At 42.4% G+C, this 1,148,184-nt stretch overlaps 3 protein-coding genes and 1 long non-coding RNA gene across 21 annotated transcripts; 2 read left to right on the top strand and 2 right to left on the bottom strand.

The window, feature by feature from the left end:
• The first annotated feature begins 276,752 nt into the window (after positions 1 to 276,752).
• Positions 276,753 to 879,373, top strand: PARD3B (par-3 family cell polarity regulator beta). Of its 11 annotated transcripts, XM_073306519.1 has the most exons (23): positions 276,753 to 277,404; positions 314,035 to 314,136; positions 485,704 to 485,875; positions 515,989 to 516,098; positions 555,338 to 555,429; positions 567,997 to 568,083; positions 572,173 to 572,298; positions 581,569 to 581,927; positions 586,229 to 586,368; positions 587,460 to 587,588; positions 604,289 to 604,474; positions 613,081 to 613,251; positions 619,232 to 619,361; positions 624,794 to 624,899; positions 626,379 to 626,494; positions 647,797 to 647,841; positions 696,616 to 696,822; positions 697,882 to 698,119; positions 751,377 to 751,487; positions 769,240 to 769,548; positions 807,169 to 807,304; positions 841,680 to 841,759; positions 874,885 to 879,373. In XM_073306519.1, the coding sequence occupies exons 1-23, from the start codon at positions 277,285 to 277,287 to the stop codon at positions 875,243 to 875,245; spliced, it is 3,633 nt and encodes a 1,210-aa protein (XP_073162620.1). In that variant the 5' UTR covers positions 276,753 to 277,284; the 3' UTR covers positions 875,246 to 879,373. The 11 variants fall into 11 exon arrangements, with proteins under 11 accessions (XP_073162620.1, XP_073162627.1, XP_073162623.1 ...); XM_073306526.1 differs by lacking the exons at positions 841,680 to 841,759; positions 874,885 to 879,373 and adding an exon at positions 831,179 to 831,231; XM_073306522.1 differs by lacking the exons at positions 841,680 to 841,759; positions 874,885 to 879,373 and adding an exon at positions 828,953 to 830,261.
• LOC140895832 (uncharacterized) lies at positions 644,290 to 670,369 on the bottom strand. The gene is made up of 3 exons (XR_012154362.1): positions 670,145 to 670,369; positions 666,205 to 666,442; positions 644,290 to 645,081 (listed from the first exon to the last, which is right to left on the bottom strand). It is a non-coding gene; the product is annotated as an uncharacterized lncRNA (long non-coding RNA).
• Positions 879,374 to 885,510: 6,137 nt separating the features above from the next.
• Positions 885,511 to 886,932, bottom strand: LOC140895974 (uncharacterized). Its single transcript, XM_073306985.1, has 2 exons — positions 886,186 to 886,932; positions 885,511 to 885,596 (listed from the first exon to the last, which is right to left on the bottom strand). The coding sequence occupies exons 1-2, from the start codon at positions 886,766 to 886,768 to the stop codon at positions 885,511 to 885,513; spliced, it is 669 nt and encodes a 222-aa protein (XP_073163086.1). The 5' UTR covers positions 886,769 to 886,932.
• Positions 886,933 to 922,730: 35,798 nt separating this feature from the next.
• Positions 922,731 to 1,045,127, top strand: NRP2 (neuropilin 2). 8 transcript variants are annotated; one of them, XM_073306531.1, is made up of 18 exons: positions 922,732 to 923,344; positions 944,925 to 945,102; positions 954,770 to 954,811; positions 963,952 to 964,133; positions 969,978 to 970,208; positions 970,896 to 971,051; positions 973,329 to 973,498; positions 976,866 to 977,021; positions 985,863 to 986,007; positions 986,587 to 986,936; positions 988,554 to 988,698; positions 993,407 to 993,523; positions 995,898 to 996,050; positions 1,007,406 to 1,007,668; positions 1,009,381 to 1,009,477; positions 1,013,692 to 1,013,733; positions 1,039,096 to 1,039,164; positions 1,041,598 to 1,045,127. In XM_073306531.1, the coding sequence occupies exons 1-18, from the start codon at positions 923,272 to 923,274 to the stop codon at positions 1,041,900 to 1,041,902; spliced, it is 2,874 nt and encodes a 957-aa protein (XP_073162632.1). In that variant the 5' UTR covers positions 922,732 to 923,271; the 3' UTR covers positions 1,041,903 to 1,045,127. The 8 variants fall into 8 exon arrangements, with proteins under 8 accessions (XP_073162636.1, XP_073162637.1, XP_073162632.1 ...); XM_073306532.1 differs by having other exon boundaries at positions 922,733 to 923,344; positions 1,013,692 to 1,013,712; XM_073306535.1 differs by lacking the exons at positions 1,039,096 to 1,039,164; positions 1,041,598 to 1,045,127 and adding an exon at positions 1,022,218 to 1,024,995 and having other exon boundaries at positions 922,731 to 923,344.
• The last annotated feature ends 103,057 nt before the right edge of the window (positions 1,045,128 to 1,148,184 follow it).

A 1,148,184-nucleotide genomic window follows, 5' to 3' on the forward strand; every position in this document is an offset into this window, starting at 1 on the left:
GAGGATTTAGGTGTATTTAGATGTTGCTGTGCTCAGCATTGCAATGCCTAAATGATTTAGGAGTTTAAATCTCATTTTCAAAAGTGAATTAGGCATTTAGGAGCCAAAATCCCATTGATCTTTAAATATTTGGGCCCAGATGTTCCTTATTGTCCCTTCTAGCCTTAAAAAAATCTATGAATCTATGAAGTTGCACCTCAAAAAAAAACCAGTTGAATATAACATAGATTTACAGATTCTAAGGCAAACGGGGACCACTGTGATAATCTCATCTGACCTCTGAAGTAACACAGGCCATAGAATTTCAACCAGAATACAAGATCCCTCCAATTTTATTACCTTATGTAGTAAAATACCAATCTGTTTTACTATGAGAACATTTGGTAGCCATTAGCAGTGTAACTGGAGTATCAGAGACAGCCAGTGACAAGAACATGAGAGGCCACATAGAGAATCAAGACAAAGAAAAGATACAATGTAAAGTCTTAGTTAAAAAAAAAACCTACCAGGCAAGCATCTTCAAGAGATAATACATGGGAAATAATAGAAACAAGTTCATGAAAGTTCCATAGTTGTTCTTGGAAACCAGACTAAGAATACACAGCCTGGAAATGTACAAAGATAAGAACAATTTGACACTCCAATTCTATTCATAAAAACATTTCTGCTTTAATAAATCAGGCCATTTTAGGAAGTGCTGAGTTTATACATTTGGGCTTTATCAACAGTACTTCAATAATGTTTTGGAAATAAACTTCACAGGAAAACCTCGGGTGTTCAATTTAGTTTGAAATGTTTTAGGGTAGAAATGGAGAAAATGAAATTATAAAGATAATAGTGGCTTAATGTTTTGTGGCTCATAGGAGATTTATGGGCTCCAATATAACCTCAAGCCACACAGATGGCATTTAAAAAAAAACAGAGGGAGAAAATAATAGATTTGTGACTGGAGAAACAGCGTATGAGGGATATGAATGTACAAAAAACTGTATGAGTGCTTTGTCTGGATGGCGTGACTAAGACGTGTTGCTCTTTACAAATGTTATCCCTACCTCTGCGCACCTCTCCAAAACCATGAACGATGTCAAATGACTAGTGTCTAAATAGAGTAGGACTTATTTCATAAGACTCATTTCCTCTCTATGTAAATTATGCTTAGAGGGAATACTGTGCAAACTGCAAGTCTGAAAAAGCCTGTGAAAATGTCTGGCTCCCTCCCAAATTGTATGCACCTTAACAGAGGAGTTTAGTTTTTGTTGTACAAACTCTGGGTGTCAGGGGGAATGGAGTGGGGGGGAGAGAGAATGAGCACATGCTGTGGGGTTTGGAGCTTTGCTGCTCCAGTCTAGCAGCCAACAGTGGCCGTTTGTCCTTCTCGTTCTCCAGCTGGAATTCAGTCATGCACTTTTTCCTTGAGGAACGGCTTCTTCTTAGTGCACTCCCAGAATCCCACAGGAATGCTCCTGTGAGACCCCCGTGGGCAGACTGGAAAGGCTGACTAAATTGTGATGGAACACTGGAATATTCTGAGATTAAAAATGGGATGTCTTGCCTAAGCGGGACGCAGAATAGAAAAACCACAGGATGAGAGAGGCAGGAGGTTTCAGGTCTGCATACTTTGTGGCAGGAGGATGGATTCGGAGGAGCCCTGCTGAGCTAACTGGACACATTGGCTTGCTGTTCCCTCTTAACAATAAGTCCAGTTCTGGGCCAGGCAGAATCCACAGTGCGGAGCCCTGGGCAGTAGCCCAGTTCGCCAGAGCCCGCCAGTTTACAAAGGCTTTCAGAGATCACTAGGCAGGAGCCTGCCTGCAGTTCACATGCCCAGCTCAGCTCTGCTGCCTTCCCAGGAGCAGTATGAGAGGCTGGCAGGCAAACTGCATTCAGGCATTGGGGGTGATGTCAAGGGAGACCCTAAGCACACGCAAGTAGATCTTCAAGCTGACAGCTCCAAAATGGACAGAGGATGGAGCCCTGCTGAACTAAAGTAACCTCAAATAGCCATCTGAGGGCAGAGACACCACCCAGAGACAGCCACTCACCCTTTGCTGCAAAGCAAGTTTTATTGTTTAAATAAAAGAATGAGACCCAGGGGTGCTGGAATGGGGGGTGGAGGGCAGGAAGCCATGGTCCCATCACTTTTAAAAGTGGGAGGGCTATGCTCTCCCACTTTTTACAAGCTGTAAGGGTGAGCAGGGGGGTGTAGGGGGCAGAGAGGAGCGAGCGGGGGGGCGGGGCCTCAGGGGAAGAGGCGGTGCAGGAGGGTGGCCTTGGGGGAAGGGGCAGCATGAGGGCAGGAGAGGAGACTCGGGGAGAAGGGGCAGTGTGTGGGGAGAAGGGGCAGTGTGTGGGGTGGGGCCCTGGTCCCCGCACTTTTAGAGAGCGTCCATCACTCCTGATGAGAACCTCCATCTGACTCTCTCCCTCCTCTCCCTGAAGCTTTACTAGAGCCCTAGAGGAAGCCAGCTAATCCATTAAAGTCAATGGGAACTGGATTAGGCCCCAAGTTATTAACTGGGGAGTGACTGTGCAAGTAAGATGAGATGATGTGACCTTAGTATGTAACGTCAGGATGCTCATACCTGTACTAAGCCTCTGGTAGTGCCCTTTGTGAACTCAGTGTTTCCACTGAGTAGACTCCGAGCAAGCTGAGTACTCACGCGGTAAATAAAGATTCCTCACTGTCTCTCCTGACAAACCTGACACCTGCATTCTCATTAACCATCACCCTAACCTATGGCAGAATCCATAGTGTGAGATCTATCAAATTAACATGGACTATAAAATATTCTCCTTCTCATGAGCTCAGGAGATGGATGAAGGAGTCTTGCATGGGAAGGCGGCCTGCCTTGTGGCTAAGGTGCTGGAGTGGGTGTCAGGAGATGTAGGTTTCATTCCCAGCTCTGCTGCAGGCTTCTTGTGACACCTTGGGCAAATGACTTCCCTCTGTATGTTTCAGTTGCCCGTCTCTAAGACGGGCATAAGACTACTTCCTTTCTCCTGCCCTTCGCAATATCCTGTGTATTTACACTATAAGGCTTTCAGGGAAGAGACTCTCTCTTACTATGTATTTGTACAGTGGCCAGCTCAGTAAGCCCCCAATTTTGATTGGGCCTTCTAGACACCAAAATAAAATGAATACTAATACTTTAGCTCATTGGTTCAGATTCAGCCATGTCAGCAGTAAACAGTGACAGATGAACCTCAGAGCTTTGTCTACACAGGGACACTCAGGAACATTAGGCTGAACGAAGTAAAGGTGGAAAGTTAAAGTTTAATTAGTTAAAACCCATTAACCCCCTGTGTGGATGCTCCTATTAAGAAGTAAAGTGGCCTCCGCTTGCTTTTGGCTTAATCCCCTTCAAGGAGAATTTTGCTGTTTCTATCGTGGGCCTTGCTAAAACAAAAAAGCACAGATGAGTGAAAAACATTCTAAAGAATTAAACAAACATTTTCAAGCCCCAGTGATAAAGAGGTCTTGGTTGTGTTCACTACATTTTAGCTAAAAGATTTGGCTCAGTTCGTATTTTAATCTATGCTAGCTTGACTTCCTTTTGAGCTGGGAATCATTATTATTTGATCGGCTGTTTGATGGCCCATGTGAGATGAACTCTAGTTAAATTCCAAGTGTACCTGTGTTCACATCGACCACCCTAACTAAAATATTTATAAATATCTGTAAAAATTGGCATCCTTTATGGTAATTCTCAGCTGATTTTAACATTATAGGAATGAGCTATACTCCAGGTCGGGAGCAGATTTTTCTTCCAACGGTACATGGCTGTTAGAGCCAGTCAGAAAGTGATTGCCTTGTATATTTGAAAATAATAGCATGACCCATACATTTTAATAGCTTTATCCCTTAAACATGGAGAGCACTCAGCTGAAAATAATGTTATCCCACAACTAATTTCAGTGCTGATATCACCATTCCTGTCTTTTGAAGCATGCTCGTTGTCTCAGAAATTACAGGGCAGTGACTCCTCTTCAATCCATCTACATTCCTACTAGAGATACTCTGCGTTTGGAATAGCAGGTGCAATGGACTAACCCTATTGCTGGTGCATAGGAGCTGTTCACTGGATCAAACCACGGCTACTTGAAGTTTAGGAAACACTTTTGAAGGGCATATTCATTATACTGGAGGCTACTGTACATGGCTGAGTACTAGAGGGGGCCTCCCTGCTCTGACTTAGGGGAATGAGTGATGTATAGGAGAGTCGCAGATTTCATTATATAAAGAGAGTGGCCATACTGCTGCAAAGGGATCTGTGTAGCCAGATGCTTTTACCTATTCAGAGCCCCAGCAGAATCAATAGGATTCCATTTGAGAAGATTCTGGCATCCACATGGAGGTTATTGCAGCACCAGGGCATAAGCCTGTAGCCTTTTACCCTCTGGTGACAGCTTGGAAAACCAATCTCTAGCTTTGAGAAACTGTCATTGATTTTTCCTTAAAACCATGGGTTATTTACAGGCTCCTTCCCGAGCCCCATGCTGGATGTGAAATATCCTTTTAGTGTTTTATTACACCCTTTCCCTGTAACTAAACCACTGAGCACAACCACCACCACCAATAATCCTAGTAAACCAAGTTCAGGCTCCATCCAATGACATTGAATTGAGAGAGAGAGACTGTGAATCTGTGTTCTCTGATGCATGAGTAATGCTGGGGGAAGGCTAATATTTTTTCAGGCTTATGAGTTAACAATCGATAAAGTTGGAAAAGCTTGAAATGGTGAGGTTTTAAATGATCTAAACACTGTTTGTTATGAGAAATGCATGCTTGAGATTTGGCAGAGTCCAACCAGCACTGCCATGAGGAAGCTGTTAGTAATATTGATATCGTGATGTTCTCCCACTCCAAGATCATTTGAATTTCCAGAGGGTGCCACTGTATTCTTGTGAATTTCATTTTGTAGGTTACAGTATAATTGGTGAGATGCTGGAGCAGGTGCAAGTTTGGCAGCCACCATTATGACTGACACAATGGGGACTGAAATGGGGAACCTCCAGAGCTAAAAGTATCTTACAGCTTGAGTTAAAGAGCTGAGTCTGTAACCTGTAACAGACTCACATCCTCTATGGAGCAGGCCTAGTGTAGAGACACACAACACACACATACACAACCATACCCAGAACCCTCCCAGCAACAATTTATACCCCACTGAAATAAACTCACAAGAACACACTCTTTGTTGTTATTCCAGTCAGTCTGATTCTCCTCTCCATCCACGTAACCCCACTGACGTCAGCAGAAATGCTCCCAATTTATACTGGTATAAGTGATCAAAGAATCATGCCCAAACAATGGAAGAGTCATAAACTGCCTAGGAAGGAGTCGTGTGGAAAGGGATCTGGGGGTCATAGTGGACCATAAGCTAAATACGAGTCAACTGTGTAACACTGTTGCAAAAAAAGCAAACATCATTCTGGGATGTATTAGCAGAAGTGTTGTAAGCAAGACATGAGAGGTAATTCTTCCGCTCTACTCTGCACTGATTAGGCCTCAACTGGAGTATTGTGTCCAGTTCTGGGTGCTGCATTTCAAAAAAGATGTGGATAAACTGGAGAAAGTCCAGAGAAGAGCAACAAAAATGATTAACGGTCTAGAAAACATGACCTATGGGGGAAGATTGAAAAAATTGGGTTTGTTTAGTGTGGAAAAGAGGAGACTGAGAGGGGACAAGAAACAGTTTTCAAGTACATAAAAGGTTGTTACAGGGAGGAGGGAGAAAAATTGTTCTTCTTAACCTCTGAGGATAGGACAAGAAGCAATGGGCTTAAATTGCAGCAAGGGAGGTTTAGATTGGCCATTAGGAAAAACGTCCTAACTGTGAGGGTGGTTAAGCACTGAAATAAATTGCCTAGGGAGGTTGTGGAATCTCCATCATTGGCGATTTTTAAGAGCAGGTTAGACAAATACCTGTCAGGGATGGTCTAGATAATACTTAGTCCTGCCATGAGTGCAAGGGACTGGACTAGATGACCTCTCGAGGTCCCTTCCAGGCCTATGATTCTGTGATTCTATGAAAGAGAGGTCTGATTCCATCCATCATCCAATGTAAATCAGGTGCACTGGTGTAAATCTAACCTAAAAATGAGAATATAGGTAGGCCCAACATTTTCCCAGTTGTAGAAGTGAAGTGAAAAATCAGTAAATGGACAGAAGGGGCCAAATCCAGCCCTGTTGTAAACAAGTGCAATCCTACTGACTTCAGTGGGGTTGCACCTGTTTGTACCAGATTTGAATTTGGCCCCAAGGAATCAAACAGTGACCAGGAGGAAAGGACTACATATCATTGCAGTCAAGGGAAACAATGTGTAAACAACACACTGTATGAAGACAATGCACTTCAACCCGTAGATACGGGTGGATCTATAATCAACTGTCTTATGAAAAGGGATCCATATATGTAAGGGGATGTGCAAGAAGTCAAAATAGGAACAGATTCCAGACAAGGAAATACTAGGTTCCTCCCATATTATTGAATGCAATTTCCTCAATGTATCAAGGAGGTTCGGCTGGCAGAGTGAGCTATGAATACAGATATAGAGCAAATTAAACCTCTCACAGCAGCTGATGGTCCAGCATTAATTAGACAAGACCCAGCACAGGCTTAGGAATGATCACAGTATGAGAGGTAAGCTAACAATGATACCAGCTGCACGCAAGTGGAGCATACCTGCAGCAATTGTAGAGGCAGGCCTCATTCTTCTGAATTCTTGCATTGTTATGGTTTTGAAAGGTGTCAGATGGAGGCTCAGCAGGCTAAGGATGTAGCATGTTCTGATGAATTAATTTCAGGTTCCCCACCCCTTGCAAAATAGTAAAAATAGTGAATGGTAGAACTTAATGGGATCATACTGCTCTTTCCTCACGTTGTCAGCTTCACTTAATTTCCTCCTTGCCATTAACATGCCTAATGCATATGTTGGTGGAAGCCTGACACACTAGTGGCAAACAGAATGTTGTATGAAGGCGGCAATGTGTTAAAGCAATCGAGCAAGCAAGCACTAAAGTTTGCTGCCCTGAGCATATGGTAGAGTGTTCAATTTCCCGTAGTGGAAGAACGTGGCTGTCATAGAAAAAGATGATGAATAAATTTACTGAGGGCAACTTATTATAATGAAGAATGACATTCCAGGGGAAGCAAACAGGGAAATTTAGACTCTGATGAGGAGCATATGGGAGGCATTAAGATACAAGCAACAGGAGCAGGGCTGTGTGCTTTAAAAATGATAGACATTTAATCGATGCTTGTTGCTGGTGTTGACATATGCAAGTGAGAAATGGTTTTGATTTGGAAGACAGGAAGAAGGTTAACAGCAGCAGAGGTGCTTGTGGGGTGATTGATACTTGGAATGACTCGGGCTGAAAGAGAGAGCACCTCTTGCCGTCGGGCAATACACTCAGGAGAACAATGTGAGTTAGACAATAAAGAACATGAAAAGATTGTGGGCAGGTCACTTGGCTACAAGGAGAGCTGACAGGCCAAACAAGCAATGATCAAGTGGTAGCCAAGAGAGAGCATGGGAGAGTGAGGCTGGCAGAGGGGAGGGAGACGCCAATGTTTCAGGCTCGATCTGACAAAGGGACCTGTGGCTAGAGAATGGCAGAAAGAGATCGGGTGGAGGAAATGGTGTCAAGCAATGAGTCAAAAGCATCTGCCGCCGTTGCTGCTGTGTGTGGGTGGGTTTATAGTGCATGGGTTGGGGGGAAGTGATTGGTATTTTCCGTCTCCTAACATGCAGAACAAACACTGCAACAACGGCTGGAGAGAAGCTTTTCTGCCCATAAAAGTCATGCAGCTCGTGTGTGTTCTATAGAAAATAAACAATAAAGGCAAGATTGTGCCCAGGCCTGTGCAGATGTGAAGTGGTGGGTGGGAGAGAGGACGCCTGGAGGATGGGTGGGTGGGAGAGAGGATGCCTCCCTTGTTCTTTTGCACATCAGTCTGGCACACTCAGAATCAGTCCTTCTGCTCCCCAGGGGGCTAAAGCCCATGGTGGCGGTAAGCTCCCCAAATGGACTGGGAAAGCAGAGCTGGTCTGTGCACAGAGGTGCCTGCTGCATCCTGTCAAAGGGTGGGGAAGGAGCCCCACTCAGACACAGGGCCCCCAGGAGTTTCCACCAGGTGGTGGAACTTTGTATCCCCCCGTCCCAGGAGTTGCGCCCGGAAGGCACGTCAGCCTGCAATACTGTGTTTGGGGTTCCTGGAGGTCAGAAGGCACTGATATTTTAGGCTTGATAAAGAGCAGCATTATGCAAGCTGCAACACCTGCAAGAGCTTACCAATTCTTTTCAGCTGTGTCTCCCCCACTAAAGCAGACTGCCAATTGCCGGGAGGTGTGTGCAGAACTCCAAAGGGGGGGATTTAAGTCACATTTCCCACCCCACCCCCATGGATTTCTATTAAAGCCAGGCTGCCAGAGGTGGAAGGTGAGCTCACAAGCTGCTGTATGATTTAGCATCTCATTCTGTTTCTGTTACTTTCTCTAGATGGCCGTCATCATTCTGACAAGCAGCCATCATTTTTATTTAGCATTTGTTAAGCGGTGGCAAGGTGTTTAGATAATGAACAACAGCTACTAGAAATATATGGCTAACTGCATCAGTGGTCTAGGTCCTAGAACTGGACAGATGATTAAATTAGACCAGCTCAAAGGCTACTGTGACTTACACCGGAGGCCAGGCGGAGCGCTGAACAGCCCCAGAATATGGGGAATATCAATGTGATTGAGAATCACCTAACATCCTCCATTCTTGCCCCATGCGCAGGAGTAGAGTGATTGAGAATCATGGCTACTGTCTGCACAAAACAACTCCTTATAATAGGAAAAAGAAAGCAGATTCACTCATTGGGTCAACACAGCCTGCAGGCCTCTGGAGACAGAGCATCCATCCAAAGAGGTGCTACAGTGGCAAAGGCTGCCCATGACGCTTACTTCACCTGGGGGTGCAGTGCAGAGACTGCATAGGGCTGGCTATAGGTACGGTGAGACCAGACCTATGGGGGCCTGATGCAATTCTGAAACTGCCTGCCCTAGGGCTCTGACTACAGTGTCCCCTACCCCTGGGCACAATGGTAGGTGTGTTTGTGAGGTTGCACTCCATATGTTTATGGAAATATGCTTATGCGTGTGAATATAATGTAACTGGAATATGCTTTAAGCAAAAGGTCTCTTGTAAGGTATCATTACAAAGCTTATAGTCTACTGAGTGTGTTCATCCTATTTGTATGAATGTATCATTCTTGTATCTGAAGCTAGAAATATGAAGTATTACTCTGAAGTCCTATTGTAATTCTGCAAAGTGTGGGCCACTAATGGTGGCTTGGAATCTTGATGGCTCCCATTGACTAGGACAATTGGTTGTGAATGGGTCTATTTACCTGCAAGCTTTCTTGTGTACCTGATGTGCGTAATGAAGAACATGATACTAGAATCCATCTTAAACCTGGTGCTTTTCCATTTAGAAGGAGGGGTGGGGACCCAGAGAGACAAAAGATTCCTGCCTTGGGCCAAAGCTATAAAAGGGGATGGAACAGAACAAAAGAGGCTGCAGTCATGAGAACACCCCTGCTTTCCACCTAAGCTGTTTGCTGGAACTAACAAGCGCTGTACCTGGGGAAGGGATTGGGTCCAGACTAGGAAGGAGTCTAGTCTGTGAAAGAAGATTATTGGAACATCTCTGAGGGTGATATATTACCTGTATCAGTTTCTTAATGTATTAGGCTTAGACTTGCGTGTTTTTGGTTTATTTTGCTTGGTGACTTACTTTGTTCTGCCTGTTATTACTTGAAACCACTTAAATCCTACTTTTTATACTTAATAAAATCACTTTTTTATTAATTAACCCAGAGTAAGTGATTAATACTTGGGGGAGCAAACAGCTGGGCATATCTCTCTATCTGTGTTATAGGGGGTGGACAATTTATGAGTTTACCCTGTATAAGCTTTATAAAGACTAAAACAGATTTATTTGGGGTTTGGATCCCATTGGGAGCTGGGTGTCTGGATGCTGAAGACAGGAGTACTTGCTGAGCTGTTTTCAGTTAAGTCTGAAGCTTTGGGGGTGTTGTAGCAGGCTAGTATGTCTGGCTCAACAAGGCAAGGTTCTGGAATCCCAAGCCATCAAAGAAAACGGGCTCAGAAGTACATTCAGCACATCAGGTGACAGTCCCAAGGGGGTCTCTGTGACCAAACTCATCACAGTGCTATTCACGTTCACCCCCATCATGCCCACAACAATAAAGCTAGGCTTGGAATTAGATTCAATATTTAATGAGCTTAGCAGTCAGAGAGATGAAATATTGTATTTAATTTTGAAATAGTACATTTACTTATTAGACTTTTAAAATACTGATTTGGTGCTAAAAAGATAATATTCCTTTAATTTCTCATGAAAACCAGAACTTTAATTAAAAAAAGCTATTTTAAGACTTGAATGAGAGCACTTACATAAAGGAGCTAAGAAGTCACACAAAGCCATCCTCATGCAAGGCCGAAAGAGGTGAAAAGTAGAAGAAATGGAGGGTTTTAACTGTCACATTCTGCCTGATGACAGGATAGGGATCGGCCAAGCCGGTTTGGTAAATTCTGGGCTTTGCCAAATACAGGACACTCATGCACAATACCTACTAGTGAATTGTGAAGATATGTGAGGGGTGAACATCATAGTGTTCAAATACGGGCTAAGGAGAGACAGTGAGAGAAAAGAGATGGAGAGAGAGGGCCAGATCCTCAGCTACGATAAAAGGGCTCAGCTCCACTGAACTGAAGTCAATTGAATTTTACAACTCTAATGCGTAAACTGAACTGAAATCAATGGAACCACAAGGACTGACACCAGCAAAGGAACTGGCCAAAGAAATCCAATGAATGGACTGGCTGGCAAAAGCTCCAGCCTGTGGGCAGGGTGAGCAATGAATACAGAGTGTGTGTGAAAAATAAGCAGAGAAGAGAGAAAAAGAGGAAAAAAGTCACAACAAAACAGAGTGATCCAAATCTTCAGCTGGTGCAAATCCATGTCATGCCTTCAACATAACTGGAGCTTTGCCAATATATTCCAGCTGAGGATCTGGACCAGTATACAGGGCATCCACTTGTGCCAGCTTGGGGGTGAGTCTTCTATTCTCTGGTATATAGTCAGGGAGACGTGTTTCTAGCTCGAATCATCTTTGAACAAAACTCAAAAGCATGAGGCTAAATCACAGAAAGAGCGGTATGCAGCATTGTTGTAGCTGTGTTTGTCCCAGGATGTTAGAGAGACAAGGTGGTAAGGTACATAAGAACGGCCTTACTGGGTCAGACCAAGGGTCCATCTAGCCCAGTATCCTGTCTTCCAACGGTGGCCCGTGCCAGGGGCCCCAGAGGGAATGAACAGAACACGTAATCATTGAGTGATCCATCCCCTGTTGCTCATTTCCAGCTTCTTTATTGGACCAACTTCTGTTGGTGAGAGGTTCACAAACCCAACCTGCTTGTGCAAAGCCAAACAACCTTTCAAGAAGTTCACAAAGCATTGAACTGCATGAGGTTCACACTTTCCTAGAAAGGAGGGGTAAGTTGCATAGTCTCATGGCTAGACCACTGGAACTGGGATTCAGAATGGGGTTCAATTGCTGGCTCAAAGATAGACATCTACTGTAACTTTAGATAGGTCATTTAATTTATCTGGTGCCTCAGTTCCCCAGATAATACAGTCCTCGGTGAGGATAAAATCCATTAATGATCATGAGGTGCTCAGATACTGTGGTGACATGGGACACCCGAGTAGATAGATAGAAGTATCTTGGACAGTAAGAAGTATATGATTCATTCACACCTTATCTTGCTACTGATATATTTGGGTGGCTTGGATTAATCATCTAAGTATAAGATCAACACAGCATTCCAAAGGAATTAATTACTGAGTGATCCTTACTGACTTTTGACTAGGGCTGGCTGACTTGTATACCCACACGTACAATGTCCACTATGCTATATCTTTGCCCAGCCACCTCAACCATTGCGCATTGGGATGAAGCAATTATGGACCCAGAGCTGTGATCACACCACTCAGAATCGTATTTTCACCTGTATATGTGCTGTTGCTCTGTTGCAATGGCACAGACGGTATGAGAACAAAACCTTAATAGATCTGGAACCAGCCAGTCAGTGCGCTCTTTATAAGGCAGGAGACATACCTGTTACAGTGAATTATTCTATGAGACAATCATCAGACTATAGCAAGGCAAAGCAAATTGCATTTACATATGTTATGTAACTTAGTGTGGGTAAGAGTCAGAGAGGCTTATTATGTGCTCACAGACCCTCTTGCTTTGTAGGTAAATAGCACTCCGGATATGTCTGCACTGCAGTTAAAAACCCATAGCTGGCTTGTGCCAGCTGACTCAGGCTCACAGGACTTGGGCTGCAGGGCCGTTTAATTGCACGTAGACATCTGGGCTTGGGCTGCAGCCTAGGCTCTAGGACCCTGTGAGGTGGCCCAAGTCAGCTGCCATGAGCCAGCTGCGGGTGTCTAACTGCAATATAGGCATACCTTCAGAGGCTAAAGTCTTCAGTCTAAGTAAATGTGTGCAATAAACTTGAAGGAGATTCCCTTTATCCAGATTTCAGATTTGCCTTCAAGTCCCATGGTGCTATTGAAGGAGATTCCCTTTATCCAGATTTCAGATTTGCCTTCAAGTCCCATGGTGCTATCAGCTCCTGATTTTGTACTTTAAAAGCTGGGAAGGGAATATTAATGGTTTGTAGATTCTGACTGTGTATTTTTAAAGCACCGTTTTTTGAGGCTTTGAAGAAGGAAAGAGAGATTTGAAAAACTCCGATATATTTTCTAGCCAAAGAATGGACAGGAATTCCACACACGCTCTTGGGAAAAGCATCGTGCTTCAGTTTCCTTTCCAGATCAGCTACTAAACTGAACAAATTCACTAAAATCTCACTCCTTTCCCATACTGGATTGAACTGTTGATAACTCTGCAGTGAATTACTTCTCCATGGGCCCATCCAGCTTCCATTTGAAATCAGTGGGAGTTGGATCCAGTACTTCTGGAACAGTTACAAACAACTAATAACTCCAGCTACTAACCCAAAACCATTTTAGCTCACACTGTATGTGTGTAGAATCAATGTGAGTGAAATTGACTTGACTGCAGATGTGCAATGTAGGACTTTAGTCCCACTTAAAATCTTAACATTAGTTTTGATGTCTAAAACCTGATAGTTTTCACATGACACAATCAGTGATACATGTCTGAGAAGGGCCATTGGCCAGTCAATACAAAAGGATGAGAAGGGAATGTAATTCAGAATATCTTGCCTAGACTTGTATGAGGAGACAGTTGGTTTATGCAGTTCCATGTAGGGGAGGTAGGTAAATATGTGGGAGCTCCAAACCAGGGAGATGAAAACAAACAAACTAGGAAAAGGAATGTAACCTCTGTGGCCATGCATTGCAAAATCCTGGGAAACATTAATATAGAGGTATCAAATATAAGTCACAGGAAATTATTATAGCATTGGGTAAGTACTTGTGAGGCCACATTTGGCAGTCTCAATGCAGTTCTGGTCACTTATAAAAGAGAATACTAGAGACAGAACCAGAGGGCAATAAAAATGACTCAGACACCTGTCAATTTTTAGAAAGGTTAGGTAAACCAAATCTGTATTCTTTACAAAACCAGGAGATTAAGATGTTATTAAGGTACAGTGAAGCTTTTGAGAGAGGAAACGAAGCTGCTGTAACTCACTTGAGCTAGGGCTCATGAATGTTATCAGCAAGGGACAGACGAACTAAAAGGATTTAGGAAACATTTCAAGGAATAAATTAGCAGGAGCAGAAAAGAGAGCTGCTAAATAAAAAGTTGAAACAACGTGAAGGTGAGGAAATTATTTAGGGGGAGGGAAGAACACTGTGTGGCAGGATAAGATAGGCTGGTGCCATTCTTTTAAAATGAGAAAGAGAATATTAATCTAGTGGGTTTTTTGTGAGTGGTGGAACAGAGGGAAAACCCACTTGTGTGGATGTGTCTCACAGTTTGCGCATGTATGAGTCAGTGACCCAAGTAGCCTTAAACGCTGCATTGCAATAAGTTGACCAAAAGATGGATCTCTCTCTAAATCATAAGGTCAGATCATGCCTGCAGCAGGAAAATCCTGCAAGAGGGTCTGGAAACTCCATGAATTTCCTATGAATTAGACATTCAGTCCCACAGAGCAGAAGAGGTATTAGCCCTCCATTTCCATGAATATGCCAATATGGGTTGGGGGAATCAGACGGATTTTAGAGCATGAGGGCTGGGGCACTGACTTGGTGGCCTAGTACATCCATACTACCATGCCAGGCACACCCCTATGGCCTCTCAGGAGTCACACTCCCATTGGTTGCCTGGGGCGACAGGAGTTATGACCTCATCAGATAATACTGCAGGGAAATCCATGAAGGTCTGAAAGGGGACTGTGCCACTAAGAATGTCTCCTCCTAGGTCCCTCTGCCTCCCAGCCACCAAAACCACACAGAGATCACATGTCAGGGCTTGCAGGGAGTCAGATGTGGGGGAGAAGGCCACATTGGCTCCCTTCCAGCAAGAGCTGGTTTCCATGCCCTCCGCAGGACAATATATTGAAGGGAAGATCTGGCCCTCAGTGCCTTGATTGGAATCTGCTGATAGCTGGGACCAGGAACAGAATACATGAGGTACAGGGCCAGCTCCTCAGCTGTGGCCAAGGAACACTGAGTGCAGCTGAGAAATAGGGGACACAAAGGTGGCTTTAAGTCACGTGAGTGCTTCACTGATCCTGGGGCTGTGTGCATGTCTGTCCCTTTGCCCTGGACTCAGCAGCGACAGCGGATATACAATTTGAATTTAAAATAGTTACATCTGTTCAAATGAAAACAACATTTAGTGCAGCCTTGCCAAACCCTTTCTCCAATGACAGCATTTGGAGAGGCCCTTTTGTCCTGACTGGAGGCTTAGTGAAATCAGTGGGAGCAGGATGCACCCATCCGAGTGCCAAGGCTGGCTTTTTAATGTCCGAGCTATAGTGTGAGGAACTCAGCTGCTTAAATTCATGATGCAGCAATGACTTTACAACACTACAAGGGCAAAGGACCAGGAATATACTCTTTAATGGCAGTGTCTGAGCTGGCAATAATCAATTGGGAAACTTCTGAACTTCTCTTATTACTCTCCCAGGGCTTGTTTTCCTTGACATGCTCAAATATACCATGTGTTCCGCCACACTCTAATAACGTTAGTATGAAGTCCCTTGTTCATTGCAAGGGCCAGTTTCATGATGACATGATCAAAGATGGTGGAAGAACCTAAGGCTAGGAATAGTTATTTACATCATACTGGATAAAGACCCTCAAAGGAGCAATCTCAGAAGCACAGCTTGTGACACTGAAACAAGCAGAAGCCGACAAGCGGCAGGAGGTGTTGAGCTGCTTGGACGGTGTTCATTTTTAATGCAGATCTTGAAAATTGTTACCGCTTTAGGAAGAACATAACTAAAAAATGTCTGGGAGGCAAACATATTTGAGTTTAAACAATATGAATTTAAAATACGAATAACCATCTTGGTGGATTAATCAATTCAGTTTTTTTTCCTGTGCAGCTGCATTTTGCTAAGTAACACATTCTATTTCAAGGCTGTTAATGCGGGAGCAGCTGCAACACGCTCTGGGGATTTTTTAAAATCTTGATGAAATTAAAGGCAAAGACATAAAAACAAATTCTTCACAGCTACCCTGGCTGATGCCATTATAACACTAACGGTATTTTCAAGTACATCATATACTCGGGTAGTGCTACTTTTAACTAGTATAGTTCATAACAACACTGTATGTGTTGATAGCACTTTCCCTCCAGCAAGTTAAAGGTCATTTACAAATATGAAGGAATTAAGCCTCATGGCTCCCCTGTGAAACTGGGGAATAGTATCTTTATTTTACACATGAGGAAACTGAGTCACAAAGTTTTTTTCCCACGTGCCTGGGGTCCAAAACGGAGCTCACATAGTTGCATGAATACCACAGCTGTGATTGCAAGCACAAATTAAGTGTTTGCATATGAAAATGGACAGTGATGGTGTTACTGGCCATTTGTTCTTGGAAGCCTGATTGCAGAAACTGAGTCTGTGATTTAGGCACATAACATAAGAACGGGCATACTGGGTCAGACCAATGGTCCATTTAGTCCAGTATCCTGTCTTCCTATAGTGGCCACTGCCAGATGCTTCAAAGGGAATGAACGGAACAGGGCAATTATGATCCATCCCCGTCATCTAGTCCCAGCATCTGGCAGTCAGAGGCTTAGGGACACCAAGAGCACGGGAGTTGCATCCCTGACCATCTTGGCTATTAGTTATTGATGGACCTGTCCTCCATGACTGCACGCATGTTTTTGCTCACATGCAATTTTTAAAATCAGGTCTTAAGTGACTTGCTCAAAGTACCCTGAACGCCCGTGGCATGACTTGGAACAGAACTAAGGTCTCCTAACTCCCAGTACTTTGTCTTCTATATCACAATATTGACCTTCCTCCCTACAACAGCTCTAGCAAACTCCAGAGTTGTAGGGTCGATTGCTTCAAGGGTTCTTTGAGTGGAATTCAAGCCCCTTTCAAAACATATCAAGTCACATCTAGCCAGAGAGCAGAAATAAAAAAAGACAGTATCTTCTCTCCAGTGCCAAAAGCCTCACCTGACTTCCTGGGCACCAAAAGCCCCATCTGTCCCCTCGCCCATTTCCACAATGTCTGGCTCTAGGCTCTCTGCTAGCCTCTGCGCCGCGCAGCTCCCGGGAAGCAGCTGGCATGTCCAGCTCCTAGGCTTAGGGGCGGCCAGGGGGGTCCACGTGCTGCCCTGCCCCCTGCCCGCAGGCGCAGCTCCCATTGGCCGGGTCAGGGCAAAGATGACTTGTGAGCGCTCAGCAGGTAGCTGTGCCTCTCCCGCTGCTGCCGGCCCTCTTCTCCTCCTTGTGCTCCTCCTGTGGCTGGGCTCAAGCTGCGGCGCATCCTCCTAGGGCGACCCCGAGGTCTGTCACCGCATCGCCGGCACCCGGGAATTAGAGGTATGTATCCCTGTCTCCGAGTGCTGGGAATGGGGCTGCTGGAGGGGAGGGGAGGCCCGGCCACCTCAGGGAGTTGGGGGCAGGCCTGGCCCAGCAGCACCACCCTCCTCCCCGGCCCTGGACAGTTCTCCTGAGTCTGTCGCTGGCCCCAGCAGCCTGGACTCTGGGCAACTCCTCCCCTCCCCCTGCCCTGCACCCCTCCCTGTCCCAACTCCCCCCACACTCCCATCCCACTCCCTGCATCCATCCCTGTCCCAAGCCCCATCACCATCACTGCATCCCTCCCCATTCCATGCCTCCCTGCACCCCACATGTACCCATCCCAGCCCTGCACCCCTTACAGTGCTCTCCCATCCATCCTCTCCATCTCCCAGAGCCACCACCCCCATATCCCTCACCCCCCACAGCCCTGCACCCCATTCATCTCCATACACTGCTGCATGCCCATTATGTCCCTATACACCCCTGTGCCCCCCACATCCTCATGCACCTGTAGCCTTCTGCCTCCCCCTGCATCCCCATCCCCCCACATACCCTTCACATCCTCTCCTCTCTCCTTCACTGCCCCCTCTCACACCACCCTGCTCTCATCCTTAGCCTCTTTCCCTCCCCATCCTCTCTCCTCCACTCCTCCTTCCCCCATCTTTTCCCCTCTGGCCTACCCTCTTCCCTTCCCGGCGGGGTGATTTAGACAGCCTCTGGAAGAGTGGAGTCCCCCCGGGCACCATCATAATCAGAGAGAGAAAATAAAAAAGCAATAAAACCAGACAATGAAACTCAGCCAGCACCCCAGGGCCCAGGCAGAGCAGAGCCCCCTCAGTGCCAGGCGGCCAGTCTCTGGCCCCTTCATTCTGGGGCCCAGCCTTCATGCCGGGCATGGCAGCACTACAGCCTGCGGGCTTGCGAAGTCTCCTGTAGCTAGGATGACCAAGCAATGGAGGGAGGGGGGACGGAGGGAGCGGGAGGCGGGGCCTCGAGGCAGGGGGCGGGGCAAGGGTGTTCGGTTTTCTGGAATTAGAAAGTTGGCAACCCTATCCGGCTCTCAACTTTTCAGCTTCAACAGGGAAAATGGAACATCCAGCATTTGGGGGAGCCTAACACATTCAGTTCAACAGCCCATAACTGCAAAAGGATGCTGCCCTGGACCGGACATACTAGTCATACCACGATGTCCTTTAATTCACTCGAAGGTGCCACAGAATCCGGACACCCTTGTCACACAGTGTAGGCCCAGTTTCCCACAGAGTACACAGGGCCTTGCCCATAGCACCCTGGGTTAAGGCAGAACCATCAACCAAGGTGTGGCCAGAAGCAAAAGGTTTGCTGAGTTAGGGAGAGTTTCCCTGCTCCTAGGATAAGGGCTGAGAGGGCCTGCTCAGGCTTTCCCCTTAAGTCAGGGGACCGTGGTTAGCATAGCACTGACCGAGAGTGCAGCACGACCAGACAGGCCCAAATTAAAAAATTGTGGGCCCCATGGCCGATGAAAATTCTCTTCCCCCTCCCCGACCTTCCTTGAACTAGACAGAGTATATGATATACAAGACAAGCTGCCACCCTAGGTACACCTTCAGTGTGCTGCCCTCCTCCTACCACCCAGGGAAGAGGTCCTCAACCAGGGGTGAAGAGGGATGTACCCCTTGGGGGGGAGCAACAGACTCTTTTTCAAGGGGAGAGCATGGTGAGCCTTCTGATGGTTCAATGGTTATGGTAGAAGTGAGGGGGCCAAGCACCAGATCACAGCGCCACACACTCAGGTTTGGCCTGGCTGTCCTGCATCATAACAGAGGGTTGACCACGCTAACACGTATGAGTGGCGTAGTGACCTGGCGTGCCAGATTGCAGTGCCACTCATGGTTTTGTTGTTTGTTTGGTTATCTGCTGGTTGGGGGCAGACTCATGAGCTAGGGGCCCTGTGCAAACACAGCGAGTGCACACTGGTTAATCCGGGCCTGCCAGCAGGCTGACAGGCACTGGTAAATCTCCACCTCCCAGAAACACACAAGTCTCAGACAGGTTGAGCTCTTTGTCTAATCTCAAATCCACAGTGTGGGCGTACAGGCTAAACCTCTTGACTTGTCTCTACAGTCCATGAATCCATCTTGCTATGCTGGGGACACTCCCAAACGGTACCCACGTTAGAACGTGCTGGAACCACTAAAAATTGTTCCTAGAGCCTGGAAAGAAATAAAAAGCCTACTAATTTCAAGTATTCATCTCGTCTTTTTTGTGAAATGCATTTTACCTACTTCCCCGCAAACGGTTCAAACCCTCAGGTTCCGATGACACAGGGGGAAAGTGTGCTGACCAAAAAACAGCCCTACCAAAGAATGGTAATGTTCTTGTGGCCTGCCTTTATCACACATCTAAGCTGTGTCAAGCACCTGAGATTTAAGCAAGAGGCAACACTAAAAATAGGCAGAACAATTGCTGCTCATTGGTTTGACTTGTAGGGATTTTTTTATTACAAATTAAGTTAGCTTTGTATTTCATATATGTTGGGGAGCTTCTTGGATAATTGGAAGCATTCAGCCCTTGCCTCGCAAGTGTACCACATCTGAGGCATACATCAGTCGCCTTCTAATGCATACCCTGTTGTAGCTTATGGCTTACCTGCCTTCCACACAGTCCTGCCACTAGATCCATGTGTGTGGATTGCTGCCCTTGTGCAGATTTCAGTACCTGGACAGATCCAAGCTGCAGGTCTGGAACCTTTGAAGTCACATCCGATTGACTCCAAGAGAGAGAAGGGTTCAGGCCCCTAATCTATCAGTGAACTAAATGACTTCTGACCCTGGGTGGTAAACTCCGAACACAACTAGTAACTGGTCAGATCACTCAATTTGCCAATCCGTCTTATGTAAGTGGAGAATGCTGAAAGAGCAGTGGTAGAATGGGTTAATAATAGGTAAAGGATTTTAAAAAACGGTGCTTGAAAAACAACAGTGACTGCTTATTTCATCCACTCAGGAGCCCTGACTATATCTACTGTCCAGCTGGGGAGTGCTGAGCAAATGCTAACTTCCTCCATCAGATGTTCCCATGCATATAACAATTCACTGTCCCCAGCTAGCCCTGGTAAGGTTTTGTAACCTGAAAAACATCAGGTAATCCTAAACCTTTGTTCTTCAAGGAAAATCAGCTTTCAAGGGCACTTCCTTTGTTCCACCCAATCCTCCCACCTAATTGTGCCCTACACAGTCTTCTCCTGCTCTCCTTGTTGTGTTATTTCTTATGCCTTATCCCATCTCTGCGTGTGTTCAATGGGCACCTTCATCATTCAAATCACACATTTCTTCTGTCAAGCCAACACAGAAGCAATAATCCACCATACAACCAAATCCTAAAATCCCCTGCAGCATCTTTGACCAACTCGCATATTTATGTCTCTGCTGTGCTCTCTGAGTGAGCTCTTTGTAGCAATTGTGCAGAACCAGGCACACACTTGGTGCTCAATAGATACTAAATATTATCTAATAATGTGAACACCTACCTTCTTTCACATCAGCGGAGGGGTTAGCCCATACGTTTTAGGTTTTGTGATGCTGGCCATGTCTCTTCAAGATTATATGACTGAGAACGCCAAAAGTTTCTCCATTTATCTATGACCCCGATATATTTTTTCAGGCAATGCTTGCTTCTCTGTTTCACGCTGCCAAAGACCTCAGCCCTTATTTATTGCTGGTTGACCACTCTAACTTTGATTAATCATTCTCTGTGTTAATATCAAACAGCCCCTGGCTTCCTCAAACAGATTATAGCTTCTGTCAAATTATTCCCCCCCCAATACAAAAAACGGATAAATGATAGCCACTCAGTCCAATGGGAATGAAACAGACGCATTGTAATTATAGCTTAAAAAACCCCACTAGTGGGTCAGTTTTCAAAATGAACTTGAAATGACTTGTGAAGTAGAGGATCAAGAACAGTAACTGCTAAAAGCAGAGAAAGCCAGAAAATGGTGATTTTTGTTGTTGTTACCTTTATGTTGCTTTAGAAACATGGGGCTGAATTTCTTGAGAAGTAAGGAAGAATGCAAAAGATTTTAACCCATTGTAAGTTTTGAGACGGAAAGAAGATTTGTTTTTATAGAATGAATACAAATTTTATCTTATAAGGAACTTGCTGCAGGAGATTAACTAAACTATTAACATTTTCAACCCCCATAAATATCTTTTATTCAAAGGTCTCAAAGCATTGTGTACACATTCAGGAATCAATGAATTCTCATAACTACATGAGAGATGGGTAAGTTTTATTATCCCCACTGCATTGTCTGATCAACTAGGTCCAAATTGTCTCAGGGGCATAATTCTGAACCTCTTACTCTTTCTGATTATTCACAAGTAGGCCATTTAGTTCAATGGGTCTACTGAAGTGATAGCTGCTCGGCAATAAGAGTATGAAAGACAGAGAGCTGGTAACAGAATCTAGGAGTCCTGACTGCCAGTTCCTTAATCTACCAGTAACAGCTCCCTCCCTCCAATGATATACCACCTACTTCTGGTCTACTAACTTGTGATATTAAACGAGTTAAGGAAACAGAACAGCAACAAAGGTTTTAGTGGGTTTCATAAGTAGCGTTTTAGACTTTCAAATTCTCCTCTTCATGAACCCAGAGCCAGAAGTGTTTGAATTGCACTGGGCAAGCTGGAGTCCTTTGTCTAACAGATTTGCAAGAGTGTGCAGTTATTGCCAAGCTCCTAAATCATTACCTTAGTGCTGCACCTGCTTCTGAGGTAATTGGCTCAGTTCTCCACTGCATCCAATAAGCACTGAGCACAGCTAGGTGGGGTCAGTAGCCACAAAGAGTTGGTTGAGGCTCCTTGATCCTGGGGCCAGTCCTATGCCGGCATCGAGCTCTCGGGCTGGGTGAACATTGTCCTTTTTGTGTGTGTAGAAAGTTGGGTTTTCAATTAAACTAACATTTTTGTGGAAATTGTCGGCTTGTCTCAAAAACAAAAAAAATATCTATTTTTCAATCAGAAAATTCAAAAACCTGAAAACCTAAAAGTTTTGGCCAAATTTCAGCTTGAGTTTTTGAGAGTTAAATGTTTGGTTTGGGGGGCTTTTGTTTTTCCATGGAGAGGAAAAAATTCTGATCGGCTGGACTGGTCCCAGTGTTGTTGTTTTTTGTTTGCTTTTTAACAGAAGCCTCAGGGTTGCTCTAAACTTACACCAGATGTCTATGGCCCTAAAAGGCTTGTCTGGAGGCTGGGGATGACTGGCATGCAACAGTGCTTTGGCTATACAATGGATACACTCCAGTGCTGGACTTGTTTGTGGCATAGGAGCTGGGTGCCCAGCTCCATACCACATAAAGAATTCCCCTATGCCAGGGAAATCTAAAGTGTCTTGAGAGACATAGTCCATTTAATCTGGGTGCAGTCCAGGGATTTAGGAACTCTGTTATCAAATCTCCCTTCTAATACTGACCCCATCCTGCTGCCCATGGCCTTGGTAGATATAACGCTTACCTATCTCACAGCAGTATTGTGAGGATCAAACAGTTACTGTCTGTAAAGTGCTTTGAAGGTGAAAAGTAAGGGCTAAGAATTGGTCAAATATGCAAATATTCCTTGCTTCAGTTTTAAAAGCTATTTGTTACAGTATTGTTGTGTACTACAGTAGCACTGACAAGCCCAAACCAAAGCTGAGCCCCCACTGTTTTAGGCACTGCACACCCACACAGTGACAGAGAGTTCCTGTCCCAAAGAGCTTACAGTCTAAATGGGTAAAAGGTGATGGAAGAAGGGAAGTACAATAAGCCCCATTTTACAGGTGGGAAACTGAGGCACTGAGAGATTAAATGATTCGCCCAAGCTCGTGCAGGGAGTCTTTGGCAGAGCCAGGTACTGGACCCAGATCTTCCAAGTCATAGTCCAGTGAACCACCCTTCCTCAACAGCACAGAACATGAGAAATGTGAAGCAAAGCAGGATATATGGGGTATTCCTTTGGAACCTGAACCTGCTTTCAATGAAGTCTGTGGGACTTTTGCCATTGACTTCAATGGAAACAGGATCAGACCCTGTTATATTAATATTCCACATACTCCTAGTTCACAGCAGCCCCGCTGTCTGAACGGTGCATGCAGCTCAAAAGCTGTGGGAATGTTTGTGTGTGCACTGAGTTGTTTCTACAGCATAAAAGACTTTGCCCTCTAGATCTTTTAAGTAATGTACACAGACATGTCCTCCTATAATTTAAATAACTCAGTAAGGCAAACCAAGAAACTTCTTTGCTATGGTTCAGAGTCGGTAAACCCTCCACAAACATTGCACAGAGAGTTGTATATTCAACAAAAGATTACACAATCAAAAATAATTATAAAGAACTAGTGGTCTCCCCGAGTCGTTTTAAACCTAACCCATGCAAATAACTCGGTTTGAAAAGTAAAGGTTCACAGTGCAGATTGTATCAGTCTGAAATGCTTGCATGAGTTTATTTGATTTCTGAAAGCACATTGCTTGAAGCTTTGTATAGAATTAGCGAGTCACTGATTGAGGTTTATGATCTGCCCCCAGATGCACAAAGCCATAAGAAACTCCCATTGGCTCCTAGTATTGTCTTGAAATCAATGGAAGCTGCTGGCACACAATAGATGGCAGAATTTGGCCCTTAGCCAGTAGACAAGTGTGAAAGGCAACAAATAACTGTACAAAGAAAAGGACCCAATGCAATCCAGCAGCAACTTATAAAGCACATTGTCATGCAAATATTCCAACATGCCTTATCAAAAAAACAAAAACGGGGGGAGGGAAACCCAGCTGTGGAATATTGCTCTGCTCTTGGCTGAATCTTTAAAAAAACCTGATCTCTAGACTCAGTGACAATAAAATTAGGGAAGGCACAATGGGCTTGGATAAAGTAAGAAGCAACCAGAGTCAAAACTTCCTCTGAGATTCGGAAATAGCAAGTACCCACCCTAGAAATCCAGCGAGAAAGCCTGCTCTTGAGAGCGTGCTACCCAGTTTTGCCAGAGCACGGGGGTTGGATCATTTGGATAAAGTTCAGATAAGCATCTGAACTACTGGGTTCTCATCCAACCTGAATCACTCAACCTTTAGGGGTTCAACCATGACTAACTAAAACATCTGTTATAAACCTGTCAACCAAACAGAAAGCCGATTGGTGCTCAGGGCGTCATTTATGGACATTTTTTTTTGAACCATTAAACTACTGTATGCACGAATGTGTGGTGGGTGAGAGAGGGAGAACTGAAGGAGATGGAAGAGAAGAGCAGAGGTTTTCTGTGTGTGAAGCTTCCTTAAAATCTAGAATGCAGGGCAAGGTATCAAGTGTAGATATATGAGTGAAATTTTCAAAAGCATCTAAGTGACTAGTCCCATTGACTTGACACTTGGGCACTTCTGAAAATTCCCCTGTCTTTTTTGGCTGGGATTTTCAAATGAGTTTAAGGAAGTTAGTTGCATTGAAATTCAATGGAAGTTGGACACCTAACTCCCTTGCCTGGTTTGACAAATCAAGTATGCACAGGAGCTTTTCCCAGAGCAACAAATCACAAAAGGTAAAAATATTTTAGATGTGTAACTAAACAAAACATTTATATACAGTCATACAGTTATATACAGTAGCCAAATAGATTTTGAATGTGTGGGGTTTTTATAAAAATGTACTGAAACCCAAACCAAAAACCTTATAACTTGAGACATAGATATAGGCTGAGATTTTCAGATGTGGGTGCCCAAACATAAGCTTCTAAATTCATATTTAAACGCCTAAATAATTGGCCTAGTTTTCAAATATGCTGAGGAAGGAGAATTTGCCAGACTTCAAAGTAAACTGTTCTGGGCAGTTTCAAACTCAGGCCAGCTGTTTAGGTGTTTAAATATGGACACAGCTCCTAAATTTAAGCATCCTTTTTGTTCACGCAATTTATAAGCAATCCAAAGTGAGCATTCAGCAAACTGCTACAACTCATTCCTCTCTTTGATACCACTGAAAACTAAATAAAAACACAGGGCAAACAAAAATAGCGAATTTGTTTAAATCGGAAATTGCATGTAAATAATAATACTTTTATGATTTTTATCTCAAAGAACCACCAATTATTGTTGACAACTGTATTTTGTGGCCAAGACTACATTCAGTCTATTACGAAGTGGGCTTGATTTACTAAAATGTGTGCGTGCAGTTGTGCATTTCCACCTCTAAAATGAATGCACGACTGCTGCATTTGTGCTGCACACTGGGAAACTGCACATGCAAATGAGACTTTGTTGCTGTTTGCATGTACAATCATGGCTGTTAAGGTGAATTAGCCACTCAGTTACTTGCGTACATGCGATGACACACAGACACCTTAAAAATGTCACCATAGATGACCCAACACTGCAAGGTCCGTTTGTTCTTCCTGGCGGCTAAGGCCAGGGAGAATCTGTGCGATCCGGTAGGGAAGGCATTGGACTAGGACTTGAGAGAGTGGGGTTCTGGCACCTGGATCTGCCCCTTATCTGCTGGGTAGTGTAAGGCAAGTCACTTCCTCTCTGTAATGCTTTGCCCCCTCCCTCTGTGTGTCTTGTCTAGTTACATTATAAACTCCTCAGGGCAGGAATTCTCTTGTAGTAATTACCTAGCACAATGGTAACCCAATATCAGTTAGGTGCTTTTGTAATAAAACTAAATAATACTATGGGTGGGAGAAAATAAAGATTTAAATACGGTTTATGGGGCTGGGTTGTTGGATGACCAATAATTAATGTAAAGAGGATTAACTGGAGCAGTTCGTTTACATAATTGTATTTTTAAAGTGTCCCACGGAAGGGCTACAGCAAAGGAAAGGTGCTTCTATTTTACCGAATTGGTGTAGAAATAAAAACAAACAAAAACAGATTCACGTTAGACCCCGACCTCTCATTTTTCAAAGATGTGCCGTCTTTTTTCGTTACTTCCTACTGGAGCAAAAACATTTGTCCAAAACATTTTTTCTGCAAAAAAGGGCCAGCTTTCCATTGAAAACGTGGACTTCTTGTCCAAAAACGGAAGCCGAGAAACTTTTCTGCCAAACGACAAAAGACTCGTTTCTAGTTGAAAATGTTCAGTTTTTCAATGGAAAAAAAAGTCAGATTTCTGACCAGCTCCCCTTCTTACCTCTGCCTGTGTTTGTTGGCCAGACTGAATGTGCCAGCAGGATAAGGTCAGGGGTGGGATCAATATTTCCCTCATCTCCCCCTTCCAGAATTCTAGGGAAGCTACTTCCACTGTGAATGAGTAAAATTCAAACACTAACACAGCAGAAAGAGGGGGGGAAATCCCAGCAGGCAAAACCCATCCTCAATGTAACTCTGCTGAAGTCAGTGGAGTTACATCAGAGACGGATTTAGCCCCATAGTCCCATCTCTCTCCTCCAGATGTCAGCACAGGACTATATAATATCTTCCCCTCCCCCCAGCACCCATTCGTAAAGTAGAAGCTGATTTGTGGCCTTTCTGTGATCGTGAGGAAGAGCAGGCATCTTTGCTTGTCTCTCTACTGGATTTGTTTTTGTAATTTCTTTTTACTTGAAGGTTTACCAGCTGCTTTATTACCAGACTGAGCTTCCCTCGCAGTCTCTCTCCCTTTCCCTCCTTTTTGTTCCTAGACACAATCAGTGTCTCTGGTCCCAGCTGCCACTGCTGATTTTTCATTACTGTTTAATTTAAAGCTGGGATTGGAATGGAAATGTCTTTTTGCCATTTGGGGTTTGTGAGGCCTGTGGTTTTATTGCCAAAAGCACAAATGTTAGTTACTACTGTTTTTCCAGTGTATAAGTGTTAGGTGCCTGTAGAGAGGGGTGTGTGGGAAAGTGGTGCGGAAGCTTGTGGGGAGCTGGGGAAACGAAATAAATCCACCTCGCATAGAGAAGATAACCCAATTCTGTGCCTCATTTGAGTATTGATGCTGGTGTACATGTTGGTGTGTTTGTTGTTTTGAGGGATGGGGGACGTCGAAGAGCCTGGGGGGAGGTTAATATGTTCCAGGGCATTAGGTCTGTGCAGGTCACTCCTCAGGTGGATGTAAAGATACTCTAAAGGCCTGGTATTTTGCTTCCCCTGGAAAAAAAACGCTTTCATTTAATACCTACAACCGCTCTCGTTCCACACTGCAAATAGAACTTTAATGGGAGCCAAACAGTGCTTCTGAACCCCTGCTTGGTCATAGCGCTTCCGGGGAGATAAACAAATCAACAGCAAAGCTGGTCTCCCAGAGAGAGGAAACTCTGTAATCGGCCCTCCTGTCTCCCTCTTGTGTCTGCCCCAGTGTGCGGGAGGATTAAGAAGAGCCCACCAGGCATGCCTTACAGTGCAACGATGAACCCCCAAGGAGGGCAAATGAGTGAGCTTTCCACAGGCGTTCACTGCTGAATACTCCATATGGGGGGGGATGTTGTTGTTCTTGGCCACTCTATATAGAAATGATCAGATGAAGAAGGCAAAATTGTCAATGTCTACGTCTCTAATTTCAAAATTAAATTACGCTGAGAGGAAATTCAGGCCTTCCCCTGAGGGATGGACGGAGGAGAGAGGCTGGACAGTTACATTCTTCAATTTAAATATTTAGCATCGGCACAGGAAGCTACTGTTTCTAGCGTGGCAGATTGCAAAAGGGAGGCCTAATCTCTTATCTGTCATGCTAAAAACAATTACTGTCTCCCCTCCCAGCCAGACCCTTATCTTTTCCTGGCTACATCATTTCAGATGTCAGACGGAACTCTCCATTACTTCCTTGGATCATGCTGACTCTTCACACATCCTCCATGTCAACCTCTTCCCCAGCTGGCCTCAGACTGCTCCGGAACTTGAGCTTGACTGGTACTGATTCATTGTCAGTGTGCCAGCCTGGGAGCACATGGGGCTTTGTTTTGAATAGAGCAGATTTTCTCCATTTCTCAAGCATCTCCACTGGTAAATAGACCCTCAGTTACACACAGGCAACACCATTGGCTTCATGGCTCTGACTGAATGGGGTTTTGCCTGTATTCTTAATTCCTAGCTTGATGCCGAGCACTTTCTTCAAAGCACTGACCTTCCTCAATTTCCATTGCACTGAATGGGAGTTGAGGCTCCTCAGCATCTTGAAGGATTGAGGCTTTTTAAATTAGCTATAATTCTACAGTTCCGAGTGTAGGTCACGCTCAAGGGAGTTGAAAATGAAATCCACTGATCGGTGTATCTAGGTGTTCATATCATGCTCAACATCATGCTAACTGAGCTGAGATGTAGACTGGGGCAGAGTTGCGTGAAGAGCCTTGAAGAGGAGGAGGAGGAAGATTTTGGATTTAATGCAGAAGGACCCAGTGAAGGCTTTTAAGAAGCAGGAGAGATTGTTAGACTCAGCCAGGATGGAAGATGATATTAACTATGGCATTTTGGATAGACTAGAAAGGAGAGGCCTTCTGGTAGTACTGAAGTGTAGTACCGAAGGCAAGACATCTACAGAGGTGATGGAGGGAGCAATAGGAGAAGGATGAAGGGTAAGTTGACCGAGCCATGAACCAGGGCTTCCGCAGTCAGGATCAGGAAGGAAAGAATGTATTTTAGAGTTACTGTAAATGAGGAGGCAATACATTTGGCAAGAGCATAATGATGTAGTAAAAGCAGAATAAAGAAGGGTCAAAGATAGACAGTTGTAGCCTCTCCTTTAGGGGTCTAGATGTCCCAGTTTACTGGCACTATTCTCTTAGAAGTGATGATCCTTGTGTGTTGGCCAATTATTGGGGAGCAGCATGTCTACCCAGTGTGGCTCTGGGCCTGTCCAGTGCCTCAGTTTCCCTCTCTATATCACACCACACTTTCCCTCTCTCCAGTCAGTCATTGGCATCCAGTGGCCTAGGTCACTGAGGTGACTTGGTCCTCTGGCCAAGTCAACCTCCCCCCCCGCTTTAGAGTATAAACCAAATCCAAACAAACACAAGACAAGTTTTCTTTCCCAAGAGTCTGTCTGCTCTTCCACAATACACTCTTCCAAGACTGCCCCTCTTCTGGGCTCTTGTCAGCGCTTTCACCCTCCCCTTCTTCACAGGGGTTCCTGCATCACTTCACTAGCTAGCAGCCTAAACAGTCTCTGTTCTCCCCTTCACAGAAGAGCTGCAGGGTTTGCTGCATCCCCTGACTATGTGGCAATATAGAGGGATCCCACGCCCACCTTCTTCACTGGTTCACAGTCCTGAAGCCCTGAAGCCCTGCCCTTGTTACTCCCAGCCCTCCTGGCAGCCCAGGTCTCCTCTCCCTGAAGTCTTCCACCAGTCTCCCAGGTCTTCTCTTCCTCCTAGAACTCCTCTGTCCCTGTTCATCTCCCCCTTACTGAATTACAGGCTGCTCTGATTCTTCCAGCAGCCTGCTCTTAGTCACCTGTCCCTTTGTCACTCATTTCCTACACCTGGAGAGGTAAGCTAAGTTATTGTCTACACCAGCATTTAGTTCACAGCAGCTGCAGTGTGACTCTACCCCTCACTAGCTGCCTCAGATTAACTGTCTGTGTGGATCCTGCTGACACACTTTAAGATTTCATGAATGCACTTTTAAAGAGGACTCGATCAAAGCACATTGACGAACTGTTAATGTGCATCAGCAGGGTCCATGCAGACAGTCTGCAGCAGGCGTGAGTGTGGGTTAGAGTCACACCTCAGTTTCCTGCGACCTGTTCTGTTCGTGCAGCTAACCCCTTAGTCTGGCACAGACACAGCTGAGCCCCAGCATTCTTAAAGGGACAGCTCACCCTGTGACACAGGGAAACAGAGATTTTGTCCGTTTCAGCGTAATTGGCTAGATAAATGGTTTGACAGTGTCATTCTGTTTCCCCACATATGCACCTGCAATGCTTGTCCTCCCACCTTCCTCTGCTTCTTACCTGATTCCCATCCTCTCCGTTGTCCTTCTCTACCTTAATATTAATGATACTTTGCACTTCTATAGCGCTTCCATCAGAAGATTACAAAGTGCATTATAAACAATGAATTGAGCCTCCCAGTATCCCTGTAAGATAAGGGAAATTGAGTTAGTATGACTAAGTGACAAATTAGCTGTTAGTATTTCCAAAGTACCTATCCCTTATAGTATCTGGGTGCCACAAAAAGCTTAAAGAGGACAGTGGGATCTGTCCCAAAAGGAGAGCAATTATCTGTCCTGCTCTTTGATTTCATTGTTGGGTCCCACACTGGAGCGCACTGCTGGATTTTCTTGAGGAATGTTTTATTGAAGAGGTGAATTTTGCAATGAGGTCTGAAGGTGGACAGGGCAGGACCCTTCCTAATCTCCTTTGGGACAGAGATCTCATTAGTGGGTATAACACTCTAATGAGACGGCTCTGTACTCCAGCTCCCTTGAGTTCCCGTAGTGGTAGCTGCCTCCTGGATTCTGAAAGAGAGGTGGTCCTTCAGAGAGCTTGAATCTATGCTACTGAATCCTCTATACTGCGTGTCCAGTGACATGAGAGCCAACTCAAATTCTTTAAATACTACCCCCACAAGGATAAGGGCCCCTAATCCTTTCTATCCAAGCTAGAAAAACCTGCCTTCACATCAGCACCCCAGAGAATCCATATGAAATGCATCCTTGGTTGGTTTTTTTTACTCTCTCCAGCAATGCTAACTAACATTCCAGTGGTTTGACCTTTCTCAGAGAAGCAATGCCAGAAAATGAAAATAGTGATGTTTCTTGTCTCTGGTGTTCAGAACACAGTTATAAAGAAAAAAACAGCTCTCTTCACTCTGTGTGTGGTTAGATGGTCAGATATCACATGTATCCACTGCCAGTAACCATTTTGAAATCCTAGTGCAGTGGTGAAACTGGAATGTCTGATGACTGCATCACCAGTCAAGTTAATTGAGTTGATCTGAACAATTGATGAGCTGGAAACAAGGTATGAGAGATTATTTGAAAGGCACAATGTTTCTGGAATAGACAAATATCTCACCAGACAGTTAACATTTAGACCTCTCTCTAAGATGCACTCAAATTTAAGTCGTATCTAATGCCATGGCCTAATCTTCCTCAGAGGAAACTGTTTAAATCTTCAGATAGATTATTGCTGAGGGGCACTAAATGTTAAGATCTACTCTTTACAGAGTGGGAATCATATCCAAGTTTTTCTCCAGTGTTTACAGACATAAATGTAGGAGAAAATGTGACCTGAATGTTAGTTGTCCTGGAATGTTAGTTGTCCTGTTTGACAGGAAAATGGGTTTTTGATCTCATTTGCTGCTACAGAAATCTTTTCAGAAATCTCTTGGAAAACCTCATAAAACCCAGGTTAGCTGCCACATATGGGACCCATTAACTCCTCATTTCTGCTGGTTCTTAGCAAATTTTTGTCTGGTGACAACACATGAACTTTTGTGTGTTTTTGTTTTGCTTCATACTGCAGAGAAACCGGTGGTCTCGGTTTGGTTTTGGAAAGCACTTAATGTAAAGCGCAGCCCTGACATACCCAAAGAATCAGTTAGTTCTGTTAAATCACGTGGAACCACATTCAGGCTCTTTGGCAGGAACTGGAGGTTAGCCTACTTTCCCTTTCTTGAGTTTGTAGAGCAGCAACCATTATTCCAGTGAAGCCGCAGGTAGAGCGATGCAGAAGCACATCTGAGACATGTGCTCACTGGACACAAATCTTATGACATACTCCAGGGGCAAATGAGTTCGGCAAAATGTCATTAACAAACGTTAAAAGCCTCACACAGAACAAGCATCTGAGCATGTCAAACATGGCCTCTGAAATGGGAACATGACATGTGCGTGTTGAAAGAGGAAACTCACTGAGCTGCCTCATTAGAATTAGTAATATACTAGGCCAGATCCTCAGATGGTGTAAATTGTCATAACTCCACTGACTTTGATCATTCATTGACACCAGCTGAGTAGCTAGCCACTGTCCTGACAAAAAGATACCACCAGACACTGCACAGACTACATCTCTCAGAATCTGAAACCCAGAACTTCTGGGGTCCGAGGCAGATCACACATCTGACTTCAGGCCTGGAGTCACCTTTCCTACTTTCAACCAAGCCTACTTTCATCTCTAAAAACCTGAGTCCAAACCAGAGCTGAGTTTGTTAGCCTCAACCTAGCAATTTGTGGACAATTGTCCCCTTCACAAACCCTTACCTGCCCACTTTATAACACCCACCATACATTATGTTGCAAGCCTCCGCTCGGGAGAGGACCAGCACTGGAATAGCAGGCCTGTTGTAGAAATGGACAGAGGGGCCTTAACTAAGAAGAATAGAGAAACTTGCACAGCTCTTGGCAGCCGTGAACTTATTTCTAGCTGGTGTTATTAGCACTTCACTTGCTTCATCCATTTTTCAGAAATGTGACTTATAAGAGTTTTGTGCCTTTGGGTGAAGGAAGGGGTTGGTGGATTGAACGTGCTCAGCATGCAGAGATATAACCTTGTATATATGTTTATGGTGCAGGTATGTTCAGCCATCTACAGTTAGAAAAAGGGTTTGCGTACTTAGCCTCACTCCCGAGAAACTGAACAGACAACTAGAAGGCAAGGCAAAACCTGCCAGATATTGAAGGTCTGTCCGTATTAACCCAGGGCTATTTTTAGTTTTCTAATGTAAAAAGTGGGTGAGATGAAGAGTGAAGTGATCCGTTTCCAGCAGAAAAACTAGCTGAATCTTCATTAATAATTCCTTATAGAAAGCTGTGTGCCTTTATCTGACAGCCTGACAAGCCATACTAAACAACAGTTACTGCAGGGATGTAAGAGATATAATCTCAACACCAAGCCTTGCGGAGGTGCCATTGTCATGTTACATTAAGATGAGAAAAGCCTCCCTTTTAGTAGAGAGAGATTGCAAGAGGGTTATTTTATCAGGACACTAGGAAAATGTATCTGTGACATTCCACTTTGGTATTTTGATTTGGGGATGCATTGGAAATTAGATCTGATAACTAGTGTGATGGGAAGAAAGAAGAAGAAAACAAAAAACAAAACAAAAAAACCCCAAACCGAAACAAAAAAAACCCCGATCTTGTCCTGGATCTGCCAGTCACTGATAATGAGAAATAGCCCACATCAAAATCCTAGCTGCGAACAGCTCAGAGCTGTGGGGAAAGTAAGGTCCCCAGCTGGCTGCCCGGAGGCAGCGTGGTCTGGTGGATAGGTCATTGGACTGGGAATTGGGTAGTATGGGTTCCCATTCCTGGCTTTGCTATTGACCTATTGCATAATATGTGGCAAGTCACTTCTCCACTCTGTGCTTCAGTTTGCCCATCTATAGAAATAATGGAGATGCTTTGAAACCCGTGGCTGGAAAGAGCTTGGTATTATTATTTTCTGGACCAAGAACCTGAATCCAAACACCTTTGACAAATTCAGATCTGAATCTGAACTGAAGGGCTTGGGGTCTATGTCCGCTGCTAATGAAAATTATGTGATCCAGTGCCCATTTTGTGGACGTGACAATGGAGGGAAAGGGCAATTTTTAAAGCTGTGTGTCTAGGCCAATTTCAAAATGGTCCATATGCCCGGAGCTATTGGCTTATTTGCTTTCCTCCCTCTTCCTGATCTTATCTGCATTTCCCAAACCCTGCCTGTCAGGCCGTGCCCTTGTTAATAACCCTCCAGTCCTCTCAGAGCAAAGGTTGCCCCACAGCTTTCTCTTCTTCCTGCCGCCTGTCAGGAGAGGAAATCACAACTGTCAGGAGACTCTGACACAGAGGGAACTGGGTAGCACACCGGGGTCAAGGGTAAGAATGTACGAAGAAGTGAGAAACCACAGACGCTGCAGCCGGTGCTGCACAGGAAAGGCACTGGGCCTGCTTTTCCTTGTTTACTACCTTGGGATGTTCCAGGAAGAAATACAGCCGGTTTTAGATCTGATCCACACAGCAAAGCACAAATAACTGCTGATGAACAGTTCACACTATAGACTGAATTGACACCTAATAAACTTGGCCAATGGAAAAAAGCCTTTGAAATGGCTCCACTCCTTCTTCTCAGACAGAACCAAAAAAAGGTGATATGGACAACCGTGCCTGCATTGACAGGGTCAGTTCTCTCCCCTCCTCACCCAAGGTTTATATGGAGATGTTGGAAGCTCTGGTGAGACAGCAAGGGCTGAAGTGCCAGCAGTACGCAGGTGATGTTCAGCTAGACATCTCGTTTTCAACCTGCAATAGAAGTACCATTTCACAGCTTCTCTCATGCCTAGCTGAGATCAGTGCCTGAGGAAGCTGGACCTGGACAAGACTGAAGTGACGCTGGTAGGAAGAGGGAAGTGTTTTGAAGAAATCTCCTCCCTAAAAACCCCATCTATTGGCAAGACTTGCCCTCAGACTGAGGACCCAAAGGTTTCTGACTAATTTAACAGACTCTGCAGTGCACGCTGACAAGTGTGCTTTAGTGGCAGAAAGAAAATGTCCATTCCCACCTGTGGCTAGCTAGAAGATTGCACTCAAACCTGTTGGACTCAGATCTGGTCACAAAGGTCCATGCATTTGTAAAATCTAGGCTTGGCTACTGCAATTCTCTACATATATCTAGAAATGAAGCCCCATGCCCTGAAAAGGCTCCAGATAGTTCAGAATGCAGCAGCCCAGTAACACAGGTCACTAGGAACATGTCACCCCCTATTCACTGCTCTCTGTATTATTGAGCACAGGGAGTTCAAGGTCTCTGTCCTGATTTTCAAAGACCTGTATGGAATATGACCTGGCTACTGCAGAGAATGACTCTTCTCATGATCATGACCCTCCTCTACCAGCATTGTTCCACCAGAACAATGACAGTGTGGGACGACGGAGGTGGTGAGGATATTGTGGGAGACATAACGTCAAAGGGTTTGGAGCCAGACAAAGTAAGCATGACCACTAGCCTTGCTGAAAGTTTTGGGGTTTTGGTTTTCTGAGGAAAAGTCACAAATTTTTGACCAAAGAAGCCACTTTCCTTGAAAACTGTCATTTAGTTGAAAACCCAATTTGTCATGGATAAAGTTTATGGCCCAAAATTTTCAACCAGCCCTACAAAATACAAAACCTTCCAGCTGTCACTAAGAAACAAATTAACAATGTAAAATGGTCTTTCTAGTTTGTGTAAAATTCTCCAATCACTGGATTGTAACCCATTCAGCATAATGATTATAATAAATAATAACACTACCTCACAGTGCTACAATAAGGCTTTTATCAGGAGCTGTCTGAGAGACTTCCAAAGGATGTCATTACCATTTTGCAGCTCAAGAAACTGAGGCACCGATTATTGAAATGATGTGTCACCAACAGGCCAATGGCAGAGCTGGGAATAGAAGCTAAGAGCACCGGATGCTATCAACTAGGCCACTCTGCCTGCAAGTCAAATATAGAGCCACCGATCAGTGACTATGAAAAAGAGAGTTGGAAGAAGGTGTGGAGTGTGTAAGAGGCAAATTCTGCCTTAAGTAAATTCTAAAAATGTATATCTCGATTTTGGAGTTAAATTAGTGTTGTTGTGGCAAAAACAGGCCTTTGTGGGACAGAGGGAAATTAGAATCCAGAAAAAGGGACCACTGGGAGGTATCCAAATGCCAAACAGAACCCCTCTGGGATACTGAAAGTAGTGAGAACATTTCCTATTTTCCTGTTAATAGTTTCATATTTGTTTTTCAGATCACACAGAGAAGCCAAGTCAATACCCTGGGCTGTGGCTGGCAGCCATTCACAGATCTGTGTCTGGAATATCAGACAATGTTTTGCACAAGTGTCCTGGAAAAAGAAAAAAGAAGGTTACATAGGGAGAGGTCTATAGAGAAGCAAGCAACAAAAGAAAGAAAAACAGAACTACGCTGAAAGACATACTGAGCATGTCTTCCAAGAACCATCCAAAAAACCTTTCCTTAACTGTTGAACTTATCTTTCCTATTCAAGGATGACTACTGCTAATAGAAGCCTGGTGGAAAAGCTGCCAGTTACACAAACCGAGACAATGCTATGAACATGCATGAGCAGATATCTACAGATCAAGACAAATATAAACAGTGCTTGAAAACTAATTAGAAATGTACATGGATAATCACAATGGGAAATGCAAGCCAAAAAAAGCGATCAAGAGAGAGAAACAAATAAATACAAAATACAAAACCTTCCAGAAGAAGCGAATGCCATGAAAAAAGCAATTGACCGGGGCAGGAGAAAGAATTTCAAAATTATTTTCAAATTGCAGTGATTTGGGGGAAATACTTTTTCAGAAGGTACGATATTTGGATTAGAAAATTGTATTATGCTATAACTCAAGATGCTGAACTCAAGGAAAGAGTAAAATATTAGCATAACAGCACGTAATTCAGAGATAAAACTGACATGGTAAATAATAAAATACTAAACTGCTAGACACTGCTGCCACTGAAGTTAACGGCAAAACTCCTGCTGATTGCAATGAGGCAGAGTAGGCCCCATGAGAGATTAGTTTAATTCATAACTCCTGAAGGGTTCAATCACAAGTCCTGCTGCATCCTGTGCAGGGGAGCAAGGAGCTGAGAGGGTCTGGGATTGGGACAAGTGCAAAGGTGAGCTGCTTTCCTTGGCAGGGAGCTGAGAATCAGGGCCATAAATCTGCATTTGCCAATGGTGGAGATATTTAAGTGAGCCCATTGGAATGGAAAGAGAGCAGCAGATCAGAAGGGCGGGCCTGAGCAAATATATCTGGCTGGAACAAAGGAGAGGAATTCCCAGGGATCTTTTTACTCCGGATCTTACAGGTCTAGATATGGAAGTGTTACTTTAATTGCACATCTTTCCCCAAGTCTCAGCGGGAACGAACAAACACAACAATTGTGTATGATGAAGAATACTGAAGTATTAAAAACTCCTCCGCATTTTTGGTTGCAATTTCTAAGCCCTTTGATTGGTTCACTTATAGGTGGATTTCTACAGACTGGCCTGTATACAATAGTGATATCAACATACTGGTAGCTAAATTTATGAGCAGCTTAAAATCAACAATTTTAATATTGTGTGAAGTACTTGCAGCAAGCAATTTATTTGATGAATTTAGTCCCTTTTCTTATGTGGGAATGACTACATAGATTTAGACTTTATTAATTTGTTTGAAATTATTTACCAGATTGGTTAGGCAAACATATTTCAGCTCATGTGTTAGCCTGAAAATTGTTTGCCACAGCTAGTGCTTAAAATATTCATTATTCATGCTGTGTGATTGGTCACTGATTTCATGTGGTATTTCTTCCTTACTAGCTGACTCCCAAATCCACTATGTTGGCCACTAAGAACTTCCTGTGTAAATACATATTTGGCTAAATATTCAAGACGTCCCCTCTTTGCATGGACATTCTTGCAAACAAAAATTTGCCCAGGCATGCATGGAAAGTGAATAAAAAGAGCCACAAAAGCCTGCACAGTGAATTGACTGAGTGTTGTTCAGATGAACATTCGCTACCACTTCTTAGCAGTATTCAGCCATCTATTGCCACAGTATTCACAGAGACATGGAGGAGGATGGGCAAACCCTTTCTGGCAAAAGGCTCATCCTGGATCTTCACCCATCCCCACACTGAGCCTATCTTCAGGTTCACCTACTTGCTCACCTCCAGGGGAAGCAGGCAGATCCTGATGGTTGCCTTCTTTTCTTTTACCGAACTTCTGCCTGGGGGTCTTGTTTTCAGAGGAAGATTGGCAGCCCCACACTCTTAGAGTGGCAGGTCTTATCCTGGGGGGCAGGGAAGGGAAGGCGGGGTGGACTGATTCTCCTATCATCTCCAGCAGCAATAGTCCCCTGCATTACTAATTATTATTATTATTTGTATTATGCTAACACCTAGAGACCCCATCTGGGACCCCATTGTGCTAGGTGCTGTACATGCATAAAACAAGAGACACCCCCTGCCCCAAAGAGCTACCAGGCAAAATAGACAAGGGGTGGGAGAAAGGAAAGATTACTGTCTCCATTTCACAGAGAGAGGCACCGATATAATGACTTGCCCAGGGTCACAGAGGAAGTCTGGGGCCCAGGCAGGAATTGAGCCCAGGTCTCTGACTTGCTAATCTCTAGGCATTGCTGCAGAATCTCTACCCAAATGTGGCTACGCTCTGGAACTTCCCTAAGAGTTATGCACCAGATGGCATGACAGTTTCTGACAGGCTGACTCTCTTTTAGTTCTCACACTGCAAACTTTCGGACTGATTTCTTTTCAATGACAGGAGCACCCAGATGAGGAAGCCATGTGCTAGGCACTGTACACACACATAGTGAGAGACAAGCCTGGTCCAAAGACCTTACCATTTAAATTAAGCCAAAACAACAAATTGATGGAACAAACTAGAGAGGGGAGGAGGGATGAGTGTCACAGTGACAGGAAGGTGTGGTTATGCAGACTGGCTCCGTGCACAGTTTGCAGGTTGGAAGATTTTTTTTTTTATATCAAGATATAAACAAACAAGAGACACAGTGTCAGAAGTCCCTGCTGCCTACCAGCCTAGCTGTTTCTGGAGCAAAAGTTCAAGAGAAGCCCCAAAATTCCAGCTGATGTGTGGATAAGTGTAGCAGAAGGGCTTCACAGGGGGAGGTATTGGGTTCTCCCGGCAGTGGAGAAGATCACATAGTCTATCCCCAAGCCAAGAACCAGAGGGGAGAGAGAACTGTGTTACCTACATCTACATGATAGGAAAGGGCTGCTAGCCTCCCCTGAGAAGAGAAGGGAGAGTTCTTGCAACAGGGTAGAGGGTGGCAGCACATGCTGCAGCAAGGGTATTTTGTGCAAGGATTTAGAAAGGTGATGAGACAAGGGAGCAGCTGTACTTTCTAAGAAGGGTTTGAGACCCTGGATACTTTACTGCATGTATACTACCTAGCAGCAGCAGCCCCAGCCCCTCAGCCTAGACCAATCCACACAAGAGATCCACTTCCTGGACACTACGGTGCTAATAAGCGATGGTCACATAAACACCACCCTATACCGGAAACCTACTGATCCTCTACTTACCTACATGTCTCCAGCTTTCATCCAGACCACATCACTCGATCCATTGTCTACAGCCAAGCTCTAAGATACAACCGCATTTGCTCCAATCCCTCAGACAGAGACAAACATCTACAGGATCTCTATCAAGCATTCTTACAACTACAGTACCCACCTGCTGAAGTGAAGAAAGAGATTGACAAAACCAGAATAGTACCCAGAAGTCACCTACTGCAGGACAGGCCCAACAAAGAAAATAGCAGAACGCCACTAGCCATCACCTACAGCTCCCAACTAAAACCTCTCCAGGGCATCATCAAAGATCTACAACCTATCCTGAAGGACGATCCCTCACTCTCACAAATCTTGGGAGACAGGCCAGTCCTCACTTACAGGCAGCCCCCCAACCTGAAGCAAATACTCACCAGCAACTACATACCACACAACAAAAACACTAAGCCAGGAACCAATCCCTGCAACCAACCCCATTGCCAACTCTGTCCGCATACCTATTCAAGGAACACCATCAGAGGACCCAACCACATCAGCCACACCATCAGGGCTGTGATATATGCCATCCAATATACCAATGTGATATATACAATATACCAATGTGATATGCGCCATCATGTGCCAGCAATGCCCCTCTGCCATGTACACTGGCCAAACCAGACAGTCTCTACACAAAAGAATAAATGGACACAAATCAGACATCAAGAATTGTAACATTCATAAAGAGCACTTCAATCTTAAAAGTGGCAATTCTTCAACCAAAAAAAACTTCAAAAACAGACTTCAACGAGGAACTGCAGAACTGGAATTAATTTGCAAACTGGACACCATCAAATTAGGTCTGAATAAAGACTGGGTGTGGATGGGTCACTACAAAAGTAATTTTCGCTCTGCTGATACTCACACCTTCTTGTCAACTGATGGAAATGGGCAATGTCCATCTTGATTGCATTGGCCTCGTCAGCACTACAAAAGTAATTTTCCCACTCTTGATATTCACCCCTTCTTGTCAACTGCTGAGAATAGGCCACTTCCACCTTAATTGAATTGGCCTCGTTAGCACTGACCCCACACTTGGTAAGGCAACTCCCATCTTTTCATATATATACTGCTTACTGTATTTTTCACTCCATGCATCTGATGAAGTGGGTTTTAGCCCATGAAAGCTTATTCCCAAATAAATTTGTTAGTCTCTAAGGTGCCACAAGGACTCCTCGCGGTTTTTGCTGACACAGACTAACACTGCTACCTCTCTGAAACCTGTAGCAATATGGAAGAATCAAAGTAAACTGTGGCTGCAGGGACTCCCCCTCTCCAATGATGGAAATAGCCCACTCCCAGAATAAAAGACAAAAGGGCCTAATTCCTTTCCTTCCTGGGGTCCAAATAAGAGTCCTACCTTGCTGGGATATAAACAGGTTTCATAATAAAAGTTCTCACTGCTCAGCAGGCCATCAAAGTACCTTCCTGCGTTGCATACAGCCTTTCCACCAGAGGCCCATGCCTTTCCTCTTCCTCTTTTTACACGTCAGCTGGGCCTCATAGGTTAACAAACTCCAGCTGCATCCACTCCCCAGACACTTAACCCCTTGCTGTCTGCTTCCAAACCTGGCAGACCTGACCGGAAAATGGGGTTTTGGCCTTGGCTGGATGCTATGGTGCTAAGGGCTATGTAAATATTTTTACCAAAATAGACTAGAGTGGATCAGTTGTTCTAAGCCTTTCCCATACTGTGACCCCATGTTACCAAAGCTTCAGGACCCCGCTCCTCTCTAACCATAAATAAAGATGGGGGAGGGAGGGGTCAAACCCCCTGAAACCTGGTCACAACCAACCTGGGCGGTTGGTTGAGAATTGAAGGATTAGATACATTATTTCGATAGTGTGGCCACAAGCTAGCTGCCCCAAGGCCTCTTGGGACCCAGCAGGTATTATGACTACGTACAACCAAGAGCTTGCCTCTGTGTGTGTGTTTTTGGGATACACAGATAGACTGTTGAGTTAGGACCGCATTCAGTTTACTTCCCAAGAGGACTCATTGTGGGTGTTAATACACATTTTAGGGGCTGTCATTTTAACAACCCAGGATACCCTTTGGGACTGCCCCTTAGTTAAGCAAAACATGCCCAGGCCGCAGTAGCAAGTATCGTACGATCTTATCATGTGCGCATATACCCAAGCTGCTCAGGAATGGCACTGATTTCTGCTTTCCTCTAAAGTGGTGAATGACAGCTGTGGACAGATGAAAGCAAAGGGAGACATGAAACACTCTGATTTCAAAACACTCTCTCCTCCCCCTCGTCTTGGAAAAAATGCACATCAGTGGGTAGTTTTTGTGATGTCCTCATCAACAGGACTGACAAAATCATTTGTCATTCTTTGGTCTGCTGGAAAACCAGAGTGTAGGGAACATGGCCCCCGCTGACCATGGTTTTCATTCCACCCGAGCTGTCAAGTCGCTTAACTGAAGTCAGCCAGGAGGTACACAGATCAGCACATAACAGTTTCTGCAGAAACCTACAGTAAACTCTCCTGTATGGCTCAGCGCATTGGGAGCAGTTTGGCTGTGTAACTTAGGATGTGTGTCATGTTCCCATGCAGACGGATACAAATATATCATTTAAAATCTGCAACGAGGATAATGAAAGCTGATAAATATGTAAGTGCGTCTGGGTGGACCTGTATTGACTGAAAACAAAATGCGTCTCCAGCCTAATCATACTAAATGAATCCCCTGAAAAGGGTGATACAGATTGCAATGGAAGAGAGGCACTGTTTTCACATTTACTAACATGATAGCGGCATTTTACACAGCCATTAGGGATGATTGAAAAAATTTAATTTGCTTCCAGCTTTGCTAAGGTTTCACCCTTTCTCAGCCGCTCGAGAGAGTGTCTCTCTTCTGGTAGCGTGTTTCCCCATGGAAAGGTGGGAACATACACATTCGAGCAGCACGTTGAGCAGTATGTAGCTGTCTGTTGAGCGTGCCTCATACTGTATGTTAATCAGTTAAGGGGAGCATGGGCTCAAATCCTGCACCAGGAAAGTCAATAGGAGTTTTACCATTGTCTCCAATGGGAGCAGGACAAGGGCCCAAATAAACTGACCAGGTGCTCAATCTTGCAAACACTTAAAACATATGAGTAACTTTAGTCATGTGAGTAATCCCATAGAATGTTCACATGAGTAAAGTAACTTCAAAGGGTTGCAAGACTGGCACCTATAATGATGCCTGATTTCAGCCTCTTGGTCGGAAAAGAGGCTGGATGGCTCAAAGGTTTGGCAAGGGCTTAAAGAAGAACGACATTGATACGTGAACTCATGTTTCATGAGTCAATGTGAACTAATCTAAAACCTTCACTAAGTTATAAGTCACACTCACAGCTTTCACTAATTAGTGCTATAGAGGTGTAAGGTGCAGTAAATAAATCTCACAGTGATGTACAACGGTTGGGTGATTTTGGACAAACATTACATTTATTATTTTCACTATTTCTGGTGAATTGTCTATGTACAGGGAGTAAAGAGGCTCAGGGAATGGTCACTCAATTCTAGAAAGGCAAAGGGTTTTCCTCCCTCCAATGTGAGCCTCCCCCATGAGATTTGCAAAGTACAAAGACAAGGTATGTTATTGTTACGCAAACAATCTCTGTTATTTTATTGCAATCTACTTTTGGCCTCCTGAGACTTCTAAGCAGCCCAACCATGTTCTGAGATTTATAAATACAACAAAGTTAAGGCCTACAACACACTTTTATTCCAAAGGCTACTCACTAGCATCTTGAAGCTTCAATGTGGCCCAATAGGCTCTGCTTCAGTCACTTTTCAGACCATGAGTATCTGTCTCACTTAGACATGGATTTAAGCCACAAGATTTGGAAGCAGATGGTGAACCCCGAAGCTCTAGAACTGGAATTTTGGTTTAGCCCATGATAAAGTTAGGGGCCATTTGCAAATTACAGACCCAGTTTTGGAATTATGATGCATCTAATATAGGGATCAGAGTAGCAGCCGCGTCAGTCTGTATTCGTAAAAAGAAAAGGAGAACTTGTGGCACCTTAGAGACTAACAAATTTATTTGAGCATAAGCTTTCGTGAGCTACAGCGGAGATGTTTGAATCTGGAATTCTGCTTCAGGTCCAACCTTAATACTCTCCTTCCTAAATACAGAGGCAGCTTTCTTTTTTATTTTATGTATGTATGTATGTATGTATTTATTTTTGGCCATTGATTCTCTGAGACTTGTTGGTGAGGTCTCTGCTTTGTCCTGGCTTCCACCTTCCTGGCACTTTCCTTGGGGAAGTTAACCATTATGACAGTCCCTGCTTTTATTCTGAAGGTTAATAGCAATTTTCTTAGGACTGCAGAAACTGTGTTGCCATTTTTTTGTGCTAATCCTAAATGCGATAAAGGGACGAGTTTTCAAACACTAGATTTCCAAAGAACTTTGAAGATTTAACTTCACAGAACAAGTAATTTTAGAGCTTCTGACAGACTGGGTTTATGCGGTCCAAGGAAGAAAGGGCAGACAGAAGGCAGCAAAGGGTATAGTAGATAGATGGATATCCAGCTGTGTTGATGAAATATATAAAGTAAGGGTGGAGCTGGGTACGGGGAGCGGTCTATTGGGGTTAAGGCTGAGAATGGATCAACATTGTGGGCAGAATGCCGAAAGGAACAATAAAGGATATATGTTTGGCTGCAAAATGGAGCTCAGTAAATACATTTTCTGAGCATTATCAAGTAGCTGTTTGTTCATCAAAGGATGCTGTGTCAAAGGATACTACCTTTTGTCACAGTTTTAAAAGCAGCAGTAACTGGGGAATGTGCAGAGTCAACATTTCGGGGCCTCACCCTGCAGTCACTGAATGCTCAAAACTCCGAATCCAGTGAGAGGTTTAAAAAATAACAATAATCTCAAGATCAGACCATTGTGGGTAAAATGATGACAAAGTATGGGTGGGACATAGTTTGTGCATTGATAATACATCCTGAACATCTGTTCCTCTATATGACAGACCTGCCTCATGATGTAAATGTAATCCAGATTGTTCAAGCAAGTCTAAAAGACACAGAGCCCTTTGTTATGAGAAAGAGGGTGTGACAACAAAAAGTGAACTGGTTTTCAAAACATAACTCCCAAAGTCCAGGGTGTTGACGTCTAGAGGTTTGATTCAGCCCATTCTAAAGAAATGGACAAGCCACGAAATCCAGATCTGAGTTTGGACTCCAAGAACACCCCAAGTTCCCTCAGGTTTGGGCCAATATATGAATTGTTATTAAAATGTTTGCTTTGGTTTGGTTTACTGTATTTGTTTGTTACCTAAGCTTTCAGGTTTTTATTCAAATTAAGGGGATTGCCCACCCCCCCACACCCTCTATCCTGAATTCTCCCTTAATTCAAGCCAGGCTGGATCCCATACACAAAGGACACACACTTTGATAGAGAAGATGCAGTGCTTTCCAGGAACAACACTGGTGCATAAGCCATCACTGAGTCGACTGCTGCTGCTCCTGTTGTTTTATTCCCTAGAATATTCTCTCAGAGAGGCAGCTCTTCTGGGAACAACATAAGATGATGTGCCTCTCTCCTGCACCAGATGAGGTCATTAGTAAGCCAGGCAGTGGTGCGAGGAAGACCTGCAGACGCCGCAACGAGATCAGAGACACTGTTATTCTTTAAAGGGGGAAAAAAGCCGTATTGGGCTGCAGGCTTCCTTAGGGTAGTCCCAGTGGCGAGGGGACAATCTGTGCCAGCTGTCAGGAGCATTGAGGTGTCCAAAATCCATGGATGATAACAGTGCACAATGACACAAATATTGCGGTGATCAAGTGTTGCATCAGATGATTATATGATGCCTTCCCAAACAGGAGACTATATCCAGATCTACTGTAGTGGGCATTACCAGTCTCCGATTATAACAGTGCTTCAAACGGTATTGCTGCATTGATTTTTTTTTTTTTTGGTAAAGTTTTCTCACTTTCACCCACTGCCATTTGACTCTCTGCTGGTGGCAAAGGGCAAATGTTTGGTCATTCTGAAAATCCAGCTTCAAATTACAACTGGAAAGTAAAAGGAAAATATTACCTTCTTGGTCACCATAGAAGCATGACTTAAGGATCAAACCAACAAAGGAGGGTGGAGGGGTGAGGGCTGACGGATGCAGAGAGAACCCTTTTCCCCTTTCAAAAATGAAGTAATTAGTTTAGTAAAAACAGAGCGAGGACGGGGAGGTCCTTTTGTTCGGCATTTATAATGGGATCCTCGCTCCCAGTCAGAAATAGTGGCAAGATGGTACCAGATTGTACACACTGTTGAAAGCAGGGAGTTGGGCAACACTAAATTACTTTCAAAGGGCTCCATCTGGGGAATCGTAATTTTTGAAAGCAGGCAATATTTCCTTTGTGTGCAGCACGCTTCTGCTAGCACGGTACCACATACTTATCAGAGACCATCGGAGATAATGGACATGAACAGATTCCCCACAGCAAACGTGTTTTTCCTCCGGTTTCAAGTATTGGATGGAAACTTTGGTTATAATGGACAGTTTCCCAGATATTTATGGGCATTGTGACTAGGGAGAGGGAGCTGGGCTGGGCAGCTGGCAAGCATTGGCATGAACTGAAAGAGCTACAGAGATTTCATTTCCTACAAAATAATTCTTTGCAAGCTGGATAATCTTTAGTTAAATAAATCCTCTGTGAAAAGAAAGATTTTATATATTCCGTGAAATACTTGGAACAACAATTGCCTATGTTCTTACTGTCCAGGAGCATAAAACAAAAAACAAGCAACTGATTTACATTTCCCCATATTACTTTCAGAAGAAACCTTTTCTAAAACTAAATCTCCTAGTCCATGATTGCAGACTGCATTTAAATATATAGGAGAGAGACAGACTATGGGAAAGGAGTTTTGAGTAACTATTTTATAAGCTCCTGTCCTTTGAACCCTGGCTCACACACCATTCACCATCCATATATCCCTACCCTTCTTTGTCTGAATATAATGGGCAGAAGATGGAAGCACAGCTCAGTTCATTGGAAGCAGTGTAAACCTTCAAGATAATTGAAATGATACGTATTGCAGGAGTTGTTTGACTAAAACAACACCAGGAAGAGAAGCGCCAGCAGAAAGAAACGACTCTGGTAGCAAGGGTGAGTTTGCCATCATAAAACCTTGAAATCTGAAAGGGGAAGAGATTCAGCTGGATGGAAAGTTTAAAAACCTCTTGAGAAACTGTCTTACTGGTCCCACACCACAGAGTTGGAGCAGATTGGGACGCCAGACACAAGAACTCATTGATAAGTGTAATGTAGATGCACAGCAGCACCAGGAAATGTTTAAGCCAAAGACAGAGATTTTTGCAGTGGGAGGAAGGCCGAGAGGGAAAACAGGGATCAAATAGAAAAGGAGTACTTGTGGCACCTTAGAGAGTAACAAATAAGGCTGCTATTCTGAAACCTCTCAGGGACCAAATAAGTTGTTATTTCTGGAAAGGGGAAGGACAGGGGCACAAGTGACTTCTGGTAATTGGGGGAGGATAGGAGCAATGAGAAGAAAGGGGAAGGCTTCTGGGAGACAAGGGCTTCATCTTCCTCTTAGCCTCTTTTCACTCCTACAACTCTCTCCTCCTTCTCCCCTATCACAGGTGCAGAAGTTTCTCATCTTCTCTCCTCCTCTAACCCCTCCACTTTCCCCAGTGACCCCATCCCATCCTGTCTCCCTGGCACCCACCCTTATCACTTCCTGTAGTCTTCTGCTGAACCTCTCATTCTCCTCTTGCTCTTCCCCATCCGATTACAAACATGGTGTAGTCACTTCCATCCTAACAAAAATCCACCCTTGAACCCACTTGCCTCTCCAAATGCTGCCCCATCTCCCTTCTCCCTCTCATCTCTAAACTCATTACACCCGCTGGTTACAACTGCTGTCTGGAGTTCCACTCCTCCAACTCCATCCTAGACCCTTTCCAAAGCTCAGAAGCAGTACTTCATCCTCATCCTCCTTCACCTGTCAGCTGCTATTGACAGCATCGACCATACTCTTCTTTTTGAAATCTTGGCAACCAGCACTCTGTCCTCTTGTGGTTCTCCTCCTACCTCTCTAAATGCTCCTTCAGTGGGTCCTTTGGCGGATCCTGCTCATTCCCCCCATCCAACTTTCTGTTGTGGGGTTCCCACAGGGCTCTGTCCTTGGCCCCTTTCTCTTCTCCCTCTACACCTTATCTCTGGGCAATCTGATGCTCAAACACTAATTCAACTACCTTTTCTATGTTCGTGACTCACAGATCTACCTCAACAGACCTGCTGCCCAGACTAAAATCTCCGCCTTTCTTTCAGACATCTAGTCACGGATATCTACCCACCAGCTCAAGCTCAATGTGGCTAAAACACAAATCTTAATCTCCCCCTCCAACACCTCGCTGCTATCTCCTTTCTTGATCACTGTGGACTGAACTTCCTGTCAGTCAGGCCTGTAACTTGGGCATCATCTTTGTCGCAGAGCTCACTGTGTGTATCCGCACACTGCACACCAAGCTCAGGCCCAAGCCCCCCTCCCATGCACATACAAATCTGTCTGATTTGCATCAGTAATCACTCTGGCCCCAGGTCCCAGGAGGTGGGTCAGAGCCTAAATCCCACCCTCATTTTGCAGTGTGGAAGCAGCCAAAAACCTGCATTCAAACAACTTTGAATTCTGGATTCAAATTTTGCATCTTGTCTAAATGTCATGCACATAGGCTATCCAATGACAAGCAGAATTTCTCTCCATCCTGCACTTCGCTTTCATGAACACGTACCCATGCAATTATGCTCTTTCAGGAGGAAGTTAATGATTTGCCTCTAGGTTAACTTTACATGTTCGATGAACTTTAAATCAATTAAACATTTTCATTTCCCTTTAAAAGCATGGGGAAGGTATTTTTGCCATTTTGATTTTGGAGGTCAGCTGATCACACATTTACTTCATCAAAAATATATTGCATGTCTCCAGGTCAATGGCTTTCACATGATACCAACACATAAAGTCTTTCTGGGAAATTAATTCAGACAGAGACTTAGGAAATAATAATACACATTGAACTTTAAAAGTACATTAAGTGTTCACGAAAGCTGCTGGGTTGACAGCCCTGGAGACAGATGTCCTCCACCCTCAGCATAGGTGGGGTATCCAAAGTGGCTGTGCAAGTCTCCTTCATGCTTCAATCCTTATACCGCCTGGGGGGCCACGGGTAATTCCATCTCCAACCCTGTTCAGGGCTTGATCTTACAACATGCTGAGCATTCTGATCCCAGTCTAGCAATGCACTTAAATGTGTTTAGCTTTATGCAAGTGAGTCGTTCCATTGAAGTCGATGGGACGACACACCTGCTTAAGTTTAAGCGTGTGCTTAAGTGCTTTTCTGGATCGGGGCCAGCCTCTAGCCCAATCAAGCCCTTAGTCTCTGGCCTCTCTGCTGATGATATTTCAGATGTGGATGTTAGGAAATGGACCAAACCCACCATAAGTCCCCAAACTGCCTTCTTGTGGTAGTAATTATTTGGTTGCAACAAGAGGTGTGATGAGTTCCCTATTTCTAATTCCTTCAACCACTTGCTGTCTCTCATGCACCCTTTTGTCTTGACAGCTCTCAACATACATGAGTAACTACGCCCAGGCACTCTCCCCTGGTAGGGTAATGGCTAAACATTGTTCCCTATGCTTGGGGTGATTTCTCCAAACTGTTGTCGCCCCATATCCGTGTTGCATCCTTCCCTGTCGCTGCACTCCCCTCCCATGGCTCAGCTCTCAAGTTGTTAATAATGCATTGGCGGGTGCCCTTGTGTCGTTCTGGGAAGCCAAGCACAATGTCTTTAGAGCCTCAGCTAAATATTTTATGGGTTCCACTGCAATCTCTTCTCGAAACATTGCTTCCCAAAGTCCTTTGGACTGCAGCTGAGTCTCCGGTGGTGTTTTTAATGGCAAAACCCTTTAAGATTGCTATTTATGTCACACGCTGCTTAAAAATAAATTCGGCTGCTGTGCTGTCTGCTTCGCATAACAGAAGTGACAAGCTTTCCTGTTAGCAGCGAGTAGATAATCACACTTCGTGCATTTGGTTTGAGCTCTAATGATTTCTTAAACATTTTAAAATGATCTAAATGAGAGTATTTGGGCATATTGACAGGCTTGTAATACTGTTTGTTCTCAATACATCACTGCTCCCTGGTATCTACAGGCCTAGCCTCCAATTGCAATTATAGCCTATATAAGGCTATAATTGTCCAACAAAGGGAATCCATTCAGGTCAAAACAGTATTTGAAAACCATTAAGGGTAGGCTGGTCTGCTCGGGGGTGCTGCAGCAACTCACTGCTGTGTTAATTGGTAGTCACAGATGTGGGCATAGAAAAAGAAGCAACTGGAGGTTGGGTGAAAACCAAGCTAACATAATTAGTGTGAGTTGGTGGAGAGATGGACACAGCCTTCCATGCAAAAGAAGCTGCTTGCTTGCCAGCTAAAAAGCATCGCTGTTTCTGACTGCAGGGGCCGGAGACAGTGTCCCGCTTCCATCTGGTCGGAGGATGTAACTCCGAGGTGGCAGACCAAATCCCCAGTCCAGACAAAACACGTCTTCCATAGCACAATAGGGAAGTGCTTAACAAACAGGGGGAGGAAATCACTGTGAAATCAAACCTAACTGAGCACAAATGCTTCATCCAGGAGAACCCTCTTAATTGAGGCACCGTGGACAGCTCGTTAAAGCAACTTTGCTGATTAAGAGAAGAGTTGGTTCACTGTCATCGAGCTTAATCTGTTCCCTGGGAGACATCCCAATAAAGTTCCATCTCTGTAGTCCTTGCAGGCAGCCTGGTGAACTGGGCTTCCCTGCATATTAAACACAGTGGTGACCAGATCAAGTTCTGATGCAGTGTGGCTAGCTCGTGTGGATGGAGCCAACGCATGAGATGGATCTCTCTCTCTCCTGGGAAAACCCACAGCAGGGGGGTTCCTCACAGAGATTCCCACCCATCACTTCACCAGAGGGGGTTAGAGTCTGTCCCACTGCAGACCAGGCTACAGAACCTCCCTAGAACCACCACAGTATCACAGGGAACCCCTCGGAGGCTCTTATTCCTTTGCAGAGGATCTAGCCCCCAGAGACCTCCTTCCAGTGGAACTAAGCTACTTGAGATTCCCCTGGATCAGAGCTGGGCAAACTACGGCCCGTGGGCCACATCCGGCCCATGGGACCGTCCTGCGTGGCCCCTGAGCAACTCGCCCGGGAGGCTAGTCCCCCCTCCCCTGCACCTCAGTGTGCTGCGCGATGCAATGCTCTGGGCGGTGGGGCTGCAGAGCCCAGCCTAACCTGGTGCTCCGTGCTGCGTGGTAAGGGGGCACGGAGGCATTGGATAGAGGGCAGGGCAGTTCGGGGGGTGGTCAGGGGCATGGATAGGGGTCAGGGTGGTCAGAGGGCAGGGAACGGGGGGGTTGAATGGGGGCGGCATCCCGGGGGGGCAGTCAGGAAGGAGAGGAGAGGTTGGATGGGGTGGCGGGGGGCGGTCAGGGGATAGGGAGGGTGGATGGGGCAGGGGTCCCGGGGGGGGCAGTCAGGAAGGAGGGGGGGGGTTGAATGGGGGAAGTGGGGGGCATTTAGGGGCAAGGCGCAGTTAGGGCGGACGGGTCCGGGGGCGATCAGGGAGAAGGGGTGGTTGGATGGGGCAGGGGTTCCGGGGGGGCAGTCAGGAAGGAGGGGGGGTTGGATGGGGCAGCAGGGGGCATTTAGGGGCAGGGGTCTGGAGGCGGTCAGGGAACAGGGGGGTTGGATGGAGCAGGAGTCCCCGGGGGGCCATCAGGGGGGAGAAGCAGGGGGCGTCAGATTGGAGGCGGGGGGACAGGCTATGCCTGGCTGTTTGGGGAGGCACAGTCTCCCCTAACCAGCCCTCCATACAATTTCAGAAACCCGTTGCGGCCCTCAGCTGGGTTCACGGTAGTGCTGCAAGTGTAACCCACACACCTCCTGCGTGTGGTGTTCTGTCCCATCTAGTGGCACCGAGACCACTTAGAGTTAAATGAGTGTGATAACAGCTAGTTGGCTTTTAGGTCATGCGGTAGAGGTTCATACACTAAGCTCCAGAGGTCCCCAGTTTGGTCCTGCCCACCAGCGTCTGTTGGTGTTACACAAGGGCAACTGACCCCGCTATTTCTGCACAGGACTGAGAGATCCCTGCACCAAAGGGCCTCTCCATGCGTGGAGCTGGGAGGTGCCAAGACACCAAAATGAGAGCTAGGGCTGGGTTGACCTTGTGGTGTTTGAGTGTTTGCGGACCTCTTAGCCTAATAGTCAAGACAAAGAGTTTGCTAAACTAACTGGAGTTTGTTCAATTTTATAATCTGTCATTAAGCAGTGTGGTTCTTTTCAGTCAGATTTAATTTAAAAACGCCTCCATCTTGTTAGTTAGAAGAAAGCCCTTATAATTCCTCAAAAGCTAAGGTGGCCCAATATAGTGCCCTCTATTCAGCATACACACACCATTTTTCAATGAGTCTCTCTCTCCCCTTCTCAGAGCTCCATTTTTCACCTATGAATTTTTCTCTCTTCTTTTGCCAGCATCTCACCTTGGAGAAAAGTAAACCCAATAACAGAGTCTGAGTCAAGCTTTCATACCTAGGAAGTTTGAGTGGGTGCACAATTAGACAAATAAGGTCTTATTATTTGTATTGCAGAAGAACCTAAGATCTCTAGTCGTGGATCAGGATCCCATTGTACTCAGAGCTGTACAAACACAGAACAAAAGGATGGTCCTTATCCAAAGAGCTTACAAGCAAAGTAACCATCCCTAGTTGCAACCTTAGTTTTATACACTATTTTATACAGACACACACACCTTCTTCTATGCTAGAAATCATTAATAGAGATCTGACATAGAATCCCATGGGCGTGCAAACCCAGTTTCCCATGCTGAGTTCCATTTACTTTGAAGGGGCCCCGCCTGCCAAATCAGGATAGAATCTCATTTGGCCCCATTCAGCAAATGTGTCAAACTTAATTAAAGGTCCCAATTAAGTGAAGTATACTCACTCTATACAGTTTGGTCTTTCTGAATGCTGAACTACATAAACTCCTAAACTATTTGGCGTTGAAGGTCACCATGTGATAGGTCATTGGAAAAGTATATTTCCCTTTATTTTACAGTACAGTGAGGTCTTGGATTTCATCTGTGACCTAGATATCATAAAGAACTAATGATCTCCATACAGATTACATACAGACAAATAATTTATGTTGTGCATTTGGTAAAATTTTATCAATTTGCCGCAATCAAATTAATTAGCTGAATTAATTAATTCCTGTTAATTTATTTACACTGCATAGAAACATTCCTTGGATGGATAGCTTTGCTAATTGTTTCAAAAATGTGCCAAGGAAGCAGTGTTCAGATGCAGATCATGTTTAGGCCAGGATCTGAGGCCAAATCAGCACTGGCCAGCACAGAAATCCTGGGAGCTGCAATCTCACAAGTGAGTTGCTCTAACGAGATTTCTGCCATCTCAAGCAAATTGCTGTGCTTGAGAGATCTGGCCAAAATCAGATTTGAACAGGAAAACAGGCCCCTTCTGTTCTTTGATCCAGCTTGGAACTCAAATGGTAGGAGCATATTCAGACCCGGCGATTTTAACCTACCCCTTGAAATCTGAAGGGGGAGATTAAGGGTCCTAATTTTGGCTCTTCTCCAATTCATATATTTATAATTGGCTCCACCTGGTATGGTCCAGCAAAGCAAATACATGAAATAAACACTTTTACCAGCCCCAGACTGACATACTAGTTTTCCTTTTAACTGTAAGGGTCACAGAATGCCTCCTCCAATAAAGGGAAAATGGCTGAACAATGGCAGTCTTGGCTTTATAAAAGTGCTTCCTTCCCCTCCCTTCCTCTTATTTTCTTTGAGTGCTTCATGGCACCTTTTATAAATAACTGGGCATATTCATTCGACCAAGCATTTGGGCCATTTAGTTCATTTCTGTATAACCCCTTGCAGCGCTATTCAATAAAACAGGAGTAATTACCATAGCAACTGCAGCATGTGATACACATGGTGCCGCTGAGAAACAAAGCTTTTTTTTGTTGTTAAGAAAGCCACATACATTAGTTTGTAATTATGAAATGATCTTTTGCAGTGTTTATAAGAGGAAAAAATGTTTACCAGTGAAGAGTCATCTCTCTCTCTCTCTCTCTCTCTCTCTCTGTGTGTGTTTTGAAGCTTGGACATTCAGTTCTTTCTACAGCAGCATCTCTTCTCCTCTCATTTCCTCCTACCGGTTTGTTTATTATCAAAGTATACATTTCTGTACAATGAAACGTATAGATTTTAGAGGCTTTATTCAGACAGGAATGCTAAGCGACATTGTGCACTCCCCCACAGGTCAGCTGATTTTTTCTGCGCTGTTATTATTGGCTCGCAATTAAAAAAAATCTACAAAGCAGGGCTTTTCTAGAAAACTGACATTATGGGGCTATTAAGGTATAGCACCAGGATGCAGGTATAATCCACTGGTTTAATGCTTGGGATCAGGTAACCCTCTAGTAGTTGGGCCTTGCAGCTCTAATTGCCAGTTTCTTACAGCCAGTTTTTTAGGTTCAAACCTTGCTGATGACCTATGATTTCTGTAGGTAAGTAATCACAAGTGTTCCACTGGTCTGAAGTTCTGCAGGAGTTTTAAATGATGGGGAGTCCAATGGAGATAAGACAAACCAGAGCAATCGTGTGTGCTTACAGCTCAAAAGGTGGAGGTAGAATTGTGTTTTGGGGCTTAGAACTCATGGAAGGAGTGATAGAGTGAAGTTCTAGCATTCATCCATGTGATAGAAGGAGAGTTGGAGAAGGGGAGAGGGTTAGTGCTCAGTGCTGACATGGTATGGAGAAAATGAAGAGTTAATTTCTTTGCTCAAGCAGTTACTTAGACAAGGGTAAAAATGAAGCCACATTTTCCTAGAATACTAATGGTTATTATTTCCAATTTATGTACATTGTTTCTTGTTTTCCTATTGAAATAGTGTTCCCAAATTTTAAATTGTTTCCCACTTTTTTTTAGCTTGCATATATAAATTGTTTCACCAGATCCTTGTGACAGGGCACATTTAGTTACAATGAGATGGCACAGAGGGAACAACCAGCCTAACTTTGATCTCTCCTCAAAATGGTGGGACACTGGAAGGATCCATGAGAGATCGAGGTGTTTCCATTCTGCCCTGAGCAGCTTCACCCCTAGCAGTGTAATCTTCTATGACAGACCTCTGAGGAATCCCCTTGTCACATGCAGAGGGCTAAATTCTGCTCTTCGGTATAAGCATTGTGACCTAATTGACTTCAGTGGGGCCGAAGGACTTCACCCTAGATCGAGGAGATGCTGCAAACCAGATCATCTTCCATGCAGCAAAATCTGGGGGGATCCTCTTGCCCAGATCACAATACACAGTCCCATATGGGGTTGTCTCTTCCCACCCACAAAGAGGCCATGGGGGCAACCCTGAAGCCTGACAGATTCTAGGCGAGTTGCAGGATGCTAGAGCCATCCATGTAAAGGCCTTGTGCTTCTACATCAGCTCTGTCCAATAAAGCTCCTCATTCCCCCCACCCCCCACACACATTGGTCCTGAAGGGCAGTGTGGCTGGGGGGGGGGGGTGAGGGGATCAGGGGGAAACTCCCTGTACTGCCAGGGACTCACCCCCCTGGCCACACTGCCCTTCAGGACCAATGTGTGAGGAGCGGTTTCCACAGAAAAAGAGAATATATCCCCAGACCCTAGTCAGCCTCTTTGGACTAAGCTCTGTAAAGTGAGAAGGGGGCAATATGTATCCTCCCACCGTAGCTCTGCTCAATCTACTCACTCCTTCCTCCAGCAGGCCAGTTTCCCTCTCCTTGCCTAGCACAGGCCCTGGACCTGAAGTGAGGCCTACACTAGACCAGATACTGGCTGTCACGAACCTGGCTGAGTACTCTTGTTGTGTTGGAGGAGGGAGAACCATGCACAGAGCATCTCTTCCTCCTCTCACCCACCGGGCTCAGATATTGTTTCATGACATTTACTATTAGATAACCCCAAGGATCAGTATTCAGATAGAGATCCTCATAAATCTGCACTGAATTATGGGCATGTCCATCGACAAATTCTGGCATAGAGGATACGTTTGCTTAAATCGATGGGTGTGTGCGTGTGTACATGTTGATACAAACAGAGACATGGACATGTGGTGCTTGAATGTAGAGCGTGTTTACTGGTTTACTTCATGCAGTGTATTACAGTGCTTTGTTTTAGTTCATTATTCAATTTCAGCTGTTAAAGATCCAGTAGGCAACTGGCTACGCAAATTAATTCTGCAATCTTCAAAGCATCAGGCCCTCTGAAGAAAATGGGGCTCTAAAAGAACTGATGCTGCTACATGTTTATTTGAATCACTTGATGCAAGCAGAAGATTAAATGAATGTATCATTACCCCTCAGAAATGGAATTTCTGGCTAGTACTTTATCCCAGCTGGAATACAGCTGAAAACACCACAAACGTCAGATCATATTTTAAGGTTAATAATGTATTAAATAAATAGGAGAGATATTTAGCATGTGAGTCTCCTATTACTTAGATCAGTGTAAATCAGGAGTAACTTCATTGATCTCAATAGTATTACACACAGCTGGATTTAGGGGCAGGTGATCGAGGCAATGGCCTAGGGTACTGGGTTTGGGGGGGACTCTGGACTTGAGGTGCTGTTGTTTTTAGTGATAAAAGGGAAAACAGAAAATCTGAAGTAGCATGTTTCAGGTGTTCCATACGTGGATTCATTTTTCGCTAACCTCCTAGAATGTTTTAGTCCTTTGTAGAATCTCGTGGAACCTTCCAGACTTTCTGAGAACTACATTTTGCTTATATATGGCATGAATAAATACAGATTTACAGATTCTAGTGTGTAAATTTATCATCTTATACGACAAGGATAAATCATGCATGCAAATCGTGCATCAAAGTCATGAAATAGGGCGCCGTTTGGTCTAGGGACAGCCCTGGTATAACATCAGTGTAAAACTGATGTGTCAGAAAAGTCAGACCCGGATTTGTCTTCAGAGCACATGATATTGCCTTTAACACAATAATAAGTCTAGAACTGAGGTAATATGATCCATCTGAACATGTCTTCCCTTCATAATACCCCACTCCTATTTACATCTATCCATTTCTAGCTGTTCCTACCCCCACTCAGCAGTTCTTTTGCAGATCATAGCCACTAGATAGCGCCTTTTCCACAGTGATAATGCCAGGACTGGAAACCTGTTTGTGGGAGAGAACGTTTTTCTGAGAAGCAGGGAAATCAGTGACACAGGGAATTATTATGCACCCTTCATTTCCTTGTAATTTAACTCTCAGTGTAACAAAAGCATAATGTATTGTCTGGTTTACTGGGCTGATTTACAATAGTTTAGACAAAAAGACCATTTCCTTCTCTTCCTTCAGTGCTGACATCAGCAGATAAGAATTGTTCATCTCATCTGATGTGACATCACCGTCAATAGAGCAATGCAGAGTAAAATGCTAAGAGGTCTGCTACAAACAGCAGCAACTAGGGAACAGGCAAACTAGAGGAGAGGTGAATGCAGGAGAGTCAGCAGGCCCATGATTTTCATTTCCCACCCTATGCAGCCCCAGTAAAGGAGCAGAGTGGCCTTTAACGGCACCTCAGCAGGAGCAATAGGAGAGAGAAGCAGGAAACCCACCCTCTGCTCACATTGTGCGGTTTGGCACCTTCCCACATGGGTGGGCAGCTACAGCTCTGTGGCCAGCATGTAAGAGCAAATCCCAGTTACCTGCCGAAACAACATCCTCGGTATATTTTTTTTTGTGATATTTTTCGACCCACTTAGTGCTTGAAAACTCATGGCAAAGCTCCTTTTCTATTCTGGGCAAGAAAGGGAGGACTGAGAAATACTGTACTTGTTTTGGTAGCAGAGGTCCTGCAACTGGAGGTGCTGGGCTAATCATGGTGCCTCATGCCCCTCCTAGGCCAGCTCTGAACAAAGGAGCAGCCAAAGGACTCCCTGGAGAATTCCCCACACATAGGGGGCCTATACACAGTTGGCAAAACCAGCTCTTTGCTAACCCTTACAGGAGCACCAGTGCAAGAGGCAAAATTGGGGACATGCCAGGGACAACTCCTGGGTTCTGGAACAGACCAGAGGGCCCATGAGCACTCAGGTTCAAGTTGGAGCAACCCAAGGGCTGCTCCAGGCTGCACCAGGTCCAAACTGGCCCCGGCAGCACCTCCAATGCTTGGTACACCAATGACTTTGGCCCGATCTATGCAAGCGGGAAAGATGAAGCCATAATGCTATTTTTATTTACACTTCAAGACTTGTGTCCTTACCCAACTTAGGGGCATCAGTGGCTTACTGCCATTTTTATTGCCACTGCAGAGAGAGAAACATGGTTATTACAGCCTAATTCAGAGGGGTCTCTTCCCTGCCTGCAAATGGAAAGCTGAAAGGTGCACACAGCTGCAAATGGAGCTTGAAAGCTCATGGGAATGAGCTCTCTCTCCAGACTTTTGAGCATCCTTAACCGTTTTGGCCAAGTCAAAAATCCCACAAGGAACATACCAGAAGACCAGCGTTTCCCCCCAGTATTTCAGAGCGAGGCTGGAAACTCTGCTTCATAACTACTGTAAACGTGCACACTGATGACAAAGCAACTGTTCTAATGGAAAAGGAGTACTTGTGGCACCTTAGAGACTAACCAATTTATTTGAGCTCAAATAAATTGGTTAGTCTCTAAGGTGCCACAAGTACTCCTTTTCTTTTTGCGAATACAGACTAACACAGCTGTTACTCTGAAACCTGTTCTAATGGAGATACTTTAACCCTGGCCAAAAGCTGTGATCTAGGGCTAGGGTCTGTTCATACTGTAGGTGGGCCATAGATGGGAAATAGGGACACTGTCATTTTCATCTGAGAGATATGGGTAGAGTAAGCATGATAAAAGGAGACAGAACAGACTTTGCTTAAAGGACAGCAGGCAGCAAAGCCTGTGGAAGGGGGAGAAATCACTGCTTATGCCCCAAGGCGGCCAGTTATTTATTAGCAGTAGTTTTTTGTGGGGCATGGGAGCAGGCAGGCAGAACTCCGTTTCTGAGCCAGTTCTGTTCAAAGCAATAAACATGCTACTACCTGACAAAGATGGGGTGCCTATCAGCATCCAGGTGCCCATTGTCTTGGAGTGAGGGAGTGGAGAGTGACACACTGGTGACACTGGGAAACTCCACCAACTGGCCTGGCAAACAGAAGCAGTGGTAGCACGTGTAGTAGGGACCCTAAGTCACATGGGGAAATTCCCTCAAGTTGTTCTGGAGCAAGCACCCAGTCTCCTTCTACTTGCCTCCTGTGCACACACAAAACCAAGCTCCTCCCCTGTCTCCACAGAGCCAGCAGTCTTTCTCTGAAGGAGGCACACTCATGCCCTGGGATGATCTCTCTCGTGGGGTTTGTTCACTGCAATACACACACACACATCCTGAAGGGAAAGGGGGTAACTCTGGGTAGTGCACAGCTATGAGGAGACACTCAGATGATCCAGCCCAAAGCTTGGGGTCTGCTTCTTTACAAGCAATGCAGGCAACCCTGGTGATCAACAGAGGAGTAACACCAGCAGCTAAGGAAAGAGGGCTGCCTTCTGCTTTGATTCAGGCCGCAACATCTGTCTCTGCTATGCCACTGGTATCAGCATGCTGAGCCACGTTATTTCTTCCTTGACAGGAACATGCACTCGTTGGACAGAGACATGGCCCTGCCACTGAGCAGAGGTGGGAGGGGGAGCAATACAATGTAACCATTTCCAAGGTATACTCCCTTATTGACTACAGCTAGGCTGTTCCATAAGGCTCAACTGGATGATGGGGTGGCCATGGGCTTTCAAAATGTCATCCTTCTCAGCTAGGTAACCAGAAAAACGGGGGAAAGAAAGAAGGCAGGAGAAGGCTAGAATGAAGCCAGCTCTGGAGTAGATTGAGCGATGGTGCTGCCCTTTGACTGGCTGCCTGCAAGCCAGCCAATACTTTTACAGAGCTCTGAACAACAGCTGAGTAGAGTGCAGGCTAACCGCGCTGAGAGGGACGCTGTTAAAAGAGATCCTAAAGTGAGGGCCAGATATTAAAAGTAACTTCTATCCAGAACCCACGTGGGTCTGCCAGCGGCACACCAACACATTTGGTGAACAAAACAGTGTGCTTTAAAGACTTTTAAACCCAGACTCCAGAGCCTGCCACCCCCTCCCTAGCAGAACCCTTGGCTCCACTCTCGCGGCCTTGTGCTTCGCGAACATATCAGCGATGTGCTAAAACAATGCCAAGGAGAAACGTACAAGGCTTCCAGCTGACTTGTGGAGAAGCCACCAACAATGAAACAGTCTCTCTCGAACGGCGCACGGGGCGAGTCTGAAACCGGTGGGAGAGATCGCTTTTTGGCAGAGCTCCTACACCTGGTTTCAGCATTTGGGGCACCAGGGCCTCAGCAACTAGGCAAAGCTGGGCAAGCAGCGCTTTAGAGAAGATGGCTGCGTTTCAGAGTAACCCATTTACCGTAAATGAACATTATTGCGGCCATTCAAAAGCATCTGGAGCATCTGGCTCATGTTATGATCACCTCATTGGGGCCCCCATGTCGCTTCTTCCTTGCAGAGGAGGGCAGGTACATAACTAACAGACTCAGGGATTCCAGGTTTCCTAGCCTCTGCTGCTAAAGGCATGGGGTCAGATTCAGATCTGGTGAAAGCAGGTATGAACTTCATTGCTGTCAGTATTTTGCATACAAGAGTCAAAAAGGAGCTTCTTCACCGCGTTCTGCTGGTGCTCTCAGTATCGTTCTATTTAGGTTTTTATACTGTGCAAATCACTATAGTGCAGACACAGCTGTTAGTCTATCTGAACCATGGGAAATTGGAGTCTTTTTAAAATCCTGCTACCTGGGGGACAATTAATCTCCAGGAGGGCCATGCCAGGATAATTTCAAACTGCTGTGAGCCCACTGGGCTACAATGATGGACTATACGGCTACAGTGAGCAGTGGAATGCGAGTTTTAACACAGTTAGCTCCACAGTTTATGTTGGTGGTGCTCATAACTTCACTGAAGCCTCAGGTGGTATTCTGCTGACACTGAAGAGAGTGCGCAGTTTCTTTGAGAGCTACATTTGAGACTTCATGGAAGTTATAAACTCTTCCAGCACCACTGATGAAATATGCCCTTACTAAAGATACAAGCAAAATAAATTCTGCAATTTTTTAAGAGTTAGGAGCATGAACAAATATTACCACCCTACCAAACAGGAAGTTTAATGAATTCCTGTTTGAAAAACATGATAAAGATAGAGTGGAGGTTGAGAATTGTTTTCCTTTGAAACCATTACTGTATGTGGTACTAAGGGGGGAGGGATAGCTCAGTGGTTTGAGCATTGGCCTGCTAAACCCAGGGTTTGTGAGTTCAATCCTTGAGGGGGGCCATTTAGGGATCTGGGCCAAAAAATGGGGATTGGCCCTGCTTTGAGCAGGGGGTTGGACTAGATCACCTCCTGAGGTCCCTTCCAACCCTGAGATTCTATGATTCTAATGTTTTACCAAAACTGAGGTATGCAAGAAATTCCAGCACCATTTTACATTGTTATTACAAGCATTTATCTGGCAGTCATCATAGCCTCTAGGTATGTTTGACATAGTTTAAATTGGGTCTTTAACATCCCAGTTAAAATCCACATGATAGCTGTGAGTTACATAAGTCATGGTGTTATATCTCAGATCCCTGACTGGGTGACTTATGAAACTAATATCCACTGCACAAAATGCAAATATTAAAATGAAGCATGCAATTCAACTTTTTCATGATGTTGATTAGTTAAGTGTTACTTAAGTTATATCAGTTACTTTACAATGTGCATTGCAGTTGTAATATTCAGAGATCAAACAAGCTGAAGTCGAACGATTATCCCATGAACTAATTCAAAAGTAATTTTAATAATGAATCAATGTGAGATTATTTTTGATCAGAAAAAAGGCAAAATTTGAATAAAATATTTGTTGAGCTCTATTTACTTCTCTCTCCCCCCAACCAAAAAAAGCATGCTAATGGTATTGTATTCATCAGGGGAGACTCTGAAAAGTGTTTGTAAAAAATGCCACATAGGTTCTGTGTTTGTTTGGTGTTGTTTTTTGTTTTTGTTTTTAAGCAATCAAATCTGTTCAAGTGATAAGTAGAGAGATTATTGTGTTCCTAACTACCAGCCTTGCAAATTTCACCTGAGATCTGTTCACTATCAAAAGTAATAAAGGTTCTGCAGCCTAAATTATGCTCTCAGTAATGTGGGTGGCTGGATACTGGATTTGTACAAGTGCAAATGACTCAAAATTCACAAAATATTTTGTTGGCAATGCAGAAGCAGCAACAGAATCCAACTCACTCTCCAATAACTGTTCTGGCTCCTCATTGCTGATGGGGATACTTAGCAGTAAAATGTGTTTTTGTCACTAAAGACAGCAGATACACACAGGGAACTAATCTACTAAGCAAGGCTTCAGATTCACTAAACACTTTTCAGAGGAGGACCACATTTTAAGTTTCATGTGACATCTGGTAAGTTTAATCAATTTCATGTTTTAGGGTCTTTTAAATTATACATTTAATTTCATTAAAAGACAATATATTCTTCACTCAGAAAAGTTTGCCTGTGAATCATTTAAAACACTTCTAGATCAAAGAATTCAAGTTTTATTTTATTTGTGACATACTAAGAATTTCTTCAGTAACTGACAACTTTAATGTCCCCACAGGGTGAAATTTATACCATGCAAATTTGTGGCTAGTAAAATCTATTTACCCAGGTTTTTATTAAAAGGGTAGACTGATTGGGACAAATCTTAGCACTAGCAGGTTTTAGATTCAATTTTGTCATCTGTGTTCAATATTGATTGTTCATGCACCTAAAATTTTATTATAGGTGTATTGTATAAATTGAAAAATAAATAAGTAAATAGGTATGAGTAGATACTGGAGTTAACACAGGGATCAGAAACCTGTGGGTGAAACAGAATTCAATACTAAACTCTTTAGAGGATAAAGAAGTCCTCCCACAGCTCAATTGCACAGTGGGCTTTTCAAAACCCTTACTATACTGGGTCAAGGGTTTCCTGGTAACACTGTTTAGAGAAGAAATGGGCAGAGCAGAACAAGCAGACTGGATTATTGTTCCATGTACTATGAGGGGGTCTCTCTGTCTATGTTCTTATATTATTTCTATGAGCTTTACTTCAGCTAAAAAGAATGGGGGGGGGAGGGAAGAACTGGAAGAGAAAATTAAAGCAATCCTCCAGAATTCATGAATGGTACTGGTTGTACACATTCCTCTCTTACTATTAGCTTGGAGTAGTTTGGCCACCCAAACCTCTTTGTTCCCATGTTTCTTCCTACTGAGTACTTGTGTGTTTCAACACTTATGGCTCAGTGTGTGCCTCATAGGCACTTGTGTGCAGAGATATTTCCACCATCTTCCAAACATTTGCTGGATCAGTGCTAAAAATGGATAAACACGCCTGACTTGAGTGCCGGCTAGCTTCACTTGGTGCCATCCCTTTAACTATTTAGCCAAATGCTGACATGTATGCTTTTCCACCACCTCATTCAGTATAGGTGACAATTTTTACTGGAATTACCCTAAATTACATACACTTATTGCTTATGGCAGTGGAGGCCACAGAATGAAGAGACACTCAAAACTAGAAACCATTGGAAACTTGAAACCACTGCTGAGTTTAGGGCTGAGTGAATTACAGTGCAGCTCAAATAAGAATATCCCCTACTCTAGCCTCACCGCAAATTTTCACCGTGATTTTGGACTCAATCTGAATTGAACTTTTGGAGGTTCACATTTTCTCACTGCGTTTTGTTTGTGATCATCTCTGCGCTTCTGGTTCTGTCACGTTCTGGAACAGAAAGTGCTCCTCCCCCACAAAAAAAACCAAACATTTCCATGAGGCTTCAGGTGCAGTTTTGCAGATCCCAGAGGTTCAAATAGTTCAGGCGTGGTTTGGATAAGCACCCAGAGTTTTGCAATGCTTTACTGGAACCAAACCTTTGAGGTTCATCTATCATCATTGTGCTTGGTACTTATACAGTTCTTTACATATACAGCACGTTTTATTATTATCTAATTAATCCTCACAACAGCCCTGTTTTAAACAGGGGGAAACTGAGGCAATGAAGTCATTTGTCTCACTACACAGGGGTCTGACTCTTGCATCCTTTACATCACCTGATCCTGGGCCCACAGAAAGACAGACTATGCCTCAGGGCCGCTTTAAATTGTACCTAACTATGCACCACGCCAAGATGCTGTTCCAGCACCTGGAAATAGCTGATGTATATTGGGGCTCTGGCTACATCCCCCCTACAGAAGGGCTATGAGGGGTGATAGCACAGGATCTTTGGGAAGCCAATCAAGCCAGTCTTATGTCCCCTTTGTGCCAATGGAGAGTACAGCACAGTGCCAAAGCCAGAATTGGACAACTGCTCTTCCTGATTTCTCGTCCCAGTCTTATACCACAAGCCCACTAGTCATCTGTTTATCTTTGGTGCAGGTAGCAGTTATACTGCGAATTCAAATCAAATGTGTGCATGCAAAAATGTGAGCAACCTGGTTCTTCTTTGCTTTGTTTTCAGAAGACATGATTTTTCTATCAGCATCCAAAGTTGAAACCTGCTGTTTTGGTTCATACATTCCATGTAATTACATAAGCACATAGCATCTTTACGCACTTGCATTTGGAGCTTTTGCTAATAAACATAACAAATAAATTCAAACCCAACTGTCCCCACCAATGCTCTCATTCCAGTTCCAATCTATCACTATCCTGACACATTCACAGAAGACATCAGTGCCTTAGCCCTGTTCCTAAAGGTCACAAAAGCCACCACATAACCAGCACCTTTGTCAGCATATTGTCAATGAGGTCACAGGTTGGAAGGGCAGAATCACGCCTACAGGTAGTCCCTCCAGTCCCGGACAGATGTTACATGGAAAGAAGGATGATGGTCTTGTAGTTCAGACACTGGATTAGGATTTCACAGTAAGCACGTTAGTAGTCTAAAGACTCTGCACATGCTTAAAAGTTACTCAAGTGCTTCAGGAAAGAGGACCTTAGACTGTCAGCTCTTTGGGGCAGGGACCGTCTCGTTGTGACAATGCAGAATACCTGAGACCAAGGTAGGTGCTACTGTAATAATAAGGGTATGGAGAAGCTTGGTCCTGATGTATGGATAAACTCTTTCCCATGCTGCTAGTCTGAGAACATTCATGATCACTAAACAATTAAAAAAAAACAAAAAAACTCAGGCTGAATTCAGCTCAGTAAAACTGGGCTGGACTTATTCCATTGACTTTGGGGAGTAATCCCATTGCTCTACTGGTTGAACCAGGAGGATTTAGCCTATAACCTTCTGAAAAGTGATCCCTTTCTACTTAAACAAATGAAAACTTTAGGGTCCCCCCCCAAAAAAAGTAAGTAAACAAAAAAAAGGAGATGAGAACATTCAGGGTAAGAGAGCAGGAAAGGGATGAAAGAAAATGGAGGCTTGTGAAAAGACTTCCAACTGGATTAAAATGATGATAAATGGAGGTGCAGCGCAAGGGTCAGGCTCCTCTCGATAACAGGATCTGAGAGTTCTCAAACAGTTGGTGTCTGTCAGTCATGTGGGAGCCCCTTTGCTCTCTTGTGACTCGGGTTTTTCATCGTGGCTTTCTGACAGGATAAAGCAGAGCGGCTAAACAGGATAATTCCCACGTTTGGCCGGGTGAGTCATTTCCCTCATGCTTTTGAAACCCTTGCAGGCGAAGAGGAGCCGTGCTGACAAAGCAGAGGAAGTGCACATTTTCAGATTTCACAGGGCGCCTGGTTCAAACATGTGTCGTCGTCACGGCGAACACCTGCAGCACAGTTCAGCAGCAGTCTGGCAAACACAGCCGGCTGGCTCTGCTGGTCTCTGCACACGTTGGCTATAGGGATTTCTAACCGTCCGGGCAGCGGGATGAAACCTTTGACTGCCTCCCAGCGCGGTGCATTCTTCTCTCTCTCATATTATACAGCAAGAAGTGGTGATTGAATTAATGAAGCTGTTAAATGCAGCAATGGTCGTTTACATGGTAAAAAGCCCCTCAGCGTGAAGGGGCAGAGATACAGAATAATACCGCTGAGCTGAGGCGGTAGCTGAAATGTTAATGCTCCTCAATGCCAGGCTATCATTACCGCTGTAAAAGGGCTTGCATTAAGAGAGCAACCTGAGTGGCTGGCGAGGATTCTGAGCCTTGTGAGTAAGAGACTTAAACCCCCACAGGTCACAACTTAATCAAGCATTACGATAGTCATTTACAAGTGTGAGGTCTCATTCTCAGGCACATGATGAGAACAAGACTGGGCGATTTGGCCCTTGGCGGTTCTGGATGCTCTGCCCCATTGTGGTCCCCCATTTCCAAGGGTGAACTTGGGGACCAGGTGAATTAGGGTTGCATTTCAGCAAGGCACAGTCCCTCTGAACTGTTGAGTGGCTGGCCCATAATTAAAGTCCATACAAAAGACTCCAAACCCTGCTTCCATCTGATCTCGTCTCCTAACAAACACCCTCCTCTGATGGCCCCTCCCAGCCACCAAACCTTCCCACACAGCGCAGGGACAGTGATTCCAAATAGCTCCCCCAGCTGCCAAACTTCCCTGCCCTCATGACAAATGCCCCTTTACTTTGGCTGCCACCCTCCTGATTGCAAAACAGTGATCTGGGACCCAGTGTTCATCACCATATCCTGTAGTGCCAGCCGCCAACAACAGCTGTATTGGAGTGCTGTATGGTCCTGAGCTCACGCACTGCCAAAAGAGAACTCCTGTACATTTGCCCTTCACACAAGCTGCCTGGCATAGGTCCATTTAGGAACACCAAACCCTAAAGAGAAAAAAATGCCAAGTACCGCAACCCTGCCCTGCTTGAACTGACAGACAGCCAAAATTCCCCAGCAGTCCTCGGCTGTGGTGAAGGGAAGGAGACCATGGCAGGAGACCTATCCCATCTTACCTGTCAACTCATTTTACTGAGCCTTAGACTCCTGGGCCCACTTTGTCCAGAATGCCAGCCTTTATCACCCTTTAGTCCAACTTTTCCTCAAAGGCCTGTGTGCGGTCACTCATGCGGCCCCTCTGCTTGGGAAGAGTTCCCTGTAAAAGTCAGCAGAGCCCAACGTTGTCTTCTTTCAAAGCCCTCCTAAAAACTCACCTCTGCCAGGGTACTGACACATCACTTGACATAGGCGCTGACTCTGTGGGTATTCCAGGGCTAGAGCACCTCTGGGGGAAAAAAAAGTGGGTGCTCAGCACCCACATTTGATTGGGGATTCCACCAAACAGTGGCTCAGGGAGAGGGTTGAGAGCAGCAAATGGGTTGGAGCCTTGGGGGAGGGTTGGGCAGCGGGGGAGGAGCACACCCGGGAAAAAGTAAAAGTAAGAGTGAAAGTCAGTGCCTATGCCACTTGTTAACAGCCAGGCAGTGGGTGTGCTGACACTTCTAGCTGTTAAGTTAATAAGCTATGTTTCACGGTGTACCTTGACATCCCCATTAATTTGTCTTACCCACCTGTTGTCTCATTGTATGGGTGGACAGTAAGCTCCTTGGGGCAGGGACTGACTTATGTGCACACAGTGCCTAGCAGAATGGGGTCCTGTTCCCGGAATGGGGCACTTCTGTAACAATACCTGGTTGCTGCAAAGGGAAGGATGCGGTCTTTTAACTTGTCACCATACCATATTGTTGGTTGCTATAGTAACTTTTTGAATTTCCTGACAAGCTAAAGAGTCAGCCCATTCAGAAGGAGAGGGAGGCACAGGCATTATGCGCTCACATCACTCCTCCCCATTCAAGACCAACCATTGGCTTTTTCACCAGGTGAAACTTCCCAGTCTTCTCCAGGTTTACATGATAGTAAGCCGGGCTGGAGAAGACAGAGGGATCACATCTGCTGGTTAATTGTGGACAGAAACAAGCACTATGAGCTGCTGGTACTGTCTGCACGTCTAGAAGCAAGAAAGCATGGAAGAGGATATGGACTGAAAATCATACTGGGAAAGAATGATGCTGTACTGTCTGAAGGTGCAGACATTATTCTGTTCCATTCTTCTTGCTGCCTCTTCCATCTGCCAGTCTGCTGATGCTTGGGGACAAAAGTTATTTCATCTCACTCAACTATTAACTAGTAGTCCAGTGGTTACGTAACCCAATTCCTCAATCTGGAATCCCTTGTAGGCTGTCAGTCTGTGAGGGTGGATCATCAGAGCAGGTCCATCTCTGCAAAAGGAGTGGGGATAGGTTCTGCTGTCACAGTGGAGTTAATGAGCTGCCCAGGGCAATGGTATATTGTTTAGCTCCTCAATCTCTAGACTACTTCCAAAGATAAGATCCAGAGTGTGCCTTTCTGAATGAGCTGAATCTGAAAATCCCTGGGATAATCCCCTGATTGCCATAAGATTCTGAGCCAGTGTATTTTTGGCATAAAGCGTGAAGCTCTTCAGGCCAGTGAGTCTGGAGGAGGCAGCCCATTGCCAAGGCCAACACTATCTCAGATATGTCAGGCAATAATCCTGCAGGAGAAGCAAAGTGATCTGTAAACTACAGAGATTCCCATCTCACTTCTTATCCTAAGATTAAAATATTGGATGATTTCATCTTTGGGAGAGAAATCTTCCTGACCTTGAGGTCCGATGCCAAGTGCACAGCTGGCTCCCTTCAGCTCATGCTTAACAGAACACTGGACAAACGCTGGCCAGAGCCGAACCAGCTGCATCATGCAGGCAGCTCTCAGTGACATGTGTGCTTATGCCTTCTAATCCATAAAACAATGAATGAGAGAGTTTTTCAGCTTTGCACCATGTGTAGCCTTCTCCCCTTTTGAAAGTGAGAGCAAAGTGGATGTACAAAGTGATCATTCGAGTGTGCTGGCATTTTACATCCACTTTGCCCAGGTGTAAACAACCACACAAGGCAGGAGAGTTTTTAGTCTTGTATACAGCTTAGCCAGGCATTGAACAGCAAGAGATGAAGGTTGAGGTCATTCCAGAGTTAAAATGACAAAAGCAACATTCAGTTTTGCTTCAGCCACTACTGTTTAGCTCGTGTTTCTCATGAGAGAGGTGTGCGCATCTGTACAGTCAAACTGCATTCCCTTTCCCATACGATTGCCTACATATCCTCTTTTTACATTCTTCTGGTGTAGCTGCGGTTCTAAGTCACTACTGATAGGTACAGGCTAGAAACCTGACCTGTGGTGTATGAGAGGATTGCTAAGTGTGACTTACATAGCAGTACACTTGGCTTTTTTCCGGGAGCCATTTCATCTCAAGATGTGATCTTGTCAGATCTTATAAGTAAAGTAGGGTTGAGCTTGGTTAGTACTTAGATAGCAGACTTTAAAAGAAAACCCAGAGGTTTCAGGAAGCAGAGCTGGAGACTCAATCAAATTCTCAGCATGGTGACAGAAGCTCAGGTCACTCTGAAACAAAGCCATTTTTCCTCAGAAATATATGCCTGACTAGAGCTGGTTAGAATGATTTCCTGAAAAAAAGTACAGTTTCTGCAAAAAATCAAATATTTCTGTGGTAAAATTGCAATTTTGATTTTCCATTGGAAAATCTAAAATAAATATTTTGGTTTAGATCTGATTTGGGTTTCATTTTTATTCAGAAGATTTCATTTTGCTTAACTGACCCAAAAAGTTTAGCATCAAATCAGTTCAACAAAACATTAAACAAAACAAACTGCATTCCCCTATCAGCACGTTGCTTTATGGGAGTTGTGAGTCTCTTCTCTGGATTGGGCTCCCCGGAGGACTACTCCTATTACGCAATATGGATAACCTGCCTGACCAAGCTGTGTAGTGCATTATGGGAATCATCTCTGAGTGCACCATGGGAGATGCAGTCTTTGCCAGAGAGCGTGGTCCATAGGGTAGAAGGGAGCATCAGGACTGTACTTTCTGTCCCTTTTAAGTTTTATACACTTTGTGACCAATAGTGTATCTTTCAAGGTCAGCCACTATTTGAGCTGTGTGTGTGAGAGGGAGTGAGATAAAGAGAGGCTTCAGAAATGCCACAGGAGCACGCAGAGAAGGCCGCAAAGAAGCCCCACGTAAAAGACATCCAGGGAGGCCTTTGTAGTGTGGACCCTGAGGGGAAAAAAGCTAAGAAAGAGCACTTCTTGGTAGAGTACTAGTGGGAAAGAGGCTTGGCAACGTGATCAAAGAAATTGTCTTCTCCTGTTTGATTCCTACTGTGATCAGGGAAACAAAAGCTTTAAATGAACGTGATTGCACCAAAGAAATACCTGACTCCATCAATTTCTCCTCCTAACAGAAACAGTCCACAAGACCCCAAATTTTGGCTAGTTGCTCAGCTCAAAAGAGGTAACAGTAACAAAGATGGAACTCCAGAACAGTCAAGATCCATATGACCTAAGAGTCCAGAAACTAGCAGACAAGTCATTTATATAAACAAGGTAGCCAAAGGCTTCACAAGCAATAGTCACATCATTCAGATCCAGGTTCAGATGGATGGATTTTCCGCATCTCCAACCTTAAGGATTGTTTGGGTTTGAGGTTCCAGTTTGGGCCCTTCTCTTCTTTACAAGCTGATTATTATTATTGCCACGAACCACCACCACAAACAGAACACTTAGAAGGAGCATGCACTTTCTGATGGCTCAATAAAACAGACACAGTCTGAAGCTCTCAAAGCCTAGCACCACAAGTGGATGGAGATAGGTATCAAGCTACTTGTATGGGAGGGACTATGCAAATGGGGCCACGCAGGGTTGCGATGGGATGGCTATGCGAATAACTAGGTTAAGTCCCCCGGTTTTGTCTCTTTGGAACTAGATGTTTTGAAAAGCCTGTGTGGACTCAGGCTGAGCCAAGTGCTTGTGCAGTTACTAAAAGCACCGCGCCTTCTCTCTTAACAAACCTGGCTCCTGAGTGCTTCTGGAACACTAGAGCTACACTGCAATACAAGTCATTACAACACAAACAAGTGCCAAATAGGCATTCGCAGAGGGTTATGTGGTCACTGTAGCTGGAATGCTTCCCAGACTAGGTAGGTTTTCAGGAGCTTCTTAAACGAGCAGAGAAAGGGGGCTCCTCAGGTAAAGCTCCGCATTTTATTATTGATGCACTGACGAATTGGGAGTCAGTCCAGGGAACACGGTACAGGCGTCTAATTGATTTAATCCTCGCAGTAGGAAGTCTGGCTGATGCATTTTGGTTCTGCTGATGGGGAGGCAGAGCATTTGTAGAAACAGCACTGCAATAATCAAGCCTGCTTGCGATTACTGCATGAACAAGGGTGGCAGAATCAGCAGCGTGCGAGTAAAGGGAACACCTCATTCCGGCAATATTTTTAAGCTCATAAAAAGCTGGTGGAGTAATAGCTGCGGTATAGTGGGGTATGGGCTCAGGATCAAACATAACCCTGAACGACTTTCCAGATGCATCCCACTGTCCTGGAAACTTGTAAAGCTCAACTAACTCTTTTGGCACTTAGGATGGGCTCACAAATATATCATTGTCATTATATACTTTGCTGCATTCAGACTAGCCACACAGGGAGGAGGGGAGGAGGTGATGCTTCGCATGGCTGGGAAGGAGGGCCAGCTTCAAAAGCAGGCTGAGCATGCCCGCTGTGGAAGGAGGAGGATTGTGGCACAAAGGTGAAGCACTCAGCCCCCTGACTGGGGTGGCAATGCCAGCTGAACTGCAGCAGCAGCCTTCTAGCCTGCTTATTCTGCCCTCTTATCGAAAGGCAAAGTTGGCCTGGGGAGAAGAAGAGAGGTTAGAAGAAGTGTGTGGAGTGCATAACAACAGAAGCAGAGAAATAGCCAACCCTCCTACCCACCATGGGCCTTTGTTCCTGCTGAAGGGGAGACCTGGCTGACTGCTCCCACTGCACAGGATGGAAAGGGAAGGCAAGAAAACCCATGACAGGCTGTAGAGAATACTAATAAAGTTATGCAACAGGTGCTCAGAGAAACTTCTCTTTTGCAGCACAGTCTAGAGTTTGCAAAGAGTTAAGTTTCATCACAGCCCATACTTACCTTGACAGAAGTTATTTATCAAATCAGAATATCTAATCTAAGCCCTGGAGAGAGATTTTTTTTTTAAAGCATGTTGAAGAAGAAATTATTTGAAAGAATCTTGACCGTTTATAGGTCACTTCTCTTTTTCTAGCCAATGAGATTCCATCGTTCCCTGAGGTTCTAATCAATTACCAGCCCATTTATTTCATTTGATGAGGACAGTGCCCAATTAATTCAAAGATGCATTAAAGTTTTACAATTGAAATGAAAGTATTTTACTTTCAGTCATGTCTTGGTCTGGGAAATTAAATTTAAATAAATGTTAACGGAATTGTCAATAACGCATTGCATAAAGGTCAGAATGGTCAGGCTTTAATAAAAGGGATGTTTTTACTTTATTATTAGAATGTATTTTCTTTGTCTGTCTTGTGGAAAGGATCAAAGCAGAGCTCTCTCTCATTTAGCATGTCTGTGGCACTGGCCAAATGACACATCATGGCATTGTATCACACGTTAATACCTTCGCAACCAGGACTGGGGTTTGATTTTCTGTCCCCAATCTGTGATCATAATTAATGTAAAGTTAAACAGACTCTCCATCTGACATTACATCACATAGGCTGAACTTTGCAGTGGAGGAGTAGCTCCTCAGAATGATTTGACTCTGCAGCACTGAGATTTCTGATCCTTCAACAAAAGTCTTTACCCATTCGAAAGTTGGATTGTGTCTAGGGGGTTATGCCCCATACCCCCAATAATCTTTAAACAGTATGGTATTTTTCCCTGGTTGTGAAGCCTCTCTCTAATAGGCAGTTCTCTTGCTGTGCTTTGCACTGACGCAGTCTAGAAGGGATAGCACTGCTGTACATGGAGATCAGACTACAGAAGCATTCTGCATTGGCCTCGCTGTCTTCCCATTGAAGTCGGTGGTAAAACTCCAATACTCAGCGCTTTGGTGAAACCCATCCTGGATTGCAGAATAGCTTTTAAAATAACAACCTGTCCATTGTGCCCACCTTACCTACTGTGAATGTCCCTCAACTTTGTCTTCTATTCTTCACTTCCACCCTGGGCAGGTCGCTGTATGCTCTTGAAAAGTTGCAGTGTTTACACTACTAGTGGACAGATCCTCTAGAAGCCCCAGTTCAGCAGCTGGATATGCATGGGGGCCCAAGGCTCTGCCCACGTAGACGGTAAAGCACGACCAGTTACTTTTTGTTCTCCTGGTGGACATGAAAAATAAACAGCAGCAGGCAGTGGACAGCACTCCTACGAAGAGGCCACTTGGTCAGGTGCCACTGGTGTTTGTGCAGCTACTTACCTGTTTTCTGAGTTTCGGCAAGTCTCCCATCCTGCCAGATACTGAGCCCTGCCGCATGGCATTGGCCTATGCTAGAGCTATTTGCTGCTGGAAGGACACTGAGAGAGGGCTATATATTTTGGCAGAGCTAACATATTTAGAAGGGCTTTACTGAGCAGAACCGTACTGTGTTCACACTCTACGGTAACATTCCCTCCTGAACAGCATACAGTCAGAGAAAGCAGAGTTACAAGACAGGGAGGGTTTAAAAAAACCTGGACGGAAATTAGTTCCACGCACAGGCGAGACACATGCTTTTTGTGTGAACTACCCTCCCCAGAAGAGAGCCTGAATGTTTGTTTGTATTCAAAAAGTGCGAGTTGAGCCAATAGAAAGCATCATGTTCTCTGCCTTGACAGCTCAGTACAGGCTGACTGTCAAGCAGCATGCCAGCCAATTGCACAGTAAGTGACCTCAGGTCGAATTTTCTTTTCTGGAGTTACATGGTCGTGTTTTACAATGCAGCTGCAATTATGGACTTCTCATTTTCAGCGCCTAGGATAAGAGTCCCGTCCGGTTTCAAAGAGTATGGGGCATGCAGACACAAGGTTCTGTGCGGTGGGTACAGAAAGGTAAACTGCAGCTTCGTAAGAAAACCTCTGATGCACAATTTAGTTCCCTTCTCTTATTTTAGTAGCAGCATTCTCCAACTATAAAACCCTTTATTGAATACGGGCTGCTGAAGTCAGAGGTCATCACTTTAAAGGGGAAGCAGTAGTGTGTTATCCCACATAAAAGAGGTTCTTAGGGCTTGGCTACACTTGCGAGTTAGAGTGCATTAAAGCAGCCCCGGGTGCCCTAACTCACCACCCGTCCACACTGGCAAGGCACTTAGAGTGCCTGGACTCCACAGCTGGAGCGCTCCTGGTAATCTACCTCCATGAAAAGCATAACGTTTGATGCACCTCAGCTGAAACGCCAGGCATCAGTGTGGACGAGGTGCTGCATTACTGCGCTCTGATCAGCCTCCGGAAACATCCCATAATCCCCGTAAGTCAAGTGGTCACTCTTGCCATTGTTTTGAACTCGGCTGTAGGAATGCGGATATCAAAGCTCCGTTTCTGACAGCCGGCTGCTTATCTGCTCCAGGACCAAGCAACCATTAGTGTGGAATGTTGCTTGAGAGGTGGAGGGAGGGGGGTCTGCTGCTGTCTGAATTTACAAGACAGCATGCTGACATGCTCTCAGCCCTCCAAAAACCCACTCTCCCCCCACATACACACAACACACTCCCTGTCACACTCCACCCCACCCTCGCCTCCCCACATTTGAAAAGCGTGTTGCAGCCACTTGAATGCTGGGATAGCTACCACAATGCACTGCTCTTTGTGGCATTGCAAGAGCTGCTAATGTGGCCACGCCAGTGTGCTTCCAGCTGAGAGTGTAAACACTTGGTAGCGTTTTCTTTGTTGCGGTCTCCGAAGGCTGGTTTAACTCCCAGCGCTCGACATCTGCAAGTGTATCCATGACGTTAATCATGGTCCCACTGAAATCAGAGAGAAAACTCCTATTGACTTCAATGGGAACCAGTAATTGGCTGTAAAACAATAAACCAGCCTTTCCCTAAGTGCGGGGCATGTCTCCTTTGGAGGGGTAGGAAGGATTAACCAGGCCTCTGAAACACTCCCTAGAACATCAGTTTCCATTCTTTAAAGTAAATCGCTAGCTGTGGAAAGAACTTTGAAAGCTTGCCCTGAATGTAACAATGCAATGTGAGGCTGAGCTCTGAGGTGTGAGCTGGCCATTCATTTTAATGGAACTCAGATACTTTACAAGCCAAAATTGTTAACCTTTTCAGAGCTCACTGAAGCATGAGGGAGGAGAGGAGGTGTTGTATTATGAAGATCTAAAATACAGATAGGCCTTTAATTGCATACGGCAGGGCTGAAGCAGCAATGTGAAGGATTTTCCTGAATTGGGGGAGGAGCTCAGCTTTCAAAAATTGGGGAAAAGGTGGTGCTGCTATAAGGTGCTGAGTATCTCAGTCCCTGTTGAACGCTGAGTACTCAGGTGATGGAGGCTATTTTGAATCTTGATCTGGCACACTTCTTGAGGCTTAGGCCAGAATACATCGACCCCCATTCCAAGCCGCTTCCCACCCTTGCAGTACTCTGAAACTGAATCAGCATTTAGAAATAAACCTGCTTCAATCACATCAGCCACACTCTCAGAGGCTCGTTCACCTGCACATCCACCAATGTGATATATGCCATCATGTGCCAGCAATGCCCCTCTGCCATGTACATTGGCCAAACTGGACAGTCTCTACGTAAAAGAATAAATGGACACAAATCAGACGTCAAGAATTAAAACATTCAAAAACCAGTCGGAGAACACTTCAATCTCTCTGGTCACTCGATTACAGACCTAAAAGTTGCAATTCTTCAACAAAAAAACTTCAAAAACAGACTCCAACGAGAGACTGCTGAATTGGAATTAATTTGCAAACTGGAGTGATCACTCTGGTTACAGTGTGTATGATAACACCCATTGTTTCATGTTCTCTATGTATATAAATCTCCCCACTGAATGCATCCGATGAAATGAGCTGTAGCTCATTAAAGCTTATGCTCAAATAAATTTGTTAGTCTCTAAGTTGCCACAAGTACTCCTTTTCTTTCTGCGGATACAGACTAACACGGCTGCTACTCTGAAACCTGCCTCAAGTTTGTAACACCATGGCTAGTATCACACCAGGAACAAGAGCTGTAGGTTTATAAAGATTTATTTAGGAGTCCAGATAAAACTAGATTTGCTAAAGCCATCTGTATGCAAAAAAATCACTCATTACTCTAACTACATTTATTTTAAAATAAAATAAAATTACTGGAAGTTTGGGGAAATATGGTTTCAATCAACAATCCTTGGCTATTTTTGCCCTGCTTCAGTTATGAAAGGAGATGAGGTGTTTCAATTACTAGCTTTCACATGTGGAAGGAATAAGTCTGAAGGAAACAGCATAGGATTCTTTCCAAGTTTGAATTACATGTTATTCCAGGAGCCAGCAGAGAAGCAGGGTAGAAAACAAGATTTCAGGATATTCTTTGTCAAGTCAGTCTCTCAGTCTTGAAAGGCACCTTGGGAACCCAATTTCTTCCTTATGTTGCATTCACCAACTGGAGAAAGCTTAAGGACTCTAGTTGGTACCACTCTTGCTGACTGCTGATATGATGTGCTGAAGTATTTATCTGGTAATAATGCATGTTAATGTCAACTTTGTAAGAAGAATGAACTAACAGATGAACCATTTTCCCTGAAGATCTTCCTCATTCGCATGAGCCCTGCAGATACACAGTATGCCCTACTCACCTACAGGCCCACAGGGTTTCTTTACAAAGCCTGATACATTTGATGTGTGGCTATTACTGATCATATATCTAATCTATGGGAATTCACAGCTCTCTTATTTCAATCCTTTTCTGTAAAGGAAGTCTCTCCCTCTTCTTATTCTTCTGGTCTGAATTTTCATCTTTAGCTCGGAAATCAAACACACACACACACACACAGATCTCTCAGGTATTTGGATTGCAGAAAACACAAGGCTGCTCATGCTACTGCTGTTAGCAGTGGACCTACTACTGGCTGTGTTCCAGGAGGTAGCAGCCCTTCTCTGAACACCTACAAAGCAGGAGAGTGATCTCTGCCTGCAGATTACTTTCCCTCTGGCATCAAGATAGTTTCTCTCTGGTGCAATGCAGTTTCCATGTCAATCCCTGCCAAGAGCAGCCTGCAGAGAAACAGCAGTAAAAGGAAAACTAGTGGCCAAGTTACTGTATCATTTTTTTTTCTTTTTACTAATTGACCTTGTCAGGATAATTACTGCAGATTGTGAGACACTGTCTCTGGCAGGTTGGATGGAAAACTTCACGGTTCTAGTGAAAAAAGTATTACAAAAGGGTTTGCTGCACACAGTGGAAAGCAAGCTCAGGCTGACTTTAAAGGCAAATACTTCCTTTTCTGAGAGGTAAAAATCCAGTGGCATAGAAGCTTGCTTTGTAGAGGCTGCTGGGTGAAATTAACAAGAGTAGACTTTTCTAGGATATTTTTGCTCTGCAGCACACCCTTTTATTGACATTGACAAGCATTGGATGATAATGCCCTGTCCTGCATTATTTAGTATACCGTTTGTAGTGTCTTAATCATGGAGGTTTGTTCCAGTTGTCTGGTTTTCTCCTGCTCTCAAGGTGGTTTGTTTACATTCTGCTCCCTTCCCCCCCTCAAATGCTCTTTAGGGACAATGCGCTAATCATTTCTGCAAGGCCTTCAGCAGCGGCCTGTTGCAAATTCAAGCCATTAACAGGACAGCACACCTGATCTCAACAGCACAAAACTGTTGCTGTTCACTGCTACCTCGTTCCCACATAGGAACAACTGCTTTCAACTGGCAACTACCAATGCCCAGCACATAACGGATGCAAAAGCTCGGCGCGCCGTGCTCTGTGCAGTGGCTCCTGAAATTTAAACTGCCGCTTCATGAGGAAGATGCTGATGCACTATTTAGCTCCCTTTCTTATTTTAATGGCAGCACTGACCAAACTATAAAATCCTTAATATTGAATATGAGGCGCTGAAGTCACCATTTTACAGGGGAAGCAGCAGTATTTTATCCAATACAAAAGAAGCCCTAAATCATGGTCTCACTAAAATCAATGAGAAAAAACTCTTATTGGTCTCCTAGGATCAGAAATTGGCTCTAGAACACTAAACCTGCATTTTCCAAATTGTGGGCATATTTGCTGGGGCAGGAGATGAAGAACTAATGGTCAAACATTCTCCAGTTTCTGCTTCCATTTTTTTAAAGTAAGCCTCTAGCTGTCCTGATTGTGAAGAGAACTTTGAAGCGTGTCTTGAGCATAACTCATGCAATATATGCCTGAGCTTAACAGAAAGTCAAACAACGGCTGAGAGATGTGAACTATCCATTCATTTCAATAGGTGCTAACTCAGCTGCCAGTGATGATAGTTACAAGCTTTCAAGATGCCCACTGCTCTTTTTCAGGGCTGGGAAAGGTACTCAGAGTGGCACAACTAAATGCAAGGTGGAACCCATTGTTTAGCATAAGTAGTTAACACATATCCCAAGACACCATTCAAGGTGAAGTGTCTCGTCAACACCTCTCCAGTCCTAGGACCGAAAAAGGGGAGTGGGAGGGGAGGATTAGCCGGTTATAGATTGTTACAATGAGTGACAAAAAACAATTTCTTTATTAAGACCAGCAAATGTATGAATTTAAGTTCCCACTACCCACACCATCAGGGGCTCATTCATCTGCACAGCTACTAATGTGATATATGCCATCATGTGCCAGCAATGCCCCTCTGCCATGTACATTGGCCAAACCGGACAGTCTCTACGCAAAAGAATAAATGGACACAAGTCAGACATGGAATGGTAACATACAAAAGCCAGTAGGATAACACTTCAATCTCCCTGGACATTCAACAACAGATTTAAAAGTAGCCATCCTTCAACAAAAAAACTTCAAAACCAGACTTCAAAGAGAAACTGCAGAGCTACAATTCATTTGCAAACTTAACACCATTAATTTGGACTTGACTAGGGACTGGGAGAGGCTGGCTCACTAAAAAAGTAATTTTCCCTCTCTTGGTATTGAAACCTCCTCATCAATTATTGGGAGTGGACCACATCCACCCTGACTGAATTGGCCCTGTCAACACTGGTTCTCTGCTTGTAAGGTAACTCCCTTCTCTTCATGTGCCAGTATATTTATGCCTTCATCTGTAATTTTCACCCCCTGCATCTGAAGAAGCGGGTTTTTTTTAACCCAAGAAAGTTTATGCCCCAATAAATCTGTTAGTCTTTAAGGTGCCACTGGACTCCTCATTGTTTTTGTGGATACAGAGTAACACGGCTACCCCTCTGATACTTCCCAGTCTAGTCTTTGGAAGGTCTTGTGCAGGTTTCCTTTGAGGATGAGGACTGAGAGGTCAGCTATGGGGGTGTTCGCTTCATGAAAAGTGTTTGCCCACAGATGACAGGGTGTTTTGGTCTTTATCATTTTTCTGTGAGACACAATAGTGCAGTTAATGTTGACATTTAAAGCAGTTCACTGCTCAAAATTTGTAAGAAAGGAGAGGAAGCATCATATTGTGAAGATATACACAATCTACTCTAAATCACCACTTATTTTGGGTAAGCCACTAACATCACATGCTGGGGCTGGAGGGGAGGTCAGGATGTTTTCATTTTTGTGATGTGAGAGTCAACTTTCAAACATTAGGGAAACACTGCCCTAAAACAAACACCACATACATTTACAATGCAGCTGGGAGGTGTAATTTCCAGCTCAGGCAGACAAATGCTAGTTTTGATTGAGCTAGCATGCTAAAAATAGCAGTGTGGTGTGGTCTAGTCACCTGAGTACTTACCTAGGGCCTTGGACGGAAGTGTCCTTCGATGATTAGTCCACGCTGGTGCGGCTATACCTCTACGTTTAGCACATGAACTCTCGTAGAGCTAGGAGGTATACCTCTATATGAACAGGAAATTACACTTCCAACTGTATGCAGATGTACCCAAGATTGGCTAGCATTGGACTCATCCTTCCTTAGTTTAATAGCTAGCATAGAACTGGGTAGGGATGTGCAAGATGGGAAGGATGGAGGGACGAATTGTTCCCTACACACGGCATCATTCATGCATTCTCCTAGAAGGTGGCATGCACGGGAGACTAAGACCAGCCTTTGACCGTTCCGAGTTGACCACGCCGGCGCAAGTGTCACGTGTGAAATCGCTGAGGAAGAAGGAAAATTTTGCCTGTTCGTAATAAAAATGTGTGGTAATAATACCACAGCTCTCCTGGGACTGATTTAGCATGATCAGAGACAAGAAAAGCCCCTTTGTCATGACCCTGTAGATCACATTAAAGGAGTGAAGAAGAGTTCCGATGCTGGCGTGATTTCAGCTGTTCTCTCTGTACTGTGTTCCTTTTGTGCACTGTCCCTTCTAACATCACATCCCAGCTCTTGCTGATAAACCGTGCTAGAGGTTACTGGTAGCTGGTAAACTCTCCTGCTGGAGAGTGGTGCTTTACTGGTGCACAGCCCATTGAAGCTTTGTCATACCTGTAATAAAGTTCTTCAGAACCCAAATTCTATTGCAGGTGGAATGGGAATTGATCTGTGCCCAGTCTCAATTATAATGTCAGATTTCCAGCACACTGAAAATTGCCGTGAGATGTTCCCAGCAGGAGCTGGTGACCAGAAATGACCAAGCAGCAGTGACTGCCTTATTTGAGAAGCTATATAAATACAGAAGCACCACTTAACACTGGAAAAAAACTGCTTTTCTCTTGCCTTTGCTTTTCACATAACCACTCAACATTAAAAAGGAGGCTCTTTACGAAGCTCTCATTCCTTTCTTTAGGAAGCACTGAATGATCAAGACCAAACATGACCGGAGGAGGCCAGCCTCGGTGACAAGTGCAGATGTTGAAACGGTAGGCAATTTACGCTCAAGAGTGCATTCATTGTTTAGGCAGGAAGGCAAGGAGTGACGCCAGAGGCTAGAGATACAGTTTCACATTCATTGTCCACAGCTCCTCACTTGGAGGTTTTAGGGATAAAAACCTGGCGACGGCCTTTTATTTCTGCAGGTTTTTTATATTTCACGTGCACAAAGGTTTATCTGGGTCTTTTGTATTGGAAGGTGAGGGATGGCGTGGGGGGTGTGGGGTTCAGAGGGAAGTTTCCACCTTCTGTCTGCTCAGGATTTGTTTTCCTGTTAAAATAAAACACTTAGACTGTAAACTGTTCAGGGCCGGGGCCATGTCTTCCTGTATATTTGTGCAGTGCCTAGCACAATCATTAATCATTATTAAGGCTTTTGGGCACTACCATGATACAATAACTTACATTGAGGAGCCAAGAATATTCATGTGCTTTAAAGTGAGTTAATTTCAGCCGCGATGGAGATAGAGAAGTGTCCTCGCTCCTACTGTACGGGACCGGAAACGCTGGCAGGCAAAAGTTAAATGAGCTTGCCTGAAGTCACACAGCAAGTCTGGAGCAGAAGTGAGAATAGAACCCGGTCTCCCACCTTGTTCCTTTACCACACGACCAGCATTCCTTCCTCAAAATGTACTGAAGAGAACGTGATGTCACCAGAACTCTTGAATTGGCTGTCTATTTATGGACAACAGATTACTGGAAGAATCAGTCTGAGGGCTGACTGGCTAAACTGGCAGCTAATTTAAAAATCAGACTTTCACTTGGGAAAGGAACGAGATGCCATCAGCTCCATTACTCAGAACTTAAGAGGCCAGCTGATGTCATATCTTTCCCAGTTGCGCTATGACTTGGGTGCAGCAGAAGTCCCCCTTGTTACACCAATATGTCCCTACTGACAGATTCATTCCAGTGTGGGATGCTCCCTGCAATGGATTGCTTGGTAACAAAATTGGAATTCCAGTAGCAAAAAAAGCACCAGGCCTGCTGCTCTAACAAAAACGAGCCAGCAGCTACATTAGTAAGCATGGGAGACCCATAAGTGCCATTTTATTGTGAATCATAGATGATGAAATAATATATTTGAGGTGGAGAGGATGTTCCCCCCTTATTACCTTTGATTTATTTCTCCAGTCTCTGCTGTTTCATCGATAGTAAACATCTTCCTTGAGAGGCAAGCAGGTTCAGCTGTAGCCCCAGGCAGCTTGATGCGGGTTTTCCTTCTCTCCTAGAAAGCACCCAGCCCTCCTTATCTCTAAGGACAGGGTAATCCCCCATAAGAGCAGAGAGCTGGAAGCCTGCCATGGATGACTGGCGCATCAGTTTAATTTTACTGGTAACATTAAAGAGGGTCAGCTCCTAATTCTAGAGACAGCGGCAAGCATGCTGAAACTGCTAATTTTCCCATCCCCCCACCTTCTAGTAGAGAGCTGAAGCAGTGCAGCCCTCTGCAATACATTTGCAGTCAGCTGTTTGCCAGAGAACCAAATAGCAGACAAGCTCCTGCAGCTTCTGGCTGGTTAGACTTGAGATGGGAAACCAGACTAAGCAGCACCCAGAATCGGATATTCAAGGTGTTGTTAAGTGGAGGAACCCTACATAACATTTAAATCCCCAGTGGATCTCCTTTGCCATAGGTGAAAATCAGAAGAAAGGTACTTTAAAAAAAAAACCCACACATATACCACTCCTATTTATGTAGGGATATGGGAGGTGTGTAATGGACGCTGGGGGAGGCTAAGCCTCCCCTAACGTTATGCCACCAGTGGGCAGGGTGCAGTGGCAGATTACTGGCCCATGCCAAGGGGCCCTGGCCAATTTGGGGCCCCTAGAAAAATCTCCTCCTGCCACAGCCCCAGGGCTGGAGGAACAGAATGGGTGAAGGACTCCGGCCAGGGCCCAGAGGTCTGCTGTGTTCCTGGCTGGGGCCAAGCTCTCAACCCCCTTCCACCTACGTGGCCCCAACTGAGCTCTCAGGTCTGTCCTGGCCCCCCCTCCCCACCCCGCCCACACACACCATGGCCAGGGCCACAGTGGGGCATAGAGCAGTGAGCGGATGTGGGGCCTCAGTTGGAAGAGGCGGGGCAGGGAACTAGCCTCCCCAAGGGAAGCTTCACCCCCAGCCTATGTGTAGAGCGCACCTGTTTCTTTAGTAGTATATTTACCATGTTCCCATTCAATTTCCTGTCCCAAAGACTTTCCTAGTCCCATGTGTTTCAATTGAGTTAAAAGATGGATCTCTATTTTTCTCCCCAAACATCCCTGGTTAGTTTTGCAAGCACCCACAGGTCTACTGAAAACCAGGGGGGAAGACTTCACAGCAAAATGTTCTCATTTACATAACCCCCTGGGTGTGCTTATGTCACACTCTGCATCCAAAGCCCCCCCATCAGACCCTTCAGAATCCTGCCAATGCTCCAACAATGGCATAGATCTGTGCACTAACTGGGAGCTGATAGGGTATTCTGGGGATCATCAACATGCACTGCTTCTTCTAAGGTTTACTCCAACCCAGCCCTACAGGGGGAAAAGTCAGCTTGAGTTCAGAACAGAAACGTGTATTTGGACCCGCTCATTCACTCCCCATCACCTCTCTGCTCTCTTTACTTGACTTTACTTGGGGGTGGGGAGCCATGGTGATGGCATGTACATATCCCACACTAGCCCAACAACCCAAGGGTTAATATAGACACTGCCAGCTGGGAGGATAGAAGGACTGGGAAGCAGAAGGGCAGGATGGCTAACACAGTAGTTAGCAGGCCGCAGAAAGTCCTGTCAGCAGACTGCTCGAGGGCTGCCCAGAGACAACACCCCAGAAAGGGGCAAACAGGCCAGCAGACTGAAGAGCCTAAAGTGGAACTCAGGGCAAGGTCAGAATCAACAAGTCCTGACTCTCCTTGTCTAGCTTGAGGGCCCTGAACTGGAACCCTGTGGAGGAGGCAGGCAGGCCTGGGTTCCCCTATCAACCCCCTGACAGACCTGAGAACACAGGGTTTCCAGACTCCTGGATGCCAGGAGTGGACTGACAGCCCCACTGAGCTGAGTGAGCCAGAGGCAAACACGCACCTTTGGCTTTGCACTGATGCTCCACCTCACGGGGGGGTGGGGTAGGGGGGTGTTCAATAAGTCTGGTTTGTTATGAACACCCAAAACGGTATTTCTGAAGGCCCATTTCAGCTGAAAACATGGATAGGCTTCTAAAGATGCACATGCCTTGAAAGGCAACAGATGCCACCTGCTTGACCTAGGCTGACAGATCCACGTGTAAGCATGGCCTACCAGAATAGCCAAGGAATCCCAACCTCTGTCTATTGGAGTAGAAGAGCTGCTGGAAAGAGAAGGACTCATTTATAGGAGCCTCGCCATCTGCTCTGCTTCTCCCATCATACTTTTCATGATGGCGATTTCCCTTTCTTGGGTCAAGCAACCCACAGGAGTTACAAATACCTTAGGGCTGGAGGAGCAATTCCCTTTGCATGGTCCCAAACAGGGGAGATAACCTGGCTTAAGCCCTGGTCTCCGATCAGCCAAGTTAACCTTATTTTTAATAAGTTCATTACACAATGGAAGGAATCATTTGAACTACTCATACACATTTTGATCATCACATTTGGGTTTTGGCAGCTAGATTAACTATAACCGACAAGGGAAAGACAGTCATCCTTGAGGAGATCTCACTGGAAAACATCTAGTCAAAGAAGCAAACACAATTAATAGATGATGCCTAGGATAGAAAATATTGAAAACATTAGTGTCACCATGTAAATCACTGGCATGTTCCCATTCAGAACACTGTTCACTTCTCACTACCCCACCGCAAAGAGAGATCACATAAATAGAGGGTTCCAGTCCTGGGACATACACACACCTTCCCACGAGCATTCCCTTGTGTTTGACAGCACTGACATTCATCTGCCATCATACGGTTCTTTTACCTGCCTTAAACACGTATGACGTCTCATGAAGCCCTTCCCTAACTCTTTAGGGTCTTTTTGTCTAGTTTTCTCATTTCATGGCAGTCCTCCTTTCTAAAATGTAATGTCACTGTGCTAGTTTTTGGTACCCCCGGGACCTGAATGGAAATTATATTGAGATACTATTACAGAACGGCTTAAGTATCATTATATTTGAACCAACTCCTGTTGCAGCCCCTTAGGATTCATTTGAGTTACTTCACCACCTGGGTGCTCCAGAACCCAGTGGAGCTGGAACACTTTTAATAGTGGGGGAGCAGGGCCATGTCTTCAGCAGGGGTAAGGGGGGCCAGCAGCTGGGGCCCTGGGCCAGCAGCCAGGACCCCACGTAAAACCTGGGGGTGCTGCAGCATCCCCTGCACCGCTAGTTCCCACACCTCTGCTAGAACCAGCTGTTCCAAGAAGCATTATTTAATGTGTTGAGAAATTGCTGCTCTAGACCATGTTCCTCTGCAATACTTGAAATCCCCCATTATTATTACTGTTTTATTGGACTTACAGTAGAACCTCAGAGTTATGAACACCAGAGTTACAAACTGACCAGTTAACAACCCCCCCTCCCGCCCCGCCAACACCCCCCCCACTTCATTTGGAACCGAAAGTACACAATCAGGTAGCAGCAGCAGTACAGTACTGTGTTAAAATACTAAAAAAAAAAAAAGGGGAGGGGGGAAAGCAGCATTTGTTTCTGCACAGTAAAGTTTCAAAGCTGCATTAAGTCAATGTTCAGTTGTGAACTTCTGAAAGAACAACCATGACATTTTGTTCAGAGCTATGAACATTCCAGAGTTAGAAACAACCTCCATTCCCGAGGTGTTCATATCGGAGGTTCTTCTGTAGTTCCCTGTGACCTCCCTTAATGTGCATACTGTATCCTTTTTCTGAACAGAAAGCTGTTACCATAATCCTGCTGGTATATTTATGATTTAGGATTTGTATCCATACGGAGACTTCGTTGTGGGAGCCTCTCTACTTAAATTTTACCTTTTTAGAGTCTATGGAGTCTAACAGGTGTATTGCTACTTTCCCACCTCTGTGACCTAAGTTGTCTTGTAGCCAAGAATTACAGTATCTTATTGATTTTTGTCATTCTACCATGTTTCAGTAATGCCTATTATACCAAGGTCCTCTCCCCCTACTAGGTAGGAGTTTCTAGGTCTGTCAATCTGACTGCCATTCACGAGCATTAAAGCCACACAAAAAATATTGGAACAAAAGGAATCTGACACTGAAAAGCTCTAATTTGAAGATATTAAAGACGGGTGCTTTCATCAAACGTGACTCATTTGGAATGTGTCGTATAACATGACCCAAACTGTTTGACAAGAACAAATTACCACCACCACACGCGCCCCCCACCCCCCACCCCCCTCAAAATAAACCAAGCCCTTTTAAAGGTACACAAATAAATCCCAGCTGAAGAAGAGGAACGGTGCACTGTATTACAGGAAATAATGTTCAACGGATAACAGTGGTGAATTACAAAAAGAAATGGAGTGAATCAGCTAATCAATAATTTATCAACTGCTCTTTATTTTTTCATAAAGGAGGAATTTTTTAAAGCCTTGATTTAAAAATCAGCCTGTATAGTAGATTCTGTAATTCCACAGGGCTAGTACCATAGATAACAAACCAGAGGCAGAACAGCGCAAAAACTCTGGCACAAACAAAATGTAGATGAACTGAAGGAACAGACAAAAGGCCGCAGTAGCTGATCAAAGAGAGCAGCTTGGCTAAGTATGATGGAGCATTACCATAATGAGTGTTGTGAGCAAGCAACATACTTTAAAATCATTCTTTCTGATCTCTTAAGAAGGCATTTGCTATAATCAAAAAAGGGTTTACTTAGCCAAAAATAAAATTGGACTATTTTTGGATTAATTTTAACCCATTTTCACCACCTCCCCAACAATTTTCATGGATTTTAAGCCCAGAAGAGACCATTATGAGCCTCTGGTATAACCTCCTGCATAACAGACCATGGACCCTCAACCAGCAATTCCAGCATCGTACCTTCCAACAGTAATTTCTGCTGTTTCTTAGTCCCCTTGGACACAACTAGGTAACGTCCTGTTCAACTAGATGCTCAGCTGAAATACCAGAACCATCATTTACAGAATAATTATGTACCAATCCAGGCAAAAATCAAGTGGAGTCATGGATGTCCTGAGATCTAATGCAATGAAGATTTTAGGTGGGGTGCTGGTGTGATTATTTGGTGTGGGAATCCCTTGTTTTCAGAAGCTTGCAGGGCTCTGCTTATACACTAGGAAATTAAGTCAAAGGGTACATCTACGCTGCAATTAGAAACCCAGGTCTGGCCCGTGCCAGCTGACTCAGGCTCACAGGGCTCGGGCTAAGGAGCTGTTTATTTGCAGTGTAGACATTTGGTCTCGGGCTGGAGCCCAAATGCTAGGACCCTGTGTGATGGGAGGGTCCCAGAACTCTGGCTGCACCTCAAGCCCAGACATCTACACCACAATTAGACAGCCCCTTAGCCCAAGCCAGCTGGCACAGTCCAGCCACGGATGTCTAATTGTAGTTAAAGATGCCCTGAGATGCCCAGGGCTGCTAACAATTATTCTCTGTCCTATTCTAGCCGCCTTTTCTCCCACTCTACCCACCCCTGATTCTGCATCTGATTAGGCGACGCATGGCTAGTGGAGCGCTCTGTGGGGTGAGAAGCCATTACACCCTATTACATTTGAGTAATTAAACCTTTTGTGTGTTAGCTAAACCATAATTAAAGCACACTTTCACTGCAAGGCTCTTCAGAGACAGGTAGGGGAAAAAACCCAACATGACCGGAGCTGCTAAAAGTAGCAAGTTTGGGGAGGTGAAATTAATCCAGTAATTGGCAGTTGTCCACAAATGGCATCGAACAATGGCTGCACGTTATTTAATGCAACTAGGCATCCCATGCAAGAGACAGGATGCATGGAATGAGCGTAGCAAAGTGGCTCTCTTCTCACAAAAAGAGCAGACTTGCTTGATGCGTGGAGCCAGCCGTGCAGACATGCTCTTTCACATGTAAGGCAGCTGTTGACTCTGAGCGACTCCATGTTTGAGCCCTGCCCTGAGCTTCAGAAACTACCTGAGTCATCCCAAATTGCTTAAAAGAACCTGCAACAAGCTGGAAATCCCTTCCACCCTTGGGGGAATTCCTGCAAGAAATTGAGCAGACTGAAATAAGCCAAAAAACTAATGTTTGGCATGTGCAAGTGATTGGGACTGCTGCTGCAGCAGCAGTAATTTCAGACAGGCAGCAGCTGGGAAAGGCAGTTTCTCATGGTAACCTTTTCCATGTGTTTCCCCCAACCAGATGCAAAGTCAAAGACCCTCTTCTCAAAGGAGCTGCTTTGAAGTTCTTAAGTGATATTTAACCCCTAGAACTCAACCCCTTTTCTTGTTATACAGCAACCAGTAAAACAAAACACCCGGTAGTCTCCAGGACTTTGAAGAGGGAAGTTAAAGGGAAGGAAAGAGATGCAACCTTGCCTTGCTCAGGAATCTTAAGAATTTTGCTCTGTTTTAATAGCATTGTTTAAAGTCAGAAAATGCAAAGCCACTTAATGAGATTGTTCTCTGTTAAACTAAAAAAAAAAAACCAAAAAACCCAGGAGTAATACAGCTCTGCTTCATGAGCCAGCCTGTGACCTGAGTTTTGGCTGCTGCTCTGAGATACAGTTTGGATTCATATGCTTTTAATTTTGAAAGAAAGTGTGTTTGGGAAAGGAAGCAGGTATGAAAAAAATCTCTCAGTATCCTGGGAGCTATACTGAAGAGAAGGGCACTGAATGGTTTTTACTTAGCTGATGGAGAAGTCTAGTCATAGGTCAGACTTAAGAACTTTCAGGTTGCAGTGCAAAAGGCAGCTCCCATGGGCTCATTTTAGGGCTTTCGTCAACTACAGATTGTCACTACATGGCATTCTTTAGCGAAAACTAGTCTGACAGACAGCAGAATGCTTTTGCTATGAGTGTCGGGTTTAATATTTACTTTAACTACATGAACATCATATTTGGCAAGTATCAGAATTTCCAGCGTCTTATACTCTTTAGTTATGCATGCTGTGTCCCTGTACTTCATAAGTAGATTTGGGCCACGAAAAGAGATTTGCACCAACAAAATTTGAGGAGCAACTAGCCAAAACACTCAAACTAACCACAAAAAATTTTAAGTACATCAGAAGCAGGAAGCCTACCAAACAATCAGTGGGACCACTAGACAATCAAGGTGCTAAAGGAGCACTCAAGAAAGATAAGGCCATCACGGAGAAACTACATGAATTCTTTGCATCAGTCTTCACTGCAAAGGATGTGAGGGAGATTCCCACACAAGCCATTCTTTTTAGGTGACAAATCTGAGGAACTGTCCCAGACTAATGTGTCAATAGAGGAGGTATTGAAACAAATTGATAAATTGAATAGTAATAAGTCACTAGGACCAGATGATATTCACCCAAGAGTTGTGCAATTTCATATTTAAGTTTCTTCAACCCTACTAATTATGTTATGTAACCTACCATTTATATCAGCTTCTGTACCAGATGACTGGAGGATAGCTAAATGTGACAAATCTCCACAGGTGATCCTGGCAATTACAGGCCAGTAAGCCTAACTTCAGTACCAGGCAAACTGATTAAAACTACAGTAAAGAACAGAATGATCGGACACACATGAACACAATATGTTGGGTAGCAACAGAGTAGCAGCCGTGTTAGTCTGTATTCGCAAAAATAAAAGGAGTACTTGTGGCACCTTAGAGACTAACCAATTTATTTGAGCATAAGCTTTCGTGAGCTACAGCTCACTTCATCAGATGCATTCAGTGGAAAATACAGTGTGGAGATTTATATACATAGAGAACATGAAACAATGGGTGTTACCATACACACTGTAACAAGAGTGATCACTTAAGGTGAGTTATTACCAGCAGGAGAGCTGGGCGGGGAGGGAATCTTTTGTAGTGATAATCAAGGTGAACCATTTCCAGCAGTTGACAAGAACATCTGAGGAACAGTGGGGGGTGGGGGTTGGAGGAAATAAACATGGGGAAACAGTTTTACTTTGTGTAATGACACATCCACTCCCAGTCTTTATTCAAGCCTATATTAATTGTATCCAGTTTGCAAATTAAATTCCAATTCAGCAATCTCTCGTTGAAGTCTGTTTTTGAAGTTTTTTTTTGTTCAAGAATTGCAACTTTTAGGTCTCTAATCGAGTGACCAAAGAGATTGATGTGTTCTCCGACTGGTTTTTGAATGTTATGTTATAATTCTTGACATCTGATTTGTGTCCATTTATTCTTTTACGTAGAGACTGTCCAGTCTGACCAATGTACATGGCAGAGGGGCATTGCTGGCACATGATGGCATATATCACATTGGTAGATGTGCAGATGAACGAGCCTCTGATAGTGTGGCTGATGTGATTAGGCCCTATGATGGTGTCCCCTGAACAGATATGTGGACACAGTTGGCAATGGGCTTTGTTGCAAGGATAGGTTTCTGGGTTAGTGTTTTTGTTGTGTGGTGTGTGGTTGCTGGTGATATTTGCTTCAGGTTGGGGGGCTGTCTGTAAGCAAGGACTGGCCTGTCTCCCAAGATCTGTGAGAGTGATGGTTCGTCCTTCAGGATAGGTTGTAGATCCTTGATGATGCGTTGGAGAGGTTTTAGTTTGGGGCTGAAGGTGATGGCTAGTGGCGTTCTGTTATTTTCTTTGTTGGGCCTGTCCTGTAGTAGGTGACTTCTGGGTACTCTTCTGGCTCTGTCAATCTGTTTCTTCACTTCAGCAGGTGGGTATTGTAAGAATGCTTGATAGAGATCTTGTAGGTGTTTGTCTCTGTCTGAGGGGTTGGAGCAAATGCGGTTGTATCGTAGAGCTTGGCTGTAGACAATGGATCGTGTGGTGTGGTCTGGATGAAAGCTGGAGGCATGTAGATAGGAATTGCGGTCAGTAGGTTTCCGGTATAGGGTGGTGTTTATGTGACCATCGCTTATTAGCAAAATAGTGTCTAGGAAGTGGATCTCTTGTGTGGACTGGTCCAGGCTGAGGTTGATGGTGGGATGGAAATTGTTGAAATCATGGTGGAATTCCTCAAATGCCTTCTTCCCCTGGGTCCAGATGATGAAGATGCCATCAATGTAGTGCAAGTAGAGCAGGGGTGCTAGGGGATGAGAGCTGAGGAAGCGTTGTTCTAAGTCAGCCATAAAAATGTTGGCGTACTGTGGGGCCATGCGAGTACCCATAGCAGTGCCACTGATTTGAAGGTATACATTGTCCCCAAATCTGAAATAGTTGTTGGTGAGGACAAAGTCACAAAGTTCAGCCACCAGGTTTGCCGTGACATTATCGGGGATAGTGTTCCTGATGGCTCGTAGTCCATCTTTGTGTGGAATGTTGGTGTAGAGGGCTTCTACATCCATAGTGGCCAGGATGGTGTTTTCAGGAAGATCACCGATGGATTGTAGTTTCCTCAGGAAGTCAATGGTGTCTCAAAGATAGCTGGGAGTGCTGGTAGCGTAGGGCCTGAGGAGGGAGTCTACATAGCCAGACAATCCTGCTGTCAGGATGCCAATGCCTAAGACGATGGGGCATCCAGGATTTCCAGGTTTATGGATCTTGGGTAGCAGATAGAATACCCCAGGTTGGGGTTCCAGGGGTGTGTCTGTGCAGATTTGTTCTTGTATGTTGATATGTTGGGGAAGAGTCAACTCTGCTTTTGTAAAGGGAAATCATGTCTCAATCTATTAGAATTCTTTGAGGGGGTCAACAAGCATGTGGACAAGGGTGATCCAGTGGATATAGTGTACTTGGACTTTCAGAAAGCCTTTTCAGCTTGGAAAACAGGTAACTAAGAGGGGATATGATAGAGGTCTATACAATTTTGACTGGTGTGGAGAAAGTGAATAAGGAAGTGCTATTTACTCCTTCCCATAACACAAGAACTAGGGGTCACCCAATGAAATTAATAGGCTGCAGCTTTAAAAACAAATCAAAGGAGATACTTTTTCCACACAATGCAGTCAACCCGTGGAACTTGTTGCCAGAGGATGTTCTGAAGGCCAAAACTATAACAGGGTTCATAAAAGAAGTAGATAATAGCCATTGATGGACCTATACCCCATGAAATTAACTAAGATGGTCAGGGATGCAACCCCATGCTCTGAATGTTCCTAGCCATTGTTTGCTTCAAGTTGGGAGCGGCCGACAGAGGATGGATCACTTAATGATTGCCTGTCCTGTTCATTTCCTTCTGAAGCACATTGGCCACTTCTGGAAGACAGGCTATTGGGCTAGACGGACCATTGGCCTGATGCGGTATGGCTGTTCTTCTGTTCTAAGAATGGATTTGTTTTGATAGTGGATGGTTGCTCTCTTTCAGTCACTTTATGCAAATACTCATAATTCATTTTTAGCATGAGAGAGAAAGTTGCAAATACTCATGCAAATATTGAGCCACATGAGTATTTTTGTAGAAGTGTTCATGCTGCCATCTTGGAATTAATCCATTCAGGGTTCAGCAATGTGACTCAGGTGATCAATCACAGCACAAATAGCAAATTAAAACAGTGAATATTCAAAGTAGAAAGTAGCAGCTGATAATTAATGAGAAATCCATAGACTGATTAAATTAGTCAGTGACTAATTTCAAATATATTTGTTAAAATCTATGTAGGGTCAAGGACAGTTCGCAAAAAGAAAATGGGGCTAAGTTGGTGAAACAAATGGATTCCTTTCAATAATTTACCCACTTCTCATAAATCATGCTATGAAACGTCATCCCTAACTTCAGACGTACTTCTCATATCACACCATCCACTCGAGTTTTTTCATTTACTATATAGTGAACATTCTATTTTAGGTAAATTGCAACAGCGCCAACACTTAATGGTCTCTTCTCTCAACAATTTCTGAAGGATTTACAACAACATTAAAAAGGGAGCCTTCCATCTGAATCCCCAGAAAAATCAATGAGCAAAAAGACACTCCCGTCTCTTGACACAGTTTATGTAAAAGATGTTATTTCTTTAAACCAGCTTTCTCCCCCTCTTCAAAACAAAAATGTGTGTGTGTGACTTTAGGACTCATGAAAGATGCCAGACTGACTGCCCTGTAGAGTGAAGCTTTTTCTTTATATAGTCCACGCTCTGCTATTCCATAGTGCAACAGTCACCGTGACACCGCTTAGTTGGCCTTTCTAATCTCCTTTCTGCATTCAGTGTTGCCAGAGGCTACTTGCCTGTAAAAAACAGCACTGTACATCCCATGGAGTACATTTTACATGCTGTTTTCCCAGTGATCAACTTCTTTAGCAGCAAATACATTCTACATCAGTCACTAGAATGTCTTCCTATGGCTGGTGACCTTCCTATGAGCATGCTGCCAGATGGTCTGAGGCCAACATACAGACACCGGTGGCCATCTGGGGAGATGAGGAGGTCCAAGCACGGGTGTAGTTTGGGGGAAGGTCAGGGGGCATTGCCCCCAAACTGCAAGCCTCAGGCAGGTGCATAATTTGTTTCCCCCTCCCCCCTCACACGGAGCCCCATTGGCCTGACTGGAGCTGTCCCCACAAATATAAGTGTCAAACTATGTCTATGGGTCCAAGGCCAGCTGACAGGAATCATAAAGAACATTGCTATTTATCACCATGTGTCCCTGTGACATGGGGTACCAGTGGGAGCAGTAAGCAGGGTCAGGAAGAGAAAGTGGCATAAGGTCCTATGAAGCAAGGCCTGAGATAATAGGTAGATCTGATTCAAGATGGAAACTTGCCCATTCTACAAACGTGCTGAGTTGAATCTTCAATATCAGTCCTTACCCATCCATGCAACTAAGTGTGTTGTGGGATGACAAGGAGACTTCTGGTAATGCAGCAGTGACTAGCATGTTGGATAGTGAAAGGAATAACAACGAGTACTTCTGGCACCTCATAGACTAACAAATAAATGTGTTAGTCTATAAGGTCCACAAGGACTCCTTGTTGTTTTTGCTGATACAGGCTAACATGGCTACCACTCTGAAACCAGTGAGAGGAATGCCACTTTCATGAGCTGGGACCAGAGGGATGAGGAGGTGCACTGGGAGACACTGGCAGCGGCTCTGCATCTGTACAGAAAAGATCCACAGAAGGCAGCAGAGATTATAGATGGTGGCATATTAAAAGCGGTATTAAAACGATCCCCCAGTCTCACTTGCAGGCCAGGAGACTCTGTAGGGACATGTATGATCTGGATCTTCAGTCAGTCTGCAAAGAGCCAGCCTAGAGAAAGGTGGGTTGAGCGTTCCCCTCGGGAACTTAGGGAACAACCTGCTTTGTCTCACTTTGCTTTAGGGTTCTAGATTCTAAGAAAGAAAGCAGCATTGCATTGCAACTTTGCAGAAAGTATTTTATTTAGGTTTTTAATCCAACTTCTACTCGTGTATATTGTGAACATAACACAGACAAGCAGATTTGTTGGGAGGAGGAGGAGGAATCAGGTCCCATGAGGACTTCTGTGTGAAGCGTTGACAGTGTAAGATATACCTATGGGAAATGGCTGTAGAGGCTTGGAAGTTAGGAGGGAGAGCTTCCTGGGTTATGAAGATCACCACCATTATTGTCTGCAAAAGGAAAAATGTAGCTTGATACAATTGCAGAAGTGTCCACCTTTCCCCTGCCCACCACATGACTAATAATGGGCTCCACAGAAAACTCGAAGCTGGACAGAAAGTCTTAGGGCTACGCCAATACATAAGGAATAGCTTCAGGTGCAATGGCATGTCTGTGTCCAGGCATAGGTTGTTGCAAGCCCTGATGCCTCCTCATTACACTCAGGGCACTGGAGAGATTACCTTTGCTTTTTCATGTATTAGGCGGAACACAGCAGACAGATATGATAATAGCTACCCCAGTCATTGATCTGCCATGGCAGGGGGGTTGAGAGAGGCCAGGGCCATTCAGCAACTTTGTATGCAGAGAAGTTCTGGCTCCAGTCTCTGGACCCTGTGCAGTGGGAGGCAGCTAATGTTGGAGGGTGGAATTTACAATTCGGGGGATTCTGCAGGATAGATATTGCAGCCAGGCTGCATCACCCTTCCTTGGCAATCTCCAGAGAATGCAGGGGGGTGGACAGTGTGTTTCTGCCAATCTCTCCCTGGCCCTTACCTCCGCCCCAATCTCTGAACTGGTGGAGAGGCCTCTACCAAGTCCAGGAGACAGGACACGATACCACAGAGGTTAGCTGAGCCCATCTTCCACGCAGGAGTGGAGAGCTCCTAGTGCAGAGGGAGCTCTTACAGCATGGATCTGCGAGGGGCATGATTTAGTATGTCTAATACTAAGGTAGAGCTGTGAGAAGTCCCATTAAAGAATGGTTATTGCTACTTGCAGTAGTAAGCACTATACAAAGCAGCGTTTGCAGGAGCGGACCCTATGTCTTCGCCTTATTCCACTAGACTGAGTTGCAGACAGAGGGCAGACTGCGACACCTGCAATAGCAGAACTGAAAGTCCCTGGCGTCTGCCAGCTCAAGCCAAACACTGATTATCTTTCCAGTGTATTACTTTAAAAATATAAAACCGATGTGTAATATTAAAGACCAGCAGCATTTGGCAAGAACATTGTGCTTAAGTTATCATAAAAACTATTCCCCTTTAGTTAATAAACTATTAAAGGCAAATCAAGCAATAAGTTCATATATGTGCACACACCCACACACCCTGGCCTCAGAGCTTGATGTTTATTATATTGAAGAGCTGCATGAGAAAAGAAAGTTAAAAGGATGAAAGCTATAGACAAGTCTATGCTGTTAGTTACCCTGGTGAAAAAGCAGGAGAGACTCCATTGATTTCACTGAATTTAAAGTTCCTTTGGATTTACATCAATGTAATGGAGGACAGAATTTGGCCTATTGGTTTTTGTTTTTTTTTTTTAAATAGCCCTGCTGCTATAAATACCTTACAGTAAGATTACTAAAAGAAAGAATTGTAAACATCTAGTTTACTTTCACTATTTGTGCTGTTCATAGAATATCAGGGTTGGAAGGGACCTCAGGAGGTCGATTTCACACATCTTGGACTATGAAATGATCTCAGCTAGTTTTCATTATTAAATAAAAGTCAGTTGTACTTTCCTGTTCTCATTCACTAACAGCAATGTTGCATTCAAGTTTCCCCATTTTGGGGGAATATTTAAATTTTAATAAGAACCATCTTCACTGATATTAAAAATAAACCATGCAAATATTCTGTTCATGTTAGGATTTGAATTCTCCCTTCCCCCATTCTTTTTTGTTCTTTGAATCCCACTCGCCCCCGAACTCCGGATTTGACACTGTCCTTTTTAATAACTACTCAGACTTGTGTTCAAGGTAAATATTTGCTGAATTCATGAGCTAATGGGAAATAGTTTAACTCAAAAATTATTTCTGGTGATGTGTGTTTGATTGCTGCTGTGTGCTGTCCATTGTGCTTTCCTATGCCATATAATCTCTGGGCTTCACAACCAATAAAAGATTGTGATGAAGTTATGATTTTCCTTCATGACCAATCAGAGTAAAAAGTTCTACTTTTTTAAAAATTGCCTCTAGATTTTATAGTAACTATTAGATACAAGGTATGGAACTTAATTTTTATATGTTTGAGAACTTTAAAAGCTATCATGAGGAACTTTTGTAGTCAAGGGAACACATAGCAACTATAGGGAAGCACATGATAAAACAGGCCTCAGGGTATCAATCATCAGTCACTACCTGTGAAATGTGACATGTGTCTTAGGACTGTTTTGTGCACTGTGTTTAGGGCGATTTGCTTTCTGCATTTGTCATTCATTTGCTTAATTCATCACTTTGTTCTCACTGTTAGGCGAAATCTACACAGACTGTACCGCTGTAGCTGCACCACGGTAAGGTCTCCTGCATAGCCACTCTATGTGGATGGGAGAGAGCTCTCCTGCTGACATAATTAAACCACCCCCAATGAGCGGTGGGGAGACGCTCTCCTGCCAACATCGCCCTGTCCACACTGATACTTTTGTCAGTGAAACCCTTTGCTCAGGGGGTGTTTTTTGCTCTATACCCCTGACTGACAAAAGTGTTAGTGTAGAGACAGCCTTAGATAAAGCTACTTCACTACAAAGTGCTCCATGCTGTCCAGAAGTGCTTTTGAAATACTTAAAACACTGCTGTGCCAAAAGTAGCAAACAGTTAACAGATTTAGTTTCTTACTGTGTCTCTAGAGCTGAATTGTGACCTGAAAAGGAAGGGGATGGGTGGGGTGTTTGTCTTTGCTTCATATGAGTGTAAAGAATTCCAGAAAGAGGGTGTCTTATTGTTTGTTAAAGGGTTGGGTGTTTTGCTGTCTGTAATATCAGGCACATCAACCTTTGTCATATTTGGTTTTGTGGGGAGGACCCTCCTCTAAAGACAAGAGAACATAGAAAGGGAAAAAATGGGGATTTGTCCTTCTCTTGGGATGTATAAACATGACCTGAAGAAGCGTTGGTTGTGTGTTTGGTTTTTTCACATTAGAATTTCAGGTCCTGTCTTTCCTGGAAAAAAATATGTAATGGGAGAACTAGTGAAATGGTGTTGTCACAAGAGTCAAGAGGGTGAAATTTCAATTGACGGGGGATGGGACTTATTGTTAGGCTGTTTGAAACTATTGGGGGTTTGTTTTTGTTAACACGCTTAACATTAGTGATCAGTTAACACATTGGAGAAGGGAGGCTTTGGTCAAAAATTGACTATACCTTCAATTAGCTATAAACATGCTCCAAGACCCCCAATAAGTCCATCACCAAAACCAGAGAAGACCAGACTGCCCTTCCTGATATTCTTAAGGTTAAAAAAAAAAAAAGTAGAAAAATATCCCGCTCTTAAAACACAACCAACCTTTCAGGCCTTTTTATACATCAAAGAAGAACTCAAGCCAGTCTTTTTAAAATCCTCTGTAGGGCTCCTTTCAAGTGTCTGACTAAACATCCTTCCCAGTGGGTTAAAGTTTTAGTCTGGTGGGTTGTGATGTCACAGTCCCACTACCATAATTATTTAGACAAGCCTCCCAGCAAGAGACCTGATGCTTCTAATGTACATAACTGAACGACAACTTGTACAAAACCAGGCATTCCTTACAGACCATAAAGTGGAGGGGCAGGTTTACAACTTCTGCTGTTGTAGGTCACCGTTAAAATAGATGAATGAGTATTCCTTTATCATTCTCCCCGGTATCTGTCCCTTCTCTTCCAACTGAGAATGTGTGTAGTGGACTCCCCCAGTGATGAGTGGGAAGTTTCTACCCTCAGTGGTTATCAAGGCGAGGTTTGATTCTGGGCAAGCTGACCAAAATATACCATGGCAGCAGCATCTTCAAATTACAAAATCCTGTACTATTCATCAATGTCAGTTTTGCCCGACTGCTACACTCTGAAAGCTTTAAAGAGCTGTACTCACAACTCAGTGTGTCAACATGAGTAAATCTTGTGCATCGCTGCACCAGGGATAGCAACATTTATATTTTATGTATAATATTTATATGCATGCTTGCTAGTGTAGACCAAGCCCAGGCCTTTGAAAGCCTGATGAGGTGCTGGAAATGCCTGAGCCAGTCCATGTGAATGCCAACACCACTCCTAGCACTGGTGGGGCTACACCACTGCTGGACAACAGGCACAAAATAGCCTAGATGGAAAAAATTTAGGATAAGAGTAAAGTGATGAGCAATAGCTGGTGCCCAACGTGAGAAACCTTTAAGCAGCCTGATTTTTCAACTGAGCACCTGCTACAGCGTACAAGCAAAGGGTAGTATCTCTTTAAGGAGTTTGGGAGCCCTCTAGGGGTGCACACTGAATTCTAGAATTTCGAAGCCACTAAATCAGAGGTGGGCAAACTACGGCCCATGGGCCACATCCGGTCTGCGGGACCGTCCTGCCCGGCCCTTGAGCTCCCAGCTAGGGAGGCTAGCCCCCGGCCCCTCCCCCGCTGTCTCCCCTCCCCCGCAGCCACGCTGCCGGGCAGGGACCACCGCTTGCACCCGCCCACCTCCCAGGCTTTCCAATAAGCCAGTCCTCTGAGTGGCATGGTAAGGTGGTGGGGAGCAGGGGTTGGTTCAGGGGCAGGATGTCCCAGGGGGCAGTATCCCAGGGGACAGTCAGGGGACGGGGAGCAGGGGGCGTTGGATGGGTCAGGGCTTTTTGGGGGGCGAGGGGCGATCAGGGCATGGGGAACAGGGGACGTTGGATAGCGTGGGAGTCCTGAGGAGCCTGTCAGGGGGTGGGGGATGTGGATAGGGGTCGGGGCAGTCAGGGGACAGAGAGAGAGAGGGGGTTGGATAGGGGGTGGGGTCCCCAGGGGGTGATTAGGGGCAGGGCATCCACGGAGGGGAGGTCAGGGGACAAGGAGTGGGGGCGGGGGGGTTTGGATAGGTCAGGTGTTCTGAGGGGGGCAGTCAGGGGGTGGGGAGTGGGAGGGGGTGGATGGGGGCGGGAGCCAGGCTGTTTGGGGAGGCACAGCCTTCCCTACCCCGCCCTCCATACATTTTTGCACTCCGATGCGGCCCTTGGGCCAAAACGCTTGCCCACCCCTGCACTAGATACTGCTGCTCTGGCTAGTATGTATGCAGCTAGGCCTTGCATGTTTGTACATAGTTAGTAAACAGTTATTTCAGACCCAACTGTACTGGTGTTGTTTCTTCATATTATTTTTGTTATGACAAGAGCAAAATTCACAACAGCCACCATCTCAAAAATCAGGCCCTTTTAAGGGGTCTCAGGTTGGCAACCCAAAAATAGACACACTGGGGTAAAAAAAAGTCACTTTTGAAAATCTTGGACTAATTTGTTAATCTTTCACATCTCCAGTCATGTCCCTCTCTTCTGAGCTCTCCCTAAAGCTGTTAGCTTTGTGGCATTGAGGTGATAAGACCAGAACCCTAAGCACTAAAAATGGATCCCTGGAAGAGCAGGAGGGCTATTTTGCGTTGTATTGATCACCTGTGGTTGGTTGATAAATACAAAGTAATGCCATGTTAGAAAACAATCCAACTATCCATACAAAATAATGGGGTTTAATTTAGCTGTTACCACTCAAGGAAGATCTCGGAGTCATTGTGGATAGTTCTCTGAAAACATCTACTCAGTGTGCAGCTGCAGTCAAAAACAGCTAACAGAATGTGAGGAACCATTAGGAAAGAGATAGAAAATAAGACAGTAAATATCATAAAGCCACTGTATAAATCCATGGTACTCCCACACCTTGAATACTCCATGCAGTTCTGGTCACCACATCTCAAAGATATATTAGAATTTGAAAAGGTACAGAGAAGGGTAACAAAAATGATCAAGGATATGAAAAGCCTCCATATGAGGAGAGATTAAAAAAACTGACTGTTCATCTTGAAAATAAGACACAACTAAGGGGGGATATTATAGAGGTCTATGAAATCATGAATGGTGTGGAGAAAGTGAATAGGAAAGCATTATTTACCTCTTCACATAGCACAATAACCCAGGATCACCCCATGAAATTAATAGGCTGTAGGTTTAAAAAACAAAAACAAGAGAAAGTACTTCTTCACAAAAACACACAGTCAACCTTGTTGGTGAAACTTGTTGCCACGGGATGTTGCCAAGGCCAACAGTATAACTGGGTTCAAAAAAGAATTAGATAAGTTGATGGAGGATAGGTCCACCAGTGGCTTTAGCCCCATGCTCTGGATGTCCCTAAGCTTCTGACTGCCAGGTGTTGAGACTGGACAACAGGGGATGGATCACTCAGTAATCGCCATGTTCTGTTCATTTCTCTCCGAAGCATCTGGCATTGACCACTGTCAGAAGAGAGACTACTGGGTTAGATGGACCATTGGTTTCATCCAATATGGCCATTCTTAAATATCATGAGCACTATAGGAACAAGAAGTTTTAAGAGAGACACTTAGTTGAATTCTGCTGCAAGCTGCAGGGTTTATCTATCATTTTTCATTCTTATTTCTTTCAAACCTATTTGTAATAAAGCTACTGCCCTGGAGTGGAAGAGCTCACCTGCACTGCAAAGCTTCATTGCAAGGCAGCAAATTGCACAGTATCAGAATACCAAACTTATCTAAGATTCATGGAATGGATTATACATATTGCATTGCTTTAAAAATGAAATCTGGTGAAGAATTACTGTAATTTAAAACTCTAAGTGGGTTTGTACAGTGGAGAAGATTTAAAATTTAAACCTGTTTAAATATTGAACTGATTGGAGGGAAAAAATGCTTTTAGGAAATGGAATTCAATAGAAAAAAAAAATCTCCATTCAAAGTAAAAATGCTCCTCCAAACAAATTTTGCCTTAGGAACAAACAATAAAGGAAGGTATTTGCTAGTTTAACACCAGCAGGGGAAACATTAAAATCATGGTCACATGAACGTGTTAATGCCCCACAGCGGGGAGTAGCTCTGAATTAGGAATTCAAGGCTATTTCTCCTGTAGGGCAATAGCTGAGTCATTGCAGGCCCTATGGACTGTGGTAACTACTTGTTCTGTATGTCTACTATGGGCACGTATCAGGTATCAGATGAGTTGCTTTTGTTGTTGTTGTTGAAACACAGAACTAAATCACCACTTAGCACTCGGCGTCAGATTCTGATACTTGTCCTCAGCAGGAGCTGGATCTTAGTCTGCAACCTTACCTATTGAAATTTCTAATGACTAATTGCAGAGGAAGGTACTACATCAGCGTATCAGGGTCTGTCCTTGAGCTGCGAATTAGCTGGCCCAATCTGGGACCATACCTGTGAGGTATTTGATCTCATTTACCACATTACCACGGGAGTCTCATTTCACCTCCTTCACCATGTGTGAACATTATGGGGTTTTATTGGCACCATTTCCCTGCTTGATAGTGATGGAGAACACTCTTGCTATCCAAATTCCCACTCCCTTGGCTCTTAGATAAACATTCCAGCAGGATACATTTACTGACGGAACTGGAATATTTGCCTGACCCTGTGCACAGACATTCATATATTGGTGAGGTCTGTTTGAAATCTATCAGAGCTCAGCCATTGGATTTTGTCTCAGCATTACACAACGGATTTTCTACACCGCATGCGTTGAAAACAAATATGTAATAAAACAGTCTTGTAAAATTAGCCAGACAGATGGCGGAAATCAGACATGTGAGATGTATTGGTAAATGGATAGGTAAGGAGATGGGCATTTCAAAAGGCAGAGGAAAGAATAGTTGATTACAAGGATAGATAGAAAATGGAAGGTATTTCTTTTTATAATATGGGATAATATAAACAAAGCCCCTAATCCAGTTGACTGTAAATCCCGTTTCCTTAATTGGTTTAGAAACTGTGGGCTGTAATGTGAGACAGAGGGCTCTCAGCTGCTTTTCTTCTTGCTGCCTCCAATCACATTAAGTAGAAAACAATAGCAGAGCTGACAGCTCCCTGTCTGCAGGGGCACTTAAAACTAATCTGCTATTGAGACTAATACAATTATATGGGATTATAGGATTGCCACTGATACATAGATTACGGAACTCCCAGAGGAGGAGAGGGCAGGTTGGGGTCTTGCCAAGGCAGGGGGGAGGGGAAGTATACAAGGGTCCAGTTATTAAAAAACTGGAAACAAACCCCACAACATTCAAGTTGTGTGCATCTCAGTGTAAAAACCCAACTCCAAACCCAGCCTTCTTACTGCCCCCTGCCTTCCTAAACCCACATTCAGGTAGCACTGAGGGAGTAAGGGGAGATTCTTGCAGTGACTACTTTGCCAATTCCATGCACAAAGTTCTGGTCGAACAGAGGTCACAAAGCGAGATGCTCATTTCAAGTTGTTCTCCCAAGGGGCTCCTATTTCGGTGCACTACTTTGAGATTGAGGTGAAACCTAGATCCATATTTCATATAGGAGCTAACTGGCCTTACTTTTCCCTAGTATTTGCACACACCTCACACAAGTGTACCAAGCCTTTAATAAACAGGGGGGAGGGGAATTCTCTTGGGTGAGTTTTGAATGCCCATATATACCACAGTTGCAAACACTGATCTTTTTTATAACACGCATATGAGCGTGTGTGTGTGCACACACACACACGTACGTGACTGGATCTATACTCCAAGAAAAACTGACACAAAATTACATTAACAAAGCTGAACATTAGTTCTCACTGTGGACCTATCTATCCTGGGTACAAGTACGCCCCAATTACCACAGTAGCTGAGCACCTCATGTACTTATCCTCTCAACACCCCTGTGATATAAGGAAGTGCATTTTACAGATTACTAAGCGATTTGACCAAGTTCATACAGGAAGTCTGTGGCTGAGCAGGGAATTGAACTCATCTCTCCTAAATCCCAGACTAGCACTATATAGGGTGACCGTATTTCCCAATCCAAAAACAAGACACTGAGTGGGGCTAGCCCGAGCCCTGCTCCCCATGCCCGGGGCTGGCCTGAGCCACTCACCCAAGCCCTGCCTGCCCCCAGCATGAGGCTGCCCTTGCCACTCACTCCCTGCCCCCCAAAAGTGGGCATTTGTCCCATTTACTGATTTTTCCAAAAAAAAAACCAAAAAACAAAACAAAACAAAAAAATCCCAACCAAACAAAAAAAAATTGGAACGGCCGGCATACAGGAAAAAAAGGACTGTCCCAGCCCAAAATGGGACGTAAGGTCACCCTAACTATAACTAATGGACTACCCTCTCTCTCCGCATTAGAACATACTGCCCTTCTACCTAAAATATTTCACTTTTTTCCAATTGACAGTACAGTGGAGGTATTGTATTCCCATCCATTCTATTCCCAACCCCAGTTCAAACACTAGAAATGTTTATTGATAACATACTACTTATAATTAGTATTATAGCAGTGACTAGAGGCCCCAGGGTGCTGGGCACTGCATATGCACCTAGTTGGAAACAGGTCATGCCCTACAGGCAAAGGGTGGAAGTGGAACCAGAAGCACAGAGAAGATGTGGCTTGCCCAAGGGCACAGCAGAGCTGGGACTAGAAGCCAGGTATCTGGACTCATAGTTCAACAGCCTAACCACTGGGTCATGCGGCCACTGTTCAGAGCTGCCATTATAATGAGTGGTACTAGTTTCCTTCTTTAAACCTGAAATGATTTTCTAACCAAGTGATCATTGGCAGGGCCTCTGAACTGAGTACTAGACCTCATCATAGCAGCCAGTGAATTTTTCTGTTCTGATTCAGATGGTGTTTATTATAATGGAGAGTCAGTTAGCTGTAATATAACATGTTCAAACCCAGAGTTGCATAACAGAGCCAATGATTTCAATAGGGCTAGTTGTGCGAATAAGAATTACTTATTAGAGTAGGGTTCATAGGATCTGCCTCTCTCATTCTCACCTTGAGACTGAGGTGAAACTTGGCCTACATTTCATAGAGTAGTAAATGAATTCCAGCTAGGGTGTAAATTAGAGTAGCCATCAATCTGCTCTAACTTGCAGCAGGCTTCGTGCCAGTCCCCAGCTGGCCAAAAGATCAGGGAAGCATGAAGTTTGCTTAAAGCCACCTTTGGCCCCCAGCAGTATGCCAGTCTTACACAAACCCAGTTTGGCTGGACTAGGGGATCCAGTCCTATGAAACCAGCTACAGCTTGACAGGTTTCTAGAGGGTGGCCTCCCTTTGGCTAGTGCAATACACTCACAACTAGGGAGAAGTTGGGCTTGCTGACAATATATCCCTTAGAGCACATAAAACATGAAAGGAGCGCTGGAGACCAGGTGGCCTGGGCTTTAGAAACATTAAACACACTTGGCCAAATTCGACTGTCATTTATACCCCAAGTGAAGTCAACGGGGCTAACAAAAGTGTAACTGAGCAGAGCTTTGTCCTGTGCACTCATCTCTCTCTACCAGCTTACTGCAAAACTGAATGTGTGTTCAGTGACCTGAAACCCCTACAACACCAAGCATGAGTTAACTGAGTGACAGATTTGAATTTTCTGGGTTCTTAGAACATTTTGTTCCACAGACTTAACAGTATTCTGAGAAACAACCCAGCTACAATAAGCATCCAAGAATTAAGGTAGGAGAGTGCAAAGCAGTGACTATGCCAGGCCACCCCCGCAGAAAAGGTTACACTGGAGAGAGTGCGGAAGGCTGTCCAAGGAGGATCCTGAGAAGGAGCTTCATTAGGGGAAGGAGTGCAAGACACATTCTGTGCAGTGGCTTGAATTCCATTTCTAATTATGGTCCCTGGGTCGGCGTAGAAATTCAAGACTGTCCACTCCCCCAGAACTCACCCTGGCTCTCCCACTGATGTCAAAGGGAGGTTTGCACCACAGTCAAGAGTAGAATCTGGCCTTGCTGTAAAAACCAAGCATTGTTATTTATCAGTAAGTCAGTATCTTATTGTTGCATTCAACCTCCCTCATTCGGAAAATAATCCTTTAGGACCACTGCCCCGTGGTCTGGCCCTGTTCTGACCTGGGCTTCTCCTCCCTCCCCATCCTCCTTTCTCGGTTTCTTTCCCTCTTGCCCATTTTGTATTAGCTTTTTCACCCTGCACTTCCTTCCTTGCAGCAGATCCCAATTCCCAGCCATTTCATCCTTTAAGTGATCAGCAACTAAAGCAGTTGGGCCAGGATATTAAAAAGGTATGTAGGCATTGTTGTGCTCAGCATTGTAACACCTAACTGATTTAGGAGCCCCAATCTCATTTTCAAAAGGGATTTAAGTGCATAGGAACCTTAATCCAAATGGGGCTAGAGGAAGTGGAGATGAACATCTCTTCATATGTGACTTTGAGAATTTTCTCTTTTTAAATATTGAATTAAAAGAGGTGAGAAATGGAGAGCATGAGGCTGGAACAGCTTGCTGGGGGTCTAATTCTATTGCAGATAAACGAAGATGGGCATAATGGAACTGACCGATGGTGTGCTCAGAATCGAGTGTGTCTGTGTGTCATGTGTTCACCATCTGGTGAGGGTGAGGTGCAGGTGTGACCCAGCTTGCCAGAGGCAGTAAACAGACAGAATGGAGTAGTGCTGAGAGTGCAGTGGAATACATTTGAAAGTGGGACAAGTGATAAAGTGACTCCTTTTAATAAGCGGAAAGTATTGTATTAGGGATGAAGTAGGTAATGAGAGAGCTTTGCGGACTGAAGAATTCAGTGAGTGAGATGAAAGTTGCAGTCTAGAGAAAGGACAAGATTTGGGGGGAGTGTGGGCAAGAAGAAATCCAAAGAAACCAAGGTACATATTGAGAAAACAGGACTATAAATGGGGAAGGAGTATGGCAGCAGACCCTGGGAAGGGCATGGCCCAGCAATAGAGGATGGACTATCCCATCCCTTTATCCCATGGTCATACCCAAGGCAAGATGCTGCATCAGTTACAGCCAATGGCAAAGCCCCAGTGACTGGAGAGAGAAGAGGATCAGATCTTACGTGGGTAATTTGTCAGTGCCACAAGCATACTAACCTAACGCTCCACAATCTGCACAAGCTCCCTGGGGATTTCTAGGTGAAGTTTAAGGTGTTGGCATTGGCCTTTAAAGCCCTATAAATGTTAGGGCCTACCTGACAGACCATCTTTCCCCCAGGGCCGAGTCTGAGGTCAGCAGAGGTGCTCAGGCTGGAGCCCCACTGGCATAAATGAGAGGGGAATTCTGGCCGGCAGAGTGTTCTCTAGGAGGGCCCCATGGCACTGGAATTCACTCCTCTCCCTTAGTCTGAAATAGCTCAAATTCAATGACCTGTGGGTACAGCTAGTCAAAATTGTTTCCACAGACTAGTTTTCCATCGGAAAAATGCGGTTTTGTCAAAACTGACACATTTCACGATAGGGCATAGATGTCAACAGGAAAAAACCCTCCAAATAATTTTGACTCATTTCAGTATCAAAATGTTTCATTTCAACTTTATTGAAATAAAACTTGCTTATTTTGATTAATATACAAGTCAGAACTAAATTAAAATAACATTGTATCAATTATATAAATAGTAATACCATACATTATTAAATACCATTTTATGTGATCAAAATGGTTTGATAATTCCAAAGATAAATTTTTCAGACTTTCCATTTCATGGCTATTTCAAAATTTTGGCTTTTCGTTTGGATTTGAAATGTTGGGAATTCCTACCTAATGGAAATTCTGGTTTCTTGCCAGCTCTACCGTCTGGGCTTATTGCACAGCAGAACCTTTCCCCCTCAGATATTTGAAAACATGGTAGGGAGAAAATCGTAATTGCAGAGATGGGATTTTATTCAACAGGGATGGGGATTTGTGGTGGGTTTTCATCCATTCTTGCACGCGTATTTTTGTCATGCCAAGGGTGACCAGAGCACTTGGGTGGACATCCATTGGCACATTTATGCATCACATGAATAAAAATATAACTAAAAATATCCAGATACCAGTACAGATCAGCAGGATTCACAGTGGAGTAGAATACAACTGTATGTGTGGGATCCAGAAAATAAGTGACAAGTTATAAGTAGCATTGGACCGTCTGGATGAATTATATAGCTAAGCAAGAGACCACAAAAGAGGGAAGTTAGCTTGTTGGCAAAGTGATATATTATAGAATTGCTAATACCACAATATTAAAGGTAAATGTGTTTCCCATGCATTGGAAGGAAGCAGCAGCTAAATTTGTTGACAGATACTATCTAGCTTTCTGGTTTTAAGTATGATTAATAGAAAAGGATTGGTTATGGGTTTGTTTTGTGTATGTATATGTGAGAGATTCAAAAATCTGTGGGGATCTAAAAAGTAAAAATGATGAATTATTGTTGTTCAGTCATTAGTAAGGAAATGCATTTAAAATCCAATAATAGGAAAAAACACAGTTTTGGAGCCCGATTTATATACATAGCTTTAGTCTTGGTTCTATACGGAGTGGCTGAGTATGTTTGTGGTTATGAAACCAAGGGACTATCAACTGGAAGAGCAGAGGAGAAGATGTATGAAGAGAATGTAATTCAAATGGATATGGAGGGACAGAATTAGGGAAGGAGGAGGACAAATTGATTTAATTTAGGCAATATTATGGGCTAGATATTACATGTCCAATGCATGACTAAACACTGGGTTTCAGACATGCAAGATTGTTTTCCAGCTATCACAGAATGAAGATATGCACAGAACAACACTGCTAATATACGAAGGACAAGATTTTCAAGGGCGCATAGTCATTTTGAGGTGCCCCAGTTTTTGGGTGCTCCACTTGACATGCCTTCAAGGGCCCTGATTTTCAGAAAGTGCTGAGCACCTGCCCTCTGAAAATCAGGCCCTTGTTAAGTGTCTCAAAAGTTGGGCATTCAAAAAACTGAGGCACTCAGAATGGCTAGTCGTGTCCGAAAGTCTCGTCCCCCTGTAACTATACTGCATTTATCATTTTGTAAAATTCTGTGGGATCACTTTTCATCCTCAACGATCCCATAGCATTTTACAAAATGCTCCATTTGCCTGGAATTGCAAATGCAGTTTTGAAGGTAGAACTCATCAGCTGCATAGATGTGTACAGCAACGCTACACATTAGGGTAAGACAGGAAGTGAAGAATATTGTAACCAAGCCAACATGCCGGGGAAATTGGGGACACAGAATATAGATTTCCCAAAGTGGAAATTTACTCAAACAAACTCTGGTTACTTGCAAAAAGTGCAACAGGATTTTTAATGACCATAAATGGACTTCTGGACTTGTGTTGTATGACTTACATTTCCAGCAGCCCAGCCCCTGCTTAACACCACATTGAGGCATATGGGAGTGTTCACAGTGTGTCATCTGTATGAACAGTCAGGTTGGTACCTTGTCAAAGAGGTGTAAACTGGAGAGTGGGTGGAACTACAATTCTAGGCAAAACAAAAAAAGTCAAACTTTTATCCTAGCCTGAGCCATTGCAGGAAGGCACTTTGGCATAAACTCGTGTAGCAGATAACATTAGCTGGAACAACCGGATTCACTGATGTAACACCTCTACTGGGTTGGACTGGAAGACGGAATAGCTGAAGAACTCAGGGGGGCAGATCCCAAAGGGGGAGACTGGACCACAGGCATACAGTGGTTTTGGACACTGCATAGAAATAAGCGTATGATGCAGCATTCATGTTGGATCTCAGAAAGCAGAACACAAAACACATGGGAGCCAAACTTTCCATACTGGAAAAAATAAATCCACACCAACTCTACTTTTCAGGCAAAAGGCTTATTGAATGCAAACACATATCAAACACCTTCCACTATATTTTAGTCTTGGAATCAACTAATTAACTGTTCTCCTGAGTTGGTTAGCTGAATGGGGCAGCATACTCTTAAATGCATCTCTGTTCCTAGATGAGGCCAGATGGATTAGTTTCATTAAAGTGAGGCTGTCCGCAAATTCGCCCCAATCCCAAAATGAAATTTGTTGATGTTTCAACCACGTTCCTTTAAGGGTATTGCCTCATCACCCAGAAAGAAGGTGATGGAGCAGTCCTAGCATGTCCCTCCTTCCTTTCCACCATCCAATAACCTGTGAATAGGGCCCACTCTCCTCTCTCTTCTCTGTCAACTTGTCCTCCCACTTTAACTTAGGAAGTTTCCAGGTTAGACTCTGAGCCTCTGATCACCTCGCTGTTGATGCTCTGCACTTCTGGAGACCAACAAGTCCCACTGAAGTGAATGGAAGCTGCAGGTGCTCAGCACCTCTGAAAGTTAGGCCGCAAGCACAATTTGACTTACATCTTGCATGCTCAGGATGTACAATATTTAGGGCCTAGCAGTATGGATACCAGAGATACTGGGCCTCATTGTTGCTACAACAACGGGGAGTAGAAAAGTCTTGAGACTCTAGCAAAAGAAAATTTCACATCCAAAATAAGGGGTGACGTTTCTATTGGAAAGTTATACTCTGGGCCCTGGCTATGTCATGGGCAGCCTGTGTCTTGCTGATCATCTTCCCTGACCATAGCAGTCATGGACTTGACAGTCCAAGAGTAAGACTTATTGAAGCGAAGGAGTAAGCTCTCAATGGCTCAGCAGCTGTGGACCCCCCGCCATCATCAGACATCAGAATGAGGACACATCTCACTGTGTTCCAAGTGAGAAGCAAGACCATTTCTTTTACAACACCTTGCGCACACAGACACACACACACACACTGGTCTGAAGAGAGAAGAAAAGACAAGAAGGATCAAAAAAGTTTTCTTAGCACACCCTACAGAGGATGCAAGGATGGTGCAGACAATATTCTCTCTGAATGGTTGTTTGATGTGTAATATTTTCTAGTACTGAGATAGCATTTTATCATGCACTCCTTATCGTGGTATCACAAGCATCTAGTCCAATAACAAAGCACATCAATACCTCCTCCCTCTTACACACACACACACACACACTTTTAAGTAATATTAAAGCTGTTAAGTAATATTAAATCAGTCATTACAGTGTGCATCATGTAAAACAGTATTTCAAAACTTTTACAATCACACGGTGAGCTGTAATTGTTCTGTTAAATTATAGTTTTGCAAGCTAATAGAATAGATTTTAAAGTCAGAGGGGACCATTATGACCACTAATCTGACCTCCTGCATAACAAAGGTCATAGAATTTTATCCAGTGATTCCTGCATCTCTGCCAACAAGTTACAGTGAGCTAGAGCGCGTCTTTTAGAATGACGTCCAATCCTAATTTAAAGACTCCAGTTGATGAGTTTACCACACCCCTTTGGCTACATGAGCTGGGGTGCGATTCCCTTGCTTGTCTATACAGATTCTTGTTAACTCTCATTAAGCTAGCTGTAACAGGCTGCCGGGAATACCCAGAATTATTAGCCATTGTTGCCTCTCTGCCTCAGTAAGAGCGAGCTCTGCTGGCCACTAGACTGCATCAGCTCATTACCACACCAGCAAACTCCTCAAGGTTCCCCCGATCCATACCTTGCCTAATGTGAACTTCAGCCCCCAAGCTACTCAGAGAGGTTTCTCTGCAATGCACAGCCTCTACCAGAGTGCATGTACAGAAGATATTATGTTCACTGCTCTGTTAAAGAGTCAGTACATCACATCTTCTGCACCTGGGGTAAATACACCCTTCCCATCAAACACAGAACTGAGTTAGTTTACAGTAAAAACAAAACAAGTTTATTAACAAAAGAGCCTCGATTAAGTGATACCAAGGGAAAGGTGATAAAGGCAGTGATGGTTAAAAGCAAATAAAAGTGAAAAAAAAAAAACACACACAGAAGTCTAAAATTTAATCCAGCAAGATACAGTCTTTGTTCAAGATGGTTCATTTCATCCCCAGTTTTTTCCCAGGTCTTTATCGGCCAGGACCCATCACAGAGATCAAATCACTTGGTTTCCTTGTCTCCATAAGGTAAAGGATCAAGATGGGGTCTTTTTGTTCTGCATATCCCCCAAAGGGATGTCTTTGTCTTACAAGTCCAGAAGGTCTCCCAGGATTCAGTCTCCTTTCTAAGGTGCAGGAGTCATGTTAATTCACTGTCTCTCAAGTTCAAGCTCAAGATAACCTGAGCTGGTTTAGCTTGATAGCTTTGTTTATGGCTAATACGTAAATTGAGGTAAACCTACATCCTCTTGTCTAGCACAGACCTGTTCATCACCTTTACCTAGGCTAGGCTATCTTTGTCTTGAAGATGTTCTAGTGACATTAGACAGAGAAAGAGTTCCTCACTTCACATCTCATGTTAACACATGCACTTGCCAATGATTAATAATCTGTGTTTTATTAGCTTTCATATACCCTCCCACGAGGCAGATTTTGTGCCAATATTATTGCAGTAATGTGTGGGGTGTGGCTATAAGGGCTCCTAGGGTCACACTACCTCACTATAAGTAGCTGTGTGGATTCAGCAGTCGCAGCAGTGGAGGCATGGCTCAGCCACGCCAAGCGTGGGTTTCTAATCAGCACAGCCGCACTCCCGCTGCCACGACCCATGCTACTGCAGCTACACTGTTATGAATACTCCTGCTAGCTTGATGAGCGCTAGCATGAGTATGCGAATGCAAGCAGGGGAAATCACACCCACAGGACGTAGCCTTGGTAATAAGTTCCCATGGTTTATTACCCTCACTTAAAAAATTGCCTCTGATTTCCATTTTGAACTTTGTGGACTTCAGGTTCCAGCCATCAATGCTGCTTACATGCATAAACACTACATCACGTATTCCCCCACAGAAAGCTACTCGCAGACATGATGTATCACAGTAGATTTATATTCCTTCTACATTAAATCTTGACTGGGGGTTTTGTGTGTGAGAGCGTGCTTGTTACAACCTTAGTACGGAGACTTAAAGCATTGGCACAACACAGTATAATGTTTCATTTGGAGCAATTTCAAATGACTCAATGTAAATGGCATATAGTATGCCAGATTTTGAGGAGTAAAAATATTATGTGCACTTCATCTGTTTGTTTAAAGAGGTTTTCTAATGAAGGCTGCACTTTGCTGAAGGGTGAAGAGGGAGCTTGATCTAGGGGTGAGCAGAGTGTATTAATTGTTTGCTCCCAATCCCGGCTCTGCCATTGCAACTTGCTGTGTAACTGGGTGGCAGACATCTAACCCATCTGTAAATGGCTATGTATTAAAAAGGGCTTTGAGACTCTGTGTTCTGACTGCATCTCTCCTCAGAGTGTTAGGATTCTCTCACTAGATTGACCAATGAGCAGCCAGCAACTCCTAGCAACAAAAGTGGGCGCCATGCACATTTGCTGGGTGCCATGCACATTTGAAAATCTGGCCACTTCCTTTTGGTGCTGAGTTCTTTTTCAACCCAGATTTTAAATTACGTAGGGCAGGGAGTGTCCTACTTGCCTGTAAATCACCAGGCCCACATATGGTGTAATATATAAAAATATACATAATGTATTTGTGCTCTGTACAGGCCACGTACAGACCAACAACCTAATTTGTGTTTGTATAATTTACACCCAGTGTTTACCATATCCCATTTATTACTTGCATTCCACTGTATTTCAATAACCCCGATTTGGCCTCAGGCCTCTTTCACTATCAGCTAGCCTATTTTTGCTCTTAAGCATTCTGCTATTGCAATATAGACATGTAGAGTTTTCATTATTGGCAGGGTGCCTATTTGAAGTTACTCTATTATCTGAAATCTTGCTGACTTTTTGGATTGAACCTTGATGACTTAGCCAGTCTTTCCTCCAATGCAGAATTCCCCTAACAGTTATTTTGCTCTGTCATGTTGCTGTAGGGTGACAGATGTCCCAATTTTATAGGGACAGTCTCGATTTTTGGGTCTTTTTCTTATATAGGCTCCTATTACCCCCCACTGCCGTCCCGATTTTTCACACTTGCTGTGTGGTCACCCTACGTTACTGACACTTCTAGCAGATATCACTGTCTCAGGAGATGGCTCCTCAGACCCTGCTGAATTTTCTTTACCTTCCATTTTAAAATAGTCGTCCGCACCACCACAAAAAAAAGAATTCTTCTTTACCAGTGGTCAGGTTCTACTTTGGTCAAGGAGGACACCATCCCTTTGGAATATGCGGTGTTCTCCAGTAGGTTTCTTAGGGCTAGTCTATACTAAACTCACTACAGCGGCACAGCTGTACCACTGTAGCGCTGCTAGTGTGGACGCTCTGTGCTGCCAGGAGAGAGGTCTCCTGTCAGCATAACTGCTCCAGCTCCCCGAGCCGTGGCAGATTTGTCAGCGGGAGAGCTTCTCCTGCAGATATAGCACTGTCCAGACTGGCGCTTAGGCCGGTGTAACTTATGTCGCTAGGGGAGGGGGGGAAAGAGGGCTTTTCCACATCCTTGAGCTACTTAAGTTATAATGAAGTAAGTGCTACTGTGTACAAGCCCTTAGTGCCAAAAATATTTAAACACCACCTCTCTGCTCCATTTTCTCAACCATATATTGGAACCCAGTAGTTTCCTTAACAGGCCTCTGTGAGGAAGAGAATCTAGAGCCTTCACTAAAAACTTCTTCCTACATTCATTTAAATGTAGCTTCCACAATGTCTCAAATTTCTTTACCTCATTGGTGTGGATCACAAGAGCAGGCTCCTCCCTGCACGGATTAGATTTTGTCCAGATGGCTCATGAAGGATGCTTCATGAGCACCTGGCATTCAATCCGCCAGATGAGCTCTCATGCTGGTCCCACACCCAGCCATCAGCACGTACAGCGACAGAACCCTTTGGTACCACAGTCTGGCTGCATCTCACAACTGTGGCCCAGTCACCGGAAGGGACCTCCGCAGTAAACAGGCAATGATCAGCCTCGGTCTGCTTCTGTCAACAGGCAGTTCGGACAAATGCCCTCAATCGACCTCCCACCCCTAAGATATTTATGAGTGGATTCTGGCATGGCACAGAGGCCCACACAAAAACCAGCGTTCAGGGAATTAATGCCTTGCTAATCTTCTTTCCTTCAACACTTGAGTATGTGGGAGTGCTTACAGATCTCCTTCAAGCAGGAGCCCTAATTAAGCAAGCCCAGGCAAGGACCCTTCTAAGTCCTAACAACCTGAGCCCAATCAGGTAGCTATATAAATACACTCCCAACCAGCCAGCCAGCCAAAGTTCACTGACGGCAAGAATGCTTCAAATCAAAGGCAAATTCTTACAACAGTGTAAATCCAGAAGGTGAGTGCCCAGTGGAGTCCATGGGGTAACTGGATTTACACCACTTCAATAGAGAGCACACTTTAGTCTCCACTTTGTGACATTGTTGTCATTTAGCCTACGTGAGCCCCTCAAACTCAGTGATTGGGGAGAGGTGGAGCCAAGCAGTAAGGAGGGGAGGCATTTGGGGGGTGACAGCCCTGTTAGAATAAATCAAGGCTGAACAGTTAGATGTAACATTTTATGTATCATCTGTGTGGCAGACTTGTTTAATTCATAAGTGATACAACTGAATATTTTCCTGTCCCCCTTTCCTTTGATTCTTTATGGATAATGTGCTCCCAAGATACTCTAGATATTGTGACCCTCAGCAATATTTCTGCTTACAGACAAAAAAACAACGGTGAAAAAAAGGTCTTGTTTGCCCCGATGTCTAAAGACCATCACAGGAAAGCTCTCCTCCTGAAAGACCTGGTTACTCATCTGAGACTGGCAAGTCCTAACGTGAATGCACTGGAGAGTACTAGATGCATAAGGAGAGGAGAGCACATTGAGAGTCTGAAGAGGGGTAATGTTCCCAAGCAGGATTTTCTTTAGGCAGAAATGAATCAAGAACAAAGCGCTTCTGTAATAGCAAACTATACACACCGAGCAGTGCCAGGCTGTTCATTAAAGGGTCAGTCCTGCAGGACACTGAGCACTCGGGCTTCATCCAGCAAGTACTTAGTTTTAAGCACATAAAGCCCTGTTGAATAATCTACATATGGCACTTATAGAGCCACTATTATCTAAAGCCCTTCAAAGTCTTAATGTATTTATCTTCACCACACCCCTGAGAGATCAAGTACCACACTACGGAGGGGGAACGCAAGGCACAGAGGGACTATAGTGATTTACCGAGGAGTCTGTAGCAGAATAGAGAATTGAACCTAGGTCTCCCAATTCCCAGGCTAGCACTCAAACCATCATACCTCTGTAGATCCTGATGCACCCTGACAGCAGAACTGACCTGTAAGCTGCATTGCAATATGTTGGGGTAGCAGCCCAGCAATGGCAGCCCCAGTATCGAAGGAGGGCAAAACTGCACCAGGCACCCAAAGGCCAGAACAGGCTATCTTGCCCTATATATTGCATTAAAAAAAAAAAGTATTTCCTTTGACCTGATTTAAGTCTGTGCCTTCCTGTTTCATCAAGAACTACTTTTCACTTTAGGACAGGATGAAATTCGTTATCTCCTGTCTTCCCTATTAGTTTGCTGCTTTCAGTCCAAGTCATTCTAGTCCTTGGAATCCTATCCAGTATGGAATCTCTCCCTTCCCCCGCCTCCCTCTATGCTTTTAATAATTTTGTTTGCTCCTCTCTGGATCTCTCTCTGCGATGGTCATTTAGAAATGAAGCAATCAGAAATGAACTCAGTACTTAAGCTGTAACATCAGTTAATGTAATCCCATTTTAATATATGCCACATTCTTCTCTCTCCCACTCTTTAATACAGACTAACATTTTAGTTGCCTTTTTTTTTTTAAACAAACACACCAGTGCTTCACACTGAGCTGACATCTTCATTGGAAACTTTTTTCCAGGAAAGTTACAACTCCATCAAAACCCATCAGCATCTGAGAGTCATTTAAGCTGTTCCTTCCAAAGTGCATTTCTCAACACTGAATTTCATCTGCCATCATGTTGCCCAATTTGTTTGCTTTGGGAGGTCCTTTGAGTCCCTTGCCATCTTTTTTGTCCGTTTTTTTTGCTGTTGTTGTTGCAGTTCTTGACTTCGCTGGATGTCTCCATACTAGTTTTTTTCTCCTAAAGTTTCCCAGCAGTGTATATCAGGGACCACAGGGCTTGTACCCTGGTCCACAGGGCTCTTAAGAGCTAGGCAGTCCCAAGCTGCCAACCACTGATGTGATAACAGCTGTTAGACTAGCAACTGAACTCTAACAGAAGACTCTAGTCCTGGGATATGACTGTGGAGCCCTGGGGGTCCTGCTTAGTCCTCAGCCTCTACTTAAAAAAGCACAGGAACAGGAAATTGTCCATGCAACAGGGTTCTCCCTGTTCAGGGCTGCTTCCCCTGCAATACCTGCTCCTACTGCCTGCCGCTGATCTCCTGGGAACCTTACCCTGCCTGCCTCCCAACTCTCGGTTTACCTTTTAGCCTGTCTTGGATTCTGACCTCCCGATATCTGACCCCGTTGGACTCCCAACTCCTGCTCTGAACACTAGGTCAGACTGCCCACGTCCTGGTCGTGACACAGGGATATATCTCTAGTGTAGATAGGGCTCCAGGAGGTTTAGATGCTGTGTCATCTAACCGCGCTCAGAGTTGATCTGGATGATACAGTGCTTAAAATGCCATTCCTTGTCTGAAGACCTGTCTGCACTAGGACTTCGACTACTGCGGAAGCAAAGCCAGTGGCAGCAACTATGGGAAATGTTAAGGGAAAAAAATCCTAATATAGCTACGTCCACTGTGTCTAATCATAACCACGGGGAGACACGCTTAATAAGCGATGGGAAAGGAAACATTCTTGTAGAAAGCCAGTGTTAGTCTAAAACTACAGCAAAGGGCTGCATGAGCCAGTGGATAGGACAGTGAGTTCTATTTCTGACTCTACTGGGTGACCTCAGGCCATTCACTTCCCTCCCCTGTGCTTGTTTCCTTCTCCCATACCCTTTGTCCAATCTGTCTGTCTAAATTGTAAACTCTTCAGGGCCTAGCATAATAAGGCCTCAATCTTGGCTTGGCCCTCTAGGTGCTACTGTAACACAATTCATAGATAATATAAAGTATTAACACTGAATTCATAGATACCAACAGAATAGGCACCACGGAGTCATTCGTGTTTGTGTAGTAATTCTTAATTAAAAGTGAAAGGGCTACACTGTCTTTGAACTACAGCAATAAAGCCATTGTATACCTTCCCTACCACAAAGTGGCTCGTGCTTTAGGGAACATTCATTGCTAGTTTTTCAGCTGGGTACCCCCCCAAAATGTCCAAGCCCAGACACTAGAGGAAAAAAGTTGCATCAGTGAACCAGACAGAGAGAGGCTAGAATTAATGGTTTGGTCCTTGGATATCAGCAATAACCCCAAACCAAAGCCTAGAAACCAGACTTTCCTGAACTCCTACCCTATTTGATACAGCCATGTCTCCAATACTAATGAAGGCCCTGTTCCCCCAGTAGCTGGTTAATATCAGGAGAGACATTCAACTAGTAGGGATATTGTAGCAGAGGAAAAACCTCCCTCAAAACTGCTAACACCAGACTAAGCCTGTATCCACCACCAATACCTCTGATGTGCATGGATGCTATGCCAAGCAGGCTAGTATGAAAAGCAGCAGAAAAGTTGTTAATGAAAAAAAGCATCTAAGCTCAAAAGCTTTCTAAGATCCATTATACCTCTGAACTGTTAATAAGAGGATTGTAGATCCTGATTACAGTCCCCACTTATGGACCCAGCCATAGCTTCTTGCTGAAAGGTGAGAAAACAGCTTTAATGGAACAAAGGAAGTGTGCAATCCCCCATGCAAAGATTCTGTTCTAATAATTCAAGTCTTACTGCATAGTCCTAACAAAATCCCATTAATTCTGAGTCTGGAGGTGCTGGCTGTAATATACTCAAACAAGAAAGATAAAACTACTTACACAGTGTGTTTCAGGGGTTAGTGGATTAGGATGTGTGTATGTTCTTTTTCCTCCCAACAAACTGCAAGCTGGCAAAACTGCCCCACAATACAAGATTTTGCTTCATGTCCCACCAAAGGTGTCACACTTGGGGATGTGAAGCAACTCCTGGATTGCTGGATGCAATAAAAAACAAACATGGCTTTTGCAGTGTGAAAGCCCTCCCGAGTATATGGATTTCAGGGCTTCTCTGTGGACAAACCAGATACATTTTATATAGTATGTAGCCTGTCGTTCAACTTTGCTATTTTGCTCATAATGGAGGCCACCTTATGGTTATTCAAAGTGGCTCTGCAATATACTCTTTGATCTATGAGGACCTACTCGATGGAAGGAGGGCAGTTTCCATATAGGATAACTAGGTCAGTTATGACCTTGAAAGTTACACTTTAGTGCTTAATCCACCCAGACTGGCTATGAGACCCTGGGAAACTGGACACTGCTTACAAAAAGATTCACTTCAAAAGCAGCAGCCCTCAACCTGGCAGAGCTAGGAGCTACTTCATCAGGGAACTAGACTCCCAGAGAGACAGTCTCACACGTTGAGGCAACACCAAAACCCAAATATTGTATTGCTTGCTTTAAGGTGCTGAGGATCCATTTGACCGGATACAAACCACATTCTCTCCCAGAAGGAATGAGAGGGCGGATGTTTCTCCTCTCTTCTCAGCTACTTGGACAAATATGAGCTGTAAACCAGCATTACACTGCACAGCAGCGACATTTGCTGCCTGCAAGAGACACTATTATTTTTAGAGTATTTATATTGCAGTAGAACCCAGAGGTCCCAGATGAGACTGGGGCCTTCTGTGCCATGTACAGTACAAGCATACGTTCAGATAGAGTCCTTGCCCCCAGTGGCCTGAGGCTGCTGACAGCAGTTGCTTGCACATGCTATCGAGATAATGAATTTCCCCTCCAGCACTCCTGTGAGATAGGGAAGCATTAGCTCCATTTTACAGATGGAAAAACTGAGGAAGGAAGTTTTCAGAGGGTCTGAGTACCGAAGTTCAGAAGGATTGCAGCTGAAACTCTGGGTATTTATCCCTTCTTAAGCATTCAATCCTTAAGTGGATTTGCCCCAGGTCACCCTAGACGACGGAGACAAGGCTGGGAACTGAACTCTGGTTTCCTGTATTCCATTCTAGGGCCTTAACCACAAGATCATCCTTCTTCTCTAAGGAAGAGATTGATATGAATAAGTGGTAATGATTTGTGCATGCAAACCCACCACTCAACCTCACCAGTCTGAAAAATTGCTTGGTAGCAGATCTAAAGTGATAGCGTGAGAATCAGTAATTCAGCCGCAGGATTGCTGGAGCTGTAATGATAAAGGCTTCTTGCTTGACATGATATACCACCCTTTCATAGAGGGTCAACTAAATACCAGCTTACATTATAGACCTCACGAAGCATCTCAACTCCACTAGAGCAACCAACTCCCCACCTACAAAGGGGTTAGAGGTCACAGTATTAAAGTGAACAAGGTCAGTGTTAATTAACAATTTAACTAATCACAGGGCAAGTGCTTCCAGCCTCAGACACTGTACAACACCATCTTAATTGGCCAAAGATACAGCTCACAGTTATTGTGACAGTAATTAACAATTATATATATGTGAACCAAAGGCTAACCTTCCAGAAAAGCCAAAGTTTTCACAAGTGGCATCTGATTTTGGGTGCCTCAGTTTAACTTGATTTAAACAGACTTGGGTCTGATTGTTACTGGAGATGAGCCTCTGCAGCTCTGATTGATGTCAGCTGCAGTTTCAAGTGCATGGCCCCTGTGAAAGTCTGGCTCAAGCTGGGCATCTAGAAATCAGTGACCGCCTGCGAAAGTATTTGGCACACAGTGTCTAGTGTATGCTCTACCCAAATGCCCATTCTTATCCTTCCAGCGCTCTGACACGCAGCTGGCAGGACCAGCACAGATCTAGGAGTTGTAGAAGCTTGTTGGGCTAAAACCCTAAGGAGAACCCACAACCTTGTGGGGGGGAAAAGAAAATGTAGGTCTTCAACCTCCCAACAGTAAGCAGCTCCTTTGATCTCTGCATCTCCTGCTTCTGATCTGACAAATATTAAAAATGCCAAGCCCCCACCCCCTCCATCAGTGATTAATGTGCTATGGTCTTTCTGAAAGCTTATAGAGCTCTCCCTCCAGGCCACAACATTTGATAAAGAAATGAATCTTTGCGATTAATAATTCCCTGGGCTGAGTTTTTGTTTAATAACTATTCTGTCAGTGATTGATCTGAAGGGCTAGGGCGTGTGTATGCGTGTACATATGGGGAGGAGGGAGGGGAGTAATTTGATTGGGGCCAGGAGATTTGGCAGGCTGGCATTACAAAGCAGCTCTTTAGCAGTGGCTGGAAAACCAGCGTGACAAATCGCTCCCTTCTTTACTTCCCGCATCCCCTCTTCACAACTGAGCTATCTGATTAGGCTCAAACCAGCCAATCAGAGAATATGATTTGGAAAATATTTCCTCCTTGACATTCAAGAGAACAATTCCTTACCCGAGGAAAATTACATTTAAAAATAAATGGAAAAGCATCAATCAGCTAGGAAAATATATTCTGGTTTTTGGATCTCTTGAGGCAAAGTGATTTTTTTTATTATTTTTATTTAAATAAGATTGAAGGCTGTGGCTTGATTTTTTTTCCCTGAGATACTAAAAGATAGCACTGTAACATTTGCATATAAACCATTACCTTTCCTCTCTATAGATACAGTATTTTTCATTAAAGCCAAACCTTGAATATTTACAGACACATTGAGATGCACTGGCAGATATCTGTTAGTGGAGACAGATACACCAGACAGTAACAGAAATTACAAGGTCTATTCTGGGGTGATTTGTGTGTAGGTATATATATATATATATATAAATACAGTCAGTTTCATTTTCAGCTGAAATTTTTTAAAGCTGTGAAGCTTCCTCAAATGTTAAGAAAGCTACACATTAAACTATCTTTTTTAAAAAGTTCTCTCTCTTGCACTGCATCAGATTCACTCCCCCACTTGCTTTGGCCAGATTTATAAGGAGAATTAGCAGCCACAGGGTAATTTTCTCCCACAAAATAGTTGTAAACATGCCCATATGCAGAGGTGGTGCTAGCTTATTGGTAACTCTTTACAGGGATATTTTGGCCCCCCTTCTGTACCCCTCACCCATCCCCTAAAATAATACTTGCATTATTTCCACAAATAAAACATACACCAACACAACACATACTTATTCCCTTGTTAAAAAGCCCATGTTAAATATGGTTGTTAGTAGTTGGGAGGTATTACTAAAGTGGGCCCCCCCCGAGCCTCTTGGGGCCATAAGCAATTGCTTTGTCTGCTTATGCCTAGGACCATCAGCCCGATAGGTCTTGTTTGCAAACTACTGAACAACATGCAGAGAGATCAGGAAGTGACTCCATTAGAGACAGTTGTGTTACTGTAGCATCTACAGGCCACCACTAAGATCAGGATCCCATTTTTCCGGGTTCTGTACGTGTATAGTTAGAGACAATCCCTGCCCCAAAGAACTTAGACAAGGGTTGGGGAAGAAAGACTTGCTCAACCTCACACAGCAGAACCAGGTTTTCTGACTCCTAGTCCTGTACTCTGTCCACTAAAGCGCGCTGCCTTTGCCAATCTGAAATACTGGGACAAAGACACATTCAGCAAAACGTTTAAATGAGATCCCACAAATGGATTTCAAAGATGCTTTCATATTCTTCAGCAGACCATGAATCTAAAGCACGGGTAAATAACCTACTGAATGAAACGTGCCATTTCTAGACTATCACAGAACTCCTTGTAGCACTTTTTCTTAATGGGACATCATAGCCCATAGTGTTTTATTTCTGCACAAAGCTGCTGCAGTCCTACAAGCACTATCCTGCCCCATAATTCACTGCAGAGTGCTGGAATACAGGCTTTGCCATATCGTTATATGAAGATAAAGTACAGGAGCTGCTCTGAATTACATTTCCTTTACTGATTTTTTTTTTAAAGTATTTGCTTCCCATACATAAATTGTTGCTATTGTATAAAAGATTCACTAAGGCACCTCGCTGACAATTTTCCCTTTTTCCCCTCATTTCTCTGAATTAATAACAAAATGCAAATCAGCTGCAGTGTTTCTTCCTCCACTTAACACAATACTTGACTAGCAGAACATTTAAAGATATGCAGAACGTATTAATGGAACTTAAGCGCCCTTTTGAGCAAATAGGTTTTTGTTTTCCTGCTACCCTCACCCTAGATGGGTCACGTGGGAACAGTGCAGGAAAATACTACCTCACACTTTAAAGGCTGCCTTCTGATCACGATATTTCCCTTCCCCCACCCCCTTTCCTTCATCTTTGGAAGGCAAGAACAAAACCTATTCCACAACATGAAGAAAAATGACCAGCCATCTCTTTCCCTACCCACTTGTTAAAGATCCACAGTTCAATATATCTGATTGCCTAGATAAATCCAGGTGCTATTGCCAAGGCTGAATGTCAAGCCTCTCAGTAACAAAGGCTACGGGTCTATTAAATTCTCCAGCCAACAAGACACTTGTGCAGCAGCTTTAGCCTATGTGCAGTTGCTACCAACTAGTGACCATTGCTTATTAAGTCAGGACTTAATGTGATTTTCAAGAGCATGCTAGTTTTTCCTAGTTTGCCTAATTAAAATGATCATCTACAACTGGATTTCTAGTTTGTCTGTTGAACTGCTCAATTAGCCCTTTTTATCTTTGGTTAGATGACAGTTAAGTTGTGTTTGAAAAAACCCAAAGTTCTTTTTGGCACTTTTAATCTTGTCGCAGGGAAGGTGGTTTTGTGGAAATGGAAGCTCTGGGGTTCTGGGAAGAAAAGTGATTATCTGAGCCATTGAAACATTCCTGCTGCTCCCAGGGATGTCTGAAACCCACAGGCACGCTACTCCAAAAGTTGCTTTCCCAAGCAAAATGCTCCTACTTGCCTCTCAGCTTTTGGATCCAAGCATATTTGTGATAACTGGTAGCCAAAAGGGGGAGGAGGGGAAGAGCTCTGAAATCGCTCCGTTGATATCTTCCTGCTCCTGGGGAAGACTGATGTTTTCTCCCAAACATGTTGTCTGAGGTTTATCATCATCCCTGCCTGGCCTCTGAAGCATCTCTCATTGGAGGACATTCAGATCCTCTAGTTCTTTCAATTGAGAACTGTGGCCAATTTCAGTAGCACTTTGTGACTGTCCTTGATTTGAATCCATTGCTAAGTTCCTCCAGCTGCGAGACTGGGGAAGGTGTGATTGTTGCTGGGGTGTCCCAGCAAGACCAGACAAGTAGTAATAGCTTTCCTTGCTTGCTCAGGATATGCAAAAACTAGAAGCCAGTGCAGAATTTTCAGTACTGACTACTCAATAGCTGGTTTCCTGTTGGAGTCCAAAGTGCCCAACAAGAAAGAAATAGCAAAGAAAGAGCGAGACATTCTTCCCCAGTACACCCCATTTTAAAACATGTTTACTTTGAGCAGGGTCTGAATCCTTTTTCCCGTAATTAGGGAAAGAACACTGCAACAAGCTCCAGGAAATTCAGCATTGCCAAGTAGTAGCTGCCAAGATACATCATACTAGCACCTGCGAGTGCCAAAAGCCATCACTGGGTGGCAGGAAAGTACAGTTCAAGAAGTGACTTGCATCCCAGGCTCCTAACTTGCTCCTGCCTCATCTCACAATTGTCCATTTACTAGCAAGCAAACACCATGGAAACTTTAGACTTTCCCCCTGATTTGGTGGGGCAGAAGGGCAAGCTGAAAGATGCCATTGGGTGTCACCTTGCAGCCTCAAGGGAACATTTAAAAAAAAAAAGTATGCATGGTCTGGTCCACGGCAGCACACAGGAGAGGTGCCAGGTCACTTTTAATTTTTTTGGGGGGGGGGAGGGGTTAAAATTAAAGTAAAACCAAAAAAAGTCTGAATGGACTATTTCCACGCAGCTAATCTTGTGTGTAATTTTAGAACAGAACAGACAGTTATGCACACATCTTGCGCAGAGTCCCCCTACCGCAACACAAAAACAACCGTGGAGTTAGGAGTCCTTCTACCCTTGAAAAAACAACAGCAAAGCTCCCGTTAGGGATCAGCCCACAGCCCTAAGGGCAGAGCACCCCCCAGCCAGCCATCCTCCATCCCCAAGGAAAAAAGTTAGTCTTTCCATCCTATGTGTACATGTTTGTGACACAAAGGAGGCAGATGGGGAAGGGGCTGTCCTTCTCCTCGGAGTCTGCTAATACTCCTGCACAGCAGAGCAGTCTGCCCTTCTTTGCCCAGGTGCAGTGCTGCAGTCTGGTCACCTCATCCCCTTCCCAGCCCACAGCAATTCAGACCAAGTGCCAGCAGACCATTCTAAGGCCTGTCTGAATGCATGAAATCCTAATTTCATTAGATTTCTCATTTGCAGGGTAACACTGTCACAGTGCTATGCACCACTGCCACAGATTAGCAGGTTTGCCAGAACGCTGCTCCACTAATGAGTTAATCCAAATAACGCTCAAATCCCAAATCAGATTTAAAGCAATCCAGACAGAGGATCCACTGAGGATGAGGGCAGAGGGGACTGGGACTGTTCTGACTAAAGTAGCTGTCAATTCAGTGTGGGGGCTGGGGGTATTAAGAAGGCTCAAGCATACAATTCCTTTGTTTCTCAACAAGACAGGCTCAGTTGAACTCAGAGTTTTTCCTGTTTTCATGTGTGGCCCATCTCTCTCACGGCACATTTGGGAATAATATGCAACAACATATACATCCGTATATAGTGTCAGCCTTTGCCTTATGAGAAAACCATTTCTGTAGCTATAATCAGCAGCTATTACTGCTTCTGTCTCCATCATTTAATCTTCAGTACTCAGAGAGTCTCGGCACTTCAGAGCTGAGAACTGGATTCCACTGAGGAAGGTGGAGATGATGGGATGATTGTGGTTTGTTAGTTTGCCACTGATCCAACATGCTAAAAAAAAAAAAGGAGGTGTGAATGCTTGATACACTTGGTTAGGGGGTGAAGGAGAGCCATGGGTTTATGATTAAGTCTACAGAGCCAGCATCCCAGAAGAGTGAGCTGTATTTTATTCCACCTCATGCATAGTCAACAAATTTGCCAGTCAGCTAAGTTTTAATTCCTAAATATTTCCTTTTGCTGTTGATGGATGCAGCAGAAAGAACAGTTTGATTTTCAGATACTGGATTCAGCTAAGCAGCACTATTGCCAAACTCTGATTGCGACTTGCACAGAGAGCCAATCTGATACAGAAGTCATCATGGGGGGAAACATCTATGGAGTAAGAAGGGTCCTGTTTACAGAAGCATTTCTGATATTCTTTCTTGGCTTCTCACTCACTCCTTGGCCTTCCAACTGTGACCAAATGTGGTATCGGCTGAATATCTGATCCTGTAGGTCTACCAGGGGACTAAAGGCCTGAGCCAAAGCTGAGCAAAGTCACTGGGGTGGTCTTGCTATAGATTTGAATCAGGACCTAAATATCATCCCTGCACAGAGATGGATTAGGTCTTTCTCCAGCTCCACGATCCTAAGCAAACCTCTTAACTAACAATAATAAGCAAAACGCAGAATGTCAGAAGCTTCACATTTGTTTACTGCATATTTGACTCAGTTAACTTGTGTTGCTGCAATTTTTCTTTAAAGGAAACTAGTATGCTGTCACTTTTTGCACACCGAATAAGCCTTCCAGGGCACTCCCTCTTTTCTACAGATTACAAATGGATCCCAACCGAGGAAGAGCGAAACATTAAACTTCCCTCCTTACCAACTTTCTAAATTGGCATTTGCCAATCAGCCTGCAATGTGTTTTTGTACAACCCCCCCACCCTCTCTCAGAGACAGCCACCAGCAGTCCTCTCCCTCCTCCGTGCTAACAAGGTACTAATAACAATAGTAATCACAGTCTGCCTGCTCAGCCCACTCCAGGAGCATGGCAGCAAAGGGATGATCATTTCTCATTGTGAATTATGACAGAGGCACATCGCTTCACCCCTGGAATAAAGCAGCACCTGCCAATCCTGCTAAAATGGCAAGGAGAGAAATGAAAGCCCTGCCGGAGCTGATCCAATTCCCCGCTGACTCTAATTACCCAGACAGGGAATTTTACAATTGCTCCCCCCTCCCCAACTCCTCTGTCTAACGACTGCTCCTGCAGGCTGCAGACTTTGGCTGGTTCTTTCTTTGTGTGCCTACTGCCACTGAGTGGATTGGCTTCCTAATGAGTCCTGACACTAATGGTACAGTGAGACAGTGCAATTACATATCCCCTCCCATTCGGAACAAACCTGGCAGGAAGTGACCCCAGACCTCACACCCTTCCACCCCCAAAGAATTCAGTTATAGTGCTGCAGCAGCAGGGCCAGCTGGTGCACCCTTCCCCCTGGCACTCCCGCTTCACTTCCCCTTCCCATTGCAGAGGTGGCTGGAAATAAAGCTTTCTGGCCTCACCCATGGCTGGTTGGTGAGGATATTCCCATTTCTCTTGAATCCAGAGAAGCCTGGGCACGCCCTGCAGGTTTGGAAATGTGCACTGGCAGCCATCAAAAAAAGGCATTTTAATTCCTGCGTCTGAGGGTTCTAACATGCAGTTGTTTTCTATTAGGTGCTTAACAATGTGTGTAACTGAAGCCGCTTTCAAGGGGGAGAAGCATGCACTTCTGTAATTTCCACATTGATTGTAGTACAGGTGTAAGAAACTGGAGCTATCTATTGAACTGTGAGCTAATTATAGTAAGAAACAGATGTAGCCTGTTAATGAGGAGGCAGCATCTATGAGAAACAGTTAGTGAGGAGTAATTGGGCCCTTTATTTCCTGAGATAGATGGCTTACAAAAGATGTGCTCACAGCCAGGACCCCCACTGCTACAACATCTGAGCATTCGTCAATTTGCCTTTACAAGACCCCTGTGAAATAGGGACGTATTAGTCCCATTTTACAGATAGGAAATGGAGGCACAGGCAGATGAAGTGACCTGCCCAAGGGAATTGGTAGCAGAGCTGGGAAATTGACCTAGATCCCCTGATTGCCAGTCCAGTCCCTCAACCACAAGGCTATTCTTCAGCCCATGCTAGTGGCTCAGAACCCAGCCTCTCATGTATCATTTAATGTCTCACTCCTATACTATAGCACAACAGGTAGAATCTCCTGGTTCTATTAACCTTACTGTTCCTTCGGTTTCCCTGCAGGAGTCTTTGAATCTCCTGCTTCACAGCTGTTTGTCATCAGGCCAGCAGTTTCCTCCCCTTCCCTTCCCTCTCTCCAGATAATAAGAAATCCCTGCTGCTCTCAGCTGTTTATCAGGTAGAGTACCCCCTGCCTCCTCTGCCCACATTCTGCGATTCTCTCCAGGACAGCATTGTCCGTATGCTACTCTGGGGGTGCCGGGTGCATGAGTGAGCTCTCTAATGGGAATGTTTATGAATTATAAAGCTACAAGGGCTGTTCACACTAAAAAAAAAAAAAAAAAGAAGAAGAAGAAGAAGAAGATTAAGTTTCTCCCATGTGTCACCAACTGGTGTGAGTAGTGGTGTTACAGTAGAGGTCATTTCAGTCCAGTGTGTCCTATTTTCCTGCTAAATACGGTTTAAAAACCCACAAAGGGTTTAAAATGAAAACAAGGGTTTTTTTTAAATGAAATGAATCATTCTTTTACTTGTTTACCAAAGAGCTCAGATGCACGTTACACGTCTTGTGGCATTTTTAGAGACAAAGCAGCATCATAACAAAATAAACAGGTGTTCTCATTCTATGCCGAACAGCACAAAATGTACAATTCTGGCAAAAAAAAAATATAGTCATTTAAAGTGGCTCAGGGCACTTCTGGCTGGTGTTCTAGCCCTTCCCCCTCTCCCCCCAAGCTTATAAAGTATTATTTACTGTGGCATTCAATTAAGAACAAGAGCTTGCTATAGCAACCATAGCAATAAGAGGTACCATTCACACACTGCTTCTGAGACACAGGCTTTTAAGCACCTGTTCAAAAACACTTGTTGATAAGCCTGTGGCACGTGAGCATTTTATCTGGATTATAAAGGAGGAAGTTGTGCACTAAATGAATTCCATATCACTTGATTGCTTGGTGTCTTTCCCCTGGCTTTAATTTTTCAAAATTAGCACATTTTTATTGGAAAGCACAAAAACCAAGGCAATTTCTTTGGCCAAGGATGACAAGGGAGAACATAAAATTTGCAAGTTCTCCTTTCTGCCACCATGTGGCAGCAAAAGTTCCTTTCCTCACTGCATCAATGTCTTCATCGAGATTCCAGCTGTGACTTAGTGATTAGTCATTCTGGGGACCCTCTCTCATTCTACATCTGCCAGCTGTCAATAAGGGACTCCAGGGAGAATTACAGATGATTTCTGTAAAATTACAAGGGGCAGCAGAAGGGAGGATTTGATTTGTTTTTCTTTTCCTTTTTCTAGAAGAGTTATGGGTGCCTACTATTTGCCTGCTCCCCAACTGTTCTTTCTCCAATCTCCTTTGGCCTCTCAAAAATCACTAGTCCCCTTGTCTTCATACTTACTCTTTCACTCCCTTCCCTTTCTCCTGCACCCCTCGTCATAGCTACCGAACCATGTCATTTTTCAAAAGGAAGAGTTTTTCTTCTTGTTCTTGCTCCAGAGCCAGAACTCTCTTGAGCCTGCTTCACAGACATGGGCAAGAGGAAGAACGTAAAGAAAATCATTTCCATCTTGAGGCAGACGGGTGTTATCAGGCCCCCTGTGGGAGAGTCTCCTGCACCTTTTCATTACAAGCCAACAGTTTTCCTCCACATGTTCCAACTTCTCTTCCCTATGCAACTCCCACAGGTATGTTACAATAATCTCATGGTGGAGAGAATCTTCTAGGACTCTGTGCTGCTCTGAATGGATGTTTCCAAACTAGAAACACCCTGGAACTAGCAGCTGGGATTAACCACAACCAGCTAACACAGATTTAAACTAGTGCTGTCAAGCGATTAAAAAAAATTAATTGTGATTAATCACACTGTTAAACAAGAATAGAATCCCATTTATTTAAATATTTTGGATGTTTTCTACATTTTCAAATATATTGATTTCAATTACAACACAGAATACAAAGCGTACAGTGCTCACTTTATGTTTATTTATTACCAATATTTGCACTGTAAAAAGAGAAATAGGATTTTTCAATTCACCTAATACAAGTACTGTAGCGCAATCGCTTTATCATGAAAGTTGAACTTACAAATGTAGAACGATGTACAAAAAAATAACTGCATTCAAAAACAAAACAATGTAAAACTTTAGAGCCTACACGTCCACTCAGTCTTACTTCAGCCAATCACCCAAACAAGTGTCACAATCAAGATATTTACGTGCCAGATGCACTAAAGATTCATATGTCCCTTTATGCTTCAACCACCGTTCCAGAGGACATGCTTCCATGCTGATGATGGGTTCTGCTCAATAATAATCCAAAGCAAAGCGGACTGACGCATGTTCATTTTCATCATCTGAGTCAGATACCACAAGCAGAAGGTTGATTTTATTTTTTGGTGGTTCCGGTTCTGTAGTTTCTGCATCTGAGTGTTGCTCTTTTAAGACTTCTGAAAGCATGCTCCACACCTCGTCCCCCTCAGATTTTGGACAGCACTTCCGATTCTTAAACCTTGGGTTGAGTGCTGTAGATATTTTTAGAAATCTCACACTGGTACCTTCTTTGCGTTTTGTCAAATCTGCTGTGGAAGTGGTCTTAAAATGAACAAGATGTGCAGAGTCATCATCCAAGACTGCTATAACATGAAAGATATGGCAGAATGCAGGTAAAACAGAACAGTAGACATACAATTCTCTCCCAAGGGGTTCAGTCACAAATTTAATTAATGCATTTTTTTGTAAACGAGCATCGTCATGGAAGCATGTCCTCTGGAATGGTGGCTGAAGCATGATGGGGCATACGAATGTTTAGCATATCTGGCACATAAATACCTTGCAACGCCAGCTACATAAATGCCATGTGAATGCCTGTTCTCACTTTCAGGTGACATTGTAAATAAGAAGCAGGCAGCAGTATCTCCTGTAAATGTAAACAAACTTGTTTGTCTTACGATTGGCTGAACAAGAAGTAGGACTGAGTAGACTTGTAGACGCTAAAGTTTTACACTGTTTTGTTACTTTCATGATAAAGAAATTGCACTTCAGTACTTGTATGAGGTGAATTGAAAAAACTGTATTTCTGTTTATCATTTTACAGTGCAAATATTTGTAATAAAAATAATATTATAATAATTATAATAATAATAAAAGTGAGCACTGAACACTTTGTATTCTGTGTTGTAATAGAAATCAATATATTTGAAAATGTAGAAAAACATCCAAAAATATTTAATAAATTTCAATTGGTATTCTATTGTTTAACAGCACAATTAATCATGATTAATTTTTTGAGTTAATCATGTGAGTTAACTGAGATTAATCAACAGCCCTAATTTAAACATTCTTGTCTTTGGTTAGACTAGATGCTAAATGATGCTAAAACGTGTATTAAAACATTTTACCGAGCATTTTCAAATGCTCATTTTAGACAAACCCACTAGAAGGTTTATGAGTCATCATTTCCCCACCTACTTCCCCTAGTGCTTGAGTGTATCGCCTCAGTTGTATATTTGGCCCCTGCTAATCCAATATTCAAGTTCCTCAGTCTTTCATCTACTGCGTAGTCACTGAATTCAGGTTGGCAGAGTTCAACGAAGGATTAGAAATGGTGGTCATTGCATCCTAATTACTTATATCCTTCGCTTGCAATGTTCTTCATTTCCTGTGTCAAATTGTGTTGATGTCAGAAAACTGCAGCATTGCCCTGCAGAGGTGGCTGCATTTCAATCATAGAAGATTACGGTTGGAAGAGACCTCAGGCGGTCACCTAGTCCAACCCCCTGCTCAAAGCAGGACCAACCCCAACTAAATCATCCCAGCCAAGGTTTTGTCAAGCTGGGCCTTAAAACTTCTAAGGATGGAGATTCCACCACCTCCCTAGGTGACCCATTCCAGAGCTGGGTGTCCTTTGTTTAGGCCATTTGTATAGCAGCATTAATTCCAAAGCGATTTACAAGCCTATGACATCATTCTTGTCTCCTTAAGGCTGCCAGCAGACAAACTAAATTCCATGTATGTTTAGTAAGGTGGACTCGATGCAATGCTTTAGTTTTAGCTCTGTGAAAGATCATAGAATCATAGAATATCAGGGTTGGAAGGGACCTCAGGAGGTCATCTAGTCCAACCCCCTGCTCAAAAAGCAGATATGCTTTTTGCTAGGAGATCTAGTTCTTATCAACACCTTCTGCAGTCATGGCCCATGACACTTTTAACAACAAGAGAGTTTCTGCTATTGGGATGTTGTCGTTTTGAGGTATTGTTTAGGAAACTCCAGCGACCCACCCACCGCCCTCTCTAAAGGAGATACAGTAGACTGGCGAATCTCACCCCTGGCCAGCCACTGACTTCAGCAACCAGTAGATATACCTACAAAAAGCAACTTTTGGGCCCTCACCCCCACTTAGTGCTCCCACTAACCCCATACTTCTCTCATTCTGCCTGGAGAGCTCAAACGACAGTCCTGCTTGGACTGATTTCAATCTTCTTTAAAAAGCCCTGGATGACTAAGTGAAATGATGTTGCACCAATTGTTTTAATTAAAAGAACCCCATTTTCTCTTCAAATAGAATTACACCCCAGGTAGCCACAACACCAGCTCTCAGTGCTGACAAGTAAACCAACAGGTAGCCTGTTTGCCAATTACCCAAGTATTACATCCAGCTTCTTCAGCACATTTTCAGCTGGAGTCCGTTGCATTCACCCAGGCGTTTGTAGCCCAATTTATTAATGATTCTCTTAATGCAACAGCTACAAATGTCACTATATCACTTCAAAAGATGTGAAGCTTATACATTTTGGCAGAATCCCCCCCCCCCCCCCCCCAATGCAGCATAGGGCTCATCAATAAGCAGGAAAAGCGGTTTCGCTCAGCTCCAAGATGTGCATTGGTTTTCTAGGAGGGTGACTCCTGCAGCTTTGCACTGCATATTTTAAAGCTTACGTTTTAAAAAGTCCCACATTGCTATATATTTTAAATACTTTGTCCCAACATGGTCTGATTATTGTTAAGTAGGGAGTTGTTGCCAATTAAGTTTCTACACACTGTACTTCATAAAGGTCTGGAGAATGAACAGGGGGAAAGCCTCTTGCTGTTCCAACTCACAGCTAAGAAACCACAAAGCCACAAGCAAGGCCCAGTGTCAGCATAGGTGCTGCAGCACCCCCTGGCTTAAAGTGGTTTCCATTAGATACAGGCTTTACAGTTTGGGTCAATGCCTCTGAGCACCCCCACGATAAAAATTGTTCCTGCGCCCCTGAGTGTCAGTGCACTAAGCTCCCTTCTGGTCATCTGTCTAAAAGGGCCCTATTTAGCAGAGATTTAGGGCTTTATTTCTGAGCCAGAGAACCTGCAGCTCCCATTGACTTCAATGACTAGTGAGTTCTCAGTCCCCGTGAAAGATAAGCCCTGAATTGCTGCAGGAGTTGGCCATTAAAGTCTGCAGGATTCTCCAAGCTAGGAACCGATGGTGAGAAACACTAAATTCCCTTTTGCTCCTCAGTCAGATCTTTTTCTGTACCGTGAAGTGCTAGGGCTTATGAAGACACTTCCCACCCACATGCTCAAGCCTGGAAGGTAGCTCTGGTAGGGGGTGTGCTAATATCTGAGCTGCATATTCCTGGATATATGTAGACTCTCAAACGCTGACTGACAACTGCCCATCCTGACTCCTCTGCTTGTCAGTTCTCAGCTGTCTGAGCGTGAAAAACAAAAAATCCCCAGCTCCTTATAATATTCTCACACTGACTGAGCTGAAACACAAACATGCCTTGGTCAGGGGTCTGAACTTTCCTCATCTCCATTATCTGCTCCCACCCTTACCTACCCTACTAACACTGCTCACATCAGCTAACTAGGGCCAAGAGCAAGGTAGAGGGAAAAACCTATAAATACAACAACAGGGCCAACAGAGATGTGACACTGAAGGCTACCTATAAGGAAAGTGAATTGGAGTGGCTACTTTGGACACCAAAATGAGTGGGGAAGGCCACAAGCTTTAGACTCCTGAGCACTTTTGCTCAATATTTTAACCTTTATCAGAAGCCCACAGCAAACTCTGCAGCAAGCCAAGCGTGAATGAAACGAGAAGTTCAAGACTGATTTTGGAGGCTAGCTGTGTAAGTGTCAGAGATGGGCACTATCTAGCCAGAAGCAGCAGCAAGCAGAGCCGAGTGGCCCCCCTTTAAAGCTCAGACCAGAGCAGCCCCACCACAGGAAGTAACTATTGGGTGGGCTGGAGGAAACTTAAGGAACACAAGCTACTCCCTCAAAGAAGTTCTGTTTGAAATTTTATACCAGGCTCAGCCTGGGTTTGTTAGAGGCAGCATGTCCCACCCAGTGATCCTCTGGCTTTGGGAAGAAGTGTGTGTTAAAGTGTCTGGATAAGAGGCAAGATATCAGTTTCAACAGTTTAACTTTGCCCATCTAACTATGATGCTGTCACAAGCATTCATTTTTGGGGTGCAAAGGTCAGTCCAGTAATTCTGATGCTTATTCCCCCCCACCACAGTGGTGTTTTGTGCCATAGTTTTTCCTCTTGGAAGTCTTCCTGGGGAAAGCCAGCTCTAATGCTGGATTTAGAGATAATGCTATGCCTCTATGGATTGTCATGTTCTGCAGCAAACTTTGCCTTCAAACAGCCACAACAAAACAACAAATCCACCCCTTAATTTTCTACACTCTATTTTCCTAATTAGGTGGGTGGGAGAACAAATGTCCACAAGCATAAAGTAGGTGGGCACATGCTAGATAAATCCCATACTCCAATACTTGGCATGGAAACATGCAGCCATTATGCCTTCTAAATGTCAGGGAACTAGCTCCAACTCTGAGAGGTGCCAGACACCTGCTCCCATTACTCCCAGCTTTGCCTTCTGCTGTTGCATCTTTCACTCACAGGCCTTGCTGTAATTCCACTCTGCACAATCTGAGCCTTAAAATTAGGGTTCTGAGTCGTGTTCAGAACCCTGCCTCCTATCTTCTGTACATTATGAAAAAACACAAAGCTGGAGTGGCAGAACCCAAAGTAGGAATCACGCCCATTGGTATGTTTGTGCCATCATGGCACTAACACCCCTCAGTACTGACTCTGCATACCAGGAAGCTGCATGGCTTAAGATCTGGAGGCATTTGAAAAGCCTTAGCTGTAGCACACGGAGTAAGCAACGAACGCTTAAACAGAAGTGTGATACTGGTAAACCACGTGCCAGCTCTGGCCAAGGTGGAAGGCATTAGCTAAGAACTGACAAACTCATAGCGTAAACCAAACCAGCTCACATACATGTTACCTATTTTGAACAAAACTATGTCTTGTAAGAATGTATGTAGTGTTTAGACTCTATGGAATGCTTGTAAGTTGATGCATGCATTAATCTCGCTCGTAATGTCTGTATTCTGTGCTACACATGTCCTTATAAGTTTTACTTTATAACTTTGAAAATATGTTTGCTCTGAACTTGTGAACCCAGACACGGGAATTGTCTCCCCCTTGCCCATCCAGGAGGACTATCAAAAATGAAGTGGGCAATCATAAGGCAAAAGCTTTGTTAATTGCCCCATCCACCCAGGGATAAGTACAGGCAGAAGACCTCATCCCATTGGTTTGAATGCTAGAGAGGGAAATAAAAATAGTGGACATGAATATTTATCATCTGTTTGCTGTTTAAACTCTCCCAGGGCAAGAAACACTAAACTAAAGCAGAGATCCTCAGGGTCAACCAGGTTTGCCCTGAAAGACATTTTGAATGGCCAGATCATGACAACTCTATCACTTTTAGGATTTAGATTGTAGCTCATTTGTATGTACATGCTTGCTTGAACTCTTATTTATTTTCTCTAGTTAAAGCAACCTAATAGTTGATTACAGGATTGGCTACAGGCTCTCTGTTTGGTGTAAGATCTAGGGTACCAACTGACCTGGGATAAATGACAAGTCTCTTAGGACAGGAAGCAACCTGAATATTGTGTGATTTTTGGTGTAAGTGACCGTTTATCAAAGTCCAGCTTGCCTAGGAGCCAAGATAGACTGGAGAGTCTATGGGGACTGTGTGTAACTCCATGGTAAGACTGTTATAATGATTCAGGACTTCACATTTGCTACTGAGTTGGTGAAATCTAATTATAGAACATACCAGTTTGGGGTGTCCGCCTTGTTTCCGACAGTCTGCCCTGAGATCGGTACTCATGGTCAGGAGCCACCCTAGACTGCATGACAGGAAGCTTCTCTAGAACACATCTAGAGATTTTTGTCAACTGCAAGACTATATCAGAGAGGTAGAGGCACCCAAATCATCCTTTGAATACAGGGGATGAAATCTCCCCTCTGACATGTCAACACATCGGGGATGAGCAAAGAATCAGGGCTGTCAAGGGAAAAGAGGGACCTGATGGAAGACTATAGGCTGGCTCCGCACAAGTGAGCAAATCCTGTCCCAGCTGCCTGAGTGCTGTGGTCCTCGACTAAGGCAGGTGCCGGATGGTTTCCTGCACAGGAGAGGCGTGCTTTCTCCTGCCCACCATGAAGGGGTCTCTGCACACATTGCCACACAGACCATGTGACAAGGCAGAGCCAGAAGATCTACCAGTCATTGCTCCCCTTCAAATGGGGCAGCAGGAGCCACTGCTGCAGTTCACACATGCTCCAGTGAGCCCACCAGACTGATTATCTCAATACAACCCTGTTACAGAGCCACTATTTCCACAAGGGCTGCTTTTCCTCATCAGTGTCCTTTGGCCTAGAACATAACCATGCCATCTCAATGCACAGTTTTAGTGCTTGTGTTAGAAGAAAATCTGCAATTGTGTGAACCTTGGGCACTGGTGCACCTTGGTCCCTGCTATTCTCTGACTGTGGCACATAACAGTCTAGTCTCCTGTGGGCTGTAATAACTTGATCTCATTTCATTTACTGGGTTTAGCATGCACTGTTGCGTGGTGTTGATGGGCTGTGATATACAGGAAGTCAGACTACATGATCTGGTGGTCCCTTCTGGCCTCAAATTGTATGGCTCCATGCCTTACCTTCACGCTGTTTCAAAACTCACAATATTTCTTCCAGGCTGCCTGGAAGTTTCAGGTCCCTTGGCAACCTCAGCTGTCACTTTTCTGTGGGCTGGTCTCTCAAACATCTGATTCTGTCACTTACTTTTAAGTTGTTATTAAGTTAAGTTATTACGTTGTTAAGTTTCCTCCGGGAACCACAAAAATTGATCAAACCACCCACTGTTCCTTTATTTCTTATTTGTATCACAGCTAGCACACCCACCAGAATCCCAGGGTGCTAGGGACTGTACAAACATAGCAAAGACCTGATCCCTGCCCTCTTGGCTTTATAAGATGAGAGACAACAGGTGGACAGCGACAGACAGACAAGAGGGCAGAAGGACCCAGTGAGACACCACCAGTCATATTGAGAACCATGCTGTGTTGATGTAAATAGTCATTTTATATAGAAAGAGGATAGATTATTATCCGCTTCAGAGCATATCCCAGCCACATCTTCTTCTAACTGATTTCCCTTGTACAACCCTTCAGCACATGCTGCAGCTGCTATGGGCTAATGTCACTGAAAGAAACTCTTTCATACATTCACTACCAAGTACATTATGGTTTTTATTCAGTATATATAAACACATATAAACATTAAGTAATAATAGATGGAAAAGAGAGAAGAGGGAGACCTTAGTAGTCAGATGTGTATAGGCCAGATTTAATCTCTGCTACCAGTATAAATCAGGAATAAATCGATTACATGCCGACAAACACCAAATGGTTTTCAGAATCTTTTAGTCTGGCGGCGAGGAAGCTCAGACCCTTGTATTCTCAGGAGCCATGTGGATTTCCACTTCTGGAGTATTAGCTTCTTTTCAACCAGTGCAGTCCACAGGGTCTGTTTGTCTTGGAACCAGAAAAAGCTGGCTGTCTATTTCACCCCGTGTGAATAAGGGCATATTTATACTTTCAAACAGAACTGTAAAGAATACCTGTTGCCTGATGCCAGAAACAACCATGCCTCCCCTTGATATCGCCAGGCAGTCTACAGATTTACTTTCCTTTGAAGATACCAGCAGTCTAAAACGTGAGGGCCCTTTAAAGATGACCTGTCACAAAGGAAGCAAAAGGGATTCTGGTAGGGACTTGCAAAAAGATTCAAGATTATGACTGCACAACGTATGGTCTTGGAGAGCTGCCCGACTTCAACTTATACAGGAAACATTAGCACAGCCAATTGTGCTATAAGCCACAGAAACAAAACAGGATCCTTCCTGAGTCTGTTGAACAATATCTAGTTTCAGGGGGAGGGAAAGAAAAGGGAAGTCAGGATAATGGAGAAGGAAGGGGCAGATCCAGTGAGTAATAGTGGAAGGAAAGGAGATGAGTGCTTAGGATTCCAGGGATGATGTAAAACTGAAATGAGAGCATCTAGATTCCACTCATCTTATCTATTTCCTCTTCCACAGCTGCAGCCAGTCCAGTACCCTGAAATTCACGTGACTAGCAGGCCCATCTCACTTGGAGCGTAAGCACAAAAGCAACACCTGCTTTTGTTGTAGCAGAAGAAAAATAAATATATGATGGCAGGGGAGGAAGAATGCAGTGTCTTTTAGATGGTTTTACCCTGTGCCTGAATGCAATCCATAGCTTCAAGAGAATGGCAGCATAGGTTCACTGTCCCTAATACATCTAGAATCCAGACAGGCCAACAGCACAGCCACAAATCCCAACCCCTTTAAATGTCACGAAGGGAGAAAAGATTAAGGGGGGGGGGGAATGGGAATGTGTTTGGATTTGAGCCCCTGGATATGAATACAATTTTGGATCTGGGTTGGATACACAACTGGAATGGATCTAGTTTTCTGTTCCCAACACAGCGAGCCAGAATCTTTTAACAGACTTTCATGGGAGATTTCAGATAAAGATTTCCACCATTCAGGATGGCAGAAGTCTCATGAAATTAGCAGATCATGAAATTTCCATGAAATCTTCATGTGACTTTGGTGCTGTCAGATGCAAACCCACACCACAGCCCTGATTTGGCTTTGACCCCACACCACAGAAAATATGGATCCACACCCAAATACAAATGCTACTTCCTTGTCTCACTCTATGGATGGGCTGCTGAGGAGTCCCTGTAGATGAGGAGACTCCATATTTTCAAAGGACTCAAACTAGCCTTACTATCTAACAGGTGTCATAATTTTTTCATTCCCTTTGATATATGTGTAGCATTTCTGTAATATTTTCTTTTTTGTTTAGCTTAATTTCACTGTCAAAGATACCGTCTCTCTTCATTATCAACTTTTTATAGAATAGCTTCTCTTCTCTCTAACATCTGTATCTTAATACTTTACTCAACCAGCATGTACTCACTCATTTTCCTTTCAACCTGTAGCGCAGCCATGCAAGGGTAATTCACCAGATGAGACAGCTACAAAAAACAGCTTAATTGTGAATTTAGGTGGCCCAACTATGCCAGAAGTTTTTTCACTACGAGTCAGCTCTACTTTGTCTATAGTATGTTGTGTACAGCATTTAGTCTGTACTCTTTGGGAGTATTTTCTCATAAGAGAGCTGGTTGAAATCATTCAAGTTTCAAAATTGCAGCAAAATTTAAAATTTACAAAATAAAATAGGAAAAATCTTGACAAAGTTTTCATGAATTTTCAAGATGCCATTCATGTGTCTTACACGTCCATAAGAAAAACTGGTTATATTTTTATTGGGATATTTGAGAAAGCATGTAGTCTATGGGGTTATCATAAGGCAGGTCTCTGGCAGATAACTTAACTCTCACATGTGAGACATCTCACCCTATTTGACAGTGCTGATTAAAGAGGTGCTAAAGAGAGTACAGAAAGGCAACCCTTTCATATGGCAGCACCATTCCTTCCTCATCCTCTACTACGAAAAACAACCCATGTATTCTGAAAGAAAACAAACAAGTTCATTGAACGCTAATGCTGGAAAGACAGGTGCAATCAGTGGGCCCCAGATCCTATCCACCAGCTTGGGGGGAAACAGTCAGCCATACAGAACTCAGTTTGAGCCTTTTACATAGGCTCTTTCAGTTTTCTGCTGCACAAAAACCAAAACATATGGAAAAGTAATAGTCCTGACCTGACCCTCCATGGTCATAGTGCACACTTGCTTGCTCTCCCCACCCCCTCTGTGGGATTACAGGGCCAGCCAGGGCTGAGGGAAGCATTTGTCTTTATACAGCTCCTATCTCATAGAGCTGGGGCCTCTTCTGTTTTCCAGCTGTAGCTCAGAGCCAGTCCAGCTGTTTAGCTGGATCAGCTGGCTCCCAACACCTGCCTGCTGGGCTTCTCCTTGGGCTGGGGCTTGCTCCTCCCTGGCTCCACAGGCCCTTAAAGGGGCAGACTGCCCTGCTACAGGCCCAATTCTGTCCCAGTACAAGTCTATTATATCTATGTTATGCTGAAGTCAATGGAGTTATATCTGCTTACACCAAGACTAAATTTGGCTCTGTAGGTATGATATTTTAGCTCCGGAGCCTTCATCTAAACTAGTGGACATCATCATGTGCATAAGAAAGGTCTCTGACAGCTATATTGCCTGAAATGACACTGCAGTGTTGGACAATGTTGGTAATTCCAGAAAGACCAAATCATAGAGATGACATATGTTCAGGAACAATATAACCATGGTGGTTTGGAGGGCAGGGGTCTGTACTTGGAGGACAACCTGAGACAGGGATGCAAGGTTGTGAAATGAGGGAGAAGAACTTCAAAAGCAAGGAGAGACATGGTTGTGGGGATATTCTGCGTGGACCTAACTTTTCTTTTTCCTTGGCAGCATGGAAGAAGATTGAAAAAGAAATAGACTAAAACCATGCCATAGACATGACACACAAAGTTCTGAAGCATTGAAGGGGAGCCTCTCAGCTCAGGTACCCTGCATTAGAAGGGCTTATTTGCAGTGTTGGTGAAGCCAGGTTGTTCCCAGGATATCAGAGTAACCAGAGGGGTGAGGGAGTACTTTTTATTAGACCAGTTTCTGTTGGTGAAAGGTACAAGCCTTCAAGCTACATAGAGCTCTTCTTCAGGTCTGGGAAAGGTACTCAGAGCATCACAGTTAAATACAAGGGTGAACAGAAAACAATTTGGTCCCCCGTGTATTTAGCTGAAACAGTGTGAGTTCCTTTCCCAGACCGGAAGAAGAGCTCTGTGTAGCTTGAAAACTCATCTCTCTCCCCATCAGAAGTTGGTTCAATAAAAGATATTCCCTCACCCAACTTGTCTCTTTAGAAGAGTGATTTCTCCCCTTAAATCCTTTTACTTGACATGTAAAAAGCTTTAGGCACACCAATCTCTAGTAAGAGAGCATGTGGTCTAATCTGGCACTTTGTCCACCAGCAGGAGGCTCTGCTGCCGGCTATTCTCAATCCAATTTAGGTTGGCATCTATGCTGAGTTGCAATTGACATACTGTGCCACATTATGAGTGGGAACAGTACCACCCTAACAGATTAGCAGGAAAGATGGTGTGCCGGAATACCAATATCTGGATAAAGCTTAAGTGTTATGCGTGGGATCCCTGTCCAAAAATGTTGAAACGACAGCCTGGCTCCAGCTTGCCCATCTACAGAAATTACATCATACATGCACCAGCTGGGCTTTGTAAACCCCGAAGTTGCTTCCAGAGTCATATGGAAGTGGAGTTTTGCTCCAGTGAATCAGGTTCCACAAAGAATAGGAGAAGTATAAGCAGATCTCCATGGGAAACCCTCATGAACCTCAGCTAATTGGGTTTGTGTCTCTTCTGTTTTTCTTGCTGAATGCCTCGTTTAGGTGGGAAGCCAAATCTGAGCCCTTCTATGGCTTCTATGCCACAGAAAATGTTGACTGCTTACTGTATGGGGAATTTTGTAATGGAAAAAGGTTAGGATCTGATCGTGACTGACCCTGTGCAGAGGCACAAAGGGATGGGAGAAGAGGCCCCTACCCCAATTCCACATCAGCTACTGGAGTTGGGCTGGCTTGGGAGGATAATGCATGGCATGGTGCACACTGCATTGTGTTAAAGGGTGTGCCAGGCACCCCACAGAGACACTATTGCTGGGTCACCAGAATGCCTTCATGGAGTCCAGAGGCTGCAGAGCTCCTCTGCTCACATATCCTCAACAAAGCCTGCAACTTGGCCACCACCGTAAAGACCTGACCATCCCAAAGACCATGTGTCTAGTCCTGAGAGATGCTGAGTGCCCTCTGCTCTCACAGAATAGGGCTCTCTGGTTCCAGTGCAGAGGCTCCTGCATCTTTTGCACAATGCTCATTGCACCCAATAAAGCGCTATTATTTGTCATGCAGCAGGGGTCACACTTTGTGATCAGCGCCAGAGCAATTTGATTGGCATCCCATTTAGATCTAATTCTCACTAAATTAGGCTTTTCTCCTTAATTGAAAGATATACCTGACATCTGGCTTGTGCAAATGACTTGTGATAAAGGAGTATATTTTTAGCATCCTTTCAAATACTGTTAGTATCCCTAATGAATGAACACTTCTTTAGAAGGGGGGGAGAGGTTTAGGCTAAATTTGCAGAGTCCATCTGAAGTGTTTTGAGAAATTCTTCAAAGGTACATGGTACACTTTAAAACTTGGAAATATTTTCAAGACAAGATAATATCTCAAGGAAATGTTTAATGGGCCTTTGAAAAAAATGTAAATTAAATCCGCAAAAAGTGTGTAAGTCATTTTCGTTACCGTTAATGTATTTGATCCAAAAGAGAAAGCAAGCAGAGATCTGCAAGAGTTTGTATTTCTGCAGTTTGCGTTCGTTTCTATGTGTATACTTATATATTTATAGTGTTTGGGGGATGACAGATGCAACTTGCTGAATTCCAAGTGTCCTTCAGTAGCTGGAACATTGCACTCTAATGCATTCTGATTAGTCAAGATTACTTATTTGTCACATATGTTGGTAATGCAAGGAAATGTATTCAGTCCAAAATTTATCCAGGCAGCCAGCCATGGACAGATGAATGAAAGTGACCAAAAGCAGACTGGAACAGAAAGCAATGGGAGGGAAGGACCTTTAAGGCGGTTTAGGCTCCAAATATCAGATAAAAGGCTTAAGGGGGCAAAAATCAACATTTCCCAATAAAGAATGCAGAAATCCTTCTCCTTCTGGTCTTGTGCAGCGATCCTGGCTTGAGAGACCACTGCGTAATTTCCCTTTCTCTATGTTTGTACGTTTCACTTCCGTGACCCATCTATCCACCACTGACCCAAGGATGGAGGAGAAAAAGCAGCTAGAGTGCTGGCAAGCTGTTCACCAGAGATATGGACTCTCTGGCACAGCCTGTTGAGGATGCTTGTTTTGGGAGGAACAGGAAGGCTGAAAGCATTGCCAACCTTGTGCTGAGCGGCCATTCTCTGGAGCTCAGCAAGGTTGGGAACGCAGAGAACTACACCTGGGCTGCTGAGACCAGCTAAAATCAAGTCCAGAATGAGATCACTGGATCTTAATCTCATTCTCAGCCAAATCTTCTGGGGGGAATCAGGACAGCGTGTGAATTGCACCTTGCCAGTTTAGCTGTGCTGAATCATCTTCACAGCTCTTCGAAGGATAAAATTCTACAGTGAAAGTGCAAAATACTGTGAGCCAGAATCCTGACCTTAACCAAAGGTCAGGACTCCATGCGGCCATGTAAACTGGCTCTGTGCCAGCGGGACCAGGCCCAACTCCATGGGTGGCGCGTGGACCGCCAGCTGAGGGAGGCTAGCCACCAGCCCCACCCCTTCCATGCCCCTCCCACCCTGCCGCAGCCCAAAGCCCGCCCGCCCACCGCGGCCACCGGCACCTGCCCCAACCCCAGAGTGCCAGGCAGGCAGGTGACGCAGCCCCAGCCCCGGAGTGCCGGGAGGGCGGGCGGCATGCACGGCCCCAGTGCAAGCCCCAGTCTGAGCCTGAGCCGGGGCCACTGCACAGGGGAACTGGGAAGAGTGGGCCAGAGCAGGAAGCGGCATGCCCCAGCCTGGCTGTTTGGGAAGGCACGGCCTTCCCCAGCCTATGATACCCGCCATCCGTGTCCAACACTATCTGGACCAACGTGCAAAGTGAAAGGAGGGGGTGCCGTGTTTTTTCCATTGTCTGGTAGTGGTGGTTTGTGGCATTATACTGCTTGGGAGGGGGTGGTTCTTCAGTTCAATAGGGGAGGGTTCAGAGCTGTCAATCAGATGGCATTTTTAGCATAGGCCGCTTGTTCAGCCTGTCCTCATCCAGAGAAGACATTCACCTGCTGGGACATCGGGGAAGCTGCAGAATCCCCGGCACAGCTCCAGTAGAAGCAAATAAGCAGGACTGGGCCCTTTACATACATGTGTCCTTAGGAGCAAACTTTTCCCAAGCCATCCCCATCCTGGCTGGGTGTGGATATCTCGCTGTAACCTGGGAGATGCCTTCAGGCCACACAGCTGACTCAGACTCTCCCTTTTCTGGGATTTAGCCAGGGAGGTGAGGCCTCACCATGTTGGGATAGCCGGCAGGTACTGGGCATGCTCACGATGTCATTCCCAGAGCTCAGCTTCCCTGCAGGATAGTCAGGCAGGGTGGAGGTACAGAGGGGGGATGGACTCTGCATTAAGTTTTATTGTTTTGCTTCTAGGAAATGGTGTATTCCTCCTCAGAATCAACTTAGCCATCCCTAGCTGTGCAACACGCCACAGCTGGGGCCTAGATTGGCTCTTGTAAGGTGTATTTGGAGCCATTACTATAGAGTGTGGTGGTGTTTTTTAAATAAGGGAAATCAAATATTTCATTATTGGATCACTTTTGTTGATTTTATTTCTTTCCTCTGAGAAGGGAAGCTGAAATCCCTGAGGCCAGGAAGGTGTCAAAGGAATTTCAAATCCTAGGCTAATACATTTTGGTCTTACTTGTACCGTAGTAAATCCAAAATAACTCCACTGACTTCATTGGATTTACTCTTACGTTTACACTGGTGTTTCAAAGCTCAGAATTGGAACATAATACTGTATTGTCTGAGACCTCCAGCTATTCTTGTAGAAAGGGATTGATGTAATACAGTCTTTCCTCTCTCTCCTCTTATGGCCTCACATACACTTTGAATAAAAAGGGTAACAGAATAGAATCCCATATGAGAGGTCCCTCACAATCCCAAGAGATTTCATTGTCCCAGCTTGCTTTCTAACCCTTCATTACAAGACTTGAGTAAAAAAAAAATATATAGTCCTCTCCCCCATTCCTTGCTACAGTAATACTGTCAGCTCCTAAGAGTCCTAAGAGCTGAAATATTGTAAGTTTAACTTAGGGACTCTAGTAAAACTCATTTATATTAATTTAAGTGACTCCTAGACAATGATGCTTTTCATGTCCCAGGGCTTTAACAAGGCAGCTTGGTGATTCCCCTACTTTACACCTACTCCATCGAAGCTTTTCATCACATCCACGCCCCTTTCGAAGGACTGGATAGAACCCATTTCAGAGTGCATCAATCCCTTTCCTTGATTGCTCAGATAGGATTGTTCTGAGGATGTGTGTCACTCTACTGTTTCCCACATTTCCATAGCTCCCCCAGACCCTGCTGACCCAGGGACCACAACCTCCTTTCACACAGACCCATGCACACCACTACTGCAACCCCGCCAGGGTGCACACTGAAGTTCTCACTTACTTTTATGAGTGACCATTTGTCTGCAGACCCCCCAAACCACTTGTACCCCAGAAAATCGGTTTGTATAAATTCAACACACAGGCTTGTCTCCCTGATCTTTGTGTTGTCATAGCAACCTGTTTCATAGGCAGTCACGTTGGACTTCTCTCCACCAACCATTCCATAGAGTTACAAGCAGACGACACAAAGCTGGGAAAGGGTTAGTCAAACTAGCTTTGTCTTTGGTCTGACATAGAACTCCAGGCTAAGGATGGAGAAGAAACCTAGGGAATTTTACACAAACACACACATTTTAAAGAGACAGACAGCTACTTTAGAAATAACTTTCATAATCTCTGGCCAGTCCTTCCTGATACCTACTCCACTTCTCGATGGTAGCCTCTCCCTGAGGCACACTTCACCCAGGAGACAGCCTCTGGAAAGCTGTGTGCACTTTAGAGGGTTTCCATCTTCTAGACTCTTACGTCTTCTGACACTGGAAAGGATCAACCAAGGACTCCAACCTTGGATTAAGCTGTTTAGGAGCCTTCAAATTTTGTCTCTTCTTACCAGCCACCACACAAATGGGCCAATTTTGCTATTGGCCTAAGAAGCTCAGCTGTACGGTCTTCTGTGGATTTGCAACCACTCCTGCCAGCAGAGACTGGTTTGATGTCTTAGCAACCACAACCCTTTCAATGTGGCTCCCAACTCTAGACTTCCAACTAATTAGCCACTTTTCTTTTGTGATTTCCAGCTCCAGAATTCTCTCCAAGCCATTCAGCTCCAGACAAAGAGGCCTACCACATGTATTCCTAGGGTGCCTTAGAGATAGACAGCCAAATTCAGCTCTGGCTGCAGCCACCAACTCCCTAGCAAGTCAACAGGAATTTCTTCTGCTTAAACCAGGGCTGAGTTTGGTTCCCCATGATAGAGATCTCTTCCCGTTTCGGTGCAACTAGCAGAACATTCTTACATTCCAGCCTCATTCTGCCCATTTATTTCAAAGTTCAAAACCTAATATTCCCCATTTGTAAATATTTCACAATGAGTTATTTGTTTAGTGGCAAAAGAAAATGATTAAAATACATAACACAGCTAAAATCATATTCTCATCTTCAGCACTTCTGTATAATTCACCATGAAGAACAATGAGATTACAGTTCTGGGACTGTATCCAGAGTAAGTTACATTTGTCCTCTTTCCCATTCTTGTTATGCTCTTAGTCAAGATAGTTGAATGATATGTCCCATTTGCAGCCCCTCTCACAACATTTGTCAGGTTGGTGCATTAATAGAGTTGCCTGACACCATATACATGATATGAATTATTTTTTAATGTTAGGGAAGGTTGTTTGCATAGAAAGCATTCTGTTTGACTAATTCAGCCCTTCCCATTAAAGCTGTAAGCAGGTACAGGTCACCATTATTCCTTTTTACTGCTGTTAAGATCACATTTTCTGTTCAGAGTCTTCTTTAGCAGGGGCAAGGGGTGGAATGACAGATGCAGTGTATCATTTTGCTAATTGCAAAGAGAGATGCAGGTGTTAATGAAAACCAGAAAGACTAATATAATATCACCAGCCCTGAAGGACAAATAATTACAGCACATAAACAGCACAGTGTTCAATAAACTTGCCATTAAAACAGCCACCTATCCCCAAGCAAACAGCTTTGAGAAAACTTATCTTCTTATGCAAGCACTTGTGTAGGATTGATAATCAACTAACAGCGTTTATTTAAGCTTACTTCAAAAGTGGATAAGCTCTAGTAGCTCCTAAGTAAATGCAAATAGAGAAAGCAATGGAAAAAAAATGAAAAATGCTGGCGAGGCTTCCAAATATATTGTAAAGTCGGGGGGATAGTTATTTACCTACCTTGCTCTCACCAAGAGGAATCTCTTACATAAATATTGAGATGGTCAAGTTATTACTAATAGTGGACCAGTTTGGCTGGTCATACCGCTGAGTCTTCTTTTGAGAATCCCTTATTACATGTCATCTGCATATCGTAGAGTCTCACCTTTTCCCATTGAGATCTTCCTCGTGACACAGGCTATCAACATGATAAACAGCCGCAGACTTAGGGCTAACATTGGTGCAGTCTAACTTTCACTTCAAAGGGACTTGTCCCAAAACATGTTCAGATCACTGTTGTGGGTGATCTCTGTAGGGCAGTACCACAGTTATTAAATCCTCAGACACTTATTTCCACAGCTGTTATGTTTGTGCAAAAACAAAAAAGAAAGAACCCCAAGAACCAGGGGTTTTCCCAATGTACCACACCTTGCTTCAGGAATGCAAACAGCCGTTATAATTATTCCAGCATGACACGTGTGCGCATAAAAGTAGGCCGCTCTAAATACGGGCAGTCAATAAACCCTGTAAGTCAATAAAAGAGCTGTTCAGAACACATTCAATTTTACCTATCAGTATGATGTCCAATAACTTGGGAAAGGACTTTAATGCCACATTCAGACATGACCTTTAAGTACTGGCAAATGCCAAGCAGTTACTGGCGGTGCGAAATCTGACCATGTGTGTTTTCCTTTGTTCACCATTTTAGCTTTTTATGCAAATCATGAAGGATTTTTTAAAATGTCCATTATCTCACCTCTTGGTGACTGGGAGGAAATTTGAGACCACCAGGGAGTCCTAACCTTCACTCCTGCCCTCAGCACCATGCAGTGTTTGTTCCTTCAGCAGGGACCAGAGACATCAGCTCCCTGCCCCTGGATGTAACACACACAAGCATTCAACAGGTTTCAGTGTGGTAGCCATGTTAGTCTGTATCAGCAAAAACAACGAAGAGTCCTTGTGGCACCTTAGAGACTAAAAAATGTATTTACTCAAAGAATAAGTCACCCATCACCAAGCCCCACGTTAAAGAAAATTTCAGTGACTAATTTCAGAAACTTGCCAAAACTCTCCCCTCATCCCCCATCTGCTAGCAGGGTGCGCTCTCAACAGAACACCTCTCCCCATCTCTTTGGGAAGAGGAGAGAACTGCTTTGCTGCTCATGTGTGTCTGGCAGGGGCAGAGCCGGGAGAAGGTTGTTTGCCAGGGTCTTCCCACCTCTCTCCTCTCCCAAGTCTTTTGGTCACATAAATTCTGAATAATAAGAGGGGAGATGCAAGAGCCGCCAGTCACCCAGCCTGCAGGATCCTGGCAAGAGGGAAGGGCTGCAGCAGCTCCAGGGTAAGGAAACCCTCCTCTGCTGCTCACCCAGAAACCCTAGCTTACTGCCAGCCCCGGTGACAGGAGGAGAGGACCCAAGAAGGGAGCCAAACCTGCTGGGGGTGAGGTGCGGGAGGGGAGTGGAGACCTGAAGCAGTGGAAGTTATTGATGAGGGTTAACCAATGTAATCATGAGTGGACCTTCAGAGCTTCCATTTTGAGAGGCAGTATGTGGGGGAGAGAGCTTTCCTCTGAACTAGTGCAAACTGTCAAAGAGAAGGAAACCTTTTAACGGTGCTCTTTGTATACAGAGATACCAAATAGAGAAAGTGTTGCAGGCATGTAGGTAACCTGATCTAAGGCAAAACTAGAAGATTTTAAAAAGTGTGACCACTGTGTTGTGGGGGAGGACATATATGGGTATAAGGGATGTTTAAAATGCTCCATAGCCTTAAAAAATAAAACTGCCATACCATTCAATTTAAAGCATCCAGGTTAACTCTAAAACCAGAAGGGGCGTATTTTTTGTTTGTGAATTTGAGTGGGGCTTAAATTGCCTGGGACCAGCTGTTCTCTTGGCCCAAGAGAATGAAAATATCAGAGCAACAGCTAATCTGGTGAGGTTTCCATTTTCCTAACTTTGATTTTCAGAGAGGAATCTTGTGGCAATAAGGAGTGGGAAGCTGAATCCCTACTGTATCCTTTACAGAGCAAAACGGGTCCTGATTTAGGACCTGCTCCAGTTCAAGTAATTAGGAGCTGGATCAGGACCTCAGCATCCAAAACTCAGCTCCATCTTGAGACATGGTTTTGTTGGTGATGCAGAATCAATAACACAGCATGAACCACCGCCTTAGCTTCCTGGCTGAGTTTGGGTGATGTTAGGCTTTCTCTCCAGAACCACATGTGTCCTAATTTTCTCTGGCCCAAAGAAACAATCCCATCCCCTTTATTTACATCCTGATTGGAACTAATGATCCAGCAGCAATTTCTCTAAATCTTAATGGAGGATTTTCACACCTAAAACTAAGTAGTCTTAGGAGAAGAACTAGAATGCAGCATTCTTTGGCCATGTCCCATTACCTGTGCCAAGTATTAAGAGTCTGCCACCCTGGGGCAAACAGTGTGAGATTTCAATACCATCAAATCTGCACCCAAACCTTAGCCCTGATCAGCCTTGAACCTAAACCCCAAATTTGGGATTAACTTAATCCATATAAAACACTGCCTCCTTGGCCTAAAACTAGTCCTATTTTGAAAGAGAGGCTCTTCTTCTGTTGATAGTTGTGTGAGAGAAATAAAAATTCAAGAAGTCTAATGGCCCATCCCTGTCCTCAGCCTCTGTGACCAATAGCCATTGGTGGTGAAAAGATTCTTCATGGACATTACAAGCTGGATCCTCTCATTTAGCCAAGCTACACTGTGGCTCAAGACCAGGGATGAGGCAAAGACAAAAAGTAGCTGAGTCACATTAGTGAGTCCCCAATCCTGAGTCAATTCAGCATCTGGTGCAAATCATAGCAGCCTAGGGGGTTGTTGCAGCATTGGGGACACATTGGACTGCAGCATTCTTTGGTCATGTCCCATTTCCCTGACTATGCCCTTTACACCAAGGCTCTCTGGTATCCTACATGGTGGGGGGGGAGAGGGGGTCCTTCAGGTAGCCAGTCAAAATGAGGCTCTAGCCCTAGGGGTGAACCAGCTTTCATGAAAAATTAAGTCAGTGTCAACATTCACCCGCATCATCTCTTCAGTCCTGCTACAGGAAACCGGTGGACATTTGGGCTGAGATTTTTCAGAGGTCTGAGGGAGTCAAACCAGTGGGAACTGAGTCACTAATGCCCTTAGGCAGCTTTGAAAATCCCTGCCTAGATCATTTTAGTAGCACACTTTCGTCAGTGTGTACGTATGCTGTAAGTTCCCTTTTTGAGGCTAATCCTTGTGTCATCTAAACTGTGAAGAATTAAAAAGTAAGAGGATCCTTTTCTTAACCATTGGCAATATTTCTTCCTCTGTTTGGGTTTGGAAGGAAGTGTTTTTGAATCAGCTGGATTTTCATCGCTCTGACTCGCCAAAGCTGAATGCATCAGTGATCACCGACCTGGGACGGAGAGGGTGCTTGATCGTCTGGTCTCTGTTTTCAAGCATAAATTGTTAGCGCTTTGAGGCCTGGTCTGTCTCTTCTCTCTATTTCTACAATGCTTAGTACAGTGGGAATCCTAACTGGGGTCTGTGGGCACCACAACAATATCAATAATAAAAGGAGTACTTGTGGCACCTTAGAGACTAACCAATTTATTTGAGCATGAGCTTTCGTGAGCTACAGCTCACTTCATCGGACGAAGGTGCCACAAGTACTCCTTTTCTTTTTGCGAATACAGACTAACACGGCTGTTACTCTGAAAAATATCAATAATGAATCAATTAAGATGATTAATTGTTGTGATTGCCTTAATAAGAAGTACAACTCTTCCACTTGGACATTCATGTTGGCAGCTAAATACATACAACGGCATGTACCATGTGTATAAATACGTGATCTGATCACCCAAACAGAGCATTTAGATCTCCTGATAAGAGGCCTAGGTTTGAAAATTCAGCCCCTACTGGCATCTAGCTGAGAGGTTCAGCATCTGATGAATGTGGATTTTAGGTCCTAAAGCATGGAGAGCTCTCACACCAATGGCAGGGACTGACCGCTTTTGACTAGGAATGGCCTGAAAAAAAATTGTTCAGCCAGCACCTGCAATTTTTCAGCAAACAGACACCTGACTTGCTGAGCTGCTGTCATATGACAGCTGTAAAATGAGGGTGGAAGAGAGAGAACGACTCAACCACTCACGGTTTTTATCATCAGGAGAACTGGATTTGGGGAAAGGATGTGCAGGTCACTGTTCATTGAACCTTAACCTGATGTGGGCTTGATGAATGGAAGGGAGAGAATGGAAAGACTCCATTGTGTACTGTAACTGGAATATGCCTCTGTGATACTCTACACCCTGGAGGAGCTACCTGTAACCCCCATAGTCATCATTTGTATATAGTTCTGATAATTCATATAAAGTGGGCCAGTGAGGTATCCTGGGAAAGGCTATCATAGAATCATAGAATATCAGGGTTGGAAGGGACCTCAGGAGGTCATCTAGTCCAACCCCCTGCTCAAAGCAGGACCAATCCCCAATTAAATCATCCCAGCCAGGGCTTTGTCAAGCCTGACCTTAAAAACTTCTAAGGAAGGAGATTCTACCACCTCCCTAGGTAACGCATTCCAGTGTTTCACCACCCTCCTAGTGAAAAAGTTTTTCCTAATATCCAACCTAAACCTCCCCCACTGCAACTTGAGACCATTACTCCTCGTTCTGTCATCTGCTACCACTGAGAATAGTCTAGAACCATCCTCTCTGGAACCCCCTTTCAGGTAGTTGAAAGCAGCTATCAAATCCCCCCTCATTCTTCTCTTCCGCAGACTAAACAATCCCAGTTCCCTCAGCCTCTCCTCATAAGTCATGTGTTCCAGACCCCTAATCATTTTTGTTGCCCTTCGCTGGACTCTCTCCAATTTATCCACATCCTTCTTGTAGTGTGGGGCCCAAAACTGGACACAGTACTCCAGATGAGGCCTCACCAATGTCGAATAGAGGGGGACGATCACGTCCCTCGATCTGCTCGCTATGCCCCTACTTATACATCCCAAAATGCCATTGGCCTTCTTGGCAACAAGGGCACACTGCTGACTCATATCCAGCTTCTCGTCCACTGCCACCCCTAGGTCCTTTTCCGCAGAACTGCTGCCTAGCCATTCGGTCCCTAGTCTGTAGCTGTGCATTGGGTTCTTCCGTCCTAAGTGCAGGACCCTGCACTTATCCTTATTGAACCTCATCAGATTTCTTTTGGCCCAATCCTCCAATTTGTCTAGGTCCCTCTGTATCCTATCCCTGCCCTCCAGCGTATCTACCTCTCCTCCCAGTTTAGTATCATCTGCAAATTTGCTGAGAGTGCAATCCACACCATCCTCCAGATCATTTATGAAGATATTGAACAAAACCGGCCCCAGGACCGACCCCTGGGGCACTCCACTTGACACCGGCTGCCAACTAGACATGGAGCCATTGATCACTACCCGTTGAGCCCGACAATCTAGCCAACTTTCTACCCACCTTATAGTGCATTCATCCAGGCCATACTTCTTTAACTTGCTGACAAGTTGCTGGCTATGACCTGCTGAAACCCACTGTTCCATCTAAATATGTATAGCATTAATGCATATGAAGTTATGAGATTGTGTTGTATGGTTGTCACTAAAATATGCTGTCAGTTAGGGAATCGCCCAGATATTAGATCCCCAGAGACAAGTGTAACTCCAGCAGACCCCAGTCATTGGTGGGCAGGATCAAACCTGGGACCTCTAGAGCTAAATACATGAGCCTCTACTCCATGAGCTAAAAGCCACATGCCTCTTAGCTAAGGTTATAACAGACTCATTAATCTCTAAGTGGTTTCGGTGCCACTACGTGGTACAGAGCACCACACCCAGGCGGTGTGTGGGTTACACAAGGACAAGGGAGCTAACCAATGCCTGGATGGGTGTCAAACAACAATCAACAGCCATTGTCCAGCAAGGGAGTTACAATTCAATGACTCACTTGCACAAAGCCACACCAGGGGAATTGTTCAATCTTGCCTGGTGACTCAACAATGCCCACAAGACATGCCTGGATTTATGTTCTCCAACCACATGGATTATGGGTATAAAACAGAACATCATGGCCCCATGCTTTGCCTTTTCTCCTCCCCCACCTACACTGCAAGCAACAAGGATGCTCAGAAGACTCCAACAGAGGAGAGTTGCCCAGGTTTCAAGGGTGAAACCTGTGTATTATGAACTGCAGCATCCAGTGGGGTGAGAAAATTGTGCCTAGTATTTTACAGATTTAAGATTTAGATTGTGCTCTTATTTTGTTTTCTTTGGTAACTGTCTCTGACCTTTTGCCAATCACTTAAAACAAACTTTTATAATCAATAAACTTGTTTTAATTGTTTATCTTTACCAGTGAGTTTCCCTGAAGTGCTTGGTAAATCTGCTAAGGTTTACAATGGCTGGTGTATATCCACTTTCCATTGAAAAAGTGGTGAACCAATTAATAAACTTGCATTGCTCAAGAAAGGGTCTTGAGCAGTGCAAGACGGTATATTCCTAGGGTACAAGGCTGGGAGCTGGGGGAGATTTGGTTGGTGATTCTCTGTGATTCGTGAGTGGCTCTGGGAGCATTCATGCACTCTAGCTGGGTGTGGGGCTCCACATGTGGTTGTACAGAGTGGTAACAGCACCTGGAGGGGTTTGCTGCTTGCCACTGGTAAGGCATTGTGAGAAACCACCCAAAATAGTGAGTAAAGGGGACACAGCAGTCCAATAGTCCCAGGTTGCACCCCGGGGATCCTGTCACACCTTCTTTGTTCTATAATGAGGCTGAAGAGTGCCTTAGACTAGGCATGATTCATGTTTACAGTGTTAGACAACTGGGAGGTTTCATGTTAGAATTATTTGCACTTGTTACTGTAAATCTTATGCTGAGTTTTTGTTTTTTTTATTTCTCACTAGCACAAGAGCTGGGCAAATCCACCCAGACAGCCCTCTGAAGAACAGCTTTCTTGATTTCTTCCTCCTTAAAATGAAACAAACTACCAAATCCCCCAATGTTTTGCATTGCCCCTCACCCAAGGCCCACTTTCTCCTATAATCACCTCAATGGTAGTGCCCAACCGATGAATATTATCACCTTGACTACTTAAATTGTTCTAAGCACTCAAACTTGTGCCACAACATTACATTTAAAAAGCCAAACCAACAAGCAAGGCAACTACAGGCGGTCTTTGTTCTATCGCTGCATCATGGCGTCAAGCCAGAGTCAATTATGTAAAACAGCAGCACCTCAACATCATTACCAACAGTCTCGTCAAGGGAAGAGTTGCACCTAGTCAGAGCTGGAAACATCTTGAAGAAATTTAATTATTTTTTTTTTAGTTTATTGCTTTGGGCGTTCTTCTTACCTTATTTCACTCTAAAGTGCCTGGGGGTATTATTCATGTAGAACATATGGAGTGCTATATAAATCCAAGTTGTTGCTGATTTTACTTAAAAGTCAGTTTTTATTTTCTTTTTTACTCTTGCCTGTTTACGCTTCCTTGAAACATCTTTTGCATTGCCACAGATGTCGCCTTCTCAGAGTGCTTTATCTTTTGTACACATTAATCTTGCTTCCTAAGTATATGTGACTTTGCCTTGCACAGTGATGGAGAGAAATGCAATGCCAAAAACTAATTTTCAAAGAAAATGGCAAAATGATTTAAGTTCATTTCTTTTAATTCAGTATCAATTAAGTTTAACGGTCAAAATTCCTTCATCGATTTATGGAACTAGGTAGATCATGATTTTCAAAGGAAGGAGTAACTCCAGGACAGCTCTTTTTAATTGAGAAAAGATTTTTTAAGAGCCTCATTTCTTAACTTTACTATACTATAGAGATAATTTGTAGCCTTTTGTTCTTGTGTGGGGCTTTCAGTGATCCTGGTCCAGGATTCCAAGCAGACACCAGGTTTCTGCAGGTTCCTATAGCAGCTGCAGACAAAGTATTTTCCCTGTACAGCAGTTGGCTATAAGAGAAACCAGTTTGGGAAAGGTTTACTCTCAGACCCTCCATATAGTATAGTCATGGGCTTTATGTCCTGGGGGCATAGCAAGTCATCAAATAATGACCAAAACTGTAGCGCTCTCCTGTACTGAAACTACAGTGGTTCCTGATTTCTTACCTGGCACCCACACAGAAGGAATATCTTGCAGCTTGTGGCCACCTCTGGAAGGAGGTCCTGTGATCACCTTTTGGTGTGGTCTTTCTGGGGTCTCAGCTTCTCCTGATTGCAAACGGACGGAGGAGGGCCAGTTAGATCAGATCATAGCTTCTCACTTTAATTTTGAGTCGGTCAGCCCTTCAACTGTAGGGCTTGCAATCCCCTTCTGTCTCTTGGTTGCTTTCTCAGAGGCAGCCTCATACGGGGCTGTAGCCCCTTTACCATCTTTGGCCTTTCTGTTTTCCTCTCCCACACTGTTCTCTCCCCTCTGTAAGGGGTCTTGTTTTCTCTGTTGGTCACAGCTGTGGGCAGCTGTCTCCATGGGCATGTCTACATGGGAATAAACAGGGTTGGCAGGTTTGTATAATTTGTGGTGGTGCCCAGAGTGGGTCAAAGTCCCACCCCCACCCCCCACACCTGCCTAAGGCTCTGGGAGGGAGTTTGGGTGCGGGAGGGGATTTGGGATGCAGGCTCTGGGAGGAAGTTTGGGTGTGGAAGGGGGGCGGGCTCTGGGATTGAGTTTGGGTGCTGGGTGCAGGCTCTGGGCTGGGACAGGGGGTTCGGGTGCAGGAGGGGGTTTGGGGTACTGGATGCAGGAGAGGGTTTGGGTGCTGGGCGCAGGCTCTGGGCTGCGACAGAGGGTTGGGGTGCGCGGGGGGGTGCGGGCTCAGGGAAGGAGTTTGGGTGCAGGAGGGGGTTTGGGATGCAGGCTCTGGGAGAGAATTTGGGTGCTGGGTGCGGACTCTGGGTCCACGCTGAATTTGGGTGCTGGATGCAGGCTCTGGGCTGGGACAGAGGGTTGGGGTGCAGGAGGGGTGTGGGGCTGGGCCGGGGATGAGGAGTTTGGGGTGCAACAGGCAGGCTGCCTCGGGGCTGGGACAGGGGGCCAGAGAAGAGGACTCCCCCAAGCCCTCTCCCCATCGGCAGCAGCGAGCTCCAGGTGAGGAGGGGCCCAAGCCCACCCCCCCGAGGCTGCTGCTCAGGATGTCCAGCCAGAATCCCGCCCCCGCCACCACCCCTCTTGGAGTCGACTCGGAGTTGCCTGACGGGGTCGGGGGGCCGCCATGTGCCTCCTCAAGCGCAGCAGCTGCCTCAGCCTGCCCCCAACGCTGCTCCCTTGTAGCCAGCAGCAGCCGGCGAGGGAGCGCCGCACAGAGCTGCAGGGGCAGCCATCCACTGCCCAGGGCAGGCAGGGACGCTCAGGGGAGGCGCGCGGGGGCAGCAGCGGGGCCGGGGATGCTCCGCAGGAGGCGCACGGGATGGCGGATGGGGCTGAGGGAGAGACCCAGCCCCTAACATTGGTGGAGCCAGGTCCCCCGGGCCCTGAATTTGCTGGAGCCCGGGCACCACAGGCCCATACAACCCACTGCCCCTGGGCATAAAACCCAGCCGCTGGCTTGGGTCAGCTGACTGGGGCTCAGGCTCTGGGGCTAAAAAGTTGCTGTGTGGACATTCGGGCTCGGGCTCCAGCTTAGCCCCACAGCCTGAGCCAGCTGCGGCCCTGCTGCAGGCTTTCATCTCCGTGTAGACATACCCCACAATTGGCAGTTCTAGCAGCTGTGTGGGGGTGTGATCAAGCAGTTTGCCTTTAAGCCAGAGCAGCTTTCTTCTCCCTTCTGCCTGGGCTCGGTAAGAGGTTTGTAAGCCCTATTTCAAGGCCCCTTTTGTGGAAATAGCCTTGACTGACAGAGGGTTGTCATAGAATCATAGAATATCAGGGTTGGAAGGGACCTCAGGAGGTCATCTAGTCCAGCCCCCGGCTCAAAGCAGGACCAATCCCCAATTAAATCATCCCAGACAGGGCTTTGTCAAGCCTGACCTTAAAAACTTCCAAGGAAGGAGATTCTACCACCTCCCTAGGTAATGCATTCCAGTGTTTCACCACCCTCCTAGTGAAAAAGTTTTTCCTAATATCCAGCCTAAACCTCCCCCATTGCAACTTGTCTCTGTTTATCGCTGTGTAATAGTTCACTGCCCAAAAAAAGCAACGTTTCTTTGTGCAACTATTAGTGTTGCATTTTTGATGCATATGTGGCTTGCTTATACTTCCGAAATAAACAGTTCCAAAAAAAGGAAAGGGACGGATCATTGTATCAACATTGTAAAAGGATAATACAGTGTTAAAGGTCTTCACAGCCCATGGTTCATGGTATGAAATGACTACATACAAGGGTGAGAGGAAATATTTTTCCTTCATGTACAGCACTAGACAACTGGCCAGGTTGATGCATTACCAGCATCTTCTCCACCTGGTTCTCAGTTGTCTTGGATATTGGACATTCCTGGAAGCAGGATACCAAGCTGTTTGGTGTTGATCCAACATGCAAATCTTATTACTTTAGCTTTTTAAGACCTTGGCTACAGGTCATCGTATTCCAACTAACATTATTTTATGCACAGCCCGCCTCTGATATGAACCGGTAGCCTGGATCCTGAGAATAAAAGCCCCCGTTTGACTATAGTCTGTATATGCTCAGTTACTCATGCGACCATATAGCCATAAATCCTGTCATTTCAAATGTGCGTGGCCCAGCTAGGGGAAACTAGATTGAAAGCCCAGTAAACCTCAAAGTAGAGGTAGTACATATGCACAATTGATATACAGTACCAGCCAACAGCCAGGGTGTCTCCTGGTATTGCAGAAGAGGAAGAATTAAGAGAAGTATGAAAAATTGGAAGAAGGAAATGTGGATTCTGTAATTAGATATATACATTTCCGGTAACATTATCTAACTTTTTTAGGGGGGGTAAATAGGAGGGGTCTTACATGGCAGACTTTCATCTTGGTCCTCACTGGAAGACTCTACCCTCAGTCAGCCATGGTGGCCCTGCATCTCTGAAACCTTCCTTGGTCATTAAAGGCCTTCTTCTGCTTCCACTTAAGTCAATGGGAACACTGACTTAATTTCTTACACAATCAGGCCATACAAAGCCTATCTGCACTGGGCCGGATCCTCAGCTGGTCTCAGTCTGCATAGACATCAATAGAGCCGTGCCGATTCATACCAGCTGAGGATCAGGCCCATAGTCTGTAGGTCAGGCACAGGGGTTGCTGCAAGGGATTTCTAGCCCCTGTTCGCCTGGAGAACAAGAGATTGGGCCTGGGAACTGACGGGTTTCTCACACAGTGGCACGACGCAAACAATTGCACCACAGCCAGCCCTCTTGCTATTTCACTTTTGGTAATGAAGAAGAAGTGTGGTGCGACTCTGGCAGGGAACCACTGCAGGCTTCCTCACTCCATTATTAAGTCCAGTGTTCCTAGGTACTGCTGCTGATATATTGTTCCCTCCCCGTCCCCATTTCGAGATCTACTGTTCACACTGTTATAAGGGTGCCCCGGAGAGCGCCATCAAAGGAAGCAGTTGTTTAACGGCTCAGTGAATGGGTTTCCTGAAGCCAGCAAGTTGCACTAACAGACATTAAGAAAGTTGTGTTGGTTCTGCACAACTGCAAAAGCATTTCACTGGGATCCCTGGAGCTCAGCAAGCACAAGCTGGAGCCTGCCGAAGGATTTGCTTTTCAAACAGCTAGGGGAGGCATGGCTTTCACTAAATTAAACAAATAATCAGCCTGTTTCCCGGAGTAACAGTGTGTTGGACACCCGAAGTCAGATTGTCCCACTGATTGGGCTACTGCCTGCATTTGCGGCGGTCCAGAGAGGCACCACCCGGCAGGGAACTGCGGGAGACACAATGTCTCTAGGTGATCCCCTGCACGCAGCAAGTTCTTCGCCGACAATCTGGCCAGCGCACACGGCATCTCCTCCCCACGCTCATTGGGGTGTTGTTTGCACCACAGGGGATGCTAGCAGAGAGCAGTCCCTGCAAGCAGGTGAATGAAGGGACTGCACAGAGGGAGAGGGAAGCACACAGGCAGGGAAAGTTTCTTGTACTTTCCCTCCAATGCCATCTCGAACACATACCCCCAGAGGGGCCAGGTGCAGTCTGACCACATGTGGGTAAGCTATACTGATGTTACTCTCCTGTTTTTCCACTGACAAATCCAAGCTGTTCTGTCTGATGTTTTAAATGGTCTGAATTTAGATGCCTAGTTCCAAACTACTAATGCACTCTGTCCCAGGACTCCTGAATACAGGGATTATAATCCTCTGCACTAACAGAAATCCAGAAGACATTCCAGCCTTAGGACCCAATCCAGCCCCATCTAACAACAGTGGAACAATTCCCATTGACTTAATCTGGGGTGAAATCCTGGCCCCATTGAAGTCCATGGGAAAACTCCCATTGATTTCAATGGGACCAGGATTTCACCCTTGATCCAGCTCTTTGGGCTTGTATTCTGCAAAAGTCCATTGGGCACTACAGAGATAGAGCCTGCATTTTGCATAATCTAGAGTTTTTATTTTAAAAAAATAGTGTCTAACAGCTGTAAGCGAAGCCAGCACTGAAAACCCAAACCACTGTATGCCTCTCTTGTTAAGTCTCCAGCCAGGCAAGAGTGAAGCAACAGTGTCAAGAACATTATAAACTTCCCCGTTCACTTTAAAGCAATGGTGGGCAACCTGCGGCTCGCGGGCCGCACGCAGCCCATCAGGGTAATCCACCTGCGGGCCACAAGACAGTTTGTTTACATTGACCGTCCACAGGCACGGCCGCCCACAGCTCCCAGTGGCCGCGGTTCACCGTTCCCAGCCAGTGGGAGCTGTGAGAAGCGGTGCAGACTAAAGTAGTCTAAAGTAGTCATCGTGAGAAAAGCCTGCAGAAAATGAAGGGAACTGGACAGTGTCAAACAAGAGCAGTCAAGGGAATTGGACAGTGTCAAGCAAGAGTCTACTGTTAAATTACCCGACCTGCCCCCCCAATCTTTTATTAAAAGATAACATAATAGAACTTACCTAACAATAACTAAGAAAATCTGATTTCCCATCCTTTCCACTAGCGAGAGCCATTTCCTTTGTCTCAATCTACTTCTCAGCAGGAGAGCCATGCTGATGAAGTATCATCAAACTGTCAGCTCCCACTGAGACAGACCCAAGCACCGCTCCCTGATTGGAGAGATGGAAGCAGTGACAGGTGTTGCTAAAACCTGTTGGGTTTTAAAATTAACAAACAACTTTTTTTTCCTCTCTCAAAGGATATTTCTGAAACAGAAAAGGTCCCCCAGAAGGGCAAAGCAAATGATATCAGAAGAGATTAAAGCAAAAACAGGACTATTTAGCAAAGCAAGGAGCTGAATGGCAAGGGACATGATGGAAGTATACGGGAATAATAATTGCTATAGAGAAAGTCCATGAGGTGCTGCTACTCATTATGCTACTGATAATGCTGGAACGAGAGGGTCACACAATAAAATGGAGAGGTTTCAGATTTAAATGTATAGGATAATGCAGCCCACGACTGATCGAACACTCCACACGTTCCTAGTGTAACAACACAAGGCATTATTAACTGGTAGAATCCACTGCCACAAGATACTATTGAGTCAAGGAAGATAGTGGGATTTTAAGAAGAGTTAGACATGAATAACATAGGTGTCTATATTTTTGAGCATTTTGGCACAAAAGCATATTATTGGAGGGTCTAGTAGCACAACCTATCATTAAGGTCACCTGACACTTCTCATTCGAAGACTCTGTTTTCAGTTGCTTATTACTTTGCCAGCCGTTAACTATTTGGGCTTAAATTTTTCATGCTAGGTGTCTGCCTCGGGCTGATTATTATTATTAATTATTATTTCAGCCAATATGTTTCAGCTGTTTCCAAGAACAAGGATAGAGAAAAATAGGTTGTATTGTGTGAGTTACAATAATATGTTGACCTTTGCTTTGAACTGCCCTAGTGCTCCCATGCTTTGAAGCAGGGACTTGAAATTTGGCGGGAAAGTTTCTGTATGTGGGATGCACCTTTCTCTGTCCCTGTGAAAATCTGCTGATATTTTTCCACGTTATAAGCCTCTGAAAAATTGCAGTTTGCACATGCTTAGTAGAGACTTGGTTGAACGCAGCTTAATTCACCAGAGATTCCAGCCACGTTGACATTCTCCAGCCCAGGGGTTGAGCAGGACTTCCCTGCAATTGCATACCATGCTGGGTCCAAATCCTGGCACCGGTGCTGAAAGCAGGGGGGTGTCTCTCCTGTGCTCTCAATTTCCCATCCCCTGGCTTGATCCATGGGGGAGGAAGCCACTGGAATCAAATACAGAGGGGACAAGAGCTGGACCTGGCGTGCCAGGAATAGTAGACTGGGAAAAGAAGCCTGTGACCCAACTGGCAGAGGGTACCCCAGACCATAATGCTCATCAGGCCTTGCACACTCATTGCCCCAACTCACTGTTGTCCTAGTCTGGTTTCAGAGGAACAGCCGTGTTAGTCTGTATTCGCAAAAAGAAAAGGAGTACTTGTGGCACCTTAGAGACTAACCAATTTATTTGAGCATGAGCTTTCGTGAGCTACAGCTCACTTCATCAGATGTTTACCGTGGAAACTGCAGCAGTCTTTATATACACACAGAAATCATGAAACAATACCTCCTCCCACCCCACTGTCCTGCTGGTAATAGCTTATCTAAAGTGATCAACAGGTGGGCCATTTCCAGCACAAATCCAGGTTTTCTCACCCTCCACCCCCCCACACTTTGGTCACTTTGGATGGGCTAGCACCAGCAGGAGAGTGAATTTGTGGGGGGGGGGTGGAGGGTGAGAAAACCTGGATTTGTGCTGGAAATGGCCCACCTGTTGATCACTTTAGATAAGCTATTACCAGCAGGACAGTGGGGTGGGAGGAGGTATTGTTTCATGATTTCTGTGTGTATATAAAGTCTGCTGCAGTTTCCACGGTAAACATCTGATGAAGTGAGCTGTAGCTCATGAAAGCTCATGCTCAAATAAATTGGTTAGTCTCTAAGGTGCCACAAGTACTCCTTTTCTTCTTGTTGTCCTAGTCTGTATCTAAAAGGTGTTGTGTTAAGTGTCCTAGGCAAACCGGGAACACGCTGGTTGTTACTATTATTGCATGGTGTATGTATGGGTGATGTATGTAAAACTGTAGGTGTGTGCTGGAAATATATTCCTAGAATGTGTTTGGCAGGCAGTATCTGAGCCCAGCCAGTCGTAGACAAAGGAATGTAGTTTTCGTGGCTTGACTTGTGTCTCCAGTGTAAATAAAGCAAGGTGAGACCAAAGACAATGAAAAGCACGTATACAAATAAGGTCGTCAAAGCCATCAGGTGAGCAAGCAGGGGACAATGACCACTTAACTATCTCAATAGGGGAGGGAGGCTGCAAACTTTCTGCCTCTGGAAACAGAGTCAATGAAGTTTGGGAAGATATAAACAGAGGCAAAAAGCCATTTTTGTCATCCATCACTTAATGGATACAAGAGGCTAGAGCTCTTGTGTTCAGAGAAAGTTGGATCCTTCAACAAAGTGGGTTAAAGTGTCTGGGAATTGACCGTAGGTCAGAAACTTGCTTAGACAAAGATTGTAACTTGCTGAGGTTACGTTTTATTCATTAGAAAGTGTGTTTTGTTTTCCACATAACCATATCTGTGTCTTTTGTTCTTACTTATTATCACTTCACTCTCTGATCTTTGTTAATAAACTTACTCTTGTTTGATTACAAACCATCTCAGTACTACATGTTAGGACAGTAAAATCTTCAGCCAAACTAACAGGCTGGTGTGTGTTCTCTCTCTTTGGGGGCAGCAAACCTGATAACTTCTGTGAGGGTCTAGTGAGAGGGAGTGGATGCTGCAGTGGAGATGGTTTTGGGGAGACTCAGAGCTGTTGGCGTCACCCTGCAAGGAGTAACCAAGCTGGTGGAAGCCAGGGTCAGGCCATTGTGCTGTGAGCAGGCTGCTGGTGGCAGGGCTCTGAGACAAAGCTGCCCATCACAGAAGTACCTGCGGTTACAGTGCAGGTGGTGACACAACCCCTTACTGGTCTGGGTTACAAGGCATTACAGAGCCTCTGCGGGGAAGACGAGGAGTGGAGGCTGGTGGCGGGGGGGCAGATCAGATGAGGAGCCAGGACCAGGGGACTGGGAATGGCTGCTGGGCAAGGACTAGAACTGAGATGAGAAACTGGAAGAGTGGACACAGGGACTGGCAAGGTAAGAATGAGGTGGAGATGAAGAGATGGGTGGAACAGACAGGACTGGGACGGGGACAGAATGGAGGGGATGGAGCAGAAAGGCTCAAGCTTGAGGGACAACAGGCAGAAGGGCCTGTGTCCACTACAGTGGACTCCTCTCCAGAGCCTGGATGCAATCTAAAATTCCTTAGTCTCACCATGCCAAGGTATCAGCAAATATCTGTGAAACGTTCTGACAAAGTGTCCAATCCCCCTCTGGGGCTGGTCCGCAGAGGAGTACAACCTCCTCCTGCCATCGTTTACTCTGTTATCTCAAGTGACAGAGGTCTCTGAGGTGGAGCTAAAGATTCCAACCCTGCAGATGAGCCATGCGGATGCCAATATGATGCCACCTCTTGGGATTTTTGGTCAATTTTTCATTTTAGTTTTTTAAAAATTAGGAAATTACGTACACACAAAAACTAGATTGCATTACATTACACATATGCATTATGCTACAGTCTTTAATTTCTTGATGACATATTGTTTTCCACAGGGCCCCTGCCTCATTCAGTGCACAGGATGGATTTCTTTGGGATGACCCAGGATTGTGTAGTGAAAGAGGTGGTGGTCTCTAGGACCCCCTCTTTCATTTGTTGCAAAAGTTGGAAGGTGGGTAATGAATGAGGCTAGAGATTGCAGGAAGGGAAAGGACAGTCTTCTGGTTCAGGCAGTTGAATGCTGCCCTGGAGAACTAGATTCTATCGCTGCCACTGTCACAGCATTTCTGTGGCAAGTCGTTTATACCAAACCAGAGGTCACTGATTGTGTGTTCCTCATTTTCTGGGTGCCTGACTTGAGGCCTTGGGGTCAGATTTGCCGAAACACTGAGCACTCTCAGCTGCAACTGAAGTCAGTGGAGCTCTGCTTTGATCATATGAGGTGCTACACATTCTGAAAAATCAGATCCCAGATGCTTCAAATTGGGCACTCAAAATTAGTGAATTTCTTCTTACCTTAATCTCTCTGTGCTCTCTGTAAAATGGGGATAATACCATCACCTCACCTCACTGGCTGAAAATAAATTAATGTTTGTGAACCACTCAGATACTATAGTGATGAGCACCAGAGGGAAGCCTATGAGGAAATTAATAATTCTGTCTTCAGAGCAGAGTTTGAATAGCATGCAGTGAATAAGCCATGGAGCTACACACTGAACAGTGAGGAGAAAACAGCTTGTTATAGTGCTGGGGGAATTCTGCACCACTGCGCATGCGCAGAATTTATGTCCCTGCATATTTCTTTGCTTCCCTGCAGAAAAATAACTTTCTGATATGGAAGCAAAGGGAAGCCAAAAGTGTGGTCATGCAACCCTCTCCAGCAGTCTGTTTCGAGTGCCATGGGGAGCCGGCAGAGAGGTAAATCATTGTGGGGCAGGGGGCAGGACTGGGTAAGACTTGGCTGGTTGCTCCTATCCTGCACCGGGCTCAGCTGCTAGTCCCAGCTAGGCTGGGGTGGACAGGACTTCCTCTTCCCCTGCACATCATCCTCCAGATTTCTTCCCCAGCTGCAGGAAACTCTGCAAACTCCCACATACACACTTCCTGCAACCATCGTTCCTCAGCAGCAGGGGGAGGGATCCCTGTGCAGGGAGCTGCTCCCCCATCTTCCCAGTCCCCATGCATCCAGACCCCCTCTTACCCAGACTCTCCCGCTGAGCCTCACCCCCTGCACTCAGAATCCCCCCTGATGATTTCCACTCCCCAGCCCCCGCACCTGGACCACCCCATCAAGCCACTCGCATCCGAATCCCCACCTCACTAAGCTCCAACCAGCTGCACCTGGACCTCTCCCCACTGAGCCCCCCACACCGAGCCTCAATCTCTATCCCCCCTACACTGAGACCCTCCCTCTCCCCCGCTGAGCCCCAACCTCCTTCATCTGGAACTCCCTGCAGAGTCCCATCACAGTTACACCCAGAACCCCCAACAAGCCCCTGTGCACCCAGATCCCCCACACCTGGATCTTCCACTGAGCCACCCACACTCAGATTGCTCCACACAGAATCCTCTCAACCTACACCTGGATCCCCCCACACTAAGCCCCTCCACTCTTGGATCCTGCCTTGCTGAACCTGCCTGCCCACACCTGGTGCACCTGGCATGGAGGGGAAGGGCCCTGGGGTGTTTCTGGGGCAGGCCCGGTTCTTGCTCTATGTCAGGGTTGGGTGCAGCCTCACTGCTGAGTCTGTGTCCCGGGTGGGAGCTGCCCAGTGATTTCCCACCTCTGTGCAGCCAGTGGCCTGTGCTCCCCAATGCCATGCTGGAGCCTCTACATTTATTTGACAAATAAAATTTGCAGAATTTTTAATTTTTTGGTGCAGAATTTTTTTTTTTGGCACAGAATGCCCTCAGGAGTATTGTTAAGTGAGCACCATGTAAGGGTGCATATCCTGGCCACTCTCCTGCTCCACCCCTGTCTTTGCCCCCTGCCAACCTTCTTCTGCACTGATGTTGATAGATGCACCTCCCCCCCCACTCACTTGCACCCCTGTATAATGGAGCTGCAGTGGTCTCACTATACTCAGGGTTCTCAGAAAAGGGGACTGCAGTTGGGGCTAAATTCAGGTCAGAAATGATTTTCCCTCTTTAATGTGATTTTTTCCTCATCCCCCCCCCCCCGCCCCTTTTCTCTTCACATATCCAGCCCCTTCTTATGGGGAAAGTCTAATGGCATTTAATAGGGATGGAACTGGTAGGTTCTATACAAAGTAACCGAGTTCTATAGAAATCACACTTGAATTTAAATAGAGAATAGTATCCTTTCTATCGTCTTTCTGAACCATCCCACAGGATTCTGTTCTACAGCGAAGATTTTAATTCTCTCATTTCTATAGGTTGTTTCAAAAAATATATAGAAAGGTTATTATTTCCTATTAAATCCTCTGGAGCTTTATAATAGGAGACAACATCACAGAGCATGTAAAGCAGGCTCCACATGAAGTATGTCATTGTCTCTTTTGTTAGATGTTTTTTATTTTTGTATGAATTATTTTTTAATCATTAATACTATTATATACAAGGGGGGGAGGAGTAAATTGTGCTCATGAATGTGACCAATAGGTGACAGAGGCCATGTGGTGATAATTACTGGAGTTTATGAGCTCTCTAAAGCCTGTACAGGTTAAAAAAACATGCCTTTGTCCTAGGAGAGGGGAAAACGTAAGATTGTCTGGAATATTTAATATTTAATTTTGTAAGATGCTCAGATACCGTGGTAATGAATGCAATATACATACCTAGACAAACAGATGTAGTCCATTTATTCACCTGTAATTCTTCATCCCAGACACTCCTCAAAGTGAAAGACAATACTAAAACACAGTACCAACAACACCCTGCAGTTATATAGAGGTTCCACCCACCCGCCCATGCACCCCCGCCACCATTGAGCTTAACGCACTTTACAAAGGTGGAAAAATAGAATCAATTGCTTTTACAAATGGGGAAACCGAGGCACAGAGACGTGACAAGCTCATGGCCGCTCAGTAACTCTGCTACAGAGTCAGGAATATAACTCGGCCATGACCAGAACACTTTGCTCCTTCCTCTGAATAACTGAGCATCATTCTTATGTTATATAGAGCCACATATTCGCTTCCATTGTTATGGTCTTCACAGTGCTGCTAGCTCATCTGTTTTTATATGTCTAAGCCACTACTAGAGTACCTTCGATATAAGTGATCCGGAGGCCCCCTGACATGAACACATAAGGGATACAGTAGAATCATTACACCCCTGATAATTGCATTTTGATCTTCTCAGGCAAGTTACCCCGGTGGCTGATCACCAATGCATTTAGCTGAAACTCTCCTGCTCACACAGAGCTTGTGCCTTGGTTCCCCTTGTGAAAGCTGCTTTAAATTTTTGGCCCACTCTCTGCATGGCTGTTAGATAATTAGTTGCTAAAATAAGTATTTAATATATATGCAGGAGCAAAACACAGCTCTACAAAATAGGTGCATTTTATGGAACTGTCATTTAGGGCAGTATTTGGCTGATGATTTGAGCGATGCTTGCATACAGATGTTATTGGGGCTGGCGGGGGGGTGGTCCATAGTAAAAGACCAAATGTACACTCCGCCTAGGTTGCTTAGTTTAGACTAAATGAAACAGAGAAAAACTTAACTATAAAAAGGCTTTAATCTTACAACCAGATCTCAGAAGGTGCACATGCATAGAGAGCCCCACTGACTTCATTGGGGCTACAGGCAGGGGTCCTCGCATGTGGATTGTGTTGTCTGTTTGGGGACATGAAGAGCAAGATTTGTCAATGGAAATATACCAGCATAAAACTGGAGTCATGTGTATTACTTGTTCTGTGACAGCACCAACCTTGGGACTCAGCTCACAGGGAGCACCCCCTGTAGACAGGCTACAGGGATCACCTCAGCCTTAAAGGTACAGTACAGAGGAAAATAACCTTACAGTCACATAGCTGCATAGAATCAGAGAATATTAGAGTTGGAAGAGACCTCAGGTGGTCATCCAGTCCAACCCCCTGCTCAAAGCAGGACCAACACCAACTAAAACATCCTAGCCAGGGTTTCTCAAGCTGGGCCTTAAAAACCTCTAAGGATGGAGATTCCACCACCTCTCTAGGTAACCCATTCCAGTGCTTCACCACCCTCCTAGTGAAATAGTGTTTTCTAATATCCAACCTAGACCTCCCCCACTGCAACTTAAGACCATTGCTTCTTGTTCTATCATCTGCCACCACTGAGAACAGCCGAGCTCCATCCTCTTTGGAACCCCGCTTCAGGTAGTTGAAGGCTGCTATCAACTCCCCCCTCACTCTTCTCTTCTGCAGACTAAACAAGCCCAGTTCCCTCAGCCTCTCCTCATAAGTCATGTGCCCTAGTCCCTAATCATTTTTGTTGCCCTCCGCTGGACTCTCTCCAATTTTCTGTAGTGGGGGGACCAAAACTGGACGCAATATTCCAGATGTGGCCTCACCAGTGCTGAATAAAGGGGAATAATCACTTTCCTCGATCTGCTGGCAATGCTCATACTAATACAGCCCAATATGCCAGTGGCCTTCTTGGCGACAAGGGCACACTGCTGACTCATATCCAGCTTCTCATCCACTGTCCTTTTCTGCAGAACTGCTGCTTAGCCAGTTGGTCCCCAGCCTGTAGCAGTGCATTGGATTCTTCCGTCCTAAGCGCAGGACTCTGCACTTGTCTTTGTTGAACCTCATCAGATTTCTTTTGACCCAATCCTCCAATTTGTCTAGGTCACTCTGAGCCCTCTCCCTACCCTCCAGCATATCTACCTCTCCCCCCAGCTTAGTGTCATCTGCGAACTTGCTGAGGGTCCAATTCATCCCATCATCCAGATCATTAATAAAGATGTTGAACAAAGCCAGCCCCAGAACAGACCCCATGCATATGCCATGAGAAACTATTTTCTTGTGCCAGTAATCATGGCTTCCTTCCTTTTAGAAGAGGGGGACTCACTGGGCTATAAACCATCAAAGAAGTTATAGTCAAACAGTACGAAGATCTTGCTCCTCAATCCCCACCCCTGTTCAGCCCCAAGCCCACTGGTGGTTGACCAATCTCCTTGATTTATTTTTAGCTTCTCATTTTATTTAATGTGTAAGCACATTATCAGATTTGATTATGTAGTTTTATTTGGTGACCAATTCCTAGCAGCCTCAGCAAAAAAACAAATTAACATTCTATATATTTTCTACAGATCAGCAAACCAGCTCAGAAAAAAAAAATCAAGTACAATAAATTCTCTGAACCGCTGGTAAATACTGCAACCTCTTTGGGGTTTAAAAAAATCTGGTTGATACTTTTCATTTCTGGACTCCTTTCACAGTCCATCCAGCATTCACGGATTCATAGAGTCTAAGGCCAGAAGGGATCATTGTAATCTAGTCTGACCTCCTGCATAGCACAGGCCACAAACCTTCCCAAAATAATTCCTAGAGCAAATCTTTCAGTAAAACATCCAACCTTGACTCAAGATTTGCCAGTGATGGAGAATCTACCATGACTCTCAGTAAATTGTTCCAATAGTTAATTACTATCACCAATAAAAATGTATGCTTTATTGTCAGTCTGTATTTGTCTCACTTCAACTTCCAGCCATTGAATTGTGTTGTACCTTTCTCTGCTAGATTGAAGAGCCCATTATTAAATATTTGTTCCCCAGACAGGGACTTATAGACTGTAATCAAGTTACCCCTTAACCTTCTCTTTGTTAAGCTCCTGGAGTCTATCGCTGCAAGGCAGGTTTTCTAATCCTTTAATTATTCTCAGGGCTCTTCTCTGAACCCTCTCCAATTTATCCACATCCTTATTGAATCGTGGACCCCAGAACTGGACACAGTATTCCAGCAGCGGTTGCACCAGAGCCAAATACAAAGATGAAATAACCTCTCTACTTCTACTTGAGAGTCCCCTGTTTATGCATCTCAAGAGCAAATTAGCCATTTTGGCCACAGCATTGCACTGAGAACTCATGTTCAAATGATTATCTTCCATGACCTCCAAATCTTTTTCAGAGTCACTGCTTCCCAGTACAGAGTCCCCCATCCAGTAAGCATGGCCTGCGTTCTTTGTTCCCAGAAAAGCAGAAAGCAGAAGGGTAGTTATACCATTTTTGTTGCCCATAAGCCAGTAAAGCATCCCTATTCAGGAAACTGCTAGAACATGTGCTTAACTTCAAGCATGTACGTATGTCACAATTGTCCTTACAAACATGCTTACATTAAAGTATGTGCTTAAGTATTTTAGGCATGGGCTTAAGTATTTCCCTGAACAGGAATGGACTTAAAAGCCTGTTCTTAAGTGCTTTCCTGAATTGTGTCCTTGGTACGTTAGCCCAGCTGGAAGCAGGAAACATTAGGAAGTCTCACAAGAAAGCTTACTCTTATATCAGCTGCAATCTAATTCTTCAGACACAAGAAGACTGAAAAGTTTTTTTGAGAGCTTAGCTCAACCCAAACTACAAACATCACCAGCATTACCAACCCCAAACGTTCAAAAATCATTAGTCAGGCCACAACAAATCATGAGATTTCAAAAAAAAAAAATCTTGATTTTTAAGCCAAAAATACAAATTTAAGGTTCCTTTTATTTTCTTTCTGGGTTTCTTGAGCCTTTTGGGTTCAGGTTTTCAAGCTTCTCTCCACAATCTCTAGGGACAGAAATTTTTTTTTTGTTAAATGAAAAGCTGAGATTCTCACAGCTCCAGGAAGTGGTGAGGGTGCTGGCCAGGGTGGACATGAGTTCAATTCCCTCCTCTGCAAACAAAGAGTGAGGTGAACAAAACCTCTCTCTTTTCAAAAGCCACCCTCCTAATATGTATTCAGTACTTTCATAAGTTGCAAACACCTGGGAACTAGCATAAGCTGGAGGGAAACATGTATTTCTCTCCCTGCTGGTTCCGCGTTGATTACAATTAAAAAGGAGGAACTGAAAGGAAAGCGTATTTGAGTGCATATCCCCCCACCAAGATGAGCTCTTGCTATTTGACTCTTTTCTGTATTTTTTTCTGTTCATTAAAAGTGCGAATTCTGTAACTTTGCACAATGATGTGATAGCACCGTTCACACATGGTAACAAATGTTACAATTCATTGGGATGCACAGCTTTTAATTTCAAGTTAATAAAGTATAGAGGTTTTTATGTCCAACATTTCAAATGCCACAGCATGTTGATGAAAAGAAATTATACTGATGAAACGGTCTGGCAGTGACTAATATCATCCATAACTCATAGTGATGTAACAGCTTCAGTATACTCTCTTTCACAGAGTGATGTCCAATTACTTGCTATTGATCAGATATTGCATTGCACCAAATGGAATGCCAGCATCAATTCATTCCGTCCTATTGAATTTCAGCCAATACCAATGGATAGTTGGCACATGTTTCCCTGAAACATTTGTCTGCCATCAGGGAGTTGATTAACAGGTTGGCAGTTTTTGTTTGTGAAAGGGGTGAGGGGAAGAAAAGGAATGTGCAAATTCTGTTTGTGAATTTGTTCTTATAAAATTGTCACAGAGAGAATGGGAATGTTTTTCCCTACGTCTAAATTTGTTTTATGCAAGCAGCTGTGTGTGCCTTGCAGATATGTTAATGTTCTATGCTGCTCTTCACTTCTTTTTTATTGATAATCAGGTGAAAAATTAAAGTCCAATAGTAACATGAAAACCACACAAATCATCTTCCGTATCCAGTCACATGCTCAGTCATAACTCACATTAGAAATGAAACCCTAGAAATCCATGATTCATACCAACGTGTATCACTTCCTCATGCAAAGCTCATCAGAGCAAGCTTGTGTGCCAGTCAAAGCTCATTCCCACAAAAGGAAATGGAGACGAAGTGCATGGGTTGTCTTAGGACACCAGTTTTGACTCCCCGCCGCATAAAACGGTGCTTTGGGCTTTACATCTCTTCAGCTCAGCTGTTAATGTGTTATGTGTCACTAACTCTCATATTGCCCTCCCTTCATTTTTATGGATGTATTTATTTTTTTCCATCCTGCTGTTATTGGTACACTTGTAACATTATTTTCATACTCGCTTGACAAAAAAAAATCCCAACAAGTAACGTCCGTGCCCATTAACCTCCCTTGGGAATGTCATCAGCCATGTGACTGACACAGGAGGGGATTACTAGACAAAATGTAACAACATCTGCCATGCATGCTACAACTTCCCTTAGATTCCTCGCACCTTATTTTCACTTTCAGCTCTGAACAGGAGTGAGATTTGTTCTGCTGTCTCTCAGCTGCCAGGGTGCTGGTAGTATGCCAATCTTCTACAGCGAACTGAGATTAAGAAAACAGCCTCATTAAAACTGGGCATTAAAATAAGAGTTGTCATGAGCTGCCCACAATGCTTTGCTGCTGATCCCTGAGGGCCTGTGCTTGGCACATGTTACGAAAGAGCATGCTTGCACTTCCTTGAACAATAAATATTGCAGCTGAGAAATTACAAATTTAGGAGCCCCAGTCCTGCAAATACGTACACACACTTAACTTTGTGCACTTGAGTCATCCCCTAGGGGTGCAAAATTAAACACATGTGCAAGTCTTTGTGGAATCAGGCACTGTACCTTAGAGATCAGACGGTATGTCTTGGAAAGCTTTGCAAAATATTTTATTAAGAAACAATTCTGCTTATTATTCTAATTGTGCATTTATTTAGTGATCAACAAAGGTGTCCTTGGCACAATGCACACACTAAGAAACAGTCCCTTCCCCGAGGAGCTTGCAATGTAACTAAATATAACCACATGGATAGAAGGTGACTCATTACCTGATCTTTGTTTCTTAAGAGTTCATCTGTCTCCATCTGAAGCCATAGTTTTCTGTATGTGACAGCCTAATCATTTCTACAATAGCCAACTGCAATGTCTCAAACAGGAGTAGGATTTATGGTGAGGAAGATGGTGAGTTTCATAGGGCAGGACCAGCTTGCTTGTATGATTGAGTGCACAACTCTGCTATGAGCAAAGTGCAATATAGCACTAGTTTGGAAGGACAAATGTTCTCCTTTCCTAGTATGGTGGAGAGAAGATTTAAGAAATAATCCCAACGGCATTGGCTTGTTTTTCTATGGACAACAATCTGAGTATGAAGAATTAATCTGGTCCTCACTCTTGCATTACATCAACCATGTTCCCTGAAGGAACAATATCCCACGCTCTAGATCAGATCTTCTAATGTAGCAGGCCCTACATTTTCAAAAGTGACTAGTGATTTGGGGTACCCAATTTGAGAAGTCCTAAACCGGCCTGATTTTCAGAGAGCAAGTGCTCAGCACTTCCTGAAAATCAAACCCTTTAAAAGTGTTTCAAATTGAGTACTCTAGTATTGAAGCACTCAGAATCAGTAGTGACATTTGAAAATGTAAGCCCATATATCTGCACAATAGAGCGAATTCCCTTCTTTTTGAATTAACAGCATTACCAATGCTCATGATTTTGTCACGAGTCTTGCAATGGCTGATGGTTTTGTTCTGAAGACTCCCATTTCTCGAGTCATGCGATGAGGTGAGATTCTCCACTTTCAGTTTGTTTTTCAAAAAAGGTAATTTCAAGACTTCACGGTTGTGCAGAAAAGTTTGAAAACATGAATCCTAATGGCTCAAAAACTGGATGGCAAATAAATAGAACCCCAACATTATTTTTTAAATCTCATGATTTTTGGACATGTGGGACTGGCAATACTGTGGGGGGGAAAATGATCAAATACAATTACGTGGGATTTAACAATTCTAAGACATTTTATGTGAACCTGGGTTTTCTATAACAAGAGATAATATTTCTTCTTACTCCCTTTTCTGAATATAAGAATAATACATTGCACTTATAGATGGACTTCCACTCAGGGATCTCAAAGAGTTTTACAAACCTTAATGAATATAGTCTTACAACATCCTGTATGGCAGGAAAATACTATTAACCCCATTTCACAGCTAAGGACACTGATACAAAGGCAGAAATTCAGTGTAGTGTGCAATGCTTTTTGTACCGCCTATACCCCTTGGGACTTGAATGGTGCAGGGGGGCATGAGTTCCTCCCAGAAGGATGAAATAATTTGCACCCAGATCTCCTGATTCTCAGTCTTGTAGTTTAACCATAAGACCACCCTGTTTACGCACTTCTCAACAAAACTTGTTTGGAATATGCAATGGGAGATGGATGGTGTCTTTGTCTAGTTTGTTTTTGTCCTCTGACATGTTTGTCAAGAAGCCAGGGGAAGACAGCTTTAGTTTTTGTGCAACGTTTGCATTTATTATGATATTGATTAATATGTATGCTATGGACATTCTTATACAAGCTCTGTTTGCTGCAAACCTCACTAGAAGTAGAGAATAAAGGAAGAGAAAATATAAAGACTGATTTCTATCAGCAGACTTTTTTTTTCCAAATGGAAAGTGTTTAAAACAGAGATGAGCCTCAGCCAAACGCCTCGATTCAAATGTCCATCGAACTTTTCACAAATTCAGATCCAGTTTGTGGCGGGTTTTGTACCTCATCAACCCCTTTGATTTGAGGGGAGCGAGGGGTAACCCCACCCCTCTGCATCTACGCTGGTTCTACTACCCCTCCGATAGTCAGTACTGTGTGGCCTAATGGCCAGAGTCCATATACCTCCTCTTCCCCTAGTGGGATAGCACAGCCTAGCAGCCAGAGTCCATATACTCTGCACCTACAGCAGTGTGGCCCAATGGCCAGAGTCCCTCAGTCTCCTTTGGGATAAGAGAGGGGTCGAGTGACTATGCCGTCGAAAAAGCAGGGGGGTAGTGACCCTCGGTGAGGGAGCCTGGGGCCCACCCGCTTTCACCAGGCTCCGACCCAGGGCCCTGCCAGTGAGGAGGTGATCTGCCACAGGGTCAGTGGGGAAACCTACCAAAACACACTGACCTCACAGTGGTGTGAGGTACCACTCCCTTACTTTCCCTGGGTCACTTCCCACCAGTTTTCCAACAGCAGTAATACCTGTGGCATCAGGGCCTCCAGGTTCCTCAGCACCCAACAGTCCCTGGGCTTCCAATAGTTGCGAGCCAGTGGCCCCAGTTCCTGGTTCCTCAACTCTCCCTGGTAAGGGTTGTAACTGATCCTGGGCTGGAGCCTCCACTGAGCATCTTTCCTCCTCGGCCACCAGCCCTGACTAAGCAGCTCTGCAGGCATTTATACCTGACTTCTGGTTGGAGCATGCCCAGCAGAGCCTCAGGGGCGTGGCTTTCTCTGCTAGAAGGGAAGGGTTAACCCTCTCAGTCCCAGCGCCCCGTCACACAGTTCTAGAACCAAAACACTCTGCAGTTCTGGTCTATCTCCAGCTTAATTTTTCGGAAACACATCAGTGGCTCTTTAAATGGTCAAAAAAAACAACAACAGAGAAAGAGAAATATTCACACTTTGTGTATTGTAGTATATATATTAACCTCACCCTGAATTTGCTAAACTTCAGCTCAGATCATGCCCCCTCCAGCCTCACACATGGCTTTCCTCCACTCTGTACAGAAGGAAGGGAACAGTTCTGTCTCAGATACCCCTCCAGGCCCTGCAGAGGACTCTCGGTGCGCCTCAGTGCCCAATCAGGAGGGAGGGGTGGAGATTCTGTAGGTCCAGAGAACCCATCACAGTACTGGCAACCCCAACCCTTTAAAAGTCTGAATCAGGTCCCAGAAAAATCACAAATTGCTAAAATAAATAAGATTTTCTAAGAAAATAATAATTTGGAGGTTCTTTTAATTTTTAGGGTTTTCTCCATTCATATTTTCGAGCTTTTGTCTGCAGCCATGAGGCCTAGATAGACATGTACTCTTGCTCCCCCCGGCCTTTTTAAGTGAGCAGAGATCTCGTCATCTCCAGGGCTGGGGATCTGAGAAAAAACAGAATATCACAAGACTTGTGATAACATCATGAGCGTTTTCACCGCTGACATGGCCTTAGGTTGCATTAAGTCTTCCATGGAGACCTTACTGAGATTTCTGGGAAGCTGCATCCCAAATACCTTGGGGCCTAGTATATCTCCTTCCCAGTCTGCACTCCAAGCTCTCCATCATACCAGAGGAAATCCAGAGTTACTTCCTTGGATGTTCTGGTATTTAACTCAATTGCAGTTACTCTAGACTTACACTGGGGGATCTGAGAAGAGATTCTGGTCTTAAATTGTAAGGGGAGGAGGGGGAGGAAAGGGAGGGTAGACTTCTCATTCCCACTGAGATCATACACATTCTGCAAAATTAGGGTTCAGATACAGTATTACTGCAGTATTCAGGTGAATAAAGAGAGGTGAGGTGGGGGAGAGAATTAAGGAGATAACGTGATTTAGCCAACACTCCATCCATGGCAAGAAGCGTCACAATTCCAGAAGGCCCTCAAATATTTAATAAAAATACAGCAATAGGCTTAAGTGAAGAAGGCAGTGGGATAGGCATCATCTGATGCCTATGATAAGAGAGCCCTGTAATTGAGCTGGAGTGAAGAAGCAGTCTCTCCCCTCACATACGGTGATATTACATTTTTTTCCACTTGGATGCTCTCTCCAAGCCCACTAATCTATGGGTCTCAGAAGGGATAATCCACTGACATCCAATTTTCTGGGAGGGTTTTTTTTTTTCACTCCTGAATGAAGCAATATGTTCACTGAGTGGTGAACGTGTTAACTCTTCCCCAGCTAAACGGTCTTCACAAAGCAAAGATTAGCATGTTCACAGGAGATTAGCGAACCAGTGCATCCAGTAGCCTCTCTGATGTCCTGAATGTGATGGGCAGCCACATCTTTTGTCTGAAAGTACATCCAAAGGGAAAACTCTGGATCACCCCCCTGAGAGTAAAATACAGGCAAAGCCACCAGCCCAATTTAAGGATCTCAAAAATTACAGACACCTAGATTAAGAGATGAGTTCAGACGGCACAGTTTGGGATCCATGTTCAGATTTAGATCCCTCCATAGTTTTCTGGTGGTTGGATATGGGAGCTGAGTCAAGCCCATTTCTAAGATTGATATTCCTCTTTATTACAGCACTAATGTGTCTCTCTTCCCAATCATGACAGCCTTGAAGATGGGAGAAAGACGCTATTGAATCAGGATAGCACTTGATTCTTCTCCTGTTGAGGAAACTCCCCTTGACTTCACTGGAAGGAACCAGTATAGAGCACTTCCAGACCAGGGTGCGATAGTCAGATACTAGCCAAACACTATGAAAGGGCATTGGATCAAGACACGGCCCTGTGAGATAACTGGGACATCATACACAGCAACTGGGCAACTGAAAAGATATCCACAATTAAAATACTTTGATCATGCTCTAGCTAGTGGAGGCTGAATGTGGTTAATGCATCTGTACACACACTGTGCCCAGGGGGAAACACTCTGGGACTCTTTCCTTTGAGGTAAAAGTACTGTTAGAAGACCTTACAATCTATTTATTGGAGGGCTCACACACGCAGGCACAAACCATAATGTCAAATGAGAGCCTGGTGTTCTCTCTGATGAGAGGTCACTTGGATGCAAATAACCTGTTCTCCAGCCAAAAGATCTGTGCTGTTCATAGGCGCAGCTAGGGGCATAAAACAGGAAGCATCCCCACCGCTCTGCCCAGTTTGAGGAACGATTTCTCAGACTCAAAATGCGGAAGCCTGGGGTGTTTCACATGACATCAGTCTACTTACCTCCATCGGATGACTCAAATCCTGGCTGCAAAGATGTGCAAGTGTGTGTGTGAGATTGGGGGTGGGGACGACAGTTCCTAATGCTATCAATTAATCCCTTCACAGGAAGAAAGCAAGTAAAAAAAAAAGGCAGAGGAAGTGGGAAAAAATAGCTGTCAGAGACTTTCACTACCAATCCAGAGGGCGTCGTTCTGGAAAAAGCTGACCTGCAGTGCTCCAGCCTCAGGAAATCCTGAGCAAAACTGGATGCCGCAGTCTGCTCCCTGCACGGTATAAATTCCTTCCTCAGTGGAGCAGGCCCCTTGTGGAGATGATCTCTAGGCTGACCTCGGTGGCTCTCAAGGGTTAATGGCAAGAAGAGCTACAGTCTCCCACAACCTATTGCTAATTAGAATCTTAGCTAATAACTAATAAATAATGGGATCCCTGAGGGATACGTAGCATTTTACAACTAAGTCTCCCTCTTTCTTTTACAAACACCCCTCATGTTTCATTAACTTCTCCCAGGGCCTGTTACCCCCAGACCCTGACACTGGCCAGTAGCTGGCAGATTAGATGGCTAGGACTTCTCGGCACCTAGCTGTTCCTTGGCTGCGAATTCAGCACCCCTCCCCAAGTTGCACTGTACTCTCCTCAGCCAGAGCTGGGGATCTGGGCCAACATTATTTAGTAGCCCCTAAGCTGTTAGATCCTATCTTTCAGGCTATGATTTGCTGGTATCGTTGCTTTCCCAGCAGCGAGATCTCCCATTTTTCTTCATGCTACTTCTGCCCATTGGCTTCACCCTATGCCACCTTCTGGCATGAGGAGTTTGCAGCACTGCTCCTGAATTGGCAAGAGGGAGGCTGCAATGGGAACAGCCCCCTCCTTCCCCTCTGTCTACACTTACCCCAGAGCAGAGCTGGGCAGATATGCATGGAAATGTTTCTGCACTATTAATTCACATTTTCACATTATTCACAGAAATTATTTGGCCAATAATTTGGGATGACTAATAGATTCAAGAGAACTGGGGCCAGAAAAGAGGGGGGGGGGGTTGAATAATTTAAGCACTGCAAATTATGGCCTCAGATCCACTTATTCTACAGCACTCCCAGTCTCTGCTGGCATGAGAGCAAAAGGCCAACCTGGGATCTCAGAGTCTATCATGTGACTTAATGTTACACTAGTTCTAGACAGGTGAGCAGCTCACAATTCATTCAAATCCAGGCGCTCCTCTGTGCTCCTAGCTCTTCTCTCTCTAAATTAAATGACTCAGTTCCCTATGTGTTTACATGATGGCTTTGCCTCTCATACCACTTCCTGCTCACTCCCCACTTGGAAATGTGCACATGTTTAATGTAAAGCCTTAGCCAGGGAAATTGTCAAATAAGACAGACATATAGGAGAAAGTTTTTTCTTGTCCTCGATTACTCTCTCCCTCTGTCTGTCTGTTACTGCTTCTAACTGGTGAGGTCTGAGACAGCTGGCTGATGAAGACAATGAGACGGGGAAGGAGGGGTTATATTCCATCAGGGCAAGAGACAGAGACTAGCTTGACATGAGATCACCTCCCTTGGGGTGACCGAGGTCTGGCTGGGCTGTCATTGTCTTACATTCTGTGAGGATGCCCATCGTTTTGCAGAGGCAGAGTCCCCAGTGAGCAGCAAAGCAGAGTCGTAATGGGCTTGTTGGTTGTTATAGCAGTTGATGAAGTAATAGCGTTAGCCTGCTGTTTCCTTTCTCATCATTTCCATACTCATTTGTTACAGAGGATGGCAACATGTCAATTCGACTCAAGTCGTCATGGGAGTTCTTGTATTCCAACCGTGGTGATGTCCAGCGGCACCTGGAAATCTGTTGCAGTTCTAGCTGTGATTCTTAAATCTTTACATGACAGCGTTTTCAGGACACAAACCTAAGGCAAGATTCTCACATCAGCTACATCACTGTAAACATGGTGTACCTCTGTTGAAATCAATAGTGTTACCTCATATTTACACTGGTGTTTCTGAGATCAGAATATGGACCCTCTGAAGTACAGAATAGACCCTATTTTAATAAACCACCCAGATGGTCAAAATGGCATGAACACATTGTAATCAAAGTATATCTTAATAGCTTTGATTTTTCCAGTGGTCATGGCAGGATGTCACCTCTAAGGGGCAGTATGCGTGTGTATTACAAGAAAGGTAGCAGAGCTAACGTTCAGTTGAGATAACTCTGCAACTTGTTTTCCTGGCTGAGAAATAAGACACAATATATAAAGTTGCTTTAAGGACAAGTATAATAAACATGGCCCATAAATAATGTAAGGCATGAGGAAAGTCCAGCACTGTTTAGAATATTTTATGAGAAATGTATTGCAGTTAATTGAAGGGGAGAGATTGATCACCGAGGGATCTAGCTCATTACTTTACAAAACCTGGATAAATGGCATGTCACTTCTCCGTCTGCTTAGCGTTCTCCTTTTAAAACCTCTCTCTTTAAAAAAAATGTATTACAAATCACATCCAGAATGATGTCCCAAACCAGAGTTTCTCCTTCCCCCACCACTTACATACGCAGGAAAATAAAAGGAGACAGGCAGTATCATAATTCCAGTTCATTTCCTTTTTCTCTTCCCCGACATTTTGAAATGTCTTTTAATGCAAGTAGTGTTATAAGAGGGGAGGCCAGGAAAAATGCTCCTTCATCTTACCCCTTCTTCCCCTCCCTCTGTGGTTCCTTCGGTTGAGCTCACACAGTGAACTAGTGAGGACGAGCAGTGGCCTAGCTAACAGTAGTGGCCTGCAATGCTGCTATAAGCGTCTTTGCAGTGGAACCCTGCCAGTCATTGATCCAACCGTGGGAGTCCTCTCAGCAGTGCAACTGCACTGAGGACCTGATTCTAGCTTGTGGAATATTTCTGATAATACAAGTGCCTAAATGAAGCATCCTTTAAAAGGTCTTCACTGTCAATTTGGCAGAGGGGAAAAGCCAGTACATTATGCTCGATTTTTCCAACCACTTTGGCTGTACACGCCAGCCTCTGAATAGATGCCTGAAATTAGATGGCTCAAAACAGAAATATTACCTAATGTACAATTAGACTAGGCTAACTAGACGTGTGTCGGGATGCTGATTAGACCCAATTCTCTGCTACCACCGTCCGCTGACTGTGTGAGTATTATTCACTTCACAATTATAAGTCACGGGAAGGGAAATTGAAGGGTACTAGAAAGCTGTTCGAGTAGAACCCAGCTATTTCATACTAAAGAGTGAGAATTACGGAACCTTGCAGATTGGTGAGTGAGTGGTAAGAAAGCACGGGTACTCCATCACAAAATGGACTGTCCCTACTGCTCACCTTAATAACTCACCTTAATTGATCACTCTCGTTATAGTGTGTATGGCAACACCCATTTTTTCATGTTCTCTGTGTGTATATATCTTCCTACTGTATTTTCCACTGCATGCATCCAATGAAGTGGGTTTTAGCCCATGAAAACTTATGCTCAAATAAATTGGTTAGTCTCTAAGGTGCCACAAGTACTCCTCATTCTTTTTGTTCCTACTTGGTTTGTCTGTAAACCTGGGCCATAGCAGCTGGGAAGGAACCATCCACCTAGTGCACAAGGGGCTGAGGGCTGGAGAAGCAGCACCTGATAAAGGCTCTGGGGGATAGCTTTGCCCGTGTGGCAACATCACAGCTCTAGACTGCAGGGATATTGGAGGGTACGCTCCCATGAGTAATCAATGACCTCTCTCATCTCCTACACCTGACAGTAGCACAGAAAACCTCCGAGGAGCCTGTAGACCTTTAGGCAGGTACCCCAGCGGAATGGGTCCACGGTCCACCACTTAGTAATTGTGGGGATGATCTCTATGCAGTTCTTGGTGGTCACTGGGCCAAGTGGGTGCAGTAGGAGGGGTTGGGGAACCAGGGCTCATCCGGTCCACCAAGTTCCAAACCCAGGGCCCATCCTGCATCTTCCACCCAGGCATCTCAAGTAAGCCTTCCTGGTCACTTCCTATCCCCCCTTTCCTACAGCATGCTGCAGTTTGTCCCTGTAAGTGCTATCTCGTGGGCTGCCTACCGGGCTCTGGCCCACAAGGACTGCTGCTCACTGACTTTCCTTCTCCCACTCTAGATCCAGCTAAGTCCTTCTCCTTGTCCTGTCCACCCCCAGCTGAACCAGCTGGCTCCCTTTTAAACCACACCTCCAATTGGAGCATGCTCAGCAAGGGCAGAGAGGTGGGCCTCCTCAATCCAGACCTGCTCTTTAACCCTTTTCTCTCCAGTGAGTGGTTTGTACACCCTGTCACAAGTCTAGCAATGCGGCCCTTTTTTATTCTCTTACAATTGCATACAGTGACAAAGACATTCCCTTCATCCACATGGTGAACACTGAAAACATACATAGTGGTTTCCAGCTGGGAACTGGGAGTCAGACTATGTTGTGTTTCATGAACAATAGATGACACACACTCATGTGTACTCTCACACACACACACACTATCACTCTCAAGGATTTATCGGGGACACTATACAAAACAATAAGTAGAATTGTTCTGTACTTGCTGTGAGCATGGGAGGTAACTGGGGTGTAGGTCCCTGGAGTAACAGCGGGAGACAGACACTTGTGCACAGAGAGAAAATGGAGCTTATAAAAAGTGCTCTTACTTTGCTGACCCCCTCCACTCAGATGTTAGCCCGAAGCATAACCAGTACTTGGTCTAGGTCAGTGAATAGTCTCAGTGTACCATGTACTGTGGTCCTATACTGCATGTAGTTGCTCTTTCCATATAAATGGAGGGCCTGATTCTCCAGGACTTACTCACTATAAATGGCAGTTATAGGGGCAAGTAGTCTTGCTGAAACCAAATCTCCTATATTGCCTTGTTGTCCTGAACTGCCATTGATCGAAGGGTACATGATGGGGACTGAAAGGAAAACACAGATGGTCACTAATGCACATGACCGGAAGGAAGGTCAGAGATGTAAAAAATGTACAGATTTCTTTTTTAAAACTGCTGCCCTCAGGGCCTTAGGCCTGGCCTAGACCTGCTACCTGGAAGTTCTTCCAGAACAACGTAGGCCTGGTCTACACTGGTTGGGCGGGGCGGGGGGGCGGGAATTGATCTAAGATACACAACTTCAGCTATGAGAATAGCGTAGCTGAAGTCAACGTATCTTAGATCAACTTAGAATCACCTACTTCGTGTCCTTGCGGCGCGGGATCGACAGCCGCCGTTTCCCCGTCGACTCCGCTTCCGCCTCTCGCTGGTGGAGTACCGGAGTCAACGGCAGAGTGACCAGGGATCGATTTATCGCGTCTACACTCGACGAGATAAATCGATCCCCGATAGATCGATCACTCCCCACCGATCCGGCGCGAAGTGTAGATGTGGCCGTAGGGTGTGACTTTAAAGCGGATTAACTCAACTCCATGTGTAGACAAGCACTTAGGTTTTGTCTTTCTACGCTATGAACCCTTTGCCAGTAGACCTAGCCCAGCACAGCCCCCTGGTGTGGGCGCGGCGTACTCCGACACAAGACGTCCTGCTGGTGCAGGAACACCATGTCTCCCAATGAGGTTCGCTAGGCTTGCAAAAGGCTTCTTCTGTCGCCACAGCTGCATCTACACTGGGGCTTTTGCCTGCGTTGCTATGTCAGCCATGGGGCGGGGGCGGGGGGGAGGTTTTTTTCACACTCCGACCGACATAGCTGTGCCAACATAGCTTTGTAGTGTACACCTGGCCTTATTCTCATTGACACGAAAGCCCTTTTGCACAATTCTGGCAGTGTAAAGGAGCCTCAAAGGGTCATTTACCAGCGCAGCGTAAAGGAGAAGCATTGACTCAGTAGCTATTGGCTGGGAACCTGATCCTGTTGACCCTTACTCATGCGAGTAGCCCATTGACTGTAACGGGGTTGCTTCCATCTGTGGGAGTACCTGTGTCATCGGGGCTACTTGCATGAGTATTAATCACAGGAGCGAGGGTTTTCAGGAACAGCCCCTGCTTTTGAGGAGCTGGTTACTAGCCCATCATTTTTCAAGTGCACTGGCCCTCTCCTACCTTTCCCTGTTGTTTTTATTCTTGGGCATTATCTGATTTGGTAGCGTTATTGTGCAAAGGGTAACTAGCTCTCATGCAGCGGGCTGTAAACCAGTCATTCCCAACCATTGCTGGCCACACAACCCTAGGGAACATTTAGCCCTTGGACACCATCCCCTGCACTCTGTCTTCCGTGCTGTGCCCTGCATCGCCATCCATTTCCCCCCTTGCCTCGACCCTGTTTATTCCCCTGAGGTGAGAGGCCAGCCGCTAGCTGGCTGGTGATTAGCCCCACCCATAGGTGCCGACTCCGTGGGTGCTCCAGGGCTCAAGCACCCACAGGAAGAAAATAGGGGGTGTTTGGAGTTGTTTGGCGGAGCTGCCGCTCAGCTGTTTGGGTGGAGGGTGTAGAGCGGTGAGCAGTGGGGGGCCTCAGAGGGAGGGGGCGGAGCAGGGGTGGGAAGAGGCAGAGTCATGGCGGGGCCTCGGGCGAAGGGCGGAGTAAGGGAGGGGCCTCAGGGCACAGCAGGGGTGGAGCCCCCACAGGGAAAAATAAAAGTCAGCACCTGTGGCCCCACTTGCTGCACCTGGCAAAAGGACCTGCAACTTAATTGGCTGATCCTCGTTAAAGAAGGTAGTTGGAAATGGTGGGGAGGCCCGCAATGGCAGCCAGAGAGCTGAGGGGCCAGTGGCTCTGTGCCTGATGGACTGCAGCTGGAGCAGTTGCAGAGGGGTCCTGCTCCCAAGCCACAAATGGCCAGAAGGGAGTCTGTGGGAAGTCCTGTTATCACTAAGGCTCTGAGGTAAGAGCCGGAAAAGCCTCGGTTGATGGATTTAGGGGAAGGGACTACGTCACTTGTACAAACTCGGAGGGCAGAATCTGTGAAACTTTTGATCTGGCTTTGTTAAGGAGGCTTGAAATAAAAGAGAACAACCCACAGTGACTAATCCTGCTGGAAACTGCATTCCCCGGGGTCTGTGAGAGGGCTCCAGGCAGAATTGCCCTGTCTGGGAGGTGGCTCAGCACGAGGTAGAAGGTACACCCCAATCCTTTAACACTCTCCTTTAGTTTCTTCCCGTGTTTCATTGCTGCTCCTCCCCTAGGGGCTCTCCTTTGGAGCTGGGCAAATGCTGGCAAAAAGTGCAGTTTTGGGATGACTGAAATTTTGCCACTTTGAGTGCAATTCGGTGAATAGTTTGGAATGAATAAAAACAAGGAGGGGAGAATTGAAAAGAGTCAAAACAGTTCATTTCAACATCAATTAAAAGTGAACTGCTTTGACATTTTGCTTCGAGCGGATCAGTTTCATTTTGAAATACCACTTCAAAATGACACTCAAAACATGTAATTGGACCCCACATGAAATTGTCTCCGTTGTTTCAGCAAGAAAAATAGGCAAAAAAATCAGTTTGGGTTTGAAACAAACCAATTTTTTTCCTTCAGATTACAGGTTTGGCCACCAACCTGAAAAATCAATTATTGACCCAGCTCCACACTCCCTCTCCAACCTGCCGCTCACTGAAGCTTGCCTGTTGTTCTGGCTACTTCGGTGGGGGGCACCTCTGCTGGCAGCTCCATGGGGCAGGCTGCAGGTGCTCCAGTGACAGAGCTGACTGCAGTGGGAACAGAAACGGCTTTGCCTGAGACTCCCTACGGGTGAGCGGCTTTCACAGCCAGGCCCTCGTGAAGAAAGACAGGGAATGCTGACAAGGAGCCACATGCTACCTCACCTGGAGCCATGGGAATATTTTCACAGAGTGGGAATATGGGGTGATAGTTGCAGGGATGCTTCCCACTTAAGCCCTATTCCAACTCTCACTGAAGTTGATGAAAAGTCACCTGTGGACCTGGGAGTTGGATTAGGCCCTTGCATCTTTATTTATTTATGCGGGCCCTGTTTTAGGGCATGCTGAATCAGGGGCCTTGCCTAATGCACTATAAGGGAGCTGCACCTTCTGAAGCATCAGGTATTGGCTCTGCTAGAGGAAACAAGGGACTTGCTGGAACGGTGACATGGTTTAGCATATCCTCCATCTCACGTCCCACTTGTCATTTCCAATTGTTGATGGCATCTGTTTATGAGTCTCAAATGAAATCTATATGTTAATTTACCGATCTTCTGTTGTCTCGCTATGCCCAGGAGAGGCACATCTGTGTTGCCGCCAGCACTCAGTGAAGTTTGGTTCCTGATGCTCAGTCAGGAACATCTGGAACGTCATGATGTTGACTCGTCCTTTCAAGAGTCCTTTTTATTTCCAACGTTTACCCACTTAACCATGAACAATAATATTTATGGAGAGAGCTGTCCTTTCATACATAAATATTGTTGGCATGCTGTCCGTGACAATCACTATCTAGGCAGCCAGCTATTTCTCTGACAACGTAGACAATGGATTAAAGCCCACCCAAGGTAATTCATCTCCTGACTGTCCTGCTAACCCTGCAACAGATATTGCCACTCTCATTAGCACTGACTCAGTGCTGACTGACTATTTGAGGAGTCTCCTCAATCCGAGCAAGGATGGCAGAAGGGGAGACGAAGGGGGGCAACGACAACCAAATATGAGAGTCAAGACATTATGGACTGCGATTCAATGGTGCTGGACCCAATCTTGCACCCAATACTGCCAGGACTGATTGGGATTTGGACAAAACACTGGTGCATGGGAATAAAAGCCCCATCACACGTCTGCATTCAGACCTTGGGTCCAGGTACATGCTGTGTGTTGGCTTACTCACCCCTCCTAGAGCATGTGGGCCGGGAAGGGTGAGAAATTATCAGAGTCTTAGCTCCATCATCTTCCACTCTCCATCCAATGCATCTGAACCACTGTGCGTTGATTGTCATTTTGTAGGACAGCAGAAAATCACAAACCAAAGCAAGGGGGAAAGAATTGTAACTCAGAGGGGTGTGTCTGTGAGTCACAAGGCCTCTCAGTGACACTTACACACTAGGAGTTGTTCCAGCTTGTGGGCCGTGCTTAGAGTCAGAATCCAGCTTCTGTTGACTGCCCAGAGAGTTTTGGGTGAATAAGCAAAAATGCTGACAAAAATAAAAAAATTTAATGACACTTTTTCACAGGAGAAAATTACTTCCCATCCAGATCTCGTTCCTTAGAACGTGTAACAATACATGGGAAAAGAAAAAACAGAGAGCTTGGATTATAAGATCTTTGGGGGCGGGAACTGTCTTTTTGTTCTGTTTGTACAGCGCCCAGCACAACGGGGTCCTGGTCCATGACTAGAGCTCCTAGGCACTACAGTAATACAAATAATGAATCATCATAACAAATGAAAGCAAGTGATTGTATTGGATGGCCTACCTTTCAGCTTATAATTTTATAAGGCCCCTTATCAGCTAGGTATCTAGCAACTGTGCTGTGATAAGAAAATATGTAAATATCTGATATCAAATCTCTTCTTTTAAAAGGGCGATTGCATGGTATTACATGAAGCCTAATTTAAATTCATCTCACAGCACTGTATTTATTGACTGTTGTACTGTTCCATGTTATTGTTTAATAGGTTGGAGACAAATGTTTTATATTAATTCTAAGTTCCCTTAAATTGCCTTACTTCATGCTTTATAACAAATTAAGACAAGGGCACCTTTTTTGTTGGGTAGCTTGTCTTGTTCATAGTTCATCATAAGAAATGAAAATGCTTCATGGTTCTCTCATGCATGCTTTCTGGACACACCCTGTAAGTACAGAGAGATTTTTCATTAGGGCATCATAGACAGTAATGCTGGGATTCGAGACGGTCAGAAAAATTCAGACAAAAATATTGTTTTGTCAACATTTGCTGATTTGGCAAAATTGAAGTGTTCCATGGAGACAATTCAATGTTGCTGAGGTTGCAACAGAATCCAGGGTCCACAGCTTCTGGGGTCTGTGACTCTGGGGCAGCCAGCCATGTGGACTTCCCTGGAGATGGGAACCCAAGAATTCCAGGAGCCGTGGCCCCGAGGTAGTCCACCAGGTGGGACTGCCTCAGAATTGGGGAGCCCAGGGCTTCTGAAGCTGGTGGCTCCAGAACACCATTCCCTTTTCTGGAGAGTTTTGAGCTGTTTGGTTTTCATTCCTAAGCAGAACAAAACCAAGTTTCACCATATTAAAACCCTCCATGAAACAGAATTAGCTGCTCCACCCAGCGCTAGCTGGGCTGCCCAGAAGCCCTCATCAGTGGCCTAACTGCTCCCGCTGAAACTTGGAAGCTGAGTAAGGCCCGTTGTTGATATCCCAGCCTACATTTCTAATACTCAAAGGCTGCCTAGAATAATGTGAACTGCAAAAAAGGTGGAATCAAAGAATCATCATTCTGTATTACAGACGCTTCTAGAAACCAGGCCCTTTTGGTGCTATGCACTGTCCAGACATAGGATGTAATTCTTAGTTCCCCCGAGCTACCTCCCGCCTCAGTGTAACTTCAAATGTCTTCTCCCAGCACACGTGCTCAGGAGATAGGTACAATTCACACCTCACATCACCTCAGGTGACCGGCTATTGTGCCATAGAGGGAGTGCACCACAAGGCGCAAGAGGAAATGTAGCGTAGCCAGCTGCGGGGAGAGCATGACCAGCCCTCCCCCTGCAATCCTGTTGAGCAGCTGGCTCTGGAAAAAGAGCACATGGCTCCACTCTAAGGTTGGCGTAAGGAGCATTCAGCAACACGCATTCATGAGGCTCCATGGGGCAGGATATTCCAGAGCACTACCACTGCGTGTGGCAGCCGCAGAGAGTCACTCCAGAGAGGAAGGTGGCAGGCAGTGGGCCCCCAGATGTATAATATGAAAGCTCCGTTTTGCTTCTGGTGAGGGAAGTGCCAACCTGTAGTGAAAGTGTGTGCTGGGGCTGAATGGGAAGGGAGTTCTTTCTCTCTGAGACAACTTAAGTTAATCCCTGATACTGCTCCTGGTGCTAAGGGCATCTTCCTAGACCTAATTTAATTTCTCACATTTTCTAACTAGTGCAGGGGTTGCTTTTGTACCATTTTAGACTCTCTGATTCTGCTCATTCAAAATTTGTTTATTCAACAGAAAATAAAATACCCCCCAGAGCTATCTCATACCAGCCCTCACTTACTTGGAAAGAGAGACTTTCAGAGGCACAAGATAAATAGCATGTCAGACATGGTTTGGAGGGGTGGCAGCTGAGTAATTCCTGGCTTCCTATGACTGTCTCCAGCTGTTGTGTCCCACTGTAATTTGGCAGCTGTGCACGGTCTCAGCCTAGCTGCTATTTAGTCAGATCAGATCAATACTTCTAAGCACTTGTCCGGTGTAATAATCTCTGGCTAGTCCAGGAATTCGCACTTCTACTCACATGGATTGGACAGACTGGCTGATAATGATCTGTCCATCCACCCGTGATCAATCACTTACTAATCTGTAATTAGAAGATCCCTTAGCAAGGAAACACAGAAAAAGAAATGATATGCTGGGAAAGAAATAGGCCCCAATTCAGCAAAGCCCTTAAGCACTGAAGTCCCACACTAGATGAGAGCATGTCCATTCCCTACGTACAGGATCATATGCTTCCATGGATAGTGCTCCACAGAGGGAAGAAAATAGATCAATTTACTACCAGTCCAATCTCTAAAGCTCAAGAATTCTGGTTTATTATGATGATTTATATTGTGGTAGCACATAAGGGTCTCAACCGGGCCAGGACCCCATTGTGGTAGGCATTGCACAAACATATAGTGTGCAGCGGAGGGTCCCTGCTCGAAGAACTCAGAGTCTAAAAGAATTGGTCAAGATCTCCTGCCTGATATGATAATTGGTAGGGCTGGTCAAAATTTTTCCATGCACGCTGGTTTTTGTCAGAAATCAGGGTTTTCATTAAACAATATTTCTTTTTGAAACACATCTGCTTTCCATGGCAAATTTTGATTCTTCATCAAAAAATGAATGAAAAAACAAAACATATAGGTGTTGGAGTCTATGAGTTTCAGACCGCCGTCCTCTTCTGAGGCCCAGGATTCCCAGCCAAACGGCATCTTCCATGGTGCACTGTGGCCAGGGGACTATCACGACATATCGCCTCTCCTCTCCAAAGGAGGGAGACTGTGGTGCATCAGAGGCTCTGCAGTCCAACCAAGGAGTCCAGGGTAGAAAGAAGAATGGGAGCATGAGGAACCTGAACTGTATGTCCCATGAGGCCCTGTGGAGCATTTCAGAATTGAAATATTTTGTTTTACTCAAACATCCGGATAAAAACAGGAAGGTGGTTGTTGGTTTTGGCACAATGGGTTTTGGCACCCCATTTTACAACCAGTTTTAATGACTATATTGAATGACCAAAGCCCCGAGTAGGATACCCTATCAACTAAAGACAGTGACTACAGACAATGGCTTGCAAGTTCTCCTCAGTTGCTGTACTGTTTGCCCCCGACGGTGAAATGTGAAAACATGGCAGCAGATTTCCAAACAAACATCCTCCAACAACAGCAAGTGGGGGTATGTATCTGGTGCTGTGTATTTTCCCGGGCGGCTATACATGGATTTCAGTTCTGTATAATAATGGTCTGTGGCTGTTTTCCCTAGTTTGATACATGTTTTTCCCCACAACTCCAATAACGAAAGATTTTGCTGTTGATATTTTTGAAAGAGCGGCACGGGAGATGTGGCTATTACATAAGCTCCGTGACCACAGTAAATAATAGGTTGGCAAATAAATGTTCAGCACGGAAGGCAAAATTCTCCTCTGAGAGCCACACAGCTGATCTCATCAAGTTGACTGTAATATTCTGCTCTCCATACAGGCAGGGAACCTCCCACTAACTTCAACCGAGTATTGCACAAGTAGGAAAAGTAAAATACCGGAGCTAAGTTCTGCCACAGGGAGAGGAGAATGTTGCCAAAAGTTGGGAAATCTGTTCCTGTGCTGCAGCGAATGAAATATCGGTTTGAGTGGAAGAGCTAAAATGGACAATTACAACAATTCAAATCGTGAAACACAAACAAGCATCTAAAGGGAAGTTTTAAAAAAAACATATAAACTAAATGAAAAGCTGCTGCTCTCTGGCTGGCAACTCCGTTTTTTTAAAAAAAAGCCAGAGATTGAATTAAAAGCTTAATTTGTGAAGCAGCGCTTGAAGTGGAACCACTTGTGCTCAGAGAAGACTCCATTTCATTACAACAAAAAAACACTCTCTTCCACAATTGGTTTATGGATCGAGTACAATATCTCTAGAGAGGAAAATAGATTCGTTGATCTATATCTGTGAATGACTGTGCTTATATATTCACACACACACACTCTATGTGCATTTGTCATTGTAAGGATGATTATCAATTTGTTTATTGTATGAACAGTTTGCTGTACGCTTTACAGATAAGGTACCTTCCCCCAAAGAACTTCCAGTCTAACAGAGCCAGGCACAAATGAGGGCTGGGGAATGGCATAAATTGAGAAGCAGTATGCCTGAATGGGGAAGTTTTGCATGCACCTTGCTAGCAAGAATTTTTTTAAAAAACACGGATTTTCAGTCATGGGACTTACCGCTTCTCGGCAGGACAAACTAGCTGCCTTAGGAAAGAAATGAATGTTTGACCTTGAGGACAAAAGAGTTGAAGCATGAACTAGGAAGGGGGCCAGGAGAAAGTGGGGGAAGTCACGGAAGAAGATTTGGAGGCAAAAGAGAAAGGAAAATCATGACCAGGTGAAGGAGGGAACATTGCTGATAAAGTTTGCAGATGACTCAAATTGATGGAGTGGTAAATAATAATGACCGATCAATTCTGCGGAGTGATCTGGATTGCTGGGGAAGCTGGGTTCTTCTGAAAAGCATGTGCTTTTAATACATCTACAAACCAAGAATGGTCACCCTTTCCAGGCAGAGCCTGAATTCTAGAAGGCAATGATTATGAAAAGGACTTGGAGGGTCATGGTGGATAACCAACTGAACATGAGCTCCCAGCATGATGCTGTGACTAACAAAGCTAATGAAATCCTTGGATGTATAAGAGGAATATAGTAGGAATAGTGAGGGCATATTACCTCTGTATACTGTATTAGTGAGACTCTTACTGGAATACTGCATCCAGACTTCAAAAGGGACGCTGAAAACTTTGAGGGACTCAGAAAAAATCTCGAAGAATGATTCAGGTTCTGGAAAACCTGCCTTGCAGTGAGAGACTTAAAAAGCTCAGTCCATTTAGCTTATCGAAAAGAAAGTTGAGTTGATCATGATATGTAAGTACTGATGTGGGGAGAAGATTTCTGACGATAGGGAGCTTGTTAATCTAGCAAAGAAAAGCATAGTGAGGGCCAAAGGCTGGAAGCTGGAGCTAAGCAAATTGAGAATAGAAATAAGACGCAATTTTTTTTTTAAGAGTGAAGGTAATTAACCGTTGGGTCAAGGTAGATTCTCTGTCACTTGACGTCTTTAAATCAGGACTGGATGTCTTTGTAAAAAAAATGTTACCGCTCAAACAGAAGTTATGGGCTTTATGCAGAAATTCCTGGGAGAAATTCTATGGTCTGTTTTATGCGGAGGTCAGACTAGACGATCCAAGTGGTCCCTTCTGGCCTTAAACTCTACGAATCTGTGAAAACTGAAGAGAGAAGTGAGACAAAGAGAAGCTGGATAGAGCAGGGCCTGGAAAGCAAGGACAAGATGCTGAAATTAGATGCGGAAGGTGAGAGGAAGCTAGTGAAAGGGATTTGAAGAGGAGCTGGATGGAGCAAGGGACACTGGTTTTGTTGCAGCATGTGGGACAGATTGAAGGGGACAAGGTGAGAGTCGAGGAGGTCCAGAAAGAAGGAGGAGGCTGTGGTTGAGGCAAAGGAATAACCAAGGCCTGTACAAGTGCTCTTTGCAGTAGGAGCAGAGAGAAATGTACAGATCTTGGAAGAGAAAAATACATCCCCATTATGAGGACACATCACCACCTGTATAAGGGACAGTGAGGATAGCGGGATTGCCACTGATGACAAAGAAGGGAGGAAGAGTGGAAGTTCTTGCCATGTTAATTTTGACCTGGGGCTGGGATATCCAGGAAGAGATGGCACAGAGGGTACGTCTACACTTCAAGGTGGCAGTGTGATTTCCAGCTCGGGGAGATATACTCCTGCTAGCCCTGATCAAACTAGCATGCAGAGCCTGGCATGGAAGATGGGATCCATTGGCAGCATGAGCTAGCTACCTGCATGAACATGTCTGATACCCTAGGAACATATCTGAGGCAGCTAGCCCCTCCCACTGCTCACCTTGATCAGAGCTAGTACAGGTATTTCCTCTCAAGCTGGGAATCACACCCGCAGCTCAAAGTGTCGGCACACCCAGAGACAGAGGGATGGATCAGGCCTGCAGAGTGATCCGAGTGTAATTTGCGTTCAAGCGACAGTAGAACCATAGCAACATGAGATCTGATTCTGAGCTACACCGATGTAACTAAGTTATCTTCAGTGGAGCTACCTGTGGTTTACACTAGTGTCAGCAAGATTAGAACCGGGCCCCCAAGGTAACAATGCAACACATTACATTTCCGCTACTCCATGCCCAAAAATAAATGTAGTCATTCCTTTCCAAAATACCAGATTGATGGCAAAATAGTTGGAACTCAGTAAGTTAGGTAATATTGCACTGAATATAAATGAGAGTTATAAGATAAATGACATTTAGTGACATTAATTAACTGATTAAATTAAACCTGATATTTTAATCAGAATTTGTTTATGCAAAGCTCTGGATAAAAAGTATAGTTTAACTTAGTTACTTTTAAAATTCTGGTTACCATAACAACTTCTCATGATATCAATTAAAAGTGGTCTTTTCTTTGCATTATTTTTAGAACTTTAGTTACCATAACAACAGGATGCCAGCTCATTTGCAAAGAGTTAAAATATGTTGTTGTTCTTTGAGAGACAATCAAAATATGATAAGTGGGATGCCAGGAATGAACACCCCAAAATGGCTGCATGAACACATTTTTCAAACTCCTCACGTGTGGAATAAGAGACTTGAGAGATTTCTTGGTGGCTGAAATAAAAAAGGAGGTTATTTATCAGTTGGGAAGGAGTGGGGCCGTCAGACACCAGGGGTATCATGGACTATCAGAACTGCAAGGAGGAACGACGCAAATGACCAATCTGTTCACGCTAGGTCTCTAGCACTATCAAAGGTGAGAGTAAAAAGAAAAGGAGGACTTGTGGCACCTTAGAGACTAACCAATTTATTTGAGCATAAGCTTTCGTGAGCTACAACTCACTTCATCAGATGCATTCATGCTCAAATAAATTGGTTAGTCTCTAAGGCGCCACAAGTCCTCCTTTTCTTTTTGTGAATACAGACTAACACGGCTGCTACTCTGAAAGGGGAGAGTGAATCCCAGCAGTGAGACAATGACCGGGATCGGCCCCTCCTACAGCAGTTCCCTGCAGCAGAAGGGAAACTCTGAAAGGAGCCCCTCATGATGTTCCCCAGCCCAGATCATTCTGATCCCTGGTCTAGGAATACAGTCCTGGCAGCCAGCCCTGCTGAGCAAGCAGGTCACATCAGCTGAAGCTTCCAGATACTCCTTGGAGGAAGCTAGGGTGTAGGTGCATTAAAATAACCCAATCCAAACATCACGGTGGCTTGGGTGATCAAGGCAAGAGCCACAAATGAGAGAAAAACACAGTCAGTGCACCAACCACATACAGAAAGGCACTGATCGCTACTGGTACCACCTGGCATTGAAGGCCCAAGGCCCTACCTGAATTCCATACCTGGCTCACAAAGGATGGGCAAGTTGTGGGAGCCAATACCCTCCTTGCCCCATTCTCTCAGTGTTACCTCCAGCATCGCTTGCCTCCTATTGGGACTGAGCCTCAGAAAGGTCATTCTCAGACAAGTCCTTATCACAGCCAGATGCCTAGGAATAGGGGGTCATCACAATGCCCTAGGGTGAAGAAGAGACACACTGATCTAAACGTCCTTCACTTGCCCAGGGCACGACAGCCAACACTGCCTCACTAGACTGGACTGCACAGAACAGTGGAGTGGATGGAGCCCATCACAGGAGAGAGTATTCTGGGTGGATGAGCCATTGTCCAATGTAGGGACCTCTTAGAAAGGAAGGAATAAAGTTACATAAATGTGATCCCATTCGTCTCTGTTATGGTTCCCAGTAGTGTCAACAAATCCTTGTGGTTGATGGTATCAAGGGCTGCCGTCAAATCTAAAAGCAAATCAGGCTGGGTGTCTGAATGGATAAACTGCTATGAGATGCACGTGTCGATCCTAAGGAAAGAACAAACAGCAGCTTTCACTCCTGCCTAGCGAATGCAGCAAAAAGGAAGATCCATATTAGATTTCTCTGTTACTGCCCTTTGACCACAGAATGAGAAGACGGCGTGATCCAGATTGCATTACGCTGTGCTGTCCTTGGTCCATACAAAGAAATGCAGGCAACAGCCTGAAAGTAGAAGGGCCAACCCTGGATTTCCGGTTTAATGGGGATCCCCTCTCTTCATGAGGAAGAGGAGGCGGTGGCTGGGGGGGGGGAAGGGGGGTTGTGTGTGCTCGAGTGGCTGGGGGTTATTTAATTAAAAAACACAATAAAAATGTCAGCTGCTGCCAGTTAAGCTGGATTCCCCCCTCCCTTCCTTGGTTCTTCCTTGAAAGCAAACAAATACAAGCGAGGGGAGGGAAGGGGAGGAAGCTGTTGTAAAATGCCAGCTTGCATAGCTTCCTCCTGTGCTTTCTGGTAGATCTCTGAAGCCAAACACCCCCTTTCCCCACCAGAAAGTCAGTGCTGGTTGTTCTGCTGTTGCAAATGTCGCTAAAAGGCAGGATCGGATGTGTCAGACATTCCCCTCCCCCCGACAGCCTTATTCTCCTCCCAGGGACGGACAAATAGGCTGTCTTGAATCTGATCTAGGAATTAGTGCTGATGAAATAATATTCTCCTTCCCCACCCCACCCCAGCCCCAAGACGAGACCTTGCCTCGCCTGGGTGTGCCAGGATTGTGGGTGTTGCTGATCAGCTACCTTGGGGCAGAATAGATTTACCATGGGCAGGCCAGCGGATAAAGTTTGTCTGTGTTCCAGATTCTTAACTACACGCCTTCCCTCACGCTGAGATAAGACTCCTTTTGAGACCCAGCAACATCTCTCTTTCACCACTTTTCTGTTATGTTCTGCAGGAGTCTCCGAATGCAGCAGCCTTTGTCTGAAGTGCCCCCCTCCCCAGCAAAGCCAGTGCACACATCTGGTGGCAATTAGAATACGCTTTGCCTATGTGTTGGATAGGTGTGTCTGGCCGGGACACTCCTTGGTTAATCAGTCAAGGACGGTCAATACTGAGCAACCCCCGGCATTCTCTCCTAAGCACTGGACATGCAGCTGCAGCAATGCTCCCATGCAGCGGATACATGGGGCCTGATTTTCAAATATGCAGAGCAACCACAATGCTGGATCAAGCCAGTGGGATTTTCAAAGGCTCAAAGCCTCTGAAAATCAGACTCTAAATGTACTCAATGAATGCTAAATATCTAATTATTTATCATAATCGCTGGAAGAAAGCTACAGTACTGATGATGTTACAGAGGTCCCATATGTTTTATAGCCAGTCACCGGGGTAGCCACTTGCTTGGAAGGTAGGATGGTTTTACTACTAAAAAAAGGAGGAGAGAGAAATAAATGTATTGACAAGTGAGAAGAATCAGTGCTCTGCAGCCTGCATCCTATAGATGTGTCTGATATACCAAATTATGATATATCTGGAGAAGCGATGGCTGCAGCTGTTGCCCCTGTAAAGTGATCTACAATACCACATGATAATAAGACAACATGTCTAAGTCACTTTATACAATACCAGCAGACTAATCCCATGCCACACACACACAATGCCAAGAGTGGTCATAACACAGCAGTAGGATCAGCCCTGGAATAATCACATCCTTAGGAAAAAATCCTCTGTGTAATACAGTGAAATCCCACTTAAACAAGTCAACCTTGTGCATCTATTACAGCAGCATCCCCAGAGAACTGCTACCACAGCTTCCCTATAACACAAAATGGAACATTCATGTGTCAAAATGAGTACAGGAGTAGAATATTTACTAGTGCGAAAACAGGCTTTTAGTGGGAATAACAATGAGTAGGCAGCTATGATTTCCATGAAGAGGATGGTGAAACTTACAAGCATATGGCTAAAACTAGCTTAGCTACAGCCCTGCTCTGCACTCCTCACTTGTGGAAAATTCCCATTGCCTTCAGTCGGAGTTTTTTGTTTGAGTAAAACATGCAGGATCACCCTCTTAATCGAAATAAATGGAGACTTTGGTTGAATTCTTCTATTATAAATTTGAAGAGTAGCTTGGTGTCCCCGTTCCTGCAGCAGTTTTGAAAATCTCATCCTTCATACCTATAAAAGCTGAATTGATTTTTTCATTTATTTTGTTTTAATTCCAACACCCCCTTTGGGGAAAAAAAGAAGTGAGAACTGCTTACTCATAGGGTAATGAACCCAGCCTGGCTAATTCAGCTGTGCGGCATGGACCAACCTGATTTGCCTAACACCGGAGGGTTACTACCTAAGTTACTCACAGCTCCTTCCTTCTGTGCCACAGAAGTTGACAGGAGCACATGGTCCTTAAACAAGCAAAGCGGTGCAAAGCACCTAAAGAAACAATCACTTTTATGAAGGATTAGCCATAACACTGATGAGGCCACAACCAGTTATAATATCCTCTGTCTTCATCTTATCATCATTCCAACATTGTTGAATGAAAAAGGAAAGAAGGGCCCTTAGACAGAGGCAGCTGATTTGCTCACTGACTCCCTTCATCCTTTTCACCCAAGCAACTCTTAAAACTATCACTACAGCTGCATAAAGGGTCTGGTGGAGCTCTCAAAGCTGTTCCTACACAAAGAAATTCTGCTGTGTATGTGATACTGCATGTTCTGGGAGTTCCCCAAAACAGCTGGCCTCTCCAGACCAGAAGTCCTATAAATGTATTGTAAGTACTTTGATCAGTTTCCCATGCAGTCAGTAACATTTACTCAGGATGGAAGATTTTGTGGCTTAGTCATTGAAAGCAGCTTGAAATTATTTACTGAAGAAGAATGTTGTTTGGGGGCAAGAACATTTGCTGAAAAATAATTTTCCAAGTGTAAATAAAACAACTCTGCTCTTTAGCATTTTCTTTTCTCCTTTCTTCCTCTACCCCTTTCCCTCATTACTTATTTTCCTGTCAGTTTGGCAGGGTGCTCAATGATTTACAATGGTGCTCTCTTAGAAAATTTGCTTTGGGAATGTCAGCTAATTAATTATTGTTTCAACATCATTTTTATTCTCGACCTTTGACCTCTTGGCAGCTCTGCAAAGCACTCTGACGCATTCCACATTTGCTCGGTAAATATTTCTTTCAAACCATTAATTGAGATACCAGGGAAAGAATGCATTGTCTTGAAAGAGAGCGAGGGAGGAAAAAAAAAAAAGAGGGAGAGAAATCACAGACTTAGCTTACTGATCAGACACTAAACACAGATCAATGCAGATGACATTAGGCCCTGTGAAAAACGTAGTAGCTAACTGTGTATTTATTTCATGGTGGAAATGAATTTGCCAAGTACTATTACTCTTCTACAATTTTTTATAATCCACTTTCTCTCATTGTTTTGATTCCTCGATTCCCTACATAAATACACACGCTCTCTCTTGAATGGCACCATTTATCTTTACCCTGGCGGGGAGGTGATCGTTCTTTTCAGAGGCTGACACCAATGCCACAATGTGAATTAGTGGCACCTGTTGTTCTCCAAGTGATCCATCTGACACTTTCCCTCTCAGACCTTATCAGTATTTATTCCACCTTCATCCCCCTCTGCCAGCCTCCAAGACCTGTCCAGAGAACATGAACGGTCTAAGGGCTGCATTCTCTTCCGCCGGGTATAAGCCAGCAATCATTCTACTTAAGTCAGCGGAATACCACCACTGTAAAATGGGTGCAAATGAGAAGAGATTCTGCTCCCAAGGCTTCTCTGCTCCCTCCTCTGTTACCAGATGGTACCTCCATCCCCATCCCTGTTCCTCTCTTAGATTCTGATCCTGCAAGGAGCTCAGCGCAGGCTGACCCTGTGTTTTACTAAAGTCAGTGGAGTTCCATGCGAGTACAAGGATCAGTCCATGCTGAACTCTTTGCACGATCAAGGCCTAAGGAGGGACATGGAAGTGACAAAATGTTCAGTCTAGTCTGGATCTCCGTCATGGCCCAACCTTTACATTTATGATAGGCACCATCATTAAAACAACAGCAAATCAATAGGATGTGATGAGACCCACAGTTTATCTCGGCTTTTTTTTTCTTTTCTTTTCTTTATTTCAAACACGTTTATTTCTAAAAATCAGTACTTTTTCAATATAGTTAAAACTAGAGATGGCCCAAAGCTGGGTCCTAATTTTAGATCAGAATTTCCTCACACTCAGGTGACATCTGGATCCCTGCCCATTTCTGGCTGAAATAGGTACTTCTTTCAAATTAATCTGCTAAAGTGCATTCAGCCCTTTTTTTGATAAATTGGAGGCTCTTATTTGTTACGGGAGGAAAAAATCATCACAAAAATGCAAACAAGTTAACAAACTGGGGCCTCAGTAGAGTGGTCTTTTGGTTAAAGCACAAGATTCAGAGTTTTGCCAACTCTGTTACACTCTGCCTACGTGACTTTGGGCAAGTCATTTAAGCCCAGTTAGGTGTCTGCATCCATAATAGCATGAAAATAATGTGCATGATTTTCAAAGATGTCGAGAACCCACAGCTCCCATAAAATTAAAAAAAGTTTGGTATTTAAATGTGGATTTAGGTGCTTAACTTTAAGGTACACAACTTGGAAAATTTTGGCATTTGGCTTTAATCGTTCTGTGTCTCAACTTTCACATCTGTATAATAGGTAAAGTAATAGTTCACTACCTTGTAGGGGCATTGAGAAGGTTAATTCGGTAATGTTTGCAAAGTGTCCTGAGACCTCAGATGGAAGGCATTATATAGATGCAAAGTATTATTTAATAAAGATCGGCTCGTAGTACTTCATCATTTCAAATGGCACCAATTATACAAAATGTACACGGATATATGCTCTCTATTTCCGTAAAGTTGCTGCTGCATTTGGTTCAGACTTATTTGCAGTCTGATAACTATACCGATACGAATCATGCCAGGAAGAAGATCGTTTTACATAGTTTATCATTCATAAAACTATCTTTCCAAGAATTATTTTGTATGCACTGTGGGCCAGACTCACGTGCTCCGGCTGTTCAAACGGCTCCGGTAATGCAAAGCAGCCATAAACCTTGAGTCTGTTTGTGTCACCAGAGTGGCGCGAAGCAGCTCAAATAAATCGACCAGTGAAGTTCACCCTGTTTCACACACTGACTTATGGTAGGTGCAGAATTTGTGATGGCCTTTAAAATAGACTATATTTTACTCCTTAAAAAACTACTAAGGATGTTCTGTAGACACATCAAATTAAGGTCATACTTGTAATTCCAAATTCCTTTTCAACACACAAAAGCATTACTCCTTCTCCAATGTCAAATTTCCAGGGGTCCCATAAAAATGACTTATTTCTGGAGGTCTGTGAGCACTATCTTATCTGGGCCAGACACACAACATTTTATTAAAAAGTTACCACATCATACTTTTCAAGGTTTAGAAAATTAGAGAACTCATGCAAATGAAATAGTGCCCTAATCTGCATGTTCAGTACATATACATGAACTCATTAATGTAACCCAGTCCTTGAATTCTTTGCTCCCTCTCCCTGTCACACTTTTCATTTCCCCCCTCAGGTTTTCCTTCTCTTTCCAACCCAGTTACTTGGCTCCTTACTTGAATTTGCCCTCCATCCTACCTGGCCTTGTTCTCCGAGCTGCCAACTCTTGTGATTTTATTGCGAGCCTTGCGATATTTGGTGTTTTTCTTAAACCCAAGCTCCGGGAGTGGAGCAATTTGATGAGGATCTCAGCTTTCATTATATGTGTTTCCAGCCTTCCAGCCACCATGGGCGGTGGAGAAAAAGCTTGAAAACACAAGACTTAAAGGCTCAAAAACCAGAAGCTGAATAAAAATAACCCCACGTTTATTATTGTTATGTCTCCTGTTTTTTAAGCCAAGATTTTGGGGGGCCTCACTCATGATTTTTGGATGGTTGAAGTTAGCAGCCCAGGGCTTCCCCACTTCTTTCTCTAGCTTCCCACATTCCTTACTTTCATGTTTATCTTCTGGCTTCCCCCTCATCTCAAGTGTGGCCTCCAACATACCCACAACCCTTAATAATGTTTACACTAGCACCCCATGGGACAACCACCTTTGCATTGCATTCAGGATCAGCAGCATTCCAGTTGCCTCCTATGGGGTTGTGCTAAGGCAGTAGGGAAGGGGCGCCAGAACCCAATTCATCCACACAGGGACTGCTGCAATTCAGCACAGTGTGTTCATGGCAGTAGGGTGAGTAATGGTAAGATTATTTTCACGGACATATCTCCGCTGGAAGTCCTTCACTCTGTGTTCATAAGGACACAGACAGGTAGGCCAAAGGGCAGAACAAGGCGCTTGTGTTTTGAATTTGTTGTTCACTTCAACTCTGTTTTTGAAAAGCCTTTCATTTGAATACATAACATATTTGCTCCCCAACTACTTCCCATGTAATTTGAAACAAAAAAAAAAATCATTCAGAGCTCAGTAACCTCTCCCAGTGGTTCAGACAGTCTGGGGGTGAAAAAAATCCAGCAACTACACAGAAATTATATTTTCAAATGAATATATTTTCATCAAGTCTTCTGACAGCTGCACTGTTATTGAGTTTGAGCTATTTGAAGACAGCTGCATAATTTTAGTTATTGATGAAAATACCTGTAAGATAAAGATTTGCCCATTTTTTTAACAATATCTTATTTCCTTCATGTCCACCCCAGCAGAGTGGGTTTAAATTACGGATGTCAAATGATTAAAAAAATTAATCGCGATTAATCGTGTGATTAATCGCACTGTTAAACAATAATAGAATACCATTTATTTACATTTTTTGGGTGTTTTCTACATTTTCAAATATATTTATTTCCATTACAACACAGAATACAAAGTGCACAGTGCTCACTTTATATTATTATTTTTATTACAAATATTTGCACAGTAAAAAACAAAACAAATAGTATTTTTCAATTCCCCCATTACAAGTACTGTAGTGCAATCTCTTTATCATGAAAGTTGAAGTTACAAATGTAGAATTATGTACAAAAAATAACTGCATTCAAAAAAAAGAAAAGGAGGACTTGTGGCACCTTAGAGACTAACCAATTTATTTGAGCATAAGCTTTCGTGAGCTACAGCTCACTTCATCGGATGCATGAAGTGAGCTGTATCCGATGAAGTGAGCTGTAGCTCACGAAAGCTTATGCTCAAATAAATTGGTTAGTCTCTAAGGTGCCACAAGTCCTCCTTTTCTTTTTGTAAATACAGACTAACACGGCTGTTACTCTGAAACCTGCATTCAAAAATAAAACAATGTAAAATTTTAGTGCCTACAAGTCCACTCAGTCTTATTTCTTGTTCAACCAATCACTCAGACAAACAAGTTTGTTTACATTTGAAAGCGATAATGCTGCTTCTTGTTCACAATGTTACCTGAAACTGAGAACAGGTGTTCACATGGCACTGTTGCAGCTGTCATCGCAAGATATTTACATGCCAGATGCGCTAAAGATTCATATGTCTCTTCATGCTTCATCCACCGTTCCAGAGGACATGTGTCCAGGCTGATGACAGGTTCTGCTCGATAACAATCCAAAGCAGTGCAGACCGACGCATGTTCATTTTCATTATCTGAGTCAGATGCCACCGGCAGAAGGTTGGTTTTCTTTATTGGTGGTTCAGGTTCTGTAGTTTCTGCATCAGAGTGTTGCTCTTTTAAGACTTCTGAAAGCATGCTCTACATCTCATCCCTCTCAGATTTTGGAAGGCACTTCAGATACTTAAGCCTTGGGTCGAGTGCTGTAGATATTTTTAGAAATCTCACACTGGTACCTTCTTTGCGTTTTGTCAAATCTGCTGTGGAAGTGGTCTTAAAATGAACAAGATGTGCAGAGTCATCATCCAAGACTGCTATAACATGAAAGATATGGCAGAATGCAGGTAAAACAGAGCAGGAGACATACAATTCTCCCCCCAAGAGTTCTCTCACAAACTTATTTAACACATTCTTTTTTTTAATGAGTGTCATCAACATGGAAGCATGTCCTCTGGAATGGCGGTTGAAGCATGAAGGGGCATATGAATGTTTAGCATATCTGGCACGTAAATACCTTGCAATGCTGGCTACAAAAGTGCCATGCGAACGCCTGTTCTCACTTTCTGGTGACATTGTAAATAAGAAGCGGGCAGCGGTATCTTCTGTAAATGTAAACAAACTTATTTTTCTTAGCGATTGGCTGAACAAGAAGTAGGATGGAGTGGACTTGTAGGCTCTAAAGTTTTGCATTGTTTTGTTTTTGAGTGCACTAATGTAACAAACAAAAACAAAATCTACATTTGTAAATTGCATTTTCACAATAAAGAGATTGCCCTACAGTACTTGTATGAAATGAACTGAAAAATACTATCTTTTGTTTATCATTTTTGCAGTGCAGATATTTGTAATAAAAATAACAATATAAAGTGAGCAGTATACACTTTGTATTCCGTGTTGTAATTGAAATCAATATATTTGAAAATGTATAAAACATCCAAAAATATTTAAATAAATGGTATTCTATTATTGTTTAACATCCAAAAATATATAATAAATTTCAATTAGTATTCTATTGCAATTAAAACTGTGATTAATAGCGATTAATTTTTTAATCACGATTAATTTTTTTGAGTTAATCCCGTGAGTTAACTGCGATTAACTGAGAGCCCAAATTTAAATATTTTATGGTAAGAACATGTTTCTGTTGAGCTTACAGATGATATGAAGAATTTTCTGGGACTTTAGCTACAAATATAATCTCAGTGAAGGATTCAGAGCAGAAATAACCTTCAGAATGTGGATTGCACATTCAAGCAAAAGGTTTGCACCTTAAGGCCAAAATTTTCAAACCTGAGTGCCTAAAATCAGACTCTTAAATTCATACTTGGGCACCTTAAATAGAATGGCCTGATTTCAAAGGTGCTGAGTGACTTCAGTGGATTTTGCAGATGCACAGCGCTTCTGAAAAATCAGACCATTGTTATTTAGGTTTCTAGCTATACAAATAGGATGCTAACTTTAAGCACTCAGCTGTGGCCTGAAATCCTTTCAATTCCCACGTACAGAGGTATCTTTGGTGACAAAGTTCCTCCTTTGCCTTGGTTGGTCCTGCGCTTTTTGGTGGATTTGCTCTCCTCAGAGGTTTACGGCAGCCTTCAGTTTGTCTGCTTCTGCTAGAAGCTCAAACCTGCCGTTCAGTCAGCTAACCTCATCACTGGCCAACATGGGAGAAATGGAGAACAATCTCCACAGTCTCTGTTGTCCCACCTAGTGGGTCAGGGACAAGCCAGATCCCTTTCCAAATTAGACCTTTCCTTCTGGTGTTGCTCACAGACCAAGTCAACTCCTCCTGTGTCCGATCAGGAGTTGGAGGGATGGGGGGAACCTGGGCCAGCCCTCTTCACCAGGTTCCAGCCCAGGGCCCTGTGGATAGCAGCTGTCTACGTCTTCTGTATCAGCTGCATGACAGCTACAGCTACTATTCCCTGGGCTACTTCCCCATGGCCTTCCCAGCACCTTCTTTATCCTCACCACAGGATCTTCCTCCTGAAGCCTGATCACGCTTGCACTCCTCAGTCCTCCAGCAGCACACCCTCTCACTCTCTGCTCCTTGCACACCCCCCACTAACTGATGGGAGGTCCTTTTTAAACCAGGTGTCTTGATTAGTCTGCCTGCCATAATTGATTCTAGCAGGTTCTTGATTGCTCTAGGGCAGCCCCTGCTCTGGTCATGCAGGGAACAGAAAACTATTCATCTAGTGGCCAGTATATTTGCCTTCAGCCAGACTCCTGTACCCCACTGGCCTGGGTCTGTCACACTTTTTATCTAAGGTTTTCTATCGGGTTCGTCACTACCATGTCTTCTAAACACTGCAACCCCACTGCAGTTGAATAAAAACATTCTTATAAGGGCAGAGTGCTATAGAGCGTTCCTACCCCAGACTTTCACCCTGGGTGACCTGAGATGGAACTCTGGGTAGATAACAAAGGAGAACTCATCTTAGATTCTAGGGGGCATTTTTCCACAAACGACAAAACAAATCTTCTCCACAGCTGCCTCTCCAGGAAACACCCATGTGTGAACTATCAGGAATATTACAATGAATAAGTAGAGCTCTGTAACAAAGCTTAACTCAGTGCTTTCTTATCCTATGGCAGGGGCTCCCAAATTTTTTTGCCAGCATGACCCCATTTTAATGAAGTATTTCCTGCTGGGACCCCAGACAGCCTGGAAGACACCATATTGAAGAGCAAAATGGCATCCTCCACACAGGTGAGGTCATGCTGCACAGGAGGTCAGGCTGTGAGGAGCAAAATGGTGTCCTCCACACAAGAGAGATCACCGTGACCCCATCTGCTGATGGCATGACCCCATTTGGGGGCCCGACCCACAGTTTGGGAACCATTGTCCGATGTTTTGATCAAGCCAATGCTATTTGTCCATCTCCCTTCTTTTAGTGCATTACAGGGTAGCTGCATTTGTACAGTGTTCCAAATCAAAAGAAAAGTTAGTACTATGTTCTCTGAGGAGTCATTGATATTTACCAACATTTTAAGAAATTGACTTATTTAGCGGGGTAGCACTCAGAAGGTTTTGTTACAAGAATTTAAGGCAATAATCCCTACAGGAAAGGTAGCAGCCATTAGTTATAAAATCCCTCTCCCTGTTGTCATCCCAGGATTGGCTGGTATAATTAAGAAAATACAACAGGAGCTGGAATCTTTCTGGCTCAACAGACTTTGATGGATAGAAGATGAAGAATGTAAATGCAGTCTTTCCCAAACCTAACCTCAGAGTGGGCAAGTATGGCAGCATAGTTAAAATAACTGGGGTTGGACTACACACAGTGAGGAACACCTCAAATGGGTTGATGTATTCAATGAAGGAAGTGCCAAAAAACTTATCAGATAACTGGACCAGGAAGCCAGAATCATCAAATACTGACCACTGATGAAGTCAGGTTACCAGTCAAGATGGGCTGGGCTGGCATGGCAAATCCTACTTCCGATGACTAGCATATGCAGTATCTTTATCAACAATATGCCCAATCCGACCAATGATCTTGACTCCTCAACTCAAACTGAAGCTCCTCCTTGCCAAACTTGATGACTGTGACAACAGAAGGCAGAGGGAACAATGGGATGAATCCTGGAACAGGCCTGGGATTTGATGGACTCAAATGAACCGGGTTATGAACATAACCAAGTATTTTAGGCTTTTACTTCTTTTGATAATCATACCTCTTGTGGTTTCATTTTATTTGAACTCGCGTTTTAAGATGTATTTGGATTAGTTGTATTGTGGAAAAACACAGAGATATTCTTGGCGTTCGGATATAAATACTGGGTTCTCATCGGTGTTTTCAGTTGAATTTTAATGGCAAAGCTGACATAGGTTCTTATATAAAGGCCAAATGTCCAGGCTAACTTTTATCCATAGTTGTGCAAAATCCCTTGGATTGACTAATCCTAGCCCTGTCATGCTAAATAAAAAGAAAGACAGATCTGGAATGTGAAGACAAGCCCACAGGTTGCTGTCCGTCCAGTTATGATAGCAACAACTAGCTTAACCAACACAACATGGGGAAATTGCATGGGTAATGGGCGTGGATTGAACAATTTCCCAGAAAACTACTTGATAAATAATGCCGTTTGAAGATAGCTAATAAAGTGCAATTTGGGTCTAGACTGTCTGAACTTTTGGATGAAATGGAGTTTTCGTGCTCTCCTCGCTCATATCAGAGCGCAGGGACAGGCTCAATACACCAATTACTGCAGGAGATGATGCAGCAGCTATCAAATTAATGAAATTAAACTTATCCCCAGAGCCAGCTGGCATACTCCAGGATTTTGCTGCTTAATTAGTGGGCTTTGTTCTGATCCTGCTTCAGTGGTTCCCTGGGATTCTGAACTCAAGAGAGGAGCTGTGCGCCATGAATCTTGTTTCCATATTTTTTAGTCCATAAGAAAGCTAAGGGGGTCCCAAGAAGTGGTCTGGACATTAACATTTTGGCAAAAGTACTGAAGGGGTCAGGCCAAGAATTCTATGACCAAAATCCACTGCAGCTGATCAGTCAGGATACTAGACTTGATCCTGCACAGTGTTGTGTATATAAATCCAAATTATAAGGTGATGAGCAGGGCAGGGAATGCAGGGAACCAAGCTCCTGTGCTAAGGAAACCACTGCTGTGCAGATGTCAAGTAACTCTTCCTTAGCAGCGGGAGGAAAGCCAGAGATGAAAATACACAGCTAAGGAACTGGTGTCTCTTCAGACGTGTGCATTTTTGACTCACACCCTACTTTATTAGCAGGTGTTCCTGCATGTAAAGGAGGGGAATGAAATTTACCCTGTGCAGAGGGCCAGCAAGAGGTCTGCTTGCCACTGGCGTCCCTGAGGGCTGACACAGGACTTCAGTGATTTTAACACACCTTGTTGTGCAGGCCCTCTGTAAAGAGATGTATTTCACCCTGGGCGCACAGGGATGTGGAGACTTACTGCATTTCAGTGTTTGGCTATGCCTATTGCGTAACGATACCTGCACCCATAGCTGGGTTCTGTTCACACTGTTGTCTCTGTATTCAGGTATGTATGTAGGTCACCAAGTCCAGGCAGTAATGGAACACAACAGGGGGCGGGAGGCATGAATTCCAAAGTCAAGGACTACCAAGAACACCCTGCCACCAGCCTCCTCCCATTTAACCGGCAAGCATAGCTCCAACGCATCCAATGACACATCAAAACCGCCATGGTAACGCATGGAGACAGAGGCATCGCTCCAACAGTCAGGAGCCAAGCCATTTAGGACTTTACAGGACAAAAACCAATCCCTTAAACTTCATCTTGGAGTCAATTTAGAGTCAATATTGCCAGGTGGATAGGGCCCTGGATTAGCAGTCACCTGCTGTGGGACATCACTGCCACTCTTTATGCCTTTTTGCCCTTCCCACCTTTGCTTTATATTGTCTATTTACATTGCAAGGTTCTTAGGACAAGGACTCTCTCTTGCTAGGTGTGTGCACTGTGTCTAGAGCAGTGGTCACCGACCGGTCGATCCTGGAGACTCTCCCAGTTGATGGCGATCTTGGGCCGCTAAAGGTCTGGCAGTGCAGCGGGACTGCCATGAAGGCAGGCTCCCTTCCCTGCCTGCCCCGGTCCCACGCCACTCCCGGAAGCGTCCAGTGCAGCCTCGCGGCCCCAGGGGAGAGGGGGAGCAGAGGTCTCTGTGCGCTGCTCCTGCCTGCAACACCACCCCTGCAGCTCCCATTGGCCAGGAATGGGGAACTGTGGCCAATGGGAGCTGCGGGGGCGGTGCCTGTGGAGAGGGGCAGCGCGCAGAGCTATATGCCACCCCCCCAGGGGCCGCTGCACATTGGTCCCTTCTGGGAGCAGCGTGGGGCAAAGGCAGGCCTGCCTTAGCCTTGCTGTGCTGCCTGAGGTATATGCCACTTGGAAGAGCCTGCATCCCAACCACCAGCCCTGAGCCCCCTCCCAGAGCCAGCACCCCTCACCCCCTCCTGCACCCCAACTCCCTGCCCCAGGCTCAGCCCAGAGCCCCCTCCCACACTCCAAACCCCTCGGCCCCAGCCCAGAGCCCACATCCCCTCTCAAACCCCAACCCCAGCATGGTGAGAGTGAGTGAGGGCGGGGGACAGCGAGTGACGGAGGGCGGGGGGGATGAAGCAAGCAATGTGGGGCTTTGGGGTAGGGGTAGGGGTAGGGCCTTGGGGAAGGGGCAGGGTAGATCCTGGGTTGCACTTAAATTCAAAAAGTGATTTTGTGTGTAAAAAGGTTGGAGACCACTGGTCTAGAACAATGTGGCCCTGATCTCAGTTCAGTCCTCCAGGTGTTACCATAATATTAACAATAATCAGTGAAATGTGGACAAGAGTGATCCAGCGGATATGGGGTACTTGGACTTTCAGAAAGCCTTTGACAAGGTCCCTCACCAAAGGCTCTTAAGCAAAGTAAGCTGTCATGGGGTAAGAGGAAAGGTTCTCTCATGGATCAATAACTGGTAAAAAGACAGGAAACAAAGGGTAGGAATAAATGGTCAGTTTTCACAGCAGAGAGGGGTAAATAGAGCATCCCCCAAGGATCTGTAGTAGGACCAGTGCTGTTCAACATATTCATAAATGATCTGGAAAGAGGGGTAAACAGTGAGGTACCAACATTTGCAGACACAAAATTAGTCAAGATAGTAAAGGCCAAAGCTGACTGCAAAAAGATACAAAGGGATCTCACAAAACTGGGCAACAAAATGATGGATGAAATTCAATGCTGATAAATGCAAAGTAATACACATTGGGAAACATAATTAAGGCTATGTTTTAGTCACAGATATTTTTAGTAAAAGTCATGGACAGATCATGGACAGTAAACAAAAATTCATGGCCCATGATCTGTCCATGACTTGTACTATATACCCCAGACTAAATCTTGGGGAGGGGGTGCCGGGGTGGGGGGGTTCAGCCCAGGACCCCTGCTGCTCCTGTGGGGGGAGAGAGGGTTGGCAGGCTCCCTACCACATAAAAATGATGGGTTCTAAATTAGCTGTTACCCATCAAGAAAGAGATATTGGAGTCACTGTGGATAGTTCTCTGAAAACATCTTTTCAATGTGCAGCAGCAGCAGCAGCTGTCAAAAAAATAAACCTAACAGAATGTTAGGAAACATTAGGAACTAGATAGCTAATAAGACAAAAAAGTATCATAATGCCACTATATAAATCCCCCTGGTCGCCAGGGGAAGTTGTGAAGGCCAAAAGTACAATTAGATTTAAAAAAGAATTAGATGAGTTCATGGAGGATAGCTCCTTCAATGGCTATTAGTCAAGATGGTCAGGGACACAACCCCATGCACTGGGTGTCCCTAAACCCCTGACTGCCAGAAGCTGGGACTGGATGACAGGGGACAGATCACCCAATAAATTGCCCTGTTCTGTTCATTCCCTCTAAAGCATCTGGGACCAGCCACTGCTGGATGACAGCATACAGAGCTAGATGGATCTTTGGTCTGACCACATATGGCCGTTCTTGTGTTTAAAACGAGTAGCCAGTGCAGAGCACAGGTGTAACATGCTCTCTACATAAAACTTTATTTAATAAACAGGCTGCCTCATTGTGTCCTGCGTAAAGTGGTCTGAAAGCATAGCCCTATGTAGAGTGCCTTGCAGTAATTCTCTCTGAAGGTGACAAAGACACAGACAAATGTGGTGAAAGGCTACATTCAACAGGAAAAGACCCAACTTTTTTGCCCGGCGTAAATGGTTAGAAGCACTCTTGGCTGCTGTTGCTACCTGGGTACCCACAAGCAGCTGGGGACATAGCAAGATGCACAAGGTGCATACCTTAGCTACAAATAGCAGACAAACTTCCCCACCAGAGGCACTGCTATAATTGTCACCCGTACTTCTCGTTGGCTCCCACAGTCAACAGCATTTCCATCCTAGCTGGGTAGAGTCCCACAACAGCAGGAGTGAAAGGGGTGGAAATAGTAAGACCCAGTCCTAGTGTAATGAAGATATCCTGAGTCCAAGTCCAACACCTCAACCACAAGACCATCCTTCCTCTCTGCCAGCTTCTTTCTCACATAGACACAAGTCATTAGCTCCTTACCTCCGCCATGCTGATCAAAAAGGATACTCACCCTACACTGAGTTGAATTGGGCTATCCCAAGGTGACTATTATTAACATGCAGATACTGGTGTGTTACTCTTGCAATGGCATTCTCTCAAAAGAATGATCAAAATTTTAACCAATAAAGCTGCAGAGGGATTTAATTCACAGCCTTGGTTCCTTATTGCTCCAGATGATAGGGTGTGCTATAGGACAATGAAAACGCTCTGATGCCTACTACCCAAAATATACATGGTTATTGGAAAATCCACTGGGTTGGCATGATGAGGGCACTTTGGGGTATAAGCCAGGGATCTCTCGAGCCATAAAAACAGCTTGGGCTGTCTCTTTCCAAACACATTTCTGAAAGGCACTTCCATTCCTCTGTATCCTATTTCACTGGCCAGAGGAGAGTCATCTCTGCACTCATCTGCTGTCAGAAAAGATTTGTCATACTGCGGATTATTCATTGCCCAGCAAGTCATTCTAAGGAACTGGAGGAGAAATAATCCACCCAAAAGTGCTGTTGACTGTTGAAACTGGCAGAACTGAAACAAAGACCCCTTGCTCAAAACTACTGCTTCGGGATCATGGGGAAGTCTGAGGCTTTTCAAAGACACTGCTGTTTGATGGGATTATGACCTTGGGGGAAGGGAGGCTGGGAATTTCAAAGGATGTTAAGGAAGTTAGGAGTCCAACACCCACTGGACTGGGAAATGGGTGCCTAACTTTGTTAGACCCTTTGTAAAGCCCAGCCGGCGTCTGTGCTTATGTGACTTGTCAGAATTGAATAGTTTATTTGTTGCTGTTCTTGACAGGCTTAGGTGTAGCCTGTAGGCTAAATCTCCCATCATCTAAACTCCATCCAGCCCCACTGAAGCCAATGAACACATGGATCAAGATGGGTGAAAGACAGCACCCGACAGTCAATAAGTAATACACCCTATGCTTCCTGCATCTGGACATCACTAGGTAAAAAATAAACATCTTGCTTTGTGGAAGGGTTTGGCTTCATTCTGCAGGTTTAAAGTAAAGTATTCTGTAGGAATAATCAGTTGAATGAAATGGGACCAGGATGACACTCTAATGGGGTGGTCGGAGGGCTGTAATAGAAACTTTCTTTCTTCGCATGGTATAATGCTTTTATCATTTTGTTTTTAACGTAAGACATGAGAGCTCTTTCAAAGCCCACTCCAAGGAGGGCAAGCACAAGGGAAATCTGAAAGGCGACAGCAAGCCGTCAATCTCTGACCCAAAGGCTGCCAAAATGGGTGGGTTTGCATTCCCAGGACATATAGCAGAAAGAACATCAAACACAATCACATGTGGGGCAACTGGAAGAGCAACTAACCCTAGGCGGTGTATAATATTGAAGACTCTTGCATACGCTACAGCATAAACTTCTTCTTTAAAGCTGTCCTCATTTCCTCTGGTGTACCTAGATGTGCTAAATTTGATTTGGAAGTTAGTAGAACAGACATGGACTTTCTATGTTTATTTTGGTATCACACTAACGGGGTCAATTTTTTGCACAGAGCGTGTGCTTACATATATATGGCTTGATTTTTTTCCAGAGATGTTACAAACCAAGAACTCTCACTGACTTCAAGTGGCAATATAGGCACTCAGCCCTTCTAAAATCAGGCCCATCCTGCATGTGTAATAAATATATCTTTTTTATTTACCTCAAAATTAAAAAGAGGTTTTCGTATGAAGTCAGCTTTACATCTATTTCATACAGATAACATGCAGAATATCCTCTAGGGTTTTGAATACATTTACATACTTTCACAATTAACCCTAATGAAACAAATGTAGCATTTTTCCAAGCAGATATACTCAAAGCTGGAAAATACACAGTGCTTAAATAGATCTCATTATATCAGCTACCCCAAATCTCTCCTCTTTATATATGGAGGATTAGGCTTCTTTTCACTGTCATGCAACATTAAAATAGGAAGGCATACACAAGGCTGACACGGATTTGACAAAAAATTAATGATTTGTACATCACTTTAATGCCTTAAATCTGCAATTCATGTATGCTAATTAGGTCATAATGGGGCTGTCTGAGAACAGAACTGTCATAAGGCTTCTCTGTAGGTTTCTGGAAACAGAGATACAGCACTGCCGGCCCCTGGTTGGCTCCTGGAATATGCGCTGTAACCTGGCAGATCTATGATACCATTTTTTTCCTTACACAATTGTTTCCTGGCTGTGGTGCTTTAATCTATCAGAAGGATGATGGCATATCTCAAATAGCTAGCTCCTGGATTCTGTGATACATCCTACTGGAAACTGTGTATAGTCACTATATCTCAGTGATTGATTCTTGGATTTTAAGCTGTCACACTGTATCTCTGAGGGCAGCTGTCAGGTTCCTGGATGCATGAGGATGTATTTATGCAGCACGGTATGAAAAAAAATGCATATAACTCTTTTATTTACAGATAAGTAAGGTTGTAAAACTTAGAGGAAAAAAACAAAGGGGAATTCAAAGCAGGGCAGTATTTTATGCTCCTGTTGAAAAGCCTTGCATATCTTTCTGTTACAGGAAAATAAAACTATTCCCTTATTCAGAGATCTCTTCCTTAGTCTTGCACTAGTGGTGCAAAGACACAGGCTGTCAGAGCAGAAAGAGAAAGCCACTTCACCAATCGAACAACAGGAAGCAGCATGTCTTGCTAAATGGTAACATCACAGAATATCTTGCTATATGATAGCACAAGGTTTCTGTTGACTCTTTTTTTTAAAATGAGTTGTAGCAAAACACCAAGTTTATTGACAGCCTGCATGAGGGCATAAAGCAATAGAGAAGGAAGTTTTGCTTTCCCAGGGGACTGCTGACCGGGAATAATCCCATACAGATATCATAGACCTCCCTGGTCCAAACCCCATTTAAGTCAGTGAGATCCTTCAATGGACCTTTGATCAGGCCCTAAATGAGCAGTTTAGGCAGGGGACATAGGATACTGCCATGTGGAGAAGGACAGGGAGAGGCTAATTAACATTACAGACAAACATGTAAGTGATGTTGGTTTTAATAATGACTGGGAAGAGGCATGCGGACATGGTGTGTCTAGAAAAAATTTTTAAAAAAGCAATATGGAACCAACAAGACCAATGGCATTGGTCAACAAGATGACCAGTTTTGTTCAACATCTTTATCAATGATCTGGATGATGGGATGAATTGCACCCTCAGCAAGTTTGCGGATGACACTAAGCTGCAGGGAGAGGTAGATACCCTGGAGGGTAGGGATAGGGTCCAGAGTGACCTAGACAAATTGGAGGATTGGGCCAAAAGAAATCTGATGAGGTTCAACAAGTTAAAATGCAGAGTCCTGCACTTAGGACGGAAGAATCCCATGCACTGCTACAGGCTGGGGACCAACTGGCTAAGCAGCAGTTCTGCAGAAAAGGACCTGGGGATTACAGGGGATGAGAAGCTGGATATGAGTCAGCAGTGTGCCCTTGTTGCCAAGCAGGCTAACAGCATATTGGGCTGCATTAGTAGGAGCATTGCCAGCAGATCGAGGGAAGTGATTATTCCCCTCTATTCGGCACTGGTGAGGCCGCATCTGGAGTAACATATCCAGTTTTGGTCCCCCCCACTACAGAAGGGATGTGGACAAATGGGAGAGAGTCCAGTGGAGGACAATGAAAATTATTAGGGGGCTGGGGCACATGAATTACGGGGAGAGGCTGAGGGAACTGGAGTTATTTAATCTGCAGAAGAGAAGAGTGAGGGGGGATTTGATAGCAGCCTTCAACTACCTGAAGGGGGGTTCCAAAAAGGCTGGAGCTAGGCTGTTCTCAGTGGTGGCAGATGACAGAACAAGGAGCTATGGTCTCAAGTTGCAGTGGGGGAGGTCTAGGTTGGATATTAGGAAACACTATTTCACTAGGAGGGTGATGAAGCACTGGAATGGGTTGTGACGGTGCCCCCCATAAGGCTTTAGGGAGATATGCTTATGAATGTATAAATGACTTAACTAGAATATATTTTATGCTACATATGCCATGTAACATCTCTCTGTAAAGGTTATGATCTACTGAATCTATTAATCCTATTTGTATGCATCATTTTTGTATTTAAAGTTATGAATATTGGCTGTGTACTGGCTTGATTTTTAAGTCTACTTGAGGACATTCAAGGCAGCATGTGACCCATGGCTGCTACCTGGTAAGAAACTGTGAGTCATGCATGGACATGTGACTTGCCCAGGTGACTCCAGAACTTCATCTTGGAGCTGGACTTCGCATGGGAGAGAAGAGGGGGTCTCCACCCACAAGAGAAAGTCTATTTAAGCCCATGGGAGACCCCTCCATTTGGTCTTCAGCTGGCTAAGGAGATAGCCTCTCCACCCCCAAGAATACTTGAAAGAAACTGGAACAAAAGACAGTAACTACAGAGGGAGACCTGGACCTGGACTAAAAGGAGATTAGTCTGTAAAAGGAAGCTTATTGGAACTGAAAATTTATTTGTTGGTTAGTCTCTAAGGTGCCACAAGTACTCCTTTTCTTTTTGTGAATACAGACTAACACGGCTGTTACTCTGAAACCTGTCATTATTGGAACTGGTGAGATTTTGTCTGTATTCAGTTTTATTAGACATAGACTTGCAGGTTTTATTTTACTTTGCTTGGTAATTCACTTTGTTCTGTCTGTTACTACTTAGAACTACTTAAATCCTACTTTCTGTATTTAATAAAATCACTTTTTACTTATTAATTAACCCAGAGTATGTATTAATACTGGGGGAGGGGAAGGGGGCAAACAGCTGAGCATCTCTCTCTATCAGTGTTATAGGGGGCGCACAATTTATGAGTTTACCCTGTATAAGCTTTATACAGGGTAAAACGGATTTATTTAGGGTTTGGACCCCACTGGCAGTTGGGCATCTGAGTGTTGAAGACTGGAACACTTCTGTAAGCTGCTTTCAGTTAAGCCTACAGCTGTTAGGGATGTGGTTCAGACCTGGATCTGGGTTTGCAGCAGGCTAGCGGGTCTGGCTCAAACCAGGCAGGGCACTGAAGTCCTAAGCTGACAAGGCAGGAAAGTAGGAGCAGAAGTTTCTTGGTACATCAGGTGACAGCTCCCAAGGGGGTTTCAGTGATCCAACCCATCACATGGGTTACCTAGGGAGGTGGTGGAATCTCCATCCTTAGAAGTTTTTAAGGCCCAGCTTCACAAAGCCTTGGCTGGGATAATTTAGTTGGCGTTGGTCCTGCTTTGAGCAGGGGGTCGGACTAGATGACCTCCTGAGGTCTCTTCCAACCCTAATATTCTATGATTCTATGACTTTAGTTGTTGAATCTCTTCCCCATCAGCTTCTCTTTTAGGACAGTGAGCTCTTTAGCACAGGGACTATATAAGGTCAGAACTTGAGAACTGTAAATCATTGTGAAATCCAGCGATGTCAATGGTTCTAAGCCTCGTTACACCAGAGGAGGATCTGGACCTAGATCATCCTATGTGTCTGTACATCACCTTGCACATTTTGGGCACTGTCACAGTATAAATAATAACGTCCACCAGCAGGCCTTTGTGAGGGTGCAATCATCACAGGTTGTTCTCTTTTCTTCATGCCATGGTTATTCCTATGAAAGTGAGCCTTCTTATAATGCCACATGTTTACTGTGCAATGCAGATATATTCAAGGACTGAGCAAAGTGGTCCCCCATGTATCCTTTTGGGCATAGCCCCATGTAAAGCGGCATTGTAGTCCACATAAGCGATCACTATTAATTGTATTACAGGGGTGCCTGGAAGTCCCAGCTGAGAGCAGGGCTCCATTGTGCTGGGCACTGTACATACACACAGTGAGAGACAGTCCCAATCCTAAAGCGGCTAAGTAGACAGGACAGGTGGGGGGGGGAAACTGAAGCACAGAGAGGGAAAGTGACTTGCCCTAAGTCACACAGCAGGTCAGTGTCAGAGCCAGGAGCAGAGCCCAGGTTTTCTGAGTTCCAATATAGTATCCTTTCAACTAGGCTGTACATGCTCTCATACAATTAACGTCTCTCCAATCTAGCGTCCTCTGCCTAAAGCCAGTGCACAAGCTTTATTTTTAAATCTTACATGTTTTCAGAGCCACTAGCTGCAGAGATGTTGCTTTAACATAGAATGCCTGCATGAGCTACTCCTGTTACACACACCACACAGGAGTGGTCATCATGGAGTTTGAAGGTATGAGCTGCAGTATAATCAGTTTTCAGAGTAGCAGCCGTGTTAGTCTGTATCCGCAAAAAGAAAAGGAGGACTTGTGGCACCTTAGAGACTAACCAATTTATTTGAGCATAAGCTTTCGTGAGCTACAGCTCACTTCATTGGATGCATTCAGTGGAATGCATCCAATGAAGTGAGCTGTAGCTCACGAAAGCTTATGCTCAAATAAATTTGTCAGTATAATCAGTGAGAGCCTCTATGAATGCCCCGGCTTTGGCCTTTTGCTGTTCAGATATTCTTGTTCCAGTATTGAGCAGGATGTGTAGACAGGTAAACAACACTGGCCTTCACACAGAAGGGGGCCTTGCTACAGAACAGATCTTATTTGAAGCATTAGAGTCATCTAAATTAAACACTCAGCCTTTGCCACCAGTTGCTACACAGAGATACCTTTTGCTCTAGACTCCAAGGACGGTAGAATAGCCGTAGTCCCTGAGTGTTGTTGGTTGGTAAACATTGGTCTAATGACTGTATACTTATTCATTATGCACAGGCTGTAGCTCCTTTAAGCGTAGGTAGGCTAGAGACCACATATGAGCATGAAATATGCTTGCTTAGAGCAATATTTCCAGCACCTTTGTAAGGTGTTATGCCGTCACTAATTCAGCTCTAAGCTGGCTTCCAACTGAATACAAACTGACGCTTCTGCAGCCCTGGAAGATCATACAAAGGCAGAGACAACTATTCTTACGAACTTTCCACCTTCCGTTTGCTTTTCAGCTAAGGCCCATATATAGCAAGCCAACCCGCACTTTTGTGGCTGGGCCAAGTGAAGCAAGAGGAAGTCCAGATACAAAGCACTTGTTATAAAAAGAGGGTCCCTATGCCTTTCAAGTGCTTGGCTAATATTCAGGGGTGCGAGTGTGCATGTGTGGGAGTGAGAGAACGAATTGATTTAGGGCCCAGTCCCATGAGTCCTTACATACAGGTAGCCCAAGGGTACAGTGCTCCAGTTTAGAGCAAAAGTGGGTGGAAGCTACCAGTAAGTTTAAGCACTAGGTGTAAGGGTGTGCTGTTGTAGCACTATAGTGTAGCTGCTTCCAACGATGGACAGGAGGAGTATTTCCCCATCAGTGCTGTTAATCCATCTCTCCGAGAGGTGGGTGCCGGGTGACAGAAGTATTCTTCCACCTCCCTCACTGCATCTACAGCTGGGATTAGGCTGACTTAACTACAGCACTCAGGGTGCAAAATTTTTCACAGCCCAAAGCAACATAGAAAGGCCAATCTAATTTTAGAGTGTAGACCAAGCCTAAGCCTCCACACTGAGCAGAACTAAATCTTAAACCTCCTGCACACTCACTCCCCTTGCTCTCAGCAGGGCAGAGTTAATGGGGGCAGAACGTAGGTGAAGAAGAGTCATGTCTGAAGGGACATGGGTATAAATGCAATTTCCAATATGCCAATGAGGTGCTTAGCTAGGAATTCCCTTCTTGGACCTCTCTTGCTATTACTCAGGAGGAACTTATGAGCCAAACCGCAATGTGTTAATGCAACACTGAATTGCACTGTACTCTGTCCAATCCACTGTTCTTCATGTTGTGATGCTTCCCAGTGGTACCCAGGGTTGAGAGGCACCTCACGACCATCTGCCCTTTGCAGTAAGAAGCCTTTTCTGTGCCTGCTGTGGGTCTGCTCCCAAGCTGCTCTGGCCATGGGGATGCTTGTGTTGCCCAAGACCTCACAGATCCCCTGTCACTCTACAGGTTAGCAATAGCCTCACCCCAACCTGCAAGCCCTATGAGAATCTCCCTGGAGCTGCCAACCCCTGGTACACTGGACACTTGTAGTAGTCACAGATTTGCTGCTTCCACAGAAAACGGTACATCCCAGCTTACCAGTTCCACCTCAGGACACCACTCCACCTCACGCAGCACTGGTTATAGTGAAATTCAGTATACATTTATTTTAAAAAGCGTGGGGATTCAAGTAGTAGCAAATAGAAGTCGTGGAAACAAATGGTCAGATATAAAACTTCATCATAACATACATTCTAGAGCTTAGACTTCATTCAGAAGACACTTGGGTCTTGTAGACCATGGCTCACCTAAATCCTTGCAGCGCTTTACAGCCTCCTTTCATGACAAGTACGCAGTGCCATCTTGCCCCTCAGGTGAAAGACTCAGTATGTTTCTTGCCCCCACACCTTCCCCAAGATATACCAGTCCCATCCTTTGTCATTATTCATGATCAGGACACTCCCTGCTTTTAGTTTCATCTTGTAGATTTCGCCACTAGCTTAGGATGCACATTGGTGGAAGCCAGGATGAGCCTTTTATGCTTGTGGGGTGGCTACTGGTGTCAGGGATCCAATAGTAGCATAAGATTAACCCCAGGTTACAGGGCAGGCAGCGACTGAGCTCCTGACTGGTTTGGGTAGTCCCCAGAACATCACAGGGAGGCATTCCGTGTTAGTCAAAGGAATTCACCTTGCAGGGCAGGAAATTCCTCACAGAAAAGGAGGCATATTAAGGCTCTGGGACAATATCTGTATAAACACTCCTCTAAGTCACCAATATTACCCAACTTGAGACACCAGGGACCTGATTTTCGTAGGTGCCGAGTTCCCAGAACCAAATTATTGGAAGCTGTGGGTACTTAGACGAAGGTACGAAACTTAGGACGAAGGTATAGTCAAGTTGGACTCACAACAATTCAGCCACCCTGAATCAGAAGCCAGCTTTATAAAACACTGACCTAAATGCCTGAAATATCTACGGACCAGCTTTGATACCCTTATCATTGCACCTTACTGCTTGAGTGATCCTACTTATTTTTCAAGTTCCCTTATCACTTTTCTTTCTCCTTCATTTTAGCTGCTTCCCCATTTCTGCACCTCTGCCAGCCAGCCTCCTCCATATGCATGTTGCTTGTCATTTTACTTGGAAAATACAACGGTAAAGCATAATTAGTATTAATGATGAGAGAGATTGAGTTTCTTATTTGTATTAATTGCTGATTAATGCTTTAAATATCTCTAGCACTTACAAGTATTTGGAATTAGATGTATTCCTTTCTGTAGTGTCTTCTCTGAGGGGAGGCTCTTACTCAACTGGAGCGCGCAGTGAAGTTGTTTATATGCTCAGGGTCTGTTACTACAAAAACAGGGAAAACACTGAAGGAGCTTCCTTTAGGGGGAAGAATTATTTCACAGCTAGTGCTGAACAAAGATGTATTTAAAATCTAAACACACAATTGTCACTGTTGAGCTGGAGGGGCCTTGCAGGGCTCATGTGAGAGAGCTCCTTGTTAGCACTGAGAAACCTGGGGCCCGGTGGGGGAGGATCTCAGCTTTCAGATAAAAAAACACACACACACACATGGAAGTCTCTAGCCCTTTTCTTTAGCCTGGGAAATAGATGCAAACTGATTGCTAGGGCTCAAAGGAATAAGCATAGGGCTCCACTCCTTCAGGGGAGGCCTGGACGATCCCCTAGACACAATTTTGAGGTAGCAGGAGTCAAATCCTCAGTCTGGCCCTATACATATCAGTGCCATTACAGTGGACAGGAGCCAGTGACATGCTGGGGCGGGGGGAGGGAAGGAGAAATTGCTACACAGGATGTCTCAAAAAGGCCAGCTCCGCTTGTTAAAAAACATTTAAGTCTTCTGAAGCCTTGTCCATACATCCAAGTTGTGGGATGGGGAAATAAGCTACACCAGTATCAGGCACCTGAAAAGGGACACAACCTGTGTTCATGCTTGGGGTTGTACTGGTGTAACTATTGTATTTAAAATAAATCATCCCCTCAAATCCTGTTTGTAGAGCAGGTCTGAGGTTCAGAACACAGTTCAAATCCCGCATGAAGTGTGTCCATTGTTTTATACAGTGCTGCTTTAAATAACTGATTAATACTTTTTAAAAGGATTAATCAGTTCCGGTATTCTGGGATTAGTTTGAGGGGGCCATGTTAGGAGAGAGGAGAGGAAAGGAAGTTACAGTGGAAAGGAGTGATTGGAAGAAGTTAGCCTGGAGAAGGGTTGTAAATCAAGAGAATATTCTTGGGGTTTAGGATACAGTGAAAGTCTCCTCCTGTCCACATAGTGCCAAACACAAAAATTACTGTTTACCAAATGCATCCCAAAGGAATGGTTAGAGCCTTGCAGTAGGGAGCAACTATTGTCTCTTTCCAATTTGAGCAGGCGACTGAGGCCTGGTGGAGAATAGACCCCAGTGCATGGGGCTGCTGAATGTAGGGTGCCCACCAAGGGGGCTGACAAGACAGGTACTCTGCACGTTTCACCTTCCCCCATGAACAGAGGGGCTTACAAGGGCTCAGTGGCCTTCCCAATCTCTATACTGGGGGCAACAGGCCCTACTGCAGCCCTGTGGCTGGAGTTGCTGGTGTGAAGGTGCTAAGCTCCTACCCTGAGCTCTTTCTGAAAGCTGGGGGAAGGCAGAGGAACCTCTTACTGTCAGTCCTTGCATAGTTCCCCTGCATAAATCCTATTTACTTAACCTCAGAGGTGGGTGAATTGCACTCCAGAGATGTTCAAATGATAATCTAGTGTCATGGCAGCATCACCTGTTTGCTGTCTAGAAGAGTTACCCACCCTCGCTGGCAGTAAGAGGCCGCATGAGCTTTCACCTTAAGAGACTATATTTAAAATATCTACCTCCAGGGTTTTAGTTTTAAGTATGAAATGGTCATTGACCCAACCCCTGGGGATGTCTCAGCCTCCATATCAGAGACATGGCTTTCAGGGAAGGTATCAAACTTTGGATTCAGTTTATCTAAAGAGGAACCCATTCTCTTCTGTCCGATTGATGCTGCTCATGCTCCTGGAGGTACCCTTACTACTGGAGAGGGCTGCGAAGCTGATTGCAGGGACCCAGATCTGGAGAGGTCTAATTTTGGTTGGGCCACAAGTCATCGTTGTCCTGAACTTGTTCTTGGAATTCAGTTCATCCCACCTCTTTGCTGGTGCTGTCCAGAATCACTTGATGGGCTACCCGGTACCAAAGTGACCTGTGCCTCCTACAGCTGTCCAATCCACACCCCTTTGGCATGTGACTGTCCTCATGATATTTTCAAGTTATGACATTCCCACCTCCTTCTTGGTGTTGCGACTCTTAGCCAGGAATTAAGAGATACATTTTCCAACCCATTTAACTTTCCTGCTTGATTGAATTTTTCTATGTTTGTATGAGCCTCACAAGTTTCAAACACAAATATATATTTTTCTTTTTTTAAAATGCTTTTTGGTCACCCTGAACAGAGGCTGATGAACAGGCTAGAACCAGGTAATACAAACGGGCACAAAACCCTGCATGGGCATGGCATTCACTACAGAATAATAAACAGGGTTTTAAAGCAAAACTAAGAGCCAAGGTTTCCTTATCTCAGGTCAAAGAGATGTGCTAGTGCATTGTGGGAAAATCTGGGTATAAGTTAGTCTCCTCCTCCCTGATTTACAGCAATGGTGGTACAGAATAGCTATTGAATTCTGCACCAAAGGTGGCTACATTTAAGTGTAGAAGAGTAAGGAGAGTCCATAAAACGTGAAAACTTTCAGGATGACAAGATTATATTTATATTCCATATATAAATCTATATTATGGTGTCTTCTATAAACATGCCATAGTTTCTTTTTGCTAGCCTTGAGGCACAGAATCCTGGATACCTCTCTTCTCAATTTAAACCACTTTGTGTACTTAAACCACAGCCCCATGTACTTAAACCACATCCCTTTAAGAGGGTCCAGTATGAATGATCAGTCCAGCTGGCCAGCTCCACTGGATGGGTGGGTTATGGTCTCACTTCCTCCCCTTCATTTTTGAAGAGTTTAGCACGAGTGGGGCACAAGCCCTACACAGACTTCACACTTAGAGACATGCAAATTCTGTAACTGTGGCCTCCCACAAGGGGGTAGACAACTACTTCTGTGCATACCTCGCTGCCATCTCATCTTTAATCTTTGACAGCCCCTTTTCATCCTTGGTTTAAAAATCCTATTTTCTCTTTCATTTCTCTTCACTACTTAACTCCATTCTCTTTGCAACCTAACTGCACTAGTCTTCTCCCTGCTTAAATTGACACTTAATTACTCAGCAGACTGGAATGTGGTCTAGTCCCCACTTCTTCCTACACCTTCGCCCATTAAGATATTATTAGAGATAATTCCAGAGTACTGTAAATGTACCCAGCACCCAGGATATGATAGGAGGCTAGTTCTGGCCCCAAATATGATACTTGTCCAGAAGGTCCATCTATGCCCATTAGCCTGCTAGCTTTTTATTTTTTCCCTGCTAACTTTTAGTCCCTTCTCTGGCTTAGGCTGTTCCAATCTATGGCTGGTTCAAAGAGACACTTACCTTTCTGATCTGACTACCTTGTCTCCTCTCCCTTGCCTCCTTCTTGATAGGTGAGAGTTCAGGTTTCTTAGGCCTACTTCTGGAGACAAACATGGGAAATGAGATTAAGGGCTTGTCTATAATTGGAAATTAAGCCAAATTAAGTTGTGTTAATTTAAATTCATTAAACCCCTGTTTGGAAGTTCCAATGGAGAAGTAAAGGAGCCTTAAGGTTTGTCTACATAAACAATTAGACCACCCCAAGGTGAGGGGTGAATCTACCCACACTAGCCTGCCCTGGTCTAACTGTCTGCATAGACCTTGCTGATGTGTATTACATTTGTTAAAACACTCTTGGTCTAGTCCCTTTTGAAACTGGACTATCTCAAAGTGCAGTAACAAACTATTAACACACGTCAGCAGGGTCCTCATAGGCAGTTAGACCAAGGCAGGCTAGCGTGTGGTAGATTCACCCTTCACCTTGCTGTGGTCTAATTGCTTAAGTAGACAAGCCCCCAGTTAATTGAGTCACTTAGTGAATTCACTAATGCTAATTAAGATAACCAAACTGAGGCCATTTTACTTTTGAAAAGACCATCTACACAGGGATTTAATGTACTTTAGCTAATACCCTTTAAATTTGCACCTTTAGTTAACTGAGCTAGTTTTCCTCAGTCACCTCTCTCCCCCTACTCCTCCTCTCCCAGAACAAAAGAAAAGTCACACATTCCCCTCTCCTTCTCTCCACAGGCAGGAGTGACTTCACACACAATGCTCGAGTTGCTGCCAGTCTGGATGGGCCTTCTCTGGTTGCCTGAGGAACTTTCCCTGTATGTATCTAACCCTTGTAGTTAGAGGTATGCATTGTTCTGAGATTCTACTGCTGTGATCCCATTCCCCCACAGTAGCCATTAAAATGCCTACATTCCATGACCCAAAGAAGATCACTGTATAAGCTCAAAAGCTTCTCTCTCTCTCACCAACAGAAGATGGTCCAATAAAAGATATATTCTCACCCATCTTGGCTCTCTGGGACCAACACAGTGACAACAACACTGCATATGTTCCAGGCTGTGAGCCCTTAACAATAGACTGTTTCATAAGGGATCAACAGCATATATCATCTTTATATATATATGCATATATCATCTATATATATCATATCACCTTTAAATGCATCTCTGTACACAACATTTGGAGGGCTAGAGGATTGTAGTGTTGTGGCAAAGGTCAGGAAGAAATTCCCACAGTTATAGGGACGTTAAGTAAATGGAGTTGGGACATGAAAGGGATAGCAACTGCAGCCACACCTATCCCAGCATCATTAGCAAGTGATCCTCAGGGTGTTCCCAAGCAGCCCTTGAAAGCTATTGTCATTAAGAACGGGTGCTTTCTTTCTTGCCAGATCCAGGGATTCCTTAACTGAGTTGGTTTTGGGTGGTGCTAGGCCACATGATCAAGGTGATTCGAATTGTAAACACAAAGGATTCTTCCTGTGCTTTCCGGAAGATTTGAAAGAAAGACTCAGTCATATAGTCTGGGGGAGACAGTACAGGTTCTTCAGAGAAGTACAGACCATGGCTGGCTGAAGTGGCTCACGTACAGCAGCTTTTGCCAAAATTCTCAAAGCAGAGCTGGGCCTGTGACAATGTGAACTGGGCTGATGCTTTTACTATCGCATTCCCTGGGGAAGAGAAAGAAAACCAGTGAACAAAAAACAGGCACGCAGTATTGTGTGTCCACTCATTCAGGGAGTGAGTAGCCTGGTCCTGGAGCTCAATTGCGGCTGCTGAGAAACCATGACAGAAGTCTTCAAGGTAAGGTGACTATTTTCCAGTATCAAAAGCCAGGATGTTTTTGTGGCAACATTTTTAGGGCTGTGTAATTCAAGATTTGAGATGCAGTGTGATTTTTTTTTTCATTCATTATTGCATATGGTTTCAGATCTTTATGAAATCTCACCATGGAACCATGCACGGTTTACACACAAAGTCCACATGGCTCTGGTACCCCTACGGAAAAAGGAAGTGAGGGTCAAAGGTAGCAGCACCCACTCCCTCTATCACACCACTTCAATGGCCAGAGCAGTTTTGCCCTGTCTAGACTGATTTTGATTAAACTAAAAAAAAAAAAAAAGTGAGGGGGAATGTTTCTGGCATCCCAGAAGTTCTTGGGATACCAGGACACTGTATAACAAGTTTGACTACACTAGTGCAACCAGGATGTTTACTTAAAGATACACTACAAGGCTTACTATAAATCAGCTGTTCAGGATCCTCAAAATGTAACCCAATGCATATACAGGGCCAGATTGTGCCTGTTAAGTACAGGTAATGTAGACCCTTGTTCCCTCACAATGAGGGGCTACCAGCAGGGGCTACACGTTAGTGTGCAACTCATTAGTGTCCTTGTGACAACACATTAGTGTCCTTCAGAAATCATGTCTCTGTACCTTGCCCCACCATGTAGACAAACCCAGCTTAGGAAGGGGAGTGCAAGCAGAGCTGCCTTCAAAATTTATTTAACAAACCTGGGGTGGAGGTGGGGGAGGCATTAAGTGTAGGCAGATATTTTGTAGTTTGAACATAGTTTGGATTTTTGGCTCTTCATTTTTGCTGTTTTAGTAAAACCTTGCAATTCACCTGTAGCATAGTAATGAGAGGGGTTTTAGATGGTACCTATTCTCAGTCTTCTCATACCTTGCCATAAGAATTTTAATGATGCAATAAATTCTGTGAAAGATGGGAAGGACTGTACCATAGTGACCTTTTCACTATTCTGCATTCTCTTTGGCTGCCCATCCAGCCCTTCCAACAGGTTCAGTGTGGTGGTTCCAGGTAGGGGAGGAGTGGAAATGCCAGCCAATCAAAATACTGAATATCGAAAAGGTCAGCATAGTAGAGCATGTTGCTATAATTCACAGAGACATTAAAAGTCTAATATTTAATCTGATGACAAAGATTGTAATGAGAGTCGAAAATGGCACAACGTTAATTTGTCTTTTTGACAAACACTGTAATGAGAATGGAAGTGTACAGGCTTCTCACATCCTTGTTACAGATTTTAGATTGTGATCTGTGCTCCTTCTACTGTAATGGAGACACAATCCTCTGTCATTCGGAAAGGTACCAATCCCAAACCAGCCTGGTCAGCCATGTTATCATATGTTCACATTCTAAAATAGACAAATGGGTAGTGACATGGCTATTTTAAAAAAACCTGGGAGGAATGTATAATCATGACCACTGGATTGTATGCATGGCACTTTCATTTTAGCTGTGTGTGCATGTGGTTGTGGAATTGACTAGTGGACAATTTGAATTAGTCTTCTATCTGTGATGCTTTCACTTGGGAAGTCAGTACCAGTACCGGTTTGAGTTGGGTTGTTTTGTTTGTTTGGAGTACAGTATGCAAGGGAAATAACTGGTTTGCAGATATCCTAGGCATTAGCAGTAGGTCTTTCAGGCATCCTTTATTTTCTGGGCACATTTACTCTTAATGCAAATGATGTGTGCGTTTGTATTGGTCAGATATTGTAGATAAGGCTTTTTTACCTACTTTATCATTAATCCCCTGGCAATGCTACTCAAGGATGCATTGCAGAGTCAAATATTTGTTTTTGTGAGAGTCACTGCACATTCTAGGGGATGTGCAGTGATGCTTCCAAGAAGTGGCACCTGGAAATTCTGGGATTTGTGCAATAAACAGAGAATGTAAAGTTAACAATGTTCTAAGACCTCCGCTTCTCCACTGTGCATTGTTGTACCTTTTGGCTCCAGTCTAGCAAGGCAGTCCTCACAAATGAACCTTTAACCTGCATGAAGTCCCACAGACATTTCTAAGATTTTCAAAAGTGACTGATGATTTGGGCATCCAAATGCTGAGGTACTCCCCCACCCCCAAAAAAGGTTACTTTTGAAAATCTTGGCTCAGCTAGTGCGATTGGCGTCTTTATTAGGGCTTATTATTTGAGACACTTCATCTAACCAGGAATGCTGGACAAGATTTAGAAGTGTTCTGAAAGTGTAATGTCTTTCTGTCTCTTTAGCATCTTATTTCAAGGATTCTCAAGCTTTTTCAGAGAATGGACCACATCTTAGGAGAGAGAGAGAGTCTTGTTGATCAGCCCGCTCCTGCTTGCAATTGCAGAACATCCCTGAGGCAATGAAAGCCATTTACTTAGGAAAGTAATATTAGGAAGTTATTTAATGTATATTTAACAGTGTCATAATACAATTTAGCAGCTGGAGACAAGGAGCAGAGCCTGCACCATGTGACCTGCCAGCTCTCAGTGAGCCACCCCAAAGTGCTGCATGGAGCACACTTTAAAAGCTATCGTCTTACTTCATTTCTTTTTAAAACCCTTTATATGAATAGAGTACCTTTCAAACTCCTCCCCCTGTGACATTACCAGCTACAGATACCAAAGTCATATCATCCAACGCCGAAGTGCAGCTCTGGGAAGGACTACAGCAGATGTTTGAGAGCACACAGTTACTCTACATGCCATATTAGGCTAGGAAGTGAATTACACTATTGTACTCTAGGGGGTTGTAACTCCAGGGGGAATTTAGGTAAATAAGAATGAGATGAGCACCTAAAGTGGAACTTGATCAGAGCACCTCTGCCAACGCCCTCCTGCAAAAATAGTGTCATGGGATCATTAGTGAGCATGAGTGGTCCCATTATTACTGTACATTGTGCTTGGCACTATACCCACACACAAGAAGCTATGATCCCTGTCCCGCACGATCTACAATCTGAGTCCCCAGTGCTGCAAACACTTCATTTTTAAAGTACCAGGCGTTATCCCATTCAATGAGACCTACCCACAGTGCACAAAGTTAAGCCTGTGCATAAGTTTTTGCAGGATCAGGGCTTAGTTTAAGAAAAGACTCGACAAATCATGTGAGACCAGCAGTAGAAGAGAAGGGGTGGGAGGCGGACAAAGGTAAGTGTAGTTAGATAAATAGATATAGGTAGTTATATAGATTTGGTACTGTGCAACTTCATGGTTCCTAGTCATTTGAAAAAGTGTTCTCCTTTTATAAATAAATGAATACATATATAGCAGCTGTCCACAACCGCCAAGAATAGCTTTGATTTGATTCATTCATAACTCGGTTTTCCATTTCATTTTAAAGGCAGCACCTCCAGCGTATTACACTGAATAGCTAATGCAGCCTGAGGTTTTCTCCTTGGAGGTCTGCTAATAAAGTCCTGGGCAAGCCTGACCCTCCCCTGCTTAGCTTGTGAGATATGATGATGATATAGGTTGGTGTGGTATTGTTTCAAAACACTTGGGTGGAATCCTGGCCTTATTGAAGTCAAGGGCAAAACTCCAGTTGGGCCAGGATTTTCCCCCTTGAGACTTCCATGCAGTGGGGAGGGAGAGTTAGAAATTCCATTACATTTTAACTGATTATAGCAGTGTTCTGAGCGCTCCTCTCATGCTGGAATGTCACTTTAATTGGTTCTTAATAGAGCCTGTCCTTCCAATTTTCTAAATCCAAAAAGAGTCTAAAACTGGAGAAGTCTCTGCTTGTAAAGCTTATTGGCAGAGATACAGTATCTAAGGCTTAACTTTTCACAGAAGGAGGAAGCTGTAGCTTTTGCTAAGCTCGACTGAAGGGGGATATTTCTTGAGTTGACTTTTTTTTCCCCAAAGACAATTCTTTAACTCTGGTTGTTTTCAGTGCATTTGATCCTAAGGGATAAGAAAACGATTGGACTGCCGTGGTTACTTGAATTCTGCATAGAGTATTTGGCCACCTGAATATAGTGGCAGGACTATTCCAGGGCAAAAGAAGGACCATAATATGTGAGGAATGTCCTGATAAAAATCTGGACTATGGCCATACTGATTAAGAATATTCAAGCTACTACTGGAAGGGAAATCTTTAAACTGTAAGTCTTATTTTCTCATTTCAAATTGTTTAGTGTAAAACTATCAGGCTTACTTAAATCAATACTGTCTTTCCCGTCTGTTGCTTCAGAACTGTAACAATCCGTAGATAGACTTTACTTCTTTTTCTGGGGAAATAATACTCTGAACATTTCTAGTAGTATGAATTTATAGAGTTTGAAAGAAAGACTAAGCTCATGGCTTCTTTGTGTCAGTAATAAAGAGAAAAAATTGCTGTTCATACTTCCATTTGGCACTTATTTTGTATTTTCTGCAATTAAAGTAGGGTTATAGTCTAAGTGGCTCTAAAAATGACACATTTATCGTCTCTCAGTGACTTCTGTATCAAATTTGCTAAGATGATAAATCAAGAGTAAATTTTTCTACTGTCAACACTGCAAATTCATACTGGGATCTCAGACTCTAAGCTGTATTCTTTATGTTTATTACAATATCACTTGTAACAAAGATCTAGCAATCATAACTTAGTTGACTATGCATGATTCGGAAAAGAATCCAGCTCATTTTTCCATACCTTTACTGAGGGCTTATCTACATGGAGACATTGACCAACATAGCTGTAAGCAGAATGTCACTTTTATTCCAGAATAGGAAATCCACACTGGGGAGTTATATTAGAATAGGTATAGTGGAATAGTTATTGTCACTCAGTTTCTCTGTGTTAGAAATCTCTGATTCTTCAGTACCAAAACTTGTTTTATTACGAAAATAAGCCATAACGACCCAGACACGTATGCAGCAAATATGTTGATTTGTGTTTTAACAGAGAAAAGCTTGACCTACTAAATACAAGATCTGGAGCCAACTCCTCAGAAACTGGGCGTGTTCAGGTCCATATCCTTCATTTGAATCCATCTCTAACCTTTACATACATCAAAAAAGTGACTATTCCTATGTTTTAAATGTCTAATGCTTATTTTTATGCATACATCTCTTTTAGAGGAAATCCCTTTAAGCTGTCTTTAAGTCTGATGCTCACTCTGCAGCTAGGGGGTGGTTAGCCAATGTTTTTTTCTGGAAATACTGTCATCACCAAAAAAAGAAAAGGAGTACTTGTGGCACCTTAGAGACTAACAAATTTATTAGAGCATAAGCATACCATCAGGAGAGCAGGGGGATGGGGGGGACGGGACCTTTTACAGTGATAATCAAGGTGGGCCATTTACAGCAGTTTACAAGAACAGTAGGAGGGGAAATAAACAAGGGGAAATAGTTGTACTTTGAGTAATGACACATCCACTCCCAGATGATGACATCTTCATCATCTGGACCCATGGAAAAGAAGCCCTTGAGGAATTCCACCATGATTTCAACAATTTCCACCCCACCATCAACCTCAGCCTGGACCAGTCAACACAAGAGATCCACTTCCTGGACACTACAGTGCTAATAAGCAATGGTCACATAAACATCACCCTATACCGGAAACCTACTGACCGCTATACTTACCTACATGCCTCCAGCTTTCATCCAGACTACATCACACAATCCATTGTCTACAGCCAAGCTCTACGATACAACCACATTTGCTCCAACCCCTCAGACGGAGACAAACACCTACAAGATCTCTATCAAGTGTTCTTACAACTACAATACCCACCTGCTGAAGTGAAGAAACAGATTGACAGAGCCAGAAGAGTACCCAGAAGTTACCTACTACAGGACAGGCCCAACAAAGAAAATAACAGAACGCCACTAGCCATCACCTTCAGCCCCCAACGAACACCTCTCCAACACATCATCAAGGATCTACAACCTATCGTGAAGGATGACCCATCACTCTCACAGATCTTGGGAGAGAGGCCAGTCTTTGCTTACAGAAAGCCCCCCAACCTGAAGCAAATACTCACCAGCAACCACACACCACACAACAGAACCACTAACCCAGGAACCTATCCTTGCAACAAAGCCCATTGCTAAATGTGTCCACATATCTATTCGGGGACACCATCATAGGGCCTAATCACATCAGCCACACTATCAGAGGCTCGTTCACCTGCGCATCTACCAATGTGATATATGTCATCATGTGCCAGCAATGCCCCTCTGCCATGTACATTGGCCAAACTGGACAGTCTCTACGTAAAAGAATAAATAGACACAAATCAGACGTCAAGAATTATAACATTCAAAAACCAGTTGGAGAACACTTCAATCTCTCTGGTCACTCAATTACAGACCTAAAGGTCACAATATTACAACAAAAAGACTTCAAAAACAGACTCCAATGAGAGACTGCTGAATTGGAATTAATTTGCAAACTGGACACCATTAGTTTAGGCTTGAATAAAGACTGGGAGTAGATGTGTCATTACACAAAGTAAAACTATTTCCCCATATTTATTTCCCCTCCTACTGTTTTTGTAAACTGCTGGAAATGGCCCACCTTGATTATCACTATGTTAGGGAAAAAGGGTTCCCCTCCCGTCTAGGGTTAGGAGGGTAGCCTTCCCTGGACTTCTGTATTAGCCAAACAAAACACAGAGTCTTGGCTCTTTGATAAAGTGAGGCACTTTATTGCTAGCGAATACGACAGCTGAAGGGCTCACCAATTCCTTTTCAGAGGAAAATGGTGAAGCCCCGAACAAAGAACAGGGATGAGCTTTTATAGCTTGGTTCAACATACATTGTGATATCTCTTCCAGTTCGAACCGGTTAACCCAGTCTGTTTGAAGTTCTGGGGTAGGTAAGAGCATGGAGGCTTATCTGTATAAGGAATTCTCTCCCCAAAAGCAGGGAGTGCAGGTTACACACAGTTCGCATTCTTTCTATCCATAAACAAAGTAGAAAGGACAGATAAGCATAGAAAAAAGACAGCAGCGTAGCTTTACATGATTATAGGGTCGCTTTCTGGGTTTTTTTCCTATCAACTATAAAGGTCCCCCCACCCCCTGCTCTCCTGCTCATAATAGCTCACCTTACCTGATCACTCTTGTTACAGTGTGTATGGTAACACCCATTGTTTCATGTTCTCTGTGTATATAAAATCTCCCCACTATATTTTCCACTTTTATGCGTCCGATGAAGTGAGCTGTAGCTCACGAAAGCTCATGCTCTCATAAATTTGTTAGTCTCTAAGGTGCCACAAGTCCTCCTTTTCTTTTTATGGATACAGACTAACATGTCTGCTACTCTGAAACCTGTCATCACCAAGGTGAAGTTCAAACAAAAATGTTCTAAGAGACCAACAATCACCTTGCTTCAGGCTTATTTATCACCAGCCCCAGGTGTGGGAGTCCTTTGACAGCAAATCCTACGTAACAATTAAGTATACTGCCACCACATCTTCAAGCTAATTACACTCATTCTCTAAGTACCTATCCCGCTTCCTAGAATAAAAATAGTGCAAGGCTAGCTAGGAAACAAAATACAGAAGAAGAGATTACATCAGTGTGGTGCTGGCAGAGAAGAGAGATGTTAGCCTCCATACAGACTCAATAACAAATGAAACATTTGATAGAAGAATGTATTGGCACATTCTTCCATCTTTCTAAGAAACTGACACTCTATTCTACAGCCAGGGGGTCCATACAATAACAGCTACAAAGAGGTTTTGTGAACAAACTAATATGTCAGCCTGCCATTAATTTCTATATTCCCTTTTCTGGACAGTCTATAAAAAGAAAAAAATCCAACCAATAATAGGGCATTTTTCAAAATGATATGGAAATAGTAAATCTAATTGTGCTTTCTAAAAGTTATAAATTGAAAAGCCTGACAATACAAGGTGAGAGCTGCATATCTGTCTCTCCAACTGGTCCTGCAGGAATTTGGGGCGCAGGAAAATATCTTTCTTTGCTTCTCGTGAACACAGATTCTCCCCTGGATGTCATATCCCCATGGGAAATCTGACTATCCAATTCCATTCCTCTGGAAACTCCAGATTCATTCCCTGCCCCCCAGTTCCCAAATAGCTTAAAGACCATCCGAAAATAAATAGTTCTCAGATTGTCTCTATTGTGTGGCAAGCTCTGGGCATCTTCAGAGGTGCTGGTTCATCCTTAACCTGCCTCTTGCACCTTCCCCGGTCGTTGTATTTGTATACATAATCATGTAGTGCCATAAAGGAATGCAGAATTAGGCAGCAAGCTTACCCAGAAGAGCTTACGCTCTAACTCATACAAAAGTAAAAAGAGGGCAGTACTTGAAATGTAGGACTGGGTGCAGAAAGGACAGCAGTCTGCTCTTTGATGTCAGAAGGCTTTATGAAACAAGCATCCTATGAAAAAGGGAGCTGAAGTGGAGAGAAGATGCCTGTTGGAGCTGGGAGACTGTTCCAAACATGGGTCCTGATTCGAGAAAGCATCCCTGTTAAGATTAGCAATTAAGCATGTGTTTAAGACCCATGGAAGTCAATGGGACTTGGTGAATCAGGGTCATAGATTGTAGGGAGAAGCATAGAAAAAGATGTGAAGATGAGTATGGGTAAAGAAGAAAAAAAGTGAGGAGAGGATTGGTAGGCATACAGGGAAAGAACAAGAGGAAAGGGACCAGACTTTAAACTTGGAATCAGAGACGTATCCCAATGAAGTGATACAAGGATGGGGTTAAACATGGTTGGACTAAAACTCCATGAGAGGAAGGTTTCAGAGTAGCAGCCATGTTAGTCTGTATCCGCAAAAAGAAAAGGAGTACTTGTGGCACCTTAGAGACTAATTTATTTGAGCATAAGTAGATGAAGTGAGCTGTAGCTCATGAAAGCTTATGCTCAAATAAATTTGTTAGTCTCTAAGGTGCCACAAGTACTCCTTTTCTTCATGAAAGGAAGATTATTTAGTGACACTTGGAGTCCTTGCCTAGATGAGAAACAAGAAATGCTTTTCTTTAATTCTTGTATTTATCTATTTTTTTCTCTCTTAAATAAGGAGGGGGTGTCTCGTTTAATTTCATCTGTGATTTGGATTTGACTGTTGGTATTCAGGGGAACAATGCTGACTAACTTTCCCTGGAGTCCGTATTTTTGGGGGGTGAAATGGCTCACAAGATCATAAAAAGGAAGATCAGTAGTAGTTTCTACCTATCGCAGATCCACAAACAGCTGAACAGGGTTGTGGGCTGGTGCACAGTTAGCCTTCATATGATAGAGGAATACAGGCTATTGTGACACACTGTTACCAAGAACAGAGGGCAGAGAAGAGAGAATAACCTATAAAAGAGGAGGAATTCAGCATGGAACTTTCTCCAAAGTACTCCACTCAGCAGCTGCAGAAACAGAAGGAAAGACTTGGGGGATGGAGGGGAGAACCAAGACGGGGTGTTCAGGTGGAAAGGGCCCTGAGAGTAGGAGCAAAGGGGTCAAGGACAGAAGAGATCATCTGATTTGCATACAGCCAGTTTCAGAAAAAGGAGTTAAGAGCAGTTTCTCTCCTTCAGTATAACAGTTCAACTGGTTTTATTGAATCGTCAACATCTGTTGTACCAGGATAAGCTATTATATTTTGACCTTATTTTTTCTTATGCTTGAGGTGTTAGTGTAGGAAAACACTAGTGTGATGTAAGTGCCCTGCTCAAGGGGATGTAGTCTAAAAATCAAGTTTAACTCTCTGGGAAATTTTTCTTTACACAAGAACACCTTTTAAAGAATTTCTCCTGAAAAATGGAAGTTGACCCAGCAACAGTGGGAGGCAAAACACAATGCAACAAAAAGAAAAATCCAAAACGTTAGAGTTGGGAGTTATCATGTCTTTGCCTGCACTGTTTGAAGCATTCAGCTTGCTATGGATAAGATGTCTATTTATTTCAGGCTGAAGCTTAGAGCTACCTTAGCTGTCAGAAGTCATACATAAAAATATCCTTTCTTCCAGGAGCCATTCATCATTCAACAAGTAATATTACTCACTCCATTGATTATCCTATGATTATATTTTCTCTTTAAATGACTGTTAGAATTGGGTATAAAAGACCCATTTTATTCTAGATTAAGTAGTCTCTAAGACTTTAAATACTTCATCGTTTGAATTGGTTAGTGCAGCGGCAATGCAAAGTGGGACATCTTTCTTGGTGAAGCCCTGGTGTTATATCCATCAGCCTTTCTCGTCCTCCTTTTTACAGCCTATAACTGAGTTTCCACATTCGCTAAACAGGCATAACTGTCTCTAGACATAGCACCTGTTTGCCTCAAGAGGCAGCACTGCACCTCTATCATCCCCTTTGGCTGCTTCTTCTGCACTGCAGGATAGTCCTACCTCCTTTATAGTCTTTTTCTTACTGAGTTCCCTCAGCCTGGTTATAAGGACCTAGTGTCTAATGGAGCACCACCTACCTCTGCCCTGGAGGCCCTTTGTCACCCTGCAGGTGTGAAGCATGTCTCAAATGGAGGTTTTTGAGTTGATTTCCCCCCCCCCAACTTCTCTAGCAGATGACGGGGGAACCCCACCCAACGTGTTTATGATACCTCCTTTTTTTTATTCCCCAGATATGCTGATTGAGCTTCCAAGTGCATCCAAAGCTGGCCCCAAATTCTCAAATAATACAAAATGCTACTGCTGAAACAACATGATCTAGCAATTCGAGCAAGGGACCGAGAGTAAGGAGATGAGTTCTGAACCCAACTCTCGCCCTTGCCCAGTATGTGGCAGTGGGCACAGCACTTCTCACTGCCTGTTTCCCTGTCAGTACTTTGAGGATAATGATGCCCTGTGAAGTGTTTTGAAATCTCTAGTGAACACTGCTATACGAGCATACAGTAGGCTCACTATATTCACTAATGAGTACCCACATATTGATGGTATATAATAAGAATACTTCCTGCTTTCAGAGAGTAGTGCAATACACTACATATGCCGGATGTAGCAAAAATATATATTGGACAAGCAAGCAGAGGTAATATGTAATGTTTAGTTCTGTGGTCATCACCGTTCTTTCATGATTCCTTCATCCTGTTCCCTGCAGCCCACCACTGCAGCTCTCATAATCCAATACAGTCTCCTTTGAGGCTACTGTCAAGCTGTGAACAGGCCAGCAGGTGATTCTCTGAGTGCCACTCACCCATCACCAGAGCTGCGTGCAATACCCACAGAACATCAAGTCCCCACATACTCACCTTAGATTTGAGGAGTTTAAGAACCTATAAAAGCCCAGTCTACATGGAAGGAGGTTATTCACACCACAGGAGAGCTGGAAAATCTCCCTTCCTGCTGCCCAGCCTCTCTTTCCCTCCCTCCAACATCTCCTTCTCTCCTGAGGTCCCCGGGAAAATGGGTAAGGCGGAGAAGGAAGTTGCGGTATGAAAGGACAGCTGTAGGGGAACTTGAACCTGAATGGTTCTGGCCCCCACAGCCTGAATGGCAGGATTCCCCCATGCTTCACTGTAAACTTTCTCGCTACCAGCTCTGCGAGTAAGTAGTAGTCCCAAGGCCACTCCAGCAATGTGATACTTTCCACCTTTGCCAATGAGGCGCTCTAAATTCGTGGTTTTTAATAGTTTTTCATTGTGGAAAATAATCTGCAACATTAAGTAAAACTAATGTCCAGTAGAGTCTGGGGTAGAAATGCTAAATTTTGTAGCCCTTATGAGAAAAGCAAAGCTAGCTTTACAAAAAAAAAAAAAAGTCAAGGGTACAAGCAAGATAATCTCACTGCGTTATATCAAGATCCATCTATCCATTAGCTTCAAAGTAGGAACCACCTGCTCTTCATAACTGTCTGTGTGTATGAATGAGGAACGCGGAGTTTAATTAAATAGCACGTGTGGGTGGAACAGGCTTTCCAGCAGCCGTGAGGTTATTAGTGGACGTCTATATTGAAGTTCTTCACATTTCTGAAAGGCTAATTACAATGTAAATTTAGTTTTTAAATTATTGCTTTGCTGTGGGATGGGAGTTGTCATTTATTATTAAGTATTTTTTAGATCCCAGAGAAAACATTGGTTTGGCTGAATAAACATTCTATATTCCCTTATTTTGCTCTAATTTAAACTGCTCATTCATGGCTCAATGAATTATAAAATATGCCTACATCTTTTACCTTCATTATTTTTACAGCTCTTCCTGGATTGTTTCAGGGCAGAAACAAACCCCATGTTCTGAAAGAACTGAGGCCAAGGTTTTAAAAAATGGCCCTAAACGTGTGACCTGACCTTCAATCGCAGCTCCCATCGACTTCCCAAGTGAGGGGATGACTGTTACTATATTATAACTGCTAGTTAAAACATTATATGTGGTAAATCATTTTAGCGCTATCAGCACAATGCACTGGATATTAAATCTTACACTGTAATATTAACCTGGAATAATCAAAATAATGGTCCCTCAAATCTTCCAGTCCTTGTTAGTCCACACCTAGTCAGGCAACGCTCCCATTAAGGACTAGAGGAGTGTGATGGGGTGCACAAACTCCACATTGGGCCTGGAGGGGTTGAAGGACAGTACTGGACCCAGGGATACCGGCCCCTTCAACTTTGCAGAGCATGCTTCGGCTAGAGATAGGGTTGAAAAGGGAGCAATTCAGCGCAGTCTATAATTACTTGTAAATGGAAAAGCAATAACAATGAAATGGAGGCAGGGGTAAAGTATGGCATTTGTAAACAAAGGGGCAAATGCTACCTTCTGTTAGTTCTCACCAAAGGAAAACTCTCTGTGAAAAGTGTGGGAAGGGACATCTCGGAGAACCATGAAGGCAGGCTGTATACTAGGCAGAGGCTGGGTCTGCCTTATCTTGCTCTAGAAAAACCCTCTCTGGCTGGCACTGAGAGTAGGGCATGCGGGGAAATGATTTTCCCAGCCCATTAAATTTTTCAAGATTTCAAGCATTTTCTCATGTCACAGTGGAATGAAACTGGGGCCTTTAGAATTTTTTTGTGGAGAGAGACCCCACCCCAGAATAGCCAATAGCCCAGTGATTAGAGCATTCACCTGTATATTAAAGACCCAGGTTTAAGAGAGTGTTTGTGTGTGTTTCTCTCTCCCTCTCTCTCTCCCTCACACACACACAGTCAGGGGGAGGGGATATGTTTCTACACTCCTACTTCACCCAAATCCCTGCTGGTTTTGAACAGACATTCCATCCTGGACCTGATGAATCTTCCTGATGAAAGTTTCCTTGAAACCAAACTTTTCCCATATAAAGTTTTATGAAAAAACATTTTGTTGACAATTTCTCGGGCAGCTCTAACGAAGAGCTGTGTTGCTGGGCTTCGGAGAGAGATACAACCAGCCCGCCTTGGCTCGAGGAAGGGTTGCCACAAACCATACCTCAAAGGTGAGGGAAGAGGAGTAAAGGAGATCTCTCCAGTTGTTCCACCTCCCCTCCCAAATGAAAATCAATAGTTGATGGATTGGTTAATTGATAGTTGTACAAGTCATTTCATCTCCTCTCCAATGCCATCACACTTTTAATGCAGTAGAGATTCTTTATGGTATTATTATATTCTATTTAAAAACTGGTTCCTATCATGGATTTTTGTTAATCCTATGTTTGAAGCATGAAGTAGAATGAATGTATCGTTCTAGAACTCAGAGGCCAGTAATAGTTGCTTTGGTGGCTTCTTTTGGCTTGTCATGTAAGTCATGGGCTGAAAAGAAAGGATAGGTCTTGGGTGGAACAGACCTGCTTAGGCATGGAGAAAAAGCAGAACTTAAATGGAATTTTGTCATCTTAGTGTATTGAGAAATGTACTGGGACTCAGAAGACCTAGGTTCTATTCCCAGTTCTGCTACTAGCCTGTTGGGTGACCTGGGGCAAATTATTTCACCTCTGTGCTTTGAGATCTACTGGTAAAAATCATTATGTCAGCATCCGACGAGGTGAGCTGTAGCTCACGAAAGCTCATGCTCAAATAAATTTCCTTTTCTTCATGTTAGCGCTAGGTACTGTTATTATTAATAACCAAAATTGTGGCACCAAAAGCCCAACCATTGACACAAATATATCCAACCCCAACTTTTTTATTTTCATTGAACATGTGGATTTCACAAATTTCACAGAACCGCTGACCAGGAGAGAAGAAGGTTCATTTGCAGTTGAGGCACTCGATTGAGAGGATGGGAGCTGCATTTTATTGCCGGCCCTGCCCCAGGCTCCCTGTATGACTTTGGCCAAGTCTCCTCATCTCTCTGTGCCTCCTGTGGATAGTAACACTTCCCAATCTCACAGTGCGACCAATTAACTGTCTCCAAAGCACTTTGATTTCCTCAGATGAAAGCTGCTATAAAAATACAAAATACGATTTTCTGTTTCGTTACTCCTTAGTCCAGCTGTGAAGTGTCACAACACTGTGTTAGCTTTTCATTTGGACCATTCCCCTTTTCAGCCACCCCCACCTTTAAGGGTTTCCTTCTATTTTTTATGTACTATAAAGTTTCACTCCTTTCTTCGTGGCCACACAGTCATTCGCTTTTATGTTATTAACTCTAGGAAGAATGCCTCCAGGTGGAAGGAGACTAATAAGTCTGTTAGATCTTTAATTTCAGGAATGGAGCCTGATTTATGTGTTACAATTTGGGAATGATATTAACGCAAATTTCCTTGATAAAATGAGAAAATACGTGTATGTTATAGAAAAATGGCTAGGCTTTTTAAAAAATCCTACTGCTTTATTTTACCTACACTCTCTTTGAAAGTGAATAATATCAGTAATATTATTAAAATATTCCCAACCCATAAATTAATCATTCTTTCCAAATCCTAGGAGAGTGGAGTCTGTATATCTTCCTCTAATCCTACACCAATGATGCAGTGGATTCATTCTCCACATGCTTACGTTAGTGTCCTGCTGGTGTAACTAGTCTGATTTCAGAGGCACAGCTGCTCAGGAGCAACTCGATTGTTAAGTTCGCAAGTTTCTGTTTCGAACTGTGTCAGCTACACTGATGCTTGCTGCAGTCAAGAACTCTGTATGTAATAACCCGGTGTGTCCTGAACCTGGGTCCACAGAGTTCCCCACTGACAGCACCACCCACCTCGCAACCAACAGCTAACCAACGGAATGGCGAGACCGTGAAACCTGAAGCTACATCAGGGAGGGCTTCCCTGGGTCCTGATCTGAGGGACACCTGGAACTCTGGTCAGGGCTTTCTTTTTAAACCCAAAGAGAGGCACAAGAAGTAGTCTGCACAACTGGGCTCTGCTTCTATGCTACTTTGGACTCTGTTTCCCTGCCTTGCTCCTGCTTTCCTGGCTGTTCCTGGTTCCTGCCTTGTTTCTGTTCCTTGCCTCTGGTCTCTAACTCCAGTTCCAACCCTTGGCTCAACTCCTGACTCTGACTCCAGGTCCATCCCTTGGCTTGACTCCTGCTCGAAGCACTACACCTGGCCCTGACAATATAACATTGTTTCAGAGCCTCTTATACAGTAAGAGTTGTAATATCACCCTTCACAACATTCTACAGACCCCTCTCAGTCTTTGTATACACCATTTTCTCCAGTTAGCTAATGGGGGCCGGGGGAAAATGTTTTGTAACAATTAATTAAACGAAGCATCAGTAAGGATTTTAATAGCCCTGCATATATGGATAAAAGGAACTCATTGGATTATGGATTCAAAATTTCCCGAGGCCTGATTGTGGCTTCACATTAGTTCCAACGTTCTGGATATTGCATTTGCATCTCTGTTTGCTGAATAGCATATAGGAAAATGGCTTCCTGTTGAATATGTATCCAAAGAGGCTGTGTATGTGCATGGCTTATTCCTACAGGTCAACATTTTCAAACGTGAGTTCCTGAAGTTAGGCACTTAAATCCATATTCAGGCACCAAAATGTGTGACCCAAAATTTTAGAAGATGTTGTCGGTGCTCGGTGACTCTGTAGCCAAAGTGAAAATCAGGGCACTTATTTAGGTGCCTAAATTTGCACATCCTTGTTTGAAAATTTTAGCCTTTGGAGACAGCCTGTGGATTACACTGTGCTCAGAAAATGTGTTCAACATGTAATTCTTTCGTCCCAACCTGCCCATGGCTAATACATGTTGCTTTTTAATCAAAATACACCCGTTTTCTCAACTATCATTTGGATTTACATACAATTATTTCTCTTGAAGCACCTTTTGGAAGATGAGCAACAACTGCAGCAACATTGTGATACTGAGGCTGCTCTTAATAGCTCGCATCACACACACACACGTTGTTTCACTTTTGGACATCTATTGAAGATCAGCATCAAGCCTTTAAATACTAACATGACAATTGGCACAGGGCCATAAAGGAAGTGTAAGTGAGATGTAATCAGACGGGGAAGAATTAGAATCCAGTGATATCACGAATAATATAATGCACCCTTCTAAAGTTGAAGGCTGTCAGAAATAAGAGGCAGAAAATAAGAATCAGAGCAATTTAGCTGAAAGAGTAAATAGAATGCAAAATGTACAGACTTGATTTTGCATTTATCGTAAGTGACATGGTTAATATTGGGTTTTCCACTTGTTTGTATCTGATGCTTAGTTTAGACAACGCTTTACTATGCTGTGATTGCAGAAAAGGGATATATGGATCTGAGAACTTCATGACTGTAAGGAGTACATAGGCATGAAAGGAGAAAACATGCTGTCACTCCATTATGCAGGTGTTGAGGTGCATGATAATCGTGTGACATTCTCTGAGAATGTGACTGAAGATTCTGAAGGATGACAGCCTGCTCTTGCTGAGAGTTTTAATCTGAAAGAAAACATTGAATATGTAAATTTCAGATGACTAAACAGCCACCAAAAAAAATCCATAGATGCACTCACAACTTGCTGACCAAAAATATGTGGCATGCACAAATAACTAATAAATGCAAAGAAAATAAAACCTAGATTTTCATGATGTCATTTGTCCTCATTCAGAAAAGTAGCTCTTAAATGTGGCCATAACTCTAGAAAGCACTTAAGCCCAGACTTAACTTTAAGTATGAGCTTAAGGCCCTTTGACTTCAGTGGGCCTTAAGCATCTGCTTAAACTTCAGCATCCTGATTAGGGATGTTTTACTGATTCTCGGTCCATTCCAGGAATGGGTTGAACTGGAGCTATCGAATATGGCACAGAAGGCAACATTTTAAAATATAGGAGCCCAAATTTAGAATGCGAAATAATGAGCCAAGATGCTGAGTGTTCTGTCCTTTTGAAAATCTGGCCAATTATGTAGGTACCTACATCCATACTTAGGCTACTAACTTTAGGTTCCCATTTAAAAACAAAAACAAACCTTGGCCCAAGTATTCCGTTGTGAAGCCTTCAAGGAAAGAGAAAAAGCCCACTGTGAGAAATGCGCTAATACAAGTATGGCTAGGCATGTCTTCCTCACACAGATAGGTGACCTTTTATAGGGCAACCATCATATAAGTGGTCCAACCCAGTCACTTTGTGCTGCTCTTTGTGCTAACTCATTTCACTCAGATGTTTTCTCCTTGAATAAGCCGGATGAAAAAGAATGTGATGCGCTAAAGCATTTAGAAAAAAATCATCATGTAAAGAGAGCTATCATCAGTTAAACCAAGGCTTCAGAGATCAAAAGTTCAGCCACTGAAACACGTATGCTGAATACCAATGTTCTTATTATACTGGTGATGCAAAGCCCACGCTGAATGTTAGTCACATTAAAGAAAACATGAAATCAAAGTTACATCAAAAGTGGAATTTACCCAAATGATTCCACATCACCCTTGAAAGTGCCAGGTGTCCAGGACAGTCTGACTCCTTAATAGGGAGACACAAAAAAACCACTCTGCAACTTTCTTTGTAATTGAAGGCAATGGAGGATGCAGGCTGGGTCACTCAGCTGCTAAAACGTTAACACACACAAACATTGGATGTGAGAAATGAAAACCTCCTACAGCAATGCTCACTCTGGCATGTGAGACTAGAAAATTTATTTGAGCATAAACTTTCGTGAGCTACAGCTCACTTCATCGGATGCATGCACGAAGTGAGCTGTAGCTCACGAAAGCTTATGCTCAAATAAATTTGTTAATCTCTAAGGTGCCACAAGTCCTCCTTTTCTTTTTGTGGATACAGACTAACACGGCTGCTACTCTGAAATCTGGCATGTGAGAGGCAGTAGATAGATGCTCCACAGGTGGGGGTCATTCTTTCACGAGTGCTATCCATTTATCTGACATGCCCCTTCTCCCCTTAGTTCACCCTCCTCGCTTCAAATATCATCTTGAAAGCTACCTGTTCACTTTAGCCTAAGATTGATTCTAAACATTACCTGGTATTAGAGAATTACCAAGGAGGCAATGTCTGGATAAAGATTAGGTTCAGAGTTTGGATAAGTGGATGAAACTGCACTAGGGTATGAATCCGATGCTGTCAAAATCTTATGAGACAGATTCTCATGAGATTTTATCCCACCAGTGCCACCACAGTGCTGCTTTCACAAGAGTTCTTCATAGGCCAACTGCTCTCAATAGATTTTTGTGCCAAAGTCTCAAGTCAACCCATTTGGATCCTGAATTGTAACAGTCTAGAAGAATTTGGATCCAGGGATACGAAACTGACAGGAGAAATGTGAAGGAGTTTGGATATGAGGTTCTAGTTTGTGCCCCTGGCCCCACCCAAATTTAAAAAAAATGGAAAGATTTAGATTTAGTGGGGACTGGTCCTGCTTTGAACAGGGGGTTGGACTAGATGACCTCCTGAGGTTCCTTCCAACCCTGATTATTTTGTGATTCTATGAAAGTGCTTTAACATTCTATTCCTCAGTGATTGCATCTATGCCCCTACACGCCCTGCTTCTATCCCTGTTGCTCTTACCTATCAGGTGCTTTTTGTAAAGAGTTATTCCTCTTTTCTGCCTTTCTCGGTCAAGCATTTTTATGATCGTTCATGTGAAAGTTGCTATGTAAAAAGGTGCTGTAGTTTGGAACCTTCAAATGTGTTAACATGTAGCCTAATTAGAGTATCCCATTGCACAGCCATACAAGAGAAATTTCACCTAAGAAAACAAGGGGATGACGAACACTGAACTCTGAAGAATAAGGATGGCCAAAATCCTGTATTCAAGTTGTGCTCCACTTCGCATGGTTGTGGAAGAAGCTCTATGACACTCTGATGTGACGAAGTGGGGATTTTCCCTTGTTATGTTGTATGTGAGTCTTACTGTTGAGTCTATGTGAGTTTTACTGTTTTGCATGAATACAGTGTGTGCCTCAGTTTCCCTGTGTGCTGCACAGTGGTGGGAATAGGAGTGTGTGACTTTGGGTGAGACCTCTGGGGCAGGTGAGGCTGCTCCAGCTGCCTGCACATATGCTATGACTGGTGATCTTCGTAACCTGAGACCCAGGATGGGGAGGCAACCAGGTGATGACCAGATGACTCTTTGCCCAGGAAGTGAGACAAAGACAAGGAGGAGGAGCAACAGGGTGTCTGAGGTTGAATCTCTGGGAGCTGGCAGTCTGCTTGGGGGCACTGGAAGAGGGAGAATCCAGGGCATCTGGCCCAGGGCTCCCCAAAATGGACTTGGCAGAAAGTCACTGATTTCTGTGCTATCAAATTCTGTTCTATGCTGTGTTCCTGTCGAATAATAAACCTTCTGTTTTACCGGCTGGCTGAGAGTCACGTCTGACTGCGGAGCTGGGGCACAGGGCCCTCTGGGCAGACTCACTGCGGGAAGCGCACGGTGTGGAAGGGTTTCAGAGTAGCAGCCATGTTAGTCTGTATTCGCAAAAAGAAAGGGAGTACTTGTGGCACCTTAGAGACTAACAAATTTATTTGAGCATAAGCTTTCGTGAGCTTCAGCTCACTTCATCGGATGTGTGGAAGGGGATGCTGAATACTCCGAGGTCAGGCCTAGGAAGGTCAAAGCTCTGTAAGCTTCTTGCCCTGGCAACAGTCTGCTCAGAGAGAGGAGGCTCCCCTAGAGTCCTGCCTGGCCTCATATGGAGTAGTTCCAGAGCATTGCCCGGGGACGCCGTGACAACTGGGAGTTATTGCCTATTTAGAGAAGGACCGGGATATCATACAGGAGGATCTGGATGACCTTGTAAACTGGAGTAATAGTAATAGGATGAAATTGAATAGTGAGAAGTGTAAGGTCATGCATTTAAGGATTAATAACAAGAATTTTAGTTATAAGCTGGGGACACATCAATTAGAAGTAATGGAGGAGGAGAAGGACCTTGGAGTATTGCTTGATCGCAGGATGACTATGAGCCGCCAATGCGATATGGCTGTGAAAAAAGCTAATGCGGTCTTGGGATGCATCAGGAGAGGTATTTCCAGTAAGGATAAGGAGGTTTTAGTACCGTTATACAAGGCACTGGTGAGACCTCACCTGGAATACTGTGTGCAGTTCTGGTCTCCCATGTTTAAGAAGGATGAATTCAAACTGGAAGAGGTACAGAGAAGGGCTACTAAGATGATCCGAGGATTGGAAAACTTGTCTTATGAAAGGAGACTCAAGGAGCTTGGCTTGTTTAGCCTATCTAAAAGAAGGTTGAGGGGAGATATGATTGCTCTCTATAAATATATCAGAGGGATAAATACTGGAGAGGGAGAGGAATTATTTAAGCTCAGTACCTATGTGGACACAAGAACAAATGGATATAAACTGGCCACCAGGAAGTTTAGACTTGAAATTAGATGAAGGTTTCTAACCATCAGAGGAGTGAAGTTTTGGAATAGCCTTCCAAGGAAAGCAGTGAGGGCAAAAGATCTATCTGGCTTTAAGATTAAACTCGATAAGTTTACGGAGGAGATGGTATGATGGGATAACATGGTTTTGGTAATTAATTGATCTTTAAATATTCGTGGTAAATAGGCCGAATGGCCTGTGATGGGATGTTAGATGGGGTGGGATCTGAGTTACCCAGGAAAGAATTTTCTGTAGTATCTGGCTGGTGAATCTTGCCCATATGCTCAGTGTTTAGCTGATCTCCATATTTGGGGTCGGGAAGGAATTATCCTCCAGGCAGATTGGAAGAGGCCCTGGAGATTTTTCGCCTTCCTCTGTAGCATGGGGCACGGGTCACTTGCTGGAGGATTCTCTGCTCCTTGAAGTCTTTAAACCATGATTTGAGGACTTCAATAGCTCAGACATAGGTGAGAGGTTTTTCGCAGGAGTGGGTGGGTGAGATTCTGTGGCCTGCGTTGTGCAGGAGGTCAGATTAGATTATCATAATGGTCCCTTCTGAGCTTAGTATCTATGAATCTGTGAAAAACACTCCCTTACTCTTTTGCACCAGCTCCCTGGATCATGGGTAGCAGCACTTAGGGAGAGCAGCCTCAGTGGAACTGCTGTGTTCCCTTCCCCCTGGGAGAGTGGGCAGGGACCAAGCCAGCTAACATAGCCGGGTACTCTGTACGCATAGCCCAGGGTATGTCCCCCTTGGAGTAAGGGGAACGTGGAGGCTAGCCTGTGACTCTCAAAATCATCATCTGCCTTCCTGTCTGCTCCACGGGAAGCACATTGCTCAGAACTCATGGCAATACCACGACTGAGTCCTCAGTTAAAAATTCTATTGCCTGCAACAGGAGTTTTAATAGGGTATAGACAAAGGACTGTAAAATGCATCTCACTATTGTAAAGGGTGCCATTGAAACAGTGGGTAAACTAACTGTCTCTGACAAGCTAGATTTTATTTTTATTTTTTAAAGTGACCGTCTGAATTTGTACCAACATTTTATTTGAAAAAGCATTTTCTGCCCGCATTGTCTCGAGACAGCACAAAAAATGAATTTATGGAATATTCTCAGCTGTTGAAAATTTTCAAGATAATATCAAAAAAGTAATTCGACATGTTCCCAACACACTTAACCACAGTGACAAAATTCTAATCTCTGGCAAAATTCAGGAAGTACAATTGTCACCCTCTCAGAGTAATCTGAGCATCTAGCAGCTTAGAATGGGAACCCAGGAAAGCATCACCTACGTTCTGTGGCCATGTTTTGCACGCAGAAGAGGGAAACTAGGCTGTGCGCTGAGGAAGTCTGGCCTTGTGGTTAAGGCACTAGACTGTGATTTTTAAGGCTGGGGTTTGTTTCTGGCTCTGCCACAGACTTAATATTGATATTTCCTTTGTATGTCGTGGGTATTTAGACTGTAACCTCTTCAGGGCAATCTCTTACCGTGCATGTGTGTACAGTATCTAGTACAATGGGGCCCTAATCTCAGCTGGGGCCTCTAGGCACTGCTGTAAAACAAATAATAATGGACTGAAAAAAGAGAATCAAGCAAACAGACAACACTACTTAAAGGACTCGTTTACACTGCCCTGCAGTTTGGACAACAGGGATGTGAATAGCAAGTACTCACCAAAATACTGCGCTGTAACTCCTGTGAGTGGATACTGTGGGTGAAAACTAAAAGGTTCCTAGTTTGGAAACTAGGAACCTTTTAGTTTGTGCCCCCAGCATCCACAAGGAGGAGTTACAGTGCAGCACATGGGTGGGCACTGCTGTTCATGCTCCTGTCATCCAAAATGCGGGACAGTGTAGACATAGTATGTTTCTTTGTAGGTGTAACCCATGCCTGCTCAGTGTGGTACTCTGTCCCCCTCTAGTGGTGGCTAGGCCAGCTAGAGATTGGTGAGCCTGCTACCGCCATGGCTAAGAGGAAGGTGTCTTTTAGCTCAGGCGGTTGAGGCTAACGTATTTAGCTCAAGAAGTTCCTGGTTTGATCCCCGATGACAACAACTGGTGTCTGTTGGCATTACGTAGGAAAGGCATGTTGCATATCAGCTTCTTCAAACTGGGAGTGCACCACGGGGAGGAAATATCGAATTTCACTGATGAGCTTCACACCAACTTCTATGTAGTGACCCCAATTGAAGAGCCAGAAAAGAATTATGACATATCAGACCTAACAAAGGTGCATGCTGATCCCAAATATTGATGTAGCAAAGCCAGGTGAAAGTACATTGGTGGGATGTATACTCTGGAAGCAGATCTAACAAAGTACTTTGCAACCTAGCAGCCATCTAGGCATGAAAATGATATCACGTCTATTTATGAACCTCCATTTACAATCGTATAGATCGCCAGGCATCTCTGACAATTTTATGTACTGCCAGCTCCAAATGTTAAAAATCATGAGTCAGGCCCACAGAGATCGTAATATTTCTTAAAATTGCCTTCTGGGTTTTGAGCATTTATGCATTTGTGTCACAATTTCAAGCTTTTCTCAGCAAGTCTAAGGGCCAGAAACTGCTTTTTTTTAAAAAAATGAAAGCTGCGATTTTCTTGTAATCTCTTGGCTCCAAGACCTGGAATTTTAAGTAAAACACACCAAATACACGAGACTGTCAATAAAATTGTGAGCGCTGGCAAGTCTGCGCGGTGCATACTGAAATGTAGGATTTGCAATAGCTATAAGTTATTATTATAAAATTGTATGGTCCAGGGAAAGAAAATAACCCAACAGACTATATTTCAAGGTACCCATTAGTGCAATAACACTATATACGCTGTTGGTAGCAGAACAATACTTCATCTTCATAGCTACCCCTGCAGTTTTATAAGCTTTAACTTTACCAGAAATGCAAGAAGTAATAAAAGAAGACAAGACTCTAATGCTGTAATAGACCTAATGGGAGCAGAGATATGGCAGAAGATTACAGCACTGAATTCCCAGATATGGAAATTGATGTGTCAGAATGGAAATTTTCCTCAAAGTTTGAAATGAGGTTACTGTTCTTGATGTGGTTTAATGTTAATAGATACTAGAATCCTGGTATGGTTCTCCTTAAGAAATAAAATATAATAATAATTTTGCATGTGTATTCCAGTGGTTTTCATCTGAGGCTCTCTGAGCACTTATGCCTGATTTTCAAAAGCTTATCCAAGTGCAAGTGACCGCTTTGCATGCTTCAAATTGATCTCAGCCCATGTATTCCAAGGCAGCTTCTTAGTTGCAACCATTTTCCCTGGACGCTGAGCTCTCCAAGGGGAAAAGTTTGGGGCTTTGTTAATAGGCTCTTCCCTCTTAAAGTGTTCCAGCTGTCATACTGGGAATACTATACAAACAAGACCAATCCAATTCACAATCTATAAATAGTTTGTTTTAATAAATATTTCAAAAGTTGGCATTATGCTCTCAAACAGACAATGGGAACGTAAGGACTGGTTAACTGAGGATTGATATGTAACAAAAATGAATCCCACTGGATATATTTTGTAGGCATCATAATTACTGCAAGAACCTTAATGGCAAAAAAAGGCGGGGGAGGGGGGAATCTAGATTAAATGATCTCAAAGTGGAAAAAAAATAAACATGAAAGGAAAAAAAGCCCCTAGGTGTTTCATTTTCTGTAGCAAGCATTCAAAACTAAAATAAATACCACAGAGGAACTTTCATCTCTGGCATTTTCCAACTCCCTAAATGTAAAATATCACTTGTTTTTTTATAGCATTTCTAAATCTCTAATCACTACATTTTCCCCACTTGTGTGTTTAATCACTGCTCATCAACACTCTTCTTTATAATCTTGCTAAATATGTCTGTTTGCAATAGACCCTCCTGTTCTGTACTGTTCAGTTTCTCATGCATAACTACCTATGCAGAGTATTAATACCCTATTCAGGTAATACAGAGAACACTGTGATACATCAGCATAATTAAATAATGTCATCAGGCTCTGAAGTATACTCCCTACTGTGGTGCACTGCCTGAGACACCTCCCATTACAACACCTCGGGGTCTCTCACACAAAACTGACTTAACTGTAATGTACTCCATTAGCAGAGCTGAAGTTTAATAGAGAAATCATTATTTTATTATACTGGGTAATGTTGCATAATGCTTCCAGCCACAGATCTTGTTATGCCTTTTTTTGCTAAGGAACTGTCTACTTCAGAAATCTTGTCCCCATGTAGGTACTAATAGGTCACGATCAAGTCACCTGTTAACGTTCTCTTGGATAAACTAAAGAGATCAGACTTCTTTAGTCTCTTGCTATAAGGCATGTTTTAGGCATAATTCTTGTAGCTCGTTTCTAAACCCTTTACAATCTTTCAACATCCTTTTTGAAATCTTGACACCAGAAGTGAACACAGTATTCCAGCATTCCAGTATTCTCTCTGAACGTTAAATGTAACCCCGCTCTGCTAGAACCATGTTTGCAGTAGCACATTCTGAGAAAATCTGAGCAGCTACCCTATTCTTTCCTGGCTCCTGCCTTCTCTGTCTCCCATCTTAGCCCCTCCCACTTTTATATTCACTTTTTCACTGGTACCATTAACTGTCATTTTCACTCTGCTCTGTCTTTTCAACTCCCTCCTATTTCTGGCCTCTTCTTTACTATCTGTCTTTTTATACTATGCTCAAGACTATGGTATTGGAGCACAAAACTACTTAAAAAACTATCTACATTCTTGGCTCAAAGAAAAGGAGTACTTGTGGCACCTTAGAGACTAACCAATTTATTTGAGCATGAGCTTTCGTGAGCTACAGCTCACTTCATTGGCTCAATCTGTTTGTGTTTATGTTGGTTGCCTGGTAGCAACTGCTATAATCAAAGTTGCAAAACTGTTTCCGTTTTCAAACAGGCATAACTTTAAAAATAAAATCACCAACTGAGTTGAAGTTTTCTATATTTCAGCTCTGTCCAAAGGTGATTTTTATTTAGTTAGTTATTTAATACAGAAAGTACAAGCATCCTTTTTAAAGTTCTTCAGGGATGAATAAAGAAAAAAACACACTTTTGCCCAATATGGCTTCTTAAAATCTTAACACTGCATTCTTAATGTTGCATTAACATGACTGCAAACCCCCCCTCCCCTCCGCCCCCCAGATAAACTGTATTTATTGTACAGCATCTTGTTGGAAGGTGGTGGATTGACTGAATGGTGCTTCAAGTGTCTGTGAAAATGGCAACATAGGAATTTCATGTTTATTCTCTCTCAGTGATTTACACCCTAAGGTGATCAGTTTTGAAGCCAAAAAGATGTTGTTTCCAGCTGCCAGCCCTGCAGACTCTGCCTAGGAGCTGACAGTCAAGTTGAGCTCTTTCCATCTCACTTATTATCACTGGGCCTTGGGAGGTGGGAAGAGGGGAAGCCATGCATGCAACAGTGTAGCCCCATTATCATCAAATTATGCCTTCAGGGACACCTGCGCAATCTTAGAGCCATGAATGAGATTTGCACAGATGCACCTGATTTGACTTAGCACACAATTCGCGTAATGATAAACAAGAAGAAACAGAATCCAGCTCACTTCATTGTGGCTATGTTGGAGCTGCCAGGCTAACAGGAATAGATGGCAGCAAAAATGCCTTTTGGCCCCTAAAATAAGCAGATGTAATTCCAAAGTACATCCTTTTGTCAGAAGCACTCCCACAACAAGAGAAGTTTGTAGAAAGTGTGGAGGTGTAGGGAAGAGGAGTGCAAAAAGCATGTCAGTTTCTAATGAAAACCAACCCTGTAGTCTCCTGTTGACACTACTTTGCTTCTATTTAGGGTTAGAATAAAATAGATATAAACACGTCCACACATATTGTACAAAAACTTTAAACACCCATGAAGGCCTGGTCCTCCTGCAAAGTACTGAGTCAGTAGGCATTGATGGTGCTCAGCACCTTGTAGAAAGCATTCCGTGCCATGCAGCAATGCACCCTTAAGTGACCATAAGATTAACTTCAGTTCAGTCTATAAATTATACCTTCTGCACTCCATAACACCACAATAATTTGTGTGGAAACAGATGAAAAACTAATTATTAACCTTACAATGGAAAATCCATACTGTGTAAATCATGGGGAAAGAGAGAGAGATTTCATGGGTTAGTTATCATAAAAAGGGCAAATTTCACACTTCATCAAATTAATTGAAAAGCATCTAAAACACCAATACAATTACTTCATAATATTTTTAAAAAATAGTTATTTAATGCTCAAAGTTATTTAATAATGAATCCAAATAAAAACAAAATTAGCATGACAGACTCAAATTCTGTATTTTAAAATAAGGAAAGTGACATGAAACAACCGCAAAACAAGTCAAAAAAATGTTTTTTCTCATGTAGTCAGCAGGTGCTTTTCACTCTGTAAGGCTGATGGAGAGAGAAAGGAGCATTCTAAAATCCATTTAATGCAGGTTCTGGACAGGTTGGCAATCTGTTCTTGCAACCAACATGAAAACTTCCTTTTTGTGATACAAAAGAAGTCTAGTGATTCGAGCAGAGGACAGGAAATGTGGACTTCTGGGTTCTGTTCATGGCTTTATTTCTGATGTGCTGTATGACTGTGGACAAATCACTTTGGGCCACATTTCCAAGAGTCTACAACAATTTGGGGTGCTTCCCTTTAGGGAGAGGCTAACTTTAGATACCTGTAGGCTGGTTTTCAGAGGTGTTGAGCACCAAAACTTCATTTAGAGTTGCTAGGGCTCAGCACTTCTGAAAATCAGGCCCTTAATGTCTGACATTGAGCATCCAGAAATTAAGGCACTTGATATTGGTGGATAACTTCTAAAAATGTTGGCTTTAACCTGTGTGTGCCTTAATTTACCAATTTCTAAAATGGGAATAATACTGATTTACCACCTTGGGGTGTTGTAAGACTAACTCTGTTAATTGCTGCAGTATGTTTTAGCATCTTGGGATAAGATACTCTGAACTACAATTACAAAATATTACTATTGTATATTGTGGAATTCACGTTTGGTCTTACTTACAAACTAAAGATTACGACCATGTGCACTTTTTGCTCTTAATAGACTGCACTTGGTACTCTAGCAACTGCTTAACATTTCTGTTTATACAGATAGTCTTGACTTATTTTATGCAAATCCCTTTAGTTTTTCTTTTAGAGAAGCATGACCTATACTTCCCCCCCACCCCCAATTCTAGATTTCACCTTCTCATCCTGTCTGTTTCAATGATATCAGATGTTACATTCACCTTTGCCTTGACCCTAATGTCCAGTAAAATAGCCAGTGTTTTTTTGCGGAGGGTGAAGGTGAAGGGGTGTTTTGTTTTTGTTTTTTTCCCAGTTGTCCCTCCTCTCAATATCGTGTGAAGGACCCTTAAATTGTCTAGTGTTCTAAGGCCATAAGTTTTAGAAGCTAAGGGCACTGATGCTAAATTGCTCTAGGAGGGACTGACAGTGAGTCAGCAATGTCACAACGGTCTGAAGAGAAGATTTTGGAAGAGTCTGTGACATCCCTTAGGGCCCTGTTCAACACCTAGTGTTGTCAATGACTTCACTGGGAAAGGGTTCAGGCCCCTAGTGAAGGCAAAAGGAACTGGCCATTGGAGCAGATTGAGACGTGAGGGAAGCTATTGTCAGAAACTCTTTGGTGTGTTCACTGCACACGGAAGAAAGCAAGGACATGAGGGATGTCCTTTAACCAGCCTACAACTTTATTGGTCAATTTACACCCCAGGTTCCCATCAGGGGACAGCCCAGTGCAGTCACTTGCACTGATACTCTGCCAATTTTGGGGTTGCTCCCACCACAGGCGGAACCAATTATCCCAGCACCTCCACCTGCCCTTTCAGGGGTTGACATGAGAAGGGATCACCATTAAGTTTATTGGCGGGATGGTCTGGCCAGAGTAGCATCCTGACCCATGGTTTGCATTTGCTCCCGGGGGTTAGATGTGTTTTGTCCGTCTTATAAGGCGATGCCCTCTGTATGCCCACAATTGTTATCTTTTTGGATCTGGAGCCTAAATCAGTGAGTTCCTGCACTGGGCATCCACCACAAGGAGGTGTCAGCATCAGCTGCCTCCAACCCACCCCTGCCGGGCTACCGAGGAGTTTGGCCAACTGTGATGGGGTATACAAACCCCACACTGGGCAAGAAGGGATTTAGGAGCTGCTCTGGGTTCATCCAGCCCTTCCCTGCGACACCTGCAAGAGATGCACCAACTGGAGGAGGAGTTAAAAGAGAGCAGAACAGCTCACTTGTGGCCAGGACCAGGATCTTGGAAAGGCAGGATCTCTCCCATCAACAGCTGCCTGAAGGTCCCTCCCTGATGGAAGGGAGGACCTGCTTCTGATAGACCCTGAGTGGGAGGCATTTCCCCCTCTCACATACTAACCCAGTTTATTTGTGTTGATTTTCTGTGTTTTGTTTATGGACTATCCCTGAAGGAGAGAGAGACTTGGGACTGACTTGGCCAGAGGGCCAAGGCACAAGAGGAGGCAGCTGCCGCCCCAGGAGGGAGAGAGCTGCTATGCCAGGCCTAGCTGTGAAGGGCTGCCAAGCAGTGAGCTACCCCCCTTCACACTTTCCTGTTACAGACTGAGAACTGTGGACAATAGCGGAGTGATAGGCAGTGGCCCAGGGATGGCAGCTTTAAGGCGCTCCTGAGCATCAGGCCCTTTTGTCACCCTCACAGGACCCTGGCTGGAAGCCGCTGGAATGGGAAGGCCTGGGTTGCCCTACCAAACCCCTTCTCTACATGTTGAAGGGCCTAAGCCCCTGACCACTAGGCAATGCTCCCCACGAGTGAAAAACATTACACCAACCCAACAATGAGCTCATTCAGGAACAAATCAGCACCTGTTTCAGAGTAGTGCAATCCATCCTCTTAATAAAGCTCAGTCGCCCTTGGCTATGTGGCCATGTTGGACAACCAAGTCACCGTGGGACTCCAGCCATTTCAATACTTGCTGATTGGTCTTCCTCTCGGTCCTATCCACCTTTTGTGGGTGGACTGCAGTCCATCAAAGCCTGCAGGTTAGTATCTCCAACCATACTATCCCCATGCCAGGAAATGTGCTCACCAGCAGTCCAATCAGCCTTCCAAATCAGCTGGAGCCCAAAACACATTCCAAGGTCATTCCCCTCCTAGACGTATAACAATGACGTCCCCCCTATCCCATACCTGCAGACACTTGGTGTGTTCTGTGACCCCCTTATTCATGTTGTCCTTGTGCTCCCCCGCAGGCCTGACCCTGACCAGAGCCCCACCCATCGCTGCCCACCTGAGACCATGCAGCCCACTAGCGGGAGTGTGCTGAACCGCAGCCACACCTACCGAGGAGTCTGGACTACCGGGTCTTGCCCTGGGCCCTGACTGTTTCTGAACTCACCCTGTAGGGACTGAGGTGACTCCTGTTGCACTTGACACATGTTTTCTAGGGCTCCAGGCCAATCTGAAATGGACCGCAACATCTCTATAAGTTCCCTATCCCTGGCGACTTAGGACACAGTTCCCTTCCTCGCTGCTTGCTCTTTTCTCTCCTTCCTTACCTTTCTGGTTGCCTTCTGGTCTGGAATAGGTAATACATGGCCTCTTTGATCAAGTGGCTGCAACAGATCTGTTACCACAACCTGCTGCCCCACCAGATCTTGGGCCCACCCCTGCAGCCAGCCAACCGCTTACCCTACATAATCAAGTAGGCTTTGGTCATTGCCAGACTGCTGCCTATGATACATGGGCTCTGGTCTTCATTGGAAACCAGCAAACAGGAAATGGCCATGAGCACAGGGCTCTTATCACAGCTCCAAATCTCATGCCAAGTCCCACAAGACCCCCAGCCCACCCTGAAAATCCCATGGGGGTTGAAATTCTCATGGGGCCTGACCTGTCCTGTCCTTTTTGCCCTTTCCCATCATGGGAGCCTCCAAACTCAGCCCTCGCTAGGCTTAGGGCCCTCAGTGTTTTGGACAGAATTACTTACAGCTGTGGGGTATGTAGTTTGCGTAGGATGTACTTTGCTAGTTCTGGTGCTCTCATTGCCCAAGGAGGCCCTGGAGTGTTCAGGGGCGAATGTCAGTCTCCGAGGTCCTAGGGAGCTGGCTCAACACTTTTGAAAATAGAAAAGGAGTACTTGTGGCACCTTAGAGACTAACCAATTTATTTGAGCATGAGCTTTCGTGAGCTACAGCTCACTTCATCGGATGCATACCGTGGAAACTGCAGCAGACTTTATATACACACAGAGATCATGAAACAATACCTTCTCCCACCCCACTGTCCTGCTGGTAATAGCTTATCTAAAGTGATCATCAAGTTGGGCCATTTCCAGCACAAATCCAGGTTTTCTCACCCTCCACCCCCCCACACACAAACTCACTCTCCTGCTGGTAATAGCCCATCCAAAGTGACAACTCTCTACACAATGTACAAGTACTCCTTTTCTTTTTGCGAATACAGACTAACACAGCTGTTACTCTGAAACTTTTGAAAATCAGGCCCCTTATTTAGGTGCCTAAATACGGCTTCAGAAACCTAATTTTACTCTCTGATTTTTCAAAATGTTTTGGCTGGGGTGTTTAGCTATGCAGTCTCCTCTGAGGCCTCAGTTCAGAAAAGAACATGATTCAGTCCACACCTTTTTCAGCAAAGCAGTTAAGCACGTGCTTTAATTTTAGTCAATGGAACTGAAGCACATGTCTAAGCGCTGTGCTGAGTCGCTAAATACGGATGGTTTTTTGAAGCAGGGTTTTAAGCCAAACTCCTATTACTAAGCAGGAGCAAGTTGGTGGCTGAACAGCAGCAGTGTATTGCTGAAGGAGTGAGTTCCCCTGTGCAGGTCAGAACTTTTTACTTTGCATTTTTACATGCAATATTTTGTAAACCAGTCAATAGTTTCCCTGCATCCAGGCTGCATGTCGGGATCGAGCCCAGTGTTGCACACGGCCTGTTAAATATCCCACTGAGAAGGGGAGATCCCTGATTTTCGTTGCAATCTCTCATGTACCTCACTTCAAGAATTCCGTGATTGTTTTTGGTGCTGCTGAGCAGCCTGGCTATTTGTATTTCTTCGCATGTTAGACCAGCTTTTGAGACTGTCTCACTGTGAGACAGGAAGAGTCGGGAGACGACATAAATGAAGAGAGAGTCTGCCTCTCATCTGCACAGCGATCTGCGGTGAAGAAAGCCCATACCAGCTGTTAGCATTGTATGAATGTGGGAGGAGAGCTCCCAGGATGGGAGAATAAAGGGGCAGAAGTAATGGGAAAGAGAGGGCAGAGGGTGGGAGTGACAAGTCACACCGACCAAAGCGCTAGCGAGCACAGTGCTCCGTTGGCAGGAGAGCTTTTCCCACCAACATAGCTTCTGCCCGTCGTGAGGGTGGTTTTGAGGCTGATCGGCGAGCTCTCTCCTGTCAGTCTTCACCAGATACAGCTGTAACAGTACAGCTGTGCCCCTGCAGCACCGGCTGCCTCATGCAAAGGGCCATAAGCTTCCTCGTCCTCCAGTTATTGCTGCCGTTTCTCCCTTTTATTATTGCAAACACTCGAAACCTCACTCCCACCCTCAGCCCTCTCTTTCCCATCACTTCTGCACCTTTATTCTCCCATCCTGTGAGCTCTCCTCCCACATTAACAGTGAACACGGAGAGATGCCGAAGTTGCAAGGATGTGATAAAATGACTGAGCAGACATATATAGCCCAAAGGCTGGTTAGGTGTGACCAGAAAGCATATGTGAATGAGAAACAAGCCAAATTCTCCTCTCACTTGCACCTGTGAAACCCCATTGAAGTAAAGAAAGGGAGAGCCTGAGTGACAGCAATATCTGCAAAACTCTTGTAGCTTGTTAATTGTTGTCAGAAAGCTTCCAAAAGATTTCAGGGTGCGTGATGGGATACCCGGCATGAATAAATATCATCAGATATAAAATCAGAGTAAAATCCTGATAGAAGTACATGAAAATAAACCAAGGTGGTAAAGGGAGTAAAACTCTATTAAGGTCTGATGTATTTTTTCACTGCAGGGCAAATGTGAAGCGTTTAGCTATTGTTAAAAAAGAACCTCCATCCCTGAGGGCTGCAATAGAAAAGACACTTAAAACAAAGAAAACTCTTGTACGTTTTGATGTCTGTTGATGCAAGATGCTATTCATTCGGTTACCAAAGAGAAAAGATCTGAAAGCCTGTGCAATTACTAGCAACTCACGTGCAATAATGTGAGATTACTAACAATCCAATCACAAGAGAGTGCAATAACTAAACAATTACACACTTATTAGTAAAGTATTGCTACTGGCCACCTTTGAGTGAATTAAGAAAAAAGGAGAATTAGATGTGGTGCCACAAGGTAAAAACAAAGTCAAATACCTTTTCTCACAGTCATTACAGAAATGGCAAGACAATCATTCAGCAACCAGAATTCATGTTTATGTGACCTAGACCAAATAATGGCCACAGGAAGGATAATGGAACTTTATCATTGTCTTTAATGGGATGAGGATTTTGCCTTCTAAGACTTAATTTGTCATTCAAAGCCCTGGACATCTCTGTTGGAAATGGGCTTTCCTGCATATTTGTTAAATGACTGTACTGTTTCAACTGTGTCTAGAAACAGCACTCAGAATACCAAATATTTCCACGCTATGATTGTATTTTTCACAGTGATACCAAGAGGCCCTGTTGTGTTCTCACTGTGCTCAAAGACTGGTACGTCATCAAGAAATTCAATCTGTACTGAAACAGTAATGCATGCCACTGCTGGTGACAGTGGTGATGTTTGAATTGGCAAGAGCAAATTCCATGAATCCATTATACTAATATCCTTGTTATTGAATCTGAGCAAGATTTTCAATATGCAGTAATGACAGGATCTGAAGTGGGGTGTGGAATATGAGTTTCATGTTGTTATGCTGAGGGTGGGGCAATCACACCACTTCACTGAGGCTGTCGTCACCTTCCATTCAGGCTGACTGAAGGGACAATTCAATGATCGGATGTTTAGTGTCTCAGAAAAAATGGAAAACCACTGCTTGAGGACTAGACCTCCTGCAAGTCCGAGCAATGGCTTGGTCATGCAGTCCAAGGAGTTTCCAGTGTTATACCAATAAAATAAAAACCAGCAGGATCTTATTAAAGAGGAAAAGGCAAAATACCACATTTATTGTGAATACAGAAAGAATCACAGTAAGCAGTTAGTTATAGTTATAACATTCTATTCAATCTCATATTTATTCACACACACACACAGAGGTTCTGCAAGGTTGTTATCATAGTTACCAGCCTTAGAGTTGCTCATGCCAAGCCACTGGCCAGGTGGCCTGGACATGAGGAGGGAGCAGGGCCTTGTCAGATGCCCATCTGATGCTCCTGGAAGTTGGTTTGTAGAATCAGACCGCCCCCCAAAGTTCTCACTTTCTAGAGTCCATTTTTATAGGAATTTCTTCCTATGCCAGTCTATGGGAATTGCTTCATCATGCTGTTGCTGAATCAATCAGCAGATAGCACATTCCTGATGGCTCTGTGCTGCCAGATGTTATCTTGTTCTTTGGTTCTCCCATTCTTGAGGCTGTTGGGTGGATTCCAGTCTGCCCTCCGGGGGTCCTCTGGTTATTTCCACTTGATGCCTTCTTCAGCCGATGGACACTGGATTCTTAGGCTGGCACCTCCCTGATCATTCAGTTATTATCCACACCAAGCATCCATCCACATACATCCTCTATCTCTATTTTAATCACAATTGTTAATACAACAAAAGGGCTGGGAGTCTCTGGGTACTGTTTCTGTTGTTACAGAGTATTGCTTTGAGTCTCTCTCTGTGTGAATTGCTTTGAGAACAGACTCTGTCTTAGAGTGTACTAACGCAATTAGCAGCTTGCAAGTTGCACACATAGAGGGAGAGAAACAGTACCAAAAACCAAGAGACCTCTTAATTAGTAATACCCTGGAATTTAAACTATGGGGAATCAAACTCATTTGTGATTTTAATACAGAACTTCTTTAATATGATCCAACACCAGGGGGTCTGACAATAAACACAAGGGTGGAGGACTGATTTGATTGCAGCTGTTTGTGTGTGTGTGATAGAGAGAAGCAGCAGAAATACCACAGAATCAGTGAAGGCAGGGGGAAAGCCCAGCAGCATTTAAAGGAGGACTTGTAGTGTAACCCTGAGGAAAAAGCTCAGAGAGAGAAAGCTTTTTGGGTAGAGTGCTGGTTGGAAAGAGGCTTGACACTCTGAGTACAGAAACTTCCCTGTTTGATTCCTACCATGTTCAGTGAACCAGAATATTGTGTACATTCTTTGTAAATAAACAGGTTTGCATTGAAAAAATACCTGACCGTTATAATCAGTTTCTCCTAACAACCTGAAAGACCCCCCAAAATTGTCTAATCACTCTGGTTAAAAGGAGTAACAATATGGACATAAAAAAGGCAAAGGTGCAGAGCTCATGAGAAGTCATAGATTTCACCAATACAAACTGGCTATGAAACTGCTGAGACAATGTATTTCTGTTGTTCAGGTTCCACACTATATGAATTTGTGGATTATTCCAGAAAAATGTTCAGTGTTTGTGCGAATGACTATCTCTTCAAAGGAAAAGCGTGCATTGGTTACTCTAAAAGTCAGACTGATACACCATTGGCTATCAAGGTACAGCGTACTGCACAGGTGTCAAACCTGGATTCTGATGGCAGTATATGGAAAAGAAGGAAGCTTTTGAAATGTTATTAGGAAATACTGAGAATGTCATGGAAACAGAACAATATGTACTGTATATACTATGTCAGTGGTTTTCAACCTTGGGGTCCACAGACTGTGTCTTCTAAGATTTCCAAAGGGGTCTGCACCTCCATTTGAAATTTTGTAGGGGTCCGCAAATGAAAAAAGGTTGAAAATCACTGCACTATATTATGCACACTATCGGCGGTGGATTATGGTTTTGTGGGTCCCTGGACCAGAGCAATTGGGGCCCCTCCGCACTCCTTCCACCTGCAGTCCCCCCACAGCACTCTTGCCAGGGAGTGAGGTCTGGGCATGGGGGCTTGCCCCACTCCCTGGTAGGAGCACCGGGCGGGTGGAGGGGGGGCAAGCCCCTGTGCCCTGATCCCCCTTCCCGGCAGGAACGGTGGGTGGGTGGGTAGAGCAGGTTGGGGCACAGGAGTGCCCATTCTTCCAGGACCCCCCTGAACACAGGCCCCAGTGGCCCAGTGGCTAATCTGCCACTGCATACTATTGTAATAATTTTTGTGCAAGGTATGACTTGTGAGGTATCTTTTGAAAACTTGTAAATTGCTGAATGGTAATATCATGATAAAGTGCATATAGCAACATTATATGTAAAGTTATGAAAATAATCTGAAAGCATGACTGACTTTTCCCAGATAAGTCTGGGGAGTGATTAAACCAGTTTCTCAACAACAAATGGCAAGCTGATGCCCCAGCCAGTTATCAACAAAGCTAACAGACCATCACCTATCAAGTGGGGAGTCTTTGGCAAGGAAGGGGGACAGGGACAAAGGGATCAGCATTTTAGCAAGAAACAGCATAGTGCTTCCCCCAACAGACTGCATGTCTCCTGGTTCTCAGCTGTAAATGTTTTTTAAAGGACTAAAAACCTATAAAAAGGAGGGGCAAACACCCCAAGAAAACCCTTCTCTCTCTCTGCCCATCTCATTCTCTGCACCTGAGAAGACAAAAAACAAACAAACAAACCAACACCCATTGGACTCTGAGGAAGAGGTCCTGACCTGAAGAGTTTGGTCAGTAATGCTGCTGGAAGCATGTGGTGGGAAACTTTGCTTGAATCTAATATAGATTAAGTTAGGCACTGGAGAGCATTTTATCTTTATTTTTCTTGTAACCATTTCTGATTTTTATGCCTCATTATTTGTAGTCACTTAAAATCTGTCTCTTTATAGTTAATAAACTTGTTTGATTTAATCCAGTGTGTTTAAATTACAGTGCCTGGATAGCTCTATTTAAGGTAATAAACTGTAGTATATATTATTCCCTTAAAAGAATAACTGACTTAATATATTTGTACTGTCCAGGAGAGGGCTGGGCAGTACCAGACATATATTTCTGGGGGGAAATCCGGGACTGGGAGTATGTTGGGATCTCCCTGCAGTGCAATCCAGGTTGGTGAGAGCCAGGTGTGACTGGCAGGCTGCAGTTACACACAGACACATCTGGGAGTGACCTGCATGCTGGCAAACTGTTTGTAAGAGGTCCATGTTGGGAGCTACAACAATAGGCATTGCAAGGAACCCAGGTTACAGGACAGGTCTAGATTGTTTGTCACAGGTGGTCAAGAGATTATAGCTGGAATATTTTGGATATGTACAAGAAATGGAGACCATATGGGAAAAGGATAATGCTTGGGAGTGTACCTGGTAAAAGGATGAAGGAAAGGCAGAATGTTTAGCTGGCCTGTCCCAGATGGCTTTGTTAATAGGCAGTGCTGCTCCTCAGAATGCTTTAAATCCCAATTTCATTTTTAGTGTATGTATGAATTCTGGAATGAGCTGAGCTTGTGTGATGTTACAAAACTTCCCTTCCTGGGGGCTGCATTTAAACCCCCCATTTAACTATATTTTTTAAAGGTGTAGTTGATTGGGTTTGGTTTCTTAAACGGCTGGAGTTGGATTGGGCCAGATTTATCAGGGTAAGAGTTGTAGCAGATTCTGTCTTAAACTGCAAAGGACGGTGTAATGTTTGTCTGAAATTCTAGAGGGAAAAATCAATACAAATGAAACACAAGAAAACATTTTAAGGGAAGGCAAAAGAGAGCTGAGCTAGACAACCTTTGGGAATGGCTGAGCAACAGGGTAGAGCAAGCGAAATGAACAAATAATCAGGGGCCTTTTGCTCTTTTCCATTGGGAGGCATGGGGGTGAGCAAACCACTATAAAAAAGAGGGGAGTGGAGGCAATGCAGCATGCTAACTCTTTTCCTTTCAGAAGCCCCCTTTAACCAACCCTTTATAGCCAGGATTCTGTGGGTCAGGGAATGGGAATCATTGCTATATTCCACGTTGCTCCTTTGAGACACTGATGGTATTCCCATCTGAAAAAGCAGGAGCAACTTTCATTTCTACTGTGCACTTTCCACTCCCTGCAGAGACTGAAGTAGTTTGCATTCAGGGGATGCTGATAGATGAGGGGTGGGCCTGTGTCTTCAGTACTAGAATCTCCTCTCTCTTTAGCCCCTGCACTAACATTAGTTTTGGAGCCTACGTTTCTTCCACACTCCGTACAAATCCTTCCCCCTTGAGAAATGCATCTGCATGAAACTCTGTTTTATCATCTCTAGATTTTATCATCGGACGGTATCATATAGCCACGAGAAAAAGGGACAAAGGCAAATAAACAATTATTTGTAAAGAAATAAGACTAAATAAAAACAGCCTATTCAAAAAGTGCACCTTCAATGATGGTGTTTGGCATCTCTTTCACTTTAAAAATAAATATTATTGATTTAAACAAGTACACAGATATACACTGGCCAAGTTACAGCAAATATAAGTGTTGATGGTACCAGCCAAAAATATGTCTGTAAACTGAACAATTAATGAAACATGTAATGTATAAAATAACAAAGGAAAACAGTGTTAGAAAACTGTTAGTGAGTAAATATAATCTGGAAATGACATATAGCCAGTAGGCACAATACAGGGGTGGCCTTTTAAAAACTAGCACTTTCCTTCATTTAAAAGGACAGAGTGTGCTTTTAGGCACAGCTTTGAGCAAGGGGGTTAGGGAGATGCATAAATCGCACCACCACAGCAATAGCCCCAGGCTGTAAAGAGCAGAGGGTGGGTGTGATATTGCAGTTGCTCACATCAGTGAACAAATATACCGCTCTATTCTGCACCAGCTGCAAGCTCTGCTGAGAGCCCTACTGAGGGAGAATTACATTTGTCCAGCCTCATGACTGTTGCAAAGCTGTCATGTGACATAGAGGCATCCCTGTGGAAATTTTGCAGCTGAAACCCTTCTCCTCCATGCATGGACTTTTTAACTCTACATTCAACAGATTCCTTTCAATATCAAGCACGGAAATGAGAGACACACCAAGATAGATCCTAACCTGACTCCCTACCTCTTCATTAAGCTCCTCGCTAAATGGGAATGGAAAAGAGCAGCACTGGCAATCCCTATTCTGAAACAAGGTTTCTGGGCTCAGAATAGGATACTTTCAACATAACCTGCTGACATTTTTGGCCAAACGTTCCAACAGGGCACAGATAGAATTTGTGCTGTTGGCAGTACAGCATATATACTGGTGTATATCATCAGTTTACTCTGTACCTTGTTTGGAAATAATCCCTCCTGCTGGCCTCTGTTACACTGAATCATAGAATATCAGGGTTGGAAGGGACCTCAGGAGGTCATCTAGTCCAATCCCCTGCTCAAAGCAGGACCAATCCCCAACTAAATCATCCCAGCCAGGGCTTTGTCAAGCCTGACCTTAAAAACTTCTAAGGAAGGAGATTCCACCACCTCCCTAGGTAACGCATTCCAGTGTTTCACCAACCTCCTAGTGAAAAAGTTTTTCCTAATATCCACCTAAACCTCCCCCACTGCAACTTGAGACCATTACTCCTCGTTCTGTCATCTGCTACCACTGAGAACAGTCTAGATCCATCCTCTTTGGAACCCCCTTTCAGGTAGTTGAAAGCAGCTATCAAATCCCCCCTCATTCTTCTCTTCCGCAGACGAAACAATCCCAGTTCCCTCAGCCTCTCCTCATAAGTCATGTGTTCCAGTCCCCTAATAATTTTTGTTGCCTTCCACTTCCTTCTTGTAGTGTGGGGCCCAAAACTGGACACAGTACTCCAGATGAGGCCTCACCAATGTCGTATAGAGGGGAACGATCACATCCCTCGATCTGCTGGCAATGCCCCTGCTTATACATCCCAAAATGCCATTGGCCTTCTTGGCAACAACAGCACACTGTGGACTCATATCCAGCTTCTCATCCACTGTAACCCCTAAGTCCTTTTCTGCAGAACTGCTGCCAAGCCATTCAGTCCCTAGTCTGTAGCGGTGCATGGGATTCTTCCATCCTAAGTGCAGGACTCTGCATTTGTCCTTGTTGAACCTCATCAGATTTCTTTGGCCCAATCCTCTAATTTGTCTAGGGTCCTCTGTATCCTAACCCTACCCTCCAGCCTATCTACCTTTCCTCCCAGTTTAGTGTCATCTGCAAACTTGGTGAGGGTGCAATCCATGCATGCATGAACAAAACCGGCCCGAGGACCAACCCTTGGGGCACTCCACTTGAACTACATGGAGATGAGAGAGATCCCCGAGGGACTGCTTATATCAAATCCCCTGGGATGACACATAGTTGCCATTATTACAAAATGTTGGAAATTTATATTTTATTCCTTATCATTTGAATGTCTGTGTTGAATAATATTAAAACACTGACAAAAAAAGACAAAAATGGGGCAAATTTTAATCTATAACAAGGGCTGAATTAAGACATACGCCTGTGCCCAAGGGCCCAGGTTCTGAGGTCATGTGATTATAATAGAATCTCAGTGTTTATTTGAGAAACAAAAACAAAACAACCCCCCCCCCCGCCCAATGGCTGGGGGAGAAAAACTTCCAAATGTGACTCAAGGACTTGGATATAACTGATGCAGTGATATCTGCCTGAGTCTGCAGAGAGTCTGAAATAACAGCTCTGAGAAGTCTGAACTGCCTCATGCACCTCACTGGGTGTTAACTCAAATACTCACTGCTTTGGGATGCTCTACCAACACAACTCCAGCATGTGTGGCAGGAGAAGAGCGATGTGAGCTTAGCCCACTCACCTAAGCAGACAAACCTTGGATGCTGGCGAAAATATTGGGGGCCACCTGGCTGCCACCTTGAGGGAAAGGGTTGCTGCTTCTGATAGATGAGGGAAGGCAAAAGAAGGGAACTCTGTTCCTTTGCTTTTGTCTCACTGAAGTGGGACAGGGGCCCCCTTCCACTACCATCCTGGAGCAGGAGGTAGGGCCATGGAGGAGCCCTGTGTTACATAGAGCCTGGGGTCCTGAATTACCTTAGTCTGGCTCAGACTATTCTACTTTGCTATTGCCACATATAGTACTATATGTTTCAATTACAGACATTTTTCAGGTTCTTGAACTATCTAGATATAAAAGGCTAGATTCTCTACTGGCCTAATTCCCTTGACATCAGTGGAATTAGATCAGCAGAGAATTTGGTCCCGACTGTTATAAGGATTGTATCACAACTATTAACTTGCTTTTTGCCAGTACATAGCAAATTATTATTTTAAAGGGACCCAGTCCACTTTGTTCCAAGTTTAAATTTTGTAAAACATTAGCCTTATAAAATGTAGCAACAACAGAAATGTTTCCCCAATTATTTTTGAATTCCTCTGAAACACTTTTGCAAAAACAAAAAACACCACAGAAGAATGTTTATTTGTTGAAATGCAAACATTGCGGCACTGGGAACCTGCAAGTGAAACTGACTTCATTGACTTTTGTCGTCCAAGCTAAGAGAAACCATTCCAGTCTAATGACTTAGGCCTTGTCTACACTGGCAAGTTTCTGCACAGGAAAGCAGCTTTCTGCGGTGTAACTCCCGAGGTGCACACACTGCCAAGCCACTTAGTATGCAGAAACTGCTCAGTTGCAGCGCTGTAAAAAAACCACACTGAGGAGAGGCGTACAGCTTTCTCCGCTGGGGCTACAGCACCACGGTGCCAGTGTGGACACCCTGGTCGATTACAGCGCTGGGATTGGTCTCCGGGAGGTGTCCCACAATGCCTGGTCTCGCCTCTCTGGTCATCGGTTTGAACTCTACTGCCCTGCCCTCAGGTGACCAACCGTGAGCCCCACCCCTTAAATTCCTTGGGAGTTTTGAAAGTCCTCGTCCTGTTTGCTCGGCGATGCATGCAGTGGTCTCAGCACATCTTTCCAGGTGGCCATGCCTGCTCCACGCACCAGGTGATCCCCCGCTTGGAGCAATGCCGAGCTGCTGGACCTCATCAGCATTTGGGGAGAGGAGACTGTCCAGTCCCAGCTGCGCTCCAGCCATAGGAATTATGATACCTACGGACAGATTTCACAATGTATGACAGAAAAGGGCCATGACTGGGACACATTGCAGTGCAAGGTCAAAGTGAAGGAGCTGCAGAACGCCTACCACAAGGCACGGGAGGCTAACTGCTACTCCGGTGCTGCGCCCACGAGCTGCCAGTTCTACAAAGAGCTGGACGCGATACTCAGTGGTGACCCCACCTCCACTGCAAAGGCCACTGTGGATACTTCAATGGCTCGTGTGCCAGTCAAGGGTTGACCGAGCCAGGAAAAGGAAATCTTGGATGAGGCTATGGAGGGGGACCCAGAGGCAGAGGACGACACGGAGGTCAGAAATGCATGCTGCCAGGAGCTCGTCTCTACCCCAGAGGAGGCTTGCCAGTCACAGCAGTCGTAGCTTGGTGAAGCACAAACAGGAGAGGAGGCCCCTGGTAAGTGGCTTTGATTTTGGGAATTGCTGAAGCGAGTTGTTGTGGGCAGGAGGGTTGCAGAAAGCAGGTTTGTGTCTGTATGATGCGCGTACCACCACATGCCTAGTCTGAGCGCCAGAACAGGGTGTTGATGAACTCCCTCACTTCACGAGAATCTGCCTCAAAGATCTCAGTGAAACGCTCATGGAGATACTGGGCAATCCGCTGCCGCAGGTTCTTTGGCAGATCTTTGTTTCTTGCCCCATTAAGGGTAACTTTCCCGTGCCACTCTGCTGTCATGCGGGTGAGTGGGGCGGAGCCATTGCTGACACAGGTGAGTCGCGTACAGGCCAGGGCGGAAACCACAGTCTTGGAGAAGACCCTCCCTTGATTCCCTGGTCACCCTCAGCAGCAAGATATCTTCCATAACGAACACAGTCAGTGGAAAAGGTTCCCTGTGTATGGCTTCTTCAGCCATGGCATTAAAGGGTAAGCATGGTCTCCCAGGATCACAATGGGCATTTTGACTTCCCCTACGGTGATCTTCTGGTCCAGGAAGAAGGTCCCTGTTTGCAGCTTCCTGTTCAGGCCAGTGTTTTGAAAGATGCGTGCATCATGCACCTTTCCGGACTGGCCTGTGTTAATGTCCGTGAAATGTCCACGGTGATCCACAAGTGCCTGGAGAACCATTGAGAAATACCCCTTCCGATTAACGTACTCTGTGGCTAGGTGGTCTGGTGCCAGCACTGGAATATGTATGCCATCTTTTGCCCCTCCACAGTTAAACAAGCCCATGTGTGCAAAGCCATCCACAGTACCACACACATTGCCCAGAGTCATGGTCTTTCAGACCAGGATGCAAATAATGTACCTGCACACTTCCGTCAACACGAGTCCAATGGTCGACTTTCCCACTCCGAACTGGATAGCGACAGATTGGTAGCAGTCTGGAGTGGCCAGCTTCCACAGTGCAATCACCACGCACTTCTCCAGCGACAGGGCAGCTCTCATTCTCATGTCCCTGAGCCGCAGGGCTGGGGCGAGCTCATGACACAGTCTCATGAATGTGGCTTTCCTCATCCAAAAGTTCTGCAGCCACTGCTCGTCCTCAGTTGTGCATAGACGATGTGATCCCACCACTCAGTACGTGTTTCCTGAGCCCAAAAGCAGCGTTCCATTGTGGTCAGCACCTCCGTGAATGCCACAAGCAATCTCGTGTCATAGCTACTACACGTGGTGAGATTAATGTCCAACTGCTCTTGCCTTTGTAGTTTAAGGAATAACTCCACTGCCACTTGTGACGTGTTGGTGAGAGTGAGCAGAATATGGTCAACGGTGCGGGATCCATTCCTGCAGCCCGAAGAGGCAGAGCGCGCAGTACACAAACGTTGAAAGATGGCGTCAAATGTGGACGGAAGTACAGGGATTGCTGGGATGCGAAGCAATGCCTCATGGGGCATTGGGACAGGACTCAGAATGCTCCACGACCCCCTCCGCCTTCCCACAACTCATAGCAGCAAAAGAGGAAGAGGTGCTCGGTGGGCTAGCTGCCCAGAGTGCACCACTCTGAATACTGCTGCAAGTGTCACAAGTGTGAACATGCTATTGCGCAGGCAGCTGACAGTGTGAACACACAACAGTGGTTTCCCTTCAGTGCTCTCTGAGCGGCGCGGTAACTCTGCCAGTGTAAACATACCCTAAATGAAAACTTCATCTAGTTCAGCTTTTTAAAAAACCTAAACAAACGGCAAAAGGTTAACACTGACTCCCTGTCCCATAATTACCACCCACTCCCCTTCTACAGATTTTTAAGCTGTGGGTGTCAAATGTGTATCTCATCCATAGGTGCTGGATGCTTTGGAATCCTTAAGTGCAGCTTGGATGAATAACTTTTTCCAGGGAATCAATTTCCCCAGTGAGAGGACTTTGATCATTCCTATAACAATTATCATTCCTGTAAATATTGGGCCTGATTGATCATACGCACACATTTACAAAGCTTGCAGTACTTCTATTTTTTCAGTGGTGGTTTTAAATGATTTGTCTTTGTTTTCAAGTTCTAAAATGCCCCTGTCTTGTGGTAGACACTCCAGATTTAATAGACAGTTGTGCAAAACCTGGTAGTTTCAGTTCACAAGGAATTTGTGTGACTCTTTTCTTTGTTATATGCAGTGTTGTAGTCGTGTTGGTCCCAGGATATTAGAGGGACAAGGTGAGTGAGGTACTTTATTTTATTGGACCAACTTCTGTTGGTGAAAAGAGACAAAAGCTGGTCCAATAAAAGATATTACCTCACCCACTTTGTCTCTCCTTGCTCTGTGTCCGTTGCCTGAGTTCATGTGGCTTTACCACCATCACCTCATCCCCAAGTTTCACTTTGAGTTTCTTTGAACCTCAAAATCAAATAGTTTTGGCCTGGTTTCATTGTGATTTCCATCTGATACTGTAATTTGGTTCAGGATAGATGAAACAAATTTTGAGCAATCTGAGAACATAGACTGCATTTTGAGACTGTAATTTGAGTTGATTGGGGTTTCATTTTGCATAGCTGTGCTTATAGTTCCCTTGTGTTGTATTGTGTGTTTAATGTGTATGATTCATATTTTGGTGCTGTGGTATGTACAATGTTTTATGTGTTACGGTATATGTGTTGTGGTGTTTTCTGGTATCTTTGTTATGGTTTGCTAAGCTATGTGGTGTGTTATGGTATGCTGTAATTAGTATGATGTTTCTGGTGTATGCTGTGTAGTTAGACGGGCAGAATTCATTTTTGCAAAGAATGTCAGTGGAGAATATCTGTTTATTTTTAAGGATTTATTGTTTTACATTTTCACAGTTATGCAACATTATGGGTTTTAAACATTTTAATTTTTTTAGAGAGCTAAATTTTCATAGTTATGAAAATGTTGGAGGGGGGGGGGGTTGGATCATTATTTTTTGACAGTAGACACTAAGATTCAAAAAGTTAAATATTTATAACCATTAAAACAATAATGCCTGGTCTACACTACCCAGTCAGGTCAACATAAGCTGCCTTAAGTCAACCTAACTCTGTCAGTTTCTCCACTGCAATGGTGCTCCCACCGATGTAAGTCACCCACTCTCTTCCGATGTAAGTCACCCACTCTCTTGACTTAAGCTATGTCTACAACTGAACGACAAAACTTTTGTCTTTCAGAGGTGTTACAAAAACACACCCCTGGAAAGACAAAAGTTTTGCCAAGGGCAAGCGCCAGTGTGAACAGCTCTTTGTTGGCAGGAGTGCTTCCCTGCCAACAATGCTAACGCTTGTCGGGGGTGGAAGTTTTTTCTCCGTAGGAGAGCAGAAAAACAGCAGCTACACTGCATGCCTTTTAGCGATCTGTAGGAACATAGCCCTGTTGCTAAAAGCTACGTAGTGTAGACATATCCTGAATAACTCCACCTCTATGAGAGGCATAGTGTTTAGGTCGATGTAGTTAGTGCGATGCAGTGTCCTTGCAGAAGTGCGTATTCACCCACGAAAGCTTATGCTCCAATATGTCTGTTAGCCTATAAGGTGCCACAGGACTCTTTGCCACTTTTACAGATCCAGACTAACGCGACTACCCCTCTGATACTTTATATCACCTCTGGCTGTCAGATGGGCACTGGGCTCACAGCTGGAGGCCCCCCGCCACCCCTGGCACCAACAGCCCAAGCTGTTATCCTGGCGCGTGGCTCACGGTGGGAGCACCCCCCTGCCCTGGGGCTGACAGCCTGAACTGTGACCCTGGTCTGGGGCTCAGTTTTACAGCAGGGAGCCTACCAGCAGTGAAATTGACATTCTTGTCAGTTTTATGGCTGCTATTATTTCACATTTCATCTCTGGCTGTCATCCCTGGGGAGGGGGGCTCCAGCTGTGAGCACCATGCAGGGCTGACAGCCAGAGACGAAATGTGTTGTATGTGGCTTGTGGTGTATTATGGTGTGTGATATGCTGCTGGATGATGTGTGATGGTGTGTAAGATGCGCCATATGGTTTGTTACACTGTGGTATGGTATGTATATACATTCTTTGCTGAACAGTGTGTGTGGAATGGAGTGTAGTGTGTGCAATATGCTATGGTGAATAGCATGGTGTCTTCTGTGCTGTGGTGAACTCTGTGTGTGGTGTATACTATGTTGTGTGGTGAGATGCCGTGTGGTGTATGCTGTGGCACATGTGGTGTGAGATGCTGTATGGAGTATGCTATGGTGTGTGCGCTAAAGCGTGAGATGCTGATTTGTGTGTTTTGTATACTGTGGCATGTGTTGTGTGAGATGTTGCGGTGTATGTGGTCTATGCTGTGATGTGTAGCTGTGTGGGATGTGTGACCTATGCTGTAGGGTGTAGTACTGTGGTGTGTGGTGTGTAGCAGTGTGGTGTGTGGTGGGTACAGTGGTGCTGTGTGTGGGATCTGTGCTGTGAGGTGTAGCCTTGTGGGGTGTAGCTGTGTGTGATCTGTGCTGTGGGTTGTAGCTGTGTGCGATCTGTGCAGTGTAGCTGTGTGGAGTATAGCTGTGTGTGATCTTTGTGGTGGGGTGCAGCTGTGCGGGGTGTGAAGTGTAGGTTTGATGTGTAGCCGTGTGTGATCTGTGCGGTGGGGTGTAGCTGTGCGGGGTGTGAGGTGTAGCTGTGTGTGATCTGTGTGGTGGGGTGTAGCTGTGCGGGGTGTGAGGTGTAGTTGTGCGTGATCTGTTTGGTAGGATGTAGCTGTGTGGTGAGGTGTAGCTGTGTGTGATCTATGTGGGGTGTGAGGTGTAGCTGTGTGTGATCTGTGCAGCAAGGTGTAGCTGTGCAAGGTGTGAGGTGTAGCTGTGTGATCTGTTTGGCGGGGTGTGAGGTGGAGCTGTGTGTGAACTGTTTGGCGGGGGTATAGCTGTGCGATGGGGTGTGAGGTGTAGTTGTGTGTGATCTGTGCAGCAGGGTGGAGCTGTGTGGGGTGTGAGGTGGAGCTGTGTGTGATCTGTGTGCGGTCTGAAGTGTAGCTGTGCGGGGAGTGAGGGGTAGCTGTGTGTGATCTGTGCGGGGTGTAGCTGTATGCGAGGTGTAGCTGTGAGGGTGTGTGTGAGGTGTACTGTGTGTGATCTGTGCAGGGGTGTGTGAGGTGTAGCTGTGTGGTGGGGTGTGAGGTGTAGCTGTGTGTTATCTGTGCGGGGGGGTGAGGTGTAGCTGTGCAGGGGTGTGTGAGGTGTACTGTGTGTGATCTGTACAGGGTGTAGCTGTGTGTGATCTGTGTGGAGTGTGTGTGAGGTGTAGCTATGCAGGGGTGTGTGAGGTGTACTGTGTGTGATCTGTGCAGGGATGTATGAGGTGTAGCTGTGTGTGATCTGTACAGGGTGTAGCTGTGTGTGATCTGTGCGGGGTGTGTGTGAGGTGTAGCTGTGTGGCGGGGTGTGAGGTGTACTGTGTGTGATCTGTACAGGGTGTAGCTGTGTGTGATCTGTGTGGGGTGTAGCTGTGCATGATCTCTGCAGGGGTGTGTGAGGTGTAGCTGTGAGGGGGTGTGTGAGGTGTGCTGTGTGTGATCTGTGCGGTGGGGGTGTGAGGTGTAGCTGTGTGTGATCTGTGCGGTGGGGTGTGTAGCTGTGCAGGGGTGTGTGAGGTGTACTGTGTGTGATCTGTGCAGGGGTGTGTGAGGTGTAGCTGTGTGGCGGGGTGTGAGGTGTACCTGTGTGTGATCTGTGTGGTGGGGTGTGAGGTGTAGCTGTGTGTGATCTGTGCAGGGGTGTGTGTGAGGTGTAGCTGTGCGGGGGTGTGTGAGGTGTACTGTGTATGATCTGTGTGGCGGGGTGTGAGGTGTAGCTGTGTGTGCTCTGTGCGGGGTGTGAGGTGTAGCTGTGCAGCGGAGTGTGAGTTGTACTGTGTGTGATCTGTGCGGGGTGTAGCTGTGTGTGATCTGTGTGAGGTATAGCTGTGTGTGATCTGTGCAGGGTGTGAGGTGTAGCTGTGCGGGGGTGTGTGTGAGATGTACTGTGTGTGATTGACAGACCCAGAAGAGTACCCAGAAGTTACCTACTACAGGACAGGCCCAACAAAGAAAATAACAGAACGCCACTAGTCATCACCTTCAGCCCCCAACTAAAACCTCTCCAACGCATCATCAAGGATCTACAACCTATCCTGAAGAACGATCCATCACTCTCACAAATCTTGGGAGACAAGCCAGTCCTTGCTTACAGGCAGCCCCCCAACCTGAAGCAAATACTTACCAGCAACCACATACCACACAACAAAATCACTAACCCAGGAACCTATCCTTGCAACAAAGCCCGTTGCCAACTGTGTCCACATATCTATTCAGGGGACACCATCATAGGGCCTCATCACATCAGCCACACTATCAGAGGCTCGTTCACCTGCACATCCACCAATGTGATATATGCCACCATGTGCCAGCAATGCCCCTCTGCCATGTACATCGGTCAAACTGGACAGTCTCTACGTAAAAGAATAAATGGACACAAATCAGATGTCAAGAATCATAACATTCAAAAACCAGTTGTAGAACACTTCAATCTCTCTGGTCACTCGATTACAGACCTAAAAGTGGCAATTCTTCAACAAAAAAAACTTCAAAACCAGATGCCAACGAGAGACTGCTGAATTGGAATTAATTTGCAAACTGGATACAATTAACTTAGGCTTGAATAGAGACTGGGACTGGATGGGTCATTACACAAAATTATTTCCCCATGTTTATTCCCCCCCCCCTCCTGCTGTTAATAGCTCACCTTAAGTGATCACTCTGGTTACAATGTGTATGGTAACACCCATTGTTTCATGTTCTCTATGTATATAAATCTCCCCACTGTATTTTAAACTGCATGCATCCGATGAAGTGAGCTGTAGCTCTCGAAAGCTTATGTTCAAATAAATTGGTTAGTCTCTACGGTGCCACAAGTACTCCTTTTCTTTTTGTGAATACAGACTAACACCACTGCTACTCTGAAACCTGTGTGTGATCTGTGCGGGGGGGCGGTGGGTGAGGTATAGCTGTGCAGGGTGTGTGAGGTGTAGCTGTGTGTGATCTGTGTGTGATCTGTGCGGGGAGGCGGTGAGGTGTAGCTGTGAGGGGCTGTGTGAGGTGTACTGTGTGTGATCTGTGTGTGGGTGTGTGAGGTGTAGCTGTGTGTGATCTGTGCGGGGGTGTGTGAGGTGTAGCTGTGTGTGATCTGTGTGGGGGGGTATGTGAGGTGTAGCTGTGTGTGATCTGTGCGGGGGGGGTATGTGAGGTGTAGCTGTGTGTGATCTGTGCGGGGTGTGTGTGTGAGGTGTAGCTGTGTGTGATCTGTGCGGGGGGGGTATGTGAGGTGTAGCTGTGTGTGATCTGTGCGGGGTGTGTGTGTGAGGTGTAGCTGTGTGTGATCTGTGCGGGGGGTGTGAGGTGTAGCTGTGTGTGATCTGTGCAGAGTGTAGCTGTGTGTGATCTGTGCGGGGGGGGTATGTGAGGTGTAGCTGTGTGTGATCTGTGCGGAGGGGGGTATGTGAGGTGTAGCTGTGTGTGATCTGTGCGGGGGGGGTATGTGAGGTGTAGCTGTGTGTGATCTGTGCGGGGGGGGGTATGTGAGGTGTAGCTGTGTGTGATCTGTGCGGAGGGGGGTATGTGAGGTGTAGCTGTGTGTGATCTGTGCGGGGGGGGTATGTGAGGTGTAGCTGTGTGTGATCTGTGCGGGGGGGGTATGTGAGGTGTAGCTGTGTGTGATCTGTGCGGGGGGGGGTATGTGAGGTGTAGCTGTGTGTGATCTGTGCGGGGGGGGTATGTGAGGTGTAGCTGTGTGTGATCTGTGCGGGGGGGGTATGTGAGGTATAGCTGTGTGTGATCTGTGCAGGGTGTGAGGTGTAGCTGTGCGGGGGTGTGTGTGAGATGTACTGTGTGTGATTGACAGACCCAGAAGAGTACCCAGAAGTTACCTACTACAGGACAGGCCCAACAAAGAAAATAACAGAACGCCACTAGTCATCACCTTCAGCCCCCAACTAAAACCTCTCCAACGCATCATCAAGGATCTACAACCTATCCTGAAGAACGATCCATCACTCTCACAAATCTTGGGAGACAAGCCAGTCCTTGCTTACAGGCAGCCCCCCAACCTGAAGCAAATACTTACCAGCAACCACATACCACACAACAAAATCACTAACCCAGGAACCTATCCTTGCAACAAAGCCCGTTGCCAACTGTGTCCACATATCTATTCAGGGGACACCATCATAGGGCCTCATCACATCAGCCACACTATCAGAGGCTCGTTCACCTGCACATCCACCAATGTGATATATGCCACCATGTGCCAGCAATGCCCCTCTGCCATGTACATCGGTCAAACTGGACAGTCTCTACGTAAAAGAATAAATGGACACAAATCAGATGTCAAGAATCATAACATTCAAAAACCAGTTGTAGAACACTTCAATCTCTCTGGTCACTCGATTACAGACCTAAAAGTGGCAATTCTTCAACAAAAAAAACTTCAAAACCAGATGCCAACGAGAGACTGCTGAATTGGAATTAATTTGCAAACTGGATACAATTAACTTAGGCTTGAATAGAGACTGGGACTGGATGGGTCATTACACAAAATTATTTCCCCATGTTTATTCCCCCCCCCCCTCCTGCTGTTAATAGCTCACCTTAAGTGATCACTCTGGTTACAATGTGTATGGTAACACCCATTGTTTCATGTTCTCTATGTATATAAATCTCCCCACTGTATTTTAAACTGCATGCATCCGATGAAGTGAGCTGTAGCTCTCGAAAGCTTATGTTCAAATAAATTGGTTAGTCTCTACGGTGCCACAAGTACTCCTTTTCTTTTTGTGAATACAGACTAACACCACTGCTACTCTGAAACCTGTGTGTGATCTGTGCGGGGGGGCGGTGGGTGAGGTATAGCTGTGCAGGGTGTGTGAGGTGTAGCTGTGTGTGATCTGTGTGTGATCTGTGCGGGGAGGCGGTGAGGTGTAGCTGTGAGGGGCTGTGTGAGGTGTACTGTGTGTGATCTGTGTGTGGGTGTGTGAGGTGTAGCTGTGTGTGATCTGTGCGGGGGTGTGTGAGGTGTAGCTGTGTGTGATCTGTGTGGGGGGGTATGTGAGGTGTAGCTGTGTGTGATCTGTGCGGGGGGGGTATGTGAGGTGTAGCTGTGTGTGATCTGTGCGGGGTGTGTGTGTGAGGTGTAGCTGTGTGTGATCTGTGCGGGGGGGGTATGTGAGGTGTAGCTGTGTGTGATCTGTGCGGGGTGTGTGTGTGAGGTGTAGCTGTGTGTGATCTGTGCGGGGGGTGTGAGGTGTAGCTGTGTGTGATCTGTGCAGAGTGTAGCTGTGTGTGATCTGTGCGGGGGGGGTATGTGAGGTGTAGCTGTGTGTGATCTGTGCGGAGGGGGGTATGTGAGGTGTAGCTGTGTGTGATCTGTGCGGGGGGGGTATGTGAGGTGTAGCTGTGTGTGATCTGTGCGGGGGGGGTATGTGAGGTGTAGCTGTGTGTGATCTGTGCGGGGGGGGTATGTGAGGTGTAGCTGTGTGTGATCTGTGCGGAGGGGGGTATGTGAGGTGTAGCTGTGTGTGATCTGTGCGGGGGGGGTATGTGAGGTGTAGCTGTGTGTGATCTGTGCGGGGGGGGGTATGTGAGGTGTAGCTGTGTGTGATCTGTGCGGGGGGGGGTATGTGAGGTGTAGCTGTGTGTGATCTGTGCGGGGGGGGTATGTGAGGTGTAGCTGTGTGTGATCTGTGCGGGGGGGGGTATGTGAGGTGTAGCTGTGTGTGATCTGTGCGGGGGGGGTATGTGAGGTGTAGCTGTGTGTGATCTGTGCGGGGGGGGTATGTGAGGTGTAGCTGTGTGTGATCTGTGCGGGGGGGGTATGTGAGGTGTAGCTGTGTGTGATCTGTGCGGGGGGGGTATGTGAGGTGTAGCTGTGTGTGATCTGTGCGGGGGGTGTGAGGTGAAGCTGTGTGTGATCTGTGCAGAGTGTAGCTGTGTGTGATCTGTGCGGGGGGGGGTATGTGAGGTGTAGCTGTGTGTGATCTGTGCGGGGGGGGTATGTGAGGTGTAGCTGTGTGTGATCTGTGCGGGGGGTGTGAGGTGTAGCTGTGTGTGATCTGTGCAGAGTGTAGCTGTGTGTGATCTGTGCGGGGGGGGGTATGTGAGGTGTAGCTGTGTGTGATCTGTGCGGGGGGGGTATGTGAGGTGTAGCTGTGTGTGATCTGTGCGGAGGGGGGTATGTGAGGTGTAGCTGTGTGTGATCTGTGCGGGGGGGGTATGTGAGGTGTAGCTGTGTGTGATCTGTGCGGGGGGGGTATGTGAGGTGTAGCTGTGTGTGATCTGTGCGGGGGGGGTATGTGAGGTGTAGCTGTGTGTGATCTGTGCAGGGGGGGTATGTGAGGTGTAGCTGTGTGTGATCTGTGCGGGGGGGGTATGTGAGGTGTAGCTGTGTGTGATCTGTGCGGGGGGGGGTATGTGAGGTGTAGCTGTGTGTGATCTGTGCGGGGGGGGTATGTGAGGTGTAGCTGTGTGTGATCTGTGCGGGGGGGGGTATGTGAGGTGTAGCTGTGTGTGATCTGTGCGGGGGGGGTATGTGAGGTGTAGCTGTGTGTGATCTGTGCGGGGGGGTATGTGAGGTGTAGCTGTGTGTGATCTGTGCGGGGGGGTATGTGAGGTGTAGCTGTGTGTGATCTGTGCGGGGGGGGGTATGTGAGGTGTAGCTGTGTGTGATCTGTGCGGGGGGGGGTATGTGAGGTGTAGCTGTGTGTGATCTGTGCGGGGGGTGTGAGGTATAGCTGTGCGGGGGGCGGCGGGGGGTGTGAGGTGTAGCTGTGCGGGGGTGGGTGTGTGTGAGGTGTAGCTGTGTGTGATCTGTGCGGGGGGGGGTATGTGAGGTGTAGCTGTGTGTGATCTGTGCGGGGGGTGTGAGGTATAGCTGTGCGGGGGGCGGCGGGGGGTGTGAGGTGTAGCTGTGCGGGGGTGGGTGTGTGTGAGGTGTAGCTGTGTGTGATCTGTGCGGGGGGGGGGTATGTGAGGTGTAGCTATGCGGGGTGTGTGTGTGAGTGTGTGTGTGTGAGGTGTACTGTGTCTGACCCGCGCCGGGGACCCGGTTGCCGTGGTGCCGCAGGCCCTGCAGCCAGTCGCTGCGGCCCCTTTAAGAGCCGGAGCCGGGCGCGCGGGCCAGGCCCAGCTGCGAGCGCAGGAGCCGGCACAAAGTTTTCCCCTCACGGCTCCGGGGCGCGGCGGCGGCCCGGGCGGCGGCGGCGGCGGCACCGAGCGCGCGCGGGGGCCGGGGGCCGCCGGTAGGAGCCGCCCCGGCATGCGGAAGAGCCGCGGCCGCCGCATCCCCGAGCTCGGCCCGGGCTTCCCTTGAGAGCCAAGCGGGGGCCGCGCCGGAGAGAGCCGCCTGCCAGGGCCCTTCCCAGCCCCCGGCGAGAGACTCCGCGCCTGGGGCCGGCCCCCGTTCGCGCCTGGGGCCTCCGGCTGGGTTCCCCGGTGCCCGCTGTGCCCTTGTCCTGAGCGCCCCAGGGAGGCCGGGGGTGTGGTTAGTGGCCCTCTCCTCGCCCTGCCCCCGGGGCCGCCGTGGGGCCCTCACCCCCCAGAGCCTGGGCCAGGCACCTGCTCCTGACAGCGGGACTCGCGCCCTTGCCCGGGGGGGCTGGGCTTGTCTGGAGGTGTGTTGTGACTTCCTGCCCCACGGTTTCAGGGACGCGCTTCCCACCTCCTGCTCCTCGGCCTGCTCTTTGTCACCCTTGTTTTAATGAGCGGTTGGGGTGAGTGGCTGAGATGAAAGTGACTGTTTCGTTTGGGAAGACGGGGATTGTGGTCCCCTGTAAGGATGGGCGGCTCCGTGTCAGAGACTTGACCCAGCAGGCTCTTCAGAGATTCCTCAAAACCAAAGAAAAGGTAAGGAAGATAAAAACTCACCATATCCACTTCACACCAAGATCACTTAAGAACAGGGCACCTTTAAACCAGACGGTCTGTTTATAGAGGCGCCTCTATGTACCTGTAATGTATATATCTTATTAGTACCCCAAGTATAAGGCTGTTGTTTTTTTTAAGGTGTAAATTTTGCAGTTGGTGACTTCACAGCTGAAATAGTAGGTGGATACCAGTGGGATGCTGAATCTGCAGGTCCAGAATGAGATGCAGCACAGTCGCTGAAGAACAGAACTACTCTATTTTGAAATAGAAGTTGGGGTTCAGTAGTTATTGTAATAAATAAGGACTAGAAGTCAGAGCTTGGTGGACTAGTGTTGTGAACAACTCTGCCAAAAAGTTGCATGAACAGTTGATATAGACAAGCTAAAAATGTGTTCCCTTTTGTTACAGTGGCTTCCTTGAAATGTGTAAAGTTTCTTGTATTTTAGGTTGTATGCTGTGCTACGGATGCTGTGCCACAAACATAACTTATATATCTACAATAAAGTCGACATAGTATGGTTGGACTTTGGTTCAGACCTTATGATCCTAGGGACACCGCATGAATAGAGGTGCCACTTTTCAGATGAATGTTGATCAAGGCTTCTTTTACCTGGGTCTGGTTGCAATTAAAAATAGTAGGACTGGCCAGTGAATCAGTTCAGTATGGTACTGATTAATAGTTTCTGTTCAAAGACCTGATTTTGCAAACACTTATTCAGATGAATAGTTTGTTACTTCATTGAGACTGCTCACATGAGTAAGGGCTTGCAGGATTGGATCTTCAGAGAGTGAAGGAGATCTGAGTGCTAAAGGGCAACCCATGAGACTTGATTATCTCTGTTGCTGACTCATTCTGTGACTTTGGGCAAATCATATGACTTCTCTGCCTTTGTTTTTCTCGTGTAAAAATGGGATTATAATATTTACCATCCCTTCACAAGAGTGTTTTGAATATTAATGTATGAAAACGTCTGCTGAAGTGCTAACTTTCTTACTGTACAAATCTGTATTAACTGTGGTAGTTACAGTGACTTCCATGTTTCCCTACACAAGCGCCTGTAGTGCTTTGCCTATCATGTAAAATACTTTCCTAAGTGAGATACTGTATAAAACAGTACTATATTCTTTCTCTCCATACTGGTACACTGTCTCTGTGTGTGTATATCACTACTGTAAACTGAATCAGCTGAGGATTAAATATTGTCATAATAGTGTTATGGAAATTAGCAAATATTATTTAGGCTGTGGGCCATCAGGATGCTTCAAACTGTCCAAATATGCATACACTTTGCTGAGGTTTTATAAGAAGCAAAATGACTTTTGGCCTTGGTAAACTTTTAAAAAAAAAAAATATTGAATTCAGCTCTCTCCTTATGGCAGTGAAGTTTGGACTAAAGTGCTGAGCCATCTGAACAACTAATGAGGAAAGCTTTAAGGTGACCGCAGAGAGAGCACAAGCCAAATTTTGCAGGTGTGTAAAGAAGGACCAAAAGAAACAAGCGGGGAAAAAACCTTATTCTAGAACTGCATATCCTGGCTAGTCTAGAAGTCTTGCTGTCGTGGCTGGAGAATTAATGAAGGCTGAACAACTGAGTGGAACAAGTGTTCAGAATGAAGGCTGAACAACTGAGTGGAAAGGAATTTTTAGCCAGACTGTCACATTGTTTTGTTTGTTAATACCTAACTAGTTAATCAAGTGAGACAAGGTGGATGAGGTGATATCTTGTATTGGACCAACTTCTGTTGGGGTGAGAGAGACAAGCTTTCGAGCTTACACAGAACTCTATCTCTCTAGTATCCTGGGACCAGCATGGCTATAACAACACTGTATATAGTTAAGTAATGTTTCAAGAAAAGGAATTTTTTTGTTAACGATTCAACACCTCTACCCCCTTATATTAAGGTGTGAGAACTGACACTATATACCTCTGAAACATCCAGTAGGTTCTTCAGCCAGTCTTGGGGAAAACCAGACATTGCATTCTTGATATTTCTAAGAGAAAACGAAGCAGAATCTGTTCTCACACTTCTCATCTCTTAAACTTTTCAGGCTCTCTTTATACATCATAAGGAAACCAAAAAGGGCACAAGCCCAGTTTATTTTAAAACTCTGGTGAGTAATTTGAAACTACAGTTAATACACATAATGGAAAAATCAAAAGAAAACAACATAAGAGGCTCAAACAGTAAATACTGAGCAGATTTGGATTTAAATCTCTAATTCAGTGGCTGAGATTTTGGTGTGTGCCTTTTCTAGTTCACCTTGAGTTGCACAGTAAAATTTCTATGCACTTCTTTGAATAGCTGGTTTCTGGCAAATCTTATTGGCTATCTTACACCTTAATGCAAAATATTAGGTAACTTCAGTTTATTTAGCTAACTGTCATTGGAGGTTGTACTATTAGAAGAATTCTAAAGAATCATTACTGTTGTATTTTGGCTTGTTTAATTATACAGTATCTTGAATTCACTAACAATTCTAGTGGCCCTGTGCTTTTGTTTGTTCATTGTCTAACATGGGTGGATTAGGCCTGTTATCACTTTGTTCCCAATTTAAAAAAAGTAATTAATACACTTACAGATATTAACATTAGTAAAAACTGGATATATACTGGGACTCTGTACCACTAGTCACTACCTGAAATCTGCTGTAAAGTATGGGTATATTATACATATGAATTTCTAATAGGTTTGTTATTAAAGATGTTTACTGACTTAAGTTTAAAAAATATGTATTTAGAATGTTTAGATCACTTTATTTGGACTGAAGTTAGAGTATAGAATAATAGTGATAATACTTGAAAACTGCTTTTTATATGATTACTGGGTGTAAATAGTTTAAAATGTATAATGTCAAGTTGGGAAATTGGGATGAGAAAAGGGCCGGATGTAGTGATGGGATAGGGGAGGAGGAAAGTGGACCCAGGAAGGGAATGTACCAAAGTTTCAGAATGAGAAGTTTGGGAAGGAAGAGAGTTGGATAGGACAGACTTAGAGAAGAATTTTTATTTCTATTTTATTTATATAAATGTACTGTGATGCCATAGTTACAATACTCATAATATGTACATAAGGTTTTAATTCCATCTTGGGGGTTCTACTGATCTAAACAGAGAACTTGAACTTTGCATTTGTTTCTTATCTTGCCATATTCAGTTGATGGAATTCTAGCCTTTGATAAAGCTGAGGGTGTGGGAGTAGTATTCTTTTTATTTTGTATAATATTAGTCAAATTCATAATGGTCTCAAGAATTCAGCTCCTTGTTAAACTATGGTTTTATAATATTTGTGATAGGGCCAAAATTATACAGTAAATGGATAGCTATTCCACTTCAAAATGATTTTACAAATAAAATAGCTGAAAATCTTGGAGGCACTTTACTTGCTATAGCTTGCTGCATTTTATAACAAACTTGGACTAATCACATGGCAGACTCATGGCAAGATTTGACCATAAAGGCTCATTAACAGTTACTGTTAAGTCAGAATTATTTTATTTATCAGCTGAAAAGTCATGCAATAAGACAATTTTTCATTGTTGTGCATGAAGGTCAACTATTGGGACCGAATTCCCAATAAATCGGTGCAATTTTAAATGGTCAAACCTCTTGCTCTACATCCCGATTGACTCATCAGAGGTTAAAAAGAACTTTTCTGGACATTAAATTCTGCATAAAACATAGAGGTAAATTCTCTCCATGAAAATATCAGTTAAAAAAGGCTATTCTACTTAGGAATGTTATGTTCATGAAGGAGAGAATTCCAGATATTTTTGGAAAAAAAAAAAAGTGTGTGTGAGAGATTGGGGGAGTGGTGGGAGCAGGGGAGAGAATAAGAATTCTAGTACTCGTTTTCTTGAGAATCAAGATTTATTGTTCTGAGAAGACGTCTATTTTTGCTTCATCTCACTCAATATTTACCTCTCAAGTAAACAAATCTTCAGTAAAAGTCATTATCTGCTTTTGTTATTGTTTTGTAGTGTGTAAATTAAGGTTTCCTATGTGTAGTTATACGCAGTAGGACTAATAGCTCCACATAATCTTTCTTGCTGCGTTCATACCATCTCTTACTTAGCTACTCTTTGTTTAGATATTTCTACGATCTTAGGATATGTATTCATTGCACAGCTAACTTGAGTTACCTCTCTTGAGTTAGTCAAGCTCCAGTGAGAGAGGCCACACTGCAAAATAACGCTTGAGTTGCTGTGTCCATGCTGGTGCTGTTTGCGCTTGTTTGCAGTGCTAAGACTTCTAAGGGTAAATATCATCATGGTAAGTAAAACTGAGTGAAATTCTTTTGGACTTTTTTTTCATACCAAAGCATGTATCTGACTGAAACATTTTGCAAATTTGTGACAAATTTGCTGAAGTGTTTTACTTTATAACAAAAAACAAACAAACAAAAAAAACCCCAGACAAAAAACAGCACCTTAAAAAAAATCTAAATGTGTTTTGGCACTTTTTTAAAATTCAAATGTTTTTAATTCTGATGCAAAGTGAATTTTTTGTTTCAGGATATTCACGTTTCAGATAAAATTACTCTAACACTTAAAATGGTCAAAATCTAAATGAAATGTTTAGTTTGACCCTAAATAATTATCTCTTCCCCGCCGCCCCCGAATTGCCAGCAAATGGAAAATCTGTTATTTGCCTACCTCTAACAGTAACCCAAGTCAGTTTCTGAATTCTTTCCCAACGAGTTGGGGGAGAATTTGTCTATCTTTTCAGGGCACAGGGGGAATTCTAGGAAGGTACCGTAAGCACTCCAAACATTTGAGTTCTGTTAGCCTGTGTCTGGACTGCAGAGTGTTGGCGTTAGCAGCTGATGCGCTATGCTCACTTGAGTTTTAGCCAATTCCCACTTTGGTGCCAGCCTACTTGAGTTAAAAACCCAGTGCACTTGAATTAGAGGGAAGGAAGGAATTGAAGTTAGGGGCAATGCTTGAATTATGACTTGAGTTAATTTTGCGGTGAAGGCAATCCGTTAGTTAAGGCTGGACATTGAAACTTTAACTATAAATTTTTTTTGTCTTGTTAACTTTAAGTCAGACTTTCAATGGTATTTTAAAAACTTAAAAAATGATGAGTTTTTGTTCTCATGGATGTTCAGCAGCAAGGAACAGCAGTGAGCCTGGAGAATGCAATGTACAACAGCCCTTCTTCTAGATAAAGTGACATTTACTTTATCTCCCTTTGAAACAAAATTTACAGCATTCCTTTAAACTTTCTCACTTTCATAAAAGAACAGGCAAGTATGCAAAAGGGAAGAGCCTTGCATGTAGATATGATCATATTCTGTTTGAATGCATATCAGTCCTCCAAGATAGAAACATTTATGTTCTGTCATCAAAACAAAGATGGACTGTGTCCATAATCCGCTTCTCAAATCTGGGATCAGTTTTTAACCATTGGATGGTTCACTTGGCGGGACCACTTCAGAGGGTAACTAAATTGCTGTGCCAACTGAATACGTGGCTTCCGTCCTTGGAAAGCCTACTAGAGTGTCAGTTATGGTTTTGTGATATAGGTCCCCACTGATTAGAAACTATACCGAAAACACTAATTTGTTCAACAGTAGTAGTGGTAAACTCCTTGACTACCAAACTGGATATCAGTGACACTATATGAAGGCAATACAATGGTCATACATCTCTGATTGGACAGGAAATAGTGTTTATTAAATTATTTGTGTATTGTCAGCATTGTGCTCAAAGGTATTTAGAGGGTTAATGTTATAGGCTGACTATCTAAGTCACCTTCAATTTTTTGCTAATAAAATATTTCTCTCTGTTGTAACTTCATAAACCTATGTTCTCATGCCTGCCCCATAACATGACAATCACAGCTTTTGGAACAGTATGTGGCTGCTGCTAAGCAGCCAGCAGAAGGAGTACTAAATGTTCTTTTGCAGTTTCTTTAAAAACAGAAGCTTTAAAAAAAATATTTTGAACCAAAAGTCAGTATCTGACTTGCAAAAACAGTCCAGGTTTCCACAGATACTGAGGAAGATGTCAAAACGTAGAAAATAAACGGTGTTTTGCCCACTCTTCTGTTTGTTCAAGTGTTGTTTTTAATTTATGAGCAAAGTAGAAGGCGGTTATGTGACATGTATAATAGAGACAGAATATTAATGATAGTATTTGTACTGCTTGTTTCCACTTCCAGAAGTAGGTTTTAGCTTTTGTGGGCTCTTCCATGACCAGGTAGATTATGTGCCCTAAAATTGTTCATTCTTTTTACATTTTAATGCCATTTGTACTTATCCACAATCTGCTTTCTACATCAGGAATAATTTACATATTTCCAAGCTCTGGTTTTAAACACTCAGATTTTGTTTTTAAATTTTTCATCGCCATATCTATATTAACGTTCTCTTGTCCTCTTATTAACTGCAGTTCATTATCAAGTTTCTAATTTGTCTTTGGGACTTTGATATATATTTTTGTATGTGAAAATCATAATTAAGCTGTTCAGCATTCAAGTTTGCTCATTATGATAGCGCACTAATAAACTGGAGTATAATTTGATATATTAGATTTCTCATGTTATTATGGGTGACTGCTTGACAAGTATAGGATGAGAAGTCCTCTTCCAGATAATTAAGGGGAGAAAAAACCATATTATTTCACTAACCTCAGTATTAAACAGGAGTTCATACAGGGGTAACTTGACAATGGTATTGCTATTGCCAGTAATAGTGGGGAATATAACCTTCTGTGGCCTCCTTTTTTGAATCTTTTTAACACGCATGTAGGATTGGTTGAACTGAGGCACAAATTAGCCATTTGGAAGATTATTTCATGTTGACATTAGCTTTTTCTGTGACCAATGGTTTTGTTCTTCATTTTTTTTGTTTGAGTGCTAGTAAAGACGAACCCATTGATAAGCACAATTGCTGGAACTTCTTCAATGCTTTGTATTTAGACTAGCATCATAGTTAAGATAGTAAATCTTTCTTGACTGTTTAAAAACACTGGCTTTGGTATTTAAACAACACATTTGTGTGGGAATTTCTTTAGATGATGGTTTCATAGGAACAAAGATGCTTTTGATCTAGGGCTAACAGTATATTTTTTTATACAATTTTAAAATTGCTTCCATATCCTAGTGTATTCCTTTAATTTCCTCATAATTTAATTTATCTCTTTGATAAGATGTTACCAGAACTATTGTTTCTAATTGCTCTAGGACATCATTCCAATGCATAATTTTTTGGGGGCTGGGGGGAGGCAGAGGAGACATTTTAGCCATTTAATGTCAGAGGTATTCCGTCCTCAATTTTGCATAAAGTCTGCATTTTGATTAGTCTGATAACTGTCAATTTGCAAAGTTATAGCTAAAACTTAAACATTTTTTCTGTGCAACAGTTTATGGAATAGCAATAATGGTTCCTGATGCCCTTCGTCACTCCCATTAATGCTGATATACGGTTAAGGCTTTTTTCCTGTTCCTTACCTGCCTATCATAGGTGTTTATAAGTTGGCTAGAAAAACTGCCTTTGTGCTGAAAATCAAACTTGTCATACAACATACAAGATGTTGTTCTGTAGGGTTTTCTTTACTTTAACTTAAAAAATAAAAGATCTTGCACTTTTCAGGTTTGATTAGTAAACAGAGAGAACAGGTTATTGGCTTAAGTTAATATTGAGTGCCTTGCTTAAAACATACAGGCATCAGGTAATCTATCAAAGAAGTAGAGATGGATGAAATTGATTAAAATGCAGTATGTCCATTCAGAGTGACCCACCCTGGAAATACTATAAATGTGTATGCTACATACATGATAATTCTAGGATCTATACATTAAATCTTGTTTATCAAATTCAAAGTGTTAAGAGTTGTCTGAAGTGTTTGAGAGCTCGACTAGAATACTAAGCTTCCTTCTAGAACTCCATTTTCAATATCTATTAGAGGGCTTCATAAAGTAGTACATGCTGATAGGTTGCAATTCACCCTTCATTTGGGTAAACAGCAGTAGAAACCAATCTAGTCTCAATTGATTTACAGAAGATACAGAGAGACAATTAGCGGGCAAAATTTCTATTATCCATTCACTTCTTCCAAATCAATGTGCACACACTCTCCACTGATTACTTGCTTTATCATCTTCAAAAAAGCTTCTGGCAAAGAATGGAATTGAAATAAATTGATCGAAACACTTATTTCCCACAAAGGGGGAATGTTTTTGCTTGTATAGAATATCAGTTTAACATGATTTCTAACAAGCAGTTGACAGTGACAGGCAGTATGTGTCCTATTGATATTGCATAAAATGCCAAACAACTCTTGGAAAAAGTGGCTAAAGTTACTTGCCAATAATAGTTTGTACTTTCTATGAAATATGCTTTCCCCCATATTTGTTCTGTATGGTGCAGCAATTGAATTGCACCATACTGTGCTGGGCCTTGCATCCTGCTGTTAAACCAACAGACGTCCTTCCACATGGAGCACAGCATTCTTCAGGCTTTCCTAATCAGTCTGATGCCATAAGAACTGCAGGTTTTGGTATAAACACCTGTCTTATCTAAAATATCCTCCAGTATCAATTAAAATGTCTGTCTGTCTTTTACCCTTAAAATAATGGTGCCAAAGGGCTATAGCAATCGATACAATGCAAAAGCTGTTTTCAGCTGTTTTCATACTTACACTCCTGCCCTTATAAATAGAAAGGCTCAATAACCTTTTCCTATTTCAAGACAGCTTTTTAAAATCAAGTACGGTTAGACTTGAACATCTTGATGATGAGAAACAAATTTTTGAATGCTAGTGAACACTCAGATCCATAAATTCACTAAAGAAAGGAAATTCCTTCAGGGAGCGAGTCTTTGAAAGTCAGTCTGTACAGTACTACTTATCCAGGTATCATGTCCGTGTATCATTCTTTCCTCTTCTTGGGCATGCACACTTTTCTGGTTGCTCTCTGTGGAACCTTTTGCCACTGGTGCTGGCACAGTTTGTATGTGGGGTGTGTGCTGAGAGCCATTGAACTGAACTGTAAACCCTCTATATGATGGAAACAACGTCAAGCCAGGGGGTGCAGGAGCACCCCTAGTTCCAGCACCTAGGCCGGTGGCTAACTTTTCATACAAAGTTACTTTAACTGTGAGGAAAGGAGAATTTACAATAGTAAAAACCAGTGATTGGATTCGAAGGGACTTCTGCATCATGCATCCTTCTTTAGGGCCCCCCCTTCCCCCAAAAAGTAAGACTTTTTTTTTTCCATAAATGTATATAATTTTTCCTTAGATACCTCTGGTGATTGTGCCTTACACAGGTAAACTACTGCAAAGTCTGATCTTATGATCCGTCTTTGCTCTTATCTAAGATAAAACTATCATTTCTGCACCATCATCAGTACTTGCATTAGAAGTGATGTCTGTTCATGTGGTGGCACTACCATACAAAACCTCACTTAATATTGCACCCTGTGATACTCCTGTGCTTTGAAGTCTAAACCAGTTGTTCTTTGGCTTCCCAAGGATAATGGTAGCAGCTGTTGCTGAATAGACCTTTATTTTTAATTAATAAAGTAAAATGTCATCAAATTTTTAAGACCAAAAAATGCGATCTGCTTGACTGCAAATGATATTTACAAGCAACAACAGACTCGCATCTAGGTTTCTCCTTCCTTTGCCCCTTTATGAAAGGTTGTCTTTGCAGGTTATTATGATTTTAAATGGCTGATTGTGGTTGTCTGCAGGTGAGTCAGAACTTCAGTGGTGGAATACTTGCTCCAAGTCTGTTGGATTGCAGCCTAAAGGACTTTGTTTGTTTTTGAGTAGCTATGCCACTGCTGTTTATGGAGGGAAATAAATCATTTGTTTTTCTATGTGAGGTGTTGACTAATGGAACTCTTCAGAGTGGTGGGTGTACTGACCAATTCAGAATGTCTACTATTTGTAAAGTGAAAATAATGACTTAATGAAGTACGTGCCAGTGTGACATATTTGTAAAGGTTGAGTTGACCTCAGAAGTTAGATGTTTTTCTCCCTGATTCTGTTTGTAATTTAAAAAAAAAAAATTAGGACCCTTTAACTTACTGAAATTTGAGGGGGACTCACTGATGAAGCCAGTTTTTTTTTATTTACCTAAACAGTTTTAAATATTACAGTAAGTTTAGGTGTTCATTTCAAATTTTAATTCCTCTAGCTCAGTGCTTCTCAAATTTATGACAAACATTTATTTTTAAAAAAAGTATTTTAAATAAAAATGTTTTTTTTTTTTTTTTTTTAAATTCGACCCACCAAATAACACTTTACATTTTGCCTTGAGGACTCATGACCTGTGGTAACCTTTTCTTTTAGGTTAGTCACCCAACTGAGCATGACCACAAAAGTGGTGGTAATTTTGGTAGTTTTTTGGGATAGATATAGCAATATTCTGATATCTGGTTGATATGCTCATCAGCATGTTTTTCCCCCTCAATAATTGTCTCTTGAAAGCAAGAGGACCTTATCACTGACTATTGTAAAACATTCGGCGACTTTCTTAAATATCAGGCTAAATAATTTTTTACCCCTACTGTCCTACCCAAAACACAGAAAATCGGAAACCAGATAAGCTACTTTCAGGAAATGGTCCCTTTCTGAAAGGTTACTTTCCATTGGTCTCCTTGTATCTCGTGTGAAGGTAGAAAGAATGGCTGGGATTTCTTGAAGTAGCCTAAAGGAGAGAGATGTGCAACTCCCATTTAATTATGGCCTTTTGAGAAGTCCAAGTTGCTGCCAATTTAATTTTTTTTTTCTTGGTCCTAATAAGTTTCTGGAGAAGTTGCTCAGAATGTGCTCAAATCTCTGACATACAAAAGGAAAATTTCCTAAGAGTTGCAGGCTTTATGAAACTAGAATAGAAAAGTCGCAAGCCATCAATACACGTGACAGACAGCTCACGGTTTTCAGTACACAAGCTGAATTCCCTTCCCAGCCTGGGACTGAACTCCCTAGTTCAAAGTCTTTGTCTTCCAGATCTTCCAGGTATTGAGATGGAGGAGGAGAGAGGCCAAGTGACGATGTCACTGCCCCTCTTTTATACTTTCTACCAACTGCTAGAAAGATTCTTGCTGTGACATGGGGTCCTAAGCAGCTCTCATTGCGTACGTGCCCTCTCCAAGGAGTCTCTGAGATATTGGATTCTTCTTGATGGGCCATCAAAGCCTGTCTGGCCAGTGATAGTTGCTCCTTTGTCGCTATTGAAAGGCCGGCTGTGGGCGTCTCCCAGTCTCGCAACATATTTTAGTAACACATATAGCAAAAGAATTCATAACTTCACATACAAAGAGAGTGCATAGATTTCAAGAGGCTATTAAGGTTCAACTGACAGACTTTTGAAATAACTCACAAGGCATGGATTGTAAAAAGCATATCATATGACAGTGGTGAATATGGGGGTTTCAGGGTGCTACTTTGAGGTACAGAATGTTCATCTGCATCAATGGTTTTCAACCTTTTTTCATTTGTGGACTCCTTTAAAAAAAAAAAAAAAAAATTTAAAATGGAGGTGCCAGACCCCTTTAGAAATCTTAGACATAGAGCAGTGGTTTTCAACCTGTGGTCCGCAGGCTAATAGTTGTGTTAGACACAGACAGAAACCAACCTTTGCATAAATATCCCAGAAATAAAATCAGTCACATTTTGAAAATTTTATCCCCAGTTTTGACTTAAAATTGGCTTTTCTTATCAGGACTGTCCACTCTGTCCAACATTAACTTTGCTAAATAGGCAACAAGAGATGAGAGCAGAACCTGTGCTTGTAAGCGCTAGAAGAATTTGAACTCTGCTGGAAATATCCTATTGATAGACAGGGGAAATTATTCCATAATAGGTACACAAAGCTGGCAAAAGGCTTATTTGATTGCAATCCACTTCAAAGTTTTTCTCCTATGTAATTTTTGGGACAACATCCTTCAACTTCAGGGATCTCTCATTTACTGATTTTTCTCCGTTAAAACAAGCAAGTCCCTTAGAATTCAAAGAAGGTAGAAGAATCTGATAGCTTATTATCCTTTTTATTGCAGGTTTGACAATGTTTATTAATGACAATGGATTTGAAATGAGCATCTTACTAAATGCGAGTCTTGGGCCAGCCTCTGTCCCTTTGTCTTAAAGGTTTGAGAACAGATAATGCGAAAGAATACATTTGTTTCCAGATGGCTGCATGCTTGATGCTCCTTTATGTTTAGCTGTCATTCAGATGTGAATGCTGTGGTGATTATAAGTGTCTTCCATTTTTCTGGGTTGAAATGAAACCTTTTATGCATTGTGTATTAAGAGATTAACTGTTTGGCTGATCAATAGGGAAACTAGAACAATAGGAAGCAACTAGATGTTGTTTGTAGCAGAATATTCTTCTGCTAGCTGAGAGGTTGGGGTTCGTGAGGAAACTTAGGAGCTCTCTTCTCAGGTTTGGGAAGTTAGTTCTATTGGAGACATGAGATTGGTTTGTATCATTGTTTTTCTTAAACTGTCTGTTGTAGTGCGTCACTGCCATCCTGTAAAATTTTGCCATATTCAGTCATGATGTTGTTAACTCATGCTTAACAACAAATTATACTAGTGCCCTGTCTGGGTGAAAATGTGATTGATTCTAGTTAACAGTGCGTGGGAAAAGAGAGTATAGAAAGTTTGATGTTAGAATGAAGCTTGAGATTCTTTTATGCATGTGTGTGAAACTTTAGGTTTATACTGACTTCACTAGTGCTTTTTATATAGTCTGTTGTAAAACTAGGCATATATTTTAGATGAGTTGATGTAATCCCTGGAAGACCACTGTGTACTACCAGGGGCACTTGTACCCTTGGATGAGAACCACTACTCTAGCAAGTGTGGTGCTCTTGGTAAAATCAGTGCAAGGAGATTAAAGCAAAGGAACATGTATAGCCACGTGAAACGGGGTGACAAACTAAGGCCTTCTCTACACTTGTTGGCCTCTGTTTCAGTCATCAGTGTAGCTGTACCAGTGCAAACCACTAGCTTAAACAAGAAAAGCTGTTTGTGGAGTTTACCTGTCAGGGGGAGAATGACTGGGGCCGTAGGGGAAGTGCTCTGCCAGGAAACTGAATTTCATCTGATGCAGCAGTCACCTTAAAAGACAAGCTTCTTAAGACTTACTTTACATGCATTTTTGCACAAATTATTTGATATGTATGGGTGTTCATGCAGATGACGTTTTTTACATCACTATAAATGTCATCACAATATTGATTGCCTCTCATCTTGTATTCTGTCTGTAGTAACGAGTTCTTAGTATTTTTATATGTATGTATGTTTTGGAAAGGTTTATGTGGTCAAAAACTTGTTGTCTTAATGACTGTCCCAATTATAACCTATCCAAGTAGACTTAAAGAAGTGAAGCAGCAACCTAGGTGGAAATTTTGTTCAAATATAGAAACCCAACTTGTGAATTAGATTATTATTGCTCCATCTTGTACTTAAAAAAATAATTAAAAACCTAGTTCTCCAAAGTAGTGTTAACTTTTTGGTTAATTTGAAATACTTGGTATCTGATGTTAATATTGTGTTTCCAAAGGTTAGTGATGATTCTGTTTGCTATTAGTATAATATTGCTCAACAATAACCTTACTGTTGAGAGATCCCTTCTGGCTCGGCTTTTATATGTACATGATTACAGGGTTATCCATGGAAAAAGCCAGTGAATGCAAATATTTCACTTACCTCTTCCATAATTGCTTCTCATTTTTCTTATTAAACTTTCAGGGCCAGATCTTGACCTTCAAACGTCGTCATAGGATCAGAAAGTAGAATTTTGTGTTTTGAGCATATAGCAGCTTTTGTCAGAGGGTCATCTTGAAATCCTGATTTCCTGTTTGGTTTTGTTTTGTTTTTTAAAAAGTACATGAAAATAGCCGCATGTCTGTATTAAAAGGTCCCTAAAGTTGTTGTCCACAGTTTTTCCTGAAGTAGGAATCTTTATATCCTGCCATGCAAATATAACCCTTCTGCCTGTGAGAGTTGGCAGCAACAAGGGCCGGGTTCAGTATCTAGTTCCATTCCAATACACAATGCAAAACCGGCTCGAGCCCCCACCCAGTGACCTGGGACAAATATATACCACCCCTGCTGGGCGCCTCCAAGAGGCAATACTTCCCCGCTCGCAAGCACAGAGTTGGAATGTAGCAAAAAGCCTTTTAATAACAGAGAGAAACACGGTGGCATTATGTTGGGGAAACACCACCAACAGGATTCATAACACAACCCATGAGCAAAAAACCCACCCCAAGCAAATTGGGGCGTGTCCTTTCCCTTGGGTTCTTGAGTCCAGCAACCCAAAATCACCCAAAGCCCCAAAAGTCCAACGACCCAAAAGTCTGTCCCTGGTCAGGGCAGCCCCAGAGTTTGAAAGTTTATCTGCAGAGTTTATCCAACCTGGGTGGAGATGGGGCGGGTGGGGGTGGTTAAGGGGCACCTTATGTGGTCCAGAGCTGATTGCCCCACCTCTCCATGGGGCTCCGCTCTGCCAGCCGCCCCAATGAGCTGCTCCAGCCATCCTGCAAACTGCTGTGCTCCAAGAGCCACTCTGCTCCGCTCTGCCAGCCGTCCCACAAACTGCTCCACCATATATCTTCAGGCTCCCCCACTACTTAACACAACACTCAGTGATTTCAGCTCTTAGGAAGCTTAGCTCTTTTGTGATTTCAGCCTGTAGTAGGGGAGCCTCAGTGCTGGTGCACCATTAGCCCAAAGTGAATTCAGCTCAGCAGCCGGTAATTAGACTCCTAAAGGAATCAAAATTAGCTCTGATATTCCACAGTGGAGAGAGGAGGAAGTGCAACTAGCATGTAAGGCCCTCACCAGGGGGCCTATGCCACCAAGTATTAATACCTGTCCCCAGCCTCTCTCCATTCACTGGGTTTTGGAACCCATGATCCTTGCCTAGCTAGTGCTGCTTAGTTGATGGTGAGTCCCTCCATCATAACAAAAGGCCAAGTACAGTTCCACTGTCCTTGATTCATATAATCAGGTTAATAACAGCTTATTCTTGCCCCAATAACAGAGAAACTGGGTCTCCTTACAGCAGCCAAAGTGACCATCTAGGCAGGGTGGGTGTGCCAATGCAAATGAGATCAGCCCCTGAAGTTCTTTTCCACAACCCACCATGACTCGCCATCAGATGTCAGGATGAGCTCTACCCTGACTCTGCTTACACAAACATCCATGTCGGAATACGCTTCACTTTATTTCATGAACCAGTTCATAAATGTTCTCTGGTTCAGTGGTGGCTTCTTCAAAACTTTTAATGTCACTAGGAGGCTGTCAGTTTTCATACAACTTTTTTACTCCATATACCCATACTCTACCTCTCCCCTTACCCCCACCTCCAGAGATTTAAATGCAAAAATCCACCTCTTGGTTGACATGGATTTTTGTTCTTCTCTTTGGGAATGTAAAACATTAAATATTAACTTATTTTCAGACTTATTTTTCTGTCAGACTACTTTATACAGATGAGGGGTATAAAAGGCAATGCATAAGTTAAAGTTAAAATTAAAGTTTTTTATTAAAATATCACACGTAGAAGACTGGAGATGACTTCTACAAATGTGAGTGGGGAAAGGTCCAGCATGGAGATGAAAGGTATTTATCTTCTTTGACATTCACGTTACATGTGTCTCACTACTATAGTTTAGGATAGGCTTGAGCATATAGGGGAATACTTCTGTAACCTCCAAGGAGATTACAGAAGTTCCTGGGACTCTGTCTGCTGGCAGCTCAGGGAGAGGCACACTGTCCCTGGTAGGGAGGGGGAGCCAAGGCAGACTCAGAGTCCACCCAGCAACCAATAGGGATTGAGAGGCCCTCCCTCTGTGGCGGGATTTACTACCTTCTCGCACTTGTGAGTCCTTTGGGCTGTACTGAACCCAGTCAGCCACACTGCTAAACCACTGCAGAGAAGAATTTTGTGGTTATAGGTCATCAAGGGCGCCAGCAAAGTACGCGTACCAATGGGACACTAATTTTACATTTGCTACATCAAGTCACGGGTATTTGCAGTGTGTGCTGAATACACTCACCTCAGAATCTGGAATAAATCAAAAAATTCCTGAGTCTCTGCTGTCAATCCCACTTGTAAACGGTGTCCTCACCTCCTTCTTGTGACTGACTGCCATTGTGTATGGGCCCATCTACTACTGCTATCAGTCACTCTGATAGCTGAAGTCATGGAGTTATGTACTCTGGATCTGAAGGTTCCAGTCCTGCTCATTAATCATGTGAGAGCTGATATAATTCCATATGAAAAAAACAAGTGTCATCTTGATTTTATAAAAATATTCCCTTCGTATGTATGTCTTATGGTTAAGTTTGGAAAGATTAGATTTTTATTGGTCGATGTCAGGTGTGTGTATGTGTATATAGGCATGCAAGTGGTGAAGTCAAAGTTCACTGACCTCTCCAATAAAATATGCATATGCACATGCACAAAGTGATAAAAAATATTTCCATAGATGATGATCTAAACTTAAAGTAAGAAAAATGCTGTTTGAGAAATTAATTTATTTTAATATTTGTTGTACATTTTGGCGTGCTATTGACAATTTGTGTTTTAACAATTATAAAGCTTTAACTTTTTGAATCTGTGTCTACTGTTATTAAATAATTGTTTGCCCTTCTTGTAACTTCCTGCAACTGTGAAAATTTAACTTGATAAAAATTGAAAAACTTGTAAAACCCCATAATTTTGCACAACTCTGAAAATTTATAAAGTAAAAATCCATTTTTAAATGAAAAATGCTTAAAAAGCATTGATATCTGTTGAAATGATCAAATTAAAAGATCTAATTCTGCCAAACCTGATTATGGTATAGTCTACCTTAATTCTGGACCTTCCTAAGCTTTGAGTGCTTGACTTTGTAACTTTATTTTTATGTTATGTATAAAAGAGGGTGGGGAGAACCCCAAAAGCCTAAAGAGGGCTTTGTCCAGACTGTAGATGTTGTTCTCTTTTGATTTCCCCTTGACAGCAATGGAGAATGTGGGTATTGGCGGTGTAAAATATTAATTCCAAAAGTGATGACTAAATTATTACTGTGGTTCAGGGTTAAAATATTAAAAAAAAAAAATGCCCAGGATTTCTTGAGGGATTCACGAGAGACTGATTTATGCTGCTCAAGAAATGACTGCTGGCATTATCGTACATCAGATAAAGAACAGAATGTTGAGAGGACTCAGTGAAGCAAACATGATGTAAGGCTTGCTTGAGTGTTGGAAGACCTGCACATGGCTTTTGTGAATCCAGTTGAGATCTGGATTCCACAATTGCTAGAACTAGATCAGACAATAGATCCTGTGCATGTGAATGGGAGTTCCCAATATTTTTGTCTTGCTGAAAGCAGCATGTCATTTAATGAACGCAGTGCAGCCTGCTCTCTCCTCACCCCCTCCAAGTTTATCTGGCCAAAGTGAAGGCAATAACTTTGAGTATTATAAATAAAATGCTTTGGGACTCCTCATTCTGCTGAGAACCTGCTGGGAGACTGGAACAAATGTTTGTTCTCAGTGAGGGGAAAAATGGTGCATCATTGTTTTTGATTGTTGACATGTTCAGAACAGGTGTAGGAAGAGGATATGACAATCTGCGGCATAAAACGAAGAGCTTTAGTAGGTGCGTTGTACATGGGGTAGGGAACATATAATTAGAGAGTAGAAATATGTGGAGAACCTTGACCATGTTGGGCCCTGATGGACAACAGTGGACTGGAAAGAAGTTCTCTGCACGCAATAGCTGTATTAAGGAAAATAGTGAAGCTAATATTCCATATAAGCTTTTTATCCATACATACTGAGTCACTTTTCAAATGAAGGTAAGTATCATTATCCCAAAGAGCTTTAGATCGTCCCAGTTTTGATTTTTTTTTTTTTTTTAATTGGCCCAGTGGCATCTGAATTGTATCTTAAAGGAGGATGGAATCAGCTACTGCAGTTGCATATTTGAAAATCCAGTTGTGCTGATTGACTGAAGGCAAGCCCAAAGAGTTGTAAATTAGATAACCTCAAACTGCTTCTGAATACAGGAGTGAGGCGTTGAGAACATGACTTTTCTTTGTTTCAGAACTGTAAACTTGAAGCCCTGTGTCCTTCTTCTTTTTCAGTATCTCAGTTGTTGTAAATCAGCATGGCTTTATTAACTTGAGTAGAGCTGTACAGATTCACTCCAGCTGAGATAATACTAGCCCTCCATTCTGATTAAGTGTAGTGGGATTAGACGGTCTGGGTGCACAGTATTTTTAAAATTGGCTGGTGATATTACTGTACACTTGCTGATCATATTTAATTTCAGCTGACTCAAAACCTTCCCAATAGAGTTTGGGAAGTGGTAACTTTCTTAATTACTATACTGTGAAGTGATGAAGTATTGGCAGATTTAAGGAACAGATCAAGTTTACAGTCCCATATGATATTGTCATTATATTAACTTGGAATTTTGGAACTATGTCCTAACTCTCTTTCAGTAGAATTGCCTGATTTAAATTTTTTTTATTCTTGTAAACACTAATAAATAACCATTTTTTCCAAGGTATTTTTAGCTGCTTCACAAGTTGGCCAATTTAGTGTTCACAGTACCATTAGTGAACATAAAAAACAAAAACAAAACCCAAACTCATTTGGCATACAAATCTTAGAATGCAAAAGCAACAAAATATTTGAAATGTTTTGGAAACGTGCAGAAGGAGTTTTCTTGGAGTTGTGACTACGTTAACGTTTATTTTTCCAGTTACGTAAGATGTGTGTATCTTTGGAATATTTTCCTTTATGTTAATGATACAGTAATGTAGTTCAGCTTAAATACTAGATATGTATTTTGGTCATCTGGTCTGATTTTTTTTTTTCTGAAATACGGCAAGGTGGGGGTTTTTTGTTGTTAGCATCTTGTAAATATCTTTCTGTAAAATGAATACCAAAAACTGGTATGCAGCTCAATCTTTTAAAAAACCTGTTAAAAGGGAGTTGGTGTTCCCATGGTGAGAATTGCATGCCCACGTCTATCTGAACCTGTGTTTGAATAGTCAATCTCTCTCAAATATTTGATTTTATTTTAAAACCTCATGTGTTTGGAAAAGAGCAGAAAGACTGGCTATATGATTACTTGGAGTAGGATACTGTTTGTCAGTTACTCTCAGGAAAGTGTGTTTATCCATTGCTTATCCTCTACAGAGGATTACATTTTATTCCTCAATGTCAAGATATATGCTTATTTATTGTATGATTTAGTAGAGCATCTGTCTTTCTTTCTGAAAGATCTCAAAGCTGCAGATTGAATAGCAACTTGCAAGCGGCTCGTATTGATCCACAAATCCATAGTTTGGCCACTTACCTCTTTTTAAAAACCCTGTGTTGGGGAGTTACCGCGCGACCTAATTCTTTTAACCCCAACCAAGTGGTCAGTTCCTTGGGCAAGCACAGTCTGCGGTGACTCTCAATCTTTTTACATGGGGCTTGCCAAAGGAGTACACTGTCTCTTTTCCAAAGAGCTCCCCATGTATTGAGTGGAGACACATAAGGAAGGCTTTATAGTGAGAGGTAAGGAACAGCAAAGGAGAAAGGGGAGGAAAAAAATAATTGTTCTCAGCTGAAATACTGTGTAGGTAGTCTTATTTTGTTTTTGTTTTGTTTGTTTGGGATCTTTTAAGCAAAGGTGTGGATATCATACAATGGTGTGGGGAAAGGCAGGAATAATTATTAATCCCTGTTGTTTTGCCCTGTTGTTTATTTCCTTCTGATGCTGCTACTATGTGTCCTGCTTCTGTCTTTTCCTTTTTGTCTCTATCTCCTTTTAAAGGTAATGGAGTTATGGCTTTTGGCACTGGGCGGAAAACTTGGCCGGATCTGCCTGACCACGTATAAATACAAAGTATGTTAAATGGTCAAGAAATCATTAGATATGAGGCCTGATTAGAATGAACCATATTATGCTGTGTTTATTGAAGTGCAAAGATTATCAAAGAGAACATTGAGATGTAGTGTTCCAGGTTTGTAAAAGTGGCTAAGAGTCCTGTGGCACCTTATAGACTAACAGACTTATTGGAGAATAAGCTTTCCTGGGTGAATTGGGTATTCACGAAAGCTTATGTTCCAATACGTCTGTTAGTCTATAAGGTGCCACAGGACTCTTTGCCGCTTTTACAGATCCAGACTAACATGGCTACCCCTCTGATAATTGTTCCAGGTTTGTGTCTAGCGACTTCCTTATACATTTAGAGTATCTAGCAAGGTGTTGGGTTATCCCTTCTCTTTGCAGGCATTGAGAGCAGGTCAGACCTGTTAATTGGTGAGTGTTGCTTAGTCCCTCCTCTGCTGACCAACTGTAGAATTGCTCTGATTTCTCAAGAGGTACAATTTCCTTGATCTCTTCTAGAGCATGAGAAGATAGGACTGTCCTTCCACTTCCTTTTAAACCGGTTAAAAATTAATCATTTGAATTGGATTGACATTGTAAAAGTATTAAACTTTTCCCTTTAATCTCTGGATGAGTTACATAAATAGGAGCATTCTGACACCCCTTGGAAAGCACCACAGACATAGCTCCTTTCACTGACTGAGTCCATCTTTAATGCTCCTGACAGAAGTAAGGAAATTTTAAGCAATGCTCTGCATAGTGTATTACTTATTTCACTTTCCTCCTGCTGTGCATCAGTAGCCAATTCTGCCTTTCTGTCTAGGTACTTATATGCTCTTCATCTTCATCATCTGTCTCTCAATCATTGAATGAATTTTTCCTCGAACATCTATTTGAAGTTGGGACATAGTGCTATCCCCATTTTCACACATAAGCCAATGCAACTGGAGATACAGCCCTGGTCTACACTACAGAATTACTTCAGTATAACTATGTTGCTCAGGGCATGAATAATTCATGCCCTAGAGTGACATAGTTATACCGACAGAGTGCTATCTCGGCGAGAGAGCTTCTCCTGCCAACATAGCTACTGCCTCCTGCAGAGGTGGAGTTATTAATCTGATGGGTTTAGAGCATCTTCACCATAAGGGTTACAGCAGCGCAGCTGCATCAGTGTAAGTTTCTAGTGTAGACAAGACTCTGGTCCAGCAAACATTTAGGTGTGTACTTGACTTTATTCACCGAAGTAATCCCATTGATTTCAGAGGGAAAACCTGGAAGCATTAGGGAAGAAATATGGTCTTGCGGTTAAGGGCATGTCTTGACTAGCAACGTTAAAGCCGCTGTGTAGTCGCAGCATAGAGCTGGGGAAGAGCTGTCCCAGCGCTATTTTTAAAACAAAGAGACAAACAACCCCCCCTCCAAAAAAAACAAACCCCAAAACAAAAACCAAAAACGGCCCACCACCACCTCCAGAAGGGGAATAGCTACCAGGGCTGGGAGCTACGGTGTCTACATTGGCATTTTTACAGCGCTGAAACTTGCAGTACTCAGGGGAGGGTTTTTTCGCACTCCTGAGTGAGAAAGTTGCAGCGCTGTAAAAGGGCTTGTCTACACTGGCACAAGTCACTAAACTGGGACTCAGGAGACGTGAGTATAGTCAGCCATGATTTTCCTGTGTGACCTTGGACAAACTGTAGGTTATGATTCTGCAGACATCTTTTGCTCTTTCCGATTTGACCCCTGCAGCTAACAAGACAAAAGGGAGGTGCAGAGCTCAGGCGCTTTAGAGCCCCAGTGTGTTGGAACCAAGTTTGTCAACCCTAAATCACAGCAAACTGATAATATTTTAAAAATCTGCTCATTCATCTTGGTCTTCTTTGAAGACTCATTTTGGCATATCCATTAGGAAGAGTGTTCTATGGTTGGAACTTTCAAGAGGACTGCTATTCCTTTTACTCCTTCATTTTGACTTTTGAGTTTGCTGACAACTGTAGTGTAAAGGCCTTTTTGTATTTAAAAAACAATAAAAATGTGTGACTCACTGGTATTCTTAAGAGATGGATGCAGTCAATCTTGTATGAATTCCTAGAGCGCCCATTGCTAGTTTGTGTTCTGTTGAGCTTGAGAATGAGTTCTGCTGCATTAACTCAATGGCTATGTTAAAGTGGCCTTGTAAAAATTCTACTCTCCCAGGCCTGCTTTATTTATTTTTGATAAATGAGAGATTTTTTTCCCTCCATTCCCTCTCCTCTGTGTCTTTTTATCATGGTAAAAATCAGGTGGGTAGAATGTTTTGGGGTGATGATTTTTCATGACAATTTTGTAGTCATGGTAAAGCCTGTGATTCTATAAAAGTTTGGCTTATATGAAGTACATGGTGTAGAAAAACTGGGTTTCAGACATATTTTGCTTGCTTCAAATGTCTCGAGTATATTATGAAAACTAATCTTCTAAAATGGTAGAAAAAAACAGATGCTTGTCCTTCTATTGCATTGTACCATTTTACTTTCGCTTCAAATCATATTTGTTTATGTAGTTTCTCTACTAGATATTGTGGGGATTTCTATCTTCTGATTGTCATCTTGCTGAATGAATGAAGCCATTTAATTGTTTCTCTAACAATCAGTAGCCATATTTCGGCAGCAAACCAAGTAGCACACACACATTATCTTGAGAGGTCTTCTATCCCATGACTTTGCGTATTTCCTAGATTTGATTCCAGACCTAGCTTATGTATTGTAGGCATGAGCAGATCACGTTTTCCAGTGTAATCTTTGTAGCTACAAACACCCCAGCAAAAATGGCTGTGTGACGGGGTTTCCAGGGCCACACTGAAATTGCCCAATGAGGGCAAACCCCCAAAAATGGGGAAGACGATCCCCGAAATTGGAGGTTCTTTCTAATAATTGGATTCACCAGTCCAGCAACATAACAGCTTTTACAACACCTTACTGGTTACCCAGAAGCCAAAAACAGTTTCTTTAAAACAATCCAGCCTTGGGCTCCCACCCAGACAGCCAAGTCATATAAAATGAGGATTACTGAAAATCTTGTTAATCATATAAAAGGTCTACCAATCCAAAAGGATCGGACACATTACCCACCAGCTCAGATCTTACCCAAATACATGCTTACAGCAAATTCTTGTTAACTAAACTAAGATTTATTAAAAAAGAAAAAAGAGCATTGGTTAAAAGATCATTATACATAGAGATATGAATAAAGGTTTTAGGTTAGTTTCATAGTAGAGATGGTGAGTTTTAGAGTTGCAAAAAGTTCTTTCAGAATAGGTTCCGTAGGTTATAGTCCAGTGTCCAATATCAGGAGGATCCAGACTGGTGCTGGAGATCTCAGTCTTGCCACTCAAACCTCCCCTGACAAAGTATAAGTAGATCTGAGAATAGGGCCCAAGAGTTCTTTGTATAGTTCTCTGGCAGTCTGTTGATAGCATGCACTCCTTGGGTGAAGCTGTTAAGGTTCCCTCCCCACTCTGAACTCTAGGGTACAGATGTGGGGACCTGCATGAAAGACCCCCTAAGCTTATTTTTACTAGCTTAGGGTAAAACTTCCCCAAGGCACAAACTCTTTGCCCTTGGAGTGTACGCTGCCACCACCAACTGATTTTAACAAAGAATCAGGGAAAGGACCACTTGGAGTTCCTATACCCCCTTTCCTGGAGAGGCTTGAGAATAATGTCCTAACCAATTGGTTACAAAGTGATCACAGACCCAAACCCCTGGGTCTTAGGACCATAGAGAAATCAGTCAGGCTCTTAAAAGAAACAGAACTTTATTAGAAAGAAAGAAAAGGTAAAAGAAGCACTTCTGTAAAATTAGAAGGGAAGCTAATCTCACAGGGCAATCGGATTTAAAACACAGAAGATTTCCCTCGAGGCAAAACTTTAAAGTTACAAGAAGAAAACCAGGACCATACCTTCCTCTCAGCACAGAGAAAATCGCAAGCTAAAACAAAAGTAAACTAACGCATTTCCTTGTTAGTACTTACTAATTCTAGTGCATCCCCCCCCCATTTTGAAAGTATCTTGTCCCCTTATTGGTCCTTTTGGTCAGGTGTCAGCCAGGTTACCTGAGCTTCTTAACCCTTTACAGGTAAAAGGATATTGTGCCTCTGGCCAGGAGGGATTTTATAGTACTGCATACAGGAAGGTTGTTACCCTTCCCTTTATATTTATGACGGAAGCATTGTGGCTTTGAAGTAGAATCACCTATTTCCTATTTATACACAGGTAACTAGTTTAATTCATCAGCATAAGGTAAATTATCCATTAAGCAATTCATAGATGGTTTACTACAAACTTCAAAGAGAAATATAGACAGTGAAATTTTTACACCCAATTTTCATCTAAATGTTAGTATTCCCTTTTGATCTCTGAATCAATACATATAGTAACAGATAGAAACCCTCCGTTTGTTTATCTGATTAACATCTAAGAAGGTAAAAGTAAACACAGAGGACTACAATCAGTATCTTCTTCCAATTCTGTAACAATACAAGTCTACATTTCAATGGTCTAGTCTATTTAACATGGCTTTGCTATATATAGCCCTAATTACATTTACATACTTTTCTAATATGTCTTTAAAGATAGAATTTGGGTCATTTAGCTTGCAAGTTGCTTAACCCTTTCTGGTTCATGTCACAGGTGGATTTTTCCTTCCCTCTGTTTTGGAGATCAATGGGCTTGTAGTTTGTGGACGATGTAATGGTTGAATCAAAATGCTATCTCTTGTGTGTGTGTAAAAAATGCAGTTGTTTTGTTACTTCTATTCACAGTTCACCTCCCTGTTTTTTTTTTCTCTCCAACTATTTGAGTGTAGGGTTTCTTCCACATTACTTTAGGCTGTCTATATATGTATCCTTTGAACATCGCCTGTATGCATGTTACTTCTAAAATGTACTTCCTTTTTCACTTGATATTATATGACCAGGTATGACTTTCATTCAAATTCTCTTTAATGCCGTTAAACTAACCACTGTGAATAGAACAATAGGTGATGGGTGAACTTGAGTGTCTGGTGTTGAATGAGGATATTGATATAATAAGCATCACAGAAACTTGATGGAATAGTGATTATTAAGGCTACGATTTAGGTATATTTAGTAAAAGTCATGGGCAAGAAACAAAAAATCATGGCCCATGACCTGTTCATGACTTACCATAAATATCCCTGATTGAATCTTGAGCTGTGGGGGGAAGCCTGCAGGCCTAGCTGTGTGTGTGGTTGGGGGGGGGGGGAAAGAGAGGGGCACAAGGGGAGCCTGCGGCATCAGCTGCAGGGGAGCCAGAGCAGCGGCTGACGTGGCTGGCTGCAGAGCCGCTCAAGCAGCGATGTGTCGCTGTCCCCAGGGCCACCTGTGTATCTAGGGTCAGCCACACTGGGCACTGAGGTTGCAGGAAGTCATGGAATCCGTAATTCACACTGGAAAACATAATCTCAACTATGCATACAAAATTATGGGGTCTAAATTAGCTGTTACTACTCAAGAAAGAGATCTTGGAGTTATCATGGATAGTTCGCTGGAAACATCTGCTCAGTGTGCAGTGACAGTCAAAAAAGCTAACAATGTTAGGAACCGTTAGGACAGGGATAGATAGAAAATATCATAATTCCACTATATAAATTCATGGTATGCCCATATCTTGAATACTGCAAGCAGTTCTGGTCACCTCATGTCAAAGATCTATTCTGTACTTTCTCCAATTCTAAAAGGACAACAAAAATGATTAGGGGCATGGAATAGCTTCTGTATGAGGAGAGAGTAAGAAGGCTGGGACTGTTTAGCTTGGAAAAGAGACAATTAAGGGGAGGGGGGCGGGATATGGTAGAGGCCCACAAAATCATGAAGGGCATGGAGAAGGTGAATAAGGAAATATTATTTACTCCTTCACATAATGCAAGATCCAGGGGTCATGATATTGTATAAGAGGACTGGTTTCTGAAACCTATTTAACATTTAGTAAGGTTCTCCTTGCTCATAATGTTAAACTTAATAGTCCTTACTACATAGCTCACTTTTGGGTGATGTTATAGGTGGCAGTGTAGCCAAGTATTTAAAAAACGTGATAAGCTACTTCTGTCTGAATATATTATGCAAGTTTGGAAGAAATGAGGATCGGGGGGTGTGGCATGATTTTTCTCTTTTTTTATTTGGTTCAAAACAGTGTATATGAATAGGTCCCAGGCATTTCAAGCTGTAGAACTCCTACAATGAATGAGTAAACTAACTTGGTACGCACAGTGCAACTTTAATTAAAAAGACAAACCATGTACTCTTACGCTACATCCAGGCACTTTAAACATTTGCTTTTGACCAAAATAAATGAAATGTAACAATCTAGTACAAGATTATGTGCAACATCTTTGCTGTTGAAGTTGGCTGTTGCCGTATAGGAGTATTTTAATTTTAGCAAAAGCCTAAATTTATTGGCTGAGTGAAGCAAGGTCTTATACTCAAGCCAAGGATATTTCTGTGCCTCCTTGTTGTTTGTGCATTCATGTGACCTGGCTCTAATTTATCATTTGGTAAATATTTGCATAGTAATTCCTAAAATGCTCTCCCTCGCATAAAGGAATAGACAATAAACAGCTGTTTGATGTTAAACATAAACATGGCTTGCAGCCCTAAGGCAGAATGAATATTGAACAGTTGTATTAATGTGCATGTGTATTTGAGAAATGCTGAGGTGAATTAGACCAGGTAATGTCTCAATATTTTTTTCTTTAAATTTAGGATAATGCCTTGAGTAAAGGTATAGATAGACTGTATAACACATGTAGTGTTCCAGGGGATATACACCCCCGTTCACGTAATTAGGATTTCAGGAGCTATTCAGAAGAGGCGGCTACAAATGTTTTTCTTAAATGACCCCATTAACACAAGAGTGCACTGAGTGACACAAGCATACTGTATGCATTCTTCAGCCCTTGGAAACAGTTTCTCTGTAGCTATTAATGTTTTTTATGTTTTCAGGATACTCGTTTTCTTGCTCCACTTAAAAAGGAAACTATATTTGGACTTGCAGACTTCTTGTCAGGAGGGCTTAGAAGGAATCATTCTAGCAGTAGATCTTCCTTAGATAGTTAGATAGCTGTGAGAAGTAAACAACAACAAAAAACCCTCCACATTTCCCCCCCTCCCCCATCATGGCTTATGTTTCTGAGTAGCCTTAGCAGTGGTCAAGTAACTTTTTCCTCCATTTTAACTTAGTGGAAAAACTTTTATCCTTTTGTCATTGTTAGAACAGTTGAAATTTTCCAACTAGCTCTATCAATCTAGATAAATTCATAACAAATTTATAATTATTATAGTTGATTCAGTATCCAATAAACAAGTTGACCTCATTTGACTTGTTTTCAACTAAACTCATTGAAGTGATGCTGGTATGTGCACTGAATACTGGAACGTGCACTGAATACTGGAAATCATACCATTTAACAATTACAACCTGTACGTGATTGAAAGTATGCAGCTCTGATAAATCTTGAGTTTGGCTTTGGTGTGGTGTTTTGATGATTTCCAGACTGTATTTAAGCTCCTGAAGGTGTTCCTGGCTTTATTGATTTTGTTCCGGATGTCCTGGCTTGTTCCTATAACCTTTTCACAAACAATCACTCTCTCTATATGCTTTCTGTCCTCATCCTCAAAGGAAACCTGTACAACCCCTTCAGAAGATGAGCCTCAAAGCTTAAATTCATAATTTTGCTAGACACTAAAAATCATGGACTGAACAGACACTGGATTTATGGATAATTACAACAATCAATATCCCCCTCCCCAGGACTGACAGGAGGGGTGTTAACGGGCCACTTCACCTTGAATGGTCCCTTAAAATACGTTTAGCTACTTACGCTAAACAGTCTGTTCCACCTTGTGTTTAGCTGTGGCACTCTGATTGGTACATTTCCCAGACCTGAAGAAGAGCTCTGTGTAAGTTCAAAAGCTTGTCTCTCACCAACAAAAGTTGGTCCAAGAAAAGATATTTGTAAATATGGTAAAGGGACTTGATCTGGCATGGGGATATATTATTTACGGTGTGTTCAGGGGGAATGCACTATCATTTTCCTATGGAGAGGAGGTGGTCCTTCCACCCAAATGGAGGGGAAGCGACAGTTGGAGAAGGGGAAGATGGTTGAGGGACTGAGGCAGCCAGGAGGGAGCCCAAGGCCAGGTCTACAATGTAAACTCACATCATTATAATTGTGTTGCTTAGGGGTGTGAAAAATCCACACCCCTAAGTGACATAACTACACTGACCTAACCCCCAGTGTAAACAGCACTATGTTGAGAGGAGAGCTATTCTTTTCATTTAGCTACTGCCCTTCACAGAGGTGACGTGCTACAGCAGCGTAGCTGCACCAGTGCACCATTTTAAGTGTAGACCTGCTCGAAGTGTGGGTGTGGTGTGAGAGAGAGAAATAGTCTGTGAGTAAACAGATACGGGGGAAATCCGTTCTTTGTTCTTGATCATTGGTTCTGGTCGTCTGCTGTAATTGATCCATGTGGTCCTGGAGATGCGGAACAGGAGAACCAAAGGTACTTTAGATCCTGTGGGTCTGGTCTAATGTCCTCCCCCTCAGGCGAGGACCACTGGAGTAGAGTCCGTGCAGGGCCGGCTCTAGGGTTTTTTTTGCTGCCCCAAACACCAAAAAAAAAAAAAAAAAAAAAAAGGAGGGGGGGCCATAGTGCCGCCCCAAGCACATGCTTGGTTTGCTGGTGCCTAGAGCCAGCCCTGAGTCCGTGACTTCAGGAAGTCACAAGAGGCAAGTAAAGCTCAAAGACTGCCTTGAGCATTTGATAGTACCCAGCAAGATATCTGGGGAAAAGAGAATACAATTATCATGATCTATAATATAATGGCCTGTGCATACAGAGGTATAGATATTTCTTTATTTAGAGGGTTATATTTAAGTACCCTTCAGTAAGTTATTGTGTGTGTGTATTTGAATTATTCATCAATTTAATGAATCCAGGTGGAATCCAGTTCCATTTGTTCCAATTTAAATGAAATCTTTTTTTGTTTTTGTGGGTTTTTTTGGACACCAGTTGTTGTATCTTGGCTACCATTAAATGACCTTTTATTGTGGTGAAACTTCTGTTCTACCACCCCTCCCCCCGCCAAGTAAATTATATCACCACTGGGACAGACCATTACTAAATCTTAGTAAGTGGTTTTGGAATGGGGTGACCTGCGGCTGTATTTCGAATTATAACACGATAACTCTACTCTGAGAGGTCTGTTTACATATTACCTCACCCACCTGGTCTCTCATCTCCTCAGACCGACGCAGCTACAACACTGCATATAAAAATGGTAATATTCAGAACCTTTGGATCCCCACGTGAAGTTTCACTTTCAAACAACAACAACCTCTTCTGTAAACTCCAATTTAGTACATTTAAAAAAAAAAAACCAAAAAAAACCAAAAAACCAAACAAGGCAATTGTGCTGGACATGCAGCCAGAAATACAAGAGGCAAGGGATGTGGATTAACTAGGCCACAACTGCATCGACTTGTTTGGAACGATCTGTCAGTAACTCAAACAATGAAAAGGTCCTGTTTCATTTACTGACCTGTTCAACCTTCTAGAAGGGCTGCTTAGCAGCCCATTGTGGTGTGGGTGAAAGGGTTGGGGAAAAGGGGGCTGTGTCCTTGCTGTAGCCTGAGCCCCATCCACCAGCTTCTTTAGGGAATGGCTTCACCTAATTCAGCTTCTGTCATAAATATAAAGGGAAGGGTAACCACCTTTCTGTATACAGTGCTATAAAATCCTTCCTGGCCAGAGGCAACATCCTCTTACCTGTAAAGGGTTAAGAAGCTCAGCTAAACTGGCTAGCATCTGACCCAAAGGACCAATAAGGGGAGAAGATACTTTCAAATCTTGCTGGGAAGTGGTGAAGGCTTTTGTTTTGTGCTCTGTTTACATGGTTGTTCTCTCTTGGGACTGAGAGAGGCCTGACAGAAATCACTCTTCTCCAACCCATCCTAATCCAAGTCTCCAATATTGCAACCAGTATAGGTAAGCCAGGCAAGGCGGATTAGTTTTTTGTTTTATGTGAATTTTCCCTGTGTTAAGAGGGAGGTTTATTCCTGTTTTCTGTAACTTTAAGGTTTTGCCCAGAGGGGGATCCTCTGTGTTTGAATATGAATACCCTGTAAAGTAGTTTCCATCCTGATTTTACAGAGATGATTTTTACCTTTTTTTTTTTTTTTTTTTTAAATAAAATCCTTCTTTTAAGAACCTGACTGATTTTTCCATTGTTCCAAGATCCAGGGGTTTGGGTCTTTGATGATTTTTGTAACCAGTTGGTTAGGATATTATTCTCAAGCATCTCCAGGAAAGGGGGTGTGTAGGACTTGGGGGGATATTTTGGGGGAAGATGTCTCCAAGTGGTCTCTTTCCCTGTTCTTTGTTTAAAATGCTTGGTGCTGGCAGCATACTCTTCAAGGACCAGGCAAAGTTTGTACCTTGGGGCAGTTTCTAACCTAAGCTGGTAAGAATAAGCTTAGGGGGTCTTTCATGCAGGTCTTCACATCTGTACCCTAGAGTTCAGAGTGGGGAAGGAACCCTGACAGCTTCTAATTCTGGTTTACCAAGGAATTGGAGCCCCACTGCCTTGTACACCTGACAACAGAAGGTGTCAGCAATTAGCTTGTCTGCCTGCCCTTCACCTCCTTCTGAGTTTGCAAATAGTTAACTCCATTTCTGATATCAGCCAACATATATATCCACTCCCTGATCAAAGAAGTGTTCCCCATCTTCTCTGCAAACTTGGGCACCAAATATATTTTTTGGTGGGTAATCACCAAACCTCCCTGCTTGCGTATGAAAGTAGTCACCTCTGAATTCACACATACTATGGCTTGTTCAACTTGTAAAGGCCTGCCAGGTCCCTCACATATCTGCTACAGCATTTCACTCCTGTTTACAATTACCTCTGGGAAAAGGTCTCGTATTTACACCTACCCTAAATCTCTTTGCTCTAATGATTAAGGCTATGGTTCTCCCATTCTTGAGGCTGTTGGGTGGATTCCAGTCTGCCCTCCGGGGGTCCTCTGGTTATTTCCACTTGACGCCTTCTTCAGCCAATGGACACTGGATTCTTAGGCTGGCGCCTCCCTTATCATTCAGTTGTTGTTCGCACCAAGCATCCATCCACATACATCCTCTATCTCTATTTTAATCACAATTGTTAACAAAGCGAGATGAATACAACAAAAGGGCGGGGAGTCTCTGGGTGCTGTTTCTGTTGTTACAGAGTATTGCTTTGAGTCTCTCTCTCTGTGAGTAGTTGTTGTTACAAAGAATTGCTTTGAGAACAGACTCTGTCTTAGAATGTACTAACACAATTAGCAGCTTGCAAGTTTCACACACAGAGGGGGAGAAACAGTACCAAAAAGCAAGAGACCTCTTAGTTTAAATTCCAGGGTATTACTAATTATGGGGAATCAAACTCATTTGTGATTTTAATACAGAACTACTTTAATAGGATCCAACAACATGTGGTCCAAGGTGGCCTGGGAGGTTAGCAGGGGGCCTGGCGCTGGCAGCAGTGTTGCTCGGCGACCGGAAACTGGAAAGAGGCGGGGTGGAGGCTTGGGGGAAGGGATGGAATAGGGTTGGGGAGGGGGTGGAGCAGGAGAGGGCTGGGGTTGCTACTGCTGGCACCAGGCCCCCTGCTAACCTCCCAGGACATCCAGGACCCCGTGTCCCCCTGAAGCGTGGGGCTCCCCGAAGCGTAGTAAGCCTGAACAGTGGTGGAGCTGGGCCCACGTTCCTAAATATTGGTGGAGCACGGGCACCACGGGCTCATATAACTCATTGCTTATGGAATCAAACTGTAAACCCTGTATATAATGGAAACCACTTCAAGACAGGTGGTGCTGCAGCACCCTCCACACCGTTAGTTCCAGCACCTATGATGTTAATGCAAACAAGGAATCTTTTAGTTCGTGCTTGCAGTGTTCACACGGGGGTTACAGTGCAGCAGTTTAGTACAAACCTCTTGGTCCAGACTGGAGGGCAGTGTAGACGAGCCATTACTGAACCCCTTTACAAAATCCAAAACTGTTTTCATGCAGGTGTACAATAATTTCAGATAGCTGCTTAATGGCTGCTGAGGAGGGGCATCTGCCGGTTCCATAGCATGTGCCTCTTCTTCCATGCCAACTCAGAATGACCTTACCACTGAGACCTAGTTGTGAACCTTCGGGGAACTGGCTTTCGGCTTGTGGGCCCAATAATCAAAAAGTTATTATTTTTTCTGCTAATGTTGTTTAGTTGCTCATCTTTTTATTTTTGTGTAAATCTTAACAATTCCTTATGCTCACACATGTGAATACGGAAGAGTCTGTTAAAGTTACTCTTGAATGTCTTTATTTTTTTTTTTTTTGTATATCTTGTTTATGAGAATGAGAAGCTCAATTTTATATTGGCAGTGTTTTGTCTTAGGATGCTTGTGGGGAAAATTAAACTCTGCTGCATCAAACTCGTGCAGGATTTTGCTTTCTCTTACTTATGGCCACCCACACAAGCGTTCTGTTACTGGGTTCTTTTTGTGGTCTCAGGTTACAGAAAAGTTAAGATTTTATTGTGGCATGTGGGGGTGGCTTTTAGTTGTTGAGCTTTTTGGTCTTGTATTTTGGGCAGCATGTTGCATTCTTTAGGACCACACAGCTTTTCTTCCTAAAACATTGGCATCTTGGATTATAGAAGCTATAAAATGTCAAGTAGACACAAACAGTGAAAAACACAAATATTTTCACCAGCTGTTTTTTCTTTAAAAGCATCTTAAAACCATGTACAGCAGACTTACGAAATAGCATAACATTTATAACTTGTTTTAATATAATTTGATATAAACACACTACCCCCAGAAATTTGTGTAATTTGAAAAGTGTAATATTTATATCAAAAGTCCCAGTTTTACTAGCTATGAATACATTTATGTGACCTTTAGAAGGTAGGGGATAACCTGCTAATGATGCAGATTGAGTCGTATTTTATATGTTTATCATAAGGGTCAAGTTATTCTTTTTACAAGGTTTCTGCATTAAACAAATTGTTTTGTCCATGAGATCACATATTTGTTTGTGATGGATATGTTTCTGCTTTGACCTTTTTTTTTATCTCAGAATCTGGTAGGCACATTGAAAATGCTCAAAACAGTTGAATTCTTGGCTTTAAAAAGTAATATTTTGAGGTGTAATAGTGGTCTGAAATTCAGACTAAGGTAATTAATAGACTGAATTTCATCATTATGCAAAGACAAAACCAGTATTTATATTTTTTAGTAGATTTTTGTCATTCAAGCGTTTTGATATTTAAGATGAACAATTTTGGAGGGTGGTTTCAATGCAACACTGAAGGATGAAAACTCTGCCAAATTCCCATAATATATAGGAGTTTTGCAAATAAAGATATGTTTACTGAATTATCAGCTTGTTAAGCCACACTGCACCTTACAAACACCTAATCAAGGAAGAAGAAAACATAATATTGAGTATATGGCTAGTGGTCAACATGTGGGAGTCACTGGACTGAGAGAGAGGATACCTTGACCATAGTGAGCATGCTAATGTATTGTATCATATTACCCTGCAACTGAAGATGGGAGATTGACTGACTGCACTAACCTGGAACTAAGATTGGGCCAAATATACGTGAAAATTGTAATGTTTTATAATTAAAAAGATATAGATTGAGGTTTAAGTACAGAAAAAAGGTGAAATGAATTTTTGCTCAGGCAATTGGATATTAACATATGTGAAAATTCTCTTTGAGAGCTGTACCAAATACTCAGTTTCATTTAAAATGGCATGTGGTAGTAAAGATAATTAGCTATTGAGACTATATAATGGGAAGTAAACTTGCCTATTAAGTGTTCTTATGGAAACCCTTTTTACTGGTTTGTAAACTTCCTTTTATTAGTATAAAATTAGCTCAGTGTACAACTTGTAGGTAAAGAGAAGATAGACAAGGTTGCTAGGGAAAAATGACTTGTTTAAACGTTACCTATGGCAGGGTGGAATTGGCTGGCTTCCCAGTAGATGTTTGGGTTTTATCAGAGAGTTTCTGTGGAGGATTATTTGCTAAAGCTCTGAAGTAAGTGTGTGTGTGTGTGAGAGAGAGAGAGAGTCAGGGTTGGGACCTCTTTTCACTTTTATGACTGTTTGAAACTTACGGGTTTATTTTAACTCTTCTCCCCTTTTGGGCATTGGGTCATGTTGTACCCAGTTTATTTTTTGGCATGCAAATTTCAGACTAAATTGGGTCCCCATGTGCAAATTATATTGCAGTGATAATTTTGGTGTGACATCCTGTGTGCAGGATGGGTTTTGGGAATTGAGATGCTTGCTGCGTGAGAGAACACGGACTCACTTGGAAACTTCGCAGTGCAGACAAGGTGGTAGTATGTAATGGACGGATGCCCCACCCCCCCTTCTGATTTTTTTTGAGGCACTTAGCACTTCTTGGCTTTGGTACAGATGATAAAAACAGGCCTAGTCAAAATTGGTCCATAATGTCCATATATAGTCAACCAACCTGTCGTTAAGGTGTCTTGCTCATCTGCTGTAGGGTTTCTTCAGGTGGCCAGAATATGCAGGTTTTTATGAAAACTGTGACAAAATATCACTTTATATAAATATGGTGAGGGACAGTCTTAATTTTCAGGGTGTTATTTTGTTGCTAGTATCATAAGAGCACCCCAACCAAAATTGAGTTTTCATTGTGCTAGATATTATACAAACTTATAGAGATGTTCCCTGCTTCAAAGAACTTAAAATCTAAATAGACATAATAGAGACAAGAGGGTGGGAGAAATGGTTACATTGCAGAAGAATCAGGATGGTGGGTGACAAACCTCTGGTTGGTTCAGCGCGGTTCTTTTTTCCCTCCTGTAGCTTTTCAGTTTTGTGATTTGTGTGTGTGTGTGTGCGCGCGCGTGCCGGGGGGGGGTGGGGGTGGGGTAGATTTAAAGAGTATAGGAAATGGGATGGAGAGGGAAGGCTGGAGGGGAAGAATTAATAGAAGCAAAAAAGGAGGGGAAAATGAAAGGAGTAGAGAAGGTAGGAAGAATGGTGATGCATGTGGAAGGCAAGAAGAGTCAGGTTGGGCACATAAGTCCTGAGGGGGTGGGAGGAAGTTGGAGCAATCAGCTGATGACCAGAGTTGGGAAGTCAGGCCATGTCTACACTATAGGAACTAAACCACAATAGTTAGAGCACTGTAGCTATGCTGGCATAAGCCAGAAGGGGGTTTTACTTCAGTGTAGGGATACTACCTCCCTGAGCTATGGTAACCATGACAACAGAAGCATTCTTCTGTCCACCTGTCTGCAGCTATACTGGGAGTTAGGTTGGTATTGCTACGACACTTGCACATGCTTGCATTTCCCCCCACAATATTTCAAAATTTTCACTGTAGATCAGGCCTCAGTCTGATGTTACCAACATCCAAGAGGTTATAGAGGTACAAGGGAAGCCCTGGCTGGACTGCTTCTTTCTCAGCCTGTGATTTTTGCTGTTTAGCACCTTATTGATAGACGGTAGCTCTCAGTGCTGGTTCCATCCTTAAAGGAGCTGCTTTTGCTTTTAACTTCCCCATGGATTTAAAATTGCCCAGTCTTCTAAGATGTGGATTTAATTATGAACTACTTTATTCAAATTCAGTGGGGTAACTTAAGGGTAGAATGGCATAAATTAACTAAGCAGGTCTGTCCTTTTTTTAGCTTGTTACAGAGAGGAGTTCCAGGCCCGCACTACGTCTGCCAACATTATTGATGATTAATTCTGGATCAGTGCTTAACCTCAGAAATGACACTTGAAATTCTTTAGTAAGCAATTCCAAACCTTCTTCCATTGAAGTTCATAGAATATCGGGGTTGGAAGGGACCTCAGGAGGTCATCTAGTCCAACCCCCTGCTCAAAGCAGGACCAATCACCAATTTTTGCCCCAGATCCCTAAATGGCACCCTCAAGGATTGAGCTCACAACCCTGGGTTTAGCAGGCCAATGCTCAAACCACTAAGCTATCCCTCCCCCCAAGTTGATAATTGTGCCATTGGCTTCAGGGGAAGCATTGTGTAGTGTTCTGTTAAAGATGTGGAGGGGAAGGTGCTGTCTTCAGAGGGCTGAAACTTGGTTCCTGTTGCACCATGTCAAATTACATGAGTAAGCTTGCTCATTCACAGACCTTGTCTTCTGAATTTTGCCTCAGTGAATCCCATTATTAGTTGTCTCTGAGGGAGAGTCTTTTGTAAGCAGAAAATTCTTGGTGGATGGTGTAGGTGAGATGGGGTACGGTACGAGTGTGTGTTTTGCAAAACTATATAAATTTTTCCCCAAGTTGTCAGCACATTTTCTTTAAATTACAGTGGTTTACAGTGATATATCATGGTTTCTTTACATTTCTTTCTTGTAATGTATAAAATCTATCTAACCTCATTTACATTTGGTAAAGAATTAAAATGTACAGTAAATTAATGCAGATATACATATTGGACGTTATTCCACTGGTAGTAATCTGACATACAAATAGTGTGAATTTTTATCAGTAGATGTTTCTTTGAACTCTTCAACCAGAACTAGTCTGTGTAAAATGGAATATTTAGTAAAGATGTTTACTAAAGGAGAGAGACGTAAAAATGGAATACAAAAATCTTATTGACTTGATAGAGCTAAAAAGCTGAAGTTTGGTTTGACAAAATACCTTGTTTTTTTATTGTTGTTCCGCAGGACCCTGCTTACTGGGTGAACATTCACCACCTCGAGTACACAGATGGGGGGATCCTGGACCCAGATGATGTGCTGGCAGATGTTGTTGAGGACAAAGATAAGGTAGATTAAAAAGGGAGAGGTGGTGGTGGTGATTGCAGAGTTTGAATTACAATATTGTACTTGCGTTTCCTGTGTCCCTTCAATAACCATTTGCCTGGTACTTGGGTACCAAGAGTGTGGTGCAGTATTCAGTAACCTTAAATCAAACACATCTGCCTAGACATGTTGCAGCTATGTTCTTCATTCAGCGCTACTGCAAAAGGAAAATGTATGATCAAAACAGCTGATATATTCACATAAGATTAGTATTTGATTTACAATTTAATCCTTTAATTCAGGACGTTTTATGGGTCTCTTGTAGCTTTATGAAACGAGGGTGGTTTTTGATGAGGAGAGGATGTGGAGTTGGATGGGATATTGAATTTTATGCCAGTAATATTTCTAACTTTTTAAAAATCTTTCTAGAGGAAAGTTTGAGAACCACTCATGATAGGTCATGGATTAATGTGAAGAACTGCAGCAATTCTGTCTTGTAAATCACATAGAATCAATTTGCTTCAGAACAGAACTGAAAGTCTGGGCAGGCCACACCCACTCCAGTTCACTCTAGTGTGTGTTTTTATATGTATTCCCAGAGACCATGGGTGTCCAGCTTGGGAATTCCTGACCCAAGGTATCCTATATGTACATAGAAATAGCTCACCTAAAAATACCTAGTATTGCTGCTTAATTACCCTGGCAGACTAGTGTAGTTTAAGTGAATTCATCAATAAATTACTTGCCGTATATAGTCTGAAGAGTGTAGTTCAGATCCGATTAACATTTCGTTATTGTATTTGAATTAAAATCTAAACCATAAGAATATTGATGCCAAGAAAAAAATATTAAAGCAAAAAACTCTTTTCTGTTTACATACTTTTGAAAATGTGAAATTTTGTTTTCCTATCCTGCAGAAAAAACCTTTTCAATAATAGGACTCGTGTTCTCATAGGGTCATCTTTTCCCTGACATCAGAAGCACCAATAATAATGACAGATTGATTCATAGATTGCTAAGATAATTTATATCGTGTGTGTGTGAGAGAGAGAGTAGTGCTTATTGAAAGAAAACTGCTTGACAGTTACAGATGACTTGCTGCTTGGAATAATTCTGACTTCAAAACAGTAGGTTGCTTTGTAACACTACAAAACATACTTTAACATAGGAAGACTAGAACTACATAATTTTAAAGCTCAGTGTATACAGAGTGGCAGTAGCAAGGTCTTTCAAGTATTTCATGTCACATTAGCTGTATTTCACTAAATTAACAAATGCAAGAAAACAGTTCCCCTGTTGACATTTTGTTATAAAGTTGACATTTGTAATACATTAGATAATTTAGCAGTGGTCTCCCTTGAATTGTGCTTGTTGTGAGATCTAATGAGGTTGCCACTGAGATCATGATGGGCCATCTTACCATGAAACCTTGTTTTAAAACAAAACAAAAAAACAATAGCTCACATTCAAAAGCGTTTCATTTTGATATAATGGTGGGAGTTTGGATAACTCAAGAAATGGCTTTTGAATTTAGACCCTTCGCCTTTGTCACTTTGTTCTTTCTGTATCTGTGGTAGAAATAAGATTCAGAACAGAAAATGTTTCAGGATTTTTTAAGACACTTCAAAGAATGACAGGAGAATTATTGTATTTTATGCTCAAATAATTGTTTCCAAGCATTTGCGTATCATACTTGTCCTGGTTTTATACTCGCACAAATCCAAAGAATAATGCAGCATCTAAATCCTTCAGTTTGTCTTTGTGAATAATCATTGGAAACTTATTTTTACATCTGATATTGCTCAGAAGCAACCAGCAGTGCTATTGAGCCCTGCTTCACAAAATTCCCAGGAACATTTTTGTATCAAAACAGGAACAACAACTGGATGATGGTGGCATACATAAATTGCCAAGGAAGGACACAGCAATAATCTGAAGCACAGGGCCACTGGAATCCTTTTATACTTAGAGAAACAGAACCTCTCTACCACAGCTTATATGGATGCCAGGCAAAACAAGAGTCAAGGTCAAATGGCTTAATTTTCAAATGCTACCAGCAGGGAAGTGGCAAGCTAAAATAGGACATGTTTGATCGTTTGTCTCTTTGTGGCTTTCTTGCTCATCTAGACTCATTTGTAACTTAAAACAGCAGGCTAGTATTTTGCTCTCAATTAATGGAATACATGAACATAGAAGATGTCCATCTTCACTTTTTTTATATGTGTGCTGGTATATACATTCTCTGAAATGACTTGGAAAAAAAGACTAAAGTATGTGTAATTCTAATTACAGCATATTGACTTCACAGACTAATATTCACTAGGCTCTTAAAGATGGAAACTGCAAAACCAGGAAGCATCCAGTTTTTCAAAAGCTAGCTTTTTATCAGTACCCCCTTATTCACCTTAAATGTCATAACATTTGCGTGTTACATGGATGCTCCTGTTAACTAACTATCCTATTTCAAAATCTCAGAGATTTCCTACAGTTGTAGCATACAAGGATTTGCGGGGTGGGGGTCTTTGTCACCTAGTACGTAGACTGAGGCCTGTCATAGATTCAGTTTCTTATGTGAGGCCTAAGGGATTAAACCTCAGTTCTTCATTGAGTAATGGTTCCTTTTGTATCCCACTGTGGGTTTATGCATGTGCCCAGAGCAAGAGAATTTGAAAGTAGAGTTTGTTGGTCTGCGCCTTTGCCCTGGCTCTCCTCATACTTTTGGCTGGAGGGATAAAGGGCAGGGTGAACTGACAATTTCTCCAGTTACTTCTCACTGCTGCATGTTCTAGGTTGGAACCTACAGTGTCGGTAGCTTTGTCTTCATCCTACAAGATAAGCTTTAGATTTTGCTTTGTAAATAGTTTTAACAGCTTATGTAGTTCAGTGCAGGGATAGGCAACCTATGGCACGCGTGCCAAAGGCGGCATACGAGCCGATTTTCAGTGGCACTCACTCTGCCCGAGTCCTGGCCACTGGTCTGGGGGGCTCTATATTTTAATTTAATTTTAAATGAAGCTGCTTAAACATTTTAAAAACCTTATTTACTTTTACATACAACAATAGTTTAGTTATATATTATAGACTTGTAGAAAGAGACCTTCTAAAAATGTTAATGTATTACTGGCACACGAAACCTTAAATTAGAGTGAATAAATGAAGACTCGGCACACCACTTCTGAAAGGTTGCTGACCCCTGGTTTAGCGTTTGGATTGTCTCTTTGGGAGACACCCTCCACCCATCCCCTTGTATCACGTTCAGGTACCTGACTATGCCCAGGACTCCAGGCTTCAAACTCTCTGTGTTTCTTGCCCACAATCCTTAGTCAGCGATGACCACCATGCTGCCTGTACTGGCTTGGGGAAGCCCACATGGCGATGAGGTGCAGTATCTGCTGATCATTCTCCAGCTGTACCTGAAAAGAGTGGGAACTTTATCTCTGGAAACACCTCATGGAAAAGGCCATGAAGCCTCAATCAGACCCAGGTCAGGGAACCCTCCCTCTACATCTGCCTGATTCAGCAAGGAGAATGCTTCTTGCTGCGAAGTTGAACTCTGGTGTGGGAGTGTCTACTCTCACAGGCCCACCAGTAGAATTTTTGTTTTCTCACCTGCTCCCAACTCTACTACTGGTTCAGGCCACTTTTGAAAGGGCTGGACAGCAACATCCCCAGTCTACTCCTATGGATAAGGAGGGCAAATGTCTGGACCTGTTGGGGAGAAAGTTTTGTCATTTAGCCTCCAGTTCAGGGTAGCCAATTACCAGGCACTATAGCTAAATACAACTTCCTGAACTATGCCAAGTTTGCTAAGATTACTGACCGGCATCTGCAACAGGACACAGCTCCTTTCTAAGCTCTGATAGATCAAGGCAGAGGGATAACCAAGACCATGCTCCAGTCTGCAATTGACAACTCTGTTACCTCCTCTAGAGCTATGGTTACTGCTGTTATGTGCACGGAGTCATGGCTCCATGCATCAGGGTTCCCTAGGGAGACCCAGAATACCATTGAGGTCCTCTCCTCTGGTGAATTGCAACAATTCAGCCAAAAGATGGATGAGTCCCTCATACCCTAAAGGGGACCAATTGATCCTACTTCCAAATTTTCCAACTCTGGGTGTATAGTGCGCTTGCATGTAGCCCACAGTGGAATACAAATAGGGACTACACATCTCGAAGAATCATCAGTTGCAGATCAGTAACTTCCTCTTATCTAAAGGTTCAATTTTTCTACCCTCTGGTTTATTATTCAAGATTTTTTTGTACTCTTCCCACATCTTTTTTTCAGAGCTATTACATAGTTAAGACTTCCAGTGGGACTCCTGCACTTCATCCTGATTCTGCAGATCTTCAAAATACCTCTGTAATCTTCAAGAGGGTGCTTAGTCATATTTTTGTTCCCTTCCCTTCCTTATAGAAATGATGTCACAAGGGGAGAGTGTTGGGAGTTCTGTCTGTTAAGGAAGCGTATATTGAGTTTTTCCTTGGGAAGTTTGTTCCAGGTTCTAACTGGTACACAACCAACATACAGTTTCACACTTTGGATTTGGAATCAGCTTGTGATGTCTTTCTACACTTGAGTGGAGAGAATTGGATATCTTCTTGTTTGTTCCTGGGGATCTTAAATGCTTGAAGGGCTCGGTCTCTCTGAATGGACTAATTCATATATATCAAGCATGTAGAACATCTAGTAAGGCTTATGGATACATCAAAGTGCATTTCAGAAGGTGCTCCTCAAAGGCTTGGGCTGTGAAATCTAGAGCTTCGTACAAGGAGACTTGCCATTTGACAACTGGAAGTTTGCAATTACCTCACCAAATAGTACAGTAATGACATTCTATCCTTGGGTTATGCAGCGTTTGGCCAGTCCATCTTCCCTCAATTTAAATTAAGGAAGGAAGGAAATTAGCATTAATTCTAATTTCCATTTTTATATTTCCTATGGGGTTTTGTGGCTTAGGTTGTGAAGTTTTTTCCCTTTCTAGGAATTGTTTGGAAGCTACTTCCTATCTGTAATATCCAGACAAATGCACAAGAGGGAGAAAACTAGTTCCCTGGACTGTACTTTCTCAAAATGAAGGGCATTCATTGATCTGGGAAGACTCTCTCTGTAAAGTAAAAGCTGCGAACCAGCAGAGCGGCTAACAGAGGGAGTTTGCCTGGGAGCTCGCCTGGGGAGAGCCTGGCCAGCTTCTCTGAGTAGTTACTACAACTCCTGAGTGAGCTTGTAGAAGGAAGGTAATATGGAATGGGTGGTGTTCAGCTGTTGTGACCTGCTCTGGATTTGCCAGGTTTGTCTTTCTTCCAGAGGACAGAAGCGACTTTGTCTGTCTGTACAAAGTGCAAGCTAGTCTCCATATTGGAAGAGAAGGTTCAAGGTCTGGAGCAACAGGTATCGACCCTGCGTTGCATAAGAGAAACTGAAGATTTCCTGGACAGATGTCAGGATATGCTTCTATGGGCACAATGTTCTGAAGATGCAGAGCAGGCTGTGCAGCGGGGACAGGAGGATGGTGAAGAAATTTGGCAGCATGTGACCTCCAGAAGAACAAAGGGGAGCGTCCATATACCAGCAATGTAGATACGGGTAAGTAACTGTTTTCATGTTCTCTCCACAGGTACTAATGCGGAGAGTGGACTAGATGATCCATCTGAGGGAAGGGAACAGAAGGAGACTCTGCCGATTGGAAGGCATGAGATGCACTGTCCTAGGGTTGGGGGTTCCACGACCACCGCTCCCAAGAGAAGGAGGCGGGTGGTGGTGGTCGGGGACTCTCTCCTCAGGGGGACTGAGTCATCTATCTGCCACCCCAACCGGGAAAACGGAGAAGTCTGCTGCTTGCCAGGAGCTAGGAGTCACGATGTGACGGAGAGACTGCCGAGACTCATCAAGCCCTCGGATCGCTACCCCTTCCTGCTTCTCCACGTGGGCACCAATGATGCTGCCAAGAATGACCTTGAGCGGATCACTGTGGACTACGAGGCTCTGGGAAGAAGGATAAAGGAGTTTGAGGCGCAAGTGGCCTTCCCGTGGTAGGAAAAGGCCTGGGTAGAGACTTGAATGAGGGGAGATTTGATAGCTGCTTTCAACTACCTGAAAGGGGGTTCCAAAGAAGATGGATCTGGACTGTTCTCAGTGGTGGTAGATGACAGAACAAGGAGTAATGATCTCAAGTTGCAGTGGGGGAGGTTTAGGTTGGATATTAGGAAAAACTTTTTCACTAGGAGGGTGGTGAAACACTGGAATGTGTTACCTAGGGAGGTGGTGGAATCTCCTTCCTTAGAAGTTTTTAAGGTCCGGCTTGACAAAGCCCTGGCTGGGATGATTTAATTGGGGATTGGTCCTGCTTTGAGCAGGGGGTTGGACTAGATGACCTCCTGAGGTCCCTTCCAACTCTGATATTCTATGATTCTATGAATTGTTAGTTTATTAAGTTTTCTAGTAGTTGATGTAATTTCAACTTTGGAAGTCATGTTTTGGGATCAGGGTGCAGTGCTTCAGAAGTTCAGCAAGTGAAGATCTGAACGGTGGCAGGAAGAGTGAAGGAATATGGAGCAAGTGGCACTGATTTGTGGTTGCATGAGCAAGTCTCCTTCTTGAGTAATATCTAGGGCAGGGAATGTCCTCAATGATAGAAAATCAGAAATATTTATCTGAGAAAAGTATGCAAGGAAACTCTCTCTCCAATGAGAAGTTCAGATATAGCCACCACCACAGAGATTTCCTAATACAAGATGCAATATCTGTACTAAAGGATGAAATAATAATCAGTAGAGGGAAAGCTGGTGTGAATTAAGTACAGTGTTCCTGTGTATGTAAGACAACCATGGTGGTGAAATGTATACAAAATATAAGGTGGCTTCTATGCTGGAGGAGAATATGGAGGGCTTGAATGGTAATTGAAGTCTTGCAAACAAACCAGAGAGAGACCAAAGGGAACAATTATCACGAGAGACAAAGCAGATTGAGACCTTCAAAAGGGAGAATATGTGGGGGAAAAAATGAAGGCATGTTGAATCAAGAAAACAATCAAGAAAACCAGCATGTTACATGTTGGAAGAGCAGGGGGAAAATGTGTGTGCAGCTAATTAATCTTCATATCTATAGTAGGAGTGCTGACTTTAACAGAATTGTGGCTTGGCAGAGAGTCCAAGTGAGTTCAGTAGCCCAACCAATGATCAAAAATGCAATAAAAGGCAACCATCAGAAAGAAAGGGAAAACTGTCCTAATTGGTGACGCTGTGTAGAGGAATGTGACCTGTGACAAAGGAAAACGGCTGGCATGTGTTTCTGCCCCTCCCTCCTGGATGCTGCCACAAAAGGTGATCAGGGTGCTGGTTGTGCAGCAGAATGATGGGCAGGGTGGGGGTGGGGACACTACTGGTAAATTAGGCTAGACAGTAGCACAATGGGGTCCTGGCCTATGAGTGGAGCTCCTTGGAGCTACAGTAGTACAATAAATAAGCAGAGAACAACTTCAGGGCTCTTTAGGATAAAAACAAAACAAAACAAAAAAAACCCAAGGATTGATGCATGTGATTTTTGCTGACAACTCTCTGGTGAGAGGTGTGAATAAAAAAAAAGACGGATACTAGAGACCAGTTTATGGGATCTGTTAATGACCAAAAAAAGTTTCCTCTTTATAATTGTGTAGTCATTCTTCACCCACTACACTTGTCTTTTTTATTTATGTATTTATTTTGAGGTAGGGAATGAGAAAATATTTGTCTGGATGAGCTTAATCAACTAACAAATGGTGTTTGACTTATTTGAGCTGTGAGGAATGGTAGGAGCAACATCCTTTTGTGATATACTTAACATAGCCCTTCTCTTAGTATCAACTCACTGGTAGAACTGCTGCCTTTGGATCCCAGGTTCCCAGCCATAATTGTGATTTGCAGTAATAGGCAGTAATGTATGCAGGCATGTCCCAGAACTTCTGGTTTGTCTAATTCAGTTTTAGTGTCTGGCAATTACTAGTGTCATAGCTGGCTATCTAATGTGTTTCTGAGAGGATAAATCACTTTTTTTAATTGGATAAGAAACATAGTTCTAAAATGTTCTTGAAGTCTGTCTTGCGCTATGTGGTATTAGTTTTTTATTTGTTCACCTCTCTTCCTAAGATTCATAGGTCTTTAGGGTCAGAAGGGACCATTAGATCTAGTCTGACCTCCTGTATAACAGAGGCCAAAAAATTTCACCCAGTTACTACTTTACTGAGCTTGATAATTAAGTGCTTGTATAGGAGAGAAAATGTATTTTAGTTCAAAAACGAAGGCCTAAATGTAGGTTATACATGTAAATTCAGATCAAATAATTTCTGTCTACAAGCAAAATCATGTATTCAGGTAATAATTTTATAAAAAGGAAAATTTGCTATATTGCATGGAGTAATGCCAGGGTTTTCCATGCTGAAGAGCACAGAGTGATTTTAATATAGCTATTAAATGGAAAGTGGTTTACAAAGTTAAAACTCTAGTTGCAAAGAAAAGGCTTCTCTATCCCAGTGCACGAACAATGAATGTTTACCAAAAAAGCGTACTCTGTGTACCTCTAATGGGATTCATATGGACGTGCTTACAGACAAGGAGACTGTGCTTAGCATGGATTCATTTGCTTTCTGACACGTTTCTTTACTTACTGCAGGATATTTTTAGGCTGTTTAAAACTCATTTAATTAGAATCTAGGGAGACATAGCACTGGAATCCGAAAATGAATGTTTACATGTATTAAGCATGTAGACAGATTTTTTTTTTGTGAGCAAGTTCTACTGTGGTATGTTAAATAATCAAAGCAAAGGAAGCTCTTTTTTCATAGTATCCCCTGAAAAAAAGGAAAATCGGCTTTTAACCAATTTAAAAGATGCCTAAAAGTCCCGATACAGGAGCTCTTCAACGTACAACAATCATTTGGTTAACAAGTCATATTTCACATTTTTCAAACTTAATATAAGGGAGAATTATTGTGGGTTTTTAAAAGTGTAGAATAAAAGTTTTAAAAAAGCAAGCACTAAAAATTAACCCTTTTTAAAACTTGGAAAACAAATTTCAGCCACTTCTAATGTGAAAGTAGAAGATATTGCTGAACTTCAAGATTCAGACAGGGCTTTTTGGGGGGCATGCTCGTACATTATAATTCTTGTTTCATTTTTTTTTTAAGCTAGAAGTTGCTAACAATCTATACCAAAATGGACTGAATCCTCAAATACAAGCTCTTATTTCCCAAGGTTGGAAATTTTACTTACTAAGCGATAGCACTTTCTTTCAAATGTTAAGTGCTTGACAGCCTTCTGGAACTGCCAGGAGTTTGGGTTCAGTGTCCCCTCCTCCTCCATGAACTACCAAGGGATCTGGGATAGGGCCCAGAGATTGAGTAGACTCAGCTGCCTTTGGCAGCTAACAGAGAAAGGTAGAGGGAGGGGTATGGATTTGGGAAAATAGGAACATAGAGTGGGGGCTAAGTGAAGTCTGGAGCTGGGCTCTGGCCTGTGAGTAGACCCATCAAGTCAGGAGCCTATCCTAGCTGCTCCTTGAAAAATTGCTGTCCCAGTAAAGAGAGCTTTAATACTCTTCTCAAACTTTCTGTGGGGAGCATCCTTTTATGGGAGCTGGGATGCTGTTCCTCTTGGTTTGGGTTCAGGTATCTCTGTCCCCACCTGTTGCCAAGTAATTTACTCCTAATGCAGCCTTTGCTTTACACAGCTCAGTCCCTCTCCAGCTACCTAGTGGCTGTCTAAGGAGCTCCTGGTGAAATGGATCACTTAATGGTGGTAGCATTGCTTTCCTAGTGGGTGCTTCAGGAGCTGGCCTCCCCAGTCTTTTTTTGGAGGACCTTTTCAGCCTGCTGTTTGGGACCATCACCATTCGCTGTGATGCAGGAGAGACTAGAATAGACATGCACATTCCCTTTCCCTGATTAGGTGTTGGGCAGGTGGTTGTTCCGGTGAGGAAGATACTGAGACAGAGACCTTAAGAAAGGCACAGTCAATGAGGATGACAGGAAGACCCCAATATTTACTTAGGTTGATCTTTTAAGTCTACACTTGTAGAGCCCTTACAGGCGGAGGGGAAGGTCTGCTTCTTACAGGACTGAGGGGTTGAGCTGTAAGAATTACAAGGTGCAATTATATTTCCTCCAGAAGGTATTCTACAAGTAGAATAGGCCCCATTCTTTCACTCTGGCCTTGTGCATGAGTCCCAGTCAGGATGGGACCTTCCCACAAGGGAAAGGGTATTGTGGTCTCGTCTCGGTTCCTTGATTTCTATCTTCCCTCCTGTGTCTTCCAAGAGGGAAATCTCTCCTCCCACACGCCCAGTGGGAGAGCAAGCCAGAGGTAGGGTTGCCAACTTTCTAATCCCACAAAACCCGCCCCTTCCCTGGGGTCCTGCCCCCTTCCTTGGTGACTCGCTCTCCCCCACCCTCACTCACTTTCACTGGGCTGGGTCTGGGGATTGGGGTGCAGGAGGGGGTGAGGGCTCTGGGGTTGGGCCAGAAATAAGGGGTTCAGGATGTGGGAGGGGCTGCAGGTTGGGGCAAGGGGTTGGGGTGTGGGAGAGAGTGAGGGCTCTAGGGTGGGGCCAAGTATGAGGGGTTTGGGGTTCAGGTGGGAGCTCTAGGCTGGAGGGTGGGGCAGAGGGGTTCAGGGTGTGGGAGGGAGCTATGGGTTGGGGCAGAGGGGTGAGGTGTGCAGGCTCTGGGGTGGGGCCGGGGATGATGGGTTTGGGGTGCAGGAGGGGGCTCCAGGTTGGGGGGGCTCAAGCTGGGGCAGGGGTTTGGGGCTCGGGGTTGGGGCACAGGCTTATCTCTTGCGGCTCCTGGTCAGTGGCGTGGGCGGGGGAGGGCGCAAGGCAGGCTTCCTGTCTGTCCTGGCACTGTGCACCGTGCTGCACCCCGGAAGCAGCCAGCAGGTCCAGCTTCAAGGCAGAGGCGTGGCAGGCGGCTCTGTGCCCTGCTCTCACCAGCAGACACCTCCCCTGCAGCTCCTATTGGCCGTGGTTCCTAGCCAGTAGGAGTGCGGAGCTGCTGCTTGGGGCAGGGCACCTGGTCATCTTAGCCAGAACACTGGCAACTGAAGGCCTCAAATACTTTGTGGAGGCAGTGTCCAAAGGTCATGATTTGTCTGAGGAAGATTCCCACAACAGAGAGTCATGATGCAGGGGTCTTTCATGACTCAGGAGTTACACCAGATCTAATCTTTTCTGGTTATAAATATGAGGAGATGCTGGAACAAATTGCCAGATTTAAAGAACAGGTGGACCACCAGAGCTTTATGGTATTCATTTAGGTGTTCTGAAGAATTTAAGAATGCGGTGGCTGGGGAACAGATTTTTAAATCAATGGCAGTTAGGTATGTAAATACCTTTTTAAAATCTGGCCCTTAGCTCCTAGCAAAATAATGCAGTTTCATTAAAATCGTTACACTCCAGTCCTTTTATAGAGTATCAGAGATTGTCTTTTAGAAAAGACATTATGGTTATTCTTGGAATTACCAACCAGTAAATTTTGCTTCAGTACAGGTAGCCTAGTTGAAGTGATGATTTTAAAAAAAATAAATGCCCCTAGATCATCGTATGATAACAATAAATGAGCACAGTTTCTGAAAAAGAAAACATAATCACTGACCTATTAAGTCTTGTAGTGTGTGAACAAAATAGCAAATAAGAGAATCAGCAGATATAACTTATTTGGACTTTCAAATATCCTTTATCAAAGTCCTCCACAATAGATTATTAAGGAGACAAAGTACTCTTGGAGGTGAGAGGCGAAGTACTGTCATAGATCAGAAATTGGTTTAGAGACAGAAAACAAAACGAAATTTGTTTAGAGATGGGATTAAATGATCAATTTTCAGAATTGCAGACTGTTGACTGTGGGACTCCTAATGCGTATAATGGTGGTGGTAGTATATTTAAGAATGCTTTGAGTAATGAAGTGACACAAAATTATTTGGGTTGTGTTAAGATTGTAGAATGCTATAGGGATGTTGAGGTACGTAAAAAAGCTAGCTGAATGAATGAGCAGCACAATGTAAGATGGAAATTAATTTTTGACAACTATTAGGTTATTCACATTGGAGGCGATAACTTGAACTACTCAGATACATTACAAGACCCTAAATTAACCAGATGCATATGTGGATGGCTCAATGAAACATTTTCTCAATGTGAATTTTTCTGTTCTCAGTGTCTGTAGCGATGAATTTGTTGTTGTCAAGGTTCCTCCCCCACTCTGAACTCTAGGGTACAGATGTGGGGACCTGCATGAAAAACCTCCTAAGCTTATCTTTACCAGCTTAGGTCAAAACTTCCCCAAGGTACAAAATATTCCACCCGTTGTCCTTGGATTGGCCGCTACCACCACCAAACTCATACTGGTTACTGGGGAAGAGCTGTTTGGACGCATCTTTCCCCCCAAAATACTTCCCAAAACCTTGCACCCCACTTCCTGGACAAGGTTTGGTAAAAAGCCTCACCAATTTGCCTAGGTGACGACAGACCCAGACCTTTGGATCTTAAGAACAATGAACAATCCTCCCAACACTTGCACCCCCCTTTCCTGGGAAATGTTGGATAAAAAGCCTCACCAATTTGCATAGGTGACCACAGACCCAAACCCTTGGATCTGAGAACAATGAAAAAGCATTCAGTTTTCTTACAAGAAGACTTTTAATAAAAATAGAAGTAAACAGAAATAAAGAAATCCCCCCTGTAAAATCAGGATGGTAGATATCTTACAGGGTAATTAGATTCAAAAACATAGAGAACCCCTCTAGGCAAAACCTTAAGTTACAAAAAGATACACAGACAGAAATAGTTATTCTGTTCAGCACAATTCTTTTCTCAGTCATTTAAAGAAATCATAATCTAACACATGCCTAGCTAGATTACTTACTAAAAGTTCTAAGACTCCATTCCTGGTCTATCCCCGGCAGAAAAACCAGCATATAGACAGACACACAGACCCTTTGTTTCTCTCCCTCCTCCCAACTTTTGAAAGTATCTTGTCTCCTCATTAGTCATTTTGGTCAGGTGCCAGCGAGGTTACCTTTAGCTTCTTAACTCTTTACAGGTGAGAGGAGCTTTCCCCTGGCCAGGAGGGATTTCAAAGAGGTTTACCCTTCCCTTTATATTTATGACAGTTGTCAAGACCGGAGTCAATTGTTTAAAAGCTATTGGAATCTCAAGCTAGTTTATATAGTATCTGATGGGGTTTTGTGTGACTGTTTTAATGGTAAGGTCTTTCTGGTTTTGAATTGTACATAACTTTAATAGACCATAACAAAGATTTTTATTTTGTCTTTGGAAATATTCTGATACCTCTATCACATGCTAATTTTGCAAAATCTCACTTAAGTCACTGGTTTTCTCCTTTTACTTGTGGGGAAATAGCTTAAAAATAACTTAGTTTCTTTATTGAGGGCCACATTCAAGGGTAGAAAATTTGTCTGCAGTAAAAACATGGGGGAAAATGCGTTTTTTCCCCATAGGGCTGTGTATATTTTGACTGTGTAGACATTTGCATGTACTGTCCAGATTTGCATCACGTTTTAAAAAAATGTAAATCTGTGTAAATACTGAAGATACAATCCTGCTCCCATTTATCTCAATTGCAAAACTCATATTAACTTAAATGGAAATAGGAATGGGTATTTAATGTCCATAATATGTCATTCTATTTGGAATTTTGAAGTTACGTTATTTGTTAACATTGCAGGAATAAGAATAAGGAACACAAGAGCCTATCTTCATGATGTTCTGTTTTGTAAATTTAGAATTGCCTAAATGCTTGCAGATTTTAAAAATGGCCCCGCGCACACACTTAAATCTAGGAACAAACATTTAATTCCCCCTATGAACTGTCTCCGATTTAATAGGGTTTTTCTTTGAGGGTTATTTTTTGTTGAATACTTGAACATTTAATTATTCACTTTATTTAGAAGTCTAAAGTTCCAAAGCTGGAACAAAGGGCTGCACCAGAAAAATGAGCATTCATCTGATGGCTCCACAAAGTGATCATTTCCATGAGCAACTGGCACTCAAGATGCAGTGACGAGTTTTTAAAATGCAAATGACTGTCATGCACAAATTTATTTTTTATTTTTTTTTTTTTAGTTGCAGTTTCCACCTTTTAAATGTTTTTAACTTCCTGTTAAACCTGTTTAATCTTATGAAGATATCCCCCCTTCCCCTGGTGTCTGAATGTTATTTACAGTGTTTCTGTTGTATACATGGCTTGGTTTTCCTCTGTGCGGGTAGAGTGTGTAATTTAAAATGAAAAATTACATTAGGGTTTCCTGATAAGAAAATATAAATATAATCTCAATTTATACACTTACAAGTGATGATTTTGCAGTCACTGAAAATTTAAAATTGGCATCTCCTTATTCAGTAGATCTGGTTTCTGTGTTTGTTTAAAACCATGTTGTCATGCTTCAGAGAGGTTTTTTAATCCTCCCCGTCATCTCCCGTTTTCATTGCAGTCTCATACAATTGAGAGAGTGAGCAAAATCACGGTCTGTCTTGTATACGAGCAGAATTGGTTTTTAATTTTCAGGTATGACCAAATTAGAATGGTTAAGAGTGCACAGGTGAAACTGGTGGACAGAATTTGGGTTGTAGTTATTACTACTGATAATGCACAAGTCAGAAAGATCCTGGCTTGACTTGAAGATTCCAAGGTGGGCTTGCAGGCTGGTAGTTAGAAAAATTATCTTGTAAACTAAGCATATTTCAACTTAAAGTTTTAACGTAATTAATATAGATCCCCAGTACTATTTTTTGTCTGTTTCAGAGCAGAATTGCACTTTGAGAAAAAGCTTATAGTATTAATGATTTAACATTAACAAACATTAGTGTAAATTCTTGTCAAACTGTAACAGAAACTGCTTTTTAAATTAAATATAATTGTGTTGAGCACCTAAGAATATTTTTCTATAAGCATTATACCCATCCCTTCTTATACAGTAATGATGTACATTTTTGCATCGAACTTGACCAACATTTTAAAAAAGTGCCAATATCTATAACTTACTTTGCCCCACACTTTTCTGTCATCATGGAGCTTGTTTCTCACTCCCACTTGCCTCCTAATATGTATGTGTGTTTTTTTTTCTCTCTCCTCATCCACCTACCTTTTATTGTAGTCCTCATATCTCTGCATGTGAGAGAGGTATAATAATTTTTTTAAATTGTCTTGGGTGAGTGTGAGCCAAAGCCTTCATAAAAGATTATGTACATACCTGTTAGCCACATGTAATATTTGCACTGGAGAAAGAAGGTGGTGTAACAGTCTCCCAGTTTTTATGGAGGTGAGAAAAGGAGTATGACTAGCTGATGAGCTCTCCAGGCAGAACTGCCATGGGCAAGCTCCCATATTATGGGGTGTGAAGGAGTGTTAGTGTATGTGAGTTTGACAAGACAGTATTTGGATTTTCACAGGATCTCCTTAGGAAGTGGCATGGAAGGTGGCGACTGGGATTTGTCCATAGATGGCAAAGGATTTTTGATAGCTGCTAGGATGGGGCGTGGGAGAAAGCAGTTGCAGAAGGGGTGCAGTCTTCCCCTGTGAATGAGAAGAAGAATGTTGGGGAAGAAGTTAAGCATGTTGAGTTGAAATGAAAAGAGTGTAAACGTACAGACTTGCAATATCTTAGCAATATTCATGTCTATTTAATAACATTACTTGATTGTACATTCACTTTGCTGAAGATATACCAACAGTGCAACTGCATTACATGTAGTTCTTTAAGAAGTAGAAAGAAAAGGGTGCATGATTATAATTGTCACCATACTGATTCACAAGAACCAAGATCTTAATACTGTCTTAGCTTTTTATTTTGTTTACATTTAAGTTGACATTTGACTTAAAATTTCACTTTTAAGTTCTAATTTTAATAGCAACATGTTTTCAAATTGAGTCACAGAAAAGAGACAGCATACAATTTATAGAGTTACCCTTAAAGAATCTCATAAGAGCAGTAGCTATTAAGATGGTTACTCTGAGTAGATCAGATGAATGCAATAAACAGGGCGTGGTACAAAGGATGTCAAATAGATGAATGTTTTAACTGCTTATATATTAATCATTAAATATACGAAACAGCAAAACCCAAAACCTCTATTAAGGTGATGTAAGGTTCTTGTATTCTTAAAGCAGCCTTCGACTCTTAGGGCTTGTCTACACCACAGTATTGCTCCTAATCCAATTCCTGTCCACACAAAACTCTAGCTCACCTAAGTGGTGCTCAAAATTCAAGTTAGCTGGCCCATCAAGGGGTATGGGTTGAAGCTTGAGTTTTGAACTAGTAACGTGGTTAGGGGTGCAACTACTTTGGGCTGCTGATCCATTCGCTTGCGTAGTTGGAGTGCACGTTTGTTTTACGGTATTACCTCTTGAACTTGAGCTAGGGTAATGTGAGAGAAAGTAAGTTCAGTGTTAACTCAAGTTGTCTACATTCAAGTGAAGATAAGCCGTAAGAGATCTCTGTGACATAAAAACCTTAATAACCGTATGTGCCATCTGAGGTGTTGCATTCTTATCAACCTTTAAGTGTACTATGGGCTTATACCTGGAGAACACACAACTACTGCTGTGCAGCTTATTCTCATGAGATTGCTCAGATCTCTCTCAACCCAAATGAAAAAGGGTCTTTTTAAGAGGTTCCAGAGCACTATTCAGCCCAACTCAGCAATGAGAAAAGCCTACCATAAAAGACTGAGTGCATCTGACCTGATGCTGAGCCCCTGTGTCCATGTCAAACATGCAGTTTGACAGGCAGACAAGGTCAGCAGCAGTTTTCACTTACTGCTCACTTTGAAGGATAAAGCTATTAACTACATAGCTTCACGGGCTCCCTGACATGGAATATAAACAAAGACGTGGTGCCCTCTGAGAAACTCAGGTTGATGGACCATAATCCGGGTATGGTAATCGGACTAGGGTTCTCTTTAGTCCCGTCTGCAACTCCTGATGCAGAGAAAGCTGAAGTTCTGAATAGTTAGAGAACTATGAGGACCAGGCCAATAGTAAAAGAAGCTCTGTTGTCTGGCTCTTTATTAAAAAAAGGTCTTTGCTATCCAGTATACATTGTCTTTGAATAGCCCCTTAGCCCAGTATGGCTCAGGCTGAAAACTGTGTATTCTGCTTAGCTGATTAGACTCTTTACTCATCACAGGGACATTTCTCTTCAAATAGCCTTGAGGCATGGCTATTATTTTAGCAGATGCCCTAATCTTTCCATTACTCACAGTTAGGAGTAGTCATTGGGAATGATTGGGAAGATGTTGTGCTGGTATTGTACAGTGGTTCTCTACAGCTCTATTTGCTTTTTTCTCTTCTGAGTTGAGCACCCCTGCCATAGATAAAAGTGACAAGCACAATTGTCTGTGCATTGTAGTGCCACATTTATTAATATAGACGGTCTAATAATACCCAGTTTTCCCCCATTGTTCTTCCTTGTATTCAGTTGTGCATTAGGGAGATTAGAGAGGCTATCAAAATAAAAAAAAACAAATAATAGTGGGGGATTTCAATTATCCCCATATTGACTGGGTACATGTCACCTCAGGACGAAATGCAGAGACAACATTTCTCGATACTTTAAATGACTGCTTCTTGGAGCAGCTGGTACAGGAACCCACAAGGGGAGAGGCAGGTCTCGATCTAGTCCTGAGTGGAGCGCAGGATCTGGTCCAAGAGGTAGCTATAACAGGATCGCTTGGAAATAGTGACCATAATATAATATTTAACATTCCTGTGGTGGGAAGAACACCTCAACAGCCCAATACTCTGGCATTTAATTTCAGAAAGGGGAACTATGTAAAAATGAGATTAGTTAAACAGAAATTAAAAGGTACAGTGACTAGAGTGAAATCCCTGCAAGCTGCATGGACACTTTTCAAAGACACCATAATAGAGGCTCAACTTAAATGTATACCCCAAATTAAAAAACACAGTAAAAGAACTAAAAAAGAGCCACTGTTGCTTAACAACGATGTAAAAGAAGCAGTGAGAGATAAAAAGGCATCTTTTAAACAGTGGAAGTCAAATCCCAGTGAGGTAAATAGTAAGGAGTATAAACACTGCCAAATTAAATATAAAAATGTAATCAGAAAAGCCAAAAAGGAGTTTGAAGAACAGCTAGCCAAAAACTCAAACGGTAATAACAAAAGGTTGTTTAAGTACATCAGAAGCAGGAAGCTGCTAAACAACTGGTGGGGCCCCTGGATGATCGAGATACAAAAGGAGCACTTAAAGATGATAAAGTCATTGCAGAGAAACTAAATGAATTCTTTCCTTCAGTCTTCACAGCTGAGGATGTTAGGGAGATTCCCAAACCTGAGCTGTCTTTTGTAGGTGACAAATCTGAGGAATTGTCACAGATTTGATGTGTCATGAGAGGAGGTTTTGGAATTAATTGAGAAACTTAACAGTAACACCGGGACCAGATGGCATTCACCCAAGAGTTCTGAAAACTCAAATGTGAAATTACGGAACCATTAACTGTGGGTTTTGTAACCTGTCCTTTTAAATCAGCTACTGTACCCAATGAGTGGAAGATAGCTAATGTAACGCCAATATTTAAGAAGGGCTCTAGAGGTGATCCTGGCAATTACAGACTGGTAAGTCTATTGTCAGTACCAGGCAAATTAGTTGAAACAATAGTAAAGAATAAAATTGTCAGGCACATAAAAGAACATAAATTGTTGTGCAAAGATCAACATGGTTTCTGTAAAGGGAGATTTTGTCTTACTAATCTGTTAGAGTTCTGTGAAAGGGTCAACAAACGTGGATAAGGGGGATCCAGAGGACATAGTGTACTTAGATTTCCAAAAAGCCTTTGACAAGGTCCCTCACCAAAGGCTCTTACATAAATTAAGTTGCCGTGGGATAAGAGGGAAGATCCTTTCATGGATTGAGAACTGGTTAAAAGACAGGGAACAAAGGGTAGGAATAAATGATACATTTACAGAATGGAGAGGGGTAACTGGTGGTGTTTCCTAAGGGTCAGTCCTCGGACCAATCCTATTCAACTTATTCATAAATGATCTGGAGAAAGGGGTAAACAGTGAGGTGGCAAAGTTTGCAGATGATACCAAACTGCTCAAGATAGTTAAGACCAAAGCAGACTGTGAAGAGCTCCAAAAAGATCTCTCAAAACTAAGTGATTGGGCAACAAAATGGCAAATGAAATTTAATGTGGATAAATGTAAAGTAACGCACATTGGAAAAAATAACCCCATCTATACATACAGTACGATGGGGCTAATTTAGCTACAACTAATCAGGAGAAATATCTTGGAGTCCTCGTGGATACTTCTCTGAAGACATCCACCCAGTGTGCAGCGGCAGTCAAAAAAGCAAACGGGATGTTAGGAATCATTAAAAATGGAATAGAGAATAAGACAGAGACTCTCTTATTGCCCTTATATAAATCCATGGTACACCCACATCTTGAATACTGCATACAGATGTGGTCCCCTCATCTCAAAAAAGATATACTGGCATAAGAAAAGGTTCTGAAAAGGACAACTAAAATGACTCGGGGTTTAGAACGGGTCCCATTTGAGGAGAGATTAAAGAGGCTAGGACTTTTCATCTTGGAAAAGAGGAGACTAAGGGGGGATATGATAGATGTATATAAAATCGTGAGTTGTGTGGAGAAAGTGAATAAGGAAAAGTTATTTACTTGTTCCCATAATATAAGAACTAAGGGCCACCAAATGAAATTAATGGGTAACAGGTTTAAAACAAAGAAAAGGAAGTTCTTCACTCAGCGCACAGTCAGCCTGTGGAACTCCTTGCCTGAGCAGGTTGTGAAAGGCTAGGACTATAACAGGGTTTAAAAGAGAACTGGATAAATTCATGGAGGTTAAGTCCGTTAATGGATATTAACCAGGATGGGTAAGGATGGTGTCCCTAGCCTCTGTTTGTCAGAAGGTGCAGATGGATGGCAGGGGAGAGTTTACTTGGTCATTACCAGTTAGGTGCCCCAAAGGGAGTGAACCTGGCATTGGCTGCTATCGATAGACAGGATACTGGGCTGGATGGACCTTTGGTCTGACCCAGTATGGCCATTCATATGTTCTTATGTTCCCCTGACCTCAAAATATTTCTTGTGAGAGGGGGAACGTAGCTAAAGGCTTTCTGAGGCCATGGATGGTGAAGAAATAGATAATCTGCATGTTAGTGTTGGACTAGTTGAAGTGTGGCAAGGATCTACTTTAATACTATCAGTATAACAAGACAAATAGAGAAGAGTAATCTGAACAATAAAAATGATGTGGGACAGGTATGATGAAATTAGGAAACTTTTTTCTTAATATGAAATGAAATGTTAACTTTGCTATTTTAGAACAATTTTACTCAAATGATTCACTTGGGGAGACATAGACATTTAGACTGTTCAGGCTTTCTCTCTTTCTCAAACGGAAACTTCCATTTAAAGAAGGTAAGCGTTTAATGACATTCACTGAACATAATGATGTTACAGTTTATACTTGGCAGAAATTTTTGCCTGAAATGAACCTTATGCTCATATAGAATACATACAAGTGTGTAAAACCTTTCCACTTGGGATTTAAAGTCTAGTTTTTTGTGGGTGTGGGCTGGGTTCCTTGTAAACCCTTCTAATAACTAAGTCAGGTAGAACTTTATTTATTTATTTAGTTATATTGTGCTAATCATATGCATTTTGAAAGGTATATTAAAATTAGATATTTAGGGATTTTTTGTGATTCTATGAATTTTTTTTCAACAATGGAGGTGTAAACTAGACTTTCTATTTATTCTGTTTTATCAGATTTTTTTCAAGTTACCCAAATCTTTCCTTTGGAAGGTACAACATTTTTCTTTCTCTCTCTGAAAGGCGCTGATGGGATGGTGTAAAGCAGTGGTTCTCAAAGCCGGTCCACCACTTGTTCAGGGAAAGCCCCTGGCAGGCCGGACCCGTTTGTTTACCTGCTGTGTCCGCAGGTTAAGCCGATCGTGGCTCCCACTGTCCGTGGTTCGCCACTCTAGGCCCATGGGGGCTGCGGGAAGGAGTGAGGGCCAAGGGACATGCTGGCTGCCCTTCCCGCAGCCCCCATTGGCCTGGAGCAGCTTATGCTTAAGTAAATGTGTTAGTCTGTAAGGTGCGACAAGTACTCCTTTTCTTTTAATGTTACCCAAAGAACTAGTAAGTCTCACCTCAGGTCAATTGCACTTCAGATCTTACACCAAAGTCAATGCTTCTAGCCAATGCTACAGTAAACTAACTAAAGATTTATTAGCTGAGAAAAAGAAATTAGTTAATTTACAAGGTTAAAGCAGGTGTACGCATGCTCTCTCAGAAATGAGTTAGCCTTAGGTTCCAAAAGGTGGTAGAAGCTTCTGTAATATGCAAGCTCTGTGTGCCCTTTAGGGCTAAGCAGCTGGAGGGCTCTGTTGCTTACTCTTGGAAATCGTGCTCTCTCAAAGTCCAAGCAGCCTCCAGTTTCTTCCTGTTGGAGATTTCTATTCCAGTCTTCCCAGAGTTCAGGCTGATGGGATGAGTTCACACACAGGTCTCCTCTTCATGGGGGGTGGGTACAAATGCAGTTAACAAAGTCTTTGTTCTTTGATGTTTCACAATGGCTCATTTGTTTTCAGTGGGCCTTCTTGGTGGGCAAGACCTACCACTTTCTGTAGGAAGCCAGCATTTTACATTGGTTAATTCTTCTGTCCTGTTACTGAGTTACAGAGGTTTACAATGCAAACATTCATAACTTTGTAACATTGACAGGTTTCAGAGTAGCAGCCCTGTTAGTCTGTATTTGCAAAAAGAAAAGGAGTACTTGTGGCACCTAGTGAGCTGTAGCTCACAAAAGCTTATGCTCAAATAAATTTGTTAGTCTCTAAGGTGCCACAAGTACTCCTTTTCTTTTTGTAACATTGAGTTATAGATGTTATAAGTGAGATTAATGCATGCAGCATCCTACAAGGATTTGATAAAGTCTAAACACATTTTTACGTTTATAACCTCTATTTTAACACTGCTAACACATGGTTGAGCCACACTGGTTTCCAGCTGTTCATCGGTCAGTGTTTAGTTGACATGTAGGGGCGTTGGCCTGAGCTGGCATCAGGTCTGCCAGCATCACAACACAGATAAAATAATTTTATTACTATTATTATTAATAATAATTTTTAAAAAACGTTATAGTAACTGATAAAGTGGGTCTAAATCTTTTACGGTGAAATTTATGTATGATAATACAGGCCAGTGTATTGTAAAACAAACTTTTGACTTTAATGAAACTTACACCAAACAAGACTTTTTAAAAAATTGTTTTTAATTTTTTATAAAGAAAATGAGTGCTTTTCCTTATAAGGTGTGGAATCCTGTTCTGGACTGAATTTTTGACACACAATCTCTTATTATGACTTACAATTAATTAATACCATAGCAAAAACATTGTTTTAACATATCTGCTTTCCCTGGACATTAAATCTGTTGCTGCAGGCATGCATAGAAAACTGATATGTGCGTCAAATTTTTTCAGTTTACTTTGGGCTTCTGCCAGTATCCTAGTTGTAGTCTTGAAAGTTTGAATGCCTTGTTTCAGAAAACTATTCTTCCAAGGGCAGTCAGCTCTTCTATTTTAAGTTTCTTGTTGCTAAAGAGATGATGCAGGGATTGCCAGTTCTAAAGTCAGGGATTTTCAGGATGGAAAAGGGGGAATGTAATAGATATATAAAAAGAACCCATAAAAGTTCTCAAACCAGTTTTAAGTGTCATTTTGAGGCAACAGTTAATATCCCTGCCAAAATATGCTTAGATATCAGCCAAAATGACACCCTGCTGCTCAGTTCTTCGGAGTTTGCACTCCTATTTTGTGTTACTTCAGTAACGATCTTATGAATGTTAGGATGTACTTTTCCCCCTACATACGTGTAGCAGAGATTGGTAACTAAAAATGTCATTTTTTTCAGCTTTTCTTTAAAATCAAAAGTCTACATAAAAAACTATGTGATTATTCCTAGTAATATGAGTGTAGCTTCTAAAAGCTATCATTCAGTATATTTGTCTGTGGTTCTCCATTTTGTATCTATATAATGTATGTGAGGATATACTTAAGTTAACACCAATAATGTAAGATGTATTAATAATGTAACATATGTAAGATGACATTGTAATGTTGTTTGCCCATGAGTTTAAATACTCCCCTCATGTTTTGCCATGTATTTAAATTTCTTGGGTTGAAAATCTTTTACCCATATTAGGAAAGTGTTGATAAATTGTATTTACATGTTCTTAACTAATTCTCAGCAATCAAAATGTAAAAATAAAAATGTTTTTCAGAATCATTTGCATATTTTAAAAAGTAGCAGTTATGTTCAAAATATCCTTCAGTAGGAATAAATATTATACAGTATGTAGTTACTAACTATGTAGCTGCCACTTGGGGATATCTTTCACTTAGAAGGATGAGAATTGGAAGGAAGAAAATAATTTTAAAATAAAAAAATTAACCCTCACTACTCTTGTTTTAAAGCAGAAATACATTTGCAGGAGCTGTTCTAATAGCTCTTTCCAATATTTCATCAGTGACTTTAAATTTGATCTGGAAAAAGATTCTGACTTCTTGGGGGGGGGGGAATAGAGCGGTGTGAATCTCCGCACTCTTGGCTTGCCTGGACTCTGAGGATCTTTTTTCTCTCATCTTGATTTGTGTTGGATTAGACGTTCTGAGTTTGTCTCTACGTTTTTGGATTTGTTTTAAAAACACAAAGTAAAACTCTGCTAAAACTAGTGATTTTTTTCCACTGGATTTTATATTGAAACCACTGAATGCATCCGATGAAGTGAGCTGTAGCTCATGCTCAAATAAATTTGTTAGTCTCTAAGGTGCCACAAGTCCTCCTTTTCTTTTTTCATGTAAAAACTGAATTCTGCATGGATTTTGTGAAAAAATCATTAGGTCCTGGTTTGTTACCTTTTTGTTGAACTAAGACAGAAGGTTGTTGTTTTTTAAAATTATATAACACTATGCCTTGAAAAACTCTTCTAGTTCCTGTTTTATATTTAACCCCCCCACCACCAAACCACACCATTTTTAAGTGGGCAGGAGGGAAGAGGTGATGCTATGGGGTCAATTCTGCACATTTAGAGAACAGAATGTCTAGTTTAGCCTCTCTGTGAAAGGGTTGTGCCATGAACATAGCTATATTTCAAATGTAGTTAGTCAGTTCGCCTGAGATGGGATCTGACCGATGGGTGCTAGAGGGGAAAAATTCAGCGACATTGAGTACTTACTGGACTAAATGTTGCTCAGTGGCTCATTGTTTGATGCAGAATATAGATTATGAATTTCTGCATTTTTATGAAATTTGTTTTAATTTCTTGCTGCAGAGGTGCCATGCATTATTCAAGGTTATAAAATGATTTGGATTTCAGGAGCAGTTGGATTTGCTGATGAGGATTTCAAGCTGTGTAATTATGAAACTGTATCCACATAGGCTGGAAGTTCAGAACTCATTAGCCTAATCATTAAAATAAGTGTAGTATTAAATTCCAAGGTATGCAATTACAGTATCATATACTTCTTGGATACTGGGGGCACTCTTGTGATCAACTTCATGTTTCATAATGTGCTTCATAGTGTTTGTGGCCACTTAACTATACAACTGGTCATATATTACTGCTTAGCATGTTAAAGAAAAATCACTTTTATAAATTTTAAAGCCATATTACAATTACTGTTTGAGTAAATTAACCTCTTCTTCATCCATTGAAGCTTTAAACGTCTTTAGGTTTAATGCTGTAAGTTCAGGTGACATGGTATTTTGTTAAAATAGATATTCTTGGCCCATGGTGCAAAGAACAATTGGTTATTTCAACTAAACTATCAGAAGCAAGTGTGATAGAAAGGACACTTATGAATGCCAACATTTTAATTTTTTTCTAAAGTTAATGTAATATTTTTGTACCATAAACATCTTTTATCCCAAATTTTCTGTGAATTTTTTTTTTAAAGGATCAGTTCAGACTGGGAAGGATCAAACATGTATCTTGAATAAATAGTAGCAAATATTTCAAAGCTCATAAATAGCAATTCATACAATTAAAAACTTTGATCAGTAAATATGTCTGGTAAAAATGTGACTACCATGGATCTTTGACTGTCACTAACCATCTAATATCAGCCTGTTTTATTAGTTAACATAATTGGAGTTTCATTGCCTGTTTTAAATGTGAAGAATAGGATTTTACATCTAGCATCCTTTCCATTTAAAATTACACACAAACCATAATGGACTCTGAGAAGATAAAAATATTTTCCTCAAATAATGCTTTACTAAGTTTATTTTTAAAACAAATAAACAAAAGTACTGATAGATGACTCAAAGATTTTTTTTTAATTTATTTTATTTTTTAATTTTTTTAGTAGGGAGAAGGTTGTGGGGCCAAGTCATTTCATTCTTGGAAAAATTCTAAATGTCAAAACATGATAAAATCCTCAGCCTAAAAGACAGGAACACCAAGAACTGCAGAGAGCTTGAGAAAGTCTTCATGTATTAGTGTTTATTAGCATTTCCCAGTTTAATGTTTTTTCAACTATTTATGTATTAAAGTGGGTGAGGAAAGGGGGGGAGGGGAAGGGAGGAGAAAAATGCATCATGAGCACAACAGTGTTGAGCCCCAGTAGTGGGATCAATTGAAAAGTAATGTACCATAGAAACAGAACCTAAAATTTTGCTTGTGGGGTATGTAACACTTCATTTGTAAACATTATGCTTAAAGTCAAACAATATACACATTTGATAGTATTTTCCAAACATTTAAATAGGGGTGTGGTGTGTGAAAATATATACATTCATTCTGAGGGAAAAGACTTTTGAAAGATTAGATTTCAAATTCTCACTTTTTAAATAAATTCAATAGTAAAACACACATTTTTGCAAATATATAATAAATTCTTTCTTATATGCATTTTGAATATTTATAATGTGTACTACTACAGTATATTTCTTTTGGGGAGTGGATTTCAGTGGTGATCAAGTGGGAATACTCGTGTGTTAAGTTATGTCTGTGCTTAAGTGTTTGCAATGGTACTTAATATAACAAGACTAATATACTTTGGCATAGCAACTGCTGCAGTATAATTAGTTAGATATAAGGAGGTATTCTGTGTTTTAAGCAATTAAAACATAATTATGTGATTTGGGCAGCTGTTTCACTGCCTACACTATTTTGTATTAGTTTTGACATTCATATGGCTAAAAATGTATAGAACATTTGCTCTATTAATTTCCACGGGCCTTTTTGTAGTAAGCAAATATGGTGCTAATGAATCTTATGTGGCATTTGAAGTGGGAATACAAATCACTTTTACACTGCGGCAGGCATGAAGAGTTAAGGACATTTGCTTTGTGACTTTCCTCCTTTTAATGGAAGTATACTACGAATGGGCTCATGTGTAAGCATTATTACAAGGCAGATGCTTCGTGAGAGAAAGCAAAGAACATCAGTGCTTGAGTACAGGCTGAGACTACTTAAACTTAAAGAATAATGGACTTAAACTGTGTCAAGTTGTGAAGTAGATTAAGGCAGCATCGCTGCTTCTCTCATAATATTTGCATAATCTTTTTCATAGTAACTCCCATATCTTATGTGACACTGATTCTTACAGATCGCTCCCTTCAACTTAAATTGGTGAATACAAATGAGGGGGCAGTATTTCTACTCTTAAATAGCTGACGATTGTCCCACAGAGGCCCAGTGAAAAGCATTTGGAGCAGAGTGAGCAGTTCTCTCACCATGTACATTCCTACCAACCTGGTGGAATTCCATAAGGAAAGTTCCATAGCCCTCTTGGGAACGGGATAGAGATAGGAAGTTGTGGAGACATGGCAAGAGACCTGTTGACAGTGTGGTTCCTGACAAGGCAGAAGGCTTGGCCACTGTGCAGAAGGGACAGCTGAGGACACTATTGCCTCTTGAGCTGTGGAAAGGCAGGGGATGCTAGCCATGCTTATCCATTGTGAGGTTAGAAACCCTTTCTCCTGCAGGGGAGATGTAATTTCTCCTCATCCTCTAACTTCAGTCTCCTGCAATAGGTTTTTTTCTTGTTCCCTCTTGTAACAAACTCTTTCAATGTTAGTATTCACTAATGGTTAAGAGACCAATGTAGGTAAAGCCTGGGATATTCCTCAAAGTGTCTTATTTATTTCACATAGTAGTTTGAGTTGCAAATGGAAATATAAAATTAGAAATTCAATATTAAACTTATTGATTGAAGCAAAATAGTTTATTAACTAGAATATTACTAGTATTTTATGCTGTCTACATATTCAAAATGTACAGAAGAAAGCAAGTGGTTGTCTATAGCTCTTGCTCTCTCCTCCCACCATGGCTGTCCCCTCGCACCATGTCGCTCTCTGATACCATTAAATTTGTTAAATGATTGATTAACTTGCGCTATGGCAAAAAAATAATTTTTTTTGGCCTGCAGTGTACTATGAGATTGAACAGCTATAGCTTGTTGAGACCATAGTTTTGCATTGGTTTCACTCTTCAAATCCTAAATTGAATTATGAGCCTTGTTTGTTTGTTTTTTTTGTTTTTTTTCAAAATATGCAAGACAACATAAATTGTGTTGCTTTTAAGGGCTGAAATGTGCTGAAAATTAGATTCTTAACAATCCATAATGGTATATTGCAGAAGATTTATATACAGTGTAGCCTGAATGAGAATAAGCTGAAGGGCTTGGTTTACACAAAAATAAGGTAATTCATAGTTAACCTATACTTTTAAATTGTTTTTGTGTCGTATGATCTTTGTGCCAGACACTGAGTTATAGTATCCAGGCACAGTGGATGGGTCAAAAATGGCTAGAAAGCCTCAGCCTTTTTTCCTTGCTTTTCTGTCGTAAAAGACGGGGCCTTAATTTTAATATAAATCTTTTGCCTTGGTTGAAGTGGTTAACTTTGTGCGAATTCTGCTGCATATTAAAAAGGAAATTACTTTTTTTTTTCTTGAACTGAAACAAGTTTTAGGTTGCTGGACTGGTTTTCCTTTCAATCCTCCATTTCTAGAAAGTTGTACTGAAGTCTTGATTTTACCTGTGTTTCACGTCACATGTTTTCTGAAGCAGATGCTGTTTTCTTACCCTTGCCACTGTTGAGGAACAAAAAATATTGGTATTGCCACTGTTGACAGCACTTGATCAATTAAGTGACTAAGCTTGTACCCTAAACTTTCTTGTTGTGTAGCTTATACTTTCATCACGTGACTTCTTCGCAGTATAAACACTTTATTTGGTGTTTTAATTTTTAACTTTCTGCTAAAAAGGCATTAGGAAAAAAAATTAACTTGAGATAACTTGAAAATTCAGGTCTTTCTCCATTTTGATTCCCTTTTGCTCCCCCCACTTGCTGTACAACTGCAACAGTAGCTCCACAATATGGCTAGAGTTTCCCATTAACAAACAAATGAACATAATTGCTGTTTTGAGGACCAGTGTTTAATGCTTCTTTTCTCTTGTCAAAGTTCAACTAATTATCTATAAAAAGTGAAGTAAAAATCTCTATTACGTTTAAAATGTTATCTCTCTTCATACAAGTAATCTGCTATCCAAGAGTAAAACACTTCAGCTGCAAAACAAAATCAGAAAGGTTAAAACATTCATAACTTCATGGCATCATAATAGCATAACACATGCATTACAATTCAAGAAACCTTGATTAGGCCTGTTCCTATCTTTTCTGTTTTGTTTCTCTGATGTAGCTCTGTACTTGGGGTGTAATCTCAATGTAATATAGCTAGCACTCTCAGATTCATTTTTTTTTTTAAATAAAAAAGATATCCCCTTCAGACAGTTGAATTAGAATCTGGTTTAGAGGAAGCTATTATTCCCCTCTCAGATGAAATTCAGATAATCAAGAGGCTATCCAAAAAGGTAGGGGTTGCAGCCAAGGCAAAATAATAGACCACGTAAACAAGATGATGAGTGGAACAGCTGTGATAGGAACATAGGAATTGTTGCATCAGACCACTGGTTGATGGATTTAGTCTGTTATCCAGTCTCTGACAACAGCCAGTCCCTGATCCTTGAGAGGAAGGTGTGTGGTTGGTTTGTTTGTTTATTTAAAAAAAAATCTATTTTATCACATTTTTTTAATCCATCAGGTTTTTTTAACTGATCTACTGTGTAACTATGGATGTTCTCATTTACTCATTAACATGGCTTCATGTTACCACACACCTGTGTCTTTCTCTGTGGAATCTAATACCAACACTTATGTCTATGTCTCTGTACAAAGTTTCACTTCCCCTGAGTGTTGCCGTATGTCAGAAAGGTTGATTCCAGGCCAGAACTCTCACCTTGATCAGCCTGGAAGCAACACTGGCAGGAGCTAAAGCACAAGCATGCTCTAGCCTCTTTTCCTGTGCTCCCATTGGACCAGGGCTGAACTGCACCTGGGGCACTGCAGACGCCCCTCTACTCATGTGGAGCCTCCCTCACTTGGCCGAGGACTGTTTCAAAGTAGTTCTCAATGGCTTGTGACCCTCCCAGGAATGTTTTAGAGCCCCTTTTCAGCAGGCAGCCAGAATGGGTGGCACTGAGTGCTGTTCTCTAAGGTGCGGGGGTTGGGATGGGAAGGCTGATTCATAAGAGGGGAGGTAGAGGGTTTTTCCTTGATTGGGATGGGGCCTGTGTCTGGCAAATAGGGCTCGGGGAAGCCTGACTGCAGTTATTTTCTGCATCTCGGATGAAAAGATAGATAAATATAATTCTCTCAAATTTAAAAGGAGGAGTGGATGGGAGGAGGGAGATTAAATGTTGAGACTACAGGGCCTGAGGCCACATGGGAAGAGAGGAAGGGGAAATGTTGAAGGGTCTGAAGAGGCCATGGGCTAGGTGAGGGGAAAATCCTTGGCCTGAATGGAAGGTGTGGGGGTCTGTACTAGGGACAGAAACAACCTGCCACAGTAGCTGTCTGGGTGGATTGATGGTCTGGGCACTTTTTCCTGGTAGCAGAAGCCTTTCAATTACTTGTTTGGTTTGGGAGGTGGTGGTATTGGAATGTACATTGAAAGCAGAATTCTAAATGGAACTGCTGTCTGAGTAAAGTCTGCAGGGAATGTGGATAAAGGTGAGCTGGCAGATTGCACACAGGTGCTGTGTAGTAGGCCGTTGCTGGAGCAAGGAAATGACCGCTATTTCTGAGCTGCTATCCTGTTGCTGCCATCCGATATGGAGGAGTGCTAGGCTTGGAGACTATCTCCAGGTTGTTCAGTTGAACCTTTGTCTAAACTACAAACTTATGTCAGTATAACTACATCACTCGAATGTGGAAAATCCTCACCGTTGGGCGATGCAGTTATATCAACCCAACTTCCCGTGTAGACAGCACTACGTCGATAGGAGGACTTCTGTCGGCATAGGTAGCATCTTCACTAAGTGCTACAGCGGTGCAGCACAACTGGGGCAGCTGTACCACTGCAGTGTTGTAAGGATAGACCAGCCCCAAGTTGGAAGACACCTGGATGCCTTCCTCACCACCCATAATTTTGATTTTCTGTCCCAAGGGAAAAGTTAGGGCAAAAAGTATGAAAAGTCTCTTATAACGGGTGTAGGTAGGAGACAGTGACATTCTAGGAAGATCAGAGAGAGGAAAAGAGACTTCATTGGAGCATGCTCCATGTGTCAGACAAGAAGCATGTTTTTTAAACGTGTTACTGCTAAATTTGTTCCATCACATGTATTAGCAGTTTGGCTGTGGGGTAGGCTGCCTTTTCTGGTTATCGTGTGTGTGGTGGACTAAAGAGAGGAAGATGCAACACGGTGTGCCAATCAACTTCTGTTACAGCAGTTGGGTAGCTAATACATAACATCACTATATATATGTATACTTGTTTGTAACAAATATACCATATTCAACATGAACAATTAAAGTATCTACGTGGGGAACAGAAATTTGAGAGAGGGCTATTCAAGCTATCAGACAAAGACAACAAGATCCAGTGTCTGAAAATTGAAGCTAGACAAATTCAGAATAGAAACAAGGTACACATTTTTAACTATGAAATAAATTGGTTAGTCTCCAAGGTGCCACTAGTACTCCTTTTCTTTTTGCGAATACAGACTAACACGGCTGCTACTCTGAAACTTAACTATGAAGGTAATTAATCATTGGAACAACCTACCAAGGACTGGGGTGGATTCTCCATTACTGGAAAGTTTTTAATCAAGAGTGGATATTTTTCTAAAAGACATGCTAGTTCAGAGAGACAAGGTGCGGGAGGTACTGTCTTTTATTGGACCAGCTTATGTGGGTGAGACACGCTTTCGAGCCCCACAGAGCTCTTCCTCAGGTCTGGGGTCTCCAGAGAGTAAAAGAGAGTACCTCCCGCACCATGTCTCTCTAATAACCTGGGGCTGACATAGCTACAACTACATTGCACACAACATGTGCGAGTTCAGGCACAGCTTGTTGGACTTGAAGCAGAAATTAATACAGGATGGTCCTATGGCTGTGCTAAGGCCAGAAGGGACCACCGTAATCCTAAAATCAGTGAATCTACGAACCTCTTACAGTCATTCACAAGACTTTAACTTGTAAGCAGTACAGAGTAGTTCAAGTATATGGTAAAGTTGTTGCTGTTGATAACACTTCTCTGCATTAATTTTCACTAAATTTTAAAGTTCTAGTTTTACAAGTTCCTGTTATTCTAAGTTTTATTGTCAAATCTTCTAGCATTTTATTAGAAGTTGTCATTTATGGGTGTTTTGTAGAATATAGTTTTTCTTCATACAATTGGAATTTACATTTGTTTCATATCCATGCTTAAGTCTGTATTGTAAAGATGTACATAGCAAACGGTGTCTACCTTTAGTTTAAGGGAACCCAAAGTTGGTAAAACAAAGAACAGAAAAATGCTGCTTTAGAGAATTTATAATAAAGAGTAGTTTCTAAACTAAAATTACATATTTCATTTATTATTGTAGGGCCTAAAAGCCCCAACTAGGTTTTGAAGCTTCATTGTGCTGGTGCTGTTACTGCCCCAAAGAGTTTATAGTCGAACTTAAGACAAAATAGCAAAGTTTATTTTAGTCAGAGTCAAGAGATATGATTTGTAAATGCACAGATGGATTCAGTTGAGAAGGAAGATGTCATTTTTATACAATCTCTTCTTCTCCAATAGAGTACTGAAGTAAAGCCAGCTAACTTCCATGCATTACTTTGCAAACACAAATAATTTTTCCTATTGTTGCTTACTTGACTTCATGCTGCTTTGTTAGAAAATAGTTTGTTTTTGCTTGTGTTGATAAGATAAAAGAACCAGTATTCTAAAAGGAGATGGCCCTCTTAAAAAGGGACATGAAAGAGGAAATTACCTGCTGAACTAAAGCTCTTCTCTACATAAAACTATTTCAATAGGTTACATTACTTATTTTTCTTTTAACACACTAATTACTACTTTTTTCTAGTACATTATTTATACCTTGCATCACTAAGTTATAACTTGCAAGTGGATAATAAAGCTCTTTCAGGTAGACCATTGGTGCAATCCAGTTGATACTCCCTTTCTTGGAAGACACTTCATTACAGAAGGTGAAGACTTGATCATCTTTTGCAGAAGCAATTGTCCTCATTTGCTACTGATTTGAGGTCCCCGGCACTTTTTTTTTTTTTTTAAAGGAATGAAAAGTGGTTTATTTTACACATTGATCTTTATTAAAAAGTAAGTAGTAGTGGAACTTTTTATTTTGATGCATAAACTTGATAAAAGTTGAATGTTACAGAAACAGTGTACAATGCTGAAAAAACTTAAGAAACTGCTGGGATTAGTAGGTCATGGGCAGTCCTTCTTTAAAGTTATGAATGCTTGGCCTCCTGGGACTACACAGTGATTAGTGATTGTCAAGGAATCAAAAAACAGTATTTCACAGTCCTGAGATTTTCCTGATCTCAGTGTTTTACATGTTAAAATCTATGGAGTCTTTTGTTTGATGCAAATGTATTAGTATTAAACTTTTTGAAAGTGTTCTTTAGATTGGTATGTGTTTCTTTTTTTTTGAATTTACATTCAGCCTTTAAAGAACGTTTCCAGAATTTCCATTTATATCAAATATTATTCCATGGCAACCACTGTAAGTATGGAAAGGCTTGTATGGCCAGGAAGTCCCTGTAGCCTAATATAGCATTATGATGATTGGATCAACAAACAGTGAGGCAGCAGGGACCAGGTGTCTTAAGATATATTGCTGTGCCTTTTATGAAATTTAAATTAACCTGTTGGAATAGGTAGAAAATACAGTATGTGAACAGTTTTGATCACCATGTATAGGGCACTGAGTTTCAAGATATTAGATCTATATGAAATTAAAATGGCCTTTTGATTTTACTCGTAACCCTTATGTAAATGTATGTAGTTCAGTCTTTCAAAACTGACTACAGTCATTGCGATAGTAGTGACTAGATCTAAGCAATCCTTTTTTTTTTTAGATGAGTGCCATGCTTCTGTTTTACCTTTCTTGTTCTAGAGACCCTACAACTTATTTCTCAAAGTCTGTTTTGTTTTGATTGACACAAGTAATATAGAAGGTACCTTTCTCGGCTAAAGGGATCTAAGATGAAAACCTATCTTGGTATAATTTTTATTTTGGTAAGAGTGATAATTATTTGGAGACAGTGTATAGACCTTTTGCCACCATTACCCGTACCTCTGCCCCAGGAATGTACTGTAGCTTTAATACTATTTTTCTCAGCTGTGTAGCATTATGTATTTACCAATGGTACAAAGTTGAGCTATCTTGTGACCAAATTTTTTTTTGTTTTTCTTTAAACAGATATTTATTAGTTGAAGAACTTATACTATTGAAGACTTGACGAATGTTATGGGGGGGATAACAAGGGGAGCTTTCCAGTCCAAAAATATCAAATTGTTTGGTCCTGGTCCTGGTCCTGGTCCTGGTCCTGATCTCTGCAGTATGATTTACTCAAACTGGTTTTATCACTGAATGCAGCATATTGTGAGCAATGCTAGTGACAAACTGCCATACATCATGTAGATTATCCTATTGGTATAGCACATTTATGCCACTGTGTTTTATCAGTAAGCAGAGGAAAACATAAAACATTTCCTTTTGATTTTCATAAGTATTTATCTTTGGTACTTTTAAAAAATTGTGCTCAAGAGCAGTTGAGTCTCTCTTCATATGGTATAGTAGATTAGCCAGTGCCTTTACATATCAAACCTGCGTTGTTTGAAAAATCTTAACACTTAAGTCTTTCTTGTAATATAAGATGATCATACTGGGCAAACTGGTTGAAACTATAGTAAAGAACAAAATTGTCAGACACATAGATGAACATAACTTGTAGGGGAAGAGTCAACATGGCTTTTGTAAAGGGAAATCATGCCTCACCAATCTGCTAGAATTCTTTGAGGTGGTCAACAAGCATGTGGACAAGGGGGATCCAGTGGATACAGTGTACTTAAATTTTCAGAAAGCCTTTGGCAAAGTCCCTCACCAAAGGCTCTTAAGCAAAGAAAGCTGTCATGGGATAAGAGGGAAGGTCCTCTCGTGGATTGGTAACTGGTTAAAAGATAGAAAACAAAGGGTAGGAATAAATGGTCAGTTTTCAGAATGGAGAGTGGTTAATTGTGGTGTCCCCCAGGATATGTGCTGGGCCCAGTCCTATTCAACATATTCATAAATGATCTGGAAAGATGGGTAAACAGTGAGATAGCAAAATTTGTAGATAATACAAAACTACTCAAGATAGTTAAGTCCCAAGCAGACTGCAAAAAGCTACAAAAGGATCTCACAAAACTGGGTGACTGGTCAACAAAGTGGCAGATGAAATTCAGTGTTGATAAATGAAAAGTAGTGCACATGGGAAAACATAATCCCAACTACACATATAAAATGATGGGGGTCTAAATTAGCTGTTACCACTCAGAAAGAGATCTTGGAGTCATTGTGGATAGTTCTCTGAAAACATCCACTCAATGTGCAGCAGCAGTCAAAAAAGCTAACAATGTTGGGAATCCTTAAAAAAGGAATAGATAATAAGACAGAAAATATCATATTGTTTCTATATAAATCCACAGTACGCCCACATCTAGAATACTGCCTGCAGATGTGGTCATACCATCTCAAAAAAGATGTACTGGAATTGGAAAAGGTTCAGAAAAGGGCAACAAAAATGATTAGGGGTATGGAATGGTTTCTGTATGAGAAGCGGTTTATAAGACTGGGGCTTTTCAGCTTGGAAAAGAGATGACTAAGCTGGGGTATGATAGAGGTTTATAAATCATGACTGGTGTAGAGAAAGTAAATAAGGAAGTATTAGTTACTCCTCATAAACACCAGAACTAGGGGCCACCAAATGAAATTAACAGGCAGCAGGTTTAAAACAAAAGGAAGTATTTTTTCACACAACGCACAGTCAACCTGTGGAAGTCCTTGACGGAGGATGTTGTGAAGGCCAAGGTTATAGCAGGGTTCAAAAAAGAACTAGATAAATTCCTGGAGGATATATCCATCAATGGCTATTAGCCAGGATGGGCAGGGATGGTGCCCCTAAGCTCTGTTTGCCAGAAGTTGAGAATGGGTGACATGTGATGGGTCACTCGATTATCTGTTCTGTTCATTCCTTCTGGGGCTCCTGGCATTGGCCACTGTCAGAAGATGGGATACTGGGTTAGATGGACCTTTGGTCTGACCCAGTATGGCCGTTCTTATGTTTTTAAACCAATACTTTCATAATGAGAGCTTTACTCCAGTAATATATCTTGTAGTTGACATAGTCGTATTCACGGTGGTTTCTTATGGTTGAAGGTAACACCATTAATCTCATGGTTTCCCTAGTAGAAAGGTGAGCATTATAAAGGGATTATTTATCACTTCAGACAGTGACTTAAAATGGGTGCCCTCTCTCTCCTTTATATTTTGTGTTCTTAAAAGGTACCACTTGGAATATTTTAAATCTGATGTGTTAGCTTTGTACCATGTTACTTAACAATTGCAGGAACAATCTCACTTTTTCTTAATGAGTTAGCACTGAAGCATGCAATATAACTTGTGGATAATTTCAAATACTTGACCAGTTTTTATAATGTAAGAAGGTGTCACTATTACACGTTGGCCAAAGAATTTTTAAGCAAACAGTCCTGTTGCAAATGGGAACTTTTAGTCCCTATTCAGCAAGGAGTTTAAGCAGACTGATTGATTTAAATGGGATTACTCATATGCCTGAAATTCGGCACATACTTGATCCTGATGCAGCAAGATATTTTGTGCCAAAAGTCTACATCGGAGTTGTTTCTATGATATCTGGTGGCCTTGAGTCTGTTACCAGTTAGGCCAGGTCCTTGTCTGGTGTAGTTCGGCCTTGCTCTGTGGACATTAGCAGAACTGTGCAAATGTGTACCAAATGAGGATCTGGTCTGCTATATTGCTAATATATTGGCCAATAATTACAGAAGGGAAGACTTTGGTCTTCAATTATCCACATGCCATTTCCACTGGAATCTATTAGTTGCTCGCGTTTAAGGACCGAATTTGGCCCTTCGATTTTTGGTTCAGTAGCAGCATGGATTGATGTTTTTTTTTATTTTTTTAAAAATTTCTAGATCACTTCCATCCTCTCTCTATCTAGTGAAACCTTTACTTGGGATACACTGAAATAAGACAGAAGGATAACCCGTCCTGTCAGTGTAGGTACTGTCTACATTGAAGCATTACAACAGCATACCAGGATCACTTCAGCTGTTCTGCTGTGACATTATATACCTCAAAGTAGCACCCTGGAACCCCCATATCCACCCTGATTATATTATTATGATATGCATCTTGTGAGATCTTTTTAAGTCTTGATCTGTTGAACAGTAATAATCTATTGGATTGTATGTACTATCGTATTTTAAATTATGAAGTATTGCTATATGTGTTACTGAAATAGTTTGTTTACACCCACAACCAGCCTTTCAGTTCTGACAAAGAAGTAGCCATCAATAGACATATGGTGTTAATGGCTCATCAACACACAGTCCACTATCCTTGAAACTTCTCGGAAGAGGCATGTTCACCATGCGGGTGGACTAACGTACATCACAGTAAATATCTTTTCAGCAAGCTGAAAGAAAATATTGGAGAGAGAGAGAGACATCATCACTTGGCCTCTATCATCCCCCAACTCAGCACCTGGAAGAACATCTGGAGGACAAAGACTTTGAACTAGGGAATGGTGGTACCAAGCTGGAAAGTAGTCCCAGTCTGTGTATTGAGGAACTGTAACCTACTTGTACCATCTGTCAGGGTGAGACACTGCTTGATTCAAATCCTGCTCAGTTTAAATTTATGTTTATTTGTTAACTAACCAACTTTTATATTTTGTGCTTGCTACTTATAATCTCTTAAAATCTATCTTTCTGTAGTTAATAAACCAGTGTGTTTTGGTTGAAGTGCTTGGAAAAAGTCAGCTAAGGTTAACAAGAGCTGTTGCCTGTCCAATACATTTTTGTCAGAGTGGCGAGCTAGCTAATGAACTTACACTGGCCAGGCTTCTGACCAGTGCAAGATGGTACAGTTCTGGGGTGCAAGGAATTCGCTGGAGCCTCCCCATTGATGGTTCATGAGTGGCTGGGAGATCATTCATGTAACAATTGGGCATGTCCCTGCCTGTGGATGTCTGTGTAAGTGCAGTGCCTATCAGAGGCTTCTAGTCTGACATCAGTGTGGAGGATACCCCAGGCTTGTAGATTTTGGAGGGCTCTGTGGTCCCACGGTCTAGGTTACACCTTGGGACCCCTCACAGCTGCTGTGGCATTTTAAGTGTAGACATTTCCTCTATTTCAAGATTAATGCCCTCTCTTTATAGTACTGCTGACGAGAGGAGTAAAAGCTTAATTTCAAATATTTTAATGTCAGTTTTAGTAGACATATTTTATTATTGAAAAGGTGACCTGAAAGGGGTGGGAATGGGGAATTGAGCTTGCACATATTATATGATGTAGAATGGAAAACAACAAGATTAAGTGTATTGTTCCGCTCCTGCCCTACTGTTTTTTTTTTTTTTTTTTTTAATTCTGCTCTTGAGGGAGCTTGTCTGAGACATCAAATGCTGGTCATATATGCCCTGCTCATTGCTTTACTTAACCACTCCCCTTTCCTCCTATCCCTTAACATCTATGGATGTCTGTATTTGAACAATGACAAGGAGAGGAGATTACCTTGACTAGGGGTTAGAAACACAAATATCTACACAGAAATATGCTGATAGAATCTGCCTTAATCTCTAAAGGAGGGGCCTTCACTTAAACCTATTATGTTCTGATTCAAAGGTGGTCTTGGAAGTGGACATGATATGTCTATCTCTGATTCAGTTTAGTTGCTAAGAAGTTAGGTCACCTCCTCATTTTCCCCATGGGACCCAAGCAAGAGTATAATTGAATCAGACAATAATAAGATAATGTGGCTAAATGAGGTCAGAATTCCCCTTTAGAGATTAGGGCAGATTCTGTCAGGGTACTGCTAAGTAGAAATGTATGCCTTGATCAATAACTTTGTGTGATGTTAGATTGGATGTGGCAGCGTCCTTGGCTGCAGTTTGGATGGCAGGTATCCCAGGATGCCACTTTGTGGTGACCTCACCTGTAATTCTTTCTTTGTATTGCTTTAGGAGTCCCACTGTCAGAGCTGGCAAGGAAAATGGTAGAGAAGAGTAGTTATTATTTGTAAATGAGGTTTCTGTGAGTCATTCTGCACCACACCGGATATCTACCTAAAGGTTTTATACTGCTGACTCTCACCATAGTATCCGAGCACCAATTGTTGGCTTAATCCCCTCCCTCCCCCCACACCTCCCCCCACTTCCAGATTCCACCAGCCTACTTTCTAGTCAGGTTTGTTACAGTCTCTATGAGATTTTCTGATAGGTGAAGCAGCAATAAAAACCCTAAGTGGAAGCTGTTAGCTAGCAAACCCTTCTCTACATGGGGCAGTGATATTGCAAAAAAAGTTCATGTCTCTACGGCTGGAAAGAAGAAAGTTTTATACTCTTGTCTGGCATAGCATAAAAGGACTCACCGAAAACTAATGAGCCATTCCAGTGCAGAGTTTAGGACATTGAACAGTTGGCCATGTACAGAAAATTTGCGCCTAAAGTCAAACCATCTAGAACCCTGGCATTCTTACTTGAAAACAACTGATGGGAGTAGAAATGATTCCACAATATTACAAAGTAAAACCTATTAAAAATATAAGAGATACCTGGGGGTAGAGACTATAGGATCTGGATGGAAAGAAAACAATCAGAGTCTGAAAATCATCTTGCCTGCTTGGTCATAACTAATATCTGAGCATCTAAAAAGCAAGAGAATCCCAGAATGAGGAAAGTTCATGTGCGTTTGAAACCAGTATCTTTCCCCCATCCGCTCCCATATTTGTGCAATATTATGGCTCTAGATGTCTGCTGTGATAAAGATCTCTTGAAAATTTCAACAAATCCTTCTTCTATTTTCTTCTACTTTTTTTCCCCAAATGGAATTCAGTTTTTGTTGTTTGTTTTTTTTTTAACTGTCCCAACTGTCCGTATAACACGTGAATAAACACTTCCCACTGTTCCCGGTTTACAAGCCATTTGATTAGTAACAGTGGCCACTCAGTGGAGGATGGCTGAGAATATAAACAAACTTTACATCTGTTCTAGTTATAAAAGGTAACGTTATTGAAAATATCACAAAAATAGAATATGAAATTTTATTTGCAGTACAGTCAAATCTTAGGAATTTAAACAGTAGGTGTTACTGTGAATTATAATACTTGGAATTTTCCCCAGTGTGCTCCTTGCTTCAAGTTTTTAAAAAAAAACAACCGTAAAGAAATTCTGAACATTGACTTGATTGTATTAGCAGAATGCTATGTTAAAGTTACCAAGTCATAGTCACTTGGTAAACCTTTTATACAGTACAGTTTCAAATAGTGTAAAATAAGTATCCATTCTCTGGAATGTAGAAATTGTTTACTACATTCTACTATAGAGAAAATGAAAATATTTATTAAAGATAATGAACTATTGATTTCCAGTCTGTTTTGAATGTTCAGGAGAAGGAGGGTAAAATAAAAATATTTCACTATGGAAAACTAACAAATGCCTCTAATAGTCCTTTGCCTTTGGGACATAGGCATGCCTCCTTGTAGTGGTCCACTAATTTTCAGAAGGGCATGGTTTTTGTGTCACGCTATTCCATGTAACCTAACCATCATTTATTATTCTTTCAAAGCCTTTTCTTTTGTGCATTAACTTTAACTAAGATATTCTTGGTATGTGCCCATTTTTTCCCCAACACTAACCATCTTCCCAAGAGAAGATCTTTCCCACACAATTATAATACTTAGCAGTTTTTATATCTTTTTACACCTTCAGAGCACTATTAACATTAACTAATCCTCAATGTACAGATTACAATATGGATGCAGTCAGGTTTTTTGGACTTTGCTGTAGAATATTCCAAAGTATCTTTTCACCTTACTACGGTTGTTAACAGTAGGTTCTTAATATATAAAAAACCTAAACATTCCCTCAGGGTGAGTGAATGCAGCACTTTAAACAAAGTTACAAGATACTGGTGTGCTAATGAAGAACTTTTTAACAACTAAATTACTAAACTCAAAATTTTTTGGTTGCCTGATACGTTATCTTTGAAATTACATTAGTCCCCCAAATAGTTTATTATTGTTAAAGTATAATTGTGTGCATTTGTATTATGCACAAAAAGTCATATAAATGCTTGGTGTTTGTGGCTGCATCTGTACTGGTTATTGTATCTGGTGATTAAGAACTTTGAAAAATAAAAAGAAAGTGAATGTAAAAAACCCTATTTCAGTGTACAACTATGTCTGAATTCCGTTTTAGTAATTGAAAAGAATATTTAAAACTGTATTAGCTAATCGGTGTCGCCTCAATCCCAAAGTCGTCATCCATTCCCACTGGCACATTAAAATATAGTGCCTATAAAAATGTGTTTTTTTTATGGAATTTATTGTTCCCTTTTTGGTTAGTTTCCATGTTTATAGCCAGAGATACGGACTAAGTTAAGTGCCTAGCACATCGCTGGTTATACGCACATATTTAAAACAAAAAGAAAAGCTCACTGAGCTGTAGCTCACGAAAGCTTATGCTCTAATAAATTGGTTAGTCTCTAAGGTGCCACAAGTCCTCCTTTTCTTTTTGCGAATACAGACTAACACGGCTGTTACTCTGAAACCTGTCATATTTAAAACAGTAAACTTTTCTTTAGGAGTTCTGATAAACTAAGTCTAGTCACATCGAGGCTTATGGGAATGTCTCAAGCTAGTGTAGTATGAGCACTTGTTAGTATTTATTTCAATGAATGTTAAATGTATTAATTTTAAGGCCTAACACTTGTCCGGTTTGATGATATTTACTTTAAGGATTCCATCAATCCAATACATTTTAAAACAGTTATCACTTAACCTAACTCTTTCCATCGCCAGTTTAATTACAGTACATTGTAATTAAACTGTTTACATGTGTAATGTATTATGTCACAGCCCACATATACGAGTCTGTCCACCCTAGTCCAGGAGCACCACTTCTGTGGACTCACTGAAAACAAAATATCTTTCACATCTGTTAATAAACAAGTCAGTAATGACTGACCAACAGTTAATACGAAGCCTGAGGTACATTTAACTCTTCTCCTTTATAACTTGGCAATTTAAGCGTGTAATTAAGGAAGGTGAATGTGCCGTTCATGTACTGAGACAATAACTATTTTTGATTTTAAGTTAACAAGTACTTAGTGTGCAAATATATACAGGGAATTATAATCTATTTGTAAAACCTGGGAAATGACAAGAAAACAAAGACTGGAACACTTTTCAAACTGTTACACTAGTGATTTTGCTGCATTTTAAAATAGACATCAATTTGAATAACTCAGTTTTTTAAACTTTAAGAAAATTACAGCATAATTTAAACATGGCAGTTTTCGCGTTAGCAGTGTTGCTCTGCTAATTAACTGACTAACAGCTGTTTGAAATAAGAAGTGGAAAGTATGTTTTAGGTGATCGAGGTGTGTGTGTGTGTGAGAGAGAGAAAATAAGTGGAAGACTAAATGAAGTTCTGTAAAATTAAACTCTTCATATGTTTGCCCCCACAGTACAAAGAAACTATCCTTTTACAAAAAGAAAAGGAGTACTTGTGGCACCTTAGAGACCAACCAGTTTATTTAAGCATAAGGTTTCGTGAGCTACAGCTCACTTTAGCTCACGAAAGCTTATGCTCAAATAAATTGGTTAGTCTCTAAGGTGCCATAAGTACTCCTTTTCTTTTTGCGAATACAGACTAACACGGCTGCTACTCTGAAACCTGTCCTTTCACAGAGAGCTGTATGTCTTAATCTGCCACAAAGATGAGAAACTGTCAGTCATGGCTCATGTAACTAGTAATTTGTTTATTTAGTTGGTCTTAGTGAGGAATGGTATAAATCATTTTTTTTTTTTTTTTTTTTAAAGCTTGGTGGGAGAGAGAGAAAGGGACTGAATTATGTACGTGGCTTTGCCTTTCTTGGGTGGCCATTGTATTTTGTACTTCTGTATTAACTTTCATCAAATAATCACAAAATGCTTTACCAAGTTGTAACTGACTTCCAGCCTTTCTGTGAGGTAGCAAATTTTATCACTCCTGATTTGCATATGGGGTGGGGAAGTGAGTCTCAACGAGGTTGACTTGTCCAAGGCCGTGCAACACGTGAGCATCAGATCTGGGGTTAGCACCCAGGTCACTTAGTCCTGTATGTAACTAACTGTGAAGAAATGCACTGTTTTCACGCATGTCACTTAACACTCTGGGGCCTCTTTCTCCGTCTTCAACATGCATACGTAATACGCACACACAATAGGAGTTTGTTTCTGTAGAAATTTGAAAATGTGTACATAAATGTTGTTTGTTTGAAATATTCTGTATATGTTGAAAAACGTGAGAACAGCACCACATCCAAAAGAGCAAACCTTTCGCTTGTGTATCCTGGTTCTGCTGTCTTCAAAAGACTGAGATCTAGGACCCAGGGGCTAGAGATGTTAGGGGCAAATTTTATTTCAGTTTTTGCCTGTCATCACTGTGCACCCTCCTTACAGAGTTTGATGCATGGCTAACCAGTATCACAGCTAGTTGACATGCTAAGTCCATGTATAGTGATTTCACATTAAACTCAGGGCTTGAGAAAAATACATAATGTTATCTCAGTATTTGCTGCATATTAATAAAGCAAAATTCCTTTTGTGTTTTCTATAGTAAGTATAGGAAATTACAGGGCAGTAAATCCCAAACTACTTCTCTGCTAAAATATAGTCCAAACTAAGAGGTGTGAGAACCTATGTTCAAGGAAATGCTATGAACAAACTACTTATCTAATGCAAAACACTGACAAATTTTTAAGGGTGACATATGTATCCTGATAGTTTAGCCAGTTACTAAGGTGCCTTGGGGCATCTTAAATGTTGGATGTTTTGGCACTTCACATACAACTGTGGATTTACTAAACCACATCAATTGCTGTTTATGCAGTAGACTATATGTGGTGAATTGCAAGGAGTAGACAATGTTTGAAAATGTCACAACCAAACTAGCATAGGCAGTTGAGGATTGAAAATGGTAAAATGTCCAATGCTTAGAGCAAGGAGAATATATTTGGAAGGTGGCTTCTTTTCTTTTTTTCCTCACTTTTCTTTCTTTTCCTTATTCCAGTTTTCTTCAATGTTCTATGTCTTTTTCAGTGTTGCTCACACTCTCTATTCTCCTTTTGTCCATCTTGAGTTCTTTATCATAAAATCTCTCCTCTCTTCGGGTATGTCTACACTGCCCACGTTGCAGCGTGGCTGCTGTCGTCACGCTTTATCGCCGGGGAGAGGTCTCCCAGCGATTTAAAAAAAATAAAATGGTAGCTTTGCACGGTCTATACTGGTGCTTTTCAGCGCTAAAACTTTTGTCACTCAGGGATGTGAAAAAAAGTTTTAATGTTGAAAGTGGCAGTGTAGACACAGCCTTCCCTCTTCCCTTCAGTGCCCTCCCTTGCCTTCAGCTCCCAGTTTTGCAGCATTCCTGAGGTTCAGCTTTTTCAGCCCCATGACTGTATAATTGTGGCCAACAGTTTCCTTGTCTTTAAGAACAGAGGCTGAGCCATGGTTGTGTCACCTTCTGCTCCAACTTCACTCCACACTTCTCAATCTGATCTTGATTTCTAGTGTTGCTCCTTCCCTGCTCCATCATCACAGAGAGTTTAGAACCAGATTTGTTGGCTCCTCAACTCTGTGCTTACACACATGTGGCAATAGTGCTGTGGCTGTCTATTAAGTGAACGTTTTACTGCTACAAATAGTGACCACTTCAGTGTGCACTGATACTGCTGATTTTGTCAACATGATCCTAGAGTGTCTGACAGCTGCTGCAGAACACTCATTTGTTGTGGACTTCGCCAGCTCCTGTTCCCCAAAATTATTGTTAGATTTCTTGGTTAGTGTTCTTTTATGTTTCTAATCTTAGAAGGCCGACAATTAATTATCTTTAAAATGTATCAGTTTGACCAGAAAATAACCAACAGCAAATTTTAACTTCAGAAGTTAGTACACTGTACCAAGGAGCCTGCTTTATGAATGCCTCTTAGTAATAATCAGAAGAAATAGTGCACTATATTTTTCAGTGGCATGCTGAAGGAAAACATTCCAGACAAAAGAGACCTGGAATTTGAATTTTGCATTAGTAAGGGAAGCAATAAAGCAATGGATACACTAAATTTATTTTCTCATGTTGCAAATATAAATTTTGTTAGTTTACAACATAATTTTTGCATGTGTGAGGGCTGCTTTTATTTGATGTACACTGGTGTTGATAAACCCATGTTAGTGAGTCTCTGCCTATGCTGAGACCTTTTTGTGTAGAGGAGAAATTTGGGAAGAACAAGGCATTTGCAACTGGTCTGTGAGACACCTTCATTTAATTTAGTAGAAAAAGCAGTTTTTATACAATTAGATTTTAATCTGCTCTTCCAAATTCTTAATTTGTACTTATTTTGGCTTCTTTTTATTGCTACACTTGCTCAGTTTCAAAGAGACAGAATTTAGATAAGTGTCCAAATAAATAACATAGAGCGTGCTTGTATGATCTGTGTTTTTGGTTTTGTTTTTTGTTTTAAATGTAGTACAGCTCTGGAAAAATATTCTGTAATAAATGATACTCTATTTCGTTGCTTATCTACCTGGAAAAGTTTGATAGCATTTTAAAAGTAGACCTTTAATTCCTGGTGGATTACAATAGAATTCTTATTCAATTCTGTTCACATACTGTATCTTCCAAAATAATGTATCCAGTTTAAATATTTTCTACAACAACTATGAATGGAACTAATAATAAACAACAGCAAGGGATGTTTTAAATTTTCAAATAAATGGATCATTGAAAGTATTTTAAATGGAAATAAAAACTTTCCTTCAAATACTCTTTACTCTAATTTGTCTTTCTTTTTAAAAGAGGGTGTTTAGAAGGATTAAAACTTCTGGTCCCTAGACATGATACCGTTTAAACAGTGTAAAACATTGCATCATAAACACTGCCTGATATAGGACATCGTTACCAGACCTAGTCTTGACCAATCTCTGGATTATTTAGTTTTGAAGAATTAGTTCTGCTGTGCAGTGTGCATTGTATACACTTTTTTTGGTTACAGCTATTTTTGAAAGACCATTTTCAGTCTTAAGACCTACTAGTATAACCATCAGAAATGGATATTGTACTCTGATGTCCAAAATGCTGTTGAAAGAAATAGTACAAAATCTGTTTTTAAAGTATATGATAGATATCTTTTTGTTTTATAACTGAACAGTGTGGTGGGTTTTTTTTGTGGGGGGGGGGTAGGGTCTGGGAGGTGTTGGTACAAGAATGATGTGCTTTCAACTATCTTGACCTTGAATGGCTGACTAGCAGAAATCCAAAAATGTGTTTACTAGTGGTACTGCTAATATATCAAATTTAGGAGTTTGAAACAAATGTTTCACAGTTTTGTTTTATTTAATTGGAAAATAAGTACCGTTCTATTGGACCAATTTCAAAGAGCCTTCCAAACTGTGCCTACAAACATTGTTCATGTATCTGGTTGCTTATGAAAAAGGGTTAATTGTGCAGATAGTGCCCGTAACTGTATGCACAAATTTGGCTCCTCTGAGAAATTTGGACTTCTGTTCTAAAACAGTAACCTAATAGCCTGGAGGGTTGTACCTTTTTTTAAAGCGTTAATTTTTTTTCAGGCTTTTTGTTCTGCATTAACTTTTCTTTCTAAAAAAAAAAAAAAAATTGAGCTTTGTACCTGATCACAGTACATGATGAGGGCTTCTAGGTGCTGTGGTAATACATTTATTATTGATTATTTGTATCTTATATTGGTTGCTGTAAGTGTCCCTTACCTACTTTGTCATATATTTTGTAAATGTGAATTAGCTGTACATCCTAAAGTCGGATGCTGTCAAAAGATTATAGAGAGAAAAGCAGACTAAAACAAAAAGTCTGAACATTTTAACAGTGTGATACTTCTTGGCTTGTTTTATGCCTACTTAGATTTATATGCTGGAGTGGGAGGAGGGACCAGTCCTAAAAATCTCTTCTCCCCCCCCCCGCCCCCCTTTCACCTTTTTATGGCTTATCCCCACCCTTCACACCTGCCTTCATGCTCCTTCTGTCACCTTCTTCCATGCCTAAAGAACTGAATGGAAATGGAGTGGAACATCCTTCCCCATTCTGGTATGTGAAGCTTCTATCCACTCCAAGCAAGCTGTGAACTGCTGATAACTTGAAGTTTTTTCTTTTTGTTGGTGGTTCTTAATGTTCTTTCCCCGTACCTTGTATTTTCTCTATCTATTCCATTTTGAATTTTTTGTGCGGTGGGGAAACTCTTTATTTTGTTTCTTATACAGTGCCCAACACACTCTTTTGGCTAAAAATAAGTAAGAGACCCTTCAGGACTTAACTATGTTTGTGAAATAAAACCACATGAACTAACAATTTTGAGAATCCTGTGATTTTTGTAGTTGCCTTTACAAACTGATGAAAATTAGAATAAAAGTGGATTAGAAGTGAACTTTTAATTTGATTTCCAGTTGATAGCTCTACACTGGACTGCTGCTGTCTCTGATTTCACTTTTTTAAACACCGTTTTACAGCCAAGTTAAAAATAATTCTTTTACACGTGGGAAATATTGAAGTAATTAAACACATTTGGGTTTTATGCATAAATTTTCTAAAATTAACTGTCTTTTTCACACTAATCTTTCTTGTCTCTAATTGGGTTGAAATGTGTGAAAGGGAAAAAAAACTTTGATAGGGAACTATTTTTCAAAGAGTAGCTTAACTACTGTATACATACAGGTGTTATTAGCTATGGTTTGAAAAAACTTCTCTGTTAACAGGAACAGTAGCTTTTGTATTAATAACTGTTGCATACGTTTGAGTAAAAACCTGTTATTTCCAGATTGCTGTAGCTTTCATTCATGTGAAAAACTTAGACATGTCTCATTTGAGGATCAAATACTGCATCATTTCAGGAATGAAGGGAAAAATTCAGGTTCTGTAATCAGCATGTCAATCACAGTAGATTTTCCTTCCCATATCTTCAGAAAGTTACATCACATTGTTAGATACATTTATATTGGATTTGGTTAGTTTTTGGTATTTTTTTGATTGCATAGCAAAGAGCAGTCTATAGCAGTATTACCCCAGCCTTTTCAGTCCTTTAACCTGTCTCTAACAAATATAACCAACGAATGCCCCACTTACATGATAAACCATACTATAACATGTCTAATGTTAGGAATAGATACAAAATAATCAGTGTATCACAATATTGTTGTAGTTGAGTTATTGCAGTATAATGAAACCAGTGGTTGAAATCTTTAGACCAGTGAGTCTCAGCCATGGGTCTGGCGCTCCCTGAGGGGCCCAGAGCAGGTTTCAAGGAGTCCATCAAGCATGCCGGCCCTGGCTTTTATATACAGAAAAACAGCTGTTATGGAATTTTTATAACATGTTGGTGGCGGGGGAGGGGGGGGCAGGTTAAAAAGAAAAAAGCCCTGCTTTAGACTATATCATCAGTTCTTCTGATTACCATGTTATTTAAGAACAACGAGGAGTCCTTGTTAAATTTGTTAAAAATTAACAAATTTATTTGGGCATAAGCTTTCGTGCTATATAACCCACTTCATCAGATGCATGGAGTGGAAAATACAGTAGCAAGTATAAATATACAGCACATGAAAAGATGGGAGTTGCCTTACCAAGTGCGGGGTCAGTGCTAACGAGGCCAATTCAGTTAGGGTAGAAGTGGCCCATTCCCAACAGTTGACAGGAAGGGGTGAATATCAACAGAAGGAATAACAACGAGGAGTCCTTGTGGCACCTTAGAGACTAACAAATTTGTTAGTCTCTAAGGTGCCACAAGGACTCCTCGTTGTTTTTGCTGATACAGACTCACATGGCTACCACTCTGAAACAGAGGGAAAATTACTTTTCGTGGTGCTAACTACGCCAATTCAAAGTGGATGTGGCCCATTCCCAGCAGTTGACAAGAAGGTGTGAGTATCAGCAGAGTGAAAATTATTTTTGTAGAGACCCATCCACTCCCAGTCGTTATTCAGGCCTAATTTGATGGTGTCCAGTTTGCAAATTAATTCCAGTTCTGCAGTTTCTCGTTGAAGTCTGTTTTTGAAGTTTTTTTGGTTGAAGAATGACGACGTCTAAGTCTGTTGTTGAGTGTCCAGGGAGATTGAAGTGCTATCCTACTGGTTTTTGAATGTTACAATTCTTGATGCCTGATCTGTGTCCATTTATTCTTTTGCGTAGAGACTGTCCGGTTTGGCCAATGTACATGGCAGAGGGCATTGCTGGGGTACGATGGCATATATCACATTGTAGATGTGCAGGTGGACGAGCCCTTGATGGTGTGGCTGATGTGGTTAGGTCCTTTGATGGTGTCACTATGCGGACAGAGTTTGCAACGGGGTTTGTTGCAGGGGTTGGTTCCTGGGTCAGTGTTTCTATTGTGTGGTGTGTAGTTGCTGGTGAATATCTGCTTCAGGTTGTGGGGCTGTCTGTAAGTGAGGACTCGCCTGTCTCCCAAGGTCTGTGAGAGTGAGGGATCATCCTTCAGGATAGGTTGTAGATCCTTGATGATGGGCTGGAGAGGTTTTAGTTGGGGGCTGTAGATGATGGTTAGTGGCGTTCTGTTACTTTCTTTGTTGGGCCTGTCCTGTAGTAGGTGACTTCTGGGTACTCTTCTGGCTCTGTCAATCTGTTTCTTCACTTCAGCAGGTGGGTACTGTAGTTTTAAGAATGCTTGATAGAGATCCTGTAAGTGTTTGTCTCTGTCTGAGGGATTGGAGCAAATGTGGTTGTATCGTAGAGCTTGGCTGTAGACAATGGATCGTGTGATGTGGTCTGGATGAAAGCTGGAGGCATGTAGGTAAGTAGAGCGGTCAGTAGGTTTCTGTGATGGCCCCACAGTATACGAACATTTTTATGGCTGACTTAGAACAACGCTTCCTCAGCTCTCGTCCCCTAGTGCACCTACTCTGCTTGCGCTACATTGATGATATCTTCGTTATCTGGACCCATGGAAAAGAAGCCCTTGAGGAATTCCACCTGGATTTCAACAATTTCCATCCCACCATCAACATGAACCTGGATCAGTCCACAGAAGAGATCAACTTCCTGGACAATACAGTTCAAGTAAGCGATGGTCACATAAACACCACCCTATACCAGAAACCTGCTTACCCAGGAACCAACCCTCCGATACTCACGCCTTCTTGTCAGCTGCTGGGAATGAACCACATCCACTTTGATTGGATTGTCCTTGTTAGCACTGACCCCCCCGCACTTGGTAAGGCAACTCCTATCTTTTCATGTCCTGTATATATACCTGCTTACTGTATTTCCCACTACATGCATCTGATGAAGTGGGTTATATCCCACGAAAGCTTATGCCAAAATAAAATTGTTAGCCTCTAAGGTTCCACAAGGAGTCCTCGTTGTTTTTACTGATACAGGATAACATGGCTACCCCTCTGAAACATGTTCTTTAAGTGGTGCACACGTTTGTTTATGGCAGAAACCCTAAGCATTTCCCTATGTAAGTCAATAGGAACAACTTTTCTCTAACAGTAAATGTAAGAGACTTCTTGCATTTTTAAATTCTGGGTTGCACAGAATAGGAAGCTTCATTGTGTTTCCACAAACAGTTTGCACAGTTTTCCTGGTTAACTTTTGTAATATGGGACTAACTAGAAGTGACTTTTCTAGTCTCAAGTCTCAGAGAAAATTCCTGACCCTGGTTGGTATTTTGGCCCAAAATGTAATTATGCTGAAATGCTGGAAGCTGCTTGAAATTTATTTCCCCATCCTCTGCAGTGGAGCCAAAGGTATTTCATAAAAACCTAAAGCCAGATAATTCCAACTGTGCAAATGCCAACTGATAACATTTGATCTGCACATAACTAATTTCATCCTTCCAGCCAATTCATCTAATCTTTAGAAGTTACCAATTGAAAAGAGAAGGTCTGTGAATTACTGCTCCTAATAGAGATTTGATTTTATCTGTAGATTTGTGATAGAGGTCAATACCACATCTTCAGATACTTTGGATCAAACAGCTGGGTAGCTCTTTAAAGGAATTATGAGTTCTTAGTCTTGCGTGGTATTGTCTACCTACTATGCCTCACTATTACTTTTATTGAATGAATTGCTGTGCTCCTCTCTCTTCCGCACAGGTCTCCCCATGAGGCAAGAAGTTCTCTGGTGTACTAGACATGGTATCCACACACATGCTTTCTGAGACACTCATAAGTCAAAAAAGAACAAACTTTAGCTTATTTAGCATATATTGAATTATATTATAAACAAATTAGCTTTCAACCTCAAAAGCAATTTTTGCCCAATGATGGATAAAAGCTCGATGAGATCCTATTTCATTTTGCTTTTTTATTTTTACAGTTTAATTTGATTCATGTGTCAATAGTAAAATATAAAGAACAGTAAGTTTATAAATCACCAGTTTGTACTATAATGATTTACAGTTCACAGAAGCAGTTTGTAAGTATTCTGTATTTACTTTTGTGACCTTAAGAAAATCCACAATGAATATCAAATAGTTCAGGAGAGTACTGTTTTAAATAGCAAAGCAGAAAGAATTTGGAAAAATCTTGTTTTGTTGTTTTCTCATTAAACCTTCTTCTGGTCTCAAGTCTGTGTCTTAGCACTTTGTGCAAAATTATTTTGGTGTTTTAGCTGTCTTTGAAGTGTCTCTTTCATATATCTTTAGGAAAGTCCTCTTTTTTTTCCTTCTCTCCCTAAAGTAGTTGGCCTATGAATTGCTCTTTGTGTGTGCCCCATATGTTTCTATCCCTTCCCAGGCTGCACAGTACCTTGACTATACTGTGGCATCCTCGGCAAAAGACAGGCTGCAAATGCAGGCTTCTTTGCCTTCTCTTCAGAGACAACACACTGTGTAATTGCCCCAAGTGTAAGTTACCACACGGATCATTCTAAGAGAGACTATTTTATTCTCAAGGAAAAAGCATTGCAGAAAAAATATTAAAATCAATACAAGAACATAAACACATGCTAATAAGTTTTCCAGAAATTTCTCCAACTCCAAGATGGGCACTGGCAGGTGAAGAGCAGTCCTTCAAAACCCCTCCCAGGGTTTTCCTATAGTTTCAAGTTCATAACACCCTTTGCTCAGAAGAACAACGCCAGTGACTGAGGACTTGTCTACACTACCAGGTTTTGTCGCCAAAACTGCTGTTTGTTGACCCAAATAATGAGTGCATACACACTGCGAGGTGACTTTTGTTGGGGAAAATCCCCAGATTTGGTGACAAAATACATCCACCATGAGAGATTTATGTCTTTTTCCTCTACGTTTTTGTTGACAAAGTGGCAAGTGTAGAAACCATGCTTCATTTCGTCGCTTTAATTGGCTTCCAGGCGGTTTCCCACAATGCCCATCCTGACCGCTCTGTTCAGCAGTATGACCTCCACTGTCCTGCAGCCAGCTAAACAACCATCCACTCCTCCCCTTTAAAAGCCTCGGGAATTTTTGAAATTCCATTTCCTATTTGCTGGGTGCAGAGAGGTCTCATCGCATCTTTCCAGGTGACCATGGTGGGTTATTGCAGCAAACACTCTCCCGCTTGGACCACTGCAGAGTTGTTGGATCTGCTCAGTATAAGGGGAGAGGAAGCTGTGCAGTCCCAACTGTGCTTGAGCTATAGGAATTGGGATACTTATGGGCAGATTTCTCGAGGCTTGTGCAAAAAGGGCTATGATCGGGACATACTGCTGTGCAGAGTGTAGATTAAGGAGCTGAGGCAGGCGTACCATAAGGGAAGGGAGGCAAACCGTCGCTCAGGTGCTTCACCTAAGATCTGCTGGTTCTATAAGGAGCTGGATGCTATCCTTGGTGGCGACTCCATCGCCAGGAGCCCCGTGGATACTTCAGAGGGCATGGAGGCAGTGGAAAGAGGACCTAACCCGGAGGACAAAGTTATTGATGAAGAGATGGAGTTAGATGAGGATGTGCAGCTCCCAGTGAGGTCACCTGGTGGGGCAGGCAGCCAGGAACTTTTCTCCACTCCAGAGGTGTCTAGCCAGTCTCAGCAGTTGCTCTCCGATGAGCAAAAAGCAAGAGATCTGAGATTCCTGGTAAGTGACTGTGGCTTGTGTAGTGCGGAGGTGGGTTCAGGGCAAAGAAATGTGGGAGGCTGGCTATGTTTCTGTGAGCTGGACGTTTCCTTGTGCAGCTAATCAATATGGCGGAACAGGGTGTTGATGCTCGCTGAGATCTCAGGGGAATCCTTCAGAGAGATCTCCAGGAAAGCTTCTCAGCAATCCTCTGGAGAAGGCTCTGTGGCAGAGCTGCTTTGTTCCTCCCCCCATTGTAAGAAACTTTCCTGCGCCATTCTGCAATCACTTGTGCTGGGACCAAAGTGGCACACAGGCGAGCTGCATAGGGAGGAGGGGGGAAGCCACAAGCATGGAGTAGATGTACCCTTGTTTCCCTGCTTACCCTTAGCAGTGAGATGTCTGCTAGAATTACCCCTGCCTGTGGACAAGTGTGGGAGAATTTTAGAATTTGTTCCCTAGAATGCTGCCCCACTACCCTTGCAAAGAGTGTACTCTTTTCCCTCTCCCCTCCCCCACACAAACACTCACCATGCTTTGGATGTTCGCAGAGATGTGTGCCTGGCTAGGGTCAGTGAGAAAGTGATGGCAATGTTGCGAAAGGTGTATTTAACTGAAATGTTTCAATGCTGTGGGTGAATTTAGCAATCCTGTTTCTGTGGATTGTCCCCTGTACTTCACCAGATGTGGCCTTCAGGAACACCCCATGCACCCCGCCAAGTGTCTCCATCAGATAAAAAGGTGCCCAAGATGCAGCGAAGAAGACACATTCCGGGAGGTCCTGCAGTGCTCCAGTGCAGAAAAAAAGGAAGTAAAGGAGTGCTGGGAAGCCGAATGGCAGTACAGAAAAGAGAATCTCATGTTTAAGGATGTTACTCAGTGCATGATTAAAGTAATGGAGGAGCGAACGTAGATGCTGACGTCTTTAATAATGCTGCAGACTGAGCAGATCAGTGCTTGACCTCCACTGCAGCACATTCAGAATTTCTTTTCCATGCCCCTCCTCCACAACTCCACCTGTACATTCCTTTCCACTTTTCAGGACTTCTTGGCTTCCCCTTCACTCCACCCCCTTGGACAGCTTTCACAATGATAGCTGGACCTACACACAGCTGTGAAAGTCTGCCCTTCCCTGGTTCCTCCTTTCCCGCCAAGCATGTGTGTGTTCGTGTGTGCTGTTTCTTGTGCAATAAAAGCAAACTTTTGTAATGGTAAATCATCTTTATTTTTTTCTACAGGGTGAGATTTCAGGCACTGCCAATACATGCAGAGGCATTTTTATCACTTTATTACAGGAATAGAAGGCCACAAGTGTCACCATTGTCTCCTAGGAAAAGTACATGTAATGTAAAATTAAAGCAGACAGACAGAGATGTGTGTTACTGGTGGTCACTGTCAAAGTGCTGCCTCAAAGCCTCCCTGATTCGAATAGTTCCCCTCTGGGCTCTCTGACAGCTTCACAGAAATTAAGTAATGTACAATACGTGACTATGACCATAGCAATATTATCCCCAGTGAAGTCCAACCTGCCCTAAAGGCATCACCAGTGCACCTTTAATCTGCCAAAGGCACAGTCAACTGTCATCTGGCACCTACTGAGCCTGTGGTTGAACTGCTCCTTACTGCTGTCCAGGTGTTCTGTGTAAGGTTTCATGAGCCGTGGCTGTAAGGGGTACGCAGGGTCCCTCAGGATCACTATGGGCATTTCAACACCCCCCACTGTTATCTTCTGGTTAGGAAAGAAAGTCCCTGCTTGCAGCTTTCTGTAACAGGCTGGGGTTCCTGAAGATGTGTGGGTCATTCATGGATATCAACGCGGGGTGGTCTGGGAAGGTGCAACACCCATGGCGATCCACAAGTACCTGCAACACCATGGAGAAGTACCCCTTCCTATTGATGTACTCTGTCGCAAGGTGTTCTGGTTCCAAAATTGGAATATGTGTGCCATCTATTGCCCCTCTACAGTTAGGGAAACCCATTTCTTTAAAGCCGTCCACTAATTCATGCACATTTCCCAGAGTCACTGTCCTTTGTAGCAGGATGTAATTTATTGCCCTGCACACTTGAATTAATGCAGCCTCAACGGTCGACTTCCCCACTCCCAATTGATTCGTGACCAACTGGTAGCAGTCTGGAGTTGCCAACTTCCATACAGCAATTTCCACACACTTCTTTACCAAGAGGGCAGCTCTCATTCTGGTGTCCTTGAGCCGCAGGTCTGGGGCGTGATCTGCGCACGATTCCAGGAAGGTGGCTTTCCAAAAGTTCTGTAGCCACTGCTTGTCATCCCACACCTGTATGACGATACGATCCCACCATTCAGTGCTTGTTTCACGAGCCCCAAAACAACAGTCTACCCTATGCACCTGCTCTGTGAATGCCAAAAGCAATCTAAAGTTGCTCCTATCCATATCACTCAGAATGTTGGGCACCTGCAAGTCTTCCTCAGTTAAGAATTTCACGATTAACTGCACTGCCAGCTGCAATGTCTTCATGACCGTTAACAGAGCACAGGAGAGGAGTGTGGGACCCATCCCTTTTCACAAAGATGCCGGGGTGCACAGCAAAGAAGGGCTATTGAAAAAATGCTGTGAATGAAAGCCAGAAGCCTATGGAGTGCTGGGACAGAAAGCAATGCATCACGGACATTTAGCACTTTTCCAAGATGCGCTGCCATCCGTTCCGTCGTCCCACAATACCTAAAAAAAAAAAAAAAAGAGTACTAGTGGCACCTTAGAGACTAACCAATTTATTTGAGCATGAGCTTTCGTGAGCTACAGCTCACTTCATCGGATGCATTCAATGGAAAATACAGTGAGGAGATTTATATACACACAGAACATGAAAAAATGGGTGTTATACACACTGTAAGGAGAGTGATCACTTAAGATGAGCTATTACCAGCAGGAGAGCGGGGGGGGGGGAGGAAGAGGGGGAGAAAACCTTTTGTAGTGATGATCAAGGTGGGCCATTTCCAGCAATTAACAGGAACATCTGATAAGGCGGGTTGGGGGGGGGAAATAGTTTTGCTTTGTGTAATGACACATCCATTCCCAGTCTCTATTCAAGCCTAAGTTAATTGTATCCAGTTTGCAAATTAATTCCAATTCAGCAGTCTCTCTTTGGAGTCTGTTTTTGAAGTCTTTGTTTTAATATTGCGACCTTTAGGTCTGAGATCTAGTGACCAGAGAGACTGAAGTGTTCTCCGACTGGTTTATGAATGTTATAATTCTTGACATCTGATTTTGTGTCCATTTATTCTTTTACGTAGAGACTGTCCAGTTTGACCAATGTACACGGCAGAGGGGCATTGCACATCACATCAGCCACACTATCAGAGGCTCGTTCACCTGCACATCTACCAATGTGATATATGCCATCATGTGCCAGCAATGCTCCTATGCAGTGTGCGTGGTTTTCTACCCCCCCCCCCCCCGCTCTCCTGCTGGTAATAGCTCATCTTAAGTGATCACTCTCCTTACAGTGTGTGAGAACACCCATTTGTTCATGTTCTGTGTGTATATAAATCTCCTCACTGTATTTTCCACTGAATGCATCCGATGAAGTGAGCTGTAGCTCACGAAAGCTTATGCTCAAATAAATTGGTTAGTCTCTAAGGTGCCACTAGTACTCCTTTTCTTTTTGCAAATACAGACTAACATGGCTGCTACTCTGAAACCACAATACCTAGTGACTGAATGACTGACTGGGATAGGTTCTCACAGTGCATTGCTCATACTGTTGTTGATGGTGCCCCCACTGTGGATGTGATCTGTTGACAGAGGGAGCAAGTGTGAACACAAAATTGCAATTTTTATTCTGTTGATGTTTGGGTCCACATCACTGTTGTTGACACAAATTGGTAGTGTAGACATGGCCTGAAAGTCATTTGTCCTATTTGGTCTGTTGAAGAGACCTTGAATAGGTAATCATCCAGACAATGGTTTTCTGCTCAAGGGGCATCTTCAAAAGGATGGATTTGGAGGTGTCATTTGCATTCCCTCACCAGTGATTTCCTAGGGAAATCCACTTCACATGTATTGTCCCCAAAGGTCTGCTGAAGTTCCTAATACTAATACAGAGATTGCATTAATCCTGTCTTCCACCTGAAAAAAAGATACAATTCTACAAGAGTACATAACCATTTGTATTTTTAACACAGTCCACTTCTAAAATACTTAATTTAGTAAGGTGTCACTAAATTCTGTAAGATTTGTCCAGTATATTGCAGGATATTCTCATCTGTCACATCTACTTCTAAAGGAAAACAGAGTATGAACTTGTTCCGTACCAGTCCTCTTGCAGTGTTGTTAACTAGAATGAATTTCCATAACCAGCGTTTATAAATATTTTATTTCAATAGGTTCATTTGTTTAGTTTTATAGCACTATTCATAATATTGTATATGTCTTCCATCTTCTAATGAGATTGCTTTGTTTTTGGTTTAAAAATCCATTGAGCTTGCTCAAAGAAGCAAAGCTTCCTGGCTCTGAAGCCTGGAAATATTTTCCATATTTGCACCAATTTTAGGACTTCTTAAACCAGGAAAAAGGCTTGCCTTGTAGCTAAATATCATCAAACCCTGTGATGTATTTAGACTGAGTTCATTGGCAGTCTGTGCAGTGGGCTGATTTGTGTGGGTGGGTGTATATATATGTACTCGCTCTCTCTCTTGCTCTCACTCTCCTAAAACTTTACATATAACTGGGGAATAATTAATATATAATTATTCCCCAGTTATATGGAAAGTGAAAATAGATGTATTTTTTTGTCCAGTGATATTTCAACTTTCACTTGGAAAACTTGTGCTAGTGTTGTATATTTAGTAGGGTGTTGGAGTACAATATCTGTACAAAGGAAAAATAGGGGAGGGGGAGACTTTATATCTGCCTCCTCCTGGTTCCCCATCTCAAGTGAATCTTTTCTATCAGTGAGAAGTCAGGAGGCCAAGCTGCAAGCAATCTTTTCTCTTCTCCCCACTTCCTCTGAGCTGTTGGGCTGCAAAACACTGGTAATTTCAAAATTACAGCAGTGACAATTGATCTTTTCCTTTTTGCCTCCCATTGCTGTTGAAAATAAAAGAAATAGCCCTGAAGAAACAATGTGTAGTATTTACTTGTCCAAGAGGGAGTGGGAAGTGGAAGGAACAGTGTTGGCAGTCATTCTTGGGCAGTGAACTAATAATGGAAGACATAGCTCTGTCTCTATAAAACCTGGTCAAGGATGAATACCTCTCTGTGGCTGCACTATAGGCATTTTAGTTAGACTATGTTTCACCAGGCCATTGTGGTATCTGTTTTGCAAGACCGATGAAATCAGTGGTAATTTAAACAATTTAGAGATGACTGAACGGTGCTACTATAGTTATAGTTTGTGTTGGCAACAAATGATGAATTAGGAAGATGTGATTATTTGCATACCTGTGAACTTGTATCTAAAATACAAAAAATAGAAAGGTACATAATGTATAGAATACTGTATTGTAGATATACCTAGAGCTTTGTAGAACGCTTCAGGATTTAAAGTGTCTGTTCAGAAGGATTTTTAGTATAGCCCGGACAAATTTAAAAGACCAACAGTTCAGATATAAGATTGGAGACAAAGATGGTGAGAATAAACATTTCTGGAATCTTAGAATTTTTTCCATATCACTTTAGGTAGTAATTGTAGATTTTATATCTTCTTCTAGACTCGCAAAATAGAAATACTATATTGAACAGCATTTGAATACTTAATATTTTCTTTATATATTTCTGTAGACAATAATAAAGGAACAGGCAGGCTTATCTACAAAATGAGCAACTTAACATTAGAAACAGAGTACTATCTAGATCTGTGTGTGTAATGTGTTCTTAATATAATCAGACAATAAAATGTCGTCTCAGTGTCTAGGATTCAGAGCCTCTGTTTCATGTTTCATAATTTATACTTCATTGTCATTGCCTTATTTTGCTTTGCAAACTAACAAAGACTAATGATACTGATACATTTCTGTGGCCAAATTCCAGCCTTCGCAGGCTTTGAGATGCTGTTAGGTATATGTTAATGATACAAACCCAACATTGATATGGGCAAGGTGGGTGAGGTAACAGCTCTTGGTGAGAGAGAGAAGTTTTCGAACCACACAGAGCTTGTTTTCAGGTCTGGGAAAGGAACTCTCAGCTGTGTCACAGCAAAATGCAAGGTGGAACAGATTGTTTAGCCCAAGTTGTTAGTACGTACTGGAAGGGACAGAGTGGCCCATTAACACCTCTGCTGTCAGAAGAGAGAGAGAGCGGGTTAGTGCATTACAGGTAGTTTATAATAAACCGTAAATCCAGTATCACTACTTCAATCCATGATTTTTGGTGTCTAGCAGAGTAATGAATTTAAGCTCCTATGCTCATCTTTTGAAAATGTTGTGCAAGTTTCTTTGAGGATAAGGACAGATAGGTCAGATACAGAGTGATTGCTTTGCACAGTGGGCATACATTTGTTCCATGTGCAGATTATTTTTATAAAGGGCAGGAAGAAATCTGGGGGAGAGATTGGTTTCGGGTTTGAACTAAAGCTGCCCCTCTGCTGTGCCCAGAATGCACTCTGCAGATCTAGCCACAGAAGACCAAAGAGGCAAACAGTGGGGAAATCCAGAGAGGGGTTGCAACAGCTATGTCCCAGTTGGCTGCCTCTCTTTATGTATACATGGAAGAACAGCTTATATATAAAGAAAAACTAGTGGCTAAATTTAAAATATGAATTCTCTGAAACCTAGTTTAAATTCAACTCTTCATTTTTCTGTTGGGAAGTTTGTTTTAATATCCATAAAATATTAATGTAACTTCTAGTAAGATGCCCCAGCATTTTAGAAAATGGTAGGTAAATTTGTGGTGGCAAAGCACAGTATTTAAAAAAAAAATAAAAAATTTTACAGCGCTCCTGCTGAGCAGCGCTCCTGCTGAGGTGTGGTGTGGCTTTTGTATCTCTTTATTACATGAATCTGTATGATGGTTTTGTCTTCTATTAACACACTTAATCTGCTATTGAAAAGCATCAGTAATGATTTTCCACTTTCTGCACAAGGCTATTTTTAAAAACAGTTCCTTTAAAAAAAAAAATCGGCTGTACAATTTTGGCAAACAGCATGAGCCCTGCATTTGATAACAAAAGTCACAGATTGTAATGTTTTTGTTGGGGGAAGAAAAAAGTGCAATCAAAAAAAGAATTGAAATGATATAAATTAGCTTTATTGTTCAGCAAATTGCAAGAGTTAGGTAGGAATTGTAGATAAGAATAGCCCTTAGCCCTGTTAAGGATCACCAGAGACGTATGTGCATGCATGAGAAAACCAAGCCTTTGTTAGTGTCCTTTCTGAAATGGCTATTAAAATAATTACAGTAATTTATAGATTTTTTTCCCCCCAATTTAAAATGAGTTCCATTTTTTCTCATTCTTTGTCTTGATTTCCTGTTTTTGTGGTAGCAGTTGGGTAGCCTTTGAATTATCTATACCCATTGTGAATTAGGTGTGGTATGTAAAGAACTATAATGTTTTGTGACGATTGGAGAGGTAGTTTTGTCAGCTTTACTGTCAAGAAGACTTGGTAATAATTCTAATGTACAGTACTGTGGTTTAATGGTTAATTATAGTTTGTCATGGGACCATTTAAAATTGCTGTTTTGATTTTAAGACCTATTTTAAGATGCCTTTTAAAAAAAAATCCAAACTTGTTCACAGAGATGGATTTTGCTATTATCCTTTATTGCTTTTTATCATTTAATGTTGTATGGATATCAGAGCAGCATTACTTAATGTGCGAGGTTTTTAAGTGGTCTGTCTGTCTGTCTTTCTTGCTTTTAATATAACTTAAATATAACTTTCTAATATATAAAATGGTGTTAAGGCAGATTTCTGTTAATATAATTTCGTGAGCTCACGAAAGCTTATGCTCAAATAAATTGGTTAGTCTCTAAGGTGCCACAAGTACTCCTTTTCTTTTTGCGGATACAGACTAACATGGCTACTACTGTGAAACCTTTCATCTCTAAGTCGTCAGTTCAAATCCAAACCTGGTCTGTAGTGGCCATTTGACGTCTGTTGGTGCCATTGTGTGAAATAGATTCCTTGTAGACAGGGTTCCATACAACAAATATTTGGCATATTTTTTTCTTGTAAAGTTTTTTTTGGTTTTGGTAAATTTGTAGAGGAGGCAAGGGTGGACTGACATGCATCCAGGCCAATCCACTGTCCCACTTAAGGGTGAGGCACATTAGTGAGCAGCTGGGTAAGCTTCGGGGGAGGAGGGGAGGGCACACTGGGGTTGCTCAATTATGAAAAACTGAGAAGAATTGGGCAGACAATCCCCAAAGTTGGTGGTTATTCTAATACTTAGATCGCCAAACTAGCAACAAAACAGCTTCTACAGTTACTGGTTGCACAGAAGCCATCATACTTGACTTGGGTGTCTGACTGGAAGCCAAAGGGTGGATTGCTTTGCTACACCTGTCTTATGGGTAAATGGCAGGGTAGGGGGTTTCACTTTTAAAAGTGGAAAAAAAGTGCTGAAATCAAAGTAATTTAAATATAATGAAAATGATACATTTTCAACCAAACATTTTTTCACTGAAAGTCTTATTTTCCCCTTCCGTTTGCCTCTCCCCGCCCCCATACTTGTCATGGACTTGGAAGAGTTTCTTCCAGAGGCTGTGTGCATTCTGAAGCACTTTTAGAACTCCCTGAGAAAGAGATGTCTCTTCTGTCCCTTTTGAGCATCCACCTAGAGGTGCATTGATAGCCTCAGAAAAGAGCTCTCTTTGCTGGTAAGAACCGCTGGCTGAACCCAGAACCTTTGATTGTAGCATTAGGGTAGGAAGGTTATGAGTAATTTAAGGCATTTGGGGGGGCCCTAGGAAGGTGCAGATCGTGTGCCTATGTAAGACGTGTTTGGGCAGATCAAGGCAGTCAGATATTTCTGAAATGTGTTCCACAACTCTTAAGAATCCCAACCCATTTTTTTTTCCTTTTTGCCAGTGCTTCATTGCTTACTTTTCACTTCACGTGTTGCTGTTTTTTTCCCCCTCCTTGGCGACTATCTCGCACAGCTGATGTAGGAATGTAGTAATATTAATCATTTTCAAGTGTTGTGCTTCCTTCTGTGACATTATATGCATGTGTGCAAAATGGAGTGTATTTTGTTGAAAATATTGAATGTAGACTATAAAAATAAGACATTGAATTAAATAGCATGTGGTATAAAATGCAACATTCTTAAAGTCTCAGTAAAGAAAACAATCAGTGCTAAAAATTAATATATCCTATGTGGATAAAACACTATCATTTACCCCCAAAATCTTTGATTCATGTTCACATCGGGGGTATAGCTGATCTTACATTTTATATTTTCCATTAGTCAGGTGGTTTTGGTTAGAAAGTGCTGTGTGTTCAGCACATTTGCTATTTGCTGTTTGGAAGTTCCTTGAAGAGATGGCTTGGCACAGAGATGAAAACATCCTTGTACGCGATGTTTTGAGGGTGGGGGAGTGGTGCAAAGGGACAGAGGACAGGACTGAGATGCCTTTCCAGAACAGGATTATGGTAATTAGTTGGGCTGTGTTGGGGGGGAAAAGGATGTACTGGGGCTGCCGGCTGCGTACTCTAGTTGGCTTCTGCATAAGCAGAGACTTTCAATTCCCTGTGTTGCCAGAACCCAAAAATACACTTTTATATTTGTATTTGACTAGCTTATTTGAGGACTTGTGCTTAAAAATTTAGCTCTATTTGTGTTCTCTGCCACTCCAACAAGTGTTCTGTGCAGTGGGGGATTCAGTGCTTTACCTCCTGCTAAGAATTTGAGGTCTTTGCCCAATTAATCATTAAATGTTGTCAGTCTACCATGATGTGGTTAATTATGAGCGAGACTGTATGCATTTCAGATAGTCATGACCCTTTCATAAGTAACTATAGAAACCTAAGCAACAGTAGTTATTAGCTAAAATTATGGAATTTAAAAGCATTTCAGCCTGTGAGTGTCTGTGGCTAAAAATTTGCAAGTCTGAAATAACAAAGAAAAGCTTTCTAAAATCTATATAATTCTGACTCATTTCTTTTTTAAACAGTGAAGTTACCAAGAGATACATTTCTGTTGTAGTTTATAGATTTAGCTTTATAAGGTCTCCCCTTCTTGTCTTTCTGAGGAGTTACAAAGTACTTGAGTGAACTGTTGCGGGGTACCAAACAGCACAAGCTTCAGGCTCAGCAGCAGATTCACAGTTTCTGGAATTACCCAAATAGTAACTGTAAGTCTTTTATAAGTTTCTAAAACTTATAGGATAGGAGGAAGAATACCTTTTAAAAAAATGTATAAAAAATGTAGTAAATACGGTGGCTGGAACCTTGTAAAAAGCTGCAAGCAACTGTCTTCTCCTAGTGAATATAAAGGTGTCTCGCCAGAATAAATTGGAAGCTGTGGGAGAAGCTGGCCTGGCCTCTTGAAACTGCATCTGTCCGAAGAGGAGAACAGGAACTGGGGGGGCCTAATTGTCAGTTTTCTCCCTATGAAGCACTGTCATCAGATTCTCTGGAGAAGAGTTTCTTTACTAGCAGGCCTGCTTGCCAACAAAAGCTCTAAGGAAGAACCTAGTCCACGACAGGTGAGGGGCAAGAAGAAAGGAGCTATAGAGTAACCTTAGTTTACATAGAGCATAAATGTTTCTGAAAATAGGTGCTTACAGTATTGGTGTTCCCTCAGCAGTGAGTGGTGGCGTTGGGTTTCAGGAATTTATTTTTGCAGTAATTGAGTCTCACTAGTTCTTTATACGCCAGAAACTGTTATATTTGATGTGCAACTTAAGCCAAATATTTTCTTTACTTTTTCTTTCCTTTTGCAAGTCCGTTTACATTCAGGTGAAACATGAAGTGAGGAGAAGTGGAGCATTCTTCTATGTTCTAGGTGCAATAGCATAATATTAGATTATGGATGGCTGTTAATTCTAGTCCCATGGCTTTTAATTCCAATTGCTTGTAATGAAACCATAGTAACATAAAGAAAAGAGAACTGATGTAATTTTTATTTTAAGGTATTGTTATAGTCAAAATGATTGGAAATAACAATGTGGAATTGTCTGTAAATTACAGTTATTCTTTTCCAGTGATCTTGATATATAAATTTTTTGTTCAGATGGTAACCAAAACTTTTTTTTTCCCAACTGCCAATGCCAGGCTTTGATATTAAGCCATGTTCTTTCTGCCTATTGCATCATCACTAGTCATAAAGATTCTGGAATCAGAATCCCACTGACAATTCGATTGAGGCAGAATGGAAATTTGCTCCCTTTAATAATAATAATAATAATAATAATAATAATAAATAATCTAGTTCTGCAGTACTAATTAGCAATGCAAATATGTTTAGTAGGTTTCCATATGAAGTTATTTCCTGTGTGTAAATGTACATTTACAAAAAAAAAGTAATTTGCTTAGGTAAGAGGAATGTCTGTGAACTGAAACTCACTAGTCACCATGCTAAAAACACTGAGTATATTTGTTTTCTAAAATCAAGCTTTTGTTTAACAAGTCAAAATTTTTGTGATTGTGGACATCAGAAACTGGTATTTTTAGGAATATCTATACACTATGCAATAAAAGTTTTTTGGGGGGCTTTTTGTTACTTACATGCAATAACTCTATTTTCATTACAGTATACAGTAACTTGCTTTGTAATTCTTTTAATTCTTCAGTAATAAGTGATATTTAAGATAACTAGATGTATGGTAACTTTTTAAAATTCACTTAAATCACAAATATTACAAATACACAGTGCTTGTGTTTAAATTTTAATTTGTAGAATGCAATGTGATGCTGGAATGGTGATCAGCCTAATTATCTGACAATCTTGTTGTGTAGCATGCTGTAGCTGTAACTTTCTTTGTGCCTTATTCTGAATTTCATTTACGTTGTTATAAACCTAATATAACACCATTGAGGTCAATGAAATTCCCCCTTTTAAAGTGAGTGCAGCAGTGAATTTACACATTGCTTATGAACTTGAGAACATTTTATTTGATCACTAAATTACTTATGAGTTTAATTAATGGATGAATTGATGGATAATCAAAGCATTTTTTTCTCTACATGATGACTGTCATACCTGTAATGCAGGTTATGGAGTAGCTTTTACCTAAAAATGGTTTTCTTATAGAGGAAAGAGGGAGACATTTCAGGATTTGGACATGGCCTATAAATATATAATTAAACGTTGGAACTCGTTGCCACAGGATGTTGGTAAAATTGAACATGATTGGGGGGAAAAAGGGGGATTGGATGTTGATATGGAAAGCAAGTTACAATAATTAATGATTTTGGAAGAAATATTAAACATCATACTTCATGTTTTACATGAATCTCTAATTGTTTAGGGATTAGGAGGAACCTTAATGTGGGGGGACAAACATTATCCCTCTGTTGCATGTGGTACTGACCACTGTTGGAGACAAGATACTGGACTAGATGGATCACAGTTCTGATACAGTATGGTAATTCCTGAATGATGCTATTGCAGTTAAAAGCTTTAAACTAGGGTTATTCTAACCCAGATTTGTGTACAGTGGTGTGGGTTAGGAAATGGGAATATATTGTAGCTGCTTTCTTCAGAGAACAAGAATTACACATTATTTTGAATATTGGCTCTTTAAGTAGTTTTAATCTGGTCACTGTGGATATTTTGAGATCAGGTTTAATTCCTGAGATGAGGCTCGGGGGGGTTCCAGGTGCAGGGGCAATGAGACTCTGCAGGGGATCCAGGTGATGGTGGATGGGCTCAGTGGGGGGGTCTGGGTGTGGGGAGATGGGGCTTGGTGGGGAGTGTGGGGGCTTAAGGGGTCCAGGTGCTGGGGGAGTGGGGCTTTATTGGGTGAGGGTCCAGGTGCAGCTGCTTGGGGCTCAGTGGGGTGGGGTCTGTGTGTGGGAGACTCGTTGGAGGGGTCCAGGTTTAGGGGGGCAGGGCTTGTCAGGGTGAGGATTTGATAGGTTCCCCCCTATGGTGATCATGAAGGCATGCATGTCCAGCCCCTGTCTCTGAGGTTGTTCCAGGCATGCTGGAACAGACACGCTGCCTAAGCTGCTGGGGAAAAGGCACGTGTCACCCCGGCAGATTTTTTTTAATGCATTTTTCTGCTCAGGGAGCAGAAAAATGCAAGCGCAGAACTCCCCCAGGAGTAGATAATGATAGTTGACCTCCTTTGTAAAGCACTTTGAGATCTACTGATGAAAAATGCTGTGTAAGAACAAGATATTGTTATTTATTGATGTGCCCCAGGAGATGACTTTTTGCACCAATATATGGAATCTAATTTAACAGAAACCATTATTCTGAAGGGAAATCCTGTTACAGGACAGACCTGTGGAGTTGAGAGAGAACATTATCTGCAGTGGGATAGGACTGAATTGGCTGCCTACTGAGTCTGAGGGTTGGTTGCAAGATGCCGAGCATGAATAATTGGCATGGAAGGAACAAGCTAGCAGACATGAGTGCAACGTTTCATAGACAGTCAGCATCTATCACTGCGGTGGGGAATATGGAGATTAAAAGATGCTGTTAGAGGATCAAATTCATAGAACCAGCATGTGTTTGAGATGCATCCAAATATTTAAGTTCCAGTAAAACTGCTTATATCTTCTTCTAGTTAATTATCACTCTGAGCCCTTTGACTCAATCAGTTCGGGCCAGATTGTGACTCCTTTCGCCACACTGGAGACCTGTTATGCATGTAGTTCCATTGAAGTCAGTGGTACTGTTTGTGTGAGTAAGGGTTCTCAGTCTGGCCGTGGGAGAAGCACTGATTAAGTAGATCATAAGTAGGAGTGCACTATACTGCATTACATGTTCATCAGAGAGAAACAGTTGTCTATACTATTGTGCAGGGGAGGGCTGGTTTTCTTTTGTTTCTTTTCGTTCTGTTTTGTTTGTTTCTATTTTTCCTAACAATATAGTTTATTATTATAGCATGGGCTGTTCTATGCACAGGGAAATGGATTGCTTGATGATTACCTTCTCTGTTCATTCCCTCTGGGGCCCCTGGCAATGGCCGCTGTTGGAAGACAGGATACTGGGCTAGATTGACCTTTGATCTGACCCAGTGTGGCTGTTCTTATGTTAACAGGAGCTTTTCTGGCAGAATGCCATTGGCTCACAGAAGAGGAGCTGCCCTCTAACATAAAAAATTACATCTCTCTAGGTGAAAAAGTCTCTCTGAATAACATACAATACTTCTCTAGGGTAGGATCAGTTCATAACCAACAGCTAGTTTAATAATGACTCTTTTGCCCTCTGTCACTAGTGGTGAGAGAACCTAACTTCATTCTTGTGTGTCCAATCAAAAATAATGTGTGTATGTATGCATGCATGTAATATAATTATGTATTTAAAATATATAACCTGTGTGTGTGCATATTCTGTATTTGCAGGTGTTATCCAGGTGGGTGGGTGTGTATTTCTGATGCACCTTTGAATGCATCACTTGTCTTCCCCAGAATAATCTATCCACCTTCTTCCCTGGAATTTATTTCAGCATTCCAAACAACTGAGAATTGTCAAATAGCCACCAGTTTTTTGTAAGCACCGTTTCAGAGAAGCATTTCTTACTTTCCCCCTCATAAATATACCTGCCTGCGGTCCAAGTTAATTACAATTCAAGGTCTGATATTTTGTGACCCTTATGTTGGATTTTATGCCTTTGGAACGGAGTAGATCTTCCCTTTTTAAAAAAAATGAAAACGAGCCCCTGCCTTTAGTACCACTAGTATTTTGATTTTTAGGTTTGAAAATGAAAAAGGATGTTTATATACATAAAAGCCATATTAGGTAATTCTTAAGAGGCTTTTATGGCTATCCCTATGCAGTTGGCTTTTTAGGTTGAGGTATACAGATTACAAAATTTCTGTGCAACATGTGCAATATTCAAAAATATATTATTGGCATGATGTTCATCACTTATGGCTTTGCTGCTTATGAAGAATGAGACCATGACAAGTGCATGCAGATAAAACCTTTATATACAATGTGTATTTAGCATGTGTGCTTACACACAGACATACATAAAATTTAAGATTCTCTGACCTTATATGTTTGTGTGATTTAGCTTGGAAGGATTAGATTTTTATCAGTAAACCTAGATAAACAATTTCACTGTACATACACAAACTGACCCCAAAAATCATTTTGATAACTTATTAGAGTTTGGTTTAAGGATATTTACGTTATGTATTTTGATGTGATGTTGACAATTTTGTGATTATAATCTCAATGTTGAGTCATTACATAATTGTGTGACCCTTCATAATTTCCTGCAACCGTAAAAAATTAAAGGGAAAAAAATCAATATTATCCATCAAAATTAGAAAAAATTAATTTTAGCAAGTCTATATATTGCATAAACTCAAATGTCTTGCATAGGAATATATTTTCTAAGATGTGGGTAATTTAACACTTATTAAAACTGCATAGGTTTTCTAAAGCTGAGGCCCAGCCTGGACACCTGTAATAAAATAAATAGACTTGGCAGCATTCAATTTTTATTTTATTTTGATAGATAATATGGATGTTTGTTTTTAAGCATCTTTTCATTTTTTATCTATTTAAATGTCCACAGTTATGAGAAATGGGGTGGTGATGGTGAGGAAATCAGACAATTATTTAATGACAGTAGACGTTCAGATGCAAAAAGTTAAAGCTTTAGAACATTAAAACACAAGCTGTCAACATCACATGTCAAAATACACAAAGTAAATATCCTTAAATCAAACTCTTAAGTGTTCAAGCAGCATTTTTTTTTTAATTTTGCTTTTGTGTAAATTTTGATTATTCTCAATGGAAATATTTTTTCATCGGTTTGTGCATATACCAATAAAAAAGCTAATCCTGTCAAGTCTAAAAAATCAGCTAGCCAGCAATCAAATAATGGTATGTAGAAATACTAAAGATCTGTAACTGGTAATTTCTTAGTTTCCTCATGTTGTATTTTACAGATTCTTTAGTATGTTTGGACAGTGTTCTAGGAGGTTTTTTGGACGGGGGGGAGGGGATTTTCTTATTGGAGAGATTCGTGATGATTTCTTCCAGATCAGGTAGAGTTGTGGGAGATGGATCCTATTTCTCATTTATACTCAGAACTACTTTGTTGTTCTTTTACAAATGATTCCTTTTGGTAATTTGGCAGAAAATATTCAGTTCCTTTAGGTTTTCCGACTTGTATTTTGCAGCGTCTAATAATTTGTTTCTTGTTGTTACTATTCCCTTTACCATTTTTGTGGCTGAGGGTTGCACTGGAGTTCACAATGGTATTTGTTTTCCTGATTCTTTGTGTATGTCAAATTTGGTCATTGCTCTAACCCTAGTGTCTAATTTTCTGTAGCACTCTTTCCAAATATTTTATAAATTGAGCAATTTTGGCTGTCTGATCACCTATTTTTTCAGTGACTGTGTGTCTGGTAAAGCTTGCTTCATTTCACATTCACAAGTTAGTTTTTCTTTGAAGTTATTTCAATATTATCCATCAAAATTAGAAAAAAATAATTTTAGCAAGTCTATATATTGCATAGACTCAAATGTCTTGCATAGAAACATATTTTCTAAGATGTGGGTAATGTTTTTATTATATGACCAGATCCTAGGCTCAAATATCACTGTAAGTCATCTAGTTTACTGATATGAAGTGGTAATGTCCTTGCTCTTTCTAACAAAATTGAAACAAAGGTATATTTAATGTAGAACATGAAAACGTTTAATTGCAAATTGATTTTCCCCTCAATCAAAATAGAAACAAAAGGAGTACAAAATAAGGCAGATTCCACTGATTAAGGTGTTTAAAGTTAAAGTATCTTGGAGAGCCAAATTTAAGTATAAATTTATATTTATATATAGTATATTTGGGGGTTTCTGTAGCTTTTGTGTGGATGCAATACAGAAATGGGAGGTAGTTGTGTAGTTGAAGTGGGCTCATGTTTCTGGTTACTGCTAGTATTTGAAATTTATCATTGATTAGGTTTTGGCAGTGATGGCAGAATTTATCTCCTAAAAAGTAAAGGAGGTGGTGATTTTAAAAAAAAAAAATTTAATTTTATTTTAAAGTAAAAAGGTAGAAAATGGCGGGGGTGTTTAAGTTCAATAAAAATCAGTCTCTTGAGATTTGTTTTTACATACTATTTAAAGAGAAGTTCGAGAGTAATTACTGTATTATGTGATATTCTTGAAAATAATTTTACCAGTGCATACGTTAATCCTGTTTAAAATACAGTGCTGAGGGGAAAAAATGAGAATATTACTGAAGAATAATTAGCAGAATGACATTGAGTTAATAGGTGCGACATCCAATTATTTTCTGCCCTGGAGATAAATATCAAGTGAAGGTTGAATATTACAACCTTAGTTTGGCACCCCTGCTTGTTCAAAGTCAGACTGAATGGATAGTAGCCATATTGTGTAAGGAAAGCGATTCACTGTCTCCTACCATTACTGCTATTGTGTGATTTAGACTGCTGCTTTTATGAGGAGTTCTTGCTTTTATTTGTTTTGAAGCTGGCATCATGGCAAGTTAATTTAAGTGTTTCTATGCTATGCAAGAAAACTATTCCAGGGACAATACTTTTGCAAAATGGTTAAAAGTCTTCCTTATCTGAGTAACAGTTTAGTACATTTGCACAGCAGATGTGCTTTTGACAGAATTGGTGAATCCTCGTGCATCATCTGTTGCAACTGAGGTTGTATCCCTGCATTCCTGATACACACAGTCCATAATTCCTACCATTATTATTAGGAGTGCTGGCTTTTGGCAATTGCTAAATACAATTGCACTGCATTATGTAGTGGAGTTTGGACGATGGGACTAAGCCAGTGCAGCTGCAATACGTTGGCTTCCTGATCCATATTGAGGGGGAAAACACTATGGCTTGAAACAGGTTAGGCAGAACTGAGTTATAGGCCTCGCCTTCATTACAACCAAATTGTACAACCATTGCTTGTAAACTACCATAGATAGCTGTGTGAAATTTATTTCAAGTTCCTCTGAAACATTAAACAGACCTTGACTCTCGGAAGTAAGGTACATTGAATTTTATACATTTTGCATTTGCTGTTGGTTTGTTTGTTTATTTTTGTCAGTTTGCTAGTATTGATCCAAGAGTTGGTGTACGTGGACCTCAGTTCTGACTTCTGATATACTGCTAATGCAGTCTTTCACCTCCTCATCATAGACCAGTGGTTCTCAAACTTTTGTATTAGTGACCCCTTTCAGACAGCAAGCCCCTTATAAATTAAAAACATTTTTTTTATATTTAACTCTACTATAAATGTTGGAGGCAAAGAGGGGTTTGGGGGCAGAGGCTAACAGTTCATGACCTCGTGACCACTTGAGGGGTCACGACCCCCAGTTTGAGAACCCCTGGACTGTCAGATGTCAGACTGTGCCATGTTTTATGGAAGCTTTATAATGTAGACAGGTGTTCACTGGGGACTAGATTTGAGAACTTCAAACTCATTTGATTTGACTTGAGTGTAACACAAGCATACAGATGTGAAGAATAAGTTTATGAACTTAACATATAATTTCTAACACCAAACGATTTAAAATCTTACATAAATGGAAGATGCACTGAGTGAGACATTAGTAAGGAGACTGTCATCTATCACTCAAATGGAAAAAAAAGTTTCAGGAATAATGGAAAGAATAACCTTGTCTTTCAAGTGCTACTTGGAAAATATGTAAATACTTCTGTAAAAATTAACAGAATTAATTTCATTTTCACTTTGCTTGGATGAAACTTCAATTCCCATACTTTTCAGTTTTTCCTGTTGTATTTGTGTGGATCATTAACTTTTCTAGTAACTGGAAATAAGTGTTTGTTTGTTTCCTAGGAATAAACACAAGCAAAAAAAATCTGTGGTACTTTGTATAGAAATTTGAATAAAGCAATGATCCATACTCACTGTTGTTGAAATATTATTGTGTGTAGAACTAATGTAAGCAATCCAACATTAGCTGTGTCTTGCTGCATTTTTTTCAGATTTTGTCACATTGATTGAATAGGCAGAAAACCCCAGAGTACTCTAAGGGAATTTACTAAATGTATCCTCTGTTGCACAGGAAACAGGAATGGTAGTGAAGACCTGTTCATTTGTGGTAATGAAATTCTAATTCCAGTGCTTTCAGAATCCGTTCAAAAATGTATACAGAGTTCCATATAGAATAAACAAGCTGGGGAGAATTGGCTATTGAGTTGTAATTTTTGGGAAACAAACCATTCCCTACGTTATAGGGTTGCCAGGTGTCCAGTTTTCGACTGGAATGCCAGGTCGAAAAGGGACCCCGGCGACTCCAGTCAGCACTGCTGACGGGGCCGTTAAAAGTCTTGTTGGTGGGGCTCCCTATCTAGCTCCATGTAGCTCCCCAGAAGCAGTGACATGTCCCTCAGCTCCTAGGCAGAGGTGCGGCTAAGAGAGCTCCATGTAGTGCCCCTGCCCTAGCGCTGGCTCCACAGCTCCCATTGGCCGGGAACTGCAGCCAATGGGAGCTGCCAGGGCGGCGCCTGTGGGCAGAGGCAGCATGCACAGCACAGAGCCACCTGGCTGCGCCTCCGCCTAGGAACACGTTGCTGCTTCTGGTGAGCCCCTCGAGGTAAGTGCCACTCGGAGCCTGTACCCCTTACCCCCTGCCCCAGCCCCTCACCCCCTCCCGCACCCAAACTCCATCCCACAACCTGCACCCCCTCCTGAGTCCTCTCCCACACCCAAACACTCTCTCCTGGAGCCCCCTCCTTCACCCTGAACCCCTCATTTCTGGCACCACCTGAGAGCTCGTACACCCAGCCCAGTTCCTGTACTCTCTCCCACACTCCATACTCCTCGGCTCCACCCCCCAACCCGGAGCCCCCTCCTGCACCAAGGCCCTCATCCCTGGCCCCACCCGAGTGCCCGCACCTCGCCCTTTAGCTCAGCCTGGAGGCCCCCTCCTGCACCCATAACTTCTCATTTCCGGAGCCTACCCTGCCAGCCAGAGCCCTCACCCCCTCCTACACTCCAACCCCAGCCCAGTGAAAATGAACGAGTGAGGGTGGGGGAGATCGAGCGACAGAAGAACAGGGGATGGAGTGGGTGGGATAGGGCTTCGGGGCAGAGTGTTGTGGAAGGGCCAAGGAAGGGGGCGGGGCAAGGGTGTTCGGTTTTGTGTGATTAGAAAGTTGGCAACCCTACCTACGTAATGTAAAGCTTTACAACTAATGTCTCTCTTGTGAAGTCCATATGTATCCCTGAGCTCTTCTTAATAGCAGTTACATACTGTAATGGTAAACACCTTAATTATACAGTCATACCTCTCGGAACTGAAGAATGAAACTCAAAGTTTAATCAGAATGGAAGGTGAGTTAATATTAAACCCCAAGACAATTTGACATTTGTTCAAAATAGATTTCAGTTTTATTCAATAAGTAGTGAACTATGAACTTGTTTTCTTGGAATTTCTGGCAACTGTTAATGCGCCATTGATTTGAGAATGTATAGCTTCCCCCCCCCCTTGAAAAAAAATCTTTGAGATTATTGCAGTAAGATTCAGAAGTAAGGTCTAATGCTTTAATTCAAATTATAAAATGAGTTTGGACACTGAGAGCCAAATTCTGCTTTCCATTATAAAAGTGTGATTCTGGAGTATTTACATTTGCTGCCAACATGCAGGATACTGGAACGGCTGTTCCATTGATCATTTGAGCCTTAGCAGCTGAGAAACTCTTGGCTGTTTCAGCTACAAGCACAATTGATCAGATTGTTACAGGTGGTCATCTTCAGCATAAATTCCCACACTGTGTGAATGTACTGACCCTGGAGGGTGTTGATATGAATACTGTTCTGCTTTGAGATCTCAAATACACTGATGACATTTCCTTGTTTGATGAAACACTGTAGCTGATTGCTGATCCGTTTAGACAAGAAACAGCACACACTGGTCCAATTATGAATTCGGATAAAACTAAGTCCCGGGCCATTACCGTCAAGTAGCCTCCAGCTCCAGATTGAAACCAGCTCAATGTTAACCTGTCTGGTTGGGACATAAAGCTGGTGGCAACTGTCAAATACCTGGGCAGGTCATAGACAGTACTGGAGGAGTCTTGAAAGATTTGGGTGCTTGTAAGGCAGAGCTGCTATCATGTTTCAGGCCTTTTAGTGGTCTCTTTAGAGATGTCGTGATTTGAAGCTTGCTACGAAGTGGTGGATCTATAGAATCAGGGTTTTATCAACTGTATTGTATCTTAGTGAAACGAGGGCACTGAGGAAGTCTGAAGAGCAGCAGATTGACAGTTTCAGTTATCATTTTCTTTGTCAGCTCTCCCTATGAAGGACAAGATCAGAAATGAGGACATTCATAGTCGAAACCAGCAGCTGCCTCCATCAGCTCTTGTTTGGTTTCAGTGGCTTTCTTGGTACAGACATATGATTAGGATTAACATGGCTGCTACTCTGAATTATACTACTATGATTAGGACTGAAGACCAATGAATTATGAAGCACATTTATTAAGGAATGCTGCTACATCGCTGGTGATCATATGGTTGTCAAAAGCTTTGATGGTTCAATAAAATGGCCAGTGATGACATATAGACTGAATAAGGTGGACTGGATATACAAGAACCTAACTAGAGCTCAGTCCAGGTTGCATTCTGTCTACAAGGGTGCTATGTCCCTTTGGTATTTGTTGTGATGCAGATGAAGAATAAACTGGAATATTCTAGATTAACTCTAGTGTATGTGAACAGATTTGGTCCTGACTGTTAATACAATGTTCTAATTGCCTGGCTTGATTTTTATGGTTGTGTTGTAACTGTTCACTGAATCTCACTTAATATACCACTGAGACTTCATCTCTTACAACACTTGTAAGTCTATTCACCCATTATCTAAAAGTAGGGGTAAGAAAAATGCAATGTTGACATTCGTCCCTACCACACTTCAGTGAATTTGAAAGAAAATAATACAGTTGTTAACTGCAAAGTAACCAAAACCTGTAATGCCAATCTCTTGATTAGTATATATCTGGGCTGTTTTGATCCACAGCAGGTGCAGACAAGACTTCTTCGCATCAGGGGCAGGTGGTTATCAGGTGCTCCCTCAAAACTCTGGGTACCCCAGAAAGTGTTAGTCAGCCTATTAAGAGGAATGTAAACCCTGCAACATTTTAAAGATATTGCATTATTGTTTATGTAATAATTTCAGCATCAAGGCTTGTCTATGTGGTTCAGCAGTGCACGCTACAGAGGTGTGATTTCTAAAGTGCACCAGTATATTGTGCACTAACTGGCCTTTGGGGACCCTGCTGGTGGGCACTAAAAGTTCCCTCGGCCATGTTAACATAATCCTGTAAACAACACTAGGGAATTTTTAGTGCATGCCAGCAGGGACCCTATGGGCCAGTTAGTGTGCAACACATTGGTGCGCTTCAGAAATCACACCCCTCTAGTGCACATTGCAGCACTGCGTAGACAAGCTCTTGGACTGTTCATAATTAGGGCTTTTCTGAAGTTCTTACTGAGATTTTCTTAGACAAAACTCTGATCGTTGGGGAGTTTCCTAAGTAAGGATTTCAGGATGAGCCATAAATATAGCTGGGTTCCTTTCATCTGAGCCTCTGCTTCTGACATGGAGAGAATATGTGATTTGTTTCTGGGCTATTTTTAAAAAATGGTCTCACATTTCATAATTCTGGTAGATTTCTACCCATAATATGAGAGAGAGAGTGTGTGTGTGAGTGAGACAATATCTGTTGTTGAATTAACTTCTCTTGTTGGAAGGGATGAGTTTTTGAGATTGACAGAGCTTTTTGAGTACAGGGCTAAAAAATGAGGAGCTAGCCAAAAATACAATCCAAAGTGTATATAGTCCTATTAACTGAACAGTTAAATGTATTGTAATTAAACTGACAAGTTCTTATCAAAGCACTGTTTCTTATACTTTAATTATACAATATTGGACGATTCATTACATGAATGATTATGGACTTAGCTCTTCAGTGGTTACAATGTTTTAGGGATTTTGGAATTTTTTTTAAAAATAGTGACTCTTGTCTCTCGATATTGTGGAAGTAGTATAATCAATAGTTCTGAATATGCAGTTATATGAAACCTTATAAGCATTTCCAGTTTTCTTATTCCTCTTCACATTGGAGGTGTTGGCAAGCCATATGCAGTAGGTCCAGCACAAGCTCCATCACTTATGGATGTATATATTAAATAGTGTATATATTAAATTTATTTCAGGTTTCTCCTAAGCATTAAATAGACCTTAACTCTTAAATTTTATACATTTTGCAAGTAAAATAGCAATAACCAGCATTTGTTATAAAGACTATAAATATAATACATTAATAATACAACTTCAGTGACAGTTTTGCTTGAGATGAGACACGTTCAGGGTCATGCTCATTATACCATGTAAGAAAATCCACTTTCTCAATGTAAACTTTCAGAGTGAAATTCATACTGATGTAGATGGCTGGCACAATACCTTTGCATTTATGTCCCACTAAAACACCCAAAACAGGGTTTATTTAGGGTTAAAAGTGGAAGTTTGTAAAAGTAAGAAGGGGCAGTTGGTGCCCAACTCTAATAAAAAATCAGTGGGTAGTGGTGCCTAACAAAATCTCCCCATAAGTGATGGAGCTTGTGCTGGACCTCCTGCATATGGCTTGCCAACACCTCCAATGTGAAGAGGAATAAGAAAACTGGAAATGCTTATAAGGTTTCATATAACTGCATATTCAGAACTATTGATTATACTACTTCCACAATATCGAGAGACAAGAGTCACTATTTTTAAAAAAAATTCCAAAATCCCTAAAACATTGTAACCACTGAAGAGCTAAGTCCATAATCATTCATGTAATGAATCGTCCAATATTGTATTATTAAAGTATAAGAAACAGTGCTTTGATAAGAACTTGTCAGTTTAATTACAATACATTTAACTGTTCAGTTAATAGGACTATTTAGAATATTGTTCTGAATATTTTTTTTTTAAATTTTTGTACAGAGTGTGGCAAATTGCCAGCACTACTGTGATGGGTCTTGTGCTTTCTCTTCTTGGGTGGGGGTTCAGGGCACTGTTTCTTGCCCCTGAACTGGGGTATTAACTGCCTCACTAGTGTCCTAGAGGAGGGGAGTGGAGAGGGAGGGACCCGAGCCCGCCCTCTACGCCGGGTCCCAGCCCAGGGGTCCTAGGGATAGCAGTAAACCACTAGAACTAGCGGTTCCTTCCCCTGGGCTACTTCCCTCTCCTGCCCTTCAGCTTGTGGGGCTTCCTGCCCTCCCTCTGCACAAACCAGGTGTCCCTTCACCTAGGGTCTTGGTCGTCTTAGCCCACCGCAGCATTTCTCCAAACTCTCCTTCGCTTCCCTCCAAACTGCTCTCTGCTCCAACACCAATCCACTCTGTTTCAACTCCTCCAAACTGCTCTTTGCTCCGGTGCCAATCCACTCTGCTTCAACTCCTCCAAACTGCTCTCTGCTCCAACACCAATCCACTCTGCTTCAACTCCTCGTCTTGTCTGATGGAAGCAGGGGGTTTTTATCATGTGACTGGCTTCAGGTGCTTTAATTGGCTTCAGGTGCTTTAATTAATGTATAGCAAACCTTCTTCCCTCTACAGGGAATAAGGCTCCCTTCTAACACTCTCCTGCTGCTCTCTGGCCATGCTGTATCACAACAGGTATGCAAGGAGAGATTGAAAACTAGCATCTTGAGTCTAGTTTTGGTAATATTTTTGTCAATCAACTCTACTAGGAGTGGATGAACACTGTTTCTATTATACTGTTTCCCTTTCTATTAAAGTTGCCAGTTACTCTGTATAATGTGTTCATATATAGTTTTAAATATTTACAAGGAGATGGGTGGATGTCCTCAAGATCTAGAGAACCTTTGCTAAACAAAGGGGACTTCTTTCTTAGTTTGAGTTGATTCTGAAATCTGGGAGTGTTAACATTTTTTTAAACCACAAAACAACTTGTCACTTTGTAAAACTAACCCTAATTAACAAGCATTCAGGATAAGAGAAAAAGAAAATTCAAGGTTTCTTATAAGATTTGTTGGAACCTCCTAATTTGAGTCCTCGTTAATGATTTCTCAGGTTCTTCCTTGGCAGCTATTTCCATGTGCTGTAACACTTGGTATATAGGGGGAAAAATGTGCCTTCCTAAAGGGGAGGAACTTCCTTTTTTATGAAAAGTTTTATAAAACTTAATTGCTAAATGTTCCATGGTGGTCCTCCTCACTATATTTTGAAAACTTGGGATTTCCAGTAAAGTCTTTAAAAAATTTCCTTTTTAATCAAATACTTACATTGTCAGTTTGTTTCAGCCATTTTTAAGAAGGTTCCAAAAAAATTGTCTGTGGGGACATCACAGAGTTCTGATGCTGGCAAATTCAAAGGCAACTGATTCCCCCTTTGCTTCCTCCACCTTGCTATCTTGCTCCCACCTAGCACTGCAGGTAAAGTCTGTTTAAAACCAATATTTCTTTCTGAGAGGAAGGAAGTAAAATACCACACTACTATAAAAGAGCTAAAAACACAATTTAGAGGAGTTGAGCAACACTGTTGTTCAGCTATTCGTTGACATTTTAAAAGTGTATTTATTCTTGCTTTGCTTGAATTTACTAAATTGACATCTGAAGTTGTTAATGGGATACTTCAAACAGGCAGAGATTAAGACAAATATGTATATATTTTTAATTCTTGAAGCAGTATAGCTTCACATCAGTATGTTAATATACACCATACATAACATATAGTTATATATATCATTGAAAACATTCTCAGTTGCCCTTTTTAATTAACTCGGAGCAATAATTAAATGCACATAAATATTTTAAAAGTGCATTACGTTTGAGATAATGAAATGATAACCAGCTTACAACTTAACTGGAAAATCCAAAATGGTATAGGATTGCAAGAAGAAGAATACTTGAAGCTCCTGTTCATCAGAGATTTGTTTGTTAAATTATGTTTTCACTCATCTTTAGAGGGGAACTTTAAAGAACTGTGTTGATTGCCAATTTGTACGTAAGTCTACATTACCATGGCTTCTCACTACACTGGATTCATTATTTTAACATGCACAGCTATTAAGATAGATCTGAGAGATATCTTGTCTTTTGTGGATGAAGGGACCCTTCTGTTCTCTGGGGAATTAGTATATCAAGTCAGTTTTTAAAAATCTTTTGTTTGCGGCTCTCTTTTCAAAATATTTTCTTTTGTGTGTTATCAGTCATCAGGCTCACCTGGCTCATGTCGAAAATGCTATAGGCTCTCTAATGCAGGCATGCTTGATAATAGGCTCAGTCGGTAGTTGGGTTTACAGACACCGTTTACAGTATCTTAGTTCACAGAAATGGTTTGTTCTTGTGCAGCTTTCTTTTTTTACTGAGGTCACCATTAAAAAAATCAAGTTACCCCACATCTGAAATAAGTTATTTCCAATCCTTAGTTTCCAACTCTTAGTTTCTCAGATACAAAGGTGTGGTAACTATTCATTTCAGCCTTCATTAACATAAACAATCCTTATGGACAAGTCTTATAGAACTTTTCACATAGCTTTTCGGTAAGATATTTTTACCATTTATTTAATGTAGTAATTAACATTAGCTATTAAATAGTATTGACTTTAAGCTCTCTGGGCAGGGACCATCTTCTTTACATGCCTGTGCACTGCTTAGCATAGGGGTGGCCAACCTGGGGCTCTGGAGCCACATGCGGCTCTTCAGAAGTGAATATGTGGCTCCTTGTATAGAGACAGACTCCAGGGCTGGAGCTACGGGTGCCAATTTTCCAGTGTGCTGGGGGGTGCTCACTCAACCCCTAGCTCTGCCCCCTACTCCACCTCTTCCCGCCCCCTCCCCTGAGCCTGCTATGCCCTCACTCCCCCCCCCCCGAGCCTCTTGCATGCCGCAAAACAGCTGATGGGGCGGTGCTGATTGGTGGGTCTGCCGGTGGGTGGGAGGTGCTGGGAGCGGGGTGCAGGGGGAACTGATGTGGGGGCTGCTGACATATTACTGTGGCTCTTTGGCAATGTACATCGGTAAATTATGGCTCCTTCTCAGGCTCAGGTTGGCCTAGCATGATCCTGATCCTTGTATGAGGCTCCTAGTCTGTCACGTAATACAAACAATAGTATTAGTTTGTAGAGTCATTTCCACAGATTTTCTGACTTTATCCCTGTTAAATTCTATAATATTTTTACATATGGGTACAATTTCAGCTCCAGCTATTCAATGCAAATTTGCATTCACCTTGAGACTGGAGGATTTGGTATCTTCACTGAGTGTTGCTATGTGGCTGCAAATGTAACTGATTGTTTGGGAAAGGACACTGTAAGATGGTGCTGTTTTGGCAGCTAGGAGCATTACTAAGATTTGTACCAGCTTCAGAAGAGTCCTCAAACTTCTCATCAACCTGCATCTTCCATAGGACAGTGCATAACACTGCCACTTAAGGACAATCAGAACCACTTATGGCTTTGGGAAAAGTGGAGGAGGGTGCAAGGAGCCCTGTGATGTGGTGCTTGCACACCCAGAACTGTGAGCCATTGTGTTATCACTCTGCCTTAGCAAGAATGAGAGCTTTGCTGCTGCCAAGTTGTCAGTTCCCTGATGTACCAGTCTACCGGCCTTGCCAAGGCTCTGCCAGTCTAAATCTTGCCTTGCAGATAACAATCACTGAATCCAAGTTCTTGAGTTCCCCAGAGGTGTCTACGTGCAGTGTCCAGGCCCTATCGTTGCCCACTCAGAAATTAAGTTTGCTGCCTCCAAAGAGACATAGCACACGTCAGCCTGCTAGGTTAGCTGAAAATTCACCTTTCTTTTTAATGCACAGCACTGAGATGGCTTTGTAATAAAACGAGAATCAGTTTATTAACAAAGACTAAAGATTCGTGATGCTAAGTAAGAATAAAAGAGGTGGGTATGATTACAAGCAAAACAAAATATGCCCTCTAACGACTAAAACTTTATTTCAGCAACTTAGTCTTTATCTAAGTAGGTCTCTCACATCACGTTTCCAGAAGCACTTGGCAATCAGACCTACAATTCTGGCTTTCATAGGTGCAAAGAGTGCTGTACTCTATTGTCCCCTCAGTGATAGATAACTATAATGTCTGTTTGCGCCCCTTACTTTACCCAAAATTCATTTTCTCTGCCTCAACAGCCAGGAATGATTTCTGGGGTGCAAACTCTATCTCTCGGTGTGCTCACAAAGCTGCCATTTGTTAGCTTGCTTGATTTGTTTGTTATATGTAAATATACTTTCATTGTCTGCACCCTGATTGTCACAAGTCTACACTCTTTGTACTCCTCATGCAGGGGCCACCTGGAGGAAAGAACTGCACAGGACTAGACCTACTGTTGGCAGTAATGATCCTCATAGGGTATCACCGCCCATTCTGCCTTTGACTAGTGAACAGATTTGCCCATTTATCCATGATTCCCCTCAGCACCTGGAAACTCGAGGAGACAAGCCTCCCTGAAACACAGTGACTTACAGGCATAAGAGTTCTCAACCACTTGACCCCGGAATATTTTCCTCATTGGTATTAAAAATAGAATGTAGTCAGTTCAGAGCTGATTGACAGCTCCTGTGGTTTATGCAGTTGATGGCTACTTAACAATATTAGATTTATATATAGCTGCGTGTTGAGAATATGCTACAGAACTAAATTGTTCATTATTTTAATGGTAATATATCACAATCACAGCTATATGCATCACCTGTACAGCCATAACATTTGCTGTGCTAGCCATTGTTGGAAATAGGACACAAACGAAGAAATCACAAATTCAGGTATCACTGGGTTGATGACACTTTTTTTAAATTTATAGATTTTAAATATTTTAATAGGTTTTTATTTCAAAATTCATAAAGTTTGAGGCAACTGGATTTGCCCTATTTCCAACTACTGTTGATTTATTTATGTTTTCTGAAGATCGAAACATTAAAGATCCTTGCTTGTTGATATCACATGGATATTTATGATTTAGCAAGAGTATGAGCTCTTTTATTTAGCCAAGATTTGCCAGAACAATAGCTGGAAAATGCATCTAACAACCCGTCCACCTGCTTCCAAATGGATTATCATTTTTAGCTTATTAGCTGTTAAGCATTGTTTTTTCTTTCCTAAAACTGACAAGTCATTAAAAGAAAGTTAACAAGAAATGTTTGATTAATAATGATAACATTTTATATTTATGAATGTCTTGTCTCCTGACCTTTAATGTCATGTGTGTCTGGTAGCATCCAAAGTAAACTAACACTTTCCACTAACAACTTTCCGAAACTTGAAGACCCGATAGTGAGTTATCTATTGCCAACAGTATGGTTCAGCAGTCAAAGCTCATTCTTTTCTAATGTCAGTATCTGTGTACACAGTTGCCAGATTTTGTGTGTCTGACAAATTTATTCAATAAATGAAGAATTAGTGTCTTTTTAAAAGGCTCCTCTCAAGAAATCCTACAACTAATTCTTCAAGAATTCCAGATAGCATATTTTATATTTGATTTTAAGTCAGTGCTGCATTAAAATTTTCCTGGATATTAATTGTTGAGTACAGTTTCTCTACTGTGCATATTTTGTATATTGTCATCTCGGATGAAGTTCCCCGTGATGACATTGACTCAAAAATAGGTTTTATAAGATTAACTGAAAAATGAACCTGACAAGGAAAAAAATTGTAAAGTAACAGTCAATTTGGTATTGAAGGAAGCTATGCAGTTCAACTAGATCTATCTACAAACCTGTCTGGTTTGTAGTGTTCATGGTGTGGGTGTGGGTGTGTGTGTAACAGCACGTTGATGAAAACACCTTTGCAGAATATTAGTAAACATTCTCTGGTACTGTAAACAAATGGCTTCTCTATGTGTTATTTTTAATAATAAATAATTTTGACATTTCACCACTGATACTATTTCTTTTTTCCTTTTAGATCAGAGTTAGCACTTGCATTGAATTAACTGCCTCAGTGCAAAAGCATGAGTCTAAGACTCAATCAGTGATGAAATTGATTTAGAAAGCAGTACAGTGGTGCTGCAGATAACTAAGGCAATTGGATTGGAGTGCTAGGGGTAAGTCCTTTAGTGTTATGTGAAGGGAGTAAATAAAATTTAATCACAGACAAACTGGTTTGATTCCTGCTTTAGGTCTGTGCTGTGCTCATCGGCTGAACAGAGTACTGAGTTTTCTTGCAATATAAAAAAGAACAGACGATTGTATTTGGTATCATTTGGTTAGAACTCATTTCACATCTGTTAAGTTTAGGGAGGGGGGAAAAAAAAGAAAAGAAAACCAGACTGAAAATGTTGTGATTGTGTATTAAACAAGAATTACAAAGGCAGAAAGCCATTTCTCTCAATCAATACGAGCTGCCTGATGGTAGGAGCCTTTCAGAATGTGCCTTGAGTACTGCAACCTGCTCCTCTCAGTCTTGACTGCAGCAGTATTGTTCTTTTTTAGGTTAATTCAGAATGCTGCAGCTAGAGATCAAATACTTATTAAAAAAAAAACAGAGCAAAGCTAAATTGTGAACCTCTTTAAGGGTAAGAGCAAGAAACCTGTATTGATTATAACTAAGTTAGCAACTCCAAACACTTCATTGTTAAGGCCTGAACCAGGAAAGCACTTGCATAAGTGAAATCAACTAAGCATGTGAGTAGCCACACTGACTTCATTGAGACTACTGAGGACAAAATTCTGATGGCTCTTTATCTGATAACCTTCTTCCAACATTTCCTCCTTTGACACCTCAGTCGCTGACAGCGCTTCGCCCTTTGTTACTTGGAAAAAGTAGTATTAGAGAAGAAAATAAATATTTTTAGTATTGATAACCCTGAAAGTTGGTGTCACTACTATTTTCCAGAAAATGAAGAAGATTACATATTGCTATACCCCTTATGGTAGTACAATATTTAGAAGTACTATCATGGTTCAACTGCACATGTGCCTGAACGCTCAACCACAGTATCAGCTCTGAGTTTTGGTAACGCAGAGCCAGAGTGCTGTAGATACCAAGATTACAGCTCAAATCATGCATCAAGGCACCTCATATGTCCAACTAACTTTGTGCACAAGGGGTGTGAATTTCTTGCTCTTCCTCTAATCACAGGAGGCCAACTGTGATATTCACATGTATGGAATACTTGCAGGGCATTTAAGGTCTGCTGTTCAGAGATACTGAGCCCTCACAATGTTAGCTGATATTTATGAGATCTGCAAGTGTTCTGCACTTCAGAAAACCAGGCTCTTAATTACTGTGCTGTTTCATTGTAGCTAATGTGGACAAAGAGGCTGGGAAACTAGTGTAACCCACGCAGCACCTCGGTGTGGTGCTCTGTCCCCTTCTAGTGGCACTGAGAGCACTTTAGAGATTAATGAGTCTGCCACAGCTGTAGCTAAGAGCCATGTGGCTTTTAGTTAATGCAGTAGAGGCTCATGCATTAAGCTTCTGAGGTCCCAGGTTTGATCTCTCCCGCCGACGGCCAGGGTCTGTCGGGGTTACAAGTGAGGGCTCATCTGGGATATTAACTGGAAAGTCTCTGAAGCTCGGGATGCATTTCTTCAGCTAGGGGAAGTATGTAACCCACACACCTCCTGGGTGTGGTGCACTGTCCTGTGTACTGGCACTGAGACCACTTAGAAATTAATGAGTCTGCTACAGCCTTCGCTAAGGGCCATGTGGCTTTTAGCTCCTGCAGTAGAAGCTCCTGCATTAAGCTTCATAGGTCCCAGGTTCAATCCCACCTGCTGACGACTGGGTCCGTTGGTGTTACACTAGCACTACTGCTAGTGTCTGTAGAGGGGTTTCTCAAACTTGATTGCACCGTGACCCCCTTCTGACAACAAAAATTACTACATGACCCCAGGAGTGGGGACTGAAGCTTGAGCCCACCTTCGCCTTTCCACCAGGGGGAGGGCGCAAAGTCAAAGCCCAAGGGCTTCAGCGCCAAGTAGGGGGCCTGTAACTTGAACCCTGCTGCCCAGGGCTGAAGTAGAAGCCTGAGCGCCGCTGCCAGGGGCTGAAGCCCTTGAGCTTTGGTCCCAGGCAGTGAGGCTTCGGCCATGGGCGATGGATCTCGGATTTCAGCTTCGGCCATGGGCGATGGATCTCGGATTTCAGCTTCGGCCCAACACCCCAGCAAGTCTAATGCCAGCCCTGGTGACCCCATTAAAACAGGGTTGCAACCTAACTTTCCTCTAAGCTGCACGGCCATGCAGCTGCGCAGCTCCCAGTAAGTTCTGCGCAGGGTCTCAGGACTGCAGTGGGGAGAGATGCCTTTCCCCCAGTGCAGACCTGCTGCAGTGGCCGGGAGAGGCGCCCCTCCCCGCCAACCCCCCAGTGGACCTGCTGCAGCGGCCAGGAAAGGTGCCCACTGGCCCCAGAGCCCACACTCGCTGCACCCCAGCCCTGAGCCCCCTCCTCCACCCTATCCCCTCAACCCTGACCCCACCCCGGAGCCTTTACCCTTAGCCAGAGCCCTCACTCCTTGCACCCAACCCTCTGCCCCAGCCTTGAGCCTGCCTCCCAAACCCCTCGGCCCCACCACACGGCACATAACAAAATTCATTCTGCACATGGATGTAAAAAATTAGAGGGAACACTGGTTGTGACCCACTTTGGGGTCCTGACCCATAGTTTGAGAACCACTGCTTTGGAGAATAGTCCCTGACTGCTGTATTGCAATCATGCAGAGATGTTATCTGCACTCGCCTCTCAAACTCATGCCCAGTAGCACTCGGATACTGATTCTTACTTTCAAGTAGTTACAATGATGTTATTTGTATTAAAAGGACCAAACTTAATGTGACCCTAAAAATACTGAGTTGGGATGTTGCAGAAAGAAACTTCTTTTCACTTAAATGTGTTTGGTTTCAGTGGAGAACTGTTAATAATACAACTGGATAATCTTAGAAATTAATTTCCTAACATTGTAAAAAGTTGTAGGGATAATGTATGAAGCATAATGGTGTATGTGGAATTCAAATAAGCGAGGTAATAAAACTTAAATTGGTATTTTTTCAGTGGTCTTGTTAACTTCATAGACAATTTACTATCAGAATAATTTAGTGTTGAAGACTGAAAATAACTTGAAATATTATGTTTTCATGGTTTCTAAAGGATTCTTTGGCATCATGAAAATTCAGAAATGTAAATATTGCATTTATTTTTCTCATGTTCTTTTTAATCAAGCCAGTCTCTGGTGTCATAAAGTAGGAGGCATAGAACACCCAGGCGGGTACTAAATTTTAAATCTGTTAGCAATGTCAGAAGATAAAAGATGACTGAAGGATCATATTGGGTTTATGTGCTGTGGAATTAAAAGTAGACCAGGTTGTTAACTTGTTTGTAAAAAAAGAAAGTAAATCTTCTCTCAAATGTACAGAATGAAATAAGAGATGTGAGTAGTTTACTCACATTTTGTGTGGAGAGTGGTAAATCATACTATGGATTAACAATAGAGGAAAATTTAAAAGCAAACCCAAAACCCAGCGAACAAAAAAAACACCCAAAGAAGTTTTGGAAAATAAATACTTATGATGAGTAGGGGAGTGGAATATGTTAAATTGTCTTCTGTTCATCAGGTTCCTAAAATCATTATTTTCTGTATTTAACTGTTTTTATTGTTGTGTATTGGATGATGATGTGAACATATGATGGTGGAATTTATAAAGGTTATTTATGAGTATAATAAATAAATCCCTCTTGGTTTAGTATTGAATTTAGTAGGTATGTCGTTCAATTTTAGAATTATAAAAAGAATATAAGCTACTAAACGTAGCCTAAGTAGTTCTGGAGTTAGGAAAAAACACATCCCGACAACCATAATGTCAGAAAATAAAATAATTAAAACACAGAGCACCTTTCATCTGAAGCTTTCAAAGCACTTCATAGTGGTGAATAAATATTATGCCTGTTGTTTTACAGGTGGGGAAAATGAGGCCGGGAGGTTGAATGACGTGCCTAAGGCCAAACAATGGAGACAGAGGGTGAAGTGCAGTTAGAGCCCATTTGTTCCTGGCTTCCATTGCTGTATTTAGGCTGCTAGACAATGCTGTCTTTCTATTTTGGCTTGCTTTTTAGAACAGTATAAATATACTGATGCCTTTATACTGTAAGTGTGAAGAAATGCATATATTTGATACATGTAAAACTCATACTTCAGATTAAATTTATGATCAAATGAAGCCTGGTTATCTAGAAGTCTTTTTATAACAGATCGTAGACCAATATAATTGATGCTCATATACCCAGGAAGTTAAGTCAGTGTTAACATACTTAATTTGACAGACAAATCTCAAAGACAACAAGTAGGAATAACCTGCTTCTGATGGAATTTTAAAATCAAGTCAGAATCTGCTTAGTATTTTAAGATTTAACTGGTCTCCTTAACATTTTATTTATTTATATATGTATATAAATATATATAAAATAAATAAATAATTTGGAATACAAGGAGAGTCTTGTATTCCTAGGCACCTTCTGAAATGGTATCTGTTAAATATTAATTATAGAGTTGGGCAGAGAAAGGTATCCTGTTTCAAGGAGAAAATTGAACCATCTCCGTGAGACTTTGATTTTGAGAAATCCAGCCATTTTTAATGAAGAAGTGTTTTGTTAGAATTTTTCCTATCAGCTTTAAGTACTTTTAGTCTTTTAGAGATGGTATATTCACCATGCAAGACTAAAATATGTTTTTAACATGAGGTAAATTCACACCTACATAACTAGAAAACAGGAAAGAAACCTTAAATTTGAAAACGTTTGTCAAATTTTTGTTTGTAAATGGTGTTAAAATACTTTAAAGAAGTTATAAAAGCCCTTTATTTTAAGATTCACGGTGTTCCTTTTAATTTGTTCAAAATTCTTTTAATTACAAAAGGAAAAGCTGTGACCAAATCGCCCCCTCAAATATATTAAATAGTAAATTTTAGTCTCTTTATTTATCTTAACATAAAATATACATGTCTGCTGTTTCAACTCAAAACATGAAACATGTCTGCTGTTTCAACTCAAAAGTTTCTTCTGCCAGTTAAAACCATTTATTACCTTGAGGATGGAAAAACCTTATTTATGCAAAAGCTTCAGGTCATGAAGAAAAAATCTCCACATATTTACTAATACCAGTTAAGGTCAATCACTGATCAAATACAAATGGTTCCTATAAACAGCACAATTACCCAATAAGTCATTTGAAGTCATGGTGTTTCTAAAAGACCAAACAGTAAAATGCACAATTTAATTAAAGCACAATTTGAATCAATTAATCTTGAATTCAGTGTGTATTTATGAAATGTGTTTAGTAATTTCAGTTCACTTGCACTTATACAAATATTTACATGTTGATTCTCCTCTTCTATTATATTGGACAGCCCTGGCAGAGAGACGTACCGAATTTAGACATGAAGCCTGAATTATTTTTCCTTATCCTGAGATGTGGTCCCTTTGATGTCCGTTCATGGGGCAGTCTGGTTATGAAAGCTAATATACCTAATGGTAAATAAGGCCAGAGAGTAGAAAACAGCAAAACTCTTTTACAGATTTTTGAACTCAACTGTGTTTAATTGAAATGGCTTCTTTCAGTTAACATCATTGCAGCTAAAGTTTTGTATCTACAGTTGCTCTCTTCTTAAATTTCACTAAAATTGGGTGATTACATTTTATTATTTGATTTCTTGGTTCCAAGCAGTTCACCTGCTATACCATGGAAAATACTACTAACCATTTTTAATATAAAATTGCTGGTACTGTAGCAAATTTCTGTAGTACTTGCTTCATGTTCATTTTTGTGTGTGTGTGTGTATAAATATATGAGAGAATTAGCTTGTCATTCCCCCCTGTGCCCTGATGCTTTAATACAAGGATGGCAGAAGCATATGTGCAGGTGTAATTAAACAAAAAAGTACTTTTCAAGCATAAGAGATTCAAGAATAAGGGCAGTTGACTTGACCTAAGCAGAGCATTTCTATGGATTATTGTATTTCCCAAGAGGCTAAGTAAATTTGCCTTTGGCTTGTGCCTTAATATACCAGACTAGACAAGTAGTAAATCTGCAGAAATGCAGTGCCCTAGAGTGTCTTATGTTTTAATTGTATAAGAGTTCTAATTATTCCACTCTAAGTGCTGACTTATTTAAATTTCTGCATGTAACTTAATTGGAATGTGAACATCCTGTATGAGTCCAGGTAAATCAAACGAGGCTCACAAAAGATGATTCTAGAAAATAGACTTAAAGGTATTTTAGAAAGTAGTAGTCGTACTTTATGTAATGAAAGGAACTCTCATTGATTGTATTAAGGATATTATTTAGAGAATCTAAGACTTTTAAATTATCAAAATCTGTACCACTTGTTTCTATTATGCCACCAACTCTCCCTAGTTAAGCAGAGTCTGACCAAACTTCTATTTAGGACTGGAAAATTGCAAGGAACTGCTAGAGCTAGATGCATGCATTAGGAAGCAGTTACGTTGAATCAGTAAGCATGCAGCATAGCTGTATCTGTGATAGTTCCAGGAGAGACAAGGTAGATGAGCAAAACAACGAGAAGTCCTTGTGGCACCTTAGAGACTAACTATTTTATTTGGGCATAAGCTTTCATGGGCTAGAACCCACTTCATCAGATGCATGGAGTGGAAAATACAGTAGCAGGTATAAATACACAGCACATGAAAGGATGGGAGTTGCCTTACCAAGTGGGAGGTCGGTCTAACGAGACAATTCAATTAACGGTAGGATACCAAGGGAGGAAAAATCACTTTTGTAATGGTAATGAGTGGCCCATTTCAAACAGTTCACAAGAAGATGTGAGTAACAGTAGGGGGAAATTAGTATGGAGGAAATTAGGTTTAGGTTTTGTAGTGACCCAACCACTCCCAGTCTTTATTCAGGCCTAATTTGATGGTGTCCAGTTTGCAGATTAATTCCAATACTGCAATTTCTCGTTGGAGTCCGTTTTTGAAGTTTTTTTTATTGAAGAATTGCCACTTTTAGGTCTGTTATTGAGTGACCAGGGAGACTGAAGTGTTCTCCTACTGGTTTTTGAATGTTATAATTCCTGATGTCAGATTTGTGTCCATTTATTCTTTTGTATAGAGATTGCCCAGTTTGGCCAATGTACACGGCAGAAGGGCTTTACTGGCACATGATGGCATATATCACATTGGTGGATGTGCAGGTGAACGAGCCCCTGATGGTGTGGATGATGTGGTTAGGTCCCATGATGGTGTCCCTTGAATAGATATGTGGAAAGGTGCCACAAGGGCTCCTTGTTGTTTGTTTTTGCTGATACAAACTAACACGGCTACCACTTTGAAAGGTAGATGAGGTAATATCTAGAGAGAGAGAGAAGCTTTTGATTCACACAGAGCTCTTCTTCAGGTCTGGGAAAGGTATTCCCAGGGTCACAGTAAAATGCAAGGTGGAACAGATTGCTTAGAATAAGTAGTTAGCATGTACTGTAAGGGACCATTGAAGGCACTTTTCCTTTGAAAACAATGCTCTAGCATGGTGTTTGGGGACATTTCACTGCTGGAGTTGACATAGTTTAGATGAAACCTATAATCATTTTTACTGATTGTGATGATTGAAGAGTCAAAGGCCTGTTTTTGTAATAGGGTTGCTACTTTGATGATCAACTTCAGTAGCTTCTCGTTGCAGTGTCAGGTGGGTACAGTAACTCCTCACTTAAATTCATCCTGGTTAACGTTGTTACATTGCTGATCAATTAGAACATTCTTGTTTAAAGTCTCTTATAATGTTGTTTGGCAGCCGCCTATTTTGTCCACTGCTTGCAGGAAGAGCAGCCCGTTGGAGCTAGCTGGTGGGGGCTTGGCAGCCGCCCAGCAGGCTATCAGTTGCCGGCAGTTCAGCTGTCCCTCTCCCCACTACCTTGTGCTGCTCCTGCCCTCTGCCTTGGAGCTGCTCCCCGGAGCCTCCTGCTTGCCGTGCAGGGGTTGGGGGGAGGAGGAAAGAATGGGGCTAATGTCAGGGTGTCCCCCTCCCTGCTGCTCCTGGCCCCCGCTTACCCCAGGGGGGGTAATGGGGGGACATGACAGGGCTCAGAATGGAGGGAGCTTCCTGGCAGCAGTTTCTGTCTCAACTTGCTGATCTACTTAAAAAGGCAATGTACATAGAGTGGTATCAGCATACTTAAAGGGGCAATGCACATTCTCTCTCTCTCTCTCTCTCTCTCTCTCTCTCTCTCTCTCTCTCTCATGCTGTCTCTCCTCCCTCCATTTGTGCTGTCTTATAGCATATGAGGCTACATTAACAACAATGGGTTAACCCTTGAGGGCTCAGCTGATTGCTACTTCATCATTTAGCAGTAAGGCATTCCCTGGGGAATATCCCACCCTCTGACTTCACCACCTCAACCAAGCTTCACAATCATCGTTGTGTACCAGTATTAAATTGTGAGTTTAAAACGTTGTGTGTGTGTGTAGTCTTTTGTCTGGTGAAAATAATTTCCCTGGAACCTAACCCCCTCTATTTACATTAATTCTTATGGGTAGATTGGATTCGCTTAACATCATTTTGCTTAAAGTCGCATTTTTCAGGAACATAACTACAATATTAAGCAAGGAGTTACTGTACATGTTATCTTCATTTCTTCTTCTGTAGTATTGCTGTGTGCAGTTAAAGCTACTTTGTGTTCTGTTCTAGTGGTAGCTGTGTTTATGGTGGCAGGTGAAGTGAACCTGATTATGCCACTAACAGGTTGCCAGGAAATTACATAGGGTCCAGGACTCACTTTTAAATGTCAGGTCAGATGGTGAGATTTGTTATCTCAAATCCAAGAAGTAGAAGAGGAGTTGGAGCCTGTCAAGGTTTCTCCCCCACTCTAAACTCTAGGGTACAGATGTGGGGACCTGCATGAAAACCTCCTAAGCTTACTTTTACCAGCTTAGATTAAAACTTTCCCAAGGTACAAACTATTTTACCCTTTGCCCTTGGACTTCCACTGCCACCACCAAACGTTTGTCTGGGTTTATTGGGAAAACGTTGTTTGGAAACATCTTTCCCCCCAAAATCCTCCCATCCCTTGAACCCCACTTCCTGGGGAAGGTTTGGTAAAAATCCTCACCAATTTGCGTAGGTGAACACAGACCCAAACCCTTGGATCTTAGAACAATGAAAAAAGCATTCAGTTCTTGAAAAGAAACATTTTAATAGAAGAAACAGTAAAAAGAATCACCTCTGTAAAATCAGGATGGTAAATACCTTACAGGGTAATCAGATTCAAAACATAGAGAATCCCTATAGGCAAAACCTTAAGTTACAAAAAAGACACACAGACAGGAATATCCATTCTATTCAGCACAGCTTATTTTCTCAGCCATTTAAAGAAATCATAATCTAACGCATATCTAGCTAGATTACTTACTGAGTTCTAAGACTCCATTCCTGTTCTGTCCTTGGCAAAAGCATCACACAGACAGACACAGACCCTTTGTTTTTCTCCCTCCTCACAGCTTTTGAAAGTATCTTGTCTCCTCATTGGTCATTTTGGTCAGGTGCCAGCAAGGTTATCCTAGCTCCTTAACCCTTTACAGGTGAAAGGATATTTCCTCTGGCCAGGAGGGATTTTAAAGGTGTTTACCCTTCCCTTTATATTTATGACAGAGCCTCTCCGAGGTAGAGGGAAACTAGGGGCACAGACAGAGAGGGATCCCATGAGGCAAACCCTAGGAACAGCCAACCTGAGGAGAAAACCTCTGCCGAGGATGGGTTTTTGTTAACAATAAATTCAAATCCCGGGAAAGGTGCTACATTCAGCACATTTTTAGTGTGTACATACTCTTTGTGGAGCAGGGTATGAATTCCACTTAATTACAATGCTTTACCTACAGAACCTTAGAAAGGATGGCAGGATACTTAATTAACTAATGTTTGTAAAACGGTTTGAAATCCTCCAATAAAAGGTTCCATTTATAATATACTTTGTATTATTTTATTGCTATATTTTTTAAGAAATAAGCCACCGTTTCTGATGATCTCGTGGTATTTTGTTTACTCCATCTACCCTTAAGTAACTCAATGAACAGAAAGGCAATTAAAAATAATAAGGGCAGAGATTTTGGGCCATCATGTTCTATTGCATGAGGGTGCAGTTCCATGAAAAAAAAAACTGTCTGTCTGGTAGAGAGAATAATAATAATTTATTAAGCTTTGTTGTTGCTATGCAAGTTAATTGTTTCTGCAATGCTGGTCTAGGATTTCTCACTTGGAAAGTATCCATTGTTTTTCATTCTTCAGAACAATGTCCTGAGATTGTGTAATGCAACATAGCATCAAGGCAGTGTGTGCATTCATGGACATTTCAATCACAGAACTAGCTTTCCCTTGCTCTATGGAATGCTTTTTTGATCTTAAGAAAGGTAGTATCGGTGCATATTCTTGTCTGCTCACTTTCTCAGTGCCTCTAGCTCTGTCTGTGGCTATGATCGTAAGTTTTCAGAAATCAAAATATCTCTGCACCACAGGCGCCGACTTTCCAAAGTGCTGGGGTTGCTCAACCCAGGCTCTTCCCACCCAGTTCCGTCTCCTCCCCCCAAGCGTGTTGCATCCTCACTCCTCCCAGATTGTGAAATCTGGTCTCCCCCGTGAAATCTGGCTATTGTAGGGCGGCTGTGGTATTGCCACCCTTACTTCTGCACTGCTTTCAGAGTTGGGTGGATGGAGAGCAGTGGCTGCTGGCAAGGCCCCCCCCCCCCCCCGCAATAACTTTGTGACCCCTTTACCACTGTATCGTCATTTGGGTTGGGGTTACAGCATCGTGAAATTTAAGGGTTAAATATCTGAAACCATGAATTTCAAGCTTTTTAAAAATGCTATGACTGTGAAATTTACCAAAATAAACCATGAATTTGGTAGAGCTATAATGACTAGACCTTTGTTCTATATTAAATCTTTTTGGGGGGGGAAATCAAAACAATGCATTTTGGTAGGCACTTTATTGGAACAGAACACTTCCATTTTTTCATTTCAAAATGACTTTTTGTTTACAAACTGACATTGCATTGTATATTCATGAAATAAAATACTATAAAAACAATAATATAATAAAAATATACAACTAATGTATACAAAGTCTAAATTGAAACAAAACTAGATCCAATGTGAAACAAAACTAGGAAGAGAGCTCCGCATGCTGCTCTTGCCTGTGGGTACCTCCCCCGAACTCCCATTGGCCGCTGTTCCCCGTTCCTGGCCAATGGGACAAACACACCATGAAACCAATTATATACTTGAGATACATCAATGATATTTTTATCCTCTGAAGAGAGGGTTAAACTCCCTCATAGATTTTGGCCACAAGTTCAACAACCACCATTAAACTCTCTCTGGAACACTCCCACGCTAGCATCAACTTTCTGGGCACCATGATCAGTTTCACCAATAGAACCCTAGAGACAGCTATATACAGGAAATCCATGGATCACCACACCTACCTTCATCAATCCAGTAACCACCCCAAATGCACCAGGAAATCTGTTATCTACAGCCAGGCACTCAGTACCACAGAATATGCTCTGAGTAGAAAGTACAGGATACACTTGTTAACCCACTTAAAACCATTTTCACCAAACAAGGACACTCCACCAGATAAGTAGATCACATCATGGAACGGGCCACCTGAATATTGTGAAAGAACCTGCTTCAATTTAGAAATGAAAACCCCTGCGACTGCACACTCCTAGTTGTTACCTACCACTCCACACTGGAACCCATATGGGGTATTATTAAACAACTACAACCCACACTTGATGGGACCCCATTTTGAAATAAATCTTTCCTGATCACCCTCTTCTGGTCTTCAGTCAAAAATTGGAACTACCATGTGCTGGGCTATCTACTAAATTACGGTCATTCTGTAGGTTTTGTGGAGAGATTTAAGGAAATACGTTATAGGAATAATAATTATATATGATGCGAATCAGAACACCCCTTTTACTAGAGCAGTTGATCTTGGAAAGGAAATTGTAACTTAACATTGCTGCTTCCTAAGAAAAACTCAAGGCAAAGAAATTCAGTTACAATTTTAAACTCTCTTGCATGGCCCATAAGAGATTGGAAATACTGTATGGTTTAATATTATGTTAATGACCCAAATGTCTAACCCACAGTTGTAATGGAAGAAAACAAAAAATGATTTAAAAAAATTAAGCACTACAAATTTTTTCATTCATTCTTGGAACCTCTTACTGCAACACCAAGATGGGTGTGGGTTGTCTGTGTATTTGTGTGATGTGTGTGGCGGGGGAGAGTTGAACCTAAAAATAACAGGTTACCAAATAGCAAAATACTATTAATTACTGAAAAACAAAAAGTACAGTTTTGAACCAGATGTAGTAGATGTAGAGGAAGTTCTCAATTCGGCATAGGACCTTCCAAAAAGTTAATGTGCAGGGCTGTAGGTCATTAGCAGGAAGGTTTATAAATCCTTACAGAAATTTAATACTTCAAATATTTTAAAGATTTTATTACTTCTTTTGAACAAGGAAAATTGCCCCAAATCCAGTTTAGAGTGCCAGTGTAACTGTACTTCTAAAAAAAGGCTGAAAATGCCTTTATAAAAAGACACATCAGATTAATCCATATAATTAATTTAGACAATAAAATGTATCAGAAGTCTTAATAAATGTGCTGTCACTTGCCCTACTGTTATAATTCACACAGACCCATCTTGTTTTATTCCATGGGAAGCCACAAATCCTAATATTCAACAAGCACTGAACCGTTCATCACATTAAATGAGTAGATTAAAATGGTCTTCTGCCATCATTAGATGCAGAGAAAACATTCCATCGGATTTTTTAAGGACTATCATTCTGTAGTAGTGAAGAAATTTAATTTTAAACATCCAATTTATGTCCTCCATCATACTGTTCTAGAATTTTCCATGGCCATTCTTTAATTTGAGCTGCTTCCAGACAGACTTTCTCTTTGGAGAGCAGCACCAGGCCAGGGCATTCTTTATCACCATTCCTCTTTTGCTCCATTAGTTGAAACTTGCAATAGCTATCAAAATGCCCACTACAATGTCTCTACAGTCCAGTGCTGGCTGAGATGACACCTTAAACAAAGATTTGTAGCTATTTGTCTTATTTTCAAGCTACGCAGGCATTTCTCGAGTTATTCCTAACATCGCCAGTAACTCTAATGAAGATGTAATTTTCCATGGTGACCTTCTACAGTAAATTTCAGAAGTTCAAAATGTGACCTCTAACAATTCAATGAAATCTACTTAGCCTTAATAAAAATAGCCCTTTGGACTAGTTTGTGAAGCAGGTTTGATTCTAGATCAAGTCACTTTGGATTTATGCTTTTAAAACATTTTCTAAAAAACAAACTTTTTTTGCAAATCAAGTTCCTTGTTTTTTTGATTAACCTCAAACTTTAAAGAGCTTTGACCCTATAAAAGAAATGTTGGGAAATAAGGAAAGAAAGTTCAGTTATTATGGGTACAAAGGAGAAAGGCTGTGGTTTTTTAAAAAACAAAACAAAACCCCCACAAAACCACCTTTTGCCCCCTTTCCGACAATTGGGAAACTGAGTCATTATCTTAATTGTGGATCCTAAACTATGGATCATTATGATAGACTATAGCTTGTTTTAAAGGCTTGAGTTCTGCTTCTAAATACAGTATCTGAAAGGTAGATATAGATCTGCATCATTTCTCACAAATGAGCCTGATAATGAGTTGAAACTTTATTTTTGTGACAGGGAGAGCCAACTTTGCAATTTTCCAGATTTTACTGTTGCTGTGTTGTTCTGGGACTTCTGATGAGCATCTCAGAAAACAATCCCTGAAACAATCCCCACTGATGTAGACATTAGATAAACTCATTGTAGTAACAGACCTAGAAAGAAATACCCCGGGGTATAATCCACAGCAAAACCTAAAACTCTCTTGATTTAAGGAATTTCCTAGTAGCCTTAGGGAAGATATTAATGGAACTCCTAAGGTTTAACCTTGTTTTAAGACTATTATGCAGCCCTTGCTGTTCATGCTTTAAAGTGAGGTATTTTAAATAGATTAACATGACAAACAACATGGTACAGCATAAAGTTAGCATAACAATGTTGTTAATGTCCAGCTGTCTTATTAATTATAAGCATACTTGCTCCTTTAAAATCATGCAGATCAGTTCCTGAAGTTTTATTCTTTTTGGTTTAAGGGAAATATTTGACCTTCACTTAAAGGATGTTTCTTAAAGAAAAATAAAGCAGTATGTATTTATGATAAATTGTTTGGCATTTTCACTTTAATGATTTTAAGTATGAAAGAGGGAGATCAAAATATTTGTAACTTACTCTAAAAACATAATGTATTTGATTCTAATAGTAAATTAATAATTTACACAGAACGTTTCAAAGTACTGTTTAAAATTTACCAGGAAGTGCATCAAACATTTCTTTGATACCTACGAATTGGGCAGCTAATTTCTTGGGGATACTATATTAAAACCGTTAAACATACAAGTGGGATAGTTCACAAGCACTCTCTTTCACTGGGATTTTCAAAGGAGTCCAGTTAGGTGTTCAGTACCATTACAAGTCAATGGCAGTTGAGTGCCTAACTCCTTTAGGCTTCTTTGAAAATCCTAGTCCAAATCCAGAAATGCATATTTTATTTGTATTGGTGAAATAAAGAATAAGAAAAATACTAGTACCAGTAAATCATGCTATTGTGGTTTAAATCTTTCCACACGTCATTAGTTCTTTGTTTTTTTGTTCTCCCTCATAGTGGGTGGCTAATATGTAGTCATAACTAGTTACTTAAAAATTTGCTTCTAACCCTTCTAAAGCCTTAATCTTTTTCAGTAAGGAGTGCATCTGCACATACTTTACATCACATTCTTTTTACTTACTGAAAGTATATGGTGACTTAAAGATTTCATTAAGTACTAATTTGAGTAATTGTGATGTCTACACATCTGTATGAGTATTCAAATTCAAAACTGTTTTGTATCAACTGAATGCTTTGCTGGGTGGATCTAATTTAACAAAAGGAACTAGGGGAAGGTCTTTTTTATGCCTATCAATTGATCTATTCTGTACTTCTAGTATATAAAGCAAGACAAGATAGAAGGTTTGTTGAAACAAAACAGGAAGAATTAGAGCACAATTTCGCTACTCAAACACGAGGAGCATTGGGGTCAAGCAAGAAGAATTGGAAGTGAAGCGACACAAAATGATGAAGGATCTAGAGAACATAATAGAAATTTGGTTGGGAGGATTCTCATAACAAGTATGTCACTATAGAGTAAGTAATATGAGCTATAAAGAAGAGATTAAGTGATGAAAAGGAAGGATATCAAAATTATGTACAGTGCTATTGAGCTGCAATCTGCCAGTGAGTAAATTATTTCAGGAAAAATTTAAAGAATGAAAATAAGGAAGTGACTGAGCATCTGCTACAGACTACCAGGACAGAAAGGAAAAAAAAAAAGGGAAGAATTCTCAGACCTACAGTCAATGTACTCTAAGTTACAGAGCACCATTTTATTGGGAATTTCAACAATTGGACATGTGGTAGAGAGCAAACAGTCTGATGGTTTTCATCAAAGAAGTTTCTAAGTTACAACGAAGGGAAGTTTGATTTGGAAAAATAAAGATTCCAGCTAGGGAAGAAGTCATTCTGTATCATCTACTTACTGATAGGGAGTTTAGGACTCAGTGACCATGAGTTATTTGAATTCAGCATATTAAAGAATGGTTTCAGAGTAACAGCCGTGTTAGTCTGTATTCGCAAAAAGAAAAGGAGTACTTGTGGCACCTTAGAGACTAACCAATTTATTTGAGCATGAGCTTTCGTGAGCTACAGCTCACTTCACGAAAGCTCATGCTCAAATAAATTGGTTAGTCTCTAAGGTGCCACAAGTACTCCTTTTCTTTTTGCATATTAAAGAATGAGTTCATAGTACTTTGCTATTATAGTTCAAGGAAACAAATTTTGGGGAATTAAGAAAGCTATTGAATAAGGTGGAGTAATAGGGAGAAAGTATTCAAATAATCAGTGCTGAAGAAGACTGGAGAATCCCAAAAGACCTTTGACCTTGGGCCCAGTAGACAACAATTCTTTGTTGCGGGAGATGGGGTGGGCAGTCTGGCCAGTCTGGCTTCAATGGATTGCTTTTTAATATGTATCAGTGGTTGTTGGTGTGTGTGTGTGTGTGTGTGTTTTAGTGTACTAAAATTTGAAAAAGGGGTTAAACAACAAAACAGGAATATCAAGTTAGTTCAGGCTTGCAAGTTAAAAGTGAGGGCAAAAAACACTGAATTTATGCTAGCTAAAGTTAAGGGAAATTAAAACATGAACTTGTGGACAATTTTGAAAAACCCTCAACTAACTGAAGAATTAGTGGAAGTTTAGAAGAAAGGCAGATACACAGATTCCTAATGTGAGAGAGTAACTGGCAGGATTGTTCTATCTTTTATCTCCTATTACAAGTGGAAAAAATGGAACGATTATTAAGAGAAAAAAATAGGCACCAGAAATGTATAAAGAATATGTTTGGCTAGACAAATTTACCTTTTGTTGGTGGATCTTTGTAATTAGATCATAATTTAGTTGGAGGGTGGCAGTCTGAAAGTGTCCAAATAGGAATTAAAGGATGTAAACCAAAGATTAGATTCTCTTTTTAGCCAATAAAGGCATAGACTAGACCAGTTGGACAGGTAGGTATCTACTACCTGACCTGAGTGATCCATAGTAATAAAAACCTATTTCCATATAGACAACCTATACCATTCCTGATAGGGATTGGTAAATTCAACTTGGAATAAGTCACCCTCTTGACTTTCTAGATCCCCTGCAACTGACTGACTGTAGGGATTTCCACTGGAGTGAGAATGGAGTTTTTTATGTATTTACTTAATTTTTTTTATCATGCTGAAGAAAACTTTATATAAACTGCAGTGGATTTGGTTTTCTTTTGGCATTTCTTGTGGTTAGATACATGAATTTGTGTTTGTAAAGATATACCACAGAGCCTCCCAAATTCTCACTTTGCTAATCTCTAAATAACCACAGTAATTATCACAAAGAGCATAGTTTCTATCCTCTAACTGGTGCAGTCAGATCTTATGTTACTAAAACTGACTTATGCAAAATATATACAGCATGCTATGATTTAAAAATACTGTAAATGACAAGTGTCAAAATAAAGTAACGGAGTAAATTTTGTACTACAGTGCAAAACCCTAGGGTTTTTAATATTGTTTGTTTGCTTATTGGATAGTTTGCAAAAGTCTGTAACGGACAAAGCATCTCCTAGTTGTATATACAAATCAGTGAAATACTACTCTGTTCATAGTGAGCTCATCCTGTCTCACTATTTTATCTGAAATTATATTAGGAATCTGAATCTATAACAGTTCAAGCATTTCTTTTGTAAGAAAATATGATGTAAAAACGCATGATTTTGACTAACTGGAGAATCTATCGGATAAAACTCTCTCGAGTCCAGCTTACACTTCTAATTAAATGAGTATCATCAAAAATAGAAATTGAGGAAAATACTGATAAAGAATATTTTTTAAATGTTCTCTTTAACTGCTTAAGTTTTGCATACATTTTTACTGACACTTCCACTTTCAGATACAACATAGAAGTAGTGGATGAGTCTGGCAGCAAAATGGCTAATCTAGTAAGATAGATGTTTCATTTTAAAAATTAATAACTAATGACAGAGTCTATATCTTAGCTGATGATGTTTAACCCTTACGATAAACTTGCGTGCTAAATATTGGAAAATGTGTCCTTGAAATAACATGTTTAACTGGAAACTAACTCATGTATTTAAGAGAACTTGGAGTCTTTTCATAGTGTTTTGCAGGCTGTATATTTCTCTGAGGCCTCAATTAACAGGTTGAGCAGTGCTCATCCTGTAGCTCAGTGCATCTAATGCTGCTAGGTCACTGAGCATTAACTTTGGAAAGGGTTTGATGCTTTGTTTTCTTGTAGGTACAATGCATGTGAAACCAAGTGTGGTATTGCAGAGCATTTATAGGTTAAAAGCAGGAGAGTCCTAATTCGCTCCCTTTGTTTTGGCAAATGAAGGATGAATTTTTGTATATCAAGACTGCTACCTAAATGGAAAAAGATCAGAATGGAGAATAGTCATATACATAAAAGAAATGGTTAGAACCAATTGTTTCATTTAAAAAAAGTAAATTCACACCTATGCCAGTTATACAGTCAGTATTTATATTACATTATTATGTGCAAATGATGCTGAAATTTCCTGCTTCTGTATTTAGTTATTGCACTGAGTTCCATTGTACAGAGCTAGATGGAGCTATAAGATCTTTTGTGGATAGATACAAGGCCAGGGACTTTTCTTCAAGTTCTTTTGTATCACCTACCAAAATTCCCATTTTAAGAGGTTTCATGCCACCTTTCTCCTAAAAAGGGTGTCAGAAAGTGATTCATGAGAGTTGCAGGTGCATCGTTCAAGTAGGAATATGATTCTGAATTTCATTATGGATCATTTGTCTGTGAGAAGCTTCTGAAAAGTAAAAACATGCACTAGCCAATAAAGGTTCTCTAACTGAAGAGAGATTGTCTAACTCGCATTTTTTTAATCTGAAAAATGTGCTCCATTGAGGAATGCAGACATTATTGAAACTGACAGGAGAGTGAATGTGATGGTAGCATATATAGGGCCTGTCTGAAAAGTATGAGAGTGGAGGATGCTGGAAGTGCAGACAACTTGGAGAAGCTGATAAACAGCTTTTTCTTTTCTAAAAGCATTTGGTTGGTATAGATAATTAACTGCTCCATTCTTCATAAGTGTAGGGGCATGATGAGTAGTAGCAGAATGTCATTTGTCAGAACTGTTCTAGTAAACAAGTGCTTTCAGGCTCATCCTCTTCCCTACATTGAGAGAGCCATAATTTTGCCTTGTGCCTCGGAAAGTACCTGAGGCATGTGAGCATTTAGCATGATGCACCGACTTTGTCTTATTACTTAAATAGGATTTCTGTGTATTTGTTAAGATGGTAGTTTATTAAAGGTCACCTTCTTCCTCTGATAAATTGTAACAAATTACTGTGGTGGATGCTGTAACTGGATTAGTTATGTCCTTACACTATTTATGTATTTGGATAGTCATGCTAGTGAGTTACTGCAATTTGTTAATTTTTCAAGCACTATTGGAATAAATTATCTCTTATTGTGTGCTTTAGCTTTTTAAATGTTGATACAGGTGAACAATACCAGGCTATAGATCAGGGGTGGGCAAACAAAGGCCCATGGGCCGCATCCGCCCCGCCAGCTGTTTTAATCCAGTCCTTGAGCACCCGCTAGGGAGCAGGGTCTGGGGCTTGCCTCGCTCCAGCTGGGCAGCAAGGTCAGAGGCTGCTCCATGTGGCTCCTGGAAGTAGCAACATGTCCCCAACCTGGCTTCTACATCTAGGGGCAGCCAGGGGGCTCAGCTGCCCCTCCCCAAGTGCTACCCCCAGAGCTCCCGTTGGTCGAGAACGGTGGCCAATAGGAGCTGCAGGGGTGGCGCCTGCAGGTGGGGCAGTGCACAGTAGAGCCACCTGGTGAGGCCTCCACGTAGGAACCAGAGGGGGGATGTGCCGCTGCTTCCGGGAGCTGCTTGAGTTAAGTGCTGCCTGTAGCCTGCACCCCTGATCCCGTTCTGTGCCCCTGCCCCAGCCCTGATCCCCTCCCACTGTCCAAACGCCTCGGTCCCAGCTTGGAGCACTCTCCTGCACTCCAAACCCCTCATCCCCAGCCGCACCCCAGAGCCTGCACCCCCAGCTGGAGCACTCACCCCCTCTGGCATCCCAACCCCCTGCCCTAGCCCGGAGCCTCGTCCCGCATCCTGAACACCTCATTTCTGGCCCCACCCTGGAGTCCACACCCCCAGCCAGCTCCTTCACCCGTCTTACATCCCAACCCCAATTTTGTGAGCATTCATGGCCCGCCATACAATTTCCATACCCAGATGTGGCCCTTGGGCCAAAAAGTTTGCCCACCCCACTATAGATTATTTGCAAGGTAGCAGGGAAAAGGGCATAGAATTTTTACAGAAATATTATTGTGGTGGTTTGGATGTTGTAATGTACTTGATTCTGATGTTGCTATGCTGATAGCCATGGTGACTAAAGTCCTCTATGTACAGAACATACAGTGACTGTGCAAAGTTCCCTAGATAAAAGAGATGCCGTTGTGCCTCAACCCTGGAAGGGCCACTTCTGAGTGTAAGTGTGTAGTCCAGTCTCCAATCCTCTTCTGGATTGCCAACAAGTGTTTCAATATTGGTGTTTGTTTTCTGATGTGCACACATGTCCACTGGGTATTTGACTGAGGCTTCTCTTTATGTAGGAACATAATTGCCACTGTGGATCAGATCCTTTTTATTTTTGTATTTTTAATTTGCTTATAGGGTTTTTGATGGCACTTACAATCTTAGTATGTGATTACCGTATGTGTTTCAAGTGGATTTGTTCCCACAAGTCTCCCCATGAGCTAGGGAAGTATTATTTATGTTTTACAGATGGGGTACTTGGGCACTTGCTTAATGTTACACACACAGTCTGTAACAGACACTGGAACAAAACATAACTTTCCTGAATTCCAGCCTCGTGCCTTAACCATAAGAGCATTCTCCTTTTTCAGCAATGGGTCAGTGGTCCAACTAGTCTGATAGCCTGTCTCTGACTATGGCTACTATGAAAGGTATAAAATCCATATAATAACAAATATGAAATAGCTTGCCCATGGTTAAAATTTCTTTCTAATCCCCTGCAGTTAGTGACTGGCTTGTGCCTTGAAGTATATGGGTTTATATCTTTATCCATTTTGATCCTTTCTAATGTTACTGTGGATGTTCTCATTATCCATATAGACAGCTAATCCTTTTTTAAAATTCTGTTAAGCTGTTGATTTCGGTATTTTATGGTAGTGAATTTCATAGGGTCATTATGTATTGTTTTAAAAAATGTTTTATTTGATCATTTTTATTTTAACAGTTTAATTTCATTGATTGTCCTTTTTTGCTTTATGGTCCTAAATGAACCTTTCTGTGCTACTCATAATTTTTCATAGCATAGGCCATCAGCTGACCATTAGATGGTGACAAGTTTTGGTCACTCTGATTTCGGGCTGTATTTGAACTGATAACCTAGAAAAAGATTTCAAATCCCATTACCCATCTCCTGATCCATCTAATTCCCTTGTTTGCGTAACTGTTATCCAAATATTACTGTATTACATAGTATAGGAACAGAATAGTGCTCAGAACGTTACTGTTGCTTCACTTTGTTTTAATTGCAGTTGTCAAGGTTTCTTCCCCACTCTGAACTCTAGGGTACAGATGTGGGGACCTGCATGAAAACCTCTTAAGCTTACTTTTACCAGCTGAGGTTAAAATTTCCCCAAGGTACAAACTATTTTACCTTTTGGCCTTGGACTTTATCGCTGTCACCACCAAACGTCTAACAAGTATATAATTGGGAAAGAGCCTGTTTGGAAACGTCTTCCCCCCAAAAATCCTCCCAACCCTTACACCCCCTTTCCTAGGAAAGGCTTGATAAAAAATCCTCACCAATTTGCATAGGTGAACACAGACCCGAACCCTTGGATCTTAAGAACAATGAAAAAGCAATCAGGTTCTTAAAAGAAGAATTTTAATAGAAGAAAAAGTAAAAAGAATCACTTCTGTAAAATCAGGATGGTAAATACCATACAGAGTAATTAGATTCAAAACATAGAGAATCCCTCTAGGCAAAACCTTAAGTTACAAAAAGACACAAAACCAGGAATATCCATTACATTCAGCACAGCATATTTTCTCAGCCATTTAAAGGAATCAGAATCTAACGCATATCTAGCTAGATTACTTACTAAGTTCTAAGACTCCATTCCTGTTCTGTCCCCGGCAAAAGCATCATACAGACAGAAAGAGAGAGCTTTGTTTCTCCCTCCCGCCAGCTTTTGAAAGTATCTTGTCTCCTCATTGGTCATTTTGGTCAGGTGCCAGCGAGATTATGCTAGCTTTTTAACCCTTCACAGGTGAAAGGGTTTTTCCTCTGGTCAGGAGGGATTTTAAAGGTGTTTTCCCTTCCCTTTATATTTATGTAGAATACTGCAGTATTTTAAGTGGTGGTGTAGCCCTCTTGGTTCTAGGATATGAGACAGACAAGGTGGGTGAGGTAATATCTTCTATTGGACCAGTATCTATTGGTGAAAGAGACAAGCTTTCAAGCTACACAATGCTCTTCTTCAGTTCTATAAAGCTTTTGAGCTACATAGATGTGAAGAAGAGCATTGTGTAGCTTGAAAGCTTGTCTCTTTCACCAGCAGAAATTGGTCTAGTAAAAGAGATTATCTCACACATCTTGTTTCTCACAGTAATCCTGTAACATTTTCGTAAACTTAAGTCTCCTCTTGCTTATTAGTTCATAAATACTTGTTACTGGTCCACCACCCAACTACAAATTAATAAATACACTAAATTTTCAACAAACATATGTAAAACCTTTTTGGGTTTTTGATAGTATGTTAATATATGATAAAGGCTATTTGGCTGTAAAATATTTGAATGTGACACAGTGTGTTTGTTTTGGAATATCCTATTTATGTGATAACTAAATATGCAGGCATAGCTAAAATTGGCTGAAGCATCTCCATTTAAGTATTTGTCATAATTCTGTTGCTGGACAAAACTACTGTGATGCCTACCTTGAACTGATTCCGCTTTCTCTTATTTATAGACTATACATTTGTCAGAATACGTTTACAATGGTTCTCACAGGAACAAAAGATTGAACACACATTTTAGCAGGAGAGTTGTAGGCAAGATATGAGAGATAATTCTTCCGCTCTACTCCACACTGATTAGGCCTCAGCTGGAGTACTGTGTCCTGTTCTGGGTGCCACATTTCAGGAAAGATGTGGACAAATTGGAGCAAGTCTAGAGAAGAACAACAACAATGATTAAAGGTCTGGAAAACATGACCTATGACGAAAGATTTTTTTCAAAATTGGGTTTGTTTGATCTGGAGAAGAGAAGACTGAGAGGGGACATTGTAACAGCTTTCAATTACATAAAAGGCTGTTACAAGAAGAAGGGAGAAAAATTGTTCTCCTAAACCTTAGAGGATAGGACAAGAAGCAATGGGCTTAAATTGCAGCAAGGGCGGTTTAGGTTGGACATTAGGAAAAATTGATTAAGTGATTAAGCAGGGAATAAATTGCTGTGGGAGGTTGTGGAATCTCCATCACTGGAGATTTTTAAGAGTAGGTTAGACAAACACCTGTCAGGGGTGGTCTAGATAATGCTTCATCCTGCCATGCGTGCAGGGGACTGGACTAGATGACCTCCTGAGGTCCGTTACAGTCCTGTGATTCTATGATTTATCAGGAAAATTCTGGTTTTGTTACCCCATTTTATTTATAACTGAAGGCATGTTAATATCTAGCTTCTGTGTAGTTTAGCTCACAATGTTTTAAATGGTTTTTGGTTTTGAAGTACTCAGAAAAGTGGCTCCACTTTACAAAAGTAGGTACTTTGCCAAAACTTTCAAACCTGGTTTCCTAGAATTTGGGCACCTGAATCTATATTTAAGCAGCTAAATAAGTAGCCTGACTTTTCAAAGATGATAAGCACCCACAGGTCCCATTTTCGGGCATCTCCATCTCCATGGGATAAATCAGGTCTCTCGCACAGGTGTTTACATGCACACTTAAGTAGCTACCGTTAGCCACTCAGGTTTGAAAATGTTGACTGTTGCCCTTAAATAGGGCAACTGATTAATAGCTTGCATCGTGTTTTCTTTCTTCTTGGGTGGAGTGCTATAACATGATGTAATGGTGTTCTGTTTGTAGGATTGTTGCAGGGGAGGAGGGGGGGACCTTGACAAACTGAACTAATTAGTCTTTTGCTTTAAAAAAAAAAAAGTGAAAATTATAGCAATACCAATAATACACGCACGGTACATCTGCAGTACTTGTTTAGGATTACAAGAATAACTCTTTTAAAAGAAGATTCTGCATTCTAAGCTAACCTGGAGGTTGTAATTGTTGGGTGCTGTAGCTGCCCTCTGTTATTTGTGCCACATCTACATCAGCCTACAAGAGTGCTGCTATAAATGTTCTACTCCTATAATTTTCATTGCTGCAGAACATTTCATTTTCAGTTAGTTGCCAGGAAAAGCGGTAAGCAAATGGTATATGGTAGCCTAATAAAATGATGGCCTTTCAATTTAAAAAACTGCAAAATTAGCACATTTCTGTATGGCTTGATCATTATGTTATTAAAAGAAAGTAAGGTATAGTACGGATACTTCAGTTTTAGAGTTTTTCATTAGAGTTGGCAGCAATGAAACTACTGTGTAGAAGTTGTGACACGCTTATTGCTCAGTGGGTAGTGGGTGTCTGCTCATTTAAAATTTTTTTCTTAGAATCACAATTGTAATCTTTTTATTGTTTAAAGGTTTTTATATAAAGGACAGGGGAAGGAAAATGGCAGTTTGATAAAATTGATGCAATTTGCCATTCTCTCCCCTGATCTTCTTTCCTCCATTACTTTTCTTCAGTTCCTGCTCTGAGCAGGAAGCGGGACCCACAAGATTCATGGGGGATTCATGGAGCACCCACAAGATTCATGGAGGATAGGTCCTTCAGTGGCTCTCAGGGACTCAACCACATGCTCTGTGTGTCCCTAAACCTCCAACTGCCAGAAGCATCTGGCAATGCCACTGTCAGAGACAGGATACTGAGCTAGATGGACCATTGGTCTGACCCACTATGGCCATTCTTATGTTCTGAAATTAAAATTGCTGTTCCAACTCGGGCAGAAGGGAGATTTGAACCCTGGTCTGTGTGTGGATTTAGCTGTACTCTCAGCATGCCTGTGGATCAGACCCCAAAGGCATTATAGGCAGGGAAATGCCTAGTTTGTGGGTCCTGCTGGAGCGTAGATGTGTTCAGAGCTGAGCTGCTGGGCTGCTACTTAAGTGGCTGTGTGCATGCCCTGCCCCTGGAATTTGGGCACCTCAGGGACTTTAAGTGTGGAAACTTAAGTGCGTAGGGACTTTAGGCACCTACAGGGATAGTGGCGGCTCAGGAGAGGTTTTTGAATGCTAGTGGCACCTAAATGTTGAACTTTGGCAACTAAGTCCCCCTTGTGAATCTTACTTTTTTCATCACCTCATACAATTCCAGCATAGGCACGGCTTCCATGGATGCTTCTGGGCTGGAGTACCCCCAGGGAAAAAATGGTTGGTGCTGAGCACCCACCGGCAGCCCCCCATCACCGCCTCCACCCCCTCCACCCTCTCCCTCCCACCAGCGGGCCCTGTGGATCAGTACCTCCCCCTTCCTCCCCTCCCCTCCTGCTCGCTACAATCAGCTGTTTTGCGGCATGCAGGCAGGAGGCTCGGGAGGGAGGGGGAAGGAGCGAGGACGCAGTGTGCACGGGGGAGGGGGCGGAACAGGGCAAGAAGAGGTGGGGTGCGGGTGGGGCCTTGGGGGAAAGGGTGGAGTGTGCGCGGGGCCTGGGGCAGAGCCAGGGGTCGAGCACACCCCAGCACTTTAGAAAGTCGGCACCTGTGGCCTCCAGTATCTAGGACTTTAAGAAAAGCATCAAATATCATGAGATTTGTGTTAAAATGTTGAGAATTGTCAGAATGAACTGCATCTTGGGCTGTTGCCTGTGTGCGCATGCACACTAGAAGGATTCTTTGGTGGCAACAGCTCTTCAGTATACTATGGCTTCTTCTGCTATAGTCTTCTGAATCCAGTGAGCCCTTTAGGTATCTGTGCTTTGACACCACATGCCTTTTAATAGATTTGTGGTTATTCTCTAAATTGGCATGTGACTAAACTTTTTCCACCTCAATCCGTCATAACCTGCTTATTCAAATTATTTGAACATTTAACTATTGTCTCTAGCTTTTAGATTTATTTAAATATATTTTAATTGTACTGTGTGTTTTTGGGGAGGTGTCTCTTCCAGAATATTTCCAGAAAATGCCTTCTGCTTGAGTGAGGATGTGGGTTGTCCTCCAAGAGGTCTTGTTAGAGAATGCAGATGGGCATGGGGAAGGGCAGAGAAAGATGGGGTGGGGGGAAGAAAGGTGGGAGGGAAGGGGATTCTGGATCTGTGAACAGGAAGGAGAGAATCTGTATGGGGAATGCGAATGCCAGTGCTGTGTTGGTGCCAGATTTATTTAAGGTTTAGGTAGACTTCACATGTTTTAACCTTTGTATGCCTAAGAAGTTCCAAGCAATCTGAGGTTTAACCTGTACAGTTTTAAAAAGATTAAATAGAAATTTGTATCTGGTGATTCTGCCAGTAGAGTGCTATGCATGTTGTGATTTTGGAACTCAGACTGCTGATCATCTTGCTGGAACTCTTGTTGCTAATACCAGATTAATTTTGGATGGGAGTTTGCCAACTATATATCCAGGGGCCAGACACTATAGAGGCTTAACTGGACATGTACTGATGTCTTTCAGGAATGTTAGTTTGGAGAAGAGAGACATCGTGCCTATGTGTTTGAAATAATTGGTGAGATTGTGGAATGTTTTCTTAGCCTTAAAAGGAAAAAATATTGTGATCGTATTGCTGTTGGATGAATTTCATTTCTTATGTACAACAGAAATTCCCAGCTGGAGATAAATTGTATTCCTGGAAAGAGAGAGGGTGTGGACCATTACCTCTCTTTACCAAACCGCTAGCTGCTAACTGGCTTTTTCTGCTCTGAATCACTCATTTATAGACAAGAGTTTGCCTGGTTTTAATATTTCTTGCTATTTAATACAGGGTATGGGAGACTGAAAGCATGTAAATGAAAGCTGGTGGTGACATCCCGAAGGAAAGAGCCTAGAGGAGGAGCTAAAGATTTAATGTAACTGTATGCCTTCAAAGTCATCAGTTCCTCTATATCTCCATCTCCTTTGGCTAGTTGCCTGAATGTTCCACGCAGCATTTTGAAAATACTGGGGAGTGTGTAAAAAGCCTCGTTATCTCACAGAAACTTATAGCTGATGTGTAGCTGTACACAAATTACTTTCCCAGGGACAGGATAACTAGTTTTTTTTTTTTTTTTTAAATTTGCCTAACCCTATAGGGAACAGGGGCTAACTAATGCAATAATTACTTAGGAGCAGAGCCAGCATCCTGCAATTATTTTAGAGAAAATATGCTACAGTGTTTCTGTTTATTGATGTACTTCTCTTGACTTCTTGAATCAATGTTTTATAATCTTTCCTAAGGAAAATATCCAGTGATAGAGACTGGGGAGTGAAGTGGGCAGTTACCATATGTAGCAAGGATGGGAAATGATTCTTTGAGCCAAATCTGAGACATCTTTGCATAAATGAATTTTACTCCATATATCATTTAAAACACTTGATACATACATTTGTGTGCTGAGCTGAGACCAAACAGGTTCTATCAGGTCTGTGAATGAGGACAGAATAGAATTGGATGGAAATTTTGCTTAGAATTGTGATGGGTTACACCCCACTCTGGCGTGCCACATGATGTACTGGGGTACCACTAAGCCCACCTATTCCACCAGCCTGGACTCCCTTACACTGTCCTACTGAGCCAGGCCTTTCAAGCCTCTTCCAGCACGTACACAGGTAGGGACACACCCAGCTGCAGAAAGACACACACTGAAATCAGCTCTGCATGGGAAGACTCAGCTAGAGAATTGCCCAGGACTCAAGTGCACACCCCCTCTGGGGTGCAAACCCAAAATTGCATTGTCTTGCGTTGCACAGAGAACTGTACAGCGTAAGCTCATGAAATTCTCCCCCTACCTCAATGTGGCAGAACATATGCTCAGCTTTTTGCCCCAGTTGTCAATTTCACAAACTAGTTTTATAGAAAACAAAACTGAGTTAGATTTTAAGTGATTATAAGGGATAGCAAACAGATCAAAGCAGAGATTACTGAACAAATAAAACACACACAAACTAAGCTTAATATACTGAAGAAACTGGTTACAAGTAGGAATTTCTTACCCTCAATGTTTTAGGTATTTCTTTCATAGGCCAGACCCCGTTTCAGCTGGGGTTCAGCTCTTCTCCCCCACTTTTGTTTTTGTTTCTTAGATGTTTCCGCAGCCATCCTGGGTGGCGATTCAGTGAAGAGTGAACCTTGATTAAGTCACTGCTGGGCCTTGAATAGGTTTTACATACGGTGGGAACCCTTTGTTTTCTAGTGTGGTTCTCCTCCGCTCCCTGACCCCCACTGGAAAAATACTGGTATTTTATCATGGAGTCCAGTACCAGGTGACATGATCACATGACCCTGCAGTGTCAAAACAGCCATAAGTCAAGGGCCATTCGTTGAATCCCAGGAAGGTGGGAGATTAACATCTTCAAAGACCTATTGTTCTCCCTAATGACCCATCCAGACTGACTACATTCTGTCTGCTGGGCATTTCCCAGGTATAAACCCACTTGTAATTGATACATAGTCAATATTCCTAACTTCAGATACAGAAATGATACATGCATACAAATAAGATAATCACACTCAGCAAATCACAACCTTTCCATGATATCTCACAAGACCCATCTTGCATAAAACCCGTTTTGGTTATGCCATATTCATGCCCTAACAATATCTCTATGAAGAATATGGGGTGTAGTGTCACATGACTGTTTCAAGGTTAGGGTCTGACCCTACAAACTCTTGAGCATTTACTCTGCCATGCTGGGTTTTCCCCAGTTTCCACTAATATGGTAGAAATTCCTATGGATGCCTTTTGAAGTCATTGTGAGTTGAAGATGCTCTGAACCTTGCAGGATAATGCACAAGTTTTTTATTCACCATTTACATTTTTCGAAGAGTGGGATTTATTGTCTGATGTATTGCATCTGTATATAATATTGTCTAATTTACTGTATGCTGTATTAATATAATATATATATAAAAGAATTAGTTTCTCCTCTGTGTTCTTGTCCCTTTGCACAACTTTCTCATGAAGTGGCTGGAAAGGCCACTACATTTTCCAAAGTGGGGATTCCCCCTGATTCTGGGGAGTCCCCAGCTGGTGTGGGGCCAGCATCTCCAGCTCCTCTTGCAGCCCACAATTCTGTGGGTGGGGTGTGACTGGAATACTACTGTTCCAACTATTTTTAGGTGGTATACTGGCCCTTCAGGTCTATAGCTAGAGGGCATGGCTAGTGTCAGTGTAGAAATGATCTCAGGAGCCACAGCTAGCTCCTTCGGATGCAAAAACCTTACCTGTGCCCGTACCCAGCAGGGAATCTAGAACTCTCTATCTCTGTCCGTGTGTGTGTGTTTATATCTATGTAATCTATCTATATCTATACAAGAGAGATGCACTGAGAATATATACAACTACAGATAACCCATGATGATGATGCTTGTTAGGTCATGGTGTGTGTGTCTATATGTAGTAAGTGTTCATTATTTGTTTAGAACTTTTTTGACTTGTTAGACAAAGAGGAGTCTATAATGAGAGTATGCTGACAACTTCAGTACTGTGTAGTAGTAGTAATTAATATTTAGTGTGGTATATGGTAATTTTCAGCTTCAGTGCACTTCACAAACGTTAATTAATAGTCACAACACCCCTGTGCAGTTGGTAAATGCCTCTCTTCCTGCCATTTTATACAGTAGGACAGCAGCCCTGAGATTTACAGATTTGCTGGGTTTGACTTAATGAGCTGCTTTTTTGGAGATTTTTTTTAAGAAAAATTCTTCTGTTAAATTAGGATAATTTTTTATTGACACTGGGTAAAATCAAAGTGATTGTATTATCATAGCATCAGATTCTGTAGTGTTGTCTTTCTGTGTTAGAGCCAACAGATTACCAAAAGAAAGCAAAATGTTTTAAAGATCATGATTGTTTTGTTTGTGTTTAGATGTCTTGTGGATGCCGAGTCACCCCTTCCTGAGCTTTTCTTTGTTTATTTGAAAAATATCAACTGAACACTGCTGAAACCGATATCTTTATTATGATTTTCAGTGGCATTTATACCCTTGCGTGTGGGTATCCCAAAAGTATTCCTTATCTCTTTTAAGAACATAGAACAGCTATACCAGGTCAGACTAATGGTCCATCTAGCCCAGTATTGTGTCTTCCGACAGTGGCCAGTGCCAGGTGCCCCAGAGGGAATGAACAGAACAGGCAGTCATCAACTGATGCATCCCCTGTTGTCCGCTGCCAGCTTCTGGCAAACAGAGGGTAGGGACACTCAGAGCATGGTTTTGCATCCCTACCCATCCTGGTTAATAGCCATTGATGGACCTACCCTCCAGGAGGTTATCTACTACTTTTTTGAACCTTGTTATAGTTTTGGCCTTCACAAAATCCCCTGGCAAGGAGTTCCATATGTTGACTGTGCATTCTGTGAGAATGCAAATGCGTCTTTTGTTTCGTTTAACCTGTTGCCTATTAATTTCATTGGGTGACCCCGACTACTTGTATTCTGTGAAGGGGTCAATAACATTTCCTTATTCATATTCTCCGCATCAGTCAAGATTTTATAGACTTTTATCATATCCCCTCTTAGTCGTCTCTTTTCCAAGCTGAAAAGTCGCAGTCTTTTTAATGTCTCCTCATATGGAAGCAGTTCCATACCACTAATCATTTGTATTGCCCTTCTCTGTACCTTTTCCAGTTCCAATATCTTTTTTGAGATGGGGTGACCAGATGTGCACACACTATTTAAGATGTGGGCGTACTGTGGATTTATATAGAGCCATTATGGTATTTTCTGTCTTATTATATTTCCCTGTCCTAATGGTTCACAACATTCTGTTAGCTTTCTTGACTGCTGCTGCACATTGAGTGGGTGTTTCCAAAGAACTATCCACAATGACTCGAAGATCTTTTTCTTGAGTGGCAACAGCTAATTTACATACAAGACGATGGGGTCTATAGTTGGGATTATGTTTTCCAATGTGCATTACTTTGCAATTATCAACACTGAAATTAATCAGTTGTACTCCTGTTCTTTTTGCGGTACAGACTAACTCGGCTGCTACTCTAAACCTATCAGTCATTTTGTTGCCCAGTCAGCCCGTTTTGTGAGATCCCTTTGAAACTCTTTGCAGTTTGCTTTGGATTTAACTATCTTGAGTAATTTTGTATCGTGTGCAAATTTTGCCACCTCACTGTTTATCCATTTTTCCAGATCATTTGTGAATATGTTGAACAGCACTGGTCCTAGTTCAGACCCCTGGGGGACACCACTATTTACCTCACTCCATTCTGAAAACAGACCATAAATTCCTACCCTTTGTTTCCTATCTTTTAATCACTTACTGATCCATCAGAGGACCTTCTCTCTTATCCCATGACTGTTTGCTTGGTTTAAGAGCCTTTGGTGAGGGACCTCTTCAAAGGCTTTCTGAAAATCTAAATATACTCTATCCATGGGATCACCCATGTCCACATGTTTGTTGATACCCCTCCCCCTCCCCAGTATTCTAATAGATGGTTGAGGTATTTCCGTTTACAAAAGCCATGTTGACTGTTTCCCAACAAATCGTGTTCATCTATGTGTTTGATAATTCTGTTCTTTACTATAGGTTCAACCAATTTGCCTGGTACTGAAGTTAGGCTTGTAATTGCTGGGATCGCTTCTGGGGGCTGGGAAGCTTCTTTTAAAAAAATTGGCATCACGTTAGCTATCCTCTAGTCATTTGGTACAGAAGCTGATTTAAATGATAGGTTACAGTTAGTAGTCAGTAGTTCCGCAATTTCATATTTGCGCTCCTTCAGAACACTTGGGTGAATACCATCTGGTCCTGGTGACTTTTTACTGTTTAATGTATCAATTTGTTCCAAAAACTTCTCTAATGACGCCTCAATCTAGGGGAATTCCTCAGATTTGTCACTTAAAAAGAATGGGTCAGGTGTGGGAATCTGCAGTGAAGACTGATGTAAAGAATTTATGTAGTTTCTCCGCAATGGCGGAATATTCCTTTAGCACCTCAACCGTGCAGTGGCCTGGCCCCACTGATTGTTTAGCAGGCTTCCTGCTTCTGATGTACTCAAATTTTTGTTTCCTGTTTTCATGCTCTTTTATTGGTTTTCGTGATGCTCTTGCCTATATTTATAAGTATATTGCTCCTCATTGAGTCCTGGAACTCTTGAGGTATACAGTGGAGTGTCCCTTTCTGGCCACTGTAATTGAGAAACAGGCTGCTAGAATTCTGCTAATAAAACAATATTGAACAATATACTTTTGGTGGTAAAAATCCAGCCACACACAAGTGACATCTCAGAGTCCTGAATTATATAAATCATGGCATGAAGTCCTTTGTACATATGTGCCTGGCTATTGTCCGCAGTCTTCTGTTCACCTCTGTATAAATCTCAAGCATAACAGCTCTGACTGAAGACTTCCTGCTACTGTATTGCTTCACTCTACAATCCAGTTCTAATTAGAGCTGCTGACACCTTATGAAAGCATTTGAAAAACATTTTGCTTACAGGAACAATTCTACTGACATTTTCTTTCCTATCTTTTCATTACAAGTAGCATTTGCATGAAAACAGGGTCTCTGTTTATTGAGAGTTCACAGTCCTCAGTTTGACAACATAATCAGATCAGTGTTCAACTTTCATAATGGAACTAGATGAAACTCCCCTGATTTTTCTCACTAACCTGAAACTCAGGCCCAATTCAAGGAGTTTGAAGCAAGTATGGTTCAAGTCATAGTTCAAAGTGGAAACCAGGCAAAAATAAAAAAGAAACTTGAGGGGTTCACAGGAAAACCCCTTGCTATAATTCCATTTCTGATCAGTGTGATCCATCTCCACAGCAACTAACTGTGATGTCTTTGTAGGCTGGGATTTTAGGTGAGGAATAAGCAGCAGAAGCAGATGAACTCCAGAGCAGCAACTAGCCTGTTATGCAGATGTAACTCATATAGTTTTAAAAAAGGTGGTGGGCTGGATGTGAAAAGTCAGGGAAGGATTTACACAAAATGTGATCAAGGTAAACAAAATTGTCTGTAAATAGAATTTCCATGTAAAAAGTGGGTCTTCAATAGTGAACAAAACAGCTGCCTTGACAGTGCCTAAATCTGTTGCCTCTGCCTCCCCTTAACACAAAAATCCCTAGTTGTTTGTGCAGAACACAGAAGCATAGATAAGCAGGGTTCTGTATTTTATGGTGAATTTTTTTAGGAATTGTCCAGTCCACCCATGACAAAGATGTTTGATAGTGTGCAAATGTTTCTTCATTGCTCTTTACTAAAACTATTTGTTTATTAATTCACACATGCATATTTTCCTATCCTTCCCCTTTTCCCAACTGTATCTGGTGTTAATACTTTCTGAGGACTGGAGTGTTCAGTGCAGATTTTTGCAGTCCTTTGGTTCAGATTAATACCTGCTGTGTTCTACTGCTTCCACAGTTTGGAGGGTTTTTTATTTTTATGTTGTTTATTTTTTATTATTGTTTGGAGTACCATCTGTTATTTCTTCCAGGTAACTTTTAAAAAGAAACATAGATTAGTTACTGTAGTTTCGTAATCTTTTCCCATGATTATTTTTAAGGTGTGCAGTAGCAGAAAATAGCAAAGGTGGAGGTGGTGGGTTTAATGGCGCTCTGCTTAGAGAGCTTTCTGGAAAGTAGATTTTTGGATGGGGGAGAAGGTACATACTCTGAAGGCTACAGTTATAGTATTGGAATGGCAGCAATATATATTTTTAGAAGCTCATGTTCTTCCATTTTTTCAGAAGTGAACAGTATAGTTAAAAGATGGCAAAACACTTTCAGTACTTATCACTTCCTATGTCTATTTTTGAAATTGTAGAGTAGTGTCATATTTTTTGCTGTGTTCTAGAATGTTCTACCAGTGTGCTTCCATTTTTTTCTACATTTTTTTCATTTCAAGGAACAGCTATCTGACTGTAAACAGATCTGCTGCCTTGTTACATTGCCTTGCAGTAAATTGTCTTTAGTCAAGTTATGGACTTGATCCTCTCGACTCTTACTCATGTGAGTAATGGTTTGCAGGATTGGACCCTATGACAGTAGCAAAAATGTAAACTCTAACCCCTTGTCATCTCTTTTATCTTAATGAAGTGTAAATTTCTTCTAAATGTAATTGAGATCCCTGATTTATGTTGGGTCAAAGTCCCAGCCCCCAGGCCATCTGCGGCCTGGGAACATCCCCACTGCGGCCCGTGGAGGAGAGACACATGCAGCCACCCTGCCGGCTCTGTCTGCTGCAGGTGCTACCCCCTCGCAGCTCCCATTGGCTGGGGGAGAGGGACAGAGCTACCATCACTAGTTGCTGGGCAGAGTCAGTGTCATTTTTTTCCACAAATGAATATAAAATACCAAACACAACCATCTCATGCACACCTTGCTGCGATCCTGAAGGTTTCAACTGCTCAGTCACTGAGGCCAAACATCAACAAGCTGACACTAAAAACCCTCTGGCAGGCGAAGAATTGTATAAAGTTGTATGACAGTTTTATTATTTCTAAGAAATTAGAAATAAAAAATACAATATAAATGTTTCCTTTTCTGAACACCATCTTCAGTGACATTATTGGCCCACTGGGAGGATTTGAGGACTGGCACTGGCCCTAAGGTAAATTGAGTTTGAGACCCCTGACATAAATGCTAATTTTAATAAATATTAACATTTTCTAGCTTTTCCCTTTCATTTAAAAATAAACAGGGAGAACGATTTGCAAAGAGCAGTTCTTTTTGGCCATTAAAAGGTTTCACTGTAATATTTTGTGAAGTACTCTGCGATGTTGAGATGAAATGTGCTGTATAAGAATAAAGTGTTAGTATAAATTCATCCTATAATTAACGTAAAATCTTAATTCTTTTAACAAATGTACCACATGATTTTTCATGAACCTAAATGAATTGTCTAAAAGTAGTTTTAAAACAATTCTATCTGTTAATTTTTACATTTTCCTGTGTTGTAATAGGCCATTTTGGAACTATTGAAAATAAATTGCCCTAATAGTTTTGTTAGCTTATATTAAGACAAGATACATTTTTGCTTACTTTCTATTATTTTTTAAATGGTGCTATAAATGCATGGGAATTATTTTAAAAGCTTTATTTTGTATGCATACACTAAAATGTGTTGTTGTTTTCATTATATACCAGCAGATATGAGATTGAGAGCTCCTGAAATGGTTTAGTTGCTGCTATAGCTCAGAGGAAACGCAAAGATAGTGACTACTTAATGTTAAATTTCTTAACAATGAAGTGGTACAATAGATAATTAAGAGTGTGTGTGGGGGAACTCTGGTCTATACAAATTTGAATATTCAGTGTTTACATAAAACTTTGCAATTATCAATGTTGTTTATCCTTTTGATGCATAGTTTAAAAAATAATGGGTCACTGCAGGAAGTATTATTCAGGGTCAAGCCGTCCCCCTGTAATTGCGTTGGGATATTCTCAGGTGCTATATTCTAACTGCCTCTTGCAAGTGAAGCAGAATGAATAACCACATTTCCTTTTCATGTCTGTCTTATCACACCAAATGGGATTATATTCCTACTTGGTGGCTGCTGACAAAATTGCTGCTGCACCACTTGTAACATCCATGACTCGCTGGCAGCTCATGTTAATTCCTGTGATACAGCTGCACCGTGGCTTTTTTTTTTTTTTTGGGAACAGTATGCTATTAAATACCTATATATCCGATTCATCTTCCTGCAGCTCCATTTGTTTGATTAGTATTACGATGGCCTGACAAGGCAATGTATCAGAAGTAATCGATCTGATTAGTATGGAGATGATATAAACACAGATTGTATGGATGTTTAATAGCACAGGCACCCAGGTGCTGTCAATATTATAGACGTTTTATATGCTGCACGAAAGGGCTCTATAATGAAGAAGCAACCACAGCAGATTTTTGAGCCAGATGTTTTTCTGCCAAACTCTGCAGTAGGTCTTGAATAGTATGTGACTCAGCTATGTTGGATATGGTGGCCAGATGAGCTTGCACTAAATGTTTTTAATTGGTTCTCAAAATATGCACACACTTTCACAATGCAGATAGTAATCTTCACTACTTAAATTTATTTATATTATTAACAGTTTATCGCAACACCGTATTCAATATTGCACACAGATTTACATGAAAACAAATACCCTTTTTCATTATTTGTTATCTTCATATTATATTTCCATTTCCTATTTCCACTTCTAAATCTTGATCTGTAGAACATTTTTCACATGAGGGGAAACATTCTTGCCTCCCTCCCGCCCCACCTTCTTATTCTGTTCCTCTCCCTGCCCCCACCCCGGGGGAAAAAAACTAGTAAGAAAATGAAATATTGAAGATGTAGATAAATAGGATGAGGTCCAATAATAGTACAAAATATATATGGTAGCCTATTTTACAATGATCTCAATGAATAAATAGAAATTAACGAGGTGTGGAAATAGAACTATATGGTAAAATTATGGAATGAAGCAGATATATTTATTTACTTTGAAGAGGAGGAGGATTAATTCAATATTCTGTTTAGTTACGAGTACTTCATTGGAATAATTATTTTAAAAGATAGGTTTCAGAGTAGCCGCTGTGTTAGTCTGTATTCGCAAAAAGAAAAGGAGTACTTGTGGCACCTTAGAGACTAACGAATTTATTTGAGCATAAGCTTTTGTGAGCTACAGCTCACTTCCTGTAGCTCATGACAGCTTATGCTCAAATAAATTCATTAGTCTCTAAGATGCCCCAAGTACTCCTTTTCTTATTTTAAAAAAGAAACCTGAGATACAATGTAAGTAATGTAGAGTAGTCCAAATGCATTACAGAAACAGCATCCTTAACTATTGTGTACTGGCATCCGCTAATAGCGCATTATAATTCTTATGGTTCAAAGTGAGGGGGTGGGGAAATCAGTGGTACTCTTCCAAGCTTCTCTCACACACCAATCTCTAACCACCTGAGACACAGTATGAGATGCCTCTCACAATGCAGGTTCAAAGATTATGTTAATATATGTCCCGCTGGGCTCCTCAAAGTTTGCACTTTTTAGGAGAGCTAATATGCCCAGCTGGGCTACTCAGGCTTCATTCTGCGTTAGTGGAGAATCACTCAGATGCTGTCCTTGGACTTGGCTCAGTGGAGGTGCCCTGCTGGTCTCTGTTGGGATGCTTGATCTTGGCTCTGCTTTGGTGGGCTCAGATGCCCTTCTGTGATGTGCCAATCCCTTCTGGCTTGTCTCCTTCATGAGTCAGAGTGGGGAAAGTGCGTGTGGGCTGGGTTTCTTTGTAACCATTAGGACTAGAGACTTGCAAACTGTTTTAAATGAAAGATGAAATTCTGAAGTTCAAAGTGGCATCCTTAAAAAAAAGAAAAAAGAAAAAATCCACAGAGCTGCCACAAGCTGGCTCAATTTGAGCCGTGAGCATGCTGCAACTGACATACTCCAAAAAGCCATCTTCCTCTTGTAGTTCAGCCCTCCCCCACCCCCATTATATGACAGAAAGATACACAAATAACGTATCCATGCTGCCATTTGTATTTTCTGCACTTGAAAATTTCTAATTTTTTTTCTATCAAGCTGGGTCTTTGAGAAGAATTGCAAGGGGTGATTTTCCCCTTAGTTCTGACAGTGTCTTGGCATGGTTCCTGAAAACTCTAAACTAGAAAATCCAGATGAAAATATTATTCTTAAAATGTTACTGCAGTTCAAATCTTCCTGCTAGCAGGGGAGAAGGGAGCAGGTCCCAAGCTGCAGACTCCAGAAAAAGGATTGGTTTGTAAAATGGGAAGTTGTGTGGGAGGTGGAAGTGGAAATGAAAACAGCACTTCAGGTCCAACTTTTATTAAGGTCTACATCTATGTAAAATTGTTTGACGTTTAATATTTTTTCTTACTAATGATCAGTATTGTTCCTTTTACATTCAAGGGCCATAGCCAGTGCTGCCTGGTAGTTACTTCAACCCCTGTAAAATCTCTTATTTTTAATAAACAAAGAATGTGCAAATAGTGGAAGAAAAAATGCTTACATTTCAAAGGTGTTGCTTGCAGATCCTATATTACCATGTTTAGCTTGACCATTTTAAATGGAAAGCATTTTTCTTACCTGTCTATTTTTAATAGCTGTTTCTTATTTATATAACTGAACTGTTCTCTTGCTAACTTTGCTTTAAAAAAAAATGAAATTTTTTGGATCAGATAATACCTAATCTGAACCAGCCGTCTGGTTACAAATTCAGTTGAGGGGGGAAAAGAAGGTTGATTTACCCAATTGCCTTAATATCATTGAATATATGTCATAATCCGTATTCAGCTACAAAATTGTTTGGAAACAGCTGCAGATCAGTGTATGTTTTCTATTTGTATAATTACAAACAAAAATAGTGACTGAGGTTTTCAGCCATTGACATTTTATAGACCAAAACTTTACATTAACATACATGGATTTACTCCCTTCTTAGCCACACAAGTATTTGTATTCCATCTATCCTTAAATTCCTTTTGCTAAGGAATTCACGAAAGCTCTACCCAAAAAATTGTCAGTTCCTATAAAATGTAGGAGAGACTTGTTTAGGAAAACGATTCTTTTAAATAGCTGTTTTCCAGTGGCTTTTTTCCTAGATGAAAGGAATAATATAATCCAAGACATTTTGGGGTCTGAGTGGTTACATTTTTTAAAAAAAATTATTGGATACAATTCCTAATACTGGATTCAGCTTCCAATATTGTACCTTTGCCATTTAAGGAAGATAAACATATCACTGTATTTGAGGGGAAAAGAGTACCCTTCAGGTTCTTATAGCCATCCTTGGCATGACATTTTTGGGTCCCTTCTTCAACTTGTAGAAATTGTGCACAGTAAATCTTTTAAATACTAATTTTGGTGGAGGGGTAGCAATGCTATAGTTAAGGACATGGTAGTATTCATTTGGCAGTGTTCATTTTAATGGGATAGTTTAAGCCTTCATTTTTAAATCTTTTTTAAAAGAGGTGATAAATAAAACATAGAAATTAGAATGTACATTATATTTGAATTTTCTGTGTTGCTTTCATAGAATCATAGAATATCAGGGTTGGAAGGGACCTCAGGAGATCATCTAGTCCAACCCCCTGCTCAAAGCAGGACCAATCCCCAATTTTTGCCCCAGATCCCTAAATGGCCCCCTCAAGGATTGAACTCACAACCCTGGGTTTAGCAGGCCAATGCTCAAACCACTGAGCTATCCCTCCCCCCCATGTGGTTCAGGTTCATACACAAAGAATAACAAGACTTCAGAAATTGTCACTTTACAAATTTTTTAGTGGGGTGCCTCACCATCTTTGTATCCTTCCTGCAAAACATCTATAGGACTCACTTTCACATTATATTCTTTCTGTTTATGTAGAATATTAGAGAGAGAGAGAGAAAGAACACGAGTGCTAGCTAGAACAAGAACAATTAGAAGTAATATTTTTTAATGTTAAAAATTACTGTTAAATATCTTGATTTAACCTTATTAGAGTGATGGTGATATTTTCAGCAGTTCCTACAACAAAGTGTTTTCAGCATCGATTTTAAGTTAACATTAGACGATACTATGGCAGTCATTTACTTAAAATTTACGTATCGGAGATGATTTCTCTCCACCACCTGATCTCAAGGATTTCAGGTATTAGTGTCCCTTAATGGGGGTAGGGATGCACCAAGGAACCCCTCTGCTCCCATATTCTGAAAAACAAGGAATGTTGGAAACTCACTGTGACTCAGGTGCTTACTTGGCTGTTGGTCTCATGCACAGGAGTCCCTCATCCATATGCATCTGTGGCCTGCTGACCCTCAAACCCTGATTTTTGACTTTCTCCATGATTCTTGCTGCTCTGGCAGATTGACCAGCCTTATTTAGGCTCAAACTGAAATGTCTTCACTGTGCGCACGATGTGTTTGTGCATGCTTGCATGTGTTTTAAGTCTCACGGATAAATGCCGTTTAATCCGCAAACAGTCAAGTGGGAAAATGTTTTAATACACACATTTTGCTCCCTTCTCACACACTTAGAATGCTAGTCATGTACTGGCAGATTTGAAAGCTTTAGAGATGCATTTCACACTGGTAAAGATGGTGGACCCAGAAGGAGAGGAAGTAGAATAAGGAGAGCTGCTGCTGGAGTACCTGTATATATGCTCTGTTGCTGCAGTCACTCTTGTCCCATTTCCAGACGTGCATGAGAGTCGGCAGTATGTTCTGGGAAGTGAGTGATGATGCAAATTCCTTCACAGAGGTTCTCTTCGGCTCTCATTGCTGCTAAGTATGGTGGGTTGTTCCTGGTGTACATACTTTCAATAACTTTAAGTAGTTATTTTAAACAAGGATAAAATGTTATAGATACAAAGACCTTCCTGACTCACATTTCAGCCTTTCATGTCTTCAGAAGGATTAATATATTCAGGAGCAACTTCAGAAGTACAGTTTATCCCTCCAATTCCCAGGCAGGTGCAGATAGCTGATGCAATCCGGAACATGAATTAGCCAGATCTAAATTGGCTGCACAGTAATGGTCAGCATCATATGCTATAACTCAGTGTTTCACGCCTATCTTCAAATGTCTCTGGTCACCCATCTTGAGTAACATTGCTAGGAACTTTTATCATGTGCTAAATGATGATACTGTTAATGAGTAAATTTATCAAAAATTATTTTGTATAGAAATAGATATTTATAGAAAACAAGTGCTTTAGTGGATCATGTCACAATTTGGTATTTATGGTGTTACATTTTACTCAAAGTATAGAAAATTAAAAGTTGACATTGGAACTTCTTGTTTAAAATGTAGCTGTAGAAAAATGATTGGGAATGTCATTGTTATTAATATTATGCAATTGAAGAGTACCTATCTTCAGTTTTTTCATAAATCAATCCCATTATGGTAACATTTTCCCAAAGAGTTCATTTCAAAATGCAGTTGCAGTAAAGAAAGCAAATATACTGTGGAGATATATTGTTGGAAGGCTGAAGTGTGAATAAAAGGTAATTCTATGAATCAAAAATAACTGCCTGCCATTCAGCTCATGACTTCAGGTCAGTAACTCCCAAAGCTACTTCATTCTCAGCATGCTGCTTCTTTTCATTTAACAGTATTCTCCATGTTTATTCTTTCTTTTAAAACTTTTTCTAAATTTAGCTGCATCTTTTCAGAGTGAAAATACCTATTGACTGCAAATTAAGCAACTGAAAGGATTTGTGAGAACGGCGCAAACATGAAAAGTCCCTCTTCTGCCCTGAGATGCATGTACACAATCCTCATTGTCTTCACTGCGTGTTCCATAAGTTCATATTAGAGCAAAAGTCTCAATATCTTTCTCTAATTCTCATACATAGTAATTGAATGTGGAGATCCATCATTAATTCTTTTTATTAGTAATCATTTTCTAAGTTGGGATGGTTCCATATATGTTTAAACCTTTGTTTCCTTACCTCAGTAATGTTTGGTATCGGCTTGTTTCAAGATTCCCTCCCCAATGTGGAATTCTGTCAACCATTTTGTTGCAAATCTATATCTAGAATTTTTCTGATTTATTCTGGCAGTAGTGTCCTCAAATAATTCCAATATTAGTGAGGCATGATCTTTTCATAAAATTGTCAGCGATCTTAAATTTAAGTTTTTAAATGTGCCCATGACCGGTATAATGAAATAGTTCTTAAGACTGTCTACAACAACTGAAGTCCATAGAACAGGCCCATTATAAGCTGCATCCTGCAATGGGGCTGCTATTCTGTCCTCAGAACAGTAAAGTACTTAAGCAAGTGCTTAACTTCAAGAATATGCATAGACCCACTGACTTCAGTGGGATTGTTCATGTGTTTAAAATTGAGCATGCATGTAAGTGCTATGTTGGAATGGGGGCAGAGTGCTCAGCACTGTGGAGGACGGAGTCCCCTATTTCTTGGTTTATTTTTAATCATTTTTAATAATGTTGCATGGGGCTGGAAGTTTATTTAAGGTGAAATAATTGGCTATATGTGGTTGAATTTTAATTAAATATTTGTATGTGAAATTTCCCTCTAAATGAAGAAGAGCATTTTGGTGACACATCTCTTTGTCCCCCTGCAGTGCAGTGTTTCAGTGATAGAGATTAAGGCAAATCTTTGCACCACATCAGTTTTAACCCTGTTCAGAGAAATAGTCAGAAACACCAAAGTTTAAATACAGTTCATTATTTGGTGCAGATTACAAATCTCAAAATGGAGACCATGTCCCTTCCAGTCTGTCTTGATACTTGACTGATTGGGTGATTTAGACCCAGCCTGTTGGAGAACAGTGTCTGATATATCAGATTTCAAAAGTGGAAACCTGGATAATTTTCCCTTCCCCTTCCGTAACTGTAATTACCAGCTTTCTGCATATCTCCTTCTTGTCTCTTACTGAAGCATATACCTGTGGCAAAGACTTCCTGATTAAAAATTTAAAATGCTGTCTGTATGCTATGCTCACTTGGGAGAATGGGTACAACACATTGTATGGTTCTGAAACAACAGTGGGACTCCACTTTAGCCTGGTTAGGCTATTAAGCAGAAGTTATTAAATTACATTAAATTTCAAAGTAGATGAATTGTTTTAAAATTTTATGGGTTGCCTTAAATAGAGGTGGTTATGATTCAAGCATGTTTGGTGTGTGATGGAATGTTGTTTAATGAATTCTCTCCTAAGGGTATGTCTACGCTACGAAATTAGGTCGAATTTATAGAAGTCGGTTTTTTAGAAATCGGTTTTATATATTCAAGTGTGTGTCCCCCCACAGAAAATGCTCTAAGTACATTAAGTGCATTAACTCGGTGGAGTGCTTCCACAGTACCGAGGCTAGAGTCGACTTCCTGAGCATTGCACTGTGGGTAGCTATCCCACAGTTCCCGCAGTCTCCGCTGCCCATTGGAATTCTGGGTTGAGATCCCAATGCCTGATGGGGCTAAAACATTGTCGCGGGTGGTTCTGGGTACATATCGTCAGGCCCCCCTACCCTCCCTCCCTCCGTGAAAGCAAGGGCAAACAATCGTTTCACGCCTTTTTTCCTGAGTTACCTGTGCAGACGCCATACCATGGCAAGCATGGAGCCCGCTCAGCTCACTGTTACCGTATGTCTCCTGGGTGCTGGCAAACACGGTACTGCATTATTACACAGCAGCATCAACCCATTGCCTTGTGGCAGCAGACGGTGCAATAGGACTGGTAGCCGTCATCGTCATGTCCGAGGTGCTACAGGTTGACTGTGTGAGGTCGATCAGGAGCGCCTGGGCAGACATCGGCGCAGGGACTAAATTTGAAGTGACTTGATCAAGTCATTCTCTTTAGTCCTGCAGTCAGTCCTATTGAACCATCTTATGGTGAGCAGGCAGGCAATATGGATTGCTAGCAGTCCGATTGCATCATCTTCTGCCAGGCAGGCAAGAGATGAGGATGGCTAGCAGTCGTATTGTACCATCTTCTGCCGAGCAGCCCTCAGATGTGGATGGCATGCAGTCCTTCTGCACCGTCTGCTGACAGCCAAAGATGTAAAAGATAGATGGAGTGGGTCAAAACAAGAAATAGACCAGATTTGTTTTGTGCTCATTTGCTTCCTCCCCCCCTAACGCGCCCCCCCCCCATCTAGGGGACTCATTCCTCTAGGTCACACTGCAGTCACTCACAGAGAAGGTGCAGCGAGGTAAATCTAGCCATGTATCAATCAGAGGCCAGACCAACCTGCTTGTTCCAATAAGAACAATTACTTAGGTGCACCATTTCTTATTGGAACCCTCCGTGAAGTCCTGCCTGATATACTCCTTGATGTAAAGCCACCCCCTTTGTTGATTTTAGCTCCCTGAAGCCAACCCTGTAAGCCGTGTGGTCAGTCGCCCCTCCCTCCGTCAGAGCAACGGCAGACAATCATTCCGCGCCTTTTTTCTGTGCGGACGCCATACCAAGGCAAGCATGGAGGCCGCTCAGCTCACTTTGGCAATTAGGAGCACATTAAACACCACACGCATTATCCAGCAGTATATGCAGCACCAGAACCTGGCAGAGCGATACCGGGCGAGGAGGCAAGGTCAGCGCGGTCACGTGAGTGATCAGGACACGGACACAGATTTCTCTGAAAGCATGGGCCCTGCCAATGCATGCATCACGGTGCTAATAGGGCAGGTTCATGCTGTGGAACGCCGATTCTGGGCTCGGGAAACAAGCACAGACTGGTGGGACCGCATAGCGTTGCAGATCTGGGACGATTCCCAGTGGCTTTGAAACTTTCGTATGCGTAAGTGCACTTAGATGGAACTTTGTGACTTGCTTTCCCCTGCCCTGAGGCGCATGAATACCAAGAGGAGAGCAGCCCTCACAGTTGAGAAGCGAGTGGCGATAGCCCTATGGAAGTTTGCAATGCCAGACAGCTACCGGTCAGTTGGGAATCAATTTGGATTGGGCAAATCTACTGTGGGGGCTGCTGTGATGCAAGTAGCCCACGCAATCAAAGATCTGCTGATATCAAGGGTAGTGACCCTGGGAAATGTGCAGGTCATAGTGGATGGCTTTGCTGCAATGGGATTCCCTAACTGTGGTGGGGCCATAGACGGAACCCATATCCCTATCTTGGCACCGGAGCACCAAGCCGCCGAGTACATAAACCGCAAGGGGTACTTTTCGATAGTGCTGCAAGCTCTGGTGGATCACAAGGGACGTTTCACCAACATCAACGTGGGATGGCCGGGAAAGGTACATGACGCTCGCATCTTCAGGAACTCTGGTCTGTTTCAAAAGCTGCAGGAAGGGACTTTATTCCCAGACCACAAAATAACTGTTGGGGATGTTGAAATGCCTATAGTTATCCTTGGGGACCTACCCCTTAATGCCATGGCTCATGAAGCCGTACACAACAGCTCCTGACTACTGTCCAGGCTGCCCAACTACAGGCTGAGCAAGTGCAGAATGGTGGTAGAATGTGCATTTGGATGTTTAAAGGCGCACTGGCGCAGTTTACTGACTCACTTAGACCTCAGCGAATCCAATATTCCCACTGTTATTACTGCTTGCTGTGCGCTCCACAATCTCTGTGAGAGTAAGGGGGAGATGTTTATGGCGGGGTGGGAGGTTGAGGCAAATCGCCTGGCTGCTGGTTATGCGCAGCCAGACACCAGGGTGGTTAGAAGAGCACAGGAGAGCGCGGTATGCATCAGAGAAGCTTTGAAAACCAGTTTCATGACTGGCCAGGCTACGGTGTGAAAGTTCTTTGTTTTTCCTTGATGAAACCCCCCGCCGTTGGTTCACTTACTTCCCTGTAAGCTAACCATCCTCCCCTTCTCCCTTCGATCACCGCTTGCAGAGGCAATAAAGTCATTGTTGCTTCACATTCATGCATTCTTTATTCATTCATCACACAAATAGGGGGATGACTACCAAGGTAGCCCAGGAGGGGTGGTGGAGGAGGGAAGGAAAATGCCACACATCACTTTAAAAGTTTACAACTTTAAAATTTATTGAATGCCAGCCTTCTGTTTTTGGTCAATCCTCTGTGGTGGAGTGGCTGGTTGGCTGGAGGCCCCCCCACCGCGTTCTTGGGTGTCTGGGTGTGGAGGCTATGGAACTTGGGGAGGAGGGCGGTTGGTTACAGAGGGGCTGCAGTGGCAGTCTGTGCTCCAGCTGCCTTTGCTGCAGCTCAACCATACACTGGAGTATACTGGTTTGATCCTCCAGCAGCCTCGGCATTGAATCCTGCCTCCTCTCATCACGCTGCCACCACATTTGAGCTTCAGCCCTGTCTTCAGCCTGCCACTTACTCTCTTCAGCCCGCCACCTCTCCTCCCGGTCATTTTGTGCTTTCCTGAACTCTGACATTATTTCCCTGCATGCATTTGTCTGTGCTCTGTCAGTGTGAGAGGACAGCATGAGCTCAGAGAACATTTCATCGCGAGTGCATTTTTTTTTTCTTTCTAATCTTCACTAGCCACTGGGAAAGAGAAGATCCTGTGATCATTGAAACACATGCAGCTGGTGGAGAAAAAAAAAGGGACAGCGGTATTTAAAAAGACACTTTTTATAAAACAGTGGCTACACTCTCTTTCAGGGTAAACCTTGCTGTTAACATTACATACATAGCACATGTGCTTTCGTTACAAGGTCACATTTTGCCTCCTCCCACCGCGTGGCTACCCCCTCAACCCTCCCCCCACCGCGTGGCTAACAGCGGGGAACATTCTGTTTAGCCACAGGCAAACAGCCCAGCAGGATTGGGCTCCTCTGAGTGTCCCCTGAAGAAAAGTACCCTATTTCAACCAGGTGACCATGAATGATTCCTCACTCTCTTGAGGATAACACAGAGAGATAAAGAACAGATGTTGTTTGAACGCCAGCAAACATACACTGTAATGCTTTGTTGTACAATGATTCCCGAGTACATATTACTGGCCTGGAGTGGTAAAGTGTCCTACCATGGAGGACGCAATAAGGCTGCCCTCCCCAGAAACCTTTTGCAAAGGCTTTGGGAGTACATCCAGGAGAGCTGCGAATGCCAGGGCAAATTAATCCTTTCACATGCTTGCTTTTAAACCATGTATAGTATTTTAAAAGGTACACTCACCGGAGGTCCCTTCTCTGCCTGCCGGGTCCAGGAGGCAGCCTTGGGTGGGTTCAGGGGGTATTGGCTGCAGGTCCAGGGTGAGAAACAGTTCCTGGCTGTCGGGAAAACCGGTTTCTCCGCTTGCTTGCTGTGAGCTATCTACAACCTCAGCATCATCTTCTTCGTCCCCAAAACCTGCTTCCGTGTTGCCTCCATCTCCATTGAAGGAGTCAAACAACACGGCTGGGGTAGTGGTGGCTGAACCCCCTAAAATGGCATGCAGCTCATCATAGAAGCTGCATGTTTGGGGCTCTGACCCGGAGTAGCCGTTTGCCTCTCTGGTTTTCTGGTAGGCTTGCCTCAGCTCCTTCAGTTTCACGCGGCACTGCTTCGGGTCCCTGTTATGGCCTCTGTCCTTCATGCCCTGGGAGATTTTGACAAAGGTTTTGGCATTTTGAAAACTGGAACGGAGTTCTGATAGTACGGATTCCTCTCCCCATACAGCGATCAGATCCCGTACCTCCCGTTCGGTCCATGCTGGAGCTCTTTTGCGATTCTGGGACTCCATCATGGTCACCTCTGCTGATGAGCTCTGCATGGTCACCTGCAGCTTGCCACGCTGGCCAAACAGGAAATGAGACTCAAAAGTTCGCGGTTCTTTTCCTGTCTACCTGGCCAGTGCATCTGAGTTGAGAGTGCTGTCCAGAGCAGTCACAATGGAGCACTCTGGGATAGCTCCCGGAGGCCAGTACCGTCTAATTGTGTCCACAGTACCCCAAATTCGACCCGCCAAGTCTGATTTAAGCGCTAATCCACTTGTCAGGAGTGAAGTAAGGAAATCGATTTTAAGAGCCTTTTAAGTCGAAATAAAGGGCTTCATCGTGTGGACGGGTGCAGGTTTACATAGATTTAACGCTCCTAAATTCAACCTAAAGTCCTAGTGTAGACTAGGGCTAACAGTTCTAGTGTTCGGTCATATGCTGATTCATGAAGAGCTGTACAAACATAAGCTCTTAACCAGGGAAAGTGTGAGGGTGGATTGTTTTCCATAATTTCCTTCTCGGACTTGTTGTAGTTTACATTTTGGAATATAAGGCTGTGATGGATTTTATTCATTTTATTCATTATAATTTTGCTTTGTAATCAGAAGTGATTCATGTTCTATTGTGATCTTCCAAGAAGCCTCCTGTGAAGTGCAGATCACAGTTAACTCCCATTGCTGTTACTGGGAATTAAGAACAATTAACACTTCATTGGATCACACCTGGAAATTGGGCTGCAGTTATTGCTCTTTTTGACAAATCTAGGACAGATGTGTATCTAGTATAATAGTTCACCAAGATATTCTTACTTAAATAAAATTTGTTATATTTTAAAATTGTTGATTTAAAAAAAAATGCTTCAGTGTAAGGAGACATAAAATAAAATGAAAATATATACTATTTTATCATCAGTTTAACATTTGAAACACTATAGTCTTTTGGAGCCTGCTTTTTTACTTAGGAAACTCAAGTGGCACCCTACAAGAACTTGTAACAGTTTTGCTATTGGTGGCCACATTCTTTCTGGTCGTGATTCCATGGCAACTGACCTCAGATTGGCAGAACCAGAATGAATAACTTAAAATAATCACCTGAAAGGGTAAATGTTTTAAGGACTCTTGCCTCATTTTTGCAGATCCCACATTTGTTTCTGTGAAAACAGCAGTCGGCATCCAGAATTGTTAAAACTCTTCCACATTTCCTCTGGGGTTCCCCAATGAACTCTGAGAGTACTATATTTCAGACATCCACCTTCAAACGTTAAGATCCAGTAGACTGCTAAAGAATGCGGATTTGAACTTTACAAAAAGAAAGAGAACTGACTCGAGGGATGGTTAATTAGCTGACTAGGAAGTTATACTGGGGGAGGAGCTGGGACTAGAGCTGGAACTGGCCTGCGGGTGGAGAGGGAATGAGAACAGAGCTGGGTTGAGGATGGAGCAGGAGGCGGAGTGGAGCTGTGTCTGGTGCTGGAGCTGGGCTTGGGGTGGAGTGGAGCTGTGGTTGGGGCCATTGCTGGGCTAGGGGAAGAGCAAGACTGGGTGGTGCTTCCTTCCTCCCCCTTGTGAGGGCTGGCCCATTTCCTGCTGCACCCCTCCAAATGTTCCTCTGTTCCCCCCATAGAGGTGTGGGGACCGCTGCATTAGAAGGTGTTGGAGGTTTTTGTATTTTTCAAACCTGGAGAAGAGACCAGCAGCTGCAGAGGACAGAGAGAACAAAATAAGAAAAAGATAAGCTTGGGTCTTCTTCATGTCTTATGATCCCTGTTTGAACCACCATCCGCTCCTCCTCTCATGGCTACAGGGAAGTCTTTGTAGAACTGGGTACAACCAATTGCAGATTAAAGCCACATCTACGTATCTGGGACCTTGTACTGCAAAAAATTCCCCGGAGGAATTCACATAATCAGTGAATTCACATAACCAGCTCATTCATTAATATATCTCTGGTTACTACTGGCCAAGGTAACTGTTGATTCCTCTTCTTCTTTGTTGAGTAATGGTATTTTTTTTGGGGTGGGAGTGGGTTCTGTGCATTAAGGAAAGAGGCATTTTTAGTGCAACTGCCCCTGCTTGTGAATTTACTATTATGTGGTGGTAAGTGTTTCATGCTACGTTATGTGATATCTATATAAAGTGCTTTTTAAAAATATGTACTGTTCAGTGCTGTGGCCATTTTTAAAAGTTGAGTTTTATCAACTGAATATTTTGTGGAAAATATTAATATATTTTTTATTTATGCTGATGAAATTGTTGGTAAATAAATACTTGAGATTAGATTGATATGATTTATGGGAAGGCATACACACTTTGTCCACTTTTTTCCTCTCTTCCTATGTGCTCAATTCCTCCAAGCAGATGTTGAAACAATGATTAGTTCTGCTTTCTCTAAAAGTTTGGGATTGTTTATTTTTTGGTTTTTTGTTTTCTGGAAAATACGGTAATATTGTTTGTTTAATGCTGATTTTGGAGTACTAAAAATGTATAGCTTTTTAATAATGGGGATGGTTTAACTAACATTGCTCCCTTCACCCCTCTATTGAAGAATGTTATTTTCAGTCCTTTTAATTGCTTCTCAGGAGACAGAAATTTTCTTCTTGACTCATGAAGAAACCAAGGGAAGGTGCTCTCCCATGATATAATGAGATTGGAAAGCACAAACGTAGCCAATTAACACACACAAAATATGTTTAAGTAACATTGAGGTTTTGACACAACATGACAGATGCAAGGAAATTAAAAGGTATGGCTGACACTTGGTTCTTAATTCAACACATTTTGTCTAAAGAAAAAAGAAAAGGAGTACTTGTGGCACCTTAGAGACTAACCAATTTATTAGAGCATAAGCTTTCGTGAGCTACAGCTCACTTCCTCAAGTGAGCTGTAGCTCACGAAAGCTTATGCTCTAATAAATTGGTTAGTCTCTAAGGTGCCACAAGTACTCCTTTTCTTTTTGCGAATACAGACTAACACGGCTGTTACTCTGAAACCTGACATTTTGTCTAGACTCCTAGTATATATGATACACAGCAACATCATTTATTGCTTGAAGTTCCATGCAGTACCTCATGAATGGTGCCCATAATGGGACAGTTAGCCTTAACTTGGAATTTCCTTGCTTTTGTCTGTTTACATCATATCTTCATTAAATATTCCTGAGTAAAATTTTTGTTTGTAAAGCTTTCAATGAAAAAAAAACTCCTAAAATTATGAGAGTCTTTGTATTAAACCAGATCAACTTAATACCATTTATTGTCTAAGAAGATTAGAATTTAAGAAAATGTTTACAAACTAGATAAAGATGGAGGAAGCTACTTGTACTGAATTCTGTTACAATGAAGCTCCAGTAAAAGAGAAACTGTTAAATTGACTTATTTAACTAATTTCAAAAAAATCCAGTTTCCATTTAAATAGTTGACACTGCACCCCATAGTCATCATAGTAATATTAATGGCATAATTATGATGCATTTTGTATAAGATGAGTCATGTAAGGTGTCATTGGAAAAGTTATGATTTGCTGAGTATGATTATCCTATTTATATGCATGTATCATTTTTGTATCTTAAATTATGACTATTGACTATGGATCTGTATTTCAAATGGGTTTACTCTGGGCCCTGGTCTATACTGGGTAGGGGGGGGAGGGATTGATCTAAGTTACACAACTTCAGCTACGTGAGTAACATAGCTGAAGTTGACGTACTTATACCGACTTACAGTGGTATCTTCACCCTGGTGAGTCGACTGCTGATGCTCCCCCGTCGACTCTGCCTGCGCCTCTCGTGGTGCTGGAGTACAGGAGCCGATGGGAGAGCACTCAGGGATCGATTTATTGCATCTAGATTAGATGTGATAAATTGATCCCTGTTGGATCGATCGCTGCCGGCTGATCTGGAAAACACCCATCACCAGCCTTTTGGGTACAACAATGAAGAAGCCAGATAGTGCTAATGGCTCATCAACAAAGACCATGGGGTGTGGAATAGCTTAGCCTTGCTGAGAAAGCTCCAGACAACCTGTAAGTAACGGCTGCTATGACTCTGCAAGGGCATGTGACCGGACCACATGTCTCTGGACTCCATTTTGGGTACCTGTATTTTTCCACAAACTCCATCCCTCCGTATGCTAAAGCTATATAAGGCAGGGAATGACATTATCTGTTCTTCATTTCCCCACAACTGAGCAGCTTCTCATGCATCCGATGAAGTGAGCTGTAGCTCATGAAAGCTTATGCTCAAATAAATTGGTTAGTCTCTAAGGTGCCACAAGTATGCCTTTTTTTTTTGCGAATACAGACTAAAACGGCTGCTACTCTGAAACTTCTCTGAAAGAGAAGGACTTGGAACGGGGGTGGGGATCCCAAGCTGCAAAGCAAGTGCAGCTTGTGCCTTGAGAATCTGCAAGCCTGCTTGTATCATCAGTGAGGGTGAGAAATTGCTAATTAATATCCAGTCGTTCTAGTACCTTAGGCTTAGTTTGGGATTTTGTTTATTAACTAGGTAATCTGCTTGGATCTGTTTATTATCACTTAATCTATCTTTTTGTAGTTTATAAACTTTTTGTTTTAATCTAAACCAGCGTGCCCTTGACTGAAGTGTCTGAGGAAAATCTCAGCTTGGTTTAACACAAGCGTATTGCGCAAATTCTTCTCCACATTGAGGGAGAGGCAAACTGGGTAATAAATTCATACTGGTTGGGGTTTCGATCAGGGCAGGACGGTACAGCTCTGGGGTCCTAGGCTATCGGACTGGGGGTTATTTTGGCTGTAGCCTCTCTATTGTTTCATGCAGTGGCAGGTCTGCCTGCATGTAACTGCAGCTGGGCATGTCCCTGCCTGTGTGAATGCTGGAGGAAGTGCAGAACTGGGAGTGGTTTACAGCTTTTCAAAGCAGCACAGTGCTGAGAGGGAGCCCAGGCTGGTGAGTCAGACATCTCAGTGGTATCCCAGTTCCAGATGGCACCTGGGGGGAACCCATCATAATAGTAAGGGCTTTCTGTTCCCCTGTAGATGTTGTTAAGGGCCTTTTCAATAAGGGACAAATTGACTGACTGTTTATACTGGGGAAACCCTAAAAACGAGCCCAGTGGTGGCGGATGCACAAAGTTAACAAACAGGAAAAAAGTAATTGGTGGTGGTGAGACAAGGGGCTCATTTTAAAACAGCTTTCTGTCTCCTCAGTGACCAACTTTCTGCACAACCTATCTGTCCCTCTCTTCTTGTAAAGGATTTACTGCAGTCATCCTGGTGTAGTTTTGAGGGAAGGTAGAAGGAATAGGGCCTGCTGTGTGGAAAAAATATGTATAATACAGCTTTGGAAAAGCTCAGGTGATTTGGGATGGGGCAGCTTTGCCTTCAGCCCATTAAACCCCATCTTTCATCCGTAAATTACAGCTCTGTCTTGGATTCTAGGGACATTCTGTAAATTATTGGATCTGGTCATTCTTCTCTGCTCTCACTCTGCTGAGGAAAAACAGCCTCCTTACCCCAATGGTACTGTGGATGTGCTGTCTACTTTGATCCTCAGCTGTCATGGACTGTGTTTCTGGGGAGGGAGGATGGATTGATGACCATGCTTGTGCGATTGTTCTCTACACATAATTCAGTTTTGTCTATGTGGAGCATAGGCAGACTGCCTTCTCTGAGAGCTATACTATGGAGGAGCCACTCCTTCAGATTCATGAAGTTTCCATTTGCTATTCTTATTAGAAGCAGCAGGTCCCACTGTACTAATTTCCATGGAATTCAGCGACGATCACATGCCAGATAGGTGTCAGAGTGATTCTACTCTGAAAAGTCTCTTTGTAAAAATTATATTCAGCTCCATAGTCATTGTATTCAACTGATTCCACGTGAAATTGGCTCAGGTTTAAAATAAATAAGTGGTTACTATCCTGCAAACTTGCCTTATGCTCTGACACTGAAGCTGGATTCTTTTAATCTCTAGTCATCATCCCCAGTAATGCAGGTTCTGCAGACAAAATTGGGCCCTCATTGACAGCTTTTCAATTTCATTGGGCCTTGAATCATTGAAGGAAGGATCAGAAGACAACAGGGTTGTTTAAGGTGTAGATGAGGGCCTATTTTGCCATGGCTTCCTAAGGCTGTACTTGTGGTGCATGAGGTTGGAAAAAACCCAGGATGAATTTGCAGGTCTTTCAAAATATATATCACTGATATAATATTGAAATTGCAGAGTTTGCAAATTTCTATACGTGTCAGTATAATTTCTTGCAAACTTCATAATTTTAATATAAAATCAGTGAGATACCATCTACTGTGTATCAGTGTTTTTCAACCTACGGCCCGCGGGGCCACTTGCGGCCCAATCAGCACATAGCCGCAGCCCATATCACATCCTCAGGGCCATACAGGTAGTGTGTGTGTGTGTGTGTGTATATGTGTATATATATATATATATATATATATATATATATTGTATGGATGCAGGCCACATAACACAGAGAGAGCTGCCTATGCGGCTCACAATGGTAAATAGGTTGAGAACCACTCATCTATATAGAACACTATAGCACTATTTTCTTTTAGACTGTCACATTTTTAAGGTGTTCCTACATTAAATGCTGCATTTGAAGGTGATTGTCACCTTCTGTTTATCTTCAGCTATAGTAGAAGAGGAGAGAGATAGAAAAGAAGTTGCATTTATCACATGAATTCCTGACTCCTGGTCTTGATCCTGCTATTCTCAGCCATTGGTGAAGACAGGCTGATCTGGTCTTGCAGTGGGTGTGTTTGTTTGGGTGAGTTAACGATAAGGGCTTCCATAGCATCCTCGCATCTGTTGCTGCCACAGGTCCCTGTAGCTGTAGGGAATTAAGTGACCTTGCCACTGTTTCCTGAGTGAAGGGTAGTAAGGAAATCTTTCGTTAGGCAGGCCCATATTGAGGAAATCCAGAGCCTTAGGAGCATTAATGGGGCTACCTGTGGCTCCTCTCTTAACTCCATCTCTGTGCCATATCCCTGACCCCACTTGGGAGTGTTGGTGGCAGAGGTGCAAGAGCATTGGCATATGCTCCCCCCTTTCCTTCCTGGAGTAGCAAAAGGGTTCTGGTCTCCTTTCTAGACAGAGATGTGTGATTGCAGAAGGGGCCCCTGGTATTTGCTTTAGCAGGTTACGTGGTGTAGCTGTTTGGATGAATGGGCCAGGCTTGCTACCATGCACAGACTCTCTTCCTGGGGTGGTGTTGGGGAAAATGAAAACACATGCACACGCTATTTTTCTTTCATGCTCTTTGCTGTTTCAGATATCCCGACATCTCCCACGCTGTTTTCAACCTTTTGTTCACAACCATGATGCCTAGAACCTAATTTTTCTTTTAAATGAAAGTTGAGATTCTGGTCTAACCACATGATTCCAGGAGCTGTGGCCCAAAGCACAGACATGCAGTGCCTATGCCTTAATCTACTTTTGCTGACCCTTTTCTTGTTACGCTGACACTTCACCTGTAGTGAAGTGTGTTTTGATTTTTAAATGTTTGGACTCACTTACTGTAGCAACTGTTTTAGTGTAGAAATCAATGCTGAAAATGAGCAGGCTCTTCCCCAAACAGAGCTTCAACACTTGTTTTGCAGCAGATCTGTATACCAGTGCCACTCTTGAAAATTTAAGAGAATAAAAAGTTTTTTTTTTTTTAACAAGAAACCTACCAGAATTAAATAGAAGATTAAAGGAATAAAGAATGGTTAATTCAAGTCTTGTCTTATCTGTTAAGTGCTTGCTCCAGCATTACCACATTGCCTATGATCTACTCCTCAGCTCAGCCCTGTGCTGTAACGTTACAGGACTTTCTCTCATGCAGTAGTGGAGATGAAAAGGTATTATGAAAATGTTTTAAAATATAGAATTTTTAGATGAGTATCACGTCTTCAAATAAGCCAGTACCAACTGGTCATGTTTTTGTATCCAGACCAATAGTGAAATGCTAATTGGGCTATCTGTATAATAATAATTAACCTTTTCAAAAGTGTAACCACAACCCTCGTAAATATATATTTTATTCACAATATATAAAACTTATGAGTTGCAATAGCAGTTATCAGATCAATGTTCTGTTTTCTTTAATACCATAATAATACGTGTAGTTAAAAAAATATAACCAAAATTGTGCTGTTAATATATTGTACAGCATGTTTGATCCTAGAGCAAATTTTGATGGTACAGTTGTGAGGAATAATATCATTTTAACTTTAACATTGCTGGTAGTATCAAAATAAACTCTTATACCACAGTATATACTCTTAATGTGTTTTTAAATGACTTTAGCTATTTGAGGTAGGGTATCATTAATAGGAGCTGTATAGCTAAATCTCTGTACCAAGACATTAAGAATTTGCCTCTAACTCTTACTGGCCACATTTTCAGTGAGTTCTATTTTGTGCTTGTGGTATGTTTCCATACGAACAAATACCATTTGGTGCATATAAATGATTGTGTGCACAAATATTGCATTCATGCAAGGGAGTGGTCAGATAAAATTTGGTACTAACTGTTAAGATTTTTGGTAGATGTCATCTTTTAAAGATTCTGATATATTCTGTGATTTGTTGTCACTGATGCATATTAACATAATCAGACAAATGAAGTGCCTTTCATAATTGCCCATTTCAAAGCATTGTAAAAATCCAATATGAAACAATTAAAAAATCATTTTAAGTTTATGGTTGTTATTTTGACTGATTAAAGGTTGAGAATCAGTTCATAAATGTTCTTCAGTAGACTGAATTGTTGCTTTCCAAGGATATCACTTCTTCCCTCTGTTGGTCATTCACTGTTGATATTAAAGTGTCATATGAAGATGTGCCCTTTTCTCGTTATCCAAAAAAGTTAAACAAAATATTGAGATACATTCAGTGAGATGGAGTTCAAAAAACGAAAACCGGTCCAGACTTGATTGCCAATCCTGGGTACAGCCCAGGTAATATCTACCACTAACACTTTATTCTTTGTAATTTTGGACAGACCTGTTACACTCCAACAAAAGAGATTAAGAAGACATTTAATACAGACTGTATAGCATATGCCGTCGGAGAAGGATTCTCCTCTATATAGAAATATTTCAGGATTTTTGCTTATTAATGTATGTATTTAGAAGAAGCAAAATACACAGTTATTCGTGAAAAGTAAGTCACCTGTGCAGTATATTTTGGCAAGTTGTAACATATCCTAATCATCCAGTTGGTCCCTAGGCGCTACACTGCCACTGGGAAGCAAGGGAGAAGGAGGTCATCCAGTATTCCTACTGTTTCCCTCAAAGGGAAACAGTACATATCTGGCTGCTGGTGCTGTACTTGGGCTAGGATTTGGACCTTGGGCAGTTCCCTTCCCTTGGTTTCTAGCTAGCTGTTTGCAGGATCTATTCTTTCATATTAGGAAGATTATCTTCATAACGGTAAGGGCTAGAAGATTAACCTGGGGAGATGGAAAATTTAGGTTCTACAGAAACTCCTGGGTAAAACCCCTGCTAGCCTTTCTCCATGGGCAAGTGGATTTGTCAAGCCCTATTTTTACTTGTCAATATATTTGATAGCCTGGTTAGATAATGAATAATTAAACTATGTGACAGGATAAAAATGGCTGAATTAAAAGAGAGTTCATGGTTTATGGCCTCAATCCTGCATTGTGACACAAGCAGTCACCTTACCATGCCCACATGGAAACCTAGTAAAGTCCATCTCCCAAATCATGATATATTCAGTGGGTCTCAATATACGTACTGCAGCGCACCTGCATGCTATCAGTTGCAGAATTGTAGCATAAATAGCATCTATAAATGTTACAATCCAAGGTACTTTGTTTCTGGAGTTGCACAGAACTTTAATTTAGGAGCAGTGAATTGGTAAGACTGGACCAAGTTATCCATAGTTGTTTAACTAACTTGGCCAACATTTATTATTTTTGCACACCTATAAGTGTGCATATAGATATAGCCATGTAAAGATATTATATTTTAACTTAGTATGTTTTTATTTGTGAAATGTTTAGCATCATGCATAAATTACTTTTTTTAGTTAATCTGTATCAAGAAGATTCATTTCACATTATTTTTTTATTTTTAAATGTATTTAGGGTGCTTTAAATTGACGGTGACATTCTTGTAGTCCAGTTCTGCTAGAAATTAAGGTGTAAAGAGATAACAGCCAATTAGTTTTTTCCACTATGGTTATCTTTTTACTTTTTTTCTTTAAAAGTGTAGGTGTTTCTCAAGATTTTCTCAGACGAAAGCTGATCTTTTTAGGATTGGAGGATAATGAAAATTTTAATATTTAATTTAATAGAATATTAAAGTTCACTATCGTATACAATATTTTAATGTTAGATAATGTTGGTGACTTGAAACAATGTAGCCCTGCAACAGAAGTACAGAACTGTATATGTCAGGTGAAATACTAACAAATGTTTCACTGTCTTTTCTCCTTTTAGAGGAGGCAGAAGGTATTGTAATTATCAAGAATCCTGAGTAAAGATGATCGCAGTAATACTTTTTAGGCAACTTTTTAACAACAATTTTTTCTACTTTGGCCTTTTTTCATGGTTGTCTGTTTGTGAAGAACAGTGGTTTCATGTGCACAGATGTATCAACTGTTAAATTAGCTCAAAGTGCTGGCAGACTCACCATTGCTAGCTGTCTAGATCTGGAGAAGAATGGTTTTGTAGTTAATGCACTGGCTGAGACTCAGGACCTCTGGTTTAGTGACTGGCTTTGCAAAAGACTTCCTGTACAGCTTTGAGCACGTCACTTAATCTGCTTGGACCTCAGTTCCTTTTCTATATAATGGGGATAATAATAATAATCCTTTCTCCATCCTTTGTCTGTCCTGTGAGACTTAAATGGAATGGGCAGGGATGGTGTCCCTAACCTCTGTTTTCCAGAAGCTGGGAATGAGCAACAGGGGATGGATCACTTGATGATTACGTGTTCTGTTCATTCCTTCTGCAGCACCTGGTATTGGTCACTGTTGGAAGACAGGATACTGGGCTAGATGGAGCTGAGGTCTGACCCAGTACGGCTGTTCTTATGTTTTTATGGAAGGTCTTTGGGTCAGCATCTGTCTCTTAGTATGTGTTTGTGTTTATAAAGTACCTAGCACGGTTGGTCCCGAACCTTGGCTGGCGCTTCTAGGGCTTACTCTAATACAAATATCTAATAATAATAGTAATAATGACACAATATTCTGCCAGATTTTAAGTATGGGAACCATTCTTCCAGTGTCTCTGAATCATATGTGAAAGAAGTGAACTCCAAATGTTTATGGCCCACAAGATATCTAGGAAGGGAGGACCATGGTGGATTTGATGTCACTGAACCACATGAAATACCAAAGCCTGAAAACCAAGTCTTTCTGATCTTTACAGCCTTTCACAAAAGAACTTCTTTGCTTCCATTGTGTGTCTCTGCATCCTGATTGTGTAGTCCCATCAGATTCCTTAGGTATGTGTCAGGTTATATTTTATCTTTCAGCAAGTACAGGTTCTTCTTCTTTGATTTGGCCTCATCCCTTGCCCCCCATACACAGTTACCAGACTTGTTAGTCATTGCAGAATCCCTCTAAAAGAACAGAGTCTGTGTGATCCCATGCTCAAACAACACTGTCATTTGGGCAAAATCACGTAGAGAAGCAAACAGTGCAGTTGCCACATAAATCCTGATGTTCCAGGCCATGGTCTCCTAGTGGCCAAGAATAGAGTTCTTTGGAAGCTTCAAAAACTGACATCTCTGGGCAGAGGATGCAGGAAAACTTTCCCCTCCCAGAAGGGGATTTCCATGCTCAAGTCCATTATCAGGCACACTTAGGACAGCCACTTCATCACATGTCCTTGATGCAGATCCTGCTCTTGTGTCAGGATTTAATCCTATGGACACAGTTCCATTCTTGTCCTCTCCAATAACTCCCTTTGGCACCCCTTAGATAGACATTTTGATAGCATCTACTGTTTTCTTTATTTGGCTTTTGAGTTCTTCATCTCACAACCTTAATGTTGCTCGAATACTACAACAGAGTGTGTCTAGTGATCACAAGAACAGTTATAATGCATCCTTACATTAGCCACTCCTACTAAAGGCTCAATCCAGTGTGGTTTAAAGCAAGACATTATTTGATTTGATTAAATGCAAAAATCTTTTTTTCTCCTCTTATGAGCTTGCTTGCTTTTTTCCAGTGTGCGTATTGTATAGGCTTTATATTTACACAGCCAGATTGACAAGATTATAAATGAGAGTTGTGTGTGGAAGCCTCTAATTTTTCATAAGTAAATGAATTAATTTATCATAGCTGTTGTGTTTTATTGCTGTCTCCATGCCAGGCTGGCAAGCTCCTTTATTCCCCCTTTTACCTTCTAAATACTGAATCCATGTCATTGTGTTTGACAGCTTTCTGATTCCCCTGTCAGATGCAATTTGGCGCTAATCACATTTCCTTTGCTTAGTGTCAATGCTACAGGCCATGCATAATATTCCTGTATGTCCACTTACTTACTTGCCACAAAGCTGAAATGTCTTGGGCATTAATCTGATAGAGCTGCTACATTGAAATGCAAAATGATGCTTGAGTAGTAAGATAATGTGGAATGGCAGATGTGCAATAGATAAGTGAGGCTAAACTGGTGATCTTCACCAAGCTCTGTTGCATTTTATTTATCAGTTTTGAATACCTTTCTGCAAAATGGAGACTCTAATCAGTACTGGTTCAATAGAGCCACAAAATTTATAACAGATTTTCTTCTGTGTGGTCAATGTCTGAAATAATTAATTTTTATTCCTCCCCCTTTAAGCAGGCTATAGAATTTTTAAAATGTAGGGCAAAATGTTTTAGATTGCTAACTGGTCACTACTAGCTATTTGCTTTTTGGGGTTGAAAATGAATTTTGACTTTAAAATTCAGTATCCTGCATTTAAAATTATTTCTTTCAAGTTTTAAGCTTAGTTCTTGCATTTTTTACAGTTTTCTCTTCACAGCTGTTGTATTTAAGTGACTGCTATACTTTAAATATTTAAGTTTTATAAATATTAGTAGCATGCAATAGCCGGTGGCGGAGGTAGGTACTGTGGGTGCTCTTAGTCTGTTGAATTCCTGTCGAAGTTAGTTTGCAGCACGTAGCCAAAGCTATGTTTTATATATTTTCTCCAGCATACTATTTACATTTTTGCTTTATGGGTAATTTTTTAATGTCTTTAACACTTCAAAAGGAAATGGACATTCCTATGGGATGTGAAGCAATAGAATCCTTTGAAACTTGGTTCCCTGTGGGGTATATAAAAATTTAGGTAACTACTAAATGAAAGTGTAAAATTATTTTAATTATGCAATTTCTTTAGTTTCAGCATAATTTACATCTGCCCTGAAATACTGTGCCTAATATGATATTTCCTTTTAACAGCAATGACCCCAAATGATGGGGCAACTCAATAAGGTTATAGCTGCTTTGTGTGGTTACTGAAGATATTCTCTTCTTTCTAAAAATATATTCTTAATGGTAAAATTGGAGAAAGAGGATTTTTTTGGTGTGCTTGTGTCTCTGTCACCTAAATTGACTTTTTAAAGATACATATATTTTTAGAATGTTTTGCACTTGTCATCTGTGCAGTTAGTTGCTTATTTAAGAAGTTTTCCTCTAACATTTGGTCTGTTTCCGTCTTCCATCCTATGACGAGCTTCAGTGAGAGGATTTATTTCTTTGAGGATCTATACTGATGCCAAAGTGAGTACTTCACTAGACAACAGTATAGTTCATCACATTTAAATCTCCTGTGCATGTTGACTCCTTGCTCAGAAATTCCAGGCTGAAATAGTGCCTGATGGAGAACAACCCAGTCATCCATGAAGAGTAATATGAACTAAATTTCAAGTTCCAAGTATTTTAATGAAGTGGTAAGGGGATTACACAGCTAGAAGTTCCACAACAGTTCAGTCCCATGCAAAAATTCCCTGAAAGTCTCATAGCAACTCAGGAGCAATATTCATGAAAACTGGTGGTTCACCAGTTGAAAATATTCAATTAATCCAATTTGATGTTTCTTCAGTTTGTGCAGAAATTGTCCTTCAAAACCTGGAACAAAAATGCTTGGATCCTAGACCAGTAAAGTTACAATTAAAGAATGTGGATTAAAATGTCTGATCGTGATCTGTAGCAGTAGTGTTTATATCCACTTTGCTGATGTCTAGCCACTGAGGGTGCGTGACCATTGCAGTTTGTTGCTAACATATTTAATATGAGCTGCTGTATGTTTTTAATCTACTACAAGTCTAAGACCTGCATATCTATTCCCAGCAGCTCACGAGTTTTAGGAAGCACACTATTGTGTCTCAGATTGGCAGGTGAGCAAGCCTTTTCTGTAGTGGGCACTTGTGTCTGGATATCACTCCCGTGTGACTTCTGCCTAAGTCTGTTTCTGCCTACTTGTAAGAGACCCCTTTTAAAACTATGTATTTCTTAGTATAATCCTTTGTTTGTTTTTGGCATGGGAGTGTGTTCCAAACTGAGACTGTAAAATCTGAAAGGGAGTGTTGGTATCTAGGTGAATAAGGTAGACAAAAGCTGAGGTGTGGAAAGACTAATTGGTGCCCATAATGTTAAGTGTATTGGTGAAGTGTGGGTCAGTTGAAAAGCTCGGTCCAGCTTCAGGAAGATAAAATGTTCACATTCATGTGCAGTATTGTCATTGTGTTGTTTCGTATTTGCCCTTTGCAACACTTAAGTCCTGCTTTTTTGCTAATACAAATTAGTTGCAAAATGTCATGGATCATTAGATTAGCTGAAGCCCCAATTCCAGTGGGAGGAAGGTCAAAGCACTCCAGGCAGTAAGAGCTTTTTAAGAGTTCTCCATCTCAAATCTTACATTTCTGGTGTGAAGACACGCTTTCTTTGAAATTTCAGTAAGTAATGTACTTGCAATCATTTTCTAACAATAACTGTTCTCATCATTAGAATTAATAAAAAACACAGGGCTCTGTGCACATATCTGCTTTGGGTAAAATTATCCCTAGCTGTAGATAAATAAAACCTACAAAGAAACTAGTGCAGATGAGTGAAGTACTGGATTGCATAGTTACATGAGCCGCAATTAATGTACAGTGGATTTTAATTGATGGGACCCTGTGTTATCGGAGCGGTTTTAAATTAAAGGAACTAGAATGTAGGTGTTTTGAAATATTGGTAAATGGAAATAGAGGAGGTTTAACTAATGAAGTGTGGGTTTATTAAACATTTGATCCATTAAGGGAAAAAATTGAGGAATTTCTGTAGATTGTCTTCTCTTTGCAGGCTTAAAAAAGTAAAGTATATAGATGACTTTGCGGGTAGACTATTTTTGTTATAGTTTGTATACAAATGTACACTATTTGTTCTACTAGACACCTACATTCAGTGGAAAATCGGGAATATTTTTGTTTGTTAATTTAATAGTTATTTATTTGTGATTTATATTTACTTTTTTTTTAGACTATTATCAGTAGTGTAGATACTTAGGTACAAACACACTCATATTTCAGTAGTAGAAAGACTTAAGCTTAATTGTGAATTGCATTATTAGAACCAAAAATACTTTTTGTAGAGTTTAATACGGTGAGCTCAGATTTATAGGACAATACATAGAGCTACAAAATTTGAGTGCTAACACTCTGTCCCCTTCATTGTTTAAGGTAACCATAATCCTGATATCTATGTGGTATTTTTTATTTTATATATTTGGAGTAAATTTAATAATCCTGAAAGTGTAAGATTGACATCCCTGTAGACCAGTCTTCTGTTTGGGAACCCTTTTTAGAGATAAAAATATGCTTCAGTATCCATTCAGTACTTGTTCTTTCTGCTGAGACTCCCAGTAGTAGTGGTACATTTTGTAATGTGGATACTTGTCCATGAGAAATTGGACTAAGACTCCCAAATTTTTCATTTTGGCGATCACCAGTCAAAGAGATTTCGCATCCTTGCTAATGTGAACCAGGTTTGGACAAGTGACTTAGGTAAGGCTCCTTAGCTACTAACAAATTCATGAGCCAGTTATACCCCTGGCCCTACTCGTGGTCCTGCTGCTCAAAGATAATGTATATTTGTGTTATTTAATGTCAGAAAATTATTAGTAGAAGGGTGATTAGCAGGGTACTGTGCTACAAACTGTTGTTCAGATATATATGCATACATTTCAGGAAATGCTAATTTATATTTAGTTTCATTTAATAATATCTGAGGGAATCCAGTTTTAAGGAATGTTGTAGACTAAGCAAGATGATCTCTACAGAACAAAGATGCAATGATGTTTCTCTAGAACCCTGCAGAGAGAATATGAGACTGGCATACATATATGAACTGTGAAGGTAGGTGAATTCAGTGTATGCGGTGCTGATTAGGGAATCTTGGACTTGCAGGATTGTGTATGAGAGAGAACAAGTAATGAATACTGAAAGGGGTTCAGATACCAGAAAAGAGCCTCTCATCTACTAAAAGTTCAACCTTCCTCTAAAAGTAAAGTTTAGTTCTCCCCCACAATTTCCTATTTGTCCATTCTAAAGAGTGGAATTTTAGATGGAATCTTCCATGTTGTGAGTACTGGTGAAATTGTTTGATGGTAACTGGTTGATTTAGCCTCTTTTTTTTCAACGGAAGATAAGTCTTTAGAATGTCATGCTTAGTCTTTTAAAGGAAAACTAAAGTCCATTTTGTGCTGAAGGATATTTGGTATAACAACCCAATGTTTTGGAAGAATATCATGATCAGGTTTAAAAAGAACTTAAAGAAAACTTTCTAGAGGTATGGTCACGAAAGCCTCTTTGGAGGGAAAATACAAACAGGGATGTTGAAGAAACTATTTGTACAAATGTGTTGGTGCCTTCATTAGCAAATTCTTGGGTATCACATTCATGACAATGAGTTCATCCTGTTTTTCCTGGTGCTTTTGTAAGGGAAAACTTTCTGAGACAGTTAGCTGCATAATCAAAATGGCAAAGGTCACCTGTTTGCTTAGCCATAGTGTCTGCAATATCTTCTTCATTTTTTTGCAAACACGAGTTAATATTAGAATTAATGTCTGATGATGGGCCTGAAGAATGGCTTTGAATGTTAATGCTATTATGCATGCTTTATTCACCCCTTTCTGCTTGCATTCTAAAAGGGTTGGCAAGAATTTTTTTAGTTTTAATGGCATTTGAGAAGTTCTGTCTAGATTAAATGTGTGGGTATCCCGTCAGTGATCCACAGTTTTGTGAGAAGCCCAGGTCCCCTCCGTTCTCACCTTGCATGCACACACACACACACACCTGATGCTCTTATTTACTGCAAAGATGGAAGGTGCTAAGATTTGTTAGGATTCTGTCCTAGGACCATGGTTTGTGACAGCAGCTTTTGTAAATGGCTAGTAGGATGTGTGATAAATTTGAACTTACACTTTCCTCTGCCTCTTTGCTGCTCCAGGAACGGATGAGTTCCCATTCTAGCATTTCCCTCGTCTGTAAGGAGGGGAGAGAAAAGTGATCTGTTTCTCCACCATTCCTGTAGCCTTTATTTCTGTGCCCTCCTCACTGAGTAACACCTGTGTCTGCCTCTGCTAATGTCCATATCCTATGTTTACAGTTCATTTAAATGTTAAGATGTCCCTTTGATCTCGGAATTAACAGAATACAGCATAGACTGGGACTGTTTGATTACATTGTTGACCTCTACCAATAGATATGTAAATACACAAAAACACAAACATTATCTACCACATCTTTAAGGGTTGAATATGAGTCATTTATCCTGCAGGATGCTTAACCCTTTCTGGCTATGCGTCACAGTCAGGTTCTTAGGCCTGGTCTACTCTACAAAGTTAGATCAATGTAAGCAGTTTTGCATCAACTGAGTTGTGCATGTGTCTACACTTAAATTTGTCTCCCACTGATGTAAGCACTCCAGTATGCCGACATAGTCATACCACCTCCATAAGCAACAATGAGCCATGGTTGATGCAGTGGGAATGTAGACACTGTTGCCTATGTCAGCCCTTCCAGCAGCTGTCCCACGATTCCCAACACTGACTGCTCTGGTCACAGTTGTGAACTCCACTGCCCAGGAATTATGGCGACTGGAAGGCCTCCCCACCCTTTAATATCCTGAGAATTTTTGAAGTGCCTTTATTCTAATTGTCCCGCTTGGCAAGCACACCTACGAGGTCTCCAATGTTGTGCACAACTGCCCAGCTGGCCATTCTGTCTACACACTCCCTCCGTGCTCCGGCTTGGAGTAGACAGGAGATATTGTATCTCCTGGGCCTGTAGGGAGAAGAGGCTGTGCAAGCATAGCTGTGGACCGACTGTAGAAACATGGACGTCTCCAAGCAGATTGCATGGAGGATGCAGGAGAAGATGAGAGGGATCAGCAGCACTGCCGCGTGAAAGCAAAGGAACTGCGGCAGGCATACCAGAAGGCCAGGGAGTCCAGTAGTCTATCCAGTGCCGAGCCACAGACCTCTGCTTTTACAAAGAGATGTATGCCATACTTGGTGGGGACGTCGCCACCACCACCCCATACACCACCGTGGATACCTCGGAGAAGCCCAAGTCACTGACCCCTGATGTGAACAGCGAGGAAGCATGAGGAACATGTGACCGGGGAGAAGGGGGGTGCAGCAGTGCGATGAGCCAGGACCCATTTGAGACTCCGCTGCAGTCCAGTCAGTCTTGGCAGGCGAGCATAGGCAAACTTGATTCAGGAACAGGAACCTCGGGTGAGTGTGTAAATTTCTCATTCCAGTGGTGGCACCCACAATGTAGCAGGACACAGCTATCGACTTTTCATTGATTTACTCCTAGTAGAAGAGAGAGCAGTACAACAAAGAGAGGCAGAGTTATCTGTTTTTCATTCCTGTGTTCAGTGAGGCGGGGAGGGCATGCAGAGTAGTTTATGTACACAGGGATATCTCTTGAATCCTCCTGAGAGATCTCAGTGAAACTTTCATGGAGGTACTCCGCAATCCTCTCCTGAAGGTTTCTAGGAATGGCAGCCTTATTTCTTCCTCCATGGGAGGATGCTTTCCTACACCAGTTTGTGAAAACTTGGGCAGGTACCATTGCAGTAACAGCAGCGTACGGGCCTGGGATGCCTTAGGGACTCCTGCAGCAGCTGTGCTCTCTCTGCCTTTGTTACCCTCAGGATTGAGATATCATCTAAAATCACCACCACCTGTTGAAAATGGTGCCAGCATTCACTGCCATTGCCCTCTACTCATAGTTTATTACAACTGAGCAATTCCCTCCTCATCCTGGTGGGCTATATTCACCATGGCTGGAGCCATGAGTAGCTTTGTGCACAAGCACTCTGGAGCAGAAGTGTCAACATGTCACCTGTGAAACTTCAGGGAAGCAAGAGAAGGGAGTTCTGAGTCTTAACTTTCGCTTTCTGTTGTGACTGTCCTGACAATGGTACCTCTGTATGTGCGTTATCTGTAGCTGCTGCTGTTGTGGCCTTGAGGGGTTTCTCCTCCCCTCCCATTTCCTTCTCCCCCCCCCACCCCCACCAATGGAACACCTGAGCCAGATAAGAATGAGCATGGAGATGACTCAGAATGACATGTTCAGTGAGATCCTGCAAGCCTGTGCGGCATCAGAACGTGAATAGAGGGCCTGGAGGATGAAAATTACAGATTTTATGGAGAAGGAAAGGGCAGACAGGAGAGAGGCCAAGGAGTTGGAGAAGATGTACCAGGACATAATGGGGTTTCTGCGGCAGCAAAAACAGATGCTGCAGACTTGTGTACCTACAGGTTCAAAAATCACTCACCTCCCTATGCAGTCCCTGCAGAATTACAGTATAGCACGTCCCTACGCCCCTCCCACCGACAAGTGGCATCAGGGACTGTGTCCCTACGCTCCACCGCAGCTTCACATACACTGACCTGTGAGAGCCATAGCTGCTGTAGGTGTAGCTAAAATGCACATGAATGTTCCTTCCCCTTCTTTAAGCTCTGTTCCATATATTTATTAAGGTTTTAAAGTATTTGCTTTTAACTTGACAGAATGTTTGGAGTGTTTTTGTTACTCAGTAATACTCTGTTGTTTGGAAAATAATTCCTTTTAATAGTTCCCAACATATGCTGCAGAATGGCAGGTGTTATTGAGAGCATCCTCTTAATTGTGACACTTTAACACAACTCATAGGATCAGAGACACACACAGTGTAATAATTGTGAGTGTACAAGAAGCACCACAATAGGAATAGGTGCATTGTCACTTTTATTCGTAGATGTGCACCACCCAACTCCTAACTTCTTTCCTTCCCCCCCCCCCCGCTCAAAGTGCAGGACCAGGTAGAGCGCAGTACACCACATGTTACGAAATTAAAATCAACAAAGGGGGTGCCTGTACATCAAGGAGTATATCAGGCAGGACTTCACGGAGGGTTCCAATAAGAAATGGTGCACCTAAGTAATTGTTCTTATTGGAACAAGCAGGTTGGTCTGGCCTCTGATTGATACATGGCTAGATTTACCTCGCTGCACCTTCTCTGTGAGTGACTGCAGTGTGACCTAGAGGAATGAGTCCCCTAGACAGGGTGGGGGGGGAAGCAAGTGAGTACAAAACAAATCTGGTCTATTTCTTGTTTTGACCCACTCCATCTATCTTTTACATCTTTGGCTGGCAGCAGACAGTGCAGTAGGACTGCTAGCCATCCTCATCTCTCGCCTGCCTGGCAGAAGATGGTACAGTACGACTGCTAGCAATCCGTATCGCCTGCCTGCTCACCATAAGATGGTTCAATAGGACTGACTGCAGGACTAAAGAGAGTGACTGACTTGATCAAGTCACTCCAAATTTAGTCCCTGCGCCGATGTCTGCCCAGGTGCTCCTGATCGACCTCACACAGGCGACCAGGAGCACCTCGAACATGACGATGACGGCTACCAGTCCTCTTGCACCATCTGCTGCCACAAGGCAATGGGTTGCTGCTACTGTGTAGCAATGCAGTACTGTGTTTGCCAGCACCCAGGAGACATACAGTGACAGTGAGCTGAGCGGGCTCCATGCTTGCCGTGGTATGGTGTCTGCACAGGTAACTCAGGAAAAAAGGTGCGAAACGATTGTCTGCCCTTGCTTTCACGGAGGGAGGGAGGGAAGGGGGGCCTGACGATATGTACCCAGAACCACCCGCGGCAATGTTTTAGCCCCATCAGGCATTGGGATCTCAACCCAGAATTCCAATGGGCAGCGGAGACTGCGGGAACTGTGGGATAGCTATCCACAGTGCAACGCTCCGGAAGTCGACTCTAGCCTCAGTACTGTGGAAGCACTCCGCTGAGTTAATGCACTTAGAGCATCTTCTGTGGGGACACACACAATCTAATATATAAAACCGATTTCTAAAAAACCGACTTCTATAAATTCGACCTAATTTCATAGTGTAGACAGACCCACAGTCTTGTGGTTCAGGAGACGATTGAAGGCCCTGCACACTTGCACGACAGTGGCTCTCACTGTGGAATTTCAAGCTCCAGAATGATTTTCTTCTGACCGGTAACAATCTGGCTTTGCAAGTTTCTACAATATGATCACCACTCGCTTCTCTGCCATCAGAGCAGTCCTCGTTTTGGTGTCCACGCACTGGAGGGCTGGTGTGAACTCGTCACACTGATCCAGGAATGTGACCTAGCACATCTGAAAGTTCTGCAGGTACTGCTAATCATCCCAAACCTACATTATGATTCTATCTTAACAGTCAGTGCTCATTTCTCAGTCCCAGGAGAGGTGCTTCATCAGTTGCAGCTGCTTCATAAATGACAACAACAACTTTGAATTGGTTTTCACTGTGTCCCATGGCATTCTGTCCTCTACAAAATCGTGATTTTCCCCGCAGCTCTTCTTGTGGCTCTGCAAATGCTGGAGTATCATATGTCCTGTGCTTTCAATGCTTTTGACGACAGTGCAGAATTGTGCAGGGTCCATGCTTCTGTCACAGATGGCAAATAGTGATAAGTTCTGTGCAGGTTCATGGGATTTTCCAAATAGGTACACAAATTATAGAGATGGCATTGTGGGGCGGAGAAAGTTGCATGATGGGAATTTGAGCCCTTGTTCCCAGTCACCTCTGTGTGACTTTTTCTGCCCCACCATGCCTTGCCAAAATTTCCAAAAAAGACACTGTGCCTGGATGGTGATGAGTTGCACACTGGGATACCTACCATGGTGTATCATACTGTGCATGGGAACAAGCGCTCCTGATGAATATGCACGTTGCTGATGCAAGACACCAAGTATGCATATGCATGAGCCTAACTGTGGTGACTTTATGCTGATGTAACTTGTGTCGTCCAAAGTTTGTATCGTAGACGTGCCCTTAATACACTATTTTGTTAACCATAGACTATATTTCATAATTTGAAGCCTTTCTACATAAAGTGCTTGAATATCATTTTTAAGATATGTTCTTTTATCCTTTAAAAACGTCATTAGTTTTATTGCTGAATCTCTACCACTGTAATATTTCGATCCACTAGAAGTGCTGTATTGCCGACAGAACTATAGTAGGTGAACGTACCACTCTAGGTATCTCCAGTAACTTCCTATGCTTAGAATAGGAGGAAATTTAGTACCATGCACTGTGAAGTAGCAGATCGGTTTTTATTGGTGCCCTCTTGTACTATAATTAAGGCTACGATTTAGTCACAAGTATTTTTAGTAAAAGTCATGGAGAGGTCACAGGCAATAAACAAAAAGTCATGGCCAGTGACCTGTCCATGACTTTTACTAAAAATACCCCTAACTAAATCTTAGGTGCTGGGGGAGGCAGACACTGCTGCTCTGGGCGGTGGGGAGTGGCCCGGGGCAGCGCCCAGGATCAGTTGCCTGGGGCATCCCGAGCAGTAGCTGGCCCCAGGGCCACCCCCAGCTGCTCAGGCAGCCCTGGGGTCAGCTGCTGCAGCTGTGGAAGTCACAGAGGTCTCGGAAAGTCACGGAATCTGTGACTTCCATGACCTCCATGAAACACTCGCAAGCTTAACTATAATGAATACATCTGCAACCACTGAAATCTCCTGTCTTGTCTATTATTAATATTTATTTTTGGGAATATGATATCTGTTGTCTTAAATGAAATAGATTTTGTAATATGTTGAAGTAACTAGGGATCTGATTGTGCAACCACTACTCACCTTGAGTGGCACTTACGTGAGAAGACCCATTGACTTGAATGGTTTACAGTAGAGCTATTTACATGCGTAAATGCTTCTCAACATGAAGAATATAGACAGACTAGAAAGTGGGAGCACTACTTTTAAGTTATAGTGACAATTTAAAATATTATCAAATACATATAATTTCAGGAACCGGAAAATTCTTCTTTGGCCAAAAATGTTTATCGCCCTTGAGGAACATGGTAGAGTTTGCTTAACTTTGGAACCATAGAATATTGGAGTCTAGTTCATAATTCATTTCTGTGCATGAGAGTGCTAAAAGTTCTGTCCATGTTTTATGAATAAGTTCTTAAAACAAATGGCCAGCAATTATCCTTTGAAGAAAACTCCATTTTAAATTTATTATGTGTGCACTGACCAGCCAAATGCGATTGTTCCCAAGGTGTGTCCTTGTTTTGCAGAGAACTTGAGCTAATTTGATGAAAAGTAAACTATTTCCTAAACATGCAAAAGTGTTACAATGATATGAGGTCTTACTGATCAGTGAGACTGATATTTTATCAAATAATAATCTGGAATTTGGATTACAGTTTTTTTGCCAAGTGTACTTTTGAACAATGTTCTTGCCTAAATATTAGGCATTTTAGCTTGATTTAATTAGCAGATGTTCCGTATGTTGAGTTCATTGGTAAAAGTGTGCATCCAACAGGATTGTTTCCCTTTGTTTTGTTGCCTTCCTAGTTTTAACTGAGGAAGATGTTCTCTAACTTTTTTATGTAGATTTACAGTAAGAATAGTTTAAACCATTGTTCATACTGGAGATATACAGTATTACAATGCCCTACTTTTTATAACTAAGTCAAACAAAAAATGGGTACAAGTCTGAAGAATTCAACAAAACACCTGAAGTAAAGGTAATGTGAAACAGCCTTGTATTTAGGAGCAATTAAGAATCTAGGGGAGAAGGGCAATTACAGCACAATTTAAGAAAGAAATTCTATAGTGTTATGTTTTGAATCCTGCATTTCATTTGGGATAAAAGTATTCCTAATACCGCCGTCTTCTGAATATTCATTATTCATCATACGTATTCTGTTTGGAAAGGAGATGTGCATGCTCTGAATATGAAATGCAAGTGCTATATCACTTGCAGTAAACAGAGAAAGTGGTGCATTCTCGAAGCCCTGCTCATTCACAAATATCTAACAGCATGTATGTATGCATATGCACATACAATATGTATGCACACGCACACACCTCTCTAACTTTACATAGAGTACTCCATCAGCAATAGTATTCTGAATTCACAGTGAATTACATCAGTTTAAAATATCGTATTTAATATTGTTATGAGTTTTGGATGTGATGTCGACTTTCTAGTTGTTTACTAAGAAATTGTGAAATTTAACTATGAAATTATACTGTAGGAAGCTAATGCCAGGGAAGAAAACTGACTGAAATTTGCAGCATGTAGACCATCCTTTTAAGGACAATAATAAGCAAAGCAGCAGTAGGATGTCTGCTACGAATTGATTGCTGAAGTGAGTAATTGTCACTGAAGGGTTGTGGTGGGTATTTTTTGTTTTGTTTTGGGTTTTTTCTTTTGGTTATTGCTAGAGCTGTGACTTTATCTCTGGAAATGTTACTTTTAGTTTCATTGTTTTCACAGTAACGCTGCATTAAGATGTTGAGTCAGAATAGTTTTTCAAGTCCCTCCTTTTGATAGTTTGTTTGAGAATTAATATTTCTAAAAATATAGTGTTTAGGATCACAATTCTTCTAAATAAAGTTTCTAAATGTCACATGATTTTGCATTTTATTGATCTTCTCCTAAGAGGAGCATAGCTTGACAGAAGTTTTCTTTTTTGCCCATTCTAGACATATGGATATCTTTTTTTTTTTTTAAATCTTTGCATTTAGAAAGAAAATAGATTATATATAAACACAAGTCAGCTATGTGGGTCTGTAATTGAATATGCAGTCAATTACTAATTTATGTGGTAATATGAACCTTATGAACAGGCCAATTATTTAAACCAGTTCTGAAGATTTCTGTGCAATTCCTGTTCACTTTTTTCCTCTTATGACTGTTATCTTTCATGAAGAATGTATTCAAGGAATTATTAGATGGTTTCTTTAGAGTCATACCTGCCTGAGACAAGGTCACTTTTAGTGCACTCATAAGGGATAAGACTTTAGGGTTATTCCTGGTGTGAGACTAGGTCACTCACAGTGCACATAAGACAAGAGGAAGTGTTTTTCTTGTTTCAAAAGTGTTCAGAGTTTTTAGAATAGACCAGGAGCCCCCCAGAATATCTTCTGGTGTTGGAGGGCCCTCAAAGATTTCGATCATCATCTTACTATTGGATACAGCCTTGTCCACATCATAATGAGTCTCAGTTCTGTATAAACTGTCAGAGGCTGGGCAAATGGTACAGACTTTGGAGGGGGGGGAAGGATAGCTCAAGAGTTTGAGCACTGGCCTGCTAAATCCAGGGTTGTGAGTTCAATCCTTGAGGGGGCCATTTAGGGATCTGTGGCAAAAATTGGGGATTGATCCTGCTTTGAGTAGGGGGTTGACTAGATGACCTCCTGAGGTCCCTTCCAACCCTGATATTCTATGATTCTATGACTTGCTAAACCAAACATCAGTAAGACTAATAGTCATGGCCGCTGTAAATAACAAATGTTTTTCTGCATGGACAGGGATAGTGTTGGAGCTCTGTGATGTGTTGGCAGCATCCCAAGATTTATCAAGTCTGCATGTACTAATGAAAGTTGTCATGCGTGTTGTGCTTTACAGATGATTTTATATTTTCTCCTAGGCTTGGCCAGTTTAAGTATTATTTGCATTTCTTTTCCTTTTCCTTCTGTCCCTCAAGCTTCCTTATCTCCATTTCCCCTCCTCCCCCCTCCCCACTAAACCCTGGCATCAGCTGACAAAAAAACACCGCCACCAAAATCTTAATTTTATTTTCAGGGTTGATTGAAATAACATCTATCTTACATACCAAGGATGACAAATGTGGCTTAAGGACAGACCATATTGTCACACCTGGTGTATACTTGAAGATTCATATGTGTGTGGGGGGAGAATAGACTGCTAGAAGTTCCCCCAGGCCACATCCGTCCCTCTTTATTTTAATAGCATCTAGCTTCTATTTAAAGAGATTTTTGCTCTGGTTTTATGAAGATAACCAACAAAATCATTTGATGATTTTTACAAAAATGGGATTGAAATCTATAAAGAAAACAAAACAGTAAAATTATAAAATTTATAAAATTATAAATTATATAATCAATTAAGATTAGTTTACAGAGAAGCATGGCAATTTTTTGCTGTTTTATGTAATAAATATTTTATTAACTAGGAAGGCCAAGTAAATAGCTGTGCAAAACCTGCAGAGGCTTGGAGGAGGCAAATAACTGAAGTTTATACTAACTGAAAAATTATATAGTGTCCTTTTATTATAGCTCTTGCTTAATGTATACTAATGAAAAATTCTCACGTGTCTTAGTTGGAACAATCCTTATTTCCAAGGCTTTGCTTTCTTTAATTTTGTGTCCATAACGGAGAGAGGGTCATATGTAAATGAAAAACAGAACAAACAGGTATTTCAGTTACAGAAAAATAATTAGCACTGTACATAAGGCCAAATTTGGATTTGTTATGCAGATTTACTATAAGTGAGAGCAACCAGGTGCTTACACTTAGCTTGCTGTGGTTTGAAAAATCAGAACACATACTGTAAAAGGTACATACAGTTCATATTCTCTCTCTCTCATACGTATTACATGGAATTATGCTCTCTCCAAATACCATTCAGTCCACTTCCTTTAGAATGTGCACTTTTGTGTTTCTAATACTTTTGAAATTCTTTACTGCATTCCTTTGGAGGATCTCCTCACACTGGACTCGCATTTAATTTAGCATCAGAACAATCCTGTGAGATTGATAAGGCTCTACGGTGACCTACTTTTAAGAAGTTAATGTTTGCCAACAGTTATCCTCAAATGCTGTGGTCTGGGTTATCTCTGTACTTTTCTGTGTTTTCATGGTTACCAGTTTTGGTTGGACGTATTCCTGAAGGTTTAATCACATGACAAAATTTTTAATTAAAGACTAATCTTTAAATCTTGAAGACTCCAGGACAATCCTGGAGAGTTGGCAATCCTAATAAAGATATAGTGATGTATCTCAGACATCATAATGCAATAAAAATTGCATGTTTATGGCAACCATTTGACAATCATACGTATTATAGCTAATATAGTCCTTACAGTCTGATTTTTATGGTGTATCTCAGTGTGACTTTCAAAGGTGTTCTCCAAAACCAGCCAGTCTTCTATAAAGTCCTTGTAGGTGACAGTAATCAGTTTGAAGGTAAATCAGAAAGCAAACAATCCATCTTGAATTTAATAGTTTCCCCTCTGTTTGTTTTTACTGGGACAGATGAAAAATGAAAACAAAGGGCATTTCTTATCGAGCAAAACTCAGAAGCAGTATCACATGAAAACATAATGAGTATGACAGCCTACAAATAATACTGAATGTGAATTTTCTTACACAAAAAAGGAGAAAGGTTCTTTAGGATATTTACTTCAATCAACACTAATAAGTCTTGCTTTATGTATTCTATGCATCTGCCATCATAATTATAAATCCTTGAGATTTTAGCATGAGCATTTATGTATGTCAGGAAAGCAGCCTACAGTCAGCCTTAAAGGAATGGCTGTATTGTGACTACAGATCTGCGTAACTGTATTAAAATACTTGCGAAGTGGTTTAAGAAAATTATAACTCAGTCACAGCTGAAGAGTTCATCAGCTAAATTTTGCCCCAAATCTCAGTTTTAACTACTCAATCTACTGTCAACCATGCCAACCAAAGCCAAAATTGGACTGAAATGAATAAATGCAGTCTCATCAATCAGTTAGATATGCACACCTGGCACATAAATACAGTGGGTCAGAAGATGCCAACTTTGGCCAGTTTTGAAAGACAGTGTCTCAGATGATTTGAGAGATGAGAATTAGAAACATTGAGTATTTTGTCTGTTTTGCAAATTAACACTTTATCACATTGTGACGCATTTTTTAATTTGGTTTGTTGAGAAGATTTGAAGATTCCGCAACACACTGTCTTTGCCATTTTCAAAAAAATGGTGGAATGTATTTAGGAAGTTAATGGGGTGAATTATAAATGTCCGAGTTCACTGTCAATACATGAAGCCCACCAAAGATTCACAGATCTGTATGTAACCAGAATGTCAACAAACATGAGGACAATGGTGACCCAGTGGATATACTGTAATTTGACTTTCAGAAAGCCATTGACAAGATTCCTCACCAAAGGCTCTTAAGCAAAATAGGCAGTTGTGGGATAAGAGAGAAGGTCCTTTCATGGATCAGTGACTGACTGAAATATAGGAAACAAAGTGTAGCCACAAAAGATCGGTTTTCACAGTGTAGAGGTAAATTGTGTGTGTGTGTGTGGGGGGGGGGGTGTCCTCCCAAGGATTTGTACTGGGACCGGTGCTGTTCGACATATTCATAAATGATCTGGAAAGAGGGGTAAACAGTGAGGTGGCAAAGTTTGCTGATGATACAAAATTAGTCAAGATATTTAAATCCAAAGCAGACAGCAAAGAGTCGTAAAGGAATTTCACAAAACTGGGTGACTGGGCAACAAAATGACAGATGAAATTCAGTTTTGGTGAATGCAAAGTGGGAAAAAATAATCCACACTATATATACAAAATGATGGGGTCTAAATTAGCTGTTACTATTCGAGAAAGGGATCTTTAAGTCATTGTGGATAGTTCTCTGAAAACATCTGCTCAATGTGAAGCGACAGTCAAAAAAGCTAGTAGAATGTTGGGAACCATTAGGAAAGTGATAAGACAGAAAATATCATAATGCCACTGTATACATCCATGGTACGCCCTCATAGACTTTAAGGTCAGAAGGGACCATTATGATCATCTAGTCTGACCTCCTGCACAAAGCAGGCCACAGAATCTCACCCACCCACTCCTGTAATAAACCTCTCACCTATGTCTGAGCTATTGAAGTCCTCAAATCATGTTTTAAAGACTTCAAGGTGCAGAGAATCCTCCAGCAAGTGACCCGTGCCCCACGCTGCAGAGGAAGGCGGAAAAACCCCCAGGGTCTCTGCCAATCTACCCTGGAGGAAAATTCCTTCCTGACCCCAAATATGGCGATCAGCTGAACCTTCACTCCTCTGATGGTTAGAAACCTTCGTCTAATTTCAAGTCTAAACTTCCTGATGGCCAGTTTATATCCATTTGTTCTTGTGTCCACATTGGTACTGAGTTTAAATCTTGAATACCGCGTTGCAGTTCTGGTTGCCCCATCTCAAAAAAGATATATTAGAACTGGAAAAAGTACAGAGAAGGCGAACAAAAATAATTAGAGGTATGGAACAGCTTCCACGTGAGGAGAGATTTAAAAAAACTGGGACTGTCCAGCTTGGACAAGAGACGACAAAAGAAGGATACGGGAGAAATCTTGAATATCATGAATGGTATGGAAAAAATGAATAAGGAAATATTATTTACCCCTTTAAATAACACCTGAATCAGGACTCGCTAAATGAAATTAATAGGTTTAAAATAAACATAAAGAAGTCCTTCACACAATGCACAGTCAACCTGCGGAACTTGTTGCCGGAGGATGTAATGAAGGCCAAAAGTATAACTGGGTTAAAAATAGAATTAGCCATTGATGGAGCTATCCTCCATTAACTTATCTATTTGTCAAAATGGTCAGGGATGCAGTCCTGTGTTCCTGAACTTCTGAGTGCCAGAAGCTGGAACTGGATGACAGGTGATGGATCACTCAGTAAATCTCCCTGTTCTCTTCACTTCCTCTGAAGTATCTGGTATTGGCCACTGTTGAAAGACAGGATGCTGTATTAGATAGACCATTTGTCTGACCCTGTGTGGCCATTCTTACGTTATGTTCAAATTTGCAAAGGATCTGATGGATTGGCAACTTGGCCAAACAAATGCATATCAGACTTCAGCAGAACTGCTATACCTCACAAAGGTATAGCAGGCATTGGAAACCATAAATTCACTACATGGAGCATCCTAATCACTACAGAACTCTTGAGGCCTTTAGAGTTTGATACAGACGTTCTGCATGGAATTCAGAATTTAAGAAATTTTGAGGTGCCCCTTGGAAAATACTTTGGTGCAGCTGTAACAAGAAGGCAAAGAAATTATGATGATTAACATGGCTTTCACCTAAAGGAGGGTGTAAATCTGCTTACATATTTGGATGTGACTGAGTGCTTCCATATGGCATGCATTTTTGTATTTTTCCTAGGCGGCTTTCACAAAAAGCTAAAGAAATTCCAAAACAAAACATCATTAAATAAGATTTAACATTCAAATACATGTCAATACCTTCACTCTGAAGAAAGACATTAAAAATCCAGGAAACTTTAAAATTAAATAAAAATGATGTGTGGTCACTGAAGCCATGATATATTCTAGATCTGCAAACTTTCTTGCAGTGGACAGATTTCTTACTGGTGCAGTTACATGTTAGCTTGACTTTCAGGCTGTGTCTAAGGTCTCAGCAGAGCCATTTATGACTCTATCACCTTTTCTTGACATTAGGCACATCTGAGCCACAATGTCTCAGTACTTCCCAGATGCATTATTTCATAAGATGGGGAAGAACATGTCCTCTAGGGAGTTTCCTTTTCATCTTCCTGCCATCTGCACTAGTAGTTCTAGAAGGTAGAAAGGGTTCTTCTCCATCCATTCCCAGTTGTGTGATCTTGGTAGGAGATGTGGCTGCCCTGTAAAAGTACTGGAGCTAAGAGCTATTTATCTAACCAGCAAGGCTTTCTCCTCTTCATAAAATCCAAATCTGTGTAAATTGTGAAGGAATGCATTACACAGACCACCAAAGGGGTTCATTCTAGCCAGCTGAGTCGAGAAATTTCTTATTAATAAATTCAGTATCCTCACTGATCAAGGTAAGATTTTGCCATCGTTATTTTCAGTAAAAGTCGTGGACAGGTCACGGACAATAAACAAAAATTCATGGAAGCCCGTGATCTGTCTGTAAATTTTACTAAAAATAATGGGGGGACGGGTTTGACGGGGGGGCTGATGAAGCCGGAGGCCTGCCGGGGATGGGGGGAGGGTGGAGTGGTGAGGAGAAAGAGCCTGAGCCTTGTTGTGGGGGAGGGAGGCATCTAGCACCCGTTGCAGCCCCAGCAGCTCAGAGCTCTGGCACCCCTGCCACAGCTCCAGGGTCTCTCAGAAGTCAGGCCTCCACGATCTGCAGCGGCTGACTGCTCCAGGGTCCTTGCGGTGCCTCAGACCTCCAGCATCCCTGCCGACCGCAGTGGCTGATGGCTCCATGGCCTCTGCCACCTGCGCTGCCTTGGAGCTCTGAGGCCTACTACTATCTGTGGTGGCTGACAGCTCCAGGTCCCCCTGCTGCACCAGGGCTGAAGCAGAAAATATCACACATGTCACAGAATCCATGACCTCAATGACATAATCGTATCCTTAATTATAACAAAGTTCTCTGACTATGAAAAATATGACACCTGCCTTCTTAAATGTAAATGAGGCTAAGGGACAAACAGACGTTGTAGTGGTCTGAAAGAGATGGAGATACCAGGTATCTTACATAGTTAGGAAGGAGATGCAGGCAGGATCACCTGTTTAGTAAGAATGCAACTTGTATTGCAATTTCGCTCTAAAAAGTCAAGAGTGGCTTTATAGAAATATAGTACAGAGAACAATCTGCCTACTGTTTAAATGGAAGACTATTAGTTGTATAAGCAATAAAATTACAATACCAGAGTTTATGCTAGAAGGGGACGACACCCTGAGGATGAGACAAATGAACCTATTCTTCAATATTTGCAATAAGAAAAGGAGTATCGGATGAAGTGAGCTACAGCTCACGCAAGCTCATGCTCAAATAAATTGGTTAGTCTCTAAGGTGCCACAAGTACTCCTTTTCTTTTTGCGAATACAGACTAACACGGCTGTTACTCTGAAACCTGTCAATATTTGCAATACATCCCAAGAATGACAATGCCAAGTTTAGTCCACATTTCTGCAGTTCTCACAGCGAAGTACTACCCCAAGCAGCTTTAGGTATATACTGAGAAATTCTGTCATAGATAAGGTTATTTCAAAATGAGAAAAGATTGTCTATCTGCACCAGTGGTTGTAACAGAAAAATAACTAAATGTCTCTTGGCAGAAATCCAAAAAAGTAGGTTTTTGGTCTCTTTTGGGTGGGTTGGTTTGTTTGTTTTTTTTTAAACTATCCGAAGTATAATAATCTAGAACAGTCAAGGAGGACCTTATCAGATCCACTCACTCAGATGCTGCATAGATGAAAAATCTGTTTCAATTCACAGAATAAGTTTGACTGATCAAAGATACCTCCTTTTTAATAAGCTCTTTTAGACCTCAGAATAACACTCAGAATCAAGAATCCCAGAAATCTGGAATTGAGATGCCAAATGTAGTCTGTTGGGTCTCCTGCCCCTGAAATAGGCCTCCGTGATCATTTCAAAGGCAGGAGACCCAGCAGTTTGGAAAGCAAAAATTTATGGAAGTTAATCTCTTACCCAGGATATTGAATGACAGAATCACCAATCTTTAATGATGTCTAAGGATAAGATTGTGTCACGGAGATCACAGAATCTGTGACTTTCAGAGACCTCCATGACATTTTCTGCTTCAGCACAGGGAAAAAACTATCAGTCGGTGGAGGGCCCCAGAGCTCCAAGCTGCTGTGGGCGGCAGGGGGAACCAGGAGCTCTGAGCCGCGGCGGGGGGACCCCACAGCCGTCAGCTGCCAAGGGTGGTGGGGGAGGTCTGGAGCTCTCAGCTGCTGCGGGCAGTGGTGGGTCCTGGAGCTCCGAGGCACCATGGGCAGTGAGGGCCACAGAGCAGTCAGCCACTGAGCCACTGGATGCCCACCCTCCCGCTGCAGGGCTTGGGCTTCAGACCCTTTCCCCCATTCCCCCTAGCCCCCCCGCCCATTATATCCTTGGAATACTTCGGGATGTAAGTGGGAGGGAGGGGCAAGTGGCTCCAATGGACACTGCTTTTCAGAATGTTCGGAAGCTCACAGTGCAGGCGCCCTGATCTCAGAAGTAGTAATATGCAGAGCATCATCTTGAAGAAGTCTGGTTACAGTTAAGTAACCTTCATTTATTTTTGTGAAGTAGGAAAGTGACAAAGTTGTATGAGAGTGTACTGAACCTCAGCTTTTACTTCCATCATTTCTGTGTAGGTCACAGAGTTCCATGGCAAGCCCATTGAACCATTCATTTACTATGTACCCACAATTTTTTGTTGAAACATGAGTGATTCTTGATTGAAAATTCTTTGGTGAATTAGGAAATGTGTTTATTATCAGGCTTAAGATGTTGAGAAATAGTGTTCCTGCTTGACAGTGCTCCTTCAGGACTTGAACGTTTATAGTTTGTTTAAAAATGAAGGTTTTTTTAAAACTTTTTTCCCTGCAGTGTTTGCAGTCACAAGCATGTATCATCAGAACTGAAACAAAACTGATCGTAAACAAAGCAGGACCCTCTCTAGTATGCATTCATAGTCCAGACTGAGTGAAGGGCATTTAAAAAACCCCAACCAAACTATGACTGGTGAAAACTAAATGGGGGGAGATCAGGTTATCATCAAAGGCACAAAGGACAGTTAGTCACCGATCTCCGACTGAAAGTTAGTGGAAGTTGGGCACCTAACTCCTATTTGTGTCTTTGAAAAGTATTCCCCTGCTTCTTAAAAAATCCTTCCTTCTTCTAATGTGCTATTAACATAGGTAAAAACATTTACTTTTTAAATGATTTTTAACCTGTCAGTACTTGAAAGCTGATGAATTTAATTGCATGCAAGTTTTGTTATTTTCCTTTGAGGTTTACACCAAAGTGGCACTATGTATATGAAGAATGTTTTGGGTTGGAGAGGAAATAGAAGTATCTCTTTAGTTCCACTTATGTTGGTTGAAATTAGTGAAGTCATATGTTTATGCCTGTTCTTGTACCATGAAGACTCTTATTAAAAAAAAAAAAAAAAAAAAAGATTAACAACACTAATCAAGTTGTCAAAAGCATTTTTTTAAAAAGAGAAATCATGATGAAGTCTTTGTTTAAAAGAGTATACAAAAGAGCCAGTTGCTGTTGAGGTACAGATAGACAAATGTTTTCAAATAAGTCTGCAATGTTCCACCATTCATTCAAAGGTGATAATTTGTTTTTCTCTCCTTGTGAAATCGTGAAACTTCACAGCATTATTTAGATTTAATTGTGCTTGGTTAAAACTTGTAACTAATCAGATTTTTCTTTGGAACATATTATGTAGTTTACTACTTTTTATATTGTTGCATGCTAATAAATACAGTGTATATGATTAAAGAATTTGCATACTGTAGGTGTAGCAGTATATGTATGTATATGTTTATATACGCAAGCACACTCTGGAAGTGGGGGGGAACATGCAGTTGCTGAAGGTTATTAGGGTAGAACGTAACCAGTTTTGGAAAGACTGATAGCCCTTGGGAAACATGCCATTTCTTATGGGGAGCAGGGATGAGGGAACATTTTATCTTTGGATGACTCTTAAATGAAACAGTCCATCAATTTTCTGCATCCTAGTGGGCCACTGATTCCCTTAGGCGCAACACTTTGCGGCTTTGTATTCAGTCCTCCTCATTCAATAGCATTATTTTCCTTCTATTGTTGTTTACCCTTCTTCTTGTATATGAGATTATATCTGTATTTGTTGACTGCATGTTTGTAGCTCTGTGTTTTGGTATATATTCTCTAAACTTGTACACAAATTTTGTATTTTTCTGTAAATCATGTATTTGGAATAATTATAAAATGTTGATAGTTTTAGTACCTCTATCTTACGCCTTTATCATAGGACACACTTACAAATTCAAAATTTGAGTTTACTAATTTGCTTTACAGTAAGCTTGCCACACTTCCTGGCAACTGTAGTGGTAATAAAGTATCACTGTTCAGTGTTGCTACCTTATGGTGGGTTTTTGCCTACTTAAAATCCTTTATGTATAAAATAACAAGTAAGTGCCACAGGTTTGAAAATTTATTATTTGTCTTGGTGACTGATAGATTATTAAAAGGTGCTAGATTTAAACAGATTACAATGATGTGTGGAGTTGAAGTCCTAATTATACAAAAATGCCTTTTAAAGCTACTCAGTGATGACAAATACTTTTATATTTTTTCCTCAAGTCACTTTTTAAAAATGGAATATTTTTAACGAATATACCAAGTGGACAATTTTTATCAATAGAATAATGGGATCACATTTCGCAGATTATTTGTACATATTGATGGAATAATCTTTTGATACACTGATGTATTTAAAAGAATTAGTATGTTGATCCACATAATGGCTTATTTTTTTAATATACTGAACTATTTAAAGAGCAACTTGACACAGAGTGACCAATTGAAAACATGAGGATATTTGGTAATATATGTTAATGTAGGATTTTTTTTTAATCTTGCTTGGAGGCCATCATTTCTTTCCTGATGTGAGAGGATAGTAGTCTTCTCCAATTAAAGAATTTTCCATACTGGAAATGAGCAGTCAATTACTAAAATTATTTTTGAATAGCTAATTTGCATATCCTTAATTGTATTCATTCCTTTTTGAAAGGCTGAAGTTGATATTTATAATGTTTTGATTGATTAGTAATGCATTTGTAATGTTAATATGATTACGAGCTAGGTGCTGTTGTAAATGGAGTCCTGAGTAGCTCTTCTGAATAAATGTTTTTAATAAATAAATCAGTTTTTATTTCATTGGTGAAGGAAGATCTTAAATTTTTTACCTATTAGTATCCTCAGTACATGAAATATCACCTCTTTTACATGGTGTAAAAGGTGGGAGTTTAAGTCTAGATCAAATAACTTTATTGGTGGTGACTGTTATACAAATGCCTATAAATAATTACTGTAATATAACAAGAATCTGACAAAAAGATGCGCAGCTAAGAGGACTTCTAGACTCTTCATGTTACTGGTTTCTCAAATAATGACAGCAGTAGAAAATACTTTTACTAATTTGGGCTGGGTAGGGGACTACAGTCCACTTTTGCATATAAATTTGGTCAAAATTATCCGCTCATCTGTAATCTCCACATCTGATTAGTGAGTTTAAAACCTGGCTCCCCCTTACAGCTTTTCCATTGACTAAGGCCATGTCTATACTAGGAAAGTACTCCGATTTTACAGAAGTCAATTTTTGGGAACAGATTGTATAAAGTCGAGTGCATGCGTCCATACGAAGCACATTAATTCGGTGGCGGTGTGCGTCCACGGTATCGTGGCAAGCGTCGACGTTCCGAGTGGTGCAGTGTGGGTAGCTATCCCACAGTTCCCGCAGTCCCTGCTGCCCATTGGAATTCTGGGCTTAGCTCCCAATGCCTGTTGGGGCCGAAAATTTGTCACTGGTGGTTATGGGTAAATATTGTCAGTCAACCCTCCCTCCCTCCATGAAAGCAACAGCAGAAAATCATTTCATGCCCTTTTCTTTGGATTGCCCGAGCAGATGCCATAGCACGGCAAGCACGGAGCCCGTTCAGCTCACCGCAGCAGTTATGACCATTGTAAACACCTCGCGCATTATCGTGCAGTTTATGCAGAACCAGCACCTGAAAAACCAGGCGAGGAGGTGACGGCAGCGCGGTGATGAGGTCATGAACACAGATTCTTCTAAAACTGCGATCCCTGGCAATTTGGAGATCATGGTGTTATTGGGGCAGGCTCCTGCTGTGGAACGCTGATTCTGGGCCCGGGAAACAAGCACAGAGTGGTGGGACCGCATAGTGTTGCAGGTTTGGGATGATTCCCAGTAGCTCCGAAACTTTCGCATGCGTAAGGTTACTTCCATGGAACTTCGTGACTTGCTTTCCCCTGCCCTGAAGTGCAAGAATACCAAGATGAGAGCAGCCCTCACAGTTCACAAGCAAGTGGCAATAGCCCTGTGGAAGTCTGCAACGCCAGACAGCTACCAGTCAGTCGGTGATCAATTTGGAGTGGGCAAATCTACTGTGGGGGTTACTGTGATGCAAGTAGCCAGCGCAATCGTTGAGCTGCTGCTATCAAAGGTAGTGACTCTGGGAAATGTCAGACTAGATGGCTTTGCTGCAATGGGATTCCCTAACTGCGGTGGGGCTATAGATGGAATGCATATCCCTATCTTGGGACCGGACCACCAGGGCAGCCAGTACATAAACTGCAAGGGGTACTTTTCAGTGGTGCTACAAGCACTGGTGGATCACAAGGGATGTTTCACCAGCATCAACGTGGGATGGCCGGGAAAGGTTCATGACGCTTGCATCTTCAGGAACTCTGGTCTGTTTGAGCAGCTGCAGGAAGGGATTTACTTCCCAGACCAGAAAATAACTGTTGCGTATGTTGAAATGCCTATAGTTATCCTTGGGGACCCAGCCTACCCCTTAATGCCCTGGCTCATGAAGCCGTACACAGGCACCCTGGACAGTAGTAAGGAGCTGTTCAACTATAGGCTGAGCAAGTGCAGAATGGTTGTAGAGTGTGCATTTGGATGTTTAAAGGGTTGCTGGCGAAGTTTACTGACTCGCTCAGACCTCAGCGAAACCAATATTGCCATTGTTATTGCTGCTTGCTGTGTGCTCCACAATCTCTGTGAGAGTAAGGGGGAGACGTTTATGGCGGGGTGGGAGGTTGAGGCAAATGGCCTGGCCACTGGATACGCGTAGCCAGACACCAGGGCTGTTAGAAGAGCACAGCAGGAAGCGCTGCGCATCAGAGAAGCTTTGAAAACCAGTGTCATGATTGGCCAGGGTACTGTGTGACACTTCTGTTTGTTTCTCCTTGATGAAAACCTGCCCCCTCGGTAGCCTCTAAATTCCCTGTAAGCCCTCCCTCCTTTGATCACAGCTTGCTTGCAAAGGAAATAGTCACTATCGTTTAAAAAACATGTATTCTTTATTAGTTGATTATAAAAATAGGGAGATAACTCACAAGGTAGCCCTGATGACGGGTGGGAGGAGGGTAGGAGGGAAGGAAAAGGCCACTTCAAAACTTGTTGAATGACAGCCTTCTGTTGCTTGGGCTGTCCACTGGGGTGGAGTGGTTGGGTGCCTGGAGCCCCCCGGCGTTCTTGGGCATCTGGGTGAGGAGGCTGTGGAACTTGGGGAGGAGGGAGGACAGTTAAACAGGGGCCGCCGTGGCAGTCTGTGATCCTCTGCCGTTCGTGAACCTCCACCAGACGCCGGAGCATGTCCGTTTGATCCCGCAGTAGCCTCAGTGTTGCCTCATGCCTCCTCTGATCTTCCTGCCGCCACCTCTCCTCACGTTCATTGGCCACTGTCCTGTACTCTGCTGTTGTGTCCCTCCACACATTCTGCTGAGCTCTGTCAGTGCCGGATGACTGCATGAGCTCAGAGAACATTTCATTGCTCGTGCATTTTTTTTCGCCACCTTATCTGAGAGAGCCTTTGGGACGGAGGAGGGAGGCTTGAAATGTTTGCAGCTGCTGGAGGAAATAAAAGGGAGTGAAGTATTTTAAGAGATACATTTTACAGAACAATGGCTATACTCTTTCATGGTTAACAACACTATTCACCTTACATAGCACATGTGATTTTTGGTACCAGGTCACATTTTGAATCGTATATTGAGTGCCTGCGGCTTTGGTGTGAGAGATCACACATGCAGTGCCGGGCAACAGAATTCAGCTTGCAGGCGGCCATGGTAAGCTATAGTCTTTCAGCTTCTGCAACCACAGTAACCCTAATTCGAAACAGCTATGTCGATTTCAGCACTAATCCCCTCGTTGGGGAGGAGTACAGAAATTGGTTTTAAGAGCCCTTTATGTCGAAAAAATGGCTTCGTTGTGTGGACGGGTGCAGGGTTAATTTGATTTAACGCTGCTAAATCCGACACAAACTCGTAGTGTAGACCAGGCCTAACTGTGTGACTGTATCTGGGAAGAGGCCATTTTAAAGACATCCAGGGCCTGGCTTGTAGATAACTTCAACAATCAAGATTAGTATCTTTAAATGATTTGATAATTGTTGGGTAGCCAGTGAGGTGAATGGAGCATGGGAGTGATGTGTTTTGTCACCCTGTGTTGGTCAGCGGGTGACGTATTGCATGTTATACATGTGGAATTTCTTCACTACCTGTGGTTTTATTTCTCAGTACATTGCAATAATATACTATTATGATTACAGCTAATGTTTCATTTAATTTGTCTCTCACTTTACGGAAGTGTAAACTGGGGATGATAATGCTTTACTCACCTCCTGTAAAATGCTTCAAAATCTACAGATGAAAAGTGCTATACCATTACATAGTAGTAGTATTATAAAAATCTATGGTAATATGTGTGCTGTTGTATTGAAATATATTATACTATTGTCATGCACCAGGGAATGAAACCACAGAGAAACTCCACCTGATGCAACACAGAACAGTGTGTCTGTTGATCATCACATCACACTCATGCTCCATTCACTTCACTATTTACCTATCAAATACCAAAATGAGTTTCAAATCCTGGTGTTGATCTTCAAAGCTTTCAGTGAGTTGGACCTGTGCTGTCTTGCTCTCCTTCTCCCTCAGTAACAGCTGCAATCCTCAGGAATGAAGGAAAGTTATCATGGGAAAGGTGAGACTTGTAAGAGCTGAAGACGAAGCCTTCTGGGAAGTTTCAGAGTAACAGCCGTGTTAGTCTGTATTCGCAAAAAGAAAAGGAGTACTTGTGGCACCTTAGAGACTAACCAATTTATTTGAGTATGAGCTTTCGTGAGCTACAGCTCACTTCAAATTGGTTAGTCTCTAAGGTGCCACAAGTACTCCTTTTCCTTCTGGGAAGCTAATTCACAACCGTGAATTTTCTTGAACTTGGATGATACAGTCTTTACAACATTCATGAAAAAATGTGACACATTTTTGTCAGAGCTTTCCCATGACATTAATGTTAATAGTTATTTAACAAACAAGAAAAGCAACCATACTCTTGGTCTTGATGTGCATGTTTCGCTTTAGTTCCCCCATTTGGATTTATCTATTTGGTAAGTGCATAGATACTATGATGGTGAGTTTCCTTGTACTTTACTATGATTTACATTGCAAAAAAAGTCATCTGTTACTAGAATAATATTTTCTAATAAGTGTAGGTTAAATACAAAACAAATTGTGTAGTAAGAATATATGCGTAGTTATGGAAAGAAAACAGTCTTTGTCTAAAAAAGAAAGCAAGTTTTCTTCATAATTATTCAGGGGTTTTTGTGTGTTGCTGGAATACGTATTGGTAAACATGAACTGACACATTTCTAGCAACCAAATTATAAATGAGTGGGAGACCTAAAAATGTCAGTTTCTTCCTTAGAAGCACTTCAGCTTTTTCTCCTCTTATTCCCTCCTTTATTTTGTGTCTCATTCCTTTATCTTGTATACTTCTTTATTCCCTTAGGCAAATGAGTGTCTTTAAACGTTTCTCTTTGCTTCAATATTTTACTTATCTCTGTGTATCTTTTTGACACAAATCTTCAAGGTATATCTATGTACACGCGCACACACATGCACTATATATGTATTAATTATAAAAATTAAAAAATAACCCCAACCTTAATGCTTGGTTTTTGGAATGATCTAGAAAGTGATTTGTGCCCTTTTCAAATTTATTCATAGACTAAATGAATCTCTTAATAAATCCTAAGTATTAATGGAAAAATTCGTATACCCTAAACTGCAGAAACCATTTCAGATGATATTCAGTGGATAACATGTCAGTTTAAAGCATAGGATGAAATAATTGCCTCAATGAAATACACTGATTATGAAGTTGTTAATACTGTTGCAGTCTCATCCTCTACCCTTGATGCCAGTGGATACTCTGAGAATGGATCAAAAGACACATGTGCCTTAAATTTAATCCCCAAAAGTTCTCTGATGTAAATGACACTGGGATTTTAAAACTGGAAAAACAAAAGAGATTATTCAATGATATTTTGTATTCTTGAACATGCTGTCTTATAAATACCTTATGTTATTGTAAGAACACAATATTCATCTATTGTCCTTTTTTATTTACCAGAAGATAAACCGAAAACAATAAAAAGTCATGTATACCTCATTTATATGTACTTGTGTTGTACTCTGGGATCCTTTTTTTTTTTTTTTTTTTTTTTCAGTGTTTAATTTTGGCCAACTGGATTTTTTCCCCTAATTTTAGTCTCTGAAAGTTAGCCTAGAAGAGCATGGAAGCAGTGCTTCAGTTGAGAGTTATTTTTTATGGCTGAAATAGGGATTTCTCTAAGTGGAGGTTTGTAATGAAAATCCTAAGAGAAATTTTCCGCTACACTAAGGTGCTAGCTAATGATGACACCACATTGTGGTCCTGATTCAGAAAAGCATCTCTTTTCAGGTCGCCGCTTAAGTCCCATTGAAGTCAGTTTATTTAAGCACATGTTTAAGTAGTTTCCTGAATCTGTGCCTCTATCATCTGTCATTTTCAAATCTGTTCGATACTTTTATCCTACCGTCAAGGCAATATTTGTACTGGAAATCAGTGTCAGCCATATTTTAAGTATAAACTGTAATATCTTTTGTTTTACAGCTGATTGCTGTGTACGATGAACAAGAATTGCACAATAAGATTGACAGCATCAGTGGCAGTTTGACAGACACACACAGCCCAGACCCTTTTGAGATGGAGGTGGCTGCCCAGCTGGCTGCCTTTCAGCCAATTGGTGGTGAGATTGAGGTGACTCCTACTGCACTGAAATTGGGTATGTGCGCATTATCTTCCAATTTTTAAAATGATTACTGATCATCATCTAGGAGGGGATATGTGCCATAGCCTCTCTACATTGCTGGTGTCTTGCCTCTTTATTTTCATCCTTCCTGTTGGTGTGTGTGTGTGTGTTGCATGTCTGCACTGGTGATAATGCTGTGGTGAGGCCACACAGAATCTTTCAGAAACAGGTGACTCCCATTTCGGTGAGCCCTCAAAGCAGCAGCACTGCCTGACAGGTATCCAGAAAATTAATGACAGTAAGGGATGTTTTCTTGTTTTCTACTAGAGATCACTAGTAACATTCTGAATAGAGAGGTCTCCTTAATAAACCAAGTATGAAGCTTAGAACACAAAACGTAAGAAGTAAGGCTACTACCCTGCCTTACTTTACCCTAATGTGACTATGTATTGTAGGGGTCTCAGAACAGTGTGTGATTAAAATTCCTGAGCACAAGTGGGTGGGTTAAGGATGGAATTTAAGTCTTGGATCTGAAATGTTTGTGCCTTTGTTGGTTTAAAGTTAGACCACTTATGACTTTTGAAATTGCATGTTTTGCATTCTGTTTGCTTTGGTTTAATTTCGCTTTTAAAAAAGGAAAAGACTGATAAATAAACATTCCACCAACATTTTAGTGAAAAGAAAGTTAATGCTGTGAACAGAACTCTTAGAGTTCTAGTTTGTGCCTGTCAGGGAAAGCATTCAATTTTACTGAAGTCAATGAAACCTTCCAGACTAAGGTTTACGTTATAATAGGTCATTTAGAGTGTTTGTAATTTCAACCTGCAGGATTTCTTCCGGCCTGTAGTCTTGGGAAATGATGTGTTCTTGCTATAACTTCCATATATTTAAGAATGTTATGAACTGTATTCTTGATATGTATGGAAAGGATTCATCTGTCTGAAGGACCTCTAATTGAATGAGTTAATATTCTATGTTACACACACAAGATCTAGCATGAAATGTAAAAGATATCTTAACATGTTTTGAAAAATAAATGCGATTTAGATAATCACCCTGATGCATATTTTAATGGACTAGTAAACATGCCTCATCTTAGCTCAATATTGTATTCACATCTTGGGAGAAGGACGGAATTATATTTCATATTTTAGCCTTATGCAAACTTATGTAAAACAACTAAATTGAATTTTTGTTCATAATGGCAATGCCAGTAGACCTTTAATTTTAGCAGTGCTGGAGGTCACCACTATGTCATTTACCAGACAGTTTCATTTTCATAACGGAAATGATGCTAGGATGTTCTGGAGTATTAAGGAGAATGAAGATAGTGTAAAAAGATCATCCAATTATGGTCCCAGTTAATTTCCAATCTATACACATGTTTCTCTGGAAATAAAAGTGAATATCTCCTCTAAAAATGGAATATGTAAAAATGAGGATGTTGGGATTCCATGTTTGTCTCAATGATTGCATTTCAAATTGGTTTCATTTAAATGAAGGGTTTTCTAACTGTCTACTCTAAAAACTCAATATGAGTTCTGAAAGTCCACCCATTTTCTTTCTGGCTATTGTATCTCATTAATGACAAAAATTCTGCAAAGCTAATTTTGCCCTTATTATCATCTCTGCTAGTCTATTGTTTTCTGTCCTCCGTTACACTAGATCCAAATCCAAAGACAAATTGAATTAAAAATGCAAACAAAACATAGTTATCGATACTATTGATGTATGAGCCAGGTTAGAATATGGTGCATCCTCTTGATTCTGCATTGGCTACCAGCAGCAAAAAGTAGTAAAGTGTTTTCACTGAAGAAAGATATGACTCTGAATATACATAGTGAGCAAATTCCTGGAGTAAGTCACTTTTCAGGGTAGGAGTGTACTTTAAGCATGTGCCAGAGTTCTCAGACTTTGAAAGAGTCTCTGAATGTACAAAAGATCTCTGAATTTACTTAAATAGGGGTTATATCTATGTGGTTCAAATGGACAAAATATATAGTTATTGTGTGCTTTAAAAATTCATTGAAGAATCTATACTTTAGAAGTCTGGGTCCACCATATTGTCCATATGATGGATGTGTTTTTAATGATGTCCCCAGAAGAATACCTAGCATATGGGGCTGAATAAACAGAAGATACTAAATTATTTCTTTTACAAACATAAGGGAATCCATATAAAATTTAAGAAACTATATCGTAAGTGTTGGCTGATCAGTCTTTATTTATACTAGATATGTTACAAGATATCTCTTTTGTTATTTTTCCTCTTTATCTTAGAATTATTTATTTCATATCCTTTGTGGTTGATGCATTCCAGATATTAACCAGTCCTACTAATACTACGATTTTAGTTTTCCCGTTACCAAGTTAGTTATTCTTGGTTTTCTGTTAGCAAGTCACTTGAACTTTTGAAAATGATCCAATACTTATTTCAAAAACAACCCTATATTTAACTTTAAAGCTAAAAGTACCTCAACCCCTATATTCTTTCCATATGTGCCTTAACAAAAAAATTTAAAATAGTATTTGGACCTTGGTTTTTATCTAATTGTTTTCATAATATTTAAGCACTTATCTCTTTTCAGCAGTTTACAGATAATTATATAACTTGATTATTGTCAAATTTAATAACTTTTTCTGTTAAATCAAAATTATTGCATAGAGAAACACATGGAAGTATTTGCATGCACTGTTATAAAAAGCTAAACCTCTCTTCTGGTGTTGCCTTTAAGAAAATGAAGGGGAATGTGATGCCTTTAATTAGGCCACAGTGTCTAAGTATCTGACATGCCCAAAATATGAGGTTAACTATTGGCATCTGATCCTAGACAAACATACTTGCACCACACGCACAGCAGAACTGAAGCAGGGTATCTGGTATTGCTGCTGACAGTGTCTGAATTCAGACTACAAAGCAAGTAAGTTTGTAATGGTTTCTTATTGCTAGAAGGGCTTTGCTGAAGTCTTTGGAATTCAGGACTGAAATTTACTGAGGGAACTGGAGTCATTTGCTTCAGTTAGATCCGTAAGTCATAATTTGGTCCTGGGCTTTAATCTTATTGGTTTCTTTTTAGGCCTGATTACCAAACAATTAACACTGAGGACGAGGCCTTTTTCTTAGTCTAATGTCTTATCCATGCAATAGAGGAATGATCTAGTAATTAGCTATGGCAACTTTGTACTTTTCTTTCATTCAGGTACAGATACATATATATCTATATCTGTATATAGATGTATGAAGATCTGACATACTTTCATGTGACCAATTTCCTTGTTTCTTCAAGAAGAGTAGCAATGTTATTTCCATTCTGTTGGGCGGGGATAGGACTGTAACAGGAAAATTGTGGTGGGACTGAATTCATTCTCCCTGTTTCTTGCCTCTCTTTGTTTTGTGAAATGGAAAGCACTCCAGTATACTGCAGGGCGCTTGCCCCTTCAATTCATAACTCAAATATACTTCATAAGAATATCAGGACTGCTGAGAATCACTGGCGACACTGAGTTGCCCTAAAACAAAACCTGCCTTTTAAAACTCATATTGAAAATATTAATTGCAAAGGTAATGTCAAAAGTTAAGTAAATTTAAATCAGACTTTCAGAAATAAGTTTCATACCCATTTTCCAGTTATTATTCAGGAGGTGGGAGTGGGAGAGTGAAGAATTTTATCTCCTCCTCTTCCTCCTCCCTCCCCCCACAAACCCACTTCCTGACCCCTCTTCAGGGACCGCTGTCATGAGGAAATTCTCTATCAGGAGGTGGACCCTTCCCTCTAGTGAGGGCTATAGAGCAGAGGTCCCCAAACTGTTGGGCACAGAGGAACATTTTGAGGGAGGGAAGTTGTTGCCCAGTCCAGCCCCACATGGGGGTGAGGAAGATGCGCCATCCAGCTCCACTCCTGGACCTGACCCCAGCTGTCCACCCTGCCCTTCATCCCAGGTGTGGCCCCAGCCTCAGCCTCCCTTACTCCTGTCCATGTCTCCCGGCTCCAGCTGAGGGGGGGTGGCGGACAGGAGTAAAGGGGGGGTGTGACCCCAAAACATTTGGGGACTACTGCTCTAGAGCAAGTGCAACCTCAGCATCAAGGGAAAAGGGTTTTTTCTCCCCATATTTCATAGTTTCAAAGAGAAGAGGAGGATGGAGACCCATTCTTCATCTACACCAGTTGAATCTTTATTTGCAAATCTAAATTTCACTTGCTAACATGGGCATCAATAATTTCTTCCCTGGAGAAGGACAGATGGTTCGTGACTCTTGACATGAAAGATACTTACTTTCATGTGCATATTCATCCATCCTGCAGAATGTTCATCAGATTCATAGTGGGACAAGACCACTACTAGTATACTTCTAGTGTACTTCTTGTTCAAGCTGGCAACAGCACCTGGGGTCTTCTAGAAGGTTCTCTCCATGACGGTGGCCCAGATGAGACAAAAAGGCTAGACTGTCTTCCTATAACTTGGATGATTGTCTCCCAATGGGCAGATCCAACCAAGAAGTTCAGTCAGCAACATTATCCTTTATCCATCTTCCGGCATCATTGGGAATCTGTGTAAACAGAAAAAAAAAAAGCCTCCTTTGACCCTCATTTCCCACAAATACTGTAGACTGTATAGAAGCAGCCCTAGACTCAACCTCAGCAAAAGTCTACCTCCCCATGAACAGATTCCAGGCCATGAGCAGCCTAATAAAACAAGTAATCCTCTGACCTCCAACCACAGTCAAGATCTACTTCTCCCATTTTAGGTCACGTGTCCTCGTGTACCTGCATAACACTGTTCAGCAGGCTTCACCTCCATTGCTTACAGGCCTGGCTCTAGTCTGTTTACTCTAGAGGTAGAGACAACATGAATACCAAGGTAACAACTCCTGCCAAGGTCATGGCTTCTCTTGTATGGTGGATGAACCCAGAACAAGTGCGTGCAGGAGTCCCTTTCTTTCCACCCACACCTGACACAACCATAATCAGAGGTGTATCCCTTGTAGTCTGGGGAGCACACATGGGTAGTCATGCTGTGCAAGACACACGTTCTCTTGTCAATCTCCTAGAGTTAAGGGCAGTCTGCATAGTCTGCAATGCATTCCTCCCACTTAGAGTCCTGTCGCATCCAGATAATGTCAGACAACATGGCAACCGTCTTCTATATAAACAAACATGGTGGGGCAAAATTTCTTCCTCTCTCTCTATATAGAGGCAGTCAATTTATGGAACTGGTGCATCAGAAACCACAACACACTTTTGGAAGCATAGCTACCAGGTATTCAGAGCTCTCTAGCAGACAGTCTCAGCAGTCACTTCCCCACAGGCCAGTGGGAGATGCACAAATCCACTGTAAACAAAAATCAGCCCCTTCCTCCCTCCCCTCCCCACACACAGTGGGAAACACCACCTGGGACCTTTTCAATTCCCAGATGAACAAGAAGTTCAGCTTATACTGCCCACAGAGCAGCACTTGGTTGGGGCTGCAGGGGCAATGCCCTTCTGTTACCCTGGACAGAGCACTTGAGATACACCTTTTCTCCAATGACACTGCTACCACAGATCCTGAAAATTATTCATCACAACAAAGCTTAGGCCATTCTCATTGCACCAGCTGGCCCAGACAGTTTTGGTTTTCTCACGTTTTATGAATGTCAACCTGTTCTCCAATCAAAATTCGTCCCTTCCTGTATCTATTAATTTCAGAGATTGACAAGATCAAGCATCTCAACCCAGACCCTCACCACCTCACAGTCTAGTATTTGGAGGGGCATGAGACCTAGAACATTGAGTCAGACACCATTCAATCTATTTTCAATCAAAGCAGAGAATACTCCGCTGGAAAATGCTGTCTCATTAAATGGAGGCATTTGTCTACCTGGACGCAATAGAACCAGTTATCCCCAGAAACAGTGGGTACTCCTGCTATTTTAGATTACTTCGTCAACCTCAAGGTATCAGGGCTTTCCATTTGCTTCCTGTATGCCTATCTAGCCGCAATCAGTGCCTTCCATCCTCTGGTTGAAGACTATTTTATTTTTAAATACCCCACAACAGTCACATTCCTGAAAGGTCGTCTTTGGACCTTTCCACCATGATGAAATGAACATTGCAATTGGACCTCATTCTTGTACTCTATTTACCAGCCCACGCTTTGAACCACTGGCCAATTTCCCACCTATCCATGAAGGTTGCCTTCCTAGTTGCCATCATGTCAGCCAGAAAGGTGAGCAAATTGGGAGCATTCATGGTTGCCTTCCATATACCATATTTCATAAGAAGGTTATGCTATTTCATTCATTGAATGCAGAATGTCTTTAACAAAATAATACTGGTAAAACCCTGGACAAATTCAACAGGTTTAACAAATTTATTCCACTAAAATTAGTACCATTTTCATTTTGAAAGGGCACTTCATTTCCTGTAGAAACTATTTTTCTCTTCAAAACTAAGAAAAAATATTGATGCAGAACTACAAAATGTCTGTGAAGCTCCCCCCCCCCCCCACTTTTCCCAGAGATGAACATTTTCTCACAGATCTTTACTAAAGACTGCTGAAAGTTTGTAAAGCACTCTCAAAATGCTTGTCTAAAGAAGTCCTTTTAAAATGAAGTTACTACCATATAACAGCTCTATGTAGCCAGGTGCAGGAGAAGCACAATTTGAAAAATCTCATACAAAGGCAACAAAGATTTAAAAGAAAAAAAGATTGTTTGAAACCTGTGACATTATTATTTTATACTTCAGCCAAGTTTTTTTTTTTTTTTTTTTTGCCAGTCAGTCACAGGGGAAAAAATGTGTTGATTGGTTCTGAAGCTAGAATATATTTATAATAAATGTATGCACTTGTGCACAATATGTCTCCAACTTTTAGACGAAATGACACATTTTTCAGTAGTGTGGGTGTCAGTTACAGGGCGAGCTGTGCTTTGACCCCTTTTAGTCCCCCTCAAGTGCATCCATCGGGTAACAGGCTTAGCTTCTTTAACCTCTCTCAAAGGGTAAAACCCCATGAACCAATTACTGTTGGACTAGATCTGGTTTCTTAACCATGTTAACACAACAGGCCTAACTGTGTCTGGCAACTGTAAGCCCTTTCACTCCAGGGACCAGCAAGCTGATTAAAGTGACTCAAAAGCAACTTCTTCAAAACATTCTTTATTTTTCCACTCACAGGTATATAGCATTCAGAGGGAATGGTTAAAACAATAAAAACCATATTTCCCGTACTTGATCCCTGATCTTTCCTTGCAAATTTGGTAAGTTCCATTCAGCTCAGTTACCTCCATCTCTGGATTTAGAGAAGCAGACTGCTGCTGTAGAATGCTGTTTCTCTCAGAGACTAACCTCAAGTTGATGGCTGATCATCCTCCTTCCTGCTTAGTCTAGGATCTTTTTTTTGTATCCCCTTGGATCCTAAATTCTGCATGGGAAGAATAAACCTTGCCAGATTAATTGGAGCCAAGTTGTAGCTACCCTGTTGTTTCCCCACGGCCCCTAAAATAGTACCTCATCTTTGCCATTGCTGTTGGTTTCCCTCTCACAGCCTCCTTTAATGTTAAAAGGTAAACTGAGGTACACGTTATATTTACAAAACATAATACAGATATTACCCTCATTTTCCGCAACAGGTATTCATTTTGGTGTCCTGGCCAAATTTCTATTTGGCTGATTAAAAATAACAGTAGTTAGGTATAATGGTGTGTGTGTGTGTGTGTGTTTCCTTCCCAGGTATCCAACATACTAACAAACATTCAGAATTGATAAACACAGCGGGAATCAGAAACAACCTGTACAAAGCATTGTAAATGAGCTGTGGAATTAGTTATGAGTTTTATCAGCTCTCTGAATTTTTACATAATTTTTTTTCTATTATTGAGTTAGTGTTTGATTTTTCAGTTTTCCATTTAGTGATGCTTCTTTTTGGCTAGTGGTGGTTTTCCAAAGACTTTATAGAAAAGGAACTAAATTCCTTTTGTAGATTTAATTGACTGGTACTCTTCAATCCTTGTTCTAAGCTATTGTTGTAGTGGTATTAGACACTTAGTATTGTCATGTTTCACCTTAGAGGTAGGTTCCCTTAGCAAACTATATACATGCATTTCATCCATTACTTAAATGCTTTTCTATAGCTCAAGATGAAAGGGGTTGTATAAATGTAATAGATACTAAAAATAAATAATCTACAGTACTATTGGAGTATTTTTATGCTAATAGATTGAGATGTTAAAGTAGATAAGCACTTAATCTCAGGACTATTAAAAAAATGAACCACTGACACAGGAGGGGGAAGATGTGCTTTCATTAGTAAAGAGGGGTCTAATGTCTTGTATATCAATTGATTCCAGTACCACAAAAATATTGTCAACTCTTTTTTTCTTTGAGCTGCTTACCAGTATTGGACCCATATTGAGTCACTCTCTACAAATCTCTTCCAAAAGAAAGGCCAATCACATACAATACTGTGCTCATAATAGTACAGAGTGTTCATGAATTTTTTAAATCTCTATTGCATGTTGCTGCTAATCTAATATCTAGTGAAAATATGCTTGCTAAACACTCAGCTATAAGTATGGGGAATACTTTCAGTGTGATCATCAGCTTCATCCACCAGGTGAAGCTTCCTGCTGTTCACAGGAAACTGATAGCGTTACCAGAAACCCTCAGCACCTAACATTTCACTATATTTGCAATTGTCCTCTGCTTTCTAAATATGGTTACGTATTACTTAGAGTATAGTAAGGTTTAGCATTTCTATTTCTCAATGTAGCCACTCTTAAACAGAGGAATATCATATATGTCTGAGAATCTAACATTTGTAATTTATTCTGATCCCATAACCTTGCCTTGTAATTAGACATGTACCCACAAATGAAGTCATCATGAGCACCCTCACAGTTTCCTCTTGTAGTTTTTATTTAAGTATTCTCAGCTAGTATTTTCTTCTGCAGCGTGAATATTGGAGCTGAAAAGGTGAGTTAAAAAGTTTAGCTTTTTGTTTTTTTCTGATGTCAATTGGTTATTTTCCCTTTCAGTCCAGTTGGGCAGAAAAGAGAGTGCTAATATAATTATTTATGGAAGATCCATCTTATGGATATGTCACTTTGAGTCAGACATGCCTTCGTGATTTGCTCAGAGTTTTCTCATTTGCTTTATCTAATAGATGATGGTCCACTGTGCACGAATGTAGTTGTTTCCTTTCTACTTTGCTTCTCCTTTGCATTAAGAACTGAGAGAGAACTAGCTAATACTTGACATGCCTGCATTCTGAGGTGGGAAGATAAAGTAATGTGTGCTTAGGTGCCATCATGAGATTTCTACAAATGGGCCTTTCCCATTTTTTTTTTCTAATCAAACCCAAACAGGTACCACAATCAATTAATCGCATGCTATCTGATTTGCTGGAAAACAAATAAAGTTGGGTTTTCTCTTACAATAAGTTCTTAGTATATTGTTAAATGTACGCATTTATAAGTAATATTAGTATTTGGCAAAACAGAGTCCAGACAAAGATGAATCATAGGACAGGAAGGCACCTCGAGAGGTAATCTTGTCCAGTCCCCTGCACTCATGGCAGGACTAAGTATTATCTAGACTATGAAGCAGCCACACTAATCTTTTATGAGGCATCAGCAGCTCTTGATCCCATGAAGTTTTGTTGACTTATTTGTATCAGTGTGCATTCTCCTGCGAGGTCCTACAGAGATTTGTTTTGTCAACTAATTCTGTATGTGAGATAGATGGGGGAAATAGTGAGACTGCTGATTGCACTCTTTTACTCTTAGGCCTGTTCTACACTACACAGCTAGATTGATGTAAGGCATTTTACGTCGACCTAATTATGTCAGTAGACACACTACAGCCTTGTCCCACCAATGCAAGTGCCCTCCTATACTGACATAAGTCCTACACCTCTTGTGGAGGTGGAGTCATTATGTCAGTGTAGTTAGGGTGATGCTGTGTCCCTGTAGACACTGTGTTACTTACATTGGCTATTGGTTGTCTTGTCAATTTCAGGCCTTCATGCTGGAGCCCTAAAATTGAGAAGAAAGCCAAGCAGCTAGAGCCCAGCTGCCCCTGGTTCCCCGCTCCCAGCCAGGCTTCACCCACCAGGCTCCTCACTCCCCGCTCAGGGAGGTGGAAAGCCCGGCTGGGAGTGGGGAGCCGAGAGCCCAGGGTTCATCTGGCTCTCAGCCCCTCACATTGCCCAGTTTACTGTACAGCTTGAACATTGTTTCAGATAGACTAAGAAATATCTTGCATGTAGGGAAAACTGTTGTATTCACCTTTTACTTTGGAACAATCTTTTTCTGCAATTTTTACTTGCTGCCTGAGTACTGTCTCTTATATGCACGTAGTAATGACTCCTCTTCTGATTCAAGGAAATGTGCACATGCAAATCTTTTCTTAGAAGCTAGTTGGTTTTAATACAAATGTATTACAAAAGCATGAAACATTGTTTACTCTTTCTTTAAGAAAATATTACTTCGATCACTTTCTCTGCCTCTGGAAGCTTCTTAGTAGTGGTATCATTCCTGTGCATTGTTTGTTTAGAGGATTTATGTGGATGACAGCATGCTTGATAGCTCTTCTGCTCTGCAGCATTGTTTAATTTGGTTTTAAATAATTGTGATGATCAATTAAAGCCTACTAGTGCTTTTTAAAACAAATGGTGCCTGTTTCTGGAGCTCTGAAGATTTGACGATAAGTTCTCTTTTCAGTCATTGTGTAGGCATGATGTACTTTGAGTTTGTGACTTAAAGTTGAGCTTGAATCATGGAGTTAAAGTTTGTACTAGCACAGGTGAAGTTTACCCTCTCGATAGAACTGGAATAGTATTGCAGTGCTTTTATAAAGAGACATAGGAACAAGTAATGTGTATGTCTTCTGGAACATTAAGTAAGGAGTATATGACTTTCTGTCCTGACTTCTATCTCCTATCCAAAAGTGGTGCCATATCTGAAATGTCCAGGCTTTCAGAGCTTATAGGGTTTTTTTAAAAGATATGATTATTTTTCTGTGGAAACTACAATGCATTTTCTGGGTATTAGGCTCCTTTTAAACATACGTTTTCTGTGCGGATTTTAACCTCACACAGATTGTGTTTCTTGATTCTCTCTTTTAATGAGTATTATTGCATCTCTTGCTATGAAAATTGACAACTTTTTTTTTAAATATGAAGAAAAGCTATATTTTAGATTAATAATTTTAATTTTAATATTGATTAATAATTTTTCTGCTGTTCTAGTCAAATTAAGACTGTCTTAGCAAAATAAAAACCCCTAAATAAGGCCAAAAAAATATAATCCTGGCCTCATGGAAGCAACCGCCTTTTTTTCTTTTTTAAATCCGAGTCCAGATTCATAAATTTTCATGTATATATTTAATTTGTATTAACTTATGTCTGTTTGCTATAGACATCAACATACCCATTGTACAGTTTGACCAAAATAAAATACAATTAAGGAATTCAGACAGTTTGCCCACTGCCATATAATCCTTACTCACTTTCTATCACCCACTGTAACTTTAGCACTTTCAGACCCTCACGTGTTTAATTTTTGTTAGCCATTGTCTTTGGGAGAAGCATCCCTTCGTATCTTGTTGGTTTTCAGGGCAGACATTTAGTGGCTTACCCAGAACTGGAGAAAGAATCATTAATTTATTCTATTTTGGAGTACTTGGTTTTCCTTTTCCTTGATTCAGTCCACGGTTTCCCCTAGATGCACTGTGAGCTGACCTTTATTTTGTTTTCTTCATAACTCTGTTACCCTAGTACCGAGAACTCTGTTTTCAGTAGACATTAAGCAAATGAAGAATGCAACTGCAGGCAAAGATGTCTCTCTTTCATGCCAAGGAGCTCTCTGCATATGCTTAATAAGATCGGTGACAAGATGAAACCACACAGAATATTTGGATGGAAAGCATAAGTGCTCTTATTACCCTTTGAGACTTGTTTGAAAGGGAGTAATGAATCCCTTCCCACACACTCCTTCACAAAGCCCACTGGTATTGCCAGGAGGAGTTCTGAAGCTATTGGGTCTATTATCATTGCCATACTACATCCATGCCTAAAGCCAGTCCATAAGGTTCAAGTATGCCTATGAGATTGTGAATTGATTAGAGCAGCTCCAATACCAGTTTAACCTTCCCTGAGAAATGGGAGATTAGACAAAGTGTAGCAACAGGTGAGGTTAAAAATGAGATTGGTTCAGGCAGGTGTTTGACCTGATTAAGGATAACTGGTACCCTGCCTTCACAAAGGGAAGTGGTTATTCTTGTCAATAATGGGCCCAGAACCTCCTTAGCCACAAGGAGGCAAGGGTCTCATTCAAGCTATGTGGAGCAAAACAGGATGAAACCCATCTGGAGACAACAGTTTGTTTGATCTGACATTCATGGTTTCATCCAAATAATCTTGGATGCAATCTGTGTTTTCAGAAAAATCCATGGAAAATTTCTTATCGTAAGAAGCTTGATATTCTAATAAAGTTAAGGCAACTTGTTGGTGACATAAATGCAGACAAAAAATTATTTCCGTTCTCTCAACATTTCTCTCACACAGAAATGTGTAAATTTTCTATACCCAACTGATAGCACTTGGAGTGAGGTTTTTCACAACTAGCACTCTAGCCTCTTTCCTGGCCACTTCATTAACCATCGGTGTTCTATAACTGCTTGCGTACACATGAAATTTGTTGCAGGATAACTTGAATTATGTAATGTTTAAGTGCCTTATTTCCACAACCACATTTTTTTGTTACAAATCATCTGGCTTTTTAATATGGGTTATTAAAGTGGGGTTATGAGATGTGGGATGAGTTTATCTGCAGCAGAGTAGAGGTGGATGTACCCCTACCCCGGAACAACTGTTGCACATCTGCCAAGACCTCCCACTGTTGTTCCACAGAGTGTTTCTGGCTACCTGGGTTGGCCTGTCTGTTTACCTATGTGGGCTATACTGTTCCAGGGTCATCCTGACCAGATGTCACCTCTCCGTTCAAATGCTTATGTGTAGCCAGGTGTTGCCCTTTGCAATTCCAGAAAGTGGAGAGTTTAGATACCTGTGTTATACTCCTATTTATTGATCAGGCATGCCTCATGCTTCATCATGGTCTGATGCAGAGGTCCTGGACTTCATTGCCCTTTGCAAGAGGAGCATGAACAGGCCCATCTAAATTATAGCCACTGGAATGCACAACTATAAAGCAGCTGTCTGAGTAAATGAGGGAAAGGGGGTATAACTGGGACCCAAACCAGTGGCTCAGTGTGACAGCCTGTATTCCTATCATCACCATTTTTAACAAAATGGTAGTGTATTTTGAAACAAAATATGCCTTGTGAGGTATTATTTGAAAACTCCTAATTCGCTGATCATTATTGTCCTGGTACAATATGTGTGGCAACATTGTATGTAAAGTTATAAGATTCTACTGTATGACATTAGTGAGAGATGATATAAGTCTGCAAAAATAGCAACAAACCAGAAACAAAAGGCAAACCGACACCTCAGCCAAGTGTCAACAAGATCAAATAGATTATCACCTGGTCAAGTGACCTCAGGTGGAGGTGATTTTCAAAGAAAGCGAACTATAAGAATGAGGAACAGACACCCCAAAATAGCTCTCCCTTCATCTCTACTCTTGGCATCGACAACACTTGAAGGACAAAGGAAGCATCATGGGACTGGCTCCTGTCTGAAAGATTCAGCTAGTAACACTGCTAGAATATGAGGTGAGAGACCTTTTGCTTTGAATTCATTTAGCTTGTTACATTAGATATTAATTGTGTTTACCTTTGATTTTCTTGTAACCAATTCTGACTTTTATGCATCATTTTCTGTAGTCACTTAAAATCTATCTTTCTGTAGATAATAAACTTGTTTTATTGTTTTATCAAAACCAGTGTGCTTGGATTAAAGCGTTTGGGAAACTTCATTTGTGATAACAAGATTTGTGCATATCATTTCCCAAATATAAAATGGCAGACTTCATATGACCTTGTATTGTCCAGGAGGGTGCTGGCGAGTACAAGATGTACATTTCTGGGGAAAAGTCTGGGGCTGGGAGTTTTCTGGTGTTGCCCTGCAGTGTAATTAATGAGTGGGTGGTTATAGCACTCATGCAGTATAGCTGTGAGTAATTTACATGCTGGAGGCTGTGTGTGGGCAGACCAGGAGTGGTTGCTCTCACAGCGAAGCAGTGTAAAAAGTCAGCCCCTGCTGGAGAATTGAGGGGGGACAGCTGTTTCACAGTCCAGATTGTACCCTGGGTAATGTGTCACTCAGTAAGGGAAAGAAGCTCAGTCTGGGTTATAAGAATGTGAAGGATAATGATAGGGAGATCTGTAAATTATATATATTTTATATATATAAAAAAGAAGTTCAAGGGTTGAGATTTTTATGAACTCTTGTGTGCATCCCAGGGGAGGTATAGAAAGACAGAGGAGTGGAGGCAGGGGTTCCTGGAACAAGACAAAGAGGAAAGGACAGGAAAATGGCTAGATCCTCACAGGTGCATCTGCTGAGGATGGTATTGAGGCAGACGCTCCTCTGGGCTGTTTTCTGATCAAGGGCTGCACCGCAGCTGAGGCATTCCATGTAGCCTTCTACTTCTGAAATCTCCTTATTCTAGGACACACCATTCACTGCAACAGTGCCCAGGAAAAGGGCCTTTTGGAGGCATTCTACACCACAGAACAACAAAGGAAAACAGGAGACAATGGACGTTCTCACCTACAAGAGAGAAGCTCTTCTATTGCCATTCCAGGATGCAGAGAGTAGTTTTGTTGGATCATATTAAAGAAGTTCTGTATTAAAATCACAAATGAGTTTGATTCCCCATAGTTTAAATTCCAGGGTATTATTAATTAAGAGGTCTCTTGGTTTTTGGTACTGTTTCTCTCCCTCTATGTGTGAAACTTGCAAGCTGCTAATTGTGTTAGTACATTCTAAGACAGAGTCTATTCTCAAAGCAATTCACAAGAGAGAGAGACTCAAAGCAATACTCTAACAATAGAAACAGCACCCAGAGACTCCCCACCCTTTTGTTGTATTAACAATTGTGATTAAAATAGAGATAGAGGATGTATGTGGATGGATGCTTGGTGTGGATAATAACTGAATGATCAGGGAGGTGCCAGCCTAAGAATCCAGTGTCCATCGGCTGAAGAAGGCGTCAATTGGAAATAACCAGAGGACCCCCCCGGAGGGCAGACTGGAATCCACCCAACAGCCTCAAGAATGGGAGAACCAAAGAACAAGATAACATCTTGGAGCCGTCAGGAATGTGCTATCTGCTGATTGATTCAGCAACAGCATGATGAAGCAATTCCCATAGACTGGCATAGGAAGAAATTCCTATAAAAATAGACTCTAAAAAGTGAGAACTTTGGGGTCTGATTCTGCAAACCAACTTCCAGGAGCATCAGATGAGCATCTGACAAGGCCCTGCTCCCTCCTCATGTCCAGGCCACCTGGCCAGTGGCTTGGCATGAGCAACTCTAAGGCTGGTAACTATGATAACAACCTTGCAGAACGTGTGTGTGTGGGTGTGTATGTGTGTGTGTGTGTGTGTGTTTGTATGAATGAATGTGTGAATAAATATGAGATTGAATGGAATGTTATAGCTATAACTAACTGCTTACTATGATTCTTTCTGTATTCACAATAAATGTGGTATTTTGCCTTTTTCCCTTTAATAAGATCCTGCTGGTTTTTATTTTATTGGTACAACAGTTTTAAGTGCCCTGTGTGCACACATTTGTGACCTCAGAAGTGCAAAATTGTTTTCACGCTACTCTTTACGACTTCTTAAGGTTTTGTTTTTTTCAATTTGCACATTATGTATGTGTAATAATATTTTTGTAGTGCTCTTAGAATGACTAGGGGAATGGCAATGCCATGAATGTCTATAGAGACCATGGGAGAAGAAGTCCGACTTGTAATGACAGCAAACAGTCCAGAGTTTCTAAAGGTCCTGGTATCCTGTATCTTTCCAGACCACCGTGCATTAATAGTGCTGAACCTTCTGCAGTGATCAACCAGGTCTTGCTGCATCATGGAGAAATAGCTGTTTCTGATTCTGAACTCTGAGGCGTGGTGTGGGGGGGCGGGGCAGGCAAAGAATAGCCATGTGGCCCCCCTCAATGACCCCAATGCAACTTGGGGACCCCAACAATGCCAAACCATTAACAAACTCCTGTGCATTGTCCAGCCTTATGACCTTTATGGGACAGCACCTTGTAGACAAGAGTGCACTCTTCCTGGACAACAGCCTTGATGGTTGATCTGCTAACACCGAACTGGTTAGCTACTGACTGGTAGTGTTCAGCTGTGGCAAGCTTCCAGATGACGATGGACATTTGCTTCTCCGTGTTGAGGAGAGCTCTCTCATAGGTGTTCTGCTGCCGCAGCTCCCGGACAAACGCTGCATAGATTTCCGGGAAAGTGTCTTTTGATACCTTGCAGAACTGCCATCACTGCTGGTCATCCCAGGCTTTCATCATTATCCCATCCCACTAGTCAAGCCCCAAAACAGCAGTCCATCAAGTGAAACCGCTTCAGGAAAAGATGTAGGAAAAGTGTCATCTGCTCAACTTCGGCCTCTTCCTCAGGTGCCCTCATTGCCCTGGTTCTGATGTCATTGCACAACTTCAGATATGCTTGCAACAGCCTGTTGATATTTGATCACCATGAGGCTTGCAGCTCTTGCCAGTGTTTCCTCCAGGCTGCCTGACAGTGCTTTAAAAATGGTGCTGGCTCGCAAACTCCAGATGGATGATGGGAGGAAAGGAGAGTAATCAGGGGAATTATTTAGTTTGAGCTGAAGCCACTGAGTTCCATTGCCTTCTGGGAGGAATACCACAATGCGCAGAGAGAAAAGTCCCAGCATTTATGAAGCACAATGACAGAGCAATGCACTATGGGATGTCTGACCAGAATGCTAAGTGTTGATTTTGAACCATTGCTGTGCTTTGTGGCTGCAATCATATGAGACAAATATATTTTACTTGCGAAATGTGATGTGTATGTATTGCTTGTGCAACAGGTGTTGCAGATCACATGACATAACATGGATACACCAAACAAGAAGTTTCAAGTTTAGACAACTGCCTATGATCAGCAGTGATTCAATGAAGAAGAATTGTCCCTCAGAGGCACCTGGAATTCAATTCAATCTATACACTTCCTCGGAGGAGCATTAAAAACAGCTGCTCCACGATGACAGAGGTGATCATAGGCCTTGATATCAATCTGCATCTGGCAAATGTAGTGATTTAAACCAGGGTCTATTCAAACTCCAAATTTTGGTCCTGAAGATAAGATCTCTTTTAAGCATGATACATTAGGGAGAAAAAAAATGTCTACAAGCAGCACAGTTATTGGTAATTCTTCTGTAAATGTGTAATGCCGTAAGATAAGGAGGCATTAACTTCTTTACATGCTGATATTTCAGTTCTGAAGTTTAAGGGTCTGGATTAACTGTACTACTGAAAATTTAACATCCAAGATTCTTGTACTAGTAGGTAAATGTGTGAACCCAAGATGATATATTTTAAAACTTTCAATCCCTTAATAGTTCTATGATGTGTCACTCTAAACAGTGAGAACCCCAAAGCAGTTTGGCTGTGGACATATAAAGCATAGGTGCAATTACTGTGTTTTTAAAAATGTAATAAATGAAAATAAGTAGGTGTTTTATAATGTATGCGACAGGAAAAGATCATGCTGTTGAAGCTTCTTTGGGCATCCTTAAAACAATATATAAATAAAAGGCAGCATTTGTTAAAGCCTCTTTAAGATTTTACTTGCACTTGCTTTTTCCTAATATGAAACCCCTCCCCCCCCCCACTATTTCACTTGATGGGGGTAGGGTTGCTTTATGAATTAATCCAAACTGGAGCATACAAAAGGGTTCATACTACAGAAAAGGATCTACTTCCATTTGGAGGATTGGATTGAGTCAATTGCCTGATTGTTTGTTTGCCTAGTTCCAGTCTGTTAATCTAATTCTTGTACCCATGAGAATTTAAACATCACGGTGATAGGCACTCTAAAAATACCTAGGACAGATAGTCAAACATCTTAAATTATATAGATAGCTGCTATTATGAGTAATTAAAATTGGCTTTAACCTAAAAAAGAAGAGGCGCATTACATAAGAGAAAGTGGCATAGCTTTGTAATGAGGCTAGCATGGACTGCCTACTGAGAGTTACATTTTAAGTACCTGTTAGGACAAATGCACATTGCCTCAGGTGATATTAAGTAATGAGACTGAAGGCTAAGTGAATTTAACCATCCTAGTTAATATGTGCTGTCTTAAAATGCACTGACTGGCTGGAGTATCTCTTTGATTGTAACATGAAATTTCTGTAGAAAACTAAGGAAAATAGACCTATTTACTGGCTACTAACAGTATAATATGTCACAGACAATCAAACTGGAGTTCTAATTGTATCTCGGGTTCTTAGGATATTATATAAGTTGTAGTAATGTGCTTTCCTGGATTAAAAGAAAATGTTATTTTGTAATGCTTGCTTCGTTTAGTGGCTAGGTTGATTCATTATAAAACCAGTTTAAAAAGCCAGTGTCAGCCCCGGTTTGAATGGTTGTTATTGTCTGTTTAGTATGCCAGATATTTTTCAGCCAATAATTATCCAACTACACTGAGACTGCAATTTCAGACTTATACGGTGTTTTGTATTTTTGTGTACTTTCAACACTGGATAAAAGTTTTGAGATTTGAGCAAAGGCAGTTGTAAAATTTCTAGGGGTGTGTGTGAGAGAGAATTTTTGTTGCCTGCTGGAGAATATGTAATGCAGAGCCAGTCAAAAGAGTAGTTGTCATTGGAATGACCTCTCCAATTGACAATTGTATACACACTTGATGGGCAGCTTTTTCCCATCACAGTCAGCGTTTTAGTGTGCAGGAACAAAATTTGAAATTATGACTTTAATTTTGTAGATGGTTTATTACAAATCTCCTTTCATCCAGTTTATGGTACTCAATCCAAGCATGTATGCTTACTTCTATAGACATTTTTCCTTTTTATTTGAACAAACCAAGGCATAGGCGCCGACTCCATGGGTGCTCTGGGGCTCAAGCCAGCACCAAAAACAAGTAGGGGGTGCTCAGCACTCACCAGCCACAGCTGTTTGGCAGGGCTGCTGATCAGCTGCTTGTGGGAGGGCGGAGAGCTGTGCGGGGGCGGGGGGCTAAGAAGGGGTGCGCTTTGGGGCAGGAGGCAGAGCGGGATGGGAAGAGGCGGAACAAGGGCAGGGATATTGGGCGGGGGGGAAGAGGTGGGGGGAGGACGGATCTGGGGGAAAGGGAGCAGTGGGGGTGGAGCACCCACTGGGAAAAATAAGTCTGTGCCTATGAACCAAGACACAATGTATTAGAGAGTTAAGACCTGCTAACATGATTTAACCATAGTATTAGTATTTTGTACATTTAACATTACTTCTCTGGGCTGTTTCATCCCAAACTAGTGGTGTAGCCACTTGGTTGTATTCACAATAACCAACAACGACAAAACTCACTTTCAAATTCACCATATGTGATTTGATATTCACCTATCCAGCACTGTGTTTGTGTGAAAAGAAAAGGAGTACTTGTGGCACCTTAGAGACTAACCAATTTATTTGAGCATGAGCTTTCGTGAGCTACAGCTCACTTCATCGGATGCATCCATCACGAAAGCTCATGCTCAAATAAATTGGTTAGTCTCTAAGGTGCCACAAGTACTCCTTTTCTTTTTGCGAATACAGACTAACACGGCTGTTACTCTGAAACCTGTGTTTATGTGGTGGAGGTGGACAAATGCCACAGTGGACCAATACAGGAACTGGCTAATGATCTCTTCTGGGGACAAGGCCCCACAACACCTACCTGCAACACCAAGCCTAGAGGAAATAAAAAGGGAGGAATCGGATTTCAGAGTTGATGCAGAGAGAAACTGGACATTCTGCTGAGTAGTCGAGAGCAAAGAACTCTAAGGGTATGTCTACACTGGCAGAGTTACCGTGCTGCTCAGAGTGCGCTGAAGGGAAACCGCTGTTGTGTGTTCACACTGACAGCTGCCTGCGCAATATCATGTTCACACTTGCGGCACTTGCAGCGGTGTTCGGAGCGGTGCACTCTGGGCAGCTATCCCACTGAGCACCTCTTCCTCTTCTGCTGCTAAGAGTTGTGGGAAGACGGAGGGGGTCATGGGGCATCCTGGGTCCTGTCCCAATGCCCCATGATGCATTGCTTTGTATCCCAGCAATCCCTGTACTTTCGTCCACATTTGGCACCATCTTTCAACGGTTTGTGTACTGCGCGCTCTGCCTCTTTGAGCTGCAGGAATGGATCCTGCACTGGTGACCAGTATGCTGCTCGCTCTCACTAGCACGCCACGAGTGGCAGAGGGGTTATTCCTTAAACTACGAAGGCAAGAGGAGTTCGACATTAATCTCTCCACGCGTAGTAGCTACAACACAAGATTGCTTGTGGCATTCACGGAGGAGCTGACCACAATGGAATGCCACTTTTGGGCTCAGGAAACAAGCACTGAGTGGTGGGATCACATCGTGATGCACGTCTGGGATGACAAGCAGTGGCTGCAGAACTTTTGGATAAGGAAAGCCACATTCCTGGGACTGTGCGATGAGCTCGCCCCAGCCCTGCAGCTCAAGGACACGAGAATGATAGCCGCCCTGCCACTGGAGAAGCGCATGGTGATTTCACAGTGGAAGCTGGCCACTCCAGACTGCTACCAATTGGTCGCTAACCAGTTTGGAGTGGGAAAGTCAACCACTGGACTTGTGTTGACAGAAGTGTGCAGGGCCTTAATTGCATCCTGCTCTGAAAGACTGAGACTCTGGGCAACGTACGTGACATTGTGGATTGCTTTGCACAAATGGGCTTCCCTAACTGCAGAGGGTGATAGATGGCACGCATATTCCAATTCTGGCACCAGACCACCTAGCCACTGAGTACATTAATCAGAAGGGCATTTCTCAATGGTTCTCCAGGCGCTTGTGGATCACCATGGGTGTTTCACGGACATTAACCCAGGTTGGTCTGGAAAGGTGCATGACGCATGCATCTTTCTGAACACTGGCCTGGTCAGGAAGCTTCAAGCAGGGACTTTCTTCCTGGACCAGAAGATCACCGTAGGGGAATTCAAAATGCATTGTGATCCTGGAAGACCCTGCCAACCCGTTAATGCCGTGGCTTATGAAGCCATACATGGGGCAACTTGACAGCAGCAAGAAGCAGCTCAACAACAGGCTGAGCAAGTGCAGAATGACTGTTTGTGCTTTTGGCCATTTAAAGGCCCTCCAGGGCTTTGTTCTGGGGTGCCATGTTGTCCTTTCGGTCCCTCTTCTCGCTGTCCCGCCACTCCTTCAATTCTTGTTTTTCGGTCACGGAATGCATCATGATCTCACGCAGAAAGCCCTCTCTAGTTCTTCGTGGCTGCTTTCTAATTCTGTGCAGCTGTTCAGCCAGCAATAACAAAGCAGGAGGCTGGGCTCCCATGGTCATATCTGGGAAGTCAAAATGCAACATTTTACGGAAGCAGTATTGTTTGTAACACACAGACCACTGATTCAGTGATTTGAAACACAGCCACTATTCACATACATGTCACTAACTGGCTGATCCCAGGCAAACACACATGAGCCACAAGACCCCCAAAATGGTGAGTAACCGCAGGGGCAGGGGAAATCAGTGTTCTAGGACTATGCTGTACACTGGGCACGTGGCTCTTGGGGAAAGCCAGCATTGTAGGGGGTGCTTTATAATCATTACTGTCCCCACATCTTCCACAGGCTGTGTTCATTATGGAAGATATCTTGCTGCTGAGGGTGAGCAGAGAATCAAGGGAGGGTCTTCTCCAAGTCTGTGGCTTCCGCCCTGGCCCTTATGTGGCTCACCTGTGTATAACAATGTTGAAGGAGAAGGCTTGGAATAGACTGTTGTGTTATTGCTCACTTATGTTCTCTAAAGTCAGACACTAAGAAAAGTGTTGAGTTTGAGCCTACACAGAGCAAGTGAATTGTGTCTTAGAGCAGAGGGGAAAGTAACCTGTTTAGTGTATGCATTCATATCTCATAAAAACATTTATGAACTTTTTTCTGAAATAAAAATAAAGTAGTGTTTCAGTGTATTCTGTATGGAGATGTTTCCTCTGACATTGTATTTATCCAAATGTTTCAGTTATTAATTGGGCTCAAATAGCAGAACTACTCTCCTCTATTTTCCATAATGTAATTAATTTAAAATCTACGTGTAAAAAGGGCTGTGGTTTATAACATATGCTTGTTTCAACTATTATTTCAGTTTAAAAAAATATTCTTTCCAAAACATAAGGGTTAGTGGAAAATGTATTGTTAACAGTGAATCTCTGTAGATACTAATCCTTTGGCAATGTGGTGCTAGATAAATTGAATATGGTGGATCTACATTAGTTGAAACTAGATAATACACAGTTTACTTTAAGGGAGAAAGATTGCAGGGTGTTTTCTTATCAGCTTTGTCAAAGTTTAAATATATAATAATAATGTTGACACAGCCAAGTGTACATTACAGCATTTAATGTCCAATAGGATGCTGAATTTTTGGTTCTACATTAAAACTATAGAGTAGGCGGAAAATCCCTGCATTAATTGAGGTTATAAAATATGGTCACAGGGGGGCATTTGCAATTTTAGAGGTACATTTGAATTTGTCATCTGGAATTCGTGAATCTCACAGAAGATGAGATAATACTTTCAGTTCTTGAACATAAGTTTGGGGGGTTTACAATACCACCAAATACTTTACCTGCAAACAATAGTGTATCAAGATAATCTGATTACTTGACCTGCCCAGAAAAGGATGTTGTGTTTTGGCATTCAAAGAAAGAACTGCATTGTGTATCTGATCTTACATGGATTATTATAATAAATATTCAAAGCCAATGCCACAGCATAAGTAGAATAATATAGAAACATAAGGTATAAAAGGAGAGTAAGGAGGAGGAACTCTCCACCCCCTTAAATAAGACTCAATAAACCAACAAGATCACTTTGTTCCCTAATTGAGGTAAGGAAAAAGATGATAGAACTGCCTGTCTTTATTTAAAAAAAAAAAAAAAAAAGGTGTCCAATTATCTAAACTAGTTCTGCACTGTATGGAAAAAGAATGATGGTGCTCAGTATGTATTATCCGTGTTCTCAGGGGGGATAGTAGTGAATACATTCAAGATAGGTATGTGTAATGGGCACATGCCATGCTTTTACTGAATGTATTATCAAGGTACCATTATCTATGTGTACTGTACAGCTAGGTTTGGAAGGATTCAGTTTTTATTGGTAACTGTTGGTAAACATCGATTTCACCACACACACACACACACCTACCTATGAAAACATATTTCCATCAGTAATAATCAAAATTTACAGATAGGCAAAGTAAGAAAAATGCTGCTTGAGAATTTATAAAAATTTTATGTAAAGATATTTACTTTGTATATGTTAAAAATTTGTTGTAACAGTAATAAAGCTTTAACTTTTTGAATCTCAGCATTTACCGTCATTAAATAATTGTCTAACCTTTCCCCCATAAGTTTGGGGAACTGTGAAAATTTAAATGGATGAAAATCTAAAAATAGCTTTAAAATAAACATGGATCTTATCCATCAAAATTATAAAAAAACATTGAATTCTTCCAAGCCTATGTACGTCCTTATTACAGTTTTTTAATTCTTGTTAGCTTTCTCAAATGGATTTTTTAGGTGTATCATGTAAAGTGACAGTAGACCCTTGATTTCCACACTATTTGTCTCTTTCACAGGGTAGTAGCTAGTGACTTAGTAGGAAAGTATTTTTATGAAATACCTGAAACAGTAAATGACATACCAAAATAGTATCTGGTTTTCCCATGGCTGGCCATTTAATTGCAGAAAACAAATGGCCTTGGCTTTGTTTATTGCAATAAGATAAGCTTAAATAAATGCCACTCACTGGGTTCTGATTACTTTCTGTGGCTTTGTTTGCATGCTACTTAGCTGGGAAATAGTTTTTCAGATACAACTGATCCTAGCATATGACCGAGGTCCCCAAACTGTGGGGCGCACTCCCCTCGGGAGGTGCAGAGGAATGTCCAGGGGGTGCGGTGGGGCCTGGGCCAGCCCCCACGGGAGGTGGGATGGGAGCACCACCCAGCCCCTCCCCACCTCTGCTCTGGCCTGGCCCTGCCCCCAGCCACGTCACCAGCCCTGCCTCTGTCCCCATCCCCAGCCTCGGTGCAGCTCGTTCCTGCCCCCAGCTTGTTCCTGGCCCAGGGCCAAGGCTGGGGGTGGGGCTGGGAGCAGACCACACCTGGCCCCGGGCCCAGCTTCCAGCCCCGGGCCCAGCTTCCAGCCCCACCCGCAGCTGCAGCCCCTCCCAGCCCCTGCTCCAGAGGGGTGCGGGGGCATGGACAGGGTAAGGAGAGGTGCAACCCTCAAAAGATTGGGGACCACTGGCATATGATGCACGGACAGTGTGTGGCACTGAACTGTTAGGACTATAGTTATCTCTCTCTCTCTCTCTCACACACACACACACACACACACACACACACACACACACACACGCTTCAGATTCTTTACCACTTACGTGTACTGTAGCTTTGCTTGATCTTTAACCTTTTATTCCGTGAAATGAAGAAGAAAATGGAACACAGCCAGTACAGCAATCAGTTTTTGACTGTTTTTTCTTAGGTTCATAATCAAGGTTAAAACTGTAAACTTTTATGGGAGCTATTCTTATTACTGGACCAAATGATCCAGGCCATAAAGGCAGCAAAAGTATAAATGATGTATCTTCCTCTAGTTTAAGTATGGTTTGTGAGCCATGAGAAAATGCAGTTTGAGAGAGTGGGAACCACAGAATTGACTGGGTTTATTTCTCTGTTGCAAGTTTCCTTTCTCATTTTGTTGGATTCAGTTTGAGGTTGATGATGTTCACCAACCTTTATAATGTTGGGACTGGTTGATGAGAGTTCAGTGGGAAATTTGCCCAAGTAAGTAGAAATATAAGCTAAATGTTGAGTTGATGCAAATTGGTGATATGCTTAGTGTATGAAAGGAAGAAAACAAAGTAGTAACTGCAATAGTAATGGAATAGTCGTAGAGCTGGGTGGGAATGTTCTGCCAAAAAACTCTAGAGTTGGAAAATGCTGATTCGTCAAACTGAAACTATTTGCAGGAAATGGTTGGCTTTAACAAATCTCCCAATTTGACATAAAAAAAATAATCATTTAAATGTCCCGTTGTGATGTTTTTGAAGCCAAGTGTTGTTTTTTGGTTCAAAATGACTTTTTTTTGTTTTGGAATTTCATGCCAAGGAAGGTAAACGTTTTTAAAAGATCAAAATTAAATGAAACGTTTCAGAATTATCAAAACAAAAATGTTTTAATTCACACAATCCAAATTTTTTTTGGATTCTCGGTTTGTGAAAAATTTTGAGATTTTTTTTGACTTTGTCCCAATTCAGGACTGGAAAAATGTTTGAAATCTTGAAAATTTTTGCAGAATGGGAAAACCATTTCCCTCCCAGTTCTTGAGCAATGGGCCTATTAGACTGTTATGACATGAGTCATGCGCCAGATGGCACTGTTACAAAGTATATTCATTTAAGATGGGAGCACATGTGAGAGCACCACTCAACCTTTTGAAGGAATCCTTTGTATTGTTAGTTTTGTTGATGGGGTTTCTTTTTGGGGGTAGCTGTTGCAAGCAGCAGGAAAGTTTGCCTTCTGCCTTAATATCACCAATTCTTGGGGGCAGAGCTGTTCCTGGAGAACCTAGCACTGGTGACTGAGCTGAGATTTCTGAAGTATTTTAATGGGAAGAGGTCTCAAAAACAGAAGCTGTGACTTGAGTAGAGCAGGGGAGACCACCTGGCAGCAGCCGAAAAGTTAAGGGAAAGGTAGAATAACAAACACACATTGATTCATCCTATTAGCCAAGAAGCTCTTGGATGAAAGAGAGAATGCCCCTTCTCCCAGCAGTCTTGGGAGAGTAGAAACTTCAAATATGTAAGTTACTATCCAGAGACTGATATGGAAGATGGAGCCCCTGAGCAGGGGTCCAGCTATAGCAACTTGGTAGGGACACTAGCACCTTCTACTTTTGGAGCACTTAGGTTTAAAGGGGGTGGTGTTGGCTCCTTTATGTGTGCATTGTTTTTGGACAGTAGGCCAGCCCATCTTTTGTGCATGTCTTTTGGCTGATAGGTCATCTAGCTATTAATTTTCAGATAAACTTTCTAAGGCTTGTATGTGATTAGATAAGTGGGAGGGGATGGCTGAAATCCAACAGAAAAGCGAGAGACAGAAGTAATAACAGAAAACAGCCAGTTAAAATATGGGGGTAGGAAAGCGCATACAATATAGGAAAAGATATGAGAAGATGATGGGATGACAAGGAAAAGACGAAGCAGTCACAGAAACCAATACAAAAAAGGGAAATGTTTTTAAATTGCAGGAGGTGTGGTTTTGGAAGGGGGCGTGACCTAGGGGGCTGGGGCTGATGTTTTTCTCCCCTACTAATAGGTGTTGGGTAAATTCTTCCCTCCCTGCAAATCTTGATTTGTGACCCTGAGAGGAGGGAGTCATGAGGTTGGGATAGTGGCCTATAAAGTATAATTGTTTTTAGCTTTCCTTTTAAAAAGTGTTTTGGGTGGAGTTAGAGTAAGAATCACTGAGTTTTGGAAGATACTAACAAAAATACCAATCTGACACTAGCCTTGGTAGTTTAGAGATATAGATCTTTCTTCTATGGTGTTTGCATTACATGAAAAGGGAATGGGCAATTATAAGACACCAACTGATTCAATTTTAGTGTCTCAAGAGTTGTTTTGAAATCATTACGGAAGAGAAGAGAAAAAGGAAATTGAGGACAGCTCTTTCGAAACTGCCTGTTCCTACAAGGCAAAATTTTCTTTTAAAGAATAGGTAGCATATCTGAGCAATCAAGAAGTGGCTTGTTTGTTCAAGTCTGAGTGCTTTGAAGCTGTTGGCTTGTCTATAAAATAAATGTTTCACACATAATTTTATCAAGACCGTTAGTTAACCTACAGTTAGGTTTCAGCTGGCATTTCCATTATGAATCCCAAGTTTCAGGTTTAATATTTCACTGTCATCTAACAAACTATCAATATACAAATGATCAACCACCATATTTTTATCATTCAGATAATTATCTAGTTAACTATTGTTGTGGTTCTTGAGGTTTAATATATTTTTGAATCCAGATCCGCTATTTTACTGAGTGAGAGTTAATGCCCCAATGAGTGACTAGATAAGTGACCTTATGTCCTGCAGGATTCCAGAATGTTGACTGGCAGGGCTTGCTAACAATAGTTTCACTTTGAATAGCCTGACAACAAAGTTACCGCTACACAGCCAAATAATACTTGTAGAGAGAGTAAGAGAGAAAATGAGACCTAGGCAAAGGAGGAAGATAATTTCAGCTGAGATTTGAAATAAATTGAGTCAGTGGGGCAAAGTGACATAGTAAGGCTAGTCCCGACATCCAAAGCTTTTGAGGAGAGTGCGGTATGCTCACGATGGTGAGACTGAATGAAGGGACAAAGAGGTTAATGCTGGGTCACCAAGAAAGGGTATGAAGAGAGACTGGGTCAATGAGAGAAGCTGAAGTATATCTATGGAGGGCTTTTTAAAAAAAGAGGGCCAGTTTGACTTGGCAGTGAAGTTGTTTGAGGATGGGAGGGATGTGGACATACATACTTCTCTGCACATGGGAGGACGCAGGCAATTGCATTTGGCACATGATACAGGTTAGCTGTCATTTGGAGAGGCCACAGAAAAGGTACTGCAGTAGTTGAAGTGAGAGGAAATTAAGACATGAGAGATGTGGGAGATAGAGAGACTATCAGAGTCCAGGATGATGCCAGGGTTACGGACCGTGCAGTTAAATGGAAGGTTAAAATCAAGGGAGATGAGAGTTTTTATGTAAGATTGAGGATGTTTCTTATGCCCACTACAAGCTCTTTTATTTTGAGATATCTAGCTAAAGGAAGTTGAGATGAAAATGTAGTTTGATTTAGTTTGTAGAAGATGTAGTTTGTAGTTTGAAGGCAGGCAGAGAAAGTGGATGGATTAGAGTTGGGGGTCAAAATTTGTAAACGTAATATAATTGGTATTAAAATATGAGTTAAGGGGAAAAATAAAGACAGGATGACCAAAAAGGTAAATGTGCCTATGGATAAAATAGAGCAGTGTTCTGAAATTTATGCAGTGCAATAGAAGAGGGGTCTTGAAACATACGTGGACTTGTCATTGAAGGTAGGTAGGAATTAAACCTTCACAGGAAAGAAACAAACATGGAGTCTGTCCAAAAGGACTGAATTGGCCAATTGCAGTAACTATGTTTAGGTCAAGGTTAGATGAGGAAGGAAAAGTAACTTTTATAAGCAGAAAGGTGTGTGACTAATTTTGTGGAATCAAGCAGATTCTGTGCTATTGTTAGACCTGAAATTGGTCCAGAATGTTACTGTCAAAGGTGTCTAGAGAGAGGAGGAAAGCCTACTGTCTCAAGCACTAGGTATCTGGCTGGTGAATCTTGCCCATATGCTCAGGGTTTAGCTGATCGCCATATTTGGGGTCGGGAAGGAATTTTCCTCCAGGGAATTTTCCTCCAGATTGGAAGAGGCCCTGGACGTTTTTCACCTTCCTCTGTAGCATGGGGCATGGGTCACTTGCTGGAGGATTCTCTGCTCCTTGAAGTCTTTAAACCACGATTTGAGGACTTCAGACATAGGTGAGAGGTTTTTCGCAGGAGTGGGCGGGTGAGATTCTGTGGCCTGCATTGTGCAGGAGGTCGGACTAGATGATCATAATGTTCCCTTCTAACCTTAGTATCTATGAATATATTTGAGATATGACAGGTTAAAGAAAAGTGGTAAAGTTACAGGACAGATGTGAACAGAATGTTTGGAATAAACATCAGTTCGGATGGAATTTAATGTCACAAAAATATGTGTACTGATATCATCTCGGTCTTCCAGGGTAACCCCAGATAGAGTGCACTGGCAGTCATAAAGGCGTGAATAACTTTGGTGAGATCCAAATCAGAGAGAAGTGGCTGCGATAGGTGAGCCAAGTGCGTGCATAGATAGATAGATAAACTGCATTTGGCCACAGATGCTACCTTAGAATCCAGGCACAAGACAGGGATCAAGAAGAACTGCCAAGGCTGTGAAACTTGTTGACAGAGGGACTAGGCATGCTCAGTAATGTGGAACAGATACTGCTACTACTACAATAGATGTAGATGCTTGCTTCTGCCTAACACCACCACCTCTGTTTTGTCTGGACTGTGTGAGCCTCAGGCCCCTCCTGAGTCAGGCACTGGGAAAGCAGAAAGATGTGCCATTTAAGTCTTGTGGAAAAGAGACTTAGAAAAGTAAATTATTTCTCTGCTTGTGGCATTGCAGCCCAAATGGCCTCACGTGCATGTTGAATAGGGGACTATAATCTTTCAGAGCATTGCATAAAAGACTTGAGACAGATGAGTAATTGCCCATACTGCTTTGGGATACCTTTGATGAGAGGAGAGAACTACTGGAATATGATCCTGAGATCCCATTTTACTAAGCTAGTGACTGTAGTAAAACAATAAAATAAAAGCTGGCCTGAGACATGAAAGGCTGTTGGTACATCTGAAAATGTCAGCCTGGACACCTAACCACTATTTATCACTAGAAACTAACAAAACTAGCAGAGTCTTTGTACCCTACGGGATTATTCCTTAAAGTGGGCATATGGTTTGCATATTGGAATGTGGTTATACATATGGCCATAAAGCCCTGCAGTGGTTATTTTATTGGTTTTGAAAGAATGTCACTTACCCCTGCTTTCCAGCATTTTTTTTATTTTAGCGTATGTTTGGTCAATTTAGCATTGCCATTGTGGAGGATTGTGCAGTTGGGTCTACAGCTTTTGTCATGTCTACATGTCAGTGGATAATAAATGACAGAATGCTATCAGATCTAATAATTTACAGGCACCTATTGAAAAAATTAGATTGTGTGAAAAAGTAAGCTGTACGTCTTCTGAATTAGATTGCACAGAGCTTTACCCTGAAGCTCTTTTGACTCTTGACCTTTTATTTTGTCTTTTAGGCACACCGCTGCTAGTGAGGAGGAGCAGTGACCCAGCGCTGGGCCCACCTGCTGGCTTCCACCCAGGTGCTGCACACCCCACCGACAATAGTCTGAAATCTGTTGTGGCTGTAAGTATCATGTCATTTATATTTTTTAAGAAGCGTGAAATTGTTTTAACTGGTACACACACACACACACACACACACACACACACACATATATATATATATATATATATATATATATATATATATATATATATATATATATATATATATATAGCTTTGCTTTGTGAACTAAATTAATTTGTCCTTGAAAAAGGGGTGTCCAGCTCATTCTGTGGAGAGGGCTGAATTCTATTTACGCTCTGTTAGATAGAGTATAATTTTTGGATTATATAATATCCTTAATTCACAGTGAATCTCTTCTCTTATTAGTGGGAGATTTAAGTAAAGAGTGTGACTAGACTATAACTTTTGTGCAGTACCTGAACTTTTAGTAATTATCCTCATTCATTATTTGTTCAATACCATATAGTCCAATTCAGCGTCACTCAGTGGCAAAATTCTCTTTTTTAGGACCACCGCTGTTTGTATCCTTTGTTTATTTTTCTTCATCCTCCTTTCTTTCTGCGCTTTCTTTCCTCCTGCAGCATCCAGTCACCATTCTCTGAGGCCTTCACTTCCACCCACTTCCTGATTTTACAGACTATTTAATTGCTGATCATTTTAATGTTGATATGGCTGTTCTCATTAGGCATTAGTGCTAACATACAAATAAGATGGCGAGGGAGTTTATACCTCACAGGACCATTGTTTCAGGCTGTGTGCAGTTTCATGAAAGCACCACAGTTCAGTTACAGTTGGGTCACCTTTGGAAGGTTTTATTTGCAAATGTAAGGTAAAAAACTAAGACTAGATTCTGCAGAATTTGAATGTCAGATGGGTCATATAAACATCATGCAGGAGAGAGAGAGAGTGTGGGCTTGGTTTTTGCTCAAAAAGCTCAATGCGCCTGATTCGGCACTCCTTTACTTTCTTTATAAGCTGGTGTAACTAATGAGTTACAGCATTATATAACTGAAATGACGGAGTAGAGAGTCAGAATACAGACGTAGTAATGCTATGTATACTAGTCTTAATTTGGCAAATGCTGCAGAATAACACTGTATTATCTCTTTTCCTGGATATTATTTAGCTGTCCATCGATCCTGTTCATGGCTCACTCTTTTTACATCCTATTTTCTCATATGCATCCTAGTTTATAGAATTGTTGTGCTGATTATTTGCAAAGTAGTATGGTTAGTGTGTGCCAGAGAGCCTCATGTGTATAACATCTCATTCAACATTCTACAAGGTCCATGTCCTAATTCAGTTGTCAGTTCTTTTTAAGCTGAGAGTTAGATTTTCCTTGTCAGATGCCCATTGCCAACAACAATGAACTAAAAAGGGTCAACTTTAGGTGACACAAGAATTCTCAGTGCTTTAAAACACCTGGTTTTGTTTGAGTCCTTGAGTGGCCTGCAAAATAGGTACAGTGATACATAGTACAATCCGCACTATAGATAGTTGTCAGGGGCAAGCTGGTAGTTCTGGCAGCTGAGTAGGGGCAGTCATCGCTTTTGGCACATGCGGAGCCGTGGGAGACCATTTTAGATTGTGAGGTAAGCACATTTTTGAATATTTCTGTTAAAATGACCATCAATGAAATATTTGAAAATGTTAGGATTCAAATTATCATCTTTTGGGTTGAAGATTCAACACCCAGTTGAGGTGAATGGAGCAGCTCACACCCCTCAACTATTCTGTAGACTCAGAAAGGGTTTAACTCTACCATACCTCGCTATATCGCTCAGGGCTGTGAAAAATCTCTGGTACGTACTTAGGTTGATCTAACTCCCACTGTAGATGTAGCTAGGTCAGTGGAAGTATTCTTCTGTTGACTTAGCTACTGCTTCTTGGTGAATTTACTGGAGTGACAGAGCCCCCCGTGGTATAGTTGGAGCTGTGCTGCTGTGGCGCTTGTAATGTAGCCATACCTCTGTCCGTTCATATTGTCAGGGTTTTCTTTGCAACCATGAGGGCTAGAAAGTTAATTTTTTAAAAACTTAAAGGTGAGATTCTGGGGTAAAGCTTTGCAGCAAATGTGAATTTCATGGCATTAAAGAATACCTAGGGAGGTGGTAGAATCTCCTTCCTTAGAGGTTTTTAAGGTCAGGCTTGACAAAGCCCTGGCTGGGATGATTTAACTGGGAATTGGTCCTGCTTCGAGCAGGGGGTTGGACTAGATGACCTTCAGGGGTCCCTTCCAACCCTGATATTCTATGATTCTATGATAATACATGGGACTCCTACTTCCCCACTTTCTATGGATGGGAGAGGCAGAATGGTAAAGTGACTTGAATCAGGTCACACAAGATGCCTCTGTGCCCCAAACACAGGACAATCACTCCCGTTGTGCAATGAGAAAAACCAAACACCTAAGAATAGTGGGGAAGGGCATCAGATTTTTGAATATCATCTAATTATTGCTTAAAATCTCTTCTGGTGTCAAGAAGACAGAGAGGATAAAGGTAACTGTTTTGTGATATAAAAAATGTTCTGGTATAGTACTTAGTGCAGCCTCTTTTTGTTGCAGCAGCACGAACAAACCCCATTCCTAGAACTTGCATAGTTAATAGTGCTGATGCACAGGAAGATGCTTTGTCAAAAAAGTTATTGAATTAAAAATCGTTATTAGCTAAAGATTGTTTTAGAACACAGGGAGAAAAAAAACAATCTATGGCAAACTAAAAAATGCAGTGTCAAAAACTTACTTTGAACATCTATAAGATCTTTCAAATGTATGCTTAAAATTATTTTAACAAAAATTACATTGTTCTGTCTTCTGCTGTTGGAAATCCAAATAATCTCTCCCCCCATGTAACATTAATTTAATTTAAATTACCTTCATGAATGCAGAGTCAAAGGTAAGTTACATCTGGTCATCCCTAACAGATGATGCCAAATTGGAACACCTGTGTGTAATGCAAATAAGTATACATGTTCATGGCGCAGTTGACTTTCCTTAAAGCTTTACATTTATAATTGTGGTTGACTTTTATAATTAGCTTGGTTTATGCTGACATTTGGACTAAGAGTAGAGAGAAATAAAAGTTAGTGTAGAATATATAGTTCAAAAAGTTGTATTCATTTGTTATATGGATATGTATTTCCTAACACAACATTCTGTCTGTTAGTACTGTTATATTGGCATACAAATATATTTCCAGAACTTGAGAGGTGTATTATCATCTGAGTCCCAATGGAAGTGAACACTGATTTGGCTTACAAAGGATACAAACAGATATGAGAGGATATTAAAGAAAATAAAATAACTAAGGTTGTCAATTAATCGCAGTTAACTCACAAGATTAACTCAAAAAAATTAATTGTGATTAATTGCAGTTTTAATCACAATCACAGTTTTGTGATTGCAGTTTTAATCACAGTTAAACAATGGAATACTAATTGGAATTTATTAAATATTTTGGATGTTTTTGTACTCTTTCAAATATATTGATTTAAATTACAATACAGAATACAAAGTCTACAGTGCTCACTTTATATTATTTTTATTACAAATATTTGCAGTGTAAAAATGATAAACAAAATTAGTATTTTTCCATTCACCTCATACAAGTACTGTAGTGCAATCTATTGTGAACGTGCAACTTACAAATGTAGGGTTTTTTTTGTTACGTACTGCACTCAAAAACAAAATAATGTAAAACTTTAGAGCCTACTAGTCCACTCAGTCCTACTTCTTGTTCAGCCAATCCCTAAGACAAACAAGTTTGTTTACATTTACAGGAGATAATGCTGTCTGCTTCTTATTTACAATGTCATCAGAAAGTGAGAACAGGCATTTGCATGGCACTTTTATAGCAGGCATTGCAAGGTATATACCTGCCGATATGCTAAACATTCATATGCCCCTTTGTGCTTCAGCCACCATTCCAGAGGACTTGTATTAGGTGAATTGAAAAATACTATTTCTTTTGTTTTTTGTAGTGCAAATATTTGTAATAAAAATAAATATAAAGTGAGCACTGTACACTTTGTATAGTGTTTTGTAATTGAAAACAATATATGTGAAAATGTAGAAATCATTCAAAAATGTTTACAGGTATTCTACAGTATTATTGTTGAACATTGTGATTAATCGCGATTAATTTTTTTAATCGCTAGACAGCCCTAAAACTAACACACATTCCGTAATTTAATAAAAGGAAGTTCTATCTTGGAGTTCTGGTGACAAATCACATGACAAGCTCCATGTTTGCTGTTTATATTGCCCACAGGACCTAAATGGAAGTATTTGTATTACATGGTTGTTTGTCTGTAACACATATATAGAAATGAGTAAATCACAATATGTGATAACTGAAAGAATATTACAACTAATGTTTAAGCAAGAAGTAATCACATAGGTTACAACAACTTAATCTAAAATATATTTTTCTTGAAATTCACAAGCTACAGGTCAGAAGCTTCTATGTGATATCACATAAATATCACTGCTATAATGATGTTAAGTGTCATAACTTTCAAAGAGATGCCAACAGATATGTTAATATAAATTGTTGGAAGTGGTAGTAAAGGAATACTGAATACGTGTGAGTTTGCAATAGAATGCCTCAATGTGGGTATGATTACATTTGGTGTAGCCAGTAGGCTTTACAGCAGTGGTGGCCAACCTGCGGCCCAACCTGTCCACACACAGCCTGTCAGGATAATCTGCTGGCAGGGTAATCTGCTGGCAGGCTGCCAGACAGTTTGTTTACATTTGCATAATTGCCCACAGCTCCCAGTGGCTAGGGTTTGCTGTTCTGGCTAATCTGAATCTGAAATCATTCTAAAAATATTGATGGATGAACTGTTCCAACCAAAGTTTGAATCCAAAATCATAACCCCATGGTATCTGGCATAAAATATCATAGTTTGATAAACCCACAAACAAGGTTCACTTTGAGAAATCCTGGCCCCAATGAAATTAATGGGAGTTTTTCCATTGACTTCAGTGACACCAGGATTCCACCAACAGTGAACTCTGGCCTGATCTGGGGGCACATTATGACTTCCTTTATGTTGTCTTGGTCCCTGAGAAGACGTTTAGCTGACCTCTGAGTTAATCAATGGGCTGCTTAAATTGCATTTAATCCATATTTTAAAGATTAAGGAGTCAGATCAATTTAAGAGCTGCTCCCGTGGCTCAACCTAGTCTCAATTTTTTGCTAAACATGTCAAAACTGGTTTCATTTTATATATTGTGGACATGTAATTTGCCATTTTGGATAAGGTTCATATTTAATCGGAACCTTTTCATGTTTCAAGCCCTTGTTAAAAAGGGTCAAAACCTCCTCCAGTTCTTCCACTGTTAACTGTGATTTTATCAGCCCTTGTGATCAAGTGTCTGAAGATTAGCATAAAGCCTGTGTGTGTGTGTGTGTGCACCAGCCCAACTCAATTGTTTGTTCCCTTTACATATACTTCTATATAGATGTGCAAACACAGATGTAAATTAATGCTGCAATTCAAAGCTTTTATTTGAGGTAAAGATTTATCAATAGTTTTTTCCAAAATAAAAAGACATAAATATTGTAAGAAAAAATGGGCAAATACTATGTTGTTTAATCTCATTATTTAAAAGCACTGCAGGACAGGAAAGGTCTTTTTGATGCAATGATTTTAATAATAGCTGTAGACTTTGTAAATGCAGCAGTTCAAGCTGGATTCTGATAAGACTAGAGCTAGGAGCCTGCATTGCAATGAGGCTTTTTCATATAGCTTTGTTTTTAAAAGATGAAACGTCTGTCCAATATGTTTAGCGGGGCCAAACATTTACTCATGCTGGTCCGTTCAGGCAGTTTTAATTTCTGGTGTCTTTATACATGATAGAATTTAAAGCTGAAATTCTTCCACGACTCCAGGAGCTGTGGCTTTAGGAAAGACACTAAATATCATGAGTCTTGTAATAAAATTGCAAGAGTTGGCAACACTGGCAGGGTCGTCCACTTGATTTATTTCATGAAAGAAGGGAGAGGGAGGATCATATTTTGAGGATTTGTGCAATTAACTATGAGTGACACCTCACTTTACGATTACAAACGGGACAAGGACATAATGCCTTCCACTTCCCTGTTCTTCCCTGGGTCAAGAAGGAGCCTAGAAGGGCCCAATGGGGTATCTGAGGTTCCCTTTGCCTTGCACCCCCAATAGGGAAACTAAGGTTAAAAAGGACAGTGGGGCATATGAGCCTCAGTGGGGGAAAGCCAAGCACAGGCAGCCCAGGAGACCCCACTGAGTGCCAAACCCAAGGAGTTCAGAGACCATGTGTAATTGTATTTCAACTGCTGCAAATTCTACTTTAAGTGGCATCTCCTGTAGGCTGAGCCTATTGCATGGACCGAGTTTGAAAGCATATCACTAAGTTTTTTCACCTGCAATCTGCCTTCCGATCAGATATGACAGTATTAGAGACATAGATGGAAAGTAAGCAAAAGTGGGGGATATCTTTTTTGTGTAAACTGTGTTTTGAATGCCAGTCTGTTTTCTGCCAGGAAATCTAGTGGGGTGCTTATACTTACGTATGAAAGAAATGCAGACAGGAACATTTCTTATTTCTTAGATCCCACCTCCCTGGTACAACAACAAACAAAAAACTAAGTGGAACAATTGAATTGGGACAATCTGACACACAAAGCCTGCTGGATCTGTGTGACCTGGGTCTGCAAGCTGGTGTTTCCAACCCCATGCTTGAGCATCCATTAGTGTCATAAATACTCATTTAATTTCATAAAGCACCCTTTCACGTTATCGTACAGGTCTATTAAAAAAAGTACCAATTGTAGCAGCTAAAATAACACTGCACAAACATTTTAGGATATCCTAATACCCACTGATTGTGCGACACCTCCTGCTCTTCCCAATTCTCATGGGCTCCAGGATGAAGAGAACAGGGCTCATGGGTGCTGGGTTCACAGGAAGGGAGCAGGGCCTCTCAAGTGCAGGCGGAGCCCCCAGGCAGGCAGCAGACCAGGGGGTTCAGAGTGAGGCACTCATGAGTCCACCAGCACTTGGAGGTCTGTGTCAGTCTGGTGCAGCAGGAAGTTGATGACAATGTTGTGCAACCTCCTCCAGGGTTGGGGGAGGCCAGGTCGAGGCAAGGTCACTCCCAGCTGGGACCAGCTGCTTTACTTAGACTCCAGCTGTACATTATGCTATGGGGGAAGCAGCACATCACTTGGGCAGGAGCCACGTGAGGCCCAGCTCCTTGCCCCAGGAGGAGCTCTGATTCCCTCTGCCCCTACCCCATGCTGAGTGGAGCTCTGGTTATGCTCCAGCATCACTATGTCCCTGGCCAAAAGACAGGCTACTGAAACTTCCCGGTGCATTCCCGTGCCTCATAGTTTGAGAACCCCTGCTGTATTGTAATCCTCCAAGAGAAACCCTCCGAGGTACCCAAGAAGCATGGTAGAACTCTTTCTTAGGCAGGACAGTAAGGTTGGTATGAGTATAGAGGAGGCAAGATTCTGGTACACTGAAGTACTGCAGCACCCAGTCCTCTCCACAGAGAATGGCAAGGTTATTAGAAGTTTATAAGACATGAAAAAATTTCAGTATCAAGTTCTCCTATTTAACTGCTACTCTTGAAACATTTGCCATTGCAGTGTACAGAATATTTTGGGGAGGTTTAAAAGATTTTTCTGTTACTCAGAAGGTAGAGAATTTCTTCTCTAAACTGCTCATGTGTTTTAAAATAGAATTCTGATTTAGATGAATTCCATTTTTAAAGTAGCAACACTGTGTGTGCATGTGTGTGTGTTTATGCTGTGGAAACATATATAGAATACTTATAATCAGTGTGAGAGCTTGTCAGTGTACTGTGTTTGATGTCTGATTAGATGATCATAGGGACATCTGGAGTGAGTTAGTTTTGAAGTTGTTGGCGTGAGGCACTGCAGAAGCCAAAGCTGTCTGGCAGTTTTAAACCACAAAAAATGCTACTTTTAAAAGAATCTTTGATAAAGCATAGCATGCAACTAGCTGAGGACTGTCAAGTTAACAAAAGCTGCTCTTTCTTCCTGATTTTTCTCTTGTTTCTCAATCCTGTACTAGTTTTCCTTCTAGCTTTATTGTGCAGTGTGCTATGCTATATGTACTAAAAGGAAACCATATGTACTTCAGAAGAAAGGCTAGGAGATTTTAAAAATTATATTCAAATATTCAACAAGATTTCAGTACAACAAATTGATTAATTGAAAAAGGAGGTGAAAGTGTCCTGTGCTAGGGACGGGGGGTAGGCAGAGCGATGCTTTTAGTTCTTTGTGATTGCTTGCACTATTTGAACATCAGATTTTTACTGTTTTTTCTATGCTTTTGAGTACCAACTAGGGATTAGTGGAGATAAAAAGGCAAAAATAAATATATTTACATATGTTTCCTATTTGGAATGGGCAGCTAGACCTTTTTGTGATATTTAATAAAAGCTAGTAATTAACAGTTACTTTAATAATTTTACTAAAAAAGCAATGTGTATGTTTACTCACACTTTAAATGTATACATCCAGTAGAAGCAACGGGCATTATCCATCACGAACATGCTACTTTCCATAGTTTGAGAGTTCCCAATGCGAGAAACGTAGTTGGTTTTTAAGAACATGTATAAACAAAAATATGTAATACATAAAAGCTTTTAAAGATAGATGTTTGCTTGGTGCTGGAGCTGTACTTATTGTTAGTTTTTTTTTGTTTTTTTTTTCCTGTTGTAAAATACTCATTGGATCTTCACTCTTCCTTCCGAGTCCTAGGACCTGATTTATTACCACCTTCTACCTTGTGCAGTTGTTTGATTGTACAAATAGAAGACAGTGGAGAATCAGGCTCCATGCAAAAAAGGAGAGCATGTTTTGGAGAGAAAAGAATAAAAAAGCAGGTGAGGGAGGTGAGACCTGGCTGACCAAAAGCATGACTGGCTTTCGATGCTGTTTACACATTCCATCTCTCCCCACATCTTAGCGGTCCTACCAGATATTATTCCATCTAGGAAAGGTTTTCATAGGCAGCTTAGTTAATAGTGAGTTTCATAAACTGCACCATCACTGGCTTATTGCACAGATGTTAAAGTAAAACTTTAGTAAGTTACTTCATTGACAAGCTTGACAGTAAAATTTAAAAACTGAAGTGGAGAACAGTCAACATGTCTCATGCAGTACTCTCGCCTACAAGCTCTAGAAACATTTTGTTAAAATAAAGTGGAATCTTACATGAGTCTGACCTAATAAAATGTATACTTGTCCATCTGCTAGTCCACTCTGAGAGTAGTGGCAGAGGTCTTACTGAGTGATGCATTGGTAACCTCTAAGAAATGAATGGAATTTAAGAAAAACGGCTCAAACGTTTTAATATAACATAACTTAGTTTACTGAAATATGATGCTTATCTCTCAGATTCTATGTCATTTCTGTATGCCACTGCAAATGGTTTCAGTGGCTTTTTTCAGTCTCTAATTGACAAGTGTACAGATACTCAGTGTTTAATTTGGCTCAATTAGCTGTGTGTGTTTGGGAGAGTGAGAATGGATTCATAATGACCTGTCCTTAGAGATTTTTCAAGTCTGAGGTTCAGTCATCATGGGTACCCAATGTCTCCCCTAACCTGTAGTTACATCTCTTGAAATTATCGTGTTGGCCTGCCACTGTTCAGCACATACATGAGCACTGGAAAAATCCTGATTCTTGGCAGTCATAACTTACTGTAAGTTCATAGAGCAATTTAGTAAAAACTGAAATTGGAATAGTCCTCTGAAGATTCCAGTTTTTACATACCGTTTATACTTTTGATGTCACTTGCATTTGTATTTATACTAGTGACATACCAAAGCTGGAATTAATAATCTTAGACACCTTTAAATTTGGAAGGCAGGTGGTGAGAAAGAATCAACAATCAGGATTTAAAGCCAAATGTATGGCTTTGCTTGCATGTCAGATCCAAAACAAGGAGGGGCCTATTTTCCAATTCCAGTTTAACTGCAGTTAAAATGTCACAGGAGAATACAAATTTTGGCCCAAAATAGGAGAATCTTGCCATAACAGCTGATATAATCAGGAGATTTCTGCAACTTTGGTTGAAAAATCAACTGGGAATAACTATGAGATGTTGGTGGTACCAAACATCGTGTTGACTCAGCCCATAAACCTCAACTTAATCTGTTAATCTAGATCTGAATCCAAACATCTCGATCCCCATCTCTGATTTTTATTAGTAAAACATACAGATATGTAGGATCTTTTTCCTACTTGAATTAGTCATTGATCATACAATCATTTGTGAGTAATATTTTAAATGCATAAATTGCAAAACATAAGGGAATTTGAAGGAGTTTCGGGAGACCTAAAATAGTTCCATATTACTCTTCTGGCTAGTCAATAATTGTTGGCATCCAAACTGTTGTCTATTAAGCAATTGGCTGAGACAGGGTAACATGACCCTGTAACCTACAATAAAAGAGCCTCTGCACAAGGTAGGTCTGCTACAGCTCATCAAAGGCTAAATAACCCCATATTTGACACAATCACCCTAGTTCTACATTTAATACTCTTAGAGGTAAATTGGGCTCTTTTCTTTCCTCTTCTTCTTTTTAGTATATTACTAAAAAAATTAAATAAAAATGGCATGAAAATAGCATACATGTTAGCTTTTCTGAAAGAAAGGTAGGTCCTCCATTTCTGCTGGCCTAATGTAAATCTAGGAAATACGATGACTTCTCTTCCAGTTTGGAGTTGGGGGTTGGAGGGGAAGACTGCAAGATCTGCTGTTCTTCAGACAGAACAGACATCAAATGGAAAATGCTGCCTTTGGGTGAGTGCGGTTCTGTGATCAGCAATGCTGAGCAAGGGCCAGCTGTTCTCCATCTTCCTCATCTTTTGACATTTTCCACAGGAGCCAACATTTAATTATTTGCTTCTGACCCAGGAGAGGCGTATTCCAAGTGGGATTTTATGAAACATTTTTTTTAGAAAAGTTGCAAGGACATTGGGGGAAGAGGAAGGTCAAAGAACAAGACAAAGATTAAGTAGTTTCTAAAATCATGAAGGAGAAATATTTCCATTTACCAGTAAAAGAAATGATGTTATTCTCTTCTACTTGGTCTGAAAGTCGACCCAAAACTTGAATGTGCCAGCAAGAAAGATGCCAAACAGCCAGTATTCTTAGTAACAAATGTAATTATAGTGGTCTGTCAAAAATTCATATTCCCCTTTGTGGCGGATTGGGTCACAGAGGCTCCCTTGGGACTGCCACCTGATGTGCTGAGACTACCTCTGAGCCCATTTTCCTGCCAGCTTGGGACTTCAGTACCCTGTCTTGTTGAGCCAGACATGCTAGCCTGCTGCAACACAGACCCAGGTCTGAACCACATTCCCCACAAGCTTCAGACTTAACTGAAAACAGCTTAAGAAGTACTCCTGTCTCCAGCACCCAGACACCCAGCTCCCAATGGGATCCAAACCCCAAATAAATCTGTTTTACTCTGTATAAAGCTTACACAGGGTAAACTCGTAAATTGTCCATCCTCTATAACACTGATACAGAGAGAGAGACAGCTGTTTGCTCCTCCAGGTATTAGTCACTAACTCTGGGTTCAATAGTAAGTAAAAGTGATTTTATTAAATATAAAAAGTAGGATTTAAGTGGTTCCAAGTAATAAGACAGAACAAAGTTAGTTACCAAGCAAAATAAAACAAAAACACGCAAGTCTAAGCATAATACATTAAGAAACTGATTACAGATGAAATCTCACCCCCAGAGACCTCTTAAGCCAGCTGAAGACAAAATGGAGAGGCTTCCAGGGCCTTTTATATTTTCTCTCTTGTGGGTGGAAACCCCTTTGTTCTTCTGTACAAAGTCACAGCAATAAGACGGAGTTTGTAGCCACCTGGGCAAGTCACATATCTATGAATGATTCAGCTTTTTGCAGGTCAACACCGTTGTTTACATGTTAGTTTGAACGTTCCCAGGAAAGCTCAGATGTGGATTGGCATCTCCCAAAGTCCATTGTCAATTAAGTGTTTCTTGATTGGGTGCTTATTGAGAATAGTCCTTTCTCAAGAATCGCCATTTAAAAAACCAATAGTTTGAAAGACAAATTACTGCAGTATTCCACAAGATAAACCAAACAGGCATTTGTTACTGACAAGTAAAGTAAGAGACATTTCTAATACTAATAAACCTTTGCAAGCAAAAACCATTGTGCTCTTGCTTAATGCTCCCTTTGGTTTTTACTGAGGTGCCATGTACATAGATTACTCCAATTTTTGAGCTTTTACTCTGACTATAATATGTACTTAAAAATAAGATGGTAAATATACAAAATATCAAATTATAGGTCTCTGGCCTGCTAACACTTATTACTCTATATAGCGCTTACTGCCGCAAGTGGTCTCATTTACCTATTTTTATGAGTTTCCCAAATATAAGTTTCACACACAGGGTTTTATATGTAAATGGTTTGTTTTATTAATACCTTGTTGGTGGCATCATTATACCCCGACCATGGAAACACTTTTTGATTATTTCTTTAATGTATTAATTATTCATACTGAGTTTGAATCTGATTGTTCTTGCTATGAGCTCAGCCAGAAGGCTCCATATTTGGGGCTAGTTTGCAACTTGGAGGAAGTGTAGGGATAATACCCAAAGACACATGGTTAGTAAGTGAAAATTAAACCTCAGAAACTATATTTGTTGTTTTGATATGTACAGTTTACTGTTGATTTATTTTGCATTTTGAATAAGATTAAATAGTTTTGGCTTTTGGCTGGTGTGTATTAACTATCTCAAACATTGTTTGCAAGAGGAACATTTTTAAGTGGCATGATATAGATTAACCAGGAATACAAGTCCTAGCACTTATTGGATTCTGGAAACAAATCAGAGTCTAATAAAAATTAAAAGAAGACACTAAGAGCTCTGTTTATTGGTGAAGACATGCTACATCATTGGAAAACAATTCTAAGCGGTGCTGTCCTGTGACTTGTATCTATCAAGTGTGCATTCACCTAATACATTGTATTACCGAGATATATTGTAAATTCAGTTATTTTCTTATCTCATATTTTGTTTGACAAGAGTGGACTAAATGTATATATTTAGATTTAAAAATAATAGAAGATGGTAACCAACGCTGTAGGCATCCCAGTGCCTTCATTAGTTATAAAATATAATTGTTTTCTAGCAGCATTGAAATGATCATTCCAGCAGGAAATCAGACAGCCAGACACTAACCAAAACTCTTTCCCACCCCTTCTTCATCTAGGAAGCATTCCCTCAGCCCTCTCCAAACACTGTTTCAAACTGGGGCCATTTGCAGTGTGCCTGACGATCACCAAACATGGGCTATTTGGGGACAAGGGTGGGGGGGACAAATTCCAGGGTCCCAGAGCCCTCACAGAGATCAATTGAACAGCCGCCCTCTCTCTTATAGTGAGGAGGATCCAGCTCAGGTGTCCCTGCTGACCTGCAGGTGTGTCATGGTGCGAGAGGCAATCCCTCAGGCAGACCTGTCCCAGGCCATATAGGACTTTTTATGTTCTAGTCAACACTTTGAACTCCACCCAGACACCATCAAAGTCCATTTAAAAACTGTAAAGGCTTTTTGTGATGTGGAATCACTTTGGCCCTGATGCAGCGAGGTATTTTTGCATATGCCTAACTTTGAGCATGTTAGTGGTCTAACTGGCACATGCTTAAATACCTTGCTGAATTGAGACCTTAATCATTTTTTGTGGGGGGTTTTCAGTTAATTCCAGTAAACAAGGGGGACTAAAATTTGGGACTAAACTTTTTTGAGCTCTCCTTGTTGGTAATTCTAACCAGAATGAGAGTGTGAAAAGCTTGCTGTATTCTACATATAACTGGCATAGGAGAACAGAAGACTCCTGCAAAATAAGACAAATGGTACTGAAAGTGTTTAGCTTCTACTCTAATATGTTTTTCCCACTGCAAATGGCACTCCTGGGTTCATTATAGTGTGTACTCTCGTAAATAGTCTTTTCTTACTCAAGGCTGTTGTGCCTTGCAATTTAAAGCAGATAGAAGCTGGCACATTTTTTCTGTTTTAATTTTACAAAGATGTCAGATACTGAAACTGTTCCTCCTACTGGAAGTGCTTTGAAGTGGGGAGATAAACAAAGAGCTAAAATAAAATTAAAAGGAACACAAACAACTTTTCATCTTAGTGCTTTTTGAATTAATCTGAATGGATGTAGTAGCCTTGTGCCACTGTAGTAAGTCTGCAGACGTTATCGGATCAATCTAAATTGAGTTAGTGTATATGCAGTAAGCAGAAACAGGTGGAAATTAGTTTATCTGTGCCAGACTCTTTCTATTTACTTTGAACAGTGCAACATAAACTAGTTTTTAGACCTGATTAGTTTTGTTTATTTTCAGAGATGGGTGGAGGCAGAGCATGTGCTAGATCTATACTAGCTATTAGGACAGGAAACCATTATAAAGTCATAGCTGCAAGTGCGACATCTGTAGATAAGAGGAAGGTCTTTCTATAGCTAAGTTTGAAATGAAGCCATGACCCTGGTCTTCCCAAGTCTCATTTTTATAAACAACTGGATTTCTCTGCTCCTTCCTTCATGGTATACTAACAAGGGGAAGAGAACACCCCCACCCCTCCACCCCTGGGATCTGGAAACATTAAGCAACTGTAGCCTGGAAAAAGGTAAAAATCACCTATGCCAGTTCTGCAGGTTTGCTTTTCTCCTCCATCCTCCACAGCAACCAACACAGGAAAGAACATGTTTAGCATAAGCAAATGGTGTTTGAGCATCAACTCTTATGTATATTTGTATGTATAACACAAATTTTTCAGCTTAATGGGATTTAGGGATCCAAATCCCTTAGACATCTTAGAAAATCTTAGCTATCCATATATAACCTCTCTCCAGCAATGAGAAGTACTCACCAGACTGAGCATCACAGACCTCCCAGAAACAGTGGAGTGGGTCACCTCCATGCTACCAGGAACTAATTTCACTTCCTGGGTCTGATAGTGTCATTAAAATTAGTAATTCGCACTTCTCCTTCACAGCAGGCAGCAGAGCACCTTCTCCTGCTCAGGCGAGAATCAGCACCACCATGGGACATAGGCTAAGTCTCCTGCTACTCTGAACCTAAGGTGTGAAAAAACACCCCCAGAGCGACAAAAGTTTTGGCGCTGAAAAGAGCCACTAGAGACCATGCTTTATTGCCGGGAGAGGTTTATCATTCGAGGTGGTTATTTTTTGTCACCGGGAGAGCTATCCACCTAAAATCTCCAAACTATCCACCTTAGGTTGCTCATAGGTAAACTTCAGACTTCATGCATTGCCATCTATACCCCGGCCTGTATGTGTTCATAAGAAACTCAAGAATTGTGTCTCCTTCTCCCCCTCCCTACCCTTTCGGATTAGACCAATTCCTCCTTCAGGTGGAAATAGGAATTCCTCCCATTGCAAGACTAGAAGAAATCACCACCGTGTTCTTCCCCTAAAACGTCTTGGGCTATGTCTACAGACTATGCGAGTATGAATTGCAGAGTGCACCAGAGTTGCTCTGACTGCCCCATGTTGGCACTGCTGGCACAAACTAAAAGATACCTAACTTGCATTAATGTAGTCCTGTTTTATTTCGCATCAGTGGTGTTCACGCAGGGCAGTTTGAGCACAGCAATTTAATGCGCTCTGCAATTCGCACCCATGTAGTCTACACTGTGGTGTAGTGTAGACAAGCTCTAGGACTCCTAAATTACAAAACTTTGCCCATTCTAGAGGCAGAGGAATGAGCAAGCAGTAGAATTTCTGGACTGCCTCCACTCAGCCCCTGAACTCCACATTTCTTAGAGTGAAGAATTATTTTATTCTGCACAGATTAGATCTGTCAGATCGAGGATGGCTTCATGGGCCACCCAAGAACAACAAGCTGAACATAGGACAAGAAGCACCATGTCCTTCTTTCAAGAATTCAGCTCACTCTCACAAATAGTAGTCTTGAAGCATTGATGGCATTTGGGTTCTCTACTGATGACTTTGACACCTCTTTATCTTAGATAGCAAAAGCAAATAATCTTACTAGCTGAGGGAATCAATGCTTTCTTTGGCAAAGGTGATCTATCACCACCCTAAAATGTGCAATAGACTGAAAAGTATTAATTGCTTGGCACTAATTACTTCCCAAACTACTACTTGCTACCAGCCTCCATTTTAGGAGCAAGCTAATTGCAGACTGGTTTTTGCTAGCTTCTCAACACCAGCAGTCAATATACAGACTCCTGTTTAATCAGGCTTCCAACAAGACTATGGTACAGATACAGTCCGTGTTGTTCTTGTGGATGACCACCTCCTGTCTACAGAGGAGGGAGGGACATTCATGCTCATTGTGTTCTCTGGCATGTGGTACCATTGATCATCAAATACTCCTGCCCTGCCTTCAAGTGATTGGGAAGGTGAACAGGAAATAACTTGCAGTGGCTCAGGTCTTTCCCATCAGACTGAACCTAGAGGTGTATTATGGGCAACTGTTCCTCCACCTCTAAAGCCCTCACCTGCAGAGTCCCATAAGGCTCTGTTCTTTCCTCCTTTATATTATTCATCATCTGTATGAAGCCAATGGAAGGGCTGGTGAGGCCTTTGGAAGTGGAGGAACAGTTGTCCATAATGCATCTCTAGGTTCAGTTTGATGGGAAGGACCTCTGCCACTTTGGGTTATTGGGCTGAAGTTGCAGGTGAGACAGAGGTCAACATCTTTATGTCCAATGTAAGCAACATTATCTCCCAACTATCTCATTATCCAGACAAAATCAGGCAAGATTGAGGTGTTGCTACAAGCAGAGAGAAGAACTTAAAGAATTTGGCTGCCTCTTTATTATCCCTCACTTTCAACAGCATCTGTGTTCAGACTTTTAAGTTGGTCCGCTGTATTGGTGTCTTATTGGACTGCTTGTTGCTGTTGATGTGTGAATAGCCATGATAACACAAAGATCCACTTAAGTCTGATTTGCTAGAAGATTGTGCCCCTTGATATGGGGCTCAGACATAGCCATGCGTTCATGACCTCCAGGCTTGTTTATTGCAATTTATATCTAGGAGTGAAACCACATACTCTCAGAAAGATCCAGTTGGTACAAAATGCAGCAGTCTGTCCACTTTAGCCACACAGGTCAGCATGATCACATTGCCTTAATTCTCTGTATTAGCTATTCCCTATTGAATACAGAGTCCCATACTAGGTTTCTGTGCTGAATTTCAAAGCATTCAGTGGGATTATACCCAACTACTTGAGATTAGTGCCTTTCCCTCCGTGACTGTGACTTCCACTGGATGTTACATTGCCCTAGAAATATGAAACTCCTGCACTCTCGAACCTTGATTGAGAGAGAGAGAACTTTGATAGGATCTTAGACTAGGGACCTGGACTGTGGAGTGAGTGACTACTATCCCTTGCCCCATTCAGAAGTAAAAATGCAAAACTAAATCCTTTGTCTTGGCTTTTGTTAAATAAGGGGTGTGTGTGTTAAATACACACGAAGTATTTAAGTTGTTTCTCCTACACACTGGGAAGAAAGCATGAGAGATAATATTTTTACTTACAGTTTTTAAATACATGGAAGGCATTCACGTACTACAGTGACTTTTGTAGGCTATTATTTATGCAGATAAATAGAAACTATAGTGTTCACTATAAGCAAAACTGCAAGCAAAGTACAATAGCCCGAAATCAATTGTTCATACTATTAAAAAGATCTGTGGGAAATGCCTTACAATTCCATGAGGCAAAGTGGGGAAGCTTTAATGTGTGAACCTCAGTGCACAAAACATTCTACTAGCTAATTTATTTTTACCAGGTGTTTGTTTCAATTAGTTTAGCATAGATATTCTTGTTTTCCAATAGGTGCATAGACATGTTGTTCTTTCAGCAGTTCTGCCTGTGAAGTATTTCTAATTATAATCAGACCTGGATAATTCATGTTTGGTTTATCTGTAAGTAATAATATTTGAAATAATCAAGTGATAAACAAAACTGCACTGTGTGCTGTGTATAAGCTTATTAATCTGAAGTTTTAAAACCTAAATAATTCACACACACACACACAAACTTTAACTTAAGCAACCTTAAATATAAGTTAATTTCCTATCAAAATAGTCATTACAAATCAAGGAAATCACCAGTTATGGCAACTTTAATAGTTAAGATGAACTTCAATCCACATTCTAAGCATCATAAGTACCCAGTCTCAGACTCCTTGTCACTTCCAACATCCACCCATCGTATTCCTCCAACTCAGTCACAGGCAAAACTTAAACTCTGACTGTGAAACTTTTTAAGGTGGTACTAGATTACAGGCTTCTGAAGTAAAAGTTTAGCAGTAAGATTTTGAGGAACTGGAAGGGTGTGCACTACATTTGGGTTGCATGTTGAAAGTGAGGAGTGTGGGGGTTTTTTGGATGGATTTTAACTTCTGTATGAAGATGTGCTCGTTATATCATGTAATTACTTCCTCTGTGCAAAACAAATCTTTCAATCAACCCTACCTTTCCCTGGTTTCCCTGGCACACCTGCACTAAGAGACCATACTTAGGTTCTAGGAGCTACTTTGAACTTTAAGCTGCCATGCTTTCTTCTCTCTTCTGCTATTGCCAGGAATGAACTGATTTTAAAAATATAAACAAGCAGACAAACAGTATAAAAAAAAACACCTCAGACCAAGGTAGTTTGCCATTAATATCCACTAGTTTGCATACTCTTCTTCCATTCACTTCAGTAACACTTCGATTTTCGTCTGCAGCAGGGAAATGGAATTGTCACTGGACTAGGGTTGCCAACTTTCTAATTGCACAAAACCGAACACCCTTGACCTGCCCACTGCTTCGCCCCTTCTCTGAGGCCTCGCCCCTGCTCACTCCAGCCCGCCTCCCTCCCACTGTCACTAGTTCTCCCTCACCTCCACTCATTTTTACTTGCTGGGGCAGGCAGTGGGGGTGTAGGCTCCAACTGGGGGTGTGGGCTCTGGGGTGGGGCCAGAAATGAGGGGTTCAGGGTGTAGGAGGCGGGTTCTGACCCGGGGCAGGGAGTGTTTGGGGTGCAGGCTCCAGTTGGGTGGTGCTTACCTCAGGCGTCTCCCAGTCGGTGGCGCAGCGGGCTGAGGCAGGCTTCCTGCCTGTCCTGACTCCGCGCTGCTCCCAAAAGCGGCCGGCATTGCTGGCCCCTAGGCGGAGGGACCAGGTAGCTCTGTGTGATGCATGCTGCCCGCGCCCGTAGCTTCCATTGGTCACTGTTCCCATGCAATGGGAGCTGCGAAGGTGGTGTTCGGGGTGGGGGCAGTGTGCAGAGCTTACCTGATTGCCCCTGTGCCTAGGGGCCAGACATGCTGGCTGCTTCCAGGAGCTGCGCAGAGCCAGGGCAGGCAGGGAGCTTGCCTTAGCCCCGCTGTGCCACTGACCGGACTTTTAACAACCCGGTCAGCAGTGGTGACCAGAGCCGCCAGGGTCCCTTTTCGACTGTGTGTTCCGGTCGAAAACCAGATGCCTGGCAACCCTACACTGGACTACAGCATTTGTTATGCTGAACACAGCCCAACGTCTTAGGTACATTTAGTGGGCAGTCAGTGGAATTTCTCAGATGTGGCCTAAGAAGCTGACCAAAATATAGCTACCTGCATCTAGTTTAAAAAAATGTCATAGCACTTCATGGAAACCTGAACAGAAAATCACAAACATGTTAACACGAGCAGCAGTCTTATATGCTACTCGGATATAAGGATTTTTTTTATTATACATTCAGTGCATTAGTTAAGGTGATCCTAACATGGAATTTGACTGACTGACTCATGAAGTGATTTGTTTCGACTGAGATTTAAGTGTGGAAAGACCAAGTTGATAGAATGACAATTTAGTCAACACCTACTAACCTCATATTAGGAATTTGGTTTGATGATGTTATATGGAGCCAGAATGTTGGTAATGGAGGCTGTACTATGAAGTTTATTGCGTCTCTGAGATATGACTATCCCTTATTTGAAGGAAGCAAAGAAAAGAGGGTTACTCTGTCACAGTGGATGTGTTTCCATTGAAATTGAAACCAGCTTGAAGATCTCCTACAGAGGCGTGGGGAGATGATGGAACGAGTTAATGGCACTAGCGGAGATAGATTAGATGTTGCCTTTCACTTTGTATCACAGACGTCTGTACTAAACATGCTTCTGGGGATATCTTCTTTACAGGAAACCACCACTATAAGTGGTAACATTTACTTAAAAAACAGATACTGCTGCTGGAAGCCCATTTTATTACTAACTATCCTGACAGCTCTCTTATTTCCCTGTCTGACCAATGGGAGACCAGTGCGCCATAGAACTTTGCATGTTTGTGTAGGGAGGTACATAAGAAATAGGAGATCTAATAACCGGTTCTATTGTCTCTCATATCGAATAGTACTCATTTGCTCATGTCACTTGTCATGCTTACCTAAGCAGCAACTATCTACTCCCTGACCCTTGCTCTTGCAATTAAGGATGCAGCTCTATTAGTTTAGAGCTATAGTGCAATTAAACCCTTCTATAATCCCAAAGAAGTGATTTCAGTCAATAAACATACCTGTATGATATAAAAATGAAGTTAGCGATGGGGATCATGTTGTTATTTTCCCAAAATTAATTAGATATCAGGCGCATTAGTACCAGGTCTTGCAGTACTTGTGATTGGTCCCTTTGTATTTATAATGTTTACCAGTAGGAGATATTATGCAAGACTCTGCTTGTTATAGTATTTCAACCCTAATTAATCTATGTGGCTTTATTATTGCTGTGCTGGTTTGTTCCCAGTGAATTTCCATCTGATGATCTGTCTTTGCTTAAAAAATTTCAGTGCACCTTAGCTTCTCTCAATCATTTTTTTTCATAAAATAATTATTTTGCTTTTTCCATTGCAATTTATACCACCATGCTGTCAAATTATTTACTCACCCAGGTTGTTACTTCAAAAAGCAGTTAATAATTAACATAACCTTTTGTAAAATACCTTTGGTTTTATTTTCTAGTGTATTTTTAAATCCTGAGACAGGTTGAAAATACCTTCATGGAGTCAAAAGGATTTGTTAGAAATTTTCTCTCAGATGATTACTCTTTGTGTTTTAAATTACCTTGTGGATTTAAGATAAGCCAGTGGTATTAATGTCTTTGTCATGTGAGTCAACTCCTATGGATTTATTATAAATATCCACTCCTAAATGTAGTGTAACACCACAGCTGCAATTTCAGATCTTAAAATGAGGTTTAGAATATTGCACGTTTGTACACAGAATTGTAGAAAATTAAAATGCTAAAATTGAATTGTACAGAATTAAAATGATACAGAGTTGCCTTCGTTCCCATTGAGGATTAGGATCAAGATCAAGAGCTCTGTCTAGGGCAGTATGTTTTCTTACGTATAAATGGCAATCCTTAATTCTTCAAAGGGATTCAGGCTTTCATTTAACGTTTATTATACCTGTATTGTGTTGGCTGTCTTAAACTCCCCTCCTTCCTCCACTCTAACCAAGGAGAATGTTTGATTGGACTTGCATGGGGGAGAGACCCACAGGAGTCTTGAAAAGAGGGGCATGACTGTCTACTCTAGGGCTTCTCTCTCTCCCTGAGTAGCTATAGATGGATATCTTGCCTAAGTGGTGGTAAGCGGTGAGTATTCTCTACCTCTCTCCGCTGCCATTGTTTAGGCTGGGGTTAGCTGATTGTCTCCCATACCTTTCCCTTTCCTGTACATGAAGTCCATAAGGCGTGCAGCATGCATTCTGCTGCGGTTGCTTGTTGCTGCCCCACCCTCACACTTTTATGGTGGAGGAGTAGCTTGAACTGGTGCTGCGGATCTGACTGCCAGCTTTTGGGATCAGGAAGGAAGTTTTCTCTCAGTGCAGGATTGGCAAGATGTCCGTCCAGTGGACTTTTTTGCCTTCCTCGCCACATTTTGGAGGCCCAGATTTAGGTTAATAAAGAGTAAGAACAGGATTTAAATGTTGTAAGTTTGTAAGTGAGTTAATAATTAAAACACGGCTTATAGCTGGGGTCCTATGTGGGTGAGAGGCTCAAACCTCCCAGCGCTAAATGTGAGACCCAGGAGATCAACTGGTGGACACTATTAGACTGGAGGAAGAGCATAAGTTTTTGCAGACTGATGTACCCACATTCCACCTCATAAAATGGGCAGAATGCTATGGGTTAGGTTGACGAGGGCTAACCTTGAATTTGTGATTTGATATGGAGGCTATTTAACACTGCTCTGGACTTAAATAAATGTTTTATTGGTTTTCTTTATTTAGCCCCAGTAAGGCTAAAAGTGAATTGTGTCCTTCCACTTCAAAAATTTATCCCTATATTTATGTCCTGTTCTCCTGCAAGTTTTGCTCAATACCCAGTTACCTGGGTGCACACTAGGCCAGGAAGATCACATTTGGTGAATTTCTTTTTTGAGGAATTCACGTGTCTTTGAGGATAGATTCTGCAAATATGAACGTGTTCAATATATTAGCGTTTAACAGGAAATACTTTTTTTAACAAGCAATGTACATCCACAAAGTTAACGGAGGTATTGGCTGGCTTTACATTTCCCATATCCTGGTGCAGAATAAAGAAAAGCTTGGGACCCTGGGGATTTGTGTACTGTACTGGGAAATGTTGTGAAGCTTTTTATTGTCCTTATGTCCAGATATAACTTTGGGGGGCTTTTTTAGCTCTAGTTTTTTAATTTCTTGTGAGACTGAAGCCTCTTCTATAATTGGGAGGTAAGGGCTAAACTGTAAATGTCTATGGGGATCATGTTTAATGTGTTACAAATAAGCTACTTGAGTTGAAGTGAGTTGATAAATCTTTCATTAACTCAGTGCCTGAATCTACTGAAGAGCAAATAAGTTTGCAGTCTTACCGCCCCGCCCCCCAAGTGAATACTTATGAGGTAGGCATGAGAGGAAGGATGATCCAGTGGTTGGGACCTTGGATTCAATTCCCTGCTCCATGACAGACTTCCTGTGTGGCACTGAGCAATTCACTTAGGCTCGGGTCCACAAAACTCTTCCTTTAGTAATGTTTTCAATATTGCTTCCCTAAAGTGAGAGTGGGTGCCATACACTAGCTCAGAGAAATGTTGAGTGACTGACATTAATTGGGGGACAGTCAGACCGATGGTTTGAGCCTCAAGTGTTCTGAAAAGAAGTTATGAAAACCTGTTGATTTTCGTTGCTCCAATGACTCAAAATTTTCCTCACTAACACTACGAAGTACCCCCAGGAGGCACAGGAAATTTCAAGACAATCCAAGTAAGCATGCAAATTTTAGAGACTTAGAAAACCTGACCTTTAAATAGAAAGCCATTCTCAACCTTAACCTGAGAGGCTGATATTGCAGCCAGGGGTCAGTGGTGTACAGGGACACATTGGCTGTGCCTTGTTCCCTAGGCCACAATTCCTACATTAGTGACGGGGAAGAACAGATGGTATAGGAGCTATGGCATCAGAGTTAGATAAACCTATACACTGAGTTTATCCTTCCATGGCCAGGTATAGGACCATAATCTGCTGGCGATATAACGTAAAATAACCTCTCTATACTGGAAGGTCAGGGCCATGCTGTCTGCTTCTTATCATTTCCAAGTTTTATCTGCTGAGTTTGACAGTTGGCCACGTCACTTCCTTACCAACTGAACCTAAATCTATATAAGGGACTTTTAAAACAAAGTAAAGGCATCCCCAACCAGGGGATTGTGCTGATTTAACTAAGGATACGTCTTCACTACCTGCTGGATCGGGGATCGATTTATCGCATCTCATCTAGACGCGATAAATCAATCCCGAATCGATGCCGGTACTCCACCTTGGCAGGAGGCGTAAGCAGAGTCAACGGGGAAGCCGCCACAGTTGACTCTCCGCCGTGCGGATGGCCAGGTAAGTCTAGCTAAGATACTTCAACTTCAGCTACGCGAATAGCATAGCTGAAGTTGCATATCTTAGCTTGGGACCCAACCCCCACCCCCTGTGTAGCCCTGGCCTAACTTAGCTTCTAAACCAATTTAGCTAAATCAGCACAATTTTCTCATGTAGTCAGGGCCTAACTTTTGCCCTCCTTCACTATAGGATATTAGGTGTTGAAGACATGATGTGCCTGAAAGACGAGATATTCTTCTTCTCAGCAATGCAGAACTAACAGAACAGTAGAAAAGCAGTCCATGCTATTTTGTGCGTCACAAGCGTTAAGCTGTGTCTGATTTTAGAATTGAAATCTTTGGTGTGAAGTGCAAACAAAAAAAATACATACCTTGAAATTTTAATAATGGGCAAAACTGTTGCTGGTTTGGATTTTGACATTTGAAAACCAAGCTCACTGCAGTTTATGGTGAGGGGGTGGTTTCAGATAAATGCTTTTAGCACCATCACTATTGATTTTCAGATACCAGAATAAGCTTGTGAGTGTCATTTTAAAAAAAAAAAGGGAAAAAAGGAATTTGTTTGTTTGACTGTGAAATTCAGCTAAATTTGATAATAGGTTAACGGAAGGGAAGAAAGATATAACGCTAAGCTGTCATTTGTACAAACAGTTTTCAGAATATAAGTGTACTTTCAGGCATTTCAGATTGCACTGAATGCACATTGGTTGCTGTTAAAGGGTTTAGATTTTAATTTGTTACTACTAACTAAATTTGTAAATATTTTTCCATGTAACTGTATGTAATTTTGAAAATATTCCTTCTTTAGTCTCATATGGTGGTACTAAAATTTGGACTCAATTTTTCAGTGATTGGAGATGTGCAATAGCATGCATGATTGCACAGATGCAATTTAGAACATTAACTAGATTAAATAAAATTTTCATAAAGAAATAATCCTGATTTGATTTGTATAGTGCTTTTAGTGATTATTTTTAAAAGGTTTCAGAGTAACAGCCGTGTTAGTCTGTATTTGCAAAAAGAAAAGGGGTACTTGTGGCACCTTAGAGATTAACCAATTTATTTGAGCATGAGCTTTTGTGAGCTACAGCTCACTTCATCGGATGCATACCGTGGAAACTGTAGCAGACTTTATATACACACACAGATCATAAAACAATACCTCCTCCCACCCTTGATTATCATGCACATTGTGCCCATCCAAAGTGACAACTCTCTACACAATGTGCATGATAATCAAGGGTGGGAGGAGGTATTGTTTTATGATCTCTGTGTGTATATAAAGTCTGCTGCAGTTTCCACGGTATGCATCCGATGAAGTGAGCTGTAGCTCACGAAAGCTCATGCTCAAATAAATTGGTTAATCTCTAAGGTGCCACAAGTACTCCTTTTATTTTTAAAAGGGATGTGATCTATTACTCTTTGCACAACTGACAAAGAAACCAAACTGTAGACTTGTTTTCAAATCTTGTCTATACATAATGGCGCAGCTGCACGGTGTATGGTAAAGATGTTCCATGCCGACAGGAGAGAGCTCTCCTGTTAACATAATAAAACCACCTCTGTGAGTGGCTGTAGCTTCTCCTGCCAACATAACATTGTCTACACCGGTGCTTATATTGGCGTAACTCATATCCCTGAGTGACATAAATTATACTGACATAAGCAGTAGTGTAGACATAACCCAGGAATCAACTTTCCCCCACCCTCCAAATACTATAGAGCCAAAGAAAAGTACCATTCCCAAATAGTGCCATTTAGTGGTGTTTTCTGCTGCTTGTGGCAGAAATACAAAGAAAAAAGTACAATAACTCCTCACGTAAAGCCGTCCTGGTTAATGTTGTTTTGTTATTACATTGCTGATCAATTAAGGAACATGCTCGTTTAAAGTTGTGGATTGCTCCCTTATAATGTCGTTTGGCAGCCGCCTGCTTTGTCCACTGCTTGCAGGAAGAGCAGCCCATTGCAGCTAGCTGGTGGGGGCTTGGAACCAGGGTGGACTGGCAGCCCCCCTGTCAGCTCCCCATTTCCCTAAGTTCCCTGTGTGGCAGCCGCCCAGCAGGCTATCAATTGCTGGCAATTCAGCTGTCCCTCCTCCCACTGCCATGTGCTGCTCCTACCCTCTGCCTTGGAGCTGCTCCCTGGAGCCTTCTGTTTGCTGTGCAGGACAGGGGGGAGAGGAGGAGGAAGAGGGGGGCTAATGTCAGGGTGTCCCTCTCCCCCCTGCTTCTGCACCCCACTTACCCCATTTCCATAGAGCAGATGGGGACAGGACAGGGCTCAGGACAGAGGAAGCTTCCTGGCAGCAGCTTCTGTCTCAACTTGCTGATTTACTTAAAAAGGCAATGTACTTAGAGTGGGGTTAGTGTACTTAAAGGGGCAATGCACATCTCTCTCTCTCACACATGGAGTGGGTCTCTGTCTGCCATGCTGGCTCCCCTTCCTCCATTCGTGCTGCCTTGTAGAGTGTGAGGCTACATTAACAACAATGGGTTAACCCTTGAGGGCTCACCCCAGTGCTAGTTCATCATTTAGCAGTAAGGCATCCCCTGGGAAATATCCCACCCTCTGACTCCACCACCTCAACCAAGCTTCACAATCATCATCACTGTGTACCAGTATTAAATTGTTTGTTTAAAACTTAGTATGTATACACACACACACACACACACACACACAGTCTCTTGTCCAGTGAAAAAAGTTTCCCTGGAACCTTTCCCCCGCCCCTCCTTATTTACATTTAATTCTTATGGGGAAATTGGATTCGCTTAACATCGTTTTGCTTAAAGTTGCATTTTTCAGGAACATAAATACCACAAGGAGTTACTGTATATCTGAAGTGCAGGAAATAAAATAAACTTTTTGGTAAGTCATGTTGTATGCATACATATTGTTAATGTAAACCATTCAATTGCAAATATACTAGTTGTAAATATACAAGATAGATAAAATACAGATTTCTAGTGTGAATATTCTGAACACCCTTCCACTAATTTTCATTGCTAAAGTCTTACAAGCAAATTTATTTGCAGTTTGTGCAAATGCTGAAAATGAACTAAGGTTGTCTTAGTGCCAAGATGCAAATAATAATAAAGAAAAGTGGAGGATAAAAACTACCAAGTTTAGTTCTGTTGTTTAATGGACAGATGTCATAAACTGGAAATAGACTATCCACCCTCTCTAACTGATATGTCTCTAGATGTATTATACATATGTTTTTTCTCAAATAACATGCTCCATTCTATGCCTTTAAATTCAAAGACACTGCTTTATATTACAGTGGGGAGCAAAGGAAAATGAGCACAAAGTACCCAAAACTAATACATGCGCAGAGTGGGCAACATGACAGAATAATTTCCTGTTTCTCCTCCCCCCATGCACTCAGCGGGAAAGTCCTTCATGTAAACAGTGTTTGGGGCTCTGGATTTTGAGGGGCTGGAGGTGGCATGTCAGGCTGGAAGGCGATGACATTAAGTTTTGTTCATTTGCTCTGAGACCAATTGGTGGATTTCCTGGCAGAAATATATGTGAGTTTTAATGCTAATTTTTGCACTTATTTATTGCCCCAAGGGAATTCCCATCCAGCTGGGAAAGAGGTAAGTGTTTATGGAGCCAACGTAGTTTCGGAGTGATCTTTGTTCCCATGTGAATGCTCCAAAACGACTCTGGTGGGAACTCAAATGTCCAAGGGTTATGCACCATATTTGAATACAAACCTCTCATGTCCAAAAGCGGGAAGCAGTGGGAACGGTAAATTTAAACTCATCATACCTGGTTCTTCACTGTCTTGCACTGTTTAGTGTTGGTACATATTTTCCATAAATAAATTAAGTCATGGATTTGCAGGGCTGTTAATCTAGCACATTTCTACTAAATCCACTTCAAATTAATTAAAAGACCAAAAGGTAAATAAGGTATTAAAATTAAAAAAGTACATTTGCACAGCTGGAACCATCCACAGTGCCTGCCCATGTGATATCTGGCTCTTAGCAGTGTTTTCAGTGCTTTATTTACACAAGCTCGAAAATCTACAAAGTAAAATCTATTTTGCTCAAAGATAGAGCAGTTTTTATTATCCATAAGACTTCTGCCTTAGGTCTTATTTTTATTCTTTCTTGAAGCACTTAGGGTAAGTGATTGATTATAGATTTATACATTTTGAATAATTACTTAATTTTTCTTCTACTTTCTCTGATAGCATGCATCCCATTTAAAAAAAAAACAAAACAATTCTTTCTGCAGTTAGTTTGCTGATCTAGTATATGATATAGTGCAGGCTTCTAACTGTGGAAAGATAGTCTTATTTAAAAAAATTCTGTAGGTCTAATTACACATCTCTGCTTATTAGCCCTTGTCTACACTAGGACTTTAGGTCGAATTTAGCAGCGTTAAATCGATGTAAACCTGCACCAATCCACACGATGAAGCCCTTTTTTCGACTTAAAGGGCTTTAAAATCTATTTCCTTACACCACCCCTGACAAGTGGATTAGCGCTTAAATCGGCCTTGCCGGGTCGAATTTGGGGTACTGTGGACACAATTCGACGGTATTGGCCTCCGGGAGCTATCCCAGAGTGCTCCATTGTGACTGCTCTGGACAGCACTCTCAACTCAGATGCACCAGGTAGACAGGAAAAGAACCGCAAACTTTTGAATCTCATTTCTGGAGATTGTGGGAACTGTGGGATAGCTACCCACAGTGCAACACTCTGGAAGTCGACGCTTGCCTCGGTACTGTGGAAGCGCTCTGCCAAGTTAATGCATTTAATGCACTTAGAGCATTTTCTGTAGGGACACACACACTCGAATATATAAAAACGATTTCTGAAAAACCGACTTCTATAAATTCGACCTAATTTCATAGTGTAGACATACCCTTAGATTCATATAATCACATGACTGGCCCATTCTATCTTCCTGGGATTTATTTTAATCTTCCAAATCCCTGAGCAACTTCAAACAGCCGCTATGTTTTTTTCTTTCCATGTTTCCTTTTCTTCACCCTTTCTTTCCATGTTTCCTTTTCTTTCCAATGTTTCCTTTTCTTCATCCCAGGCTGGGGTGGGGGGGGGGTTGGGGTGTGTGGGGGGGAGGTATGGGCTCTGGGCTGGGGGTGCAGATTCCAGGTGGGGCCAGAAATGAGAGGTTCAGGGTGTGGGAGAGGGCTTCGGGATGGGGCAGGGGGTTCGGGTGCAGGGGGGGGTCAGGGCTCTGGGGCGGGGGATGAGGGATTTGGGGTGCAGGAGAGGACAGGGTATTGGGGTGGGAGTGTGGGCTCTGGGAGGATGTTTGGATGCGGGGGGGACTTGAAGCTGGGAGCAGGTGTGGGGTCCCGGAGGCGCTTACTGTAGTACCCGGAAGCGGCCGCCAGGTCCCTGCAGCCCCTAGATGCATGGGCCGCCAGGGAGGTGCCACGAGCTGCCCTCACGCCTGCATCTAGGGGCTGCAGGGACCTGGCGGCCGCTCCCGGCCACCATGCGGAGATAGGGCAGGCAGGGAGCCTGTCTTAGCGCCAGGCCCCCGCTGTGCTGCTAACCGGACATTTAATGGTTCGGTTGGCAGTGCCAGCCGGAGCCACCAGGGTTTCTTTTCGACCAGGCGTTCTGGTCAAAAACCAGAAGCCTGGCAATCCTAAATTATGCTGACCTAATTTTCTAGTGTAGACCTGGCCTTAAACCAGTAATGGCTTCAAATCCCAATATCTTGTATCCTTTGCAAGGCTTATAAAAGGCAGCTTTTATACCACCCTGGAGACTGCTCATGTGTAGCCCTGTAAACTCTCAAGTCTTAAGCCCTGTACTTAAGTCATGACATGTTTTATGTACAGAGGAGTGATGTGACGACATTTCTGAAGATGTTCAAGAATATTAGTATTGATTTTTCTCTTCCTTTGAGCCCTGCGCTTAATTACACTAGGATTTGCTCTGTCTGTTCTTCCTAGCCTCCCTCAGAAAGCAACTGACTAAAAAAGGTGTGAACCCTAATACTATTACAGCTAATGGAGAATTTCCTTTACCTTAAGTGTTAAGAGGCCTTTGATTTTGGTGCTGAGGCCTTGTGTTTCATTGCCCTGGCAGCTTTTATACAGTTTGATGGCAGACCAATGCTGTGTGTACTAGTTACAATTCTCCAGACCTGAAATGATCCCTGCTCTACTTAAATCTGTTTAAATGCATAATTTACTCTTCACTTGCATCATAATCCCTTTCCTTTGAAGGAGCTCAAATATTATTATTTCTACACCATCTCAGATTTTGTATAGTTCTGTACAAAGGTCTTTAAGATACACATTGTTATACTACATTCAAATGTACACAGAACAGTATTTCTCTGGCCTTCAGTATTTTAGGGTGAGATATAAGGCAGCCTCTATCCAGCTTTTCATGTTATGATTATTTCTGCAAGTGTCATGATGCAATGCCTGAATTTTCAAATATTTACATTGGCCCTTGTGCAGTGTAGCTGTGTACATATTTTACTGTAGCAGAAACTTTCCAATGACAGCATGGTTTAATTTTAAAAGATATCTAACATACTGTATAGTGTGACAAAGCTCTGTCCTTGTGTCCATGGGTCCCACATTTCCTGGCAGATTTCACTAGCCTCAGAGGCTCGCTGTGACCCTCCCCATGTAACTCTTCTCTGTCTAGAGACAAGGGTCACAGTCTACTGAGCCATTTTCATCATAAACCAGCAAGGGAGGTGAGAGAAGCTATCCTTCCTTGCACAGTCTCTGTTGTCTCCCAGTCTCCATGACTAATTGTGTGGGGGGGGGGGGGCGGGGGGAACAGGGGAGCCCAGGCCTACCCTCTACTCTGGGCCCCAGTCCAGGGACCCTACAATAGTATCAGCTATGGTAGCTGACCTTTTAGAAACATGACATGTACAATTCCCTGGGCTACTTCCCCACAGCAGCCCCCCCTTCCTCAGGCTCCACTTCACCCTTACCTCAGGGCTTCCTTCCTTGTGCCTGATATAGCGTGTACTGCTCAGTCTCTCCAACAGCACAACTTCCTCCCACAGCTCCTGACATCCACACCCACCTTACTAACTGGGAGGCTTTTAACTAGTTTCAGTCAGCCCCTGATTGGCTTCAGGTGTCCCAATCAACCTAGCCTTCTCCCTGCCTTCTGGAAAGTTCTTAATTGGCCCCAGGTGTCTTAATTGACTTGGAGCAGCTGCCATTTAATTTATCCTGGTACCAGGGATTTGTTTAGCCTGGAGATAATATATCTATCTCCTGCTACTTTTCTATAGCCATCTGGCCTTGTCCTGTCACAATATGTGTAATTTTATTAGTTTAGAATTTAAAAATTACTGACCATAGTGATTAATACTCATAATAGAGAAAACTCACAAAGAACATGTGCAAACCCAAACTAATAACTGATAACTAAACCCAGATTAAGATATTTTAAAATAAATAAGGGCAGGATTTTTTTCAGTTTTTTTGCATCCAATAAGTTTTTTTTCATTTGAATTTTTGTTTCCTCTCCCCTTGCCCCCTTTTGTCAAGTTTTCCAGTGTTATTTTGATGATGGTACCATAACAGGTGTTCCTAACCATTACCTCTTTCCTTCCCTTTCCCAGTTCTTATCCTGGCACCAATTCAACAAGGTACTTAAGGACATGCTTAACTTTAAGCACATGAGTAGTCCCACTGATTACCTAAGCAGATGCTTAGGAACTATCTTACTGAATTGGAGCCTCTAGTGGCACATGCAGACATTCAGGAAATCCCTGTGTAGTCGTGGGGGGGAAATGTTGCTGTCACCATTTCTTGACTTACCACATGTTGCTGGAAGTCAAAATATATATGGCCTAAACATAGTTACTAAACATCAGATCACTTCTGTTAAGAACATCTGAAGAAGTACATTTTTTCTTCTTTTTTAAAATGAGCCTTTGTTTAATCAATCTACCAACTGGCCTCATTCCCAAATCATATCAAGTAGTCCAGTGGAATACATTTCAATTGACAAAAGTGAAAGAAGCTTTAAGATTCATGTTTTCATATTTGTTGCCTATGCCTGCCCTAAAATCATCTTCATCAAGTGATTAATTGCATTTGTAGACACTGCACAATTCCATCAGTTATCCATTTCAAATTAATTTTATTCTGAATGGTTAAGAGGATGATATAGTTTAATCAGTAAGTGAAATGGAAGTATTGCGGGCTGTTTAAAAATACATATCACGTTTTATGGTGGCAGAATCATCTACATTAAGCACACTTCTGGAAAGATTGGAAGAGTCCAGTAGAAAATATTGCCATCTTTTCCTTCGGTTTAGCAGTATTTTATTGACTGGCATGTACATTAGTTTGACTAATTTAAAAAAGAGTCTGGTTGATGTTTTGATGGTAATTATGATATGGAGCTCCTAGACGAATGGATGTTGTACAATTAGGAATGTTTCATTCTTTTAAAAATATATATTTACAGTTCTAAAAATATTAGTTTAAAATATGGCAGATTAGATGTCCATCAGTCAACATCTTCCTCTTTAAGATGGACTTTGCAATTAAGAGCATGCTCAGAAATACATTTTTCTCTGACTGTCTGTTTTTCAAGAGTCTAGTTTCATGTTTGAATTTAGTGGAAGAAATAAATAGCAAGGTGTTAAAATGAAGCCAGAGTTCTCTTGAAGCCTCTTTTAGCTCTACATATGCAGTACTAAACATTCTGCTTGCAAACATCTATTTCAGACCGCTTTTTTCTCCTTTTATTTGTTACTGTGTGGGTAGAGACAGACAGGGTTGTGATAGCCTAATGTTGAAAGATTTGCTGAACAGATGAAATGCTGATCTTGACTTCAATAGTTTTTGTTTCTGGTACCTAAATGAGTTTAATCTTTTGTGTAGTCCACCAAAAGTATTTAATACACAGCAGGCTTGTGTTTTTTTCTTTGCTGTTTAAAAAGTCTTCTTTTTTTAGTTGATCCATCCTTTCTTCTACAGAGATGGCAAAGAACAGATTGCTGATAACTGACTGCTTATTTTGTAAAATACATCATCAGTCAATATATTGTCTAGCTTTAAAATATCCTTACTCTGTAGAAGAAGAAATAGCTAATGGTTAATTTAATTTAAAGTAAATGTCTGTTTAATGTTCATAGATATTAGCTTTACCTGTAGTGCTTTCTTGATAACCAGTTAAAATTTACTCGGAGTTAGGCAACTGGTAATATTTAACTGTAAGCTACTTCATACAGACTTTTATGTTGTTAAACTATTTGCCTAAATGCTACTGGATTAGGGCTGGACCTATAAACCTAAAATACCAGTAGAAGTTTTGTAGTAATAATGCTGCAGTAGTTAGAAATGAGCCTGAGATCAGTTATTTAGATTGGAGTCCTGAGTTTGAATACCTCCTCCCAATTATCTTTCCCACCCTAAAACTGAGAAGTGTTGGCATCCAAGGTTTAGATTAGGCCCATTGTAGAATTAGGGACACTAAATGTGCAGCAGGACAACACAGATAAGGTTTGGATTCTGAAGCCTTTCCAATATTTCTAGGGTTTTTGGATCTGATACCTGTAGTAGTAATGTAATAATAAAAGACACTGGTTATTGTAATTCAACAAGGAGTGCTTCCTTTGATTTTTATACACACACACACACACACGGTGAAAAAATGTTACATTTTTCTGAGGAAATGCATTAAGACGTGGAATCATACTATCAAAATCTTAAAAGCTGTACAACAGGTGTCTTTGAACAGTTCTCAGTGGCATGTGTGTCTCTGTGGTTCAACTGATTTACATTAAGGTTAAGTTAAAATATTTTAAAATTAAACAGGGTAAATTTGTATTCACCCCTTGATAGTAGATTGGGTTTGTGCTCTTGTGTTTCTTATGTGCAGTCTGTAAATTGTTGGGTCTAGTCCTAACTAAATGTAAACACCTTTACTTTCTAGCTGCTGCTAATTGGTTTGGGAATATTTATGAAAGTGTTTATTTTTAAAGCTAAAAATAGTGCTGCGGTGTTTAAACTCATTCTGGCTGTCAGAAATGCTCTCCTGATCCTGAAAGTGTTGCTAAAAATGTTCACTTTTTAAATGTGGTAATTAAACTTGTCTGTGAGAGCAACAGATGATACATTTCCTGCATTTGTAAACTAAGTATCCCTTTAAGCCCACAAATTTCCTTGCATGTTTCTGTTTGTTAGGTTGGTAAGATCTGAACTCCTGCTGAACTTTCTTGAAAGGAGGGCTGTTATTGGCCAAATAAGGAAATAAAGAGCTATAACCTGCTGCTGCTGCTTTGTGACCTTTTACTTTTAGGATTAGGATTTTCTGGTACTGCGTTTTAAAAAGCCTGTGTCCTCAAGGGATGCAGCACTGTAAGCTTGAACTTCAAATAACTATTTTCATTTTTAACTCTTTCAATTAAAATTACGTTCCAAATCAAGATCTTTTACTTTGGGCTTTGTCTATATGTACATAAACTTCCCTAGTTGATGCATATATTCATTTGCATTCTTCAGATTGATAAAAGATAATGTTAAATGCACACCTTATGCTTTAGGTGCAAGGTGTTCCTGCTGCAGGGCTGCCACCTGGGGTTTTCTTCAGACATTTATACAGCACTACTCTCTCAACTCAGCATCTGATTCTGAGACTTGTTTTGGAACCATCATCATCATGGCAAATCCCAACAGAATGTGGCTGCCTAGCAGACTGAGCAGCTCCCAGATTGATCTCTAGATAGCTTCTTACGGTAGTCTGGCTGGATATTCAGTTTGTCCATCCCTGGAAATCTTATCGCACCTCTGAAGCTTTTGGTGACCACCTGATCTCCAGCTGTGTAGCGGCATTCTTTGGTAAAGACGCTTCAGAATTAGTTGGACTTCCATTCTAATAACATATCCATACCAAGAAAGCTGCCTAAGCCGACCCAGTGATGATGATGGAGGCAATTGCTGTGTTTTGGCTTAGAATATCCTCATTTCTGATCTCGTCCTGACACTTAATGTGGAGCAGTTGGCAAACACAACAAGAATTGAAAATGTCAATCCAATGCTCTTCAGACTTCGTCAGTGCCATTTTTTGCTGCTATGCAACAAAGTTGGTATAACCAACGTTCTATTGATCTGCAACTTTGTAGCAAGCTTTGATGTTGTGTCATTGCCACAGAGGTTGCCGAAAGGCCAAAAATATGGTGGCAGCTGCTGCTATACAGATGTCTACGTCTCTTGAGCATCCTCCAGTACTGTCTATGATGCTGCCCAAGTCCTCAACAGTTACCACTTTCCCGATGTCCTGTCCGGACAGGTTAATACTGAGCTGGTTATAATCTGGAGCTGGAGGCTGCATGATAGTGATGGTCAGGGTCTTTGTTTTATCCTGATAAATAACCAGACCTAGCGTACTGCTTCTTGCCCGTCAAGATTGACCTGTCTGTGCAGCAATTCACCAAACTGAGCCAACAAGAAATGTCATTGGCTTATTCAAGATCTCAAAACAGAATAGTGCTCAGCTCAGCAGCATCGACAGCTGCCTCCTCAAGCTTATCCATCACCCACTCAATGCTAATATTGAAAACAATGGTGGCAGAACTCCTGTGGAGGTAGGAAACCACGCTGTGTCTCTGCCATTGCTGGAACACAAGAAGAAAATTATGGTTACTTGTCATAACTGTAGCTTTTCAAGAGTGATGTATGAGCATTTTCACACTGTCTGCCCATCTTCCCCATTGCCTGTAACTACTAATCTTACAGCATTATTGGTTTACCAGGAGGAATTGAGATAGTTGGGGGTCCTTTTATAACCTGAGCTCTGAATATTTCTGAAGTTGAGCATTGCTGGGTTGGGGACACATTCCTCTCTGGTGTGACTATGCAAACACAATGCTGTTGAAGAATCACAATAAAAGGTAAGTAGCCATTTTATCATGCTAACGCTGTAATGGAACATTTTTACACTTGTTTGCCTGGTTATCTCTAACATCTTTTCAGTATTGTGTGTAATGTACAACAAATCTAAACATGGTATTTTTTGTTGAGAAGGAAAGATAAGGGTTTCTGATATATCTCAGTCAATGGTTTAAACGCACACTCTCTCTCTCTCAGGCACATGCAGTCATGCACAATTTGAGAGCTGTAGCAAAAGGAATACAAGAAATTTTCAAGCACTTGGGTTATATGTGTTTGTACAGGACTGGCCAAGAGGATAGGTTTCAAAGTTGACTATATTACAAAAGTCTTGTTTTCTCCCTTCTGGTTCTAATTTGAAAGACATGGTTTTTAACAGCACTTTCTTTAAATTTCTTAAATTGAAAGTAAAAATATTTTCCCTGGTTTTAGATATGTGCAATTTCGTGACTTTCCTTTCACCACGTGATTTAGCATGTTATACTCCTTATTTGCAAAATAAAACCTGTAGTGCTTTTGTATTATGCTGTCAGTTGACTCTGAGTAAATTATATGGTGACACAGTTATTACTTCTGCTGCTGTTGAAAAATCTAAAGTCAGCTCTGGAAGCATTATTGTGGGATTATTTATTATTTTTTAATGGTTCTCATGTTGCCATAAGCTCATGCGCTAGCATTCTCTCATTTGGGCCAGAAGGTGATGGGATTAAACCTAGTACAGTTCTACAGGTTAGCTGAGGTATTATGTGGAATTCCCTTCTGCCCATTTCTGATGATTATCGCCCTGAAACAAGAGATTCCATGCCACTTCTCAGATTGTAAACTCAGTGTTCTGGTCCACCTTCCCTCTGTCAATAAGAGGTTTTAATATGTAAGGCTGCGTTTGTACTATTTTTCAGCTCCTAATGATGACTGTTGTGATTGAGTGCCTTATGTCTTTGAGTTGAGAGTACAGCTTAAACAGAAGTACTGGGTTTGATGCAGAAATTACAGGGTGAGGTTCTAAGGTCTTTGTTATGCTGGAGATCAGGTGATCCAAAAGATCCTTTATGTCTTCAAATCTAGGAATACTTGTGAGTAAAAGGTGCAGTATGAGATCAAATTCTGATATTTCTATTTGTGTTACTATTGCCAACCCTATACAAAGGCAAGAGCGTCTTCAGCACCAGTATTACCATGTTGTTACAGGGTTTGCTTTACTAGTGAGTTGCTAGATCTCATACATTCCTGTTAATTAAGTTTGTGTGCTTGTGGATCTTATTGCCGTCAAGGCTGGATTTGCTAGGAAGTAGAAGTCATCGCTTGGAGACTGTGCGTCAGATTTGCATCACTTACCCTTTGTTTGAGATTGCTTTGTTGATTTATGAGATAATACAGAGTAGGGAATTCTCAGAGTTTATCAGAGAATTGTCCCTTGAAGAGTGGTTCCACTATGAAAATGACTGCAAAATATCTGCCTCCTCTGTGTACTCAGTCTTATTTACTTACTTTAATTACAAAAAATAGCTTTTATTCTTATTAGCTGTATTGGTTTTGCTATTCTACATTGGAGTGAGCTGACTTCTATTCAGATTAGGCAATTATTCTGTCACTATGTTAGATTCCACTTAAAGAATAGTTCGTGAACAAGATAAAACCCAGTTTGATCTACCAATTCCAAGCTTAGCTTGCAAGAAAAATCCATCTTTTTTTCCCTTGTTACTTATAAACTGAACAACTTGTCATATAAATCATCAAGACACTATAATATATATATATATAGACCTCAACAATACCAGTCTTACAAAATCATATTTCTGAGAGAAATGGAAAGTTATAACATAGTTTCTTCTTAGGCCGTAAGCTCTTATTATTGAGGAAATAGAATAACCAGTCCAGCTGCTATTGTTTTTAGATTTGGCATACAACCTTGCCACTCTGATTATCTGAAGACAACTTGGTAACAGTAAGAATATACACTGGACGAATGTGTTCCATTGGTGAAAAAAATTAACTTTAGTTTTTATCTGGTTAAGATCAAACAATGAATTGAATTCTCTTTGTGTGCTGACATCTGAAGATTTATATCTTCCAGCTATATTCCTGTTACAAGAGCTGGCAGAAGTGACCTCTCCAAGGAAGGTCTTTGTTATGGATTTTGCTCTGTTTACATTATTGCCATGAGGGTCACAGTGAAGTACAGTACATTAAAGCTAATACATCACAAGCTGACAGTGGTCTTATCTCTTTGGTACCTCTTCCCCTTCCCAATAAAGAAGAAAGCAAACACAAAGAAGATGAGGTTCTGGAACAGAAAGTTAAATGATAGTTTCCAAAGTGCTTTGGCGTTAATGCCAGGTCCCTGTGTGCAACATATTTTGTATCTGGTCAAATGGCTGCGTAACATTCTTTTCTGTGAGGTTGTTGCAAAAAACTGCTTTTACCACATACATATTCTCCCTGCTGTAGCACTATTGCAAAAGCAGATACTGAAGAGCCAAAGCTATTGGGTTTCTTCAAAGCCAGCCAGCTGATCATTGGCTGAGGAGGTGGCTCTGGATCAGAAAAAGTGAGAGTTTCAGGCCAGATCTGTACCTCTATGGAGCTCAGAAGCACCAGAAAAATTCAGCTTCAAGTACTTTCTTTCTTGCAGAGTTTCGGTGATTCTTCACAACCCTTTCCCTCCAGCCATTCCCACTCATTATCTGGCAAATAGCATTGGGGAAGCCAGAAGGCTTTTTCTGTTCCCAAGGAGCTTTTTGGGTATGCAAGCTCTACTCTGCAGCTTCTGCACTATCTCTTTAACTTGGAGAGCGCTGTGGGGCCCACATGAGTATGTTATGCCTCTGTCCGACTAATGAGGGTAGAGGAGATCTAGACTTGTGGGGCAAGATGGCCAAGTGAGTTGGGCACCAACAGAATCAGTTTTCCTCCTCTCTGATCCCCTTCCATTCTGACTTGGCAGGCACTGAGCAAATCTGAGTCACCAATGGACCATGTAAATTTGGGGAGGAAATGAGCCACTCAAGGAAGGGGAAGAAAATGAAGAATTAGGGCACAACCACAAGATGAAAGGGGAGGCACCTCACCAAATCCCTCAACAAGCCAAATAAGTTTGGGCAGGGGAGATTGCTGCTATATAATAGAGACCTAATGTACTGTAGAATACATGTGGCCTTGATTACTGTACAGTATGTTAGCATTTGAGTTCTGAAAGCAAATAATGATGGACTTCCCAGAGTATTAAACCAGAAAGTCATTGTAAGCGCGTAGGACTCTGTTCAATAAGGAAAGCACCTCAGATACAAAGTGCTTAGAGAAACAGCAGAGTGCCTTACGTTCTATATATAGAACAGAACCTCTCATTTCCACTGCCAACTGGAATGCTGAGATATTTCTGCTTGTTCTTGTTTTCCATTTCAAGCGGAGATTCAAATATCATACAACTATTGTTTCAAACCCATCAAAATATATTTTATTTCAAAATGTGACTCTCTCAATAGGGTGCAACACAGTTATCTTTTGAAGATGGAGAAATGGATCTCACTGGGCACACTGAACAGCTGACATCTCAGAAGGCCAAGTTCACTTTCAGGTATGAGTATTAAACCTTCTGTTTAATATTGATTCATGAATATGTTTCCCAGCATACAGGACAAGAAGACTATGTCATTTTTATTTTAAGTACATGTGCCCATCGTCATAGTGACTTCCTCCTTTTTTCCTTTCCACCCTGAAAATTCACTCCACTGTATCTTTTACCTTGGATGATGAATGTTAGTGACTTTGACCTGTATTGTATGTTCTGACTGATGATGGGTTATGGGGGAAGGAAGACATATGCTGCTCTTTTATATGTTTGTGTTTTGCTTTTTTAATCAATTTCACAAGCAGCTTAAAGACTAAGATAAGTGGAGTGTATGTGTCTAAACAAATAAGCACTCCTCTGATCCTTAATGTCCCACAAAAAGTAAATAATTTTCTTGGTTAAACTGTCATCTCTGTTTTTATTATTAAGGTTATTTCTTCAGTTGCTTTTTAGACTTTTATTATATTTGTAGATGCACTTTTATAACCGGTAAAATGCTATATCTAGATCATCCATTGTGCAGGATAGGCAAATTTGCATAGGCACCTTTTGTGAGACCTGTCCTTCTAGGACAATCAGATGAGTAACTCCTCTTTCCTTCAGTTATACTAGGCAGGAGATAGCTGGTGCTGAAGTCTAACACGGTTGTTGTGATCTAAGTTGTCTGTTAGTTTTTCTGACTGCTTGGAAAAGACTGCTGAAAGGGTGAACTTAGGCCAAGATTTGAGTGAAATAAAGATGATTTACAATTTGGGTTGGAAACCATGCAAGATTTGGTATGAAACTTGGGGAAAGTAGGTGGTGTTTCACTTTGAGTTTCTGGGTTTCTTCCAATCTGAAATTCTAAGCAAACTCAGAATGTGAACCAAAACAAAAAATAACCTTTGTGTAAACCCACTGAACCAAAGTCATCAAGTTTCAAGGTGGGTCAGATCATCCACTAATATAACTGATGGCAGGCTGAATTTCATTAAGGACTTAGCCTAGTGAGTTCAGAGCAAAATGATTCCAGGCTAGTGTTCACCTGTCCTTATGACAGGTTAAATCTTAATGAGAAGTTGAGAAGTTATTTGTATAAATCACAGTACTGTGAAGTCACTTTTTAGAATGTGAAATAATCTGGTGTCCATTAATATTCTTTGTTGTAGAAAACTAGTTATGACAGTACATTGCCTAACTGTGAACTAAAAGATGTACTTTGGAAAACTAAACATGACTGCTAAGATATCATAATCAAACTAACAACTCAATTTTGGTGAAGGCAAATAATCCTTTACTATAATTTTGCATTTTCTAGTCAGTTGTCAAAACTGTATGAACTAAAAGCCCTGAGCAGTATGTGTAAAACTCTATCCCCACATACATTTTTGCTTTCATTTTGTTCTTCTCTCTCTTGCTCATTCCACTCCGTGCCATCTCATTCATCTTTGCCTTCCTTCAGTCTGCACCTATGCTTGGAATCACCTACTATTTCTGTGTACTAAGCACCTTCCATTTTCTACTTTTAAATACCTCCTTAAAATCTACTTCTTTCATGTAAGCTTATTACACTGATTCACTCTGAAATTGTCTCCAACTTCTTGTGACTAAATTGTTGTCCTGTGTTTCACACTTTAGCAGAGTTGGATAATAAGCTATTAGAAGCAGTAAACTTGTTTTTCTCCACGTTTGTTTTGTACCATCTTCTGGTGCTCTAAATCTAAATAAAGATTTCCCCATCCCTATCCTCCTTACTGAGTAGATGTATATTCATGTAAATGACACAGGATGCCACAGGGATATTTAACCACTGTTTCACACTCTTTTTAGGACTCTTCTGGACATATGACAGCCTGTTTATGGAATACTTTTTCCTCCTTATTGAGTAGTCTTTGTTTTGAAATCTGTTTTCTAATCACAGTATTGCCAACTTCTCTGATTTTTACCATGTCTAGCAATTTCGGGGTATTGTTTAACCTGTCTCATGAAAACGTGATGAAAGGCTGCCAATTCACAAATTTTCTCTTATTCAGAATGGTCACCATCTTCTATGACTGACTGTCAATGGGGCTGAAGCTAGTAAGATAGCCACCAATCTCTCATGATTTCTGAGAGTCTGACTCATGATTTCTGAGCTCTTGAAATTTGCCTTACTGTAATCAGCATTGTCATGAAGATTTCTTATCTAATTTATCTGTCATGCTTAGATGGTCCCCATCACTCTAGTACCTGAGCCTATTGCAGGGTTTAAGGTGTTGTTCTTACAACTCCCATGTGAAGTAGGGAAGCACTATTATCCCCATTTTACAGGTGGGGAACTGAGACAGATCACACAGTAAGGACTTGCCCAGATCACACAGGGAGTCTGTTGCCTGGCAGGGAATTGAACCCAGGTCTCACAAGCGCCAGGCTACCAGGTCATCTTTCCTTTTAGGGAACATCACCAATTTCTTTTTCCCTATCAATACAGATGCTTCTCTGTCTTTGTCATTTCATGTTGTCTGGCTTTTTCCTCTTTCAAGGAACATTGGGGAAGGCCATGGTCTTTAACCCACCTGTCTGATTTGGTTTGTTTGTTTGTTTAGCCACCCACTTTGGGGCCCTGGTCATCACCTGGATGGTATGGCAATTTCCAGTTTCTTTTTAAATCCTTTCTGACATCAGTCTATTTGTAGAATGGTAACGTTGTTGTGAAGCGGTATCAAAGTTTTTTCCCAGCTTGCTATGCACCTGCCAGGTCTCCAAGCTGTATGCTTGCTGTTTTGCGTTCATCAGACATGTATTGAACCTAGTCAGCTTGGTTGCCAATGTTTTTTATAAAATTTAATGAAAGGCTGCTACAGCCTGTTTCACCTGCTGTAATTATTATGCATCGCCAAATCTGTGCATTCATTTGGTTCTTTAATGTCTCTTGATCCCATTGATTTGTAATTGGGATTAATCAAGCCCTGCTCACGATATATTCATGATTATTCTTGTCCTTATGCTTGTACCCAGTGTGTTTTTGATAATGTCACTTCTTCCCTGAGTCATATTGTTCTTATTTGACAACATGTTGTTTATCAAGATAACCAAGACCCTGCCTCTACTCAGGGTTCTTCATAATTGTCTGCATCTCCAGCTATCCATCACTTTTCTTTTTGTATTATTGAGGTGCTTCCCAAGTAAATTAGACTTACAAGGTGAGGTCTCTAGTTCATGGAGTCTTCTCCACTTCTCTTTCCCCCTAGTAACGGAGGCTATATTGTTTGTTTTCATTTAATCTCTGTATCCTGCACCCCATTCTGGCTGTGGTGTGAAGACTTTCACACATAGCAGGGTCTTATAGCATGCCCATAAACTGGTCAAACTCTGAATTAGTCTGACTTTGTCTGGAAGCTCATTTCACAGCCATTGAATGAGAATAGCTGATCTCCAGATCTTATATGATGCATCTTGAGTTTTGTAAACTCTCTGGCAGTTCATGGATGGAGAGATGCAATATGAGATGTAGTTGGGTCTTGATCCATTGAGGGCTTTGAACATTGAAATCAAAGCTTGAACAGGCAGGGGAAGCAGATTAGGAGCCAATGGAGGGGCCAGAACAAAGGGATGATCTGTTTGTAACAAACTCTTTCTGTGTTGCTTCTTCCTACAGTCACACATACAGTGAGCTACCATATCCAGTCTGGGACTGACGAATTCAAGGATCATGGTGGCCAGATTTGAAAGCGGGGAGTAGGAAAGGGATCCTAATCAGATAAAATGCTGCAGTAAATTAATCTTCTGGCAGAAAATACCTTGTTCGTGCATATCACAATTTTAAACTTGTTTAAATGCAAGAGATTTCATGTATTTAAAAACAATACTTTCCCCCTTCCCCAAAATATTAAAATGAGGAGTCTCAAACTCTTCTCCCCATAGTTTGGAAATATGTCCTGGGGTAATTTCCTGAGTTTTAGTGGATTTAAAGTAAATTCAAGACAAAGATTTAATTCTGAAAAAACAAAAGTGCCCTGCAATTTCTGTGGAATTCAGCCAGATGTGGGTTATAATCTATTAAAAACTCCGAGCAAAATTTCAGTTCTTAAATTTCAAGGGCTTTCCTTTGTTTTCATACATGCTTTACCTTAGTAAAGAAGGGGAAGACTACCTGAAAAAAATTAAGTCTTTGCTCTCTAAACAACTGACTTCTAAAGAACATAGTGAGAAGAGTACTGAAGATAAACTGTCCACCTCAAATTGACTGGCTGAATATATTAAAAATATTAGCAATATTTGTAATAATAACAGTTCTTGCAGAAATTAGCAAAATAGTTTTGTCTTTTATTAAGTTTCAAATTAGATCATTTTACTATGTTATTTCTGGAACAATTATTTTCCTGTATATGCAAGTATTATTTCTTTTTATGTTTTGCTGTCTTCTCTTTTTTTCTCTTTGTCTAAATGTATCTCATGTTTTTCTTGAGGACTTTCTAAATGTTCAAGACTCTAAATTGTTCCTGTCAGATGAGAATGATGTATATGGAAATAACATGTTCAAAATAGACCCCACAAACAGTTGCCAAAGCCACTAGAACCCAAACCTTGTTGAATGCTGTTCACCATATTCGCAAACGGCTTTTTTTTTTTTTCCAACTGTGGCAAAATTGTTTGTGCTTTTGAGTCATGCAAATGTAAAAATAAATAAATAAAAGTCTTTATGCATATGTTATGATTGAAATTTTATGACTTTGTAACTCAATCAGGTTAAAAGCTTCAGACAACTTGTTTTATACTCTTCATTGAGGTAGGAAAAACTATTCCATTTGAGGAAAAGCTGTTCGTTTACTGAAAGCTATGAACATTTATGTGGCATCTCATGGAAACAGAAATAGAAGGTGCTGAGCACGTTCAGGTGGTGCTAAGAACCATATAGGATGAGGCATTATCTGCCTAGACTGTCCAAGCACTTGCCCTGTAAAGGTGCTTTGATACCCTGTGGACCTTATCCTGTAGGGTTCTGAAACTTTTGAGAATTGAAAGTGTTCAGCACCTTGCAGGAGGAGAACCTGTATTCTATCACTAACACTTGCTAGTTTTTCTGTTTGTTTGGGTGGCAGTGGGATGTTTGGTTTTTTTTAACTTACACTATGAAAGGTAGAGTTTGTTACAATTCACTGTAGGTCTATTTTTTTGCAATTTTTGAAGGTGTCATTTTTATTTTGGATCTGCTACCAGGGAAAGAAGGGGGTGTTTTGTTTGTATACAAGGTGGGGAAAATAATGGTCAAAGGGGAAGGAACAAATTGCATTGTTCAGTAATAAATGCTCATATAAACATGTATAAAATAAAAGAAACACTTATTAAAATCAAATCCATATTTTTCTACTTAGAATGCAGATCACCATTTTATGGATTGTTATACAAGAACAATAATACATTTGTGCAGAAGAAATATGGTATTTTTCCTCACTACCATTCCTCTTTCCTGGCTGGATCTACTTGAGTGAAGCGGTTTACAGCTAACAGTAGGATCTCTGGACTCTACAGTAGTTCAGCAGGAATTTATCGCCAGCCCTGAAATTCCACCCGCTTGGCACACCATGTGGAAACAGAAGTGTTGCTTTTGCAGACCTCATTTAAAAAAGTTTTTCCACAGTAAAAATAACCCTGTTAACAAAAAATAAACCTAATCTATTTGAAAGTAGATATTTAGTTTATTAACATTGGATTACTTGGAATTCAGAGAATATTTCATACATGGATAATTCATTAAGTGTTTAATTACACTTGTTCCCTCTGGCCTTCCACTTCTTTTCAGCAGAGGCGAGGGTCACAGTTCCTTGACCCACTTGATTTAAACGCAGTGAATATATAAATAAAGCATATCTGTAGCACCTTCCTTCTCCTCCTCTGTTCACTTTCCTTATGTTCTTCTTTGTCTTGCTGTATCCTGACAGCCTGGAAAGCAGAGGTGGAGCATTGTTAAAACCTGGTGCCTTCAAGCTGTATGATATATTTCTGCATTTTTAGGTAGTTGATCTAATGTGAATTAAGCAAAAACAGGTTTTTAGTGGACAGATTCTTGATTTTGGTGCTCAGTATTTTGAGTGTCTCCTAGATAAATACATTTAAGTTACATAAATGAGGTGGGGAAGGTGAGGGTTCTTTTTAAAACTGATTTTGGAGGTTTCTTAAATTCTTTCACATTTAATCTATTTATTTTTCCTTTTTTTGGAGGCAATTAATTTGTAGGGTGGGGAGATTGGAGCACTTCTCTCCTCTTTTGTAGGGAGAGTCTGTGGTCCTCTCTCTGGCTGCAACTCCCACAACATCCTCTGAATGTTCAGCTGCCTTCTTCATCTCACGACAGTGTATTCTCCACTACCTTCTACTGTTGTTAAGATCTTTCCCTTTACCTTCCACAGCATTCATCCCATCTAGCATCGCCATCTACAGTCTCTCCTTTTGGGTCCTACGTCATTTTGGTTTGATTCTGACCATCCTTGCTTTTAAAAAAAAATCAATTTGTCTTCCGACTGAGTCTGTTGGAACCACTACTAGAAGCAGATGCTGACCATCCTGGGGGCAGTTTACTCTCTCACCCAGTGAGTCTCAGCTGGCAGCTTTTAAAAATTCCAGGATTGGTGTAGAAATTGAATTAGCATATGCAAATACATTAGTATAATATGTAAATAAAATATTGGGTCAGAACCATGTACATTCCCTATATGGATAAAATATTTATGCTTCCTCTGAAATTCCCATTAGTAATTGGGCACAGAGCTTTTTTTTTTTTGCCCGTGAAAAAGCACAATCCAGCACATGCCAAACAAACAGCACAGCCAGTGTTTGTGGGTGCTTTACCTTGTGGATGTTTTCCCTTATCGAATGCTTACAGCAGCTGATATGGCTGGATATGCTTGTGTAATGCAAACAAGGGATGAAAAGCACAGTTCCGTAAGTACATTTAACCTCCCTGTCTTTAGGAGTAAACATTTCCTTTGCTTCTCATTTGTCTATGGTCACTGTAGACCCCACCGGGTATGCTCAGGATTGCAGCTCTGCATTCCTACTTGTTCTGGAGCATTCCATTCCAGAGGCAGCAATTTCATAATCTGCATTTTTTCCTCTTACAAATTTTCATGGAATTTACAGTTATCAGCTCAAGAAATGCTGCCTCACCAAGTTCGGCCTGTGCTAAGGATTACTTGGCACACAGCCTGGACAAGGCTGTAACAGTACTCAAACTGAAGGAATAAGTAAATAGCATGGTGGGTATTTGACTTTTACCTTATTTATTTGGTTTGTTGCTGCTTGTTGGGTTACACGCAATCTCAGATACGGTTGAATGAGAGGTTTTCTACTGTCCTCAGTCTGGAGGGGAGCTTCTTCCAGCTGAGATTGGGGATACTTCCCCAGCATGTCCTGAGGCAAACAGTCCAATATGGGTCCAATCCATCATACTCCCCAGGAGAAATGGAATTCTATCACGGCACGGTTCCTCACATTAACTTTATGAAAGTCAAAAAGAACAGGCTTCATTAGTTGTCTCCGAACAAATCCCATACAGCATTCCAGATCAGTTCTCTGTGTTCTTCTGAAAAGTTTGTGTAGAATGCCTTAGCTTAAGAACGCATCAAATTAATTTTCCCATTTTAAATTTCACAAAACATTAATTCCTAATATAGTATTTTGGGGGGTGGGGGTGGGCGGACGGAAAGGTTCAGGTATCTGGCTACAAAGGCACTGAAGGTGCACAGCAACTTTGAAGATCAGGCTATGTACTTAGGCACCTAACATTAGGCCTTAACTTTGAAAATTTTGCCCTCGGTGTTTCAAATGAACTATTGGGCATGCATGCTACTACATTTTTTTTAAACAATACTCATCAGCACTTTTAACAATGTGCCTGGAAGCCCATCCTTGTGATAGACTGTAAAGGATCTGGCAGAGATCAATAAATATAGAGCAATGAAGAATTTAAATAGTAAATGATAATAGCACCTTTGGTCCATGGTATGTCAGACTGTGGTCTCAGCTACCACAATATGGTAGCATCAGGGAGATATTCTCTTTTTAATATAGACCACTGTAGTAGATTTAGCACAATAGACTTAGAGACACACAAGCACATTCTTAAATTATCCTAAATATGATTTTAATAGTCAGGGGCGAACCTTGGAAGGCTGGCAACTTTGATTCAAATAAACATCTAAAAAAGTGCTTGTTAAATTCTCATACGATGCAAAATAATCTGTCCTTTTTTATGTAGAAATTATTTTGAAAGTCTGATAAGGACTGTAATAGGCCTAACTGGTGCTATGGAACCTAGAAAGAACCTTCCATGCATCATTTGTGTAGGGACTAAATGCTTCAAAGTTCCCATCTGTAGCTGGAAGGCAGACTCCGTGTCTTGCTGTTCTGACTTACTGGGCCAGACCTGCTCTTTCAATTACAAATATATTAAAATGCTCAAGATATGTAGGATGGGTTTAAAACATGGTTAAGGCAAAACAATCAAACATCACAAACATTTTGTGAGGGTGTGTTCCCCGTGGCTCCACTGAGATGGAAGTGCTTGCTTACCTGTTTTCCGAGCCTTCACCCTTCTGTATACACTGGGTGGCACAGAGTCTATAAAGAGCCTCTCCTGTAGGTCCCACTCCTGGGTTCTTGTTTTGTGGGAAAACTTTTTCTCTCTGAATTTTTAAACTTCAGCTGTCAAGAATTTATAAGGCCTGTGAGCACATTGTCAGCAGAGCTTGTAATTGCTGTGAGCCCCACAGTCTACTATATGTAACTGTGCCTGTGGAATTCATTAATTTCTGAGGCCTGAAATTTGGGGCTTATTCATGTGATCATAAGCTCCAAAAGCTATTTCAGCAAAATTTCTAACTATTGCTTTCTACCTTCCCTCAGGTTATTCACCAGTGATATGACATAATCTGCAGGGGCAGAGATATACCTATTTCATCTTTTTTTTCCCTCCTCAGTATCAGCTTGTGTACTGCTTGTTGACAAAACTGTGATCCCTTTTCAATCAAGGGCCTGAATGTGAAGGCTGTAAGCACCCGTCTTTAAAGTACCCAAAGATCCCTTCTATCCAATGTGGGCTGACTGGACGTGTGGAAGAGTAAACTGTTGTAATTCATATACTCTAAGGCAGTGGTTTTCAAATCTTTTTTCTGGGGACCCTGTTGAAGAAAATTGTTGATCCCACAACCCAGCAGAGCTGGAGATGAGGGGTTTGTGGTATGGGAGGGGCTCAGGGCTGGGGCAGAGTGTTGGGGTGAAGGCTGCAGGGTGGGACTGGAATGAGGGGTTCAGGGTGTTGGAGGGGGCTCTGGGCTGTGGGAGGGGGTCAGGGCTCTGGGGTGGGGGTGCAGGCTCTGGGTGGGGCCAGGGATGAGGGGTTTGGTGTGCAGGAAGGGGTTCCAGGTTTGGGGGGTGGGGCTCAGGGCTGGGACAGGGGATTGGAGTGTGGGATTGGGGTGCAGACTTACGTCTGGTGGCTCCCAGACAGCGGCACAACGGGGTGCAGAGCCAGGCTTCCTGCCTCTCCTGGCAAAATGGCCCGCGCTGTGCCCCGGAAACGGCCAGCAACAGGGCCGGCTCCTAGGCAGAGAAGTGTAAGCGGTTTCGCGTGACACTCGCCCGCAGGCACCGCCCCCCCTCCCCCCTCCCACAGCTCCCACTGGCCGGTGCTTAGGGCAGGGGCAGTGCACGGAGCCCCGTGGCCCCTCTGTCTAGAAGTCTGATCCATTGCTGGCCGCTTCCAGGGTGCAGCACAGTATCAGAACGGGTAGGCACTAGCCTGCATTAGCTGGGTAGCACTGCCCATGGGACTTCTAATGTCCCGGTCGGCGGTGCTGACCAGAGCAAGGCGACCCAGTGCCTTACATGCCTAGTTTAAAAAACACTGCTCTAAGGGACAGACTAAAGTGACAGCTAGCTACTCCAGACTGTGCGTACAGGATGCACACTTATATAGGGAAGATGTTGGAAGTTTAACTACAAATTTCTTGAGTGTCTGCTCTTCAGGATTTTTAAACCTATAAAGAACTATTTTCTGTTCTTGCACTGTAGCATTTTCATAGGTTGAATGAAAAGTAGAATTTGGTACTAATAGTCTATTAATGTTGTTCTAAAGGGTAATATCTTCTCCTCTTTAACTTTCTCTTAACGAAACTGTGTATCTGGGAGTAAAAATTGATTTAGATAAGGACTAGTGATCATTTTTTGGATTAAAATAGGTTTAAAGTATTTTTTCCTAGTGCATATATGAAATGTGCTCTTCCTGGTTTAGGCCTCAATATTGCAAATACTCAGCACATGGGTAACTGTTAAGCACATGCTTAAGTGTTTGCAGAATGGTGACATTAATATATTAATTGTCCATCTCCTGTTTTAAAAACCTTGTATTTCTGTTAATTTGTTTTTATGTTCGACTTAAAAATAAACTTGTATGTTTTCATTGGCCTTGAGCCTAAGTTTTTAACGGTAAATATATTAATTTAAGGTGACAGAGAACCTATTTATCATGATTACCCTCACAGCGTTCCTCTATAATACATAGAAGGAACGGGAAGACAACTCCTAGCCCACAGAACTTAAACAAAATAGGAGTTACTTGGAGAAAGCTGTAATTCTTGCTAATTTTCCCTCTACAAATCAAACACCAAAGTCACTTCTTGTGGTTGTCTTTTTTGGGTCTGTAGGAGTCAGCAGCTTAATTTCTTGGTATTCTTTGGTTCTGAACAAGTCTAGAATATCAGAAAAAGTAGTCGTCTTGTATTCTGGTGATTCCACTTCTATGTGAAAGCAGGAATTGGAGGAAAGTCTGAATGGAACTGAAAAAAATTAACCAAACTTTTTCACACGCAAGATTTTTATCTGAGTTTTTGACAATAGTTCTGATCAGACCTTAATTTTTCTGAACAATTTAATCAGTTAAATTCAGTCTATTAATTACCTAGAAATCTACATGAATTTATACTAATACTTTACCAGTCCACCCCTCCCCCTCTAAATCTTGAAGGTGAGGTAAAGAAAAAGAGAGAAAATATGTAGCAAAATAAAGCAGACATTTTGAAAGTGTATTGCTTGTGACTGCTATAGGAATAAAATTTCGCATAAGATAAAAGTAGTTCATAGAAGACATTTATTTTTGGGACTGATTGTTTTAAGTGCTCTCCATTCTATTTTTAGAGAGTATACATTTTTTAAAACAGAAATATTTTAGCAGTAGCTATATTGAAAAACAAAGTTGCAAAAGATTGTTACAAGGCTACATTAATTAGCTTTTCATTTCCGCATTATCTTTAGCAAACCAGCCTAATTTCTAAATCAAGTTGCTTCCAAGTCATCATTATGCAATTGAATAAAGAATCTTAACCAGGAAATTTACTTCATTAAGGGAAAAGAAATGCCTAAATCTGTCAACACTCACTTGCAATCATTGTCCTCTTCCTGGTCAAAGAGGGTGGATGACTAACTCTTGGCAATATGTGAAGTGGCCCCCTTGTTTTAGCTTCACACTTTCTCTAAACAGTGGATTAACATCCATTGGTTTATGTAACTTCTTGTAGTGTGATTAAATTTGGATCTGCTTACGGTTGAAGAAACATCCAGCAGACTTTTGTTAGATGGCGAGCCTTCCCTTCTGCTCTTTTCAACACTGTTTCTGGAGGTTCCAACACCCTAAATGACATAAGGAAATGGAAATCAGACTGGCAAACAGAGTGGGATTTTTTTTCTACCTGATTATTTTTCTTGAGATTTTTACGTCAATCCAGATGCCTTCTTTTTTCAGATTAGCAACTGCTGATGTATAGTTTACATTTTAATGCCTACAGAGAAGCCATGTGTTTCAAGATATTCTGTAAGCAGGTTTCATGTGACCCTCATTGAGCCAGCAAGCAGCAAAAAAATATTAGCATCATCTCCAGCAGCTAGCAGGGAGGTACTATATTCCACATCTGAACCATCATAGAGGATCTCAAAAATTTTCAGGAAGGAAATATTTCCCATTTAAGTGGGCCAAATTGTGTCTTCAGAGGTGCTCATTGTGCCTTTCTAACTCAGTAGGGTTGCATGCATCTAATTGGTGGCACAGTGTATGGACCACTTTGTTGTAATTATATGTTGACTGTTTTTCATATTGGTTTGATATCCTTAAAATATGGCGTGCATAGGGAAATTGATTGAAATAGCTATTGCAGTCAAAGCTATTCCGCACTAGTTCCCTGTGTGGATATCCTGTTCTGAAATAAGTCACTTTATTTTGAAACAACAATTATTCTGCAATAAAACAACTTTTATTCCAGAATAGAGTGTTCACACGGGGAGGCATAGCTCATTCTACAATAGCTGCTCCAGTCAGTTTCCCCATGTAGACAAGCTCTTGGGTAAATCTAATGTAATGTCTTCCTTTCTCATTCAAAACATATAAATTCTCATCCAAAGATATGTCAGCCATTTCCAGTTGCAACATCTCTTATGTACATTATTGAGTTCTCCACTTAAATTCCTTTGACTGCCTTTCTTGTCTGTCTTAATGTGCTTTTTATAGATATTCCTCATGTATTCCTTAGTACAGGTTCATGTGTGTTTTTGCTCCCTCTTTCTTAGTGATATGACAAGAACAGTGGAGATTTCTGGGGAAGGTGGCCCTCTGGGGATACATGTAGTACCCTTCTTTTCATCTCTGAGTGGAAGGTAAGATGTTCTCCATATTTTAGAGAAGCATGTTAATGAAAAAGGCATCGATGTGTTTATCTTAAAATATCTCTACTGTGAAAACATGAGGGGGAACTAAAACTGTTTTTTTAACAGCGGATAACCAAACTCAGTATACCGTATCCCTTCACTGACATCTATGTTGTTGTGTGTGTATATTCAGAGAACAAAACCCATTTCTGTTATATCTTCATAATGTTTGTACTTTCAAGGCTCTCTGAATTTTTTTCTGAATGAAAACATGGTAACATGGTCTTTAGTTAAGATTATTGTACTTCTTGAAAGGTGTTTTTTTTTGTCCAGATGGATTTTTCTCCCCTACCCCTTATTGCCAAATAGCAGAGTAGACATAGAAAAGTCAAAATGACTTGCTTGCTTAATTTTTTTTTCAAGTCACCTTTCAAATTAGGTTCTTTAGCATTTATAAAATGTGCACTATACCGTGGACTTTTCTTTTGCATGGTAAGATTATTTTAATTGTAAATTATTTAACATAGTTTATTGAGATCACAAAAGACTACCATAGTGGAAATTTCATATTGATGTACTGTAGTCGAGTATATGTCAGCATTTTCGTTATAACTCCCTATTTTCCAAGTTATGTAACTCGGATGTAAAAATTTTCTCATAGACTGAAATTTAACAGATGAGGTCTCTGCCAAAGAACTAATTTGTAGTGCTGGCAGTATAAGAGCCCTGTGACAGGGATGGAAAATTGCTAGTGTCATAAATGGCATCACTTTATAGTAAAATGGCTGCTTCTAGTATAAGGCCAATTATAATTACAAACTTTAAAAAAGGTCACAGTCTAATCATGAAGAGAAATGTTTCTTAACTTACCAATTTTCAGACTGTTGAAGTGAGGAGGAAAAGTGTTTTGTGTTTTTTTCTTTTTTCTTTTTCTTTTCAGGTAGTATATTGTTTGCAAATGTTTTCTCAGCGGGATCTGAGACTTCAGATGGACTCAGATTAAACTGGGGTATTTTAGTTGCCAGATCAAAAAGCAGGTTGACCATCTGCTACTGCTTGAAAAAATGCCATCACCTTATTTCAGGAGCAAGGGTTGGCAGTCAGGAGTTCTGAGTTCCATCATTGGCTCTGTCTCAGACTTCCTGTTTTACCTTGGGCAAGCCACTCTGTTCCCCCATCTCTAAAATATAGGCAATACTTCCTTATGTTATAGGGGCATCTTGAGTCTTAATGTGCTAATTCTTCTTAAGTACTTTGAGACCCTGAGGTGGAAGGCACCATAAAATTGCAAAATGTTATCAGTAATTTAATATTGCTGCAATACATGTGATGCTGGATTCTAACGGCTTTGGGTTCATTTTTAAAAGAATTCACTGAATAACCAGCAGAGCTCTTTGGCCTACTTTCTGTGCATGTTAATATTCTTGTTTACAAATGCTGTGGAGCATGGCTTACAGCAAGCTATTTTTTGACAGACAGGCTGAGTGTTTACCCAGTTGTCTCGAGAAATTCTAATGACACTTGGCAGAATTATACTGGTGTCTTTATAAAATATCAGAATGTTTTAACCACTTGTTCCTGTTATTTAATCAAACAGAGACTAGTGCATACATTTTATAATTCATCAAAACACAAGAAAGAACAGAAGAAGCGTTTTCCGTTTCTGTTGATGACAGGGCAGGTTTTATCAAGTATATTGGCCATCCACCATGACTGGTATTTTTGTTGTAAGTTTGTAGAAAACTGGTATTTTCTAATAAGAATAGTATTAATATTACACTAATACAGGTATCCATCTTGAGTGAATAACGTTTAGGCATTTTCACTGTAATCCTGTTCTGTTTTTTTTCAGAAACAGTTTAAGCAAAATGCTTGGTGCTTAGGCTTTAGTATACAAGTGAACAACAATAACTAGTAGAAATAATTTCTTTCATTTTCTTTGCACTTTAGACTTACCATAAAAGAAAGGAAATTAAATTTAAAAATCACATTAACGTAATGTTAAAGTTGAGACTGCATACAATAAAAGTAATGATAGGTTTCAGAGTAGCAGCCGTGTTAGTCTGTATTTGCAAAAAGAAAAGGAGTACTTGTGGCACCTTAGAGACTAACAAATTTATTTGAGCATAAGCTTTCGTGAGCTATATTTAATAAAAGTAATGAGGTTAGGTTGTCACACCATATTTAACTCAACCCACGTGTCCAGATAATGCAGCACATATGGGGAATATCAGGCCAGTCGGTGATCATATAGTTCGATGCGGCTGCAGAGTCTGGGCACAGTGGGATTAGTTAAGATCACAGCAACAGACTTAATTTTCAATTTCTTTAATTTCATTATTTTTACTAGATTGAATCTTAATGTAATTATTTGAAATTAAGTTGTAACATTTAACTCCTTGGCTGCAGCTAATTGGCTGTTTCTATTGGTATTCATGGAAATTGTCAATTTTTGCCTGTTCCCAAATAAAAAGCTTTCTTTATCACAATACAATGTTATAAGGGGATCTTCTACATGACAAATTTATTACAATGCAAAATTCCAATCTAGTAATGCTCATTAATGGAAAATGCACCCTTTAAAAAAAATAGGTTTATAGATAAACAAAACTCACATCTTTTTGCCGAACTGTGAAGTTGAAAATTACATATTGGTGCTTTACTGAGTGAAACCAAACTTGATTGTCGAAAGGAAGCGAAAGTTGTTCCATGGGATTGTGGGATCCATTTAGTGATCTCCAGTGCACAAGTCTACTAAGGCTGCGTATATACTACAGAGCAATAGGGCTTGGACCCTGGGTCTGGCTTGACTCGGGTTTGGACCCACCACCCCTGTGGGGTCCTATGACCTGAGTCCAGGCCCTGGATTAGCACAGTTTTGTGTGTAGGTGGAGGACAAAGGTAGGCTTGAGCCTGGTTCGAACCCTGATCTTACATTGCAGTGAAGACATATCCTAAATGTCATCTATGTTTTATGCTTATATGGCAGGTGTAGGTTAATGCATAAAAACAGGATTATAAGGGGTTTGTGTATACACAAAGTCTTCAGTTATATGGAATGTTTGACTAGTCTTGGTGACACCCCAGGTTTTTAATCCAGTCTCTTGCAACTACAGTTTTCTATCTGAAATCCTTCCTATTTGCTGATTTAATGCTTAGCATGCTATGAGAAGGACATCAGCTTCTCTAAGGCAGAAGTCTGACTCTTCTTTATATAATTTACTTTGCACTTCTACAACACTTTCTGTTTGAGCTTCTGAAAGCACTTTACAGATATTAATGTAGTAAACCTCACAATACCCCTGTGAGGTAGGAAATTAATATTGATCTCATTTGTCAGGGAAATGAGGAAACTGTGGGTCAGTGGGGATTTAATTAACTCAAGAAACGATATATAGGAAGTCCACAGGAATATAACCCAGATCCTGACTAGGGCTTTTCAAAATTTCAAAAATGCACACTGCCCCTCCACCTGGATCACTGTGGTTTGCAGAGGTTCAAGGAACCCTAGGCCGCAATAGAAGCAAGATTAGCCTAATTTCTTGGTTTCTTTGGACTTGACTACAAAGAGATTGTTCCTTGCGCACGTCATCCTTTCCTCAGCAGAAATGGGCTTCCAATTTCTTGTAGCAATGCCTCTGTATTTTGATTTAGTATAAATAGAACCACTGTTTTGCACTTAACTTTAACCTTTTCCTTGTAATTGATTCCATCTTATTTGTTAACATGTACCAATCCTGCATAAATTCTATCCTAACATTTTGTCTGAAAGGATGGGGCTGGTTTCCCCCTCCCTTTCTCCAACCCCTGATTAATATGGTTAGCACTTTCTGAAGTGTTAGGAAGGGTTACCAACAGTGTCAGCAGACTAAAATTATACTGGCTGGTTTCATACTCTTTTTGGAGTCCTTGTTCATTAATGGAAAATAGATTTTGGAAATCTCTCCTTTAGACTAATGACTTAATATGGTGTGATTAGTAGACAATAAGAAGAACTTTGTTCCTTCCTCAGTAGAGACCAATATCTATTTGTAATTATTATAAATGTCTTGTGTGCAAATCTAATACAGAATAATCATCAGCTTTATTGCTTTTCAGGATTCTAGGACTCTTTATCCGTGGTATTGAGGAGAACAGCAGATCTAGGCGTGATGGTCTTCTCCATGAAAATGAGTGTATTGTGAAAATTAACAATGTGGACCTCGTAGATAAAACTTTTGCACAGTGAGTGCTACTTAATTACTTAATTGATTCTGTTAACCACCAGAATTTTATATAATGTTGTACTTATTGAGGTGATTAATGTAGCATGTTGCGAGTAAAATACCATAAAATATGTATATAACTAAAGAATCATAATTCTCTTTCTGAAACTTCCAAATGCAGTAATATAGTTCCCACCATAGACACAAATCATAGAAATTATAATATTGGAAAAACCTTCACCTGCCAGTGAAGTAGAACTTCCTACAATATATTCTAAATTGTTTTGTCCACTCCAGTTTTAAAGAATTCCAACAATGGAACACTACTTCCTATGAGATACTATTCAGTGTTAGGAAATTTTTCCTTGCATCAGTGCTATTGTATTTCATTACTCCTTATTGCATGCCTTTGGAACATCCTAAATAAATCCTCTCCCTCCTTTGCGTTTACACTTCATAAAGTTATTGGCTTTACATTATTACCTACTAGTAATTGTTTAGCCAAACAATACTGTGCAGATTTAGTTTGCCTAACTTTTAAAAATAAGTCAGTCCCTTTACTCCCACTTACTTTTTTTCTCATCTTTATTTCCTTCCAATTTTTTGAGATATTTCTAGTATTAAGGTATCCAAAACTGAACATATAGTAGTTTTGGTGGTGCCCACAACTTCTGAGTGTGATGTTTCTGTAAATAGTTAAGAAGAAAGAGAGAATCTCTTGTGCTACAACTTTTCAGGTGTCTAAAAATGGTTAACAATTAATGTTTTCTAACACAAAGTGTAAAGCAGTTGAACTAAGTTGCAAGGCTAACTTTGGGTTAAAAGCATAAGGTAATAGATTTTGTAGTTTTGACTTAAAATCTGTTGAAGTTATTATTCGTCCCTAATTGGCTTATGTAACAGAGAATACTTTGGCTAATCTGTGCATTCAAGAAGACTTTGTTGCTGGAATGAATAGTCACAAATACTTGCTTAAAAATTAAACAGTAATTTACTTTTATTTTTAATCCCTATATTAAAAGACATGAGTGATATTCATCAGACAGTAAAATCTATTGAGGGCTCAGGGGAGTTGATGCTTAACATTTTAAACCAGAAGCCAAATGCTCAGTGTTTATGCTCAATGCAAAATTTCAGTGTTACATATGAATATGTGCAGATCTACAGTACAGTAACTCTGCACTTAACGTTGTAGTTATGTTTCTGAAAAATGCTTCTTTAAGCAAAACGATGTTAAGTGAATCCAATTTCCCCATAAGTATTAATGTAAATAGGGGGGGTTAGGTTCCAGGGAATTATTTTTTTTTGTGAGTCAAAAGACTATACACACACACGCGCACACAGTTTTAAACAATTTAATACTGTACACAGCAATGAAGATTGTGAAGTTTGGTTGAGGTGGTGAAGTCAGAGGGTGGGATATTTCCCAGGGAATGCCTTACTGCTAAATGATGAACTAGCACTCAGCTGAGCCCTCAGGGGTTAACATGTTGTTAATGTAGCCTCACACTCTACAAGACAGCATGAATGGAGGGAGGGGAGACAGCAAAACAGAGAGAGACAGAGACACATACTGTGGAGAGAGATGCACATTGCCCCTTCAAGTACACTGACCGCACTCCAAGTACATTGCCTTTTTAAGTAGATCAGTAAGCTGGGACAGCAGCTGCTGCCAGCAAGCTCCATCCTGAGCCCTGTTGTGTCCTCCCCCAGCTCTAGAGAAATGGGGTAAAGTAGCGTGGGGGGGACGGGGACACCCTGACATTAACATTCCTCTTCCCCCTCCCCCCCACTCCTTGCACAGCAAGCAGGAGGCTCATGGGAGCAGCTCCAAGGCAGAGGGCAGGAGCTGCACATGGCAGTGGGGGGAGGGACAGCTGAACTGCTGGCAATTGATAGCCTGCTGGGCTGCTGCCGCACAGGGAGCTGATAGGGCGGCTGCCAGTCCACCCTGGTTCCAAGGCCCCACCAGCTAGCTTCAACGGGCTGCTCTTCCTGCAAGCAGTGGACAAAGCAGGCAGCTGCCAAACAACGTTATAAGGGAGCATTGCGTAACTTTAAACGAGCATGTTTCCTAATTGATCAGCAGTGTAACAATGAAAAAACTTTAAGTGGTACGACTTTAAGTGAGGAGTTACTGTAGTTTGATGAAAATAGTGCTGATCTTATGCTTTAGTGGTTAAGGTGTTTGGGGGGGGGTCCCCCTTTTTCCCTGGTTGTACTTCGAACATGTTCAAAATATCTGAAGATAAACCTATTCCATGGTAAAAAGGTTCATTTTCATTTTGGTGATTGTTTAGGTTCTGACACTTATCAATCTTTTCTCCCCTGCAGTGGAAAATAGTTTCCACATCATAACAGAGATCACTAGGGAGTTCTCTCGCTCCCACCTGCCAAATGTTCACAGATGACGCTAGGAAAACCTGGTCACTTCAGCTTCACATCAGCAAAGTGTATGCTTAAGAAAAATCCTTATTCAACATGTTTAAGCACATGCTTAGCTAGAAATATGTACTCACGTGCTACTGTAGTTAGTGGGATTTGGCATGTGCTTAATTTTAAGGACCTTCTTAAGCACTTTGCTGAATGGCTATGGACTGCTAAATCAAGGCATTGTCCCATAAAACTGAAATGCCGAAAAAGGTTTTAATGCTACATTTGAATGCCTTCTGCATTTCTAATCCATGCCAGAAAAGTGAAATTTTGAGAAACATGAAATTTAGGCAAGAAAAACAATAGATTTAAATGTGATGTGTAAGTTTAAACATAAAACCCCATCAACCTATATTGTTTGTATTTTCATATGGATATTTTTAGCCTACTGCATAGGTAGATATGTTTGGTGTGGTATTAAACAGGTAAGAATGCAAGTATACAGATGTGTAGCAGTATGAATGTAAATGTGGTCCAGCATTGTTGTACACAGGTAAACATATTGGGATTTGGTGCAGTATTGTTATACGCTAGTAATAAGTCAATAAGTAATTGATGTAAAGCTTTTATATATAAATAACGTAGGTATTTGTTGCAGATTAGTTTTTGCAAAATCAATCCCTTTTACTTATTTAGTTATCAATTATACCACAAAATAATTTGATCCCTTGTCAAATGAATTTTAAGTTATGGGGTTGTAACATAAAGGCCAATGGTTTCACCTAGCAGCTAGTGTTTTGTTAAGAAAATAAAATACATCTTTCTCAAGTGATTATCAAATTATTTTTTGAAATTTTGAATGACTGTGTAGAAGTTTGTAGTCCCCTTCCTGTCTCCTCTGGAACATACTGTAGATTTTGAATGCCTCTGGGCCTGTAGCAATGTGGAGAATTTCACCCTCTGATTTCTCTGCAATACTGCTTGCTTTCTGGAATACTTGGAAGCACTGCAGTAACTGCCAGTTCTCTGTCAGTTTCCCTTTTAAACTGAGAGATTCAGGAGAGTTCACTTGCTCAGTTTTTGCCAACGATTTAATTTTCTTCTGACACTGTGTAACCTACAAGAGTAAGATAATAGTCTTTACTTCCTGGCCCCATCACCTGAAATGAATCGGGGGTACAAATTTTGATGCCTCTGTCAAATGACAGGGGTTTATAGCCACGTGTTCCAATGGCTACTGATACAGAAAGAGTAATCAGTTTGACTGTATTAGTGGTAAGGTCATGGTTCCTCCTGCTGATTGCAAAGGGTCCTTTAATAGTTAGCAAGACTGTAGTGATTACATGTTTTTTCAGTTTGTCTGTTTTAGATGGAAGTTTTTGAATACTGCTCTGAAAGGTTGCTTTTCCTCAGCTGGAACACTAGAAGGCAATTTGTTGTTGTTTCATGTTCATAATGCTTTTATACATCTCTACTGTGAGTTTCCTTTTTCATTTAGTGTTAATAAATTCAGTTATATTCTGCTGTGTTTTGGAGATTGGAGCACTTCTTTTGGTTGAGTCTTTGTCTTTTATTTCTTTAAGTGTACATTTGGGGGCTCAAAGAGTTTGACTTTCACTGCCCGTTACATTTTTCTTTTATTAAAAAAATTGTCCTGGCAGTTATTTCCCCCTCAGGTACTGCTTTTAGGTTTCCTACAGATTTACTGGTGTTCTCACTGTTATTTTTAGTTTGTGAGAGATCTCCTATTTCTATCTCTCTGATATGTTTAAAATATGCATCTCCTAAAAATGAGCTTTTAAGCCGCCATATAGTGTATTGTCAAGTGGCTGCTTGCAATTATATGAGAATGGGGAGTGATCTGAGATAAATTAAGTGAGGATTTTACATTCTTAAATATCTATTAGCTGGTGGTTTAGGGATGAGAAAGAAGTGTGTTTTGAAATAAACAATGTACGATACAGAAGCAGACATAACCTACAACGCTGATGTCTGTGGAGAATATGGACTGAGGGGCATAGTTCTTTCCCTACTGTACTTAAAGCATTTTTGAGCTTTATCTTGTGTGTATAATAGACTTGGGGCACTTTTAAACTCTTCTGCCCAGATTAATCTAGAGAGAATTTGGTTCAGAGATCCAATTCAACATGTCTTTGAAAAATTGTGAAGGGATTTTTCTTAGTGAATATGTAAAGTATACAGTGGTTGTGCTTAAAAAACTTTCCAAATTTTCCTTAAATAACTTGACTTTAAAAGCAGCAAAGAGTCCTATAGCACCTTATAGACTAACAGACATAGTGGAGCATAAGCTTTCGTGGGTGAATACTCACTTCTTCAGATGCATGAAGTGGAATTTTCCAGAGGCAGGTATAAATATGCAAGCAAGAATCAGGCTAGGGATAACGGGGTTAGTTCAATCAGAGAGGGCGAGGCCCTCTTCTAGCAGTTGAGGTGTGAACACAATGGGAGGAAAAACTGCTTTTGTAGTTGGCGAGCCTTTCACAGTCTATAAGGTGCCACAGGACTCTGCCTCTTTTACAGATCAAGACTAACACGGCTACCCCTCTGAAACTTGACTTTAGTGTTTTTTTTTATTTTCTTCTTATTATAGGATATATTATCAATACTGAAATAAGATGATCTAAGGAAATTGACAAGTTTCTAATTGTGGCCATGCTGTTTAAAATCGGCAACTGTCTATCATTAGTTTTTCCTCATACTAGGATTGTTATCTAATTGCAAGCATTGGCTTGGAGTAGTAGGTTTTTGTTAATGAGATAGTCTGCTCTTCTTTTATTGCTTTTACATTTAGCAAGAGTAGGACATTTCTTCTACTCAGGGCCCATTTGAGTTTTTCTTGCATGCCCATGCCCTGATTTGTGCTGCTGCTACAGGGTTCTGCTCTTCAATATTTGTTTTGGAAGCAGCTATGCACTTTCCTCTTCCAGTCCTCTGGAGAACCCTGCAGTAAAAATGCTAAGCCCCACCATCTTTCCCACTACAGTTCCTCTTCGGTTGTGAGATAACTGTTTTAGTCAGTGTTCTCCTTTAGAGCCTTGCTTCCTACTCCTCCTCACCCATGTCTATGTTAACTGTCTTCCCTGCATTGACTCAAACTTAGGAGTTTGCAAGTGGGCATCATTCATAGCAGCCCAGAGATCTTGCCAGCTTCACAAATCCCAGTTCCTATTCAAAGCATAGGAAAATATTGTGATGTAGCAAATCTTATTGCACGTTTACTGTTGACTTTTGAAAGAGCGTCACTTTATTTTGAAATGTATAGTTATTTCTGTAGGTAGAATAAATTCATAGCTGTAAACAATTTCTAAGTATGCAGCAAGACGTGTAGAAATATTGCAAAGTGTGACCCTAAGCACCCCTGTATTCAGACCTTAAACACTATTGTAGTAATCTTTGTACAAAATATGACTTATGAGGTACCATTTGAAAACTAATAACTCTCTGATCATTAATATTCTTGTGTGGTGTATGCACGTAGTGTGTATTAAGAGTTTTGAATATACACTGCAATTAAAGTGTGTTTAAACTGGGCAACGCAAGTATGTAGGGACAGAATTAGAAAGCCCAGGGCACAAAACAAGATTAAACTAGCTAGAGACATAAAAGGTAAAAAGAAAACATTCTACAAATACATTAGCAGCAAGAGGGAAGACCAAGGACAGGGTACGCCCATTACTCAGTGAAAGGGGTGGGAGGAGGCGTGGAAACAATAACAGAAAATGTGGAAATGGCAGAAGTGCTAAATGATATTTTTGTGTCAGTTTTCACCAAAAGGTTTATTAGCAATTGGACATCTACCTTAATGAATGCCAGTGAAAAGGAGGTAGTATCCTAAACTAAAATAAAGAAAGAACAAGTTAAAAATTACTTAGACAAGTTAGATGTTTTCAAGTCACCGGTGCCTGATGAAATATATTCTAGAATATTCAAGGAGCTGACTGAGGAGATATCTGAACCATTAGTGATTATCTTCTAAAAGTCATGGAAGATGGGTGAGATTCCAGAGGACTGGAAAAGGGCAAATATAGTGCCAATCTATAAAAAGGGGAATAAGGACAACCAGGGAAGTTACAGACCAGTCAGTACCAGGAAAGATAATGGAGCAAATAATTAAGCAATCAGTTTGCAGAAATGTAGAAGATAATAAGGTGATAAGTAACAAATTGTGTCAAACCACCCTAATAGCTTTCTTTGACAGAGTAACAAACCTCATGGATGGGGGGAAGCAGTAGACATGGTATATCTTGACTTTAGTAAGACTTTTGATACTCTCTTATATGACCGTCTGATAAACAAATTAGGGAAATACAACCTAGATGGAACTACTGTAAGGTGGATGCATAACTGATTGGAAAACCTTTCCTAGAGGGTAGTTATCAGTGGTTCACAATTGAGCTGGAAGGGCATATCAAGTGGGGTCCCACAGGGATCAGTTCTGGTTCCGGTTCTGTTCAATGTCTTCATCAATGATTTAGATAATGGCATAGAGGATAATACCAAGCTGGGAGGAGTTGCAAATGCTTTGGAGGATAAAATTAAAATTCAAAAAGACCTGGACAAACTGGAGAAATAGTTTGAAGTAAATAGGATGAAATTCAATAAAGACAAATGCAATATATTCCACTTAGGAAAGAACAGTCAGTTGCACACACAAAATGGGAAATGACTGTGTGTAGGAAGGAGTACTGCAGAAAGGGATCTGAACGTCATAATGGTTCATAAGCTAAACACGAGTTAACAGTGTAACATTGTTGCAAAAAAAGCAAACATCATTCTGGGATGTATTAGCAGTGTTGTAAGCAAGACACAAGAATTAATTCTTCTGCTCTACTCTGCGCTGATTAGGCCTCAACTGGAGTACTGTGTCCTGTTCTGGGTGCCACATTTCAGGAAAGATGTGGACAAATTGGAGAAAGTCCACCAATGAGCAACAAAAATTATGAAAGGTCTAGAAAACATGACCTATGAGGGAAGATGGAAAATTTGGGTTTGTTAAGTCTGGAGAAGAGAAGACTAAGAGGGGACATAACTTTCCTCGTACATAAAAGGTTGCTACAAGGAGGCAGGAGAGAAATTATTCTCTTTAACCTCTGAGGATAGGACAAGAAGCAATGGTCTTAAATTGCAGCAAGGGTGATTGAGTTTGGACATTAGCAAAAACTTCCTAACTGTCAGGGTGGTTAAGCACTGGAATAAATTGCCTTGGGAGGTTGTGGAATCTGCATCATTGGAGATTTTTAAGAGCAGGTTAGACAAACACCTGTCAGGGATGGTCTAGATAATGCTTAGCCCTGCCTTGAGTGCAGGGGACTGAACTAGATGACCTCTTGAGGCCTCTTCTAGTCCTGCAATTCTATGATCTGTTTCAGTGGGACTGGGTAAACAGGTCTGCTTTAGACAAAGGAATGTATATTTGATTCTCTGACCAGCCTGTGTTTCAGGCAAAGACAATGAATATCAATTTTTACACATTAGGTAAATCGAGTTAAGATAACAAATAGGGGGAAGAGAGTATAGAGCTTCCTTCACCACCAGACTCCATTAAAGACACCACCAGACTCCATGTCACCTTACTCACAGCTTGAATAAACTTTACATTGTAGGTAACATTTAGAAGAACCCATTTTAAAGTTTTATTGGTCTGTGAGGACTGGGGAGGAGGGACTGAACATAAGGTGACAAGCAACTGAATCAACTGATTTATACAATACTATTGTATTATAAAAGTGTACAGAGTGAGGTCTTTTCTGAAATAACACACTGGGGGTTAATATTATTGTGAAATGTATGGATTAACACTATATGAGGAAATATGGATAATTAATGATATTACGCTTTAAAGTCTGGCCAAACAGGGAGAAACTGGTTCCCGCTCAGACAGGAGAGAAGGCAGCTATTTACCTGTCTCCTATATATATTAAGCATGGTGAAATGAAAACAGTGGAAGCCCCATTAATGTACAGGGGGATGGGGAATCCAAAGGAAGGGGAAAACAGAATGAGGTCATCATGCCTCTTGAAATAAAGGCACTGAACTTTGGAAGATGTAAGCAAAAATAGAAGCCATCTTTGTCATCCCTCACTGGATGGACATTGGAGGCCAGAGCTCTTGCAAGCTGAGAAATATGAGTCCTTCAACTATGGAAGGATTGAAGTCTCTGGAAACTGAATATAGTTGAGACACTTAGGAAGAAAAGGGAAGCCAGTGCCTTGTCTTCTGTGGCTGTTCCTGACTGAGAGAAAGTCAACCATGGTTGGAAAGAAGGAAGACTGATGAGGGAAACCATCTAGAACAAAATGTATACCTTGCTATATTAAGTTTTAGACTTTTAGTTTTGTGTTTTGTTTGTATGTAGCCCTGTCTAGCTTTATTCCTTTAAATTGGTATCACTTAACCTATGTCCAATTGTTAATAAATTTGTTTCATTTTCACTATAAACCAGCTCAGTTCTGTGTTTGTAGAGAAGAGTGTATTTACCCTAGTTAAGTTAATAAGCTGCAATGTGCTTTTGTCTTTAGAGGAACAACAAACCTATTGTTTCTCTGAACTGTCCTGGAGAGGGCTGGACATTGCAGAACACATGGTTTTGGGAAAATTCAGTACTGGGAGTGTGTTGGGGTCACCCTGCAAGTAGTAACCGATTCCGGTAGAAGTCGATGTGGGGCTGCAGACAAGCAGCTAAGGTCAGAGCTGCAGAACTAGGTGTGACTTGCATGCTGGTAGGCTAGCTGTGAGCGGCCCAGGCTGGAAGCTGCAGCAGCAAAGCATGGTAAGGCACTCAGGCTTGCAGGCAGGCTGTGACTCAACCCCTTACTGGTCTGCATTGCACTCTGAAACCCATAACACATAGATTTTCTGGTTTTTATGTATTTGTTTTCATGCTTTTTCTTCAAAGGGCTCAGGATATCTTCCGTCAGGCAATGAAATCTCCAACTGTCTTCTTGGAAGTGGTTCCTCCATATAATCGTGAACAATATGAAAAGTCTGCCATTGCTCCCCTTTGTTTGCTCGATAATGATGATGGAGTTCCAAAAACAAAGGTTCCACCTCCTGTTCTTATGAAACCAGCTGTGAAAACGGTAGATCTCTCTGGAATGAACAGCCTGGAGACAGATCTGCAGGCAACGCTACAACATGCTAAGAGCCCCAATCTCCCAAGGTTGTGTAAGAAGCCATCTTCACCATCCCTGTCTCCTCTGATGGGCTTCAGCAACAAGAAAAATGCAAAGAGAATAAAGATAGACCTTAAGAAAGGTAAAGGTTCAACAATCAGCAGTGATGCACTGTAACAACTACATGTTCTCTGTATTGGTACCTTAACTTTTAACTGAACTGGTGACATGGGGCCAGCTGAGTGTTTAAACAGCTTAGTTATTGATACTTTACTAAAAGATAAACAAAATGTTCTGAATATGTCCCTGAGGACTATTGCCAAGTTTTTCCTGCCCTGTTTTGTTTTTACATGTTGGTGTGACATCATTGTGGGAGGAAGTTCATATGAAGTGATGCTGTTGCATTCTGCACTTAAGGAAAAATGAGCAGAACAGGAAAAACAAATCCAAAATTTCCATGGCTTTGTCGTTAGAAGATCCAGAGGCAACCTAATCTGAACTGAAGAAGAAGCTGTGTAGAGTGTGCAAAGGGGATAGTTTAAAAGAGTGATAAAGTAGAGCAAGTACATGGGATGCAGCAATTAAATTTGAGAATGCGCAGTGCAGCCCCACAAATTAATTGGAGTGGAGCTTTCAGGAACTTCCCTGTAATTCATGGATTTTGAAGCCAGAAAGGACCATTATGATCATTTGGTCTGACCTGAGAAGTGATTCATGATATGTAACACAGGCCAGAGGAGTTCCTGTTATGAATGCATGGATCAAGAGCACATCTTTTATAAAAACATCCGGTCTAGATTTTAAAATTTCTGGTGATCGAGAATCTCCCACAACCCTTGATAAATTGTTTCAATGTTTAATTACTCTCACTGTTACAGTCAGCCCCTTATTTCTAGTCTGAATTTGTCTAGCTCCATCTCCCAACCATTGGCTCTTGTTATACCTTTGTTTAACCGAATAATTCTTTATTCTCCCCGTGTAGATACTTATGGGCTGTGATCAGGTTACCTCTTAACTTTCTCTTTGATAAGCTTGCGTCTCTCACTTTAAGGCATGTTTTCGAGTCCCTTAATCATTCTTTTGACTTTTCTCTGCATTTCCTCCAATGTAACATCCTTCTTGAAATGTGAATACCGGAACTGGACAGAGTGTTCCAGTCGTGGTTGCACTAATGCCCAATATAGAGATAATATTACTTCCCTATTCCTGCTTGATATTCCTCGGTTTATATATCATGACCCCCTAAGTCCTTTTCAGAGTCACTGCTTCACAGGATAGTGTCCCACATCCTGTAAGTATGGCCTCCGTTCTTTGTTCCTAGATGGTATGACCTTATATTCGGCTATATTGAAATCTGCCTGCACTCTCCTTGCTAAGCAATCCACGTCTATCACCTTCATTATTTACCACTCCCACAATCTCTGTATCCTCTGCAAACTTCATCAGTAGTGATTTTATGTTTTCTTCCAGAGCATTGACAAAAATAGTAAATAGCTTAGAGACAAGAACCAATCCTGCAGGACCTTGCTGGAAACACACCCTTTTGATGATGGTTCCCTATTTACAATTATATTTTGCTATCAGTACTCTAGTTTTTAATCCATTTAATATGTGCCATGTTATTTTTTGTAGTATTCTAGTTTTTTAATCAAAATGTCATGTGATACCAAGCCAAATGCCTTCCAGAAGTCTAAGTGTATTTATGAACCAAACCTATTATCTCATCAAAAAATGATACTAACTTAGTTTGACAAGATTTATTTTCCATAAACCCGTGTTAATTGGCATTATAAAACATTAATTCTTTATTAATTAAGTCCCGCATCAGCAATTCTATTATTTTACCTGGGATTACTGTCAGGCTGGCAGGCCTATAGTTACTCAGGTCATCCTATTTACTCTTTTTAAATATTGGTAAAAAGTTATCTTTTTCTGGTCCTCTAGAACATCCCCAGTGTTCCAAGTCTTACTGAACAGAAGCAGTTAATGCTCAAGAGAGTTCCTCAGTCAGCTTTTTTAAAACTCTGCTGATTTAAAGATGTGTGACTTTAGCTGCTATTTAACATTCTGTGTAGTTATTGTTGGAATGGAAAGAATTCCATCATTGTGTGATGGGAATACATCATCTGACTTTTCCCTAAATACAGAACAGAAATATCTGTTGAACACTTCTGTCTTTTTGTTATTATTACTGACAATTCTACCATTTCCATCGAGTAAAGGACCCTGATACTTGACATCATTGTTAAGGTTTCTTTTATTTGGGACGTTTTCAAAAAAACACAAAACCCTTTTTTTATTGTGCGGTCTCTGCTGGCCATATATTTCTGCTTGTGTTCTTTTGCGTCCCTTATCAATTTTCCACAATTCCTAGCATCTGACTTCTATTTATTGTTATTAGTGTCCCTTTTTTCCATTTATTATATATGGGGTTGTTTTTGTTCTGTTTATGTTGCTGCTTTTTTGCTTCTCTTTTGAACCAGGCTGAGGTTTATTTTTTGTTTGTTTTTAAACTATCATAGCCTGCTTTCTCAATTTGTGGCTTTGTGGGCATTGAGTAAAATGTTCTTAAACAGTTCCCAATTATCATTTATATTTTTATTTAATTTTTTTCTCCAAGCTGATTTGGTTCATAATTGTTTTCAGCTTTGAAATATTGACTCTTTTAAATTCTGTTTACACATAACAAATGTAAGAAAGTCATGATCACTTGTACTAAACAACTGCTAATTTTTAGTTCTGTGATATATTCTTCTTTAGCTGTCAAGCTGAGGTTCAATATAGAATTCCCCTGTTATAGCTGTCACACTTTTTGTGTTAGGAAATAGTCATATATGGCTTTTAGAAATTACAAGGATGTTGTTGTACTGGCAGCATGAGAACTCTAGTATATGTCACCCAAATTGAAATCGCTCGTGAGTTTTCGCTATACATTACAGATGGGTGCTTAAGGAGACAGTCGTCGTCTTCTCTCTTGATTTGGTGGTCTAGAGCAGACATGCATTAGCAGCTATCTTGTGCTTTAGCTGTTAAAACATTGATCCATAAGCATTCAAGATTGTTTGCTTCCAACGTTGTCAGTTACTTGGAAATAGGCAATGCCATCATGACACACAGTGCTACTCCTCATCCCCTTTTGCCCACTTGATCCTTCCTTAAATAGGTTATAACCAGTGATGTTGACATTCCAATCATGCACATTTTTCCACCATGTTTCAGTAATGTCAACAAGGTTGAATTTATGCTCATAAATGAGCAATTCTAATCGCTCGTTTATTACCCACACTCTTAGGACTGGTGTACAGGCCATTAAAAATCTTCTTCTCTTGGTGCCTTGATTAATTTGGTTCATGGCACCTTGATTTTGCGCTAAATAAATGCTCACTTGTACATCCTCCCCTCGCTTCACTCGTTCCTTTTGTTGTTAAACATCCTGCTGTCCCCTAAAAGCTTGGTTCCCCTTCTGCTAAAATGGAGGTTATCCAATCTATACAACCATTCTCCCCATAAGAGGTAGGTTAATGTTCCTCACAATAAAAACCTGCTACCTTACGCTACTTAGTCAGCAGTTCTCTACCAGAATCTCCTTCTTTCCGTCTTCCTTCACTTTTGGGGCAGAAAGGATCTCAAGAAAAGTCACTTGAACATAGCTCCTTCAGCACTCTTCTAAGTTCTCTGAAGTTGTCTGTAACTTGTGAGATATCATGTGAAGCAATGTCTTTAATGCCAATGTGCACGGCTGGCTTTGATAACCTCAATCTCCCAGACCCTTGCCAGACAGATGAAAACCTGTGTGTGCATAGATTTCTGCTTAAGATAATATTGAGTCATTCCACATTACTAAGACTTAAGTAGCATTTTCCGTATGCTTTGAATGGTATAAAGTTTCTGTGCTCTTCATCACTGTCACCATATTTCTTCCTTTAACTTAATTTTGAGCATATTTTGGGTAACAATCATACCATTGATTATAGGCACACAATATGGTGTCAGTCAGTCCCCCTTCCTGTATCTGTGCTGCTTTGCCTAATTTTTTTACCATAATTTTCTTTGCTTTACACCACTATATGCAAATATTTTATGAGATGATTTGACTCTAAAGGATTAATATCTAAAGAAGTCCCAAAACTACCTGGGAAAGAGGCATTATATTTAGAGTGAGCCCTCCATTTAGTTTCTGATTGGAGCATGGGTAATTCAAAACTATTTTAGTTCATGCATATTAACAGCAGGGTCTGAACCTGTCTCTTCTGACAGTGTCATAATACTTACTCTTCTGGTCCTCCATGAAATCATGCTCAATGGCTGAAGCAGCTCTCATTGAGAGCTAATCTAAATGCTTGCTCTTGATACTTATGTTTTTAAATTTTACTGTTCCATTATTTTAATTAATATCATTTTCTTGTTGAAATTTACAATAAACCTTCTCTGTCTGCACTCTAGGTCCTGAAGGACTTGGTTTCACTGTGGTTACCAGAGACTCTTCGGTTCATGGCCCTGGTCCTATTTTTGTGAAGAATATTTTGCCAAAGGGGGCAGCAGTCAAAGATGGTCGTTTGCAATCAGGCGACCGAATACTGGAGGTTAGCAGAACTGGGAATATCAAACATCCTGTCCTTTCTCACCACTAAATATTGTTTATTGACTTTTCAAATTTATATTTTATATTTATTTGTATTTTCTGAAACTACTAGTGACCAAAATAGCATAGCATGTTTCTAATTTAAACCCCATATTGTAGGTTGTTGGGGTTTTGTTTTTTTTAAACACAGTGCTTTCATACTGCTTGTTGACTTAAATACACAGTTCAGAATCAGGTGCTTGTGAAAACAGTCTTGCAAGGCATTCAAACAAGGGAGAGCTGATAAAATGGCTGCCCGATTTTGAAAGTAGATACATCAATTGAAAAAAACAGTCTCTGAAATAATATCCAAGGATCTGTGTTTTCACTGTGAATGTTTTTCTAATGCACATTTTAAATCAGTTGCATTGTATTTTCTCGGTTTTAAATGTTCATATTTGTCTGACTTATGAACTCATTATCTATGGGGCTATTTTTACTTGCTAACTTCAAAGAGCTCTAATGTAAACAATATTAATGCTTAACTCTTGTTTAGTGGTTTTCACTTTCAAAGTGCTTTACAAACTGATTAATCTTCACAAAACCCCTGCCAGGTAGGTGTTATAAACCCCCATTAACAGATGGTGAAAAGTAGCAAAGAGGATAAGTGATTTGTGCAAGCCTGAGAGAAAACTCACTGTAGCAACCAAATTAAGGGCTTGGGTACATGGCTCTGCAGCGCAGATTATGGGGGTGTGAATTCCAGCACACACTGAGGTGTTGCTCTGTAACTGCCCCATGTAAACCTTGCTAACATGAACTAGCAGGTATCTAATTTGTAGTAACGTAGTCCCAGAAGACTACGTCAATGCAAGCTAGATACTTTGTGGTTCCAGCTAGTAGGGTCTACACGGGCAGTCACAGCTTAACACTTCAGTGTGTGCTGTAACTCACGGTCCCGTGGTCTGTGCTACAGGACCATGTAGTCCGCCCTTAAAACTCAACCTTTCTTGGTTCTCAGACCTCTGAACCACACCTCTCCCAGTTTAGAAAATCAAAGACAGCACTTGTTAGTCAGAGTTATTTTGTTTGTTTCCTAATTACATCGATTAGGTGAATGGCAGAGATGTCACTGGCAGGACCCAAGAAGAACTAGTGGCTATGTTGAGAAGCACTAAGCAAGGGGAGACTGTCTCTTTGATCGTGGCTCGGCAAGAGGAAGCCTTTCTGCCTCGAGAGCTGGTAATGTTTTTTCTGCTATGCCGAATCAGACTAGTTCTCTGTTTAAAAATTGACCTAAGAAATACAAGTAAACTGTTGCTGGATGAGAAACCAGTGAAGGGCAATTATTTAAAGCTGGTCTTGGAGAAGTATTTATATTTCATTTTACCCATTATTTAATACAATTCTTTGACATTTGATTTTCATCCCAGAAGTGACATCATAGGCATAATTTGCAAGGGAATACTGTAAATTAGTTATGTAATGATGAGATTGAGAATGCGTGAAAATAAAGTACTCTTTTTTTAGGCTTAGGGTTTTGTTTTATGTGTACATGGTGAATTTCATTGCTTGTGAAAGTAATGGACTAATGACACTGGTTGCTGACAGGCTCTGAAGCTTCCCTACACAATTCTGACAATGCCTCTAAAACAGGCATTGTTCAGTACTGGGCATCTCCTAAACTGGGAATACCAATTCTGGCAAATTATGTGGAGGTTATATGAGCTGAAGGGAAAATTCCATAGTAGTTCTCAGGGCTAATAGGGGAGAACCTTGCTTTCTTGGCAAACATTCTTTGATTTTAACAGAAAAAGTTCTAATATGTGTGAACTGTTCTTAAACTGTTTAACAGATTTCACATTCATTTAATAATAAAGCAGTGCTTTGGGAAACCTTGAATGTGAAATCATATTCCTTCCCACCCTAAATATACATAGGAGGAGTCCATTAATGTAGAGATACATACTTGTTTCCTCTCAAAGAAGACCATCTCTTTTCTCTTATCTTGACTGATGCATATATTTGTCTTTTCAGTGAGAGCTCTGCACGATAAAGGAAGGACAGCACTTCCTCCCTTTGTCTCATTCTATTTTCTTTAAAGAAAACAAATGGCCTTTCTTGTTTTCTTACTTGAAGAATGAGCCTTCTCCCTTTTGTCAGGACTTCGCTTTTCCTTTTGCTTTACCCCCTGTTAGCACCATCTCCTTCTGCAATCCACTTTGGTATGTTTTCTCATACTTTTCCTCTTGTTTCCTTGTTATCACTTAGTCCTTGTTCAGCAAAGTGTGTGTGTTGCCTGCACTCCTATCGGAAGCCCTGGAATAGGTTAGTTGCTGTGATATGACCCTCTGTCTTTCTGCCACTGCTTCCTGTACATGTACTACTGATCCAGAGCCAAAATGAAGTGTGCTGAGCTAATCTATTTTTGTTTTAATTTTCCTTTTTGCTTGAGCAATTATGTAAGGGGAAAAATTAGTGATGGAATGCTATCAAACCCATCCCAGGTTTATTAAAGATATAATAACATTGCTAATTAGTGGTTCCCAGAGCTGCCAACCATGCTGACCTTGGTGAGGCCCTATTTAGAAAGATCCTGAGCTCTAAATTCACTGTATGTATGGGTATGAAGGGGAGAGTTTCTACATAAATGTACAAACCTGTCCATCATATTTAGGATCGGAACTCAAACGTAGTTCTCCTTCCTCTTCCCAATTTTTTTAAACAATAAAGGGGAAAAAAGCAAACAGTTTTGTTATGTAAGTTAGAAAGTACCATTGCTTGAGAAGTGTATGTTTTTTTTAAGTGTGCCATACTTTTTTTTTTTTTAAACCATTTCTGTGTCAATGTCTTTCCCACCTAGCGTTATGTTTCCTGCTTTGCTATTTTATGCCAGATTATCCTGGAAATTACAGCAACCCTTTGTGGGTAAAAGAAGCTGTCGAAATTTTTAATGTATTTATAATTTTTATCTGCCGAGCTTGCTTGCTATTCAATTCTAGACCCTATAGCAAGGATTAGCTATATTTCACGAGTTACTCCTGACTGGCAAGATTGAGACCTAGAAGGTAGCCACATTTATCCTTCTGGTTTGGCCTTCACTTAAATTGCTTTCTCTGTGAAAGAGTGATGCTCATATGGCCCTCAGAGCAATAGCGATGACATGTGAATTCTAATACAGTAGCGTAGGCCTTGTAAACCCATTGACCTACCATATAACATATTTTAGTAGCTGAAATTTGTGTTGGATGCTTTTAAGGAACATGTCCTTCTAATTTAGAAGCCTTTCAGTAATATCTACTTGGTAGCTTGCTATAGAAATATGGCTTACAATACTGCCAGGCTACCAGATGTTCAGATTAATGTGATGTTTGATGGAAGTCATGTGGCATCTGAAAATAGTCTCAGCAGAGATTTGAAAGGAATCAAAAACTAGCTGATGTGCCTTTGTTGTTGTTTTTAATTTTAAGATTGAATTAGAGTAATCCTCTGCCACCAACAATACATATTTGATAAAGGAGAAGAAAACACAAATCAACATAGCTTAGAATGTTTGTTTTTAGGAGGAAAGTAGATGGTTAATCCAATATTTTCTAAGGATGATGTTAGCTACAGGCTGAGGCCCTATGTACTGCATGTAGAATATGACCCAAAAGTTTGTTGTGGTTGTGATTTTAACAGTAGGGTAGGGTAAATGCTGCTACAGCAAACCTGTTCTTCGTTTGAGCAGGGCTCTGAATATATGAGTTCAGTTCAAGATGATGTTGGTGATCTCAAAAGATCTGAAGGGTTTGGCAACCTTGCTGTTGAAAGGTCCAATTCAAACACTCTGTGTCCTCGTGGCAGACTGTCTTTCACAGTCTCCAAGGCATGGTGCAAAACACCTTTATTTTGTTTATCATTCCATTGTTTAAATAAACATATCGGCTGCTTCAGCACTAATCCCAATAGAAGTGAGTAAAATAACACAGGGTGACATTCTGTTAAGTGCCTGCACCCTAACAGTAGGAGAGTTTGTTATAAGGTAAGGTAAGTAATAGGGAGGGTAAAACAAAGCCTCTTTTTATGAAAGCTTGCCTTCAGTAACATTTCAACTGAATCAGATTGCACAGGAGCACTGTTCGAGGGTTTTGCCATTCTGATCTTATGCTGATAATTTGCTATCAAATATAAAAGTTAGATATTGAGAGTAGTAAACCTTTATCCTGAGTGTCTCTTGCTGCTTGTATACGTAAGGGGATGTTGTGAAAAGGGGATATTATTGGATTGCAGAGGATTGGAATTTAGTTATACTAACCCTGTCAAAGTTAACATCTGAGAGCTGCATGGTTACACTGTTTGTACGTTGGAAACGTTAAATAAAACCGAAAGCAAGCTCTTTGAGTTATTGTCATTACTCAAAAAGAGAATAAGGGGCTTTTATGAGATTTTCTTATTGAAGCAGATGAGGAGAGTAGAATTTGGACCAACCACAGACTGTCCAGTTAGCCAAAAGGTACTAGGAATTCCTGCCAGTTGTTAACAATGTAATAGCTGAGTAAGGAGCTGGTTACAAACTCAGGATGAACTTGAATTGCTTAATTACCCCCGACTACAGACTAGCCGGTGATTAGTGCATACTACGGGTGCAGTTTGGATTTAAGCTATGCAGTAGTGTGTACATTTTCTAAAGCATGTTTAAAGATTAGAGAAAAAATGACTCACTGATCAGGGTTGGATTTTCCAGCTATTATCAAAATAAATAAAACATACATCAAATGAAGGCTACTGTTCCATCCTATTCTGAAAATATACACACAGTTTTGATCATGTATTTATCTGTGTCTCTCTCTTCTCTCATTTTCCCCAGGAAAAAATGTGTGATCTTAAGGTGGCACTCTTTTTTTAAATGATTTAAAGATCATTTTCCTTTTTCTCCAAGTTGGTAAAATACAAAGCCACTTAAATTAGAATCAGCTAAAACTTAACCCTTCTATGGCATGGTGCTGTTCATTCCCGGGGCAGTGGCTTTTACAAATGTTCTTGTTATTTTTAATGAGTGTTCAAGCTACAGGATGTGTATGCACAGAGGCAGAGAAGTGCCCTTCCACCAAACTTGTCACAAATAATAAAGCATTGAAAAGGTTAATATGTATTTTTATGTATTTTAAGCCTTGGCAGGCACATTACTGTAAGCTTTGCATCTCTGTCATTTTAAAGATGGTTTTGAACAATCAGGTCTAGTTGTGATCATTATTTGTCTTGTTACTGCACACATTACTTCATCCCTTGGGGGGAAAAACAAAGCACAACAAAAACAGTCGCACTGGTGTTTTTATAACAAATCCTATCGGAGAAGAACCTGTGTAATTTAACTGTTGATCTTTAAATCTAGAATTCTCTCTTTTTACATATTTACTACACAGTGTGGAAGGAAACACTGTTAGAGGCAAGTTCAGTTATGCCTTTTCTTCCTCTTGCTCTGTTGTGATTAACTTTTACGTTTTAGCTTTTTCCTAATTAATTCTTTGCACTACCCTGGAATTCTTCACATAAAGGAAGATTTCTTGCTTGTCTGAAATGTTGTCCTTTTTAATTTAGGTATTCTAAGTTTGATTTCTTTATTGTTTCTTACCTGTTAATCTGCAGGAACGACAGCACCAAATTTCAATGCAGACTTAACCATTATTCGCAAAAAGAAAAGGAGTGCGAATACAGACTAACACGGCTGCTACTCTGAAATTTAACCTTTATTGTATCTCCAATTGGTTGTACTCACAATTTCAATAATTTATGTTTAAAATCCCTGATTAGTAGATTAAATTAGGAACTCCTCTCATATACAAGTATCCTAAATTATGGTTCAAATAAATTAGTCACCTCAGCAATTAACTGTTCTCTCTCAAAAATGAAATCTAGTTTTTGAAAATCTGGCCCATGATACACATCAAATTTTAATGCTTTTAAAGAATATATAATACAATTTCTTTACAAACATTTTTGGACCTTATATAAATACAGGGAAGAAAAATCTTAAATGTATATAGAACTTTTCATTCCAAGGTGCTTTATAAACTATATACATACCAAAATCACATCTCCCTCAAGAATTTCTTGTGCAGAGAGTCTCCCCTAGGCTGGAACAATCTAAAAAGTATTGACAGAGGGGACCATGCACATGCATCTTTGTACATTAGAACGTTTTGCACAAGGGTATAGTAGTCAACCTTTAAACTCTAGAGTTTACATGAACTAAATTTATACACTTACCTCAGTATTTGCAGTATTAGCTATCCTTACTATAGGTAACTATGAAAAAGTTCTTCTAGCACAGCGGTTTTCCAACGTTTTTTCTGGCGATCCAGGTGAAGAATTTTATTGATGCCTGTGACCCAATGGAGCTGGGGATGAGGGATTTGGGGTGTGGGGCCAGGAATGAGGGGTTCAGAGTATGGGAGGGGGGTCTTTGGGCTGGGGCAGGGGGTTGAGGTGTGGGGCGGGGCTCAGGGCTGGGGCAGGGGGTTGAAGCACAGGGTTGCGGCTCTGCGCAGCTCTCGCCCACAGGCAATGCCCTGCCCCCACGAGCTCCCATTGGTCGGTTCCTGGCAAATGGGAGTGTGGAGCCGGGCCTCGGGGTGGGGGCAGCACGTGGAGTCCTGTGGCTCCCCCGCCTAGGAGCCAGACCTACTGCTGGCCGCTTCCGGGGCGCAGCACGGTGTCAGAACAGGTAGGAACTAGCCTGCCTTAGCCGGGCAGCACTGCCAACGGGACTTTTAATGGCCCGGTCCGCAGTGCTGACCAGAGCCGCTGCGGCCCACTGCCTTACATTCCATGACCCAGTATGGGCTTGTGACCAACAGTTTGAAAATCACTGTTCTAGGATTCAGAGTAACAGCCGTGTTAGTCTGTATTCGCAAAAAGAAAAGGAGTACTTGTGGCACCTTAGAGACTAACACATTTATTTGAGCATGAGCTTTCGTGAGCTACAGCTCACTTCATCGGATGCGTACCGTGGAAACTGCAGCAGACTTTATATACACACAGAGGATATGACTTCTTATTGTGAACCTCTCTGGGATTTGAAGTGGGTAGACAAAACTCTCTCTTTACCATCCCTACTTTAAAACTATAGCTATTAAGTCCGTTAGAAAAACTAATAAGATTCGTATGTGGCTGACCATCTAATAACAGTATTCCCATAGAGCCTGGATAATATCTCAGCACTTTGCTAAACTCTTCTTGAAGGTAGTGTGCAAATTTAGGCCCTGATTCAACAAGGTCTTCAACCACATGCTTGCCTTCAAGTATGTTAGATGTTAGTGGGATTACTTGCATGATCAAATGCCTGGCTGAAATGGGGCTTTAGTCTTAACTAGTTAATGTGCCTCCCAGTCTACTTCCCAGAGTCTCATCAAAAGGAAGTGAGGCTGGATAGTTAGGTGTTAAGAGTGCAGTTAGGTACTGAGTTATTACTTATGACAAAACTCTTTCACAAAGGGAGACCATTTTCTCTCATAACAATTACCGTGAGGTTTTGAATAAGTACACAAAAGAGGTTGAAGAATCTTGTTTTTGAAGTATCCTCTGACGGAGTCTCACATGGTAAAATGTGAAATGCAATTCATCATCCTTGGAGGATTGAAGTGCTGAATCTGATTTGGTCAGTATTCAAAGCTGTGGTTCCAAGGCGTCTAGGTATTTCAAACTAAAGCCTTTCTATCCAACATGACATGAACTTGCAGTGCACTACATTAATGTGCAAAATATCCAAGCACAATATAACATTCACCTCTGGCCTTTTAACAGGAGGTACCATTAGTGACTATTTTTATCACAATATGGTAGGTAGATAAATGCAGATAATAAAGCTTCTGTAAAAGTGTGGTAAGGGATACATGCAACAGTGACTTCAGTTATTTACCACATTGTGACATTACATCAGACCATTACCTTGCAGCATTGTTTTCAGAAACATTACAGTATATCTGCCACAACATATAGTGTTGGTTTTTATGGTAACTCACTAAATAATCAGCCACCAAAAGTGTGTGTATGTGTTTTTAAATTGTATCTAAGTTCTTATTGGAAGGAAGGTAAAGAATGGTGTAAACAATACGGCATGTTTTTTTCAAACCTTTCTGTCAAATAATAGTCAGTGTTCAGAGAGTGCTCTTTAACCTATAAGGTTTCTTGCAGAAAATAGTAGTGAAAGCATGTAAATGTCTTATTTCCTTCATAAGCCTTTTAAAATAATCCTCATGGGTACATTGCCTCTCACTGTGAGCTCTGAATGGCACTCAAGGGAGTTGGCATCTCTTATCAGAACTGAGCAGCCAGGCAAGGGGCAGCCAGCACATTGAGAGGCCATGATAGTGTGCTGGTCAAGGGCATCAGTCAGGTAGTGAAAGGCCTCTTGTTGTGTTAAACAAATGCTGTTTCCTTCCTGGCTTCAGTGAGAACTAGGGTTTGGTTTTTTTTGTAAGCTTCTCTTGGCAAAAGAACAATAGAGATAAATAAGGCAGCCCTTCCAGTCAGGGAGATGTGCATTAGATTATCATGAATCCACAGATAAAAAGTGCAGTGGTCAATGAGAACAGGCGTTCTTAGATTAAATAAGAGGTTTAATTGAAAGTGGTATCTTGGGAGATGGGGGATTGAGCATAATGTTTAGTAGATACCATGGACCATATTGAGAAGAAATAACAGAATGAACAGTGCTTATTTTTAAAACCGTCCTGTTCTGTTTCTGTTGTAGATAAAAGACGGTTTCTAGTGTAGACAGTGGAGAAGACTGAAGATGCATTTTGACTGTGTCCTGTAGGTGTGGAAAGATATTAGACGTATATAAATAGATATTACACTGTTTGAAGGATTACATATAGCTTTTTAATTAACAATGCAGAGATCTGTAACACAGATGCACTCTTTAAAGCTAAGTAAAAACCAATGGTAACACTTACTTGAGAACACTGCTAGCTAACTAAGTCTCCTGAAACTCTCAATTGAAGATTTTCCATCTACTGCATTGACCATTGGTTTGCTATAGTTATAAGTTTTTCTGCTATTATGTCTAACAAGTTTACACAGTCCTCTCATCTGTTTTTGAAGTGCAGTCCTTTATGAACTTTGCTGGCCATTTTCTGATTAATTTGACTGACAAGTAAGAGTTTGCAGGAGAGAGGGCTTTGGGGTGTTTTTGTTTTGCTGGGTTATCAAATTCCAGTCTTCAGTCCCAGGTTTGGGAGCAAAACTTCTCAAACAAGAGCCTTGGTTTTATTGATATAACAGTGAAGTCATTTGTATTTTGAGACTATTGATTCTATTGTTCAGTCATATCAGACAAATTATAAAATTGCTGCAGATTGCCCATATCCAATATATATTGAATTTTCAGAGGTCTGCGATAAGATTTAAGAGATTTGATTACAGCAAGTGTTTAATTTTTGGAAAATTACTGTTTTTACTTATTTCAAATCCTGTAGTTGCCAAGTAATACCAGCTGTCGTAACAATCTATGTATGAATATCAGTGAATGCCTACCCCCACTGGAAAACTTTTGAAAAGGATGCTGCAATCAGATCTTACTGGAGATCCCAGGGACACTTCTCAGTTCTTCGTTTACATGGCCCAAAAATTAAAAATTGATGAATTTATAGATGGAGAGACATGCATTAAGGATGTCTGTCATTTTCCATGATACGGCCCTCTTTTCAGATGCTTATGTCCCCACACCCCCAATTTTTTTCTTATTGGGAAGTCTTTAACCAGATGAGCTCAGACCAGTGAGTCCTGGAAATAGTGAACAAAAGTTGTTTATCCAATTCCAACCCCTCCCTACTCTTTTTCTTTCCTCTTCTGGGACTGCCTCACAAGATATTGCTCAGAAACAAAGTGGACTCCCTTCCGCAACTCAGAGCCGTGGAAGGAATGCCCATGAAAGTCCTGGGCAGGGGGGTTGTTCTCATTATTTCCTAGCCCTAAATAGGAAAAGAGATTGAAATCACATTTTGGATCTCTGACAACTCAACAAATTCATCCATTGTTTCAAATTCATGGATGATAAATTCAAATTCCTACCTGAGATCCTGAAGACTGTTCACAGCTCCTGACTTGCAAGATGCCTAGTTCCATATTGTAATGCATATCACTCACAGGAACTACTTCTAGTTTCTTGTGGGAAAGTCTCATTACTAATTCACAGTGGTTCCCTTTGGCATCTCCACAGCCCTAAGAGACTTCACCAAGTGCTAGCAGTCTTGGCTGCACATCCAAGAAGGCAATGGAATCAAGTACCATAGTGATGACTGGCTCACAGAGGGTCAATCATCACATGAGCAGCTCAGCCAGGCAGTCCTGGATCTTTTTGCTGCTCTTGGCCTCAAAGTCAAGATAGCAGAGTCCGCTCTCACCTCTATTGAGTTGATTGACCTACCAGTTTTCCCCCCCAAATCTCATACCACTCGGAGGTGGGGAGGCCAAACTTCACACCTTAAATGTTATCAGATCTGTCTCAGTAATTCTGCCATACCATTTCTAGTGTTCACCAACAAAATGAAGGGTCAACCAGTCTTCACCCAAAGAGTGTTGAAATGGACTGTATCAGAACATGTTATACAGTAGCGCGGTGGACCCACCTCAGTAGCTTAGGACCTGTTTCATCAGGGCTCAGTTTGCCTCTATAAATTATCCCAATCTCAGAGATTTATATAGCATCTACCTGTAGTTCAACTCATACCTTTACTCAGCATTACTCCTTGGTAAAGGGCTCCATATCCAGTGCCTGCTCTGGCAAAGCTGCCCTACAGTCATTTTTTCAGTAGGTTCTAAGTACCCATCTCCAGGACGTGAGTTACTGCTTCAGCCACCAGAAGTGGAATACATGGGGACAATCATTCAAAGAAAGGCTGGTTAATTTATAGTACAGTATCTTTGTCTTCAAGATGTCAGAGTGTATTCCATAATCTCCGTTCCTTCTCTGCTACTATGGAGTCATTGACAATCTGGATTCTGTTTTAGTTAAGAAACTGGAGAGCGGTTGTGGTTGCCCTTTCCTTTGTACCCTCAGCTACAGGGTGCTAGAGGGCCCCACAGATACTACTATTGAAAAGATTCCAGTTTCATAATCATGGAGCACATGTGCACCAGAAGAGGAAAATCTCTGGACAACACATCTCGAAGAACCACAATTACTGTAGCCTAAGTAACCATTCTTTACTCAAGCACATCCCTGAAGTAAGTTTGTTTCCTTTAGGTTCATGAATATATCTAGGCAGAATGAAAATTCAACACCTTTTGATTCCCCATACTTGTAATTTAATATATATATAAAGGGTTACTAGGGATCATCTTGTGACAGATGCATGATGTCGGGAGCATGAAAACTTCAAAAGATTATTATTTGAAATGTGCCAAATACCGTAGGCCTTGGGAGTAGTAATACATTTTTGTATCTATAAATGTTATATATATCCTTGTGAACTAAGGATTGTATACTAACTCTATTGGGGAGGGTTACTGAGTTCCCCCAAGAAGTAAAATCAGTGGGGGATAATTACTGCAGACCCTAGGACTGCGAAACAACTCCAGAGAAGTACCACCTCTTGAGGTGACTTACATTTACTGGTTCAGACTGTGTTCAAGAGGTCCACAGACAAAGAGCTTGTGATATAAAGGGCCAGACTGAACTGGCTGAGAAGGGCCCTCATTTTGATCCAAAAATGACATGGGATTGTAACCAAGAAGGAAAAACCCTGCTGGAAGGGTTTGAGGGACTGGAAACCTACCAGCGTCTCCATGTGGAAGATGAGTGACCCTTAGTAAGCTTAGCATTCATATGGACTGTTTTTTCTTTGTAATACTTTTGTCCTAAAATAGACTGTATTTTGAGAAAGCTGGCTGGCCACTGGTAACTCAGGCATTGTTTCTGAGAGAACAATCTGCAGATGTTGGACTGATGTCAAACCTGCTGGGATAGTCGCAGTGAATCGCAGGGGACTGCACCTAAATTCCAGATCTGGAGGGAGACACGCAGGTCCTTTCCCATAGAGAGGTGAGGCCTAAGACCTAAAGGGCACCCTTGAGGATACTGTGGAGGGAGCAGAGGTGCAGTTAAACACAGAACTGACACCCCCCGTGCAACTGAATTGCTTACGTGGCTCTGTGGTGGAATGCAACTTCAACACAACACTACACTTTAAGAGATGTGGATGTATATTATATATATTGTGGAGGAAATGTCACCTTAATTACTGCCTGGAGTAATTCTAAAATATTGGTTGTGTTTAGAGAAACCCTAAGGTGATCCAGCAGAAACTCACATTTGTATCATTTTGGACACTCACTGTACTCTTTCTGGAACAGAAACTTGTTAGTGTGGCAGCTCATTTCATTCACACCATCCTCAAGTGAACTAGGATTATAGGATGATACCAATTTTGAAGTAAAGAACTGAGAGCAAAGGTATTTCTAATAGAATTGAAGACTTAGTGCATCAGAGTGGAGTTGCTTTACCAGACCATAAGTCTTTCAGTCAAGGATTACTGCTCTGCTGTAAAATATTGATGCACTGGGATAGCATTCTAGCAATTACGGGAAATTTAGGATTTGGGAAAGTTGTTAGTAACAATGAATAGTCATGATGTATGAGACTGGTTTCCCAAAAAAGGCAGTTAGCTGGACAAATTCCCTTACTTTTAGGAAGGTTGCAGCTGTTTATGGTCACCAGTGAAGGGACATCTATTATGAAGAACAGAAGGAGTATGAGGATGAGAATTTAAAGTTACTGGTATATTGAAAGGTTCAGAGTAGCAGCCGTATTAGTCTGTATTCGCAAAAAGAAAAGGAGTACTTGTGGCACCTTAGAGACTAACCAATTTATTTGAGCATAAGCTTTCGTGAGCTACAGCTCACTTCATTGGATGCATCCGATGAAGTGAGCTGTAGCTCACGAAAGCTTATGCTCAAATAAATCGGTTAGTCTCTAAGGTGCCACTAGTACTCCTTTTCTTTTTGGTATATTGAAGGAAACCAAACTTTTAGGAAATGTATTTGTATTTCTTCCTCTGCCAGCAGAAATTTTCAGTAGGTTTTTCATTGCTGTAGTTGTCTGTGATGAATTAATTGCTACTTGCTATGTTGAGCATCCAAGCATTTGTGGTTAGATTCCGTGGACTAGGTAAGGAATTATATGTCTTAAGTTAAGAGATAAGGACAGGGCTACCGTAGTTTCATGCTGAGCTGTGGAATTGACTTTTACATCTGAAGCAGCTTTCCTTTCACCTATCCTGTAAAGAGTTCTGGTCAGTGGGGTTTCACTTCATGGCTAGCTAGTGTGTGACATTACAGTTAAAACAAACCAGACTTAGTTTGGTTTTAAGTCACATTTAGCTGGATCTTAGTGTAAACATCACTTCATTTTTTGACTTCTTTTCCAATTTACAGTGGATCAGAGGTACCCAAAATTCTTTTGCCACTCCTTCCAGTCCATGGCATGGGTTCGTAGGTCTTGGAGTTCAATTCCTTTTCTCTTCAAACTTCTCTTAACAGAGTCTTTCCACCGTATCCTTGGACTTCCATGTCCTTTTTTGCTGTCTTCTTCCTCTCATGCTTTCTTTCCTGGTCATTATCACATGTGCCGCGCACCTCAGACATGTGCTCCCCAGGCTTTCCATCACTAAGGGTATGTCTACACTGCAATTAGACATACCCTGGCTGGCTGGCTGGCCTGTGTCAACTGACTCGGACTCGTGGGACTTGGGCTAAGGAGCTGTTTGATTGTGGTGTAGACATTTGGACTTGGGCTCTAGACCTTCCCCCTTCGTGAGGTCCCAGAGCTCACTCTCCAGCCCAAGCCCAAACATCTACACCGCAGTTAAACAGCCACGTAGCACAAGTCAGCTGACATGGGCCAGCTGTGGGTTTTTTATTTGCAGTGTAGACATACCCGAAGAGTTCCAAGTTAATCTCCCCACTGATTTCTTCCATGTGCCCTCTAACCTCTGCTTGTCTTCCATTCTCCTCAGTATGTTGTTTTCCACTACCTGTATGTAATTTTTTTTTCTTCCCTTTCTATCAGATCCACCCTTTCCAAACCGTAGAGCAGGCAGGGACAAACACATGCATTGTACATTTTTCCTTTCAATTTGTTACTTAATAGCTGGTCCCACAGTACTCCTGCCACCTTTTTCACTGCTGCCCATGCATGCTGGGTTCTTCTTTTCAATTCTCCAGATTTCTCTCCGATGGCAGTAAGTGTATTTCCCAATACAAAATTCTTTCTTCTGATTCAGCTTCTCTCCTGAAACTCCTATCAACAGCTCTTTGTCCACCTTCGTTACTTGCATAACTTCAGTTGGCTTTGCATCTACCTTCAAACACAGATGCCCACTCTGATACCATATTTAACACTTCCTTTTAGCTATCAGCCAAAAGGGCCAGATTGTCAACATTCATTGGCTGGATCTTAGGGTAAAGCTGAATGTAAATATGCACGCAAGAAGGGGCAGTTTTTCAACCAATTTAGTTCTACGGAGCAGTTGTGAAAGGTATTAGGGGGGATTGTCTGGAGAGTTCCTTGAGTAATAGGTACAAGCAGCTGTTGTTTTCATTGAACTTTAATTTACTGAGGTTTTCTTATAATAAAATTACTCAATTCTTAGAGTGCTGCAGTGAAAGGGTTGTGAAACTATAAGGATTCCAAACTGGGTATTGAAGGAGAGCTGAAAGAAACCTAATACTGAAAAAAATTAGTATTTATATCTCACTGAACATATTTTTAAGATCTCATTTGATACAGATAGCATGTCTAGGCACTCAGATGATAACCCAATGGATTGGTGAAAAGCACTAATGCAAAGAATACGTTTATTAAATAAAAGTAAAAATGTTACACAAAACTTGAAGAGTTTGGTTAGCTTTTCACATGTTTTTAGCAGTCTACTTGTATGGGAATCTAGTGTAAAACTGAACTCACTTATATTTAGAAACAATGATATAAAGCACGTGTTTGTAGTTATTATTTATAGTATATAAATGTACAATAATTGTCTAGTTATTGTTGTCCACTAGAATTAACATCATTTTGTAGCTTCTGTTATAAAATATTCTATCATTTGTAGGGACATGGCAAAAAAAGAAAAAACACTTGACAGAGCAGTTCAGGAATGAACAGTCTGTTTTATCCATGCTGTCTCTCCTGTCATCATTTGAGGACATGAGCAATTTTCCAACTTCTTCACTATAAAGATCTGTCTTACAGCCAGACTTTCTTGCACTGTGCTGAGGGGGCAAAAAGGTTTCAGTTGTACTGGCTTGGTATGATTATAGGGAGTTGTTTTATGTTTTGTGGTATTTCAGCAACCATTTATTTTGTGATCCAAAAGGATACTGACAGAAAATCCCAGAGAATATATAAGTGAATGATGTCAGCAAGTGCCCCAATATTCATGATGTGAAATGATGTGATTATATGAGGTGGTATGGATATTACCTGTCCATTTCCTATGCTGTTAGTTGAAAATAAAGATCCTATTTGGTGCAGCAAGCAAGTAGCAGGCAGAAATGTAGGTGATCCCATTTATATAAGGCGTTTGGGGTGCTATCATTGCATTAGGAGATAGTTAAGAAGTTTGCTGTGGTTGGGGTATATATTTCAGTGAGAAGTCATATTTTTTGGTTGGTATTTTACTTTGGGTCCAAAATTTATTGCCACTCCTCCCTTCCCTCCTTCCCACCCCCCATTTCAAATGCTATCAATAGAAGATCTGGTAATCTCTGTCTTCTCCCCCTCCCCCTCCCTCATTTATTTATTTAGTGCCCCTATCCCCATAATATCTGAGAATTTATGCTAAAACTCATCCTCCCTCACACTGATCCTGTGATTGTCAGATTTGGGCTGCAGTTCATTCCATATCTACGATTTCTTATGGCTAGGTAAGATACATCTTAGATGAAGGATTCCCTCTTTTGAGCCACGTTGTGGGATACATACCTTAGCAGTAGATTCCTAGCAGCCCCATTGTGGTAATATATTTCATAACTACAAATCATTAATCAGTAAGATCGAGTCTAATGAACTTCAGCTAGAGGGGAGGCTGTGGTGCTGCTCGTGGGCCATGTGATTAAGTGACTTGACCGAACTCCTATGATGAGTCATTGTCACAGGCGACAATACAAATCCAGACATCCAACCGTATTCTCTAACCACTCTAGCTCTGTTTCCCTTATTTATTTTAATTCATTGGCTTTGGGAACTTTTACAGGACTGTTGCCTCCATGTTATAATTTTGTTAATTACTTATGTAAGGAAAAAATGTCACAGAAAGTTGTGTACTTCAGGTGAAAAAAAGCAAGCGCACAGAAATGGAGCAAAAGTAGTGGAGATAAGCTAATGACATCAAGACAGTAATTATCAGTGTCAACACCGTGCCATTTTTGTATTTTCCAATTAAATGAAATGAATTGACTTCCATGCAATTAATTTTTAATAAATATTTGTATTTGGTACATATTAGAATCAAGGTTTATACTTCTAGCTCACTGAATAGTGTGACCCCTCCCTCAGACAGTACTTACTTTCCATCAGCAATAGTGGCGTCTTAGATAAATGTAAGTGAATCATGTATTCAATTGACACTATTTCAATGATTGACATTCACTTACATTTAGTTTTTACCCTTATTGGTTTTGATCACACCTCTTGCTGCCCATGTAGGGTGTTAAATGTATTGTATAGTGGTCTCAGTCCACTGCCAGTTGGACAGAATAATAAACTTTAAGGTCATTAAGGAACCATTATGATTATCCAGAAGCCAGCCCCACAACTGGCACACTTTGATGCTGTGTGGACAATCTCAGCAGAGACGGCAAGGATGTGGGGCGTGAACTTCCTTGTACCCATGGAGGTGGTACAGGAGAACCTCAGAGTTACAAACCCCTCGGGAATGGTTCGTAACTCTGAACAAAACATTATGGTTGTTCATTCAAAAGTTTACAGTTGAACATTGACTTAATACAACTTTGAAACTGTACTGTGCAGAAGAAAAATGCTGCTTTGATGCCATCTTAATTTAAATGAAACAAGCATGGAAACAGTTTCCTTACTTTGCCAAATATATTTTTTAAACTTTCCCTTTATTTTTTTAGTACTGTGCTGTATTTGTTTTTTTGGTCTCTGCTGCTGCCCGATAGTGTACTTCCGGTTCCAAATGGTTGATTGGTCAGTTCCTAATTTTGGTGTTTGTAACTCTGAGGTTCCACTGTACCTCTAAGTTAGGTTTGAGGAATGTTGGCAGGACAGTGTTGAGAAGTTTCCACTGCCACTTCCTGTGTGGTGCCCATTCTGTGGATTAACAGAGGACTTCAGTCCAGCACCTTTGAGAAATGCTAACTTCACGTTCTGCTTTTTAAAATGGTATTTTTCTGCATATACCATTTTTCTATTAATTTTGTTTCTTACACTGCTGCTCCAAACTTTAAAAGAGATCCAAAGCATGCACCAATTCATCCACTAAGGGTGCAATAATTTTTTAAGGATTTAGCTTAGAATGGTATGGAATTGAACCACACAACTCTATTAAAATCAGTGAGCGTACATGTAAAGGCAGTATGAATTATGAGAGTACGTTTTTAATGTAGCTGTTTGTATAAGTTTGAAATGCAGAGTCCTTCACCTTAAATGTCCTGTAGTATCAGACTTGTAGTACCTTGTGCTAAAGTGTTTCCATATTCCATGTAATCATATTTATAAATATTTTAATAATATATATTCTGTCACAGAATCATGTGACCAAATCATAGGCAATAGCCTAAAAGCTGTTGACTAGATAAAGGAAAGATATGGTCAAAACTATTTTTAGTTACATGAACCTGTCCAAAGAATTAGATCTGGGAAACCTAGAATGTACTGTGTGTGTAATATTCTCTTTTTTTCCTCCACTGTTTTCATCTTTCAATTTCTCCAACAGAAAGGAGAGCCCAACTGCAGTATTCTTTCACCGGAGACCACAGAACAGCTGACCTTTGAGATACCTCTGAATGATTCAGGTTCTGCTGGACTTGGTGTCAGCTTGAAAGGCAACAAATCTCGGGAGACCGGGGCTGACCTTGGGATTTTCATCAAATCCATTATCCATGGAGGTGCAGCTTTTAAGGTATGGAAGAACTGTATTAGCTCTTGTCTGGTAGTATTCAGATGTTTACATGCTCTTCTAGGAGTTTTTCGTGAGAGAGTTCTTGTCTTCTCACTTCCAGAAAATTACTGGAATGCTCTTCTAAACTGTGCTAATTCCAGCACATCACATAATAATATCCTATGTACATTAACATATATAAATATATATATTTAGCTCACACACCAATATTTACCTCATAGTTAAGATTGCTCAAGTGTTTCTTTATTCTATAAAGAGATCTTACAAAGATGCATACTTGTACTGAAAAAAAGTATACTTTTTTCCTTTTTTTTAAAGTGATGTCAGAGTTAAGGCTGTGCATTTGAGTGAACTTTTGCAGAATTGACTGTGAGCTTTGTGGTTTAGAGTATTTTGGAGTGAAAAAGGCTTTGGGTAGAATTTCCAAAAACGCCTAAGTGAAGGGGACTTAGGCCTCCTTCATCACATAGGCATTTTTTAAAAGTCTACCCTATGTCTTAGAGTTGAGGAGTCTGTGATTATATTTGGTGGGGGGTAAGAGATGTGAATTGAGGTTGGTTTGGATGTTAATGTTTGCCTAAACTGGTGATTTCCTTGATTTTTAATTTGTGCTGATAGGAAATACACTTGAGCAACTTTAACTGTACGTTAATGGCATCTTTGGTGTGAGAATTTCCTTGGTGTGGTGGTGGGGTTTTTTTTAACAACAAAAGTTTTAAGTAGGCTTGGTGTGTAAGGACTGAAGGAGGAAAACTAAGCTCTGGTAGATGCCATGAGGTACACCATAGCAATGGTGGTTACTGCAGTGGGACTCTTCTGCTTGTAGATTTTTATGTACGGAGTGTGTGTATTGGGGCAGGATTTATAGTTTTGTGGAATGTGAAGGAAGGACGATAATAAGGGCAAGCCTTTTTTCCAAGCTGAAAGTGCTAAACTTTACATGCTTAAAATGTCTAACATGGAGAAAGGTGTTTCTCTGTTTCTGTGCCTCCTATGCCTTCTTTTCATTCCATGTCTGTCCCTGACCCCTACAGGTGGCCTCTGTACCCTCTGAAGCTGAGGCTTCCTTGTTATCTGTCATCCTCTAAATCACCCATTCCCCTTAGTTTTCTGTAGACTTGCTAGAGTTTGTGACAGAAAGCCCTGAACTCTCATACCTAGCAAGGTCTGTCAGAATGAATGCCACTCTGGAAGGTGTTGAGACTCCACAGTGCAGTGTAAGAACCTGGATAGCGTTGTCAGATGGGGAGGTGGCCTTCCTCGTGACCTGGGAAGCAACCAAAGCTGGCTGTGAACATTCAGTGCTCTGCAAGCCTCCATGGTGCAAGAAAACAAACCAAAACAAAAGTTATAACAGAAAAGCCAAATCACATTTTTATTTTTCCTCACAAATAGCTCCATGCTGGGCTTTAATGTAAGTTGAAACCCTTGTGAAATTGTACATTTGTAACTTGAGTTTGTGATGTTATGTAACCCTGGAAAAAAAAATCGGTGAAACCTGAAAAAAGCGTTTTTTAAACCACCTTGAACTGTACCACAAAGGCACTTAAAAGTGTGAAGTGCCATAGAAGATTACAGTTCTTGCAAAAGCCCATTTTTGAGAATGATTTCTGTGAATGTTCCGGTTTTAATTAAAGGATTCATACCTTGCTTTAAGTGGAGAACTCAAAATAGCCTTAACTACTGAACCATTAGGGCAATGATGCCCAAACTGTGGTGCATGACCCACTAGGGGGGCATGGAGGAACGTTTTTTGGGGGGGGCAGGGGAGTGGTGAGGCCTAGGCCAGCCCCTATGGGAAGTGGGGATCGCTGCCCCCAAGCCCCGCTCTGCCCCTGTCCACTGCCAGGCCATCTCCGCCTCGAGCCCCAGCTCCTCCCCCATTTCCAGTTCAGCCCCCAGCTTATTGCATGTAGCATTCTCTCTGGGCTGCTTTTAGTCTGTCCAGAGTTCCAAGGGTGACACAGCTGGACCCATAAAGTAGTGTAAAGACAATGAAATTACAAAGTCATTTAGCGTTTACAAGAATAAAAATTCAGCAAGCCTGTGAGATGGAGAATAATGTATTCAATCTGAACTGTCAATGGAAACCTAGTTTGTCATATTCTTTTTACTTGCCAATCAAAATATTGTTAGTATTATGGACAAAGCGTGCCTTAGTTGAGGTTAACAACAGTTGCACAGAACTGATGTCTGAGCTGAACACAAACTGATAAATCACAACATTATGACTTGTTCATCTCTCTCATGGAAGTAAGGACTCTTGTTCACTTTTTTGATTAAAAAGCACTTGAATAACTTGCTAATGTTTACGAAATTTATTGGCAGCAAGTTCACCAAATAAAATTTGAATAGAGATAGCTTTAGTGAAATTAAAAACAAGAGTCTTAATCATCTTGTCATGTAATACATTTAGCTGTTTTGGATCTATAATGTAATATTTTCTTTTGTGTTATCTCAGCAGATCCTAACAATTCTGTTTTCTGTAGAAACACCTTTAATTCAGTCTGTGTAATTTCCTCTACTGACACTAACGTACTGAGTAAGACAATTCACAACATTAAAAACTACACAACCACATATTTACAGATGGTGTTAAATGCCAGATGGCATCAATCAAGGCTTTAGCCTTTATATGACTGTTTAATACTTAGTTGTCTTTATTTACCTTTCTAAAAAAGGAAGGGAGTTGTTTTTGTGACAGCAAGAAAGTTGGTTAACCAAGAAACAAAGTTTATTTTACTGTTGTTTTATTCTTTGCTGGGGTTTTAAGCATCAGAATTTTACCCACATGACCTACTCCCATTTTACCAACAATAGGATGAGCATTTTCCCCTATTCTCCAGTTCTAGAATTGTGTGAGGGTTTTAAACTGTTTATTGTAGTACTGAGAATCCATGTATAGTTAGAAACATACATAACAGATTTAAACTCAAATATTAAGAATTAACATGTCTGCCAAATTCCTCCAACCATCTCCCCAACTCTTTCCATTGCTGTTGTTTATCACAGTACATTTCCCTTTGTAGAGGGTGAAATTATAAAGAACATAAGGGAAAGAATACATATAATTTCTAGGGTCACTGTTTCTTTCTTTTTCCATCTGTATAGTTGCGAGTGCAATACTTTGGGATAGATAGCTATATCAGAAATGTATCTATGGAGGTGGTACTAAATTGTATGTTAAAAATTTTTCATAGATTTTAATCTATGATAGTGCAGCCTGACTATGGTGCTATTTTCCTCATTTTATAAATGGGTCACTGAGAGACACAGTAACTTGGCCACGATCACAAAGGGTAGGGAATCCAGGTTTCCCAAGTCCTAGGCCAATCACTGGACCATCCTTCCTCTCACTGTACTTATATATGCGTGCACTATTAACTACTGAGAAAAATCTGCTTACATTGCTCTAGGAATGAATCATCCAAATGACTTGTTAACAAAAGTTCCATTTCACAAGTTGCTACGTTAGGGCCAGTACAGCCCTTAAAAACAGACCAGATACAAAATGTCCTTTCACAAGGAGGAATAACATGCCGCAATGGAAAGGGGCAGTCCAAAAAGAGGTTGCTCATTGTCCACACCTGCTTGGAATGGAATGATAGATGAGTTTGACAAAGCAAACGTGGTAAGATAATGTAAAGGATATCAGAACTTATAGAGCTGTTAATATAAGGAACATAACTGTTGGAGGAACAAAGAAGCCAGGTTTTCCTATAAAGCCTAGGGACTTCCTCAGACACATACAGACGCTGCTGCTGGACATACAACCCAAGCTCTCTGACTACCAAGGGGACAGCTCCTCTTTCCTGTGTAAAGCAAAGACTGTGGGAACTTTCTAGGTACTATGAAAACAGCCTTCTACTGGCACAGATAGCAAGTCCCACAGTCATTCCCAAGTCTGGATCGTCTTCGAAGTAGTTCAGTACAATACAGCCAAGTCACCACACCAATCTGAATTGTGTTATGTAAATAAAGCCTACTCTTTCTGGGTTTCCAGTTCTCTGTATTCCTGTGGTTGGCTATCTTGCACAGCACAGTTGTCACCCAACTGTGAACAACTATAAAATTCCTTGCATCAATTTAAAGTGTGTGTGTGTGTGTGTGTGTAAATCAGGACTTCTAACATTTATGTTAAAAGCCTTGTGTATTGGGAATTTTAAATTCAAAGCTTTTATTTGCACTTATTCTGAGCATTTGCCCCTGCAGTTTATTGTACTAGATTCTGGAACCAAAAACACTTGGATTTAAGCACATGTATTGCTTTTCAGTGAACCTAGGTTCTTTTGTGATATCGTGACTACTGAAAAATCAAGAAGTTCATAACCCTTTAGGCATGAGGATGATCTCACAGTATCTCACTTTTGTGGCTGGAATGGAAAAATGAATCTGGTCTTTGTTATATTGTTAGATGTTACAGTTTTGAAAAACAACCTCCTCCCACAAAATCACAATTTGTCTTCAGAAGAGCATGAATACAAGATTTGCAGATCAGCTTGAAGTCATCAGATTATTTCTTACCCTTTTACAGATCACATATACCAGCAAGAGACCAACGAATTTGTCTCAGCATTGCAATAGATGTAGTGCTACAAATTGGATATTTATTCACGGAAAGTGCCTTTTTATGCTGTCCAAATGTCTTTAATGTGTCAGAGTTTGAAAGACTTCTTTCACCGATGTCTCTTTTCCAGAATGAAAAGAATGTATTAGGTTATGTACAAAATGCAAACAATTTTGGTTAGTTAGTATTATCTCTTATCAGTCTGGACAGAAGGTCTGAAGACAGGCCAACATTTTTCAGTGACTTCTGAAATTTTAACACAGTGATTTAACTCACTTGTTTTAGCAGGCAGTGAAGAAACCCAGTAAAGAAGTTGTGAAAAATGTAGGGGGAAATTGAAATCTTTAGGCTAATTTTTATGTAGAAAATTGAAGTGTATGTTGTAGATTTTAGAGAATCGCAACTCATCCAGTTTACCCACAAAAACCAGCAGAATACCTAGTGATCATTGGATAACTTAACTCCTTCAGCAGTTAATAGCTTACATTTTTCCATTGCACTATTTATTTATTTTTTAAGAATCCTAATAAGAATACTAATGAATTTAAAGAACTGTACAAGATTAAACCACTATTATACTTGATGATTGCTCCTTGAAGACCCACATCAACATCCTTTTGTGATTTTTGCAAAGAATGTACTCTTTGGCTTCAATAGCTATAAGTGAGGTATTACTAATATTCATGACATTTGCAGTTATATAGCACCTTTCATCTGAGGACAAGATGCTAAAGTGCCCATTGGGATGAATGTGTTTAGATGCATCCTCTTACTCTTTAATTGTATTGTTTTCAATTTCACATGTCTTGTAGCATGTTGGCAGTGCACTTGGGATGAAATCCCACTCCTCCTCTGTAGCTAAAATGCAGTAGAACGACTACTGTAAGCTTTTTCAGGGCAGAGATTGTTTCTTCCTATATGTTTGTACCACACCCAGCACAATGGAGTCCAAGCCTCTTTGGAGGCTCTAGGTACAATCGTAATGTAAATATTAGTAGTTAATTGTATGGGGTGGGTCAGGGAACAGAATGGCTGCACTGAATGCCAGGAAGCAGTTTCCTCAGAGGGAAGGAGGTCAAAGGGGGTCCCAGGTAGTCGCCAGAGTGTGATTTTGAGAGGGCAAACTCCGTGTAGGAGAATACAGTGCCATAGCCACTGTTACAGTCAAAATGCTAAGTGTCCTGTGGCCTGCCTACAAATAGAGGTGGCCATAAATTTACCTTTTACTTTGATTCCCCACGTAAATCACATTTAGTCAGACTATGCCAGGGGACAATAATTTCATTCTTAATGATTGTGGCCCACTTGCAGGTTCAAAGATAGAATGAAAAAATACCGAATTTGTTCATACTCTAAAAGTTGTTTTCCTAATCAAAAGGCAGAAAGAAACCTTTTAGAGATAAAAGGAAAAGTACAGATATGTAGCCTGTCTTGAGCCAAGCGGATTATCTTGCGGTACAGTGTACTAACAGTAGACCATAACACCAGTAATGTGAAAATCTGAGTTTGAGGGTGGTTCAAACATTTTCCCCACTCTTCAAAATCACAGAAAGTCTCTGTGCTAAATAACTTTCTCCTGATCCCCTGCAAAAACAGTATTCATCTGCCTTCCAACTGTTTGTTTTTGGTGGGATGGTTCTGTATTTATAAATGTACTGCGTTGTAAAGCATGTAGGACTACTTTGCTTTTGTTCAGTTCATCAGATATGTCATGAGCTTTGCATTTAAGCCTCATTTAAAGAGGTCAAAAAAGCTTTTAAGAACTGAGTTTATAAAAGACAGCCAACATTTACAGCAATACTAAATCTCACATGAAAGGATTTCAAAGCAAAACCAAGAAAGTACTGGCGTTTCTAAGACTATACTGATTAATTTAAAATAATTTATTGGTATATTCCTGTATGTAGGCTAAAATTTGAAATTGTCTGTTGTATACTTGTACGTATTTGTACAAGCATCTTCGACAGATTTTTAAGCAAAAGGGTTTATTCAGAGATATATCCACAGAACAGGAAAGAGACTATGGGATTGTATGAGAAGAATATGAATCTATTTTTTTTTTTAAAAATCAAAATCATTAGAGACTTACAAATAGAAGACTTTTTTCCCTCATGCTCCCATTGAAATCAATGGAATCATTCATTTTAGTGAATTTTATTAGGGCACAAAGGAATTAAAACTGATGTGCAAGTAACAAAATGGCCCTGTCCCAAGGTGTTAACTCTTTTCTCTCCCTTCACCTTCACATATTCTCGGGCACCATTTTTTGTATGTGGTGGAAGGGTGGGGCTATATGTAAATTTATGTTGGCATAAAACACAAACAATGGAGTGTTTTCCACTATATTCCTCCCAAATGACACTACTGCTTCCTGTGCTCCTTTCCTGGCCCCTCTCTACGAAGGTCATAATCCTCCTTATTTTCTTCTGTCCTTTCACCCTCCCTCATTGTTTCACTCATCTTCCAGTCCTCTCCTTCCTCCTTTTCCCTCCCTGTTTATTTTCCTTTTCTGGCCTCTGTTGTTCCTTTTAGTACTATGTCACTGCTTTCTAATTGTACCCTGCTCTGATAACAGGGATTGATTCCCTGTTCCAGCAAAAATAATACTTAAGAAAACTGGGTTTAACATGGCTACTGTCACTCACACAAAAATCATTTAGTTAGACTTGGCAGCAATGCTACAAGAGTTAATTGAACAACAGTGTGATAGAAAAATAAAAAGAGAAAAGTATATACATTTTGGATTACACAGCTATGAGATGTATAAACAGTTCTGACGAGGACATTATGAAGGACACATGAGCTCATGAATGAACTGAATTCATGTAAAGCCAGCTAATGTTTTTTGATCCCAAGTCCTTTCCTGCTATTCTTTCAGCCCTTCTTCCCATTCATGCTAGATTTCTTCAGTCTCAGCCCCTTTCTCTTCCTTCTTTCAGAGTTCTGACACCAACTTGATAGTTGTGAACTCTATGGGTATGTCTTCACTACCAATGTTAAAGCGCTGCTGTGGCAGCTCTTTAATGTGGCTGTGTAGTCGCGGGACCAGTGCTGGGAGAGAGCTCTCCCAGCGCTGTAAAAAACCCACCTCCGCGAGGGGAGCACGGCCACCAGCACTGGGAGCACGGCCACCAGCACGGGGAGCACGGCCACCAGCACTGGGAGCACAGCTACCAGCGCTGGTGTTTTTTCACCCCCCTGAGCGAGAAAATGTCAGCGCTCTAAAGTGACAGTGTAGACAAGGCCTAAGAGAAACCTTCAATTCTTGATCAGAGGAATTTCTCTGTGTGTTTATTTCTCTGTGTTCTCTGCGTACAGAAACGAAAAAATCATTCACAGATATTAATAAAAACAACAATATGCCTACTAAAGGCAGAAAATAAGTGTCCATACGTTTATTATGCCTACAGCTGTCAGCAAACCCTGGCAATGAAAGTGAATGGATTTCTTCAAAACCACAAACCGCTCTAGATGGCACAACTTCAATTTTGTTATTGGCAGCAGGGTTAGCTGTTAAAATACATGAAGAGCTTTTCGTTATGATATGGATGCTTTCGTCTTAGTGACCTTTCTGTATGAGAACACTTCCTTATATGGTGGCATATTCACTATGGCATGATGAGCACTGTAGGACAGAGTCATTTGTGGAGCTGTATCGTTTCTTAGCAGATTCTGACAACAGAAGCACAGAATTTTAAAATGTGCTGCAATGTTCATTCTTGGTTGTACAACAGATCTTGACAGGTGTGGTGGATGTTCTCTAACCCAGAGTCCATATTCCCATTTTCTCCTCTTTAGGACTCGTACAAAGTACAGTGTGGACGAAGAGGTGCCTGTTTTTGTAAACGTCTTGTGAACCATATTTCTCAAATACTGGGAATTGGCCAGCTTGAGCGATCTAGACTTTTTATGTAGACTTGGTGATATTTACAACTGGATTGTATGTAGCTTCTAAGAAAGAAACACATGACTGTATCTTGCTCTCCTATATATGTTGCCCCTACATGGTATTACTTTAATATTTTTGGTTGCCTTCTAGGATGGCCGCCTGCGAATAAATGACCAGCTGATTGCAGTGAATGGAGAGTCTCTTCTGGCGAAATCCAACCATGAAGCCATGGAGACACTGAGGCGTTCCATGTCTATGGAAGGGAACATTCGCGGGATGATTCAGTTAGTGGTTCTCAGGAGACTAGATAGACAAATGCAGGTAATGCAAAAAACTTGTTCATGAGTTAGACCTCCTTGTGGTAAGCAAAGAATTGTATTCACAGTTCCATTAAGAATAGTTATTGGGGCAATTCTCCAACCACCATTTTGAAAATATCTTCCTATTTCTAAGTGTGTGTTAAAGATACTGGGTGAAATCCTGGCCTCATTGCAGTCAGTGGCAAAACCCTTAATTGATTTCAATGGGGTTACAATTTCACTCACCATATGGCTTTAACTAACACTTAAAAAAAAACTCATTAAAATTATAGTTCTGACTCCATAAATATAGCACATCCCTGCACTGATTCAGTATTGCATTAAGCAAAGCCACTTTTTAAAAAATTTACTAGTTTTGAGTTCTTGAATTTTTTGAACTCTGCTCTAGGAAATGAATTAAGCGATCTGTCTGTGTGACTCTACTTGCTTGTAAAGAAATGTGCTGTCTGCCCTTGGCTTCTGGAGGTGCGTATCCACCCATCACACTAATTTTTACTTTCACTTTTAAATAACTATTTTTTACTGGATTTTCAATATATATACTGTTCACAAGAAACAGCTACAACTGTGATTAAGAATAAAAAGAAAAAAGGGCCTTTAGAAATCACATGATAGTACTCTGAGTGAATGTTTGAGAATAATATTTTTTGTGTGTATTTATACGTAAAAGATGAGAGAGAACGGTTGTGCTGGGGAAGGGAAGCTGTCTTCCCTTAAGCTGTGGATAGTTAACTCTATATGGTAGATTCCACTTCACTAGTTATATTTAAACTTGCTTTACCTCCCACCTGGACTGACATAAAAAAAAAAAAACCCCAAAAAACCCAAACTTGCTAAATTTTATACTGTAACTGCACTGGGAAGTTGCTTTTCACAAAGGCTTTACACTGTGACATAGCAGAGAGGGAGACATGGAAAGCAAGTGTGTAGTTTCCCTGGGGCATTTTCTAAGATTATTGGCTAACATTTTCAAATCTTTTCCTGTAGGAGACAGACCCTTTATAGTCTTATTACCACAATTAGACAATCAATGGTGATACCACTCTAGACAGGTTGAAAGCATGTTCTAGGGTTATTATTCTTAAATTTAAGAAAGCAAATTGATTCAACTGCTGTTATCTTTCATGGTCTGTACCTTATGTAAAACTAGTATTACATTTATATTTATTCTGTGTTCTGATGAGGTATGAATGATAACCCACCCACAGCGAAAACTAGAAAGAAAGCTTATCATTGCTAGCTTCTATTTTTAAAAAGTCAACTTTGGCAAAAATACTACAACTGAATTATTGATGTAATAAAAATACAAGAAGCTGCTTTTCATCGTCAAAGTATATAGTTTTATACATTATCCAGATGTATGAAACACACAAACAATTCTGACACATGCCCTGTGAAGAATACATAATGAGCTCTTGATTGAATCAAATTCATTTTAAACAGAAATTAATTTTTATAGAATGTGCTCAAGGTTCAATTGTAATTCCATTTGAGGCTGGAGACTATAGGAAAATGGGCCATGACCCATTCTTTCCCTTCCCCAAAACCGTTTCCTACCTGCTACGTTCCAGCTTGGTATAAGCAGAATGTTTTAAAATCCATTATTTGTTTTATTGGCCAGGACACTAATGGAGGCCTTCCATGACAGCTCTGTTTTACAAGCTGAATACTCTAATTAAGCTGGTTACTGATCAGTTGTTGGGATATTGATTGTGTCATTTATCAAAGAGCTGGAAAAGCAGATTTTTTTTGGTGGTTGTTGTTAATTTAAGGCTGCCTCTCCCAGTGGGTCCCCATCTTTAATTTAGTAGTAGTAGTTTGTATCAGTGCAGGGCTTGATTTAGCCGACAATATTATAATAATATCAAGTTGCAGTGGGGGAAGTTTAGATTGGATATTAGGAAAAACTTTTTCACTAAGAGGGTGGTGAAACACTGGAATGCGTTACCTAGGGAGGTGGTAGAATCTCCTTCCTTAGAGGTTTTTAAGGTCAGGCTTGACAAAGCCCTGGTTGGGATGATTTAACTGGGAATTGGTCCTGCTTTGAGCAGGGGGTTGGACTAGATGACCTTCTGGGGTCCCTTCCAACCCTGATATTCTATGATTCTATGATTCTATATACTTCCAAAAGGTAATAGATGTGGATCACTTGGCATAAGGAATAAGTGGTAAATCTTCCCAATGTAACTTGAAGAATTCTGGTACACCAGAGGCACATATAATTGTTAACAATGGGTCTTCCCCATAATAAAGAGCCTCTGAATGTACTATTTAACTGGCTGTGAATAGAGCATTGAAATGAGGAGGAAGGGAAAACAGTCAACATGTTATTTGGCCAGTGGCTACTGAAAGAAAAGAAGAAGCTTATGAGACTAGGTCTGTAGCTGTCTCTGTGTTGTCACCAGTAGGCTCTCACCATTGATGAAGTGGTCTTAGTTAATCTGGCCTTATGGCCAGCCTGTCTTTCTCTGGGAAATCACTAGTCTTATAAGGCAAAAGAAGAACCATATAATGATCAGTGGCAAATGGCGAAGCTCACTTACAGATGTGAAAGTGAGAAGGGATGCAGATGTTGGCAGCGACCACATCCTTGTGACAGCCTCAATCAAGCTAAAACTGAGATGTGTGGGTCCACCAAACAAGGGACATAGACATTATGATATTGACAAGCTAAAGTCCCTTGAAATACAGAACACCTTCATTCTGCAGTTAAAGAACAGGTTTCAAGCGCTTGCAGACCTTGATGAAGAGGAGGGGAATGCAGATGATGAGATCAACAAGGAGTCAGACAAAGGAACAGCAATTTATAAACAGAGCAGTAAAGCCTGTCTAGGCCACAGGCAGAAGAGAAGAAAGGGAGTGGATTACACCCAGCACATGGAATGCCATAGAAACCAGACCAGTCCTGAAGAAGAAAGTTTTAGACACAAAATCCCAGAAACTAAAGGACAAATACCACAAGCATAATGCAAGGCACACCGGGAGGTCAAATACCTTGTGAGAGCGGACAAATGGCATTATATTGATAATCTGGCAACACAAGCAGAGGATGCAGCTGCTTGTGGTGAACAAGGAACTGTCTACAAAATGATGCAGCTTATCAGTGGTAAAAGGCAGACACCAACAAACACTCTCATCAAGAACAAACAAGGACACTTACTAACAACCGAAAAAGAACAAGAAATGTGCTGGACAGAGCACTTCAAATAATTGTTGAACAGGGAGCCACCTAAAGAGGAAGCAAAGATCCAGGAGGCAAAAGAAGATCTTGAGATCAACACAGACACCCCAACTAAAGAAGAAATCATTCAAGCTGTCAAATCCTTAAAAAATGGGAAATCTCCTGGCAAGGATAACTTGAATGCAGAATTGTTCAAGGTAAATCCTAAATTAGCGACATCTATCCTGACCCCTCTGTTTACATCAGTCTGGGAAAGGGAAAAAGCCCCAGATGAATGGGGTTATAGTGAAGATACCAAAGAAAGAAACTCTCAGTAATTGTAATAACTGGTGTAGTATCACACTAGTATTATCTGTGCCAAGCAAAGTATTGTGTAAGATCTTAGTCCATCGTATATCAGAGGCAATTGATTGCATTCTGAGAAAAGGGCAAGCTGGTTTTCGGAAAGGGCGTGGATGCACAGACCAGATCTTCAATATATGAAACATAATAGAACGGTGCTTAGAACGGCAACTCTACATAAATTTCATAGACTTTGTGAAGGCTTTTGATAGCATTCACAGGACCAGCCTATGGCACATTCTGCAGGCATATGGAATTCCTTTCTGTATAATGAATGTTATCAAAAGCTTCTGTTTCAACTTTACATGCAGTGTTAATCACAGTGAGCTCAGTTTTGAAGTCAAAACAGGACTATGTCAGGGGTGTGTCATGTCTGCAATCCTCTTCAACATTACCTATCGACTGGGTAATGCGGCATACAACAGAAGATATGCCAAGAGGCATTAAATGGACACTCTTCTCATCCCTTGAAGACCTGGACTTCACAGATGATGTTGCTCTCCTATCACATACCCAACACCATATGCAAGAAAAAAACAACTCGACTCAATACTTTCAGCCAGCAAATTGGACTGAAAATCAACTGCGATAAGACAGATATCATGACCTTTAATGTTGCCTCACCATCACCAGTATGGATAGAGGATTATGTTCTCACCAACGTCGAAACATTCACATACTTGGGCAGCACCATCAGCCAGGAAGATGGAACAAGCCAGGACATCTGGAACAAAATCAATAAAGTCAGGAACATCTTCAGCAGCTTAAATACAGTCTGGAAATCATCAAAATACAACACCAAAACCAAACTCAAGATTTATCAGAGCTGTGTACTTTCAACACTGCTTTATAGTGCAGAATGCTGGGGAATGAGGAAGTCTGACATGTCCAAACTGTCTTCATTCCATACAACCTGTCTCAGAAAAATCCTCCATATCTTTTGGTCCAGAACAATCTCAAACCAAGATCTATTGGCGCAGTGCAGCGAAGAGGATCTGAGCACCATCATTGCCAGGAGGCGTTGGAAATGGATCGGTCATGTGCTTCGGGTGGAAACTGATTCCGTCACCAGAGTAGCAATAAGATGGACACCTGAAGGCAAGCAAAAACGAGGCCACCCAAAAACAACAGACAGGAGTGGAAGAGCTTCATCACTGCCCTAAACACCAGAGGTGTAATAGGAACATGATGATGATGATGAAACGTTTCAAAGGCAATAGTCTCTATTGCTTTGAGCATAACTTTGCAGGCATGCTCACATGCATGCAATTTTCAGTATTATCAGTTGTGTGCATGGAAGATAAGTTATAAACACATCATCTGTGTGCACAAGTGATAGTACCTAAAAAGGGATGCATAAGTGTTGGTGCCTGTGTTACACACTCAGGAGTAGACATGCTGTTTAAAACGGAAACATTTTATTAAAACTGTAATCAGAATCAGGCAAACACAGAGCTTGCAAAAGTCCACTGCAATAGTCTTCCAGGAGTGCTAGACTCTTCTGTCACCACACCCTACTCCCTTTGACCTTTTCAGCACAGTTCCTTGCCTTAAAGGGACAGGGTATAGGGAAATATAGCCTTGGCATTCCATCCACTTCTTACAAAAACTTACAGTGACACTAAAAGATTCTAACATACATGTCCTAAAATTTATAAGTGCTACACCTGTAATATGAAATCCACTGGCCCTGGTGAAGGCAGCTTTGTAAAATGGAGGCCAAGTGAAGGCTTCTTTCTTGTTATGTATTGGCTTTTCAAAGAAACTACAATGTTAAGAATATCATTCTACCTTTTAATAATTAGCCAAAGCATTTTACTGTCTATATTAATAATTTCCCCTGTACAACGACGACAGACGTGCCTTTTGGGGTTTGTCTCAGTTTGATAAATTGTGCATTTTTTAACAGCAACTGTCAGGAGAATAAATTAGGAGCTGCAATATGGATATGGGGGGAGGGGAAAATATCTCAAAAGAAAAACAGACTAGAGGTGTGGCAAAAGTTTGTTCAGCTGCCAGCCAGAAGACCTGGGTTTAGAGGTTACAAGTCTGCTTTAGTGTATGATCATCAGAGCATACGCACTCAGTCTCTGAGCGAAGGGAACCAGCTGGCTGGCAAAGAAATATCACTGGCATTGCCTGTGCCCTTATGTTGACAATGCCACAAGCTGCCCTCACAGATGGAGGAATAACATGAAGCCAGTTGTGGGTCAGAAAAAAGAAGTCCTTTTCTCTGTTTATCATCCTTAATGATCATTTCTAATGTAAGGGTACTCTCTTGTTTCATGGTCAGCAGTGGTCTGAGGACATCTTTCATGTTTCTCATTGCAGAGTTAATAATGTGCAATAAAAGCCTGACAAATAATGCACAAACCCCAGTGTGATTTAGCGATTACTGTTCCTTGCCTTTGTTGGACATTTATTTTTTCAATTAAAACATGATTCTGTTTCTTCTTAGGAACGCTCAGATCAAGGGTTTTTTCAAAAATCAGCACTTGAGGGCAGTCAGACCTTTACCACTATCTCCAGGCACAATGATGCTATCCTGCAGCAATTTGTAACTTACAGTCCTCAGGAAAGACTAAAAGGTATGTACTGTACATCCTTCTTCATGCCCCCGCCTCCCCCAAAAAAGTGCTCTTTTTGTTTTCAGAAATCCACATCAACTAGAAAAACAGTTAATTAGAGTAAGTGCAGGCTCTGTTACTTTGAAGCTTGAAGATCCAGGGAGGGTGGGAGAGCTGACTCAGAAGTTGTGAATTAAATTCCTGGCACAGGTTCCAGTTTAAGTAACAGTTTCTAGCTCACTGGCCAACACGTAAGTTTGGATAAAAAACAAATGATGGTTGCAAAATATATATTGTCAAAATGTTTATTTTCTATACATCCTTGATGGGTACAGTAATTATTTTAAAAAGCAAATTGTCTAGTTTGTGTCCTGTTTTATAATCCAGTAGGAATTTACACTATACCCTAATATTCATAAGATTTGCTATTTTAGTTTACTGAGACTTGAAATGTTTTAAGGTTAGAAACAGACCCTTAGTGTAAATAGAATTAGGACATCATATTTACATTCCCCATTCCAGACTTTGAAACTTTTTTAGTAACTATAATATTCTTAGTCTGTAAATAGCTGACTAAACACCCAGCTTTAACACTGACACTTTATCTTCCTACCTCCTCCCCTTACCAGCAGAAAAATCCCACTGGCTGCTATGTATGGCCCTGATTCCACCAGGTATTTAAGCATATGCCTAATTTTAAGCATTTGAGAAGTCTCATTAAGTGTTGTCACCCATTCAGTGGGACTGCTCATGTTCCTAATCAGGCACTTTTTAAAGTACTTAGATAAGAATCAGAATAAGGCCTGTTTGGAAGAGCTATACTTTCTGAGGGATCCTAGCAGCAGAGGCTGCTAGTGTATGTCTTTTTGTTTTGCTCGTTCTTTGTTTTACATTTTTGAGGGGCAAAAGGAAGGAGACAACCCACCGCAGTGTGAGGGGTGAATGGATGTTAGATGTTGAGAAGACACCACAGACATAGGGCAGAGAGAGAGAGAGACCCCTTTATGAGGGAAAAAAGAGAGACAAAAACCAAGGCCTGGGAAGATATGGGTGGTGTCAGTCAAAGGGCTAAGGAAAGAGATTTTTAAATTTTACTGAGAAACTAAGTGAAGTATCTTCGTATTGTGACTTATGTTTTAAAAAACTTATTTAGTGAAATCAAATAGAATGCTAGCTGTGTGGGGCAGGCGGAAGAATGAGACATGTATTTGCCCAGCAAAAGACCTAGTAGAGGGCTCTGTATAGCAAAGCTGAAATCGTTCAGGTACATGTGAGCAAAGAATATGTCCCTAAAATAATACAGTGCATATACATGTAGCATGTATTTTGCTGTAAAAATATTTGTTTAGTTCTGAACATTTAACCTATTTTAACCCACATTCCTATCAGCGTTACCCTTTTCTCCACCCCCACCCCCATATCATTTGTTATACTTTTTGCATTTTCTTTTATAATAGGCTCCGATCCTACAATGGTATCTGCACACGTGAAACCATGCACCCGCACAGGGCCCGAGTGAACCCAAAAGTGCTTATGTGTCTTCCCACAATGAACAAGTTGCAGGATTACAGTCTTATATCAGATACAGGGATTGTCTCTTGATATATGTTTTCATGGTGCCTTGCCCATTGGGGTTCCAGTCCTGATCTGAAGCTTTGGGTGCTACCATAATGTAAACAGTAATAAAAGACAGCAGAGATGTCAGTACAATACTGTGCCCAATACAAAAAATTAGTGGCAGAAGTTGAATTATGTTTAATAAAATGTCATACTCTCAGTTAGTGTTTTCCAATAAGTTACTCCTAATGCTAGTCACTGCTCTACACGTAAGACTGTTCTAGAAGCCCAACAAAAATAGATTGAAAAAAATAATTGGCTTATTAATACTATATTTTTTTAAAAAGGATCTTTTTTATTATACATGAGCAAGACCAAATGTAATGTCTGGGGAAAAGCTGTTATAGCCAAAACATTACATTTTGTCTTGCCTGTGGATATTTCAATAAAGGAGGGTTTTTAAGCCAATATTGAAATGCCAATGTTCAGTCTATTTTTTGCATGAATAATGCTTGCCACCCACAGGTTCCTGCTTTTTTTTCTTGCCAAGCTGTTGTGCAGAAATAGCAGTTTTAGAACAACCTCTTCGAGAAGCAATACTTCAGTGCCAGCAACTTCACATTTCTGGTGCTGAAAGATTACTGGAATCTGCCTCATCAGAAGCTCTTTTACATCCAAAAAATGATCAGGGCTGTAAGGGAATTGCTGTCATCTCTCTGGTTAGGAAATATTGTAAAGATAAAGTATCTACTCTACAATAGCGTGGCATGCTGAATCTCCATGGATGTACAAGTATCTACATTTAGAAGTGTAGCATGTGCTCATGAAAAGATTAATTGATATAGAAAATGACTATAGATGAATACATTAATTCAGGAAAGTCTAATAGCCCAATATACTGTAACTTCACCTCATTGACCAGTTCAAATGTATCATAATTTTATGAATATTATATCAGTATTAATAGATTATTACATGGCAGCTCAGCATCAGCCACACCAACCCTTAGATGTACTGAGTACGCACCATTCCCATTGAATTTCAGTGGAGTAAAGTCAGTGGGAATTGAAGGGCACTCACTATATTGCAAAATGCACTTGGTAACTCACAGGATCAGGGCCTTTAGGGAGGGAACCAAAGTTGTGGATTAGCTAGGAAGGAAAAAGGACAGGTTGGAAGGATGAGGGAGTGAGAACATGCAGTAGAAGAAGTCAGTATAGTCACTAGTTTTTCTCCAGAGATGCTCAGTCGTGTGAGACCGGAATGGAGGGAGCACAGAATGGGAAGGTCACGGATGGGGTTTATGGGAGCATTCAGAATGGCGTGAGAGGGAATGAGGAATTACGGGGGGAGGGACAGAGTTGAAAGTGGCAATCATGATGCTGATGGCAGTTAGTGATGACAAGGAGAAAAGGTGAAGGCCAGGAGAAAGAAAAGTCAGAGATGTTCATAGACTGGTGATCACAAAGGGAGTAAGTGATAGGAAAGTACAGAGCACAAGGAAGAAATGATGGTGAAGAGGAGCTTGTCCATCTTCATGGTCGTAGACAGGGACTTTAGGAGAGAGGGAAGAACAGTGTTTTTTTTGACAAGTTAGGATGGTGACTGAAGTTATGAGTTGGGTTTCATGGTTCAGGACAAGCTGCACCTTTCAGCCTCTCAAATCTCTGAGTGCACCCCTTCAGGTGACCGTCCTCTTGCCTTCAACAATTTTGTGTTGGAACCCTCTGAATTATCCCACTCTTAGACCAGGTCCCCAGGGTGTAGCACCATGTATACCAACCATGATTACTCAACAGATCGAACTGAATTTGGCTACCTGCAAGACTTGCCTTTGTTAGTTGACTGGAGTGTGAATTGGCATAGAACAGCCTTTCCAAATAAAGTATTGTTTAATCTCAAGGAACAAAGAGCAGAGAGGTTGTAACACAGCAAACAGTCTGCACATGTATCTGATCTGTCTAACCTGAAAGCTAGACAGGCCTGGCTTATGCCAAAGACCCCAGCCTTGGGGAGCTCAGGGAAGAAGGGCAGAATTGGTCAGCACCCCAGCAATCCCTGTGTCTCTCCCTCCATCTTCAGGAGCAGACATTTTATCAGTCCCCTCGTCTGTGTTGCCTGTATCTCTTGAAGCTGGTCAAACTAGTTTATGCAGCGCACTTGGGTGGGTCAGGGATAGACTTCCAAGCAATTCGTTGTCCTATAATTATCAGTAAACAGGTCATTATCAGAAGTTTGCCCACTTTTCTATCTAGATGCAAATTAACCCACATAGCAAAAAACACAATAACAATCAAACACATAGATATACATGAAGTATTAATAAAATATTATGAGCATCTTCCTCCTCTGTCATATTGGGTCAAATTGAAGCTTGGAAAGAATGAGGAAGTTAATGAGATAATCCAGAAACAGTAGAATTAGAGGTGCTGGCAGTGCAGAAACTGAAGAAACATGGTATGAATATAGAGTGAAGAGCTGAGAGTAGTTGGAGGCTGATATCAGATGAAGAAAGTGAGCCTCTCTGAGGGAGATGAAAAGGACCTCAGAAGAGGCAAAGGGGTAGAAAGTTGAAGGGATGGAATTGAGAGGTGGAGGGTGAAAGGTTGGAGCATACTGCAGTCATGAGATCGGGGCTGCAATAGGAGGAGATGCAGCAATACATGGTGAGCTGCAGGGAGAAAGCTAGGTTTCAGTGTGTGTGAGGAGGTGCAAGGGCCTGGGGGATAGTCACAGATCTCGGCAAGCATGAAACATGGAGGGGAGACTAGAAGGAAGTAGAAGGAGAGAAGATGGGGACTTAGATGGAGAGAGTTTTTGGCTGGCAGGGTTAGAGCTTGATGAGTGAGGGAGAACGTATAGGAGGAAGAGTGTGAAGAATGGAAGGAAGAGATAAAGACACTGAGGTGAAGATGAGAAGAGGATATTTGTTAGTAGCAAAGAGTGTGTGAGATGGAGAGGAAGTGGTGATAGAAAAGAGGAAAAGAACCAGAACAAAACTTGTGAGTAATTGTGAAAGTGTGAATGTTGAGATGGCAGGGGTGAAGTGGAGGTGTACCATTTCCATTGACACAATGAAATGAAGTTGCTAGCAACTGAGAGAAGGCAGTATGTTTGAGAGAGGTGATGTCCCACTGAAGAGTAGAAAGGGGAGAAGAAAAACCGCGATTTGACCTTAGACTCTGAAGGTACCACTCTGGCTTCCACTCTTTGCTGCTGTTGAGTATACTGTGCAGTACTTATTCCTAAATGAAGGAGACATTGACTCAGCCTCAATTATCATGTACTCTAACATCCACAACAATTCTATTAAATATGTATTTGTTGTAATAATGGTTCATTCAAGCATGATGACTACTTTGACACATGTTTCGGGCCAAACTCATCCTGGTGTAAATTGATTGCCTTGAATGGCATGATAGGAGGAATTTAGACTGTGATCCAGGGCTTCTTGGTTATCCCTCCTGTCATGGGACAGCAGCAACTTTTCTTTTCTCCTATTAAGAATGGGAAAGGAGGCGATGTCTGCAGGTTAAGGTGCCTTACTCCCTATCTGGGAGGTAATAAATGTTGCAAACCAAAAAAATTAAACCAGTTGAACTTACTATTAGTTACGTTAAAACTATATGAGGGAAGTCAATATCCATTCATATGCATTCAGGACTTGCACTGCACTTCACTATCAGCAGAGTTTCACTAATTATGCATCTTTAAAACAGCAAATCAACTCTTTTGGAATTCCCAAGGCATGTACTTTCTGCTTGTTATGATTTTAATTCTTGTTTAGTTTAGGTATTTGTATAATTTGTGGATCACGTCAGGCCTCCCTGTCCAGGTATGGATCAGTGAACTGGTGTCATGTAATTGCTGCTACTACTTTGTTTAACCCTTTTTAGGTTCAGAGCTGACTATGTCTGATCGTGGTCGTGCTGAGACTGAAGTTCCACCTCCTCTGCCCCCACACCCCAGTGAGGAGCTGCTTTCTGAAGATTATAATTATAGGTTCGGATGTACTTTTTATTGCAGTTATTTTTGTTATTTATGGCTAGAATGGCTCAGTTCTCACTGATCATTGTGATGTTATTTTCTCATTGATTAAAAGCACTGTTGTTGTGTATGTAAATAGAAGTGAAATCTGCACCACAATAGCTATGGTCAAGTTGACATTTCTGCAATATAAATCATGGTTGGTTATTTTTGCAATTTAATATCTTGTCTATTTCAGTAGTTTTCAAATGATGGCACATTTGTCACTGGTGATATGTGAGCTGTCCTCATTGGTACACAGATTTTTAAAAAATAAATTATTTTCATAATCATGTACTAGTTTTCTAAGAAAATGGTATATCATACAATTTTTTCTATAACCTTAAACCAGTGGTAGACATCCTGCGGGCCGCACTTGGACCGTCAGGGTAATATGCTGGCAGGCCGTGAGACCGTTTCTTTACAGTGACTGTCCACAGGCATGGCTGCCCGCAGCTCCCAGTGGCCGCGGTTTGCCATTCTCTTCTTAAATACTTGAGATATGCTTATCTGCCATAATGATTGAAGCTATGAGTAGAGCTGGTCAGAAAAACTTGGAACCATTTTCTGTCAGAAAATGCAGTTGTAACTGAATTGAAATGCTTTGCAAAACTGTGTCTGTCTTGCTGAAATTCCCTTTGGGGAAAAAATGGGCCGGGGGGGAAATCAAATTCTTGAAACATCCTTTTTTAACACTTTTTGAATGAAATTTTCCAATCTTTCATTTTGAAATGACTTTTGTTTAAAATAATCTTAAATTTTGAATGATATGTTTTAATATAAAATCAAAAACCAAAATGAAAACAAAAAGTTTTCATTGAGCCAAAATTACTTTGGGGGTGGAGGGCATGGGGAGAGAGATTTTCCCTTCATAGAGAATTTTGAAATTTTCAGGTTTCATTCCAATTCTAAACTGAACCAAATTTCAAATCTCAGTCCTTTGTGAAACAGAACTTTGCTCCTCCATGCAGGTTTATTTATGGGGAGCTTCTGTGAAATGGTGATGGGTAGTGGTGGTCTTTTTAAATGCCATCATTCACATAGATTGTTGACATGTCAGGGAGAGTGAACCAGGTGCAGGGGCTGCATTTTGTGCAACCTATTTGGTAAACAATTCAGACAGGAGGTAGTTAAATAGAGCTCAGCAGAAGAGAAAACAAGACTGTTGGCACTGGATATTTCCCCTTCTGTTCTGTTAAATAAAATCATATTTAAATATTAAGCGTGTAAAAACAGCAGTTATCTTCACAAAGAATCTGTATTTAAATATATATAATTAAATACATGTGAGTAGAGGTGCGAAATCTCACAAAAGAAACGTGACAATCAGAGATTGATTTTAGATGCATGATTGCAAACAACTGGAGGGGAAAATACATTTATATTGTGAAAGTTTTAATTACTTCACTTGGTTTTGCATTAGTGCCTAAATGTTTTGCATGGCTTTTTCCATAGCTCTGTAGTGGATTCAGCAGCATATTTAACAGATCAGAACATCAACTTCAGATCTTTGACACCAGCCAAGCAGCCTGAATCAATTAATCTGAAAGCCTCCAAAAGCATGGATCTTGGTAAGATGGAGGGAGGAAGGGGTCATCAGGTCATTGTTTTAGCCATAGCACATCTGCAGTATCTCCTTATTTTCTGCTTTTGTTATTTAAACAAATACATCAGCGAGCATATTCTTCAGCAGAGCTACTGTGGTAGGGACTCCTATCACATCTAATCACAATTACCATTTTTACTGAAGTTGAATTAAGGATATTTTCTCCCAAAATAGCATTTTGTGGTCCTGCATTGTCTTGAAATCTCAGCTGAAGGAAAGAGAGCTTTTGTGAAAATAAGTTAGAAGAATTGCCAGAGTTATGTCTTTAAAAAATGCATGCATGTCTAAGTCTATAGCAAAACAACAAACATATTATTTTCTGATAGAATTTAGAAGATTGCAAAACTGCATTAGACAACAGTTGACTTTCTTACGACAAGATCATTGACAATAACAAAGTTGAACAATCAAAACATCACAGTAGGTTTTCAGAGATACTTGAAAAGGAGTAAGGTTATGGTCCACTACCCATCAGAGCTGTGCAGAAAACTTTGCAATGTGGTTGAAACTGAGAGAAAATTGTTTTCACAATATTAGCAAACCATTTGTGCAAGGGGTTTTGTTGTTTTTTTGTTTTTGTTTTTACTCAAATACTTTTCTATGGGGAAAACTGAGTTGTATTTTAGCAGTAGCAAGAAGAAAAGTCTCCAAGCCTTTTAAAACTCAAAGAATCAGGAGCCAAGTAAAACCTTTTATATTTCTTCAGTGTGGCACCCCTCACTCTTTTTCTGGGTATTTCATATTTAGGTCCTGATCCAGTAACTTTGAGTAGTTCCACTGGCTAAGCATGTGCTTAGGTGCTCTTCTGGATGAGGGCCTTAAATATATCATGAATGGTTTATTTATACACACACAGAAACGCACACCCAACATATTAAAACTTCTTAAATGGTGGTCGCACTGTATTTCCTTCTAACAGTGCAGATTTGTCTTAGTATTTTGTGTTCTGATTTTTTTTATCCAGAAAATATGTGCATTTTCATAGTGGAGCGGGGGGGCCCTGAGGGGAAGAAGAAGAGCGGGGGTGGGGCCTTTGGGAGAAGAGATGGGGCACAGGGCAGAGCCTCGGGGGTCTGGTTACCAGCATTTAGAAAGGTGGCATCCCCTATAGAACTGTGGAGTAAGATTAGACATACTGAAGTCTGTGAGGAACCTTTACAAACATGCCTTGTATGCAGCTTTTTCCCTTTTAAACCAGGGGACTCCAATTTGAGTCCCTACACGGATACAATTGCTGCAGTATCACATGGTAGAGATAACCAGTCTCTTAAATTGCAAGGTCCAAAACTATTTAAGGCTTTCACTGTCAACATTTAAATTCCATATACAACCAGTACAGAACATGGAGTACTGGTGAAACAGTTTGAAAAGTCGCTAGGTGTAGCCAAATGTACAATACGTTACAATAGCCTAATCTCAAGATGTCAAAGGCGCACACAACTGCAGCAAGGTCTGCATCAGAAAGATCACCCAGCACAGAGGACATAACTATGTTGGGCACATCCTGCCTGCCATCTGGCATCCAGGAGCAACCCCAAACTGTGAACTTGTCTGACACACTCCCAAAATCCGGGGTCCCAATACTATCCTCAACACTTCTTCTAGTTGCTTCTCCCTTCCCACCAACATTGTATATCTGAAGAGACTGGGTTATTTGCTTCATTGCACAAGCCAGGTCAAGCATGGAGAACAGTGAGTTGGATGTTGCCATCGTTCAGACACACCACTGCCCATGTCCCTTCACTGTCCCTCTCAACTAACTTGCATACGTGTTGATGGGGAGGGTGACAAAATATATTTCTGAGGTATCCTGCATGACAGAGCCCTTAGAGCAGGGATGGGCAAACTACGGCCTGGGGCTGCATCTGGCCCTTCAGATGCTTTAATCAGGCCCTCAAGCTCCAGCTAGGGAGCGGGGTTGGGGGCTTGCCCCACTCCATGCATGCCGGGGCTCTGCGCGGCTCGCAAAAGCAGCAGCATGTCCCTCTTCTGGCTCCTACGCGTAGGGGCAGCCAGGGGGCTCCACACACTGCTTCTGCAGCTCCCATTGGCTGGCAACTGCGGCCAATGGGAGCTGCAGGGGCAGCTCCTGTGGACGGGGCAGCATGCAGAGCTGCCTGGCTGAGCCTCCACATAGGAGCCAGAGGGGGGAACTTGTTGCTGCTTCTGGGAGCTGCTTGAGGTAAACGCTGCCTGGAGCCTGCACCCCTGCCCCCCTCCTGTGCCCCAACCCCCCTGCCCCAGCCCTGATCCCCCTCCCGCCCCTGGAGCACCCTCCTGCACCCCCAACCTCTCATCCCCAGCCCCACCCCAGAACCTGCACCCCCAGCCGAAGCCCTCACCCCCTCACACACCCCAACCCCCAATTTTGTGAGCATTCATGGCCCGCCATACAATTTCCATATGTAGATGTGGCCCTCGGGCCAAAAAGTTTGTCCACTCCTGCCTTAGAGCACAAGACCAGTTGTCCAAAACTATCCATTGGGATATCTCACAAAGACAATAACAGTTCTGCTTGTCCTGTTGGGGACCACAGATGAGCCCATATCTGATGATCAGAGGTATCAAAAACTGCTGACAAACAAAAGAATTGTCATGAATACTTCATCTTTATCCATTGTTAGCAGATCATCAGCCAGGCCATGTTCAGTCTTGTACCCAGGCCTGAAACTTGTGTGACTTGAAGTCAAGGAAACCTGATTGAAAAAGGATCATAGTTTCCCACCAAAAAGGGAGATTAGATCCAGATGAATAGCTGTCAAGACTGTCCCTGTCAATAATTGGTTTTCTGAATTCCCTGTCTTACAAGAACTACGTTAAAAATAAGTCACACCCTACTGCCTCTTCCATGTTTCCTCATCCCATAGGGAACAATCTTAGCCAGTACTGAGCGCAGTACTTTCCTACTTGCCTTCCTTTGCCACCAAGATGGATGAGGGTCCAAATTACAGGTTGTAATCTGGAACACCTCCCAGAATCAAGGTGAGCAACCCTGACTGAAACTGCAGGGGAAACACTATTTGTAATCTCAAAAAACCTGCCTCATCTCCATAGAGGCAGGCAGCTCAGTTGTGATCTGACTAATTTTATTTACAAAGTATAATGAAAATTTTTCAGTGAAAAATATTCAGCTCTGATAGTGAATATTGTGCAGGCTAATCACCACTCAAAAAGTTCTGTTATCTGAGAGTCTGCAGACGCTATGGGGGTAGAGACAAAGACAATCTTCTTTGCCTCCTGTACAGCAGTGACAAAGACTTCAAAAATGCTTTGTCACTATCAGTCAGGCTCATCATGGGATTTCCACCATTGGTATTCTAGCCATCTTCTCACTCATTTCATTTGTTGCAGATCATTAATAAATCATAGCGGCCTATGGCTACGGATCCAACAAATGGTCATTTAGGATCCACAATATCAAAAGTCAAGGACATATGGTTATTATAAAATTTTAGTAGTGGCTAGTGTGGTCTGTCGGCAAAATAGCATTCTTCAAAGCCAACTGGAATATGATATGCTCCATCAGTCTAGTAGGACAGACCCTCAGGTTTGTCACCATGATAGAAGAGGAGTCTTACCATTTATTAAATCATGACCCTCCCAGGGCGGCCTTTTACACAAGTTGAAGTTGAAGTGGGTACTCAGTTTTTATGTCCCAAGAAAATCAGACCTTGGTAAATCACACTCTCTCTCTTGGATATGGGGCATAGTCCAAAGTGAAATCTGTTTCTGTCCTAAGGCTGTGTAAACTGACACCTCCTGTGAAGAGACTCATGTTACAGCAACAAAAGCTCTCAGGACTCATTTTGCCAATGTTACGATAGCACAGCTACTGGGAGTTTTGTGCAGTTCTACACATCATTGCTGTTTAGCTGCAGAAGTTAGGTCAAATGCTTGCTTGTGGAATATCATTAAGTTTATTTCTCTGTCTCCCTTTGAGAGTTTACACCTCGCTAGTCATCAAGGCTGGACATCTTAGATGCAAATGTTCTGATGCTTTCAAAAGTTTACTAGAATATGCTTTTAAATGATGCTTTATCTTATCCTTGTTATGTACCAGTGCTCTCTTTGTGCAGTTTACTTACAGCAAAAGCCAGATACTGCTTAATTGAAATACCAAAGAAACTGGGACACTGACATTAGTCATCCACAGAAAGTTACATACACTTACTAAAATGTGAAAATCAGTAATAATAGTTTGGATTTCTGTGCAGTCATTGTATTAAAGTATGTTGTGTACCCACCGTTAGCTTTTATTCTATACACAGAAGTATCTCTGGAAGATAGGCTATATGTAAAAACCTGCATCTCAGTTGCTCAAGGGAGACATCTTCCAGATATCAACAATAGTCTACGTCAGCTGTTTTTTGTTGTTTGTTCACTCGCCCATTCCAGCTACACAGTCTTCACTGTGGTTGCCCAGGTGTCACTGATTAGACCTGTAATTGGAAATTAGTAAACAGTTCTATTGGTGACACATGAAAGAGCAGAGCCTAGCTCACTACCTCTTATCTGGTTTGCACTGTGGAGCTAACAAGTTTATGAAATAGTAAAAACCTTTTTGTCTCTAAAATGAACCGATACATACACCAGGAGCAATTCTGTTGAGTAAGAATATGCTGCTGTTATATACTCACTTTTCCAAGAAGAATCATGCTTAAAATTGTTATTTTCCCTTCACTTCTACTTTCTTTTTGTAGGTCTGAAAATCTTTGTGGAAGACCAGTCTGTTTTCCAATTGTGGCCATACAAATTAAGTTAAATCATTACTAATACCTTTAGTGACTGACACTTAATAGCGGGAAATAAGAGGGAGTGATCAAATAATGTAGGGGACTTAATATACAGCATCACTTTGTCATTTTCAATCTACTCTGTACAGTTGAGGGAGCTGCAGATATGAAGGTAAAGCTAGAGATTACTTACCAGTAGCTACTCATCTTTTACTGTAGTGCTGTCTCCTAATTTCTGATTATACACACGAGCAGGAACTAAGGGGGTTGAGCCCTGGTACCTGTTTTTGTAGATGCAGTCTTTGTAATGCACATGTGATGAATCATGTAGTCTGACACTGAGGTGCATATGGTATAGCATTTGACTTCAAAAATGAGGGTCTATGGAGACTTTATATTTGGAGAAGTCCCCAGTTACTTGTAGGATACCTAGTTTTCACTGGAATACACTAGCAGTGATTGAAGTGTTTATTGTTGGAAATACTAACTAAATTTTACATCCTTGGAAGTCTGAGAAAAATCTACATAACAAGTGAGCTGACCCTGTTTTTCAGGGAGGTGAGTGAAAGCGTACCTTTTCTGTGTTGTACACAACATCCATGTGTCAGGATACTTGTAGATCGTTCTGCTGTTTGTCTGGCTCACGGCCCTAGCCTCCATTATTGTCGGGTAAAAGTCAAGGGATCTCTCAAATCTTTTATTGCCACCACTATAGCAGCAGGATGCAGAATGGTTCTAATCCACCAGCAGGTCCTAGTGACATTTTGCCTGATTCTGTGGTGAAGGAGCCAGAATACCTCACACGAGAGCAGCACTACCATTTGAAAGGTGTGATATATGTTTCCTTCCCTCCCCACTCTGATTTGAGTCCAACAGCTGGTACAGGAGGAGGGTAACAGCGTGACCTTTCCCCCTTTGTGGAGTCTGCCACTCCTTGTGCTGCAGGTATACACACATTCGGTATGAGTGATGCCCCTTGCTCTGTTGTGCCTTACACCTTGCTTGCAGACACCGCTGCAAAGCCAGCCAAAATCCGATCAGGAAGCTTGCACAATTAGATTTAGATTACTGGCCAAATTTAGACCTGTGCATTATGTACCTTTATAAACCCTAGCACAACAAATTCGGAACTGTAGAAATGAAAATGTGTTGGATCTACCACTTCACAAATAAGTCAGACACTTATCTCAAAAGATAATGGCAGATGAGAAAGGAGAGGAGGCAATCAATAATTTCTTTGCAAGTCATTGAAAGAATGATTTTTCCCTCTCCTTTAACCACCTCCTATTCATGCACATTTTCCCCACACACAGTTGTATAGAAAATAACTACCATAATAACTCAACAACATCCATTTACACTAGCTTTTCCCCCCCTCAACTGTATTTTTTTCCAAAAGTAATAATATATGGCAACATGGAGTTTTTTGTTGCTGTTGTTGACCTGGAGGGTGAAAATTAGTGTGCTTTAAAAGAAAAAGGAGTGGTTTATTATTTGCTTATAAACCCCTTTGATTTCCATAAATTGTTACACATAGGAATAACTTAGGCTTTGCATAAATATACTGTAAAAACTACTGTAAAAACTACGTCCATGGGAACTGTATGCAAAACACGAAAGGTCTCCATTCGTAGCCGTCCTTCGGTGGGCCATGCCAGCCAACCAAACAGCCAGCCCTGCCGGTGCCACAGCAGGTGCAGTAGCACCAAGCGTCGTGGCCAGCCGAATGGTACCAGTGGGCATCATGGCCTCCGGTGCAGCCCCCAGTGGGAGCTTGCGCGGTGGCCGGAGCATTGGAGGCACTGTTGGCCTCCCTCTCCAGACCCCCGAAAAAGGAGGCGGTGGGACATGCGTCCTCGGCATCGTGCCTGGAGTCCGACCAGGTGGTGGACCCTCTGGTGCTGGCCAACACCCAGAGCACCGCACTGGCCTCTTCACCCCACCCGGAGGAGGGACTTGCGGCCCCGCCCCCCTCCGTCCTGCAGGAAGACTTCAGGGCCCACCAAGAACTGTTAGAGGGTGGCAGTAAGCCTCCACCTCCAGGCAGAGGAGATGGAGGAGCCCTCAGACTCCCTGTTTAATGTGTTGTCCCCATTGGTAGGGTAGCCTTGCCTCTCCATGAAGGGGTGGCTAAGATTTCAAATGCCCTGTGGCAAACACTGGCCTCGTTGGCCCCCATCTCTAAAAAGGTGGAATGCAAGTACTTTGTACCCGCTAAGGGACAGGAGTACTTGTATACCCACCCGGTGCCCAACTCCCTGGTGGTCAAGTCAGTCAACCACAGGAAACAGCAGGGTCAACCAGCCCTGACCCCAGAGAACAAAAACTCTCGGAGACTGGACTCTTTCGGGAGAAAAGTTTATTCATCTTTGAGCTTCCAGTTACAAGTGGCAAACCATCAGGCTCTCCTGGGCTGGTACAAATTCAATCTATGGGGCTCCCTGCCCAAGTCTGAGGACTCCCTCTAGGAGCGCGATAGGAAGGTGTTCAAGGCGTGAGTGGAGGAAGGGGCAGCAGCCGCTAGGGCGTCCCTGCAGGCAGCCTCGGATGCTGTGGACACGGCTGTATGATCAGTGGCCTCCGCAGTGTCCATGAGACAGGCGTCCAGTGAGGCACAGTCTTCCATGCAGGATCTCCCGTTTGACGGGAAAGCTCTGTTTGGGGAGGAAACAGATACAAGGCTGCATGGCATGAAAGACTCCCGCACGACCCTACAGACTCTGGGCCTCTATGTCCCGGCTCCAGCAAGACCTAAGTTCAAGCCACAGCAGACTCCTGCCCAGGCCGCCCTCATGAAGTACGAGGCTGCCCATAAGAAGTAGCGGGACTATAAGAGACGCCCTTGGAGGCAGTCTCAGCCTGCCCCCCAGCCTGGGTCCTCCAAGGGCAAGCAGGTGGGGAAAAGGCGTTTTTGACAGGACGCTCGGGGGCACCCCGCCAGTCCTCATCAGGGATCCACCCCCAATGAAGCTTCCCTTCTCCAACTGGTTGTGTGCTTTTCTCCCGGAATGGTCACGGCTAACCTCGGACCTATGGTCCTCAACACCATCTCCTAGGGTTACACCCTCCAGTTTACTTCTTCCCCACCCAACCATGCCCCCGCCCCTCTTGGGGGACCCCTCGCACGAAGTTCTGCTCGAGCAGGAGGTGGGGCGGCTCCTAGGTCTAGGAGCGATAGCGGCGGTGCCCGAGGAGTTCATGGGCAAGGGGTATTACTCCAGTCATTGCCTTATCCTGAAGGCCAAAGGGGGGCTCAGGCCCATCCTGGACTCCGAGGTCTGAACCAGTACATGGTGAAGCTCAAGTTCCTCATGGTCTCCCTGGCATCCATCATCCTCTCCCTGGATCCTGGGGACTGGTACGCTACCCTTGATCTACAGGAAGCGTACTTCCACATCCACATATTTGAGGGGCACAGGCTCTTCCTCCGTTTCGTGGTGGGACAGAATCATTACCAATTCATGGTCCTCCTGTTTGGTCTGTCCACTGCCCCCAGGATGTTTACAAAATGCATGTTAGTGGTAGCGGCCTACCTCAGAAAGCAAGGGGTCCAGATATTTCCCTATCTGGACGATTGGCTTGTCAAGGGCACCTTTTGGTCGCAGGTGAGGGATCACATGGTGCTCCTCCTGTCCAGGTGCACCATCTTGGGTCTGTTGGTAAACAACGCCAAGTCTACATTAGTCCTGGTCCAACACATAGAGTTTATCGGGGCGCTCCTGGACGCAGTGTCGGCCAGGGCCTCTCTCCCACCAAACAGATTCGAGACCCTAAAAGGTCTCATCAACTCGGTCACAAGGTTCCCGGTGACAACAGCCAAGGTTTGCCTACAACTCTTGGGTCACATGTCGGTGTGCATGTACATGGTCTGTTATGCCAGACTCAAGATGAGGCCCCTCCAGCTCTGGTTGGCCTCAAAGTTCTCCAAGGCCATGGACAGGATGGACAAGGTCCTCATCGTGCCAGACTCTGTGATCACCTCCCTACGATGGTGGTCCGCCCCAAACAACATGCTCCAAGGAGGCTCAAGACCTGACCTTACATATAAACGTCAAGGAGCTCAGAGCAGTGTGGCTGGCCTGTATGGCCTTCCGCTCGCATCTGGAGGGCAAGGTGGTCAGGGTCCTCACAGACAACACGACCTCAATGTTCTATATCAATAGGCAGGGAGGGGCCCGATCCTCTGCCGCAAAGCCCTCAGGCTGTGGGACTTCTGTATAGCCCATGACATCCACCTGAAGGCCTTACACGTACTGGGCGCCCGGAACGAGAGGGTGGATCACTTGAGCAAGGACTTTTCCTCGCAACATGAGTGGTCCCTCCATCCGGAAGTGGCCCACTGGCTCTTCTGAAGGTTGGGAAGTCCCCAGGTGGACCTGTTCACGACTCGGCAGAACCGGTGATGCCCCCAGTTCTGCTCCAGGGGGGCCTGGGGATGGGTGCTATCTCCGATGCCTTTCTCCTGTCCTGGTCAGGCCGGCTTCTCTATGCTTTTCCCCCGTTCCCTCTAATCAGCAGGGTCCTGGAGAAGAGAAAGACAGACAAGGCCCGGGCCCTCCTGATTGCTCTGGCGTGGAGCAGGCAGCATTGGTACAGGTCCCTCACGGGCATGGCCGTTGCTGCTCTGCCCAGACCTGCTCTCTCAGGACCAGGGCCGCCTCCTCCTCCATCCCAGACTGGTGGCTCTTCACCTCGCGGCATGGCTGCTCAGTGGTTAGGTGGAGAGGAAAGGATGTGCTCAGAGCAGGTTCAGCACATCCTCCTCGAAAGTAGACGGTCCTCCATTCACTCCACTTATTTGGCGAAGTGTTCCCGGTTTTCTAGGTGGGCGGTGGACCAGGGTGTCTCCCCAGTGACAGTCCTGATCCAGCTTATCCTTGGTTACTTTCTCCACCTGAGGGCCCAGGGCCTGGCGCCCTCGTCAGTCAAGGTGCACCTGGCAGCCATATTGGCCTTCCATCCGCCGGTGCAAGGGCACATGGTATTTTCCCATGCTATGACTGGCCGGTTCCTTAAGGGTTTGGACCGTCTTTTTCCGTATTCTGGACCCCTGGTCCTGCAGTGGGAGCTAAACCTGGTTTTGGCTCATCTCACGGGGCACCCATTTGAACCACTGGCCACGTACTCCTGGTCTCACCTCTCGTGGAAGGTGGCCTTCCTGGTTGCAATCGCGTCGGCCAGGCGAGTCTCAGAGCTCAGGGTCCTGACCTCCGAGCCGCCGTACACGGTCTTTCATAAAGACAAGGTCCAGTTCAGCCCACACCCTGCATGTCTACCACATGAGTCAGGACATTTTTCTACGGTCTTCTGCCCCAAACCTCACGCATCCAGTGAGGAGCACCGTCTCCGCACACTCAATGTGAGGTGGGCTCTGGCTTTCTACCTTGAGCGGACCTAGCCATTCAGAAAGTCCTCGCAACAGTTCATCGCCTTGGCTGAGTGCGTGAGGGGCCAGCCGATTTCCACTCAGCAACTTTCCAATTGGATCACTTTGTGCATCAGTTCCTGTTATGAGCTGGCGGGTGTCCCCCCACCGCCCATTGTGAGGGCACACTCGACTTGGGCTCAGGCCTCGTCGGCTGTCTTAGTGGCCCACGTCCCCATCCAGGACATTTGTAGGGCCGCCACATGGTCTTCAGTTCACACGTTCACCTCGCACTATGTGATCATCCCCCAAACCAGGGATGCCGGGTTCGGCAGGGCCGTATTCCGTCCTGGGAACTTGTGAACTCCTACCCATCTCCAACAGATATAGCTTGGAATTACCTATTGTGGAATACGCATGAGCAATTACTCGAAGAAGAAAAGATAGTTACCTTTTCCATAAGTGGTATTCTTCGAGATCTGTTGCTCATGTCTATTCCACATCCCGCCCTCCTTCCCCTCTGTCAGAGTTGTCTTGCAAGAAGGAACCAAGGGTGGGGGGAGCACGCAGCTCCCCTTATACCGCACCAGGCAGGCGCCACTCCAGGGGTCGCGGGAGGGCACTCCCTCCTACAGGTACTGCTAGGGGAAAAACTTCCAGCACCGATGCACGTGGCTCACACACCTGTTGTTGAACAGACATGAGTAACGCATCTCGAAGAACACTAATTACAGAAAAGGTAACTGTCTTTTTCTTAACCTTGTGGCACGATTAGTAGAGACACCAGCCAACTCCATTTATGTATTTAGGGGCAATTATTAAATGATGTGCTAAAACACAGGGTCTGGCATGTTCTGCAAGGAGGCAAACATTTACCTAATTTAGCATTGTTCTGGAACCTTCCCTGTTACCTTACCCAGGGAAAAGGGACCTACTTAACCTGGGGCTAATATATTTGCCTTCTATTACTCTCCTGTAGCCATCTGGCCCAACCCTATCACAGTATGTATTGATGTTGTGAACATGAAGGGACTGGTGGTAATCAAGTTTAAATTTTAGATCAGTTTCAAGATAATTGCATTATAAACCTTATTCCCCACCCAGTGGCTCTAACTTATAAATGACAGATTTGATTATGAACTTTTGGATTAACTCTGGGAGCCTAGGAGAAGTGATAATGACATAGTGTAGGTTTATCGTCAAGCTAGATCAGTATTAATGTTGTACTGTGTTTCATGAGAAAGAGATTCATCTGCTTTGGTAGAGGTTAGAGAGAATTTGAAAAGGCAACTGTAGCCTTTATAATGTTGATGCTTTGATATTGCCAATGGTATGTCAAACTGTAGTAGCCTGTGCCAAAGGTTTAAGCTCCCTAAGAGCTGCGATATCTGAATTTGCGGGTGACAACCGTTAATAGAAATATCATTAGGATTGGAGACTGTAGGAGCACACGGGGAGCAATAGCAGTGACCACAAAAACATTCACAAGTTATCAATCTTCCCTTTATTAAAAACCCTAATACACAGATAATCAATGTTTTATATACATAAATGAAGATGGAGGATTACCATAAAATGTCCAGCATCATTGTTTTCAGACTCACATCCCCAATGGTACCACTGAGATGGGTAGATCTCTCATCAGATGGTCATCTGTGGCAGGTCTCCTGATGGATTTTTCCTCCCTATTGATGCTGAGGGAACCCTTTTATTCTGTGTTACACTCACACCCATAATCATTATGCAGATGCAAGATAGTTATAACCCCCTTTCCCTTATCAGGACTTTGACACCCCATAAATGTTGGGGAGCCCCCACTTTCCATAGCCTATATTCTGAGTTCTCTGTATCATCATTAACATTTACATCAATAAGTTCCCATGGTAACTTGCAGTCACTGCAGAATTTTCCATGATGTTACTATCGCGCAGCTTGTAGTAATGACCAGCACGTGGTCGCATATTTTCCTGAACATCACCCATTAACACATCTTTTATGATAATCTTGCAACTTTACTGGTACAGGGTTACCTTGGGTCAGCTAATCATGTCAACTTCTTTCAGGCCTAAGGCCTGATATGGCTAAGCTGAAATTTGACATATCTCACTTTACAGTCTTACCGTACTTGTATACCTAACACACTCTTACCAATAATATATGCTTATCAATCCTATATCCCTATAATATTATCCTACATATTCCTACACTATTACCTACAACATAAATCTGTTCCTCTCACATTGATTACATATGAATTAACCCCAACAATAGAAAACAATTAAATGATTATATAAGGTATTTAGCTGCATAACAAAGGTGTGAAATAAGAGGGATGGCCTCAACTGGCAGTTTTCAGAGTAACAGCCATGTTAGCCCTGGTCTACACTAGGACTTTAGGTCGAATTTAGCAGCGTTAAATCGATGTAAACCTGCACCCGTCCACACGATGAAGCCCTTTATTTTGACTTAAAGGGCTCTTAAAATCGATTTCCTTACTCCACCCCTGACAAGTGGATTAGTGCTTAAATCGACCTTGCCAGGACAAATTTGGGGTACTGTGGACACAATTCGATGGTATTGGCCTCCGGGAGCTATCCCAGAGTGCTCCATTGTGACCGCTCTGGACAGCACTCTTAACTCAGATGCACGATTGTTTGCCGTTGCTCTGATGCAGGGAGGGGCGACTGACGACACGGCTTACAGGGAGTTAAAATCAACAAAGGGGGTGGCTTTACATCAAGGATTATTTCAGGCAGGACTTCACGGAGGGTTCCAATAAGAAATGGTGCACCTAAGTTATTGTTCTTATTGGAACAAGGAGGTTAGTCTGGCCTCTGATTGATACATGGCTAGATTTACCTCACTGCACCTTCTCTGTGAGTGACTGTAGTGTGACCTAGAGGAATGAGTGCCCTGGGGCGGGGGTGGGGGGGTTGCAAATGAGTACAAAACAAATCTGGTCTATTTCTTGTTTTGACCCACTCCATCTATATTTTACATCTTTGGCTGGCAGCAGACGGTACAGAAGGACTGCATGCCATCCACATCTCAGGGCTGCTCGGCAGAAGATGGTACAATAGGACTGCTAGCCATCCTCATCTCTTGCCTGCCCGACAGAAGATGATGCAATAGGACTGCTAGCAATCCGTATCACCTGCCTGCTCACCATAAGATGGTTCAATAGGACTGACTGCAGGACTAAAGAGAATGACCTGATCAAGTCACTCCAAATTTAGTCCCTGCGCCGATGTCTGCCCAGGTGCTCCTGATTGACCTCACAGAGGCGACCAGGAGCACCTCGAACATGATGATGACGGGTACCAGTCCTATTGCACCGTCTGCTGCCACAAGGCAGTGGGTTGCTGCTGCTGTGTAGCAATGCAGTGCCGCGTCTGCCAGCACCCAGGAGACATATGGTGACAGTGAGCTGAGCGGGCTACATGCTTGCCATGGTATGGCGTCTGCACAGGTAACTCAGGAAAAAAGGTGCGAAACGATTGTCTGCCCTTGCTTTCACGGAGGGAGGGAGGGAATGGGGGCCTGACAATATGTACCCAGAACCACCCGCGACAATGTTTTAGCCCCATCAGGCATTGGGATCTCAACCCAGAATTCCAATGGGCAGCGGAGACTGCGGGAACTGTGGGATAGCTACCCACAGTGCAACGCTCCGGAAGTCGACGCTTGCCTCGGTACTGTGGAAGCACTCCACCAAGTTAATGCACTTAATGCATTTAGAGCATTTTCTGTGGGGACACACACACTCGAATATATAAAACCGATTTCTAAAAAAACGACTTCTATAAATTCGACATAATTTCGTAGTGTAGACATACCCTTAGTCTGTATTCACAAAAAGAAAAGGAGTACTTGTGGCACCTTAGAGACTAACCAATTTATTTAAGCATAAGCTTTCGTGAGCTACAGCTCACTTCATCGGGTGCATACTGTGGAAAATACAGAAGATGTTTTTATACACACAAACCATGAAAAAATGGGTGTTTAGCACTACAAAAGGTTTTCTCTCCCCCCCCTACTCTCCTGCTGGTAGTAGCTTATCTAAAGTGATCACTCTCCTTACAATATGTATGATAATCAAGGTGGGCCATTTCCAGCACAAATCCAGGGTTTAACAAGAACGTCTGAGGAACAGTGGGAGGAGGGGAAGGAATAAACAAGGGGAAAATAGGTTACTTTTTATAATAAATCAACCATTCCCAGTCTCTATTCAAGCCTAAGTTAATCGTATCCAATTTGCAAATTAATTCCAATTCAGCAGTCTCTCGTTGGAGTCTGTTTTCGAAGTTTTTTTGTTGAAGGATAATCACTTTGAGATCAGAAATTGAGTGACCAGAGAGATTGAAGTGTTCAACTGGCAGTGTAACACTGAAAAATGAAGGGTTGATGTGCCACTAAAAGAAAGGGAAGAATTTGGCGACTGTGATGGTACAATGATGTTGCCAAATAAAAAGCTTTCATTTAAAAATAGAAATGTGATCCTTGTGTACTGTTCAGCACTTGAGTGTATATAGTTGGTTCTTTAGTAGTAATGGTTGGTGCAAGCAGAGGCTTGTGCCAAAGTATAGGATGTATTGAATCTACAATGTAAGGGAAGCTCTTGGAACATAACTGAATTAAGCTGTCAAGTTAATTACAGTCTTTCTTAAAAGAACAGTTTAGAGCAAAGCAGTACAGCTGTGAAAAAGAATCTGAGAAGTCTTTCAGATCCTTGATGCTTCAGGCTCTAAGTAGCTCAGGTTGGGCACCCAAAAATTAAGGCACTTTGGCAAATGTTGCCCTTTGTTATTACTTAAAGGCCGTACTTTATCCTGAGTCTTTGGGCAAACCTTTCATTATTCTTCATGCTGAGGGGTATTGGGTATCTGTAACTCCCATTAAAGTGAGCAGAGCTAGCCAGTGCTCAGCATCTCTCAGGATCAGGCCACTGTTATCGGTAGGGGAAAGAGGTTATGAACTGTGGATAATTTATGTCTCTCACTTTGTAGACCTGGCCCATGATCACAATTAAAATGTAATATGGCCCTTGCCTGCTTTAGAGCATCACTAGAAACTGTAAATTCTAGAGGAAAAGAGGTATGAAATACGACCAATTAGGGAACTTATCTGAGTTTTCAGCTTGTATCCTACCATGTAACAGTAAACCATCCTCCCCAGTACAGAGGGGATGAAAGTCCACAGCACTTCTAAAATGTAGTAGGGAGATTCCAAATAAATGGAACAGCTAGCAAAACATTCAAAGGTATGGTTGGGAGCCAAAATTTGACACAATCCCTGTGAGTAATTTACCCTCACGTCTAGATTGGGAGCCACTGCACCAAAAAAATAAAAGCTGCAAGAGAGTCATGTCATTGGCACTATCATTGACTAAAATTAATTGATAGTGCTATGTCTTTATTATGCTGAAAGGGCTGTGTAAGGATAACATCCATCTGGAAAGTCAGTGACCGATTTGTTGCCTTGTTTTACTGTAATACGTTTAGATCAGAAAAAGTGATTTATTTAGATTCTAAAAAGCTTGTAAGCAGTGTTAGTGTATGTAGCTAGGGAGTAAGGTCCATGCTAATGAATTTGCTTATTATAAAAAGTTTTATGTTAGGCTTTCTCAAACAGAGAACGTTGTTTGAGGAATTAGTTTTCCAGGAAATTCCTTGATGTTTTATTGGTTTAGGTTTGCTTTTTTTATTTTTGTAATCAGAAATGCAGAACTGGTCTTCAAAAGCACGTGTAATTTTGTTCACAAGAAGTATGGTAGCATAGCCTTCACACATTTTGAAAGTTTTTTTTAAATAGATATCGGTCAGTATGCAAAAACCATGATGTAAATTAAAGAGGCACTGTAAGTTAAAATAGTAATACCCTGCCTTTGGTAAAGAAGAGCAACTTGATTTTTTTGTACAGAACAGATTTATATTAGTTTGAGAAAAGAAAGGTATGGTGCTGAAACTGATCTGCAAAAAAGGAGGAACATTGATTATCACTATTGGCAGATGCATTGATTTTGATTTTCTAAATAACTGTTTGAAATTAATTTACTGACCATTAAGGAAAGTGTTATTGTATCCAGAGGAGCAAAACTCTTATGACCCTATTTAGAATATGCACTGCATGCTACACCATTGAAAAGAAAGAAATTGATGTAAAACACATAACTTGGTTGCCTTGAGCATGGCATGGAGATGCCAGTCAAAGGCTGAGTAGAAGGCAGTACACAAACATTTTTACCATCATGGCTACTTCTACTGATACTAAGCATTACATCATATTCTAGAGTGCTGCTTTACTTCAAGCATTTCAACATGAAATATTGGAAATCATACCATAATTGCATATTCATGTTATAGAGTTTTTCCACCTCTTGACACAGTGTTGGCATTGTAAAAAGAGTAATGCGAGCTGTGAGTGTTTAACTGGAGAGATTTCTGCTTATTAGCAATATGCCATCTTCTGTCATCAGAGGATGATCATGTGGGTCTTGCTAACTCCCCAAATCTGTACATTTTTATTAAGTGGTTGTAGTCCTTACTCGTCACTTACATTTCAATGAGCATTGCAGGTGCTGGCTGCAAACAAGTGGCTGGTTTCACCAACTATAATTAGGGCTACGATTTTTTCACAGAATCCGTGACTTCCAGAGACCTCTGTGGCTTGAGCCCATAGTGCCTGGAAGCTGCAGGGTTCCCCCACCGCCCATGGTGGCAGGGAACTGTGGGGGCCCCGAGCTCCCAGCCACCACAGGCGGCACGGGTGCCCTGGAGCTTGGAGCAGCTGCAGGTGGCCAGGGTGCCCTGCAGTTCCCGGGTGGTGGGGGTTCCCTGGGAGCTCCCAGCCCCCATCGGCAGAAGGGACCCTGGCAGCTCCCAGCAGCTCCAGGCGGCAGGAGTGCCCCAGAGCTTGAAATCACAGGCAGTGGGGAGATCCTGCAGCTCCAAGCTGGGGCCCTGGAATGGTGTGGGGACCCCGTAGCTTCCCAGGTCGTCATGCATCATGGGCTTCTGTAAATTTTTCTTTATTGCCCGTGACCTGTCTGTGACTTTTACTAAAAATATGTGTGACAAAATCTTAGCCTTAGTTATAATGTATTTCTTGAGCTGTGCAAATAACTGTCAAACAAATAAAGCATATTATGAAAATAATCATTACATTATATAGATGTATCCTACAGTGATCCAAATGTATGTCTCTTTTTTTTTTTAATTCAGCAACAGAAAATATCATCTTTAATGTTCATACATTTACTCCTGGATTCTGCACCAAAAAATAAAAACTCTGCTCACAATATTTTAAAATTCTGCAAATTTTAAAGGTCAAAATAACACTGCATAATCACACCAGTTTCAATTATTTTGATAATTTATTTCAAAATATGTGTCAGCAAATATGTCTGTAACAATACAGACACACACAAAAAAAAAACCCTATGACAACCCGGTCCCTGTTTCTCTGCTCCCTTCCCTGCCCCCCAGAGCCCAGCTGGGGGGGTGGGGCAGACACCCACAATCCCTCCCCCCAAAGAGTCCAGCTGTGGTCCCTCCCAGCCCCAGTCAATACACCCAAACCCCCTACCCCTCAGAGCCCAGACACGGCACCCCCCTTGCCCAGATACCCACATCCCCGCCCCCCCCCAGCCCAGACACCTGCCCCCACTTCCCCACCCAGAGCCTACGGATCTAGAGGGAGAAAAAGCCTGATTCTGGGTCCCCGGCTTGTGTGGAGTTTCCAGTGCGCTCCCATCTCCTTCCCTCAGGGCAATACTTGGAACTGCAGCTGCCAGGAACCCTCTACTTCCCTCTCCCTCCCTCTGGCAGTGTCTTCTAAGTGCGAGCTGGGCTCTCCCAGGTCCAGAGGCCCCTAGTGGCTGCCATCAGAACTGCAGCCCATTTTGGTAGGGAAAAGGAAATTCTGCACACACACAACGTTAATTTCTGCAAAATTCTGCATTGCGCAGTGGTGCAGAATTCCCCCAGAAGTAATACATCTTTATACTGCTCATTTCCATTTGTTTGTTTGCTCCCCATTCCTTACTTCCTGGTCCCAGAGATAAATAGATTTTTTGTAGTTCATCACATTTAACTTTCTTACATTAAAAACATACATATGTCTATATAGCATTCTCATTAGGGAACGTTATAGTTGAATTTTTGTACTGTGTGACGTTTTCTGTATTCACTGCTATCTTGAGATGCTCAGAACGTTCTCAAGCATTTTCCTCTTGGGCTGAAACTTTCCATGGTTAGCCTTTGTTATGATTTCAGAGGTAATTTCTTCTCTAAATGTTTCTTCAAAAATAATCCAGCCGTTATTAAGTTAGTAGTGATGTGGAGAAAGGGGTTTCCCTCCCCCAACTTTTAAAAAAAAAATCGGATGCCTTTCTGCGGAGATATTCCAACAGTGGCTGAAGCTTAGAAATAAAACTTTCCATGTGGCTAGGTCTGGCTGAGGAAAAAAGAACAAAAGTGAAAAATGAATGTTGCCATTATTGTGCAATACTCAGTGGATTAATGTTTTTTTTATATTACTTAGGTGTGGGGCATTATGATGGAATACACCCCTTTATTCACACCCTGCACACTATTGTAATAATCTTTGTACAATCTGTGCCTTGTGAGACATCATTTGAAAAGTCATAACTTGCTGATTAGTAATATCATGGTAAAGTGCTTGTTTACAACATTATATGTAAAGGTCTGAACAAAAGCTGAAATTATGACTGAAGTGTGTTTCCCAGTTAAGTCTGGAGAATGTTTAAACCAGTTTCTCAGAGACAAAGGGCAAGCTGATTGTATATTTTTGTAAGATAATCATTTCACTCTTCCTTTTCCCCTCCAATATTAAAATCTAATTTTTATGTGTGAAGCCAGTATGTAAGGTATGCTTCAGTTATATGGGTTTGTGCCTTTTAATAATATAAACCTGTCTCCAGCAAATCCAATCATCAACAGAGTTTTAAAAAAATCTATGAATCTTGGTATCTTGGGTTTTTTTTATAGTTACCATGTACTGTAATACAGCCTGCTTCAGGTAATTAGCATATATTATAGCGGTTGCCATTAGTGACTGCTATAATTAAGGTTGCAAATCAGTTTCCATTATAATCCCTTGTTTTCACACAATCATAACTTGTCAAAACATTAACCTTTGGGACTGAAGTTTTCCATGCTTACTTTCAGCTTGAAGGTAGATATTTTGGGGGGCAAAGTTCGAAATATCATGCAGGAAACTCATTTCCAGTCTTTTTGAGTTCTGAGGGCTGTTTAACTGGGTAATGAAATGTGTGTCTGACTCTCATCTCCTCCAGAGACCATGTGCCCTAAAAGAATGAGCATAGGCCCTGGAACCCAGACCTCTTTTTGTGTTCCATTCCCACTTCGGCCTGGCCTCAACAATACTTTGCACTTACACAGAAATTTACAAAGATTACTTGGCCCTGGCTACACTACCACTTATTTCAGCAAAACTTATGTTGCTCACTCAGGGGTGTGAAAAAACACATCCTTGAGCAACCTAAGTTATACCGACAAAAGCGCTGGTGCGTACAGCATTTTGTTGGTGGGAGAGCTTGTCCCGCTGACATGGCTAGTGCTGCTCATTGGGGTGGTTAAATTATGTCGACGGGAGAGCTCTCGCCTGTCCACATAAAGGGGTTACATCATGAGCGATCTTACAGCTGCATTGGTACAGATGTGCCGCTGTAAGCTCTGTTGTGAAAAACGATTGGGAGTATATCTACACTAGAGTCTCTCCCCATAAAGTAATTCAGATTAAATTGTTGTTTTACTGATGAGGAATGCGGGCGGTGTGTGTTGAGAGAGTGGGGGACATAGTGGTCTAGTGACTTGATCATGGCCCTGTGCATCAGGCGACCTGGATTCTAATGCTGAATCTAACGCTGACTTTCAGGTTGACTTTGGGCAAGACACTTTATCAGTCTGTTCCTCTGTTTCCCATTTATAAAACTGGGATGATATTTACCTTCCTTTTAGATCTCCATTGAGACTTAAACGTCAAGCCGGGTCTGACGGCTACATACGATACTACAACTTATTGTACAGTAGTTGCTATTCAGTTTAGTCATTTACCACACAGTGGTGTCTAAGATGCTACAGTTGTTCTTCATAGAGAGAATAGGAAGTTGCTTTTGTATTACAGGTCTTACTGTGGTCTTTCCTGCAACTGTGGCTAAACACTGAGTTTTTAATGGTGGTCGCAACAGGGAAGGTTGTATAATAACTACCAGTTTGTATTATATTTTGTATGACTTGACAATCTTTTATGCTGTAAAGGGAGACCAGGCATAAGTCCAAAGAGGTGGATAGGCAGGTAGAATTAAGGATAAGCTGTCAGCCTTAATGCTCATTTCTCTGCTTGATTCAAGAGCCTTAACATTACATTAGCACTTGTTCTTTTTCATAAAATTATTTTTAAGAAAAGGTGATTGGTTTTTCCACACAAGCTTCTGGGAGAATGTTTTAATTAGTTTCATGAGATATAGGATAATAAACTGAAGTATACTTACTATGCAAAATTACAGTTTTTGTTAAGTTTAGAAATAGTTCTCCACTATTTATTCTGTATGCAGACTGACATGACTATATAGATCCATTCTTTGCAAGATGATGTAGACTGTAAAGATATGAGTTATAAACCAGTTTTTTTTTCATAACATAAAAAAGCACAGATCCTACAAAGGGATCTGCTTCCAGGAGACCTGATGCCTGCACAGAGTCCATTGACTTCAGTGGGACTTCCTGCAGATATGAGAATCCCCACTTGTGGATTCTTTTCCAGGATTTTGGCCTCTGACCTGAAAATGTTACAATTCTCTAAAGTCCTTTGATTTTTCTGGCAAAATATGGTATTTACAAAATCAGTTGCCCTGCCCACAACTGAACTTCGAATGTAGAAATGCTGTGGGCCTGATCCATGGCTCACTAAACCCCGAAGCAGTCATTCCATTGAATTCAACAGGCTTTGGATCAGGTGCTAGGTCTCTGAGGTATCCCAGGTGGATCAGAGAAAAAAAGCCTTTATGCAAACCATTACAAACTCAAAAATTAGTATATCATGTGTGTGAAATTATTTGAAATTATTTCAAAGGCTACTGGTTTTAAAGGAATTTCTGATCTCTGTCTCTCTCTTTGTCTCCTCCAGTGGCAGATGAAAGCCAGGTTAGTTCATTGGCTGGACACAAACAAGGTAAGAACTTTCTTGCACCTTACTTATCTTACTTGATCTTGATCTTGCTTATAGCAACTGTGGTGGCTGAAAGGTTTGCAAATTAATGCATAACTTCACTTCCACAGTGATAAATTAAGGCTTACTTATTGCTTGGCAGTATATGTAGTTGCATACATAGGCTGCGATCACTTGCAGGAAAAGTAATAACGGTTTCTTTAAAAATATATCTATTGAACACTGAGTAGAGTGTAAGTTAAAATAAGTAAAGGACAAAACCTGTAGTCTTTTCACGTGCCAATGTAGGCACTTAAACAGTGTAAATTGTGAACAATATAAATGTCTCATTCTCTTTGTCCTCCTGGAAGAATTTCAGTTTTCCACTCTCACAGTCTGAAATATTGAAGATAGACAGCCCTACTGAAGCTTTGACTATTGTTTTTTCGTTCCCATTTATTCATCTACAGAAGTTGTTCTTTCAGTATGACTATACTAATGAAAGGATCCACTTTTTCTTAAACTGCTTAAGATCTATATTCGTTAGCAATGAAGGTTTATATCCAGCAGTGTTACCACAAAGTCTTGTAATAACAATTCTGTGAAACAAGTTGCAATACTGTACAAGATGCAGTTGCTTTATTACAGTAACAAGCCTTGTGGATGGGGGGAAGCAATAGACGTGGTATATCTTGACTTCAGTACTGTCTCGCATGACCTTCTCATAAACAAACTAGGGAAATGCAACCTAGATGGAACTATTATACGGTGGGTGCAACACTGGTTGGAAAACCATTCCCAGAGAGTAGTTATCAGTGGTTCATAGTCAAGCTGAAAGGGCATATCAAGTGAGGCCCCGCAGGGATCAGTTCTGGGTCCAGTTCTCTTCAGTATCTTCATCAGTGATTTAGATAATGGCATAGAGAGTACACTTATAAAGTTTGCGGATGATACCAAGCTGGGAGGGGTTGCAAGTGCTTTGGAGTATAGGATTAAAATTCAAAATGATCTGGACAAACTGGAAAAACAGTCTGAAGTAAATAGATGACATTCAATACGGACAAATGCAGTGTACTCCGCTTAAGAAGGAACCGTCAGCTGCACACACAAAATGGGAAATGACTGCCTTGTAAGGAGTACTGCGGAAAGGGATCTGGGGGGTCATAGTGAATCACAAGCTAAATATGAGTCAACAGTGTAACTCTGTTGCAAAAAAAGCAAACATTCTGGGGTGTATTAACAGGAACGTAGTAAGCAAGACACAAGAAGTAAATCTTCTGCTCTACTCTGTGCTGATTAGGCCTCAACTGGAGTATTGTGTCTCGTTCTGGGTGCCACATTTCAGAAAAGATGTGAACAAATTGGAGAAAGTCCAGAGAAGAACAACAAAAATGAGTAAAGGCCTAGAAAACATGATCTGTGAGGAAAGATTGAAAAAATTGGGTTTGTTTAGTCTGGAGAAGAGAAGACTGAGTGGAGACATGATAACAGTTTTCAAGTACATAAAATGTTGTTACAAAGAAGAGGGAGAAAAATTGTTTTTCACCTTTGCGGGTAGGACAAGAAGCAATGGGCTTAAATTGCAGCAAGGGCAGCTTAGGTTGGACATTAGGAAAAACTTCCTAACTGTCAGAGTGATTTAGCACTGGAATAAATTGCCTAAGGAGGCTGTGGAATTTCCATCATTGGGGATTTTTAAGAGCAGGTTGGACAAACACCTGTCAGGGATGGTATAGAAAGGATAATACTTAGTCCTTCCATGAGTGCAGGGGACTGCGCTAGAAGACCTCTCAAGAAATTCAGTGCTGTTCCTTATTACATGTTTTGATGCTATATTTTTACATCAGTTTGTCAGATCTGAAACAAGTTCACCTTTTTACTTAATTTGACGAAGTTTAATTTTTCATAAGACTGTTGTTTTCCTAGTGCAAGTGTATATCTAATCATTTTTTGACCATTAGAGCAGTGGTTCTAGTTTAAAAAAAAAAAAATTTTTTTTTAATCAGAATTTCTTCAGTGTCAATAAAATTCTTTCAACGTCTAACTCTGAGAAAAGTAGCAAATGAAAATTCAAGGCTTGGTGGGGTGGGGGGGAATGTTTTTATGAAATGTCCATCACAGACCAGCATTTGCTCTACTTATTAGGTACAGTGACAATCCCTATGGAGTCATGAGCCTGGTTTATCACTGATTGTCTCTCTCTGGTCTGGCACAAGAAATGTCTGTGCCCGTGTTCTGTATCTTCTCACATGTGTGGAGAGCTCCAGCTTTGCTTTCTGATAGTTGTTCTCTCTGTTTAGGTCTTCTGGTTTTCTCATGAGATGCTTTTCTCTGTCTGGAACATCCACTGATGTCCTGATTCAGTGCTCAGAGTTACTGTGCAGCTTTCCTTACAGCCACGTTTGTCTCCAAAAAATGGATTTAAAGGCCAGTTAATAATGAGATTTCTGCATGTTTATGGTGTACCTGGCCTATACAGTCTTACATGTCTGCTGTAGTTTTGTTATTATACAGCTCTCTGATTTAGGCATTCCATACTTAAAGACCATTTCCTTAATTTAGGGTAAGCTCCCTTTAAATTCTTTGGCTTCTTCCTCTCGTCTGTGTACCTCAAATATTCTTTCTGAAACTGGAGGATCAGCTCATATGTCATGTTCCTACAGCTGAGGGGGGAACATTTTCTTTCAGCTGCTTCTTCTTTGGGTATGAAAAAGCTTCTAAAAATGACTCATCGGATTGAAAGGTCTTTGGGTGTGAACCTTTTCTCCAGTCAGGAGAAGGTTCACAAATATTGCAACATCAGTCAGTTTGCCAAGGATAAACAGAGGGTCTTCCTATCACCGAACACTGGAACAGAGCCTGTTGAGATCATAACTTGTTGGCAATCAGTTGCTAAAAGGTGCTAATAACCTAGAATATCAGGTTCCTAAGCAGCACTTCCAATTTTCTTTTACACACCCTTCTCCAGATTCTCTATAGATGACCTAATGAAAGATGCAGCAGTCCCAAATCTTTTATTGTTTGCGGGGGGGAGGGGGTCTTAGACATTTCGGCCAATTTTAGGGAGACAAGAGCAACTGCTATCCTTTGGATTTATCTGACCTCAACATGGAAAGCAACTCTGTCAGCAGAGGATTGAAAAGCACTTTTTCCCATGGATACCAGCATCTAGTATTGCCTAAACCACTCTTCAAAAAACCAACCAATCAAAAAGCACCAAACTCCTCCTTTCAGATTCTTAAGCACCTTCCTGCATTGTCCCATGCAAATAGTCATATTTGAAATTTGCTCAAGATCATGGAGTTATTTTCATACTGTTTCTGTTTGCCTGACACATTCTGTCACTTCAGACTATTGGGTCTTAAAGGTTGAAAGACCAGGGCTATACTTTCCTGTTTCATCTTCCGTCACATACACTTCCTAGGTTTCCCTTTTATGAGGAACTGTTAAGAAATTGTAGCCATTTCTGCTGCAGGGAGCAAACAGCCTGTTATTTTCTCGTTGTGAATAGCAGAGATTCCACGTCATCCTAGACTTCAGGAAATTAAACATATTTCTCTAGTGAATTAATTATCACATACTGACAATCAATGCAATTATCCCTTCTCTTTTTCAGCATGACTAGTTCTATGAGATGTGTGGTTCAATAACTCTCTCGAAGGAAAAAGCCTTCTGGTATCTAGTGTATGGAAAACGTTTCCATCCTTTAGTCTTGCCCTTTGGTCTAGTTACAATATGGACGGTATTTACTCATTACTGGGTAGAAGTGATAGCACATTTTGGTTTCCTAGGTCTACCTCAGTCTAGGCAACTGGTTTCTCAGAGCTACGTCCCAAGGCAAGGCATTAGAAGCATGTGTGGCTATAGCCTCCTATTTCTATTTCCTGGTATATTTCACCCACAAAGAATAGTCTTTTTTTCATTCTCTCATGAAAATACGTACTTTTAGATACATCCCTGGATTTCCCCAGGACTGAAGCATTCCTATCGGAAGATATGTCCCTGCAGGTGCCTCTATTTCACTCACATGCTCCACAAACAAGAAGAGTATGACTATACATTCTGGTTATTGTGGCATTGTGCACCTCCGCTGTGCGCGTTGGCCTGTCTGAGAATGAAGCTACTCCAAAACCTATCTAAGTTCTTAGAATTGCAGATGTTTTCTGCAGAAACTTCTGCTCGTTGCAGTGGAAAGAGAAGAATCCCTGAACTAGTGTGTTGACATGTCCCATTTAGTTTGCCCTGGAAAGAACCTGGATCTGCAAAGTGTGTGCATTGGGGTGTCCTCAAAGTTCCTTCAGGAAGGCAGGAGTGTTTCCTTATCTCCACCTCCCCTTGTGCTTAGCATAGTAAACTTTTTCCTTCTCTAAATCTCAGTGATAACAAAGTTGAGAGGGAGAGCGACACAAGCAGTGCCTCTTTAAAAATGTGAAAGACCCAAAAATATCCAAAAGGTCAAAATCCAGAGAATATTAATTCAGTTTTGTATGAGCTCTTCCTTAAACTTGTCTTTTTCATTTTCTTTCACTAGAAGAACAATAACAGGAGGAGGAGGAAGATATTATTTACAAGATCCTGTTGATGTAGAAAAAATACTGCCCTTCCTTGATTTTATAAAAAGACCCAAATTATGTACTGGTAGCTTACAGCTATTTGTGTTTTATTTTCCTTTTTTCCCCACTTTCTTTTTCTATTTTGATTTACTGCTTGAAATTCTTTTAATATGTATTGACTGTCTACTGAAGTCCTTGCTGACACAGCTCTTTAAGATGATGCAGTACTGGAGAAAAGCTGATGAGTTCTTCTTTATGAGCTTTGACATATTAATTAGTAAAATGGGCTAAAAAAGCTTTCCTATTTCTGTTTTAATGTCTCATTTTCCAAAACACCCATCTGTATAGATGTAAAACAGAAAGGCACCATAAAAGCACCAGTGAGTGAAAGGGTAAAGCTACTTGTTAGCAAGTTTATGATCTATGTTTTACTTTCAATAGTCTAGCTCAAAAGATCAGGTTGAATGGGTGGATGGGGAAGCTGCAGTGTCGTCTTCTCATAAAGGGTCTTGCTGTTTTACAAAGCAAGGGATATCTGTGACACAGTTATCATTGTGGCTGGAATTTTCAAAGGGGCCTATGGGCACTAGGCACTCAGCTACCATGGAATTTCAATGGGAGATAGATACCAAAATGCCAGCTAAAGAAAATAGTTTAAATCACTGCTGACCCACTTGACACTTGCAATTGGAAGCCCTGCTCTAAAGAGGACCTCACCACCATGTGGCTGGAGGGGGGCAGTATATAAAGTCCTGCCATTTTCTTTTAATTGTGGGGGCTTTCTTTCTTTCGTTCAATGTTGCCCAGATGGGGGTCTCATTCTTGTTTGTGTGATTGGCTTTCTCAAGGTTTGAATCTTTGGACTGTGGGGTAATGTTGGATGACTTATTATTGTGCAGATTTTGGCAGATAATCTTGATATTTTTTGCTTTACTCATGATAGATTTGCCTCTTTGATCCATTTTTTAAGTTCTGTTAAAGTTGGCTTCTCTAGGCATATTGGCACAAAGAAGAAGTTGTCACCTGAAAATTCACCCCATCACATGCAACTGGGAAACCTGAAATAAGGGTAGCAGGGCATGAGTGAGGCCTCTCTTTCAGAAGTTTGCTTTATGGTTTTCTACCTCCCAGTCATGTAGATTGTGTCTCCTGTAGGATTAGAATCAATAGGTAGGTTGAGAAATAATCTGCTCAATCTGCAGTAAGGGAGATTTAGTTTAGATATTAGGAAAATTTTCTAACTAGAAGGATAATTAACATCTGGAGGTTAGGGATAATTTCTTCTTGACAGGTATTTTGAGTCCCTTCCCCCAGAGCTTGAGCTGTCCTGGGATGAATCTTTGTGCAAGTCTCCTTTTCATGGTTATGGGGGAAGCAATCAACAAAGTCTTTTGTCCATTGATGTTCCATATTGACTTATCTGGTCTCTATGGGCCTTCTTTTGTTGGAGAGGAGATGACACCTCTTGTGGTAAACTAGTATTTCACACTTAGTAATGCTTCTCTCCTGACTGTGAGGGTTTACAGTAGTGGAGAAAACACTTTTATAGTCACGAAGAAAACACTTAAATATTACCCTATAGCATGGCATACAGACATTATAAGTGAGATTAATGCATAAAATCTGAACACTCAACACATGTTTATAAATCTAATACCTGTGTTAACAATGCGAACACACAGGTGAGCCGGACTGGTTTCCATCTATGCATTTGTCAGGGTTCAGTGAGACCTATGGGCCTTGGCATGAGCTGGGACTTGTTCTGCTTGCCTCACAGTATAACTACACTGATACCAAAAAAAAAAAAAAATCACACCCCTAACCCACATAGTTACACTAGTATAAAAACTGTGTGTACACCAAGGCCTAAGGGACAGGAACAGAGCAATACTGAACTGCTGAACTATAAGAATCTTTATGGTATCTTAATACAGGCTAATGTTACATTTCATCAGAGATTGGAGGCTCGAGAGGCCTCTAACTTTCATTAGGTCTTAAGAAAGAATAAGAAAGAATATGGATGAGATGATCCTTTACTTGCCCTAGTACTACAGGTACTGACTATCAAGTTTGAAACTTTTGTTATAGAAAAAACATGTCTTCCTACTCAAATTTTACTGATGCAATAAGCTGTTAATGAGTAAGCAGATTGTATGTTGTTTGGACGGTGTTTGGCTCTGTTAGAGACCAGGAAAGTGTATAGAAGGATGCTAGGAAACAAAAGGACTAAACTTATCGAGTTCTAATGTTTCCTGATTTAGCAAGGGAAACTCAGAACTGGGTATTCCAGATGTTGATTATTATAATGCTATACAAAAATTCGGACTGATACAGCAATATTTCCCCCCTACTAAACTGTGTATTCTCTTACATGCTGACTTAAATTTTTCACTGACTCAAGAGGTGACAGGCTAGACACTTACTAGTTCTTGTGCCTCAAATTGTTAGACAAGAACTTCGAGTTAACAAAATCTGCTGTATCATTTAATTTGAGTAAATAGTAACTTCTTCTTTAGAATCTTTTCTGAATGCATGGCTTCACTGATGAGCCTCACTGCCAGAGACTGGACTCGGGCTACTAGGAGATCCATTGACCTGCCCTGTTCACAGCACTCCTGGGTTGCTTGGTGGGGTGATCTTCAACCGTGGAAGAGAACAGGCAGTCACTTCAATCCTTAGAAGGACATTTTTTTTTAACCTAAAAACACCTTCCCACCTCTAGCTTTTCTTGTCAAGAGTGCAGAGTTGTTTCTTGCCAGATGGTAATCAGTTTAGCCCCTTTTACGTTTTGGCATTTAGATGGAGAGAGAACTCTTGGTGAAATGTTTGCCCATTGAGGTCAATAGCGCAACGGGCCAGTATTTCACCCTCTGTAAGCAACCTTCCCAGAGGAAGGGAAAGGGGGTGACAAAATGATGGACAAGCCTCAGCAAGAAAGATATGTTTCCTCATTTTTTGGTTTGCTAGAGCAAGGTGCCTGAAAAGATTTTCGTGTGTCAAGAGTCCCACTAACAGTGCTCTTCTCCTGCCCCTATGAATCAACTGGTATAGGGAGCATTGCAGGACAATAAGGATAGTCCAGCCTCAGCAGAATAAACCCTGATCTTGGGCTGTGTTTGAACTGTGCTCAGCATAACTAGAGAATGGAGACAAAGGGAGCTTTACAACACCTTTATTTACCTTTCTTCCTTCTACAGATTAGTCTCTGATGTAGATTGGAGAAGCTTCAGGTCTGCTCCAATTTATATAGATCTGCAAAGGGGTTGTTCTGGCATCCAAGGATTACTGGGGCAATGTCCCCTTTCTCCAGATACATCCCTATTCTGGGGGCTTGTAAGAGGTGTTGGAGCCACTAGAGCAGTATTACACTACTCAGGGAATCCTCCACCAGTCTGTTAATCCAACTTTATAGCTTCCATGTGTTCCTGGAGCAGAAAAAGCAGCTGAAGACCTTGCTGTCTCCTGCCCCATGCTTTCTCTTCCTGTTTGGCCCCCTCTATTCCTGTGTTTTTCTTTATTTAAACCCCTTCTGCTCACCTGGTGTCTCTTGTTCTACTCCTGGTAACTTTCCATTGTTCCTATTTTCCCTGGTTGAGGAATCAGCTAAAGTGGTTTTCTAAGGAGGCAGCTCACCCACTTTTCCAGATGTTTGCATTTTCGGTTGTATCTGTCTGATGTGCACTTTCTACAGGGCTTGTCAGCGGTGGAGGATCCACGCGTGTGTAAGCTCTGATAATACAGCAGTGTTTCATAATACAATTTCACAATATCAATCACAATTCATAAGTTGTACAGACGTAGCCCCGGTTCATCGCAGTGTTTTTCTTTTATCTTCCCATTACATAAACTTTGCTAACCATATTTTATGTTGCTGGAATTTCTTCCTGTTCCCAGGCATTACTAGATGTTGTTCTGTATGTAATTCAGTGAAGCCAATCCAATTGGGGAGTGGCAAAATACCACAGGAGCATTAAAACTGAAAAATGTTTTATTAGTGTAACATTCAATAAAACCATTCAGATTTTTAAGAGCTGTAATTAATATTTCTGTTTCACATATGGTCTGTTAGTGTTTAAAATGAACACCCCCCTCTTTTGAGACTGAATGTGTTGGCTGTCAGATTACAGTGGACTAAAAGGAGGCACACACATAAAGGTCTCAATCTGTTGCAGGCTGAAATACTCATCCTGGGAATGGTGCAATGTCAGTATGAGTGATTGTAGGGTGCTCACCGCTTGCATGTTCCCGCTGAAAATCACAGCCCTTTTTCTTATTGCCTACCTGCACTTGTTCCTAGCCTGCCACATTTCATGTCCCCGCTGCAGAGTTCTGCTTTGAGTCCGAGCTTTCTGCTGCAAGTGCTCGTCTATCATGTTCAGGCTTGAGGGCAGGACAACTCTTAAACACTGTGTCTCTGATTCTCCCTTATTTGTCTTGACCTTGTTGTTGCAATTTATACTTGTGCCATGTGGATGCAAAATGCTGCCATTCTGATTTGGTAGCATTTATACCCACTTTGCACTGACATATATGAGAACCGAGTCTGACCTGCCTGCCACCCAGTCTGCTGGCAATGTGAAGAGGTCAGAGATTTCTCAGAGAGAGCTGTTCATCGAAACTGTCTTGGGGGTGTAGTATTCCACCTACCTCTGCAAAGTGAAAGGGACAAGGAATTTTCTGATCTGCCTTCAAAGCTTCCTGAATGCTGTGAAGGCTGTGGGGAGGTCTGCACTACTATGCCACCCATACACACCTCACTAGAGCCTACTGGTTGATTGGGGGAGAGGAGAGAGAGAACACCTCAATTTTGGGATCTTCCTTCTCCGTGAATATCTCCAGGCCCACCACTTGCTGCTACCCCTAGCTTTATCAAGCTGCTGCTTGATTCTTGTCAGTTTCACCTCTGCCCTAGAGGTTCTGAGTAGCAACCATTACGACTAGAAACAATTATTTTTAAATTAAACTTTTAACTTCTGCAGAAATTAATACTTTATGGCCCCCGTAGCCTGCCAGAGACAGTGTCCCACATGCTGTGAATTAGGTTTTGGGCACCCTCAGGACTCAGTTTGTTGAATATAAGTCATAAACTGATATGTTTTCATGTGCATAGTACGTGCAACTAAGGCATTGGTTGGAACTACATGAAATGAAAATAAATATAGATTAGATTGCTGACATTGCACGCACAGTTACAGGAATACACACATACACACACGCAACCAAATTCTAAAATGATTTACGCCTGGTGCAATCACACTAGAAAGGGGATATAATGGGATCTAAGTCAGCATAGAATACATAAGTACTTAATACAGCTCTTTATGATACTCCAAACCACTCAATCTCTACTCCTAGCAGCAATGCTGTGAGTGAATGTGTGACGTTTACTCCATATTCTTTCTGAAAATATATGATGTGAATATGACATAACTGACATATACTTTATGCAAGATGGCTCATGTGAGATACCATTGGAAAGGTTATGATTTAATGAATGTGATTATCCAATTTGTATGCCTGTATCATTTCTGTATCTGAAGTTAGGAATATTAACTATATATCTGTATTTCAAATGTGTTACTTTGGGTGTCACCCACAACCAGCCCTTCAGGTAAAACAATGGAAAAGTCAGACAGGACTAATGGGCCATTAGCAGAGACAAATGGACTGTGAAAGGGTTTAGTCTTCCTGTGAACACTGGAGACAGCTTACGAGCAATGGCTGCCACAGCCATGCAGAGACATGAATCCGAGTCACCTGGTACTGGATACCCTTTATCCTCTTTCGGAATGCCAGTAATCTTCCAGGAGAAGACAAAGAGTTCCCGCCTTACACAAGACCTATATAAGGCAGGGGAGTGACATCATCATGGTTCTCCTCTGCCTCCCCATCCAAAGAGACACTGAAAAACATCTGGAAGCAAAAAACTGAACTGAGGGGAGAAGGGTTGAGCCCAAGCTGGAAGGGCGTCTAGCTTGTGAGTAATAATACCTGAGGCCTCAAGAGGGAGACCAGTGCAGCTAACTGCCTTTCAAGACTTTCTGTAATCTGCTTGCAACAATATCTAGGGTGACAAATACTATTTGTAACCAATTTCTTTAGTGAAACTAGCTTAGTTTCCATGTTTGGTTTCATTTGCTTAGTAATCTGCTTTGTTCTGTTTGCTACCCCTTCACGTTGAGGGAGGAGGCAGATTTCATAACATATCTGTGGGTCTGCACTCCAAGGGAGGTGGACACCTGTGTGCTGGGGCAAATCCCTTAAGCTGAGCCTTCCCAGAACTGATCTCAGTGTCTGTTTCGTTCTGCAGTTGGGTGTGGCCCTGCCTGTGTGTGTGTTGGAAGAGGCTTAATAGCCTAGCTCAGCAAGACAGGTAAAAAGGTTGCCCAAACTGGCATAACAGTCAGGCTCAGTGATATCTCAGCACATCGGGTGGCATCCTAAGGGGGGCAACCTGTCACAATAAGATTAAAAAATAGTACCTAGAGTTTTTCTGAATGAGCAGTGATGGTAAAATCTTAAATATAACTGAGTCTGTATTAGCTGTAGCCAGAAGAAAAGGCCTGATATTTAGAAGTATTGAGGTCTTCCAGCTCCCATTCACTTCTGTTGGAACTGTGGATGCTTGGGACCCTTTAAAGTTAAGCGTCACCTTGGGAGCAGTCAATAAGGCGAATTTAACATTTAGAATCTTGGGGATTTTGACGTTATGTTAATCTCTAAATCAAGGATTGCTTAACTGCTCGTTGCATCGTTTCATCTGAGCATAAGCAAAATGCTCCAAGGACCTGTATTTGGCTGATAAAACTTCAGTTTCTACATGGAAATCCTCTGATCTAAAGAAAACTGTTGAATCCTGCAAATGGGTCAGGCAGTTTCCATGCATTTATAGGGCCTTCTAAGCAAAGGGCTCTTCAAGAAGTGATGTTGATCAGATGTGGTGATTGATTGGTGCAGGCAGACGGAATCCATTGCGGAAAGCACAGGGAGTGGCTTGAGAGCCTGTGCCAGCCATTAGTGAGAAGAAACTGTTCACGGGATTCTAAAAACCATTGGGCTATATATTTACAAATGTACAAATTCAGATCTTACAAAAAGAAAAGGAGGACTTGTGACACCTTAGAGACTAACCAATTTATTTGAGCATGAGCTTTCGTGAGCTACAGCTCACTTCTCTGAAACCTATCAGATCTTACTGTGTACCCTCATCACCAGTCTTTCTTACCTGCCTCTCACTGCTATGTTTAGTCCCCCAGCTAGCGTGTGTACATTTCTCAAGCTCTGTTCATGACAACGGTCTGCAGATGTTTGGGAAAACTCTTGAGTGTATTAGGGACTGAAAAGCATTGGTATTTACTTTCGTTCTTTTAGTCGTTCATTGTGACTGAAGAAACCTGCAGCCGCTGTTGAGTGCCTCATTTCTTAATCCTTTCCCTCCAGGAGTTAGGTTTTTATGGGCATAACCGCCAGTACTGGCAATGGGCATACTGAAATCACTGGCGCCAAGGAGTTAATGAATTTGGAAAACTTCCCAGATGATACATCTGCCCCTCTAATTTACAGTTCAGCGGATGAGGCAGTGAAGGAGGATTAGTGAACAACTGTATACCCCCTTTTTCTAGCTATGCAACAAACTTGGGGGGAAGCAAGAATGGGTTATTGGTGACTCGCTGGAAAATACAAAATGAAATAACTCATAGATTTACCTGGTTTTTTCTGCTCTAACTCCATTGCTTACCGTATGCATCTTGCTCTACTTTCTGGGGTTTGGGTCTGTGGGCGAGGAGGGATCTATAATCCCCAGCAGAGTTGAGAATGTTTTATTATTATTATTTAAATCCTCTCATCTTTCTTTGCTAAGATGGAGGTTTTTAAGGGTAGCAGCGGGTAATTGATATTCCAACTCCAGCTCATTTCTCAAACGTTGTCTTATGTAGTATTTACTTTTCATAACATTTTAAATAAGGTTTTATTGTAAGAAATAGGTTGCCAGTACTATTAATATGTGTCTTTGCATAGTAAAAACTGTACACAGTAATGTTATGCAGGGGAAAAAAACTTTGAAGAAAGAATTGTGTAGTTGCTCATGGAACAGCATCAATCATTTTTAGCAGTTCTTGCAATAATAATAATAATACCTAGCATTTTTCATACAAATCGCTTCCAAAAGGTTACTAAAATACTTTTTACTGTCTATAGACAGCATGCAAAGGACAGTCAGTCTTAACTGTATTCCTGTTTCTGCTTTGCATTTGTTTGATCTTTACCGTTAATTATGAAGAGTGGCACTGACTGGATTAAGCAGTAATCCCTTAAATTTAGTTATCACCAGCAGTTCAGTTGTTAGTTAACCAGAAGAATTGAAGATGAAGCCAATAGCAGTTACTGCAGTTAACAATCAATTCTCGTTTCACTATAATAGTGAACAATCTGTGTGTGCATGCAATATGCTGTTAAGGAGAAAGCCAGTTGTAGGTTGTTTTGATGATATCTGATTCTGTTAGAGACCAAGAAATAGGCTAGAAACAAATTAGAAAACACCAGCCAGGGAAGGTGAAATCACACTCTGAAGGCACAGCTCCAATTCTCTTTTCAGGGTTTTTCATGATTAACAAAAGGTTCAAAACAAACCCATGCATCCCAAAGCAGCCTCACAGCCCTGCAGGGTCTTACCTTTGCTCACATCTACAGGGCTTCCCAGCCCTACCCAATAGCCAGTGCCCATTCCCTGCAAGTATCTCCTTTTTATGGCCTTTGTCTTACAGATGTGGAATCAACCTCTCTCTAGTCTTTCCCTGACCTGGATATCCCCCTACCTGCTCTTATGTCTCAGAGCAGGAAGCCTTCCTTACAACACCTTACTAAGCACAAGCAAGTGACCTACAATGACAGCGCTCAGTTTTAAAGGGCTATAAAAGGTGTATTAGGATGTAACAGGCCCAGTACTGTGTGCATATGTCTGTATGTATACAGATAAATGAGTCTGTGTGCATATGTTACAATGAGTCTGTGTGCATATGTCTGTATGTATACAGATAAAAACATCATACGGTAATGCATGCATAATTGTAAAATAGATCATTGGAGACAGATTCTTTGGTTGGGCCTAAAGGATAAGGGGTGAAAAGGCAGCTTTAAGCCACCTTTGCTTTGAATTTAGCCACCCTGTAGCCATTCTAGTACTAGTCCACTCCCTGATGCTACTTCAATGCAGCTCCTGTATAGGCTGCCCACAGCCCCAAGGGGCCATCAGCTAGGCCCAGGGATTATTGACTATGGTCTGATGCTTGCAGAGAATTCTCATTGACACTATTAATACTGTAGTGACTTCCTGTGCATGATCTCATGCGTTCTCGTTCGTACGAAAGGCATAAAGTGTGTTACTTTAAGTTTGAAAACTCGACAGAGAATATGAGGGAGATATATTGTGTTCATTTTTGAAGGGTTCATTAGGGACAAAGCACCTTGAGAGGAGAAGTTATTACAGAGACATAGAACCTAATCCTGCAAAGTACTGAATTTCCTCATCACCCACTGACTTAATGGGGGTTGAGGTTGCTCAGTGTCTTGTAGGCACAAGGCCAAAATTGTGATGCCACAATGAAGGTTTCCTTCATGAGGGCCAGTTCCTTCATTTCAGCCAGGCTACACTCTTATAGCAACCCTTTAGGGGCCATTACACAAGTGAGGATTGCAAAAGGAAACCCCCAGGTAACCTGCTAGGGCAGTTTTCCTGCTCCTTTGCACTGTGGGAGTAGTGCATAGGGGCCAGAAAAGGAACTGAACATCTAGCATGGATTTGTTTCGGATTTTGATGTAATTACAGTATTTGTAATTATATGTGATTATATGCTAGATATCAAGCAACAAATATCAAAAGAAGATAAAAAAGATTTGGAAAAGGTGGCACGTTTGGCACTGACAAAAAACATGAATCTTTAATACCGTCATCATGTCTGTCCTCCTTTCTGGAGCAGAGTCAAGGAAACCTACACAAGAAATTGATAAGATCAATTCATTCCAAAATAAATGCCTGCAGATCTTCTGAGTCCATTGGAAAGAGTTTCTTGCAACTTCAGAAATTCTAAGTAAAGCAAACCAATCTAAAGTGTCAAATAGGGATAAGAATACAATGATGGACATGTTTAGGACATACTTTAAGGAGCCACCAACACAAGTTCTACGGCAAGTATATAGACCCCACCTGGAAAGAGAAAAAGAGGATGTCCTAGAGATGCAATGTACAGAACAATAGAGAAAGAATCCATCAATGTGATCATGAAATGGTAGAGCTCATGATTCTAAGGAATGGTAGGAGGGCGAACAGCACAATAAAGACAGTGGATTTCAAAAAGGCAGACTTTAGCAAACTCAGGGAGTTGATAGGTAAAATCCCATGGGAAGCAAGTCTAAGTGGAAAAATAATTGAAGACAGTTGGCAGTTTTTTCAGAGAGACATTATTAAGGGCAGAAGAGCAAACTATGCCACTGCGTAGGAAAGATAGGAAGTATGGCCAAGGACCACCCTGGCTTAACCAGGAGATCTTCAGTGACCTAAAACTCAAAAAAAAAGTCTTACAAAAAATGGAAACTTGGTCAAATTACAAAGGATGAATATAAACAAATAACACAAATATGTCGGGACAAAATTAAAAAAGCCAAGGCACAAAATGAGATCAAACTAGCTAGGGACATAAAAGGAAACAAGAAAACATTCTACAAATACATTAGAAGCAAGAGGAAGACTAAGGACAGAGTAGGCCCATTACTCAATGTGGGGGGGGAGACAATAACAGAAAACGTGAAAATGGCAGAGGTGCTTAAGGACTTCTTTGTTTCGGTTTTCAACAAGAAGGTTGGTGGCGATTGGACCTCTAACATAGTGAATGCCAGTGAGAATGAGGTAGGATCAGAGTCTAAAATAGGGAAAGAACAAGTCAAAAATTACTTAGACAAGTTAGATGTCTTCACCAGGGCCTGATCAAATGCATCCTAGAATACTCAAGGACCTGACTGATCCATTAGCAATTATCTTTGAAAAGTCCTGGAAGATGGGAGACATTCCAGAAGACTGGAAAAGGACAAATATAGTGCCCATCTATAAAAAGGAAAATAAGGACATGCCAGGGAATTACAGACCAGTCAGCTTAACTTCTGTACCCAGAAAGATAATGGAGCAAATAATTAAGCAATCAATTTGCAAACACCTAGAAGATAATAAGGTGATAAATAACAGTCAGCATGGATTTGTCAAGAACAAATCATGTCAAACCAACCTGATAACTTTCTTTAACAGGCTAACAAGCCTTATACATGGGGGGAAGTGGTAGATGTGGTATATCTTGACTTTAGTAAGACTTCTGATACTGTCTCACATAATCTTCTCATAAACAGACTAGTTTATGATGGACATACTAGATGGAGCTACTAATAAGGTGGGTGCATAACTGGTTGGAAAATCGTTCGCAGAGAGTAGTTGTCAGTGGTTCACAGTCATGCTGGAAGAGCATAACAAGTGGGGTCCCGCAGGGATCTGTTCTGGGTCCGGTTCTGTTCAATATCTTCATCAATGATTTAGATAATGACAGAGAGAGTACATTTATAAAGTTTGCAGATGATATCAAGCTGGGAGGGGTTGCAAATGCTTTGGAGGATAGGATTAAAATTCAAAATGATCTGGACAAACTGGAGAAATGGTCTGACGTAAATAGGATGAAATTCAATACAGACAAATGCAGTGTACTCCACTTAAGAAGGAACCGTCAGCTGCACACACAAAATGGGAAATGACTGCCTAGGAAGGAGTACTGCGGAAAGGGATCTGGGGGTCATCATGCATCTCAAGCTAAATATGAGTCAACAGTGTAACCCTGTTGCAAAAAGAGCAAAAATCATTGTGGGATGTATTAGCAGGAGTATTGTAAGCAAGACACAAGAAGTAATTCTTCCGCTCTACTCCGAGCTGATTAGGACTCAACTGGAGTATTGTGTCCAGTTCTGGGAACCACATTTCAGGAAAGATGTGGACAAATTGGAGAAAGTCCAGAGAAAAGCAACAAAAATTATTAAAGGTGTAGAAAATATGACCTATGAGGGAAGATTGAAAAAATTGGGTTTGTTTAGTCTGGAGGAGAGATGACTTGAGAGGGTACATGATACCAGTTTTCAGGTACATAAAAGGTTGTTACAAGGAGGAGGGAGAAAAATTGTTGTTCTTCACCTCTGAGGATAGGACAAGAAGCAATTAACTTAAATTACAACCAGGACAGTTTAGGCTGGACATTAGGAAAAACTTCCTAACTGTCAGAGTGATTAAGCACTGGAATAAATTGCCTAAGGAGGCTGTGGAATTTTCATCATTGGCGATTTTTAAGAGCAGGTTGGATAAACACCGGTCAAGGATGGTCTAGATAATACTTAGTCCTGCTTTGAGTGCAGGGGACTGGACTAGGTGACCTCTCGAGGTCCCTTCCAGTTCTGTGATTCTATGATTCTAATGTGACACTCAGAAGCCTGAACAGACATAACTGAAATAAATGGTGGAAACTGGTGGATGCTGAATATATGGTGCAGGAGGATAAAGAAAAAATTTAGTATTTGTTCCCTGTGTGCAGTTGGCATGATTCCTATTTCACAAAAGGCTTATTTTTTAGTTTTAGATAAAAGAGAAATTAAGTAAAATATGGCTATTCAGATGCCTCTATTTTCATTGCTTTATTATCTGCTCAAATGTTTAAATTCTGAAAACAAAATAGCAAAATTGTTTGACTGAAGCCCTCTGGAACTGATACATTATTTTAAAACAAAACACTTCCTATTTGTTGTACAAATACAGAAAATAGTAAAAAAAATTACTTGCTGCTTATTTTTGAAACCTACAACACAATAAAAATAAATGCAAATAGTAGTCAAAATATCATCCTAATCCTTCAAATTACATTAAATATTGACTACACCAATAATAGATCACGCATAAGGCTATTTATTAGAGTATTTCTTGTCTTTCTGTCTACCCTTTAGACAATAAAGACAAACTACTAAATTTATTAAATATTAGTTAATCGCTGTTCTCAAACCTATCATAACTAAAAAAAAGTATTAGTACAGGGTGTCTAATATACATATTAGTGAATTCTTTTTAACTACTCATTAAAATTTCATGAGCCCTTTTAGCAAATGAGTGAGAAAATACAAATACATTATACATTTTATTTTTTATATGGTAGATACTGTATTATAAGGTTGGTAAACAAATTAGAATGTGGAAAGATCCTAGTGCAGTCTATAAACAATATCTAGTTTAAAAAAATATTCACTGTTCCTGAAATGAACGGTAGCTAACAATGAGGGTAAATGCATCAGCTTTTGAACAGTGTAGAGCAACAGAAGATAATTGTAGAGTACCTCTTGCCATTGAAATAAATTTGTGAGATCATTACAAAATCAAGGGCCATGGTTTTCAGACATGACTAGTGATTTTTGATGTACAACTTGACACATTAAAGTGCATGTTTTTGAAAGGGCAGTATCACAGTTAACTGCACCTATGCTCTCTCTGTGATCTCCTCAAGGGTTCTCCTTTAGGTCTCAGACCTCCAGCTGTCACCTCTCTATGATGGGGACCCATGTTCCTCTCCCTTCAGACCGGGGATTTAGGTTTGCAGTCTCCCTGCAATTCACTGTGACTATCCCAGCAGGTCTGACCTTAGTCCAGTACCTGTGGTTCTGCTTTTTCTCAGGTATGATGACAGGGTTACCAGTGACCCTCTCACAAAGTGCCATACATTGATTTTAGGATAAAAATGCTATAAAGAAACATGCATGCTAAGCTTACCTAAGCAACCCGTCTTCCACATGGAGACCCTAGTAGGTTTCCCATCCTTCAAACAATTCCAGCTGGGTTTACTTTCTTGGTTACAATCTCATGTCAGTTTCTCCAACCAAGGTTGGAGAAATTTTGACAGAACCATATTCCATTGGTATATGTGGTTCCATCGAAATTGGGTTGATTTTCACAGAATTTTGTTTTGGAAGAAAACTGGAGAAAAAAGTTCTGCCAATGTCGAAGAATCCTGTTATGACATTTTTGGAATAAAACATTTTGATTTTTATTTTGAAATGACTTTTTTTTTTTTAGAATTTGTTAAAATTTTAATGTGTAATGTAATACAAAGTAGTCAAAATCTAAATTAAACTTATTGATCAACCCAAACAAAACAAAAATGGGGATTTTCAGTCAGAGTATTTTTCAGTTTTATTCCAGTTCAGAATGAAGCAATTTCAAAATTTCAAGTCCTCTGTGAAACAGAACTTCCATCCTCTTCACACATCTATTGAGCACTCTGAAAATCCTGTCCATTTAAGGGGTTTAAAGTTGGGCACCCAACAAATTAAAGCACCCAAAATCATGAGCCACTTTTAAAAATCCTGACCAGGGCATTTATCTACTGAAGAAGTTAAACACACCAGAGGAAAATACTGCTTTGTTTTATGCCTCTATTTTTCCAAAGGCACCTGTGGAACGGAGGAAATTTAGATAGGCCCAGTGCATTTACCCACACATTTCAGAGCTCAGTGCCCAAACAAAATAATAAAAGAACTCTTAAGTGACTCCTATTCTTCAGAGTTATGAAACAACCTTCCTAGTAGCATGTATGCAGACTCCCAAAAGATTAATACCTTCTTCTGACTGGAATTTCAAGATAAAGCCAGATTCTGACATCCTTTCACACGTTTAGTATCTTATTTTCACTAGGGGAATAAGGAACTCCTAGGATCTAACATCAGTGGTAAAATTGCCAGATATGTAGAAGCAGGATTTCCTTTTACACTTACAATATACAGAGTGACTCCACTTACACTCTAATTCACATAAGTAGGAAAGACTCCCATTTTGTGAGTTTTTTAGAAAATGGAAACCATGAGTGGATTCTTGAGTAGATAGAATCAGTAAACACTGAAATTAAGAACATTACTAGAATCAATAATGTTGAGATGTCCTTTAACAATTTTGAATGTGTGTCCCAAGTGTGTGTTCTCTTTGATAGGGAATTATTTTTAATTTCAAATAGAATTTCTCAGTGTCTTTATATAAATGAATAACCTGAAGTTTTCAAGATAACCAGTTTAATTTCTAAACCAGAATAAGAAAATCTAGTGATTGAAATGCAGCAGTCATACATTATATAGCAACATCAATGTTGGTTATTAATCAAACTAGCTGTTTTCGATTAAACTGCCGAAATACTATCCTTCCAATTTCTTCAGTGCGCTCCACTGAATTTGAACATCATTCAAACCTACTACAGCAGGCAAGAATGCTGACATTGAAGAGTTATATAGTTAACTATATGAATGTATTAATGCTGTGCCAAAATGTGAGCTACTGATGACTAGGCTGTCAGTGCTAAAGTAGATTACAGGCTTTTGATTAGAATGTACAGTATTAGGAAATTTACCCATTTTTGTAAAAGTGGAAGGGCAGAGCTATTAACACTGACTCAGAATAATTGATTCTCCAAAATTATATTAAATATATAAACCTCCAAAACAGTTTACATACCAACAGCAGAAAATTCTGTGCTTGACTTCAGGAGCCAAGTTGATTGTATTATTTTTCAGAAGAGATGAACCACTTGTGAAGTTGACACTGACTCAATTACAGGCTGACACTCACAACATTCATCTGAAATACTATACTTAACAACAATTCAGGTTCAATCTCAACATAAATCTGAGAGAATTAATTTTACATCAAAATAGTTGCTTATTTTCACCTTAAAGTGGAAAATATCTGAGTGGGCTGGAGAGAGAGAGACACAGGGGCATGTAGAGGTGACATGCTCATAAAGAGGAGGAAGGTACTGTATACTACACTTTTGCAGCTCATACAATGCTGAACAAGCATCTGCAAGGAAAGTATAACACTGCAAAGACAAGGAGTCTACAGCCTAGCCACTCAAAAGGAATACTGTGCATTGAAATTAGCCAGGGCTGCAAAAGGGCAATGAAACACTCTAGGCTGTAAATGCTTTGGGGAAGTACCGACTTTTTTGTTCTGTGTTTTCACAGCACCTAGCCCAAGGCGTTACTGCAATACAAATAATAATAATATAATCGAATGAAAAGTGTGAAGGGATGTTAGAAACAGCAGCCCCCTTTGTTGGTTGATTTTAGTCAGAAATTTCACAGAAGACGTTAAAGCAAGAAACTATTCCATCAAGCCAAGATGCAATAAAATCATAATAGAAGGCAATGAGATTGAGAAAAAATTAATGAATAATTGGTTATTTTTACGAATTTCCTTGATTGCTGGTTTACCCCCTTATTGAGAAATCAGTCTGTTCTATAGAATCTCTCCCACTGGGAAATTGTGTTATTCACTGAAATTTCTATTTCAAGCGGGAATTATCCAGGCAATACTGGATTTACTGTGCCAGCACTTCTAGGGGAAAATATCAGGCCCTACAATTGGAGCAAAAATATTCAGTGTTACTACTGAGTGGAATGTCCACTGTTCCATCATATTTGGGTTGCATCTCCTTACTTTAGAGATGCAGGAAACTAGAGCTCTCAAAGTGAGTGAATTAAGGGTTCCCTACAACCAACTTCCAGTCAAAAGTCTTTGTCTCTGCGAAGCTGCAGCCAACTGTAGTGGCTCCAATTCGCTCATCTTACCAACCTGCAGGAAGACCTCAGTGACTGACTTTCTGCTGCTTTATTGTCTGAACTATTGCTTCATATTTTTTTTTCACTTGCTCTCCCCTACAGCACAGACTTTGGGGAACTTGGGCAGCCAGCATGTTAAAGACGGTAGATTTCCAAGAGATTTTCTGTTTTTCCCAGCGTGGAAAACTATCCAGACATAGTTTCAACTGTCTCCACTTGCTCACAGGCACCTGAGGCTGACCTGGAACTCCTCAATTTGAAGAAAGTGAGTCTAGGAGTGGCCTGGTGCTTCCCTGTCAAGGTCCATGTGCATAAAGACTTCAGCTCTACCCTGATCTATAACTACATTAAATAAGCCTAGAGAGCTAATGGGATGGTAGCTTTGAAGGGGCTTAGAGCTTACTCAACCAAATCCTTTGGGACTTATTGGACAGAGAAGTCCTGTTCATCATTCGAAGAAATCTGTGAACCTGGTCCGTCTTACACACATTCATATACAATTATATATCGGATCTCCAAACTTCAGCCAATGCATCATTTGGCTTCTTTATGCTTTGGTATCTCTGTAATCTTCTTGTGCCAGTATTTTTAACTTGCCTCAGTTATGTTTCACATCCCATTTGTGATGGATCAATGGGCATGTAACTTGGAAGAGAGACTACTTTTGTCTTGCCTGTTAAGTTCTTTTATTTTATTTTAGAGAGACATGCCCTGCCTCTTATCCCATGTCCACCATGCATGCACACATGCTTTCTTGACAGGGATATGATTCCACGTGCTATAGTACAGTTGTTCTATTAGTGGTGTCGCACACAATTAATCTTTATGTTCCAAATATTTGAGTTTAGCTTCCTGGTCTGAGGTAAACTCCTTAATATGCATACATATCAGTTGTGAGTTACCGGAATACTTGTTGAAACGGATCTTTAACGGCCCACAGTGGGGCAGATTGTTACCGGTGCCAATTAAATTTGGATTCAATTAGCTTAGTGCAAAGCAATTTATTTGAGAGAGAATCACACAAGCTGTAAAAGGTTATATAAGACGTCTCCCTAATAAGCTTCAGTTCCCCAAGCATAGACCCTCAGTAACTATGTTGGCCTTACACAGCATCCTGATGGGCAAACAAAGCAGGTATAGCTACCAGTCCTAGATGAGGACTTCTTCTCTTCTCTTCCCCTCTCAAGTACTTGGTCTGTCAAGTGTCCCCCGAAGCAGGGTCTTGGTTACCCTGAGGCTCTCTGTCTTACAGCATCACAGACCTCTTCAGATGTTAATTGGGGAACTACTAACTAACTTACTCTGCTTAGCATTTATACCTCTTGTTCTCAAAGGAGTCACATGTCCCAGAAATGTGCCCTGTGGGCATTTCATTACTGGTTTTTCTAATATTTTAAAAGAGACTGCAAAACAGAGACCAAAGATCAGTTGACGTTTACCCTCTCATCAATCATTCACTTGAGCTCCTCGTGCAGTGTCACCCAAAAGTGGTTATTTTGGCCTTGGTCAACCTGTACCAAGCCCACTGATCACGTGTTTTTGCGTTTTCTTTTCTTTGTGAGCTGGTCAATCAGCTGACATGTTTCAAAGTCTCATGTTGAAACATGCACAGATAGAGCCTCAATTAACCATTAAGTACAATTCAGCACTCTCAGTAAATTTCCACACCACCTGTCTGATGCTAAGAGAATCCTGCTCCCAGAATCCTCTAGCAAATGGAGACATACCAAGCCATACGAAATTCGTGTTCACCACATTCATTCAAAACAATCACAGTAGTTCATAATAATAATTTGTTAAGCATAAGGAGAAAAAGCTATTGATTAATAGTAGTTAGCCATGCCATCATAAAGTTTTGGAAACTTTGTAAATATTGAAGTAATTGATCATGAGTTAGTCCCCAATCATAGTCCAGGTTGCTATTCATTACCTTTCCAAAGAATTAGAATAGAATGACTTCTATAGATTAGCAAAAGAGAATCCTCTTATTTCTAGTGCAAATGATATATTTTATTGGTCTATAGAGAGAGATTGCAGGTAAAGAAAGAAAAATAGGATGCACGCCAAATAATGGAATACAGGTTCAGGTATTCAGTCTTCAGATACTTACAGAAGAAACAAAGGCATAAAAGAAAAGAGTTGATATAATTGTATGGGTTACAAAAAGGTTTGATTAAGCTGATCATGGGAACGCTCTAGAGAAGCTATTTTCCTCCACATTTGGTCAACTTAAAGTGCAATTTAAATTGTAGCAGTAGTCACAGTAACAAAAGGTACAATAAGATGTTCTGACATTGGAAAAGAAGTGTAGCAGAGCTGTTTAATATCTTTGCAATTGTTCAAAATGCTAATGTACGTTGTTCTTAATGGTTATGAGGGAGGTGTTAACTTTAGTGGAAGCAGAAGCTATAATCTCTGGTATGTTAGTGATATTGTCATTATTTAGTCTTAAGACTCTATTAAAGAGCTAGTAACACAAGTAATGATATCTAATGTGTATTTCAGACTCTTCTAACATTTAGAAATAAAACTGATGCATCCAAGAGGCAGTATATTACCACAAGAAGTGAAAGTTTGACTTTTAGGTTGTAAATAAAAGTGACGATGGAGATAATTCAGATAAACAAAACAGAAAATATTTTAGCAAAGGCCTGTTAAGAGTTTGGAAAGGAAAGGCTTTATCAGGGGAAAGGAACATGTTGAGGAGCTTGAAGATATGGGGAAAGCAGTGGATGTGATATATCTTGACTTTAGCAAAGCTTTTGATATAGTCTCCCACAGTAGTCTTGCCAGCAAGTTAAAGAAGTATGGAGTGGATGAATGGACTATAAGGTGGATAGAAAGCTGGCTAGGTTGTCGAGCTCAACGGGTAGTGATCAACATCTCAATGTCTAGTTGTCAGCCAGTATCAAGCGGAGTGCCACAGGGGATCGGTCCTGGGGCTGGTTTTGTTCAACATCTTTATCAATGATCTGGATGATGGGGTTGCACCCTCAGCAAGTTTGCAGATGACACTAAACTTGGGGAAGAGGTAGATACACTGGAGGATTGGAACAGGGTCCAGAGTGACCTGCACAAATTGAAGGATTGGGCCAAAAGAAATCTGATGAGGTTCAACAAGGACAAACGCAGAGTCCTGCACTTAGGAAGGAAGAATCCCATGTACTGCTACAGGCTGGGGACCGGCTGGCTAAGCAGCATTTCTGCAGAAAAGGACCTGCAGAAAAGGACAGTGGACAAGAAGCTGGATATGAGTCTGCAGTGTGCCCTTGTTGCCAAGAATGGCAATGGCATATTGGGCTGTATTCATAGGAGCATTGCCAGCAGATCAAGGGAAGTGATTATTCCCCTCTATTCAGCACTGGTGAGGCCACACCTGGAGTATTGCGTCCAGTTTCGGTCCCCCCCACTACAGAGAATCCAGCGGAGAGCAACAAAAATGATTAGGGGGCTGGGGCACATGACTTACAAGGAGAAGCTGAGGGAATTGGGGTTATTTAGTCTGCAGAAGAGAAGAGAGATGGGGGATTTGATAGCAGCCTTCAACTATCTGAAGGGGGGTTCCAAAGAGGTTGAAGCTAGACTGTTCTCAGTGGTGATAAATGACAGAACAAGAAGCAATGGTCTCAAGTTGCAGTGGGGGAGGTCTAGGTTGGATATTAGGAAACACTATTTCACTAGGTGGGTGGTGAAGCACTGGAATGGGTTACCTAGGGAGGTGGTGGAATCTCCATCCTTAGCCCAAGCCACGCCACTTCCCCCTGCGGCCAATGGAGCTGCGATCGGCCAAAGCTGCAGATGCGGCAGGTAAACAAACCAGCCCGACCTGCCAGGGGCTTATGCTGGCGGGCCACGTATCAAAGGTTGCCAGTCCCTGCCTTAATCTATCTCTCTCTGCCTCAGCTCCCCACCTGTAAAATAGTGATAATATCACCTTCTCATTTCAAGGGTGTTATGAAGATAAATTAATTGTTTGTAATCCACTGGGATACTATAGTGATGAGCACCATAGAAAAGCTCAGGAGGAAATTATTCTGTCTTGAAAACAGGGTTTGAACAGTGTGCACTAAATAAGGCCGTGGGTCACAAATTGAACGAAGAAAAAACAAAATACTGACCACCTTCTCACACATTGTGTGTGCATGTGTGTAGAGAGGGTGGGTGAGTGGGAGGGCAGCAGTTAGAGTCAGACCTGGAAGCTAACTGATAGAGAATGTTGTGCTGTCATGCGAGCACTAAGTAATCAGAATGTAACAAAGAGAGATTACTGGAAGGGGGAGCATTTATTTCTCAGAATGCTTGAGGATCTTATAAAGGACATTGTAAACTAAAATATCACACTTGTATCTCAAAATTTTATATTTACTAACACCGAAAATTACCAGAACAGAAAGAGATAGGAGAAATTTTTTTTCCTCTCTTAATTCCTGCCATCAGTATTAGAACAATAACTTTGCTCCCATAAAAGTGTTGTGGTGAGAGATCATGTCCACAACTTTTCCTCAGGCTCAGCAAGAGGGTGGTCACTGGGAAAAGCAGCAGGGAAACTGAAGAGGCTACAAATAGGCATTTGCACTGAGAATGGGTGACCCAAAATACGTTGGAAGATGTTATCAGGCCAAAAAAAGCCATCTGGACATCAGCTGAAGAGTAGGGAACCCCATATATGCTGTTTAAAAGGTGCTCTTATCAAAAACATATTTCCCCAAAATAGTCATTTTAAAAAAAATTCAAAATGACTGTTGTTTTTATACATATTGGAAATATCTTTATAGCTAAAAGAAAATGAAAACTAGAAGAAGTAATGAATATGCAGAGAAGAACTTGCTGCAAATAGACTCAAAGAAATGAGTAGTTTGGCAAAGTCAGATAGCTAGACCTCACGAGAATAGAGGAAGCAGTAATCAAGTTTACTCTCATGGAGTGTAGTTTGCAGGAGTGCTCTCACAGATGATGGTTGCACATGGTTATGTACTTTGAGGTATAGGATAATAATATTTCATGAACCACTGATAATCTGAGAAGGGGTAATTTTATACAGTTTTTAAAAATCTTTATGTTCTTATTTCTTTCCTCATGGTGTGAATTTCTTGAATAAATGAAAACAGAATTTACAGAACAGTAAAAATATTTTTGTGGTACTGGAAAAAGAAAAGCCTTGATTTCATGGTTATGGGGATTACCATAGCTTGACTAAAAATATTTTTTCTGGGGACCTAATATAGATGGCTTAGTGGATTGTTAAAGCAATGAAAAGCTTTTCACATATACAGTAGAACCTCAGAGTTACGAATACCAGACTTACTAACTGACAGTCAACCATACACCTGATTTGGTACTGGAGATACGCAATCAGGCAGCAGCGGGGCCGGGGAGCAAATACAGTACAGTACTGTTAAACATAAACTACTAAAAATATAAATGGAAAGGTTAAAAAAAAAGATTTGGCAAGGTAAGGAAACTGTTTCTGTGCTTGTTTCATTTAAATTCAGACAGTTAAAAGCAGCATTTTTCTTCTGCATAGTAAAGTTTCAAAGCTGTATTAAGTCAATGTTCATTTGTAAACTTTTGAAAGAACAACCATAACATTTGTTCAGAGTTATGAACATTTCAGAGTTATGAACAATCGCCATTCCCGAGGTGTTCGTAACTCTCAGGTTCTACCATAAGTCACTCATATGAATTCAACGCAGGCTATAGTTGTTAACATCTGACCTTTGTGCTCTAATGTATATGAAATGGGAAATGCTTTATACTCTGTCTGACTTCTCGTGGGCAGGTGTCTCTTGACAAAAAGTAACACCAAAATTTGGTGCCTGTATTCCAAATGTAAGCAGAGAGACTAGGGTAAGATTCTCAGCTGGTGTAAATTGGTGTCACTTCATTGCAGGATGTGGATATCTGATGATTTACACCAACTGAGGATCTGGCCTTTGGTCTCCAGCCCTAAATATGGTCCCTGATGGTCTGGGTGAAGGTCTATTAGGATAATATTTGCAGAACGGCCATCATCCACCCTTAGGTACATGAACTAAACAACCATTTCAGTGTTCTCTGCTATTTATCTTTCATAAGAATCAGCTCACTTTAATGGGAGCAACAAACATTTCTGTGAACTGATTTTTTTTTTTAAGACCAGAAGGGATCATTATGATCATTTAGATTTGCTTTCTGTATTGCACTGACCTTAAAATTGCATCCAGTGATTCCCCCATCTTTGCATCCCAACAACTTGTGGCTAAACTATAGCATACCTTTCAGAAAGATATCCAACCTTAATTAACAATTTCAACTGAAGGAGAATTTATCACATCCCTGGATTAGTTGTAACTGTGACCTGTCCTCAAGGTTATCAATCATCCCACCAATATTAGTGTCACCTGCAAACTTTTTCCCTAAGTCAGGAAAACACTTTAAGTGCCTGGTTCAGTCCATTCCTTTTCAGTATTTAAGCACATGTTTTACCAAATGAGGATGCTTTCCTAAGTTTGGGGCCTTTAACTGGGCAGATGGATGGAAACATAGCACTCTCATACACACACAGAACTAAATGTTCTAAACTTTGCACAGGTGAAGTGCAGTGGAAAATCATGGTGAGTGACTACATATATTACATGAAGACATTCATTTGCTTGAAGTAGTAGTCTTGCCCGCTGTATTTACACCGTGTACATAGGTGTGAACTATTCAAAAAGGGAGGGGATGGAAAAGGAGATTCACTCTTTTGCAGCAACAGTCCTACCCACATAGTTATAATTTGCAGTTAAAACAAGTCTTAGCAGTACAGAACTGTGTATGTATTTGTCAACTGTTTAAACACACAAGTAATTACTAGTATGGTAAGGCTTATTTAATGGTTTTAAAAGGCAAACGTAAAAATCCTCTGAATAATAATATTGGGAAAAGGCTGTAATGGTAATGGAGACAGAGGAGACTAACAAGAAGAGATTTAGGAAGGCTTAGCCTTTCAAGATGATTATTTAGGGTTAGAGCATATTTTGTAAATGTGTCAGAGTGGAGTGGGTTTTACAAAAATACAGATTTGAGGAAATTAGCTTTATTTGGTCTCTCATTCTCTCTTGCCAATTTCTTTTTAAAAATAACTTTTTTATTGAAGGAACACATCATGACATAATACATGCCATGGGGGAGCTACAAAACTCTTTTAAGAAGGATAGTACCATGTACCCAAACAGCTGTAAAACACAAAGTAATACATCATAGCATTAAGCCTCAACCTTAATCAACATAAGGTAGCTAAGGAGGTATTTTTGTTTTATTTTTAGCTGAGGCTTGGTTTGTAAGCCAGTTGTGGATGCCAGCTAATCCCAATAAGGCTGCCAAATGTCATATTAGTCCATTTCTTTGCATATTGTATAATACTTTAAGACCTTCTGTTGTAGCTGCTTAGAAGAACTTTTTTTTTTTTTTTGGCCACTTTCTGCCTGATTTGGACATGTTTTTATAACAATTCACTTTCATAGAAAAAGCCACAAAATGTTTTTCATATTTTAAGGACATATTAGATCAATCTGCTCAGTACTAAAGTTTTTCTTAATTGACTTATTTTTCCCCCACACCTCTTTTGCCTTCCAGAGTTTACCCCTTGTATCTTATCAAATTTGTCGGTTGAGGAGCATTCGAGAGTATCCCTTTATAGCTGCGGGTGGGCGGATGGACAGATAATTGCTTGTTAATTGCTCATCTAAGTATTGCTAACAATGAATCTGAAATATGTCTGCATATTCTCTTGCCTGTGGAAAATGTTGTATAGGTACAAGATTATTGCCAAAATTACACAGATCCAAATAAAGTTAGAGGAAATAAACCAGACATGGAAATTAAACTTCCCTTCTCCCCAAATCCTAGAAAGGAATCTAGTTCTCAGGCTATTTACATGCAAAGTTTGGAAGACTTTCTTCAGTCATTTCTGGTTATTGGTGAACGGGGAAAGAGTATTATGCTTCTGGAAAAATGTTTTTTTTCCACTCCTCAGTAACTCAAACATCGTTGAAGGGAGTTTTATTTATTTTCCTCCCATTTCCCCCCCCAAAAAAAACCCCACCAAAAACCAAGCAAAAAAACCAACAAGACTTCATCTCTGGGCTGGGACCATGCATGGAAAGTTTCAGGATAATTTCAAGAAATTGTTGAGCATTTAAAAAAAGAAAGAAAAAAAAGGAATTATAAAGAAAGTCCTAATGTAACTTCAGCTGTAGCTCCAGGTATTAAGAAAGCTATAATAAAAATGCTTTTATCAAACTTTTTAAAAATTCAGATAATCTTTTTAGAACACAGAAGGGGATAAAAAGGACCTTCTTTTGATGAGGGCACTTTTGTTGAAAACCTACATAATCCTTTCCCAAATCTTTTGGACTTTTTGAGAGAGAGAAGTACCAGAGAGCCCCTTTTCTTGATTAATGATAGGTCTGATAAAATTCTGTATTTGCCAGTTTGAGAGCTGTATTTTTGCTTTAGTTTAGGTACACTGGCTTTTTTAACACTTTTCCAAGAAAAAAATTATTTAATCTTATAAACTGTAATTTCAAATGCATCAATGTTTTTGTGACGTAACCTGTGTATATGGGCCTCAAATGTGGCTGCATCTTTTATGTCGGGAATTTAAAGGCATCTTCTGGCAAAAAGTGTGATAATTTCCCAGGCTGAAACTTAACCAGCACATTTCCTCATAAACACATGTAGATAAGTACAGAAAAATGGGTTTGCATGATTACTCTTGAAAATCTAGCCACAAATTGAGCCAAATTTAAGTTTAGGATTAAGGGAGTTGAAATCAGTTCTGTTCTTTGATTCTGTTTTGTTTTAAAGTGCAATGAAGGTTAATCTGTCGAGGTTTCTGTACTACTGGACATACTAATTATTGCTATCGGTGATTTTGTTTGCACTCCGGGATTACAGTTAAGGGGGTAGGTGGCTGAAATGTACTAGGTTCAACTGTGAGTAAGCGCTTAAGTCTGAAAATCTCAATGTCCACTGGAGCTTTTGTGCATAAGTGTTGCAGGGTCTTCACAGACGGAGGTGCATTTGTGTTTGTAGTCTGCTAATCTAAAAGTGGTTTTCTGATAAGGTTAATGCCCACATAATTCCTCAGGGTCTTGACATAGGGTTTAATTGCCACTTGGCCAACAAATGTTTGTTTTTTGTCCTGTGTGGAATTCGAGGGGACCCAGCAATGCAAACTATTGACTGATGGAGGACAAACAAAGGAAATACAGTATTTTATGTTCTTTTAATTCAGGTCCAAGTGGATTTGGATTAAGTGTTTATTCAGTTTGCTGGCTGCTTCAGATGCTGTGGCATATTGATTTCTTTTATTACTAGCAGCCATTTAACCTGACCTCTCCCAGATCCAGTATTTTAAAAGCCATAAATTTTAACTTTACTTCTGAGCAAAGGCTGAAATGCTGTGAAAGCCATTTTATTAGCCGAGCTTTCCCTTGCTCCGTGTTCCTGTGTCACCCATGGCAACAATATTTAGAGCTTCTTAAATGAGAGTGGCTGTTGGGCAGTTACAGGAGAAGGGGGGAGCTGCAATAAAATGAACTCATAAACATCTTCAGTGTGTGGGATTCACTGATCAGGGAGCGGGCAGGTGTACATAAGAAATAGTTTATAAGTAAAGGCTTTCCCCCATTTATTTTGTTAGAGATTTCGTTTTCTGCTAGTCTTCTAATTTCTGCAGAAGAAGGGGGGGAAAAGGGATTATTTTATGCAATGATTTTTTTTTAATTGCAGGTTAAATCATCAGTAACATTGTAAAGTTTTTCTTCGCTCTCCTAACCCTGGCTTTTCTTTTATAATAATAATAATCTTCCCATGTTGCTATAATACCCTTGATTAATCCCCAAAACGATTCTTGAAAATTTTTAGCTGCAGAGCCCCATATCGGAATGTGTGTTTTTAAAAATGCATCCAGACTAAAACTTACTGTACAAAATTGGCTTGGCACTTCTTAATTTAATCAATTGTAAATAAGATGACTGATTTAAAAGGATTTTTTTGCATTCACATGCAAATAACTCAGAAACAGCTTCAATTAGAAAACACTGAAAAGCTAGAAGTTCATAATAGGATTTTTTTTTATTTTCTGTTTTTAATTTCAATATAGATATTTTATAAGGTATGTTTTAAAAAAATCTGATTGCAAGATCGGAGCCTAAGATGGTTAAGTGGTTACTCTGGCCCTGATTCAACAAACAGTTTAAATACATGCTTAAATCCCACTGAAGTCAGTGAAATTTAAGAATAGGCTTATCTTAAAGCATATGCTTAATTACTTGGCTAAATATAGATGGATTTAAATATGTGTCTAAAGTTAAGCATTTGCTGGAGTGCTTTACCAAATCAAAGCTATAAGTATAATTTCCATGGACTTGAAGTCAATGGGATTTTTACCTTTGATTCTAATGAAATAATATCAGGCTCCATATTTCCAGTCCCTGGGGCAACCATGCTTTGTGTCACTCACCAGATCTCTGTCTTGTTCTACACTGAAATATCCCCATTTGTGGACCTACTGTGCTCTACCATGATTAACATTTTGAAAAGATGTTCCACTTTCTTTCTTTCTTTCTTTCTTTGGCATTAATCCACATCTAATACAGAAAATTAGGCAAGCTTTTTACATTGAAGTCATTGCAAAAGGGGCAGTTTTCCCCAATGTATAGATAGCCTAAATTTAAAGGAACAAGGAAATGTCACACTGGGGAAAATATGCCTGTCTTAAAACAAATCCATGTACCTTGTATTTTTCTTTTTTTTTTTCTTTTCTTTTCTTAAGAAAAACTGCCTATTTTGCTGATTATCAGAGCTATGATTGTTTGAACATGCGATTTCTTCCTTAGCCTATCAGCCCTTATTGTGTTTCACATGGGTAGTTCCCTGTGCCCACATGGAGCCATGTTGAAGCAGATGCAGGGGTCCTCCTGTGCATAATGCATTGCAGAATCAGGGTCTGAATTTGTTTCTGAGACAAGTCATTATTGTGGATTTGAGATATCTGTCATTTCCTTAGCAACAGACTGATATAATAAAAACAAGGTTATTACTTCACTGCAGTATCAAGCAAGAACAGAAGCTGAGTGAAAAGGCTCAAATGAAAATATTTGCACCTAAAGACAGGGAAACCGAAACTAGCAAAGTAAATGGCATTTTGTATAAATGTCCACTTTTTTCATATTTCTCAGTAAAAAAAAGTCTCTCTCAAAGAAATGTGTCATCTAACTGATTTGCCTTATTTTCCCCCGTAGCATCCTTCCTCCTACAGTCTATGAAGAAGCATCCTGCTGTGCTCAGAAGTAAAATTTAACATTCTAGATAGCCCCATGTTCTCACATACTTACAGAAGTGAAGTTTTGTGGATATTAGCATTGGGCCCCTCATTTGTTGTGCAACTTTGGTTTGGGATCAAAAAGGTTGTTTTAAAATGTCTGTGCCTTTGTAATCTAGATCGATTTATCGAAAGCATCACGTTCCCTGCTCATCTGTAGCATGGAACAGATCTGTGATTTTATCAGAGAGAGGGGAGAATTGAAGTAAACAGGACACTGGAATTCTTACTTCTCTTCCGTTTTGGACTGATCAATTTACAAAGAGCCTGAACTCGGAATCATATTTTCTGAAACCTGAAGATTTTCCAGTCTGTTCGGCCTTTCCCATATGCATTCTCCCCTCGTAGGTTGTAACAGCTAAATCCTAGAATGTATTTAATAGACATAAATCATCCTTAGGAGAAATCTCCTGTTTTGAAGACGGTAAAGTAGCTTAATTTATTCCTAGAGTCACACTGACCGCAGGCCCCTCAATTTGCACCAAATGGGAAAAAAACACAAGTTATCTTGGGGTAGGGACTCAAATTCCTATGAAAACATTTTGCCGCTTGTAGTGCTATGGTATAAAGTAAAAGGTTGTGTCAGAGGTTAAACTGTGCAATCAAATAAAGAAAGCTACTTATTCTAATAGGTGGCATCAAATTTTGTGACGAGACTAACTTAGTTTGTATTTTGTCTAAAATGTTCATCACAAAGCTAAACATGTCTTTGCTTTAAACTAAATTTCTTCTTAATTCATACTCTTATTTCTGTGACTGTGTGAAGCTCATTAACGTTTTGCAGAGATGTATAGAAAAACTCATGTTTAGTGACTGGCAGTTTTTCTTCTTGAAATATTAACACATTGCCTCACAACTGCAGTATCTGTTAGTGGTAGACTGTCAAAAATGGTTACACCAGGGTTCGTTCCCAACACAGCATCGTCCTGCATTTCTGACTTATATCTAGTGACTTCATTAGTCCGTGCATTTCCTCCTCAGCTAATGAACAGCATCCTTTCCTGGCCTTCAAGATGTAAACCACCATTATTCATAGTTGAAATTGTAGATCTTACAAGTATGAACTAATTTGCAATCATCATATACAGTAAAGTAGATTGAAATGTCAGTAAATCTAAGTCTGTAGCAAACTTTTTCGATCAGAGAACTTGTTAAATTCCCTGATGTGTTGATTTTTCTTTCTTAGATGTATCTGTCAGGTGTAACATTATTCAGCACTTGGTATTTCTGCTTCTAATTTAGGATACTTGGCTTGAAGTATAAACCAACTAGAAGATGCATGTTATCTCTTATTTGTGAGTGCAGGAAATTTAGCACATTTTCCTTGCTTTTATCAAGTCTTTCATAATGTCTTCCATGCTTACTAAATGAACCAGTGTTGAAAGGGCCATAGCATCATTAAGGTCTCTCTACAGAAATAGCCTCTGATAGCTACTCGCTTGAAAAGCACAAACTAAACAGTGCAATGACTTTGAAATCCCTCCTTTCCAAATCATTCTGAGTGTCTGAGCAGTTGATGTTTCAGGAAGTTTGAGAGAGAGAGAGAGAGAGAAGTCCTTTTCAACTGTATACATTGTGACGCCTACCAGAAATATATGTAATCATATTAAACTAAGACTGGTCGCAAAAAAGTGAACATGAATTAACTGAGTCACTGTATAATCTTATGTGACCCTTGTGGGCAGGGACCATGACTATCTTTCTGCTTTCTGAGGTGCCTAGCGCACCAGGTTGTTGTTAATGACAACTACTTTTTCTTGTGACCTAGTGCTTGTTAAGAGGGAAACATACACTTTTTTTCTTTTATACATCAATTTATTTAGAGGAGGATTTTCACTGGTTGCCTACCTCCGCTTTTGCCTTTGGAAATCCTCCCCCTGACCTTAAGTTGACCAAGTCTGTTGTTCTTGTATACTTTACTATAGTTTGAATACTTCTCTGTGTGATTTTTGGGAAGTCTGAAGGCACTGTTTTATGAGCTTGATACCAATACCTTAAGATTCTGTACAGTTGTAAGCCTGCCTTACTCTCCTTGACTGAGAGCTACGGTGCTTCTGTAATTCTGTTTTCCTTTCTGTTTGCCAGCTTCAACTCTGCTGTGTCAAGTTAAGAATAGCAATGCATTGTCTGCTTATTGACTAGTGTAAATTAATCAGTTGACCAAACACATTTTTAGTTTAACATCAGCACACACATGGGTATCAGCAGCACAGACATACAAAATTCAACCTATTCCATCAGTTCCTTTGCATGTAAGCAAAAGATCGAGGTCATATGCCCAAGTCAGGTCATGGCAAGTCAAGTCTGGTTCAGGTTATTCTCTGCCCAATGACTCTGTAGTTGAGTAGTCTAGCTGCTGGGAGTGGTTTTGTTAACAATCTTCACATTGTCCCAGCTTCCAGAGGCGTAAATGGTAGGATATCCACTCTCCTTTGGTAAAAATTCTTTTTTGCCTGTTCAGCTATAAAAAAAAACATCCTCACCATACACCATGCAGCAGAAAGTAGTAATACATATTCAGGGTTTCAGTAAATCGAATTCCTGACCATTCATAATCTAATACAATATTGTATTTAATAATTACTCCATTCCCTTTTCCCTTCCGTTTTTCCTCAAAAATGGTCATAACCACATTATAGCTCTAAATACTCTCTCTTAAGCATGTTGTTATCATTTTTGTTATTATGAGGAATCACTATATAAAATTAATGATAAACACAAGTTCAGGCTGTTTTAGGGGCTTTTTTTATTAACATGGCCAATACAGGTTGATACCTCTTCCTATTCCCCCTCTTTCTTGAACCCTCTTCCCCCCACTTTTCTGGATGGTCACTTCTCCCAATAATAGTTGCATTATTTACCTATTTACCAGTCTTTTAGGTGGCTGGACAAGGGGCAGCATGCTTGAACCTGGTCTGTTCCCATCCAGCATAAGAGATGAAGGGGTAGGTTTGTTTGCATGTTGGAGAGAGAGAGATGGGATGTGAATGGAAATGTGTGACCCATACAAAGATGGAAAGGTAGTAACAGGAAGAAAACTTGTCATCTACTTGTATATCAAAGAAGAACAGAGTCAGTAATGGTATTGGTGTCAAAGAATGAATCAGGCAAACAGTAAAGCTACACCTGACACCATTTCCCTGTTAAAGATAATCACTTTGACCAGGGTCAGTAAGAGGGAAATTGCCCATCTAACATATGGTCCAGAATAAATGTTGGTCTCCAAGGAAAGAAATCACTGAGATCAGAAAGACATGACCTCCAATACTTTGGAAGTTAGCCTAGGAGGTAATTATTCGAGCCATCATGGAAAGAAAGAAAGATCTGTATAGCCTAAGCTAAATTTAGATCTTGGAATATTGCACATAAACACTGTCAGAATTATTCATTTTGAATTGGTCCTGTTTATAAGCTATTCCTGATTTTATTAATATATTTTGTTCATACGTATTCACTGCATCATCTAGACTAGCAGTTTTCAACCTATGACTTTACACAAATGATTCACCTACACCATTCATTATTTGCTGTTTGTGATGTTTAATTGGTCACCTAAGTCCCAGGGTATTGTTTCTGGAAGAATAATGAATGAAGAACCCACTTGTTTGAACACAAATATCCTGGCCTACATGTGAGTTCAGGTATTCATAAGAAGAACAACCAGTACTCAAAGAACATTGTGGAAAAAAAACTGCTTATGAATACTGTATAAATAGCATGGACATTGTCAAACCAAACAGCCATTCATAACTCAGAGGATTTTTCACATATGCTGCTTATGCCATATTCAAACAGCTCTACTAACAGACTTTTTTAAACTTAGTGTATTAGGAGCAAAACAGATTTATCAAGGGATATAAGAGAACCGATTCATCAGTAAGAGAAATCTAATACTAGACTATGACAAGCTGAGTAAAGATGATCTACAAAGGATAATAGAGAAGGGTTCACCCACTTTTTGGACACTGCAGTTAAGTTCAGGTCAGTCTATCACAAAAGGGTTGTGGCATCAACAGAAGGGGACCCGAGAAAGGTCAAAAATTGTCAGAAGAAAGGAAATATGTCCATAGGAGAGGAGATTTTAAAAATTAGGAATATGTATGTATGTATGTATCTTAGAAGTAAAGGATTATAAAATAATGAACAGTTTACAGAAAGTAAATCAGGTGCTCCTATTTACCCTTTATCATACAACCAGAACAGGGGAACATCCAATAAAATAAAAACACAACAAATTTAAAACTGATGATAGGTAATATTTAGTACACAGTGAATTAACCTGTGAAACTCATTGCTTCACTATTTGTGACCCAAATCTTAATAGGAATCAGAAAAGAAATAAGAAAAGGCGTACTTGTGGCACCTTAGAGACTAACAAATTTATTTGAGCATAAGCTTTTGTGAGCTACAGCTCACTTCATCAGATGCTGCATCCGATGAAGTGAGCTGTAGCTCACAAAAGCTTATGCTCAAATAAACTTGTTAGTCTCTAAGGTGCCACAAGTACTCCTTTTCTTGTTGCGAATACAGACTAACACGGCTGCTACTCAGAAAAGAAATAGGTATTTACATGAACAATAAGAATATCTACAGTTATTGCATAGGATGGATTTTGTACAAGGGATATAAATTCTCATGCTGCAGCATATAAGCCAATCATAAATTGCTGGGGGGGAGCGGGTAAAGGGAAAACTTCCACAAAGAGCAGTCTATTCCATAATTGTTCATTATGGGTTTTTGTGCATCTTAAAGCATCTGGTAATGGCCACTCTCTGTGAAAGGATACTAAGTAGAGGGGTCATTGGTCTGCCTGTTTGTGGCAGTTCCTACAACTCTTAACAAGTAGATTGACTAGCATGATTGTCACAGCCTCACGAAGAAAGATGAAGGAAATAAAAACTGAAATGGAAAAGGTGTTAACTGTAAAACTGTCTGAGAGTTAGACCTAACTCTTCTCTTAAAGTAAACACCTTCACTAAATATTCCCATTTTAATAAGGGAATAATTTAATAATTGATAGCACCATCATCAATAATGAAAAATTTAATCAATGTTCGTCTGGATTCAGATATTCTTTCATTGGCAGATTTTAGTGCTAGAGTGGGAAGTTCCAATGTTGCCATTGAAATCTCAGACAAAATGATTATAGCCTGAGGAAAAGGGCAACTAAATGCTCAACTGTTAATCTGTTCGAGAAGGACCTTGATAAGCTTTTGAATAAATGAAGATACCTTTTAAAATGACAGAATATGGGGAGCTCACAGATGAAATTTCACTTTCATTTCTAGTGAGTGGGAAGTGTAGTTAATCTTTAGTATTTCACCCCATCTTTTGAAGGTAACACAATATTTTATAATATTAGGCCATGAAATGATCAAAAGCTATTGAACTTTTGCTTTAATTTTAGGGATATTAGCAGCGATTTCAATTATTTAATGAAGCATTTGACTGACTTTACTAGATAAATAAATAGTGTTCTGGCTTTTTTTTCTTTTTGAACAGCAAACCTAAATCATTACATGAAAGTGACTAAGTGTTCTCCTTGGGAAAAAAAACAGGAAGTTCCTAGTTATTGCTAAAATTAATTCCTCAGAGGGACTTTCACGGTAGGACAAGCTGGCAAAATATAGAATGCTTATACAAAAAGTTGCATACTTTGCCAATAACTTTGTGTTTCCCATGCAATTGTTGAAGATTAAAGAGTCTTCTCTCACAACCCAGATTGTACTGGATAATATGGAATCGTGTAAGAAAGACTGCATCTTAATATGTACACACAAACTGTCTGAGGGGGGTGATGGGATGGGGAAGAGGTGTTGGGTAGAGTGATGGGCAGGAGTTCCATAAGGTGGGGTATAGAAACATGAGCAAATGAGGGGACAGGGTTAAAAGTTTGGGGACGGGACAAATTAAGGTTGTACAAGTAACTTTAATTCTGGCATTTCCTAACTTCTGAGTGCTTGACTTTGCAACATGAACAATGCTCTCTCTCTACATAAGTGACTGCATTTAAAAAAAAAACTTAAAATTTAAAAAATAACCATAGTTTCTTTATATGGAATTATATTGACCCCCCCCATGGGTCATCTGTAGAGCTGCAATGTTATATCCATAGAACAGTCTTCTATCACTTGAGCTAATGGAGCAACTGGTAGCAGTAGAAGGCTGTTACCTTCTGTGTGGACAGGGGTGGAGACATACACTTTGCCGGTTGGCTTCACAGCTGTTTGCTACACAGTAAAGGAGTGTAGAGACTCCAGAATAGTGGGTTCAATTCCAAATTCTGTAACGGATTGCTCTCAAGGGGTTACAGAGTCATCTTCTTGTGTCCCCTTCTGCTTCCATCCCAGCCCTTCCTACCTCTTTCCCCTCCTCTGTTGTGCATCCCCTTTGCCCTATTCTTGTTCCGATCTTCCTTCCAGGTTCCTACCCTATCTTTCTCCAGCTTCTGCCTCTATCATTTCTCTTGTTCCTGTCCCCCATCTGCTCCTGTTTTTTAACACACTGCCCTACTGAGTTCCTGCCAGTTATCCCACCCTCTACTTTTCCCCCTCCCAGATCCCATTCCCTACCCCTCTGCATTTGAGTCAGACTGTTTCCTTATCATCGTCATTAGTGCCTAGGCACTGTGCTGTAGGGTAAGTCCTCCAGGGAGTGTAGAGATGTCACACTTGTACCTTCTTCATGCAGTCTTTGATTCCTTGGCACACTTCCTGCTGGTGCAGAAACTAGGCAGCCCAAGTTGGAGCAGTTGCAGGTTGCAGCTACACAGACCAGTAAGGAGTTTGTTACCTCTCCGCTATTCATAGTTCCTGTTCATAATAAAGAGTGTATCTTGATGCCACTCTGCTCAGCAGTGAGATACAATGTGGTGCCAGGAATGGGGCACAGCATGCTGGAAGACCTAGTGAGAGGTAACAATGAACTGGCTATTACAGAGCATGTGCAGCTGCAAGTGACTCCTCCACCAGCCATGAGAAAAGCTGAATATACCTCGAAACAATTCAAACAGCAGTATGAGCTGTGTATGAAAGCCACTGGGGCAAATAAACTGGAGGATGAGCAAAAGATTGATCTGCTCTTAACAGTGGCAGGCACAGAAGCCTTAGCTGTATACACTGTGTTCCATACAGATGGTGGTGGGGAAGGAGAGAAAAGCTTGGCAGAAAAAATGAAAATGTTTAAGGATCATTTTGTTCGTAGAAAAAATGTACTGATGAAAGAGATGTCCAGGATGAGACCACAGAATGAAGGGGAGACAACAGAGGAGTTTGTCTAACTTAAAACTAAAAAGTCAGTCCTGTGAATATGGAATATTAAAAGACTCTCTTTAAAGACCACATTGTTCTGGGGTGTAACAAAAACAAAGGCTATGAACAGTTACTAAGGGAGATGGATTTGACACTAGAAAGAGCAATATGTGTATGCCAAGCATTTTAACAAACAACAACAAAGCCTAGAGAAAGACACACACCACATAACTGAGAGTATCAGAACTTAACCAGCAAGGGAAAATTCACAAAAACTAAATTGGCCAAGGACGGGCACATGGAAACCAAGAAGCAATGCCAGCGATGAGGCAACCAGCATATGTATAGGAAATGCCCAGCATTCAGGCTAATATATAGAAACTGTAATAAACCCAACCATTGTGCTAAAATGTGCAGAGAAAGTGCATGTATTGGGTGCAGAAAGGAATTCCTTAAGTGAAGAGAGAAAGCTGTTCTTAAGCCCAATATTGGAGGAGGCTGAAAACTCAAAAGATTAGCACCATTTGTGCACATTTTAATTAGCCAATCTGAGATACAAGATAGACGCTTTTCAGAGTAGCAGCCGTGTTAGTCTGTATTTGCAAAAAGAAAAGGAGTACTTGTGGCACCTTAGAGACTAACAAACTTATTTGAGCATAAGCTTTCATGAGCTACAGCTCACTTCACTGGGGCACAAGTAAATGTGATAACAGAAAATGAAATTGAGATGCAAGGAGCACAAGAACATGGGATTTTGAAAAGTGTCCATGAAAGACTACAATGGAGGAACAATTCCAGTGCTGGGAGAAAAGGAGTACTTGTGGCACCTTAGAGACTACCAAATTTGTTTGAGCATAAGCTTTCGTGAGCTAATACAGACTGATGCTTCAATACAAGGGAAAACATAAAACAAGAGTTTGTGATAATGCACAGAGACAAGCAACCAGACTTTTGCCTACACACAAGAGATATTTGGTCTTGTTAAGAGGATGTATACTATAGAGAATCAGAAAGAAAACATAGAACTGGATATTCAAGTATTGCTCTATAAAGCTGTATTCCCAGGAAATGGACGTCTCCCAGTAATATACAAGATACGGTTAAGACAAGATGCAGGACCTGTGGTTCATGCTACATGAAAAGCTCACCAACCTTAAAAGGGAGGCTAGAAGAGGAGTTGCAAAACATGACATCAAATACTATCATTTGGAGAAAAGAAGAGTCAACAGGTTGGATTCGCTCTTTAATAATTGTAGAGAAAAAATGGCTGTGTTGAGACCCTAAGGAGCTGAACAGAAACATAAAAAGAGAATACTCCCAGTTGCCCACAAGGATGTGAACTGTTGTCTGAAACAGTAGGAGCCAAATTCTTCAGCAAGTTAGATGTATCGAGGGGATTTTGGCAAATCATCTTTTGAACACTGAGAGCTCCAAGATCTGCACTTTCAAAACAGAACTTGGCAGATACTGCTTCCTAAGACTGCTTGTTGGCGTATGTTTGGCTCAAGAAGTATTTCACCCTACAATGAGCCATTTGCTAGAGGGTCTGGCAGGCATAAAAATGTACAGTGATGATGTAATAATTTGGGCCAGTTCTGTCACTGAGCATCAGGAATGAGGAGAGTACAGTAAATTGTCAGAGCTAATAACCAATTGAATAAGACCAAATGTCAATTTCAGACAACAGAAATTATATACTTGGGAGAGATTGACTTCCGAGGGCAGCTTTCCGATCAATCAAAGATTCAAGTAAACCTGAACATGACTTTTATGACTTTCCCTATAGTCGGAGTGTCAAAGCAAAAGCTCTCACAAGCCACTGACTGCACTACACAGAAAGGTGCTTGGAGAAGTACAGTAACTGCTTTTGAAAAAGAAAAAGTATGACGTAACTCTGGAGTGCCAGTTGTTTGCCAACACAGGTGTCAGCTTTTTCCTTTCCCTGCGGGTGCCCGACCCCACTCAGCCCCAGGCCCCACCCGCGCTCCACCCCTTCCCCCTAGACCCCGACCCAGGCCCCACCCGCGCTCCACCCCTTCCCCCAAGATGCTGCCCTGACTCTTCCTTTCCTGCCCAATTCCGCCCCCTCCCCCATTCCTCCCCTTCCCTGCTAGTGCCTCCTGCATGCCGCGGAACAGCTGATCGTGGCGAGCGAGAGGCACTGGGTGGGGAGAGGAAGGAGTTGATCAGTGGGGCCACCAGTGGGCAGGAGGCGCTGAGGAGGGGGCGGGGAGGGGCTGGCTGCCAGTGAGTGCTAAGCACCGACTAATTATTTTCCATGTGTGCTGGAACCCTGGAGCACCCACGGAGTTGGCGCCTATGGATGCCACATTAGTAAAGCCAGACACTCTCCCAAGAGCACAAGCTCCATCTGACAATACATAGCCTGGAATAGACAGTAAACACGCACGTGAACGTGACAAGTGGCAGGTATATGGGATGAACTGTATACAGAAACAGTTAAAGATGAAATGCTGCAAGGAGTGATACAAGCAATAACCAAAGGAGTCAAAAATCAACCCTTCCCTCCTGCATACCCCTACTGTAAAAAGGAGGTTTCAGTGATCTCTGGAGTGCTCTTGAAGGGAACACAGATCGTGGTTCTCCAAGGGATGAGAAGGAAAATATTGGAATGAATACATGGAAGCATACCTGGGAATAACCAAATCAAAAAGGAGAGCTGGAGAAGTTGTTTTCTGGCCGCAGATGAATAGTGACATTGATGGCAAGCAGCTGTGGAACATGTCAGAAGTACAGAACTCCTCTACAACCGATGTATAAATACTCAGTTGCCAGATAAAAACAAAGGATGACCAAGGCTATGGCTACGTTACAGCATAAGTCGACATAAGTTATGTCACTCAGGGCATGAATTAGCCACAACCCCACCCCCCGCCCCGAGCAATATAACTTATGCCAATTTAAGCACCAGTGTTGACAGATGATGTCAGCGGGAAAGCTTGATTTCGCCACTCGTTGGGGGTGGATTAAGTCAGCGTCAGAGGTCTCTCCCATTGGCTTAGAGCAGCTCCACTAGAGAGCTCTCTAGTGTAGCCATAGCTGAAGAAGTCTGTCGATAGTGAGGAAAGGACTGGGAAAGCACAATCAGACAGAATTTTACAATAAAAGAACAAGACCTTCCACAGTTAAGAAAACAAAGAGTCAGTGAGAAATGGGCAAGAAGGGCACTGGCCAGTCAAAGTTAAAGTATGGGTGAGGTGACTCTTCCATCACTCAGTGATCACGGATGAAGGCAAAATCTTACTAAGGAATCATAAGTATCTGCTCAAAGATACCGACAACTTGGCACAGATGTGTGTCTGCTCTCACTTCACTTAAGATTAAAGCAATTCATAAACTGACCCTGTTATTGACCATGAGACTGACCAGTCTGTTACAAACAAGGATTTGACAAAAGGGGGTTTGCAATACAGCAGATTGGGAAGACTGCTGAAATGCCCTAAGAGATTGAATGAGACATATTAGCGTTGTGTTTAAGTGACCTGAACAGTTGAGTCAGAGTTACTGTATTTGTAATAATTTGATAGTGTTTTGAAGTAAATCTTCCAGAAAGTGTACAGATGCCACACTTCCTGTACACTCTAGATACAGTGTTTGTTTTCTTAGACATACTGCATGGCTGGGGGCAGAAACAAAGAACACCAGCACAAGGCTGCAACTACACAGAATATTAGGAAGTTTCTTGCCTCTTTGTGTACATAGTTCTATTCATAATAAAAAGTTTACCTTGAAACGGGACTGCCCATCAGTGAAATAGAACAGACACTAGAAATAGGGGTCATTCACAGCATAGGATACATGGTTACTCTGCTCTCAGTTCCAGCACTGACAGCCCTGTGTAACGGGAGGACCAACTGCAGAAAAAGTCCTGATTCATCTCTGAAGATCTGAGATGTATCGTGCTCTGTGGAGATGGCATATGTGTCGTCCACTCAGTATGTAGGAGTTGTGAGAGGCTAGAACATGCCCAATACAATTGGAATCTTCAGAGAATTTAGCTGCCAGACTTTAACAAGTCTTCGTTGAGCATGGGCTAACCAAGATTTTTCAGAGGCTTGTAACTTGACCAAATCAGATCAAATTTTGGTAAAACACAAGTCTGACAGCAGAGCTATTCCCCTGCCAAATTTCAAGTCCCTGCTCCAAAGCATGGAGGCACTAGAGCATCTCAGCTAAACAGCTGTAAGAATATTTTTAACATGGACAAAAAAAACCACGGTTCCCTAACCTTGTTCTCAAAAAAAAGCTGAACCATTTTAGCTGAAACTTTCCAAAAATAAAACCAGCATGAGGCAGACACACAAAGTAGGAAAATTCACCCTGAATGGTTATATTTAGTGTGATATAGTTTTAAATTCTCCATTTTCTGTGACCTCTCTCACAGTGCCTCAGTATAAGTGCAAATGCTGTGTAAAATTTCCTGTTTATTTGGAGATTGATATGGACTTCACTGATCAGTTAAGTCTTCCAGCCTGAATTGCTTGCTTATTTCTATTTAAGACAACCTCTTAAGAGTATTTAAACCTAGTTTTTTATGTATTACTTCTTTCTTGTGGAGGTGGGAACTCTGTGCATAACATTCTCCAAACCCGCTGTTAATGATGTTCTATGAATTATTTGCCAGTGATGCAGGCAGTAGCTGCTCCCCATGGAAATCAAAGGCATCACCTCTGTAATAATCTTGCCTACATTTGTCCAGACAGAAGTCCTAACCCTAGGTCTGCTTCATGGCCTTGTCCAGTTCCAGAGTTGTATTTAGTTTAGCTGATGCAGCGTACCATGCTCTAAGTTACTGAGAGCTGTGTAGTGGCTTCCTGTCCAAACCTAGCAATCAGAGCTGTTTTCTGACTGAAAAGCTCTTTCTGTGCTGATCAGAGAGGTTTTCACTTTGCCCTTTCTTTTGCAGTGATTATGCTTCCCTTGTCTCTTGTTCCTCACTCTCCGCCTGAGACAGACACCACAGTGCCTTTTACTGTTGCACACGTTTTGAGTGATTTTAAGCACCTTTATGATGTATGCAAGTCAATGCTCTAAATCCATTTTAGCACTCACTAATTTGGCAATAATGGCAGTCTCCAGAATGGCAATTAATGAACAAAAGAAGGTTGCATTTCGTGACCTAGCAACCAGGTTTCCCTTAAACTGGGTTTCTGTCTTTTCATTTTTTTTAACCTCATGTCAAAGTCCCTAGGGAATGGCAGTGTAAATTGCTTTGTGTAGACTCTTATGATGATTCGACATTTGGTGCCAATGCTTAGCTTTTCCCGTTTCTTTTAAGATTTCACTAATTTATTTTTTTATTTCTCAGCCCTTACTTTTCACACAGAAAAATGGATATTTAAAATGACTGAGACTCATTCCAGAATTGCTGAAATAACAGCATAATATCAATATTTCTGCTTTTCTTGTGACCCTAGACTCTCTTCAGTAGTGACAATGAAATTGTAGGTGAAAGTCTCTTGTTCTGATGTCATCCAGCTACTTGTGCTGGTAACACCTATCGACACTGTTTTATCTGTTGTGCTTTTTAGTATGGCTTAGAGCACATAAGCTGCTTTTATTTTCTACCTTTATTGCTTCCATTTCCTGGCTTGTCCTATACAAATTAAGTGAAAACCAAAATACTATTTCAAATTGAGTCAGATCTATGCATTTCCTACATTTCCCTCCTGATTTGTGTATCTTGGAACTCTCACTTTCCTTTTAGCTTTCCCGCCTCTTGAAATCCTTTTTTGTAAGTGAAAAATCTTGGTAAATTGCAGTGCGGCACAGCTATTATATTAGCAGTAACCTCCCCAAAAAATTCCGTCAGCCATGAGCTGGATGTGTTCATAGACAGAAGACGTCTCCCAGGAATCTAGTTGATTTCTCCTGAGAAGGAAAGAGGCCACATCACTGAGCAAATAAGTTTGTATTTTGTTTGTTTTGCTAGAAATTTTTATGCTTTGGTCCTGAAAAACATGCCGAGTGAATTGATAGCATAGCATAGCCTTCAGCTTACATGACTTGAAGTGAAGGCTTTGGATAAAGACCTTGTAGGAGATCTGGGGATATATTCTCACAAGAAATTTGTTTGCAAATATCTACCGTTCATGCAATCTGAGCCATTCCAAAAGCCAAAAATTTATTTTTCATAAGTATTTTTGTGAGCTCTAAGGATACATCATCTCTAACAGGGATCTTTCAGCAGTGTCCTGAGTTGGGGTGATTGCTGTCAAAGGTACAGGAATCATTGCAAGCCTCACCTTATGTTTGGTCAGAGGGGAGCTCCAGAAAACCACTGGTAAAATGTCTCTTCCCCAAATTTTAGCTGGAATCTCTATAGAACTTTGTTTATCTTGATAGGTTTCAGAGTAGCAGCCGTGTTAGTCTGTATTTGCAAAAAGAAAAGGAGTACTCGTGGCACCTTAGAGACTAATAAATTTATTTGAGCATAAGCTTTCATGAGCTACAGCTCACTTCATCGGATGCATTCAGTGGAAAATACAGTGGGGAGATTTATATACATAGAGAACATAAAACAATGGGTGTTACCATACACACTGCAAGCAGAGTGATCACTTAAGGTGAGCTATTACCAGCGGGGGGGGGGGAACCTTTTGTAGTGATAATCAAGGTGGGCCATTGCCAACAGTTGACAAGAACGTCTGAGGAACAGTGGGGGGGTGGAATAAACATGGGGAAATAGTTTTACTTTGTGTAATGATCCATCCACTCCCAGTCTCTATTCAAGCCTAAGTTAATTGTATCCAGTTTGCAAATGAATTCCAATTCAACAGTCTCTTGTTGGAGTCTGTTTTTGAAGGTTTTTTGTTGAAGAATTGCAACTTTTAGGTCTGTAATCGAGTGACCAAAGAGATTGAAGTGTTCTCTGGCTGGTTTTTGAATGTTATAATTCTTGATGTCTGATTTGTGTCCATTTATTCTTTTACGTAGAGACTGTCCAGTTTGACCAATGTACATGGCAGAGGGGCATTGCTGGCACATGATGGCATATATCACATTGGTAGATGTGCAGATGAACGAGCCTCTGATAGTGTGGCTGATGTGATTAGGCCCTATGATGGTGTCCCCTGAATAGATATGTGGACACATTTAGCAATGAGCTTTGTTGCAAGGATAGGTTCCTGGGTTAGTGGTTCTGTTGTGTGGTGTGTGGTTGCTGGTGAGTATTTGCTTCAGGTTGAGGGGTGTCTGTAAGCAAGGACTGGCCTGTCTCCCAAGATCTGTGAGAGTGATGGGTTGTCCTTCAGGATAGGTTGTAGATCCTTGATGATGCGTTGGAGAGGTTTTAGTTGGGGGCTGAAGGTGACGGCTAGTGGCGTTCTGTTATTTTCTTTGTTGGGCCTGTCCTGTAGTAGGTGACTGCTGTGTACTCTTCTGGCTCTGTCAATCCGTTTCTTCACTTCAGCAGGTGGGTATTGTAGTTGTAAGAATGCTTGATAGAGATCTTGTAGGTGTTTGTCTCTGTCTGAGGGGTTGGAGCAAATGCGGTTGTATCGTAGAGCTTGGCTGTAGACAATGGATCGTGTGGTGTGGTCTGGATGAAAGCTGGAGGCATGTAGATAGGAATTGCGGTCAGTAGGTTTCCGGTATAGGGTGGTGTTTATGTGACCATCGCTTATTAGCACCGTAGTGTCCAGGGTGTGGGTCTCTTGTGTGGACTGGTCCAGGCTGAGGTTGATGGTGGGATGGAAATTGTTGAAATCATGGTGGAATTCCTCAAGGGCTTCTTTTCCATGTGTCCAGATGATGATGATCACCAATGTGATATGTGATATATGCCATCATGTGCCAGCAATGCCCCTCTGCCATGTACATTGGTCAAACTGGACAGTCTCTACGTAAAAGAATAAATGGACACAAATCAGACATCAAGAATTATAACATTCAAAAACCAGTCAGAGAACACGTCAATCTCTCTGGTCACTCGATTACAGACCTAAAAGTTGCAATTCTTCAACAAAAAACCTTCAAAAACAGACTCCAACAAGAGACTGCTGAACTGGAATTAATTTGCAAACTGGATACAATTAACTTAGGCTTGAATAGAGACTGGGAGTGGATGGGTCATTACACAAAGTAAAACTATTTCCCCATGTTTATTCCACCCCCCACTGTTCCTCAGACGTTCTTGTCAACTGCTGGAAATGGCCCACTTAGATTATCACTACAAAAGGTTCCCTTCCCCCCCCCCCCCCCGCTCTCCTGCTGGTAATATCTCACCTTAAGTGATCACTCTGGTTACAGTGTGTATGGTAACACCCATTGTTTCATGTTCTCTTTGTATATAAATCTCCCCACTGTATTTTCCACTGAATGCATCTGATGAAGTGAGCTGTAGCTCACGAAAGCTTATGCTCAAATAAATTTGTTAGTCTCTAAGGTGCCACAAGTTCTCCCTCTGTTTTTGTTTCTCTTGATGTTGTTAAAATTAATTACATTGGTTACATTGTATTTTAAAGCCACTGAGTGTAATGGATATGTACAGTTAAACATATATCATTGTTGGGGCTGTCGATTAATTGCAGTTAACTCACGTGATTCACTCAAAAAAATTAATCACGATTAATCGTAGTTTTAATCACACTATTAGACAATAGAATCCCAATTGAAATTTATTAAATATTTTGGATGTTTTTCTACATTTTCAAATATATGGACTTCAATTACAGCACAGAATACAAAGTGTTCAGTGCTCACTTTATATTATTATTTTTATTACAAATATTTGCACTGTAAAAATGATAGACAAAAGAAATAGTATTTTTCAATTCATCTCATACAAATACCGTAGTGCAATCTCTTTATAATGAAAGTGTAACTTACAAATGTAGATTTTTTTCTGTTACATACCTGCACTCAAAAGCAGAACAGTGTAAAACTTTACAGCCCTAATTGTATTATTTTTATCTCTATGTACTTTAAATGTAAACATTAACTTTTCCTTCCCCAGAATCTCCTGGCAAAGATTTTGGTCCCACTCTAGGCTTAAAAAAGTCCAGCTCCCTGGAGAGCTTACAGACGGCTGTGGCTGAAGTCAGGAAGAATGAGCTTCCTTTCCACAGACCCAGGCCTCACATGGTCCGTGGTCGGGGCTGTAACGAGAGCTTCAGAGCTGCCATTGACAAATCTTATGATGGACCTGAAGATGCAGAACAGGGTATGCTGTTTCATGTACTTATTTGTGAAACTTCCACCTCTTAGTACAGACTAAGGCTCCATTAAGCAAAACATTAAAGGAGGTGCTGAAATCCAGTTGAAGGCATTAGAATTTAAGCATGTTCATAAATGTTCTGCTGAATTAGGGCCAAATTACTCTGTATGCTGTCCTAGGGCCTGAGCCAACTTCCACTGAAGTCTTGGATTGACTTCAGTGGTGGGGTGGATCACGCCTTGAATCCACAAAGTTTTGTGGAACTATTTTGTTTTCAGTTTGTTTTAAGTAGCATCGGACTTAATAACTTCTGCTGCTGTTTTGTTTGTTTTATGGCAGTGAGTCTCATCTTTTTCCTTTGCAGCTCCCTTTTCCATACTGAGACCACATCGGAACCCCCTTCCATCTAGCAGGAGCCCTGTTTAGCAATACAGGAAGGACAGAGTGGCCACAACGCCTTGACCCCGCTTGTTCATGACACCTATGGGGGTCACAATTCCCAGACAGAGAGCCCCCTGCTTTACAGCATGAACTGCATCTTTACGTTCAGTTCTTGAGTTCCTAAAGTGAAACTGCACTCGCTCTCCCCTAAGCAGTCAGAGTAATTGTCTTGCTGTTCCTTTTAGAGACACCAGAAATAGCCTGAGAGCAAGGAGTGACTGCATTAGTTTTGTATAGTAGTTAGGATATGCAGGTTCTTAGAACCTCTTGTTGAAATAAGCTCTCGCTGTTTGTGTCCCAGCTTGTGGGCTTTCTTGACTTAATGGAGGTTAACAAGCCAGACTTCAAAAAGAAGAATGTTTTACTACATGTCAAGATTTTCATTCCAGAAATAATAACTAGAAAATAAGTAGCGATAATAATTCTGTGCTTAATTTACAATAGAGCCCTGCTTGAATTAACTAGGTATGTTTAGTCTGCTTTTTAAATGATATGATTAAATGAACGTGCATTGTGAACTATTGCAGCACTTTATTCTACATTGATTCCATATTGCACGTTTGCATTTTCCTGATCATAAATGGCCCCTATCTCTTTTTACTGATTCTCTTTCTGTCTCTGCAGATGGTCTGTCTGATAAGAGCTCTCTCTCTGCTCAAGAAACTCAGAACTTTGAATTAGTCCCCCAAGGGAATCCTGAACTAGAAGATGTAGAAACCAAGGCAAAGAAAGACAAAAAAAATAAAGAGAAGGAGAAGAAAAAAGGAAAGAGCAAAGCTAAAGTCAAAGAGAAGAAGAGGAAGGAAGAAAATGAAGATCCAGAGAAGAAAACTAAGAAGAAGGGTTTTGGTGCCATGTTGAGGTATGGTTCTTGTGCTTAAAACATATGCGCATACGCGCATACAGAAACACACACAGATTTTCCTGAAGAAGCTCATGAAAATATTCTGTGAAATCACTGATGATCTCATGAAGCAGCCAAAAATGTTTGTCAGCCAAAAATGTTTTTCAGTTAAAAAGAAAGCACTATCTGTTTTTATGCCAAACCATCAGCTAAGGCAAAAGAACTTTAGCAGGCAAAAAAAATTTGTGCCCCTGAAATTCATGTGCATTTGGCAGGAAAACTGTATGAGGTTTGAGGATAAAGAAAATGCAAGGGAAAATGCATTTGGGGGCAATGTTTGCTATTTCCCGGTATTACATTAAACTTTTGGAGGCTACTGGTATATTCTGGCCTGTAGGCCAACCTAGTATGGAAGAAAACCTTGGTGCAGAGTTTAAATGGAAGAAGTGTTTTGCTGTAGCCTCAGAAATTCTACTACAAAAATGCCCTACAGATCATGCTTTTCAAAATATAGAGATTTGGACATTCAAACTAGAGCTTTTGTTTCCTCTTGATGTCCTAGACACATAGCATAAGGAGTTTGTTTCCGAAGTGTTATGTGCAAGGACTTAGCTCTTTTTCTTCCCCATAATGTCAATACAAACCTACTAAATCTGTGCACACCATTTAGACATTTTCCAGGTGTTTACGGACTGCCAGGGCATGATTGTCCAAATTATACGTGCACAAGTGTATGCTTAATTTGCACATACAATTACCACAATGGTTAATGAGAACAAGATAGCTGTCCATAAATGCACAGATATACATACTATTTGTATAATTATACATGCTAAGTGTGCAATTTGCACACACATTTGTGTTCATCGAGTTTAAAGAAACCTGGCTTAAAATAATGAAGCTGTCATTTTTTTAAAAATTAATTAGAATGGTGAGTTCTTCAATAGCTCTTCTCTTTGTGTATCTTTAGTCTCATATCTGCTTTTGTTAACCCTATAGAGCTAATAAAGCTGTAAGAATGGAAATTGGATTGCACGCTAATTTGGCAAAACTGTAATTATTCTGGCTCGTGCATCACCAACAGATCTATTGACTAAGATCTACATTCCAAATCTTTATTACTGGTGAAGATGTATGCTTGATTTCAGATCCAAGATCGAGTTTGTTCAGTTGGCAGTGTTATTGATTAACAAGAAACGTGGAACCACAGGACTCTAGTACTACTGATTCACTTTTTAGAGTATAACTTCACTTCAAGCAAAAGAAATACTGTTTTTCTAGAGAGAGAAAACAACATGAAATCTGCATGTTTCATATTTTGACTACATGCATATATTATTCATCTGAACTTTTCCCACAGTTAGATTGAATTTTGATAGGGAGTCTTATTTACTGATATTTTTCATTATTACTGTTATTATTATTTATCCATCAAGCACCACAAAAGGACAGGACAAAGATGGAATTCCTGCCCCAAATTGTTTACAGTCTAAATTAAGACACATGGAAAATGGAGGAGACAAGATTAGGTGGAAAAGAAGGGAAGTTTGCAGGCAAGGACAGTATAATTGTGTACTCACTTGGGAAGTTTGTAGATGCTTCTAAAGAGTAACTAAGGGTTTTCTTTTTGTTTTTCTTTTGTTTTGTGTTTTTTAAAACATGATTATAATTTATATCTGTTTTAATGTTAGGGGACTATCACTTAAAGCTTTCTTGAAGAGCGGATTTTGAGAAGGGAATTGGAGGAGGAGCAGGTAGATGCATGATGGGTGGGGTCAGAAAGGGTGTCCCAGCCATAGAGGGGAGCATGAAACAAGGAATGGAGATGAGCAATTTGGACTGAGCAAAGAGGGCATTTGAGGAAATAAGAGTAGGACTTAGCAAAGAACCTAAGTGACTCAGAACACGTCTTACTGACTCTCAAATCAAACCTAAATGGGGGAGGCCAAATGCAGACTAGTATCGGGGGGGACGGTAGCCAATTTGGATGGCCTTAGAAGCATGAACAAGGAGCTTTGCGGCACAAGTGAAGGAATTTTAGAAAGAGATTGAGTATTGTGATCGCATTAGGTATCAGAGGTGATATTCACAGCAAAGTTTTGGATTGATTAGAGTGAGGAGAGTATCAGGAGGGTCAGAAGAAGGGGATTGAAGTAATAAAGGTACAAGATCAAGGATTTTAGCAGCAGGAGTGTAAAGAAAGAGGCAGATTTTTAAGACGTTACAGAGGTGAAGCTGGCATGATTTAGTGGTAAAATATTGTGGGGGAGAGAGAGAAGCTGAAGATGACACAAAGGTTGTGAGTCTCTGCTACATGGAGGATGGCTAATAATAGTTAATATTTATAGCGAAAGAAGTGGTGGGAAGTTTGTTTGTTTTTTATAAAGAAAGTTGAAGTCAGTTTTTGACATGTTGAATTCCAGCTGGCAGCAGGACATGTCATAGGAGCTATCGGAAATATGAATGCAAACAAGAAAGAGAGAAAGTTTGGATGGAGAAGGAAACCTGAGAATCTGTTCTAGTTCTAGTTACAAGGTTGCCCAGAAAAAATGTAGAGTGAGAGGAGGGTGAGGGCAAAGGACATAACCCTGTGGTAGACTGACAGAGGAAGGGAGGAAGCGCCAACAGAGGAGACACTGAAGGAGCAACTGGAAGAGGTAATAAGAGAACTGGCAAAGCAGAGTTGTTGAAACCAAGGAAGGAATAGGCTTTAAGAAGGAAGGTTCTGCCATATTGAAGGTCCCAGATCTAGGAAAATAACAATGGAGAAGCAGCCTTGAGATTTGGTCAGGAAGAGATCATTGTTAACCACAACACAGGTAGTTTCAGTGGAATGGGAGGAAGCTAGACTGTAAAGAGAGAGTTAATGAAGAGTTGTTCAAAGCGCAAATTAATCCACTACCTACTAGGAAAGTTACACTAGACTGTGGAGGATATTTGTATGCACTACAGGTATACTTACTATGCTGTATATAGCGATTGCATATTTTTCATATCTGTAATATGTCCATGTGAGCTTGCTTGTTTCTCTTGTCACCAGCAATGCAGTTTAATGTATTAAAACCACCCCTAACCTTTGTCTTTAGTACGAAAAAAGTAACTGCTGCTATAGCCTTTCTCAGCTGAGATTTCTGAACATACTGAAATCGCTGCTGAACACTCCCTCCCCCCCCCCCCTTTAACAACAGAAAATATCAAAGCTGTTACCAGTTGCTAACAGATTTCATTTGGTTCCTCATCTGTTGCTCAGCTGCTATTTACTTGTGGATTGTGAGAGTTTTTTTTAATTAAAAAAAAAATTGCTTTCCTGTTAAATTTCTCATGGATTGAAGTTTTATTTAGGTGGATATGATTCAGGGAGACCATCAAGCAAGCATGTTTTTATTGTTCTAATCACTGTTTAAAAATTCAGTGTTGTGTTTTACACAGTTAAACAAGAATTGTCAGCTTCCACGTTTTCTGTGATTACCCCTTTTGGCCAGGTGTGAGATTTTTAAACATAGGTGAAGCGGGTTGTCAGTTTATCTGTTTTTTAAAATCCGTAATAGCGTTTGACAGTGTTTAGTTGCAGGACACTTTATTGTACGATGTTTGGTGTTCTACCTCTTGGTAGTAAGGGCTAGGTATTGTGGGTAGTGATGTATTTATGACCTCCCTCGGTATTAGTCCATATATGCACTATCCAAAGAACAACAGAAATCTATTTGAGTACAATGTTTGCATTTAGCATTAGCTCACATAGCATCATTTTGTATTTTACCATACTCTGTTACATTGCCTCATAATGACTTATAAAGTAACCCAACATAGGACAACGTAATGAAAGTCATTCGATGTTATATATCAGGTAATAATTACTGTATATTAAATATTGTCATTAATGGAGCTGTGATTGAATTTATGCCATAACATCAGGAAAAGCCAATGTCTAGCACTAAGCAGTTACTCTTTTTGACTATACCAAAATATTCTCGTTCGGTTACACTCTAAACGTTTATATATTCCATAGAGACCCGTAACAGCAGCGAGACTAGACAGTATCCCATTAAGTGCTCAGTTCAGCCCTTTCTTCCGGCACTAATCATTGTTTCAGGCCAAGGCAAGGTTTGGGAGGCGTGCTCTTCCTCAAGTCAACTCTCTTCATCTTGAAGGATTCTTCGTTTGCATGAGAAACTGTGTGCTGTAATGACATACTTTATGCTTTAAATAAGGCCATTGTGTCATTCATTGTTTCAGAATTGCATCTGAGCCCTTTCTAAATTACTCTTTTGGCTATTTTGAAGGGTTAATTAACCACTTGGTGCAGGGCATTGGAATTTCCTGATGTTGAACATTAATGTAAAATGCGTTAACACTTAGCATTGGGAGCTCTGGACAGATCTAACCGAGAAGTTAATCTGAGGAAAATATCTTTTTCCAGAGTTTGCTAGGTGATGGACTCTAGATTCTTAGGTTTTGGTCTATAGTTATTTAATTGTCCTGCCTGTCATTATATACTTTCCCCACAAAGCTGGGCTTTAACTCATTTTTTAAATTAAGTTAAAGACTGAACCTTTAAATCACCAAGAGAATGTGACATCTGTCCTACTCTGACCCTGATCCCACCTCAGCTGCTACGGGCCTAGTATATAATAAATGTAACATGTCTATGGCCCTGTTATTACCTTTTCCACATAGTGGTTGTAAAATTTCTGGGTAGCCATTCAGCTTTATGTGTAAGAAGGTAAGTTAGCTAATGGACTGCAGCCGTGCCAGTGAAATTTTAATAGCTAGTGCCTTATAGGCAGAGGCCAACAGGCTGCAGTCATGATGTTTTGCTGTAGTACCAGACCAACTATGTACTTGTTGATGATTCAGAAGCAAAAAGACAGCCAAACTGGCACGCACGGGGAAGAAGCTTCTCATTCTCTTTTCAGTCTGGGTTCAGAAGCCCACTGAAAAGAAGAACTCTTGTCTTAATGTAACACAGCTCCATTTGTACGATTAGCTTTACTGGATTGGTATCAGTAAAAAACACTAGATTTGCATGTCAGCGGCCACTGCCGTTCACATAAGTGGTTCTGTGTGCATGCCCATCTCTGAGTGCTGAGAACAAGAAATAGAAAAGAGAATATTAGTTACGGTCACTTTTTTCCTCTTTGGAAATGCTACTTTTCCTCACACAACAATTCATCTTAAATTATTTACTTTCCTTTTCACAATATGAGCCATGAATATTTTATTTTTTGTACTCTTAATTTGCCAATTTTCCTTTGAGCTAAGTGCCCTGGTGATTTTAAATTTTCATTTTAGTTGGGAGAGAAATGACCCTCCTTCCCTCTATTCCCTCCCCCCGTTATTACCATTAAAAGGCCTTGTGCTCAGAATGATACTTTTTATGACCAGTGGTGTTGATCCTGTAATGGTATTGCAGAGTAGATAGCATAATATTCAGATATGGACTTTCATTAAGTGTAGTGGTGTGATATCTTATATTATAATTTTTTTCTAGCCTGTGTTGCTCTGCAAAGTTAAGCATTTGTGAGAAAAGTTAGCAATATAATGTAGACAGATAGGGCAAATAATAGCTATATGCTGCATAGAGAGAGATTTAATATGTATGGAGACAGTGATGGAAATAAATAAGTAGACATGGGTAAACAAAAAAGAGACAACTAGATTAAATTACAATCAGATTAATTTAAGGTGATTTTAGAGTCATTTGTATCTCAACTAACAGAGAAATCGGAGACAGATTGTGTCCTTTTGCATTAGGTGGAGAGGACCAGCTGAGGTGGCCAGTGTTCTGGGAAGCTGTTAAGCTATTCTGAGACCTTAATTTCCTTTCGTCTGTTAAGCACATCTACTGAACAAATATGTCAGTAAAATAAAACTGTTTGTTTTAGTGTGTATAGAAGGAGGAGGGGGTGGCTACAGCTAATGAATTTAAAAATGTATTTGTGGTTTGTCAAATCATTTTTTAAAAAAAACTTGAATGATGTATGACATGTACTTCCTCCTCCTCCATATTATTGATGACTACTTAGTTATGTTTATAGTTTGTCCAAAGCAGAGACAAGTGGATTTTTCTGTACTAAAAATGATCATGCAGACTGCCTACTAAAGACTTATTTGTTTAATTAGGGGTCTGTTCTCCTCTTAATATGCATGCATAAATCTCATTAATGTTAATGAGACTTATACAAGTGCACTGAAGAAGAATAGACCCCTTATTCTCATTACTTCACTTGGATAATGAGATATTTGCTTAACAGATCAGAGCACAAAGTCCGGCTTGATTACTTTTAAAGACTAGAAATCATAAACTTATATTTTGAGAAGCAAAGTATACTTCTATATAATAGCTGCATCTCTACTTCAAGTTAAAATACCATTATGTAAGCTGTAATTAAATGAATACAATTGAGAGCTGTATCTTTAAAGGTCAATTTGCATGCTCATTTCCATGAGATATCTACTTAAATGTACACACACACACACGCTTAATTTTCATGTCTGTGTATGTAGTGTTTGTTAAAACAAATGGAAACACCAGTGCTGCTTAAAATATGTGCTCTAATTTAACAAGCAAGACTTTCCTGGGGATGATAAGCTTCTCACAGGCTTCTCTGGGCTTGTATGTTCGAGTTAGTGCATGACTGAGTCTACAGGGCACTAGCTTGCTGTGCACTAACTCGCCGTCTTGCTCCTGCTGCTGCATTCGTTATGGAACTAGTGTGCAGTAGCAAGGTCCACACAATGTGTTAATGCAGTGGTGCCCAAACCTTCCTGTCAAGCCCGTCCCCTTCACAGTAATGCGTCTGTCTGCGTTCCCCCTCCATTACTGCACAGTTGGCTCAGCAGAGAAGCTTGGGCTGAACTGGTGATGGGAGGAGCTGAGGCTAGAGACGGAGCTGGCCTGTGGGTGAAGAGGGAATGAGGGCAGAGCTAGGCTGGGGGCGGAGCAGGGGGCAGAGTGGAGCTGGGGCTAGGGATGGAGCTGGACGGGAGGCGGAGCAGGGTGCGTAGTGGAGTTGCGGCTGAGGACAGAGCCGGGCTGGGTGGCACTCCCTCCCCACTCCCCGTGGGGGCTAGGCCAGGTGCCACCACATTCCCCCCCATCCTCCACGCTTCCCTTGTTGGGCATGCCCCACAGTTTGGGGACCACTGTGTTAATGCATGGCAGGCTAGTATGCTGCACATTACACCCTGGTTTGAAGCGTATAAACCCACCATATAGACCAGACCTCAGGTTCCAATCTCTTTGTTTCCCAGAGTACTCCTCTGTGGAAGTGGCCTAATACAAACTGCAAGATGAGTCCTTGAAAGTGTTTCCTCATTGGGTACACTTTAGTGTTGTATTTATTCTTCATTCAATATACTTTTCCATTACTCATTTTAACAACCTTTATCAACAAGAAATAAATACGGTACAAGTACCAGACATTAATTCTACTTTTAAAGAACAAATTCAAGTATTTTTTCTTTGGCTCATGTACTTCAATCATTCTTGCTACATAAATAAAGAAAAAATGCTTAACAGCAAATTTATAGAAATAAGGACATATAATGAGAATGCTATAAGACTCCTTAAATACAAAGTTCTGGCAGGTGCCAGTTTAACAGGTATTGCCATTAACAGCCATCTGTACAGAAAGTGAAATGTACTTATCTCATGGAATTATGATTTATGCCAGACAAAGCAGTCAAACTAAATTAATATTTATTTTATAATACAGAGACCTTGATTAAATGCACATGGCATCTCAAATTCAATTGACATTTTAAGTCGCAATGATTACAGACATGCAGCCATTTATTTAACTATTGCTTTAAAAGATATGTCTCACTGTTAATAGAAGAAAGTCAGGCCTTGCCAGTATTTTAGTAGGCTGACCTTATGTTTTGCTGACATGTAAAAGGGAGCAAAGCTGACTTTTGGGTAATCATAATTTTAGAGCATGTGGAGTTACAGTGGCTTAAGAATACCAGACCACTTTGAGCCACTCTTCCCCACACTCCTGCTCCTTTTTCTCAGTGCAGGATTTTAGAACAGGATAGTCCAGAGAGGAAGAATAATCCAGTGGATACAATATTAGCATGGGACTTGAGAACCCTAGATTCAGTTCCCTGACTATCTGTGGCACCTTGGGAAAGTCACGTAGGACCAGTTTTTTAAAGGTATTTAGACACCTAACTCCCATTGATTTTGATGCCTCAGTTCTCCACTTGTACAGTGGGGATAATATCACTTCCCTACCTCACAAGGTAGCTGTGAGGATAAATACATTAAAGATTGTGAGGTGCTCAGATATAACATTAATAGATGTCATATAAGTACTTAAGATCGTTTTCTTTCTTAAAAATATAAAATGATCTGGCATGACTGCTCCCAGCCCTTTTTCCTTTAGCTCCCTAGTATACTCTCCTCCTCTTCTCCTGTCACTGAGACTTTCTGCCTGCTTTCTTCCAGACTTTCATCTCTTTACCTCCATCGTCTCTACTCTCACCTCCCCTCTCAATTCTCTCCTCAACTTCTCATTCTCAGTAGGTTCTTTTCTCTCCAGGTATTAGCATGCTTTCAACTCCCCTATTTTAAAAAATGACCCACCCTCAAGCCATTACCCTATCTTTCTCCTCCTCTTTGTCTCCACCTCCTTGAACATACTGTCTACAACCATCGTCTGAATCTCCTTTCTTGCAGTTTCTTGACCCTACCTAATCTGGCTTCAACCCTCTACGGTCCACTGAAAATGTTCTTGCCAGAGTCTCTAATGACTTCTTCTTAGCCAGTCTCTGGGCCTGTGTTCTTTTATCCTCCTTGACATGACAGAAGCTTTTGGCACTGTTAAGTTCTGTCCTTCATTAGCTTCTACTCTCTCTTCCCTCAGGTTTTCCTATTGCTCTGATTGCTCCAGCAGAGTCTTGTTTCTTAATTGTCCTCTTCACTTTTTCCCCTTTCTCTGGGTATCTAGCAAGGCTCCATTTGTGGTCCCTTCCTCTCCCTCTACACCCTATCTGTACATGCTCTGATCTGCAAAAGCATGTATTTGATTACTGTTATGCCAGTGGTACCCACAAGTCTCTCTCTCTGCTGATGAGTGCTCCCTCTATACCAATCCAACGTTGCAGCCTGGCTTTCTGACTTCTTTTCATGGACATTCAATTGTCATCTAGAACTCAACATGGCCAAAATTTAGCTGTTCATCTGCCCCAACAACAAGCCTTCCCAGCTCCCTCTCTCTTTGTTTGTCATTGTGAACAGCAGCACCATCCTCTCACTCACTCAGGCCCATAACCTGAGCATCATCTTTGACTCAGCCCTTCTTATAGACAGACACATTCAGGTAGTGGCTTAAATCTTGCCAATTCTTCCTACACAACATCTCTAAGACCTGGCCTTTCCTCTCTGACCACACTGCTAAAACTCTTGTCCAAGATCTTATCATTTCACATATTGACTACTGCAACCTTTTCCTTTCTGGCCTTGACTTCTGCAGCCTAGCACCCCTCAAGACCATTTGAATATCTGTTGTTAAAATCATTGTCTTGGCTCATCATTCTGACTACAAAGAATCCCTCTGCTGCCCCTTTCCCCTCATAAATTTCCTCCACCTCAAACACAAGTTTCTTGCATTCACCTTTTAAGGCCCTTCTCCATTTAGCCCCACCCCACCATTCTAATCTACTAACTTTCTTCTCCACCAGCATTCCCAGTCTTTACCACCCAACAATCGTCTTGTCTGTTAAACAGCTTCGCACTTTCTAACCCAGCATGCATGGGGAAAACAGCTTGATACCACATTATTACCTTTATCCTCAGTCTCACCTTTTCTTCAGCTTCACCTCTGCTGTTATTCTTCCAAAGCCCTTATGCCTGCTGATCATAGCTAGGCAGATTGCGAGCTGTTATTCCTTCACTCCCAACTTCCCCATTCCTTCTTCCTGTCTCTACTCCTCATTAATAACAACATGTTTAATTGGCATATGTAACTAACAAAGCTGTGCAGTTAATCACCGTGTTCATTTGTTATATCCCCACCCTCTCCTGTTCATCTCTTTCGTATCTTTTTAGATTGCAAACTGGGCAGGGATTGTCTCTATGTATGATTGTAGAGCACCTACCACGATGGGAGTGCAATATTGATTGCAATACTGGGCACTCTCCGAATATAAACATTTACTAATCTGCTACAACATACAAGTAATAGGAATGCCCTCCACTTTGGTAGCACATTCAATCTCATCACTCCGAAGCACTTTACAAATGTTCATTTAGCCATGATAATGTAAGGAAGGTAAGTAGGCATTTATAATGAGGAAACTGAGGCACAGAGAAATTAAGGCGAGGTCACATAAGACATCTGGCAGCCATCGCTATGTGGAACTCTAGGTAAATGATGAGTTTGCTGTATAATTTGTGGTGAGATATATATTGCTGCCTACTGGCAGTTGTGTAGGAACTTTAAAAAATGTGTTTTGAGTCTTGAAAGTTGACTCACAAGTTGAATAGTAGCCTGTCTATCTACAGTATCTGCTATACAAAGTTCTGAGGCTGTACTCTAGCTCTTCACTGTTTAACTTCAGTGTTAGGTTTGAGTAATATACTGTAGTTTTGTGCCCTTTATTGTTCTGTATTTGAAGGTAGTGGACACCTGGCCTTGCACTAACCCCGGATTACCAGATTTATAGGTAATAAATTGAAAATAGAGTTGTAAAAATTATTTTCCAGTGACAGGTGGATGGTAGAGTTGTATAGAGATGTATTTTTTCTGGTAAGAAAATAACAAGGTAAAAGGCAAGCTGTACTTTGTATTCTTTCATCTCCACAACCACGTTTTGTTGTTTTTTTGTTTTGTTTTTCCTTGTCTCGAAACCTGGATGCTTTTGCTGTTTGACTTGTTTGACATACTAATGTTCTGCACTGAATTAAATACTAGGTTGATGAAGTAAACTATTCAAAGAAATCCACTTTCCTTTAGTCTCTTGTTGTGGAGGGGTGTGTCCCTTAAAGTGCCGCTCAGCCTCCCAGACAACCAACAAAAGGTGACTGTGAGAGTTCACTATGTTAAAATGTATTTAGTCTTGTTAGTGATACATGTTAACACTACTCATTTTTTTTAATGTGATGACACTATAAAATAACCATCCAAATGTGAGCGCTTTGTGACAAAAGGTGGAGATTTTGCAGTACAGTATTTCCCATTGCATTTATGTAAAGCAATAATTCATGCTCCATAAAAGGAGATCATTTTTACTAGAACCAGGAAATGTGATATTTCCTTGAGGCGGGAAGTAACCTGCTTGACCTAAATTACTCTAAAATAAATTAGTAATTATTTCTTTCCCGTAAAAAGTTAAGAGCAAGAGATTAATTCACTAGCCTTTCTCCCCTGGACACAATTTTTCTGAGTGTCTACCTGTTTAGTCTTTTCCTGCTTCCTAGTGGATATTTGTCTCTTCATAAAGCCACCCTTCACCTGGAACACTTGAGGCTTCTTAAGAAAGGGTTGGGACGGAAATGGTTTGAAAAGTTACAAGAGAAATTTTCAAGCATGGTACTCTGTGTCTGTTTATAGCCAGTATTGTTAACCACTTTCATCTTGTATAGTAAATATTGGCTGAATTCATTTAAAATCCTTCAAACCATAGATGAAATTGTATCTGTGGCATCCTTAATATGAACACCTGTGGTGTTTTGTGAAATCTCCCCATTACGAATATTGTAATGCTTGCAGACTGGTTCTGTGTGAAACTGCCTAATTTGTTGATTTGCATGTGACGTATGTTGTACCCAGTGACTGGTGAAAACTGATTTGGCATGCCGCTTCTTAATTCTGAATGGATAACTGGCTTTAGTCCCTGCTAAAGTCCCATACTTCAGTGTTCTAGAAGGACCTTTCTGGATTTTTGGCAGGGAGAGAGAGGAAGCCGTGCTATGATGTAATTTGTGATCTATCATCCCAGCTAGATGTGCATAACATTTTAGATAGTCTGAAATACACTAAAAATATTCCAATGGATCTGTGTGTGTGTGTGTGTTTGTATAATCCTTAACATTTATTTTAGTTGAAATACTGGCTTCCTCTTACCTTGTGAAAGTACTCAAACTGGAGGGAATGGGTTTTAATCTTCTCTGGGTTTAGCGCAGAGTTAAAAAAAAAATTGTAAGTGGATGATCTGTGTTAGTGAAAAAATCACTATAGACTAGGGCCTACTGTGGAAAATTTATGTCATACCATAAACTGCTGTCCACACACTTGCTCCATTTTCAGTTGGGTACACAGACAAGTTAATCTTTCACTGGAGGAAGATTTTTTTTTTTAAACTACCAAAAGTAAAAAATAAAATCTCAGTGGGGTGAGGTTTGGATAGTTAAATAGTTCAGGACTTACCTCTGCAGTTTATTAACTTACAGATATCTCAGGCCAACACTGAGCAAAGGAATATGCAATAAATACAACTGTACTATCAATACATTATCTTTTTTTGTCTAGATTTTTATTAAAACACTGTACATACACACATAGTAAAAGCTAAAATTGGAGCATTTAGCCACCTCTTCTGAGATGTGCATAAGTATATAATGTATAATTTATAGTGAAGGTCCATAACATTGTTTTAAATTCCTAGCTATATTCACACAGAGACCTTGTGGATCAATATGAGTCACCTGAAATGTCATTAATTTAGTTTTCAGAAGAACACTACACATCTTTTTCTGAAAAATTAGGTATTATTATTCTGTCTCTTAACTCTTATATAATGCTTTGCATCAATTGATCTCAAAATGCCTAACAACCATTCATGTGTCTATTCTCACCATACCCTTGTGAGAAAGGGAAATGTTGTTATCTCCATTTTACAGATATGTAACTGAGGCACAGAGAAGCTAAGTGACTTGCCCAAGATCCCACACAAAGTCTTTGGAAGAGCAGGGAATTGAACCAGGATCTCCCAAGTCCTAGGTAGTGCCCTAACTATCAGCCGTACTTCATATCAGCGTTTGTTAGCAAGTATAGCACATTTGAGTTGTGGGATGTCAGTATTTTTTGTGGGGTTTTTTTGGTGTGGGAAGAATGCCTATCACAGAGAGAGAAAATTAAGGAATAAAGAAACCAAGAATAATCTTGTGGAGAAGACTCATTGTGAAGTGTTTCATTGGTCTGCCCACAGGAATTGATGGACCCAAATCTTGTGAGACATCTCTAAGGGAAGACGCTGTATGGCTAGCAGATCTTTATATTAGTGGCCTTGGGGGATATTGTAGCTGTTATTACAGTGATTCTTAATTGTCCTTCTCAGATATTTATTTATTGTAAATTGTCATCTCATCAGTCACCTTGGTGACTGCACGACCTGTCAGAATTTATTAGGAAGAGATTAGATCACTCATGATGGTCCTCTCACTGTGAGGCTCTTTGTGGCAGCAGTGTTTTGGGTTTTTTGACATATGCAGAGCACTTACCATAGTTGTATCCAAGCATACAGGAATTAAAATACAGCGCAGCTGTTCCAGGTGGTGTGCAGCTTGGTGAATTTGGGCTCTCATCATTTGGAAACAGTCAAAAAAATTCATTGTGAGGAGTTTTCTGTCTTCTTTTTGCAGATCAGATTTAGACTGGATCACTCACTTCTATAAAGGTGGGTCCATGCCTAGAAGGGGCAAACATTCCATCATCTCTGGTTGAGCCGAGATCAGTTTCATTCATAAGTTTCCGTAAAACTAAATGGGAAAATAACTTAAACAGTTCAAAGGTTTAAACTTAATGAAGTAGGGAGGCAGAATATAGGCAGAAAACAAGCCTTGCAAATATAAAGGTGTAGCAGAGGATCTGTGCCTTAAATATCAGAGAGAATTCTAAACCTTAATCTTTAAAATCTAGAAGCGACCAGTGCCTGAAATGAGTAGTTTAAAAGAAAAAGGGAACAATGAAAATGCAATGGGCTGTGTAATGTTATATCAATTTATAAACCAAAAGAAGAATGTTCGTGAAGATTAGCAAGAAGATCATGCTTGTGATAAAGCAGAGATACACTCAAGAGCTTAGTAACAGAATCTATCAGTCAGTCTCCAGTTTTGGAAATATTTAGCAAATGCAATCTGAAGTTTCCAATTATTTATTTGAAATTTGAGTTTAAAAAGTCAGAGTTTAAAAAATACTCCCAAATGTCACAGTCTGCAAACCAGTTAAACAGAAGGAAGTGTTTTTCTCAAAACAAAAAGACTAAAAGTAGAAAACTGGAAAACTTGTATAGCCTCCGTTACCTCTTATTCTTGCTCAAATAAGAAGCTCATGCACTCAGTTGCAAAGATCAGCCAAAGAGAGAAACATTCTAAGGTAGAAGCCTTCAGAAAAAGACCCCCAGGATGAAACAAACAAACACCCAACACCTAGAAAGAAATGTCAATTGACACATCATCTACATACAGATAAATGAAGCAATGAGATTTAATTAACCGCACCAAGTGACTATTGCTATTACAAATAAAGCAGTGGGCCCAGAAAAGAATCCCACTGAATATCCACAGGAAATTTAAAACTGCAAGATAAGAAAAATAATAAATTTACCACAAACTACACAGAAAAAGACATTACATGAGGAGGGACTCAAACCATAAGAGTGTAAAACCAGTGGAAATCAAATTTAGATGACAATGTATAAACCTCTTATGATCAATTGTATTGAATGGTGCAGACAAGTTACATAGAATCAACACAGATGACAATCCACATAACTGAGCAATAGTAAGATCATTATAGACCTTTAATAAGGCAGTGTCAGTTCAGTATCTATTCAGTCTTAAAATCCAGTTTTTAAATAATCATGTTGGTCTTTTGAAGAAACAGCAAAATTTGATTCTGGTCAATACACTTGTGCAATTTTGAGATACAGAACAAAGAAGTTGGGCAAAAATTACTGACAACATTCAGTTTTATATTAGATTTCTTTAGAACCGAGGCTAACAATACACAGTTAGATGCTGATGGAAAAATCCCAGAAACAAGGAACAAATTAATATCACCAGTGATGGGGCTGACAATAAAATAAGTTAATTGCGTCGGGGGAAAAAATAGAAAGAACAGGGCTAAGCTGAACAAATACCCATATTCAGCTTGACTACAGAACTCCAAAACAGCAGTGTCAACTGCAGCTGAGAAAAATGGTCAGAATGAAGCAAAAGGTGCTAAAGGAAGCCATTGGGAAGCTGGATGCTAAATAATACCCCTAATCTAGCAGAGGGCATCCTGATGTTGTTAGAGAAGAAATTAGCAAACTTGTCAAGCTAATATGTATTGGTGTGAAACCATAAAACCAAGAAGACATTGCCTTAAATAGTGTCAAAATTATTAAGGGCCAGGTTCAAAGCTCATTGAAGTCAATGGGTATCTCAGTTCACTTCAGTGGGCATTGGATCAGGCCCCCAACATTGCCATTGGTTATGCCTTTGTGATTCAAATGAACCAATATAAAACTGTTGTTTAGGACTAATGCATTTTCTTTTGGGTTACAAGGTTACAGTGGAATTTACTTGGAGTTCTACCAAGACTTCAGAGTGAAACTTTTCTCAAACTTCTTAGAAAGAGCTTAGCTTGAGATAGAGGACTCTCTACGTGCACTTCTTCCCTGAAGAGTGACTCTAAAAGTGGCACAGTCAAGTTCTGTGTTTCTCTCATTAACTCCATATCAGATTTTCTCAGTTCACAAGTAAGTTTTAACTGCTAGCCCTGCAAACTCTCCCTAGGACGTGAAAGTCCAGACATTTCTTCCTGCACAGTCATCATCACCCAAATACAAAGGTTTTTGAGGCCAGATGGTTATTCACTTTGTTAAATCTGTGCAATCTCATTTTCTTTAGTGGCATTTCACAGGTGTAATTCAGAGCAGAATTTAGCCTGTTAATTGGAATGGAGTTTGCAATTCTGTTGATAATTCACATATGGGAATAAAATCCTGCTCTCCCTCTTTTAGCTGTGTTGGATCTGCTAGGTTAACCGAATAAAAAGTAGTAAAAACTTGTTTTATTTCTAAAGTAAACTGATATAACTGAATTTGGGGGAAGCAGTCGGTTATGTAAGAAGGTAACGTTTCTCTTTTGTAGAGCTGGGCAAGAAACAGTTTTCACTCCCCACAAGAGTTTGAGATTGATTTCAAAAATTTTCCCATCTTGAAATGGGACAAAAAGTCAGTCTCGAAAATTTTCACAAACCAGTACTCGGGAAGGTTCCAGATTGGGTAAATTTAAATATTTTGTTTTTGATAATTCAGAATGTTTTTTTTCCATTTTGACCTTTTAAAAATTTTTTACCCTTTTTTTAGGGTAAGTTAAGTAACATTTCAAAACAAAAAGGCATTTTGAATTGAAAATGAAACTTTTTTTTTAAAATGTCCAAACAAGGCATTTCAATAATTTTTTTTTGGGGGGGGGGGGGGGGAGAGGGGAATAAAAAAATAATCAAATTGGGAGCATCTTAGAAACCACACTTTTCCCTCAAACAGTTTCTGTTTTGACGACTTGACATTTCCCATCAAAAACATTTCATTTGAAAATGCCCACCCAGCTCTACTCTTGTGTTACTTTTCAGAGTAAAATTTACTAGCTGGGAAAGCAGAGGATTATTAATATGTTAGGAAAATAGCTGTTTTAATGTTGAACCCAAGATTTAAAATAATAAAATGTGTGCAAGATGTGGGGGGAGCAGACAAAGTATACAGGGGGAATGTGAAGGAAGGTGAATAACAGCTGTTCTCGGAGTATGGAGAGACTACTAAGCTTGAAACTCAGATTCATCTATTTTTCTTCTTTGCTTCCTCTCACTTTATTAAAAGATTGATTCAGGAAGAGCGTAATCTTGATCTTATTTTTCCCCTTCCTCCCGAAAAGGAAAATAAAATAATGATTTGAGGGCTTCCCAGTAACACGTCTCGTCTTTCTGTCACTTAGAGAAGGTCCAATGAGCAAACCCCCTGCATAGGGCGAGCTTTGCTGCAGGGAGGACACAGAGCTCTGCCATTCCCCTTCTCTATGGCACCAAACACAGTGGGCTTGGTTCCTGCACACATGTGTAAGGGAATTAAAGCTCCTTGCATCTGCTTTCTTTTTGCTGCCTCCTTCCCATGCAGTTATGGACACAAGTCCCAAGATTGGACTTGCATAACTGATCCCTCACTGTATGAAGGGAAAACAAGCTTAGAGTTGGCTGTATTAGCCAATGTAAAGTGCCCATGTTAGTCTTCTAAAAAATATTTAAACGTTTAGCTAGAGAAAAGGTGTAAGTCATCTTCACTGCCTTTTTCACTTTACATAAGGGACGGCAAGATAATACATTGTGGGGTGGAGGGGCGGGGATGGCAAAGTCCTCTTAACATAACCATGGCTAGTCAATACAAAAGTCTAGAAGAAAACACCAATATAATACATATGAATAAGTGAAATAAATATAATTGAAAACAAAATTCTAAGTAAATTAAGGACAGAATAGTCATTAAAAATGTGATTGCCCTTCATTACTTAACACTCATTTTTTTCTTAATTTTAACTTTCTGGCATGTTTTTCTCTTAGTCCAGGAAAGTACTCTCTTTATTCTGTACCTCCCAGAATCCTCGATATGGGATTTTCCTTTGTGTTACTCACTCATGGATTTGTGTCCAGATCTCCTCCTCAGCTTGTTTCTAAAATGAAAGTGGGCATTATGCTTGTTGTTGTTCAGTTAGACACAAAGCGAAGCAGACTTTGAAAAATCATTTACAGAAGAATTGCTATGACTATTGATGGTTTTTGACAGTCTAATTTCTTCCTACAGGCCTTCTTGCTATCCCTGTCACTGAACAGCAGAAATATATGTGGGGCAGGGGAAAGGATATGAATTCAACTTTTAAGTATTCTTTAACTGACCTTAGGTAGACACTTAGATGGAGCTGAGTTTGCAGATGGTCCATGTTAACAAGTCTGTTTATATTAGATGATGATGTGCTCCGAGCCTGGTGATGGAGTAGTCTTTTGTGGAAATGTGTATTTACATACAATGCATAAGGAACAGGCTCAGTCCCATTCATTCTTAAAAGAATATGGTGTAGGTTTCTCTTTACATAACCTAATCCTTTTGATGAGGGGGAAGTTTGTTGCTGGTTTAACAGAAGATAGCTTTTCTGGGAAATGATGCTTAAAATCATAGGTTCTGAAGCAGAACCTATCTTTGTCGTTTAGGATACTGATATAAATGCCTTATGCTTTCAGAAAGAAAAGAGCAAGAAAGTCTGGTGAGTCATGTAAAAACTGGATGTTTGTGGCTTTTGAAGTAGACAATATAACATAGGATTGTGATTCAAGCTAACTTTAAACGTTAATCTGAGAATTTAGCCACAAACTAGCCCATATAATGTAGCAGGATATCAGTAATACCATGAGCTTTATTGCTCACATTATGTCAACACATGATCATTTACCTCCAAAAACCTTCATTTTTACTGGGGTAATCTTTTAATCTTCAGTAGCTGAATTGTCTATGTAATTCATTACCCCTGAACTGTAGTATGAATGGGATATGTTATGGGTTGTCATTATTCTCCATGGTGGCATGGAGAATAGGCTGGGGATTTAAATTGCCTTCCACTACATGAGCCAGATACATTCTGATGACTTGCTGTGAAATTGCATTTAGTTTTGGGATCTCTGATGCTTCAGAATATAGTACAGTCAGTTGTACTGATGAACAAAGATATGTAATTTATATAGGTAGATGAGGTAAAATGAAAGAGGACTAGGGGAAAATAAAATTAAAATGTTAGTTGATGTTATTTTTTAAAGGGACTTGTTGAATACATGGAATGAGTAAAAATTGCTATCGAGAGGAACATAAGTATAATAGCAGAAATATTATATGACTATGGATATCTCTATATATGTAAAGATATAAAATGTGACACATAGTATAATCTTAACATTGACATTGTACTCTTGTGACTGCACTGGCTCATTACCCATTGCATCAAGGATCCTAAAGTGTTTATTATGCCATTTACCAAATGATTGTTATTTCCAGAACAACTGGCCTCTACTGAATGTACTTGTATTCTGTCCATCTTTAATAATGAAGTCTGCACTTTTCAGCAGAGAAATGATCTGCAGGAAATAAGAGAGAAATTGGTAATCTCTTTAGCTCTGCTGTTTTACATTGTTTCATTTGCTTCTCCAAGTGTTCATTTAGGGAACTTGGGTGTTATGGATCGGGCAGATGGATCTCTTAGTGGATATTTGAAAGCAGGCTAGAAAACAAATAATTCTCAAGTCAATTCTCAATCAGATCTAAGATTTACCCTGTCCATCTTGGTCTTGTTATAATAATAATAATAATTAATAAACTACAACTGTATAGCGTTTTATAAGCATTAATTAATCATTACAAGATCCCAACCAGTAAATAATTATTATCACCGTTTGATAAATAAGTTAGGCAGGGCCAGTAGAGGTCAAGTGAGTTGTCAAAAGTTCAGGCAGTGGCTTAAGAGCACAACCAATTTAAGAACTCATAAAGTTCCTGGCTATATGCTGAGTCATAGATTCTATTAATCCAATGGTCATGGTGCTGTTATAATAAGCAAATTTCAGAAATTAGATGGAGAATGTTAAACAGTTTTTTATTGTCATATCTCTTAAAAGTAGCACTGATGTTTAAAAAAATAGGTTTTAAAAAATAAATATATGTATCTTGGTTTCTAAACATACCTTAGATTAACACTGAAAGAACTTTAAAAATCCTGTCCGCTGTTTACCTTTTATGATGTGTGTTTCGTTTTTTCCATTTCGCTCATCTGGGACATTGAGAATAGATGAGTCAATTTCACTTCCTATTCCTTATGCTTTAGGACAATGCCACAATATCTAAGCCTCTGCAAGGCAGTTTAGATCTAATTATAAAAACAGTTTTTATTTTATTTTAACATTCAGAAATATGTTTCTCATAAGTTTTGAGAAAATGCTCTAAATAAAACCTTTACTTTGGGACAGTGTCGTTTAAATTATATATATAAAACAGCTGCAAAATACCTTCAACTGATGGGGAGTGCATTACAGTGTGATAAATTAATATTTTGATTTTAATTTAGGATCTTTCTTTTTTTTTTTCAGGGAAACAAAAGGAGAAATGTGATTAAATTACCCAATGAGAATTCTGGATAAATTAAGTACACCAAATTGCTGTGCCTGACATTTTGCAAATAATTCCAAATTAAATGCTGCTTACGATATGGTTTAGTCAGGAAAAAACGTGGTTTTTTTTCTTTTTAAAAGAAAAGGTAAAAGGACTGCTTTTCTTCATAAAGAGTTAAACACGGTGCCTTTTGAGTCCTTTAAAACATACTGAGTAATTACACAAAACTAGTATTCTCAAGGTACCAGCAGTCAACTCTGAAAGTTGGTTGTTTCTGTGTAGGTGGAATACAGCTGGATCCTCTTCAGGTTCTGAATGTTTTTTCTCTTCTCAATACTGTGTACTCATTGCTGTTGTAGTAGAGAGCAGTGGTCTGGTTTGGTTTATTAAAAACTTGGGTTTAAGTTAAAAGTACATCAGAGACAGACATGTGTTGAACATTATTCTGTGTCTGGACTTTAAGAGCACTCAGGTATATTTAGGATTTTGTATGATGAGAAGCTGAATTAGGTTTTAAGGTACTTGAATCCACCCTAATTTTATTGCCAATCTTTTTCTTTACAAGAGATGTTCTCCAGCCCCTAAGTCTATGCATCTGCATTTGATAAGGCTGACAAATGTCTTTGATTAGACTTTTTGGAATAGCCATTCAGAAGCAATCTTCTCCTGTATTCTGTTGCTCATAAGAAAGATTTTTCACATTATTAAAGCACTTGATTACACTGAAGCAACGTAGTTCTGTGTTATAAACTTGTTTGGATTTAAAAAACAAAACAAGTGTTGCCATATTTTGTTCTGATTTGATTTTCTTTAGTTCCTTCTGTGTTGTTTCATCCATTCTGTCCTCTTAGAAGTTTTATCATGATACTTAAAGCACCTAGTAACTTCAAGGCAAGAAGCAAGAGATCAACTTTTTCCCAGGCAAGATTCCACACTTGTACTGTGAATTTAGAATTGCTACAAAGGTTAGCTAGAGCTCTAACTTTTTTCCCCTGAAAAGAGAACTTAACACAGCTATCATGTCTGGAAATTTCTGTCTTCATAGAGGAAAATGTGTCACTACTGTGCATGTATTCTGACCTGGCTGTCCTGGAGATTTGTATTCCTTTTATCTCCTACACTCCTGTATAACGAAGGAAGTCCTCATAGGCATGATCAGCCACAGTGAGTGAGTGATACATAATGGTTTCAATCAAGGCTTCTGCTAACCCAAGTTAGTTGTTACTCCTTTAGTCAAAGGTGCCGGCATTCGCCTTGGAAACTGAAGATAACGATTCTATTCTCAGACATGTTCCTCGGATATTTTACTAGTGTCTACTATGGAGCCACTGATCACATCCTTACATTTAAACTTGCAAGATATTTTTCATTCTGAATCCTGTTTTTTTCCCTTTCTAAAAAATAACCTACTCATGCTCTAAATTTGTTCTTCGTTTCGGGAATTTCGTGATAGCTTCCACTGTGCATACATAGCTAGGTAGGAAAGATTTCCAAATGCTTTGTGTCAGTCTGCCTGCATTCCAGATGTGTATGTGGTTGTTCAGGAGGCACAACTGTAGTTAACTGAGAGAAAACAGACTTTTTGTACAGCAGATATCTTTCTACAACACTGAAATAGCTGAAGAAAGATTTACAGTGAAAAGTCTTAAAGCTGCTGCATGCAACACTGTTTATCATTACCAAGTTATCCCTAAGATCCTTGGATTGGTGTGTGTGTTATAAAAAGATGGTATTTGTAATTAAACTCGGTGTTCTGTGTAGTGGAGCTGGGTGGAAAAAAATAATTCCATTTTGCAGAGGATTTTGATATTTCAGAATTTGGTTTTGTTCTGATTAGGAACAAACCTCCACAGTTTTAAATCGTTGGCAAAAGGAAATAGAGCTACAGCTCCAGGGCAGTCCACGTGGTGAGCTGCCCCTGAAAGCCCATGTGGACTACTGCAGACCAGGCAGGCTGCTGAGGGGGTGAGCTGGCCAGAAACCAGGCAGTGTTTCATCTGTCTGAGTTCCATTGGAACACTGGCAAAATCAGGCTATCTCCAGGAAAGGTTTTCATGCTGCCAAATCAGCAAATTCAGACGAAACTGTGTTTCATCAAAAATTTTCTGACCAGCTCTACTTTGTAGTGGCTGCAAATCATAGATTCCCTTATAATGATAGCAGAATGCAACAGCAAGCACAAACCAAGGACTGAATATTTAAACTTTGTGTGTGTAACAGAAAATCACAGCAAAGTTTTTCTTTGCATTGTACAGTTATGGATTATCTTTTGTGCTGGAAATTCATTGCAGACCTTTGTGGTTTCTTGTGTCCTGGATTACAGGGAGTTCTGTAAATAGGTTTCATATGGTTAATGCATGACTCTAGAAGTTTCTCTTTAAAGGTAATTATTTTCATAGTTTTAGTTTGATCCTTTCTACCCAGAGAATGACTTATCTGAGCATTTGTTAGTGGCCTAAAAGTTTAACTTAAAATAAAATAGATTCTTTTGAATACTTTTCCCCTGGTTTTGGTGTAAATTATTTGACTATTAGAAGGGCAATCCAGAAGCTGAAAATAGTGTGAGTGAAATGGCCCTTATTTCTCTTTCGATTGAGTTTGCAAGAGCAAAGTCCAGCTTTTGCAGTTTGGAACACCATTGCAGTAAGCTATGCATGTGTGTGTGTATATAGATATTGACTAAAGGTATTAGCATTGATATAATATACTTCTGGTAAGACATTTGACTTGATACCACACAACATTTTGATTGAGAAATTAGAAGGACACAAAATCAACATGGCACACATTAAATGGATTAAAAATTAACTGATGGGTCTCAAAACGTAATTGTAATTGGGGAGTTGTCATTGATGGGGTGTGTTTTTTAGTGGCGTCCTGAAGGGATTGGTTCTTGGCCCTAAGCTATTTTAACATTTTAGCAATGATCTGGAAGAAAACATACATTTATTACTAATAAATTTTGCAGATTATACAAAAATGGGGGAGTGGGAAATAATGATTATACTCCACTGATACAGAGTGAGCTGAATTGTTTGGTAAGCTGAATGCTGGCAAAAGATGTGTGTTTTAACATGGTCAGATATAAAGCCATACTTCTAGGAATAAAGGATATAGGCCATACTCTCCGGTTGTGAGACTCTATCCTGGGAAGCAGTGAATCTGTAAAGGATAGTGTAATGTTGTGACCAAATGGGCTAAAGCTAGCCTGGAGTGTAAAAACGGGAATATTCAGTAGGAGTAGGGATGTTATATTACTTTTGTATTTGGCACTGATGCAACCACTATTGGAATGCTGTGTCCACATTGGTGTTCACAGTTCAAGTAGGATGTTGATAAATTGAAGAGAGTTCAGAGAAGAGCTACAAGAATGATTCAAGGAATGGAAAATCTGCCTTACAGTAAGAGATCCAAGGAGCTCAGTCTGTTTAGTTCCATAAAAAAAAGGGTAAGGAGAGACTTGATCAGTCTATAAGTACCTACTTGGGAAACATACATTTGATAATAAAGGGCTCTTCAGCTTAGTAGGCAAAGGTACACCAAGATCCAATGGCTGGAAGTTGAAGCTAGACAAATTCAGACTGGAAATAAGGCACAAACTTTTAGCAGTGAGGATAATTCACTATTGGAACAATTTTTTCTCCATCAATGAAACTTTCTAAATTAAAATTAGATATTTTTCTAAAAAATATGCTCTAGTTCAAATGGGAAGTAATTCAGGAAAATCTGATGATCTGTATTATACAGGACTTCGAATTAGATGATCACAATGGTCCCTTCTGGTTTATAATCTATGAATCATCAATTGTTGTTAGACCCATTTTAGCCCTAATGATATATGATACATGGATGTTATTCTTACATAAGAAAGTGAGTAGTGCTCCCTTACTGCTTTTTAAAAAGGATGCACTTTGAAACTTGAATCTCTTCCATGAAGTTAGAAACTCCTTTCGCATCTCCATGGGCCACTGAACTTGCAACAATCCTTCTTTCTTGGATGAAGATTCTTAATTTCTTTTCTCCTTCTCTGATGAAAAAAAGAACTTGAAGTTAAACAGTGTCACTTAGGTTAAAAAAATATTCAGTGTAGAGAGGTTATTACATTAGAAGGGAAAAGATGTTTGGATGAGTGGGCAAAATTGGTAGTAATAATAAGAAGTTACATTTATGTACTTAAGAAAAAAAGTTTAAATCCTAAACTTTAACTTTTAATATGAAAATATCAGCAAATGAATAAAGAAAGTGCCTGTATGTGCTGGATACCAATAAGACTCCGTATCCATATCAATTGTCGAGAAATGGACTACAAACCCTTCTAACCCTTGATACTCCAAACACAGTTTTGTGCCCTTATGCATAGGTATTACAATACTTTTCTGAAATGAGCTTTTGATATTACTCTAGCTCATTTCCCCTGGTTCAGAGAGCGTTGGAAAGTAGTGACATCTTGGAATAAATTGGAGATAACTTTTTGTTTTAGGAAGTGGAGCAAGTAACCAGGGGGACAGCCATTTTAGACTTGATACTGACTAACAAGAAGGAAATGGTGGTTAATATGAAGGATGAAGGCAATCTGGGTGAAAGTGATCATGAAGCAATAATGTTTATGATTTTAAGGACAGGAAGGAGTGAGAACAGCAGAATAAGGATAGTGGATTTAAAAAAAACACCCCAGACTTTAACAAATGCAGAGAACTGGTAGGCAAGGTCTCATGAGAAGAAAGGATAAAGGAGTTCAGGAGCGCTAGTAGTGTCTCAAGGAGACAGTATTTAAGGCACAACTGCCAACTATCCCAAGGCAAAGGAAAGATCAGAAAAATAGTAAGAGGCCAATATGGCTCCATCCGGAGTTTCTTTAATGCCCTGAAACCCAAAAAGGGACCCTACAAAAGGTGGAAACAGGTGAATTTCTAAGGAGATGTACAAAAGAATAACACGAGTATGTCGGGACAAAATCAGAAAAGCTAAGGCACAAAATGAGTTACACCTAGCAAGGTACATAAAAGGCATAGAAGAGGTTCATTAAATACATTAGGAGCAAGAGAAAGACAGAGTAAAGTGTAGGACCTGTATCTAGTGGGGATGGAGAGCTAGTAACTGATGACATCAAGAAGGCTGAGGTGTTAAATGCCTGTTTTGCTTCAGGTCTTCACTAAAAAGTTTAATGGTGACCAGATATTCAAAGCAATTAATATTAACAACAAAGGAGAAGGAATGCAAGCCAAAATTGGGAAAGAATAGGTTAAAGAATATTTAGATAAGTTAGATGAATTCAAGGCTTGATGAAATTTATCCTAGAATACTTAAGAGACTTGCTGATGCAATCTCAGAATCGTTAAGTTATCATCAAGAAAACATGAAGGATAAGTGAGGTCCCCAAGGATTGGAGATGGGCAAACATAGTACCTATTTTTAAAAAGGGGAGCAGAGAGGACCCAGAGAATTGTAGACCTGTCAGTCTACCTTGGATTCCTGTAAAGATACTGGAAGAAATTGTTAAACAATCAATTTGCAAGCACCGAGAGGGCAATTGGATTATAAGGTACAGCATCCATGGATTTGTCAAGAACAACTCATGCCAAACCAACCTAATTTCCTTCTTTGACAGACCTAGTGGATGGGGGAAGCAGTAGATGTGATATATCCTGATTTTAGTAAGACTTTTGACACAGTCCCACAATACATTCTTGTAAGCAAACTGGGGAAATGTGGTCTAGATAAAATTACTATAAGATGGGTGGTTTGGTATCAAACTGGGAGCACACATTTAGTGCAGTCACGCGGGGGTCTTTCCTGGCTCCAGTACTAGTCAATATTTTCGTTTATGACTCAAAACTGGGAGGGGTTTCAAGTACATTTGAGGACAGGATTAGAATTCAAAATGACCTTGACAAATTAGAGAATTGGTCTGAAATCAACAAAATGAAATTCAATAAAGATAAATGTAAAGTACTACAATTAGGAGGGAAAAGTCAAATGCACAACAAAATGGGGAATAACTGGCTAGGTAGTAGTACTGCTGAAAAGGATCTGGGAGTTATAGTGGATTACAAATTGAATACCAGTCAACAGTGTGATGCAGTTATGAAAAAGGCTAATATAATCCTGGGGTGGATTAACAGGAGTGTTGTATGTGAGACATGAGAGGTAATTGTCCCACTCTACTTGGCACTGGTGAGGCTTCAGCTGAAATATTGTGTCCAATTCTGGACACCACGCTTTGGGAAATATGTGGATAAATTGGAGAGAGTCCAGAAGAGAGCAACAACTATGATAAAAGGTTTAGAAAACCTGGCCTCTGAGGAAAGGTTAACAAAAACAGGCATGTTTAATCTTGACCAAAGAAAACTGAGTGGGGACCTGATAAGAGCCTTCAAATATGTTTAGGGCTGTTTTAAAGAAGATGGTGATCAATTGTTCTCCATGTCCAGTAAAGGTAGGACAAGAAGTAATAGGCTAAATCTGCAGCAAGGGAATTCAGGTTATATGTTAGGAAACATTTTCTAACTATAAGGGTAGTAAGTTCTGGAATAGACTTCCAAGGACTGTTGTGGAATCTCCATCCTTGCAGGGTTTTAAGAACAGGTTGGAAAAACACGTGTCGGAAATGGTCTAGGTTAACTTTGTCCTGCCTCAGTGCAAGGTCCCTTCCAGGTATACATTTCTATGATTCTGTGATTGGTATCTCTGATCATGTTAAGATGGCGAACTGGGTGATGAATATATAGGTTGAGAATATACATGCAATTTGTAGGCTTAATTGGTAACACTTAAACATCTAACTGCTGATAAGCAGCCCAAACAGTTAATTAGTGCTACCAATTGTCTCTCTAAAATTAGAAGCCATTGCTGACAATTAGGACCACTGGAGAAATACATCTGTAACCTAGACTAACCAACTGCATAATGAATTGTTATGGTTTTTTGTATTTATCTAATCTAGAAATATGTGTGTGCTTACAGAGGGGGGGGGGGGAGATCCCCACAGACACATGCACATTTTAAGCCCCAGATCTCCCTTTTCATAGCTGTACAAGGCCTCAATGTCCCTACGATCCTAATCCAAGTGTCATAAACTGTGTCTTGTAATGTGTGACCCAGGAAGGAAGAGTTGAGTTTTGGGAGGATTTTGGCAGTGGCGGGGAGTGGCATTGTGGGTTTAGAGGGCCCAATCTAACACCCTTTGAAGTCAATGGGCAACTTTCTACTCATTTCAGTGAGAACTGGATCAAGCCTGTATTGAGGCTAGAGAGAGGGAAATTAGTCTCCTGCTTGGGATTCCTATTTAAATATGCACATATTTAAATAAGGGAGGATTGCAAAATGTGGCTATGTACATATGAGTATAATTATGTGTATATTCAAATATGTTCATAGCGAAGACAACAAATATTTACATACATACCCAAGCAGCGTGCCACCTCCATCCCTGCCTGGGGGATATGGTCCTAAGTGGTATCTTGTCTCCACCACTGCAATGGAATCTTGGCTGAAGTGGGTGGAGAGAAGTGTTCTGTGCCTTTTCAGAGCCAGTGGGTGAGTTGCACTCATGGAGAGTGCCATTATTCATCTCCAAGTACCTGCTCCTTCTGCCTGTTGTTTTCTGCATCTGCTACTGTCATTGGAGGTTGTAATTTCTGTTGGCACTAACTGACTCAGAACCTGGCAGTTAAGAATTCAGAAGTGAATAACTCTTTAATATATAAATCCAGCCTCTTCCACTGTGTACTTGAATGTATGGAGGGCTAAGTAGTGAGATATAAAGCAGATGAGTTAAAAGGTACCCATTATGTTTGCTTCTTTGTATAATATACTCTACAACTTTCTGTACATTTTCCGAAAACCACATTTTTACACTTTAAAAAAAAAACTGAAAGGAGATTTATTTTTAAGTGACTATATTCACAACAGCTACTGTAGGCTCATCACTGGCCTTAGGATGCCTACATAAGCTCCATGGTTGATCCCCTACCTACCGCTAATACTAGCGGTAATAGTTCACCAAGTCTGCACACATGCTTACTTGCCCTCCGATAAGCTCACATGGAGGGTGGATTGATTTAAATCACCAATTTGAATTGTGTTTTCCATTTGTACTATGCTACTTGCTAATTTGGTGCTTCTTTTTGCTAACCAGGAGGACACGCTATATCTATACACATTTATTTAAGCAATTATGTAGCTTTATTTATGTTTGTTCAGATTCTTAACTTTTCCATTTTTTACTATCTTAGAAAACGGTGACGCATTTCTTACTTGATGATTAAATTTTTACTTATGATTTGTGTCAAGCTCTACTTGGATGGAAATTCAAAATCAATTAAAAATGCACTGAAAGAGCATTTTTTTATGAACTAAAAGTTCCTTACATGTGCTGGATACATTAGAAAAACATCAAAACATGTTTTGCATTTAAAACTAACTGCTTTATTAAACAAAGGAAGTATTATCTGAATAGTGAATTGAACCGATTTATTTGGTCACTCTATCCTTCAGAAATTTAAAACTAGTAGATCTCATCCTCTCAACCTGTTTTTTATTTATGGATTGGAAGAGGAAAACAAGCTTTCCTGCTTTTCCAACTCCCAATTGTTTACTTTGAATGAACTCGTCATTGAACTGAACTAATTGAATAAACTGAAATAAAGAAAATATTCCCTCTGCATCTGCAGAAGAGGCTACTGCTGTCAAAAGCCAATGTGGCACTTCAGCAAATTCTGCTTGCAGATGCTTAGCCAGTTCTTTAAAACTTGGCAGCAAATGTTTACTGCTTAATAGTATTTTTGTATTTAATTTAAATTATTTGAATATATTATAATAAGTTTAGTACTTAGCCCTGCTTGTCTACTTCAAATAGTTTTTTTTAAATTTATTTAATTTAAATAATAAAAAAAATCCTTTTTTCCTACCCAAATGTATCCATCTTAATACAAGCACTGGTGCTTTCAGTATTCCTCTTGCTCCTCCATTAGCTCTGTATTAGCAGGAGTTCTGCAGGAATAGATTTAAATATTTGTCATTCAACTGGTTTACCTAGATCCATAGGTTCTGGAACTAGGGCTGCTGCAGCACCCCCTGGCTTGAAGTGGTTTCCATTATATACAGGGTTTACAATTTGGTTCAGTGGCTCTCAGCACCCCCTGTATAAAAATCGTTCCATCATGCCGGCCTAGGTCATTTGGGATGTCAGTTTCTGCTTAAGGCAAACTTCACACACTTGCTGTTACTTAACCAGCTGTTGATGTTGTCCCACTGCCAGGATATGAAATGTGAGATGTTGGGGATTGTGGCAAAGGAGAATCTGAGCGCTGGGACCCTCCTGTGAATTATGGTTCTTGGGAAGCTCTGTGAAACCAAGGCAACAAAGATGACTGAGTCCTGAGGGCAGGGCTTGGGCAAGGACTCCCAATAATGGCCACTGTTACTTCACATTTGTCTGATTGCTGCTCATTCTATGGAGCACCTGATAATTCTGCCCCTCCAACAGACTTAACATGGAGGGGCAGGAAGAGCACTGATAGTTCCATTAGTAGGGAAGCATGTGAGGGTGTACTGGATATGTTTGCCCAGCTCCATTGTCCAAGCATACTGTCATGGCTGACTGTCAGGCTCTTGTGCAAGGACAGTCATTCTAGCATTAAGCAATGCCTGATTGCACCTACCATGGTAACATGGAAACCAAAGAGAGAGACAGTAGAAGTCAACAGGTGGTGCTGTTGCATCTAAGTAAATCTGCAGGTAGCTCTCTTGCTATCTGCAGGAATCAGCTAAACTATAGACTGGGTCCGGTGTGCATTATTTTATAGAAAAGTTCAGCTGAAAAGTCCCCAGGATTTATGACCGTACAGGTAGCTGGCAATGTAAAAGCAGTAGTTGGAGATTTAAATATTTTCATGGTTTCAACCTTGGCATGCACAATTTGCTCACAGTATGAAACAGAAGCCCTACTATACAATTAAAGGCAGAACAAAATAGCCTAGTTTTATTCTGATTTTGTTTTCCATTGTTCCAGTTGATATTTATTCTTGTTGGTACAGCTTCTTGTTCAATACGTTATTCAGCACAGCTGATAGCTTGTTAAATAACTGTATATAGTGTCTTGAAATCGTATGTAAAATTTTGTAAATAAGTGAAAGGCTTGCAGTGAAGTTCACCAACTCAAATTACGCCAAGTATGTGTTCATGTTTGCCAGGTTTAGGACAGGATATTGCAAAGATTTTGCAAGTGCCTTGGGGATCTAGGTTCCATCTTCCTTTTCCTCTTTGGCTTTACTAGTGAATTTCACTTCAGTGCAGCTGAATTGGTTAATATATGCTAACAAATCAAAAGTGTCATTGCCTTAGGAGGCAAAGTGCAGGCTTTTTTAGGATGCTAAGAGATCTATGAAATTTTGTCACCCTTTGCCCGGGACGGGCAAATTCTCTCATCAGTTTGTAAAGCTTAAAGAGGATGAATTCCAAAGGCAAAAAGAGGAAATGAACCCTCAACTTCCACCAATTCAGGGAGACCAAACTCCTTTTTGGGCCTTTGAATATCACATGATTAAAGCCAAATTTAGCATTGGGCAGGGTGGGTGGAGCATGTTCCATGCCTATGTGCAAAAAGTTTTTAAGTTTCATTTTTTAATTTGTTTAACTTAGTCTTTAAAGCTGTAAAAGGTAAAGAAAAGTAAAAACAGTGTCTTACTCAGAGGAATTGAAAATGAGAGTCCCAAGATGGTGTGTGGAGGGATCATGCTCTTTCCCAGGATGGGATGCAGCTATAGGTGCAATACTTTCAAAGTGGTGGCATTGTAGTAAAAGTTCAGTCTGCATCACGCTCTGTCAGTCTTTGATGACTGGCTCTGCAGCTGAGGAGGCTGCTTGCACTTATTTATTTAGTAATGCTTAAAAGCATTTACTATGGTATGTACTTGCTTTTATAAAAGATTAGAAACCTATAAAATATAAAACTGCCCATAATCATTAGCATAAGCACTGCTACTGTAATGATAAGGCACATTCTCTTGCTTTTCCCTCTCCTCCCTTTAAAAAAAGAACGACATCCTTATATTGTGCTCTGAAGGTCACTTAACTCTTGACCTGGCAAAGAGCAGCAGATTCCAGAGATGTGGGTCCTCAAGCGAGAAAGTCAGTCTCAGAAACAGGGCCGGCTCTACAGTTTTGGCCACTCCAAGCAGTGAAAAAAAGTGCAGCCAAGGATGGCAAAAGAGGAGAAGCTGTGGCCGATTTGCCACCGCGGATGCAAAGGGGAGAAGCTGCCGCCGAATTGTCGCTGCGGCTGGAGGAACTGCCGCCCCAAGCGCCTGCTTGGAACGCTGGGGCCTGGAGCCAGCCCTGCACCGAAAGTAGAGCAGCCCAGCTGGTTTTAATTGCTGTGGTGAGATCTAAGGTGAAAAGTAGTTTCTTGGGTGCCATGGCCCTGATCTGTCTAGTACTGTTAACACCACTTGAATGGCACCCAGAAGCGAACAGTGAGTCATTGCAGGGCCTGGAGCAGATTTGCTATGTGCTCATAGCAGGCCCCACCCAAACCCCTGCAGTCTATGCCAGCTGCTTTCTTAGGGTATGTCTACACTGAAATGAAAAAATCTGTGGCACAGAGCATCAAAGCCTGGGTCAGCTGGAGCCTGAATGTCTATACTGGAATTTTATAGCCCTGCAAGCCCGAGTCAGCTGATTCAGGTCAGGTGCGGCCATGCCATGGGTCTTTTATTGCAGTGTAGACGTAACTTATCCTCTTCAAGGATCCTAAAGCAGACTAGCCTGGAGATGACAAAGGTGTGAATGAGTTATGAGGCCTGTATTAGGCTTTGTCTACGCTGCTCTTTTGTCGGTAAAACTTTTGTAGTCCAGGGGCTTGAAAAAACGTGCACACACCCGAACAGCAAAGGTTTTACCAACAAAAAGCACTAGTGCGAGCAGCACTTTGTTGGCAGGACAGTTCTCCCACCTACAAAGCTACCGCCTCTTGTTGTGGGTGGGTTAGTTTTGTTGGCGGGAGAGCTCTCTCCTTCCGACAAAGAGTGGCTACACTGCGCGCCTTTTAGCGGCACAGCTGTAGCAGCAGAGCTGTGTCGCTAAAAGGTGTATGGTGTAGACATAGCCTTAGAGAGGAGAGATTTCAGTCTCTTGGCTAGTCATCTATGTACAATGGCATTGTGGGCCACCAATGTGCCTTGGCGATCAGAGAGTAGTAATGGATACATTAGTGCTATAAGGCTGTGAACCATCTTGACAAAATGCAGACAACCCCCCACTGCAGAGAAACAAACACTGCCTTTCCCCATTCATCTCAACACTTTCCTTGGCAGACAATCATCACTTTTGACTTGTCGAGATTAAATTGCAGCCAGTTTCTTTCAACCAGATCCCTATCTTGGTCAGATACTGGGAAAGTAATGTGGCTGTGTGGTAAATCTAAGTTCGATGACAGGAGAGACAGAATGAGTATTGCTGATATGATCACTTGATAACTGCAGGACAAGCATAATATTTGAATTAGTTCTGAGCAGCTGTTTTGTAAAATGGTAAATTCTAGCTGTACTAGGGAAAAAAGGTGCACTAGAGTGAGAGACTTTTTTGTGTCATTTGTCTCTGCCTCGGGGAAATGGAATTCCTCTGAACACACCATGGCTGGAGCCAAATAGACAGGAAAAGGCTTAAATGCCTACTCTCTAACACAGACACACACAAAACAATGCAGCTACTAGAACTAGAGGATGGGGAAGGGAATTCCCAGCAAATTTATTGTTCAGACTTCATTACTCATTTCTTTCTGTTTAATTGTATTGATAAAAATAAATTAATGTAGACTACCTAGAAAATAACAAAATTTAAAGTTGATGGTGAGATATAAATAAATCTGACTTCACTCTGAGAGTCACTATTCTGGGGGTCAGGGGTTGGTGATTCCTGTGTCAGCTTCCTTGAGAATAGTTCAATTTAAGTATTTTCTCCTCTTGTATTTTGTTTAAATTGAAGTGACATAAATAAGAGACTTGCTCCTCCGTGGTGTACTATTTTCTTTGTCCGTTATTGTTTAAGCCTAGAAATTACATCTGAGTCCTTTTGTGTTCAGGTGACAAAAAGCATATTTTGCATTTCAATGCAGTTAAATCCTTAGGTTACTTCCTTTCTTAAATTGTCCAGGCATTTAAACTCTCAAACTTTCCATTCTGCCTCCTTGGTATTTCTGAGGAAGAGAAGAGCATTCAACTATCTCCACTGCAGAGGCTTCTGAGTGTCAATCTGTTTCTAAATAATACTGATCATATTACACGAAGGATGATTTTTCATTGTCATGTATTTCATATGAAGGTACAATGCTTAAAGTGAGGTGTTATCTGCCAGAAGTCAAGCAGAGCTGATTTTTCATAGGAAATTAAACTAATTGTGGAAGGTTCTTTAGCCATATAAATAAAAAGAAAGTAAGGAAAGAATAAGTGGGACCACTGAAGCACCAAGGATGGGGTGGTGTTTAAAGATAATCTAGGTATGGCCCAACAGCTAAATGAATATTTTGCCTAAATTTTTAATGAGAGTAATGAGGAGCTTGGAGACAGTGGCAGGGTGGGTACTGGGAACAAAGATATGGAAGTAGAAATTACCACATCCAAGATGGAAGCCAAACTCAAACAGCTTAATGGGACCAAACCAGGCGGCCCAGATAATTTCCACCCAAGAATATTAAAGGAACTGGTACATGAAATTGCAAGCCCAATAGCAAGGATTTTTTATGAATCCTAAACTCAGGGATGGTACCCTCTGACTAGAGAATTGCAAAATCAGTACCTATATTTAAGAAAGGGGAAAGAAGTGATCCGGGAAAGTACAGACCCGTTAGTTTGACCTCAGTTGTATGCAAGTTCTTAGAACAAATTTTGAAAGAGAGAGTAGTTAAGGACATATAGAGGTAAACAATAATGGGGATAAAGTAAAATCTGGTTTTACAAAAGGTAGATCTTGCCATACCAACCTGATTTCTTTCTTTGAGACAAAAGAAATGCAGTAGATCTAGTCTACCTGGATTTCAGAAAAGCATTTGATACAGTTCCACGTGGGAAATTATTAGCAAATGGAGAAGATGGGGATTAATACAAGAATTGAAAGGTGGATAAAGAACCGGTTAAAGAAGAGGCTACAACAGGTCGTGCTGAAAGGTGAACTGTCCAGCGGGAGGGCGGTTACTAGTGGAGTTCCTCAGGGTCTTGGGACCGATCTTATTTAACATTTTCATTAGTGACCTTGGCACCAAAAGTGGGTGGATTTGTGGATGACACACATGAAGGAGGACTGGAATACCATACAAGAGTATTTGTACAACCTTGAGAACTGGAGTAATAGAAATGGGATAAAATTTAATAATGAAGAGTGAAAGGTCATGCACTTAGGGACTAACAGCAAGAATTTTTGATATAAGCTGAGGACTTACCAGTTGAAAATGACAGATGAAGAGAAAGACCGGGGTGTATTGATTGATGACGGGATGACTATGAGTCACCAATGTGATGCGGCTGTGAAAAAGGCTAATGCAATCCTAAAATGCATCAGGTGAGGTATTGCCAGTAGAGAGAGTGAAGTGTGATTACCATTGTACACTGGTGAGACCTCTTCTGGAATACTGTGTGCAATTTTGTTTAAGAAAGATAAACTCAAACTGGAACAGGTGCAGAGGAGGACTACTAGGATGATCAGAGAAATGGAGAACCTACCTTAAAGGAGGAAACTTAAGGAGTTGGACTGTTTTAGCCTACCAAAATGAAGGCTGTGAGGGGAGACATGACTGCTCTGTAGATAGATTGATAGATAGATCACAGAGATAAACAACAAAGGAGGAGAGGAGTTATTTAAGATAAGGGCCAATGTTGGGACAAGAACAAATGGATATAAAGTGGTCATCAGCAGGTTTAGGCTTGAAATTAGATTAAAGTTTCTAATGATCAGAAGAGTGGAGTTGTGGAACAGCCTTCCCAGGAGAACAGTGGGGGCAAAAAACCGAACTTGTTTCAAGACTGGGCTTGATAAGTTTATGGAGGGGATGGTATGATGAGGTTGCCTACATTGGGACATAGTTCATCTACAGCTGCTATTAGCAAATATCTCCAATGACCAGAAATGGGACACTAGATGAGTAGGACTCTGAGTTACTAGAGAATTCTTTCCCAAGTGCCTGACTGGTGGGTCTCACCCACATGCTCAGGGTCTAACTGATCTCCATATTTGGGGTCTGGTAGGAATTTCCACCCAGGTCAGATTGGCAGAGATCCTGAGGTTTTTTGCATTCCTCTGCAGCATGGAGCATGGGCCACTTGCTACTTTGAACGAGAATAAATGGTGGATTCTCTGTAACTTGAAGTCTTTAAATCAAGATTTGAGGACTTCAGTAACTCAGCCAGAGCTTTGGAGTCTATTAGTAGGTGGGCAAGGTTCTGTGGCCTGCAATGAGCCAAAGGTCAGACTAGATGATTATGATGGTCTCTTCTGGCCATAAAGTCTGTGAGTCTGTCTTTCCATAAAATTCACAGAGGCTCCAACTGACCTGGTAAATAAAGTGTTCGTTATTGGCTTTGGCTAAAGATTTCTAGAAATGGGCTGAAGATTGGAAATAACCCTAATAATGATGGAGAAGTTATTCAATTTTAATATTATCTTTATTTTAGAGAAATAGGCAAGATATCTGTTATTGTAAGAATATCTGGCAGCACAAAAGAGGCATTTGTTGAATTCAGCTGTTGTAACTGAACTCAGCAGATTTTATTTTCCAGGTATACAACTTTCCGGATACTGTAGTTCAGGGCCTTGGATTTGACCATGATTTTTTGCTTCACACTCCTGTGTGCTGTTACTCTTCTCCTCCAAAGACTGTTAGGCTATGTGTTTCTAAGGATAATCTCCCATCCAGAAGCAGCTGGGAAAGAGACACAGTGGTACACTTCAGCAGCTACTTTTGAAAGAGTGGAGCAGAAAGTGACAGGAAATTGTGTGACTGGAGAGAAAAGAATAGCAGTGACTTCATTCCCAACCCCTGGACCCAATCAAGGGGGGTGGAGGGAGGGGGAGATTGAGACCAGAGCGCTTTAGTTATATAATGCCATTGTATAAATCAATAGTACCCCCTCATCTGGAATTCATGTCTGGACAGACTAACTCAAAGGATATAGCAAAAATATAGGGGGTCAATAGGATGAAGGAAATTATTAGTAATGGGAAAACTTCCAGATGAGGAAAGTTTGAAAAGGCTGAACTGTTAAGTTTAGAGTAGAAAAAGAGGAGGGGACATTATAGAGAGAGATCAAATAATGAATGAATGATATAGAGAAGGTAAATCAGGAACTGCTTTTACCCTTTTCATAGTACAAAATCAAGGAGACATCCAGCGAAAATGAAAGCAAGTGTTTAAGTCTTTTCAGGATCAGGGCTCTAGTTTATTCTCCAGCCCAGATAGTTTCAGTGAGATATAATTAATCAACTGTGAATGGATGCATTACAGCTGGTCAAATAGTGTAAAAGCCTGTTCACAAACATTTGCATGGTTGAACCTTTGTTCGTACAGTTGTTCTCATGCAGCAAATTTTGGGCCTATAACCAAAATATATTCAATCAAGAAATGAAGTGTTTAGGGAAATAGTTTCTAAATATTAGATCACCCAATCAGGGAGCAGAATACTATGTGACCAATCACAGACAACAAACATCCAAAATGTTCAGTATGAAGAATAATCTTAATGTGCAATTCATGGATAATCCGTTAACTAAAATGTGTTCACACAAATGATTTGATGAACAAACACTGATAACTAACAAATTTAGGAGAACCATGATTGATTTGGGACAGTTTGGGACAAAAAAAATTGTTAAATGAATTGACTACATTATTTACAAATAGTTTGCACAGCTTTGGTAGTTATCAATACAATTTCCTTGTCATTCTTACAGTAATAATGGTTTTTGACATACCATGTAACTCAGTAAAAAATTTGTCTGAACTCCTCTGTCCTGTGTGTTGCAATCTCTGTTTTTAGAGATCTCACCACTTTTTTGTGGAGGGTAATTGTGTGCATAATTGGGAGGTTTTTATGTGCTCATACTGGCTGGTCTCTAAATAAAGATTAACACCACTGTATGAAGAAAAGGAGTACTTGTGGCACCTTAGAGACTAACAAATTTATTAGAGCATAAGCTTTCGTGAGCTACAGCTCACTTCACGTGATACTCAAACACGACCGCTGTTTGAGTATCACAGAAAGTAAAATGGAATGAATGAATAAAATCTCAGATAATGCAAGGGGGAAAGTTGTGAACAGAAATTAAAAGGAAACCCTGGTAGCAAGCATGATGTCACTATACGTAAATAAGAAAGTAGCAGAGAGAAATTAGAGTTTTTAGTATATTGTTTCATGGAAAATAATGGCAGGATGTCACTGTAAACTTGCTAATAAATGCAATAAAGTGAGTTAAAACAGATCTGTGTCAAGTAACCAAAGCATGATGGACAAGATAGTGCAGGGAGAGAAGAGATTCTGGGAGCCAGCAAAGCCTACCCAAAATTAGAATGTTCATATTGTTTTAAGCTACCTTGTTAGTATGTAGTTGGCAATACATAAGTACTTAATGTTTTTAAGATCTGTTCTACAAATTCTCCATGCCCTTGTCTATCAAAATGAATGTATCTGACTGTTAGCTCAAAAAGCAGGGCTTCTTTGATATTAAAGCAATAGAAATGATCAAGTTTTTATTGAAACCATATGTATTTGGTAAGCAATACCTGAAATATAATAGTGAAATTATTGTGTCTACTGTATAGCAGTACTGGGTAGTTCATATAATAGTGGTCATAAACTTTTCAGCTGTGACTGCAGCTTCCCATTGTTCTGAGATTTATTTTTGTACATAAAGCAGGCACTAAGAAAAGTGTTTAGTATGTGTGGCCTACTTTCTTCAGAGTTTGATGAGAGAATGTATTGTGTATCACAGATGGACAAGTCCTCCTGTGTCTTGAGCTCTATCACTTAGATGCCAGAGACGTCTTGTGATTATGGTATAGTCCTCAGCTTTTACCTTTATTGATTGGTCACTCTACTGTCATGAAATTAGCAGCAGAGTGACCAAAGGGTTATAAGTTGTACTGACTTGTTTTTATACACACAGTTTTAGATTATCCACAAGAGGAAATAACTAGTATCCAAAGCTACCATGAACTGAGTCGCTCCGTTGAAGGCACCTTGTCATTCTTTCCAAAACTTAAACAGCTGTAACTAACTAATTTGATTTCTAATAACTATTTTCAAAGTCCACATAAATTCAGTAGCAAAGGGTTAGGGCAAAGAGACGTTGAAATTTATCTGCTGTGCTTTTCCCTTAATGTCATCCTCTCAACAGGGAGCTCTCACCATTTTTGACATTTGACAATTGGCTTTGTGTCAACCATGGCAAGAGCTCCCTCTTGAGATTGACAATAGAGGTTCTTGTTTAATTAACTAGCAGAGATGCTGCCTGAGAATGACAGACTGTACCTCCCTCAGTCCCCAAAATGAGGTGCAGTTAATCTCCTGCAATATACAGTACATGGGAGCATGTTCTCCTCAATATGTTTGTATAACTCTTAGTAATACTAATGAGATGTACATGCTTGGATCAAAGGGCAAATAGCTAACTCTGCTCCAGAGTTCTGTCCTAAATTAGGTTCTTCTAGTGAACAGTGTAATTGCAGCCTTCAGCTAGCTGTTTTTTATGTATTATATTTTTCAACCATTCCATTATTTCCTCTCCTATTTAGTAACACTGTAACTGTCTAAATGTTTTGCTAAGAAGTCAGCTACAGAAATGAGCCAGAGCCATATTTGTCAAGTTGTCCCATTTAAACTCCTTAAAACAGGAAGCTGTGTGTAAGGCTTTCTGGGGAAAATATCTCAAAGGGAGTTTGAGAAGGCTAGACGCTGATTCTCCTGGACTCTAGGTTGAAAAATCATAGTGCATTTGTGTCATGTGGGCAGATGTTTCTCCCACGGCCCCTCTAGCTCAATAGAAAATCACTCAGACCCATGCATCACTTGAAATCTCTACTACCACCAAGATATTTAAAGGAATTGTATTTATAGTTATAATTGATAGCACTGTTTTGACAGGCAGATAGATTTCTCCTCCAAGTGGCTTCTTGTGATTGGCCTCCAGTGGACCTTAACATTAACAGAATTCTCCTGAAGAGAGTCTACAAACGAACAATAAATCTCTAGGAAATGATGTTAACCACATTCTGCTATGTCTAATTAGAAACGTACAATAGCTCCATGGTTATGGCCACGGAGGGAAGGTATTTTTTTTTTACCATGCAGCCTGATTTTGACAGTTAAAAATGCAAAAACATCTATTATTTATTATACTGAAACACATCTTTCAAATGATAACACAACAAATCTTTTTTTGTTGTTGTTTTTTGCTTTGTTCTGCATTACAACTAAAAAGTCACATATACAAGAGACTGTGGGGTTGGAATTCGTAATGGCTAAACCATAAAAGTTCACTGTGGATCCTACTGTGAATCTTTTAACGTCTTCTCTTTGCCTATACTCCCTCCCTTTCCTGCTCTTCCTATCTATCTTTCCCTCTCTTACAGACCAATCACTGGAAGGAGACCCAGGAGCTCTGTTTTTCCTGCTTTCCAAGAATGATCCCTTTATGTGGTGTCTCCAGCAGAAATTTCCAAATGTCAAGAACTTGTATTTCAATAGCATCCTTCACAGCCACATTTCAGGGCACTGTAGAATTAACCATGAAAGGGGAATGGAGGAAGTGGAACATGGGGAGAGAGAGAGAGGAGGGAAAGGGGAAATGAAAGGCAGAAGAGATTTAGAAAATGGAAAAAATAATAGTAGGGGAAAGAGGCACTTAAACTGATAGAAATGAGGAAGGCAGCGATGCAAACTAAACATAGCCGTATCTATTGGATGGAACATGGAGTGGGAGGCCAGTATCTCTTCAATTCTTTTCCTGGCTATACAATTAAATCTCTGTGTGACCTTAGCCAAGACACTTAACCTCTCCATCTCAATTTCTTCATTTGTAAAATGGGTATAATAAAATCTCCCTAATGGATGTTGTGAGGATTGATTGTTTCTGAAGCTTTATGAAAGGTTTGAAGTGCTATGGACATTAGGGTGAACGTGTCTCCCTGAGAACACAGGGGAATGTCCTTAGTGTCCGTGTCAGTTTTACAAAAAAAAAATCACCGTTTTGTCCTGTTTTTGTTATAACCCTGCAGGCCCTGGGGGCTTCCAGTGAGCAGGCCCTGGGGGCTTCCAGTGAGCAGCCCCATTCTACAGAATCCCGCAAGCCGGCTCATCCCGAGTCAAATCCACAAGGTGGCAGAGAAGGAGAGAGAAGCGTATGGCTTGGCTGAGGAGGGCAGTATTGCCAACCCCAAGAATTGGAAAAATCGTGAATCTGGAACCTCAAAAAATGATGAGATTAGCTTTAAAACTAAGATTTTTTAAAATAAATGTTGAGGTCTTTTAATTTGTCTTCTGGTTTCTGAACCTTTAAGGTACACCCACTTCACATTTTCAGGCTGTTCTCCACAATCATGAAGGCTAGAAACTAACTTTCCTTTCAAATCAGAGTGGCGATTCTTGTGCAGTCTCTTGATTCTAGCAGCTGGAGCTTTAAGAAATACCATGAGACTTGTCAACACTGAGAGAGGAAATGTCTCCCTTAGCTGCAAATCCCCTCCTGTGTACATCTCGCTGATTCCCACCAAAACTATCCACAGTGTACCTGCTGTGACCTGTATCCCTGCTTTCTACTTAGAAATTCTGGTCAGCCCATATGTTAAGTAGGAGCAGCATTACTAATAGTAGAAAGAAAGTGAAGTGGAATGAAGGGGGGGGGAACAAGGGAGACGTGGTAGATTTTTTAATTGTTTTATAGTTTGGATCTCTAATGGCTGTCTTATTGCAGCCTTCATATGACAACTGATTCTTTTCCTTTCCACACCCTCCAAACTTCTCTGACCTGTACTGTTAGGGGGTGGAGGCGTGAAGCAGAGCACATCAAGGAACAGTGTCCTGGTGTAGCCTATGTAAAGTAGAAATTAGGCTTTGTCCTAAATTAACCTAAGAGTAGAGAAGTATGGGAAATTGAGTTCTAGTGTGAGTAGAAGTTAGAGATAAGTTGGAGACAGTAAAATGGGGAAAATGGAAGTTAGCAAGGTTATGTTGCTGCAAAGTTTCAGTTACAACTGGTTTGAGCAAGGTTTTTAATGCGTGCTTTGGAGAATTGTGAAATGTATTGAAATGGTATCTATATTGATAGTATTGGAAGGGCATTGGTGCAGGTGTTAATTTAAAGAACGTGTTATTTAAAGAGCCAGTAAGGAGGTAGCAGAAATGTGAATATGGTAATGGGGAGGTTTAGTGTTAATTAGTGTTATAATGGATTATAAAAGGGGTAGTTTTTGTTAATTTGGGGAGAGTGCCCATTAACCTCAGAATGGTACTGTTAGGTTCCAGGGCTCTGAGGCTGTGCTTCACTCCGTTGTCAGTGGACTGATCTCCCACTGATAAGCTATTTCATCTTTGAGTGTAAGTGTAATTGGACTATTGTGTAAGTGGTGATTGCATACCTGTTTGCTTAACTAATCATTTTTCTTCTGAGTAAAGTTTGGTATTATCATTCAAAGTGTCACCCAGTGGTCGTCTACTAAATACATTTTCTGTAACTGACCCAGACGCTTGAACCTGAAAAATAAGTTGGGTTTTATTGCACCCTTATCTTTAACAACTTAATATTAACTGGGAACATTTCAACATAAAGATTACAAAGCGTTACGCCAACTCAGCAGAATCCCCAGCCCCACCCAGAGGGAGCAGCAGATTTAGCGGGGAGTGACAGAGAGACACCTCAACTTGAAGCACCAATTGGTTGCTCTGTGAGTCTCTCTCTTCACCCTCTAGGTTCAGCCTTGCCTCCCTCAAAAGCTAACACTAGGAAGGACAGGCTCCAGTCAGAACCTTCATTTTTTTCCCCCGCCCGCTCATGAAACAGGGCCCCAGACTCCACAGAAGGGAGAAATGTAGGAGGCCATCATGGCTATCAGCTCGTCCTGTCAGGATTGGGAATCCATTGTGCTGGGTGCAGTACAAATAGAATGGAAGGGCTGGGCCCCACTCCTAAGATCTGTTTAAAATTGGACTCAATCCAAAACTTGTTTAATTTGTGAACTGAGCTATTACTGTTTTGCAGTTGCCTCTATGACACAGTGCATTAGTGTATTTAGCTGTTAACTGAAAGATTAGTGGTTCGAGCTCACCCAAAGACCGTTTTCTTTATGGGACCTGATAACAGTCTTCACATATGTGAAGGGCTCTTATAAAGAGGACGGTGATCAGTTATTTTCCTTGTCCAACGAAGATAGGACAAGAAGTAATGGACTTAATCTGCAGCAGGGGAGATTTTGCTTAGATTTTAGGAAAAACTTTCCAACTAGAAGGATAGTTAAGTTCTGCAATTGTCTTCCAGTGGAGGTTGTGGAATCCCCATTATTAGAATTTTTAAGAAGAGGTTGGACAAACACCTGTCAGGGATGGTTAGGTTTACTTTGTCCTGCCCCAGTGCAGGGAGCTGGACTTATGACCTCTCAAGGTCCTTTCCAGCCCTACATTTCTATAATGCTATTATTCTGTTTTGATCAGAACTAACTTAACCATCTGTACTTTGAAAGAGCCTTCCCCCTTCCTCTGTGGCTTTCTCTCCCCCACCCTCACTCACTTTCACTGGGCAGGAGGTTGAATGCAGGAAGGGGTGAGGGCCCTAACTGGGGGTGCAGGCTCCAGGGTGGGGCCAGAAATGAGGGGTTCAGGGTATAGAAGGGGGCTCCAGGCTGGGGCAGGAAGTTGGGTTAGGGTCTGGGCTCTGGGGTGGGGCTGGGGATGAGGGGTTTGGGGTACAGAAGGGGACTCCAGGTGGGGGGGTGGGGCTGAGGGATTTGGAATGTGGGAGAGGGTCTGTGGGTTGAGGCAGGGGGTTGGGGTGCAGGAGGGGATGAGGGCTCTGGGGTGGGGTTCCCGGCCAATGGGAGTGCAGAGCTGGTGCTCGGGGCAGGGGCAGCACGCAGAGCCCCATGGCCCCTTTTCACCCCCTCTCCCAGCCCCAGAAGCTAGATCTGTTAGGTGCCAGGACAGGTAGGGACTAGCCTGCTTTAGCCCTGCAGCACCCCCAACTGGACTTCTAACAGCCCAGTGGGCAGTGCTGACTGGAGCCACCAGGGTCCCTTTTCGAATGGGTGTTCCGGTCGAAAACTGGACAGCTGGTCACCCTAGCAAGCACCGGTTCCTGCCACCTGTAATCCCTGGCCACAGGCCCACCCCATCCCCAGCCTGGGCTCCGGCCACGGCGGAAGAGCAGCAGAGCACCAGTGGGAAGCAGGAGAGGCCCTCGAGGGTGGAGTGTGGGCAGGATCACACAGGGCTGTTTGAGGAGGCACAGCCTCCACCGGTCTTCGATGCCCACCACTGATATGCAGCATCATTTACTGGACCATCCCACTGACTAAGAATAAATTAATTCAAGTTCTATTACTTTACTACAAAATTAGATATAAATATTTTAGTAGAAATAAATACAGTTGTTATGGGGGATGGATGTTAGTGCACATAAAAATAAGGGAATGACAGCACTGAATGAGGCCAAGTACATATGAGCAGATGCTTTGCAAGCCTTATGCCCCTTACTCTGCTGGTATGTTTCAGTCTTGACCCACAAGAAGTTTGTGATTCCATCTCTGAGTGTTCTGAGGAGAGGTCACCAGTGGCGTTTAAATGTATCAGATTATGTTAATGTTGATGTATAAGTAAATGTTCAGTGAGATTTAAAACCTCCAACGTCATTCCTGTTTGTGACTTAATCCAAATTTACCCTAGGTGTCCAAAAAGGGGGACTGGGGGGAATAAACGCAACAGCATATTAACTCACTTTGTCACTCAGCCACTGACCCAATATTAGGCATCAGCAAGGTAAGCGCTCCTAGAGTGCCAAAATATTAGGGAGGGCTTCCTGTGAAATCTGCCTAGCTTTGTAGTGGCCTGGCACCAAAATCTCTCAGGAAGCTCTTGCTATTGGCCTTCTGATGCGAATAAGTAGAGGGCTTTAATGATGCCTGTTATGCAACCTAGTTGTCAGCTGTATCTATTCTGACTCTGCCTACGCCCATGAACATGCCCACAGTCTTGTTAAAATGTACTAGGTATCACAGCTGATGTTTTTCTGACCACAGATTTCAGATTCTTTATATGATGCTTATTAGGAATTGACACTTAAATTTAATACCAAAACAGTTTAAAAACAATAAGGAGCATTTTCAAAGTAATATAAGTGACTGAGGAGCCTAAATCCCTTTTCAAAAATGACTTTTAGGCATTTAAGAGCCCAAGAGTTATTGAAAGTCAGTGGAACTTAGGCTTCTAAGTGCCTAAGTCATTTTTTACTATGGGACTTAGGTGCCTTTGAAAATGGTATTCCTGGGCTACCACAGGGATTACATTTGCGAACTCCATGTAGGCTAATATCTAGAACAGTATTTGCTTTCACTTTCGATGTATTTACTTGCCTGTGTTATTGAACCAAGGGGGAAAAAATCAGGCACTGGTATGGAAAAGGAAGAAAATATAAGAATATATGGGAGAATGGTAGTTACACAGTCTAGTGGACAAGCAAATAGAACTTGGTGGATTGGACAGACTATAAATCAATTTCTGATTCCTCTGGTCAAGCTGTAAATCATAGCTGTGCCACAGTACTGTAGGCTTTTACTTGTTGATATGCTTGATGTGGGGGTATACACTGCTTGGAATAGGTGCCCCTTGCAAGAAAGAGAAAAAAACTTGAATTCGGAGATCTGAGCACTAGCGTATTCTGAACATGGAAATAGAAGCAAGGCCACCATTTGATGTCACAGATTTCCTATAGTTAGTTAATATCACAGGAAAACACCACTTAGTAAAGGCACAATTCCCACTCTCCGCCCCCCCCCCTACAATGTGAATTCATTATCACTTGCCAGTTGCTCGAAAAATAAATATCTTAAACTGTTGTTATCCTTAATAACCACCCTTTGTCCCTAAAAAGAAAAGGAGTACTTGTGGCACCTTAGAGACTAACCAATTTATTTGAGCATAAGCAAAGATGCTCAAATAAATTGGTTAGTCTCTAAGGTGCCACAAGTACTCCTTTTCTTTTTGCGAATACAGACTAACACGGCTGTTACTCTGAAACCTTTGTCCCTAGTATTACATAGCTAGAGATGCTAATGAGAGTTAGTCCATGCAACTGATTCAGTAGATTGGCACAGTGCTTTTGCAGATGGCCTCTTCTAACACAGAAGACCTGAGTATGAGAGCGCTTTCAGATGTCTCTTCCTTTCTGGCTCTGGTGGAACTACTGTATTGCAGAGGTGTTGCTCGGCTTTCGGTGATGGGGGATAGAGCTGCCCTACTAGATGCGCATTTCCTACAGCCAATTCACAGAATGTGGTATGGGGCTCGCTGCTGTCTAAGTTGAGGGCAAATTCAAATTTAAAAGGAGGGATTTGAGGCATATAGAGGTAAGGATAATGATGATTCTGGAGAGAAAATTGTAGGGACCTGTCTAGACCACCTTTAGTCTGCAACATCCATGGAAAAGAGCTGACTCTCAGAAGACTAGATGGGGTATATTTGTTTATCTGATATTGGAGCTTGTATTGTGTCCAAAACACCAAAATCAGGAGACATTTAATCCTAGAAGACCATTTTTTATTGTTTTTCACATGGATGCTACAGTATTAAGCTTCACTGTGTAATGTAGGTCTTGCATTTGGCATTTAGCTTCTGAATTTGATCCTCTGCGTTTAATATAGATATTTATTTGTCAAGTACAACAGCAAAGAGACTTCTTAGAAGATTTGATACTAGGAGTTTCTTGACTGACCCTTAAAGGTAGTAACAATTTTGGGAGCCAAGCATTTATATAAATGCTATTAAATATCCTCTTTGAACTCTGTTTGCTTCATTCTGTTGATGCCTCTGAATTTACGTAATGAGCAGTATGTAAAAATAAACACTTCAAGGTTTGCATGTTCTAATGGAAAAGTTCTCTGCTGTGGCAACTTTTGAGGCAAGAGTCTTTTTCTTTCTAGAAGAACTTCAGTAGGAAAAATATTTCACTATCGGTTTATTTTGTCAGGGAATTCAGAAGGCGGGTCATGTGGGATGTAGAAAGTTACATGGAATATGGAGGGTTAATGCTCTATGTTCTTAATTTTAAATTCCAGTAAATGTGGTTTCAGCTTTGATCCTATCAGGACTAATTCCTTTGTCACTCTACTAATTAATTCAGCATGCTGGAGAAAAGATGCTAATTTGGGCATCAAAGAAGTAGAGGGTGGGGTTTTTTTTGTTTTTTGTTTTTAATTAGAGTTGTTAAAACGATAAGTTTTACTCCCATTAGACTGAATCTGAAAGCTGAAAGTCATTTTAGTCTTGTTCCCAACAGTTGAATATAATAAAAAATATGTCCTTGTTTCTCTCAAAATTGGCATAAAAAACAAGCAGCAACCAATATTCGTGTTAATAATGTAGGCTTCTTTAATGAGACTGCTTCATCCTTAATAAAGAAAGAAATCTTCTGAATATCAACTTTTTCTGCTAAACCTTTCCTTTTCCTGTTGCCTGTTATCAGCTAAACCCCATTGTTTTATTGCTGCAATTGAACTCTCTCCAAAATGGATTTGAAGATGGTTAGCATGAGCATACTTTGATGTACCAAAATGTAGCTGAATTTAGAGCTTAATTTAAAAAATTCACCTCAGATTTATAGTTACAGAAAATCTAATAAATTGACCTGGACCGCACATGACTAAATTCATTAGCCTGTGGCCAGATCAGTTTTCTCTTTCCACAGATAGTCTCAGCAGCCCTATGAATGCAGAGTTCGATTGTGTTTATTGCTTAGAACTACAGTACAGTACTTCCATCTGCAAATAATTCTATGCTCAGTGCAGCTTTTGAAGTGATCCAAAGCAGGTTAAATGGGTGTGAGAATCCCAAGATGTCTATGTAACCACTCCCTTCTGGCAAAAGAAACCAAATCTTCTTACAGATCCTATTGCTCCCTCATAGCAACCTTTTCTTAGTTTGTGGAAATGGTGGTGCCAGTCATGAAAGAAAAGGAAGGCGGGTACCTGCGTTTGCTGAACAGGGGAAATTATTCTCTATAGTGCTTTATTATAAACTGTGACTGACTTGCACTGTATAGTTGTCGTGTGCACTTGTTCTCCAATCATGGGCTGCTTCTACTGAGACCTGCTACATATTCTCTGTAGTACAGGAGCTTCCGTAAAACCTTTTCTCCCAATAATACTATACGGCTTGCTTTTAAATATTTAGAAAAACACTAAAAATATAAAACAAATATTTAATTAACATTGCTGTTAAAAAAAATATAAACATAAAATGAGTCTGGAGCAGTAATCACAAGCAGTTAATCTGACTCACTAAAGATCTTTACAGCAATGTCTAATATCCTGTAAAAGTGTATGTATGAAAGTAATTAATCAAAGCACAGCATTGCTTCTAGAGAGTATTTCTTCTGCTGTAAAGCTGAGTGATAAAATAACTTAAAACTCATGGCAGTAGCGGCAGTTAATAAGCTTTTATAGTCCCTCTGTGGACCTGAAAATCATACCTTATTAGTATCTTTATCTTTCTTGCTCACCCATCTTACTTGCATTCAGATTTAATTTTGAGGGTTATTTTTATATTTCTAGTCTTTCACAGTGGAGCTGCTTTAATAATCTCAGCATGGGTTTTTGGCTGTGAAATGGGTGTTTCTGTTATATACACTTTACAAATCACTCTAGGTTTTTTCCCAAATCGTTTCTGGAGATACCATGGCATTATTGGGATATGTGCATGTTTGTTTTTTTCATGTCTTGGACTAGTTGAATTATTTTTCTTTCACCACAGATGTTTGCAATTCCATTCTTTATTAGCTGCAGTGACACCTACCGATAGGGGGAACCTAATTAACTAAAGAATTCCCAATTGCTGAATTTAGCTAGCAAGCTGCTTGGGACTCTACCCAGCAGATGTTTCTCCTGCTTAGAAGTGTGGGGACTTTATAGACTTCCCTGCTTGTTAATCCATGAAGCAAATATCAACACATTTGAGATCTGGAAATTCACTGTTTAACACAGAAATGAAATGTTGCCATGACCACAGTTTTAGGTCTTGCATTTAAGACATTTTTCCCGGAACAACAGAGCAGGACCGTAGAACAGGAGGTTTGCTTTTGTCCTTGAAATCTTGAAATGTAAAAAGGGATGAAGACATTGACAGAATGAACAGTCCGGGAGCCTTTTTTCTCTATCTCTTGACATTCACTGTAGAAATATAAACATTCCCTCTTTATATACCAGAACCAATAATATAGTCATAAATATTCCAGTAAGAAATCACACATTTGGTATTCAAGGAGTTGATTCACTCAGTGTTTCTAATGGAAAATACCTTAATTATTCTCAGGACGTGGTGATTTCTTTCAATGGGTAAAGCTAATACTAGCAAAGGGAAATCCATCTGAGTAGTACAACGTGTTTTCAAGAATAGTACATGGGTTTTCACATGAGGATGACTCACTCATTTTCATCGTTCTGAGGGCAGATCACATAAAGAAAATCCCTCTCTACTTCTGCATGCAGGAGTAGTGTGCTCAGAGCATTTGGAATATTGTCCTTGTATAGTGAAAAGCATACTAATGATTCTATGGCTACAACTTCCTTCACAGGCATTACACCAGGTAATCACTATATTGCATAGGACACATAAACGCATAACTTTGCTACATGTTTTTTTCCCCTCTATTATTATTTTAAGTGGTTTCATTCCACACAAAACAATCTAAGCAGATGCACACACTCTGTTCATTTTTCAGGTCTTCTAATTATATTCCTCCCTTTGCTATGTAAGTTTTTGAATAAATAACAATTGTGTCAGATAGTACCTTAAGAGAATTTCCCTACATACAGTGTAGTAGAAAGAGCTTTTAAAGATTGGTGTGCAATAAATTTATTCACTAATGGTTTTAGTCTTATATCAATCATTTTAATATAAAAGGCAGGTTTTACTGTAATCCAGTTATTTGTTGTCTGCAGATTTTGTAAGCCTTGAGGCCAAAAGCCATTCACTTTTCACAAAATTTTCATCTTAACTTGATTAATACCATAACTCAGTTGTTCCAACAGCCTTGTTCCCATACATTTAAGCTCAGTGGGAGCTTAGAATCAGGCCCAATGTGAGGTTAGCAAGGAAAGAATTTTGTCCCCTAAACGTTAGAGAAATATTAAGCCTGGAATGCACAAAATTATGCAAAATTACAATAAGTAGAAGTTAATTTCATCAGCATATGTCTGTGGTAATTTAGAACACATCAGAGAACGCAGACCTTTGCAAATACCATAAATTTCAGGGCATGGTGTATTCATGCTGTCAGAGAAGATGCTGGATATTTTGTGGTTTTATGTAGTACATATGTTTTTTTTAATTGGTGTTGGATTTTTGCAAATATATATTTTACACACACACACACACTCTGTCTCTCTCTCTCTGTCCCTTAATGTCCATGCTGGATTTTTGCTGTTCTGCAAAACATCATGATAATAATAAACAGTAATAAGGAATAGATTTTTAAGAGTTTAGTAATGAACGGAAGAGGCCAAAATCAGAACATTTTCCCAGCCTTAGGCAACATACTGTGTATTTAGTGTGAAGGTAAATATTGTAAGCCCACACAGCTCTAGGGTGAAGTCAAAAATAGCAGAAAAACTTGTTTTCATCAAGACCAATCCACCATTGCTAGTTTATAATTATATTTGACCTTACCAATTTGTGGCAACAGCCGCTATACTAGCAAACAGCACTGTTTGTGCAGAGATTTAAAACTGGCACTTATTACAAACAAAATTGTCATTTTATTTAAAAAATACTTCCTTTTGTAAGCAACAAATAATACCCAGACTTGAAACTCAAAGGGGTTCAATTTTTTTAAAAAAACATTTTTTGTATGCTACATATCTAACTTTACCTCCCTACAGCAACACAAAATGCCCAAGAATAATGTTTTCAACATCTATAAATACTCAAGACAAATACTAGACTCCACAAAGCCGTAATTGATACTATGGGGGAACTGTAGGCAGGAAGAATATAAACAAACTGCCAGAGTCAGATCAGGGCCAGGACTCAAGAGCTAATACATTCTCTCTTGAGGATACTGCCAAGCGAGATCTTCAGTGAATATGCAGGTGCTGGAAAACAGATTATTTTCCCATCCATCCTGCAGGTGTTGGACTAAGGTGTGTGCGTGGGTTTAGTTTGGTTTTTCCTTGCATTACTATATGAAAAAACATCTGCAAGGTCCCATCTAGCTCTTCTTTTCACCAGTCTCTGTGTCCATCCCTCTTTCTCTTTCTCACACGCATGCTCTCTCAGTCACTCTCTCACCTGTACATATACACACCCACATGCCTACCCTTAACCGTCTCTTCCTAGCTGCTACGTTCTCCCCTCAGATTGCGGAAAACTCCCCATCACATGTGTGCGGCTCCACAGTCTCTGGAGACCACAGTTGATAATGGAGCCAGAGTGTAGACTTTCCACTCCTGAAGAGCGCAGTTATGAAATGTAACGATTCCGCTGCCCCGTAGTGAGATAGGACTCCAGAAGGAGAACCAAGTATGGCTGGTATGTATTTTCTGGAGTAGCAGGCTATTACTGTTTTAAATAGGACTTGGGGCTGTGGCTGCTACTGCAGAGATGTGGGGAAGAGTAAGATGAGGTTTGTACAGACACACCCACCATACCACCAGTATGTCCAGTCTCCCTCCTCATTCCATTGCAAAGAGCCACCCTGGAGCTCTTCTGTACCCTGTGCAAGGGAGGATCCAGTCCTCTTGCCTGGCACCTCTGCTTCTTCCCCCCTCCTCCTCCACCCTCACCGTGTCTTTTTCTCTCATTCACTCACCCACCAACATGCAGTGGTGCTGGAGCATTTTTAGTAGTGGGGGGTGCTGAAAGCCAGCCCCCTGACCCCTGTCCATGCCCCTCCCCCGAGCTGAGGCTGGGAGCAGGGCTGTGTCGCTGTGAGGGGGGACCTGGAGAGGGGGCTGAGGCTGTGGCCATAGCTGGGAGCAGGCGTAGGGCCAGGAGCGGAACCCCAGGCAGGGTCCGGCAGCCAGAACCCCACGTGAGGGGCCAGGAGCAGAGCCCCAGCCATGGGGCCAGGAGTGGAGCCCTGGGAGCAAGGGGCCAGGCATGGAGGCCTGGGAGCGGGGGGGGGGGGGCGGGGCTCGGCTTGGCGTGGAAATCCAGGCATAAGGCCAGGGAGCAGAGTCCTGGCCATGGAGCCAACAGATGGGGAGTGGGGCACAGGGCCGGCCCCCAAGACCTGAGCCTGGGGAGTTGAGTCCTGGGCACAGGGCCAGCAGTCCCACATAAAACCTGGGGGTGCTGCATCACCCCCCACACCCGTACTTCCCGAGCCTGTGTAAATATGGCTGCTGTCATAACGGAAATGCCGTCTTTATCTGCAAGATTTGTCCTTTAGTTTCTAGTGACTTCATTTTTCTGTAGGCTCAGGCCCATTGATTAAATTCACGAGCAATCTGGATCATTACTTTGGGAGTCAGAAGGTACGTTTACACTTGGAGCCAGGGGTGTGATTCCCAGCTCACACGGACATACTCTCACTAACTCTCATCAAGTGAGCGCGGCAAAAATAGCAATGTAGCTGCAGCAGCACATCCTAGTCACTCCAAGTACAAACCCCCTGGACCTTGTGGGTAGCTAGTCTGTGCCGCCACTCCCCACTGCCTCTGACACCAGGGCTACGCTACTGTTTTTAGTCCACTAGCTCGATGAGAGCTAGTGTGAGCATGTCTGCTTGAGCTGGGCCTCACACCTCTAGCTCCAAGTGTGGACGTCGTCCGACTGAACAGACACAATAATTCCGCTTTGATCAAAGGAGTTATGTGATTTACAACTGAAGTCTGTGTAGTGTACTTCAGCTATCGTACTGAAGGCAGTTTGGACTGAAATGAAAAATAAAAAAGAATAAAAAAGGAAAGAGCTCCAAGGAAATGTTACTGACTTCCATAGAACTATTCAAAAAGTTGTGAGGCATATTAATGAAGTTAAAATACAGCAAGCTCCGTGAAGAAATAATTTTTCTAATTAATTTGCATGTAAAGGCACTTGAAAGGTTGCAATATGATAAAAATGACTGATCATTTGTGACCTATAAAATTCAGGATTTCAAATTTGGGGGGTGGGGGGAGGGGTTAGCCCATAATGCTTTGTGTATCCAACCTCAAGATCTAACTCAATGAGAAATGAAATCTAGCTCTGCCACTTAATAACCTCTTGCAAGTGCTGTGAAGAAAGGAATATAATTTTGCATGTCTTTGTACAGTGCCTAATACAATGGATCTCTGGAGCATTCTCATAATATAAATATTAAATAATAATATATTATTAGATAGAAAGTAAAGCATTTAAGAGGGAACTTTTGTGAAGTAGCTCTCTCTCTCATCTTGCAATAAGGCAAGATTTATTTTTCATCCTGATTGCACCTTCCTGTGATTTTAAACAAAAATCAACTCTATACCTTTAAATTAAAGCCATATGCAAACAAGTGACAATTTTTACCAATAGGAGTAGAACATATGGCCAACTCTGTATGTTGGCACATAAGATTGTTCTGAAGATTGTTTTCAGAGAGCCTATTCTCTGGTAAGAAGAACCTTCAGCTACTTCGAAATGTATGCTAATAATAGCTTAGCATCGCAGCTGCTTTTGTTTCAGGTCTTGCGAGGTGGTAATTTCTACAATGCACTCAAGGTTCAAATACAATTGTGATCAAATACTGTGTAAATGGTTCTTAGTCAGAATTATTGGTAATTTATTTTATTATTGCAATAGGTCACTTACTCTAGGCAATCGCTCATTACGTTGTGATTGTGTAAATCTCCAGCTTTGTTGTGTACTCAGTAAATATTGCATTTTTCCTCTACTAATTCTCTCCCCTTCCCCTGACTCTTCCCTAATGTCTTAATCAGATTTGGAAAGAGGAAAGAGGAGAAAGGTGGGAAAGCTGACCAGAAGGGAGATCCAAAACACGGCACACTGAGAGAAGAAGAACTAGAAAAGATGAAAGATGAGCGTGAAAGGTGAGTAAATCATGTAAACATCTATGTTGATTAGAAGAACAGAAGGCAAGGACCTCCTATGTAGGAAGGAAAGCCAGGACAGTTGTTCCAGGCCTGGACCGGTGATATGCCATCCCAGCCCTCCGCCTATCGGTCTCTGCACTGCAACATTGTTAGGCCAGTCTTCTGGCTTTCCCTTCATGAGGCTGCTGCCATGCTGGGCTACTGCATAACAACATCTACTCTGCTTCCTTTACTTCTACGATAGTGCTTAATGCATTCTCTGCACAGCCTGGTGCAGCAGCTCCTCTTCAGGGCCCACACTACCCAATGTCAGTAAGAGGACCTTCTCCTGAGGCCTCGCCTCATTTCTCCTCCCCTCCCTCCCTCCCAATGCTACGTCAGCTGCTACTTCTGGAGCTCTGTGCACTGGGCTTCCCCTCTCCTCCATAAGGCAGTAGGAGCAGCTTCTTATGGGTCTCCAGGCTCCCTTTCTTCCTGCAACCCTCATAGTGGTTTCCAGCACTCCAGGCCTCTGCTGACTATGGTGCCAATCCACAGGTTTTCTGCTTTAAGTGCAGCTTTGGTATATTAAACTTTATGTTGTTTCCTCCTTTTTTGTGTTTTGTTCACTCAAGGTTATAGAAGAAATTAACCTCTTAGATTCATGTTGTAATAATATAAAGTACACAAATGCTGAATATGCCTAAGGACAATGGGAATAAAGTAGTACCCAAAGGTTAGGGAATGTCCTGAGAGACTGAAGAACCATTGTAAACCAAGGGGGTTTTATTTTACTTCTGTTGGTTTTTTTCCTCTCTCATAAAATATGCCTGTCCCATCCATAATCTCAACAACCTCGCTGCCTTTCCAGCCCAATAGGACTAATAGCTTTTACTTCTCCTGCCTCCCACCCTCCTAAAAAGCCTGGAAAAATAGGTAATCCTTGCAGTGCTGCCCTGAAGGTGAGCAAATTCTTCTCCTCCTCCTCCCCAGTAAAGACTAGCTTTCTGGGTGCAACCATAGTCCCACATGGTGGGTCTTTGTTCCCCTCCAGTAGATGGTGCATGTAAGAGGTTAATGAGTCTGCTAAGGTTATCCAGTTACTGCAGTACTGATATTGGATATAGTTACCCAATGTTTTAATAGGTAGTTTATCTAAATTAAATAATATCAGAGTAGGATTTATACCATTTGCTTTAAAATTTCTGTAGCATGTCCCTGGTTTTGCCAGGCAGTGGAGTGCCGCCTTTATTTTAAACTGCTGATTCCCAATTTGGATGCTGGCAATTTGAGAGGTATTTGTCCTTCATTTTAAAGAAGCCAGTGTCTTTTATTAGGATACTGGCAAGCAAAGAAGTATGTATCCCATCTGTTAAAGGGCCAGTGTCATTTACTAAAATGTTGGCAGACTGAAAGGAATGAGCCCTTCTGTCTAAAGGGCTAATGTTCCAATTGGACATGAGATAATTGTTCTTAACATTTCTTAAGTGTTAACTGCTTTTTAAAAATCCATAGTCACTGACTGATGGTAAATTGGTAAGGATGTATTAGAAACAAGCAGCCTAATGTCTTCATCATTCTGTTTTCTCTTCTCTAATAATGATTTAACTTTCTGCCCTGGAAGTGTTTGACTGAAATGGAGAACAGCAGGTGTGTTGAGAAGTTGATGAACTTAGCTGATATTTTTAACTCACTTATTTGATTCTTCTTCCACATTGCAAATGAATAGAAATATCACCCTCTCTCCTTCAGGTAATTCTGCTTACATAAAAAAATTCCTCGTATTATCCCAAAAATGGTATAACATATATTGTATATACAAGCAGGTCATGACGCTTCTCTAACTAAAACAAGAACATAGTTCTCTATGTTTGGTAGTTCAAGACTATCTACTAGTTGACTTGACCCCTGTCTTGTATTGCTAGTCACAGGGTGGCAAAGATTTTAGCAATGATAAAGGAAAAGTGCATACTGTAGCTGGTTTTCTCACAACACATTTCTGTGCAAGAATGATATGAGGGGTTGATTAAGATCAGCCTCAAGATAAGTAACCCAGTTTAAATGAAATTGAGTACTTTATATTGTTGACTATTCACCGAATGATGATGCTTATGAAGACAGTATAGATGAGTTTTATAACTGTGTCCCAAGATTCAGTAATCCTATAATGTATAATGTAATTCAAGCCTAAGATTTTAATGCACATATTGGCAAAGAAAACCATGCGGAGAGCCTACACCATAGATCTCACTGCTACTATGACTTCACTAACTGCAATTCTGCATACGTTGTCTCATCTTTAACAAACCAAGCTTCACTAAAGATTTACTAGAATGTAGGCATCATCTTTTCAACTGCACTCTTGTTTGGAGTGAAATGTATTTATGACAAAACTAACAAGTACTTGACTGTAGCGTGATAGACTACAGAACTGTAAACAAAACAATCTCCTAACTAACCTTGAGCAAAGTATTAATTACTTTTCTAATTTTGACTTTCATAAGTGATATTAATTACCTATCTAATTTTACCTTTCCATGAATAGTTACATAGTAATTTTTATTCTGAAGTCTCAATTCTATCCCCTAGAATAACAAACTTAGTTTGGCTGCTTGAGGTTGTATGTCAGTTAAATGCTGACTGCCTGGGTTTTTCAAAGGTCTGCCACACTAACCAATACCCCTTCACCACATGTGTGTATACATCGATCTGACACATTTTTTTAAGACCCTGAGCTATCTATATCAGGTGTTAGTGGCAGACGTCCGAGTTGTTGATTTTTGGGGTGGGTGGGGTAGGATTAATGATCAAGGGCATTTCAGCATCCTAGCAGCTGTGTGGACCTTGCATGATGTTGGGAGGTTGGTTTTGCATGCACTGCACGTTTGGCATGCCTCCAAAGGCACAAGATCTCTGTGGGGTGTGTTTTCCAGTAGGAAGTGCATTCGCAACTTGGAAGAGTAGGATTTCTTTTGGAGTTTTGCAAAGTGCAAATATTCCCCCCCACCCAATAACATGGTATTTCATAAAACCCAGTGGGCATCAGGCTGCACATATGACCCTTACTTACAAGGTGAAATGTTGTTGCTGTACTCATGTAGATCTTATTTCCATTCCACATCTTTCTTTTTTAGTCCTTTCTTTTCTGTGTTTCCTTTCCTTGCTTCTCTGTACCAGTTTTGTACCACCAACACAACCTACGCTAAAATGTGAAGGTAAAACATAGTTATTATTTATAGTGCTGGCTGGAAAGGAAGAATTCCATTCCGCAAAAAGAATCTGAGGTTTTGAAATTTGTTTTCATTCCACATCAGAACAAAAATAAGAGCTTTCAAAATTGTTCATGAAAAAACATGAGAGAGAACTAATGAAATGTTCACTGGGCTAGAGAGAGGCTGACTCCATAGCCTAGTCCTTGGGGCATTTACCAGCAATGTAGGGGAACCAGGTTCAAGTCCCTGCTCCAATTCAGGCTGAGCGGGGACTTAAAACCTGGATCTTCCGTAGCCCAGCCCTAACCACCAGGCTATTGGCTATTTTGGGATGGGTTTCTCTGTGCTTTGGCTAGAAATTGCTTCCTGGACCTGAAAAACCTTCCCAACGAAGATGATAAATTTCTGCAAGAAGTTTGTTTCGATAAATTGGCATGTTCCGTTGAAAAAAAACTCGACCCGCTCTAATTATTTATTGTTTATATTAGAAGTAGTCATTAGAGGTTCCAGCCAAGATCAGGTCTTCATTGTGTTAGATGCTGTAAAAACACATACCAAGTCTCAGACCTTGCCCCAAGAGCTTACAGGGTAGATATAAAAGACAAAGGGTGCGAGAAAGAAAATAGCATCATTATTCTCATTTTACAGACGCCAGTTCAGTAATTTGTCCCGGTTCACAAAAGGAAGTTTCTATCAGAGCTGGGATCTGCGCCCACATTTCCTGATTCACCATCTATCGCCAACCAAAACCACTACTACCCTTTCTTTCTGAAACCTGGATTACATTCAATGATTGATGCTACTATGGGCTTGAAATGGTTCATGGGAATTTAGGATGTGAGTCTTACTTTCTCAGTAATAGCCATATCTGTATCTAATTGCATATGAAGTCAGCACCTCCTGTAAATTTCACAGTTTATTCCTTTTTTCCACTCTCCTTCAGTCTTTCATTGCTCATAGTAGCACATATGACTAAAGCCTCACCGAAGAATGTCAGAACTTCATGGCTGTATTGTATTAGGAGGTTTTCCTTGCCCCGCTATTTGATTCTCTGAACTGGTAGTTTGGCCTTTCTAATGCAAGTCAATGGTTTATTGGACTGAGGCCCTATTTTAAATAAACTCCTCATTTTGTTCGTGCTTCGGAGGCTTTGTCCATAAAAGGAATAAAAGCAAATACTATGTCTAAGGCTGATTTATTTATTTTTTAATCTGAGTCAAATTTATATTTTTAGTGTGTTCAGAGTCAGTTACTACCAAATTGTCATTTTTTACATTTTAAAAACAAGCTGTTGTTTTAGTAAATTATCAAGTACCAGAAGAGGTGGTCATTTTATTTATTTAATTTTTTCAACCCAGGCTTTTCCCCTTCCCTTCCTGTCTAACTCATGTTTGGATGCCTTTTAATTTTTTAACATTTGAAAACTATTGTAAAACAAACGAGAAAAATATATTAGGTACTTGAGTTTTACGTGTAGTAATTTATTCTCTTTTCAAATGCAAATAAAGTGAGTATCAGTTGAAAGAGAGCTATTTTTCCCTGTTTGTTTAGGATGATTTTACTGGAGCATCCCTGCTGAGACCAAAGTCTCCTTTCCAGCAGTCGAACATCTTACAGAAGTTAGAATAAAATTTCCCTAAATGAAGCTCCTCATTGACACTGGGGTGATTTTAATAAATAACATATGACTTAGTGAGTATAAAGACACACTGGGTACAGACCAATGCTCTGCACTGGGTTCCTTATGGGAGGCACTACTTTATTTTGTTAATTAAACCTTAGTTTTGTGTTTCTCACTGGAATTAATTGAGGAGATTTAAAAAAGTATCATTTAAGTTTTTGTGCAGAAAGGAAGAAAAGCAAAGGGAATGGCCCTTATTTTCAAAAACTGGCCTGAACTGAAGGTAGGTAAGAGCAAATCTCAAATTTGGAGAAAGTTAATTGGATTCAATCTCTACATTCAGGATTCTAAATTTTCCTTCCAAAAGCTGTGCAACCTTCTCCCTTGTCTTATCGGCTGCTGCATTTGTTGCCCATTCTCATAGTTTAAATCAATACATGTGTTTTTGATATTTGGCAAACTGAAATTTAATTTTGCAGCTGCGCGATCCCTTTAGAAACTAAATGCATCTTACAGAAATAAAAACATTCAGAGAGAAAACATTTTGAGAGAATACTAGTGAGTGAAAATCTATTCCTGTTCTATCAGCATTTATTTCATTTTATTTAATTACAGAGGATTTGTGTGTTACTGGAAATGAAAATGAAAACCGGAATAGCCGCATGAGCTGCAATCTGATAAAACGGCCAGCTATTGTTTGGAATGAGAAGTGCATGCTTGTGGTGTTCAAAACCAGTATATTTTAAAACCTACACACACAGATAGCTAACAAACCCATGTGGCTTTTGTGCTGTAGTCTGCTAAGTCTTGGAGTATTATTATTATTATTATAAAAATAAAAACCTGGAGATGGTCATATTGATTCTCTGATAAAATCTTGGTACTTTATTTCTATCACAGCTCAATTCTGGGAAGACCATACCTGTTTGGGACTCCTGTGTTTTTTGCATCACTATTTATTAAGGGTTAATCCAACCTGCATTACTGTTCATTGAATATTCCTGACTTTGCAGCACAGCTAGGTCCTGTGGTTTAGACAAAATAAGGTGTTGGATGGGATCCCAGTTTTAATAGTCCCAATTTATTATAACCATTGAACCCTGATCAGATCACAGATTGGATTAGATCCCAGTTTTTTAAATGTCCCAATTTATTGCTGCCTTGGAACCCTGATAAGAATATATATTTGATTAAGGCTTCGGTTTTAAAAAAATTCCAGTTAATTACTTGTAGATTCTTATTAGATCATAGCAGTGTAGCATGGTATGTAGGAGTTATGAAAAAATTACTGGATGAAGTTACACAGGTCAAGGTCAGCGCTTCATTTTGTGCTGACAGTATGAAGTTATCAGATTTCTGTTTATTACAGTGGCAGCACTTGCACTGGACAGGAGGACAGACGAATCCCATCCCATTGATTCTAAGTGATTCTCATTTTAGATCTGCTGCTGCTATACATACCAGAAAGTGTAATAAAAGCCTACCATTGAGCAGTGAGGGTCTGATATGTGACTATGACTGATTGATGTCAGGAATCCTCTCCCACCTTTCGTAGGGCATGACATTGCATTTAAACCAAGTGGTGGTTTTTAAGCTTCTGTTTACAATTTATGTTGTTGCTAAAACAGAATTTGCTCTGACAGACTCAGCAAGCTACATACTGCTAGTCCACAAAGAAGGACACCTCCAGTACAGTACTGGTCTGTGGCTTGAACCCAGAATGTTCTGGCTTAGAGCTGAGTACTGTACTGGACGTGGGAGCCAGACTAATGCATGGTGTGGATTATTTGACAGATGATCCTTTTGTCCAATCACCTGGTTTCTTTCCCAGATGTCGCAGTCCAGTCGGTACTTTCCAATATGTCATAGCCTGGCCCTCTAAAGAACCCCAGTGTTTCATTCCCGTAGCATAGTCTCACTGGCTTCCCCTTCATTGAGACAATAATTTCACTATGATCCGGATGCTCTTCTTCAAGGACTATGCTCTCTGGCCACCTAAAGAGTCAGAACATTTTGTTGGTAATGGCCTGGCTCTCTCTGGAGTAATATGCCAAGCTGTGACACTTTTTTTTTTTTTTATTGAAGATACATCTTTAAAGTGGTGCTGTAAAAGAGAATTATAACTGATTGCATTACTGACTGTTTACAAGCCAAAGGAATACTTCATAGGAAACATGGAATTAAAATGGAACTTGGAAAAGTAACATTTATTAAGAGCTATCAAGTTGTTTTGTTATTGCTGCTGGAAAGCTTAGTTGCAGAGACAGAGATTGGGAGAGATCCTTCACTAAGGGTAATTCTCTTTGGTACTGCTCAAGCAATGCAAAGGGCACTTCAAGCTGTCTTGATGTAGAGCTGTAAAGTGCTGTAAAGCTGGATCTACACATTCTGCTGCACACAGGGGACATTCAAAGATGGGTCTCACACATTCACTCTTCTAGTGATTCTGGACTCACAGAATGGTTCCTAGGAGACTGTTTCATCTGGCATAAGCTAGAGGAGTCTGCTGGCTGCTCTAATTTACCATTAGAGCTCGTTCGGCTTCTTGCCAATGCCAGGATCAGAGGAGGCAGAAAAATGGCTCGGAAAGCCCACTCTTGCTTTCCCCTTCAGTAGATAGAAATCTGTATGACATCAGCACTTTGCGTGAGCATGTGCTTGGGGCATAACTACAGACTGCCTCGTCTCTCTCCCCCTCTCTGCCAGAGAGTCTAAGGCACATGTTTGTAGGCATGGGCAGTTAGCAAGGGAGTTTTTCATAGGATCGTTGAACTCGAGTGGTCGTCTGGTCCAGTCCCCTGCATTCACGGCAGGACTCAGTATTCTCTAGACCATCCCTGACAGGTATCTGTCTAACCTGCTCTTAAAAAGCTCCAATGAAGCAGATTCCACAACCACCCTGGGCAATTTATTCCAGTGCTTAACGTGACAGGAAGTTTTTCGTAATGTCCAACCTAAACTGCCCTTGCTGCAATTTAAGCCCATTGCTTCTTGTCCTATCCTCAGAGAATAAAGAGAACAATTTTTCTCCCTCCTCCTTGTAACAACCTTTTATGTATTTGAAAACTGTTATGTCCCCTCTCAGTCTTCTCTTCTCCAGACTAAACAAACCCAATTTTTTCAATCTTCCCTCATAGGTCATGTTTTCTAGACCTTTCATCATTTTTGTTGTTGTTCTCTGGACTTTCTCCAGTATGTCCACATCTTTCCTGAAATGTGGCACCCAGAACTAGACACAATACTCCAGCTGAGGCTGAATTAGCACAGAGTAGAGTGGAAGAATTACTTCTTGTGTCTTGCTTACAATGCTTCTGCTAATACATCGCAGAATGATGTTTGCTTTTTTTGCAACAGTGTTACACTGTTGAGTCTTGTGATCCACTATGATTCCCAGATCCCTTTCTGCAGTACTCCTTCCTAGGGAGTATGTGTCTAGCTGATAGTTCCTTCCTAAGTGGAGTACTTTGCATTTGTCCTTGTTAAATTTCAACTATTTACTTCAGACCATTTCTCCGGTTTGTCCAGATCATTTTGAATTTTAATCCTATCTTCCAAAGCATTTGCGACTTCTCCTAGCTTGGTTATCATCCACAAACTTTATAAGTTTACCCTCTATGCCATTATCTAAATCATTGATGAAGATACTGAACAAAACCAGATCCAGAAATGATACCTGCGAGACTCTAGTTGATATGCTTTTCCAGCTTGACTGTTAACCAGTGATAACTACTCTCTGGGAACGGCTTTTCAACCAGTTTTGCACCCACCTTACAGTAGCTCCATCTAGGTTGTATTTCCCAAGTTTATTTCTGAGAAGTTCATGCGAGACAGTATCAAAAGCTTTACTAAAGTCAAGCTGTACCACATCTGCCACTTCCTCCCCATCCACAAGGCATGTTACTCTGTCAGAGGAAGCTATTAGGTTGGTTTAACATGATTTGTTCCTGACAAATCCATGCTGACTGTTACTTATCACCTTATTATCTTCTAGATGGTTGCAATTTTTGTTTGTGTGTGCAGTGCACACATTTAGTTCTCCACAACAGATTTAGTACTGGAAAACTAAAAAGTCCTGTGTTCAGCTTAGTTTTAAATTAGGGACTATTAATTAAAAAGTCAACCTTCCATTGCCAAACTCAGGTGAATTTGTCTCTTTTTCTTGTAGGTAGACTCTGTAGATGTGTCTGTAAACATGAATTGAATATAATGTATAATGAAGACATTTTTAGGGGAAAATCATATCACAGGAATATCGTTTTGAATCTTCCACTCTTAGAATTTCTTTCAGATGGAGAAAAATAACCTAATATATGCACTCCAGTACTTTGTGCTGTGAGCTCATAAGATCTCACTAGCCTAAGAAAAGTTGCGACAGGTTAGTGTTTGGGCAGGAGACTTTCCCAGAACACCTAGCGCTACAGGAAATGGTATTGGTGATTGAGTAAATGTCAGTCTTCCCTCTGAGTTGGTCCTGAACCAATGTTGCAGCATGAATTTTCAGGCTCTGTCTTTTGAATGCAGTGTAAAATCAAAATCTTTGTATCCTGGGATCAGTACTGATCACGTAGTATTTTTCTTTAGAACAGTGGTATTAACCTCAGTGTTTTTGCCAGATTCTAACTCTGATACTCACTAGAGCTGAGCAAATAATGTGCAAGTATATTACAGTTTCCTCACATTGAGTCATCATTCAACTTATCTGGTTGTTTACTTATGAAATGTTTACTTTATGGAAAGATCATAGATATTCAAACCTTGAGCTGTGTTGTAGAGCTGTGATTGTTCTGTTTCTTTTTCTTGATTGGTTAAATTGCAAGGACTTTGGAGAGAATATTTGCATCTGCAAATACTTGCCTTTTGCAATTCTCTTTCTATGGCTGTTTGCTCCAGTAAAAGTTGATCACTTTTAAATTGACAGAAACACACAAACACGCATGGGATAAAACCATGATCAAAACAAATTCACTGAAAAAAACTGAAATTACGTTAATGGAAAACCTTATATAGCCTTCACACTGCTGTTCAAAAAGTAGCAAATGTTCTAGTAAGTATGTTTTGCCTACCTAAATTTCTCCTGGGTGCACTATACTCTACCAGCTTAGAATAGTAGACTTTTACACTTGTGCAAGGCAATTGAAAAGAAGCCCTAGTAATCAAGCTGGTTTCTTTCCTTTTTATGCTTGATATCTAGTAATAACAATACTGCAGGAACACTTACACTGGTCCAACCCAGTTGCCTTCAGATGTTACCTTCAGTTACCCATCTTTTTGGTGGGTTGAAGACTAAAGTACTGAATTATGAGAAATACTTAACTTTCCACTTTAAAATATTGGGCCTGACCAGAGAATTAAAGATTGGCAAAACGCAGATGAGACTTTTAAGGGTAACACATTCAAGTTATGAATAAGATTTGTTAATACTTGTATGAAAAGTTCATGCATGTTAATAATGATAAAATAAAAAGTTTAAAGCATTTCGCCAGATGCTGCCCTCAGATAGTCACATGAAATACTCAATTCACTTTAGTGAGTGTTGCATATGAAGGTCTAAAGGCAGAATTTCTTTGGTCCGCTTTTATGTAGATGAATGAAAATATGATGTTTTAACCACTGAAATATATTGTGCTACCAGATAGAAAAAAGTATTAAAATCTTAAACCCAACTGAAATCCGATTGACCTCCTGGGGCAATAGGGTACTTTCTCCTAGACAACACTTTTCTCAATCTATGTGTGAATTAGGGAAATGAGAGACAAAGGCAGAAATGTTATGTAAAATCACAGCTGAGATATTAAGACTCTAAATCAGATGTAAATTAAGTAATCATTGCAGTTTGGAGATCTCAGGCAGCATCACGTGAGTGAAAAAATGCAGTGGCTTTTATTCGGCTGCACACAAGGAAAGACCGAATGAATGGAAGAATGTGTTTTACACCAATTAACCTGATTAAAAGACTCACAGGATTGGGCCTTTTTGTGAAATTGGAGCTACATCTCAAGCCGCTTTCACAGCCACTCCCTTTTCACTATATTAATTGCAAATCGAATACTAATTATCGTAAATGACCTATGCCTCCTGCCTATCTATTCCTATTGTATACTTCACCTTTGCTAGTTATTGTTCCTTCTCCTATTCTGCCTTTGGGAATTTCCTTCACTTATGCACTGATGCTTGGTCAAATCGCTGCTTAAAACACACATTTTCTGCAAAGCCTATCAATTTTTAATCCTTTGTATCAAAATGTTTTGCTGTACTCTATTAAAGATGAAACAGCCCCTCCCCACCACCATTGTTTGGTCACCGGCTGTATTTTCTGTTTGACTGTATTGTCTCCTTAGCGTGGCACGTTGGAGCGTAGATCATGGCATTCCATGTGCCTTACACAGCATTGGGCACACAATCTGTACTTGACATATAATAAACCAGATTGTCGTACTACTTGTGGTACGTTTTCAGCAGAGAGTTTGTTCATGCTGGCTAGAAGAAAATAGTACATTATCTGCCTTTTGGGATCCCTCAAGCAATTTCTGTGCTGTCAGTAGGAGCCTTTGAGCTGTGTTTACATAACCACAATTTTAACTGTAGCCTTTCTGCAGTAGCTAGCAATTTTAGTTCGTGTTTTCATTACAGATGGTAACGGGCAACATTTGGTTTGCATGCTGCACATTGTGCTAACCAGTTCTTCATCTCCCTTGAGCAGAGAAAATCTTGAAGGCTGGAATGTTCTGTTCCTTCCCACTAAGAAAAGATGTGGTTATTGAATAGAGGTTCCTTAGAGAGTTCATACTGGTGGTACACAAAAAAGGGGCCAGCTATGGAATTTGTGTTAATGGATCATATTTAGGGCCCTACCAAATTCACAGCCATTAAAAACATGTCACAGACAGTGAAATCTGGTCTCCCACTGAGAAATCTAGTCTTTTGTGTGCCTTTACCCTCTACTATAACCGATTACATGGGGGAGACCAGCATTTCTCAAATTGGGGGTCCTGATCCAAAAGGGAGTTGGTGGAGGGGTTGCAAGGTTATTTTAGGGGTGTCGCGATATTGCCACCCTTACTTCTGCGCTGCCTTCAGAGCTGGGTGGCTAGAGAGTAGTGGCTGCTGACTGAGGGCCCAGCTCTGCAGGCAGCAGCCTAGAAGTAAGAGTGGCAATACCATACCAGGCCATCCTCACTTATGCGCTGCTGCTGGCGGCGGCTCTGCCTTCAGAAGTGGGCTCCTGGCCAGCAGCCGCCGCTCTCCAGCTGCCCAGATCTGAAGGCAGCAGCACAGAAGTAAGGATGTCATGGTATGATATTGCCACCCTTACTTCTGCGCTGCTGCTCCTGGCAGGGTGCTACCTTCAGAGCTGTATGCCCAGCTAGCAGCTGCCGCTCTCCGGCTGCCCAGCTCTGAAGGCAGCGCAGAAGTAAGGGTAGCAGTATTGCAACCCCCCTACGGTAGCCTTGCCCCCTCTGGCAACTCCCTTTTGGATCAGGACCCCTACAATTACAACGCTTTGAAATTTCAGATTTAAATAGTTGAAATCACTGACATTTATGATTCTTAAAATCCTATGACCATGAAATTGACCAAAATGGACCATGAATGTGGTAGGGCCCTCCTCATGTTGGAAGGAGGTCTGAGGAATAAATGAACTTGTATACCATAAATTATTATTCTTGTGCTGAGCAGCCCCACGGTACTTTAGATATGGGGTAAAAGTTTCAAAAGCACGTAGGTTCCATTTTTCAGAACTGACCTAGGCATTTAGAAGCCTAAGGCCCATTGACTTTCAATGAGATTTAGACTCCTTCAGTGTCTTAAGCAACTTTTGAAAATGGTACTTAAGTTATTTTGAAAACTTTACCCATATTCTTGTCAGGGTTATATAAAAAAGGACTCTCTTTTCCTTGGTCTGCAATGTGAGCGTTTGGCCTTTGCAGCCCAAAATTATTGGCTTATTTGTGGCTAGGAAAAGTTACGCATGATAGATTCTGGGCCATGGGACGCTACGGAAAATCTTTAGGCAGGAACTACATGTTTGGCTTTGGATGACAATTAAAAGAGAGAGGGATCACAGGAAGTTAAGAGGGCAGGACATGCTACAGCATTTCTAAGATGCCTGTGCTCTAGCTACCTAGGTGAGAGGGCTGTGTTTGCACAGATGCACAGCTAACGGAAGTTGATGTATTTGTCAGGCAGTGATTTAACTGGATGCTTGGTTTCAGGTGGCAGAACAGAGTGAGCAGAATTGATATGGGATACAGAAGGGAAATGTCACTGGCTTCCTTCCATCCTATGTGGTTTATTTCCCATTCCCTCATCAGGAAGTTTATATAAACTTAGTATTAGGCTAAACTGTTCAGATTGTGACCTGTGCCTCTCCTCTTTAGTTTCACTGCTGGTGTCAGGGTGGTGAGTGACATGTAATCTCTTGCTTCCACTTGTTTAACCAGACCCATCCTGTGTTACATGTTGGGCTCTTCTGTAATTGTAGTACTCTCATTGTAGTTTCAAGGCTGTTTGCTGTGACAATTCTGTTGATCGGGCAGATTTTTTTGATGAGGGTAAGAGATGGAACTGGTCTAAATTATAAGAAAAAGCAACAAAGAGAAAGGGAACAGGGTGAAACACTACAAATGTGCAACAGCCAGCAGGTTTGGAAGGCAAGACAGAATGTGATATGGGAGAGGAAGGTAATAGGGTGAAGCAGGATAAAAGATTATTAGGCACTCATTTGGTATGTTTTGTAGAAAACAAATGTTCTTAAGGATTGGGTCAGAACATGGTGATGTTATGCAATCAGGATATTTAAAACTTTAGAAAATGGAAAATGGAAAAACTTTAGAAAATAGAAAAGACAAGGGTAAGAGGAATAAAGGAAGGTTTAATAAAATAGGTAGATACAAAACTGAAATTGTACAGCCGTGTAGTTCAGTGCTCACATCGGGTAGAGCTTGGATTGAAATGAAAAACAGAAAGAGTAAAAGAGAGATCGTTGAGCAGAAGTTATAGATTTCCATGGAAGAGTGAGAAAGAAACAAGAAATATTAATACAATTATAATAGCCCTCTTGAAAAGATGAGACATTGATCAGCAAGAAATTCACATAAACTGGCATTGACTGGTCAGCATAATATAGAAAGGGAGTAATTGTTCTTGAGCAGGTACAGATCATAGCAGTGAAAGTGATTGTAGGCTGCATTCATAAGGAAAATTTGAAGAAGCTGGGCTTATTCACAGTAACAAAAGAAAATTGTGCTAACCTAATTCCAGCTTTTGTTGTGCAGAAGGTACCAGTATTGATGGCAGAACAAATTACTTTCACTGTCCAACATGAAAGCAAGTTACACATGATGCCACTGTGTCATGCTACTCTGTTACCTTCAAGTCTGCGATCTCTAAGGGGTATGGTGTGTATCAGTTCAGAGTCCATTTCAGTTCACCATTTCAATTCCGATGAGTTGCTCCAAGTCTTCTCCTCTGGAGAATGTTATGTGCTGCTGCTTTTGCCCTCCCTCCCTCATCCAAGGAGATACAACATCCCATCCTTAAGGCTAGTAGAAAACCTGTATGTTATCCCACCTGTAGAAATTCCCTGATGTGCAACATAAAGGTATTGGGCTAGATGTTCAGCTGGTGTCAATAGGCGCACCCCCACTGAAGTCAATGGAGTTATGTCATTTTCGACCAGTTGAGGATCTGGTCTACTGTCTTCAGTTTCCTGGATATATTTGCAAATGCTCAGCATCTCTCAGGTTTGGCCCAATAGCAGAAATAGTCTTAAATTGCTATAAAAGCATTTAATGGTCAAAAGGCAGAACTTTCAGAGACAGGGACTATAGAACTGATAAATGTATTGGGTCCAATAGCTATAAGGTATTTTGGGGGCGGGGGGTAAACAAATAGAGTCCTTTCACCTTTACATTTCTAAACGTAACGCCATGTGGGGCATGTAAAATATTAATCTTTCTACAAGATGATTTCTTGTGAAGGCACTTTATGGATAAAAGACAGAAACCAGTGATACAAACTCCCTGCTGTATTGATGTCCATAGCTGTATTGCAAATGGAAATCCATCCCTGTCATCATAGTACAGTAAGCACTCCCTGACAATAGGATGCATACTGCACTCACCCTGCAAAGATTGTTTTGTTGCAAGAATTGATCAGGGTAGAACTTTTTCCAAAATTACTTAACATAAAATTTGGTGAGTTTGTTCTGGCGACACTGACATGGGCAAGCTGGGTCCCTCCTGCTGTGCAGTCTTTCTTTTATCGTTATTCGGGAACCCGCAGAGGATGAAGCCTTTTGCATATTTTCATCTACTCACTAATTCTTCGTGCTAGGGCTGTTCTGAGGTTTGACGCTACAGTATAGAAAGGAACACCAATCACTGCTTATTATTGTTTGTTTTCATCTGTAGTAATTTCAGACTTTAGTTGTATATCCATGCTTGCCTTTTTCTCCACCCCAGAGTACCCATGTGTCCCTGAATAAAGCAATGTTCCTTTTCCTCAATATCTGTCCCAGTGTCCCTGTCTGTTTTACAAAAACAGTCTTCTCCCCCACTTTATGTAAACTCCATCAAACTCTGACCCTCTGAAGGAGCCATAAGCCAGCTGAGCCAATGAAATGGACAACAGACTAGGTGGGAGCATGTGTGCCTCACTGACCAGCTCTGTTATATGTCAACACCATGATATACCCTCCATGAGACCCCCCCAGTGAAATCTCCCATTCACATAGTAGCAGATCCGTGGGGAATCAAAGACTCACTCTGAATCCTGGCAGTGCTATGAGTGGTGAGCCTACAGGCTGGTCAACCTCCACCATCTACACAAGGCTACTGACCTGGCTGGGCCACCATGTGAATGAGAGGCAAAGAATGTGTGTGGTGTAATGAGAGAATGAGGGGGGTAGAAAAGCAGAGAAGGCTGAAGGGTACAGAGAGAACAGGACTGGATAGAGGAGAGAAACAGGAGAAGGCCAAAAGAGAAAACAAACCATAGAAGGTATCAGAACAGAAAGCCCAAGTGGTTTGAGGAACATAGTAGGATCAAAGAAATAAAAAAGGAAACATGAAATATGGTAAGAGTCAGAAAAAATAAATAAATAAATGTAGACTTATCTGCAGATAAATTACAGAAAATGCAGTAAATGGATCAGGGCTAGAGGACTTGGAGAAAACAGTAGAGAGGACACAGAAAACTACTGTTCTTTCATCCACCTGTTGCTGACTGTACATGTTAGGTTTTACTCTGAAAGAGGGAGGGTGACCTAGGAGAGGAGTGTTACATGACTAAGGAAGGGGGAGAGAAAAAATTGAACACACTTTCCTCTTTTCCATCCCTCCCTCCTGCCAGCTGCCAAAACCGCAGTATCTCATTGACACCCATCAGAGCTGTCTGCTGCATCATCCCACCCCATGACAAGATGCATCTTGGTTTTTCCTATTGAGATATATTTTCTAATGACTCGAAATAAAAATCCTCAGGTACATATTCCAGTTGGTGGCACATATCTGGAAAGAATGGATCACCTGGATGTACAGCAATGCATTAATATCCCAATTTGGTTTAGTCGACTTATTTCCGGGGCTCCGTATCTTTCAGGGCCTTTCCAAATTTTCTCCAAAACCTCTTCTTTTCTCATCTCCAGGCTTTAGACTATTTGTCCTGCACACGCTGTTTGTGTGTTTTTGGCCACAGTCATCACCAATGTTTAACCACATTGAGTATTTTCCTACCTCCTGTTCTTTCTATAGACTGAGTCACTGTATTTATCAAGTAGGGGGAAATGCTACTATACTTCAGATACAGTGACAGTGGGCAAATGTTGACTTTTTAATGGCAGCCAGTGCAGGTGTGATGCATGCTTTTGCCTTGCATCTTTTCCTACATCACACACTTCCATAAGTACAGTACCATTTACTCCATGGTATTCTTCATACTGTGGTCAGCATGCTGCTATCATTCTTCTCTTTGTGTTTAATTATGCCATCTTAAAGAGGAACTGAACATTTAACAGAAGTTGCACATTCATGGAATTTTATTGTATTTTTTGATTCAGGAGTAAATGTTGAATCATTGAAGTTTGGGTTTGAAATTTACCTGAATCTGTTTTACCATTCTGATTCCCCACAGATTACATAATGGCACTGATTAGCAGAAGCGTTTTGTAATACCACTTAAGGCTTTATCACAGTGGAGCACTGCCAGTAATAGTCTTTAATTCACTTATATGTACCAATTCATCTCTGTCAGGTTTCTATTAATTTCTTCCCTGTTTTACTCTGTCCCTAGCCCCTATATAATGAGGCATGAGGTTTTCCATTTATGGAACAAATATATACATATATATTTATTTAAATCTCAAGCAAATTACTTTTGCTACTGCTTTTCAAACAACTGTGCCATCTTCACATTTATTTCACATTTAATCCGCTTTTCGCAAGTTAATTTATTTAGAAGAATATGTGTGGGTCAAGAGGCCAAAGAGGCAATAATATTTTTCTTGGCTAATTTAGATGAAAAGTTTGAAGATTAGGTTAGATATTTAAGCCTGCGTTGTGGTTTAACACAGACCTTTGGTAGAGATGTATTTCTAAAATATTAGATCTGTGTATGATTAAAGCGGTGTTTGTGCACGCATACACAAACAACACTTATCAGGAATACTTGTGAAAAATTGCACCCTACTCTGCAATAATCTGCTGTCAGAGTGCAGAATGACAACGTGCCTTGTTTACAAAGCTGCATGCCAAAGGAATAGAACCTAGAGATTTCTGCTTGCATTGGAGTTCTACTGTCCTGAATTATACAGCTAGTTTACATTTATAACAGCTGAGAGATGTTTTTAAAATTTTGCTTGATGCATCACTGGTTTGCTGTCATTGCCGGAGTAAATCCAAACATGTTGTTTGTTTCTTTGTTTCTTCCTAACGATTAGGATCGGTGCAAAACATCAGGAGTTACGGCAAAAGCAGGCAAGAGGGCTTGCTGATTACTCCACTAGCCCTGTAGGTCCACCACCTGATGATGATGATGATGACGATGAGATGGACCCAAATTATGCCAGAGTGAATCACTTCAGAGAGGCTTACCCAGCAGCAAATGTCTACAGGCCATCGTCTCCACCTGTAGCAGAAACCTTTGGATACCCACGGGATATCCCTTCAATACCAGGAGAGAGGGAGCGTTTGGAAGGACTGTATGCAAAGATAAACAAGCAGCACCATCCACAGACTTCTGGTGACAGGTAATACTACCCAATGGCTGCAGATCACCTGATTTTTCAATTTCACATGCACTTGTATTTACTGAGTAGAAAAAAATGGTTTTACTCTTGATTTCCATCATTTTAACCAAGAACAGCCTTTGCCCCAACAGTACCCCTGAAGGGTCTAGATAAAGCAGCAGTCAAATAGAAATCATTATAGAAAGGTCCATATTTCACAAACAGAATGAATGAACCGCCTCCAATCCAATTCCTATGCTGCTGAGAAAGTGTGTTTTTCTCTTTTAGATGGGAAAAGTTCTTATTTTTCAGCAAAACTCTGTTTTTCGATCCCTTTTGGTCCTGATGATCACCCAGTGCCCATTCGTAACAGGGTTTTGTGTGATAGTGTGATATATTGCATATGTTTACAGTTTACATTTCCCCAGCTGTGCAATATTATGCACTTTCAATTAGGTTGGGGAGAGAACTGGGAATCGTGGCATTTTATGCAGACTGTAAAGTGTAGCTTCACAAGACTGATTACCTTTCACAGCCTTTCCAATAACCAAGTGAGAAAGAAGGAGCAATCTTTAATCCTTACTGTCAAGCTTACGGGTTGATAGCATTAAAGAAAGATGGTGAAGTTTTTCTTTGAATTAAAAAGAAAACCCTGTGATGCAGCCACCACTGTGAGGTTTCTAAAGCTGGTTACTTCTGGAGTTCAGGGGTATAAGAACTATATGATTTCATTAGTGGTCATGGTGTTAATAAATGTACATGGGATTTTTCTGTCCAGTATGTGACTGTGCAAGGAAGATGGGTGAATGGCCATTAGAGGAATTGGGAATATGAGGTGGGGAAGCAGTTTAAATATTAGTGAATGAATCTTGTACTGGGGCTTGTAATGTGGTTCCTCATTGCCTCATTCTATGCTGGATGTGTGTGAGAGGCTGTGTGAGCGCAGACATGGGAGAGTTTTGAGTTTGTAGAGATACAATACTTTGGATATGTCTTAGGTCATTGAGATACAGCTCATCAGAAGCTTGTGACATGAACAGAAATGTAAGTGTTTAGCAGGGAATATGCCAAATTCTCTTTCTCATTCATCTGAATACAGTATTGGAGAAAGCTCTCAATCAGATAGTCAAGAAGAAGATAGCTGCCATACAAAGGAGAGAGAGCTAATTGACATCTTCCCTTCCATACCATCAACACCCCATGCATAGGAGCCAGTTATTTCAACTCTGTGCTAAATGTAGAGGATTCGAAATCCAGATCCAAATCTGAAATTTCTCACATTGAAACATACTTAGATTCTTAGGTTCTGTTACAGAGTTCCATTTTAACAGGACCATTTTGTACCATTCACATTGAAACGAACATTGTGGTATGTATTGCTTTTTTGTGAAGGTGAAAAGGAATGTACAGGTCTCTCCCATGAACATCTAGGATTTGGCTGGAGAGAGAGTGTCTTGCCACTAAATGAGACTTTGTTTGCTATTGTGATAAGATTGAGCTGCAAACTCTGATCCAAATCCAGGTCTGGTTGCAGTGTTTGGAGCTGGGATTTTAGCATGAACTCATGTCTAATTCTGAGCCACGCAAGCAACATTTACTGGAAAACTAAAACCAAAACTTAAACAGGAAAACCCCAACATAAAAAAAAAAGAAGTTGATGATAAGATGAGGCATGAGGCAGAGGTAGCTCTGGGTGAGCCTGTTCTCCCTGGGCTGGTCCATTACCAACCTACTAGCAGGAAAATCTTAGTTGAATTTCTGGGGTTTGTAGAGCCTGCTTGACTATATTGGAGAAATTGGAATTCCTGTTAGGCTGCCTTTGCCAGTATTAAATCTATCTTTCCTCTCTCTCAAAGACAAAAGTTTGTATTCACCATTAGAGTTGTGCCAAACGTGAATAAACGGATATGAATTTGTAGAATGGCTTATGACATCTAAACCAACAGTTATTGAAAATTCTGACAACTGCAGGCAAGGAAATCCTGCCAGTGTGGGCTATTGAGAGTAGATGTAGTTTTTCTTTCTACATCTCCATTAATTACCAAACAAATCTATCTTAGGTCAGGTGTGAAAACAACCTTGTCTGCCTCAGAACAATAGGGAAGTGGAAAATGGATGCTTATTAGCCAAACAAAAGTTATTTTGCTTTTATGAGGGTGAACATTTATCAGCAGGTTGGTCATGGAATAGTTCATGTTTTGCTAGGTTTCCCTCTGTGTGTGTGTCATGATTTTTTGCTGTTAATTTTTCTCCAGAATACTGTGGGTTTTTTTCCCTCCCACCTCTGAATCACAGCTAATGATATAGTGTGGGGGGGCTTGAGTAGTGACTAAAGTAAATGAGTTTAAAAAAAAATCTTTCTTTTTTGGTTTCAACAGAGCATAGATGATCTCATTTTAGTCTGGGAATTCCAGTTATGTGTCATTGCCAGAGAGAATTAAAACTCATCAGTTGAATCAAGCAATCAGATTTTTAAAAAAAAGTGTTATCATTTTTATGACTTTTATAAAATTATAAGGCCACTTATAATGAGAGAATCTCTGTGGCCAGATAAGTGCTACTAATAGCTGATATATAATTAACCGCCTTTCCCTTCACTCACTAAAAAACACATAATGATCTCAATTTATTCTTTTACTGTAGTGGCCCACTCATGGGTTGTCCCATACCAACCTGGGAACCCTCTACAGCAGTGTTTCCCAAACTTGAGACGCCGCTTGTGCAGGGAAAGCCCCTGGTGGGCCGGGCTGGGCCAGTTTGTTTACCTGGCACGTCCGCAGGTTCGGCCGATCGCGGCTCCCACTGGCCTCGGTTCGCTGCTGCAGGCCAATGGGGGCTGCGGGAAGCGGCGTAGGCCAAGGGACAAACCTGCGGACACAGCAGGTAAACAAACCGGCCCGGCCCGCCAGGGGCTTTCCCTGAAGAAGCAGCCTCCCAAGTTTGGGAACCACTGCTCTAAAGTGCACAGTGCAGCCAGCAGTGCCCTACACATGTGCTGAAATTATTACTCCGGTGATTAGGAAGTACATGATTAACCCCTGCTATGTAAATGCACACATCCAGGGCAGGTTCCTCTTGTACTTACTGAAAAGTTAACACTCGTGTCCTGGCCAAATTCCAGCATGCATACTTACATCCCTTCTACCTCAAACTCCATCTGTAACTTCAGTTTTGCATCGTTTTCTTTTCTTCTTGTTTTAAACTGCGAGGTAGCATTCCTGTGCACTGTTAAACAGTTGGTGCATTTCTTCTCAGTGATGGCTGCATTGCAGTGAAGGTGAAGTAATCCTATGCATATCTTGCCAAGATCTTTGGGACACGAGGTGCTATAGAAATTTAAGTGGTTCTTCTTCATGAATGTAGCCAAAGCATTAGTATGATCAGTGTACTGTGTGAATCCTAAGAACTGATATAAGTTAAAAATAGGAACACATTAACTTGAAAAAAATCACACTTATTTCTTTGTCAATCAACATTTTTCTGTTTATTTCTAATCACCCTCAATTTTCGGTAATGCAACCTCTTGTATGTATCCGGGGCTATGCCTTTTAATAGTGCAAACTTTCTTTGAGAAGGTAGAGGAGGGTAGGACCTCAGTATCAAAAAGCCATATAGTTGTCTCTTCAGAGGACACAGTCCATTCACAACCATGTAGTGTAAAATTTTCAGAAGTGTTGAAGGGTTTGTCTCCATAGGAAAAATCACCAGAGACCAGGAGGCAAACCCTTAAGTTATCCTTTACGTGATGAGAAAATGTTTTAGCCATTAGAAAGTTCACTCCTCCTTATAGTCCAGTAAACCTTTGCAATGTACTCTTCTGAAATGTATCCCCACATAAAGCTCCTTTTCCCTGCTGGGTGTGGATGCCATGCTGTCTGGTTGTGATGGGGTGCTCAACTCACCACTAGGCTGGCACCTCCTCCTGGTCACTCTGGAAAATAGCTCATGAGGTCGATGCTCCTTTCCGCAGTGGCATGCTGTCTCGCTGAAGTGGCACGCACTGCTGAAAGGAGATTTTGATATCCCAGAAGAGGAAAACATGTATAGGGACCTGGCCGGAGGGCTGAGTCATGAAGAGGGAGCAGCCGCTCATGGAGCGAGAACGGCTGCTCCCTCTTCATGACTCAGCCCTCCGGCCAGGTCCCTATACATGTTTTCCTCTTCTGGGATATCAAAATCTCCCTTCAGCAGTCCTAGGAAGTTGTCCCATTCAGTGCCTCAGTGCCATTCCCTCAGTGGCTGGCAGGGGAACCCAGGCCTACCTTCTACTCTGGGTTCCAGCTCAGGCAGCCTCTAGACAGAAGTCAAGGTCTATTTCCTTTTAGTCCTTTCCCTGAGCCCCTTTCCTTACCGTCTGGCACTCTGCCATCTCTGGGTTTGCTGGATTCACCACTCCCTCCTCCCAGGGAGTAGCTGTAGGCTATATGTCTCTGCAGCCTCCAAACACTCCTCTCTTCTGCCAGGGAGTGACTGCAGCATACTTCCCTACTGCCCCTTTCAGCAACCAATTTCCTGGCTTTATAAATCCAGCACAGCTCATTCCTCCTAAGCTGGGCTCCCTCCTTCAGTCAAGGGATTACTCAAGCCACCTGATTCCTATCAGCTGTGGCCTGTCTGGTTAATTGCCTCCTTCTTAGCTTACATCAACCCTTTCCAGGCAAGTGTGGGGTGAACACCCCATCACACTGGTACAGACTCCATGCTGTCTTTTCTGCTGTTGGTAATTTTTACAATACAAATTATCTCTTCCTGCAACTTCTGATACAAATGAATAGCCCATTAACCAGGTATGGCTAAATTCAGAGGAGTTAGCCTCTTTCCTTTGTCTGGAGAGAGCCTGTTTATCAACACCCCTTGACCTAGTAGGGGGAATTTAAACATTTTTAGTCACAGACTGTGAAGCATAATATCAGTGAGTATCCGTAAATCCACACACAACATTGTCACACACATTTCACAATGATATTATTGACCATTGTGGTGGTAGTTTTCAGATGTACCTCACAAGGCATATTTTGTACAAATATCATTGCAGTAGTGTATAGGGTGTGAGTACAGAGATGCCTCAGGTCACTCTCGCTCACTGATTTTCAGTGAGACTTAGGCTGTCAAGACCAAGTCACTTAAGCATTTTAGAAAATTTTGCCCATTGTACTTTTAGAAGTACACTACAGCTAGGCAACTAGCATCGCATGTTCCCCTCCTCCTAAACCAAGTTTGATGATGTGTGATGTAGCTGATCTGCAGTTCTATGAAGAAAAGGAAGAAACTCTCTTCGCTTCAAATCCATGTCTTCACCATAACAAAACAAAATGTTTCTTCTGATAGACCAAGTTCCCAACACCTACTCTGAGAGAGAGAGGTCAACAATAGATTATCCCTGACAGTACTGATAAAAATGCCACTTATCACAGATGTGGGTCAACAGTATATACAAAAATGAAAGGAAGCCTCTTTCCTGTCAATACCATAGGATAGCTTGTATGGACCATGTATAGGTTGGCATGGAGAGTGAGCAGAGAACTTCCCTCAGTCCCTCTGGTATGCCCTATATAAGGACCAGCCACAGTTATGTTTATTGCATTGGGAGGAGCACAAGGTCTTCTCATTTACTGTGTCCACATGCCACTCATATCACCCTACCAGCCTGTGGAATACCCTCAGCCTACCAAGAGAAAGCTATATCATAGCAAAGGGTGATGCAGCCTGTTCCACCACCGTGTGCAGCTGGGGAACTCAGGAGGGGCTGTGCCTGAGAGAAATGCGTATTGTCTCACTATACAATAGTGGCTGTAGTATTTTGTGGTACATATGTTACTGAAAGGAATAGTGGGTCACACATCTCTTTACAGTGCTTAGTCATCTAGGCTATGTCATAATATTGCTAACTTCTGCCACAGCACAACCTAGGTGTCACTGTGCCTCAGTGAGGATTCCAGATTCAGGACAAACTGCTGAGAAATAGGGTAGACTCACCGTAAATTGGTGGTTATTCTTCCATAAGATATACCAAACCAGTAACAAAAGTAAACTTCTGTCTCACCACACTGGGTAACAAGAAGTCAGATATGCAGTATCCTTAGGTATCCTAGCCTTTGTTTCACTGTCCAGACACTACACTTAATGATGAGTGGTTATTTAAAACCAATTTCATCAACCAAAGGGTTCTTCTGATCCCAAAGGATCATCCACATACCCAGGTCAATATATAATTTAGATTTTACTCAATAATCACGCTGTTGCCAATCCTTTAGTATCTAATATCCAAAGAGAAAAGGAGGAGGAGAGAGTTAAAATGGTCAAAGGAATCAAATACGTACAATCATGGCAAAGTTCTTGGATCAGGTTTGTAGCAGTGATGGAATAAACTGCTGGCTTATAATGTCTCAGGTAACATCCAAAAGATTAGACGGGTCCTCAGTCCATTGGTTGTAATACTCCTGTTAGTGTAAATCCATAATCCAGAGATCTGAGCTGGAAAGAGGCAAAATGGAGTTGCTTCTAGGGCCTTCTGTACTTTCTCCCATGTGGAGGGAAAACTCTCAGTCTTAGTTTGTGGAAAAGTACATGCACAAGATGGAGTTCACGGTCACATGAGCAAGTCACCTGTCCTTGCATGCTTCAAGGAGTCGGGAGCAGCCATTACCCATGTTCTGTCTGAAGTATTCCCATATTCAGGAAGGCTCATCGAGTGGGAATAAGCTTCTTCCTTGGCCCATTGTGTTTGTTGATGGGCCATCACAATGTGCTGGCTAGACTAGATGTAAACTAACTACCTTGTAGGTGTTACCACAGGCACAAACACATTTGAGACACAGGTATATCATCAATATTCATAACTTTAAATACAAAAATGATATACACATACAATAGTCATCAAACCATAACTTTTCCATTGACACCTTACAACACGCTTTGTATAAGTTTTGTTCCAACTGTATAACAGTGGTAGCAACAATGATATACATGGTCATACTTTAATCAGGTGTCACACCATAGTCAAAAAGTGATATATACGACATTCCTATCCCTTACATGACATGCATGGTGCATGCTGCAACCCCATTTCACACTTTAAAAAAGCAATTTCCTCTTTTTCCTTTAAAACATAGTGATGTAAAAGATTTATGAAACACTTGATGTATCTCAGGAGTGGTGCTAAAGAAGAACAAATCGCTCAATGTGTTTGCTCAGCCCAGCAGTATGCATTTTAAAGTATGCCAAATTCATTGCCAAATATAGTTCTTTATTTATGCTACTTATCTTTGGAAATTTCAAAGTGCTAGTCTGAGGAAAATGAGTACAGTTTTCCTTTACATAACATGAATAACTTTGAAGCTGCATCTGCTGCAGATTAAAATTAACTATTTTATTTATATAGCAGTAAAGTCTAAAGCCATAGTCAGAACCAGTGTTCCTCTGTGGTAGGTACTAAGATGGTCACTGCCTGGAAGAGCTTACAATAATACATAAATTCTTACTGTAAGCTATCCTACTGGTTAGCAGACCTAATATCTCCTGGGACTGGTCACAAATCCGGCCAGGGATATCCTGAGTGCTAGGTTTGCATTTGGATCATCTTACTTATTGACAGATGTTTAAAATCTTATATACTGTAATCCAGCAACTCCCTAGGAACTGCCCTGCTGTAGATGCTGATGAGCCTCAATTATTGCAGATGTGATGAGCATTCATGTATATCAGATTTTTTTCCTCCAGATCTACCCTTTCTTATGTGATAATACTGCCTGGTATCATTCTGTGATAACTCTGCCTATTTACGGTTAACCCCACGCCCTTTTGTTGCAGTCATTGGACACGCATGCAAAACACATATATGTGTCTGAGCATCTGCCCTCGCTTATATTGGAGGATGGTGTTTCCAGCTTCTTAAATGTATAAATAAAAACAAAACTTGAGAACTTCCATACAGCTTGAATGGTATTATATGGCCCTGCATGTCTCTCTTCCATTGCTGATTTTTCTGGCTGTGGGCAAAAGGCCCCAATTTCTGTGTTGTACAGGAGGTTGTTTGACCAAAAGCTGTTTTTTGTACCTTTAACAAGCAGCAGAATAATCTGAGTATTAACTTTTCTCTGCACATTAAGTCTCTTTAAAAAAACTGCCATTTAATTTTAAATGCTAATATGTATGTGGTTAATTAAGAAGCCAAAATTGACTATAAGGTTGGTAAGCTCTAAGAAAGAGAGAGGGAGATCATTACGCTACTGCTTATGGATAGCTATTTGTGAACCAGCTGATAATGTGCAAAATTAAGATTTCGTAAGTGGCATTTTAAATGAATGGTTAATGGCTGAAGATTAATTAAACAGTCAGAGCTGTTCAAAAGAGAAGCTGTTAAAATCTTGTTTATAGGCCAGTCACTTGCATATTGAAAGTGCAAGCCTCTAATAGCCTGTGGTATTTCCATTTAGCAGGCTAGCTATTTAACTAAACAGTTCTTCTTGAACAGGAAAATCTACCTTAGTAGATGTGCAGCAAGGAAGTACAGGTTTTTTTCTACATTTTTTTTCATAATTAATAGCTGCACAATGGGAACATGAACAGAGAACTGCATAATCTCTGGGATATTGGTAAACCTAAATAAAAATACCAAATCTAATTCTAATTAAAAAGTGGAGAAAATGATTAAAACTCTCATGTAATTTTATTTTCCCGCTAGTTTCCAGTGGTCTGTAGCTCTCAGCTAGAGCTGGGCGGAAAATGGTTTTCCTGTCCCACAAGACAGTTTGAGATTTCAGAAATGTTCCTGTTCCACATCAGGACAAAATCGAGACCTTTTGAAGTTTTTTGTGAAAAATAAGAGAAAATGAGATACACCCCATACAAGCTCGGTAGTTCAGGCACTCACTTGGGATGTTTAAGACCAAGGTTCAGCTCCAGGCTGATTTGGAGCAAGAACTTTAATGGGGTTTCCTACAGCCCAGGGGAGTGCCTTATCCACCAGGCTATTGGCTTGTCTAGTATGGGTCTCTTTCAGTTTCTCTCTTGCTGGAGCTGTTCCACTTTGTATAAAAAATTGAATATTCATTGGGCCAGAGAAAGAGAGTGGGGCTGATTCTATAGCCCAGTGGTCTGCGTACTCACCTGGGATGTTGGAGACTGAGATTTAAGTCCCTGTTCCAATGTATATTTAATTATTTATTTTTTAAAAACCTCCAACAGGAACGTTATCCACCCAGAACAGCCAGTAGTCTGATGGGTAGGGTGCTCTCTTGGGATGTGGGAGATCAAGATTCAAATCCTTGGTCTGAATCAGGCAGAGTCGGGAGCTGAGCCTGGCTCTTCCACATTATATGAGTTCCTGAACCACTGGACTGTTAGCTGTTCTGGGGAGGAGGGGTGTGTCCCCCTCTTTCTCTCACTCTTGTTTTGTCCAGAAATTGCATCCTTAACCTAAGAAACCTTTTCTGATGAAAGTTTAATCAAAACTTAGGCACTCCTGCAAAAATGTTGATTTTAGTGAACTGAAAATTCACAGTCATCTCTATTCTCAACTAATACTGGGAAGGATTCTCACCCCTTTTCTCCTCTTGGAGTCAATGGGAATTGTTGCCTCATTGGCCCAGCGGGCTAGCCAATTTGCAGGACTTACAGGATTGTTTCCAATAGGGAGAGAAATGGATGATACAAGTTATGTATATTCTTTGGTACAATCCTGTTTGTTTACAAAGACTGCTCACAAAGTCCTGTTTCCCTGACCACAGTAGAGAATGCCTTACTCAAAATTTCCACATCTGTCCCTCCAGTCAGTTATGTGCCTAAGCAGCTCTGGCTCTCTGCTCCCTCTAAAGGCTGGGCCCACAATTGTTACTCTCGCTACCTGATGCGTTTTTTCGGTGGTGTGGAGGAGAAGGGAAGTAGACACAAAATTGTTTTGCTGGCCCACCCCAAAATTCTAGCTGTGTTTAAGACAGCACAAAGATCAAGGCCAATAAATAGGAAGAACTGGTTCCTAGACTTGGCAAGGAAGAGTGACATCAGTGGACATGGATTGAATGGATTTGAATGAGAGAAAGTTGAGGTACCAGGAAAAGAGAATACAATAATCAAACTACATCTTGAAAGCAAAACAAAAAAAAGTTTTACCTCCATGCAGTTCTGGATGGGACATTGACTGCCAATAATATTTTCACTTTCAGAGTTGACTCAGACTCTTACTTGGGTCTCACTCCTAACTCTTCTCCTGTCCACACACAAAATCTCTGACCCATGTTTAGTGGTGCTTTCATTCTGAGCTAGCTAGCTTGACTGGGGGTATAGGCTTAAGCTTGAGTGAGGACACCAACTTTGTAGTGAGGACACATGCTAAATAACTCGAGTGTTGATAGTGCTCCAATGTTTTCCCACAGTTCCCCCCTATGTGCCCAGAATAACAGACAAGTTCTCCCACGATTCATTGGGAAAGAATTATTGAGCAGCTCACCTTACTGCAGCACGAAGAACCAAGGAATCTACATTCAAGTGAGCAAAGCATCAGTGTGGAACACAGTGATGGCTTTGCAGTGTGGCCGCTAACCTGGGTGCGCAGACCTGGATGCCAATCACCTGAGTTAACTCTGAAGTGGAGGCATATCCCTAGGTGTCTATAAGTAGGTAGAGTTCTTGCTCTATTCTGAGCAGAATAGACAGATACTGGATTTACAGTAGTACAAACTTATCCCCTTCTTGGGGCTTGCATTTATTGTTAACTTAAATAATAGCAAAACATAAACTTCAGCCTAAGTTTTTTCCCCAGCTTGGCTGTTCTCTAGGATTTTCCCTGCAGGACCCATGAGTTTCCTCTGTCTCAGAGAATCAGTCAAATACTTTTATATCCTGGGCTAGAACTAATAGGATCCACTTGATCAGAACTCAGAGTGAGTCAACAAAAATAACACTGCATCTTTATGCAGGGTCAAGTGTGTGACATTAGGAGAGATCAATGGAAAAGCCTTATTATTCCTAAGCAGAGTCCAGGACCCTGATAGTGTCAAGATGTCATTGATGGAAAGACAAGCAAAGACGGAGTAACACTGCAGTAGTATTGATGGCAAATACAGACAGCAACAAAAAATTGGATCCTGTAGTCATTACAAAAAACAAGAATCTATCTTGATTTAAAAATGGAGTCATTACTATATGTTACTAAGAAAAATATTTGGATGAGTGGAGAGATATGGAAGAACTGGTTAGAGGAAAGATTCACTATAAAAAGAGAGAAACTGTGATACTGCCTGGCAGTTGTGCAGTGCATGCAGTTGACGATCGACTCAGAAACGTTATTTTTCTACCAGTGATCATGATGTCATTTATACAGCCAGTGGTCCAAAGGGTCACAGCAAACTTTGAGAGGCAGTGTGGTATCATTCTCTTATTTCTTCATCAGCTTAGGCACACTACTGTTGTTAGAAGTGATAAATGAGCAGCTACTCTGGTAAAGACTGAACTGTTTGACTGCTTACATCTACAAAGGGAAGCCTGGCACCATATGGCAACCAATGTAAGTGCTGCTGAGGGGCTCGACTCACTAACAGATTCTCTACCAGGTGTGACATTCTGCAGCAGATTTGTTGTTGACATTGGTAGTCCAATAGAATGTTGACCATTGTACAGAAACTGACACTGGGACTCCTACAGAAAGAAAAATAACTTGTTTGTAACCATATTCTGTATTGTATCCCAAAGAAAGCAAGGTCCCTTGTGAGGACCCAGGGACACGGGAAAGTCCTATTCCTTCAGCTACCCAGTGGCAAGTATCTTTGTATCACTACACATCCTAGATGTCTGGAGTCCATTTTTAGAGACCAACAGAGAACACTTACATGAAACATTTTGTGCTGTCCAGTTACCTACAAAACAGGTGGCTGCCTCTGTTTGTCACTCCTTCAAGCTAAAGGAGAAAAACTCTCAAATTAATATGAAAAAAAATATTTTTTTTTAAAAAAGCAAAGCGAACCAACTTTAGAAACTTCTAGAGTGGTTTGAATGCAACTGTGAAAAAACAAGCTTATCCAGTCTTTGGCTCATTTCCTTCTTACCTCCCATCTCTTCCCTGATCATCTCTTCTTTTTCTCGCAGGCCGGCAAGGCTCTTCTCCACAGAATAGCAGTCAGACGTTGTGTTCATGTTTGTTTGTTTGCACTGGAAGAATCCATGCTCTTCCCTCCCAGTTCAGTGTGGAGGGTGCACGTCTCTTCTTGACTTGTAGGGAAGGTGTGGAGTGGGAGCAAGAGAATAATGAGGAGAGGAGGACTAAGGAAGCAAGGAAGGGCCAAACAAATGTTTTAACTTTTTAAACACTCATTTGACAGCCCATTTTTATGGTTGATGTTCTTTATTCATTTAAAATTTCAATTTTAAATTAAAAAGTTCAGTGTCGTCATAACTTGAGGGTGTTTCCTATCAATGTGGTATTAACTAAAGTACATCCTTCAGCCTCAGAGTTTATCTACCGTAAACACGTCTGCCTTGGGCCTTAGAGTTGTATTCAGCCCATTATTGCCTCATAAATGGGAATCAGCCTTGGATAATCATTATGGTATCTACATAAAATCCATGGAAAACAAATAATGAGTCTGAGGACAGTCTAGAAATTTACTAGTCTAGAACACAAGTATAGTGTGAGTGTGTAAATAAACTTTAGGGGTTTAAAGAAAATTTTGAAAACAGAATAACCTGGTGATTCTCGTGCAGCTTTGTTATTGCCCAGCTAGAAAATGTACTGCTTTGATGGAGGGGTGAAAGCACATTCTATTTTTGAGGGCTATTTTCTATGTCTGAGTTGCTGTAATGCTCAATAATGGTCTGAAAGGGCTGCTTTAATTGAGCACTTGTATGCAGTAAGTGTGCTGCTAACCAGGGAACCTGAAGTGCTTCTGCTCTGTTCTCAGGTAATGATAGAGGAAGCTTGTTGCAATGCAAGTCCTTGCTTTACAAATCAGCAGCTACTTCCTTAATAATACGACAGGGGTATGGGTTAGTGTAGGAAGGCTTGGGGAACAGCATTAAATCAGCAAAGCGCCTGTTCCTAATTGTTATTGATTGTTAAGTACACAAATTACAGGCAGATGGTCTGCAGTCCCTCACCTGAAGAAAGTGTTGTTTTCTTTCTTTGAAATTTTCAGTTACTGCTATCCCTGGTTTGAAAAAATACAAGAGACAGTTGCTTTATGTTATATACAGTGTTTATGCAGCTGCTTCAGAAAAGGGAGAATAAAGGGGGTGGGTTGATCTTTTCCTTCTTTTCTCTGTAAATGCCACTGTCTATATCCATGCTGATGCTCTGACCTCCTTGCTGCATAGCTTGAAAAGGCTTGTGCGCCTTACCGGCACATTCTGACTCCACCGCTAAACAGGCAGACATCTAATGATCATTCCGGAGCCCCACTGCCACCTTGCCCGCTCTTTACCAGTGACGCCCAGTATCTCAACCTATCGCCACCAAACCCAGTTCATCGAGACTAAATATTCCCATTTATCCCACATGTCCATGTGACAAGCAATATTTATTTTGTGTCTTTGATCATCTAACCTGCACTCCGCCCACTAATTCATCTCTGCTAGGACTACTTCTTATATGGCAAACCTCTGTACAGCTTCTAACAGCTGTATTTTTGTAAAAAATAACTTCTCACAAACATGTATTTTCCTTTCTCCCTAGATGTGAAAATCTATCCCCTCCCATGGATCCAGACTAACAGTATTCAATTCTTGGCTAGTGAAAGGATTGAGGATATCTTCTGAATTCTTTCTCCCACTTGAGAGTGTTTGCAGTGACAACGCATTTTAATCTAGTCCTGTTTTTTCCCATAATGTATTATAGCACATGGCAATACCACTGTAGTTAAAGTTGTGTCAAGTTCTGTTTAAAGGTTGACCTTTCTAAGTCCTCTCAAATCAACATGCTTAGTTGGATTACTCTGAAATTTGGTGTACCTCAGGAGAGTGCAGAGTAGGATTTGTGACCCAAATTTTGGGTCATTTGAGGTATAGGTTGCAAAGATATATGCCATGGAAAAAACAGCCATTTTTCAGAATATTTGGAGTTGGGTTTTTGGGGTTTTTTTTCTCAGAGCTAGGGATCAAATTATTGATGTTATGCAGGAAAAAATTGTCTCAGTCTGTTGAGTTTTCCCCTACATAGTGCATGTCACCTACTAAATCTTTGGGGCACCCAAATTGAGAACGGCATTTAAGAAGATGTTCACTACTGCGCTTACATAGATGTGTAATCTGGAAGGATTCCAGTGTGCATGCACCAATAAAGAGAAAACAGAGAGGGTTTCTAGGCAGCCCCTTTATGCGTGCCTGGGTAGTTCAAGGGAATGATGCCATTCCATGCTGATGCCATTACCCCGGTGAACACCCTGCCACTGATGTTTCTACTCTGAACCTCTGCACACCTGTGTACTAAAGATTTATTATGTCATGCTGCTTGCTACAAATTGTCTCAGTTATAATATAGAGGCTCAGAGTAAATATATACCCCAAATCAAAAAGACAGTAGGAGGAGCAAACGAATACCACCGTGGCTAAACAGCACAGTAATGGAGGTCATTAGAAGCAAAAAAGCAGCCTTTAAAATTTGGAAATCAGATAATACTGAGGAAAATAGGAAGGAGCGCAAACCTGGCAAGTAAATTGAAAAGAAAGAGTTAGGGCTTGTCTACACTGGCAATTCACAGCGCTGCAACTTTCTGGCTCAGGGATGTGAAAAAACACCCCCCTCTGCGCAAGCAAGTTTCAGCGCTGTAGCTCCCAGCGCTGGGAGCCGTTCCCCTCGTGGAGGTGGGTTTTTTAGAGCCGCGACCACACAAGGCACATTAAAGCACTGCCGCGTTGCCAGTGTAGATTAGCCCCCAGAGAAGCAACTTGCCAAAGCCTCAAAAACTAACAATAACTTTTTTTAAGTACATCAGAAGCAGGAAGTCTGCCAATCAGACAGTGGGGCCACTAGACGACAAAGGTGTTAAAGGAGCACTCAAGGAAGACATGGTCATTGTAGAGAAGCTAAATGAATTGTTTTGCATTAGTCTTCGCTGCAGAGGATGTGGGGAAGATATCCCCATCAGAGCTATTCTTTTTGGGTGACAAATCTGAAGTTCTGTCCCAAATTGATGTGTCAGTAGAAGAAGTTTTCGAACAAATTGATAAATTAAACAGTTATCAGTCACCAGAAGCAGATGGTATTCACCCAAGAGTTCAGATGAAACTCAAATATGAAATTGCAAAGCTGCAACCTGTAGTATATAACCTATCACTGAATTAGCTTTTGGGTGAGTAGGCAGCAAAATGGCAGATGAAATGCGACATTGATACGTGCAAAGTAATGCACGCTGGAAAAAATAATCCTGACTATCCAGATACAATGATAGGTTCTAAATAAGCTTGTTAGTACCCAAGAAAGAGATCTGGGAATCACTAAGTTCTCTGAAAAATTCTGCTCAGCGCACAGCAGCAGTCAAAAAGGTTAACCGAATATTAGCAGCTATTAGGAAAGGGATAGAAAATAAGACAGAAAATATCATAATGGCACTATACAAATCTGTGGTGTGCCCACATAGATGAACATGATTTGTTGGGGAACAGTCAACATGGTTTTTGTAAAGGGAAACCATGCCTCACCAATTTATTAGAATTCTTTGAGGAGGTCAACAAACATGTATATAAGGGTGATCCAGAGGATATAGTGTTAGACTTTCAGAGAGCTCTTGACAAGATCCCTCACGGAAGGCTCTTAAGCAAAATAAGAGGGAAGGTGCGGTCATGAATCAATGACTGGTTAAAAGATAGGAAACAAAGGGTAGGAATAAATGGTCAGTTTTCAGAGTGGAAAGAGGTAAATAGTGGTGTCCCCTAGGGGTCCGTCCTGGGACCAGTGCCATTCATAATGTTCATAAATGATCTCGAAAAAGGGATCAACAGTGAGGTGGCAAAATTTGAAGACAATACAAAATTAGTCAAGATAGTTAAGTCCAAAGCAGACTGCAAAAAATTGCAGAGGTCTCACAAAACTGGGTGAGTGGGCAACAAAATGGCAGATGAAATTCAGTATTGATAAATGCAAACTAAAGAATACTGGAAAACAAAATCCCAGCTATACATACAAAATTATGTAAATAATGCCAAGAAAAAATGCTTCTATTCAAAATATTTCCAAATACATTTTCGGTAAAGTGTGACATGACATAAAATACATAACATAAGGGTTCTTGGCACTTGTTTGGGATGACCTAACTCACTTATTGTTTTACCACTTGTTTGATAATAATACTTAGTGTTTATGTAGCACTTCACATCTTGAAAGCAATGTACAAAACATTAATTCCCACACCAACTCTGCCTGGTAAGTGAGAATACAATATTGAGCCTGATTCAGCAATATGCAGTGGTGTAAAACTGGAGTAATGCAGTTGTGAATCTGGACTGGTATAATTTGCTTTAATAGAATAGTTTTTTTAAATGGACAGAAAATCAACCTGTTGATTTAAATTTAATATGTATGAATACATGTGTACTGGGAAGAAAAGTGATAATCCAGTGTCAAAATGCAGGTAGGCATCTTTATAAATTTAGTTAATAAATACTGTAGACAGTAAACATGTAATCACAAGCGGTATAAGGTATGGTAAAAGGAATTACCACACTACATAACCGCATACACTAACATGTGAAATCATTATTGATTTCATTCTCTGTTCTCTTATTTCGGCTAATATAGCATGCTGGTGCTTAAGGATATGTATCTTTGAAAATCAGCAGGTATGATTTTCCAGAATACACAGAAATGTGTATCCAATATCAGAGGCAAAAATGATCCATTAGATCTGACATTTGAAAAAATTGCAAATTATGTCCTTGTTACTTTTATCTAGTCCAGATGTTGTAGGTTTCCTTTGTGCAACCTGAAATGAAAATAATTGTTGCCTATGGACTCATATTGTCTGTTATGAAGGCTGAATCCTAAAATATAATCCTGACCTCATTGAAGTAAATGACAAAACTCCTGTTGATTACGATGGAAGAATCAGGCTTTCACCCCTAGTCCCTGGGATCTCCCTGTAAAGAATGATGAAGTGATGTTTTCTTTTCCATTTTATACTCATTAGTTTCACAGCCAGATTACTGTAACCTGAGCATTTTTTGCCATATTCCTGCAGGGCTGTTTTTTGTTAACTGTATTTTTTTACCTTTTGACCTGTTCTTTTAAAGTCATGCTATTGGGGGAAAATGAGTTTTACATTGTTTTCAAAGTTTAGAACTAGTAATGCAGAGAAAATTCATAAGAAATTGTCTGCAACATTAATTGGACTAGACTACAGAATTTAAAGTAACCTGTTCTATCGTCCATTTACCTCCTATGTGAAATGAAAACTCTATTTTGATCTGAACTGTCACAGATAATTTCTGCACATAAAACACATCCAGGGACAGCTTTCAAATGGAGTTGTCACTTCTTGTTTAGCAGGCAGGGGACTCTCTATTGTTGTCAAACCCTCTTTGCAAAAGCATCACTAACACACTGATATGCACAGTTACATGTAAGAGGGGAAATGATTGCACAGTCCTGTGAAACAAAAACCTGTGTGTATTGGATTCTCCTTCACTGTTGTAGATGCTAGTTTCCTCCAGTCTCGCACGCATCGACTCTTTAGGGACAAATGCTTTTCAAAGTGTTTTACAAAAGTGATGGAGAGTAGGAAAATCTAGTTAAGTGTGAATAGATTAGTAGGTCTTTATTCATTAAAATATTTTTCCTTGGCAGTGATTTACAGTATGAACATTGTATCGTATGCATTGGAGGATGTCAGCTTGAGGAATGCACTAATCAAAAATAAGAAAGTCAAACAAAACCCTCCTTGAGCAGAGTATGTTTGATTTCGTATGCATCCCTCTTTGTCAATTGTTTTCTTTTCATTAGATGTAATAATAATGAATAGTGCTTTGTGCTTCTGTAAAGAGAGTCTGCCATTTTAGGATCTGAACACAATTAACAAATGTTACAGTAGTCTCTCAACTCGCTTTTGAGGTAGGTAAATATAATGTTTCTGTCTCCTGATTTCTGGTCCAATCCATCATTCATGGGCTTTGCCTTCTCTAAACTGATCTCTGAGGCAATTCATATTCTAGGTGAAAATGCTCAGTTTCATAGGAGTAAGAGTGTATTCTGTGCACAGCATTAATCTGAATTTGAGGGATTGTGATGGTGTATCACGGGCTTTAGACAACAGCCAAGTGAAGGAAGCACATCTGACTGATGCACTGTATCGTACACTGGCTATCCATACATTTCTGGATCTTTTTCAAAGTGTCAGTCCTGATCTTTAAATCTTTTGAGGGGCTAGGTCCATGTTGCTCAGAGACCACCTGTGTGCGTGTCTCTTTCCGTCTGCCTCTGTCCCTCTGTGTGCCCCATCATGGCAGCTATGGTTAAACAAGACTATGCAGCTGACAGTCTCCAAGCAAGTTATCCAATCAGGTAGTAGAACATTCTAGACGAAAGGCCCTCCTTGGCTATGGAAGTACCCACAACTGGAGATCAGGATGAGTCTGCATATTAAGCATGCTATGAAATTCATCTCTTTATGTAAGCTTCCCTGCAAGTCAAGAACTTGTTGCTGATCTTTTGGAAAATGACCTACAGCATAAGAAACAAGGGAAGAGTTGAACTGGGTTTGTTCTATTCCAGACACACAGTTCATTGTGAATCTTAGGGCTTGTCTTCACTGCAGTGTTAGCTTGAAGTATATCTCAAGTGTTGCCCCTAACCTGACTCCTGTACACGCATGAAAATCTCTCGCACAAGTGTTGCTTTAAACTCGAGCTAGCTGACCCTTCAGGGAGTCGGGGTTGAAGCTCAAGGGCTGCTGATGCTCAAGCTAGAAATGCTGTTAGAGCTCAGCTACTCTGTCATTGTCATTGACTTCCACAGGACCAGTAATCTTGTTACAGATTTTTAAGAATTCCTAAGAAAGCACATTGAGCGCATATCTGAATTATAAAATCTACCATCCAAGCATATATTCCAGCCAAGAAGCAATGAAGAGATGCAGATAAGAACTCGAGGAAGCTAGTTTCAAAACTGCTATTCTGATGCAGACCACCATCCTCTGGAACATCACAGCTATGAAATACCTGAGTAAGCTAATACATTCTTTGGGATATTATTTCCCTTTTAATTAAATGAAAAGTTGAAATACCATTCTGCGAGGATTCTATTTTTATACCACTTGCAAAGCACTGGAATATGATCTGTTTTCTTAAAGGAAATTTGCCCACGGGTCCAGATTGCACCCACATGAGTATATGCTGTTGGAATGCTCAGCTGAACTGCAGTAATATAGCACCTTTTACTTTATTTTTCTCTGCAGGACAAAGAATTGGCTGATTCTGCCCTAGGATTTAGGGATGAGGATTTAGTTAGCATGATGAGTGAGCCATAGGCACTTCATCATTGTCTCCATGACTACCATAGGCAGTACTATTCATAATGTTCTGTTCAGAGTGGTAAACTTGTAATTGGCACAATTCTCATAGGGCCTGATGTCAATGGAACCTTTGCCATTGTCTTTAGTGGGCACAGGATCAGGTCAATATTTTACAGGTGGTCACAATATTGCAATGCAAATGTGGACATATGGTCCTGTGTTTTCTTCATGGGTGTGAATTCTGTGGCTGTCTCCTTCATGTCAGTTGTTTTGTTTTGTTTCCTATATCCATAAAAAAGATACAGCAGAAATCTGGAAATAGAAAACAAAAATGACAGTGCAAAGCAGCCTGAGGGATTAGGGAGAGCACATTTTGCAGCTAAACAGGAAATCCAGGACCAAAATCAGATTGATTTCCAAACTGAGTGCCTGAAGATTCAGGGCATATTCAAGAAGCATATATTCAATATGTCACAGGCTCTCCATTGGAGAGGGGTAAGATGGTAAGGATGTATCTCTGTTCTTGCTTTTGCCTGTAAATGGAGCTAATTCATGGAACAGCCTTAATGACTATTCCATAGGGAGCAGTGTATCAGATGGAAAGAGAAGGAAGGGTAATTTTGCATATTAATAAGATCAGAAATCCATTTGATTATCGAAAAATGGGTTTCAAGGGAAAAGAGAAATTTTAAGGTGATTGTGCTTTAGACAGTAATAATCTACCTCCTTTGGGTCTTAAAACCACTGGTCATTACAAAATGCATCAGATGGAAACTTGATATCCAGGTTTTTTTTTCAGTCTGGATGTACAGTTTTTTATGACCCAGCTTTATTTCTTCCCTACAATTAGTGCTTGTGAAGGATGCTGGATAGACAGTACTAAATAATGACATTCTCTGTCCACTGAATAGATAGAGTCCGGTCAGCAGTGCAAATTCCCTCAATCCAATCTGCCAAAGTGCATCCTGCAGGAACATCCTTGATAGGTGATTCTCTGGCGTTGGAAGCTCTGATCTATTTGTATGCTTATTTGGTCCTTGATTTTTCTGCTGCAATTGCCAATTGTGATATGGGCATCTGTCCATCATTACTACCTACCCTGGGAAACTGAAATGCCTGAGACTTTACTGTTGGCTGACCCTTACACACTTCCCTTCCACCAAGTTGATTTTTCCAGTTTGCCAAGAAAATATATCAAGTTATTTTTAAAAAAAAAAATCAGGAAAATAATATATGGTAGACTTTAAAGAGAATCCAGACAACAGTGGGTCTCAGGCTCATGAACTGTCTTCTTTACGCCCTGCCTAGGCAAGACTCATCTCTCTTTCTCTTCTAATATATTCAGCATCACTGTCACACACATTGCTCACCAGTATTCATTGCTACCTTGTGCCCCAACCCCGCCCATCTGCCTGTTGTATCCGTCTGCAACCGCATCTGCTGTTGTAGGCTTCTTGTGTCATACTTAGATTGTAAACTCTTTGGGGCAGGGATGGCCTTTTTTGTTCTGTGTTTGTACGGCACATGCCGCAATGGGGCTTTGTCCATGACTCGTGCTCTTAGGCGCAACTGCAATACAAATAATAATAGTCTCTTTTATGTTTTGTACTACTGAAAATCCTAAGATTTTGTAAGCGGCTTCATGGGCCGGAGAAATTTCCAAAAGCCTGTGGTTAGGCAAGTATGCTATCCATTAGAAACTGGAGTAAGACCAGCAATGCATTTCACATAAATGACACTGAAAAACCATCTGATGGTAATGAATTTTGGTCACAATTGATCAAAGCCAGATTCAGATTTGTGTCCAAGAGGGGAAAGGTTATGTATATCTTATTATCCTTGAACTATACATTTCCCAACATAAACAAGGGCTAGTTTTAGTTGATCAAACCAAATAGAACCGGACGAGAAAAGAGAAGCTAGGGCTGGAGAGAATGGGTGTGAAGGAAGGGAGGAAGAGAATGGAAGGGGGCAGTGAAGTTTGAGAGAAATTGTAGAAAAACAGGAGCAAAGATAGAAAACAGGAGAAAAATTGAGAAGAAAGAGGAATGAAATGATTGAGAAAATATGTGTGGTGCACTTCTTGTCATTGACAGACAGGGAGTTTAGCCTAAAGAAAAGTTAATTCAGGTATTGAAAATTGCAGGAGCAGTCTGGGAGACCTGAATTACATGATTAAAGTGAAATCTTGGAACAGAAACAAAGGTAAAATACTATGAGAGAAAGAGGGGAAAAAGTGGGTGTATATCTCGTGCACTTCCAAAATTATTACTCCTCCCTGTCAGAGCCCTTTAATAACATTGTAGCTACCTCAGACACGGTTAAATATTGTTTTTTAAACGTTCATGGATATTAATGTTAAATTGGATCACTCCGTTGGCATCTGAAAATATTTTTTAAGTTATAATTATATTTCAGCCTCTGCATTTTCACAGCAACTTCTGTGCTTATCGAACAGTGCCAACATCCATCACTGCAGTAAGAAATGTACCATTCAGTAGACATGCCGTGAGAATCCTCTGGTTAACACCTGTTAAAGGTGTCTTCCAGTAACAAGAACTCCCATTCAAATGGAAGCGGCTGCAGCATCATTCATTTCTACATGTTAGGGCAGAGGTGGGCAAACTATGGCCCGTGGGCCACATCTGGCCCACAGGACCCTCCTGCCCGGCCCTTGAGCTCCCGACCGGGGAGGCTAGCCCCCAGCCCCTCCCCTGCTGTCCCCCCTTCCCCGCAGCCTCAGCTCACTGCACCGCCAGTGCAACGCTCTCGGCGGCTGGGCTGCGAGCTCCTGGGGCAGCTGCAGAGCCCGGCCTGGCCCAGTGCTCTGTGCTGCGCGGTGCGTGGCTGGCTCCAGCTGGGCTCCAGCCACTGGTGCTCCAGGCAGCGCGGTAAGGAGGCAGGGAGCGGGGGAGGGGGTTGGCTAGAGAGCAGGGAAGTTCGTGGTGGGGCGGGGAGTGGACAGGGGTCGGGATGGTCACAAGGCGGGGAACAGGGGGGTTGAATGGGGGTAGGGGCCCAGTGAGGGCAGTCGGGAAGGAGGGGGGGTTGGATGGGGCGGCAGGGGGTTTGAATGGAGCAGGGGTTCTGGGGAAGGACAGGTAGAAGGGGTGGTTGGATGAGGCAGGGATCCCGGGGGGGGCAGTCAGGAAGCAGGGGGGGCTGGATGGTACGCTGGGGGGCAGTCAGGGGCAGGGGTTCCAGGGGCGGTCAGGGAGAAGGGGTAGTTGCATGGGGCAGGGGTCCCGGGGGAGCAGTCAGGAATGAGCAGAGGGGTTGGATGGGGCAGCGGGGGGCAGTCGGGGGACAGGGAGCGAGGGGGGATGGACGGGGCAGGGTTCCCGGGAGGGCCATCAGGGAACAGGTTGGATGGGGCAGGAGTCGGGGAGGGGCGGCGTCAGGAGGCGAGAAGCGGGGGAGGGGGCGGGAGCTGGGCCATGCCTGGCTGTTTAGGGAGGCACAGTCTCCCCTAACAGGCCCTCCACACAATTTCCGAAACCTGATGCGGCCCTCAGGCCAAAAAGTTTGCCTGCCCCTGTGTTATGGTGTCATCTATTGCATTTCAATATACTGTGTTTCATATTATTATTATTTATTGTTTGTATCACTGTAACCCCAGGAGCCCTAGTCATAGACCTGAACCCCATTGTGCTGGATGCTGTACAAACAGAATGAAAAGACAGTCCTTTCCCCAATATCAAGTTACTTTCACTAGAAACTTAGTACTGAAACAAATATAAATGTAAATACAAAACTTCATGCTGAGGTCCATATACGATGATAAAATAAAGGACATTCCCAACAATAAGGCAGCATGGCATCCTTAACCCAACCCAAAGTGTGTCTAAATGTATAAGGACTACATTCTGCCCTGATCTACACTCCGTGCAACCCCACTGCAGTCAATTGCATCACAATAAAATGGAGGCACAATTTGGCCCTTAACCCTTTATTAAGCTCTATAAGTAGGACTCTACCAAATTCACGGCCATGAAAAACATGTCACGGACCGTGAAATCTGGTCTTCCCCACTCTGCCCCCGGGTGTGCTTTTACCCTATACTATACCGATTTCATGGGGGAGACCAGCATTTCTCAAACTGGGGGTCCTGACCCAAAAGGGAGTTGCTGGGGGAGTTGCAAGGTTATTTTAGGAAGGTCGTGGAATTGCCGCCCTTACTTCTGCACTGCCTTCAGAGCTGGGTGGTCAGAGAATGGTGGCTGCTGACTGAGGGCCCAGCTCTGCCGGCAGCAGCGCAGAAGGAAGGGTGGCGATACCGTACCAGGCCGTCCTTACCTGCGCTGCTGCTGACGGCGGCGCTGCCTTCAGAGCTGGGCTCCGGGGCAGCAGCCACCGCTCTCCAGATGCTCAGCTCTGAAGGCAGCACCACCGCCCAGCAGCACCACAAACCCTCCTACAATAACCACCCCCTTTCCCCCCACACACAACTCTTTTTTGGGGTCAGGACCCCTTACAATTACAACACTGTGAAATTTCAGATTTAAATAGCTGAAATCATGAAATTTACAATTTTAAAAATCCTGTGACTGTTAAATTGACTAAAATGGACCATGAACTTGGTAGGGCTCTATAAGGGGACTTCACAATGCTGGGGGATGATATGGCTCTGTATAGGCTACATTGCCTGCTAACACTGGAGAAGTGATTGCCCAGCGCCATTGGTGGCATATCCCATTACTGACCATAAATGCTTGCATAACTATACCTGCTTCTGGAAATTTCCTCTACATGCCTCCGACGAAGAGGGTATTCACCCACGAAAGCTTATGCGCCAATATGCCTGTTAGTCTATAAGGTGCCATAGGACTCTCTGCCGCTTTTTCATAAATGAATAATATCAGCTTTGTTTTAAGTGCTTATTTCAGAAATTACCTTGGAGTGCGTGTCCCCAATAACCTTTAACATTATCCAAATTTAGTTATCAGTATTTAATTTTATGTATGTCAGCTCAGCAACAAGAGAAGAAGAGATTTCTTTGTTTTCCGATTCTTTGCCTGGAATAAATGTTACTTCAACACTGTGTAACTCCTCTTTAACATTCACTATTCAGCTTCAGCTATGCTCCCAAAGGCTAACATTTCCATCATGGTATAATAAACAATGAGACTCATAGGCTTTGTGTTGCCACCAACACTTACATTTCAGGTTGAGCTGAGCATCAAAGATCATGGTAATGTGTGATGATAATCCTGCATAAGAATTAATCTAGACTTTTTTTTTTCTCTATTCCACTTGGATTCTTATATCATCCCCATCATCGTGGTATCTGATTGACCAAGCAACGCTGGGATGTAGATAGCGAGAACCCCTCCAAATGTAAATTCATAAAGCAAATCACAGTGACCCATCACTTGTTAAACTGTTAATGTGATATTTCCTTTAGCAGTATTATCGGTATTATGAATGGAAGGATTTTAGGAGGAATAATACTCTTATCAGTTAATGAAAAAAGGAATGTTAAACTCAAGTATGGATATTCTTATGACAACACAACATCAATCTGTCATCATCACCATCAAACCTTTTTGCATTTTTAAGAACTGTTTCTGTTAAAAAGGTGTGTATATATGCATACACACACATAAGTAGATATACACACAATTATATATATAAACACTTTGAAAGCCCACACCTTACTTGCTAGTCTCACGTTCAGTTGATAGACAGCTAACTCAGCCTCTTTTTATAGTCCATTTCTAAAATGAAACCATAAATTTTAAAGCTGGGCTTCATCATTGCAGAGAAAAAAGCTTTTCCAGCCTATTGATGAAATATAACATTTGATAGGATTTATGAGGCCCAGATTCAGGAAGATCATTTGCAGAGCACTTAAAACTGATTTTCCTGCCCTTTGCCTTCCCTCCTCTCAAATGCACATACCAAAAAGAAGCCATTAGTAATGAAAAATTATGAGGAAGATTTTGCTTGATTCCACACAAATGTCAGTTTAAGAGAGAGAGAAAAAAAGTCACAGGGATTTACAGTAAGGGGTCTGTCTAAACCCAGGCTGACTCTTTGTGAGAGGAATACTAACTTTGCTGCAGAAACAAGCACCTGGTATGTTTGTTTGTTCTAATAAATTCATATATACAGCATAGTGCAGGGTTATGAATTTATATTGTGCTCCCACCAACAGACATTTGCAGAGTAGCTTCCTAAAGTTAAAAATAAAATAAAATGATACCCTGCTTCTGTACCTTGATAATGTTTCCTTCTGGCTAGTTTTACTGGAACGATAATTTCACTGAGGAAAATACATTCTCTGTAACTTGTGATCACAGTATCTGTCAAATGGTAGGAAATGAAGAAAACTGCCAGACAGTGTCAGATTTATTAGCAGCTCTAAGAAGTCCAAAATTAATGCATTTTCTTGTCTTTGATGGGTGAGATATCCATGTGCTGTACTTATCCTAATGGACACGTGAAGGAAGTAGCACTCGTCAATTAGCTATCTCATTAAGCTGACTGCAGCTTCAAATGGAACACATGCAGCAGTGCTGTCTACTCACCTAGCCAGCCCTCCAGTTTGTTGTTGTTGTGTAATATTTAAATTGTGGTTGTGCTCACAGGTCAGAATCGGGTCTCCACGGTGCCAGATGTTGTACAAAAACGTATGATGGTGCTGTTTCTGGTCCAAGAACCTTACAGTCTCCAAAGACCGCTCACATGTGAAGAGTGGAAGAAGTATCAGTCAAATATATACCACCACTATTATTATTATAAGCAGTGCTGGTAGTGGCCCTTTCCATTATCAGACCCTATTCTCACTTGCTTATGACTTCGCTGAACTTGAACCATTCAGATTAAACTTTCCCCTGTTGGGTGTCTGCCTCAGGCTGAATGTTTTTGGAAAGCTAAAATAGTTTATCTGTTTTCGCTGATTCCAAGGCCAAAAGGAATCATCGTGATCATAATATAATCTGACCTCCTCTATAACACAGGCCGTAGAAGTTCCCCAAAATAATTCCTAAAATGTATCTTTTTAGAAAAGCATCCAATCTTGATTTAAAAATGGTCAGTGATGGAGAATCCACCACGATCCTTGGTAAATTGTTCCAATGGTTAATCACCCTTACTACCAAAAATTTCTATTTCATTTCCGGTTTAAATTTGTCTAGCTTCAACTTCCAGCTATTGAATCTGCCAGATTGAAGAGTCCATTATTAAATATTTGTTTCCCATGTAGATACTTATAGACTATAATCAAGTCACCCCTTAACCTTCTCTTTGTTAAACTAAACAGATTGAGCTTTTTGTCGCTATTTTGACAAGGAGATTAGGGGAAAATATATTGTTTTTCCCATATTAAAAAAAAAAAAATCTTGTTTCATTGAGTAAACTGTAGTGCCTCTGTGCTTTGGAATAGGGGCTTGGAATTTGGAAGAGAAGTCAGTCTAGTCTCAGTAATGTGCCTTTTGCCCAGGAAAATCCACCCCAGTTTGGCAAATTATAAACCTTAGAAAGTTTGCAGTTCTCTCATACTCGATAGAGAGACAAGGGTGAAGGGGGAGAATTTCTCTTTTATTGGACCAATTTTTGTTGGTGAAAGAGAGAAACTTTACACAGAGCTCGTCTTCAGATCTTGAAGAACTTTTTCTAACTTTTAAGTGTTTGACTTGACAGTATTAATATTTTAATGAAGTTGTTGTTACTGAACTATGCACTATAGCCATTAGCATTTTAAAATTGTTGAGAAAGATAAAGGATGTGTCTACTATCCCCATCTGCCCCACAATCTAGCCATTATTAACCAACTGACTGCTTTATGAGTATCTCTGGAGAGATGGGTCTCCTGGGTGGATTTGAAGGCAGAGAGGTAGTCACTTCACACACTAGAAAAGGCTTTATGCGTAAGGCCAGCCTAGGGGAAGGGGAAGAGTTGGTGGGAGAAGCTAAAAAATGGGTGGATGAGGCTGGCATCGTAGCCTGCAAGGCATCCAGGAGGAGATGTCAGAAAGACAGGCAGAGGTGCAAGAAGGAGTGGAGAAAGACAAGTCAGGTATGGTAAGATAGATTTGTAAGTCATATCCCTAAGGATGGTCGCTGAAACAGTGTGATCAGATGTAACTGGAGAAGAGAGAGGGTTAAGGACAAAGCTCTGTGGGTGCGGGGAAGAAGACCCATTGAAAGATACTCATTAGAGATAGCCCTGAAGCAGAACACTGGATCCAACCCTTTGGAGCAGTGGTGGGCAACCTGCAGCCCACAGGCCGCATGCAGCCTATCAGGGTAATCTGATTGCGGGCTGCAAGACATTTTACTGATGTTGACTGACTACAGGCGTGGCCGCGGTTTGCCGTTCTCAGCCAGTGGGAGCTGCGGGAAGCAGCGGGCCACAGGGACGTGCTGGCTGCCGCTTCCCACAGCTCCCATTGGCTGGAAAAGGCAAACCACAGCCACTGGGAGCTGCAGGGGGCCATGCCTGCGGATGGTCAATGTAAACAAAATTTCTCGCAGCCTGCATTCAGATTACCCTGATGGGCCACATGCAGCCAATGGGCCGCAGATTGCCCACCACTGCTTTGGAGTAAGTTCCAACTCAAAGCCAAAAGGTTTGGCTTGTTCCTTTCTCTACAGTGGGTTATACCAATGCAAACACCTTTAACTTTGGGGAAATTTGGAATGGGGTCTGAATCCAGAGCCAAACTCTGTGTTTGGGTCCAGTTGTAGTTTACACATTTTTGACTGCCTGGTTTAATTTAACATTGTCATAATAACTATATATAAGAATGAAGCCAGAACATATGCCAGGGCAGATGTGCCATTGGGCAGGTAGAGGAACACATAAAAGGGGCCAACCGAAAGATTCCTTCCATCAAACAGTACTTAGAGAGGGAAAACTTTTGGGACTTAACAACATAAAGGAAATGGAAAGAGTAGCCCAGACAGGAATGCCCAGGAATGGCAGAGCCTTGTTCATGCCCTCTACATAAATGAGGGGGAAGGGTAGAAGCCAAATTTGCAAACCTTCAGTGCCCATGAAGGTCAGGCTGTTTATTTTGCTGCCTAATAATGGATTTGCACGTCAAACATTAGGGCCTCCAGGTTTGAAATATTTGGCCAAAATGCAGTTCCAGTCAAACTTTTTTTTAAATTTCAAAATTTACCATAAAGTGCATTTTATACCTTGAGATATGTCAGTCTTGTTGATGTGAACTAAGATGCTTCTAGAAAACATGCATGTGCAACTTTACACACTAGCTTTTGGGCACACAAGAGACAATGTTTAGATCTTACATGTTTTAAATCTATTTGTGCCTCAGTTGCAGACATAGCCCTTTGTCTATCATGTGCACACCTGTGAAAATGCATACATGTGATCCATAGCTTGAAAATGTGACCGTATCATTTTGACAGCTAAAATGAATTTGTCTTGCTGCACCATCCATGGCAGAGCTAATGTAGTGCGATAGAGATTTTAGTCCCTTGAACTGCTGCTTCCCCAGGGAAGTAACTCTTTTAAGCCCACCTTATGTATTAAGTGTAATTTTGAACATCCATGTTGCATCTATATTAAAACCCTCTTGTATCATTTCAGTGATTTATTTAATATGAGTGAATTTTGGATCATTATATTAGACCTGGGATGTTCCATAAATTTCCCGTAAATGATATGCATCTCCAATAAGAAGCCCCATGTTTCGTAAGGGCTGTTCTAGCATGCTTGGATACTACATAGTATGGTTTTATCTTGCCACACATTGCACTGACAGCTAATGAAATACATTAAAAGCTATTTCATTTGCTATTTACACTATTCCTCTTTGTTTTGTACTTAGAATATTATATTCTTCCTTGTAAGGTTTACACTTTTCATCTTACACATGCTGGTGGCTTATTGTCTTTCTATAGAAAATGTGATTTTCTCTTTTCACATGTGTTTGGTTGTACAGAAAAGTAGAATCTAGACAAAATTAGATGTATGTGAAGATGCACATCAAATTGGAAAGAGTAACAAGTAATATCAGCTCTTCTGTATTTCAGATTGTCAGGGTTCTGAATTGAAAACAAAGGCCATGAATTCTCCAAATAACATCTTTATTTACACATTCGAGTACATCGTAACCTAGTTAGATCTCTGAAGTTCTTAGGAATGGGCTGTATATCCACTACTGTCTCAATAGTCCAGATTTGTTCTTTCATTATATTGGGCTTGTTATACAGTGAAGCGTAGGAGAGCATTACTGCAGATGTCTTTATTTGTTGGCTCCCTTGACCATTTTTGTTGCTGTCAGCAGCAAAATTCAGTTACAGCTCAACAGTGCAAATTCCCTGTAAATCTTTGGATGCCCTAACCAGTTCAGTGTTGGAATATGTGTAAATGTCTGCACAGTATGGCAATTGGAGTGGCTGATGTAAGAGAAGCTAGAAAATGGCTCCAGCTGGGGAACATTCTTGAGGGAAGCATAAAATTCCTTCCAAATTGTCAGCATGCCGCTCAGTAAAAACATGAGAACTAGATAATTCTTAGCCTGCTTTGCTTTCTTTAATGCACATACAGATGTCACCAAAGGAGGCAACTTTAGTTTTCAACAGTTTTTATATAAAATAGTCCTTGGGTTTTACTTCCATTTTTCAGTGTTTATAAATATATTTTTTCCATCTGGTCATGTGTGTAGTCTTAGTGTAGGTATATTTGTATAGATATTTAACACCATATGTGTTTTAATAAGTACTGTGTATTTGTCCATTAATAATATTTATATGGAACTGAGAGCTTTGGGTCTTGTGATTTTTAATAAACATTGATGGTGTTACTAGTTTGTACTAAGCATTCAGTATGCTCCATCAAAATGGCAGCTCTAATTAGGTTCCTTGAATTAGCTAATGGATTTTGAGAAAGATAGCTTACGAAGCTCTTACAGCTGTCCAAGATATTCCTGCTATGGCAGAAAGACAAAAGGCCCCTGGAAGCTACAGACTTTAAAGCTCTAGAAATGCAGCTGACAGTTAAAGAGATGAATTACATTTGTATTTTTTTTTCCCGTAAAAGTCCTAATACTAGATTAATGTTATCCCAGTAGTGATCATCCATTAAAAAACCCACTTTATAATAATGATGCATTTTGACCATATGATCTATCTTCCGCCCTCCCCGCCCCCCGACATTTTGGGCAGGGTATAAATACTTTTTTTTTTTTTAAAGAAGAGAGGAGTACCTTATTTCTTTGACGGGGTTACAAACTCAGTGAATTGTAATTTTAAATTTAGGGAACTTCACTGGTGACGTTTTAAATGTACAATATTTTCTACTTAGGCCAGGTATTGTAGAAAGAATCCACACAGTGACTCAGTTCCTGCTACTCTGCAAGTAGTATGGGTTTGCATGTGTGTAACAGAGCAGAATGTAGTCCCTTGTGAATAACTTGGAGAGGTGCTTTCTTTGACATAATAGATAAAGTCAGCCCTGAGTTTGCTGTTTTCATCAAAATATATTTTAGGGTGTGGATTGCATTGCTCACTATGCTTGAGCTCTCTGATCCTCAATCTCTTACTTCACATGGGAGCTCAGAAATTAATGCTTCAGTGTATTGTCACCCAGTGTCCCTCCTGCTTTTGTTTTTTGTAGTAAGTGGCCTCCGAGGGGGCCTCTTCCTAGAAGTCTTCAAGGTGTTTTATTGAATTTTTCTGCCTTTTTAAAAAAAGGTTAATAAACTCGAGTGCAGAAAAGCAGTAGTGTGCAAACAAACAAAAAAAACTAGTTTCCAGTTCCATACAGGTGTGATAACCATTAAGAAATGTAACTGTATTTCCTTGCAATGATTTAATATTCAGCATTTGCTTTGTTGAATTGTTAAAGCTGCTGTAAATGGGGTGGGAGGGTTGAAAATGTGCACTCTGTGTTGGTGTGACCTATACATTGCAAATATGCCAGCTGCTTTTCTTCAGTAAAATAAAAGAATAAAACCAGCTTGTAATACAAAGTGCCAAAAAAGGCAATTTAAGTTCTTTGCCTTATAAATCCAAAAGAAATTACCTCAGAGAGAAGGCCCTCAATTATGCCTAGCACATGACTTTATCATGATGGATAAAACGCATAATTGATATCATCTTTACTGAAGAAACCAGAAACTTTTGCATTGTCTAGAGGCTACTGACAATACCAGGAAAGTCTGGTTTTCATTATTTTCATTGTGTATTGTTTATGGAGAGTTCAGTTGTTGTCAGCACCCGAGTCCCTAATCTTTCTGCTCTTCCTAACCCTTCTGAGACGCATTCACATCTCAGACCAACAAGACAGAAGTAAACTGTTCACATGCCAGAAACTCAGGCATTACCGTTAGCTAGACTGAGCTATAAGCCACCTTTTTTTTTTTAATTAATTAAAATCTGGTGATTGCTTTCCCCTAACAGGCATATTCAGCTGAGCAGAACAAAACAATCACTTTCCATCACAAAGAATACATGCTTGTTATGCACAAGAAATGTTGAAAAATTGTCTTTCCCTCCCATTTGATCACAAATAACCTGTTTTAATTGGAATTACATATGTCTCTCTCATTTATACCTGCCCATGATGAGGTTAACCCTACGGTATGCCAGCTTTGTTTTTCTAAGGCAAAAGGAGGCTGACTTCCCATTCTCATGTGACACGGTGAGAGCCAGCTACAGGTTGTAAAAGGAACAGGAATGGAGACAAAATGTGGCCCTGAATGAAGAGATGGTCCTCGCCTGAGTGGCTGGGCCATCAGCCACCACAAATAGGAAGAGGTGCTGAATGTCACGAGAAAGGAGGGGACAATAAATAGATGCTTCATGTCCAGTCACAGAGAGAGATTTTATAAACAGTTTTGATAGAACTTATCTATCAGTCTTAGTCTTCAAATAATTCTGCGAGGTTCCTGTGAACACATTGTCAGCTGGTTTGAGCAGGAAAAGCTTAATTCTACAGCTAATTGCCCTGGTAAGAATAGGAGAGAAAGAGAACTTTAATCCACAGGAGCCTAAGAATATTATCTGCCTTCTATCCACTAAGCTTCTAATGTCAAAGGGTCAGCAATAATGTTATAAGGTCGGCAGGGCTCAATTTACATCCTGACAAATGATGGTCATGTGCTGCTTGAGGAGTCTTTGACCTTTTGGACAGAAGTGGTTGTAGTGCTTTTATGTTACCCTGCCGAGTTGAAAGGTGACCACGTATGTGCAGCTGAGGAACTTTTATGACTTTTTCTTTCGGTATTGTAGAGCAAATTATGACTCAAGGATGCTAGTCAGAAATTTTAGTATGTAGACTTAAACTTATAAATGAAGGTTTCAGAGTAGCAGCCGTGTTAGTCTGTATTCGCAAAAAGAAAAGGAGGACTTGTGGCACCTTAGAGACTAACCAATTTATTTGAGCATAAGCTTTCGTGAGCTACAGCTCACTCCAGTGAGCTCACGAAAGCTTATGCTCAAATAAATTGGTTAGTCTCTAAGATGCTACAAGTCCTCCTTTTCTTTTTATAAATGAAGTTCTCTCTAATTTGGTTTTTCTCTAATTATCTGTGTATGCATGCAGCTTGAGATGTATTTGTGGACGTTTCTAGGTATAGAGAGATATATGTACTTCCCTGTATCTATCTGCTATTTGTCTATCAACCTGTCTATACACAGACCTCTTAACATATCCCCATTCAAATGGTTAGGCAGAATCACAGACTTTGTTCCCAGGATCTGACAAGCATTTCACAGTTGCCAAATGAAGCATCCTGCGTGGCCGCTTTTCCACTGGTGAAGTCTGTAAGTACATACACACAAGGTACCTTCCTGCTCAGACCAGAAAAGTAAGTGCTGCCGAGTCCATCAAGCTCATGGAATTTCCATAAAGATTTATATTTCCCTGATTTGGTTGTCAGTGCCTGACGTATATTCCTAAAACTTGAGTTGTCTCCCTATGAACCTTGAAGATATTCTATTATCTTGCAGGTTCTGGAATTGTCAATGAGAATTTTTCTGACAAGCTTTTTATTGGAATATCATTCATTTACTCAAGTGCAGATGTTGATAACAAAAGCTCGTTGCTTCCTAAACTCTCTTTCTCTTGGCTGACAAAGATGGACATATTGAAATATTGTAGAATTATGTTCTGACTATGGATTTTCTTTTTGTCATTTTTTAACCATTTTTTCTCTTCCCTCCTCTTATTGAGGTTGCTAAAACACCTTGATAAACAACTTAACATTTCAGCGTAGGGAAATAAATGCTGGCACCATATTGTATCCTTTGAAATGTTTTCATCTTGACTTCTTAAATGAGAGGTACCATAGATGAACAGTACTAATCTACAGTGTGGTGTATTGTGTTTCTTTGTATTCTATATGTATGCTCAAGGCAGTAAATTCTTTTCAGTAGCTATGATATAATTAGTTTTGTGTTATAATAGGTAGTGAATGGAAGATTCAGCCCATTCTTTTGAATCAACATGAGATTAGTTTTGTATTTTATTCATTTGTGAATGAAAGCTTCAGCAAGTATTCATTTTTCATAATTGTTGAAAAAAAATTTAAATGTAACCACAAGTTGCTTATAAGCTGCCAGTCAACTGGGTAAAATTACATCCTGAGGTAAGTGGCTGAAAAGAAAAGCTTTGCAATATTAATGCATTTAGGAAACCCACTGGAAACAAAATGTTCATTGCCTTTCAGAAATATATGGATATGTCTTTAAATGATTCAGCGGAGTCCTTACATGCTACATTTGTTTGTAATTTTGCAGTGTGTTTAAAGAAGTGCAGAGACACAAATCTAGTGGAGCACCCCCTCTTGGCCGCTCAGACGTCTGTGAGGGGATCCAGCCACTAAATCCCCAGGTGTCTTAGGCCTCTGGAATCTGAACAGAGTCCATGCACTGTCCATCTCTTAAGTGCCCTAGACACACTCTTGAGGTGCAGATTCTCTGTCTAGCACCCTCCCTTAAGAGCTTCAGCCAGGGTTTACTGACTCTCCCAGGGGGTCATGTGGCTCAACCCTCCAGCTGTGTGACTGTCACAGTCCTCTTCCAGGGGAACAAAAGTCCAAGTTACCCAAGTACTAGGAGAGGAAAGTCAAATGCACAACTACAACATGGGGAATAACGGGCTAGGTGGTAGTACTGCGGACAAGGATCTGGGGGTTAGAGTGGATCAGAAATTGAATGAGAGGCAGCAATGTGATGCAGTTGTGAAAAAGGCTAATATCATCCTGGGATGTGTGTGTAAGACACTGGAGGTGATTGTCCTGCTCTCCTCAACACTGGGAAGGCTTCATCTGGAGTACCGTGTTCAATTTTGGGCATCATACTTTACAAAAGATGTGGGCAAATTGGAGAGAGTCCAGAGGAGACCAGTACAAATGTTCAAAGATTTAGAAAACCTAACCTACGAGGAAAGGTTTAAACTGGGAATGTTTAGTCTTAAGAACAGAAGACTATGGGGGGGAGCTAATAGGAGTCTTCAAAATTTTAAGAACTGTTATAAAGAGGACGGAGATCAATTGTTCTCCATTTCCACTGAAAGTAGGACAAGAAGTAATGGGCTTAATCTGTGGCAAGGGAGATCTAGGTTAGATATTAGGAAAAACTTTCAAACTATGGGACCAGTTAAGTCTGGAATAAGCTTCCAAGAGAGGTTGTGGAAACCCCATCAATGGAGGTATTTAAGAAGAGGCTGGACAAACACCTGTCAGGGGTGGCCTAAGCTTAGTTGGTTCTGCCTCAGTGTAGGGGACTCCTTCTAGACCTACATTTCAGTGATTCTGTGATTCACGCCAACCTCAGCCACTTCTGATTCAGTTGCACTAAATTAATGAAAATCATTCTGAAATCTGCTACAAAGTCTTCTGGCTTTGTATGGAGTAGGCAGTTCACTTGAAATCTTTTCTTGACAGGTGACAACTCCACAGCCTTCTTAAATTTTTTGTGTGAATGTGTGTGATCAGGTGTGTTGTATAACTCTAAGTGTGAAGAGCTTATTCGGTGAGAAGCTAAGTCATGAAATTAACTATGCACTAAATTATGTAAGCGGTGAAGTCTGTGGTCATTTCTAGCTCTTTCAGGAGGTGACCATCAAAATGTAGATTGGGCTCCTGCAATAGTTCAGTCTCCTTCACTCACAAACCTAAATGAGCAGTTCCAGTGGGTTTATTTAATATAAATTGACTTTGATGGGGATATTGTTTTTATATTTTTTCTGTAAGGTCAGGCTTCTTTTCAGCATAAGCAGACATGCATCCTAAGCATTTGAATTGGTATTCTTCCACTGTTCTCCTACTTGAGAACTGCTATCTGATCAAACCCATATTTTTTAATTATGTATTTATAGGCAGATGGGAGAATAGTTTACAGGCAACATATGATCTTCCCCGCAAATGTCGGAAAATTGTGGATTTTTTTTAATATTGCCTTATCAGTTTCTTTTTTTTATTACTGATGACTTCATTCTGTCTGAATTCAATGCTTCAGTTTCTTTGGGGTAAACTAATAGATTATGTATGCGATATTTGCACAGCACTGATTGAATTCATCTGGTGAGTTTGAATGTGGTTCATATATTCACATAATTGTCAGGAGCCAAGTTGAAATTCGGAACTGTTGCATGAGCACTGGAGAAGGCATCATATTCATCTCACATTACTCCAGAGTCAGTGAGACTGTTTTATGTTACACTAGCACAGCTCTAAGTTCGCTCCCAATATAAAGGGGGGGACTTGGGCCTTAAAAAGCAAGAATCTTTTTAAATGTATTGATAGAAAAATCAGGATTTTTTTCCCCTCAAAAGCTGTGCTTATTGTTTATATGTTATGGATAAAATAGGGCACATTGCTGAGGTCTGCCTTTATTAAATGAGTAACTTTTCTTTCTAAAAAAGGAGGACTTGTGGCACCTTAGAGACTAACCAATTTATTTGAGCATGAGCCTTATGCTCAGATAAATTGGTTAGTCTCTAAGGTGCCACAAGTACTCCTTTTCTTTTTGCGAATACAGACTAACACGGCTGTTACTCTGAAACTTTTCTTTCTAAAGCATCTTTAGCTTATATTTGCCTGTTGAATCTTATCGCTGCAAACTGCAGGTGAATTTGGGTTGACTCTTTGGTTTGCTAAAGAGAAGGGGCCAAATACAGTCCTTAACATATATCGGGGTGAAGATTCCCTGCACTGTGCCCTGGCACACCTATGCCTGGTTCATGTGCTTATGTGATTAGCATCTGTATTGTTTTGCATACACACAAAATGGAAGAGTTAAGGTTGCAGGATAAGAGAATGTATGATTATGTGCCTCAATATTAAGGTTTTGTTCCTATGAGCTGGAGTTTGGGGTGTCCACCATACTGCAGAGCCATTAGGCATATGTCTCAAATAAATGCCAATAAACCCTTTATTCTGCATTTTCCATATACAAAATGTTACAGAAAAACTATTTTAGAAGAGTTCAATAGACTCGGACTAGTGGGGCTCGTGCTAGTGCTCTAAAAATAGGTATGTAGACAGTGCTTCTCGTGTACCAACCCTGGGAAGTAGAGGGGGAGGGGGGAGTCAAGCTATAAAATAGTGACATTATTATATATGGGAAAGTAGTAGCGGATCATTTTAAATGTTTGTCAAATGTATTCAGCCCTAATCCTACAAATACTTGTGCATGTGCTGAACTCACGCGTTGTCAGGCGCTCCATTGACTTGATTGCGACTACTCTCAGTACATAAAGTTCAGCACATGTATAAGTCTTTGCAGGATTAGGGTCGAATACATTTGACAAACATTTAAAAGTACCAGATGCTACTCTTCTGTATGTAATAATATCACCATTTTATAGTTGGACTCTCTCTCGTTTCCCCCCGTACCCCCCATTTCTCAAGGCTGGAACCTTAGTTCTTTTTGTAATTGAGAGTGGGATTCCTGTCTTTTTTATGATATAGAACTTTTTTGTTCCTAGCCCTGATAGCTCATGAAATATCAGACCAGAAAGCTTATACTGCTCCAGGTCTGAATGCTACTTACCTCAGCCAAATGCTATTTCAGGGGAAATTCCATATTTAGAGTAAAAAGTAAATATTTCTGTGGCAGATTATTATTATTATTATTATTATTGTTTGTTTAAATATGGGAGCCATTTGTCATTGTTCACAGGAGTGAATGTGCAGAGGGTCAGAGTTGTATGGTACGTTTATCACATTGGTATCAGCATTATGCGGAGGGTGGGGATTGTACATATGTAATTTATAATTTTATTTTCCAGTGGCTGTCCAGCTGGTGGGAATGCAGACCGTATCCAGAAGTTACGAAAGGAATACCATCAAGCCAGGCGAGACAGTTTACCTTTCTACGAGGATGATGAGATGAGAACATGGCCATCTGATTATGATCAGCACTGGGTAGGTTCATAGCAAAATACTAGCCAGCAAAGGAAAAGCTTGCAGAAGACACCGGCTGGTTTGTTTTTGTTTTCGTTTTCCAGATACTTTGTCTCTGTATCAGTTTAACATGAATATTTGGGTAACTTCCAGCCCATCAAACAAATCATTTATATAATTTAAACTCTACTAAAGTGAGTCATTTCCAATGCTGTCATGTCCACCCACTGTTAGACGTAAGCACCGGCCCAGATTTGCACCATCCCCGGGGCAACTCGCTGCACGTGGTCCCAGCCAGCATGATTCCTCCCAAAACATTCAGGCACACAAGGTGACACTAGGTCTCTTAGCAGGATGTAGTATGGTCCCTCTGCTCATCCTGCTGTTTCTCTTTGGGGGTGACGAGGGGATTAGGAGAACACAGACTCAAATTGTGCCTGGTTGCTGCATGGGAATGAGGACACGCAAGTGTGGGGGGGCAAGGTTACATACACCCTCCACTTGCACACCCGTGCCAGGGCCATTAACAATCCGGGCCAAACGCTTCCCCTGCCGCCCCTAGTTTCATGTTTTAAGTGAAAAAATTAATATCTTGCCCTTTTATAGAGCCTTCACTCAGCGGATCTCTAAGTGCTTTACCAATAGGATTGAATTCAGTCTATAACACAACTGTCTAGTAGGAAAATTCCGTTGTCCCCATATTACAGCTAGGGATGCTGGGAAACAAAGTGCTGTGACTGTCCCAAGGGCATACCGTGCCAGTGTGGGACAGAGACAGCAATAGACTCCAGTGCTCCTGACTCCTCTGATGCCTTAAATATATAGAATGTCTTAATATCATAGGAGACCGTTATGGGGTCCTGCAGCTCTCCGAGTTCTGCCTGGAGAAGAATTTTAGGGTTGCACTCGGTCTCTAAAAATAAATAAGGCCAATCAATGTTCAGGCATGCAGATCTCTGGCATGCTGCACTACGTGGTGCAATTTAAACTAAACTCAAACTTAATTTTAAAAAACAAACGTAACAATTTAAAAATTGTTAAAACCCAAGTATAACTGAATTTTTATAAGTACTAGCATCATCAATGTCTCCAGTATTCCCCAGACTTGCCAGACTATCAGTTTGAATGAAAAATTGAAATCTTCAGTTACTGTGCTTTGTGTTCCTAAAAAACAAAACATGGCTGTATCGCAATCACAATTGTGTATTACGCATGCGTGAAATTATACAGAGCCATCATTTTTCTAAGTTAATTTCAGAAATATCATCCCCAGCAAGATCCCTTAGAGCAATGAACTTTATTCTGTGGGCTTGAAGGTTGTGAACCAAATTTGGGAATCTGTTAAATTTCCATTCTTGGTTTTAAAAAAATCTTTTTACAAATTTATAATCTAAATAAAATATATCTATCTATCCAAGACAGAGGCTAAAGAAATAATCAGCGTCTTGGCAGATACTCCAGACCTGGCCAATGATGCGCCTAAAGCAGACTGAGGATTTCCACTTCTTATCTGAAACTGATAAGGCTTTATTACCCCTCGGAAGAGGTTCAGATTTATGGTTCAATATAATTTCCAAAGATTCACGAAGGTCCCTTGTAGGTAATCCCTTTTAAGCCTTTTCTATTAAATGTAATGCCCAAAGATTACCGATTTTCCAAAGCTTCGTTTTTCCTGTGAGGCAAGATGTCCTTAATCAAAGCACCCGAGAGAGCTTTAAAGCTCTCGGTCTTAGATTGATTAATATTAGAGGCATCAAGATAGTTTCTGTTCCTCTCTCTAAGTCATGAATTTTTAACTGTTTTTGTTGCGAGGAAGACCTGCTATATAGTGTCTGCTCTAAACTCTAACTTTACCTTCATGGCTGAAGTTTGTTGCAATACCTAAATAGTTCCACCAGTTGAAGTCGCTTGTAAAGTTTCAAAGGCCTTGAGTGCCTGACCTTCTCTAAAAGGTACCAACAACTGGGAGGATACGAGAGCGAAATCTCCTGCCTGCTACAATCTCTCCATCCCCAGTTTGGTATTGCACCATATTCTGGTCCAGGAAAAATGGTGGCCATTTCTCCTCACACTTGTTGGTAGTTCAAGAGCAGCCCTCTGATTTAGGGCCCTTACACTGCTGGTTTTAACACTGACCCCTGGCAGCATTATGGTAACACAGATTGAGCAACAACTGATTGTCTCTTTACTGGTGAACAGAGGTTGAGGAAATCTGATGACTAATTCCATCACTTTAAATAAATAAAAACTTACTTTAGTCTCCACTTTGTCAGATCTCTCCCCTAAAGAGGTAGCAAGCAGCTGAGCAGGAGGAAATCCTGCTGTTATGGGTTTTATGGGCTTTTCTTCTCACAGCTGGAGAAGAGGAGAGGCCTCCTGATGTATTTTTAATACTAGATAAGTTTAATACTATGCTTTTGTCAGTCAGCATGATACCTAAGCTAGCTTTCCTTTAAGATGTCTTGCTAATGTACAGCAGCTGCTGTAATCACTGTACACCATCTAATGAAACATTCAGATAAATTGAAAAATAACATAAGATAATTTAAGAAGACACTATCCACAGCCAAGCAGGAGGTTCAGAGATGGACGTCAGGGCTTGTTCTCCAAAAAATAAGTCTGAGAGCTCACGCCACACATTTCTATCTTATAAAGCTGACATTGACAAGTGGCCTTTAGCTGACACTATAATGGGACAGAATTTCTGGTGGAAAGGGTATTTCTAACAATCTACTTTTTAAAAAATGGGATAAATCAAGTTAAAGTGCAGAGCCAGCTGAAAAGCCAGCATTGTAAGGGAACATAATCTCATGACAGGCAATTGGGATCCATAAATGTTTTAAAAATAAGGTCAAAAATTCATTTTAAATAAGCTTGCTAGTCTCTCTTCATTCCTCCCCCAACCTCCAGGTTTTTTTCAATTCTCCTCTGTTCTTCTCATTTGTTGTTGTATATATTTTTGCTCTGTCGCTCCCTCGCTCTTTTTTCTGCTCTCCCTCTTTCTCAGACTGGTTTTTCTTTTTCTAAGGAACAGCTGAATAATTCAGTTTAGTATGTCTAAGAGATACATTTGGATGGCACGGTTTGTTCTATCTAGCATAAAACTTCAAAATTATTTCCAGTTACTCTGTTTTTTGGGGTTGTTGTTTGGTTTTGCACTCTTTAGTGTCTCTCTCTCTCTCCAGCTTCATAATTCTGGGGGAAAATGATAAGCCAGATTCACAAGGGGTAGATGGCTTAAAGTGAAACATCTTTGCTTCTCTAGGCCCAGTTAAAGAAAGAGAGATGTTGACTATAAAGTATAAATATTTTCCAAGAAAAAAATGGAGGCTGTTTTATTTTCATTGAAAGAACTGAAATCCACTGGAAACAGTGTGGATGTACAATTGGAATGTACTGGCTCTCCTGTCAGTGAGTGCGTGCATGCACGTATGTATAAGTCTTAATAGCCCACCAGTTAAATAATGCACGTTTTCATGAAAATATTGCTTTAAGAGCCTGATCAAAGCCCATTAGAGAGTCCCATTAACTTAAAGTGAGCTATTGATCAAATCCTAAGAAAACTTTGATAGAGATGGGCCATAGGAACTTATGACAGTCACTTTAGGAATTGGAGGGAGTTACAGCAGGCAGGTTTTATGGGTGCTGTCCTTCCCATTGCTTCACTGAAACAAGAAAACAAAAACAAAAATGTGAGAGGGGGAAATGAATGTTCAATCAAAGCAATGAAGTGTGTGTGGGGGGGAGAGAGAGAGAGAGAGAGAGTTTAAAAAACTCAGAATAAAAAACCTATTTGTGGATTTACTTGGATTGTTTCACAGATTTCATACCAATCCTATTATTTAAAACCTCAGTCCTGTCTTCACTGTGACATTAAATTCTTCCTGCAGCCTTATTTTGTTCATGTTCTTCCAGGGACTGCGTATAATTCATTACAAATTGAGCGTGGTTCTTCATCTGTAGGTAACTGCAGCAGCCTGACAATATCCTATACGATACCTTATATACAGCAGATCTTACAATTTTTTATTCCTCATTTGCAAATTAGATTTGTACGTTGACAAAAATGAAAGGAAAAAAATCCTTTCTTCAGCTATCTGATCTCCACTCAGATCTGTGCACTAGGCCTTAATATATTATCTGTCAACAGGTTTTGATTGAAGCAAATTTGTAATGTAGTGAGTTTTGTCAGTTCCCAATTAAGGTAACAAAAAGAAGAATCATACCCTTTTGTGTTAAAGGCCAAGCAGTTTATTGTGCATCTGGCAAAGGTCCAAACCTAAAAACCAAACAGAGAAGGAAGGTTGAGAACTGCATTATTTTTCCATAATGTGTCAAAAGGTTCTATACTTACTTTGGAATGAAAAGGGAGCTCTTTGTGTTTTAATGAGCAATTAATTCCAGCTTCAGGATGTTGAGTTTAGAGCAGGTTAGGTTCCCAAAAACCACAAACGTTTGTGTTGGATCATGGTTAAAAACCAAAATTCCAGCTTCTAGAATAATAACATTCTTGTCTTCTAGTGCAATGGGAGAAATGACAATTTTATGTACTATGGGAAACCATAGGAGATCTCCTATGAATTCCAGATTTTCTGAAAGGTTGCTGACTACTACTCAGTTGAATACATTTAATTCTTTTTAGGGAAAAGAAAACTCATTTAGACTAGAGCAACTTTGAAAACTAACATTCAGAAACATTTGTGCTGTTACGAAAGCATCATATGACTAATGAAGATTAAAACCTCCTATTAAAATGTGTTTTTACCAATCAAGAACTCTCCTTTGGCCAATGCTTCTATTCTGTCGGACCTGTGAAGAGTTTGGATTGGGATAATTCTGAAACAATGTCATCTGCTCTGACTAAGCAATGAGATTCTGATTTTTTGGGGACGCGGGAGGATTGTTGTGGTGAAATCTTAACCAAACCTCATGTGAAAAATAAACTGTTCCCCTGAAAGGACACACAAAGAGACCCAAATCTACCCGTTATTAGTGGTAAGCATGAGTGATTCCATAAACTTCTTTGGAGTCACTCCTAGTTATGCCAAGGTTGAATTAGGCATAAAATATCTAAACCAGAGCTGAATCTGAAATACTGATGTCTCTGAGCTAACGTTGTCAAAGTTCTCTTTACCAAGGGAAGCAATACTTTTACATAGCATCTTAATCAACTCCACTGGGTAGCCGACATGCCTTAAAAATTATGTTGAGTTCCAATAATATGTAGTGTCGCTTATTCTGAAAATCAAGATGTTGCTTTTCACAGTATTTAAATGTAGAAGTTGGCGTCTGAGGGGAGCAAATATTAAAGCTTCTCTGTTACGTCGCCAAGTAAATGATTTAAATAGAAGCAAATAATATCCTGTTTCTTTCCTCTGCTTACTGCTGTAAAAGACTATTACTTTGATACATCAGCAGTGCCTCTCGTATATATGGATGAAGTCATCTTTAAAGAGCTCCCAGCACACTCAGGAGAACTTTATATATTAACACATGCTGCAGTGGTCACGTCTCTTGCAGTTAGTGAATGATCATCTCGTCTCTCTCAAACTGAGAATTTGAGCACAGTATCACAAAAAACATGACAGCTGCTGCCGCATGTGTTGATGTATTATAAAGAAACCCAGAGGTTTTATTTTATAATTTTTAAGTACAAACTAACCCACTTAGCTGAAATGTTTAAGGGACATCAGAAACAAACATCTAATTGGTGATTTAGATGATCAGTGGAGTTACTGAATAAGTGATTATGCCATGGGATGTGTGAGCAATTACTGCCAGTTGTGTGCTCAAACAGGCATTTGCATGTAATTTGGTGCATAGTTTTCTGCATACAAAAAAGGCCCTTTAAAAGCTTGAACCTACGTGTATTTATTTGTGGGTTTGTATTTGCTAGTGGGGCAATGTGGTTTACCTGAGTGGTAAGGTAGCTGGCTCTTTGAGAATTATTTCCTTTATTTTGGCAAACCATCTCTAGTCCAGTTTTTCCAATTTTCTAGCCACCTGCTGGCTTTTCTAAGAATCACTCCACACATGAACGTGTGTGCACACACTCATAAATATGCCAGCTCTCAGGCTGGCCTCATATGTGAGAGAGCGTGAATCATAGGGAAAGTGAACGAGGATTAGGGTTTTAACACTGAGCATTCATGAGAAGTTGTCAGAGCTAGTATTTCTCTCTTTGAACCTTCCCTTTCCCTTGCAGAAATGTATTCCTGGATGACAGCTCAATTCCTGACCTCCAGCAAGTCAATGCCCCATATACCATAGGATCAAATATAGCTGCTCACAACTCTGACTACAGTGGGGACAAAAAGTAGACTTCCTTTTAAAACTGATCTCCCTCTTCCTCAGGCCACTATTAAGGGACTTTTTCTTACTTCTGGAATGGGGACTTGGTCAGCAGAGCACTTAACTTTAAGCACCTGAAATCAGTGGGACTGTGCAGGTACTTTGTTGGGTTGGGGTCTGAAAGACCTAAATCAAGGCTCAGTCAGATCCCCATATGGTCGGGAGTTGCAAAAGGTTTCACTTTTAATATTAAATATCTATTATATTTTAAAAATAAATTGACATTTTTGGCTTCTAACTCTTGCAGTGTTGTATACAAATCTCTCTATATTGTATGTCTTCATTTTTATGTGATACTGATCTGTCAAGTTCCCTAAAATATCTTACAGAAGGTCCAGAAAATTACCTAGCTACTTTGAATGAGAGGGTAAATGTTGTTCCATATCCCTGCAGTCCTTACGTAGGAAAACTTCCTGAAATCAATAGGCGTTTTGAGTAAGGACTTTCAAAACTTTGTCCATTTAAGGTAATTGAAGGCAGTTTTCAGAATAACTTAAGTGCAGCAGCCCACAGTGGTTTATGCCTAGCTCATGGAATAAAGCAGAGGCCAAAAATGAGATGGGTCATGCAAAGCAACAGTTTCATTGAGAGTGTGCCAAAGTACAGCTCTCTCATTTGTAAAATAACATAGCTATAGTTAAATATGTGACTACTGAAGATATTTTAAAATATATTTTCAAAACATTAATTTTTTGGACTGACCTTTTTATGATATATCTATATAGTTGGGAGGTTGTGGGGTTTTTTTGTTTTGTTTTTTGTGGTGTGGTTTGGGATTTGGGGGGGGGGTTATGTTACAGTGTAAGCTATAAGATGTATTTCCTTAAAGTTTCTCTGAAGGAAATGCTCACTGCAAAATGCATTAGCAGAACTGCTTGTTAAATTACATCATGGCCACAAGTCCAGTAGCACTGAGCTTTGAAAGTAGCGTGGGTATGTTGTTGTCAGGCAGTTGAGAACACTAGACAGTTCAAGATTTCTTCACAGCAAAGATGTGAAAAGTAATTAGAATGTATCGCTGGATGTTGTGTAAAAGCAATTATCTATGAATATATAGAGGCTTGATTTTTCTCAACAAACAGGCGACATTGTTATAATTATTTAGAATGAAAAATAAAGTCAGTGACTCAGACACCGAGAGATTGGGTGGATAACTTTATTAGTTCCTAGTGTAAGGTCTGAAGTGCAGATGCTAATCTAATAACAAGACAGCATTGAAATACAGTACAAAAAATTGGAGAAGAAAACTCCATTTACCAGGTCAGGCTGATGCATTTCATGACTTTGGTTCTTTTGTCCAAGACCTATTCTCTTTTTCAATTTTCAGTCCACATGTTTGTGACCAACTCTAGTTGTCAATGGGAGCTTGGAAAAAGGAGCACTGACCCCTTAATGCTAAAAATGTGATGTAATGAAAAGAGTGAGAAGGTGGGTGAAGTAAGATCTTTTATTGGACCAGCTTCTGTTGATGAAAGGGACAAACTTTCAAGCTCCACAGAGCTCTGTGAAGCTGAAAAGTTTGTCTCTTTCACCAGCAGAAGTTAGTCCAATAAAAGGTATTACCTGACCCACTTTGTCTCTCCTAGCCTGAGTCCAGCATAACAACCACAACACTGCAAACATCTAATTAAAAATCATTCCCTCATCTAGTGAATGTGCTGCGTTAAGGAGTTCTGCAAAGAGTCTTAGTTAATTCTTTTTGTGTTTGCATTTCTAATTTTAAAATCTTTTTTTTTATGTGCATGTATACTTTAGTAAATTGGATTTTTTTTTGTAAAGTCTCTGTGCTTAGGAATTTACCAGTACAAAGAAGGACTCTGTCTGAGTCATGATAACAGACACTTGTTCAAAGTAACCTGATCTGAGGGATCAACTTTGATGTTAAGCTGGTTTTTGTGTGTTTATGGTACTTGCTGATCAGCCATTTATTTATTGGGCAATTAGTGTGGCAAATGCCGCAGTTTATGTTTTGTTACCTTTTTCTATTGTTGTGATGTAAATAATGGTCTAACTAATGTGTATATGTGTCACAGCCACTACATTGCTGCTGAATTTCATGTTCTATGTCCCACACTGGCAATAGCTAATGAAATTCTCCTTTAACTCAAGTGGTAGAGGATTGAATGCTTTTTGGGGCAGAAGGTTATGGGTTCTATAACCTCCTCCATTAAGGCCCAGGTGATCGTGGTGTAGAATCTGTTAACCCTGAAGTGCTAGGTCACCACAAATGTGTTACCAATAGCATATTAAATTCTGTATTAATACCACCAGTATCTGCTAGTTGTGTGTGTGACTGTGTAAAAGAGAGGATATTCCAGGATTTCTGCTGACATTCTGTTTAGTTCAGTTTTGATCATGAGAATGTTGTTCTACTCTTAAACGTTTCAGCATTATATTTGCTGTGCCAAAAGTAGTGATTGTCATAATTATTATACATCGTATTATTGTGAACAATATAATCATATATTCAGCAGGCTATTAGATGTGCCCCCTTGTAAGTTATTGAAAGTATCTGTAATCAATGTGAGCGTAGTTACTTTGGGACATGGAGGCCTTTGGTATCTGAGAACAGAGTGAGTAAGTTTTACACATTAAGCTATTCCCAGGAACAAATCACAGCAGCAGCGGATGAAGATCAGGATGAAATCTTGACCCCAGTGAAGTCAATGTCAGAAGTCCCATGTCACCCAAGGTCATTCAAAACAAGCTAAGCAGAGCCTGACCCCTGCAGACACTATTGCTTCTATTCAATGTGGATACCTCTACTTGAATTACATTTAATGCACAGGTTTCAGAGTAACAGCCGTGTTAGTCTGTATTCGCAAAAAGAAAAGGAGGACTTGTGGCACCTTAGAGACTAATGCACAGTAATTTTACAACATATTTTCCAAAAAAAGTCGTACACATGTATCATCCAAAGTACATGACCGTGCCCTACGTCTCTGTCCTGCTGTCAGCAAAACAGAAATTTTGACAATCTAAATTCCGCCTTTCCTGAGGAATGATTTCACAGGAATTAATAAAGTACTTTTTGGTGGCTACCAACTAGCAGCTCCATATTAACATTTCTATTTGCATTAGAAGCTAATTTTCAAAGTATTTTCCGTTAATTTGCCAGGGAGATACCTGTCAAGTTAGCAATTAAACTGTAATTGGTCACCCAGGTGCTTGCAGGGATTAATAGATCTCTCCCTTCAACATATGTTCCCAAGTTTGAAATAATAGCTATACTGTATGGGAGCATGACCCCACTTGAGTCTAACAAAAAAAAAAATCAAATTCCATCATATTTTAATGCAAATTTTACCTTTGTAAATGATGGCCTGAAAAGAAAGAGTTTCCATGGTAACCTTAGGGAACACATAACCTGTTTATCATAACTTCTCTATGAAGCAAATTGGGGGGTGGGGAATATGCTTTGATGTGCTGATTTTCTATATTTTCTGATATGCTATATTTTCCATCAGACATCATTCTAGTGCTGAGTGTATAGATAATTTAACTAAGCGCGCCTGTGTTTTCTTAAGTAAACTTAGAAAAAAATCTTACAAAATGGCATTGGAAGTAACTGTGGTATGCAGCATTCAGAACCACTAGCTGACCTTTTTACTTCTGTCTCCAGTTTGATAATCAGGTCAACATCTTGAAAGACCCAAATCAAAAATTAATACTTATAACAGATCTCCTCCACTGCTTTCTCTCTTTTTTTCTTCTCTCTCCGTGCTTTGTGCTCAGTATTAAGGTATCCCTGATACTGTTCAGAGGCACTTAAAAGTTGTTGTTTTCTTGTTGTTCCATTTTGCCACTAAAAATACTGTTTGAAAGCTGCCCTGCTGTATCTCTGAACTTCTGTGTTGTGGCACTGTCACAGGAAAAGAATATGTTGATTATACTTCACATTCAGTCCTCACCGTAGCACTTGAGGTGGTAGCTTCTGGAGCTGCCATTAGCCAGGAGCGAGTTTGATGTCTGCAAGCTGCTGGAAGGTTGTATTTTCCTGCAGATGTATTGTAACTGCTTGGGTAAAGGGAAGTATGACTATAACATTTTTTTAAGGTCATTAGGAGTAAGGAACAGATGTTGAGATTTTTCAGAGTTCTGCTTTGAAGTGGCATTTAGGAGTCCACTAACTGACAAGACTGACCCTCTCGGCAGTGATTTTGGGACTGGAACACAGGGAAGGCATTGCCCACAATACCCCATCTGGTATCCATCTGGTACCAGCAAACAACAGACAGTACCAGATCACAGAGAAACTATACCAACTGCTCAACTGGTATCAGCACGCAAGGAAGGTCGCCACCCAACAGCAGTTGCAAGCATGAGAAACAATGTCTGTAGCATTTGCAGACTGGTACCACAGGATCCAAAAGAACCTGATGCCAGAGCATATGGAAAGCAACTGCTCTTGAAACCTGCTCATGCTGATGCAGTTTGCTCAGTATTAATCCAGGGATTTTTTTTTTTAGACAGATTGAACTGGCAGTGTGGAGAGCTTTTGTCATAATGCCATTGCAAGAGAGAGAGACTCTTTAGTCATATCGGTGTTTAACAGGATTAAGGTGGATTTAATACCCGGTGATGCAGACTAACCATTGAAATTCTAAGAAGGTTGTTCCAGTGTGCTGTTAAATCACAATAGAAGGAATTGGGGTTAAATTTTAACAACTTGATGATAACTGTTTGCTGTTTTCTTTAACATGAGCTGTTTGGGGGGCGGGATTGTGGAGGGGGTTTGTTTTCCACTTTTATCTGCTAGCTTGCTTGCTTTTTTTCTTTGTTCTGTTTTTCCCCCTCTACCTCCTTTTTCTTCCCTGAGGTAGTGCACTGGTTGGTGTAGTAGCTAAGTGTTTAGAATGTAATAATGCAAGTGAGAGATTTACTGCCTCTAGGCTACGCCTTCTACTCTTGAGGACCTCCAGCAAGGCAAGATTTTATAGACAATGAAAGGCTTTCTCTCCCCTGTGAGTCTGCCTAACTGTAGGAAGCTTTTCGCTGTCTATTTCCACCACTTGCTCTGCAATTTCGTTCCATGCCCTGCTATTTCCCTCCCTCTCCAACACACATAAACCTCCCCCGCATCCAGCATCAACACCAGACGCAGGCAGATATGGCAGTATATCAGAGTCAGATTCTGATCGTTAAATACTACAAAAGCTGGACTGGAGACTTTAGCCTGCCATCACCATAATGAATATAAATCTTGAGATGCTCTCCTGTTTGCTCCCCAGGTTCTGACATTACAGTACCATTTTCCCTCATAAAGCATGTGCTGCAAAGAGTAGCCGTTGCATACGGGTATTGGGTGCTGAGAACTCTGCTGACTTAGCTGAAGAAAGATGCTGCAAGCCCCTGACTTTGAGAAAAAAAAATTCAATTCAATTTACTCCATACAGTGTGTCTCATATAAAGTACTGTATTTCAAAATGCTTTATATGAAGAGATAGCATAATGAGAAAATGCCTGATAGAACTGGGTACACAGATAGCCAGTCAAAATGATGTAAGATGATGAACTGGAGTAAAAGAAAAGAAGACTGTAATTTAAAAGCGGTAATCATGTGGATAAGTAGTCTTGTAAACTAATTACAGTGAGGGGAAAAGCAAAGAATGCGAGACTGGGGAGGAGCCAAAAGGGGCTTCCACTCAATCCTAGGCTAACACAAAGAGTTGGATTTAAGGTAGATTTTTGAAAAGATGGGAAGAACTGGCTCACAGCATTTTGTAACATACTTAAAAGGGAGATGGCCTGTGCTGCTTCCCCCCAATCCTCCCTACAAAAAAGTTAATCATAAGTTAAATCGCTGCTCCTTCTCAGAGGTTTGGGATGAAACAATGTGAATATGATATCCGCCTCTCTACTGAGGTTGGGGGTGGGGAGGGAAGGGTTAAAGTTCTTCTGTTACTAGTTGAAGGGTCTCTGCTTCTCTGTTTTAACCGTGAGTAGTAAGTATTGTGAGTGAGGATGCCACCAATCTGGTGTTCATTAAAGACAATTAAGAGGTGGAATTATCAAAAACACATTATAGGATTAATGGAAAGAAAAGCCACCCAGGGAGAAAGTCACGGGCCAGGAAATGATCTAATTTAGCATGGGCAGAGGAAACTGATAGCTCTTAAGGATCTGGGACCAGGTGATCGTTGAGCAGAGGTTTGGAAAACAGAATATCCACTCAGAGTGGCTACGCTCAAAACCTTTTTTAGTTTTGCCTTAGATAACTTCATCTCCCCTTTTGCTGAATTCTCTGTACTTAGTTATAGGGGATATGGCAAATGATGAGATCAGGTTTTCTAGTTAGCTACGGCAGTTGCCATGTTTTTAAACACAACCACCGTATAGGATCAGCCTGTTTCCCTTTTAAAGTTCACTCTGCATTTGTAGTCCCTCAGTCTATTGTCTTTATAAAGAATTTTTCTCTGTATCTAAATCACAAGTTCACCTCAATGAGTAAGAGCTAGGGCCTTATTGAGGAGAAAAAACAAATACTAAGTTAATCAGCCCTACTAGTTTCAAGTTTGATGCACAGTTGTCATTGATGGTTTTGGGATAAGGAAGAGGGATAGTGACAAACAAAATTATAGTATATCAGCAACACTACTATCTAAGCCCTTTTGTTTCTATCTCTTTTTGTTTGTTTGTTTTTACAAAAGAAGAAGGCTCATGAGATTAAGAAACACTTAATTGTCTAGCAAGCTGATTGTCAAATTAATATTCTGACTACTTTGGCTGATCTTTTAAGCAAAACTGTTCGAAACCACTAACCAGGGAAACCAAGATCATCAGTAACTCTGATGTGCCTGTCTCTGTGCATTTTTTTTTGTGGGAAAGAGGAAGGATGGTGTGATTATTATCTTTTCTTCTTTATACAAGAATGTTTTCTTCACCCAAGGGAAATGCATTCTAGCAGCATGAACACAACTATTAATCAACGCTTATAGCGGTAATCAGTGAATGAAAAACGATGACCAGAAACTGAAAATGCGCTAGCGTTGCTGCCTTGAAGTTCTTCCTTTGAGATCATGCCCTTGCGTTTTAACATGGATAATTCTTTACCATGGATCATGCTCACAAACTTAATGTTGATGTATTCTGAAATGCAGTGATTTAGAAAACTAGCGCTTATTTTTCACTCTGTGTGAAAAATGTATGCACGCTAAGAGTGGGTGATAGATTAAGATCATGAGAGGTAATGTTTTAAAGACATTCCAGTATATTACTGGCTGTCCTAAAAATGTCTGAGACAGATCATCAACAGGGGTAATCCGCATAGCCCCTGTGGATTAATTTGGACATAGGGACACAGGGTTCTCCACTGTTAGAACGGTGGTTAAGTGTGTGCGAAAACATCTATGGTTCCTGCTTTAATTATATATTTTCACTGAAAAAAGGAAGTGAGCCTGAGGAGAGCTGCAGGTGTATCTCAGTTCTCAGGATTATGCCAAGGGGAATTTGATGCTATTAAAATTATGACAAACATTGTCAAAAAATAATAGGCAAAGAAGGTATTACTGTGCTTTTAGTAGGCGCTCGTAGTCTTTGATCCTGCAAAGTGCTAAGTACTCTGGCCTGGATTCGGCATGTAAACACACACCTAATTCTTTAAGAATGTGAGTAGTCCCCTTGAAATCAATGGGACTACAAATGTGCTTAAAGTTAAGCATGTGCTTAAGTACTTTGCTGGATCAGGTCCAGAATGTTCAGCACCTTATAAGCATGAATCCACAGAGCATTAATTTAAAAATAAGTGAGGCCTTGACCCTGCACCTGGGGCTCTGTGCAGACACAGAGGTCAGCGCACACGCGGCCATTTGTTGGATCAGGTCCCTAAAATATTTGCTCATTATTCTGAGCTCTCAAGGAGATGCTAAGGGTAAGAATTAGTTGCCTCCCCACGCAACATAAGATATTCAGGGCATCATATAATAATTTAAGACACAAATATAAAATTACACCCCCCAAATTTAATCTAAAATAGAAACAAATGCAAGAAATTCTTCAGAAACCATAGTGTGGTTCCATGAGCACATGGAAAACATTGATTCCTTTTTCATTCTCCATATCGATCCTGTATGTAGGTTTAGCACATACTAGGGAAGTCAAAGTGATCTCAGTCAAACAATTCCGAGGCAATTCTGAGGTCTTCCATTGAACGTCATTTGGGTTTGTCATCACAGCCACTTGAAAAAGAAAAGAGTATACAACGGAGAAGTGTTGAAGGTGCTATCCTATGTCCAAACAATGGCAGAGCCGTATTGATAGGATCATATAACATTCACCCCTTCTTTGAGGACTGCTTCTGTCATTAAAATCAATGCAACTTAATTAAAGCAAATTATAGATAGATACATCTATAAATAAGATATTAAAGTGTGCTGCTGAATATGATAATTGCCGCATATTTAGCAATCAGCGTGTGTGTTCTGCTTTTGCCAGGAGGGATTTCTTTCAGTGAAATCAATGGAGCTTTATTAAAAACCATCCAAATTAGAGGGAGAAATGATGAGTGTTATAATAACGCAAAATCACTGTTTCAACTTTCATTGCAAAACCAGGAAACCAAAATACATCCCTTTTTCTGTATGTAAGGAAAACATCAGAAATATTCTTTTGAACTAGGGACACAGTTAGAATTTTTAAATTTAAATGTTTGCCTTTTGATTTAAAAATTAAACAGAGCTGGATGAAGGTCTTGAAAGACATAGTAATGAGGGTATCATTGAATTCAGGGGTGGAAAAGACCTGTTAGACCATCCAGGCCATCTCCCTGTATAACACCCTTTCTTCCACTTTGACTAGAAAAGAAAAATGTATCAAGTCAAATGGCTGTTTTTCAAAATGTCCAGTCACTAGAGCTGTGTGAATGGTTAAAATGCTGAAGTGGTAAAAGTGGTGAGTTTTGAATTTTGACCTGTGCGCAAAACATCAAGAGAGAGATGGGGACAAATTCATTTTTACCTCCTTCAGTTTTTCTCAATTTTCATCTAATAGAAAACAAAAACCAAGTGTGTCTCAGCAGAGGGGAGACCTGCAGGTCAAAGAGCAAATTCCTCTTACCCTGGCTCCTTTTGGCATGCTGAATGGCAACCCTATGTGATTAGAAGTGCTCACAAACAAAAGCAGAGCTTTGAGAAGGGAGCTCAGACAAGCATCTGGAGCAAGCTCTTAAATAGATAATCACAAGAAATGTACTAAGCAGCAAAGCATATAGCACACTATGCTTATTTTCAGCCTTCTGTCCAAAGATCTCAGGGTGCTGAGTAGATATTGGGTGGGCTTTTCAAAAAAACACCAGCTGACTTAGGATCACAAGTCTCATTGAAAGTCTAAGGACTCATGCACTGGGTCCCACCCATTAAGTCTCACATCACCCTTGTGAGCGAGGTGAGTATAATTATTATTATTGTCCTGTGTGTCCTACATGTGCCTGTCCTACCCCACCCCAGGTAGTGGCTTTGTATCATTGCCCTCCCTGGTGTAGTTCAGTGGAAGCTGCAGTTTTCCGTCATCAAAGCTATGTTACGCTAGATTATACCTCCATTCTAACAAACCACAAGCTGAAAGGACATAGCAGGGAGCTCCAGTAGCTCACCAGGGAATTCATGACCTATCAAATAGGCAAGGTAGAACCCAACAGAGAAGTAGAATGCCATCCAGAGTACGATCTCCCCAAAAAAGGAGCATGGGAGTTATGGGAAGAGAATTATTATTATTTATATTGTGGTAGGGCCTTGGGACCCCAATCATAGCCCAGGACCCCTTCATGTTTGGCCACGTACAAACACATAGACACTCCCTGCACCGAGAAGTTTAATGGATTCCCTATGTCAATATATAGATTTTTAGAGGTTTGTTTGTGTACAAAAAATACCCAACCAATGCCAGAAGTGCTCGCTGCCCCCCACATTGAACGGCATAGCCCAAATAGTTCCTGGTTAAGTAGATTTCTTAGCCCTAAACTTATGTTGGATTCAGAGAACAGACCGTAAGTCAAGTCAAGTGCGGACAAGGAGGAATGAAACGAAACCCTTCCTGAGCAAAAGAAGTGAGACTACCGTTTGCAAAGTAGTCTCATTCTCAGCATGAAAGAAACCACTTGTCTACTTGTGGCCATACTCTTTTTTAGTACCACCACTTATTTGTAGGTAAATCCGAGAAAGTATTTCCAAATACCCAATTAACAGTCAGTTCATGACAACACTCGCTGGCACATGACAGCTCAGGCCTTGTCATTCCAGCACAAGACCCTCTGCTGTTCTAAGATATTTGTTCACCAGGTTTAATCTATGTGTGCATATTCACATAATTTTTGGTTTGGGGGCAGTTTTCTTCAGAAGAATTGGCAGGTTTGGGAAATTTATTTGCAACCAGCCTATCATTTTTTCTTCTTAGACGTCTCCAGTAAAGTACCATACAGCTATCATAGTTGACAGAGCCATAGCTTACTGTGATTTTATCTGATTAAAATATGACCATGTAGATCATTGTTGCAACCACTGTTATATATTTGCAGCAAATATTGTACAAAGGTGTAGAGTAAGATGTCTATGAAAAGATTATGCTTTGCTAGTTATGATTATGCTATCTGTATGCATGTATCATTTTTGTATGTAAAAAGAAAAGGAGTACTAGTGGCACCTTAGAGACTAACCAGTTTATTTGAACATAAGCTTTCGTGAGCTACAGCTCACTTCATCGGATGCATGTAGCTCACGAAAGCTTATGCTCAAATAAATTGGTTAGTCTCTAAGGTGCCACAAGTACTCCTTTTCTTTCTGCGAATACAGACTAACACAGCTGCTACTCTGAAACCTTTGTATTTAAAGTTATACGTATTGGCTCTATACCTGCATTTCAAATGTTGGCTCCTGGGGTAACGCCCATGAAGTAATCATAGAATCCTAGAATACCAGGGTTGGAAGTCATCTAGTCCAACCCCCTGCTCAAAGCAGGACCAATCCCCAATTAAATCATCCCAGCCAGGGCTTTGTCAAGCCTGACCTTAAAAACTTCTAAGGAAGGAGATTCCACCACCTCTCTAGGTAACGCATTCCAGTGTTTCACCACCCTCCTAGTGAAAAAGTTTTTCCTAATATCCAACCTAAATCTCCCCCACTGCAACTTGAGACCATTACTCCTTGTTCTGTCATCTGCTACCACTGAGAACAGTCTAGAGCCATCCTCTTTGGAACCCCCTTTCAGGTAGTTGAAAGCAGCTATCAAATCCCCCCTCATTCTTCTCTTCCACAGACTAAACATCCCCAGTTCCCTCAGCCTCTCCTCATAACTCATGTGTTCCAGTCCCCTAATCATTTTTGTTGCCCTTTCCAATTTTTCTACATCCTCCTTGTAGTGTGGGACCCAAAACTGGACACAGTACTCCAGATGAGGCCTCACCAGTGTCGAATAGAGGGGAACAATCACGTCCCTCGATCTGCTCGCTATGCCCCTACGTATACATCCCAAAATGCCATTGGCCGCCTTGGCAACAAGGGCACACTGTTGACTCATATCCAGTTTCTCGTCCACTGTAACCCCTAGGTCCTTTTCTGCAGAACTGCTGCCGAGCCATTCGGTCCCTAGTCTCTAGCGGTGCATTGGATTCTTCCGTCCTAAGTGCAGGACTCTGCACTTGTCCTTGTTGAACCTCATCAGATTTCTTTTGACCCAATCCTCCAATTTGTCTAGGGCCCTCTGTAGCCTATCCCTACCCTCCAGCGTATCTACCTCTCCTCCCAGTTTAGTGTCATCTGCAAACTTGCTGAGGGTGCAATCCACACCATCCTCCAGATCATTTATGAAGATATTGAACAAAATCAGCCCCAGGACCGACCCTTGGGGCACTCCACTGGATACTGGCTGCCAACTGGACATGGAGCCATTGATCACTACCCGTTGAGCCCGACAATCTAGCCAGCTTTCTATCCACCTTATAATGAACCAGATATGCCATGTAAGATATCTGCAAAGATGTCATAATTTCCAGATATGATAATCTGTTTATATGTTTGTATCACCCTTGTATTATGAGTTATAGATATGTATGTATGTCTGTATTTCAAACTTGTGCCATGCTTCTGGGTGACACCTCTAGACAGTTTGGCATCAGCACTGCCTACCCTGTTTGCTGGCCCATCAAGGACCATCAGCTATACAACTGACCCATTGAGAGAAGGCAGATGCACCTTATGACTCAGCAAGGCATGCAGGGAAATGCCTCTGAAGAGAACTCTAAGGCTTCCAAGCCATATGCTGGGCAGTTTGTGTTTGAAACAAAGGAAGCACAGGCCACATGGCAAGAGACTATAAACGGCAGCTGCATCTTCTCCATTTTGTATTCAATCCTGCTTCTTACCTCTGGAGGAACTTTGCTACAAACTGAAGCTGTGAACAATGGATTGAATGACCCATCCAAGCTGTGGATGTACTCTAGAGACTTGACCTAAGCCAGCAGTTTATTCCATCACTAATCCAAGAACTTTGCCATTTCTGTATGTAATGGAGTCCTTTAGCCAATTTTAACTCTCACCTTTCCTTCTTTTCTTTTCTTTTCTTTTCTTTTCTTTTTATAAATAAACCTTTAGATTTTAGTTAATAAGAATTGGCTGTAGCGTGTATTTGAGTAAAATCTGAACCATTCGTTAACCTGGGATGCATCCGATGAAGTGAGCTGTAGCTCACGAAAGCTTATGCTCAAATAAATTGGTTAGTCTCTAAGGTGCCACAAGTACTCCTTTTCTTTTTGTAATAAGACAGTATTTGTGGAAAACAGCAGTTTATCTGGTAAGGGAGGGGAAGGCAAAGAACATTTAGATGAGCCTAGGCTGCCTTCTGAGCTGATGGCTTTGTCTAATCAGCAGTTTGGGAAGGCAAGGTTAGTGGAACATGAGTATCCCTATACCTTACCTGTTACCAGTGTGGAGAATTGTGACAGTGAAGGAAATGTTCCTATGTCTGTTAGGGGTAATGACTTGCATGCATCTGCTGCTCACTGTAATTTATTTTAAGTTATTATTAATACTGGATCAGGGACAAGAGAGAGGGAAGAGCTAGGGGGCTCTGCAGCCCCTGTTCCCAGGGGTGGCTCTGGCTGGGGTGTGCCCCCCGGGTCCCACGTTGTCCCTGTTTAACAATGACTGTAAGGTGAGGGAGGCTTGACCAGGCAATAAAGTTATTTAGTCTTTAAAAAGAAAAGGAGGGGGGGAGCTACCCAATCTCCAAGCAATTGTCCGTGAACAGCCCTGTGTCCTGAGAAAAAGGAAAGGATATCCCAAGCTGTTTGTCTGTTAAAGGGGAATGTTTCTCCAGCTCTTTTCTGTTTGCAGAGCAGACAGAAGAAGCCTGTCAGCCTATGATGGTTGAAAATTTATCAGCTGACCCAAAGCTAGTCCTGGATACAACTTAAGCCCAGAAAGGAAGTGTTCCTAAATTTGTGTCTGCTAGGGATGGTGACATTGTAACTAGGTTGCGTCCAGTTAAGGTCATAAATAGCTCCCAGAGACCAAGCAATTCTGGTGCTTCTATTTTGCCTGTTGCTAGTGTGTTGCTGGGTAAAGGTATGACAACTGTGTTTAACCAGGTTGATATCATAGCCAGGGCACAAGGAGAGCATGAAGGTGATTTACTAACGGTGTAGACTTGTAACAAGGAGGGAACGATTCCTATGCTTGTGTGTGGCAGAGGGAAAGAAAGTGCTTCTGACTTTTTGTGCAGTGAGTCTATCAGCTTGCCTCATGATGGGCCAGAGGTGATTCTGGATTTAAGCAAAACCCAGAAAGTGTCTGTTGTTGCTCAGGAAAATGTTCCTTTCGAGCAGGCCCTAGGTGAAAAGGGTAAGGGCTGAATTTCTGTGAAAAATGGGTTGTTGCTTAGAAAGATTCCTGAAAAGAAAAATCTTCAGGGTAGTTTTTGCAAGCAGTTTGCTGCAACTGATGGGTGTGGAAGTGATTTGATTAACTCAGGGTGAATCACTGTACTGTATAAAGAAACTAGAATGCATCCAGTGAAGTGGGCTGTGGCTCACGAAAGCTTATGCTCAAACAAATTTGTTAGTCTCTAAGGTGCCACAAGTCCTCCTTTTCTTGTTTTAGAAAGCAACAGTTTGTTTGAGAGGCTTGTTTCAGTTCCTAACTGCCAGACTCTTTCTGAGGTGTATAGATCCACTGACTTTGCTTTGGAAAGACCCAGGGCTTGTCTACACTGGCAATTTACAGTACTACAACTTTCTCACTCAGGGGTGTGAAAAAACACACCCCTGAGCGCAGCAAGTTTCAGCGCTGTAAAGCGCCAATGTAGACAGTGTCCCAGCGCTGGTAGCTACGCCCCTTGTGGCGGTGGGTTTTTTTAGAGTGCTGGGAGAGTTCTCTCCTTCTGTTGCGCGGCGACCACACAAGCCCCGGCAGCGCTTTAGCGTTGCCAGTGTAGACTAGCCCCCAGTGTGGATAGCTTTGAGGAGATTTCAGATGGAATAAAAATTGTTAGGGAGTTTAAACAGCCCTGTAAGCTTAACCAGCTTGTTGGGAAGACAGTGGTGTTGGAACAGGACTGTCTCCATGTTGATTCTTGAGTAAACAGTCTGTATCTCAGGTTCAGAGGGAAGACTGGACAGCTGACTCTGCAGAGCAGGAGGACAGTTGTGCAGTTAATCTCTCGAGAATACAGAGGATAGCAAGTAAACTCTCATCTCTAGACACTTGGGATATGTCTTGTAGTCTCTTTGTGAACTTGACATCTGATTCCATGTGGAAGCAGAGGTTGGTCATAGAAGGACAAAAGAGCCTTGAGCCTAACATGCTAGTGAAAATGGATGGTATCTCTTTAAGACAGAGTCCAGCCTTGGAATTGGTAACAGATAAGGATCTGAAAACTAGTAACCAAACTAGTGTCTGTGTTGATGCAAATGACCTGACTGACTGAGGGGAGAAAGACCTGCCTGTAGCTGTTAGCAAAAAGGACACACCCAGCTGGCCAATGAATTCTGTTAAGCAAAAGAGCTCAGATTTTGATGCTGCAGAACAGGAAGAAAGGGGAAAAGTTTATCATGCTAATGAAAGCCACAGGTTAACCCTAAAATGCCAGAACCACAATGGTATTGAGCCAAAGGCATGGCGTGACAAAAATAAATGTAAATGTACCCCTGCAATTAATTTAATGTTAATATTAATGCTAATATTAACTTTTTTGACTAATATGTTGCTAATACCAAGAACTGTAAAAATGTACAATGTGCCTAATCTTTTGGAAAAACCCTTGAACATGTTGAGAGTAATACATAAAAGCACACTTTATGTTAAAAGACCTTGTGATACTAATATTTTACAGTTAGTGCCTGTAACTAATCTGGAATTGTACGCAGAAGAAAAGATGTTGCAAACCTAATGTGCTGTATGAGAAGGGAAACTGAGGCACACTACCATATTGCTTTCATGGCTAAATACCAAGATTCCTGCACTATGAAGAATGTTAATACCTCCATTGAGTTGTTGCTAATTGGGTTCCAAACATTTGCCAAAGCTTGTATAAAAAAATTAGCTGTTTTCTTTAGCTCTTGGCAAGATCACATGAAACATACAAGAATTATGCTTCATGAGTAGATCCAATCCACTATCGGTCTAACCAAGTTTTACCTTGGGTTTGTAAAGGGATTCAACAATATAGTTAAACATGATTTTAATACACCATTTTGGTTATATACTGATACTTCTAATATTGGGTTAGAAGCTGTAGCAATACAGAACCAAGAGTGGGAAATTCCTGTGATGCATTCAGCAGTGTCTGAACCACCACTTCCTGCACCAATTTTGCGTTGGGGGTGTGACTTATCTGATTAAAATATGACCATATAGATCATTGTTGCAACCACTGTTATATATTTGCAGCAAACATTGTTCAAAGGTTGTAGAGTAAGATGTCTATGAAAAGATTATGATTTGCTGGTTATGATTATGCTATCTGTATGCATGTATCATTTTTGTATTTAAAGTTATACGTATTGGCTTTATATCTGGATTTCAAATGTTTGCTTCTGGGGTAACGCCCATGAAGTAATGAACCAGATATGTCATGTAAGATATCTGCAAAGATGTCATAATTTGCCAGATATGATAATCTGTTTATATGTTTGTATCACCCTTGTGTTATGAGTTATAGATATGTATGTATGTCCATATTTCAAACTTGTGCCATGCTTCTGGGTGACACCTCTAGACAGTTTGGCATCAGCACAGCCTAACCTGTTTGATGGCCTATTAAGGACCATCAGCTACACAACTGACCCATTGAGAGAAGGCAGATACACCTTATGACTCAGCAAGGCATGCAGGGAAATGCCTCTGAAGAGAACTCTAAGGCTTCCAAGCCATGTGCTGGGCAGTTTGTGTTTGAAACAAAGGAAGCACAGGCCGCATGGCAAGAGACTATAAAAGGCAGCTGCATCTTTTCCATTTTGTCTTCAGTCCTGCTTCTTACCTCTGGAGGAATTTTACTACATACTGAAGCTGTGAACAATGGACTGAATGACCCATCCAAGCTGTGGATGTACTCCAGAGTATTCCATCACTGCTACAAGCCTGAGCCAAGAACTTTGCCATTACTATATGTAATTGATTCCTTTAACCAATTTTAACTTTTCTTTTTCTTTCTATAAATAAACCTTTAGATTTTAGTTAATAAGAATTGGCTGTTGCGTGTATTTGGGTAAGATCTGAACCATTCGTTAACCTGGGAGTTAATGTGTCTGATCCTTTGGGATTGGTAGAACCTTTTCTTTTATATGATGAAATAAGATTTACAGAAATTTTCATCATATTCGATGTGGGTACCTGGATTGAGGCCTGAGGCAGGATCACTTTAAGGGAACTGTGTTGTTTGGACTTCTGAGTAACCAGCAAGGTAATAAAGAAGCTGTTTTATGCTGGCTTGGTGAATCTAAGTGTTGGAATGGCCACCAGCTTTTTGGGGTTTGGCTGCCCCATTGTTTACAGTTTACCCTAATTGAGTGACCACAGCTGGCTGCCCACTAGGACCTCGGTCACACTTACATTTACACATCTTTTTCTTTCATTACACTTACTTCCTCATTGTGGATTGAATTATAGCACATGTAATATGGATCTCTTCACAGTTTTCTTCATCAGATCAAATTCAGATTCCACCTGCCCATGGAAATTAGGAAAATTCTGTGCTCTACTAAAGCAGTATCTTATTCTATCTGTATTCATCTCATGCTAAAGTTTGTGAATTTAAAACCGTGAAAAGTCTAAGTATCTCCATCTTGTGTTTTAATCTTTTCCTCTAGTATGTTGGCATTTTTTTTTATATTAAAAGGTACAGAGGAATCACTATGCCTTTTCTGCAATTGAGTTGTTTTTACAGCAAAACCCCTGTTTGCTACTGGAAATTATTAATGGAGGGAAATAATGCTTGAACAGCAAGATTAATACTAATTATGCAGCAAAGAAGTCTACCTGGCACATGGCAGAGACACATAGAGATGCTATACAGGATCGGAGGAGTGGTCTATATAATCTGTTTTCTTGTCTCCAACAGTGGCAATTATCATATGCTTAAGAAAAACAAGTATAAGAAATTCTGAAGTGAGAAATTATGGTATAATCTACTAATATGGGAGGTTTCTTCCTAATCCCTTCAGAGATTGACTGATGCCCGGAAGCATGAAGGTTTATATCCTTTCCCGACTTTTAGAGATTTTATTATCTTTACTGTTGTAACTCTAGATGTTTTCATTATCCATACAAATTCCAATCCTTTTTTTAAAAAAATCTACTAAATTATTGGCCTCAATTAAATCTTTGTGGCAATGAGTACCTCCAGTTAATTGCTCATTGTTTTAAAAAAGTATTTCCTTATATCAGTTTTAAATGTGCTACTCTGTCAGTGTGCTTGAGTGCCCCTTCTTGGATTTTGAGAGAATAAATAAATGCTTAATCTGTCTATTGTATACAATTAGGGCTGTCGATTAATCGCAGTTAACTTATGCAATTAACTCAAATATTAATCGTGATTAAAAACATTAATAGCGATTAATCACAGTTTTAATTACACTGTTAAACAATAGAATACCAATTGAAATGTATTAAATATTTTGGATGTTTTTCTACATTTTCATATATATTGTATTCTGTGTTGTAATTGAAATCAAAGTGTATATTATTTTTCATTATAAATATTTGCACAGTAACAATGATAAAATAAGTAGTTTTTTTCAGTTCACTTCATACAAGTACTGTAGTGCAACCTCTTTGTAGTGAAAGTATAACTTACAAATGTAGAAATGTTTTTGTTACATAACTGTGGTCAAAAACAAAACAATGTAAAACTTCAGAGCCTACAAGTCCACTCAGTCCTACTTTTTGTTCAGCCAATCACTAAGACAAACAAGTTTGTTTACATTTACAGGAGATAACGCTGCCCTCTTCTTATTTAGAATGTCACCAGAAAGTGAGAACGGGCATTTGCATGGCACTTTTGTAGCAGGCATTGCAAGGTATTTACGTGCCAGATATGCTAAACATTCATATGCCCCTTCATGCTTCAGCCACCATTCCAGAGGATATGCTTCCATGCTGATGATGCTCGTGTTAAAAAAAAAAAAAATGCATTCATTAAATTTGTGACTGAACTCCTTTGGAGGAGAATTGTATGCCCCTGCTCTGTTTTACCCTCATTCTGCCATATAGTTCATGTTATAGCAGTCTTGATGATGACCCAGCACATGTTGTTCATTTTAACAACACTTTCACCGCAGATTTGACAAACGCAAAGAAGGTACCAATGTGAGATTTCTAAAGATAGCTACAGCACTTGACCCAAGATTTAAGAATCTGAAGTGCCTTCCAAAATCTGAGAGGGACGAGGTGTGGAGCATGCTTTCAGAAGTCTTAAAAGAGCGACACTCAGATGCAGAAACTACAGAACCCAAACCACCAAAAAAGAAAATCAACCTTCTGCTGGTGGCATCTGACTCGGATAATGAAAATGAACGTGTGTTGGTCCACACTGCTTTGGATTGTTATCGAGCAGAACCCGTCATCAGCATGGACACCCGTCCCCTGGAATAGTGGCTGAAGCATGAAGGGACATATGAATCTTTAGTGCATCTGGCATGTAAATATCTTGCAACACCAGCTACAACAATGCCATGCAAATGCCTGATCTCACTTTCAGATGACATTGTAAACAAGAAGCGGGCAGCATTATCGCCTTCAAATGTAAACAAACTTGTTTGTCTGAGTGATTGGCTGAATAAGAAATAGGACTGAGTGGACATGCAGGCGCTAAAATTTTACATTGTTTTATTTTTAATGTAGTTTTTTGTACATAATTCTACATTTGTAAGTTCAACTTTCATGATAAAGAGATTGCACTACAGTACTTGTATTAGGTGAATTGAAAAATACAATTTCTTTTGTTTTTTTTTACAATGCAAATACTTGTAATAAAAAATAAATATAAAGTGAGCACTGTACACTTTGTATTCTGTGTTGTAATTGAAATCAATATATTTGAAAATGTAGAAAACATCCAAAAATATTTAAATAAATGGTATTCTATTATTAACAGTGTGATTAATCATGATTAATTTTTTAATCACTTGACAGCCCTATATACAATTAATTGTTTATCCTGTCCTCTCAAATGTTCATCTTCTCTCTAAATTTAAACAGTCTTGATCTTTTCAATTCTTCTTCATAGGCTTCTTCATAGGCTGTATTTTAAAGAAGCCTTATTGAGGGCGCAGGAACAGACCATCCCAATGTGCAGAAAGAATAGCAAATATGGCAGGCAACCAGCTTGGCTTAACAGTGAAATCTTCAGTGAGCTTAAACACAGAAAGGAAGCTTCCAAGCAGTGGAAATTTGGTCAGATGACTAGGGAGGAGTATAAAAATATTGCTCGAGCATGCAGGGGTGTAATCAGGAAGGCCAAAGCACAATTGGAGTTGCAGCTAGCAAGGGATGTGAAGGGTAACAAGAAGGGTTTCTACAGGTATGTTAGCAACAAGAAGGTGGTCAGGGAAAGTGTGGGACCCTGAATGAATGGGGGAGGCAACCTAGTGACAGATGATGTGTAAAAAGCTAAAGTACTCAATGCTTTTTTTTGCCTCAGTCTTCACAGACAAGGTCAGCTCCCACGCTGCTGTCCTGGGCAGCACAGTATGGGGAGGAGGTGAGCAGCCCTCAGTGGTGAAAGAACAGGTTAAGGACTATTTAAAAAAGCTGGACATGCACAAATCCATAGGTCCAGATCTAATGCATCCGAGGGTGCTGAGGGAATTGGCTGATGTGATTGCAGAGCCACTGGCCATTATCTGTGAAAACTCGTGGCAATCAGGGGTTGGTCCTGGGGCCTTTTTTTTCCAACATCTTCATTAATGATCTGGATGATGGGATGGATTGCACCCTCAGCAAGTTCGCAGGTGACACTAAACTGCAGGGAGGAGTAGATACACTGGAGGGTAGGGATAGAGTCCCGAGTGACCTAGACAAATTGGAGGATTGGGCCAAAAGAAATCTGATGAGGATCAACAAGGACAAGTGCAGAGTCCTGGACTTAGGACAGAAGAATCCCATGCACTGCTACAGGCTGGGGACCGACTGGCTAAGCAGCAGTTCTGCAGAAAGGGACCTGGGGATTACAGTGGCCAAGAAGCTGGATATGAGTCAACAGTGTTCCCTTGTTGCCAAGAAGGCCAACAACATATTGGGCTGTATTAATAGGAGCATTGCCAGCAGATTGAGGGAAAGCGATTATTCCCCTCTGTTCAGCACTGGCGAGGCCACACCTGGAGTACTGTGTCCAGTTTTGGTCCCCCCAATACAGGAGGGATGTGGACAAATTGGAGAGAGTCCAGTGGAGGGCAACGAAAATGATTAGGCGGCTGGGGCAAATGACTTACGAGGAGAGGCTGAGGGAACTGGGCTTGTTTAGTCTGCAGAAGAGAAGAGTGAGGGGGGATTTGATAGCAACCTTCAACTACCTGAAGGGGGGTTCCAAAGAGGATGGAGCTCAGCTGTTCTCCGTGGTGGCAGATGACAGAACAAGAAGCAATGGTCTCAAGTTGCAGTGGGGGAGGTCTAGGTTGGATATTAGAAAACACTATTTCACTAGGAGGGTGGTGAAGCACTGGAACGGGTTACCTAGGGATGTGGTGGAATCTCCATCCTTAGAGGTTTTTAAGACCCAGCTTGACAAAGCCCTGACTGGGAAGATTTAGTTGGTGTTGGTCCTGCTTTGAGCAGGGGGTTGGACTAGATGACCTCCTGAGGTCTCTTCCAACCCTAATCTTCTATGATTCTATGCTTCCAGTAATTTTTCACCATTTCTACTATATTCTATAGGATAATTGAAAGTGAGCACAGTATTCCAGCTAAAGCCAAGCGTTGATTTATTTAATTGTACTATAAAAGTTTCTGCATAATTCTCTATCCTATTCCTTTTGCATTCTAATATTTTGGTTGCTTTTTTTGACCATTTCTATAAATTGAGCAGAGGTCTATAGTGAATTCTCCACAGTGATGGCTAGGTCTTTTTTCTGAGTTAATACAGTTAATTATTTATAGTTAATACTAAGGCAAACAAATACTGTGTTTAAAACTTATAGTGTACCAATGCTTGGACTTGAAGATCAACTTTGTTCTTACTAGTTGGTGCTTGATCTGATAAATTAGTCCTTCTAAAACAAATTTTTAGCCTAACTAATCCCAAAGAGCATAGAGACTGATACAGAACCATGGTTACTGTTCCCAGAACATAGCTAACAATTTAAAGAGGCAGACATTTCCAGTGCAATAACTTTTTCCTTTGTCTTTTCATCACGTCAATATCTTCTTTCAGAAACCATTTTACTTTTGATTCAGTAATATATCATCTTTACTGATGTGTAGACAAATGGGAAAAAGGAAATGAGAAGGGATGGTTGAGTCTTTAATTAAAGACACGGAGTTTGCTCTTTGAGCTTATTGGACAGTTCTACATGGGGTGCAGAGAATCATCATAGACCCCCCAGGTTTTTCACAAATGTGAAAGAACATGAAATAAAACAAAAAACTAACCTCACAGCAGCAGCTCCTGTGTGGTGGGGCTGGGCTCTGCTCCAGGTGTTGTGACCTGGTACACGGGGTCACACTGCCACTCTGGGTTGCGCCAGCCACCCACCAGGATGGAAGCGTTGCCAGGCCAAACCTGAGCACAATACAGTGATCCCATGCACCAGGTCACACCGTCCAGAGCGGGGAGGCAGGCCCAGCACCACTGCACAGGAGCCACCACTGCACAGTGAGTGTCAGGCAGGCTCATTCTGCAACTGCAGGGCCTCCCGATCACCCCACCTGGGCCTCCCATGATAAAACGAAGTCAAACAAAATTCCCCCCAAATGAAATGAAAAACTATAAAATGAAAAAGGGTTTCACAGGGGTCTACTCATACGCTACGTGGGGCCAAATTTGTGAAATTATATCCACAATTAGTTTCTATGGTAACTGTATCTCAGAGCACAAACACAAACAGAACTGGCAGGAGGCACCTGATTTCATTTTCTCTGTTCAGAAACAATCAGAAGATTGATGTTTCAGGCTGTTCCAATGCACACATCTTATGTAAGTACTTCTTACTTAGATAGTGACTTCATAAGTTCTTCTTGGTAAACACCCAGTAAATTTCATCATTTCTTCTTGCTGTACATTGACTGCTGTTACACTCTAAGGCCATGTCGACACTACGAAATTAGATCGAATTTATAGAAGTCGGTTTTGTAGAAAGCGTTTTTATACAGTCGATTGTGTGTCGCCACACAAATGCTCACAGTGCAACCGTCAACTTCTGGAGCATTGCACTGTGGGTAGCTATCCCACAGTTCCCGCAGTCTCCGCCCGCCCATTTGAATTCTGGGTAGAAATCCCAATGCCTGATGGGGCAAAAACATTGTCGTGGGTGGTTCTGGGTACATATCATCAGCCCCCCCCCCTTCTCTCCCTCGCTCCATGAAAGCAACGGCAGACAATCGTTTCATTCCTTTTTTCCTGGGTTACTCGTGCAGATGCCATACCATGGCGAGCATGGAGCCCGCTCAGTTCACCGTCACTGTATGTCTCGTGGTTGCTGGCAGACGCGGTACTGCATTGCTACACAGCATCAGCTCATTGCCTTTTGGCAGCAGACAGTGCAGTATGACTGGTAGCCGTCGTCGCCGTACTCCAGGGTGCTCTTTTAGCCGACCTCGGTGACGTCGGTCAGGGGCACCTGAGCAAACATGGGAGTGACTCAGCCAGGTTATTTCCCTTTTAAGTTTCGTCTCATGGCGATTCAGTCCTGCCGGCAATCCAACTGCACCGTCTTCTGCCGAGCACCCAGGAGATGATGATGGCCAGCAGTCATACTGCATCGTCTGCGGCCAGCAAGATGTATAAAGATAGATGAAGTGGATCAAAACAAGAAGTAGACCACATTAGTTTTGTATTCATTTTCTCCTCCCTTCTTCCCTCCCTGTGTGAAATCAACAGCATGCTAAACCCAGGGTTCTGAGTTCTATCCTTGAGGGGGCCATTCTCTTTCTCCTTGATGCAAAGCCACCCCCTTTGTTGATTTAAAATCCCTGTAAGCCGTGTTGTCAGTCGCCCCTCCCTCCATCAGAGCAATGGCAGACAATCATTTTGCACCCTTTTCCCTGGATTGCCTGAGCAGACGCCATAGCACAGCAAGCTTGGAGCCCATTCAGCTCACCGCAGCAGTTATGACCATTGTAAACCCCTCGCGCATTATCATGCAGTTTATGCAGAACCAGCACCTGAAAAACCAGGCAAGGAGGCGACAGAAGTGCGGTGATGAGGACATGAACACAGATTTCTCTAAAACTGCAAGGGGTACTTTTCAATGGTGGTGCAAGCACTGGTGGATCACAAGGGACGTTTCACCAACAACAACGTGGGATGGCTGGGAAAGGTTCATGATGCTCACGTCTTCAGGAACTCTGGTGTGTTTAAACGGCTGCAGGAAGGGATTTACTTCCCAGATCAGAAAATAACTTGGGGATGTTGAAATGCCTATAGTTATCCTTGGGGACCCAGCCTGCCCCTTAATGCCCTGGCTCATGAAGCCCTACACAAGCACCCTGGACAGTAGTAAGGAGCTGTTCAACTATAGGCTGAGCAAGTGCAGAATGGTGGTAGAGTGTGTATTTGGACCTTTAAAGGGTCGCTGGTGCACTTTACTGACTCGCTCAGACATCAGCGAAACCAATATTCCCATTGTTATTGCTGCTTGCTGTTTGCTCCACAGTCTCTGTGAGGGGATGTTTATGGCGGGGTGGGAGGATGAAGCAAATTGCCTGGCCGCTGAATACGTGCAGCCAGACACCAGGGCTGTTAGAAGAGCACAGCAGGAAGCACTGCACATTAGAGAAGCTTTGAAAACCAGTTTCATGACTGGCCAGGGTACTGTGTGACACTTCTGCCATAGTCTTTCAGCTTCTGCAACCTTCATAACAGCAGCGCTGTTCTCTTCCATACCAAGCAAAGCACGTTGAGTTGGCCATTAAGTGCTGCAGTTTTCCTGTTAACGTGCCGCAGCAGAAACCAAACTAACCACCCCCGCATTCAATTCTCTGGGATGATCACTTTACCCCTCCCCCCACCACATGGCTGGTATCAGGGAAGATCCCTGCTAGCCAAATGTGAACAGCTCAGCGCCATTGCCCGCCCTACACCCCACCGCGTGGCTAACTGCGGGGAGAATTTCTTTTCAGCCACAGGCAAACAGCCCAGTAGGAATGGCCACCTCTGAATGTCCCCTTAATTAAATTCCCCTATTTCAACCAGGTTACCACGAACGATATCACTCTCCTGAGGATAACACAGAGAGATAAAGAACGAATGTTGCTTGAATGCCAGCAAACACCAGAACCATACGCTGCCAGGTTTTGTCATGCAATGATACCAGATTACTTGCTGCTAGCATGACATGGTAAAGTGTCCTACCATGGAGGACGGAATAAGGCTTTCTCCCCAGAAACCTTCTGCAAAGGCTTTTTGAGTACCTCCAGGAGAGCTTCATGGAGATGTCCCTGGAGGATTTCCGCTACAGACTTTTCCAGTAGCTGTACTGGCCATGAATGCATCCCAAGTGCTCAGGGCTACTTAATCATTAAAATACGCTTGCTTTTATAACATGTATTGTATTTAAAAAGGTACACTCACCAAGGGTCCTTTCTGCGGCTTCATTGGATTGGGAGGGTATTTCAGTCAGGGTGATAAAACGATCCTGGCTGTCGGGGAGAATGGTGTGCTGTGTGCTCTCAAGCTCGTCCTCTTCCTCCTCATCTTCCCCGTCCGCAAAATCCTCAGGCACGGCGGAGAGTACCCCATCTTCGGAGTCCACGGACAGGAGTGTGGTAGTGGTGGCAGCCCCCCCTAGAATTGCATGCAGCTCAGCGTAGAAGCAGCATGTCTGGGGATCTGTCCCGGAGCGTCGGTTTGATTCTTTGGTTTTCTGGTATGCTTGTCTGAGCTCCTTAAGTTTCATGCGGCACTGTGTTGCGTCCTTGATGTAGCCTCTGTCCCTCATGGCTTTGGAGATTTTTTGAAATGTTTTGGCATTTCATCTTTTGGAACGTAGTTCCGATAGCATGGATTCCTCTCCCCATACAACAGTCAGATCCTGTACCTCCAGTTCGGTCCATGTTGGAGCTCTTTTTCGATTCTGGGACTCCATGGTCACCTGCTGATGAGCTCGGCTGGCCAAACAGGCAATGTGATTCAAAAGTTCCCAGGGCTTTTCCTGTATACCTGGCCAGTGCATCCGAGTTCAGAGCGCTGTCCAGAGCGGTCACAGTGGTGCACTGTGGGATAGCTCCCGGAGGCCAATACCTTCGAATTGTGTCCACATTAACCCTAATTCAAAACGGCGATGTTGATATCAGCGCTAATCCCCTCGTTGCGGAGGAGTACAGAAATCAGTTTTTAGAGCCCTTTATGTCGGAAAAAATGGCTCCGTTGTGTAGACGGGTGCAGGGTTAATTCGATTTAACACTGCTAAATCTGACATAAACTCGTAGTGTAGATCAGGCCTTAGTAGGCTTAAAAGTAATCACCAGGAAATTTGCATTCTGGCTTAGAATTTGCAATTAACTACCTGTGTGTATCATTTATCCTGTATCCTCTATCATGCATCACGCAGGTAGACCGTGTTTTACATGATTTTTGTGCTCAGTAAACAAAAGCTTAAATCTGTTTTCTTTTCTTTGCTTTTCCGCAAAAAATAGCAAAAAGTTCTGGGATTGTCTATCACCTGAGTACCCATCTATTTAAGGAAAATTACCAAACCGCTCAAATTAGAAGTGTGAGAACAGCTGAAGTGACTGTGAATTTTTGTACTTACTTTCTGTGTAAAGCGTGTGTCACTTTTACTGGTGGAAAAATGAACAAAATAATCTGTTTGGCCTTCTACTCTCCTTATGAAATCTAGGACAGTGATATTTTTTTCCCTAAGTGAGGCACTATTAAAGTAGGTTTATTTCAAATCAGAGATGATTATTTTCTGGTACTCATCAACCCCTTAAGGTCCCCTTACCATTTTGATTCAAAGCAAGAGGCATTAGCCACGGGCCCCTCCAGAATAGGTTGTTCACTTAGCAAAATACTGGATTATTACTAATATTAGCTCCAGAATATTAGGAGGCAGACTTGGCATAATGCTACTAGTCTAGAATAATTCCTGAAACTCTCTCTGCTTAGCAACTTAATCTGATAATACATCTGTTTACACTGGACTTGTTTTTTGTTATGGATCTCTCTAAGAGATATTGTACATGAAAACATTATATACAGGGGAATAAGCCTAATTACAACTCACTGCACAAACTTTCCATCACGACAGGTTTTAAATCTCTTTAGTGAAACTGACGTATTGTGCATAAATGATAAGATTGACAGAAGGGTGCTCTCTAACCTGTAGAATGTGAAAAACATGTTACTTTTAGTTTGTGTTTCCTCTTTTTATAATCAGACATTTACAGAAAGCCGAGTGTGATTTATTCTTTTCTTCTTAATGAATTGTTAAGAAGCGTTTGAAAAGGCATTAAATCTTCCCTTCTGCCATTAATCTGTAAAGGGGGAAGGGGATTTTTAATGGCCTCACGGTATATTGCTTTATAAAACTGCTGATTCTAGCAGTGCCAGAATAGGACTACATACTAATGTAGGAAACACTGAGTGCAGTCAGTGAGCCTTCTGCATTTATGGAGGAAAAGACTAATAGCTCCATTTTAACAAGGCTCTTAACACTTGGGCCATCAGCAGGCATTGAGAGAGTGAAATTGAGACAACTCCTATAAGCTAAAAGCGTCTAAGTTCAGCATTCTTACCTCAGTTTGAGTCTTCCTGATAGGATTTCACATCCAGCCAACCACAGCTGCCATCTTGAAAACAAACCAAGTAGCGAGCTGATGTTTTCCCTGAGCACATTAATGCTTCACTTCTGAAACGACACTAGAACATGATAAATGCACTGACCTTCCTGTTGGATATTCAGCTTTACAACAGTGTTAGGGAAAGCTTCTGGATTTGTGTTATGAATGAAAGCAAAGGTTGTTTATATCACATTTTTTACTGTAGAAAAATTGACAACAGATGATAAACAGATCTGGAACTAGTATGTAAACTCATTCTTTCCTTTGAATAATGTGTGCATTACTCGGCAATATTAAAATGCTTTTATTTAATCAGGTTTATCTCCTGATTTTGCTGAATTACAGGTGGGAGACTAACCTAAAAAGTTTACAGTATCCCTGCTGGCCTACTGCCAAGGGAACTGCACTGAGGACCTGTTCTAAACAGTCCTTTGATATGGAACCCTTTCTTGTTAGTAGTGATAAGATTAAGTATGGGATTTGTGGATTCTCTGAGCCCTTGCCTTTCTTTTGTTGATTTTGGCACCCTGCAGCATCATTTGTTCTCTGATTATCATTTTGAGATTCATTGTCAGTAACTGGTGTGTATAATTGATCTTCATCTCTAATTACTCTTCTCTCCACAGGTGTCTGGAAAAGGTCCAGATGGGAGTTCACACAATCTCCGCTTTGAAGGGATGGAAAGGCAATATGCATCCTTACCCAGGTACATCACTGAGGCTTCCTCGTGCACTGATTCTATCTGCATAGAACAGCCGTCTGGCTCTGAAATGAGAGATTATGTTGCAGTTTTGTCTCGCTGCCTTCTGCTGATGATTTAGTGCCATCTTTATAACTGTATTAATAATTTAGACAGTTGATTTTTAAAAAAATAAAGTCGTTCTCATTGAACATGTCAGCAAGAGTCATGATCCACAGGGAAAGAACATGACAATGAGGAAGCTTAGTGTGCTAGAGTTATAGCAGGTCTTAGCAGGGCATAACTGTGACAAAGTTTATAGTGCTAAAATCATAACTGGCAATGACAGAGCATTGCTGTGAGGCATCTGCACTGCAGCCGTGACAGCTCCTACAGCACCACCATTGCTGGAAGGAAAATTTGACTAACAATCCTGTTCCAATATGGTAACTATATACTGTAACTCAACTCCACTGGAAATGAGAGAGAATTCTTGGAGGTTTTGGGGGTTTTTTTATGAATAACTTTAGTCTGGAATCAGCAGGGCGTGGCAAAGAGGAAACCTTTCAAAGATTACAATCCAGGTTCTGTGAGAGTTCTAATAGCAGAGTGTGAGAATTAGCAAGCTAGAAAAAGAAATGAAGAAAGGTTAGAGCAGTGGGGAGAAAATGAAAATAGAGAATATTTACCCTCCAAGCATGCTAAGCAAGAAAGTGGATCTTAGGTGGAGATGTGGAGGAGCAAGTTTTCCTAAATGAGGGTGAGACAATCAACTGGTGCCACGTTTCCTGAGGACCCCAAAGGGCATGGCACATCAGTGCTGGTATCTGTGGGAAATAAATGAGCGTGCATTGTAGCTACATCTTTTCTTCTATTTTTTCCATTTGACTGTTTGTTTCTAAATCTGTTGTTGCAAAGGCTTAATGTAATATGACATACCACTATGAACTAGAATATAGAGGTTTCAGAGTAGCAGCCGTGTTAGTCTGTATTCGCAAAAAGAAGAGGAGTGCTTGTGGCACCTTAGAGACTAACCAATTTATTTGAGCATGAGCTTTTGTGAGCTACAGCTCACTTCGTCGAATGCATCCGATGAAGTGAGCTGTAGCTCACGAAAGCTTTTGCTCAAGTAAATTTGTTAGTCTCTCTAGAATATAGAGAATATCTCAATGCTTGAAAATAATTAGATCTCTTTTCGAAAAGCTGTTTCACAAACTTCAGCATTGTTGGACTTAAGTAAGTACTTTTTAATGTGTGTTGTGTTGTTTAAACCACAGAATGGACCTGTGGTTCAATGACTGCCTATTATTGATTTGTGTTGGTGGTTGTTTGCAGTGGTGGTCTAGTGACATTGGTCCCGGGATATTAGTGAGATAAGGTGGGTGAGGTAATATCTTTTATTGGACCAACTTCTGTTGGTGGAGGAACATGCTTTCAAGTTCCACAAAGCCTCAAAGGACCTGAAGAAAAGTTCTCTGAAGCTTGAAAGTGTCTCTCTTTCGTCAACAGAAGCTGCTCTATTAGAAGTCTCACCCACTTATCTCTCATATACTGGGACCAACACCGTGGCAGCAACACTGCTTAATAGCCTGCTGTTTGATTCTTAGCAATGGTTTTTATAATTTTTTCTGTTCTCATCCATATATATGTCCAACCCTTTTTTCTGAATCCTACTAAGTTCTTGTCCTCAGTTATACCTTTTAGCAGCAAGTTCCACAGGTTAAGTATATGTAGAGTATTAAAAAAAATTAACCTTTTTATCAGTTTTAAATCTTACTGCCTTTCATTTTATTGATCAGCCACTTGTTCTTGAATCACAAGAAAAACTTGAACAGCAATGCCCAATATACCTTCTCTGCCCCATTCATTGTTTTGCCTTCCTCTTTCATGTCCTCTCTTATTCATCTGCTCTCCAAACTAAACAATCCTATTCTTTTCAATCTCTGTAAATATGGTAGTCTTCCTATGCCTCTAATCACTTTAATTACCTGTCTCTGAATTCCCTCTTATTTCAGCTCTATCTTTTTTTGAGCTAGAATGACCAGAACTGATCACAGTGTTCCAGATATGAGCAAACCATTCTTTTATATGACATTAACTGTTTTCACTGCTATTTTCCATCCTGTTCTTTTTGCATCCTGTGTCTTGTTTGCTTTTGTGAGGGCAGCAACATCCTTAGTAGGCAATTCCTGTGAGCTATTCACAATGACACCCAATTGTTTTTTCCTGAGTACTTCCATCTGACTCAACCCATTAATCTCCCCATGTTCTTCTCAAAACCTCAATTTTAGCTAGTGGAAACTGGACTCCATACCCTAAATCTCGACAGGGGTTTGAGGGTTTAGCTGGATAGGACGGGGAATTTAGGAAGTTATCAAGATTTTCTATGGCCTTTGGGGATCAGTGTAAAGAGGGGGTCACTTCTGCTCAGTGCCTGTCTAAGAAGATTAGGCTATACCATGAGTCACACTGTACTTTAGTAGGGGTGTCAGTACCTCATGGTCTTAGCACCCACACTGCCAGGGTTCATGCAATATCAGTAGTTTGCCTCCATAATGCTTCCATCATGGAGAGAGCAGAGCATTGGAGTGATGTGCTCTCGACTGCATGTGTTGTTCAACAGACGGGCTGCTGTGTTCTGAACCAATTGCAAAGAGCTCTTGTAAGTTTACTTCTCTGAAAGCACCATAGTAATCAAGGCCAGAGATCATAAATGAGTGGGTCACTGGGCAAAGTCTGAATCCAGCAGAAGAGGCTGCACTCTTCCTGGCAGCCACTAATGGAAATGAGGATTATTTTGCAGAGCTGGCCGTTTGAATATCCGGAAGTACAGAGGAGTCCAGGTGAAAACCAGGGCCGAGAACTCTGGAAATCTGCCTTCAGATCGTTAATAACCTATTTTACATGGAAAGCACTCAGCTACGAGGAGGAATGGGCAGCAGTACAAAACCTTAAGATAGATCGATGTCCTTATCGAGGTGGCATGTTCTTCAATGTATTTCCCTCTCCCCACCAGTATCCCCTCCTTTTTTCCAGGGCTCAGCTTTATTCACCTGCTGCTCATCCAGGTGTTGAATTCAGTCAAGCCATTGGACACCTGTGGGAGGGTGCTGTTTCCGTCTGATCTGGATGTGATGTATAGCTGAATGTCATCTGCACACTGCTGGCATTTTATTCTGTGCTGTTCTTATTCTCTATTAGAGCTCTCGCTCAGCTGCCCATCACTGACTGCAGCCTGATTGGCCTGTCCCTAGCATTATGCAATCGTCTTGAGTTTTCCCAAAGCTCGTCATGGGAAAATGCATCCGATGAAGTGAGCTGTAGCTCACGAAAGCTTATGCTCAAATAAATTGGTTAGTCTCTAAGGTGCCACAAGTCCTCCTTTTCTTTTGTGGATATAGACTAACATGGCTGCTACTTTGAAACCTGTCATGGGCAGTGTGATCAAACTGGGCATCTTGAACATTCTGGGAAATTTGTAAAAAATGTGGGCAGTCTGATCTAACGGTAAATTATCAAAATCCTTCTCACCTTCCTTTTATCAGCCAATCAGTGTAAAAAAGGTGTAATTGCGTGTAAACAGCTGGCTTTTAGGGCTAGAAAGGGGTGGCGGAATGGGGTTGCAGAGACCATTTCCTAACAAATTAAGCACATTTCTAATCTTACATCGTTTTATAAAAGTAAGTCTCTGTCACCAGCATGTGGGACTTACCTAAATTCACCAAGCAGACAAGTAAAGCTTCAAAAGTTCCAGGGAAGAGGGGAGAACACTTCTGCAAGAGGAAGGAAAGTATCCGGGCTTGGGCTGTGGCTGATTTCTCTTGGGAAAAAAATCAGCACAATAGCTGGAATAATTAGATGCCCTTGCAATAAAACTGTTACTGCTACCTGGCAACAAGCAGGAGCCATGTTGGAGGGCATGAGAGATTGGAATGAACGAATGAATAGAGAGCTTTGGCATCCCTCTGAAATGGACACGAGAGAACTAGGGTTACCATCACATTATTTTGAAAAATATGCCGTATGTTCCCAGGGCACCCATTCAACTCTGAAGGTGTGCGAGGCTACCTACAAAGAAGGCATGATTGTCATTGGTAGCATACCCAAGCTCTCCTGCTATATCTTTCATTAAAGTTCAAATCCCAGTTTTAAAACACCCGTGGCACTTTGCCCTGTGGCCTTATGTTTTCATCTCCCTTCCCTCTGGGTGCTGAGAAGTTTAACCAAAGCACAATGGATCAGATTCTTAGCTGGTGTAAATCAATGTAGCTTCACTGGCTCATGACCTCTATTTTAGAGCAGAATTAGAGAAAATGCGGTTCTGTAAGTGTGTTTGCCTTATCAACAAAAGAAGCAAAGAATTTAAAATATATGGAGGTAATCCTCTTCCTGTTGAGCTCAGTGACAAAAACCCTGCTGACTTTGATGGGAGCAGGATCTGTTGTATGTAAGGTTATTTTTTAATTAAAAGTTGAAATACTTCTGTCTGTTAAGAAAAGTAGGCAACAGCCTTAAAAGAAGCTTTAATATGTGGCTAGCTTAATCAGTAGCCAACTGAGTTATGTGGTCAAGTTTTTATCGAAGCTAGTATCAGATTATAGGCTTTATTTGAAAACATCTAGAGAGACGCAAATGTTATCTACTGAGTTATTGGTGTGTTACTATGGCAGGCTAGTGGCAGGTCCCCATCTCATACTGCACTGTGCTATATCATCTCCAGATGGAAGCAAAATGGTAAAGGCAGAACATAAAGCTTTGCAAGAAAGATACAGTTCTTGGCACTCAGCAGCTATGCGATGCCCCAGGGCTAAGGCTGAGTAGTGCTGAATGGTATTATTAAGCAATGTTAAATCTTCAAGGACTTGATTCTTCGGCTCCGCGGGGGACTATTTGGGAAATAGGAGCATGGTTATAGTATGAGGAGCTAGAAAAATATTTTTGTTTGTTTGTCTTCAGTAACCCACCTCTCTCTCTTTCACATTTGAAGTATTTGTTTGGTTAAACCAGTGGACAAATATGCACTTGAAGCTGGTTTAATTGCTCACAGGGTTTTTTTTGCACTTCAATTTCATTGCGGTCTGTCATAACGTAAGCTATAATTTTGCTCATGGCAGCCCCAATTGGAGAAATATTATGTCCTAAGCATGAAGAGTTATTCCTTTCTCCTAATGGATTCGGAAGTAGGCTCTGACTAGTAACTAAGCTGTCAGTCACTAAAACAGACCCAGGGATTGGTGATGCTGTGATATATACCACAAATCTCAGCCCCCTTGCTAGTAAGAAATGCTGATGTCACAAAAAGTCAATGTTTCAGTTCCTCAAGGTTCTTCATATGATTCAAGAACAAGCATCTGAGGCAAAAAGAACATTAAAAAATAACCGTAAAGACTAAAAAATAAATTCAGATTGTATCGATCATTTCCGTGGCCAAGGAGAAGAGGGCTGAGCAGAACGGCACTTTCACAAGTGTGTTTATGTTCAATATAATATGTACCCCAAAGATGGGAAATCTATTGATGTATTAATTAAAGAAGTGGCAGCACAATGCATTGCCTTTGCCAGGAGACTCATGTTCAGGATCCGCTATGCAACTCGCATTTCCTAGGTCAGTAAATAAAAAGGGTATCATAGATTCCAAGGGCAAACAGGACCATTGTGATCATCTAGTCTGAGCTGCTTAATAACACAGGCCCCTAGAGCCTTACCCAGTAGTTTCTGCATCAAGCTCATAACTTCTGTTTGAGCTGTGCATGGGTGGCCAAACTGTGGATCATGAGTCATGTGCGGCTCTTTACCGTTATGGTACGGCTCGCTGAGCCACCCCATTGTCCACCCACCAGACTTGGGGTGGGGGGAGCTCAGAACCTCAGCCTTGCAGTGGGGTGGTAGGGTAGGCACTTCTGTCCAGTGGGGAGGGGGGCCTTGGGGCTTGAGCCCCACAGCGCACCAGCCAGGCCTTGGGGCTTCAGCAGGAGTGGTGCTAAACCCCCAAGCTCCGGCAGGTGTGCCCCAGCTCTGGAACTTCTGAAGATTGTCGTATGCAGCTCAGAGGGTCAGTAAGTTTGGCCACCTCTGAGCTATGGAATGTCTTATACAAAGATATTTAGTCTTGATTTTAAGATGGAGAATCCACCACTTCTCTAGGTAAGTTGTTACACAGGTTATTCACCCTCAGGATTAAAAAATTGTACCTTGTTTCTAGTCCAAATTTATCTAGCTTCAGCTTCCAGTCATTGGATCTTGTGCCTTTTTTGGTTAGATTAAAGAGCTGCCTATTGTCAGAAATCTCTGCTCAGGTAGGTGCTTGTACACTGTGATCACCTCATCTTTTAACCTTCTCGTGGATAAGTTAAAGAGGCTGAGCAGCTTCCGTTTCTCACTAAAGGCATGAAGACAGCATCGCCAAAGGGGTTGGAGCCTTCCCTGCAGGACAGTTTGTGAGGCAGCATTGACAGTCATGTAGGCAAAAGTCATTTCCCACCATTCTGGGCAAAAGAAGAATTTCCGTAACAGCTGCCATCATAAAGGAGGCCCTCATAGAGACAGACAAGAAGCGTAGGTTCCTCACCAAGCTCTACTGGCTTCCTCATCAAGTTCACACTAGTTGCCATTATTTCAAGATGGTGAAGTCTGTTTTTGCTGACAAGTCTGCTCTCATTTTACAGCTCCATTGCTTTTCTCTTGGGTACTGCAAATAACTCCCCACCTCGCTTTTCCCTTCATAACCTTCAACTCTCATCTCATCTGCACTTCCGGGCTGCCTTCGTCTTCTGGAATTGCCTCTCACTCCCATTGTACAAGGCAACGACCCTCTTTCCATGCGAATAATTCCTTAAAATTCCTTTTTTGAAACTTGCATCAGTATTAAGCTGCTTCAGTAAAAAGGTCACCTGCTAATTAAAAATGGCTATCTTCTTGGTTAGAACGGCCATGTGGCTCATCCAGTGCATTGTTTGTTTGATTTGTATGTCCCATTTAAACTGTAAACTGCTCTCCTTTGGTATACAGCTAACCAAAAAAACATCACTGTCTCCTATGATATCATTCCTGTGATGTTCTACCTAGTTATCTTCTGACACCTTTCCTAGCACTTAAAACTTATCTGCTCTTCTGTTTTCCTTTGTTTGTCTCTTCAATTAATATCTGCATTATGCACTGCCTTGGAATTTCCATTTGCTTACTGCAGCATTGTTTTTAGCACGTGCAAGAGGATGGCAATGATATTACATTCAACAGATGTGTATTCCCAGTAATGCCAGTACTGATCATGGACCCCACTGCAACTTTAGTAGCAATAACCTGGGACAAAGGAGAGTGCACAGAATAACCCACATGTTGTATGTTTATAAATGTGTCACTCTCGCCAAACTTTTACTAGCAATGAAATAATTTATTAATCCAAGTCCAGACAGATCTTGAGAATTATCAAAGGTCTGTTCCGTCATGGAGGCTGTGTTACTGAGTATATCTTATGCATTTGTACAAAGCTAATCTGTCAACTTCTGATGTTCAGTAGAATATACTTGCCTGTTGCAGTCATCATAGAATTTGAAATGTTCACCTGGAGGCTGAAACAACTCCTTTTTAGCTGCATTTATTTTTTCCCTCAAAATTCTGTAGAGAGGTAGGCAACTTTCTCATCTTGGGATAAGCAACAATTAATCTGTATCCCTCCCTCTTCCACTCCCTCTTCCATTACTGACCACTCTATCCTTTATCTAGCTTAGTGATATAGTACTAATGTATTTTGATGTCCATTCTTGTCCTTAAGTCACTGCACTGTAAACTGTTGACTGTCACACAGATTATGTGGTCACACACGTATCTAAACTAGTTAACTTGCCTCAGATCTTAACTTCTTCTTCCACACATGACAAATCTTGAAAAATCAATGAAGTTCATGAACAGTGGAGGATTAAACTCCCTCATCCTTTAAATCAGTTTTCCCAGATAGAAAATATAGTCCCAAGCGCCTCTCCCTATTGTGTCTCCTGCCTATCTGAATGACATCGCTGACTCCACCTCACTCCTAAGGACTACCTACATTACAGAAACATCTATAGCTCAGTGGTTTGTGCATTGGCCTGCTAAACCCAGGGCTGTGAGTTCAATCCTTGAGGGGGCCATTTAGGGATCTGAGCCAAATAATTGGGGATTGGTCCTGCTTTGAGCAGGGGGTTGGACTAGCTGACCTCCTGAGGTCCCTTCCAACTCTGATGTGCTATGATTCTAAGATGGTGGGACAATCCCATAGCCTGTTCTACAATAGGGTAACTCCCATCTACTAAAGAACAGTGTGGGAGAATATCACTGACTTTTGGGGGAAGGGATAGCTCAGTGGTTTGAGCATTGGCCCACTAAACCCAGGGTTGTGAATTCAATCTGTGAGGGGGCCATTTAGGTATATGGGGCAAAAATTGGCAATTGGTCCTGCTTTGAGCAGGGGGTTGGACTAGATGACCTCCTGAGTCCCTTCCAATCCTGATATTCTATGAAATGTCAGAGGACTGGTTACAACATGATTGTCCAACACTTGGTTAAAGTTTGTAGTGTGCACTGGGATCTAATAATGGTATAACTGGGCAAAGGTGTGGGATGTATATGCTACAATCATGCAGAGAAATCAGTCTGAGAAGGTCAAGTCCAATATTCTCAGTTGGGGCCAGGATGTGGGGCTGCAGCTCCTCCATGCCACGTGTGCAATCTAGCTACTGAAACCATGTAAACCTTGATCTTCTGGCCCCTTTCTTGGTCCCCTCTCCACATTAACCTATACTGGTCCCGCAGATCTCTCTTATTTCTTATATTATTCTCCAAGCTCTCAATGTTTTTCTTTTTTATTGTCACTCTTCCATCTGCCTCCTATTGCTTTTTGATGGGGGAATCATTGTTCTGCTAAGTTTCTTGACTGTGCTGAAATGTTTTGCTCAATGTGCCACTCTCATTCTGCATACTTCTCTCTTCTGTCCTCATCTTGGCACCATTGTTTCTCAATCAGGGAGCTTGTATTCTATTTGGTGGGCTCATGAAGTCATCCTAATGTGATACTTATCTGATCTCCATTCTGCCTACCTCCTTCTCTGTTACTTTTCTTTTCTGCTGCATCAAATAGCTGTTTTACAATACAAAAGGGAAAAAAAGATTCTGATGATGATGGAACTTCTTGTAAGAATTAAAAAGCTTTCCAAGTCAAGGAAAGGATACTTAACTGTGCTAATTAAATGTGAGTTTACAAAAATAACACTTAATTTTAGATTTTAAAATGTCAATCTGCCTTTAGTAAAAAAAAAAGTGCCCAATGATTAGTGGTTCATGGTAATTACAAAACTTAGCCACCCATTGTCTTGAAAAGCCAGGAAAAGAAAACAAACCAGCATCCGCAGAACAAAGGCTGCAACAAGGACCGTAAGGTGCAATGCTGACCCGCTGTTAACTTAATTTAGGCCCAGAATTTAGATCTTGTTAAAAAAAATAAAGTGTAAAAGGGGTGAATGGAGAGGAGGAGATTCCAAAACTTCTTATGAATAGAAATTTTATTTTACGTGTTTTAATTTCAGTGTTGCAAACCCAAGCACAAGAGTGTGTAACATCGGAAATTGAATGTAACGGTGACTAACTAAAAACAAAAGTGAATAGCCTAACTTAATTGTCCAATATCAATCAACCAAAATCAAATATCAGAAATAAACAAGGAGCATTTATAATGGACCATTTGATTTTGTTTATTTTCAGTTTTAATAATCTAAAGTAATGTTAGTAACTTGAGTAATAATTTTAAATATGATTTTTATCTCAACAGTGGCCCTTCTATTGAAAATACAGCAAAATCCTAAAATCTGATATCTTCCCATGCAATGATCTCATTATAAGTGAAATATGTGTAGGGTTTTGGTTGGTTTTAAAGTCCTGACAGGTGCGTTCTGAATCAGTTTTAATGGGAATATTGGACTACTCAAGGACCTCCAGGAAAAAAGTTGCAATAAAACAGCCAAGAGGGAATACATGCAGAGAAAAAAGAGATTGGTCCTCCCTGATAGAGCACTAGCTTAGGAACTGAGCTGATGTGCTCATTTAAAGATTAGCTTAAATCCAAAATCACAGTGGAGTCTAACTATCTAACTTACTGTACTTACCACTGCCAGTAATAAAACTGATTATTACAAAAACTGCCTAAAAGCCAAGCTATCAAGAAGGTCATTATGCTTCGAGGAGGACAGAGTCTAAATCTTGAATGGAATTTCTCATACCAGTGATAGTTCCATACAGGCCAACCATACAAAGCAGAAAAGAAGAGATTCTCTTATTTCTGCATATTGGTACATGCAGCATTTTATGGTGAAATCGTGACCCAGTATCACACTGATGGCTTCAGTCTTATTTTGAAACACAGAGTCAAACTCCAATCCCCAAAAAGTGCATAGAGATCATAAACAAGTGTATTTATTGTCTTAAATAATGAGTGTCTTCAAATCAGGCATAGAAAAGCAGGCAGCAAAGTGGGAAGGTTGGTGTTTATTTTAAACATATCTCACAAAATGGGCTTGCAGCTAAGCAAACATGACTTCTCCAAAACTCTTGTGTAAAAGGAGGCTTTAAAGATTGCAAACAGGATCATAGTTACAAAAATCTTATCGTAGAATTTGAAAGTGAAGAGGGTTTGTTTTTAGGAGTAATTTCAGCTTCCTTAAAAATAGAGTGGAACATGAGTTGAAATTAACAAGATGCTTCCTATCTAAACCAAATTAGGTCTTTAATGCTGAAAGGCATTCTTTAAGAAGTCAAGAAGGTCAAGGGTCAAGACATCAAGTCACGAAGTGCAGCTGTCAGGCCACCTCTGCAATTTCCATGGGAGTAACTAAAGAAAATTTAGCAAAGAAAATATCTACAGCAGCAGGGATATTTCTTACAAAAAAACAAAAACTAAAAAACAGATCTCCCAGAAGAATACTTTGGAAGTGGACAGGGGGGCTGACAGAGGTGGATTTTGTCAGTTTTTCTAATAAAGCCTCTCAACTCCTCACAGCGAAGAGCCAGTTGATGCAATATGGAATGGTTTAAAAGTCAATTAATTTTTTGAAACTAAACAGCTGGCCTAGGTTGTAAGTAGATATTAGTTGGGATAAATAAATATTCTTGAAAGTGTCACATGTACAAAAAGCATGAGTCTTGTAGAGAATTTAGTGTATGTCAAGGCATAAGCCACTAAATATAAAGGTACTAAATTCTGCTTAAAAATAAAACTAGAGATCTAGGAAAAGGCTGTCTCCAAAGAGAAGCATTTGAGTTAATATTACATTACACATTGTGAAATTATGGAGACGTGGCCTCATTAACAGAAAAAGAAGCAGTATTAGCCAGCCCTCCAATGAGTACAAGAACAAAACAAATTTTCATCAACAAAACATTAATGAAAGAAACAAGTGTCAGTAAAAACGTTTTAGGTTGAGATGAAGGATCTGTGGAAAAAAGATAAGTGAATGCAAATTAAAAAGAGTGAGCTCAAATTAAAAAACAAAGAGTATGTCCCACAGAATACATCAACAGAGTGACATACTGAGTGAAACCTGGGGAATGAGATGTGCTACGAAATGCAAATGTATCCTCTGCATTATCAACATTGATGTTGAAATCGCCCAGGAGACCAACAGATCGGGAAACTCAACTGGCTGGTTTCTAAATAGAAGATCTTTATATATAGGGTGAAAACATAGCTGCTTAAGATGTATTATAAATTAAATCTGAAAAAGTGTAGACCTTGGATTTTTAAAGTGAGGAAATGGCACTTCATTTTGTCTTGAGGTTCACTTAAAATAAGTTGAGGAAAAGACAACTCTTCCAGCCCAAGCTCTTGAGATTCACTTTCTCTAGATAAATAGACCTGGAGGTGAGGTTGAGAGACAGGCCTTTGCCAATTAAAAGTGACAGTAATACCCGATAGATCCCACCAGCAAAGGAGGAAGGAAAGAGTCCATCAATACATACCTTGGACACACAGAACGTAGTAGGTCCAACTTCGTAGCTTGCTCCATCAATATTCTTCAGCAAGCTTCTAACAGCATAATCCATTAAAGTCTCACCCAGTCTATCAAGATTCAGCTAGACTCCAATAAACGAATAGCTGTTCAACCATTGTACTATTGGTGTCCACTAGTAAGGCTGGCTGCTGTTGGTTTTTATAACCTCAGCCCGTCACCTACCCTTTATCCAATCTTTACAGGACAGATGTGGTGGTTTAATTACAGCAAAGAAGGTGTTATCAGAGAGTTGTGCTGTCATAGTAGCAAGATGCTGCCTCTCATAACAAACATAGAAAGCGCCCTTAGGAACTATGCTATTATGGAACAGGAAAGAAGAAAATATGATGAGAAAATAGAAAGGTACTTTTTTTGTGGGCCATCTTAATTGGACATCTTACGAAAATTACAGGCCATGTGAACCTCAGCAACTGAAGTATCGTTCTGGTTCATGAGCAAATATGCAGCACGCATACCACAAGCACAAATGATACCATGCACTAAGAAAGCAAAATAAAATGGATGCCAGGAGGGATAGACTGAGCCAAACAGAAGCAGAAGGGCCAGACTTCTTAACAAAACTGAAGTCAGTGGTCACTAGTGTTCTCAGTGAAGCCCTGGCCACCTTGTGGGGCGAGAGTTTAACAATATTAGTGATTAAAAGGTACCTAATTTGGGATTGAGAGAGATCACTAAAGAAGTTAATAGTAAAAGCAGTTGGTAGTGCAGCTGTTACCACACACCTCATGCAGGTGGCAGCCAGACTGCTTCCATTGCGTGAGTGAGGGGTGTATTTCTCTGAACAGTTTAGATATCGGCCTACTAAAAACATGTCAAGACAGTTTTCTAAATTTAATTTTTCATCCATCTTTCTCTTCTTCCATTTATCCACCCAAGGGTCTTTTATTGCACCCATCAGTGTAGTATCCAAGTGTGGTATTTTCTAAGGACCTGATTCTGTCACACATTGAGTAATAGCAAGAAGTGACATTCAAGTCAACGTGGGCATGAACCAATGGCAGCTGGAATCACTGGAAATATTCTCATTGACTTCAGGAGGTGTTGGGTCAGACCTAAATGCAATCATGGAACTCATGGAATAAATTCCTTCATTTCTTCAACCACCTGGTAAATTCCAGAACAATGTGATAAACTCTGGAGCCATGTAACACACAGGATTTACACATTTGGTTTTGTCATCTGTTCTCTGCCCACCAACCCAGGATTACTGCTAGTATTCCAACCTTTCAGATAGCAACTGTTTTGTTTTGTTTTTTTAAACAAAAGAACCTTCCATAGCATTCTATCTATCTTCTCCCCAAATATGAATCAAGTAAAACCTGGACTGGAAAATTATTGTGGTCCAAGCTCCTATCCAGGATTGGTAATGTTCAGAGCAGTAACAGTATTGGTTAAGGTTAACATTAAGGTCCCGTATCTCCTGGCAGCTAGGGGCTAGTAACACCTGTTGTGTCCCATTATACCATTAGAAAAATTGACATCCCTGATTACCTATAACATGCAACATTCATTTCTAGCCCTGGAAAAAATTTGTTTGTTTCTTTAGTTTTTAAAATATATATATATTTTAAAAACTCAAGAAACAATATATATATTCAGATTAATTCTTCTATCATTTGATGCCTGTACAAAATGTTCTGCTGTAGGTTTTCTTCAAAATGTGGGATAAATAAAATTCAAGATGGTGTAAAATGGCATAAAGGTTTTATTGACCCTAATTTGGGAGGATTTGCATAACTCATTTCTGGCTGCACCACAAGTAATATTAATAAGTTATGTGGCCAGGCCAATAAAAACTTTATTCATGTGTCCATATGAGCATATATATGAGCATATATAATACGTATACCATTAGACTGGAATTTTAAATAACTTTGCATTTTGGAAACAGTAAAGATATTAAAAGCTTAACTGAGTCTTTAAGCAGCGTTAGTATCTTGTTGCACTTAACATCTTTATGTGCCACAGAGCAAGGTTTAAAATACAACTGTATCTGATTAAGTAGGTGTTAACAAAATTCATACTTGCTGCTGATTTTAATCTATATTAATGTGGGCCTCACTTTGCTAGCTTAGTGCTCCTTTTTGGTTTTTTAAAAGCTGAGCAGGAAGTATCCCATTTTAGTAAATATTACTTTTTAAAGGGTTGATCCACTCTGATGAGCCATTTAATGGAAAAAGGGAGAGAGAGCTCTGCTTCAAGAAGACTCCAATAGGCATTCATTTAGATGTTACAGCAATTGATAGAGAGGTGAGAAGTAACGTGAGCTAGGAGCTGTTCCTCTGGTCAGCATCCTCTGAGCACAAAGTAATTGATATCCCATACTCTTGCAACAGCTGAAAAAACAAAGCAGAACATGGAAACATGTCCACTACATAACAGCCATAGGGAGTGAGAAAGGCGGGTGTTACACTTTAATAGAAAGTGAATTACCAACCATTTTGGTTCCACTTCAGATGTAATTCGACAAAGAGAATGTGAACTGTGTGTTAGATTCTGTCAAACTGAGCTCTGGAAATTGGCAGCCATGCCTGGTGGAAGAGAGAAGAACTAGCAGTCGCAAGCCTGAGTAAAAAGCCCCCGTGAAAAAGTGGGAGGTCCTCACATATTTAATAGTAGAAGCTTTTTTTCATTTAAAGAAAAAAAATAGCCTTTGTTTTGAGGTCAAAAAAGGTACTTTGCAGTGCAATCTACTGTAGGACGCAACAAAATCTGGCAAGCAAAAACAATCTCAGCGGGATTTCACATCTAAAAATGCATGAGAATGACTTTTTGCATGGATCAAGGTACCAGCAGACTGTGTTCATATGACAGTATTTCACCCCTTTTGTTGAGATGGATTTGGCATTTTCATTATGAATTTTGACTCCATGTATTGAAAAACAGAGAAGCAATATATACAAAAAGAATGGTGTGTGTGCACTCACTTTTACAGGTCTGAGGCTCAGTTAAAAAAACAAAACCCACAGGAGCGAATGTACTGTTACGCTGTACAACCAACAGCAAGTAATAATTCATACTGCAGATACAGCAAAACCAAAATAAAACTGTACAAAAGTAACACCAGAACGTTCTAATGTAAGAAAAATTGACATTTACACAGTGCCTTTCACCTAACGATCCCAAAACAGTCAACACGCTTTACAACTGCATGTAAAGAGAATAAAATGTTCAGCATGGCTTCTTTGTGGTATTGTGGTAGCCGTGTTGGTCCGAGATATTAGCGAGACAAGACCTGAAGAAGAGCTCTGTGTAAGCTCGAAAGCTTGTCTCTTTCATCAACAGAAGTTGGTCCAATAGAAGATATTACTTAACGCACCTTCCCTCTCCATCATCACTTGTATTACTAAGGCATTTCTGAAAATTGTATCCAGAGATCACTTTACCTGTGGCTATAATGCAGTCACCTATGGAGTGGAATGTGAAAGTTTAACAGTACATACTAATTCTACCCAACAGTTTGTGGCAGAAACTGAAGAACAGTGGAGCTTATCCAATTGAAACTACAGGGAATTTTGAGTAGGTAGAATGTAATTACAATTGGAATTAAGCAAGGGCTAATAACCAGGATTTTTAGGCCCAGCAAAGTAATTAAGCATGTGCTTAACTTTGATATTTGGTAGGAACTGAGTGCGTACCTCTCTTAGGCTCCTTTGAAAATCCCAGCCTAAATGCACGCTTAAGGCCCTTCGTTTTCAATTTTTACTGAAAAATTCCTGGGTTCTGTAACGCTATTATTTGCTTTTTACTGATTTTCACCCAAAATTTGGAACACTCAAATACATGAAAATATTAATTTTGTTAAGAAAATCCAAGACATTACATTAGGTAGATGTGTTCATGTTAATAATAAGTTAGTCTAAGTGCAAATGTGAGGCTATCTGTTAAAGTAAGGCAATGTAGAGGAAGACACGTGTACACATGCATATTTGTATGTTTTGTTAATGTACTGTTTATGAAATAAACCACAGTACTGAACTTCTTTTACTTTCAATACTCTTATTTTTTTTATTTGTTGCTTTTTTTTCTACCCCGCCCCCCCCAATATTAACACAGTAAACTGTGATGTTAATTTTTTGCCTTTTTTTTTTTGGCCCATTTTTTAATTTTTGTAAGAAACACTGATACATTCCCAGGAAATGTTAAAATAAAAACTGAAAAAAGGAGGGCCTGTGTCCATACTATAAAACACACAGGAGGTGCAAAGTGGCTGAATCAATGTTACTTGCAGAAACTTAATTTTTTGCATCTCCTAGTTTTTTTTACAATTTGAACTGTGCGTCCTTAACATTGCATGAATGCAGTATTTTCCACTTAACATTGTAAATACTAATGAAACAAATTATTTGCTGAATTCTATGACTGTTTTTTGCAGCCACTTGTTAGCACTCTTAATGCAGAATTTCTTTGATATTATTGGAGTGAGTATCAACCCTAATGTCATTTTAACGTAATTCTTTTGTGTGACGAGCTGGCTGCTCTCCCTTCTCTTTTGTTATCGAACATCTAAGGAAAGCTCTGTTAGTGAGAGATTACTCCAGTGGTTCCTTGGTCTTACAGAGATTTCATCAGAAATGTTTCTTCTTTTTTAATGGACAATGGAAAATGTTCGACTGTCCGTTATTACACTTCTTTGTACACAGTCTACAAATATAAATGGAAATTATAATTACATCTAGTGTTGGGTCACAATGGAAATCACTTTAATCCCAAAGTGGAGGTAGGAGGGGGAGAATCAATAAAAAGCCCTTAACCCTGATCTTTTCTTCTTAGACATTTCATTTTGAGTTGCATCAGCTTGCACCAGAAGTGTTAAAAGTTTAAAAGGACGACTACTTCGGTACGCAGAGAGCCATTTTGCATCCTTAGAAAAGGAATGCTGTCTTGTACCATTCCCATGTAGAAAACAGCAAGAAGATCCTTTTTAAGCGTTTATCAAGTGTTTCATATTATGATGAATGCTCCACGTGTTCATCCTTTGCTTAATTCAAAAAAAAAAAAAAAGAGGGACCATCAAACATTTAAACTTTTCTACTGGAAATAGCACTTACTATGTTTGTACTATAGATGGGTGTGAGCCAAAACCGCAGATCAGAAAGTCCTGAACTTTGGAAAAGTACAGACCTGGGTGTAAACATCACAGCTGGCACTTACTTCTGTGATGAGCTTTGCCAGTTCCCAAAACTCAGACCTTTGAACTTCGGGGATGGATGCTCAATTCGAGATCTGAATTTTATCTTGTTGGCTCATCTCAAGATCTTACATTTAAAATCTTTAAAATCTGGGTTTTGATAACTTCCAATAGCACAGACTCTGCCGTTGAGGCGTGGCACCAAGTGTTCTGTTGTTCTGCAGCTTTGGAGCTACTTCTTACTGCAGAATTGTGTCCTGGAACCTGTGGTTTCATTTTTTACAATTGTTTGGGTTTTTAAAAATATTTCCTTTATGCTTTGGGGCATAAGCCAACAACTAACTGATGAGGCTGGGAAGAAGCTTCCTTATTTGGTGGGTTATGCCATAATTGTCCACAATGGAATTTTGTGAAACTTTCTCAGAAAGATTTGATTCTGGCCACTGTCAGAGATAACATATTGAAATAGATAGCCCACTGGTCTGATGATAACATCCACAAAATGTAATTGTTAAGATCCATTCAGTACAATATCCTGTTCCTTCATGAGTCCATGCAGAATTCAGAGTTCTCTCTGGACAATGAACATTTATTTGAAAGTATGAAAATCATTTTACTCCAGTCTTTCTTTTCTTAAAAGAAAATAATGTAACAGAACTTCTCAATGTGTAGAAGGGGTTTTCTTAGCAATCCAAATCTAGTACTTCAGGGGATTCACTTTCTCCATTAGGTCGTTGATTTTGAACCTTAACTACAGTACTTGCTGGGGACTTCCTGGATACAGCTATTTCATGGATTTATTTGGTTCTTCTATTCTTAATATAATTTCCCTTTATAAAGCCCTAATCCAAAATGTATTGAAGTCTTTGGATCAAACCGCAATTACTTTATGCCACCATGTTCCACATTTCATTGCATTATTCTCCTTCCGGCCTCTGTTGTATTCAGCCATGGCAAAGCATTCTTTCTACTCTACCTCCCTCTGGGAAGCATCCTGATGCTTTTTACGAACATCCTGCACAAAGATACATTGCACTATATGGTCTAAAAATACATTGCACTGTGTTGTATTGAAGTGACCTTTGTTATTCATTAGTGAATCAGCAGCCTGGGGAACTGTGGCTTTCAATGAGCTATTTTAATAGGTCTTTATTGTCAGTGATGATTTCCTTGATTTAAATACACTGGAGAAAGGATAATTCTTTGATTGATTCATTATGTAAAATATTTGTTTCAGTGTTAGAATTTAATTCTTTACATAGCAGTTGGCCAAATTGAGAGATTCCTTCTTTAAACCACTCTGAAATATCTTCCAGATTCTTAACAGGCTGCACTAAGGAGGTGCTGTTTCTTCTATTTCCCTCACTTCTGGGCAAATCCTACCACTCCTCTTGGCATGGAGGTTCCCTTATGCAGTGGTTCAGGGGGTGCACATCTTATACATGAAATATAGATCTGTGAGGCTATCCAAGGTGGGCAAGGACTGGAGGATGTGTCTGGGACCAGGGCATTCACTTCTACACATATTCACTGGCTATTGCACTATGTGGACATGGTGCTCTGCATTCTGTAGGGGAAGATTCCCCGACACACACACATACACACCCACCCTGTGAAAATCCCCCGCACGCAGCCTAATACCTAGGAACATGCACTAAATTGTTTGTGTGCATCTGACTCTTTTAAACAAGGAAATTAAATGCAACAAAATGAAAAAAAATACTTCCAGAACATTAATGTGGAGATTTTTAAGCGCATAAAAGTCAGCAATTATGGTTTCCACATCTGTGAACAGGCCACATTGCTCATATATATCTAAAAGTATTAAAGTTAATGCCATGTATAGTAATAAAAATGCTACATATGCACAAAGGGCTGAGTTACAGTTGCTTGTGGGAACTATATCTTGCATTTTCTGAATTTTGTGCAGTTAAAGTCTCTAACATTGCATTGATGTTTCTCTCTCTCTTTCTCTCTCTCACACCCACACACCCACACACCCTATTACATTGTATGTGTTGAAGTGGCATTTGAAGAATTAAATGGATTCACAGCTATTTCTCACTTTTCACTACAGTATGCTTTCTGGTACTAGAATTAGGTTCATTAAACGTTCTTAATCTAATCAAATAAGCAGACCATCCCAGGCTGCCATTTTGGAGAATAGCAAGGACTTTGTAAACAATGAAAACAAGGAAAACAATTGAATGGTAAGTTCACACTTCATCACACTGCATAACAACCTGATAACAGTTAATTACATACAGTATCTATAAAATGCATGCAAAAGACCAGAATTCAGTCAGAGATGGGACACAAACACTCATTGCACAGATCCACGGGTTAACCTCTTAGTAGCCATATAATCACTAAAACAGGATTACAGCCTTCTCGTTCTGAATCCTGTCCATATTACACATTTACTCTTAGCTAACATTTTACAATGCCTGCGGCCATATCTGAAAACTGCAGTTTTCAGAGTAGCAGCCATGTTAGTCTGTATCCGCGAAAAGAACAGGAATACTTGTGGCACCTTAGAGACTAACAAATTTATTAGAGCAAAAGCTTTCGTGGGCTACAGCCCACTTCATCGGGTGCATAGAATGGAACATATAGTAAGAAGATAGATATACATACAGAGAAGCTGGAAGTTGCCATACAAACTGTAAGAGGCTAATTAATTAAGATGAGCTGCTATTAGCAGGAGAAAAAAACGTTTGTAGTGATAATCAAGATGGCCCATTTAGACAGTTGACAAGAAGGTGTGAGGCTACTTAACATGTGGAAATAGATTCAATATGTGTAATGACCCAGCCACTCCCAGTCTCTATTCAAACCCAAGTTAATGGTATCTAGTTTACATATTAATTCAAGCTCAGCAGTTTCTCGTTGGAGTCTGTTTTTGAAGCTTTTCTGTTGCAAAATTGCCACCCTTAAATCTTTTACTGAGTGGCCAGAGAGGTCGAAGTGTTCTCCTACCGGTTTTTGAATGTTATGATTCCTTGATGTCAGATTTGTGTCCATTTATTCTTTTGCATAGAGACGGTCCGGTTTGGCCAATGTACATGGCAGAGGGGCATTGCTGGCACATGATGGCATATCACATTGGTAGATGTGCAGGTGAACAAGCCCCTGATGGAGTGGCTAATGTGATTAGGTCCTATGATGGTGTCACTTGAATAAATATGTGGACAGAGTTGGCATTGGGCTTTGTTGCAAGGATAGGTTCCTGGGTTAGTGTTTTTGTTGCGTGGTGTGTGGTTGCTGGAGAGTATTTGCTTCAGGTTGGGGGGCTGTCTGTAAGTGAGGACTGGTCTATCTCCCAAGATCTGTGAGAGTGAGGGATCATTTTTCAGGATAGGTTGTAAATCTTTGATGATGCACTGGAGAGGTTTTAGTTGGGGGCTGAAGGTGACAGCTAGTGGCGTTCTGTTATTTTCATTGTTGGGCCTGTCCTGAAGTAGTGACTTCTCTTCTGGCTCTGTCAATCTGTTTTTTCACTTCAGCAGGTGGGTATTGTAGTTTTAGGAATGCTTGATAGAGATCTTGTAGGTGTTTGTCTCTGTCTGAGGGATTGGAGCAAATGCGGTTGTATCTTAGAGCTTGGCTGTAGACAATGGATCGTGTGGTGTGTCCTGGATGGAAGCTGGAGGCATGTAGGTGAGTATAGCTGTCCATAGGTTTCCGGTATAGGGTGATGTTTATGTGACCATCGCTTATTAGCACAGTAGTGTCCAGGAAATGGACCGCTTGTGTGGATTGGTCTAGACTGAGGTTGATGGTGGGATGGAAATTGTTGAAATCATGGTGGAATTCCTCAAGGGCTTCTTTTCCATAGGTCCAGATGATGGTGTCATCAATGTAGCGCAAGTAGAGTAGGGGCGTTAGGGGATGAGAGCTAAGGAAGAGTTGTTCTCAGTCAGCCATTACACATATTAAATCTGTTTCCCAATGTTAAGTATCCTCACACATTCTTGTCAACTGTCTAAATGGGCCATCTTGATTATCACTACAAAAGATTTTTTTTCCCCTGCTGATAATAGCTCATCTTAATTAATTAGCCTCTTACAGTTTGTATGGCAACTTCCAGCTTCTCTGTATGTAGATATATATCTTCTTGCTATATGTTCCATTCTATGCATCCGATGAAGTGGGCTGTAGCCCACAAAAGGTTATGCTCTACTAAATTTGTTAGTCTCTAAGGTGCCACAAGTACTCCTGTTCTTTCAACTGCAGTCGTGCTGTGGAAAGGAATGGGGCAGGACTGGGGAGACTGCTCAAGTAGTCTACATCCTCAGTGATCTTCCTAGCTCTGCTCTGTGGAGGCTTCCTGTTTCCCTAAAGGCATGGGGAAGGGTTGAGATGTGGAAGAGCTTGGATTGATCCATGACGAGGCAGATCCACTGACCATTTCCCTTCCACAGAATGTGGTGGTGTTTACACTGTAATTTTTCTTTAACTCATCTGCATACTGCACTGTCTCTAGTGTAAAAAGTGGGCTACACCTGGTCTGATCTGTATTAGGCAAAATGGTGGTAAAACCCCCATGCCTCAGTTTTGAGCCAGAAAAGGAACAAATGGCAGAGACTCCCTGAGGTCCACTGGGGACTTTGCTATTGACTTTACGTGGAAGATGCTCAGATACTACAGTGTTGGGCAGCAATATAAAAAATGGTAATTCTGTAGGCAGTGTAAAACCTTTAAATAGTGTGTTTAATCTACAGTTGTTCCCCAGATTCAGCTGCACTTATGCTAGTGTAACAGTGGGAGATCTTAAGAATAAAGCCGGCATAAACACTACAGCTACTGTATGCATTGTGCGGAGGATTCCTGTCCTCTTTGCCTGGGAGATTCCCAGTTCACAGGTGTGCACTGGTTCCAGGATTTGGCCCCTGTTATTTAGGGCCAAACTTGAGGAGCCTCACAAAGTTTGTAACCTTGCTTGTGGCTGCAAATTGAGTAGTTGTCAGGTATAATTACCTGATTTGCCTTCAAAAATATGGAGATTTACACACCTTGTAAGTTCCTTAACTGCAGCTGTAAAATTATATGTTCAGTCACTTATCCTGTTATAAACCTTTAGATTTAAATTATTGCAGCTGATGTTTCCTGACTGGCTGAAGAGGGGGTAGTTAGTCAAGTGTTAATGGAGCGCAGTATGTTGAGAAATCTATAGTCTACACCAGCAGTTCTCAAACTGTGGGTCAGGACCCCAAAGTGGGTGGCTACCTTGTTATATTGGGGTCACCAGGGCTGGCGTTAGACTTGCTGGGGTCCAAGGCTAAAGCCTGAGCTCCACTGCCCGGGTCCGAAACCCAAGGGCTTCAGCCCGGATGGCGGGGCTCAGGCTACAGGATCCCTGCCTGGAGCTGAAGCCCTTGGGCTTCGGCTTTGGCCACGCCACCCAGGGCAGTCGGGCTCAAGTGGGCGCAGGCTTTGGTCCTCCCTTCTGGGGTCGTGTAGAAATTTTTGTTATCAGAAGAGGGTCATGACGCAAGGAAGATTGAGAACCGCTTATCTATACACATTTACATATGCTGGTAGAAGTAAATGTCTAGATTCAAACAAAATACAAATAGGGAATAAAGGATGAATTTACAGTTTCTTTGAGTTGTTTAGGAACAAATCAATAAATCAACAATGTGGGTTGAAATAGCATCTAAAGAAAGACAACAAAAGCTTTTATGCAAAAGCAACTGTCAGCTTCCTTAGGACTTTTAGCTTTGGTTTTACTGCGAGGAAGAAAAAACAAAACAGGACATCTCAGTGAGTTTAACTGAATCCAGAAACAAAAAGAAATGAAGGGGAAAATAACCAGCTACCATTAATTCTAGCTGTATATCTCCTTTATGTATTGAAGCATGATTTTACCACCCAGTTTGTACCATGGGAGGTATAGCTGACAGCCGTGCTCCATCATGGCAGTGGGGGGAAAACTGCTAGAAATGCTTTAATTTAGATGAAGGATGATTTAAAAAAATAAAAAAAGCTTGGTAATAACATTAATAACCCATTCGTACAGGTTTTTACTAGCCTGCTGAAGATCAGACAGTTTGTTCAGATCCCAATGGCTGAATAGTGAAGACCTCAGCTTGGGGGGTTGTTACTTCAAAAGACTCTTTTAATGACTTTGATTATTTGTTGAAAATCATTTTAACAACACAGCTAAATAATCACTGTGCTTTAAATTCATTTCATGTGACGAATGGAATTGGATTTGGTTTTAGTGTCTTTCAAAGCGCTGTGCGAAATGAGTTGGATACTGGTAGTTCAGCGAGTGTACAGGCAAAAGGAGGAACTATTATATGTTCAGCAATAGCTCTCATGCGGCCCTGGACATTACATACAACCTGTGCTTTTTTTAAGAGAAGAAATTTTGGATGGGGCACTGGGATTACCTTTTTAAAAACACCATGGGACCTTTAATTTCCACCTTGGCAGCACCCAGAAAAGCAGCAGTACTAGGTAGGACACTGGACTAACCTGCGTTCTACTCTTGGTTCTTCCACTGACTTGCTGGGTGACCTTGGTCAAGTCACCTTACCCCCTCAGTGCTTCTCTTTCCCTGTTACTCTTTGCCTGATTTGTCTAGTTAGACTGTAATCTTTTGGGGGCAGGGACTCTCTCTTACAGTGTCTAGTACAATGGGGTCCCAATATTAACTGGAAGCCTTTAGGGGCTCATGTAATACAAATAACATCCAGAGAGACTTCAGTGTAACCTGGCTCACAGTAGTGGCACTGTTGCACCTCTTCAGTATTTGTCATCCTTGGGTATGAGTCTAAATCTAAATGGAGTATTCAGTGGGGTCCTGAGCTTTCTTTTCTTTTGCCAGCTTCAGATGTGTGAGCTTGATATTTTTTCTTCTAAATACTGAGTGACTTTTAGTGAATTGAGCTGATAATACTGAAAATAACCCTCTTACATAGGCTTCATTTGTTTAAGGTTTGAAAATACAAGATTCCCCATGTAAACATTGATTTAATAGATTTTTCTACACTCAGAATGTAACTTGATTCCCCCTCACCCCCACGCCAGGCACAAAATCTCCCTTGGTTCACACCTGCCCACAGGTCGTAAGACCCCCGAGTTACAATAGTCAAGACAAGTGGGATAGGATTCCCATTTGTGTATAACTCCCTTGATTGGTCAGAGAAGTTATTGCAGTATGATGCAAGACAGTCTTGCAAAAGGCTGAGAACTTTTGTCTCTATAGTGAGCTTTCAGTGCTTGCTGATCTAGGAAACAAAAGGCCAAGGGGACGTGAAAATCTAATCCAGGCCTTTCACATGATAGCACATGGAGGTTCTTAGTGCAAGAGACATGACTGCCTAGTATTGAGTCTGGGTTGCTGATGCCAAGAGGTTAATGACTCACAAGGCATTATGCGGTGTCTAATAATGAGTAACATTCGAAATGACATATGTGGTAACGGTTCACCACTTAAGTTACCGATCTCTTTAAGACCCCTGTGAGCTTGAAAAGATCACAGAACAGAAATGTCTTGCTCAATAGCCAATTGTTTATTCCATATACCCCACCAGAGGAGATGTACCACGCTTGAGAGCAGATGAACAAAATGAGAGGGAGTGAGCTAGGGAAGATTACCAGAGCAGTTGTCTTGTATCCGTATCAGGTACTTATAAAATACCAACCACTGTGCTTGGAGGTTTTTTTTAGTTTTTAACCTAATTACTTAATTATCATGGCTCCTGGTATTTGTAGGCTGGGTTTTATGGGTGGGATTTTGCACAGAGGGTGGGATTTTCAAAAGTTGGCCCAATTCCTTCCACTGAAATAAATTGGAGTTTCACACTTACTTTCAGTAGGAGCAGAGTTTAGTCAGTGCTGAGTGTTTTGTGAAAATCCCTCCCTAAATTCTGATGCTGGCCAGAGTAGAGCACAGTTTATTTCTATTTTCTAGAAGAGGCTCGGTAAGTTGCCGTTACGGTGGTGCTCATAGGTACAAAAGGAATCATTAAGCTCCCTAGGGAAAGCCTCAAATCATGTGTTGTTGTAATCTCGTGGTAGAAGTTTAAAACATTCTTTCAGGTTACTGAATTGCTTTTTTTTTTTTTTTAATTATTATTCCTGTACCTCTTTTGGCCTATGTGGAGAATTGTCATCAGTAGCTAAATTCTCTGTTTTGGTCCCACTTTTGAGAGGCACTGAGAACCTGATAAATATCTTCAACCCCTAATAAGTTCAGTGGGAGCTCTGGGTGCCCAGCACCTCTCGAAATGAGTCCCGATGCTGCTGCTTCTGTGGCGTCACCATTACAGAAAGTTTGCAACCAGGGCAGTGCATTCCCTATGGTCCTCTGCTCATCTCTTTATGGACGAATACTCCTTTTAATCCACCCAGGATACCACATTGTCCATCCAAGACCTTATTTTTCTGCCTTATGTTCTTCTGCCATCAAGTTTCCTTTCCAGTTCCCATAAACAAGCATCACCCGCTGAACCCCTTAAAATGTGCCCTGCAAACATAAGCTATATTTTCATAAGATCTCTGACTAGCATTTGTTGGAGTTCCAGTCATCTCCAATACTTTTTATTGGTTAGAGGCTATCCATGATATGCTTTCAAATAGAAAAAGGCCTGATTTTCCAATCACTTAAGGCTGGTCTACACACAGTTTTTGTCCTGCTATAACTATACCAATATAAGCACCCTTATATGGTCTAACTGCACACATATGTGGGAATTTACTACTTTATACTGGTTTCTAAACTATATTCAAAACTTTAGCTCTGTTGTTACAGCAGCACAAAACCGGTGCAGACAAGCACTTACACTAGGGTCAGTCGGGGTACCTGTTGAAGTTAGAGGAGTTTCAACAGTGTAAAACTGCTGTGAACGGAGGATCAGGCCCTAGGTATCTGCTTTGTGTCTGCAATTTATCCCTGCCTGAATTCCCAGCAAACTGTGAGGGACCTCTCCTCCTTGCAATCCAAAGCAAACGCAAGTAGCAAAAGTCGATGTTTTTCCATCCCCCCCCCCCCCATTAATATAGGTCATGAAATGATCATTACTTTTATGGGTCTGCAAAGCCTATAGAAATCAAAGCTATGTAATATGCATCAATCAAAGCTATGCATTGCAAAGTGTTCTGCTAATCCTGTCCAACCGCATTCGTGCCTTCACCAGCGATGAGGGGTCTGGTAACTGGAAACCTGACACTGAAGGAATTCCAAACAACAGTCCTCCAACTAAAAACAGCTCTCTCTGCATGGCATGTGCTACATGAGACGCTAGGATTGTATTCGTTTACATTATCTGGTTTTTTAGTCGTGCACTGTTGATAAAAGGACAGGAGGAGTAAGCACCTCCACGAGCTCAGCCCATAAATAATCTGTGTGTGGTGTGTTTGAGGTTGGTATGACATTGCTAGACATCTGCCTTCTGCTGAGAGGTACAGCCATCTGCCTTCTGCTGAGAGGTACAGCCATCTCACTGTCAGCAGCAACAGAGCAATGCCTTGTGCTGCAATTTCCTCCTCGTGCTAGGATACAAAATTTGGTTTCATTCATTTAAATGCAAAAAACAAGATCTTAATTGATAAATGTTGGTTTGAAATGACACAGAAAATTTGTTTTAGGAGTAACCAGCCTGCAAATGAGAGACTTCAGTGACTTTTTTTAAAACCTGCATTGACTTTTTAGGTATTGCACACTGACTATTAAGCTACTGAAGTTCTTGGTGCTCAGATTGAACCAGCACTGCTTTCTCTGTTATGTGCCATGACTTTAAATATCAGAGAGCGAAACTACATAGCCACTGAGCCAGGATTTTTAAAAATATAAGTCAGAAACAGTTTTATAAGGTCCGCTCTCAGAAGAAACACTTCATATGTTTGTTGTAAGATTGTTTGTTTGCCTCATTTAGTTCCTAGATCTGTTCTTGGTTTTTGTCTTCTTCTTTAAGCCTTTATATGTAGTTGGGGCCCTTATCACAGAGAACAGGCAGCATTCCATTGTGATGCATATATAGAGAGTGCTTTGCTGACATCCTGGGACACAGACAGGACTCTGTTCTCTTTGGCACTCTAATCACCACCTTTGGTGCCTCATGCCATCACCCAGGATCTCTCTAAGTCTTGCACGGACTAAACAGTCATGGAAGAAGATGCAAAAGAGGCTGCAGCCAAGTATGGGTTTCCGTTGGGTACAAAGTACGTGACTTCTTGAGGTATATCTCAATTAGTACTTCCCGCCAGAGTAGGAGAATTTTTTTTCAGTAATTCTCATTACTGAAATGGGGACATCACAAGACCCAAGAGAGCAGAAGTTGAGCAAGCGGGAGGGGAAATGATTTGTAGTCCATTTGAAACTTTTTTTATTGACAGCCATTTAACGTCAATCACTAATTAACATTTTGGAAAGAGGAAGATCTTCCTTAAAGAATCTGCTCCTTTCAGTTAGGTTGTAAACAACCCTGAAAGCTCTCTGAGATTCATAGCAAAACCAGGGAATATCAGACTTGACATTCTTGATATTTCTAAGGTAAAAACAAGCAGGAAAAGAAAAAATTTTCAAGCCTTCTTTATCCATCAGCAAGAACTAAAAAAGGGCACAAGCACAATATTTTAATCCTCCTTTGCAGGTCACCTTTAAAACAAGGGTTATATTGGGCTCCTAATTACAGAAATGGATCAGAGTTCCTAACTGATCAGTGGTTTGAAGATCAACCAGCACAGCTCTGAACCAGTAGGTTAAGGTTGAAACAAGTTGGCAGGAAGCGTGGGGAAGTTTCCATTACTTCTGTCTGTGCCATACCTTCTCTGTGGGGGTGGGGAATCGTATATCCCATCATCACAATTCAATAAACAGGCTTTTGAAAGGCACTTTGCCTACATCATGTCACTGTTAGGGGAGAGAGTTTTCATGCGGCTCTAATGGCTTTGATTCCTTCCCTGAAGTCAGTGCTCCTGCCTTCTCTCTTCCCAGATCTTCCTTAACAAGAAGTGTATTAACGTAGCTGGTCCTGCATCTTCTGCTCCCAACTCCTTCACTGGGAAAAGGCCCAAGTGAGCCAGTCAGTAAAAGGCTGAGCTACAAGATCAGCACATCCCTGTGTGTAAGTTCCCCATCTGCAGCCAGCCATTAAGCCCACTGGCCCTCTAGGTCAAACAACTGACCAGAAAGCAAACAGCTGAGGGTCAGAGCAGCTCATGCTCAGCAAGTCCTCTTAAAGGGCACGCTCCTATCAAGCCCTTTGGAGTGGCTGGACCTGTTTGACCCAATTTGTGGGGTTTGGATGGGTCCCAAGGGTCAGTGATTTTCCACTTCTAGTTGTTGGTCTGACCCACAAACTGTGGGTCACTGGGGAGGTGTGAACCAGCCTTCTGAACTCTGAACCCACCAGGAGCTAACAAAAACAGAGCGGGAGGGGGAGAGAATTTCATTAGGGCCTCTGCCGAGAGAAAATGCAGAGTTGTTTTCTTCTACTCAGAAGTGAACACTGTGTCCAAGGGGCTGCAATTGAAAAGGTGTTTGGTTTGGCTTATGGGTTAGTTTGTTTTTTAAAGGAAAGTAATAACATACACAAGCAGGCTGCATGAGGTCAGATGAAAATGAAGGTGCTTCAAAGTAGCTCTCTGGAATCACCATTATTAGAAATTGCCCCCGAATCTCCCTTTATTCGTGTGAGTGCAGCTTTTCCTGGGGACGACATTTCTGCTGCTGCAGGTTGGCATCTGTGTGTGTGGGGGGGGGGGGAACGCCTTAAAAATACTGACTTTCTGTCCACTTTAAAAAATAATAAAATGGACGTTCAGGGTTGGTCAGGCGCCAGCTCTCTCTCCTTTTCTTAGTCTTACAAATTCTTAGCTGCTGGTTAATGTGATGTAGGGAGTGGGGGCTCCAAAAAGTGCTTCGAGCCGCTCTCTGACTCCCTTTTAAAGTCACTAATGCCAGCAGGCCTGGAGCTGGGAGGAAATCACCCATACTAAACCAACAAGCATAAAGGCGGGGGAGGGGAGGGGAGCGAGTAATAGAAACACAGAGCTTAAGGCCAGAAGGGATCATGAGATGATCTAGAATGAATCACCAGGGAATAGTTCAGTTTCAACATTCAGGGCTTATTATAAATAGGAACAATGGCCTGGGTCATTCCCTCCCCTCCTTTCAGAAATACCCTGGGGAAGTGAGCTGGGTAAAGGGGGTTGACACATACACAAGGACCCTTTGTTGAGTTGTCCTCAGATCGTTCCCCTCCTGGGGTCGCCGGAGCAGAATTGCCAGGGCTCCCCCAGCCTTCCCTGCCCACAGAGACTCCCTTGAAGTGTTCGGATCATGGCTTTTTATCCGAAGGGTGCAGAAGTATTAACACACTGGCTTTTCCGAAGCGTCTGTGTGAAGTGGACCCATGTGCCTGGCTCTACCCACGCCTTCCCCAGCCTGACCATCCTCCAGCTGCCAAGCCTGACCCCACAGGCATAGCTGAGCCATTTGTACTCCACCCCCAGAAGAGGGGCCTGGAGAGGGAACACCCTGCATGGGTAAAATTGGCCATCAAACCTAATTCCAATACTCTGACTGTGGAATCTGGTTTCTTCCTTTCCCAATGTTACTCTGGACCGGGGGTGAGCAAGCTTTTTGGCCCGAGGGCCACATCGGGGTTGCAAAATAGTATTGAGGGCCGGGTAGAGAAGGCTGTGCCTCCCCAAACAGCCTGGCCCCTACCCCCTAGCCACCCCCTCCCACTTCCCACCCCCTGACTGCCCCCCTCAGAACTCCCCCCCATCCAACACACCCACTCCTTGTCCCCTGACTGCCCCATCCCTGGACCCCGCACCCTTAACCACTCCCCCGGGACCCCACCCCCATCCTCCCCCTCCCGCCCCGTCCCTTGACTGCCCCAACCCCTATCCACCTCCCCGACCCCCAACAGGTCCCCCAGGACTCCCATGCCTATCCAACCCTCCTGTCCCCTGACTGCCCCCCCGACCCATCCAACCCCCCCTGCTCCTTGTTCCCGACCACCCAGGGACTCCACCCCCTATCTAAGCCCCCCTGCGCCTTGTCCCCTGACTGCCCCCTCCATAGACCCTGCACCCTTAACCGCTCCCCCAGGACCCAACCCCCTATCCTACTCCCCCGTCCTCTGGCTGCCCTGACCCCTGTCCACCTTCCCGCCCCCCTGCTCCCTGTCTCCTGACCACCCCCCTCCCCAAACCTCCGCCCCATCCGACCTCCCCCTGTCCCCTGACTGCCCCCTGGGACCTCCTGCCCCTCCCTCCCCCCACCCCCTTACCATGCTGCTCTGAGCGGCAGGACAGGCTTGTTGGAAAGCCTGGGAGGTGGGCAGGTGCAAGCCACGCTGCTTGTGTGGCAGCATGGCTGCTGAGGAGGGGCCGGGGGTGAGCCTCCCCGGCTGGGAGCTCAGGGGCTGGGCAGGACGGTCCCGCAGGCTGTAGTTTGCCCACCTCTGCTCTGGAGGGTTCTACGCCCCCGGCACACTCAACTCTCCTGAAAAGAAGCCATTCCCTGTACGCTACAGCATAGGCGTCGACTCCGTGGGTGCTCCGGAACTGGAGCACCCACCAGCAGCCCTGCCAATCAGCTGCTACCCCTCCCTCCCAGTGCCTCCTGCCCGCCTTGATCAGCTATTCAGCGGGGTGCAGGAGGCACTGGGCGGGGGGAGGAGGAGTAGGGGCAAGGGTGGAACGAGGCCGGGGTTGAGCAGAGGCAGGGGCTTGGGGGAAGGGGTGGAGTGGGGGCAGAGCACCCCCTGGAAACAGAGGAAGTCAGCACCCATGCTCTACAGCTGCCCCTCCTCCAAGCTGTGTGGACACATAATGCTCCTTCTTTGCCACACCCAGACCCTTGAAGAGTGAAGGTGTGTTGAGAGTGCAACTGGTGATGCATGGCAGCTTGTTCCAACAGCAACTCTAATTGCAGCTTTAACAGAATCTGTTTTCCACCAATTACATTTGAAATACTTTAAAACCATAAGTTCAGCTTTGCATTAAGGGCCCAATTCAAAGCTGCCCAGACTCCCACTGGGCTTTGCATCTGTCCTAAGCATGTTTGCATTATTTTGATTTTTTTAAAAACATGATTAGCAAAAGTTCTGTCTAATGATAACAGCTAAGAAAAATTACATGAAAACATATGACCATTATCTTGACAAAGATCCTTTTAAGCATTGCTCGTCTGTCTCTTGAGTCTTGAAAAAGGAAACTAATGCCAAGTATGACACACTAACATTTGTTCCCTTTTTTTTATTCCTTGACACACAACTTCTTCCGCTTTTAATTTCTCTTGCACATAAACACAAGCTTCCAGTTGCAAGATATGGTGTGGATGGCTCATCAACCAGTCTTGTCATCATTCCTACCACCTCTGGTAGAAACACACGGAGCAACCCTTTGGTTTGCTGTGGAAGTTAGACTTTGTTGCAAGGCCTACGTGTGAGGGTAGAGATACCAGTTGTCTGAACACATGGGGGGTTAAGAGTCCTTTTAGTGTCTCAGAGGGTGGCTTCAACCCCTTCAGCACTTTGCCTGGACTGTCTCATGAAAAAAACAGGAGGGCCTGTCTTTTATAATGTTCTGTTTTTAAAGCAAAACGTCTCTGGGGACCGTAGGGTCCTAAAAGTCCAAGGCCTGGAATTCTTCCTTTCTCTCTTTCCATTTTAAACAGGAAACATTTGCACTAAGCGATTCCAGGGGGAGTGTTGTAGGTTCATTTCAAGGCAGATAATGTTTGTTCATTGCCTATGTCTGTGATTTACCCCATGGGCTTAAACGAGTGCAGCAGAAAACCACATGTTGTGTTTCACTTCATGCAAAACAATTTTCGATGGCATCTGGGAGGGGAGCCCGGGTTAAGAAATGAGAAGCATGCTTATAAAATCCCTGTGTGAACAAAAGAGAGAGTTTGGTGGAGGAAGTGAAAGTCATCAGCAAATTTGACACCTGATACCTTTTACAATAGAGATTTTTTTAATAAATCCACTAACATTTATTTCAACAACTGATGAGTTTAGTCCTGTGCCCCTAGGGCAGGTATATCTAATTTACATTTTCCGTCGTCTTTGGGTCAAAATCCTGCAGTTCCTTCAGCTTGTCTTCAGGCAAAAAACTCCTCTGAAGTCAAGGGGAGGTTTTGCCCGAGTGAAGTAGAAAACTCTGAAATGTGCTGAACTGTTGTGGGTGCTGCAGTGGCGGATCTATGCAGAGCAATTATTTTTGCCATTTAGAAGTATCACATGTTAAACTATTCTAGGGAGAAATATCAATCCCTCATTAGTGTAAATCGTGGAATTTAAGACACAGAAAGGTACAGAGGGGACTTTATAGCCCATCCTCTGGGATTACATGTTCACATGTTGCTTTTCACATGCACCAGAGCTTGCCAAGCCCTTATGGATACAAACAAGTTACAGAACAGACCTAACATCAGGCTCTCCAGCTCACCAGGGGGGGTGGGGGGTGGATGGAAACCTCGCTGGCGGCTAGCCCATTAATCACAGACACTGTATCCTAACATCCCTTTTGTTTCTTCCAGGAGTTCCAAGATTTCCAACTATGGTGTTTTGGGAGTTTTACAGTCTGACATGTTAGAAGAAAAAAGTGGGCCAAGGCTGGGAGGTGTGATTATTTGTGCACATAAGGCTTATGGGATTTGCAAAGCTGTAGCCCAAACTCATCTGTTTATCCTCAGGCTAGATAAGACACAGTCAAACACCCATTGTTTGAAGGATCTTTGTTTCCATTATGGCAAATGGATCAAGGGAGGCTGGCTTTGTGTGCTGCAGAGCTCTTCTTCCTTTGTCAGTGGGCTGTGACGTGCGCAGGACCCTTGTGCCCAGTGTCCTGCGTATTAGAAATATTGCACCAAGTTCTGTTATGACTCACCAGGTCGAGTTACTGCTGAGATGGCATTTCCTGTCCCACATTACATGTAGAACTTTAACTACAGTGTGTTGCTGGCTTGGAATACTGCTTTATTTATCTAGATGTATTTTCTTCCTTCCCAGGTGTGGACCAGCAGAACCAATGGAGTATTTAACAGGGCCACGAGTACTATACAAAGAGAGAGATCTTCCATACTACCAAGGAGGGCAGCCTGCTGTCCACTCCTCTAAAGGAAACTACTCTCGTGCACAAGACGTGAGGGCAGCAGAATTGCAGTACCCCCAGTATTACCCAGCCCAACAACTAACCACCCAGCACAAGGGACCCCTCCGCCAGGATGTCCCGCCTTCACCTCCCCAACCACACAGAGTGCCAGCTTATAATGAAATGAGCCGAACAGGACAGCGTGGGAGCAGCCCGGATCAATACCAATATAGACATCAGGATTCCAGGCAGAAGAATCCCATGACTGCAGCTGTATAGCCTGAAACTGGACTTTGTCAACATGGGCTGGGATGAAGGATTCCTGACATTCCCTTTTTTACAGTTGGTCCTAACAAGCTTAACTGCATGTAGGAATGGCACCTTAACTGGAATCATTCTTACTGAGCCTGCCTCAGGATTGGTTCGTTTTCCTAGGAATCTTGGGCCATATCAAATTAAGATAGTGTCTTTTAGGTACGTGCGTTACCAGGCATTCAAATGTTTTTAACGCTAGTTAAAAATAGAAAGTGATGGCTGAAAAGTAAGTGTAACTGTTAGTACAGCTCAGGGCTATTTACCACATCTGGTTACACACACACACAGACACACAGCGCATCACAAGAGTCCATTTTGGATCCACACCACAGGAGTATTATATCACAGAAGCCTTCTAGTGACCTGACACATGTATTCAGTGCAGTGCTCCCTTGCTACAAGGCTCTTCGTGGGAGCAGAGAGTCTTGTGTAATCTAGTGGCACGTGCAGTGGTGAGTTCACAAATGACTTCCGTCCTGTTCCACTCCCACTCGAACCAGCAGTTTTATATTTTGAGAATGCCGTAGTCATGGATTTTTAATCTTGCCTATATCTTCCTCTTTCTGCTTCTTTGCTGGAGCATGCATCCGGTATTCCCCCTTTTTTTGTAGTTCTGCATCAAGTTTATCCTCTTTTCATATTGCAAATAATACAGTTGGACTAAAATGAACTAAACTTCCTCAGCCATACTTGGGCAGTTTGGACAGTATTCATAGAACTGTCCTACAGGATCATTAGGGGACAAGGCAACCATCTGAAGAATGTCTGTCTGTCTGTCCCCATGTGTATGTATATTATGCAGAGCACAGCTCTTAAAAGTAACGCCTGGGGGCCAGATGCTCATCAGCTGTCAATGAGTGTAGCTTCCTTGACTTCAGTGGAGCTAATCCTATTTATACCTGCTGAGGATCTGGCCCTAGGCGTGAAGTACAGTAAGTGCTATTAAAGTTGTTACTTCATCAGGTATTCAGATGGATCAGGGAGGGCAGAGCCCGTACTTGCCCCCACGCTAGTCAGGTTTGCATAAAGGCATCTGCTGGCATATCAGTTAATGAATTCTGAGCCTGCAGTTGTAAGCTTCTATCCTATCCTTCTGCTGTCACTGTGCATGGCTCCTGCCGTTCAAATTGTCACCTGTTAATGCAGGGCCCGCTGCTGATCATTGCAAGGAAGGTCAGGCTCTGGCAGTGCCGGTTCTGTGTGAAGTGCCAAACAATGCCAATTCGCCCAGCAGTGCTCCACAAGGCAACTGGAAAAGGGGAGGGGGAAGGAGGCTTGAGGCTTTTAAAAGCAACAGGGGATGGGGAAGAGAATGAGGATAACAGAGGAGAGATTGCTTTAGAAACGTTGGGGGCAAAGAGAAAAAGAACCAGGAGAATGGCTTAAACGATTAAGGCTTTTTAAAACAATTAGGTGAGGAGAAGAGAGAAGCTGAGGTTGATGGAGAAAGAGAAGACGAGGGGAAGGACATGTGGGGAGGGAGGGAGAGAAGGTAGGAGAAGGACCTAGCTTCATTCCCCGAGCTCGCTGCAGACATTAGCTCAGGGCTGCTCTGCAGTCTCCAGGACTTGGGGGTGGCCTTAAGGAGGTAAAAGATGCTCTGCGGCAGTTTGAAATGTGCCTCCCAGCCATGCGACTTCTCAACTCCACAGACATTTGCTACGCAATCTAACCAGGCTTCAGATGCTTGGATGCTTTGCTCAATGATTTGTCATGCTAAGCATTGCTTAGGGAACCACAGAGCCTGTAACTAGGAACACGTTTTAAGTAGCTTCTGAGTGTCCGTAATTCTTCAAGCTCTGCCTTTGGAAGTAACAGAAGCTAGTTTGGGCCCCTCTCCTGTAAGGAGTTTGGGCCCCTCTCCTCAACAAATGCGTCAGGATTCATTGCACAGGTCACCTCCCAGTTATAGATCACACGAAGGGTCCATTCATCTGGTGCGTATCCCTTTATCAGGACTGGTAAGGATTCATTCAATCTCTAGAGACTGGGGCACGGTGTATCTGAGTCTCACACAGGTTTGCACAGCTGCATTCCAAGGGGCTCTTCCAACCATTAGATGCATTCCCATTCCACTGTAAACACTGTGTAGGGTACATGCCACACACAGCCTGTACTTCTTTGAACGAGCTTTCTGTACTGGGTGGTATACTCTGTTAATAAAGATTTGGTAGCCACAGGGTAGCTGCTAGTGACGTGAACATCCACCTAAAGCGAAGTGAAAACAAATTAAAATACTTTCCTTTCCTTTTTTGAAATACAGCCCCAGATACATTTGATCCAGCTGTAAAGAAACTAATATGTTTGTGACAGTGGCTTGATCAAGCCAGACCACAATTAAGAACAGCTCTGAATATAAGCTACTGCCTTATCATTCATTACCTACTAACCCTTCAAATGCTCTGCAGCACAGCTTACAGAACTCATTTCCAGTGTTTCATGAGCCAGGGCCAAATAAAAACAGGATGGAAACAGCTTCTGGGTTATTTATGGCTTTTGAAGGGCTTGCTCAATTGTCTCTCTATAACCTGAAACCTCCTGTGAAAGCTCACATTGACTGCAATGGCACCTCTTGGTTAGGGCAGACAGATCAAACGAGCACCTTCAGAGTTGTTAATCTTACCCAACAGGTTACACAGAGGAGACTTTAAAAAAAAAAAAACGTAGGCAATACTAGTATAATCTATGGACACATCGTACACGACTGGAAGCTATGAAGGAGAAAACTTCTGACCTTGCTGGGGGACAGGAGCAAAAGGTATCACAGACCATCTCGGTAATCTGTGGTGCTGGTCCAGGAGAAAACAGCATTTTGCTGGTTGAATATCTTGTAGAGGTACGGTATTTGCAAAGCATGGTATATAACTACTGTATATATAGTCTGCTTCTGTGCAATGTATGATTTTAGCACCATATTGTGGAAAATATGTACCGTGCAAATTTCACGAGGTGCTACAACTGACAGTTGAAAATACACCACTTGCAAAATCCAAAAGAGCCGTTCAGTAACAGGTTGCTCTTTTCCCCATATGTCCATATGTTTTGGAGTGTTACGTGTCTGAAATGCTCTTGACACATAGTTGCCTCACACTCCTTCATCAAAAATGTGCCAATCCAGCAAAAACCTTCCTGCCGTGATCTGGGTTTGCAACGATAGCCCAGGTTGCTGCAGGAGCCAGAACACTGTACGTTTGCACAGTGGCATGAGTCAAGATTAAACAAGAGCAACCTGCTTGCATGCCAGGAGGGCTGCTGTGACTCCCCAAGCCACTGAGTTGCAGCACTGGTTTCTGTTTCATGTAAAGGGGCAGTTGGACTGTGAAGGATTTAGAGACACAAATAGAAACCGGTGACTTGCTGAGTGACCAAGCACTCGTGATCCACTGACATTGTCCTGTGAGGAAACATTACCACTGTGATAACTACTATTCTAAGGAGGCTCTGTGGGCACTCCTGCAAAGATGTTTTTGTGACAAAGGGAGGGGACCCAAGAATAAAAGCAAACCCATCCCTAAATAATGCCTGTAGCCGTGGACACCAGCTCACACAAATGTCCTAAACTAGAAATAGCTTCATATGCTGCCTAATTTTTGTACAGAGTGAAAGTGCTACCTCCTCCTCCTCTTCCTCCTCCTCCTAAGCATCATCAAAGATTTGATTTTCAGAGAGAGAGTTCTGAGCGAATCCCATCTCATTACTCTTCTGGGGCCTGATCCTGAGGCTGCCCACTGAATTGAAGTTGTTCGCCTCCTCCCAGGATGAGGCGCTACCCGGCAGTCTTGATTGCCATTGTTTGCGAGAGTATTCTAACCTTACGTGCACACCCTGGAGAGTGCCGGTTACTATCAATATATAATAAACCAGGATGTTTTGTTTATAAGTCACTTTTCTATTATTTCTTGGCTTTTTTATGATACCTGACTATGGTTGTGTGTGTTGAATAAAAAATACAGTGAAATCATCATGGGGGGAGGATTCAACACCAAATTTGAGAAAAAATTTTGGTACCACAAATGATTTTGCATTTTTTTGTTATATATAACTATATACATTTTACCTGTTTTATTTTGCATTAAAATAAAGGCTTTAAGACTACAGACTACCATCTATTTGTATATTGATTCTATCACTTCTTTGCACTTCTGAAGGCATCATCTTCTTGGGTTGTGATCTGGCGTGGTCAGAATTAGTGGGAGAACTTCAAGGGAAACCCGGCATTGCTGCAGAAAATGGTGATAATAACTCATTACACTTAACTTTGAGTCCCTCAGAGCCAGCTTTGAATCAGTGCCCCAGCATTGTGGTAGGGGATGCTCTGCTATTGGGCGTTCCATGTTCCAGATGAGTTGTAAAACCATGGCACTTTTCAGAGAGATGTTAGCTTCTGTCACCTGCTGACTGACCCCTTTCAGAGGGAACAGCGTCCAGTGCACCCGTGACTGATTACCTGCTGCCTGGTTGGGCTTAAGAGAAGGCACCTGAGCCTTGTAAAGGAAGCTGTAGCAGAGGCTGTGGAAGAATTGCAGCAACCAGGAGGTGCCTGCAGGAGACCCTTGACTGGAGGAAGGGTTTTGAGGCTGGAAACCAGACCTAGAAAGCTGAGCTCCAGCTAGGAAAGGCTAGGAGTGGCTTCATGAACATGGCTGGGACAGGACAAGAGCTCTGGATGTGGTAGAAGACTCCAGAGCAGAGAATGAACTTTACAGATGTGGAGACAGACTGTGTTTTGGAACCTTGAGTCTTGTTTTTGAACTGTTCCTGTTAGGCAGCCAGCTCCAAGCAGGGATGATGTCAGCCATAAAAAAGTCTGTGTGGAGTTCTTAAGGGCCCTGAAGAAGGAAAACTGAGGCAGGGGTCTACAGGGTCCCCTGGCCACAAGGGGGCTCATAAGAGATGGTCAACTCTGTAATAGCTGTGACCAAATTCCAGCAGCAAAATTTGGCCAACCTAAATTCCCTCCACAATTTCAATTCAAAGCAGAATTCATCATTTCCTGTTCTCACCTGAAGCGTAGTGTTGCTGTGTGTTATGTAACAGCCACCCCATTCCACCCCAGCTGAGGTTGCATTTCAATGAGATGGGTGCAGTGCTTCCTTTACGTGCATTTCAGAATCCTTGAAACTCTGATGCAGGTACTTAACTTGAAGTATGAGAGTCGTCCGATTAAAGTCAATGGCAAACTACTTACATGCTCAGACTTATGCAAACGTGGCAGCATCAGGGCCATAATTCGTATAGTACATTGGCACCTGTTCAGATGTAATGATGAAATTCTCAAAACCGAATATAAAGCTGTTCAGTGTTTGGAAGAAAGTCACTAGGCCATGGAGCCACTAAAGATGTAGCACTTCTATGAATAATGTTCTCTGTGTTGCTTCTAAGAAGCATAGTAAATAGAGAAAGAGGACAATGAGACAGAAGGGAAATGAAGGGCTTACAAAATGGGGTATATCAAAAGTCGTGACTGTTTATTAAAAACGTGCTAAGCTCAAGAAAAATTCAGTACAAATAAATGCAGATGTTGTCATGTATATCCAAGTGGATGGAGTAAACACCCTACTCAGGCCCTGAATGGGTTAATACAGGCCAGAGGGGCCAGTTATGTCATCTGGCTGCACCTGGAGAGAGCGTCAGGCTTAGCCATCCTGAAGCCCAGCTGGGCAGGAGCAGGCTAGTGAAAAGTGAGGAGGCTTGTAGCAGGACGGGTGCTGCAAGGACAGTGTCTGCAGTCACCCTCTGGTGATATAGATGTGGTGAGAGGGAAGCGCAGGGGGAGAATAAGCCCTGGGATCCTAGCCTAACTCACAAACAGCTGAGAAGGTGTCAAGAAGCCCCTGGGATGGAGCAGGCTCTGGTGGTGAGCCCTGAAAGAAGGGCAGAATTTGGACTGCTTGGGAGAGAGAGTCCTGGGAGGTGTTCTGTGGAGGGACAGAATAAGGGGATCTGACAAGGCTGAGTAGGAAGGAGCCCAGGGAAACAGCAGCAAGGAATGGGAGTACACAGACCTTGGCTGCTGGTTATAGGATCCCTGGGTTTGAACCCAGTATAGTGGGAGGGCCTGGGTTCCTCTTCCTCCGTGGCAAGATGGCGTGAGTCCGGATAAGGGAACAAGGACATTGGAAAGCCCTGAGGCCGGAATTTGAGGACCAGGGGCCTGGATTTGGAGCCAAAGACCCTCTTGTAAAGACATTGGACTGTTTTATATTGGACTTTCTGTTATCCTGGAAGTGACTGACTAAATTGTGAGCTGGCGAGAGGGCCGAGTTTCAGGAAGAGACACAGACCACAACAGCACCAGAGTGACCATCAGCAGGGGGAGAGAGCTGTTATGCCTCACCTGGGCACAAGGAGACGTTCCTGTGGTGACTGAACCCCTTTACACCAGCATAGTCGTCAAGTCACACTGAGTCAGTTTTAGAACATGTTCAATTCTAATCCATGCAGACACCAGTTTTGAAAGGGATCCGGCCAAAGAAGCAGGACCTTTCACTAAAGCTGGACGGGGAGATAAAGTTTTGATGTCTTAATTCCTCCTTTGCTGATGATAACCAGAGAGCTAGCTAGAGATAGTTAGAAGGCATAGTAAGAGCCGAAAACTCAGGAATCATGATTTCAAAATAGTTATCTGGCTTCCCTGGCTAATTGTTTTCCAAGGCTTCCCAACTGCAGCACTCTCATCACCTGGGAACTGTGCTCCCAGGGTGTGTCAAGCCGAGTGTCTGTCTTCCAGTCACTGCTGCCCTTTGCATTAAGAGCTAGGTGGTGTTTTAGCCAGGTGAGTCCCATCCATTTTAATAAGCCATGCAGCTAGAACCTAGCACAGATCTTTATTCTAATCCTAATAACATTATTTTCTGTCATGCCTTTCAGTGTAGAGGATCTCAAGGTGGTGTGTGTGTGTGTGTGTGTGTGTAAAATGACATGGGGACTACTCACACAGCACTGAAATGCAGTCACCTCCAGGGTGGAATGTGACAACAGGCTAACAGTGTGGTGCAACACTGCATTACATAGTTCAGCATAGGAAGGACAACTTCAGCTGAAACTTGGGAGACTTTCAGGAAGAAAAGTGTAATTGGCTAAGGGTATGTCTACACTACGGAATAAGGTCGAATTTATAGAAGTCGGTTTTTCAGAAATCAGTTTTATATATTCGAGTGTGTGTGTCCCCACAGAAAATGCTCTAAGTGCATTAACTCGGCGGAGTGCTTCCACAGTACCGAGGCTAGCGTCGACTTCCAGAGCGTTGCACTGTGGGTAGCTATCCCACAGTTCCCGCAGTCTCCGCTGCCCATTGGAATTCTGGGTTGAGATCCCAATGCCTGATGGGGCTAAAACATTGTCGCGGGTGGTTCTGGGTACATATTGTCAGGCCCCCGTTCCCTCCCTCCCTCCGTGAAAGCAAGGGCAGACAATCATTTCGCGCCTTTTTTCCTGAGTTACCTGTGCAGACGCCATACCACTGCAAGCATGGAGCCCGCTCAGGTAACCGTCACCCTATGTCTCCTGGGTGCTGGCAGACGCGGTACGGCATTGCTACACAGTAGCAGCAACCCCTTGCCTTGTGGCAGCAGACGGTACAGTACAACTGGTAGCCGTCATTGTCATGTCCGAGGTGCTCCTGGCCACGTCGGCTGGGAGCGCCTGGGCAGACATGGGCGCAGGGACTAAATTTGGAGTGACTTGACCAGGTCATTCTCTTTAGTCCTGCAGTCAGTCCTATTGAACCGTCTTATGGTGAGCGGGCAGGCGATATGGACTGCTAGCAGTCGTGTTGTACCATCTTCTGCCGAGCAGCCATGAGATGTGGATGGCATGCAGTCCTTCTGCACCGTCTGCTGCCAGCCAAAGATGTAAAAGATAGATGGAGTGGGTCAAAACAAGAAATAGACCAGATTTGTTTTGTACTCATTTGCCTCCTCCCCTGTCTAGGGGACTCATTCCTCTAGGTCACACTGCAGTCACTCACAGAGAAGGTGCAGCGAGGTAAATCTAGCCATGTATCAATCAGAGGCCAGGCTAACCTCCTTGTTCCAATAAGAATGATAACTTAGGTGCACCATTTCTTATTGGAACCCTCCGTGAAGTCCTGCCTGAAATACTCCTTGATGTAAAGCCACCCCCTTTGTTGATTTTAGCTCCCTGAAGCCAACCCTGTAAGCCGTGTCGTCAGTCACCCCTCCCTCCGTCAGAACAACGGCAGACAATCGTTCCGCGCCTTTTTTCTGTGCGGACGCCATACCAAGGCAAGCATGGAGGCCGCTCAGCTCACTTTGGCAATTAGGAGCACATTAAACACCACACGCATTATCCAGCAGTATATGCAGCACCAGAACCTGGCAAAGCGATACCGGGCGAGGAGGCGACGTCAGCGCGGTCACGTGAGTAATCAGGACATGGACACAGATTTCTCTGAAAGCATGGGCCCTGCCAATGCATGCATCATGGTACTAATGGGGCAGGTTCATGCTGTGGAACACCGATTCTGGGCTCGGGAAACAAGCACAGACTGGTGGGACCATATAGTGTTGCAGGTCTGGGACGATTCCCAGTGGCTGCGAAACTTTCGCATGCGTAAGGGCACTTTCATGAAACTTTGTGACTTGCCTCAGGCGCATGAATACCAAGATGAGAGCAGCCCTCGCAGTTGAGAAGCGAGTGGCGATAGCCCTGTGGAAGCTTGCAACGCCAGACAGCTACCGGTCAGTTGGGAATCAATTTGGAGTGGGCAAATCTACTGTGGGGGCTGCTGTGATGCAAGTAGCCCACGCAATCAAAGATCTGCTGATATCAAGGGTAGTGACCCTGGGAAATGTGCAGGTCATAGTGGATGGCTTTGCTGCAATGGGATTCCCTAACTGTGGTGGGGCTATAGACGGAACCCATATCCCTATCTTGGCACCGGAGCACCAAGCCGCCGAGTACATAAACCGCAAGGGGTACTTTTCGATAGTGCTGCAAGCTCTGGTGGATCACAAGGGACGTTTCACCAACATCAACGTGGGATGGCCGGGAAAGGTGCATGATGCTCGCATCTTCAGGAACTCTGGTCTGTTTCAAAAGCTGCAGGAAGGGACTTTATTCCCAGACCAGAAAATAACTGTTGGGGATGTTGAAATGCCTATATGTATCCTTGGGGACCCAGCCTACCCCTTAATGCCATGGCTCATGAAGCCGTACACAGGCAGCCTGGACAGTAGTCAGGAGCTGTTCAACTACAGGCTGAGCAAGTGCAGACTGGTGGTAGAATGTGCATTTGGACGTTTAAAGGCGCGCTAGCGCAGTTTACTGACTCGCTTAGACCTCAGCGAAACCAATATTCCCACTGTTATTACTGCTTGCTGTGTGCTCCACAATATCTGTGAGAGTAAGGGGGAGATGTTTATGGCGGGGTGGGAGGTTGAGGCAAATCGCCTGGCTGCTGGTTACGCGCAGCCAGACACCAGGGTGGTTAGAAGAGCACAGGAGGGCGCGGTACGCATCAGAGAAGCTTTGAAAACCAGTTTCATGACTGGCCAGGCTACGGTGTGAAAGTTCTGTTTGTTTCTCCTTGATGAAACCCCCCGCCCCTTGGTTCACTCTACTTCCCTGTAAGCTAACCACCCGCCCCTCCTCCCTTCAATCACCGCTTGCAGAGGCAATAAAGTCATTGTTGCTTCACATTCATGCATTCTTTATTCATTCATCACACAAATAGGGGGATGACTACCAAGGTAGCCCAGGAGGGGTGGTGGAGGAGGGAAGGAAAATGCCACACATCACTTTAAGCACAGCACTTTAAAAGTTTACAACTTTAAAATTTATTGAATGACAGCCTTCTTTTTTTTGGGCACTCCTCTGTGGTGGAGTGGCTGGTTGGCCGGAGGCCCCCACACCGCGTTCTTGGGCGTCTGGGTGTGGAGGCTATGGAACTTGGGGAGGAAGGAGGTTGGTTACAGAGGGGCTGCAGTGGCAGTCTGTGCTCCAGCTGCCTTTGCTGCAGCTCAACCATACACTGGAGCATACTGGTTTGGTCCTCCAGCAGCCTCAGCATTGAATCCTGCCTCCTCTCATCACGCTGCCGCCACATTTGAGCTTCAGCCCTCTCTTCAGCCCGCCACTTACTCTCTTCAGCCCGCCACCTCTCCTCCTGGTCATTTTGTGCTTTCCTGCACTCTGACATTATTTGCCTCCACGCATTCGTCTGTGCTCTGTCAGTGTGGGAGGACAGCATGAGCTCAGAGAACATTTCATCGCGAGTGCGTTTTTTCTTTCTTTCTAAGCTTCACTAGCCTCTGGGAAGTAGAAGATCCTGTGATCATTGAAACACATGCAGCTGGTGGAGGAAAAAAAAAGGGACAGCGGTATTTAAAAAGACACATTTTATAAAACAGTGGCTACACTCTTTCAGGGTAAACCTTGCTGTTAACATTACATACATAGCACATATGCTTTCGTTACAAGGTCGCATTTTGCCTCCTCCCACCGCGTGACTACCCGCTCAACCTTCCCCCCTCCCTGTGGCTAACAGCGGGGAACATTTCTGTTTAGCCACAGGCAAACAGCCCAGCAGGAATGGGCTCCTCTGAGTGTCCCCTGAAGAAAAGCACTCTATTTCAACCAGGTGACCATGAATTATATCTCACTCTCCTGAGGATAACACAGAGAGATAAAGAACGGATGTTGTTTGAATGCCAGCAAACATGCACTGCAATGCTTTGTTCTACAATGATTCCCGAGTACGTGTTACTGGCCTGGAGTGGTAAAGTGTCCTACCATGAAGGACGCAATAAGGCTGCCCTCCCCAGAAACCTTTTGCAAAGGCTTTAGGACTACATCTAGGAGAACCGCAAATGCCAGGGCAAAGTAATCCTTTCACATGCTTGCTTTTAAACCATGTATAGTATTTTAAAAGGTACACTCACCAGAGGTCCCTTCTCCGCCTGCTGGGTCCAGGAGGCAGCCTTGGGTGGGTTCGGGGGGTACTGGCTCCAGGTCTAGGGTGAGAAACAGTTCCTGGCTGTCGGGAAAACCGGTTTCTCCGCTTGCTTGCTGTGAGCTATCTACAACCTCCTCCTCATCATCATCTTCTTCGTCCCCAAAACCTGCTTCCGTATTGCCTCCATCTCCATTGAAGGAGTCAAACAACACGGCTGGGGTAGTGGTGGCTGAACCCCCTAAAATGGCATGCAGCTCATCATAGAAGCGGCATGTTTGGGGCTCTGACCCAGAGCGGCTGTTCGCCTCTCTGGTTTTCTGGTAGGCTTGCCTCAGCTCCTTCAGTTTCACGCGGCACTGCTTCGGGTCCCTGTTATGGCCTCTGTCCTTCATGCCCTGGGAGATTTTCACAAAGGTTTTGGCATTTCGAAAACTGGAACGGAGTTCTGATAGCACGGATTCCTCTCCCCAAACAGCGATCAGATCCCGTACCTCCCGTTCGGTCCATGCTGGAGCTCTTTTGCGATTCTGGGGCTCCATCCTGGTCACCTGTGCTGATGAGCTCTGCATGGTCACCTGCAGCTTGCCACGCTGGCCAAACAGGAAATGAGATTCAAAAGTTTGCGGTTCTTTTCCTGTCTACCTGGCCAGTGCATCTGAGTTGAGAGTGCTGTCCAGAGCAGTCATAATGGAGCACTCTGGGATAGCTCCCGGAGGCCAATACCATCGAATTGTGTCCACAGTACCCCAAATTCGAGCCGGCAAGGCCGATTTAAGCGCTAATCCACTTGTCAGGGGTGGAGTAAGGAAATCGATTTTAAGAGCCCTTTAAGTCGAAATAAAGGGCTTCATTTTGTGGACGGGTGCAGGTTTACATCGATTTAACGCTGCTAAATTCAACCTAAAGTCCTAGTGTAGATCAGGGCTAAGCTGGAATTTACCGAGAGACCCTGGGGTTGATACCATGAATGATTACAAATGGCCAGGAGTTCTCCTTTCTGTCTCATCCAACAGGCAGCAGCTCCAGAGCCCTCGCACTGAGGTTGCACGTGCTTTACGCTCCTTTGCAATGCTGTGATATAACAGAAGAGAGAATTCTGCGGCAGGAAGAATGTATTGGACGGTGCTGGGGGGAGGGGAAAGTTGCTAGAGAGGGCAAATGTGGTGGAATGGATTTATCTGAACACAAATTGCTTGTGGAAAGACAAGAAGTAAGGTGGGGGCTCCTGGGTAATCTGATGGCGCTGCCCAGGTAATTGTTGCTTTTGCCTCAGAAGTTGCCTAGTGCCCCCTGGAGCCATTCAGGTTAGGTACCTTTTTAAAGTACAAAATAACACTTGCAACAAAGCCCGTCGCCAACTGTGTCCACATATCTATTCAGGGGACACCATCATAGGGCCTCATCACATCAGCCACACTATCAGAGGCTCGTTCACCTGCACATCTACCAATGTGATATATGCCATCATGTGCCAGCAATGCCCCTCTGCCATGTACATTGGCCAAACCGGACAGTCTCTAGTAAAAGAATAAATGGACGAAATCAGACGTCAAGAATTATAACATCCAAAAACCATTTGGAGAACATGTCAATCTCTCTGGTCACTTGATTACAGACCTAAAAGTGGCAATATTACAACAAAAAAACTTCAAAAACAGACTCCAACGAGAGATTGCTGAATTGGAATTAATTTGCAAACTGGACACCATTAAATTAGGCTTGAATAAAGATTGGGAGTGGATGTGTCATTACACGAAGTAAAACTATTTCCGCATGTTTATTTTTCCCCCCTACTGTTCCTCACACGTTCTTGTCAACTGCTGGAAATGGCCCACCTTGATTATCACTACAAAAGGGGTTTTTTTTCCTCTCCTGCTGGTAATTGCTCACCTTACCTGATCACTCTCGTTACAGTGTGTATGGTAACACCCATTGTTTCATGTTCTCTGTATATAAAAAATCCCCCCACTGTATTTTCCACTGAATGCATCCGATGAAGTGAGCTGTAGCTCACGAAAGCTTATACTCAGATAAATTTGTTAGTCTCTATGGTGCCACAAGTCCTCCTTTTCTTTTTGAAAATAACCATTGGCACTTTAAAAGGTGGAGGGGGGAATAAAATGGAGTGGCAGAGCCAAGCTAACTACCAGTTAGCGCTAAGCAATTGGTCATAAAGGAATTTGGCTGGGAGGGATAGTTCCTCCTACCAAAACTAAGTGCTTCTCTTCACCACATAATTATGCTGAGTCAGGATACGCTCGAGGAATGGTATTAACACACACAACCTGGACAGTCTCTTAGTAGTCACTTTTCAGAGTAGGAGCCGTGTTAGTCTGTATCCGCAAAAAGAAAAGGAGGATTTGTGGCACCTTAGAGACGAACAAATTTATTTGAGCTTAAGCTTTTGTGAAGTGGGCTGTAGCTCACGAAAGCTTATGCTCAAATAAATTTGTTCACCTCTAAGGTGCCACAAGTCCTTCTTTTCTTTTTAGTAGTCACTGTAGACAGAGACAATGCTGATTATAACTTGTATCAGCTGGTTGTGGGTCAAATTGGAACCAAGCGGCTGATCCTTCTCTCTTACAGATGAGTCCGTATGATTTAAGGTGAGACAAAGCTTCATCATCTCCGACCTGTCTAAATATCCCCAAGCAGCTCCTGGGAACAATGATGTGATCACAGTGTTTAAGAGGGAAACAACTTTTGAATGGGCCTGAAAAGGTACTTGACAAGCCATTCACCCAAAAAGCTAATGCTGGCAGTGCTCACAGCAGAAAACCTAGCCCAGAGGGGCTCTAAGTGGAAACTGCCTTGCATCACTTTTCCAGAAGAACATCTGCGTCTTGGGAAAATAAAATAATATCTTGGGAACCATGTACAGTGGAGTAAAACTGCAAAATAAGACATTCAATTGAGAATTCTATATAAAACCCATGCCCTTTGCCTCCAGCAGGTAATGAATAAAAATGCTCTAAAGAAGCAATGAACAGTCAATGTTTTATATTTAAAATATGTTTTGTGAGGAAAACAATGCGCCATAGAAATGGGACTGAAAGGTTCTCAGAGATAATGCCAGAAACTGCAAGATGTTAACTGCATTGTCATATAAGTTTCAAGGTAGGATTTTAATTTTCTCTTATGAATAATAGAAGCAGTAGTGAAAGCTGCCATTAAAATTCATTAGAAGAAACGTAAACTTACATTAAAATCTACCCCATTCTTCTCTGAAGTCTTGGTCCTATTAGTATGAGCTGTCTTCTAGTCTGCCAAACCTTACCTAGGTTGTGTGATTTAATCTAAGAGAGGCTCTGCTAAATTGAAGGTTTTCATGCATCACATCCTTGCATCCAGGGTAAAACAAAACACACAAAATACCCCTCAAAACACTGCTCTAAATTGCAGCCTATATTTTAAAACCAGCAAGGTCATGTTTTAAGAGACTGGGTATGCCCGTGTTTTTCTGTGCAGACAAAAGAACAGCAGGTTTGAAAAGGTGGCTTGAAAATTTAAAAGGGGAAATATGTTTCTCTGCATATTTGCCCGCAAATCTAGTTTCTTGTCCCAGCGATTTTCTCCAAGACACAATGACCCCAGTTCAGGGATGTAAGATGCATGTCTGGGGATCTGGCAAAATGGTGCACGGTGCACAGATTTGGTATCGAGCGGTGTGCAAATGAGTGTGATTACACACCCAGTGCATGGTGGGGGGGGGGTTAGCAGCAAAAGCCAACCGGAAGATGTAAAGGTGAAGCAGACTTTTCCCGTGCTGTGCGGTCCCCTGCACTTCCACTGAGCACCAAATGGAGGTAAGGGACACGCACGTCCCATAAGAAGGGCCTGATTCTCTCTTGTGGGGTGGCTCGTGTACACTGCTTGAGTCACGTCAATGGGCCTCACAGGCAACAGATCTCATCACCATCCCTGCTCGGGGACCTTGCCCAGGTAGCATAGGGCAACTGCCAGTACGGCTCTGTGCTTGCCTCTCTTGCCAGGTGCAGCGTGGATGATGAGGAGGAGAGCAAGGCTGGACGGCAGTGCACTCCAGCTAGTCTCACCTGGCAGATAGCCCCTGTGGGGCTATTATAGTCAGTGCAGCCCTGAGGCTGCTCTACTATACAGCAGGGGGGGCTAAACAGTTCCCTACCTGCCCTGGATAGGGCATATAAAGGTGCTTTATACCTGTGTCAGGCCTTTAAATGGAGGCACAGATCACCATGACCTCACTCCGTGCTAATCCAGCTGCCGTTTTGTATCTAAGGTGCAGAATATTAGAGAATGGGTCGCTGTGAGCTTGCGCCCTCTCGTTCTGTCGGTTGCTGTGCGCTTGTGCGCTCTCGCTCTGCGGTCACTGCTAGATCTGAAGATGAAGCCGTAATCGCTGAGATCACAGCCGATTTGATTACACAAGATGATGAGGGGGAAGTCAGTCACCTGCTGCATTTTTTTAAACTAGTTATTTAGGAAGTTTTAGCAAGTTTACAAATCCTTCCCACGTAAATATCAGAAACAAAACAATCATTACAACAGTGAGCTTTTGTTTAAAGAGACATTACATAAGAATACAGTCAGCGGATCTTCCTGCTTAACAGGGTGTCACCATATTACAGAGTGAGCATCATTACAACACCTATAATATGTCGTTTCTAGTGATTTTATTAAATTGACTGAAATCTCTGTAGGCACATGCTTAACAGACCAGGTATGTCTATCAAATATTAATATTCAAAACAATTGGACAGGTGGGCTGGCTTTCTTGCAGGTGAATATACTTTGTGTGAGTACTGAATAAAAGGTAACCAAATATCTAAGTATTTATCTGTCCTTTATCAGTTTTGCTGGGTATATAATGGGTGTGTTAATTTTTCCATAACCACAACCTCCCCTATTTCTGTGAACCATTCCTCAATGGTTGGGCTATTTTTCTTTTTTCCACTGGGAGGCTACCAAAAGTCAAGTGGCTACTAGCAGATGAGAGATGAATTCTTCATTCCCTTTTGTGTGATCATTTCCACTAGGAAGTGCCAGGATGATTACTAAAGGCTCATTTGGTAATAAAGATCCAACAATTTGTGATATTTGGTTACAAATTCTATCCCTAAACTCTTGAATGACTGGACATGTCCACCATACGTGCACGTTTCTTTCACACGATTTTTGCAACGTTTATACCCATTCAATCGCTCTATATTTTTCAACCTGACAGTTGTGAGGTACCATTAAACAGTATCTAAAAGAAATTTTTTTTTTATTGTGCTACAAACTGAGGTTGCTGGTCCTCTTTTCCAGATCAAATCCCATTCCTCTGAGGTAAATTGTTTATCCAGCGTGTCATAGATGGTCATTTTTTTGGTAGAAAAGCTGTCTGCAAAGATTGATAGAAATTAGTTATAATTGTTTTTTTTTTCTAATTGACCAAACGCTGTTGCTTCTATTCAGTTAGGTTTCTGTATAAAACAGGTTTTCTAGAAAGTCGAGAAACATAATGTCTAACTTGAATGTACTTGTACCAGGGGAGAGTGGGCCAGTTAAAGTCAGCTAGAAAAGTTTCTTTTGAGAATAGCTGGCCAACTGTGTGTATTGCATGGCTCTCCCAATTTTTGAAGCTCTCTGGTTTGCAGTTCGGAGTAAGAGCTGGAGTATTTGCAATGAGTGACATTGGCAAGGGAAAAGAACTGATTTTATCTCTAGTTCTATCCCAGACTCATAGAGTAGGCTTTGCTAAAGGATTTGTGTAAATTTCTGTGGTGACGTGATTTTTTTTTAATTAACCCATGGTAGCCTAGTGATGCCGCAATTTTCTTGTTCAATGAAGACCTGGCATTTGGCTGGGTAATAGGGCCCCCAAACTGTTACTGCTTTGAGCTGGCCGGCTTGATAGACATGCTGTATTTTTAATTAGTATAATTAGGAAGGCCTCTGAATAATGGACAGCTTGACATGGAGCCAGATCCTACAGGCCAGTTAACCTGTGTGCTTTTCAGGTTGACTCCTGTCTATACCCGTAACTCATGGGCCACAATCCCCCTTGCTGTGCATCTCATGCTGTCACTGACGTCCATGCGCAGTGGGTGTGAAATTCCACCACTCTGATTTGGTACCATTTTACACCCAGTGGCACTGGAATAAATGACAATGCAAGGTGCAGGGCAATGGAGTATCCAGCCCTATGCCTTCCAAGGAGGAATGATTGCAAGGTGCCAAGCTCCTTGGTTAATAAACCTGCCTTTTGTTCACAGTGCTCCTGTACTTCTCTGTTGTTGTTTGTAAATCAGACCTGCTAAGTCCAAATAGAAAATGAAGGATTTGCGTTTTCACTGCACCTTTAGTTCTGGGATCTGAGTGGCTTTACAGCGCTGATGAATTAGGCCCTGATCCAAAGCCCATGGAAGACAATAGGAGTCTTTCCACTGACTCCAGTGGGCTTTGTGTGACTCGCTGGCCAGTGTGTTACACGATGGCCCCACTCTGTGCCCGGTCCCCAGGGATGCCCCAGCTTCCGTAGAAACTCGTGTTTAGCTCTAGAAATTCCTGGTGTCCGCCAAAATGACAGCCATCACCTCAATGGGGATCAAGCTTTTAAGCCTCAGAACACCCCTTTGAGAAGGGAAATGCCGTGTCCAGTTTACAGACAGGGAAATTGGTGGTGCTGAGAGATTAATACCAAGATTTCCCAAAGTGGACTCTGATATGGAGTGCCTCCGTTCTGGGGGCCCTACTCTGAAACAACTTGGGCCTGTTTTATCAGAGGTGCTGAGCCCCTGCAGACTTCAGCCAGAGTTGTGGGTACTCAGCACTGCTGCAAAACCAGGCCCGGAGTGTCTCAGGCTGAGCACTCAGCATCAGAGACTCCCTTTGAAAGCTGGAGGGACTTGCCCGTCGGCACCAAGCCTGGTCAGTGGCAAAGCCAACAATAGAGCTGAGGATCCCTTTGGTGTGAGGCCACGAGGATCCCGGCTTCTGCCTCAGAACAGAGCCACGTCTATTAAAAATCAAGCACGTCTATTTAAAGGAGACCAACCTATGTCATGCAGCAGCGTTGCGGACCTTTAATTGTTAGTATTCATTTCGTGCCAACAATGTGCCCTGCGCTGAGCCGGCGGCAGGGAGAGAATGGGAAATCCTGCTGTATTTGGCTGGGGTGTTTATCCCTGACTTGTAATGACACTGCTTTGACAGGGACGGATGTGGGCTTTGCAGAGAGATGGGGGAGGGAGGCAGGGGCTGAGGATGTGAGTAGGGGACTCTCCAAGTCCTGCTGGATATTATTCCACAGTTGGAAACACTTTGTGTAACCAGGACATTCAGGTTAATCCTCTCGCTGCCAAGGAACCTACTTGGCCACGTTAATTTCTTAACCCTTTTGTTTAAAAATACATCCAAAGCAACCTCACCCACGAGCAGTGCTTTGCTTGACCTATAGCTCACCCTTCCCCTGCATCTCCCGTTGCCAAGTGCTACAAGGTCTGGGCTCACAAAATGGAAAGCATTGCCGGGTGAAAACGTGACATAGCCCCAGTACAAGCCAAGCACAGACGGTCACATTTTTAGGATCCGTTTGGAGGCAGACAGATTCCTGACACGTTAATTAAGCTACAGGCTACCAAATGTTAAATCCTCTACTGAGTGTAAAACCGTCTGTGCGCTAAGGCCCTCCTGCATTTTCCTGGCTGGCGATTCTGATCCTGGGGGGGTACGTATGGAGTGAGTCAAGCATATGTAAAGTGGGTGTGCCTTTGTCTCAGTGCACGTGAGTCTTGCACATGTTTTGTGTCATGCACGTTTGTGACTGGATTTGAGAGGATGGTGCTATCTGATGGCCATGCCGGGTGTGAGCTCTTTTCACATCTACCCCTTCAGGGAGCGCTCGCCAAGGAAGATGTTTCAGCTTGTCCTCATCATCGGATTACTAATGTTGCACGGCGAGAGTGTAAACACAGGAAAAGAACAAGACAAAAAGACACCCACAAAATTTCAGGCTGGTGTTGTGCAGCCAGGATATTTCTCTTCCAAGCAGGATACGGGATCTCAAGAAAATATATGTGCTTGTTCTGTGATTTTTTTTTTTTTGAAAGGTTAGCTGGAAAATAAAACTCCAGAAAACTGGAGTTCCGAGAAATGAAACTAGACCATGAGGCATCAGATCCTTGCAGCTGTAGGTCTGTGGCTGACCCAACCCAGATAAGTAAACATTTCTGGGGCTAAACAGCGATGCATGTCTAAGGTTTCTGACAATCTCCCATCCTCGCCCAGGCTGTTGGCACTCAGAGCCACTATGGGGCAGCACTGATTGTGCACAGCTATTTGTGGTGATGGGTTCTTACTGCACCATGTTAGCTGACACAGTGAGTATGTCAACAGCCTGGCCAGCGCTCTCACCATTGCTATCCCTCGCAGACCTGCACCAGGTGATGGTGGGAGACTTCTGCAAGTTTGCCAGTGTAGAGTGGGTCCTTGTCCGTAATCTCAGATTGTCCCAGCCCAAAAGAAAAAACTATCCCATCCCTCACTCCAGTGACCTGTTAAATCCCAGCAGGTAGGATTAGGGAAAACAAGGAAGGGTTTGCAGAAAGGGTGTTTATTAAAATCAGAGCCAGTAGCTGGCAATGGGAAACCATGCCTTCCTTGTTCTGGCAAGGTACAAGAGGTACAAAAAGCCAGTGTAGTGGGGGAGGTCCAGGTATGTATGGGAGACACAGCTGAAGGAGTGGTGGGTTCTGAGGACTGGAACTCAACAAACATCCTGCCCTCCAGAGGGAGATGAGCAAGTGGTGGCAGGAAGAGCCTCGCACCCTGCCACTGGGTTATGAATACTGAATGGACCTACAGAGAGGCCGTGCTGGCAGAGGGGGAGAGAAGCCAAACTCATGGTATTTCTGTCCTGGTTGGAAGGAAGGAGCCCTGGGACTCAGTTCCCAGGGAGGTTCCAGCCCAGTATTGATTTTGCAAAGAGGCTAAGGTAGTATGAGTGAGCTCTGGATAAACCACAAGTGTCTGATTCCTCCCTGCTGGGTTGCATTGGAGTCTCACCAGTGTGGCACTTTGGGGAATCATGCCCCCAAACCCTCGGCTTATTACCAAACACCTGAGCTGCAGCCACCACCAGTCTGTCGCTGGACAGGTTTGTGGATCATCAGTCGGGCTTCTGTTGAATGGGAGTTGCTGGAGAACTGACAATGCTAGGGACTCTTTTGAGTGAGTTTGTCCTTTTCCTTCATCTGGTATCAATTCCAGAGGCACATCACCTCCACCTAATACTAAACACTGCTTGGACTCTGCAGTTTGTCCTTCTCATGGAAGATGGTGATATATGGACCTTGCTACTGATGACCCTTCTTTCAACCAGTCTTGATCCCCAGTGAAATCCTCCCTGCATGTGCTAAAGCAAAGCATGTCTGCTGATCAAGAATGACTGATGCCAGGTTCCCCGATCTTGTCTAGAGGTACAAAAAGCCAGTGTGGTGGTGGGGAGGTCCGGTATGTATGGGAGGTACAGCTGAAGGAGTGGTGGGTTCCAGTCAGCTGAACCCAGACAAAGCCAGGAAGCTGATTCCACTCAGCCAGTTCAGGGAGAGCAAGATTTCCACAACAATAAACACATCTGATTACCAGGAAAACATGGTCTTTGAGCAGGGCCTTGCACACAAAGGGAGACTCGCTCCTGCGCCCTCTGAATGGGAAGTGGCCGCTGTGACGGAGCAGGAAAGAGAAGTGCACTGTCTCTTAGAAACTTTGATCAGCCACTCTTAATTATGCAGGCTCCGAAAACTGATGGCAACAACAAGAGTCCCACTGGGGAGAGTTGGAATGTGTCTCTCTCCCACCTACCAGCCTCTCCGCTCTGCTTCTTTGAAATCCCTCACTGCCACCGGCATGGGGTTCCAGCAGCTGGCCATTCAGCTTCCCTGCGAAGTTCCTTCCTTCCAGCCCCCTTGCCAGTCTCCCTTCTAATCTGCTGCTGCAGGCAAACGCCATCAGGGTGGGACTCTGTTCTTTGCCTCTCCCCCCCCCACCCCCCGCACGCACAAGGCATCACAGAGTGCCTTGTTTTTCTGAAGTGTACTCATCTGGGTCTCCCTGCAAACAAGCCCGAGCAAAAGAGGCCCTTTCATCCGCTCATTATCCTTAGACCAGACCGTCAAACAGAGAGACTTCATAGTGTCTGGCGAAGTTTGATTCTAATTTGGTAACAGATTGCGGATGAGCAAAGGCGGCAAAGGGCAAGTAATGAGAGCATCTTCCAATTCCACCTCTTGTGGCGCTTCAGTCGTCTGTTCACAGTGACAGGCAGTCTGGTGTTTTCCTTCTTTTTTGGATCTCTCTGTTATTGTGTCTATTAGAAAAACAAGAGTCCCAGAGAAGGGGTCCCCGCGGTGCTATAATATCGGCTCAGTCTGGTGAGAATCATTTATTTAGTGGGACATTTTGAACGGCTCCTTCACCTCACATGGCGGACTTGCCAATAGTTATGGAGAGGCCTCTGCTGCAGTGTCTGCATTTTGATGGATTAGTATCACCCTCCTCTCCATTTATAGAAGGGTAATAATTATCATGCGTGAGCACTTCACTGGGAAAGGATATCATTTGGCTGTTGTTGATAGCATTTTGCATCTTTCAATGGTCTGCAGCAGCTAACAACCAAAGCCTTCCTGCTGTAAACACCTATGCATGAGTAACTTTACACATGGGAGTAGTCCCATCTTGTGCCAAGGGATTACTCGTGTGCGTCAAGGTTTGTAGGATTAGGGCTCACATATCTATTCCATTGGACTGCACTACAATAAACTGCAAAGGCGACCCTTCATGTAACTGTATTTGGCCCATGGCATCATAGTATATGAAGGTAATAACAATGCTTGACACTTAAAGTGCTGCTCATCTGAGGATCTCAAAGCACTTTACAAATGTAAATTAATGAATTAAACCTCTCACAGTCTTGTACGAGAAGTAAACATTAGTGCAAGTGGAATACAAGTGGGCAAACGACATGGAAAAATGCACTGACACTCCAAGGCAAAGTCAGCTAAACCAAAAAAAGTCACTGTTCTTCTGAATAAGAGGGTTCACATGGGGAGTTATAGCGGTATAATTATACTGAGCTAGTAATGCCAGTAAATTTTCCCATGTAGACAAACCTGAAGGTCTTGTCTAGGTTATGTCTAACAGTTCAGATAACTAAATCTGAAAACATACATTAAAAATCAACTCCAGTCTTCACTTCTTATTCTGGGTGTTTGCTTTCTCAGCTAGGATAAATTGCAGAACAGATGCAGTAGCTACAAGTTAACCAAAATGCAGCTTTTTGCTCTTGGCTTGGATGAGATGCAGAATAAGTCATTACAATGTCATTTTTGTTTGCAATTGTTTTTTTGTCAGTTTCATTTCCCGGTCTCTGGTAGGAGCACAGGAGCCGGTAAATATTTGCAGCCATTGCTACTTGCGCTATCCTGCTGATGCACATGCAGGGAAGAGAACAGGTAGATGTATTCGGTCTCCTGTCCGGCTGCCAGAAATAATCTGAACCATTCAGGTGCTGGGGAATGATGCTGCTGCATGTGCTGACAAATGGACAACAGAGCCTCACATCAGGTAGGTAGGTAATCCACCTCCCCAAGAGGTGGTAGCAAGGTCAGTGGAAGAAAACTTCCATCAACCTAGCACTGTCTACACAGAGACTTAGGTTGGCTTAACTATGTCATTCAGGGAGGTGAATTTTTCATGCCCCTGAGTGACATAGTTAAGCTGACCTAATTTTCTAGTGTAGACCAAGCCCTAGCGGCCGTTTTCAGAGTACAGCAGACCCTCAATTACGCGCACCTCAGGAATGGAGATTGTTCATAACTCTGAAATGTTCGTAACTCTGAACAAGACATTATGGTGGTTCTTTCAAATGTTTACAACTGAGCATTGACGTAATACAGCTTTGAAACTTTATTGTGCAGAAGAAAAATGCTGCTTTCCCTTTATTTTTCTAGTAGTTTACGTTTAACACAGTCCTGTGCTGTATTTGTTTGTTGTTGTTGTGTTTGCTGCTGCCTGGTTACATACTGCCGGTTCCAGATGTGGTCTGTGGTTTACTGCTCAGTTTGTAACTCTGGTGCTCATAACTCATACGGTACTTGGCACTGTGCAGTGCATAAAGAGTGTCCCTGCCCCAAGGACTTCACACCCTAAAATTCTCTTTGGTCTCGTGACTTTTCAAGATATTTCTTAACCGAGGGAGAGGGTACCCCAGGATGGAACAGGGGATCTGGTGAAAACAGGTTTCCTGGGTAAAGATTGAATGATAGGTAGGGCCCTACCAAATTCATGGTCCATTTTGGTCAATTTCACGGTCATAGGATTTGAAAAATTGCAAATTTCATGATTTCATCTATTTAAATCTGAAATGTCACGGTGGGGTAATCGTAGGGGTCCTGACCCCAAAAAAGGAGTTGAAGGGAGTTCACAAGGATATTGTAGGGGGGGTTGCGGTGCTGCTCCCTTACATCTGCACTGCTGCTGGGCGGCGGCTCTGCCTTCAGAGCTGGGCAGCTGGAGAGCGGCGGCTGCTGGCCGGGAGCCCAGCTCTGAAGGCAGAGCCGTCGCCAGCAGCAATGCAGAAGCAAGGACAGCATGGTACGGTATCGCCATCCTTTACGTCTGCGCTGCTGCTGGCAGGGTGCTGCCGGCCAACAGCCACCACTCTCCAGCCACACACCTCTGAAGGCAGAGCAAAAGTAAGGGTGTCAATACTGTAACCCCCCTAAAGTAACCTTGTGACCCCCCTGCAACTCTCTTTTGGGTCAGGACCCCCAATTTGAGAAACACTGGTCTCCCCCATGAAATTTATTATAGTATAGGGTAAAAGCACACAAAAGACCAGATTTCATGGTGGGACACCAGATTTCACGGTCCGTGATGCATTCTTCATGGCTGTGAATCTGGTAGGGCCCTAATGATAGGGGAACAGAGGGATTTGGTGCTCTCCTGTCTAGGCTTTGAGCTGTTAAATCAGACAGAGATCTAAAGGTCTGTGGTTAATAGTGTGACTGAAAATCATTTCTCTAGCCTGATCCTAGTTAGAGGATACTCTGAACCTTGGACAATCCCGGAGGAACTCCCAGCTGGGGAGCTGCGTCTAGCCACAAAAAGGAAAAAGAGAGAGAAGACTTCTAGGTACAGCCTGTCCCTGCTCAACGTCATCTCTGTACATAAAAAAGTGGTGGGGGAAGCCTAGAGCAATGCCCATTTGGCCTAGACCAGCCCACTGCATTGCTTTCCTAGGTTACATGCAAGGAATTATATACTTTCAGTAGGGTTAGTCAGTCAGAATTGTCTAGCAACAGCAACATCAGAAGCCGTTAATCCTTAACCATTCTCAGCAGTGACTGCTGCACAGAGGCAGACCAGGCACTAAGACCATGGTTTCTGCCCCAATTACAATATTTCTAATAGATCGGGGGGGAATTGCTTCCACTTCACGTGGCCCTTGTGCGGCCTGTTTTGGTTGTTTACTGTTTATAATAGTGTAACTCCAACAACCAGCCCTGGGAAATCTGCACTCTGAATTCTCCAAGAACCAGAAAAAAATTGAAGAGGGAGTTAAAAAGAAAGAGAGTGTTGTGTCACCTCCTAAGCAACTGTAAGCTCTGAAAAGAGGAAATACAGAATGAATGGTTGTTGATCCCCAGGAGTAGAGGGCCCAACTCCCATCTGCCCTGCATCTCTGCTATCATTTCTATGAGTGCAAAGCAGGCAAAAAAAACACCCACCACATCCAAATTCTCCACTCCCCCCAGCAGTAGCACTTTACATCCACTTGGCACAGTCCAACTGATTTCGCTCGATACAAGGCAGTGGGGAGCCAGGCAAATAATGTGGAAGCAGGAAGGGGATTTAGATTTGGCAAAGGAAACTCTGATAGCTCAGATATTGTAAGAAGTTTGTGCCTCAAAGCAGCAAAATGTATCCCCAATTTGAGTCCTGAAAAATTGTGGCAGCAAAATCAGAATAGCAGCATCTTACATTTATACAGTCAGTGCATTTCATCTCAAAGTACTTAACAACACTAACAAAACTCTACCGAAGGATTGCTTACTCCATTGCTTTACTTAAATTGTAAGATCTTCGGGGGCATGGACTGTCTCTTTGTTAGATGTTTATACAGTGCCTAGCACACTAGGGCTCTGAGCCTGGATCGGAACACCCAGGTACTTCCACAGTACAGATAATAAATGATAATAAGGTGCAGCGGCCTCTGGGATGAAACATGGCAGATATTTAACAGTGCACAGCAACGCAATACAACAGTTCATGACAAGAAGTGAAAAAGCAAAGAGTCCACTTAAAACTGGTAGACAGAACGTAACATGACCCAAGCTGGAATATGGCTAGCACACTGGAACTAACATCTCTGCTCTTATGAAAAGTGCCCTGGGAACACACTAGAACCACAGATAGTCAGGAGCTTAATTGTGTGTCTCATTGGACAGATGACACTTTCAGTAGCAAGAGCTCCCTAACATAATGCATTCATTCAGTACAACACCCCGTGAGGGGCATAAGCATTATCCCCTTTTTTCCAGCTAAGGAAAGCTGAGAGGCTTGCTTAAAGTCACACAGAGGCAATCTGGCCACAGAGTATGGGACAAAGTTAACGTCTCTTTAAATAATTTGTGAGCCATCTAGTGGCACTCATTGTGTTCTAGGTTTTAGAAGCCACCAGAAACTGGTCCCAGCTGTATGTAGGTAGGCCTTGTATGTTTGTACATATTTTGTAAACATGGTTATTTGGGAACCTGCTGTTTCTGTGTTGGGTCTTCATGTTGTTTTTGTTGAATAACAAGCAAAAGACATCAGTGACTCACAAGCTTGTGCCTTTGGCTGTTCCTTTCCTCAGAGTAGGGGGATGTGGACATGGAATTCACAGAGTGACAACGGACGAGTCTTTCCTTCTCCTTTTTCTCTCTGGAAATTGCAATGGATGGATTTGTATGCAGTTAGTTCCAGGACTCACGATTCTATAGAGAGGAAGGCATGAGAGGAGCAGAATAAGGACTTCAAAAAAAAGCAAAGACTTGAACCAACTCAGAAAAGTGGTAGGTAGGATCCCATGGGAAGAACATCTAAGGGATAATGGAGCTCAGGAGAGCTGGCAGTTTCTCACGGAGACAATATTTAAGGCACATCTGTAAATTATTCAGATGTGAAGGAAAGAGAGGAAGAATAGTAAAGGCCAGTATGGATGTATCAGGAGTTCTTTAATGATCTGAAAACCAAAAAAGAATCCTACAAAAAGGGGAAATATGGAGGAGTACAAAAGACAAGCACAAGCATATAGGACAAAATAAGAAAGAATAAGGCACCGAATTAGTTAAAAGGCAGTAAGAAGGGGTTGTATAAATACATTAGGAGCTAAAGAAAGATGATGGAAAGTGTGTCTGTTAACTACTTGGTGGGGAAGAAGAGACTAATCTAATCGCCTTCTATGATGAGATTACTGGTTCTGTGGATGAAGGGAAAGCAGTGGATGTATTGTTTCTTGACTTTAGCAAAGCTTTTGACACGGTCTCCCACAGTATTCTTGTCAGCAAGTTAAAGAAGTATGGGCTGGATGAATGCACTATAAGGTGGGTAGAAGTTGGCTAGATTGTCGGGCTCAACGGGTAGTGATCAATGGCTCCATGTCTAGTTGGCAGCCGGTGTCAAGTGGAGTGCCCCAGGGGTCGGTCCTGGGGCTGGTTTTGTTCAATATCTTCATAAATGATCTGGAGGATGGTGTGGATTGCACTCTCAGCAAATTTGCGGATGATACTAAACTAGGAGGAGTGGTAGATACGCTGGAGGGCAGGGATAGGATACAGAGGGACCTAGACAAATTGGAGGATTGGGCCAAAAGAAATCTGATGAGGTTCAATAAAGATAAGTGCAGGATCCTGCACTCAGGACGGAAGAACCCAATGCACAGCTACAGACTAGGGACCGAATGGCTAGGCAGCAGTTCTGCGGAAAAGGACCTAGGGGTGACAGTGGACGAGAAGCTGGATATGAGTCAGCAGTGTACCCTTGTTGCCAAGGCGGCCAATGGCATTTTGGGATGTATAAGTAGGGGCATAGCTAGCAGATTGAGGGACGTGATTGTCCCCCTCTATTCGACATTGGTGAGGCCTCATCTGGAGTACTGTGTCCAGTTTTGGGCCCCACACTACAAGAGGGATGTGGATAAATTGGAGAGAGTCCAGCGAAGGGCAACAAAAATGATTAGGGGTCTGGAACACATGACTTATGAGGAGAGGCTGAGGGAACTGGGATTGTTTAGTCTGCAGAAGAGAAGAATGAGAGGGGATTTGATAGCTGCTTTCAACTACCTGAGAGGTGGTTCCAGAGAGGATGGTTCTAGACTATTCTCAGTGGTAGAAGAGGACAGGACAAGGAGTAATGGTCTCAAGTTGCAGTGCGGGAGGTTTAGGTTGGATATTAGGAGAAACTTTTTCACTAGGAGGGTGGTGAAACACTGGAATGCGTTACCTAGGGAGGTGGTGGAATCTCCTTCCTTAGAAGTTTTTAAGGTCAGGCTTGACAAAGCCCTGGCTGGGATGATTTAATTGGGGATTGGTCCTGCTTTGAGCAGGGGGTTGGACTAGATGACCTCCTGAGGTCCCTTCCAACCCTGATATTCTATGATTCTATGATAATAACAGAAGTGGTTTTTAATGCAAATTTTGCTTCAGTCTTCACTGAAAAGAGAAACTGTGACTAAATGCTTAACACAATTAATATAAACAACAAGGGGAAAGGAACACAAGCTAGAGTAGGGAAGGAACAGGTTAAATAATATTTAGATAAGTTGATGTATTCAAGTTGGCAGGGCCTGACAAAACTCACCCTAGGGTACTTAAGGAACTAGCTGAAGCAATCTCAGAACCATTAGTGATTATCTTTGAGAACTCATGGAGGATGGGTGAGGTCCCAGAGGACTGGAGAAGGGCATATGTAGTACTTTGCCTTTAAAAAGGGGAACAAAGAGTACCTGTGGAATTATAGACCTGTCAGCCTAACTTCAATACCTGGAAAGACACAAATAATAATAATCAATCTGAAAGCACCTAGAGGATAATAGGGTGATAAGTAATAGCCAATATGGATTTGTCAAGAACAAATCATACCAGACCAACCTAATTTCTTTCTTTAGCAGGGTTACTGGCCTAGTGGATGGGGGGAAGCAATAGACGTGATATATCTTGATTTTATTAAGACTTTTGACAGAGTTCCACATGGCATTCTCATGAGCAAACTAGGGAAATGGAGTCTAGATGAAATTACTAAAAGGTGGATGCACAACTGGTTAAAAGACCATACTCAAAGAGTAGTTATCAATGGTTTGCTGTCAAAATGTGAGGGTATACCTAGTGGGGTCCCTCAGCAGTCAGTCAGCAGCAGTCCCGAGTCCAATACTAACCACCATTTTCGTTAATGACTTGGGTCATGGAGTGGAGAACATGTTTATAAAATTTGCTGTGAGGGGTGACAAGCATTTAGGAGGACTAGAATTCAAAACAACCTGGACAAACTGGAGAGTTGGTCTGAAATCAACAAGATGAAATTCAATAAAGACAAGTGCAAAATACTACACTTAGGAAGAAAAATCAAATACAACTATAAAATGGGAAATAACTGGCTAGGTTCTAGTATTGTCGAAAAGGAGCTGAAGGTTATAGTGGATCACAAATTGAACATGAGTCAATGATGTGCTGTAGTTGCTAAAAAGGCTAATATCATCCTAGGATGTGTTTAACAGGGGTGTGGTACCTAAATTGCAGAAGGTAATTGACCTGAGCTACTAAACACTGGGGAGGCCTCAGCTGAAGTATTGTGTCAGTTCTGGGTGCCCTACTTTACAACAGATGACAAACTGCAGAGAGTCCAGAGGAGAGCAACAAGAATGATAAAAGGTTTAGAAAACCCGACCTACGAGAAGAGGTTAAAAAACTGGGCATGTTTAGTTTTGAGAAAAGAAGACTGAGGGGGGACCTGATCGGAGTCTTCAAATATGTTAAGGGCTGCTATAAAGAGGATCGTCATCAATAGTTTTCCATGTCTGCAGAAGGTAGGACAAGAAGTAATCAGCTTAATCTGCAGTAAGTGAGATTTAGGTTAGATATTAGGAAAAACATTTTATGTCTAAGGATAGTTAAGTACCAGAAGAGGTTACCAAGGGAGGTTGTAGAAACTCCATCCTTGGAGGTGTTTACATACAAGTTAGACAAATAGGGATGGCCTAGGTTTATTTGGTCCTGCCTCAGCATGGGCGGATGGACTAGATCAGAGGTTCTCAAACTGTGGTCCGCAGACCACCAGTGGTCCACGAGCTCCATTCAGGTGGTCCGTAGATAGTTCCTTTTACGCTGCACAGGCATGGCTCCACTAATTAGGTGCCTGGACCCTGGAGAAGATGCACATGTAAGGTGAGGTGGTGGTCTATGGGGAATAGGGGAAAGGTGGGAGGGGGCAGTGAGGTGGGGGAAATAGGAAGTAGGTGGGGGGGCAGTGGGGTGATAAGAGGGGGTAGGGGGAATTTGGGACATTCAGGGCTGCGGCAGCCAGAGAAAGAGGCAACTTTCTCCAGGGCTGCGGCAGCCAGAGAAAGAGGCAACTTTCTCCAGGGCTGCGGCAGCCAGAGAAAGAGGCAACTTTCTCCAGGGCTGTGGCGGCCAGAGAAAGAGGCAACTTTCTCCAGGGCTGCGGCGGCCAGAGAAAGAGGCAACTTTCTCCAGGGCTGCGGCGGCCAGAGAAAGAGGCAACTTTCTCCAGGGCTGCGGCGGCCAGAGAAAGAGGCAACTTCCTCCAGGGCTGCGGCGGCCAGAGAAAGAGGCGACTTTCTCCAGGGCTGTGGCTGCTGGGGAGAGAACCCACTCCTTCCCAGCCCAGCTCGGTGGCTGCCATGGTGGGGGAGAGACTACTGATATTAAAATATGAGTTGTGTGCTTTTATTTGTAGAGCAAAAACATATTGATTATTATTTAGTTTTTTTTATATAGCCCTTTTATCCAAAGTGCTTTACAATAGTTAGCTAACAGTACAAAAAACATTTGGAAAGGTCATTAAGTGGTCCGCCAAGACCCTTAGCAATTTTCAAAGGGTCCACGGAAAAAAAAGTCTGAGAACCACTGGACTAGATCATAGAATCATAGACTCATAGATGATTAGGATTTGAAGAGACCTCATAAGGTCATCTAGTCCAACCCCCTGCTCAAAGCAGGACCAACACCAACTAAATCATCCCAGCCAGGGCTTTGTCAAGCCAGGCGTTAAAAACCTATAAGAATGGACATTCCACCACCTTCCTAGGTAACCCATTCCAGTGCTTCGCCACACTCCTGGTGAAAGTGTTTCCTAATATCCAACATAGACCTCTCCCACTGCAACTTGAGACCATTGCTCCTTGTTCTGTCATCTGCCACCACTGAGAACAGCCGAGCTCCATCCTCTTTGGAACCCCCCTTCAGGTAATTGAAGGCTGCTATCAAATCCCCCCTCACTCTTCTCTTCTGCAGACTAAACAAGCCCAGTTCCCTCAGCCTCCCCTCATAAGTCACGTGCCCCAACCCCCTGATCATTTTCATTGCCCTCCGCTGGACTCTCGCCAACTTGTCCACATCCTTTCTGTAGATGATCTTTTGCAGTCTCTTCCAGCCCTACATTTAAAAGATTCTATTATCTCAGAAGTTCTCTGGAGTCATGAGTCAGCAGCTAGGCATACTGAAGCATTTCTATGCCTTTGAGGAGCCATTTTTCTTTTCTGGACCCTACTGGATTCCAAATAACAGACTCCTCTGTCTCCTCTCCTAGCTCCACTCCCCCCACCTTCCCCCTCTCACTCCCTGTACCCCGATTTGGATCAAATACACAATACCCTGAAATTCTGACTTCTATTTACATGTTGCACAGAAGTTCCTCCTTCCTGGAATCTCATTTCAAAATGACTGATAGAGGAGGCATCTAAAATATACATGTAACAAAGCAGAGATACAGGAAGCAACTGGTTACACTGATTTTAAAGTGAAAGTCCAGGTGCAATCTCTCCAGTGTGGATACTGTCTGCCTTTCAACCAGATGTCTTCATGCAAAGCTCCCGCTGGCATTCCATTCCCTTTGTGTATCGGTGTACAGAGAACTAGAATGAGAGACAATATAAATTAATATCCATTGGAATGACAGCTGCTTGTGCCTCGCACAGCTCAGAACACGTGCCCTAGAAGTAGAGTGATTAGTTGTAAAACTGTAGAGTTGGATATTCGTGCTTGATCAATTACAGAAAAACAGCAGATTGTTTGTTTTTCCCCTACGGGGGCAGGGAGGGCAGGGGTAACAGCATTTTCAATAGCCACAAACAATCTGGGACCTGTCTTGCAGAGGGGCTGAGATCCAGTGGCTCCCAACGAAGTCAGTGATTGCTGGGAATCCACAGGACCTCTGAAAATTCATCCTGGGTTTGTTCTGCAAGCTCCCTCATACAGTCGAGCTGTAGATGCTAATGCCCAAGGCTAGGCTTAGCTGATGCCTCATAATATCCAAGTAGGTAACAATGCAAAACATTATGCACTGGTACCTGTAGCCATAAAGAGTTGTTTAATTTTCCTTTGTCCCTAATTGTCTTTTTTCCCCCAGTTAAGCAATAAGGTGCTTGTCAGATGAGTGTCCAATTAGTAGCTGTAATGAGTTACAGTAATATGACGATGACTTCAATTCCCATTCCTTAGCAACTGTAATTGCAGAAACAGATTGTGTTCCCCTTCCCCAAAGAAGCTGAGTTACATTTAGCAATATTTTTAATGGAAATACCAATGGGGTAAACAGTAATATTCAGCCAGTCAATGACCAAGCAATTGCATTTGTGCTGGCAACAGAGGACCATCTAAACATTGCTCAGGTAATTCTTCCTCTCATTAGGAGCACAATAATTCATAGGCACAAATCTATAGGCATTTGCTTTATTGTTAAAACATCCATGGAAATAAAAAGAAACACATACGCTTTCAAGTGGTACAGCATGTGCTAGTCATAAATCAATCCACAAGGGGCTGGTTCTGCTCCCGCTGAAGCCATTGGGGATTTTGCCATTGACTTCAGTGGAAGCAGGCTGGGGTTTTAAGTCATTTTTTGGACTTATTTTAAACTGGAACTTTGTTGCTGTGGGAAACATTCAGTCTACAGATATATTTCAGTCCTAGGCTTGAACTCCAGTCTGTTCACCTTTCATGTGCTTACAATATGGGGCTTCTCACCGCTCCCCTCCTGTTTAACTCCACAGTGCAGCTATCGGGCTATAGGTGTGACGGCACCATTGTATCACAGATGAGGAACGGGGGCTGCATAGTGGAACCAAGCAGAGGAGAATAAATAAGAACGTGGCATCTTTACGCGATGCCTTCCTCCTGAGAATGCCAAAGACCTCTGAAGGGAGAAAGCCCCTCGTTCAAACTCAAAGGGACCACATGAAAAAAAATGCTTTTAACTTGAAAAGGGATTAGTGTGGTCTACTAAAGGGAGGTCAGGAGACCTATGTTCTGACCAGACAGTGCTAATAACTGTCTGCGTGGTGCATATAAGGATTCCGTGCCTCAGTTTCCCCATCTCTAAAATGGCAGTATTACTATGACTGGCCCACCCTCCTAAACCACTCTGAGCCCTGCAGATGAAAGGTGCAATGGACCTTCTCACTATCATTAATTAATGTCCTTGTACTGTTATTGGTTTTTGTTTGCCCCAGGGTGAAGGTCCCCCTCCCCCACCCTTAGCCACTTTTCCTCCTCAGAGCCAGTACTCCCAGTCAGCTCCTTTCCACTGGAGCTCCTTCGTCCCGCCCCCTCCCCGCCTTCCTCTCCTTGCTCTTCCTGCTCCGGCCTCCCAACCTCTGCCCTGCTACTCAGGCTGCCCACTCCGGCCGTAACCCTTGTGCTGCAGCTCCCTGCTATACCTCCTTCCCCTTGCGCCTGGCTGGCTAACTAATGTGTCATCTAAGTCCCCTCTTTCATTATTCACCCACGACACCCTGCTCTTCTCTCGCTACACCCCCCTCCCTGGTGTCCCTCCCAGCTGCTGCTGCTTTACAATCCACCCCTCAACACACTTCCTAAATTTTCCACCACAACAAAAACCTCAGGAATGAGGCAATTAAAGTGCATTATTTCAATAGGAGAGTTAAAAACAAAGAGCTTTTGCAACAACTTCCCAGTCAGAACTGCAGAGACTATTGTGAGGCAGAAAACCTATGAAATGGCCGTTGTAAAAAACATTTAAAAGCCTTTATTCACTGCTATTGCAATGTGGCAAAAGAGACCAAATACCGCTTTTCATTTGTTTAACTAAAAGCTGCCATTCCTCAGTCTCTCTAATGATAATGATCCCCACGGTTACCATCAAACTTGCACACACTCACAAGACACTGAGTTTCATACTAACTTTGCTCGGTATCTCCTTGATAGCGAGGTTCACAGAACCGCCCCCTCCAGATGCGGTCAGAGCGACCGAGTTCTGAATGCATTACAGCTGTGGCTGACGCATGGAACATCTCAGAGGGAGAGATGAGGCACGAAGAAGACACTACAATTGCTATTATCTGTCTTATGGTAGCACCCGAGCTAGGCGCTGTACAGGCAATAGAATAAGAGACAGTCCCTGACATTAGGAGCTGCCCGTCTAATAAAGACAGACAACAGGTGAGAGAGGAAGTATTATTACCCCTAGTGTACAGATGGGGAACTGAGAGACTAAGAGACCAATCCAAAGCTGATTGATTTCAATTGGGCTGGGCCCCCGGTGACATGCCCAAGTCACTCATGGAGTCTTGGCCATTAAACACAGCTCTCCTGGTTCCCAGCCCAGTGCTTTAGCTTCCTTCCTCTCAATGTGCCCTTTCTCCCTTAGTTGTAATTTTATTTTATTTTTGTTTACAAGTTCCAAGCACTTACGGGCAACATTTTAAAGCATAGGTACCAAAAACTGGGCCCCTAAATCCACATTAAGACACTTATTTAAGTGGCCTGAATTTCAGATGGGCCGAATGCCTGCAGTTCCCATTGGAGTCAGCTTTAGGCACTTGGGTTGGAAAATATTGGACCTATGATAAAATAACATTCAAGGGGCAGCCTGCTTGTTCTGTGCTATAAAGATAGACAGGTGTGGTTCCCAATCCCAGTGCCCCAGGGAACTGTGCATTAAGTCCAATATGACATAGCTCTTGGTGCCTGGGAGCCATATCACACCATTGAGAGTTAAGCAGGCTTCACCATTAACCTCAATGAGAAGTTCTGCTGAAAAATCAATGGCATAACACGGGCCAGGGTTCGGCATGTTAAGAGACGGTGCACATTCACTTCTGGGGGTGAAGGAACCACTCAGCAGTGATTAAAGAGCAGCAGTGACTGGGAGCCACATAACGTCCACCTTGACCAAAGGGGGGTGAGGTCTCAGGGCCTCCGAGATGGGGAGCAGGAAAGCAGGCAAAATGTGGGGCTGGTCAGGGATGAAGTCTCTTTGTGTGGGTGGGGCATAATATTTGGGGCCTGATTGAAGGGGCTTGCACTTGTCAGAGAAACTCTTACGAGGGCAACCTTTACTCTGATACATCAGAGCTGTCTCATGTCAGACCACAGCATGGAGTTGATGTAACATGCAATTACCGGTGTAATATGCAGGTTCAGGCTGCTGAGGTCAGCCCCAAATGTAGGACCAAACTTTCCCAACACCTGCTGGGGGGAAGGAAGAAGGTTGGAGCTCAGGTTTTGGTTCAGGCCCATGCTAGCTATAACTTGAAACCTGGCTGATTTGCCCTCTTCCCCATCACCACCCCTCCTTTACCAATGGTGTGAAGGGCCTTTCTTTGGGTATGTCTACACTACGGAATAAGGTCGAATTTATAGAAGTCGTTTTTTTAGAAATCGGTTTTATATATTCGAGTGTGTGTGTCCCCACAGAAAATGCTCTAAGTGCATTAAGTGCATTAACTCGGCGGAGCGCTTCCACAGTACCGAGGCTAGAGTCGACTTCTGGAGTGTTGCACTGTGGGTAGCTATCCCACAGTTCCCGCAGTCTCCGCTGCCCATTGGAATTCTGGGTTGAGATCCCAATGCCTGATGGGGCTAAAACATTGTCGCGGGTGGTTCTGGGTACATATCGTCAGGCCCCCCTTCCCTCCCTCCATCTCTCCGTGAAAGCAAGGGCAGACAATCATTTTGTGCCTTTTTTCCTGAATTACCTGTGCAGACGCCATACCACGGCAAGCATGGAGCCTGCTCAGGTAACCGTCACCGTATGTCTCCTGGGAGCTGGCAGACGCGGTACGGCATTGCTACACAGTAGCAGCAACCCATTGCCTTCTGGCAGCAGACGATGCAGTACGACTGGTAGCCGTCCTCGTCGTGTCCGAGGTGCTCCTGGCCACGTCGGCTGGGAGCGCCTGGGCAGACATGGGCGCAGGGACTAAATTTGGAGTGACTTGACCAGGTCATTCTCTTTAGTCCTGCAGTCAGTCCTATTGAACCGTCTTATGGTGAGCAGGCAGGTGATACGGATTGCTAGCAGTCGTACTGTACCATCTTCTGCCGAGCAGCCATGAGATGTGGATGGCATGCAGTCCTTCTGCACCGTCTGCTGCCAGCCAAAGATGTAAAAGATAGATGGAGTGGATCAAAACAAGAAATAGACCAGACTTGTTTTGTACTCATTTGCTTTCCCCCCTCCCCTGTCTAGGGGACTCATTCCTCTAGGTCACACTGCAGTCACTCACAGAGAAGGTGCAGCGAGGTAAATCTAGCCATGTATCAATCAGAGGCCAGACCAACCTGCTTGTTCCAATAAGAACAATAACTTAGGTGCACCATTTCTTATTGGAACCCTCCATGAAGTCCTGCCTGAAATACTCCTTGATGTAAAGCCACCCCCTTTGTTGATTTTAGCTCCCTGAAGCCAACCCTGTAAGCCGTGTCCTCAGTCGCCCCTCCCTGCGTCAGAGCAACGGCAAACAATCGTGCATCTGAGTTGAGAGTGCTGTCCAGAGCGGTCACAATGGAGCACTCTGGGATAGCTCCCGGAGGCCAATACCATCGAATTGTGTCCACAGTACCCCAAATTCGAGCCGGCAAGGCCGATTTAAGCGCTAATCCACTTGTCAGGGGTGGAGTAAGGAAATCGATTTTAAGAGCCCTTTAAGTCGAAATAAAGGGCTTCATCGTGTGGACGGGTGCAGGTTTACATCGATTTAATGCTGCTAAATTCGACCTAAAGTCCTAGTGTAGACCAGGGCTTTGGTTTGCTGGTTTATGTCAGCTGGCATATGGACAGCTTCCTTTGGGAGTCACTGCTTTCCTTGTACCTTTTCCACCTGTGGCAGCACTAAGGATGAAAACTTGTCTCCAAACAGCACAGCATTCAGTCCAGTGGATGGAAAGCTCTTAAATCTGATATTTGCAGGCTGGATGCGGCATGTAGACAGAGGGGAAAGGGTTAGTTTAGAGAAATTAAAAAACATGGCTGGAAGGAAAGCAAATCCGTTTGCACCTTGGGGCCTCCTGTTCTCTGCCTGTGGCACACAGTAGCTGACTCTACTGAGGGCAGTAATGCTTGGCTCTGACTCTGGTTGTTGGGTTTGCTCTGGGGGTGGCTGGGGAGTGTTTAGTGGCCTGGAATATACAGGAGGTCAGATTAGGTAATCTGATCATCCTGTGACTCTAAACTAACCGGTTCTTAGATTGTGAGGTTCTCAGGGCATGGGCCATCCCTCCTTGAGTAGCTGGAAAGTGCCTAGTACGTCTACACAGGGATAAAAGACCCACAGCATAGATGCATTGGGCCCGGATCAGCTGACTCGCCCTGCAGGGCTCAGGTTCCGGCGTGGAAAAATTTCTGTGTAGAGGTTCAGGCTCAGATTTCTCTACACAGCAATTTTTTTCAGCCCTGGAGCCTGACCTCTGCGAGCCCGAGTCAGCTGACCCAGGCCAGCCCCAGGTTTTTTATCCCTGTGTAGCCGTACCCTGTGACACAATAAATAAATAAAATTCTATACATTTCCCCTGTTGTTCTTGTTGTTTGTATTGTGGCCTCAACTGAGATTAAGGCCCCATATGTGCTCGGCACTGCACACACATAACAGAAAGACAGCCCCTGCCCCAGGAGTTTGCAATCTACGTAAACGTTGCAAGTATAATTGATGCACGTGTCACGTATGTTTTGGCTGGCTATTAGTTTCTATCTGGTCTATTTAGATGGTAAACTCTTTGGGATTGTCTTTTATTTGGTGTTGGTACAGTGCCTAGCACAATCCCAACCTTTATTGAGGCGCTACTGTCATACAAATAATAATATAGGGAGCAAATGAAATATTTTTTCAAAAATCATATAAAGAAACCCAAAGCTAAAAGATCCCTTATCCTAATGGTCCAGAAGAGGGCATTATCTTCTAGAGGGGTGTATATAATCCCATTTGTGGCTGTGAGAGCTATGTGACTGCATCTCAAAGAGAATACACTGCAGAATGGGCATGAATATTAGAGGAGAGGAGAGGTCAAAAGCTAAAACATGATAAGAAGAAAAAAACATCTTTAAATATACACATGCATTTTCTTGCCAGGATCTATCAAACCAAGTGCCAAAATAATGGTAATGACATTTTGTTTATAAGAAAGAAGAAATTGCTTCTGGCTGAGAATTTGTTTGCCAAGTTTCAGGCAGGAGGGAGTTGAAGTGACCCTGTGATAATGTGGTTTAGGAATGCATGTGTTTTAAAGAGGTGTGAGAATGGGATTGCTAGCAAGCCCCCCTGTAACACTGTGCAGTTAGGGACCAGTTCTGCACCAGTACTTACTATCCATGTATGGTGCTTATACCCGTGAACAGCCCCGCTGAAGGCAATGGCGTGGCTTATAATTAGGATTTATTTATTATTTCTATTATTGTAGCACCTAGAGGCCCCAGTCATGGACCCAGACCCCATTGTGCTAGGCTCTATACAAACAAGGAACAAAAAGACAGTCCCAGCCCCAAGGGATTTACAGTCTAAGTACAAGACAAGAGATGACAGATGGAGCCAGGCAGATGAGGGAACACAAGGAACAATGAGACAATATTGGTCAGCATGATAGCACTGGGCTCGGCACACCAGCAGCTGAACTATTATCAAGTTTTGAGTAGGCATCAGAGCAAGGGAGAGTTTTGAGGAGGGATTTGGAGGTGATTAAAGAGGTAGCTTTGCTTACAGTGATCAGCTCTATGCTTCGTAGTGTTTGCAGGTCTGACCCCTTTGAGTCTGACCCAAATCTCAATGACATCAATGGATGGCACCCCCACCCCCCTTGACTTCAATGGGCTTTGGATCAGGCCCTTAGTTTGTGACTGTAGCTGACTGAGTGCCCAATCTGGCTCCTGTTCAATTCACTACGTGGAAGTTTTGCCATTGACACTACTAGGAGCAGAGTCAGTCTCTGGTTGTTCAGAGGCAGGAGGGGATAAGGTGAGGCCCATCAAACACTGCAACATGGCTAGTGAACTTCATCATCATGTTCCCATGACGCCTCTGGTGTTTAGGGCAGTGACAAAGCTCCTCCACTCCTGTCTGTTTCTGGCAAGTCTTTCAGTATTTTCCCCTGCTGTGCTCCAGGTTTTTCAGCTCGGCTTCCACATCTCTTCGCCAGGTTGTTTTCGGGCGGCCTCATTTTCCCTTGCCTTCAGGTGTCCATCTTATTGCTATTCTGGTGATGGAATCAATTTCCATCCAAAGCACATGACCGATCCATCTCCAGCACCTCCTGGTAATGACGGTGTTCAGATCCTCTTGGATGCACTGTCAATAGATCTTGGTTTGAGATTGTTCTGGGCCAAAACATACGGTGGATTTTTCTGAGGCAGGTTGTATGTCGTGACCTTACTCATTGTTAAAACAGAGGTGCTGTCTGTGGAGATGCAGGCAATGCGCCATCTTGGATCCACTTAAAGGCTGGATATGTGGGTCCCAATTCTCCTCTGTCATGCTGGGGTAATTCTGATTTCAAGGGAGTTAGTTAGCTACACCTGAGTTACAGTGGTGGAAGAAAGTCAAGGCCACCAACACTGGGCAATGGAACTAATTGGGTGTGAGTCAGAGTCGAATCAGTAGTCGAGTCTCTGCAAGTCACCCTTCCCCATTACTGAGGAAAATCTCTGCTACATACATCATTTCCTGCAAATAAGGGCCCAATCCAAAGTCTGGTGACATTATTGGGAGCCTTGCCATTGACCTCAGTAGGCTTTGGATTAGGCCCTTAATGTGGTCCTTGGGCTCCTGGCAAGATGCCTCTGCAGCCCTTGGTTGGGCAAACTCAGATGTCCCCTCTTTAAGGGAATTGGGGAATTCAGAATCCAGAAGGGAAACCCCAGTCCCATTATCTGCAGAAAAAAGTCACCGGGGGATAAACATCGCTTCCTGGCACCAGCTGCTATACAGAGAAAGGGGAACTAAAGAAAGGCTGTAACCACTTTGACTGTTCATCACAAAGAGATTGGGGGCAGCAGGAAAGTTCAGATCCAGCCCCAAACTTCCCTTTGGGGTTTTGGTTCCGTGACCGCTCTAACCATCAGTGTAGCGCCAGGTCCTTGCTCGCTATTACGGTAGCGGAGGAGCCAGCCCCTACATCTGCGTTCCCTCTTCATTCCACTTCCCCTGCAAACCATCAACTTACAATCATCCCACTGGGGGTTGTTGCTGCCTAATGCACCCACCCAGTGGGGACCCCATCAAACAAGAAAGCAGTGGATGGAGCCTTTAATGAAGTTAACCTGCTGAAACCAGGAGAGTGCATTTGGCTGAAGTACACCCGAAAGCCCTGGATTATACTGCAGCTGCTTCAAAAGAAATCCATTCCCTCCTTTCACAGTGCTGCCGTATTGAGAAATAATATGGCACCTTTCTATTCACAGCCTAATGTAGTCAGCTTGCCGAAGTCTGAAAGCTTTTTTATTAACTCTGAAGATGCAGCTTTTTTCCTCTAGTATCACAAACCCTTGCCATGCACACCAGTTCAGAGCAGGCTTTGAACAGCCGGGCTCAGAGTAGAACCTCGGGGTTTAAAGTTCTCTCAGAGAGAGAGATACATCTCCTAGAGCAAGGATGAATCATTTCCTCTGCTAATCTGATTATGTATTTTAACTCTATTAGTGCGTTTTCTTTATTCTCTTTCATATTTCTTTTTATTGGTTCATTTTCCCATTCCCTTGTTGGGGTTTCTCTTTTTTTTCAGCTCCCTTTTCTGCTTTCTTCATTTTTTGCTCTCCTTATATTTTCTTTCCTTATTTTCCTCTTTCATGTCTTTCCTGATTTGCCTCAGTATTTCCTTAATTTCCTCCTTAGTCTCTTCTTTTCCTTTCCCCTTTGTTTTCTCTGGCTGTGTTCTTTTTTGGTCACAGCTGCCCCCTGATGGTTCCCAGGTACGTTACAGCTCAATGCTAGAAGGAAAAACAGAGCAATGCCTAATATGGGTAATGATGATGAATGTGAATAGGGGTGGGAAATGCATGCATTCGATTTTAGTTTAAACACAATAAAGGCAGGGAAGCAAAAAGTAAGACTATCCTCTCCAGACAAGTAACTTTGTTAATTACAAAGTAAGCAGGGGAGGAGGAGACTCAACCCCAGCCACACAGTCTGAAGTTTGACTGGCATCTTAGTAAACTGTGTAGGAGTAAATATTGGAAGGAAGACTGAGAACTAATGACTAAAGTGCATGCGAGTTGACCCCCCCTGAAGCATCTTCAGTAGCAAAAGGTCAATGTCCCCAACCCTACCCTTTCAATCACTATTTTCAGACTCAAATTAGCAGCGAATTGCGCTGGCAATGAAACAATAACCAGATTGCTAACTTAGAAAAACTAGTTCCCAAATTGTATTGGAGTTGGTCTCTATATATCTAGGAGTACAACGTCCCAAATGAGATTTTGACCCTATTTAAGTTCATACTCATAGGTCACTTGGTTAATTATTATTTGTGGCCATAAATTGAGACATAGTCATAGATCGGATAGACTAACAGTAGTACTTAATATTTTGCACTTGTATAGCGCTTTTCATCTGTGGACCTCAAAGTGCTTTACAAAGGTAGGGAAGCGTTATTTTCGAGAGAGAGAATTGAGGCACAGACAGCTTAAGTTCCAGGCCTAACGTCACAGTGAGTCAGCAAGAGAACGCAGGCCTCCTGACCTCGTCATGTGCTCTAACTGCTAGGCTATGTGGCCCCAGAACCTTTGAATCGTCTCTCCCTTGCTATTGGCGCAATCTCTGTTTATATTCTCATGCAGGCCCTGGTATCAGTCTTTATTCTCAATTCTAACAGTGTTTCAGCCCTGCCATTTTGTTTGTTTGCGTTGCAATATTGTCAAGTGTCTGATGGAAATACGTCCTGGTAGAACAGTGGAAAGAATCTGTTTTGTCCCACTGCTCTGAGGCCCTGAGAGTGGTATAAAAATACATGACACACCTTTGACTAATTTTTTTAATAAATGTGAAGAGAAGTGTTAAGGTAAGGCTGAAGATTTCCTATCTTACTAGCACCTCCTGTTGGCCGGTTCATGGAGTGACATGGCATCAGTCAAGGAGAAAGCTGCGGCACCAATCAAAAAAAAAGAAAAAAGTGATTGGATGGCTGCTTTGAAAAGATGGGCTAATTAGGGGAAAGGGCAAAGCTAACGAGTGCCAGGGAAATCCTGCCTATATTAGCCCGTAGGCCAGGAGCAGAAAAAATGAGGAAGAGTGAATATTTGAGGAAGCCAATGTTCTCAGCTGCAGAGGAGTGGGAGGGAGAGAATTCCATTACATCTAAACTGTAACCAACACTTCATCTGTGAAATTCTTTCAACCAAATCTAATGCAGATGGTACAATAAATGATATATTAAAGTTCAATTAAATTACATATTGTCTCATTTTCAGTGAGGTTTTGTGGATGTTTCTTATAGACAAATATGGGAAAAATGTTGCTATGCCCACTCGTCTGGTGAATACTTGCTGAGCCTTAAAACTCCAGGGAAATGGCATAATGAGCCTGATGCTAAGAGCCTTCTATGAGCAGAGCTGCCGTTGAAGTAAAGGGGGTTCTACATGTTGGAGAGCTTGCAAAATCCAGCCCTAAATCTTCCACGGAGTCATGCTCATTGTTGTGAATAACTATTGGCAAGTGATACACAGGAGGGCAGACTAGATGGTCTGTGGTCCCTTCTAATCTTTAAATCCATGTTAGGACTATACAGCTTCATCTCAAAGTAGGTACCTTCAAAGGGCCTGGTCCCGTATTGTGCAGGAATCAATGGCAAAGCTCCCAGTGATTTTGATCCAAAGCTAATATTTGACCCACCCCTGCCCTAACTCCAAACTGGTAGATGCCACCAACTTGGTTGTCTTCATCTCCTGAAGTCACATAAGAACATAAGAATGGCCACACTGGGTCAGACAAAAGGTCCATCCAGCCCAGTATCCTGTCTTCAGACAGTGGCCAATGCCAGGTGCCTCAGAGGGAATGAACAGAACAGGTAATCATCAAGTGATCCATCCCCTGTTGCCCATTCCCAGCTTCTGGCAAACAGAGGCTGGGGACACCATCCCTGCCCAACCTGGCTAATAGCCATTGATAGACCTATCCTCCATGAATTTATCTAGTTCTTTTTTGAACCTTGTTATAGTCTTGGCCTTCACAACATCCTCTGGCAAGGAGTTCCACAGGTTGACTGTGCATTGAGTGAAAAAATACTTCCTTTTGTTTGTTTTAAACCTGCTACCTATTAATTTCATTTGGTGACCCCCTAGTTCTTGTGTTATGAGAAGGAGTAAACAACACTTCCTTATTTACTTTCTCCACACCAGTCATGATTTTATAGACCTTTAGCATAGTCATCTTTTTTCCAAGCTGAAAAGCCCCCATCTTATTCATCTCTCCTCATCTGGAAGCCGTTCCTTACCCCTAATCATTTTTGTTGTCTTTTTCTGAACCTTTTCCAATTCCAATTTTTTGAGATGGGGCAACCACATCTGCACGCAGTATGCCACATAGCGGAAAGTGGAGTTTAAAGGAATTACTACATTGGACAATGCTGATTGGTATTCTAATTCTGCCTTTAGTGGAAATAGCACATTCTGGAGAGGATACTTCCAGGGATGATATTAAACCCTTGACAGCCCTCACTGGTGTGTAGTGTCCATGTAGAGGTACTGAAAAGTGGTTGGGAGAAATCTCTAAGGAGCAGCAGGTAACTTCAGATTTGATGATTGATGTTTTCTTACTTACGTTTATCATCTTCTCTTACTCAGTGGCAGAAGAGTGCTACTACAGCGAAAACTCATTTACAAATGTAGCTTTCCCTTAGACTGTAAAGAACCCAATCAGACAACAAACCCTAGCCAGATAAAACACCCAATGAAATCAATGGGAATTTTGCTCACATACTGTAACTCTGCAAGATCAGGGCCAAAGCAAAGTCAGCTTTCTCTCTGATGAAGGCTTGGTAACCTTTCCTTTTTCTATGCTCTTTTGATACACATCTCAAGAGAGGAATGATTCATTCTGTGGATATTTGTAACACTCTGATATCTTTGTTGTGGTTTGTGAGAACTATTTATATACTAAAATCACACTTTGCTAGTTTGCTAGTCATCTAACCATTAGCAAGTAGTAAATAATAGTCACATATTTTCAAACTGGAAATACAAAAAGGATGGGAACTAGTTCTGCTCCCGCTAAAGTAAATGGGAATCTTTTCATTGGCTTCAATGGGAATTTGATCAGGCCTCAGATGAAGACTCAAAATGAGGCATCAAAACACACAGAAGAAACAAGCACTGAATAACACTCATTAGAGATGCTGTACCAAGTGGACCCAGTCCAGCGCCCATTGGTGTCAATGGAAAGACTCTCATGCCTAGACCCACAAAGGGACTTAGGTATCTCTCTCAGGCCCAATAACTATTTAAGTATTTATCCAAAGAGGAGCAGTCATTGGGCCAGAGAGAAAGCAAGAGAATGGCAATATAGGCCTGTGGTTAGGGCACCCCCCAGGAGGTAGGAGACTGTGAGTCTAGTCCCCCTGCTTCAATCACTCTTCCATTATTTATCCACAGTGGAACAGCTTCAACAGCAGCAATTGAGGGAGCCCCATATCAGACTATCCTCTAGCTCATTGGTTAGAGCAGCCTCCTGAGAGGTGGGAGAGCCCCTATTCAAATTGCTTCTCCCGAACAGGCAGAGGGGGGGCATTGAACGTGAGTCTCCTACATCCCACTGGGTGGTGACAGCAGCTCCTCCTCTGGCTGGATTTCCAAGAGGACCCGACGGAGGGCAAGTCTACACTACAGTGCTACATTGGTGCAACTGCACCGCTGTGGGAGAGCATCTCCTGCCAACATAGTGCCGGTGTGGACAGCACTTAAGCCAACGTAACTTACGTCGCTCAGGGGGTCTTTTTCAAACCCCTGAGCGCCAAAAGTTGCATCAACTTAAGCAGTAGTGTAGACCAGCCCTGAGTGGGTGGTCTTTGAGCATGTCTCCCAGATTGGGCCCCACAAGATAGGTGAGTGAACACCTGTCTTCCCTGGGTTTGTGAATCGCTCTGGGGCTTAGGTGGCAGATAGGTGTCCAAACATCTAGCGAGAGGCAGTAGTGCACAAACCCAGAAACAGAAACTTGGGCTCTGAGAGAACTTTCACTGCAGGAACATAGGCACTGGGTCAGTTTAGGTATGTATAGGGTTTGGCAGGAGTCTTGAGCATGGCAATGGAGCCTATAAGTGGGATTTTGGTGCCTAAACCTGAGAGTTATGCACCTGGCGTTAAGGATCAGGGCCTCATTGATTTCCATGATAATGGAACCAGTCCCTATTTGTGTATGTGCGTGCACATTGTGTTGTAAAGATTCTATTGGCATGAATTGATAAAATTACACATAAATTTTAAGTGGTGGAATTCAAGTAAATTATGCCCATCACCCCAAACAAATTCCGATGAAACTTTTATACCCCCGCCCCCTCCATTGTGTATTTGTTTCTATTGCCTTTTAGTGACCAACTTTTTTTATAATTGGAGCGTTTTGCTATTTTTCAGTCCATCTGCCTCAGGTAAACTGAGGTTACCTTAAATTACCATATACAAACCTCTGAGTGTTAGCAAATATAGCCTAGACTGTTTAAACGACTCTACAAATAGCTTTTCTGCATATCAGGGGGTCATGACTTTTGGGTTCACTCTAACTTTGTACTCTTAGCCTGAAATTCCAGCTCTCAGGGCTTGTCTACACTTTCAGCACTGCAAGGGCACCCGTACAGCTGCGCCACTGTAGCACTTAATGAAGACACTACCTATGCCAACAGCAGAGCTGCTTCTGTAGGCAGAGGTACCCCACCTCCTCAAGAGGCAGTAGTGAAATTGACTTTTGTGGCATCCTTTTTTTTTCTTTTCTTTTCTAAAGATGACTTTAAAAGTTGCTCTGAAGTTTGGAATATTAAGGTCCTGCTGGAGATCAGGGAGCAGAATGCAGGTGAAGCACTCAAAGGTGTGAAATAACAGCAATTGAACGACTGTAGAATACAGACTATCGTGGCTGCTGCTCTGAAACCTGTAGAATGAATGGGATTCTTCATGTAGCTATCATTGCCACCTATGTGATATAATGTTTATGGGATGAGGAAGAGAGTTTGTATTTTCTCAGTGTTATTTAATTTGTATTATGTATGGCTGGCCTTAAGCATAGGCAAAGGAAGCAGTCACTTGGTTTCTTATAAAAAGAAAAGGAGTTCTTATGTTATGGAAGCACTGGATTTCCCCCTCCAGCAGCAGATGTAGAGAGGAAGCAATTTGCCCTCAGAATTGCCCAGGGGCATAAGAAATTCTTGTCCTGATGCTTCCCCATCTGACATTTTTTCTGTGTCCTACTTTTGCATGGAGTCACACCAAAAGCAAGGCTATCCCCGGTGTTGTGTCATTATTTTATTCATTTTGGCTATTTACAGCCTTTGTGATAATGCAATAATGAATGTTTATTGAAGTAAGACAACTTGGAACCCACAAGCTCATCCTAAAATACAAAGGTGCAGCTGAAGTGTTTCAAAAACCGTTAGCTGGGGGCTCTGTTTAAACACTTTTTTTTTTTTTTTTTTTTTTGCATCTTGCTTTAAAAATAGTTAGTTGGCATAAATTGTCTGCTTCTTAGAACATGTGTGACTCTGCTATCATCAGGATAAAAGTTTCTTCAGGTCTTCGTTTGTCCTCTTTTCCAACTGGCTTCTTTCTGGTTTTTTGTTTTTGTTTCCCCTTGCACGAACAGTACCATTTTATACCTAGCTAAACTCCCACAAAAATGTTTAATTCCAAAATAACATTTGCACATCAGCATGCATAGTTATTAAAAAAAAATCTAACCCTCAATTAATGCTTTCCTGATCATTATGAAAAATAAGTATTTTAATTTTGTGATTATTTAGCAGCCAACGCAACGTTTTTTTCTTTCTTTCATGGCATAAGGAAAAGTATAATGAACTTCTGAGGGTTTTGGCTTGATTTGAATCAGAATGTCCGATGAATTCAAGGCTGCTGACAGTTCCTTTCTTTGGACGTTGACCTGGTCATCTGCGGCAGGATGTATTGGTGCCTGTTAACCTTGGGTATAGCTGAGGTTACATCAAAGCAGCCTCTACATCTGCCCACATCTTTGTGAAGAATTCTCCTTTGGGGGGGCTAAAATGTGCCAAGCTCGGTCTCAGCCTGGAGGTTCTGTAGGTATTGATTTTGCTGGCAAGGTTGAAGAGTGGCGGACAGGTCCATCCATGGCTATTAGCCCTGATGGTCAGGGATGCAACCCCATGCTCTGGCTGTCCCGAAGCCTCTGCGGGCCAGGGGCTGGGACCGGAGGGCAGGGGTGGATCGCTTGATAACTGCCCTGTTGGAGTCCTTCCCTCTGAAGCACCTGGCACTGGCCACTGGCGGGAGCCAGGATGCTGGGCTGGATGGACCTTTGGTCTGACCCAGGGCTCCTATCTTCTAGCGAGTATGGCCCCAGCCCGGTGCTGCCAGTGGGCGGGAGGGGCGCCCGGGGAGCCCAGGGGCTTGGATTAGGTGTTTGGAGGAAGCTGTGGTGCCCACTAGGGGCCAGGTCCTGGTTAGCTGTCGGCAACACACGCGCGCCCCCTGCTTGAGTGGGGCGTGGGGGCCGAGAGGGGGAGCCGGCTGGTGTGGCCCTGGGGCGGGGCGGCTGGAGCCGGGCTGGGAGCTGGGTGCCAGCCGGGTGGCCGCTTTCCCGGGGGCGGGGGGGGGGCACCCAGAAGGGGCGGGCCCTGGGCGAGCGTGTGATCGGGTAGCTCTGCCTCCCCGCTCTGACATGCGGGCGCGGCGGCCTGAAAAGGCTGCGAGGAGCCGGGCGGGAGGCACAGGCGGGCTCCCCGCGCCGCGCGCCGGAACCTCGCCAGGGAGAGACGCGGAGGGGAAGGGGGGGGGGCGCGCGCGTGTGTGTGTCCGCGCGCGCGTGTGTGTGCACGGGGGGGACACGCGCGCCCACGACTCGCGGCGGCCCGGCCAGCCCGCGCGTGAACCATCCGGTCCGGCGTGCCCGCCAGCCTCTGCCCCCGCCCGGCCACCGCCACGCCGCGGCGGGGAGCCGCCAGCCCCGGGGCGGTGCGATGCCCCGGGCGAGTCGTTCCTGCCGCCGGCTCTCGGGAGGCGTGGGGGGGGGTGATGGTGCCTTCACGGGAGTGACACGCTGAGGGGCTGGGGAGAGCAAACACGCGCGCCCACCCGCACGCGCGGTTTGCAGACTGGATTTTGGGGGGGAAGCAGCGGCCGGCTTCCCTCGCGCCGGCCCTGAAGGAGTTCCCGGGCTTCTGCTCCTGCGAGTGGGGCCGTGCACGGCAGCGGAGCGGGGGCAAGGCGGGACGCCAAGGCGCGGAGGAGGAGGAGGAGGAGGAGAAGCGAAAGACAACCCGAGACATTTGCCGGGGGAATTCTAAGGTGCGGGGTGAAGACCAGCGGGACTTCCAGTTCCCGAGGAAAGCCCCCTAGCAAAGCCAGCGGGGGAGAAACACCCCCCACCCCGCTAAAAATGGATACCTTGCCTCTCGTTTGGGGATTTTTAGCTCTGTGCGTGGCTGGATCCGGAGTGCTGGGCGAAGCAGGTAAGACACGCGAAAGTTCATTTCCTCAGCTGCGCGCGTGTCTCATTTGCCTTGGAAAGCCTCTGCCGGCGAGGTCTTCCCGTTGGTTCACGATTCAACGGCAGGTTTGCTTCGCGAGAGCCAGGACTCTCCCCCCCTTGCGGGAAACCCAACTTTCCCCTCCCGGGGTGCAGTGTGGTGAGGTCTGGGTGTCTATGTTTTGAAACACACTCACACGGAGACAGGCTTTGGCTGTGTTCAGATGTCACATATGGAATAAATCAAAAGGTTTTTTTTTAAAAAAAAAAAACACACACGGCAAAGCCGTTGCATTACAGTTTTCGGGAGAGATATTTTTTTAAAAAAAAAAATGGTTTGAAGCAGAACATATCTCCCTGGTGGTTTTTGTTCCCTCTCCCCCCCCCCCCCCGCCCCAGCCCGGCTAGAAAGGCATAAATAATTTATAGCCACTCGGTTGGAGATACATTTACCAAGTCTAATTAAATAAGGTTTGAATGGGCAAGGCAGGAAAGCCAAGTTTGTGTGTTCTTAAGCCGGGGTGGCGGTTTCAAAAAAAAAAAACAACCCACCACCCCACCCACATGGCTGTTAGCAGGTCATTTGGTGCCTACTGTCTAATAAAATGTCCCGCTCTGGAGCAACTGGGGATGTTTCTCTCCCCCCACCCCCTTTCAGTGTCTGTGTTTCCAGGGAAAGAGGAGCTAGTCCATATACATTTTTATTAAGAAAACCAACAGTGCAGACCTCAGGGGTCTAAGGAGCCCTCTGAAGTGGTCAGAAACTTTTCTTGATGGAATTCGGTCCTAAGCAGTTGCCAAAAGAGAAAAACAATTGCGGGGTGGGGTGGGGTGAAGAGGAGTGGAGGGATGAGGACAAACTGTGTTGAGATAAGGGAAACGAAGAGACTCCGATCAAATTCCAAGCCACTGTTTAATTCTGACAATCGGTAAATACATTTTGGGTTGCGCAAAACAGCCTTGGAGAGACTGGAGTGTGGCTGGCGAAATCCCTCCTCCCTGGTGAAGGGCACACGAAACCCGCTCGGCTTCATGACTCCGCCGGAGATCTGACAGAGCCCTTTCCAGCTCATTAACCGCTGGGCTGGGAGTGAAACCCTGATAAGACAGATCAGGCGGGGAGGGAGCACCGCAAAAATAAATATACAAACCTCACATGGCCTACTGTTTATCGTGGTTATTAAAATATGTGCAACTCCTGGAAGCCACTAGCTAACAGCCGGGAGGCGGGGTGAGCCGAGGCTCAGCTAGCATCACCCCCCCCCTCCCCGCTATATGTCAGTGAACATCATTATTTCATTCGTGCCACCCCAGTCTGCGGGTCCTGTCACTGCGGATCCCCCCGGGGGATTGTCATTCAGAACAAGTGCCTGGCGTTGGGAAGCCCGGAAACACCCTGGCACCTTCTGTGGGGGTGCCAAAGTCCGGCTAAGGTAAAAATGGTGCCAGGGTTTTGGATGTGGAATTGCAGCCGGGCTCGGGCTGCATGCTGCGGGGCGGCGGGGTGCCCCGAAGCGCTCCGCCCTGCCCCTGGGCTGGCACGGAGCTCAGCCGGGCAGAAATGCAGCGTGCAATGTGCCCTGGGCGGTGCACGTCACACAAACGCACCGAGGGCAGCTCGGAGACCCTTCTGCGCCTTCCCCCGGCCGGGGGGCCGCGCACCGAAAGCCGGGCGGGCCCGGGGGCCTCTCCCTCGGCTGGGGCCGGATCCTGCTGCCAGCCAATCCACCGCGAAGCAGGATCGGGGCCGCAGCGGAGGGCGCCTGCCTCCTGTCGACCTGTTGGTGGTGACACCTCCTGCGCCCAGGGTCCGCCTGCTGCCATGTTCCTCCTTCACCCCTCCCTGCCGGCTCCGGGCCCAGCGGCGTGGCAGGAACAGACCCAGCGCGCTCGGCAGCAGGGGAGAAACTTTCACGTGAAACCCTTGTAATGGGGTTTACACTCAAACCAGCTCCGAGGGGTGGGGGATCCGGCTAAAGCGTGTCCCCCCCCCCAGCCTCTCCAATGCCGCCTCGGTTGTGCAGAGCGCGGGGGGGGGGCTATAGGGACTGACAAGTGTTGGAGTGGAGGGGGGACGGCTTAGCAATGGAGCAGCACCCCCCGTCCCCATTCCTCCAGCGGGGCAGGACTTTCTGGTCCCCGGTGCTAGCGTCTCCCTCCCCCTGCCGCTGCCGCCGCTGCTCTCGTGTGCACGGGCAGCCTCGGCACCGATCTGCCTGGGCCAGGGGAGCAGAGAGAAAGGCGGGGCCGGCCGTGCCAGTCCTGGCCGCGGAGCCGTTCCCCTGCCCAAGCCGGAGGCGAGACCGCGCAGCCAGAGACGCCCATTGACTGGAGGGAGCCTCTGCCGGCTGCCGCCGCGCCCTGCCACCGGCCGGTTCTGGTCCGGGCTCTCTGGAGGGGCTGCCTGCACCGGGGGGGGGGGGGGGGGGTTGCATATGTCTCCCCCCCTCCCGGTGTCAGAGAGTGAGTATTCGCTCCGCCACAGGTGATTTTAGTTGCAAATGAGCCTGGGGAGGTTGTTGCTTTTCCCAGGTGAGGAGGAAATTCTGGCTAATGCTTCATTTCACAGGCCGGATTCCTCCCTAAAACCAGCGTCAGGTAATAGGGGACATCAGAGCTGTGAGTAAAGCCCCCGTTGGCCGGAGCTGGGCTGAACTGCGGTTCTGCATCGGCACCAAAGAGCCAGAGCCTGGTTTGGGGGCAGCAGAGCCGTGGCTGGTCTGCGGGTGCACTAGGCCTTGCTCCCTTAAGGGGAAGTGCCCCGTGGTAGAGGAAACCAGATCATTTATCCCCAAGGGATTGGACGGGAACAGTCCCGTTGGGGTTTGTTTTGCTATTATTTAAGAATCTTTTTTTTTCCCCCTGAATTTAGTGCTCCTGAAAGGTAGGCACGGGCCTTCACAGCCCTGGCCTGAGCCAGATGGAACACTGGTGTGTGGGAGTTCACAGCCCTCAGCCTTTCTGAAGGGCCTGCCCCTTAGCCGGGGCGATGATGTGGGCAGCTGTTCACTGAGGAACTAGGCTGAGTGTCAGGAGTGTATGTGGCGCAGGGAGCGGGCACAAGTACTGACACGCACACTTGCAGCGGTGGCGCCGGAAAACTGCCCTTCAGCTCCAAAACGACAGGCTTGTCCGCTGAAAGGAAGCCGTAGCTGATTATAAGTAGTGGGTTCTTTTCCCCCCGTCTCAGGACAAGCCGTTAGAGGGAAAAACCACACCCAGCCTCTACTAGAGGGCAAATGTACACTTACACCCTCCCTATTAGAGGGCCCCCCTTCCTCCAACTATAGGACCATCTAACTCACTCGGGGTTCTCAAACTTCATTGCATCGCGACCCCCTTCTGACAACAAAAATTACTACATGACCCCGGGGGCGAGGGGGGTGCAGGGGAGGGGACTGAAGCCTGAGCCCACCCAAACCCACCACCCCAGGTGGGGAGGGGGGTCCAAAGCCAAAGCTTGAGCCCCACTTTCCCTGGTGGTGGTGGTGGGGTCAAAGCCAAAGCCAGAAGGCTTCAGCCTCAAGCAGAGGGCCTGCAGCCTGAGCCCCACGGCCCAGGACTTGGGCTTCGGTCCCAGGTGTTTGGGCTTGGGCTTTAGCTCCTGGCCCCAGCAAGTCTAAGGCAACCCTGGTGACCCCATTAAAATAGGGTCACAACCTACTTTTGGGTCCCAGCCCACAGTTTGAGAATCTCAATTTATCTCATACCATATATGCCACAAAGAAGCTCAAATGATGCCCTGGTGGGGATTTTAGAGGTCTGCCCCTGACTGAGTTCATCCCTTTCCTGGACATCTCTGTCAGAGCAGATTTATCCCTGGAGTTTCATAACAATGCTCCTAAAGAAGACATTTATTGCCTTTGTTATGGACCAGATGGCACTAAAAGACAGTTGTTTTTCTTAAAAAAGGTCTTGTGAAGAAATCCACAGGCCTCTCCTGCAAGTTAGGATCATAGAATACCAGAGTTGGAAGGGACCTCAGGAGGTCATCTAGTCCAACCCCCTGCTCAAAGCAGGACCAATCCCCAATTTTTGCCCCAGATCCCTAAAGGGCCCCCCTCAAGTATTGAACTCACAATCCTGGATTTAGCAGGCCAATACTCAAACCACTGAGCTATCCCTCCCACCCTGGGAGCTTATCAGTTGAACGCCCTGACCCATTGTGCCACAGAGACACATAGATACAAGCCTGTAAGTTCTCCTGCTTCACCCCACTCTCTGCCCCACAAGCCTTGCACTTCAAATTACAAAATGGGAAGGCTTTGCTCTCTGGGAGATTCAGTCGATGTTACTGGAACTACACCTACTTTACTCTCCCATGCCAGCGCAGGCACCTGTGGGAAAGAGTTTTGTCAAAGTCTGAAAGGGGACGTTGTGGGGGACGCCTTTGTTCGATGAAACAATTGAAATCAGAGGGGTGTTTGAATTTACAGGGACGTTGGAAAACAGCTGAATTGGCAACACACACAACTCTGATTCTGTTAGGTGCTGTGTGCCCTCATGTCCTTGAGTAGATACAGAATCAGGTTCCGAGAGGTGAAGGGCTCTGTATCCCATTACCATTCCCTAGTGCCATGCAGTTCAATAAAAATATTTGGGTGAGTGCCTTCCTCCTCCCCGCAATCCAGCCTCCGGTGCTGTTTGCATTTGCAATGAAGTTTTCATCCTGTTTGACATCAGACTTTTTGTTGTCAAGGAAATGGTTGTGATATCACAAATACTGGAATATGACATCATTGTGTAATCCAATAAGAGAAAATAAACTGTGACAGGGCACACACGCTGAATTATATACAAGTAGTTTTAGTAATTAGCAAACATGGTAAGAAAAACATGTCAGAGGTGGATGGATTTATATTGGAAGTCTGGTGTATTTGAAAGCTTACCCCCATTATGAAAGTCCCTCTTTAAGCTCCCCCAAGGGATGTAAATAGAGAGGGGAGAGATTTTTTAATAGACAATAATATGATAATCCACACAGAAAAAAACCTCTTGCAGTCATTTTTACTGTAAGAGATAAACAGTGCAGCTGCCAATTTGTTTGTAGTAAAGCAAAGACTAAGATAACTATGTAGGGAGTGGGTTGGAGACCCTGGAAAGATAAATCTAATGGTTGGATGTCTGTGTGTTTTTCATCTCCCCTCAGCTAGTTACAAAAGCAATCTAATAAGAAAGTAAAGGTTTTGAGTGACCCAAGAACAGAGTGATTCAGATGATGTTTATGCAACTCTGAGCAATGCTTACTTGTAAAGACTTTCAAATATTTTCCTAAAAGCTGGTATTTTTAGAAATGACTTCTGTAATCTAGCAGAACCAACAACCCACTTGCATGCACACATACGTGGGCGGCACACAAACACTCATTGCTTTGCCTTTTAAAATCCTGTTATGCTGTTAACAGAAAACTTACTGGGAGAGAAAGGATTTTTAGACTAGGAATCCGGCAATTGCCAGGAGCTTCATTAAAACATATGAGTATGTGCTCAGTGAGAGACTATAACCCATGTCAAGGGAGTATTTGTTTTTCTAACTTTTTTCTGGCACAGAATTATCATTGCTGGTGGCGTCTGCTGTAGCAGGCAGACATGCTTTTCCCCAGAGGGCTCTAGAAGACACTTTCCATCTCCATCTCCCGGCTTTCCCTCCTCCGATTATTTACTCTATGCTTTAGGTACATTGTGCCAGGCTAAAGGGGCTGAGATCAGAAAGCAAACTAGTTCCGTTCTGGGAAGCTGTGCTGAAGAAGGTGGCTTTCCCCCACTTCAACAATATGTCACTTTGCACGGGCCATTGGATTGGCTTCCTAACCGGATCTAGTGCAGTTGGGTTCCAGGACACAGTGGCCTTGTATCACGGATAGCCTTAGAGGAGAAAGCATCCTTCACAGGGTTTAGGAAGCTGTCAGGTTCAGATAAGGCTGGGATCCTATCCTGTGGGACCCCCAGTTGTATTAATAAGGAAAAATTAATTTTTAAGCGCTGGGATGGCTGCCAAATTATGTGACCTCTGACAGACCAGCTGTGCTGTATAAATACATCGTATATATCTGAACACCGTGATCCAATCTGAAGTTGAAATATTGGAGCAAGCATTTAGCAGGGATGGTGGGGGCCATTTGCAGCAGCGTGAGAGAAAACTGCAAGCTGCTAAACTCTCTTCCATTGTGATGTGAAGTCGCAGAGGCAAGTCTCACATCTTGGGATCTCCCGCTTGGGGTCTCTAATCCAGAAAGCAGGGAAAGATGACAGAATGTACACACTGGGGAGTGAGAGGGAGGCGTGAACAGCTCTAGTTTTACTCTCATCATACAAGAGCCCTTTGACCCATTTCTAATTGTAACAAAGGGATAACTAGGTTATTTTCAAAATCCTTCTTCACACACTCTGCTGAAACTGTGGTAGCGGCATCCACACAGATCAGGGTTGTTGCTAGCACAGTTTTGCAGTGGTTTGGGCTACAGTGGCATGGTTTTAATCACAGTCAGAATCAAAGGGTCATCTCCCAGAAGTCAAGGTCACATCAAAGTCTCAAAGGGCCAAGTTGTTCTCCATACTTTATGCCTGTGCAGTGATAGACACAAGAACTGACTTCAGTGGGAGATTTGTCTGAAGGAGGACTTCAGGAATTGGTCCAGATTGTTCAGCCTGTTCGTCTCCCCTCAGAACAAGGACTCATCCCAGTAAGCCTTTATTCACACAAGTAGTCCAGCTGAATTCAATGGGACTGCTTACTTAAGGGCTTGTAGGACTGAGCCCCAATCCTGGTTGTTAAACAAAGACTTGGTGTTTAAAAAAAAATTTGCAGGTGACCTGCTGTCATTTTGACTTCATCTACAAATTTTGTTTGGGGGAAAGGATTTTCTTTTGTGCCTTTAGGTTTTTTTTAAAAGGTCTCTTAGAGTGGTTCCTTTTCCTTAGAGGAATGTAGAGGAAGTGATCCAAGTGTTGTGAGGAGGGATCATGATGAAGATTGCATTAGCTGGCATGCAAAGTGAACTCACATATTAATAGAAGAGGGTGGACAGCACTGGAACCTTTTATCTGAATTACCCCTTTTCCCTCCAGACTTGATGATTCAAGAAAAATAGGACCCAAAGCTTGAACCACCCCTGTTTTGGGTCTTTTCTGATTTGCCCATTATGTAGGTAAGACAAAAGTGATAGCTTGTATACAGGTTTCAGAGTAGCAGCCGTGTTAGTCTGTATCCGCAGAAAGAAAAGGAGGACTTGTGGCACCTTAGAGACTAACCAATTTATTTGAGCATAAGCTTTTGTGAGCTACAGCTCTGATGAAGTGAGCTGTAGCTCACGAAAGCTTATGCTCAAATAAATTGGTTAGTCTCTAAGGTGCCACAAGTCCTCCTTTTCTTTTAGCTTGTATACAGACACTCTGAGCTCTGGTGATTCAGAACCTGGCTCTGAACCACACTTGGTTTGGGTTTTGAAAACCTGGCCTTCTCTGGGCACCTCCAAATGATAGGGCTAATAAGCCAATAGGCTTCCATGCCAATAACATTCATTTTCACTTCGCTTGTGTTTCTTAGAGGGATCCCTCAGAACCTAGCCCTGCCCTGGAATTCTCTCTTCCAGAGTGGGGAGAGGGAGAGAGAGCTGTAAAGAAACATGTTCATTTGCAAGCCACACCCACCCTTCCTTTCCTCCGTGACCACTGAATGTTTGCTCAGCAGGAAACAATGTATTTAAGGCATTTCCCAGAATGTGTAATAACTTCTGCTCTGGTATTAAGGTTTAGCAGTAGCTGCATTTGAGAGAGCCATCAAAAAGACAAAATAGCTTTTGCCCAGCAAGGCTCTTAAATAATACCATCTCCTCCTGTGTCTCCATAAAAGAACTATTATCTAATCCAGAAGAATGGGGGAAGGTGACAGCGGGGGGATTGTGTCCAGTGCATATTAGCATGCCACTGACACACATGTTGGACAGCATAGTGCCGAATGCTCAGTGTAAAGCCATTTAACTTGCTCAGTAGTTTCAACAGGACCTCTGATAAGGATCCTTCTCCTTGGAGAGCCTGGCCCCGTGAAGGGGAGGAAGGGAATGGTAGTTGACTGGATGGGGATTGCAACAATAGGCGTTGGATACAGAAAGAAATAAGACATGATCCTGGAAGGTGTTATGGAGGTGGGGGTGGTGGTGGAGGGATAAGGTGCAGAATCTCCTTCTTGGCATTGTAGTAATAACAGTAATATTAATTTCAGCTTTATATAACACCTGTCATCAGAAGAGATCAAAGCTCTTTACACGTGTATCCTAGGTGAATGCATGGTCCCTTCTTTAATTCATGGAAGTCAATTGCCTCTTAATCTTCTTCCACCATACCCACACCAGCCTTTTTGCAGGGGGAAGATGATCACAGTATTTTGCTTATTATGTTCTGTGGCCCAGTTCTACTCCCAGTGCTGCGGTGTGACCATGGGCAAGTCATTTCACTACTCTGTGCCTCAGTTTCCCCATCTGTAAAACAGAGGTTATGATACCTCGTGTGCAAAGTGCTTTGAGATCTACAGATGAAAAGCACTCTGCAGGCCCTAGATATCGCTATGAAACAGTAGTAGTTTTTTATGCAATTTCAGTTGCTCGGAATTATAATACAAAAGCAAGTGGAAACAGATGCTGTTCCTTGTTGACCTGAAAGTTTTAATGTTGTTTGTTCCTCCACTCCAATGACTATTGGAGTAGCCATGAATTGTAATTCCAGACCTATCACCAATGGTTCCAGAATTGCATTTGCAGTAAGGCCTGCAGAAGAGTGGACATAAATATAAACTAACACTATTAGATCAGTTGCCCTATTGGAATTGCATTTGTTTATGATATCAGATGACAAATAATGAGGTTAGTGCAGGTGGCATTATGTGAAATGGCTATGATGTGAAATCTCATCAAAGTAACATTTTTTTAAAATGAAATGAGAGTTTTTAAAGGCTAGGGGTCAGATCCTCAGCTACTGTAAATCAATCTAGCTGCATTGATTTACACCAGCTGAGGTTCTGGCCCTGTGATTTTCAGGGAAGAGTTTCTAGTTGTCCCAGCATTAGGTTTCTACTTCAAGTTCCTCCCTGGATTAAGGTAGCAAAGAAGGGTACAAAGATTGGAAATCTTTTAATTTGTCACTTTTTAAAAAAATTACTATGATTTTTCCTTGTAAAAGTTCACAGGGAACAGTTCCATTTGATCCGTTACCAGATGGTCACCGTTCACTGCTATCCAGTGCTGGGAAGTAAATATTTTGTATCCCTTCCCAGTTGCCTTAGGAAGTGGTCAAACGGCTGCATTCCTAGCCTGATGGATTGGCTCGTTTCTTTTTTGCTTAAGCCCAGACAGAGTTTTTATGAGACTGTCTCGTGACAGACTGAAGTCACTCTGAATAAAACAAAATCCTAGTTCAGATCACGGATGTGCCCTTACAATCGGCTTAGCTATGGCTCTAGCATGAAATTTAGTTAAACTCTGAGTGCAGCTTGTAGGGACCCAGATGAGATGGGGTGGCATCTGGGGAACTTCCCATTTTATAAAGTCCTGAACAGTTTGTGTGTGTGCTTAATTACTTTGTGATCATCTTACAGAAGGCGCTGTATAGCTAAATAAGTGCATTTCCATGTGTGTGTATATCTGTATCTATTAAGTTGTTCAGGAAGCCTTTGAAACTTTATCCCACAACAGAAATCAACCAATGTGACACCTCAGTTAAATATGACCTCCACTTTTGGGCTAAAATAGCTAACCTTATTAGCTTTCCCCTGTGCTGCGTGTCTTTCCTTGACAGATCATTAAGCAATGTTTAAATCAGAGATATCACATTTGTGGTGTTTGATCCCTGTTCGTGTTCCTAGATTGGAAGCTCCCTGGGACAAGGATCTTATCATATGGTAGGGGCTCTGATAGCACTGTGATGTGGAACCCCATACAAACCTGTACAGATACTTCTAAAGCACTGTGGATGGTGTTAATAATAACGAATCCACCAAGGTGTTAGAACACTAGTTTTTCCTACCTAGGCAAAGGACTTAAGCACGTGCTTAAGTGCTTTACTGAATGGGGGTGGTTTGCTGAATTGGTGCTCAGAGTCTGATCCTGGGAGGCACTGAGCACCCTCAACTCTCATTCACGTCACTGGGAGCTGAGGGCGCTCAGTTGCAGGATCCCTTTGTTACTGAGCTATAAGTGGATACGTGCTGGCATGAAAAGGAGTCTTTAGGGCAGGGGTTCTCACAACAAAGTTTTTTGTTGCCACACTGACATTTTTTCCTAAAATACATAATTAACTTTAGGAAAAACAAATAAATATACACGGACACACATGTAAATCATTGTAATTTATTTATATGGGGTTTGTTGTAGGCTCAATAATAAAAATAATTCTGTGAAGTGTTATTTGTATGTTCATTAATGTCACTTTTCACAGCACACTTTTTCTCAACAAGCCCCAGGACAAATTAAGCCCTAAATTGGGGGTTTGAGGGGGAGGCAGCAGGGACCAGGGGCGATGGGGGAATGGCTGTGGGGCCAGGAAGGCAGCGGAGGTCCACGGTAATGGGGGATGGATGGGGGGGCTGGGGAGGCAGCGAGGGCCTGGGGCAATAGTGGGGAGCCTGCATAGCTGGAGCTGGGGTCAGCACTTGCCGCTGCATGGTCAGAGCCAGGGTCCACACAGTTGAAGCAGGGGGTTGGAGCCTGCTGCCTCGTGGCTGGAGAGAGGGGTCAGCACCCAGGGCTGACTCCTGCTGCCACACGGCTGGAGCCTGGGACCTGAGCCAGGGGCCAGCGTCCAGAGCCAGGGGCTGGAGCCCAAAGCTGAGGCCACATGGCCAGAAAAGCCCTGCAGCCAGGCTCCCAAAGTCCCACAGCTGGAGCCTGCCGCTTAACCACTGAGCACCACCAAGGTGGGTCGAGAATTTACCTTGCTCCAGCAGCGTTGTGCCCCACATGTCTCCAGAGGTGGTGCAGGGCAGTGCATCCAGGAGCAATAGGAAGGGAGGGACGGGTCCCCGGTCACCACCCAGGAGGCTGTCATGGCTGTAGGGTGGACGCATTTGAGAAACACTGCTTTAGGGCATCTCTCCTTTGTGCTGAATTCCGAGGAGCAGAGATCTTTGGGCCTGTGAGGGAGGAGGGAGTGGAGCACGGGCAGTGTTTATGGCATTTAAAAAAAAGTACATAAAGAATGCAGCTTGAGGGGATGGAGCCCTGACCGCCAATAAGCAACAACCGCTCGTCCTCCCCTCCTGTTTCTTTGCCCTCAGACAGAGATCTCACAGCTCACTTCTTGCATCCTTCTTTCTCCCTGGCTGTGGTTTCGGGGAACACTGGCTCTTTGGTCTCATTTATTCCTAACTCTGATGTACTTGAGCGATAGTCCTGACCCAGATAAAGCTTATTTGTTTTCTGTGGGCCAGATGACAGGCACAGTTTGTAGGGGCGGGCAGCATGGAAACTGAGCCTACGGCTCCGTGCCTGGGTAACCCTGCTGTTTTGCAGATGCTCCCAGTTTGGCAGCAAGGAGCTTTGACTCTCACTCTCCTAGGACTCTGGCATACAACAAACAGACTCAAAGGGCCTGCATGTCGCCCAGCTATTGGGAGCTCCTTAAATCAAGGCACTGGGACTTGGTAGGGAAGTACATAAACTTCATAGATCATTCATGTCTGCTCAGTGTGTGTGTTCACATGGCTCTGGTTATGCCCCCAAAGTCCTGTCCCAGCATGCACTGGGCTCAGCCAAAGGCTTCTCTGGGCAGAAGCCTCCTCTTTGGTGGTTCTAAAGTCCTGGTTGTGACTCTCCACAAAATGTTACCTAGCCTGATCCTCACTCTTCGTGCAGGCAGAACTCCCCTGACTACCTGGTGCTGGAATGTCTCAGCTCTGTCACCTTCCTTGAATGGGTATAAGAGCAGGAGCTGCTCCTATGTCATGTGCTATTTTTGTATGAATGCATCTGTCAGGCTTCCTTCCCCACTCTGAACTCTAGGGTACAGATGTGGGGACCCGCATGAAAGACCCCCTAAGCTTATTTCTACCAGTTTAGGGTAAAACTTCCCCAAGGCACAAACTTTTTGCCCTTGGAGGGTATGCTACCACCACCAAGTGATTTAACAAGGAATCAGGGAAAGGACCACTTGGAGTTCCTATTCCCCCAAGCCTTACACCCCCTTTCCTGGGGAGGCTTGAGAATAATATCCTAACCAATTGGTTACAAAGTGATCACAGACCCAAACCCCTGGGTCTTAGCATCATAGAGAAATCAGTCAGGCTTTTAAAAGAAACAGAACTTTATTAGAAAGAAAAAAGGTAAAAAAAGCACCTCTGTGAAATTAGAATGGAAGATAATCTCACAGGCAGTCAGATTCAAAACATAGAGAATCCCTCTAGGCAAAACCTTAAGTTACAAAAAAACACAAAAACAGGAATACACATTCCAGCACAACGAATTTCACAAGCCAGAAACGAAAGAAAATCTTAAGCATTTTCTTGCTAGACTACTTACTAACTCTATAGGAATTAGATTGCTTGCTTTCTTGATCTGTCCCTGGGCAGAGGCATCAGACAGACAAAGCCTTCCCCCCACCCCAGATTTTAAAGTATCTTGTCCCCTTATTGGTCATTTTGGTCAGGTGCCAGCCAGGTTACTTGAGCTTCTTAACCCTTTACAGGTAAGAGGATTTAATAGTACTGTATCAGAGCTTCTTAACCTCTTCCCTTTATATTTATGACATGCCCCCCAAATCACAGATAGTGTGAAACACTGGCTTGATTTCTTCCTGGAGCTCTAGGAAAAAACAGAATTACTAAGACACATGCATCTGTAGATATACTACTAACTGTATAAAGACTAACAATATTTTTTATATTTCAAGGACAATTTTAACCAGTTGATTTTGGGAAACTTTCACAGGAGAGTGCATCAGCCACTTTGATCTGCTCCTGAGAAACATTGTCCTGACCAATGAGTTCTTTTTGCTCTTTATCTAATTCCAGATTCACTTCTGAGACATTAGACAGACATTCAGAAACTTGATTCACAGACAAACTGCTTTTTTGCACAGACAAACATTTGGAGAAACCCTCCACAGGCAAATCATTGCCCATAATAGACACAGGTTTAAGATCATTTCTTTCCTGTGACTGGTTACCTGGACTGAACAAAGCTTTAACATCTTCCCCAATCCTTAGACCCTCAGGCAATAACTTCCTTATACCAGCTATAACTTCATGCTCAGTACCATTCCATTCGAGGTGAATTCTGGCTAAAGGCACTCTTACAGTAAACTCATAGAGGACTACAACATTCACACTCTGATTTGGGAAGTAATCTTCCTCTTTGACTAGATCTGCTTTAACAAGAGTGATGTTAGAAGCCATAATTTGCCCTAAACAGCTTTTATGATTGTATAGTACTGTATCAAAGCTTCTTAACCCCTTCCCTTTATATTTATAACAGCATCGTAACCAAATATGACCCTAGTGAATCAAAAAGATTTATTGGTGGTTTCTTGTTGGAAGCCACCAACTCTGAGTGGCTGCAGCATATGTGTTTATTTTGAAATGCACCTCTTTGGCTAGGGTAAGTTTAAGTTACACATGGAGTTGGCCTTTGCTTTTTGCATCCAAGATCAGAGGATGCACTGAACCCTGCTCTTCTGATGTCAGCAAACTCTGGTGGGAATTAATTGGCAGAAAACTCACTCAGTGGGAGAACACCCTCTCGCTCAAGATTTCATAGCATTCGAAGGCGTCAGGGCACTCTCATATAATCTCTTAGGCAGATCCCTGGGCCCAACCATCTGCTTTGATCCACATGTGTAATGCTTGCCATGCCAACTTCAAAGGGAGTGGTGTGCATGTCCATGTGAGGGGCTGATTTTGGCCAGTGAATTTCAGCAAGGAGAGGCTTCTCCTAATTTTCCCATGGGTAGATGAGGGGAAATATGTTCTGCACCACGGAGTGGGCAAGGATCTCAGCTCTCCAAACCCAGCTATCTGGGGAAACCTTGCAGTTCTCAGGACACCTTTGGAGGGCTGGAGCCTTTGTGCTGTCTCCAATGTCTTTATGTGATGGCTCAGGCCTTTGGTTCCCCACCATTACATTGCACAGTACTCAGGGAGCTGTATTACCATGGCCTTCCCATCAACGGGGTCATTCCCAGTGTGGCAGGGGAAGCAGTGTAAGGTCATGGGGAATGATCTGAGGGAGGATGATGCCCAAGAGAGCAGCTGTCCCTGCCCCTACCAGAGCCATGGCAGCACTGTAGAGTTGGTTTAGAGAAGTTTTCCTGTGATTGAGGGCAGGGGAGGAGCAAGCCAGAGATCTGCTGCTTCCACTGCTTACCCACAACCCTAGATCTAGCTCCCCTCCTCCAGCAAGCCTGGGAGGGAGCAGGGGAGAGCGGTTTCCAAACAGCGCATTTAGCTATTGAGTGGCGGAACATACTGGGCCCTTAGCAGACCTGGCTAATATTTAACATTTCATTTTAATTTTATTAAGTGAATTTAAGGCTGGTGAAAGCTGCCAGGGCACGCTGAAGACTGACGTCTTCTGTTTAATCCACACAACACACACAGCTTGCATGGCAGCAGTGCCCGCTTCCTTCACCCTGCCCAGCCTACGTGCCTCAAGTCCTGACCTGGGCTGGAAGGGTGGCTCAGGTCTTGTCCACACACAAACTTGCACCCGTTTAGTTAAACCAGCTTGAGTGGATTCTGTGATTTCGGTTTAAGCGTGTCTTATTTCTGTTTAGCTTAAGCCTGTCTAGCCCAGTGGGCTAGCTTGCCTTTATTATATTCATTGCTTTGCATTATATTCAGCAGTAATATAAGAAACCTACAAGCCTGTATCCTGTAAGACATTAGCTTCAGCAAGTTAGCATAAGTCTTGAGGCCTCTGAACATTGAACAGATAAATTTTGCACACATAAACGGCCCAACAGAAAACCCAAAATATTTGGGGAGCTGAAAATAGGGTTTAAGGGGAAGTTCTGACCCCAGGTCAACCACAGAAGTTTCCTGGCAATGAACTGATGTATATAACAGGTACATGAGAGAGATACATCTAAGGTTAGCCTGCTTGCTTGCCTATATATCTTTTCTTATAAGTTTCTTATTTTCTTCTGGGTTTGATTGTTTGTTTTATTATAGGTTTATATTATATTCTGCTTCTTCCCACCCCCGCTCCAGCCCCGCCCCACCTCTTCACCGCCTCTTTCTGTATCCTCCCCAGAGCGCACCCCATCCCTGCTCCTCCCCTTCCCTCCCAGTGCCTCTTGCATGCTGCAAAACGGCTGATCTGCAGCGTTCAGGAGGCGCTGGGAGAGAGGGAGAGGAGTTGATCGGCAGGGGCCACTGGTGGGTGAGAGTGGGAGGGAGAGAGGGGAGCTGGCTGCCAATGGGTGCTATGCACCGGCTAATTTTTCTCTGTGGGTGCCCCAGCCCTGGAGCACCCATGGAGTTGGTGCCTATGCATAGGGGGCTTCCTAAGTTCATGGTGCATCACAGCTTGGAGCTTGGAAAGAACCGAAAAAAACAGTTAGGACAGAAATAACAAATGTGATACCTACTCACAAAAGGGCCATGGTAATGAATTGACATGTATGGTAATAAGTTGAGATCATTGCTATGCTAACTTCTAGGAAAAAGACACTGCACCATTAGTGAGGTGAGGAAACACAAATAAGGAAAAGGGGAAAAATCCCCTACTGAATATGCATCAAACATAACGGCAGTGTAACATACTATAAAAGTGGCATCGCAGCCTAGGGGCAGTAGAAGAAGGAGATGTAGTCCTTGGGAGGTGCCAGAATGATGGCCGTTGGTGATGAGGGGGAAGGTGATGGTGATGAGGAAGATGATGGCTAACACTTCAGGTTGTTCTACAAGGGATGATGTGAGTATATGGGTGTGCAGATGTACATTGTGTAGTATCTCTATCTACCTTACTGAGCTGGGGTGTTTGTGACTGTGCTAAATGTATTAATAAACTATATTTGTAAATATAAAAGAGTTCCTATACTGTGAGTGTTGCAACTGTGCACATCAGGGTTCCCAACTATAAAATCATTTGAATAATACTGGGCCTGATCTTGGGGCAAGAACCTGTCAACCCTCAAAGTGATAGCTGGGGATTCTTAAGTAATCAATATAATTAATACATAATCTAAAGATCAGGCAACTTAACTGACTTAAGCTAAATTGAAACAAGCTTGATTTTTGCTGAAATGCGAACACCCACACAGCCTTTTGCACCAATTAAGCTGAACTGGCTTAAAATGACACCATTGTTTCAATGCAGTATGTAAACTAGCCTTCAGTTTTCACACACATCCATGCTTGGCCTCTCCGCTGGGGCTGCCAACAAGGGGTGACCATTCTGATGGTGCATTTTTGTAGTGAGGGCATTTGTCCACTGGAAACTGGACTGGCACCAGTGCCAAGTTGTCTAGCCGCCCCCAAGGAGCCATTAGATCATTTGGTCAGGCAGGGTTGCTTTATGAGGCCTCATCTAGCTGATGTAATATCCACCGTCATAGTATCTAAGTGCTGATTACGGACCAGCTGCTGCTGTGGTGGATACCCTTTGCAACCCTGTTTATTTCAACGGGGCTGCTAAGGGAGGAATGCCACAGCAGCCTCTGGCCCTGTTAGAGTAGCAGGTGCCATGTTCCTGCAGGTGTGGTGTTCTAACAGGAACAAAGAGAAACACAGTTGTCGATCTCCCTAGTATCTATGTAGGTGAGAAATGCAGCCCCCCCCACCCATCTGTTTGTTTGTTTCATTCAGTTCAATTACATTTTGTCTTTTAGACTGTATTCATAAATGGAATTTGGGTGTAAAACAGTCGGGCCTGATTCTGATCTCACCTACCCGGTATAAATCAGGAGTATCTCCACTGAAGTCAGTGAAAATACTCAGGGTTTAAACTTGTGGAAGATAAGAAGCAAGCCCATGGGATCGGTCAGTCCTGCCCTGTCTACGTGGTATGGGTTTACACAGCAATGTGTGAACCCAAGATTTGGGGTGAAAGTAGGAGATTTCTGCACCTCATTTTATCAGCCAAGAATGAAAGACGAAAGGTCAGATTCTGATACCCATGTTCACATGGTGGATCTCCTTAATGCATGAGTCGTCTTATTGACTTTATTGGGACTTCCTCTGGAATATTCATTCTGTTATTCAGCGTGAGTAAGGGTGCTAGAATCCTGTGACTAGTTGGTGGCACCAGTCTAGTGGCTAAGCATGTTGAAAAAGCTGGAGAGAGGATGATGAGGAGTGGAAGGATTGAATTTGTTGTCATTGCTTCAAGACTTCACCCTTTCCAAGAAAAACAGTCTGCAGCTTGAATATTTATCTTTGTTAGAAGGGTGTACGTGTGTGCAAATGATGTGCGGATTTTTATGGGAGGGTGTGGAAGTGTGTACATGAGTGAAGTGTGAATCACACATAAATATCTCGGTGTCAACAGATAGGTGAATTCTCTCAGTCATGTGCACGCGCGCCGATGTGTCTGCCTATCTGTCTAAAATCCACATAGCCACATGTAGGTGCATGTGCTTCAGAAGAGAGGGAAAGAGATCTGCGCAAGAATGTGCGTTTGTAAATATTTTTGTGTTGAGCAAGCTCTCAGTGGAACAAAACCAGATGTTTTTATGAGTCCTCAGCTCTTATCTGTTTTCTCGTGCTTTTTTTAGGATTTTATTTTATTTGGGGAAAGGGAAAGTCGCAGCAATGCCCTTGGAGGTGCGAGGAGAAAGCTATTTTTAAGGAGGAATATGGTTTAGAACATCAACAAGTAGGAGGGGATAAAAATAGTCCTGTTTTGTGGCAAAGGAAGAGATTACTCCCTTGTGGGGAGGACAGAGCACCCCTCCTCCTTTGAGGAGACTTCCTCTCGCTATTGTTCACCGCTGGGTCCGTACGCAGCACGTGCCCTTTCTTTTTCCAGAGAATTTGCAGGGAGGAAGCAGCAGGTTAAGTTGAAGTGATGTCTTAAGAACCGTCCCACCTGGGTGCACGGTTCTCATTGCAGAAAGACTGGCACGGGGCAAGTTGATTGCCGGGCTGTGGTTTTCCTGCCAAGAGCTGGAAAAAAACTGGAAAATTACACCCTTTGCAGCCTATAGGGCAGCTGCTGCTCTACATTCAGACACCTTTAAGGCCAGATCCTCAGCGATGTCAGAGTAGTTCATAGAATCATAGAATCTCAGGGTTGGAAGGGACCTCAGGAGGTCATCTAGTCCAACCCCCTGCTCAAAGCAGGACCAATATCCAATTTTTGCCCCATATCCCTAAATGGCCCCCTCAAGGATTGAACTCACAACCCTGGGTTTAGCAGGCCAAAGCTCAAACCACTGAGCTATCCCTCCCCCCAAAAACAACTGTCACACAGAATGGCCCCCTCAAGGATTGAACTCAAAACCCTGGGTTTAGCAGGCCAATGCTCAACCCACTAAGCTATCCCTCCCTCAATCTAACTCCCTGGCATCAGTGGAGTTAGGCTGGTTGGCACCAGCTAAGGATCTTGGCCTTAAATCTTCCCAGAGGATAAGCCTAAATTTCCAGTCGCAAGCTGTTACAAACCCTGTCTGAGTGCTGTCCTGTGGTGTATGCAGTACACAGAGCACCCGGAGGGAATGTCATTTAGTGTGCTTAAAAAGGCACAGGAGTAACTTTCAGAAGTGGGCTCATTTGTGATGGGCTAATTATCTCTGCCTTTGTGTCAGACCTGGTGTAATTGTTCATCTGTGCTAGAGATCACGCTCCCTCCTGTGCTTTGTCAGTGAGTACAAGATTGTGCATCCCCCTTAAAGGAAACGGCCTGGCTCTGTTTTGTGATCTAATGCAGATTAGCACATCAGAGCTGGAACAAGTGGAGGCAGCCTGGCTTTAAAGCCTCACTGTCCGGCTTTATTGCAGTGCTACACGCGTGCCCTTTCTTTCCCCTCTGCATTTGCACTCTTGACAAGCTGTTCGTTTGTCTAAGGTGGAAATGGCGCAGACAATAATATTGCCAGGCTGGGGAATGGCTGAACTGCACCTGTAGTGAAGAAGATCCAGTCCTGTTGGGTGGCTGCTGAGAGGTAATCTATAATTCACAAGGCCTTGCTGCTTCATGCAGATGGTGATATTGAAGCATGACTGATGCCAGCAGTGCAAAATCTCAGAGGCATTTCCTCCCCCCTCCCGCCCCCCCGTCTTATTCTTTCCTCCTGGTTTGCTGTGGCTCTTAAATTAAAACCTTCCCAAGGCTAAGTGCTCCTGGTGCTGAGGAATTTCAGCCTTTACTCACAAACATCCCACATTTTCAGTGGCGGGTGGTACACTTCCCAAATATGGCTTCAGTGACAATTGAGGTCACTCAGTCCCTTAACAAGAGTGGACTTGGGCTGGTTTATAGCTTGGGAATGAGTGGATACACACATGCACTTGCTTCCACTGTGTCTATTTCATTGTTCTAGTCTGGGCTGGGTGTGGTAGGGAGGAGGAAGCCTGTCTTTGAACCAGGGGTCAGGCTACAGGAGTGACTTAACTCTTTGTTGTCTGAATAGTGTCCGCATCTGGGAAGGTGACACAAGCACTTTCCGTAGCCACTTGATGCTGTTTCATAGCTTATAGCTATTTAGGTCAGAAGGGACCATTATGATCATCTAGTCTGACCTCCTGCACAACGCAGGCCACAGAATTTCACCCACCACTCCTGCGAAAAACTTCTCACCTATGTCTGCTCTATTGAAGTCCTCAAATCGTGGTTTAAAGACTTCAAGGAGCAGAGAATCCTCCAGCAAGTGACCCGTGCCCCATGCTACAGAGGAAGGCGAAAAACCTCCAGGGCCTCTTCCAATCTGCCCTGGAGGAAAATTCCTTCCCGACCCCAAATATGGCGATCAGCTAAACCCTGAGCATATGGGCAAGATTCATCAGCCAGATACCCAGGAAACAATTCTCTGTAGTAACTCAGATCCCACCCCATTTAACATCCCATCACAGGCCATTGGGCCTATTTACCATGAATATTTAAAGATCAATTAATTGCCAAAATCATGTTATCCCATCATACCATCTCCTCCATAAACTTACCGAGTTTAATCTTAAAGCCAGATAGATCTTTTGCCCCCACTGCTTCCCTTGGAAGGCTATTCCAAAACTTCACTCCTCTGATGGTTAGAAACCTTCGTCTAATTTCAAGTCTAAACTTCCCAATGACCAGTTTATATCCATTTGTTCTTGTGTCCACATTAGTACTGAGCTTAAATAATTCCTCTCCCTCTCCGGTATTTATCCCTCTGATATATTTAGAGAGAGCAATCATATCTCTCCTCAACCGTCTTTTAGTTAGGCTAAACAAGCCAAGCTCCTTGAGTCTCCTTTCATAAGACAAGTTTTCCATTCCTCGGATCATCCTAGTAGCCCTTCTCTGTACCTGTTCCAATTTGAATTCATCCTTCTTAAACATGGGAGACCTGTTGGCTTAGCATCATCTGGTTGGCAGCCCCCATTGGATTGCTGTGGAGCAGCACCATTGCCTGAATGGAGCCAGCTGTGACACGCAGTGGTGGCAGGGATGGCTGCTCTGTTGGGATTGGGGGAATCAAGGAACGTAAAATATAGATGCCTATTGGAGAAAGAGACCTTGTTCGGAATCTTAGTATGTTATCAATTGACTCTATGATGCAGATTTTCCTCCCAGCGAGTAATGAAATAATAAATCAGATTTGTGGTGTTCATAAGATTAAATGTTTTTTTGAAGATGAAATCGCCCTCTAGGGCCTGTTATAACCCAAAGCTGAAAGTGCTTCCTTTGCTCAACGTGTAATTGTTACCAGGCCATTTCTGGGCCACAAAACCACCACTGTTGATTCTCAGAGTCTGTAATTCTAACTGCTCTGCTGGCTTGAAGTGTTTCAAGAGGAGAGAGACAAAACTGAGAGGAGAGGTACTTAGAAGAGGGTCAGGAAGAAGGGAGTGGAAAGACTGTCTTGTGGTTTAAAGCACGGGACAGGGAACCAGGCAAGTGGGGATCTGTTCCTGGCTCTGTCACATACTTTCTGTATGAACTTGGACAAGTCACTTAACCCTCTGTGCCTCAGTTTCCTTACCTGCAACATGAGGATGATGCTACTTCCCTAAGTTGCAGGGATATATTGTGCATTTTCATCCAGGAATGTTTGTACAGGACCTTTGTGGTTTCTATGGAAGAGTGCCATAGAAAGCTTGTAAAAGAGCCAGTACAGGAGAGAAAATAAAGGCAGCTCCAAATGATCTGATATCTCACTGCCTCTTCTTTAATACATCTGTAATTGCATAGGCAGGAGCATTTATGGCCTTTTCTGGTCTGCCTAAAATGTGATATGTGTGTGTGTAGAAGGGAGCGGGGGATTGCGGTATATAATAATCACCTTCACTGTAAGCATCCAGTGATTAGCTTGATAGTTGTAGACCGCGCTGCCATAAAGGCCCGTTAAACATTCTTTATCAGACAACCAAAGGCATAAATGTTAATGTTTTGAAGTTCATAAGCCAGTTTCAGCCACTTGTTCTCTTGGTTATTTTTGCAGTTCAGTCATGCGGGGGTCGTTTGAATTCAAAGGATGCTGGTTACATCACTTCACCTGGATACCCACAGGACTACCCTTCCCACCAGAACTGCGAGTGGCTCATTTACGCCCCGGAAGCAAATCAGAAGATTATCCTCAACTTCAACCCTCATTTTGAAATTGAGAAACATGACTGCAAGTAAGAGCCTTCCTCTTCTTCTTTACGAGATAATCTGCTCCTCCTCCTCTTCCACTCTTAACTAGAAAGGCGAGGACCAAGCACTCCCAGAAACAGGAAACTGGGTGGTGGCCCCAGTCTCCAGAGCATCCCTCGCTATGTCACCCTCCTTCAGAGTCTGGCTTACCTTGTAGCAGGCTGTCGTGTGACTCCATCGCACTCAAAGGGAAAGGGTCTGAATCCCAGCCTTGGGTAGTGATCCTTGGCACGTAGGAGGTGTTGGTTCTGTTCCCTGCACTGGTGCTGATTCTGCTACACTTGGTGAATTCTGATTTTGAAGGGGAGACCAGGAAGCGGGTTACCCAGGAAAATCAATTAGCAGCTAGTAAATAATTAACAGCATCAATAGGCACCATTAAAGGCTGAATTAATGATGTGGTCTCTGTGGATTTATAATCCAGTATGTACCCTCCGGAGTCTGTGACCAACTATTGGGATGTCTGAAATGTGGAAAAGTTTAGAGTCTCCTAAAATGGGGCTGATTCTGCAGTCTTTCCACACACAGTGTTCCCTTTGATTTATGATAGCATCCACATATCAGACTCTAGGATCAGGCCCACTGACACAAAACAATCAGCACAATCTTAGGTGAATTTTTTGAAGATTGAAAATTATGGTGCCAGATCCTCAGCAGGTGTAAATCAGCATAGCTTCATTGGTTTCAATGGAAGCACATTGCTTTACACAGTTGAGGATGTGGCCCATTCTAATCACATAGGCCCTGATCCAACCAGTGCTGAAGTCGGTGAGTGTTGAAGGAGTTCAGTAGTTTGCAGGATCAGTGCCATGTACCGTAGCAGGCAGGGGGGAGCAGGAACTCTGACCATGGACATAAATGAACACAGGTGATCTAAGCAAAATAGTGAGGGACGTGATCATGGTTTTATTGTTGTGCGTTTCGGCAGAGCTGCATAACTTACTAGTGGCTAAATGCAGTCACTCAAAACCCATGGTAATAAAAATGTTACAGTTCCACTGGACTGTGACCCAGGAGACTCGGATTCTATTTCTGCCTCAGCAACTGGCCTATTGGGTGACCTTGGGCAAGTCATTTCCCCTCTCTGGGTGACAGTTTGCCCTTTTGTAAAATGGGTACTGATCTCCCTTGCAAAGCACTTTGAGATCTACTGATGAAAACCCTATTAAGAGCTTGGTAATATTAGCTTTTAATATATAGAGGGGAGTGTGATATGGCAGTAGGAGTTAAGAGTCCTGGTCCTGACACTGACTCGTTCTGTTGCCTTAGCCAAGTCAGGGTCAGCATTTCTAAAGTGCTTAACACCCACAGGCAGCCCCAGCTTTCAGAAGAACTGAGCATGTTGGAAGCTGAATGCTTTTGGAGATCTGACCCTTTAGCAGTATATGTGGGAGCTGAGTTCTTTTTGAAAAGCTGTCCCCAGCTGCAGGTGTTAAGCACTTGAAAATCTGACCCCGAAACCGTTGCCCCACATTTTGCCTGTTTTCCCATCTATAAAATGGGGATAAGAATGCAGTTGTGGCAAGCGCCACCAGCTGTCACTATTACAGCTAGTTTTCCAAGTTCTTTTTCTTAGTGTGTGAGCAATTTTGTAGTCTTAGAAGAAAGGTTGGTGTTGGTACTTTTGGTTGCATAAGGCTCTAGGTGGAGGGAGCTCTGTGAGCAGCACGAGAATTCGCTGTCTGCAGTGGTCTCTAGTTAGAAACAATTCTTGAGGCAGAGTTGCTCCCTAGGAACTAGGTATCAGTGCTGGGCTGAGAGTGCTGAAGTTGGGGATTGCCTGCATCTCTGTTTTAGGACTGGTGCATGCGTGTAAATAATGTAAATTACACTTTTGGAATATATCCACGCCACTGATTCCTCCTCCTCCTTCTCTGAGCTGCAAGGGCCTGGATGCCTGCTCCTGCTCCACAGGAGTGCAAGGCTGGTGTCAGAATGGGCACTAAATACATGTTAATTCCTGGGTAAGGCTCAGTCAGTGAGCTTTCTGAGATCACTGCAAAGAAGTTTCTCCCACAGTGCTGATTATTTTAATTGTTTTCTCTTTTGCCCCCTTTTTTTTTTTTGGAGGCAACATCTGTTCAGTCCCATATTTCTTTTTCTTTTTTTAAGCTGTGTCCAGCCACATTAGGAAGTAACTGGGCCTTCTCCCTCCCCCATCATGAAAGGAATAATTTGGTGTAATTGAAGCCCTCGAAGGCCTTTCTCTTTCTCTGCTTCATCCCTGCTCCAAAGAAGCTCCTTAGTTTGGAAAGCACTTCAAAACAAGGAAAATTGGCCGTCTTCTGTTATTTTCTTCTCCTGTGTGTTAGTCACAGCCAGGATCTTAATGCTTGTGGGGTGGGCGCTTTCTAAAATAAAGCCTGGGAAAAACAGGCCATTGTCTGTGCTGCCCTTCCGACGCAATAATGCAGCAGTAAAGCCGGGAGCAAAAGGAGAAAGAGAAAGAGAGAAGCTCTGGTTAAGACCGGCCAAACTATTCGGAAATAATTGTAATAGCCCGTCTGCTCCCCATTTCTTCCTCTCAGCACTGCGAGTGCAGCTGCCGTTTTCCTCCTGTTTCAGTCCCATGCAGTGGGATTGGGTATCTGCTATCTGAACCGGGAAGCGGTGTCCAGTTTGAAAAGAGCAGGCTGCTTTGGTGAAAGGTTGCCATTCTGTCACATTGCATTGCGTGCACATGCCAAGTTTTATTTTTGATCTCAGGAGAGACTTGAACCAGCCTCCTGTAGATGAGAAATGAAGATTATTCCCAGTCACGTGGCTGTTCTACCCAATCCTTCGTAATTGCCATTTCTCTGTTCAGTCTGTGCTGTTTGCTTGGAAAATCCAACTCAGAAGCTTCAGTGTTGCGTGAATCACTGCATTCTATAGCCACCTTTTCCAGTCACGAGTCCCTTCCCCAGCTACGTTTCTCTCTGGACTGTTAAAAGCCCCTTCCAGAGATTCTCTCCTGAAATCTACCATCAGCTGCTCTGCTGAACTAATGGTGCTGAAGGATTAGACTGGGCAGAGCTGCCTTTGAATTCCAAGTCTTTTCTGTATAAACAGGGTGGAAGCAGACTCATTTCACATCCTAGTGGAACAGTCTTGCTCCCAAGACAGACAAAAGAACCTCTCATTTGAGTCATGATGGCTTAACCAGGAAAGCATTATCTAAAAATATACATACATAAAAAATAGCCCGGCGTGTTTTTTCTGTCGACTTTTTCTGAACATGAAATGCAGTTGAATTATGAATAACCCAGTGGACATGCTGTCTCTGACTGTGATGATTTCACATACAGTATTGGCTTCAACAAGAGTACTTGTAGCCCCCTCTGGTGGTATCATGACAAACAAGACAAGAGAGTTTGGTCCTTGTGAGAGAGGTGGCTGTTCAGAGAGCTGGCAGAATGAAAAGCAAAGATGAGCCTGAGCCACCGAGTTTGGACCTTCCCCAGAATTTGGATCCAAAGGAGTGGCCTCATCTCAAATGAAAACTGGTTTTAGAAGAAGGGTACGGTAGAAAGTACTATGGGGAATTCATGCACATTTACCCTGATATGAGAACAGAACTTAAAGGGACAGTGCTCCCAGTCTGGAGCTGACCTGCCCATAATTTAAGTCACCTTACACGTCTCATATTTTGTTTTAAAGCGGCTCTGCTGGTCTTGGAAAATATCAGTTTCCCCAAAGGAGGGTAAGCAGCATTGACTGATTGCCAAATTCTCTGCTGCTGATTAATTATTTGTGTTACAGTAGCACCTAGTGTTCCCAACCAAGATCGGGACACGATTGTGCTAGACTGTGCCAACACAGAAGGGGAAACAGTCCCACCCCCAAAGAGTGGATGCTGTAAATAGACAAGACACACAAAGGGTGGGAGGGGAAAGAGGGGTGAAGTGTCTTGCCCAGGGTCATATAGTTCGTCAGTCAGGGAGCCAAGAGTACAACCCAGGGCTCACGACTCCTAGATCAACCAAAACACATCTCCCTTGCTACTAGACACTAGGGATAACAACCATGCTGCCGTGTGTTCCATGGAAGCCATGGGTGTTATGATGTGGGATGGGATCCCATTAGACACATCAAGCCAGAGTCTAGTTAGCCTGCAAGGTCTTGTTGTGGTTGCATGAGCCTCTCTCAAGCTGGGCACTGAAATAAGCAAACACAAATATTCTGCTTTCTTAGCAAGTAGTCTGAGTCCTGTAGATTTTAATATCCTGCATACTAACAAGAAGAGAGCAGGGCAGAGAGTCAGTGCAAAGTGGGTGTAAGTGCCCACATACCAAACCACAGCTGGCAACTATAATTTTAGGCTCAGCACCCTTGACCAGATCCCTTCACACAAGAACATAACACTGCAGGAAGGCTTCCTTCCATCAGCAGGGGTTAAAGAGCAGACAAGACAGCAATTATAGGTGACTAATTAGTAAATGTTTTGAAAAATAAGCAAAATTATCTCATTAGTAAACATTTTAGAAACAATGCCATTTCTTTCTGAATTGGGAAAATCCTAGAAAATAGAAATATATGAATAATGTTAGAGAGAGATGTGTTTTGAGGGACGTAGTAAGCGACCACACTGGATCTTCTGTGAATGAAACAATGAGAAGGGTTCAACTTTAACCATGAAGGGAAGGGAAATCATAGAGGAAACATTCGTGAAGGCATTTGGTTGCTTGTAGGTTTATGGGCTGGACAGGCAGAAACAGTGTTTTGAGCTGGAGCTGTTCAGACATCAGCACTGTCTGCAATGGAATCTGTGGTTAAACTGGGGCATACTGTAACCTAACTCTGTCACCATCCCAATCCCCAGTCATAATCCTTGGATAGGTGGGTGCATTTGCCAGAACAATCAACAGCAAATGAGTCAACCATGTTGACATCTAAACATTCCATTAGTCTTCAGAGTTAACACCCACTGAATTGAATGGAACCTGACCTTTGAGTTATTGTGGCCTGTTGACTGTCTACAGAAGCATGCAGCCAGCTCTGAATCTGTTTGTGCTTGTGTTCTTAAAGGGTAGTTTGAATTCTTCAGACACTGATGAGGCAGAAGAAGTGTTGCTATGGTTTATCCCACCACACTGTTTTACCCAGCCTGCTGGGCACAGAAAGGTCAGGATTTGGTTCTGTATGTTGTATCCCTGTTGGAATTGTTAGAAATTAAGGGCCAGATTGTGGCTTTGGACACTGCCCCTATGGGCCTCACAGCCAAACTTCTGAGTCACCACTCTTCTCCTGTGTCATCCTGGCACCTGGGGGTAGTGATTTACTGCTAGCCTATCTCCTCAATAAATTACTACTCACCCTGCACTGGCTCAGAGGAAGGGGACAGAGCCAAGGCCCTGTTCACTTATTGCAGAGAGGGAGTAGGCAAATGAATAGCCCTGCTTACTCCTGTGCACCTGGACCCAAGATCCAGACAGCCCAATGGAGCGATAAGGGGGATTCCTGCTGCCCGACCCAGGCATGTGCTTCAAGTCACACTAGCTCTAGCCCGACGGTATTTCTTCTGTATTTCCTCTTGTATCCTGTATTGACCACACTTAATGAAAATCCAATGTAAAAGTAATGAAGCAATCTCATTAAAACAAATGGACAATAACCACAAGAAGTGAAATACTAGTGACTGTGAGTCAGCGTGCCTGGGTTCTGTTGATGGCAATGCTCCAGACTTGCCGTGTAGCCTTGAGAATATCACTTGTCTCTTCTTTTTGTATCAGTTTCTCCTTTTACAAAATGGGGATAATAATGCTTACACGTGTCAGAGGATTGTTATGAGGATTAGTGAATTATTACTTGTAGAGAACTTTGAGGCTGTATGAAAGGTACCATTTGTTTAAAAATTTATTCTTTAAGGGCCTGATACAAAGCCTCCAGCTATCAGTATAAGCCTTTCCACTGACTTTTAGGGGCATTGGATCTGTCCTTTAATGAGATTCCAACTACCTTTGCTGCATGTAGTTTCTTAATTCATGTTATTCAGACATTTATTTATGTATGGGAGAAAGGAGGGGCCTGCAGTTAACATCCAGAACTGGGAGTTAGGAGATCTGGATTCTATTCCTGCCTGCTGCCTCCATCTTTGGCTTACTGTGTGACCTGGGGCAAATTATGTAGGGTGCTTCAGTTTCCTCACCTGTAAAATAGGAGACAATATTTAACTCATAGCCTGCTCCAAGCATAAGGAGAGGTGGAATTCCTGCAGATGAGGGAATTCTGTACAAAGGATACTATGTCATAATAACACACAGCATCAGGTCAGAATGCTAAGCACCAGGCACACTGCTCATCTAAGAACAGAGGACAAGAAGTCCTCTTCTGACCAGACAGGAGTTTCACCATCAAGTGTGAAATCTGCAATAAACAGAGGCAGCAGAATGCAAAAGCGTCACTGGAACCACAGGAGATTTTTTTATTCTCCAAGGTTGGCACTGATCTATTTGAATTAAATGAGAGAGATTATCTTTTACTAGGAGACTAGCACTCAAAATTTATTTGAAATGCAGCTGTTGCACAACACATCAAGTAGCAATGTAATAACACATTGAGTGTAAATCAGCTTGTTTGCTATGCAATTTCAGATGGGCTAATAACAGGTATGGCCTACAGTTCATGACTAGCTCATTTTAGCCACACTGACATATCAGTGCGAGCACACTGTGTCAGACCCTCACTATGCTGGTTAGGAGAAAAATTATTACAAATAGCAAAGAACTTGACTTTTTTTTCTTTAAAGAGAGAAGCCCTGGGAGGTTCATGGGATCCACACAGAGCTTTGTTAGACTATTGCAACTCGGGTCTTTTATTTTTTAATAGAAAAAACAATTCAGAGATGAAGGTTGCCAGTATCTAATAAGCTTCTTGAGCCAAAGCCAATTAATCCTGAAGTAGTGTCAGAACAAGATCCTGTATCAAGGATGTCAGAGAGTGACCCCTCTTGCAAGTGGGACAGGATTACATGCTACAGTTGCCACTGAGGGTCAGTCCTACAGGAGGAACAGAAGATCCCAAAATAAAACCAAGGAAGAGAGTGACTCTTTCTTGAGGACATTCAGAATTCTCCTTTGCTAACACAAGGAGCACAGGCATTGATAGTGAGAAACACCACCCGCAGCAAACACAGATGATCGTTCACAGACCGTCCTTAGTGCTCACACAGGACATTGTAGAAGGAACTTCCATGAGAACAAGAAGTGGCCAATGCACCAGAAATTCAGTGGGATTCAGAGCAAGTAGTTATTGACAGACATCCAATGAGAGCTAAAATGTCAGGGAGTTCAGGGCATCTGCCCTGACTTCTTTCCTAAGACTGCTGTTTGATTTGTGCATGCTAATGCAATGTTTTATTTCCATTTTTAGTAAAATAAAAGGGGAAGATATAACAGTAGCCCCAGGAGTTGGGATACTGGCCCTGAGATTTGACAAGGGTGTTAATCTTTGGTAATCTTGACCTGTGGCAGGTGGCTATCAGCAGGAAATAAATACTGGTCCCTTATCAGCACGCCTCTGTGTCACATGATTATTACAGGGACAAGAACCCACCAGTATCCTGTGTTTGCTGTAGCTTGCTTTAAGTTATTTTGCTCCATTTGATTTCTTAAGATTTCCTTTGTGAACATTGTTTTCTCTGATTTTCCTGCCATGCGCCTTCTGGTTTCGGGCAGGTAGTCAAGGAGTGAGACATCTTTCTGTCTCTTAAGTATGGCAGCTTGGGATACCCGGGACCTCCTATGCCCCCTCCTTCTTCTCCCTTTTCATCTGGAATCTGTAGATGTGAGCGCTATCATAATAGAGTGTCAGAGGAAGTAATTGATTCCTCACACACACAGAGAGAATTCTCTTGCCTTTAGTGTCAATGGAGCTGAACGAAAGCCTTGGAGGGTGAGAAAGGCGTGTAACTCTCCCTGGCTGAGTTGTCAGGGCAAAACAGACATGCTGGGGGAGACTGAGTGAGAGAGTGAAACAAAGGATTGTTTTAATAGTAAAGGAAATAAATATCTCTGAACAAAGAAGTAGCAGGGCATTGTTTGTGTGGGGAACAGGGAGATTTCGGTTGCCTGGATTGATAGATTATAATCACCCTACCTCCAAATCATCCCTCAGTAAGAGGAAATATATCGATCCACTTCACATTCTCACCCACTGCTCCTTCTGCTTTTCCCCAAGTCTCGGGCCTTGCTTCCATTAGACTGTTTTATCACTCATCGTGCTTCACGATGCTAGCCGCAGATGCTGTACTCATGTGGTATGTGACCCGGCAGTAAAAATGCTTTTCTCTAGTCTGCATCATTCTTGGCCTGGTGCTAGTGTCTGTGGAGCACTAACCATTGGGAAGAATGGGCAAGAACATTTCCAGTGCAGACACAACCTTTGAGGAAGCTGCAGTTTCGGCCACTCGGCTAAGGATGGATTTCAACAGGCACAGGAGATGTACTTTCTACTGTAGGACTTTTGAGAAGGGACACGCTTTCTCCCCACTGCAGATCCTATCCACATCCAACCTCTTCTCTAGTGATACAGATCCCCAGTGTTCTTACCTGCTTTCGGGTGAATGGCCTGTATTTCTAGCTGGGGTGCAGAATTAACATTTGAAAATTGTATTCTAGCCAGGCCAAACTGCAGGCTATTTACCAGACAAGTCAGGATGCTTTTAGCATCCGAGTCACCCTGGCTTGATCCGTCCCTGCATTGCACTGTACCTAAGTGGCTGGGATGTTCAGGTTTATATGCAAATTATCAAATACATGATGGTGCTTTAGGGTATGGTGGAATACAGTAAGTGGCTTTCCTAATGTATAGACATGGTCAATTGCACAACCGGTCCAGCCCCTAAGAAGGAGGAAGAAAGAATAGATCTTACTGTGACAGGGTTGCCTTTAAACTGAGCAATGTCTTCATAATTCATCTGACAGAAAAGGAGCCAGAATGTAAACTAGAGAAGAGTGAGAAACTGCTAAGCAAAAGAAGTTGGGTTAGCAGATCAGCCTTTGGAAGACCTTCCCATACCATCATTAAGGACAGGACTATTACGGGGAAGGTGGGAAACAAACTGCTAGGAGGATTAGGGTGGGCTGATCATTTTTGGGTTCCCATAGTTTTAGGTTAATGTGGCTGGTGCTATATTTATTCCAAGAGTGAAACAAACAAAAGCCCATCCAGAGTAAGCAGCAAAGTGTGAATGGGTTCTAGGTAGTAGTGGGCCTGAGCTACAAACTTCCCACCTGACTCTGACTGTGAACGATTCCATCGGTCCTAGGTGAGGAATCCGGCCCAGGTCTGTGGATGTGATATGACGCCAACTTGGTCTGTCACTGAGTTTCTGCCTTGTACTTTTCTTCGGTGAACCTTCTGCTACTTATTATTATCTCTTATTTATTATATTTCTTCTGCTAGTGAGCAAGCGCCAGTGAGTGGTGACAGTAAAATGAAATAGAAAACAAAGTCCAATTTTCTCCACAAATGGATTATAGCAGAAGCAGGGAGGTGCAAATGGAGTTTCTCAAGTGTCTGTGTGACAGGATGGGCTTTGAGTTGTTTCAATTCTATTACAGTATTAACAAAGTAGAACAGTGTGGAAGCTGGGGGTGATCCTTGAAGTATTTAATCTGTTTTATTCCTGTTTTCATTCTGATTTTCTTTTTTTTTTTTGGAATACTAAAGACTTCTTGCAACAAAAAGAGCCCCGAAGCTAAAGATAGCAAGGTGAGGAATTTATAGAGATGGCTTTAGAGACAGAAATAAAATTAAACAACCACGTGTAACTCCTGAATAACAGCCTGCAGAAAACCCCTAACGTGCACATTAGCACATCTTATTTTCTTCTATAATGAACAGTTTTCCAGATATGTCCCAGATGCGAGCTCTTCTCTCCTCCAATACTTCTCTCGGCTGAGATCTGCCACAGGAATGTAGCCTGAAGAAGGGATGGTAACAAATGTGGGGGAAGTAGTCAGAGTTCATTTTGGCGAGGGGCAGTGAATGGGAGGCAGGAACTAAATTCTCATCTGAGGCTAAACTTGCCAAAGAAGCAGTTTTAAAAATCTTTGATTCTCCTTTCTGCAAGATATATTTGGTGGTTTTTCACGTAATGTACAGTAACTGCTGGAAGAATCTCTACATTGGCACTGCTATCATGGCAGCGAAAAAGACAAAGATGATAAATAGATGTTATTTGTGGCTTCCATTTATTTATTTATTTATTTATTTATTTATTTATGTCTTTGAGGGATTTTGGAAGCAGTCTTTCAATCTGTTTTGGGTTATTCTTTCTCTTCCTACTGCCTGAACTCGATGGCTAGTTTTTCTCTCTTCTCAGAAGTTCTGGTCATGTAGGTTAGGAAGAGCTGAAAGAATAACCCAAAACAGAGTGGAAGAATTGTTTGTTCATAAAGCCCCATAAGACCACATACATGCCACACAACGCGAGGCCTGATTCTCCTCTTACTTACACCAGTGTTAAACCACTGTAACTTCACTGACTCCAGTGAAGTCACTTCTGATTTGCACATGAGATGAGGATCTGGCCCTTTGGGCTTTGCTACTCTGCTGCCCTGCAATGAGAGCAAAGTGGGCACAAAACACTACCATTCTGAATTAGTAGCATTCTGTGCCCATTTTGCACTGCATGAATGAGTATACAAGCCGCAGACTAGAATTACACCTTTTATGTCTACACACCCATTTATAGATACAAATACCAATACACATCAGGCCTGGTTCTGCTCTCAGACCCATGTAAATTAGGAGTGACTCCACATAAATTGATGAATTACACCTGTGTAAAACCAATGTAAGCCAAATCCATCTGCCCTATTTATAATTAATGGCTACAGATAAAATCCCACCGGCAGCAAATATAAGTTCTTTGCTATGATGCCATCAGAAAGATTGCTTTCATGCCTCTGACATTATGACCATAAAATATGCCATTTAAAAATCTCCTGCACCTTTTGCAACAGTTTGACTTGTGTTATTTGTATGCTACTATTGCTTAAGATTCTATAAAAGTCACTGGGGACTTTGCTCACGCTTCCAAAATGCTCTGTTTGATTTGAAGGAGGTTTATGGAAAAGTACAATCAGAGCAACTGACAGAGCATGCAGTTGACATTAATTGTGTCTGCCACAAAACATCAGTGTTAGACTGAGTTGGTGGTTCACTTACCTCTTTCCCCACCTAATGCTGAGCTGTTCCGTAATCATCTTTAATAAAACTATTGATTCTCAGCTGTGACATTATCACCATGAAATAGGATATTCTTAAAGCACCTTTAAAAACCGCCCACAACTTTCGGAGGATTTTATAAAAGGGATATTGTGAAAGAGCCAATTAGATTGGTTGGCAAAAGTTCTGGCTAAACAGTCTTCCAATATACCTGCACTAGCTGGCAGTATATTAGCCCTTTCAGGTGAGAATTTGCAATATAATAGTGATTCACACACACACACCCTCCAATTTCTTCCTATTATGAGCAGTTACAGTAGGACATGCTGTGCTAAACAGGACAAAGGAGTGAGTGCTGGGTTGGGAGGCCCAAATCAGCATTGACCATTCCCAAATTTGGGAATGTTTGGATTTAATCTAAGTATCTATTTGTCTGTCTTTCTGTTGGTCTGTCTGTGTATCCTAGACTAGTCTAATATAATATAATCTGTTTAATCAAGTCTGGATCCTATTCCTGGCTCCACTGCAAACTTCCTGTGTGACCTTGGGCAAGTCACCAATCCTCTCAACTTTCCTACCTCCCAGGGTCTTCTGAGGATACATTCATTAATGTTTGCCAGGTGTTGAGATATTGCAGTCACGAGCACCATGGAAATGCTTCTACTATAAATAAAACTAATAATAAAATGTGAGGAAAGTTGAGATTATAACTGCACAGCTAGTTCCCATCTCTAGATCACAAACGTGGCTTCATGAGATAAACTGCAAATAGGGTCGGTTTTATCTAATATCTCTCCTTTTTAAAAAGGTGAAAGGAAAAAATGTAGGGAAAATACCATCCAAGCTAAAGTTTTGCATGTGACCATTGCAGTTGGGAAACTAGCTAATTTTCAGGTTTTCATGGTAGGCACTGGGGTTATGCTGGAAAGTCGTGAAGGTTTTTCTCTGTCCTGCTTTAAGCTTTGCCTTCCATTCCCACCGACTGCATCCCCTCCTCCTCCTCCTGCTACCACTTGCTTACATGTCCCTGCAGTGTTATTTTATCACGGTTTGGATGACGGCTGGCCTCCGTAGCTAGGAGGATGTGGTTAACAGTAGGTTTGTTGATCCCTGATCTTGCACTGAGCAACATGAATTTGGGCTCTGCACTTTTGGGTGTGTTGCTCAGCAGGGTAGCTGCAGAGTGAGTCTGCTGGAGAGCCCAGAGGTATCCAGTTACATTCTTGCTAGGTGTATATTGATGTTTCTGGACTTTGTATCTTCCTGGGACCAGGCAAGGGTGGAGGTATATGTTGGCTCAGATCGACTGTGAGGAGGAAGCACTGGTGTAGCTACGTCCCGAGGAGAAGCATAGCTCTTCGCCTGTCTGGCTGCCATTTGGGGGCCAAGCTGCAAGAAAGAACTGAGGTGCAAACTGCGGCAGCAGGACTTTGGTTGGTTTGTGATAGTCACACACTGATTCCACTGAGACTACTCTTGTGAGCGAGGCAAGCTGGATTCACTCCAACGTATGATGTATAAGGTTGCCAGTGTAACCTTACAATACTACAATACTAATGCCTGCAAAACCAAACCTGGCCTTCAGCATTCTAAGGGCTAACACCAAAGCTGCTTGCAAACTGGAGAAAACACAGAGTAGCAAGATACTGAGCAATAGACAGGGCTGGCAATAGGAAAAAAGAAAGAAGGAGAGTGAGTAGTAGAGACATTAAAAGGCCTTATACTGAATTATAAAAACTCTCTTAACACTGGTAAAGCAAGGTCACTTTCTGTTAAGAAAGAATCTTTAATAAATTGCAGCACCATAAGTGATAGATGTTTTCTGGCTCACTTTGTTAAACAATTTCAAGAAGAGTAGCTAAGCGTGTATTCCCCCCTCTCTCTGCTCTCTCCCACCATTGCCTACGTAGGCAGAAGCACTTCGACTTTCACTCCCTGCTTCACAAAACACCCAGTGATGTGTGTACAATGCTGAGAATAAACACAACCCTGTGTTTGAAACTGTTTCAAGTCCAATAACCCCCCTTCCTCCTGAAACTGCTGTTGCCAGTATTTGTTCCATTGGTGTAGACTGTGGTCTGCATCCATGTAAGAAAACATATGTAATCCCTTGACCACGTTTTATTGTAATGGGTGTTGACTGCTGGGCCAACCGTTTGCATCGCTGTCTTGTTGGGGCTTGGAATAGGAATTGGCTATGGTATTTGACAGTAGTGTCCTCTGTTCAGATATGACTTAGGAGTTCAGCTAACCAGTAAAACTGTGCCTTGTGTTGGGCTATGCTTACTTAACCAATGGAATTATAGTATTGCCTATGAATGAAAACCAGCTGACTTGTGATTGGCTGAGATAGTTCAGATGCCATCATGCCATTTCGCTGCTCCACCCAACAATGAGCTGTTCCATAACCGTCTGGAAATGAAACTGTAAGTGCAGAAAACATCCAAAGGGTTCCCCCCGCCCCCAACACACTGGAAAAGGAACCAAGTCTGGAAATTGTGTTTAAACTCAACATAAACAAAGTTCTAGCAAAACCAGATTTTAACATGGTTTGGCCAGTGACCCCACCATAACAGAACTACATTTAACAACAAGCTTGAGCTTGGGCGAGTGAGTGGGCAGAACCTAAGTGTGAAAGAAAATGAGCAGTCTCCACTGCGGAAGTTAGCCTGGAGTCTCAGTTTCGGATGTGAATTCTTGGAATGAACATATTTGCTCTTTTACTTTTAAGGAATCAAGCATGAAGTTTAACTAGTAAAGAAAGCAAATGCTCTTATAGTGCATTCTGGCAGAAGTAATATCCTGGTGTGAATACTGTCCCACTTTGCAGATCTGTTTATCAGTACTGTAAAAACATAATGAGAATTTTGCCTGAGTAAGGACTGCAGGGTTTGGGCCAAGATTTTTAACAACAACAACAAAAATCCCTTATGTGTTTATATTAATTCCACATTTGGCAAAAACGATCTCTCGACCTCCTGCAGACTTATTTAGTTGGTTGTAAGATTTGATTTATTAAGGATTAGTTTCATGAGGAGAAAACTCCTCTTTAGGTGCTTGGATGAGGCCAAATGTTTTAATGTAGAGAGGAGCAATTATTTACCAATGAATAACACATTAGATGAATTTAGCCTTTTTTTCCTATTTGCAAATTGTCTTTGAGCAGATTGCAAAATTCACAAGTTTTATTTGTTTTTTGAAATTATTCACTAATTCTTGGGCTACAGGATGTTATAGATCTTGTCATTTCATAATGTGTTGGTTGATTTTGTAAGTCATGTATCTTTTCTTCTGGATACTGATTGGTTGATTTATGTCATGGAGACAGCATGAACTCAAAATCCCTGCTGTGCTGTTGAGTTATGTAAACAAGAGAACGGAAACAATGCGATTTGACTTTTGGGTATGTAAACTAAACTATTCAGCACCAATGGCAAATTTTACAATCAAATGTACAATTTGAAATCCACTTTTTATGAATATTCAAGAATTCATGCTCGTTAACTCGGGAGCACACGGATGTTCACTGAATGTGAAAGGGCTGCAAAGGTGGTTAGAAAAAAAAGGTTTCAGAGTAACAGCCGTGTTAGTCTGTATTCGCAAAAAGAAAAGGAGTACTTGTGGCACCTTAAGACGATGAAGTGAGCTGTAGCTCACGAAAGCTTATGCTCAAATAAATTGGTTAGTCTCTAAGGAGCCACAAGTACTCCTTTTCTTTTTAGAGAAAAAAAAGTCTTTTGAATTCGAGTAGATATTCACTAGAAAAAAAAAAGGTCTCCTCTGTTTGCTGAACTCTGGGTGAAACAAACAGAGAAACAAAACCCTACCAAAACAAAGCACTGCTCTGCCCACACAATTTTTCCCCTGAGGAGAGGATGAGAGAGAGAACAAACCGCATGTGACAGATTTTAATCATGTTGCTTAATGCACTAATGGAGGCTGCTTTAGATATCCCATGTGAGGCCAGATACTCAGCTGGTGTAAATTAGCGTAGCTCCATACACCAGCTGAGGATCTAGCCCCATGAATGCTCTTCCTTTGGTAGATCACTCTTTTAAAAGGAGGCTTTAAATGTGATTTGGTTTCTTTCATGCTGGGCAGCCAAATTGTGTTTGTCACCAAATTATAGGCTGGCTAGTTACTGCTAACTCAGTGCCTGGCCCAGTATAGATAGCACTTTAGCTTCAGGCATTTTTCAGTTGGAGTCCAGCCTGATTAACTCCTTGAAAGGAGTGAGACCTGGCCTATTCGGACTGCCTTCCTTTCTGAGCAGCACATTTAGTTCTGGGGTTGTGGCTTAATGATGTATGTGTGTCTTGCAGGACAGGAATGAGTCACATGAGAATCCTTCTGTGTCCAACAAGCTACTTCTTCTTTCAACTCTCAGTTTCCAAATAGAGGATCTTGTGATGAAGTGGAAAGTAAGAAGCGTGGCAGTGTGTAACATTTCTGCACTTTCCTGTCCCCTTGGAGGAGGAGATGCCTAGCATGTTGTTTTAACAGGTTGATGCTAAGCAAATAAACAGAGAAAGAAAGATGGGTAGTTTTCTGTAAATAATGGTAGGCTGGTCAGAGACTTAACACAGAAAGGAGAGAGAAAGTGTGTAAAGATTGCATGATGTTCGTGTAAAAACTATTTATCTGCCACACAGAGATACCAGTACTATCCTGCCACTAGACATGCGGCAAGATGAACACGCCAAAGGGTTCACTGGGAGTTTTAGATTCAGATCGGAATTTCACAGTGGGCTTTTATCTCTCTAATGGGCCAAACTAAAACCAGAATTATTATTTATTTGTAGTGCCTAAGAGCCCTAGTCATGGACTAGGACTCCATTGTGCCAGGCTCTGTACAAACACTGAACAGAGATACAGTCCTTGCCCCCAAAAGCTTACAGTGTAAGTGTAAGACAGGAAAGACAGGTGGATACAGATAGGGGAATGCAAAGAAACAATAAGATTATATTGGTCAGCATAATAGACAGAGTGGTCTTGGCACACTGGTAAGGATCCAACACCATTAAGCTTCGGATGATTTGAAATGTGTCGGTAGATCTGAATTCTGTGACTTGGGCCCATCTCTAATAGCTTTGGGGGTTTCATTTCTCTCTCTCTATATATATATAGAGAGAGAGATACTTTGCATGGTGTCTGCCCAAGTGCTGATCACAGCAAGGTTCTGTATGTGATTAATTAGACCTTGTTATCAGCAGTCACTTTTATGTCACTTCTCTCAGCAGTGTGTGCTCCTGATAATGATTATGTGAATTACAGAGTGCGGTTTCCAAACTTTGGCACCCACAGTGAGCGTCCAAATGCCTCATCTGGGATTACAAATGTCCAGTTAGGCATGTCAAATGGAATTTGGGCATCTGTAGCCAAACAGCACCAAAATATAGGCTGCAGGTGCTTAATTTAGGCATAAAATTGCAATTGGTTCCCCAGTATTTGCATTTTGGGTTTCACCCAGTGCTTTAGGAGGAGTTGGTAGAGTAATAATAAAAATACCCAGCCCTTATCTAGCACTTTTCATCCATAGTTCTCAAAGCGCTTTACAAAGATAGATAATTATCCTGGATTTACAGATGGGGAAACTGAGGCAAAGGGCAGTGACATCACCTGGCAGGCCAGAGGCAGAGCCATGAATAGAACCCGAGTTCTAGGGCAGAGCTCTGTTCACTAGGCCACCCTGCCTCTATTTGTTATAATGTCACATTTGGTATGAAATATATGTTGAACTAACTGGTTACACGGCCATGTTGTTTGAGCATTTACTGCTTGTCTACCTTTTCTACATGCACAGCCACATGCTATTTGATGGGTGTGTAATAAATCAACATATATATATATATATATATATAATATATTTCCTTCCAGTTACTTCAATCAATCACTGGTTAATTAGAGCTTCTATTTAATTTGATCAAAACCTAAAGAAAGAAATAATCTGTGGTAAAAATAACCCAAATTCCACCCTTTATTTGGATCAATTTAAAGAGGTAGCATATTATTCAATCAGTGGCCTTGGGACATTCTGTTTAATTAATACAGGGAGGTAAACATTCTGAATGAAATCAAAGAGAGAGCACCAGGAAGTCCCTTCTGATGATACAAGATGAATACAATGACAAGATGTGTTGTTCAGCCATTGTTATCTATGTTGTTATAGATGGCCTTCGACTACTAAATTTAGGGGGTCAGATCCTAAGCTGGTGTAAACGGACATAGATCTGTTGACTTCAGTTGAGGATCTGCTTCCGGATATGGACCCGAATTGCCCAAGTTCTGAGGGTGTTTGGATCTGGAGTTTTGTCTTGGGTCCATCTCTGCCTTCCATGGACTGAGCTGGTGGGGTGTGTGTGTGTTAACTAATCCTTAAATTGTTACATGAACTTCCTTGGAAGCCAATAGGGGATGTGTGTTAAGACTTCAGGGTTAGGCACAAGATATGATACCTCCACCCCTACTTGATGATCATATGGATAATGAGATAATCCACTTAAGTCAATCGAAGTGAGAGGTATGGAAAACTGTGTATAGAGAGTGTTAGAATGGAAACTCTTACCAAGTAGTCTAGAGGAATGAGCATGGGTCTGGGGGGTTAAGAGTGTTTTATTCCCGTCTCTGCCACTGCCCTCCTGTGTGCCCTTGGGCAAGTCATCTAGGGAGGGATTGTTAAATCCCTCGGGATTTGTGCTTCTAAATCACTTAGGTGCATTTGAAAATCCAATCTTTACCTCTTTGGCAAGTGTGAAATGGGGATAATGATAGTATCGTACCTATTGTGCAGGAGTGCTTGGAGAGTGAATGATCCTTTGGACAGAGAGCAATATCTGAGAGCTGAATATAAATAACAAATAATACAACTTACCAGAGAGATCAAGGGAAGGAACTGAGGGAAAGGAAACACACAAGCTAGTTATGGAATGGGAGATAGGTCTAGGAGCAAAGTTTCAGTAGAGGGAGGTGTTTGTTACAATTAATATTGTTTAATATTTGTATTGTGTGTAGCACCTAGAGGCCCCAGCCCCATTGTGCCAGGGGCTGTACAGACTATAACAAAGAGATGACCCATGCCCCAACATTTAAGATGAAAGACAACAGGTGGATACCACAAACTGATGGGAGAGCACAAGGAAGCAGTGAGGCCATTATGAACAGTGGAATAAGCAGTGATCACAGCACACCAGCTGTCTAAGAACTGTCAAATGTTTTTTAGGCATCGTGGGACAGTGCCTTTTAAGAAGAGATGTAAAGGAGGATAGTGTCCTGGAAGATTTTTATAGGGAGCTTCTCCTTTGCATAGGTGGTAGCATGGGAGACTGCATGATGATCGCTTGTCTGAAAATTTGGCAAATGGGCAATCAAGGGTGACGTAGGCAGAGTGGAGGTGAGAGTTTACATCTGTCTAGTGGATTAGAGATCCTAGGTAGGACAGGTGTAAGCCATAAAGGGTCTGAAAGGTGAAGACAAGTAGCTTGAGCTTACTGCAGTGGAAATGGAGAGATGCAAACAAGGTGTGACATGGTCAAAGCAAACAGCCAGGCAGATGCTTCTGTGAAGAATGTAGGCACGTATAAGGTGGGAAGAAGGACTCATTGTGTTTGTGCCATACATTCTGTAACATCAACCTGTTTGTCATGTGTCTCTTCTGTCTCCCTTCCCACTCCCTCGGACAGATATGACTTTATCGAGATACGGGACGGCGACAGCGAGTCGGCAGACCTGCTGGGCAAACACTGTGGGAACATCGCTCCTCCAACCATCATCTCCTCAGGCTCCTCTCTCTACATTAAGTTCACCTCTGATTATGCACGGCAAGGCGCTGGCTTTTCTTTGCGCTATGAGATCTACAAGACAGGTCAGTGTCAAAGGCAGACTTTGGACTGGCAGTCTTACAGCACCTATCTTCCCAGCAGTTGACATTGGGATCATCACAGAGCAAATCCTGTGGGCCACATTTTCAGTAGGGTTTTTAGCATGTGCTCAGTACAAAGGGTTTTATTTTTTTGGCAAGTCTGTTTCATCATATTTCCAAGAAGGTAAAGATTTTAGTGGTGCGTTATAGTGCTTTTTGATTCGTATCTTGGCATGAAAAGCAGGTTTCCTCATTAAATTCTCTTGCATTCCAGAACTACAAACACTCTATCTTTTCTTCATGGCATGTAAGCGCTTGTTAAGTCAAGGCTAAGGTGAAGATTGTCCCTCCTTTAGAACTCTCTAAAGTTCCTGTGGATATACAACTTAAGCACTGATCAATGGCTCTGTTTTCTCTTTCTGGAAGGCAAGGGTTTTTGTAACGGGTGGACTGCTCGTTTAAAGGGGCTGCTGCCTGCAGTGTCAGCAAGGGAGTCAGACAGGCGGCTGTTGAGTTCAGTATAACAGGAACTATTCATAATTCTGCTTTATACAAAACTATTCTGGAAGAAAGTAAAAGCTACTCAAAAGGCCTTTTTATATCATCTCTGTCTAAATATTTGTCAGAACTGTATGCATGAGAACACGTTGTCTCAAGAAAATATGAAACTCTGTGTTTGTGTGTGTGCACGCGTGTGTGTGTGAGAGAGAGGAGAGATTGAGGGGTTGTACATACTTCCTCTTCTGTCGGTATAACATATGTCGCTCAGGAGTGTGAATAACATCTCCCCCCCACCTTCCCCTGAGCGACGTAAGTTACACTGACCTAAGCGCCTGTGTGGACAGCACTAAGTCGGTGGGAGAGCTTCTCCCATGGACATAGCTACCGCCTCTCACGGAGATGGCTTTATTACGTCGACGGGAGAGCGCTCTCCCATCGGCGTAAAGCGTTGGTGCAGCTGCACCGCTGTAGCGCTTCTAGTGTACAGTAGCCTTGAGAGAGAGCGAGAGAGCTTGTGTGCACATGAGGGGCATAAGTATGTTTTGCACAAGGGTACCCGAAGCTATCTGTCATAGGACCAGGCCCTGTGCCCACATTCCATTGCTAGAGTACTGGAAGAAAACACACAACTGTCACGTCATCGGCAGAATATGAAACAAATACATGAATATACTGGAGAATCAAAAATAGGCGCAGCTTTGTTTGTGTCTTTTCCAGAATCTTCATACCACCACATAAGTATTTAGTGGTTTTGAGCACAGTTATATATTATTTAGAGACAGATGCTTGTAAATACACAGAGACATACAGACTCGGGTGCTGATGACTGGCTGACTGGGGATGGGAATACAAATGAAACAGGACTTCCTAACTTTAATTTAGAAGGGGGGGGTGGATTAAAAAAACCCGTCAGTGTATCTATCTGTTCCTGGGGTGACTTGTTAAAATGGAGAATCGTTATGAGGTGGTGGCCATGTAAAGCCTCTGGCACACAGTTGAGCAGTTCTTTTTCCATCCAGTGGAGGGCAGTGGTGCACATACACACCAGCCAGGTCATGACATTATTGTTTCACGTAATGGTTAGAACATTGACTAATCCTGAAGGGGTTAGTTAACCCATCAGGACTGGCTGTTTTCGTGGGATTTGCTGAGGGAATAGTGGACGCTGAGGCAGGGATCAGGATGAGTCTTTGTTCAGGAGGGAAGATAGTTGACTCAAACGGGGCTGTCTTGCCTCTTCCTACTCGTAACCCTTGGTCCTATCCCAGTCCTTCCTGTGTGCCTTGTCCCACTTGCCCTTGCTGTCAGTCCCATGCCCTGACTTTTATGTCATGAAGCAGTAGGACCGGGAGTAGTCCAGTATGCAGCAGTGGCCAGGATGAGGCTGAGCTGACGGAACCAGGCAGTGGTGCTGTGCCGAGAGGCTGCTGGCAGGGAGTGAGAAGCGCTCTGTCCATTGAGTACGAACCAGGAAAGGGCTAACATCATGGGAAAAGACCATTCGAGGGAGAGGAAGTAGGGGCTGCGTCAGAGAGGCAGAAGGAGCAAGAGGAAGGCAGGAGCTGAGTCTTCTCATTCCTGTCCCTCAGCTTGGATTCCCTAGACAAATATACTTCCCTTCAGGTAGAAGGCCTCGGGCTGGGACTTCATCAAGTACAGGCCTCCTTGTTGGTACTGAGTGCTGTTAAAATGCTCACTGTCCTCCCTGAAGAGGGCTCTTGGCTTGAAACCACTCTAGACGAAATTCAAAACATAAGCAAGGTTTCAGTTCCTGGAGAGTGGGAGGCACTGAAGCCAGTTGTTTACACAATCTCAGAGTGCACACAGCCCACCTAGAGAGAACAGTGTCCCCTGAAACCATCTTCAGGGGTAGGAGGGTCTCTGGCCTCAGATCTGCGGGGTAAACAAATCCTGCCTTTTGTTTGTAGACAAACAGATAGGGCATGGATCAGAGCTACGGTTCAGTCAGAACTGGTGCTTATCTGGTGAAGTGTCACTGGCTTTAAAGGGCATCCAATTGAGATACTCCATGTCAGTCACACACACACACACACACACACACACACACAATTAAGAGACGCACTGGGCATATAAACAGCTGCTTCCTAATGGTTAAGTCCCCTGGTGTTGTATTGGTCAGTTTTGCTGCGGCACCCCAAAAGATGACATCCAGGTCACAATTTTCAAACATGCCTAATGAGTTTGAGCACGCAACGCAAGCGATGCAGCTTAACAGGGCCTGCATTTCAGAAAATACTGAGCAGACCTGTCCTGTGAAAATCAGGCCTCATTAAGGGTGTCTCAAGGTTGGCCCCCAGAATCATTACGCTTTTGAAAAGTTTGGCCCCATGACACCCCCTCATACCAAGGAAACTCTGCTGCCAGGTACATCTCATGTTTACTACCTGGTAGAGTTTTCAAAGCTCCTTTTTATTATTAAAAATGGAAGAAGAATAAATTAAGCACACTTTGAAAACCATTCCAAGAAAAAAAAAACGACCCACTCCCCTTTATGCAGGAGTTCATGTATAGCCATGATATTGATGCCTTCCAGGAGAGATGGGTCCAAACCAACACCCTCTCACCAAATACTTTGGGAGAGAGAGATCTGAACTTTATGGCCCCGGCCATCCCTGCCTCTGGGGCGTGACAGTGAGAGCAGTTTGACTCAAACTGTTTTTAAGGGTATGTCCACACTGCTCTGAAAAAACAACCACCCCAAAGGAGGGGTGGTAGCTTTATTACCGGGAGCGCGGCTCCTGCCGATAAAGCGCTGTCTATACTGATGCTTTTCAGCACTAAAACTTTTGTCGCTCCAGGATGTGTTTTTTCACACCCCAGACCGAGAAAGTTGCAGCGCTGCAAAGTGCCAGTGTAGACAAGCCCTAAGTGGTTGCCTTTTTGTTGTTTATGTGCTGAATTGTTCTCTCAGCCTGGTGAGTGGGAGCATTTAGCACATATTGCTGAAGTAAACATGATTTCCATTTATTATTTGCAGGTTATCTTTAAAGCCAGTCATTGTTTGCTGGTTATAGTCAAGCTATTGACAAAGATACTAACCGCTGCAAGCAACCTAAATGAGGAAATCGTTGCTATCTAACAGTATCACAGTTACATTTCTGTACAGTCCCTAGAGGACATTTCCTGACAGTCAACATCTGGTTTATTGAATATTTCTGTGCTTTCCTCCTTGGCTTGGAGTGTGTATTAGTCTCTTCATAAATCTGGCTGCCTTTTTATTTGATCAGGAGTAAATACATTCTTATTCTTGTTCTTTGTGTTGTCTTGCAATTTGTGCTTGGCCTCTTGTATTTCCCTCTGTATTATCACACCAGAGAAGCTGGCCGCTCTCCTATAGTCCGTTAAGAAGTTCCTCTCAATGTTCCTCCACCTAGGGGTACTACAGTAACAGTGGTCCAGCTGTTGTCTCAAGTTGCTCTCCTAACTTGCGTAGGCTAGTGCAGATCTTAATAACAAGGCTCCAATTAGTCCCAAGAAGACTTGCATGAACTGGGTGAGTGAGAGCAGTGAGTTTATAGAGGAGAAGCGCAACATCCCTAGAAAACAAAAGTCAAACCCTTAGTGAATGTTAATCCTGTGTTACAGTCATGGTGATAAAGGCCTCTGTAACACCCTCTTTGCCCCTCCGATGGCCCACAGGCTGGAGATTTCTATTGTCAATTGTCCAGCCTCTAAAAAGCAGTGATTTTAAAGCAGCCATGGTATGAATAGGACACAACCTCCTCTTCTCCCCCACCACCCTGAGGCACCTTGAGCTGGCTGTGGTACAAGGGAGGCCAGCGTCAAGGTCAGGAATAAATAAGTGGCAACATTGTCTGCCCTGTTGGCAATCAGAAAATCTTCCTCGAGAATAGAAATAACTAACATTTCTGGTGCAGACAGCTGAATAAGAGAGAAAGAGCACTCTGTTCCTCCTGTCAACAGAATCTCTCACACACACACCAGTCCTCCCTGTCCTCGAAATCTTTCAACAGCCACAGTCTGGAGACGTAGGCTGGACCAGCCATTTGCACACTCTACAGCTAAGGTGTTAGGCTTTGGATGATGCTGCAGAGAGGTTGCTCTACTAATTGCCGCTCCGATGGAAAATAAAATACATAATAGCAATAATGAATCATTGATAATTTACACTTTGCTAGCAATTGCCCATGGGAGGGTTTTGAAATGCTTTACATGCAGGACTGAAGTAAGCCTCACAACAGCATTGTTTCTAGGTAAGCATTAGTATCCCTATTTTGCTGATGGGGAAACTGAGGCACAGAAAGGTTATGTGACTTGCCCAAGACCTTGCAGGAAGTCTGTGCCACAGCTGGGAAAATAACCCAGATCTCATGACTCTCAAGAAGAAATTTTAGTTCAGATACTGCAGTGATGGGTGTTAGTGTTAAGTTCTAAGATAGACAGGCAGACAGACACAAAATCAGTAGGTCAGGGAGATCTCTTTTAAAAATTAGACAATTCCTTGACCCTGCCAGATTCCATACCTTTTTCTGCCCCACCTAGGTCAGTCACCCTCCCTGACTGTGGGTCATGATTCCCTCAATTAGTTCCCCAAATGTAGCCCAAGAGAGCTAGGTCTTTAGTCTGGCCATATATGTGTTTTACCCCTTAGGCCCATTTCTCCCCCCGCCTCCCCACAATATGTTGGGGGAACCGGTATATTATTTACATTAGCCCAGTTGCAGTCTGCTGAGCTGACCCTGAACATGGTGAGTCCAGGTCCGTTGTTGGTGATGGTATGTCACAAGAATGGGTGCATCTTGGACTCTTCATGTCACAATGCCAGCTAAGAAGACCCTGTGTGCCAAGAGCCCATCTGTAGACTGTAGGAATGGGGTGAAAAAGAACAGCAAACTCTTCCTCATGCCTGACTCACTACTGCTGGCCATGCTCCAGAGCATAACCTCTGTACTGCTGGCATGCTGACATTATGACATTGTGTTGTGATAGGTGCTGGCACGTTGCTTTGCAGTGCAGCTTGGGCTTCTAACCTTTTGGGCTTTCCCATTCCCTTAATACCATTTTCAGAGTATTTGCAGCGGGATTAGCTATCGATTCTCGGTGAGGTTTTCAAAGCAGTCTAGACACACGTCTACAGTGACCGTGAGATGTTCAGTCCAAAGCCTGTCAGAATTATTTCACAATCTCACCCTCTGTCTTTATGAAATTTGCAAAGCTCTTGTGCCCCAAGAAGTTTCCAGCAAAAATCCTGACAACGCTCTGGATACGGAGCGAACACTGCCAAGCACGCAAGGAGGCGAGAGCTGTCAATGTCAGCCATGTTGTTGTTGTTGTTAGTTACGTCCGCTTGTTCTACCCCTGCAGGCTCTGAAGACTGTTCTAGAAACTTCACCAGCCCCAATGGCACTATTGAGTCCCCCGGATTCCCTGATAAGTACCCCCACAACTTGGACTGCACTTTCACCATCATGGCCAAGCCAAAGATGGAAATCATCCTTCAGTTTCTGACCTTTGACCTAGAGCATGACCCCTTGCAGGGTGGAGAGGGAGATTGCAAGTATGATTGGCTGGACATCTGGGATGGCATTCCTCAAGGTAAGCACCGGGGTGACGTATCATCAAGGCTTTTCTCTATGCCTGGCTATTCTCCCATTAACCAGCAGTAATAGGGAGTCTGAAAAATTCCATAGAGGGCATGACTCGTTGGTATTCTGCAGCACTAACAAATGCAAAATATTGTTGGCCTTTTCTCAGCTGTTAAATATGGTGATGTTGCAAATTCTATCTGTTCCCAATACTGGGTTTGTCCGCATGGAGTGTCAGCGTAGACTTCATATTACTGATGAACCTACACCTTTAATTTTCTAATTGTATCACTGGATCATTTGCGTTAGAGATGAAAAAGATCTATTGATCACTGAGTCCATCTCCTTGCAAGTACAGAATAATGTCTGTCCCACAGAGGCTGTATCAGATGTGTTCTATAGTACATGCATCAGAAATGCAGGTAGATGGACACACAGATGTGCACTAGAAATGCGGAGAGGTGGACAAACTGATACTACACTTGATCTACCTCTGTTCTTGTAAAAAATATAAGTGATAGAAACGAAACAATCAAAAATGCCTTCATTTCATCCTGATTGGTTCTGTAGGGTGGATTATTACTCGCTATCCACTACCAGTGTATTCTTGCAAAGTAGTGCTGACTTGTCAGGTTAGATAAAGACTAAAGAGTCCAACCAAAAGGCTGGAGCTACTTTGCTGCTCTTTCTTTTGCAGTTGGCCCTTTGATAGGCAGGTACTGCGGCACTAAGACACCTTCTGAGATCCGCTCAGCTACTGGTATTCTCTCGCTTACCTTCCATACTGATCTGGCAGTGGCTAAAGATGGCTTCTCTGCCCGCTACTACTTGGTCGAGCAGGAGATCCCGGAAAGTAAGTTGGAAATTTTACCATCAGGCCTGTTTGTGGGACTCATGCAGTCATATGGGCTTTTTATTGAATTTCTGGGAGTGTTTCCGTCATTCAGTATGTCTGTATATGCAAGCATTTGGGTGAGTGAGCCAGGATGAGTGTTTCAGACAACTGTACAGAGAGAAATGAAACTATGTATATTTTAGCTTCTGCGTGGAAACTATAGTTACTGATTGTGATGAGTTGGACCCTTCCTTCTGGGATGCCACCTGATGTACTGGGATTTCACTGAGCCTTCCCTGCTCAATCAGTTCCCTCTCCCTGCTTTGCTGAATTAGGTTCTCCGGCCTCTTGCAGCACACACACAAAGGTAGGGCCACACCACACTGTAGACACAGACTGAAGTCAGCTCTGCATATTTTCATAAAGAATATGGAGTGAAACGTCACATGAATTGCAGTTTCCATCTTAGTCTCACCTTTTCACTTGTTCCTAATGTTCTCATATTCCTTCTGTACTGAAACTCTCCATGTCTGGTCTTGATCCAAAGGATTTTTGGAAAATTTGGGCAAAATTGGTGCAGCCATATTATTGATAGAGTGGGAAAAACTACAGTTTTCCCAAAATATACTTTCCCAAATTGCCAATTGGAATTTTGCACTTGTCTAATTCAAAAATGCCTGAAGCTAGAAAGTTCAAACTTAATCTTGTTTTGATAGCCCCTGCTAAGGAAGGCGAAAGTATTTGGTTTGATAAAAATAAGTTCTGTTCTTTCAAAATTATGAACATTTAAACTCAGCAAGTTAACACATACATGTTAGAAATTTTTATTTTATTTTTCTTTGTGACATCCTTCACCTAAGATGATGGTCAAAACCTTTCTGTACTGTGATGCCATGTTACAACAGAAGATAGTTTTAGGACACCTCTCTCAGAAGTTTCAAGCTTTCCCCCCTTCCCCTCCCAAGAAAGAAAGAAAGGGAGGGTGGCTATTGTCCCCAAGTTGAAAACGCATGGCCTAGAGCAGTTTAGAATATTGGACATGCATAGTCAGGGGCTGCTGTACTAAGGATATTTGCATTATGGCTGCCTCTGTGCAGTAGTCTTGCATTCGCTATGTCTCAGTTGGGAATGCCTCAGCTAGGGTTGCATGAGTTAAGGATGCCTCAGTTAAAGGCACTTCAGTTTTTCAAATTTATCCCCCCCCCCATTTTTGTCCCCTTTTTATTCTCTTCTTTAAAAAACAAGGACATTAAATGTACACACTAATGGTCAAGTTTGAAAAATCAAGGGGACTAAAGTCAGAAAATGAAAAATGTTTGCATCAAATCCTGCTCTCACTCACACTGGTGTAAACTGAGACTTTAATGGCACCGCTTAGAGCATAATTTGGCCCAGTTTCTAGTGCAGTGTTAACTCAGCCGTGTTCAACATATGGGACGTTAGTAGAGCTATATCAGTTTACACCAGCTTAGGGTCTGGCCCATGTAGTATTTGCTACTGATGTTTTCTTTGTGAAATGTATCTCACTGTTTGTTAGGAAACATATGCCGTAAAATATACATGATGTGACACATGGCTGAGTTAATGTGGATTTAAAAGCCTTAAAAGTGAGGAAATTCAAAAAGTTGAGTTCTAGATTTCTCAGTGTTAATGGTAGTGACCTTTTAAGCCAGTCTACCCCATGCAGCCACCTATGGACCCACACTTTTCCAAAGGGCAATGCATACCCACACATAGACATCTTTCAAATCTGAGTGCCATTCTTGATCACTCATGTATGTTCCCATCTGTTTCTGGCAACTGTGGGATATGGCAGAGAGTGCATTCCTCAGTGATTCCTTTCCTGCCTTTCCCAGCTTTGGCTAGAATTCACCTCTTGGCTTCAAGAGGTTATAAGTTGCCAAGGAGCTTCACAATCAGGTGTGAGGGCTTGGCACATCTTGAAAAGGGATTGGGGGAGTTGTAAACAGGGTATGGCCAGGGGGAGGGTTGTGGGTGCGCAAAGGTGGAAGAACCTTATTATAGAGGGGAAAGGATCTGGACTGAGCCCCCCACATGTGTTAATTTACAGAGGGTCTTGCAAACCTAAGGCCAGTCCTGTGCTTAATGCTGAATAGTTTTTTGCATTGCATGTGTATGCAGATATTTCTGTGTAAATCCGATCATTGTGACAGACATATGGGTTTGATCTAGGATGCTGGGGAGTAGTTCATGGCTTACTTCCAGTTGGGAGTGGAAGATACAGAATTTGTAAACTTGTCTCTGTGTGTGTCTGCGCGCGCATGTCTGCTCCAGACTTCCAGTGCAACATTCCTTTGGGGATGGAATCTGGCAGAATCTCCAATGAACAGATCAGTGCCTCCTCCACCTACTCGGACAGAAGGTGGACCCCACAGCAGAGCCGGCTCAACAGTGATGACAACGGATGGACCCCCAACCTGGATTCCAACAAGGAGTTCCTCCAGGTTCGTACAGGTCCCCGTGACAGGAAGAGGAAATAGAGTGCTAAATTATCGAGGATGAATATTAAATCTTGATTTTATTAAGGCATTTGACACAGTCCCACATGACAAACTAAGCAAACTAGGGAAATGTGGACTAAATGAAAATACCATAAGGTGGGCACAAGTGCTTGAAGAATTGTATTCAAAGAGTAATTATCAATGGTTTGCTCTCCAACTGGGAGGATGTATCTACTGGGGATGCACAAGGGTCTGTCCTGCGTCCGGAACTAGTCAACATTTTCATTAATGGCTTGGATCATGGAGTGGAGAGTATGCTTATAAAATTTTCTGGGAGGGATAGCAAGTGTTTTGGAGGACAGGATTAGAATTTAAAACTACCTGATAAATTGGAGAATTGGTCTGAAATCTGAAACTCGATAAAGACAAGTGCAAAGTACTACACTTAGGAAGGCAAAATCAAATGCACAACTACAAAATGGGGAATAACTAGATAGGCAGTGGTATTGCTTAAAAGGATCTGGGGTTTATAGTGGATCATAAATTGAATATGAGCCAACAATGTGATACGGCTGTGAAAAAGTCTATCATCTTTCTGTGGCATATTAACTGGAGTGTTGTATGGAGGATATGGGAGGTAATAGTCCTGCTCCACTCAGCACTGGTGAGGACTCAGCTGCAGTACTGTGTCCAGTTTTGGGCTCCACACTTTAAGAAAGATGTGAACAAACTGGAGAGAGTCCAGAGGAGAGCAACAAAAACGATAAAAGGTTTAGAAAACCCGACCTATGAGGAAAGGTTTAAAAAAATGGATTTGTTTAGTCTTCAGAAAAGAAGACTGAGAGGAGACCCTGATAAGAGTCTTCAAATATGTTAAAGGCTGCTATAAAGAGGATTGTCATCAATAGTTTTCCATGTCTGCAGAAGGTAGGACAAGAAGTAATCAGCTTAATCTGCAGTAAGTGAGATTTAGGTTAGATATTAGGAAAAACATTTTACCTCTAAGGATCATTAAGAACCAGAATAGGTTACCAAACGAGGTTGTAAAATCTCCACCCTTGGAGGTTTTTAAGAACAGGTTAGACAAACATCTTGCTGGGATGGTCTAGGTTTACTTGGTTTTACCTGGTCCTGCTGCGTCATGGTTGGGGCTGGACTAGATGACTTCTCAAGGTCCCTTTCAGCCCTACATGTCTATGATTCTATGATTAATGTGCTGTAGAGATGGGGAATTGTGGCTATAATACTGGGCTTAGCAACAGTTTTGTGTTGCCAGGCAGCTGCTGCAGTGTGCAATATTGAACTGACCTCTAGATCACTTTTGTCAAAAGCATGGTCCACTAGAGGCCAAACCAGCATTGGCCTCTGAGCAAGTGCTGAAAGGGCACGCTGGCATTGGCAGGCACTGCTGTGCAGGCCTGGTAGCCAGCACTGGCAGAGCAACACTGTGAGAAAGCATCTCTGCTGGACGCAAAGCCAGCGTTGGCAAAGCCTCACCATTGCACTCCAAAACTTCAGCTTTCCTCCCTCCCCCGCTTTGAGCCACATTGACTGTCCTGCTGTTAAACTGACCCTTGAACATAATAAGGCTTGTGGAATATTTTATTGCCTTTGTGACATGCAGAGAGTCCACGGTGGGTGAGCTACCGTTTAGGGAAGTCAGGACGACTCTGCCTTTGTGAAAGGAGCCAGCCCTGCTGCTGGCCCATTAACATTCCTGCACAAGTCCTGACTTGACCTTATGCCCCCTGAACCTCCATGGACTTTCTAGAGAGCTGAGAGAGAGAGAGCAGTCTCTGGCTACTTACAAGGACCATTGACTCTGCAGCCACCCTGATGGCCAGAGTCTTAACTAAATGTTGGGAATGTGCAGCTAGAATAATACTGACTGTGCTGGAGATGTAGTGAGCATGGTCAGTGTGAAATTCAGGTCGGGATTTCAGAGCAAAGTCTTTCTTTAAGCCCTTCGTTAGAAACACATTATCTAACGGTAAACATCTGATGAAGTGAGCTGTAGCTCACGAAAGCTCATGCTCAAATAAATTGGTTAGTCTCTAAGGTGCCACAAGTACTCCTTTTCTTTCTCCACAAAGTGTTTCTGAGTGGCTCTATTGCTGTGAGATGGTGCGTGCTAATGGGCATTAAGAACTGAAGGTACTGAAATGTCATTGCCTGAAGCAGATGTCCAAGGGCTTGTCTACACTACCGCGTGGGGTCGATCTAAGATACGCAACTTCAGCTACGGGAATAGCATAGCTGAAGTCGACGTACTGAGATCTACTTACTGCAGTGTCTTCACTGCAGTAAGTTGGCAGCTGACGTTCTCCTGTCGACTCCACTTGCGCTCCTCGTTCTGGTGGAGTACCGGAGTTGACGGGAGAGTGCTCACAACATCTATCTAGACGCGATAAATCGACCCCCGCTGGATCGATCACTGCCTGTCGATCCGGTGGGTAGTGTAGACAAGCCCTAAATCTTCATTCGTGGCAGTGCTACCAAGCCAGATCGTGTGACCTTTTTTAACCCACATAACTAAAATAAACATTAAAAACATTGAAAACTGCTGCTCTTGCTAATTGGCCATCATGACTTTATTTTACATGGAAAAGCTCTGTCCCGTGGCTTCTGTCCCATTTAAAAGGAAGCAAGTGTTTAATTTTAGTGACAATCCTGTTTGGTCTGAGGGGAGACTTTGTACTTTCATTTACAGCCAAACTTCAAAGTCCTTAATCAGTTTCACCCAGTCCTCACACTAGCTGAATTCCTGCTGAGGTCAAACCCTGCTTTTTTCCCATTGAAATCAATGGGAGTTTCCTTAAAGACTGAGTACAAACTGAGAAAGGGCATCAAGATTTTGCCCCTTGTGATCAATCACACTTTCGTACACAGTCACTTAGCCTGCTTCATACTTAAACAGAGACAGAGACACCTGCAACGTACTTTCCCCTCTCTTTCCCCTGAAAGTATAAAATTGCATGAAAACGGCAGAGCATAAAACATTTGTTCTCTGTGGCATGTTCAGTTAAGTGGTCTGAAAATCAGCCCTGGAACAGTACTGCTGAGTTTCCAAACCAGTGTGACCCTTGTTGCACAGAACACTCAAGCAATGGCAGTGGTAAAAGCCACAGCTGTGTCTACATGCTCTGATGAAAGCAAATGGGATATTAGATCCTCCGCTGGTATAAATCCACAAAGCTCCAGTCGCACTGCATCAGCTGGAGCCATGCTGGTTTGCACCCTGTGAGCAGTTGACTTTTAGTTTTTAAAAATGAGGGGATGGTCCAGTCCACAGTGGGACTGATGGTAATCACCATTTTCTTCCTCATCCTCCTTTCCCTTCTCTCCTCACTGCCCCCCACCCCCCGATCAGGTGGACCTTCGTTTCCTGACCATGTTGACCGCCATTGCTACCCAGGGTGCCATCTCCAAAGAAACGCAGAATGGCTACTATGTCCGCTCCTACAAGCTGGAAGTCAGCACCAACGGTGAGGACTGGATGATGTACCGGCATGGTAAAAACCATAAGGTAAATGCATTGTCCCTTAACAGCTGCACCCGTGGGAGCCTTGCCAGCGGTGGAGGAGTGGGAGGGGAAAGGCGAGAATACATTTTATGGATTTAGGGATTTATTTTGTAAGGCCTGTTTTGCTGACGCTGCTGCTCAGGGCTGACAGGCTGCGTGGGGAGGCCTTCCCCAGAAATGATCTTTCTCATCGATAGAGCGATCACTGTTCCTTAGAAAACCTGGCTGCTGTTGCGTCTTGCTCAGTGGAGAGAGCCTGCAGTATGTTCTTTGACTGCAAATGAAGGAGAAAATGCTTTTCACAGCCCGTATTTTGCCATACAAGATTCATTGAGCATTTATGGCTGGAGCCCCATCCCCATGCTGGGTTAACAATCACAAAACCACATGAAACTGCAATTCAGGAGTTATTGAGGCCTGGAAATGAAAGGGCACAAATCCTAAGAGGGGATCGCTGTGTCCCGGAGAATAAAACAAACAATAAATAATGAGGAGCAATTCAGTTTGTCAGGCATACGGGATCTGCAGTAGCAATCACAGTTGGCAGTGCTGCTTGTGTCTGCTGTAGCCGCAGCTCCTGGAGGTGTGTAGTGGGGTGGGGAGGTGGGTTGTGTGTAATATGGATGTTTGACCCTTGGAGATCTTTGAGCCTCCGATGCACCCTAAATGCACAATGAAGGGAACGCTCATGAGGCGCTGTGGTTTTGAGGGTGGGTAGGGGAACAGCTGGCTGCACAGAGTGCCGATGTATATAAAACAGAAGTGGTTTCAGGTAGGTGCGGCACTGTAATTCGCCTGGGCTGTACAGGTGCCCTTTAATTAAAGGATCTTCTGAAATGCCCCTGAGAGCTCTGTTGTGGTTGGCTGCGGTGTTGACGTCCCCTAGTGGATCGTGTACATAGGCACTGTACAGTGTGGGGAACAGCAGCAGCTGTCCCCCAAACAAGAATTTCATCCGCACAATCTGTTCTGTACATTAACTGCTGAGGGTTGGGGCACAAAACGGAGATGAAGGTGAAGTGATTTTGCTATGACTTTATTTATTTATTTGTCATTTTCCTGAGTGAGGCTCTCAGCCCTCCACTGGCAAAGGGCATGAAACCCTCTGGCTCAACTTCACAGCCATTCATCCAAACGTTTTCTTTCCTCTGTGTCCGCATGGTTTCACCTACCCCACAAGTGTCTTTCAGCGTGTGTCTCAGGTTCAGACTAACTAAGGTGCCTATTTGGTCCCCATTACCATTGTATTAGAGCATCTCACACTGACCTATTTATCCCCAGAACACCCCTGGTGAGGTACGGAGGGGGAACTGAGGCAGAGAGAGGCTAAGTGACTTGCCCAGGTCACACACAAAGTCTGTGGCAGAGCAGGCAACTGAATGCAGGGCTCCTGAGTCCTATGATAATGCCCTAACCATTGACCCACGCTTCATATCAAAGCTTACTGCAAATCAACTAGCACCCCTTGGATTCACACTCAAATCATGAAACTCCACATTTCCTGAAGATTGGCCTGACCCAAACTCCCAAATCCAAACACCTTTGGGCAGATTGGATCTGGAGCTGCATGTGGCAGGTAGGGCCCATCTCTAAAATGTCACATCATTCCAGTACAAAACTATCTGGAGTCTGTGGCTGCCTCCCAGCTGGGCCCAGGTTGTCTCAGAAAGCTCCTAGGCCTTAGCAGACCTCTTGATGAACATTGGCTGAGTTTCTAGGCTGCAACAAAACATATAATCAGGGGAGTTTGAAGTTTCATTAGGACCATTTTTGCAAAGCATACAGGGAATGGGCAAAACTGGGGTTAGAAAGATGTGCTCTGAAAAACCAAGTTGGTCAGGCTGGTGTTTAAATTGCCCTTTGCAGGAAATTTGCAAGTCAGTGTCAGTTTCAGTGTGATGCAGATTTTTGTCACCTCTGACTTTATCCTTACCTGCCAGGGGACTCTGTAGACATGAAACCAGATCCTTGGCTGGTATTAGTCAGGGCAGCTGGGTTGACTTCAATGGAGATAAGTTGTTCTACACCAGCTGGAGATCTAGTCCACAAAGCGTGAGACCCTTCGGCCCAGATCCTCAGCTGGTGTCACTCAGCGTAGCTGCTCAGCAGTCAGTGGAGCTGTGCTCCTTGACACCAGCTGAGGATCTGGCCCCTTTGTATGTAGAAAGACAGCTCAGCTACACAACCTCCTTCAATATAAATCTCTCCCTCTTTACTCCTTTATGTTCATCCCAGTCTCTCTCCCTCTCCCTTTTGCTGGACTCAATTTAGCAGACACCTCCTGAGGCTGGTGGAGAAGTAATTGCTTTTTGGTGACCTGCCTAGCCTGAAATCAGGGTGACTGGTTTGTTCCCCTCCCCTTTAAATGTTCAGCCTTCAGCAGCTGAGCAGCAGCAGAATGAGTGCAGAACCTTCTGATTCGACTGTACATCCCTCAGCCCCGGAGCGCGGCTCAGCGCATGGAGCACCAGCGAGCTGGCCGCGCTTCCCGTTTAACGTTAATCACTGCTGTTCTTTCATTAGGAAACCTCCCAGATGTCTGTATTTAATGTGCAGATTCCACACTATTCCTGGTGCGTCAGTGCAGCTCTCCGCACGGTTCACAGTGAAATAGTTGAGTGAACCGTGCCAAACAGATTTGTCAAGTCTGCCGCAGTTTGATTTGATGCCACGAGGAGTGGGGAGGGGCGGAGGACTCCGTATTCCTGCGTATACACGTATAGATGGATCAGCCCATCTCCCTCTTGCCTGTGTAAGGTGGGCAGGGAGCCAAGCTTAACTGGCGCTTCCCGCGAGTCGGCTAACATCTACATCTTCATCAGAGAGAGAGAGAGAGATACAAAAGAGGAGAAGGACTGAGCATAGGAGGGGTGGATGGCAGATAATATTCTCTCCAGAAAGTGGAGGGCAGGTATGACCTCCCCTCCAGTGCTTATGGTGCCAAGGAAGAGGAAAGGGTGGGTAGATGTGGTGTTTACTGCAGAATTTGAAGGCTAGACTTCAGTTCCCTGGCTGCTCTCAGCGTTGATACAGTGTACCAAAGGCAAGGGAACAGGAAAAAGGAGAATAAAGTGGAGGAAAACAAGATTAATGAGAGCTCAAGGCAGTGGAGGACGACTGTTGTTGTCTTGCAGAGTGCTAATATATTTGGGGGAGAGGGAAGGGAGGGTAGCCAAATTGCAAACATGCTGCCTGAATGAGATCAGGACTAATCAGAGTCTTTCTGTTTCCACTCCTGTCCACCAACCTGCCTCCTCAGCCCAGCTGCTCCCAGTCAACAGGTGAGGGAGGCTATGCTGTGCTGAGGAAAGTGATTATAGCTTCGTCTGGAGCATTGCAGGCATGCTTCTCTCCAGATTTAGCCTAGAAAATTGTACACATAGGCAATACATCCACATTCATTTACATGAATGTTGAACAGACGTGCCTGTTATACATTAGTCCATTAGTCTCTCTCTCTCGTACACAAACACACGTATGAGACATGGGCAAAATATGGATGCAAATTTCCAATGCTCCCAAATACATGGTTTATCTCTGTAACAGAGATAAGGAGCAGAGTTGGGGACTTCCTCTCTGCCATGCACACACACTGTTTATAACTACACCACAAACCAGAGAATCAGTGGACCCAATGGGTCATATTTCCAAGCACAGTATAGTGCCCATTTATATCAGTCCCTTGTCAGGCATTTTTGTAAGCTGTAACAAAAAGTACTTGAACTCTCGCTTTGGACATCTATGTTCAATGCTCTGGGTGAAAGCTCAGTCCTGTGGCTTCTTTATCTAAAGAGCTGCAGGGAAGATCTAGCCCTCAGCCCACACTCTCCTCTGCACTAAGGTACCGCACTGCAGATGTTTAACCCATCTCCCAAATTCTGACTTGCTTTCACTGTTTGTGTAGATGAAACGAGGATCACTTCAGATTTGTCCATATTTGGAAAATTAGTTCCTAAAATTCACCCCTGGAGCTGCACCTGTGGAGAACTACAGGTCCCAGTTTTCCTAGCATAGTTGCAATCCTATGTTTATGGGGCCCAATTCATCCCTTGTAGCATACCAGTAGATCCCATTGCTCTTGGATACCAGCTGACTCCCTGATCTAGGATTTGTCTAGGTATATAGGATCCTATATTATATCTTTAATGGGAATAACTTTTGATCCGGTAAAGGGCACTCTCAGATGCAGAGATTCCGCTCCAGTGATGGTTCTCTGCCCAGTGTACACAGGGCCCAGTCTTGCATGCATTCCTCAGGAAATACTCCCAGGGCAGGCAATGGGAGTGAGGTGTAGAGGCTGAGGTGCACTGCTTTCTGTCTGGCTGCAGGATCATTTCTCTTTTACACCCCCAGTCTGCTATTCCTGGATTTAATAAATGCAGAACTATCCATCTCCTCTTCTCCAGGATCCTCACGCCACCAAGCTGCCCTGCTCCCCATTTCAAGTCTGGCAAGAAAAATAATCTCCCTGACTTTTCTCCTTCATGCTTCTCTGTCTCAAATCCTGAAACCCTAATCCTGTTAACGCGCTCTGTTCCAGGCCTCTGTCTCCATGGGGTAACCTAATCCTGCAGTAAATCTAGTCCATGCAAAGACAGACACACACACAGCTGGGGGAGGAGCGGCTGCTATCCCCGCCCCCACCCTAGAAAACACAAAACCTCTCCCTGGAATGTCCCAAGAAATTGCATGATGACAAAAACAGCACTAAAAATAAATAAGGCAAGAGACTGTCCCCAACCATAAACTGCTTTTTGGATTTAATGGTGCTTTTCTCGCCTTTGCTTCACTTCTGACTTGGCAGCTGATAGGATTCCCACACCCGGTGGAACTAATGCAGCTTTAAAAAATCCCCTAGCCGACAAGGGGAAGTTTTAAAGTGAAGAGTGTCCTGGGTATGATTTACAAGTGGAGGCAGGAGGTGGAAAAACCCACCCTGGCATCCTCCAGCCCCGGCATCCTCCCCCTTCCCTGTGTTTCTGCAGCAAATTAATTAAGCGAGTCAACTCTCATTGATTATCAATTTAATTTTATGTGTGGACCTGTTGGCTGGACTAAAATGGAAGTAAAAATAAAAGTGTAGGGAGGGGACAGACAGGTCTTTGATGCTGCAGTGAAAGTGGGTTGCCTTGGCCGCTGCTTAGAAGATGCTTTTAATTTGTTAATGGTTTTTACATTTGTCTTCCAACTCTGCCACCCTTGTGTGTGTATTTTCATCTATCACAGCCAGATCCTCAGATTGTGTAAATCATTGCAGATCCATATAAGTCAATGGATCTACCTTGATATACACCAGCTATGGATCTGGTGCATCATGTGTGTTGAGTGGCTTGCAATGTACAGAGGTAGGGAGACAATGTGATGTTCTCATTGTGTAACAAAACATTACTGCTTCGTTGGGGCTCTGGGTTTCACAAGTGCTCCTGCTGGTTCTTGCTGTGCTATGAAACTCAGGGCATGATTCCAAGCCTCCCGAAATCAATGAGAATCTTTCCCTGGATCTCAAGGGGCTTTGGATCAGACTTTTAGTTAAAACAAATTCGACCAACAATAGGTTTCTCTCACCAACAGGTCAGCGTCCAGCATCTCTAAAGAAGGAAGGGGGCCAAGGTTTCCAGAAGTGATCAGGGATGGTGGGTGTCTCACTTTGGGGAGGGAGGCATTCAACCTGAGACAACTTAAGGGGCCTGATTTTCTTAAAGTGCTCAGAAAATCTGGCCCCTTAAAGGTGTGCCATGCTGGACGCCAAACCACCCCAAATCAGTCATTGCTTTTCATGCGCAGGCCATGCGCAGGTCTGAGGCTGATCCTGTCAATGCCAATGACAGGAAGATTAGAAGTAATGTGCAGCAATACAACGAGCTTCAAAAGGGGTTGAGTGTTTAGGGGACTGGCAAAAAACATCTACTGGAGTAATGCAAAGTAAGTAATCTTGGAGCAAGTAGCCAAAGTTAAAGGATCTGATCAGGGCAAGGATTTGGGACTTATTGTAGAAAAACCATTAAACCTGTCAACGCAGAGCAGAGGTGCAGGAATAAAGGCGCAGGAATTGCTTGGGCCAGGTCTACACTACAGAGACTATAGCAGCATAGCTCTGGTGCGGTCGCTGTGCCGGCATAACCCCTTAACACAGACTCAGCCTACACCGATAGAAGGGATTTTTCCATCATTGTAGAGACACCACCTCCCTAAGCAATGAGAGGGAGGTTAACCAAGCTGCCTCTACACCCAGGGGTAGGTCACCCCCGAGAGCCATAGCTATGTTGACCTCGATGTTAAGTGTAGACCAGGCCTCGGTCCTATAGTGTATCAGAGGTGGTATTGTTATTGATTAAAGCACTTAAAAGACATACCACAAGTGATTCCTCCTGTCTGCTCTGTTTAGTATTAATCTCTGAGCAGTACCAAAGGGAGGATGCAGCAAAGGCAACAAAGATGCCAGCTGGCCTTAAAAAATTGGGGTCATTTCAGGCCTATGCATCCTTACCAGCCGCGCCTATTGATGGGAGTTGCACATAACTCATAACCAAGGCCCAGATCCAGCACAGTTCTGACGTGCGTGCCTAACTGGAAGCACATTCTGAAGTGCTTTACTGAATCAGGTTCTGTCTGGGGAAGGAACGTGGTCCTAAGTTCTGAAGCAAAATGTAAGGTCAAAGGACTCATCTCCTTAGAAACAGGAGGAGGATTTCAGGCAACCTAAGAAATGTTTTCAGCATTACAAAAGAGATTCCATACAAAAGAGATGGATAAAGTTGTAAGGCCCAACCCTGGAATTTATTTCACGGGTGTAAATCCAGAGTCACTCGGCTGAAGTCAATGGCACCCTATACCGAAGTCAATTCAGAATTAGGCCCACATTTTTCATACTGCAAAGGGAGTTCAAAAATTAGGTAACATAAACTAGGAAACAAGCCAGAATGGGAGTAATCAGCAAACGGGTCAGAATGGGGGTAATCCTCATATGGAATAAATTATCAGGAAAGGTGCTTGAAACGAGGAGGATATATACATCTAAAAGAGAGATGTAGACATGTGTTTGGAGAAGGAAGGGATTGATGCACAGGGTGAAAAAGCAGGAAACTGGGATTATATTAAACCAAATAAAAGGTGGTTACATTAGAACCAGATAAACATTTCCTGTTCTCCTATCTTATGTTCTTAGGTGATTTGCTGCACATCAGCTTTTCAGGTGACATAAAGCTGGAGCCTTTGGTCTAGGGTGGAAATATATCCTCTCACCCAGAGTGTGGGCCTTCTCCCTCTCTCCCTCTGTCACACACTCACTCACAGCAGCCACCATTTGTCTAGCCCTCCCGCTGGAAAAAGGGTGTTTGGTGACTGCTGAGCAAGGCAAGGATGGGAAGTGGGGGTCAGACAGGAATAAAATAGGATATTAAAAACCCATAAACCATGCTGTGTTGCTAAACAGTACCAGCATGATCTATAGTCTCTGGATTAGCATTTCTGATTAAATCTACTCCAAATCCCAATTATCAACCAGATTTGCAGACAGAGCCTTGCACAGCCCCCCCTCTCCTCACCACCCCATAACTAATCCCGTAATGTCCGAGGGGCAGAATCCCAGCACTTTGCCTGGAGAGCACAGTTCAGGTTGTGGCGCTGTGAACACTGACAGCAGCCGTCACGGGTTTGGTGCTGAATTACTCTCACCCTGCTGTAACAATCTCCATGCCCCAATGTGCTGGGTTCCAGGAGAGCTGCATTAATGTGTCCTGTCTGCAGGCTTTAAAAAAAAATCTCAGTGGGAGCCTTGCTCCTGTTCAAGGCAATGGGCCAGGTTACAGCCTCACTTGCTTTTCTCCAAATCTCAGGAATCTATGGTTGAATTATTTAACTCTTGCCTCTGACAGAGGTGAGCCAGTGCCAGGCATTTTCTTTCTCTACCCTCCTGTTTTACTCTCAGATAAACTTCATGGAAGCTCTTGTGCTTAGCAAAGCATATGCAGGGTAGGAGAGAGCATAAAGCATAGCCAACGTTGCAGTGTCTATGCAGTTCCTGGCTTGCAACAGGTGATGCACTAACCCTGAAAGCCTGAGAGGAGAGAGAGAGCATCCAGTAATGACTTCAGCGCCCCAGGGTGGGCAGTTGTACGGCACAGAGAACCATTTAAAACTCCACTCAAGTTGGATGTTTCCTTTTTCACTTGTTCCCCCCTGATGGCACTGAAAACTAAGATAAGAACCACAAGTATACCGTATAATAGAAGAGCAAGCAAAAGAGAAAAAACTCCACATGGTAGTTATTGATTATGGCCATCTGGTAAGACAGATGCTTGTTTGTACCATGCTGGATCACAAACTGCCCCTGAAAGCTTTCTTTTATGTGAGAGGCATGGGCGGTCATTGATTATAAAGAGGCAGCCACAAGGTGGTCCTAAATAATGATGCTTCAAACTTGCACACCGATGTTCTCTGTAGATCTCCATACACGTCACAAAGATGGGAAAGGGCTATTATCCCCACTTTATAAATGAGGAAACTCAGGCACAGAAAAGTTAAGGTCAAAATTGGCCTTTTATTGATTCAGATTTTTAGGGCCAAACATCCACTGTTCCAGATGAAGCCAGTGGGAAATGAGGCTCAACTGGGCACCCAAAATCAGAGGCCATTTTTGGCCTAAGCGACTTCCCCACGGTCACACAATGAATCAGTGGCCACGCACCCTGCCCACTCTAGCCAGTCCAACTCCCTGTGCACTGCTCCTCAGTGCTTCCTGCTGCTAGGGCACTAGCCCATCTTAGAAAGCCCCTGCCTGTCCTTTTGCTTTGGGTGATTATTTTGCTTAGCCAAGGACATCCTGATATTTTCTCCCCATTGCAGGTATTTCAAGCTAACACTGATGTCACCGAAGTGGTCCTGAACAAGATCCACACCCCAGTGCTGACTCGGTTTGTCCGGATCCGTCCCCAAGTCTGGCACAATGGGATTGCTCTCAGACTTGAGCTCTATGGCTGCCGCATCACAGGTTAGGAGATTTCCAGTTCTTTCCCTTCTTCCTCCCCACTCCTGTTCCTCTTGGTCTGTGTGAGCCTTTCCTATGTACAGCGGAGCAAAGGACATTAATTCTGAAGTCCTCCTTAAGATCAGGTCACACATACACACCCTGCCCCTAATTCTGCCTGCCTTAGCCTCCTCAGCAGCTGGCAGTGCAGATGGCGTGACCCTGCAGAGGGAGGACACATCCAGGCTTTTTGACAGGACATACTTTTTGTAAAGGAAGGTGTGACCGTATGATCAGCAGCCAGGACTCTGCTATGAAAGAGATGTTTTTAACAGACTCAGAAGTGGATGTGGGTGAGAAACCAGCACTGGAGTTAGGGGATGATTTGCACAGAACGAAGATGTTCTGAACGTCGGGTTGAGAGGTTCCTGCAGCCTTTGAGGGCTGCAATAAAGGGAATTACAGCTGGTGTAAGTGTTTTGACATTTCAGTACCTAGCAGTTAAGTGCAGTGCGACATTGCCCTGTTAGCATAACGCTGACACGCTTCAACATGTTATTGTATGGTTTCCCTCTCTCCCCTGCTCCTTTTCTCTCCATGCAGATTCACCCTGCTCCAACATGCTGGGGATGCTTTCCGGCCTTATCTTAGACTCCCAGATCTCTGCCTCCTCAATCAGAGGGTACGACTGGTCCCCTAGCATGGCCCGCCTGGTCAGCAGCCGCTCTGGATGGTTCCCACGAATCCCCCAAGCCCAGCCAGGGGAAGAGTGGCTGCAGGTGGACCTAGGAGTCCCTAAGAATGTGAAAGGAGTGGTCATCCAAGGGGCCCGAGGAGGAGACAGCATCACCATGGTAGAGGCTCGATCCTTTGTGAAGAAGTTTAAAGTGGCCTACAGCATGAATGGAAAGGACTGGGAGTATATACAGGACACCAAAACTATGCAACCCAAGGTAGGGCCTGTCTATCGGAATAGGACCTTTGAGGACAATGATATTGGGTTGGATAGCTCCACATCCAGCCTGTGCCCCACTCACTGTCCCCGCTTGCCTGTCTTTCTTCACAGTGGGGTTGGTTAGTCCTCAGAGAGAGCACAGCATGTAGGGGCTGTGGTGGTGTGCGGATTGGGCCATCAGCCCCAGGCTTTCATGACTTTATCCCCATCTTGTTCCACGCCATACCTGCCCTGCCTGGGGGAGGTCTGATTCCCTTCATTTCCTGCACCAGCCCCTGAGACTGGAGAGCTCTTACTGGAGCTCCCATCCAGTGCCTGGTAGAAGCAGGCAGAGTTGCTGGTACATCAGGAGGAACCTTCCCCTCCAGGAGGCGTGACCATTACCCCAGCAATCCTCCCAGCTCCTACAAGTTGGAGGATGAAGGAACCCATCGGAAAGGGCATGGTATCCCTGCAGAGAGGCTAAATACACCTTTTAAAGAAAGATGCCTTCTAAGTGTTACTTACTCCCTGAGACAAGAGGGTGATGTAGGACACATGATGTTCTCCACCTTTTCTGTACCACAAACCTCTTTTTGCCTATGGGGACAATCCTGGAACCTCCCTTTCCCATCTATGTGGGACACCCACTGCCCCCATATGTAGCACATACAGGACAGGCAGGATGATTGTGACCCCCTCCCCCCCCGCTCTAAGGAATTAAGTCATTGGATTCTAATGAACTTTGTGCACATGTGTGTGGATGTTTCTCCTCCTGAAGGCTTGAAAGAGTTGAACTTTTTGCAACATGGTAACAATCCCAATCCCACAAATGAGTTTTGAGGGACTAGCTACGACAATAGACTTAAATTTGTTCCCAGTACACAGACAACCGAAAGGGGAGATGTCTGCAATGCTTGGCCAGTAACCACTGCTTAGACACTGGGGAAAAATGAGAATTCAAATGATCCCAGACAATAGCCTCTCTATAAAGCCAGGGACAAAATGTGATGTCATACGTGCTGGAAGCCAGTGGAGTAACGCCAGCCTTGCACCAGTGTGTAGCTTGGATGGGAATCTGGCATGGGCAATATAAAGTTTGGGCCGAGGCATGTTGTATGGTTTCGTTAGAAACAGACTCTGTGGTGCTCATGAGACCGAGTTGGGGACAGCATATGTTCACTCACAGAGCTGCAAATCAGAAATAAGACCAAGTGTAGTACAGCAAAACTGTCTGTTTCAGGTACTACAGGAGATTGCCAGATCTGCGCTATCTAGGCTGCACCTGAGCTGCCTTCCAATACGAGTTTGCTTCAGCGTAGCCTCTTGTTTTCCTGCACTTCCTTCCCCATTTTCACACTTTTGTCCCTTATCTGTTGTACATGCATGGACTGTAGGATGGTGCCAAGTCTGGAAATCCTCCTCATGCTTCTGTATCTTACTGCTAAAGATACGTTGTTGTATCTACTGTACTTCAAGTTCTTTTGCTTTATGACAATAGACAGTGATTTTGGACTGTGGAACACAAGGTTCTAATGAACATGAACGAGTAATTGGTTTGTCAGAATGCTTCATGTTCCAGGTTTGTTGATGGATAATATACATGATGCATAGATTAGCCTCTCTCTCTTTGCAGCTTTTTGAAGGCAACATGCATTATGACATCCCTGAAGTCCGAAGGTTTGACCCTGTTCCTGCACAGTACATCCGGGTTCACCCAGAACGGTGGTCTCCAGCAGGGATTGGGATGCGTTTGGAGGTGTTGGGCTGTGATTGGACAGGTATGAACCTTGCTTTCATTTCTATACTTGGTCAGTAAGACATGGTGATATTTCTTGAAATGGTAAAGTAGGTGGGATATAGTTATTTCTCTCTCCCTACATTCCCACAGGAGGTGGTGTTCTAATTCTGCAACCTCAGCAGAGGTAAACCTGAGCTATGAAGCTACAGTTTAGAGCATGAGCCAAATCCAAACTTTTCCATACTAAAATGTGGTCAGATTTGGTGCTCTGCTTGAGACCAGATCTCGCTGCAAAGTTTGGACTCAGATCCAAGCTTTCCCAAAGTTCTGCAGGATTCGAATGTGGGGTTTAGGGGCAGGTCCATCTCTGATTCTCATTTACTATCTAAAGGGGGACCATTTCCCATTTTTAATGTTACTAATTATACTTCACAGGTGTTTAAAGGCCCTAACCAAGATCAAGACTTTGTGCTAGTCATTGTACAAACATGTAGAAAGAAACAGTCTCTCTCCTGAAGAGACAAGATAAAGGGTAGGAGGGGGAATTAGAGGCACAGCAAGGTGCAGAAGTGACTATACAAGTCACAGAGCAGATCATTGCCAGAGGCAGGAATAGAACCATGGTGACTTGATTCCCAGCCCAGCGTCCTGTCTGCTAGATCTCTGCTAAGGAATATTTTCTCTGCCGTGGAGTACCACAGAAATCCTGATGCTGATGTGTCTTGAGACAGTACTAGAACTTCTAGGACCAGGGAACCAAAAGTTTGTCCACCTTGTTTTCATAACTGGAACAGCTGCTCTTGCCTTGAATACAGAGGTATGACCCATGAAAACTGCAGAACAAATTCACTGAGGTCATGGGGAGTTGTGCCCATTTACACCAGAGCTAAATTTGGTCCTCTGAGTCGCAGTGTGAAATGGTCCATCTTGGTTTGTATCTGAATATACAAAAAACAAAGCAAAAAACCCAAAACAAACAAACAAAAACGAATTCAGCTTGATGCTGTCCCTTTGGCCTAGAGGAATATTCCTGTGTTTTTTGGGTTTTTCTAAATAGTACAATGATCTATTTAAATCTGGATCTGGTCTCCAGATGTCAGTGATAAAGAGGTATGGTTTCTATGTAAAACAACATCTGTATAAGGCATTTTCTTGTAAGAATTCCTGCTCCAAGAAGCTTAAATTATGTATAGCCCACTGCTAGCCTTTCACTGGGTTTTTACTACTCCTTTCTTCTATTATGTATGCAAAATATGTTACAATCATTTACCAGCAAATTATAAAACAAAAAATAGTAAGGGTGAAATCTTGCCTCCATAGAAATCAGTGGCAAAAGTTCCCATTGAGTTCAGCGGGACCAGGATCTCACCCTACATTATGACAAACTGAAATTCCAGGCTTGATGCAGACACCTCATGCTGAAGTTTTATGGCCTGTGATATGCAGTGGTCAAACCACATGATCATAATGGTCTCTTCTGGCCTTAAGAACTATGATATTTTGAAAACATTGATTCACAGCCTGGGGCAGGTTTTCAGCAGAGTGCCCTCCCTTTTGGCAGGTGTAAATTGCACCCTCAGTTGAATTTTGGAGGCAGATCTGAGTACTTTTGTCTTTGTCTGTTATGTAGTTAGACATCCACATACTCAGATGTGCTCTGGTGATGCATTTTGTGTGTGCAAATTTTTTAGGTGTAACCCCCAGGTCAGCATGTGTTGCATGTCCCCCTCTTTGCCTGATCCACAGTAGATGTGAGTCTGTTATAGCACCCAGCTAGAGCCTGGCTCTTTGAGGCAAGCTGTAGAGACTCTTGCTTTTAACTAGGGAGATCCCTGCTACAATCCCTAGTGTGTCTGCCAAGATAGCAGGCTCAGACAGCCACAATTTACACCTAGAAAAGAGAGAACAGGCCTTAGACTAGCTGAAGATTTACTCATTCTGGGCCAGATTTTCTCCTCTGCTCCATCACTTGTATGCTGCTCTGACCATGCCAAGGGAACAGGAACTGGTGCTATCCCCCTTGAGACCTTCTCTGGCATGGAGGAGTCACCAACGGGTGTAGAGTCAGTAGAGCAAGCTCCTATGCCTCCTTCCCTCTGCAGCTATCTGCTATCCCCAGATGACAGACAGTCCCTTGGGGACCATTGCCAGCTGGTGTAGCTTAGAGCAGCCCCCAGGCTACTCTTACTTGTGCTAAGCCAGGCAGAGAATTGACTCCATGATGTCTCTCCCGCCTCCCACCACAGCTTACTCTGTTGCAGCAAAGAATCCAGGCCATACTCTACAGTGCAGCTGTCTCAATCCTTTATGCTTTTTGTGTAAGTTCACCTGTATGGCTCTGTCCACAGCGAGCTTTGAACTTGTGCTAGCAACAACCATGTTAAAAAGGGATCGTCAAGCACAGTTTTTCCAAGTAGTGTCCTTGACCATCATTTCCCAACATGACTGTCTAGTCATTTGTAGTTTGCAACTTTTAAAAGGAAAACCTGCTGGCCATAAATGAGCTTAACTTAATTTATTTACAAGAATTCATCCCTGTAATGGTAGCATGGTTTGTAATTCTGGAAGTGTGGGGGCAAATCTTGTTACAACTGTGTTAACAAGCAATCTGGGGAGCGGACAGTACCTGTGGTTTCATGTAAACTACAAAACCCAATGGGTTACAATGTAGCAATCCCTTGGTGTAAATAAAGGCTTATCTACACAAACAATTACAGTGTGAGAAGCTGGGGTGTGACTCCACCCTGTGCTACCCTGCCTCGGTCTGGCTATCCATGTGCATGCCGCTGATCCTTGGAGCTAGTCCTGTTTCAAAGAGGACTAGATCAAAGGGCTCTAACAGCTGTCAGCAGGGTGCACATAGTTAGTCTGCAACAAGGTAGCGTGGGGTAGATTCACCCCCCAGCGTGCTGCAATCTACTCATTTGTGTAGCCGAGGCTTAAGACATGGCTCTGTTCTGTAGGCGAGACCCAAACATATTACCAAACTGTGCTTAAGGCTGTCTGTGAAGCCCAAGGCTGTAGCACTTACTTGGGAACAAGGTCAGGAGCGTGGTTAAAACACGACGATTTAAAATGTTTTCAAATAGGGTTACAAGTTGTAGCGTGGACCCTGCCCAACTGCCACTGTTTCTATCAATGGCCAGTGACTATCAATTCAAACAGGTAACTAATAGCAACTAGGCTCAAAAACGGGTTGTTGGCAGGTAGCTAGAAAAAAGTTGAAGTGACCGGTCAACAGCTGGCTCATATCAAAGACCTGCTAACATTTTTCCTCTGAAGATTGAAGATTGATGAACATTAGCTTGTGACTTTTCTTCTCTCCTTTGAAGTTCCACACATCTGGTTTCAATTGCCCAACAACTCTGCAGCATGATCAGCAGGTACCTCTCGCTGCACGGACACTGCCGGGTGGAAGAGAGACCTTCTCCTTCTCACTTTCCAGTCACACCCCACTTTGGCCCTGCGATTTTCGTTATCTCATCTCACCATCTTGTCATGCTTGCATAGTCATTGCTACGTGCTGTGCTGGGCAGTGGAACGATACGAATTTACACCAGCCGAGCATCTGGACTGCATATGGTACTTTGCCTTTCAAGGTCCTTTCCCGTTGTCACATTTCTACTATAAATCTCAAAGCCCAGGAACAGCAACAACAAAAACACATACCGAGTGGAAGTAACTTGCGGCTTTTGACGTGTTGCCTTCAGCTGATGTTTTTTAAGGGTTTTTTTTAATGACTGTTTTTGGGCCTTGCTGCTTGCAATTTGCTTCTCGGTAACATTTGGAGTTTTATGGGGTAGTAACAAATTTGGACTTTAATATTAGGAGGCTTTGAGGTTGTTCAGTATTTTACTGTGAATAAAAGGCAGCTGAAAGCAAAAAAGGAACCCAAGAGTTTATATGCAATATGTTCAATCACAGAAGCTGGGAAGCAGTGTATGGAAAATATTCAATGTATTTAGCCATTTCCTTCAGCTTCTGGCTTTATTAAGTAATATCCTGAAGGGTGCTGATAAAGAATCCTAATCACAGGTAATAGAGCAAAGAAACCTTTTTAAAACTGGGAAGAACAGTGGACTCTGCTGACTGCTCTGTTCCCCATGTAAATGGAGAGGAAGATGGAGCTTAATGTCATGTACTGTTGATCTTAATATCTTCTTGCTTAAATTTCCTTGCCACCTGCTTTTAGCTAGGTTCCCAGAGCCTATATGGAAGAGAAGGAAATGGTACAGAGCCACTTTAAATTGTCAGGAAGGTGGAGCATGAAACCAGACACTTTCTGCTTTGAGCCAGAGCGTGCTAGGGATTCTCTGGGTCCGTTTGTGGTTACATCATTTGTGGTGTTGAGTGACTTGTTTTTATAAGACTGGCACAACTGGTGGGAATATGTTTTTATGTTTTTATGAAAGAAAATAATGTGCTGTCTGGGATCTCTGTTATCCAGCGTAAAAACAACCCTGCTAGCTAGTATATGCATACATAAAAAACAGCCTGTCGATTTAAAGGAGATCCTTATCCTGCAGGGTCCACAGCTCAGAGAACTCCCTATTTCCACTTTTGGAGGAAAAGAAGGCTCACAAGTGATTCAAGCCATGCTGACATTCGTTGCATGCTGAAAATTATTACTGCTTTCTTGCCCTCTCGTTATAAGATTCAGAAAGAAAGAGTTCTGTGTGGTTTCCTCTGCTGGGCTCTCTGAGAATGAGGCTCATTATCACCTGTTCTCCTTCATTTTCTTTATGCAGCTGTAAAGCCCACTTCAGAGACACTGAAGCCCACCTTGAAGAGTGAGGAGACCACCTCTCCATACCCTACTGATGAGGAGACGACAGAGTGTGGTGATGGCTGTGGAGAAGGTGATGGTACGTACCAGACGCAGGCACCCTTAGCACAGTAAATGATAGGTTAACAGTTAAGTGAACACTCTTGTCTTTCCATTGGCTCCTACTCAGTGGGACTGAGTCCTGGAAACCTGTAGAATGATAGTATTAGTAAGAATCAGGGTCAAAGTCTGATCTGTTATACCAGGAAAGGATAGTACAGTGAGGGAGAAAGGAAGGACAATACAGTGGTAAGAAAACTAGCCTGGGACTTGGGAGACCTGGGTTCAATTCCCTGCTCTACCACAGATTCCCTGTGGTCTCTCCATGTCTCAGTTTCCCATCTGTAACATGGAGATAGTAGCCCTGTCCTACCTCAAACACGTGTTGAGAGGATAAAAGCATTAAAGGTTGTGGGATGCTCATATACTACGTTAAAGGGACCACATAAGTACCATAAATATGTAGGGGACTGACTCCTCTGAATTCAGTGGGTTTACTCCATTGTAATTGGAAGCAGAGTTTGACCCTCAGAGTTGAGGGTTTGGATAAGTACCCAACAGCATGGACATTTATTCAGACCTCATGAATTAGTAAACTTTGACTAGAAATTGCATTAGAAGAGGCTTCCAGGTGAGATTTCTGTCAGTGTTTTGGCCCATCAGCTTTAAGGCCTGGATGGAAACATAAAAGGGGAACCTAATGAGATCTTGAAAACAAGTTAACTCTTTCACACCGTTCATAATGTTTCAGTTCTAGAAATGTGAGTCACAGACACAGCACAAAGGGCCTGATCCTTGGTGCACCTGTGTTACACCTGTTGAACTCCCCTGACGTCAGTGGAGTAACTTTGGAATTCAGGATGCCATTTTTCATTAAAGGCACAGAAATCAGGAGTGCCGTGCAGTGCAGCGTGAGACGTACTTTCTACCTGGTGATACATTTTAATGTGTAGAGCCAGTATCCAGGATGTTCCCTTCATATTTAGCTGTGATTTTCATTCTTCGACTTCACAAGCAATGAGGCATATTTCTCTGGACCATCAGATTCAGGAGCTTTAACAGAAAGAGTCCTTCTTCCTGGGGAGCTAGATTAGGTTGTAATAAAAGGAGCCATGTCCACACTGCTTTATTCCGAGCTGGGACTCGGTAGGGAAGGGCTCTTTCCACTGTACAGTAGTGCTCACCTGATGGCTATTGCGTGGGTCATGGAGCTCTTGCTGACTGTCATTAACTTTGGGGGTGTGGTGATGTAAAACTTTCTCTTTGTTCAGGAAAGCTACAAACAAGCCTTTGTTATATTTGGCCCCTCCCCCAGTGCTTCCCAGTCAGGAGTGTATCCTCTGACATTCTCAGAGTGCTGCTTTAGAACCAGACCCTCAGAGTAGGTCCCTTCTCTAGCCTTCATGCAGTGACTTCCCTGCTCAGATGGCATTGCAGCCTCCTCTTGCTGAGACTAAGCCTCCTCCGGGACTTTATTTGCCCTGTAGCAGTGTCCATACGGATGTTACTGCACAGCAAGCTGGCATGCGGTAGACTCACACACTAGCTTGCCGCGCAGTAACTCACAGCGTAGACATGGCCTGAGCTTCAAGCCTCCTGTGGCCCAAGAACTATCCCTGTCCAAAGTTCTGCTACCGAGGCTCTGTTCACTTCATATAATGATGCTTTGAGCTGAGAATGAAATCTGTCCAGAGATTTCAAAGCACTGTGCAAAGGTAGGCAAGCATTGTCCTCATTTTATAGATGGGAAAACTGAGATACAGAGAGGTTAAGTGACTTGCTCAAGGTCACAGAGTGAGTCAGTGGTGGAGCTGGGAATAGAACCTAGCTCTCTTGACTCTCATCCCTTGGATTATTCCACTAGACCACTGCTGCCCCATAGCTGCATAAGTAACATTTTCATTAGTGGATGCTGACCCAGGGGTGACCATTCATAATTCCAGACATCCTGTTCTCTTCTGGCACAAATGCTTAGATCTGTCACTCGATAGCTGGGCTTTTGAGGCACTTGAGATTCTTCTTTTTTTGGAGCCAGGGTGGAACTACACTGCACCACAAGGGCACTTGGGAAACATTCGTCTCTGACATTTAAGAAGGAATTTAATATTTGGCCACTCCAGGGGATGAAGAGAAGGTGCTGATTAGAGCCTGGAAGCATTTGGTGCCTGCATTTATATTTGCTTAGTTTGGTGGATTAGCTGAAGGACTTGATGTGAGCATTTTGATGATGCAGAACTTAAGGCTGATCCTCAGAGCTGACGAAACATGAGATAGGTTGAAAGCATCCGTGAGAGAGAGATTTCATGCTTTCTTCAGTATTTATGACTTGCCAGCTATTTTAGTTTTTAAATAGCATCCCTCTATTGCAGGTTGTTCTCTAATCAAGTTTTATTTTGTTATGTTCCTTTTATAAGATGCCCAGCTTCCTGTAGGATTCAATTGCAACTTTGACCTCCCTGAAGACCTATGTGGTTGGTCTAATGACCCTGCAACAGATTATATGTGGTCTTTCCATTCTAGAAGCACCTGGTTCAGCAATTCAGGACCAAGCACTGGGTCCTTACCTGGTAAGCCAATTCATACATTATAAGGGGAAGGGGGGAACGGCTATGGCATTTTCTCCATGGAAAAGGTTATTGCAACGCTACTTAACAGTGGCAGAGATTCTGCAGAAGTGGATGTTTTCCTTTGTTAATTCTTTGGATATTCTGCTTTGTTGGCTCTTTTCTTATTTACAGGTCCGATAACCATGTCACTGAATTGCACTAACTCTCCACTAGAGATGGGCTTGAACCAAGCAGCCTGGTGCTGAATCTCGCCCCCCCTGCCCGCCCAATATAGGGATGTTTGGACTTGCATCAAAATCCTGATCCAGATTTCCTCGCGTGGGCCCATCAATACTCCCCACAGTGTGCATCCCCTCTTGCTATGTGCACACACATCGTAATAATTCCATGGCTGGACAGAGCTTGACTTCAGCTATTCTGCACCCTGTGGTTGCATGGGTTAGACTTAAATCATTTGTTGGAATAGAACTCACCAGGACCTAAGGATACAAAAAATTCTGCTTAAGTTTTACTCTTTATCTGTTCCAGCATAGGCCTGTGTTGTGGGAACAGAGGATTTGGTGTTCTAACTAGGGCTGAGTGCGCCTTGCAGGGCTTAGCTGAAGAAGGGTTTTGCTAAGATTTGTTTGCAGAGATAGGAAGTGAGACAACCCCTGCAAGTTTTCTTGGAGGCAGAAGTTCCTTATCCCTGTACCTTGGAACCAGCCCTGGGCCCTGTGCCATCTTCTTACCTGAGATGACGTTGGAGGAGTGTTGTTGGGGGTACAAAGCAGGTTCACCAGCTTCCAAATAACTTCAACCTATGTTCACTTAATTTTGATGAACATGGACTGAGTTTTGTGCAGGAAAATCAAGGGTCCCATTGAGTCAACTTGAGGTACAGATGAATATTTCACCCAGCATTATCTCCGTTCCAGATGCCACATGGAGGCACAAGGACTTTAATGCCTGTATTTAAAGAGCATGAGGATTTGATGGATCAGGTTGACCTCTCCCATTGGCTCTTACCAATAGATTTGAGTGTTGAAACCAAAGCATTCAACCTGTCAGCCACATAACAGAGGCACTGGCCAGACTGACAGTTCTAACAGCCAATTGGAAGGCAGCATAGGGAGCACCTGGCAGGCAAAGCCAAAGAGGAATGCATATATATATGAAATACATTGAATGATGAGAGTCCTCTACATCTCTACACACACCTCCCTCTTAAACACACATATGCGTACACACACACTCTTACTTATACACACACACACTTTTTCCCATTGACCGATGAGGCATCCAGATCTCTTGCAACCCCCGTCAGTGCTGTATTAAGCATAGGCTCTCTGGACATCTGACAGATTCTTTGGCTTGACACAGGTCACAGTGTGAAAAACGGAGAAACATATTTTCATATTTTGAGTGTTTATCTCTTCAGCTTTTGAGTGCTTGAGAAGATTAATATCTGAAGATCACTGGGGCCTCAGGCAACAGGAGAGAACACTTACTGCCAGTCCCAAGCTTAATAACCCTCCCCATCTCATTCGCTGTAATAATGTTTAATTAATGTAATAAGCCTCCTGCAAGTAGGAAAAAAAATTACTTATTTTTATAACTCAGACTCAATTTTTCATTTCATTTCCTCTCCCACGAGTCTTCCTACAATTAATTGACCTTTTTTTCTTAAAAGACTCGTGTGTGTTTGTTCAGGGACAATCTGGGATGAGTGATGCTCCTGCAGAGGATACGGCCTTCCCTGTGTGTCTGCAACATTAGTGGAGTTTTCTTCCTCTGTCCTTCAGTTTCTTACCCTGCCTCTCTTTCTCTCTGCTACTTCTGAATTGCAGGTCCCTTTAGCCCTTAGCGCCTGTTCCCCAGCCCATTGGAGCCGGTGGGAGTCTTTCCCTTGATTTAGTGAGCTTTGCAGCTGGCCACCACAGACCGATTTCTCTAAGTAGTTGTTGTTTGCATTACAATGGCAGCTAGAGTGTAGCTGTAGCCCTGTTGGTCCCAGGATATTAGAGAGACAAGGTGGACGATGTCTCTTTAGTAGTGCCTAGAGTCCCCCATGGAGTTTGGAGCCCCATTGTACTAGATCCTATACAGACACATAGGACGAGAGTCCGTGTCCTGAAGAGCTTACAGTCTGAACAGACAGGACAGACAGAGAGGAAACAGAGGCATCGAGGGAGGAAGTGATTTGCCCAAGATCACACAGAAGATCAGTGGCAGAACTGTGAATAGAGCCTAGGTCTCTTTTTGAGCCTGGAATGCTTCATGACAACAAAGGCTACTGAAAGGCGAGCTGGCTCCCTAAAGTGGTGCTGGCCCCTTCTTCTCCCTCTGCCCACACTCTCACCTGAAGCGCTGAGACCGTGAGAAGAGCTAGTGGCTTTAGAATCACAGCTGGCCCTGCCACGTTGATCAGTTACACCCTGTTGTTTTGAGAAGAATGTCAGACACGATCATATATGAGCCACCTGGCTGTGAGCATGTCTGGCTTTTCACTGCATTGAAGAAATATAAAGGGATTTATACAAAAAAGGACCATTGGGTCTAACTTTGTTCCCGCTTTAAAAAATTAGGAAGGAAAACACAACACAAAGGGAAACAACTATTTGCTTTTTCCAGCTTTAAAAAGAGACCTGTAATGTTAAAAAGAGCCTCTTGTAGCCTGCTGACTGGGAGCAGAATACCTATATTGTTAATTCACACTCCTTCATTCCTCTGATGGTTTTCTAGTCACCCCCTCCGGCATTTTGCTTCTACTTATAAAACTCATCGTCAGACACCAGGCAAGAAAGGATAAAAAGTCCTTTCTGTTCAGGGTGGTCTTTCCTTATGAACCCCTGCTCCTACAAAGGGTGAGCAGTTGGGTGAAGGAGAGCAGCTGTGCTTAGTTTAGGAGCAGGGCACATGCTAATGGGGGGTTCAAAGTTGTTGGAGATCCTTAAATTTTTAACGTGCTAACCTAGAACTCTTGAGAGAAAGAAATGCACTGTGCCTTTAAGAGGTATGTGGAATGTGTTTCTATTTCTTCATCAGATGGCAAAACAAAAAAATTAAATTAAAAGGAGGGGCCTTGGCTGAGTGAGCATGGGAAGGAGGAAGTGGCTGTGCCGAAATATCATCTGAAAGGCATTTGATTAGAAAAGTCTGTCGAAAGACGAGCTCAGATTCCTTAGATATCTTCCCATTGCATTTTGTGTGTGTGCTCACAATTATTTCTCTTCTTTGGCATGGGTAATGGCTCCTTGAGACTGCCAAGACACCCTCTGCTTTCATTCCACTAGTTTTATTTCCAAGATACTCTCGCAGGCACCTTGGCGTTTCTTTTATCAGCACCATGTTCCTAGTGCTTTTAGCGACATGGATGGTCTCCGTGTCATCCCTTAAAACCTCCCGTGACAAATTCAGCTACCCCTATTGGCGAAAGTGGAGCCAAGCTGCTCAACTCAGCAGAAGCCCGTTCTTACTCCAGCTGCTATTTGCCCTTTTGTGGGGCAAAGGAACCCAGTTTCTTCCACTGTCGTGCCCCGAAAAGGGATTGCAGTTTTTTCTCTATGGATTTTCACATGCTTCCCAGATTTCCCCTGTTAGCTGCCTTGATGGAATTTACCACAATTTGCAACATGATCAGGTTTCAATGAGGTTCTGATCCTGCTCCCCCGGAAGTCAATGGCAAAACTCCCATTGTTGTCAGTGGGGTAGGATCCAGGCCTTGAGGGACCTGAAGATAAACCCACTTATTCCAGTTGTTAAGCTGGGTGTCTTGAGACGGGTAGGTGCTGACGAGCCCTGCCAAAGTCATCATCATCATTGACTGCCAGGAGTCTAAAAGATACCGGCATCATATTTCCAGCTCGTATAAATCGGTCTTGTTCAATTGCCATCAGCGGAATACACCAGCTGAGAATCTGGACCACGGATGTTTGGACATTTTTACGGTTGTTAAGGAAATGATTAGAAGATATTACAAGAACACTGTCAGTTTAGAAATCCTAGGGCTCCATCGTCCCTCCCTTATATGTGCACTCCTATCTATCCAAGTGAGCAAAGGCTGTTCAGACCTATGTATGGGAAATAAGCACCTGTATGAATCAACCATTGCTAACCACACCTGTGACTCTACAAAACTAATGGGTAGGATTTTTATTATGTATCTTTTCCCCATTGTTGTACTTTCTCTGAGATTGAGCCATGAAAATCAATGGAGAGAATTTCACTGTGGTTTTTGGTCTGTAGCCTGCTTCACTTTGGGGGGGCAGAAGTGCTGCCATATTTTGGTTGCAGACCCAGCAGGGGAAGGTTTATTTGTTTAAAAATGTTTCCAATGGGGAAACGTTTGCATTGCTCTGAGGTTTTGCAAGAGCTCATTTTGTAAAAAAAAACCCCACAAATACTGGGCTATAGTTAAGCTGCCAGTGATCCTTTTACCCTCCTTGTGTTATTTCCCTGGGGTTTTTAAGGGCTAAATTTTTATTGCAGTCCATGAGAATTTAGGCACTCTGACCTCAGTCCTGCTCCACTGAATCAATGAAAGCTTTGCTGTTAATTTCCATGGAGTAGGATTGGGCCAATCCTGCAAATAGGGCCAGACTGTAATACCCTTATTTGTGCTGAATAGAGCCTGATACCTTGACGCGTCCCAATGAGGTTTGGGGGAGTATTTGCAGTGTTATGTCCTGCTCAGTGTTCGTAAGGGTGACACAGTTTGACCCTTTGAGGCCAAGCCCAATCATTTTGAAGTCAGTGGCAGTTTTGCCATTGATTGAGTTGGAGCCAAGTTAGTCGTCCAGTCCTAACTTGCGTGAATAGACCCTGATCCTTGCGAGCTTTGCCAACACCCCAACTAAGGGGGAGGCGAGTAGCTGCACCGCCCCAAGAACAGACCCTGAACCACATAGTGAATTACAGTGTGATTGCTGATTCTTCCCTTGCTCCCAGCGCTATGCCTGGTGCTGATCCCTTCACCTGGTGCACCAGCTAAGCTGCTCAAGCCACTCCCCATGCCCATACACAAGAGGGAGAGCAGCAGCCTTGCAGTGGGTGTTCTTCGTCCCCTCCCTTCCCTCTGCAATGCCGGTAGCCTGAGCTGGGGAGAAAGGGAGTTCTTATGTCTCTTACCCTCCTGCACTGCAGCACAGCCAGGGTCACAATTTGACCCTGAAGGACTGGCAAAACTCCCATTAACTTCAGTGAAAGCAGTACTTGGCCCTAGCCTTATACACAGAGGCCAGTCTTCCTTTCGTGGCTTATACATGGATGTTTGCATTCCTTTGCTGGTGATTGGCGCCACGTACAAACGCCCACATGTTGCCTGTAAAACTGGGCGGGAGTATTCTTTGGAAAGCAAAGCGGATTTTTTAAAATGTTAGGTAGTGGACTGGCTCGTCCCATGGATTCATGAAAATGGCTCACTGGCTGGTGACTCCCAGGGGCAGGTTTTGAAAAGTGTGTGTGCCCAACATGTGTAAACAAAAACTGATGCCCAGATTGTGCATGTAACACCTTTATTTGTGGGCTGATGTCTTTCGTTGTGCATGCATAAAAGTGTGGAGACACACAGATCAGTGTGTGGGAGCCTGGGTACACACACATCCGATTCATACAAAAGTGCGCCATTTCCATTGGTTTGTAAGTGGTCCTCATGCAAATATTGAGCAGAACATTTATCATAAACATCTGGCTCTAACTACTACTTGAGCATCTGAAGCACTGAGCATCCACAACCAGAATTCGTATGGCCCTCATCACCATATTGGAGAACCCCACAGTCAGTATGTATTTTTAGCTTACCAACACCCCTGCAGAATTAAGAGGTAGGTACAGGGTCACGCAGCAGGTCAGTAGCCTAGCTGGGAATTAAACCTCAGATCAGTGCCCCCTCCACTGGACCATTTACCGCAAGCTTGGAAGAGCAGGAGCTAGATATAGATGCGTAGATACAGATGGAAGTGGTAGTTGTGAATATGACGTAGTGATGGAAATCACAGACAGCAAAGCTGTGCAGGTAGCAGCAGGACATGATGACCTGAAAGAGCGGGAGAATGTATTCACTTTAGCCAATAGGAGGCAGGTGTTGGTGTGGTGTGGTGTTGTGCTTTCACTGAAAGTCCCAGAGGAATTGGCTTTGCAATAATGGTCAGTGCAGTGACTTGTGAAAGAGGTCTAGGTGAATGCAAAGATCCTGCATAAGAGTAAAAAGAAAAGGAGTACTTGTGGCACCTTAGAGACTAACCAATTTATTTGAGCATGAGCTTTCGTGAGCTACAGCTCACTTAAGTGAGCTGTAGCTCACGAAAGCTCATGCTCAAATAAATTGGTTAGTCTCTAAGGTGCCACAAGTACTCCTTTTCTTTTTGCGAATACAGACTAACACGGCTGTTCCTCTGAAACCTGCATAAGAGTAGCAACTGTAAGTCAACAATGTCCAGTGAAGAGGAAACTCTATGGCCTTTGACTGAGAATTGTGGTAATTGACTGTCTATATCTGACCCAACGTGTTCTGTTGGAACACCTCCAGATGTGCTGCTGTGACCTGTCATTGTATCTGTTTTTCTTGGGAGCCAATTGTTGTGTATTCAGGAACCAAGTACAGATAGATTGACCTTGTGAGATAAGCTGCTGTACCAACTCATGATTTAAGCATGACCTGGACTGTGAGACTTCATCCCCTGCTGCACCTAATACTCTCTCAGATGGCTGGCTAGTAGGAGGGAAAGGTGCTAACCAAAAGAAGTGCGTGTTGGGCAGATGGTTTGTTTGGATTTCCAGATGGTTTGTTTGGAGGATCAGTCTTGTGATTGATCTGGGGCTCACTAAGGTACACATATAATTGATTATGCTGTGGTCTGGTCGGTGATGGTTGCATGTTCACGCTGCTCTTGCTCTACTAAATCCAGATGCATCCATAAATCTCCATGGAAAATGACAGAAGCACCATTTGCAGAAACAGCAGCAGGCTAAGATGCCTGAACGTATTTGTCCTGTGAGCTGGCCTCTTGAACCTCCGATGCCAGTTCTGTGGGAGCCTTATCGACTGTGTCATTAGCAAGAACAGATGCTTTGAAGCAAAGATCTAGGGAAGTGGCTGAAATGCATTTTTTGATCCTGAAAGGATTGATCAGATCTCCTGTACAGTCTTTCTTCACATGTTTTAGCCACACAAGAGATTTTCTTTCAGGTGTCTTCTCTGCGCTGCAAGACTTCCATTAACTGTCAGAAATATCAACGACTGGAACAGCGAGGCTCAGACATGCTGAGTCAGCAATTAGCTCGGCGGTGGCCTTGTTTAGTTGGTCTCAGCATGTTCACAAGGCTTTTCATTAAGGTCCCTCCAGCCATTAGAATGACCCACTAGCTTCATGTTCAAATGGCATAGCAAGTAATGTCTGCCTTTGCTCAACTAGTCTCTCTCTAAACTGCCTTATAAAGCACAAAACCACATCCCAACAAAACCCGCTGTCAGCTGCAGGGAAGCAGTTGGTGGAATTGCCCAAAGAATGAGCACACCTGTGGCTCATACTACTTGGTATTGTTCAAATAGGTCAAGACAGCACTTTATCACTCCAAAAAGAGACCAGCTGAAAGTCCTTATAAACACAGGGAACATAGAGTTTCAGCAAGCTACTACGCCTCTGAAAGAGGTTGTGTTGAAGTGATATTGGATTGTTTTTGGCAGCATTTCAGAAGATTCTTTGATTACACAAACTGATGGAAATGGGAAGACTTAACAGGTCAAATCAGCCCTGCTATATAAGTAGACACAACTCCACTGAAGTCAACATATTCTCACCAGGCTGTTTAGCTCAGGCTGTTTTCCTGGCCCAGCGGTGGCGTGATGCAGAGCCAGATCAATGTGTGCATGTGCACAAATCAAGGTGCAACTATGTAATTTGTGCAACCTCCTGGTTTTTCAGAGCCTTTGACCATCTTCAAGACCTTCAGTGGGAGCTAGGGTTGCTCAGCACCTCACTCGATGAGGCCACTTTTATTTAGATGTCTAAATGAGGGTTGACTCTAGCTTTGGGAAGCTTGGTATGCAGAGGCCACATTTAGGATTAAGGCCCCATTGTGCTAGATGCTGTACAAACACACTGGAAGACATCCCTACCCCGAACAGCTTACAGTTCAAGGCACCAGTTCTGCAATTGGATCCACTCAGACAGCCCCCTGGTACCAGACAGAGCCCCGTTGACTTGAATGGGTCTCTCCAGGGACACAAGGATCTCATGGCAGGACAAAATCTAAGAAGACAAGCAACACATGGAGGATGAGGATACAGTCAAATATACTCCATTTTCAGAAAGTGCTAAAAACTCATAAATCCAAGTGGTGTTTTTATTCATGACTGGGTGACTTGCCTTGGAAGCAGTTTTAGCTTCAAGATAATTATACTTTGCTGTTTGTTTTTTTCTTTTGAGGGTATTTTTTTTTGGGGTTGATTGTTTTTGTTTTTCCTTTGAAAAGGCTGGTGGTGAATTATAGAAAGAGAATTTGAATTCAGGAGACCTTGGCCACTGATTATATCTTATCACTGCTTATGCGTGAAGTACAGCTTGTTCTTTTTGCTTCCTCCACTTGTTTATCTCTTGCATCTTCTCCTCCTCCACTACCACTCTGTAGTGAATCACTAGACCCCTCCTCCACTAGAAAACAGCATGGTACTTTTTCAAATGATATTCATTCAGCTGGGATTTGGCAAACACTCTTTGAACTTTTCTCTGCTGATGTTTGCATTAAAGTGGACAAAGTGGACAAATTCATGTGAAGTCAGTGGAATTTCTCAAGGAATGAACGTGTCTCTGTTACTTTTTGATCATATGTACAGGGAGTACACAAAAGTTTAGTATTTTGTTCAGACAAAATTTGACTTTAACTTCATTTAGCTGATGCAGCAGCAGCACAAAATTGATTGTATGGGTTGTTTTTTTTTTGCAGGGGAGGAGGGAAGGGATCTGCCTTCTGGTGTTTTGAAACCTGAGTCAGTCAATCTACAGGTCTCTGTTTGAAGTTCTGGAGATGCATTTGGCGTGATTTTCAAATTGCTCAGTGTTGAGCTAATTCTTTTGTTGATGTTGGTGGTAAAACTTCAATGGGAGCAGACTTAGGCCAATTAAGAGCTTTTCAAAATCCCACCCCTCAAGGTCAAAGGAGCTAAGACAGCAGGAGTGCAGTAGGGAGAGGAAACTACACATCTCTAAGTCGTGGTATCTGTGTCAGAGTGAAGGAAAAGAGAAAAGGGCTGTCACATGGTATGCTAATGACACATACCAGCCATAGAGTAGCTGTGTTCATTTTTGTATTGGACAGGCAGAAGAACTGGCACGTAAAGTACAGTAAATATCAGCAGTAGCACTTTCCTTCTAAATTCAATGTATTTCAGAATTCCAGGGCTTCCACATATTCTATTACAGGAGAAGCGCTTAGAGTGGAATTTATTTTAATGCCATGGGTTAGATAAAGATATCGAGTAGTCTAGATAAACCCAGCCAAGTGCTGTGCTGAAGGCCTTTTGCTGCTACATGCATTTCCGAGTCCAGTTACATCTGTGGACTTCGCCTGTGTGATCAGATGTGGTTGGCCTTTATACGTTCCGCTATCTGTTCCCCCTCCCTAGGGACTGATATATGGTTATAGTCTGAAAAGTGACTTGTGCGTTTTAAAAAAGCATTACTGTATTCAACACACCTGCTCCTGGAGTTTAATACTGTCTGAGTCATATTTGCTTATTTTCTTACAAAAACAAGTTTGATCCCTTATTTGCACTTCAGGGCCAATCCAGCTACAGCATGGAAAAACTGAGAGCTGGGTTTATTCTGCCTCATGTATCATCAACAAAATTGTCAGCTCAGTTTTGATAGCAAAGTACTTACCACTGGTGATGAAAAGAATCACAAAGAACACAGCTTGATAAGCTTGATATCCAGATAGTAGGATGTGTTTGCAATGCTGGCGGTTAGAAAAATCAACTTCAAGCTTGTAAACTAAGCAAATTTCAGGCAGAATAAATATAACCCCCCTTCCCCTCCCCACAATGTCATTCTTGTAGAGTCATTTTTTCGGACTATAACTGCACTGAAACGTGTCCTAATTATGTCAATCTTTGGCTTATGCTTTCCAGTGACATTATAGGTATCCTACCACACTATGGCTGCTGGTGAAAAAGACATCTCCCTTACTGCTCAGGCTTTGTATTTATACAGTGGGTATTTCTCTTCCAGACACTAAACTCCACAGAAGTACAGAGTTTACGCTTGATACAGCACAGCGTTTCTAACTCCCAGTAGTAGCTCTTGATTTATCTGCATTGTTTGCGATGTGGACATTCTTGGCAGGGCTAGTTTTGTATCAGTCCCTGTAAAATCCTGATCTTTTCACAGAATTCTTTTCTCTAGAATTTTTCTGTCACTATTGGTTTTCACTTCACAGACATATGTCTCAGTTTTCCCAACAGCAGGAACAAAGTTTTCAGTTTATTTGTTATTCCAATCTCTCCCTCCCAACAGCTACCACCCTGTGTATCTCCCCGCCATCAGATGGTGCTGAATGAATGTGCAGTAGTGTTTTTGTTTGTTTTTAAAATGAGAAACACCTCAGGATTGCGCTACTCGTGGTATTTTGGTGGAATCCGCGTTGTGAATCCTCTGAGACTATGTTCTGGGCTCGTTCATGCTGGATGTACAGCAAGAACTGACTCACTCATTCTTTCTTCCCATTTTTTGATTCAGTATCAGTAGAAATTAAGCCCAGTATTCATGTTCCGAATAGAAAGGAAATCCCAGTTTGGGGATCTATTCGAAGCTGAACATGAAGTTCACCTGGCTGTATACAGCAAACGACTCACTAAACAATTGTGTGTAAGTTTCAACCACTTATGATACTCAAAAAGGGTGCCCCTTAATGTCCACAGTGTAAGTTCTAAGGACCAGCATACCCCATGAAGCAAAATATGAGCTGACGTCCTTTAGAAGAACCAAGAGATGAAGCATCACACACAGAATATATTGTGGGCTTCATTTTCAAACCTAAGTTAGAGCACCCAACTTTGCCCGTGGGTACTCAAATCAACATGGGCACCCAAAGGCCCATTTAGGGCTCTTGTTCCCATTTGAGCATCCAGGTATAGATCCAAGTGCTCTAACTTAACTACCTGGGTTTGAAAATTGGTCCAATTAACAGGTGGAAATGTAATCAACCCTGTGGGACAACTTTGGGTTCCTATGGGAGAACTTCTCCTTTGGATGAGAACTATGAAGTGTTATCAGCTGTGCTTGCTAGCATCTCCTGCTGAGAACTGGAAGGTGTAACATTCATTACAAATGCTAACAGGTGACTGGATCAGGTTCTACTTCTTTTCTCCTTGAACAGAGAGTAAAAGCTACTTGCGGCTGCAGAGCAGTGGGAGGAGAGCGGACCAGCGCACCCGGCTCATCAGCCCTGTGATCTACTTGCCCAGGAGTGCTGTCTGCATGGTGTTCCAGTACCACGCATCTGGCAGGAATGGGATAATGCTGCAGGTGTGGCGGGAAGCAAGCCAGGAGAATAAGCTGTTGTGGATCATCTCGGAAGACCAAGGGGATGAGTGGAAAGAGGGACGGATCATTCTGCCAAGCTACGATATGGACTATCAAGTAAGATGATAAAGGGCCATTTGTTCTGAGCTTCGAGTGGATTTTAGTGATACATATGTCAATATTTCAAAGGGCTGTGCCCATTCATCATTAGGGAACCTCCTCGAGCAGAGCTGTTTTCAATGTATTTCTTATGTTGCTATAGTAACTAAATAACACTCTATTTGTTATTCAGAATGTGGCTGTCTTTATAAACAGACTTAGGTCTTTGTTCATCCTGTTGCCTTTTATATTTCTGAAATCTCCCCTTTTACAAATATTTTCCTCCCTTTTCTTTTGGATGATTATCAGGTAATCTAAGAGACACAAAGCCCTAAGGAGCAAACACAAACAAATCCTGCCAGCAGAAAGGTGGGGAGGTAGGAGAGAGGGAGCCCACTTTGAAGGAGAGAATGAAAAAAAAGCAAACACCACTTTCCTTACCTTGGCTCCAAGTCTGGATGTTGGGGATGTGGGAGGGTGAAATCAGGTCTGTGTGACACCTTGAGACCAGAAGGCATTCAAGGCAAGCAGATAATATGGACTTAAGGGCCCGATCCTGCCTCCATTGTGTCAGTGGGAAGAGGATTGGGCCCACATAGACACGACCCACGTGCCCAGTCCTGCAAAACTTTCCAACGCCGCCAGCACCCCATTGTGAAGTTAATGAAAGGGTTTGCAGAACAGTGTATCAATCTCTTCTCCAACCAAAGAGCAGCTACGGCTGGCTGGTAAGGCAAGCCAAAACTCAGCCAGCTAGCCAGGGAACATGTGCTGCCTATTCTTACTTATTAGTGAGTCACTGTGCTCAGCACTGTCCAAAACAGAATGGAAAACATGGTTCCCACCCCGTGGAACTTAGGGTCTGACCCTGCAGTCTCGACTACTGCAAAACTCCCAGTTGAGGTCAGGGAGAGGTTTCCTTGTGTGAGGACTGCGGGATTGGGCTTCAAGTTATCAGTGGAAAGGAAGCGATGGCTACAAACATGAAGCAAAGGTCTTTGTACCAGTATTCCTGGAGAGGTATTGCTGGTATGTGTGCGTTCGTTTGGCTTTTTAATAAAATACCAGTGCACACAATGTGCTTACAGATAAGGGTACTTGGCGTTTAGGTAGTACTTTGCATGTTAAAAGTGATGTACAGCCATTAACTAACTAACTGAATATTACTTAAATAATGCAGGTATTTTCACTCAGCATTTTTCACAGCTAACTATTATCACTTTAAACTTACTCCAGGTAGTAAACCTCTTTTTTATCATGTCCTGTGTCCAGTATTCACTCAATGGGGCAGCTCCTCAGCTGGTATAAATCCATGTTGCTCCGTTGACTTCACTGGAACTATGCCGATTAACTCCTGCTGAGCCCATGATAACCAGTGAAACCCCACGTCAGTTGTCCTGATTTGTAGTCCCTGAAAAATGCATTTTATTCAAACAAACTGCGAGTTGGGAATCCAGCTGTCAATTGATGGGCCAAATGATGAACTCCCTGAGTTTTTACTGAGTCCCTACTCAGACAGAACTCTCACTGCCAGTGGAAGTTTTTCCACAGTGAGGACTGGTAAAACTGGGTAAGGACACCAGCATTTGGCCCCTTGCCATTAGCTTCTCAAGTGTGACTGAAAAGTGGGGAGCACATTTTCGGCTTTTTCCCCCAGGGGAACAAGGACTGCTTGCACTGCTTGTGAGTGGAAGCCTAACGGTGACATTTCTGTTCTGATTTGCTTGTAGATTGTGTTTGAGGGTGTTATACGCAAAGGACATTCGGGAGAAATTGCCATCGATGACATCCGGATTGGCTCCGATATCTCCCTAGAGAATTGCATGGGTACGTAAACATCTGTCTCGCGGACTTATAGATTTTTAGGGCTAGAATGGATCTTCGTGACATTTAGTCTGACCTCCAGCATAACGCAGCTCATGGAATTACACCCGGTGATTCTGGTATCCTCTCGGCTGCACAAAATTAGACAAGGAATCACTGTTGCATGCAGCAAAAGTAGTCCAGTTCATGAGGGCCTTTGTTTCTAGGATTCTGCCAAGGGACCGTAACTCTTCTCCTGCCTGAGCTATAGTGATTTTCTGGATTTCAATAAAGCTACTCTGCGTCTGAAGGAAATCAGGAAAAATAAGTCCCTAGGGAACATAGGTACTGGTGTCAAAGGCATCAAGGGGAATATATATGTCTACAGAGGAAGGCTGAAACAATAGGTGGGGTTATTAAAGAATACGCTGTATAAAAAGGACATGCACAAAATTTAAAAGGAAAGTGCTAGACACAGGAAACCAGCTGCCAGTCAGCATTACATGCTTGGAGGGGCTGATGGGTTCAATAGGAGCCTTTTCTAATGAGAGATAAATAGCAGAGGGGTTTTACAGCAGTGTTAACACAATAACGAAAGAGAAGGTTGTGCTAGAATTCATCATTTCCCAATCCAGGGCAAAAGTCAGGTAGACAGGTTCATTAAACATGAAAGCTACATAAGCTTTAAAAATGTTTATTAGGGGTTTACCACTGGAATGGTAATTTAACCGTTCATCCATCTAGCCTACCCATCCCTCTTTTGTATTTAGATAATGGCAGTCCCCAGATAATGAACATGGGATAGAGTCTGACATGATGTTCATTTCCATTGATTTCAATGTCACGCAGGGTCTGGCCCTAGAGGAGTGGTGGGTGGAGTTGGACTACGTAAAATATCTAATTAGTAGATGTCCATGGGCCTCCCATTCTGTACAGCGGCAGGAGAAGTGCGTGGCTGTTACACACCTCCTAAGGGGCCATACCCAACCGGCCTGAAATCAGAGTCTTTCCATTGGAGCTGGCCATGGCCCAAGGTGGACTTAAAAAGGTTCACATCAGCAAGACGTCTCTGCACAGGTTGCCAGGGGCCTCCTAAATTCAGCAAGATAGGTCACTAGGGTGAGCGAGAAAATGAACCACACATGACAGTTGTTAGTCACCTTGCTTAATGCACCACAGGAAGGCTCAGATACTGCGGTAATAAGGGCAGTACAAGAACCTGAATAGAATAGAATAGAATAGAGGTCAACGGCTTGTCCTGGAGTGGTTCTGAGCTCCTTGAGTCCCAGTTTCTTTGAAGCTTTTAACTCTACTGACCGTTTGCCCTTGTGCCCAAAGAGCTAATTTTGCATGTGAAAAATTCTGTGTTGGCATTTGACAAACATGGCATGGCGTCCATAGCATAAAAAAGAAACACGAATGATGAATAATGTTAGTAACTTTTTTCTTTTCTATCTTTTATAAAATACTCAAACTTGCTTGATTAGCCAATATTTTGTTTTTATATACATGTAAGTAAAACTTTAAGTGTTAAAACAAAGCCCTCTGTAAGTCATAAAGGTCCAAAAAATGTTAGACTACCTCTAAAAATTGCTTCAAACTGCTACATAGATTTACTTGTATCTTTTCAGGAACTTAAATCTGGACCTATGAACCTCATAGTAAATGGTGATATTTTGGTTTTGATCATGCCTGACAAAGGGATTTTTAAATGGTTTTAACTGAAAAATGTAATGCTATCTCGGCTGTAAGGTCACTTCCAAAGCCACCATAGCAATATGAAACAATATGCGCATACCACATTCCCTCTTTGTCAGCACCATAAAAGTAACTGACAAGGGTAACAGGCTACTGTTTTTAAAATGTAATCCTGGGAAATAATCTGATTCCTTTTCAGCCTGAAAAGAACTCTAATAACTCTCAATAATTTTTTCCTTTGGAAAACCTGTCACTCGTGTTCTGAACTTGAGCGATGATTTCACAATGCTCATTACAGCCACAGCCTGGTTGTATGATTCACAGGCGAACTGCAGAAGTAATCTAAAAATACTCAGAAGTCTATTACTTTTGAGAACAAATAATCACTAATAAGCACTGATTATTGCTTTTCAGATCCAGTAATTTGTAACAGATCACTTCTTCAAAGTAACTTGAAAAATCACGCTCCTTTGTTTATTGGAACTGTAAGACAGAGGGGTGCATGGCTAGCCAGAAGTGACATGACCTGTGAAAATTGAAACTAGAGATGGGCTGGAACCCAGACCCCAGATCCAAACACCACCTTTTACGGTGTTTTGGAATCTGAACACTGATTCAGATTGGAATTTGGTAGCAGGCTCCTATTTCTATGATGACTGAATCCCTGAATTCAAACACTTCTGAACTTGGGGCATATTGTACCCTGAAGTCTGGATCTAAATCCAACTTTTTAGTTCTGACCAATCTCAGACTGCCTATGATGGCATGTGGCCCATTGGTAACTGCCAGTAGCAAATATTACCAACGGCTGGAGATGGGGCACTAGATGGAGAGTTACTACAGATAATTCTCTCCCAGGTATCAGCCTTGTAGGTCTTGCCCACATGCTCAGGGTCTAATTGATCACCATATTTGGGGTTGGGAAGGAATTTTCCTCGAAGTCAGATTGTCAGAGACCCTGGGGGGTTTTTTTGCTTTCCTCTGCAGCATGAGGCACGAGACATTTGCTGGTTTAAACTAGTGTAAATGGTGAATTCTCTGTAACTTGAAGTCTTTAAACCATGATTTGAGGACTTCAGTAACTCAGCCAGAAGGGAGGGGTCATTACAGGAGTGAGTGGCTGAGGTTCTGTGGCCAGCAACATGAAGGAGGTCAGACTAGATGATCACGATAGTCCCTTCTGACCTTAAAGTCTGTAAGTCTATGAAAGAGGGGCTTCTGCAATATTGTGAAATCCACACCCCTGCTTCCACTGAGGGGCTCCTGTGAGCAGTGTTTTCTAGATATGGTTACCACCTTTTAAATTAAAAAAACAAACAAAAAAAACAGCACCCTCCCGGGCCCCCCAGGCAAGCCTACCACAACCCCATCAACAAGGTAACTCCACAACAGCCCCTTCAACAGCCACTTATAGTATCTAGAGAGGTAATGATTAATAACTTCATTGATAACAAATGGGCATTTGTTTTATCAGCATATTTTGCAAGCCAGTCTTTGTAGTCTGTTTCGTTTAGCCCATTGTCACTGAATGTGCAGTTTCTGATTCAAACTTTTTTTTTTCCGGGCATGTAGTACGATCACTCGCACCATTTCCCTGATCGTCTATTATTTCATGCCTCGCACATGTCCTGACTTTCGCGTGACTCAAACCCCCACTCGTATACACGGGCAGACAGTTGCTGTATTTTCAACAAGTTTGATCTGTTATCGCTTAAACTGCAGAAGTGGGAACACTGCAGCATCTTTAGCTGGACACAGAAACTTTTAACATCAGCTATCGCAGTGTATTGTGATATCATGCAAATCTTTAGACCCACACTAAAGAAACCCCGGCAGATTACATTATTTTTCTGGCAACTGGCAAATCCATAAAAAAAACTGTCCAGTCCGATTAAATTCTGGCCAGGTGGTAACCCTGTTCCCAGACAGTGGCTTGTGGGCCCAGTGTGGAGGGGGCCTCGGTGAGCAGGTTTGGAGAACAAGCCCACCCCGCACTCACCCCACAGCATCAGCTCCTGTCCTGCTCCAGCAGCCAGGCCAAAACTGAGTGGCACTGCGGCCCAACAGGCCAGGTCACAACATCCAGTATGGGGAGCTGGGCCCGACCCTGGGAGACAAGAGCTGCTACTGCCAGTGGGTGCAGGGCGGGCTTGCTCTCCAAACCTTCCTCCTCCACCCCACCCTGAACCTCTCCTCGACCCCAGGCCAGGATTAGGATTGCAGTGCCAGGGCAGAAGGTGTTGTTGCAGGTGGTGAGTGCCTCCTCACAAGGCCAGGAGAATGCAGTGGAGGAGGAGAAGGACGCTGGTGTATGATTTTGGGCCCCACCCAGAAACTTATATACAATAGGTGGGTCGCCTTACTAAAAAGTTTGGGAACCACTGGATTAAGGCTCCCCATTTAGTCCTAGGGGTCACTGATGCTGATGTCGGGCCTGAGGAGATGTCACTGATAAGTAACTAGGGACACATCCGACGTGATCTTCTGTTTGTTTTAAATATTCTCCTCTCTAAAACCAGAACATTTTTTTCCCTTTGCAGAACCCATCACAGCTTTCCCAGGTGAGAACTTCTACATTCCAGGTAAAACGGCACTTATTAGAATAACTTCTCTGATGGCATGATTTCATTTTTGGTTTTTATTTTTTTAATCAGTGTGCGTGCATATGAAAATAATGTGCACTGTTACGAGACAAGAGAAACGGTAAATGTGCAATATGCCTTCCCAACAGCACATGGCACTAGCCTATGCACTCTTCCTGGAAGCAGGGGCGGGGGTAGCAGAGCAGGCTTTGCTACCTCATGTCGAATTAAAGTTCGGAAACCCATAATGGAGACAAATAAGACCAGATAAAATGCTCTGCTTTGCAATGCCCAGTGAGGCGCAATAAAGCTTAAATGTAGGACCCAGGAGCAAAGAGAAACCACCGACAGATTTAACCAGAAAGATTGGTAGTGAGTTAAGAGTAAAAGGGGTGGCAGAGATTTATTTGAAGCATGAAGATGGGTGCTTTCCAGCGGACAGATGCCAAAACTATTAGTGAGGTACAGAGGCTGCGGACCTGCCTGCAAGGAGAAGGAAATTAGGAGGTAGAATTGGAAGAACAACTGCCACCAGGAGTTTGGAAGTTGACATTCAATAAAAGGGAAACAAGGTGAAATGGTGCATTTAATAGCGTAATGCTAGTCTAAAGAATAGCAAATGGGATTCTTCTCTTTGATAAAACCTACAGAGTAAAACAAACGGAAGAGGAATTCAGAGAGAGTGCCTGCTCATTAAACACGTTTCTGGTTCAGCGGGGATGCTGTTTTCTACCCTGAAAAAATGTGAGCTGTCCTCTTCTCGGGAAGGTTTTTCATCTCTTTCCCAGTGTCTGATGCTGGCTACCTCTCCGGGAACGAATGCGTAGGTTGTCAAACTCCAAGAAAGGAAAAGCAGGAATCCTTAGTTTTAAAAAGTTCTGCCTATTTAGAAATGGCCCCTTTATTTTCAGCAGGTTATAATATCCCTCCTGACCATCTCTCCTAAACTGTTGCGTTGAACTGTTAAAAAGTGTTGGGTTTCACTCCAGAAGTAGCTGCTTTTCAGTGATTGGTGAAGCCGTTCCTTTGTCAATAGTTTGCAAAGTGCTTTGGGATCTATGGTTCCAGATGAAAATTATCCAAAGCCCACTGACGTTGCCAGAGAATCTCCCATTGACTTCAGTGGGGTTTGGACCAGCCTGTAAGTTATTAGCATTAGAAGAGGCACACTCAGAGTTAACAGTGAGCTAATGTTATAGTTATGGTAATATTCTTAATGTAAGCGTTCTAGGTATTTGGCTTGTTTATATATCCTTCCACTGAGACCCACAGCCTTGGTGAGAAGCTGGTACAGTCTTTTAGCCCGATGATCTAAAGCCTTGTAACCATTACACAGACCATTCCTATATGCTGCTATATAATGTACTTTCTTTTCCTAAAGGCGCTAACCAGCCTGTGCTCTTGGGCTCTTTCCTATTACAAACTGCCTTTGAGACTGTGTCATACTGGCATAGCGTCTCAGGGCACCCAGGCACCACTGGGCTCTCTGTTGCCTTTGCGGAGAACCTCTGCAGAGCATTCAGAGAGAGACTGGGACATGAACTAAAAATAATGAGTGAAATCCTGGCCCTGTTGAAATCAGTGGCCAAACTTCCATTGACTTCAATAGTGCTGCGATTTCATTCAACACACACAACCCCCAGCCCATGTGCAGGCACAAGTAGGAGGCGGGTGGCACTGGCTGGAGATCCTCATCCACGAACAGCCTTCCCAGTAGCCGAAACTCAGGGAGGAGGTTATCACCAGCTAAATACCTCCCACCTGTGAGCTCTCCCAGGGCCTGGCTGGTGAGGGGGAAAGGAGAGGCAGATGGGCCAGGCCGGCAGTAGGAGGGAGTGGGAACAAGAGCTTTCTGTGTTGCAGGGAGGAGAGTAGCTGTTTTCTGGCTGATTGTTGTGTCCCAGAGGTGATAGAAATACCAGCAGTTCTCCCCTCCCACCACCCTGTGTTCACGTGCACTGGTTTGTTCACTGTGACTTAACAGCAAATCCCAGTGTTTGGTTTCTAGATGGCGAAAGTGGTCAAGGAAGGCTGAGTCTCAGGCTAAAGCAGAGGTGTCTAAAGAGCACTTTCTAATCTGAAGGCTGCCAAGAGAGTTCTATTGCTACGATTGTTATTACTCCATACGTGCTCTGGGCCACCATCTCCTTTACTGCTGAGGTACTGCTACAGGTCCCATCATGCACTGCTCCATCTCAATGCAGAGACTGGGCACACCGATCAAGATGGAGTGTTACATGGTAGGACCTGTGGTCTCCACGGCTCTCATCTCTATTTCAAGGAGGAGGATGGCTGGAATCAACCTGTCCTTATGCTAATTAGGTGCATCCCTTTGGCTCCTGGCAGGACAAAGTTCATGCTCCCCTAGATTAATGTCCTTTTAATATCCAGCAAAATTGCTTGCTCAAGGGGCAGATTAAAAAACCCAGATGCTTTAACAATGACCTGGTGTGTGTGCGTGGGCTGTGGTAGGTCTAATGTACAACTCAGCAAGTGGGTCAGGCTTTGATAAGACCAGTCAAGTGTGCATAAACTATGACCCCATTTGAGGTATGGAACATCTGACCCTGACAAAAAAGGCATTACAAGATCCAGTGTCTAGAAGCTGAATGAAGCTAGAGAAATTCAGGAGCAAGTTTTTAACCATTACCACAACTTTCCTGGGGACGTGGTAGATTCTCCGTCACCTGATGGTGTTAGATGGTGTAGTTATTCTACATCATTAAAAATGGATGTCTGTCTAGTTCTAGTTCAACCAGCAGGTATGGGCTTGGTGCAGGAGTCATTTGGTTGAAATACTATGGCCTGTGTTATACAGGAATTCAGACTAGAGAGTCATAATGGCCCTTTCTGGCCTTGGAATCTACAAAAAACCCTGCCATGTTAATAGTCCATATTGGCATATTTTTCAGAGATTTCTAAGTGGACCGTGTATCTGTGACATGGTTGTGGCACAGGGCCACAGACCACATTTTAGGGGTTCTAGGCATATTATTTTCTACTTTTGTCCTTTATGATTTTTATTCTTACCTAACTAAATCTTTGGTTTAATGTTAAATGCTGTAATTGCTGTGTGGCTGGGAGGGTGGGGTGGTAGTGGGTAGACAGCACAAGGGTGAACATCAGCACATGCTGCACACACACAAAACGTCCCAGAGCCTGTGGTCTGAATCAGACTTACAATGATATGCATCCCAAGTCATGCATAAAAGAAAGTGCACACAAACCTGACGGAAACAGAAATGCAGGGGTTTTTTAGATCTAGGGCTCTAATGAATGAAAGAAAGGAGAGAGCGTGGGATGTGTGGGAGAACATAAGGGAGACCAGAAAAATGATGTTGTTAAGAGGATGGTTTTTTTTCATCTTAGCAGAGCATTTATCTATATATAAAATAAACATTCAGAAAACAAAGGGCCAATAAAAACAGAGCTGATAACATCAGTGTACTCTATGCATGTACTGAATGACTTGCAGCTATTTTTAGCAGTCGACAGCATAAGGAAGAACTACTGTTAATGCTACAAGTTGGTTTTGTTAACGCTTGGAGACAAATGAGTGGGATTCCTTAACTAGTTGGGTTCCTAAATTGACTTCCCAGGCCTTTGCTATCTCCTCAGTCTACTTTGGGCCAGTGTGATGTAGTAATTAAAGCAAGAGATCTGGGTCTAGATCCTTGGTTCTGGGCTGAGCTGCACTCAGTACTGGACCTGAGTGGGATGGAGCAGAGGTGGCTTGAAGCCATCTTTATGCCCTCCCAGTTCTGAGCTGGCCATGGCCTGGCTCAGTTTCTGGAGCAAGTTAGAGTAGCGTAAGGGTTGGTCTAAGTTGCACTGGGGCTTAGCCTCAAAGGAGCTGGGTATCTTTGGAGTCCAACAGTGCTCTAGTCCCACTCTCTCTCCCCCCAGCCATGCCAACTGCACCAGTGGGGCTGGGAAGGGGTGGTATAGAGTTGACTGCACAGGCCCTATACCATCTTCTGGGGTTAGGACTTCTAGTTTCTCTTCACATTTCTGGCCCCACCTGATGTACAGCCCTGGGTGTTAACCTCTCTGCCTCAGTGTGCTTCTCTAATGAATTCATGTCTGGTGGTCAGGGCCTCCTGGACTCCATGGCACAAAGAGACCAAACTCTGTAGCCACAACCCCTAAAATCCACTGTGACATTAACTGATCACCCTTCTGTTCCCCTCTCCTCAATCCCCACACGTGCGATGGCCCAGACCTGAAGGTGCTCAAGGATGTGAAATTCATGGGCAGTAGTTTTCAAGGATAGGTTCTTTCTCTGTACTTTCCTGAGAGGTTTAGCTCCCACGGTGTTCTTCAGGCAGCCGGGCTCAGAACCTCCTTTTCCCCTCATGCGTGCCAGGGAAGGGGGAGCTTATACCTATCTTCAGCAGCTCATTACCCTGGCTCCCAAGGTCCTGGCGGCTGTACTGTTTGTTCTCCAGGCCGCCTGGCTTGCCAGCCTACACCTCTGGTTCCCCTTTGCCTGGCTGTAAGCTGGCCTCCAGCTCTGGCTTCCCACCTGCTGCCCAGTTACATGGTACAGTGCAGAGCATGAATTCCAATCAATGCCCTCTTGTGGAGAAATCTGGAGAGAAAGAGGCAGGTTCCAGAAGGGTGGGGAGAGAGACTCAAAATCAGGTGCTTGGCTGCAACAAAATGACAAATTCTCCAGCAAAAATGCTGAACTTCAAGGGATCTTAGGAAAATGCCAGATTCCACAGATACTGAATTGCAGAGTCCACTGGGCCCTGACTGAGGTGAATGGTTCAGTTCACACCTCTCAACACTGTTGTTTCAGACTCTCTGCAGACTCAGGCAGGCATTGCCGTCTTGGTTTACACTATTCGCATTTTAAGATTATGTCTGCAAGCATAAAGGGACAAAACCTTTTTTTGAATGAACGTTGAGATTCTGGGCATGATTTCTGAGGCCAGGAGCAAATTCGGTGTTAAATTCCATTATCTAGGGTCATAGCTCAGAGTAGCTATGTGAGGTGAAGTTAATTGTTTGTAACACTCTCTTCAATGGAAAATGTTATGTAAGCACACCATATTGTTATCCAGGATATGTACTACTGGCCTTTGCACCCAGAATTGAGCCTTCAGTGTCTGAGAGGCAGCTGCTACGTTGCTACTTCTCAAGACCCATCTAGCTGTCAGATTAAGAGTAGGTGTTTCTGAGCAAGCAAAGATGGTGATTAGACATATGTAAATTTGTTAGGACTCAGCTAAGTGGATTTGCTTTTGGAAACAGTGACTGGTTATCTGTGAGACTCGCTGGTATATTATACACCCTCACAGAGCTCTGGCAAAGCCCCCATCATTTAAAATTAAACAACTGCTCGGGTCCATTTGCCAGAGGGAAGGCAAGTTTCTTTCACATGCTTCTGCATCCTTCACCTAAAGAAAGTGCAATCCTTGATTTTAAGGAGAAGGAAGCAGCAAGGCTTTGGGAACGGAGAAGAGACCACTACTCTCTTTTCCAGCATGAATTTAAGGTATTTGGGGCCAGATCCTTAGGCCTCACTCCTCCCACTTCGATAGTGCTATGCTGGTATACACCAGCTGAGAATCTGGGCCTCAAAGTGCCAGTTAGCGCTAAACAGCCATAATTAAAACTTCTGTATGTTTCCATTTCTGTGCTGCCTGGGTGGCAAGCAGAGATCTTGTGGAGATATTTGCATCATTTGTCATTTTGCAGGACAGTTTGTACTTTTACACCCACCCCAAAGAGATCAGCAGTTTATTACTTGGGTATTGTTTTATGACCACTTTGTAAACTCTCTTTCTCAGTGCACCAGCCAGCTTGAAATGAGGCAGTTTTTCCACAAGAACATTAAATAAACATTCTCATTTGGAATTTTTTTCCATAAGCACGAGTGTGCACTTCCTTTTAGCTCCGTGTAGTCAGTAATCTCCCCCTACCCTGCCCCTCACACTTCGCACACTGCCTACCAACGACAGCCCGTTGCCATCGGATAGCCACATGTGCCCGCATGGGGCGCAGAACTGTGCTAACTACCGTTGTGTGCAGAGCATCTGTGCCCCTACCTTTTTGTGTCAGGAATATCCCAATATGGGTCTATTTAAAGAAAAAAAACGGGGGGGGGGATTTTAGGACCCCTCCTCCAAATATTTGATAGGGAGCAAACCGGGCTCCCCATGGTAGCAACTATGGGGAGGAGCAAGGAGCCACTGCAGTGGTGTGAGGTGACAACAGTGCCCAGGGCCCCTTAGGTCCAGGTATGTGGGGAGGAGGGGCAGATTGGCCAACCCCATCCAAGAGTCTTGGAGCGTCAAGACTGGTACCAATACCACCCCTCGCCCCGCAGGAACTGGCTCAGGGAGAGTGGACAGGAGGATGATAGTCAAATGGTGTTTATTATTTAGCATGAGTATTATTGTAGCTCCTAGCCGTGTTGTGCTTTTCTTTCCTTGTCTTTCATGGCCCCACTACCATAGCCTCTGAGCACCTCACAATCTGTGATATATTTATTCTCACCTGGGAGCTAGGTCCGTGCTGTTATCCCCATTGTACAGATGGGGAACTGAGGCACAGAGAGACTCAATGACTTGCCCAACTTCACGTAGGTCAGACCTTCTTGGCATCTCTGCTTATGCCCAGAACAGGTGCACCACGGGCAGCCACAGTACAGGCTTCGCCCATGCTGCCCCACCCATGTCCCTCCACTCTGTTCTGGAGCGACTGCCTCTAGGGGAGGGTGAAAGGAGAGTTTTACCATACAGTAAATGGCCTCTCTGCTGAGACAGAGGCTCAGTTAATGATGTTTGTGACAGTGTGTGTGTATCAGGAGGGGAACGTACATTTCTTCTGAGAAAGGAGACTCTTTCTTGCCTGGAATTACAAACGTGTGGGTAGTTTCCAATCTCCTGCACCAAAGAAGCAGGATGTTCCCTATCAGTCTTTACCAAGTGCTCTGGATGTAGTTTTGATCCCTGTTTTTCACTCCCATCACTTTTTGTGACTAAGCAGCAACTGATCTCCTATGTAGGCTAGAGCAGAACAAAATTCTGCAGACCTACCACATAGATCACCACCTCCGTCTCGTAGGACACCTGGGGGGAGGGGGGACTGTTATGGGAAACATCCTTGCTGCATAGCAGGACTCATCCTTCAGTATTTCGTTTTCCCCTTGGAATCTTCTGCGCATGCACTGAAAACAGACACAGAGTTGGTTGCCAAGCAGCAGTTATTATCAGTGAGCTGAATAATAAGTTGACACCAATTCACAGAAGCCCACAAACTATCCACTTTAAGATGCTCCTGGCAGCTCCGTCTGTGTGGGAAGAGTCCCTCTATTGCAGAAACGATAGCAAAAAGAGACGAGCGTCAGGCTGCCTCCAGAGAAATACTAAAATGTCTTTGTTCAACAACAGAACAAGTGAGCTGGAAAGTTTCCTCAGAGACTCTCGCCCATGGACCAGACAATCAATAAATTCCAAAAGTGCATCCCCAGTTAGATATGACTTGTCTCCAAAAGCAACATTTGAGCGGTCTGAGTAAGAGTTGCGTGAGCATTAGTGCCGCCCTGCTTTAGTGAGATATGTGGGTTTTAGCCTAAACATACCACTTAGCATCTTCTGAGTCTCTTGGAGGACGTATGTGTGCATGTGTGCGTGGGCTGGCAATAAAACAGAATTAATATGTATGCTGTATTATCCAGACATGACCTTTAAAACAAATAGCTCGGCCGCAAAACGATACATGCCTCCCCCACCCCTTCCTTTTTTTGTGTGAGAGATGTGCAGGCACCAAAAGGCTTAAATATGGAGGAACAGTGAGTGCCCCAGACTGAATTCAGCAACACAGGTGGCTGACAGTAGTTTAGTTTTCAGCAGCATGGATTGTGCATCCCTGGCTTGCTAAAAGTTTGAAGATCGTGGTCTTGGTGCAGGAATGGCTGGGTGACAGTCCACAGCCTGTACTATGCAGGAAGTCGAACTAGATGATTGTAATGGTCCCATCTCTGTATAGATGTCTAGGGCACCCTGGGTGAGAGATCTTTTTCACTGTTTTTCCCTTAAGAATGAAGAATATTTCTCCCTCTGATTTCTTTCCTAGCATTCTATTGCAACTTCCTTATTGCTTTGCTATGAAACTCTACCTCCAGTTAAAACTGTAACGTTTTGTCTTCGCCTGACAGAAATTGTCATGTGGAGACCAGACCTAGCTGATTTGGGGAAGGCCGCCCTCCAAAAAAACCAAAAAAAACCCCCTGGATATCAAAAAAAGCTGGAATTTGTGTTTAAATCCAGGTTGGCTAATTAATAAGCCGCTTTAATATGTCTGCTCCTCAGACACCCAAATTGTGTTTCTCCCGAAGAGGAAGTTTCGTATCTGGAGCTGGGTCGCATAACCTCACTTAATGCTGCGCTGTACTCTTGAAAGCATGTGTGTTTCTTTTTATTAGTCTGCATGCATCCCACCTAGCAACACTCTTCTATGTCTCTCCACCAGGGGGCACCCTTCTGCCAGGGAGCGAGCCCACAGTGGACACGGTGTCAGTGCAGCCCATCCCAGCCTACTGGTATTACGTTATGGCCGCCGGAGGTGCTGTTCTGGTGCTGGTCTCCGTCGCGCTGGCCCTTGTGCTCCACTACCACCGGTTCCGCTATGCGGCCAAGAAGAGTGATCACGCCATCACCTACAAAACCTCCCACTATACCAACGGGGCCCCTTTGGCAGTGGAGCCCACCTTAACAATTAAACTAGAGCAAGACCACAGCTCGCACTGCTGAGAGCCGAACAGGAGCAAGAACAAAACAAACAAAAACAAAATTTAAGACTTCATATACGTTGCCTCGATTTTTGCACTTTTCTCCTCACCTAGCGTCTGTTGTGAACTCTAGACATCTCTGTCCCTGTCCCCTACCTTTCCCAGCCTTTCCTGTTCTTTTACAACCTCTAAACTAATGCTGCAGCTTGGATCGCCAGAAGAGAGAGCCCGCCCATGTCACTTTGAAAGGGAATGCTCCTCTTTATTATTTTCAAAGACTGATTCTCCCAGTAGGCAACCTGCAAGGAAACTTGATGGCAAGTCAAGAAGCTGGTGTGCGTGCGTGCATATGTGTGTGTCTATATAAATATATGTATGTAAGTATGCATGGGAGTGTGTGAGGCTGACTGACTGAATGTATATTTAAAAGAGGCCCCTTTTTAACTTGCTTGTATTGCTTCTGCTTACACAGGGAATGTGTTATCCCCTGTGGAAGGCCTGGGATACCATTTGCGATAAATATACTGATTTGTTTACTTGGGGAAGAGAACAATGCTTTTTGTTGCCTTATCTAGCTTTGGCTGGGTTTATATTTCATATCATAACGTCAGCGGGTGCATAATGAAAAGAACAGGCCATGCTGGACAGTCCAAAAGACCCCCTTGGATGGTGGGAAGGATCCAGAGAGGTTCATCGCCATTCAAAATTAAGACCTGTCTTATTATTTCTTCAGCCAGCATAACACAGCCATTGTTTGGTAGCAGAAACCACCTCCCACCCCACCCCTGTCCAGAAGTGAATCTATTTCAAGTTGCCTTATAACAGAGAAGCTCATAAAGAATGTTTAGTTTATATCTGTTAAACCCAGCCTTGGAGTAATGTGTAGACTTAAAGCAGATCTAAGGTGGATGTTAAATACTGTAGTTTCTTGAATCTGAGGTTTGTTTATTTTTTAAGGAACCTCACTCCAGATGCTGATATTTTTATGTTTATCTTTTTGCAGGGGAAGTGGGAATCCTCTTCCTTGTCATTTTACTAGAAATTTACAAAAGACGAGTCTATTTTACCTTCTGTTTTCTCTGCCCAAGTTCGTAGCTGCTGGATCATAAAATGGCTAATTGACTTTCTAGAATGTCAATTAGTTTTGCATTTGCTAATGTTCTGCTTCTTAGAGCATCAGTAACATCTAGCAAACAAAACACTAGCAGACAGGCCTGGTGAAATCCAGATATTGCTGCATCTTTAACTTAGGAGAAATAATGGAAACCAAGATACGCCTCCACCTATTGATTGGCTCTGAAGTAATGCAGTGAAAATGCCTTATATAAATTACCAAGAGACGACACGCAAAGGTGGTTTGAATCATTAAGTCTGCTCTATTTGTGCAGAATGCGCCTCCATGGAACACAGTTCAGGGTTTTTCATGTTCAGTTGTGGCAAGTGATCAGATTCCCCCCATTAAGACATCCAGCCACCCTTTCTGCTCTCTGCCCCCAGAAACAAAGATAACAGTTCTGCTAACTGTCTGCAGTCTTGCTCATTCTGTCAGATCATGAAAGTGTGTCCTACGCACGCAGGGTTGGCACATATCATGACAGAGACCAGGGCTGCTTGAGTCTTAGCCAATCCCCAATGGCGCACGTTCTTGGGATTGTCACTCTTGTTCTCTCTTTCCCAGCCTTAGTCAGTAGCATGCTTCAGTGCATGCGGCAGTTTACTCTGTCGATTTTGGAGATGCCCGCGTAGTTGGTAACATCACACAGTGCTGCTTTGGTAGGGAGATAGTTTTTAAAGTGCACAACATCTAAAACTGATTCTCCGCATTGAGCATGTGTGGTAGTGGATGCATCTAGAAAGAGAGAGATGTGCAGAGTTAACACACATCTGGGATTGCAAGCCTGGGGGCCAGGGGACTAAGTGCCTTCAACTCCCATTGCAGTCAGGAGGCACTCACGGGCATCCATCACCTCTCAGGATGCGTTCAGTACCACGTGAGCCCTAGGAGAGCTTCTTCCAGCATGGAAGCCATTTATTAGTGAGCATCTTCATTATGTAGCACTGGCAGGATCGAACATATCACTTCTGCTATGATATCCCCAACGCTAAGTTATCATAGAGAACAATGGACATAAAATATTGAAAGACTGTTGCTGCGTTTTCAGATCAAACCTACAATTTTCAATAGGGTAGGGAAGCCTCTAGTAATATTTCTGAAGTTGGTACGACATCCCTGTGTAAAATTCTCCTCTTGGCTACACCAAGGCAAGCCTGCCATGAGGGAGGGTGCTTTGGTGTATCTGAGAGGAGCATTTGAGGGCCAGTGTTAAAAATAAAAATCACCAAAGATGATGACGACAAAAATCACTTAAAGATTTTTACTCCCAATTCTCCCCTTCCTAGAACTGTGACATCCCCAGCATTGCGCAGTTGCCTATGTGTGAAAATATCTTGTGGAAATTTGAAACTCTTTAAAGATGTATTGTGTGGAATGTAATAAAAGGATGATATTTTTATACAAACATCTGGGGAGGGTTTCTTTGTTTGTTTATGAAAACGACATTGGGTAAACTGACGTGTCATTACACGTTCCCTTCCGAGTGGTAGGGCTCTTTCCTTTAGCAACTAAAAGCTTGATTATGCTTCCATTCAAGTCACTAACAAAAACCTCATGGCAAGCTCCCCAGCTGGTGTACATGAAGTCAGTGTAGGTGTGCCAAGATTATAATCGGCTGAGAATTATATGACCCCCCCCATGCTCAGGATCAGGTCCTTAACAGTGGCTTTTAGACTCTCTTGTACCATTCCTAGTTAGGAGTTTGGGGCAGCTGAGCCAACACATGATTGTTTGGGGATTTTGCTAAAGTTACTTAAGTGCTAAATAAGCCTGGGACCTATAATTTCATAGTGCCCCAGGGGAAGCTGGCTAAATTGTGCACTTAGTCCCTACACAAGATACACACACTATACCATTAAAAGAAAATCACAACAGGTTTTTAAAAAACCTTTCTGCTCCTCTGAATGTCAGCTGTACAGAAAAGTGGCAGCGGTTTGTTCACCATTGCCAGGAGTTTGTTACGTGGACTGGCACAGTGTTTAGAATTAAATGGTCAAGGCAGCGTGGGCCAGACCCTTGCTGGGGTCTGTGGGCACCACTTCATTAACACCCGTTGAATTGCGCCGGTTTACACCAGCCGAGGACCTTGACCACCCCCCACCCCCCTCTGCATTTTGTGCTCAAAAGCACCCAAAGAGGCCGATGGCTACGGTAGAGATTGCTCTGGTCCTGAGGGGTAATGTTTTGTAGTTAAAGGACTCCATCATGTAACGGTTTTAAACCAAAGCTAAAATAGGTAGTGAGGGCCAGAGCGTCAGCTAGTGTCAGTCAACACAGCGCAGTTGCCTTCAGTGCAGCTGACTGGAGCCCCAGGAAGGTGGGGGGTGATTCTCAGCTCTCAGAGATGTACCTCTGCTCGAGCTAGCTTGCTAAAAATAGCAATGTTGCCGGCGTAGTAGGGTGATGGCTCAGGAGAGCCACCCCAGTACAAAAGAAGAGGCGCTCAGCAGCCCTTGGGTTTAGGGTACATCCATGCCGCAGCTGGGAAGCGGAATTTCCAGCTCAGGTAGACGTAGATACTCTCGCTCTGATTAAGCTAGCAGCTAAAAAATAGCAGCGAGACCAGGGCAGCTTGGGCTAGCTACCCAAGCCTGGAGACCCTTGGTACGTATGTGGGTGACTAGCCTGAGCCACTGCAGCCACTCTGCTGTTGTTAGCGCTCTGGCTCCAGCAGAGCGACCGCGTGTCTGTCTACCCACGTTGGGAAGCAGGGACCCAGCTGCACTGTAGAAAGCCCGAGGATTAATACAGATGACTCTGGTGTAGTATTTCGCCTTTCCCTGGCCTTTATGTTGGCCTGTGCATCTTACACTGTCTCAGAAGAGCCAGCAGCTAGGCCTCTGATTTAAAATCTATTTTGAAGCCAGCTCTATTTTTTTCTAAAGAGAACATTTATGTATATATTTATTTTCCTTCGGCATTAAGCTTCAGTCTGACATTCATGTAGCTTTGCAATGGCACTTCCTGGATTTACTTGGATTTCAGGCCAAAATCAAAGAATTCAGAGTTCAAATTTTGTCCTCTTGCTGTGGCTGTACAAATATAAGCATAGCTGAAGAGCTGTAGACCTTTTTTTTTTTTTTTTTGCTTTAATTGTGCAGATCACTGGCACGCCAACACTCATAATTTGCATTTCTTACACTTCAGTGACCATCCAAGCAAAATGCAAAACAAACATGCACAAAAAAGAGAGCGGGAGAGAAAATGTTGATGGTCTCACTATGAGCAAAAATCTTTAAGTAAGCAAATGAAAAGGGAGGGGTAGTTTGGGGGTTAATTACGCCTTATATACTTCACACACAAGTTGACCAAGCTTGAAACAGGAGCACATACAGGCTGGATGGGGAGCGTGTCATGCACAAACAGCCAAAATTAGCACGATTGCAAAAAACAAAGCATACGTGCAATTCCAGTAAACTCTCTTCAGCAGTAAATATGAAGCACTGAGTTCATCCCTAAAAAGCAATCTCAAAAGAGTAGTGCAGGGGTGGTCAATAGGCAAACTGCGGGCCAAATCCAGACCACCAGACGCTTTTGAATGGACTCTGCAATCTTTTTATTTACTTATCGTTATTGTTGGAGGGTTTTTTAATTATTTTCTCTGGAATCTAGACATTGCCCATACCTTGACCAAGAAATTTGGCCCTTGACAAAAAATAATTGACTACCTCTGCGGTAGAGCTTTCCTGGGAAGGGCCAGCTGAACAGTGAAGGATCAGTGTTCCAATATGCAGCATTCCCTTCTTTTAGAGCAAAGAATGGAAGCAGCTCATGTCTATTGTGCAGAAGGCCCAGAGGCAGCCTCCGCAGTTATATACACAAAGTGATTGTGAGTATCTTTGTCATCATAACCACACCTTTGTGGATGTAACCTGGAGCTGTACTCCTGGAGACATACCCTGAGCGTGCTGACAGATAACGAAATACAATCAGTCATTGCATGATTGAAGGAAGACTTGAGGGGCTTGTGTTAGTGACGCAGGGCTTTGCCTACCCTTTAAACACTACAGTAGTGCTTCACTGTAGACACTACCTATGCCAAGGGGCGACTCCCATCAGCGCAGATAATCCACCTCCCCCAGAGGAGGTAGCTAGGTCACCAGACTAATTCTTCCATCAACCTAGCGCTGTCCACTTAAATACGCCACTCAAGGGGGTGGATTTTTTTAAACTCCAACCAGCATAGTTAAACCAACCTAGTTCTCTAGTGTAGACCTGGCCTTAGGAGAATAACTGCAATAGGTTCATGGAGTTCAGTTCTCAGCGTCAGTATCAGTCCTGGAGTATGTGTCGTATAGCAGATGGTCACACAAGGCACCATACATATGCTTGAGGAAAAGCAACTCACTCTTCTGTAGCACCGAAGAACACAGGTGATTTAAGGCAAGTGGTTAAGTTCCAATACATAAAGCTATCTTATCTACAAAACAACTAGGTAGTTAACTTAGGGACCAGGGTCTGATTGGTTGTTGGCTCAGCCAATTTATACCAGCTGAAGATCTGGTCCTTAAAATCCCTCTGGTCCTTCAGGACAGGAGGGAGGTTTTTTTGGTTTGCTTGCTTTTACAGGAACTCAAGGTTATTCAATGGAATTCACCCTGCAGGACAATTAGAATTTTGAAGTGCTAGGCTTCCATGTTGGTCTAAATCTAAGCTAAGTGGAGTTGACAAGTGTAAGTGGATCAGAAGCAGAACCAGTGTCTGTACACGTCACTCAAAAATATGGCCAGAAAGGTTCATTTAAATGCTAGTATACTGGTGGGACTCTTTCTGTGTATACAATATGTAAGTACTTACTTAGTTTTTCCTCTAATTTAAAATAGTTCCATTTGTAGGGACAAGGTGGGTGAGTTTCTTTGGTGCATTTGTTGCCTGTGAAATAGACCAGATTAACTATCTTGGAGGCTGAAATGGCCTGTTTAGCCACCAATGAATCACTGCACAGGTGTTTTCTGTGCTTGGCCTCTTTGCTGAGAGTGCCATTGTATGGCAATTCTGACAATAGCTTTTGATTGCTCTGTGATTAATTGTGAAGGATCATATTTATGCCAGAAAAGTATGTTCACAGTAATCAGCCTTTACGGGTGACTCTGGACACCAAAGTGAAGCCAAGGCATTTGAGGATTGTATTTGTATTATGGATGCACCTGTAGGCTGAAGCTCCATTGTGCTAAGGACAATAGGCACAGACACCATGCATAGTAAGTGTGCATCTGCCTGAATATTCCACTCATTGTAGGACAGGACAAAAGAAGCAGCAACAAATCACAGCATTAAAGAAGAAAAAAATCGTGGGCTGTGCTGTTGAAAGTTCTGGGCTCTTCCTTCTTGGGCTACCCCTTCACATTGAGGGTGTGACTTAGATGAAGACTTGCACAAGATCCAGAAGGTGCAATAATTAGTCAGTCAGCAATATGACTGGACACACACTGGGCCAAATGTCTTGCTGGGAGAACACCACTGATTTCTGGGCAGCTCCCCCAGGAGTGCATATAGCAGATAGCATCAATAATTGGATTTTGTTTCTCATGTGATAGGATACATGTGCTTTTCCTGAGCTCTCCTTGACACTGGTTTTGCACTGCCAGACTTACAAGACTTCAGCACAGCTTTTCCTGATTTACACCAGAGTAAGTGGCAGCAGAATCAGGCTCAAAGACTCCAGGCAGGGACCAGAAGCTAGACAGCATCCTGGCTCTTGGCCACAGCATTTCCGTCAGTGGCTTCGGTGACGCTGATAGCAATCCCAGAAGTGACTGCCAGTTTGAGGGATAGCGTCAATACCCATTATCCAAAACAACGGCAACAAGGAGGGAGATAAAAAGATCAAGAGGAAGCAGAGCAGCTCGTTTCTTTTCTCCTCACCCTTTTTAGTGTTCATGAAAGGTGGTGGCTTGGCAGCTCTAGCCACCAAACGTGGCCGAGCTATCTTCAGACTGGCCTGCCAATGCGGCTCAGCCCTGTTCTGCAGGGAGCACCTGTCAGTGTGAGATGATAGGTCAGTCTCCACGCACATTCCACATTTGGCCTCTCGGTTGGAAATGCCAACCGGCAGCACCAACTTAAAGAGTTGTGTTTTGTCACGTGGGCAACTAACTGCACAACGGACATCAGATTGGAAACAATTTTCCCGATCACCGCCCTGGGATGGCTTTGAACCAGTGACCTGCACGTGAAGGGCTCCATTAGGAATCACTTCGCTCAGCCAGCTGCCTAGATAGCTAAGCAAAGCGGAACCAGGGGCACAAAAGCAGCATAGTCTGTTGCTTACTCTGTACATTAGAAGGAGTGAGAGCAAAATATCTGTTAGCCATCTGGTCGTGTCGCCTCAGGAGACCAGACAGTTTCTGATTATACTATTTGTACGTGTGCACACGAGGGCAGGAGACAGTCAAGCGATATTCCAACACTGGGTAGCATAGCACAGATGTTGGTACGTCTGCTCATCATTAGACACATCTGCAATCTGCATCATTTCACCGCAGCTTTCATTAGTGATATGCAAAAATCAGAAGCCTTCCAGGAGCCTATGTGGAACCACTTAAGACTCTAATGATGGGGAGGGGGGGCCCTTCGTTTGCCACATACCTGCTAAAGTCAGCCCTGGCATGACATCATTGCTGAATCTCTCACATCCACTTTGTTCTTATTGCTTCCCATGCCCATCTGTTAGGGAAAATGTATGACCAACCCCCTGTCTAGAGGCCTGATCCCATACCATTGAAATGGTCGGGACTCTTGAGATTAACTTCAATGGGAGCAGGCTGAGGCCATAGGGGAGGAAGCTTTCTGAAGAAAGAGGGATATGACTCTACTTCCCCCATGCTCTTGTCCCCTCCTGTTTATCCTTGCACCTTTCTTTCTGAATCACCATTCTTTAGTTTTTCTTTTTTAGCGAAAATCCCTCTTTCTACATTTAACTGAAAACGCAAACTGACCCTGAGGTTCACACGGATTCAGAATGTAGCACACAGCAAGAGCAGGAGAATGTCCCTCTTGATCCATCTGCACAGCAGCTGATGGGTGTAATTCCCAGCTTGGGTGACATACCGAAGCGAGCTCTGCTTGAGCTACCGTGCAAACAACAGCAGCGTAGCTGCAGCAGCACAGGTGATGGGGAGGGCTAGCCGGCCAAGTACCACCCCATCTGACATCCTATGTACATACTTGGGCAGCTAGCCCAAGCTCCCCCCTGTGCCACCGTGGCCACATGGCTATTTTTAACATGCTAACTGGAGCAGAGCTAGTGCATGCATGTCTAGCCAAGCCGGGAAATACTCCTCCAGCTGCTGTATAGGTGTGTCCATAGTGACATGCACTGTCATGCACCCCATCCAACAAGGACAAGTGCAGAGTCCTGCACTTAGGGCGGAAGAACCCAATGCACCGCTACAGACTAGGGACCGAATGGCTCGGCAGCAGTTCTGCAGAGAAGGACCTAGGGGTGACAGTGGACGAGAAGCTGGATAGGAGTCAGCAGTGTGCCCTTGTTGCCAAGAAGGCCAATGGCATTTTGGGCTGTAGAGGTAGGGGCGTTGCCAGCAGACCGAGGAATGTGATCGCTCCCCTCTATTCGACATTGGTGAGGCCTCACCTGGAGTACTGTGTCCAGTTTTGGGCCCCACACTACAAGAAGGATGTGGAGAAATTGGAGAGAGTCCAGCGAAGGGCAACAAAAATGATTAGGGGACTGGAACACATGAGTTATGAGGAGAGGCCGTGGGAACTGGGATTGTTTAGTCTACGGAAGAGAAGAATGAGGGAGGATTTGATAGCTGCTTTTAATTACCTGAAAGGTGGATCCAAAGAGGATGGATCTAGACTATTCTCAGTGATAGCAGATGACAGGACAAGGAGTAATGGTCTCAAGTTGCAGTGGGGGAGGTTTAGGTTGGATATTAGGAAAAACTTTTTCACTAGGAGGGTGGTGAAACACTGGAAGGCGTTACCTATGGAGGTGGTAGAATCTGCTTCCTTAGAAGTTTTTAAGGTCAGGCTTGACAAAGCCCTGACTGGGATGATTTAGTTGGGATTGGTCCTGCTCTGGGCAGGGGGTTGGACCAGATGGCCTCCAGAGGTCCCTTCCAACTCTGTTATTCTATGATTCTATGATCCCTTTCTGAGCTCTGAGCTTAGTCCCAAACCAGGGCTTCCTGGGAGGTGGTTTAAATACAAAGTACAGGAGTTACAATACCAAGCAAGATGGTCAAGCTGATACTAGGGGCTTTTTTCCTTTTATGTTAAGCTCTATCCAAAACACAGCTCTCCTTTAAAATTGGGCAGGGATTTAGTCTGTGTGTAAATTAAGTGTGTTTAGTGTTTGGGGGGAAAATTGTTTGGAAATGATGAGGATATATCATTTCGAAAAACACCTACTAAGCATATAAGATAGTAACCCTTCATGCGGTGCATGTGTTTGTGAAGTGTTTTTCCATTCGCTCACATTGGGACCTATCCACCTCACAACCATCTGGTGATCACATCTATAGAGACAACACTGCCGTGGGGAAGCGAAATGAAGTAATGACAAGGTAGGCTGCTTCACGACGACAAAACAAAACGACGTACATTTGAGTTGTTATTCCGCTATTTAAAAAAAAGAGCTAGAAATAAACAACTGAAAGAAGTAAAAGGCTCATTAAAAGGATGTTAAAAGTTGAGCTCTTATTCCTCATGGACAGAGAAGTTCTAGTTTTCTCGACAGCATTTTTGATATGGCATGCAAATACTGGTGCCCTGCTTTATATGGAATCTAGACCACCCAACATTACACAATGTTACAGGCCGTTGGGGGACATATTTCTGCAGTGTGGTCTCCTTGTGTACCTTGTACTAGTATTGCACTCTATGTGTAAAGAACCATAGAGATTATATGATATCACCCAGTAATGTGTGACATTCATAGCAGAGGACCAAGGGCGTTGCAATGCGTAGATACAGTGGAGCTGAGCTTATGGGTTCATGGAAATGACAGATAGAAGAGTGCTGATAGTGATGACCTTTAAAAGCTTCTATGTTAGCTTCCCTCCTGCTGGTTCTGAGTCAGGAAGATACTTAAGCACACATTCTACCCCAACTCTAGTCAGCAAAACACGTAAGGGTGTATTTAACTTTAAGCTTTGCTGACCTGGGCTGCTTTTCCTGAATCAGGCCCTTAATCGATACCACTACTATTAATGCCTAGCTTATACATAGCACTGGGCATCCATAGACCCCAAGGTGCTTACAAAGGAAGTCAGTATCATTATCTCCATTTCCAGGGAGGGAGGTGACTTGCATCCCTCATAGGATGGTGGCAGAGCTGGGACTAAGACAGAGGTCTCCTGAGTTCCAGGCCACTACTCTAAACACTAGGCAACACTACCTCCTTAGTAAACGTAACGCAGACCTAGCAAACACCAAAAACACAAAGGCAACTGACATTCCAAAGATAGTTGTTGTAGGTCAGTTAGTGCATTTCCTGCCAATGCAAGAATTATTCTCTGCAGTACATTTCCAGCCTTTCCTTTATGAAAATATTACAGTAGCCTATGATAGTCCATTTTTCTGCTAGCACAAGGCTGGTCCCCACATTATATTGCCCAGTTCTCCCTTTTTTAAAATACTGGCATGATCCACACTCCTACTAAGGCAAGAGAGTATTGGCCCAAAACACTTGTAAACTGTAGGGCTTCAGATCATTCCTCTAAATATTTTTAAAAGAAATGGCTCTGTTTTAAATGGCTGAGGCAATAAAAGTTCCCAGGTGGGCAGGACAACTTTAACCCTGAGTGTCCATGCATGTACGAGTTTAATATATCAAGCTGTACTGTGCATTATTGTTTGGTCACATGGTGGTACTCAGTCTCTCAGGTCACCAACACTGCATTATAATCACTCATTTACAATTGCTCTCATGCTCTGCTGCCCACTCAACATGTTGTCTCTCCAGTGGATGGGGTAGTGATAAGTGTGTAAGTGGACGTGATGCGTATGTAGGTGGATTTCTTTCTTTGCGGAAATTCCCAGTGCACTGTCAGCAAATCACGTGCTGTTATTTTAGGCGATCACTTTGGGATTCGATCAGATTTCAAAGTACACCAAGAATGCAAAATAAACTAGAGTAATTCAGATACTTTCTAAAAAAAAAAAAGAAAAGAAATAGACCTTTGCATACATCACTGATGAGTGAAATGCAATGAAAAACTGGAGTTATATATGAATCACCGTCACAGAGCTCTGGCAGCTCACCTCAGTCTGATGGCTACAAAATCCCTACAAGGTTCTTCTAAGTAAAGTGTGTCATGTACATGGCAGCTGTAGTATTTGGGAGCAGACAAACCCAAAGCAGCTCAGGTTCTGACGACATGCAAAGGTCAGTGAACCTGGAAGCTTTCCTGCCTTGCGAAATAGTAGTGTTTGCATCATGACACTGCTACATTGTGAGCCCATGTTCTGGGAACCCATCCTCAGAGCACCAGTAGGGTTCCACAGGGAAAGCAGCCTGTCAAGTTGAGGTCTAACTGATTGTGAGCTCCCAAGGCAATGTTGTAGCTAAGAAAGCAAATGCAAACATTGGATCCATGAGCAGAGGGATATCAAATGGGAGGAGATAGGTAATATTAACTCTGTATAGGGCATTAGTGAGACCATTACTGGAACACTGTGTCCAGTTCTGGCGTCCACACTTCAAAAAGGACGTTGACAAATTGGAAAGAGTTCAGAAAATAGCTACAAGAATGATCTGAGGTCTGGAAAACTGGCCTTCTAAACATAGAAACAGGCCCCCTAGAGAGAAATGTATGGGTGTGATGCAAAATTTACTGAGCGTGGTTCTCTTGTGGCCTATGTTGTAGGTAGGCATGCTGGTTTTGAGATGTCAGGTGTTGTGAACAAGTGTCATTCCCTCAACAATGCCACTGCACTGAAACCGAACTTCATAGACCAAAGCGGGGCTGGTTGGGTGGGCTTAAAGCCATTTACCCAGCACACTGACTGAGACATACACATGCATATCGGCTCCAGACTACACTGACATCTCTATACTGTTTTCACTTACAACGTAAGCCCAATCTGAGCAAAAGCAGCAAAAAAGGTCAGCACATTACCTCCTATGTCACATCCCCTGCAATCATTATGGTCAGTCACTTTTTTAAAGCAATGTACATTTAGCCTCCTAATGTCTCTGAAAATACCAACCTCTGTCCTGCTAGCCCCACGTCTTGAGCTGGTATGTTCATTCTATTTAAGATGTTTCAACCACATTGATTAAAACTTCCTCATCTTCCTTTTTCAGGATTCATAAATTAGCCTTTTAGCTTGCTGGCAGTGATCTCAGATACAATAGATAACCGTCTCTGCTAGGCATCCGGCCATTTCGAAAGCCATCACTTACGTTGGCTTCATCTTTACTGCTTTTCAGCGTGAATAGCTGGAGGTTCGTAGCCATAATTTAACACATTTTTCTTAAAAAGGGCCTTTCACACCGGGCAAAGCTTTCAAATGCATCATATTTAAATAGAGTTTCACTTAACTTTCTTGCATAACTTTCCTTAATGATTTTTTCATTTAAAATTTTCAAGTAAATTGAGTACATGTGAAAGCTAGCAGATGGATAGCCCTTGAAGAATGAAAGCCTTCTGTTTATGCATAGGAGAGGTGAATTAAATCCTGTTCATGCACATGACGGGCGTGGCACAACACTTGGGCAGGTCATGGTTCTGACAACGTGCCTTGAACCTGACAGAGGGAGTATGTCCAAGGGGTCAGTTTTTATGGCCCACCCAGGTCTTCACATCTGTGCTGAGACTTGTCAACAAAGGTGCTAATTAATGCCAAATGCAGGGCTGTTTTCTGCGATGGGAGCACATAGCTAGTAGGAACTGGATGTGAGTCTAGTGGTCTCAGCTGCCACGGGCCACCAAACAGCCAAGGCTGATTTTGCTAATTACTTGGTATGGAAAAAAGAAGGGTTTTTTTGGTTTCGTCCATAGACAGTGCATTGGAGCAGATACATGACATCACAAACAAGTTGATGGCAATAGAATGCTGTGTGATAAATAAAGGATCCTGGCTCTGCTACAGGACTATGCTGAAAGAGGAAATGGATTGTGTGGGAGAAAGCTCTTCAAACACAAATATCAGCAATATTAGCAAAGGGAATAGAGACAATTGCTAGCAGAGTAAATAGCTTTTTGTATAAACGTTCTCTTTATTCAAGTTTTCCCCAGTGCTCAGTTCTCCCTTTAAGGCTTGGAAAATTGATGTTCTTTCAAAAGTGTTGATTACCCGATACACTTTTAGTTCCGTCCTGCTCACCAAAACTAGTTGAGAAGAAACTAAAACAGAGTTGAGTTCCTAATGCGTTTTTGGACAAAATGAATAGCCTTTGGAAGAGCCTGAGACAGGCATCTACTCTGCTGCCTCAGCGGAGTCCAGCGATTCCCCTTCCAGGCCGTGGGCCAAATGCTAGCTTAATTTATGCTCATGCTATCTATGTTTTCAAAATGGTTGCATGGGTGAAACTGACAGCAGAATTTGACCTCTTGTCTCCTGCTTGATGATTACCTTTAAGTACTTTCTGAGTGATTTTTGTACATGAACAATTCCAAATACTTGCACGAGGCCCTCAGGCAGTTCTTCAGATCCTAAAAGGTTTCCATATGGGTGGGTCAAGTCCCAGAAGTGCTCAGAAATCAGGTGAACTTGCTCCTTCTTTTTTGAAAAGCTACTGATAGCAGGGCCTCAGCTCAATTAATTGGGTCTCTCTCTCTCTCTACATTCATCACTGATCATTATGAGGGACACAAGCGGTCCCTTCTGTGTTCGTATTCCCATCTTCACTTGAAAATTAAAAGAAACATTTTTAACTACTTGAATAATGAGGGTGAAGGGAAATGCTGTGCTAATGACTATGTGGGAAAATAACAGCATTAATGACACTGCAATCAGTCTCCAATCTGTCCTTGGGAGCTGAAGTACTGCTGAGCCACCACCTCAAAGATCTAAGTTCAGCCTAGTCTGAGCATATAGAGCTCAAACCTGCATCAACTCCAGCTGCAAAACATTAGATCTGATCTCCTCCAAAGTTTAGGTGATTTGGACCTGAGGTTTTATATTGGGCTTATCTCTAGGTCTGGAGTGAGAGACCTGTAAATAGGTGAACCATTCCATTCTACATCCTTATGCTATGAAATTTAAATCCCAAACGCACAGGCTTTTCAAAGTGTCTGTGTTATTGTTTGCTGCTAATAAGGTGCCTGATCCAAAGCCCGGTGAAGTCAATGAAAAACTCCCATTGACTTTAGTAGGTTCTGGGATCAGGCCCAAAGGCTGGGGGACATAGATACTTCTGTTCCATCCAGGTCTCTCAACCTCCCTTTATGCCCAGTTCAAACAGAGCGGCTGAATTACCGTCTAGAAGTGCCTCTCTGCATTCGGACAGGTTTCAGAGTAACAGCCGTGTTAGTCTGTATTCGCAAAAAGAGAAGGCGTACTTGTGGCATGCTCAAATAAATTGGTTAGTCTCTAAGGTGCCACAAGTCCTCCTTCTCTCTGCATTCTGTGACCTCTCCAGGCAGGAGCTTTCTATTTAAAGCCATGGTGCCCAATAAATGATACCATTTCGATGTGGAGCTCATTGCACTGACGATAATGATGGTAGTACTGAACATTCTTGGCAGGATTGCCACCGTGGCCTAGTGGTGGTGGTGCTTTCCTATGTAAACACCCACTGTTAAGTTCCCAGTTCTGGATTCATGTCTCCTGAAGAGGCCAGGAACTATGAGGCGAGACAGTGGAACAAACTACTTACACCCCCAGTGAATTTGGCCCACCAGGCCCTTGAAGGAAGGCATGCCTCATGCTGTTTAATGGCCCAATGAGCTCCGTTTTCTCATATTGCCTTTAAAGAAGCCTGTTTTGCATAGGGTGAGTGCTCAGTAATTCTGGCTTCTTTAAGGCACCCCAACCTTGAGCATCTCAACACTGACTCATTTGGCCCTGTAGGAGCAACATTGATGTGTTCGGAAGGAGAACTGCACCCAGTCTCTCCTTAACCAGAACGATGGTGGGGCTTTGATGGCGTGGTGGGAATCTAGGGGTCGGTTTGGGACAGAGAGGAGGAGCTCTTGAGGGGGACAGTGCTGCTGATATACACCCAGGCTTCTAGGCTAATGCACATGGAGGCAGTGATGGATAGACTATTGATTGTGTTTTCTAAGGCACCGAAGTTCTTTCCCTCTTGATAAGTGTTGATGGGGTAACAGTTCAAACTACTCAATGGATGTGTGTATGTCTTTTTCCCCTTCTTGTCAAGCTTAGCCATGCTGTGATATAAATTGCCCTAACTCACTAAATGAATAGTATTAAGCTGGAGTTCTTGAAAACAGTAGACCCCGATACAAATTTCTGAACAGAGGCACCTGTGTAACAGTCTCATAACAAACACATTAATTTAGGTTTAATCAGTAGCTTGCAATTTTTGGAAAGGCCCTTAGAACTGTGAGACATTGCTTTTTAGGCACACTACACTTCTTTGGCCTTGTCATTTTAGGTGATTTTTTTAAATTACATTGATATCGTTCTTCTTTTGCAACTCGTGTGAGATACACAACAGTAGCTTATATTCTCAAAAGTGTCTCTTTTTGGAGTGTGCAACTTGAGACACTTTGTAGGAGTCTGATTTTCAGAAAGCTGGGCCCTCAGCAAGCTTGATCTTCTTTAAGTGTCTCCAGGTGGGCATCCAAAAATCAGAGCTAGTTTTGAAAAATGTAGGCAAGTTTAAATGCAAAGGCATTTATCCTGGAATAGAGCTAATACTGGAAAGATTGCACGGCAAAGTAACTTAACTCTACTCCGACTGCGGCAAGCACATTTGGTTAGTAGGGTTTGATCTATGCTGAACAATAAAAAGAAATATCACCACTAAAAGGCGTTTGGATCAGAAATATGTTAACATAAATGCCTGAATATGGACACCCAGTTACAAATCTCCCTGTCTCACTCTGTCTCAACCAGCTTTTACATTAAAACTTGTAATGATGATACATGACTTCCTTAAATTACTGCGAATTTATTTGAAACCAAAGAGAAAGTGGGTCATTGGGGCTTTGTGTCCACTAAGATGTATGTGGGATGATGAAATGTAGAGTGTGTTAAATGGATCTACTATTAATGGCAACTAATGATGGGCACTAAGATATTATTGAAAATTATAAGTAGAATACCCATGACCATGTTAATAATGAGTTATGGCCATTATGAAGACAGTAATGACAATATTTCAATGGTATTCAGATTATCTGGCTTCTTTCTTTTTCCTCTGTTTCGTTTTCTTAAAAGCTGGTCATTTAGTGGGGAAAAAATGTGATGTGATGTACCATGAAGCACCTGTTCTGTTGTATACGCAAGATTATTCACTGGCTTTGGCCATAGCTGTGGAAAATTTTGCAATAGTTCAAACCTGGCAGGTCTCATAACAAAGTGACTGTTTTCAATACTCCAAAACCGTGTCTTGTCATTCTAGTGGACTTCCCAAGGTTAGAGGATGGCTTTGCAATCCCCGGGCAAGACATTGGAGATGACAATGAAGACGGTGAGTATAAAATGTCATGCAGACAATTTAGGGGGAAGCTTATGTTGTATTATCACAGTTTACTATTACTAGAGAAGGGTACAATCCACAATTTTTGCATGTGGAGCTGAACTTTCCTCAAGTACACGAATATTTGAATCCAATACTTTGGACCTCTACAGAGATAAGGGCAAGCTGCAAAACTCAATTAAAGATCCCAGAGATAGGGAATGTTTGGAATCTGGGATTCCAGTTCATGCCTATCTCTAATTATTATGTCTTCCAATCCCCAAGGGACCCATTCATCTCAGCTCCCCCTTCCTGATCCTAACAGCCCTTAAGAAAACATCTTACCCCTCAACTCCCTTCCCCCAATCCCAAACCGACTCTCTATATTTGGTAATAAACCATCATTGGGAGGATAGACTGTCAGGTGTGACACTGTCTCTCACAGTGATTCTCAACCAAAGGTGCATGTACCCCTGGGGGTACACAGAGGTCTTTCAGGGGGTACATCAACTCATCTAGATATTTGCCTAGTTTTACAACAGGCTACATAAAAAGCATTAATGAAGTCAGTACAAACTAAAATTTATTACAATGATTTGTTTTTACTGCTCTATATACTATACACTGAAATGTAAGTATAATATTTATATTCCAATTGATTTATTTTATAATTATACGGTTAAAAATGAGAAAGTAAGCAATTTTTCAGTAATAGTGTGCTTTTGTGAAACTTGGGGGTACACAAGACAAATCAGACTCCTGAAAGGGATACAGTCATCTGGAAAGATTGAGAGCCACTGGTATATCGGTGGGTTCTGAATGGCTGGTCTGTTAAAATCTCACATGCTCCAGCTCTTCCCCCAGATCACAGCTTGTTTAGAATGCATTACCTCTGCTCTGAACTAGGAGCAGTGTACATTGCTTACAAAATTTGAAGAAGTGGTGTGGTGTAGTGGTCACAGCAAAGGACTGGGCATTAGGAGAGCTGAGTTTTAGTTCAACTCTGCTACTGGCTCTTTGTGTGGCCTTGGGCCAGTCATCAATCTTTCTGTGTTTCGGTTTCCCCCTCTCCAAAGTAGGGGGTAATAATATTCTTCTCTCCTTAGTAAAATACTTTGAGATCTGCAGAGTATTACAATTAAGACAGCAGCCAGCCCAGTTTAAGAGACACTGGCGGAATTGCTGAGAGGTTGTTGGTGGATTTCAGCAAAGGAAGGAGGCGCCCCTTCAGGCAGGGAGAGCTCGGTCTTAAATATAATTGAACTTTACAAATCTTCAAAAATTATTAGGGATTCATTTCAGGATTTGGGATGAGGTTTGGCCATTTTCCCCCCAAACCAGTCCACCCTCCCCTGTTTCCAGAGTTTATAATGTATGGAAGATTATCAAAATAACGGGCCAGATCTTCAACCGGTGAATCAGCGTAGTTCCACTGAAGCCAGCTCACGGCCCCTGAGAATCTGCCCCTTATGGCTTTGTGGAGCCTATGACTAAAGTTCACCTGAGCATAGGGTTTGAAGTCTGGAAGGCCTGACTGGGCAGCCTTGGGATAATTATACCTATCCCCCGGCATCACAGGGAATGTTGTGTGAATTAACAAATGTGTGTCCATACAGGGTTTTGAACACAGAGTGCTCTGTGGGTATTATTGTCTCAGTCACTGATAGAAATGTTCTGCAATTGTCGTTACAAGGGACAGTCTTGCCTCCAGTGAACCCCAACAGTGACATTGCATAGGACGTATGGGCCTGATCCTGTGCCCATTGACATACATAATAAAGCTCCTGTTGAGCCCAGCAGTGCAGGGTAAGGCCCTGTGGGAAGAGTGCTTTCTATAGATGAAGAGTCCTTTCAGTCAAGTCAGGTGTACTTAGTATGGGAAAGTTTATAGTGATGCTGCTTAACGCCGTCTCTGTTTATTTCTCAAGGACTTAATATGTGGTATGGTTAAAAAAAAAGTGGTTATATAAAAACAGGCCCCTTGTAACTAAATGTATGCTGTCCTATTACTGTATATGTGCCATTCAAGTTGCATCTAAGTTCCTAAAAAAATACAATTTTTTTTTTTTTTTTTTTTTTTACTGCTATCAGCATGGCAAAGTCAACACACTGTTTTTGTGGTGGCGTCAACAGAACTGAACGTTCAAACATTAATTGGTGCTCACATTGCATCTTGACTTGTAAATGGTGCAAATTAGGTATGGGAGCTTTGACAGGCCACAGAGACCCTGAGAGGTGATTCCCAGAGAACCTGATTTCTGACTACAACTGCACTTGAAAAGTCAGATTCTCAGCTGGTGTAAATTGTTATAGCTCCATTGACTTAAAGCTCTGCTGATTTACGCCAGCTGAGGATCTAACTCTGACCATCACAAATGTTGTTATTTACAAATAAGTTTAAGGTGAATAAAGATCTTCGGCTAATAACTGTCAATTATATTGCAGATTATTTTGGTCTGGATAACAACACCACACTGTTCTCTACTAACTCTCCAGTAACCCCAAAGCTGGACAAAGACAAGAGCTGGCTCTACACTCTGGATCCAATCCTAGTTACCATCATAGCCATGAGTTCGCTTGGAGTTCTCCTAGGGGCCATTTGTGCTGGGTTATTGCTCTACTGTACATGCTCCTATACTGGTCTGTCCTCTCGAAGCTCCACTACTCTGGAGAACTACAACTTTGAGCTGTATGATGGCATCAAGCACAAAGTCAAAATGAACCACCAGAAGTGCTGTTCTGAGGCATGACTGATTGCACCGGAATCACATGTGACAGTTCATTCCAGCGAGAGTAGCTGGTGAAGATTACTTGTTTTCTATGGGAATGGATTGCCATAATCTCAAACCAATCTGGAATACAGAAGGGGGCATGGGCATGAGGTCTCTGTCGTAAACCACAGTTGTAGACTCCAGTAAATGGATCACAATCTGCAAGGACTACAGTATCTGAATAATTATTGTAATTATGAGAACTGTGCTGGAACAAGGAAAGGAGCTCAGATGCTCCCTTGCCCCTTTATGTGAATGATTGAGACGTGTCCAAGGAAATGATGGTTTACCTTTTGGATGTGAGAAATAAAATGTTGATCATTATTTCCCACTTCCTTTCTCGAATACGTGGCTGAAAATTCCTCAGCCATTCTGTCTTTAGAAATAACACACACACAAAAGCCCATCCCGCTTCTCTCCCCATTCAGATATTCTTTTGAGTTAAGGAATTTGTTCTTGGTGCACATTATACAAACCTGGCGAGCTACAGTTTCTACGCCTAAAATGAAAGCAGGTTGTTGCCTTTAACTTTCCATATCCAGGTGGCGTAGGGGGTGGAAAGAATTACACCAATTTTAGGGTCCAAGGGAAACAGCCGTGCTTTCTTAAGAGATTAAGAAGCAAAATAGAAAAGAAACCTTACATGTAGACGCACCCCTCAGAGAGAAGCTGAAGAGCCTTAAAGTGATTTATGAATAAGAGCCATTTATTAAATCCAGAACTTGGATTGAAACAGCAGTGACCTTCCTCAGAAGGGCTCTTTTTATTTCTTTTATCCTTTTTTAAAGTATATCTATATAGAAAATTGCAGCAAACAAAAGACACACAATTGTAAGGTTCCCAAGATTCTGGAGATGGCTTTTTTGAGAGAATGGCTTGCTATATATATAGCTATATATTTAAATTCTTTGCTACTATGACGGCCACTCAGAATAAGAAGGAAAAAATTAACTATTATCATGCACCATCCCGTGGAGTGGGATGCAGTGTGGGGTGAGACCCAACACGCTTAGATTAACTGACTGCCCTACTAAGGCAGTAACCATTCTTTCTCCTTGGGGTTATGGTAATTCCTTCTGCTTTCCCTGGAGTCAGGTATGAGCTGCAAGACTCCAGTTTGGATATCAAGTAAACAGTTTAAACCAAAATGCGGTCATCTTCTCATCCCTTCAGAGCGAAGCTGCTCTGCTTCTCACCTGTTGCCAACACCAACAACAAAATTATGTGGTGTTTTGTTTTGTTTTAATCAAGTGCCTTAGAAAAACATATTGTTTCTATGTCTAGAGATCAGTGATGTATCAAACTACAGATAAGGCATTCATCCTTCCCCTCTTCTTCCTCTCTGTAATATATTCTTCATTGGCACTCTACTGGGTAGAGCCTAGTGGAAGAGTCTTGACTTTGTACTTGCAAGTGGTCTGGCTATATTTTCTCTCTGTGTCTGTGTGATCATGCCACACAAGAGATGTGTTATGACCGTAATGTAGTGAATGAAAAGGTTTAAAATCCCTGGTTTCACATCAATGATGTTATTTCAGTTTTAATACAGCCGGGATATCTATATGAATGTTTCCATAGTATTGCACATGGATTATCCATGTGAAAGCAAGAACCCAATAACCACGCCAGCAATTTTAAAGTGCCCATATACCCTGTTGTTTTCATATAGTCTTCCAGGATCTTCCTGTGAGACACCTGACATGGCTTCGCTTTTCATTTCAGATATCAAAATTTTATATATATAATATCTCAAAGTTTTCTGGGCATAACGCTACATTGAGTAGCATTTGCTCTGTGTACTAGGAACAAGCCAGCCACTAGGACAAGTGCTCAGTGTGATGAGCAGCATTTGGAGTGAAGAGAAAAGAAGTAGCATGCATGAATGTTAATGGCTCTTGTTGAGAGTTTCATGAAGAGCTCACTTGGAAAAATCCTCCTGAAAAATAAGCATGGACCCTTGTTGAGTTGGAAGCTGGCAGGCGTGACACTTAACACACACACTTTGAAAAGTGCAGTCTTATCTAGTATGTGACTATTTCATGTCCCTTAAAAAACAAACAAACAAAAAAATACATTGGCACAAAACCATCCCGGTTTTTTGATTTTGAAAAATTGGTCACCTTAACTTAACTTAACTTAGTCGTTCTCCACACACAAACTACCTGTTACTCTACCAAAAAAACAAACAAAAACCAACTATTCACACAGTGATAGTAAAATGTATCAGACCATTTCAGAGATGGATTGCTGCTACTCATCAACTTTATCCCTCTTCTAAATCACACAAAAGGGGAAGAGTGAATGGGAAATGACCATAGCCACCTACCTATAAAAGTCAACTTATAGAAACAATAGTCACTAATATATAGTAATGGTAATGTTACAGTGTCTAGTAGGCAGCTAGAGGGGGAGAGATCGTAGATACATAGAGTCAGCTCGATGTGTGTTTCCGCACACATGAATTCTCTGTATGTATTGTGTACGTGAATGATTACGTGGGACTGAATAGTGTTACTGTAGCTCTGGTCTGGGGCAGGAGAGTACTGCTGATTGTGGCACTAATTTGGGTTGGCCCTAGCCAAGCTGTGCGTAATGGAAAAGCACACCCCCATAAGAGGCCTGCATTTCTAGTCCATGTGGGTTGGTACAGGGACCTGAATGTGCACACTTGCTGAGCAGAAACAGGCCAATAATGCTGCATAGCTGATACCTCACTTACTGCTGCTGTGTGCTTTACTGTTCTAATACAGATAACTGTGTTTGCTTGTAACTTTAACAGGGAAAATAAAATTGGTGCAGTCTAATCTACAAATACGAACTATTCGTTAATCCATGTTCTCAAGCAATGCCCTTTCCAAACTATACTACTAACACAGTGTTAATAATACCTTTGCTGAAGTGTGTTACCTCCACACCCTCCCAGTGTCAAGTAATCATTACTAACAGGCGTGTTTGTCATGTTGCTGATTTCATTTTGCAGGGAGGTGAGCATGGGAATTAACCTTAAGAAACTGTATGCAGAAGCTGAACTTTGCCAAGGTTTGCAGTGCAAGGTAGTCAACCATTCACTGGCTGAGCCAGGACATAGGAGCTTCAGCTCTTTTACTGTGATTCTTCAGTGTAAAAAGACAAATCAAACTGTGTTTATATGATTTGTATAAAAACCCTTTAAAAATGCCTATTTAATAAACATTACAGTAGAGAGGCTGTTCCACTTTGTTTTGTAAAAGGAAAATTTAAAAGTAAGGGGTGGGGAGAGTGCTGAGGCCTTTATGTGGGTGTGTTGTGAGGCCCCAGTTGTTGGTGGCTTGGCCTGTTAAGGCAAAGGAACCCAGAGAAATGTAGTTTTGAGGCAGGGCTGAGGGGTGATGTAACCCCAGATGGAAATCACATGCTTTCAGGAATGTATACAAGGCAAGGCTATGGATCACTCCAGTGAAGTCTGGGTAGCAGTAAGACCAAGATCTCCATCAGGGCCAGATAGCTGGCCTGAGGCATGGGGCTTGGGAGGGTCCTTAGAGCAGGAAGGAGAAAGACTTTTAAGGAGGGGGTCGAAGGAAAAGTCCTGAGGCAGTACAGTACAGCTGGGCTAGAGGCCCACTGATGGAACTAGCATTCATTTACAGGCAGGAGGCTTCCCAAGGAGGAAGAACATCCTGCTTTCCTGCCCTCTCAAATCCAGCCCTGCAGGAATCTTTTAGGCCTGGTAAGGACAAACAACTATTGATTGAGTTCACAGAAGTCAGATCATTACTAATGTGCTCTGGGGAGGGTGAAGCTGCTCTGTAAGGCTGAGACGGTTCACCAGAGTGAAGCATTCCTCAGGCTGAGGTGGGCTGAACATCCAGCTTGTGTTTCCATTGGACTCTCCTTTAAACTCTGGAAAGAGGCGGGGGGGTGGGAGTGGAACTTCTTGGGTCTTCAACAGAGGGTCCAAAGTTTCCCATTGACCTACATGCCTGGGGCAAACTGTCAGCAGCAGGGAAACAAAGGCAAAGCTGCAGGACTCATGCTGGAGTGGTAAATCGCTTGTCTAAAGGGAGACTGGAAATTGGCTCTTCTGCCTCGATATTGCTAGTTTAATTTGCCCCAGGTCAGTAGTAACCAAAACTTCCTAGTATGGTGTGATTTGTTGTTGGTGAAGTGAGCTGTTGAGCTCAGTTAACAGCTGTAGATGGCACCAATGATCTTCACAGCTGGCACTAATCCCACTCTAATTGTCACACCCAGTCCTGAACGGCCAGGAGGGTTTGACTGCCTTCTCGGCCCTCTAGCTCAGGGAGGAGGGATGGTGGGGAGGCATTGTAGGACAGCATCCAATGCAGTTGCCATAACTGCCCATTCCATGGATAGACCTGCGAAGCCTGATTTCCTTAGCGATCCTGTTATAGACACAAGCCCTGTGCCACTGTGAGCCTGCAGTCACCTTTTACACAATTCCACATGCCTGGAAGCTGTTTGACCGTTGGCCTAATTGCTAATCTTGAGGACAAAAATAAGGTTCAGAGGAAGAAAACACGTTACAATTCTTGCATTTTTCTTTGCAGCTCGGTGTCCTTGGGGCAGGATCTTTGACATTTCCACTGAATTTTAAGAATGCCTGCTGGCATGCAGCACTCCATTGTTTACAGAGAACATTTCCTTCTTATCTGCGTCCTGCTGAAGATGTTGACACAGGCGGAGCGTGGAAGGCTGAGCCAGCTTCAGGAATGGCAGAGGTCTGAAACTGGACCCAGTGCAGACATGATTAGGCCAAAACATGGTCCAGCTGGATTCTGGGGCCAGTCTGGGCACTGGTGGCGGGGATGGTGATGAAGTGATCAAAGTGACACTTTGCCTTTCCATTCCCACATATTTCATGCAGTTATCTCAGCTGGTGCCAGAAATAATGCCTAGTTCTTGGGGTGGAATGCTCAGCTATGCTGTTCCCATCTGTGTGTTTGACAGAGGTTGTTACAACCAGCCCCTTGCCAGGGAGGCCTACACTAATCCCCCTCCCCCCTTTCATTCGAAATCCTCTTCCGCCTCCCCCAACCACATACACTGTGGGTCTTTGATGTGGCTGAAAGATGGATCAAAACAAAAACTGTAGGACCATTTTACAGCTGCCGCCCCCCCCCTCCCCCCTCTCCCAAAAGAGGGTAGACAAACTCTGTTTATCAGCACAGAAGGAAGAACACTCTTGAAGGGGGTAAGCTCAAGTCTTCCTCCATGCTCACCTCTGCTCAAGAGCAATTATTCCCTGAGCCCGTTTTTTGTGGTTTGGATTGGGATCAGGGCCGGATTAACCTTTTGTGGACCCGGCCCCAAACATTTGTGGGCCCCCCTGGGGGCAATGGATCATGGCACGGGGGGTGTCGGTCAGGGGCATGGCATGGCATGGCATGGCATGGGAGGCCCTGCTCCGCCCAGCCCAGTGCGAGGACACTATTTACAAACTGGCAGTTGCCAGACGCATAGTGGCCCGCCTGGCCCTGTGCTACCAGCATGCCCCTTCCCCTCGGGGGGTGGGTCCATGCCACGCCACACAGCCCTCCCTTGCTCAATACTGGAACACCCCTCTCCCCAATTCTCTATGGCCAGAGCCCTCCCAGACCCGCTGTGCCCAGCACCCCCAACAAGACCCTGCCACAAATGCACAGCGCCCTGCCCAGCGCCCCCCTGCCCAGAGCCCCACCACAACTGCCCAGAACCCCACACAGAACCGCTGCTCCCTGGTACCCCAACACACACAGTTCTTCCCCGCCCCCTCACAGCCCAGCACCCCCTGCCAAGCCCCCATGCCCTGCCGTCCAGCCACACTCACCGGCCCTGCTGGGAGGCAACTGTGTCTGCCAGGCTGAGCTGGCAATGCAGCCAGGGCTCGTCCCGGGGTGGGGAACAGCTCCAGCCCCTCGGGAGTGGCGCGATCAGCGAGCCCAGGGCCTGTCCCAGCCAGGCTCCCTGAGGACCCACTTGCCTGGAGGGGCCCAGCCAAGCCCCCAGCCCTGCCCCCAAACTGACCAAGACTGGCCAGGCTTCTGCCCCTCCTCCTTACACAATGGGGCAGACTGCTGTGTAAGCAAAAACTGGTCAGATGGATGTCTGGACTACATTTGCACCTGGGATAGATGGGGTGAGGGGAGTGTCAATGTAGCGCAGTGAAGGATTTTTAGCTACCTAATCAACCATGCTATGGTTAAAAATATCAATTGTTGCCCCTTCTTCTGACACTCATGTACCTTTGCCAAGTGGTAGCAAGCACTAGGTCCCTTGCAGGTTGGCTTCCCAGCAGCAGAGAAATTAGTGACGTAAACGTTGCATACATTCAAAGCAACTTACATGCACCCCAGTTCTGAAGCAGAGGCCGTCACAGACACAGGCAGTCCCCTCTTCCAGGAATACCAGCCCACACGCCAATACCTCTTCTGAGGACATTCCCTGTCCCCAACGTGCTGCCAAGGGATAGCTCAGTGGTTTGAGCATTGGCCTGCTAAACCCAGGGTTGTGAGTTCAATCCTTGAGGGGGCCATTTACATATCTGGGGCAAAAATTGGGGATTGGCCCTGCTTTAAGCAGGGGGTTGGACTAGATGACCTCCTGAGGTCCCTTCCAACCCTGATATTCTAGGATTCTAAGAAGGAGATTAAACTATCTGCCACAGCATCTCTCAAGGATTTCTGTTTAACACCACAACAAGACAACACTTCTTTACAAGACTAAGAATTTGCTGGCATGCTAAGACTACAACAGCACCATCTGGTGACACCTGGCAGAACATCTTGAGTTACCTGTTTACGCCAGCTCTCAATGTAACACATTACTCCCATGCTTACACCCTATCAGAGCACCTGCCTAGATCTGGCAAGTTTATGCCATAGTTTTTAATGTCAAAGCTCCCATTATGTTAATAGTACAAATATTAGATTCCACTCATTAATATTCCCCACTGACTATTGCTTCCCATATTAAAGGCTCATTTGCCTTATGTGGAAGGTCACCAAAGAGTCAGTCAACAATCCGCAGCTGGATAGAGCAAGAGTCATTCCTTAAAAGGGATTTCTCCCCTTCTCTGCTTCCCTAAATGTCATTCGTGTGTACATGGGCTGACAGCTAAACCTGGTGTCAAAGTCAAACGCAAAGGCAACCTTTGTTTTGTCAGAGCATGAGACAGATGAACTTTTACTGGTACATTCTCCAAGACTCTTGGTACTTGTCGCTGATCCTGCTAACCGCCATGCTGTCTCTCGCCTTTGCAAAGCAGCCCCTAGAGTCTTCCTGTTCCAGACTTCAGCCTAAGGTGGGGCTGAACAGAAGTGGTTACTAGAACTACTTGCCTTATAGTATGACCAAAGTCCAACTAACAGCGAGGGATCCAGGTCCCTTTTTCACCAGATGCTGGGCAAAACGCATTCCCATGCCACAAGGAACTTACAGTCTAAATAGACAGGAGTGACAAAGGAATTATTCCTTTCCCATTTTAGAGTGGACCCTGAGATCCTGGCTTCCCCAGAGTCTGTGGCAGCTCAAGAAATTGAATCCCAAAGTGACTGTGTCCCAATCTTGGGCTTTAATCACACCCACATAATACAGGAGGGGCCCGCATGTGATAGGACGTGGCTTGGTCTAACCTGTGTGGATAATACTACATCATATTCTTGTTTGGTCACTACACTGGTCCCTAAAACTAAACACTGCAGCCCAGACTGGCTCTTACACACAGTCCAGTGATGTGCTATCAAACCACCTAGCAAAATGCCCGTGCTGGACCTGAGCATTCCATCATGCAATTTTCCTTGGTGGGAAGGCGATTGTAGCTCTTGAAGGATAACGCCCCAGAGCCTTGCACTGCCTTTTCAGTGCTATGGAAGCTCCTTCAATATGCAGATTGTCTAGAGCCCATCCAGGGTTAGTGTCAGCTTGTTCATTTATCAGTACAGTGAAAGGAAAATGTCATTGCAGTTGGGACTGAGCTGAAAGCCAGGCTCATGTAGAGAGCAGATTCTTCCTTCCCCTCCCTTTACCGTGGGAGAACGTCCTGGCCGCTGCCTACTGGCATTTTAAATCGTCTTGCTGGCTCTGTTTGTTCCAAGACATTTGCATGTCTAGCCTATCTTCAGCATCTCACGGCAGTAACGACATTACAATTGTTTCAGCTGCATCAGCCTGTCAATGACCGAGTTGGCTGCAATCTAAGCCCTATTACGATGACAGGGAAAAGCAGGGCTGAGCGGGGGAGGAAAATTCCTGTTTACTTATGGATGGCCTCACAAATTAAAGCCAATCAGGCCCAGCCACCTCCAAAGCAAATGAAATTTTGCAGAAGTTTCGACTTTTGCCATGTTCAAAGCATTGGCCCTTTGGGTGTAAAAAGACACTCTTTAAGCAATGAAGGGCAGCTGGCAGTTTAGATGAAGATGACAGTCAGAATGCAACCCTGACAGCTCTTCCCTCACCTTGGCATAAAGAACTGATGTGCTGATTGATACCTGAGGGAGAGGCTGTCATCTAGCGGGACACAGACGGGAGATAAGCAACTCCATCAGTGTCAGACCTGTCCTGCCATAACACAGCCTGTAAATCACTGCTGTTCAAGAGGCTCCGCTGCTAAAGTGGAGAGCAAAAAACAGGTAAGAGAAAAATGGAAGGCAAAGCAGGTGCATGTAAAGTATAATAGCTGGGGATACAGCTCTGCCAAACCTCCAGGGAGCATTAAACATCAACTCCATAAAACCAAAATCCTCTCATTTTCACCAGGAGCTAGGCTCAGCCTTTTGTAGTTGTTGTTACGGTTTTGTTTTTTCCCATGGAGATCTGAAACCGGGTGATGCCCCTTTTCTGTTGCATTTGCGCTCCGGAGAACAAAGATGATATGCCACTGCCTGATCCTGACACCAGCTGCAAATAACAGGAAAGGGCAGGGGGGGGGGGCGGCTTTTATTGTGATACAAGAGTTATCACAGGCCTAACAAGCTAATGCAATAGATTTCCCCATTTTCAGATTGCTCAGAGACTGGGCTCCAGCCACTCCAGAACGTATGCAAGAGCTGATTGCAATCTAACAAGCATTTTTCTTTTTTAAAAAACAAAAACGCATGGAGTTTTGTTTCAGTGAGGAATTGTTAAATAAAAGACGTTCTCCAAGGAATGAGGGGGACAGTGAGCAGACGGGGACCCAACTCCAGGTCTGAACGAATGAATGGAGAATTAATTAATTACTGGCAGGAGCAGGTCGCACAGCCTGTGGCTCTCCCCTGCTTATTCACTTTCTCTCCCCTAAGATCTTGTCTTTCTGATTTTTAATTAGTTTCTTGTCACCCAGGCACTTCGTCTATCAAATATTCAAATGAATTAAACAAATACATTATGGCTATACTGGCTTTTATGCCAGAAAATACCTACCATTAACACCACCGGTGAAGTCACAATCCTGCCTATGAGACCAACAACAGGAACACCAGAGGAGGTGGGTGGAGCTTTTTTTTACCCCACTATAATCTAAGGGTTTGTCTGCAATCAAGTTCCTTAACTCCAGTTAAGTGATTGCTGATGAACTGAGTTAGCTAATATGTGGGTTAGTCTGGACAGCCCACAAATGTTTATTCTTGGGCACATACATCTGTGGCTGACCCTAGACAAAGCCCCGGATAATAGCCGCTAGCTGCCTACATTGTGCTCTAGTAAACCACAAACGTGGAGCTTGAGTTAACTGGCACTCCATTAATTGGAGTTAAACTCAAATGTAGACAGACTCTTGTAAGAAGGGGGTTAGAATGTCACAGAGGGCTTGGAAGACCTCCAAGGCTCTTCACCAATTAGCCATGGCCTACCTTTGAGATCCGGGTCTTATAGCCACAGTAATACCCTGTTCACTCTGCTGCCCACGATTCCCAGCTATCCCACACACTCACAGCTTGTGCTCTCACGCCATCCCTGTGTTTGGGAAGGACTCCTTGAAGTGAGCTGTAGCTCACGAAAGCTCATGCTCAAATAAATTGGTTAGTCTCTAAGGTGCCACTAGTACTCCTTTTCTTTTTGCGAATACAGACTAACACGGCTGTTACTCTGAAACCTTCTCAAAATGGTGACTCGGACCACTGTAACTGCTAATTTATGCCTTCACCTGGCTCTGCTGTTACCGTGTCTGTAACAATTTAGAACTACAGTATCTTGAACGGATTATTGTGATCTCTGTATGCATAGTGTGTGTTGATTCACTAGCTGATGTGCCAGGATCTGCGCCCAGAAAGTGAGGATGGGTCCTGATAGTCACATCCCTTCCTGGCAAACTTTTCAAGAGATAAGACACAATACAGAGCCCTCAGCTTTGGAGTGTATCTCGAGAGAACCAAGACCATTGGCTGGTTTAAAAAGGGCGTCCCTGAGGGACAGGAGGGAAGACTGAGGCAGAGACGGTTGAGAAGCAGACTAGCAGCACCCAGACCCCAAGGTCGGGTAGTAAGATAGACATGCAGATTTTTTTTTTTTTTTTTAAACAAAGCTCTTCACTTATGCTTTGCCTTGTTCCTATTGTTAAGAATAAGGAATACTTTGTTTTAAGAAGGCTGTTTTGGTCTCTGAATTCATTACTGGTTACAGCTTCCAAGGGGAAGAACCATAGGTAGCGGATCCAGTAGGACCTGCTGAGGGCAAGGTCTTTAGCGGCTACCACGAGATTAATAACTACTGTTGATGACTGGGACTCCTGTTCACACTAGCACACCCAACATAGTTGCCCTGCAGCAGTTGTAGCTACCAGGGAAGTTTTACTGTTCCCACCCTGTAGACCAGGCCTTAGGGCATAGCAAAACCAAGTGACTAGCTATGATATTTAATAGGAATTTCAACCACTTTTTTTTTTTAACTTTTTTTTTAAGCAGGCATGAATCCCTGGGTTTGCTGAAGCTTTCAGGTCTATCTTTGGCGTTTTCTTTTACCACCTGGCTAATCACTCCCATATGCGTCAAGAAGTGGGATTTCTTCTTTATGCTGCCTGGTTGGGATAAGTCTCTGATCTTGTTGATTGCTTAACAGGCTGTGTAAGAAAACAAGCCTTGTACAACATCCAAGAACAATGCAGCCTCCTTTACCCCCAGCAGCCTCTCATCCTATCACTCCTCACTGTAATTGATACTCCTCTCCCCCACAATGTTCTGGCTTCTTTATAGGCTGCCCATTTGGGTGCAGCCATCCCTTGATCTGCCAGGTTTTTTGTTTCTATTTTCCTTGATCTCTGTAATAACCATTTTAGCCCCTACATTAGTACAGCCAAGCAGCAGCGGCAACGAAAAAGGAAGCAGACATTCAAAGGGGACGAGATATACAGGAGATATGTTTTCTTAGGCCCAATCTAAACATCACTGCAGAATGAATTTTAGCCAAAAGGTTCACATTTAGCTGCCTAAAACTGCCACTGAAAGCCACATTTAAGCCCCTAAATAACCCGTCATGGGTGCTGCAACAAACCGTTCCCATTGATTTCACTGGTGGTTGTGATGCCTCGCCTTTAAAAAACAAACCAAACAAACAAGCCACTTACATAGGTGCTTAACATTTGGGCACCTACATCATTTCGGCCTTAATGTGCTGAGACACAAATATTGTCCTCTGTTTTCTTTCCTACGGAACCTGCGGCAAGTGAAAGGCACCTGGAAAAGGTGACCACCCATCGCAAGACACAAGCTGTTCACATCAAGCTCTTGTCAGGGCTTGTCTACCCAGAGACTTAGCGCTGGGGTGAGTGCAGCATGCTAGCCGGCCACGCACTAAGTGGCCATGCAGCCCCTGCTACCGTTCACTAAATGTTCAGTAGCGTGCACAGATGTATGGGCATTTCAAACAGCAGTAGGTCTTCCATGGGAAGCTCAATTTCATTTTTAATAATGTCATAAAAATACCAAGGAACTAGATCATAAAAAATACTGAGCGTCTGACCTTGACAGTGCTTTGCTGAAAACTCTGAGCTGTTGCTTCATTATTAACTTACCCGGTTGTAGGTAGGTATCATGATGCAGACAGTAAATTGGCCAGGCCAAATTCACCACCAGCAAAAGGGGTCAGGTCTCAACCATTTCCTCCAGAGGTGAACTGAGCCCATTAGGTAACGCCGCATAGGCACAGAGATGAAATTCACCCCTGTGCAGAGGGCCAGCAGGAGATCTGTGCATCACGTCCGTCCATCTTAAGCCCTATTTTGATGTGTAAGTGGGATATAAGTGGTGCATAGGCCTAGTGTCCCTCTTCACCAAGGTGAATTTCCCCCGCTGTCACTTAAGGACACTCAGGCCAGGCCTACACTTGGAAGGCTTTGCTGGTATAACTCTACTGGGATACTCTGCCAGCGAAGTGCACCTAGTGTGGATGCAGCTTATACTGGCCCAAACTTGTGTTTTTTGCTGGTATAGCTTATTACAGCCAGCCTCCTCCGCCTCTCCACCCCCACCCCAAAGTGAAATAAACTGGGCTGGTAAAAGTGCACGTTGGCCAGTATAACTGCATCTATACTTGGGGCTTTTGTGGGCACAGCTGTGTCAGTCACAGATCACATCTCTTCACACCGCAGGCTGGCAAAGGTTTGTAGTGTAGAGTTGGCTTTGGGCCAGAGAACTACATTCTGCCGATAGGTCATCCCGTGTCAGCCTCCAAGCACTCTCCTGTTCCCAGTGAAAACAACAGTTAAATGTTCATAGGTTAGGACACAAGCGTTCTATTCCTGGTGCTACCACTTACCCGAAGGGTGACTTGGAACAAGTCACGTGATTTCTCTGTGCCTAAGGTCCCCCATCGGTAGAGACCTACTTTATACAGCACTGTGGTGTCTACAGATGAAGAGTGCCACTTAAGTACATTGTACCATGCACTCTTACTTACAGATTCTGCTTACAGACTTCAGTGGTGTTATAATAGTGTAACTGAGGGAAGAAACTTTATTACTACATTACAGTAGTGATGTTACAGTGGTTTGGAACCGTCCTATAGATGATTGAGAAAAGTTACACTTGTCCTGTTCTTGCAAGAGCACATGGAATACGTCACGTGCTGGCTATGTTTGTCATCTCCCCTGCCCACCTCGAGTCTAGCAAATAAAGAATAAGAGCTTACTACTACTACGATCGGTTAGTGGGGGGTCTTTGTTTAGAGCCAGTGGCCTGTGCTTTTGTCCACTGTCCCAATGGCTGGAGATACTCCTTTAACTCTAGTGGTAACAGCCAGCACTCCAGGACCCAGGTTCAGTTCCGGCTGACAACCCATGCTGGGGCTCATTATTCTGACTTCAGTCCCATCTCCTTGTTCCCCTAGACTCCGGGAAAGCATTCAGGAGATGGCCCACCGCAATCGTTGAGCAATAAGGGACAGAGGTGTTGAGCCCTTTAGCACCCTTCAAGGACAGCAATTGCCAAATGAATTTCAAAACCATGTTTTAGGAAGACATCCAATGTCTTAACGGAGCTGGGGAGCCCTTTATACCTTGGCAATAATCCAGCATGGTTCCACGAAATCCCAAGCACAATGTCACTTCTATCCTTTTCAATGGGGAAGCTTTATTAACTTCTGGTGTGGCAAGTTTCTAAAAGCCAAAGTCTTGCTACCTCAGAGAGAAATCAGGATGATTTAAGCAGATGTATATCGGAGGTGGAAAAAGAGTTCCCCTGCTGCTAACACATCAGAGGGGGCGGGGGTGGGGGGGTGGAAATGAAAGCCTAAAATGCATTTATTAAAGAAAGAAGTTAGGGATCTGCAAAGCCAACCATTTTAAGCACTCACTGCTAGTATGTTAATAAAAAACACAACAATTCCACAGCAAATCATGGCTTTGAAGGGGAAAACGTCAATCCCTGTCAAGTTTTGAAGAATTGTCTGAACCTATGGAAAACTAAATTCATCAGTAATGCTTTGCTTCCCCCCGCCTCGCCCCCACTCTCTCTTTCTCTCCCAGTCATATGCAATGAACAAATCCACTGCAAAACAGTTTATGAGAACAGCTGCAGACCTCAGTGTATGTTGGGGCTGGGGGGAAATATTATCAAATACCTGAAAGTTCTACAGAAGGACCAAAGCTGAAAGGAAATAAAAGCTATAATCTCAGCATGACAATGTTAAAGGACCCGAAGAACAGCAATGACTCTGATTGTGGGGGGGTGGGGGATCTGTCAGCAGTCAGACACATATGGCAGGAGATCTTGACAACTCATAAATCTGGCACAGGAGAAGAAATACAGCCCAATCAGACCCCAAATCAGAAGGGGGGTGATAAAAAGAATTTAAGGCATTGGGGGGGAAATAAGAGGGAAAATGAGAGAGAGCAAAAGAAGCTAGAGAGGTGAAAGCAGAGATGAGATAAAAATAGGAGCAGCTATGGAAGGCGTGTGTGTAAAATTGTCAAGAGTGCCTAAATGTTTTCAGCACCTAAATCGCATTAGAAATCAATGAGAATTAGGCTCCTATTACATAGGCACTTTTCACAAATTTTCCCAACATGTCTTATTTATTATTTTTGTTACACTAGTGCCTAGAGGCCCCAAATGAATTAGGCACTGGATAGACACAGTCCCTGCCACAAAGAGGTTGCAATTTAAATAGACCAGACAGTCAGTTAAAATATTAACTCCATTTTACAGATGAGGAAACGAGGCATGAGAAATTAAGTGACTTGTTCAAGGTCACACAGAGCGACTGTGGCAGATCTGGGAATTGAACTTCGTTTTCCTCTTGTGCTTAACCACAGGACCATCACGTGGCAGGAGGACAACTTGAATTTGCTACTGGGATGGGAGAAAAAAAAACAAAACCTGAGGCTACTGTACGTCTTAGAGAGACCCAGAATCAAATAGAATCAGCAGGGAGCGAATACAGAGAGAATAAACCTACCTAGTATTCCTTGTTAATCACCGAATACTCAAAGTTTACTGGGGTTTTCACCTTGGGAAGCAGCATTCCGACACATGGAAATACACTAATACATAATTCATAGATAGTGCTTTCCATTGATAAATCCCAAGGGCTAGACTCTGACTATGCACCCAAGTAAGAAGGGATAAGAACTCCCTTTATATCCTTCCATGAACTACCTGGCTCTTGGTTCTGCACACATAGGGTTAAGTGGGGCAGCTTACCCACTTACTCCCTCCCTGAAACCAGAGTCTTGGTTCCCTCCTTCTGCTCACAGGCCAGGGTGAGCCAGAGCAAGGAAGACAACAATCTACTGGGATGGCCAGCAGTAAAACACCACCTCCTGGGGACAAGGCAAAAGAAGGGGAGGGATTGTGACAAGGATGTGGATGTCTGTAGGCTGAATGCCTCCTGGGGCTGTTCCTGGGGTAACTGTACTAACACACAACCCCTTGCTCAAGGCTATGCCTAGAGTCAGAGTCCAGCCCAAAGTGCTTCACAAAGATAGGTAAAAACTACCCCCATTGGACTGATGGGAAAATTGAACTGAATCCTGCACCACGCTGAGCACCCTCAACTTCCACTGAGCCTAAGGCAAAACCTGTATTGTGCAAACTAGCACCCACGTGCAAATCTAGTAACTGAATGTGCAAAATGGTGCTCAAAAGTGCAATACTTAATGTGGGTACTCAGATGCTAGGGGCATGCATGCCTTTTGCCTCATCTTTGTATTAGGCTTTGAAAATAAATTGGCCCTTAGTACATTACAAAAGATTTCACAAGGCCATTCGGCTAATTGCACAGCTTATTAGCTCTGCTGGATACAAGGATTTTGCAGCAGTCCAGGCTCAATGTGCACGCCAACTCCTGCTGTAATTTTATGGCTTTCTCCCCTCATTGTCAGTGCTAGACACAAAATTAATGACTTTCAAGGAAGTTTCCTCATTGGCCAACGCCTGGCCGAAGTGCCTGAGAACGAAGCTGTCAAGCCAGCTCTGTCTTGCTGCCCTTACCCTTTCACATGGAATGACTGATTCGGAATGAAAACTAAAGTTGAACACATGAGCGGAATTAAATGGGCCTGCTTTTGCAGGGGGCTCATTTACATGAGGATGAGGAGAGATTTCAAATCAAGATGGGAACTGCAGCCAAAACTATTAGTAAGTTGGGAAACAGGGTGCAGGGCAGGCCAGATTTATGAAACATTGTCTTTTAGCCAAACCCTCTGAAACACTAAACAAAAACAACATTCAGATATATTTCAGAGGAAAACAAGAAGCATCTGGTTCCCTTCACTGGTGTACATAGCAAGGGAAGAGTTGGCAGTACATCTGATTACCATAAAAGAGAGAGCTATGCAGAAAAAGCCACATTAGAGTAGCGTCGACCAAAACAAAGTCAAATGTCTGAATTGTTGTGAATACATTTATGGTAGACATTTGAATAAAGGTCAGCCCAAATTAACGAGAACTGTAAATGAATTTGCTCGGTGGAAGTTGGTTCCTTGCCATGACATTTCACCCTGTGACTTTTGTTGTTGTTGGGAGATTAAATGACCTACAACATGCAGAAATACTTTAGGGCGGTTTCCTATCAGCAATCTTAGCAGTTTCTGAAGAGGGGATGAGGAATCACTTGTTCGCATATCTTCACCTATGGCCTGTGTTATACAGGAGATCAGACTAGATGATCATGATGGTCCCCTTCTGGCCTTGAAATCTCTGCCTCCTCTCCCGCTTTTCTCCTCCCAAGGAAGCACCATTTCCAGGGCAACTGCTTCTGCCAAACTGGTCCATGGCTAATGGCAGTAGACATTCATCTGGCGGGGATTTCATTCAGGCAGGGAAGCAGCACATGTAGGGGACTAAGAGACAAGGAGAACTGGACTCGTCCTGATTCTGCCACAGACTCATTGCGTGAGGTTGAGCAAGTCACCTGACTGCCCTGTGCCTCAGTTTCCTCATCTGTAAAATGTGCTTCATGAAACTCACCCATCATTGGAAACCACCAGATGAAAAAGCACGATAGCTACAGAGTCTGTAGCAGCACGGTCTGGGGGATAGGGCAATCAGCTGGCACCCAAGGACCTAGGGGTCCATTCCTTAATCTGCCACTGAGCTGCAGTGTGACTTGGAGCAAATCACTTCACCTCTGTCCATCCCACACCCTTTTTCTGTCTTCTCTACTGAGAAAGTTAGGGTAGGAACTGTCTCCTACTATGTGTCTGTACAGCACCTTGCACTGGGATCTCTTAGGTGCTACTATCATACGAATAAAAATCATTATCACAGAAATAAACCACTGGATTCGACACCTCTTCTAAAGTAATACAACAGGCTCATCACTTTCAGAATAACACAGCCATTTTTAAGCCACTTGTCCAGGTCACTCTATACCATAACGGGTTTTCCGACCTTTATTTCTGATTCCCTAGCAGGGATTGACAGTGAAAACATTCTTTTAAAGAAACCAACCCTTGACAGCTGAGCCTCCTGCAAAGGAAATGCTGGCAAGTCAAACCTTGATTTTTCTGAACTTCAAATATACAAACACCTCCTCTGTCCAAACAGCTCCTTCCAACTTTGCATAGCAACACATGCTAAAAAGAGCTGAGTAAACAAGCCAAGGAGAAAATGATTAAAAGTCCAAAGAGAAAGGAGAAGGAGAGGAAAAGGTCTACTATTCTATTAACCCTTCTCGAACTGCAAATGGCACCAGTCTGTATGTTAATGTACCTTGGGATCTTCATAGGAGGGTGAGGAACTTAATAAATATTGTGGTTTTATATCATTATTGTTAGGCAGTAAAGGGGATCATTCTGTCACTGAAGGCCAGCCAGTGATTCCTTTTACCTCCATCAGAAGGAGACTATTTTATGCACCCTTTACCCAACAGGAGGGAAGGTCTTGGGGTTAAGGCACTGGGACCCGGGAAGTCTGGCTCTCCCACAGGCTGCCTGTGTGACTTTGAGTAAGTCACTTAGCAGTGGCAGGATCTTTATTTAGAAGTGCCTAGGTAGGGGAGATGTATTCAGCCACTCATCTGGAGTCTCCAAGAACAGGGTTGTAAAGAGAACTGGAATGATAAAAACAGCAAGAGCAGAATGACACGGCGACAGATTTGCTGAAGAACTAAAAATGGAATGAACCGCCTACAAGTCACGCCAATATCAATCTGGAGTGACTCCGTTCAGGAGAATCCAGCCCTGTGCTGTCCAGCTCAAAGGGGCTGCAGTTACGACACCCGGGGGGGAATATCCCTGATGCCCGAGACCTTCTGCAGGAGCCGGAGTGGGCACAGACACAAGGGGCTTGTCTAGATGAGAAAACGACCGGTTTAAATGTAAATCACTTTGACCCCACACAAAGAGTTACAATGAGTCAGCTATAGCCATTTCTAAACAGTTGTAATATAACTGGCACAAAAACAACCCCTAGTGTTTAGACCAGCCCTAAATCATTACAAAAAAAAACCCTACAGCAATTGTTAAATGATTACAACATTGTGTATCGATCAGGCTATGGAACCCCAGAGCAGGGGCCACTGCACAGCAAGATGGGCCAGTCCTGGGCCAGGACAGTGGAGGAACCGGGGGGGGGGGCTTGCCCTAGTCTGTTGCAGAGGCTGAACGAGCTCCCTGCAACCCAGAGCACGCAAGGTGCAAGCTGCCAGCTTTCTGTTCCTCGTGCTGTCCCCACTGCAAATAGAGATCGAAGGGTATGTCTCCACCACAGCTGCGTCCGCAACACAGCTACCATGCTGCAGCTATGCCGTTGTGGACACTTCCTACATTAGTGGAAGGGGTTTTCCCATCAACGTAGTTAATCCATCTCTCCAAGAGGCGGTAACCAGGTCGACAGGCGAAGTCTTCTGTTGACCTAGCTGCATTAACACCAGGGGTATGGAATTACAGCACTCGGGGCACTAAATTTTTCACAGCCCTGAACGGCGTGGCTAGGGCAATCTAATTCCAGTGTAGACCGGGCATAAGCTTTCATCCATGTTTTTCCCTCTCCTGGAATCCACAGCTTTCCTGCTTGCTCAGAAGCCATGACAAATATCTATCTGAGCCACACACGAGACCTCGCTGCCGCACAAGGGGCCCTGATCTCAGCTGAGACCGAAAGGCAGTACGGCTCAGCTTCTTCACAGGTATTCAGACTTGCCAAATTCCCATTTTAGGTGCCTAAATGCCTTTGAGGATCTGACCCCACCATGTTACGGCTGCTAATAACGCCACATACTTTCCGCCATTTATACCACAGCCAGGCATAGTTCGAGTATTAATTTGTCGTGCTTTGCAGAAAGAAACACCTAGATGGATACAAAAGGGAACAAGAGATACGGAGAAAGAAAAATGAAATTAAGACCATTTGTTGCATTAGTTGCCATCTTAGGCCCATTAAACCCTGAGATTTGAAACTGTGTTAGCACATAGCTAAAGAACCATGTTTAAACACTGTTGCCCATCTCTGTGCATCCAAGGGCTACCTGTGTTCTAAAATGGATTTTTACAGACCCTCGCTATGGGTTCCCTCCCCTCTAACATAGTTTCATAAACAAGCTTTTTAAAAGCTAGGCCGTGTGGACTTTGAGATCTCAAGCTGCCGCAGCACCATTATAGAAGGAGCCACATTTCAGGGAAAGAGTCCCGCTTCTCTAACATCATTTCAAATCTTGGCTCTAGCCAAAAAGTGCTATCAGTGATAATCCAGCAGGGGCACCAAACAGCCAACACACTCTGTACACACAACAGATTAATTAGCCTCACTGACCGCTTTAAAAAAAACCAATTCCACATCATTGATCTAATCTACAAAGCTCATTAAAACATGCCAATGTCATACCCAGCAAAGATCTGCCTTAAAGCTTTTGGGTGCCGTGTTAACAACATTAAAACAGCGAGCCCTAATGCATGAAGGATGCTGCCTTCTACATATGCTGGAGCATGTGGTGGAAAGGATATAAAGCAACAGATATGATAATAATGCTGCCCAAATGGCAGAGAGTTCTGCGGATGGTTCTAAGGGAGAAAAAGCTTGGAATGTGTGTGGGGTATTTTTGGAGGTACACAGTACGATAAACAGGACATTGCTCAATGACTTAAGAAATGAACAACTCTGCCTCAGGTTATCATCTCCTGGATAATGACAAGGAGAAACTGATGTTGCCGAAATTGAGCAGATTCAGTATTCTGACTCTGGAATAAGTTCTGATGATTCCCCCAGATACTCAGGGCGAAGTGGAGATAATGCTGATAAAATGCATGGCGTGGAGTGAGCAGTGTGAAAACAGTAACTCAACTGCAGCTGCCTCTGCCACTTGGCAGCCTATAAAATATTTTAACCCACTTAAACGAGCCTCCATCCATGTTTTCCTGATGCCTACAGGATACCCCTGTGAGGGCTGCTCTGACCTGGACAGGAACAAGAGAAAACTGGGGTTTCCCTGACTGTAAGGCCTGTTCGGGACTTTGATAGTTTTTTGCAGCATTCAATCTTTCATAGAGACAGAGGGTGATCCGAGGTTAAGGCACTGGATGGGGCCTCAGGAGACGTGGGTTCAGTGCTCGCTCTGCCACTGTCCCCCTGTGCGATTTTCACCGAGTCATTTAATCTCTGTGCCTCAGTTCCCTCCCTGTAGAAAGGGCTAATCATAATCTTATCCCTTACTATGTGTCTGTACAACACCTGCCTCGGTGGGGCCCAAGTTCCCTAGGCCCGGCTGTAATACATGTAATAAATACTATCATTTCTAGCACTTTCCAGAGATAACCAACACAGTTCATGCTGTAAACCACGACACTCCTGCCCCCTGTCAAACCCAGGCCTGCCCCGAAACTAGGTCCGGACAAAGAGCAGCACAGCTGTGAATTACTTCTCCCTTCCTGTTCACTTCAGGTAGGTGCTAGCATTTCCAATTAGGCTTTGAAATTAACATTATTGAGCAGGACAGACTAATCACCAACACTCTGCATAGCCTGCAAGCAAGTTACCTGCATGGCCCTAGTTCCTTCCATGACAGCTGCATTCTCCGGGAACCAGGCTTGTGAGAGCTGGAAACTGAGCGGTTTCTCAGAGATTGGCGTGCAGTCGTGAAGCTATCTTGGGAGGCTGATCTGACCATTGACCTATCAGATCCCAATGCAGGCCTCACTTCTGTGTTCCAGCTTTCCCTACTAATGAGCTAGATCCTCAGCTGGTACAAAATCAGCATAAATGACTGCAATGGAGTGACACTGATTTACACCAACTGAGGATCTGACCCACTCTATTTAACGTCTCCCCACACCTTGGACCTCAGGTATGAAGTACACTCCTTACTTTTGGAAGCCAGTTGCTTTTAAATTAACTCAAGGGATTGGGCCAGACCTTCAGCTGCTGTGACTGGGAACACTCCACTGTAAAGTGTTGTTACTCCATTGACTACATCAGCTGCGTACCTGGCCCAGTCTCTTTAAAGCAAACATTCCACCTTTGACTCACAAAACACAGGCTGACCTGACAAAGTGACGTCCTGCTTCCATTATGGGCCCGTGATCATTTAATTAATGAACATAATCACTGAGCCTCCTTTAACCCTTACAGTTTCTACTTTGTGTACTCTAAATCCAGTTATAATAACCACCCTTGGATCAAGCTATCAAATAGAAGCAAAGGATTAGCATTAGTCAGTGACCATTATCCAAGGAAATAGGGGGTTCTCACCCTTCTGAACTGGAAACCCCTGTAACTATGCATCATGACTACTGGCAACACTTCAAATCTAGCATCAAATGATTCAACAGGATACGATTTCTTCTGTTAGAATGAGTTCTTTAGCCTCCTTTCGAAAATCAGAATGACCTAATACAGCTAAAACACAATCTTATTAGAATTGTATCCTGGCCCAAAAAAAAAAAAAAAAAAAAAGTGAAGAGGCTCCTAAATATAAAATACCATTTGATGACTACCACACTTATTATAAGACTTATCAGCCTGGAGATGAAAACAACATTCCAAGCACTATTGTCACGCTAAATTAATGACTTCCCTGCACCTCCACCCTGCCAGAATATATTCTGACCTTCTTCAGCCCACTATAGAAACAAACAAGTTCCCATGTCTGTGCAATTAAGGGACTGTATAACCAAGCGGATCCAGCTCATTACTGGTATTTCGTGCAACAGACATAGAGGAGACACCTTCACTGTACTCCAGCTCTGCACTTGTTGGGTGTCAGCACCAAGGACAATGTCCGTGAGTGTGAAACTGATGTTATCAACACGTTTTCACTGATAGCTGATCTCAACTGCAGATGTCTAAAGCAAAACCCGTGTTTGACAACTGGAAATCTGAAATAATTAATTATCTTAAGCATACATACTATCTACAAGGGCAACACAGCAAATATGCTGGCATATGCTTCACTTATTCAGAATATGCAAGCTTTGGCTAGATCAGTACTCAGAGCCAGGTTTCTCCCACGCTTTACTGTACATGTGAATATGAAAACTATCCCAAGTTGGGACAAACTCTCCAGAGCTACGGTAGACTAATTCACAGTGTGAATTTGGCACCTAAATATCTTTTAAAATGTGGCCCTCAGTCTCAAATATCCCACTAGGTGTGAGTATGGAACTTGGCATGTAATGGGTTAATTATTTCATAAATACTTACCCTGTCTTCCTGATTCTTAAATAGTCTGTATCCCCTTCAAGGATAGTAAATTCTAATTAGTGCAAGTGGAAATTAAGGACCCCCTCCCCAATTCAGCATAGCATTTAGGTAGGTGCTTTGCTGAATCAGTGCCAAAATTGTTAAACCTAAACCTTCATATTTTATCTTTGTTTAATTTACTTCTTCTTTATTTTTGTCTTTGTTGTTTTGTATAATAATTAGCATTCACACTCAGGAGTGCTTGTGCACTCAGTTAGTCAGGAAACAGTAACAATACCATGTAACAGACCTGGCCAATCACAACTAGCCAATACAGCTCAAAATAAATTCAAGGTCAAACTAGACAGCTTAAAATATGTGACAATTGGGGCCTTTCCGAATCAGAAATATTGGAACCAGTGCACTGACATACTTTCACCAGTGCAAACCCCTAATGCTGATGTGCTGGACTGGTGCTAAAATGGGGTTTATACTGATGCAGCTTAATCCAGTAACTTTCTGGAGTAAACCACACAGAATAAACCCTGCCGGGCATTGATGTGGGCACATCTATGTGAGGGGTTTTCACTGCACCATTATCGTTACATCAGTGCAACCACTTTGTCTAAAGTGGGCTGAGCCTTAATTTCCAATGCAAACTACCTCTGAGGGAACTGCAATCTGGTCATGGATATTCTGCGGGCAGGAAAAGATGCTAAATTCATTTGATAAATTATTCACTGTGAATTGTTCGCTCGTCTCTAAACGTGAGCCCCACACAAGTCTGGCTGACTGATCTGCTGGGAGAGGTTGCCTGCAACAGAGTTTGATCCTTGAAAAGATCTAGAGCCAGCTCAGAAGAAAGAGACTAACAGCAACATCTGTGAGAGGAAAGCTCTGTGCAAAAGGGCGGCAGGGTTTTTTAGCTTCCATTTTAAGCTTCTTTAAAGCATAGTCGAGAATAGCCCTCGGCTGTTTAGACTGAACTCTTCAAGCCTTTTCAACTGAATTTAGCGCCAGAGAGAAGGACTCATTTGACAGCTGTGAATCAGAAGTTTTCTACACGGCGGTAGTGATGTGCTAGCCAGCACCAAACTATACTAACCAATACCCCAAAAAGGAATAAACTGGACCCCTAACTAGAATAAGATACATTGGAGCAGATCTTCAGCTGGTGTAAATTGGCTGATTTCAGTGGAGCTAAGCTGATGTCCACCAGCTGAGGGAGGATCTGGCCCACCATGCAGGAGCATATACTGACCATTTGCAGACAGGTTTGCTTCCAGGCATATTGGGAACCAGACAAAGGGCACCACAATCCAGCACTGGAGTGAGTGTAGCCAGACACCATCCTTGTGGGAGCCTGCCTAGGGGTGCTGCAGATGGCCTTCCTCCTGGGCATCCCTCACTATAGCTCCGCCCTGTGGTGGTCTGTCCTCTTGTTTGTGACTCAGCCCTCTGGCCAGGTCAAATGTTCCAGTCCACCCCTTTTGGGGTACCTACACACACACACACGCAAAAGTCCAATAATGGGAAAGTCTTCAGCTGCCTGCAAGGGCTTCTTCCTTAGGTCAGGGACTTGGAGCCTGGACCTTTGCGTATTCAGAGCCTTCCCCAGCTGGGTTCCCTGCTTAGGAAACTGGCTCCTATCATTGTCCCCTCTTTCAGGTTTGGTAGGGGAGCCTGGGCCCACCTTCTCCACCGGGTGCCAAGCTAGGGCCCTATGGTGGGCAACTAAGTCCTGCACCTTGGGGCACTAAGCAGCTGCCCTCCTGGATCACTTCCTAGCAGAGTCCCCTTTTTCCCATGGGGAAAATTAGAGCACGGAACATGAAATGAAGTTTCTGACCTTCAAAAGTCATCACCAGTCCCTCCTTCACAGGCTTGCTTCAGTATTGCCAGGTCTCAGGCAACAACCGCGCCTCCTTCCCAAGCGCACAGATCTGCTCCCTTCCACTGGCTGTCTGCCTCTGAGCTGCATCTGCTTCCCTTGGTCAGCTCCCGCTCCAGCGTACGCAGACACTGCTGGACGGGACCACCTGGGTGGGGCCAGAGCGCCTCATTAACCCCACAGCCTCCAGTGTGGGGTTTGTATGCCCCACCCCAGAGCCCCAAGAGGCAGCCCGGCAGGAGGCACAGAGTTTGCAGGAGGCCCCGGGGAGCACTCCTGTTGGACCACCCTCGAGGGGAGTGCGACACAAGATCCTCTGCGCACGGAGAGTCCGCGCCACTGGAGGAGGGGTGACGGAGAAGCTAGTGCTGCCAGAGATGTAGTTCTGAGCTCAAGGACTGAAGCTGTGCTCCCGGGTGGGGAAGGGCACACACAAGTATTAGGCTGCTGGGGAGCAGGGGGATGAGAGTGAAGGCACAAAAGTGAGGCTTCTAGGGCAGCAAGGTGCGGGGCACGAGGGCTACTCAATTCCTGGGGAGAAGGAGGGAGCCCAAAGGTTAGTCTCCTTCTACCCTCTCCCCGCTCACACACCAGGAGAGAGAACAAGACCAGTCTGGCTCGAAGTCAGCAAGCAATTCTTGTCTGCGCTTTCAGTGACTAAGAAAATGTTCCTGAAGGCACTAACGTAGGGGTGGAAGCGTGGAAACAATGGCCACCAAAATCTAGTTACGTACGTCTCGAGAACTGAACCGCCTCGAACGGGCTCATTGTCCCCAGTGGATAGGCCGGGTTTCCAACACCACCCGGCACTCTGTTCCGCACGGCTTTGTGACTAGGGCTGGGCAGGAAACTGCAGTTTTCCCATCTCACAAAAATCTCATAAATTGGGGGGGGGGAAGAAATCCTGCCCAAATCAGGATGGAAAGCTGAAATTCTAAAAATTTTCATGAAGTGACAACTGAAAAAAAAAGTGGTCCCACTCCATCAAAGCATTTCATTTCTAGCTTTCCTTTTCAGGGGTTTGGAGGGGGCGGGGGGTTGGTCTAGAGATTTACTAAAATTTCAAAACAAAAAGTCATTTCAACTCGAAAATCCAAAAGCGCTCATTTAGAAAAATGTCAAACCTCAATGTTCGAACAAATTTCAACACTCCCCTCCCACCCCCCACCCCCAAAAAAGTGTTTTTGAATTCGGAGAGTCATCGAAACCAACGCTGCTTTGCAAACAGGTTCCGTTTCAACAAGTTGGCATTTTTCAGCCAAAAAAAAAAAAATACAGTTTGTCAAAAAATTCGTCATCGGCTCTATTTCTGAGCAACGTGCACAGGGCTTGACCGCTTGCTTTCCTTAATGGGAGGAGATGGCTTCTGGGCCTTGATCCAATGTCCATTGAAGTCAATGTGGAGGCTTAACAAAATAATAAGAATTATTAAAAGCTTTTAAAAGCAAAATCCCTGTTTATGTTTCTTAGAAGAAGAAAACACACCCACGAATAAAAAATACATGGAAACAAATATATTAATTAATGAAATTCAATACAAGAGTGGATAGGAACTGGATGAGTCATGATGCTGATGCTCTTCTGAGACAAGTTGCCTTTACTACCATTGGGACACATCCTGATGACAGCATAATGGAGATTGAGATATTTACCTTCCTTTGCGAAATGCTTTGCGATCTGCAGGTGAAAAGCTTTATACAAGAGCCATCGTCACAGGCAAACTTGCCATTGAAGTCTATGGGAAGGCTTGTCTGCGCTAGAAATGCTTTGCTCGTATGGCTGCACTGCCAGAGCCCTCTAGCAGACACGCAGCGGGAGCTGACAGGAGGGAGAGCTCCAATGGCATAGTTAAAAACCACCTGCTCGAATGACACTAGCTAAAAGTTCCAGCTACAGAGGGGGTGTTGCCAGCCTAGCTATGTCTGCTAGTGGGCGTGGTTTCTTCACACTCCTTGGCGACTATGCCAGCCGAACTCTGTAGTGGAGACTAAGCTAGAGTTTTGCGTAGGGATTTGTTAGCATAATCAAGAGATGACATTTTTGGTGACATTGAGAGGAAAAGCATTCGTACAAGAAGAGTTGTGAGCCACGGACCCATGCCAAAGTCTCTCCCTTTGTACAGTATGTAAAGCAACATGTGGCATTCTGCCAGCTGTGCCTTCTTTCTAACCAGGGAGGTTTTGCATAATTAATAATGAAAACACATTCTGTGACCTGAACAAAAAAATCTGGCCTCTTCCCAGGTGCCATATGTCAAGCGGTTATGTACAGTCTGTGACACTGTACAAAATCCAGGACTCTGCCAGCACCCTGTGCAAAGCGATCAAAGTGGGTGTGAGCCATCGCAGCCACATTATGCAAAATCCAGGACTCTGCCAGTTTGTTGCACAAACCAATTGGAATGCGCATTCGGGAATCATGAAAACACATAGAATCATAGAATATCAAGGTTGGAAGGGACCCCAGAAGGTCATCTAGTCCAACCCCCTGCTCAAAGCAGGACCAATTCCCAGTTAAATCATCCCAGCCAGCGCTTTGTCAAGCCTGACCTTAAAAACCTCTAAGGAAGGAGATTCTACCACCTCCCTAGGTAATGCATTCCAGTGTTTCACCACCCTCCTAGTGAAAAAGTTTTTCCTAATATCCAATCTAAACCTCCCCCACTGCAACTTGAGACCATTACTCCTCGTTCTGTCATCTGCTACCATTGAGAACAGTCTAGAGCCATCCTCTTTGGAACCCCCTTTCAGGTAGTTGAAAGCGGCTATCAAATCCCCCCTCATTCTTCTCTTCTGCAGGCTAAACAATCCCAGCTCCCTCAGCCTCTCCTCATAACTCATGTGTTCCAGTCCCCTAATCATTTTTGTTGCCCTTCGCTGGACTCTCTCCAATTTATCCACATCCTTCTTGAAGTGTGGGGCCCAAAACTGGACACAGTACTCCAGATGAGGCCTCACCAATGTCGAATAGAGGGGAACGATCACGTCCCTCGATCTGCTCGCTATGCCCCTACTTATACATCCCAAAATGCCATTGGCCTTCTTGGCAACAAGGGCACACTGCTGACTCATATCCAGCTTCTCGTCCACTGTCACCCCTAGGTCCTTTTCCGCAGAACTGCTGCCTAGCCATTCGGTCCCTAGTCTGTAGCTGTGCATTGGGTTCTTCCGTCCTAAGTGCAGGACCCTGCACTTATCCTTATTGAACCTCATCAGATTCCTTTTGGCCCAATCCTCCAATTTGTCTAGGTCCTTCTGTATCCTATCCCTGCCCTCCAGCGTATCTACCACTCCTCCCAGTTTAGTATCATCCGCAAATTTGCTGAGAGTGCAATCCACACCATCCTCCAGATCATTTATGAAGATATTGAACAAAACCAGCCCCAGGACCGACCCTTGGGGCACTCCACTTGATACCGGCTGCCAACTAGACATGGAGCCATTGATCACTACCCGTTGAGCCCGACAATCTAGCCAGCTTTCTACCCACCTTATAGTGCATTCATCCAGCCCATACTTCCTTAACTTGCTGACAAGAATACTATGGGAGACCGTGTCAAAAGCTTTGCTAAAGTCAAGAAACAATACATCCACTGCTTTCCCTTCATCCACAGAACCAGTAATCTCATCATAAAAGGCGATTAGATTAGTCAGGCATGACCTTCCCTTGGTGAATCCATGCTGGCTGTTCCTGATCACTTTCCTCTCATGCAAGTGCTTCAGGATTGATTCTTTGAGGACCTGCTCCATGATTTTTCCAGGGACTGAGGTGAGGCTGACTGGCCTGTAGTTCCCAGGATCCTCCTTCTTCCCTTTTTTAAAGATTATGATTTAAAGATTATGATTTATTTATAAAGATTTATAAAGATTATGATTATTTAATGATTATGATTTAAGATTAAGATTTAAAGATTCTTCCCTTTTTTAAACATCAGCAAGTGTTGAAAAGGATTCGGGACCCTGCTGGTTGTGCAGCGCCAGCCAATCAGAACATGCATAACCCATCAGGAAAACACATCCCGTGATCTGAGCAAACCTCTGGGCCCCTCCACCATGTTAACACGTCAACCAGTGGCAGCGTGCAGGACAAATCCTGAAACACATTCTGTGACGGGGTATGAAAGGCTGGACGCTGCCAGTGCCCCACGCATACCAGGCACGGCGAACATGACTAATTGTGACGCAGATGTGACATTTCTGAGCTCTGCCAGAGTTCCGTGCAAGCCAACTGGGATGTGCCAGTGAATAATGAATCAAGGGGCTGCATTTGGTGAGTATCTTGCACTCTGCCAGCAGGCTGTGCCAGTCAATCAAAGGGGCATGACAAATCGTGAGGCACGGTCCATGACACGTTTTTAAAATATCCTGGATTCACAATCCAGAATTTGGCGGTTTTGCTTGTTCTTGTTCTTTTTTTTTAAACTTGTCATGGAATGTGCTTTTTGGTTTGTCACGCTCACTTTGCTACCCCATCTGCTACCAAACTGAAAACCCGCTGCTGGACAGCAATACAGGACAACAATCTTCTTGTCCTATTCTCATCGGTTACCTTTCCCAAATAATCTCAGCACTAACACCATAGACTTTAAGGCCAGAAAGGACCATCATGATCATCTAGTCTCACCTCCTGCACATTGCAGGCCACAGAACCTCGCCCACCCATTCCTGAAATAGACCCCTAACCTCTAGGGTGACCAGACAGCAAGTGTGAAAAATTGAGACGGGGGTAGGGGGTAATAGGAGCCTATGTAAGAAAAAGACCCAAAAATCGGGACTGTCCCTATAATGTTGGGACATCTGGTCACCCTACTAACCTCTGGCTGAGTTACTGAAGTCCTCAAATTATGATTTAAAGACTTCAAGTTACAGAGAATCCACCATTTACACTCATTTAAATCTGTGAATGACCCAGGCCCCATGCTGCAGAGGAAAGTGAAAAACCCCAGGGTCTCTGCCAGTCTGACCCAGGGGAAAATATCTTCCTGACCCCAAATGTGTTGATCAGTTAGACCCTGAGCATGTGAGCAAGACCCACCAGCCAGAAATCTGGGAATAGGGTGACCAGATAATAAGTGTGAAAAATCAGGGTGGGGGTGGGGAGGTAATTGGCATCTATGTAAGAAAAAGCTCCAAATATTGGGACTGTCCCTATAAAATCGAGACGTCTGGTCACCCTATCTGGGAAAGAATTCTCTGTAGTAACTCAGCGCCCTCCCCATGTAGTGTCCCATCACCAGCCGTTGGAGATATTAGCTGCTAGCAGTCGCAGATCAGGTATATACCATGGTAGGCAATCTCATCAGACCATCCCCTCCATAAACTTAGCAAGCTCAGACTTCAAGCCAGTCAGGTGTTTGCCCCCCACTGCTCCCCTTGGAAGACTGTTCCAGAACTTCACTCCTCTGATGGTCAGAAACCATGCTGCTATAAGGGGCCAAATCTGGAGGTCCACACTCACGGTTTCGTCAATCCTTCCTCAACTCAACTTCCTTTGAAGTCAAGGTCTGTTGGGTTTGGGCTGATATTTTCAAAGCTGGGTTCCCAAAACTAGGAACCTAAAGAGGCCCTAAATTAAAGAGGCCCCATTTTCAGACGCACTAAGGGGAGAGTTTTGAAGGCACAAAGCAGACTTTCAATAGGAGTTGAGGGCCAGATTTTTAAAGATATTTAGGAACCTAACTCTCACTGATTTCAATGGGAGTTCAGCACCTCAATACCTTGAAAAATCTGGCCCTGGGTGGCTTTGAAAAATCATCCCAAACCCATTTGTCTACTCTCTCTTTTACAGGACCAGCCTTTAAAGAAGCTATAAGCAGCACAGCTGGGGTACGTCTTAATTCCTAGTGCCTGCATTAACCCCTTCCTTACTTCTCAGGTGCATTCTCAGAATGTCACAAAAGTAATTAATGGGGGTCATTGCCCATGAGAAGAGAGAATAGATCCCTTCGTAGAGTGCAACTGCAGACCCAGCATGACGTAAGCAATGGTGAAGAGAAGTTGGGAGGATGGTCTGAGGCAGGCAGGAAGCGGGAGAAAGAGGGAGGCTGTGGGTTATAGGTGGAGCAGGACACCTTGGATTAGATAAGCAGGACCAGATTCTCTGTGCATCTAATTTATGCTGGGTGGAGAGGGGGGGCTGTCACGGGGCCAGTTACAGCCCTCGTTTGCTGCCTGGCCCCTGGTCCTGAGTGCAGTTTAGAGCAGCCATGGGAGCTGCACCAGTTGGCAATGACTTGTAAAGGACCAGCCACTGGCTGGAGATTGTCAGAGCACATTGCACTCCAGCCCCCGATGCATGCATTCCCCAGCGCCTGGAGAATCTCCACCTCCGCTCCCTTTGTGCTGCCTGAGTGGAGCAGGGCAGGGCATGTGCCACAATAGGGTTCGAAACCGCAGCCCTTTAAAAGCACTCAGCTAAGAGGGAGAAAAAGTAAGTGCATCCTGAGCAGTGCTCAGCGGTTACAGCAAGAACGATCACCTGCTAACAGCAGCTAACAGTGTGTGGACGGGGAAGCCGCAGGGGCACGCAGCCACCCGTGTGGCACATGGTGCTTTGTTTGCAAGGGAGCAGATTTCAGTTTCATATTCATCCCCCCGCTCACACACTGCGTATCTACCACGCGCCACGCACCACGCACACGAGAACACCGAGTGTGTGACCCCCACGAGACCAGCGGGAGCACACAAGCCTCTGTGGCCTGGCAGGCAGCAGAGCTAGTGGACTGGAAGGGCCTGTGTGCCACATTGTTTTAAGGCAAAACATTCAAATAGAAGAATTTCTCCAGAAAACAGACCTAACCATTCCCAAAGCAGAAGGCAAGTGCAGTGTGGCCCTACACATCCCCTCACACTAGCTGTGTGAGTGTGTCCCGAAAGATATAACTCATTCTCACTCCACCATCACGTTCTTGTTTTGGGGGAGCCAGGGGCTTTTGTGCAACTTCCTTGGAGAGCCCTTCCATGTTTGCATTGCAGCCACACACATTTGCCACTGCCCCAGCCTGTCGTTACCCTTTTAGCACCAAATTAGGCCTTCCTTTCTGCTCCCACACAATGGAGAGGTACAAGTAACTGTGGGTGCAGTCTTCCACTCACATCACAATTCTCTGCGGGCAGCTACCATCCCTTGGACTTCTGCGGACTTGACTGCACTTGCAAACCAGGTTTTGGGACAATTCCATGCAACCAGTTTGCTGGCACAGATGGAGACCAGCTTTTAAACACTTGGCGGGCGAGCCCAGATCTTCCAAGGTATGTAGGCATCTCACTCCCACCTTTTCTGGAATTGCATTGGTCCCAACTGGTGGCTTTTATAGACTAGAACCTGAGCTGGGCCAAATTTACACTCAGTGCAGCTGAGGTGAGAGAAGGAGGATGGTGACTCTAAACCACCTTTCTGCTCCCCTGATCCTACGCCGACAGGTGACCAGAATAGCCTCAGGGAGATTTAAAGCATTTGAGGGCTGCTTGAAATTGCACCTATTGCAGTGGAGTGCTGTACCAGCTGGGGAATGGGTCAAATGCCATGTGCTCTTTCCCAGCTGCTCCGATCCCTGGCACACCCCTTACCCCACAGTACAGAGAGGCCAGCTGTGTCAGATCTCCAGCATCCGAGAATTTCTGCTCCCAGAGGAACCTTACCGCAAAACTGGTGGTATCAAGGCCGAGAATGGGGCCTAGGTCTGGTCTGCATTGCTGGTTCCTGTGTCATGACACATTAGGCTCCTTTATCTGTGAGTGGGTGCTTGCTTTACGGGAGAGTCACACGCTCAGTCCTTGGCTGGCACTAGGGGAGGTAGGACCTTGCCCTTATTTTGTTCCGCTTTACCATTAAAATGACTTTTGAAAGAGTATTATTAAAAAATCCCACACACCTCTTTTTTTCCGCCAGCAGCAGCGATCCAGGATAATGAACAGCTGAGACTGTCATTCAAAGAGTTCTTAATGACAGTATTCACTGTCTGTGTGTGTGTAGCAACGGCGGCTCTCAAACCTCTCATTACGAATCATTTTCAAGATGTTTTGACTATTATCCTCTACACAGAGAAACTCACTGTTAATTGCCTATTTCCGGAGCTCGAACTGTCCAATACAGGATATAGACTCTAGCTAGATTATGGGAACCAAGACCCAACAGTGAGATCCTCAACATTACTCCAGCCCTTTACGGTCACATAAAAGGGCCGGCATGGCGTCAAAGCCCATCCTCCAGCCAGGGGAGGATTCCCTGGGTCAGACACTGCAGAGACAACCATACGCTGTCTTCCACTGATCTCCTGGCATGGGGGGCGGGGGGGGGAGGGGGTGTGTCAGGACAGGGTCATGGCACATAGCTACTGAAGATTGCGGACGGTGTTGTGGACATAGGGCAGCGCCAGGGATGCTGCAGTGATTTAGGCTCCTAGGGATGTCTATGTTATGCCCAGAGCCTTCCCAGCCTCTGAAGCAGCCCAGGATTGGGAGGGTGCAAAGGTGACTTAAAAAGACACCTTCTCCACCCTCTCCCCTGAGCTGCAGATCCTGCATCACAGAAGCTCACGCCACATTTTCAAACCTGTGTACATAGAGTTAGGCTCCTGTATCCATATTTAGTATCTAAATATCGGTGGCCTCATTTTTAGAAGTGCTGAGCACAGACAAATTCTGTTGAAGCCAATGAGAGCTATAGGTGACAAATACTTGTGAAAACCAGGCTATTTTATGTAATAAATCATGAATAGTAATAAATAAATATGTAATATTTTGTTCTTACATAGCACTTTCATCCAAAGATCTCAAAGCACGTGCCAAAGGAAGGTCAGTATCCTTATGCCCATTTTATAGATGGGGGAACTGAGACACAGTTGACGTGATGTGACTTGACCGAAGTCACCCTGCAAGTCAGTGTTAGAGCCAGGAATAGCATCTTGGCACCCTGACCAATTTTCAAGAGGGCTCAGAAGCGACCTTTTTGACTAGTAAGCGTTACAAATTGTTCCCACTGAATGCAGTGATAAAATGTCCCTGGGGAGCAGAGTTAGATCAACACTGAGCACTTCTGAAAATCCTCCCTTAATGTGGTTATAGGAACTTAACTATAGGCATCACATTTTGTCCTGTCTTTCTTGTTGTTCTTTTGTGGGGGATCCGTCCTGTGGGCTGTCCTCCCCGAGTCATCCATCCTTTTCCTCGCCTTCAGGTCCTTGTTTCAGGATCACAGTCCTTTTGTCTCAACATCGGTAATTTGCAGCCCAATAGGGCATCTTCTGAACCGCCAGCAAGTTCGCCTTCTCTTCTAGGGCCGAGGGAGGAACGATGCCTTTTATTTCATACGGAAGCATGTGACAATGTGATGTGGTGCCGAGTGGTTGGGAAAGTTCAGGATTCCAGTAGAAGGTAATTCTCTTGACGGGGAATAAAGGACTGGGCGGCTCGGCCCTATTGTTTGGTCTGTTTGCAATATGGCCAGGGTTAACCTTAAATAGCAAAAGCAGCAGGACAGCTTGCCGAGCTCCAGAGAGTAGCCGCTTTCAAACCCCTCCAGCCAACCAGCAAACGCTGGCCTACACTGCTGTGTCAACCTCTTCCTCTTCCCCATGCACATTCAGATCCTGGGGACCTGAGCTGGCAAGGTTTAAAATCATACACTGTCCCCTCCCAGGGCTTGATCCCATGGGATGCCAAGGGCTGATGAAGGCGGGGTGGTAAGGCAGAGCACTAGCCCTGAACACATGGCTTTGAGACGTGCAGCGTGCATCGCAACGCTCCAGCTCCATATGCACCAGTTAGCAGAGAGGAGGGTGGCTTGCTGGGATGGAGGGTGAGAAATGTGGGGTAGGAGACAAGGTGTGGACAGGGCTATCCTGGGCACAGGGCCACAAGTGCAAACGGCAGGTGCAGCAGCCAGGTTCATTGTCCCAAGACATACCAGGACCTGTGGCCACAAAGCCTTGTTTCTCACCACCAACTGCTCAGTGCTTCCCAGTGCATGCTGGGTGTACACCCAGTGTCCTCCTCAGACGCCAGTTCATCTTCATCATTCTGCAGCACCCACTCGCCTCACCCCCGCTTCACTTCATTGCAGGGATTCTCAATCTGGGGCTTGCAAACAGGTTTTGAGGAATGGGAGGGCAATGACCCTCGATCCTTTATGGTTAGCGGGGAGGCAGGCCCGAAAGCTTTCTTCCTTTGCATTATGGAACTGTGGTATGGAAAAAGTTGAGAACCACGGCCCGGGCTATTTGGATGGCAAGTAACAAACTGTCATGCACAGCAGCCCTACTGATGGGATAGCCTTGTTCTAAAACACTCATCCACACCCCCACTCCATGAGCTGGATGCAGGTTCACATCCCATCCCAGAGATAACATAAATATATGTTCCACATCTTCCTCGCTTTTGAGTGCCGGTGTCTCTTGGCCACTCTGCCATCCCAGCTGTTAGTATCATGCTCTGAGCTGCTAAAAGTCTTCCAGAGGAGGAGAGTGTGTTCATGATTTGCACTGGTTCTGGTCCAACTATCAGCTACAGAGTAAGTGACACCACCTAGCCATGGTTGTTTTCTTCCCCAGCCCCTAAGGACAGAGCCAGAAGCAAGCCACCATGTCATCTATCGATTTTACTCAGAAAGTCACAGGGTGCAGCTTCTGACCCCAAAAGGTCCATACAGACTTATTTGTTGTGTTTTGGCTCCTGTGTCTAATGAACACTGTCAGGCATGTTAATGAGTCAGGAAGAGAGTCTGCCTCGAGGCCTGCTCATTTGGAAGTCACCACAGATGGCTATTAAAATTTAGCAGCAGAGGTTACAAGGTATCTGTGACGGGTTTCAAGACAGAGCAGGAGGCCAGACGCTGATATATTCTTTTTTCCGCTTATTTGCTGAATTTTGGATTTGCCTCCACACAGCTGTTGTACCAGCCTCAGATTACCCAGGAGAAAGCTCCCATACAGCGGAACAAATTTTACACGCAAGACTGAACAACCATCCCCGAATATTTATCCCCACCACCTTCGATGGCTGGAGGTATCAGGGGCCACACGACGGCATTTGTGAGTGTTGCGTGCTGCGTGAGCAAGTGAGCTTTCATTCTCAGGAGCTGTGTAACAATGCAAACGTGGCAGAATTATTAATTAACGGGCAATTGTAGCAGCAGCCATTTTGGGGCAGCGGGCGCAGATATATTTCATAGACCAACTGGTCAGAAGGAGCAACAGTAGGGTCCCAGCCTCTCCGCTAGTAGCAATGATTGGAGGAATAGGGGTATAGTATAACTGTGGTGTATTAATTTCTCTCCTAGTACCAAGAGATACCGAGCACTGGGGGCCCACCAGGTTACTATCTTTACTTTGCATTCTTTGGTTACCATTAGAGCTATGGAAATGTATTGACTTTCTCAACCTTTTCAACAGAAAATGATCCAAAGGATGAGTTTAAATAAAGCTATTTCATTTTGACTATCGAAACGTTGCATTTCCACAGTGTCTTTTTGACTTTTATGTCACATTATATTTTATCGTAGAACAGTCAAAATATTTCAACTTTTAAATCATAAATGATATTATCATGTAAAAGTAGAGTCAAAACCAAATGTCATTTTGATGTTTCTGAAACAATTTTGGAATTTTCATTCTGCAAGAAATTTTGAATTTTCATTTAGAGTCAGAATGGGGGGGAAAATTAAAGTATCAGAATTTCCTATAGAACAAGAATTCTGGGTTCCAACCAGCTCTACCTACTATTTTCCTTTAACTGTTGCCTTGTTGTTCCTTCTCAAAACAGCCCTGCAGTCTTGAAAAGATCATGCATATGTCACCCAGCTGGGGTTATTTTCTTTCCAGTTCGTATTTCCCCAGGCTACCTCTTCACTGAGAGCACAAAACACAGCAAGAACACCCATTCACAATTCTACCACAATCCATTAAAATCAATAGCTCGGCTACAACTCCAATCAGCTTTCCAATGGACTACGAGAGACAACTCACATCTCCCTCACCACCAGTGGCATCATTGGTAGCGTAGCAAAGAGAGCAGATGGCTCTACTCAGAGTTTGTGTTGTGCCTAGATTGCACCACTTAAATACAGTGGGCCAGAGCCTCAGCAGTATGGCCTAGCACAGTGATAACTTTTTAAGCACAAGATAACTTTTTGAATTTAAGTGCAACCCAGGATCTACTCCACTCCTTCCCTGAGGCCCTGCCCCCACCCTAAGGCCCCACCCTACTCCCTCTATCCCCCCTCCCTCCAACGCTCACTCTCCCCCACGCTCACTCACTTTCACCAGGCTGGGGCAGGGGGTTGGGGTGTGGGAGGGGGCTAAGGGTGCAAGCTCTGGCAGGGAGTTTGGGTCCAGGAGAGTGTTCAGAGTCCAGGAGGGGGTATGGGGTGGAGCAGGGGGTTGGGGTGCAGGAGGGTGTTCAGGGTGCAGGAGGGGGATCGGGGTGCTGGCTCCAGGAAGGGGCTCAGGGCTGGGGCAGGGGGTTGGGGTGAAGGAGGGGGATTGGGGTGCAGAAGGGGGCATGGGGTGCTGGCTCCAGGAGGGGGCAATGGGCTGGGGCAGGGGGTTGGGGTGCAAGAGGGGGATCGGGGTGCAGGAGGGGGATCAGGGTGCTGGCTCTGGGGGGGGGGCTCAGGGCTGGGGCAGGGGTTGGGGTGTGGGGTGGGGGTGAGGGGTGCAGGCTCCCGCTGGGCAGCACTTACCTTGGTCAGCAGCACAGCAGGGCTTAGGCAGGTTCCCTGCCTGCCCCAGCCCCACACTGCTCCCAGAAGCAGCCAGCAGCACATAACTATGGTTCCACGTGCTACCCCTCCCTGCAGGCACCACCCCTGCAGCTCCCATTGGCCACAGTTCCCCATTGCCGGCCAATGGGAGCTGCAGGGGTGGTACCTGCAGGCAGGAGCAGGGTACGGAAACCCCCTACCACCCTCCCCACCCAAGGGCCGTAGGGACGTGCTGCTGGCCGCTTCCAGGAGCAGCTCAGAGCCAGGGCAGTAGGGAGCCTGCCTTAGCCTCACTGCATCGCCTGACTTTTAGCGGCTGGAGACTGCAATCAACTGGCAGAGGTGCCACAATCGACCAGCTGATCACGATCTACCGGTTGGTGACCACTGGCCTAGTAGATAGAACATTGGACTCAGACTTGGGGGACCTGCGTTCTATTCCTGGAACTACAGCTGGCCTGTTGGTTGACCATAGGTTAATCACTTCCCCAATTTGTGCCTTGATTTCCCCATCTGTGGCATGGGGATTATGATACTGATCTCCTTTGTAAAGCATTGCAAGATCTACTGATGAAAGGCAGTGTATAAGAGCTGGCTGTTACCATTAGCTTTTGTGAATTGGCAAATCTCTATTGAAGCCAATGGAGTGACACCAGTTCAGACCAGCTGAGGACCTGGCTCATTATTCCTGCAATTCCACAGTCTCTGTTTTCGAGTGCCACCTTCCAGCTTGCAGTACCACTGTTGTCCCTACACGCCCTGAACCTGGTTGTGTCCCGCCCTCTGGCAGGTTACCAGCCATAGTGTTAACACCCTGCAGACACTTTGCTTCCGTTCATGTACAGGGCAACTGGGAACGGCACTCAAAGCATTCTGCAGCCTGTCACCCCTGCTGACTGCAGGTGGGCCGGTGATGCAGAGGGTATGAGAAAATGAAGAGGCTCCAGCTAGGAGAACTGGAGATGAGAGCCAGCACTGCCTGCTCCTCCTCCACACACCAAACCAACCAAGTTCGACAATGCCTATTTAGCCGGATTGTGGCTGAATTGGGTTATAAACCAGTTTGCCCAGTCAGTGTGAATGGGGCAAGCCTAAATCCCTACCAGGCTGTCTCCCTGGCTTGGCTACTTTGGCTGCGTCTACACTCGTCTTTTTTGGGCAGTCTCCCATCAGTGCAGACCCACCAGCGACGGCAATGTAGTGCTAGGGGAGACAGGTACTGCTACCTTCACCCCCTTGTCCTCTAACCCTTCTTGGAGCAGCTGTAGATGACACAATAGTCACAACACAAGTGGCCTACTGAGCCTTGTCTACATGAGCACCTTCACTGTTGTTACTGGTGGAGCTGCACTCGTGGGAGATTCCCCCCCAAAATCTAGTGTGAACAAAGCCAACCATACACCACGCAGCTGGACCAAACCATGTTATACTCCAGTTCAGCCAGTCAAACATCACCTGTTTTCATGGTGTAAATAAAACCACGGCGAGAGGTGGGTTGATACCTAGATGGGAAGGGCAGAGACAATGCTAAGAAAGGGAGGTGAGGAGCATCATCTCAGGACTGAGCTAATCATTCCAGCTACTGGGACACTGAGACACTGTGTGTAGCCCGGCAGCTTCCATTCTCATAATATTATCTGGATTACCATAGTGTCCAGGAGCCTCAGGGCGGGACCAGGAGCCCATTGTGCCAGGCACCGTGCACACGCAGAGCAAGGAGCCGGTGCCTGTCCCAAAGAGCTTACAATCTCCGTAATCACGTCTTTGATGTTTATACTGGAGAGCAGTTCTGAGCACTATTGCCCTCTGGCAGAAGCATCATCTTCCTCGTGGGCATGTCCCCACCCCACCCCCCACCTCTACCTTTCCACCCCGACAATCTATTACCCCCTCCGCAGAAGCCACGACGAACACCCAAAGCTGCGTGGGCGCCAAAAAGCAACTCACAGCCATGTTCCCTGACTAGGACAAGGGGGCCCCGTAGATTCGCTTCCAGACAGGCACAAAGTCTGTCATTCAAAATCAAATATTCCCCATCGTCTGGTCCGAACGCGCTTCTCTCCTGGAAGTGCCATTGCACAGCGCACTGAAAGAGTTAACAGAGAAGAGCGAGGGGAAAAAACCCAAAAGCTCCTTGTCAGCCTGTCAGAGCACTTCACAGGGATAATGTAAAGTCTGGCATTCCCTTTAGATAGCAGAGTCTAAGGTAACAATTATAGAGACAGTCTGAAGGAAAAAAATACAGCTGGTGTTATCGCCACGTCGCCTACCACACAGCCTGTCGCACGCCTGCCTGAATAACCATGCCAGGGATTCTTAGCAATCAGCTCCATCGCGCAGGGCGAGGTCATGCACCCCAGCAGGCCCCGAAGCCCCCCCGCTGTGTGTCATGGCCCTGCCCCTGGTTGGGGAGGCAACGCAGGGGCCACTCACACAAGAGCAATTTATCAGCACTCCTCTTCGGGCAGGCTGGCGCCTCGACACTCCTCCAACCCTACTCTCCATCTTCAAGGCTCCTTTCCCAAGGAGGGAAAACTCACCCTCACCCTGACAAGTGCCAGCACCACCCCATCAGGGCCATGACTGTGGTGACAGCAAGAGTCCCCCCACACACACACACGGGGTGGTGTCAGAGTAGCAGGGTACAGAGCAACCCATGGGGCTCTTCTGTAGTACAGAGAGCAATGCTACTGAATTTCCCCACCCTTTCCTAACCTCTTTGCCATGAGAGGTGAGCATATTGCCAAGGTGGCAGTTCAAATCACTTCTTGGAGACTGATCAGTTCCAGGTTTTGCTGGGCTCCGTGTCAGAGGCTGGTTTGCTCTTTGTTGTTGGGCAGCAAACATGTTTCGTGACCTCCTTTTTGAAAACGCTGCTTTAAAAAAAGGAAAAGAAACAGATGTCAGCTTCCAACATCCGGGGGGGAGGATTAAAACGACAGCGACAGGGCGTAAATCATTATTTAAATATTATGAAAAACACCTTGAACAGCATCTTTTGACTAAGAGCCCTTTGAACACTTGTTGCTTTGCTGAACAAGACCATATCTAAGGCTGCTATTCACACAGCTCCATAGAAACGCCACGGGATAGTGTGTGGTTCATTTTGGCAACTTGCTCAATATTCATGCTGTTTTCTTCATGTTTTATAAACCAAGTACAAAGGAATGTTGTTTGAATGAGAAAAATCCTCTGCTTTCTCTCCTTGTTCTCCACTCAGTGGGTTCCCTTTCCAGCCAGGTGAGAAAACAGTGTCATTTGAATGTAGAGGCCTCTTTGAACGCCGCACAGGAGGTATAACGAACATGCCTAGCTCAGACCTGGAACAGTTCCCAGACCCAAAACGAATGAACACCGTGGTGTCTAAACAGAAGTCAGGCTTTCTTTCAGTCCAGGGACTTATTAGGTTTGATGCTTCCCTACGACGCTTTGTTCTGCCTCTCTAAATCCTCCTTCTGAAGTATGATGTAGCAAATACTGAGGAGCATCGTCCCTCTGTCGCCATAGTAACCTGAGTGCACTCCAGCAAGCACTATGCTCCAGATGAAATGTGCAAACAATCCACAGTACCCCCAGCCAATGCACAGACCCTCGCCCCCTGAGCAACGGAACAGGGTCATTCTATGAAGCAAGAGTTGGCAAGAGCTGAAGAGTCTGCACCCGACTTAGGAAAATACCCGGCATCAAGATTAACCTTATGGTCCATCTTCAGTGTTGTATAGCCCTGTTTCTCTGCACCTCACTTATCAGAACCCCGCCCTGCTACTCACATCAGGGTCAGTCTTTAGCTTTAGGCCGGAACCCTGGGTCAGAGAACAGAGGGGTTTCAGAGAAGTGATGCCTGGTTAATCAGGAAAGCCAAGAGTCAGGATTGTGAGGGAAGCATTTAATTAAATCAATCTCACTCAAAATGCTGTGTTGAAAACCCTCTGCTAAACCATTTTAGTGTTGGACTTCGGCTAAGCACTGCAGATCAGTTTGCACATGCTCTTCTTCGTCACATTTGGTCCTTAAACTGCCCACTGTTCCCTGGTTTCCTCTTCTTGAGAGTCTCCTGCCAGATAATCAGGAACACCTGGGTTTTCTATCATCGCGTCTGCCCTTCACTTTGGGACAGATCCGCAGCTGGTGTTAATTGGCCTAGGCCCATGGAAGTCGAAGGAGTTGTGCTGGTTTTTGAGGGTCTGGCCCATATGCTTTAATCTTTAGGTTCAGATAGCGATCATCAGGAAGATACTCCACCCACTAAAATTTACACAGAGACGATCTTGTGACTGAGGAGGTGAATGGGGACATAGGTACTTTCCATCGAAATAACGTTTCGTTTTGATTACATTAAACAACAAGGAGGTCAAGGCTCAGTGAGGCAGCATAGCATCTCCTCTCTGACAGGCTGCACTAACTGTGAAGATAAAATGGCTGCTGAACTCTGACCACCAGGAAAGTTTTTAGACACTTAGAGTACACACAGAAAAACCCCCACAAGACATCACAGTTTCATAGCTATGGACACCTCATGTACCTCTAGAACAGCCCATAAAACCGGAAAACAAAGTTCATGAACATTTCAGCATGTCCTAGTTGTTTACATGTCTGAAATGGACCCATTTGTCCTGACATTTTTAAGACACCCTTTTTGAAATCATGATCAACATTTTGCCAAAACCATGTAGTCATAGCATTAGGACCCTGAGGATCCAAATACAAATCCGCAGTTTTCAGCAGGCTTTCGAACAGTTTCAGATGAAGTTCACAATCTCTCTAGGTCCTTTTATGTCCCCCATCACCACAGAATCTAAGTACCTCAAAATCCTGAAGTGACTTTACCCTCCCAACACCTCTGTGGTGTAGGGATGTATGATCTCCATTTGACACAGCTTGACATATTCTTTGTAGTTGTAAATGGTGTCAGCTCATCCAAACACCCCACTTCTAGTGTCAATGAATGCTGGTCACAGAATAATAAACAGACACTGAATTCTGCTGGAGTCAACACCTAGATTTATTGACTGAGACAAACTTAATCGACTGAGGTTTCACCTTGCTCAATATGTATCTGGAGAGACAATAAATCTTGACGCTGACCAAAACTGAAAGTTAATATATGTGCACTGTAACAGTCTTCCCACTGGCACAAGTGATATGGATTTCAATATAGTTTAATTCTGAATTATCACATGGGCACAGCTTTCTAATGCATGTGGGAAATGCAGAGCTGGGAACACGGTGGCTGTGTTTCCTCACTGTAATCCCATTGTCAGTGCGGGGTAGCTGTGTTTTGCATTTTGCATTTTTACAGACAGCCATCTATCAGGAATTGGGCTGCAGCAGGCCCATTTCACATGCAATGATGTCGTTCTTGTTGGGAGAGTTCGTTGAGTCCCTTGCGAATACCCACTGGGTATCTGTCCTGCATGAGAATCAATTACAGAAATGACAAATGGTGCATTATAAATGGTCACTTGGCAAACATTTCAGTTGGGAACTATGCTGTTCTGCTAAGCAACAATTGAAAGAAACCTCCCGGAGGTCACATTCCACTGGCAATTTTTTTTATTATGTGGGCAGTGACCATCCTGACAATGGTAACAACAACTTTGGCAGAAAATTATAAACACTGTTTTTCCAAAGGGGCCAGACCTACACGGGTTGCTTGCTCTCATTTTCATTCCTATGATATCTTGGTATGTTCCCAAGAACAGTCATTATAGCCAGGTGATAAAAAGACCGGTATTTGTGAAGAATGATTGCCTTCATAAAAGCTCCCAGCATAAGTTTCATTCTGCACAGGGGAGAATAACTGTCTTGGGCTTGATTCCCAAAGCAGATGCATTTTCCAAGGCTACAAAAGTGACGAAGATCCCTGGTGCCATATTTTTCGAGCGTCACTCGCTGGCAGTCACAAAGCTTCAGAATGTTGAAGCTCAGGCTCCTGGACGATCGTAGATTATGAATATCATCAGGTTTTTCTACTTCCACAGCCCACTTTTTCTGGACTTCCTCGGGGCTCCTTCTGGCATCTTGGCAATGGGGAGAGGTAGTTGCATGACCTCAAACAAGAGACTACTTTAGGCACCTAAGCTTTTTTATATGTATATCTTTTTCTTTTCCCAGTTGCAACTAGGAGAGAGAACGTTTAAAGCCCGTTTCTCTGAGACAAAACCTTCCTGTCATGACTAGCTGTTTGCACTATGACATCATGCGATACATCACCACATCATGAGGCATATATTGTCGCCACCTCATTGCTACATGATATCACCACATGAGACCATATCACAGGGCCCAGCAACATTTTACAGTTTTACCATGTCCTGCAATCGTTGTCAATGCTTGGACTGTTGACAGGCTGACAGCCACAATGGTGTTCCTTCCTTACCTTTTGACTTGATCATTTCTGAGGTCAAGGATAGGTTATGCCGAGCTAATCTTCTCTGACCTTCCTGTGTTTACTGGCAGAAAAAGCACTTTTAAGGGCCTGTTCCCAACCAAGGACTGATACAAATCACAAAGAAGTCAATGGGAATCTTTCCACTGACTTCAATGGGCCTCGGAGGTATTGCAGTACTCCCGTTGACTTCAGTAGGAACAGGAGCTGGCCCACATTGACTTTGTGATTAATGAAAAATCCCTTCTACACCAGTCTCCTGGAAATGAGACGTCAGCACGAATGTCTGGCCATGTCACAATGTGCTGGCGATCTGGACGTCGTCATTGTGGGAGTGTGGCTGTTTTCGCTCTTTAAAATTCTGTTAAAGATTTTTGGAAGAAGCTGTTACATCTCTCCATCTTGAGTGACTTCAGGCCTCAGAACACAGGGGTCAACATTTTAGAAAAACATCTAGTGTTGGGAGTACTGGGTTAAGATTCCCAACCCCCCGAGAGTCAGTCTGGGCTTTCGATTCATGTGAATCGCATAAGTAAAGAGTGATCCAGGGACAGCTCCGTGACAGAAAATGTATGAAATGTGTGTCCCTGCATCATCCTTCTCTTCTATTTCCTTTCTCGACCTTGCGTGCGCTAGGCCTGATCCAAACCCTACTGAAATCAAGAGGAGTCTTTCCCTAGACTTCAATGGGCTCTGGACCAGGCCCTAACAGCAGCATGTCAGTGGTAGAGCAGAACACTTGAAAAAAGGAGATTATATTCAATTTCACTGACATTGCTGCTAAACTGTGGTGAAATTCTCTTCTCTGCAAGAACCTGCTCAAGGGGCCACCAATTAAATCCCATTTAAACCCTTAAAATAGGATTTAAGTGGTGCCCTGGATGCAGAGGTGGTTCTTACCCATGCAGAGAGACAGGATAGAAAAAGGGGGGTAGGAGGGAGCAAGGGTACTGTGTGTGTGTGTATGAGTGAGAGAGAAATGGGACCAATGGAAAGAGAGAGAGATTCACGAGAGTAACCGTAGGTTGTGGGGAGAGAGAGCCAACAAGAAAATGGAAATGGGGGAGTGGAGGAGACACAATCAGTGTTGCTGTCTCTTGCGATCTCACTGAGAGTCTTGTGATATTTGGAGTTTTTTCTTAAAGCCCCAGCTCCTGGAGTCTGGTGATTATGTAAGAATCTCAGCTTTCATATATTTTTTTAAAGGAAGTCTCTAGCCCTCCTGGCTGCAGAGAAAACTTCAAAGATGGGACCCCCCCCTCCCCCAGGGCTCAGAAACTAGAAGACAAACAAAAACACCCAAAATTTATTATTTTTTTAAAAATCTCATGATTTTTAAGCCAATTTCATGACTTTTGGAGACCTGACTCTTGATGTTTGAACACTTGGGATCAGCAGCAATGGACAACACATTTCTTTCCCTCTGTAACTGTGTAGTCATCCTTCTCCTGCACTCCTTCCCCTCCCAGCACTTGTTCCTGGCCCCTGCTCCTGCCCAGACCTCCTGATCCTCTCTCCTAGGTCCCCGCAACCACTGTTCCCTCTAAGCTGTGCACGTGTGCGCACGCACACAGATTCTAAACCCGGCGCACATGGGGAAACACCACACACACATTTGTCTCGCGTCCTGACTGCACATCTGTCAGGATACCCGCTCACCATCACCGCCAAAGTCCTGGGGCTGGTGTGGCAGCCCATCCTGGGGCAGCTCCCGGTGGCGTGCCCGCCCGCCGGCAGGAGACTGTAGTGCGGGCGGCTCCCTCCTGCCCAATCAGAGCTGCAGGGCCGGGGCTTGCAGGTGCCCCCCGCCCTTCCCCCTGACCCAACCAGATCCTACCCTAAGAGCCAGAGGGACCTGCTGGCTCTTAGGGTCTCTGCCTGCCACCCAAGCCTGCAAGCCCCACTCCGCGGCTCCGGCAGCTCCCATTGGCGCTTTTCCCAGCCACTGGGAGCCACGGAGCTCGCGCTTGTGGTGGGCTCAGCACATGGAAAGTGCCCCCCCCTCGCCGCTCTGACCCTAGGGGCCAGAGACCTCCCAGAAGGGCTGGTGAGTGCAGCCAGAGAATGGGGCAAGGTGTGGTGGAGTAAGTGTCTGGGAGGTGTGGGGGGGTGCTGGGCAGTGGGGATCTGTGTGGGGCATTGTTTAGTTGTGGCGGTGGGGCTGTGGGGAAGGGCACTGGGAGGGAGGGAGGAGAAATCTGTGCATATTGGGAAACTAGCGAGTCGGGGGTTCTGTTTGGGGTGCTGGGCAGCTGTGGTGGGGCTGTGGGTGGGGGGGCGCTGGGCAGGGTTGGCGGTGTGCACAGCACTGTGCATTTGTTTCAAATGTAGGGAGTCGTGGGGGGGCTCTGGGCATAGTGGGTTCAGGGGTTGCAGGCCAGGGGAGCTTTGTGGCTCTCTTCTCCCGCCCACCCCACCCCCGACTCGCCCAATGTGTCCTGATATTTCACTCTTGCAATCTGGTCACCCTATTTACGGGTGACTTTTGACATTGTTCACCCGCCATCTATCAACACAGCCAGATTCTACTAGCTGGAAAGAGGGGGAAAGGGAAAGGAGGGCAATTAATCATACCCCTCCCCGCCAGCATTTCAAACGTGGAACATTGATCACATCGGGACAGTCGGGAGCGGGGGACCCACACATCTCCTTGTAGTCTGTTCATTTGCCTGTGTACAAACTCAAGTACGTGTGAATAAGTCAAAATACCTGGCCGTAGTTGCTAAGGAACTGCAAAGATTTCTCAGAAATGAACAAAGGTAAGTGTTGTTTTCGTGATTGAAATCTTTCAAAGGCTTTGGACTTCATACATTTACTCTTGATGTTTTACCATTTTCCCATGTTTTTTTGCCTCAGATACATGGACATGATTGGAGCTATGCACAAACTTCCGGTATCCTGATCTGAGTGATCTCCTGTTTGCCCTTTTGTTGAGTCACGCTGCTAAGCACATTGAAATAGTAGCCATATAATAAAAGTATTAATTTTAAATAAACCAATCTGGTAAAAAATCAATCCCACTGTCACTGTCTAGAAGTCTAAAGCATAAAAGAACAGTGACTTCATTTAAATCTGGATGGCTGGATGAGACAATAGAGAAGGTTACACCCAAGTCAGATAGTGTAATACCTGTTAAACTTTGTGAAATATTCACATATTCACATATGATGAAGACAAAGGAGTGGCTTGTGTATATTGTCGAGATGCCAGAGTTCCAGGAGAATTTTCAACAGGAAGAATGTGGAACGATGTATGGAAGTTGGATTTCTTAAAGCGTCATCTGTCAAATAAGTCTCATATAGATGGTGTAAGAAGACTTAGAAACAAAAACCCTTCCTTACGGAGCGGATTGCTTAGCATGATACTTGAAATTGCAGCTGAAAAGCAGAGTAGGCAAATTAATCTTGAACGCAAGCGCTCAAACCCAGAAGAAATCAAGGTACTTATTGACAATGTGTTGTTGGCTATTAAAATGAACAGCTCAATGCTTTCTGTTCAGGATATTAATGGCCATATGGAAAAGTATGTGCGCATACCAGCAAGCTGGAGAAATAAAAATTATGCTTTTGAATTTCTTGAAATTATCAACTGCATTGTCCAAAATGACCTCATGCGTGAAATAGCATCAGCAACGTTTCATACTCTAGCTGTTGATGAAAGCACTGACATATCCATTAACAGATACTTGATACTCTACTTTAAATATAGATCCATAAATTCTGCAGACTATAAAACTTCATTTGGTGGACTATTACGATTGCAAGAATGTAATGCTGTTTCAATAGTGTCTGCAATCAAAGAGTTTTATAAAAAACCACCAACTTGATCTAATGAAAATGGTGATGTTCACATCTGATGGTGCTTCCATGATGTTGGGCAAACTCAATGGCACGGTGGCTCAGCTAAAATGTGATATTCCACACTTAGTCCAGCAACATTGCGTTGCACACTGGGAAGACTTGGGGATTTCAGATGCATGGAAAGAGGTCAAGCTGATAAGAGACATCAAAACCTTAATGAGAACTGTCTACATGGTGTTCTTTCGGTCATCCAGGAGAAAATGCAAATTTCAGGAAATAGTGGATGCTTCTGAATGTGAGTCAGCGGCTTTCAGGCCACACAATAAAGTGCGCTGGTTATCTAGGCACTTTGCAGTTAGAGCAATTATTCGCATCTATAATCCTCTTCTGGAATATTTTGAGCAAGACAAAGATACTGATCCAGTTTCTAAATACTGCCACAAAAAGCTGAATACCATGGGATACCGAATAACATTAGAAGTTTTGAATGATGTTTTGTCGGAGCTGGCTTCACTATCCACGCTGCTCCAGAAATGGGGCCTTACACCTCTTGAAGCATTTCACCTTGCCCGAGATAAACTGAACAAGATCAGAAGACAGTACCTTGGCGATTCAGTCTTATGGAGTGACAAAGTTAAGGCTCTCTTAGATATGAGCTCTCAAGAAAATAATGAAATTGATACCATTTCCATAATAACTTTCATAAATATCTTGTGTGCACATTTGGCAGACAGGTTTCCAGAGGATGAAGTCCAGGAGTGGTCCGCTTTTGATTGTGCAGCAATAGTTAAGTGTGACTTCAATTTTGGAATTCATCAGGTCAAATCCCTATGTTCAAAATACAAAGACTTTCTTGCTGAAGAGATTGTTATAGTCAGTCAGTACAATGACTTCAAGTTTGCAGTAGCCGAAAGAATCAAAAGCCAATTGCTTTTAAGTTTCCCGGATATGGTGACATTTGCTCACCAGAACGAACAGTTTCAGGATCTTGCAGAGTTGATGGATATTGGAGGAACATTCCTAGCATCAAGTGCAGACTGTGAGCATGGCGTTAGCTTAATGAACACTCTAAAAAACAGACTACTGAATTGTTTACAAGTAGATCATTTGGACATGCTGATGTGTGTTAAGAGTTACCAGCTGGATGGAGGACTCATAGATCTGGACAGAGGTTATATTGAATGGGCAAATGAAAAAGATCGCAGGGAAAAGCAGTAGGGTTAGTTTAGCAGTCTTTGACATTTCGACAATAAGGAAATTAAAATGCATTTGTAATTACATATCTTATTCTTGGCGGATAATCATTTATTCATATTTTTTAGGAAAATTTTAAATTTAAAACACAAACTTTTGTTTTTCTTTTTTTACTTATGATGTCTCTATATGAAAACCCATATAAATTGACACAAAATTGCAAATTAAAACTTTTTAAATATATAAGCATTTTACTCTCTTAGGGGCATTTGCTTCATGGTTCACAAATTTGAACTCTGCTTCAAAAATTTGCACAGAAGAAATTTTTTGCACACACGGCCTGCCAAAAATTAGAGGGAACATTGCCCTCAACCCATGTATCCATCCCAGTCCCCTTTCCTGGCTGTAAACTCTTACTACTGGTTCTGGCGACAGTAACAGTAGCCTTGCACCATGCTCAATTCAGAGTTGGGGTTTCTCAAGTATTAGCCACTCAAGACAATAACTTGTAATACTTGCGCTGCTCTATGCAGATGGGCGGTATTTGCATTTGTCATTAGCACCCGCTGCATGTCTCGTAATGCATTTCAGGGAATGTACTTTGGCAGTGCAAAGCCGGAATGATACAGTACAGCACTGGAAGGGCACTGTGAATGTATTTTTCCTACATGATGGATAGGGATCTTATAGGTTTCAACTTATTGTTTATCATGTAAAGCCCTTATACCAGTGTCATTTCCACTCAGCCCTTACATCTATTCACCCGATCCAAGCACTTTACCAAGTTGTACATTTCTGCCTTTTATCCTCTGGTGCTAGGATTTTCTGAATATAGCAGCCTTTGCTTGCTTCCCTTTTTAACCTTTTGAAATTCCTCATTGAATGAAGTTCTCAGCATCTCCTACATATACAGATAACAGTCTCAGCAGCTTGATGATTGTGACGATCTGGAGCGGGGGGTGGGGTTAGTAAGGTGAGCTTTTTTAAAAAAAAGATGGGCTTTGATGCTATTTACATTTTTAAAACTTCATTTGGTCTTAAATTCGTCTCAGTATAAAAGTTGCATTCATAGAGAACACGTTTAATATCCCAGAAAAAATGCTCTCTGGCAACGAGGCCAAGGTCAGAACACTGGGACTGGCGCTTTCCAAAGGGCCAGAGGTAGGTAGGCGCCCACCTCCCCCAGAATTTCAATGCACTTTAGGCTCTGTCGAAACTCCCAGCCAGGGCCAACGTCATCCCTTACTGAAGTTCATGGTGTTGCATCAGTGATGAATCTGAATCGGTATCTATTGAATGAAGCCAGGTCTGCTTCTACTCATAGTACAATAGGTCTGGGTCCCCTGAACAGAGTTATCGCACCGGACCGCTCCAGCCTGTCCTTTAGCAGTGGCTAGTACCCTCCACTTCAGATACAGGAAAAAATCCTCCTTTTCTTATAGCTCAACTGGAGCCACATTTCCCACACGCTGCTTCCAGCACACTCCTATACATCTTCGGCTAGGAATTCACTTTCTGCAGAGCACAGGAACTGACAGTCTCTCACCCTATTCCCGGGCCTCTAAATATTGTTTTCCAAGCAGTTGAGGGTCACCGTTCTCAGAGGAACTACCATTTACCCCCTTGCTGTTGGGATTTGGGATTTCAGGACAGTAAGCCCCGACGTTAAATGCCTGAGTGCTTAGTTGCAGAAGCTTCTGGCTGCTGGTGTCAAAAGAGGTTAAATAAGCATATTAACTAGATCCAGTCTGACATATCATGTTTACGGATAGGATGTTTGCCATGCTCTTTGATGACTTCAATAAGAGATTCTTTAAAGCTGAAGCCTCCACTTGGGAAATATATTTTCCAGCAGTTGCTCCAAACCGAAGAGTGCTTCATAGGCCTTTTGTCAATATGATTTTATGGTTTGTTTACAAATGGTTAAATGGCTATTGAATTTCTCTCACTGCCCTATCAAATCCCTCTGCAGCACCCACCCCTGCCACCAACTAAAAGTAATGACAAGGTAGGCGGCTAGGCAGCACTTCTGCTGTTTCTCGGATGTGTTTACTTATAGCTCATCGTTGATAAAGAAAAAAAATTGGGTTGTTTTTTTTTTTAAAGTAAAATGTAACGGCTTCAAACCCATGTGGACAATCCCAGAGGTGTGTTTGGCACTTTGCACTCCAGCCTGAGCACGGGGCTGCCTGGCACTGTCCTGGCGAAGGAGCCTGGCAAGGACCAGATTGTGATTTAGGGGGTGTCTGCTCTGCAAGCAGAGGGGTGGCTGCAACACACGTAGCCACGCCACGCTAGCTTGGAGCTGGCTAGCTCAGTGAAGCCTTGGCCGCACGGATGGCAGCTCAGGCCTACCCAGGACCCTGGGTGTGCACTCAAGCAGCTGCTGCACCTTCATTGCTATTGCTAGATCAAAGCCAGCTCCAGTAAGTCTACGTGTGCCACCATCGTACCCCTGACGGCAGCGCAGACTGACCCTTAGGGTCACTGTTCCCTCTAAGCTGGGTGCGTGTGCACACAGACCCTAAACCCGGCACACACGGCGAAACACCGCGTGCACAAACATTTGCACAGAAGCACAACAGTTTGTACAGAAGAGATTTTTTGCACACACGGCCTGTCAAAAATTAGAGGGAACGTTGCCTAGGGTATGTCTATGCTGCAATTAAAAACCTGCAGCCGGCCCGGACCAGCTGACTTGGGTCGGCAGGACTCGGGCTAAGGGATTATTGCAGTGCAGTGCAGATGCTCAGGCTTGGTCTGGAGCCCGGGCTCTAAGACCCTGTGAGGTGGGAGGGACCCAGAGCTCAGGCTCCCGCCCAAGCCCCAGTTAAACAGCCCCAAGCCCCAGTTAAACAGCCCCTTAGTCCAAACCCTGCGAGCTGAGTCAGCTGGCACAGGCCAACTGCGGGTATCTAACTGCAATGTAGACATACCCCCAGACTCCAGATTCAGCCTCTGCATCCCCCTTGCTCCTTGAGGGGAGTAAGCAGAGTCATTTCTATTGCTGGCACAAGTTACTTCCCCCTCTGCACTGGACCAGCGGGTGAGGGTCTGGGCGGAGCCAGTGGGAATGGAAGCTACCCTCTCCTTGTGCAGGGGCTGGAGGATGGAAGTAGCTCGTACAGGGGGATAAGGGAATCCTTACTCCCGTGTGTGGGCAAGCAGGGTGAGCCCATAGCTGACCTACATACACACATGTTCTGATTACTGTTTCCCGCACTTTCCCGCCCCCATTGCCCCCAGTTGTTTGTTACACCCACCTGTTGTCTCTGGTCTCGCAAGTTCTCCGAGGCAGGGACTGTCTTTTGTTTAGCACCCAGCACAATGGGCCTCCGATCCCAACTAGGGCATCCAAGCACTTCTGTTATTTTCTTTGTTAGGCCTGTCCTGTAGTAGGTAACTTCTGGGAACTCTTCTGGCTCTATCAATCTGTTTCTTTACTTCTGCAGGTGGGTACTGTAGTTGTAAGAAAGCTTGACAGAGATCTTGTAGGTGTTTGTCTCTGTCTGAGGGGTTGGAGCAAATGCGGTTGTATCGCAGAGCTTGGCTGTAGACGATGGATCGTGTGGTGTGGTCAGGGTGAAAGCTGGAGGCATGCAGGTAGGAATAGCGGTCAGTAGGTTTCCGGTATAGGGTGGTGTTTATGTGACCATTGTTTATTAGCACTGTAGTGTCCAGGAAGTGGATCTCTTGTGTGGACTGGACCAGGCTGAGGTTGGTGGTGGGATGGAAATTGTTGAAATCATGGTGGAATTCCTCAAGGGCTTCTTTTCCATGGGTCCAGATGATGAAGATGTCATCAATATAGCGCAAGTAGAGTAGGGGCTTTAGGGGACGAGAGCTGAGGAAGCGTTGTTCTAAGTCAGCCATAAAAATGTTGGCGTACTGTGGGGCCATGCGGGTACCCATAGCAGTGCCGCTGATCTGAAGGTATACATTGTCCCCAAATGTGAAATAGTTATCAGCCCCCAACTAAAACCCCTCCAATGCATTATTAAGGATCTACAACCTATTCTAAAGGATGACCCAACACTCTCAGAAATCTTGGGAGACAGGCCAGTCCTTGCCTACAGACAGCCCCCCAACCTGAAGCAAATACTCACCAACAACCACATACCACACAACAGAACCACTAACCCAGGAACTTATCCTTGCAACAAAGCCCGTTGCCAATTGTGCCCACATATCTATTCAGGGGACACCATCACAGGGCCTAATAACATCAGCCACACTATCAGAGGCACGTTCACCTGCACATCCACCAATGTGATATATGCCATCATGTGCCAGCAATGCCCCTCTGCCATGTACATTGGTCAAACTGGACAGTCTCTACGTAAAAGAATAAATGGACACAAATCAGATGTCAAGAATTATAACATTCATAAACCAGTCGGAGAACACTTCAATCTCTCTGGTCACGCAATCACAGACATGAAGGTCGCTATCTTAAAACAAAAAAACTTCAAATCCAGACTCCAGCGAGAAACTGCTGAATTGGAATTCATTTGCAAATTGGATACTATTAATTTAGGCTTAAATAGAGACTGGGAGTGGCTAAGTCATTATGCAAGGTAGCCTATTTCCTCTTGTTTTTTCCTACCCTCCCCCCAGATGTTCTGGTTTAACTTGGATTTAAACTTGGAGAGTGGTCAGTTTGGATGAGCTATTACCAGCAGGAGAGTGAGTTTGTGTGTGTATGGGGGTGGGGGGGGATGTGAGAAAACCTGGATTTGTGCAGGAAATGGCCCAACTTGATTATCATGCACATTGTGTAAAGAGTTGTCACTTTGGATGGGCTATCACCAGCAGGAGAGTGAATTTGTGTGGGGGGTGGAGGGTGAGAAAACCTGGATTTGTGCTGGAAATGGCCCAACCTGATGATCACTTTAGATAAGCTATTACCAGCAGGACAGTGGGGTGGGAGGAGGTATTGTTTCATATTCTCTGTGTATATATAAAGTCTGCTGCAGTTTCCACGGTATGCATCCGATGAAGTGAGCTGTAGCTCACGAAAGCTCATGCTCAAATAAATTGGTTAGTCTCTAAGGTGCCACAAGTACTCCTTTTCTTCATAACCACCTAGGTACCCTTAGACCCACACCACAACCAGGTTATTTTGCGGCAGAGAGAAACAACTATTGTTCATCATCCATGCTGATGCTGAATATCCATCGCCTGCGATGTCCAAGGAGTTTAACTCGGCCTTACAAGCCTTTTCTCTGCACTGAATTACAGAACATAGCAACAGTGTGGAAATTCTCTCCTGCAAGATGCTCACGTACAGATCGTTTTGCCTGGTAATCCCATCCACATTCCAATCTATTTTATGTTGTGTTAGCAATAAATTGGGCAGCAGAGTTGTTAACCAAGTTTATTAGGACTTTCCCTTGCAGCTAAACCTATAGTTAAGGCTCGGTGAGACTTCAATTACTTCCTCTTTTCACATGGTCGTAACTTGCTGAAAATTGCTTCTGGCACAAATGTTCCCTGCTTGGCTCCAAGTCCAAACATGGTGGTTGTTTTTTTAATGTTTGAGAAAATCTATTTCCGAGTTGTGGGGAAGTGAATAATATGGGCTCTTTTGGGCTGGGAAAGGGTTACGATTTTTTTGTTGGTGTTCACGCATAACTCAAAACCAGCTGAAGTGACCCTGATGGGCTCAAAGCCTCACTGAGAACCTGCCTGCAGGCCAAGCTAAGAGATCAAACTTTTCAAACTGGTCGTTTTGAAGCAGTTGGCTAGCCCATTCTGCACATGGGCTGTGAGAGAAATCACAGTAGTGCTGTGAACGTCTAGGAACTTGCTGGTCCGGAGCCCGAGCTGCAGCCAAAGAGGCTCCAAAGCACCTCAGAAGGAAAACTATTGTAAGCTCTTTGGGGCAAGGACTTGTCTTTTTGTTCTGTGTTTGTCCAGCACACAGAACAATGGGGTCCTGGTCCGTGTTTGGGGCTTCTAGATGCGGCCACAGTGCAAATAGTAAATAAATAAATAACAAGCACCATGATGCAGAAGTTCAGGAGGAGGGATGCTATCCTGAAACCTGGGTCTTCTGTGCATCAAACCAGTCCCTCAATGTCATTTAGAGCAGCCTGAAGGCTGCCCTAGATTGTACTGGCTGCCAATGGCCTCAAAGGACATTCAGGAATTACTGGGGTACAGGGAAGACCTGGCCACACCCCCTACGGTAGCTGCGGGGAGGAAGGATAGCATAGGAGCCATTACACCAGCTCTACACCACGAGACGGTGCCCCTTCCCTGGGGTAGGTCTCCCATGGTCAGCTATACCAGCTTTAGGGGCATTTTATCCCTGTATCCTGGTAGAAAGTAGCCTTAGTCTGGGGAGAATTTGGGCCATATTATGCATAATAATATCAGTACTAATGTTAACAGTTATAGAGGTTGATTTTCGGCTTCTGTTTCATTATCGAATCCTCGGTTGGCGCATGCGTTTGATTATAACAGAATATGTGCAGTAACACTAATTGCAGTTTGGTTATAGTGGATGTGGGCATTTAACATTAGGTGGTATGTTATATGGCTCCTCTGAGCCCTAATTCATCAAAGCACGTAAGTGTGGTATTGGGGACTCTGCATTTAAGGGCTAAACTTCCCAGACTGAGACTCTGAGTGGGGCACTGTGAAACTCTTGTTGCTCCGCACAGGCAGCTGGAATCAGACACAAAATAAAGGAGGTCACTTGCAAACCCCTTAAGCACTGTGGGATCACTCAACACCCCGTTAAGCACCCACTTACATCCCACTGACTGCAGTGGAATTTAAGCACATGCTTAATTCTACGCCAAACTGGGACCATAAAGCATTTTGGTTTGGAAGAGAAGATGGATCACTGGCCAGGTCCCCTATGGCAATCCCTCAGTTCTTATTTCACAGAGATGTTTCTGTAATACATGGGCTTAGCGTGTATGGTCATGTGTCCCTCTAGTAGCCGGTTCAAATCATTGTAACAGCTTGCTACATCTTTGTAGCTCAAATGGTAGAGACCTAGGACAAACTCCTGGCCCCTTTAAAGTCCATGGGGATTTTGCCATTGACTTCAATTTGCCATTGCCTTCAATGGGGCCAGGATTTCTCCTCGCAGGTTTTGATGTCTGAGTGTATGTGCCCAGTTTCTGTTCTATTTAATTAATACTTTGTTACATTTTCAGAGTAAGACACTTGTAATTTCTGATCTTTGCAATTTTTCCCATTTATAGATATCCATGCAATTATATATAGCTGTTCATAAAACAACACTGCTCAGAGAAAACAAAGCAGAAGCCTGGTTTTGCTAATTTAACTGCTTTTCCTATTGACTAAGGAATTAACTAGGGAAAAAAACCCTGATTTTCAAAAAAGCATCCCTTTAAGCAAACAGATCTGTTAAAGGCTTTTCCACTTTTTCTCAGCAGCACTTCTTACACTTCATCAGCAATTTAATTTAAAGGTGACTGTCATCTGAAGTTGAAGTTTCACAGTTTATTTGGAAGATAATCTACTTTTCTTTCAAAAACCATCATTCTTACAAACCTCTCCAGCCTGAGAAAGCAAAGCACCAACTCCCCATCCGAAAACATTTGCTCATGATAGTAAATATTTTGTATCATGCTGATCTAATTTGCATGTCATGGCGAGGCACAGTCTGCGTGCGAGCAGTTGAGGGAGTCAGTTTGCACACAACACTAAATTAAGCCATATATGCTGTGAGAATTCTACCCTCTTCCGGAGTCAGCACTTTCCTGGTCATTTACCTTCTGCCATTTTGGACTGCGGCCATCACCTCACCTTTGCCACTTTGGTATGGTGGAGTGGATTTTCTGTCAGGGTAAAATGGAGTACCTCCATTTACCTCAATGGAGTTATGCCAGTTTCCACCAGCTCAGGATCTGGCCCTTCATATTGTCTTTTATCACTTAGGAACATTTTCTAAGCAGCTGGGAATATCACCCTCCAGTAACACAGTATCCATTCCCAGCCCCTTGGCACCTCCTTCTTCCCAGCATGGTCTGATATTACATAGAGCAAATGCCATTTCGGCATCGATCCCTGTGGACCAACTCCAGATCCCAACAACATCAAGGGAAGTTTTGGTCACAGACTTCAACAGAAGGAAGAAATGATCCTTTGTTCTTGGGGCCAGAGTGTCAGATGGTGTAAAGGAGACACTCCAATTTACATCAGCTGAGGATCTGGCTCTTCAAATTTAGTTTTTTCTTAATTAGCACTAGTGCCTAGAGATGGGATCATACAAGATGTATTCCAAGATCTGCAGTACATGGGCAAATGGAGTAAGTGGAAGACATAGTGGCATTCTTACCCATTACTGGGGTTCATTTGACCTTTAATTGCTTCTGTATGTTTGCCCCAGGGTCCCTCTAAATCACTCATCATCCCATTTTCCCCACTTTAAAAGTCTCTCTACCAAGGCCCAGCCAACACTGTGGCTTCCTTCCTCCTAACAGAGGACAAGTGGACAAGGGTCCCTTTGGAGACCAACTGTGCAGTGCTAGGCCATTTGGAAATGTCGATTTTCATTTGCCTGGCAGCCCAGAAAGGACATGTGCCCATAGAACAGAGAGCTCATAAAACCAGGAGAGCTATAAACCCACTACCTGCTGAAATGCTCCCCTTCCAAGTGTTCCTTATCCTGGATTTATAAGTTGGGTGAGTGCAGTGGGAAGGAGTGGGTGTTGATCTTCTGCCAGTGGCTTGTGGAGTCTGCAGTTTTATGGACTTTGGCTCATCAGGCATGTTTACTTCCGACTGGATGAAAGCTGGTGTTTGCATGGTTGCACAGTGTCTTCTTAATATCCTTGGCATCACTCCTGCTTCTTAATCAGCTGTGGGAGTGGCTGGCTTGCTAACTGCTGTAGGTGTTTGTGACATTCCCCTCTGGTGTTGTCCGGACCAGCGATCTGCTAGGTCACTCCAATCTTGACTCTGGGAGCCAGCCTTACCCTGCTCTGCTGTGAGAACCCCCATTCCTGGGCTGTTCACGCACAGCCTCTGGCATGTAAGCTGCTCCCAGCTACTTGCAACCGAATGACACTAGCCAAAATCTCCGGTTCCAGACACAACCCAAGGAACCGCCGTCTTGCAGTGTCCAGGCTCTCCCCTTTGATCAGCACTTCAGTCGCTTGGCATGGTGTCTGTAAGTGTAGGTGGAAGAGAGAGGACGAGCATGGCAAATGTCTCTTCCTTTTATCATGTCCTTTCCTTCCTCTTGGCTTCCCCCCCCCCCCCACTTCAGAGTCAGGTGAGCACTACTGAGTCTCTCCAAGCAAGGTTGAGCAATTCCCCTACTGTGGCCTCATGCAGGTGAGTCCTTGCACTGTAGCTCCCTTGCTGGACAATGGCTGTTGATGCATTGCTTGACACCTTGCCCGGGTGTTGGTTACTTTTCTTGCCATTGCCTCTGGGGAGCTAATATCTGGCTGATTTCCCCAACTTACAGCATGTTTTAGTGGCAACCATAACACACAATCTGACTTTCAGCAGATCATAATCTTTCCCCGGATACCTTACAAGGCATGCTTTATATGTAAGATCACGATTATGTGAAAATGAGGAATATGAGGGTCACAGCACATTTTCCCAAGGTACAGAATGTCACAGTGTTGCAGTCACAGAGCCCCCTACCCCTATCCTCTGTCTGGGGAGTAAGATGCTGGAGATGGAGAAGTCAGATGCTCTACTGCATTATGACAGTTCTATGCTGCTGTTGTTTCATTAAAATCAATGGAGTTTCACCAGTTGAGGACTGGAGTAATGAGCAGTAGAGAACCCGGGTCTTCTGTATGGCACTGTTGAATGCTATGACTAAGCCAGTGACCAACCTCTTAACTTGATTTTAATGGTCTGCAAGTGTATTCCGTGTGAAATAAGGCAGATTAGGGTATTTCAGCAAGGTTTGCAGTCAAAAGCAAAGTAGGTAGATATCAGAGCGAGGCACAGACCTCTGCCGTAAGGAAAAATTCAAAATTTGGAGCAGATACAGGGTCTGATTTGGAAAGAAAACTACCCTGATGTAAAGACACAAAGAATTATAGCTACATTCCATGGTCATTGTTAGACAAAGAGAAATCTCACTCATTTAAATTCATTTGGCAGTACAATTGATAAGCATGCACTTACCTTCATGGGAAGTGGTTGAAACGTCTTGTGTTTATTCATTAGATCGAAATAACTCTCTTAGCGCAAAAGAAGATGCAATGGACAGAATTCAGTACATAATGTCACTGGCAATGTGACTAAATGAAATCCCATCTCAAGCAGCAAAGCAGTAATCAGCCAGATGTAGCGTTCTCTCATGTAATTTCTCCCTCCACATTTTCCTCCCAGACCACTTTATTTATAAGTGACTTCATTCTCAACTAGTTGTGACCAGCTCAGTTGTACCATACAATAACAGAACCAGCATCTATTACCATTTAAGTTGGGATCTCAATCAGTACCAATGGATCACCAGCTCCTCACCAATTTTGGATCCAGACTACCCTTTGCGAAACCAAAAAGCCACCAAGAAAGTCTTGCTAAGCCAGAACAGCCAGCTAATCCCACCTATCTCCACTCATCTCCTGAGGGTGCATCGCAAACTAATATGCTCAACTTTCCTTTACTGGTGATTTGGGGTTAACAGGCTTTTTCATAGCAGTGAACATTCCCACAGCCTGTCCCAGGCTTTGCCACACTGATTAAGCACTCAACAAGGGCTGATGCGGTGTTCAATAAAACCAGCCCCTTGAACCTCACAGATTTCAAAGAAGTGCCGCACCAGTAAAGAATCTTTTCTTCCGTAATTGGAAATACAGTGAGTCCTTCATTAAAAAACTGTTTGTAAATATTTCTTCCCTTAGGTGAGGCTGCCACACCATGGCAAACCCTTCTGCCCATCAACAGAGTGTAATCTACTGGCCTGATAAAGACTGCATCAATCCCTTGCACGTTAGCCTGAGTAAATCTTTATCACTTCCTGTGCCTTTGCTTTGGACCACATTATCCACCAATATTGCAGCACTCTGCATATCCCATAATGCAGCAAATCATTTGTTTGGAGGATTAAACCAGTATAAATGGCAATTTAGCCATTTCCAGCATCAGACTATTAGTATTATTATGTTTATTACAGTAACACACACCAAGATCAGGGCCCCATTAGCCTAGGCACCATGCAAAGACTGAAAGATAATCCCTGTCCCAAAGAGTCTAAATCGACAAGAGAGTGATTTATTTGCCCAGCTCTGTAGCACAAATGGGACTAGAACGAATGTCTAGGTCAGGTCTCTAGCTCTGGACCACACTGCCTCCCAATGCAAATTGTAAAATATATAGCTATATTGAGGAGAGGGTTTTTGTCTGTCTACTATAGCCTAATCTCTAGATATCAAAGAGTATCATTCATCACATGATAAAAAACAAGCAGTTGACTCCATTTGCAGCCATCCAAATTTCAGCAGGCTCGGAAAACTCATTGTGCCTTGAGATTTGCACAAGTTCAGTTATTTTTATTTTTAGTGTTCTGGCCTGTCATAAAAAAAATTACTGAGTGCAAATCCTTGTGTTTCTTTTCTTCCGGCATCATAACTTTCATATGTATTATTGCTGAGAGATTCCACTCTCTCTCCCAACAAGTCCCTGGAGAGACACACTAGCAGAAAAAATGAACTTTGTACAGCTTCTTCATAAGAGAAAGTCAGCAATCCACTGGACCTAATCAGGTTTTCCTAGACATGACGGGGTGTGATCCTCAGCTGGTGTAAATTAGTGTAACCTCATTTAAGTCAATGGCATTCTGCCAATTTACAGCTGAGAATCTGGCCCTTGATCTCATAAGAGAAGCACAGAAGAAGGTTCCAGCTGTGTTCTTCCCCTTTGTTTTCTTTCTCCGTAGAAATTTCTTACTTCTCTCATTGCAAACTGTGATGGGCAATAGTGATGGATTGATATTGCAGCCTAGGAAGCACTAATAGAAAAAGAGTAGTGTGTAAGTAAAAACACTTACCAGGACTATAGATCTACTTAACAGGTCAGCCTGATAATGTATCAGCACAGCTGGAAGATGTGTAAAAAAGAACCCACAGTTGATTTAGGATAACGGTCTGGTAGCTTTTAGACTGCTCTTCTTGCTCAATAGCAGAGCACTAGTGCTAGAAATTTCAGCTCTAGTCCCATTAGTGACTGATCTCTGCCTTTAGGAGCTGTGTGATGTACAGGAGCAGAGTTCCATTTAGAAAGTGCACCATGGCCTCCAGGGTCATTTCACTTACTTTTAGAGCTAAAGGCATCCGTGGATGTGGTTACAACTTAGAATGTCAAAAATCATTTGAGAAAGTTTCTCATCATTTGGAAATTGTTGGCCTATGTATATCCAATTTCACTGGTAGGCTAAAAACGGCCAGCGTACTAAGAGTTAATAATAGACAGAGTCACCGAATATGGTATAAAGCCAAGCTATTAGATAGAAAAACTGATGTCACCCTTGTAAAACAAACACCGGTGCAGGCTGTAGAAATCACTAAAAAACTGCAAAAGCTCTATCGTAATACGTTCATTTTGATTCACCCCAGGGCTGCAGGCTGGATGGGGGTGCAATTTTGCACTCCCTACTCCTACCAGGGACAGTGAGTGAACCCAAGCAAGGATTCACCTCCAGGGAGGGGGGTCGGCGGTGGTACACAGAGGATAACTTTAAATTGGGTTCTGTTCCCACTCTACCACTGCCCTGCTGGGCAACCGCGGGCAAGTCACTTCACCTCTGTTCCCCAGTTTTGCCATCCGTAAAACAGGGACACTGATATTGATCTTCCTTTGTCAAGCACATTGAGATCTATGGACAAAGAGTGCTACATGGGCCTGATCCAACGCTCAGTGATTTCACTGAAAGCTGGATCACGACTTCAGGAACTGAGTATTATCCTCAAACTGGAGCTGGGGCCCTGGACAGTGTGCAGGAGACGGACTGAATCAACACTTCTTACCAGCCACTTGATGGGTACCACGGGCCAGTTGCAGTGGAGCAAGGCTTGGGGCAGCTTGCACCATTTTGCACCTCCCACAGCAGGACGTTCCCCTGCCAGGCCCAGTTGTAGATCTGGCATATGGTGTGTCGGTTAAGACGGGTTATGTAGCTCTCTCTCCTTTCTTGTGTGATGCCTACATCTTGATCACTGCTAGTGGACAGGGTGAGGGGCAGGCGGGTATAGCTGATGTGTATTTATTTAGTATGAAAGCTCCCAAACCCGCCACAAAAATGGATGGCTTCCCTCACCCTATATTTGGCTGGCAGTCTGTGTGCTGGATGGTCATGTATTATGCTTGTCTTCTTAGGGACACAATGTGGTACAGTTACTAACACCAAATGGCATCTTTCGCCCTGAGCAGTCCCACTGACGTCAGTTGGGTCACCTGCACAGGAAGGCGTTATTCAGGATGAGTAAGGGTATCACCATCTGGCCTGTGGGCCGTAAAACACGTTGGGGGCAGGGAATTTGTCTTCCTGGATGTAGCTCATTATAATGTGCAGGAGTTAGGACTCCAGAATGTGACAAATGGAACCCCGGAGAGCTAGTGAAAGCAAAGGCTAAACATACAGGGCAAGATCTCAGTTGGAGTAAACCAACAGCGCTCCGTTGACATCCATTTCCAAATTTCTCTCACCCAGACAGATGCCTTTGGTGGCAGACATTGTCCATGCTTGGCGTCTGTCCAAAGGTGACTTTTGTGTCTGTATGGAAAACAACGTCAATGAGCTACCCCCATTTACAGCAGCTGAGGAGTTAGCCCCGAGCATAAATAACTGAGCAGAGTTATCCAAGGAAGGCATCTCAAATGCAAAAGTGAGTGTTAATACACCATTAAGGTTGTGAAATCAAGGACTCAGCAAGTTGAGGGTTTCCAGTGCACCTAGGGGAGATCCAAAAATGGGGAGATTTTGCCACGTAAACTTGGACTTTGAGTCTGAGAAACAAAAGTCAAATTTGTACTTCATCAACCAAATTCCTCCCCCCTCCCCCGCACCCCAAAAAATTCAGTGGAAAACTGCATCTTTTTGTCTTTCTGACACAAAGATTGAACATTTTCTAGGAATGCAGACACTTGCCATGAAAATTGTCATTTAATCTAAACCCCAATTTTCTAACAAAAAAGTTTTGAAAGGAAAATTTTGACCAGCCCTAAATGCACCATTAACTCAAGCCATACTGTAGGACCTGTTTAGCTTCTGGCACACATTTAATTAACAGTCCTGACCCATGACAGCTGCATCCCTCATGACCTATGTGGTCTGTTCAAGCTCCATGACTCAAACTTTTCACATACAAAAAATTCATCTCTGGGTAAAAACCAAACATGGAGAATTTCTTCTACAAAGGAATCTGTCCGTGAAAGTATGAGCCACTGAAAAATGAGGGTTCGAATGGAAACTACCCGTGTACAGTGTAACAAATGACATGACATACAGGATTGGTTTCCAGAGAAAGAAAGAATTGTGGGAGAAAAAACAGAATCTGGGATTATCGTCATCAGAAACTGCCAGCCAAATTGAGCAGTTCGGCAGCTACAGTTCACTACCAAGAATAAATCAAGAGTAGATGCATAGATGTCACGTCCAGAAGGGACTATTACACTGACTGCCTGTGTAACAGGCCACAGCATCTCAAGCCCAGAGCATGTCTTTTCAGAAAACGTCCAATCTTGATTTCAAGTCTTCAGGGAATGGAGAATCCATTGTGTTCCTAGATAAATTGTTCTATTGTTCACGATTAAAAATTTGTACCTTAGTTCTAGTCTGAATTTGTCTAGCTTCAGCTTCCAACCACTGGATCATGTTATGCCTTTATCAGCTAGATTAAAGAGCCCTCTGCTATCAGAAATATCTTCCCCAGGTATCATGGGTGGCGTGTGAGCTGCACCTTCAGAGTGGCCCCGCTCCTTGCACCCAAGGCCCCAACCCTACCCCCCCGTCTGCTGGAGCCCCTAGCGCCCTCCCCCCACCGTTCACCAAAGCCCTGAGCAACCCCCATCCAAGGCCAGAGGAGCCCCGGCCAAACTGTCCAGTGCCCCCAGCCAGCACCAGCACTGGGCCATTGGGCTGTCCCAGCACCGGCCCTCAGTGCGGACTGCCATTGCACCAGCCTCCAGTGCCAGGCTGGCCTCAGCACCGGCCTCCAGCACCAGGCCACCGGCCGGTATCAGCACTAGGTGGTCCCCAGTGCCAGCCCGCTAGTCTCTGGCCAGCAGTGGAGCTGAGCTCCTGCCAGCTTGGGCACCGGACTGAGGGAGAGGGCAGAGAATAGGTGGAGCCAAGGCTTGGCTTAAGAGAGGCTTAGCCTCCCCTGGCCTATTATACCCACTGCCCATGCCAGGTAGTTACTTTTAGGGTCTAGCTCAGGGGTGGGCAAACTACAGCCTGCGGGCCGCATCCAGCCCCTCAGACCTTTTAATCTGGCCCTTGAGCTTCTGCTGGGGAGCAGGGTTGGGAGCTTTCCCTGCTCTGGTGCTCTAGCCGGGGAGCAAGGTCAGGGGCTTGCCTTGCTCAGCTCTGCAAGGCTCCCGGAAACAGGAGCAGCCAGGGGGCTCCGCACGCAGCCCCTGCCCCAAGCGCCATCTCTGCAGCTCCCATTGGCCAGGAACTATGGCCAATGGGAGCTGCGGGGGCGGTGCCTGCAGTGGCCCTGCCTCTGGACAGGCCGCTGTTTCCAGTAGCCACTTCAGGTAAGTGCCTCCCAGATCCTTCACCCCTAAGCCCCCCACCCCCCGCGCCTCAACCCCCTGCCCCAGCCCTGATCGCCCTCCAAACCCTTTGATCCTAGCCCGAAGCACCCTCCTGCACCCCAAACCCCTCATCCCCAGCCCCACCCCAGAGTCTGCACCCCAGCTGCAGCCCTCATCCCCCCCCATGTGCCCCAATCCCCTCCCCCAGCTGGCCCTCCATACAATTTCCATACCGAGATGTGGCCTCAGGCCAAAAAGTTTGCCCACCCCTGGTCGAGCTACACTGAGATAAGAGACCCACAGCACAGCCTGAGTCAGCTGACTTGGGTTCACAGGGGTCGGGCTGCGGGACTATACAATTGCAGTGCAGATGTTCAGGCTCTGCCTGGAGCCCAGGCTTCGAGACCCCGTGAAGTGGGGAGGGCCTCAGAGCCTGGACCCAAACATCTGCACAGCTACAGACTAGGGACCGAATGGCTAGGCAGCAGTTCTGCGGAAAAGGACCTAGGGGTGATAGTGGATGAGAAGCTGGATATGAGTCAGCAGTGTGCCCTTGTTGCCAAGAAGGCCAATGGCATTTTGGGATGTATAAGTAGGGGCATAGCGAGCAGATCGAGGGACGTGATCGTCCCCCTCTATTCGGCATTGGTGAGGCCTCATCTGGAGTACTGTGTCCAGTTTTGGGCCCCACACTACAAGAAGGATGTGGATAAATTGGAAAGAGTCCAGCGAAGGGCAACAAAAATGATTAGGGGTCTGGAACACATGAGTTATGAGGAGAGGCTGAGGGAACTGGGATTGTTTAGTCTGCGAAAGAGAAGAATGAGGGGGGATTTGATAGCTGCTTTCAACTACCTGAGAGGTGGTTCCAGAGAGGATGGTTCTAGACTATTCTCAGTAGTGGAAGAGGACAGGACAAGGAGTAATGGTCTCAAGTTGCAGTGGGGGAGGTTTAGGTTGGATATTAGGAAAAACTTTTTCACTAGGAGGGTGGTGAAACACTGGAATGCGTTGCCTAGGGAGGTGGTGGAATCTCCTTCCTTAGAAGTTTTTAAGGTCAGGCTTGACAAAGCCCTGGCTGGGATGATTTAATTGGGGATGGGTCCTGCTTTTGAGCAGGGGGTTGGACTAGATGACCTCCTGAGGTCCCTTCCAACCTTGATATTCTATGATTCTATGATCTACACTGCAATATCTAGCCCTGTAGCCCAAGCCCAAGTCAGCTGGCTCAGGGTCTCAGACTCAGTGCCATGGGCTTTTTATTGCAGTGTAGACATACCCAGAGAAGGTGATCAAGCCACTTTTTCAGCTTCTCTTTCTTCTGCTAAAATTAACTTTAGCTTCCTCGCCATAAGGCAGGTTTTCAAAACCTCAAAACATTCACCCAGCTCTTTTCTGAGCCCTTTTCAATTTGTCAATATCCTTTGAACAGTGTGGGCCTGGGAACTGGACCCAGCGTTGCAGTAATGGTCTCACTAATGCCATAAAGTGGTAATAATGGTATCAAAGATGTTGAGATTAAACAGGAAGTTGAGACTATAATTATCTGGTAGGCAAGTAAGGACATGTTCTTATCCTGTTCCCAAGGCTTTCCCCAAAGCTATTTACAAGAATATATTGGCTTCCAACCTGGATGTACTAAGCGATCCATCTGAAAGAGGGGCAATGGAAAGGAAATGTCATTCGTTCTCTACTTAACAAACATTGCATTTCTAATGCTGGAGGCACCAGCATGAGCAGCTGATCTTGGTCTTATTCTCTGCCTGAGCACCCTCGTCTCCCTAAGGATGCCTGACAGCAGGTTGACAGCTCAAGTACTAATATCGGTTAGTTAATAGCAGGGAGAGCTCATGGACGGTTTTTATATGTGGTTCACCAAAATTCAGAATGTCGGTTTTGTTTGTTCACTGCTTCCTTGGCAACCAACTGATGGATTTCAATAAAAATCTCCTGTTGCCAACTAGATAATACTTTTGGGGCCAAAGAAAGTAGATAAGAGTCCCTTTATCCTTGCTTTGAAGAAAAGGTTCCAGCAAAAATCTTTGTGCTTTCTCCTATGCCTCCGCTTATGCATGGAAGGAGCTCCCATAAATATTCACAAAGCACCTCACCGTCCTCCTTCACACTCTCCTCTGCGGTGACTACAAAGCACGCAGCATTGGTCAGGCAGCTGACGCATTGTTTTTCATATTGACTAATATCATCTCGTGGTTTCCTTATGCTGCGTCATCTCTCGCAGCTACCTGTTGTCTATTAGATTGTGGGCTCTTCAGGGCAAGGAGACTGTCTTTTTGTGTGTACAGTGCCTAGCACAATGGGTGTTGCCTGTTGGCCCTACTGTAATACATATATTAGATACTGTGAACAAGGCAAAATAAGGAAGGCAGAAGTAGACAGAAAACGTCACTTACAATAAAGTTTCTCCCATTTAGCCAGAGGTTCCTATATTTTTATATCTCCTCCTCGGAAAAATGTCATCATGACAACAGTTTGCACCAGATAATGCATTTTTTTTATCAGCATCACCATATCCTGCTCCATGGCTGCTGACACAAGCTGGTCAATATGCCCCATGGGCAAGTCAGTCTGCAGAAACTGGGGAAGGTGGCAAGGAAGATAATCTTAGCCTTTAAACTCATTTGTAGTGTTGTCATAGCCATGTCAGGCCCGGGATATTAGCGAGACAAGGTGGGTGAGGTAACATCTTTTATTGGACCAGCTTCTGCTGGTGAGAGACAAGCTCTCAAGCTATACAGAGCTCTTCTTCCGGGCTGGGAACAGAGCGTCACCGTGAAATACTAAGTGGAACAGATTGTTTAGCATGAGTAGATGTAACCCTTCTGCCCGTCAGAGTTGGCAGCAACAAGGGCCGGGTTCAGTATCTAGGGGTTCCATTCCAATACATGATGCAAAACCGGCTCGAGCCCCCACCCAGTGACCTGGGACAAATCTATACCACCCCCGCTGGGTGCCTCCAAGAGGCAATACTTCCCCTCTCGCAAGCAGAGAGTCTGAGTGTAGCCAAAAGCCTTTTAATAACAGAGAGAAACAATGTGGCATTATGTTGGGGAAACACCACCAACAGGATTCATAACACAACCCATGAGCAAAAAACTCACCCCAGCCAAATTGGGGCGTGTCCTTTCCCTTTGGTTCTTGAGTCCAGCAACCCAAAATCACCCAAAGTCCCAAAAGTTCAACGACCCAAAAGTCCTGTCCCTAGTCAGTGCAGCACCAGAGCTCGAAAGTTTATCTGCAGAGTTTTACCTCCCAACCTGGGTGGAGATGGGGGTTAAGGGGAATCTTACGTGGTCCAAAGCCGATTGCCCCACCTCTCCAGGGGGCTCCGCTCCACTCCACCAGCCATCCCACAAATCGCTCCTCTCTGCCAGCCGCGCCCCATGAGCTGCTCCAGCCATCCCACAAACTGCTCCGCTCCACCAGCCGCTCCAGCCATCCCACGAGCCGCTCCAGCCGTCCCATGAGCCACTCTGCTCTGCCAGCTGTCCCGCAAACTGCTCCACAACATATCTTCAGGCTCCCACACTACTTAACACAACACTCAGTGATTTCAACTCTTAGTACATTTAGCTCTTTTATGATTTCAGCCTGTAGTAGGGGAGCCTCAGTGCTGGTACACCATGGGCCCAAAATGAATTCATCTCAGCAGACTGTAACTAGACTCCTAATAGACTCAAAATTAGCTCTGATATTCCACAGTAGAAAGAGGAGGAAGTGCATTTAGCATGGAAGGCCCACACAAGGGGCCCCACACCACCAGGTATCAATACCTATCCCCAGCCTCTCTCAATTCACTGAGATTTGGAACCCATGTCCCTTGCCTAGCGAGTGCTACTTAGTTGATGGCGAGTCCCTCCATCATAACAAAAGACCAAGTACAGTTCCACTGTCCTTGAATCACATAATCAGGATAATTACAATTTATTCTTCCTGCCCCAATAACAGAAAAACTGGGGATCCCACAGCAGCCAAAGTGACCATTTGGGCAGCTATGGGCTCATGCTAGGCGGGGTGGGTGTGCCTATGCAAATGAGATCAGCGCCTGAAGTTCTTTTCCACAACTTGCCACAACTCACCACCAGATGCCAGGGTTGAGCTCATCCTGACTCTGCTTACATCGATAACACTTATTCTAAGGGACCATTCAAGGTGAAGTTGCCTGTTAACACCTCTGCAATCATATGACCAAAACAACCCTGTGATGACTATGTCAATGAGGCCAACCAACAATTCTCCTATACCACCTGCTTTAAAGAATTCAAAGAAGACCTCGCAGGAATAATTTATGCAGGAATTTAAGGATATCATCAAATCCTTTCCCAAAAAACTCCAAGAGAAACTCTACAACCTGATCCCTCACCAAACCCACTCCAGGGACCTTCTGCATGCTTCCCAAGATACACAAACAAGGGAACCCAGGCAGAGACCCATCATATCTGGCCACAACACTCTGACTGAAGGAATATCAGGACTCATAGAAACCATCCTCAAACCACTCACCACACAAAGGACCTGTTTCCTCCAGGACACAACTGACTTCCTCCATAAACTCCGCAACATTAACAACCTCCCTCGGAACACCATCCTTGCCACCATGGATGTCACTTCCCTGTACACCAACATCCCTCACAATGACGGCATTGCTGCCTGCCTCAAATATTTACAAGATAATGGACAGTCCTCAAATATCCACCCCAAACACAGCGCCAAACTCATCCATTTCATCCTCACCCATAGCATTTTTACATTCAACAACAAACACTTTGTCCAAGCCATGGGTATAGCCATGGGTACTAGGATGGCTCCTCAATAGACCAACCTCTTCATGGGCCAACTTGAGGGAGAGTTTCTGGACAATTGCACCTTGAATGACTCCCTTAGAGTATGTTTGAACTACTTATGCTAAATAATCTGTTCCACCTTGTATTTAGTTGTGACGCTACACAGCAATTAAACATCTGCGGCTGGCCATGTCAGCTAACGCAGGCTCGCAGAGCTGTAAAATTGCAGTGTAGACGTTCAGGTTTGGGCTGGAGCCCGAGTTCTGGGACCCCGTGGGGTGGGGTAGAGTCTCTTTCACCAAATGCAGTTGGTTCAATAAAAAATATTATCTATTATCTCACCCACCTTTTCTCTTTAAACTCGTGACGTTTCTCCAAAAGGTGAAGGAGAGAATGTTGTGTGAAAACCTACCTGCTGCAGGCAGGCCTAGTGAGGTCAGTGGCACAGTTCTTTCACCCTGGCCAAACCACCTGGGAGGAACGGTTAGGCCCTGCCTTTGCAGCTAGTCACAGCTTTACTGTGGCTTCTCTTCACTGAAAGAGTTGGCTCAAATTAGTACCAACTCCGCTAGCTGGAGCGAGAGCGACCTCTCTGCGAGACAAGGCTCCGCACAGAGCGATTAGCAGCACAGCGTGACTGGATGAGCACGTGCATGAGTTGTTGTAGTAATTCAAGCTGCTGCATCCCCACTCCATTGCTAGCTCAAGCAGCAGCAGCAGCAGACGAGTTACACACACAGCCCCATGCACACCTCTGATAGGCCATCTAACTTTCGTTTAAATCACTATTTAACTCAAGCTAGAGATTTCTGATGCGTGAGCTAACACTGCAGGAAAGACAAGCCCTATGGCTTTTAGGTACATGATCATCTCTGCATACTTCCCAACACTTCAAGTGGCTAAGCGGGAAGCAGCCCCACTCCAGTTTGGCTTGTCTACCCCTCGGTAGACAGAAGCTGGGACAGGCCAAGTTTGACTGGCATCATGACCTAACGCACACTCAAATGCTAATCAAATTTGGCCTGATTGCCCATCTGTAAATGGAGATGGGGCAAATGGGCCAAACCTGAGTGGCTATGCAACCCTGTGCACCAGGTCGCAATGCCCCTCAATTTGGGGTCCCTATCATATGCCCTGGGAAATTACCCTTTTTCCTTTCCCCTCCTCTGGGCAGCCGTGAACGTGGGAAATGTTTTGCTTCAAGTGGGACAGGAGTCTTGGGGGTGGAAAGCGGGACAATTGGGAGATCTGGCCTCTGGATGCAGATTAGCTGCCGTAATAAGCTGCTGGGAAATGTTCTTTGTTCACTGTTAAACCTCCTGCCTAATGAAGTGATCAGGAGATCACTGCTTCTCTGGGATTTGGAATGAACACTAATACCTGTTAAAGAGACACGGTGGGGGAAGCAATATCTTTTACTGGACCAACTTCTGTGGGTGAGAGAAGAGACCAGCTTTCGAGTCACACACAGCATTTCTCCAGGTCCCCAACACCTGCTGCAACGCTTCACTCCAGCTTCCGCCAGTGCTCATTCACTCCAGGCTCTCAGGACTAGCTGATAGTGAAAAACAATGACGACCAGTTCCCCCTCACCCGGCGTGTATCAAAAGGCATGAGCATGACTGGGGGAGTAGTCAGTCAGGGGATGGAAGCACCATCACCTGCTCTTTGGAGGCTGTGCTTCCCTTCAGTTCAATGGCAAAGGAAACAAGAGAAGCAGCCGGCCAGTGGACTCAGCCTTCACATGTTCATGAACTCAGAGCTCCATCTAGTGGAGTGTTTGAAGAACAACAAGAATATTAATTTTTTTCATTCTTAAGTGTTAGGCGCTGGATTAAAGTTGCTGCGTTCGGATGCGTTCTCTTTTGCGAGATGCTTCTGAGTCCCGGCAAAACTCTTCCTAAAATGTGCAGCCAAACTCAGTGACTTTCCAGGGGCATGGTTCCTACCCTGTTCAACGAGACTGACATATTTTGTGAATTTCTAGCAAGAAAATGGATGTGACAGAGCATGTGTTGCAGATTATTACAAATGCCAACCCCTAAACATTTCTGCTCAAAGCTGGAGATGCCATGACAAATGGGTCCTGATATACCGTATATCAGCAGTCTGCAGAAAACACAATCAAAGCTAGAAAGGAGTTCAGCTCCACAATTCCCATCTGCTCCAGGCATGTGCATGAGCATCTCATGTAGTAATGCCAGAAGGTTCTGGCAATAGAAGCAACTGGACCTGATCCAGATCTTCCTGACACAGGTGTAAATCATAGAAATGGCATGGAGTCAATGAGTTAGAGTGGTATGAAGCGAATCAGAATGAGATCAGAATCAGGCCAAGAGTTTGTGTTTTCCTCTTTAAAAAGACACCATAAAAATAGATCTCGCAGTATGGACTAGCACAAAGTGAAATGAAAAAAAGCTTGATTGGGGAGATTCACTTGAGTTGGCAATGATGGAATGTTCCTACACATCAAATTTAATCACTTCTGAAATGTACCAGAGATGACAACAAACAAAACAGTATCTTCCACAGCATCTTTCGTGCCAAGTGTCCCAAAGAGGCCTTATAGAACAGAACTGAAGCAAGTGCTGAAATGAGAATGCATGCACCCTGGAAAAGAACATTGTGCAGAAAAGCACTCAAGCCAAGATGGTTCGTGCAGTCAGAGATGTGTAAGTCCCATTAGGTGAATGAGGTAAGAGCTCGGGGCTGGGGCAGCTACCAAGGGGTGACAAATGAATGGATTTCCCCTCCTTTCTAAATCCCAATGCTTTTAGCAGGTGTCATTGTTGTTGGATTTATACTATGGCTCTTGTAAATTGAACTTTGCCTCTTCCCCTCCACCTACCCCTAATGCCACCTCCCTCAACATTTTCTCTCAATAAAACATGGATGGACTATTTGGTGGTTGCTTTTCATGTGTTTATAGGTTACTTATGATCTGCTGCCCATGCAGGTACAGTTCCTTGAACAGTGCTCATCCCTGGAAAGTGCACAGCTCTTGTTCTGCAGTTGAATCCCTGTGTGGAATTACAAAGGCATGTCCCTACCACCAGAATCGAGTGATTAACCGGGGTAATAATTACCTAGGGGAATGTCCATTGCCTGAGGAACACAGTGTTGCTGTGTTTTTTTGAGAGATAAACCCAATTCAGGAGTAGGGGCTGGAGTCCAAGGTTTGCATTCAAGAGCCCAGGGTCCTTTACCCTGATGTCTACAAAAAACTTGTCAATGATTAGTCTGTGGTGTGTTGAGAGCATAACCTGTCATACTGACCAATATTGTCTCATTGTTTCCTTGTGCTCCCCCGTCTGTCTGTATCCACCTGTTGTCTGTTGTCTTATGCTTAGATTGTTAAGCTTTTGGGGCAGGGCCTGTCTTTCTGTTCTGTGTTTGTCCAGCACCAATGGTCCCGGTCCATGACTAGGACTCCTAGGTGTGACAATACTACAAATAATAAAATAATGATGAAATCTGCCATCACTGGCTCTTCTCCAATAGGCCTGATAAAAAGCCATTTGTAAGGAACTAAACGTTAGCAGATTCTGCGGGGAGGGAGCACTGATTTCAAAATGTTGTCTACGTTGTCCAGCAATTCCCGACGGCTGTACAGCTACAACGTGACTTGTATTTTAGAGCTGATTGGCTAACTCACTGTCTGTCCCTGAAACTGAAACAAATGTAGCTGACATTTCAGCTAACTGGAGGGAATTGCTATTTCGGTTTCCCAACACCGCATCTTCACACACGCATTTCAGGATTCTAGCCAACTCCCACCTGCTCCTCCCACTTGTGAAACCAGTTTAAATTGCCTCTTGCTATTTCTGACAGATTACATATATTTACCTAGCATATATGTATATGCCAGGAGTAATGCTGCTATCCCAATGAGTATCTGTAAAACCTTTTGCCACACTACCACTCGGTATATCCACAAACTCTTTTAATAATATTTTAGTGAGTGTACGTTTTTTATTGGTGCTATATTATGTATCCTTCCATCTATAGTGCCCAGGTATTTTGAGCTTGATCCAGTTTTGCTGAAGTCAACAGGAAACTTTCCATTGTTTTTCATGGATGCTAGATCCGAAAATTAGTTACCATGGATAGGGTTTCTAAAGGGGCTGAAGGGAATCAGGTCTCTAACTCCCAGTGAATTTCAGTGGGATTTGGCTACCTAACTTCTTTAAGCTCCTTTGAAAATCCTAGCTCCTGAATCCAACTGAGTAGGGTTCTGAGGAAGCCAAATGACCTACAACAGCTACTCTAGACCTAAATATGTCACAACTTTGAAGTCCTTTATCCAGGGTCATATTTAGGGGCAGGTGACCCAGGCAACCACCTGGGGTGCTGGGCCCAGGGGCCGCTGGGTTCCGGGTGCCGTTTTTGTTGTTAGCAACAAAAGGGAAAATACAATGTTTGAAGTAATATGTTTCAGGAGTTCCGTATGCGGATTCATTTTTCACTAACCTCCTAGAATGTTCTGGACCTTTGTAGAACCTCATGGAACCTTCCAGACTTTCTGAGAACTACATTTTCCTCAAACCTCCTAGAATGTTATCAGCCATGCCCTTACGGATATATAAGGGACAGGGTGTCACCAGTCAGTCAGTGAGTTATAAGAATGTAGTGAATTGAAGTAAGAGCCAAGCTGCGATACTGTGAACCTTGTTTTATTGTGTAATTGTGAAAGTATATTTGTGTTTTAAGACTTGAAGAGAGTAAGCAGTGACCAATAAAGGACATGTTTGGTGAGACGCCAGATATATCTATCAAACCCCTGAATATGCAACAATATAAAGGAAATAGTGACTTCTTCTGCCATGTTTAATACATAATGTTTGATGACTTTCTAAGATTGCGGAACATACTTTTGCTCTCCCTAATGTGGTCTGTTTTCCCCTGTAGACAATAAAAGATAGCCCCGAAGAAGCCTTCAGGTGCTCAATATAGGAAGTGAAAAGCGCAGTTGCAATCTAATTTGCAGCAAGGGCAAATTTGATGGGAAAATATCTGAAACAGAACAACACAGCCTGGACTTCAGGCTGTAGTGATTGTCCCAGTGCAGAAGAAATTGAGGAGCAAAGCGTAAATGATGAAAGTCCTAACACCAAGGAATTAGCAGATTTAGCTGAAGATAAGGAATGGAAATGTGAGAAAAGTGATGTAGAATCATCCAGTTTTCCTGGTGGCATAGAGGAGAGTGATGATAAAGAAGAATAGGGCTCACATGAAAAGGAGAGAAATGGTAAAGAAGAATCAGCCTTGCATGATGGCAGAAAGAGCAGTGAGAAAAATTGCACACCACAAATTGATACATCAGATCCTGCTTTATGGCTGGCGATCCTAAACTCTGCCGATATTGATCGGGCCAGGCAAAATCAAGGATATGACGTTTCCAGTAAACGAGCAGAAGGGACACTTCTCAAACTGCAGATGAGTGCTCGATAATGGTGAGAAACAGAATTGGGGCATTATTAACATAGAAACCCAGCATTGAAGGAACGGGATCGAACGTCTGATCTCAATTACCCTTTTCCTTGCAAAGAATAATTTGGTTTTCCAGGGCTCATTGGATAAATTGTTCACTGAACATAAAGGTAATTTCCTCAGTTTGGTAGAGCTGCTTGGGAAATACAGCGGTGTCATGCATGAGTACCTATATCGAGTAGTTCTGAAAGAAGCTATGGACCATTACTGCAGCAAAACAATTCAAAACTAATTGATTGACCTTATGGCAAGGAAGGTGCTTGATAACATATTGACGCGACTTGGCAAATCGAAGTACTACACTGTAATAATGGACTGTACTCCCAACATTAGTCACAGTGAAAAGATGCCATTTACAGTAAGGTTTGTTGACGACAAGGATGGCTGTATCCAAACAGAGGAACACTTTCTCTGTTTCCGATCTGTGGAGGACTCTACTGGAAAAGGCCGAGCAGAACTGTTCATGAACGTTTTGAATGAGAAGAAAATAAAGCGTCAGGAGTGCTGCGGCCATGGCTCCGACAACGGCATGAACATGAAGGGAAGAAACAATGGCATCTGGGTCAAGGATCCTTGCACTGAAACCAACAGCTTTCTTTGTGCCTTGTGGCTGCCATTCACTCAACCTGGTTGTGTCAGATGCAGTGTCATCTTCTTTAGATTCAATATCTCTCTTCGGAGTACTGCAAAGGATACACATCCTGTTTTCGGCATCAGCTATCAGGTGGAAGATCCTCATGGACAATGTTATAAATCTGATCATGAAACCACTAAGTGACACTCGCTGGGAGAGCTGCATTGACAGCATAAGGCCAGTGAGGTGCCAAGTGACTGAGGTTTACAATGCCCTGATGAAACCGGCGGAGTCAGACATGAGGCTGGACTCAAACATGAGGCACAAAGCCTGGCAAACCAGATCACTGACTTAAAATTTCTGGTCTCAATTGTGGTTTGGCACGATATCAAGTTCCAACATAAATGTATACCCCAAATTAAAAAACATAGTAAGAGATCCAAAAAAAGCCACCGTGGCTAAACAACAAAGTAAAAGAAGCAGTGAGAGGCAAAAAGGCATTCTTTAAAAAGTGGAAGTTAAATCCTAGTGAGGAAAATAGAAAGGAGCATAAACTCTGGCAAATTAAGTGCAAAAATATAATTAGGAAGGCCAAAACAGAATTTGAAGAACACCTAGCCAAAGACTCAAAAAGTAATATAAAAAAAATTTTTAAATACATCAGAAGCAGGAAGCTTGCTAAACAACCAATGGGGCCACTGGACGATCCAGATGCTCAAGGAGCATTCAAGGACGATAAGGCCATTGCGGAGAAACTAAATGAATTCTTTGCATCGGTCTTCACGGCTGAGGATGTGAGGGAGATTCCCAAACCTGAGCCAGTTTTTTTAGGTGACAAAAAGGAATCTGAGGAATTGTCCCAGATTGAGGTGACATTAGAGGAGGTTTTGGAGCAAATTGATATACTAAACGGTAATAAGTCACCAGGACCTGATGGTATTCACCCAAGAGTTCTGAAGGTACTCAAATGTGAAATTGCAGAACTACTAACTGTCATCTGTAACCTATCATTTAAATCAGCTTCTGTACCAAATGACTGGAGGATAGCTAATGTGACACCAATTTTTAAAAAGGGCCTCAGAGGTGATCCCGGCAATTACAGGTCAGTAAGCCTGACTTCAGTACTGGGCAAACTGGTTGAAACTATAGTCAAGAACAAAACTGTCAGACACATAGATGAACATAATTTATTAGGGAAGACTCAACACGGTTTTTGTAAAGGGAAATCATACCTCACCAAGCTGCTAGAATTCTTTGAGATCAAAAAGCATGTGGACAAGGGGGAGCCAGTGGATATAGTGTACTTAGATTTTCAGAAATCCTTTGGCAAAGTCCCTCACCAAAGGCTCTTAAGCAAAGTAAGCTCTCATGGGATAAGAGGGAAGGTCCTCTCATGGATCGGTAACTGGTTAAAAGATAGGAAACAAAGGGTAGGAATAAATGGCCAGTTTTCAGAAAGGAGAGAGGTAAATAGTGGTGTCCCCTAGGGTCTGTACTGGGACCAGTCCTATTTAACATGTTCATAAATGATCTGGAAAAAGTGGTTAACAGTGGGGTGGCAAAATTTGCAGATGATACAAAATTACTCAAGATAATTAAGTCCCAGGTAGACTGCGAAGAGCTACAAAAGGATCTCTCAAAACTGGGCAACAAAATGGCAGATGAAATTCAATGTTGATAAATGCAAAGTAATGCACATTGGAAAACATAATCCCAACCACACATATAAAATGATGGAGTCTAAATTAGCTGTTACCACTCAAGAAAGAGATCTTGGAGTCACTGTGGATAGTTCTCTGAGAACATCCACTCAATGTGCAATGACATTCAACAAAGCGAACAGAATGTTGGGAATCATTAAGAAAGAGATAGATAATAATACAGAAAATATCATATTGCCCCTATATAAATCCATGGTATGCCCACATATTGAATACTGCATGCAGATGTGGTCACGCCATCTCAAAAAAGATATATTGGAATTGGAAAAGGTTCCTAAAAGGGCAAGAAAAATTATTAGGGGTATGGAACGGCTTCTGTATGAAGAGAGATTAGTAAGACTGATTCTTTTCAGCTTGGAAAAGAGACGACTAAGGGAGGATATGCTTGAGGTCTATAAAATCATGACTGGCGTAGAGAAAGTAAATAAGGAAGTGTTATTTACTCCTCATAACACGAGAACTAGGGGTCACCAAATGAAATTAATAGACAGCAGTTGTTAAAACAAACAAAAGGAAGTATTTCTTCACACAATGCACAGTCAACCTGTGGAACTCTTTGCTAAAGGATGCTGTGAGGGCCAAGACTATAACAGGGCTCAAAAAAGAACTAGATAAATTCATGGACGATAGATCCATAAATGGCTATTAGCCAGGATGGGCAGGGATGGTGTCCCTAACCTCTATTTGCCAGAAGCTGGGAATGGATTTGATGATTTCCTGTTCATTCCCTCTGGGGCACCTGGCATTGGCCACTGTCGGAAGACAGGATCCTGGGCTAGATGGACCTTCAGTCTGACCCAGTATGGTCGTTCTTATGTTCTTAAGTAAACATTGTAAGCAAAGCATTATAAATTCAGTCAGTGGACATCACAACCACTCCTACTTTGATAAGAAGCTGACTTGATTTTGTTGTGGCCGACAGAGACAACGGATTTGAAGATGCCTTCACTGCTGCCAAAGAAATGGCGGAAAACTTAGGAGTTGAGTCTGTCTTCAAGGAAACTTGTATTCATTGAAAGAAGAGACAGTTTGGTCAAGAGGACAAAGATGAGGTGATGGGATGTTCAGAAGAAAAATTCAAGACTGAGCTTTTTTGCTCGTTCATTGACACTGCTCGAGTGTCCGTTGAAATAAGGTTTGGACAAATGAGGCATCACAAAAAGACCTAGGGGGGGATTGCATGAGCTTAGTAAGCTGCTGGTGGACAGGAAAACACTCTTGAACAATTCGCCAGACACTGACACATGTGGAATGTTCAGATGTCAATGATAAAGTCTTCTGTGTTTAACTGGACAATATCCATCACATTTTGCAACATGGGAAGCATTCTCCACTTCAAGTTCTCGAGTTCATTCATGATGCAGAGCTGAAGGACACTTTTCCTAATGTGTGGATAGCTTTGAGGATTCTGCTCACACTGCCGGTCACAGCCTCGAGTGGTGAGTGCAGCTTTTCAAAGCTCAGGCTCATTAAAACGTATCTTCAATCAATGATGGCCGATGAGAGACTGACATCGCTATTTTGAAAATGCCATTGGCCAGCCTTTCATAGAATCATAGAATATCAGGGTTGGAAGGGACCTCAGGAGGTCATCTAGTCCAACCCCCTGCTCAAAGCTTTGGATATCTCTGACACTGTGCTTCAGTTTGTGAAGGCATAAGCTTAGAGGAAACACATTTATTTTATTTGCTTATATATGGCATGAATAAATACAGACTTACAGATCCTAGCGTGCAAATTTATTATCTTATGTGACAGGGATAAATCATGCATGCAAATCATGCATCAAAGTTGTGAAATGGGCTACAAATGCAATAAAATATAATGTATTCAAAAGCTTAACAAATGGAGTGGGGGTGCCGAAGATGCTCCTCGCCTAGGGCACCATTTGCTCTAGGGCCGGCCATGCCTTTATCTCAGATCTTTCAATGTTAGAGGCAAGTGGTGGGTTCTATTGGGAATCTGAAACTCCCCTTTCCAAGAACATAAAATTGCCCTTTCTACCCCTGTGGGGTCACAAGATTTTGTACTTTAAAGTCACACCATTGTTATGTGAAGAAAAATCTAGCATTGTCCTTGGACTGAATTTTGCCCATTCTGGCCCTGGGTAGATGCAATCTAGAAAGGAAAGTCCATATTTGAGAGGAGGAGGAGGAAACATTTCTGTGACAGGCTGCTTTTTGAGAAGTGGCAGTTGTTTATTACTAGTATTGTCATACTACCTTCCCAGATGCTGCAGATTTACATCGACACGCCTGTGCACACACCTAACCGAATTCATCCCTGGTGTAACACCATCGGCTTTCACATCTATGTTATCAAATTTAAACATTACATATGCCCACTAGAGTACAATTTGCTCAGTTACATTTGAGCAGTCCCTCTGAAGTCAACATGGGCACCACTATGTAACTGAGCATCTGAGTGTGTGTATGTCTTGTCTAGGTAACCCACGCCAACTTCACTGTGGTGCTCTGTTGCCCTCTAGTGGTAGCTGGGATACAGAGGGTGATGAACTTGGGTCTTTTAGCTTAGGTAACAGAGGCTCATGTTGGTAGATGACCCACCCAGGGGTATGGCATTACATGTAGTTATTAGAAGCCATTGCTCTTTCAGATAGAATTACACCTCCCACCCCCTTTGTTATCATAACTCGTGCTGCCAAAGCTGTGAATGGATGAAAGGCACGGAAAGCATAGCTATTCTGACTATGTCCCAGATGCGCTCTCAAGTGTTTTTCTTGATTAGCCATTCCCTGCTGCCTGCTAGTTCAGTGCAAATTGTCACTGCATGGAATCTTCACTTTCATTTCTTCTGCTTCATACTTTAAAACGTTTACATTCCAGATGCCTGGGATCCAAAGGCTGAGAGTAAATGTGCCTATTTACCGGCTTGGTCACTGTGTGAAATTCAGCTAAACTTGGCAGGAATTAGGGTTCTGGTCTCTCTGGAGAGTCTGAAGTAGCTCTTTCCTCTCAAATAAAACCTGTACACAGCTAAATCAATGAAAAGTACCTCCAGAATATCCCTGTCAATAGATCCCTGTTCTAGCGGCAGAAATGGCACAATATCAAACAGTTGCTTATCTGGGGTGAGCTGATGAACTAGGACTGGTGCCCTTGTCCCCTTCCCCACACCAGCAACAAAATATTCCTCCAGCAGTGAACAAATCATTCATTTCACAGACAGTCACAAAAAAATCAAAAGCTCAAGCCAGTTATTAATATCTTAGCGCTTCTTCCCCAGAGAAGGCTAATGTTGAGCTCTTTATCTCCTTTGTGTTCCCGCTTTCCCCAAGACTCTTTGATTTTTCTGTTACAGGTAATTCCTCTCTGTTTGATCAGGGCTCACTCAGGTGTCTAATGATTTCAAATTATCTATTTATTTAGCTAGCCAACCAGATTTCACAGCACCAATTTGACTAAGGACTCCCAGATGCCTGGCCTAGTCTCCTGTCAGCAATTTAGCCAGAGATACTTTCTGCCACTGGAGAGAATGGAAAAAAGAATGAATTCAGAAGCTGGGAAAGGCTTAATTAATTGTGCATCCCAAGTATCTCTCTGTCTAGTCATTTCTAAGAGTGTTTCCATAACTGCTACTTTCACCGACCCTGATCTTCGGCTGTAACAGCCTCCTGAATGGTGCAGTGGGACAGATTCCTAACACAGACATACCAGTCTAGGTCCCACATCATCCCATTTACCAAGTCCACTGAAGTTACATTGGACTAAAATCAATGTAAGTCAGATCAGAATCCCATCTGGAGGGCCCTCTTCAGTCCCCAGTGGAACCAATCAAAGGGCTCCAACTTTGTATTTCTGAGGATCTGAGTAGCAGCACTGGCGGACAACATGCAAGTTTCTTTCCACAGCTTTGCAAACACAAATATCCTGGCTAGTCCTGTCTTGAGCTTTCACAACTAATAGTTACCAAGTGGGCCTGCCCATGCAATAATTTGGTGATGTGCACATAAATTAATAATAATGCCTACCTCTTGGATAGAATTTTCCTCAGTAGCTCTCAAAGAGCTTTACAAAGGAGGTCAGTATCATCACCATTAAACAGATGGGGCAACTGAGGCCCAGACAGGGGAAGTGACTTGCACATGGTCAGCCAGCAAAGCAGTAGCAAAGCCAGGCATAGTAACCAGTCTCCTGAGTCCCAGTCCATGAACTCCTAGGCCATACTGCCTCTCTAAAGGAGCTAGGATGAGACCTCCAACCGGTTTCACTACAAACCACAGGCACGATTTCAATTCAAGTCTCCAGGGATGAAAGGCTAGTGGCGCTACCTACGGCACCATCGTATACTTGTTAAGAAAGTAATTGTTACTGTTGTTAGTGATATTTAGGACTCGGGCACATATTGCTTTACATGTTCAAAATACTGAGCAAACAACAGTGACTCAATCCCCACCACACCCCTGTGCAGGGCTCCCAGTGAAGTCAGTTGGAGTGGTGGATACCCAACACCTGCAAAAATCAAGCCCAGTGCCTCCATTTTACATATGGGGAAACTGAGGCAGGCTAGTAGGTTGGACACAATACAGATCTATCGTAAGCATTTCTAGCACTGACCACCATGGCTCTCTAAGGACACCAATCAAACCTGGACAGATCACCTGTAGCTGTGAGGGTATCTGAGTCTTCAGAATCAGGCCGATTCAGTCTTGTCTCCCAAGTGGGGTGCCAGCTATTATTGGTGCTTGTGACACCCATGTGACACTGCACCCCATATTCTTCATAGAGATATTATTATATGAATAGGACAATCATAATGTAGCTTATGCAAGCTAGGTCATGTGAGATGGCATTGGAAAGGTTATGATTTACTGAATATGATTATCTTATTTGTGCACATGTATTATCTTTGTATCTGAAGTTAGGAATGTTGACTATAGATCTTTATTACAAAAGTGTTTACACCTGGGGAATGCCCACTAGGCAAAAGACTGTCAGTATAGATGGCTTGTTGGGAAGGGCTCATTCAAGTTAATGAACCATTAGGGAGAACAAAAGGCCTTGGAAGAAGCTTATTGAGGACCTGGGAGGGAGAGGGTGGTTCCTGAGGACACTACAAACAACCACCGACTCATGACTGCTATGACACTACCAGGTCACCTGGTACTGGACTCCATCTTGGAATACCAGTGTTTTTCCACTGACCGGGGCGTGGGAACCCAGCTTTGAGACAAAGGGTTCCTGCCATATGCAAAAGCTATTTAATGCAAGGGAGTGACATCATCATGGCTCTTCACTGACCCCCCAACCAAAGAGATTCCTGGAAACCCCTGAGGAACAGAGACTGAACTTCAGGGAAGTGCTAGACCCAGGCTGAAGGGATTTTGAGCCTGTGAAAGGAATACCTGGGGTTTTTAAATGGTAAACAAGTGCAGCTGGCCCCTTAAGATTCTCTGCAGCCTGCTTGAAGCATCAGTTAGGGTGAGAGCTTCCTACACACATCCAATCTCTTTAGTATATTAAGCTTAGTTTGTGTGGGGTTTTTTTTGGCGAGGTAATCTGATTTGATCTGTTTGCTAGCCCTTATAATCATTTAAAATCTATCTTTTGTAGTTAATAAACTTGTTTTTGCTTTGTCTAAAACCAGCGTGTGAGGGAGTCATAACTTGGGGCAGAACGCTGTGTATATTCCTCTCCACATTGAGGGAGAGGTGAATTTCATGAGCTTTGGCAGATAACCTAGCAATTAGCTGACAGGAGCCCTGTATCTAATTCCTTTATAAAAGAAAGAAAATTAAATAAATATTAGACACATTCAGCTCTAACAACAACATGTTCTGACATTTTGTGGCAAGTCACTTAAGGGACACTAGTTAGGTTTAATGTATATTCTTACTTTATTACTAACTCTGTGGAGAGAAAGAGAGACCATTAGGACTCCTTGGTTCTATCCCAGCTCTGGGAGGAGAACGGGGTCTAGTGGGTTACAGTGGGGAGCAGATACATCTGGGTTTTATATAAGGACATCAGAATGGCCATACTGGGTAAGACCAATGGTCCATCTAGCCCAGTATCCTGTCTTCCGACAGTGGCCAATGCCAGGTGCCCCAGGGGGAATGAACAGAACAGGTCATCATTAAGTTGCCCTGTTGCCCACTCCCAGCTTCTGGCAAACAGAGGAGAGGGACATGCAGAACATGATGTTGGATCCCTGCCCACACTGGCTAATGGCCATTGCTGGACCTATCCTCCATGAACTTATCTATTGGAACCTGTTACAGTTTTGGCCTTCACACCCTCCCCTGGCAAAAAGAGTTCCGCATGTTGACTGTGAAGAAATACTTTTTTGTTTGTTTGTTTGAAATCTGCTGCCTATTAATTTCATTTGGTGACCCCCTAGTTCTTGTGTTATATGTGAAGGAATAAAAAACATTTCCTTATTCAATTTTTCCACACCATTCATGGTTTTATAGACCTCTAACATATCCCCCCCTTAGTCATCTCTTTTCTAAGCTGAAAAGTCCCAGAATTTTTAATGTCTCCTCACACAGGAGTTCTATACCCCTGATGATTTCTGTTGCCCTTCTCTGTACCTTTTCCAAATCCAATATATCTTTTTTGAGATGGGGCAACCAAATCTGCAGGCAGTATTCAATATGTTGGTGTACCGTGGATGTATATAGAAGCAATATGAGATATTTCTCTTATTATCTATCCCTGTTCTAATGATTCCCAACATTCTGTTAGCTTTTTTAATTGCCACTTCACATTGAGCAGATGTTTTCAGAGGACTGTCCACAAATGACTCCAAGATCTCTTTATTGACGGGTTCAGCTAATTTAGACCCCATCATTTTGTATGTATAGTTGAGAATATATTTAGCTAAGTGCATTACTTTGCATTTATCAGCACTGAATTTCTTCTGCCATTGTGTTGCCCAGTCACCCAGTTTTGTGAGGTCCCTTTGTGACTCCTCGCCGTCTGCTTTGGACTTAACTATCTTGAGTAATTTTGACAGCTTTCAGAGTAGCAGCCCTGTTAGTCTGTAGCCGCAAAAAGAAAAGGAGGGCTTGTGGCACCTTAGAGACTAATAAATTTATTTGAGCATAAGTTTTTGAGAGCTACAGCTCACTTCATCAGATGCATGCAGTGGAAAATACAGTGGGGAGATTTTATATACAGAGAACATGAAACAAGGGGTGTTGCCATACATAACAAGAGTGATCAGGTAAGGTGAGCTATTACTAGCAGGAGAGGAAAAAAAACCCTATTGTAATGATAATCAAGGTGGGCCATTTCCAGCAGTTGACAAGAACGTGTGAGGAACAGTACTGGGGGAAAATAAACATGGGGAAATAGTTTTACTTTGTGGAATGACACATCCATTCCCTGTCTTTATTCAAGCCTAATTTAAATGATGTCCAGTTTGCAAATTAATTCCAATTCAGCAGTCTCTCGTTGGAGTCTGTTTTTGAAGTTTTTTTTAATTGAAGAATTGCCACTTTTAGGTCTCTAATCGCGTGACCAGAAAGATTGAAGTGTTCTCCGACTGGTTTTTGAATGTTATAATTCTTGACCTCTGAGTTGTGTCCATTTATTCTTTTATGTAGAACCCACAACCTCTTAAGTCCCATTCCAGATCCTGAACCATCAGGCCTTTCTTTGTCTCCAAAGAACAAACATCAAATCCTGACATCAGAGAGGAAACAGAGTCTCTCTCTAGATCCTCCATCTTGGACTAACCAATGGGGGAAGAGTCTCCCAGAGTCACTCTAGGTGGCTTAACACACGCTGAGAGGTGCAGTACAGAGAAAGACCAGCTTTACATCCTTCCTCACAGTCTAGCCAACGCTCAGAGCTCGAGCTCAATCCTGCGTTTCTTGAGTCAGCTGTTTTTTAGCTGTGCAATGACCCCTTACTCCCAAGAGCACTTTTCACGGTGCCTTATGCTGACAATCAGTTTTCTGATGATGGTGCAAATTGACTTATTTCCTATTCCATAAAATATTTGGGGGGAAAATTGAGTGGTGACTAAGACGGAGAGTAAATAGTCTCTGCCAAAAGTCCTCAGCAGGTAGCTCTTGGTTCTCTGTATGGAATCCAGCTGGGGAAAGACTACAGTTAGGCCAGTAGCAAGTTTTTCTTGTCTCGGCCAGTTTTGTTTTTGTTTTTAAACTAAGCACATTTAAGATTGAACAAAGGGAATTCTTTTTCACAAAAAGCACAGTGAGCCTGTGGAACTCATTGCCATACGAGACTGAAGCCAAGGGCTGAGCAGAATTCCAGGAAGAATCACACATTTATATGGAGAACCAGAACATTCAGAGTTACAACGGTAAGGATTGATTTATTTTTAAGAAGGGGCACAAACCCTCCTGCTTGAAGGCATAAGTCAGCCATGAAGAAAAACTTCCCGATGGGCAAATTACCCCAAACCTGCTTACCTCTTTTTATTTCTGCCTTCCTCTGAAGCAGCTGGTGCTACTTTCTTTTGAGACTGGATATTGGTCAGATCCAGTCTGTCTAATTTCTGTTGAGACTTTTGGATTAGCAGTATTCTGTCCAGTCTCCTGCCCTATAAATACTGGTGGCTGATTTCATATGTACACTTGGAATGCTGGTCCTTGATATGAAAATCTGAGTTGTTGAATGTTCTTTGTTAGTTTAAATTATGACTGCTCCAATTCTATTATTGCCTCCAGGACAATCCTCACCATTCCCAGATGGAGGACATTTTATGAGATTATTATTCTATTGAAGAACTTTTCTCTCTTGGAAAGTCTAGGTAGCACAGATTGTTGTCATGATCTCTTCTAGACAAGAAGGACCAAACACAGCCCTTGTGTAAGTGGGTGTAGTTCCTACTGAGGCCAGTTGAGGCTGTGCTAGGCTCAGCTATGCACCACGGTAAATTAAAGGATTTGATTCTGACCTCATTCACACCAGGTGTAACTCCACTGAAGTCAACTGAGTTATATTAGCATAAACCTGGAGTGAAATCAGAATCAAGCCCCAAGCACTAAAACATGCTGCTTATTTATTGATAATAAAGCATGTCCAAGGAGTATATAGCAAACAGTGGTGCTGGAACATTTTTAGTAGTAGGGGTGTGTAACGAGGCTGGTTCTGGTGGGACCCAACTGAGAGCACCAATTCAGGACAAATTGCTTAAAGCAGGGCAGCCCAAGGCTAGGGTTTCTATGCACACCAAGGCAAACCAAACCAGCCAGACCGAGAAGACTTTGGTGTTACCCCACTGGCTAACCACAAGTCAGACAAGCAATTCCCTTAGACACGCCAGTTTCCCAGTATCCCCACCAGTGCCACTCGTTATGGGGACAGATGATTATGAAAACCGGTACCCCAGTAAAAGAAAAAAGGTTCTCTCGATCCCAAAGGACCAAGCCCCAGACCCAGGTCAATATACAAACCAGATCTTACCCACAAATCACACTGTTGCCAGTCCTTTAGAATCTAAAATCTAAAGGTTTATTCATAAAAGGAAAAAGATATAGATGAGAGCAAGAATTGGTTAAATGGAATCAATTGTATACAGTAATGACAAAGTTCTTGGTTCAGGCTTGTAGCAGTGATGGAATAAATTACAGGTTCAAATCAAGTCTCTAGAGTACATCCACAGCTAGGATGGGTCTTTCAGTCCTTGGTTCAAAGCTTCAGTGTGGCAAAGTTCCTCCAGAGGTATGAACCAGGATTGAAGACCAGATGGAGATGAGGCATCAGCCTTTTATAGTCTTTTCCAGGTGTAAGAACACCTCTTTGTTCTTACTGTGGAAAATTACAGCAAAATGGAGTTTGGAGTCACATGGGCAAGTCCCTGCATACTTTGCTGAGTCACAAGGCGTATCTACCTTCTCTCAGTGGGTCAGTTGTATAGCTGATGGTCCTTAATGGGCCATCAAGCAGGCTAGGCAGAGCTGACACCAGCTTGTCTGGGGTGTCACCCAGAAGCATAGCATAAGTTTGAAATACAGACAATATAGAGCTAATATTCATAACTTTAACTACAAAAATGATACACACATATAAACAGCATAATCATAACCAGCAGACCATAACCTTGTCTTAGACACCTTCTTTTATACAAGATTTGGTGCCACTACAGGACCTTGGTTGCAACAATGATCTATACGGCCCCAGATTATGTCAATAACGCCACAGGGTGCTGAAAGCCAGCCCCCTTATGCCTGTCCACACACACACCCCTGAAGCTGGGAGCAGGGCTGTGTCTCCAGGATGGGGGGAACCAGACAGGGGTAAGCGGACCAAGGCCACAGCTGCGGGCGCGCATGGATGGGGCCAGAAGCGGAGCCCCAGGCAAGGGGCGGCAGCCAGGATGCCATGTGCAGGCCCAAGAGCAGAGCCCCGGCCTTGGGGCCAGGTGCGGGACCCCAGAAGTGGAGCCTGGGAGCGGGTGCCCGGGTGCACTGCTGGGGAGCAGGGCCAGCAGCTGGGGCCCCAGGAGCAGAGTCTGAGGCACGGGGCGTGGGGCAGGCCCTGGGAGTGGAGGCCTGGGAGCAGGGTGTGGGGCCAGGCACGGGGTTAGCAGCTGGGGAGCAGGGCCGGCGGCCGGAACCTGAGCCTCAGGTGAGGTGAGGGGTTGGGGAGCGGAGCACGGGCATAGGCGCGAGAAGCACCCCCAGGTTTTTGCTCGGAGTCAGCAGCTGAGGAGTGGGGCCAGTGGTCCCAAATAAAACCTGGGGATGCCGCAGCTCCCTCTTCACCCCTACTTCCCACGTCTATGATAATAAAACATCTCTATCATATTCACAGGAGAGGAACATACAAAGATCAAAATTTTCAAAAATAGCTTCCAATAGTGGAGGTATAATTTTGTGCCCACAAGTGGACCCTGTTTGGCCCTTATGGTGGGCATACTTACGCATGTGCCTAAGCACATGAGCAACCCAATTAAACTCACTGGGAATATTTACATGCTTAAAGTTATGTACATGCATAAAGGTTTGCAGGATTGGAATCCCTTAGATTCCAAACTACCTGACTCAACTTGCAAATGAAGTAGCTAGATACTGAAATGTGCGAAATTCAGAGGTGCAATTAATTGTTCCCTCAATTTGGTGCCTGCATTTAGCTTCAGGCAAAACATTTGCTGACATAAAAGAACACCTGCAGTTCTGGGGGCTGGTTTGAGACCCAGCTAAAAATCAGGACCAAAATAAGGTAACTAATGAAATATACAAAAGCTCCAAGTGACAGACACAATGGGCTTGATTCTGAGCTCACAAATGCTTGTTTAAATCAGGTTCAGTTCCACTGGAATTGTAGAGTTGCAGGTATAAAAATGGTGCAAAAGGAGAATCAGACACTCTCGTGCAAGAACCTTTTATGCTGAAAATCCTACCACTTTCCTCCACAAAATTTCCCCCCCCCCCCAAATGTAAGCTCTGGTGTTGAATACAGAATAAGAGTTTCTGATGACAAAAGGGAAAAAAAAAACCCTGAAAACAGTACACTCATCTAACAATGCTTCCTTTTCCATCAGACTGTCATTTGAAATGCCAAAAAATGTTCAAAGCTGAAAATGAGATGAGAGGAAGCTTAGAGAGGTTCATTACACCTGAAAATGAGATATATGATCAGAACACAAGATAGCAAGGTAGTACCATCAACAGATGTTTGGAGGGCTCAAGCATACAAATGGGCATTGCCAAGTCTCCCCTGATGGGGCTGGTATCTAATAAGGGTCTTTTTAACTTTGCCACAAAACATGTAAGAACTTTTAGAGAGGCGTGATGAAAGAAAAACTGAATGGAACTGAGGCTTTGTATTATAAAAGCGAGCATGGGGCTTAGTTTCATGCTGCCATTTAAAAGTTGCTCAAAACCAAAAATGAGAAGAGCAGAGCGGAGAAAGGCTCATTATGCTTGAAACATGAGATTTCTAGAGCGATTAGATGACTTGAATGACAAGACAGCCTTTTAGATAGGTGGGGCTACCGCATACATGTGCAGAGGTGACTTCAGTCCTCTGGGGCTGAAAGTCACATAGAATAAAATAAGGGCGAAAGATTTATATGATCTTATCTGTGGTACTTCTGTCACCCACATTACCATGAAATCTGAGCACCTCACAATCTTCCTCCTCGCAACACCCTGTGAGGTAGGGAAGTGCAATTGGGGAATCGAGGGACGAAGATACTGGGTGACTTGGCCTAAGGGAGTCTTTGGCAGAGCAGGGAATTGATCCCAAGCTCAGGGCTTGCTCCCAATCCACTAGACCATCCTGCCTCAGAACTTGAAGCTTCTAAAGACAACTCCAGAGCATCGTATAAATGACAGAAGAAGGGCCAATTCCTGAATGAGTGTAAATCAGCATAGCACCATCAAGTAAATATAGTTGAGGGCCTGGCTGAAAATACACCCATCAGTTATACAGTCCATCCCCTTCCAATGCAGGCTTGTTCCCTATAGCAGTGCTTCTCAACAACTGGTCTGTGGACTGGCGCCAGTCCTTGAGATCTCCCTGGCACAGTTTAGCAAGGCAGCAAGCCGGTCCCTGGTATCAGAAAGATTGAGAAACACTGCCCTGTAGTATATCTTTCTAAGACTCTGTCTAGTTTCCTGTCTTAAACAACTCCAGTGACAGCTTCTATAAAAGTTGTCCATAAAAATTATACTCAAAAGCAGACCTTAAGACAAAATAATCACAATGATCTTTGTGCCTCAAAAATAAATGGTATGTTGTTCTGAGATAGGCCAGTCAAATGGCATTTTTGATCAACTGGAGTTCAAGTGTCACATTATGCCCCATTGATAGCAAAACTTCATTGACGTAAGTAAAAACAAAACCATAAGGTTTGGAAACGGATCCAAACATATGGAAGACTGATGGCAGAAGTCTTGAGAAAAACGTTTGCAGGGATGCTAGAAGAAGCTTTACGCAGCGAGTCTGGAGCTGTCAAAAATCTGAGTTGTCAGGATAATTGAAGAAAAGCAATTTCCTAAAGAGTAATGAGCCAAAGAGACGGAAATGTATTTCCTCAGCTCTGGAAACAGGATATATGGAATTATCACATAGCGAGGAGTCCTACTGAGACATTTTGACGTACGTCACTCAGGCATTGCATCCTCCTTAGGATATGAAGTGATGATGGTGAATAAGAATAAAGGGGAATGATGAAAGGGAGGATGAAAGGTGTGTGCATGTGAATGCTTAGTATTATTTGGGACTTGCAGCCCAGAAAACATAACAGACAACTCTGACGAAATATGTAAGCCTTCACTTGAATAGTATCGAGAAAGAATCAACCCAACATAAAAACACAAATATAGAAAAGGAAACACAAAAGGAAATGAGAAGTGAACAAGAATCTTCCCTTTAAAAAGTAATAAAGATATCCCACTTCCCTGCTTCTCTTCCCTTATCTCATCTGTCTGGCCACCACCAGTTCTGTATGAATTAGAATATATGCACAAAGTTATTTTTATTTCTGAAAAGGCCAAAGGATCATGAGAACTAAATGTATGGGCCAGCTCCTCTGCTGGTGGAAAGCAGCATAGCTCTGTTTAAATCACCAGCTGAGGATCTGGACCCAGTTAATGCAGGTGTAAATCAGGAGTAACTCCCGTGGAGCAGTGGAATTACACTAGGGTAAAGCTGGTGCAAGTGAGAGATTTCAGGCCAACAGAAAATTTTACTGGTAGAGTTTTATCACTCTGTATTCTAAAACACCTGTGTAAGCAGTGTCAGGATGAGCTCCACCCTGACATCTGGTGGTGAGGTGTGGCAAGTTGTGGAAAAGAACTTCAGGGGCCAATCTCATTTGCATAGGCACACCCACCACGCCTAGAATGAGGCCATAGCTGCCCAAATGGTCACTTTGGCTGCTGTGGGATCCCCAGTGTCTCTGTTATTGGGGCAGGAAGAATAAATTGTTATTACCCTGATTATGGGAACTGTGCTTGGAACTGTACGTGGCCTTTTGTTATGATGGAGGGATTCACCATCAACTAAGTAGCACTCGCTAGGCAAGGGTCATGGGTTCCAAAACTGTGTGAATGGAGAGAGGCTGGGGACAAGTATTAATACTTGGTGGCATGGGCCCCTTGGTGAGGGCCTTACATGCTGATTGCACTTCCTCCTCTCTCCACTGTGGAATATCAGAGCTAATTTTGATTTCATTAGAAGTCTAGTTAGAGGCTGCTGAGCTCACTTTGGGCTGACAGTGCACCAGCACTGGGGCTCCCCTACTATAAGCTGAATTCACCTAAGAGCTGAAATCACTGAGTGTTGTGTTAAGTAGTGGGGGAGCCTGAAGATACATTGTGGAGCAGTTTGCGGGACGGCTGGTGAAGCAGTTCGACGCGGAGCAGTGTGTGGATGGCAGGAGCTGCTTGTGGGCCGTGGAGCTGAGCGAAGGAGTTCGTGGGGCGGCTGGCGGAGCGGAGCGCCGCTATGGAGCTATGGGGCGGTCAGCTTCAGATCACGTAAGGTGCCTCTTACCCCCGTCCCATTTCCACCCAGGTTGGGAGGTAAAGCTCCGCCGATAAACTTTCGAACTCTGGGGCTGCCCTGACCAGGGACAGAGACTTTTGGGGCATTGGACTTTTGGGACTTTGGGTGATTTGGGGTTGCTGGACTCAAGAACCAAAGGGAAAAGGGCATGCCCCAATTTGCCTGGGGTGGGGTTGTTTTTGCTCATGGGTGGTGTTATGAATCCTGTTGGTGGTGTTTCCCCAACATAATGCCACATTGTTTCTCTCTGTTATTAAAAGACTTTTGCTACACTCAGACTATGTGCTTGCGAGAGGGGAAGTATTGCCTCTTGGAGGCGCCCAGCGGGGGTGGTATATATTTGTCCCAGGTCACTGGGTGGGGGCTCGAGCCGGTTTGCATTGTGTTATTGGAATGGAACCCCTAGATATTGAACCCGGCCCTTGTTGCTGCCAACTCTGTCGGGCAGAAGGGTTACACCTGCTCGTGTTTGCAATGGGACTAGGGTGGCAAGTCAAGGAGATATGTAAAATCAAAGCTGATAGATGTTCACAGCTCTGTCTATATATCCTGCAGGTAGAAGTCGGTGCAGCTCCATTGTAGTCAAGAAAGCTGCATGACAACCTGGCTCTGTGCCCTTTGTTCTTTCCATCCAAAAGGTCAGTTCTTCATATATGGACTGATGCCACATTCAGCACTTTACACTTGCTTGCTGATGACTGTGCTTCTGACGGAGGTTCTTTCATATGTCCTGGGCCACAGCACATGGACTTGTGGGGGAATTCAGATGTGGGTCTGAATTTCAGAGCTTGGACTCATTTTTAATTCAAACAAGAACAAACAAACAAGGCAGCATACAAGAGGCTTGTTACTCTTCCAGAAAGCTTCAGTGGAGTCAAAAAAAAGTCTGAGTCATTTAATTTGAAGCTTTCAGATCCAGACAGACAGCCCTGACAGATAGAGAGTTTGATAGGTGGCCGTCACACCAAGGTGCTCTCTGAAATCCTCAAGTCAAATAAGAGTTGGAAAGTTAAAATGATTCAAAAATATTGCTTAGATCCTGGTTCAGGTTTGCAGCAAATGGCGTATGCCTAAGGCAAGAAGGTATGACATTGGTAGACCCTTGCCGCTTTTGAATCTACATCTAGGGCTGTCTCCTGCCACCAGGATCACACACACTATGCACATACCTTTTTAGTTTTAGGTTGCGCCCCTGAAAGTACGCTTCATGAATTGGCTGAGGCCAGATCCTCAGCTGATGCAAATCACCACAACTCCATTGAAGTCAATAGCACAACATCAATTTACACCAGATTTCTTGTGTGGAGTAGGTGGCTTAGGGATGCATTTGTCTCCTGTAGGATTATTAATGACTATTATTACTGACATTTCCTTTATCATCTTTAAGAAGGAAGTTGATTGGGAAACGAATAAATGAGAAACGTAAGTCCAAACAAAGCAATTAAAAGGTGAAAATATGTTCTGGAGGGACTTGTTGGCTCAGGGGACTAGTGAAGGGATACGGATTATTTCACCTCTCAATTGTTGGTTCAAATCCACGCCAGGTCTGTGGTGAAAATAATTTCCATTTGGTAGTGTCCGTGAAATGAGTTGGCAGTCCAGTTCCTAATGCACCACTGGCCGACTCACCAGAAAGGCCAACAGTTGAAGGGGCATGCCCAAGAGTGGTCCCTCAAGTGTGTGTATAGGTTACACATCCATTACGGAGAAACTTGGTCTAGTGCAGAGGCTCTCAACCTTTCTAGACTACTCTAACCCTTTTTCAGGAGTCTGATTTGTCTTGCGTACCCCCAAGTTTCACCTCATTTAAAACTACTTGCTTCCAAAATCAGACAGAAATACAAAAGTGTCACAGCGCATTAGTACTGAAAAATTGCTGCCTGTCTCATTTTTGCCAAATAATTATAAAATAAATCAATTGGAATATAAGTATTGTACTTACATTTCAATGTATAGTATATAAAGCAGTATAAACAAGTCATTGTCTGTATGAAATTTTAGTTGTACTGACTTTGCTAATGCTTTTTATGTAGCCTGTTGTAAAACTAGGCAAATATCTAGATGAGTTGATGTACCCCCTGGAAGACCACTGCGTACCGCCAGGGGTACATGTACCCTTCGTTGAGAACCACTGGTCTAGTGGAAAGGGCATTGTACTGAGCCCCAGGGAACATAGATTCATTTCCCAGCTCTATAACAGCCTGGCTGTGTGACCTTGGACAAGCCACCAGATCTACTTTAGTTCCCCATCTGTAAAATGGGGACAATACTTCCCTACCTCACATAGCAGTTGTGAGGATCAGATCCATTAATGAGTGCGAGGTTCTCAGAGACTATGGGCTTGAGGACCATGTGATCCTTAGATTATGGATAACCCATTCTGGGAATAAAAGAGAGAACCTCATTCTCCGCTATTGGCAAACTGACACCTTTCACAAGAAATTGCAGGCATAAAACCATAAATTTACAATGCAAGCATCACACAATAATATCTCTTTTAAGTAATTTCCCCATAGTAAACTGAAGCCTGTGAAAACATTTTTCTCTGTATAAAGATGACAAGAAAAATAATCCAAGAAAAATGTCCAAAACTAAAAATAAAATCGGATGTGTTGGTTTTCTAGACCTGGACGAGACATAAAACATAATATTCCAAGTACAGAAGATCGATGTAGCTTGTTTTGGTGTGTATAGTCCTTACATCAAATAATACATTCCACTGCAAATCACGCCATGAATAGCTGATGGGAAAAGCAAGAAGCAGAGGGGAAACTAGACTGAATTATGAATGATGTGAAAGAATACATTTATTTTTATGGCACTGAAGGATTTATAAACAGAGGTAAGCATATGCAAAAAATAGAGGATGGGTTTTTTTTTATGGGTTTTGCTTGATTTAAGAATTATGCAACACACGTCATATTCTAATTGCAGGACCATAAAGTAATATTAATGTGAAATGGCATTGAAAGAGCATGACTGTGTTCCTTTAGAACATAAAATCTAGACCTGGGGGGATAGATATAACTGGAGGGTCAGCAGCTTCACAGCAAGAGCAGGGCAAATTGAAGGCTGATGGGGTTGGCTGAATGGCTGGAGGATGAACCAGATAGTACCATTTAAGAATAGTCGTTTGGATCACTGATAGCAACAAAGTGAAACCTTGGGCCACATGAGATAAGTTGCTCATCTCAGTCCAGGGCCTAAAGGACAATTACCAACATAATAGAAGACAACAGAACAATAGGAACTAACAAGACTGCTGTCTTTTTAAAATATCTTATGGGAAGCAGTATCTGATAGAGTGCTAAAAAGATTACGACTATATGATAGATGATTGCTACTAGTAGCCAGATTTGCAAGGCATGCATAATGCTGTAGAAGATTTGCTTAGGTTTCACTCTGGAGGTCCGGAAGAGATTGAAAATAATGTTGATAAACATTTTTTCCCCTCTAACTGATCCAAAGTGATCTGCTTTAATATACATTCTGGCTCTCCCTTTTTGATATATAAAACAGCTGCTTCATGGAATAATTCTGCAGCTCTAAAGACAAATTCTTCTCTCAGTTACGCCAGTGTAAATCAGGAGGAATCCCACTGACCACCAGCGAAGGCTGGATTTATATCTGAGAGCAGAATTTGGCTCACGGCTTGCAGTGCACAAACATTTCCCTTGCTTTCTATTGCAGGGGTGGCCAGCCTGGGGCTCCGGAGCCACGTGCGGCTCTTCAGAAGTTAATACGCGCCTTGTCTGGGCATCAACGCTGGGGCTGGAGCTACAGGCGCCAACTTTCCAACGTGCCGGGGGGTGCTCACTGCTCAACCCCTGGCTCTGCCACAGGCCCTGCCCCCGCTCCACCCCTTCCCGCCCCCTCCCCGAGCCTGCCATGCCCTCACTCCTCCCCTCCTCCCCTGCCCCCCAGCCTCCTGCATGCCACGAACCAGCTGATTGGGCGGTGTGGGGAGGGAGGGAGAGGCGCGGGAGGCACTGATCGGCGGGGCTGCAGGTGGGTGGGAGGTGCTGGGAGCGGGGCGGGTGGGAGTTGATGGGGGGTTGCTGACGTATTACTGTGGCTCTCTGGCAATGTACATTGGTAAATTCTGACTTCTTCTCAGGCTCAGATTGGTCACCCCTGGTCTAAGGAATCTGTCAGAATCCCTGGGCAAAATGTAACTTGGCATGCGAGACTTGCGGCAGATCTATTTGCTCTGGTGCAGCTGCACCGCTCCTTCTGAGCGGACGGGAGAGAGCTCGCCCACTGGCTTAATAACTCCACCTCCATGAGAGGGGTAGCTCTGCTGGCAGGAGAAGCTCTCCCGCTGACATAGTGCTGTCTACACGGCGGGTTAAGGTTGGTAGAACTATGTCGCTGAGGGGCGTGGATTTTTCACACCCCCGAGTGACGAAGTGATACTGAAGTAACCGTGTAGTGTAGCCCTGGCCTAGGTGTGTTTGCACACTTGTGTAACTCAGAAGTCACTCCACTCAGAAGTAAATGGCACGCCCACGTAAATACTGGTGTGAGCAAGAGAAGAATCAGGCTTGATGGAGTTAAAACCCAAGACATTTAAGGAGAGGAGAAGGAAAACTATTTTGTCTCTTCACTTCTAATTTTGCCTGTCAGCCCCCGTGTGATGTTAATGACAACCATGAAAAGAAAGAAGAATGCTACAATGGGGGTGGGGGGGAGAGAGGGGATTTTAAAGGGGGAGGGCAGGAGAACACAAGAGCAATAAAGAAGCTAAATGGTTGACTCCATTAAGAGAACGTTAGGCCACATCTACACTACGGACCTTACAGTGACCCAGCTCTACCGCTGCAGCTGCGACGCTGTAAACTCTCCCCTGTAGCCACTCTAGGCCCATGGGAGAGAGCTCTCCCGCCGGCCTAATTAAACTACCCTCAACGAGCAGCGGGAGAGCTTCTCCCACCAACATAGCACTGTCCACACCAGCGCTTTGGTCGGTGAAACTCTGAGGCAGGGGGGCATTTTTTTCACACCCCTTGTCAGCAAAACTTGTGTTGGTCAAAGCGTTAGTGTAGACAAAGCCTTAGTCATTAGTGGTTTCTACAGGAAAATCGATTGCACCTAAGCAGTTTAATTACATCAAGAAACAAGAAATTGGAAGAAGCAAGTGCTCTCACAGATTTAAGTCAACTGGCTTTCCTGACTCCAAGCAGTCAGCCAGACAGAAAATGCTCTTTGCTAAAGCAGCCGTGTCAAATATATGCAAATTGCTAGTAGAAAAATTATAGGAGACTAAGCATTTGGGAAGAGATACTCGGCTAATGTTAATATGTGTTATTCTATTGACTCAAACAGCTGATCTGAACTTCTGCAGCAAGAGACTGGAGGGGGAGAAACCCAGATGGCCTAGTCCCAGCTCTGCTACTGGCTTTCTGGGTGACTTCGGGAAAGTCATTTTAACCTCTCTGTGACTCACTTTCCCCATTAAAAAAAAAAAAGGGCGAACGGGATGTTAGGAATCATTAAAAAAGGAATAGAGAATAAGACGGAGAATATCTTATTTCCCTTATATAAATCCATGGTACCCCCACACCTTGAATACTGCATACAGATGTGGTCCCCTCATCTCAAAAAAGATATATTGGCATTAGAAAAGGGCAACTAAAATGATTAGGGGTTTGGAACAGGTCCCATATGAGGAGAGATTAAAGAGACTAGGACTTTTCATCTTGGAAAAGAGGTGACTAAGGGGGGATATGATAGAGGTATATAAAATCATGAGTGGTATGGAGAAAGTGAATAAGAAAAAGTTATTTACTTGTTCCCATAACATAAGAACTAAGGACCACCAAATGAAATTAATGGGCACCAGGTTTAAAACAAATAAAAGGAAGTTGTTCTTCACACAGAGCACAGTCAACCTGTGGAACTCCTTGCCTGAGGAGGTTGTGAAGGCTAGAACTATAACAGGGTTTAAAAGAGAACTGGATACATTCATGTAGGCTAAGTCCATTAATGGCTATTAGCCAGGATGGGTAAGGAACGGTGTCCCTAGCCTCTGTTTGTCAGAGGGTGGAGATGGATGGCAGGAGAGAGATCACTTGATCATTACCTGTTAGGTTCATTCCCTCTGGGGCACCTGGCATTGGCCACTGTTGGTAGACAAGATACAGGGCTGGATGGACCTTTGGTCTGACCCAGTATGGCCGTTCTTATGTTCATATGGGGCTAAAGATCCTGACCTCTATAAAGAACCTACTGATGAGAAGTGCTATATAAGAACTTGGTATTATTATTATTAGGCCTGCCCAAAATTGCTTAGAACAGCCCAGTAGCCTACAGGAGAAACTGGCTACCTGGATTCTAGCATATCCAGCTGACCAGTGTGACAGAGGTTGGAAGATTGTCATGGTCTGCGTGTCAATATGTAGTTGTGTGGACCAACCAATGGTATGTTTGTACAAATTATTCAAATATTTAGTAAGAAGGCACACATGAGGGGACATACAGGGCTGATTTCAGGCCAAATAGAGGCACATATTGGGCCCGATTCTGATCCCCTGATCACTGGTGTAAATCAGGATTAAGTCTACTGAAGTGACAACAGTATAAAGGAGAGGCGAATCAGACTCATTGACCTAAGACTAAACCTCTGCAGAGTATGAGCCAGATCCTCAGCGGGTGGGAATCGACATATTTAAACCAGCTGGGGCCACAGCAGTTCAGATCTTTGGGAGGGTTACATCACTTCCCCTGCATTAGCTGGGATTTGTCTCCAAACATACATTAATACATACCACCGCTTTCTGAGGTACATCTATGCTGACAAAGCCACACATGGAAGAAATATGCAGCCTGAAAATGCTCCAATGCAGTCCAAGTGTAAAGAAGGAAAAACACCAAGTAAGGACAGTGAACAGGAAAACACACGTCAGATAACTCCTACAGCACTGACTATTTCACGGGAATGTAACTTTCCACATTTTGTTAAGACAGCAGCTGAGAGCTGGCTCCAGCAGGCCAAACAAGAATTGGAGGGGAGTACCAACAGAAAAACGTACGTCGTTGGCAAACCAGGATTTATTCAAACTCACTCAAGTTTTTAAGTCAAAAACACGGACAAATATTTCCAGCATGCGAGAGAAAAACATCTGTAGCAGGAATAGCCAAAACCATGTGAAATGGAGTAGGAGCCAGGAGAGGTGAGTTTTACACCCAGCTTCACCAGTGAGCTATGGTGATAGGGCCCAGGTTGGTGGTGCCCCCTTGTGGCCCAACCAGGCACTACTCACCCAGCCATGGGGTCTCTGACAATCGCTTACTGCCTCTCACAGGGTCTGGTGCCACATTGCTTTAGCCCTCCGGCTGAGTCCCGCCCCTTCCGGGGTATTAAAGTCCAAAAATAAAGGAATACTATGAACTTCAAAGCCAAGGTCATCCGAGGAGTCTTCAGCAGAATCCCATCCTTTTACTCTACTATTTCTTTTGTTTTGTACAGTGCAAATATTTGTAATAAAAATAAATGTAAAGTGAGTATTCTACATTTTGTGTTCTGGGTTGTAATTGAAAGCAATATATTTGAAAATGTAAAAAACATCCAAAATATTTAAATAAATGGTATTCTATTATTAACAGCACAATTAATCATGATTAATTTTTTTAATTGCTTGACAGCCCTGCAAATAATAAATGAATTGAGAGGGCTCCAGTAGTCGTGAGCATAATAGCACCAGTCTGCACAATGAAAACCATTGCCACGTCAACCAGCACCTTGGCAGTCTCAAACAAGAAGCAAAGAATGAATGGGTGCAGAGTCCACACAGCCCTCTGACTGCTCAGAGAGATGTCAGGCATACTGGTGGGAAGCTTGCATTGTCTACAGAGGGGAGGGTAGCAAACCGAGGAATTCAGAAACCCCACACCCCCCCTCCTGGCTTTCTGGCTGGCACCTTCCACAAGCTCACCAATAATTAAAAACAAGCCAGACATCTCCAGGGTGGCCCTCATGCCAGGAAATGGGATGGTTACAAGTTAATATTTTTCTAAAAGGAACAACCATCACACAACATTTAATTCAGATGGGACATTTGCAAAGTGCTGTCTCCCCATGTGTGGCAGGGTCTGCTGTATAGTGAAGATAATTTCATTATAAATTCCTCACTGCAAGGCCATACTTTTCGAGTTATTGCTGGGGTATAGGATTCCTAATGGAACGTGGTAATCTAGCTGAAAGAACAGCTGACTCGAGCCTGCACAACTGGGTAACTCAATGGTTTATAAAGACAGCTAAACTCCATCCATTCCATTGCTTCCTTATGCTTCGGCATATACACATCAGTCATTGTATCCCTACAGTAATAAAGGGGGGAGTCTGCTTTTCAGGTAAAGAATTAAATCAGCTTTTCTATAAAAACCATTGCCAGCTATTAAAAAGATGTGAAGCTCCTTGAGGAGCATCACAATACATGCAAGTAGGCAACACAGTCTGCTGGGGCTGCTGCCTTGCTAAGAAGTTACAACAAGATCCCTCTGTTTGGTCTTTGAAACACAGAGCTAGAGAGACGGTAGGTTCAAAGCAGGTTGTTTTGAAGACTCAAAATGTGTCATTGATTTTAAAAAGCAGTGTAACAGCTTTGATGGTCACAGAAGTTAGAGATGGAAGAAGCCTACTAGATCAGCGGCTCTCAACCTTTCCCCCTTTCAGGGGTCTGATTTGTCTTGCGTACCCCAGGTTTCACTTCACTTAAAAACTCTTTGCTTACAAAATCAGACATAAAAAATATGAAAGTGCCACAGCCCGCTAGTACTGGAAAATGGCTGTCTCATTTTTACCATACAATTATAAAATAAATCAATTGGAATATATTGTACTTAGATTTCAGTGTATAGTAGAGCAATATAAACAAGTCGTATGAAATTTTAGGTTGTCCTGACTTCACTAGTGCTTTTTATGTAGCCTGTTGTAAAACTAAGCAAATATCTAGATGAGCTGATGTACCCCTGGGGTACACAGAGGTCTTGCAGGGGGTACATGTACACCTGGTTGAGAACCACTGTACTAGATCATTCACTCCACCCCCCTGGGTCAACATAGAGTTCCCTCTGTTTTCTAGCGTTTTGTCATCATTTTAGAAATCCAAATCTTCCCCCATTTCCCAGCCCAATCTTACCAGCAGCATGTACCTGATATGCAGTCTAAGTCTTTGTTTTATTTCCCACCTTCTCACTCCTAACCAAATCCCATATTGAACATCTCCTTGGTTTTCTTGGTCTTTTACACCCTTCAAATACTGGCACTGTTTATGGCATAGCTAGCCATATTTCTTTCCTTATAAATCAATCCATTCAACCCCTCACCGTTTTTGTTGTTCTTCTCTGAAGGGACTCGCGAGTCTCATCTTTCTAGCAGTGTGGTGTCCACATTGGCACATGATATTCCAGAGCCATTCCGCCTAGCTCCAAAAGGTCATGTCTGTGTGTGCAGCCCAGAACTCCACTGGCCTTGGCACATAGCAAAACTCCCCACTGTCACCTTCACCCTCATTAGGTCTCTCATAATTTACATCTGAGCAGGTTCCTCAACATGAGCGGTTTTGGATTTTGCCCAGCTGTATTAGTTAGCATTTTTTTCAAATTAAATCTCCTTTTTTTACCTTCATGCCTGATCTTTCTAGATCCCTTTGTACCACTATCTTGACTGGTATTTGCACACCACACTAATATGTAGTTTACTCCTTCTTCCAGGAAGGCAAGATGTTGAAGTGTGAACCAGTATCCTCCTCAGCTATGCAATATGACAATACAGTGCACAAGAGGTAACATACCAGCTGTATCACGCATCACTTATCAAGCTAACTCCTGGATTGCATTACAATCAGACACCCAAAACAGCAGCTGTAATTATGCTTTGTAGAATGCTTCAGGCACAGTGTACTAAAAAAAGTCAAAGCACTGACATGAATTTCTACTGTTATTATTCTGATCATCAGTGCTATATTACTATAAAAAAGTTTATGGAAGATGGGAGATGAGAGTGTTTAGGGCATTAGTGCTTTTCACCTGCAAGTCACAAATTCAAGTCCAGTCAGTCAGCAATAACCGATATCAGCAGGAAGAATGTACTATATGCTCAGGAATAAGAAAGGGAAGACTAGGAAAAGACAGTACAGGAATAAAAATACTTACCAGATAGCAGAGAGGGAGATACAGCAACTAGCAGTGAAGTAGCCACTGTATAGCTGCAGCAGCTCCGCTCTGCCAAATTTCAGGATCAATCCCAGAAGGGCATGCTGGGACAAAAGCTCTCACAGGAGGCCTAATTCTGCTCTAGGGAGTTAGTGGGGGCCAGGCAGTCACAAAGGAGGGGGCAGCTTCTGTTTGTAGTCCACCACTATGTTTCACACCATCTGATGGCTGCTCAACAACCTCTCTCTGAAACAATGTGGGACCCAGTAGCCCTCATCCTACTGCAGAGCTCTCCACATCAAGTGTGGCAGAAAATGACAATTAGTGTATATTAGTGATTCAAGTAATTACAATACGAACCCCTTTGCATGGCCTTGTCGAGCGCCTATTCATAGAAATCAAAAGTAACCCTATCATGAGTGGCCTTCTCATGAGTGGCACTTCTGAAGAATTACCTCAGATCATGAGTAACCAGTTTGTGTGGTTAAGCCTACTGTAATACAAAGTTTAAAATTATATATAATGGAAGGCCCTGTCGTTTGCTAGCTCTATTCTATCCATCCTCAGATTCTACTTCAAATTATGGTTCACTTAGAAGAATCTTAAAAAAAAAAAATCCATTTTCTGGGATCACTGCTCAGTTGGACAATCCTGAAACTGGAATCTGGAGTAAATCCTAAAGTCCCAATTCTCATTTTTGAACTCAGAGTAACTCCACTGAAGCCAATGGAATTACAAATCAGCATAAAACTAGTGAGAGCACAATCAACAGATCTCTACCTACACAGGATACATAGAAATACAGTCATTCATCTATAGGAAACTGATCTATACTTAAGATTTTTATGGCCCGGGCAATATTCATACACCTTGTATTCTGCAAAATAAAATAGTATGAATAGTCTCCATGAATTCACCAGTAATACCTTGGGAGGCGATTTTGCTATAGTAAACAAGGCTACTTCACAGCAAGATTTATTAATACATCCAAAAGAAAGAAAGAAAATCATTTTGTCACACTATATACAGATAATACATACAGTGTTTTATACACATATTACATCATTTTTACACAAGAAAAATATACATAAAAATGTAAACTTTTGTATACAAAAACCCTTAAACAAATTAAACAAGGACCAGATAACAAAAGGAGACCAATCTATTATCATTTCATTGATTTTTTTTAAAATGGTAATACAGTACATTCATTGAGAAGAATGAGGAACATGTGAGCTAACTCTTCCTATTTAAAGGGAAAGTACAAACACCAATGTGGCTACCCACCCCTGGAATGCTGTCCTCAAGTGCTCCAGCACTTAAAAGCATTAGTGTAAGTTTCTATTGATGCTGGGGACTGTATGTGAAATGACTATTCTTCTCAAGCATCCCCATCCACCACATTCTTTAAAAGCAATGTATCTGCAGAAGCAAATGGGACTGGGCTTTTTTTGCATATTAGCTAGTCTTCTAGCTAATACGATAGAGGATACAGCAGTGCAAGTTTGTATGTTCCCTTTAAGCAGTTAATGTATTTATTTGTAGGTTATTTTTCCCCCCCCCCAATGTATGGCATGTTAAACACATTTGCGTGTTGGGGGCATGAACAATCAGAGGGGTGTAGAGACTGCTAGTCCTTGCTACCATGCAGTTATTTCAAAATCAGTTATGTTTACAAGCTGTGATTCACTGGCTTCAAAATGCACTGCCTCATCTTTGCCTTCCCACTGCAACTTGTTTACATTTTAAACTTTAGTGACCAAACAATTGCTATGAGGCTCTTTGTCACAAGGCTGTTTCTGATATCAAGCTGCAATCAAGCGACCTTTTAAAATGACCCAAACACCAACTTCTTTAGGACAGTCAGAAGCATTTCAACATTTCGTATTGTTCATTTGCTGTCTTCTTTTCCAGTAAATCTAGATAAAGATATTTACTGATAATTGTCCAAACAAACAGTATTTTACTTGTGTCCTTCATTTCTCCCCTACCTGTACACAGACATACTGTTTGGAGATGGGGGGGAAAAATTACATGATGGTGAACAGTTGCAGAAATTCTTTGAAAAACGTAATTCCTTCCTTCTGAAGGCCTTTCATATTAAATAAATTAAAAGCTTGACTCCAGGCATCTTTATGAGAAATTCACCCTCTACATGGAATGAAAAGAGTAACAGAATAATAATGAACTGACAAGGTGGGTGAGGTGACCAACTTCTGTTGGTGAGAGAGGACAAGCTTTTGAGCTTACATACAGTTCTTCTTCAGGTCTGGGAAATTTACTCAGAGTATCACAGCTAAATAAAAGGTGGAACGGGTTGTTTAGCATAAGTAGATAACACATATTCTAAGGGACCATTCAAGGTGAAGTCGCCTGTTAACACCTCTCCAATCATGGAGAGGGAGAAAGCTGTGGGGCGCTGTTAGTTGATTATAGGTTATTGTAAATCCATAAATGCCATAACTCCAATGTCTCTATTCAGTCCATGATTTTTAGTGTCTAGCACAGTTATGAATTTAAACTCCCAGGCTCATCTTGTGCAGGTTTCGTTTGAGGATGAGTACTGAGAGGTCAGATATGCAGTGATCACTTTGTGAAAAGTTTTCACCCACAGGTAACACAATGTTTTTGTCTTTATTTTTCTGTGTGAGTTCATCCAAGAGCATAGTGATTGTCTCATTTCACCTACATAGATGTTATTGGGGCATTAAATGAAACAAGACAATCACTCCGCTCTTGAATGAACTCACACACAAAACTGATAAAAGACAAACACTGTATCACTTGTGGGCGAACACTTTTCACAAAGCACTCACTCTATATCTGATCTCTCAGTCTTCAACCTCCAATTAAACCTGTACAACACCTTCAAATGACGAGCCTGGGAGCTTAAATACATAACTTTGCTAGACAATAAAAATCATGGACTGAACAGAGCATTAGATTTGTGGCTCATTACAACAATATATAAACCACTAACCTCCCACTCCTTCCCCCCATGACCGGAGGGGTTTAAATAGGCCACTTCACCGTGAATGGTCCCTTGAAATATGTAACTACTTATGCCTCACAATCTGTTCCACCTTATATTCAGCTGTAAAAAGAAAAGGAGTACTTGTGGCACCTTAGAGACTAAACAAATTTATTTGAGCATAAGCTTTCGTGAGCTACAGCTCACTTCATCGGATACACTGTGACACTCCGAGTAAGTGTCCTAGATCTGAAGAAGAGATCTGCATAAACTCAAAAGTTGTTTCTCTCACCAACAGAAGTTGATCCAATAAAGGATATTACCTCACCTATCTCGTCTCTCTAATATCCTGGGACCAATATGGCTATGACACTGGATATAATAATGAATTGACATTTTTCCTGCAAAGGTGGGAGAATATTAAAGCCTCCTTAGTGAAATCAATATTATTGAATGTATGAGGCAAACAATGCAAAAATATTTGTGTAGAGAAAGTCTGGAGGAGGAACAGTTTAAGGAAAATGTGAGTCTTTAGCAGTTTAGTTGAACAGAAAGGAAAAAACCCTGATTCCCATATGCCTCAGCTTCAGAAAAACCAAAAAGAACAAAAACCATAGAAACTAGTGTCTTAATTTCTTTCTGATCCTTTATGATGAACGGCAGTTTTTTATAACAACCTCCTTCTAGTTAAAAGACTATTCAAATGGCTTTGGATAATTAAGAGAGTCTCCTTTTCAAATAAAATTTTGATGATTATTTTCCGTTCATCTTATATAAATGCAGTTTCAGTGAAATTATTCCATAAAGGGACAGCATTTTGCTAAATGTAAAAAATTGCCAACCAAAATTCACACATATACACATGTGTATATGTAGTATATCTACACTCTATATACATGTTTAATACACATATGCATGAGTATATATCAGGAACCTATGAATGTGTTCTCCACGTTTATGTAAATTGAAATACGGTGTGTAATATGTGTACGTATACAAATATACACACACACACACACACACACACACACACACACTCAGCACACAGATATACCCATACACACGACCCAACATATGCATTACAGAAGTCTTCATGTGAAAGCACAGATGGAACATTACCATAAGGTTACATTTTCCTACAGAATTGCCTGGAAGACAAAATTCCATAGCTGAATGGTGACACCATAAATATTAAAAATATTGAAAGCAATAAGACTTGAAAACAGAATTGGAAAAACTAAAATACTCGTTAGCCAGGAGCAGAGTTTTAACTGTCACTTTCTGTTAAAAGGTTATTGAATCCAGATTTCGCTTAAAAAGGTGAACTAAAACACTGTTTTAAAACAAGAAATACAAAAAACTTTGAAAAAGCCAAATCATTTAATACAAGAGTAGACAGAAGATTTCAATTCAAATATCCTGAAGGGTAACTCTGATTTATTTTTTAAAGTCTTTTTAAGGTTGAATTTAGAGATCTGCGTTTCTCGAGACATTTGATGAAATCACCAATACCTAGAACAGAGCACAAAGCTGCATCCTCAGCATTGCTTTAAGCATCTGTGGATTCAGAACATGGAACTCTCCTTTTGTCAGGAAAGTAAAAGGAAGCCTTGATTTTTCACTATTTTGTTGTACAACTCTGAATTTTTAACTCAACATGCATCTGACTCAACATTCTGGGACACTGAACAGCTTTGAATATCGTTTTCAAAAAGTATTTCAGTTCACACTGCAAAACAAAATGACCACAGTCACACTGAAATCAGGAGAACAGTGTGTGCGTGCACAGGGCCAGATTCAGCTGTCACTGCAGTCAATCAAAATCTTTCTACTGAGTACAATGAGAGCTGGATCAGGCTCTAAAGCGGACTGCTGATGGAAGTTAGATTTTGAAATGCTGGGGT

This window comes from Lepidochelys kempii, chromosome 11 (genome assembly GCF_965140265.1).
Source record: "Lepidochelys kempii isolate rLepKem1 chromosome 11, rLepKem1.hap2, whole genome shotgun sequence".
NCBI classification, from domain to species: Eukaryota; Metazoa; Chordata; order Testudines; family Cheloniidae; genus Lepidochelys; species Lepidochelys kempii.

Bases quoted from the DNA above. Each gene is read 5' to 3' on its own strand.
- LOC140895974 (XM_073306985.1), bottom strand. From the start codon at position 886,768: ATGCAGAGCTCATCAGCACAGGTGACCAGGATGGAGCCCCAGAATCGC. The intron at 885,597-886,185 runs GTGAGTGTACCT...TTCCTCCACCAG, and splicing joins AGGCGGAGAAGGGACCTCTG to CTGCATGTGTTTCAATGATC.
- NRP2 (XM_073306531.1), top strand. From the start codon at position 923,272: ATGGATACCTTGCCTCTCGTTTGGGGATTTTTAGCTCTGTGCGTGGCT. The intron at 986,008-986,586 runs GTTAGGAGATTT...CTCTCCATGCAG, and splicing joins CTATGGCTGCCGCATCACAG to ATTCACCCTGCTCCAACATG. The intron at 1,007,669-1,009,380 runs GTAAGATGATAA...ATTTGCTTGTAG, and splicing joins GCTACGATATGGACTATCAA to ATTGTGTTTGAGGGTGTTAT.
- PARD3B (XM_073306519.1), top strand. From the start codon at position 277,285: ATGAAAGTGACTGTTTCGTTTGGGAAGACGGGGATTGTGGTCCCCTGT. The intron at 277,405-314,034 runs GTAAGGAAGATA...GTTGTTCCGCAG, and splicing joins TCCTCAAAACCAAAGAAAAG to GACCCTGCTTACTGGGTGAA. The intron at 485,876-515,988 runs GTATGTGCGCAT...TTTGTCTTTTAG, and splicing joins TCCTACTGCACTGAAATTGG to GCACACCGCTGCTAGTGAGG.